The 1,153,433-nt window shown below is 42.1% G+C and overlaps 2 protein-coding genes and 1 pseudogene across 8 annotated transcripts; all 3 read right to left on the reverse strand.

Annotated features, from left to right (window-relative positions):
• Positions 1 to 53,133: 53,133 nt before the first annotated feature.
• Positions 53,134 to 655,496, reverse strand: cpne5b (copine Vb). Of its 4 annotated transcripts, none has more exons than XM_080209680.1 (22): positions 655,369 to 655,475; positions 585,275 to 585,315; positions 571,842 to 571,888; positions 534,392 to 534,495; positions 520,080 to 520,119; positions 519,434 to 519,510; positions 384,406 to 384,469; positions 333,267 to 333,370; positions 328,370 to 328,474; positions 292,505 to 292,546; positions 245,942 to 246,017; positions 217,205 to 217,261; positions 197,209 to 197,262; positions 195,476 to 195,537; positions 155,848 to 155,894; positions 153,765 to 153,946; positions 148,226 to 148,353; positions 147,175 to 147,183; positions 137,150 to 137,252; positions 60,560 to 60,617; positions 57,114 to 57,187; positions 53,134 to 53,356 (listed from the first exon to the last, which is right to left on the reverse strand). In XM_080209680.1, the coding sequence occupies exons 1-22, from the start codon at positions 655,473 to 655,475 to the stop codon at positions 53,168 to 53,170; spliced, it is 1,770 nt and encodes a 589-aa protein (XP_080065806.1). In that variant the 3' UTR covers positions 53,134 to 53,167. The 4 variants fall into 4 exon arrangements, with proteins under 4 accessions (XP_080065806.1, XP_080065807.1, XP_080065805.1 ...); XM_080209681.1 differs by lacking the exons at positions 147,175 to 147,183; positions 217,205 to 217,261 and adding exons at positions 429,312 to 429,334; positions 512,179 to 512,191; XM_080209679.1 differs by lacking the exon at positions 147,175 to 147,183 and having other exon boundaries at positions 655,369 to 655,481.
• Positions 655,497 to 693,913: 38,417 nt separating this feature from the next.
• Positions 693,914 to 853,005, reverse strand: kif21b (kinesin family member 21B). 4 transcript variants are annotated; one of them, XM_080210034.1, is made up of 36 exons: positions 852,727 to 853,005; positions 800,658 to 800,880; positions 794,848 to 795,030; positions 792,331 to 792,480; positions 789,786 to 789,920; positions 785,600 to 785,767; positions 774,293 to 774,408; positions 771,618 to 771,813; positions 770,492 to 770,681; positions 769,082 to 769,145; positions 767,889 to 768,110; positions 765,034 to 765,106; positions 762,502 to 762,610; positions 759,117 to 759,305; positions 755,154 to 755,353; positions 753,389 to 753,496; positions 751,197 to 751,265; positions 750,221 to 750,450; positions 747,857 to 748,007; positions 744,339 to 744,530; positions 741,406 to 741,507; positions 738,057 to 738,219; positions 735,294 to 735,354; positions 733,519 to 733,576; positions 731,735 to 731,916; positions 730,265 to 730,357; positions 727,701 to 727,829; positions 721,447 to 721,485; positions 717,066 to 717,202; positions 714,792 to 714,972; positions 710,291 to 710,455; positions 708,430 to 708,547; positions 707,384 to 707,554; positions 706,503 to 706,702; positions 695,214 to 699,371; positions 695,113 to 695,133 (listed from the first exon to the last, which is right to left on the reverse strand). In XM_080210034.1, the coding sequence occupies exons 1-35, from the start codon at positions 852,795 to 852,797 to the stop codon at positions 699,275 to 699,277; spliced, it is 4,935 nt and encodes a 1,644-aa protein (XP_080066160.1). In that variant the 5' UTR covers positions 852,798 to 853,005; the 3' UTR covers positions 695,113 to 695,133; positions 695,214 to 699,274. The 4 variants fall into 4 exon arrangements, with proteins under 4 accessions (XP_080066159.1, XP_080066160.1, XP_080066157.1 ...); XM_080210031.1 differs by lacking the exon at positions 695,113 to 695,133 and adding an exon at positions 704,739 to 704,889 and having other exon boundaries at positions 699,294 to 699,371; XM_080210033.1 differs by having other exon boundaries at positions 693,914 to 699,371.
• A 203,911-nt stretch (positions 853,006 to 1,056,916) lies between these two features.
• LOC145357165 (U2 spliceosomal RNA) lies at positions 1,056,917 to 1,057,159 on the reverse strand (annotated as a pseudogene).
• Positions 1,057,160 to 1,153,433: the final 96,274 nt, after the last annotated feature.

Consider the following 1,153,433-nt stretch of genomic DNA (forward strand, 5'->3'; position numbering starts at 1 on the left):
TAATCCTTGAAACACTGCATTAGTATCTCTTGGGGGTTAATATTTTCTGTGTTGCTTCCAAGAGTGTCATCCGACATCAATCAAAGATGACATACAGCACTGCTTTTGCAATCTACAGCTCCAGCCAAAGCCTCGTGATTCAGCAGTTGAGTGACAGAACCCTCATCTCCCTAGTCATCTTTGCTGTAATGTCAATATTTAATCCTGTTCGTATCTTTCAGTAAACTTTAAATATAACTAGGAAAAATCAGATTGAAATTCCTGCAGAAATCAACACGGAAAATCTTTAACCATTATTGGCCTCGCTGGTTCCCCACTATACTCACTGCGACAATTATGTCTGCATCAAACTGTAGTATCATTTGTCACTGGTGGATAATTTTGTACATTAGGGGAGACAGTGGCACACTGGTATTCTCACTGGATTAGTAGCTAAAAGATCCAGAGCAAGATCTGGGGACACGGGTTCCCATGATAGCAGATGGTAAAATTTGAATTAAATAAAAATCAGGAATTAAAAGCCGGATGATGACCATGAAACCATTGTTGATTGTCAGAAAAACCTATCTGGTTCACTAATGTCCTTTAGGGAAGAAATCTGGCAACATTATCTGGTCTAGTCTACATGTGACTCCAGACCCACAGCAATGCGGTTGACTCTCAAATGCCCTCTGAAAGGGAGGGAGGATTTGAGAGGAGATGAGGTTTTCTAGCTGCAAGTTGATAATTACACTGAATTTCAGACAAGGCAGGAAGGGAATGAATATGGGGTGGCACTGCTGCCTCAAAGCTGCACGGACTCAGGTTCAATTCCAGCCTTGGGTGGCTGTCTGTGGGGAATTGGTATGTTCTCCCCGTATCTGTGTGGGTTTCCTCTGGGTGCTCTGGTTACCTCCCATAGTCCAAAGGTGTGCAGGTTAGGTGGATTGGCCATGCTAAATTGTCCCTTAGTGTCCCAGGGTGTGTGGATTAGGGGGATTGGAAGGGAAAGTATGTCGGGTTAAGGAGATAGGGCCTGTTGGAGGGTTGGTGCATACTCAATGGGCTGAATGGCCTTCTTCTGACATATAGAGATTCTATGATTCTCTGTCAATGTCTCACTTTTGGTTTATTCCCAAACTGAGTACAAAAACACAGGTTCAAGATCAAAACTCACCTCAATCAGCTAATTTCCAGAAAATCACCAGGGTCTTGCAGCCTGAAAACAGTAGTTATTTTATCTCCAGCAGTTCAAATAAGCAAATATCTTTTATCTCCACAGGTGCCTAGCTCATCATTTAGCTGAAGACTTCTTGGAAAAGGCAGCTTGCTCACGGTCCAAACTGTGCTTATAAACTTGTAAGAAAAGGTCAGTTCCCAAGAAAGAGTGAAACAGTCCAATTTTGTTCCATTGAAAGAAAACATAGGGCTTTGGAAAGGATCCCAAGGAGATTTACAAGGATGATTTTGGGAATGAAAGACTTGACATATGAGGAGCGTTTGAGGACTTTGGGTCTGTACTTGATCGAGCTTAGGACCATGAGGGAAGATCTCATTGAAACATATAGAATACTGAAAGGCCTGGATAGATTGGAGGTGGGGAAGATGTTTCATTTAGTGGGAGAGACTACAGTCCGAGGGCACAGCTTCAGAGTAAAGGGATGACTCTTTAGAATCGAGATGAAGAGCAATATCTTCAGCCGGAGGATGGTGAATCTATGGAATTCATTGCCACAGAAGGCAATGGAAGTCAGTTTATTGAGCGTATTAATTCTTAATTGGTAAGGGGATCAAAGGTTAGAGGGAAAAGGCGGGAGAATGTGGTTGAGAAATATATCAGCCATGATTGAATGGTGGAGCAAACACAATGGGCTGCATGGCCTAATTCTGCTCCTATACCTTATGATCTTAGCAAACATACAAGCTCTGAACATCATGGGATCTTCAGGGTAATTTTATTCTGCCCCTTTCTCACTAGATAGGTCTCAGGTATCAATGCAGAGTGAGTCTGTAGATGCTTTAGTTTGTATTGATTAGCATAGCAAATTTTAATTGTAAATGATCCCATTGCTCATGACCAGACAAAGCCATTCCATCTTCTTAATACTGTAGCACAATTATTAATGCTTAAGTAGAGGAGAATTGGACATCTATTTTGCGACATTAGATAGCATGCTTTATTCACATAGTCCAATTTATACTTTCAGTTTCTTTTATCAGACTCCCAATACACTTAGGAAGCATCAGTTTGCTATAGCATGAATCCAACAATGAAATCTGAGCTCTAAAAATGTCCAATATATAAAATGTTAAGAATTGGGGAAAATTAAGATATAAAAAACAAAGTAAAAGCACAACGTTGCTTAGAAGCAGATGACTGAAGAAATGATGAAATGCAAATTAGCCTTTCACTGGGAAACAAATACTTTACATGTGTGACTCGAGAAAACAATGAGGCTATTGAAGTGGTAACTTCAAAGTGGAGAGAAAAGGAAATTGGCATACGCCTGCCAAAAGCTGAGTCCAAGGGGAAGATAAAGTCAAAGGGAAAGAAATGGTATAACTGTAGAACACTAAGATGAAGAAGAAGAGAGATAACTAACGTCAGAGCTGCAGGGAGTTGCAGCTATCGTTCCTCAAGAGAAGCAACCATTTTCCGCCTTTGCTGAACTGGAAGACTGTTTCTCACATTAACCAGGTTATAGTAATTATTTAACTCAGAGTTAAATCCAGTAATTATACTTAATGTCGGATGTTGCTTGGGAAAAGGGATGTCTCAGATTTCAGATAAGCAAATTATGTTACAGTTATTAAAAAATGTTGGAGGGTATTAGCTTTGAGGAGAGATTGAATAAACTGGGATAGTTCTCCCTGGAAAGATAGAGGATGAAGGGTGACTTGATAGAAGTTTATAAAATTATGAAGGGCATAAATAAGGTGAACAGTTGGAAGCTTTCTCCCCGCTGGAGGGAAACGGTCGGATGGTGGGGATTGGCGCCCCCTGGGCATGGGCACTCTGGCAGTGCCAGCCGGTGCTCCCTGACACTGCACAAGAGGCAAAGTGCCCATGGCCAGGGGGTACCTTGGCACTACCCACCAGGTATTGGACAATGCCAAGGCGGGGGGGCCTATTGTGGGAGGGGCCTGCAGGTGATCGGTGGGGGTCCTGTGGCAACTCTGCAAATAGGATTGGCCGGGGCTGGAGGGAGGCCAGTGATAGGGGTAAGCCGAGGTGGGGGTTGTCTGCCTCCCGGAGAGACGGGTCTGTCTCCTGGGAAGGGGGCAGGGGGGAGGGGTCAGTGGGGGGTGTCTGCCGGAGGGGGTAGTGGGGAGGGATCGTCACTGCTGAGGGTGGAGGGGCTGGAGATTATGGTATTCCTTGCCGCAATTGGACCATGATCGGCCATGGGGTGTCATGGTGGGCAGCCATGCGAGGGTCCCGGGCTGGCCAGAGATCGAGATGGCCAGAAAACTGCAGTCTAACAGTTTGGGGCCACTGCGCATGCGCAGATGTTCAGAACTGTCAGACTTTGCGTGAATAGGCCCCGCTTCCTGAGATTTTAATGACATTCACAATTGTGATCTCTGCAGTGCACAGAGTGTGGGAGATTAGAGTCTAAACTCCCACTGAGAAAACAATTGTGAATTACACCATTATATCTGCCAATTCAGCACTTAGAATATTTTTGGGAGAATCGGGCCCAATGGATCCAGAAATTAATTACTTAAGTACAGAAGAGACCACAGGAAAAATATACTGCACAGGTCCCATGAGGTGGTGATTAAACAAATTGAAAGGGAGTTGAAAAATGACTTATTTTATGACAATGACCATCGTAACTCAGCACATATATTATCTAGAAGAATTTGCATTTACGTCAGGCATTTAAAACAAAAAAAATGGAAATGAGGAACAGATCTAGAATCGTGGAGAGTGAAGTGGGATGATGGCGAAGCGTGTTGACTGAAAGCTTTTCTTAAGTGATCGGCTTCCAGTACATTTCTGGAGGTGGAGGAGAAGAATATTAGTCTGGTTAACCTTTCAGAACAGTATGGAGTATGAATCAAACTTGCTTACTTTTAATCAAAACTCATCTTATTTGGGTCTACAGCAGCTTGCTTCAAAATCAGTCACTGATTGCACCATTTCTAGACATTAATTATAATTGCAAATTCCCAAACTTATATATTTAAATTGATATGAATTGCAGCTGCTATTTACTTACATTAGGATATTAGTTTGGACAGAGTGCCTGCTCTTTTTGTTGTTCCTTGTTGAGTAGACGGTACTAGCAACATTCAGCTTCACTTAATTCCCCTGATTTATTGATCTGTTAAAAAGCAGTACATTAAGTATAGTGAAGGAGCTCTGTATACGTTCACCCACCTATTGTTACAGAAGTTGTCTACAACGAGAGATCTCATTGAAGTGAACATTGGGACACAGCAGCATGAGTAGGCCATTTGGGCCATTGAGCCTGCTCTGCCAGATCATAGCCGGTCATTTACCTCAATGCCACTTTCCCCTGTGAACCCCATATCCCTCCATGTCAGTAGTATCCAGAAATCTATCAACTTCTGTCCTGAACATGCTCAATGATTGAGCTCCCACAGCCCTCTGGGGTAGAGAATTCCAAAGAGTCACCATCCTCTGGGTGAAGAAATTCCTTCACATCTCAATCTTAAATGGCCTGTCCCTTACGCTGAGAGCCCCTTGGTTCTCGACTCACCAGCCAAGGGGATACATCCTATCTACATCTATCTACTCTGTGAAGTCCTGTAAGAATTTTGTAAGTTTCAATGAAATCACCTCTCAGTCTTTGAAACTCTAAAGAATACAGATCCAGTTTCCTTAATCTATCCTCATAAGGCAATCCTGCCATTCTGGGATTAAAGTCAGAGTTTTACAGCATGTAAAAAGGCCCTTCGGCCCATCACGTCTGCCATCAAGCACCTTACTATTCCAATCCCATTTTCCAGCACTTGCCCCATAACCTTGTGTGCTCATTTCACATTTGTGTGAGTATTTCAAGTGCTCATCTGAACAATTCTTAAATACTGTGAGGGTTCCCACCTCTACCACCCTTTTAGATAGTGAGTTCCAGATTCCCACCACCTTCTGGGTGAAAAGGTTTTCCTCATCTCATACAAATTTCCTGCCTTTAACTTAAATCGATGAGAAATCTATCAATAATCTTGATTAATAATCTTGATTATTAACCTCTGGCCAAGCTACCCTCCCATGGCTCCTTAACATCAGCTCCTGGATGTTAATATCTACTTTAGGAGTAGGTAATCATTAAAATGTTCCCTTTTTAGAGAAAAAAGATACTTAAAATCATACCTTTTGTCATTTTTAATGGGAGGACTTGTGCTGGAAAGTTGCTTCTCATATTGGACACACACCCCTCACTCTCTCACACACACTCACCACCCTCTCACACACACACACACACACACTCACCACCCTCACACACACACACACACACACACACACACACACACACACACACACACACACACACACACACACACACACACACACACACACACACACAGTCATCCCCTCGCATGCGCCCTCATCCTTGCCCCCTTGCACATGCACCCCCTCACACCCGCACCCTTGCCCCCTCACCCCCTCACACGCACCCTCACCCCTTCACCCCTCACATGCACCCTCACCCTCTCACCCTCTCCCCCTCACTCTCTGACACACACACACACACACGCACCCCCTCACTCTCTGACACACATCTTCACCTCCTCACTCTCTGACACACACCCTCACCCCCTCACTCTCACACACTCCCCCCGACTCTCTCTCTCTCTCACACACACACGCTTGTATCTGCCGCATAGCTTGTTTTTAACCATTATACGGTGGACGAAGAATGCAAATTGATTTCTTGCTAGTGCAGTAATATTTATTCACACACACAACTGATATTAATCACCCAGACAATCAATACTAAGTTACTTACAGAATACTAAAGTTCAAGTTCAATACTAGAACTTGACTTAACTTTTGCATGACTGACAAGTACCCAGGCAGATATTGGCCTTTATCCATGTGTTTGTCTCCGTAGTTCTGGTGTAGTTAGTCCCTTAGCGTGGTCGGATATTCTGGTTCTGGTCTTCCTTCTGTCATTGGTGGGGTGGCTCACCTCACGCTGGTTGGTGCTGGTGATGGTCAACGTTGTCATTCATTTGTTGGAGAGAAAGAGAGAGAGAGAGAGATCCTTTAGTTGTCCCTTTTATCCCTCATTAGTTTCATGCCTTTTTTGGTTATTCCAATCAATCGATCAGGGCTTGATCACCCTGGTTGATAAAGTCCAATCAGGTGCTGCCACACCGATCTCTGGATGTGTATTCAACGGTCATGCCAGTAGGTGCTGGAGGCACGTAGGTCACATACCTCCCTACCAAATAAGGGGTTAAGGCACCCCTATGTCTGGTCAACAACTCTGTTTGACCAGAAAGCGTCCATTGTCTTTGAGATGGCCAATGTCCTCTGTATTCGGTCATCTAAACTGCAGCCTGCCTCTAATTGTGGCCTATTATCCCAACATGCTTTGTAAATCGCTATCGTAGGTGGCCCATTTGGCCACAACACAGACACATTCGCACACGCATATTCACCTTTTCTCTCCCCCTCTCTCGCGCACTCACCCCTCCCCCTCTCTCGCGCACTCACCCCTCCCCCTCTCTCGCGCACTCACCCCTCCCCCTCTCTCGCGCACTCACCCCTCCCCCTCTCTCGCGCACTCACCCCTCCCCCTCTCTCGCGCACTCATCCCTCCCCCTCTCTCGCGCACTCACCCCTCCCCCTCTCTCGCGCACTCACCCCTCCCCCTCTCTCGCGCACTCACCTCATTTCTCTCACACACTCACCCCTCCCTGGCCAGAACATGCCCCCCCCTCCCACTCCACGCTCTTATACATGCCTCTCCAAGGCCTGAACTGTCCCCTCACTCACACCTTTCTGAGGCTTCTCACCACTCTTCTTTGCCACTGGATCCATTCTCAGGCTCAATCCTTGCTTTTGGCCATGGGCTTTTCTGCCCAGCAACAATGAGCCGGTCGATATCAAATGGGTCAACTGGAGAAAGAGCCCATTGGATCAATAGATGCTGATAGGCTAGTCAACCTATCAGCAGCCACTGGTCCAAGGAGCCTTGCTCTGATTGGTCTATTTCATTGCTGTAATTATCTTTGAACATTGTCTGTTACTCTATTGAGTTGGTGTTTACTGGTTATATGGTGGCCACCCCTTCCGTGGACTGCCTGGAACCCTTTCACAGATCCATAGGGGGTCCACAGACCCAATTCGAGAATCAGTGCTTGAGGGAAATTGATCCCATATACTTATAAAACCCGTGCAGGCTGCAACATGAAGATTGGGAATTGAACATGAGATTTGAGGGCCACCACCTGATTGACTAAACGTTAATGATATTTTCCTTCTGCCTGAAACAAGTAGGTGATCGATTCATTTTTCCATTAGCTTATTGGGCCAGGATTTTCATAGAGTCATGTAGATTCTGTAGCATATTCAAAATGGTGGATGGCCCCCAGAACTGAAAAGCGCTCCCATTTATCGAAAATAAACCATTTTTGCTGAGTGAAGGGCGTAATGGGGAATGGAAGTGACACACGTGAATCAACCTGAAGTCAGCATGGCAATCTGAACTCAGTACTCATCATAGAATCCCTACAGTGCAGAAGGAGACCATTCAACCCATCGAGTCTGCACCAACCACAATCCCACCCAGGCCCCACTCCCGTAACCCCACATATTTACCCTGTTAGTCCCCCTGACACTCAAGTCAATTTATCAATCAACCTGACTTGCACATCTTTGGACTGTGGGGAGAAACCGGAGCACCCAGAGGAAACCCACGCAGACACGGGTAGAACATGCGAACTCCACCCAGGTCCCTGGCACTGTGAGGCAGCACTGCTAACCACTGTTCCACCATGCCACCCAATTCAAATAGGTGGCATTTTTTCCAGAGTAGGGATTTGATTCCACAGTGTGTGAGAGTTATGAATTTTTAGAGTGGGCATAAATGCTCTTGAAGAACGCATACTATTTGCTGAACTGTAAGCTTTCAAGTTATTTAAACCCCCTGCCTTTTATATTTTTAAATAAAGCTGCCTGCCTGTGTCTGAGAATTGAGAAAACTGTTTTTGCAGTTTCAATAGATGTTGTTGATATAACCCGAAGTACCATCATTAATATATTATTGATGCTTTACTGCTTTCCACAATCATTATCACAGGAAGAGTTGTAAATTTAAGTGAGGGCTCAATGTGAAGTCTGTAATAGAGTCATGGGGGGAACTCTCTGATCTCCAGCTACTTACTTCTTGGAGGCAGGAAAAGATGTGCCATGTGCTAGTGGTGGGATTCTCTCACCCTGCCGCTGTCAATGGGATTTGATGTCACCCCACATTGCTGCATAACCCACAGGACGGGTGTGCTGCCAGCAGAACTGGAGAGCTCCGGCACCATGAACAGCCAGAGAATTCCCCCCGTAGAGTTTTACAGCACAAAATAAAGCTCTTTTGCCCATCATGTCTATACTGGCCACGAAGAACCGATCTATCCTAATTCCATTTTCCAGCACTTGGCTCATATGCTATGTCAATTCAAATTATTTCTTTATTGCTGTGTTTTTACTGAATCTCAACCTGGCTCAGAGCCTGTCGTGGATACTGGTGAGTAAGTTGCCGTGGCGGAAGGGAAAATGGTGGTGGGTGAAGGTCACCAATCGACATGAGTTAGTGCTGAGGTGGCATAGCGGCTAAAAGGAACCAGGGGGTGGGTGAGGGCATGAGTGAGCATGCATGGGCATGGGGAGTGGGTGGGGGCTGGGTGAAGAGGTTTGAGGACTAAAGAACCCAATGTTTAAGGAAATAACTGGGATGAATAAGCCTTTTTAAACAGCTCACTTTGATGCTGATAGTAGGAAGATTGAACTCCCATCCCTCAACTGCCCCTTTGCCTTCCCCACCCACCCCCACCCCAACCCCAAAATGAAGCTCCCACCATTCAGGGCTTTTTTTTCTCAAGGCAGATTCAGCAAGCATGAATATTTCCCAACTTTGAGCACCTACCCTGGGTGCTAAATTGCAGGTCTTTTGAGTTTGTTTATTAGCTAAGTATCAGGGGTGGACGCTAATGAAAGAAAATTGGAGGCGAAAATCATTCACAAAAAGAATTGTAGCATTTGCTTTGTAATAAATGCAAGATTCATATATAATGGCGCAAACAAATAAGATGGCATGTCCGATGAACAAACCAGTTATTCATAATTGGTGACACATTTAATCACAGCATATCAAATCTTTTGGACCTTTTGCCTGAGCAAGTTGCGCAATGCTAATGAGGCAGAAAATTGGCTGCACAATTTCAGTGCAACTTAAAATTACAAGGAGCAACGCTATCCTTAAGGTCAGAAAGCAGCATTAGCTGTTCAAAAGGAAAATTGTGGAACAAATCTAAATTTAGCCTAATGCTGACATACAGGAAGCTTGTTTAAATCGTAGATTTATGTCAGTGAAATGATTAAAGTGGGAGCTGTCAACAAAAATCCTTACATGGAAACAAGTGTTCCTCTGGATAGTTTTGGAGTCTTCCCAGGAAAGCAGCAAGTGTGAGAGCAGAAAAGGTTAATTCTTTTACTTTTAACTTGTTTTCTTCACATTTCTAGAAGCACATAGCTTAATTATGTAACTTTTAAGCGGTATCTGGACGGGTACATGAATAGGGAGGGAATAAAGGGATATGGATGGATTAAGGGCAGAAGGTTTTCTTAGTTTAGTTAGAACATAAAAAATAGGAGCAGGAGTAGGCCATCTAGCCCCTCAAGCCTACCCCGTTAGGACATCATGATCAGTATGGGCTTGGAAGGCCAAAGGGCCTGTTCCTGTGCTGTACTTTTCTTCATTGTATTTGTTGTAAAGCACCTTGTGGTGTACATCAATCAATCCTTCGCGCTTGTTCCAACCGTCAGACAGTACATTGTTGTTCTGCATCTTAAATCCATCCATCTTGACTCCAAATTTCTCATTATCTTTAGCTACTTTCAAAATCTATCAACCTTAGATCTAAAATTATTTATTAAGCAAGCATCTACTGGTTTTTGTGTGAGGATTTTACACTTCTACTTCAAGCTGGAACAGAGTGTAAGATAGCAAAATTTGGGGATCATAATAAAATAGCTGGGAAAGCAGGCAGTGGAGAGGAGATACAGATTTTGCAGACGGATATAGATAGGCTAGGAGAACAGGCCAAAATTTGGCAGACAGAGTTTAATGTGATAAGTGTGAGGTTATTCATTTTGGCTGGAAAAATAGAAAGAAATATTATCTAAATGGAAAGTAAATTCATTTGGGCAGAGGGTTCATGATTCGCAGGAAGTTGGTATGCAGGTACAGCATGTAATAAAAAAAGCAAATGGACTGGAGTATCACAGTAAAGAAGTGTTGTTGCAATTGTATGGGGTGTTGGTGAGACCACATCTAGAGTATCGTGTCCAGTTTTGGTCTCCTTATTTGAGGAAGGTGGCATTGGAGGCAGTTCAAAAGAGGATTGGTTCTGGGGATGAAAATGTTGACGTATGAGGAGAGATTAAAAAGTTTAGTTTATACTCACTGGAGTTTAGAAGAATGAGAGCGGATCTAATCAAGGTATATAAACTACTAAAAGGGACTGATACAATAAAAATTAGACCAAATATTTCCCTTTGAGGACAATCTGGAACAAGAAGTCACAGATATAAATTGAGAGATTAATTTAAAATTGAGAAGAGGGGGAACTACTGCTTGTGGTGAATTTGTGGATCTTGCTGCCTCATATTGTTAGATGGTTTCAAGCTGGAAATAGATATATTTCTGAAAAAAAAAGGGTTAAATGGATATGGGGAACAGGTAGGGAGGTGGATTTGAGACCAGGAAGAGCTCAGCCATGATCTTATTGAATGGCGGAGCTGAATTATCTACTTCTGCTCTAAATTCTTATGTTCCTTTGTTCCTATGTACCAGACTCTGTTAAGAAATTATTCTTAACTTCTGTCTTGAATGACTTGGCTTGGATTATTTCTGATTCCTCATCTTTTTTAAATAATGTTTATTATTAGGGATAGAAGATTTGCTAATTACATTTGCATTTTTTCCAACTGAAACCCTGAATCAAGGATTCTTTGAAAGAATATAGTTAAAAAAAGCTACAATTTCCTCATATGCTTCCTTTAAAATCTAGGGGGGCTAATATGACAATCACTTCCCTCAACAAAGTCACTGATATACATCACAAATATTTGTGGCCCCAGCACTAATCCCTGTGACACTCCACTAGTTATAGGTTGCCTTCCTAAAAATGCTCCTCTTATCCCTATACTCTGTCATCTATCAGTTACCCAATCTTCTATCCATATCAATATGCTACCCGCAAAACCATGGGCTTTTATCTTATTTAATATGCTTACTGGACTAGTAATCTACAAACCCAGAATCTGCTCTGGGGACCCAGGTTTGAATTCCACCATGGTAGATTTGGAAGTATGAATTCAATAAAAATCTGGAATTAAAAGTCTAATGGTGACCACAAAACCATTGTTGATTTTTGTAAAAATCCATCTGGTTCATTAATCTCCTTGAGGGGAGGAAGTCTGCTGTAGCCTACGTGTGACTCCAGATCCACAGCAATGTGGTTGACTCTTAAAATGCCACTCAGTTCGTGGGCAATTAGGGATCAGCAAGAAATGCTGGCCTTGCCAGCAATGCCCACACCGCACAAAAGAACAAAAAAAGACTTAATTTCTATCCTAACAGTAAAGCTCTTAACTGAAATAAATTTCAATGGTCACACCTTATTCCTAATGCACAAACAAGCAAGTCTTTTCAGGTAATCATGCGACTTGATTACCTTTTATTTCAAAAAATATATCTATCTCTTTCTTGAAATCATTTCACGATTCAGGTACCACTTGCATTGTCTGTGCTTGTAAAGACTTGCATTCCAACCATTATCTTGCAACTGTGTCTTTGTCTATATATGCCGTGCTTGTAAAATATGCCTATCCACTCACCTGATGAAGGAGCAGCGCTCTGAAAGTTCGTGATTCCAAATAAAATTGTTGGACCTTAACTTGCTGTTATGAGACTTCTTACTGTGCACATCTGGGTGTTGTATGCATGGCTGGTGTGGAAAAAATAAACCTGACAGTTGCAGAATATTTTTGAGACGAGGCCTCTTGTGATGTATAAATGTATTGCTTTCTTCAAAGTGAAACAAACTCTGAATTGCCTGATGTAGTTTAACTAATCATATCACTTAATGTTATTTATGGAACGCACAATAAATACTGGGATTAATTGCTTTTTCCTTGAACGTAGGTGGTTTTACCTTCAGTTGCAAATTATCTTCATGGGACCATTGTTCTGTCAAGTTAGAGTGCACAGATAGTGACATTATTAACCCTCATCAGAAGAGACACACTTGCAGGGGAGCCAAACAGCTTCTTCGAGACAAGGGAGTGATAATGGTTGTGGTAAAGAAATAAACCATGCACTCTGTCCCCCATGTTTTTGTGTCAAGCACCAAACTACTTGTTGTGCTTATATTCAGACAGAGCTGTTTTTTTTTATTTTAAGAAGTCTCACAACACCAGAATAAAGTCCAACAGGTTTATTTGGTAGCACAAGCTTTCAGAGCACTGCTCCTTTATTAGGTGAATGGAGAGTTGGGTTCACAAACAGGGCATATATGGACACAGACTCAATTGCAAGATAATGGTTGGAATGTGAGTCATAACAGGTAATCAGGTCTTATTTTACCATCACCATTTACTCCGAACCAGTGCTTTGTTTCTTTAGCACAACCATTACTGTTCTCTTTGTCTTTTGTTCCACCACATTTTTGTCATTTAGCCTGTCACAGCCTGACCTTTCAATTTGTTCTATCTGACCTTCCCCAAATTTTTCAACAGAATAAAATCCATTAGCGGTTCTACATTTTATTAGTTCTGAGGTCATACTGGACTCAAAACATTAACTCTATTTCTCTCTCTGTGCATCTTGCCAGACTTTGAGCTTTTCCAGCACTTTCTGCTTTCAAACTGTCAGTATCCAAAGTATTTTTGTTAACAATGAATGCCTAGAACAGCAGAAATATAACATCTGAAATGTGTAAATGTCCACGATTCCAGGCAGAGGGGAACAAGTTTCAGACCCTCAGAGAGAGGTGTCCAAAGAATAGCCTAAAAGGAGCAGACCACCAAATAATACGAAGAACAGAAAAGACTTCATTTCAGATCAAACCTCTGCTATTATGAAATTTCCTGTTTAATAACTGGTGGACTGAAAGAACCTGTCAATCAGTATGTAATTCCATGGGAACCATGAGTGAAGAAAGAAAAAGGAAAATTCTTTAGCTAATAAGTTTTCAACAATTGGCTGAGCAATAGAAAGTAAAGAAGAGGGATTATAAACCAGAAAGGGCTGAACAATTCAGGTGGTCTGGCAGCACCTGTGGAGAGCGACACAGAATTAACACTGAGTCAGTACGACTCTTCTTCAGAGGGAGAAATGTGAAGGGGATGGAGCAGGTGGAGAAAAATAGAAGGTCAGGCGTAAGGGAGAGCTGAGAAATGATTTGAGGAGAGCACAGTGGTTAGCAGTACTACCCCACAGCTCCAGGGACCCTGGATCAATTTCAGCCTTGGGTCATTGTCTGTGTGAAGTTTGCACATTCTCACCGTGTCTGCATGGGTTTCCTCTGGGTACTCTGGTTTCCTCTCAGTCAAAAGACATGCAGGACTGCTTAGAGCCAGTAGGAGTCAGTATGTAAAAACACTGCAATCGGCCTGAATATGTCACTCCAGTAACTGACTTCATTAGTGAGCGTGTAGAAGATTGTGTGCCAAAAAAGCAAATCCATGTGTTCCCAACCGGAAATCATGGATGAACAGGGATTTCCACTGCCTGATGAAGCCCAGGTTTGAGGCATTCAAGTCAGGCAACACTGACCTACATAAGAAAGCCAGATATTATCTAAGGAGATCCATCAAAGATGCCAAATGACAATACCAGACCAAGCTAGAGTCCCAGGCTAGCCACATGGACCCCTGCCAACTTTGGCAAGGTCTGCAAGACATAAAAGGCTACAAGATGAAGGTATGTAAAATTCCCAGCACCAATGCACCACTCCTTGATGAAAATGCATTTTATGCCTGTTCTGAGCATGGAGTCATGCCCTCCACCCTGGAAGCTTCAGATGAACCTATATTCAAGATCACTATCGCAGATGTCAGAGCAGCCTTCTCGAAGGTCAACCCACAAGAAGTGACTGGCCTGGATGGGGTACCTGGATGAGTTCTCAATCCTGCGTGGACAGCTGGCGGGGGCATTCTTAGGCATCTTTAACCTCCCTTTACAACAATCTGAAGTCCCTATCTGCTTCAAGAAGACAACCATCATCCCAGTATCAAAAAAAGCCAGACAGTGTGCTTTAATGACTATCATCCAGTGGCCCTGACATCCATCATTATTAACTGCTTCGAAAGGTTAGTCTTGGCACGAATCAATTCCAGCCTCCCAAATTGCCTGGATCCATTACAGGTCGCCTACTGCCACAACAGGTCCAGAGTAGACACCATCTTCTTGGCCCTGCACTCAACCCTGGAAGACCTAGATAACAAAGATACCTATGTTAGACTCCTAGCCCAGGGAGAGGGGCAGGGATACCATTCCATTGTTACCGTTGTACTTTCAATGCCCTGTTAGCCTGGTCTGCAATGTCACTCTATATTGATAGGCATGTTTTTTTAATGTTTTTGCCTCAATTCTTGCATCAAGACAGCTTGTAATACTAATGTCCCTTTTCTAATCCTTTTGTATTTACTGGTTCCAGCTTGCACATGGGTCAAGAGGATAATTAGCTCCTTCAGGTAAAATAAAATAGAATACACTGAATTCTCATGATTATTATTCACATCCAGCATAGCACAGTACTGTGGGAACATTTCCACTTGGTCTAATTCAATATGTTAAGACAGGATTAAGTATTGGCTCCCAATGGTGACCAATCAGCTCGCAGATGCCAACTGAATCTTAATGCTGGCATATTGATTGGTATAAACTGAAAAAGAAATTAATCTTTAGTCCCTTGTACAATTTTGTGTACTTAAGTCGAGCATCATGCTGACACTGGGCAGTCATCCTTTCTGTCTACAAAAGCAGATGCAACTGCATTTGTGAGAATCACGTCACATTTATTTGTGGGACTGTTCATATAGAAAATTAATGTACTCACAATCTAATCTATAACTTTCCGTCCTAAATTATTTAATTCCTTTCCTTTACTTGGCCTCTTGGGGCAGGGGAGTGGGGAGGAATGAAATTGCTCTCAGACTTGGAGGAAAAGCATTAACAGCATGTGAGCCCATTTACCTTGAGTGATATAATGAACACATTAAAATAGCACACAGAGGGACTGAATAGATGGTGCAAGAAAAAAACATTTCTTTTAAAATCAGGAAATGCAGTTTTTCTCCTCGTTTTCACACACACACACACACACACACACACACACACACACACACACACACACACACACACACACACACACACACACACACACACACACACACAATCTATGCATTGGAGACAATCCATCAAAATCTATTGACTGGTTGAGTTCCTGATCACGCATGATGGATTTAACAAATTGTGAATAATGCCTTTCAAACTGAGAGAGAATATTCTTAGTATAATCCATTCTCATTTTGCATGGCAGGAAGGGTTGCATTTACCAACTCACTAACTAGATAGCACTGTTGCCTCACAGCGCCAGGGACCCAAGTTTGATTCTTGGCTTGTTTCCCTGTCTGTGCAGAGTCTGCATATTCTCCGTTTCTGTGTGGGTTTTCTCCAGTTGCTCCAATTTCCTCCCACAGCCCGAAAGACGAGCTGGCTCTTGTAAAGTTCTCCCTCAGTGTACCCGAACTCACGCCAGAGTATGCTAACTAGGGGATTTTCACAGTAACTCCATTGAAGTGTTAATATAAGCCTATTTTAAACTTTAGTCTCTTTTGTTTCTGAAGGGCATTCAAGTGAACTAGGTCTATGTTTAACAAACACGTCTGAATTCTCCTAGTTATAAAGTTTTAAATGGTACTTGGACTGGGGTTCCTCCTAATCACATTGAATAAAGAACAGTACAACACAGGAATAGGCCCTTCAGCCCATCAAGTCTGTACCAACACAGATGCCCTGTAATTTAATATTCTCTAATATCCCTCTATTCTCTGCCTATTCAAGTATCTATCCAGATGCCTCTTGAACACTTTTATAGAATTTGCTTTCACCACCTCCTCCGGCAGCACATTCCGGATATTCACCACCCTCTGTGGGAAAAACTTGCCCCACACTTCTCTTTTGAACTTTTCCCCTTTCACTTTCAACTTATGCTCCTGAGTAATTGACCCTTTGACCCTGGGAAAAAGACTCTGATGATCCACTATATCCAAGCCTGTCATAATCTTGTAAACCTCTATCAGGTGCCCCTTATCCTACGAGGCTCCAATGAAAACAATCCAAGTTTATTCAATCTTTCTTTATATTTACCAAACCAGGCAACATCCTGGTAAATCTCTTCTGCACTCTTTCCAATGCATCAGCATCCTTCCAGTAGTGTGGCAACCAGAATTGTATTCAATACTCCAAATGCAGCCTAACCAAAGTCTTATACAACTGCAACATGATTTTCCAATTCCTATACTCAACACCCCAGCCGATGGAGGCCACTTTGCCACATGCCTTCTTGACCACCTTGTCCACCTGAGTTGCCACCTTCAGTTTACTGTGGCTCTGCATGTCTAGATTCCTCTGTATGCTAATATTTCTAAGGGCTCTATCATTTACTGCATATTTTCCTTTTGCAGTAGGCCTTCCAATCGCATCATCTCAAATTTGTCTGGGTTAAATTCTATCCACCATCTTTCAGCCCAGGTCTCTCGCTGATTTGTCTCTTGCTGTATCCCCTGACAATCCTCCTCACTGTCTGCAACTCCCCCAATGTATCATCTGCAAATGACACATTGCAGATGATACATTGATTCTCTGAAGAATCTGAATGATTCATGGCAAAAACAGGAAATACAAGAAATAAGGAAAAATTTAACAGATACCTAATAGAATACAAAGGAATTAAAATGCTTTTATAAATGATCGCTTTGTATGATGGAGCCATGCGTGAAAAACAATGAAGAAGGTCATCTGGGATTGCAACGGGATCTTGGTCAATTGGACCAGTGGGCTGATGAATGACAGATGGATTTTAATTTAGATAAATCTGAGGTGATGCATTTTGGTAGATCAAACCAGGGCAGGACTTACTCAGTTTATGGTAGGGTGTTGGGGAGAGCTATCAAAGAGATCTAGAGGTCCAGGTTCATCGCTCTTTGAGTCACAGATGGACAGGGTGGTGAAGAAGACATGCTTGGTTTCATTGGTCAGAACATTGAATACAGGAGTTGGGACTTCTTGTTGAAGTTGTACAAGACATTGATAAGGCCACATTTGGTCTTAGATCACTTGCATCAGGCCCCCTTCATGGTCAGGCTCCATTATGCCTCACTCTCTTCATGCACCGCCCCTTCATGCCCGTCCCACTGGGTGCAAACCAGATTATGTCAGAGGGAGTGGGGGGACAGGGAGAATCCCAAATGTGGATCTTGCTAACAGTAAACACATTAGGCCTCGCCCCATAATTCTCTGACCACATATGGCCCCAGACACCTCAGAAGGCAGGACCAGAGAATTGCCTCTCATGACTGATCTGATACAATCCTCAACTCCACTTTCTCGCCTTATCCCCATAACCTTTAATGCCCTTACTGATTAAAAACTTGTCTATCTCAGCCTTGAACATACTTATCAACCCAACTTCTGCAACTCTCTACAATAAAGAATTCCAAAAATTCACTACCTTCTGAGAGAAGGAACTCCTCCTCATCTCTGTCTTAAACGGATGACTTCTTACTCTAAGATTATGCCCTCTGATCCTAGACTCTCCCACATGGGAAACAACTTCTCAGCATCTACCTGCCAAGCCCCCTCAGTCATACAGTCAGAGATTTACAGCATAGAAACAAGCTCTATGGCCCAACTTGTCCATGCTGCCAGTTTTTACCATTAAGTGGACAGGGAGACCTGCCCCCTATCCCCCAACACCCACACACCCCCCAGCCAATTACTCTCTGTGCTGGTCCCCTCCATCCTCCCACCCTAACGTGCTGCTTGCTCTGTGCCGGTCCCTCACCCACTTCTCGCTCATCATCCTCTGCATGCAAAACCCCTTCCCCACACTGATTCCCCGCTGTCTGCAGAGCTCCCTCCCAATCAATCATTCCCAACCTGCAGAGCTCCCTCTGCTTATCACCACCTCTGCAGATCTCTCCCCTTGTCTCCCCCATCTTGCAGACCTACCTCCTCGTCCCCACAGTGAAGCTCCCCCCTTGGCTCCCTCTCCTCCATACCATTTCCCCACCTCACGGGGATGGAGTGGTGACTGGCAGAAAGAGAGTTGAGCTGCTGCCCTCACCTGGGGCTTCATGGGAAGAGTCTCCGGAGATGACAGTCATCTTGTCAGCCATTCTAAGGTGAGTGCCCACTTCCATGTTCACCAGCAAAGGATGGCCAACCATTCATGATTCTGGTTGCTATCTCCTTCCGCCAAACAGCTATTGACCATTGCTGACGATTTGCAGGTCTGGGAGCCATCAGATTTGGCTTGTCACCAAATTCTGATTTCGCTGCAGCATGGCGTGAATGGGCTGTAAGATTGCACCCCATTGGAGTCAGGGCTTCGCAGCTACTTCCAATTCCGGTCGTGGATCGCGCATGCCAAATATGAAATTCTGCTCTTGGTTTCATCATTAATAACTCAATACAACATTGATGCATGGATGAATGTTGAAGGAAGAGAGAATGCAATTATCAGCGGCCAGTGATTCTATCCTTTGGAAAAGAGGAGGCTAAAAGGAGAACTGATGGAGGTCTTTAATCAAATGAAGGTACTATATTAGGCTGAATGCAGAGAAACTGTCTTTACACGTGGATAACAAAATGTCAAAAACTAATATTCTCCAAAACCCTTTGACCAAAGTGCCTCTTTCTTCAACCCTGCTGAGAGAAATCAGTAATCAATTTGTTCCATAAATCCATATTCTCTTATCACGGTTATATTGCATATACAAATTATTTAAAACAACAGTTGCCGTGTGAATGAAATCTGCAAAAAGCAGATGGAACTCGGCAGCAATTCTGACATGGTTCTCCAATGATTATCAACAATAAACAGAACACGATAAACATTTTTGATTACTGTAAACTATCTAGAATATAAAGATCCCTGTATTTTATTATATTTGGATGCTTAAGAAAGGTTTAAATTAATCGAATTCCAAAATGGCAAAAAATGATGATTGCAGTTAGATAATGGATGTCTTTCAGAAGTAGACAGTGTCAACTCACTTTTGATTCAAGGAACTGGCTCACAATGGGAATGATAAAGGCTAACAAGGTAATGAAGAGGCTAGATTGTGTTTATACAGGTAAATTATTTAAACTGAATAGATTGAGGGCTAAGCCATGAATTCATGTATGTGCTGATTTAGTCTGAGTGTTAGGCAGTCCTTTTTCCAGGGTTTAGTGGGCCTATGAGAAAGGTTTCCAGTTCCCGCATTGAACACTCAATGCTTCAATCCTTCAAGAAAGAAATTAATCTGCGTCTAACTGTGGCAGTGATAATCTTGTTCAAATATTAAGCATTCTGCAACTTGGGCTGGATTTAATCCAAACCGTCATGGTGACAAGCAGAATGGTTGTGCCCACTTAATTGTGGGAGTGGCTCCATTTCAGTCTCCCCATGGTGTGCTCTCAATTAGAGCTCATTAATGATTCATTAGATGCCCATTAGCCCCGAGTCCACTGCAACTCAATGGTGGTGGCTCTGGAATTAAATGGGAGCCACACAGCTTTCCCACACCTTGAGACGGCTGCCCAGAAAACCCTATTGGGTGTGCCAGAAGTGTGATCCCTCATTCTCTGTTTTGATCAAGAGATAATGTGGAGATGGCAGTGTTGGAATGGGGTAAACACAGTAATAAGTCACACAACACTAGGTTAAAGTCCCACAGGTTTATTTGGTAGCAAACACCACTAGCTTTTGGAGCACTGCTCCTTCGTCAGCTGACTCACCTGACAAAGGAGCAGTGCTCCGAAAGCTAGTGGCGTTTGCTACCAAATAAACCTGTCAGACTTTAACCCGGTGTTGTGAGACTTCTTACTTGATCAAGAGACCCAGTGTAAGGAAGAGGGAGGCTACTGAATTGGCCTCTGATTGACCAGCAAGTCAAACAAGTGGCAAATAACATTTGCGCCACACAATTGCCAGGTAATGACCATGATCAAAAGAGACAATCTAACCACTGCTTAACATTCATTGGTGTAACCATCACTGTCAACATCCTTGGGGTTACTAGTAACAAGAAACTTAACTGGACTCACTACATTAACACAAGAGTAGGTCAGAATCTAGGAATACTGCGGCAAGTAACACACCTCCTGACTCCCCAAAGCCTATCCACTGTCTACAATGCACAAGTCAGGAGTGAGATGGAATACTCCCCACTTGCCTGGATGGGTGCAGCTCCAATACTCAAAAAGCTTGACAACATCCAGGACAAAGCAACCCCCTTGATTGGCACTGCATCTACAAACATTCAATGCCACCACTACTGACACTCAGTAACAGAGTGAGTACTATCTGTAAAATGCACTGCAGCAATTCACCAAAAATTCTTAGACAACACCTTCCAAACCCATAGCCACTTCCATCTAGAAGGACAAGGGCAGCAGATAAATGGGAACACCACCACCTGCAAGTTTCCCTCCAAGCCACTCACCATCCTGACTTGGAAATATATCAGTCGCTGGGTCAAAATCCTGGAATTCCCTCCTTAATGGCATTGTGGGTCAACCCACAGAACATGGACTGCAGCAATTCAAGAAGGCAGCTCACCACCATTTCCTCAAGGGCAGCTAGGGATGGGCAATAAATGCTGGCCAGCCAGTGGCGTCCATGTCCCATGAATGAATAATAAAAAAAGCAGCTCTCTGAGGGTGGGACTTCCACTGCCCTTGTCCTGAAATCCATGGAAAACTCAATGGGAAACTCAGAATCATTGGGCCTCTATTATAATTCCAGGAATTGGCTGTAAATGAACAGTGCTTTATTGCACAAAATCAAGTAAAGCAAAACCACAAGCCTGTTACCAACTGGGACAAAGGAAAAATGGACTCAATCAGAGGCCTGCTTCATATAGGGCTTGGTATATGAGCTCCAACTGGTCAGTTAATTACCAATCCCCGGGGGTTGGGGGGGTGGGGGGGTGTCTTTCGAATCAAACCAAGTAAACAAACTTAAATTACATTCGGACAAAGAAAAAGCGGGCAGCTCCCCAAAAGGAGGGGGAACGGCCCGAACAGAAACAAAAAGTACAAAGGAAACTTAAGACGAGTCAAATCAAAATGTGATAATCGGGGCCTATAACGCACCTCAGCCCCTGCGGTGCCCAACGGGCATGCAAGGCCTCGACTGTGCCCGCGGACACTGCGTGCTCCCTCTCCAGGGACACCCGGCCACGAACGTAGCCGCGGTAGAGGGGCAGGCAATCGGGACGGACGGCCCCGTCAATCGCCCGCTGCCTGGACCTGTTGATGGCGCATCTCGCCAGGCCCAGGAGCAGGTTCACGAGGAGGTCGGCATCCTGACCCTCCCCTCTCCGCACCAGGTGCCCGTAGATCAGGAGTGTGGGACTGAAGTGCAAACAAAGCATCAATAAAACAAAAGCTTCAAGAAAACAAAAAGGGAGTGCAATCTAAAACACAAAACATAGACATGGTCCACGGACTCCACAAGGCCACAGAGGGGCTAAACTTGGGAGCCCGTGAGCCAGTGAAACCTGCAGTTGTACGGAACTGCTGCAGGTATCACTCTCCACCCCATAAAGGGGCCTCCACTGGGGACCTCCACCACCCGGCGAACAAATCCTACAGGGAGGTCAGTCAGTGATTCCCCATGCAAATCCTGGGAATTATTACAGCCTTCCCCAGGAACTGACAGGGATTCCCAACATTGTGTCTGACTGTTGGGCGAGAACCTGACTGAATCCAACCAAATGACGTGCTGGTTAGGTTGAAAATTGCCCGAGTGTCAGGTGACTAGGAGGATGAATATGTAGGATTATAGGGATAGAACCTGGTTGGAATTGTTGTCGGTACAGGCTTGATGGGCCAAATGGCTTCCTTCTGCACTGAAGAGTCTATGATAATTCGTAAATCGAGGTCAACATCACCTTCTGGACTAGATTTGACCACCTAAAGAAATTGGAGAGGAATTTATTAATTTTTTTTGTTGTGTTTCTCACATGAGCTTTAGGAGCTCTAGGAGCTCATGTAGTTCTGGATAGCGGGAGTGCCCTTATCACATCACAGAGATCCTGCTAGTCATATGCATTTAGCTAGGTAAATGCACAACTTTCTGACTAAGAGGTGAGTGTGCTCTCAGCAAACCAAGGATGACACTTAATGCCACAGTTGATATTACAACTTATGCATCTATGCAAAACATAAACCAGGGTTCATAAATAAAATATATTAGCACGTCTTGCATTGCACATGGTTGTCTGCACCAAATAATGTGAGAAGTATCAGTTTTATCTGAATGTGATAATTATATTAACTTGTGTATGAAACACATTTTAGCTTCAGAATATATGTTAGGTTGAGAATTCAATGCATACAAACTACAGATTGTCACTGTAATTGTAAATTCAATGTTCAAATTACATCAATGCCCTTCATGCACAATCCAGTGTATTTAATATGCAAGTGATGGCACCTCATATTGAAACCAGTTCACTGGCAAATTATTCATGGAATGGCTTGTAGCAACTAAGTCAATCCCTATGCAAGAGGGAAAAAATAGCTCAAGGTTCAGTAGTTCTATACATGTATACTTAGCGTAGACGTTTAGACTGAATAAACCTAGAAAAACAATATGCCGGTGATACAACCTCTCCTGTCCTAATGTAATCCTAATCCAATATTGAGAAAGATTGCAGGAGCTCCCTTCTACATGGTACATCAAATTTAAATTAACTACATAATATTGATCCACTCAGTTGTCAAGTGATGCCAGACTTGTTTGAGAAGAACTGACTATTATGCAGCTGCATGTTAATTGAGATTCATGTAACCTATTGTCAGTGTACAAAATCTCACGTGCAATGCACAACAACTGAATGTATGGTATAAATTGTTCTCATTGTTTAATTGTTATTACAACATGAAGAATTTTATATCTGTCCAATTGCAAGTTCGGTTTAGCTTCCTTTTGTGATTGCATTGCTTTGTTTTCATTAGACTGTCAATTAAATTTGGAAGATTATTTTAAAATCATGTTATATTTATAAAAGCATAAGAACATAAGAACTAGGAGCAGGCATAGGCCATCTGGCCTCTCGAGTCTGCTCCGCCATTCAATAAGATCACGGTTGATCTTTTCATGGACTCAACTCCACTTACCCGCCCATTCACCTTAATTCCTTCTCTGTTCAAAAATATCCTTGCCTTAAAAACATTCAATGTGGTAGCTTCAACTGCTTCACTGGGCCAGGAATTGCACAGATTCACAACCCTTTGGGTGAAGAAGCTCTGCCTCAACTCAATCTGCTCCCCCTTATTTTGAGGCCATGCTTCTAGTTCTGGTTTTACCCGCCAGTGGAAACAACCTCCCTGCTTTTATCTTATCTATTGCCTTCATAATTTTGTATGTTTCTATTCTATTCTTCTGAATTCCAATGAATATAGTCCCAATCTCTATTGTCTAAACATCAGAGCTTGTTTGAAATTATTCCATTTGAAAGATGTTAATATGGTCTTTTGTCCTGTATGATCTCTCACCATGTTTTTCTCTTTAAAAAATTGATCAGTGATTAGAAAGGGTTCACACTGATGTTCAGAGAGACTTGGATGTATTTGTACTGGAACACAAGTTAATATGCAAGTACAACAAATAAATAAAAAGACAAATGGTATGTTGATCTTTATTGCAAAGGGATTAGAATATAAGATTAAAGGAAGTTTTGTTACAATTGTGTAGTTCTTTAGTGAGACCATACCTTGAGTGCTGACCCCAGTATATTTGCCTCTCTAAGGAACAATTCACATGCATTGGAAGTGGTACAGCAAAGCTTTCTTGGTATCGTTCCTGGCATGAGTGGCATCACCCTGAGTAAACTGGGCCTATAGTCTCAGGACTTTAGGCGAATGTGACCTCATTGAAACATGCAAGAACAAAGAACAGTACAGCACAGGAACAGGGCCTTCGGCCCACCAAATATGTGCTGACACAAATATCTCTCTCATCTCATATTTTCTTGCCTTTACATGGTCCATATCCCTCTATTCCTTGACTATTCATGTATCTATCTAATGCCAGTTAAACGTTGTTATAGAACCTGCTTCCACCACCTCCTCCAGCAGCACATTCTAGGCATTAACCACCCTCTGTGTGAAAAACTTGCCCTTTACATCTCTTTTAAACTTACCCCCACACTTTCAACTTATGCTCCCGAGTAATTGACCTTTCGACCCTGGGAAAAAGACTCCAACTATCCATTCTATCCAAACCTGTCATAATCTTGTAAATCTCTATCAGCTTTCCCCCTCATCCTCCAACGCTTCGGTGAAAACTATCCCAGTTTGTTTAACCGTTCTTCATAGTCCATATCCTCCAAACGAGGCAACATCTTCTGTACCCTTTCCAATATATCAACATCCTTCTGGTGGTGTGGTGACCAGAATTGTACACAATACTCCAAATGCAGCCTAACCAAAGTCTTATACAGCTGCAACATGATTTTCCAATTCCCATACTGCTACACCAGGCAGGGAATTTCATAGATTCACAACCCATGATGAAGGACAGCATGTCATATTGTGAAAAAGCATGATTGGTTAGACACAGAGGACATTTCCCCTGTCTGGATAATCTTGAACACAGCCAATCACAGGATAAAGAGTTGATCATTTAGGACTGAGATGCTCCTGAAGAAATGTCTTCACTGAGAGGATTGTGAATCTTTGGAATTCTCCACCTCAGGGTGTTGCGTGTGTTTCATTGTTGATGGTGTTTAAGGCCAAGAAAGATCGATTTTTGACCTCTCTAAGGATCAAGGGATATGTCGACTGGAGGTGAACAGGTCGAAGATCAGCCATGATTGTATTAAATTGCAGATTAAACTAATGGTCTACTCCTATTCCAATTTCTTATGTCCTGATATACCTTCAAACTGTCAAAGAAAAGCTTAATGTTTGCTGCTAAGTACAACATTTTTCATCGGTGTCATAGTAAATGACCCAACCGTTCGAACGTGGTGTTTCATTTTATGTTTCCAGTCAAAGTCAGAACCATGGCGTAAATAATAAGTGGAATTGAATTCACACATTGATATTCTATCTGCAGCGTATGCCGTTTCAGGCCAGATTGCTCCCACCTCTATGATATCCTGAGTAATGGTTCACTTGCAAGCACGTGACACATTTTCTTAGAAGGTGCATGCATGCTGCCTATGCAAGTACATGACCTAACTGGCTTTTTGATTACTCATTTTTGATTTAGTGATGCCCTACATGGGTATGCAGCTCTTATTCATAAAAATATGGTATATCAATGTGAAATTGGTTGCTGCAGCTAGCTTTTCGCAATTGAAAATATCTCCATGGAAGAGTCCCATGCAAGAGAACACAACAACTCTTCCATCAATGAATATGACTCAATGTAGTAGGTTTGAAATAAAATAGGAAAGTAATGACTTCAAATAATGTTACAAATAAGGAAATAGCAACATTGCTATTTTGATAAGAAATTTGTCTTGAGCAAATTGAACAGGACTTGTATGAATATGATGTTCCTAGTGTGCATATCTATACCAAGGACTCTCCTGTGGCAAAGTGGCATTCAAGATATGGAGATGCTGGTGTTGGACTGGGGTAAACACAGTAATAAGTCTCACAACACCAGGTTAAAGTCCAATAGGTTTATTGGGTAACACATTTTGCTACCCAATAAACCTGTTGGACTTTAACCTGGTGTGGTGAGACTTCTTGCAAAGTGGCACATTAGATAATGAAAGTATGGTTATTTACGTCAAAGGTACAGTTACTACATGGGACAGAGATTAAATAATTGTGACAGAGATTGAAAACTGAGCTTTTCCTAACGGCAGAACGTTGATTAACAAATTCCCGTTAAACATATTTGACTACATTTATTTATAGGGCTGAAACCAACAGTCTTTAAAACCACTTTTCAAAGACTGAACAATAGCATTTTGTGGCTTAAAACAGCAGTTTCTAAAATGGCTGAATATTTGCATATCTATACACAACAAATTCCAAAGACATTAAAATGGAGTCCCTGGCTGGGATTTTACAACCTCGTTTGGGTGAGGCTCGTAAAATCACACCCATAGCCAACAGAGAATTCGGTTCTGCGAGCCTCATCCGCCCTGATTTTGGGACAGATGGGCGAGTGATAAAATTCCAGCTAGGCTGTCCAGAAGAAGCCCAAGACAAGCACGAATGACCCATCTCCTGGAGCATCCAGATAACCTGTGTATTCAGCTGGGTGTGAAACAAGACATGAGGCACAATCACTTTGAACAATAGATCCTGGCTGAGAAGGGAATTACCTCCAGCCATAGTTTAATCATGTCTAAATCACGACTCTGAAATCAACGTGCTAAGACCTTATTTTGTGACGGGAATCATTTGATGAGCCACCTAATCCCCTTTTCCGTTTTAAGAAAGTGTTATATCCAAGTCAGGCACAACAGAAAAGGAGATACAGAATATGAAAGGTCTTGAGTCTACCAGGGCAACAAGAGGCATTTTAGCCATGACATCGCCATACCCTGGAGAGTGTCGAGGTCAACCCCTTACCCCCAACCTACCCAAACCCCAGGACCCTTAAGAGACCTTCCTCTGCAGCCTGGTATCAACAGAGGGACAAATGTCCACTAGACTTACGTCCACGAGCCCCCACAGGGCCCTAGGCACAAGGCCAGGTTGTCATGGAGTAGTGTACTGTTGGCACAACCAAGGTGCTTGGAGGGGGCTGTGTGGGTCTACGGGAGGGAAGGGGGCCTGAATGGGGGTTTCTGAGAGGGAACAGGTAATGTATGCTTAAAACAAATTAGTTTCAAATTAAAACAAATTAAATTAGCCTCTGCACCCCCAGCTAAAAAGTAGAGGAGGGGGAACCCCCAACACAATCTTGACAGATTCCCCGCAGTAATTTAATGCTGCCGAATATATTATTTTAAATTGAGGCTTCTGCCCCTTTTTCCTGAAGGAAGCAACCTACCTTGGAGAGTTGCCAGCCAATCGGGTGGAGAGCAAGTAGTGCTGTGTCCCTGGAGCAGTGGCCATGGCTGGGATGACAGGCAGTGTCACCACGCTGGGCAGCTGGTAATTCCAGGATTAGAAGATCTCAGCAAGAGAGTCAGGTACTGAATGCAAGAGTCCTGGGGAAAGGTTAAAGTAGGAATAACCTTGCAGTGGAGGCTGATGAATGTGAAGCTATGTCTCAAAAGGTTAAAGTTTTTTTCAAATTTAAGGTTTTCAAAGTTTATTTATTAGTGTCACAAGTGGGCTTACATTAACAGTACAATGAAGTTACTGTGAAAATCCCTTGGAGCCTGGGGAGCCAAATAGAAGATCCTTATATTTTTTAAACGGCACCAGCTAACATTACGGAGCTTCCTGCATGGCGTGAGCCTTCCCTTGTTACAGGTAAAATACCAGTGGAAACAGGTTGAAGCCCTTAAGGAAATAATTATTGGCCACTTACAGGCTTTAACAGGTCCAAGAGATGGCAGGCAGCCTGTCCCAGTAACACTGCCCCTAAAATTTCAGACAGCTGGGTTGGCACTGGGTCGGTGGTGGAAGGTCACCTGTTGGATTTTACATGTCCCACCCACTGCCTTCAAATCCACCCACCAGTGAGGAACATAAAATTAAGACCATTGTTAGTATTCTGTCAATAACAAACTGCCTAAGACATTTTGGGAGCAAAATTAGATAGTAGCCAAAAATGGAGGGAATATGTACCCATTATTTTCAATGCAGATTGCAGGCAAACTTTGTGCTGCCTACTCATGACTATGATTGCAGTGTCCAGGTGACACTAAGCATGATGCTGGTTTGCTGTGTACTTGAGTACGGGGTGCAAAATTGTGAGGGTCTAACACCGCTTAAAGCCAACCTGCACCCCTGAAAGGAAAGGTGGTCTGAGTTGAACCCCCTAAAAGTCAGAACAAAACAGGCCTTCACCGCGTTCTACATCACTATCTCAGCTTCACCAATTTTACCTAACGTGTAATCTTCTGTAGAAGTCAACCAGCAACTAACCTGAAAGTGATTGATGATCTCTTTACGTGGTGCTGCTGGAGGTCCCTCACTGCTGCTCAATGAACAATGTGGGGGGTAAAAGACGGTGCTAGCTGGAGTGGTGAAATTGAAATTGACATAACTAGAATCAAATCAGTGTGAAATGCTGACTGATGCCTCAGCTAACATGGTGTCCAGCTCCTCCTACTTCAGGAGCACGTGCACATGGTGTGGTCACAATTTTGAGTCTGCCATGACACCAGTGACACAGCCAAAATTTCCAGCACAAGCGACTTGCCATTTGGCCAAGATAATGAAATGTGCCCAGGAATCATAAAGTAATATGAATATTTGCCTTTGGGAGAGGATTGGAGCTAATTGTGGAAGAATTAATATTCTTGGCTCGAAACCACTTTCAAATATGGATATCCTACCAAAATTGGATTTTTCTAGCATAAAAGGACAGCAGTTCAGAAATATGTACTTTGCATCCAAAGAGAGAACTGATTCAGCCTAAGAAGCGCAGCAACTTGATTTTATCCTCTTCTGAAAGATTAGATATGCTCTAAGGACTAAGATCAAAGGCAAAACACTAGAAACAAAGGTTTTTCTCTCAATTCCAAGCAGAAGGGCATTTTTCATCATTAGCTTTTCTATTCTTAAGAAAAATGATCAGTTAACCTCAACGTGGAGGGAAATCGGTATCCTTCTGGTGCTGCTTTAGGCTGATTGTAGATTTCAATTCAGATACTTTCCTTATAAGAAGTGAATCTAGAAAGCATAAAATTCGTAATCACTATGTTAGCATGTTCCTTGGCTCTATTACTGTTGAGGTAGCAAGTCCAACTACAGATGTTGGATCATTTTTCCCATTTGAATAATTGTTAAAAGGTTGTAGTTCTCACCAGTCTAAAGTAGGCAGGCACATCACTCCTGAGGGAGGAGGGTTATTTTCAGACATAAATATTTGCTGTTTTATCTTATATTAAAATTAAATGAACAAACAAAGCTACTGATTTCAAAATGGTTTAATTACCCCACGTAACATTTTTCCACTTCCACGTGACTAATCTCACGCTCTGCTGAAGGACATTGTCTCTTTAATAAGTCTTTGGTTATTCAGTGAAAACTGTTTCGTCCAAGACATCTTAAAAGTTTTATTCTTAATTTGCACAATGACACAACTTGTGTATATACCAGTACTTTGTGAAGTTACTGTTAATGCTGATGGAGACATACATTGGTACAATGGGGTATGTTGCAAATATGTTGTGGGAAGTGAACCTTTTACTCATCTTTCTTGGAAGTCTGTGTTTGAATCTTCCAATTAGAGATCTGTTCCTGTCACAGTACCAAAAAAGATCTTATCTAATTATAAAGAAAAATCTTAGGTGACTGTGACTAAAATAAGCTTTCCTCCTTTGTCCTTCTCAATTGTCTGCAGCCCTTGATACTGTTGACTATGCCATCTTCCTCCAACGTCTCACCACTATCTTCCAGCTGGGTCGGACTGCTCTCACCTGGGTCCATTCTTATCAAATTGTAGTGAGAGAATCTTGCAGTGGCTTATCTTTTTGCTCCTGTACTGTCACTCCAAAGATCTACAAAGAACAAAAACAGCCTGGGAAACAGGCCCTTCGGCCCAACGAGCCCACGCCGCCATCTCAACACCACCAGTCCCCCTCTCTACCCATGACCCTTGTCTAATGTTTTATGTTTACATCTATCCATGGCCCTTCCTATTTCACATCTGCTTGCTGCCCCTCGGTGATGTCAGCTGAAGGTACAGCGTGAGATTCCACATGTAAGCTGATCACATCCAGCTCTTCTTCACCGCCACCTATCTCCTTCATTTTCAGATATCCAAATTATCCGGAATCTAGAACTGGAAGAGCAGAAATTTCTTCCAATTAAGTACTGGGAATTCTGAATCATAGTTTCCCTACATAGTGCAGAAAGAGGACATTGGGTCCATCAAGCCTGCACCACCAACAATCCCACTTATTCCTGTAACCCCATGTATTTACCCTGCTATTCGCTCTGACACTAAAAGGGCAATTTAACATGGCCAATCCATTTAACCTGCACATCTTTGGACTGTGGGAGAAAATTGGTGCACTCAGAGGAAACCCTCACAGATAAGGGGAGGACATGCAGACAGTCACACAAGGCTGAAGTTGAACCTGGTCCCTGGTGCAGTGGTAACTGCTGTGCCACCCTACTGAAGTCATAACTTTCAGTCTCTGTTCTGAATACTGGCCGAAACCTTCTGTTCAAGGTTGGGAGCCTATATTTCTGATCCTGAAAAGACAGAAAAATCACACCTACCTTGCTGCAGTTTTTCAGGGCAGTTGTAATCCTGCAGAACTGGCTCAGTGCAGGAATGCCGCAAAGGCACCATACACCCCCCTTTTCAATACTAACTGCTGTATTTTGTAAGCCAAGAGTGCAAATGTTCCAAAGTTTAGGAAAGAAGGTAAGTGTGTAAGGGGTAGCTTGTATCAGAAAAGTATATATGGGATAGAGTGGGTGAAGTAAGTGGGTAAAGGGATTGTATGGCAGCTAAGTGTGGTGGTAGGGTGACAGGTGGGCAGGGTGGCCTGTGTGCAAGTGGGTGGTTGGGTAAGTGGTAATCAGGTTGGGGTGATCAGGTTGGGTGGAGTTGGAGAGTCGAGGAGTAGGAATCAGGCCGGGGACTAGCCTACTTCAATTTCCTCCTTTAAGGCACACCATAAAACCTCTTTCACAAAAACTATTTGATCCTCTGACCCATATTTCTGTTTGTAGCTTGATAATGCAGCTTATGTCATAAAGACAGTCATCTTGGGACTTTTTTTACATTAAAGGCACTATACAAGTATAAGCTCTTGTTGTTTACAGGTGAGGGTAATTTAATTCCTTGCGACTTGGCTGGTTGAAAGAGAAATCGGGGTCTCCCAGTTGGGCTAGGCCTTGTAAAGGTTTGGGCATTTCCTATTGTGGAGTGAGGATGGTAAGTCATTAGTCAGTTAGTTCCACTGCCCTTGAGGTTAATACCATTTGTAAACATGACCATTTTGTATTATGTTTCTGAATCCCAGTTCCTGCTGCAAATTAGAAATGATGATGATCTCAGCACCGAGCATTGTGCTGCAGAATTAGCCCCAATCATCCTGAAATTCTATGTTGAGATGTTAAATGAATTTCATATTCTGTGAAAATTAGTGCAATTTTCATTCTTCACGTTTCGTACATGTGGTAATCAAGAGTGGATGGCACTTATGAAGATATTAGCACATCCTTCATGTGTATTGTATTCTATCAGCTCCCATAAAGACCGCTGACCCAACCCCGCAAGAGATTATTTTCTGTTCAAACAAGCAGTCACATCTTTGTAAAATGAGCATTTTAATATTTTTAAGGCAATCTTGCACAATACAAACTGCTTCACATCCAACATATCACACAATATTGTAGTACAGTGTTTGGTTTAAAAAGTTGCCATGCAGAGAGAGAGAAAGAGAGAGAAAGTAAAATAAATTAAAATCGCCCATGCTTTTGGATATACATAACCCTCATTATAAATGACGATAAGTTTTGGGAACAAAGTTGTTGGGCACAAGATCACATGACCTGGAAAAAAAAGCTTGCTGTTATTTTGCCACTGGCATGCAAACTGCCCAAAAGGTAATGACAGTACAACAGAATTATACAATAGGTCACAGTAACAGCATTAGTCATTTCTAACCCATTGAGATTTCACAGCCACACTGACTACTGTGGTAAAACTGAAGAAATAATGTCCCAAAGAAACACCAGCTTTATACTTAATCAAATACTATTTAAGGGTCTCTTTAAAGTCTTCAAAATATTTAAATTGGAAATACATTTCAATCAATGTGATCTTTTAGCTTCCTTTTATCATAGTAGGCTAAGCAAATATGAGACACCAAAGGATTCTGATGGCTATAGTCACACGCAATAGGTGCACTGGTCTGGATTCAGAACATTTAGGCAATGTTTGTTGTTTTCATTTTATTTTAGGTGGGTCCATTAACAAAATGCACGGCATAAACTTCATATCAATACTGATACATAGATTTTGGGAAATGTTAACTCTTTGTGTACTTAATTAAAAAAAGAACAAACTTAAACTGAGGACACTTGTTGCATTCACATGGTGCACTCTATAAATAGTGTGTGGTCCAATGCGTTTCTTAGTATTCAGCATTAAGAAATGCATCAGGATGTCATACTAAATGTTACTAAATGGCCTGAATTCGCCAACCTCGCCCGCTTTTGAGATTCTCCAGTCCCGCTGCAGGAAATGGAGTTTTGGCTGACTGCCAAATTCCCCGTTCTTGCTGGCAGCAATGGCGGGGTGTATGAGATTGGAGAATCCCACCTATGATGCGCAACATATATGTTTTACAAACTCCAAAGAAATTTAGTCTTCAAAGTGCATGTTATGCTAGTTCCAATATGTGCAAATTATCACTCAATGTATTTGGATAGGTTAAGGAGCTGGATAACTCTAATCCAGTCCATTTGTGTGTTTTGGCAAAATTAAACAAGGTAGTTAGCTAATTAAACACATGACTGCTTTTCTTTTAAATGGGTTAGCGCTGTTTTGGAAATTATATTGGAAAAAAAGGTGAAAGTACCCAAGCTCTAGTCAATCATTTATATTTTTAAGTTTGTTAATTTAACCATCAACATTTTATTCTTTATTCATTGGACATGAGCGTTGCTGGCTGGCTAGCATTTATTGCCCACCCCTAGTTGCCCTCGGAGGGCAGTTGAGAATCAACCACATTGTTGTGGGTCTGGAGTCATATGTAGGCCAGACTGGGTAAGGATGGCAGATTTCCTTCCCTGAAGGATATCTTTGAACCAGATAGGTTTTTTAATGGTTTCTTCGTTATCAGTGGACTCTTAATGACAGATTTTCTCTTAGTGAATTCAAATTCCACCATCTGCCGTGGCGGGACTCGAACCTGAGTCGCCAGAACTTTAGCTGAGTTTCTGGATTAGTAGCCTAGCAATAATGCTACCAGGCCATCACTTCCCCAACTGCATTTGTTATCAAGTATTACAACACAGAAGGCTTATTCAGCCCATTCGCCTATTCCAAAATCAGAGATATTGCTTTGTTATCATATTCAAACTGTCTTTAGATTCGGTTTTAGAATACTTACTCCCTGCTGAAAAACCATGAAATCACTGCTGAAAATCTATAAAACTAACATTCCTACACATCCTCAATCTGGATTACTGTTGCAGCATTTTATTGCTCAAAACCATCACAAAAAAGACAAGAGGAAAGGTGAATCTTTTGAAGTATGTATGGCACAAAGACTATTGAGGTCAAATGGCAACAGTTCTTATGCAAATCTATTTAGCTCGAGGACAGTAACTTAAAATCACATGAAACAAACTTTGTTTTGCTGCACTTTGCTGATGCGACATTTTGGAGCTTAAAAATGAGCACTTTCTCCCAGGAAGGGCAGATTGGCCTTGGAGGGCTGGAGCACAATTCACCAGAATAATACTGAGTGGAAGTGTTCAATTAAGAGAAAAAGTTGCATAAACTTGGTTTTTGTTACTGTGAGCAAAGGAGCTCCTATCAATTTCAATGGGGTAATCAGTTGAAGTATTGCTAAAGGAAAATGCATAACAGAATGAGGCCATTGGACCCATCATGCCTTTACTGATCACTAAAAGCGCAAGTTGTGCTTCGACTCAATTTTTTATGACCCTGCAAGTGTCTCATTTTTCAGCACCTGTCTAATTCCCTTTCAAGATTATTAATGGAACCAGCTACCCTTTTAGAAAATAAATTCTAGATCATGACAACTCCGAGTGAAAAATAATGTTGCCTTATCTCTCTTCATAACCTTTTTCAAATAATTATAAATCTATGATCTCTGGTCACTGACCCACTCACAAGAGGGAATAGATTTCCTTTATCTACTATATCAAAATCTTCTCTTAGTCACTTTTTAATGTCACATGGGGAAGAATCTACTCTTTTTCCAACCTTTCCTCAGAGCTGAAAGCTCCTATTCCGAGTAAAATCTGGAAAACATTTCCTGCATCCTTAGGATTTTGAATAATTCTTCTGTAAAATATAATTGACAGTAATGGAGGGACTGTGGATGGAACCTTGTGGAGGTGATGGGGGCCTAGGCCATGGTGACAGCCTCGTGTTATCTCTTGGAAAGGCCTACTGCATCTTTTTGCTTCACGTAGCAGTGGCAATTCTTCCCTGAGGACAATTGCCACTGAGGCAGGGGCTGCTAAGGGGTGGCAGCACATGCATGGGGATCAGCTATAAGTGGTTTCCCCTCTTCTTCATGGCTGGGTCTTTTGAATGAAGACTGAATGCTTTTGAATGAGGGATCCAGCTTGTCGCTGGACCCTTAAATGGGGATCCCTTGGACGTTTGAGAGTCTCATTGGCAGGAGGATGGAAAGGCTGCCCATGGGCCTTCCTGAATGGGACTTTATCGGGATGGAGGAGGAAAGTAGTGGGATCCCCACCTGCCTGATTAATCATCCTTCCTTCCAACAAACCTGCCACAGGGGTGCGGACAAGATTCTTTTGTGAGGGAATCATGAACAAGTGGACATAATCTCAAAATAAGAAGTAGGCCATTCAAGAATCAAATCAGGATGCATTTGTCCACATTGTAGAAATTTGGAATTCTTACCCTCAAAGAGGTTTTGGATGTTAGCACAATGGAAACATTTAGATAGATTTTGCTTTCAGGAATATGGAATGAATGTGAGAAAGTAAGAGTTTAGGTGCAAATTGGCCACACTAATTCAGTGGCAAAGCAAGTCTGAATGACAGTCCTATTCCTCAGTTTCCTCTGGCAATTTTAGTGACTTTCATGTACTTAAATGGGGATCAACAAACTTTTCTTCAAAGATTTCAAAGATATGTATTATATCATGAAATATGCTGTAGCCTATTCACATCATACCAGTCAAAAACTAATGATTACTTTTATTCTTATTCATCATTATTCAGTTTATTTTCATTTACAGGATGTGGGCATTGCTGGCTGGCCAACATTTAATACCTACCCCTAGTTGCTCTTGCGAAGGTGGTGAGCTGTCTTCTGGAACTGCTGCAGTCCCAGAGGGGTAATACACCCACAGTGCTGTTAGTTGTAATGTAATACCAGATGTATAATATATTAATAAAATTTCACTGAACATTGAGATGAAAGTGGTAGAACATTTCTGAATGCGACTTTGTATTGCATTTTGAAGTTGGAAAACTCCCAAGACATGAAGATGACACGAAATACAGGAGTTCCCAAAACAAATGGAATTTTGAGCTTAATATTCCGTGCACCCGAGTAATCAAATTTAAAAGAAAATTAACAACAAAAACAGAAAATGCTGGAAAATCTCAGCAAGTTTGACAGCATCGGTGGTGAGAGAACAGAACATTTTGAGCTTAGATGACCCTATGTCAGAGCAGATTCTCTCCACACAGATGCTGTCAGACCTGCCCAGAATTTCCGGTTTTTGTTTCATATTCCAGCATCTGCAGTATTTTGCTTTTCTGTTGAACTTAAAATTAGATACCTAGGAGCAGGTACAAGACAGTATTTGGATTGTTAGCTACATGCAATGATTTAAATGACAAAAGCAATGTATAAGATATGCTTAAAATTATTGCAAAGGTACAATGGAAATATGGATCCTTGGAACATGATAAATATGGTGGCTTGAAAAATAACTCTCTTCCCTATGGCTGTGTTTTCTCCATTGACCTTTGACACTCCTAACTTGAGTGGAGTCACCCTCGGTTGACAGAGAGTTGAAATTTTAAGGCGAGGGCTCCAGACATCTTGTGATTAAACATGCCAAGTATAGCCCACTCTGTTGTGACATTTTGAACTAAATTTCAACTTGATGTAGATCAAAGCTTATCATGAACCCAAGAAACAATCAAAGGGTTGAAGAGAGATCAATATAGATACAATTACTCTGCAGCCAAAGGATGCACCCTCATCGGCATGGTCACTGTCAGTGTATGAGACCATCAAGGCCATAAGTCCTGCTGAAGAAAGGTCATTCCTGGTCAGATCTGATCCAATTGACCTGGTGACAACATAGACTGACTACCCAGGGGTATCTGTATGTTTCCTAAAATTAGAACCATAGTACCCCTACAGTGCAGAAGGAGGCCATTTGGCCCATCAAGACTGCACCGACTATCCAAAAGAGCATCATCCTCTCCACCTCATTCTCCATCACCCCATGCATTTACCATGGATAATCCACCCAACATATAAATTTTTAGAACTAAGGGCAGTTTAGCATGGCCAATCGACTTAAGCTTCACATCTTTGGACTGTGCGAGGAAACCTGAGCACCCAAAAGATACGCACACAGACATGTGGGAAGACTGTGCAAACTCCACACAGACATCCAAGACCAGAATTGAACCTGGGTCCCTGGCACTGAGGCAGCAGTACTAACCACTGTGCCACTGTACCACCTTAATTCATTGATTTGTAACTCTTTAGTTTTAAGCTTTTTCCTAAAAAAAAAGTTGGATTTGCATTGCATTTGTTGTAATTCTCAATCTCTCAAATGTTACAAAGGCATAAGTGAAATAGAACTTTGAACCAAATTCCAATAAAATTATAAGTTTTGAAAACTTCACTTATATTCATTACTTCGTGAAAGGAGATGATTTAATTCAATTCTGTGTTAACTTCATCTACAAGAAATGTCCTGGTGGAAATAATGCTTTGTGCTCCATGTTGGTTGCGTATGGCCGCAGCCATAGAGAAGGATAAACATTTAACAACAGAATCACTGGTAAGTTTATAAATGATAACCGTTAATTATGAGAAAATGTAATGGGTATAAAAACGAGGAGGATGCTGCCCAGAATGGTAACCAACAGACCTGCTGTGCACTCCCAGGATTTTTTAAAATCTCTATTTAAGATTTCCAAAATTTACCGTTTCTCTTTTCATAATATGATTGGTATTATACTAATATCAGGAGAGAATTATAGATCATAATTTGGTTGAGTATCAGAATTCTAACCGTTGCATTTACTATAGTTCTTTAATTGTTAATGTGAACCAAAAGGTCGAAGCAAGAATAAAACAGAAAAAGCTATTTCATACTTGAATTGACTTCTCCATTTTTATTGCTAAGCAAAGGAAAGTTCTCCTCCATTTAATTGAAATCTCTGAAGTAGGACCCGTCATTCAGTGCCAGGCAATCCATTATTGGATAGGGAATTGGCTTCAGCAGATAAAACAGTTTTATTAGTGCAATCCTTCAGCTCCACACTTCTTGTTCATTAACTGTTTGGTAATAGTTAATGAAAAGAATCTGATTGATGTTACTGAAGAGTAATGATGAGTATCATTAACTCTAACTTATATGCTCGTTGCTATTATAATTTATTCTGGAATAGACTTTCTGCCTTATTCATAACTCAATATTGCATTAGGGAGTGGAAATGTGTGCGTGCATATGTGCTCCAACACTTGGGCAGCATGGTGGTTAGTGCTGCTGCCTCTCAGCGCCAGGTACAGGGGTTCAGTTCCGATCTCGGGTGACTGTCTGTGTGGAGTTTACATGTTCTTCCACTGTCAGCGTGAGTTTCCTCCAGGTGCTCCGGTTTCGTCCCACAGTCCAAAGATGTGCAAGATAGGTGGATTGGCCATACAAAATTGTCCCTTAGTATCCCAAGTTATGTACATTAGATAGATTAGTCATGGGAGATGTGTGGAATTATGGGGAGAGGGTGGGGAAGAGCGCTTGGGTAAGATACTCTGTCAGAAAGTTGGTGCAGATTTGATGGGCTGAATGACCTCCTTCTGTACTGAAGAGATTCTTTGATGATTATTCAAACTGAAAGTGAAGTTTGATTCCTTTTTTGGACAGGTTATTCACTAGCTTTGCATTGTATTCTTCCATTGAGCTTATTTTTGTTCTCAAGGGGTGTGACTGTCAAACCAGTCAGTCAGGATCCATTAAGATCTACTGAACAAAAATTTTAGTGTGTTTTTGGAAAGAATTTCAAAATTCGTCCTTTCCCCTTGTTGAATAAAATTGGAGGTGGCAACATTCAGTTCCATTAGGCCCATAGTTGCAGGTGGTGTTTTGAAAAGCAAAGTGTCTTCCGACATGCCATGCTGGATACTATCTTGGTGAGGGAGTTAGGACGGGCATTGTGAATGTTTGCTGCAAGTAGGCCATGCAAACAGAATGTGATGTCAGTCAGCATGTAACACCGATGCCAGCACTTGTCACTTTTAACATCACCATTCCGGCTAGTGACCCTTCTTACACTCATACCACTGAACACGTATACAGCAGCAAAAAAAGCAACCACCACCCCCCTCCCCTCTAACCAATGCTACTTAAAAGGACCATCCAGAATTTACTGATTCATCATTCCTGGTTCTGTATGAGTTTGTGGAAGAGCTGGTAAAAGCTGGTGAAGTTGGGTCAGGCCAATTGGTGCTATTCATGAATGTTATCATTGTAATTCCCCTTGAGCTGCAGCTTAAGAGGGAGGTGGATCAGAGGCAGTGAATAAGAGGACGAGCATCTTGCAGTAGGAGAACAGTGGGTGGAGGGAAGTATGAAGGGTTCTCAGGAGAGGCCTTATCCACCAGTAGCACTTCTCCTACCTTCACCCAAGCAAGGTGCAGTGTGTGTGTCATCTGCATCTTATGAAGGAAGTGCTTACTGAATACAGCCACCTAATGCAATCAGACCTGTAAACCCAGAGCCAGGGGGCAAGAATGGTGCTGCTAGACGCTGTGAGGGAGCCTGTGGCACTGAATTTCTTTGTGTCCAGTTCCTTCCAGGCTAGAATAGGTGACATGTGGAATGTCTCCCAGAGTTCATTGTGTTCTGTCTGACCAGAGAGAGATGCAGGCAGAATGTGCTCTGCTTTGCTGGGACAGTGAGCTACTCCATCCTACAGGATTGCACACACATGACTTTGCAGGCACCACTTGTCAATACTGTGGTATACCACAACCGCAAAGGGCACCATTCGCAGAGTATGCAATCAATGCGTGACTGCTCAGCACATCATGTTGGCGAATCCCTGACTTCAGTCATTCTGCTTTCATTTTGTGGCAGTCTGCTGCTCCTCCAGCCAGCATACCAAATCAGAGGGTGGATGTTTGGAGACAGGCCTGGGTAAAATGACAGCCATTATGCCGTGGCATACATTGTACAGCAGACCATTGAGCAACAGTTTCATTCTGGACGGCTCTTAAGGAGCAATGGCCCAAACTCATGGAGTTCTATTATATATTTCACACCCTGGCCATTATGTGGGTGCAGGCTTTGCTACCAGGAGCTCAGGAGGGGAAATGAGGAGGCAGCCAGCATATTCCTATTTCAGCTGGGTTTGCGCATTTGGCTAGTATTCCCATCGACACAATTCCCATTGTCTAACAGCTCCATAGTTTGTTGCTCCTCTGTTACAGACTGTCACACTGTTCTCTTGACCAAAATGCTCAAATAAAAGCCACCTGAAAATATCCCGACCAACTTCATCCAACAAGTCATTTATAATTTCGTACAGAGTCTATTAATCACCCAGTGCATTCTCTTATTACCTGTCTTCCTTGTGCATTTGCCTGGTCTGTTACTCCTGTGCAGTGCTACCACAGTAGCTGGTAAAAGGCTGTTGACTTTCAATGGCTGTCGATGGTCTTGCAGAATGACTTCCAAAATCTCTGGCCTGACAATGCCCATCTGTTGACTGCAGCGCCTTTGTCAGGGATGGCAGTATTCTGGGCCAGCTGGAGGATAAGCAACAGCAAGGGCTGTGGTGAAGTGGGAGAGTGAATGCTGTCATCCTGAGAGAAGACAGCATGTCCCTGCTCTAGAGGGTCTCCCCCTGCAATTTTAGCAACGCTGGAACACAGATTGCTGAGTGCTTTGACACTTTGGAAACTCTTTCTGAGCACTGGTATTCCAAAGCCATGATGGCAGCAGTCTGTGCTTCCACTGAAGCACACAGATGGTGTGTGCCTTCTACTTGTGTTGCAATGGGAGCTGAGACATTGGCTATCAGATGCTGAATTGTAGTGAAGTTCACAAGATTTTAATGGAGTCAGTCACACTTCCACACTGAAAGGATGGACTCCAAACTCTGTGTAAAACCCTACACCAGATGGAAGCTGGCTTTCTTGACAGTGCTCTATGGCAGAGGTTCCAATGCATCAAGCATTTCTTTGTGCATGTCATAGAACCCCTACAGTGCAGAAGGATGCCAGTCAGCCCATCAATTCTGCACCAACAACAATCCCACCCAGGCCCTATCCCTGTAGCCCATGTATTTACCCTGCTAATCCCTCTGACACTAAGCGGTAATTTAGCATGACCAATCCACCTAACTCACACATCTTTGGACTGTGGGAGGAATCGGGAGCACCCGGAGGAAACCCACACAGACATGGGGAGAATGTGCAAACTCCATACAGACAGTGACCCAAAGTTGGAATTGAACCCTGTGAGCTGTGAAGCAGCAGTATTAACCACTATGCCACCTGTCAGCCTTTTTCTATACACCACTGCAGCTAAGTCCTCATGTGAATCCTCTGCAGCAGGACCTGTGAGCCACCTCACCCTCTGGCACACATTCCCCTGCCCCGACTGCAGTCCACTCACCCAGGGACTCGCCACATTCAGATTCCACCTCTATGCCACTGTCTATAGTTTGCATAGTGCCAGCGTATAAACATACTATTATTCTCCACGCTATGAGCCCCATTGTTGCCCATGTCCTTTGTATGGCCACACCAATGATAGCTAACACCATCTCCTTCATGGGGATGGTAGGCATGCAGCCATGTTTATCCCCAGCTGGTGGTTGTCCTGTAAGAGAGGCAGATATGTCAGTGTGTTACAATCTATTTGGGTGGTGTACCTGTCATGGTTAAATAACTGACAGTGAGGCTTGCAACAGTGCTTACGTGTGTGAAGGTGAGATAAGGCAGTAAATGTTGGGTTTAAATCATGCTTATAAAGATGGAGAATTGCACATCATGAGTGATATTTGTAATAACATTGCATTCTGATATGGAGTCACTGACTTTGGTAATTCATGCGAGGTGACGAAACCTCTTGCAGCACAGAACCCAGGTCCTCAGTGCTGGATGGATGACATTGACTGCGATAGTTATCCGCTTCACTGCCTTTGTGATATGTGTCGAGAAGGCTGCCTGGTCCCGTGAGGGAAAAGGATCTTTCTCCTCCTGTCCATCTCCTTTGCTGCACTGTGCAGCACTGGGGCAAGCTTTTAGCTCGTTGCACCATTCCTACATCTATGCCTGCTCATAAACCTTTTCAGCCTCATTTCCAACACCTGCTTCAGTCTGAATAAAATCTTAACTCAGAGACTGCAGGCTCTCTTTGAACACTGCTTACCTCGCGGGAACTTGGATCCCCTGGGACTTGAAGCATGTTTAGTGCTAGGATGCACACTCATCATTTAAATAGGCAAGCAGCATAAAATGCTGCCTGTATTACTTTGCACAGCATGGGTTAGTTGTGCATCATGATCCTTATACCCAATTTGGAGCCAAGTGAATTTTTAGCTCGAAATGTTCTGGTGGTACACAAATAACTTGCTTTATATGCTCACTTTTAGACAGTCACATGTATATTGATTGGGATGTTGCATTTGATCTAACTGATCAGTTTGATGACTGGATCAATTTTAGTTTAAGCATGCTCTTTTCTCAGAGTCTAACCCGAATGTGATAACTTTTTGACAGATAATTCAATCTTTCATTCACAAGGTTTAAAAAGAATGAAAGCAAAAGATAAGATCGTCATAAAGAGCTCACAATAAATCATCACGAAGTGAGATTCCATGGAAGGGTTAACTGAGTGGCACTGTGAACAATAAGTAAAGTTTTGAGATTACTGTGCAAGTACTTGGTAAGAAACTGCAGTGCCCCCCAGTACACTTTGAACTGTCGATGAGCTGATTTCGAAAAGATCAGACCTGGTCTTCCAGCCATTGTTAAACATTTAGCATTCGGTGTAGGACAGGTTCCAGAATATATTTTAGCCACTGCGATGCAGGTGCAAACCATACACTATATCCTTAATGTAAAAGAACACCTGTTAGACACAGGGAGCACAGAATTCAGTGTTCATCAGAACATAAAGATGCAGCAGTAAGAATAGGTTATCTACTCAATCTAATTCCCACTAGTTTAAGTTTTTAAATTTTAAGTTTATTTATTAAAGTTTATTTATTAATGTCACAAGTAGACTTAGACTGACACCACAATGAAGTTACTGTGAAAATCCCCTAGTCATCACACTCTGGCGCCTGTTCAGAGACACTGAGGGAGAATTTAGCATGGCCAGTGCATCTATCCAGTATTTCTTTAGGACTGTGGGTGGAAAACAGAGTACTCAGAAGAAACCCACACAGACATGGGGAGAACATGCAGACTGATACCACACAGGCAACGGCCCAAGCCGGGAATTGAACCTGGGTCCCTGGCGCTGTAAGGCAGAAGTGCCAACCATGGTGCCACAACTATTTTCATCTCTTTGCGGTGCAACTGCATCTCAATGTTGTACAAAGCTAAAACAATGAATTAACAGTTTTTATAAAGCATTGTAGGCAGAGAAATATTCAGCAGCAGAAAGAAAATGAGTTAAACGCAGATAGAAAACGACTAGAAGCTAGGCAGGGGACAATATGATCTTTTCACATCCAGCATACAAGTAATCTAGTCTGGCTTGCCAAAATAAAGCCTCCCTTTCTCTAAGAGCTGTCTAGATCCTTGCCTGAATTATATACATTTCTAGATTGTGAAATGCTCTAGAAAACTACTTTTTTGCTAGTCTGGGCCAATGTTACAGACTTAGATATGACATGTCATCCAAGCAGGCCATTACTGGCATTTTCACAAATTCTCTCCATTTATTAGAAAAAACAAACATTTTCATTTATATAAAAAGACTTGATAATCATTCAGATCTAAGCATTTTAGTGTAGATCTTCCACTCTCCCACCAAATATTATTGGTGAAACTGACATCAGCAGGAGTAGAAAATGAGATTAGAATAATTTGATCCAATGCTAGAATGCATTCCAGGAATCCCCGCCTTTTCCTGGTTTTAAGTGTTGCTACAGTGCAATGCTATAGGACCTGCTTTTGCAAACATTGCACTGTGAACTCTGTGCTGGATACTGGGGAATACATCAAAAAAAATTTCAATGCTCCAGATTTCATGAACAGTAACAATGCAATGGCACTTGCACTGACCATGAAAAATACTGCCCCCTAAAGATTCAGCAATCTCCGTGACACGGATTTTCCCTGTCCAGATGTCATTTTGATTCCTACACCAGTTTAATGCTGTTATCAAGCAGCCAATCACACTGATGAATTCTCATAGACAGCAAACCAGGAAGTACCACTAATTGTCCTTTATTTTAATCATTTTATGGATAAAAAAAAATTGGAACATAAAAATGTGATTGAGTAGAAGTTGAAATATTAGTTTAAAAAGTATATTTTAAAAGATTATGGATTTTATCTTATTATAATGGAGGGATTGACATACAAAATTAATTTTCCTGGGATTGTGAAGCTGTCAGGAGTAATTATGAGCTCCGTACACTATGAAAAACCTAATTACACCTCAATAAGCTGTAATGTGTTCATGGGTTTTTAATAGAGAGATTAATACTGCAAAAGTGGAAGATCACGTCCATCTAAGTGACTTCAGAAGATTTCCATTTGCGGTGACTTCAACAGGATGGCTGTGAAAGAGCAGGGAATCATGGAGAGCAACTTTGGAATTTCTAGGTGGGATATTCCAGCTGCGCTTGCCCCAAGACTGAAAAATCCCACCCGAGTTCAATGGACCTTTGCATGGTCCTGTCCCGCTGACTATGATTCCTGTGGCGGGTGGGATGGGAAAGTTATGCCCTTTGCATTTCACAGCATATGTGCAGATGTAATAAGTTGCTATCAGTTTTCACAGTTAAAATGATGGTGAATACTGACAGTTTCACCAGCATGGCGACCCCAAAATTTGGATCAATAATCCCTAGGCCGTTAGTTTGGCTGGGCTCGGGATTGCATTTGTTTGCTGAACAGAAGTCACTCTAAATTGAGGAAAGAGGAAGATCTGGGCCTTTATCTGCTATACCTTCTTTACATAATACTGAATGGACATTGATGATGATTTTGGTCTTGGGTGATAACATACATCAGGCAATACAGAATCAGCAGTGACTTTTACACTCAAATAATTGGATGGGGTGTAAAGTGGCTGCCAATCTGTTAACCCTGTTTGGCATTGCTGTGCAAGACCAAATTATTATATACTGCAACTGGTGAAATTGTGATTTATATTATCAATGAGAAATAACGCTTCGGTGGAAGACTTAAGTAATCAATGGCCAGAGTTTAGGTTTGAATTTAGAAATCAGCATCTAATTGCCAGTAACCTTCAGTTATTTTAATTTCTTACTTGATACCCATATAGTAATGTCAATGTTGTCTAAAGAATCACTCCGAGCAAAGACATACAATGAACTAATAGTGAAATATAACAACAGAATTTGTTCATTTCTATACTTCAAATCTAGAAAAATCTGAAAATGTTGCAGTTTAATTAAATGTGAGCATATAAAGCACGTACAACCAGATATCAAATGTGACCTGAGGATAGGGCTGTGCGTTTGGATGATTTTATTTCATCCCCTTTACCAGTTTCCTGGGAAGCTTAAAGCTCATCAGCAACACTGAAATCATTTCCGTGGTAATTCAGGTCTCTCTGCCTCTACGGCAGGAGGGCCGGTAGAAATTCAAGAACAAAACTTCCACTACTGCAAACAAATCCACTGCCGCAGAACAGCATTTGCGGAAACACAATCATATGAAGCTCTTCCGAGTATCATCAACCCATCTCAAACACCAGAGCACAGAAACAGTTCACATTTGACCTTGCCTTTCATACCAGCAGTTGTTAAAACCCAAAAAAGATAATGGAATTTGTTTTGCTTTGGTAATATAGGCCAGAATTATCTGATCTAGTTCACCCCACCACGCAAATTCTCAGTGAGAACAGAGAATTTGATGCTTCATTCACTGTGGGCAGACTGGAGGTTCTCAGCTGTGGTGAGGCCAGAGAATTTTGGCCATAATCTGCATAACATGTGTCAACAAGGACTGAAGTCTCAACACTCTCAACACTGATTCAACTCATAAGAATTATAAGAACTAGGAGCAGGAGTGGACGATTCAGCCCCCTTCAGCTGCTCCGCCATTTAATACAGTCATGACTTATCTCATCTTGGCCTCAAGTCCACTTTCCTGCCTGTTCACCATAGCTCTTCAAGCCTATACTAATTAAAAATCTGTCCACCTCTTTCTTAAATGTACTCAAAGGCCTGGCATCCACTGCGATCTGGAGTAGTGAATTCAACAGACTCTCAACCCTTTGAAAGAAGGAATTTTTGCAAACTGCTCATCTTAGGAAACTACAGATGACACATTACACAGAAGATCAATAACCTCTGTACACAACCATTTGGCCTTGAACGCAAATAACTTTGTCAACTTCTCAATCGAAACATTACTGCAGAAAGACTAGAGCTACTGAGAGATAGTAAGTTAATTAACTAAACATTTATGTTTTAGTGCATCATTACAAATGCCAAAATTATGCTACTCATTCAAAAATGATGTTTAAAGCAAATAACTTAAAAAGCTAATTGTCAATAATACTGCTTTCCTAAATTATACAAAAGAATAAAACATAATGGATTTATTGTATTAATATGCATATATAGTCATTTGGGAGGGCAGATCTTGAGCATTGCTAAAAAGAGACATGCTGTTGAAACTTTTGGTCTTGCACTCATCAGGACAGATTCAAGAACACCAAATTTCAAGGGAGCAACAATTTATACTGCATGAAAAAAAAATGCTGATTCGTTGGCAAATCAAATCTGATCAGTCAAGATGTTATCATGGACAATGCCTGGAGAATTACCGTTGCCCATGTTTTTGTTTAATTAAGAATTATTTAGGAGAAGTTATGTCCAAGCCAATAACATTGCCTAAGAGCTGTAGTCAATTGTTAGAATAAATGCAAGTATAGATTGGGAGAAGAGACATTTCAGTTCGTTGGTAAAGTTAATTTGTGTCAGTGTTTATTCTTGATAATTATATGAGTGACATTTTAAATGATTTGAGATCCTCGCGCGATAATGGACATGTTTTGTGGCCAGCCTCCTCATCCTTTTGAACAGCTTCTGGTCTATTGGAAAAACCATGGTAGCTTCCTTGCTCAGATGTCAATTAACATAAAACTCATGTATAATGCACATTCATGAGGCTCCTGCCTACTTTAGTTTGGTGCCTCTGGCAGATAATTCAGATAATGGAAAAGAGTTACATCCTGAGTGACAAAGTAATTTGCTGTTTTTAATCAGCCCAGTTTCCATCAGAGGGAGGGAAGGTTGAAATAAACCCCCATTACATCTCAAACTGGTTCTGAGCCTTTGATATGTGTTTCAGCATTAGAAGCAAGAAGTAACTGAGAGAATTATGCTGATTCTAGCTCTCTATAGTCACTAGGTAGAGACAAGATTGATTGAATATGTCATTCATGAAGTCTCATCCTGTCAGGAGATTTGATAATGGAAGCTCCTGGGATCTGAATGCAATCTTTAAGGGCACTGATCTACTCAGCACTTTTTTTTAATGAAACAGACTTTAGCCAAGCAGCATTTTACATTTATAATATTTCCTCTTCTGAAGTAGCATTCATCATCAAAGGTTTTGCTGTAACAAAGAACAAAAAAAAGTACAGCACAGGAATAGGCCCTTTGGCCCTTCAAGTCTGTGCTGATCATGATGCCTTAACTAAATTTAAAAAAACCTTCTGCCCTGACTCGGTCCACGTCCGTCTATTCCCTCCCTATTTATGTACCCATCTAGATGCCTCTTAAATGTGTCTGCTTACACCACCATCTCTGGCAGAGCCCACCACTCTCTGCATGAAAAACTTCCCCTGCACATCTCCCTTAAACTTTCCCCCTCTCACCTTGAACCTGTGCCCCCTTGTAATTGACACCTCCACCACTGGAAAAAGCCTCTGACTATCTATTGTGTCTATGCCCCTCATAATTTTGCAGACCTCGATCAGATCTCCCCTCAACCTCCATCTTTCTAGCGAAAACAATCCTAGTTCATTCAACCTCTTGAACATTTTGCAGAACGCAAAAGCTGGCTACCTTGTGCATTAATAAGGATTAGAACTTTCAGTGTTTCTGTAGAGTAAAGGCAGCACCGAGTTAAATTAGGCAGATTTCCCAACATCTAAAGCGATTTCTTCTAGAAATAAAGGGAAAACACTTTTTTGGCACTTCAATTGAATTGCAATTCTGTTGTCCTACAAAGATTGCAAATAGAAAATATTACAGATGAACCTCGTACTTCCAATAAATAAGAATGTCAAACTCTTTTAAAGGTGAAAGCAGCTTTATGCAGCTGCCATCACTGTTGATGCATCTGTGTGAAATGAACAGAAACAATGGGCAAGATTCTCTGGCCCCCCCCCCCTCAGCACTTTTCTCATTTGCGGGAGGTGGCATGCCGTTCACCGGTGGTGGGATCTTCTGGTCTTCCCATTGAAGCCACCCTACACCGCTGGGAAACCGCAGCAGGAGCTGCACTGCCGATGAAGCCAGAGAATCCCACTGGGGTGTATGGCTGGAAAATTCCAGCTGTTAGATGTAACTGGTTAGAAAACAATGTCAAAAATGTAAAGAGTTGATTATGAAATACAAAAAAGGTGGACCACAGAACAGGTCTGTCAACTCAAAGTGACATATATACATCTCAAAACTAACAAGGCAGTATTAAGGATAAAATCTGAAGTCGCATGCGATTATAAACCTTCACTGTTTAAAGATAGTTTTGAAACAAGCTTCACATAAGTGTAATTATGCTGCAGTGGCTCTCATGCAGTAATTGTGCTTCGAACAGGTCCACGTACAAAATGTTTGTTGCAATCTAATTGTTGATTGTCATTGTATTATCGAAGGACATTATTTTAGGTTTTGCAGTATTAGGACTGGACTGGATAGCAGAAATTAATTTATCGAGCTGAATCTTCTTGGTTGAGCGCCAATAATAAAACAAAATGTTTGATTTAGTGCGATCCAAATTTTGAGCATAGAGAGTTTATCAAGCACATTTTCTGGCAGAACTTTCAACTTTGATAGCGGACAGGAATGGGGTAGTGGTGGGGGTGGGGGGTGCGGTGCATTGTTAAAATAGGCAGTAGTGAATCCACAGTCTTTCCCTTTCAAGCTAGTGATGTTGAAACTAATTGAAAATGGATGATAGTAGTTGGGGATGGGGCTGGCTGTTGGTGATTTATGTGAGGGGAGCTTTGGTAAGTTAAAGGGGAAAGACAAGACAATAGAGCAGGCAGTGATGCAGGTAATGACGAGAGTGTGAAGAAAGGGACAGAGCTTACATAATTAAAAGGTCGAATAGGTAGAGTTGAGGCCCCATGTCTTTTTACGGTTCTTCTACCCTCTGTAGAAGAACAGTAAAAAGACAAAACTAATGGTTCTGTAAATGGATGCATATAGCATTTGGAACAAAATGGATGAACTAATAGCGCAAATAGGAGTAAATAGGTACAATCTGATAGCCATTGTAGAGCCATGGTTGCAAGTCTAGGACCTGAATATTCAGAACATTTGACAATAAGGACTGCAAAGAAAGAAAACAATGAATAGAGTAGCTCTGTTATTAAATATGAGTTCAGTAGTGAGTGATGATCTTGGTTCAGAAGAACAAGATCTGGAACCAGTTTGGGTAGAGATAAGATATAGCAAAGAGAAGAAGGCACTCATGTGGGTAGCTTATAGGCCTGCTAACTGTAGGTACACTATAGGATAGTGTATACAGGAAGTCTGTAAGAAAGATATTGCAATAATTATGGGAGATTTTAATCTCTGTATAGATTTGATTAATTATATTGGAATAGTTCATAATGTGTATTTGGGGCAAACACAGAGAAACACCTTCTGTAGCCAACAGGTTTAATCCAGGGAATATGTAATGAGACATAATTAATTAATGACCTCATGGTAAAAGGATACTCAGCAACATGTGGAATTTCACAATATGTTTGGGGGTGAGAAACATGGGCTTAGGATCAGAGCCTTATGTTTAAATAAAAGCGCTTGCAAGGATATGAAGACAGAGTTGGCTAAAGAGGAATGGGAAAACAAGTTAAAGGCAGGGTGGTAGAAAAGTAATAGCATACACTTAAAGAGATTTTTCATAACTCTCAGTGAAGAGATATTCCATTGGGAGCAAAATACTCAATGTGACAGATGCAATATCCTTGGCTAACTAATCAGTACTGGATAGTATCAAAATGAAACAACAGTGTGTAGGTCAGAAGTTTGAACAAATTTTGGAAACCAGCCAAGAAAATGAGGGCGAAATTAGAGTGTGTGTGAAAGCTAGCTAGAAAAATAAACACAGATAAAGAGAGTTTCGACAGGTATATAAAAAGGTCAAATGTAGTTAATCTGAACATTGGTCCCCGGGAGGGCGAGACTAGGAATTTCATTATGAGGAACAAGAAAATAGCAGAAGAATTTAACGGGTATTTTGTGCTAGCCTCCACAGTAGAACATCACAACAATTATCCCAAAATTAGTTGAAAATCAAGGGGGAAAAGGCGGTGAGGAACTTAAAACAAACTTGATCACCAGGAAAAAGATATTGGAAAACTATTGTACTAAAAGCTAAAATATCCCCAGGATTGAACGGCGTACATCCAAGGATCTTAAGAAGTGGCTGCAGAGATAGTGGATGTATAGTTTATAATCTTCCAAAATTCCCTCGATGCTGGAAATGTCCCAGCAGATTGGGAAACCGTAAATGTAACATCTCTGTTCGAGGAAGGAGGAGAACAGAAAGCAGATATCTACAGATCAGTCAGCCTGGCATCTATCATAAGGAAATGCTTGAATCCATTCCTATGGAGTTATGGCTAGACATTTAAAGCACCTTCATATAACTGGGCAGAGTCAACACGGACTTGTAAAAGGGAGATCATGTTTGGCTAATTCATTATAGTTTTTTGAACAAGTCGCAAGCAAGGTGGATAATGGGAAACCAGTAGATAGGGTGCATTTGGATTTCCAAAAGGTATTCGATAAGGTGCCACATAAAAAGCTACTGCACAAGAGCTCATAGGAGTGAGTAATCATTAGCATGGATAGAGGATTGGCTAACTAACAGGAAGCAGAGAGTTGGGATAAATGGGATTGTTTTTGGTTGGCAAACTGTAACTAGTGGAGTGCCACAAGGATCGTTGCTGGAGCCTCAATTATTCATAATCTATATTAATGATTTGGATGAAGGGACACAGTGTGGGGTAACTAAATTGGCTGATCACACAAAGATAAACAGGATAGTAAGTTTGAGGAGGATACAAAGAGACTCTAATGGGAAAAATATATATTAAATGAATGACAAAAATCTGACATATGAAGTATAGTGTGAAAAACTGAGAGCTTGGCCAGTTTGACAGGAAGGTTAGAAAAGCAGAATGTTATTTAAATCATAGAATTCCTACAGTACAAAAGGAGGCCATTCGGCTCATCAAAGTTGCACTGACAACTATCCCACTCAGACCCTATCCCCGTAACCCCACGTAAGGGGTAATTCAGCATTGCCAATTACTCTAACCTGCACATCTTTGGACTGTGCGAGGAAACCGAAGAACCCGGAGGAAACCCACGCAAACATGGGGATAGTGTGCAAACTCTGCGCAGATAGTCACCGCAGCAGTGCCAACTACTGTGCCACCGTGCCATCCATGGACAGAGACTGCAGAAATCTGTGGTACATGGGGATCTGGGTGTCTTCATGCATTAATCACAAAAGGCTGGTAAATCAGAAGGAATGTTGGCCTTTATTGCGAGGGAATAAAGAATAGAATCAAGGAAGTCTTGCTACAGCTTAACAAGATCTTCATGAAACCATATCTGGCGTATTGTGTGTAGTTTTGGTCTCCTTAGAAGGGATATTATTGGTTTGGAAGGAGTTCAGAGAATGATCATTCGGCTGATTCCTCGGATGATGGGGTTGTCTTATGAGGAAAGGTTGAGTAGGTTAGCCCTATAGTCAATGGAATTTAGAACAATGAGAGACAATCTTATTGAAATACATAAGATTCTGACTTGACAGGTTGGATGCTGGGAGAATGTTTCCCCTTGTGCAGGAGTCACCATTTAAAAATGATGGGTCCAGCATTGACAACAGAGATAAAGAAGAATTATTTCTCTCAGAGGGTTGTTAGACTTTGGAATTCTCTTCCCCAGAATGCAATGGAAGCTGGTCCATTGAATAGCGTTAATGTAAGCCTACTTGTGACCCTAATAAATACATAAACAAAACATTCAAGGCTGAGTTAGTCAGGTTTTTTTGATCTAAAAGGGAGCCAATGGGGGCAGACATGAAAGTAAAATTAAGGCCACAATCCGATCAGCTATGATCTTATTGAATGGCACAGCAGGCTTGATGGGCTGAGTGGCCTATTCCTGCTTCTTTTTCTTCTTATCTTACTTGGAAGTTCAACTTTGGAAAAGTCAGGCTGAACAATGCATCATTAAAGGTGGAAGTCATGTTTAAGCCTAGAAATTTGAACCATTTTATTTTAAGAGATCATGAATTATTGTTTCAGATGCCATTTACAGTTTGCCCCATTGCATGTACATTTAAAATTATTTAAGTTGCGGAGGACTTTGTCAACATCATAGGTGGCCAATTCACGACTGCCCATTTTATATCCTTCATGGAAGTTGAAAGTTCTGTCCTTTATATCAAATGGAAAGGATTTCTTTTCACACAAAGATCAAATATATTATTCTTTATAATTATCACCTTCCGTTTCTGATCTACTATATTTGCATGGTTTGTTGGAGCTCAGACCATAGAATCTACATTGGGTAGCACATAAGCCCCCTAAAATTAAACTTATTTGGCCTAAAGGAACTCTCAAACTAATCACAAAACCTACAGAAAACCACTAGTAGATGCAGCAAACAATGAAACATGACAAATTCCTATTGATTTTTCCAAACAATTGCCTAAAAGAAGTTCTGCATTATATAAACCATTTAGATCGTAGAAAGAATCAATTTGTAAACTTCAAGAGACAAAACAGACAATGTTCAAACGGTACTGATGTCATCAAAATATTCAGTAAATAAACCACCTGCAAGTCCTCAATTTGTTCCGCATTTTCTACTCACTATATTCCACATTTGCTATCTGGCTTCACTCCTTGGTTAGACTGAAAGCCATTCCTTCTGAAGCTCCAGCACAAGTCTTCACAACTTTTTCCAGTCTTTATTTGTTATTCTCTCTCCAAAGAATATAGATCTGGTCCTTTTTGATTTGGTCAACCTCAAATCACTCAATGATACTGTATTTGTAGAACAAATCTTACAATTGAGTACATGAAACATCTCAAGATGTTCTGCTTTCTTGGCATCTGACTACAGCAGATGAACAATCAACACATTTAAACATCACAAGCCGCTTCTGGCAGGTCTAGGTATCGGAGAAACGGTGTCTGTCAGATCTGTGTGTGGACACCAAGGCCTGTAGGTGTGTATGGTGGTGGGGCAGGATTGGGCTTGATGCTTCGAGTTTTCATGTAGGAAATAAACTGGTCTGGAATCTCAGCTAGAACGTCCTTAGCCAGTCGAGCCATGCTCAGCACATGATTTCCTGTGCGGTCAATGTAATCACGAAATGGCACAAACTGCAAGAGAATATTTTAATGGCACGTTATTTTGTGGAGAAGGTGTGGCAAACAGTGAATGACCATAATTTTATGTAAATAAAAAATGAAGAATAAACGATACTAAATAACACAAAAAAAGTCTTGCAAATCTTTGGGCAGGATTTTTCAGCCCTTCCCATCGGTGGGATCTTCCAGTTCTACTGACGAGAACACCCCTCCCCCCCACTGCAAAATGTGGAAAATCCCACTGATGGTCAATGGCGAGCTGTAGGAATACATGTAGTTGGGAGGGGGGACTGGAAAGTACCCCCCCCGTTTGAATAATTTCACTGCTATTTTGAAATGAATTAATACTCTCCATGATGGAAAAACCTTCTTTATAACTTTTTTTTGTACTTATTCATGGGATGTGGGCATTTCTGGCTGGGTCAGCACTTTTGTTCACCCTTAATTGCCATTTTGGAGGGCGTTTTAAGAGTCAACCATTTTGCTGTGGGTCTGGTGACACGTGTAGGCCAGGCCTGGTAAGGATGACAGATTGTCCTTCCCTAAAGGTCATCAGTGAACCAGATGGGTTTATATGATAATCAATAATGGTTTTCATTGAATTCAAATTTCACCACCTGCCGTGGTGGGATTTGAATCTGAGTCTCCAGAGCATTAACCTGGGTCTCTGGATTACTAGTCCAGCGACAATACCACTATGCCATTGTCTTCCCCATGCCATCACCTCCCCTTTCTCTCTATGTTTGACTGCAAGCATTGTCACACTCTCTCAAAGTGCCAGAATATTTCTTGATAGTACAAACTATATTATACCCAATTTAGATAATGTCTTTTCAGTTATAGCATCTCAAACACTATGGCAGCACTATTTTCAGCTTTATCATCAGGTGCTAACCTGGCTGAATGAATCAACCAACCATTGTAGAACCCATCTGATTTTCATTCAGATTCCTTGCTTTGGCCAGGTTACTAATCAGGTAATGAAGTTGAAAATGATGTGAATTGTCTGTGCTTTATGTTACCTGGAATCAGTTTCATGCATAAGTAAACATAATTTCAACTTCCTTCTTTACGTCTAACGTTTCATCATTATTTACTAAGTTGCCCATTTTTCTTCACTATTTAGATTTCACTGTAGCCATTTCTTTCAAAACAATTGTATTGTGTTTAAACGCCCTTTAAAATGCTGATGTTTTAAGAGGGAGAGTTTCTCTACTTTGATCAGAATTCCACACATGGATTTGTTGGGCTAGAATTTGGTAACAAAGTAGCCATGTGTTGAAATACCAATTGGAATGCAACTTGTGGTGAGAGCGGGTTCCCCAGTAAACTGTGCCAAATTGCAGGAAAATTTGTGCTGTTCTGCTGTTCACTTCTTGAAAATGACATTTTGCCTTAAGTTTAAGTTCATTTATTAGTGTCACAAGTCGGCTTACATTCACACTGCAATGAAGTTACTGTGAAAATCCCCCAGTTGCCACACTCCGTGCCTGTGAGGGGGAATTTAGCGTGGTCAATGCACCCTAACCAGCACGTCTTTTAGACTGTGGAGGAAAGCAGGGTACCCGGAGGAAACCCACTCAGACATGGGGACAACATGCAGACTCCACACAGACAGTTACCCAAGCTGGTGACTGTGAAGCATCAGTGCTAACCAAGGTGCTGCCCTTTAACTTTCATGCGAGTTTCAAAACTTAATTAATTGCCCTCCAAAACTCACAATGAAAATTAAATTTTATATGTTTTTGATAACTTTTAACAACTGCTAATCAACTTTTCTTGCACAGAAAGTGAACCATTAAATGTCTGGGTGACTGTCTGTGTGGAGTCTGTACATTCTCCTCGTGTCTGAGTGGGTTTCCTCCGGGTGCCCTGGTTTCCTCCACAGTCCAAAAGATGTGCTGGTTAGGGTGCATTGGCCATTCTAAATTCACCCTCAGTGTACCTGAACAAGCATGGAATGTGGCAACTGGGGGATTTTCACAATAACTTCATTGCAGTGTTAATGTAAGCCCACTTGTGACACTAATAAATAAACTTAAACCTGGCTTTTAGTGTCAAATTTTATATTAAAAGGTGTTGTTAGTACTTTTGTCTGTCTTTTTTTTATCTCCTTCTCCTTATGCAATCTTTGTCTCTATCTCTCTTCCAGTGTCTAATTTGACATTTCACTTCGGCCTTCAAGGGTGAAGCCAAGCATCCCCCTACCTATGCTTCTACTTTTCGATCCTTAGATCTAATTGGTTATGGAGACACACTGTTAGTCCTTTGTTCACCAAGGTCACAGATCACAGGTCCTGCAGAACAAAACCTTTTTGAGCTGAAGGGTCTTGAAAAGGTTTAACCAACTGGACAGCCTGGCAGCTTTTATCGTGGGGACAGTGGGGTTATGTGGGGCCTCCTTTGGGGATCCCTATTGCCCATCAGAGGCTCCACCACCAAGGTCATAATTCCATTCATCACTTTCCCTCAGTACCACAAACCCACCCCTCCCCAATCCCCTTTATCCAGCCCTCCTTCATCCTTGGGGTTGCCCAGTCACGCCCTGCCAATACCTTGGACTTCCCTTAAAGTCCACCTTTATCATCATCTTCTTATATATCCAAAAGCAGGTCTAACCCACAGCACCACCATCTTCACCATGGGTAGGGAAAGGAAACATGTCCCAAATCTACCTCAGCCAGAACATGGATCAAACCCCCAGCTGTTGGCACCAATTTGATCCACACAGGCCATCCAACCAACTGACCTCCAAGGAGTTGCTGTGGTAACATGCCCTTTTACATGCACATTGTCGTTCAGAGCTGTGAACAGTGATAGTAGATGCTCTCATGTTCTTTCCATCACAGGGTTGACCAGGAATCTCTTCAGCTCTTATCACCTGCCCTAGGCGTATGTTGTAAGGATTTGCAAATTGATACTCAACCCGAGGGCAGCGTAGAGGTAATGCCACTGGACCAATTATTCAGAGGTCCAGGCTAATGCTGTGGGATCATGGATTCAAATCCCTTCACAGTAGTTGGTGGAGTTAAATTCAATTGACAAAAATATGCAACTGAAAGCTATTCTCAGTAATGATGACCATGAAAATGTCGTAAAAGCCCACTCTGGTCACTGAAGCTCTTTAGGGAAGGACATATGCCATGCCATCCTAATCAGTCTGGCCTATATGTGAATTCAGACCCATAAAAATGTGATTGGCTTTTAACTGTCCCCTGAAATGGCTTAGCAAGGCATTCAGTTCAAGGGAAATTAAGAAGGGCAAAAAATGCTGGCCTTTCCTGTGTCACCCACATCCCATAAATGAACTAAAAAAAAAGACCTGTTTGGCTATGTTATAAATGCACCTCCCCTGGCCATCAAGACCTGGGGCTTGACCCAAAACTTCTGACTTAGAGGCTGGGATGCTACCTGCTGTGCCACAAGATTGCCTTCCAGCACCATAACCTCCTCCTATGCGGAGACCGTTTGTAATACCAGCAGTGGCCACTTGAATGTGGCACTGCTGGTGCTACAGAGCTACAGGTCAATCTGATTGTTCTCAAAGGTGGGTCTTCCTCCACAGATGGGGGCAGAAGTCTCCACCTTGGGCAATTACTGCATGGCAACCAACTTTTTGTTGGGCAGGTTCCTGACCAACTTTTGAAATGAGTCCTTTGATGCTGGCATCTGCAGGCTGTTTTGTAATCTTACTGGTAAGGGACCAAGCATCGGAGTCTACTGTGCAATACTTACAAATGCCAAGCTACTTCTGTGTCCTCGCACATACCTGTACAATATCTCTCTCTGCAAGTTTCCCTCTTGAAGATATTCTGATGTCATCTCCATCTAACTCCACCATTGCTATTAACAACAATTAACAAACAGAGAAACAAATATAAGTTGGAGAAATAATGATTATGTGATTTCTAAGTTAACATCACAATATAGTTCTGTGCACATGTTGGTAGAATACTTAATTTCAGCTGTCGGTAAGCAGGCAAGAAATACTACCAAGATCCATTTAACTTGGATTACATTTTCAGTAATTTTTGTGTTTCTGGTCAGTAAACCACCTCTTAGATCGATTGCTGATATCAGAATAGAATTTTCTCTGCTACATTTGTCATTTAAAATGTAAGAACTTGACAGTATCCAGCAAAATTGGCAAACATATTACTTAGAATCCTTACAGTGCAGAAGGTGGTCATTTGGCCCATCGAGTCTGCACCAGCTCTCTGACAAAGCATCTTACGCAGTCCCACCCCCTGCCCTATCCCCATAACCCCATGCATTTATCCTGCTAATCCCCCAATCCACATATCTTTGCATTCTAAGAATCAATTTAGCATGACCAATCAACTTAACCTGCACATCTTTGAAGTGTGGGAGGAAACCGGGGCACCTGGGGAAAACTCACGCAGACATGGGGAGAATGTGCAAACTTCACACAGACAGTGATCCAACGCTGGAACTGAACCTGGGTCCCTGGAGCAGTGGCTAACCACTGGGCCACCGTGCTGCCCTTTTAACACCTTATTCACTAAAAATGAAATGATTTCATGTAGCTGCGTAATTCAGCATGTTAAAACAACAGGCATTCCGCCACAGTGTCCAAACAGCATGGGTTCCTCCCTCTATTTCTTATTTGGTGTGCTACCTAATTTAACCACAGCCATCAATGATGATGGATTAACAGGGTTAGGGCAGGCAGTGGGCATTGCAGGGAGTGAGTCAATCTATGCAATATCATAAACTTCTGAATAACTAGTCTGGAACCAAGGTGCAGGTAAAAATAGCTCATGGAACTATTTTGAAGAGGAATGGAGCGGTACCCCCAGTATTTCAGCCAATACTTGCTCCATCAATCAACATCACAAAAACAGAATATCCGGCCATTATCTCATTGCTGCTCATGGGGGCTTGCTGTGGAAATTTGGGCTGCTATGTTTCTTACGTTAAAACAGTGACTACACTTCTAAATTAAAACTTCACTGGTTGCAAAGCTGTTTGGATTGTGCGGAGGGCATGAAAGATGCTGGCTGGAATTTTTCAGCCTCTCCCTTGGCTGGGATTCTCCAGTTCCCCTGCTATGAATGGAGACTTGGCCGAATGTCAAATTCTGCATTCTTGCTGGCAGTGGTGGCAGGCGTGAGAGGCTGGAGAATTCTGGCAGCTAAATAAATGCAAGCCTTTCTTGTTTTTTTTGACTGACAAACAGAATAACTCTCTCTCCTTCACACAGGGTTTGGCGCATGCCTCGACTAGATCTGTGGAAGCAGAAGAAAATACACAAGTGAAGCACATTTATTTGTCAAGTTTAATGACATATTCCTTAGGGTTTGTGGTGAATTAAAATTTAATTAGGAGTGAGGGTTTGCTCATTATAGAACACAAGTTTTTTTTAAAAAAGTATGCTCCATTTTAAAAAAAGGTACAGAAATAAATATATTAGAATAGATTTATCAGAGTAGATTACTGGACGGCATGGTGGCACAGCCATTAACATTGCTGCCTCACAGCGCTAGAGACCCAGTTCAATTCCAGCCTCAGGTGACTGTCTGTGTGGAGTCTGCACATTCTCCCCATGTCTGAGTGGGTTTCCTCTGGGTGCTGCAGTTTCTCCCTGATTCCAAAGATATGCGGGTTAGGTTGGTTGGCCATGCTGAATTGCCCCTTAGTGTCTGGAGGATTTAAAGGGTAAATATATGGGGGTACAGTGATGGGGACTGTGTGGGATTGCTGTTGGTGCAGGTTCAACAGGCCGAATGGTCTTCCTCTGCACAGTAGGGATTCTATCATTCTAAGATCTATGCTTTGGGTGTGACAGTATTGATCCATAAGGCATTGGTGTAAGGCATTTGTTGCAGCAGACCAGGCTGTCTCATGTCTCCTCTCCTTAGCAAGCATATTGCCCCTGCAACCCAAATCATTTCATTTTTAGTGAATAAGGTGTTAAAAGGGCAGCACGGTGGTATAGTGGTTAGCATTGTTGCCTCACAGCGCCAGAGATCCAGTACAATTCCGGCCTCTGGTGACTGTCTGGATGGGTTCTCCCCATGTCTGTGTGGCTTTCCTTTAGGCGCTCCAATTTCCTCTCACAGAAAGATGAGCTGGTTAGGTTGCGTGGTCGTGCTAAACTGCCCTTAGTTTCAGGGGGATTAGGAGGGTGAATACATGGGTTTACAGGGATAGGGCCTGGGGGGGATTATTGTCAGTGCACGTTCGATGGGCCCAATGGCCTCATTTTGCACTGTAGGAATTCTATGAATCCAAATATAATTTGGTCTGCAGCACAATTTCTGTGCCACATGGGCAGGCCCCTGGTATTTTGCTGTTGAGACTATTTTTTCTGGTACAAAACTAATCATAATCTATTTTCTGTCAAATATACAATGAAGTGGTTTTGTTTTACTTTTAGGTTCGAGTCTTTGATTGAATGCTGGAACAAAATACTGAAATGTTGTCAGCCTTTCTATTGCCAATTGAAGGCAGTGCAGCTGCATTTCATTGTGAAATGGAAATGGAATCCATGCCACCCCACAAAGAACATTACTTTACATTTTTTCTGGTGGAATATAAATAGATATAAATAAGAGGGAATGGAAAAGCAAAATACCGTGGAGGCTAGAAATCTGAAATAAAAACAGAAATGCTGGAAGTTTTAGGTCATCAGTCAGAAAGGTCACAAGCCTGTTCCTCTCTTGATAAATGCTAGATAGATAGATTGATAGATGCTGTCATATATAATCCCCACGGTGCAGAAGAATGCCATTTGGCCCAGCGAGCCTTGACCAACAATCCCACCCATGTTCACTGAGACACCAAACACATAACATTGTGCTCACCAGTGGCATCATAACACCACAAAGGGCATTAAGGGATATAGAACCAGGGTCAATGGTGTTAGGATACTAATTGGCCATGATCTCATTGAATGGTGGAACAGGTTGGCTGGTCTACGCCTATTATCCGTGAGGAAATTTCTCATCTCAGTCCTAAATAGCCAACTCTTATTAAGAAATTGTGATCCTGTATTCTCTAGCAAGGGTAAACATTTTCTCAGTACAGATATCTACCATCTCTGTAAGAATTTGACATATTTCAATTATATTACCTCTCATTTTTCTAAATGCAGGGAACACAGGCCAATTTAATCAATCTTTCCTCCTGAAAGCAGTCCTTTGTTTTTAGTTTTATGATACATTTCAATAAAAATATATGAATTCTACTTACCATCAAATTCTGCTTGACCAACTCCGACAATGATAATTGACATCGGAAGTTTAGCAGCCTACATGAGAAAAACACTATAAATTTAGGATTTGAAAAGTGGAGACAACCTAACATACAGTGACAAGATTGATGTCATTGCATCCTGATAAAATTTGATCTATGATTTTTTTAACTCACCTTTTTAACTGATGGCCTCATTCAAAGATGACTGGTATTGTTAATTGCATATCAGAAAACTGAGGATAAGTTGGAAACCAATTTTGGAAAAGGACCCAAAAGGACCTCAATTTGTGTGGTCAACACACATAATTCCAGTTGTAGGTGGGAACCCTAGGTGATGACAAGGTGCACTAACCGATATGGCATGCGGTGCATACCCTGCAGAGGCTAAAAGCATGGGAGTGCCACATTACACCCATCCGCACCTGACTTCATCAAAAAATTGTGCACAACGCAATCTGATTTTGAGATCCGCGAATCAAATCTGGGACTCGTGGTTCTGTGCACCATACTTGTAGTGCATTTCCCATCACAAAATGTATTTAACTTTATGGGTGCACAACGAAGAATTCAATAAAAAGTGGTAAAGCTTTCAAGTTAAAGTACAAAGGCCCAGTCAGGTCCACATTACACGAGACAAGTGCTTTAATCACACCAATATGTGCACACAAATTAAATTGTTGATTTTCAATCAAAAAATAAAGTTATAATGTTAGCCAGTGAAATGTCATTTATAACCGCTACACAATTCAAATCAAATTTTTTTTACTGTGTATAGTTTAGACCTTCCAAATAAACTACATTGACTGACATTATAAATGAAATAAAAATAAATTAGATATAGACTAACAAATTCTAATATAATGAACAGTGAATGTGTTCCTTTGAGCATTAGACACAAGTGGTGGGGTTTAATTTTTTGGCCTGCTTCAGTTCAGTTCATTTTAAGTAAGGTAAAATATTGGATAGGAACTTCTCAAACCTTTCTAGCTGTCCTGTGTGTAATATGTAACCATTAAAAATGTAAATCAAAAATTAGATGAAAATTGGAATCCCGACGCTCAAGAATATTTAATAAAAACAATTTACTGAGATGTATCTAATATTCTTCACATAAATGTGCCTGCAGGTGTTTAACTATGATCCATATTTTCTTGTATTTGCATGCCATGAATAAAGGTTTAGTGATGCTGAAAAGGTTAGTGATCATATCAGTTTAAAAATCACATAAGCTGCAAGCTGGGAAAGCTATGAGAAAACAGTCTTGATTCAAAGCCATCCCAGATGAGAGTAAAGGACCATAAAACTTCAAGTTACAAGGGAGGCCTCAGTCACACAGCCTACAAATAATGACCCCACTGAACAGTGCGCAGCTGTAACTAGTCAATGCCTGTTCTAACCCAGAGGTAATAGAAGAGGGTGTTGATATACCACTAGTTCAACATGAAGCCCTCATAACCATGTCTGGAAGTCAGTGGATAAATAGAAAGAAATACGTGCTTGGTGATGTTACAATTAGTAGATGTGTACAAGTTGTAATTGGAAAACTATACCTTTATTTTATACTTATGCAATCTTAACTGCAAGTTGTGAGTATATTTGGATAATTTCTCAGCAAATGTAAACCTTTGATTGGTATATATTAATTACTTGCTACCAAACCTGAAAGCATAAACATCTGTATAATGCTCTATTTGGGGCTTTCTGGTGCACCACTAGCTGGCACATTAGGTCCCTTGCCATAGCTCAAAAAATAAAACTCCAAAATTCTCCATCTGGTCACTTGAAGGGGACAAAGTCCAAAAGCAACTGGACAGCAAATTTTATCCTGCAATAGGCAGCACAATGGCTAGCACTGCTGCCTAATAGCACCAGGGACCTGGGTTCAATTCCGGCCTCTGGTGAATGTTCATGTGAAGTTTGCATGTTCTGCCTGTGTCTGGGTTTTGTCCAGGTGCTCCAGTTTCCTCCCACAGTCCAAAGATGTACAGGTTAGGTTGATTGGCCATGCTAAATTGCCCCTTAGGTTAGCAAATAGTCCTGGGTAATAGTCATTGCAGATTTGATGGGCCAAATGACATCCTTCTACACTGTAGGAATTCAGTGAGATGCAATATTATCTGTAGCAGGAGCTGTCAAAAGAACTTGCATAGCATATTACCACTCAATTTTCTTTTGCTCTGGTTGTGCACTGGTTGATAGTGAGACTAAAGAATTTCCCTGAACATACAAGCATACAAATTTGGAGGCGGCGTAGGGTATTTGGCCCATGAGCCTGCTATGTCATTCAATAAGATCATAATCTGATTGTGGCCTTAACTCCACATTTCACCTACTCCTGATAACCTTTGACTCTCTTGACATTCAAGAATCTATCTGTCTTTTTAAGGTCATATTCAATGATCCTGACTCCACCTCTCTCCAGGAATCTGCGAGTCCCAAGCACTCACGACCCTCTGATTTTATTTTCTCATCTCTGTTCTAAACGGATTATCAGTGGGGTCAAGATGGGGGGACGCAGGTGCTGGAAGCAGGTCAAGGTGCTTAGGTCATGGGGAGGTGGGGGAGGCGACAACTGGGGGCAGGTCTGGTCTGGAAAGAAGGGACCCCTTTGTTAAGGCCCAAACAGGCCTACGTACTGGGCTTTCTTCCCGTTGCCAGCTTCCTGCTACTGGCCAGACAATTGCAGCTGAGCATGATGGTGGCCCTTTAATGCTCATTAATTAGTGAGAAAGATGCCCAAAGAATTTTACAAGTTCCCACCCAACTGTCTGCAAACCTGCCTACAGGGGACTTGCGTCCACTCTGATTTCTCTTGATCCTATAAATAATTGTTCTGAAGATGCATATTCTTTCCCATGAAATTAACTAAATTAAGGCACTGTCAACAGAAGGAATGTTTCAATCTAAACATCACACTTCTGACTCAAGTTTTGTTTGAAATTTCATTTAGTGGTTTGATACAATCATGCAAGCCATAATATAGCTGTGAACTGTGCCTGATCATATATCTGCTGCACTCTTATAAATATTACTTTCTGAATTACCTTAGCTGTGATTTATTGACTGGGACATCTTTATTGTATCATAAGTTGCTGTAATGGAAGTACTTTCTTATTGTGATATTAGGCTCCAAGATAAAAAGGATTAATGTGGGACTGGGCACAGTACCGCCCACTGAGTGATGGAAAGGATCACATAACCCAATTCTAGAGGATAGTTTTGTACTGAACAGAGACCCAGACAGAGGCAAGCATGGAGACAGCTCCTAGCTTAAATTTTATACTGTATATATGTATTTGATTACAAGTAGTTAATGAACATTTACCGTTAAATGATACAAGATTTAGAACCTCCACTGAACTGCACACATAAGGCAGGATTTTCTGCTGCGTGTTTTGCAGCACTGGAGGTGGTCCACCATTGGTTGATGGTGGGATCTTCCTGTCCCTATCACTTTTAACGTGAATTCTCATTGTTTGCACCCTCTATCAGTCAGGAACCTATAGCAGAGAAGTTACCGACAGTGGGGCTGGAAGATCCTGCCGGTGAGAACGGTCAGAAAATCCTGCCTGTCATCTTACAACATCACCTGTTTATCCTCTTAACTTGGAACAGATGCTTTGCACTCAAATAGGATTTAGGATGCTTGGCATCACTGCAAACAAGGGACAACTTAGAAACTAAATACATAAAGAAAGTAAATCATCCACTGGAACACAGCCACTTTCCTATCCTTGTAAGTTTCAAGAAACAATTTCACAAGAGACTGATATTTGTTTTGTAAGCCAAAACTTGCAGAAATGCGGGGAGTAATTTTAAGCTTACCTGCCAATGGACTTTTGGCAAGGCCATTACATTGTCGCAGGATGGGGGGCTATGACTGGGCAGTAAACTTACCACGGCAGTATTGCGGTCTGGTGCCCATGATAGAATCTGCTTGATTGTTCTCCGAATTCAAATCAATATCAAAGGAAAAATCAGACCATTTCCATGACAAGCATCCAACTCATTATTTGTGCCAGACACAAGTTGAAAATCACCCCGATAGTTTCTGTTACGATCAGGCCAGGATTTTGCTGCCTAGTCATAGTCTCCCCACCCCGCAGACAGTGTAGTGGCCTAGCCAAAAGTCCATTGGCAGGACTGGAAAACAAGTATCTTTTGGTGGAGTTGTGTTGCCATTTTCCTGCCAATGTCAACCAGCTTGAGTACAAAAGTGCCTGCAGATACATGGGAACATCATCACCTGCAAGCTCCCCACTTCAAGCCACTCATCATCCTGACTTGGAAATATATCGCCGTTCCTTCACTGGGTCAAAATCCTGGAATTCTGACGGCATTATGGGTCAACCCACAGCACGTGAACTGCAGTGATTCATGAAGGCAGTTCACCACCACCTTCTCAAGGGCAACTAGGGATGGGCAATAAATGCTGGCCTAGCCAGCGACGCCCATGTCTCACATATGAATTGAAAAAATTAATGTGGGAAGCAGATCATTCCGAAACAAAACTCAGTCATGTATGAGTGAAAATACTGCTTGGTGCCCGCCCTCCATTCCTGTACCAATCAACATTCTAAATTCACCCAAAGAATCTTTTGGATTCCATGGGAGTTTATAAATGTATATTTTTGTCTTTAAGAAAAAAAAACTTCTACAACGTTCTTATTTATCCCTAGCACTCAAAAATAACCATACGGAAAATGTACCTCTGCATGCTCCCTGCATAGAGCCCCTCCATCACTCAGCTTGGAGCAAGATCCAGTTGACAATATAATGTGAACCTATCAACTGAGCATTGTTGTATCTGCCTACTGCTTTGGCCCCAGTAGCTGTAAAATAACTGCACACCATGTTGCTTTTCTAAAAATCTTGCACGTCCTATTTTGTCCAAGGTTAGATAATTCAATTGCGTAAACGTCTGAAAGTCAGTATCGTATGCAATTGCAGCATCAGGTCAGAGGACTAATTATCAATTAAGTTATAAAGTTGGGAGAAGAACTGATGAGAAAGCTAAAGAAAGGGACACAGTGAAAAGGGAACAGAAATTTGACAGATCAAGCAGGAATAAGGTGAATGCAAGCCAACAACATACTGGGACATTAAGAACATGAAGATAACCACGAATGTAGGTTAGGTGTTAAAGCAATGTCCAATATTGAATTATCAAGAATTGACTGAACAGCTAATTCAATGAAACTAAGTTAACTTGCTTTTCTGTTTTAATAAACTGTGTGTTTTCTTTGTGTGCCATTTTTTTGACCTTTCCTGCAGAATTCCATTAGTTTGATATTATTTTCAAAGGTACTTTGATTAATTTAATTAAATCATAGAATTGAAATCATTTGTAATGAAATGTAATCAAAAAGTTGGAGATTCTCTATTTTTCCCTTTGAAGGCAATCAAAGGGACATAATTTTATGTTAAATTAATGATTAGAAAACTGACTGCACTTAAAAACAGAAGGGGTAATTTTGATTTTGTAGAGTAATGCTACACGGGCAAACTTCAATAGGATAAAAAGCTGAACTGATGCAAAACTGACTGCTGATTTCTGATCACTTGTTGCACTCAATATTACACCCAGATAGTGTATGAAAAAAACAGGCCATTCCAAATCTCCAAATTCAGCTCACTGTAGGAAATAGAATCCATCCACTGACATGAGTAATTTCACAAAGAAATCATTGCTTAAAACCTTCATCGTAAAGACAGCAGTGGTTCAGGAAGACATCCCGTCACCACCTTCTCAAGAGCAACTTGGAAAGGACAATAAATGCTGGACTTGGGAGTAACACCACATTCTGACACTGAATAGAGTAGGCATATAGTTATAGATACCAGTTTTAATACTTTTATCAATCAAGGCATAGATTACAAAAGCAGGGAAGTCACGTTGGAGTTGTATAGAACTTTGGTGAGGCCACAGTTAGAGTAGTCTGTGCAATTTTTGTCGCCACATTATCGGAAAGATGTGATTGCACTGGAGGGGGTGCAGAAGAGATCCACCAGGATGCTGCCTGAAATGGAACATTTAAGCTATGAAGAGAGGTTGGGTAGGCTAATGTTGTTTTTGTTGGAGCAAAAAAGACTGAGGGGGCGACCTGATTGAGGTGCACAAGATTTTGCAGGGGAGTGGATAGGGAGCAGCTGTTCATCCTAATTGATGGGCTAGTTATGAAGGGACACAAGGTGAGGGGCAGGAGGTATGGGGGATGTGAGGACAAACCTCTTTATCTAGGAGGAGGTAATGGAATGTGCTGCCTGGGAGGGTAGTAAAGGCGGGTTGCCTCATATACTTTAAGAAATACCCAGATGAGCACTTTGTAATATTCAGGGTTATGGGCCAAGTGCTGGTAGATAATATTAGGTGGGAATTTAGGTATTTCTCGCCTACTGGTGTGGATTCAGTGGGTCAAAGAATCTCTTCTGCACTGTACGATTCTATTCTATGATTTTTCCATTTTATTGCTAGGATAAAGAGGCTCTATTTAGTACATAAGAACATAAGAAATAGGAGCAGGAGTAGGCCATCTAGACCTTCGAGCCTGCCCCGCCATTCAATAAGATCATGGCTGATCTGTCGTGGCTCAGTTCCACATTCCCGCCCTCTCCCCATAACCCTTAATCCCCTTGCTTATCAAAAACCCATCAACCCGCGTCTTAAAAATATTTAGCGAGGCAGCCTCCACCACTTCAACGGGCAGGGAATTCCAGAGATTCACCACCCTTTGAGTGAAGAAGTTCCTCCTCAACTCCGTTCTAAACTGCCCCCCCTTTATCTTGAGGCTGTGCCCCCTAGTCCTACTGTCCTTTCTGAGCGGGAAGAGTCTCTCCACCTCTATCCTATCCATCCCATTCATCACCTTATACGTCTCAATGAGATCTCCCCTCATTCTTCTAAACTCTAACGAGTACAAGCCTAGTTTATTCAGCCTCTCCTCATAGCTCAACCCCCTCAGCTCCGGCATCAGCCTAGTAAACCTCCTCTGCACTCCCTCCAAGGCCAAAATATCCTTGCGTAAGTGCGGCGACCAAAACTGCACACAGTACTCCAGCTGCGGCCTCACCAATGCCCTATACAACAAATGGCATGAGTTGGGCAGAGGAATGTTAAGCTGAGAAATGTATTGGTGCTGTTTCAGTTTGACTGTCAAAAGACGTGCATTTTAAGTAATCTGTTAAAAGAAACAGCTAATTGTTCCTTTTCACGATCATCGTCACGTGCATTCAAAGTGTAGCCAACTCTCAGAACAAGGATGGAGGAAAGACAAGGCATGACTACCATGTTAAATCACGCAGAAGTCTTTCTTTAACTTACCACCATGAAAGACATAGGGTGGAATTTTCCCATCCCACCCACCTTAGGAATCGTAGCCAGCGGGACAGGACCACGCAAAGGTTTGCTGACATCAGGCAGATTTGTGTTCTTGAGATGAGCACAACTGAAAAATCCCACCCATCATTCCTATTCTACAAAGTTCACTTCTGAGCACATGTCAGGTTTGCAATTTTGTGATGCAACTGCAAAATCTAACAATTATTATAGCAGGAAATTTTCCGGCTCCATGAAATTGGTGCTTGTTTAAGTATGATTTGATAAGATTAGGAGGGCTAATTGGATAGCACCACAAACAGGAGCAGGGAATGATACCTATGTTGTTATAGATAGGCCTCAAGCCCAATTAAAAGTGTAACTCAAACCTAACTGATATCAGACCAGTGAGCTGAAGACAACTGCGTAAATCTCCAGGCAGCTCACTTATGTAGTAGATCGATTGCAGAGGGGATTAAGGGTTATGGGGAGAGGGCGGGAAAGTGGAACTGAGCCACGACAGATCAGCCATGATCTTATTGAATGGCGGGGCAGGCTCGAAGGGCTAGATGGCCTACTCCTGCTCCTATTTCTTATGTTCTTATTGTTTTGTTGTTCCTGGGACAGGGTAAAATGGTGGTCAGTAGGGAAGTGATTGGGAATGGGCAAGGTGGAGGCCAGCAATTGCTCCACATTTAGTCAAGTGTATTTTTTGCTTTACAAGACCTCCTATTAAGGTATGTCTTCCAGCAGTTTTGGAAGCATTGCCAGCTACATTCAAAGAAATCCAATTTTGGGAAGTAGTCCTATAGCAAGTGTTCGGTTCCTTATTTACATATGCACAGCATCTAGTTTTAATCTGATGTGCAGATTAACAATCTGACACTGGATTATTCTAGGGTGGCTCAATGGTTAGCACTGCTGCCTCAGAGTGCCAGGGACCCTAAGTCAATTCCGGCCTTGGGTGACTTGCATGTTTTCCCTGTGTTTGCGTGGGTTTTCTTTGGGTGTTCTGGTTTCCTCCAAAGATGCACAGGTTATGGGCAGCACAGTGGCACACACTGCTGTCTCACAGCGCCAAGGACTCGGGTTAGATTCCTGGCTTGGATCACTGAATGTGTGGAGTATGCATGTTCTCCACATGTCTGCGTGGGTTTCCTCTGGGTGCTCCGGTTTCCTCCCAAAGTCTGAAAGATGGTTAGGTGCATTGACCCGAACAGGTACCAGAGTGTGACAACTAGGGAAATTTCAGTGTCTTCATTGCAGTGTTGATGTAAGCCTTACTTGTGACTAATAAACTTTAAAAAAAGATCGGGTGGATTGGTTATGCTAAATTGTCCCTTTGTGTTCCAAGATACATAGGCTTGGAGAATTAGTGTGGTAAATATGCGGGGTTAGGGATAGGGCAGGTTAGATGTTCTGTCAGGGAGACAGAATGGGCTGAATGGTCTCATTCTGAACTGTAGGGTTTCTATTCTATATTTCTAATAGGGCCAATGGTGGACTTACAGCACGGAATGCCATAAGCACACCACTCACTATATTAATTACTTAAGACACTCATTTTATCACAGTAAAACTGGCACAGGATCAATAAATTTCTAGGTCAAACATTCCCCAGTGGCCACGTTTGGGTGCCTGTTCGGGTATTCTAAGGAAGAATTTAGCATGGTCAGCACGTCTTTCAGACTGTGGGAGGAAACCAGAGCACCCAGAGGAAACCCACACAGACACAGGGAGAATGTGCAAACCCTACACAGACAAATTCCACAGTGACCCAAGCCAGGAATCGAACCCGGGTCTCTGGCACTATGAGGCAGCAGTGCTAACCACTGTGTCATTGTGCTGCCTATTCTCTCACTTAAATATTTAACAATTGCACAGCCAATTGACAAATAACAATCTGATTCCTGCTTTAGAATAAAAATTTATAGGACTAAATCCAGCTCCCAGCAATATATTGTCAAAAATTATTAGAAACTGCCCTAATTAGTCTCAAAATCTGGTCCTGCAATCACTGTCCAATACTAGTTGCCCTTGAAAAGATAATGATGTGACAACTTTTGAACCACTGAGGTCTAGATGATGATGGCAGGTCTAGATGATGAAATGGCAGAGGTGCTTAATGAGTACTTTGCCTCAGTATTCACGGTGGAAGCTGATCTGGGAGATTTTGCCACGGATTTGCAGCAGATGGAAAAGATTGAGTTTGTGGATATTAAGGTGGAGGATGTGTTAGAACTTTTGAATTCTATCAAGAATGATAAGTCGCCGGGACCAGATGGGATATACCCCAGGATACTGTGGGAGGCGAGGGAAGTGATTGCAGAGCCCCTGGCGATGATCTTTGCGTCGTCAATGGAGACGGGAGAGGTTCCGGAAGATTGGAGGATTGCAGATGTAGTCCCTATTTTCAAGAAAGGGAACAGAGATAGCCCGGGAAATTACCGACCGGTGAGTCTGACCTCAGTGGTTGGTAAGCTGATGGAAAGGCTTCTGAGGGACAAGATTTACGACCATTTGGAGAGGTTTGACATGATCAGGAATAGTCAGCATGGATTTGTCAAGGGCAGGTCGTGCCTTACGAGCCTAGTTGAGTTCTTCGATAATGTGACTGAACACATTGACGAAGGAAGTGCCGTGGACGTGGTGTAAATGGACTTCAGCAAGGCGTTTGATAAGGTCCCCCATGCAAGACTTCTTGAGAAGGTGAGAGGGCATGGGATCCGAGGGCCTTTGGCCTTGTGGATCAAGAACTGGCTTGCCTGCAGAAGGCAGAGAGTGGTTGTGGATGGGTCTTTTTCTGAATGGAGGTCAGTCACCAGTGGAGTGCCCCAGGGATCTGTTCTAGGACCCTTGCTGTTTGTCATTTTCATAAATGATCTGGATGAGGAAGTGGAAGGATGGGTAAGTAAGTTCGCTGATGACACGAAGGTCGGTGGTGTTGTGGATGGTCTGGAAGGATGTCAAAAGTTGCAGCAGGACATAAATAGGATGCAGGACTGGGCGGAGAAGTGGCAGATGGACTTCAACGTGGATAAATGCGTAGTCGTCCATTTTGGCAGAACCAACGGGATGAACGAGTACACTATCAAGGGCAGGAGTCTTGGTAGTGTTGAGGAGCAGAAGGATCTTGGGGTCCGGGTCCACAGGACTCTTAAATCGGCCTCGCAGGTGGAAGAGGTGGTCAAGAAGGCGTATGGTGTACTGGCCTTCATAAATCGAGGGATTGAGTTTAGGAGTCGGGAGGTAACGCTGCAACTTTATAAGACCCTTGTCAGGCCTCATTTGGAGTACTGTGCGCAGTTCTGGTTGCCTCACTATAGGAAAGATGTAGAAGCTATTGAAAGGGTACAGAGGAGATTTACAAGGATGTTGCCTGGACTGGGAGGCATGCCTTATGAAGTTAGGTTGAGGGAACTGGGTCTCTTTTCCCTGGAGAGACGTAGGTTGAGAGGCGACCTGATAGAGGTTTATAAAATGTTGAGAGGAATAGATAGGGTGGATTCTCAGAGGCTATTTCCCCGGGTTGAAATGGTCGCTACGAGAGGACACAGGTTTAAGGTGCGGGGAGGAAAGTACAGAAGTGATGTTAGGGGTAAGTTTTTCACTCAGAGGGTGGTGAGTGAATGGAATCGGCTGCCGTCAGTGGTGGTGGAGGCGAACTCGCTGGGGTCTTTTAAAAGACTTCTGGATGAGTATATGGGGTTTTATGGGATTGGGGGTTATAGATAGGTGTTGATGTGATCGGCGCAACTCGTGGGCCGAAGGGCCTGTTTGTGCTGTAGTGTTCTATGTTCTATGATGTAGGGAATGCTAGGTTTAAGCACAGTCAGTTATCCTACAACCAAGTAGGGAGTGCTATGATTTAGACTCAGCAAAAATGAAGGCATGACCACATTAGGATGGTGAGAACTCCAAAAATTTACATAAAAGCAACTGTTATGGAGAAGAAGTTAGTGCATCTATGGGGAAGCTCCTTGGAAAAGAAAAACATAACTTGTAGATTTTAGTCTACCATTTTTGAGGTATCCAGTTACCAACTGTTTACCAACTGTGTGCTTGATAGGGGGTGTCAAAGAGTGTCAATATCTTACCTCTCACAGTAAGGACAGTAATGGAAGTGTGAAAAAAACTTGAGGGTGGTAAATAAATAATTAAGGTGAGCGATTCCAAAGCAAAAGGTGCCATGCAATATGTATCACCACAGACAAAGATTACTAGCTGTTGCTATAGCCGCAGGTAATAAATAATATGCCTTGGGGAGTGTAAAAGAAATCAAGTGAAGCTGTCATCTCAAAGTTTCATGATATGTAGACAAGAATTCAGACGGAATGAATATTATCCACAAAAACCTGCATGGACAGCTGAGCACTGTGTGTGGCTGCAGAGCACAAAGACGCAAATAATATTGACATTTGTGTTTGGCTTGTGCACAATTATAAGTGGCAAAATGGAAGTACGAGAACACTGACACATTCAGGCATTGTTTAAATATGTACAAAACAAAACTCTTGTAGGTCAAAAGTGGAAACAACGGAGGAGAATGAAGACTGGCCATGTGAATACAAGGAACTCTGACATTCCAGGGAACAGATGCCTGTTTGAGTTCACTGGATCTGTACAACGTTGCCTTCTCAATCTCTGTCGGGATTCCCACAAGAAAAGCTCAGACCTGGAAAAAAAAAACAGCCTCAAGAAAGAAATACAGTTGTCTACAGGGCCCTGGTGAGGCCACACCTGGAATACAGTGTGCAGTTTTGGTTTCCTTATCTGAAAAAAAGATGTTCTTGCTCTAGAGGGAGTGTCCAGAAGGTTGACCAGACTGGCATATGAGGAGGGGCTGAGTTGGTTAGGATTGCATTCACTGAAATTAGAAACATGAGGGGGGATGTGATAGAAACCCATAAAATTCTAACAGGACGAGGTCGGTTAGACGCAAGAAGAATGTTCTAGATGGTAGGGGAGTTCAAAACCAGAGCTCACAGTCTAAGGATACTGGGTAAACCTTACAGGACTAAGATGAGGAGAAATTTCTTCTCCCAGAGATTGGAATTCACTACCACAGAAAGCAGCTGAGGCCAAAACATTGTATGTTTTCAAGATGGAGTTCGATATTGCCTTTGGGGAAAAGGGGGTCAAACGATATGAGTTGAAGCCATGATCGTATTGAATGGTGAGCAGGCTCGAAGGGCTGAATCTGCTGCTGTTATTTTCTATGATTTTATCCAAACACTAGCTGAGCCCAATCTTCTGATTTACAGAGCATTTATCAATACTGGGGACAGAGGTCCAGAAATGTAAGAAAATATGAAGAAGAAAAAGATGGAACGTTGTACTTTAATTATTTGCTGTCCCTCACTAAACCTACACCTTCTCCAGAGTAAAAATATATACTGCAAACTAGTTTAGTGAGTGAATAAGTAGACACATGTTGTCCTTCACACATGAATTGCTAATTTATTCAAAGAGTTACCTAGTAGCCCCAGAGAAGGAGCATATTTTTCCTGTAAGCTGCACTGCAGCATCATTGTCTGAATGACATTTCAACGGTGATAATGCTGGAACTCAGTCGAAGAATCTGTCAATCAACTGCTGGCACCACTATCTATGCCACTGAAAAAACTTGTCCACAACAGGCATGCTTTCCCTCATTCTGATGACCTGTGAAGGCTGTAACTCACCAGTTTGCCTCTTGCCAGTGTATTATAAAATGTGCATCACATCATCACTATCTTCAGCCCCATCTTTGGGGTAGTATCCAGGTGCAAAGAATATCCATTATTAGGAAGGGCCCCACTGTAGAATTTTAGCACTGATAGAGATTACCAGCCAAGGCCAAAGTTGGAGTCATGAGAGTCATCGAACCAAACTGAAAAGCTGAACTCTCACTGGTTGCACACCATTAATGTGGAGGATGCTCAGGTTGACATTCTGTGATGATGCTGTGCCCTTAAGAGGGGTATTTTGATCATGTTTCTCTGAAGGATGTTTCTAGCAGGCTCTGGAATTTTGTTGGCATCATCTCGTCTACGACTGGTGTCCTTTATTGTAGCTGAGGCAATACATTTGATATCACGTTGCTTTTTGTGCTAAATCTGGAGAAGGGTGCATGGTGCTGGGATAGTTTTTAACTTGGAACAACTCAGTTAGCAGTTATACTGTGCCATGTTTAAGTTTTGTAATTAGTAAAAGTTATGCTAATTTTGTGTGTTATATCTTTGATAAACGTTTCCAAGTGCATCACTTGAATCATGTCTGGAAGTGAAACGCCTGATGCTTACAATATGCCAAAATCAAATGTGAAGCTTATGGTCTAGGTTAACTTCGTAAAACACCTTGCAGCTTCTGGTCTGGGTATTACCAATTCCAACTATTTCAATAATGACGGAGATATCTCCTTTCTCTATTTTTATAGGAGATGGGTTGTTGTGACAGAACTCAAGTTGCCATATGGCCAATGAATGAGGTTCTGCATTTTTGGAAACTGAATATCAAAAAAACTTTGTGACTGGGTGTCAACAACAACTGCTTACATTTCTACAGTGCTTTAACATAGCAAAACATCCCAAAATTAATTAAAGAGGAGCAGAAGGGACAAGACTTTGCAGGAGGGTTAGGAAAGATGAATATAGGACTAGTTTTTGAAATGCTTTGGATAGTCTTTCTCAGACAGAATGAAGGCAAAGTCGAGTGTTCACAATGGTGAAAAAGTGGTTATGGTTGACTGTTCAATACCTTTGATTCTTGGGCTAGGTATGGTGGAAGAATCAGCCAAGGATCATGTTATTTGTGACTCTGCATGAATTGGTGTGATTAAAACTGTAACAACTTGAAAGAAGTGTTTTCGTATTTGTTCCATTTATAAATTAAACTTAAGTGGGACTCGTAATCCCAAACGAGGAGTCCAAGCCTGAATCATTGATTCTACAGAAAACTGTTTTACAGTTTAGAATCAGCAGTCAGTAGGGATTGATGACTTGCTCTTTCACTCTAACCTTTTTAATACTAAAGACCTTTTGTATGGCTGTTATTGGAATAAGAGTACCATAGGCAAAACTTTATCATTGTATAATAAGCACGGAGTAGTTTGAAATACTTTTCCCAAAGGTCTGAAAAGATAAATAGGTTTCAAGTTTTCTTGGTTGTTCTCCACAATTCAAAATACAAGGGGAACTCTTAAACAGAAATTTCAGTCTAATTGCATTTTGTTGTACAATTGACAAACTCTGACAGTAGGTGCTTGACTTTAGTCATACTACTTTGTTCTTGCAGAGTACCTCACAGCTCCAAGGACCCGGATTTGATTCCCGACTTGAATTACTGTCTGTGTGGAGTTTGCACATTCTCCCTGTGTCTGCGTGGGTTTCCTCTGGGTGCTTCGGTTTCCTCCCACAGTCCAAAGATGTGCAGGTCAGATTGATAGGACATGCTAAATTAACCCTTGGTGTCCAGGGGTGTGTTAGGTTAGGGGGATTAGCAGGGTAACTAAGCGGGGATAGGGCCTGGGTGGGATTGGTGTCATTGTAGACCTGATGGGCCGAACGGTCTCCTTCTGCACTGTAGGGATTCTATGATTCACACACTCAATGGACCAAATGGCTTCCTTCTTTGTTGTAACTATTCTACAATTCTATGAAATGCAAATGCAAAGGGTGGGATTTTCTGGCCCCAACACCAGTGGGCATCGTCCTGGATTAGACGATAAAATTTGAAGAGGGTTTGAAGGTTAAAGTTTATCGCTGTGTCTGCGATAATGCCCTTCAGTATCAGGACTAGGAACTCCCAGCCAAGGGTCTATCCTTTTCACTGCAAATCCTCATGGGATAAGGGAAGGAAATCCACTGTTTTACCTGGTCTGACCTACATGTGACTCGCAACTTCCCTACAAAGACAACCAGGGGTAGGCAATAAATGCAAGACAGCCAGCGACTCCCATGTCCCATGAATGAATAAAAAAAAGAGATTCTTTTGTGGCCTCAAAGTTTGACTATTCTTAGTCCAAGGCATGCACTACTGTTCCTGGACTGGATTTTACTCGGTGTCAGGATCCCTGCCACCCAACCCCCTCCCTAAGAGAGTGTTGCTAATTATCCCATTAAGGGGGCATAACAATTGCATGCACACTGAAAGCTACCAGACACTGGTTGCGGGATTCTCCTTCTGTTGGTTCAATCCCAGAAGTGCTGGGATGATGCCCTTGTGTGGTGACTAATTCATCACATAAGGGCCTCAACTGACCCATGAGCAGGTGGACCACCTGATACCTCTCCCCCTGCTGGTAAAATTGCACAGGAGATAGAAGTAGGCAGGTAGATGGTGGGCACAGCATCCATATCCACTTTGCCTGCAGATCCACCCACCTGGGAGTGGGGGACATAAAATCTAGCCCTGAACGTTCACAATGCTGTGCTGTTTCATTCAAACGTTCCTGCCATTGTGAGTTCATGCAGTTACTTCTCTATTGTGTTGTGCTTGCACAGATGTCCTTGTCCTGCCACTGATCATATTAATCTCATATCTACACTGCTGAATTCGTTTCCACCCATGCTTATACCATGTATTGTGTTTTACTAATTTATTACATCCAGCGACAGCTTCTGTGTTATTATATTGTCTGTTTCAAGTTATGTTGTGGATGAGTCAGAATTTCCTTGAATTGAACACTGGCAAGATTAAAGACATCATTAACTCCACAGTAAACACACCCTTAACTTGTACTGATTCCACTTCCTTCCTTGCTATTCGCTCACACTGAAACAGACTGTTGTAAAACAGTGACTTCCTAGGTCTACAGAACAATGGAAATTACAACAAAAGATTGGTCCACTATCTTTGTATCATTAAGTTGCAAGAACAATTTAAAACTAAGTTCACTGCCCTGTTCCCTGCTCATAGTCCTTTTTCTTTCAGTGGATACAATATTCATTTGAAAAAAATCTGGACAGCATGGTGGCACAGTGGTTCGCACTGCTGCCTCACAGCGCCAGAGAACTGGGTTCAATTTCAGCCTTGGGTGACAGTCCATGTATGTGTGGGTTTACTCCGGGTGCTCCAGTTTCCTTCCACAGTCCAAAAATGTGCAGGTTATGTGGATTTGCCATGCTAATTTGCCCTGTAGTATCCAAAGATCTGCAGGTTAGGTGGATTGGTCATGCTTAATTGCCCCTTAGTGTCCAAAGATGTGTAGGTTAGGTGGATTAGCCAGGGTAAATGCCCGTGGGGTTAAGGGGCGGGGAGGGGGCGGGGGTGAAGAGAAGAGATGCTCTTTCAGAGAGTCGGTGCAGACCCAATGGGCCAAATGCACTGCAGGGATTCAATGGTACAGTTCTAAATAATCTTTAAAAGATACAATGGTCTCTACCTCAACTGCTTCCTTTAAATTAGGACTTAGTCAGAGCATATGAAAAGATTTGCTGCCAATTAGGAACGTACTAATTAACACAATATCTCAAAATTCAAAAATCAAGGCAAATATACATAGACTGTGAGGTTGTAATATAAAATCCTTCTAATCATAATAGCAATACCAGTATATATTGATTTGACGAGTGGAAGGGAAACAAGATGACTGATGAGATTTAGCCTGACCTTTGGTCTCAGCTGGCCAGCTTATCCTCAATTTAACAAGCAGTAGACATCCACATCTTCATTGCTTAAATAGAATTCTGCCTTCCTGCTTCCGTTCCTTTCTTTTGTACAAACTTGCTGAGGAGGAAAATGAGCTGTCACATAGATCTGTGCATCAGCTGCTCATTCACTGCTAAGCAACATGCTGCTTTATTTGCAGAGGCACTCTGGACTGTAACACACCATGCAGATGCCCACCATCTTTCAGATTTAAAGGTTGAATTTAGTATGCTGGCTGCTGACAACAGGGAGCCAGTATATATATAGAAAGGGTTGCAGCAATTACTGAGTGGGCACCAAGTTTTCTGAAAGGCTTGGCACAGTGTGTGTCAGACGCAGAACAATTTTATTCCCCTCGGGGGAAGAATGCCCTCCAGGCAACAACCTTGTCACTAATGGCAAGTCTTCACAGAGGAGGTCAATGACAGGATCTTGTCTCCTCAGAAATAGGTGCAAGAAGCTTAACAAGCTAACTTGAGCGGTTAAGGTAATAAAAGATGGACTGTTAATCTCTGCTCACACGGCACCTCCAGCCTTGTGACTTGATATTCACAATAACCCCTTTGCTTACTTCTCATCACTCTTCTACAATTAATTATATTTCCTTAGACTGGCACATTCACGTGTTTGTAACCCACATTAATGCACATCTGGCATCTGACACGCATTGCAACAACTATTTTGCTGTGACAGGGACATTGTCTAAACACATTTTAAGAAAATTATATGTCCTTTGTCCACACAAGAAACCCATTAGTTGTGATGGAATCAGGGACACAAGGCCAATGATGGCATGTGAGCTCAATTCTGGGATTGAGATCTTGAACCCCAAAGTTAAGGGTGGCTCTATTACAAAAGAGGCCAGTTAAGGATTCTTGCTGAATGACTCAACATCCTCCTATTTGGTTGGTATCCTTCTGTGGCAGTGGCCACTGGGGCATTTAGATGCAGGTATGAGTGAAACGGTCAGTATAGTGGAAAGATTTTCCATATGCACTGGCTGAGAATACTAATTGAGCGCAATTACAGATGCACAGGGGACACTGCACACTACAATAGTGTTAAGGCAGGTCGTACCTACTTGAGGTATGTGAAACGAACAACTTCCCCCTGACACTGTAAACCTTCCCACAATCAGAGGCACAGTTCCCAATACCAATGGTGAGATGTGACACCCCTTCAAAACTGTTGAGTTCTGAAATTCTATTATATTCCAGATCATGAACTAGATGTTCGCTTCTCTGTACCCTATCCGTTGCAATTTCTTTTTGCCATCTGGAGTACAAGTTGCCTCTGTACAAAAACCACTACAAGCAATTCAAGCAGCATGGTGGCACAGCGGTTAACGCTGCTACCTCACAGCACCAGCGGCCCGGGTTTGATTCCGGCCTCGGGTCACTGTCTGGAGTTTACACGTTCTCCCTGTGTCTGTGTGGGTTTCATCCAGGTGCTCTGATTTCTTCCCACAGTCCAAAGTTGTGCATGGTGTAGGTGGATTGGCCATGGTAAATTGCCCCTAGTATCAAGGAGATTAGTGGAGTAAGTACATGGGGTTACTGGCATAGGGCCTGGGCAGGATTGTTGTCGATGCAGGCTCAATGGACTGAATGGCCTCCTTCTGCACTGTAGGGATTCTATTCTATTATTCAGCATCAAGGAAGTTGATGAAGCTAAGTGATTATTTAGGCGAAATGTCCACTTGATAACATTTTTTTCTCTGCGTTACTCCAGAAGAAATGGGTGACTCCAGATGCATGAATCATGTGTTTGCAATGATGTGTATTGTGGCTATTCAAATTCTTAAATTGATTTTGACTGGGTTTCTGGAGCAACCTTTCCTTTCTTGGGCAAATTGTGAACTGCCCTTTTTTAAAAAAGTTCCACTGGATAAAAAAACATGCTGTGAACCAAGAGGTGAATTCAGCACACAATGGGTTAATTCACTTTCAACACAGAAGATGCTGAGTGGTGACTTACTATTCAATGTATCCGCACAATGTAAGTTGCCAATACGAACGGGGGTGGGGGGGGAGTTAAGTAAACCCTATTTGATGGGAAAGTTTAAACAAGATGACAGTCATATAATCGCATTCTACAGTCACTGCTGAATCTCGGAAGAATGAAGGAGATAGCAGGCAGAGTTCTACCACTGCAGATTTGAGAAAGTCAACAAGGCATACTGCTAATAAAAAGATATAAACACCAAGTATGTTATTTCTGGTTTTCATCTTGCCCTTTTTCGTTACTTGTCATTGCATTGTTCCTTGTCATAAGGAAAGACTGTGTGGAGGTGGAATAAGTAATACTAAGGAAACATCCCAAGCTTTCTGTGGATCACCATTCATCTAGTTATATCCAGATTACTGGCTACAACTCCTAAAAGTGAAGTTGAAATATCTGTAACACAACCCTTTTGAATATTTACTCTTTATCTTTCAGCTATTAATTCATTTGCATACAAGAAAAATATGCTAGAAATCTGAAATAGAAACAGAAAATGCTGAGTAAAATCAGCAGGCCTGGCAGCATCTGTGGAGAGAGAAATAGTGAATATTTCGAGTCACTGTGACTCTTTCTCAGGGCTGAGGAATGTGATGAATTATATGCTATGTAAGGGGTGGGGGGGTGGTGGAGCAAAGCAGGAGGACAGTGATAGGTGGGAGCTAGGAGAGGTTGCAACAAAGATGTGTAGGGTGCAAGGCACAGGAATGTTAATAGCAATGTGAAGGACTATGGAAGGTACAGATAGTGGCATGAAGGTATAATAACCAAATGTATTATTGGAAGAACAAAGATCAATGCTCAGTGAAAGCAATACTGAAGGATAAGTGACAGGGGGGGAGTAGATGTCTGCGTTGGGACGGACAAACAAAAATGTCAAGGTGGAGGAGAAAAGTCACAGTCTAAAGTTACTGATACGAACGTTCAGTCCCGAGGGCTGTAACGTGTAATTTATTTTCATGCTGGAACTGTATGATATATTTTCTTAACATTGTACTATGTTTTAGCTCTCTCCTATCTCATTCCTGGCCTGCAATTATTCCCTCACCTGAGATTTGACCATTTACTATTTTATAGCGCCACTATCATCTTCACCATCCTTCATCTTTAGAGCAAACTGTTCTCCAAGAGATTCACCTTCTACTTCATCAGTTCCAACAACTCCTGATAGTGTAACGGCTTTTACTGCGCCCCTCCAGCAGTCACTAAAGTTCTTTGCATGGGTAACATCTTCTTGCCTCAGAAAATCACTGTCATCACCTCCTCCCTGAAAAAAAACTCAGCCTCAAACCCTCCGATTATTTTAACTCCCTTTACTCTCTAAAAGGGAGATCACCTCAGTAGTAGAGAATTTAGCACACCCAATCTCACCTCTCCCCCCCACCCCCTTGAATTCAAAACCTCTTTGTAATTGAGCTACCGGGAGTTGTTGGGATAGGTGAAGTAGAAAATAGGTCCCTTGGAGAGAACTTGGCAAAGAACTAGAGCGAAGATGGGGGCAGAGCTATGGTAAGGTCAAATCTTGATTAGGGGAAACGGTTGCAGGCCAACTTTCTTGAATTAAACTTCTGATAGACTAAAACCATCCAAATTGGCTTTCACTAAACATTTTGTACATTGTTACTGTTTCCAATTAGTCCCTAGCACCCTTGAAGTTGAACTGCATATACTAGCTGTCATCTTCCTCCTTACCTGATACCCAATGTCATTGAAGCCTTTCTCCATACGGTTGTTGTTAGATGTTTACTGCAGAGCCCTACTTGTTGCAACCCTAATCAAACCCCGAATCTGTAGCTTGTCTCCTACAATGTCCCTCTCACCGATCATCCAATGTTTTGTTCAGCATAGACTTGTTCACTGTGCCTCTTTTCTAGTTTTTCAATTCAGCCTATTACCTTTGGTCACTGAAGTCAGGTTTCCTGTGCATTTCTGCTTTCACTATTCAATTAATCAATTGGCAGAGCCAGAAGGCACCTCAAAGTAGCCTTGCTTGAATTCCCTTTCTTAGGTCCTCATGCTGCGATTCCTCCTTTAAATGCTTCATCAAAGGCCATCACTTCAACCACACTTTTGGTTATCTCTCCTTACTCATCTACTGCTGTTTGGACCCTCTTTCTCCTCTGTGAAGTACCTTGGTACTATACTACTTTAAAGGCCCTCTATGAATGAAAATTGTTGTTCTTCTGCATTTTCTTCAATACTCTGAAGTTTTTAATAGAATAGGATGTTGGATGTTCAAAGATTTTTATTTAATCCAACATCAAATTCAATTAATGTCATGAGAATCTGATTGTGCAATAGTGATAATGGTCAAAAAGTTTAATGCTGCAGTGATTATTTCCAAAATGTACAATCAGCATTACTCTGATCTTAGGGAATGGCTCTCTGTTGATTATCCTGTCTTAATTACTTAAATCTATTTTTTACTGATGTTATTAGCTAATTGATAAAGAACCAGATTGCACAAATACCTAAGACATAGAAAGAATCCCAAAGGTAATCACGGATATTTTCGAGACTATTTTCAAACACCCACCTTGTTCTCAGATATTGTTAAGAGTATCTCTATATTCTAATGATTATAGGATGTAACAGCAGGATAAAAATGATGATTTGTTCCAGAACATTACTGAATATTTTTCACGGTTAAGGTCACAGGAAGGAAGTTGCATTTAATGAATAAAGTGAGTAATCATGAAGACGATGATCAGAGATGCATTTCACAATCTTTCCTCAGGGTGAAGTATCACTCAAAGTAATGCATTCAGTCATAGAAGGAGAAAAAAAACCTTAACGTTTCTGCTGTAAGCAAGCAACAAGATTAGTTTACAAAGATGCATATTTGAAAAAAATTACTTAACTCCCAATGGGAATGCAGTGACACTGGATGGCATTCCCACCTGGGAGTTTAATTGGAGGCTTGGAAGATTTGAACTGCTAGACCTTAGTTAAATGCCACCAGTCAGCTGTATGGTTATTTTTAGCAGGAAGTGACAGCTAGCCAGTGGGGGAGGATGGAAATTGAAAAATCTATGTTAGCAGAGAAATAAATCCAAGAGGGAAGGTTTGTGAGAGTCCTGTGGTTGGGAGGGATGGAGAACTTGGGATAGCGGAGGCTCAGGTTTCTGATGAATAGGAGGGGGATAGGTGCTTGGAAGAGGAAAAGGGTTTTTTAAAGAACAGCACAGTGGTTAGCGCTGCTGCCTCATAGCACCAGGGACCCAGGTTCGATTCCCAGCTTGAGTCACCGTCTGTGTGGATCTGCACGTTCTCCCTGTGTCTGCATGGGTTTCCTCTGGGTGCTCCACTTTCCACCTATAGTCCAAAGATGTGTGGGTTAGGAGCATTGGCTATGCTAAATTCTCCCTCTGTGTACTCAAAAAACATTGGAGCGTGGCAACTGGGGAACTTTCACAGTAACTTAATTGTAGTGTTGATATAAGCCAACTTATAATACTAATAAATAAATTTTAAACTTAAGTGCTGCTCCAGGCTGCAGCAAGGGAAGGATTTTTTAAAGTAAATTCGAGGGTCTTGGCAGTAACCCGACAGCATCAACTTAGAGGCTTATTTATTTACTAATCTTGGTTGGCAGAAGCCTCACTCACCAACAAAGCCAGCAGCATTTAAATTGCAGTTGGGCAGTAGTGGATCAAGTGATAGACGTTATGATTATATTTACTGAAGTATTGTGCAAGAAGAACCATAAAATAGGCCTAGTAATCAAAATACTGGGAACTCTTTATTACAGTGTGCACTGTTCACAGTCAAATCCGAGACTGCTTAACAGGATTCCAGACTGGGAGGAACTAATCCCCCAGGGGTCACCTAGCCCACACTCTTAAAGAGGCAGCACACACCCCAAACCCCCAACATACAGATATTACAACAGGGCCATTTCATTTTAATAGTACCCATGACCATCCCAGTTCTTTTCCCATTAATTGGGAAGGAGTTATAATCGCTCATTAAAATTGAAGCTTAGCACTGTTTTCAGAACTCTTAGTGGTAATTATAGGCCCTAGCATGGAACTGTGCCATACAGATCAGGAACTTCCAGATTTGATCCCTCAGTCTGGGCTGGGCTGATTGAACTCAGTCAATCTGGTGCAATGCTACAACTGGTTTCATGGCCTAATGTTAAGGGCAAGTAACAAAGATTTCCTCTCCTGGATGCTACCCAATAACTCTCATTAGAGAGAGCAGTCAGGTAATCATTGGAGGAGAACAAATATGTAAATTTAGCACCCTGTGGCTGAACAAGGCAGGTGATACTTAATGTCAAGAGACATTTCTGAAAAATAGTCACTTATCTAAGATACTAGAACAAATCCAATGGGTGATGAATCAATTCAACATGAGTTAGAAGAGGTGTAGAGAACATTGAAATGTAATCAACAAAATGTCTTTTATAGAATACAGTGGAGAAAAATTGAACTTGCACTTTTGCATTCCTTTATCATCCAGGTTTGGGGGAAATTTTGTAGAGGTTTCTCTTCTTGGGAACACAACGTGTACTCATTCAACTCACATGAGAGGTGAATTCACCGACGTACATTGCGTTTATGGAACGGATCGATTAATGCCTTATATTTTCAGAAGACTTACTCACAAAAACAGGATCACGTTTGGGAATTCTCCTCCATTTCAGATATTACTTTTTCAAAAAATGTTAGCTTCCCAACGTAAACAAAGTTGGTACCACAAAATGGAATAATTTTCCTTTTCAATTATCTTGTGTCAGCCTCTGATCATAGAATGCCTACAGTGGAGAAGGAGGCCATTCAGCCCATCAAGCCTGCACCAACAACAATCCCACTCAGGTTCTGTCCTCCATAACCTCATGCGTTTGGCCTGCTAAGGGCAAGTCCAGCAAGTTCAACTAAAGGCTAGTTCAGCATGGTCAATCAACCTAACCCACACATCTCTGGACTGTGGGAGGAACTGGAGCACCTGGAGGAAACCCACGCAGACAGGGGGAGAACATGCAGACTCCACGCAGACAGATTGACAGTCATCCAAGGCCAGAATTGAAACCAGGTCCCTGGCGCTCTGAGGCAGCAGTGCTAACCACTGTGCCACCGTGCTCAGAGTAACATTACCTGTAAAATGTTTCAAGAACAGGCCTACGTCCCATGTTCAGAGTAGATCCTACTGCACCAATGTGTCAGTTTCCATTTCTAACGTGAACCATAGCTAATTTTCATCATTACTAATACTTGATTCTCAAAAGGCAGACCAAAATGACAATGATGCACATGGAAACCTTTAATCTATTGTTGTCAATGGCAAACAAATAGGGAACAGAATTGTTCTATATTTTAAAAATGTTCAGTTAATTTGGTTATAGTCAAATTTGTAGTCTGTATTCAGAATTTATAAATGCATATTTTGTAATATTTTTGGTAGTTACCTTCTCTATTATCAATACTGTTTTATTTGTAGTTCAATTGATGTAATGGAAGTATTTAGTGAAGGAGAAATCTAATTAATATCCCCAGTGGTAGTCATTCAAGTTGCGAACGTGTTTATCAGCACAACATAGAAAATCCACTCTGAGCGTTTAGCGAATCCCCTTTACTTTGTCCTCACTATGAATGTAAGGTTTGGTATAACATCAATTTGTACTAATGTGATCCAGAAAATTGGCATTCAGCTTCTGTTGGTCTCAATAAGAATATTTGCACGTGACTAAGCATTTAATGATGAGTCTCATTTGGTCACAATCGATGAGTTCAATAATTAAAGTTGAAAAACAATGTGATGCAAAGCTTTCTGTAATCAAGGCCTTGTTGTATTTCACTCTGTATACAATATACTTGGGCTGGGATTTTATAGACCCCCGTCGTGGCTGGACCTGCCACAGGAGGTTTGGTGGCCCAGGTAAAAGTCCATTGACTTTAGGTGGGACTGGATGATTCAGGCAGCCTTACAGTTCCACAATATATTCTGCTCTATTAGTGAAGAATGAATACAGTATGGAATGATACATATCCTCACATAAACATATATTTCTTCATCTTTTATTTTCCTCAGTTTCCTTTCTAATATTTATTAAGCTAATTTTCCAGCATATATCTTCTATTGTGGGGGCAAAATTCAATAAATCCCCGAAAACGGGTGCAGTGATTGTAAAGCACAATTAACTCCTTCTGATGCAAGCAGCACACAAACTGTGTCAACGCAGGGGACGTAAGTCTGTGGGATGGTAGCACCCGGTAAAGTTGGCTGACACAAAGGAAGTGTGCTCCTGCTGGAGCAAGTGCTGAAAGTAGCCGAGGCTGGGAAGGAGACCCTGACCCACATAAAGACTGACTAATAGCATGACAGGGCAGAGAATGTGTTCCAAGGTTCTCGCACTGGAGACCTTATTGCAGGAACTGGACAAGAAGAAACAGCAGGAACAGATAGCTGACATGGTCAATGGAAGCGACGTAGACCTGAGGGTCTGAATGCAGTGCTATAAGAAGTTTAATGAACTCACCCGAATAGTCAAAATCAAGGAGTGCATCTTCAAATGCCTAATCCTTATTGCTGCATCACTAATCTCAGAAATTGCTCTATTCAGCTCCATCCCCACTGACTTGCTTATCAATAATCTGCGTTAATCATAACTCATTCTCACACAGCTTCACCTATCCATCAAAAATCCAGCTATGCTACAGGCCCTCCTCGCATCAGGTATATGCTTTCCCAATGCAACCACGGAGGGCACATCACTAAACACAATGCACCACGTTCACTGGCATACTGCTCTGAACCTCTCAAGGTGAGACATAACCAGAGGCAGCAACATCTATTTTTTAGAAGTTTATTTATCAGTGTCACAGGTTGGCTTAAATTAACACTGCAATTAAGTTACTGTGAAAATTCCCTAACTGCCACACTCTGGCGCCTGTTTGGGTACATTGAGGGAGAATTTAGCAAGGCTAATGCACCTAACCAACATGTCTTTTGAACTGTGGGTGGAAACCGGAGCATCCGGAGAAAACCCATGCAGACACAGGGAGAATGTGCTGACTCCACACAGGCAGTGGTCCATGTTGGGAGTCGAACCCGGATGCCTGTCGCTGTGAGGCAGCAATGCTAACCACTGTGCTACCATGCCACCCTATTTGGCTGGGAACAGGAAACGATGCACGTCCTTTTCCTCAGTGGAGGACACAGTGCTTGTCATCATTGGAATGGCCATGACTGAGACCATGACCTGCAGCTAAAACCATCAAAATAAAGTATCCTCATACATAATAATAATCCTTCTTCTCAGATCCTAGGTCCCCTTCATCCCATAACCTCTTCTGCTTTATAAGATGTCGATGGTGTAAGCTCACATGTCCTCCTTTCTTCCCCACTCCCCATCTGTAATCATAGTTTTCACCTTGTGATCTGTTAGCTTTGTGTCATTCAGCTTTCTGATACCTCAAACAGCCAGCTGCCAGGCAGCGGGGGAAGAACAAGAGAAGGGCTGGAACACAGTAGAGAAGGAAAAAGGCCATTGCTCACACTCATACCCAGCACAGATACTGACACTGCACAGACTTCAAAGCATAGCTCAGAGTTTAGCTCTGCACTAGTGGCACAAGAGTTCCAGAGATGCCTACTTGCCAGAAAGTGACACTTTGCATAGGTTCTACTGCAGTGGACTCAGATGAGGATTTTGATGGGGTGGTGTAAAGAAAGCTGATGAGGACACACTCTGAGATGCTTGGTGCCTGGGCAGGTGCCTGGGTATTAAAGAGCACAGATGAGAGTATGGCACTAACTGACATAACACTTTCTACAGAAACAGGAGCCCATCCTTTCCATCACGGAAGCGATGGCTAACTCCATTGGAACACCCGCCGACAAATCCAGCAGATAACACCTGAGGGCCTCGCCTCCACTTCCACTGAGGCAGGAGCAGCAGCCAAACATTGTCCAGTGGAAGCTCAGAGTGAGGTCGTGCAAGGTCAACTGGCTGCCACATGGGATCAGACGGATGACATCATGGCTGCAGAGACCAATGCTCAGAGGGCCAGCAGGGTGGAGAACGAACCTGCTATCCTCTCTCAGGATGACAGAATTCATTCTCCCAGCACTGCCACTCCACCAGTGCGCACGTTGATGCCTATCAGACAGTCAGGCCAGATTGTCAACACCCACAGTCAGGAGGGGTCTTCTGGGACTACAGCTGCTCGAGGTCATCCTTCAAGACCATTTGCCCTTTTCCTGACAGCTACATGGAGGGACACCAGAACAGGCAACAGCACATGTAAGACAGGCTTTAGAAGAATACATAATGTGATTAGTTGACTTTTATGAGGATTATTAGATGGTTTGATATATAAATTTGAGTTGGAATATTTATTTTGTTCTGATTTCTATTTCAGCTCTGTGAATAGGAGCACCTTATAATGGTCAGTAACAGAGGAATAGTAATGGGACATTAAGATTACAACCTCTGGTACTGCAGTCAAATGAGTTGTCCACAGACTGCCTGGCCAGAAAGGGTAAACACCAATTACCTACTCCTCTAACTTTAAACTTTTAAAACTTTAAACTCTTCCTCTGCAGCTAAGCTATACACCACAAAAGAGAGCTGCAGAATTAGGCCACTCGAGTCTGCTCCGCCATGGCTGACAATTTTCTCATCCCCATTCTCCTGCCTTTTCCCCATAACACCTGGTTCTCTCATTAATCAAGAACCTATCTATCTCTGTCTTGAAGACACTCAATGACCTGGCCTCCACAGCCTTCTGCGGCAAAGAGTTCCACAGATTCACCACTCTCTGGCTGAAGAAATTCCTCCTCATCTCTGTTTCGAAGGATTGTCCCTCTGGTCGGAGGTTGTGCCCTCTGGTTCTAGTTTTTCCTACTAGTGAAAACATCCTCTCCATGTCCACCGTATCCAGGTCTCTCAATATCCTTCAAGTTTCAATAAGATTCTCCCTTTTTCTTCTGAACTCCAACGAGCACTGACCCAGTGTCCTCAACTGTTCCTCATATGACAAGCTCTTCATTCCAGGGATCATTCTTGTGAACCTCCTCTGGAGATATGCTGTCATGATGGAGAGATTGCAAATCATGTAGCAGACCATAAAGGATCATAGTGTAAGGCTCATTGAGAGTGGTCCGGGCAGCAGAAGCGTTGTTTAAGCAATCTCAATGGTCTTCTTCATCAGATTTTGTGTGGCACCATGGTCTTCATTATAAGCATGCTGCCCAGGTGTGTGTGGGCTGCATAATAGAGACCTGAGCCAAGTGGTCAGCTATTTGTCAGTGAGTGGCCCCCATCTAGTTTTGATGGGGGCTCAAATATCAATGATATAGTGGATTAGTGCAGAATGAAAGTCATGATTCTGCTGTCAGCATACCAGGCATTGACCAACACAACATACAATGCATTGTCACACACCAACTGGACGGTAAGGGAATGGAATCTATTCAGATTGTGTTACATCTCCAAATTGTTATCTGTCACTGCAAAATAATATGTCCAGTTCATGGTCCCCTGCACCATGAGGGAGCCTGTAATCCTCATGAAGCCAAGAGCCTGCTTTGACTATTTCTCTCTGGTACAGTGAATGAAATCTCAATTCATGGGGTGGCACAGGTGGCACAGTGGTTAGCACTGCTGCCTCACAGTGCCAGGGAATCAGGTTCAATTCTGGCCTTGGATGACTGTCTGTGTGGAGTTTGCATGTTCTCGCTATGTCTGCGTATGTTCCCTCCAGATGCTCCAGTTTCCTTCCACAGTCCGGAGATGTGCATGTTAAATTGATTGGCCATGCTAAATTGCCCCTTAGTATGTAGATTAGGACATTAGCAGGGTAAAACACATAGGATTACAGGGATAAGGTGTGGGGTGGGCCTGGTTTAGATGTCGGTGCAGACTTAATGGGCTGAATGGCCTTCTTCTGCCCTGTAGGGATTCTATGATTCTAAATCGGTTTGCATACAGAACTTAGGTAATAGTGGACAGCAAACAGGGAGACGTTGTCAATGTCGTCTGCTTTAGGCTAGAAGGTGCCTGATGCATTAGGTTCCTGGCCAGATATCTTTGTAGCTTCTGGCAACCCTGTCTTTGCCTTGCTGTCAGATTACATTTGTGACTGTGACAGGTGGCAGATTTCAGTGAGGCCTTTCCAGGGATGTTTGGTACACTGTTCCTCAGTCAAGTTGCTGTTGAAGATCTGCTCCTGAACACTCTGGTGGTTAAAGCCACCTGCTGAGAGCCACCCTCCTTCTTCAAGTAGGCAATGCACCTCTGTGACTCTTTTACTCACTTTTCTTGCACTGCAGTTTGGGTCACCAACCAAGCCTGGGAGTAAGTGTTTCACTCAGAACCCTTCAAGGCTTTCGGCAGCTGCCACCCACCCCATTCCCTCTGGTAACTTTAAATAACAATATAAAACTGTCAAACACTTCTACAAATTCAACGATGACTAGTTCATATCAATCAATCTGAAAGGAACTGAACACTTCGTTTAGCACTGATGAGAGGCTCTTCCTGATGCTGAGATCTTGTACTGCTGGGTGACTTTGAGCCAGGGTGTTGTTCCATGTCGGAGTTAAATCATTGTTATATTCTAGCTGAAGTCACAGGGCAGGATTTTCCAGCTGCGCTCGCCTGAAGACTGAAATATCCCGCCCAAAGGTCATTGGACCTTTGCATGGTCCATCTCCCCGCCCACTATGATTCCCATGGCAGGTGGGGTAGGAAAATTCCACCCACAATCTGCCTTTTCTGCATTCTTCTACCAAACATTCCTTGCATCCCTGACCAAAATGGCACCCGGTGTGCTCTGGAACAGAAGCATGTGCACCACACTGATGCCACCCCGGAATAAGATTGACACCCATAGCGCTGATGATGTAGGTAATATGCAACCTAATTTTGGGGGAACTAACTCCCGAAAGGTAAAATTAAATTTGTACTTTATTGAAAATTAAGTTTTATTTTTAACAATACAACTACTACCATCAATGCATCCTGAGTAATTTCCATATGACATGTCACAAATATTTAGTTGAGTTACATTAGGAGAATAATATAGCTTCTTTTCATCCTTATTTCAAAGCAGAGAACAGACACACTGAATTTGAAAAAAGAAACATCATTAAGCCCTAATGATTAATGGATGTAACATCAAATGTCCAGTTGAAGAACTCGGAATGGTTATATAATTGCAATAGTGGATTCAACTGCACATCATCACTTTACAAATCAGATGAAAGGCATGTATACTTTGATATGAAAATCATGGAACAACTATACTGATTCCTTTCAATGTTGCCTGATAATCTAACAGGAAGTTATCTGGAAAATAAACAGGGTTAAGCATTTGAGGTCATGGGCTTGCTGATACGTTTCCACAATCCAACTGTTTACAGCTACTTTTAAGCAGGTTAAAATACTCTAAAAATGCAATTACGATGAAAGTAAGTACCAGCTATTTTACATTCATGCTGTCACTGCCCCACAGAAATCCTTTTAGGTGAAAAATAGGCAAAGCTTATTTTTTTGACAATAAACTTCCAAAAGCTGACTTTATAGTACAGATAGGTTGGAAAGACATTTTTCAAACATGGAAAACACATTTAGCCCAACTAGCTCCCTCTTCTTTAACTCTTCTCCGTGCAATGACTGCCTTGTCATTCTCCAGTTTTCTTGTATTATTAACCTCAGCGTTCTTCCTTTGTGCAACATAGGAAGTGTCAGAATTCTTCACTTGCTGATAATTACCTAAATTTCAAAACCTTTGGTAGCGTGTATAATTTGTTCAAATCAACATAATTAATCTGCTTTACAATTTGGAAAGCCTTTATTAAGTCATCTCAAAATTGCTTCTTGTCTAAACTAGCATATGTAGTTACCCTAGCCTTCCCATATGCAGGCAGCACGGGGCACGGTGGTTAGCCCTGTTGCCTCACAGCACCAGGGATCAGAGTTCAATTCCGTCCTTAGGTGGCTGTGTGTGTGGAGTTTGCATGTTCACTCTGTGTCTGCGTGGGTTTCCTTGGGTGCTCTGGTTTCCTCCCACCGTTTAAAGATGTGCAGGTTAGGTGGATTAGTCATGCGAGATTGCCCCCGAGTGTCAGGGGGATTAGCAGCATAAATACATGAGATAGGGCCTGGGTCAAATTGTTGTCGGTACAGTCTCAATGGGCCAAATGGTCTCCTTCAGCACTGGAGGGTCTCAACAATTCTAATTTAGATCCCTCATTGTTATCCATCATAAGGAGCTAAAGATTGAATAGCAGTGGTAATCCAGGGTCTTGATTCATGATCTGCTTGTGTAACTGTCCAAACGCTTCTTAAAAGACAAAAATGTACCTGCCTCTACTACTACTACCTCTGGCAGCTTGTTTCAGACACTCACTATCCTCTGAGTGAAAAAACTGCCCCTCTGGACCTTTTTATATCTCCTCTCACCTTTAAACTTATGCCCTCTAGTTTTAGACTCCACTACCTTTGAGAAAAGATACTGACTGTCTAGCTGATCTGTGCCCCTCATTATTTTATAGACATCTATAATATCACCCCTAAGCCTTCTACGCTCCAGAGAAAAAAGTCCCAGTCTATCTAGGGTTTCCTTATAACTCAAACAATCAAGTCCCGGTAGTATCCTAGTAAATCTTTTCTGCACTCTTTCTAGTTTAATAAAATCCTTTCTATAATAGGGTGGTCAGAACTGTACACAGTATTCCAAGTGCGGCCTTACCAATGTCTTGTACAACTTTAACAAGACATTCTAACTCCTGTATTTCATGTTCTGACCAATTAAACCAAACACGCCTTCTTTACCACTCTGTCCACCTGTGACTCCACTTTCAGTGAGCTATGAACATGTACCCCTAGATCTCTCTGTCCTTTAACTCTCCCCAACACCCTACCATTAACTGCCCTGGTTCGATTCATTAAGATGCATCAAATCGCATATATCTAAATTAAACTCCATCTGCCTTTTGTCAGCCACTAGCCCAATTGATCAAGATCCCATTGCAATCCAAGATTCACTGCCCACTATACCACCAGTCTTGATGTCATCTGCAGACTTACTAACCCTGCCTCCCAAATTCTCACTCAAATTATTAATTCAAATGACAAATAACAGTGGACCTAACACTGATCCCTGAGGCATACCACAGGTCACAGACCTCCAGTTTGAAAAACGACCCTCTACAACCATCCTCTGTCTTCTGTCATCAAGCCAATTTGTATCCATTTGGCGATCTCACCCTGGATCCCGGGAGATTTAACCTCATGCAGCAACTTACCATGCAGTCGGTACCTTGTCAAAGGCCTTGCTAAAGTCCATGTACACAACAGTAACTGCACTGCCTTCATGTACCTTCTTGGTTACCCACTTCAAAAAACACAATCAAATTTGTGAGACATGATTTTCCACTCACAAAGCCGTGCTGACTGTCCCTAAACAGTCCTTGCCTCTCTAAATGCCTGCACATCCTGTCTTTCAGAATACCTTCCAACAACTTACCCACTACAGGTGTGAGGTTCACTGTCCTGTAGTTCCCAGGCTTTTCCCTGCAGCTTTTTTAAACAAAGGCACAACATTTGCCACCTCCAATCTTCAGGCATCTCAACTGTGGCTGTCGATGATTCAAATATCTCTGCTAGGGGAAATGCAATTTCCTCCCTCGCCTCCCACATCATCCTGGGAGACACTTCATCAAATCTCGGGAACTTATCGACCTCGATGCTCTTTAAGACTTCCAACACCTCCTTCTTTGTTATGTATACACCCTTCAAGCCATCACTACTTACTTCTCCAAGTTCCCTAACATCCATGCCTTTCTCAACAATAAATACTGATGAGAAATATTCATTTAGGATCTCATCCATCTCTTGTGGATCTGAACATTGATGACCATGTTGATCCTTAAGAGACCCTACTCTTTCCCTAGTTACTCTTTAGTCCTTTATGTATTTATAGAATTTTTTGGATTTTTCTTTGTCTTATCTGCTATAGCAATCTCGTGTCCCCTTTTTGCCCTCTTGATTTCCCTTTTCACTCTATTCCTACACCCTCTATGCTCTTCAAGGGATCCACTTGATCCCAGCTGCCTATGCATGTCATGTGCCTTCTTCTTGACCAGGACCCCAATATCCCGAACCATCCAGGGTTCCCGACTTCTACCAGCCTTGCCCTTCACTCTTTGATATGAAAATCACACAACAACTATACTGATTCCTTTCAATGTTGCTGAAAATCTAACAGGAAGTTATCTGGAAAATGAATAGGGTGGAGTGTTTGAGGTCATGTGCTTGCTGACAGGTTTCCACAATCCAACTGTTTACAGCTACTTTTAAGCAGGTTAAAATACTCTAAAAATGCAATGATGATGAAAGTAAGTACCAGCTATTTTATATTCATGCTCCCGCTCCCCCACAGAGCCAGAAATCCTTTTAATGAAGAATAGGCAAAACTTTTTTTTGGCAATCAACTTCCAGAAGCTGACTTTATGGTATAGGTAGGAACAGAAAGATATTTTTTAAACATTTAGCCCAACTAACTTCCCTCTTCTTCAACTCTTCTCCATGCAACTGACTGCCTTGTCACTCTACTGTTTTCTGAACTTCAGTGTTCTTCCTTTGTGTAACATAGTTCTGTCACACAAAAACATAGGAATGCGTTTATCCTGAATCTTGGTTAACACACTTTTGAAAGGCTCCCACTTACCAAACGTCCCTTTGCTGCCAACAGACTCCCTCAATTAACTTTTGAAATTTCCTGTTTGATACCATCAAAATTTTAACTTTTAGGCCAGACCTTTTGTTCTCCATTGCTACCTTAAAACTAACGGAATAACGGTTACTGGTCCCAAAGTGATCCATCATTAACACTTCTGTCACCTGTCCTTCCTTATTTCCTAAGAGGTTTTGCTCCCTTCCCAGTCAGACCATCACATATTAAATGAGAAATTCCTCCTGAATACATTCAACAAATTTCTTTCCATCCAAACCTCTAAAACTATGGCTGTCCCAGTCAAGATTAGAAAAGTTAAAATCTACTATTACCACACTAATTTTCTTGGAACTATCTGTAATCTCCTTACACATTTGCTCCTCAACTTCCCACTGACTAGTTGAGGCCTATAGTACAACCCTATGAAAGTGATTTCCCCCTTCTTATTTCTCAGTTCTACCCAGACAGACTCAGTTGGTAAACCCTCAGATATATCCCCTTTCAGGACTGATGTGATGTTTTCCCTAATCAAAAGTGCAACTTCCCCTCCTCTCTTTCTTACCTCCTGTTCTATCTTTCCTATAGCATCTGTACCCTGGAATGTTGAGCCGCCAGTCCTGTCCCTCCCTTAGCCATGTTTCAGTAATTGCTATAATATCCCAGTCCCATGTACCAATCCATGTCCTCAGTTCATTTGCCTTGCCCGTCAGGCCTCTTGCATTGAAATAAATGCAGTTTAATCTAGACTTCCTTTGCTCTCTGCTCTGTTTTTGCCTGACCTGTCTATTACCGGGATTACTGATACTGTCTTTAATATTTAATGTGCTCTCTTTAACTGCTATACTGTCTTCAACTTTCTCTTTTGTCTCCCTACTGCTTTGGATTTCACCCCCTACCAAGTTAGCTAAACTCTCCCGAGTGGCTCTCACAAATCTCCCCACCAGGATATTAGTCCCCCTCCAGTTCAGGTGTAACCCATCCCTCTTGAACAGGTCACCCCTTTGCAAGAAGAGATCCCAATGATCCACAAATCTAAACCCCTGCCCCCTGCACCAGCTATCAAGCCACACATTCATCTGTCTAATCTGCCTATTCCTACTCTCACTAGCATGTGGCACTGGCAGTGGTCCAGAAATTATTACCTTTAAGATCCTGTACTTTAGCCTTCTGCCTAACTCTCTATATTCATTCTTCAGGACTCCATCTCTTTTCCTATCTATGTCATTGGTGCCAATGTGTACAATAACCTCTGGCTGCTCCCCTTTCCCTTAAGAATGTCACTGCAACTGCTCAGAGACGTTCTTGACCCTGGCACCAGGGAGGCAACATACAATCCTGGAGTTTCAATCGTGAAATGCCACAGAACCAGTTGTGGTGCCACAGGCCTGGCTCCTGCTGGTATCTCCTCCTGACAGGCTATTCCCCTCAACAGATCCAAAATGGTACAGCTGTTTGAAAGGGGAATAGCCACAGGTGACTCCTACAATACCTATCTGCCTCTCCTCGTAGTCACCCATTACCTGACTGAACCTCTAGTGTGACAACCTCCCTGTAACTAGTATCTATCACACTCTCTGCCCCCTGTATGCTCTGCAGTGTGTCCATCTGCTGCTCCAACCAAGGTGGTCTGTGAGGAGCTGCAGCTGGACACACCTTCTGCAGACAAAGTTGTCAGGGAGACTATATTGCTCAAATTTCCTACATCTGGCAGGAGGAGCATACCACCCCCCTAACTGCCATATTGCCCTTAAATAGGTAAAAGGATAAAATAATCTCAACTCATGTTTCCCTTGTTTACTTTATTCCAATCCAATCAAGTCAAATTAAACCCAATTCAGAGTCCCAACAAGTTGGGACATTCCCGATCCAAGCTGACAAGACAGGGCTCTCACCTCCTGTCTTGGGCTTGATCTACATGATCCAAGCTGATTGGAGTAGGCGTAGCTCCTCCTCCAGGGCTTGATCTTATTTGCATCTTAGCCAAAAGGCCGAGATGCCGCTTTAAAAAATTGCTTCAAATGAAGCTGAAATGTAACCCAATGACTTCAACCAAGTGCAGCATGTCGATACCACACTTGATCTTAGCCAAAAGGCCGAGAAGCGCCCAAGCTGATTTTTTTTTTAAACTTTATTCCAATCCAATCAAGTCAAATTAAACCCAATTCAGAGTCCCAACAAGTTGGGACATTCCCGATCCAAGCTGACAAGACAGGGCTCTCACCTCCTGTCTTGGGCTTGATCTACATGATCCAAGCTGACTGGAGTAGGTGTAGCTCCTCCTCCAGGGCTTGATCTTATTTGCATTTTAGCCAAATGGCCGAGATGCCGCTTTAAAAAATTGCTTCAAATGAAGCTGAAAAGTAACCTAATGACTTCAACCAAGTGCAGCATGTCGATACTACACTTGATCTTAGCCAAAGCGCCCAAGCTGATTGGAGTAGGTGGAGATAGGGAGGAAATACTATGGTAGCATTTGGGGTTTAACTGTCCCTTTACAACAGCTCCTTCACAGCTCACCTTCTAGTAGCAGTGACTGCGCCCATGCATATCTTCCCCTCAATAGCCAATCAGCATCGCCGCTCTGCTGCCCTCTGCTGGATGCTTGCCTTCACTCAAACATAGAGAGTGTCTTCTGGTAGCACTTACTAAACCTATACAAATCTTCCCCTGCTTATTTAGTTTATTTATTTATTAGTCACAAGCATTGATTCTGCAATGAAGTTATTGTGAAATTGCCCTACTTCCCTGAGAAGGAAACTGCATTGAATGACAGACATCTGCTGCAATTCTAAGCAAGAAAAGTAGAATACCAGGTCAAAGTGCACAAGTCAGCACTGGAGACCTTATTTGTGATAGTGGACAGGAGAAGAGAGGTCATGCTTCTACAGAGAGAGACAGGGGGCTCACAAGAGAGTGGCCAGGGTAGTCAATTCCCAAGTATCTGGACCCAAAGACCTGGAGGTAATGTCATAAGATTTTTAACCATGCATGGGTGCTCAAATTCAGTGAATGCATCTTCACAAAGCAGCTCCTCCCCACAGCTTATGGCACCACACCCCCATCACTCAGCCATCAGCGACCCCTGGCACTCAAGACTTACCCTTACATTCAGATATTTTATCATGTACCTACGCATGTTGTCGGCCTCACCCACTCCTCAGTGACCCCACAATCACTGTCATTCTTTCCTCTGTCTTGAAAGACATGTAACACACAACAGAGGGTTGCAGAGCAGAACCAGTGGGGACAAGGGTGCCTTGAAGCTGTTGAATCCTATGTAAAAGAAGGTTCATCAAATCATAGGGCTGGCCACAACAGGGTCTGTGGCATCTGTGTCACTGAGAATATTCATGATAACAATGTATTACAGCTTAATCTCCTCTCTCAACTCCCAGTTCACCCTTGCCCTGTTTTCTGGCATGATCAGCATGTTGCAGACAACATGACCACAGTCCTCTTAGTTTGGCTTTCAGACAGCCAAGAATGGCCCCTTGCTCAGAGACTGTAGACAAAGGAGGAAGGCAGAGCTAAACCAAACCACTGTGGAAGGGATCCCACAACTTGGTCTGGCACTCACAGCCACCAGCTCAGATTCTGCTCCTATTACGAAGAGTAAAGTTGGGATCTGAATATCATAGTCACCAGGCATAAGTGACCCTCAGCCAGGCCAAGAGTTTGCTTGCTCACTAGATGGAAGGATCCAGGCCAATCCTGAGATGAGGAACTTGATACGGTGGCATACAAGAGAGTGCTGAATTGTAATGCATACGAAGTTGCTAGGTGTGCTGCCTGCATGCCAGACCTTGAGTGGAATTTTCCGCCCCAATGTGCTAACAACTCAACCTGAACTTTATCCCTGCCTACCTCTCTGAAACCTCTTTAATCCCCATGATCTAGCACTTAGAATCCCTATTGCATAGGAGATGGTCATTCGGCTCATTGAGGATGCACTGACAACAATCCCACCCAGGCCCTATCCCCAGCCCCATGTGTTTACGCTGTTAAGCCCCCTGACACTAAGGGGAATTTAGCATGGCCAATCCATACATCCCGCACATCTTTGTAGTATTCTTGTTTCTCTCAGACATCTTACTTTCAGACTCTAAACCCCATTTCTTTGCTATCACCTTTCAAAACCTAGCACTTACATTTTGTTTTAGTTTATTCTCTGATCTCTTCTCCCATTATTACAGGCATCAAGTTCTTTTTGCCTCGGTGATGCACTTTGAGACATTTTATCATGTTAAGTGTGCTGTGTAAGCTGTTATTATCATACAGATAATTGTTAAGTGCTTAGCTTTCGAAACCTGAATCTTCCATAGTTTTAACAGTATGGGGGCTAAATGGAATATACACGAACAATATAATTTTAGAAATATTATACTTGCATTTACGTAGCATTTTATCACGCCGCAATCATCCAAATGTTGCCAATTGACTGTGATCTGAATATTTTCTGACTCAGTCGAGTGGTTCTATCATTAGTTTAAGTGATAAATAGATTGCTCACAGGGGGAGTGATAAGAATGCTAATATATTGCAAGTCCCCCAGCTCTGGAATATCCATCCTAAACTTTTCTCCCTCGCTTTCCTCCTTTAAGAAGTCTCACAACACCAGGTTCAAGTCCAACAGGTTTATTTGGTATTACAAGCTTTCAGAGCACTGCTCCTTCATCAGGTGAGTGATGACTTACCTGAGGAAGGAGCAGCGCTCTGAAAGCTCGTGATATCAATAGACCTGTTGGACTTGAACCTGGTGTTGTGAAACTTGTTACTGTGCCCACCCCAGTCCAACACCAGCATCTCCACATTATTTCCTCCTTTAAGATGCTGCTTTAAATCTGCTTCATTAAACAAGATTTTGATCATCTATTCTGTTATTTCCTGATGTAGCTTCAGAGGCTGTTGTTTGTTGCGCTATATAAATTGTTTACTTTGGTGTCAGCGTCAGTCGGTCATACAAACACATATATACAAATCAAGAACAGCAGGAGGCCACTCAGTTCCATGAGCCTGTTCCCACCCTTCAATAAGATCATGGCTGATCTTCTTATAACCTCCCACTTCTCTCCCGATATCCTATCACACCTTTATTACCAAGATTCCATTCACCACTGCCTTTAAACTGTTCAAAGACTGCTTCCATTGTTTTTTCAGAAGGAGAGTTCCTGAGACTTATTATCTTTCGAGAAAACATTCTCCTCATCTCTGTCTTAAATAGGTGACCCCTTACTTTTAAAAAGTGACCTCCCAGTTCTAGATCCTTCCACAAGAGGAAAAACCCTCTCCACATCAATCATGTCAAGACTTCTTGAGGTCTTAAAGGTTTCAATCAAGTCGCCTCTTACTCTCCTAAACACCAGTGATTACAAGCCAGCCTGTTTAACCTTTCCTCATAAGACAACCTATTATTCGTCTAGTAAACCTTCTCTGAACTATTTTTAACACATTTATATCCTTCCTTAAATAAGAAGGTCTAATACTATACACAGTGGTCTCACCACTGCCCTGTACAATGGAAGTATAACTTTCATATTCCTTATATTCAATTCCCCTCGCAATAAGCAATAGTTTCTATTAGCTTTTCTAATTACTTGCTGTACTTGCATACTGGCCTTTTGTGATTCATGCACTAGGACACCCAGAACCTTCTAGGTCTACTCAACTGCCCATTTCAGTTGTGCGATTCTAACTGTCATCATCAAATTAGTTGGAGATAATGGGCCTCAATGGGACCTTTGTAATGATAACAAATGTCTTTATGGGCAATTACAAATCTTATCGCATGTTATCGATTCTGCTCATTAACTATCTAATGACTTATGTGCTTTGCATGCCAGCTATGGCTATACTCTAAAACTGTTGGAATTAAATGCTGACGATGCAATTGCTAAATGAAAAATGAGCTTTTAGATTAGTCATTCCTTTTTGGAGTGTAAAGCAACATCCAGTCCAGAGCACATTCTGCATGCAAATACAGTTTAATACAAAATGTTTGGAGTTCATATAGTGCACTCAAAGTAAGTCTAAAGAAACTGCAGCGCAATACAGATCTATGGGTATGTTTCATACGCGTAGCAGGAGTGGAGGACCCAAAGGAAAACAGACCACTGAATCACATTTAACTAGATTTTGCAGGAGGTTAAACAGGGGAATCTGGAAATTTGTGGAATAACTAAGAGAAGTATCATTTTTAAACCTTCTTGAGCACATCCATTTTAAAACAAAACATAAGGTCATAGAATTCCTACAATGCAGAAGGTGTCCATTCGGCCCATTGAGACGACACCAACAACAATCATACCCAGGCCCCATCCCCACAACCCCACGTATTCCCCCAACACTAAGAGGCAATTTAATATGGCTAACTCACTTAACCCGCACACCTTTGGATGGAAACTGGGAAACCCGGAGAAGATTCACACAGACACGAGGAGAATGTGCAAATTCCACACAGACAGTTATCCAAGGCCAGAATTCAATCCGAGCCCTTCATGTTGTGAGGCAGCAGTGCTAACCACTGCACCAATGTGCCACTGTTAAGTGCGGCTGACAGCAGTCTAATATTTTTCAGAACTCAAAAATTAATCACATTCAACTTGCATTTCCAATAATGATTTATTCAAGTGATGATCCTAATAACTTGTTTTATTAATGTTACACCAGATTTCAAAGACAAAGTCAGATGAATAATCCAAGGCTTGCATTTGTATAGCACCTATTTTTATAGACCCTCTCTTGACAATTGTGCTGCTGGGCGTCGATGGAATGGGATTGACATGGACTTAAAGCTGAGATCAATGATTTATCTGGTATTCATATGGAAATGAATAGCCAACTAATCCTCACTGAGGTATAAGCTATGTTTTAGGGAATGGTTTTTTATATTATGTTGAAATACTTGATGCACAAAAAGGAGCTAAGTATTTAAGGGAGGTGAGTGTTTAAATTACAATTATCCAAAAAAATTGAAATTTCAAAACTGAGAGTTTAAGGGGACTATCAAAATAATTCAATTAGCTTAGCATGTGTTGTTGTGCTGTTCGTCCATCATTGCCCATGAGGACCATGACACCATTAGTCATTTTGAGGCTGGATGTGATGTGTCTGAAGATGACTGATCAGGCCAATTTGGGCACGGAATGTCCTGGCACATATTGGACAGACTTGTGCACTGTAGTTGTTGCGCTGGTGGTTCTGGACTTGCACAGCTTAACATAACTTCATAGAGATGATGATACGTCAAAAATATCTGAGAGGTAAATGATTTTACTACAAAAACACCAACTTCTGCAGTAAGAAAGTTGGCCATATTTGGCTGAGTGATGTTGTCATGATCCAGAACTCCAAGGTATTTTACAAAGTCAGCCTGGACCATACGTTTTTACCTTTGATGGTGAGCATAAAATGTTTCACTCCAGGTATGATGTGGAGATGCTGGCGTTGGACTGGGGTGGGCACAGTAAGAAGTCTCACAACACCAGGTTAAAGTCCAATAGGTTTTTTTTAGAATCAGTGATTCCAAATAAACCTGTTGGACTTTAACCTGGTGTTATGAGACTTCTTACTGACTCCAGGTATGGTCCAAGTGACCCACTAGGAAGCTTTTATCAAACAAAGTTTATTTCAGAACACAGTTAAAGTGCAAGAAAAATTATCATAACTTTTACCAATTACAAAAAAGAACCATGATTTAAATCTTAACAGCTCTAACTATAATGTTCCACGTCAAACAACATCTACAAACACATATCCCTTTCGAGCTTGGCACAAAAAGCAAGTATACTCATGTGATGCTAGACTTTGCAGCTTTTTAACATGTGCTGTAAAGTGGTCCTTTGGAATGTTGGATTACAACTGAGACTTCCCGGTACTAGAACTTTCAGCACAGCTCATGAAAGGGAAATAGAGACACTACTTGCCTTCAGCTTCTAGCTCGCAATACACAGACAGTAGGATTTCCAACACCAGGGAGGGAAACAAAAAAACAATGTGTTCTGCCACCAGTCCAAATATCTTCTGAGCCAAAATGAAACTAAAACCTTGGACTTTGCTGCGGGGAAAAAAGAACCATCTCCCAGGCATAATCTAACCTGTCAGTCATTTGTCACCAGCAATTCAACAGGGTCATAGAAACCCCAGGACACTTCATTAGTCCAGAGTAAAAATAAACTTTGCTCCAGTTATCCTACTTCAGCAACAATAACAGACAGCAAGTACAGAGAGCATAGCATCGAAACAAAAACACTCCTGCTTCTTCTGACCCACAAGCAGTGCTGTAAATTTACTTACCTCCGTTTCACTCTGTGCACCCACTTTTACCTGCTGGGTATCCAGCCACCATGGATTAAAATTAAAAACAGAATGTGATGGCACAGAAGGAGGCCATTAGGCCCATCATATCTGTACTGTTTCTCCAAATGAACGTATTGACTTAATGCCATTCCCCTGCCTTTCCCCGCACCCCTGCACATTGTTTCTATTCAATTAATCAGCTAATGCCCTTTTGAATGCCTCAACTGAACCTGCCTCCACCACATTTCCAGACCATGCATTCCAGACCCGAACCACTCGTTGTGTGAAAGTATTTTTTTTCCTCGCACCACATTTGTTTCTTTTGCAAGTCACTTTAAATCTGTGCCCGATCATTCTTGATCCATTTACGAGCAGGAACAGTTTCTCCCTGTCTACTCTGCATGACCCTTCATGATTTTGAACACCGCTATCAGATCTATCCAATCAAACAAAAATCCTGTGAAAATGGAGGCACACTGCCTCCTTAAAAGCTTTTATCGACTGACCCACCTGCTGAGAATGGATTGGTTATCCTACCTGCGTCCATCAAAAGCGAAGGAGGACGGGTTGAATTCAAGGTTCAAGCTTTTTAAAATTACCACCTTGATCTTTGTATTCTCAGGAAATAGTGGATAAGTTGGAGTGCAATATTTATATTTATGTGAGGGGAAGTGCTCCAGCGGCACACAGACAATAGATGCTTGCAGTGATAACTGAATTTCAGCGTTTGATTTATTTTTCGTTAGTACCGCTCTAATCGGTTGAGGCTTTTTCGAGAAGTTCCGGTATTTTACAACCTTGCTCGGACGAGGCTCGTAAAATCCCACCCGAAGCCAATGGAGAATTCCGTTCTGTGAGCCTCGCCCATCCCGATTCAGGGGCGGGCATGCCAACAACATTCCGGCATGATGCAGGAACATTCCCTCTGAGAGAATGAAAGTTGTGACTTGTTAATATCGTACTACGCTAGAATTCCAGCAGGGAAATTAAACACCCCACTTTTCATTGACAAGTGAAAACACAGACTGGTTTTACATTTCAGGTCCAAGAGCCCTGGAAATAAACATGCAATGCAGTTTACACTTCCAGACTCAAGGCTGAAGTTGCAAATTGCATTCAGCTGGATATCTTTGTACTAATTGTTAACATCATGGTTAAAAACCTTCCAGGAGAATCAATAGGACTGAGAAACAATGAATGACTTCACATAATAGATTACAGAAATGCACCTTTCTCAGGTTCAGCATCCACTGTTCCTCATTATAAAGTTTCCCCTGATAAGAATAAAAAGAGAATGCTCATAGAATCATACAGGACAGAAGAAGCCCTTCAGCCCATCGTGTCAGCACCCTGAGAAACATCTGACCTCCCACCTTATCCCATTTACTGGCACTTGGCCCACGGCCTTGAGTGTTATGTTGTGTCAAGGGTTCATCCAGATACTTTTTAGTACCTGGCTCTACCACCCTCTCAGAGACAGTGCAATCCAGACCATCACCACCCTCTGGGGGAGAAAAACTTTTCCTCACATCCCCCCCTAAACCTGCTGCCCCTCACCTTTTTAATCATCATTGAGTAAGTCTGCAGATAGTTCAGACCTACAGGTCTAGGGATTTGGACAGGGAGCAACACCTTGAGTGAAGCTTTGACTGCACTGGGCAGAATATGCCACTGGTTGCTTTCTGCATTGTCCATGTGGCGTTTCAACCAGAGAAGGGCAAAAGCAGCCTTAGGGTAAACACTGTAATCTCATCTTTTCAGGAGAAGGACACAAATAAGTGTGTTCTCTGTATGTAGAGAATCTGGTGAACTGATGCGGCAACGATCATTTTGTTGACATTGGGGGAGAAATTAAAGAAATTGTCATCGACTTCAGGAAACATAAAGGAGAACATGTCCCTGTCTACATCAACGGGGACGAAGTAGAAAAGATTGAGAGCTTCATGTTTTTAGGTGTCCAGATCACCAACAACCTGGCCTGGTCCTCCCATGCCGACACTACAGTTAAGAAAGCCCACCATCGCCTTTACTTTCTCGGAAGACTAAGGAAATTTGGCATGTCAGCTACGGCTATCACCAACTTTTACAGATGCACCGTAGAAAGCATACTTTCTGGTTGTATCACAACTTGGTATGGCTCCTGCTCTGCCCCAGACTGCAAGGTTGTGAATGTAGCCCAAACCATCACGCAAAGCAGCCTCCCATTCATTGACTCTGTCTACACTTCCCGCTGCCTTGGCAAAGCAGCCAGCATAATTGAGGACCCCACGCACCCCAGACATTCTCTCTTCCACCTTCTTCCATCAGAAAAAAGATACAAAAGTTTGAGGTCATGTACCTTCCGACTCAAGGACAGCTTCTTCCCTGCTGCTATCAGACTTTTGAATGGACTTACCTTGCATTAAGTTGATCTTTCTCTACACTCTAGCTATGACTAACAATACATTCTCCACTGTCTCATTTCCTTCTCTATGAAGGGTATGCTTTGTCTGTATAGCATGCAAGAAACAATACTTTTCACTGTATGCTAATATATGTGACAATAATAAATCAAGACAAGTCATGTCCCATAAGGCTTTGAATCGCTGTTATTCAGACGTTACACAGCCAGCCACCTGATATGTCCCCTGGATTCCAAATCTGAACCATCCCCATGTACATATTTCTCACTTTTCAAAGATCTGCCATGAGTTTGCAAGATGGGCCTTGCACCCAAACTGGAACAGAGGTAATTTTTTGACAACCTTTTCTATTGTGAACTGTCTATAAGTGCCCATCTGTTCATTGCACCTTCAAAGTCCTGATCTGTAATATCTCTTTCCCAGGAACTGATAAACAACTATTCTTTAGAAACGTAGAAGATAGGAGCAGTAGGAGGCCATTTGGCCCTTCAAGTATACTCTGCCATTCATCACGATCATGACTGATCGTCTAACTTAACACAAGTGCTGTCAGAGCTGTTGTATTTTCCCTGCATTTTCTGTTTTTGTTTCAGATTCCAGCATCTGCAGTATTTTGCCTTTCTCCTTTATCCCAGACTATACTATAGGTCATTCATGTCCAAATGACTCCCCTCATGTAGATTCCAACGGCATAGTAACTTTCAGGGCCTGTGCAGTACCAGGATCAGAGCAGGTGGTGGTTGCAAGTAAGAGATCAAGTGGCGCGTTACTGTTGTGCATGCTGTTTCTCCAAGGGCTACCACAGCTAAGCGGGCAGCAGTTCTTGGGTGTCTGAAAGTAGGAACCTACAAGGAAAAGACTGGTGCCATTGAAAGGTGTGTAAAGCAAGAGGTTCACAATCACACCACTGACAGCTTGTTAACTGTGATCAGAAAGCAGGATGGGAATGTATTGGGCGTTGAGAAAGGGCAGGATGTAGCATTAATGATCTCAGTGACGCCAGATGCTAGGGACAGCCTCAAACCCAGCTCCATGATGCTATGAACCCATCTCCCCAACTGGGTTTAGGAGTTGCAGGCATTCTCATCCCCACCTGGCTCTGTTCTGCTCATTCTTACTATATGCTATCTTGTCCTGCAAGACTGAAGAAAAAGTGGCAGCGATGGTGTAGTGTTGTGTCATGATAGTTGTACACAGCTGGATGCATATAGAAGTAGCAAGAGAGGCTAGTAGCACAAGTAAATACATGAATGTGAGGTGGACTTTCTGGATGTTTGGCGTGGATCTTGAGAGACAGAGGTGCTATTGGGTGAATGATGGGGATGTAGCACATTGCACAGTGTGAGAGGTTGGGGGCATGGTTGGTCTGGGATGTCAAGTGAAGCATTCATTGACACTGACCATCCAGATGAAGCCAGTGCACTTCGAGAACTGCTATCAGCTCCTTAAATCTAGACTTTGGAAGTTGATATTTCTGGTCAGCTGCTTCCACACTCTCCTGTGGGTAGTTCCTTAATGCCTTCTGGCCCCGAGAAGAAACACAATGTTTCTCCTCCTTCCCAGCTCAACCACAAACACCTCCAGCCCCAAATCCATCAACTTCAAACCCTCTCTCAGCCCTGATGTTCAACTTCCTGATGTTTCAAATTGCAGCAATTTTCTTCAGGGCAGCTTCCCTTTTATAGAGGCAGCCCGTCTCAAGGAAGACCTGCCTGACTGAATCATGCAGTTTATGGACAATGCTGCTTGGCTCCCTTGGTGAGTTCGCAGGAAGTCAGCAACATGGAGATAAGGAACAGCAAAGGACCTGCTTGGAACTATGCTGCAATCACCTAATGTCCATTACACGCATATTTCTATGGGACACATGAATACAGTTCAGATTCTAACGCAACAATACCAAAACCAATGCTGTTGTCTCTACTGATTCCTACTTGCGATCACTAAGCACAGAGTCAGAATCAAACCGGGAAAATAAAGTACTTTTATCCATTAGTTACAAGTAAGGCTTACATTAACACTGCAATTAAGTTACTGTGAAATTCCCCTAGTCGCCACACTCTGGTGCCTGTTCAGGCCAATGGACCTAACCAGTATGTCTTTCAGACTGTGGGAGTAAACCGGAGCACCTGGAGGAAATCCACGCAGACACGGGGAGAATGTGCAAACTCCACACAATCAGCGACCCAAGTCAGGAACCGAACCCAGATCCCTGGCGCTGTGAAGCAGCAGTGCTAACCACTCAGCCACCACAAAAATCTGTACAGCTCAGATACACACTGTGTAAAGTTGCTGAGGCAACAGGGTTGATCAATGCAATTAAATTGTAGAATGCTACTCACAGTGTGATATACAACAGTGGTATTTACAGCGTGATTATCAAATGGCAAAGTGCACTTGCCAGAGTGATTAACAAGGGCAAAAAATCTGTAGTCTTAACATTATTGACTCCTCCATTGGTGGAGAAATGTGGAAAACAAACACTTAGAGAAAGAAATAAAAATTAAATGGATAAAATGAAAATAAATCCCTCTCTTTTTTAACATATCTAAGACAAATGTTAGGCTGGAATACTCAACTGAAATGTCTCACAGGCCTTGAAATAAAGGTATTTGTTTCATAAAAATATGTTTTAATTTTGACACCAATATCGAGCACAATAACCTTGAACCCTAAATGTGGGGGGGTTTATCTCCAAAATCAGTTCAACGAAACCACAAATGGTACAATTTAACTCTGCTGCTGGCAAATAGCATTCTGAGTTAGAAAGTCACCCAGTGCTTGACAGCAATAAGGCCCAGGGGTATTTTAATTCCCAAGCCTCACTTAAATCCAAACAGATAACTTCCCATTGATTCCATTGGGAAAAGGGACAAATATCATGTGATTCTGAGGCCAACTGGTAAGGTGGCAAATTTGGATACTGCTCTACGCTACAGGTATTTTCTGATTGCGGGTTGGGAAGCAAATAACTCCTTCAACCAACCATTCACATAATTGTTAGGGCACAGATGAAGACCATTCAACCCACAGATGTCAGCAATGCAGAACAGATTTAATTTTATACAACAGAGCAGGGCAGTAGTGCAACAATTGCTAAATTAGCAAACACAACACGTGTTCGCTGCCACAGTAACACTATTTGGAGAGCGCCAGCTCTCACGCAAATTTGTCACTCGGAAGCACTGACATGGAGTTTTCACATGCTATTTGACTAAGAAGCTATCAAAACTTAGCCCGAGCTGTTCTCACCTAAGAAATAGGCACGTGCACATCCAGCAATGGTGCACGAGCTTTTGATTGGTTGCTCCCTCGCCCAGTGCATTCAGGCCAATTAATCCGCTGGTTCAGCAGAGACCTGATACTCTGCCTGAAAAACTTCAGCTGTAAATTGCTCAGCTCTTGGTGCCTTTGCCAGTTTAACCATCAAAGGCAAATGATTTCTCTGAAGACACTGATGCCCCTTTAATCACAGGAAAGTATTGGATTGGAGCAGGGAACAAATATTCATTGTGTTTCCTACCATATTTTCCAATCACTCGATTTTACAATAGGGGCAGATTGCAAGGTTTGCAATAAACATTATGTTGTTCATTGTGCCATAAAAAAAATTGACAAAAAAAATTAACTTGTTGAGCAAACTACAAATGCAAATGGACTTAAACACAATACATTAAGTGCAATCTGAAATCCATGAAGCACAGATGTCTGCAATACAGAACAGATTTAATTTTATACAACAGAGCAGGACAGTAGTGCAACAATTGCTAAATTAGCAAACATAACACGTGTTCGCTGCCACAATAACACTATTGAAAATTCAAATGTCATGCTGGAGATTGGCCTTCAAATTACTTCAAGCTGGTTGCATTTTTGGTTAATAATAAGAATAATAAGAAGATCAAAGATTCAAGGTGAGATCCCAATCTAATAAGGTACAATTATATTCTGAGATATTAAAATTAAGCTTGTTCATTTGAGAAAACATTAAACGTACAATGTTTCTGAAACTCACATTTACCTTTACTAACAAATATGTTTCTATGTATTTTGACACCCGAAATATTCCAATGTCACTTTTCTCGCAAAGCAATCAAATCTTGTTGCTATTCTCCCATATTTTATCTTGGCGTTAATTCAGATTCTTGATTAGTAACACAGATGGCACACATAATTCACACTCACGTTTAAACATAACTGATTCTGTTAATGTGAAGTTAACACTTAAACTCAATCATACTTAAAAAATATAATTTTGAATCCATTGAGTTAGAAACTGGCAAACAGCTTGATCAGAGCTGGAAGCAAAAAAAAATGAATCACGTATAGGTTCAAGGCTCGGTGGGCAGCTTGCCAAAGAATCTACACGACCAATCATTTCAAGTATCAAGGAAGCAGCATCTGTTTTTACTGAGATTTATTTATGGGCATCTTTCACAGTGGCTGCATCGCTTTTCTTGAAAAGTCACTTAGCAATCTAAATGTTACGTTTACTTCCCTTCTCAGTCAGTGAAAAAAGATAATTCAACTAAGCAGCAAAAAGCTAATCCCCTGAAGGGGATCAAGAATTTTATAAAAAATTAATTGTGCACCAGCATTAAATAACAAATCATAATTTGCATCAAAGGTTTCAATATAACTTGGGTGCAATTGGACCCGTAGCAATAAAAATCATGCAGCACTTCAAGGGGCAAGCAGCCACACAGTGGCGGGCAAAATCATTTCCAAAACCCCCTTTATGTCCTGTATTAATCCCCTGATGACATGCATCATAGAATTCCTACAGAGTAGAAGGAGGGTTAGGTGGATTGGCCATGTTAAAAATTGCCCCTTAGCGTCAGGGAGATTAGGAGGGTAAATGCATGGGGCTATGGGATAGTGGGAATAGGGCCTGGGTGGGATTGTGGTTGGTGCAGACTTGATGGGCTGAATGGCCTCCTTCTGCATTGTAGGATTCTATGAAGCCATTCGGCTCATTGAGCCTGCACCAACAACAATCCTGCCCAGGCTCTATCCTCGTAATGCCAAATATTTAACCTGTTAATCCCTCTGACGCTAAGTGGCCATTTAGCAGAGCCAATCAATCTAACTTGCACATTTTTGGACAGTGGGAGGAAACTGTAGCACCTGGAGGAAACCCACGCAGATGCAGGGTAAACATGCAAACACCACACAAACAGTCACCCGAGGCCAGAAGTGAACCCAGATCCCTGGTGAGGCAACAGCACTAACAACTGTGCCAATGTTCCATGCAATCACAAAATTGGATTTGGATGTTTAGAATGTTTAGAATGTCCAGTTGATTGACAGGTTGTAAGTTTCTGCCACCAAGTTGAAAGTGGGTATTGGTTGTGTAAGGAAACTGCGGATTTCTTCTTGCCTCCTGGAGCTGTAGTTATAGAGCCATTACTTATTGCCTACCTCAAGTCCCATGGAGAAAACATGCCAAACCTACAAATGGATGGATTTCATGAATCCATGGCACACATGACAGTCAGAATGTACTGCCCCTTTCATTTTTGTTTTATTCATTCATGGGATGCGGCCATCGCTGGCTGGGTCAGTATTTGTTACCTGTGCCTAGTTACCCTTAAAAGGAGTGGGTCGCTAGGCCAATTCAAAAGGCATTTAAGAGTCAACCATATTGCTGCGGGTTCAGGGTCATGTGTAGAGCATACCAGAAAAGGACAGTATATCTCATTCCCTAAAGGAAATTAGCGAATCAGATGGGTTTTTTGGCAGTCTACATTGGTTTCCTGGTTATCATTATACTACTAATTTTAGATTTGAATTTGAATTATGACATCTGCCATGGTGGGATTCAAATCGAGGTTCCAAGGCATTACCCTGGATCTCTGATTTACTAATCCAGTGACAATCCAGTGACCACTGTGCTACACCTCCCATAAATAAAATCACAGAATACTTACAGTGGAAAAGGAGATAATTCAACCTGTTGTGTCTACATTGATGCTCTGTAACAGTTAGTCAGCTAGTGATACTCTCCTGCCTTTATCTCATAGTCCTGCAATTACTTGTCTCTTCAAATAATTATCCAATTCTCTTTTGAAAGCTATAATTAAATCTGCCTCCACCACAGTCCCTAACCACTGAATACATAAAAAATCTTTTGCTCATGTGGCCATTGCTTCTTTTGTCAATCCCCTTAAATTGGTATCTTCTGGTTCTTAACCCTTGTGTCAATGGAAATGATTGCTCTTTGTTCAGACGCCTCAAACACATCTATCAAATCTTTTCTTAATCTTCTCTAAGGACAGCAGTCCCAGATTCTTCAGTCAATCCTCAGTCTCTCATCCCCTAAGTAATCCTTGTAAATCTTGTTTGCACTGTCTCTAATCCTTTCACATCCTTCCTGAAGTGTTGTGCCTTAGAATTGGACAAGTTGCTCCAGGTGAGGCTGAGCCAGTGTTTTATAAAGTTTTACCATGGGCTGTTCCCTTTTGTCGTACTCTTAGCTTCCTTGTTTGATAAAAGCTTCCAAGTGGATCACTTGAATCATACCTGGAGAGAAGCACCTTATGCTTGCCTGTGCCAAATTCAAATACAAGTCTTTGGTCTCGGCTATCTTCATAAAACACCTTGGAACTTCGGGCCTGGTTTGTAACATCAGTCTTATTCCCCCTGTTCCTGCTCTTTTACGGTCTATATTCTAATAGAGAACTTTCGGATTCGCTTTTCTGTTGGCTGTCAAAACATGCTACTCATATTTTGTTTTTCACTTTCCTCAGAATTTTCTACATTCAACTTGAGTCTTGTTTGTTTTATCAACCTGGCATTTGTCATATGCACCCTTTTTCTGCTTCATCTTACTCTCAATCTCTTTTTTTCACCCAGGGAATTTTGGCTTTGTTTCGCCTACCTTTTGACCTTGTGGGAATGTGACTTAACTGCGCTCAAACAAAGGCTGCTCTTTGTTCCACTGGAGCTTTGTCTGATAATCTTTGAATTCAATTTAAACATTCTCACCCAGTTGAAAGTACATTTTCCCCTAAATATTCCTTTTCTGTCTCTGGATTGCTCTTTGTTCTTTCTCATAGTACGCCTTAACATTATGGCTGGAATTCTCCTCCACCCCACAGAGAATGCAAAGTCTGTTCACTTTGATGGAACAGAAGATGACATTGGCAGGAAGGGATGGACAATTCTGGCCTATGATACTATCCATTGGAATTCTTTACTCAGGGTGCCAAGGAGGCCGGCTCCTTGAACATCTTCAAGTTTGAGATCAATAGGTTTTTAATCAGTAAGCCAATTAAGGGTTAGGGAGCGAAGGCAGGAAAGAGGACTCAGTGAGTGTTAGATCAGCCATGATCTTATTAAATGGCAAAGCAGGTTCAAAGGGCTGAATGGTCCACTCCTGTTCCTATTTCTTACCATCTTATTCCGCCTACTGAAACTTGATCCACTTGATCCAAATCATTATCAAGAACCGGATCCTACCTAATGCCTCCTACCTTATATCGGAAACTTACTGATCTAGAAAATTCTCTTGAAAACCGCACTTGAGAAACTGTCACCTCTTTCTGTCACTTACACCATTACTGACCAAGTTTATATTGGGATAACTGATGTCACCCATAGCATTTTTGTAATTTCCTTGCAAACATGCTTCTATATTATCTTCTCAATGAATTAGTGGCCTACAATGCATCAACTAGTGCTGTGGCATTTCAATTATTTCTTAGCTCTTACCAAACCCTTGACCCTTATGGAACATTCTGTAATGTTATCCTTAATCAGCATTTTGGCATAAATGTGAGTATATTTCACTTCAAACATGATGCTACTGACAAACTTGGGAGCTTTTATCAAATAAAACTGTATTTAACAACTCAGTTTAACTATAACAAATGAATTAGCGTTCCTGTTAACAGTTGAACAATACCAAATATGAAAGACAACAATTCTAAGTTCTAACTTATCACTATAATCAGTTCCAATTCAGTAAAAGTTCTCTTAAACTTAAAGCACACTTTAAACACAGTTAGCAAAACACAGGCATACTTGTTTTAATCTTTGTTAATAATTTTAGAACTTTCAGAGAGAGATAATCAGTTTCAGCAACTTGCAGATGACTTCTGACTTCAAGCAGTTCCCAGTCAGAATTCCATTCTAAAGCTGAAACTAAAACCTGCACACATCTTTGCTACAGACTGAGTTCCCCACTTTATCCACATTATCACATGATCCTGTCAATCAATCTCATCAAAAACTCACATGACTCTGCATAGCTAGTCTGAAATTCCATGAGAACTTATATAAACAAATACCAGCCCATTACCGCCACAAAGTAACACACTCCTTGCTAAAATGAGTTATTATCTGACTTTCCCAGCATCAGAGCTGCATGTTTTCCAAGATAACCCAACTGGTTGCAACAAAACATCACATCATAAAGCCCTCTACAAAAACATAAAATATATTCATAAGAAAGTTTCATCACACAAGAAACATCCTAGAATCCCACCATATGGAAGCAAGATGTCTCAATTTATTTGATTATGAGCTGGCTTAACAGAAATTAGCTTAAATAAATAAAGATTCACTAGTTAATCTCCAATCAGCTGCGTTGCTTGCACTGAACTTAGAGCGCTTTTGATCGACTAGCCATCTTATGTCACAGATGAGACTTGAAAAGCTATATCTGTCCTTGGCAATGGGATCCTTTCTACTTGGCTTTGAGTAATTTGCTTAGCAGTTCTCTTGTGGACATGCCAGTTCTTACACGGTCAAACAACAGGAAGCCTACCAATGCTTTGTGCTTCTTGATTATGTTATTTTAGCTGGTTAATAACCTCAAATACATTTGGTGCATGTCTGAACTTGGGCTTTTGTGATCCTTGACTAAGTTCTTTTTTGCTTTAACTTGTGTGCCTCTATATAGAGAGGAAATGTGAATATTCTCCAAGTTTAGCTAAACAAAATCTGCATGCTGGGGACACCTGGCTTTGTGACTCTTAAGCACGGTGATAGTCTTCCATGCATATCAGATACCCGCTGACTGAAACATTTCTAATTCAAGCAATAATTTTTTCTGTCGAAATGTAATTACTAATTTAACGCCAGTATCAGGCAGCCATCAACAGATGAGTGATGGCTTGTGATTCTTTCCACACTTGGTTTCTTTAGCCTTTGTCAAAATAAAAAAAACCCAGAAAAACTGAGTTAAGACATTAAGCCTGCAGCATAAGCAGAATGATGGTGGTAAATGGAAGAGTTGAATAGGATTGTCTGCTGACAGAGTCTGCACTGCATTTACTTAAGAGCTATTTAACATTGGACATTGTGCAAGCTGAATTTTTTTTTTGAGTTCCAGGTTTAATAATGCTACTTCTTTACGAGTATGCTTCTATTATATGAGTTGACAACTGCCATGAGCCATCTTGTGTTTTCTGGTTGAATCATAAGATTCAGCCCTGCAGGATTATGCCAAGATGGGCAAACATTGTGCTTTGACAAGAGATGCTTCCATCAACATTCACAGTAAATATTGTAGCATTACTAAGAATATCAGCACAGGGTCAGTTTATGGGCACGATAACAATAGTAATAATTTTACTTAATTGCCAAGAAATTAAAATGAACAAGAAAGTCTGGTCCTTTTCATGAATGATATTGACCTGAAAACGACATCTCAAGTAATGGAGGACTGAGTGGATTTCATGTGTGCAGCAGCTCCATGTTGATTTGGATTTAAGTTGTGACAGTGTTCATCCATACACAAGCTCATATTCAATCAGAATTCAATGGATGTCAACAAGTCAACAACAGAGTTTTGGAAATACAAAATTAAAGGCAGACAATCTGTATATTGTTATATAATGCTGCAGGGATACTTTTTTCCAGAATACATATTAACCTCAATCTTCCAGTCAATGTCAGAGATTTTAACTGCCCACCCACCATTTTACACTACAGCCTTCTCATCTTCCAGTCCCAACTCCAGTCAGGATGCAGGGACGGACTGGGTCGGGTGGCAAATTGTAGGATGTAATCCTGGCACAGCCATGTCCTGTTTTCACATCATGAATTGAAGACACGTCCATTAAAGGTCTAAATTCATTTCATTAACTTGCATTGATTTTCATAGAGGTGTCGATTGCTGAAACCACAGAGCCTCACTTCAGAAACACTGCAAGCCCACTTAATCTTGTGACAACATTCACACACTTCTACCTCCCCCATCACCCATCCAACAACTCTGTGAAAATGCTCAACTCCCTGCCCTGCACTCTCAACAATGCTGACCCTTCTGGCATTGGACGGACAATAGCTAGGGATTCTGCAAGGCAAGTCCTAAGACAGGGTGTTGGAAGACTGGTTGCCCAAATGGTAAGGAGGGAGATGCAGAACATGGAATGGTGACTGAATTGGTTGCAGTTTCATGATTCTATGTGACACTGTGGTCCCTCTTTCTTGTCCCACGTCCAATGATGCATGATGAACGGGTAATAGGGATCCCTCTGAACGTACTTCCATATGTGACCTGATCCATATAATGACATTGCAGGCTATCTGGGCAATACGTTCTCTGATGAACACTCAGTAAAATATTTGTTAACTGGCCCTCTGAAAACCTTGCGTGCTAACTGAGACTGAAGTAAAGTTTAAAGCACAATCATGCCTCTTTTATCCCATGTATTGTCCAAGCCTCCTGTGACATCTAAGAGATATCGCTGGGGAGGTGGGTTGTGGAGGTTGATTCATTGCTAAGTGGAGGCGAAAATTTTCTGGCAATGGTGCCGGGGTGGGTGGGGGTGTTGAACATTACCGGGACGGGGCGGTTGAACAGTGTTTTGGGTGCTGCGACATAAGCTAATTTACTTTGACTTTTGCTTGTTTTATAGCTGTTATGGAAGTGGTAAGTGTAATGCGAAAAGCCTAAATCTCTGTGCCTCTGGCCATCTGATGCCATGGTCACTGGAATCACTGAGCAATCTGGGCACGATAAAACCACCAATCTCAACTTTAAATTTGTAATTACTGTGCTGGCAGCAGAACCTTCCTATCCTGGCTGCAGTAGTGACCCCTTACTCCAACCACACACACAGAGAATGATTGTGAAAGGAAGTAGCTAAGAGAACAAACCCTATTTTTGGAGGGGCTTGGGCAGTACAAATCTGCCATTGGAAAATTAAACTTCCCAGACAATTATCGTGCATATATGCAGTTCTGGGCTTAATTATGAATGGCCTCAGTGCGCCACAACAGTAAACATACCAACATTTGATATTGTTGGCATCTGAAGATCCAGCCCAACAGATGACACTAAAGCAGGTGAGATAGTAAGTTGCAATAAAGAAATTTACAAATGGATATGGATAGATCAGGTGAGTGGGCCAAAATGTGACAGATGGAGATTAATGTGGATATGTGTGAGGTTATCCATTTTGATCAGAAAAATGGAAACTTATTATGTAAATGGAGAGAAACTTTAGTGTAAGGGATCTGGGTGTCGTCGGGCATGAATCACAGAAAACTGGTAACATAGAAACATAGAAGATAGGAGCAGGAGGAGGCCATTTGGCCCTTCAAGCTTGCTCCACCATTCATTACAATAATGGCTGATTGTCCAACTCAATACCTAATCCTGCTTTTTCCCCTTAACCTTTGATCCCATTCGCCCCAAGTGCTATATCTAGCCACCTCTTGAATACTTTCAATGTTTTGGCATCAACTACTTCCTGTCGTAATGAATTCCACAAGTTCACCACTCATTGGGTGAAGAAATGTCTCCTCACCTCCGCCCTAAATGGTCTGCCCTGAATCCTCAGACTGTGACCCCTGGTTCTGGATTCCCCCACCATTGGGAACATTCGCCCTGCATCTATCCTGTCCAGTCCTATTGGAATTTTATAAGTCTCTCTGAGATCCCCCCTCACTTGTCTGAACTCCAGCGAAAACAATCCTAACGTAGTCAATCTCTCCTCATACATCAGTCCCCTCATCCCCGAAATCAGCTTGGTAAACCTGGTAGGTAGGTACAGCAGGTATTTAGGAAGGCAGATGGAATTTTGGCATTTATTGCTGAAGGAATAGGATATGAAAGTAGTGAAGTGTTGCTGCAACTGCACAAGGCATTAGTGGAGAATTGTGTACAGTTTTGGTCCCCTTACTTGAGGAGGAACGTGGGTGTATTGGAGGCAGTTCTGAGAAGGTTCACCAGATTGCTTGCAGAGATGAAAGGTTTGTCTTATGAAGAGATATTGAGTAGTTTAGGCATATATTCTGTGGAATTTAGAAGAATGAAAAGCGATGTAAATTGAGTACATATGATGATAAATGGGATTGATGAAGTGGACGTGGAAGTGATGTTTCCTCTTGTGGGACAATCTAGATTGAGACATCATAGTTTAGGACAAGGGATAACAGATTTGAAACAGCGATGATGAGAGACAACTTTTCAAAGGCTCATGAATCTGTGGAATTCATTACCCCAGAATGTGGTGAATGCTGGCACATTGAGTAAATTTGAGGAGATAGATAGATTTTTAAGTTCGTGATGGGGTGAAGGGTCATGGAGAACCGGGATGGAAGTGGAATTGAGGGTGAGGTGAGTTCAGCCATGATCGTATTCAATGACGGAGCAGGTTCGGGAGCTGAACTGCCTACTCCTGCATCTAGGTCTTCTGTAGGATGATAACAGAACAGTATTGAAGGATTGGGTGACAGGATCTCACCCATCAATTGGGAATCTGTATGGAGGGGAAGGAGTAAACAATGAATACCTGGCACAAGTGCTGAAACATTTGGTTGTTTTTTTATTAATGAAAAGGATATTGTTGTGACATTTTGCTTAGCTGTGCCAATTAATCACCGTATGGCGAGACAGAAATCTACACTAGGCAGATAATATCTCTCCAAAGTTTCCAAAAGACTTGCAGTATATTTCCCAGAGGATGGTTAGGGAACAGTCAAGGCAATTATGCGCAAATTACATGACAAGAGAAAGCAAAAAAGCCAGACAAACACCTTGAAAATTTGAGGAAGAAAGATACAATGAATGAGAAACTAGAATAGGTTGGATGAAATGGAATGACCGATTGGATGACTCTAGGCTAAGTACAATGCCGGTGCATTTATTCTGAACAGGCCCACAGAATCCAACTGATTCATAGAATCATAGGATCCCTACAGTGCACAAGGAGGCCATTCGGCTCATCAAGCCAGAACTGACAACTATCCCATCCAGGCCTATCTCAGTGACCACACTATTTATGCTGCTAATTCCCCTATTTCCTACTAATGACATTAAGGGGCAATTTAACATGGCTACCCGGCAAATCTTTGGAGCGTGGAAGGAAACTGGAGGACCAGAAGGAAACGCATGCAGACACAGAGAGAATGTGCAAACTTCACACAGACAAACACCCCAGGCTAGCTCGAACCCAGGTCCCTGGAGTTGTGAGGTAGCAGTGCTATCGTGCCACTAAGCTTGAATAATAATTTCTTGCATCACTGGAGTCAAAATCCACTTCGAATCATAGAAATCATCATAGAAATCATAGAATCTCTCCAGTACAGAAAGAAGCCACCCGGCCCATCAAGTCTGCATCGACCACTATCCCACCTAGGCCCTACCCCCATATCTCTACATATTTACCCACTAATCCCTTTAACCTACATCTCAGGACATTAAGGGCAATTTTAGCATGGTCAATCAACCTAACCCGCTCATCTCTGGACTGTGGGAGAAAACTGGAGCACCCGGAGGAAACCCACGGCGACAAGAGGAGAATGTGCAAACTCCACACAGACAGTGACCAAAGCCAGGAATTCGACATCGAAATGCTGTCACTCATTAGGTGTTTCAAACTTCTGCTAATACAGCTGGCTTTCCAAGGTATAGGCTTTCATGCAGCAACATATAGTCCTACGTAAGATAGCAAAGTGTTTGCCAAGACCAGTTGCTGAGTCAACCATGTAAAAATGAGGCTTTGCCACATCTTATCATGTGGCTTGCTGCATAAGAGCCACATCTGGAGAATCTGGCTGCGCCAATGTCGGTCTCATACAGAGTGACATCCTGGTATTAGTACTAAATGCATTTTTAAATCTGTGGCCTCTGCTGCTAGTTTCACATATATTTTTGAGGGAGCAAGTTCCATTCAAGCACTGAAAACTCCAGATACAAAAAAAATTGAATTCTAAGTGAATAGTGGTCTAGTCACAGGGTACTTTAAAATTACACAAAGTTATAATTGCTATGTAATTAGGCAGAAAATTTGCTAAATAAAAGCTATTCATCTCTGCCATTGAGGTTGGTTTCTTCAGTGGAAGATTGTTATAATGATCTGGAATATTGCAGGCAATTCTGACAACAATATTTGTTCTTTAAGACATACATGCTGTTTGCCTAAGGGCAACCATTCCAAACATACTTAGTGAGAGAGTCAAAGCTATTTAATTACTTAAGGAATCTCTTGGTACCTTATTGTTCCATAGCTATTCCTGAAGACAATGATTGTGATTCATTTTCAAACATGGCCTGAAAGGCAGCATGCTGCTTTAATGGTGCCCTAGTAACATTATGCAAAATATTGGTATTGTTCTCCCGCTTAGATTACAGCTCATCAACTGTTTTCAGGGCAAACATTCTGAAATTTAATTTTCCCAGTACAAAAGCCCACCTCCAGTTTAATGCTCTTGCACCAGTTTTACATCCGTTTCGCAACACCATAAATCCACAAGCATATCAGTGCCACAAATAAAATGGTAAATGGTGCACTGTTTCCAGGTTCCATCGATACAAAATTATCCACTGCCTGCCAAGTTTAGGGGGGGTGGACAATCTCCTCAGCTCGTCACGCCGGTCGATCAGTGTGGCGATCCGACAAGTTTGGGCGAGAGGCGAAGAATTGGGCCGGTTTCTCACCTCTCACGATGTTACCAAGGTGGAAGGGAGGGAAAGTAGGGGTGGTTATCAGCAAGGGCTGTGTGTGTATGTGTGGCAAGGGTGGGGGGTGCAGGGGGGTTGGGGCAGATCTCCAGTGCACTATGTGTACTGTGTATCAGGGCACCTGCGCAAGACTGCTTAGCAGCCAGTTTCCGAGTGTGAATAGGCTCCGCCCACTTTATTTGCTGGCGAGAGTCACATTTTGCCTCACTTGTTCCTTCTTAGTGCCATCTGATTGCGTCTCGGAGCTTGCCCCCCCACCCCCCCCAAAAAAAATGGGTGCAATTCTCTCCCGTTTTCATGCTTGTTCGGCACTTAGAATTTTTTTGGTAAGATCACCCCCAGGGTCATTAAGCAACGTGGAATAGTTAGAATCGGTTAGGTTCTAATAGCAGTTTAGATTGGATTACTTTGCAGTATACTTTGGACACACAAGACGCAGTAGTCAATGTGGGCTGCTATGAGAATCAAATGTCAATTGTTTATGAGCTTATTTATTTATTATTAATGTCACAAATAGGCTTACATTAACATTACAATGAAGTTACTGTAAAAATCCCCTAGTTGCCACACTCCGGCACCTGTTCAGGTACACTGAGGGAGAATTTAGCATGGCCAATGCACCTAACCAGCAAGTCGTTTTGGAATGTGGGACAAAACCAGAGCACCTGGAGGGAACACACTTAGACATGGGGAGAACATGCAGACTCAGCATAGACAGTGATCCAAGCTGGGCATCAAACCCAGTGCTGTGAGGCAGCAGTGCTAACCACTGTGTTACCATGCTGCCCATAATGTGTGTTTGGTGAAGAATAGGTAAACATTAATCAAGAATAAGCCGGTCTGTAGTAAGAATCTAGTGAGAAAAGGGAATTATATTCCGAAGGATAACTGTGGTCAATTACGCATATGAAATATCTGGAGAACAATAAACAGATGATTCTACCTGTTATGAGCATGTGAGAATGGAGAAAGTGGCCTACTTGATTATTAACACACATGCATTTTAAGATTCCATGCTCTGTATGCATGAGGAGCATGCTTATGCATCAATCCAATTCTTGCCTTACCATAACAAAGGACAGCACACCAATCAAATTGAGGAACTGCACTATTCCTTCACAAGGTTCCTGTGATTAGTGGGCTCAACTTCATAAATCCCCAATATTGAATAAGTATGCTTGTCAATAAATGGTACTAATCAGATCATCTGTATTAAAAGGAAAGGATAGGGATTGTCCGAATTTTCATCCAAAGTGGATCGTTTAATTTGTGTGGAGTCAATTTCATCATTTTATCTATTCATTCATAGGATTGGACGTCTTTGGCTAGGCCAGCATTTACTGTACATCCCCTTCATTTCTCCTCTTCTTCTACATTTTGAAGAATCAAATTGTGATTTTCCAAGTGTCCTGCTATCTGCCCTCAATTCTAGCGGTTTCTCTATTTCTGATGTGAAGTCAACAGGCTGAAAGGAAGGCGTGTGTGGACGCATAGGGTGAGCTAATTTTCCTAATATTAGGTCAGGATCCTGCCATTATTCTGCTCACTTCCAGATTTCAAATGGCTGTGTTTTAAGACTCCCATCTTTGATAAGACATTTAAATATTCTGATTGGTAATTAAGTAGTTTTAACCAAGGATTCAGGATTGAAGAGTACGCAAATCTGTTTTCCACCCTGTCAGCAATTCATGATGGCTAATCAAACTAGAATATATGCAAAGCTTTTTCAACAAAACTGTCAGACTGGGAAGAGTTTGATCTGTGGAACTGAAGAGCTGCAACCATGGCCAGGTGAGAGGGTACTGCTCAGAGTATTTCTCATGGGCTGCATGCATTCTTTGACAGGTGATTACTAACATCTTGCAAATCACTTTAATTGCCTTGCGCGACATTCATCTTCAACAGAACTGCTTTCCTTCATCATGGCATGGGAGCAACTTGTGCAACTCTACCTTGTAGCTCTGATGAGGAACAGGAGGAGCAGAAACATCAACACCAATGACACAAGCATCAGCATGTGCAACCTCAGCACTAGCTGTCTTCTTTTTAGCCAAATGTCTCTCTATAGGGCAGAGGAATGGACGCAGAGATCCAGCTCCCAGGAGATGACACCTCCAACAGAGGATATACTAGCAGTGGATCAGTTTTCTCAGCCTATGTCTCTTTGCCTTAGCCCTTCAGCAAGTAATTGATGGTATCTCCAGCCTTTTGGAAACAGACTTTCCCAATGTACCAGATGGGCATGTATTGCCAATTACTGCCAAGATACTTGTTACTGGGTGACCAGCTCTACAACCTCTTTCTTCCTATGAAGGTGTGTTCCCTTTTCACACAAGGTGAGAAATCAAGGGAGTATTGAGGTCAGAAATGGCTTGTTTGGAGAAAAGGAGAGGATAACATTCGTAGAGAGTATCTGTGAAGTGTGAGTAAGAAATGACAAGAGGTTGAGGGATATATGTGAGTGTAAATCTTTTGGATAGGAATATGAGATGCTTGGAGAGAATGAGCTGAGCTTCAAAGCGTGTTGTTCGGAGAAGTGATGTGCAGGGAAAATCAGAGTGTGGGACTTGGCACATGAAATTGTTCGCCATTCACCTTTCCCACTCTTTTGAGGTGCTGGGTCATCTTAGTGCTCTGTCTCCAATTTGGGGAGACCACACTCATGTTCATTTTTCCAGCTGCCTCCAGCTCTGCCTGCCTAGTTAGAGAGGTTGTCCTCTCCTTCCTGTGTTTGGGAAATATCAGTTCACTGAAGTTGCTCAGATCTCACAGCAGGATCTCCAGGTAAGAGTGAAGGACCTGAGAAGCAACCTTCTCATGTCTCCTCTCCATTCCTACTGGCTGCTGCAGCTTCAAAAATGCATCTGCAAGTGAGTTTTTCTGACTGATGATGTGGCTCCTTTAATGAGGGATCCTTCCTTAGACACTTCTGAGCTGGAATTCTCCCATCCCGCCCGCCACTGGAATTTTAGTGGGGGGGGACCCATGTAAAGGTCCATTGAAATTGGGCAGGAATCTCCAGTTTCCAGGCAACTATGGCTGGAGAATCCCATCACTGCTGTGTGGCTCCATTTGCCCTCCTGATTAGTCAAGAAGCCAGGATATGGGTGACAATCAATGGTTCAGTTAAGGAAACAGATTGGATATTTCAATGAGTCGTGACCAGCTAATTTTCCTATTGTTCCATAAAGAACTAAGGTTTGAAAATTCCATCCAGAATTTTTTTCTTTTCTCTTTGATTACGCTCTTGAACAGTGGGGGAAAATTTTGCTACCTTCCAGGATAGAGAGGCCATTTTAGGATCCAGCTAATGATCTAAAGTAATGCACCCCCACCTCTGGGATGTTAGCTATTAGATCCGGGAATTTTGTCAGCTTTTAGTCCCAGTAATTGTCCCAGTACTTTTAATTTACTGATTTTTTTCTTTGAAACAAAGCCTGCCTCCCCAGTGTCAGTTTGAGGGGTGCCTCAAAGGTGTGTTAAGGGATGGTCCCTCTTGGACGTTCTCAGGTAATGCTCTATCCAGAAATCGTCCAGAAAGGTTACCTTCCCCTAGACAGTTGCACTGTGATGGGAACCCAAAAAGCCCATTCAAATTGTTAAATCTGGATGATTCTGCCGAAGTTATGCTAATAGTTACTCAGAAAACGTTAGAAGAAATAAAACCTCTTCTAGTTTTGCGTAACTATTTTAAATACCCTAACCAATAGCCCACTGGACTGCCCTCTGAACCCCTAGTGGACTCTCCAATCTTCCTGACTAATTACCTCCCCCAAGTGCATCCCCCCCCCCCCCCCCGCCATAGTATTACCCCACCACTCAACTCCCACCTGTATGGGGCTCCCTACCTCATCCCTACCACCAACATATGGGTTCAACTTTCATAGCAACTACCCACTCACCTCCTGATCCGACTTATCCACTTGGCCTCACCACATGACTCCACCCCCTGAACCCTGCCACCTCCAATTCCCCTCGTCATGGAAGGGGTCACCAACAAATAGTACTAACCAAGAATTCATAGCCCAGAAAGTAAAAAAATTAAGGAGGTTTGCTACTTAAGATTTTCTCACTGATAAGCATGCAGATGCAGTAGATAAAGAAGGCAGGTGGCATGTTGGCCTTCATAATGAGAGGACTTGAGCAGGTATGTCTTGCTGCAGCTATACAGGGCCGTGTGTTCAGTTTTGGTCTCCTTATCAGAGGAAGGACGTTATTGCTATGGAGTTAATGCAGCGAATGTTTACCAGACTGAGTCCTAGGATGGTGGGACTGACATGAGGGGAGATTGAGTTGGTTGGGATTATAATCATTGGAGTATGGAAGAATGAGGGGGGAACTTCATAGAAAGCGATAACAACTTAACAGGATTAGACAGGGTGAAGGCAATAAGAATATTCCCAATGGTGGGGAGTCCAGAACCAGGGGTCAGAGTCTAAGGATACTGGATAAACTTTTTAGGACTGAGATGAGAAGAAATTTCTTCACCCAGAGAATAATAAAACCTGTGGAATTCACTATCACAGAAAGCAGTTGAGGCCAAAACATTGAGTTAGATATAGCTCTTGGGGCAAACGGGATCATAGGATCTGGGGGGATGGCAGGAACAGGCTTTTGAATTGGATGATCAGCCATGACCATGATGATTGGTGGAGTGGGCTCGAAGGACCAAATGGCCTACTCCTGCTCCTATTTTCTATGTTTTGATGAGTGAAAATTGTCAGTTTAATTTCTTTCCCTTACCATGATTTATGGCAGGATGACATTTTTTTCCTGATAGCTGCGCCCACTGTGTACAGCCATACTAGATGTTTTGGCAGGAAAGCCCTAATGAGTGAGAAAGATTAGATATTCATGAACTTTCCACCCCTCAAATTCTCCCCAGCGACCACTGTAGTGTAGAAGATTCAGGAGACATGTCAGTACTGATAATGTAAACTATCAGTGAGATAACAAAATAGCCCCCAAGAATAATTCTCTGGCAACGACTAAGTAATGACAATTTATAATTGAGCAAGGGCTTATGGTTATTTTACCAAAAATTGTCATTTCATTATGCAACAAATGGATCTATCACTATCTATGACCCGTTGAATCGATCTCTGGAGTACTTTCAGTTTCTTTTTATATCAGCAGTAAAATAACCAAAGGGAAACATAAACTGAACGCTAAAACATTATGACTTGCACAGCCATTGAGTCACTATAGCTTTGGGGGTAATAACCAAGTTATTTTATAAGGTCAGATCCTGAGCAGTTTTTCAGGAAGATGACAAACTTGTCAAGATGAACGTCATAATAATTTTATCTTTTATTATTAGTTCATCGGATGTGAGCATCATATAAAAGTCAACATTTATTGCCCATCCCTAATTGCCCTTGAGTAGCGGGGAGGCAGTGGTGTAGTGGTAATGCCATTGGAGGACTAATCCAGAGGCCCAGGTTAATATTCTGGGGGACACGGTTTCAAATCCCACTATGGAAACTGATTGAATCTGACTTCAATTAACAAATCAGCAATTTTAAAAACTTAGTAATGGACCATGGACCATTGTCGACTTTTGTCAAAACTTATTGGCTTCACTAATGAAATTGAGGGGAGGAAATCTGTTGCTCTTATCTGGTCCCGCCAACATATGACATACAGCAAAGTGGTTGACTCTTAAATTCCCTCTGAAATTGCCTAGCAAACCCCTCAGTTGCATCAAACTGCCATGAAGTCTAAAAGGAGTGAAACCAAGTGAACCACTCATGGTATTGACCTAGGCACCGGAAATCGACAGTGGCAAACCCAACCCTATTGACTCCGCAAAGTGCTCCTTACTGATTTGTGCCAAAGTTGGGAGTGCTGTCTCACAGACTAGTCAAGCAATCACTTGACACAGCCACACTCACTGAATCATACCTACAGGCAAACTCCTAGACACCATTGTCACCATCCCCGAGTATGTTCTGTCCCACCAGGAGGACAAACTCACCATTGGTGGTAGTACAGCGGTGTACAGTTAGAAGGGAGTTGCCCCAGGAGTTCAGAACATTGATTCCGGACCTCATGAAGTCTCATGAAGCAGATCAAACTTGGGCAAAGAAACCTGCTACCACACATTGCCTTACCTTAGCTGATGAGTCAGTCTTTCTCCGTGCAGAAAGATTGAGGATGGCAACATAGAACATAACAGCGCAATACAGGCCCTTCGGCCCTCGATGTTGTGTCAACTGGTGAAACCAATCTAAAGTCTATCTAACCTACACTATTCCAATATCATCCATATGTTTATCCAATGACCATTTAAATGCCCTAATGTTGGCAAGGCCACCACTGTTGCAGGCAGGGCATTCCAAGCTCTTACTACTCTCTGACTAAAGAACCTACCTCTGACATCTTCCTACATCTATCACCCCTCAACTGAAAGCTATGTCCCCTCATGCTAGCCATCTCCATCCGAGGAAAAAGGCTCTCACTGTCCACTCTATCTAATCCTCCGATCATCTTATATGCCTCTATTAAGTCACCTCTTAAACTTCTCTCTAACAAAAACAACCTCAAGTCCCTCAGCCTTTCCTCATAAGACCTTGCCACCGTACCAGGCAATATCCTGGTAAATCTCCCCTGCACCCTTTCCAGTGCTTCTACATCCTTCCTGTAATGCAGTGACAAGAACTGTATGCAATACTCCAAGTGCGGCCGCATCAGAGTTTTGTACAGCTGCATCATGACCTCATGGTTCCGAAACTCAATCTCTCTACCAATAAAAGCTAACACAGCGTATGCCTTCTTAAGGGTATTGGTGTAGAATGTACACTGAGTGGGGGAACTTCAATGTTCCTCACCAAGAGTGGCTCAGTAGCACCATTGCTGACGTAGCTGGCCGGATCCTGAAGGACATAGCTGCTCGACCGGGTCTGGGGCAGGTGGTGAGGCAATCAACAAGAGGGGAAAACCTACTTAGAAACATAAAGACTAGAAGCAGGAGTAGGCCATTTGGCCCTTTGAGCCTACTCCACCATGTATGTTAATTGTATGATTAAGGTTAAAGATACACAGGGAATGGGGCTTTGACTGATTGAACACATATGAACAGACACTTTTCAAAAATAGTTGTGAAGAGAGATTTCTGCAACACTGTGTGTTGGTTTGAGAGGCAGCAGGCATAGAAACAAAAACGAGATGCAGGAGTAGGCCATTTGGCCCTTCGAGCCTGCTCCATCATTCATTTTGATCATGGCTGATCCTCGAATTCAATGTCCCGATCCCCACCTCCTCCCAAATTCCTTGATCTCTTTACCCCAAGAGCTATATCCAATTTCTTCTTGAAATCAAAGAACATTTGGCCTCAACTACATTCTGTGGTAGTGAATTCCACAGATTCAACATTCTCTGGGTGAAGAAATTTCTCCTCACCTCATTCTAAAAGGTTTATCTCTTATCCTCAAACTATGACCCCTAGTTCTGGACTCCACCATTGCACTCCCCCCATTGGGAATATTCTTTCTGAATCTATCCTGTCTAACCCTGTTAGAATTTTATAAGTTTCTGTGAGATCTCCTCTCATTCTTCTAAGCTCCATTGAATATAACCCTAACTGACTTAGTCTTTCCTCATATGACAGATCTGCCATCCCAGGAATCAGCCTGGTACTCCTTCTAAGGATACCAAAACTATACGTAACACTCCAAGTGTGGCCTCACCAATGCCCTATACAATTGCAGCAAAACATTCCTATCCCGATACTCAAATCCTCTCACTATGAAGGCCGACATACAATTTGACTTTTTTACTGCCTGCTGTACTGCCTTGACCTTGCTCTCAACGATCTGCCTGTTGCAATTGCATCAATCCATTATGGTGCTAACAGTAATGACCAACACGCAGTCCCATGGAGACGAAGTCCCATCTCCGCATTGAGGATACCCTCCATCATATTGTGTGGTTCTACTACTCTGCTAGATAGGATAGCTTTTGAAGAGATCTAATAGCTCAAAACTGGACATCCATCAGGCATTGTGGCCATCAGCAGCAAAAGAATTGTATTTGAACACACACTGTAACCTCATGATCTAGCATATCCCCCACTTCACCATTATCATCAAGCTAGGGGATCCGCCCTGGTTCAATGAAGGGTGCAAAAGAACATACCAGAAACAACTTCAGACATAGCTAAAAATGAGGTCCCAACTTGATGAAGCAACAACTCAGGCCTACTTGTGTGTCAAACGGCAGAGGCAACATGCAATAGACAGAGCTAAGTGTGCCAACAAACAATGCATCAGAGCTAAGCTTCACCAGTCCTACCACATCCAGTAGTGAAAGGTATTAGACAATTAAACAATTAACAGGATGATGAGCCTCTACAAATATGCCGTTCCTTGAGGAGGGCATATGACGAGGGAGCCAAGCACATCATGGATAAAGTACTCTGCCAGAGTGAGTCGGTGCAGATACGAAGGGTTGAATTGCCTCATCTGCACTGTAGGGAGCTTATTATTCTATGAAAAAGGTGAAACATGCATTGAATCAGAGGAATGCAGAGGTTGCAAAAAATGAGAGAGAGACCATGGAGGATTTTGAACAGGGAATTTTGAATTCAAGGCACGTCTGGATCAGGAACAGAGGTAGGTCAACAATAACAGGATTGATGGTTGATTGGGATCTTGTGCAAGTTATTATGTGGACAGCAGTTTTGGGATGAGCTTGAGGATACAGAGCGTTGAAGATGGAAGGCCAGACAGGGTAACATGGAGATAACGAAAGCATAGATGAGGGTTTCTGCAGCAGATGGGCTGAGACAGGAATAGAAGTGGGCCATATTATAGAGATGGAAGTAGGTGATCTTGGTGATGGAGAGATTATGAGAGGATAAATGCTCAGCTCAGAGCTAAACAGAATGATAATAACACTGAAAGGAATTGTCTCAAACTGTGGCACGGAGTTTTAATAAAACAACGCTCAACGTTCAACCAAAACCAATTTGGCAACATCACTACCTATTGGAAACCTGTGCTCAGAGAGAATCTTTTTAGGATTTGGAAAGAAAAGTACAGAGGTTCCAAACTTCCCAACTGTGATAGAGCAGAACTCTGGCATTGCCCTAAATACCCGCTCCAGGCAGCCCGCATCTGCATCAGATGCATCCATTCCAACAGACTGAACAAGTGGCCCTTGAAAGACAGCAAACTCAAAAGTTATTTCAATCTTTCTCCTTCCTGTGGGAGTCAAAAGTAGAAAGGTACCATGCCTATAATCCAAGCTACCCCAGTTCTCAGGCTTTGGAAAGAAAAACAGACAGCATTTCTCAGAATCTTCCTCAAAACAATCTGTGATGGTTTGGAAGAGCTGCTCATTTATTTTTCTCCCTCAGCTAAAATTTTGGTCATATTTTACAGCGAGTGACTGGCTCTGCTGGCTCCAAAAACCCTGCCTAGACTTTAGCTTTACGTTAGTCCATCAAATTTCATTTTGCTTTCTTTATATCTGACCCTCCTTGAACTGTAAAATCATTTTTGTGGGCACTTGCAATTTTAATGAAAGTTGAGTTTAAGTAGGTTGCCCGCAAGACTACCTTCCTGGGCAAATTAATGCGTATTTTGTCAGCTCGATTCTTCTTCTTGCTACTGTGATGTTCAAATTATAAAGTTGACTGTTTTTTATCATGAGAACTCTTTTGATGCCACGTTGACTGATCTTGTGAAAGGTTGCCATGGGTGAGAAAACCCTCGTGTTTGAAAGTGGCGTTCTATCGAAATGTAGCAGCAATTTGTGGGTGTTTTCCCATTTTAGAAATCAAAATGTCATGCCTTTCACTGTAATGCCAATTAATGATAATCATCGTAAATGTCTCTAGGCATGTTCGGTCAAGACTCTCGGATCTGAAATTTGGCCAATTAGGCCTCACCAGCAATCACACTCATTTCTGCACTTCTCAAATGTTTGATGCCCACTTAAACTATTAAGTGATGTCTAGTCATGCCAATCCTGCTCATAATAGCATGAATTAAGTTCAACAATGAAATTACCCTGCCTAATTAAATGATGTAGAGATGCCGGCATTGGACTGGGGTAAACACAGTAAGAAGTCTCACAACACCAGGTTAGAGTCCAACCAGTTTATTTGATAGTAATCTTGCTATTAAATAAACTGATTGGTCTCTAACCTGGTGTTGTGAGGCTTCTTACTGTAATTATTTGATAAGTGTTTGTTTAATTTTTAAAGGCATGAATACCCCAAATGCTAGGCTCTTAAATATTCTCTCTCATTTTTAGTCAACATCCAAGATTTAAAATCAAAAAGTTTTGATGTTTTGTAATCTGCGTGCTTCATCCATTGTGTGGAATGTATTGAAAACCAAGGAACATTTGCACGTAGATCTCGTGCACGATAACGTATGTAACCATATCGATTGTGACGTGGTCAGGTGTCACGTTGCTAAACATCCAGAGACCCATCAAAGCAGAATTGGCAAGGCTGACCTACAGTTCCTACATGCAGCCCTCGAGATGCTGTTGAAAGCAGTGCCAGAGGTCTTGTTTCCGGAGGATAGCAGGCAAATGCTAATCAACCATCAAAGCAGGCCTGGCTGGAAACGGCAAGATCACCAACCCCAAAGTGTTGTCTGCAGGAACTGAGTGCAGTGCTGCAATAGCTTTAATGATCTTCTCTCTAGCAAGGTGAGTGCAATGGAAAATCCAGGTGACAGACTTCCAATTCTGCAGCTAACAGCACACATACCAGCTGAGCAGTCTGAGTTACATAGTGTCAAATATATGTTAATTGTATGATTAAGGTTAAGGATACACAGGTAATGGGACAATGGCTGATCAACACATAAGAACAGGGACTTTTCAAAAATAGTTACAAAAAGAGAGACTTCTGCAACACTGAGTGTTGGTTCAAAAGGAGGCAGACATAGAAACTAGAAGCAGGAGTAGGCCATCCTGTCCTTCGAGCCTGCTTTGCCAATCATTGATGAACATCAAATTCAATATCCTGATCCCTTCCCCCCCACCCCATATCCCTTGATCTCTTTAGCCTAGAGCTATATCTACTTTCTTCTTGAAATCAGACAATATTTTGGCCTCAACTGTGCTCTATGATAATAAATTCCACACATTCACCATTCTCCGGGTGAAGAAATTTCTTCTCACCTCAGTTTTACAAGATTTACCCCTTATCCTCAAACTATAACCCTTCATTCTGGAATACTATTAGGAACATTCTTTCTGAATCTATCCTGTCTAACGCTGTTAGAATTTTAAAAGTTTCTATGAGATCTCCTCTCGCTATGGAGGCCAACATACTGTTGGCCCTCTTTACTGCCTGCTGTACTTGCATGCCTACATTCAATGACTGGTGCATGAGGACACCAAGGTCTTGCTGAGTATCCATCTCTCTGAATTTACACCCATTCAAATAATAATCTGTCTTCCTATTATTCCTATAAATGAGTGATATTAATTGTTTGATTAATGTTAAGAATGCACAGGTAAGGGCATTAAAATGGACAAGTTGGTTTGATGCAGACTAACAATAATGTTCATGTTACTGATTTTTAGATCTGTGCAATACTTAACCAATTGCAAGTTTCGTCTACAAATTTATCAACTATTCCCACTGTAAAGCATGTTTTTGATGACAAAGATCTATAATAAAAAAAATCATAAATGAGATCCTCAATTTCCAATTTCCAGGATTTGAATTTCCAAAAATCATTAAAAAATCCTCAATTTCCACTGACTGTAATATTTTGAAGGACATTTTTTGACAAAAAGATCCATCATAAAATTAGTTTCAATAAAATATTTAAGAAAAAAATCATACTCAATCAAAATTATGCCCCTAGGATAAAACATCACATTATCTACACAATGAATCAACTATCCATACTTCATTGGAGTTTCTTTCACAAAGTCTGAACAGATTGGCAGGGATTTTGCATCCATGATTGCCGTGAGTGCATACGGCAAGGTGGGTGCAAAATCTTGATGCCTTTCTGGTTGATGGCAAGAGTCACAGTGCAGAATGAATTAACAAAGTGCTACTGAACTCCGGAAAATTAAGTGTGATTAATGCCAGCAAGCCACCGAGCTTAGCTATCAGCGCTGCTACATGCACCCACTGATTTAAATTTATCATCGGCATAGGTGAGAGAGGCCAGCATTGCCTCATCTCTCTCTCTCTTCAGTCCTTACAGGATAAGCAGTTTCAATATTAGTAGGGGAGGCTGCATACAGAAAGAGTGTCACAGTTCACCATCCTCACAGCCATGGAGCAGACTTCAATGGAATTTGTAGGGGGTCGCTGAATGACCAAGTGGGTGATGGAGAAATGGGAATACCTGGAGAAAAGATGAATAGATGGTGAATTTTGTGGATGAAAATACGGCATGCGCTCCAGCTCACACCTGATAGCATGCCAAATAATCAGGTGCATTAGTTAGTCTCAGCTTTTCAGCAGTTCCTGCTGTCAAAGTTAAATTCCCAGAATCTCCTCCTTTTGTCTCCCACAGAGTCAGTCGCGGATGGTTTAAAGTTTATTTATTAGTGTCTCAAGTAGACTTTCATTAACAATGCCATGAAGCGACTGTGAAAATTCCCTAGTTGCCACATTCTGGCGCCTCCCTCATAGCACAGGTCGTGTGCTCTGAGGGAGAATTTAGCATGGCCAATGCACCTAACCAGCACATCTTTCAGACTGCGGGGGGAAACCGGGGCACCCGGAGGAAACCCACGCAGACACAGTAAGAACATGCAGGCTCGGCACAGACAGTGGCCTAAGCTAGGAATCAAATCTGGGTCCCTGGTCTGTGAGGCAGCAATGGTAACCATTGCACCACCATGCCACCCACCGTGAGAGTGAAAGTGCCACAGCAACAATGGGGAACTCTCAAATATCTGAACCAGAGTCAGCACTGTCTCTTACTTGAGCACATTCACCACCAGTGCAGATACACTCACAATGGTGGGCTGTCTGAAACAACTAGAGGGAGTGGCAACAGGTGAAGAGCAGGAGATGATGAATGAGGCAGAGTTAGCTATTGGGAATCCACCTCAGAGGGTAGAAGATGGACACAGCCATTCTCTACTTGGCACTGTTGCAGGGGCTTCGGGAATCACATGTAAGGTGCCTTTGCTTTAACTGGTAGCGTGAGATAAGAGCATAAGATCTAGGAGCAGGAGTAGGCCATCTGGCCCCTCAAGCCCGCTCCATCATTCAATAAGATCATGGCTGATCTTTTCGTGGACTCAGCTCCACTTAGCCACCTGCTCATCGCAGCCCTTAATTCCTTTACTATTCAAAAATTTATCTATCCTTGCCTTAAAAACATTCAATGAAGTAGCTTCAACTGCTTTACCCTGCAGGGAATTCCACAGATTCACAACCCTTTGGGTGAAGAAGTTTCTCCTCAACTCAGTTCTAAATCTGCTCCTCCTTATTTTGAGGCCATGTCCCCTAGTTCTAGTTTCACCCGCCAGTAGAAACAACCCCCCTGCTTCTATCTTATCCATTCCCTTCATAATCTTGTATGTTTCCATAAGATCTCCCCTCATTCTTCTGAATTCCAGTGAGTATAGTCCCAGTCTACTCAGTCTCTCCGCATAAGCCAACCCTCTCAATTCCAGAATCAACCTTGTCAATTTCCTCTGCACCCTTCCAGTGCCAGTATATCCTTTCTCAAGTAAGGACACCAAAACTGTACACAATACTCCAGGTGTGGCCTCACCAGCACCTTATACAGCTGCAACATAACTTCCCTGTTTTAAAACTTCATCCCTCTAGCAATGAACGACAAAATTCCATTTGCCTTCTTAAGTATCTGCGGCACCTGCAAAACCGACCTTTTGTGATTCATGACAAGGACACCCAGGTCCCTCTACACAGCAGCATGCTGCAATTTTTTTAACCACTTAAATAATAGTGCATTTTGCTGTTATTCCTACCAAGATGTCTGCTGTATCTCAGTGTTCCCTGAAAAGTGTGGGATCATGGGATGAGAACGTAGAATTCCATTCAAGCCATGTTTACCACCTTGAGACAGGGATTTGAATGCATGAGCTCCTCCATTAAGTGGCTAATCTCATGGAGAGCCAAGGGTTGCAGCACCTGGGGTGGATGCAGGAAGAGAACTCTAACATGTACAAGATGCAAGTCATTCTTTTTTATATTCATTCATGGAATGTGGGTTTCACTGGCTGGCTAGCATTTATTGCCCATCCCTGTTGCCTGAGGGCAGTTGAGAGTCAACCACATTGCTGTGGCTCTGGAGTCATACGTAGGCCAGACCAGGTAAGGACGTAAATGTGCCTACTGGGCATAAGTGAACTAGATGGGTTTTTATGTCAATCAACAATGCTTTTATGGTCATCAGTAGATTCTTAATTGCAGATTTTTTTTATTGAATTCAATTTTGACATGAACCCAGGTCTCCAAAACATTTGCTGAGTTTCTAGATTAATAGTCTAGCAATAATATCATGAGACCACCACCTCCCTGTAACGTTGGTTACTCAGTGGTACTGATAGCACAACAATGCATGGAGTGAATGCCAGTGGTGCCACATCTGATGCTCCCCTGAACTGAGCCAGTGAGCCATTCAAGGCTTGAGCCAATCATAGAGGAGGATGAGTGCCATCTGTAAAGGGTTAACTCTAATCATGGCTACTGAGCATGTGCGCAAAGAGCTTTATCACAGTGGTGTCACTCACAGAGAAGATGACTGAGAAGCACCTTAGAGAGTAGCTCCAGTGATGTCTCAGTCTTACTTAATCTTTATGTAGGTAGTGCATAAGTAAATGTGTTTGCAACAAAAGACTAATGCCTTCAGACAGACCTCTTCTATAACAAGACTCCTGAGATAAAACCATAATATCAGATCATTAGAATCATAGAATACATACAGTACAGAAGGAGACCATTCAGCCCATCGAGCCTACACTAAAAACAATCCCACCCAACCACACATATTTATCCTGCTCACCTCTCCGACACTAAGTGGCAATTTAGCAACCTAACCCACATATTTTTTGGATTGTGGGAGGAAATCAAAGCATCCGGAGGAAACCAACGCCTACATGGGGAGAATATGCAAACTTCACTAAGTTATCCAAGGCCGGAATTGAACTCTGGCGCTGTGAGGTAGCGTGCCACCCATGGTGACAGCAGCTTGGACATGCGCAAAATTTTCTGATTGTGTGCTTGGTTGGCAGTTTAAGATCAAGACAGATTACAAGCCATACATAACACTGCTGAACACAAAAGAAATCCCAAAGGAGCCACCCAGGATTCAGAAATGCCCACTTCGACTCTGAGATACAACGCTACTACAGAGTGTCTACAGGGTAAATATCAAACTTTAGCCAATGTACTGTCCAGGAGAGTTGCCATATAGCCATTACAAGAATAAAAAACCTTCATAGCTGAGGGTGAAGATCTTACAGCTTTGACTACCAAATATTTGCAGCAGCAGACCAGAAGTTGCTTGAATTTTGTATGATTCAAAGGCAAGATTAAGAATGTATCCAGATCTGCAAGTACTGTCTGGACAGATGACCACAGTATATCCCAAGCGACCCCCTCTTGAGGCAACATTTTGAACAATGTCACCACTTCAGCACAGTAAGTGACGTCCCGGTATACAATGTAAGGGTGGTGGTACTATGAGCTTTCAGCAGGCAGGCTCTCCAAAAGATCTATCAAGGCAATAGTGGGCATAACCAAGTGTTGAGGCAGGGCACAACAATCAGTATGATCAGGGATTCCACTCTCAATTGAAAAGCTGAACTGTGTCACTTGTGCCATTCAGAGGCAGGAGCAGAAAAAGCCAGGGAGCAATGCCAGGAACAGTTCTTGGTCACGCTCCTCTCCCCCAATGGGGCAATACCTAACTGTGCATCCCCGACAGCTCCCCATTGCCTGGGCCCAGTTCGTACTTAAAAAAAAAAGCCGTAAACCTCACCGACATGACGGCAAAGGGGAATTCCCAACATGGTGGGGGGAGAGAGGAATGATACAGTGGGAAGCTCATTAATTATATTTAAATGCATTGAACTGAGGTTCCTGACCTTCTGGGTGGGAATCTCTATGCCACTGGCAGGATGATGGTAGGAGGTGGTGGGGGCAGGGGGAGAATTTGACAGTGAGATCTCATTGGCAAGGTTCTCATTTCCCAGCTCTCGCGGAATTTTGCGCCCATATCGTCATTTGTGTTCGTGGCAAACACGGGCACAAAAAGACCATGGGGGAGATTAAGCAGAAAAAACGAGTATGCTGGACTGACATGTATTGTACACTGGCAATAAGAGTGAACCTATTGTGTTTAGTGGATGTGTTCTCACAGGTAGAACACAAAGAATGTAGTCTTCCTGTATGAGAAGTGCTAAGGTGAAAGAGCCTGGATCAGAAATACCCTGACATTATCATCATCCTGATGAGAATTCTTGCTCTTGAGGCGACCTGGTCACTTCCCTCTTTTTATCTGCTGTTGAAAATCCTACCTCAAGTCTTGTCCGTCTTTACCAAATAACTGGATAGCATTTCTACCGCTTCTCACCTACTTTCTAAAGAATGTTACCAAAAATCACGTCTTTTAAGAACTGTATGTTCGTGTTAACCAATTATCTTACAAGTACAGATTTACAAAGTGGATGTCTAAGAGGCTTCCAAATAAGTACCAGCAACATATAAAACAAGCTACAGCAAAAAACAGGGAATGCTGGAAAATTGCAGCAGGTCTGACAGTATCTGTGGAGAGAGAATAGAGTTGACATTTTGGGCGGAATTTTCCCATCCCACCCACCATGGGGATTGTGCTGGGTCTGTTGACCTCGGGCGAGATTTTCCAGTCTGGGGCGAGTGCAAACAGGAAATCCCACACGTTGAGTCTGGATGACGATTGGTCAGAGATTTTTCAGCATTTTCCAATTTTGTTTCAGATTCCAGCATCCGCAGTATTTTGCTTTTACAAAATGGGCTTTTTCTTTCATCGTCAGTAATCCAAGCACTTGGAGCACGAACAAGATTAAATGCTTCAACCAAACTACAGTAATAGTTTTGCGTTATATGAGAAATGAGGAAAGATGGAAGGTTTTGGATAAACATCATGTTGTCTACACTTCAGAGATAAATACACATTTCAAAATGAATGCCCCACTGTATTAAATATAATCTTCTAACAAGCTTAATCCCAATACATAATAGAAGAAATTATTAGTATGATTTTGTATTTGATTACATTTTTGGATGTAGGTACAATGTGAAATGTTGTCAAGGGTGATTCTCACTAGAATTCAATTCACAGCGAATATGATCTGCTAGATTGACAGGAATAAACCAGGACTTACATTAACAATAGCTTCCTTAGTCTGTGCCATGTCTGAGATAACTCCATCTGTTATAATGAGCAGAACAAAGTACTGTGAGCCATCTTGTACAGCTGTTGCGTATCTGTAGAAACCAGACAAAGTGGATATTAGAAAATGACACCACTAATTAGAACATCAAGCCGGTTAAAGTTCATAAATATCTGACAGCCTTGGACAGACTGCATAATACACATCACTGACCTCACTGTGGGAAAGGCACATAATAAATTATAATCATTTACATCTACACAAAATAATTGTGCACTTCAGACAAATGACTCTTTCTGTTGGTTCTCAAAAGGTGAGATCTTGACTTAATCAATACGTAGTGAATTTCAAGCAGCTTGACATTTTGCACAGTGCTTCTATCGCTGCAAAATAAAAATTAGGTGGGATTGACATTAAATACGAGAGGGAGGAAGGATATTTTAAAACATAATCCCACGTATTTAGGAGATTCGAATGAAAGCCCCTCTCCTGTCCAATTTACTCCTGTGCTCACCACCTATTTAGTAGGCCTATCATCTTAAGATGCTTTATAAGTCTCTGGTCAATCCACAAGTGGAGTATCGTGAGCAATTTTGGGCCCCATATCTAAGAAATGGTGTGCTGGCATTGGAGAGGGTCCAGAGAAGGTTCACATGAATGGTCCCAGGAATGAGCAGCTTGACCGATGAGGAGCATTAGAGGACTCCGGGTCTGTACTCGATGGAGTTTAGAAGGATGAAGGGGGATCTCATTGATAATTACAGAATACTGAAAGGTCTGGGTAGAGTGGATGTGGGGAAGATGTTTCCATTAGTAGGAGAGACTAGGATCTGAGGGCACAGCCTCAGGAAAGGGACGACCCTTCAAAGTGAGATGAGCAGGAATTTCTTTAGCCAGAGGGTAGTGAATCTGTGGAATTCATTGCCATAGAAGGTTGTGGAGGCCAGATCATTGAGTGTATTTGAGACAGGGATAGATAGGTTCTTGATTGGCAAGGGGATCAAAGGTTACAGGGAAAAGATGGGAGAATGGGGTTGAGAAACTTATCAGCCATGATTGAATGGTGGAGCAGACTCAATGGGCCTAATTCTGCTCCTACATCTTACATCCCCTGTTCAGTCTATGATAAAGTGCTATTATTCTTTTAATGCTAATCAAGATGACACAAAGGGTTTTCCTCTGCAAAACTGGTTTATGCTCATCATTGGGAATGGACTACTGTTGTTTCAATTCACAGGACTAGGACAGAATACCTGTATCCTCAAGTTCCACGTTTTGATTTTCAACATGACAGCAGAAGTTGTCACCTGAACACTTGACCAGGTAAGTGGAAGTAAAGAGCAGAAAAATTACAAGAGTGATGGGCAAAAAGACTGCACGATATGCTGGTGTTGCAAAGCACAATAACATTAGGCTGAGGCTGTGCAGGGGACAGGACTGACACATGCAAACAAGACAACGGAGAGGTTGTTAGAGTCAACTTCATAAAGGCGAACAGTGTTTTTCTTGATTGGCTTGAAAATTTTATCTGGTTCCATCCATTTTTTTCCGCGTGAAATTCTGAGGTCTTGCAAAGAGAGAATCATGAAAAGAACACGAATAAAGTGGAAACGATAGGCCACAGATAAGATGGAGGGCTCGAAAAGTGTTTTGAGTGAAGAAAGAAAGCTGCACAGGTCATGAGTCAGCCTTTGATAGATTGTGCAATGCAAGCTACCGATCTCTCCGGGGATACATAATGAAATACAATCAAGTGAGGTTGACCGCAAAGGTCGATGCCTCTGAACTATAACATGGAGAAGCAGTGGGGCCGACACGCATCAATGTCTAATTAGGTGAGCAGGGAAAAAAGGAAGCTGAATTCTTTCGTTCATCATCGAGGTTGTGAGCAGCAAGTGCAGAATGAAAGCACAGGAGTGAGCTACTCTCCATGTGTGGAGAGGAAACAATTTCAAGGAAATCAAACCGTCGTGAGAACTATCGACCTGGGAAAAATCAGAGCCGGGAATTAATAAGAAGGGAAATAGTGGGACTGAATGCTGAGAAAACTGAGAATTATGTGGCTGATCGGACGCTTAACCAGGTTTAAACCACTCCCCACGCCGCTGCTCTCATTCTCCCTCCCAGAATGATGGTGGGGTTCCCCTATCCACATCTTTCACCCCACCAGCCTCCACTTTCAAAGGATCATCCTCTGTCTTTTTCCACCAACACCAGCATCACGCCACCACCAAACACATTTTCCCCTCACCTGTCCTCCCACTGTCAGCATTTCACAGGGACAGCTCCCTCCATGACCCAATCTTCCATCACCCCCAATACCTCATTCCCTTCCCTCGGTGCCATCCCTCGCAATCATGAAAGGTGTAACAACTGCCCCATTATCTCCCCCCTCGTCATGCAAGGCCCCAAACACTCCTTTCAGGTGAAGCCATACTCGCACTTCCTTCAATTCGGTCTATCGTATTCACTGCTCCCAATGCGGTCTCTATACTGGGGAGACAAGACTCAAACTGGGTGTTCGCTCTGTGAAATGCCTGTCCACAAGCATGAGCCCAACCTTTCTGTCGTTTGACATTTTAACTCATCATCTTGCTCTCATGTTCACATATCCATCCTAGACAAACTGCAATGTTCCAGTGAAGCCCAATGCAAACTGGAGGAGCATCTTCCAATAAGGCACTTTAGAAACTCGGGACTCAACACTGAGTTCAACAACTTTACAACAACCATTCTCCTCCACCATGACCCTATTTTAAATCAAATTTGTTTTGTCCCAATACGATTGTTCTTAAGTTTTGTTTTCACTGAGCACCATCCTTTGTTCTCCTGTTAACACATTCTGCTATCTCACCATTATCCCACTATCAGCACCTTCCATAGTCCTTCACAATGTCTTGTATCCTACACATCTTTGTTGCAATCTCTCTTGGCTCCTACCTATCTCTGACCTAATTTGCTTCACCCACACCTCTCTTATAAAGAATATAATCAATCACATTTCTCCCTCCAGCTCTGAAGAAAAGTCATGCTGACTCGAAACATTAACTGTTTCTCTCTTCACAGACTTGCTGAGTTTTTCCAGCATTGTCTGTTTTTATCTAATAAGAGGGAATTGTAATGCTGGAAAGTACTAGGAAGTAAGTAAAAAACGGAGAGAAGGTTGAAGTGTAGAGCGCAGAGATAGAGAGAGAGGGAGCGAGACAAAGCGAGTGAGAGACAAGCTGAGTTGTAACCCTGCATCTGGTGTCCACACCTATCTAATTTCATTGCGAGGTAGTATAAGGCAAAGAGTGGAACGTTGCAGCAAAATGTGTGGCGGAGATGCTAAGAGGCGCAGAAAATGTCAGTGTAGCATGACAACAGCCAAGGAAGATCACTCCTGTAGTGCAGATGTGTGCTGAAAGCAAATTGCAACAACCAAGCAGGTTGCAATGTTAACAGACAGTGGGGACAATCTCCATACAGAACTGACTTAGTATAGACCTGGAATCAAAGATGAGTAACATTGTTTAAGAATGAAGATTAATGTTCTGTACAATAAATTGTTCTAGTGATTCATTCATGCATTTTTAACTTACCATAAAAGCAATTCAGACCTACTTCTTAATCAAGCTATTCCTCTTTAAAATTACCACCATGTCATCCTTGATCAGGAGGTAAGTAAGAATATTAATAAGTGTGTGAAGATGATCTGTTGGACAAGTTTGATATCTGGACGAATACTTCATTCCTGTGCATCCGTCTAAGGCATTTTCTTTGCTTTCGGGGGACTTACTAACTTTGGCAGCTTCCTTTTGACAAGACATATTCAAATGACAAGTTGAAAAATGCCCAATCCTTCTTGGATTATAGATAATAATGGCTTAAAGAAATCTAATTTGAAACATGCCTTTGACAATTATTGAATTGATTTAAATTCCGCTCACATTGGAATTATTATAAGGCCAACTAAAGACCTGGACGCGTTCGCAACAGAAAATTAGTGTGCAGAGAAAACAGGGTAGAATGAAGTATAAGTCGTCTGTCCCAGCCTTTTCAAATGCTCATTTCATAGGCAGCATGGACAGAAAATAACACATCTGGGTGAGACACTAAAGAAGATAAGGATCAGAGTGAAAATCTCCTGGCACTTGGAGGGTTTACCGTCCTCTTCAGCCTCCAGCCATGAGGGAGTTAAAATCATGGCCTTTATCACACTTGCATGTAAGATTTCAATTGTATCTAGGAGTATATTGCTCATTTATATAAGTTGGTATGCAAACTAGGTAGCTGGGCAGCAGTAATTGTTACTCTTCAATGCTTCAAGTGTGTCCGTCCTCAAAGTCCTCTCATATCAGAGCTGAGGTTATATCAGATCAAAAAGCTTCTAATCCAGGTTGTCAGCCTTGACTATCAACTTGGTAAACCAATTTCTTGACGCAGGGCTGAGGGAGGAGTCAAATGCTATGTTCTTGGCTTTCCTCCACATGTTAGGAAAATAATAATAGCAATTGGTTTTAGGAACTGCCTGTCTGATAAGTGAGTGTAGTCAGTTAACAGCCATTGCACAGAATACCATTTTTCATTATGTAGAGTGATATTAGAATGGTTGAATTTCACTAACACTTGTATTTTGTACTTTCATATGCTGCATGCAATATAACCATGATCGTTGGTTTAAAAGCTATCAATATGTCCATCACTGTTAGCATCCTGGGGTTACCACTGGCCAGAAACTGAACTGGACCAGCCATATAGTGTGGCTGCAACAGCAGGCCAGAGGCTGCAATCCCTGAGGCGCGTTACTCACCTCCTGACTGCCCAAAGCCTGCCCACCATCTACTAGATAGGAGTGTGATGGAGTACTCTCCACTTGTCTGGATGAGTGTGGTTTCAACATTCCAGAAACTCAACACTCTCCAGAATAAAGTAATTTGCTTGAGTGGTACCACCCTTCACTTAAACAACCATGCCTCCACCACAGACACACAATGGAAGCAGAATGTACTATATAGAAGATGCATCACAGCAATGCAGCAAGTCTCCTTTGAAAATACCTCCCAAACTTGTAACCTCTATCGCCTAGAAAGGACACCATCACCTTCCAAGTCATTCAATCTTCCTGACTTGGAAATATATCACCATTCCTTTACTGTCACTGGGTCAAAATCTGGGAACTCCCTTCGTACTGGCACTGTAGGTGTAACTGCACCACATGGACTGCAGAAGCGACTCACCATCACCTTCTCAATTAAAGGCATTTAAAGTTGGGCAACAAATACTGGGCCTTGCACATTCCATGGAAGAATGAAAAATAATTTTATCTGTTTTATTATAGTGCTTTTCTGAAGACCTTTTAAAATATTGGAGAATCTACCTGGGAGCATGGAAAAGTTTATTCTATCCAATAGACACAACGTAGTGTCTTACCATTACTGCCCTCAGGTCACATTATCATATGACCAGGTACTGGGCAGCATGGGTATCGTCCTGATTGTACAGGAGCAATAAGATGCTAACTCAAGAGAATATGCGATTCGTGTTCAAAATTTGTAGCAATGTCATTGCCAATTTAAAGCTATTGCACTTTGTCAAGTATTACCAGTTGGAAAATCGCTTTTAACAGAGTGAGCAGTGGGCAAATGGCATGATGCACGAGTCATGCAGACTGGAAAATTTGCTCTAATCAGTCCCTAACTAAGCCGGATTAAGAATTCTAATGCTTTGAGATGGTGAAAAGGTGATGCAGCACGGTGGCACAGTGGTTAGCACTGCTGCCTCACAGCACCAGGGACGCAGGTTCAATTCCCAGCTGTAGACAGTCTGCATATTCTCTCCGTGTCTGTGTGTTTCCTCCGGGTGCTCCGGTTTCCTCCCATAGTCCTAAAGATGTGCTGGTTAGATGCATTGGCCACATTAAATTCTCCCTCAGTGTATCCAAACAGGTGTCGCAGTGTGGCAACTAGGGAGTTTTCACAGTAACTTCATTGCAGTGTTATTGTAAGCTTACTTGTGAGACTAATAAATACATTTTTAAAAAGTTTGCTCAGCTGCAATGCAGAAAAGAATTTGCCTTGACTTTGAAAGCATGGGGCATCACAATGGCACAGTGGTTAGCACTGCTGCCCCATAGTGCCAGAGACTGGGGTTCAATTCTGGCCTCGGGTCACTGTCATGGTCTGGATGGGATTGTTGTCAGTGCAGACTCGATGGGCTGAATGGCCTCCTTCTGCACTGATTCAAACAATAAATAATAACCATTTCAAGCTGTTAGCTATTTTAAGTATTTTTACCTGAAAAAATCTTGCCAGATTACTTATGCATCTTATAAAGTTAGTTAGCCAAAATAAAGATAAAAATATATCTCCAAAAAGAAAAACATTTGAGAGTATGGGAGATGAGAGTGATGATGATTGTAAGGTGCTAGACATGATATTTTAATATCACAGACTAGACATTAATCATCATCAGTTGATCTGGAATAAATGAGAATTGGAAATCTGGCAATTGTATTTGATTGCACCCAACTATTTAATAATACAACATTAGAAGGTATTTCAAGGATAAACTGAATTGCAATTCGAAATGGCTTTTTTTTAAAGATATATTAATGCAATCTGTGAGTGGAGCCAGAGGACATTGGTAGAGCGTTGAATGAATACTTCACATCCATCTACACCCTAGAGAATGAGGATGATGGTACGGAATTTAGGCAGAGTGACTATGAGGTTCTTGAGCAAATTAACATGAAGGTGGACAAGCTATTAGATGCGCTGGTAGCCTTAGAAGTGGATAAATTTCCAGGCCTAGATGAATTGTGCCCTCGGCTGGTGTGAGAGTCAAGGGAGGAGATAGTAGGGGCTGTGATCCAAATTTTCAATTTCTCTCTGACCATGGAGAAGGTGCCAGATGACTGGAGAACAGCTAATGTAATTCTACTATTTAAGAAAATTAGTTGAGTTAAACCAGGAAACTATAGACAATGAGTCTCACATCAGTGGTAGGGAAACTATTAAAGAAACTTCTGAAGGAGAGTATCTATCTCCACTTGGAGAGGCAAAGCTTGATCAGGAATAATCAACATGGCTTTGTTAGAGGGAGGTCATGCCTAACAAATTTGATTTAATTTTTTGAGGACATGACCAGGTGTGTAGATGAGAGTAGTGCAGTCGATGCAATTTATATAGATTTCAGCAAAACCTTTGACAAAGTCACACATGGGAGACTTGTAAAGAAGGTAATTCACATGGGATATAAGGTAATTTGATAAAGTAGATTCAAAATTGGCTCAGTTGTAAGGGACTGAGGATGATAACAGAAGGCTGTGTTAGTGACTGGAAGCCAGTGTCCAGTGGAGTACTATGTTGGGGCTCCCTATTATTCATCATTTGTATAAATGACATTGATGATCATGTGGGGATAGGATTGGTAAGTGTATGGATGACAGAAAGTTTGGACGGGTGGTTAACAGTGAGACGGAGTGTCTTGGGGTACAAGAAGATATAGACGGAATGGTCAAATGGGCAGGTAAGTGGCCTGAAAAGTGTGAGGTGATACATTTTCATGGAGTAATTTGACAAAAAAGTATTCAATGAGTGCTAGAACACTAGGAAGTTCTGTGGAACAAAGGGACTTGGCGTGTTTGTCCACAGTTCTCTGAAAGGGGAAGGTCATGTTAAAAGGGTAGTGAAAAAGGCATATGGGGCACTTGCCTTTACCATTCGAAGCATAGATTACAAAAGCAGTTGGAGTTGCATCGAACTTTGGTGAGGCCACAGTTAGAGTAATATGTGCAGTTCTGGTCATCATATTATAGGAAGGATGTGATTCAACTGGAGGGAGTGCAGAGGAGATTTACCAGGATGCTGCCTGGGATGGAACATTTAAGTTATGAAGAAAGGTTGGATAGGCTTGGGTTATTTTCTTTGGAGCAGAGAAGACTGAGGGGTGACCTGATCGAGGCATACAAGATTATGAGAGACATGGACAGAGTGGATAAGGAATAGCTATTCTCTTAGTTGAAGGGTCAGTCACGAGAGGACATAGGTTCAAGATGAGAGGCAGGAGGTTTAGGAAGGATCTGAGGAAAAACTTTTTTTACTCAGAGCGTGGTGATGGTCTGAAATGTGCTGCATGGGAGGGTAATGGAAGCGGGTTGCCTCACATCCTTTCACAAATATCCGGATGAACACCTGGCACATCATAACATTCGGGCTATGGGCCAAGTGCCGACAGGTGGGATTAGGTGGGAGTTTCAGGTGTTTTAATGTATCGGTGAAGACTTGATGGGCCAAAGGGCCTCTTCTGCGCTGTATGATTTTACGATTCTAGTTTAGTACGAAACATTTTCAGGAGGGAAGCATGTTGCAAAATGTCTTGCTGTTTTTGTACATAATGTAGTTACCTCTGAAGATATTAATTCAATAATGGACCAGTTTGAAGAGGGCATTTAACATGCAAATCACAGACTTTCACCAACCAGCACTTATGGTTCAGCAAGCTTTTAATTGGCACTTTTCAAACCATTTCCCAGATATGGATGATTGAGTGAGATTTGGGATTTGAGAATAATTTGGATTTTTTCTTCAAAGTTCAACATGATAATGCTGAAGAGGAATCCATCAGTATGCACGGGCACTCTCTCTCAGCACACAGACAGATCAAATCAACAAGAGTAACTCAGATTGGTTACAGACCAATAGATGTCATCAGTATAATGGTATCCTGACCCTGTTTACTGCAGAAGAACTCCCAACAGAAATTTCTAACTTGCAATAGAACAATTACTGTCACATAAGGAGGAACCGATTTTGGGTGCATCACAGGTTGCCTCAAAAGTCCACTGTAATTACCTTGACAGGAACTTTTGAATAGGTTATTTGTTAAAATACAGGGCATTTAAAGTTCTTGCCATTAATGGTTTTAAAAGTACTAAGCGTCAGCCCCTGGTGATATTTCTGCATGTTACGTATATGTATTTAGCTGTTAAAAATCTGTTAATATACACGAAAGCTACTAGGGTTGTTTCAGGTTTCACTTTTGACCGGCCACTGGCTCCCGGTAAGTGCATATTTATTGGTCCAATTTACATGTGTTAATCTCCATTAACGAGAACAAGTTTCAGAACAATATAACATTTGTATCATTTTAAGGTGTGTACATGAAAACAAATCATGTTTCCTTCTCCACACACTCTTTCCCCCCAACAAATATATGATTTTGATTGAATGACTGCACAAATACAGTACTGCATTTAGTCTTTATTCATTTTCAATGCATTTTATATAAATTGCCATATTTGCAGTATGACGGCAAAAGTATGCATTCTCAAAGCTTTTTGACTTCTAGAGTTGTCTACACATTTAAAATACTATTTCCAAGAGATTTAACCTGCATTCTTCATTGAAATTGTATTGTCACATCTTTGCAGGTGTTAAGGTGCAGAGATTTTGACTAATAATATTTAAAATATAAATTTACAATGGAGATGTTGGCTTACTGATATTATCACTAGACTATTAATCCAGAAACTCAGCTAATATTCTGGGGACCCGTGTTTGAACACCACCACAGCAGATGGTGGAATTTGAATTCAATAAAAAAATCTGGAATTCAGTATCTACTGCTGACCATGAAACCATTGTCAGAAAAACCCATCTGGTTCACTAATGTCCTTTAGGGAAGTAAATCTGCCATCCTTACCAGGTCTGGCCTACACGTGACTCCAGAGCCACAGCAATGTGGTTGACTCTCAACTGCCCTCAGGCAACTAGGGATGGGCAATAAATGCTGGCCGGCCAGCGACATCCATGTCCCATGAATGAATTTTAAAAATAAATAGGTTAAAATGGTGCTAAAAAGGATTGGGAAATCTTAGTCTACTAATCATTCTCACTGGTCTCCTCTTTTGATAATGAGGATGCTAAATTCTAACTGTTGCCTCAACATCACTGATCTTCTGGGACAAAAAAGTCTTTAACTTCTAAAATTCTTCACTCCAAGGTTTTCTAACTCTCTATTACAATGTTGTATACATGATAAATCTATATTTTTATATAACTGCTTTTAAATAACATGAAGAAACTGTGCTTTATTTTCTGCAATTTAAAACTGTGTTTCGATTTGATTTATTATTATCATGTGTATTGGGATACAGTGAAAAGTATTGTTTCTTGCATGCTATACAGGCAAAACTTACCATTCATAGTGCAAGTTCATTACCACATTACTGTGAAGTTTATTACCACAGGAAGTAGTTGAGGCCAAAACATTGAATGCATTCAAGAGGTGGCTTGATATAGCACTCGGGGCAAATGTGATTAAAGGTGTTGGGGAGAAAGCAGGCTTAAGCTATTGAGTTGGACAATCAGCCATGATTGCAAAGAATGGCGGAGCAGACTCGAAGGGCCAAATGGCTTCCTCCTGCTCCTGTGTTTCTATGTTAATAATCTAATTTCCTACTATAAATGCTTAGTTACAGAGGGTGAAATGTATTGATCCCTGAAGACAGTGGGATTCTCAAGTCAATGGGCTTTTGAGTTGCTCGCTGCATTTCACAGCTCCGCCCCCGCTGCTATAGAGCCATTAAAAGTTTGCCCATTATTTCAAAACTATACATGGCCACATTTTATGATCATAAGTTCTTATAAAGGAATTGTATGCAAGTTTTTTTGAACCATATATGGAGATGTTGTGGGGTCGATGACACTAGGAGATTTACACATATTCAAATGCTGGTCTATCAAATTGCATTAAGCTGTATAATACATTATAGAAACTTGTTACCAGTATTATTTAAACAACACAAAGCATTGCAAAGTTCATCAACACTAGAAATAACCATTTTACACCAGATAGCAATGTATGACAGATAACGTGACTAGTTGGAACAAATCAACTTAATTCTAGTATACTCATTCTTTCAACAGATTTCCAATATCTTTTGAACCTCAAGAGTATCACCTCGTATGAGAATTTCTAACAGGATTGGATCTCCGGAAACTGCATATTCAAATTTACCTGTCCGTCTGTCTGAAAAAATATCAGGACTGCTTAAGTAATGTGCAAAAGAGCTGCTCATTTTACCTGGCTACATGATTAATCACTGGCGCAAAGTTTGTTGGTCCATAAAGCTGAACTGTCTTGAGGCTCCGATGGTACGCTTCAAGAATTCCTTCAATGCCATTACAATACGGGTTGTCAGGATTGCCATTCTGAAAGATTTTCAGAGGAAACAAAAGACAGTTGGAGATTGCTGTGTAACTCAAATTCTTTCTGACAATTGTTTCAGATCCAAGGAAGCGTTTTTACACTAAAGGAAAAATATTAATTGGCATTTATTCACCTATTATTGCCACAGATCTACCTCACAGTTTGGCCCACATTTTTGGCTACTTACAACTATTTCATTACAGTTTAATGGGAATCTTTAATGCAATTAGTGAAAGGCCACTAAACATTCCTAAATAATTTGGCTGGCACTATCACATCACCACGTTTGATCACCTGTTTGAGTGGCATTTTGCTATCAAGTTGATTTTCAAGAATGGAAATATCTGTGTCACATTTAATTTACATCATGGGGTGGCATGGCGGCACAGTGATTAGCACTGCTGCCTCATAGTGACAGGGATCCGGGTTCAATTCTGGCCTTGGGCGACTGTCTGTGTGGAGTTTGTACATTCTTCTGGAATCTGCGTGGGTTTCCTCTGGGTGCTCTGATTTCCTCCCATAGCAAGTGAGGTGGATTGACCATGCTAAATTGCCCCTTAGTGTCCCAAGATGAGTAGGTTAGATGGATTAGTCAGGTAAATGTGTCGGGTTACAGGGATGCTCTATCAGAGAGTCAGTGCTGACTAGTTAGGCCGAATGGCCTCTTTGGCGCTTTAGGAATTATATGATTCTATGAAACAATCCCAGAATATAATTAACTTCAACCAAAGATTTCCTATGCCATTTCATCAAAGCATTCTTAGAGAATATTATTGACTATATGTCCCAAATGTATAAATGTCAATATTAAATCATTTTGTATTCATTGCATCATGCATATTAGAAAAGCAACTTCCAACAATCCAGTGTGGAAGAAAAAAGACCTATATCTCCATGGCTGATTGAACATATTCTGGGCTAATTTCAGAATATTAATCCACTTCCTCCACTATTTCCATTTCCAACCCAAAGGTAATCAGGAAACTTCAAGATCAAAGAAGCAGGTTTAGTAATGATAAAAAAAATTCTAAAATAAAAATCCACCAGGCAGCATATATTTCAGCGAAAAGAAACTTGAAAGTCAATCAAAAGAATATTTTTGAGACATTGCCAACACCTCTGAGGCATTTAAGAAACATAGAAATGTGAATTGAAACTTACATTACGGGGGTGATCCTCCCAGCTGGAGACTCGAGTGGAGGCCATTTCATGGGCTTCCCACTAGGTCATGATGTGGGTATGCCGGCATTGGACTGGCGTAAACACAGTAAAAAGTCTGACAACACCAGGTTTTAGTCCAAATAAATTGGTTGGACTAAAACCTGGTGTTGTCAGACTTTTTACTGTGTCTTCCCACTAGGTGCCATGGCTCTGCAAGTCTCCGAGTGCCAGATTTCCAGCCTGGTCAGAAATCGGCACGGAACTGAATAATTTAAGTTAATATTAATTTAAATACTATTTGAATGCTATTAGTGGGCCTGGGACTGAAATCTCTGGGCTGCCGAGTGCCTCCCCCCTCTGCCAGGAGTGGTTCACTCCACAGAGTTTAGTACAACTCCCTACTTTCGAAGAGCTGATGGCTCGACCCCACTGGAGTGAAGGGGAGCCATTGAGAACCCCCAGAGGACCAAGGCCTGGGATGGTGCCCCTAGGCATTGTCAGCTTGGCAGTGCCAGCCTGGGACCCCTGGCAGTGCCCAAAAGGCAAAGTGCCAATGCCTGGGGGCACCTTGTCAGTGCCTACCAGGCAAGGGAAAGTGCCAAGGGGGCAGGACTACTGGGGATGAGATCAGTGTTGGTGTGGGGGCCGGGGCCGGGAGAGGGGTGCAATAAGCCCCGCTGCCACTCTGCAAGTGGGCTGAGTGACAGAGGGAGGGGGGGCAGCGATCAGGGGCTGGGCATCAGGGAGGGGGGGCTGGAAATCAGTAGAGTGGGGCTGCAGTGGGGGGTGGAATGGGAGGGCTTGGCTTGCCCAGATGTGTTCGGGATCCAGCAACCGGGCTGTAGGGGGGGTGTCAGAGGGGCAGTGATGAGGGCCTACAGGGCTGGCCAGTGATCGGAAAGGTGGCAGTATGGAGCCACTGTGCATATGCCAATCTCAGCGCTGACAGACCGGCGTATCCGCAGTGGCTTGTTCAGCATTATGCTGTCAGCCTCTCCAGTGGGACTAGGCCCTGCCTACTGAATTTCAGTGTGATTCACGCTGAGGCAGTGCAGAGTGTGGGAGATTCATTTTGAAAATCCCGCTGAAAAAGAGAGCAGTATTGACTCCAGTTTTTATGCAAATTTGACACTTAGAATTGTTTTGCGAGAATTTTCCACTGACATCTTTTCATTGTTCGCAGAACATCCCAATAAGTTGCAGAGACAATTAAAAAAATTGTAGACAGCATTGTAATGTGGCAGCCAATGGCATCCAAAATAGCAATGAGTGGCATTCACAGTTAATTTGTTTATGGTCAGGTTCTGCCAAATTGTCAAATTAACTGGCCTATTAATGGACACTTCACACTACTGTTGGCATAGTATTGGCACTCAAACGGATGGTTGAACCTTACTCCTCCTCTCCCCCCCCCACCCGCCTGACCGCATACACAGCATGGGGAGGCTGACATATACATCGAGGCAGCTTCCTGCAGTAGCAGAGTCTGGTAAAAAAAGAGTTAATTCAAGACTGAGTACCAGTACTGTCCACACAATGATGTATAAAAGCACATAACCCAGAGGCAGGGCAAGTCTAGAGATGGGTAAAGCCTGAGGGCATGATTTTCCAGCCACGCTTGCCCCAAGACTGGAAAATCCCGCACAAGGTTAACGGACCTTTGCATGGTCCATGTCCTGCCCGCTACGATTCCTGTGGCGGATGGGACGGGAAAATTTCACGACTGTGCAGAAGGAAGCCATTCGGCCCATCAGGCCTGCACCAACCACAATCCCACCCAGGCCCTATCCCCTTCAGCCTATGTACTTAACTCTACTAATCCCCCAACTCTAAGGGTCAATTTACCGTGGCCAATTCACCTAACCTACACATTGTTGGAGTGTGGGAGGAAACCTGAGTACCTGGAGGAAACCGAGCAAGCATAGGGATAACATGCAAACTTTACACAGACAATCATCCACGCTGAAATTGAACCTGGGTCCCTGGCGCTGTGAGGCAGAGGTGCTAATCATTATGCCACTATGTCACCCTCTAAATACATACGTAGTTATTAGTTGTTAATAAAGATTTGCTCTTAGCATACTCTACTTCATGCTGACTGAAGCAGGGTTCTCCAGCTCCCAGCAGAATTCTGGATGGGGTTGGGGGAGGGAGGCATTCTTTCACAGAGTCTCCATGTTCCACGGAAGGACAATGGTGGCTTCAATGTCATCCTTGGAGGGTTCATCCCTTTGATTGCCAGGCTGCACAGCTGGCCCTGGCATGGTAAAATAGAAGTCTTACTGGCTCTTTGATAGAGTCTTAACATGGATCCCATTCTAGTGGAGATCCTGAGTTGCTAGCTTTCTAATTGGGCCAGCAATCTTGAGGGAGGACGAATAGGATGGTAGTCCCGGTGTAGGTTTCTTAATTGGCCATGGCTGGTAAAATCCTCTCGGCAGTCCCAACATTCGTTACAATGGCACAGAACCCACGTTTGTTCCTGGCAGCGGAGTCCTTGACGTGCCAGCAACATTTCAGCTCAAGACTCGGCAGACCAAGAATTTGGACTTTGTCATAACACCACAGGCTTACTGTTTGAGTCTCATCATGAATGCTGTGGTTATAAAAAATGGACGGGCTTTCAACAAACAATTAGCCTCAGAATTAACTGTCATAAGCAAATGAGAAAACTTCATCAGCAGCTAAAATTAAACTGAATACAATCTCCCAAATGAAATCTTAAGGTTTCAGTGCACTTTGCTTCGTTAATCTCAGCAAACAGTTGAAGAACAGAATCCCGCTATCCTCATTGTCAAATATGACAACATTATCAATGATATTTCCCCTTCAGGAAAACATACGATAATGATTCTAAGTTTGGGAATTGTATCAGAAACTGAAATATGGAAATATTCCCTTTTCCTCACCCCCCCCCATTCTTAACTGAATTTATTTTCTGTTCATATTCTCAGCGGCCAGTCTGTATCACTGATCTGCCCTGAGGCTTCTACCAATGTCTATCATAAACCTGCAGCCAGGACATGAAAGAGTAGTAAATGTTTCTAATTTTCACTTTCACCCTCTGGCAAAGTTTCCCAATACCCAACTCAGTCCTGCAAGTGAGCAACATTCTTTCTCTTAGGCTCAGAGTGAGCAATGACATTCAATAGAGGGTTTCGCAAAATTGACCAAAAGAAAGAACTTACATTTATATAGAGCTCTTCACATGGTTACACAGAATCTACAGCACAGGAACAAACCATCTAATGCAACTTATTTATGTCAACATTTACACCTGTTTATCGAATCCTATCAGCAGATCTTTATATTCCCAGCTTCCTTACCTGATAAAGGAGCAATGCTCTGAAAGCTCGTGATTCCAAATAAACCTGTTGAACTTTAACCTGGTGTTGTGAGACTTCTTACTGTGCCCACCCCAGTCTAACACCGGCATCTCCAACTCGTAGTTTCCTCGTATGCATATTCAGTTTCCTCTTAATGCATCTATGCTATTTGCTTGAACTGTTCTTTGTGGTAGTGCACTCCACAGCTTTACCACTTTTTGGATGAAGATACTTGTGCTGAATTTTGATGATTATTGACTACCTTATATTGAAGGCCCCTAGCTTCACACTCACCCATAAGTGAGAACGTTATCTCAACACCCTGAAGTGCTTTAGAGCCAATGAAGTCCTATTGAAATGTCTTCACTTCTGGAATGCTATAGCTAAATGCTGGAATGCTATCGTTAAATTCAATATCTGTTAATTGTGGACAATCACCCTCCCCGATAGCATATGTGATTAAAACCTCCAGGAAGACATCTAACCAGGCTTGGCAATCCGAGATGTACTTGGTGCATCCCTCTGATGCTGCAGTTGAGATTGCTTAATGATCTGAGGGTAACTTGCACTCTTGCAATGGGAAATCCATGCTCACAAGGATCAAGTATTCTCCATCATGCAAGCATCACTCTCTGAATGGGTCTCATTGTGTGTTCAAAAATGTGTCCTTTTGTTTAGGGGGAAAAGGACAAGAAAAGTGAAGTTAATGCAGAAGACCAGTCACAATCTCACTGAGTTGGGCAGTGCCCTTGAGCACTTGTGAGGCCTACTCCTGCTCATATTTCTTACTTCCTGCCACAGGGTTATAAGGCCTGCAAAGAAAAGTAATGATAAATTGCAATGTCTGATCTGCCCCACCCATGTTTCGCATTTCTTTCTTCCTATTATGTCCTACATTGCAAAAATCGCACAATAAAATATATTACCAAGGCAAACTCATGCGAAACTCTTCCATCAGGCGGCAGTTTAGCTCCAAACCCCAAAGCTGGAAACATCTTATCACTGTCATAGTCCTGAATGATTTCACCCACTGCTTTTAATGCCATTGCGTATGCATTCATCTGGTAAGGATTCATATAGTGCAGTGATGTGGACTGAGATGGATTTCCTGATAAAGCAAACAGAAAAGAAAAACAGTCTATTAAAAATCCTCTCATTTGATGACGCAATGGTTTACTTATTGTGGCCATTGGGTGCATTATTTAACTATATTTATGAAATTATACTGAAGTATATCAACATTAATAAATAGCATGTTTACTCTTTGTTCAGACAGATTTGCTTGTGACTAAAATACAGTGAATCCAAAAGCATCCTATCCAGCCTGATTCACGAGTACAGGTCACTTGTATGGCTTAATGTCTATCAGAACAGAGTTGTAAGCTGAAAACAGAGTAGGTAAGATTGTCGTTAAGCTCTGTACAAAGCCTGCATTGTGATGGAGGTGGGTGTGAGAGGGGTGGGGGTTCTGGGGTTGGCCACCTTGATTCCTGCGTACTATCACATATGGGGGTGGGAGAGGGATAGAGGAGCTTGGCCTTCAGTTTTCTGGGGTTGTGTAGGTGTTCTCCTTGTCTGCAAGGAATCACAATATCCATGGGAGGGTGCTGGAGTGGGGCCTTTACTCTGACTTTGAGATTGGGGCACTCTTTAAAAGGGACATCCTGAGCTCTGTGGATCCGGCCTTGCCAGCTCTAACAAGCCCCACCTGATGGTACAAAGCATGCCCTCCTTTTTTTTTGAGAGGGTGTCAGAAGATCTGGAGTGAAAAGTTGGTGGGTTTCTGAGGAGAAAAATGCCAGATTTCGGTCAGAACCTGTCACTTTGCTCTTTTTTTTAGGAAAATTCTGTCACCAGTGATTATTTGGTAGAATCCTCAAGGAATTTCTTTTTTATTCATTCGTGGGACATGGGCATCGCTGGCCAGTATTTATTGCTCATCCCAACTTGCCCTTGTTCAGGGGACAGTTGAGAGCCAACCACATTGCTGTGGCTCTGGAGTTATGTGTAGGCCAGACCAGGTAAGGACGGCAGATTTCCTTTCTTAAAGGACATTAGTGAACCAGGTGGGTTTTTCCGACAATCAACAATGGTTTCATGGGCATCATAACTCTTAATTCCAGATGTTTTTTATTGAATTCAAATTTCACCATCTGTTGTGATGGGATTTGAACCTGGGTCTCCCTGAACATTAGCTGAGTTTCCTGAATTAATAATTTAGCAATAATACAACTAGGCCATCACTTCCCTAGCACTGAAATTTCTGCCCATAGATGCCTTTAACTGGAGAGGGCATGAACGAAGGGATAAGGACTCATTTCTTCTGGAGAGCCCTCCTGCTGGCCAGTGATCTAAGAAAACTCACTTTTCCTGTACTTTGCATGCATGGAGTAAGTTCTGACCATGTGGAAATTTACAACAGCAGACACTATTCCTATCAAGTCTACCAACAGATAATCTTTACTCAAGGTTCTGGGTAATTACTTCAATTACACTATTCAAATAAAATATCATTGCTGGGAATTTCCTTGTCACTGGGATCATCAACGTAATTTATCAAGCAAAACATGTTGTTGTCAGCAAATAGTTTTAAACAGGGTTCCCTTATCACTGCCAAAATTTACTTTAGTAAGTCACTAGAATTAGAAAAGCAACCATGTTCTGTTTAAACTCTGTTATTCACTCTATCGTGTTCTTTGCATTGACATCGATCCTTTACTCTTTTCTCTTACTGTTTAATTGTACTAAACAGCATCTTTCCAATGAAGCTCAGGAAACTGTACAAACAGTATAAATGAATTACAGAATCAATATGAAAAAACAGCAAATTGTGTTTTCTTTTCAGTTTGAAGGCATTCTAAAGCATGATGTGATTTTTGGTACAACTTAATGTCTAATAAGTCGATGGAAAAACTGTTAATTGTTTTATTGATGCCATAAATCAATAACCTGTAGTCCACCTATGTAAGTAATGCAAATCCCAAAAGTAGTAGAGGCTTAAGCACTTACCATTAGAAGCTGTAAAGTCAATAGCCACGGTAAAATTTATCTGTGTTCTGCAAGGTTAAACAGAGAGATAAAATTTGATCTCAAATATATTTCTTGAACACGATTCTGTTGTCAGTTTTTTGCTTCATTATCGATCAACTGAACACTCATTGGCCGATTCCGATGGTTTATGTCTAGTTTAATGTTATCTTTCAGAAGAACAGGAACCCATCATGATCTTGGTCAACACTCTTGATGAAAGAAACACCACGAAAGAAAAGATTACTGACCATTTATCTCATTGCTACTTGCAGGACGTTAAGTAGATATGCTTTAGGAGAGTCGATGTGAAACACTTCAGCACAATCCAGGGCAGAAATCAAAGTCCAAATATATTGAACTACATTGACCTATATCTTTTGTCAGGGGTAATGATCAAATTTTATAACACAACAGTAACACTGAAACATCAATACTGCATCCAGTTAGAGTCCAAAAAAACACAAGAAATATCCAAATGCTGAAGGCAGTACAGAGAAGAGGCACAAGATTAATTCTCAGTGTCAGCAATAGAGTTATGAGAAAAGACCAGAAAAATATGAGGTTTTTTCAGCCTGAAACAAAATGAGTTTGCAAAGTGATCTTATAGACATATACAAGAGTGTTAGGTGTATCGAAGAAGTTCTGCTAGAAAGATATAGATCAAACTGCAGATGTAAAACCATGAAACATAGATTCAATCTAAAATAAGGCACTATTAAGATAGACATCAGGAAGAAAATATTCATCCAAAGATTAATTGACATGTAGAATCAACTTTCAGGCATACCATTGCATTCAAAATCATTCTAAAAAATCATATATTCGTACAGCACCTTTAATGCATTTAAACTTCCTAAGGTGCTCCACAAGATTATGTCATACAAAATATGGTCCCAAAACACTGAGGAGAATTTTGAAGGAATGAAAAGTAGACAGACAGATAGACGTACAGATTAGGTGAATTAGCCATGCTAAATTGCCTCAGTGTCAAAAGACGGGTAAATTTGATGGATTAGCCATGGTAAGTGCACATGTTATGGGGATAGGGCAGAGAGGAGCATCTGGGTAAAATGTTCTTTTGGAGGGCCAGTGCAGACCTGATAGGCCGAATGGCCTCTTTCACGCTGCAGGGATTCTATAGGTTCAGGGAGGAATTCTAAAGTTTAACAGCTAAAAACATGGTCACCAATGGTGAATCGATTAAAATCAGAGATGCTTAGGAGGCCAGAACTAAAGCCTCCTAGAGGAGAGTTATGGGGCTGCAAGAAGATACAGAGATAGCAAGGTTTGGAATGTTAAAAATCAAGGCATTGCTTAACCAGGAGCCAGCTCAGTCAACGAATACAATATAATGAGTAAATGAATGGCAGCATAGTAAATATGTTACTGGACTAGCATTCTGGAGGCCTAGACTAATAATCTGGTGGCTTCAGTTCAATTCCTACCACAGTAGCTTGGCGAAATTTAAATGCAGTTAATAAATCTGTGTTGAAAAACTGCTATCAGTAATAGTTTAAGAAAAAAACTATCTGGTTCACCAGTGTCCTTTAGGGAGGGAAATCTGTTGTCCTTATCTGGTCTGGCCTATGTGTGACTCCAAGCAGTTAACTCTTCAATGGCCTTGAAAATGACTTGTTAGACCACTTGGTTCTGTCAAACTACTGCCCTTGACTTCAAGATAATCTTTGATTGAGGGTGACACCAAGGAACCATAGGAAAGTTGAATGCAGTGGGAATTGGGGGAAATCTTTCCACTGACTGCAGTCATAATTAGCATAAAGGAAGATGGTGCTAATTGTGGAAGGCCAATCATTTCAGTTCCAGGACATTGCTGCAGATGTTTCTCAACTCAGTGTTCCTTTAAAGAAGCTTCTTCTGTTCATGGTTAGATATACAAGGTTGGAATCAAGTGAAAACAAACTACTGAGCTAGGTGCTGGAAAAGTGTAATGTTGGAGAAGGAAGGTATCACTCACCATAGAAGCTCCAAAAAAGAATGGGGAAAAGGAACCAGCAAAAGAAACCAAGTGCTGGTTTGCAATTTGGATGTATTATTCACTCTTGTGGAAAGAGTTCTAACTCTCTGGAGGGTTGAAATTTACACATCCAACAATGATGGGCACAGATTTAGGAGGAGACAACATGTTCAGGAGTAGAGATATGTGAGGTTGGAAGGGGGGCAAGGTTGGAGGGGGAGGCGAAGGTTGTGGGGGGGGGCAGGCGGCTGGAGGGAGAAGGAGCTGGAGGAGGGAAAGAGCTGGAGGGGGGAGAAGGTTGGAAGGGGGAGAAGTTGGATGTGGAGGTATTATACAATGAGAGTGGTTGAATGTGATTTTTCTTTGGGATGGGAATGGTACTTAAAGAAGATGGAATACAATTGGTTCTGCACATTACTGCCTAGGTGAAGGTAAAAATCTAACAGGGAATGAGAAAAGATGCGATTGGCATAACAACAAATGGTTCTCAAGTCAACGTATATGCAATTTCAGTGCTTCCTGGCCCTATTCTACTCTGGCGCCTAGCTGCTATTTAAATAGGGTATCCAGTTACATGCCAAACCACCCCCACTGGAGGTCCAGCACTTTCTAAAAGAAGTTTGACTCAAAAGTAATTTTTTAAAACAAGGAAATGCGGGCAGTTTTCTGGGCTTGTCTGTTAATGTGTGTTCATTTCCCCATTGCAAGATATGTAATTATTTGAGGTTTTAATCTTGGCTAATCCTTTATCTTGGACACTGGAAATTTCAATCCTAAAATAACAAATAGCTCTGGAAAAAGTGGGAAACGTTTTGCGAGAATTGTGTGAACCTAATGGCCAGATTAAATACCCTACTGACCAGCTTCCACTGGGTTCTCCTCAACATAAATCTGAGTTTTGGAATTTCTAGTAGAAAAGTTGACACAAGAAATATTATAACAAACTGACACAATTGTACAGATGGGAAATGCATTCAGACATTAGATTTTAAGAACTTGTCGAACTCTTCAACTGTTGCCCATGGTAAGTAAATATATTCACTCTGTTACACATGAATGCTGTTTTCATTTCAGTTTCTCTCTGTCTTGACCTATTTTGTCTTTGGTTGACTCTTTACCTCCTTTCTACCTTTCTTCATTTAAATTCTTTGTCTCTCTCTCTCTCTTTGTTGTGCTTTGCTTCTTCTTTCCTTAGATCATCTTTCCTACCAAATATTACTCTGAAAATTGCTATTACTGGCATTTTATGACTGAACATCTTAAACCTAACATGACGGACAATTTGACATTCACAGCAAGCCACTGACTATTTTGCTACCATGTTCAGCTGTATTACTGGATATGACAGCAGAATGATACTGTGTTTTGACCTCAACAGCTGGGAAGACAGTGCATGGGACTCCAATGATGGTGACGTCTGCTTCACTAAGCTGTAGTTGGTTTCAAAGGAGGGCAGATAACAAAGGTCAAAGATGCAAGAGCAAGAAGCCAGCTCAAGAAGGCGCACAAACCCTCATCAACCACAGATCCATCGACCAACCGACTGATCAATGACTGACTGTACTTGTGGAGTGTGGATTTCTTTTCCCCCTCTTAATGCTGTTTCTCTCTTACCCTATTATATACCCTTTTTTACTTCTTTTACCTGGCACTGACTTTATCCTATCTTTTGCAGCTTTTCTCCTTTTCTCTGCCCCTTTTTTTTAACCTTTCTCTCCCCTTTTTTTAAACCTCTCTCGATCTCTCTGCCTACTCGAGGACTTTGGCAAGCTCCTTTGAGGGACTGCCATTAATGGTTTGTTTATTTGACAACATCAGATAACTTGTTGACAAATTCTGAATTCAAATTGGTAAATTTGGGGTTACATTTTTTTTTGGCACACAGCAGCAGTTGGTGTTTATATTGAGATGTGTACTATTGTTTTTTATTTGGTAGAGTATCAATCTTCAGATTCTAGGCTTTGTTTATACAGCCTCTGTCAAAATAAAATCAATACTTCCTTTCTCAACTTGACGTCAACTGTGAACAAAACAAAATGTTGATGCAAAGTTCACTGAAAAAAGTTCATGATGCAACAATCTGAAATAACAATTGGCAGAGGATTCAAAGTGCAATGAATTAAGACTTTAGTCTTTCACTTCTTGGCCAGAGCTTTGAACGCAATTCCCTCTTTTGGTTGTAAGGAACCCAAGTTTGGAATAATTTGTTCCAGCTTCAACCTCGTAGTGATCCTATGCCCTCAACATAAATTTGCTTTTAATTGGATACCAAATTAGCTTTTACTGAAAGAACCGCCACCAAGTTTCTAGTGTGCAAAATGAAACATGTCACTTCTAAGTGCCTGTGAAGGTAAGGCAAAGGCACATTGGGAGGCTAATGCAGTGATAATAGAAGCTTGTATCTAACGTAGCAGGTGGGAATCTGATCCTGAGCATTCAAACAGAATATTTAATATTAAGCTGAGTTCTGTGTATACGAGTGTGGTGGCGGGAGGCTCAGGCAGCACGTTTCCCGTTGGTCAGAATCTGCACTAAGAACCTCATTAATTATGCTCAGATGATTTCCTCTCCGAACCACTGGTGGGTTGACAGCTGATTCATCTGCCTGCCATCAAAACGTTTATTTATTAGTATCACAAGTAGGCTAACATTAACACTGCAATGACATTACTGTGAAAATCCCCTCATCACCACACTCCGGTGCTTGTTCGGGTACACTGAGGGACAATTTAGCACCTAACTAGCATATCTTTCAGACTGTGGGAGGAAACCAGAGCACCCAGAGGAAACCCACGCAAATATGGGGAGAATGTACACCTCCACACAGTGACCCGAGACCGGAATTGAATCTGGGTCCCTGGCGATGCGAGGCAACAGTGTTAACTGGATTTGAAGGTCTTGGTGCTATATTTAACCACTGGTCCAGCACACTTGCATCACTCTTCCCAGCCCACCTATCAGAATCATATGGCAGGATTTTACAACCTCACTCGTCCCAAAATCTTAAAATCCCACTACAGGTCAACCAACCTTCCTATTGTTTGTCCCTTGCCTGCTCAGATTCCCATGGCAGGTGGCAGGGGGTGGGGAGGGAGGGGGATTCTGGCCATAGAGATTTACAGCACAGAAAGATGCCCTTCAACCTGATGTGGCTGCACTGGCCATCAAGCAACTATCTATTCTCATCCTATTTTCCAGGACTTGGTCTGTAGCCTTGTATGCTATGGTGTTTCAAGTTCTCATCTAAATACTTTTATGCCTTCACCAGACTGTGCAGGATGTCAGCAATCCAGAGCTAAGAGGCTGACAGCCCCAAAATAAGTCTGCTCCTTGATGCAATCACCCTCCCACTGAGACCATCACCTGTGAGGTGCCCTTACCCCACTTGGACCTTTACTCACTGCCTCTGGAGTGTACCATCCCCTTCCAGTAAACTGTTGCTGTCTCTTTAATCTGCCATTTGTGAAATTTTCATGCTGCCTTTTTGGGATCCAGCTTCTTTTGGCTTTCCCTATATTCATTATCTTTTTTCTATTTTCTCAGAAAACTAGTTGCGACTCTCTACAGATGCACCATAGAAAGCATTCTTTCTGCTTGTATCACAACATGGTATGGCTCCTGCTCTGCACAAGACTGCAAGAAACTACAAAGAGTTGTGAACAAACCCCAATCCAACACACAAACCAGCTTTTACCCATTGATTCCATCTACACTTCCCATTGTCTTGGAAAAGCAGCCAACATAATTAAGGACCCCATACACTCCGGACATACTCTCTCTCACCTTCTTCTGTCAGGAAAAAGATACAAAAGTCTGAGGACATGTACCAACCAACTCAAAAACAGCTTCGTCCCTGCTGCCATCAGACTTTTGAATGGACATACCTTGCATTAAGTTGATCTTTCTCTACACCCTAACTGTGACTGTAACGGTACATTCTGCACTCTCTTCTTTCCTTCTGTATGTACGATATGCTTTCTCTGTATAGGGTGCAAGAAACAACTGTATACTAACACACGTGCCAATAATAATTCAAATCAAATTCATCTCTGTCCACCTCCTTGCCCTCCTGTCTGACAATGCAAGCCCTCCCCCATCTCCCACACTACTTGCACAGCACTCCTTCAATATTGCCCTCTTCATCTTCATCAGGCCATCCACCCTGGCCTCACCTCACACTCCACCTCAGTCAATCTTCAGACCTTTGTTGTGGTAGTTGCATGCGTCCTGCAGCACAGTGCTTCCAGATAGACACTGGTGTGTGGCACCAAGGGGGGAGGGAAACTCCTGTACTCCCCAACCCAGATACTATACTGATCTGACTTGGTGACACAGGAGGGTTCATGGGTCCAGCAGCGCAGTGTTGTCCATGAAGACCAGCTTGGGATGGAGAAGGAGGCAAGGACCAACCTGCCCTGGCACCAGGAGCAGTGCAGCATAAGGCTTTGTTGCACTCACTTTGAAGTCTCTCATGAGCTGCAGAGCACCCTGGGCACGCTACTCTTCATCAATCAGTTTTAGACTGATGTAATTTCACACCTTTCTGGACGCAAGATTGAAAGGGAGGCTGGCAGGAGCTGTTTTAATGGGGATTCATGAGATGCAAATTGTATTCACGTCACCATCCAACAGGATGACCAACTGCCATTAACCTACCATTGGGAGAATTACTACATGGTTTATGCCGGTGGCTTTTTGACTCCCACTACATTTTTAGCTCCTGTCTGTCACCAAACCCGTTGTGGGTGGGATAATTTCACTTTTTGCTCATCACAACAGGCATGAAAATTCTCTCGAGTTCAAAACAAAATCTTGCAACTGAACTAGCCATGTTGGCTTAATGGCCCAGAATTTCCTGGAAACATTCCAGCATAGCTATTAAGCAACAGTATCATTTACCACTCCCCCACCCCCAAGTGGGAAATCTGTAAGTAACTGAGTATAAATTTCCATAATTCAGTTATTCTGAAAATAGTCCCCGCTATTGCACTAACAAGGTTCCTGCCCAGAAAGTTCAGGAACCTCAGTTAAATACATTAACATGTCATTATGGGGCTTCCCAGCTGTATCACTTCCTACACATTTGGATTTCTCCCAAGATTTACAACAGGTCCGGAGCAGCATAAGCCAGTTGAAGAGATCGTGTCCAGGGTAAGTACCAGCCAAGCCCTGGGGAGTTGACATATGATGTGGATATGCCGGCGTTGGACTGGCGTAAACACAGTAAAAAGTCTGACAACACCAGGTTTTAGTCCAGAACTCTCCATTCACCTGACGAAGAGAGAAACCTCGAAAGCTTGTGAGTCTATTATCAAATAAATCGGTTGGACTAAAACCTGGTGTTGTCAGACTTTTTACTGAGTTGACATATGCCCAGGGGTAGCCTGGCCATGCAGTGCCAGGGTTCCTCTGGGGAGCACCTTTGGTGCATTCCCCATTTCCACACTGGGGGCTTCCCAGTGTGCATGGGGTGATGGGGACTGGGGGTGTGGTTGCCATGAACACATGGGGTTTCTGTTTCTCTGGCGGCGGAGGGACTGACATTTTTTTACCCAGCGATTGGGGTGCCCTTTTCTGGAACACTAACATTGCTAGCTCTCTTAGGCAGCTGCGCACCTAAGGCTTTTCTCACTTGAGCCAGATCTTAGGAGAGAAGGGGAGAAGGCGGGAAAGCGGAACTGATCCACCTCAGATCAGCCATGATCTTATTGAATGGCGGGGCAGGCTCGAAGGGCTAGATGGCCTACTCCTGCTCCTATTTCTTATGTTCTTATGGGAGGAGAAAATTCCGCCCTTGATCCTTTTTGCTCACTCAGATACATATTATGTTTAACCAAAGTGATGTCAATGCACCCAAAATGTTTCAGACCCCACCCACCTCCCATCCTTCAGGAGAACTAACCAGGTGGAATGGTGTGCATAATGGAAGAGGATAAGGAGCAGCAGCAGCTCTGAGAATGAAGTACCAGTTCATGGGGTGATAACATATTCACTATCACTCATTTTGCTAACACTGCATTTCTGCTTGTTTTAGGCTGGTTTTCAAATTGAAGTGCAGGCAAATGAGTTCCATGGCAATTTTGGGAATGTTCTTGCCAGTAAGATTGACACTGACAGTGGCTTAAATTATTTTGATTCATTTGTGGGACATGGGCATCGCTGGCTGACCAGCATTTATTGCCCATCCCTAGCTGCCCTTGAGGTGGTGGTGGTGAGCTGCCTTCTTGAATTGCTGTAGTCCATGTTCTGTAGGTTGACCCACAATAATCATTAGAGTGGGAATTCTAGGACTGTGGCCCAGCAACTGCAAAGGAATGATGATATCTTTCCAAGTCAGGATGGTGAGTGGCTTGGACGGGAACTGATGGCTTTGGTGCAATTCTGCCCAAGTATGATCCAGGAAACTGGGGACCAATATAAATCAAGAACATTTTCTTCCTTTTGTATTGCGCTGCCCTGCTGTGACTACTTATATCAGAAAAATTGCCCCTCTGGCTTTCTAGTCATAATGTCATCAACCCAGGAACTCACAGCAAGTGCATGTTTTTTTGACCATTCCAGACTGGATCACTAAATTTGTTTATTGTCAGCCTTTTGTTCAAAGCAGACCAAATTGAAAATCCCAGTTTCTCACTGTAAAAGGTTAATTCTATTCACAGCACACTGAGCATGTGCAAAAGGAGTTATGTCACAATGATGTCAGTCATTGAGAGAAGACAGAGTAACATCTCAGAGGGTGGCTCCAGCTATATGTTAGTCTTATTAACCTTTGTGAATAGTTGGTACATATATAAGTAACAACGTTATTGCCCCTCACAGGATCCCTTCTCGGCTAAGAAGCTAACGGATCCCAACACAACACCCAGTCAACAGGCTTACTTAGAGAATAATTTGGAGGATTCGGCAGAGTAGTGGTAACATCACTGACTAGTAATTAGAGGCCCAGGCTAATCCTCGAGGAACATGGGTTCAATTCCCATCGTGGTAGTTGGTGGAATTTGAATGCTATTAATAAAGTGTGGAATTAAAAGTTAGCCCCAGCAATGGGATTGTGAAATTATTGATTGTCAAAAAAACCCATCTGATTCATTAATGTCCTTTAGAGAAAGAAATTTGCCATCTTTACCTTATTCTACACATGATCCTAGGCCAACAGCAAGATTGACTTTTAAATGCTCTGTTTAAGAGAAATTAGGGATGGGCAACAAATGCTGACTTGTCAGTGATGACCACATCCCATGAAAATATTAATTAGAATAAAGCCACAAGATTCCACAGTTTTAAACAAATAAAAGAAACTTCATTCTGTACTAGTCTACAAAGCAAACAGTAACTACTGGATAAAAGCAAATTACTGCGGATGCTGAAATCTGAAACCAAAAGAGAAAATGTCAGAAAATCTCAGTAGGTCTGACAGCATCTGCAAAGAGAGAAAAGAGCTGACATTTCGAATCCAGATAACTCTTTGTCAAAGCTGCAGTAAATACTCTCTACCTTATACTGTAATGTCCGGAATTAACATGACGGGAATATGAATTGAAAGACAAACTTGGCTGAAAACACCACAAGTTGTATATTAAATGGCAGACATAAAGAAAACCGATCCCAAGAATTTTTCAGCAACCCAAGGAGACAACAGAGATCAAAGAACATTAGAACTAGGAGCAGAAGTAGGTCATCTGGCCCCTTGAGCCTGCTCCGCCATTCAATAAGATCATGGCTGATCTTTTCATGGACTCAGCTCTTACCTGCCCGCTCACCATAACCCTTAATTCCTTTACTGTTCAAAAAGTTATCTATCCTTACCTTAAAATCACAGCAATTCACAATTTTAAAAACTCTGGTCTCTCTCACTAGGCATTTCAACTCTTCTCTTTAGATGATCCAGCTTCTGAGTTCTCCAAAGCCGCTCCAATTTAGACTGTCTCACAACTGTTCATCTCCCGGTTCCTCAATCGCTTCTCCTGAGACTGTATCCCAGTGGTTTCAAAAGACTACAATCCAGCATCTAAATCAAAGGCATAATTCCAGCTCCTGGGCTGTTCAGGGCATTACACCACTGTCCATGGGCAGTCCTTCGTCTCAATCACAGCAGCACGGTGCCAGTAAACAGCTTCCAAGGCTTCCCTGAGCCCCAGCTCCTCAGTGGTAACAATAGTGATTCAGCTGTGTGGGAGCTAAACACCTTCATCTTTATTTGCTGCTGATTAACTCTTTACTAACTATACTTCACTGATCCTTGAACTGATCTATGCGACGAATTAAAATATCCCTGCAGGGCCCCTGTTCCTACACAGAATTAAATGTCTCAACCATTGGAGCATTCTGTGCCAAGGGCAACACCCTGGCACAGTGGTTAGCACTGCTGCCTCAAAGTGCCAGAGACTTGGGTTCAATTCCGGCCTTGGGTAACTGTGTGGGTTTCCTTTGGGTGCTCCGGTTTCCTCCCACACCCCAAAGATGTGCAGGTTAGGTTGATTGGCCATGCTAAATTGTCCCTTGGTGTCAAGGGGATTAAATATGTGGAGTAATGGGGATAGAGGCAGCGTGGGACTGCAGGCTCGATAGGCTGAATGGCGTCCTTCTGCACGGTAGGAGTGCTATGATTTCTATGATATTACTACCTGCAGTCAACTAATTGCCACCCTCCATCGCTGCAAACATACAAGAACAGAAACAAAACAAAAACACATCACCGTTTAAGTTAAAATGTTCCAATGGACAAGTTGTTAGAAAGACTGCTGACTGTGTTGGAATGGATATTGCAATGTTTTAGCTCTATCATGGGGATCAGATAGCTTTAATGGAACCGCTTGAAGTTTTTTTTCTTAAGATTTACGATGCTTTGTGAATCGTTAGATTATATTACAGCCTTTTTACTTCATTGATTTTATTCAATATATTCAGGTCTCAAAATCCAAGTTGAGGCTTATGTGGGATAAATGCGAGCTCAGAATGTAACTGACACCATCTTTCACAATTCAAATGTGCACAGATATAAAAATAACAACATTTCAAATTAGATTCTCTAATATATGTATAAATTTTGCAAGAATCAGACACTCGGGCCCTGATAAGATAAAGAGTGAGAGGGCGCAAATTTAAAATGAATTGCAAAAGAAACAAATGTGGTGCGAGATAAACTTAATTCACACAATGAGTCACGAATGCAGTGCGCGGAAGTGTAGTGGAGGCATGTTCAATCGAGGCTTTCAAGAGACCACTGGATGATTAGTTAAATAGAAATAATGTGCAGGGGTACAGGGTGAGAGAGGGTGGGAGGGGGTGAGAGAGTGGGAGGAGGGTGAGAGGGTGGGAGAGGGCGAGTGAGTAGGAGGGGGTGTGAGTGGGAGGGGCACGAGAGGGGGGGTTGTGAGGGGGGGGTGAGAGAGTGGGGAGGGTGAATGAGGTGGGAGGGGACGAGTGAGTGGGGGGGGCGAGAGAGTGGGGGGGAGCAAGAGTGTGTGGGGGATGAGTGAGTAGGAGGGGGCGAGCGAGTGGGGGGGGGCGAGCGAATCGGGGGGGGGGCGAGAGAATTGGGGGAAGGCGAGAGAGTTGGTGGGGGGGGGGGGCGAGAGAGTTGGGGGGGGGGGGGCGAGAGAGTGGGAGGAGGTGCGAGAGAGTGGGAAGAGGTGCCAGAGAGGGAGGGAGCAAGAGACTGCGAGGGGGTGAGAGAGTGGGAGGGGGGGGCGAGAGTGTTGCGGGGGGGGGGGGGCGAGAGAATGGGAGGGGTTGCGAGAGAGTGGGGGTGAGGTGAGGGAGTAGGAGGGGCGAGACAGTGGGAGGGGGGCCGAGAGAGTGGGGAGGGGCACGAGAGAGTGCGAGGGGGTGGGGGTGAGAGAGGTGGGGGGGGGAGCGAAAGAGTGGGGGTGTGAGAGAGTGGAGGCAGGGTGAGGGAGTAGGAGGGACCAGAGAGTGGGGGGGGGGCGAGAGAGTGGGAGGGGGCAAGAGAGTCAGACGCAGCGAGAGAGTCAGAGGGGGCGAGAGAGTCAGAGGGGGCGAGAGAGTTAGAGATGGTGAGAGAGTTACAGGGGGCTAGAGAGTGAGGGGGCAAGTGAGTGAGGGATGGTGAAAGAGTGAGAGTCGGTGAGAGATCACAAGAAGTGGTGAGTGCATGAGAGACAGTGAGCGGGTGAGCAGTGGGTGAGAGGGTGAATGGCAGCGAGAAGAGAGAAGGGGCGAGCTGATAAGAGACAGTGAACAAGAGCGTGGGAGCCAGCAGATGAGAAGTCTTGGCTTTCAATAATGAGAAGAATTAGTCAAAACCCTTCATCTCCACTCGAATCAAAAGTGAGCGAGTTTGTTTCCAGTTTCAGATTTGTATGTTTCTAACCTCCCATTCAGTAAAAATTCCAATCCTCTTTCTGATCAAACTGCAAGAATTTTAGTGTTTGGTGAAAATAAGAAAGAATAAAAATGATTTATTTAGTAATTGGGAACCATATCAATAGTGCTGCCTCTTGGTTCTTAATTTTCTGGGGAAGGTCTCTCATAAAATTCTTCAAATACATGCTTTATTGGTTAATAATAAACAGTGGAATGTTTTCCTTATCCTTCGTTCACCAATATAAATTTCTTCATTATCCCTAAGATTAATTTAATCTCCATACTTAGAATTATTTTCTGTACATGTCAACGATCTGATGTAATGAGATGCGGCACATTTATTTTTGGCAGTATCTGTCGAGTCAGTTGTTTATGGATCAGGCACTCTAACGAGGTGATAAACATAGAATTATTTGATGAATCTGATGGCTAATTATTGTTTTCTTGCTCTGACAGCTGTCATCAGTGACTCAACAAGTGAACTCCACTGATGCCTAAATTCATGAGAAAAGATTGATGGCATGAATCAGAAATGGAATCCCTTGAATGGTTTAAACAGCATTCTAGGGAAGCTTACTGAATACTGTTCTGCAGTATTCTTTCGATGGGTTTTTGCAGAGTATTTTTATCTTGTGCATTGTCAGTGGGAAGTGCAACACAGAACAACATGGCCAAGTAGGCAGTATCCACTAGGCCTTGCTACCTGCCACAATATTGAAATGTCTACTTCAAGCTGTGCATGTTAGAAATAGCATAATTTGCACACCGCAATCATAGAATCCTACAGTGCAGAAGGAGGCCATTTGGCCCATCGAGTCTGCACTGACCACAATCCCACCCAGATTCAGTACCCATAACCCTTAGTTATTCCATCAGACACTAAGGGGCAATTTAGCATGGCCAATCTACCCAATCTGCACATCTTTGGACGGGAAGAAACCGGTGCACCCGGAGGAAACACACACAGACACGGGGAGAATGTGAAAACGCCACAGTGTCCCAAGCCAGGAATCGAACCTGGGTCCCTGGCACTGTGAGGCAGCAGTGCTAACCACTGTGCCACCATGCCATCCAGCAGTAGTAGTAGGTATGCTGAAATGAGGAGGGTAACAAAGAAAGTAGAAGTAGGTGCCATTGCTGTTGTGATTGGGAGGAGAGGACTTGAAAGCAGTGGAGGGAAGGCCTGATGTTTTGGGCTACAGATGGTACAGGATATATAGAGTCATATAGTGCAGAAAAGGCCCTGTGATCCATCGAGCCTGTACCAAAAATAACTACCACTAAAGTTGTACTAATCCCATTTTCCGGCACTTGTACCTTAACCTTGAATGGTATGATGTTTCAAGTACTTATCCAAATACTTCTTAAAGGTTGTAAGGTTTCCAGTCTCCACTACCTTCCCAGGCAGGGCACTACACGTTCCCATCAACCTCTGAGTGAAATTTATTTTTCTCAAATCCTCTCTGAATCTCCTGCCCCTTAACCTAAAACTATATCTCCTCATGACTAACACCTCAACCAAGGGAACAGTTGCTTCCTATTCAAACTGTCCATACCCTTCATCTTACACATCTCAATCATGTTCCCCCCTCAGCCTTTCTGCTCTAAAGAAAACAATTGAAGCCTATGCAGTCTCTCCCTGCAACTCAAAAGCTTCATCTCCAGCAATATCCTGTGTATTCCCTCTGCACACCCTCTAGTACAATCACATCCTTCCTCTAGTGAGCTGACTAGAACAGCACACAGTGTAGAGAAGAAAGATGTGGCTAGGAAGCAAATCTAGTGGTGCTAGTCAAATCACTGAATTTTCTTCAGCACTTTAACTTAATGGTAAAAACTGGATGGCATGGACAAGTTGGTGTTTCTATGCTGTAAACCCTTATGACTCCAAGACTCTGCTACAACCTTGGTGCAACGGTAGATTCATTTACCTGCTTGCCAACCTGCCTACAGCAGTCAGGATCTCCTTATTCCTACCAATCTGCTCCACATCTCCTGTCTTCAAGCATTCTTCAAATTCGGACAAAGAAACAGGTGCATTTGGCAAAATGTACTCCAGCTTTTGGAGGTGCAGGCTTGTCTTAAAGGACATCACTCTCGCATGAATTCAGCTTTCTTTAATGTTGCTCACACACAGTCATATGAGGTGAGGCAGAGAACCCACAATAGTTTATGCCTCTCACCCAAACTGCCCAGGTTAAAAGTAATAACCAGGTTTATTTACATAGCAACAATAAGACATAACAAGATATCCAAGAGTACAACTCTCAATATCTACCACTTAAAAAGATAAGACACCATGACCAAGTCACATATCATCCTGACTTGGAAATATTTAGTCATTCCTTCATCATGACTAAGTCTTGAAATTCTTGAACTCACTCCCTAACAGCACTGCAAGAGTTCAAGAAGGCAGCTCACCACCACCTTCTCAAGGGCAAATAAAGATGGGCAATAAATGTTAGCCAAGTCAGGGATGCTCATATTTCATCAATGAATTTTTAAAAAGGAACATTGGACTTGTAACAGGTCATATGATGAGACAGCCATGATTGTTACCTACTATTGTTCTGTAGAGAGATTCCACCAGAAGCCAATGACCACCTGCATTCAAGCAGCCAAGATAATAAACAACAATATCTTGAAATTGGAGAAGTATCCTCCTCAATCTGTTCCAACGTCAAACCCATCTGAGAACAACTTCCTGGAAATTCAACCAGAAGAGACTTCACAGCTTGCTGAGAATTTCCCTCTTTGCAAGACCTTAACTTTCACCAAACCGTCAACTCATCTAAGAAACTACAGGTCTTCCACTAAAGAGACTGAGAAATTAATAAATTGTAATGATATATTTTTTCTTCATCTTTCTCTGGTCTTTGTGTGATGCTAGACTGTGAGTTAAGTGAGGGAGATGTGCATTTTTAAACCTCTGTGGCAAATGTGTGACAACAAATAACCTTCCTTATTTTAAAATGCACAAAAAGCTTGCTGCTGAAAATTGGGGCAATAGCGCTAAGGATAATAGCATAAGCTTCTCACGTACAAAACACAGGCAACAAGAAAACACAAAGATCTTGTCTGTGACAAATAACACCAGAAAAATTTGAGCTGTTCAGCTTTGAAAAGAGGCAACTGAGACATGGATCAGCACAGCACAAAAAGTGAAAAAATGCTCAACTTCAGTTAAAAGTAAAATATGATCGCAAAATCGGGAGGTGAATATTTAAATATACAAAAAATACATTTTGGATGAATATTAGAGATATATTTTTCACACAAAGTTTAATCAATATGTAGAACAGTAGGATGGTGGCAAAAATTATGGAACCATCTAAGAAATTATAGGCTTGTAGGTTTTTTGATTTGATTTATTATTGTCACATGTATTAGTACACAGTGAAAAGTATTGCTTCTTGCGCGCTATACAGGCAAAGCATACCATACATAGAGAAGGAAAGGAGAGAGTGCAGAATGTAATGTTACAGTCATATTTAGTGTGTAGCAAAAGATCAACTTAATATGAGATAGGTCCATTTAAAAGTCTGATGGTAGCAGGGAAGAAACTATTCTTGAGTTGATTGATACGTGTCCTCAGACATTTGTATCTTTTTCCTGATGGAAGATGGTGAAAGAGAGTATGCCCAGGGGGCTTGGGATCCTTGATTATGCTGGCTGCTTTTCCCATGCCGTGGGAAGTGTAGACAGAGTCAGAGCATGAGAGGCTGGTTTGCATGATGGACTGGGTTTTGTTCATAATCCCTTGTAGTTTCTTACAGTCTTGGACAGAGTAGGAGCCACACCAAACTGTAGTATAACCAGAAAAAATGCTTTCTATAGTGCATCTGTAAAGGTTGGTGTGAGTTGTAGTGGACATGCCAAATTTCCTTAGCCTCCTGAGAAAGTAAAGGTGTTGGTGGGCTTTTTAACTACAGCTTTGGCGGAGAGGGACAAGGAGGGGTTGTTGGTGATCTGGACACCTAGAAACTTGAAGCTCTCAACCATTTACACTTTGTCCCTATTGTGATAGACAGGGGCATGTCCTCCACTACACTTCTTGAAGTCGATGTTTTCATTAGTAGGAAAGACTCAGACCCAAGGGCACAATCTCAAAGTAAATGAACAACCATTTAGAACCAAGATGAGGAGGAATTTCTTCAGCCAGAGGGAGGTGAATCTGTGGAATTCATTCCCACAGAAGGCTATGGAAGCTGGTTCATTGAGTGTATTCAGGACAGAGATAGATAGGTTCAAGATTGGTAAAGGGATCAAAGATTACAAGGAAAAGGCAGGAAAATGGTGTTGAGAAACATATCAGTCTTCATCAAATGGCAGAGCAGACTCAATGGGCCGAATGGCCAAATTCTGCACCTATATCTTGTGCTCTTATGGTCTTATCATCTCAAGGTAGCATTTTCTAGTCATGCTCCTACTATTACATGGCTTTTATTTAAATGATATACAATATATACGTATCGATGGCCCTCTAGGATATCGTAGAACTAACGACCTTCGTTTTCCAACCATGGTGCCTGGTACAAATCCCCTTGCAACAGCAAAGCATTTATATGAACAATCCCCTTGAGTAATGGAGAGCTGGGAAGCTAACAGAAGTCAATGTAAGTTACTTTACTCGAGGAAAGGAATTAATATTTGTGGCTCAAACCTGAGTGGCAGAGAAATGGTCATTCTCACTTGAGTTGGCTTTTCATTGAAAAATTGGCTCTGAGCAACCTTTTAGCTAATAAGGCTTTAAATCAGATTAATAGGTTTCTGATCATTTGTTTCATGGTCTTCATTTACTCTTACAGGTAAGAATGAATTGCTCTTAAGTAATATTACTCTAAACAGGCACACCTTGACTTTACGATGTGAAATCCCAACATTCAGAAACTGACATCCAATTTCAACTTTATGACAGCACACCAACATGTTCAAAAGTGTGCACTCATGTTCTGAGCAATCCAACTGTTTTATTGGACACGTCAAACTGTCTTCAATAGGTTGGGAACAAGTGGTAACATGGTTTTCAGGAATAAACTTGTGTCGCAATTCTGAGGACTACCTGTATTCAGTCACCTCATCAGTCAGAGGTAGTGACAGTCCAAGTCTCTGGCACTCAAAAGACCACTGGAGAATCAGTTCTTGCCAAGTCTGAGTCAGAAGATGAGACTCCAGTTGGCAGTGCACTGGAGATTCAAGGGCAGGCAGGGAAGCATCAGACAGAATTGCCCGAGGCACACACCAGACCAAAATGAAGGTTGGCGGAACCAGTCTGCATTCTGTTTGATGCTGTGGCTCCAACATCCAAATCTCTGTGTCACCATGGGAAGGGTGGCAGCCACTTGAGACACCATGGCTTCATTTCTGCTAGATTTGCATGTGGACTTGCATTCCATGACTCCAGGCAGATATGGAATTTGTCAGTGGTTAGGCAAAAAGTGGACCTCCCTCCAGGTGCTCTTCCTCCTCAAGGACTCAGGCAGGAATGTCTGCCGAACATCCCAGGACCATCCAGATAGGAGAGTCCCAGGTGTCCAGCAGTTCCCAAACTCCTCTACCTGTGACCCAGTCAGCCTCAGCTGTTCAGGCTGAGCAGTTGCCCCTGTTTCAGAGTAGGAATTTGAGCATGCAGGGTCCTCCAGACTGCTGGTCTCCTGACCAAACCCACCAAAGTCATCTTAGTCAACAGGGGATAGCAGTCAGTAGCCTGCCTCCACCTCTGCTGTGGCTGTCGGGGCTGCACTCAGTCAAAGAGGTAAAGTACATAAAGTGAAAAAAATTATGATTGGACACCAGTGGCTTGGGGGTCCAGTCATTGTATATATGTTGCACTTTTGTAAATACAATTTGATTTTGTGAATCAACATCTCAAGAATGCCTCTGATAATATGTGCCATCTTAATGCAAGGGTGAACTTGCTTTCACATCTCAATGATCTACCTGAGTGCCCCTCAGATTCATGTTATGTTAGCCAAATCATGTTAGTCGCTTGCACATTGTGTCATTAAAGGAAGCTGTGTCAGCCCAGATTCTGGAATGCGTGTGGATATAGCAATACTCTTTTACGTCTTGCAGCACACAATGAATAATGTGTGCTCCTGTGTCTTAGAGGATGACATCTAATGTGGCATCAGCACTGAACTACCTTGCAAAAGTGAGAGCACACTTGCTGGATCCATTATGTTCACTGCAACCAAGTGAAAATTTAAATGCTGTTGCAAGTGTCATGTGCTGGTGACCACTGCATAATGTTCAGTTGACTCAGGTTGTGCATTATACAGGCACCAAGTTCAGCACTAGATGCAGCCTTTCCCAGTGTGTTTAACTTCATGATTCCTGGGAGTTTCTAGTTCCCAGACTGAAAGATAAGCTTCCTTGAGATATTGGAAAGGACTTGCTGATCATTTCCATATCCTTAGGGACAGGCAGAATGCACACCTATAACTTTACGTCAACCTAACCTCTTCCGAAACCTAATGGTAATTGGTGTGTTTAATGTTTGCTCATTATTGTCACGAGTAGGCTTATATTAACACTGCAATGAAGTTGCTGTGAAAATCCCCTAGTTGCCACACTCTGGCACCTGTTTGGGTACACCGAGGGAGAATTTAGCATGGCCAATGCACCCAACCTGCATGTCATTCGGACTGTGGGAGGAAACTGGAGCACCTGGAGGAAACACACACAGACATGGAGAGAATGTACAGACTCCGCACAGACAGTGACCCAAGCCAGGAGTTGAACCCAGGTCCCCGGCACTGTGAGGCAGCAGTGTTAACTACTGTGCCACTGTGCGTGTATCTTCTTTGTTGTGCCACTGCATGTGAGATATTTCCAGCTTGGCCCTCTTCAGGTTCCAGCCCTCCCATGTCCTCCTGTCTGATGAAATCTCTGCTTCCTTCATGTCTCCATCCAGCAAATGATCTCCCCCACAACTCCCTCTCTGGGTACGATGCAGCCTTACCTGTGGCTACAACAGTCTCTATGGATACAGTACAACCCTGCCTGTACCCTACAACACTGCAACCCTATCACCTCTCCCACCCCTCATTGCTTTGCCAGCAGTCAGGAATGGGAGCAGCAGTGAGAGATGGCAGGAGTGCAATGATAGGTAGGTAAACACTACATTTACACATCTCAAAGGCTCGAGTGAAGTGAAGGCAGGCAGGTGCACAACACCTTCATCTGGTCGTAAATCAAACCTGTCTAATTACCTGTTAAAATGGCATTAAATTAGGAGGAAGAAGGTGATTCCATCAAGTGTACTTTTAATGAGTCTTGATAATTTATTCATGCATGCAGATTTTATTCCTTACATGGATCAGGAAAACAAAGATAGTTTTGAGGGATTTATATTTGTATTGTTAAATATTAGAAATAAGATATAGATTTAACAGGGTTTAATTTTGTGTTTGTGTGTAAGAAAGGGCAAACCTATTGTTAAATTCATGCTAGACAACTATATTTGTGTGTGTGGGGAGTTTGCTTAATTCAAACTGTGTTTCTGTTGTGCTTAGAGAGGATTATGATGCGAAAAGTAAACAAACTGGCAGAAGCTTAATATCATTGCTCAGTAACCAGTCACTTCATTTAAAAGGCAAGAAGGCTTCAGTGATTGTGAACATAAGAACATAAGAAATAGGAGCAGGAGTAGGCCATCCAGCCCTTCGAGCCTGCCCCGCCATTCAGTAAGATCATGGCTGATCTGTCGCTGCTCAGTTCCACTTTCCCGCCCTCTCCCCATAACCCTTAATCCCCTCTCTAATCAAAAACCCATCAACCCGCGTCTTAAAAATATTTAGCGAGGCAGCCTCCACCACTTCAACGACACTAAATTTATCAGTAGTTGGAGATATGACATTTATCAGAGAACGAAACCTCGCAGAGGTGCCTTCCAGGCTACTGCAAGGCTATGCACTCCCACAGCTTACGAGGAACACAGCTTGTCATTCTTATCAGCAAGTCTTGGTGTACAGACACAAACCTCCAGTCCAATATCACATATATGCAACTAGTGGAGCCAAGGAAGCTCTAGAAATGTTTGTCCATGCAATATTATTAATGTTAAATTCAATATAATCTCCAGTTGTTAATTTGAATCCTGTAGGAGCAATTTAAATAATTCTGTTGAAATGAATCTCATTAATCCATGCAATGATTTTCCTCTTAGTCCTTTAGTGGGATAACAAATTGCATCCATTCCAAATGCATCCAGTGTCTAATTATTATTCTGGTAACATTTATAAATTAGCTACAGGCAATCGAACTTACATAGTTGACCATTGGTCAACGAATGTCTAATTCTGAGATCATTGCAACGTGTTTGACTTTGCAGTTATGTAACATTACTCTCTGCAGTGCTATAGCCTGCTCATTAAAGAACTTGTAATTAGCTTTCCCGTGCTTTATTCCCAGAGTTCATTGAAACAGCTTAATACCTTTTTGTTCCCACTTGCCCTGCATTATTGAATCATTCTTTTTCATCTCAGTTCCAACGCTGCGGTTAGTGATTCAGATCAAGCCATGGGAAATTTCTCTCTGTTCTCCTGAGAAACACCCACAGCAAATTACTTCGGCATGAAGATAAAAGGCAATTGGCTGGAAAGCTCAAAAATATTTATATTTGGTGGTTTTACATTGACATTAAAATTAGATGCGAGCCGCATCTGCAGAATGGTTGAGGAGCTCGTTTTTTGTAAAGGAAAACATTGGGAAAACAAAATGCATAAAGGACAATCAAGCCTGGTTGAGCTATGGGTTAGTCCTCCAAAGCAAAATCAGCAGCCAAGTTCAGAGCCAGAGAGTGTAGCTATATCGTTGCTAATTCTGTACTGATTAACAACACCATTCATGATCAGACCTTCTGCACAGGAGGATGGGAGGGGAAATGTTGAATGATTGTAAATCATGATGTTGATGGTTCCACCCTTTAGTTTACAAACAGGAACCATGATTGTTCGGAGAAGAGTCTTTATGCATTGTACAGCATGGTGGCACAGTGGTTAGCACTGTTGCCTCAGTGCCAGGGACCTGAGTTTGATTGTGGCTTGAGTGACTGCCTGTGTGGAGTTCTTTCTGTATCCGCGTGGGTTTCCTCCCACAGTCCAAAGATGTATAGGTTAGGTGCTTTGGCCATCTAAATTGCGCCTCAGTGTAGAAAGATGTGTAGTTCAGCGGGATAAATACATGGGGCTACGTGGATAGGGCCTGGGTAAGATGTTCTGTCAGAGAGTAGGCGCAGACTCAATGGGCTGATTTGATTTGATTTATTAATGTCACGTATTAGTATAAAATTAAAAATATTGTTTCTTGCTTGCTCTACAAAGTATAGTCAGAAGCTTTTTCCCAGGGTGGAAGAGTCAATTGGACAGCCAGAAGCTTTTCTCAAGGGTGGAAGAGTCAGTTACTAGGGGGCATAGGTTTAAGGTGTGAGGGGCAAGGTTTAAAGGTGATGTACGAGGCAAGTTTTTTTACACAGAGAGTAGTGGCTGCCTGGAACTCATTGCCGGGGGAGGTAGCGGAAGCAGATACGGTAGTGACTTTTAAGGGGCGCCTTGACAAGTACATGAATAGGATGGGAATAGAGGGATATGGTCCCGGAAGGGTAGGAGATTTTGGCTAAGTTGGGCAGCGTGGTCGGTGCAGGCTTGGAGGGCTGAAGGATCTGTTCTTGTGCTGTAACGTTCTTTGTTCATACTGTAGAGTAAGAAAGAAAAACGCATACTGTACATAGAGAAGAGGAGAGTGCAGAATGTAGTGTTATTCTTGGCCAGGGTGTAGAGAAAGATCAACTTAATGTGAGGTAGGCAGCAGAGAAGAAGCTATCCTTGAGCTGGTTGTACGTGACCTCAGACGTTTGTATCTTTTTTCTGACGGACGAAGGTGGAAGAAAGAATGTATGGAATGCGTAGTGTCCTTAATTATGCTGGCTGCTTTTCCAAGACAGCAGGAAGTGTAGATGGAGTCAATGGATGGGAGGCTGATTTGAATGATGGACTGTGCTTTGTTTACAGCCCTTTGTAGGTTCTTGTGATCTTGGACAGAACAGGAGACATAACAAGCTTTGGCACAACCAGAAAGAATGATTTCTATAGTACACCTGTAAAGGTTGGTGGGATTCATAACAGACATGCCAAATTATTTGTGATCTAAAAACCTGAAGCTCTCGACCATTTCTATTTCATCCCCATTGATGTAAACAGAAGCATTTTCTCCACTTCGCTTCCTGAAGACAATGACTATCTCCTTCATTTTGTTGACATTGAGGGAGAGATTATTGTCGTTGCACCAGCTCTCTATCACTTCCCTGTGCTCCTTCCCATCACTGTTTAAGATCCAACCCACTATGCTGGTGTCATCAGGAAATTTAAAAATTGAGTTGGAGCTGAATTTGGCCTCTCAATCATAGGCGTATAAGGAGGGGGGACGAGGACACAGTCTTTTGGGCAATGGTGTTGAGGATGATCGTGGAGGAGGTGTTATCCTTACTGATTGCTGTCTGTGGGTTAGGAAGTTCAGGATCCAGTCATAGAGAGGGGAGCCAAGCCCCAGGCCATGGAGTTTGGAAAGAAGTTTCACAGGAATAACGGTGTTGAAGGCAGAGCTGTAGTCAATAAACAGGACTCTGACATAGGTGTCTTTGTTGTCTAGGTGTTCCAGGGTTGAGTGCAGGGCCAGGGAGATGGCTTCTGCTGTGGACCTGTTGCGATGGTAGGCGAACTGCAGTGGATCAAGGCAATATGGGAGCCCATATTTGATTTGTGCCATGAATAGCCTTTTGAAGCACTTCATAATGATGGATAGCCTCTTTCTGCACTGGAGGGATTCTATGATTGTGGCTTGTCATGCGACACTGAATATTCTGTGTATCAAGGTTTGAGAGCAGAAGATATTTCATCCACCACTCATAACATGGTGTCAGGAGTGTGTACCTAAAATTGAATAGACTCTGATAGACAGTAAGAAGTCTCACAATACCAGGTTTAAGTCCAACCAGTTTATTTGATAGTAACCCCATAAGCTTTCGGAAACGGTGTTCCTTCGTCAGGTGTGTGGAAGGTTCTGATCAGAGAAAGGCATATAAAGATACACACAGTTTATAGAATACTGATTAGAATGCAAGTCTTTGCAGCTAATCAGATCCAGATGGAAGACAGCCAGCTGTTGTAAGGAACAGTAGAGAATAACTAAAACTCCAATTTGCAACTTTGTACAGGACATTAACTGCTGGGTGAGTCAGTAGGATTTTGAATATTCCAGCGAGGGTTTCTTATGGAGTTGAAGGCAAATTTGAAACCAAATTGGAAACCCTTCCTGTCTCAATGGCAGAACTATGAAATTGCCACAGAATGAAACAAGAGACCTGAACAAATGAGAGTACCAACTCTGTTATCAGTTTTGTGGAAAGAGTGCTACAAACTCTCACACTATACTTCATTGAGAGGCAGAAACATAAACCTTGTGAGATATTGGAGGTCTTGAATATCTACACTAAGCCCTTTACTCATATTACAATGTTACTTACAAACATGACGTGTTCAACACCTAAACTCATGAAGAGGGGGAGAATATTGATCAGCATGTGGCTGTGCTGTTACTTCCAGCAGAAGCTTGTGAATTTGAATAACTGAAGCATGATCTGATCAGAAATAGGATTGCCTTTGGAACAAGACAGCCTGCCACAAGACCATGTCTGTTCTAAGAAGATAAGCTTACTCTCAAGAATACTATTGACATGTGCAAAAGCTCTGAGGCAGCTAAAGAGCAGCTGAAGAGTATATACAGGAGAACTGACGAGGCTTTGCACTCAATGCAGAAATGCAAGAACTATCTACAGAAGGTCAAGCAGAAAGATCAAGGCCAGATTACTGAATGCAAATACTGCAGAGGATATCACTTAAAAGCAAAGGAGGCACATTCAATGTGGGGAAAGCAGTGCTCTGACTGCAAGAAGCTGGTCACTTTGCACACAGAAATGTTGCTGGAAAGAAGAAAAGGAAGCCTTTAAAGATGGTTGGTGGACAAATGTTGGACAATGATCTGGACTAATTGCTGTCCATCCCAGAATTGGTCCGCCTGGGAGAGGCAGGTGTCTATTTACACCAGTTTCTGCTGAGCAATTGGCCAGTGGATAGTTGGCCCAACCAGTAAAATCGACCAGGCCTCCTCCAGAAACAAATCTGGGGCTGGAGGTCCCATTTCTCCCCCCCACCCCCACCCCCACCCCCCGCGCGCCAATAGGTTAAGATCTGAGCAGTCATTCCCAGTAAATGTAATTGGGATGGCAAAACCTTTTCTGTTTCACACAAAAGCACTGCAGGGAAACACAAAAACATCAGTGGGAGACAGACAGCATTGGGCAGTGATCCATTAAGACATGGCTGGCATTGATGCTGCAATAGACAAATTGTGTCTGAAAGTCTTCGCACATTCCTTGAAATACATTGGAGGAATCAGATATCCAGAAAACAAAAGTGTAACTCATTAACAAATGTTTATGAAATAACTCCTCTGAGGTATCACTTCACTAAATGTAGATTTATTTACATAGTAAACAACACTCAGACAGGTACTTTCTCATTCAGGTGTATAAACCTGGAGTGCCAGCAGCCCTCTCATTCTACACTATGTATATCTGCAGGGCTCTCTGATGGGACAATCCATTACTAACTCAATCTGGGAGCTCATACTCTTAGAGGTCCATATTGTAGGCCTCATTAAAATCATTGCAGTTTGCATTGAGGTTATTAAGTTAAGTTTCTCTCCTGCTGGACGATAACATTTGCCATGGTTATAATACAAGTACCCTTTAAATTTTTAATTTTTAAAAGTTCATTCATGGGACATGGATGTTGCTGGCTGGCCAACATTTATTGCCCATTCCTAGTTGCCCTTGAGAAAGTGATGGTGAGCTGCCTTCTTCAATCGCTGCAGTCCATGTTCTATGGGTTGACCCACAATGCCGTTAGGGAGAATTTCAGGATTACGACCCAGCGACTGTGAGGAAAAGCAATATATTTCCAAGTCAGGATAGTGAGTGGAGGGGACCTGCAAGCGGTGGTGTTCCCATGTATCTTCTGCCCATGTCCTTCTAGTTGGTTTTGGAATGTGCTGCCTAAGGATCTTTGGTGAATTGCTACAGTGCTTATCTTGGGAGATAGTACACTTTGTTACTACTGAGCGTTGGTGGTGGAGGGAGTGGAGGCTTGAGGCTGTGGTGCCAATCAAGCAAGCTGCTTTGTCCTGGATGGTGTCAAGCTTCTCAAGTGTTGTTGGAGCTGGACATCCAGGCAAGCGGGGAGTTTTCCATCACACTCCTGACTTATGCCTTATAGATGGGGGACAGGCTTTTGGGAGTCAGGTGGTGAGTTACTCATTGCTGTATTCCTAGCCTCTGACCTGTTCTTGTAGCCACTGCATTTATGTGGCGGGTCCAGCTGAGGTTGTGGTCAATGATAAGCCCAAGGCATTGAATGTCAAGGCGCTGTGGTTAGAATGTCTCTTATTGGCTTCAGTCGTTGCTTGGCATTTGTGTGGCACGAATGTTACTTTCCCCTTGTCAACCCAAGCCTGGATATTCTGCAGACCTTGTTACATTTGAACATGGACTGCTTCATGAAAAATAGCTGCTCTTCATTTGCATGACCAATAGGTATTTTTGCTCCCTATACTTCTGTCTGAATATCATTTCTCTGTGTACTCTACTGTCGTGCAACACAACTTTCATGAGAATGCTAACAATGTATTAGACAATATTAAAATACTTCCAGGAAAGCTTTATGAGCTGCTTCAGAACATGGTAGTGAGGGTTTAATGACGAAAGTGTTGAAAGGATTTGATAGTTTCTCCATATCAACCCTATCTTATCGGCTGGTGACTGGGGAATGGTTTTCAATGGGTAAAAAGTAAAAAGTACATCATCTTCAAATTAGAGTACGCTTATTCAGGAGGGACGTCAGAAAGTACTTCCCCACAAAGAGCAGCAGAAATCAAGAACTCTGATCCTAAAAAGGCAAAGGAGCCCTCAAGACTGAGGACTTGTACAGCAATAGCAGGCAAATGGAGTTGTGGGTGCAAATCTGCTCTAATCTAATTGAATTGGGGAGCGAGGCTGCTTTTGATTCTATTGTTGCTATGATTTAACCTTCGCTAGTTATTTATTTAAAAGGTGAATTATTTTTCAAATCAAAAATGCAGTCATATTTTGTCATTGTGGGGAAGACTGCCTGCAGCTTTTAGTTTATGCTTTCTGAGCAGAGTGTGTGCGAGGTCAACTCTTCCCATCATTTGTTCTAATGCATCTTTGATAGTTTTCATGCAGTTACAACATATTGAGAAGCATGCAATTACAGAATGGTTACAGCTCAGAAGGTGGCCGTTTAGCATGTAAAGCCTGTGCTGATTCTCTGCTATGACAATTTAGTTTGGCCTCTGCCCAATGCTCTCATCAATGCTTTCTATTTTTTTTAAATCAACAACAGAACCTCTGAAATCTCAGTGCAATGCACAGAATTTGACCTGAATCAGGTTTGGTATTCTTGTTTTGATGACATAAGTGCACACTAAAATATGACTGGATCATCTGTCTGACACTATCATAACTCAGGAAAATTTGTATTTTCTGGGAACTTTGGATATATCAAGCTCTTTTTTCTGCAGACATTTTTTCTCCTCATTCCCATTCCATCACCCATCATCCTGACTTGAAGCTAAATCACCGTCCCTTCACTGTGGCTGAGTCTCAACCTTGGAATTCCCTCCCTAACAGCACTGTGGGTGTACCTACACCTAAGGGACAGCAGCAGTTCAGGAAGGCAGCTCATTACCTCTCTAAGGCAACTAGGGATAGGCAATAAATTCTGGCCCAGTCAGTGGCATCCACATCCCGTAAATGAATAACAAATCAACTCCTGATCTACAGGTTGATGTCACTGCCAAATGTAATCGGGATGTGGAGATGCCAGCCTTGGACTGGGGTGGGCACAGTCAGAAGCCTCACAACACCAGCTTAAAGTCCAGCAGTTTTATTTGGTAGCACAAGCTTTCGGAGCACTGCTCCTTCGTCAGGTAACTCACCTGAAGAAGGAGCAGTGCTCCAAAAGCTCGTGTTACCAAATAAACCTGTTGGATTTCAACCTGGTGTTGGAAGTGTAATCAGAAAGGAAACAATGGTAACTGGAACCCATTTCTGCATTGTGGCACAGTGATGAGCACTGCTGCGTAACAGCACCAGGGACCTGGGTTCAATTCCAAGCTTGGGTCACCGTCTTGCAGAGTTTGCACACTCTCCTCACGTCTGGATGGGTTTCCTCTGGGTGCTCCAGTTTCCTCCTACAGTCCGAAAGATGTGCTGGCTAGGTATATTGGCAATGTTAAATTCTCCCTCAGTGTACCCGAACAGGCACCGGGGTGTGGCGACTAGGGGATTTTCACAGTAATTTCATTGCACTGTTACTGTAAGCCTACTTGTGACACGAATAAATAAACTGTAAAACTGATCTTTGAACTCCTTCATAACCACCAGTCAGAATAAATGCCCTGAGTGCTCCAGCATATTTACACCATAATGTACAACAGCATCATGATACTTGGCTTAGGATCAATATGTTACTTGTTGAAATTGCTATAATGATTTTTTATTTTTGCACAAAGTGCTATTGAGGGCCTTGGCACACCTGGTGTAACCTCTAAAAGGATTTACAAAAGTAGAACACTCAAGGAGATAATTTAAGGAAGGAGAATAAAGCAGGAAGGGAATTTCGGAATTGTCTTCCCAGGACCTGAATTACACAGGCTTAAAAATGACCTGGTAGCAGAGGATAGAGTGAAAGGTCAGTGGAATAAAAGCTTGCTCCAACATGAGCAATAGCACTCTCACAGGCACATCAAGTGACTGGCATCAGTTGGTGCCGTAATTTTTATGATTATAGTGGTAGACGCTGATTTGCTGAAATTTTGGCAACAATTGTTACAAATTCCCACTTTTGGCATCATTGTCTCAGCAGGTAGAAGCCACCAAAAACAAATATTCTTCTGCCATAGTTGAGCACTTCATAAGTCCATTCTCCACAATGTGTGGAAGAGGAGAGAGTTGCTTTCCTTGTACCAAAATCTCAGAGCTGTCATTGCAGTCCCAACAGAGTTACCATCAGGAATGCATCGCGCGGATCACAGTGTGTTAGAAGGTTGGGTTGGGGCGGGGTGTGCAAGAGAGTCAAAAGGAAGAGAAAGCGAACATTAAACTGAGCATGAAATGGAGGACAAAGATGAGTGGCAAACAAGAAAAACCAGTGACCTACAACTGCGCCTTGCCATAAGGAATTAATACTGATCAACATGGCGTTGCTGTAAGTAGCACAAAATGGACTAATGTTTCCCTCTGCATCCCTCCCCCCCGCCCCCAACCCACCCCTCCCCTTATCCTTTAGACAGTGTGTGCATATTTTCTAATGAAAAATGTCTTGATATCCTTTATGGCAGGTGACATGTGCATCAAAATGCTTGGCACCATGCGAATCACCTTTTTCTCCTTTCAATCACCTCCTCCCCATTGTAAGCTCCTGTCTGCTCCTCAAGGGTATACCTGAGACTTGGTGCCAGAGAAGATGTCATTATGGAACGGACAAAATGCCTCTGGAAGATCAAGTAATATCCTCAGTTCACTGGAGTTTTGTTGATGAGAACCAAGGCCTAATTTCTGGTGTGTCTCAGACGTTGATACATACAAAATACATTTCTAACAAATCCATAAGACCATAAGAAATGGTAGTAGGAGTAAACCATTCAGCCCTCAAGCCTGCTCCACAATTCAATAAGATCATGGCTGATCTGACATTTTCATGTCCACTTTCCTGGCCCTTTTCCATAACTCTCGATTCTCTTACTGATCAAAAATCTATCTCAACCTTAAATATGCACAAGGACTCTGCCCCCACAGCTCTCTGTGGCAAAAAGTTCCCAAGACTCAACCCTCAGAGAAGAACTTCTTCCTCATCCCTGTTTTAAATTGGCTTCCTTTTTTCTCCTGAGACTATGCCCTCTGGTCCTAGGCTCGCCCATGAAAGGGAACATCCTCACAGCATTTACCCAGTCAAGCTCTTTAAGAATCCCATAAGTTTCGACAAGATTGCTTCTTCTCCTTCTAAGTTCAATGAATAGGATCTGAACTTGTTTAACCTTTCTTCATAAGACAATCTCTTGATATCAGGGATCATCCTAGTGAGCCTTCCCTGAACTGCTGCCAATTAAATGTTTCCTGAAACAAGGGGACCAAAGTTCCTCACAGTATTCCAGATGTGGTCTCAGAGAAGAACAGACCAATCAGGGTGGCTTAATCCTGCGATTTATCATTCTGCTTGCCCTCCAGTGGTACTACGCCCAAAGCTGCACTCAGGACACCCTGGATTAAAAGCAACTAAAGCCAGGAATTACTGTACTGACCCTGTATGAATAATGACAGAGACAGGGAAGTATCAAGATGTGCACCTTATAATGTGCTAAAGCCACACAAGATGAAGGAATCACAACATCAGCATGAGGTCCCAGATCTCCTGTGGGCATTCACGGCAGCTGACATTTTTCAGCACAATGACAAACAGCAACTTGGTCCACATTAACTCATACTCCCGGTGGTTTGAACTCGGCTCCCTTCTGAACACAGCCAGCAGTTTGGTGATTATAAAGCTGAAGAAGAAAGGCTTTGCCACACATGGCATCCTGCAGACACTCATGACAGACAATGCTCGACACTTTGTCCCTGCGGAGTTTCAAAGTTTTGCAAGCATCTGGGGGTTTGGAGCACAGCACCGAGCAGCCACCCTTCCAGCCACAATCAAACAGACTAGCAGAAAGAGCGGTACACTCAGCCAGACGTCTCTTTGAAAACAGTGCACGGAACCACGCTGATTACAATGCTGCACTACTTCATCTGTACAACCTTCTGTGATGGTGTCTGCTCTTGGGACCACAACATCTTTTCTCTGGGTGCACAAGGACACTTCCAATGTTCTGTTGCAGCCTAAAATTGAATCCAGTGTACAAAGCGCCCTGATACAGCACAAACTGCGCAATGAGGCCCAGCAAAATGGACATGGACCATAGGACAGACTCCCCTCCACGTGTTGGTTCTAGTACATGCTCTGGATGTCTGAGCAAGCCCATTAGACAATATTGGAATTTCAGCACTACACAGATTGATTGGATTGGCGAACGTGTTTTGTTTGATTTTTGTCTTTGCATTGTTCCCTCATACCATATGCTTAAGAAGAGGTGATGTACACACAATGAGCTGTACACCAAGTTGCAAGAGCCCAATCTGTGCTTCATTGTTCATATAAAACATTGTACACGGTTGTATAGCTAATAGCTTTTGTACACTCATTTGTATATAGTTTGCACTATTGTGCATTGTTACACCTTGTACCACCATAGGCATAATGCAAATGGAAAGGATGTGGACCAGATCATCATAGGATCATGTGATGAAATGGTCACGTGACAGGAATGTTCAATAATTATCTGGGGCCTCGGGCAGAACGCAAATATTTCCTACAGCTGCAGAGTTAGTTCAATAAATCCATTGCTTCCACTATCCTTGTTACAGTCGGGGTTTCAGGAAACCACAGAAAACTACACAGACCAATGACTCTGACAGCTGAAGGTTGTCAGTATGTACAATTTTTCAAAGATGTATCAGTTCTATTAAGCCAAGCAAAACTTTCTTGGTTGCCTTTTCAAAGTTCTTCAAAGAAAAGACAGAAGACAAATTTCAACCTTCATTGATTTGGTACCTTGTATTTTTGGACAATTAATCATAGAAGTTAATCATAGAATCATACAGTGCAGGAGGCGGCCATTCGGCCCATCAAGTCTGCATTGAACACAATCCCGATCGCTGATGACCGCACATATTTACCCTAGTTAGTTCCCCTTGACACTAAAGGGCAATTTAGCATGGCCAAACCACCTAACCCGCACATCTTTGGACTGTGGGAGGAAACTGGAGCACCCAAAAAGAAAACACACAGACATGGGGAGAATGTGCAAATTCCACACAGACAGTGAGCTATTGAGGCAGCAGTGCTAACCACTGTGCTACCGTGCTGCCCACTGAAACTGTAAATATAGTTCAGGTGATATAGGCAACTGAGTAAAATGATTTATGTCATTACACTGAAGGAAAAATATAACTTTTTTAGGATGGTATATACCTTCTGCAAAAAATCTTAAGGAAATAGTATATAAATGATCTGAAGTGATTTCAATGTCTAGTATTATGACCACAGAACAGAATAAGATTTAAACTGTCTCCTTTAATTCAAAGTTAAGATTAAGTAATTTAGAGAGGAGTTGAAAACTCCTACAGAATGTGTCTGGAGAGATGCATATGTGAAAGTAAGGTGCATACAGGAATTCACAGACAAATGATAGTTTTTGGCAACATAGAAGTCTCAGTCATAAGAAGATCTGAAGAGTGACACTGGAAATGGTGCAGTCCTGCCAGGCAGGGGAAAGTGGCTGTTTTTGGATTAACAACGAAGCAAAGTGCTCGTGAGGACAGAACTTCAGTTGGAGGAAAAATGATTTTGGAGAGTTAAAAAAAATGTAATCACTGGGGAGGTTCCATCCTGGAAGTTTCACCATGGTGGGGTGAGGCGAACGGCACGCATTAAAGCCAGAGTGGCTTCGGATTTTTAAACAAAACATTTCTACTGATAATATAATGTTTAAACATGTTGTGTGGTTTCAATTGTGTTAGGGACTGAGTAAATAATACCTTTCCTGCAATTTAATGTATTAGTTGCCAACTAAGCAATGTTCAGTACACGTTGGTTTTAATGCATTTGGTATCGTAAAAGTCTTTAAAATGTGATCCTGCCATGCAATTTTTTTTTGAGTCTGTCACTGGGAAATGCACATCTCTTTTGACAAGTTACCCATCTCTACAGGGATTATACCAATCAGCACAGCAAATATGAAGGAAAAATGGGCTTGAAGCATTCAGCTAGTTGCTCCTGATAGAACATTGATAGGAAAACTGTTGTAGGCTAGGGGAAAGAAGGCTATTTGTTTCTGCAGTTTTGAAAGCTAGATCATACTGAATGCTTGGCTGGGTTTCAAAAGGGACTGAACATTTTATCTCAGCTGGGCATGGTGTTCACAATTTAATTGACAGTTTTAAGAGGTCACTGAATGATTATCCGGTTTTGATGCAGTTACTGAATAAATGACTATTTTGTTTTCAGTTAAAACTGGGTGTGGATAGGCAGATTGGTGAGGGAAAGCTAGGTTGATGTTCAAGTGGACACAGTCAAGCCTTCTAAACATAGTGTAAAGTTTATCTCTTTGAACAATAAAATTGAAACATTTAATGAGCCAGGCAGAGTACAAAATAGGAAGCATTAGTTGGAATATTTATTTTAATGCCAAATTATGTAGGCAGCACAATGGCACAGTGGTTAACACTGCTGCCTCACACCACCTTGGACTCAGGTTCGATTCCCATCTTGGGTCACTATATGTGCGGAGTCTGCATGTTCTCCCCGTCCCTGCATGGGTTTCCTCAGGGTGCTCTGGTCTCCTCCCACAATCCGAAAGACATCTTGTTAGGTTCAATGGCCATGCTACATTCTCCCTCAGTGTCCCTGAACAGGCACCAGAGTTTGGCGACTCGGGGATTTTAACAATAACTTCATTGCAGCGTTAGTGTAAGCCTACTTGTGACACACATAAATAAATTTTAAGGTTTAACTTTAAAATGTAGGAAAGAAAGATGGGATTAAGAGAGAAAGGTAAAGGGACTGAAATTTTTTTTAAAAATACTAAAAAGAATTTGCAACAATAATTAAAATCTATAGGAATGGGAATCCAAAATTACAGAAGGTAATTTGCAGTGGCAGAGAGTGATTAAGAGTTAACATACTTCTAAAATTGCATTTATGTTCCAAAGAAGACACAAGAATGATCCCTGGAATGAAGAGCTTGTCGTATGAGGGACAGTTGAGGAATTTGGGTCTGCACTCGGAGTCTAAAAGGATGAGGGAGGATCTTATTGAAATATACAAGGCAATGCAAGGCCTGTGTAGAGTGGACATGGAGAGGATGTTTCCACAGTAGGAAAAAATAGAACCAGAGGGCACAACATCAGGCTTACGGGACAATCCTTTAAAATAGAGATGAGGAGGAACTCCTTCAGCCAGAGAGTGGTGAATTTGTGGAACTCATTGCTGCAGAAGCCAGATCATTGTGTTCCTTTAAGACAGAGATAGATAGGGTCTTGATTAATAAGGGGACCAGGGGTTATAGGGAGAAGGCAGGAGAATGGGGATGAGAAAAATATCAGCCATGATTGAATGACAGAGCAGACTCGATGGGTTGAGTGGCCTAATTCTCCTCCTATGTCTTATGGTCTTATTTTCTCTATTCGGTTTACTGGGTATCTGGATGCCAAGTACCACAGTCTCAAACACTCCCATCTGTTTTAATGGAGAGTCACTGGGTGAGACACTGGTTATAGTAAAGTTTCTGAGGTGGAAGTGAGGAACAGGAGAAATACTCTTCATCATAGAATTCCCTGTCTCTGACTGTCCTTTTAGCACTGAGGCTAGTCCCGTTTCATTTGTTGTCAACGATGACTCCAGGAAGCTGATAGTAGAGGGGACAATGATGATAATCACACGTGATGTCAAGAATGTGCAATTACATTTTCTCTTGTAACAGATGGTTATTGTTTTCTACTTATGTGGTGCAAAAATTACGTATCACTCACCAACCCAAGCCTGAATGTTGTTCAAGTCTCGCAATCTTCAGACTGCTTCAACAACTGCTGAGTTACAAATAAGGTTGGACATTGAACGACCATCAGTGAATGTCTCCAGTTCTGACCTTAAGGTCATTAATGAAGCAGCTAAAGATGGTTTGACACAGGGCACTGTTCCAAGGAACTCAGGCAGAGATACCCTGGAGCTGAGAGAATTGGCCTCCACTAATTTCAACCGTCATTCTTTACAATAGGTGTGACTCCAACGAATAAAGTATTGTCCCCCTGAATCCCATTAACTTCAATTTTATAAGGGCTCCTTCGATGCCACGTTCTGTCAAATGCTATGCTGATGTTAATTCAATTTGAATCCTGCTCTTTTGTCTATGTTTGGATCAATATTGTAGTGAGATCTGGAGCAGAGTTGTCCTGGCGGAACCTAAACTGAGCTTCGGTGAGCGAGTTTATGGTGCTAAGTGCCACTTAACAACAGCCTCAATGACTGATCTCTGATAGTCTTATCACTTCTTTCACCACACAGTCTGGCTATTTTAAAAAGCATCAGCGATGTACGGAAATAGAAAGCTGGATTAATACTAATAACGTTTTTCGGTAACTGGATTTATTTTGTCAAGTGGCACTGATTGTGAGATATTCTCTTTACTATTTAATTTAAACTCTGCTGGAAGCTTTATCATTGTGGAGCAATACCCTGCGGTCATGAAATTACACACAAAGTGTAGGAGAGAAAGCTAGTACCTTGATTGAACATTTGCATTAATGCAACATAGAGATTTAAAAAAAATGGGTCAACTTTAGTAATTTCCGAGCAAAAATCTACTCCATGCAATTCAGGCTGCCCAATTTAAATATAATCTCAGTGGGCCATAATTTGTAGCAGCAGGGAATTGAATGTGCCTACCATTTGTTAGACTTGCCCTTGCCTGCAAGATTTCTGAAATTTTTTGTCTTGTAAATTGCTGAAAGTGCGAGCTGGTAACCATGCAGCGAGTAAAACTGGGCACCTGGGATCTAAATGAACAGCATCAACAATCCTGTATCTCCTTTACCAACCAGACTGAAAGACTGACAAAATTAACAGCACAAGAAATGAGAAGGAAGCACAAGTTAGATTGGGTGAATTCTTTTTTCATTCATTCATGGGACATGGGCATCATTTGCTGGGCCAGCATTTATTGCCCATTCCTACTTGCCCTCGAAGGTGATGATGAACTGCCTACTTGAAACACAATATAACGATTGATACAACTCAGTGACTTGCTAGGCCATTTCAGAGGGTAGTTGAGAGTCAGCCACATTAATGTGGCTCTGGAGTCAAACGTAGGCCAGGCCAGGTAAGGACGGCACATTTTCTTCCTGAAAGGACATTAGTGAACCAGGTTGGGTTTTTCTGACAATCAGTGATTGCATAGTTATCAGTAGATTCTTAATTCCAGATATTTTTTACTGCAGTCAAATTCCACCACCTGCCATGGTGTGATTTCAACCTGGGAACCCAAGGACATTAGCTAAATCTATGGACTTAGCGATTACGCTACTAGGCCATCCACATTTTAATGTATTTAAAGATATAAGGCGAGGGGCAGAAAGATTATGTTGAAAGAGAAAGAGAGGCAGAAAGGAAATGTCATTCTTTTCATTAAAACTTTTATGTTTTAAAATTCCACACAATTCAAACGTGAAGAAATGAGAGTCCACAGTTAAAATGGTTAATTTTCGGTGGCAGAGTGGTTGACTGACAGGAATTAACACTTATCGTGTGATTAAAAGAGTGCTTGGACTAAAATGGACATAACGTAACTTTCTGTAGCTAATTTAGAATCATAGAATCCCTTTAGTGCGGAAAAGGCATTTCAGGCCATCAAATCTGCACCAACTCTCCCTTTCCCCACAACTCCACACATTTATCATAGCTAAGCCATCTAACCTACATATCTTGGGACGTTAACAGTCAACTTGCCATGACCAAGCTACCTAACCTGCACATCTTTGGACCATGGGAGGAAACCGGAGCACCCAGAGAAAACCCATACTGACACCGGGACAACATGAAAATGCCACACAGTCATATAAAGCCAGAATTGAACTCAGGTGTCTGGAAGTCTGAGGCTGCAGTGCTAACCACTGTGCCACCCATAGGCCTTTGTTACTAAATTTGTTTCCTCTAATGCAAAAACATAAAATCTCTATAATATAAAAAGAGGCCAGCTGGCTCATTGAGTCTCACTAACCTCAGAAGGAGCATCCCATCCAGACCCTCCATCTCTGCATATACCACCCCTCCCCACCCTCGCCCACCCCACCCTATCCCTGTAACACCAGCCATTTACCATGACTAATCCAACTAACCTGCACATCCTTGGACTGTGGGAGGAAACTGAAGTACCTGAAGGAAACCCATGTTTGGAGCTAAGTGCCACTCAAGAAGTATGAAGCTGTGTTTATGAGCGTAAGGATACCTGGACAGCAACTTTTGGATTTTCATATTTAAATATGCGTTTTCCCTCACCTGAATAACTGCAAATTATTGTGGATGCTAGAAATCTGAACCAAGAAGAGTCATATGGACTCAAAGTGTTAACTCTTGATTTTGATTTGATTTATTATTGTCACATATATTCGTATACAATGAAAAGTATTGTTTCTTGCATGCTGTACAGACAAAGCATACTATTCATAGAGAAGGAAAGGGGACAGTGAAGAATGTAATGTTACAGTCATAGCTAGGGTGTAGAGAAAGATCAACTTAGTGCAAGGTAAGTCCATTCAAGAGTCTGATGGCAGCAGCAAAGAAGCTGTTCTCGAATTGGTTGGTACGTGATTTCAGACTTTTGTATCTTTTTCCCAACAAAAGAAGATGGAAGAGAGTATGTCTGGGGAGTGAAAGGTCCTTAATTATGCTGGTTACTTTTCTGAGGCAGTGGGAAGTATAGACAGTATAATGGATGGGAGGTTGGTTTGCGTGATGGATTGGGCTACATTCACGACCTTTCGTAGTTTCTTGTGGTTTTGGGCAGAGCAGGAGCCATACCAAGTTGTGATACCACCATGCTTTCTATGGTACAGAGTCATATAAACGCTGGGTTTCTCGCTCCACAGACACTGCCGGGCCTGCTGAGTTTTACCATCAACTATGCCCTCACCTAAAGTTACAGCAGTATTTGCATACAACTAATGCTGAGCATTATTAGTCTCACCATTAGTCTCATAGCAAATTATGGGCCAGACAGCTTGATTCACCATCCGATTCACTTACAGGTGAGGTTTGTACATTTCAGGTGCATTTGGAGTCATATTTTCTCAGACATTAGGACACAAAAAAGGCTGTTGATGTTTCTTTTAAATCTTTCTTTTCAAATATTTGTATAAGATCACTTTAAGAGAAGTTTGAGTATCAAACTTCAATTTCTTCTGGTGATAATATATTCTGATTACACTTGGTGTGAATTTCTTTATTCCGTCCAGATTCTCCCTTCGAGCTTCTGATAATAAGCCACAATTTTGAATATTCCCCTCTGTTACACAGTCACAAATCCTTCTTTAATCTCGAAAACTTTATCAGATCCCTGCTCCAAAAAAAGCACAATATTTCAATCTTTGCTTCACAACTATTTGAAAATAGATAGAATTCATAGGTCTTTCGGATGTTGTACTTTAGAATTGAGACAGCGGACACACATTCACAGTATGAGTATGTTTCAGCTAAAACCTTAAACCATATACATGGCCAGCACTAGCTGACAGCTCTGGTTTCAACAGGTGTTAAGCAGACTTTGTGTCACTCATAAAGTGACACCAGGGTCTTTCAAGTTCTCTTCGCACTAAGAAAGGATAAGCTAACATTTCAAAGTCATTTCCAGAGGAAATTTAAACATTTTCATAATGGTATTGTCTCTCCTTCTCTATTCAAAAGACATTCTTAAATCTTACTTCAGCAAATTAGAAAAACAGACTTTAAAATCTGTTCTATAAAAAGTTTAAAGTCACTTCTATAGAAATAGAAACAATTGGATGTAATCAGGAAAGATTTTAGATTGTTATGACCATTCATCTGGCTCACTGTGTGAATAATAGAACAATTTTAACAACTAAATAATAGAGAATAATAAGGACCATCTAAAGGGAAGAGTTAATCAGAGAGATAGGGGGATAAAAGGATCTGAGTGAAGTGACTGTCGCAAACTCAGATGAGGATGATTGTTGAGGGAGTGCTTCGATCGAGGATATATTTTTGAATCTAGAGTTATAATCCACTTCAGTTGCTCATATCCTATTAGTAATACCCTTTTGCATTATTTGGATCACTGCATCTTATGAGAAGATACATCTTCTCATAAATAATTCACATAGCGTTGATCTAAATTCATGGGCAGGATTTTACCCTCGCTCAATCAGAGACCAGAACATTTCGCCCGAGGTCAGTGGACCTTCCCATTGTCCACCCTTTGCCCGCTCCCATTCCCGTGGCAGGTGGGGTAGTAGAATTCCGCCGCATGTGTTCAAATATTCCTTATTTACAATTACAAAATATTACAGGGAATAGATAATTCCAAAGTTAAACGCCAACTTAAATATATTTACAAATTTATAAACAGAATTACAGCCATTTAATCTTATACACAGTGAGACATAGATGAGGAAGATCTGCTTTATAAATCGTGTTCCCTGGCAGTTGCAGAGAATTTCATGTTACAAGGTTACAGTAATGCAGGCATGTGTAACAAACAATAATGCACAACTGGGTCCCACAAACATCAACTGAGATAAATGGCCAGTTAATCTAATTATTTGATTATTAAAGCATCTCATGTTTCTTCAAATTAGACAACAGCATGGCCACCTGATTATGCAGATAGACCTTATAACATCTCAGCAGGTATCACCACCAATATAGCATATTTGTACTTCACTGTATTATATTAGCCTAGATTATGCAATCAAGTGGGACTTGAATCTACGACCCTTATGGCAGATGTGCTACAAATAGAGTCTAGATGGCATTTCAAGTACTGAAGAATATAATATTCTATGTCTAAACCAAAACCAAAGCTGAAACATATTTATTTATATTAATATATTTTACATAATGTTAGCTAAGTCTTAATCTGTATCAGATCTTAGCTGCCAGCTTGGAATCTGAGCAGCACTAAAATAAAAGCAATTATTTTAAAAGAAATGAATCAAACTTTGAAATTTATATCAATTGATTTAACATCCCGTTCTTACAGGACCTTTTGATTTGAAGAATACTCGAAATAATTGTCATGGAATCCAATTTATGGCTCATGTACATGGCTTGTTAACTAATCAAGGTCGTTTATCAAGGATCAATATAATCTCAGCAGGTTATATATTTGCAAGATAGTTAACGTTACTGAAAGAGCATTGAGCATTGCAGCCCATGCCTCACATCTTCTGGTTCTCCTTCCTCAGGGAACATCAATCAATATTGCAAAAGAAGCAAGACGTAGCCAGGAATATTATTGCATTGCAAATGGGTCCAGCAACTAACTTCAAACCCTACTCACCCTCCTTTAATATAATCCAGGAAGGTATGCTCAGATTCAACCGTGAAAGATAGCAATGTAACCTATAAGAGGAAAGGGAAAATATGGTGAACTGATGGTTCTTCGAGCATCGTATCATGCTGGAGAAACTTAAGCAAAATGACTCAGCACCCAAAAGATAAGTTGAGGTGATATGATGTACAACATTTTTGTCCACCTAAAATATAATTATCACACTTATTTATACCAGATGCAGTAATTTATATTCAGTCCGTACATAGGCCTGAAGGAGACTTTGGTTTGGCTGTGCACCAATATAAAACCCACATTAACAGATATGGCAAAAACTGGGTGGCATGGAGAAGTTGGGCCGAAGGGCCTGTTTCCATGCTGTAAACCTCTATGACTTCACTGTATTTTTAGAGTTTTCTCGACAACTGCTATATCCTTAAGTAATCAAAATAAATAAAATTAGTTACCCATAGTTGAATGGTAATGATTTTATGACTTATGCCGAAAAAGTCACCAAATCCTGCAGCACAAAAGGTAGTCACTTAGCTCATCAACATTGTGTCAATCCTCTTAAAGAGCTATCTTTATTTTACTCCCCTGTTCTTTCTCCATAGTCCAGCAACTTGCCTTTTCCTATTTACGAATATATTCAATTCCATCTTGAAATTACCACCAAAACTATTTTCATCTCTGCCTTGACATTTTGTTAATTATCTGTGCCCTCTGGTTACCCATCCTGCTACCAATGGAAAAGGTTTCTCCCTATCTACACTATCAAAACTCCATTACATCTCTCTTTAATTTGTTCTGCTCGGTTCTCAGTAAATTAGGATCAGAAGCGATTTCTTGTAAACTATTGCTACATGACTTATAGCCATCATTTAATGGGAATTTTAGAAGTTGTCATAGACAACTTACTCAGACTAATTAGAAAATAGAGAATCTTAAATTTTTCACACCAGTTTATTTTTGTAACTCTGAATACCATAAAGTGATGGGATACTTGAAATAGGAACTGTTTTTTTAAAACAAAACATAATTCATTATTTAATGTATTTTCTTATCCTTTGTTAAGGCCATAAGACACAGGAGCAAAATTAGGCCATTCAGCCCATTGAGTCTGTTCCACCATTCAATCATTGGTTTGTTCGTTTCTTCATTCCATAAAGAATAGTGTACAGAAAAAATATAATGACCGGAGTCAGCACGAGATATCCTGGACATGACCTGTATTGCAAAGTTGTACTGATGGTGAAGTTGTCAGTATTTGCCATCATTGCACTGTGAAACTGGCAGCCATCTTTGCACCCACATATGTGTAGTTAAATGTGTAAGTCCAAGAGTGGCTGTCAGTCATTCCTTCCCGCTTCACCAGGTACATCAGTGAAGCACCCATGAGATGGCAACCTTTAGAAATCATTAATAATAGCTTCCCATCTCACTCTGTAGTATCACAGTAAAGAGCCTCTTGGGAAAAATGCCTTGTTAATTAAGGATATTAAGACATAACTATTGCTGAACAACCTTTCTCACCCTGTAAAATTGATTTTATCTTTGTGGATTACCAAACATACGAAATATCTCTATTATGATTTAAAAATTTCATGGTTCTTTAATATAATTTTATTTCAAGTTGCACTGAAATGTTGCAAACCATGGTCTGGGAAATTTACAGGTGAGAGATAAAATCTTACACAACACGTCCAAGAAATTCAACCGCAGTAAACAAGAACATTACTCACAGTTCCTGAATTAACATACTTCTTCTTCTTTATTTTCTTTTTTGGATTTATTACCTACATATAAATAAGAAAAAAAAATTACTTACATAGCTATCAAGATGAGCAATAGAACTGTTAGTTCCATCAAGGATACTTCATACAGATCTATGTCATAGTCCCCCAAGTGGGTAACTAGAATTTGCAAGAAAGGTCATGGGTAGGATGCATTTAGCCTTTTAAAATGAATTATTGTTCATCAACATAATGGCACTGGAACACTTTTGTACTTTGAGCAGGCAGAGTCAAACAGCAAGCAATCTTAGATTAATTACAGCACAGATGTTTACAGAGCAAAACGATAAGATTTAACCTTAAGCAAGTACGGAGGAGATGGTGGCGTAGTGGTAATGTGGCTAGACCAGTAATCCAGAGGCTCAAGCTCATGCACTGGGGCATATGATCGTAATTTAATGAACAAAATTAATATATCTGGAAATGAAAGCTAGTCTCAGTAATGGCGACCATAAAACCATCATCAATTGTTGTAAAAAGAAACCCAAATGGTTCACTTTTGGCAAGGGAATCTGATGTCCTTACCTGCTCGGACTTACATATGATACCATATGATACATATGATACCAGACCCACAGCAATGTGGTTGACTCTTAACTATCTTTTGAACTAGCCTAGCAAACTGCAATTCGGGACAGGCAGCCTTGCCAGTGACACCCACGTCCCATGAAAGAATAAATTGCAAAAAGAAGTAAGAACATGTACTTTATATTTTTGTCACCCATACCAGCTGTCCTTTCACAAATATTTCAATTATTATTGGCAAATTTAGGCAATTTGGTTTTAATTTTTCTAAAAATGACTGGCAATAAAAAAATTGGCCTGGATTCCCCAACAAAAAAAAAATCACTTCAAATTCTTAAGAATGATTGATGAAAGCACTTCCAGTCCGTCAGTGTGGACTGGCTTCAATTTGGATGCAATAAATAAAAAAACAATTTAATAACTCACTGCATCACGCAGAATCCCTTCCTCTCAAATGATACACTTTGAAAGTGAAATTGTAAAACATGCTATAATACTTGAATAAATTATCTAGCTTAAAATGTTGTGTTGATGTACTGGTGGTTGAAAGGAAGAAATGAGACATACCTAGCAACTTCTCATTACGTCAAGAGAAGTGCTTCACAAGCAATGAATTACTGCAGAAATGTGGTCTAATTTGATGTAAGCAGCTGACAGATTCACAGGAAGATCTCACAATAAATACCCAGTTAATATGGTTCTCATGATAGTGACGTTGGTCAGGGTAGCAGACAAACTACCTGTTTCTCTTCTGATAATCCAAAAACTCAACAAATGAGCTGACTGGGGTTATGGTTTCATCTAAATAACAAAACTGTGATCAATGCAACTCAAATGTCTGTCTAGATTCTGTGCTCAGATACTTGAACCCAAGAACTTAAGTTTCGTAAGGTTAATTATTAGGGCCACAAGTAGGCTTACATTAACACTGCAATGAAAACTACTGTGAAAACCCCTTCGTCACCACATTCTGGCACTTGTTCAGTACACTGATGAAGAAATTAGCATGGCCAATGCACCTAACCATCACAGGTTTCAGACTGGAGGAGGAAACCAGAGCACTTGGAGAAAACCCACGCAAACATGGGGAGAAGGTGCAGACTCTGCACAGACAATGACCCAAGCTGGAAATCAAACACAGGTCCCTGGCATTATGAGGCAGCAGTGCTAATCACTGTGCCATCATAGGGTTACCAGCTAAGCTGAGCTAACACTTGCAAAGGATTTAGGCCTATTTTTCATCTCCCAATGGGGGTATGATTCAGATCATAAAGTGCTGAACTTATTACTTTGCTGGAAAAGTAATTTTTCTCTGCCTTCCTAACTCTGCACAATTTTTGTGTGGCCATTTTGCAGATTGCAAAAACAGGCACTTTAATGTTTTTTTCAATTTTTGGCAACAGAGTTGAAAACTTATTATGGCAACTGTAGCCATTACGAACGCTTGACTGGGTTTTAAAAACTTCTTATAGCTTCAGCTCAGCAGGTGATCCATTGATCCAAGAATGCTTGACAATTTTAAGAAGCTGTAATAACAGATTATATTTCATTGATTGGGTTTATTGTTTGTTTCGTAGGCACTTAATGGATGACATTGGGAGTGATCCTACTGGCTCGTCACACTCATCGATCAGCTTGACAAACAGGTAAGATTGTGAGGGGATGAAAAAGAGGCAATTAACCATGGCCAATTTTTACCTAACCTGCACATCTTTGGGCTGTGGGCCAAAATTGGTGTCAACGAGTTGGGCAATTTTGTGTGTTTTAGAACACTGCACATTACAAATGAAGGCTAATCAAAGCTGAACTGTGTGATTATATAGAGGATATGATATGGGAGGTTGTGGGACAAGAAAAACAGTTTCATTAATCAATATTATTTGTTTCATCAGTTTCAGAGGACAGTCATACTGGACTTGAAAGGTAAGACTCTGTTTCTCTCTTCACAGGTATTGTTGGACTTGTTGAGTCTTTCCAGCATTTTTTGTTTTTATCAGTTGACTGGTTTGGGAATTCATAAAGGGCTCACTGACAAATATTGATTGGTCAATTATTCTCCAAGTTTCACAGTTCCCTGTGAAACCTATTATACATTCCAGACTAGATAGAACATGTGGTGATTATTTTTCTCCTACAATTTTCTCCCAGTTACAGTATTCTGACAGAGGATAATGTTGTCACAATTTGACTATAGCATCATATGTGTGGAACTTTGGAAACAAATCCTACAAGTTTTAACAGGTCTGCATGTGTGATTGCAGAGGATAATCTTAAATTAGTAATAGCTAAAACATTTCCTATAATGACTGAGGTGCCATAAATGTAGTTTCAGTATATGGATTTGAAATGTGTCATTTCTTAGACTGCAATTCGATTAGTGGCTTACTTTTGTTTACTTTAAATGCAGAATTTTATCCTGACTGCAGTATTTGAGCAGAAGCTGGAATGATGCAAACTATAAGTGAGACACAAATGTATTCACAACATCACAAGCTGCAGAGATATTTTTGGAGTAAGCATTCCTGTTGGTATTTCACTTTTAATATATACATTTTACATATATATGAACATATGGAGAGTGAGCAAGTATGATCAAACTATGCCATTCAAAATGGAGAAGTGTTGAACGACATAGTTTGAGTTGAAGTGGTATCATGCATGGAAAGAGCAGGTTAGAAACTGGATTGTTGCATCCAACTGTAAAATGGGCAGAAGAAGGTCCAGCTTTGGGAGTCCCATCCCGAGCCTGAGATAAAGGTGCTGCTGTGCTGGGATGAGTAATGACCCTGGTGAAACAGGAATTAAGCCCATCTCATATCTGGCGAGGAGACGGAGCAGATTCTACATATATGCATACAAACATATGAATTAGGAGCAGGAATAGGCCATTCAGCCCCTTGAGCTGCCCTGCCATTCAAGAGGATCATGGCCTATTTGATTGTGGACTTATCCTGCCGACCCCTGCTACTCTTTAATTCCCTTGTTAGTCAAGAATACATTGACCTCAGCTTTAACATTATTCAAAAAGACCCTGCCTCGATCACTCTCGGGGACCAGGGTTCCACAGGTTCACAACCCTCAGTGAAAACATTTCTCTTCAGCTCCATCTTAAATGGGAGACCCTTATTTTTAAACTGTGTCCCTAGTTCTGGTCTCTTCCAGAACATCCTTTGAGCATCCACTTTATAAAACCCCCTCAGAATCTTATATTTTACAATAAGGTCACCTCTGATCCCTCTAAACTCCAATAGATACAGGCTCAACTTATCCAACCTTTCTTCATAAGATAACCCCTCATCCCGTGAACCAGTCGAGTGAATCTCCTCTGAACTGCTTCTAATTCAATTATGCTCCTTCTTAAATAAGGAGACCAAAACTGGACAGAGTACCCCAGATGCAGTTTCACCAATGCCCTCTACACTGTAGCAAATATCCCTACTTTCATGTTTCACTCCTTTTGAAATAAAGGGAATTTCATTTGCTTTTCTGATTACTTCCTGTACCCGCATAATAACTACTTGTGATTCATGAACCAGGACACCCAGGTCTCTCTATACCTCAGAGTTCTGAAATCTCTGGGCCTAGTGCACGCAGGATTCATTAGCAGCTGACAACTACCGCATTCTAGAGGACCACTGTCAGCTTGTAACTGCACTCCTCCCTTTTCAATCACCATTGACCATTTCAACCTCTCCAGTTCTTATCTTAGGGTACTGGTGTAAAGAGCCCAAAGTTAAAATCTTTGCAATGGGGAAGCTTCAATCCTCTGGAAGTATGGAATCCTCTGGAGGTAAGGAGTTATTGCAAATAGGCTCAATTTCTGGCAAGCCTCATCTTAGTTGATGCAGTACTGTTTGAATACTATTAGTTATGGACCCAAAAATGAGCCATTGCCAAGTTTTATCCCTTTCTTTCTAAATGTTATGCCACTTTATGTGCTCATTATTCTAGTATTAGTAAATATAAACATACAGGTGAGCATATGAAATAGAAGAAGGTGGCCATTCAGCCCCTTAAGCTTGCTTTGCTACTTGATAAGATCATCGCTGATTTGTAGGTAATTTAAGTTCTATAATCCCATCCATGCCCAATAACTTTTGTCTAACAATATTCTATCTATCTCCATCTTAAAAATATTCAATAACTCAGCCTTTACTACTTTTGAGGTAGGGTGTTCCAAAATTGTACCACACCTCAAGAGAAAAATATTATCTTCATCACTAACCTAAAGGGACAACTCCTTCTTCTAAAATAGTGCCCCCTACTTCTGGACTTACCCACATGAGAAACCATCCTTTCCACATGCACCTTGTCCAAGTCGATTCAGGTTCTTATATACTTCAATCAAGTCACTCCTCACCCTTCAAAACTCCAGCGGAAACAAGCCCAGACTGTCCAACTTTCCTCATAAGACAACTTGCTCATTCCAGATATCAATCTAGAAAACCACCTCTGGACCATCTCCAAGGCACTTATATCATTCTTTAAATAAGGAGACCAAAGCTGCACCCATTATTTGAGATGTGGTGTCACCAATTCCCTGTATAATTGGAGCATAATGTCTTTATTTTTATGTTAAATTCCTCTCATTGTAAAGTAAAGCATTCCTTTAGATATCTTAATTACTTGCTATACCTGAGTACTAATCTTTTGTGATTCATGCACTAGAATACCTAGATCCATCGGCACCATAGAATTCTGCAGTTGTTTTCTGTTTAATTAATACTCTGTTTTTTACTCTTCCTGTCAAAGTAACACATTGCATTTTCACATATTGTACTCCAACTGCTAGATTCTTCCCAATCACTCAATCTATCTTTATCCATATGCAACCTCTTGTCCTTTTTACAGCATACTATCTTTGTGTCACGTGCAAACTTAGTTGCTATGCTTTCACTCCCATCATCTAAGTCATTGACATAAATTGTACAACACTGAGGCTGCAGACCACTGTGGGACTTCACTTGTCAAGCAGAAAAAGACCCATTTATACATACTCTCTGTTTTCTGCCAGCCAAACAATCTTCTATCCATGCTAAAATGCTACACCCTAGACCACAAGCTTTTACCTTCCACAATAACCTTTAATGTTATCAAATATCTTCTGGAAATCCAAGTACACCATAACCATAGGTTTCCCCTTCATCTATAGTGCATGGAGAGGCAATGGGTTAGTGGTATTGTTGCTGGACGAATAATCCAGATACACTGGGTAATGCTCTGGGGACCAAGGTTCAAATTATAGAATCACACTACCTACTGCACGCAGACAAGTCCTTTGGCCCAAACTGGTCCAGGCCGACTAAAATGCCCATTTGTCTGAATTTGACCCATATTCCTCTAAACCTTTCCTACTCATGTATCTATCCAAATGCCATTTAAACATTGTCAATGTCCCTGTCTCAACCGCTTCTTCAGTTGAGTTGAAATGCTCATTCCACATAAGTACCATCCTCTGTGTAAAAAAGTTGCTCCTCAGATTCCCATTGATTCTTTCCCCTCTTAGTTTAAACCTATGCCCTCTAGTTCTCAATTCTCCAACCCTGGAAAAAAGACTGAGTGCATTCACCCTATCCTTGCCTCTCATGATCTCATACACCTGTATAAAATCACCCCTCAGTCTCCTATGCTCCAAAGAAAAATGCCCTAGCTTGTCCAATCTCTCCTACAATTCAGATCTTTGAGTCCTGGCAATATCCTTGTAAATCTCTTCTGCACTCTCCTTCCTACATCAAGGCAACCAAAACACAATACTCCAGATGCAGCCTCACCAATGTCCTGTACAACTTCAACATAACTCCCCAACTTTTATACTCAATGCCCCGACTGATGAGGACCAGCATGCCAAAAGACTTCTTCATTGCTCTATCTACATGTGACTCCACCTTTCGAGAATCATGCACCTGAATGCCAAGATCCCTCTGTTGTATGCTATTCCCTAATGTCCTACCATTCACTGTGAAAGTCCTACCTTGATGTGACTTTCCAAAATGCAACATCTTACAATTACCTGTATTGAACTCCATTTGCCCTTTCTTGGTCCAGTTCACCAGTTGCTCAAGATCCTGCTGCAATTTTTGATAATCATTCTCACTGTCTACAATACCACCTATTTTAGTGTCATCAAACCCCACCACGAATCTGAATTCAACACAAATTTGGAATTAAAATTGTAATTGTGACGATGACGCCATTGTTGATTGTAAAAATCCACCTGGTTCATTAATGTTCTTTAAGAAAAGAAATTTGTCACTTTTACATGTGACTCCAGACCCACAACAATGGGGTTGTCTCTGAAAATGCCCTCAGGGATGGGCAATAAACACTGGCATAACCAGTGACACCCAAATCCCATGAACAAATAAAAGTTACTTCAAAGAACTCCAACAAATTGGTTAAACATGATTTTCCTTTCACAAGATCATTCCAACTCTTCCAGATTACCCAGTGTTTCCGTAAACTTACAGCTATAGTCTGCTTAATAATCAATTCTAACACTTTCCCCATGACAGACGTCAAGCTAAAAGGCCTATAGTTTCGATCTTTCTGTCTCCCTTCTTGAACAGAGGGGATATATTTGATACTTTCCATTTTGATGGAACTTTTCCAGAATCTAATGAATTTTGGAAAATTAAAAAGAATGCATCTACCACCTCATTAGCCACCTCATTAAGACCTGAGGATGAGATCAGTCAGGACCCAGAGACTTGTCAGCCCACATCTACACCAATTTGTGCAGTACAATTTCCCCAGTGATTGTATTTTTACCAAGTTCCTCTCTCCCTTCCACCTCTTGAATTACAATTATTACTGGAATATCCTCTGTAGTGAGAGCAGAAGCAAATGATTTGTTCATTCCAACCATCATTTCCTTATTATCTACTCTCCAAATGATTGACACATTTAGCTTACTCTTTTCATTCTTAAATACCTGCATAAATTGAACTAAAATTGATACTTGAACACAAGATCTTAAGTTTTTAAAAGTTTGTTTATTGTCGCAAGCTGACCTCCATTAACACTGCAATGAAGTTACTATGCAAATCACCCAGTCCCCACATTCTGGCGTCTGTTCAGGTGCACTGAGGGAGAATTTAGCATGGCCAATGTACCTAACTAGCACATCTTTCCGAGTGTGGAAGGAAACCCACACGGACAAAGGGAAACATGCAGTCTTTGAACAGACAGCGACCCAAGGTGGGAATCAAGCTCAGGTCCGTCGTACTGTGAGGCAGCAGTGCTAATCACTATGCCATTGTGCTGCTAATATGCTTTCCATTTTTACATTTCCAACTTCCTCACATACTCTAATTTCTTTCTCCTGATTGGCCTTTTAGTCATTCTCTGCTGTTCTTTATATTCTGACCGATTATCTGTCTTGCCCCTCACCTTTACATGATGGTATGCTTTTCCCTTAAATCTGATGCTTTTATTGACTTCTTTAGTTAATGATAGATGGTGGATTAATCCCTTAGAATTTTCCATCATAAAGCAATATATTATTCTGAGTGTTCTCAAATATTCCCTTAAATGTCTGTCACTGCTTCACTAAAGATATATCCCATGGACTAGCATCCCATTTGACTATAGCTAGCTCAACTTTTATGCCCACATAGTTGCTCTTATGTAAGTTTAAAATATTAGTTTTAGACTCACTCTCTTCCTTTTCAAACTGGATGTAAAATTCAATCATAGTGATTGCTGCTACCTCAGGGTGCCTTCACTCAGAAGTCATTAATTAATCCTATCACTTTGCATGATACCAAATCCAACAGAACCTGTTTTTTGTTTCAGATTCCAGCACCTGCAGTATTTTGCTTTTAAGCTGCTCTCCAATTGGTTCCAGAATGTGCTGCTCAGAAGAATTTTATGAACCACTCATGCAGACTACTACTGCCAATCTGATTTTCCAAGTTTATGGAGTGAACTTTACCACCCCACTCACCACGGGAATCGGAGCGGATGAGAGGCGAACCATGGAAAAGTCCACTGACCATTGGCAGGATTTTCTGGTTTTGTGGTGAACGAGGCTGGAAAATCCCACTCTACATGTAGGTTAAAACTGCACATGATTATTGCCATCCCTTTATCACAAGCACCCAATATTTCTTCTTGTAGATCTTGTCCTACATTGTGGTAATTGTTAGGGGGCTTGCCCATCACTCATTAGTGACTTATTTTCCACTACTACTCCTCATCTCCTGCCAAGCTGATTACGCATCCAGATCTCCTGAACCAAGCTCATCTCTACCAATTGCACCAATGCCATTCTTGATCAACATTGCTACTCCCCTACCTTTACCTAGCTTCCTTTTTTCCTCAAATGTCACAGACCACTCAATATTCAGGACCCAATCCTTGACAGCCATGTCTCTGGCTATCCTATATTCATTTACATCAATATCAGATCACAGTTATTTACTTCAATCAGTTGCTAGCTTATGCTGCATAGATTTGCAATAGTCACATCACAATTAATAAGTGTGAAAGCCACTATCCATAAATGGCACGGATTATCCTAAACTTTAACATTTCAGGTGCCCATATACAGAGGGAAAATGGAATATGATCAAGAATGTACCCTGCGTTGATTACAAGTGGACACTGACAAGCAATTTCAAGGATATAACAGCACACTATGATATATGTTGTCCCATGAACATAAGCAGTGACATTATTGTCTTGTAATCATGAGTGATTTAGATGAAGGTGGTATCTAGGTGTGAATCAGTTCAGTATTTAGGCTTCAGCTGCAGAAATACTCACTGATTTCTGTCATAAATCCATACCATTACAACCCTAATGCATTTCCTCTGTCCTTGCCATTCTGTATATAAAGTGCATTTAATTTCCTTCTTTCATTTGTGTTTCTTTGCCATTCCTCGGGAGGTGCTGGAACACACATCATCAAATTGAATTCTACGATTTTCCATCCCATATAAATTCTCTCAGACATGTTCATGGCTGGGTGTTGGGTTATATTTAGAATGTGCCCCTCTCCCCTGTGACACAAGCACTGATGTGGAGATGCCAGCGTTGCACTGGGGTAAGCACAGTTTGAAGTCTCACAACGCCAGGTTAAAGTCTAATAGGTTTATTGGGTAGCACAAGCTTTCAAAGTGTCGCTCCTTCTTCAGGTGAACACTCATCTGAAGAAGGAGCGACATTCCGAAAGCTTGTGCTACCAAATAAACGTGTTGGATTTCAACCTGGTGTTGTGAGACTTCTTATTGTGTGCAAGCATTTAGCTAGCTCTGGAGCAATTGCTTTTAAGTTTGGAAGTTAATGGCCTACGGCTTTTGTTCAATAGGCGATGTCATCTCAAAACCAATATTATTATAATTGACTCTTAATTGAATAAAATTTTGTTTCCTTTAAAATCAAATTAGATCACAGTTCTGCATCTATAATGGACAATAAGCCTTTTATCAGTTGCCTTAAGATTGCTTTTTACCAAGCACTTCATACAGTCTGAAGTATGTGAGGTTAAAAGCAAGTAAATTTACCACTAATTAGAATCCCCGCACTGCAGAAGAAGGCCATTCTGCCCACTGCATCTATACTGACTCTCCACAGAATAGCTTACCCAGGTCCAACACCCTGCCCTATCCCCGTAACCTCACACAATTAGCGCACAAAATCCCTTAACCAGGACATCTTGGGATACTCAGGGGCAATTTAGCATGGCCAATCCACCTAAACTGCTCATCTTTGGACAACGGGAGGAAACTGGAACACCTGGAAGAAACCCATGCAAACTCAGGGAAAATGTGCAAATTCCACACAGATAGTGACCCAAGCCGGGAATCGAACCCAGGTGCCTAGTCTGTGGGGCAGCAATGCCACCATACTGATAAACATGAGTTCTTGTGGGAACTTAACAATGATCTACACATAGTAGACACAGATAAAACAAAAAGACACCAAATAATGAATGACAGTAAAACATTAATTTCATAATGCTATAGGTATATGTACCATGAGGTTCCATTTTGCAATATGATACAATTCATGAGCAAAAGAAGTCAAATGTTAAATGCATTAATTCAAGTAAATTGTGCTGTATCTTCCAAGCAGCGGCAATCACTGTCGGATTGCCATTTCACTCCCATTAACTTACCTTGCATTGAAGCACCACATCTCAGGCCTTCTGTGAAAAGTGGATCATACCTGCTCCTGGAGTCCTTCCTTCATAATATAGAAATAGCCAAAGTACGCTCCTTTTGAAGGTACTAGCTGACATCTACTCTGATAAGGCACAGAGAGAAGGTAGGCACGGAAAGAAAGTGGGTGAGGTGGTAGGTGGGTGAATGAGGGGTTAGTGTGGGCAGGGGGATGGGGAAGTAGTCAAGAGGTTAATCGAGTGGTGGGGAGTTGGCCAGGGGTTGAAAGATTGTCAAGGAGTGTGCTGAGGAGGCGGGGGGGGAGGGGGGGGTGCATGGGGGTGATTGGCTAGCCGGGGGTAGCAGGCAGTCAGGTGGTAGTCGGGTGGGGTGAGGTAGGTTGTGTGGTCAGGCGTGTAGTTGAATGAAATGGGGGCAGATAATTAGTGATCAGTAGTGTAGTTAACTCAGGGATTAGAACTCGTTTTAAACCCCATAACTGTTTCTAGGTAACTATCCTGGTAAGTGAATCAGAATCATCTAAAATCTCCTCCTCAAACTTAAAAGGTTCTGGAAAGTTCCAGACACAAGGTGACAGTCTATTGGAAACTGAAACTTTCCGACCAGTTCCCAAGGAGGCCGTGTGCTGCAACTTCAGCATTGTCCCCCAGTGCATCTCTTGGGTTATCTCCGGGGTATGACCATCTGATGATCAGAAGATCAGGCCAATAATTTTTAAAATGCCAAACAATTACACTAGCTCAAAGTTTACTTGGAACCCCACTAATGTTGCTAAATGTATGCATTTATGCTGCATCTTTAGTGAAATTATAGCAGCACAAAATCCAAGGAAATTCTAGCCTGTTGATTTTAACATGGGTGGGAATGCAGAGTGTGAGGGAACAACAACATGCAGCTTTATGGTGACTTCAGCATTGTAAAATATCTCAAGGCAATTCGCAGAGATATTTTAAGGCAAAATGTGACATTCAGCCACATGAGATATTCAATTAAGTGACTGAAAGCTAAGCCATAGAGGATATTTTAAGGATTATATTAATAAGAGACAGAGTTAGAGGGGCAGTGAGCATTATCTAAAAACTTAAGGTATTAGGGCCTCAGACATGATGTTCAATAGAAATCACGGTGGCACAGTGGTTAACACTGCTGCCTCACAGCACCAGAGACCCAGGTTCGATTCCCGGATTGGGTCAATGTGTGGAGTCTGCATGTTCTCCCTGTCCACGTGGGTTTTCCGCCGGGTGCTCTGGTTTCTTCTCACAGTCTGAAAGATGTGCAGGTTAGATGCACAGGCCATGCTAAATTCTTCCTCAGTGTACCTGAACAGGCGCCAGAGTGTGGCAACTAGGGGATTTTCACAGTAACTGCATTGCAGTGTTAATGTAAGCCTATTTGTGACACTAATGAATAAACTTTAAACTTCAAATCAGAGCTAGAGAATAGTCAGAATAAGAGGAACCCGGAGTTCTGGGGAGGTCAGAAGTACGGAGATAAAGGAGGATGAAGTCATTGTGGGATCGGAACACAAGGATGAATTTTTTTTTAGTTTGAGGCTGACCAGGAGCCAATGTGGGTTGACAAGCAAAGAACTGAAGGGTGATGGAGAAACTGGTACAAATTAAAGTCCGGCAGCAAAACTTTAGATGAAGTAAAGTTTATAGAGCGTGGAAACAGGCTATCTTGGAATTGAAAGGATATTAAGTTGGAAGCTCAACTCAGGATCAAACAGGATCCAACAATGGAAGACGCACTCACAATGACACCAACATCTGGTTGAATGCTGCTTGTGGGAAAATGCAAAAGTAAAGGCCATCAAACAAAAATACAAGTCACCAAGAAACCAAACGTGGAATTCATTTTACTGAAGAAAGTGGAATTCACTTCAACAGGGTGTGGTTGAAGCAAATCGTGTGAATGGATTTATTTGGAAGGCAAATAAACAGATAAAGGAGAAGGAAAATGAGAGTTATGCTGATAGATTTAGATGAAAAAGAATGCGAGGAGATTCAAATGGAGGACAAAAAGGAGTGTGCAGTAGTTAGGCAGAATGGCTTGATTCTGTGTTGTATCTTATATCTAATTCTAAATTATGAAACAGTAGCGACCTATCTGCTTATCTGAATAAATTCTGTTACAGTAAACTTCCTCTATGAATTGAGTACAGCAGAATTCTCCTTGGAAGCTGCTGTGAAGTTGTTTCTGTGACGTTCCCACAATTACAAGTGAACTGCGCAAACAAGAAGAAGAAAGAATGTGAACTTTGATAAACCAGGAGGACAGTTGTAATAGCCAAAGTGGATGCTTGGGTGGTGTAACCATGTTAGCATGCTTTCTCAGTAATTAAATATTATAATTAGATGAGCATTTGGAGACTAACTGGTTATCTATATTCACCTGACGTAAATGAAGCAATTAGAACTATTAGCTGTAACTGGATATTAATGACTTCAGAACAAACATATACTTGTGATTGGTATATGCAAACTACTTGTAAGATAAGCAAAGATATAATTACTGCTGCAATGTATTGCTCAGGGAGTCTTATGTTGTTCCGTGAAAACAGACATCCCTCCTACACTTAGAGAAAAGGCCGATTTAAAACTCCACAAGTTTCATCCAGTCTTTTGAGGGGAACGAAGTATGAGTTAGCTGAATAGCGGTAAAGTTCCCTAACATGTAGCATTGGGTGTGACATCTATTAGTTAAAGTTTATTTATTTGTCACAAATAAGACTTACATTAATTCTGCAATGAAGTTACTGTGCAATTCCCCTAGTATCAAACTAATATCACTAGTGCACTGGAGAGATATCTTTGGTTACAATAGTCAGCAATGGAAACCTCACATTGGAAACCTAATACCTCAAAACATAGCAACATTTTTAAAATTCAGAGTTATTAAATGCATTTTTTAAAAATGTTCCTGCATAATACCTTTCAATTTTTATGCCTTAAAACGTCTTTAAGTTTCTCTCTTTCATGTCACTTTACTATCTTCAGTTGAGAATAATAGGAAACATTGACATAAAAAAACTGATATGGTTATCAAAGAAAACAAAGACTTTTCACTGACATAAACACAGAAAATGCTGGTAAATCTCAGCAAGTCTGACAGCATCTGTGGGAAGAAAATAAAGCCAATGTTTTGAATCTAGATGACCTTTTGTCAGAGCAGTCCCATCTCAGAGAGCTGTTGGCCAATCAGAGGCCAGCCGCTCGACAATACAGGCAGCACCACTGCGTATGGCAGCCACTGCTACAATCTTGCAATGAGGCTGAAAGCAGGCATATGGCACTGGATCCAGTTTGGCAGATGAGTCTGGGGTTTTGCTGGGGCCAGACTGGTAGGCCCCAGCGAGGGGGATTGGAGCTGGGATGGAAAGGGCAGAGGGAAGAGAAACCTGGGGCAGGTTACACCTTAGAATTAGTGTCGTCATCCCCACTCCCACCTGTTCATCGCCAATCTGCGCAGGAAAAGCAGACAGGTTAGCCATCTGGTGTTGATTTCTTCAAGTTGGATCCTGCAGCAGAAGGATGAGGTCCTTAACTGGACATTAATTAGACATTTACGGGTCTCAATTTGCGCATGGGTGGATGGGAGGACTACCTGTTCCCTGTTGCTGGTACAATTGCAGAGGGACAAAGGAACATGGAAGGTAGGAGCGGGAGGTCGTCATTTGGCTCTGCGAGCCTGCTCCACCATTCACCACGATCATGGGGCTAGGAGCAGGCAGGTAGGTGACAGACATGGTGCTAGTTAGATTTAATGTGATCTGCCATCAAATCTAACAATGAGGGAATATGAATATTAATGCTGTTCGGACTGGATTTAAGTTATGGGGCAGAGATTAAGAGAGGTGACTGAAGGTAGAACCAAAACACAGATTTTGAGAAGTAGACAGGAGGAGAGATTTGAGAAGAAGTTTCAGTCGGGCCCTATTTTACCATTTTGATTCTAAGTGCTGGACGGACTTGAAACTGGGAGTATTTCAGATCTAACTTTTAGACCTGTTCTGAGGTGCCCCATATGCACCCTGTTTGCAAAAAATATCAGCGATTCTGAATCGCATTGAACAAGCCTGTGGGCGGGGCTTAATGTGCCCAAAACCCTGCAGTTCCAATCACCACCTCCAATTGTGCGTGCGCAGAAAAAAAATGATCCAATGCTGTTTCCCTGCCACATTGTGCCTTCCCCTCGCCCAGGCCCCACAGACATTGTCCCACCCCCCCCAGTATTACTGACTCCTTTATTCCCGATGTGGATGTGCCGGCGTTGGACTGGGGTAAACACAGTAAAAAGTCTGACAACACCGGGTTTTAGTCCAACCGATTTATTTGATAGTAAACGCACAAGCTTTCGAGGTTTCCCTCTTCGTCAGGTGAATGGAGAGTTCTGGCCTCAGACAGAGCATATAAAGCACAGACAGTTTCCAGATTACTGATTCGAATGCGAATCTTTACACCTAACCTGCTGTTCAAGTCTTAAAGTGGCCGACAATGTGAGTGGAAGGAGCACTGATCACAGGTTAAAGAGATGTGTATTGTCTCCAGACAGTACAGTAAGTGAGGTTTTGCAAACCCAGGCAAGTCACGGGGGTTACGGATAGTGTGACATGAACCCAAGATCCCTGTTGAGACCTATCTGTAACTATCTGTATCACACTATCTGTAACCCCCGTGACTTGCCTGGGTTTGCAAAATCTCACTCACTGTGCTGCCTGGAGACAATACACATCTCTTTAACCTGTGATCAGTGCTCCTTCCACTCACATTGTCGGCCACTTTAAGACTTGAACAGCAGGTTAGGTGTAAAGATTCGCATTCTAATCAGTAATCTGTAAACTGTCTGTGCTTTATATGCTCTGTCTGAGGCCAGAACTCTCCATTCACCTGACGAAGAGGGAAACCTCGAAAGCTTGTGCGTTTACTATCAAATAAATCGGTTGGACTAAAACCTGGTGTTGTCAGACTTTTTACCGTCCTTTACTGCCCCCATACCCAGACCGATCGTGGACCCCTCCCCCCTAAGGATCTCAGGCAGTGGCAGAGGACCTTCTTCATCCCCACTGGTCACAAGCAGAGTGATAGCAGACCGCCCCCCCGCCTGATCTAAAGCAGAGAGCCGTCGGACACTAGGCACTTACCTCCTCAGTAACCCTCACTGATAGAGCGCCTGAATCGGACTTACATGGAGCACATCTGTTTCGCGCTACATGGGCGAATGCAGTGGTAAAGAGGAAATGCTGGTAAACTTGGGCATGCAGTTAATTAAGTCAACTTAATGCATGCCCATTATGTCTGACACTGCTGAAGACTATGCCAACATTGACATGAAGATGGGGAAAAATGCAAAGGGGACCAAAATCAAAGGATTTAACGGTGTACAAGAAGATGTAATGCTGAAAAAGTGTGCAGCAGTGAGGAGCAAGGCTATGGAAGAGAGGAATCAAAAGTTAGGGATTTAAAATCAGATGCATTAAGGAAAAGAAATCCAGTGCAGGTCAACAGGATGGGGGAGGTGGTAGACAAATAGGGCTTGATACATAACAGGCTACAAGCAGCTGCATTTGGGGAAAGTAAGACTGATGAAACCTGGAGAATGGAAAGCCAGCAAGGAGAACATTGGAGTAATCCTGTTTGAAAGTAACAAAGATGCTTTGATATTACTGAAGATATTGAAATCTCTCAGTTGAAAAAATCTAGTGTTGAATCTTAGTTCAGAATTGAACTCCAAGGTCAAAGGTGGTTTTGCTCAGTATAACTGAGTGGCCAAAGAACGGGAATGGGATCAGTGGTAGTGGACCACAGTTTTAGGGGAGTGGTCTTAATGTTATCTTCAATCTTTCAGATCTTCAGATGAAAGATACTGTGACTTTATCTAAGGTTCAACATTGGATAGGCAGTGCAGCAGCAGAATGTTTTATAAAGGCAACACATTAACAAGGGACAGAAGGGAGTCAAGGGAATTTAGAGAACTCCAGAATTAATAGCGTGGAGGGAATAAGATACAGCCAAAGCTGGAGGGGCACAGGCGTTGTCCCAAATGAGAGGAGTTAAGCATGCCTAGCTCATTCCATGGATTATGGAGAAGTAAATGGAGGTTAGAATGATCAAATGCCATACACTGTTGAAAAACCATGAGGGACCTTGGCTGGATCTGTCAGATGGATGGAGACATTCAACCACATAATATAGAAGGACTTATCACAGGACTGAAAAGCAACAACTGATTTCCTGGACTAAGTTTTGATTGACTCAGAGGGGATTGGAGAGTAATTTTCAGGTATGCTTCTTCCTCAAATTGTCCTGGGCCCTTATCTTTTTGTTGCCACTCCCAGCAGATCAAATTGCTTTTGAGATGGGTAGTCTGTGTATATACATTGATAGGTAAGCCATTCCAGTTGTGTGGGGCAGGTTGGATGATCCAGAGGGTCTCTATCTGTCTCTCATTGTTCATTTAGTACATAATACAACAAAACATTAGAGGAAAGTATAGGCAGTAAAGGGGTGATAATTTTAAAGAGCAGCATGTTGCTAAGGGCAAAAAATGTGAGTCATTTGAAATATGTATCATATCCCTTACAGCCTCACTTACGATGTCAAAGAAGTTACACTGGAAAAAGCAAGTCAATAAATAAAAGTATCTTCCATCACCACTGGATGTCCCCACTTTACATCCAATTAAGTATTTTTGAAGTGTAGTTGCTGTTGTCACATACAAAATGTGACAGCCACTTTGCACAGAGCCAAACTTCCACAAACAGCAATGTGATAATGACCAAATGATTTGTTTTCACGAGATTGAAGGAAGGATAAATATTTTCCAGGACAACAGGGATAACTCACCATCCCTCCAAAATAGAGCTATGGTGGATTATCATAGACAATACCTTGGATCTCATAGAATTTCTACAGTACAGCAGGCCATTCGGCCCATCGAGTCTGTACCGACTACAATCTCACCTTGGTCCTATTCTCATAACTTCACACATTTACCCTGCTAATCCCCCTAATGCTCGGGTCAATTTAGCATGGCCAATCTAGCTAACCAGCACATCTTTTGGACTGTGGGAAGAAATCGGAGCACCCAGAGGAAACCCACACAGGCATGGGGAGAACGTGCAAACTACGCACAGAGTGTGACTCAAGCTGGGAATTGAACCTGGGTTCCTAGCACTGTGAGGCAGCAGTGCTAATCACTACGCCACCAGATTGGGCCTCAATTTGATGTGGGATCTGAAATACAACACCTCTGAAAGTTCATTAACCCCTGTGCACTGTATGAATTATCAGTCTAGAATTTTAGTTCCCAAGTCCTGGAGAAGGACTTTAAACAACACACCTCTCATTTGAATGATTTGCAACAAGGCTTCAAAGTTTCGTCAGAGATTGTGAAGCAACCTTTTCTTAAAAATAAGTTATTGAAAGTAAAGAGTGTTTTGGTTCCTTATTCACTGCAGAAGGATACTTATTTGTTCCTCTAATATGGTAGTTACATAAACAAATTGGTAGAAATCCACCCCCTACATCATTTAGGGTGCAGACTTTAAGTGTGAGGGTCAGAAAATACAGAACTTAAAAGACCAAACCAGTTGACTCAAGATCTATACAACATGCAGGGTTACTAGAAAAAAACTACGCTTAATCAGAAGCAAAATACTGCCGATGCTAGAAATCTGAAATAAAATGCTGAAAATACTCAGCGTAGGTCCAGTGGCGTCCGTGGATACAGAAATTAAGTTAACATTTCAAGTCAAATATGATTCTTCCTCAGGACTTCAGAGTTGTATTCAACCTGAAATACTAACTCTGTTCCTCTCTTCACAGTTGCTGCCAGACCTGCTAAGTATTCCTGCATTTTCTGATTTTATTTCTGTTTAAACAGGCCTGCTAAGTTCATAACAGACATGTGGAAGCTTGGTCCAAACTTGAATAGTCGCGCAGTGTTTCAGAATTGTGGATACTTTAAGTTCTCTCTGAGGCAAACGTAAATAAATGTTTAACCATTTAAACGACAACCAAAAATATTCAACAAAATAGAATTGGCTTCCTTTTTTTATTGATAACTTTTACTAATTGCTAATCGTTGGACAATCTGACGTGCCAGGCCACTAACATAGAATGATTTCATGAGCCTGGTCCTTCGAAGGGCCTTCCAGCATCCACTTTGTATGGTGGGCAGGGGGTTTAAAGTGAAGGCCATCTCCAGGTTAAAGTTGCAAATCCCAGGATTTTCTAGCCGCTGATGAACTTAAGATCTGATGGTAGAGGACAATAAAGCAATCCAACTTGCAATTAAGCTTGTGGCTGGGTACTTTCAGACCTGCTGGTCTGAGGGAAGGATCCTGTCACAAGCACATCACCATCTTTCTTGTGCTGTTCATGTACTCTTGATCTGCATTGCTAGGAAGCTGTGGTAGGTTAATGAAAACAGCCCATCTTACTTTATTTATATGACCTTCACCTATTTCCTGCAGCAGTATTAAAAGTGAAGTAATTTCGGCCTCCACCTCTTTATTCTGACCTTTACATGCAAGAACTGGGCATTAAAACTGGTAAAATATTACAAAAAATCAACTCCATTTTGATTTAAGGACTTTATAATTTTAGAAATTTTCTAATTTCTATTAGGTGGCACAGTGGTTAGCATTGCTGCCTCACAGCGCCAGAGACCCAGGTTTGATTTCTGGCTTGGGTCACTGTTTGTGAAGAGTTGGCATATTCTCCCCATGTCTGTGTGTGTGTTTCCCCCGGGTGCTCCGGTTTCCACCTATTGTCCAAAGGTGTGCACGTTAGGTGGATTGGTCATGCTAAATTGTCCCTTAGCGTTAGGGGGACGAGCGAGGTTAAATGCATGGGGTTATGGGGTTAGGGCCTGGGTGGGATCGTGGTCGGTGCAGACTCAATGGGCCGAAAGGCCTCCCTTTGCACTGCAGGGATTCTATTCTGTGGTTCTTGATTTTAAAAATGATTTTTGTTAATTAATTGCACCGGCATCCAAACACAGAGAAACCCACAAGCTATACTAGGTCACAATGATGACTGAAATGTTTTGGATGTGACTTTGAATATTCAGGCAAACAGTCATCAAGAGTAGCACTATTTCTAAAGCAGGAATCGATCAGATGGAAAAGGAGTTAGGAGAAGGGCAAGGTTTAAAGGATCATACCATTAAGAATGTAATTGTTCACTCACTGCATTTAAGCTTCAGAGTCTCAGTATCTTTGACACTTTGATTTATGTTGATGGATAAACACGAAATGTATTCCTCAAAGTGTTTAAGGAAATGGAATTCACCTTGAAATGATTGAGTGACCCAGTCTTGCTTTTGAAAAGTCCCATTGGAGTCGCTGCCTGTGTTATTAAAACAACCTCATTAATGTGCAGAAATCAACAGTTTTTTTTTGAATGGTGCATATTCAGTTCTCAGCTTTTACCTGGCTACATTCAACTCTTAAAATAACATTGCAGGATACAGTTCAAAACTTTGTGGGACCTTGTTGGTGCATGATTTTGCTGTGTTGCCAGCCATTTTCTTTTGCTTTTCCCCAGGCAGCAACCCCTGATTTTGGCTGTACTTATTGCAGCACTGCCAAGAAGCTTGCGCTCGGAGGAGAGAACTGAAGCCAGTCGGCGAGTCTTCCAGCCATGGCCCAACAGATTATGTGTAGAGATCCGACCTTACCTATTGGTTAAGAAATGGGAAGGAAAGCTGGAAGACAGAAAGAGTGTCACAGGAAGAAAGCTGAAGAAGAAAAAACACATCAATTACGAGGGGAGGGGAAGGAAAACACTGTGGAAATTTAAACAAATGGAGTGTCACAGATTACAACCAGCTAACGATTAAATAAACACAGCAAAGCAACATGATGCATCAACAACTGATATGATGTTCATATTGAGACATGTCTATCTGCATATTGCAATAAAATTATATAGATTTTCTATCGCATGCACCATGCTCCCCAGCCCCAGCCCTGCTGCACTGTCGCTTCTGATATCTCTTGTATCTGCAAAACAGACACGAGTAAAATTCCCAATTGGACCAGGACCTTGTCTGTATTTTATAAAATGAGCATCATTTACACATTGGATGTGACTTTCCGATCCATATTGGATCTGGTGTGCACTTACAGTGGAAAACTGTGGAAACAGCCGAGGACTGCTTAGAAACAGTAACGACTAACTATTTAGATAAATACGCTGCTGGCAATTAAAAGGCTGTGAATATTGTTAGCTTTTAACCTCTGCAAATGGTGTTTGAGTGCTTTGCAACACTCAATAGCTTGTACAATATGGTGACAAACAATGGTGTTTAAGGCCAAGTAATGAAGCGACTGGAGTAGTCAACTCCTCAAGTGTACATAGAGGTGGAGCTAATGAAGAATGAAATGGTGTTGAGGAGTTTGCCCTGCTTTCTATTCCAAGGCATCATTCCTGTAAGACAATTGTAAATTTGTCTTAATTTTTAAAGAAATTTTTGACCATTTTCTTGCCATAAGAATGTTATCTTTAACATTTTTTTTCTTAAGTAAAGATTCATTCTCACAAGTTTAAAACATTGCTCCCAAACTAATGAAATTAGTTATTCCCAAATACGAGACAATATTTGTTGCCTTATGTGAATAAAGGACAAAAACACGTGCAAGAGTTGAAACTGGCATGGGGCAGTAACATAGAACAAGCGATAATGAACTGGCACTGTTAAATGGAAAAGACAACTGGACAGAGAATAAAACAAGCCATAATAAGGGAAAATGCTGCAGATGCTGGAAATCTGAAATAAGAACAGGACATGCTGGATAAACTCAGCAGGTCTAGTTGTATCCGTGGAGAGAAGCACAGTAAACAGCCAAAGATTTCCATCCTCATTCGCGGCTGGAATTTTCCAGTATCACTGAAAATGAATGGATTTTTGGTAGGAACACCAAATTTTCCATTCTTGGAATTAATGGGTACACTGCCACAGAGGAGAATGGAGAATTTCAACGAACATTTCAGATCTAAATGATTCTTCTACTGAATAGCTCTGTAGAAGGATTACTTAATTCCAAAATGTTATCTGTTTCCCTCCACAGATGCTGCCAAAAATACAAGCTGTTGTTTTCTATCACTTATTTTGTACTAATGTCCAAGAATACTTTATCCAACTGCATTGAAAGATCCTCCAATGTTTATCCATGAACATAGGGTTCCTAGAAAGATAGGTTCAGAAAATGGCATGGGACAGTAGAAAGAACAGATTCTACCTGGGGCTGTTATTTCAAAATGCAAAGGAGTTATCAACAAGATCTTTCCATCTCACTGTTCTGGTGCATTGGGTACAATGAATGAAGCGTCAGAAAATCAGGCAAATTGTAGCTCATGCCCTTAAAATAACCTGCTCCATTTTCTGAAATGAGAGGAATTTTGTGATAGGCAAGGGGCAAAAATCATCCAATGCGCCTGGTGCAAACCCAGCCAAATCTACACAATTCTGTTTAATTTAAATAAGATGACCCACTGATGTGGGGAAGTATAGGTGTTTTCTAATTTATTTTATGTGAAGAAAAGTTGTATGTAATAAAATAAATGTAACTACTGATAATTGTTGCCCTATATCTCGACTTACAGTGCAATAAACATATAATTAAGATATATGTTATACATATATTAAAGATAAAGAATTTTTACAGATACATCATACAAAGCATTCTTTCCGGATGTCTTGCAGCTTGGTGTGGCACCTGCCCTGACCAAGACTGCAAGAAATTACGAAGGGTTGTGAACATAGCCCAGCCCATCATGCAAACCAGCCTCTCATCTATTGACTCTGTATACACTTCCTGCCAGCATAATCAAAGACCCCACACTGGATATACTCTCTTCCACCTTTCTCTATCATAAAAAAATACAAATATCCGAAAACATGTACCAACAGACTCAAGAACAGTTTCTTCCCTGCTGTCATCAGATTTTTGAATGGACCTACCATACCTTAAGTTGATCATTCTCTAAATCCTACCTGTAACTGCAGCACCATATTCTGCACCCTTTTCTTTCCTTCTCCCCTGTGTATTCTATGAACAGTACGCTTTGTTGGTATTGTGTGCAAGAAACAATATTTTTCACTGTATCCCAATACATTTGACAATAATAAATCAAATCAAACGGATATTCAGTTCAGGCCATGGGCAGCTGTTATGCTGACATCCTGGATTATACTATAACATAAGCAGTTAAGTAGTCGTGAGTATGAATCAACTCCCAAAGGAGAACAAAGATGGTCATAAGGCTTAAGGAGTGACCAAAATTACTGAAGGCAGGAAAGTACATCAATAGCAGCACTAAATGCATAAAAATAGTTTTGCAGCCTGTGTGGAAGAGAACCACTTGGAGATACAGCTACCTGGGCTATGATACATGTTAGCTATAGTTATCCTTGCAGGAGATTGCACAGCTCTGCATTTGGCTGTCTATTAACCCTCAAAACCAAATTGGTGCATCAGTTCAAGAAATTATGGGTGGAAACACACTGGCAGATGGACATGTGCAGCCAGAGCTCCTTCCATTAGAATCATAGAATCCCTACAGTGCAGAAGGAGGCCATTCAGCCCATTAAGCTGGCACCAACAACAATCTTACCCCATCCCTGGAACCTCACTATTTACACTGCTAGTCCCCTTGACATTAAGGGGCAATTTAGCAATGGCTAATCTACCTAACCTGCACATCTTTGGACTATGGGAGGAAAGTGGAGAACCTGGGGCAAACCCAAACAGACAGTGACCTGTGGTTGGAATTGAACCCAGGTCCCTGGTACTGAGGCAACAATGCTAATCACTGTGCCACCCCTTCTGCATTTGATGGTCCCCAGTAGAAACTGAATATCATGGGCATATGAAAAAAAAATTAGGCAATGCCAAGAAATAGAGCCTCCGAATCGACTGAGTGGAAACAGGCAATAAAACAAGGAACAAAGTATCAGCTTATCATTGAAATTCACTCTGAATCATACTCTATACTCTTTCATGGCACTTCTGCAAACAACACACCTGGATAGCCCTAAATGGGTGGGTACCTGATTGAATATTGAACACAGGACAATTGCATAAATATCTCAATGACATCTTTGGAGCCTAATTTAAATACAAGTAACTGCAAATTGGCATGACATCCTGGGAGGGGTAATAAAGCTGCCAAAAGATTTGGGTGCTAAATAGGCCAAATTCTGGGCATAACCAACTGAATCATTTACTCTATTGTGCATCTCACACTGCTTGCAGTGGCAATCGGTATTTATATTCTGAATTTCAATCAGTATTGAATAGTCTACACTGTACTTCAGTCAAAACTAATAAAAGCGAACAGACAAAAGGATTGAAGGAATCTTTTTTCTCGTAAGGAACAAGAGGGTGTGTTACAATCTATGCTAAAATTTCAACCTGAATGCAAGTCATTCAATGCAATATCTTTCGATATAAACTAATAATCATGGTTTACTGTAATGGAGAAACCTTGTAAAACTACTCTCTTTACCTTGTCTGCTGCAATTACATATTTGGAAATATCTCCCAAAGAGAGTTGCAGAGGATATTCACAAATCAAAGGTAGCCTATAGGGAGTTATCCAGCTTACACACTGTCAGTGACAGCAAACCCTAGGCAACATTTATGGGGCAAATTATACTCATACTATGATTTGGAATAAATAGTATCAATGGGCCACATTTGTACACATTCTATAATCAATGGCTCTGATTGGTATAACATATTGTGGCTGATAGTCATCAGCATTATTACCATTAGTCAGAATGTATCTTGAAGGATTATCACTTGACATAGTCTACTTCAATTCCTTCCTCTTTCTCTACTGATGACCTAGAACTGACACACAGTATACTTTGAAAAACTGAGCCTCATCTCCCACACAGATGGAGAGAATCTAACATTGAGAAGAAACAAAGAAAATCACCTTACATCACCTCTCAATCAATGTTGATTCTTAAAATATATGTATGCCCATATGGGACATTTTATATGCATCCATATATGCATATGGACATACAAAGTAGGAGCAGGATTAGGAGTAGGCCATTCAGCCCTTCAAGCCTGCCCTGTCAATCAGTAAGATCACAGCTGATCAGATTGGAACCTTATATTCTTCTTACGCTCAATAACTGCTCACCCCTTCATTAATCAAGAATCTACCTAGCTCTGCCCTAAAAATACTCAAAGATTAAAAGGTCGGTGTGGTGGCACAGTGGTTAGGAATGCTGCCTCACAGCACCAAGGATTGGGTTCAATTTCTGGCTTGGGGTCACTGTCTGTGTGGAATCTGCACATTCTCCTCGTGCCTGCATGGGTTTCCTCCAAGTTCTTCGCTTTCTTCCCACATTCCAAAAGACACACTGGTCAGGTGCATTGGCCATGCTAAATTCTCCCTCAGCATACCCAAACGGGCACCGGAGTGTGGCAACTAGAGGATTTTCACAGTAACTTCATTTCAGTGTTAACGTAAGCCAACACTAATAAATAAATTTAAAAAACTTAAAGGCCAGAACTCTATACCTCACTTGCAATGGAATTGGAGCAGGCAAGGGTCCGACAATGGAAATCACCATTGACCTCAGATGGAAATTTCCGGTCTTGCTCCAGCAAGGCTGTAAAATCCCACGCAAAGTTTCTGTTTCTACTGCCTTTTGAGGAAGAGATTTCAGAGAAAATATTTCTTCTTACCTCCATTTTTAAATGGGTAACCTTTTTCTTTTTAAACAGTGACCTCTAGTTTTAGATCCTCAAGAGTAAACATCCACACCACATCCACCCTGCCAATATCCCTCAGGATCTTAAAGGTTTCAAGCAAATTCCTCTTACTCTTCCAATCTATAGTTGATACAAACCTTACCTCGTCAACCTTTCCTCATAAAACAACTTGCCCATTCTTGGTATTAGTCTAATTCTTCAAACTGCTTCCAATGCATTTATATCTTTCCTTAAATAGGGAGACCAATACTGCACACAATACTCCAGATGTGGTCTCACCAATTCCCTATACACCTGAAGAGTAACCTCCCTACTATTGTAATCAATTCCCTTCACAATAAATAATAAGATTCTATTAGCTTTCTGAATAACTTGCTGTATCTGTATCTCAGCTTTTTGTTATTCGTGTATGAGGACACCCAGATCCCTCTGCACTTCGGAGCTCTGCAATCTCTCTCCATTCAGTAATAAGTTTCTTTTTTATTCTTCCTGCCAAGATGGGCAATTTCTTATTTTCCCACATTACACTCCATTTGCTAGATTTTTGCCCAATCATTTAACCAATCCATGTGCCTTTGTAGCCTTATGTCCTCCTCACAATTTAGTTTCCTACATAGCTTTATGTCCTCAGCAAATTTAGCAATGGACAAAGATCATTCTTGGTCAGATGGGGAGGCGATGGCCTAATGATATTATTGCCAGACTATTAATCCAGAAACACAGCTAATGTTCTGTGACTCAGTAGGTTGTAGGTTGAGCTTCCACTCCAGAGATTTGAGCACAGAAATGAAGGTGGCACTCCATTGTAGCACTGGGATAGGTGCTATACATTTGCAGATGCAGTCTTTCAGATAAAACATTTACCCAAAGCCCCATCTGTTCTCCCGGGTAACATCACATGGCATGACACAAAGAAAAGAATGGGTGCCTTCCCTAGCATCCTGGCCAACATCCCTCAGAGAACGCCTAACAGATTGTTTGGTCATTATTACATTGCTGTTGGTGGGGCCTTGCTATACACAATTTGCTCAGCCCATTTCTTGCATTGCATTGCTATAAAGCACCTTATGATACTCAGATTGTAAAAAACTACTGACAAAGGCAAGTCTTCCATTTTCAGTAACAGAAATTTTTGAACCCATTTTATTGATCAACACAGACAGACCATAAAATCATCTCTTAGCCAGATTGCCAGCTAACCTTTGCCCAATTTCATTGTGTGTTCGAGACTGGGGTGGATGTTGGAAACTTCCATCTGAGGCAGGCAGGAGACCCACTAAGGTATTCAGGAGGGAATAAGCAACAGCACTATCCTATAGCCTGCGGACGTGCTAGTTGGCAATACACAGCACATCAGAAAATGGTCCTATTCTTTTTTAAATATGCAGATTGGGTGTTACGGGGGCCCAGTTGCAATTTTAACTGGTACCCTGAACAGAAATACCCTCGTGATTTTAACACCAAGTGAACAATAACTTGTATAGAACCTTTAATGTAATGAGACATCCCACAGTATTTTACAGGTGCATTATAAAGGAGAACTGGCACTAAACCACACAAGGTGGTGTGATTGGTTTTAAGCAACATCTTAAAAGGAGGTAGAGAGGTTTATGGGGGAAATTCTAGCACCTAGGGCTAAACCAACAACTAAAATCAGGAATCCTCAAGGGGCCAGAATTAGATGAACATGCATGAGGTTGAGTGGCTGGAGGAGATTAGAGATAGGGACCAGATTGTATGGGGGATTTGAAATAGCTCACAAATTTTCCCTCTAGTATATGTAAGATGTCTCTTTCCAATGAAAGAAACAAAAGAAGGATTTGTATTTGTACAGTGCCCTTCACACCCTCAACATGTCCCACAGTGCTTTACAGCAAGTAAAGAACTTCAGAGTTGTAGCCACTGATGTAATGAAAGAAACAGGAGATAGAGCTTAGTCCCAGGAACAGCAATACAGCTTGCAGGCTGTAATGGAAGGCAGAGAAATCAATACGTTTCTGGCAGAATATCTGCTGACATGATTTATGGTTGTTAGCATCAGATCAGTAACTTTCAAATGTAAAATAGGATACCTGTGGACAGGTGAGGAGAATATTTGAATATATAACGTTTCTTGTTGTGCTTTGGTTCATAAACATTGGTTTGAAATTCTGTTAGCTGGTCATGTGAACTCTGGATCTGAATTCATATCCTGTGAGCCCTTTTTTGCCAACAATCTATAAAGGGTTAGAGTTAGACAAAGAAGTAGCCAATGAGGCTGAGTTTCCACCTTTGTTGTAACCGTAGGATGTGAATTCACACTGTGCATGTACATTGCAAATATAACCTGTAATGACAAGTGTAGTGAAGCCTCATATCTTGTACTGAAAGAAAGTGATCTGTACTTCACTTATAAGTATCGTCAAATTTAAATAATTATTTGAACATATTTAGGAATAAAATATATTCTTGGTGTATCAAATGCACTCCCAGGGTGACTGGCACAATCCAAGATCCATGAGTACATGCTGTGGGATGCATTAAAGCTTTATGAATTTTATGAATAAAAGAAAGTCTCTCACAATGCCTTAGTCTTTCTGGGATCAGCGCATTAGGACTAAAACACTTTCAGTTCTGTCCAACAAGGAACAAGGAAAAAATGAAGCAGGCTTATTGAACAGCATATCAATTATCCACGAGTAGAATTCTCCCATGCCTCTGCCAAAGGGTCCAATGGTGGGCAGGGAAGGAGAATTTGGCGGGAGGCCCAAGAATCGGATTCACACTGGCATGAGTTTCCCATGGGGTCTTTCACAGAATCCCTATGGTGCAGAAGGAGGCCATTCTGTCCATCGAGCCTGCAGCGATTCTCCAGAAGGGAGTTGGCCAGGACAGATTAGGAAACTTGCTGGTGGCCAGGGTGAAAATCATTTGTATCCGTTGAATGAAGGCCCAACGACAAGGGGACCAGAACTGTAGAATGTATCTAGCTACAACCTTACTAGTTTTTATTTACAGTTCTAGCGTAGCTTCCTGCTCTCATACACCATGGGCACGATTTTACTAGCCTGCTGTGTCAGTTGATCGGTGTGGGAAGAGGCCAAAAGGTCAGCTAGCACTGGGAGAGAGCCAGTTTGGCACTGATCATCTTCCCTGTCCTGTTTTGCCTGCAGGACCAGGTGCCATGACTATGCCCGGGGGCTCAGAGACCATTGAAGTGGTCGGGGGCATGGTTGGGCTTTGGGAACTGCAGTTGGAACTGTACTTCCAGTCCACTGAAGAAACCAAAGGACCAATTGCTTATACAGTGCACCCTTCCTCGACTGGAGAACAGGAAGTGCATCTATGCTTGCAAGCATTGCCACATGTATCGCTGTGGTAGAAAGCTCATTCTGCGCTTTGAGCTCCAAGCACGGACTACATTGTTAGTCATGTCAGGGGCAGGTCATTAACCTCTACATTTCTATAGATGGCCATCTTCATCAGTATAACTTTGAGATTGTGCATCTTGCAGGTTCATGCAATCCAGTAGCTGATGTGCTGAACCATACTACTGCTGTAGTGTCACTGATAGTTAAACAACTCGCAATGCTGAAGCCTCTCTGATCATAGTGATTTCACGCGTGACTGCAGAAGCTGTTATGTGGGAGGCAGAATGGGCACAGACAGTATACTGCAAAAAGCAAGACAGTATCTAAAAGCTGAGTGGCCTCATGAAACAGGGGAAGAACTGGTCTGTAATACACAATGAACTTACATTGCTTGTTGATGACTGTATTGCACACACAACTAAAGCAGTCATCCCAAAATTGCCTCAGCAACTTCTACTAAATACATCAGGTTATTGCTAAAGTGAACCAGGAGTCTGGTGGCTGGCAATAAATCATTGTATAGAAGAGTTCATTAGGAATAGCGTAACTTGTGCACCCAGTGAGAAATCTGTCAAACTGGATACTGCACCTCTACAACTGATCCGATGGCCAACAAAATCATGGGAAGTTGATATTTTTGCAGAAGTGAAAGCAGCCTTAGCAATCAATGTTGGATTGAATCGATAGAATCCCTCAATGCAGAAAAAGGCCATTTGGCCCATCAAACTACTAGCTGTTCATTACCTATTCTGGGAAAGAGGGTGGAATTCTCCAACTATGCTCACCCCAAATCTTTCCCCTGCTGTCTGCTACAATTCCCATGGTGAGTGAGATGGGAGAATTCCGCCCAGAGTGTATGTGTCCTTGCACATGGGGGGAATCTTGTGCGTTCTGAGATATTTGTAAGTGTTTAAATAAACTTGTCGTAGATTTGGAACTGTGCATGGCTGTGAGCCAAGTCAGGCATACAAGATGTGCAGCAAACCAGTGAATACAAACACAACAATGCCCACACACTTGGTCCAAGTGGGATTCTTCATTAATTTGAGGGACTAGATTAATGTCAGTAAGCAACACAAGAAAATTTGAAGTCAAGCAGAGAATACGAATTTATTATTGGGATGCATGTTGAGCACTGCATCTTTGGAGTATATATTATAAACGATCTACCCAGTTTCCATTTTGCTTTCTTATCCAGCAGGTTCTTCTGTCAAATGCATGCCTGGAGCATAATACATCACACTTATCTTTCATGTTCCCATCATGACTAAACAGCCCATTAATATTTGCTCTCTGGGCTCATGGATGAAGAGCTGGGAAAGTTGCTAGAGGGCTGATTGTACTGATAAAACCAGGAACTTTAAAGTGTAGGCGGGAGAAAAAGTGTAGGTGGGAAAAAAAAAGGGAAGTAAATGGACCAAAGGTAGGTGGTGCTTGTAGAGGGCTGTTTTTCAAACTGGAGGTCTGTAACAGTAGAGTGCCTAAGGGGTCAGTTCAGGGTCCACTGCTATATGTCATCTATATTAATTATTCTGACGGGAATTTAGGAGGCATGGTTGGTAAGTTTGCAGATGACACCAAGATTGGTGGCATAGTGGACAGTGAAGGTTATCTAGGATTGGAGCGGGACCTTGATCAATTGGGTCAGTGGGCTGACAAATGGCAGATGGAGTTTAATTTAGATAAATGTGAGGTAATGCATTTTGGTAGATCGAACCAAGTAGGACTTACTCAGTTAATGGTAGGGCATTGGGGAGAGTTACAGAACAAAGAGATCGAGGGTTACAGGTTCACAGCTCCTTGAAAGTGGAGTCATAGGTGGACAGAGTATTGAGGAACGCATTTGGCATGCTTGATTTCATTGGTCAGAACACTGAATACAGGAGTTGTGACATCTTGTTGAAGCTGTACAGCTCACTGGTAAGGCCACATTTGGAATACAGTGTACAGTTCCGGTCACCCTATTATAGAAAGGACATTATTAAACTAGAAAAAATGCAGAAAAGATTTACTAGGATGTTACCAGGACTTGATGGTTTGAGTTATGAGGACAGGTTGCTTGCAGTGGGATTTTTTCCCCGGAGCATAGAAAGCTTAGGGTGATCTTATAGAGGTCTATAAGATAATGAAGGGCAAAGGTCAGCTAGACAGTCAACATCTTTTCCGAAAGGTAGAGAAGTCTAAAACTAGGGGGCATAGAGTTAAGTTGAGAGGGGAGAGATTCAAAAGGGTCAGGCGGGGGAGGTGGGGTTTTATTTTTACATAGAGGGTGATGAGTATCTGGAACAAGTTGCCAGAGGTAGTACTAGAGGCAGGTACAATTTTGGGTTTTAAAAAGCATTTAGACAGTTACATGGATAAGATTGTATAGAGGGATATGGGCCAAATGAAAACAACTGGGACTACCTGAATGGTAAAACTGAGCAGCATAGACAAGTTGGGCTAACGAGCCTGTTTCTATGCTGTAAACCTCTATAACCTCTGTCTAGCTGGGAAGCATAGTGCTTTGCACTGAGATGATTGTGCATCCAAACTCCACTCTAGAGACTTGGACATCTTATGGCAAAGTGGAGGCTGCTTCTGGACCAGAAGCAACATGTTCAAGTCCAGTGCCAGGGCTTGTTGGTCACAGAAGAAGAGTTCATAATATGGTTCAATTGACTGATAATCAGCTCAGGAATCCTTGCACCACTTCCTCCATTATTCTCCAAAGGGTAATGCTGTGTATAACGTGTAAGGTGCAAATGTGCAAAGATACTGCGAGCTGAAGTTATTATTCGGCAGTCAGGTCCCAGAATGAAACCTTGGCTCAACAGACTGTAACTTCTATTTTTATGTTCAGAGACATAGATAAACAGTCACAGGACTGCCAATTAACTTTTAACAAAAGGATGAAATATTTATTGAACATGGAACGATTAACTATAACACAATGCTCCTTCATTCCAACTATATCTTCACAGATGTATAGATGTTTTAAAGGTAAAATGGTACTGCCTGTACTTCTGGACCAGAACAACAGGTTCAAAACATATCTTATATTGCAATGTTCTTGGTAAGTATGCAGTCCATGTAAATCAATGGGCAAAATGTGGTCAGACACACCACACTCTGAAACCAAGTGGCAGATGCCACACAAAATAACTTAGAACATAGAACATAGAACACTACAGCACAAACAGGCCCTTCGGCCCACAAGTTGCACCGTTCACATCAATACCTACCAATCCATAGACTTATCTATAACCCCCAATCCCATTAAATCCCATATACTCATCCAGAAGTCTTTTAAAAGACCCCAGCGAGTTTGCCTCCACCACCACTGACGGCAGCCGATTCCATTCACTCACCACCCTCTGAGTGAAAAACTTACCCCTAACATCACCTCTGTACTTGCTTCCCTGCACCTTAAATCTGTGTCCTCTCGTAGTGACCATTTCAGCCTGGGGAAATAGCCTCTGAGAATCCACCCTATATATTCCTCGCAACATTTTGTAAACCTCTATCAGGTCGCCTCTCAACCTTCGTCTCTCCAGGGAGAAGAGTCCCAGCTCCCTCAACCTATCATCATAAGGCATGCCTCCCAATCCAGGCAACATCCTTGTAAATCTCCTCTGTACCCTTTCAATAGCTTCTACGTCCTTCCTATAGTGAGGTGACCAGAACTGTGCACAGTACTCCAAGTGGGGCCTGACAAGTGACTTATAAAGTTGCAGCATTACCTCCCGACTCCTAAACTCAATCCCTCGATTAATGAAGGCCAGTACACCATACGCCTTCTTGACCACATCCTCCACCTGCGAGGCCGATTTAAGAGTCCTGTGGACCCGGAACCCAAGATCCTTCTGCTCTTCAACACTGCTAAGACTCCTGCCCTTGATAGTGTACTCGTTCATCCCATTGGTCCTGCCAAAATGGACGACTACACACTTATCCGCGTTGAAGTCCATCTGCCACTTCTCCGCCCAGTCTTGCATCCTATTTATGTCCTGCTGCAACTTCTGACATCCTTCCAGACCATCCACAACACCACCGACCTTCGTGTCATCGGCAAACTTACTAACCCATCCCTCCACTTCCTCATCTAGGTCATTTATGAAAATGACAAACAGCAAGGGTCCTAGAACAGATCCCTGGGGCACTCCACTGGTGACTGACCTCCATGCAGAAAAAGACCCATCCACAACCACTCTCTGCCTTCTGCAGGCAAGCCAGTTCTGGATCCACAAGGCCAATGCCCCTTGGATCCCATGCCCTCTCACCTTCTCAGGAAGTCTTGCATGGGGGATCTTATCAAACGCCTTGCTGAAGTCCATGTACACCACGTCCACTGCTCTTCCTTTGTCAATGTGCTCAGTCACATTTTCGAAGAACTCAACTAGGCTCGTAAGGCACGACCTGCCCTTAACAAAACCATGCTGACTATTTCTGATCATGCTAAACCTCTCCAAATGCTCATAAATCTTGTCCCTCAGAAGCCTCTCCATCAGCTTACCAACCACTGAGGTCAGACTCACCGGTCGGTAATTTTCCGGGCTATCCCTGTTCCCTTTCTTGAAAATAGGAACCACATCCGCAATCCTCCAATCCTCCGGAACCTCTCCCGTCTCCATCGACGACGCAAAGATCATCGCCAGGGGCTCTGCAATCACCTCCCTCACCTCCCACAGTAACCTGGGGTACATCTGTGGATTTCTGTGGATTTCCCATCAAATCCCCCAGATACTTGTGCCACCATGATTCAAATAGCATCATTGAAACTTTGGCTTCCATATTTGAGTTTCCAAATTCTACTCTCAAAAAGCACACCTTAGAATCTTTGCCCAAACAACGCTGTCTCTTACATGCATTCACCAAGGATCCATTTCCAGGATTTCATTCTCTCTTTTCTGTATTCCCCTGCTCTGGATCTTGACATGCACTTGTTACTTGGCTTTGAATTTCAACACCTTGCAAGCATTTCAATTTAGTAAGACATATAGTAACAGTAATTAACTCTTTAATTCATTCGACAATTTCTCTCTTTATTTAACACTTCAGGTACCAACTCAAACTTAAACAGTTGCAACTCATTAACTCTTTCACTGAACTTTAACTCTAATAGGATATTAACCTTAATTTTTAACTGAAAATAGATACTATTGAGTTTAGGAAAAACCTTGGTCAAGAATTATCCCCAATGTAGAATCTATCTTCTATGAAGCATCCTTCTGTCTTACAATGGTTAATCTCAATAGAATTGTTGCTGGCAAATGAAAGATTGCAGTAACTTTTATCCACAAATTCTCCACTTGCTTCCAGAAGATTCTCTATCATCCGACCAAATGTGTCACCAAAAATTGATCACATGGCTCAAACATCCAATGAAATTACTTGTGAATGACATCATTAAGCTTACTTCACATGACATGCAACACACAACGGCAAGAAAAGTTGAGGCCACAAAGCCAGAGTAAATGTAAACAACTTTCCTTATTTGACCAACACAGGAAGCTTCAAATCACAGCTCCCAGATCAGGTCCTAATTCACAGCAATTTTATAGCCTGCATCTGGTTTTAATTATAAATTGACCAAAAATTCCAGTGTACTTAACTCTCAGCCAGAATAGTTATTTTAAAGCCATTATTGTCATTATTGTTGTTAGACCATGGTTGCTCCTTCTCCATCCATACACTAAAACTTCTACAAAATCTCTCAAGTACCCAGCCATGCCATACCGACACCACTCCTTTGCAGGCTGTATCAGGGTAATACCAATTTTAGGATTACTTCAGATGTCTGGCTTCTCGCTAGCTGCCTTCACCAAGTCTCGCACCTTTCAGCTCCATCTTTAACTAGGGGCCTCTCTCTGACCCTTTCTTTAACATCAGTGAATAATATATTGTTCAGATTCCAGTTTTAACTCCAGTTTTCTTGGAACTTCTCTTTTCATTATTTGATTTCTAGAACTATCAATTTTTTAACTTCTGGGACTTAACTTTATACCCTTTACACCATTATCCTGCCTGTACTGATGGTTTCTATGAAAGCTGCTTTCTTCTTAGATACTTGGTTCCAACTGAACCTCTTCTGTGTATGCATTTCAGTGTGGGCCCCTGGTTGCTAAGCAACAGCCTAGTCTTTCTTTAAACTCTATTTGTTTACATGTCACAAACCCTTTAATTAGACAGGCAGTGTGAGGTGGAACCAAAACACAGACATGCAGACACCTTTGTTTAACATGAGCTAACTAATGTTTTAACCCTTTCTTTATACAGAAATGTAAAATTAAACCTACTTAAGCATATAGGCTATTTCTAATACCCACAAATACAGCTCATTTAAAACTATATTTGTTTCCTGACAGTACACTAAAAAGACAGAGATTTGAACACTTCCTCAAGGCTAACACATCTGCATTGTGGAAGGTCTGTCTTTGGGAATCCTGTGTGCTCAATGAGAATAGTCATGATGTGGAGATGCCAGTGTTGGACTGGGGTAAACATAATAAGAAGTCTGACAACACCAGGTTTAAGTCCAACCGATTTATTTGATTGTAAACTCACAAGCTTTCGGGGTTTCTCCCTTTGGCGAAGGGAGAAACCCCAAAAGCATGTGAGTTTACTATCAAATAAATCGGTTGGACTTAAACCTGGTGTTGTTAGACTTCTTACTGTGCCCGCTGAGAAGGACAACTTGAAGTAGTAGTGGGGGGAGCTTCTCCTGGTGTCCTGGCCAACACTGATCCCTCAAGCAACACATGAAATGCTTGCACCTGTTAGCGCGAGTGAGCGAAACGACCACTACAGACTCAGGGTGAAGTTCAATAACGGCACAGCTTTATTTTCTTTTACGTCGACAGAGAAGCGCAGTCAGGACATACAATCAGACTGTCCCGAAAGCACTCTGTCCGTCCCTCGCAGCAGGCTATAGTTATACCTGAACTTCGGTGCAGTAAGCGATTCAAATGTTAATACTTTATTTACAGTATTCGACCTTAGCCATCCCATCTGGATGTTTTCAAGTGTTGAGGGAATTGTTTTAGGTGTGTGTTAATTATTTTGTCTGATTGGTTATTTAATAGTCTAGAATCTCCGCGGTTTGAACCATAGGTGTGTCGTTGATCTCAAAAGAGGTTTTGAGGGGCCAGGAATGTTCCCTTAACTATGCTAATCTTAGGTGTCTCCATGGGTTGTTTGACTGTTTTAAAAGTGCTGATTTTGATGGAGTGGAGATTTCGTTCCTGTAGGTGCCATCCTGTCCAGCTTCCCTTATGTGCTAGCCCTCAGTTGCATTCTAAAAGCATGCTCTTGCCTACTGATCGGTGTCTGCTACCCTGTGATCCCCAGTGGAGAGGCCCCGAGTGCAACTTTAGTCTGCTTCCATTTTGTGTGCCCTATTTCATAAAATTTGTTGTCCGATAACACACTTATTTGTGCTGCAACATTAGGAGGAGTTCTTCCACTTGTGCAGAGACAGTCAAAGAAAGTGAGAGATGCTTTCAAGTACAGCTGGCGCCTATATTTGCAACTAAACAATCAGCCCAACATTTTAAGATGCTAAACTGAAGCCTGTTGTTCAGGAATAAATTAAAACAGAATCCTGTTGGGGTTGACTGACCCACCGTATGTTCTGTTCATTTGCCAGACATTATTATTAAAATTCTTATCAGAACTACATGGGGGCTTTCTCAACAGGAATTTTTGCAGATGCTATCAAATAGATTTTGAGAAGCATCCAGAAATATGGATTACTCCATTCTGCATTATTTATTAATTTTTATTATCTTCTGCAACTGAGTGCATTCTTTGGTAATTGGACTCCCCCAGGAAGCCCTTGTTTTCCCTTCTTTTTAATTCTTGTACCTGTGACAATGGCCTCTAATTACTTCACTGGCATGTTAGAAACCACTTCTTTGAAGACTGTGGAAGTAGCAAAGGATTTATTCTTTCATGGAATGTGGGTGTCGCTGACAAGGCCTGTATTTGTTGCCCGCCGCTAATTGCCCTTCAACTGAGTGACCGGCTTGGCCATTTCAGAGGGCATCTTCAGAGTCAACTACTTTGCTGTGAGTCGGGAGTCACACGTAGGCCAGACCAAGTAAGGGCAGGAGATTTCTATCTCTAAAGGAACATCAGTGAACCAGATGGGTTTTTATGACAATTGATATGTTCAGCGTAGACTTATAATGATTTTTAAAATTAACTTCAAATTTCACTTGTGCAGAGTCAGTCACAGAAAGTGAGGGATGCTTTTAAGTCCAGCTTGAACCCAAGTCCCCAGAGTATGACCGTAGGTCTCTGGATGACTAGTCCAGTGACAATACCACTGCACCATTGCCTTCTCTAAGAGTGTCCAGACATTAGACTTCACTAAGATAAAGAACTTAATCCAAAAGGAACTATATTCTGTTCTCAGTGCCAGAATATAAATTTATAGGGCATTGTTATCCAATAACATTTCACTGGAAAGAAATACACCTTTTAAAATCTTCACCATACGGCATCTCACAAACATTGAAAGCTGGACATGTTAATGTGGCATTTAAAAAAAATAAACAAATATGGATGAAGGTAATTTGTTTGTAGTTAATAGACATTTTAAAAACTCTTCCCACCTCCGTTACACATGGTTTCTCGCCTCCATGCAGCTGGTCTGATATCAGACAGCTGCTGATTGAATTCTGGTTGTGTACAGGGAACCAGAGCCCAGAACAATCTAAACTGCCTCATTAAGAGGTATGGGAAGGTTCTGCTGCCCTCTCCCATCAACCCCTCCCCACAACCCTGCCTTTGGGAAAATGGCAAAGGACAAAAATGGCAGCAAATCCGCCACTCGGCAGCCATTTTGTTAGCCATCCCGCCTCGATACTTGTCCAATTGGGGACGAGCAAATTCAGACCCCAGCAATACATAAAATGTGCATGACCTAAAGAGATGGGCAGAAGTAATAAATAAGTTAATCCAATGTTAATGGTTATACAGTAATGTTTCTCTGAAATTTGTTTTATTTTGCTTTGCATTCAAAATGGTTGCAACACTATATTTTGCACCCTATCCTTTCCCCTGTGTACTTAATGAGTGATATGTTTTACTTGTATAGCGCACAAGAAACAATACTTTTCACTGTATCCCAGTACATGACAATGGCCAGAATTTTACCAGCATGCCCACCACTAATCAGGGTGGGTGAGGCTCGCTGAACGGAATTGTCCATTGGTCTCGGGCAGGATTTTACAAGCCTTGCCCGAGCAAGGTTGTAAAATACCGGCCAACAAATTAAGTCATATTAAACCCTAGTCGTGAGTCCTCAATAAATTATCTATTGCCATGGATAAGGGATAACATTTTTTTAGCTGTTAGTACTAATGCTTTTGTGTTATCAACAGGAGAACTGACATCGTGACCAATTATCCACAAATTTCCAATTTGTTCACCATGTAAACATTCAGCTTCACTACTGATTATAGACCACTTCTGATCATTCAAGGCTGTTGTTTGCTCTAAATGTGGAATTAAGCAAAGTAAGTAACACAGCAAAGCAGGCTTTAAACAAAATACACAGCTTGACCATCAGCTAATTTGAATTAAGCAAATTTGATTCAAGAGGACTAGACCAATATTGTTGTTATTTGAGTTATTGGAATTCCAGTGGGGACCCTGGGGGCACTGGTGAGACAGCAAAAGTGAATAGATTGCAGATGCCAACTAACCAAATACAGCAACACAATTAATCAGGGCTACACATAAACTGCGTTGAGTACCATGGCTGAAATTTTCCGTTTGTGTTTACAATGGGCCCTGCTACGGATGAGATTAGAGCATCCCACCTAATGGGCGGGATTTTATGGGCTCGCTTGGGTAAGATCATAAAATCCCGGTAGAGGCCAACAGAGATTTTTGTTCTGGGAAGGGGCAGGTGAGGTGGTAGGGTTTCGGCCAATGATTTTATTAGTTTAGGCCATTGGAATATGTTGAAATAAATAAAAATTCCCAGTTGCAATGAAAATTGAAAAGTACCAGGTGGAAAACACCAACTAACGTAACAAGTACAATCTTGGATGTAGTTATGGACAATAAACTGTGGCTCGAGTCCTGCTATGGGCACGTGACTGGTGCTCAAGCTATCGGCAACCAAAACAGGGTTGAACAGGGGGTGGGCAGCTCCGTCAGTCCTGGCAGTGCCAGGAAGATATCAGTGATGGCACTGCGGATGAAAAAGATGGATCTCTGGAGTAGAGTAATGCAGGGTCTGGACCTGGGAGCATTTGCAAAGCTTAGGGAGAGGTGGGTGCATTGGATTTAAGGGAGGGAACGGATAAGAAAGGTGGTGAGGCTTGACCCCATGATTGGCAAGGGCAACCCCAAAGGGGCAACTCCCTTTTCTGCCCCTTACACACTTCAGTTTAAAAATAGAGATTCCTGCTCCTGACCACATGAAACGTTTTATGCTGTGGGCAGCATATTATCAAAGTCAATTGGCTTGATAACAAGCCGAAGTGACCCTTAATTATTCATTTAAATATGGCGGGCAGACTGTCAATTTGTTGCACCCAGCCTGTATTATTGGGGAGGGGAGCAGAAAGATGGTAGGATTAGCGTCCATTCTATTTGATGTGCCTCCCCATCCCATGGGAAACACACCTACCAGGGGCACATAAAACTCAGTCCATAGTTGCCTGGTTAGAGCTAATAAGGAATGGCTGCCGGAAGCCAGACTGGCAGCACGGTAGCACAGTGGTTAGCACTGCTGCTTCACAGCTCCAGGGACCTGGGTTCGATTCCTGGCTTGGGTCACTGTCTGTGTGGAGTTTGCACATTCTCCCTGTGTCTGTGTGGGTTTCCTCTGGGTGCTCCAGTTTCCTCCCACAGTCCAACGATGTGCAGGCTAGGTTGATTGGTCATGCTGAATTGACCGTAGATGCATAGGTTAGAGAGGATTAGTGGGTAAAATATGTACGGTTTGGGGGTAGGGCCTGGGTGGGATTGTGGTTGGTGCAGACCCAATGGGCCAAAGGGCCTGTTTTTGTACTGTGGGGTTTCTGTGTTTCTATTCCCAGCGTCACTACCTCCCTGGAATACCTTGCTTAGAATTGGCCGTCCTAAATTCCATTATACAATCCAAAGCAGAATCAGCTAAAAGACACCACGGTACCATTGTTCTGCCATCAGCACTGTACCAGCTTTACTGTTTTTGGCATACTTCACTGACTGACAGCTGTTTCTTTATCTTCATGCGTCAGTACTAACTGCATTAAATGCCAATTTAAGCTGATGTTATTTTCATGAAATGTGGGTGCATTGTGTATGCATGTAATTCATTGGAAAAGTCTTCACTGCCTGTGCAACATCGAAATCGACATAGAGCTAATTAGTTGCTGTGGATGTTCCAAGTCCCTAACATGAATTTTTTAGCCTTTTGAAAGTTGTTGAACCACCGCTATTAACATACAAAAGATAACAGCAGTTGCTGCCACTTCCAATATTAACTTGCTAAATCTTGCAGTGCTGACAAACAGACAAGTGGATATAGCTTCAAGTACCATTAGGGTTTCTTGTGCAACAATAGTTAATGTTCATATAGCACTTTTAATATAGAGAAACAGACCAAAGTTGTTCTCTGATGTGTAATCAGACATTCTTCAATTAAAGCCAAAGGGCCTATTAGGAGATGACTGAAAGCTTTCTTCAAAGTGATTGTTTGCAACTGAGTGTTTGAGGCTGGGTGGATAACAGGAAAGTGCAAATAAAGAAAGTTACTTAATGCACCAACATTCTTTCCTTGAACATATTTATGCTGCATGATTAAAGGGTTACCCTTCTCAGTCCACATTCACAACAGGACTTTGCACATGCCACAGAATACATCACATTCATACCAAAATCTCCGCTGAACTTCTCACGCAGCCTTGCATGATCCCATCACTGAAAATAAGGATATTATCCATGGTGTCTGAACCATATTTCATACTGTTCCTTCTATAATTATGTAAGCAAGCTCAGGGGCTAGAACTATGGATGCATAGTCACTGACCAAAATTAATTTTATAATGCACAAATATTCAGGGGTTGGGGGAATGCAGAGTTTCTCAGTGGATTGTAAGGCTGGTGGATATTACAGAGAAACAGAGAGATGATGCCTTGAAGGGAATAAGATGTATGAATAGAATTACTACCAAGTAAGACACTCTGACAATGAAAATGTACTTTTACAACTGTAGAATCTCATTCCTTCAAATTTAATTACTGTTGGAGATTTATAAAATATGATTTTCTTTACTTTCTCTTTTATCTCCCTCTCTTAATTCCATTGTTCCTTTCCTCATTTTATGTTGTTTTCTACACTTGTGATGACACCATGCCTTCAGAAGTATACTTACATCATGTTTGTTGTAAGACGTACGTTTGGAATTCAGATCTGGTTTGTAAGGTACTGATTTGTCCAAGAAATCTTTTAAGTTGGTAGCTGGGAATTCAGGATAAGTACCTGGGGTATTGGTTTTAAACCTTTTCTTCCATGCTGATTATATTGAACTGGGCATTCAATATATTTGCATTTATAAAATTCATTTTCTCTTGAATTGTACAAAATGTTCTGGAATCTGCAGAGATTGATAGAGATTCATTAAAATGTACTGTCTTACATAAAGACGTGCTGTGAGCTGTAAGCAGGTGCTCACATTAATGTGTATTTCACTTTCCTCAGAGGTTGAAAACATGTTGGTGATTTGAAAGTGCCTGGAATTTTTGTAACAACTAATGAAGGCAAAAATATTGTCACAAGTTTTGATCTTGAGCATATACTAGCATGCGACTGTGTATGAAGAATAGCCCAGGAATTTTAAGACCTTGAAATCAGGAGTAATATGGACTGGATTTGCTCATCATTCATTTACAGCTGCTCACACACTTTGTGGGCTTTTGAATGGCAATTTACACTTTGTAGAGATCCGTTTTAGAATGTGCAGAGTATCTGTGGATCACGTGAGGACAGCAAGCAACTGTGTGTCTCTTCAATTAGAATGTCACCAAGACTTACAAAGCCTAAGCCAGAAAAATTAGATTTAATGTAAAGTTGAGTATGTTAGGATACAAGATCAAGGTATATGATGAAGTCAGACTTGACCCCAACAATTTGTTACTTTTTCATTAGTGTGAGGATATGATGTTTAACTTCTGCCACGATTCTACTACACAATGGGAAGCTTTTTATCAAAACAACCTTTATTTGACCACCAAAAGAGAAAGTGCTGGAAAATCTCAGCAGGTCTGGCATCATCTGTAAGGAGAGAAAAAAGTTGATGTTTCAAGTCCCGATGACACTTTGTCAAAGCTATAAGGCATAGAAAGTGGGAGATATGTAATCGTCAGGATTACTGGTACCTCCAGGATATGCAATCGCATGTAACCTCCAGGATTACAGGTACCTCCAGGATATCCATAATAAATATCTCCCACTTTCCATGCCTTTTAGTTTTGATGAAGGATCATCTAGACTTGAAACGTCAGCTCTTTTCCCTCCGTACAGATGCTGCCAGACCTGCTGAGATTATCCAGTATTTTCTCTTTTTGCTTTAGATTCCAGCATCCGCAGTAATTTGCTTTTATCCTTTATTTAACAACACTGTTTAATTGTAACAAATGAATTGGCTTAACAATCCAAAAATTAGGAGCTGAATGCAGCAGGAGAGCAGGGTAGAGGGGCAGCCATCCTCAGGAAATAACTCGGCTACAGGTGAAGTGTGGAAGGCAAAAGTCAGTTTGTGCAAACAATCATTTTCTGCGCTGAACCAAAGACCATTCCCAAGTGCTGGTCATTTGAGCTCTACAGAGTAATAATCACTGGTTAGATTTTGACTAATTGGTTTATTGCTGTTGTTAGAATAAAGCAAACCTGGTTTATTTACTTGCTCAATTCTGGATTGTATTCTGCCAACTATTCAACTAAATTCATTAATTTCCAAAGAGTCATGCTGGCCTCAAAATGTTAACTCTGTTTTTCTCATTACAGATGCTACCAAACCTGCTGAGTTTATCCAGCATTTTCTGCTTTGAAGTGTACTAATTTGTTTCTTTGAACTCAGTTACAAGTCTTACCAAATTTTAAGGGAAGTCAGTTTCCTACAGTTAATTTGATTTCAGGTTACACATGATTACATTTATTTATTACCAGAAATAAGTAGATGAGGGAGCAAATCTGACCCATTTAGTTAAGTGCAAGTGTTTCACAGTCCAGAACCTTACCCTTGAATGATTCCAGAGACTTGGAAGTGCCCAGCAGGAAAGGCCGTTTTGAGCACTTATAACTTATTGAATAAAGTAGTGCTGCTTGACATCAAGTCACAAACTTATCTTTCAGCTGCCTACACCTAGACCACAATCCTTCTTCTTACAGAAAAGATTTGACTTTTTTGTAGTGCGGTTTTCTTAGGTGATTTTGAAATTCTGGACAGAAATGTGTTACTGAGTTATGATCTTCTTGTTCTTTTACAGCTGATCTTCAAACTCTCTGCTCCAAGAAATCTCCATGCACAAAACTGATCCTGTCCTCCGCTCTCAAATGCGAGGATTCTCCAATTGCGCTTAGTCCATGGTTTTCTTCACATTGTGGGCCACAGTGGGAAGTAAGTCATTATTCTACTGTTTAATTTCCATTCTTGGAAGTCTAAATGTTTATTGGCAAAGAGTTTCAAGGGGCCATGGGGTGTAGAGCTGGTCTGGAAGGGCTCTGAAAATTGTGGTCCCAGAGGTTGTGCCTGATGCCTCTGGGGCAGTTCCAGATATTCAATGGGCTGGCGATGGGGAGGGAGTGGGTAAGAGAATCCTACAGCACAGAAGGAGGCCATTCAGCCCATCGAGTCTGCACCTACTACAATCCCACCCAGGCCCTATCCCCATAATCCCATGTATTTATGCTAGTTAATCCACCTGGCATAAAGGAGCAATTTAGCCCGGCCAGTTCACCTAATCTGCACATCTTTGGAATTAACGTCCCCTTAAATTCCTTAAGGAACTTATTAAAGGATCTGTCTGAAATGATGAAATTTTTAAATGTGTTTCTGGTGAGTCTGAGCAATCACGTGCATATAATGTGCAGCCGTTGGGTTCACTGCAGGGCCTGAATAACTTTCTTTGGAGGTTGTTTTTTGAGAGGAATTTGTGGGGCAAACTAGTACCAGCGTGAGTTCTGGACTTCACGTCGTTACACAATGCCACTATCAACCTCATTCAACCTCAATGGCCTTCCCAGGAACTGTCTATTCTAATCAGCAAAGTCAATGGCAGCACTCAAAATGGCTATTGCCTGCCTTTTCTGCTGGCATCAGGCAGGCAGCTGCCAACGTCTGTCTTTAATTGGGTAATTAGCTTGTTTTATTAGCCAATTAATCCATTTGAATTTCAAGAATTTGGTTTGGCACGACGGCGGAGCGGTTAGCACTACTACCTCACAGTGTCAGGGACCCGGGTTTATTTCCGGTCTTGGGTGACTGTCTGTGTGGAGTTTGCACATTCTCTCTGTGTCTGCAAAATCACCTCTTTGTGTCAGGGAGATTAGCAGGATAAATGCACGTGGTTACAGGGGTAGGTGCTGGGTGGGATTGTTATTGGTGCATGTTCAATGGGCTGAATGGCCTTCTTTTGTACTGCATGTACAGCATGGCAAGATCATGCTGCGAGCATGACACAGTTCAGGCAGGGAGTCAGCACCTAGTATTCATCTGGGTGTTGGCTTCCTGGCCCCACATTAAATATCTAATTAATTCTCACTAAGACCTGCTCTGTATTTTCTGTTTGTTCCTATGCATTTTATGGCATAAGTGGAAGTCATTTGGCATTTAAATAGCTTTCCCAGCTGCAGATTTCATTATATGCTGTGCCTGTTGTGCATCAATGATAGATAACGTGCTGCAACTTTAATTTCATATTTAAATAAAATTGTATGATGCAGGTTCAGCAGTTTTTGGACCCAACTCTTTATATGGACTTATAACCATTCCAAACTCTCACTGAATTCCTGAAAATGCTACACCAGCGCTGACATGTTAATAACACTTGTATTTCTAGCATGAGCTCATTTGTATCGTTATTCAAAGATCCAGGCACAAAATGGGGCAAATGTAAAATGTGTGCAACCCGATGGGGTGAATGGAATATCATCGAATGGGTCAAAAACGTCTGGCCTCACTCAGGCTGAAAATACATCACACAAATGCTGGAAACCACAGAAGAACCAACTTCTTTGTGGCACTTTTACTTTGCTCACCTTGCCTGCTTGGCACCCAGCAACTCAGCAGCAACTTAGCAGCAACTTGCGCTGGATTTTATTTTCAGTCTCAGTCACCGAAGTTGGGAATGGAAAGAAGAAGTGGGAGGTGTCAAAATGGGAGATGCTCCCAAATTATTTAAATTCGAATCATAGAATCTACAGTACAGAAGGAGGGCATTTGGCTCATTGTTATACCAACAACAATCCCACGTAGGTTCTCTTCCCATTACCCCACATTCTTACCCTCCTAGCCCCCCTGACGCCAAGGGACAATTTACCATCGCCAATCAACCTAACTCGCACATCTCTGAAACGTAATGGTTTCATGCAGGAGTTTTTTTTTTGCATGATTCTCCTACAACCAGAAATGTGCAATGACAACAATTGAGACAGAGACCTGGGAGAAGAAATTTCTTGTCTTTTCATGCCTCATTTGTTACGACATGGAAACATGCACTAACAGGATGTTCCAGCAGGGTAAATTGGAGCTTATGTTGTTAAAACTAGTTCAATGAATTTACATAATTAGCCAAGAACAAAGATGACCTTAGATTCCAGCTACTCCAGTCAGAACAGTACAGAATTGATGTTTTCCGGGATCAGTTTGCTTCTAATTGTGCCAATCATGTGACGGGGTAACTCATTACTGGCAGAATTATTGCCTGGAGGAAGATCATTAAAAGGTAATGATACTGGCCACTCCAAATTCCAGGCTATTTTTGTAATCAGTGTTTAAATTCAGAGGAGGATCAAGTATTGTGCAGATTTTGTTATCATCATTTTTTTTGAAAGCTCAAGGCCTGTGTGTTTCGCAGCTACAATGGCATCGTCATGTTACTAACCCTTAATGCCACCACTAATTTAGCGAGTGGAAAATTTTTTTTAGAAGGAAATAAAGTCAATGGTTCTATGAGAAATGTGATAATTGTCAAACCATAAGCTTGTTTTTTTCATCCAAAATGGTGGTTTTTAGTAGGCCTTTTGGAGCAAGATCTTCCAAGAGTTGAAAGAATCCCAAAACAGTCTCTGTAACCATTTACAAACCTTGCAAGCAGTTTTGGTAAATCCACTCACAGCTTGATGAACATCTGATGAAACAATTGCTCCAACAGACTTTTTGTGTTGATGTACTAATACCTTTCAAGCTTGCCAACCCATTAGATGTCAAACAGAGTTACTGTGCTTCATCGAAGTGGCGTAGTATGGAGCTACTATTTATATAAAGCAACATGTTGCCAAAACTAAACACACAGACAATAACTTATTTGGCACATCAAGAATATTTTCTCATTTCATAGGTTTTTTATAATCAATAACAAATTCTCACCAATGTAAACCATGCCAGATCCAATTGCCAAAATAAGATGTTGTCTCTGTCCTGTATTTGACTAGCTAGTTGCTTAGTTATAATAGATACCTAAATATTTACTGTATGTACCTTTCACTTACTTTTCTATAACATCTGTTAAGTATAAAATCCTTCAAGAGCTTTGATTCACGTCTCTAAATTGTGGATATTTATATTTTTAAATATTAATACTAGCAGATCTCATGTATTGTGCTGATTACACTGAATAAACCAGTTGATCTCCCATTGCACAGAAACAAGATTAAATGTAATCCTTTGATCAACTCGGGTTGGAGGAAGGGAAGAAGGGTATAGGATTATAGAATCCCTACAGTGCGGAAAGAGGCCACTTGGCCCATCAAGTCCACACCAACAATAATCCCATCCAAACCTATCCCCATAAACCACTTATTCACCCTGGTAACCGTCCTCGCACTAAGGGATAATGGAGCATTACTGATCCACCTTATCAGCACATCTTTCGGACTGTGGGAGGAAACCGGAACACCTGGGAGAAACCCATGCAGACACGGTGAGAACGTGCAAACTCCACACAGACTGTCACCCAAGGCCGGAATTGAGCACGGATCTCTGGCGCCAAGAGGTAACAGTGTTAACCACTGTGCTGCCAGTGGAGAGAAACACTGCAGATCAAATTTCACTACTCAAGAAGTTTAAAATATTAAGCCAGAGCACACATACTACATGACTGGTAGAAATTACAATGACAGGGTGAAAAATACTAACAGTTATCTATTTACTCAAATTTAGTGTATTGGATCACAAGAGCTGCAATCCCTAAAATGCTCTTCAATAATTTAAGAGATTATTATTGGCATTGTTAGTAGACACGTTTTTTTTGTCTGCTATTTTGGATGCCAATATGTTTCTCTTTGACACCATCACTAAAATAATAGAGGAATGACTTTATAATCACATTAAGCATTTACCTACTAATATTGACAGTGGTAGTTTATAGTCTCATTTTCACAAATTAGTAGAATGCAATCATAGAGTCATAGAGATTTACAGCATGGAAACAGGCCCTTCAGCCCAACTTGTCCATACTGCCCTTTTTTAAACCTCTAAGCTAATCCCAATTGCCCGCATTTGGCCCATATCCCCCAAACCCATCTTACCCATGTAACTATCTAAATCCTTTTTAAAAGACAAAATTGTACCCGCCTCTACTAGTTGAAAGAAGCGATGCGGAATCATATGGTAATTTAGCCTGACCACACTTTCAGCATTGTTTCCACTCTTGCCTCAACAAGGTACAAAGAAAACCCTCAAGATCTGATGGCAATACCAGAAGACCAATGAAGCTAATTCACAGCATCAGAGGACTGGGCTACGATGGAAGAGCAGGGAGATTGAGATCTTTCAGCTTTGAAATGAGGACCTTAGAATAGTACGCAGGATAATAAATTCGAGGAAAGGTAATCGGAGTATTATTTCAAGGTGCGCCATGGCAGTAAGACAAGTGAGCAGGATTCCAACTAACAAAAGGAAATTTAGACTTGATGTGAGTAGAATCTCGACAAAGTGTGATGAATACTTTATGATTCAGAGAAGCAAAAGATTCTGAATAATTATATAACCCTCTGTAAAGGTTTTATTTGAGAGAATGGAATGAAAGCTGGAAAAAATGATTAAACGCATGCTCTTTAAATCATATTACTTTGTCTTATGTATCCCTATTCTGTAATTTGGGATATTCACAGCCAGTTCATTTGGAAATTAGTATAAATGGAATGCTTAAAAAAAATACTATTTTGATCTTGTTCTTTCCTGTTGACTTGGGCATCCTGTTCACCTTTTCCATTCTGCAATGGAATTCCCATTTCCCTTCAGTTTCATTGGCAATTCAAATATATTCTCAAAATTCAGATCTTCAAACTGTCGGGCAATCTGTTCCAGTCACTTTTTCCAACGTGGCCTTCTGTTCCAAAATCTGGCTAGCAATGATCCTTTTAACACTTGGCATTCTGCAGCATATTAATTGCACGAGTCATATCAATTCAATCATGTTTATCAATGTTGTATCTTCACTCAATGCAAGTTACCCACTATTACTGTCCGCTAAGCTATAAATTGTGTGCAACCTTGAGCGAGCAATGCACCAAGATATCCTGAAAGATGTCTGTAAACAATTGCTCCAACAATATGGAGGTTCATCCAGATGTTTAATTTTCCATGCCCCACCCCTACCACCTCCTTGACAACTTGTGCTGCGCTGCAATTGCTGCACAGAGAATGTGAATTAATAACGCAATATGAATAAACAACTCCCGCGTGTTTAGGAAGGGTTGATTTCCAGCGTTGGAATCAGTAGGATGCACTTACCTCATAAACATTGAACTGACTTTGTCCTCTGGCAAGTTCGCGATAGCTTGTTGTGAATTCCCCAATGAAGTCATGGCTGAAATCACAAAGAGAAAATTGTCAACTACATCCCATTAGGAACTGTTCCATTCCATCAGCGAACAACATTACGATGGCCCAATGAAAACTTGCTTTCCAAAGGTTCAGCTTGGAAGTTACGAATATTAGCCACCGAGGACAAGAATGATCTTCAAACACAATTTGATGAATCAGAATAGAAGGACATTGGGTGGAATTTTACTGCCCCACTCACCACGCGAATCGGAGCGGGCGAGGAGTGGATAATAGGAAGACCCGTTGACCTCGGGCGGGTTTCGGGATGAGCGAAGCTGTAAGATCCCGCCCAATGTATGACACATTAGCTATTCAATTACAAGCATATTACATCTGGATTGGATAATTTTCATGCAATTCATTTCTTTCAGTTGGTTGTTTTATTTATAACAATGCATTGGTAATTCAATTAAAGGGCATCATGGTAACACGCTCAATGCAATAAACATATACTGGTTGTTGGGCAAAATAAATGACAACGATCAAAATCTCAGAGGAAATTGTGCTGAACCGCACTATCAATTGTGATTAAAAACAGCCTGCAGTGTTTCCATAGGTTTAATTATACAAACTGAACATACTTGTTTTATTCGCTTAGTCGTGTGAGATATCACAGATCGGAATTTATTGTAGTCAGGGAGTGAACAGCAGCTGCCATTAGTTAGACTTGCTGCAGCCCTTTTAACTTTCATGAGATTTTGTTTTTGAGGTTTCTGTAAGTGGGAGGTAGTAATGTCCCCCTCCGCCTTACTCCCACTCCAAGCCTGCCAGCCCCCACAGCATTGACAATCCTTTGAACAGGGAAGCAACTGGGCATCTCCCTATTCAATCATGAAAGATTGGTGAAGCATTGTGACAAAAACAAATCACTGTGGATGCTGGAATCTGAAACCAAACCAGAAATTGCTGGAAAATCTCGACAGGTCTGTGGAGAGAGAATAGGGCCAATGGTTCAAGTCCGGATGCTCCCTTCGACAGAGCTCTAATAAAGGGTCAAAGGGTCATCCAAACTCAAAACGTTAGCTCTATTCGCTTCCCACAGATACTGTCAGGCCTGCTGAGATTTTCCAGCATTTTCTGCAATATTGTAAAATGGACAAGGCAGAGCCTGAGCTATGGAGTGAACGTTAACAAAGTGTAAGTTTAGAATATTGAATTCAAAGTCAAATAGGATGTGGGAAGTAAATAGAGTGAAAGAACAATTGCATTTGGAGAGAGAAAAGAAGAAACAAGGAAAAGTAAAACAAAAGTTAGGGAAAAATTTCACCAGCTGAAGGACTGAGGATCCAGACTTGTAAAAGTTAATTTTTAGCCAATGTTTGTTAATTATTAAGACATTTCACAATACAAAGTGGCTCTTGGACTGAAGATACGTCCTAACTTTGTGGTAATCTGTCTCTAACATGCAAGTACATGCTTTTTAATGCGTTTCAATGATGAGGCAGACAACAAGATGCTGGCATACTGGGAACTGCAGAATAGCGACACACACCGGACATATTTGAACATGCATCTGCCCAACCCTGATGATGATGTGTGATTGCGCATGAATAATGGTCAGCGCCGTTAGTCTCACTGCTATCTAAATGGTATATTCTGCTCCCATGATGATCACTAAGACTCACCAAATGAGTCTGCCATGTGGAAATTGACATGTCTGTTAATCACATTTACTGGCTTATCAATTAAAATTATTCAAAAATATAATTGAAATATATTTTCACCAAACTCCTAATCTGGAGTGTAAGGCAATAAAGTTTGGCATACCCTAAGAACTGCTCTCTTTCTGAGAATCTCATCTTCTCAACATTTAATATATATTTTATCATTAACCCTCCCATGGCTATTTATCCCTCCAGATCTAAACATTACTCTGCATTTTGATACATAAAAAGACCCTGGGTTTCACGCAACACAGATTCCAAAAGCTCACAAAAAATTGTCTTGTAACAAATTCCAATTTGATTTGGTTGCTCAAGTTCAATTCAATAGACACCATAAGATATTGTAAACTAATTACTGATAAATGCCAGTAGCCCATTCCCCACTCACAAATGGTCAGTGCATGGAATTTACTACTGGGCAGGTACCACATTACATGCCTCTGAATGATCAAAACACTTCCAGGAGAGAGAGAGTTGTGAGCAAACCTTCTGTATTTAGCATTAAAAAAAAACACTAATATTGATTAAACCAGATTTAAAGCTTGAAATATTATGGGCCAGATCTTCCAATCTCCAGATAGTCGGAGTCTGGACACATTTCCCAAGATATTTTATGAAACCCCTTAGATCCAACATAATGACTCTGTGGGAGTTGCCGGGCCAGTTACACTGTCTGTTTTCCAATGTCATTGTTCCACGGGATCCTTGAAAAAGATCTGAGTTAGAGACAGAGGATTTGGACAGTTCCAATTTATTTATCTGTGTAATCACCTATGAAGTGTTTGACAGATTAAAACATAGCCTAACACTTGGGTGTTTATATTACTGACCACATCCCTCCATTACTCCCAATACTGATCACGCCAACTTCCCTTTTGAGTTGACCTGATCTGACCTGAATGGCTCCCACCACCAAATTGCTCTCTAACCTTCAGTCTTCTCCCCGTTCTTCCATACAGCCCACAATACAATCTCACCACCCACCTTGCTCCCCCAACGTGTCCACACCAGCTGATCTGCTCTCTCCGCCATCCGACACCCAGACTTCCTCCAACCTGCCCTCACCCATCCTACCTTTCTTCCCCTTAACTCCTCACTTTCCCTACTCCCTCACACACCCAGCTTCTTTCTTTAGCTTTCCAAAACTTACCAGAATATGTCAGCTAGTGCTGTAAATAAAAGATATGGCTTCTGGATGAATTCTATCAACTGGTCCCTGCACTGAATGAGTTCTGAAGATCTTTTGGGAGGTATTCTGAAGGTATTTGGGCAGCATAGTGGCAAGCACTGCTGCCTCACAGCACCAGGGACCCAGGTTTGATTCCCAGCGTGGGTCATTGTCTATGTGGAGTTTGCACATTCTCCCCGTGTCTGTGTGGGTTTCCTCCAGGCGCTCCGGTTTCCTCCCCCAGTCTGAAAGACGTGCTGGTTAGGTGGATTGACCCGAACAGGCGCTGGAGTGTGGCGACTAAGGGAATTTCACAGTAACTTCAATGCGGTTTTAATGTAAGCCTTATTGGAGACTAATAAGTAAACCTTCAGGTCTGCTGTCAGAGGATTATCCAGAAAAATCAGCGGAAATTAAATGTGTATAATTTTGTCAGACCAGGGTCGGTGAGGTGAGAGTGAATACCACTGATATCAAGGCATCAAGGAGTCCTAGCAAAACTGGAGTCAATGAGAATCCGGGAAAACTCTCTATTGGTAGGGGTCATACCCAGCACAGAGGAAGACAGTTGAGGTTATTTGAGGTCAGTCATCTCAGTTCCAAGTCATCGCTTCAGGAGTTCCTCAGGGTAGTGCCTGCCATCTTCAGCTGTTTTGTCAATAACCTTCTTTCTGTCATTAGTGGGATTGTTTGCTGATGATTGCATAATGTTCAGCACCGTTATGATTCTGCAGATACTGAAGCAGTCCAAGTCCCAAGTTCAGCAAGATCTGAACAATATCCAGGTTTGGGCTGACAAGTGGTAAATAACATTGGTGCCATGCAAGTGCCAGGCATTGACCATCTCCAACAAGGAAGAATCCAAGCATTGCCCCTTGACGTTCATTACCATCGTTGAATCCCCCACTATGAACATCCTGGTGATTACCATTGAGCAGAAACTGAACTAGACTAGCCAGATAAATACTGTGACTACAAGAAAAAGTCAGTGGCTAGGAATCCTGCCATGACGTAACTCACCTCTCGACTCCCCAAAGCTTGTCCACCATCTATTTGGTACAGGTCAAGAGTGTGATAAAATACTCTTCATTTGCTTGAATGAGTGCAGCTCCAAAAATGCTCAAGAAGCTTGACACCATCCAGGACAAAGTAGCCCATTTGATTGGCACCTCACTCACAAATATTCACTCCCTTCATCAGTGATGCACAGTGGCAGCAGTGTAAATCATCGATAAGATGCATTGCAGGAATTCACCAACATTTCTCAGGCAGCATCTTCCAAACCCACATTCACTACCATCTAGAAGGATAAGGGCAGTAGGCACATGGGAACACCATCACCAGTTCCCCTCAGGACACTCACCGCTCTGACTTGGAACTATATCACTGTTCCTTCATGCTGGTGGATCAAAGTGCTAGAGCTCCATCCCTAATAGCACTGTGGATGTACCTACACCACATGGATAGCAGGTTCACCATCACCTTCTCAAGGACAATTAGGGATGGGCAATAAATGCTGGCTAGCCAATGACAGCTACATTCCAAGAACTAATAAAATAAGACAGGTATTCAGACCCTAAATGAAAATTTGTGTGAATAATCAAAGCATGGAGCTTCCAAGGTTGGATGGCTTATGATGTTCAAACATGAATTTGACAACTGCAAGCCAATTCTGTTGCAGCATGCCAAATAAAACAGGGCTGGAGGAATTACCTGAACCATGGAGCAGTGACTTTTCCATGCATATACGTTCCAATATTGAACAGTAATATTGGGGTCAGATTGTGTGATCAGTGGCATTAAGCATTTAGAGTTTGCATGGGCTTTGGCTGTGGAATGGTAGTTATGAAAAATACAATTTGGTGCAGGATCCCCGAGGATGAACTTGGCACCAGTTTGCACTCTGTCTTTCCGAAGCAATTAGATTGGAGCATCATCAACAAACAGCAGCGAGTCAAAACCAAGATATTAATGAAAATAATAAAAACAATGATGTGACGTAAGCAAAATAACAGAATAAAGAGAAAAGGGATTGCGAGAGAAAAATGAAAAAAGCAAAAATATGTCCTTCATGAAAAAGAAATTAAATCTCTAACAATATTAATAATCTGACTGAATGACAGTTTGCATGCAAAGGTTAATGCTCCATGCCAGAAGTTCTTTGGCAGTAATTAAGATCTACCACAATATTCAAAATCCACTTGCAGAAAGGACAAACCTTGTTTTTCCTGGAAGGTTTAATGGGCAAGTACTATTTCGATGAATGAGTCTTTTCACGAGACATGAGTCTAGTGAAGCATCTAGACAGGCAGGGCAACTCAAGAGATCAACTTCCCAATTACCACATTCATGGATTTGCTGAAAGTTTCTGTTCAATTTACTTCTCAGCGCTCACCATTACTTTTAGCCCAAAACTTAGGCAACTCGTAACAGCTTTTTTTACTTTGAAGTGCCTCGTATTTTAAGTTGCATTTAATTTTGTTACACACATATTTAATTTTCAAGTATTTAGCATCCATATTAAGCAGATTTCAAAACCTAGCAGGTCCATTTTGCTTTAAGAAACTGATTAAGAATTAATAGCAATCGTAATTTTGTCAGTTTTCCACTGGATAAATCATTCTACGGGATTTCTTTAGAAAACTGCCCATTAACAACTCGCCTGGAATAATGTTCATTTCGTTCTCCTTAAGTGATCTATCAAGCATTTGATTAGTAATGGACAAGGATGTCAATTCAACTCGGGAACTTGCGAGAGTTTAGGAAAATAAACAGGAGTACTGAAACAATACGGTTCAGTTCACAAAATAAACCGAGTTTAGAAATCAACCTCTGAATTTTAAGTTCAAAGAGAGTAAAAATAAGTTTCAGGCCTTGCAAAGTACATTAGCAACTTATGCAGTCTGTGATAAGTTGTTGACATGAAATATTTGGTTAGTTATGGCTGTTCCTGCATATATATACATATATATAAATATATCCTTATATATTTGTATATACAGATTTCAGATTACTCAGTTTCCATTGTGAGAAACAGGCAGTTGAGCAGTGCATTGCAAGTTTCAACAGTTTACTGCTTAGGTGCTGATCTGACATCCAGCTTTGAATAAGCCAATATATCACCTCCGCTGCAGTCCATCTGCTGCTGAAACCTTCATCCATATTATTTCTAGACTTGACTATTCCGATGCTCTCCATTGTCTGTAAACTTGAACTTGTTGAAATTCTGCTGCCTTGTACTCAAATGCACACCAAGCGCCATTCACCCCTGTGCCTACCGGTTTACAATGGTTCTTACAACCTTAGAATCATAGAATGCCCACAGTGCAGGAGGTCGTCTGGAAGAATCTGCACCGACTTTCCGACAGAACATCCCACAGAGGCCCTTTCCTGTAACCCCTCATTTTACCCTGCTAATCCCCCTAACCTAGTGGCTAGCATTGTTGCCTCACAATGCCAAGGGCCCGGGTTTAATTCTGGCCATGAGTGACTGTGTGAAGTTTGCATATTCTCCCTGCGTCCCCATGGGTTTCCTCTGGGTGCTCTGGCTTCTCCCCACATCCAAAGATGTGCAGGTTAGGTTGATTTGCCAAGCAAGATTACCCCTTAGGACATGTTCTTATTGGCTATTCATACCACACCCATGCTGCAGCAAGGTTAGAGAGTTTGGCTTCCAGCCAAACCTCCATTCACTGCAGCAGAATGGAAACATCCTGCTGGCATGAATGGCATTCTGGCCTTGGTGGCCAAAGATCACAGAAACCCTACAGTGCAGTAAGAGGCCAATTGGCCCATCCAGTCTGTACTGAGCACAATCCCGCCCAAGCCCTATCCCCACATATTTACCCGTTAATCCCGCTAACCTACGCATCTCAGGACACTAAAGGGGCAATTTTAGCATGGCCAATCATCCTAACCCGCACATCTGCATAAAAGCTGCAGTCTAATGCTTCAGTTGTACAGAACGTTGGTTAGACCGCATTTGGAGTACTGCATCCAGTTCTGGTCACCTTACTACCGGAAGGATTTGGAGTCTCTGGAAAGGGTGCAGAGGAGGTTTACCAGGATGTTGCCTGGCATGGAGGGACTGGGTTACGAGGAAAGGTTGGAGAAACTGGGACTTTTCTCCCTGGGAAGACGGAGATTGAGGGGGGACATGATAGAGGTATATAAGATACTGAAGGGAATAGATAGAGTCAACAGTGAGAGACTGCTGCCTAGACTGGGTACAAATACGAGAGGTCATGATTTAAGGGTGAGGGGGGAGAGGTATAATTTGGATGTGAGAGGAAGGTTCTTTACGCAGAGGGTCGTGGGGGTATGGAACGCGCTACCGAGTAGGGTGGTGGAGGCGGGAACGTTGGACTCGTTTAAGGTTCAATTAGACAGACACATGAGCGAAATGAGGATGGACGGTTATAGTAGGGGCTATTAAATAAGGTCAGAACCTCGGGAGACACCGGAAATGCAGACTTGTAAGTTAACGTTTTTTGTCTTTTTATTCCGCAGGTGGAGGTCCACCTCATTGTCAAGCGAGGGGCATGCACACGGTGGGTCGTGCATGGGCTGCTCTTGGAGGTTCCGGGAGTGGCCTAGTACTTCGTGTCGGTGTGTGTGCTTGATCCTGGACCGGTAGACGGGCGCCGCAACAGCTCGGTGACTAGCACTGCTAGCTGTGCAGATACATGGATTTGGGCCTGTGTCTGTGGGAGTTTGTGCATTCTCCCTGTGGTTGCGTGGGTTTCCTCCGGGCGCTCCGGTTTCCTCCCACACCCCAAAAATGTGCTCTTAGGCTGATTGGTTTACCAAATTGACACTATTCTCCCCTGAATCTGGCTAAGTTAGGGGTTCCATTCGTAGACACGCAGGGTAGCATAGGTGTAGGGTGATGCGGCGGCAAAGGCTCGTTGGGCCGAAGGGCCTGTTTCCCGTGCTGGGTTGTTCTTTGTTCTATCTTTGGGAGGAAACCGGAGCACCCAGAGGAAACCCATGCAGACATAAGGAGAATGTGCAAACTCCACACAGATAGTGACCCAAGCCGGAAATCAAACCCAGGTCCCTGGGGCTGTGAAGCAACAGTGCTAACCACTGTGCTACCGTGCTGGTAGGTTAGAGGGATTCATGGGAGAAATATGTGGGGTCACGGGGATAGGGCCTGGGGGAGAGGACCTGTTCGAGAGGTGGTATAGACTCGACGGGCTAAATAGCTCCTTCTGCATTGTAGGGATTCTCTCTTGGGACACTAAGGGGTAATTTAGCATAGCCAATCCACCGTTTGGTCTGGCAATTCCTCACATTTAAAATTTGTATCCTGCGATCTTTACACATCCCTGTAACCTGCAGCCAACAACTTTTCTGAGAACTCTGCAGTCCGCTAATTCTGGCTTCTTGGAAGTTCCCATTTTGTTTGCTCCATTGCACAGTGTCTTCAGCCACCTGGAACTTGTTCATTGGAATTTTCTCCCTAAATCTTGCCACCTCACATTCCTCCTTCATGGCACCCCTTGAACCCTACCTCTCTGATCTTTCCCACGATTTCCTTTTGTGGCTTGGTTTCACATTTTGTCTGCTAACATTCTTGTGAAGCGCCTTGGGACATTTTAGTACAACAAACAGTACTAAAACAGTAAATTGCTGTTCATGTTGTTAAGCAGGGCTTATACCAGTGCTGCTTACTGGTCGAAATGACAGTCACTGCAATTCATAGAAATCCATTATATACATGATGTTCTTTTGTTAGAGATATGAGAACATTCTTTATAAATGCCAGTCTATTTCTTAACGTGGCAATTTTTGTAAGCAATTCATGATAATGTGATAATCATGAATGGTGTATATTTGCTTTGTCCACACATTTGATAAAGACATCTCTTGTCAGAACGCGTTCTTGAAACAACTCTGTCAATACTATCTGCTCTCAGATGGGTTATAATCAAACTTGTATTAACATGCAGCCACATAAAATAAATCAAGAGATAAGCAACTGTTATATTCATGTTCAAGAGAGATATCATGTCATTACAATCATAAGTAATATGTCCTTTTTGTTTTTGCAGGTTGTAATGACTTCAATCAGACCACTGAGATTGGCCTATTGGAGTATGAACTCCCCGATTAAGGATCCAATTAATGGGCTAATCAGGGAGTCTTTGCCTCGTACTTAACTGGGAGTGTCAGTTCCTCTGACACCTCTGGGGATGGACTGCTAATTGCTAGCACGCTGTGTACTGCTGTTAGAGTTTGAAAATAAAGGGATTTTGGTGAAGGTTTCTTCTGCCTTCAGAAACGTATTACACAGAAAATATTTTAGTTAATGCTCATGTCTCCATCTTCTGGGAAATATCTTATTAGAGTACACCTTTTCACCACTTTTAAGAAAAGATTCAACATGAGTGAAACTTTATCAAGAAACAGCGATTAGTAACCGGCCAGGATTTCCTTCCCGCAACAGGGGACCCCTCCACGAGTTGAAGAACCAATTGAGCTATCCCTGCTTCACTTTTGTGGGGATTTAAATGCCCTGAGGTACTTAGCTGGCCACGTTGGGCCTCTTACATGATCAGGATTCCAGAACGATGGAAATCCTACCTTGTCTGCTGAACAGAGGTTGGCAGCACTTCATTCCTGGCAACGTTACCAAGAGTGATGGCCGTAGTGTCCCTGAGGCCCAGGCAGATGATCGTCACTTGATTCCTAGACATACGAGTGAGTGAGGTGGAAGTTACCACACAGAGGTGCAGGGATGGGGGAGGGAGCAGGGGGTTCTAATACAATGGAGTGCTTGTGGCTTTCAGCCTCATGTTGGGTGTCCCAAGTAGGTACTGAGTGCCAGTCAGCAAAGCACATGCCCACCTTCAGGTAAACACAACACGGTTTACTAGGTGGCCTTCTGGAGTAATGGAAGCTCAGTGCAAGTCCCTTTAGGCACCTCATCTAGCATTAATTTCCCGAGGGCTGCGGGATCATTGGTGACGAGTGGTTCATTGACGAGTCTTAAATAAAAGCATAGTACTGCAGGTGCCGAATTAAAAACAGTTCTGAAGAAATCATATTTGACTCAAAACACTAGCTCAGTTTCACTCTCCAAAGATTTTAATTTGATTTATCATTGTCATGTGTATTGGGATGCAGTGAAAAATATTGTTTCTTGTGCAATATACAGACAAAATGTACTGTTCTTAGAGTACATGGGGGAGAAGGAAAAGAGAGGGTGCAGAATATAATGTAACAATCATTGCTAGGGTGTAGTGAAGGGTCAACTTAATTTCTGGAAGGTCCATTCAAAAGTCTGATGGCAACAGGGGAGAAAGTGCTCTTGAGTCGGCAGGAATGTAATCGCAGACTTTTGTATCCTTTTCCAATGGAAAAGTATATTTGTAAAGAATATGTCCATGGTGCATGGGGTCCTTAATTATACTGGTTGCTTTTCCAAGGCAGCAGAAAATGTAGACTGAGTCAATGGATTGGAGGTTGGTTTGTGCAATGGATTGGGCTATCGTCATAACTCTTTGTAGTTTTTTATGTTCTTGGTCAGAGCAGGAGCCATACCAAGCTGTGATACATCCGGAAAGGATGCATTCTATGGTGCATCTGTAAAAAATGGTGAGTCGTAGTTGAATTTCCTTAGGCTTCTGAGAAAGTAGAGGCTTTGGTGGGCTTTATTAACAGTAGAGTCAGTGTGGAGGGACCAGGACAGATTGTTGATGAAGCTCTTGACCATTAAGATGCTACCAGATCTGCTGACTATTTCCAGAAGTTTTGTTTCACTTTAAATTTCCCTTGCATTTTGCTTTGTTCATTAATGAGCCCAATTGGCATTCTGCCACCAGTGGGAAGGATTTCTATCTTTGTTGCCTCCAACTTAATTGGAGACAGTTTTCCCAAAATTGGGAATTTCACATGGGTATTCCTGTCCAATTCTCCCAGCTCCCCACCACCATGTCTACTGTGACAGGCTAAATTAAATTCCACACTATACGTCAGTTAATGGCAGACTGATTAAAAAAAAACAGATGAATAATCAAATCTTGTTAACACTTGCATCCATCTTTGTCAACAACTCATCTTTCCTTACCTTCTTAAACATCATCCTAACAAAATTACAACCGAAAAGACAAGTAGCAGCTGGTTGGCACATGCATGAATTGCATGACAAAAGTACAATTTGTGGCAAATGACCTTTGTACACTGACTGTCCAGCACCCAACTGTAGTACATGACAAGTGCAGCATAATTAACTGACATTACCCCCAATCACAAAACTTGAAACGGCCAATTGTAAACTTATTGGAAACAGAAAATCCAAAAGAAAGACAAGGAATTCTTTTTTTAAGGTGCACAGAAACAGTTGGACAAATATTTTCTTGAAATCACCTCAAATGTTGAGCTTACAGATTAATATCCCTGTTACATTTTTGTATTTTTTTAAAGAGTAGTGTGAATGATTAGCATGTTGATCAGTGGTCCAGCAGACAGTGACAAGGACATTCCTTCCAAGTTCATAACTATCCTTACACCACTCCTATACAGAAGAAGGAATCCCTCAATGCCATCTGGACTCAAGAATCCTACCAGTTGTCAACCAAGCATAAAGAGGTGGAGTCTTCACCCAACCAGAATATCTGGAGTGGGGGTAAAATACTGTGTTTCCTAACTCAGATGTGGGCATGCTTGCATTAAGCCAAAGGTTTGTCCAATAAGTTGCCATTATGAACATTGCAGGCATGATGTGGAGATGCCAGCGTTGGACTGGGGTAGGCACAGTAAGAAGTCTCACAACACCAGGTTAAAGCCCAACAGGTTTATCTCATGAGCTTTCGGAGCGCTGCACCTTCATCAGGTGAGTGGAGAATTGGGTTCTCAAACAGAGCATTTTGACACAAACTCAATTACAAGATAATAATTGGAATACAAGTCTTATCAGGTGCAGACAATGTGAGTGGAGAGAGGGTTAAGCACAGGTTAACAGGTGTGAATTGTCTCCAGCCAGGACAGTTAGTGAGATTTTGCAAGCTTAGGCAAGTTGTGGGGGTTACAGATGGTGTGACATGAACCCAAGATCCTGGTTGAGGCCACCCTTATGTGTGCGGAACTGGGCCATCAGTTTCTGCTCAGCGATTCTGCGTTGTCATGTGTCGTGAAGGCCATTGTCATTGCCTGCACCTGTGTGGTACTGATTACCTGTTAAGGCTCGCATTCCAACCATTATCTTGTAATTGAGTTTGTATCTATATATGCCCTGTTTGTGAACCCAGTTCCCCACTCACCTGATGAAGGGACAGCGCTCTGAAAGCTTCTGCTACTAAATAAACCTGTTGGACTTTAACCTGGTGTTGGGAGACTTCTGGGGGGAGACTGCAGGGGAAGACAGATGAAGCCATTCATCACATCAGCTGATACATGGATTTGAAGGCAGGGCACTCTCTGAGAAAAGGGTGCAGGTAAACTGTTGTGAAAATTAGCTGCATTGCCAACTTACAACAAACTTGTGAGGAATTAAATAGAAACGTGAGATTTTTAAAAAAAAATCATTTATGGGGTGTGGGTGTCGCTGACTGGCCAGCATTTATTGCCCATGCCTAATTGCCCTTGAGAAGGTAGTGGTAAGCTGCCTAATTGCCCTTGAGAAGGTAGTGGTAAGCTGCCTAATTGCCCTTGAGAAGGTAGTGGTGAGCTGTCTTCTTGACCTGCTGTAGCCTATGTGGTGGTGAGCTGCCTTATTGAATGACTGCAGAGGCAATTTCAGGATCTTTACCCTGCTATAGTGAAGAAATGTCAATATATTTCCAAGTCAGTATGGTGAATCACTTGGAGTGAACTTCCAAGTGGTGTTCCCATGTATATGAAGACCAGGGTCGGAATTTTACTGTCTAGCCCACCACGAGGGGAGTGGGGTGGGTCCGTGGAAAGGTCCATTGACCTTGGGCAAGATTTTACTATTTCGGGGTGAGCGAGGCTATCAAATCCTGTCCCATGTCCTTCTAGATGGTAGAGGTCGTGGCCTTGGAAGGAGCCTTGGTGAGTTCCTGTAGTACATCTTGTAGATGGTGCAAACTGCTGCTAATGAGCTTTGGTGGTGAGGTAGTGAATGTTTGCGAAAGGGGTGCCAATCGAGTGGGCTGCTTTGTCCTGGATGGTGCAGTTTCTTGAATGTTGTTGGAGCTGCACCCATCTAAGCAAGTGGAGAGTATTCCATCATTTTCCTCACTTTTGCCTTGTTGATGGTGGATAGATTTGGGGAGCCAGGAAGTGAGCTACTCTCTACAGGATTCCTAGCGTCTGACCTGATCTTGTAAGCAAAGTATTTGGCTCATCCATTTCAGTTTCTGGTCAATGATGTCCCCAGAATGTTGACAGTGGGAGATTCAGCGATGGCGATGCCATTAAATATCACAGGGCGGTAGTTAAGTTCTCTCTTGTTGGAGATGGTCATTGTCTAGCACTTGTGTGCTGCCAATGTTACTTACCACCTGTCAGCCCAAGCATGGATATTTTCCAGGTCTTGCTGCATTTAGACATGGACTGCTTTGGTATCTGAGGACTCAAGAATCAGCAAATATTCCCTCTGCTGACCTTATGATGGAAGGAAGATCATTGATGAAGCAGTTGAAGATGGTTGGGCCTAGGGCCTAACCTTGAAGAACTCCTGTAGTGGTATCTTGGAGATGGCTGATCACCAACAACCACAACCTACTTCCTTTCTGCTAAGTATGATTCCAACCAGCAGGGAGTTTTCTCTCCGATTCCCATTGATCCAAATTTGAGGGCGCCTTGCTGTCACATTCGGTCAAATGCTGTTTTGATATCAAGAGCATTCACTCTCACCTCACCTTTGGATTCAGCTCTTTTGTCCATGTTTGAACCAAGGCAACAATGAGATCAGAAGCTGAGTGACGCTGGCGGAATCCAAACTACGTGTCAGTGAGTGGGTAATTTCTGAACAAGTGCCACTTTTTAGAACTGCTGATGACCACTCCCATCATTTTACTGAGGGAGTTTGAGACAACGACATAGAGTGCATGAAAAAGCTGCTGGAGACCTGGAAGCAATATACTGAAATATCTGACAAAGGATCTCTAGCTGAAATGTTGCCTTGTCTTACTGATAGTTTTTCAGGAGTTGATGAGCCTGCTGTACACTTTCAACCTTTACCTTAGCTGGAAAATTTAATAAATTAAAAAGACTTTTTTGAGAATGCAGAAGATTGGTGCAATGTGCGGCTGATTATTAAGAAGGAAGACCATTAATCAGGGGGCAGTAAAAAGTTATGCCTTGAAACTGGACTCATCAAATGTTGAATTTGTTTCACAATGTATTTTAACATTTGTCTTGACAGTCAGACCATAGAGCTGTCTCAAGTTATACCATAAGAAGTCTTTTACCCCAGTCCAATGCTGGTATCTTACATCAAGTTATACTGCCACTTGCACAATGTTGCATCATTTTTCACAGAAAGTCTTTATTAAGCAAACCGTGGCGAATATTGAGAGTGCTTTTATAATAGTGATGTTTAAATAAATGGAAAGCCTTGTTCTTTTGCCCATAAATGCCGCTGAAATGAATTAATCATCAAGAATGTCAATTTTTATTTAATTTAATCAGGCTAACTAAAGAACTTCAATTGAAAGAAATGGCCTCTCACGGCATGGCCTCTTTAATGCCACTACAATTTATGATCTAGGCTGTGATTACGAACATAAAACAATAGGAAGCGTTATGAGGGAGCTTGTGTTCACCAAGTATTATCTGCTTGCAAATGCAAGAATTAAACTAGTGAGATATTCCTGAGCCAAAAACCTTTCCGTTCAAGCAGTTTATACAAATAGCATCTTCAAGGAAATGAACTGGGTTTAGAATAAAATGATTTAAGAACTGGCATTCCAGGTGGTTTACCAGGTTAAGCATTTATGCAATTGAATGGGATACATTGAAACCAATTCTTAAAGACCTGAATTAGAAGCAATTAACGTAATTGTATCATTTGTTCTTCAAATGAATATGTAGAAAACCCCAAAAATGTACATAGCTGCTTGCCTATACCGCGGATATCAAGTTATCATCAAATTTCCTGCAAATCTCAGTAGAATATCTCTGGGTATAAAATGGGCATAAATCAACGTAAATAACAAGGGTCCATAGAAAACTTCAAACTCCCGCTATATGCTTCTCTTCTTTAAGCATGAAAATTTATACTTCTACTTATCAATGCATCCTCAAGCACAGTCTTAAGATCTTGCAATTATGGGGGTGGGGAGGGGAGCATTTCAATTTTTAAGTTGACTTCAATTCATTCAGTGAGGAAAATGGCATGCCCGCTCTCATCAACGTTTACTGATGCACCATGGAAAGCATAATTTCTGGAGGTATCACAGCTTGGTATGCCTCCTGCTCTGACCATAGCCGCAAGAAATTATGAAGGGTTCTGAATTTCACCCAGTCCATCACGCAAACCAGCCTACCATCCAATGACTCCATCTACACTTCCCGCAGCCTCAGAAAAGTAGCCAGCATAAGCAAGGATCCAATGCACCCTGGAAATACTCTCTTCCACCTTCTTCCATTGGGAAAAAGTTTGAGATCACGTACCAGCCAGCTCAAGAACAGCTTCTTCCCTGCTGCCATCAGACTTGTGAATGGACCCACCAGATATTAAGCTAATCTTTCTCTACATCCTAGCTATGATTGTAGCATTATATTTTGCATCCTCCCCTTTCCCTTTCCTCTATGTTCACTATGAACAGTATGTTTTGTCTATATACTGCTCAAGAAACAATACTTTTCACTGCATCCCAATACATGTGATAATAAATGGAGTCAAAATCAAATCAAATCAGTGCATTAACATTGAAAAGGCAGTGCAGGTTTCAAAGAGATCATATTTTAATAACCACTCAAACAAATTGCAATGAAACTCAGAAAATGCTGCTCCTTCTGCTTACAATTTGAAAGATGTCTCTGAGCAAGTATGTTTGAGGGTCTGTAATTTGGGGGATGACCATTCTTACAGTCAGAGCAGTTTTTGTGTGAAGGAATGAACAGACAATCAAAATATCGATCGAAGCTGTCAAAAGCCTACTCAATATGTTTGCTAGAATATAAAGGTTTTGAACTGCTTTGAAATCGCTGGAAGCTGCTTGACCTCCTGTCATCAATATGAAGTTTTATAACATTTCTTGTTCAACTTGCCATTTTTATTGAGTTTGTTGGACAAAAGGTATAGCTATTTCACTAACATAACTGACAAACGAGCTTCACGAGAACATGCTAAGTTAATATTACACAGCAAACCATCATTCAACTAACCCCTTTCAAACTAGGAAATATCTTGATTATGGTGCTTAATCCTTTGATTTCTGATGAACGAAAAAAAAACCTGTTGTAATGGTGCCCACAGGGGGATTGTCAACAAATGTCCCCATAGGCCTTGTAGGATACAAGCTCCCCCATTCAGTGAGCGGAGACTCACCCAAAAGGAAAGGGCTAGTAGGAGCTTATAATCAGCTGTCTATACTTGAGTTGGCATGACCAGTGCACTGCAGCAGCTGAAGTGATGCTTTGTTCTCTGTGTAAATATAAGGTGTTGGTGACGGAAGACTGGCCTCCGTGAGAGCAAAAATCCAATATTGCACCTTCCTCATTAATACTGGGAAATTGTTGGGTGCGCAACTTGAACCAGCAATGTAAATAATGTAGCTACAAGGACAGGTCAGGGACTGGGAATTCTATGACGTGTAATACAACTCCTTATTCCACAAAACCTGGCTGCCAACTACAAGACACAAGTCAAGAGTCTGATAAAGACTTGCATTTCTATAGCATTTTACACAATCCCCAGATGCCTCAAAGCACTTCACAACATGATTTTAGAAGTGCCATCACTATTGTGATGTAGAGAATATGACAGCTAATTTGTACATAGCAAGCTTCTGCCCAAAAGCAATTTGATAGTGACTAGATAGTCTCTTTTTGTGACATTGATTGAGGGATAAATATTGGCCAGACACAGGGAATAATTCCCTTACCCATGGAGTCTTTGGCATTCAGCTGATAAGGCAGATGGGGCCTTGGTTTAGTGTATCATCTGGAGAGTGTATTTTATTGTAGCACACCCTCAACAGTGCAGTGAGTTTCTGCTCAAGTTGTGGAGTGGGGCTTGAACCTGGGAGCTTGTGACTCAGACACAAGAGTGGTACCAGCTGAGCCACAGATGACACTCATAACTAGTGGAATACTCTCCACATCCCTAAAGTGCAGTTCAATTAACCCTCCAGAAGCTCAAAATCATCCAGGACAAAGCAGCCTGCTTGACTGTTTTGGAATGGCAGATGGATGTCACAATGGCAGCTGTCTGTATAATATCAATATGCACTGCAGAAACTTGCCATGGTTCCTGCAGTGCTACCTTTGAAACTCAGGGCCTTTAATATCTCGATGGAGTAAGTAATAGAGCGGAAACATGGGAACACCACTATCTGCAAATTTCTTCCAAGTCACATATCTTTCTGACTTTGAACTATATCACCAAACCTATATGGTTACTGGGTTAGAACCCAAACAGCACTGTGGGTGTACCTACACCACATGAACACTGCAGTGGCTCAATACAGTTCACACCATCCCCTTCTCAAGGGCAATTAATGCTTGGTTTTCCAGTGATGCTCACATCCCATGAACAAATAAAAACTATTTCACTTCAGCATATCAGCCTCATACTTAAACCTACTGTTTGAGTTATTCATTGCAGAATTCTGCTTGTTAACTGCTGCTCTACAATGACTGGACATCGTCAGCATTCAGTTAATCAAAGTTACCAGACTGGTTTCAGCTTCTGCCCGAGCTAATGCCATTTATTAACTATGACTTTCATTGTAAGTTTCATTTGCTATTTTTCTATCCTTTGGTAAATGTTGTTTTAGTTCTTTTGTACTTGGCTGCTTCAGATATGGTAATAACTCCGCTTTGGTATTGACATGTCCCTAATACAGGAAATAGATCATAAACCACGCAAATCAAATTCTTCACTTTGCTTACCTAAAAGTAGACTTTTGCTGAAGCAAAAAAAAACGGCCACCACAAGTCACTTGATGTCTGAAATTGTAAGGTGACCATTAAGATATATGGACTGCTTTGGAGACAGGCACTGACATGTTGATCATGAAATCTCATGCCTGGGACTGTCAAGGTCCATTTCAAAATGTCTGTTGTTTGCATCTTTATAGATTTACCCCTCCAACATAATCTGAGGGGCTACCAAGATAGCTACTTGGATCAGGATCATCAATGTGGACATTGATTCTTTCAGAGACACAGAGGTCCCAATTTTTTCATTGCACTATTTTCAGAGGCAAAAACTTGGTAAAGTCGGACATGAGGGATTAGCTCGATCCGCACCTGCACAGATAGCTACTTTACCAAGGCCCGAAAATGGCCGCAATCCGAATTGCGCCTGAAACGGGCGCAACAGCAATTTAATGCATTTAAATTGAATTAATGGACTGCCTGCCCAACTTTTGTTCAGCATTTTCCCCTTTCCCATTGCGTTCACCCATCCAGATTCAGCATGAAGCAGACGTACTCGGCAAAGGTGTGTTTCGGGCGCTCCAGCCTCTAAAGTGGTAAGTTCAGAGTTTCCAATGGCCCACTAACTCAGATCCATGGTGGGGGGATGAAGGGACTGCTGAGGGAGGGGCGGGATAGCGGGGAGAGAAGGGAGGTCAGATCATTTTCTGGCAGGAGATGGCAGGGAGGGAGAAGGTAGGTGGGTCAGATGCATCTCTGGTGGAGGCAGAGAGGGAGGCCAGATTGTTCTCTGGTGGGGGAACAGAGGGAGGAGGTGGATCAGGTATATCTCTGGTGGGGGTCGAGGAGGGAGAGGTGGGAGGGTGGAGGCCAGATCACTCTCTGGTGAGGGGGTTTGGGGGGAGGGAGGGAGGGACGATCATCCTTTAGTGGGCTGGAGGGAGGAGGGAAGCGGGTCCGCTGTACCTTGGGCGGGGTGAGGGGGGAGGTCCGATCGCTCTCTGGTAGGGGAGGGGAGGGAGGCCAGATGGATCTCCAGTGGGGGTGGCGAGGTGGCGACCGTTGCCATTCTGCGGGCGATCGGTGGGGGGAAGGGAACAGAAGTTTGCGATTGGTGTGGGTAGTGGGGTGAGTGGATAAGGGGGACAGTTATGGGGATGGGGAGATGTCTGTGGGGACCATCACTCCCAGGCCGCTTGATCCACATTTTGCTCCCAGGAGCAATGTGATAGGGGCCCGTTTTCTCAATTCTTTTTTCACTGCACATCTCTTATCAGAGCTGCAGCATTTTGGGCGCGATAAGCCCCAACCACAACAGAATTCATTTCTGTGATTTTTTTTCAGGCTAAGTGTGTATGGGAGTGCCTGAGAACAGGTTTCCAAGTCAGATCTGAAATGCACCCAGGTTCAGCACTTCGAATCAAAATGGTAAAATTGGGCCAATAGAGTGGCATTTTCCCATCTGGAACCAAGCCCCGTGGCAGGGGTGTGAATGTGGAGGATTTTCTACATTGACCAACAGGAAAACGCTACAAATCATCCAGCCCCAATCTCATTCATTGCCCAACTGGGTGTTATGCACCATATTTGATAGTGAGGCAGGCCTGATGGTGCATAGTCTGCTATCATATACAGACACCATATTGAAAAGGTGCCCAACATCACTGACCCATTAATGAAGAAAGAAGGTGAACCTCCCTGGGAAAGATGTGGAATGTTCTGTGGCTGGAAGATTGACCCCCTGGATGACACTGAACCTGGAAGGCCCATTTGTAGATTGCTCCCTCGCTACCCACTGCTGCATTGTTCTGGGGTCCAGATGCCCTCCATCCCGAACTCCAGAAGCAGCTCCAGGCATTGTTCAAGTGAGTCCCAATATCTGCACGTTGTTCCAGATGTGTCTTGCGCCGCCATGTTTTCCTGCCAGTGCCCCAGAAAATTGGCATGGGTGATCAGGCCTTCATCTGCAGCCCATTGGCAAGATGCAAATCACTTTCATGACCAGCAGCAGCTTTCCTGATCCGCCATGGTGGGCATCAACAGAAGATCCTACAGGACAAAACTGATTTTTGGGCCTTCTACCAAATTCTGCCTCCCTCCCACCATCGAACCTGCTGACAGGATCATGGCAGAATTTCACCCAAAAGAGCCTAATGACTGGGACAGCATAAGCCAAACAAGAGCCATCTCCAGACACCAGATACATATTACACCCTTATTGAAAAAGGGAGGGAAGCAAAAGGTAAGAAAGTGTTGGCCAATTAGTTTAACATCTATTTTTGGGAAATTGTTAGAATCTATTATAAAGGATGTAACAACTGGACATTTAGGAAGTCAAAATGCAACCCATCAGAGTCAGCATGGTTTTATGAAGGATAAATCATGAAATTATGGCTGAGATTCTCCGACCTCATCTGGAGCTGGGATTCTCCAGTCCCGCTACTGAGCCCAAAAACTCCCCATTCTCACTGACAGCGGTGTACGAGATAGGAGAAGTCTGGCACATATTCCTGAAGGAGTAAGCATTTGAACTCTTTATAAAGGTATTAAAACTGTATCTGTACGATTCAGATCAGCACAAGACCAACAATCCGTAATATCCATGCATGTGATTTAGAATCATAGAAACCCTACAGTGCAGAAGGAGGCCATTCAGCCCATTGAGTCTGCACCGACAACAGCCACACCTAAGCCCTATCCCCATAACCCTACATATTATCCCACTAATCCCTCTAACCTACACATCCCAGGACACTAACAGCCAATTGACCAATGCACCTAACCCGCACACCTTTGGACTGTAGGAGGAAACCAGTGCACCTGGAGGAAACCCACGTAGACATGGGGAGAATGTGCAAGTTCCATACAGACAGTGACACAAGCTGGGAATCGAACCCATGTCTCGGGAGCTATGAGGCAGCAATGCTAACCACCGTGCCACCGTGCCACCCAATTTCAATCAGTATCCTGTCAGTAAAGATTATATACCATTTACTGGAAATAAATAAGAATATGTTAGTTAATAATGCGAGACAGCTATAAATGCTGGACCAATATCAATGGACATGCTTACACTAGTTAAAGTCTTGTGCTGGGGAAGGACCTGTTGTCTTGACCTAAATGTTTTGACTCCTACACTGTTTCTGCCCTGTCGAGTCTCATGTATTAAATCTGGATGTGATATATTCGGAGGATGTCTCATGCATACATTTGGATACACTGAAAAATACTCCAACACTGCACAAAGCATCTAGGCTGTCTGCCACTTCAGGGAAAGCCCAGTCTGTTAGGCATCAGTCCCTATTCCTCCTTCCATTTAGTGCTCCGATAAGAAAAGAATGTAAATCGGCATAGTTTTGAGCCTGATGTTCAACGAGCATGCCTTGGGAAGCTGGAATCACCACTGAGGGAAGAAATGCTTGCTCTTTGAAATTAAACCTGCCGAGAACCAAAGCTAAGTACACATTAACAAGAAGTAACAGAATTAGAATAGGTGAAGTAAGACTTTGATATTTAGACTTGAGGAGTAGACATCAGGGATTGTACAACTTTAGATGAGATGGAGCCAAGTGTTGTGACAAATTCTACAACCATCTTTATCTGAAAAGTTGACAACAATGGACTTCACATAATGAAAAATGACTTCAAAAAAGCTAAAGAAAGATGGACAGCTTCTGGACAAGTTCAAACCCAATGGTTTAAACAAAGAGATTAAACAAAGAATCCCAGCTTTGGATGAGGTCAAAGAATCTCAGCCACAGTTCAATGAATAACTAAACGTTTTGATTAATCAAAAGAAATAACAGTCATACAAAACGATGTACTGTTGTGTTTCTTTTGAAAATTTTAACCTTTTTAACATCAATTTATATTTATACAGTACTTTAAAATATATAGAGATATTCAAAAGCTTTTCACGGAAAGACAAAGAGGACGGAATTTTATCACACCGCCCACCATGGGAATTGGAGCATTGACACTGGGGGAGATTTTGCGGTTTTGGGATGAGTGAAGCTGTAAAATCCCGCCCAGGGTTTCCAAGCAGGAAGGAAGAAATTAGGAAGTCTAATGTTCAATGAAGAGTGCAGGAGGGCAGCCAAGATCCACACTCAGCCAAAAAATGAGGTGTCAACTGGTGAAGTTACAACACAAGATTACTTGTGCGCCAAGTAGCATTAGCAGCAATTAATAGAGTTAAGCCATCATAAAATCAATGGATTAGATCTAAGGTGACACAGTAGTTAGCACTGCTGCTTCACAATGCCAGGGACCCGGTTTCGATTCCCGGCTTGGGTCACTGTCCGTGTGGAGTTTGCACGTTCTCTTTGCGTCTGTGTAGGTTTCCTCCAGATGCTCGGGTTTCCTCCCAATTTTGAAAGACGTGCTAAGTAGGTGCATTGACCCGAACAATGTTGGACTGTGGCGACTAGGGGACTTCCACAATAACTTCATTGCAGTATTAACGTAAGCCTTACTTTGACTAATAAATTAACTTTAACTTTAAGCTCTGCCATGAATGGTGGTGGACAATTAATCCATTTACTAGAGGAGGGAGTTCCACAAGCAGCCCCAATCATATGATTGCCATTCTTTCACTCCATAATTCATAGCAGGGCCTTCAGGTCAATTGATTCTGCCCTCTAGAATTCCTTCCTTGTATCTCTTCACTTATGTCTCCCCACCTTTCAAAATTTTCTCAATGTCCACTGCGTTAACCCAGGCTTTAGTCACATTTTCTTCTGATTTGGCATCCCTGTATCTTTCTCTGAAAAGGATTGGGAGATTTCTCAGTGTGAAAGTGCTATATATGAATAAACATTTGCATATTTAAGGTGTCATAGGATAGTATGGCCCTGTCAGTATAAGAGCCCAGGTCCATCCACTGAAAGGGGGATAAAAGTTGAACACATTGGAGGCCATTACTACTGTCAAGAGGTGGGATTCCTGCCCAACATCGGAGGGAGAACCTGCAATCAACGACAGCTGGCTACTTTGGTTGATTCTATGATTAAGTTTACGAGAAAAGTATTTAATTATTCTGCTGCAGATACTGCTGAAATATTTATTTGTTGGAAGTACAGAACAAGGCATTTTATTATATTTTTTCTTCTTTCTCAGCCTGTTAAATTTATAATGATCTTCTGTAATTATTTTAAATTCGTAAACAGTAAACCATAATCCCATTAAATATCGTGAGTCACCAATTTGTCATATTGTAATTCATGGATCAAAATGAATCCTGTATATGTGTTTAAAACTAACACTACTCAGGAATCTACCTTCCCTTGAATTGAAATATTTATTTACGCATAAGGTGAGGCAACAATGCATATTTTCTTGATTTTTGTATTTGTGGGACATGGGCCAGCATTTATTGCCCATCTCTAATTGCCCTTAGAGGGCAGTTGAGAGTCAACCACATTGCTGTGGCTCTAGAGTCACATGGAGGCCTGACCAGGTAAGGATGGCAGATTTCCTTCCTTAAAGGACATTAGTGAACCAGATGGGCTTTTCTGACAATGGTTTCATGGTCATCAGTAGATTCTCAATTCCAGATTTTTTTTATTGAATTTGAATTTCACCATATGCTGTGACAGGATTCGAATCCGGGTCCCCAGAACATTCACTGAGTTTCTGGATTAATAGTCTAACAATGTTACCACTAGGTCGCCTTCTTCTGGCCAGTTTAACCTACTTAAATCTAATATGACCTGGGAATTTCAAAGAAAAAATATTTTTTTCTCAGGTGAGACATGAAGCAGAGTTTCCCTGAATGGATGAATGTGAAGGATGCTACGGCCAATTTTGAAGAGCTGGGGGAGTGGGGGGTAGTGAGTTTGTCCCCAAAGTCCTGGTCAATATTTATCCCTCAACGATAATCATAAAAAAACTATCTGGCTATCACATTCCTAATTGTAGGAGTCTGAGCATGAATTAGCTGCTTTGCTTCCTACATTGCAATAGTATCCTTCAAAAAACATACGTTATTGGCTATCAAGTGCTTTGAGATATCTTGTAGTTATGAAAAGTGCTATACAGATGAGTTTTTTAAAATTTTAAGAGCATCTACTGAAATAAAATCCCAGGGGGTAAAAAGATTGTAAGGTAACAAGTTCAAACATTTTCAGAATTTTCCCCCATCAAATTTATCTTCTGCAAAACACCTGTCAGGGAAAGTTACATTTTATGCAGTAAACCTAATCCTCCAAATGTGACATTTAAGGTGGACGAAAATGCTGATGATAGTGAAAATTTAGCTACAAAGCAATCAGCAAGTGTCTGCACTAGCCTAGCCCAACAGCACTCAGTCTCCTTTTGTCTAGATGCTTCTGGAGGTTCACGGAGCAGAAACTGAACATCGTTGAACTGGATTTTTCAGTGTTATATCACAATTAGGCAGAAGAATCCCATATTGCAATCTCGCAAGTCAATGCTAAACATCATCATACAAAGCAATTATCTAAGTGCCCTGACTAACATTTATACCTCAACAAACACCAATAGATCATTTCATCATTTACTCTGTGCAAATCATTGCTGTGTGAAAATTGGCCAGCACATTTTCCTTCCTGCAAAGCATTTTGAAACAGCCCGAGGACATGACAGGCAGCATATCAATGCAAGTTCATTCCTAATTAATGCTTATTTTTGTAGTCCTTGCTGACCTCTTTTTATTATCTCTTTTAGTCGTTTTTATCTATTTCCAGCTCCCCGGGGCATGTTCTATTTTGCTTATGATTCTCCATCGTATTGTTATTTCATATTTTTAATCACATTCCATTCATTTAAAATGTACATATGGATAGCCAAGATAAAGAAATCAGAACTTCTAATGTTGCTCAATGATCCTGAATCGGCTGAAGTCAATTCTGAAATAACAATTAGTACAAGTAAATAAAATCCCAATACAGGGACTGTAGAATGGGAGATAATGGGCTATGGCATGGTGGTATTATCATTGGACTAATACTCCAGAGACCCAAGGCAATGCTCTAGGGCCACTGGTTCAAATTCCAACAGGGTGAATGAAAAGTCTAATGACGTCCATGTCACGATTATCGATTACTGGAAAAACCCATCTGGTTCATTAATGTCCTTTTGGGGAAGGAAATCTGCCATCTTTACCTGATCTGGCCTACATGTGTCTCCAGATATAAGCAATTGGTTAATAGCTCCTGAAATGGTCTAGAAAGCCACTTAATGGCAATAAATGTTGACCTAGTTAGCGGTGCCCACATCCCTTGAATGGATTTTTAAACATGATATAATGGGGGAATTCTCTAGCCTCTGAGCCATGTGTTTCTTGATGGTGGGAGGCAATGCGTTGTTTGCTAGCAGTGGGATTCTTTGATCCTGCCACTGTTGGTGGGATTTCCAATTGATGTCACCCCAGTCTGCCGTGAGCCCTGTGAGAGAGAGAACGCTCTCTCTCTAGAGAGGGCGCTGCCAGTGGAACAAGAAAATCCCGCCGTGTGAATGTCAGGAGAATATCCCCCAATATCTGGTAGTAACAGAGGAGAAAGGAGCAGAGTTTTTGGGTGAGACAATTTCATTCTCCCCAGCCCCCCTGCCAGTGAGAATAGCAAATACAGCACTCAGCCAAAACTCCATTCACTGCAGTGGCACTGGAGAATCCCAGCCTCGGGCAAGATCTGAGGTCTCGACAACTGTTTCAGAGAAGTCATGTTTGACTCAAAACATAAGTCAGAATTTTCTGGCCTTTTCCACTGACAGGATCTTTCAATCCCGCTGACAGCGGGCTTCCCAGTGATGGGAGGGTGCATTCATTGGAAATGTGCATTGGCAGTGGCTGGATAAGAAAAGCCCACTGCTGGTCAATGGCAGGCCACCTCAATTGCTGTGGAACATGCCGGGGGAAGGGAGGAGGGGTGCGAAAAACCCTGCCCACCATTCTATTTCTCTCTCCATAGCTGCTGTCAGACCTGCTGCATATTTCTAGCAGTTCCTGTTTGAGTTTTAGATTTCTAGCCCCCACAACATTTTGTTTTTAACAATATCATATCTGCCTGGCCCAACTTTACAATACCAACGGATGTTAAGATGTTTCCCATCTGTGAAGGTAAAGAGAATATACTGGCGGCATGGTGGCACAGTGGTTAGCCCTGCTGCCTCATAGCGCCAGGGAGCCAGGTTCAATTCCCAGCTTGGGTCACTGTCTATGTGGAGTCTGTACGTTTTTCCCGTGTCTGCATGGGTTTCCTCCGGGTGCTCCAGTTTCCTCCCAAGTCCAAAGATGTGCAGGTTAGGTGGATTGGCTATACTAAATTGCCTCTTAGGATTAGCTAGGATAAATACATGGGATGGGATAGAGCCTTGGGGTGGGGGGGGGGTTGGTGGTTGTGGTCAGTGCAGGCTCGAGGGACCAAATAGCCTCCTTCTGCACTGCAGGATTCCATGATTCTAATTCCCAAACCTCAGAGGGAATCTCCATGTTAATAGAAAACAAAAATGACTTAACTTATATAACTGCCATCTGTTTCAGCAAAAGGAATACGACTGCAGTTAAAATTCCCCAATAAACACTGTCAAAAACTTTCATTGCAGTTTTTCAACGGACCAAAAACTGATGCAGTCGAAGGTGGAAAGTGTCAGTGAGCTAAATTCAGAAATGCCAAGCAATGTACTTTGCATAAAGAGCACAGTTATTCTCGTGCTGACATTCGCTACACGTTTGCTCTATGTCATGGTTGCCTGGGTAGCTATTAGCTGGAGCTCATTTCAGATGTGTTAATTGATTTCCTCAGTCTGGTTAATGAGATTGCTTTAGGATACATTTCCAATTTAACCAACATTACCACTGAGAAAGAGTCATCCTGTGCCACCTCTCATTCACTCTAAACCATCAGGAGACGCGCAGCATTGATCAGTGAAGCTTTAATTGTAGCTCTTTTCTCTCTTCAGACTGCTTCTTAAAGTTCAACGCAGAATGTCCTTTTGCAGTGCACAATACGTTTCTATCCATTCGTTCACATTTGTTTCAAAATGTGTTTATTGATGTGAAAAGACATGGGGATTATTTCAATTTTGGGTTGACAGCAAGCAGTCAGGGTGTTTTCCTTCTGGCTTCATCTCGCGTGGCCTCCAGTGGTTTCTCTCTCTAAGTGATTAGTTCACTCAATGCCAGCTCAAACAAAAGGACAGTTGGATATTTGTCCCTGAAGTTTGCAGTTGGAGTCCTGCACATCACATGTGGGTTCCTGCCTGAAGCAGATAGGCAGCCCAGCTACCCTTGTATCAGGGATGGCAGCTGGCGTGCCAGTGTAAATGGGGCAGTGAGCAACCCACCTTCATTTTCAGGCCACCACATATTCACTGAGCAAAGGCACTTGATACAGCCTTTGCTCATAGAATCCCTACAGTGCAGAAGGAGACCATTCAGCCCATCAAGCCTGCACCGACAACAATCCTACCCAGGCCCTATCCTCATAACCCTGTATTTACCTGCTAATTTACCCTGACACTAAGGGGCAATTTTGCACGGCCAATCCTCCTAAACTGCACATCTTTGGAGTGTGGAAGAAAACCAGAGCATCCAGAGGTAACCCACACACAGTCAGGGGGAGAATGTGCAAACTCCACACAGACAGTCACCCAGAGCCGGAATTGAACCCAGGAACCTGCCACTGAGACAACAGTGCTAAGTATGGTATCGCCCATTTATTAAAGTGATAGGAATAAAGGAACACAATTTCAGCCTTGATTTTGATAACAGTGCTGTAATATAAATGAAGTATCAATAGAGCTTCTTCTCGCATGCAGGATTACCTCAGCAGCTGCTGATTCTGAGCAGTTAACAAGCTGATTGCCTTAAAAGAGGGAAAAGGTCCAGCTCCATATTTTTCCGCTGTGCCAAGCTGAATGCTCATGCTTACCTGTGCAGCATTGCAGGTAGTTAGTTTGAACTGCGCTTCCCCAGCTAGCAGGAAAAGTCAGCTAGCAGGATAAAAGTAAAGCCAAGCAGGTATTGGAATGTTATTTTGATTCATTCTTGGCACGCAGACGTCGCTGGCTAGGTCAACATATACTTCCAATCCCTAATTGCTCTTGGGAAAGTGCGAGTGAGCCGACTCCTTGAACTGCTGCAGTCTGTGTGATGTAGATAAACACGCAGTGCTGTCGGGGAGGGGGTTTAGGACCCAGCAACAGTGAAGGAACAGAGGGTGATATAACTCCAAATCTGGATAGCGTGTGGCTTGGAGGGGAACTTACAGGTAGTGATATAACCGTGCATTTGTTGCCCTTGTCCTTCTGAATGAGGTGATCAAGATGATAGTGGATTGGAAGGTGCTGAATAAGGAGCCTTGGTGAGTTGCTGCAGTACATCATGTAGAAGGTACAGAGCGCTGCAACTGTACATTGGCAGTGAAAGAAGTGAATGTTTGTGGATGGGGTGCTCATCAGGTAGGCTTCTTTGTTGTGGATAGCATCAAGCTTTTCAAGTGTTGGTGGAACTGCACTCTTCCAGGCAATGGGAGAGCATTCCATTACACCACTGACTTGTGTCTTGTATTTGGTAGATAAACTTTGAGAGGTGAAATAAAAATAGGAATCCCTGAAATACTTGGCAGATTTGGCGACATCTGTGGAGAGAGAAACTGAGCTAATGTTTCATGTAAATAAGCTCACCACTCATGCTGCCCGATCTGTTGAGTATTCTCACACTTTTCCAATTTTTATGTCTACTTTTACAACTTTGCCTTTAAATAGTGCTTTACGAGTCAACAGAGTGACCCAACGTGCTTTACAGTCAATAAAGGTTTTAAGAAGAATAGTCACTATTCCAGTGCAGGGGACGTAGCAGCTAAAGTGGCATGGCGACAAAGTGGTTAGTACTGCTGCTTCACAGCGACACAGACCCAGGTTTGATTCCCCGCTTGGGGTGGCTACTTGCACATTCTTCCTGCGTCTGCGTAGGTTTCCTCCAGATTCCTTCGACAGTCCAAAGGTGTGCAAGTTAGGTGGGCTAGTCATGCTAAATTGCCCTCCGTGTCAGGGGGATTAGCAGAGTAAACACATGGAGTTACAGTGCCTAGGTGGGATTGTTGTCAGTGCAGCTCAATGGGATGAGTGACCTCCTTCTACAATTCTAATTTGTGCAAAGCAGAATCCCACAAACAGCAACAAAATAAATTAGTGACAGGCAGTATGGTTTTGTATGGGGAAGGTCATGTAAGTCTCGCCAACTTGATTGTGTTTTTCAAAGAGGTGACACAGAAAATTGATCAGGGAAGAACATAGAACATAGAACATTACAGCGCAGGACAGGCCCTTTGGCCCACGATGTTGTGCCGACCAATTAAAAAGCAATGACCCTCTAACCTAAACCAATCCCTTTCCATCCATAAACCCATCCACGGATCTCTTAAATGCCCCCAAACTAGGCGCATTTACAACTGCAGCAGGCAGGGCATTCCAATCCCTCACCACCCTCTGGGTAAAGAACCTACCTCTGACATCCGTCCTATAACTACCCCCCCTTAGTTTAAAGCCATGCCCCCTCGTGCTAGCTTTCTCCATCTGAGGAAAAAGGCTATCACTGTCCACCCTATCTAAACCTCTAATCATCTTATATGTTTCAATAAGGAAGGGCTGTGGATGCAGTTTATATGGACTTTAATCAGGCATTTGACAAGGTCCCACACGGCAGACTGGTATGAAAACTAAAATCACATGAGCTGGCTAAATGGATACAGAAGTGGCTTGGTTATAAAGGCAGAGAGTAGTTGTGGAAGGGTGTTTTTATAAATGGAGATCTGTAGCTGGTTGTGTTCCACAGGGATCAGTGCTGGGACCTCTGTTGTTTGTAGTGTATATAAATTATCTGAAGGAAAATGTGGGTGGATTGACTAGTAAGTGTGTGGATGACACAAAGATTAGTGGAGTTGCTGATAGTGCTGAGGATTGTCAGAAGATACAATAGGATATAGACAGATTGGAGACTTGAGCACAGAAATGGCAAATGGAGTTTAATCCAGACAAATGCAAGTAAGTGCATTGTAGGGGATCAAATTTAGGTGCAAATTACATTGTAAATGGCAGACCCCTTGGGAACATTAACATACAGAGGGATCTGGGCACGCAGGTCCACGGTTCCTTAAAAGTTGGCACACATGTAACCAAGGTGATTAAGAAAGCACATGGCATGATTGCCATCATCAGCTGGGGCATTGAGTACAAGTGTTGGGAAATCATGTTGCAGCATTATAAAACCTTGGTTAGGCTGCATTTGAAATATTGTGTGCAGTTCTGGTCACCACATTATCAGAAGGACGTGGAAACTTTGGAGAGAGTGCAAAGAAGGTCCACCAGGATGTTGCTTGATCTTGAGAGTGTTGGCTATGAGGACAGGTTGAATAAGCTAGGATTGTTTTCACTGCAAAGATAGAGGCTGAGGGGAGACTTGATGTAGGTCTACAAAATTATAAGAAGCGTAGACAGAGCAGAGAGCAGCTTTTTCCAAAGGTGGAAGTGTCAATTACAAGGGGGCACAGGTTAAAGGTGAGGGGGGAAGTTTAAGGGTGATGGACGGGGGAAGGTTTTCACGCAGAGAGGATGGCTAGATTGTTGCCTGGGAGGCGCTGCCAGATGATGTGGTGGAAGCAGACACATTAGCAACATTGAACAGACATCTGGATGGGTTTATGAATAGGGAGGAAATAGATGGGTATGGACCAGGTAAGGGGAGAAGGTTTATTTTTAGTTAGGACATCATGATTAGCATAGGTTGGAGGGCTGAAGGGCCTGTGCCTGTGCTGTACTTTTCTTTGTTCTAAATGATAAGGAGCTGGCTGAGGGATAAAAGCTGACCAAAGCTCCAGGAGCATTCTATATGTCTTTAGTGAATAGTGTCATGAGCCTGTACATAGAGCTTAACATCTGAATGGAAAGGCAGTGAACTGAACTTTCTGAGGAACCAGCAGGTAGTGGGATCCTAGGGTGACATCTAGCTGACGGAGGCCAATTGAGAGCCCACCGCAGGGCCACTGTCCAATCGAAGATGTTGGCCCACCAATCAAGACTTGCCAGTGCTATCTAAGGGGAACAGCTCAACAGTGGCACAAGTAGCAGTGGCCATTGTTGATGCAGCAGTGCTAGGGAGGAGGCATCTCGACTGCAGACATGCTTGAGGAGAGGCCAATTTCATCAGTGGAAACTGGGACCAAGCAGAAAAGACCCAGTAGCTAGTTTGGCATCATTGTACAATGGTGACTGCCGCAGGGGTGGCCGTTGTTACCAGGGGACCCATCCATGGACCATTCAAGAGAAGTATCTGGGTCCCTTCATGAAAAACAAAGTTACATTCTACAAAATGAATTTACAGAATGGAAAAAAAGAATTACGATAATGAAGAGGAAAGAGTCCAGAAATGTCCAGGGGTGTGGAGAAGGTGAGTAGGGAGCTCCTGTTCCCTTCAGTTGAGGAGTCAGTTACGAGGGGGCATTGCTTTATAGCGAGGATCAGGAGATTCAGGGGGGATTTGGGAAAAAAACTTTCACCCAGAGGGTGGTGGAAATCTGGAACTTACTGCCTACAAAGATGGCGGAGATCGGAAACCTTACAACCTTTAAAAAATATTTAGATAAGCACTTGAAATATTATAATATTCAAGGGTATGGGACAAATGGGATTAGCGTGCCTTTAGTGGTAGTTATTGTCCGTGCAGACTCAATGGATTGAAGAACCTTTTCTTCACTGTACGACTCAATAACTGTAAGTCTTATCCACACAGGGTGGATCACAGATTCTGGGTGATTCTAAAGTGGACAATCTAATAGGGTGAAGGTTGATACTGGTGCTACTATATCTTTAATTTCTGAGACTATATACCAACAAAAGGTAAAGCATCTTTCTTTAATACCAGCTGTTGTGATTTTAAGGACAGAAAAGGTTGCGCCATTAAAAGGTTTCATCATAGATGTTGTAGAGTTGAGTAGACAACCAGTAGAGTTGCTTTTCGATGTGGTCTCTGGTAATTTTGCAGCTCTATTTGGGAGAAACATGGTTGGAAAAGATAAAGCCTAATTGGAGTGATGTCAACAAATTAGTTGATGCCAAAACAGATCTACACAGCACCTTCTGTGTAAAATGCAAGACTGTATTCAAAGGATGGGTCCCCTGGTAACAATGGCCACCCCTGCGGCAGTCACCATTGTACAATGATGCCAAACTAGTTACTGGGTCTTTTCTGCTTGGTCCCAGTTTCCCCTGACTAAATTGGCCTCTCCTCAAGCATGTCTGCTCAATGGAGGGAGTTCAAGTGAAACTCAAGAGAAAGCCCAATAGCCAACCAAAAATCGTAAAGCAAGAGGAGTGCCATACGCAATTTGTCCCAAGGTTGAGGAAGAATTAGTGCAATTTATTAACATTGGTGTGTTAGAACAATTACAATGAGTGACTGGGTATTGCCTTCATATTGGTCATGAAACCAGATGGTCCAGTTCATGGTTTTGTGGTGATTTTGAAACAACCATGAAACCAGTGCTGTGTGCTGATCAAAAACTGCTTCCTTTAATTGAAGATTTGTTTGGCGGGTTATCAGGTGGGCAGAAATTCAATAGGATTGACTTTTCACAACTCTCCCACACACCCATTCATTTACTCATTCACTCGCTCACACAGTCACTAACATTCACACTTGGCCATTCAAACGAGGCTTCTAAACTTACCACACAGCATCTAATGGCATAAAAAGGTGTGTCCTGTTCTCCTCCGAATCTATTGTGGTCAACATTGTGTTCTGCATGGGTGGCGTGGTGGCACAGTGATCGGTACTGCTGCCTCCCAGCACCAGGGACGTGGTTCTGGCCTCGGGTCACTGTCTGTGTGGAGTTTGCACGTTCTTCCCGTGTCTGCATGAGTTTCCCCTGAGTACTCTAGTCTTCTGCCACACCCCAGAGATGTGCAGGTTAGATTGACTGGCCAGGCTAAGTTGTCTCTTAGTGTCAGGGGGATTAGCAGGGTAAATACATGGGGTTATGGGGATAGGGACTAAGTGGGATTGTTGTTGGTGCTGGCTCGATGGGCCAAACGGCCTCCTTCTGTATTGTAGGATTCTATGATTGTTGGTAAAACCAGGCTCAGATGACCTAGCAAGAAGCGTGGAGTAGCTTCGAGATGGGGCAAAGTTCATGCTGAGTAGCAATCTGACAATAGTTGCCACTTCTCGAAGATCCATGCCGTGATATTTCACTTCTCGAAGATCCAGACCAAGATATTTCAGTATCATGCAAAATTTAAAGCTTATATTTAGGTGATGGCTGGAGTTCATTTCTCTGGGTAATAGTCTCATTTGACATTGCTCAATTTCTTGGTGAAAAACACTTGAAAAAGCACTTGTCAAACCCATCTACATTGATATGTTGTTCCTGATTTGAGTTTTTTAGACTGCGTTCAGTGGCTGAAACAGTTGATGGAGTCAGACACAGTGATTGGGAAAAAAATAGCTTTTGTAGCACTCATTACCAGTGTAATGAGCGGGCTACAGCATGGGATGCTTGCTTATTTTTGATAACTCCTCTGGAGTACCTGATTTCATCGGATCTTCATAAAAGAAGAATGCTCCATAAAACAGCATTCAGAATATAAAATATTTTCCACAATTAGAGTGATTGAGATTATGAAAAAGTGGATTACAGGTTAGTCCACTGAGTTCATTTACCAACAATGGGATGTAATGATGGGAGGAGGATGGCTAGGTTGACATTGCAGAACAGTGAGGTCAAATGAACCAAAATACTTTAATTATTGGATTGTTCTCTTATGGTGAGCAAGGAATGAAAGCATGCTTAGTTTTATTAGTGTTATTTGAATATACTAAAAATCCTGATTGTTTTTAGTGGAAGATGCATGGTGCCATCAGATTTGATATGAAAATATTCTTCAGCAGATCATTTTTAAACCCCTCTAGCTTCTCTTTCTTATAATAAATTTCAAAAAATGTGAATGCACGTGAAGATTATTGTTTTAGTTGATCAATTCAGTAGACTATTGAAGCTAAAACCAGATCCTAAAAGCAGGAAATGCTGTTAAGACTCGATAGGTCTTTAAACATCTGTGGAGAGGTAAGCCATATGGACTCAAAATGTTAACTCTGTTTTTCTCTCTCCACAGAGGCTTCCAGACATGCTGAATTTATCCTGTTTGAATCCTCCCAGGGAAGATGGTGGGATTTGAATTCAATAAAAAAAACCTGGAATTAAGAATCTACTGATGACCACGAAATTGTTGCTAATAGTTGGAAAAACTCATCTGTTTCACCAATGCCCTTTAGAGAAGGAAATCTGCCGCTCTTACCTGGTCTGGCCGGCTGGGATTTTCCGGTCTTGCTGCAAAGTTTTGGCTGAGCGCCAAATTCTCCGTTTCCAACGGTGCAGGGGCAAACGTGATCAGAGAATTACACCATTGAATAATGTAATGGTTTTTAAACAGCTCGTCTGAGCAAAGTAGTTTGTGAAAAATTAAACTTGAGTTTTTAGATTTGACTTCAACATCAAAGTAGATGGTGATCCTAGGGTCAAAAGCACCAGTTATGTGACCAACATAATGTGTTGATACAAAAGCATATTTTCTGTTTGAGCCAGAGCCACAGCAAAGTGGTTGACTTTCAACAGCCCCCCAAGGGGAACTAGATAAGGGCAATAAATGCTGGCCAACCAGTGATGCCCATGAGCAATAAATGAATTTAAAAAAAATCCAGCATTTTCTATTCTTATTTCAGGTTTCCAGCTTCGATAGTATTTTGCTTTTATTCAAATATCTTAAACTCTGCCAGTGACATTTAATCTGTCAGTGCAGACTCAATGGGCCTCTTCTGCACTGTATGATTCTGTGACAGTAACAAATAATGATTTGAATATTTCTCTAAAGAGAGACATGTTGCCAAAGGATTTTGTCTTCCAAAAAAATTTCGTGCAAAGCGATTCTGAAGAAACTTAATGATCACATTTGTCACTGTAATATCCCAAGATTGTTAATAATGTGTGAAAATGGTGAAAGTAGCAGAAAATATGCGTTCATGTAGACACATTATGTGAGTCATATAAGTGATGCTTCTGAGCCTAGCGTCACCACCCACTTTGATGTTGAAATCAAATCCAAAAACTCAACATTAATCTTTCACAAACTAGTTTGCTCAGGTGAACTATTTAAAAACTTTACATTATTCACGATGGGGTATTCCCAATGGCCGGAATTCTCCAATCTCGTTCTCCCCTCCACTGCTACCATTGGAAACAGAGAATTTGGCTGTCAGCCAAGATTCCATTCACTACAGCAGGACTGGTGAATCCCAGCCGTGGGCAAGGCTGGAGAATCCCAACCAATGTCATGGGGGTAAACTTTGCCAGGCACTTGGTGGCAAGTTTGGAGGCCAGGGCTGAGCAGTAGATTAACATTTTTAAACACTGTCATTGGACAGGAACCTGATTCATTCCACTTTTCTTGGCACCGTCAGGAAACCAATTGAGGTTATATATGAAGCAACTCACGGGCATTTTCCAAGGGGAGTGTAATCTGACTGGCAGTGCAAGGGGTTCCTGCACAGCTGAAAATTGTCAATTCACAGGAGGCTTGTGCACAGTGGGAGATCGGAGCAGCGAGAGATCAAAATGCAATCAACACATTAAAAAAAGGGCAAGGTGTTAAATCGGAGGTCATTCGCAATCTGAGGCTTGCAATTGTATGATTATCTCCAGGTCACTGATGTCACAGATAGTGCCGGAGGTGAAAAAGTGGCTGCAGTTCCCTCCAGTTGTTCTGGCCTTCTCTCTCTTCCTCATCCCCATCACTTCAGCAGCACTCTCACTGCAGACATGATGACTGCCCACAGTCACTCCTGTTCCTGCCTCCACAACCTGCCCACTGTCTCCCATCAGACGGGATGGAGGCACCCTCTTAATTGGGTATCTCCCGGATGATTGGATGGGCAGTCCCACTGTTGCAGCAATTGGGTTTGTAACCCAAAAATGGTCCTGCAATCCAGAAGAAATTCTAATGTGGGAACATGTGGCTGCACCTGCAATACATGGGGAAGGCCGTCGCCCAGTGCTATTATTGCTGGGGACCCAGGTTCAAATCCCGCCACGGCAGGTGATGGAATTTGAATTCAATAAAATTAAAATCGGGAATTAAAAATCTACTGATGACCATGAATCCATTATCAATTGTTGGAAAAAGCCACCTGGTTCACTGAGATCCTTTAGGGAAGGAAATCTGCTGTCTTTACCTGGTCTGGCCAATATGTAACTCCTGAGCCACAATGCGGTTGACTCTCAATTGCCCTCGGGCAAGAAATGATGTCCAGTCAGCGACGCCCATGTCCCATGGGTGAATTAAAAAAAATTATCAAAGCAAAATACAGTGGCGATACTGGATTCTGAAATGAAAACAGAAAATGCTGGAAAAAACGCAGCAGGGTCTGGCAGCAGAAAGAAAATGGAGATAAAAACTTGAGTGTGTGTGACTCAGCTTCAGAGCAATATCTTGCAATGTTGTACTGTCTATTCTGCTGGAAAGGTGAAATGATGTTTTCCAAAAATGGCTCCCCTGCTGTAAATCCACCCACTGAGTTTTTCTCAGGTCATCGCAACACACAACGGAAATATGGCCACAAGGGTAAGAGGAATTCCGGGAGGGGAATATTTCAGTCGAGAAATTAAGGCTGGAAGAATATTGTGACACAATTCTTGCATCTCCTAAAGTTGATTTTGAGGAAGTAATGACCATTTGAAAGATTGCTCCAGGTACACATGTTGTGTTCACATACAGCTTCCTCAGTCACCATGGTGCATCATTGAGGAAAAAAAGCACTTAAGGCATATTTGGGACAATGGGGGATTTCAACACTAACAAAGACGATTGGTGTAATAATGAACAAAGTTTCAGAGCTGGCTAAAATATATTAAGTGGGAGATCAGGAAAAAGTAATTTTTTTTTACCATTATAGACCTGGCTACTTTTGATGTAGTTTTTAAATCAATGTTGCTGCGATACCCCAATACCATGGACTGTATTGAATTTAACAAAATTCTGGATTCATATCATGCCACAAACTAAAAATAAGCTTGCACTAAGAGTTGCATTCTGTGAAAAGAAGCAGTTGCCAAGTGAGACTGTTGCACGTTACATTCTCAAATTAAAGAAACTCTCCCAGCACTCTGATATGGTGCAAACTTTAGAAATCAACTTGAGATATGCTTTTGTAGGAGGCCTAAAGTACATTAAAACCCAGATCAAGCTTCAGAGTAAAGGGGCGGCACGGTGGCACGTAGTTAGCACTGCTGCAACACAAAGTCAGAGACCTGGGTTCGATTCTCGGCTTGGGTCACTGTCTCTGTGGAGTTTGCACATCCTCCCCATGTCTGTGTGCATTTCGTCTGGGTGCTCCAGTTTCCTCCTACAGTCCAAAGCTGTGCAGGTTAAGTGTATTGGCCATGCAAAATTGGCTCATTAGTGACAGAGGGAGTAGCTAAGGTAAACGCATGGGGTTATGGGGATAAGGCCTGTTTGGGCTTGTGGTCAGTGCGGACCCATGGGGCTGAATGGCCTCCTTCTGCACTGTAGCATTTTACGATTCAATAAACTCACATGGAAGGAGGGATTGTACAGAGGCCACATGGGAAAGACAGCAAAAGATAGCTCCAGATTACAAGGAAGCTCTTTTTCTCACCCAGAAGAGTTTCCACTACATCTCTGAAAGTTGGAGACCATGACAGGTAAGTCTACAGTCTCAAAGCCAGAAATGTAGATGCTATCACTGATTTAAATGTTTCCATTCCTCGTCAACGTGCTACGTGGAAAAGTTAGTCATATCCAGATGGCACACAGGTACATAGAGAAAACAGTAATGCTCCAAGCCATGGTAAAGTTGTAGGCCAGCCATCCACCAATTTGAGTTCAGGATAGATCTAAAGCTAGCTCAGATGTCTGGAAATCCTCAAATGTACATACATTAAAGGTGGAAACAGAAGCTGACGTTATTGAGCAGGAAGATCAAGAGAGGATCTCTGCCAGAGAGCAAGGAAAACAACATAGAGAATGTCGGAGCAACAGAGCTGAAGGTAAAATTCCAGTGCACACAGTAAAATGAAAGTCAGAGCTTCACAACTTACTTTTAGTGTTGGCACATTGCAGCCATTTCTGTTATCTCAGAAATTGAGCACAAGAAATCCCAAAGTCACGTTCACTTATACACAAAACTGGCGTTGAACTAACAGTTATTCCAGTAAAGATATTCCAATATTAGCTTAAGTTAGTAGGAGGGTAGAAATACAATGATACATCCTATTGCTAGTCATTGTTAGTCATAGGAGGGTCCAACATCTCTTTGCTGGGAAGGAATTGGCTTAAGAAAATATGGTTAAGAGGACAGAGTTATTTACAGTATGGACCACGAGAAGAATGTCATTGAGGAAGTGCTAAGTGAGCATTAAGTGATTTTTGAACAAGGAGGACTGAATGATAAAATTTGGCTACATCACATCAAATTCAAGATAAAGGACAATGTAAGGACATTTTGCAAGGCCTTATGCACAGTTAGAGAAGCACTATAAGCAGACAGCTGAATAGACGAGAAAAATTGTGAAGGGTAGCAGATGGGCCATACCCATTGTGATAATTCAAAAATATAAATAGGTCCATTCAGATCTGTGGAAATTATAAACAAATGTTAAATAAGGTATCAGGAATAATACTTGCCAGTGAATTTTTGATTTCAAATTTAGCCAATACGTGTTCATAAGCTAGGCTTGCCAAATACATATTCATAATTAAAATTAACAGGCAAGAGCATGGAACTGTTCCACATTGACACGCACAAAAGTTGTATCATTAAAAAAGGCTACCATTTAATGTGTTTACTGATACTGGAATGTTCCAGGAAGTGATAGATCAGGTACTAAGGGAGATGAAAGGAATGTGCTGTTTCCTGGATGGCGTTCTAAGTAGCAGTAAGGCTGAAACTAACTACTAGATTGACTTCACAAATATGGGATCAAAGTTAAAAGGTACAAGTGTTGCTTCATGGTGTCAAATATGAAATAGCTGGGTATTCATCCAACGCAGGAGAAAGTTGAGGGTGTTTGAAAGAAGAGCGCAGAGAACAAAGAAAAACCTACAACATTCATTGTGGTTGTTGTGTAATTATTCGAAAGTTGTTTAATCATGGCTGCCTGCTGTGAATCCACATGTTGAATGCTCTGTGAAACAGACAACACAACCAGCTGGGCTTGCTGATTGCCAAACCGGGGTGAAGTGTTCCCAACGGATATTGTTAAAAATTCAGATCTACTGGTGATACCTTCTTTCCTTAAAGTTTACGTGTATTTGTTAGTGTCACAAGTAGGCTTACATTAACATTGCAATGAAGTTACCATGAAAATCCCCTAGTGGCCACACTCCGGACCCTTTTCGGGTACACTGAGGGAGAATTTAACAGGGCTAATGCATCAACCAACACTTCTTTCGGACTGTGGGAGGAAATTGGGTCACCCAGAGGAAACCTAAGCAGATATGGGGAGAACATGCAGACTCCGCATAGATGGTGACCCAAACTGGGAGTCGAACCCAGGTCCCTGGCGCTGTGAGACAGCAGCGCTAATCATTGTGCTACTGTACTGCCCACATCCTTTCCTGCATTACGAGACGGATTACATTTTAATATTACTTAATTGTTTGTAAAATACTTTGGAATATCCCATAATTCTAATAGGCTCTATAGCAAGGCAAGATCTCTTTAAATGAAAACAACCACTTAAATAGTCTAAATACCTTACTATTAAGAGAACTGACTGACTGGCATGATGGCAAAAAGGCTAGGATTGTACAGCCTCACCAGGAGATTAGACTGGGAGGTTAGATGGGTAGGATTTAACCAAACACAGGGTGGGTGACCTGCTCACCCTTGGGCCAATTGAGACTGTAAAATGGTTAATTAATGACCTCTATCTGCCACTGCTTGATGGGTACCTTACCACTCTCCTCTGTAAATAGCAATTGATGTTAAATGAATTGTAGATTTTAAATCAGAGCGTGATCATTTTTTGTTCACCAAAAATATCCAGGGATATTGGGTAAAGGTGTGAGAGATCACACATGATCTCACTGTATAGTCATATAGGGCTTAAGAGCTGTCTCCAATTCCTACCCTTTAATAAACCACGGATGTAACTATATCTCATCATTTCACCTTTCATTTTCATTTTCAAACCCGTTGTAAGCGTTAGCGAGTCTTTCGTTCACTAAACATTTCTAAGGGAGATCAATAGAGGCTCAAGGACAACGCTTCACCCTTTGATTCAGCACCTTGCAACTTTTCACTTAACAATCAGTTCAATAAATCAGATCATTACCACTGCCTCACAACAGCCACTGATAATCATTCTGCTGCTGCTATTTACACCTCCTCTGTACCCATCTTTTGTTTCTAGACTTGTTCCTTCAACTCCTTTTGCCTTGCACCTTCATCCCCTTTGTCACTTAATCTCTCTCACCTTCCGTCCTGTCAAAAAGCTTCTCTTTCTTTCTTTCCTCTCCTCCCCACTTTCCAGCCTATGTTTAATGCCTGTTACATCGTCAACATTTTCAGATTCTGATGAAAATTCGTTGACCTGAAATGTTAATTTTGCTTTTCCATCCACACATCACCTAAGCTGCAGAGTGTTTGCAGAATGTTCTGCTGTTATAATAATAATGCAACGTGATCTCAGCTGGATATCTGTTTTTCGTATGTGTACCTCTTCAGTCTTTCCATAATCAGACTTTAACATCAGGTGAGGCCAAGTTTAATTTAACTTTAACATGCCACATATCACAGTGTAATGAAAAACACGGGGCAGCAGGTATCGAATTGCTTTGTGAAAACCATTTCAACAAACTAGAAAACACATGATGTTGCCTCTGCTTCAGTTAGGGTCATCTTATCTTAAACTGCGTGATCCTCCAACAATTCAGTTCTGATTGAAAGGTCACCACCCTCATACATTGGTCCAGATTTTACAGTTTCAGAACCATTTGAGACCAAATATACCCCACAAAATTCCAGCGTGTTAATAACATGGGAATTGCCCAGAAAGTTTGAACATCTGATGGGCAATCTCCCTGCTTCTCAGATCCCTAAAAAGGTATAAATCTAAAGCGGCAGCTTCGGGCATTTCCGACTCACGTGACTGGTTATCCAGGAAACATCAAGACTGAAGAATCCTGGTCTAACTCCTGGGTAACTATACAGCTAACACCCCCGACTCCCTCCTCGACCCTCCGACTTCCCCTGACCTGACCTGAATAGCCCTCTCCACCTGATTAGCCCGGATTCACCTACTCACTCACCCACCTCAACCACCCTACCCCCTAACTAGATGCCACCCTACCCACTTACCTCATCTACCCTACCTATTTACACACCCATTTACTCAAACACTCGATCAGTTACAAACCGAGAGGCTGGTTAAATGTCCTATTTCTTTTCAGTGCATTAGTGAATATTTACCAGAATATGGCAGCTAATGCTGTAAAACAGGTGATAATGGCTTCTCTCTCCCCAGTGATCCAGTGTTACGGGGAAACAGATAATGGACACCACTCTGCATTCCTGAAGAAGTATGGATCATAAAACCTAGCCAGAAATGTGGAGTGCAGAAATGGTGCAGAAAAGTCAAAGCAGCGTGGCAATCCAATGGCAATCACCACTCCTTGGAAGATATGGGCCATTAACTGTTTCTGTCTCCACAAGCACTGCCTTGCCTGCTGAGTATTTCCAGCAGCATCTGTTTTATTTTATTTTCAGATTTTCAACATCTGCAGTATTTTACTTCAGATTGCTCCACATCCTGTCCCAGAACTTGGGGCCAAATCTTTCTCCTCGTCTTTTCTCCCTTCCTTGTGGTACCCTTCTCCCTGACCATGGTCGTGTCTCATTATTGGACTTGCCAAAGTTCTTTACTGCACTCTTACTAACAGAAGGCTGGAGTCCATTAGTCTAAATATGTAGGAGGAATGATACTAGTTACCTTAGTATTAAGACCCCATTATATGCTCCAGTCTGGCAGGGGAAATGGTAAGTGAATTGAACATCAAAAACACAAGCAGCGTCCTTCTGTTGACCAATTTGCCTTCAATTCCTTAACGGTACAAATCTAAGTACATTGCTGCTTGTCAAAATGTTGAAAAGTCTCACTATTCTGGTGATGAAAATTGAAAGTGAACACTGTGCTATTCTCAGCCTGAGGTGAAACATGGCCATTTCACCTTAAGCTGGAAAGTGTCATTCGGTATGTGGTGGCTATCAGATGAAGGTAACCTCAATCAACTGCAAGACAAGCCTGTCAAAGCTATGTACAGGTGTACTGATCTTTTTTTGTACGTTCTCTCACCTTGCAAAGTTCATCATTGCAGTTGCTGAAGCTTTGACATCATGTTACAACAAGTTTAGTACATCGATCATCCTAACCAAAGTCTTAATACTTCTAATTAAATGGGGTGATGCTATTGTTCAAACAGTGAACTAAGTAATTTTCTATGAATGTATTAAGCACACATGCCAATTTTTGATTAACGTTATTTATGGTCAAAGAATATAGGATGCCTATCATTGATTTTACGGCCAATGAAGCATGGAAATCCCCATAGAATGGTATTGATAAGGCAGAGTTTATCAAATGCATCAGTACAGTGCAACCTCTACCTTTCATTATTTACCAGTCTGCACACATGCAGTCAACAATAATTCACATTACATTCATTTTGGATGTTTTTTGGTAATTACCATATAGTCCAGGTTTTTTTTCACTTGAAAAACCATCTGCTTTAAGAAGGCTAAAGATGCAAGCCTAAATCTCTCAGTAAAGTTGTTAGCAATTAGAAACATGCTTACATTAAACACAGTCAGTTCTAAATATGTGCAGGAATAGGCTAAGGCTGCATGTTCTATTCTCTTGGGAAGTGCCTAAAGTGTTGTTTCTCCAGAAAAAAAGTGAGATGGGCATCATCAGGTAATGGTAGCCATAGTGAGGGAAAGGGGTCATGGTCAGGAGAGCTCTCTGCAACTGGGGGACAGCAACTGGCGAGATATTCAAAACAAATAACACATAGGGCTGAGCTAGAGCTTCCACTTAATCTTATCTAGTTGAGATGCTAAAACAAAGGGAGAAAATCTCAGCAGATCTGGCAACATCTGAGGAGAGGGAAAGAGTTAACACTTCAAATATTTATCTTCTCCAGAACTTCTTCAGTTCTCAGAGTTCCTCAAGCTAGATCAGGTCTTTGTGGAGTTACCAACCCTTTAACAAACCTGTGTTGTTGTTTGTATTCTACCCAACATGCTACAACTTCTCGTTCATTTGCCCTGAGAGTGCATTCCTTCAAAAACATTTTCTTCTTTGTTCAACATGCAGTCAATCTTAAAAACCTCCCCTAACCTTAGCTCACAGTTCATAATAATGGGTGGGATACACTGTCCCCTTCTCTGCTGATTTAATTCTTCAATTCGGATATTTAAATCAAATTGAGAAACAGACCAATCAACAGGAAAGTAAATTATTCAAATCATCATTTTACTCTTGGGATCACAAATGTGTTGAATAGATTGATTTTTGAAGGTGGTAACTTTACCCCACTCAACAAATTTCCATTTTGCAAAACACCTATTGGGGTTTATTTTCCTCTCAGCATTATTTTTGGTGCTCTGATTAATTTGCGCATATTAAAACTAGTAATTTTAAACTGGTTAGTGAATGCTTAAAAATTGCACAGATGAGCAAATGTGTTAATTGGGGGACTAGAAATAATACACAGGGGCAATTAACATCTAGTGTGTCTGCACTTTGCCCAAAATATGCGCATGAACATTCAGATTAATAGAAACCTTTGGAGATTCTGATCACTACGTAAATTCATAAGTGCTGCACTGATATTCTTTTCAGGTGGTACTTTCTATTCAGGAATCCCTACACACACACATATTATGAAGCTAGATCAGGTTTCATGCCAAAAATTAAACAACTTAGTCCCAGTTAATTGACTTGAAATAGCTCGTCATGGATGTTTCTGTTAAGGATTGGAAAGAAACTCTTATTGTTTCCTTTGTGAGAATGGGGAAATAATGATTTTGATGCAACTGTCCTCAAGACTAATGGTGAAATCCTTCAGTCCCACTCCCCAATGGTATTTACCAGTGCTGCCGAAATCACTGGACTATTGGCAGACTCATCACCACATTTTCCAGTCCTGTCCATGGTGGATACCTCTGTAAGAAGTCTCACAACACCAGGTTAAAGTCCAACAGGTTTATTTGGTAGCAAAAGCCACTAGATAACGGACTGCTGCTCTGAAAGCTGGTGGCTTTTGCTATCAAATAAACCTGTTGGACTTTAGCCTGGTGTTCAGAGACTTCTTTACCCCATTCCAACACCAGCACCTCCACATCATGGGTACCTCTGCGGCAGGGTCAGAAAATCCCAGCCTGTGAAATCAGTGTTTTTGAAAGCAAAATTTGTTAACAAGAGCTCATTTCATGGTTAAAAAAAAATTGAAACACAGCCCATGAGTTTTGATTTGTTGCTTTCAGGATGGATTCTGAAGACACTCTCCTGCATTTCAACTGCAACGGAATTAAAGTCAGCTCATCGCCAAAAATGCCATTGTGAATAGGCATCAAAATAAGCTCTTTAACTGCTTGTGTTCAGCAAATCTAGATAAGATATAGGTTGAATTAAAATATGGTGCAATATTGGGAAAAAAAAACACCAATCGTTGATCCATCTGATGCAATGCTGCAGGAAGAACAGCTACCAGAAAGAAAATGAAGTATAAAGATTTGATTTGATTTATTGTCACATACATTGGGATTCATGAAATGTATTGTTTCTTGTGCAGTATACAGACAAAAGCATACTGTTCACAGGGGAGAAGAAAAGGAGAGGGTTCAGAATGTAGTGTTACAGTCGTTGCTAGAGAAAGATCAACTTAATATGAGGTAGAGCGATTCAAAAGTCTGATGGCAGCAGGGAAGAAGCTGTTCTTGGATCAGTTGGTACGTGACCTCAGACTTTGTATCTTCTTCCTAACGGAGAAAGGTAGAAGAGAATATGTCTAAGGTGTGTGGGGTCCTTAATTATGCTGGTTGCTTTTCCGAGGCAGTGGAAGTGTAGGCAGAGTCAATGGATAGGAGGCTTGTTTGTATGATGGATTGGGCTAGATTCATGAACCTTCTTTATGTAGCATTACAAATATGTCAATCAACGACTGGTGCTTTTCCTCAATATTACACCACATTTTACAGCTGCAGAGTATTACGTATGTTTACCATTTGATGATAAACATGTGTAATACTCTGCAATAATAAAATCAAATCTAGAGATGAATATTGAACTTCAGGCTTACAGAAATTAATGATCTCAATCATGGGGAAGATTTAGAAGCATCAGTCAGTCCAGCAATGAAAAAATGACTGGGCCAAGCAGAGTGACTTCTCCCAAGCTCCCACTGATGAGATCGATGGTGGGTGACCCAGGAATTGGTCTCATGCCAGCACGATCTTTTCACCAGACCTTCCACTTTCAAAATGGCGCTCTGATAGAATGGCAGACTACACGCCATCAGTCCTGTCCCGCCTCACCATATGGCGCAAAACACCTGGTTGCATAATTAATTAGGTGTTTTCTTGCCAGCCCCCACTGTGGGAAACACTTCACATTCTCATCCCGCCACGGGTCTTAGTCCCGGAATGGGAGAGTTCTGCCCAAGGATTCCCCAGTACATACGCAAAAAGTCACAAATAAGAGTGTGTCACTCAACAAAATGTGAGCCGAATCAAAGGAAGGGGTGTTAGGAGGGGTGACCAAAAGTTTGGCCAAAGGGTTAGAGTTTAAGGTTAGGTCCGAAAGAAAGAAAGGGAGATTGAAAGATAGAAATGTTGAGGGTTAAAGATCCAGTGAATGGCCCTTGGTGGTTGACAATGGTGGGAAGGTGATGCTTCCATGGTTCTAGCTACAGAAGAACGATTTTGTTCTGAATAATATGTGATCCTTGCAATAAACCACTATAACCTGTATTGCCATTCCTGCTCAGGTACTGATCCAGTTTATATTAAAAGTCCATTGATGGAGCGATTTTATCTCGTGTTTCTTTCAACATTTGATACTAATTGTAACATGATTGTGGAAAAATACAATTTGACACAAAACAATAAGGCTATGGGTGAAGAGTACAAAAATATTAGATTGCCAATAGATAGATATTGTACAGCAGAATTTGACAGGAACTCCCTTACCAGAAATATTCCATATCTACTATGAAACATACGAGGATTCTGTGAGTTACACTAAGCCGTGCAGTTAATCTGAAAGCTGCAGTGAGCCAAACGTTAAGAAGTTGCACACGGCAAAAGCTCGTGATAATTGCATTGATACCTGCCACCCTGACAGAGAAACTGCTGCAGACCAGATGGTATCTGATCTTTCCAGGACTCTCAGGATACCAATTATGATGTAGAAAGTCACAGAATCCGGCTTTTTGGCTGAACAGCTGATCAGATAAAATATAAAAGCGTTCCAGTGGATTATTCTCCTTATTTCACGAGTCATTAAAATGCATTATTCTGAGTCTTACCTGCCATCTCTGTCCCAGTCGTACACCTCCACTTTGATTGTTCTGGGAAGAGAAAAACAATTTATAAGTACCCTACATCAAACCAGATTGAGTTAATTATGTAAGATGATTGATTACCTGTTACAGTTAATAATCTTTATAGAGTTCGAAAGAAAGAGGCGGTGGTTAAAATCTCTCCGTGCTGCGTAAATCAGGCTTTGAGAAAGTTTTGGGACTTGATTATGAAGGAAGCATGTTCCAGCAACAACTGTTAACCTATTTGAGAACTGCTGACAAATGACCGATTGCTTGTCTAAAGGCCATTAGATCCTGGGGATAACTTGATCGTCTGAGATGGGATGAGTTTCAACACACAAAGGGCAGAATTATGAGGTTAATCTTCAGAATAGGTAGCATGATGGTGTAGTGGTTAGCACTGCTGCCTCACAGTGCCAGGGGCCCCGATTCGATTCATGGCTTGGGTCACTGTCTGTGCAGAGTTTGCACTTCTGCGTGGGTTTCCTCCGGGTGCTCCGGTTTCCTCCCAAGGTCTGAAAGACGGGCTGGTTGGGTGCATTAACCCAAACAGGTGCTGGAGTGTGGCGACTAGAGGATTTTCACAATAACTTCATTGCAGTGTTAATGTAAACCTATTTGTGACTAGTAAATAGCCTTTAATGAATATGGCTATTCCACTGATTGGAAAATTTGTCTTCAATACAGATGTTCAAGCAATTAAACAAAAGCATCTTCCATCCTGCAATGGTTAAAAAGGGTACGAGAAGAGAGATCTGGGGGTGCTTCCACACAATATTTGAAGATTGGAGAACCTACTACATAACAAGCTGTTCAAAAAAAGTGTATAGGATCCTGGATTTTATAAGTAGAGGCAAAGAGAGTAATAAATTGGAATCTAAACTGAAATAAAACACTAATTTCACCCAAACTGGAGCAGTGTGCCTAATTCTGCAGAATTTAGAGGGGGTTCAGAAAAAAACCTCAAATTGCAAGGATATTGGGAAAAGAAGGGGGTGAGTGGACTAACTGAATTGCTAAAGTCTGCACTAGTTCTTTTGATGCGCAGAATGGACTTCTTTTGTGCTGTACTGTGATTAAGAACTTTTTTTAAAAAATAAATTGTTTGCAAGCAAAAAGAAATAGACACAATAAGAAGTCTCACAACATTGGATTAAAGTCCAACAGGTTTATTTGGTATCATAAACTTTCGGAGCACTGCTCCATCATCAGGCGAGTGGTTTCATGAGCTTTCAGAGTGCTGCTCCATCATCAGGTGAGGTATAATCAGGTGATGAAGAAGCAGTGCTCTGAAAGCTCGTGATAAAAGATAAACCTGTTGGGCTTTAACCTGGTGTTGTGAGACTTCTTACTGTGTCCACCCTAGTCCTATGCCAGCATCTCCATATCAAAAAAAGGTGAAGACTAAAAGTTAATCAAAATTCTTAAACTCTAAACGTTTGGAAGAGAAAGTTTGGAAAAGGTGCTAGGAACCTTGCCAAGGTTTTCCTGTTGACCACTGCAACTTCAGTGGAAGGAAGGTTAAAATCCTGATTTACACCATATAGAATCTCTACATCAGAGGGCCATTTGACACATCAAGCCTACACCAACAACAATCCCACCCAGGCCCTAACAACATAACCCCATGTATTTATCCTTCTAATCTCTCTGACACCAAGGGACAATTTAGCACAGCCAATTAACCTAACCCGCATATCACTGGGCTGTAGAAGGAAACCAAACATCTGAAGGAGCTTACATAGACACAGGGAGAACGTGCAAACTCCACATCGACAGTGGGCCAAGGCCGGAATTGAACCGGTATCTGGTGCTGTGAGGCAGCAGTGCTAAGCACTATGCCAACATGTCCAAGGATTTCTGCTAATCTTCTGTTAGATTTATGCGAGTTGATCAGGACAACCTCTGAGAAATAGTCTGGAAAGACCACAGGGAGGAATTTGTCACTATGTAGAGTTAGGCTGATTCCCTTGAAGTAAAGTGTTGGCCCTTCCTACACATTCTTCACTGATATCATTGAAGGACATCACGTACAGTGCATAGGCATGGGCACACACTTCTGTCTGCCCCCGAGAAATAAAAGAAAGTCAATTCTATGCAAACAAATTTCTCCCACATACATTAATTTGAAGAGAAAGATTAAAATTAAAATCAAAACATGCTGAGATAACAAGTAGTAAGAGGATAGGAAAAATTGCTGAAAGCACTGCTGAACTGTGTGTACTCTCTTTGCTATATGCAAATGGTGTTCATGTGCTTATATTTAGTAGCTTATAGTAATAAAACCATTCCTGATGATTCATAAATGAAATTATGCAGTGAAATACTAATTTACAAATGCTCATTGTGCCGTTGAAAATTTTACACTGTTATTTTTGCAGAGATTGAACATACAAAATAAAAATAAATAATAGGAGAGAATAGAAGGGAGGTTTCAGCTTTGGGGTATACAACGGAAGCAGTAAAACATTGAGTGCACATTATCTTATTTTCCACCAAGGAAGACTGGATATAAATCAGAATCCCTACAATGCAGAAGGGAGCTCTTTGGCCCATTGACCCTGCACCAGCAACAATCCACCTAGCAACCCACCTACCTATCCCTGTAACTACACGTATTTACCCTGCTAATCCTCCTAACCTACACATCTTGGAACACTAAGGGGCAATTGAGCATGGCAAATTCACCTAAGCTGCATATCTTTGGACTGTAGGAGGAAATTGGAATACCCAGAGGAAACCCATTCCGAAAAGGGGATAACGTGCAAACAGATACTCACCCAAGGCCGCAACTGAACCAGGGTCCCTGCCTGCTGTGAGGCAATTGTGCTAACCATTGTGCCACCGTGCCACTCACACAAGTGCCCAACAAACAGTTGATTTGCTGCCACCCATTCTTTGCTCTTGTCCAAGGAGGAATTCACTCCCAGGAATTTTATATGATTGTGCATTTAGCACCAGTACACTTATATCTCTCTGCGTAGCAACATGGTTCCAGTATCTTTTCAGCATCATGGTTATGAGCCAAAAAGAGATTGCGCTGCTCAGCTCATTATTTTGACCAGCATGGTTATATCCAAAATACATCAACCTCACAAACTAACACAATCATTATACAGTTAGGCTAATAGGAGATTGAACTCAGGATGGGACAAATAGTGGGAGTGCAGCAACTCTGCTCTTTATAGGAATGCCAAGTGGAAAAAAATAATTTAATAAAATACCTCTCCTCCCCACCCCCTCTTTCCAGGAATATGCTCAAGTTTCTGGTAGTCAAGTACTGTCAAACATAAAACCTTCCACAGACCAGTGCAATGGGTAGCATGTTAGAATAGTTTATTTTTAAGTTTATTAAAAATTATTCCTTGGTATGTTTAAGAGTGGTAACCTGCCTATGTTTTATTAACTCAGAGGAAAATGATTGAGCTAAAAAAAAATCACTTTTAGTCAGACTGTTGGTCCACCATCAAAGAGTAATCTGATCTTAAATAATGAAAATTAATTAAGGTAGGTAGAGATGTAGTGGCATTGTCACAGATCAGTAATTCACAGATCCAGGGTAATGTCCTGGGGATTGGGTTCGAATCCTACAGCAAATTAGGATTCAATTTTAAAAAAATCTATAATTAAAAGTCTAAAGATGATGATGAAATCATTGTCGATAGTCATAACAGCCCATCTGCTTCACTAATGTCCTCTGAGAAGGAAAGATTTATTGACTACAGCTCAACACCATTATTCCCATGAAACTCATCTCCAGGCTCTGTGGCCTGGGCCTCAGCACCTCCCTCTGTGACTGGATCCTGAACCTCCTAACTCACAGACCACAATCCGTAAGGATAAACAACAACACTTCCTCCATGATTATCCTCAACACCGATGCCTCACAAGGCTGTGTTCTCAACCCCTACTACACTATACACCGATAACTGCGTGGCCAAATTCCCCTCCAATTCGATTTTCAGGTTTGATGATGACACCATAGTAGTGGGTCGGATCTCAAGCAATGACGAGACAGAGTGCAGGAATGAAATAGAGAATCTGGTGAACTGGTATGGCAACAATAATCTCTCCCTCAATGTCAACGAAACGAAGGAGATTGTCATCCGTTATAGGAAGCGTAAAGGAGAACATGCCCCCGTCTACATCAACGGGGATGAAGTAGAAAGGGTCAAAAGCTTCAATTTTTAGATGTCCAGATCACCAATAACCTGTCCTGGTCACTCCATGCCAACATTATAGTTACGAAAGCCCATCAAAGCTTCTATTTTCTCAGAAGACCAAGGAAATTTGGCATGTCAGCTACAACTCTCACCAACTTTTACAGATGCACCATATAAAGCATTCTTTCTGGCTGTATCACAACTTGGTATGGCTCCTGCTCTGCCCAAGATTGCAAGGAATTACAAAAGGTTGTGAATGTAGTTCAACCCATCACACAAACCAGCCTCCCATCCATTTACTCCGTCTACACTTCCCGCTGCCTCGGCAAAGCAGCCAGCATAATTAAGGATCCCACACACCCTGGTCATTTTCTCTTCCACTGGGAAAAAAAATACAAAAGTCTGTGGTCACTTACTAACTGACTCAAGAATAGCTTCTTCCCTGCTGCTGTCAGGCTTTTCAATGCACTTACTTTGCATTAAGTTGATCTTTCTCTACACCCTAGCTATGACTGTAACACTACATTCTGTATGCTCTCTTTTCCTTCTCTATGAATGGTATGCTTTGTCTGTATAGCACACAAGAAACAATATTTTTCACTGTACGTTAATATAAGTGACAATACTAAATCAAATCAAATCTGCTATCCACACCTGGGCTGGCTATGTGAGACTCCAGATCCATAGCAATGTGGTTGACTCTTAAATGGCTACTCAGTTCAAGGACAATCAGGGATGGGCAATAATGAAACTAAGCAATGAAACCAAGCTTGGTTTCATCAGTCAGAACATTGAATACAGGAGTTGGGAAGTCTTGTTGAAGTTGAGCTAAATATTGTTGATTCCCAACCACCCTTAACAACATGCCTCAATTAAATCCTAACCCATGATTTTTAATTTTATTATTCTCATAAATACAACATTGGTAAGGCCACACTTGGAATACAGTTCTGATATTATTAAACTAGAAAAAATGCAGAAAAAATTTACTAGGATGCTGCCAGGACTCGATGGTTTGAGTAATAGGGAAAGGCTGGATTTACTGGGACTTTTTTCTCTGGAGCGTAGGAGGCTTAGTGGTGATCTTATAGAGGTCTATAAAATAATGAGGGGCACAGATCAGCTAGATAGTCAATATCTTTTCCCAAAGGTAGGAGGGGTCTAAAACTAGAAGGCATAAGTTTAAGGTGAGAAAGGAAAGATACAAAAGTGTCCAGAGGAGTAATTTTTTCACAGAGGGTGATGAGTGTCTGGAACAAGCTGCCAGAGGTAGTTGTAGAGGCAGGTACAATTTTGTCTTTTAAAAAGCATTTAGATAGTTACATGGGTAGGATGGATATGGGCCAAATGCAGGCAATTGGGATAGTTTAGGGGTTTTAGGAAAAAAAGGGTGGCATGGACAAGTTGGGCCAAAGGGCCTGTTTCCATGCTGTAAACCTGTATGACTCTCAATGCTGGCCTTCACGCGAATGAATGTAAAAGAAAATTACAAAACTATCATCAGAGTGCACCAATCAATTGAAGCTTTCAAATTGCATCTGTTAGCATCCCTGTGCCTAAAATTTTAAGAGCCTCTTCCAAGACCTGCAAACAGGTGCTGTAACTAGGAACTCACCCTGGTATCTAACGCAATCTGGGTGCATGCCCAGTTTTGTGGGTTGGGCTGGATTTCAATGAGTTTTCAAACCACTGCCAAAGGTTTCAGAATCTCTGCTTCCATCCAAGGTAGTTTTGTCTAAAATTTGCCAATCTTTTGTTCTGATTTGGTTGTTTTGGGATGAATTGAGCTGACGAGAACCACTGCAATCTTAACAAAAACGCCAGGCTTATATTTGAATTAAATTGCTTTTTGATGGGTAGATATGGCTGGCAGTCGAGCCGATGCAATGTGAGCAAATTGGAAAAGAAGAGGAAAGATGTACACATGGTAATAGGTTGGAGAGCGAGGCATTTATTTCCATTCAATTATCTCGGCGCTTCCTGGATGTCAATCATCTCTTGAGGAAACACTGTACAGGAATAACGCCAATTTATTCTTTTAACAGAACTGGCAATAATTTCACTATTCAGAGATGTGTTGGTGTACAAGGAACAGCATGCAAAACTGGATTAATATCAGTACTTATGGACAGCGTTTCTCAGCCCGCCATGATATGCTTCATCACAGCAGATGTGGCGAGTCAGCCAAAAATCCATGCCTGCAATTTGGCACCCACTTTCTCCTAAAGTGCAAATAGCAATGTGGATGCGAGCATTGCGAGAGCCAGAAAACTCATCAGTGAAATTTTGTTTTTTGATTTTCCCTGCCCTCTGCCTGTGACGTAACGAGATTCCCGTCCAGAAATGTGGGGAACCTAATTTAAATAAATTAACATCTTATTCAAGGGCTTCCCCAACGTATTATCCTGTCCCGTTAAGAATCCCCTCTCTCTTTACAACAGGTTTTACAAAATATGTAAGAGATAAAGGGAACCTGCTGGGGGGTGCATTGGTCAGCATAGCCCCTGGGGGAAGAGGAACATATCTGAGCAGTACCCTGGCACTGTCCCCTGGCATTGCCCAGCAGTGGGGAGCACCATTGAATGGATAGGAGATCCTCTTATCCAAGAGGATGGCGGAGGGGGGTGGGGTGGAAAGAGAGTTATTTGTTTCTTGTCGGAGGTTGGGGCACTCTTTTCTCAGGATGCCCAGTGTTATCGGCCTTTACCAACATACCTCGCCAGTCTGATGGTGTGAGCCACACCTGCAGATCTATCCCTCCATGACTCTGCCATTATAACCCACCGCACCCCACCCCCCTCCATCCCCGTCATGGACCCTGTTCAAGGCCCACCCCTTGTCACTACCCTGGTACATGAGCAGTGCCAGTGGGCACCTCCCGGCCATGCACTCGACCACGTGGAGGGCTTCAATGGCCTCCATGCCCTTGGTGTGGCCAAGGTCTACACTGGCGGAGTCCAGCAGTAGTTCTCACTATCCTCATGCCACGCCTGAAGGCCGGCGAATCTGTTGCTCTGGGAGTCGAGAGGCCTATGCATATTTAAATGCTACTTTAAATGTGCTAATTGACCTTGTGCCTTTTCTGAGCACAATCCGGTCGCACCATTAGAAAGAGGTAGGGAGGATCACAAATTGTTTGGCACTGGGCTCAAAACCAATTTTTAGGCCTGCACGTTACTCTCTGGGATTGGCGCAATCTATACCAGGGGCAGTGAGGTCGGAGTATCGCCCCCAGCATTTCAGCACTCTGTTAGACAATGCATTCTGAAATCTCCAGGAAGAACCAGATATCTGCAGTCTCTCTGAGTGAGTCAACCACATTCCACATGCTGTGCTGCAGCTCCTTGAGCAGCCCTGTGTAGGAGCACTAGGGCAAAGGTACCTCCAGACAGGCACTAAGCTGAATAATTCATTTCTGTTTGTATAATTGAACATGCTTTCAGATAAAAATATGACTGTCAGGTCATTCTTTGTGGTTTTATTGCCTGGGGGCTGCTGTGATTGGGTATAGCTGGTGAACAGTAAGGTGGGTGGTGAGTAGTGGAGACATGGGGCGGGATTTTACAGCCTCGCTCGACCTGAGACCAGAAAACACCACCCGAGACCTTCCCATTGTCCACCCCTCACCCAGTCCGATACCTGTGGCAGGCAGGATGGTAGAATTCCAGCCATGGTGGTAAAGGGAAGTTCTCCTATGGAATGAAACATTGAGAAGCTGCACAGAGGTTCTGGATCTAATTTCTTCACATTGGCTTCTTCCTCCTAAATGGATCCCAGGTGCCTGACAGCAATGATCGTGACTTCATGAGAATCATGTTGTTGAGGACATACAGGCCACACAAAATTGGAGACACACTCTGGCATGGACATTTATTCTTTCATGGGATATGGGTGTCGCTGGTTGGACCAGCATTTATTGCCCATTCCTAATTGCCCTTGAATGGTTTGCTAAACAATTTCAGAGGGCAGTTAAGAGTCAACCACATTGCTGTGGAACTGGAGTCACATGTAGGCCAGACCAGGTAAGGACTGCAGTTTCTTTCCCTAAAAGACATGAGTGAACCAGATGGATTTTTAAAGACAAGTGACAACGATGTAATTTTACTGTTAGAGACCAGACTTTTAAAAAAATCTACGTATTTTTAAAATCAAATTTAAATTCCAGCAGCTGCCATGATGGGATTTGAACCCATGTTGCTAGAGCATATGACTGGGCCTTTGGGTAGCCAGTTTACTAGTCCTGTCCCAGCTGGCATTTTCCATCTTTGGGGGCATCGGTGGTGCAATGGTGCCCAATTTCATGCCGTACCAGCTCACATATTAAAGCACTGCCAAGTTATCAAACTTAAATCAGCAGAAGTCATTTGCAAACTAAAGCAATACTCACAGCCATCTCAATTTTGCCAGTGTTAGACGGTAACCCTCATACATTTAAAACAGAAAAATTGAAGTACATCATCCAAAGTCTGATACTCATCAGCAATGAAAATGTTCAGGCTTTTTGAAAACTGGTTAGCCATCACTAATTGCTAAAAACTGAAAATTGTGCTGCGGATCTTTCACCAAACAATGACTGAGTAAATCTGACAGTTTTCCCATTAATATCACAGCAAAAATGCCCAATTAAACATTATTCAACTCATGCTTTGTCATGATCCATCATGGGTTTTTTTTCCCAGCTGCAACAAATAATAGCTTTTGTTTTGTGGGGATTGAAAAACTAATGAGCCTAAAACCCATACAACACAAGAATGGATCATCTGGACATTCAAAGCCAATAGTTATTCTGCACTTACCCAAGTAGTAATACTGGAGATATCAAACTTCTGTACTTACGTCAGAAGTCTATTATCAAGTAACTGTAAGGCTTTCTATTTGAAACAAAATGCATTTCAAATTGGCTTTAATAATATCACAATGCAGTTCGTGGTTTCATAACATAATCGGGTTCAATTTTAACCTTAAATTGAAAGCAAAATACTGCGGATGCTTGAATCTGGATCAAAAACAGAAAATGGTGGAGAAACTCAGCAGGTTTGTCAGCATCTGTGAAGGGAGAATAGAGCCAACATTTAGAGTCTGGATGGCCCTTTGTCAGAGCTGAAAGAATAGAGCCAACATTTTGAGTCGAGATAACCCTTCATCACAAACAGTCATTCAAACTCAAAACATTGGCTCTATTCTCTCTCCACAGATGCTGTCAGACCTGCTGAGTTTCTCCAACATTATCAATTTTAACCTTGTTCACCTGATGGGAATGACATGAGTATGTGGTTGAAATGACAGCTGTGTGTTGCCAGTACACTCCTAATGCACTCTTGCCCCTCACACAGATCTCTGGAAGATTCCCATCAGAATCAGGCAAGGGTCATTAATATGTAAAACCCAGAGTCCTTTGACACAGTTGGGATCCCAATCTGACATTAACTCCCATCAGCTATGAAATAAGGAAACAAATCGGAGTAAAGGCCAGATGAGGTCCAGGAAGGTTTTCTTTGCCTCCAGCATTGAAAGTACATTTTACTCAAAGGCTTACGTGCATTTTGTTTCCGAATTGATGAAATGATGGGATGGGGAGGTGACGAGGTTAAATGCGGGGTTTTATGCAAGGGAACAGTGAATTTCATTAGTATCTTGCCAAGCGAGAACAGCAGACAGTCATACTGGAGCTACAGGTATAGTGTCAGGTGAAATGAGTCACTGTTCATAAAGTCACACACACATTTAATATATGTTACAAAACAAAACGGGAGGCATGAGGCAGGATATCAAAGGCTGTTACAATTCACATCGAGAACTCAGTGAGGTGCTGAGTGAGTGATGGTGCGCAAATGAAGACGGGAATCTTTTGGATTGTCGAGGTAGACAATTGATAAAATGGAAAGAAACAAGACAGCATGCCAAATAATTTACAGATGGAGATTCATGCCAACAGAATGAAAACAATCCCAGTGCGATAATATCCAATGATAAATGTAATCATATTGCAAAATTCTGTGATTTACTGTCTTGAGGTATATACCAGAAACATCACTTCATTTCTAAATGGAACATGACTAAGAGTGAAGAGTGTTATTTGCAATCTGACCCACAGGGAATGATAGCTAAGTGATCTAAAATGTATACTTCCATGTTTTATTCAATGTGGAGAAAAGTCACAAGCTTAATCCTTGAGTAAATATCTTGCTTCAGCTGTACAAACCTTGGTTAGAGCGTGGCTGGAATATTCTGTCTAGTTTTGGTCCTTTTACCTAAGGGGGGATATATTTGTCATAGAATGCGGCAGAGATTCACCAGGCTAACACCAAGACTGCCCTTTGAGGAAAGATTGAGGAGACTGGGTCTGTAATCTCCAGAATTAACAGAGAGGTGATTTCATTGAAACACAGAAGCTCAACAGGGTAGATGCAGAAAAGGTGTTTCCCCTGGCTAGGATGGTGCAGGGTATAGTCTGGAAGCAGTGAACACAGGCACAGAATAAGAGGTAGCCCATTTGGGACTGAGATGAGGAGGAATTTATTCACCCAGGAGTAGTCAATCTTTTGAATTCTTGCCCCAGAGGGCTATAGAAACTCATTGTTTCTATAGTTTGAATATGCTTAAGGCAGAGTTTGACAGACTTCTAGATAATAAAGATATCAATGGATGTGGGGATGGAGTGGGAAAATGGCACTGAGGTAGCCATGATTTAGTGATTGTTAGACAGGCTACATGGGCTAAATGGCCTACTTTGCTCCTTTGTTCCATGTGAAAGGTGATTGAGTTGCAAATAAAGGTTATGAAGTTTAGCTGTGAGAGGAGGTGGATGAGAAGGAAGCTTGCAGATAGACGGAATAAAAAAGGCTCATTCTATATGATTTCAAATTAAACCATGATAGTAGGACTACAGGACATAAGTGCAAAGTGATAAAATGCAAGTTCAGGATTCATGTCAAGAAATGTGCCTTCACACAAAGAGTAAATAATACCTGGACTGATCATGAGGGTAATGGAGCAAAATTAAAACCTATGGAGTTATTCAAAAGGTGATCAAATGCTGTAATGTCAAGGATCATCTTGGGATGGCACGGTGGCAGAGTGGTTTACACGGCTGTCTCAGTGCCTGGGATTCGGGTTTGATTCCTGGCTTGGGTCACCACCTATGTGGAGTCTTTATGTTCTCCCTGCGTCTGCGTGGATTTCCTCCGGATGCTCAGTTTCCTCCCACAGTCCAAAAGATGTGCTGGTTAGCCATGTTAAATTCTCCTTCAGTGTACCCGAACAGGCACTGGTTGTGGCGACTAGAGGATTTTCACAGTAACTACATTGCAGTGTTAATGTAAGCTTACTTGTGACACTAATACAAAAAAAAATAAGCTGAATGCTCCTCCCCCACCCAACCCCCACATCTGCACTTAATAATTGTGATCTTTTTGCTGCCTTTCTCATCATTTCTCATCTTCCCCCTTCTCATTCTCTCTTTTGGATCTAGAAATTTTGTTTTGTTTTCTTGCTGGATAGTGAGAGAAAGCAAGGTAGATGAACAAACTAAGGAAACACCAAGATTTGGAACTGAAGTGTATATGCATATTGTTAAGCCTAGTTGGGAGTTAGCACATTGAAGCAATTGCATCCCAAATCTTTTCTTGTTTTACTTTGTCAATTTTTAAAGGAATATTCTGGATGCCTGCAAACTGATTGGTACGGTAGCACAGTGGTTAGCATTGCTACCTCACAGTGCCAAGGACCTGGCTTCAGTTCTTGGCTTGGGTCATTGTCTGTACATTTTCTCCGTGTTTGTGAGGGTTTCCTCGGGGAATTCTGGTTTCCTTACACAAGTCTGAAAAACACACTAGATAGGTTCATTGGCCATGCTAAATTCTGCCTCAATGTTCCCAAACTGGCGCTGGAATGTGGCAACTAGGGGATTTTCACAGTAATTTCATTGCAGTAAGCCTACTTGTGACACTGATAAATAAGCTTAGACTTAACAGTGGCTTATTACTGTCATATCAACTTGGGTTTTTATTTGGACATAACATTGAACCGACCAAGGTTGAAATAAAACTAAATTCAGGAAATTCACAGACCTGCATTTACACAAATAGGTGCCTTTTGGTTCTTTTGTTAACTTCTTTGCTGGAAGTCCATAATTGTAATCATATACAAATAACCATCTGATTTGCCTGAAAGACTAATCAAACCACATAGTACCTGTTTTTCCCTGATGTTTCCTGCAGGGAGTAATTGTTCTTTGTCACATAGACATATCTAGTGAAGCTAATTATTAGTCCTATCTTCCACAATACTCGTACTCTAATTGAAGGTATAAGCATCCATCATCTGAATAATTAATTTTAACTAGAGTCTGAGCACTGGAACAGAGTCGCTGTTATTGCACTTTCTTGCTCTTCAGCATCAATACATGTGAGACATTGTAATTCTGTGATGGAAGGATTGCAGACACCAGTCTCCCATGTAAGGTTAGCAGGGAATGTAGGGCTTGTGGCTGACCCTGGATGAGGTTGCTTTCACGGTACATGCTAATTGCGATGTACCTGGAAAAGTACATCCTGCTGAGGATTTCAATCTGCCCTGAAATAAACTCTCCCTATTAGACAAAAGGCTATTGTAAGAACAAATGAAAAAGCAGCCTTTTCAGAAACCGAACCTCCCCGAAAATATAGCCTTAAAAGCCAAAACCAGACCTTGGAGAAACCTGCTGTAATGAAGCTCAAATTTCTACTTATTCTTCTCCTTCTCTCACCACCATCACTATTCTCCTTCAATATGTGGTAGGGGCTTTTCCTCAACTGCTGTGTAGCCAGCACAAGTGAGAATGCAGTGTGGACAAGGACTATCATGAGATTTTAAAAAATTATTTGTTCATGGGACATGGGCACCACTGACTAGGTCAGCATTTATTCCCCATTCCTAATTCCCCTTGAGAAAGTAGTGGTGAGCTGCCTTCTTGAACTCCTGCAGTTTAAGTGCTGTAGGTACACTCACAAAGCTGTTAGGGAGTGAGTTCCAGGAACATTAAAATCATCTTTTCTGATGGAGTGGCTATCAACTGTGTAGAGAATCTAACAAAATATATTGAACCACGCACTTTGAGTTTGAGGAAAGCTGCATTTCCTCCCAACTCCAACTGCTGCCCAACTGCTTCAGATACACCTAAATAAATACTAGAGCCACTGTCTCCGGTGTTTATTTTCAATCTACGGAATCACAGCATGGAAAAAAAAATCAGTTGACTGTTTCAGCCTTTAATAGATTGTGTGGGAATTGTTAGGCGGCTGTTTGGTTGAGAGACTACTGAAACTGATTGAAACACAGACACAAAAGCAGGTTTCATAACATAAGGTGTGATTAATTTATACTGAAAGTGTTGAACGTTTCTCTGAGTGGAATTGGACATGCTCAGGTGATTTCAAGGCAGCTTGAGTTTGATCAGTTCAAACCGTTAATTGGTAGGCAGATTATAACCCATTGTCTTGGATAAAATATTATATTTGTACCCGGCAAACAATTTTTTACTGCTTGAATTCCAGCTTTTTTTAAAATAATTTTAACAAAACATAGAGGCCGTGATTCTCCCTGCCCCCCCCCCCCACACCCCCCACACCCCCCTCCCCCTCCCAAAAAAAACTAAGTGTCCAACAGGTGGAAAAACAGGAGATTTTCCCACCCATTTTTTGGGCATACTCACCTAATGAATCTCTGGCACTCTGTGCATCACAGAGTGCCTCAGAGACAGTGGGGAGGTGGGGGGACTCATCCTGCTGGAGATACAGGCAGCATACTGCTGAGTGGGCCACTGGGCATGCGCTGATCTGTCAGTGGGGAGATTGGCACCTTGCACACCCCCACCCCTCAACACACACACACACAACAGCCTCCCAATCGCCGGCCTCTCGATGTTATCCCCAACCCCCCCACACCTTGATCGCCGCTCTTCTGATCACCCCCCTCCCCACCTCCCCTACAGAGGATATTAAAGCTTCATTATTGCTGAATACATGTGTGCTAATCACAGAGGAAAGCTGTAGCATCTTCAACCAGTACTTATGTACTGGACTGATTAGAAACAGCTTTACAGTACCAAGAATTTCAGAACTCTAATCTGCTGAATGCTCCTTAGCTATCCCCTGAGGCATTGTGACATATTGTATGGCGTGGCTGAGAAATACTCTACACGACATCTGAACCAAGTGCAGGTCATTTTTTTTGTTATTAAGCAGTCTGTTATTATTGGAAACGCAAGATAGTGAGGGGATGCCCTTGGATCTTCTGCTTTGTTTCAGATATTTGTTACTTTGAGGGAGTATATGCAAACATTCAAATCAGGAGCAAAAGTAGACCACTCAGCACCTTGTGCCTGCTCCACCATTGAATAAGATCATAGTTGATCAAACTGTAACGTCAATGCTACATTCCCAACTACCCTCAATAACCTTTCAATCCCCCAGCCCCCCCTTTGCTTATCAAGAATCTATCCACCTCCTCTCTAAAAATATCAAAGACTCTGCTTCCAACACCTCTGAGGAGGTGAGTTCAAAAGACTCACAATGCTCAGAGAGAAAAAAATATATTTTGAAGGGAGTAAGTGTTCTGGCTGGCAGCCTGTTGGGATTCATGGGGGCTGGTTTAGCTCAGCTGGCTAAGCAACTAGTTTGTAATGCAGAATGATACCAGGGTTCGATTCCTGGCTGAGCTCATTCGTGAAGGCCCCACCTTCTCACCTTACCTGGTGATCCTCGGACTAAATCACCACCAGTCAGATAAGCCCCTCATCTAGGACTAGGGTGACTTTTAAAAAAGTTTGGATTCTGGTAGCTCAGGCCCTTCTAGGCTATGGTGACACTGCATGGAAAATTGACGATCGGTTTGATGTTGCCTCATTAAATTATCCTTTGAACTTTCAGTCAGAGTCCTTGAAGGGCTTTCAGCTCCTACCATGTCAGGCTACTTAATTTTGCAGTGTATCCAGTTTTTTCATCTTCCTGATGTTATTCCTTATACTTACACACTTCTCACATAGGAATTAGGAGCAGGACTTGGCAATTCAGCCCTTTGAGCTCACTCCACTATTTAAAATGATCATGACTGATCTTACCCTGGCCTCAACTTTCCTGCCTGCTCCTCATAACGCTTCATCCTGCTTTTTCTCAGAAACATACCTCTTGAATCTGTTGATTGATTCTGCCTCCACCGCACTCTGGAGCAGCGAGTTCCACAGAGTCACAACCTTCTGAGAGAAACAGTTTCTCTTCATCTCCATTTTGAACCTACCTCCTCTTACTCTATCTCGACCACAAGCGTGAATGGTAGTTCACAACTCAGTCTTTACACTTCAGCTGAGAAACCAGCCAGAACTTTGCGGCTGCCCATGCCCCGTCGCCGCTTACGGCGAGGATGGAGAATTCGACACTGATCCAAATCTCCGTTTACCGCAGTGCGATCAGAGAACCCCGCAGTCGTGAATGACCAGAAAATTCTGGTGTCCGTGTTTGTAGACCATAGGGTGTAAAAGAGTAAAGGTGTGTGCAAATCAGCAAAAGCAAACTGTCACAGAAACATACACAGGAAAGCGTAGAGTTATATTAATGAGGCACGGTGAGAAAATGTAACCTTGATAAGGAGGTGTCATCCTATAGATGGCTGCATAAAATAACAAAAAGGAAAAAGGCATAATTTTTTTTTCTCCATTTAAGGTCTGTTTTTCATGTCAGATTGACTTGTGAGTCAATCATCCGCAAACCTACAACAGTCCTACGGACCTAAAACTGGGCCTTCGATGACAGTCCCTCCATCCCATTGGTGGGACAACCATTAAGCAGACATTTCGACTGAATGGATCAATGGAAATTTATAACAAAACTAACAATTTGAAGGAGCGCAAGAGTGCTTATAGGCAAAAATCATCTCGTCAAGCTGCCACAGAAGAGGCAGCTGGGGCTGTGAATTTTCTGTGGGCCCATCACATTAGGAAACATAAGGACAGCTGCCTCACACAACAACAAGTAGCAATTTAAACCACAGTAGAGCACCATTTACTGCCACTGGCATTCAGTTAATGAACATTGCAGTTAGAAATGACAGCTACACAGTGACAGAATAGGAAAAAGAAGCGCTAACTCAGATGGAAGCTATTAAATTTCATGAATAAGTAATAAGGAATGGGTACATGCAAGACAAGCCATCGGTTCTCTCAAAAAGGCTGTTATTTAAGCTTGGCCTATTGAAAACATGAGGATGGTACTGTATTATCTATCTACCCATAAACCCAACAGGATGGCATTGTGGCAAAATGGTTAGCACTGCTGTCTCACAGCACCAGGGATAAAGGTTCAATTCCAGCCTTGGGTCATTGTTTGCTTGGAGCTTGCATGTTCTCCCTGTGTCTCTGTGGGTTTCCTCTGGGTGCTCCAGTTTCCTCTCACAGTCCAAAGATTTGCGGGTTAGGTTGATTGGCCATGCTAAATTGCACTTTAGGTTTCAGGACGGATTAGCAAGGTAAATACATGGGCTTACAGGGGTAAGGGCTGGCTGGGGTTGGAGTTAGTGCAGGCTCAATGGGCCAAATGGTCTCCTTCTGCACTATAGGGATTCTATGATTCTACAAAATATGTGGAACAGCAAAAAACATAGTGCCAGATGTTGCTGCTACATATCATTCGCCATTAGTTACATTTAATTCCCTACTTTTTCTGCCCACTAAATTGCTCAAAGTGCAAGCATCCCACACTCACTGACTGACCTGCCGTGTGGAGTCTGAACCAGCAAGTGTAAGTTAGAATATTGAATTCACTGTCATATCAGGTACATAAAAAGAAATAAAGAAGGGAAAGATTCTAGCTGGGATCTTCCAGCCTTTCAATGGTGGGTTTTCCAGTGGCAGAGGTGGGTCAATATTGGCTGGCAGTGAGATCTTCCAACTCTGCCAAAGTCAGAGTTTGCCACTGGCAATGTTCACCAGTCATGTTGCCGGGGAACTCACCAGCCAATGGCAACTCACCTCCGCCATACCCTCTGTGGGACTGGGTAGAAAGGAGAAGAAAAAAATTAACATTTTAAGTTTTACAGTTTAAAAAAGTCTTAAAATAATGATTAAATCTAAAGGAATGAGGCTTCACACTTGTAAAAGTTAAAGTTAAAAGTGAAAGTTAATTTCCAGTTCCCGTGAGATTGAATGACAATAATGGACATTAATGAACAACATGATCCCCCCCATGCTGAAACTATAGTAAAGAAAGACCATCACCATCTCTACTAAGGAAATTTGGTATGTTCGCTATAACTCTCACCAACATTTACAGATGCACTATAGAAAACATTCTTTCTGGGTTCTCTCACAACCAGGTATGGCCCCTGCTCTGTCCAAGACCACAAGAAACTACAAAGGATCATGAAGGAAGCCCAGTCCATCTTGCAAACCAGTCTCCTGTCCATTGACTCGGTCTATATTTCACGCTGCTTCAGAAAAGCAGCCATCATAATTAAGGACGCCACGTACCTTCGACATACTCTCTTCCACTTTCTTCCGTCAGGAAAAAGATACAAAAGTCTGAGGTCACATACCAACTGACTCAAGAACAGCTTCTTCCCTGCTGCCATCAGATTTCAAATGGACCTACATTGCATTCAGTTGATCGTTCTCTACACTCTAGCTATGACTGTGACACAACATTCTGCACTCTGTCCTTTCTTCGTCTATGAACAGTATGCTTTGCCTGTAAAGCACGCCAGAAATAATACTTTTCACTGTATACTAATAGATGTGACAATAACAAATCAAATCAAACAATTATCAAAGATTTGCTAAGATATTTAGGATGAAGTAGATAAACCCTTTCTCTGGTGAGTTTAGTTCAGATCTACACAAAGTTCAGGCTGCTCAATGCATTTGAGCAAACAGCCGGAATGACGTTCTTTGAAAGCAATATCCATGTTTCTGCCTTCATCTTAAGTTGCCATGGCACGTGTATTTAAATAATGACAAACTCTATTAGCCACCTCATTATCTTGATAGCAATCTTTGAGTGCTTTAATACTTCCATTTTTCAAAGCGTCAACTTCTGTATTCTTTTTATGTGTGTGAAGACTTCCATTATCAATGTACACTATGTCAGCATTATTGTTCCACAGCCTGTCTGCACTAAACTACACAAGAATGATACAGATCTCTCATCATTGACTTGTTTTTTCTTTGAAGCACTTTGCTGGGTAAATCATATTTGGATCATGTAAGATATTTAGCAAATGGGAGCACATGCAATATTAGCATATTATAAAGAGTATGCCTTTTCATTTATATATATATTCAGACTAGCTATAAAGACTAATAAAACTGTTAAACAATTATCTTAGTCAACTCAAAAAGCATATGCCTGTCTTCATCATCTATTATCATATTAATAAACCATTTATTTGAACTAAAGTGATATAGATGTTTGCTTATTACTGCAGTCAGCCTTTTCCATTCTTTATTGAACCTATTTGATTTGGTTAACACTGCTGCCTCACAGCCCCAGGGACCAGTTTCGATTCCCGGCTTAGGTCATTGTCTGTGTGGAGTCCTCATGCTCTCCCCGTGTCCATGTCGGTTTCCTCCAGGTGCTCTAGATTCCTCCCACAGTCCAAAAGATGTGCTGCTTAGATGCATTGGCAATGTTAAATTCTCCCTCAGTGTGTCTCCTAGTCTGGTGATAAGGGGATTTTGATTTGATTTAAAGTATTATTGTCACATATATTAGTATACAATGAAAAGTATTGTTTCTTGCATGCTATACAGACAAAGCATACCGTTCATTGAGAATGAAACGAGAGAGTGCAGTGTTACAGTCATAGCTAGGGTGTAGGGAATGATCAACTTAATGTGAGGTAGGTCTATTTAAAAGTCTGGTGGCAACAGGGAAGAAGTTGTTCTGGAGTCAGTTGGCAATGTGACCTCAGACTTCTGTATCTTTTTCTCGATGGATTTTCACAGTAACCTCACTGCAGTGTCAATGTAAACCTACTTGTGACACTAATAAATAAACATTAAAAAAAGAACTTTTAAACTGGGTTACTTTTTGATTGCACAAAAAAACACACCAATGCTGCCAAATCACATGCCACAGGAACCTGGTGTGAATCCTGGAGGTCTCACATATATGAAAGCTTTAGATTAGGAGTGCATAACTTTATAACACAGGGTGGAAATTGATTTAGGCAAGATTTGCAATGAAGGAAAATGACACTTGTCTTGTCTGAAGCTCACCAATTTGGAACAGAAACCCAGCAAAAGCATGACAAATTTTATAAGTTATTTCAAAAATGTACTGAATTATCAATGATTCACATTTATATCGTGTCATGAGGCTATGCCCTTTAATTATGAACTAAAATATATTCTTCAACTTTCAACTGACTGGAAATTTTGCAATTTGAAATGAGACAGAACAAACTACTTAAAAATGCAAGCTTACCTTCCAAAGGTGAAGGTAGGAAATGAACAAATCACCCTTGGAGGAATGCAAAGGGAAGGACATTTCCTATAATTCAAAGATCCATCAAAACTTGTGACAATCCAAGGAAGAGAAGTTAAGATGCAAAGAGCTGAACATTGAAGCAACAGCTGTTTCAGGAAAACAAATCTAAAATCTCTTGGAAATACAAACTGGGTGAAGCATAAGAAGCCACATCGCAGCTACTGCAGATGGATTGCAAAAAAGAAAAAGACTTCAGCAGAAGAGGTAAATGGAACCTCTCTCACTCTCCCCCTCTCTCATTTGGAACAAATGCATGTGAAGAACAACTTTACTAGAATTCTACCAACAAACTGAGACCTCGTGAGAATTGCAAGTTTTACATTTGACTGCATCCACAAAACCAGTGAATCCAAGCAGTCTGCAACATTTAACAATCCATGCCTCAACTACAGGCAAAGGACACTCAACCATATATTCTTTTAACTTTTTAAATTGGATTCTAAATGTCTCTTATTTCCGATACTTGTGTATGTGACATGACATTTTTATTCCTGGGTTTGGTGGTAAATAAATTTGGTCTTTCTTTGTGTCAAAATGGGGTAGGTATAACAAGATGGACAGTTAGGAAGAGAATATGCAGAAACGTATCACTGAAGGATCTGTCACTAATGCTCTAATGGAAAATAGCCCATTAAAACAGCATCAGAAAAGCGCAGGAAGATATTGCAAAACAGGCCAAGCAAGACACCCAGACCACCAAACACCCAGGCAACTATTGAAGAAGCAGGTCAGAAAATAATAAGGTTTTGTATCATTTTAGTGTTAATAATTGTGTATCATTTTTGGAATATATTTGGATAGAAATCCATGTTAGGAATGTTATTATTGTCACTAGATTATAAGAGCCTCTGGATTATAGGAGGTAGTAAGTTTAATTGCCTGAAATTTAATTAGTGGGCATCAAAAATGAAAATCTTGGAATTATGCTTCATTAGTGCTGATGTTTTGTGTTTGATTAAGGTTTCTCACCCCTGGGATTTTTCCTCACACGTTTATATAATTAGTTTCTAAAATCATGATTGACCTTGCTTTAGTAACCACTTGTAGCAGCACATTCCATATTTTAATAATGGTTTGCATAGAACAAAGCTATTCTGACCTTCCCTTTATGGTCCTTGTGATAAGCTTAAATATATATGCTTTTCCACTGATTCAGAAACTAATGGAAGGAATTTTTCACTATCTTCACTCTGAAACTCTCTCAAAATTTTCAATAATTCTATGAGCAGGGTTTTCAGAAGGGGGAGCACTCAATGCTTGTCATTCGTAGAGTCAGTGCATAACCCTTTCTCACCAACTCTTAGAAGCCCAGTGCCATTGCACATTCAACTGAAATCTGAGTTGCAGTGTGTGGGACTTCCACCCATCCTTGGAAGAAAGCCCCTCTTGCAAGGGGGGTGATCACAGTATTGCTGGGAAACCCAAGAGGAAGGTGGTGGGAATGGGTTGGTGCTCTGGGAGGAGGGAGAAGGGACCAAAGTGTTTGTCCTGCTTCCCACCCATGATACCGAATTGTTTCTTTTTCAGTTTTCCATTGTGCTCTGACCCACACCCACCAGTAAATACGGAGCCTATTTTAAGGGCCTTAATAGTGGAAAAAGCATGGCTTTGACTGTTCATGTGTGAAGTTGTGTCAGGGTCACCCTTATGCCTTAGAACTCAGAACCCACCTGGGAGGAGCATGATATTTTGCCTTGTTAGAGCTTCCTCTAGCTTTAGTTTTCCAACTCTCTCCATATAACTATGTCACTTTATCTCTTGTAGCATCCTAATGAATCTATATCTTTCCCATGGTTCCAATATTCTTTCTATAGTGCTCCAACCTGCACAGTGTTCCAAATATCCTAGCACAGATTCATCAGCATCTTGCTTTCACATTCAGTGTTGCTGTCTACAAGGCTCAAAATTCCAGATACCGTGTTTTTGCCTGTAATCTCTGCTGCTTATTTACATTGAACTGTGTTGGTACATATCTGCCACTCCCCGAACAAGTCTGTCCCTTTCTGGGCTTTGTCACATTCTTCAGTTTGACATACTCTCTTTATTTTTGATATCATTGACAAATGTAACCATTGCTCCCTCAATATTCACTTTCAAATTATTTAGGTATACATAAGAGTATCAGACATTTCCATACAATTCTTCAGCTGAAGCTTGACAATATGGGGCAAATCCATTTACACCAATTCCCACTTCCTGCTTTCAGCCATCCCTCTGTCCATGTCACCACTTTACATTTAATTCCATATCTTAGTCTCTTCCAAGTCTGTTAGTCACATATTGAAAATCCAAATGTACCACATCCTCCTTTGTCTATACAATCAGCAATTGGAGAATTCAATTAAACTAGTCAAGTGTGACCTGCCCTTTGCAAATGTGCACTGAGTGTTTCTGATTAGCCGGCAGCGGTTTAAATGTTGATTAATGCTATTCCTTATTGTGGTATCTCATAGCTTTCCTGCTATTGCTGTAGGGTTAATTACATACAATATGTAGTACTGAAACAGGTCCCCACATTATAGGAAGGATGTGGAGGCTTTGGAGAGGGTGCAGAGGAGGTTTACCAGGATGTTGCCTGGTATGGAGGGGAGGTCCTATGAGGAGAGACTGAGGGATTTGAGGTTGTTTTTGTTGGAAAGAAGGCGGCTAAGAGGGGACCTTATTGAAACAGTACAACTATTTTGTCCTAGTGTTCGTTCTCCACATGAGTCTCCTCCCATTGCATTTAGAACATAGAACATTACAGTGCAGAACAGGCCCTTCGGCCCACGATGTTGCGCCGACCAGTTAAAAAGCAATGACCCTCTAACCTAAACCAATCCCTTTCCATCCATAAACCTATCCACGGATCCCTTAAACGCCCCCAAACTAGGCGCATTTACAACTGCAGCAGGCAGGGCATTCCAATCCCTCACCACCCTCTGGGTAAAGAACCTACCCCTGACATCCGTCCTATAGCTACCACCCCTTAATTTAAAGCTATGGCCCCCTCGTGCTAGCTTTCTCCATCCGAGGAAAAAGGCTATCACTGTCCACCCTATCTAAACCTCTAATCATCTTACATGTTTCAATAAGGTCCCCTCTTAGCCGCCTTCTTTCCAACGAAAACAACCTCAAATCCCCCAGTCTCTCCTCATAGGACCTCCCCTCCATACCAGGCAACATCCTGGTAAACCTCCTCTGCACCCTCTCCAAAGCCTCCACATCCTTCCTATAATGTGGGGACCAGAACTGCACACAATACTCCAAGTGCGGCCGCACCAGAGTCTCACCTCAGCTTTTCAGTGCATCTTTTTATTCCTATTTCTCTCATGTACAGGATTAGTTTCATTTTGAAACATCCAATAGATTTCCTTCAATCAATTCATGGGGCAATGAGTTCCACATTCCATATATTCTCTGAGTAAAGATGTTTTGCCTCCCAAGTGGGTTCTGAATTCAGAGGGATGGGGGAGAGGTTTGGGGGTAGCACCCAGATAATGCTAGATTTATTTGCAACTATCTTGTACTTTTAGCTCCTAGTTTTGGATTGTCCCAAAGTTCTCTTCTCGTCTACCCTATCTAAAGTAGAATCTTAAAAGCCTTCTCTCAGGTCACCTCCAGTCCTCCCACCTTCCAGAAATGCTGTCCTTTCCTTTTATCCACACAAGTCAGTTCTAACACTCACAAAAGTCTCTGTTTTCTTCTCACTGCAGAAGAGAGCACAAAACCTTGAAGAGAATCAACGATATGGGATAGCCCTCCTGAGGGAGACATCTGTGATGGAAATGACAACACATGCCCAACAAGGGAGAAGCCTTGTTCAAGGAGGCTGCATGTCACCAAGAGCCCACAGAGAACTGATTCTCCGCCTGTGGACCTTGTGTTGGAGGTTCTCAACTCCCTGGCTACAGGTCTTCAATTTCATTGATCAAAGGCTTCCCAGCCTCTTAGTTTCATTGAAGTAGCTCCCCCATCTGTGCACTTGCCTCAGAGACCCTGGAAAACAGCTGACAGCTCAGGAAACAGGTTGACTGCCTCTTAAATTGAGAATCCTTAGTCAAAACAGCTGATCATTGCTGATAACATTTAAATGCTTTACCTGGAAGTTGCATGCTATTTTCCTGCTTGCCTTCAAAAACTGCCGAGGTGAAAATTTGAAGAGGATGGGATGACACCAAGATCCTGACTAGATGTCATGTTTAAAATATTTAACTCGGGAATGCACCCAAACCTCCCCATCTCCCTTTCCCTGGGGGGAGAAAAAATGCTCACGTAGTGTCCCGTAAGGATTTGTGCTGGGATCGCAATTACTTAGTTTGGGGGCGTTTAAGAGATCCGTGGATAGGTTTATGGACGAAAAGGGATTGGTTTAGGTTAGTGGGTCATTGTTTTGTAACTGGTCGGCGCAACATCGTGGGCCGAAGGGCCTGTTCTGCGCTGTAATGTTCTATGTTCTATGTTCTATGTACTTATCACATTTACTATAAAAAAGCAAACTATCTAAATCTGTCAATAACAAAGATAGGTAGCATTATAAACAATGGAGCTGCAAGTGTAAAATTATGAACAGATATTGATGGATTAATTTGTGGTAAGAGAGCCGACTGTAGCAATGATTTCCACAGCAACATTGGCTTTAAGGATCAATTGTGACTCAGAGTTAAGAATGCTGGGATTTTTAGTCAAGCTATAATCAAACACAGATGTAAGCTGTAAAGTTGCTGTGAACTGTAATCTGAAATGTGAGCTTGGACCAGACACTTGCTGCGTTGACAAAATATGGAAAGTTATTTAACTTGAATTAGACTTGATGGCGCTGATAAGAGCTATGGTTATGTACAGTCATGGATGAGTGTTACGGAGTCATTTGTAAGTAACTCCACTGGCTGATTGGACAGTTGGCTGAGTATGAGGGAACTTTCTGGAAGATTAGGATAATTTCAGAATCAAGACACATATTTCAGCCCTTTGTTTTCGGTGATAACTTAGAGATTAACTGTTGCAAGAGTGCCCCTGAAGATCTTTGGAGAAGAACCATGACGATGGAATCTACATCAGGAACGAGTCTGGCCATTTCATTCTAAACCGGGTAATATCTGTTTTCAGCGAAAAAATTAGAGCCAAGTTCAGTTAAAGAGTTAATGTTCAGTTAAGATTTAAATTCAGTTAAGAGTTAAAGTTCAGTAAGAGAGTTAAGGTGTTGCAACTGTTGTAAGTTTGAGTTTGGTACAGGGTGGAATGGTGGCACAGTAGTTACCACTGCTGCCTCATAGTGCCAGGGACCTGGGTTCAATTCTGGCCCTGGTTGATTGCCTGTGTGGAGTTTGCATGTCCTCCCAGTGTTTGCATGAGTTTCCTCCAGGTGCTCTGGTTTCCTCCCACAGATGTGCGAGTTAGGTGGATTGGCTGTGCTAAATTGCCTGTTAGTGTCAGTGGGACTAGCAGGGTAAATACTTGGGTTATGGGGATAGTGCCTAGATGGGATTGTTGTTGGTACAGGCTCAGTGAGTCAAATGGCCTCTTTCTGCACTGTAGGGATTCTACAATTCCTAAACTGCTAAATAAATGTAAGTTTGTTTAAGAGAATCTGAGTCAACTCCTGCCTTTTGATTTGCCTTTTGATTAAACTGAGTGCTTGGAAAGAGCTTAAGCTAGTAGCTGACTAACAAATTGAGTAAGGAAAACAGTGGCAAATGGATATCACTGCAAGCAAATAGGAAGTCATCCACTTTGGACCCAAAAGGTATGGAGAACACATTCTAAATGATGAAAAGCTATGAGGAGTGAATGCTCAAAATGAGCTGGGGTCCTCTTTATACAGGTCATTAAAATATCACAAAAAGATAAGAAATAATCCAAAAGATGAATGAATTGGTGGCCTTTATATCACTAAGATTAGATACAGGAGTGTTTCAGCTATACCTGTGAGCAGGACGCCTTAGGAAGGAAGAATTAACCTGGATTGTGTATCCAGTGTGGGTTTACCAAAGTAATTTCTGGACTCCTAGGGATTAAATGACAAATAAAGGTTATTCAAGTTAAGGTTGCTGGAATTCATTCAGTTCAGGGATGATTTGATCAAAGATTTCAAGATAATAAAGGGGACAGATTGGCTAGATAGAGAGAAATTATTTATGCTGGTTGGGAATACTCAGTCTTTAGGGCAGCAAAGTCCAAGTCTAAGTCTATAGGGCAGCATGGTGGCACGGTGGTTAGCGCCGCTGCCTCACAGTGCCAGGGACCTGGGCTCGATTTCTCGGCTTGGGTCACTGTCTGTGTTGAGCCTGCATGTGTCTACGTGTGTTTCCTCCGGATGCTCCAGTTTCCTCCCACAGTCTGAAAGACATGCTGGTTAGGTGCATTGACCAAGCTAAGTTCTCCCTCAGTGTACCCGAATAGGCGCCGGAGTGTGGTGACGAGAGGATTCTGACAATGACTTAATTACAATGGTAATGTAAGCCGACTGTGACACTAATAAATAAACCTTAAACTTTAAGAAGAGTCAGCGTTTAAAAACCAGAGTCACATCATTCAGAAATAAAATTAGGAAAAACTTCTGCAGTCAAAAGCTCATAGAAGTTTGAAATTCTCTTCTGCAAATGGCAATTGATGTTAGATAAACTGTAAATTTTAAATCTGAGATTGATAGATTTTTGTTATCCAAGGGCAACGATAGGGGCCTTTGCTCCAAATGCAGTTAGGTCATAAATTAGCAATTATCTTATTGTATGGCAGACAGATGCAGTGATCTACATGTGTTCCTGTGCTTTCCAAAAAGCTGTTAAGTTTCCCTGTTTAACTATATACATCAAAGTATTAGATTAAAATTAAGACAAGAGCTGGAATCTTATAACCATTCACACCGACGAGCTTTTCCCATCACGCCGCAGTGAATAGAGATTTGGCTGAGTGCCAAATTCCCCGACCTTGTTGCATCAGGAATGTGGCATGGCCAGCTGGAAGATCACACCCAAGATGTCAAAATAGGGATAGAATAATGCCCTAAGTTAAATTCCTGGGCTAGTTACCTTCACCCTTTGATTTTTTTCTTTTACAGAAAAAGTGCAATGTCATATCAGAGATTTACTGATGGTCATAAAAAGCTATTCTTGCTCAAGCAAACTAATAATTAATGATTATTGTAACATTAACCAGACATGCTTCTTTCTTTTGTGGATATAATTCTTCTATCCGTTCTTATGCACTATTTGAATAACTTAGTTATTCTTCACAATTCTGTGTGCAGCATGATAGAAGTTGAAACGATTCTTGCAGGCAAGAGACTGTCACCTTTTGCTTCTATGAGAAACAATATCACACCATGAATCTGCTCTTCTGTGCAGGCTCTGGGACACATGGTTAGGCATCAAATGCTTTTTTTTTATTTCTTCACCCAATTCTGGCTGTGGACTGAAGTTGATAAAAGCTGGAAATTTAGGAACTCAATCATCAACTAGGAGCTCTGCCCAGTTGTGTAGGTTTGTACAATGCACACATGGTTGCTGTGTTAAAATTCTAAAGAGACCACTTCTGTTCAAGAGTGATTGCCTCACAAGTATCAGGGAACTCCAACTGTTAATATACCCTGATAAAATAATGCCAAATTATCTTCCGTTGTATCTTCAGTGCTGTTGGTTTCCCAAGTTATCATTCTTGCAAACCCCATTGGGATCTCTATTCCTCATTGAAAACTGTTTTATGTGCCTCTCTGGCTTATCAAATGTATGTTTTATTCCATGCAAAGTATCCAGAGACATTGAACAGACATTTAAAGTTTATTTTTTAGTGTCACAAGTAGGCTTACATTAACACTGAAAGGAAGTTACTGTGAAAATCCCCTAGTCGCCACACTCCGACTCCTGTTTGGGTACACTGAGGGAGAATTTAGCATGGCCAATTCACCTAACTTGCACATCTTTAGACTGTGTGTGTGTGCGTGTGGGGGGTGGAGAGAGAGAGAGGGGGGAACCAGAGCACCTGGAGGAAACCCATGGGGAGAATGTGCAAACTCCATACAAACAGTGACCTAAGCTGGGAATTAAACCCGGGTCCATGGCTCTGTGAGGCAGCAGGCTCACCACTGTGCCACTGGGGCACCCCAAATGTTGAACACTGTCCTCAAAACTTCCACAAATTCCATTCAATTTTGGATACTCGTATTGTGAATTCGGTAATTCTGAACAGTGTCAGCACCTCCATGTTTCCCAGGATGCATTAATTCCAGAATATCCCTTTCACGTTGTTTCTGTAAGATTTCAAAATGGGGATAGAATAATGCCCTAAATTAAATTCCTGGTCCAGTTACCCCCCACCCTTTAATTGTATTCTTTTACAAGAAAAGTGCCTGACCTTTCACACTTCAAATCAGTGTGCATGAAACATTATGTTAGAAAAGTATTTGATGACAACAGTGTATACATATTCCCAGAATTTCTAATCCTATTCTCAGCCAGCAATTTATTCAACTTCTTTTTAAAGAATGCTGATCTAATTAACATGCTGTGAAGTAGTTTTGCTATGTGTTCCACATGTAATTTTTACTTTCCACAGGCGAAAAAAAACTTAATTCTCTCCTTGCACATTGACAATCAAATATCTATACCATTTATACCTGTCAACACTTTAAAAACTTGGATCCTTAATCATGCTCTGTGTGACAGGGTTGTAATGTACAGCATTACAGAAGGATGGATTGATAGGGAAACTTAAATGCCACACTGACAAATTAGGGTGATCTTTTCTGTGTGAAGAAGAAGCACTTGATTGTAAGTGTACAAACAACTAAAACATTCTCTGGCCCAGAAATAACACCTATGATTATTTAAAAAGTGGATACATTAGTAAATGGGAATAATGAAGTCTTTTCTGAGATTTGTTTTTATTCATTCGTGGGACATGCTGTCTGGCCAGCATTTATTGCCCATCCCTACTTGCCCTTGAGAAGATGATGGTGAGCTGCCTTCTTGAATCGCTGCAGTTCGTGTGCTGTGGGCTGACCCACAGTGCTGTAAAGGAGGGAATTCCATAATTTTTACCCAGCAACTGCGAAGCAACGGCAATATATAGTCAGTGGCTTGGAGGGGAACCTGTAAGTGGTGGTGTTCCCATGTATCTGCTCCCTCCTACTTCTAGATGGAGGTGGTTGTAGGTTTGGAAGGTGCTATTTAAGGACCTTTGATGAACTTCTACAATGCATCTGGTAGATAGTACACACTGCTACTACTGGTGGCGGAGGGAGTGAATGCTTGTGGGTGTAGTGCCAATCAAGCATGCTACTTTGTCCTAGATGGTGTCAAGCTTCACAAGTGTTGCTGGAGCTGCACCCAACCAGGCAAGTGGGGAGTATTCCATCACACTTCTGACTTATGCCTTGCAGATGGTGGACAAGCTTTAGGGAGTCAAGACGTGAGTTACTCGCCACAGTTTTTATAGCCTCTGATCTGCTCTTGTAGCCACTGTGTTTATGTGGTGAGTCCAGTTGAGTTTCTGGTCAGTGGTAATGCCAAGGATGTTGAAAGTGTGGGATTCAGTGATGGTGACACTATTGTATGTCAAGCAATAGTGGTTAGATTGTCTCTTATTGGTGATGGTTATTACCTTGCATTTGTGTGGCATGAATGTTACATGCCACTTGTCAGCTTAAGCCTGGATATTGTCCAGATCTTCCTACATTTGAACATAGACTGCTTCAGTATCTGAGGAGTCATGAATAGTGCTAAACATTGTGCAAACATCAGCGAACACACCCACTTCTGGACTTATGATGGAAGGAAGTACTGAAGCAGCTGAAGATGTTTGAGCCTAGGACATTACCGTGAGGGACGCCTGCAGAGATGTCCTGGAGCTGAGATGACTGACCCTCCACAACCACAACCATCTTCCTATGTGCCAGGCATACTGCAACCAGCAGAGAGAGTTTGTCCCTTGACATTCATTGATTCCAGTTTTGCTAGGGCTCCTTGATGCCACACTCGGTTGAATGTAGCTTTGATGTCAAGGGCTGTCACTCTCATCTCAGCTCTGGAATTCAGCTCTTTTGTCCATGTTTGAACCAAGGCTGTTATGAGGTAAGAAGCTTAGTGATCCTGGCGAAACCCAAACTGGGCATTACTGAACAGGTTATTGCTTAGCAGATGCTACTTGATAGCTCTAATGGTGACCCCTTCCTTCACTTTGCTACTAATAGAGAATGGATTGATGGGGCCGTAATTGGCTGGGTTAGATCTGTCCTGCTTTTTGTGTACATGTCATATCTGGATAATTTTCCACATTGTCAGGTAGATGCCACTATTGTAGCTGCACTGGAAGAGTTTGCCTAGGGGAGCAGGAAGTTCAGAAGCATTCTATTCAACACCACTGAAGGTCTGAATTTCTGCCTGTAATTTGGTTCATGAGTGTGCACTTGGTATCCAGAGAAATTGAATCACTGGCAATGCAATTGAAGGGCTGCAAGGTGGGCTGTTGTTGATGCTATCTGAGTTTGGTAATTGAAGAAAGCTCAGGATTAGCCCTGATGATCTGATGAGTAAGCCAAAGGTTGATGGCTCCAGACTGTGGGCCACTGGGGGACGAAGGTACATCTTTGAGGTGGTAGTGTTCTGTCTCGTGGAGCTGCAGAGCTGAAGTTGTGCTTGAAAGTTGATAGTTGAGTATAGACTCAGGAGTGCAAGAAAACAGAATCTCAGATAGTGAGAGTGAAACCCTGCGAGATGGGTCATTGCTGATGCCATCCCAGTTGGAGCGACATTCAGAGAGAATTCCAAGGCGAGATCTTGAAGATTAAAATCCTACCTGAGAGACATGGGGTGGAATGCGCACGCCCCAAAACTGGAAAATCCCACCTGAAGTCAACAGACCTTTGCTACGATTCCCATGACAGATGGGACAGAAAAACTTCCCCCACAAAGTTTCAGTGAGATTGGTTTACTCAGAGTGTTACAGACATCTCAGGGGTTGTTGAGAAATCTATGGATTCTATCTTGGTCGCATCTGCCATTTATTGTGTGGCGTGGTGTGTTTGGCCACAGTTCACTTGTTTATTCACTGTGCCTCACATTAACTCTGAATAATACTGCAATAATACTGCAAATTGTTTCATCTGTCTGACTTTGTATGGTCAAATTTGTTTTTGTTTATTCAAAATCTTGTGGCTTCCTTCACTGAAAAAGTTCTCGAATCTCAAACTTTGTCTACTTTAAACAAAATATTACTGGTCCTGAACTAGATTCTAACAGCAACTTTGGAGGCTAGACAAGGAACATAACATGCTTGATGAATATAAAGAAGGGCAACAAAATGGCATTGCAAATCCAAGTTACACTCTTGACTTCTAATACTATCTCAGATATTTTATTTACAATGTACCTCTTATTTCACATTATTAGCTTTGAAATTCTCTCAACTTGCTGTAATATAAAAATGTCCAGCCTTTTCTTTACTCAGTCACCTGTTGACCAAAAATTTAGTGCAATTTTCTGTCTTAAAAATACCAATATAATTATTTTCCAGTCATACTTCTGAGAGTCCGGTAATGAATAACTGCAGATGACCATTTTAGAAATTCCGCTTGTCGATTGCATAACACTGACCAGTGGATCACAACAACTGTTGGCTGCAAAGTTCAAGGAAGTTGAAAGAATTGTGGGGAGTGGGGGAGAAAATAGTATTTGATTCCAAGAAAACGGGACAAAATAAGAATTGCTTTAATACAAAGTCTGACTCCACATTGAACCCAGCCTTCTGATATTACACCACCTGAACACGTATAGATATATTCTGAATTCTCAGCTTTCATGCAGGAGTGTTTGTACTAGGAGTTTCAGTAGACAATTCAATCTTTTGAACCTGCTCCATCCAGTCAATATGATCATGACTGATCTCATCTCGATCTCATTCCCACCTTCCTGCTCACTCTCCATAACTCTCCATCCTGCTACTAATTAAAAACCTATCTATCCCCTCCTTGGCAAATATATTGATCATGTTATTTAAAATTCTGATAATTTTTTTTATTCGTGACTCATGAGCATCGATGGCTGGCCAGCATTTATTGCCCATCCCTAGTTGCCCTTGGAGGACAGTCAATCCTCTGGAGTCACCTGTAATCCAAACCAGGTAAGGGTGGCATACTTCCTTCCCTAAAGGACATCAGTGAACCAGATGGATTTTTTCCGGCAATCAGCAATGATTTCATGGTCATCAGTAGATTCTTAATCCCAGATTTTTTTTATTGAATTCAAATTCCACCAGCTGCCGTGGCGAATTCAAACTCAGCTCCCCAGAACATTAGCTCAGTTTCTGTATTAATAGCCTAGTGATAATAACAATAGGGCCATTACCTCCCCTTCATGAAATCTGCATGTTTGTGCAAAATTCAAATACGACTATGCTTAACAAATCAATTGCTTTATAATGAAACCTATTTTATTAAAATATTACCATTTCACTTACTTGTCATTTGGTTTACATATATGTGTATTGAATAGGATGGGAATGGAAGGACACAGAGTCCATAAGTGCATACGATTCTAGTTTAGGCAGGCATCATGATCAGCACAGTCTTGGGAGCTGAAGGGCCTATTCCTATGCTGTTCTTTATAGGTCAGTGAAGTTGTCAGTTCTCATGAATATTTGTTTAAACATAAAATTTTTAGCTCTGTTAGCTTAAAAATAATCTCATTCCGTTGGTTAAAATAATGAACACAGAAATGGTTGGTAATGATTTAGTCTAAGTGAGCAATTTCAAGGAGCAAAATGCAATTTCATCACCAGAATACTCTCCCTCAACAGCAATATACAGTAAAATATCAAAAATGGAAAAGATTGAAAAGTGTAAAGCAATTCATAAGGCTCCTGGAATCTTAATCTGTTGCTGTAGAAAGATGAGATCAATGCATGATAGTAAAGGATGAAAAATATTGTTTAGCATAAAAATAATAAAATATTAAAGGCATGTTTTCAATTAAGTGGAATTTTCATCTAGTGATTCTCTGTTTTTTCTCCCCCCCACAAAATCACAAGCACAAAATTCAATTCCAGTAGCTGTCGTTATCACAGTGAACCACAGAGTGGCTATGGCATAGTAACAGGCCATTCAGTTGGTCCTGTCCGTCCCTGCTGTCTGCAAGAGCAACTTGGCTAGTTCCACCCTCCCACCTTTTCCCTGCTACTTACTTCACTGTAACTGGACAGCATTGTCTACCTCGATAAAGACATAATCAAGTTCCTTAGTAAGTATCGCAGCCATGCCATTTGCCTTCTTACATTGATCCCTCTTTCATCCCTAACTGATCACATTCTTTTTAGTAGTCTTTTATTACTCAGTTGCCACACTGAAAGCTTTGAAATTCCCTTTATGTTGGCTGTCAGTCTCTTCCCTCTTTGTGATTCTTATTTGCTTCATCACTTCCTTTCTGAACTTCCAATAGTCAACCTGGTTCTAACATGTGGCACTTATCTTTCTGCTTCATCTTCCTTTCTGCCTCTTTAATTAACCAGGGAGCTCTGGCTTTGGTTGGTCTACCTTTTCCCCCTGTCGAAAAATATCGCTAATGTATCTGACACATCTCTTCTTAAAAGAAAACTCAGTGTTCTGTTATAGTTTTGCCAGGCAATCTTTGACATTAATTTAACATGGAAAAAATTGTTCTGAAATTGGCACTGCTAAAATTATGTATTTTTTCCCCAGTTTACTCCTTTGTCCCTTTCATGACTGACCTTCTGATACTATGATTACTGTTCCCTAAATGGTTCCTATTGACATTTGATTTGTGAGGTGCCCTTATTTTCTTCCCCTCATTGTGATTGTCGTCCTTTTACTAATTACAGCAGCAAGCTTTTTTGTAGTTTAAAAGTAAAGGAGGTTATTTATTACCATTACTTGTCCCAGATGATTAAAATGCAATGTTTCACTCATACATATCCGTCACTCATACAGAGGTTAGATACGACGAAGAATGAAACAATATGATTATAATCTGTAATAGTCTCAGTTACTCTTTCATGGCAGGTCTATAGTTTCATGGATGAGTTGGTGCTTTTTGTGAAGTGAAGCAGAAAGATGATTGGGACATAGTTTGGTTGTTGACAGTCCATCCTTTAACAAAGGGATGTGAGAATTGCTTGGCTGGCTGTGAATGCCCATACTCAAATTTGTTATTTCTCTGAGACGCATAATTCCAGCTCTTTAAAGGTCACACAATTTACGGTGGCCACTCTAACAGGACAGTTTGTACCCAAGATTTTAACAGTACTGTCTGAAAATTCAGAACATACTGCAGCATGACAGCTGGAAAAATACTGATTAATAAAAGTCTGCTGAAAATACTTCAGAAGCCCTTCACCTTTTAAACTACTTCTATTGCAGTCTATAATGGAATAAGTAAAACACCCATCACTGCTACTGTATAGTATTTTCATTTCTCTAATTTCCCTAAAACATTGTTCCTCTAGTTTTTTCTAACTAGTTGATGGCCTACTGGATATACCGAGTAATATAATTATTTGTCTATTGTTTCTGAACTTCGACCAAATACATCCTGTCCTGACCAACCCAAGATTTTGTCTCTCTCTTCCAGCGCTGTAATATTATCCTTAATCATTTCTTTAAAGGTATTTTATGGGATGTTGGCACTGCTGGCAAGGTCAATGTTTGTTGCCTATTATGAGCCCCATTGGAAAAGAACATAGTTCATTTACAAAATGCAAGTAAAAGCATTACCGGAGTGTACACATACTCACCTCTGCCAGGGTGACAGTTTGAAGTCTCACAACAGCAGGTTAAAGTTCAACCAGTTTATTTCAACTTCACCAGGACTTGAACCTGGTGTTGTGAGACTTCTTACTGTGTTTACCCCAGTCGAACGCCGGCATGTCCATATCTACATAGCTACAGTTTAGCAGGTCCAGTCCTGGGCCTGCCTTATAAAAAGCACAAGTGAATTCCAACTGGGCAGGCCCCTGCCTGATATCAGGGGAATGCATACTCAATGAGCCCCACAGGGAGATCAATCAATTATTCCCAATAGACTTCTGGGTGCTTTCACAATCTATAATTGCTCTCGAACTACATGTCTTACTAAGTCATTTCAGAGGACAAGTAAGAATCAACCACAGCCATGGATCTGGGGTCACATGTAGGCCAGTCCAGGTGAAGATGGCACATTTTGTTCCCTAAAGGACATCAGTGAACCAGATGGGTTTTTACAACAATCAATGACAGCTTCAGGGCACTATTACTGAGACCAGCTTTTCAATTCCAGGTTTAATTAATTGAATTTAAACGCCATCAACTGCCGTGGTGGGATTGGAACACACTTTCCTCAAAGCATTAGTCTGGGTCTCTGGATTACCAGTCCAATAACATTTCCAGTACCCCATCATCTCCCCAGTTTTGTCACCCCCACCTCCTTTCTTTCCTTTCCCATCTTTCCTGAACACCTTGTGTCAAGGAATATTTAGTTCCCAGTCCTACCTATTTCTGGAGCCAGGTGTCTGTTATGGTCACAGCATCATATTCTGGTTTAGGTATTTACACTTTCAGCTCACCATCCTTAATTACTTGAATCTGTCTTGAGCCCCACAACTGCACATAGAGAAATTCAAAATTGTCAAGGGAAAATGGCAGATCATAACTCCATTTTCTCTTAATATATCAATAACTGCATAAAGTCATAGAGGTTTACAGCTTGGAAACAGGCCCTTTAGCCCAACTTATCCAAGCTGCCCTTTTTTTTAACCTCTAATGTTTCAAGTAGTCGCACCAAGCATTGCTGTGACAAATAAATCTAAGTGAGGTGGCGATGATTGTTACGTATAGCTGACTATGTGATAATGTCTAGATTGGAACTATTCATTTAAATTTTAATAATATCAAAGACAGCATCAACTTCACTAATTTTCTTCATTTTCAATTACACTTCAAAGGTACCCTTAATTTGGACTGAACATGCCAGTTAACCATTTTCTCTCATGCACTGATTCCATGTACCATGGTTGGAATTCTCCGGCTGTTCACGCCAGTATGATTCTCTGGTCCCCAATCACGGATTTCCCAGTGGCATGGGGTGGCTCCAATGGGAAATCCCACTGGCAGCGTTAGGACCAGAGGATCCCGCCATAAGCGTGTCACCGAGAACACACGGCTGGTAGGCTGGAGAATCATTTCAAAGGGCAAAATTCCATGAACTTACCTATCATAGTCACCATTGCAGAGGGCACGCACTGGAATACAGAACTGCAGCCAAACAGGATTCAGCGTATTCTTCACCACTTCTGTTTTATGGCAAATTGTAAAGCTGAAAGTAGAAAGAAATAAACTATGAAACATATATGTGCGGTATACATATTATTACTCAGAATACTATAGAGTGACAACAGCAATTATGACGGTTCACAGAATCCTTACAGTGCAGGAGGCAGCCATTCGGCCCATCGACAACCACAATCCTACCCAGGCCCTATCCCCCTAACCCCATATATTTACCCTGCTGATTCCCTTGACACGAGGGTCAATTTAGCATGGCCAATCAACACAACACACCAGCACATCTTTCAGAATGTGGGAGGAAACCAGAGAAAATCTATGCCCACACAGGGAAAACATGCAAACTCCGCACGGACAGTGACCCAAGCCGGGATTCGAACCCAGGTCCCTGGCAGTGGGAGGCAGTAGTATTAACCACCATGCCACCCATTCCTTGTGGAGAGCTTTGCAAGGTTGCTAAAAATTGTGGTTACAGTTTTCTTTCTCATGTTAAAGGAACTTTGGGATATATTTTGGAAATAATAGTATATGTTCTGAACTTTTAAAACATAGTTCAATTTAATCACCTCTTTTGATCCTGATGAAAGATAAGGCCTCAAGCTTGCACTCAGGTTGTACCAGAATTACATAAAGTTAGTTTGACTCCAAGTACATCCTACATCACTAATACAGACTTATTCAAAAGACAATGGTTAGAAATGACCAAGGTTCTGATTTAGCCACAGTTGAGGTTGAAAGCATTTGTCTCTTTTAGATACTATTTTCCAATGACAGATTTAAACTTTTCCTAGCTCAGGCAGCTTGGGGAGGGACAGGTGGGTGGAAATGGAAGCTGAATGATCTCTCTCTTTAAATTGAACAGTTTGAAGAAATACTCTGGACAGAATATATTTTCCTTGAGCTCTCTTGCTCTGCTATTGGGAAAAATAATCAGACCATTATTCAAAAGAAACGTTGATATCAAGAATTCTAGGTCACTGCTCAATGAATGGCATTGCCATATTTCAAAATACTTTTTAATCAACTGAAGCTCTGACTTAACTTAGATATCCTAATAATTAATGTCCTCAGACTTCAGAGGCAACTTTTCTCCAATGCTGTACCAAGGGTAGATACTGGATTGTCAGAGGTAGCCATCTGATAATGGTAGATGTTCCATTTGCCAGTATATATGGTTGAGAAGGGCAATAAAAAACACACAGGACACATCAAAAGAGAGAGAGTCCTTGCATGGTTTTTGCCCAACTATTTACGTCCGGGTCAATTTTCATCTGAAAGGGAGATTGAATCATGCATGCATGGCAGTTGACCTATGATTGTTGCACATTCCAGGCTATATGGATTTCTTATTTACATACTGCAACTTTAGGAACAAACATTTTCTGAACCTATGTCAGGTGGTTTTTCAAAGGTAATCTATTTTCACATTGATGTCGTGATAATACTATCTAAAGGTTGACACTCTCATGTTAACTTTAACATACAGTGAGTTGTGATCTGGAGCACATTGCCCTAAAAGGCAGTGAAAGCAGATTCAATGGTAACTTATAGGTAACACTGTCAGGGCTTCAGGGAAAAAGCTGAGTGGTACTAATCGAATAGCTCATTATTGGACAGAATGGCTATCTTCTGTACTGAATGACTTTGGTAAGATGTCTTCTGGACTGTAAAGATCAGAGATTAGCAACATATTAAACACTCAATGTCACATTTTTGTATGCGAGCCTCAAATGGTTCCAGGAAACCACAAGTATTTCAACAGTAGAAGACATCTGTGACTTATGCCCCACTAGAGTTTTCCCATTCTGATCTACCAGCAGAAGTATGCTTAATGTTATTTTCAACCACTCTGATCTGACACTAATGGTAATTTTGGTAGATGTTGGTCCAGATTTTTGTCCCTGGGTCAAGAGTATATAGTTGAATGATTTCCCGGCTTGACAGAACCAACCTTTAAAATACACCCCTCTCCCACACCTTTCCCCGCAGATGAGATTTTTATTTGGTGGGATGGTCAGCAGGACAGGAATGTGGAGGATTGGATGACCCCAGAACAAATTCCCAGGCTGTAAGGCACAGAGGCAGGCTGGATATGAGGCCTGTCTTTATGACCTGGCACTGTATTTAAATAAATAGAAAATACAACATAAAACCTCACTCCACCCCTCACACACTGCCTATGCCAAATCCATATGCTAAATCCGTACGCTAATCTATGCCTCCCACCCACCTCCCATGGCCCCCACATTTCTATGCCAAATTTATGCCTTATTACCAAACACGATGGCCCTTCACACCCCAATGCCAACTTAATGCCCCTCTACGCATCCCAATACCCTGATGCTACCTATGCTAATTTAGCACAAAAATCATGCCAATCAATGCCCCAATCACATTTTCACCTTACACCCTCCATGCCAAATCACCTAGTTTCACTGGCCAGTTGCTTGACAGCTTTGACACTTCCTCAGTAGCTTTGACAGATGTGACAAGTGGGACAGCTCCTTAACTCCTTAGTATTTTGTGGACAGCTGGACAGTTCCACAACAATGAGATGTCCCCGTGACAGTGCAACATCTCCGCGACAGTTGTCCACATTGTTTATTAACGATTTGAAAGAGGGAACCAAATGTATTAAATATAAACCAATTTGGGGCATAGCCTCAAAATAAGGGGAAGCAGATTTAGGATTGAATCGAGGAAGAATTTCTTCACACAAAGGGTTGTGAATCTATAGAATTCTCTGCCCAGTGAAGCAGTTGAGGCTACCTCATTGAATGTTTTTAGGGCAAGAATAGATAAATTTTTGAACAGTAAAGGAATTAAGGGTTATGGTAAGTGGGCGGGTAAGTGGAGTTGAGTCTATAAAAAAAACAGCCTTGATCTTATTGAATGGTGGAGCAGGCTTGAGGGGCCAGATGCCCTATTCCTGCTCCTAGTTCTTATGTTATTGTAATGACTTAAATCAAGCCATTGGGTTTGGCCTATTGGAGTATGAACTCCCTGATTAAGGATCCAATTGATAGGCCAATCAGGGAGTCTTTACCTTGTATTTAACTGGGAGTGTCAGTTTCTCTGACACCCCCAGAGAAAGGCTGCTAACAGTTTGTGTACTGTTGTTAGAATTGTAAATAAAGGGATTTTGGTGAAGAAACTGTGTCCGAAGCCTTATTATGATTATGAAAGATGCAATTATTTCTTTATTTCCTAATTTATACAGTGGTGCCTTAAATACAGAATTCTTCCCACATAAAGTGAGAAAATAATATTACTAGAAGTTATAGTCTAAGTCACTATTTTCTTAATAATGACAGTTGCTATCAAAACTTCTCAATCATATATGTCAAGATAAATGAGGACAGTTGCTTGAGTCTAATTTGCATCAGCAAATTTATAGATTAAGAAATTAAAGCCAATATCTTTCCCTGCTCAATAATTTCAGCTTTCTGCCTCTCCTTAGTATGTTCCATGTTCTATTTCTAGATTCTTCCCCAGTGGCTACAGTAAGTGAAGTGACTGGTTCCAAGCAGAAGTCCCTTGGTATCTCGATGATCTCCTGCCTACTTGTGCTTGGTCATGAGATTGTTACAACTGAATTCATCATTTTGCTTCACTGCTCTGACGCGTATGTGGTCCTGCTTGCTTTCTGCCCATTTGTTATTCCGGTAGGCGGAATGCTAGAGGGCCCACATGTGGAATCACAGAGAGGCAGCAGTTTTCATCTCCAAACATGGCCACACTGGTGGTATTCACTTAACATGCTACTGCTGTGACTGGGATCAGGTAGCTTACTGAGCTGAGAGCAGTGAGACTGCCTTTACTGGCTTTCTGTATCCAATCACCCAGCATGTTGAAACTAGCCAAGGGAGACTGCTGAAGATTGCAACATGAATCTTCGAGGCAGCACTCTGATCTTTGAGATATTCCAGCTGGGTTAAAATTTCTGGCATTAACTCCACTGCAGAATGCGAGGATGTCATCATTCATTCAATATATCGCTGTTTCTTAGCAGGTGCTGGGTCAACCCACAGCACATTGACTGCAGCATTTCAAGAAGGCAGCTTACCACCACCTTCTCAAGGGCAACTAGGGATGCTCATGCCCCACGAATAAATTAAAAAAAATCACAGCCGTGCAGATAGCTTTCTGCACAAGATCACGCATATGGAGATGAATGCCTCTGTACTTTCCATGAAACGTTTATATTTTCATGATTACTCCACAACATACTTAGGAACTCTGATATTACCTTTCTTTGAAACACTGACCATGGGGTCTGAACCCCAGGATACTATAGCTGGGAAATCTCCTGTCTGCTACTCCTGTGCCTGTTCACATGTGCTCTGTATCACACAGTACACCCACCAGAGCTGACTATGTATGGCCCCTTAACTGTATTGGAGCATGTGCTTGTGACAACCCCTCTGACAGTGCAGTATTCCCTCAATACTGCACCGATGTGTCCACCTTGATTATGTACACCAAAAGCTGACTACGTATGGTCCCCTAATTGTATTGGTGCTTGTACTTGTGACAGCACTTCCGACAGTGCAGCACTCCCTCAGTACTGCACCAATGCGACCACTTTGATAATGTACTTCAATTATGGGTCGGATCTTGGACCCACATCCTTCTGACTCAAACAGAACTGAAAGCCAAGGCTAACACAATTTTCTCAGAATTTAGCACTTAAAAATCAATTGCCAGAAGTGGGCGGCACAATGAGAAAAAGTTGTTCATTAATTTTAAAATTCTGGTTTCTAGAGAGAAATATTGATTCAAAAAATGATTACATTCTTCATCAAATCAAAAAATATGCTTACGTTCCATCTTCATTGCTTCTGTAGAAGACCATGAAAGGATCTGACTTTCCAAAGAAATCTTTCTTGTCAAGTTTATTGGCACAGAACTGCATCGTTGCAACATCCTGTAGTAGAAATAAACAATATTGGGCTTTAACAGAGCAAAATGCTTTCAGCTACCATCACTGATTGCTTTATCTCTCCATTAGTTGCACAGTTACAAATAAAATGCCTCCTGGATAACATTAGCCTATATTTCTGTTTGCACCTCCATTGCTTCATCGTTTTCCTGTGAACGTTTCATCCCAAAGTGCTATTTTGTGAGTTAAGTCCATGTTAGATAATTATAAAATATATGAACTAACTCGTGAGAAGTAGGAAACAGTGCCATAACCAAATCCTTCTGAAGAACTCAACTGATTTTCGTTTGAATAGTTTGTTCAACGGAGGTCATGTTTCGAAATCTGAGAAGCAATTTCAATCATTAAAATCAATTGTTGAACCCACGTTTGGTTGACATTGCTCAGCAGTACAACTTGTGCTTGCTTAATTCAGATTCAAGTTGAGAATTCCTCAGCAGTACAGAACTCTTTGTCCCAAAATAACAAAGCTGTGCTTTTGTCTAAGTGAACCATAGAAACATTTAGTGACTGAAACATCTGGTGCAAAGCCAGTGTTATCGCAGAGTGACGGAACTGTACAGTGGAGAAGGTGGCCATTCAACTCGACAGCTGGAATTATACCACTTTGCCTGCCACAGAATCGGAATGTCCGACAATGGAAATCTCTGTTGACCGTGGGCAGGAATTTCCAGTCTCACCCGCCCAACATGTCTGCACTATTTCTCCAAATGCACAATTCACTTTGTGCCATTCTCCCACCTTCTCCCCACAACCATGCATTGTTCCTTTTCAAGTAACAGTCTAATCCCCCTTTAATTGCCTCAATTGAACCAGCATCCATTCTCTAGTGTATTTGAGGTGTGATTCACTCATTACATGAAAACATTGTCTTTTGTTTCTGTTGCCAATTACTTTAAATCTGTGCTCTCATTCACGATCCTTTCACGAATGGGAACAGTCTCTCTTCATAGTCTGTCCCTCATGACTTTGAGTACATCACTTAAATCTCCTCTTAGCCTTTTCTCCTCCAAGAAAAGCAGTCCTAATTTCTCTACTCTCTCTTCATAACTGAAATTCCTCATCCTGGAATCATTCTAGTGGAATCATTCGCGCCAATGACTTCACATCCTTTTGGCATCCACAACTGAACACATTACTCCAGCTAAGGTTGAAGTAGTGTACAATACACATTCAGAATAATCTTGATAATAATAATCCTTGCTCTTATATTCTATGGTCCTATTAATACAGTTTAGGATGCGTTATTAACCATGCTATCAACCTGTGCTGCCATCTTAAATCACGTATGTACCCATGTCCTACAGTCCTGCACCCTTTTTAGAATTGTACCTTTTTATATTGCCTCTCCGTCCTCTTCTCCATGTTATCAAGAAAATTATAATTAACACGCTCTTTACATGATAGAAACACAGAAAACATAGAAAATAGGAGCAGAAGGAGGCTATTCTGCCCTCAGGACCTGCTCCACCATTCATTATGATCATGGCTGATCATCCAACTCAATAGCCTGATCCCACCTTTCCGCCCCCCCCATATCATTTGATCCCCTCTGTCTAAAGTTGGAAAGCACAGTGGCACAGTAATTAGCACTGCTGCCTCACAGTGTCAGGCACCCAGGTTTGATTCCAGGCTTGGGTCACTGTCTGTGCGGAGTCTGCACATTCTCCCCGTGTTTGCATGGATTTTCTCCGGATGTTTCAGTTTTCTCCCAAAGTGCAAAATACCTGCTAATCAGGTGCATTGGCCATGCTAAATTCTCTCTCAGTGTACCCGAACAGGCTCTGGAGTGTGGTGACTAGGAGACTTTCATTGTAATCTCATTGCAGTGTCAATGTAAGCCGACTTGTGATACTAATAAACAAACTTTTAACTTTAGCTATATCTAACTTCTTCATGAAAACATACAATGTTTTGTCCTCAACTACTTTCTGTGGTATCGAATTCCATAGGTTCTCTGGGTGAAGAAATTTCTCATCTCTTCCTAAATGATCTACCCTGTATCCTCAGGCTGTGACCCCTGGTTCTGGCTATCGCTATCATAAAGAAAATCCTTCCTGTATCTACCATGTCTAGTTCTAGAATTTTACCGATAAGTTGCCAGTACAAAGTAAACACTGCTGCAGTATTTGAAGTGGTTCATTTACAAAATTGAAAGCTTCAGGGTTCAGGTAACAACCCCTTTCCATACATTTAATAAAGTTATTTGGATAGGGATTCAAATGTTCAGTTGGTGTTCTGTTCAGGAGGTCTTTATTGGGCAAGCGTCTGTTTCTGAAAATTCACACGTCGGAGAAATATCTAGTTATGAAATAATTTTGGTTCAGGATACTTGTAAGCTATGAGGAGAGTAAATTACCCAGGAAGAAGCAAATCATTGCACACAATTAGAGAATTAAGCTTATTTTATTGTTCTGCCCAGTGAGTCATTTTGAACGAAATGGCACTAACAAGCTGCAAAGTAGTACAATGGAGTTTGCTTTTCTTTTATTCACTAGTTTCCACCATTGATTTTCCCCAAGAACCTTCTATCCCGTTGACAATATCCTACAGCTCCATGGCTGTTCCTGGCTTCTCTGATGATCACGGATGTGGAGAGGATGTTTCCTCTTGAGGGAAAATCTAGAACTAAGGGTCCCTGCTTAAAAACAAGGAGACACCCATTTAACACGGAGATGAGGCAAAATCTTTTAACTCAGGAGGGTCAGGACCCTCAGAACTCTCTTCCAGAAAAGGCTGCGGAAGGAGTTCTTGCATATTTTTAAGGCAGAGATGAATAGATTTTTGGCAAACAAGGGAGGGTGATAGGTTGAGAGTAGGTAGGATGCACATTTGAGCTTATTATTGGATTAGCTGTGATCTCACTGAATGGTGGAGCAGGCTTAAAAGGGCTGAATGGCCTACTCCTGCTCCTTGTTCATACAACTCACCCAAGTATTCATATAGGCAACTCAACAGTCAGTGTCAGTAGTTTACTAAAGTATAGTTAAAGTTTATTTATTAGTCACAAGTAAAGCTTACATTAATACTGCAATGAAGTTACTGTGAAATTCCCCTAGTCGCTACACTTTGGTGCTTGTTCGGGTCAATGCACTGAACCAACATGTCTTTCAGACTGTGGGAGGAAACCGGAGCACGCCCACGCAGACACAGGGATAACATGCAAACTCCACACAGACAGTGACCCAAGCCGGGAATTGAACCAGGGTCCCTGGCGCTGTGAGGCAGCAGAGCTAACCATAATGTCACCGTGCAGCTGAACAATAGGCTATTAAACACATGGGCCATAATGTTGAGCCAACTTTGTCTTCTGCTGAACCCAACCGATGCACCCTTTAAGCTCTGGTTGCCAGAAACCGATTAGGGGCACGACCCCAGAGCAATGTTCCTCATCCTAATTCCCACATTGTTAATTAATGATCAAATAGGATTTAAAGAAAGTCTGTGTGAACCCTCTAAACACAGCTGAAATCAGGGAATAACCTCAGACTTTATGGCTCAGATACACGTTGGGAACATTGATCCACCCTCCTGGGCAGACTTGATGCATTTTTTTTAATAAAACACAATTAAATCAGCCCAGTGCTTTTTACAGTGACTTGTTTAATGCAAATGCCTGCAATATTTTCCTTCGGCAGAAAGACGGTAACATTTATCTTTGACTAGCTTGACAAGAAAATGATGACAAAGTATGGGTACATGCAGTAAAATTTTATGCAAAAATAACACTGCACAAAATTGGCAATAAGGACAAAGAGAAATAAAAATCAAATAAAATAATGAATGAAGTCTCTGTTGGAAGGAATTGGAAATTGTTAAAACAAGCTGGCCTCCTGTTAATGTTCGATACATAATAATGTCTAGGAAATATTATCTCATTCGTAACTATTCACAGAAAATCATTTGAATGAGGGATGGATAAAAATTCTAATTTAACCTCCATTTTAAGGCTATTGTAAACACTGGATTTACTCTGAATATTTAATACAATGAGCAGAATTTTATGAGATTTTTTTCTGTGTCCAGCTGGCTTGAAAATAGGAGAGTTGCAGATCTGTTTTGCAGGTGAGTTTTCACTCCCAATTTTATGCACTTAGTCTTTGAAAATACGGGCTAGACTATTTCTAGCTGCTGGAGGCAGTGGGCGGGGCCTAATTCACCAGACAGCCTGCATCTCAGATCAGAAGTACAAACTGTGCAGGCACAGGAAAAGCAAATATATATACAGCTTTGCAGGCAAACCTCCTCCTCCTCCCCCCCACCCACATCCCCCCCCCCCCCCCACCCCCCCAACCCCAGGCCAGATACAGCTTCTCCCTCCCCCTCCTTGAACACAAAGGTCTTACAGCTAAATTCCAAGGTTCACGTCTGTTTAAAGCAGGACACAAATGGAGGAAGTGCAAGCATTTCTTTTTATTCATTCATGGGACATGGGCACTGCTGGCTGGCCAGCATTTATTACCCATCCCTAGTTGCCCTTGAGAAGGTGGCAGTGAGCTGCCTTCTTGAATGGCTGCAGTCCATGTTCTGTGGGTTGACCCACAAGAGGGACTGAATGTTTGTAGATGTGGTGCCAATCAAGCGGGCTACTTTGTTCTGGATGGTGTCAAGCTTGTTGTTGGAGTTGCACCCATCCAAGCAAGTGGGGAGTATTCCATCGCATTCCTGACTTGTGCCTAGTAGATGGTGGATAGGCTTTGGGGAGTCAGGAGGGGAGTTACTTGCTGCAGTATTCCTATAGCCTGTTCTTGTAGCCACTGTGTTTATGTGGTTAGTCCAGTTGAGTTTCTGGTCAATGGTAACCCCAAGGATGTTGCCAGTGGGGGATTCAGTGATGGCTACACCATTGAATGTCTGATTGGAGTGCCTCTTATCGGTGATGGTCAATGCCTGGCACTTGTGCGGTGCGAATGTTACTTGCCACTTGTCAGTCCAAGCCTGGATATTGTCCAGATCTTGTTGCACTTGAACATGGACTGCTTCAGTATCTGAAGAGTTGCAAATGGCGCTGAACATTGTACAATTATCAGCAAACATCCCCACTTATGACCTTATGACGGAGGGAAGGTCGTTGCTGAAGGTTGGCCTAGGACACCATCCTGAGGGACTCCTGCATGTTACATAGTGATTACTAAAAACTGCAAATCAGAAAATACGGGCGGGTTTTTATGGTCTTGCTCATCCCGGAACTATAAAATCCCGCTCAAGATCAACGGACTTTTCCATGGTCCGACCCTCGCCCGCTCTGCATCCTGTGGCGGGTGGAATGGTAAAATTCCAGCCTATATCCCTGAAAATAATGGATCTCAGTAAAAAGTCTGACAACACCAGGTTTAAGTCCAACTGATTTATTAATAGTAAACTCACTAGCTTTTGAGGTTACCCCCTTCATCAAGTGAATGGAGAGTTCTGGCCTCAGACAGAGCATATAAAGCACAGACAGTTTACAGATTACTGATTAGAATGCGAATCTTTACACCTCAAGTCTTAAAGTGGCTAACAATGTGAGTGGAAGGAGCATTGATCACAGGTTAAAGAGATGTGTATTGTCTCCAGACAGTACAGTAAGTGAGGTTTTGCAAACCCAGGCAAGTCACGGGGGTTACAGATAGTGCGACTTGAACCCAAGATCCCTGTTGAGACCGTCCACATGTGTGCGGAACTTGGCTATCAGTCTCTGCTCAGCGACTCTGCACTGTGTGTCGTGAAGGCCACCTTGGAGAATGCTTACCCGAAGATCAGAGGCTGAATGCCCATGACCACTGAAGTGTTCGCCATGTTACCAACCGAAATTAACATTATAATTCATCTTAGCCAGTTCAACCAACAGTACACTGTTAAATGTGTAAGGGAGCAGCCTACCCAATGACTTATTCTTTGGACTTACTTTCACACAATTGCACCCAAAAACATACAACCTGGTCACGTCTGTGCAATTGCTATGCATGAAGTATCTATTGAACACAATGGAAGCAGAAAGCATCAAGAATGGTTAAACGTGGAACAAATTTTAAGGTGTATAATCTTTCAGAAGCAAAATGATGTTAAGAACCATCTGTTGCCATTATTGTTTTGGAAAAAGTACTCATGCTTCCCTTTTAAACATCTGCACTGAAAGGAATAAAAAATTGATGGATATGCCAATACAGGCATGAAAAAATACCTCTCCCCATTTAGTTTCCCTTTCTCTGTACAGAACAGATTTTCTACTGTAAAAACATTTGAACAACAGGATCTTGTTACGTGTAGATTAAAGAGACTATTGCTTAGCAGTGTGTAGTGTCTACTTTGATAATAGTGGTCCAATTAGCATCCCCAAGATTCCAAGCTGAAAATGTATTGCCAATTGCTGGAAAATGGGCCATGTGATAGCACTGAAGACACTGAGATGTGTTTTGCTGGCATTTTCACCTTAGGTGCTTTCAATTTAAAATTCTGAAACGGTAAAACCTGACAGCCGCTGCAACAAAATGGCTGCCAAGCTTCTTCCCCAAGTATCTGAATATTGTCATTCATTATAGGTATACACTGACGTAGCCAGTTCTGGCCCCATCACCCACTTTTGGTCCAAGATTCCAGACATTTTCAAGTATCTCACAAGGATGAGAGGATTGAGCTGGAGCAAGAGGAATTTTGAAGTACTAATGCTTTTTATGCATTTAAGAGAGATGTGTCTCTCTGTGAAGTATTGAAGGTGTATATTTAAAGTATGTGTTAGTTAATGCACTTGGATAAGTCTGATGTAAACTAATTAAGGTCTTTCTGGCATAGGAGTCAGTGTGTGGGATATAATTCACCCAGCGAGTGATGCATAGCCTCCATTTATGGATGGGAGAGTACTTAGAAGTCTGATAGCCTTTCCTAAAAACTGTCACAAATAGTTATAGCAGTTAATACAAGAGGGGGGAAATTACCACTTGGTCTACACACCTCATAACTCATACCACAATTGAACGTCACCCCTGACCAGGTAGATCAAACCCGGCAGAACCCAATCCAATTAAGTGTTTAATACTGAAGCATGGTTCTTCTATACTAATATTCAACAACTTCAATAGGTTTCTAGAATGCATCTTTGCTTGATATAATGCATAACCAAATGTACGATTGCTTTAATACCCATTAGTTATATGCTCGGACATGCATGACACAGTAATACTCATCGGTTTTGAAGAAATTTGTTGCAGCAATGATTAAGTTGGGCTGCTAAATTTTTCTGTTAGAACACTCAATATCTAGCATTAAACAATATCTTACTTTTGATTTGATTTATTATTGTCACATGTATTAACGTACAGTGAAAAGTATTGTTTCTTGCATGCTATACAAAGCAAACTGTTCATAGAGACGGAAATGAGAGAGTGCAGAATGTAGTGTTACAGTTATAGTTAGGGTGAAGAGAAAGATCAACTTAATGTAAGGTAGGTCCACTCAAAAGTCAGACAGCAACGGGAAGAAGCTGTTCTTGTATCAGTCGGTACGTAACCTTAGACTTTTGTGTCTTTTTCCTGATGGAAGAAGGTGGAAAAGAGAATGTCCAGGGTGTGTGGGGTCCTTAATTATATTGGCTGCTTTGCCAAGGCAGCAGGAAGTGTAGACAGATTCAATGGATGGGAGACTGGTTTGCATGATGGACTGGGCTACATTCATGACCTTTTGTAGATTCTTGCGGATTTAGTCAGAGCAGGAGCCATACCAAGCTGTGATACAACCAGAAAAAATGCTTTCTATGGTGCATCTGTAAAACTTGGTGAGAGTTGTAGCTGACATGCCAAATTTCCTTAGTCTTCTGAGAAAGTAGAGGCATTGGTAGGTTTCTTAACTATAGTGTCAGCGTGGAGGGCTCAGGACAGGTTGTTGGTGACCTGGACACCTAAAAATTGAAGCTCTTGATCCTTTCTACTTCGTCCTTTCAAAGAGTAGATACATTTCTTTTGGTATTTTAGAAGAATATTCTTTCATTTCTTCTTATCAAATAATAAGTTAGGTTAAATATTTTCCAGCATTTGCACTTTAGCAGGCAGGGTAGTAGGAGTACCATTGTGTCCCCAACATCACCTGACTGGAGGGTAGAGGCTGTTTTCAAAGGAAGTTGATTATAGGATGACCAATTCAAACTCCCTGTTCTGAATTGTTGAATTGTAAAAAAATTATCCTCCGTATTAAAATAAAATCATAGAATTCCTACTGTGCAAGAGGAAACCATTCAGTTCATCAAGTCTGCACCAACTCTTCAATGGAACATCATACCTAGGCCCCTTCTCCGTAACCCCACATATCTACTTTGCTAAGCCTCCCAGCCTACATATCTTGGGACAATAAGGTGCAATTTAGCAAGGCCAATCCATCTAACCTGCGCGTCTTTGGACTATGGGAGGAAACCGAAGCACCCAGAGGAAACCTACACAAACATGGGGAGGACATGCAAACTCCACACAGGCAAAACTGGAATTGAAAATGGGTCCATAGCGCTGTGAGGCAGCAGTGCTAAGCTCTATACCACCGTGCCGTCCCGATCAATTGCATCAGCAGCTACCGTCTGCACTTGTTGTATACGGCCTTTAGGGCCTGCTGTAACGGTTCACAAGCACAGGCCAATTAATAGCAAAAACTTATTCAGGTTCAGCATGACATTCTTCTGGACATGCACAAGTTCAGTATTATGTTAAACTGAAGATGTAGGCCAGAATGTGCAGAAAATAACTTTTCACATTTCATATATGTGTAAATTTGTTAACAATAGCAAAGAGGGAAAACTATATCTCACATTAATCATAACTCGATCTGTTCAGATTATAAATGGAGCACGGAATGTTATAGTGGCTTGCAGCTTGCGATTGTGATGATGTTGAAACTCAACAGTCTTCACAGTTATTTTAACTGTGAAACTGAGGGAAATTTCTGCCACCCATATGTGGGCAGTTAAATGTGGAAGTTGCTGTCAGTGATTCCCTGCCCCAGGGTGCACTAGTAAAATGCCTGCAGATGGAAATCTCAGAAATCTATTGATTTGATGAGATCATGTGCATTTATATTATCAAGCTTAACGTAAAAACTCTTGAAAAGGTTGTTCCTTATTGAATGAAGTTGAGTGGATATTTTAAAGGTGTAAGAAGTCATAACTACTTATGAAAAACCTCTCTCGCCTTAAAAAAACTAATTTTACATTTGTGCAATGTCAATTTCTCTGACATAAAATTCCAAGATTCAAAACAATTAAGTTTACTTTTGACATTTCAACTTCTACCTAAATCTCATATGTATGCTCCAATTTCCATTTCATCCACTGAGAAATGATGTTAAAAAGAGTATGATAATCAGTTTTTTTTTACTTCCTGGTTTGCTGTCCACGGGAATGCTGCAATGTGCTTGGCTATTTGGATGTATGACAACCTGTTACTGGATGCCAGATATTCCCTGTAGCTGATGGCAGAATGAAGGTAACATTGCGATGCTCTGTCGGAGAGTTATGCAGACTCAAAGGACCAAATGACTTTCTTCTGCAAAGTAGGGATTCTACGAATGTTCTATGAAATGGTGAAATCCACCCGACAGGATTGTTTAGCTTTTGGGGAAAATAACACCAGGTTAAAGTCCAACCAATTTATTTGATAGCAAACTCACAAGCTTTCGGGGTTTGCCCCTTCATCAGGTGAATGGAGAGTTTCCATTCACCTGACGAAGGGGCAAACCCCAAAAGCTTGTGAGTTTACTATCAAATAAATTGATTGGACTTTAACGTGGAGTTGAGAGACTTCTTACTGTGTTTACCCTAGTCCAATGCCGGCATCTCCACATCATGACCTCTGTATTTCCTCAGGTCTGATTATTCATATTACATTCCCTTGCCTTGTCAGTCTTCCCAAAATGCACTACCTCACACTTTAAGGTTAAATTCAATTTTCCAGTGTTCTGCCTATCTGACCAGCCCATCTATATCGCCCTGTAATCTTAGGCTTTGCTCTTCATTATTTATCACCCCATCAATTTTTGTGTCTCTGTGAACCTACTTATCATACATATCTCCTACACTCACATCCAGATCATTAATTAAAGTTTAAAGTCTATTTATTAGTCACAAGTAAGGCTTACATTAACACTGCAATGAAGTTACTGTGAAATTCCCCTCCGTCACATTCCGGCGTCTGTTCGAATCAATGCACCTAACCAGCACGTCTTTCAAACTATGGGAGGAAAGCAGAGCACCCGGAGGAAACCTATGGAGACATGGGGAGGACGTGCAAACTCCATACAGACAGTGACCCAAGACAGGAATCAAACCTGAGTCCCTGATGCTGTGAGGCAGCAATGCTAGTCACTCTGCCACCCCTAAATGAAGGATCAGTAATTGTCTTGGAACCAGACTTATCAGTTAGAATACTTCACAATGTCAAATAGCCATTTGGTAGTTCTGAACATGAATGTAAGTGGTAAAAAGGTACTATTTTGTCAATGCTTTTCATCTTGCATTCACCAGGACAATTCACAAGAATACCAATGTATGGGAAAACAACTAATTTATACTATAGAAGAGAGTGCTGATTGGTTAGCATGTGGATTCTGACTGGTAGAGGCATTGCCATGAGAATGCACCAGTTGATGGTGACTGACAGTTAATTGCCAAGCATTGTTTGAAATGTAAGCCAGGCAGTTTGACTCAAATTGGTCAAGGCATTGGCCTGTGGAATAACTAGAAAACTATTGTCACTGATTCTGTTTCGCTGAAACAGGCACAATGTGTGTACATGCTCTTTCTGTCTACAAAGAACTGTAAATTAATAAACGACATTTTCTTCATTACCACTTAGCGTAAGGAACAATGTATAATGTTGAGTTTAAGAGTTGAGAAAGGTGGGACGTGATCATTGTTTTATTTAAAGATTATGTGTGCTTGGTGCCAGGAAGTCTAGAGGCCCTATTTATATATTATTGAAGTTTGACAACCCTTGAAGTAAAGAGATGGGTTACAAAAGGGTTAGCAATTTACTGGATTTAGAGGAAATAAGATAGAAAATAAATGATGTTGTTATCTGGCGAAAGGGGTCCATGAATTCTCAGAGACATTGGAAAAGGTAGAAAGGCAGTCCAATAATATATAAATGCCAGAAAGTGGAGGCAATGTCCTAAGCTCCCCAGTAAGAAATCCAAAAGATTTCCAGGGAAATGAGTTTAAAGAACTCACGTTTGCTCTGAAGTTGAATTAATAGTGATTTTGGACTGCAATTTTTGGGTGCCTCAGGGTTGGGGAGCATTTAGCGAGAGCTCAGAAATCTATCACGAGAAAAGTGTTTCTAACACAGCCAGCTCAAGCAAGAAATCTTGGTGTTGAAATTATGGTAAATCTCCACTGGGTCCTGTGCCTGTAAGGACATTGTTAGGATAAAAAGAACAGTGTGAAATTGAATCATTTTCTGGTGTTTGTGCTGAAATCTTAATCTTTTCATTTGATGTCATGTAGCTCTTTTTTTCTTGTTTAACAAGCATTTTATTCTTCATGTTAAAAGTGCACTGGCAGACTCTTGAATGTGTTTGATAACTGACCTCCACATTTTCCTAATAAACAAAAAAGGTTTGGAGCTATCGAGTCAGGTTTCAATGTGGGATCTGACTTGTCCAATATTGACAACAGCTGGGAACGTAACACTTAGTCCAAGGATATTGACACAGAATATGGTGACAGCAAATGCCTTCCTTCATCCTGCATCTCTGCTATTGAAACAATTCAATTTCAAATCCTGAAGGGCACTGCAGAAAGACAGATAGAAACCCTGACTCTTCCCAATGTGGAACAAAAGTTGGTATTGGAGATGCCTTATTTCATAATCCCCTATTTTAGCAACTGTTTGAAATACCTTCTGCACTGTTGACATTTTCTGTGATGTCGCATGCCGTGAATTGGCTTCTTGCCTACTACCAAAAGGTTTTCTCCGTGTGCTAATTCAAAGAACAAATACATTTCTAATTAAGGAAAATTGCAAAATTACAATCTACTCAAGAAGCTGGAGGGAAAAGAAGAAAGGGTTTTGGCGGACAATTTTAACCAAATTCACTAAGGGGGGAACATTGTTTTCTTACAGCCGACCAAGATTTGGTCTCCATTGAAGTCAATAATATTGCACAGGGTTCAAAACTAGTGTTCCAAACAACCCCATCAGTTTCTCACCAGGTAGATTATGTTAACATGACAATAACTGTGTTTTGCTGTTAACCGAGTTTGACATCTGATGTGAATCAATACAGAGCAGTACTTAAACAGCAGGAAATGCTCCACAATCAGCACTAGAATAAAGTGCAGGTGGGGCTGCTTGGCGGAATCGCTGAACTCCCAATTTCCCAGTCTCCACATACTCCAGAGCTACCAGGAGGAGCCAGTATGCCAAGTGGAAAATCATCACCATTGGGTCTTGGAAACAGTTTTGTATTTCAGTAAATAAACCAACTGGGATAGATTGTAAAATTTCATCCTGTTGATGCAGGACTTCACTTTGAGTTTAATGGATGAAAAGTTTTTTTTCTGAATCGTTTTACAGTATGTGTGCATCACTGGCCAGGCCAGCATTTATTACCCATCCCTACTTGCCCTTCAGAATGTGGTGGTGAGCTGCCTTCTTGAACCGCTGCAGTCCCTCAGCTGCAGGTACATCCACAGCATAACAAGAAGGGAATTCCAGTGTTTTGACCCAGCCTCGGGAAAGCAGCCAGCACAATAAGTTTATTTATTAGTGTCACAAGTGGGCTTACATTAACTTTGCAATGAAGTTACTGTGAAAATCCCCTAATCACTACTCTCCGGCACTTATTTGGGTACACAGAGGGAGAATTTAGCATAGCCAATGCATCTAGCCAGCATGTATTTCAGACGGATGGGAGGAAACCACAGCACCCGAAGGAAACTCATGCAGACACGGGGAGAACATGAAAACTCAGCTTACACTCAGTACTGCCAGTGACCTAAGCCGGGAATCGAACCCAGGTCTCTGGCACTGTGAAGCAGCAGTGCTAACCGCTGTGCTGCTCCCAAGGATGCCACACACCTCAGGCATACTCTCTTCCACCTTCTTCCATCAGGAAAAGGCTACAAAAGTCTGAGATCAAGTACCAACTGACTCAAGAACAGATTCTTCCTTGCTGCTATCAAACTTTTGAATAGGTCCCATTACGTATTATGATGATCTTTCTCTTCATCCTACCTTAACTGCAACAGTGTATTCTGCACCTTATTCTTTTCTTCTCGCTTATGTACTCGATGAATGGTATGTTTAGTCTGGATAGCGCGCAAGAAACAATACTTTTCACTGTATACGATACATGTGACAATAATAAATCAATTCAATTCAATGAACATAAACTTCTGTGTCCGAATTCCCGAATATATGATGCTGAATATGCAAAGCTCTGTGCTGGGAGCATAACTGAATAAAAGCTTTCTTTTGCTTTTAAAGAGTGATGTAAATTGCGGTCAGGTTAAAAAAAGTGTTTTTTAAGAAATTATAATGGATAGATTGCCGCATGGAACGCTTAAAGATGTGATAATAAACCCTGTGCTTTTACTTTCCCCTATCCAAGCGGATATTGACATAATTCAAGAGTGTAGGATTTCAAGTCAGTTATAGTTTATGGTACTTTAAGCGTGAATGGTGATAATGAAGTGCTTAAGGGGTACACAAACTGACTTAATTTAAACTTATCCTTCTCCTGCAGGGGAATATTATGTCACCTTTGTCTGAACCCTCCATGATGGGCTGCCTCATTATGGAGGGAGTCATAGGCACAAGCATGAATCCCACAATTTAATGCATAGAATTAAGTACAAAAATGTATTGCACAAAGAGCCCCTGCAGCAATCATTACCACCATCGTTCACAACAGAATTTTTGCTTTGGCTGTTCCAGGAACTTCACCAGAAAAGCTCTCCAGCATCTACACCCGATAACATTCCTGTAACAGATGACAGTGCCAGTACCTATGCGTAACGCTGATGTTTCCCAGCTTGGCTGAGCCACATTTGAATTTTGAATTTTAAGTGACACTGATGCTCACACTTGCGCGAGTCTCTGCTGGGGAGGTAAGACTAGCCACAAGCACTCTCATCATCCTGCTCAAACAAACAGCTTGACAGATCAACCGGAGAGTGGCATTGTCTGTGGGAAAATCTGACAGCTGGGCTGTCTCAGATACAGCTGCAAGAAACAATGTGCCGATACCAGACAACAAAAATCACAATCGAAATGCAGCTAATTTTTTTTTAATCAAACAGTAAATTTCCTTCCACTGCAGGTGCTCGCGAGCAGCAATGATAGAAGCTGACTGAACATCAGGTACATTTAGTACAATAATAACTTTTGTTCAGTTTCAGTATTCCCTAAGTAAACCCATTCCATTCGTGTACAAAAATCTGTTAAACTGCAGGCTAAAAGGGCACCTTTCACGTTTTATGATATCAAAAATATGTTACAATCATTTAAAATTGATTTGCAGGTAACCACAACATTGGGAACAGCGGTACATCAGTTTACAGAAAATCATAGAATCCCTATTGTGCAGAAAGAGGTCATCCAGCCCCTCTAGCCTGCACCGACATCAATCCCACCCAGGCCCTGCAACTCTAGGTATTTAGAACATAGAACATAGAACATTACAGCACAGAACAGGCCCTTCGGCCCACGATGTTGCGCTGACCAATTACCCTGCTAATCTCTCTGACACTAAAGGACAATTTAGCATGGCCAATCCACCTTACCTGTCCATCTTTGCACTGTGGGAGGAAACTAGAGGACCAGAAGGAAACCTGCATAACCCAGTTATTTTGCTGCCCTAAAAATCCAGTGCTATGAGCTTAAATCCAACCACGGTTAACAACTGGCAGTTAACAAATAAAGCTAAAATCAAAAGTTAGCGTCAGTAATGATGATCATGTGGTTTATCATTTTGTGGTGAAACAGGCAGGGAAGAAAATCTGGCCTTGACCAGGCAGACAAATGCCTTAATGGCACCTCTCAGAGAAGCCACCTTTGTCACCTCAGCACTCCCACAGTTCTGCACCTAAAGACTCATGTAGAATAGTGTGCTGCTTACTTAGAGTGCGGCCTTCTTCCTCAGAGGCATGAGTATATCACTGATCAAAAGATGACATTCAAACAAAAAAGGATAGCAGCAGCAAAATACATCGTCTTGTACTGAAACGACCTTCTAAACTTTAAGTGCATAACATCTTTTCTTTGACCACTGAGCACTTTTTATGCCAGCTTTGGGTTTGCTTATGCTGACTATATATACATATATATAATGGCTTCCCACCCAGGCTCTTTGTACTGACTTCAAACACTGACATTAAATGTTGGCATCTGCAGCATAGAGAATACCAGGAGTCATTTTCAAATAATCCGACATGCATCATTAAAAATTTATTTCAACCCTTTAATCTTGCCACTTTGTAAAATCTTTATCCCATCTTGCTTTTCCGACACTGCAAAACAGAGTGTGACAGAGGCAGGCATCAAAAGACTTGCATGAACAACCAAATATCTCTGGAGGACAATAATGCCAGTCAGACACCGGCCAGCACTGATGAAGGCAGTGTGGTTGATGGTCTGTATCTGGATTTTCAAAAGGCATCTGCTATAGTACAACATCATGGATTTATTGAACTCAGGGGGCTAGAGAGTCAGTGATTATCTGGATACACAGACAGCTAACAGATAGAAAGCAGAGAGTAGTGGTGAGTCATTCTTTTTCAGTGGTGCCCACCCACCCCTTCTCCTGAACCCCCCCTCCTTCCTCCCATGACCCCAGAGGTCACTGTTGGTATTGGTCTCTTTTTGAAACATATTAAATGATCAAGACTTGGGTTCACTGCTGATTCCTTCCTACGTTTTAAAGTTCATAGTTTACTTTATTAGTGTCACATTAACACTGCAGTGAAGTTACTGAGAACATCCCCTAGTTACCACACTCTAGTGACTGTTCAGGTACACTGAGGGAGAATTGTACCTAATGGAAAATGAACCGAACCAGCACCAGAAACCCGGTGCACCCAGAGGAAACCCACGCAGGCACATGGAGAACGTGCAGAGTCAACACAAACAGTAACCCAAGCCGGGAATTGAACCCAGGTCAATGGCACTGTGAGGGAGCAATGCTAACCATTGTGCCAACGCGCCACCCATTGGGTTAACATATCTATCAAGCTGTCAGGAGAGCAGCACCAACACTGGCTGTGTGAATACGAGCATATGTATTAGCCTAACTTACAAAACGGAACAAGTAGTGTTGATGACAAAGAGGGTATTTGGGAGGAGAGACAATTACTTTGAATACAGAGGGGGAAACAAATCTCACTTCTGACAATAACTAAATTTCAGTGACTCATTAATTTCCTTAATAATTAAAGCAGCTCTTGCCTGACTCTAGTCTGTGATTCATAAGTTAACAAGCCAAAATCTTGGATCCAACACACCGAACAGCCATGTGGACCAAATTTGCACCTCAATATGCCAATATCTTCATGCATAGGTTCGAACAAGACCTCTTCATCACACAGGACCTTCAAATGATGCTATACACTAGATACATCAATGACATCTTCTTCCTTTGGACACATGGTGAACAATCACTGAAACAACTATATGATGACATCAACAAGTTCCATCCCACCATCAGACTCACCACAGACTACTCTCCAGAATCGGTTGCATTCTTGGACACACGCATCTCCATCAAGGACGGTCACGTCAGCACTTCACTGTACCATAAGCCCACGGATAACCCCACGATGCTCCACGTCTCCAGCTTCTGCCTTAAACACATTAAAGAAGCCATCCCCTATGGGCAAGCCCTCCACATACACAGGATCTGCTCAGATGAGAAGGTTCACAATGGACACCTCCAGATGCTGAAAGATGCCCTTATAAGAACAAGATATGGCGCTCGACTCATCGATCGACAGTTCCGACGTGCCACAGCGAACAACCACACCAACCTCCTCAGAAGGCAAACATGGGACATGGTGGACTGAGTACCCTTTGTCATCCAGTACTTCCCTGCAGTGGAGAAGCTGTGACATCTTCTCTGGAGCCTGCGACATGTCATTGATGAAGATAAACACCTCACCAAGGCCATCCCCATACCCCCACTTCTTGCCTTCAAACAAGTACACAACATGAAACAGACCATTGTCCACAGCCAGCCTTCAGGAGAACAGCGACCATGACACCACACAACCTTATCACAGCAACTCCTGCAAGACGTGCTGGATCATCAACACAGATGCCATCATCTCATCTGAGAATGCTATCCACCAAGTACACAGTACATACACTTGCGACTCGACCAACATCGTCTATCTGATATGCTGTAGGATAGGATGTACCGAGGCATGGTACATTGGGGAGACCATGCAGACGCTATGATAACGGATAAATGAACATTGCTTGACAATCACCAAGCAGGAATGTTCTCTACCTGTCGAGGAACACTTCAGAAATCCCACACCACCAGATTAAAGTCCAAAGGTTTGGACTTTAAACTGGTGTTGTGGGATTTCTTTGAGGAACACTTCAGCAGTCACGGGCATTTAGCCTCTGATCTTTGGGTAAGCAATCCCCAAGGCAGCCTTCACAACACACAACGCAGAATTGCTGAGCAGAAACTGATAGCCAAGTTCCGCACACGAGGACGGCCTCAATCAGGATCTTGGGTTCATGTCACACTATCTGTGGCCCCCACGACTTCCCTGGGCTTGCAAAATCTCACTAACTGTCCTGGCTGGAGACAATACACAACTCTTTAATCTGTGCTTAACCCTCTCCCACTCATGTTGTCTGTACCTTTAAGACTTGATTACCTGTAAAGACTCGCATTCCAACCATTATCTTATAAATTGAGTTTGTGTCTATATATGCCCGGTTTGTGAACATAACTCCCACTTACCTAAAGAAGGAGCGACACTCCAAAAGCTTGCGCTACCAAATAAACCTGTTGGGCTTTAACCTGGTGTTGTGACTGTCCAGTGACCAATCCCGATTTTAACAATGTTCAGCTTTATACTGTGCTGTTTAAATGCTATTGTGTATTTTCTTCAACCAATGACAATGTACTCAATTGATCATGTTGGCTTTACGTATTTAGCCATGCAGTTAGGATGGTTTGCTGAGTCAGATTTATTGTCGGTACACTTCAGTTACCAACTACCAACAGTTATAGTCTGTAACACACTGTGCCAACCTCGCTCAACATCCATATCTAATAATCTGATTTATTGTCGCATGGTTGATTTTCTCTCAGAATTTCACCAACTGTAACAAGTACTCAAGCAGAATTGGTTTCCTAAGCTGGGAGCAGTATTCCTGTCAGCAGTACCATGAGTTTGAATGCACCCAGTAGTGATCAAAGCAAGGCAGCAGCAAACCCTTCCCCTTGACCTCCAAGCTAATGAGCAAACAGCCTCGCCAAAATGGCATCTGGCACAGACTGCTCCAGGGATGTGCGCGCACACACTGCTTCGGAATCCAAACGGCATACAGCACAGAAACCATGATCACCATGCAAGCAAATTTTATGGCCCAAATATTTGGACTGCGGCACATTTCTCTGATACTTCTCACACTTACATATCGAATGTTGTTCCTGTGGAAGGGAAGGCTGCCCTCCAGTTTTGATATGAGTGGACCTATTCAAGATGCTTGAGACTCGTGCATTTTTTATTATAATGTCTAAAACAGAACACCACTAAATGTAATTGTTCTTTATTTCCACAAAAGCCCGTTACCAAAGTGTGGGAAGTGCTGGGGTCTATCATCTCCTCTGCATTGGACAGTTTAGGGGGATGGGATGGATACAGCTTTCAGTCATATCACTGAACCCAAAATCCAATCTCCCACAGATCAGTAGATGTGATGCTTGGTAATGTCAACTTAAGTGCACAGGGCAGCAGAGTGGTTAGCACTGCTGCTTCACAATGCCAAGTAGTCAGGTTCAATCCTGGCCTTGGTTCACTGCCTGTTTGGAGTTTGCACAGACCCTCATGTCTGAGTGGGTTTCCTCTGCATGCCCTGGTTTCCTCCCACAGTCCAAAGATGTGCAGGTCAGGTCGATTGGCCATTTTCAATTGATTCTAGTGTCAGGGGATTAGCAGGCTAAATATTTGGGGTTATGGGAATCGAGTCTGGGACGGGATTGTGGTCAGTGTAGACTCAATGGGCTGAATGGTCTCCTTCTGCACTGTAGGGATTCTATGATTCCATGGCATGATCTTTAATAATGACAACCTTTTACGTTCCCTCATGCTCCGGGGACCAAAACTTGGTCTGATGGCAACATTTTTTAAAAGTTCATTTACAGGGTATGGGAAGTCACTGGCTAGACCAGAATTTATTACCCATCCTTTGTTGCCCTTCAGAAAGTGGTGGTGAGCTGTCTTCTTCAACCTCTGCAGTTTCTGAGGTGTAGGTACACACACAGTGCTGCTAGGGAGGGAATACCAGAATTTTGACCCAGCGATAGTGAAGGATCAGTGATACATTTCAAAGTCAGGACTGGGAGTGACTTGGAGAGGAACCTCTGGGTAGTGGTGTGCCCAGGTAGCTGAAGCTATTGGCGATGGTAGTGGTTGTGGGTTTGGAAAGTGATGCTGAAGGAACCTTGGTTATTTCCTGCAGTGCATCTGTAGGTTATATAGACTGCTACTATTGTTCGTCAGTGGTGGAGGGAGTGAATGTTTGTGGAAGAGGAAGCAATCAAGTGAGTTGCTTTATCCTGGAAGCTGTCAAGCTTCTCGAGAGTTGTTGGAGCTGCACTGTTCTGGGCAAGCGGAGAGTATTCTATCGCACTCCTTTCATTGACTCACTTCAGCTACGCCAAACTACCCTAGCATGTTTTGGGCTATTACAGTCTGATGCCTGGCCCTCTCAGATCTAAACTCTACAAGTTGCCATCCTTAAGGTGGGTTTCCTCATCCTGATTACAAAGCAGGAGAATAATCAAAGCTCAAAGGAGTTCAAGATCAAGTCCACATGCATAAAATTTAAAAATACAAAACTAATTTTAAAAAGCTTTCTGGTCCTTGCAAATTGAAAAATTAAAACCTTAAAAGGAAGCTTCAAAAAAGAACAAAATATAATTAAAATCTACTCTTCAGATAATACCAAAGAAAAAAACATGCTTACCCACGGCCCCATATACCCTTCAGAGTCTCTAAAGCTCCTTAATGTCGCATTCTATGACAAAGTTCCTCCAGCTGGCACATTCAGGAAAGAAAAATCATAGAATAGAATCCCTACAGTACAGGAGACTGCCATTCGGCCCATCGAGTCTGTACCGACCACAATCCCATCCAAACCCTGTTCCCGCGACCCCATGCATTTACCCTGCTAATCCCCCTGACACTATGGTCAATTTAGCATGGCCAATCAACCTAACCTGTACATCTTTGGACTGTGGGAGAAAACCAGAGCACCTGGAGGAAACCCACACAGGCATGGGGAGAATGTGCAAACTCCACACACTGACCCGAGACCGGAATTGAACCTGGGACCCTGGCACTGTGAGGCAGCAGTGCTAACCACTGTGCCACCATGCCACATTAAATGTAGCCTTGTATCTAATTCCACACACCAAGGCTTCTTTAATCTGTGGCCAGACAGAGGCTTGTCTGCCTCCACTGGGAGCAGAAGGGAATCTTCCATTAAATATGTATCAGTGTATTGACGATGGTCCTCAGACTATAGATATGAGGCCCAAACATAAATACACTTCAGTTCCATGCTTGAACAAAGTGTGCCTCACACAAAGTTCCATCTAAATGATGCAGGGGTTGTGGCTTCAAACATTTACACAATTGGGCCTATCCATTATTCCTTTTGGTTAGTGATCCTGCAAGCCACAAAGACAATAATGGGTTTATCCTACAGTGACTTAGTGTCTTCCTCAGTTCATGGGGCATCAGAACCTGCATCGTTTTTTCGCTATACATTCCCACGGGAATGTGCAGAAATATTTATTGACTCTGGCTTTTTTAACAATTATGCTCGACTCAGTGAGGCTCATATTGATGGATGATTTCAGAAAAGAGCCATTGCTTCAGTTGACAGGAGACTTTTATTTATGATATGGCGAATGTGATTCACTCCAAGCCTAATCCAAAAGCACTCGATAACACAGTTAGCCCTTCATTGGCCTTTGTTTTGAAATAAATTAACTCTCACAATCAGAAAGAAAAAAGAGTTGAAGGCTTAGGGATCAGCTTTTGAGGTTGGACGAGACAGCTTTTTTTCCTGAATCCACAGAGGCTTTGTTTGAAGTAAGTCTTATCACTGTGTTAATGATTAATGAAAAATATTGAGTGCATTATCTGTACAAAGATCCCTCTCCAGCACTCAATGCCATTCACCACATCACCTAGCAATTTACACACACACACACACACACACACACACACACACACACACACACACACACACACACACACACACACACACACACACACACTCCTTTTTGTGTTCTCAAACTGTTTCTAGGTTGGTTGTGACCATTAACACATGGACATTTTGCTGTCTACATTTGTAGCGTTAGGTTATGTTTGTGTGGGATATGGTTGCCTGTCAATAACAAAGCAATGGTGGATGCTGAGCATCTGGAAGCTGACTGAACAAGTCATGCAAATTTATACCTCCCTAACCAAACACACTAAAGGATTAGGAATAAACTAGGGAACAGTGGAGAAGGCTCTCAAAATTAGAATGGGTGAATTTAATGTTAATTTAGATGCAGAAAGATAAATGGGGGAAGGAAAGATTGCATTGAGATTAGAAGAGATGTGAAAGAAAAGTAAGGAAAACATTTTATTAAGTTTAAAATTTGGCAATTTAAAAAGAGCGCCAACAATTAATACTTGAAGGAAATGAGATTTCACACTTTCATTATTTCATTTTCAGTGCCAGGGACATTGACTTGCAGTAATTAACAATTGTGTATTTAACAGCGTGCTTATGCTTGCAATGAGAGGACTTAACTTTGAGCGAATTTAGTTACTATCCACAGAAATACAGCAACTTGACAGCATTTGTAACATTGCAGCAGTGAAGCAGGAAGCACAATGTTGTTTTTGCAAAGTTAACAAAGAGGTGGTACAATTTGAACAACAATCTTTGCTTATTGATATTCAGACATGCATCTATCCCCTGGCTGATGTTGGTGTATCATTTAAGCATAAATAACAGTGAACATCATTCACTTCTATCATTATTTTGACTGCTAGGTATTGGGCTTTGCCCCCAGATCTCCATGTGGATGAGTTTCCACTATTGGCCCAAAGACTTGTACAGGCCCTGAAATAGCCATTGGTATAAATCCCATTCAAAGCGAGTTAAGTAATTCAGGTGACGGTTGAAGTTGAGAATGCATGTCTCAGCAGCAAGTTCCAGATAATCAGTTTTTTGTAAGTCTTTCCTGGGACATGGGTGTCACTGACTGGCCAGCATTTATTGCTCAGCCATGGTTGCCCTTGAAAGTCTGCCATTTCGGAGGGCAGCTCAGAGTCAACCACGTTGCTGTGGCTCTGGAATCACACGTCAGCCAGACCAGGTAAGGATGGTAGATTTCCTTCCCTAAAGGATATTAGCAAACCAGATGGGTTTTTCTGATAATTGACAATGGTTTCATGGTCATCATTAGATTCTTAATTACAGGTTTTTTTTATTGAGTTCAAATTCCACCATCTATCAATGATTGAAACCAAATCCGGGTTCCCAGAACGTTAGCTGAGGTTCTGGATTAATAGCTTAACATTGATAACATTAGGCCATCACCTCCCGTGTTAAGGAAAGGACAGTGCTTGGTGCTCTTACACTTTTGTCTCAGGCAATTCTCTTATATTCGTATATTACATTTTTAAAGCCTATTTATTAGTATCACAAGTAGGCTTACATTAACAATGCAATGAAGTTACTGTGAAAATCCCCTAGTCGTCACACTTCAACACCTGTTGGGGTACACTGAGGGAGAATTTAGCATTGCCAATGCACCCAACTAGCATGACTTTCAGCCTGTGGCAGGAAACCGGAGCACTGGAGAAAACCCACACAGGCACAGGGAGAAAGTGCAGGCTCTGCACAAACAGTCCCCATGCTGGGAATTGAACCCGGGTCCCAGGCGCTGTGAGGCAGCAGTGTTAATTTCTAGGATAACAATGATATCAGTGCTGAGTAAGCAATAGAGCATGGCATCAAAGTCATGGAAGAAGGCGGAACTTCACTGATTCAGCTCTCCAAGCCCTACTACAGGAAACTGAAGGTAAGAGTAACAGGCAGATGGGTGACAAGAGCTTGATGTGGAGGTGCCAGCGTTGGACTGGGGTAAACACAGTAAGAAATCTCACAACACCAGGTTAAAGTCCAACAGGTTTATTTGGTAGTAAACGCCACTTTTTACTACCAAATAAACCTGTTGGACTTTAACCTGGTGTTGTGAGACTTCTTACTGACAAGAGCTTGCCAGACTTTACAGTTCACCTGATCACTGGATACACTTACTGAATAATGGAAAGAAATCATTCTTACATTTACTGCTTACCCATACCATTGTATAAAAAAAATTGCCAATCTGAATCTTAACAATACAGTTAAGTTAGTTGAAATCAAGTGGTGTGAAACATAATGCAGTGTTGGAAGAATATTCATTCATGTTGTTTATTCCTTCAAGTGATGAGGTTATAGCTTTAAAATCATGAATATGATTAATTTAAATGATTCTGACAAAGAAGAAGGAAGTCTCTTTTAATGTTCATCTCAAATTGTGTTAGAAACAAGTTCTTTGAAATGGGGTCAGGAACAGTGCAAGAATTAATTTGTACACCACGGGCTAAATGTTCCTCTGGGTGCAGAGACACATTTTGGGTGCACAATCATATAAGCCATCATCTTGCAAAATAGCGTCGCAGGTTCAAAGGGTTGAGTCATCTACTCTTAATTCATAGGCATTTTTGTATGAATGGCTAAAATTGAAAATATTTTTGGAGGAAATCTGATTTCCCTCTACATCGTTCTCTCACCTTCATGCAGGTCAGGAATGCCTAGTGTGAAAAATGTATCTCCCCCCCGTCCCCCCGCCCCCCAATATGGAATTTCACTGCTATTCAGCAAAATCCGTACTATGTATCCCCAGCAGACAAGACAAAGCTTTGAGTTTTAAATTGTTCTTTGTTCAAGCTGGAGGAAAGAAGTCTGCCTTCCACAAGGTGGCATACAGACTTGCTGAGTGATAGATGGCACAAGCAATTATACCTTTACAAGTAGTTCATATATACCAATCATAAGTGTGCATTTGTTCTGAAATTGTTGATATCCAATTACAACAAATAGTGCTGATTATTTATGTCAAGTGAATATAGAGAACCAGTTACAGCCCCCATGTGCTTGACTAATTATGATGATTATTATTAATAAGGTATGCCTACATGGCTACACAATCCAAACATCCATACTTGGTTGTTATGGCTACCACTGTGTGGTTATCAGAGTTCTCACCCTCTTGAACCTTGGTCAGCTTGCCCACCTGAAAGTGTGGGAACTGCACTGAAACATCTTCACAGTAACTTGCCAGGGAACTGTGCTTATTTGATTCATAGGGGCGCACCTCTGCATTCAATGATTTTAATCTCTCCAAACTCTCCCCTCCACTGAAGTCAGAGTTTGTATTTTAAATCAGATTTCCTCCCACTCACTATTTTCAATTGACAATGTGGGTTTTGGAAGTTTAATAAAAGCACCCCTGGTTTGAGAATTCATGAAGGAAATGAAACTGAGGAGTCTGGAACATTCTGAAAAGTCAGTGTAAAGTGTTTCACATCTTCAAATATATTTATTATGTGTTGTACTGTAACATAGATGGGGTTTAATGCATTGATTCATCATAGGGATCTGTCCTTTAAAAGGCAATTTTACCCTTACATTGAACGGCCTGCTGTATGTTTTGCACATGCATTATAGTGCTTTTCCAATGGAGAAATCACCAAAAAGCAGTGAAAATGCCACAAAATCATGTCAGTCTGTACTGTCATTTTTTCTACTGTGGTTTAAAGGACTCTAGTTTTTAAAGAAACTTATTTTGATACTTATAAAAATCTAACTGCCTTATATTAATTGACAGACACTCTGGGCTGGATTTTATGGTTTTGTAGATGGTCAATGGACATTTCCGTTGTCTGCCCCTCACCCTCTCTGATTCCATGATGGGCGAGGCAGTAGAATTCCAGCATCTGTTTTTAGAATGATATGAGCAGCTGCTGTCATTTATTGCTTAGACAGCTGAGGCTATTACCAATGCTTGGCTGAGTTTCAAGTGCTTATGAGTTGCAACACATCAACTGCTCCGTTCATGTGAAAATGAATAACTATTTCAAGAATCTATAAATAAGGGTGCCTTTTTGATGTGGTTTCTTGTTTATTGAGATTCAAGGGATTGTACTTGGAATCACAAGTATTGCACAGTTTCTTTCCACGTAGTAAATACATTTTTCTCAGATGAATGATATGGAGTCTTATATGAGATGTTGATCATCTTATATTTTTCCCAAGGAATGTAAAAGAGTTCCACTGATAGTGCAAGGAACCTGAGGACTGTACATAATGCATTCTGGGTGAGTGGCTAAGGAAGATAAATGGGAAGCATAACGGTGGCATGGATGACCTGAGTGGCCATGGAAGGTGCATGGTTGATTTGAGGGGGCAAGAGCCAACATGGGGGTGAGAAGAAGTGAGGTCTGGTAGGTCTCTTAACTGGCCTGCTTTAGCACTCCACTCCCCATGCACTTGCAAAATACACCATGAGTCTGGTGTCAGTGTGAAAGAACAGAAATGACATGTGAACACAAAGGTCAGCTGTGCAGTTTGGGAACTGTGCAGGTCAGGCTTTTCCTGAGCTCACAGGAAAGTTCAGTTCCTATCTACACAAAATAGGATAGTTTTATGAAAACTATTCCTCTGGGTGCTCCAGTTTCTTCCCACGGTCCAAAAATGTGTGCGTTGGGTGCATTAGCTATGCTAAGTTGTCTGATTAGTGTACCGGGATGCATAGATTAGAGGGATTAGCAGGGTAAATATGTGGGGTTACAGGAATAGGACCTGAGTGGGATAGTTTCTGATGGCCGCCTTCTGCACTGTAGTGGTTCTATGATTTCTACGAAATATCAACTTAATAAAGTATAGCTGCACATGTTATAATTCCAAATATGAAGTTTCACTGCTCTAATGGTAGGAACTATTAAATCAGTAATTCTAACAGTTTTACAAACATGCAAGAATGACGCAACTTGAACAGGTACTCATGTTGTGGTAACAAAGAGTTTAAAATACATTTTACAACTACACTTTCCTAACTTGGAGCTTTGAGACTGGCAGCATATATTGGAAATTTTTCCATGGAAGTCAATGATTTTATACAAGTTTCTGTCCTGTAATTAATTTGAAATAAATGGTTGATCCTCTATGATCTTGACTCTTGATCTACTCAACACGATAGCATCCGCATTGGAAGCACAGTTTTGTGGAGCTGCTTCTTCACCCCCTCCCCCTTTTTTTAAACCTATGTTCACAGACTCTGGGCGTGATTTTCTGCCTGTGCTCACCTCAGACCAAAAGTTCCTGTCCGAATTCAATGGACCTTTGCAATGGTCCTGTCCCACCCATTTGGATTCCTATGATGAATGGGACAGGAAAATTCCACCCACTTTTTCCTTTGTAGAATAGAGGGGAGTTAGTAATAGGATTCCCAGTCTGGTCAAGTTTATTGAACACCTCATGAATGCTCCTTCCGTGGCCAACAAGTCTTGACCAGACTTTCTGACCCAGAGGTAGGAAGGGACTCTACTGTTTCGTAACATCTCCCATCAGTTTTTTGATGCCATGCAGCTAATTTAATAATTTTGAGCCAGTTGTAGTTTAACTGAAAGAGGTTAATGGCTGCAATCAATCACTGGGATGGTAGTAGCTGAACTAGGTGGATTTTGGTCTTTCTTTGGGTTATCTATCCCTTTGTTCCAAGGTTGGATTTATTTAGCCTAAATGGAATTTTGTATTTAGACCATTTCTGGAAAGCAACACACACAAAAGAAAATACAGCAAGAATAATTATTATTTCAGTCTCCCAAATGCTAAACCGAAATACAAAATGTAGGAAATGAAAAGCATGAGCATTATGTTCTTGTAGGCGATCCGTTTTTGCTCATTAAAGTGATTCAAAACAGCAAAACAGCAATAAAGTGAAATTAATGACCAAATTTAGCTGTTCCTTTGACTGAATCGAGGTGACCACTTGACGACTAGAGATCTATTGCAAGGCAACTGCGTGGTTGACGGTGGCACATTAAGAATGTGTGGGTGTTGTGCAATTAAGGTTTGCACTTATAGTAAAACAGTTTGAAAATTGTGTGGAGAGATGACATTTTTGAGCATGCTAATGACTGAACCTAAAGAAAATACACACACATGCACACCAAATGCAACAGCAAGAACGCTACCCAAATTAGACTTCCAATGATTAAGCTCCAAATGAATTTAAAAGTTCAAATTCAGGTCAACATTTAAGACTATGCCTATAAATTGTGGGGCGTCATTCCAGCTCTATCCCCTACCCGACAATTAAAGTTCATTTACGTTAAGTAAATGTCTTTATAATTAAAACCACTTTCAGTTATCCACGTATTCACTTAACGTAGGACATCAAAGTATGATGCTATATCTTGTAACTCTGCTAACTATAACTATTGAGTAGATTTGACTAAATCTATTCAAGAAGGATGGCACAGTGGTTAGCATTGCTGTATTATAGCACTAGGGGCCCAGGTTCGATTCTGGCCTTGGGTAACTGCGTGGGAGTTTGTGCGTTCTCCCTGTGTATGTGTGAATTTCCTCCAGGTGTTCCAGTTTCCTCCTGCAGTGCAAGGATATGCAGGTTAGATGGATTGGCCATGCTAAAATTGCCCCTTTGTCTCCCAAGATGTGTGAAGATTAAGTGGATTGTGGATTAACCATGGTAAATGCACGAGGTTGCAGGTTTAGGAGGAAGGTGGGCCTGGGTAAGATACTCTGTCAGAGAGTCACAGAATCCCTACAGTGCAGAAAGAGGCCATTCAGCCCATTAAGTCTGCACCAACAACAATCCCATCCAGGCTCCATCGCCGTAACCCCACCTATTTACCCTGCTAGTCCCCCTGTCACTAAGGGGCAATTTACCATGGCCATTCAATCTAACTTTCACACCTTTGGATGCTAAGGGACAATTAAGCATGGCCAATCTGCCTAATCCGCACAACTTTGACAGTGCGCGAGGAAACCGGAGCACCCGGAAGAAACCTGCACAGACACCGGGGGAACGTGCAAAATTCACAGGGGCAGTCATCCGGAATTGAACTTGGGTCCCTGGTGCTGTGAGGCAGCAGTGCTAACCACTGCGCCACCGTGCCGCCCTATGGCAATAGGCTGAGTAGCCTCCTTCTGCAGTTTAAGAGTTCTAAAATATTGCTGAAAGTGCTTAAAATATGTGGAAGGTATAACCTGCATAATCTTCCAGTTTCTTTACCACCATTTCTTTTGAAATGAAAGATTCTGGAAAAGCTAAAGCTATGTTACTGAGAAAGACATTGTGCCTTGAACTCATTGCCCAGGGAGGTAGTAGAAGCGGAAACAGTGGTGACGTTTAAGGAGTGTCTTGACAAATACATGAATAGGATGGGAATAGAGGGATATGGTCCTCGGAAGGGTAGGGGTTTTAGTTAACTTGGGTAGCATGGTTGGTGCAAGCTTGGAGGGCTGAAGGGCCTGTTCCTGTGCTGTAATTTGCTTTGTTCTTTCAGTATTGGGGGGGCTATGAGCTCAGGGGAAATGTGCACTGAGGAGACAGCCGTCTTGGTAAAGACATGCATGACAAATCTTTTTCTCCCCATTTGTAAACTTACACAAAGTGATGATACAAATCACATTGAGACACATCACAGTCTTTCGGCATCATGGCAAAAAACGATATGCAAAAGTGGAATTTTGTGGGGCACAATAAATAGGTCATTGCTTCTGTCAAGTTTATAGCAGAGCCAAACTGGTTAATGAAATTAGCTGTTTCCTTTTGGATTGAGATTGAATTCAAGTAACTAGCTGACAGCTGCACTTTTAAATAGTGGCAAAAGAATTCCATCCAAATGCATTTATTATCAATAGCATGCAGGCAACATCAACCTAACAGCCTTCTACTATTATCATTTCCTCCTAAAAATTGTAACGATTTGGTTTCATGAAAACAACAAGAATCCTTACAGGGCAGAAGGAGGCATTCACCTCATCGGGCCTGCACCAACAACAATCCCACCCAGGTCCTATCCCCATAACCCCATGTATTTGACTAGATAGACCCCATGTATTTGAGCTAGATAGCGTAGAGGTAGAGAGATTTTTTCCAATTAGAAAGGAAACCAGAACTCGAGGGCACAGCCTCAAAATAAGGGGGAGGGCAGTTTAGAACAGAGTTGAGGAGGAACTTCTTCTCTCAGAGAGTAGTGAATCTCTGGAATTCTCTGCCCATTGCAGTGGTGGAGGCTACCTTGTTGAATATGTTTAAGTCGCAGGTAGATAGATTTCTGATCGATAAGGGAATTAAGGGTTATGGGGAGCAGGTGGGTAAATGGAACTGATCCACTTCAGATCAGCCATGATCTTATTGAATGGCAGGGAAGACTCGAGGGGCTAGATGGCCTACTCCTACTCCTGCTCCTATTTCTTATGTTCTTATGTATTTGCGCTGCTAATCCCCCTGACACTAAGGGGCAATTTAGCATGGCCAACCAACCTAGCCCACACATCTTTGGACTGGGGGGGAAAACCACGGCAGCCAGAGGAAACTCTCACAGACACAGGGAGAATATGCAAACTCCACATAGACAGTCACCCGAGGCTGGAATTGAACCTGGGTCCCTGGCGCTGTGAGGCAGCAGTGCGAAATACATCACCCTTAAAAGGAATTTAAAAAATAGGTTTTGATGGTGACAACTGAGAGGCGTGTTTATACACAAGTAGATTTGAGAATACAAAGCTGGAAAGCAAATATAGTGAGTCCATTATCCAGTTCAATTTATTAAACTATTACAAACTAGTTTTCATCTGTTTCTTACAATAAGATCAAACCCCTACCCTTTATTCCTTGTTAAATCAAGAATCTATGATTTAAATATTTCATCTAAGTATTCAGTGCCCTTAGTCACAATTTGTTCCTTTAATCAGCACCTCAATTGTTTGGACTGATGTCAGATTCAGGAACATTATTTCTTTAAAACTATTCATTGTTATATATTAATTGAAATGTAAGTATTAAAATGAATTAACTTTCCATAATAGCCCAGAACTATGAAAGATAATTTTATATATGTCTGTAAAATAATTCTTCATCTGTCCTGTTTGTTCAAGATGTTACACAAGTTCTGGTTGGTCTACTTGGAAATGTAACAAGACATAATGATCTAATGATTTTTCACAAGAACAAATATAGACTCCCTTGAGTTGAAGAGGCTATTTGGCCCATCAAGTCAGCACTGACCCTACCTTACTCAGGTCCTCTCCTCACCCTTTCCCGGTAACCCCACATATTTAACTCCACTAATCCAGTAATCTATACATCTTGGGACACTAAGGGGGAATTTAGCATGACCAATCCTCCTAACCCGCACTTCTTTGGATTGTGGGAGGAAACCGGAGCACCCGGAGGAAACCAAGGCACACATGGGGAGAATGTGCAAACTCCATACAGACAGTAACCCAAGCCAGGAATCGAACCTAGGTCCCTGGCGCTGTGAGGCAGCAGTGCTAACACTGTACCTCCGTGCTACCAAAGAACACCTCGACAACAAAATGGGCAGCAGGGTGGACAAAAATAAAATGCTCAGACCTTACAATACACCACACTAATTCCAACTTTGTATATCTCCAGTAAATTCCCAATCACCTATCAGCCGAGTACACACTGGTGAATCCCAACATAAAATATGACATTTGGATAAAACCACCTGCTAGCAGAAAGCAACAGACTTACCCACACATCTGCACTATACAATTTGAAGACTAACATGAATAATGTGCAGGCAGATCGAAAGCATGTTCCAAGACTTCATTAAGTTAATTCATTTCATCATCCAATGACCTAATGCAGTTTATTAATGTCACAAGTAGGCTTACATTAACACCGCAATGCAATTACTGTGAAAATCCCCTAGTCACCACACTCTGGCGGCTATTCTGATATGCTGGGGGAGAATTTAGCATGGCCAAATGTGCATAACCAGCCCATCTTTTGAACTTATGGGAGGAAACCGGAGCAGCCAGAGGAAACCCTTGCAGACATGGGGAGAACATGCAGACTCCACACTGACAGAGACCCAAGCCGGGAATCGAACCAGGGTCCCTGGCGCTGTGAGTCAGCAGTGCTAACCACTGTGCCACCGTAAAATGACAGATGACTGGAAGCGAGGGATCATGGTCATAGAGTGAATAAAAGTTAACTAATCCCGTTTGGTGTCTCAGTGTGAAGGAGACTATTATACTGAAAGAATTAGAGGTAAATCACTATTTCATCTAGAAGGGATGTTTGAGGTCCTGGACAGTAGGAAGAGAGGAGGTAAAATGGCACATGTTGGAATTCTTACATTTGGGTGGTTGGGTGGTGTGGAGGGCAGGGGGGAAGAGATAGAGAAAGAGATAGAGAGAGAGAGAGAGAAGATTGTTGGATGATTGACGAGTGGACTAGTGTTGATGAGGAAACTGGAAACTGTCTCTTTTGGGGAGAAAAGGATGCATTGAGTTGTGGCATCCTGCCAGAGGTAATGGAAATGGCATTGCATGATCTGTTGGTGGTGAAGCCTGGCAGAGAGACTAAGGACAAGGGGAAACCTTCTGGGAGAAAGAGGGGAAATTAAACAATAGAAAGGGGGGAAATTAAACAGACATGGTCAAAAGCCCCATACAACATGGTAGAAAGGAATCCTTGATTGAGGGAAAAGAGAAACATATCATAAGTAGTGAAGATGAAAGATGGCATCATCATTACAGGTGCAATGAGTAACTTGGAGAGTGGAACAGAATCCTTACAAGACGTGGAGTAGGAAAAGGGCAATCAAGATACCTGTGAGAGACAGCGGTCTTATCATGAACATCGATTAATAGTCCATCCCCAGAAATGTAGACAGAGAAATTGAGGAAAGGAAGAGCAGAGATAGAGATGGATCATGTGAAGAAAAGGAAAGGATAAACTAAGGAGGTAAAATTGATGGAATATTGGCAGAACAGGCTGAAAGAGCTAAACTGCCAACTCCTGTTCCTGTTGCCTATTGCACTGTATTCAATTTACAATCTTCATCTGATATCATTGATTTAGTACGATAAGCATTCTGTCAGACTATGGTTTAGACAATGAGTCATAGAACCACAGAAATCTAGAACACAGAAGCAATCCATTCAGATCATCATACCTGTACTAGATTCTTGAAAGAACTGTTGTGCTTAGTCCCGCTTAGCATTACTAAGAGCTGTGAACCATAACTTGGTATACATGACGTGGGGAAATTAAGTAGAAAGGTTTGAGTAATATATAGAAGGGACCAATTCCCCATTTTGATTTTAACATTCAACTGCTTTAACAATATATTAGAACAACGTAAATCAAAGTTATCAATTTTATATCTACTAGTAAGAAGTAAGTAATGAAAGACAAATTATTCATTGCACTAGTTTTGTTTCTATTTTTGTTAGTAATCTGCCCAAGGACAGGCCTCCTGCACATTGCTCTACATTTGTGATTTTGCACTTTCCTTTGCATTTAAGGGGCTTTTAGATAAGCACATGAATATGCAAGGAATAGAGGGATATGGACCAAGGGCAGGCAGAAAGTATTATATTAATATGGCATCATGTTCGGTACAATATGTGGGCTAAAGGCCTGTTCCTGTGATGTACTGTTCCATATTCCTCTTCAGTCGCTTGTAAGGGCCTCCCATTTTCACTTTCAATGAACTCTATAACTAGGAAAGAGAATACATGAGATTTTTCCCATTCTTCCTTGTGTCTGCTTAAAGGAATCACAAGTCCTTTTCCCAAAGGATCCTCTGCCTGTGAAAAGCAACTGGCCCTCAGGATTCTAGCTCTTCTGTCATCACCTCTGAAAATCTGTTGATTCTGCCACTGGCCATGACTGGTAATGCTGCACGTGGGACTCCTGTCTGCCCTGGGATGACTTGCAAAAAGGTAGGGTGAGCACTCCTGAGGCCTCAAATGACCCTGTTACTCATTTTTATTCCATTATCACACTGGAATTTGTGTTTAAGAAGCTACTGTGGAGGAGTATTCACTATTAATCAGTACATGCAAAGCATTGACACACAATATAAACAGTCCAGATCAACTAATTTGTGCATCTTCAATTCTTCTTATTTATCAAAGAATAAATATTATATTAAATCCCTGTATTGTTCGCTAAATCATTAGTGATCACAAGTTGATGGCTTGTCTTTTTTTAAACTACTAGGTGCTATTGGTAACTAATGAAATATTGCACTGCAGATAATTCCCAAAATTATTACAGATACTTATCAGTAATTAAATGCTCCCCTCAGTGCACAATTTAATTAACTTACTATTTAATTAAAGGTGGAAGAACACAAATCCCTACGGAACTCTTGGCCATTACACATCGCCGAATCCCTTTCATTGCAGTTAATCTCAATTATTTAAAGAAATTCAGTTGGTATAAAAAATATTTGAGACACATTTCAACCTCTTCAATTTTCTCCTTTCACTCTCCTCACTTAAAGGGAGCAAATTCTTCTTGGGTATAGCAGAATCATAGGATACCTACATTGCTGAAGGAAACCACTGATTCCGCACCGATGACCACCGCCCCCCCTTGCCGATAGAGCATTCTATTCCCGTAACCCCTCATGTTTACCTACTAATGCCCATAAACCCACATATTGTTGACATTCAGTGGAGTTACCATCACTGCCAACATCCTTGAGGTTTACCATCAACTCGAAACTCAACGAGACTCACCACATAAACACAGTGGCTACAAGAATAGGTCAGAGGCTAGGAATACTGCAGTGAGTAACTCATCCCCTGGCTCACCAAAGCCTCTCTACAAGGCATAAGTCAGGAGTGTGATGGAATACTCCCCACTTGCCTGGATGGGTGCAGCTCCAACAACACTCAAGCTTGACACCATCCAGGACAAAGCAGTCCCCCTTGATTGGCATCACATCTACAAACATTCAATCCCTCCACCACTGACGCTCAGTAGCAGCAATGTGCACTGTCTACAAGGTGCACTGCAGCAATTCACCAAAGATCCTTACACATCATGTTCTGAGCCCATGACCACTTCCAGAAGGATAAGGGCAGCAGATAAATGGGAACACCACCACCTACAAGTTCCCCTCCTAGCCCCTCACCATCCTGACTTGGAAATATATCACCGTTCCTTCACAGTTGCTGGGTCAAAATCCTGGAATTCCCTCCTTAACGGCATTGTGGGTCAACCCACAGAACATGGACTGCAGCGATCCAAGAAGGCAGCTCACCACCACCTTCTCAAAGGCAACTAGGGATGGGCAATAAATGCTGGCCAGCCAGTGACACTCATGTCCCACAAATGAATAAAAAGAAAAATCCTAAAGGCAATTTAGCAGGGCCAAACCACCTGTGCACGTCTTTGGAATATGGGAGGAAATTAAGCCATCTGGAGGGAACCCATGCTGACATGAGGAGAATGTGCAGACTCCACACAGTCACCCAAGACAGAGTCCCTCAACCATTCGAGCATTCATTAACTATGGGCACCAGCGTAGGTATAAATGTCACTCACTGACTCCAGAAACCCAATCCTGTTGGGTACAAGCACGGCACGGTCTAGTTTGGCCGAATGGTCTATTTTCTGTGCTTCACATTCAACACAATTCATTCATTGACAACCAAGAACATCTGGAACAGCAAGCACTGATTAAATGATCAAGAGAGGTTACCCCATGTGATTTTCACATTGTAGCCTTCGCCACTGAGGTTCGAAAACACAGCATGACATAGACCTCAGATCTGAACGGTTTGCATCTGCATAGCCTGGAATTATTGCAGTGTATTTGCCCTCTGAATTAGTTGGATGAGCAACAATTTTTAAGGGCTGAACATTTTTAATATTTATTAACAATATTTTTTATTGGGGGTGGCACAGTGGCTAGCACTGCTGCCTCACAGCACTAGGAACCTGAGTTCAATTCCAGTCTTGGGCGACTGTGTGGAGTTTGCACATTCTCCCCAGGTCTGTGTGGGTTTCCTCTGGGTGCTCCAGTTTCCTCCCACAGTCTGAACAATGTGCTGGTCAGGTGCATCGGCCATGCTAAATTCTCCTTCAATGTACCCGAACAGGCGCCGGAGTGTGACGACTAAGGGCTTTTCACAGTCCACATAAGCCTACTTGTGACTCTAATAAATAAACTTTAAACCATTTGAAACTGAAGCAAAAAACAATAGGAAGACTGGAAATGACAAAAGATATCCATTCATCCTTTTCCCATTCTCACTGTTACAACAATCTCTATTATATTTCTGAACTAATCGATCCTTGCCTCTTGCTATCAGTAAGACACATTTTTCTGTAGTAACAGAGTAAAGCCAAGTCCTACTCAAAATTAGCAGACGCTTCAAGGGTTAATGTCAATTTTATTAGATCACTGGGGTAAATTAGCTTTTATTCAATTCTGAAAGGGCCACGCACACACACAAACAAACGCACACACAAACAAATACACACTCTCTCTCTCAGGCTTAAAGAATCCAAATTCCTGTTTTTGCCACTGCCTCCATTCAAACAGCACAGCTGCCATCTCATAAACATCTCATGACTCATAGTTCAATATTCTGGAGGAGAGTAATATTTCAGTAATGCAGAAACTCACATTCTCCCTAATTCATTGTTCAACAACGACGATACATCAGCCCTTGCCATGTTTGAAAATCAGAAGTAATCTTTGCAGAATCCATGAATATGAAACATTTTGGCATAAACCATTATTGCGCCCAGCATCTCTACAAACTGATTGATACATAATCTGAATATTTGGTACTTATATCTAGACTGAAAAACAAAATCATAATAAAGGCAGAAAATGTAACTTCATGGTCACTCCAGAGAGTCTTACAGAGCAGCAATTTCTTATTTCAATGAAGTGAAATCATTCCACGAGTATCAGTGACGAGAATCCCGATAGAGCACATCTGTTTTCTAGTACTGGTGCGTGTGTTTGGTCTATTTCCAGACCTTTGGGAGCCACTTCCTTATTTGCATTTTGCTTTTAAATCCCACTCCTTGTTGAGTTTTTGCTAAACGCAGGAGAGCACAGCTGCATATTCCTTGCACGAGTTCATGTCCACCTTGGCAGGCAAGCCAGTGTAAAATAACTGAACCCTTCTGTTGCTCTGATTCTTTCCCAATAATGATGAAAAATGATAGAAGACTTCTTATTTTTCCACAATCGCACATTGCATATCGATAACGGGTGATCTCTGGGTAAAATTCGACATTAACTTATATAGTTCTAAATTGGAACATAAGAAACATAAGAAACAGGAGCAGGAGTAGGCCATCTAGCCCTTCGAGCCTGCCCCGCCACTCAATAAGATCATGGCTGATCTGTCGTGGCTCAGTTCCACTTTCCCGCCCTCTCCCCATAACCCTTAATCCCCTTGCCTATCAAAAACCCATCAACCCGCGTCTTAAATATATTTAGCGAGGCAGCCTCCACCACTTCAATGGGCAGAGAATTCCAGAGATTCACCACCCTTTGAGTGAAGGAGTTCCTCCTCAACTCCGTTCTAAACTGACCCCCCTTTATCTAGAGGCTGTGCTCTCTAGTCCTACTGTCCTTTCTGAGCAGGAAGAGCCTCTCCACCTCTATCCTATGCATCCCATTCATCATCTTATATGTCTCAGTGAGATCTCCCCTCATTCTTCTAAACTCTAACGAGTACAAGCCTAGTTTATTCAGCCTCTCCTCACAGTTCAACCCCCTCAACTCCGGTATCAGCCTAGTAAACCTCAGCCTAGTAAAATGATGGAACGGAATTATTTTAATAAAATAATTTCCTACCAATGCGCACGGCCAGAGTTTTCCGACCACTCACCTTAGCGAATGTGGCTCGTCACCAAATTCTCCATCCTCGCTGCAGCGGGAGCGTGGCGTGAACAGACGGTAAGATAGTGCCCCCCTCCATCCTCCAAATAAATTAATATGAGAGTATAGACCTTTCATTTGGAATTCCACCACACTATGGATTTACATGATTAAATTTCCAGTGACACCCAAATAGGTTGAAGTATTTTCTATTGTTCTGTTTGATGCTGCAACTCATTTTGGAATAAGCAACAAGCATTTCAAGGATATACCTGCCACAGCGGGAGTGCAGTGAGGGTTCATTAGTCTGATTCCTGGTAATGGCAGGATTGTCCTACGAGGAGAGATTGGGTCGACCGGGCCTGTATTCACTGGAACTTAGTGGGAATCCCATTGAAGTGTAAAAAAGTCTTGACAGAGCTGGACATTCAAGAAGCAGGGGTGACGTTACCTCTGGCTGGGTCAGGTGTAGAACAAAGCATCACCTTCTCAGGATATGGGGTAGGCTACTTAGGACTGAGAGGAGCAGAAACTTCACTCAAGAGGATGGAGAACCTGTGGGATTCTCTACTACAGAAGGCTGTGGAGGCCGAATCACTGGATATATTTGAGGAGGAATAGATATGACTTCTTAATTCTCAAGGCATCAAAGGATATGGGGAGAGTGTAGGAATATGGCGTTGAGATTGGGGATCAGCTATGACTATACCGAATGATGGAACAGACTCAAAGGACCAAGTGACTGACTCCAGCTCATATTTATCTGTCTACTTATTATTCAAAGGGAAGATTTTTCACTCCCATTTTTAGGGAGGCAGGAACAGTGAAACCCATGGGACTCGCAGGCGGAATTTCCCCAATTGATTGTCCCTGCCCCTGCCAATGATGTAAAGGGCCATCGGGATCTCCATTTGAATATATTTAAATGCCATATCAGGTCTTTACATCCCCACCCCACCATGTTAGACTGTTCATTCACATGTGAATTACACGTTCCCCACAGTATGCAATGATCAGAACCCCAACAGTGCCGCACAGGTGAATACCGCCCTTTGGAGGATTTGGGGGTTAAAGAGGGCAATACCAAATCAGTACCCTTGCACTGCTCTCGCACTTCCCACGACAACACTGCCTGGGTACTGGGCAGTGCCAGGGAGCTGAGGGGAGGGGACAGGGGGGCGGTGGGAGGCATGAGGGAAGGGGTGAGTTGAGGAAATGGTCAGGGAACAGAACAGAAGAGTAAAAAACTGGACGGTCTGGAGGGGAATCCCCAAGGAGATGTCATAAAAACATGCTGCTGATGGTTTATTCTCGGTACCACAGATTCTCTATGTAATAAAACACCTCGGTCGTAGTGAATGAACATCAGTCTGGCTGCCATTTAAATACGGTGCCAGGACCTTCGACTCCATGAGGCGAACGGCAGGGATAGATACATCCCAGCCACCCTGCCACAAGGTTCGCTCAGCTCTTTACTGATCCACAATTAATGAGCTGAAAAGCAGAAGACCGCACGTGCGGCTGGCCCACTATCCAGTGGGAATCACATCGACTTTCTCACCCACCCCAGCACTTTGCCTCCAGAGTGGAAAATTCCACCTATCGTTTCCTTGGCACAGCCTCAGGATAATGATCTGAATGTTTTGGACTGGGATGAAAAGAAACTCCTTTACTCAACAGGGTTATGAATCTTTGAAATTGCTAATTTTTGCTATTGCAGGGAATGAGGAGGTTATGGGAAGCAGACAGCGAAGTGGAGTTAGAACAAAGAAAAGTACAGCACAGGAACAGGCCCTTCAGTCCTCCAAGCCTTCGCTGATCATGTTGTCTGATGTAGACCAACCTCCTGTATCACTCTACTCCCCACCTGTTTATCTGTCTATTCAGAAAAGTCTTAAATGTTTCTAACCTGTCTGCCTCAACCACCTTGCTTGGCAGTGCATTCCAGGCCCCCAACATCCTCTGTGTAAAGAAAACTTCCCCCACACATCTCTACTGAATCTTTTCACCCCTTACCTTGAACTTGTGCCCCCTTGTAATTGTCATTTCTGCCTTGGGAAAAAGTTTCCAACAGTTCACTTTATTTATGCACCTCATAATTTTGAAAACTTCAATCAGATCGCCCCTTAACCTCCGTCTTTCCAGAGAAAATAATCCCAGTTTATTCAATCTCTCTTCATCGGCAGCACTGTGGTGAGCACTGCTGCCTCACAGCTCCAGGGACCTGGGTTCAATTCCCAGCTTGGGTCACTGTCTGAGTGGAGTTTCCACGTTCTCTTTGTGTCTGCATGGGTTTCCTCCGAGTGTTCCAGTTTCCTGCCACAGTTCAAAGGTGTGCAGGATAGATGGATTGGTCACCTAAATTGCTCTTGTGTGTGCCGGGACGCATAGGTTAAAGGGATTAGCGGGGTAAATATGTGGCATTATGGAGATAGACCCTAAGTGGGATTGTTGTCATTACAGACTTGACGGGCTGAATGGCCTCCTTCTGCACTGTAGAGATTCTATGATTCTAATATTCTCCATACCAGGCAACATCCTGGTAAACCTTTTCTGTACTCCCTCCAAAGCCTCCTTCTGGCAATATGATGACCAGAATTGGACGCAATATTCCAAATGTGGCCTAACAACGTTTTATGTAATGTAACATCATTTTCCCACTTGCTGACGGATTTCAGGGAGAAAATTAGCCATGCTTGTGTTGAATGGCAGGGAAGATCTAAGGAGACCATTGGTCCATTCCTCCTCTTATTTCTTACATTCTTAGTTGAGCATACTGAAAAATGGCAGTCAGGTTTTTACACTGCCACTGCAGCCATCTTCTTTAAATTATTTCTTTATGAGCGGTTATTAGAAGCCATTGGAAAATAAATTTATTCTTAAGTTGTGGCCCCCAGGGACTTGGGCATTCCAGAAAAAGATCACGGGCCTGTAAATTGTGATGATGCTCTCACCGTGCTGCGAGACTGCCAGCTCCAGTTTGACTCCCGTCATTGGAATGTTTTCCCCTAATCTCCATTAGCTCCTTGATGACATGCTCAGTTGAATTCTGCCCTCTGCTGCAGGTAGTGACAGTCAGCAAGCCCCTGTAATTTCGCTCCCATGTCTTGTTAAGATCCTGGATGTAAATGCGGTGTGGAAAAGTGTGGCCCTAGCAGAACCCAAACCGAGCATTGGGGAACATGTTGTTCACAATTTCAAACAGGTTACTGGTCGTTTCTTCCATTACTTTTCTAATGGCTGGCAGCAGGCTGATAGGGTAGTAATTAATCAGTTGGACTTGTAGAAAGGACGCACATGCCATTTTTTCACATTGTCAGATGTCAGTGTTGTAGCAGTACTCACAGAATTGTTAAGGAGCAGGAGGTGGCTGTTTGGCTCATCATGTCTGCACCAGCTCTCCAAACAAGCAACATGAGTTATTGCCCTTCCCCTGCCTTTTCAGCATAACCTTACACATTGTAATCATTTAATGCCTTCTTGAATGAAGATTGAACCTGCCTCCACCGCCCTTCCAGACAGTGCATTCCAGACTCAAATCACTCACAGTGCAAATAAGTCTTTGCTCGTGTCACATCTGATTCTTTTGCAAATCATTTTAAATGTGTGCCCTCTCGTTCTTGATCCTTTTGCAAACGGGGACAGTTTCTCCCTATCTACTCCATCGAGCTCCCTCGTGATTTTGAGCATCTCTATCAGATCTCCTCTTAGCCTTTTTCTCTCCAAGCAGAACAGTCCCAATCTCGCCAATCTACTAGAACAACAGAGTTGATAAAATGAAATTTCACCAGTTTTCCCTGCGGCCAAAGATACCACAATATAGACAAAATAATCAATTCAGGTATTAAATGTTAATAGGACTTGTACAACAGCAGCATATTTTGAAGTGGGCATCACATCCCAAAATTCCAAAGCAATTTAGAGAAAAAAATGATCCATTATTCATCGATATACTACACTTGATATTGGTATAGAAGTTAATTTCTCCTTATAGTCTGGTGAAAAACTAAAGTCTTGAAAAAAAATGCTCTCAGTAGAAGAACAAAACAAAAGGAATCGTCTCAAACAGTAACGATCAAAGAATGTCTGCAGTACAGAAGGAGGCCATTTGGCCCCTCGAGTCTGTATCAACCATAATCCCACCCAGGCCTTATTCCAGTAACCCCATGCTTGCTAATCTCCCTGACACTAGGATCAATTTAACATAGCCAATCAACCTAATCCCACATATTTGGATTGTGGGAGAAAACTCACGCGGACAGAGGGAGAACGTGCAAACTCCACACAGATAGTGATCCAAGACCGGAATTGAACCTGGGACCCTAGCACTGTGAGGCAACAGGGCTAACTATGCTGCTCTTTTAGATTAACCATGCTGATGGGTCCAAATAATTCACAACTGAGTGGAAATCTACCAAGTACCAGTTCCACTACCCAGACAAGTAGGAAATATGTTAACTTGCAACAAATAAGCACCAAATTAATCATCTTTCTAAACAGAGAACTGTAGAATCCAAATGACAATCAAATGAATTAAATTTCTCAAGTATTTTGTTCACTTTGCTTTTGTCTGCCATTTATATTCTATACTGATTCATAAAATTGTAGTAATTTAGCATTAGAGAAGACTGCACAAGTCCCTTGTTTCTCCCATAAGAAATAGAGACAAGATGGCCCTGTTTTGACATTCAAAGCAATCATGACTGATCTTGGACTGACCCCACTCAACTGAGACAAGGACCCAAATCTAACCACCCATTCGCGCTGGTGGGATTTCCCATCCCGCTGCAGTAAACAGAGATTTGGCTGGGTGCCAAATTCTCCGATCTTGCTGCAGCAGGAGCGTGGTGTGAACGACCGGCAAGATGGCACCTAAGGGTTCTGAATTTGAAGAGTTGGGAATTTTACCTTCACCTTTGGTGGGAAGGGAGGGAGGCAATGTGAGATAAGAGTTTTCATTCTGCTTTTATGAAAAATACCGTCATAAAATTAAGTTACAGCAGGAAACAAAATCACAAGTGACAAAATTTCATTGCCCCCAAGCTCCTGCTAAAAATATCTTTGGGTTCACTGACCCACTGAATTTAAAGATATTATTGAGAACTTGAATTAACCGTAGCAAAAAATTCTAACATTTGAGTGATTAGAAGCCACCTATTCCACTCTGCGGTTTGAATGCTGTTAAATTAAACATCTGATTGGCAGCCAAAGGTGTTAATTTGGTTGATTTTGTTGTGAAATATTTGAAGCATGATCACAGGCTTGATTGAGATCATTATCATGCTAATTCTGAACTCCTTCAAAGGCAATAAATATTTCAATAAGTGGTTCAGTTCGCAAGTCTCAGAAATGCAGACCGGACCACCTTCAATGGCCTTTAACTATGGTCACTAAAGGTCACAAACAGTGGATTAAGACATTCAAAACCAATTACCCTCAAGAACCCAGTAACTACACACCAGTGAGCGCACATGCTCCTGAAGGTGGCCCACCTTTGCCTTAACAAGAGCAACGAAGGAGTGTGAATAATAATTGCCAGCGATGTCATATTTTGAGAATATATAACAAAAGCCTCAAGGTAAGAAAAGTAATGGATAAATATTATTGATGCCTCTGTCGTTGTCCCAGTGCTTTCAGAATAAAGTGATAGAGTGGTACTGTCAAGAAAGGACATGATCCTTGGTGTATTGAATAAAAAATGATTTCGCTGCTTCAGAACTTGGTTATTAATACTGCTGATTTTGCACTTTTAGTAATAAAAGCAATTTTTGATACTGAGACACGATTGTCCCTCCTCCACTTTGCAATATTTTGTTGAGAATTTTGAGGCCGTTTTAGATATTCTCTCACGTTTAATGGTGGCCACTTTATAAATGATCTCAATATCTTATGTTCAAAAATTGATCCACTATTTAATCACGGTGTACCCCAGGAGTCTCCCAACAGGGCCTCTTGAATCTATAATGATAGATGTGAGAACAGAACACTTGGAAAATGATAATATGATTTGGCAGAGTCAACATAGATTCAAGAACAGGAAGTCACACTTAAGTTGGAGTTTTGGGGAATGTACTGAGTTGAATAGATAAGAGGGAAACCGGTGTTTGTGGCATAATTAGATTTTCAGAAAGCTTTTGATAAGGTACCACACAAGAGGTTAGTAAACAAAGTTAAAGTACATAGGATTTGGGGTAATATACTGGCATGGTTTGAGAACTGGCTAATGGACAGAAAGCAGAGAGTAAGGATGGGATTTTCTAGTCCACCTCATCAGCAGGATCTTCCAGTCCTTTCCATGACCCCTTCATGGGGTGGGTGAGCCATGCAGAACACTGGAGACTCCAATGGCAACAGAAAATCCTGCTGTTGGCCAATGACGGGAGAAGGGGTGGGCTGGGAGGGCCATAAAATCCCAGCTTAAGAATAAGTAGGACATTTTCAATTTTATTAAATTTATTAGTGTCGCAAGTAGGCTTACATTAACACTGCAATGAAGTTGCTGTGAAAATCCCCTAGTTGCCACAGTCCGTTGCCTGCTTGTGTACACGGAGGGAGAATTTAGCATGGCCAATGCACCTAAACAGTATGTCTTTTGGACTGAGGGAAGAAACCAGAACATCCAAGGCAACTCACTGAGACAGAGGGATAATATGCAAACTCTGTATGATAACTCAAGTCGGGAATCGAATCCGAGTCCCTGACGCTGTCGAACAGCAGTGCTAACCACTGTGCCACTCTGCTTCTCAGGTTGACAGGCTGTAATCCCGTCCTTGTGAAGGGTATCACAAGGATTGGTGCATGGGCCCCAGCAATTCACATTCTATAGCCCAAAATCTTCCATCCTTGCTCACGACTGAGATTTTTCAGTGCCATTAGAGGACAATGGAGTTTTGGCTGGAACACCAAATTTTTCATTCTTGTTTGCAACAGGTCCTGTCATGGATGGGACCAGAGAATCCCACCCGATATCAATGATGTGGACGTGGGGATTCAAATGTAACATCTCTAACTTTGTGAAGATGAAACGAGGTGGAAGTGTGAGTTGTGGGGAGAATACAAAGGGACTTCAGAGGGATTTGGAGAGGCTAAGCAAGTGGGCAAAGATTTAGCAGATGGAATACAAAGCAGAGAAATGTGAAGTTATCCTCTTGGGCAGGTTATTTCCTAAATGGAGAGAGGCTGGGAAGTGTTGAACTTCAAAGAAGCTTGGATGTTCTTGTTCAAGAGTCAGAAAGCTGATGTGCAGGTACAGCAAGCAATTCAGAAAACAAATGGCAAGTTGGCCCTTATAACAAAAGGATTTGAATATAGGAGTAAAGTTGCCTTCCTGAAGTTATGTAGAGCTTTGTGAGAATGCAGCTGTTGTATGCAGCTTTGGTCTGTACCTAACAAAAGATATATTTGCCACAGAGGGAGTGCAGTGAAGAATCATCAAACAAACTCCTGGGACACAGGGATCGTCTTATGAGGAAAGATGAAATAGACTGGGCCTTTATCCTCTAGAGTTTAGAAGTACGAGAGATGATTTCATTCAAAGGTACAGGATCTCTGCAGGGCTCGATAGGATAGATGCAGGAAAGATGTTTCCCCTGGCTGGGGATTTCTGGTGCCGGGGACGCAGTCATACATTAAGGAGCAGGCCATTTAGGATTGAAATGAGAAGAATTTCTCCACTCAGAGGGTGGTGAATCTTTGGAATTGTCTGTCTCAGAGGCTCAGTCACTGAGTATTTTCAAAATTGAGATCGATAGATTTCTACATATCAAAAATATAAAGGAATGTGGAGATAATGGAGAAAAACACTGCTGAAGATGATGATCAGCCCAGGTGATTGGCACGGTGGCACAGTGGTTAGCATTGCTGCCTCACAGTGCCAGGAACCCAGGCTCAATTCCAGCCTTGGGAGACTGCCTGTGTAAAGTTTGCATGTTCTCCCCGTGTCTGCGTTGCTTTTCCTCCCACAGACCAAAAATGCGCAGGTTAGCTGGACTAGCCATTGCTAAATTGCCCCTTTGTGTCCAAAGATGTGCAGGTTAGCTGGATTGGTAGTAAATGCACGGGATTGTGGGGATAGGGTGAAGGATGGTGGGCCTGGGTAAGATGCTCTTTCCGAAAGTCTGTGCAGACTTGATGCACCAAATGGTCTCCTTCCGCACTGTAGGGATTCTATGATCTCATTGAATGACAGAGTGAGCCTGAAGGGCCAAATTGCTTATTTCTTAGGTTATGATCTTTCATGCACCTGCTTCTCCAATCTTTCAGTAGGCAGACCTTAACCATTGAGCAACATACGGCTAGCTATGAACTATTAAACTTCTTTGCTTTACAGATGGCAAGTGAATGCACGGAGTGATTGTTTAATCAAAACACAGTACTTCACTTAATTTCAAACTTTATCTCGAGAATATGTTATTCCCACTAGCAACTTCTCTGTAGTTCTGACCATCACTGTTCTGTACTGTTCTCCTAACTTACTTTCAGTTCAGAGTCAAGCCTTTTGGCTCTACAAGCCTGTGCCAATCATGATGCCCTAAATAAACTAAAAAAAAAATCCATCTATCCTTACTCAGTCTATCCGTCTATTTCCTCCCTATTCATGTACCCATTAAATGCCTCTTAATATGCATGTTTCCACCATCCCCTCTGGCAGCAAAGTTTGCCCTCACTTGATCACAATCTCTCACTAAACCTAACTAGACTTGACTTTTGTTGAAATGTTACTTACTTTCCTTTGTCATCTGTGCCCACAAGAGTTCAGGTCATTCCATTTATGATCCCATGGCAGTCCAAGGGAGAGAACTGGTCAGTTAATTCTGCAAGACAGTCCTGAAGAGTAGGCCTTTGCCACGTTACCCACAATGAGTTCACAGGCAAAACAGCGATTTCAATCTATTATTTGTTAATGCATACTGGATCCATCTGATAAAGATAATGGTGTTGTTGAGTCACCGATTCTTCATATGAACATCGAAAGAGGCCCTTGACACACTACTGTTCATCCTCTGTTTTGACAAGAGTGGAGGCACTTTGTGCACATAGGAAATGTGAACTTTTTATACTTTGTACGCGCATCTGAGAGTGTTTTGAATTTCTTTTTATGTTCATTTTGTATCTGTTCCTGATCAATGAAGGGCTAATTGCAGATGTGAGAGTACTGCCTGCATGGCTCAAGTTGATTAGACCCATATGTCTGAGCCGATTCTTTGTGTTAAGGATATACTTTTTGAGCCACAGCTACGAGTCGTGATTATGGCTCTTCATCACAACTGAAAATCAATGCAAGCACTGAAAGACAGATAACGATATCAGGATATGACAATACGGACTGAGCTCCTTGGGCCCAACTTTACCATTTTTGTTCTAAGTGCTGAGTCTCAGCGTAATGCAGAACCGACTTAGAAATCTGCTTTCAGGCACCCCCATACACACATAACCTGAAAAAAAAATCGCGGGTCCCATTTGCATTGTGGGTGGGGCTTAACGCGGCCAAAACAATTGGAGTTCTGAGCTGTGTATGCACAGTTAGAGAAAAAAATTGAAAAAGCGCGCCCAAGTTAGATCGCTCCCGGGCTGCAGAAAGCAGAGAAACCGAGAGCGAAAAGCGGGAGCGATGATCCCCACACACATCTCTGTCCCCTTTATCCACCCACTCCCCCCGCTAGTCACATACATCATTGTCCCCCTTATTCACCCTCCCCGCTACCCAGACCGATCGCCACTCCTGGCCCCCTCCCTGCCTCACTGATCACCTGCAGAGTGGCAGCGGACCCCCCTGCCCCCCCCACCAGAGATCCAATTGCCCTCCCCCACCACCAGAGATCCATTTGCCCCACCCCCAACCAGTGGGCGATCGGGCCTCCCCCCCAGAGATACATCTTACCCGCCTCTCTCCTCCTCCACCCCACCCCCCCCCCAACAACAGAGATACATCTTACCCACCTCCCCACAACCTCCCTCCCCAGACAACGATCTGGCCTCATTTCCCACCCCCCTCCCCCAGAGAATGGCCTGGCCTCACTCACCCCCCTCCGCAGACAATGATCTGGCCTCACTCGCCCCTCCCCCTCCAGGGAACGGTCTGGCCTCACTCATCACCACCCCCCCCAAGAGGAACTTCTGACCCGCTTCCTCCCCCCCTCCCCTCCTGACAATGATCGGTTACTCCCTCCCCCCACCAGAGATACATCTAACCCGCCTCCTCCTCCTCCTCCGCCACCTCCTGCGCCCCCACAACCAGACAACGATCTGGCCTCACTCCCCTCTCCCTCTCCCCCTCCCCAGCCAGTGAATGATCTGACCCGCCTCCCTCCTCCCCCCCCCCCCACCACCACCACTGATCTGAGTCAGAGAGCCATTGGAAGCTCTGAATGTGCTCTTCAGTAGCTGGAGTGCCCGATTCAGACTTCTATTCAACAAGCCCATTACAGCGCGGTTCCGGATTGGCAAACGCAGTGGTAAAGGGGGAAATGCTGATAAAGTTGGGTGGGCAGTTCACTAACTCAAATTAAATGCATGCAAATACATTTAAATCACCACTGCACCCGTTTTGGGCGCAAAAAGGATCGTCACCATTCCTGGGTTTCACTAAAGTGGCCATTTGCACGGATCGTATTAATGGCCTCACATCCGATTTTACCATGTTTTCGTGCCCAAAAACGGGCGTGACAGAATGGTAACATCGAACCCTTTGTCGCAGAGAAGGATAGGAATTAATTTGGAGAAGATTTTTTTTCCAATTTGATGATAGGGAGAGAAAGAAGAAGTCATCTGTCGCTACTAGACCAGTGCGGAACAAGAACTACCTGGACTAGGATATCAATGGCCTTCCTTTGTTAAGTATAACTTTTGTTGCTCAGTAAATGGTGTCAATGCACCAAATATCTCATCCAAAATTTGTTGTGTGGTCTTGAAACCTGTCTTGTATTTAATTTCATTTTAATATCACCCCCAACTTAAACCAAAAATCCTAAGTTATAAGGAACTGCAATTCCAAAACTTGACAGCCCTTTAGCAGTTGCTGAATAATTACACCTCATCTGATGCTGAGGGATTAAAAGCTCTCATGGAGCAAAACTCATAATTTCACCTGCTGAGCAACTGTTCCACCCCACTGTGAATAAAAAGAGAATCCTCAAAGTCAAACTAATACCCCCTCCTATTCCTGCTGCATTTTTCATCACATTCCTGTTTTCCCATCCATTGCTCGTCATCACAGTTTCATCCTTCCCCAAAATTCAGTCTAACCTGCACGCAGACATTCACAGCAATGATAACTTCAGACAAGTCATATTACAGAAATGAGAATTATAGCATTTGGTTAACTGTTGTAATACTCTCCAGAACTTATCAGCAACTAAGATTTAAAATTCATTGTTCTACATACACTACATTTGTTCACATTCGTCTAAACTTCCCACTGCCTCAGGAAAGCAGCCAGTATAACAAAGAATTCCACACATTCCAGACACTCTTCTACCTTCTTCCATCGGGAAAAAGAATGCAAACGTCTGAGAACATGTACCAACAGACTCAAGAACAGCTTCTTCCCTGCTGTCATCAGACTTTTGAATGGTCCTATCATATATTAAGCTGATCTTTCTCTTCACCCTACCTGCAACTGAAAAACTATATTCTGCACCCTCTCCTTTCCTTCTCCCTTATGTACTCTATGAATGATATGTTTTGTCTGTATAGTTTGCAAGAAATAATACTTTTCACTGTATCTCAATATATGTGACAATAATAAATCAAATCAGAACATACACTAAAACACCTTTACAACAAAAAAGACCAATTTGATCTCTGCCAAATTTCTCTTTTACATACCTCAAAAAGGCAACTGCTAGCCATATAAATACTTAGACCTCTCTTTTCTACACCCAATAGTGCATCCTGACACGCACAGTTGGTGAATATATATGGTCTAAGAAGCAGTTCAGACACTGACAGACTAGTTCATAAAGAGACCACTGTTAGTGCATTCTACCCCAAACCCCCAGGTTTACTTAAGAAAATTGGTCAAGTATAACCAATAGGATCCAATGAGTTCTCTGAATAAAGTTATCTTGGCAAATAAACATTGCAACTAGCGGTTTTTTTTTTAAAATAAGGAATTTGCAAGGTGAACCATCAACAAAGTCCTAAAAAATAAGATTGGATAATTAGTTCCTGCTTAAAAGTAGTGCTTGACTGTTTCACAGTGTCAGGGGAACAAGGAGAAGTGATCTTTGTACTACACTATTCTTGTTGTGTGCATTTTTTCATTCACTGGTTATATGTTATCAAGGAACTACCTATCATTTATCATGCTGTGATGGTTTCTCGTGCTGCTACAGAATACCTGGGAGCATTCTGAGCAGCACAGTGGGTTTCTGTACCTGCGAGTGTGCTATAGAATCCTCAGATTTACTTTCATCAAAGGACCACTCACCTCCATTTAACACAATAAATGGACGTAGCTTGAATTCAACAAATGATGCACTGGAAAATGAATGCCATTGCTTCAAACATATGACAGGGTAATATTAATCAAAAAACTCTTCATCTAAAAATATACAGGGTGCAATAGTTGATTTCTGTCTGAAGTAGCACCAAGTTGATTGAGTCGAGAAATATTGCCCACTTGGGATGACCAAAGTTTGGGTTTTCAAGTGAGTACCAAGCTGTGGCAAGATGTGGTGCCAGATTGGCACTCCTCTAACTTGCTGGTAGTGGCAAGGCAGGAACTCAGTTGCCTCCCACATGAAACCAGTAGGTCAGGACTGAGTTGGAAGCAAGGGGTGGCCATTAGACCAGAATATTTGTGTGGGGGTCAGGAGACCACATAAAATATTTTCTCCCCCCAAGGTATCTGAACTTTTCCTGAATCAATACATTAAGCCATTCACTGTCAGCTGTATGTGGCTTTCCATCTGCATCTGAAAGTTGGCAATGAGGCTCTTCAGCAAGTATAGGACAGTGAGTTCCACGCTTAATCAACCTCTGCTGATCCAATCAGAGAGGAGGGGGCAGCTCTTTCCTGACATGATCATTGGTTGTAACTACATTACTCATGGGGCTTGTAGCACTGTGCAACCACACAGTGAGTAAGGGCAATGTGGAGCCAGGAGGAGACCTGACCCGCAGTGCCTGATGGGGGTTGCAGTTCTGCCGTGGCACCCAGTACTTGGGAGCTCGAATCTGAGAAAGGGAGAGGCCAAGCGACTTTTATGTGGCCGAGGCTGGAATTGGAGTTGTGTACCCGTAAATCCCAATCCCGAGCGACGGTGACCAGGATTACAACTATTTAATGCCTTTTACTCCCATCCCACCCTCCCTCATCCCCCTCGCACACACCCATTCCCTCAGCACTCCTCCTCACATCCATTCCTCTCCGCTCACACCCAATCCCTCTCTTTCGCTCCACTATCCACCCTGAAACCACCAACCCCCTCGCCCGCATCCCCTTGTGGTGAAGGTGAAGGGTGGGGGAGGGGGTGGTTTCAGGGTGGTGGGAGCAAAAATAAAGCAACGCACAGAGCCCCACTAACCGTAAATCCACCTTTGCTCCAAGCTGAAATAGACCAGAGCACATCTCTCTCATTTACAACATGATTTAAAATTTACGGGATGGCCTTGATCATCAATAGCATGCCTCCCCCTCCAATATTTATTGCAAACCGCTGCCCCTCCCACCATGATTGTGTGATGAAAATAGGATGGCAAATAATTAAAAATAAGGCCTGTCATTTGAGAAATGTAAAAATACAGAGTGACACCATGTACTAAAATACTAGCTATATCCAGGAGGCATTTTGCAACCCTATTTTCTTTTGCGATAACGAAAGATTTTACTTACCCGACAATTGCCGAGTTCTTCAGCCGACAGAATGATTGCCCCACATTTCTTCCCTGGAATTCCGCTGGGAACAAATAACAAAAGATACATAAAAATCTCACGTATTTTAAAAGATTGATTGCTTTTAAATCCTTAGCAAATGGAAACAACAATTTGTGGCGAATACTCAGTATTAAGTGCAGCTTAAACTTATCTTAGAAGGATCAGAATGTCTTTTGGGGTTTATTTTCTCCCAGATGCAATTAGTAAAAAATGTAACTGAGAGAGTTTTTTCCTGCGACTTGATTTTGTCTATTTTTGCTAAGATTTGCAAATGAAAGAGAATAGTACAGTATAAAGGGGTGAGGCGGCGGGGAAACGTTGAGCAAATCTCTTTGCCAAAGTGTCTTGCGTGAGGATCTGCTGATGTATAAGCCTAAGCAATAGGCACTGAACATGTACAATTACAACATCAATGTTTGATAACAAATCAGGACAGCACGGTGGCACAGTGGTTAGCACTGCTGTCTCAATGCCAGGGACCCGGGTTCAATTCCAGCTTTGGGTGATTGACTGTGTGGTATTTGCACATTCTCCATCTAAGTGTGGGTTTCCACTGTGCACACCGGTTCCCTCCCACTGTCCAAGGATGCGCAGGTTAAATGGATTGTGGATGTTAAATTGCCCCTTTGTGTCCTGAGAGATGAGGGCAATTAGCCATGATAAATGTGCAGGTTACTTTTTTCTAAGCTTATTTATTATGTCAGAAGTAGGCTTGCATTGTAATGAAATTACTGTAACAATCCCTTTGTCATCACACTCTGGCACCTGTTCAGGTATACTGAAGGAGAATTTAGCATGGCGAATGTACCTAACCGGCATGTCTTTAGGATTGTGGGAGGAAACCGAAGCAAAATCACGCAGACAAGGGGAGAATGTGCATATTTTGCGATCCAAGCCAGGAATTGAAACCAGGTCCCTAGCGCTGGGAAGCAACAGTGCTAACCACTGTGCCACCCCACGGGGATATGCCAAAACGGTGCATACCTGATGGGCAAATGGCCTCCTTCTGCACTGTAGGGATTCTATGGTTCTAATTTCTTTTGGAAAACTTTATTATCTAGAGGGAAGTTCTATTTTAAAAGGATTATTCAGTTTATTTAATTTTTCCTTTTGTTATGATCGCTAGTCTGCTGGAGTATTGAGGTAGCTCCAGCATTTAGCAACTTCCTTCATGTTTGTCAGGAAGATGGATGGTGCTAATGGAAAACAACAGCAATTTTCTTCTCGTTTTCAGAGACAATAGTAATCATTGATGTGCCAAGTTTAGCACGGTTTGGCTGCAATGCAGACATTTTGCAGTTCCTAACAAGCGTATTTCAAAACGCCTTTGGGCTGGGGCAGATTGTTATTTCTTGTCACTATGGTGCCTGCTTTCATGGCTCCAGTAAATTAGACAGTACCACATAGTGTTCAGTCGTATCTTGGACAGCAGAACATTTTGTGTAGTGACTTCATGTTCATCGTCAAGTGAGGTAAATTTAATCAGGACATATTTCACTTGTTGCCCTTATGAATGGAAAGCCATTTCCAAGTATTATCTATGCTGAAATCATAAAGGAATATAGAGATATAGAAAATAGAAGCATGGGTAGGCCCTTTGAGCCTGCTCTGCTATTCATTACGAACATGGCTGATCATCAAATTCAATATCCTTATCCCATCTTCCCCGCATATCCCTTGATCCCTTTAGCCCCAGGCACTATATCCAATTTCATTTCTTGAAATCACACAAAAGGTTTGGCCTCAGCTACTTTCTGTGGTAGTGAATTCCACAGATTCACTGCCCTCTGGGTGAAGAAATTTCTCCTCATCTCAGTCCTAAAAGGTTTACCCCTTATCCTCAAACTATGACCCCTAGTTCTGGACTCCCCCACCATCGGGAACATTCTTTCTGAATCTATCCTGTCTAACCCCGTTAGAATAGAAACTAGAAGCTAGACATAGAAACTAGAATATAAAACACATTTATGATTTTGGTACAAGTGATAAAACATGGTGCTCACTACTGCAGACTCCAAATGTTCATTAGACAGCTATACTGTGGTTGTAATAACTTGATTACACAGTTAATACTGAAATAGCCCAACAGATAACCAGTTTTCTTTTTATTTGATGTATCGGCAGAGTTATATACACAGGCATTGCGATGTCACTTACTATTCATCTATCCATATGTTGCAAGTTTGAGACCTGAATATCACTGACTACAATAACTGCGGCAGTATCTCTATCTTCCATCTCTTACTGGCAAATGGGTTGATAAATAATATAACAGAAAAATGCTGCAACTTGTGTCTCACATAGCAGTGAATTATTAAGTTGTAGCAGCCTGGCTTTTTATTTTCCTTTTGTGTCAAATTTAATAAAAACTTTTCCTGCTCGCAAACCTCACCAATACGATGTACGCAATATGTACGTATGTGGGATGACAGCAAGACAATTCAACCAACCCCGGTTAATTTCCATGCATTCAGAAAAGCGACATGGCTTAAATTATATCTAGATTATACTAGTGTTACAGTACTCGGGTTAAATTTGGCACTCAAGGGTCAACATTCTGGAGACAGCATAACGTTCATCTTACCTGATGAGCTGGTGCTGACTGATTTTATGAGAGCAACTAATTTATTATTCGACTGTATAATTGACCCATGAGGGATGGGCTGTTTGCTTGGCAAACTTGCAGCAGCTAAAAGAGCTGCTGCTTACGCTCAAAAAATAATTTTATTGAAAAGGAGAAAATTAGAAACTGGGCTTCAGAAATGGAGGACAAAGGATAGAGATCACAGTGGCCCATTTGAACAGGGTGTTCTTGAGATGCTGCAGTGGAATTGTCAGGAAAGTAGCCTTCCTTGAGGATAAGGGCAGCATGGTAGCACAGTGGTTAGCACTGCTGCATCACTGCGCCAGGGACCCAGGTTCAATTCTGGCCTCGGGTCACTGTGTGGAGTTTGCACTTTGTCCCCGTGTCTGCGTGGGTTTCCTTGGGGACCTTCGGTTTCCTCCCACAGTCCAAAGCTGCATGGGTTAGGTTGATTGGCCATGCTAAATTGACCCTTGTGTCAGGAGGATTAGCAGGGTAAGTGCATGGGATTGTAGGAGTAGGGCCTGGGTGGGATTGTTGTCAGTGCAGACTTGCTGGGCCAGATGGCCTCTTTCTGTACTATAGGGATTCTATGATTCCTATCAAAGACAATGGCTGTGTTTTAATGATCCCATTGTTTGCAGGTATAATCCCGTATTAGCCCCTAAATCTCACAAATGGCCTAAGGTTTGATTTGCGCCAACAAGATCTCAGTTTGAGACCTTCCACACCCCTCCCCTGCCCATGAAATGATCAGATTCACATTCAAACAGGGCATGATCCAGATTTCACTAAATAATACACTAACATATATTTAGTGGGCTTGATGCCATAACTTTTGCCCACGCCTTACCTTCCTACCCACATGGGGTGATATCACGCCATTGAAAATCACTATTCAAAATCGGAAACCGTATGTCCGGGATATGGCCGGACAGTGCCTTGGTATTGACCCCTTGCACCCGATCCAGTGGGCGGGGTGCCATGATCTTAATGCTGTGATTGGGGTGACGGCATTGTCCCGAACTTAGTGTCGTGGTGGGTGAGGGTGTGGACTTGTGCTGCGACGCTTGGTGTGGTGGCCCCAGCATCTGTGGGGGAGGGGGTGGGAGGGGAGGCATTTCAATTTAACTCTGAGATTGGGGTGCTCTTTAAAAATGGCATCCTGATCTCAGAATCCCAGCTCTGCCAGAGTATTTAGCAACCATCCCCCCCGCCCCCAACCCCCTCCTCCCTCTCCGCCACAACCCCTTAGCTGGCTGTGTGATCCTTGCCAGCACTTTGCAATTACACAGATTGCTGCTTGATCTGGCAAGAAAAGGCATCTGTGAAGCCGGTGAGTTTCACACAGCTTTTCTTACTTGAGCTAGCACTTTGGGAATGTTGCACCCATTATCAGGAATACCTGTGAAAAGGTGGAGGGAATTAGTAACTGCTGTCATCACAGAGCAAATGAGGAAGAACTCTCAGAGAATATAAAGCTTGTCCATTCAAACTAAGTGATCCCACAGGGCAAAAAGCAGATGGAAATGAATTGACAGCTGTTTATACACCTCACCCAGTGACCAGTTCCATTGACTCTGTGCCATTTCACCTTGTTGCTTACCACAGGGAAAGTGCAGAGAGAAACCTGCTGGCAAGTAATACATTTATGTGGTAGATATCACCCATGGTCACTTGGAACGCTCCACTGCAGTAGAAATTCAAGACTGGCATCACCTCTGCAGCTACTATAACAGTCTTTGTTTATGGTTTCCTTGAAGCTTGGCTCCAGTTAACACAAAGATGATCCAAACCTGATGGCCAGACAAATAAATTCAGCTCTGAAATCTAGCCTCACTTGCACACTTCACAAACATTCTAGAAAAGTAATATCATCCCTGGGTACTTCCTTTTAAACAAAGGCTGAATCCTTGATTAGTTGGTGTTGTCAACTATGCCAGCTCTACATATTGTAATTGGGGAGGTAACAGCCACAGAACATAGGTCATCCCTCTTAACTCCATTCGTTACACCTCTCTACCACTGAGAATTAGATGCTCCCCATCCTGAAATGTGATGGACTGTGAGATGTAAAAAAGTTATAGTTGAAGTTTATTTATTAGTTACAAGTAAGGCTTACGTTAACACTGCAATGAACTTACTGTGAAATTCCCCAGTTGCCACATACCGGTGTCTGTTTCGGTCAATGCACCTAACCAGCACATCTTTCAGACCATGGGAGGAAACCCACACAGACACGGGGAGAATGTGCAAACTCCACATAGATAGTGACCCAAGTCAGGAATTGTAAGATGTAGTGCTTTTGGGGTTGAAATCAGTCTGATCGATAGCCGAACACTAATTCTTGTCCTCCTCGCAGGTGAAAATGCAATGTCCTGCTCTCCCTAATTTTGGGAGCAATGTATTTTGGTTTGATTTGATTTACTTTAGTCACGTATTGAGATACAGTGAAAAGTATTGTTTCTTGCAAGCTATACAGGCAAAACATAGAGTACATAGGGGAGAAGGAAAGGAGAGGGTGCAGAGTTACAATTTTAAAAGCACAGAACGAGAGTAAAAGATAGAATCAGAGGGTATGCTGAGGACAACTCGCAAGAAGCCGCCTCACTCCGGCCCTATCTTTATTAGACCCTCAATACACAGTGCAGTAATGGAGAGAATCTGACCAACTCTGGAGTTAGAATCCCACTTCTGAAATTGTCGAATATTTGCTCTTCCATACGATGCTTGAGTGCAAACTCTCACTTAATTGAACAGATTTGTAAAATCTTATCATTCTTTAGCATGTTTCCCCGCTGTAAACTGATAGATGGACATGTGTTTAGTGTTTCCTCAATTCTTGCTCAGAAGTTTATTTATAGGCGCACGCCAGTCAACATTACTCTTCATAAATACATGTCATCGCAATTTCTGTCAGGAAAGGATCAGAGGTGTACTCAATCTGGGAGTTTGTAGGATATAGGTTTCTTCAGTACATTACAGCATGTCACACAATACGGATGTTACAATTTATTAATGGGAAATAAGCAACTGGCATCTTATGAATCGATATCCAGCAAATTCCTATTCCCCAGCCTCAATGAAAAAGTAATAGGTTGGCTCAGTTTCAAGTCACCTAGTGATGTGGTGATAGATCATGATTTAGGAAAGGCAGGAGAATTGTTTTTTGCTATCATGATAAATTGTAGCCAATAAAATATACACTGTTAAGATGTTCATAATAACTCTTTATCTGGTCGAAGCAGGTGATCCTTTGTATAAGACAAATCACTCACTTTGGTCCCAATTTAACCTGAACACAGCAGGTTTCAGGAGAAAATCTTCGAGATTTGCAAACAACTGAAAGCCTTCAAACCATGGGATTGAATATATTATCAGTCTAAAAATAGCATAGACAATCAACACTCCAGTCATACAAACAGGAGATTTTCGCTTGCAAGAGATCAGTGCCAGACAAAGATTGGCTGATAGGATACTTTCCCCTGCACCGACCCCCCTCCCTCACCACACCGCCCCCCGCCCCAAAAGAAAATGATTCACAAGGCAAAGAATGTTAATGCTAGGAAATGGGACATTTAGCAACACCACAGGCTGCATACGGTGCATTCATCCACTCTGACCTAACAGTCTGACTCAAGGTTAACCTCCCAGAGCATTCACTAATGCGTTTTCATTCAACTCAGCAGTTTTCACTGTGACCTCTGTGGATAGAATAACCATGTCAGCTTGCATTTTCATAGCACTTGAACAAAGCTTCATAAAGTGTGATCCAACAAAATTTGACATTAGGAGAGTTGACTAAAAGTTTGATCAAAGAGGTATCTTTCAAACAGCTTCTTAAACAATGAGAGAGGGATAGAGGAGCAGGAAGGTTTAGGGAGGGAAATTCAGAGCTTAGGGCCCAGGCATTCTGAAGGCATCATCATCAACAGTGGAGCAATTAGGGATGTTCAAGGGACCAGAAGAATTGGAGAAGTGCAGATATCTTGTGGATTTAGGGGTGACATTTGCAGGGTTGGAGATTAGTGTGAAAGAGAAGGATAAGTCCACACAGAGGGATCTGAAAATATGGGTAACAATTTTAAGATTGAATCGTTTGATGGACTGGAAACCAATTAGATCACTGACCACAGAGATGATGGGTGGACTGCACTTGATGCGAGTTAGCATACAGCAGCAAGATTTTCAACAAGAATTAGTTAATAGAGGGTGGAAAATGGAGGGTGGAATGGGAGATAGCTATTGTTTCAGAGATGGAAGCAAACAATCTTGGTGATGGAGTCGATATGTAAGTGGAAGCTCATTTAGGGGTCAACTAGGTCACTACAAGCCCATCTGGTTCACCCTCAGACAAAGGGTTGGGATCAGTGGCTTTGGAACTGAGTTTGTGGCAGGAAACATAGAAAACAGATGCAGAAATAGATCATTTGGCCTTTCGAGCCTGCTCTGCTATTCATTTTGATCATGGCTGATCAATAAATTTAATATCCTGACCCTACCTCCTCCCCTATTCCTTGATCCCTTTAGCCTCAAGAGCTATATCTAATTTCTTTTTGAAATTACAATGTAAACAAAAACCATATGACATACCCTCAATAGGCAGTATGGTGGCACAGTGGTTAGCACTGCTGCCTCATAGCACCAGCGACCCGGTTCAATTCCAGCTTGGGTCATGCCTGTGTAGAGTTTGCACATTCTCCCTAGATCTAGGTGGGTTTCCACCAGGTGCTCCGGTTTCCTCCTACAGTCCAAAGATGTGCGGGTTAGGTTTGACTGATCATACTAAATTGGGTAAGAAGTCTCACAACACCAGGTTAAAGTCCAACAGGTTTATTTGGTAGCAAAAGCCATTAGCTTTCAGAGTGGTGCCCCTTTGTCAGGTGAGTAGGAGTTCTATTCACAAGCAGGGCATATAAAGACTCAAACTCAATTTACAAAATATTACCAAGCTGCCAAATAAACCTGTTGGACTTTAACCTGGTGTTGTGAGACTTCTTACTGTGTCTACCAATGCCGGCATCTCCACGTCATACTAAATTGACCCTAATATCAAGGGGACTACCAGGTTAAACATGTGGGGTTATGGGAATTGGTGGGATTATGGTCTCTGCAGATTCAGTGGGCCAAATGGCTTCCTTCTGCACTGTGGGGATTCTATATTTAACTGGGAGAAATTGCTACTCGTTCAGAACATTCAATTTAAAAAAAATCAAATTAGACAGCCATAAAGAGATTTTTTTTCCTGCTGTCAGCAGTGGCTATAGTAACAGTGAAATGACAGCATGCTTACCATCGTGCTGCCCGATCTCCTGCAGAACAAAACAAAATAGTGGCAGCTATTACAATAGGGAACATAAATAAGCCAAAGAACAGTAAGGTTGATTTCTTAATGAGATATTGTACCTGCACTAGCAATCATTATAGCATCACAATCTGGCATTATGCTGAGTATTTTGTATAATAGAATACATTTGTAGCAAAGAAGTTTATTGTGCAGCAACAGGGGACAGAAGGATTGCCTACATTACTGGATCAAACCACTAATCATGTTCTTCAATTAGTCCCTTCTCCTCAGTTCCTAGAGTACAGGGGCTGAATCCATTATTGCATCATTTTCTTTCAACGTTTCCATAGAATCCCTACAGTGCAGGAGGAGGCCATTTGGCCCACCTAGTCTGCACCGACCTCAATTCCACCCAGGCCCTATTCCCATAACCGCAATGCATCCCTTCAAAGATTGCGAAAGGCTCCAGCGTGAGCAGGCTCCATGCTGCATAAGGACATTTTGAAAGGTTGATCATTTGACACCATCTCAGCAGGGTTTGCTCAATCTTCAATTCAGTTGCGAGTACAGCACTGAGCAAATCAGAATGTTACTGACAAATTAACCATGTATCAATTAGATCAATAAAATATTGACCGTGACTAAAACCAGAGAATTTGAGCGAGAGAAAATTGTGGTTGACAAAGCAGCACCTTCAGCAACGTGCCCCATTGTAGGAGCTGAGAAAAAAGGTAAATACTTCAGAATTACCACAGTGCTGACAATAAGGCTGAGGCTATATGTCAGGAATCTGAATTACGAGGAAATGGTGTAGAAACGGCTCAGATGACTTGTTTCTAGGCTGAAAAACTAATGGAAGATCCATCTTGGTCTTCTCCAAGTGATGCTAGTGTTACAGAGACCAGTCTTCAAACAACATTCCTCCTGTAGTATTGAAGACTTGTTCTCCAATACCAGCAGTGTTCTTAGCTATATTATTCCATAGCAACTACTGTTGCAACACAGCTACAATGTTGGCATCTACCCAACAAAGTGAAATATTTTCAAGGTATGTCCAGTCCACGAAAAGCAGAACAAATCCAGCCAATTATTGTCCCAACTGCCCACTTTTAATCATCAAAGTTACAGAACTATCAGTGATAATGCTATCAAACAATGCTTACTCATCAATAACCTGCTCACCAATTCTCAGTTGGACCATTCAACTTCAGACCTCAGGACAATCTCCACCAAAAGTGACCAAAAGAGCTAAATTCTGATGGTGAGGTAGAAGCCACCATCCTTGATATCAAGATAGCATTTAATTGACCAAGTGTGGCATCAAATGGTCATAGTAAAAATTGAAGTCAATTCTCTCTCTACTAGAATCTCGTAGTTTGAATCATGCTTCATCCAAAGTTACTCATGTTTTCATAGTGAAAAAATTACAACAACTTACTATAATTCCAAACAGTAATAAGATTGTTGCATTGGCAATTCAGATGCAACTATAGAAATCACACTCTAATGAGGTGTGAACACCTGACTTGCCTGAAATCAACAGAGTTTTAAAATCATTAAATACAGGGGATTACTACATCATCATTTGTCTCCCCCCACCACCCCACCCACACACACACACAGCAGTAAAATATGTTATTGAACTGCATGAAACAATTGTCATGATTGATGCACTGCGAGTGGCACCCTGGAGTTGACTTCTGTGTTACTGGAAAGCAGTTAGTGCAATGTTTAGGGCAGCATGGTGGCACGGTGGTTAGCACTGCTGCCTCACAGCATCAGGGACCCAGGTTCAATTCCAGCCTCGGGTCATTGCCCTGTGTGGAGTTTGCACATTCTCTCTGTGTCGGTGCAGGTTTCCTCTGGGTGCTCGGGTTTCTCCCCACAGTTCAAATATTTGTGGGTTAGGTGGAGTGGCCATGCTAAATTGCCCCTTAGTGTCAGGAGGATTAGCAGGGTAAATACATGGGGTTACGAGGATAAGGCCTGGGTGGAATTATGGACGGACTCAATGGGCCAAATGGCTTCCTTCTACACAGTAGGGATTCTATGGTTCAATATGGGCAGCTTCCCAGGATACGTGAGAATAGTGCAAGTGGTTGCAAGTGTTAGAATAGAGGTGCCAGATGTAGAATCAAACCTAGCATGAGGACCACAATATTTAATACAGATTCACATTCACACAAGTTAAAAATCAAATCACAACCTTGTTCTTTGCATGAAATGAATTCCATCATTTGACAAACATAACTTTGTGATAAAAGTAACTCTTGGTCATTCAAAGTCTCATTAACATTAAAATAATTTTCTTGATATGAATGCCACAAGCCTATATACCGTGTCACACTTCCATTGGTGTGATTTTTTTTGATTTTGCTACTAGGCAAGTGAAAGTAAAAGGTTAAATAAGAAAGCAATGTTACACAAAGGACTTTATCAAAGTGTTCAAAAGCCATTTGGCCAATCAAATCCAATCTATTTTGGACAAAAGGCTGTAAGATGCATCATTGAGATTTTCTTTAAAATGATTTTATTTATACTAAGTTTATAGAGGTTGTGTGCTACTGTCAAAGATCTTTGGGTACCAGCAACCTTACGCACATTTAATCGACTCTGAATGCAAACAGCGCTGGACACCATGCATCCAGTGCAAGAACATAAATTACTTGTACACAAGGAGAACCCCTTCACTCCATTGAAATGGTTGGGGTGGTTCTGACGTCACAGAAACAACTCATTAGTTATATCAATTACAACAAATCCCAGAACAAACATTTTGTTCACATCTTTCATTGATATACATATTTGCCAATTAAATCCTGACTTTTCAACCTTTCCCATTTGATGAAAAAGTGACTTCTGCTAATCCTTCACTTGCAATAGCATATCCCCATATCTCACCTTTGGTATTTGTTATGGAAAATCTAGTCTTGCTCATCCTCCAGTGAATATTATGAAGCTAATGCAAGTGAAAGACTATCCTGAAAGCAGACTGACTTGTCTGCTTGAAGGTCCACAACTGATAACATTCTCACAAACAAGGCATGATTTTTTTAAAAATCCGAGCACTTTAACTTCCACACTACTGATTGTCAAATGATTTGAATGCTTTTGCATTTAGTTGGTCTTTTAAACCAAACATTATAGTCATGTAACAGTTTACTTTTTGACAAATGCACACAAAAAGAGTAGGGGTAAGGGTTAAGGGCCTTTTGTCTTTTTCCTTCACAAGATATACTGTACCCAGGGAGTAGGGGGGAGGGGGGAAGGAGGAGGGGACCTGCTTACAGACCTATGTAACCACAATTGAGAATTGTGCAAGAGTGACTATGATGACTCACTCAATGTTTTTCAATCTTTCCCAGTAAAACAATCTATAGTGGCAGGGGATGTGGTTTGACAAATGGATGGTGAAGACTTGGTGCTAGTGGATCATGTCACACAGTGGCATGTCCAACAGGAATCCCAACATGCTGTACTTCCAAGTCACTCGCCAGAGCAAAATATTCCTAAATACAACCAGACAAGAAAATCACATATGCCTTGCAGTTTTATAAAATGAGTCAAATTGTTAACAAGTGGTTTCATTTTTAGTCACCAATTTGTTCAATAAACAGTTGCATTTTCATACGGGTTACAAGACCACTATGCCTTTAATCTATATGGGTACCCATGCCTTTATTACATTCAACTAAATAAAAATACACCATCTTTCTAACATTTTGTATTCTAAATTTTAATGACAAATATATATCCATTGTTAAACACTGAGGATAGCATAGCTGTCACATGATATAACTGTGTATATGTGATCATGTGTAAATGAGACCTACAACTATTTAGTGACAGGTAGATTAAAATGCAGTTGTTCAATATCACTTAAGTTGTGCTTGACATCTCTTCAGTCTGAGCTATTATTGTGCAACCGTTGGTAGCTTGTCATAGTCTATTACTGGCAAAGACCTCCTATCTGCATGAATATTTGCATCTGTACGAGTGACAATTAAATAACGATATGTTTGTAAGTGTAAGGAGTCAAGTGCAGGTGACTTAAATCATTTCAAATTCAAAATCTATATTGCAATATTGACTTGAACTCTGGGCAAAGTGGGGGCATTGACACCAGGAAATAAGAGGGCCACAACTTGGGATGGAACTTTGATCCACTGGGTTTCCAGAATGCAGAATAATGCAGCCCATATTTGGTTCAGGGATGGAAGAGACAAGTCTCCCTCCAGTGCCCAGACATCTCAAACTATTTTGGGGACATGTCTATGAAGTTTCCAGATGACCCCAGGAATTCTATCCATTGGGCTCTCATCTGAGTCATCAAGCTGTCATCAATTCTGTTGCAATCTTAAGGAAGGGCCCCCCAGGTATTCCCAAGAACAAAATAATTAATCCCGAGAGGATCAAACACTTTCAAAAACATGTCCATTTGATTGTGTAGGAGCAGAAGAAAAATGCCCTGCGTTATTTCTTCCACTCTTCCCAGGCTCCAAGTTCCTCTCATCAAAAGGCCACACTCTACGTGACTGAAATAATAGGATAGATTTAGCCTGGCTCAGCCCAGTTATGAAGTGAACACCGTACTTGAGATTTGAGTTGGACCCAAGTGTTGGAAACCTTACACCTGTCACGTTTCCTTTACTATAATACCATCAATGGCATTGGGATGTACAATGGCAAGTGTAGAAATTTTCATTATAAATGTGAACTTTGGAATTAATAATGTAAATATGGACAGATGATGTAATTTCAAAGCGGGCACTGAATTACACCTGAACACCCTTGTCCAATTTATTTCCCCATTCATGAACCTCATTTCATTTGACAGCAACTGTCACCACCACCAGGGTAATCCTTTTCCCCCCAAAAATAGTTTGCTTATTCAAGTAGATAAATGAGGATTGAACTATTTTTCCCCAATAGCAGTGGGTTGCAATGGTCCAAAACTTGCACTCACATCCCCGTATTCATCTCCAACTCATTTCAGACAGGATTCTTGGCGCGATTCTAGCCATCAATAGAAACACTGGTGTTGCTGAGAAAGAGATAAAATGCTGCAGATGCTGGAATCTGAAACAAAAACAGAAAATGCTGGAAAACCTTAGCAGGTCTGGCAGCATCTGTGGAGAGAGAATAGAACCAAAGTTTGGAGTCTGAATGAACCCTTTGTCAGAACTGGTGTTGCTGAGGTGGGTCTGACTGGATGGGAAAGGGGGCTTCAGCACTAAGTAGTGAGGCCCTAAGCGAGAACCCCTGGGTACAAGATACTATTTGCAAATGATGGACAGAGAAGCAGCAACCAGTAGCAGTCCTGATCAGGCAAAGAAAACCCCGTACGTGGCAGTGAGATTGCAGTAGGACTTGACTTCTGGAGCTTTTGTTTAAAACATATTTTCTTGCAATCCCACCAATTGTGAAAGATAATTCCATCCCCTGCTTCCATTTCAGTTTTAAGCTTCCCAGGTAAAAACATAATATGATTAGATGCTAAATAAAGCTGACTAACCACAGAAAATCATCTCTAAATTACTGTCAAATTCGGACCAATTTCATGATAAGGGCCCACCATTCTTTAGAAAGTATGGAAGGTTCAGAATATTCAAATCTGTCTCAGGTGGGGGCCCTTGAATCTATTTGACCTCGATTAAGAAGCAAAAGGGCAGGGCGGAACGGTACCACCTCACCCGCCACAGAATCAGCTCGGGTGAAGGTCCGACAATGGGAATCTCTGTTGACTTCAGGTGGGAATTTCTGGTCTCACCCTGTGTGCTTATTTGCAGTTGCACTGGCTGCTCACATTCCATTACCAAATTAAACTCTTCATTCATTAAATCTTTCTTCTGCTGGAAGAACCCAAAATAAGAGAGTTCAATCTTAAACTCAAAGTCAGGATATTCAGGAAGTGTTTTTTTTTCACATAAAAGGTAGGAAAAATCTCTTCTAAAGGCAGGGGTTGCTGGGCTAATCTGAATTTTCAAGATTCTAGATTCAAGATTACCTTCCTTCGGCAAATCCAACAAAAGGTATGGATGGAAGGCAGGTAAATGGAGTGAAGATACATTTTTGTCATCATCTATTTTACTGGTGAAACAGACTTGAATGGCCTACACCTGGTCCTCTGAGCATAATATTCCACTCCAGGTCCATTGGTAGGAGCAGGAAGCTGGATTGCTATCAGCTGCCATGCAGGATGGAGCCTGGCGAACCATGTCCTGTTCACCTGATCAATTATGCAGCCGGGAGGTGATGGGCAGGATGTCACATACCCTGTCATCATGTCCGGGTGCCATGTTTAAAAGGCACCCAGACAGCCAGAGATTCAGCACTTCAGGGCAACAAGAAAGCATGGTTCAGCCATGCCTCCCTGGAGACTCTCACTTGGGTTATGGAGCACAGGAGATCGACATCCTTTTTCCACTGTATGGGAACAGAAGGCCCACCCAGCTCACCACACCAGCCTGGGCGAAGGTCAGCGTGGTGGTAAAGTGAATAGGGCTGCAACATCCTACAGTGTAAGGAATGCGTGAATGATTTAGTTGACAGCCCCAGGATAGGTTTCTTATACTCACCTCATAATTGTCTGAATCTGACAGGGGACTTGGACATCAATGGCAAGACAAGCATCTTTGTTGCCTATCCCTGAAAGCCCTTCAGAAGGTGCTGGACTCATTGACCCACTGCAATACATGTGGTCGGAGTGTAGGAAGGCAACTGCAGGTTGCTGACCCATTTACAATGAAGGCACAGCTATTGTGCATGCATACTGGTGAGGGGGTAGTGGGCATCTTGCAGATGCCATGTCTCTGCTGCCCTTGTCCTTCTAACTGCTAGAGCTTGTGGATTTGGAGGAGGCTGCCAAAGTAACCTTGGAGACAAGCAGCAGCGCATTGTTCACAGCACACATAGCTGCCAGTGAATTGAATGTTGAGGTGTTACATGGAATGTCAGTCAAGGGGCCTGCGTAGTCCTGGATAATCTCTAGCTTCCTGAAGCTATTGGAGTGACACCTATGCAGACAAGAGGAAAATATTCCCTCAAACTCCTCACAAGTTCCTTGTACACGTGGACAGACACTGGGGAGTCACAATATCAATAGCAGCATTGCAAGGTGCTTCTCTTCTGTACCTGCTCCTAAATAAGAAGTGCGCACAATCCATCTGTCTATCTTTACGCAGGAGAAGACCACATCTACAGTAATTGTGTAAGGGAGAAGATGGGAGGGAGCATGCCTGACATCTGACCCTCACAATATGAGGAGCAGACTACTGAGCTGGGAGGGGGAGGATCTTGACTGTGCCTTTGCGGACAATGAGGTAGGCTGCCCCCAAGCATCCGATGGTGGGGGAGTCCAGTACGGGGGTCACAGTCTGAGGATTCAGGGTAGACCCTTTAGGACAGAGGTGAGGAGACATTTCTTCACCCAAAGCGTGGTGAGTCTGTGGAAGTAGTTGATGCCAAAATATTGAATGTATTTAAGAGGCAGCTGGAAAAAGAGTGAATGGGATCAAAGTTTATGGGGAAAAAGCAGGATTAGGCTATTGAATTGAATGATCAGCCATGATCTAATGAATGGTGGAGCAGGTTCAAAGGGCCAAATGGCCTCCTCTTGCTCCTATTTTTTATGTTTCGATGAAGAAGCATGCTTAACTTCTGCAAATTAGAAGCTGAAGGTGAGGTCCTGAGCAATGTTGGAGGAGATCACTCAATATTTATTTTCATTCAGTTGTCAGTAAGTGGAAGAGACCCAACTCCCCCATGTAAACTCAGCCCGAGCCCACAGGAGACCTCGGAAGAAGATAACTTCTTACATGTATCATGGCTAGGATGGGAATAGAGGGATATGGTTCCCGGAAGGGTAACGGTTTTAGTTCAGTCGGGCAGCAAGATCGGTGCAGACTTGGAGGGTGGAAGGGCCTGTTCCTGTGCTGTAATTTTTTTTTGTTCTTTGTACTCTGGTGATTACCTCACAGACATGTGTTCACAGCAGGAGGAGGCAGCCAAGGCCCCAGCACTCAGGAGTTTCCTGGGGAAGAGGCCCCTGCTGGGTTTGAGTTAAATGATGAGTGTCTGGGAGCAAGCATGGAGAAAGTGCTGGAGTATCTTCAAGATGCAGTTAACAACAGGCAGAGGCATCCAAGACCCTCAACAGAGTGGCAGATGAGGCAGAGGAATGATAATAACGGCTCTGACATGTGAATGCATCGAAATCTCCATGGGGAGGATGCCATGGGAAAACTAGTCTGACCGAACTAATCGTTGCTGCCAGAGAGATGCTCAGATGTGCTTTCCATCACTGCAGCGATGGATGAGCTTTTGGGGTATCTACATGAGAGGGCAATGGGACATCTTGACCTCCCTCCAGTTGCCCCTTCTCCTCCTATCGCAAATCTCGAGGAACATGAAAAGGATGAGCCAGCCTTTACTGTTTCAAGTGGGTAAGTTACTAATAATCAGATATACATTCTAGAACTAAAAGGAGCAAAGAACAGCACAAAAACCAGATCACAGGATGGAAGAATGGGAGTGGCCCCATAAGACAGAAGGGAAAAAGGAGGGGGACTGGGGAAGGTGCCATTCGGAGGAAACATCGAGAGGGGGAGACCACTGGCAAGAGCCATCAAGGAGAGAAACCATCTACAAGGTGCACTGCAACAACTGACCAAGACTTCTCTGACCTTCCAAACCTGCAATCTCTACCACATAGGAATACACGGAAAGCAGATACATGATAACAACACCACCAGTAAGTTCCATCCCAAGCCACACACCATGCTGACTTGGAAATAAATCACCATTCCTTTACTGTTGTTGGACCAGCATACTGGAACTCTCTTCCTAATATCACTGTGGGTGTGCCTACATTGCATGGACTTCAGCAGTTCAAGAAGCCATCTTCTCACGGACAATAAGGGATAGGCAATAAATGCTGTCCTGGCCAGTGACAACTACACTGCATGAGCAGATAAAGAAAATTATTTCAAATAAAAAGTTTCCAGAGACTATCACCTGTAGTTTAGAATGTGCAATTATTGTTGGATTGGGAAACTCTCTGTACTTTTCTGATGATATGTGTGAAAGTTACATTGGATTTTTTGCCAAACCAACACTACATTTATGTTTTAGGCCTTCAAGAAACATTTTTGAAAGACCGACATGAACTTGATATATTTGCTACACTGCAAGGAAAAAGTCTTTATTTTCTCCCAGTCTTTTCTTTCTCCTACAATCTTAGAAGTTTTCAAAATTGGAGTGAAGCATCATTAAATTTTCACTTCTGAGCTTCTGAGTAGCTGTCTCCTGAAACTTATTCCAAGTTTCCTGCCTCCAGCAATCCCAGAGCAGTCAGCTGAAGTGTACCTGCTGTCTTTTTTTCCTTCTCCTGACAGTGGTCATTAAAACTTCCTTCTGTAGTTACTGCACTTTCCATTTAACTCCAACCGACTGGCAGCCGTTGCTAGTCAGCTGGATTAACGCTTTATTGCATTTTTGGGGACACAGTTTAAAGTTTGGAATGTGTTTAATTTGTTTTTTTTTCTTTTTGTGCAAAAATCAATAGATTGTAAACAAACCAACTGGTGTTGGATTTTCTGCTCAATTCCTTCTCCCTCGTTGGTTGACAACTGTCTGACTCGATGTATGCATGACTTCTGCTCGATAAGCCCAGGAGGCAACATCTAAATAACAGCAAACTGACTCCCTTTAACAGAATGAAGTTACCATCCGTAATGAGTATCACACTTCAGCGCAATAAGTCCACGCTTACACGCATGCAGTGAATGATGGAGCAAAAGCTTTTCAAAGGCATTAATAATGTATTTAAATTGGTAGCTTGCAGGCAATGGCAGCTTTGAAGTCATCTGAAAGCAGCAGCGAAAGCAAGACAGCAGCTTTGAGAGCGGCTGCACGCAGCTTCATAAATGACAGCTTCAGCTCACAACTGTGGCAACACCACGTGTAACGCTGGGACAGACATGAAGCAGCAAGCTCGCAGAGGCAGTCATGTTGCTTTTGACCATTGTGTGCACCTCCTTTCAGGCAATGATGTGGCTTTGCTATTGATGTCTTGTAGATGGGACTTCCTGGGCTATTGTGGAAGGTAGAACAGGTAGAAAGCGTTACTTTAATGCAGATCTGCCACTGCAAAGAAGTACCCTGTAGCATCAATGGCACAACAAGTGTAGCAGCCCGAATTGCATGTGGTCCACAATGTACATGCAGCTGAAAGGAACATGGTCACTACCATGCATCAAAAAAAACTACACTTTTGTAACAACCAATTTGAAATAAAGTTTAAGCCTAAGGTAGTCATCTATGTTTACTATAACTACGCCATGCTGGTGTGAGAGGAAGCACAGCATCTTGAACATGGCTGCCAGTTTTACTATTTAACAGAGTTCATACCCAGGGCAATTCTGCACTGTAGAGTTCTATGATCTAATTCAATCTAAAATGCCATTTTCCACTTGGGAGTAAGTAGACAGAAGAATGTAACTCAGCATCTTGTTCTCACGCCCACATGTCCATCCTTGGTCTGCTGCAATGCTCCAGTGAAGCCCAGCACAGGTTGGAGGAGCAGCATCTCATCTTCCAGTTGGGCAGTTTGTCAACTTTAGATCTACTCCAACTTAACCTCCCTTCCCACCCCCCACCTCTTTTTAAATATCCCAATCATATACTGCCTCAATGCAAACCCTCCACTCTCCCTCTCCCACACCAGGCATCTGTCTTTTCTTCTCAAACTTGCTACTTTTTGTTGCAATTTCTCACAGCTACACTTGGATATCTAACACATTCTCCCTCCCTCAGTTTCAAAGGACCCAAAACGTTACTGTTTCTCTCCGAGTAGATAACGCCAGACCTGCTGAGTTTTTTTCCAGCATCCTTTGTTCTTGTGCGAAAATTTATACACCCGACAATGCTTAATCTTTTGTAGCTAGTAAATTATTTAACGTGCTGTTAATTAAAAAGATAATGGCATATTATACCTGATAATTATTGGTTGAAACCAGCAATTTTTGCTAATAACTGAAGACAAAAGAATTTGAACACTTAGCCATATGATGTAGATAAATCCCCTTGGTTTTTTGCCCTTATATGTTCTTGATGCCGATTTGCACTCATTTACAATCCAATAAGTGTGCGCTGCCTTCAAATACATTAGTTAGATAACCATTTAGGGATAGGGCCTGGGTGAGACGCTCTATCAGAGAGTCAGTGCAGCCTCGATGGGCCAAATGGCCTTCTTCTGCACTGTAGGATTCTATGATTTTTGATGTGCGAGGACATGTATTGAAGGTTGCATGGCGTGACACCTGACCAGTGCCACAGTTGAGTCACGCCTTCACCAGGTTGCAATAGACCTTTCAGTGCAATGCACACAAAATCCACTAAACCAGTGCAAAATATCATGGGATTTCAGGCCCAAGTTACACACAGCCCAAACTGAGTTTCTATAATCTTTTCCACTAGTTTTTAAAAGACTACACTGGGCCGGCACATGTATGAAACTGCCCAGGCCCCAGATTGAATGGCTCATCACGATGAGTTTCTGTTAAATGCATCTTCCGGAGACCTTCAATTGGAGATGCTTTTTGTTAGTCACAAGGTAACTAATAATTAAAACTAAAATGTATGCATGCCTTTGTCTGTTCTCCCTATGGCTGTGGAAACTGTGGGCGCTCCTGTTTCCTCCCACAGTCCAAAGATGTGCAGGTTAGGTGGATTGGCCATGATAAATTGCCCCTTAGTGCCAGAGGATTAGCAGAGGTTACGAGGATAGGGCCTGGAAAGGACTGTTGTTGGTGTAGGCTTGATGGGCTGAATGGTCTCCTTCTGCACTATAGGGATTCTATGATTCAATTAAAATATTCATCATTACTAAATAATAAAATTACAAAGTAAATGACTACTGTACACCAAGGCAACTTAATAAATGGCTCTACATACTTTCTCTTTCAATTTTTTTTCATGGGAGCCAATTCAAAGATGGGGTCAGGAAGCACTTCTTTACATAATGGGTAGTTGCAACGCTCTCCCCCAAATGACACAGGCTTGGCCACGAGAACATTAATACATTTTGATGAGGTACGGTTAAGTGTGAATCAAGGTGGTTTAAATGGAGTTGAGGTACAGATCGTTCTTGACCTAATTAAGGATTGCCAACCCTCCATGATTAGTCAAAAGTCTCCTGGAACTATGGGGAGAACTCTGACAGCATGGTGGCACAGTGGTTAGCACTGCTGCTTCACAGTGCCAGGGACCCGGGTTAGATTCCCAGCTTGGGTCACTGTCTGTGCGGAGTCTGCATGTTCTTCCTGTTTCTGCGTGGATTTCCTCCAGGTGCTCTGGTTTCCACCCACTAACTGTACTGGTTAGGTTCATCAGCCATGCTCAATTCTCTCAGTGTACCTCAGCAGGTGCCGGAATGTGGCGACTAGGGGATTTTCACAGTAACTGCATTGCAGTGTTAACGTAAGCCTACTTGTCTCGCTAATAAATAAAAACTGCAATCCCGGAAGTCCCAAAACAGGGGAATGGAGGGGGGTGGGTGTCTATCACTATGGAAGTCAGCAGGAGAAAAAAACTACAACTACTGACTCCAATCTCATTAAATTTTGTGACCAGGTGTTTTACGCCACATTCTATGGTGGAATAGGTCTGATGGCACATAATCTGTGATTATATCCAGGCACCATATTGAAAAGACATCCAACATCATTGACCCACTATTGAAGAAAGAAAATAAAGATGGATCTCTGAGAGCAATCACAGGATGGAAGATGAACATCTTCGATGACACTGAATCTAGAAGATCCATCTGCAGAGGCTCCCCCCACCCCGATCCACTGCTTTGGGGTGCTAAGTCCAGAATTGCAGACAGCCTTCATTCCAAATTCAGGAGGTGGCCCCAGGCATTGTGTCAGTGTATTTTCCCCACTGGCATTGTAAAGAATCGGGGTGGGCGGAAGATTCCGATCAGGCCTTCAGATGCTTCCAATTAGTTGGATATAAATCCGTTTCCATGGCAGGAACCAATGGGAGATTCATTCCGGCATGATACAACGGGACATTCATGACGGCACGGCCAAATTTCCTTCTGCCCACTATTGAAGCTGTTGGTGAGGGCATGGGAGAATCCCGTCCTAGATTTATGTCCAGGACTGTATTATACGCAATCCTGGAGAAAAATCATCAGGACATTAAAAAAGATGGCCATTTTGTTTGAACATTTCACTTTACCGGATACAAAAATGTTGAAAATTGAGGAGGAGGGTTTGCTTGGCTGACAGTCAAGTATCACCCAACTGGTGTTAAGTCTTCAATTTGCATTGGAAGGTTGTGCTAGCCAACTAATGGCTGTAGCATTGGGGCAAATCGCGATGAAACCTCCAGGAATACATTTAATCGCAATTGGCAGCCCTGAACCTAACTTCAGAATGATGGAACAATTTTGAGGTGGTGAATGGCTTCCAGCTATTCCTAACACCTTGATACACTGTTTTAGTTAATCAACTAAAAAGTCTGCAATGCCAAACATGATCAATCAACCAACTTTGAGAGTTTGATGCAAGTTTTCATGAGGCAAGAATGAATCCTCATTAATCCAAGGCTGTTTGCACCTCATTTATTGTAAATGATTTTCATAGTGTTCACTTTAAAAATGCAAACTAGTCTGGTAAACATAATTTTAAAATGGCCACATCTTGCTTTTCATTAGGTGCTTAACATGTCTTCACAGAATCCTACAGTGTAGAAGAGGCCCTTCGGCCCATCAAGTCCACACCGATACAATGAAAGGCCCTGACCTGCCCACCTCATCCCACTTGCCAGCACTTTGGCCCATAGCCTTGAATGTTATGATGCGCCAAGTACTCATCCGGGTACTTTTTAAAGGATGTGAAGCATTCTGCCTCCACCACCCTCCCAGACTGTACATTCCAGATCATCATCACCCTCTGAGTAAAAAAGACTTTTCTCAAATCCCCCCTTAACCTCCCACCCCTCACTTTTAGCTTGTGTCCCCTTGTAATTGACCTTCAAGAAAGGGGACAGCTGCTCCCTATTCACCCTGTCCATGTCCCTCATAATCTTGAGCACCTCAATCAAGTCACCCCTCATTCTTCTTTATTCCATAGAAAACACCCAAGCTCTCTTTATAACTTAAATGTTCCATTCCAGGCAACATCCTGGTGAATCTCCTCTGCACCCCCTCCAGTGCATTCATGTCCTTCCTATAAAATGGGTGACCAGAACTGCACACACTACTCCAGCTGTGGCCTCACCAAAGTTCTATATAACTCCATCATGACCTCTCTGCTTCTGTAATCTATACCCTGACTGTTAAAGGCAAGTAGGCCATATGCCTTTTTCACCATCCTATTAACCTGCCTTTCCGCCATCAGAGATCTATGGACAAACACTCCAAGGTCTCTTTGTTCTTTGGAACTTCCCAGTGTCAGACCTTTCATATACAGTTCCTTTTCAAATTATTTCTTCCGAAGTACATCATCTCACACTTATCAGGGTTAAATTCCATCGACCACTTATCTGCCCATTTAACTATCTCGTCTACACCTTCTTGTAACCCAAGACACTCAACCTCACTGTTAACCACCCAGCCAATCTTTATGTCATCTGCCAACTTACTGATCCTAACCCCCACATAGTCATCTACGTCATTTATCTAAATGACAATAGGGGGCCCAGCACAGATCCCTGTGGTATGCCACTTGTCACTGGCCTCCAGTCACTAAAACAGCGGTCTGTCACCACTCTCTGTCTTCTACCGCTAAGCCAATTTTGAATCCATCTTGTCAGGTCACCCTGTATCTCATGTGAATTAGCCTTCTCAATAAGTCTCCCATGTAGGACTTTATCAAAGGCTTTGCTGAAACTCATGTAAGCTACATCAGACGCACTGCCCTCTTCCACACACTTGGTTACATGCTCAAAAATTTTAATCAAATTTGTTAGGAATGACCTTCCTCTGACAAAACCATGCTGGTTATACCTAATCAAACTTTGTGTCTCTCCAAATGGAGATAGATTCTCTCCTTCAGAATCATCTCCAGTAGTTTCCTAACCACAGACATGAGATTCATTGGTCTGTAGTTCCCTGGCTTGTTTCTCCAACCTTTCTTAACTGGTGAGAGCACATTAGCTGTTCTCCAGTCCTCTGACACCTCCCTGGTGACCAGTGAGGAATTACAGATTTGGGTCAGAGCTCCTGCAATTTCCTTCATCGCCTCCCATAACAGCCTGGGTCTTACTCAATACATTTCCCTAATGTTGACAGTGCCAGACTTCCTCCAGGGGTAAAGATAAATACAATGACAAAACTCAACTCCAGATGCCATGGCCTAGGCCTCAGCACCTCCCTCTCTGACTGGATCCTGAACTTCCCAACCCACAGACCACAATCAGTAAGGATAGGCAACAACACCTCCTCCATGATCATCCTCAACACCAGTGCTCCACAAGGCTGTGTTCTCAGCCCCCTACTATACTCCTTATACACCTATGACTGTGCGGCTAAATTCCTCTCCAATTCGATTTTCAAGTTTGCTGACAACATCACCGTAGTGGGTCGGATCTCAAACAATGAAGAGACAAAGAACAGAAATGAGATAGTGAATCTGGTGAACTGGTGCTGCAGCAATAACCTTTCCCTCGAAGTCAACAAAATGAAGGAGATTGTCATCGACTTCAGAAAGCGTAATGGAGAACATGCTCCTGTCTACATCATCGGGGATGAAGTAAAAAGCATCAAGAGCTTCAAGTTTTTAGTGTCCAGATCATCAACAACCTATCTTGGTCCCCCCATGCCAACACTTTGGTTAAGAAAGCCCACCAATGCCTCTACTTTCACAGAAGAATAAGGAAATGTGGCATGTCAGCTACGACTCTCACAAACTTTTACAGATGCACCATAGAAAGCATTCTTTCTGGTTATATCACAGGTTGGTATGGCTCCTGTTCTGCCCAAGACCACAAGGAACTGTAAAAGTTTGTGAATGTAGACCAATCCATCATGCAAACCCAGCTTCCCATCCATTCACTCTGTCTGCACTTCCCGCTGCCTTGGCAAAGCAGCCAGCATAATTAAAGACCACAGGCATCCTGGACATTCTCTCTTCCACCTTCTTCCTTGGGGAAAGAAATACAAAAGTCTGAGGTCACATACCAACCAACTCAAGAACAGCTTCTTCACTGCTGCTGTCAGTCTTTTGACTAGACTTGCCTTGCATTAAGTTGATCCTTCTCTACACCCTAGCTACGACTGTAACACTACATTCTGTACTCTCTCATTTCCTTCTCTATGAATGGTATATTTTGCCTGTTTAGCGTGCAAGAAACAATACATGTGACAATAATAAATCAAATCAAATAAAGGATAATTTGGAACACCAAAATAAAATGCAGGAGTGTAACAGCAATTGTTAATTATGCAACTGTTTCAATGTACTATTGATAATCTGTCATTCAAGCAAAGTAATGTAGACCCCAGTAGTTGAGGGAGGATTTTGACTCCACATAACTCCTCCTTCATGATGCATCACAGTCTCAAGCAGAAGACACAAGATAATTCCACAGACAACTAGATATTCAGCACAGCATAAACATCATCAAATTCACTGCTATGTCCCAAGTGATTTATTTTTGAAGTTGTGACCTATTTTGGCTATTGAACAAGTTTTATTCAGTTAAGAAGTTGATCTCTACCTTTCTTTTATGGAAGCAAACCAGCAGAGACAAGCATATAAAGCAGTCATTACAGATGTGTCTTGTGGATAAGGTGGGAGGTCCATTCCATAATGAACAGTTTATACCTTGTCAGGGCAACACAATAGCACAGTGGTGAGCACGGCTGCTTCACAGTGTCAGGTATTTGGGTTCAATTCCTGGCTTGGCTCACTGTCAGTGTCGAGTCAGCATGTACTCCTCATGTCTGTGTGGGTTTCCTCTGGGTGGTCCGGTTTTCTCCAACATTCTGAAAGACGTGCTGGTTTGATGCATTGACCCGAACTGGCACCAGAGTGTGGCGACTAGGGGAATTTCACAGTAATTTCATTGCAGTGTTAATGTTAGCCTCACTTGTGACTAATAAATAAGCTTAATAAACTTAAAACTTCATATTAAGTCTGGTTTTTGTCAAACACACAGCCAGATTCTGGTGTCAAAAAAACTAACACGGTCCACAGATTAAATACACACAATGCTCACCATAGAAATAGGGAGCTATGTGTTCTTATGAGCTGGAGAACCTAGAAGAACATGTTAAATTTCCAAGTATGAATTTAGCACGAGTGCCTCACAGCGCCGGGATCTGGGTTTGATTCCAGCCTAGGCTGACTGCCTGTGGAGAGTTTGCACGTTCTCTCCGTGTCCACATGGGTTTCCTTTAGTTCCTCCCAAAGCAAAGGTTAGGGGGATAGGCCATGCTAAATCGCCCCCTAGTGTTCCATGAAGTGCAAATTAAGAGGGATTAGCAGGGTAAATATGTGGGGTTACCGGGATAGAGCCTGAGTGTGATGATCTGTAAGAGAGTCAGTGCAGACATGATGGGTCGAATGGCCTCCTTCTGCACCGCAGGGGTTCTATCATTCTAGGAAAGTGGTGTCACCAGCCAATTCAGTATGAAAGGAATATCATTAAATTTGATGCTGATTTTCCTACCAAAATCTTTTGACTAGTGATTTGATTGTTATTCCTCCTTCCCCAGAACAGATACAGCTTTTGGTGCTCTGGGTGTGGCGAACTTTATTAAGGCCATTGTGAAGCATTATCCTTTAAATTGGGTACACATTGAAACACACCAATCTGTGCAGTCCATCAGGGCAGAATTAATAGGATCTGAAGTCAGCCAGTTGGCCCTTCAAGCCTACTCCAGCATTCAACAAAATCATGGTTATCTAATTCCACCTCAACTCCACCTTCCTCTGCCTTTAATTCCCTTAGTACCCAAAATCTTCCAAACCCTGTATTAACTATACAAAATATCACACCTCTCTGGGATAGAGAATTCCAAAGATTCCCTTTCAGTGAATAATTTCTCATCTTAGTCCAAAATGAGTTACTCCTTATTCTGAGGCTCCAAGTGGGATGTTCCAGTCCTTCTCAGCGATGGGATCTTCCAATCCAGCCAAAGTCAATGCCTATCATGCACTTCCAGGCAATGGAATGGGCAAACCATGCAAAATGCCATATACTTCAGCGGGACTGGAAGATCCCATCAGTAGCCAATGGCAAGCCACTTCCACTGTAGAAAACCCTTTGCAGGAGTGTTGGAAAATTCAAGCTTCCGACCTCAGGTTCTAGAATGCTGTATTCAGAAGCAACACTGTGTTGGCACCTACCCTGTCAAGCCCCTTTAGAAATTATATCTTTCGATTCAATCACTTCTCATTCTTTCAAACTCCAGAGAATAAAGGCTTGGTCTACTCAATTTCCCCTCATCCCAGGAACCAAAGTCAATCTCCACTGCACTTCCTGAAGGGCAAGTAGGACCTTTCTTAGGTAAGAATCATAGAATCCCTGCGGTGTAGGTGGAGGCCATTTGGCCCATCGAATGTGCAGTGACTCTATGATAGGTCCTCCCTCTCTATCCCCATAACGGCACATATTTATACCACTAATCTCCGAACCTACAAGTCTTGGGACACTAAGCAATTTTCATTAGGATGGCCACTGCACCAAACCTGCACATCTCTGGGCTGTGGGAGGAGGCTGGAACACTTGGAGGAAATCCATACAGGGAGTCACCCAAGGCCAGAATTGAACCCAGGTCCCCCACGCTGTGAGGCAGCAGTGCTAACCATTATGCCATCCTAAGGAGACAAAACTGCATTGAATACTCAATGAATGGCCTCACCAATGCCCTGTATAATTCTGGCAAGACAACTTTATTCTTTTGCTTCAACCTTTTTGTAACAAAGGCTAAAGTGCTGTGTACTTTCCCGACTGCCTGCTTCAGCTACATATTAGCTTTCCGTGATTCATGTACAAGTGAGGACAGCATGAAATCCACTGGCAGATGGAGACTTATCTGGTGGTGGTCTGACAGCACAGCAGGAAATGCATGTCACACAGCAACTAACTGCGCATCCTCTAGTCTGCTGTATGTCAACCAGAAATGCACCAAAATACAGATTCCCATCACAACCTGACAGTTTGCTGCTTCTTGCCCACGAGTAACAAAAATCAGGACTAATTTTTCTCATGTGCTGCTGGTGGGTGCTCAGCCAGGCAGAGTGAGATGAGGCTGTGAGGGATAAAAATGTCACCTCCAGTCAACAGTTACTGATGTATTCAACTGAGATCCTTAATGCTGCTGCCCAGGAGAGCTTACAGAGGGGAAATCGCATTTGAGAAAATGAGGAAATGACTCATGAGCGCGTAAATTCATTCTAAATTCAGCCCACTAGGAGTCAAAAAGATAAATTTTCAATATAGAATCCCTACAGTGCAGAAGGAGACCATTCAGTCCATTGAGTCTGGATTGACCATAATCCCACCCAGGTCTATCCCCATAACCCCATGCATTTACACTAACTAGTCCCCCGACACTATGGGCCCAATTTTACCATTGCGTCACGCCTAAAACGTGGTAAAGTCAGGTGTGAGGCCACTAATGTGATCCGTGCCCACATCCACACAGGTGGCCACTTTACCGAGACTCGGGAATGGTCGCATTCCGATTTGTGCCTGAGACGGGCGCAACAATGATTTAAATGCATTCGCATGCTTTTAAATTGAATTAATGAACCGCCCGCCCAACTTTACCAGCATTTCTTCCTTCACCACAACGTTCCCCAATCCGGAATCGGGTCGAAATGGACACGCTGAATAAAAGTGGGATTCGGGTGCTCCAGCTGCTGAAGAGGAGAGTTCAGAGCTTCCAACGGCTCTCTGACTCAGATGGTGGGGAGGGAGGCAGGTTGAACTACTCTCTGGTGAAGTGGGGAGGGGAGAGAGAGGTGGAGGAGGGAGGAAGGAGGCCCGATTGTTGTCTGGTTGGGAGGGGGCGATCGTTGACTGGTTGGGGGAGGGAGGGGCGAAGGAATGGGGCGGGTCAGATGTACGTCACGGGGAGGGGGTGGGAGTGAGGCCAGATCATTCTCTTGGGGGAGGGGGCGTGAGACCAGATCATTCTCTGGACAGGGTGGGGGGGGGGGGGGGGAAGGGATGTGGGTGAGAGGTATCTCTGGTGAGGGAGGGGGTTGGGGGAGGGGTGGAGGTCAGATGGATTTCTGGTGGGGGGAGCGGGGGAGGGTCTGCTGCCACTCTGTGGGCGATCTGTAGAGGAGGGGAAGGGGGGCAGGGGGCCATGACTGGTCTGGTTAGCAGAGAGGATTGGTTAGATAAGGGGGGCAGTGATGTCTGAGGGGGATATTGCTCCTGCTTTTTGCTCCCAGGCCACTTTATCCACTTTCTGCGGCTCAGGAGCGATCTGACACGGGCGCACTTTCAAATTTTTTTCCAACTGCGCATGCTCAGTTCAGAGCTCCGATTATTTGGGGTGTGCTAAGCCCCGCCCACAGCGCAATTTAGGCCCGCGGTTATTTTTTCAGACTGAGTGCTAATGGGGACGCCTGAAAGCAGGTTTCCGCATCGGATCTGAATTGTGCCTAAATTCAGCACTTAGAATGAAAATGGTAAAATCAGACCCTATGAGGCAATTTAGCATGGCTAATCCATCTAACCCACATATCTCTGGAATGTAGGAAGAAACCGGAGCACCCAGAGGAGATCCATGCAGACACAGGAGAATGTGCAAACTACACACAGACAGTCACCCAAGCTTAGAATCGAACCCAGGTCCTTGGTGCTGAGAGGCAGCAGTGCTAACCACTATGCTACCGTGCCGCCCAACATGAATTGAAGGCTCTCAGCATACTGTGTACGATTAAAATTAATAGGATTCAGACAAAGCCAAAACATTTGTGAGTTGCTTCTTTTCACCAACTTTTCTCTATTAATTTTCTCTCCCCCACCTCTGAAATCATCCCTGCATTTCTTCCTCTCTTCCTCAACACATTCTTGCTCAGAATGGTGGAAAGGCAAGGCTACAAATATCTCCATTAACACCATCGCTGGGTCTAGTATCAGATTACACATGCTGTAATCCGGTCAGGGGCATTGCAACTGGATTTCTTTCTCTCGTCCTTACAAGGTAAACTTAGATCGGGAATTGGAATTTGGTCAGTCTCAAAAGACACACATCCATCTGCTTTGTAATTGACTCCCAAGGTTGTGTAGCGGCTGCTTGGAAGTTAATTCTGCTGCATCAAATGACATCGCCATGCCTTTGAGTTATGTGAAGAAAAAGAGCCCAAAAGACATTTGGAAAAATATGCCAGAAATTGAACTTCTGATTAACTACGACACGCTTGTGTAAACTTCAATGAATATTTTATGCCAAAAAAAACCAATAAAGCTCTCAGAAAAACAATCTCTTGCTTTGCTATACTTGAGGTGAAGAAGAAAATGATTTGCACTTTAGCAGCGATAAATCTAACAAATTTGCGCAGTACCTTAGATTTCAACATTAACACATCACTGTTTATCGGCTTAAAGCCAACATAGTTTGTTACCAGAGTGCCAGAGATTGAATTGTTTTATGTTTACAGATCTTGCCTCAAATAGAACATGTCACCTGACTGTCAGAAAAACTCAAAACCTTCCTCTACTTTCCAAAAAAAGCAATACCTTTTATCTGTAATGTCTGACAACTGAATCAAAATTGAATCCAAAGATGTGTGGGTTAGGTGGATTGGCCATGGTAAATTGCCCCTTCCTGTCAGGGGGAACTAGCTTTGGTAAATGCATGGGGTTATGGGGATAGTGGGATAGTAGTTGGTGTGGACTTGATGGGCCAAATGGCCTCCTTCTGCACCGTAAGGATTCTATGATTACTTTCATGTGTGTTGGAAAAATATCACAGCATGGTGTTGGGATTCAGTTGTACTCTGGTCACACCAAATGCATGCTTCTCCTTCCAGAAGCATGACCTTGCCCACTAAATAATCTGTAGTAAAGGGCTGCAGGGTGAACAATCGAGCTTTTTTTGATGGACTCACGCTTTGGAAATAATGTGAAAGCTTAGTAAGGAGTTGAAGGACATGTTACTTGATAAAAATAGGAAATGGTATAATAGTACAGGATGTAACTGTGACACTTTTACAGAGATATAATCTGTGTACACGGTTTTCAATGTTATAGATAGATAAATCCAGAATAATAGTTTAGCCTGCAAAAAACGTGAGATTTTCTTTTTCTTCCCCAAAGTGACAGAAGGAATAGTCAGCATCATATGTCCGGAAAAAAATTCACTGTGATGTAGGTTAACTGTTAATCTCAGTGCTGCAGCAAGTGTTTATAATGGACATAGTCTGCTCTTTAGAAACTGGTTTCAGGTCAGTCATCCCAAAGGAAAGGTGTTAGAAAATGTCCAAACAGATGAGTCACCAGAGTTTGAAAGCTTACAGCCACAGAACGTGCATCCAAGGCATTGCTCTCCAAGATGTAACAGACAACCATTATTGAAGACTTGTTTACTCTTAAACTGAAGTCTTCGGGAACTGGTGGGGAAGGGTTCTTACGTGTGCCCTGGCCAATATTTGTCCCTCGGTTAATATTGCTAACACAGATGCTCTGCTCATTATCACACCGCTGTCCTCGGGACCTTGTTATGTGAAAATGACTGCCAGGTATCCTCCAGTTACTTCATTTTAAAAGTCATTTACTGGCTATGAAGTATTTTGGGCCCTCCCAAGCCACTTGGGGGAGGGAGGAGGGGTAGAATTAATTATTATTGTTGAATAATAAGGCAAAAAGGAAACTAAGGTGTGCCTAGAGTGCTGTGTTCAATTGTTTGTGTCATTGAGTGTCGGCTATCATTCAGTAGGCACAAAGTCTTTATTGTTTTAATAAGGTTAACTGTACGTGTTTGTCAACTACAAGATGCTTGCTTGTGCACACTGCCATGTCTAACACTAAACTGACCCCGGGTGTGGACCATGTGTTCTCTTACATCACTGTGTCCGTGGTACTGTATTCAGTCCCATGTTTACCTTATATGTTGTGGAGATGCCAGCGTTGGAGAGAAGCTATGACATATTCTTACGAGCCTTCAACATGTCATTGTTGAAGACGAATATCTCACCAAGGCCATCGTCACACCCCCACTTCTTGCCTTCAAACAACCACACAACCTCAAACAGACCATTGTCTGCAGCAAACTATCCAGCCTTCAGGAGAACAGTGACCACAACACCATGCAACCCTGCCACAGCAGCCTCTGCAAGACATGCCAGATCATCAACAGGATGCCTCCATCTCACTGAGAACACCATCCACCAGGCACACAGTGCATACACTTGCAACTCAGCCAACATTGTCTACCTGATATGCTGCAAGAAAGGATGTTCGGAGGCACGGTACACTGGGGAGACCTTGCAGACGCTACGACAATGGATGAATGAACACCACTTGACAATCACCAGGCAAGAATTTCTCTTCCTGTTGGGGAACACTTTAGCAGTCATGGACATTCAGCCTCTGATCATCGGGTAAGCATTCTCCAAGGCGGCCTTTATGACACACGACAACGCAGAGTTGCTGAGTAGAGACTGATAGCCAAGTTCCGCACATGAGGACGGCCTCAACTGGGATCACGTCACACTATCTGTAACCCCCACAACTTGCCTGGGCTTGCAAAATCTCACTAACTGTCCTGACTGGAGACAATACACACCTCTTTAACCTGTGCTCAACTCTCTCTCCACTCACATTGTCTGTACCTTTAAGACTTGATTACCTGCAAAGACTCACATTCCAATCATTATTTTGTAAATTGAGTTTGTGTCTTTATATGCCCTGTTTGTAAAGAGAACTCCCACTGATGAAGGGGCTGCGCTCTGAAAGCTAGTGGCTTGTGCCACCAAATAAACCTGTTGGACTTTAACCTAGTGTTGTGAGACTTCTTACTGTGTTTACCCTACATGTGCCATACCCTTATACTACACATCCCCTAGTCGTTATCCAATGTATTTCAAGCTATTTTAGCTTATCCCATGTATTTACACTGTTATTACTACCCCATCTGCCTCCTTCAAATTTTTGAGTTCATAGGTTCAGACTTGGAAACATTTTACCCTTGCAAATATTGATTGCACCACTGTCAGAGTAGTGGTAGGCTCTGTTGCTGCGAATAGACTGTTGATTTGGAGGTTGTTCTGCCATCTGGGTACCTCAGTATCCTCTTTCACCACTCCTTAGTATTGAATCTTCTTTGTCAAATCACTGGGGATAGGTGGTTATTGTTCCAGTCAGTTCCTTGCAGGGTGAATGAACGCCATGCTCATCTCCATATAGTTTTTTTTCTCTCTTTCGTCACATCAGTCATCCGTGACAGAAAATGGCCTTTCCTTTTATGAGGATGCGTGATTTTAGTAAGCTCACTTCATTTGGCTATGAGTTATCGACATTGTCGATAACGTATGCTGAATACGTTTCCAGCATTTTCTGCGCCACTGTGCCAGGCTGCCCGGGAGTTCTAGCATTTCCCATGTGGTCGCAGTGCTGACCTCATCAACAGTTGCCGGAGTCTGAGGTTGAGCCTTTTCAGGTTGTTGGTTGCTCTTTTATCTTTTCTCTACCAGAGTTTTTGTGGCACCCATCTGAGTGGTTCGCTGCTCTGAGCAATGAGGGATTTCTGGCACGTGGAATGAAATTGAATAAACCTGCTCTGCAAAGAGAGAAGACAGTTCAGAGCTGAAGTCCCAGTCACGACACTCTTTCACGTTTCAGCTCTCAGGAACTTGTAGTTCTGTATTGTTGTCCTGACATCTGGTCTGCTCCAAAGCCCTGGCATGCTTACTGTCCTGGTCAAGTTGACCATGAGATATAGGAGCAGAATTAGGCCATTCAGCCCATCTAGCCTGATCAGCCATTCAATCATGACTGATATGATTGGTAGGTTGAGTTGATAGGTTGGGTATTGGTTCCCTTGGCTTGGAGTATCCCTGTTTCTGTCCTGTTTAACTAACTGGATTGTGGGCTTTCCTTTGTAATGTGGCTTATTTTCTCCTCTTAAGATGGACGTGTGCTTCATATGGAGTTTGGACTGCCTAACAATCTGAATTTTGTTGCTTCTTCTTAAGATAAAGATCGAGTGATTTTAGCATTTCTTCAAATTTAATGGATGATTAATGATTCTGTGTTTTGTAATAATGTTGTTCGGTATGGTTCCTACTGAGTAAAACAGTTCGAATTCTAGTCTCTCCCACCAACACGTGTGTTAACTTGAACCATTATCTTTTTATCCAAACCTGAAGCAATCATGCATCTCAGGGATTGTTATCTCCAAAGCCGACAATTACAGAGTTGATCTGGACCTTGGGTAAGTCCGAATTGATCCGAGAAAGTGGATTTCTGATCCACGGTTGAAAAAGTTTAAAGTGTAGGTTGGTTGAGAAATTGCTGAAATTTAAGGTGGAACTATTTACCGTTTGTTGGGAGACAATGTTTACTTATGCTTGCTAGTTTTGGCCATCACCAGCTGCAATGATATGTGCACTCAACCTCAAAACATTACTTTCAACATTGCTAATTGCAGCAATGAGCTGCAGGCTTCTCCACTTCAAAACTACACTTTACAAAGGCATCAAATCCTGGCTTGCAATTCTTCCAAATTAATTACTTTTAAATTTTGGTTCTTTTCGGAATGAGTTCAAACACCACATGTTCAGGAGTTGATTAGGAATCTGGATGGCTGTTGTGCTTTCAAAAACTGGCTGCGCTGGTTTTCAAAAGGTCAAAAACATTTTTAAATTAATTCTGACCAAGAACTTCCATTTTTTTTAAGCACACTTCTGCCAAGTCCTTTAACTCTGAATTCTGTGGGTGTTCAAACTGGACCTCAATGCAATCTCTGGAGCCCGCAAGCTGCACAATGGAGGTTTCTTCCTCTGCCACCCTCAGCTTCCAATTCTGCTATGCGATATAATTCAGGCAATCTCCCACTGTGTTTTCACTTCAGATGCTGTCAGTAAGTTCAGAATGCTGCTTCTTTAGTCATCCAGCTTTTCACAGAATCCCTACAGTACGGAAGATGGCCATTTGGCCCATTGGGTCTGTACCAACTCTACGACAGAAGATCCCATGCAGGCCCTTTCCTGTACCCCCACGTATTTACCCTGCCAATCCTGCCAACTTCTCTTACCTACAGATCTCGAGACACTAAGGGACAATTTCACATGGCCAATCAACCTAACCCACATATCTTTGGAGTGTGGGAGGAAACCAGAGCACCTTGACAAAACCCATGCAGACACAGGGAGAACGTGCAAACTCCACACAGACAGTGACCCGAGGCCAGAATTGAACCCGGGCCCCTGGCACTGTGAGGCAGCAGTGCTAACCACTGGGTGCCACCATGTTGCCCTCGATTTTGAATTTCTGCTCCAGATTCTCAGAGTCTAGGTTTTTCCAAGAGCTCCAAAATGCTATAGGGTTTTGCATACCATTTGATAGGTTTTAACAAAGTCAGGCGTCAGTGTTGGGACCACAACTTTTCACTATATACATTAACGATCTGGAAGATGGAATGACAGCATGGTTGCTAAATTTGCAGATGATACAAAGATTGTAGAAGAATAGGTAGTGTTGAGGAAGTGGGGAGACTGCAGAATGGCTTAGACAGGTTAAGATATTGGACAAAGAAATGGCAGATGGAATACAACATGGAGAAGTATGAGGGAATACACTTTGGTAAAAAGAATAGAGGTGTAGGCTACTTTCTAAATGGGGAAAGACTTTGGAAATCTGAAATGCAAAGGAACTCATGAGTTCTGGTTCAGGATTCCCTTAATGTTAAAATGCAGATTCAGTTGGCAGTTTGGAAGGCAAACTCAATGTTAGCATTCATTTCGAGAGGACTAGGATACAAGAGCAGGGATGTACTTCTGAGGCTGTATAAGGCTTTGATCAGAGCCCATTTGGAATGTTGTGAGCCGTCTTAGGCCTCCTATCTAAGGAGGGATGTGCTGTCCTTGGAGGGGGTCCAGAGGAGGGCCACAAAAATGATCCCTGGAATGAAGGGTTTATCAAATGAGGAGCAGTTGAAGAGTCTGCCTCTCTACTTGATGGCGTTCAGAAGGATGAAGGGGGGATCTAATTGAAACTTATAGAATACTGAGAAGCCTAGATAGAGTGGACATAGAGAGGATATCACCACTAGTGGGAGACACTAGAACCCAAGGGCAAAACCTCAGGCTAAAGGGACGGTCCTTTAAAACAGAGATGAAGAGGAATATCTTCAGCCAGAGGGTGGTGAATCTATGGAACTCATTCCCACAGAGGGCTCTGGAGGCCAGTTCATTGAGTGTCATTAAGACAGAGAGAGGTATGTTCCTGATCAATGAAGGGATCAAGAGTTATAGGGAGAAGGCAGGAGAATGGGGATGAGAAAAATATCAGCCATGATCAAATGGCGGAGCAGACTCATTGGGCCGAATGGCCTAATTCTGCTCCTGTATCTTATGATCTTATGGCCTAAGTCTTCATAGTCTTAATTAGGTTAACTAAATATATTTATTAAGTACAAGGCTCTTCCACACAGCCCTAGTCCAACACTAGACTGACCCCTACTTGCACGGCACGTGTTCTCTTACATCACTCTGTGTGCGGTACTGTACTCAGACCCATGTTAACCCTATATGTACCAGACTCTTATGTACCTCCAAACTTGGGGATGCTTTCCATCGAAATCTACTGAAGAGTGAAACGGTGAATGCGGTACATTAAATTGAAAAAAACAAGTAAATGGCTGTTTCATTTGGAGAGAGCGTATTGGGTTTTGGATGGTGTGGAGGGAAGAGGCAAAAACAGATATGTTGCATTGTTTGCAGAAGAATTTGCAATGGCAAGGGTAAGGGTCTTGTGGTGAGTGAGGATTTGGCCACCGTGTTGCGGAGGTGATGGTCCCTTTGGAAAGCTGAAAGGGGAACTGGGTATTTGGTGGTGGCATCACGGTGGGAGGCTACAGAGGAGAATCTCTTGATTACAGAGGCTGGTGAGGCTTGCAATGTATTCATCTCTTGTGAACATGTCCAGTGCATGATGGTATTATTAAATATGCGATCTGACCATCTTGGTGTCGTGCCTCACTTTCCAAACTATTCCCAAAATAGAATAGGGTGAAAGGTGACAACTAGGGAAACCATGGTTTTGGAAGTGAGGAAAGATGTGAACATAAATGTGGGAAATGGAATGGACAGAGTCAAGGACCCTATCAACCACTGTAAGATGGGCTAGGGAGTTGGGGGTAAATTCTCAGTAGTTAAGGAAAAGGGACAACATATCAAAAACACTGCATGAAGGGTTGCATCATCAGACTAGATGTGTCAGAGTTGGAGAAATTGAGAGAATAGGATAGAGTCCTTGCAGGAAGCAGAGTATCAGGAAACGTTGATGCAGCTGTGAGGGTTAGTGAGCTTATAATGAACAGTAATGGTTAACCTGTCCCCAGAAATGGGGACAGTGGAGTTGAGGAAGGGAAGGGAAGAGTCAGAGATGAATCATTTGAAACTGAGAGAAGGTTGGAAATTAGAGCCAAAGTTATTCCAAAAGTGGCAACCCTGAATCCTCTACCCTGAGTAGAAAACAAAGGAGAGGAGACCATGTAGTAGAATAACATGAACTAATATGTGACGTGTGTTGTATCTGGCCCTTTAAGTGAAGGTTCGCTGATTGGTTTTCACGTGACCCTATCAGGAGACTAGGGTGCGGATTCACCCAAGTGAGTGCAGATCGATACATGAAGCTGACAGACAGCCACAAAACTGCAAGACTTTGCAAGACAGCAAGTTATAAATAAACCTTAGTTGTTTCCATACCTAGCTGGTGAGCCAAAGTTATCATAGCGTGAGTAAATGAGATTGTGTGGATCGTTCCAGCCTTTACTGGCTGTGTTAAAGTGCGAGACATATTCACCTGCCCTTACAACGGAACACAGAATACGGTCTCAGTCTGCTGATTTTAATGGGATCGTGGAACTATACCCTGCAAATAATTCTTGGAGAACACTACACAGTGAAAACAGCATATCAGAGAAGAGAGAGAGAGTGCTGTTACCACTGTACACCAGGATTAGCACTTCGATAATAACAGAATTCTACAGTGCAGGAGACCCATTGAGACTGCACCTACCCAGGCCCTATCCCCATAACCCCATGCATTTACCCTGACACCAAGAGGCAATTTACTTGGCCAATCCACCTCACCCGCACATTTTTGGTAAGCTGATGGTCCTACTGCATCGGGAACATTTTGGGTGGGATTTTCCAGCCCCGTTTGCCCCAAATCTGAAAAATCCCTCCCGAGGTCAACGGATCTTTGCATGGTCCAAGTCCCACCTGCTACAATTCCCGTGATGAGCAGGATGGGAAAATTCTGCCCCTTGTTTCATTCCAATCTGGTCTGCAAGGATAGAAGCGCAGGTTTTATTCCATCAAAATTCACACACTCAGCTAACTATTAACGTAGGAGATAAGCTAAAGCAGCAATTGAAACAATACGTTGCTAAATTTGAGTGTGTTACAGTGTCTTTGATAGAACATTTAGCCAAATTAACAAAATATTAAATCCCTCTTATAAACATGATGACATTTTGAATCAGGAGAATTATAAAATCCAGAAAGAGATCCCGAAGTTAGGGATGATTCTGCCTGTCGGGACTTGGAGAATGAATATCATGATTGAAACCCTGGATAATAATCACTTCCCTCATCCTAGTGACAATCAACTTGTTATTGTCGTAATCTTACTGACCAATCCATCTCGCAAACCAGCCTCCCATCCATTGACTCTGTCTACACTTCCCTCTGCCTCAGCAAAGCAGCCAGCATAATTAAGGACCCCACACACCCCGGACATTTTCTCTTCCACCTTCTTCCGTCAGGAAAAAGATACAAAAATCTGAGGTCACGTACCAACCGACTCAAGAACAGGTTCTTCCCTTTTGCCATCAGACTAATGCATGGAATTGCCTTGCATTAAGTTGATCTTTCTCTACACCCTAGCTATGACTGTAACACTACATTCTGCACACTCTTGTTTCCTTCTCTATGAATGGTATGCTTTGCCTGTATAGCATGCAAGAAACACTACTTTTCAATCTATGTTAATACATGTGACAAAATCAAAAGAGAATGCAAAATTGACCATTTTAAAATAAGTGGGAGAGGACTAACTGAGAATGAATTTTTGTGAATTTCTTTTAAAAACTTTACAAGCACTTGAGGAGGTAACTATAATACAGTAATGGCTCTACTAGCCATTAATCTCTTGCTGAGGTTTGGCCAGATTAATTGCCATATCCTGCAATGAACTGTGGACAATGCTGACAGCATCATTTCTTCTTTCTTTTGGTTTCTTAAGAACAAATTTGATGAGCCGTGACAAAAGAGCAAGAGAAACCAGACAGCATTATCAGAAAGAAACAAAGACCCTATAGTTGAGGAAGATGCGTGTCTGATGCTGACGGACTGGACCTTGAGAAGGCTTGAAGAAATGAAATGATATGGAACCTAACTGTCCGCGATCCTTATACGTAAACATCCTGGAGTTTGGCCAGCTGGACTCAAATGAGATTTACAATCAATCCCAGAAGCCTCAACAGTTCAATAGCCTCTCACATGCTGGAGGATAAAGAAGCAAACCCAACTGATGCAAACTGATTGAAGGAAGTTTTAAGAAGATTGACTGCTGGGGCAGGCTTTTTCAAACAAAGAGCTCTGCATCTGTGATAGGGTATTTTGGCCCAAATCAAATACTAATTGGATGATAAGTTTAGTTATTATTTATTAGCGTCACAAGTAGACTGCAACAAAGTTCCTGTGAAAATCCCCTAGTCTCCATACTCCAGCGCCTGTTTGGGTACATTGAGGGAGAGTTTAGCATGGCCAATGCACCTAAGCAGCATCGCTTTCGGATTGTTGGAGGAAACTGGAGCACCTGGAGGAAACCCGTGGGGAGAACATGAAAACTCCACACAGAAATAGTTCTTCACCCACTCAAGAAAAATGAACAAGGGTAGACCATATAGCCCATAGCGCTTGCTCTGCCATTCCAAATGATCATGGATAATCTTGGGCTTCAACTCCACTTTCCTATCCATTCACCTTGATTCCTGGAGAGATGAACAATCCCAGCCTCAAATTTATTCAACAATGGAGCATCCACAACATTCTGTGGTAGAAAATTCCAAAGATTCAGAACCCTTTGATTTGATTTATTATATCACATGTATAGTGAAAAGTATTGTTTCTTGTGCACTATACAGACAAGACATACCATTCATAGAGAAGGAAAGGAGAGAGAGGAGAATGTAAAGTTACAGTCATAGCTAGGGTATAGAGAAAGATCAACTTAGGTACATTCAAAAGCCTCATGGCAGCAGGATAAAAAGCTGTTCTTCAATGACATAATTCTCTTCTCAGTCCTAAATGCTCAACCCAGTATACTGAGACAATGCCCAACCCCACCACCACCCCCTCCCCCCAATGTTTTAGATTCTCCAACTAGCCAAAATAATCTCTCAGCATCCACTCTATCAAGTCCTTTCAGGATTTTGTAGGTTTCAGTGAGATCACCTCTCATTCATCTAAACTCCAGAGAATACAAGACCAATTTGCTCAGCCTCTCAACACCCCGTTTATCACAGACACCAGTTTAGTGAATCTACAATGCAATCCTCAAAGGCAAGACTATCTTTTCTTACATGTGGAAACCAAAACTGCTCAGTGGGTGGGGACTTACCAATTTTTGTCAGGCGCTGACTGAAACCAGAATGTTGCTTCTCCGGAAACACAGAACATAGAATCAAAGAAACCATAGAATCATAGAAATCAGTGCAGAAAGAGGCCATTTGGCCTATCGAATCTGCACCAACCAAATCCAATCCAGGCCCTACCCCACTATCCCTATATATTTTACCCGCTAATCCCTCAAATCTATGCATCTCAAGACACTAAAGGGCAATTTTAGCATGGCCAAACAACCCAACTCACACATTTTAGGACTATGGGAGGAAACCAGAGCGCCTGGAGAAAACCCACGCAGACACAAGGAAAATGTGCAAACTCCACACAGACAGTGACCCAAGCCGGGAATCGAACCCAGGCCCCTGGAGCTGTGAAGCAGCAGTGCTCAGCACTATGCTACTGTGCTGCTGACTTCTTTCCACCTGAGCCTCTTAAGAGTGTATAAAAGAGTGGGTGGGGTTTACACCATCACTCTGGCAAGGTGAGGCGAGGCCTGATTGTGGAGCCAGATTTGGCTGACCTGAGATCTTTTTATGAAAATTCATTAAAATGAGGGTCAAAGGTAAGAATCCTTCACCAGCCGGAGGGAAGGGAAAATGATGCAGCGACAAACACAAGCTGAAAATTTCTCCCCTCCGCCAGATTTGGTCTCACAATAACCCTGTAGAACCCTTGCAAGACTTTAATATTCCTGAACTCTAATCCACTTGCAATAAAGGCCAACATGCTATTTACCTTCATAATTGAGTGCTGTACCTGTAAGCTAACTTTTTGTATTCCTTCTACGATTATACCCAATTCTCTTACAAGTTTCTTGATCTCTTCAAAATATTCAGAGGTTGGTAAGGCAGGAGAGTGGCAACACAGCCATTTTCCCACCTCAATCCCAGTTAAGTCGGTGGCAGCAAGGCTCGTTGGCAGCACAGTGGTTAGCACTGCCACCTCACAGCACCAGGGACCTGGGTTCAATTTCTGGCTTGGGTTACTGTCTGTGCAGAGTCTGCACATTCTCCCTGTGTCTGAGTGGGTTTCCTCCTACAGTCCAAAAGACGTGTTGGTTAGGTGCATGGGCTAAATTCTCCCTCAGTGTACCCGAATAGATGCCAGAGTGTGGCAACTGGGGGAATTTTCACAGTAACTTCATTGCAGTATTAGTGTAAGCTTACTTGTCACATCAATAAATAAGCTTTAAAGGTCTACTGTCAGTGAAATTGCCTGCTCCTGGGCGATCATTAATAATTATTTATTTCATATTTCAAACAAGTTATGATTATAGTTTATATAATTTAAACTTTTCACAGCCAATGACAAAAAAATGTTCTTCAGTTAGAACAAGTAGTGAAAAAGAAAATCAGAGTATTTCTGGCATAGATTGCTAGCCATTAACTTGTTTGGAATTAAATGTGACCTCCTTCTTTTCCTCCAACCTGAGTGTAATATTCAGAGTTAAATATACAAAATGGCCAATGAGACCAAGATAACATAGGCCACTAGGTTATGTCAATGTCCTTGAGAAAGAGGAAGTAACAACTGAAAACTCCTGTTAAAATGGTTGAGAAAGGAAAAAAGCAAAAACCTCCAGTTGTCTGCGTTCTCCTACTCAGCTTTATATCATTAGAAGTTTGAAACCTTGCAAAGATGCTCAGTATTTAAGGGGTAACAGTCTGCACATCAATCAAAGCAAAAGGAACTTCAGTCAACTTAAACTACTGAGTGGCAAGATTGGTAATTAGAGGGGAGTTTAGCTGGCAATCTGCATTTGACATACATCTGTAAACTAAAGACCCAGAAGTTTCTGGGAAAATAACAGTGAATTTGATGAACAAACAATTATCAATGTGCAAATCATCTAGTAATTTGTGGGGAGGGAGTGATAGCCCATGAGTTGTGAATCGTTACAATTTGCTAGACCACTTGTATCTTTTCATAATTGGCATAGCCAAAGTGGCAGTTCACCATCATCCTCCCTATGATTTTCAAGTAATTGCTGCATTTGGATAGTAAATATGAATTAAGTTCGCCACAGAAATTTAGGGATGCCACTCAACTGTATGAGGACTCTCAAGAGATTTATATTCCTGTAATGCCAATCAAACTCTATGGGTTGAAAAGGGAATAACTGGTACCATAGCGCTTCATTCTTTTAGGTAACAAATTGGATGTTCCGAAAATTTTCATTTTCTCTTACTTTTCCTTTCTGTTTCCCTTCTCTCTCTTAGTTCAGTCTTCCTTTTCATCTATTTATCTTGCTGTACTTCATTTAACTCCTGTTCATCCATTTACATTCACTGCCATTCTTGTTCTTCTTCTCAACCCTCATTGACTGGTTCCATCATCGGCCAAAGCCCCAAATCCCTGGTTATCCAAACCATGCCATTATCAACATGCATTTACAGCATATTCGAAGTACAAACAATTTAAGCTGATGAGTAAAGAAAAAGATCTAAATAAGACATCCTGCCAGGATAGATTTGCAAAAAATGACAAACTTGGTTTTCTTGCGTCTGGCCTGATGAGTGCAAAATGAAAAACTTTGATAGCATGCCTTTTATTTCAGAAATACTCAAATTTCGTATGACCTAATTTTATAATGTATACTCACACTCTCTAATATTATAATATGAATGCTTCACGTGTTAACATTAAATTCCTCTGCTGCGATGCCGCACCATTCAAGGTAAAATAAATGGGTTAATGTTGCTGTTCAAATAGCAGTTTTAAGAGCTTGCTACAATCATGTTAAGCTCTTGGCTAATAATATTACACAGGGTAACTTGCAAGATAAAGTGTAATATTAGATAAATTGCTGGGGTTCTGGGTGTACAAAGCATTGTTAATACAGGAACTGATTGCCAATCTTCTCTATTGAACCATCTATGGGCGCACTGAGGGGTGACATCCAACTTTGTGGATGGGTCATCCATTCACCAGCCCGATATTCCTCTCATTTATCAAAGAAAGGAAAATTGACAGAGCTAGCTAAGAGATGGGCAATCTGCTTCTGGTCATTGTACACCCTGGCCAATTTGAATTTCAGCTCCGACCCTGCCCATTCCCCATGTGAAAAAAAAAAGTTTTGTTTTGGGGAAAACAAAACATCTGGACCATAGACAGACATAATCCGAAGTATAAGTTCAAGAAGACAATAGAAAACACTCGTGATGTATGATTGAAGGTCTTTCATGTACTGGCATATCTGCCTGCTGACTGATAGGTTCTGTCAGTTGCTGACATACCACAGGCATTCTGGAACTGTCTGAGGTGACCTCCCACAGCTTGGTAGTTACTTAAACCTCTACAGCTTGACAGCGTTTGCATCCCTTGTCCACTTGTTCCCTTAAGCGAATTCAATCACACACCGCAGGGAGTACTACTCCCTTGTTGACTTAAAATCAACCCTGTTACACACACAGATCTGTGCAACGGGCAAAGATGATCAGACCCAAACACTTGCTCATATAGTGGGCCATAGGATGTCATAGAGGTCTTCAGCCTGTGGGTCTAGAAGCTACCACATTAAATGAAGAGAGGGAGGCCAACTATCGCTAACTTCATAACCCCAATTAAATCCAATAAAGAATGCAGGGGAAAATGTCCAGCGTTGGAAAAAACGGTGAGAATATGGACCTCACCACCACATGGAATGATTGAAGCAGACAGCATAGATGTGTTTAAGGGCAAGCTAAATAAGTACGTGAGAAATTAAAGGTTATTTTGTGTTAGATTGGGTGGGATGAAGTAAAGTGGGAGAATACTCATGTGGAGCATGAACACAGACATGGATCTGTAGGACCACATGTTAGCTGGGTTTCTCCTGAAATCATGTAAATTTTAAAAATCTGACTTGCCTACATGGATGCAGTGTAGCACAGTGCCACACAGCACCAGGTGCCCAGGTTCAATTCCAGCCTCAGTCAATATCTCTGTGGAATCATAAAAATCATAGAAACCACACAGTACACCAAGAGGCCATTCGGCCCATCAAGTCTGCACTGACCACAATCCCACCCAGGCCCTACCCCCAAATCCCCACATATTTTATCCACTAATCCCTCTAACCTACGCATCTTAGGACACGAAGGGGCAATTTTAGCATGGCCAATCAACTTAACCTGCACATCTTTGGATTGTGGGAGGAAACCGGAGCCCCTGGAGGAAACCCAAGCAGACACGAGGAGAATGTGTAAACTCCACACAGACAGCCACCCAAACCAGGAATCGAACCCAGGTCCCTGGAGCTGTGAAGCAGCTGTACCAACCGCTGTGCTACCGTGCCGCCCACAGTTGAGTTTGCACATGCCTGCGTGGGTTTCCTCTGGGTTCTCCAGTTTCCTCCCACTGTTCAAAGATGTGTGGGCTAGGTTGATTAGCCATGCTAAATTGACCCTAGCGTTAATGGGATTAGCAGGATAAATGTGTGGGGTTATGGGAATAGATGGGATTGTGGTTGGTATAGACTTGATGGGCCGAATGGTCTCCTTCTGGACTGCAGGGATTCAATGATTCCATGCAACCTGTGTAGATGGTTTAGACAGATCTGTACATTTTTGTTAATATATTAAAGCAGCAATGGGCGAGGATGTACTGCAATGGTTGATGTGCTAACCCAAGAAGTCTGGCTGGGAAATCTCACCATCCGCCATCATATTCTGTAAGTGAGAGCTCGAAGTCTCAAAAAAATAGTCAGCCACTCCCAACAGCAGAGTTGGTTTCCAAAGCAAAGTAACAGTGTCCAGTAGGAACTGCAACTTGGAACCAAAATTGAAAAGATCCAAGGGCAAGATAGTCCAGTGTACGGCCAGAGGGCAAAATGCTTCTTAGGAATCAAAGGGCGTAGAGGTGACTGAATGCCTTTGTGAGCCAGAGGGGGTTACAAGCTAACATTTATCATGATGAATTAGGGGACTGAAGTCAAGAGCATTCTTGTGAGAGTGCTGCTTTAATATCTCTTGGATGGGATATGAAGTTGATGTTTGCTACTTGCCTACACAGGCACACTTAAAAGTTCCCATGATAAGTATAAGCTCTGACCAACATTTATCCCTCAAGTGGAATCTCAAAATCAATACAACTCCAATTTCATTCCTGATGTTGGGGGAATTTTGCTGTTCAAATATTGGACGGGATTTTCCACTCCACCCGTGGCAAGTTTTGCCACTACAAAGGCAGTCTGATACTAGCCTATGGCAGGCTCTTGTGGTGCCACCATTGTCCAAGAGTTTTCCTGTTGTATGTAATGCTGGTTCTCTGTCAGTGTGACTGGAAGATCTCACTGGAGGGAGCAGCCGGACAATTCTGGCTATTGACTGTCACATACGGTCACAAACAGTGATCATACTTCAAATGTAACTCATTGGCTATGAAACATTTTGGTCTATCCAAGTTTATGACTATCACGTTATGAACCTAATGTCATCATTTTCCTATAAGATCTTACTAATTATATCCAGTAAAAAGAGGATGACCCCTTACCTGCATACCAATAACAATTCATCTTACTTTCTACCGTTATCGTTTTGTCCGATTATTCATCTAAAGCCAACTCACACAGCAAGAACATGCTCCAGTTGAATATTGACAAGATCTGATCTATTGTATTTGATGCCCTTCTTCTCCAACTGGTGTAAGCCATGGTTCAGTTGGTAATACTCTGGTCTCTGAATCAAAAGGTTGTGGATTAAAGTTTTACTCCATAACTTGATAGACTGGGACTTTTTTCTCTGGAGCATAGGAGACTTAGATGTATAGAGGTCTATAAAGTAATGAGGGGCATAGATCAGTTAGATAGTCAACATCTTTTTCCAAAGGTAGTGGAATCTGAAACAGAGGGCATAGGTTTAATGTCAGAGGGGAGAGATACAAAAGGATCTAGAAGGGCAATTTTTTCCACACAGGCTGATGAGTATCTGGAACAAACTGCCAGAGGCAGTAGTAGAAGCAGGTACAATCTTGTCTTTTAAAAACCATTTTTAAAGTTAGATGGGTAAAATGGGCGCAGAGGGATATGGGCCTAACACAAGCATTGGGACTAGTTAAGTAATCAAAATAAAGGGTGGCATGAACAAGTTGGGCCGAAGGGCCTGTTTCCATGCTGTAAACCTCTATAACTCTATAACAATCTCAGCTCATCACCCTGAAGGAGAGCTGCACTGTTGGAGGTGCTGCTTTTTTGGACAAGATGTTAAATCGAGGCCCGACTTGCCTTCATAGATGGATGTGGAAGGCCAATGTCATTTTTTTTTGATGAGAACAAGAGCAGGAGAGTTGGCGAGTTATCTGTCACGCTCTGACCAATACTTATCCCTCAATCAACAGAACAGACAGATTATCTGGTCATGATCTCACTACTGTTTGTGAAGGTTTGCGGTGTGCAACTTGACTGCTCTGTTTCCAACATCACAATAGCAATAACACTGCAAAATACTTCATTTGGTTGTAAAGGACTTTGGAATATACAGTGGCCATGAACGGCACTACATCAGTGCATGTCTTTTTTTTCCCATTTTAAGCTCCATCTCCCTCTGTGACCGCTTGCTCAGGTGAAACCAAAAGCCTCAGTGCCTATGCCTCCCAAATTATGCTCCAAATACCATTTCTCATCCATGAAGAACATTGCTTACTTTTACCTTTATGAAATCACACTTGTGTGCCTAACCTCACCCGGTTACTGCTGAAATTGTCACCCCCATTTTAATTAGCTCCAATCTTCACTATTATGATGTCTGAGAACATCTGTGGGGAGAATATAGAGCCAGCATTTCGCGTCTGAATGACCCTTCACAGCTCTGACAACGGGTCTTCCAGACTCGAAACACTGGCTCTCCACAGATGCTGTCAGACCTGCTGAAATTTTCTGGCACTTTGTGTTTGTTTCAGATTCCAGCATCCACAGCATTTTGCTTTTATTTCACTATTCTGATGCCTATTTCACTGGCATTTTGATCTCTGTCCTATACAAAATCTTACTTGCTCAACATTGATGTTGTTACTTGCCTCCCAGTCCGTTTATCCATTCAATGTCAAATCCTCCCTATTTACAAGTTCCATCATGTCGTCCCCTTCAATCAACTTCTGTGACTGTGTCTGGTGACACCATCCAGGCTTTGGTCCTTCAACTTTGACCCTTCTGTGGCTCTCTCCTTCATTTGAAAAACGTGCAGCCATTTTAATTCTCTGAGACTCTTTGAATGCCTCAGTCTTACTTTAAAAGGTCCTCAAAATTTACCTTGTGCAACTTATACTCAGGACCAGCATAAGTTTTTCCTCTTTAAAGTATCTTGGGAGAGCTGGAGAGGGCAGAAACCTATATCTCACTCTTGCATCTCACAGGAAATTCAGAGGCATGGTTACTAATCATGGCCTGGAAAGTATTTGAACAATGATTGAGTAGGAGTAAGAGCTGATCAACTCTCTTTCTGGCAGACTGAAGATACCTTCATTATTTCATTTTTGTATTGCTTTTCCCTGGCAACATCCCTTCACACTATTAGCTTTTGGCAGGACCATAGGGAGGAAAGAGGTCAGTAACGTGGGCTTCTCCACACACACAAACACACACACACAGCCAGTGCCTTTCCATTTTGATTAGTATTCAACAGCTGGCAAATCTCATGAGCCAGAATGCTTCCCTTTTGTTTCTTTTTTAATCTTCCTGCCTTTCTTTCTCAAGGGAACTCACTTTGCTGGCTGACGAAAGGTTGTCCAGACTCGAAACATTGGAGAGAGAATGGAACCATAGATACTATCAGATTTTCCAGCATTTTCTGTTTTTGTTTTTATATTCATTCGTGGGGCATGTGTGTAGCTGCCTGGCCAGCATTTACTGTCCATCTCTAGTTCCCTGAGGGCAGCTGAGAGTTAACCACATTGCTGTGGCGTTGGGGTCATATGTAGAGCAGGCCAGGTAAGGACAGCAGATTTCCTTCTCTAAAGGACATTAGTGAACCAGATGGGGTTTTTTCCAACATCTGATTTGATTTCATTGATTATTGTCATATGTATTAGCATACAGTGAAAAGTATTGTTTCTTGTGTGCTATACAGACTAAAGCATACCGTTCATAGAAAAGGAAACAAGAGGCTGCACAATGTAGTGTGACAGCCATAGCTAGGGTGTAGAGAAAGATCAACTTAATGCAAGTAAGTCCATTCAAAAGTCTGACAGCAGCAGGGAAGAAGCTGTTCTTGATCGGTTGGTACGTGGCTTCAGACTTTTGTATCTTTTTCCGATGGAAGAGAGAATGTCCGGGGTGTGTGGGGTCCTTAATTATGCTGAATGCTTTGCCGAGGCAGTGGGAAGTGTAGGCAGAGTCAATGGATGGGAAGCTGGTTTGTTTGATGGTTTGGGCTACATTCATGACCTTTTGTAGTTCCTTGCGATCTTGGACAGACCAGGAGCCATACCAAGCTGTGATACAACTAGAAAGAATACTTTCTACGGTGCAACTGTAAACATTGGTGATAGTCATAGCTGACATGTCATATTTCCTTAGTCTTCTGAGAAAGTAGAGGCGTTGGTGGGCTTTCTTAACTATAGTGACGGCATGGGAGGAAACCATGACAGGTTGTTGGTGATCTGACACCTTAAAAACTTGAAGCTCTCAACCCACTCTACTTCATCTCCATTGATGTAGACAGGGGCATGTTCTCCCTTACGCTTCCTGTAGTTGATGACGATCTCTTTCGTTTTGTTGACATCGAGGGAAACACTATTGTTGCTGCACCAGATTCTCTACCTCATTCCTGTACTCTGCTTTGTCATTGTTTGAGATCTGACCCACAACAGTGGGTCAGCAAACTTGAAAATCGAATTGGAGGGGAATGTAGCCGCACAATCATAGGTGTGTAAGGAGTATAGTAGGGGCTGAGAACACAGTCTTGTGGGACACCGGTGTTGAGAATGATCATGGAAGTGGTGTTGTTGCCTATGCTCACTGATTGCGGTCTGTGAGTTAGGAAGTTTAGGATCTAGTCACAGAGGGAGATTATGGTTTTATGGTCATCAGTAGATTCTTAATTCCAGATATTTTTTATTTGACTTGAAATTCCATCATCTGCCGTGGCAGAATTTGAAACCGGGTCCTCAGAACATTAGCTGAGTTTTTGGATTAATAGACTAGTGATAATACCACTAGGCCATCGCCTCCCATTTTGCTTCACTTGGAAATGAAGGCTGGGATTGAACCCAGGTCTCTGGTGCTGAGTGGTAGCAGTGTTAACCACCGCGCCACCCTAACTTTTCATGATTGTTTTCATTTATTATCTTCAACCCCTAAGGTGGAGTGGGTGGCAATATAATAATTGCCTGAGATTTGTTGGCACTTACCTTCCTCACAAACACACAAAGCCTGCAGAGTAGCAGCAGGATGATTGGTACCAGAGTTCAAGCTATTTACTGGAGCCATGAAGGTACAGCGTGATCATAAAATGACATGATGGCTCAAGTTACCAAATATAATAGTTCAAATACCTCGAGTACTAAAATGCTGCTCAATTCCAAGCGAACTGCGCAATGCCTTCCGGAAATTATACATACCTCTGTGACCTAATAAATCTTGCGCGAAATTCAGAAGAATCTCATACATACATCAACCTGCATTCTAAAACTGCTTCACTTAGAGAGAAAAAAATGACCAAAGCGTTGTATTCACGGAGGCCCAAAGAATGAAATCCTGCCTCACACCTCAGACATCATTGTTCAAAGTGGCACACATTGTGACGGGAGCAATCTTTGAATGAAGGGCAATTAAAACAGATATTTTGTAACGAGATGAAAACAGAAAATGCTGGCAATTCAGAAGTCAGTGAGCATCTGTTAAGGCAGAAAAAGATAGGAAGTGACGTTTCAAATGTTCTCATTGACATGTAGCAAAATGTCACCATTTTCTGATTTTTACCTTGCATTTCCATCGTTCAATTTTTTGTTTTCGGATGCGTACTTCTCTTACCTGAGGCGCAGTGTTACAGGTTACAATTTAACTCATACAACTCACAAATAGCAATGAGACTCTGGGTTTGCCTACAGGGACCATTTCCCCTCAGGGTTGCCAAAGCTGAATCTCATTCTCAAAGTTTGAAATAGTGGCCTTTATCCATCTTTTCAAAGCCACTTCCTATCTTTTGTACTCATACAAGGTCATCCAACATTCAGTCACATTTTCCAGTCAGCAAAGCCCACATTTCGACAATTTTTCATTCATTTCTGATGCCAGACATGGTTCTTCTCTGAAATCCCTTCCATAGCATTTGAATGATGAGCAATGCATATTAGGGCGGCATGGTGGCCAGGTGGTTAGCACTGCTACTTCACAGAGCCAGGGACTCGGGTTCGATTCCCAGCTTGAGTCACTTTGTAGAGTCTGCATGTTCTCCCCACGCCGGTTTGGATTTCCTCCGGGTGCTCTGGTTTCCTCCCTCAGTCCAAAAGACATGCTGGTTAGGTCCACTGGCCATGCTGAATTCTCCCTCAATGTATCCGAACAGGCGCTGGAGTGTGGCGACTAGTGGATTTTCACAGTAACTTCATTGCAGTGTGAATATAAGCCTACTTGCAACACTAATAAACAAATTAACTATTAGCCAAGATAGGGTTTCAGCAATGCACTAGACCTGAACATCCCTGAGCTTGTGCTCCAATATTTAAGTGATACAGTTCCATATTTGATATGCTTTGTTAATTGTTGTTCCGCGTTGATCAGACAGGTTTGAGTATTGTGTCTGTTAAATCTTCCAGATCTTTTTCGCCTTCACCTTTAGTCATTTGATGAACCCATGCTGGAAGGAAAATCAAAAGAATCATTTGCATTATTTCTGTTTATAGGACTAGTAATGCACAGTTTTTAAGCTGTGGTTTGCCTATTTAACACCAGTGATCGTAATTCAAACTTAATTCCTTAAACTTCAGGCCAAGTGGACACGATGGATGGAATCTTCCAGCCACACTTGCCCTAAAACCGGACTTCAATGGATTTTTACACATTCCACCTCCCCTCGGCTACGATTCCCCTGGTGGGAGGGACGGGAAAATTCTCCCCAATGTGTCTGATGGTGGGTACAAAGGGAGAATGCCGCAGGATGGCCAGAAATTGAATTCAGGCAAGTGTCAATTTATGGTGGGATCTTCCAAGGGTGCCTGCCATGTCATCCCAGAAAACCCACCAGCATGAACCGCATACACATCCCTTTCCTGGGATGCAGACAAAGGCCAATCACCCACGTCAGAGTTTCTGGAAAAACACACTGACACAAAACACAACATGGTGTGCGTAGTGTCTGAACAAGGCCTGGGGCTACCTCTGGAGATTTGACATGGAAGTTGGTTACAACACTGGAACATCACAGCAGTGGGTTGGGAGAGCATCTGCAGATGGACCTCCCAGGTTAGGTGTCCAGGAGAGGATCCATCTTCCAGCATCAGAATGTTCCTGCAGATCCATCATCTTTCTCAGGAGGCCCGTCTTCCAGTCTCAGAGTGGTTCCAGAGCTCTCCCTTCACTTCAGGCAATCTGCCTTCTTTCTTCAATAGTGGATCAGTGATGTAGGGTGCCTTTCCAATATGGCACCCAGCCACAATGGCGGATGACACACCATCCAGGACTGCCTGCCACTCAATATGGTGTAAAAGATTCAAGTGCACAATTAATGAGGACGGAGCTGGAAGATTTGGCGTGTTTTCCCGCCAGCTACTGCAGCAGGAAACGCCCCACATTCCCACCCCCACCACGGCACTTAGTCACAAAATGGGAGAATTTCGCCTAATAAAGTGCTATAAGCTTTTTCTTTATTCATTTTTTCTTCATACGTACTGCACTTTACATTTGCCTACACTGAATCTAGTTTTAGCTTATTTTGTCCTTTTATATGTTTTGTTTCACTCGTTTCTTAGCTCCTATTAAGCCATGAGATTCTCATTCCCCTATTCAATCCATCCATGACTTTAAAACTCCACCATTTCCAATAACATGCTCCAAGAACTTGGCGTTCTTCCATCTCTGACTCTTGGGCATTCCCCATTCCCATCATCTCACTGCTCAATGGAAGGTGTAAAACTAGAAATATCATGGCAGAATGAAGGCAACATTCTGGGTACTAAGCTGGGTCTTGACAGATTGCCTTTAGAGGTCGGGGTGCAATTTTTCACAGAGCTTTTGTGAATCGGCTACTGGCTGCTGTTATTTTTGCCACTCCTAGAAACAGGGTAAGAATGGTAGGAAAAGGAGGATATCCCCTTTAAGATAATAAATGACCCATTCCCATTTGCAACATGATGGATTGTGAGATCCATTCGACGATCACCTCACACTGTGTTGGATTTCCAAATAGTCCAAGTCAATTCAGCCTCGTGTGTGCCCAACTCGAGGTATCCAACAGGCTTTTAATCAATATTGTTTTTTTAAATCTTGTTTCTCCATCTCAAGGCGTATTTTAATTCCAGGACATTTTCAACACACCAATATCAATCAGGTTAGAAAAGTTCCAAATAGCCTCGTTTATACTTAATCACTGATGTGAAAAAAATAACTTCCATCGCCAAATAGAACTGGCATAATGAGTATCCCAAGGCATCAAAAAGCACCAGGCATTGGTATGAAATCATTGAAAAGAAATTGGGGTGAGCTCAGTCCTCAGTGAATCCCTGCAGCTTCCATATTGCCTGAAGTCTATGCATTTCACTACGTTTGATTGTGATTCATTACCGCATTTCACCAGCAAAACGGTGAGGGCAGAATGCAACATAAATTGCTCGTGACTTAGCCAACCTGCCTAACTGCATTTTATTATATGTTGCATTTACGGAACATGCCCAGGGAAGGCACGTCTTATCCCTAAATTTAAACTTGGATGGTAAAACATTTTCTGGACCTGTCCTTTATTTGAAGGTGGACACCAATGAGATTGTTAAGAATGGCTTACAAAGGTCAAGTGGCTTTTGCTACTTATGCATAGAGAAAGGATTAACTCATGTCTGAAAATACCTCTGGAAAGTTCTCAAATGCAAATAGCTTTCTCAGTTGCAAAGGAACAATCTTCATCAGCTCAGTGGAAGAGATCCAACAAAGAATGGCTGCCAGATTGTCTGAGCAATATAAAGTATTGCAATACCAAGTAAAATAAGGTCTTCCAGCAAAGTTACTGTAGCTGGTACATTGATATGTTATCATTCCTCCGTTGTGAATGAACCAGCCTGGCTCCAAACCACTGTGTCAATAATAAAAGACAATGAAACGTGCCATCATGGGCCTGAACCTGGCTATGGATAAAAACAAAATCTAAAATTCCAAGGGCCAGAGAGATACATGCACTCTGCACCAGAACACACATGAATAAATAATCCTCTTTATTTAATTCCATGAAAGCTTGCTGCTGTTATTTAAATTGACCACACAAAAGTCTTGGGTGGGGGGAACGGCTAGTGGTGGTGTAGGAAACACACACATTCCTTTAAAAAACACAGATTACAGCGAATGAGGAAAATATTACATTGGGTGAGACCTTATGAACTTGCTCGTCCCAAAATCGTAAAATGAAAAAAATATAAAACCTTACAAGATAAAGGCATACAAAATCGTCGGTTCCAATGTACCCCTCCCTGGTGAACTCAATACATTCAATGCCCGTTTTGAGCAAGAGATCAGCAAGAGCATGCCCTCCACCCTGGATGAACCTGTATCTGAGGTCATCATTGCAGATGTCAGAGCAGTTTCTCGAAGATCACCCCACGGAAAGCAACTGGTCTGGATGGGTGCCAAGAGCACTCAGACAATGCGCAGATCAGCTGGCAGAGGTATTCACAGACATCTTCAACCTCTCTTTACAACAATCTGAGGTCCCGATCTGCTTAAAGAAGATGACATCATCCCAGTACCTAAGAAAAACCAAGCAGCATGCCTTAATGACTATCGGCCGGAGGCTCTGACATCCATCATTATGGATTGCTTTGAAAGATTAGTCATGACACGAATCAATTCCAATCTCCCAGACTACCTGGATCCACTACAGTTTGCCTACTGCTGCAATAGGTCTACAGCAGACACCCTCTCCCTGGCCCTGCACTCAACCCTGGAATACCTAGATAACATCTATGTCAGACTCCTAATTATTGACTACAACTCAGCCTTCAATACTATTTTTCCCAAAAAACTCATCTGCAAACTCTGGGGCTTGGGCCTTGGATCCTCCCTCTGTGACTGGATCCTGAACTTCCTAATTCCTAGACCACAATCAGTGACAACAGGCAACATCTCCTCCATGCTCATCCTCAACACTGTTGCCCCACAAGGCTGTGTTCTCAGCCCCCTATTATGCTCCTTATACACCTATGACTGTGCGGCCAAATTCCCCTCCAATTCAATTTTCAAGTTTGCTGACAACACCACCATAGTGGACAGATCTCAAACAATGGTGAGACAGGAATGAGATAGAGAATCTGGTGAACTGGTGCTGCAACAATAATCTCTCCCCCAATGTCAACAAAACGAAGGAGACTGTCATCGACTTTGGGTAACATAGTGGAAAATGTGCCCTTCTATGGCAACAGGGGTGAAATAGAATGGGTCAAGAACTTCAAGTTTTTAGGTGTCCAGATCACCAACAACTTGTCCTGGTCCCCCCACGCCGACACTATAGTTAAGAAAGCCCACCAACACCTCTACTTCCTCAGAAGAATAAGGAAATTTGGCATGTCAGCTACAACTTTCGCCAATTTTTACAGATGCACCATAGAAAATATTCATTTTAGTTGTTTCACAGTGTGGTATGGCTCCTGCTCTGCCCAAGACCACAAGAAACTACAAAAGGTTATGAATGTAGCCCAATCCATCACTTAAACCAGCTCCTATCCATTTATTCTATCTACACTTCCTGCTGCCTTGGCAAAGCAACCAGCATAATTAAGGATCCCACACATTCTCTCTTCCACCATCTTCCATCAGGAAAAAGATACAGAAGTCTAAGATCACATACCAATCAACCCAAGAACAGCTTCTTCTCTGCTGCCCTCAGACTTTTGAATGGACCTACCTTGCATTAAGTTCTTGCATCTTTCTCTACACCCTAGCTATGACTGCAACACTACATTCTCTCGTTTCCTTGTCTATGAACAGTATACTTTGTCTGTATAGTGTGCAAGAAATAATACTTTTCATTGTATACTAATGTGACAATAATAAGTCAAATCAAATTCCGCCAGAGGTCAACATATCTTTTCATGGCCCCTTGCCTGCTCCTATTCCAATGGCAGGCAGGGCGATAAAATTCCAGCCAAGGGGTTTTAGTTCTCACCAAACCCTCTGCAGCAACAGAAACAGGCATTTCCGCTCAATAGGTTTGTGACAGTGTTTGAGTGAACAGTACGAGGAAAATTTCCATTGCTTTTCTGTTCTGCAGTTATAATTATTATTGTAAAATAGTGCACAAAAAATCAGCTGAAATCTAAATAACCACTTATTAGAGTGGTTACATTTAGGATCTAAGGTGATGATTGAGACGTGCATGTCAAGGGCTGAACAGAACATATGGTACAGAAGGACTATTGGACTGTTTCTACTCAAGATGACATTTAAGTTACACTCTTGTACAGTGCCTTGGACATTTCACAATATTAAGATGCTTTGTAAAAACAAATTGACTTTACTCTTGTAGTAAGCGGTTTTATCAAATAAAAGATGAGGAGCCCCAGCCAGATCTGACAGTGGACGACCAGAGGAGGTAAATCTGCAATTTGTTTTAATTTAGTAGATGCTGGACGTTAAGATAATCTGTGTAGAGTTTGCACATTCTCCCCACGTCTGCGTGGATTTCCTCCGGGTGCTCCGGTTTCCTTCCACAGTCCAAAGATGTGCTGGTTAGGTTGACTTATCATGCTATCACTAGTGACAGAGGGATTAGCAGAGTAAATGTGTGGGATTTTGGAAATAAGCCCTGGGTGGGATTATGGTCATTACAGACTCGATGGACCAAATGGCCTCCTTCCGTACTGTAGGAATTCTATGATTCTATGATAACCAAGGTGACTATTATACCAGCGTTTGTGCTGGGAGAGGGAGATTATTTGAGATCTGATGAAGGGAGGGCAAGGCAAGAGGTGGGGAGGGGGGGGGGGGTGCGGGGTGAGAAATGTTGATGTAATTAAATATGGGGATGCATCAGTATATGAGAATATGTTCCAGCAAGGAGAGGAGGATATTTTCTAGGGTGGTAGTATAAAGCTCCCTAAAATTCTGGGTCACTGGGCTGGTTCAGTGATAGTCAAGATGGCCAATTGCTATTTGAAGGGCAAGATGTTTTGTGATTACTCGAGTCAGTATTTGCACATAAGCTAAGCCAACCAAAGAAAACAGAACCATTACCTATTTTATCGATGCTTTACAAAGTATTGACACTGAAGAGACAAAACATTCAGCTCAACAGAGGATGACCAGTGAGACTGGAAGATCCCACTGACATGAACAATCAGAAAAAGGTCCAGCTGTTGTCTTCTATGGTATTATGGTCACTTTAAAAAAATACCAATTTGTTCACTTTATAAAATGGCTATCACAATAAAAAGGAAACAGTACATTTAAGGGCCCAATGCACCATACAAACCACAGCACCCCAGAGAAAATTAACAGGTTTGATGCCGTAAAAAGACCATAGAGCCAAGGATCCTTTATGTATTTTTCTTGATATAAAGTTAGGTTGCATATAAACAATGTTACAAACAATTAAGATTGTTAAAAAATATCAAATTCCTCTTTCTGATGCCATACACTTCTGGTTAAAACAACAATGAAGGGATAAAACTGGCTTGGAGGAATGACTGCATTAGGCTGTGATGGAGCCGGATTAATCAGTGCACAGCATCATAAAATAGCCTGAATTTATACCAGTACATGATGTTAATAAGCTTGAATTAACATTAGTAGATAGTGGCATTAATTTAGGTTTCTTCAATGACCAATAATGCATGTTCAGGATATGTACATTATCTTTGCTTCCAGCTTGTGAAACCGTTTATTTCAAACAAGCAATGTTGAACATTAAGTAGGATTTTTAAAATGCATTGGGCCGATTAAAGACTGATTATTGATAGTGTTAAGTCACTTTAGAAAAGGCCCAGATGACAACAGTGTCTCTCGAATTCCTGGGAAGGATGCAGACCAACAAAATTGAGCTGCTCAATGATGCTGTGTGGCGCCAGTCAACAGCAAAATGAATGAGGTTGGTGGTCCAGGGAAGTTGTAGAGTTTTTTTTTTAATCCATTTGTGATGAGAGAATTGCTGGCTGGGTCAGCATTTATTGCCTGTCTTTAACTGCCCTCCACTTCAGAGGGTATTTGAGCATCAAGCACATTGCCGTGGCTCTGGAGTCACATGTAGGCCAGGCCAGGCCAGGTAAGCTCGGCAGATTTCCTGCCCTAAAGGATATTAGTGAACCAGATGGGTTTTTATTACAATGGTTTTGTGGTCATCATTAGATGTTTAATTCCAGATTTTTTTTTTAATTGAATTCGAATTCCACTATTTGCCACGGTGGGATTTGAACTGTGTCCCCAGACCTTGCCCTGGATCTCTGGATTACTAGTTCAGTGACAATAACACTCCACCTCTGCCTCTCCATACTACACCGCACCATGACCTTCTTCATAGACCTGTGAATAATAAACTGGTTGACACTGCATTATTACCAGTGTTAGCCTTGAAGGATCGTGAAACATTGAAATGGGGAAGAAGTTGTATTGTCCCTGGACTAGTAATCCAGAGACCCAGGCAAGATTTGAGAACCAGGGTTTGAATTGTACCAAGGCAGATGGTGAAATCTGAATGCAATAAAGGAAATCTGGAATTAAAAATCTAATGATGACTATGAAAGCATGGTTATAAAAACCCATCTGGTTTATTAATCTGCTCAGATGAGCAAATTTGCAGTCTTTACCTGGTCTGGCCCATATGTGACTGCAGCCAACCAGCGATGCTCACTTTCCATTAATGAATTTTTTTTAAAAAAACATTGAGATTGAGGAATTTTCAGAGGAAATGCCAGGGAAAGGATGCTTGCTCACAATTGGAAGCCTTCATTAAAGATGTAACACTGCCATTGCGTAATGGTTAAATGGACATACGTTTCTTGTTCTTGCTGGCCACCCTCAGCCAATTACACTGCAACTGAAACAATAAATTCAGCCCCATTGCAGTCAAGGCATTCATCTGGCAGTATATCAAAGCAATCTACAGACTCTGCTCCTACATGGGCTCAAAGCAAAGGTTGAGAAAAGAAGTACAGAGAAGGTGCATGAGATAGTATATTGTTAGAATTAATGAGTCTAAAAAACTCACATGTTATTAATGAGGCTGAAAACTATACAAAGTATGATATTGCCAGCAAGTTACTTCCTTACAACATTTGTACAATAACATGTGTTTAAATGTGTGCTGTTCTGCAATTCCAGAATTACAAATACCTTTCCCACACATAGTTCATTTTAACGGCAACACTAATTTCTATGCATGATGATATTGGACCTTTAACAAATGTATATGCGCCATGATTCTTGTACAGGATTTTTTTTAAAGTCAATTAATTCTATTTATCTGGTGCCACTTTGTTTCTAACCAACAGCCCAATGTTGATGCTGAAGCAACATAATTGATCACAATTGCCAGAGTGTTTGTATTAATCTGGGTTAATGCAGTTTGGTTATTTTAGTATTTTCCCTTGATATTTTTTCAGAATGGGATGTGACTAAGTTGATTGACAGGAAAAATTCTGTGACTGGGCAGGGCTAGACTCAGAGACAGAACCAACCTCAGCTGCTGCTTGGGATCTTTAAAGAAAAGTAGCTCTCTTTCTCTCTCTGGAAATTGGGACCTGCCAGAAAATAGGCCTCTTATTCTGAAGTTCTGCTGGTTGCAGATAGATTTATCTCAGAAGGCTGCTGTATGGGAGTCTGAAGACAGGTATCTTTCTATATCTCCGTCTAGACATGTTCAAAGGTTGGCAGCTTTGCACCCACATATGCCTAAATGTTTTGCACTAATTGATTCTGAAGAGGGAATTTATGTCTGTGGGGATATTGCTTAAATTGGAACTATAGACATAGCTAACAGTTAAGAATCATATCTTGCCATGTTACATAAGAACATAAGAAATAGGAGCAGGAGTAGGCCATCTAGCCCTTCGAGCCTGCCCCGCCATTCAATAAGATCATGGCTGATCTGTCGTGGCTCAGTTCCACATCCCCGCCCCCTCCCCATAACCCTTAATCCCCTCTCTTATCAAAAACCCATCAACCCACGTCTTAAAAATATTTAGCGAGGTAGCCTCCACCACTTCAACGGGCAGAGAATTCCAGAGATTCACCACCCTTTCAGTGAAGAAGTTCCTCCTCAACTCCGTTCTAAACCGCCCCCCCTTTTAAGTATTTAATTTGTAAAAGTTATGTTAATTACTTTTGTTATATTTTAAATATATTGTTAATGTTTGTTTTAATAAAAGCATTCTAGTGGCTCAGTAAAATTATACCTGGAGCGAAATCCCTTATGCTCGCACTAATGCCAAAATCAGAAAAGGCTGGGTTCCAGGTTAACTTCACAATATGCCTTGGAGTTTCTTATCTGGTCTCTAACATACGCCATGCAGCAATAAAAAAAAATCTGAAGTATGGTCCTCATTTTACAGTTTAGCCATTAGATTAGTGCAGCATTGCAAACCTCCTTTAATTAGCATAGTTGAGAAAATACTGAACTTTCCAATAAGTCACAAGCATTTACAGAATTGTGTTGTAAATTGTGTTCTCACAGAAAGGGCAAGGCAGGCACAAGATGCTGCTGCATGACCAACAAGCAGAAATCTTATTAGAATCAGCATTCATCGGCTCGAGCACACAGGTGAAACTATAGCACAACGCAGATAATTTCATTCAGCAACAAACATATCGTTGCATTCAAAAGTTGACTGCAAAATCCCTCTGCAATTTATTTGCCATGCTTTCTGTATGAAGAATGAATTAATGATTCAGAAAATGCTGCCTTTAAACAATTATTTCAATTAACCAGCAAATCATTCCATGAAGCTATAATCCTGCCCTGATCATTACTGTCAAGAAATATGAAATCATACTTATTACGCACAACTTCGACAGTGAATAACACCACATTATGTTATTTATTCTGCTTCTCGATGACACGGATCATCAACCCAAAACTGGCGACAAAATTAGGCCAGTATTCCGGTTTTGGGTAATGGATAATATGAAACGTTGAAAAATCCTGCGTTGAGTACTTTAATTCACCTGAGTGGGAAAGAGGAATGGAAAGGGGAAGGGTGGTCAAAGAGGACAGCAACTAGAGGGATACGAAAGAGAAAAAGGTGACAAAGAGGAAAGGAGAAAAAGAGAAGCAGAGACGAAGAAACGGGGAGGAGAGAAAAGGAGGGCATGTGAAGGAGAGGAGGAGTCAGTCTCTGGAGCTGAGGGATGTCTGAGCGCAGGTTTGTCCCATCAGGAACAGCCTCAGAATTCATTCTGCTCAGTCACCAATTTGTCTGTCAGGAAAGGCTTGTGTTCCACTTAAATAGGAATGGAGTTCGAGCAACATTATGTTTCAGCAGAAATTGCAAGCTGCAAATTTCTCTGCATTAGATGGGTGAGATTTTGACTGGGGAAGGAAAGCTCAGCCTGCTCGGATATCTTCCTGCATGATTCACATTGCCAAAGAACAAATCTGTGAACTTTACTTAGTTTCTCATGCATTTTATTTTCCATTGGTAAAGACCTTTTTTTTTCTCAATTCCTCAGGATGCTTTTAATTAATTTTTCTAAACTTAAATCTTGTCAGATGATTCCCTGTTCAAATGCCCTAATTTCTGCTTGGGCTCACTTCATTTTAGCTATAGGTTTTCTACTTTGGTTTCACCAGGTGCTACCAAAGACAAGCTTCAAATGTTTCCTTTCTGTGGGCCTCTCAAAGGCTGGGATTTATTGTCAGTGGCTAAGTGATGGCACGCACCACTGACCGCAAAGAAAGCTGCCCACAAAGACCCACCATTCTCTTAGGCCTGGGTTTCCCTTTCTCTTGACATCTCTTTGAATCTGGCACCAAGTCAAGGCTGTCCAACAACAGTGGTCTCCATTGGCAGGGGGAAAGGCCAATCACACTGAAGCATTCTCACAGAGGGCACAGCAACAAATAAAATGCAATGAATTTTTCATATTTAATTGACATTTACAAAGTGAATTAAATGACAGGGGCATGCACATGGAATTAAAGTTGAAAGAGCAAAAACTTAAAAATAAATTCAAAATGCAGATCATTTTATTATCATAATGAAGAAATTTGACATTCCACAACTTTAAAAATTATAAACCTTTAACTTTAAAAACCCAGTTACATCTGATTTACTCCAAGGTTTGCAGTGAAGACTAAGAATGTAAAATGACAGCGATCATGTGTTTGGAAGATGCTGTCGAAGTAGGCTTGATAAGTTCCTGCAGTGCATCTTGTAGATGGTAAACACTGCTGCAAAACATCATTGGTGGTGAAGAGATTGAATGCTTGTGGAAGGGGTACTAATTAAGTGGACTGCTTTGTCAAGCTTCTTGAGTGTTGTTGGAGGTGCGCTCATCCAGACACGGAGGGAGTATTCAATCACGGTCCTCATGTCTTATAGATGCTGCACGGCCCTTGGAGACTCAGGTGGGGCGTTACTCAGCACAGGATTCCTAGCATCTGATCTGCTCTTGTAGCCGTGGTATTCATACAGCTAGTCCAATTCATTTTCTTGTCAAAGGTAACCCCCAGGATGTTGATAGTGGAGCATTCAGTGATTTTAATACCACTGAACTTCAAGGGGCGGTGGATAGGTCCACTCAAGGAGATAGTCTTTGCCTGACACTTGTGTGGTACAAATCTTACTTGTCACTTGTCAGCCTAAGTCTGGATATTGTTCAAATCTTGTTGCATTTGGACATGGATTCCTTCAGTATCTGGAGAGTCCTGAATGGCGCTGAACATTGAGCAATCATCAGTGAACATCTCCATGTCTGACCTTACGACGGATAGGAGGTCATCGATGGGGCAGCCAAAGACAGTTGGGGCCTTGGACTCTACTCTGAGGGACAACTGCAGTGATGTCCTGAGCTGAGATAATTGACCAACAGCCTTAACCATCTTCCTTTGGTGCCAGGTATGACTCTAAGATGAAGGCACATAAAATTGCCGGCTCCAACGCACTCCTCACTCATGAGCTTGATGCATTCCACGCTTGTTTTGAGCAAGAGGTCAGCAACAGCATGCCCACCACCCTGGAAGCCTTGGATGAACCTGTAACTGAGGTCACCATTGCAGATGTTAGAGCAGCTTTCTCAAAAGGTCAACCCACGGAAAGCAAATGGCCTTGATGGGGTAGCTGGACGAGCACTCAGATCCTGCATGGACCAGCTGGCAGGGGTATTCACAAACCTCCCTTTACAACAATCTGAGGTCCCTATCTGCTTCAAGAAGATGACCATCATCCCACTATCAAAGAAAAGCCACGCAGTGTGCCTTAATGACTATCGTCCAGTGGCTCTGACATCCATCATTATGAAGCGCTTCGAAAAGCTAGTCATTGCACAAATCAATTCCAGCCTCCTAGGCTGCCTGGAACCACTTCAATTCACCTACTGCCATAACAGGTCCACAGCAGACACCATCTCCCTGGCCCTGCACTCAATTCTGGAATACCTAGATAACAAAGATACCTATGTCAGACTCCTATTTATTGACTACAGTTCAGCCTTCAACACTATTATTCCTACAAAACTCATCTCCAAACTCTGTGGCCTGGGCCTCCGCTCCTCCCTCTGTGACTGGATCCTGAACTTCTGAACTCACAGGCCACACTCAGGAAGGATAGGCAACAACACCTCCTCCGAGATCAACCTCAACACCGGTGCCCCACAAGGCTGTGTTTTCTTTATACACCCAGGATTCCCCTCCAACTCTATTTTCAAGTTTGTTGACGACACCATCATAATGGGTCGGATCTCAAACAATGACGAGACAGAGTACAGGAATGAGATAGAGAACCAAGGCTGTAATGAGGTCTGTTGCTGACGGATCCTGGCAGAACCCAAACGGAGTGTGAGTGAGCACATTATCGCTGAATAAGGGCTGTCTGATAGTGCTAATGACTCCCTCCATTGCATTACTGATGACTGAGGGTAGCCTGAAGGGCAGTAATTGGCCAGGTTGGATTTGTTCTGCTTCTTGTGTATGAGGCATACCGAGGCAATTTTCTACACTGCAGGATAGATGGCAGTGCTGTAGCTGTACTGGAACAGCTTGGCCTGGGGCACACGAATTCTGGAGAACAAATCTTCAATATGCCCATAGCCTATCCAGAGCCTTCAGCTATTTCCTGATATCATGTGGAGTGAAGCAAATTGGCTGAACAATCTGTGATGCTTGGGACTTCCAGAGGAGGCTGAAATGGATCATCCACTCTGCATTTCTGGTTGAAGATTTTCGCAAAAGCCTTACCTTTTTCACTAATTTGCTGGGCTCCTCCATCATTGAGAATGGGATGATTTATGGAGATTCCTCCTTCAGTGAGTTGTTTAATTGTCCATCCCATTCATGACTGGATGTGACAGGAGTGCAGAGCTTACTTCTGATCTGCTGGTTGTGGAAGCACTTAGCTTTTTCTATTACTTGCTGTTTATGCTGTTTGCTGTAGTCCTGTGTTGTAGCTTCACCAAGTTGATATCTCATTTTCAGGTATGCCTGGTGTTGTTTCTGGCATGCCCTCCTGCAATCTTCTCAGGGTTGCTCTCGAGTTGGTGGTAATGGGGGAAGGGGGGCAATTATAGTATAAAAGCCCTTCATTTTATATTTACTATAATAAGTAGACTGGTTTAAGGTAAAGATTACAAGTGCCTTATACATAGAATAAGGATTCATCGTGTGCCTAATACAATATTCAAAGGTATTGTCTGTATAACCACAATTTAACCAAGTATTATGAAATTAAACTGTATCTTTAATATGTTTTATAAACCTGGGCCAATGGACGATCTAACTTCTCAGCATGATGGGAAATAGAACAGATCAAATTCTTTTGAGATAATGAAGTACAGAGAGAGCAGATCTCCCAATCAGCCTGAGTCAGGCAGCTACAAGTTATTCAGGGCTTTGGAATGTAAATGTGTGCATTAGCTTATGGTTAACAAAGCTGGTATGGTTTCTCATGTTGATCATGGGACTGGACATAGGCAAGAGAATTGACTCCCCTTACTAATTAAACGTTGCAGGTGATAGATTCAGGAATATTGCTATCAGATTTGCATTGTTAGGTTTCCTAATAACAAGGGAAGAACTTTCAGGTGCAAGGGACTAATGAGTTCTTAATTCTGCTGAAAGGTGGAATGTTATTGGCTAAGGTAATAATGTGTAATATTGTAATTGCACCCTTCAGTTTGGGTGACAAGCTGAATGAGAAATCAAAGTGTTCAGAAGAGTACATCAATCTCATACTTGTACTGTTACGGCAGAAAGGGTAGCCGCTGCTTGCTGACTATCTTTTCTCCTGATATTTGCATTAGCAATGAACTTATTTTCACTCTTTAACTACAAGATATCTTTTGTGGTTGAGTTCAGCTGAGTGCAAGACTCTCTCCCCCCAACAGAATTCCCCTTATGGGGCATATGCTGAGCCATGAGGTCACCAGTTGTGGTTGAGTACAATTCTGCTGCTGGTGGCCCACAGCGCCTCATGAAGACTTGATCTTGAATTGCAGGATCTGTTCGAAGTCTATTCCACTTAGCCCGGTGGTAGTGCTACACAACACAAAGGAGGGTATCCTTAGTAAGAAGACTTTGTCTCCACAAGGACTTCCACTGATACTCTTATGGACAGATGCATCTGTGGCAGGCAAGTTGGTGAGGATGCAGTTAAGTATGTTGTTTCTCTCTTGTCGGTTCCTTCACCACCTACCTCAGTTTAGTAGCTGTGTCCTTTTGGACCCAGCTTGATCTGTGGCAGTACTGCTGAGTTACTCTTGGTGAGGACATTGATGTCCCCCACCCAGAGTACATTCCGCATCCTGCGGGGTGGGGGAAGGTACATGGCAATCAGCAGGAACTTTCTTCCCCATGCTTGCACTGGTGCCATGAGACTTCATGGGGTCCAGAGTCGATGCTGAGGATTCCCAGGGCAATTCACTCCATACCACTGTATACAACTGTGCAGCCACCTCTGCTGGGCCTGTCAGTGGGACAGGACATAGCTAGGGATGGTGATGGTAGTGTAGAGGACATTACCTGTAAGGCATGATTCTGTGAATATGATTACGTCAGGCTGTTGCTCGCTCAGTCTGTGAGACAGCTCTCCCCAGTTTTGACACAAGCCCCCAAACATTTGCAGGGTTAAAAGGGCTGAGTTTGAAGTTATCTTTTGAACATTGGCACTACTCAATCACTGCAGGCTATCCTAAATAGTTGTATTGCTTTATTTTGTTCATCATTACACTAAAATTTGCAGACTCCCAGAAGTTATAACAGTATTCTTTGGAGTTGCATTACTCACATGAGCTGTGCATTTCTCTCACAAAATGTTCAGGTCTGGACGGGGATAAGTTCCTAGTTTTTTACTTTGAAATCCACCCCCAGACATTGCAAGTGCAATATCATACTTCACCTCCTCCTAATCTCTTCAGTAAAGGCAGCCAGATAATGCAATCGATATTTCTTCTCCACGCCCACTCACAATAACTATTTCGCATTCCACTTTTATTTTCTAGGGAGTCTGATGTTGCCTAGCCACTTCCTCTCATTTTCAAATTCAAAAGAAATATAACCATTATAATTTGATTACATTATATCAAGGTCAACTTTTCTGCCCTTTGTCAAAAAGCTAATGAAACAGCTGAGCCTTGGTGTGAGAAAGCATTAAGGCAGGTTTCTTAGCTGAAATGATGGAGGCAGATTCAATTGCAGCTTTTAAATGGGGATTAGGTAAGTTTGTGAAGGGGAAAAAATATATTGCAAGCCTAAGGAGACAAGGCAGGGGAGCAGGACCAGCTGGGTTGCTCATGCAACAGGCAGCATGGGGTCAATTGACCGAAAGGCCTCCTGCATTGTAACCATTTTATTTTCTTCAAGAAGATGCATAATCCAGTAAATACATTTGTAAAACTGTGGTAGTCGGATGGAAAATATTAATGTGTTTCAAATTTAAATAATAGTGCACTGACATGTACTCATAAGTACACATTAACATGCTCAAAGCAGCTTTGAGAATGGGAATGAGATTAATTCGGGCTATTTTAATTCAGTCACTGTCGTGTATCTTGGGCATTCAATCATTTTTTTTTAAAGTCGTAAGTGAACATTACCTTATAAGGCACTTTTTTTCACTTACATAACTAAAAGGAACGAAAGTTACTGATCACTGTCTTTAAGACTCCATATCTTCTACATGTACATAAATGCTCAGAAGTTGGAAATGCAACTTTAAGGCGCTATGGTCCCTGTAAAAGGACCATAGCACTTTAAAAAAGTCATTTTTTTTTAGAAAAGGAGGAATCAGCACAACACCAATGGAAAGAAAACAACTGGACAACATTTCACTTCTTAAAAATCTTGTGCTGTAACAAAATTAAAATCAATTTAATTCAGACATTGTTTAAAATATTCTTCACCTTTTAATTAAAGGGGCAGGTTTTACCTTAAAAAGACAATACAAAGACACACCTCCAAATTGTTACAAGCTTTCATATTACGTCCTACACAAATAGGGCACGTGGCCTAATCTCACATTCTTTCCAACTCTGTTCCTATCTTGTAGGGTCTCTCACTTGCCTTCCGCCCTCGAGTCACATTCATCAGCAGCCATTGTCCACCTCCAGACCCCGGACACAATTTCCAGACAAGGCGCACATTTACCAACTCCTCTCTCACTTACTGGGTCACAACAGTCCTCAGGGCATGAATCCCTTTTCCAACACCTTTAACAGTGTGATGAACTCTGGCAGCACTGAAATAGCAGCAATGGGTCTTGTCCAAAGCCATAATCATTTGCTTTTCTTGTTTTCAGCTCTCTGTCCTTTTCAACTTGTTAACACAGATAATAACACAGTCTCTACTCTATTTTCAGAGACCTGCTTCACCACCTGAACTACTGCAGGACAGAAAACTGTTCTATCCAGACAGAACCTAGAATGTTTGCTCTCACAATAAATTGTAGTGTGTCCCCAGTTGCTAAACAAAAACAAAGGCTGAGAGTCAAAACCTTTCTACCCTGGGCTTCTTAGCTGCTTACCCCCATGGTGACTTCAGGTCACGCGACACCACCTGGATGGATCTCTTCCTTGACAAAGATAACAGCCAGGACAGAAGTATTCCATGTGGTTTAAACAACCATCATGTTGTGGACTGAAGGTGTGCCATATTGTACAGACTACAGGTTTTGATATACCAGCCATGGATAAAATAGTAATGGAAGAAGAGTCCATTCGACACACTAAGGAGGAGGGCACTCTGAAACTATGACTTGCAGACCCCGTTGCCACCATCCTAATTCACTGGTCCATGACAAAGTAGCTCCAGGCTTCAAGATTGGGGTCAATCAGGGCAAACTGTACTCCGTTTTAAAGTTATACAATGCAGGTAGCAGGGAAAAATGAGTCAACCCAAACTGCAAGTCAGCAAGAAAGCCCAGAAGGGATGGGGAAAAGGTGAAAACAGCAGGTATCTAATGAGATTGGCAACCACAATTCCAATCTTGAATGTAGGCGGCTCAAGATGTTGCTCATTTTGATGATGAGCTAGAGATTACATCATCTCCCAATAATATCCTGAGCAACCAAGCAGCCAATTTGAAGGACAGTGCTGCTTGTTCCTGGATTGGAGAGGGGCCCAGTAAAGGTGGCCTGAACAAATACGCATCTCACCACCACCTGGCTGACTTGCCTCGGTCAAGGGGCATCTCTCTTAATCCAGCCAAACTGTGACAGAGAAGTAAACATGAACTCCTCACCTCACTTCAAACGGTGGAAAAAGAAAAATCCTGAAATTAGTCTGCTCGATTGTGAGAATAATGTTAGACTCTAGTGATAACACTCATCCCCAACACTGCTCAGCCCTGGTAGCCCACCAGCTAGCCAGACTGACATAGCAACACTCAGAGCAAAGCAGTTTGACAAAACAGAATACGGTTCAGTATTAGCATCAAGGTGAAGACTCGCGCCACTAAACTTTCAAACCTGCGAATTGGCCATTCTGAATGCATCATATCCCTGCACCTCACCCTTCAAGACCAGCAGCCTACAACTCTCATCAGTCTTTATACCCCAACTCTGAAGCCTAACCTAGATGAGAGGCATAAGTCCTACACGGATCTCTGTGACTCATCCAAAATACCCCTCCAAAAGGGCAATATTGTCACCCTGGGTGATATCTATGCCAGAGTTGGCCTTGACAGTCAGGCATGGATCAGAGTGCTTGGAAACCATGGAGTTGGATACCACAATGAAAACAAATGTCTGCTCATGGAACTCTATGCAAAGATGTGATTGTCCACAACCAGCTGTTACTCACAAGTGGCTATAATGGAAGAATCAATCCAGATTGGTCTTTTAGTTTCAAATGGGTTTATTGTAAGAGACTTCCTCAGTTGTACTAACCTACAAGCAGCTCTCCACCCAAAGTATTCCAGTTGTCTCTATTTATGGGACAATCAATATCACATGTTTAACTGAGTGGAATATCGTCAAGCAATTTACTGAATCATTTTGTTTGAAGCCATTAGAAACAAGAGAGTGTACATTAGGTTGTACATTAGGCTTTCAAAAGTAAAACAACTTAATCAGCAGACTCCATAAATGAGTGTAGAGTAACCATTGCCTCAGAGCATACACCAGTGTACAAAGCGTAGTCCTTACTCTCTTCTGAACGGCACAGAATCATGGGTCCTGTATCACTGCCATGTGCATCTTCTAGGATACTTCCACCGACACTCCTTCCACAGCATCTTTAACATCCACTGTAAGGGCTACATCATAAACATTGCAGTCCCCATCAAGAATGCCAACATTGAGGTCATCCTCACACAAAGCCAACTGCACTGGGTAGCCCACAATGCCCAGATGGATGACAGTCACCTGTCCAACATCACGTTGTACAAATAGTTAAACACTCAAACAAATCAGAGGGGGCCCCACGTAGATGTTTCAGGATACCATGAAGAAGTCCCTCCGTCCGTGTCAAAGTGAAGTGCAGGTCCTAGATCACGATAGCTGGAAATACCACATCAGGAGTGCTCAAGGCAACTTTGCAACTAAAAGAGCCATCATGATAGAGAAGCATTAATCCAGTTTCCCCAGCACCAACTACACCTTGATCTGCAACCACTGTGGAACAGTCCACTTGTCATGGAAAGACCTGACTACCCCCCGGTGGGCCTGCAACCAAAGAGTACAAAGTTTCAAAAAGTCCTCACCTGTGAAAAAATGCCAAGTGGAAGGGGAACAACGTCACAATCAGGATACCAATTAACCTTCTTTCAGAATACTCCCAGTGCCCCTTCTTCTTAAAAGGGACATCATACAAACACAGACATTCCTCAAAGAACATGCGCCATCACTAGGAAGTCCACTAGTGTTAATAGGGGCAATCAATGGTGAAAACATACAGCTGACTTCTACACATGGGTTGCAAAATCAGATCCAGAATAGCAAACTCTGTGCAAATGCTACGAGCAAAAGCCAATTATCTTTCATAGTTTCTAACACCTAACACATAGGGGCAAACCCTCCCCAAAAAACAGCTTTGGGTGACTCTGACCAAAGTCAATGTTGAATTATTTATAGGTTTGCTTTAAAGGATGCAGTTGCTGTTAAAGCAAAGCCAGTTAACAAAGTGTGTTGAAAGATACTTAAAATTCATTAATTAAAACATGCAGTAATTTGAATGTGTTAAATACTAAAATGTCAACCTCGTTAACCTTATTAACCTCATATTTGAAGATTCCGCTATTGATCAATCATCTTGTTTATTGCCTTTATACTCAGTGATTTTCAGAGATTCCTTATCTTGATCTTGACCACCCCCACCCCCACCCCCACCCCAGCATCATTCGTTTTATCTTGCATGGACATTTTCTATCTTGTGTTGTACCAATCTGTGTTGTGGTTGCTACTCTCCTGTGGTGTATTATCATGATTTTTTTTATCCTATTTAATTTCTTGGAACTAAATTAAACAATGCTTCTTTCATCATAATAGAGATGTATAAACTTGGGAAGTCACGTCATTGTAAAAAAGTAGTTCCTGTTTTGACCATATATTATTTAATTCAAACCTATCTTTTAGTTTGTTTATTTATTAGTTCACAAATAGGCTTATATTAACACTGCATTGAAGTTACTGTGAAAATCTCCCAGTCACCACACTCCTGCGCCTATTTGGTTACACACAGGGAGAATTTAGCATGGCCAATGCACCTAACTAGCATACTTTTCAGGCTGTGGGAGGAAACTGGAGCACCTGAAGGAAACCTACACAGACATAAGAAGAATGTGCAGACTCTACACAGACTGTGACCCAAACCAGGAATCAAACCCTGGTCTCTGGCGTTGTGAGACAGCAGTGCTAGCCGCTGTGCCACTCACACTGGATAGTTAAAGCGAACCTAATGTTATTAGGCATTTACAATTCTCTTTGAACTACATCTCAGCATTTTTAATATCATCACAAGTTTTTATTAGTCTGTAAAATGCACTGAATGTGGTGCCATTTCATTTTCATTGCTGAAATCCATTAATCTTGGCACATTCTTTAAACATTCTCACATTCTTATGCAAATTATATCTTTTATTAATGCACTTCCCTTTCTGTTCTTTCCCTTTGTTTGCCTCATGAAAGTGTTATAACTAAAAACATTCAGTTCTAAGCCTTGGCCAAATCAAAGCCATTTCTCCATTATAGTCCCTGTATCGTATCATTCAAAAACGATTCATTCTCCTAACTCTCCACAGAATATGGACAGGGAGTACATGCGGACATTTTTAAAATATAATTAAGTTACTGCCCTCAATTTTTTAAACATTATTTTTCAACACTTTGATTCCTTTTCTCTATCAATTCCACAAGCCTTAACTTGTACATCTTGAACTGGCTGGGGTTTTTATTTTTATTACTCAAATGGCAATTTTTTTAAACCGTTATTGCAGATATAGTTTGCTACAGTTGCAACTGTCTTCAAAAAGTTAAACAAAGGAAAGCAAAGTTAGTATTTCTGAGCTCAATAGCTTGGCTTCTTCCCAAGGCCAGGAGCTGCAGACTTGCAAGCAGCTGTCACCCGACAGAAGTTTTGTTCACCAATTACCCTCTAATTAAATTCAGCATGAGCTTATTTATAATCACTTCACTACAAGGCGTACAGAAGGAGTGGCCTTCAGGGGCAGGACATTTTTTAAGGAAGCTTCACTTTAGCATTTTAACAGTGCATTGGTACTGGAAAACAAGACAACCCATGCAAAAGGTCTTGGCGAAAGAGCCAGTATGATTTTAACAAAATAATTGGCATGATTACCGCACCAATTTTATCCATTTTTTTAATCATTAAGTCAAATATTATGCTCTTGGATATTTAGCTGTTGGAATCTGAGTTGACTTTGTGTCATTATCCTAATCTGTGAATCACTGGATCGGAATAGGATTACAATACTGATGTGAAACAAAAATTACTATAGTTACCATCTTACAGTATTGTGACAATAACATTTTATGACCATTCCTTGAATTAGCTTCAGCTCAAGAGAAACATGGAAAATTTGCTCGGATTAAAAATACTATAAGCTTCAAACAGGGCTTAGGCAGTTCTCCATTTTATAACGGTTGAGTTATGACGAATGACACTCATGATGTTTAAAAACTGACACCATTTCAAAAATACAACATGTGTGGTTTTATGATGTGGTGCTTTGCCCATCTTCCATATTTTTATAAAAATGATGTATGAATTTGAAATGCTTTGAACGAGGCTGGGGTAGTTGTGAAACCTCCCACTGAAACACCAGGCCCCTTGCACTCTTCATTCACCAAGCCTCATGTCCGGGGTGGGGAAGGACTCAGTTCTGACTTACTTTTCCAGGAACCAACTGTATTGCAAGTCTGAGGACTACACATTTCGTGATTAATATATATACGTATACAGTGGCACAGTAGTTAACACTGCTGCCTCTCAGCACCAGGGATCTGGGTTCGATTCCTGGCTTGGGTCACTGTGTGGAGTCTGCACATTCTCCCCATATCTGCATGGGTTCCCTCTGGGTGCTCTGGTTTCCTCCCAGAGTCTGAAAGATGTGCTAGTTGGGTGGATTGGCCATGTTAAATTCTACCTCAGTATACCCAAACAGGGGCCGGAATGTGGCAACTAGTGGATTCTCTCAATAACTTCATTGCAGTGTTAATGTAAGCCTACTTGTGACTAATAAACAAACTAATAATACATACACACACACGGATACAAACACAAAAATCTGTGTTTGTATGTGTACATACAATGTACACACATATTAAGCTACTTTAGCTGGTGCTTATCTCACATTTGATATATTTGCATTTATTTCAAAAATGTGGAATAATATCAAACCACCAAATTCCTAATCTTTTCATTAAGTACTTATGAGTGTCATGATTCAGCATCCACCACTCAAGAGTTTCTTTGGGGAAAATTAAACTTAATGAATCATAAGTTTTTTTTAAACTAAGCATCTGTTTACAGTAAAATGATACAAAATAATTGGATCAGTTTTGTTAATACTGCAGCCAACACAATGAAGGACCCAAATATTTGAAAAACAAGCAAAACTATATATGTACCATCAAGAAAATATTCACTTTTTCATGGAACAAAATATTCAGAAGCAGGGATAGTAATTTCCATATAATTCAAGTTTGGCCTAAAGTTGACTATAACTTTCTCTAGTGTTTGGCCTTCATAGCCCACATTCCTTTGCACAATCCAATATGTCGACAAGACCACTTTATTTATTTTCCTGACCAGATCAGTCAGATAAAAGAATTGCTTCTTTAACCTCAAGCTAGAACACTTTTGTCAACAGATGTTGGAGGGAATGGACGAACTGAGTCTTATGAGGCCATTTAGAACTTCAACAAAATTCAACATGCATTAGGGAGAGCAGGACTCGGAGCTGTAATTCCAAGAGAATGATGGAGCCTCTCTCCTCCTTCCCCAATCCCCCTCCCAACAGAGAACAATCTGGCTCACCTCCTCCCCCTCCCCAAAACAGGGATCCATTTGGCCCTCCTCCTCCTCCTCCTCCTCCCCTCCACCAGGGAATGATCGGGCCTCCCTCCTCTCCCCCACCAGATATATATCCGGCCCTCCTCCTCCTCCTCCCCACCAGAGAATGATCGAGCCTCCTTCCTCCTCCCTCCCACCCACCAGAGATCCATTTGGCCCATCTCCTCCTTACCCGCCTACCAGAGAAAGATCGGGCCTCCCTCCTCCTCCTCTCCCCCCCTACCCCACCACCAGAGAACGATTGGGCTGCCCTCCTCCCCACCACCTGAGAATGATTGGGCTGCCCTCCTCCCTCCCCACCTCCTCCGACCCACCAAAACATCCATCTGGCCTTCATCCCTCCTCCCCCACCCCCAGGGAATGATCTGAACTGCCTCCTGACCCCCACTAGACATACATCTGGCTCTCCTCCTCCCCCCTTCCCCGTTCCACCACCACCAGAGAATCTGACCATCTCCCTTCCCCCCACACCCATCAGAGAAACATCTGGCCTGCCTCCCCCCACTCCTCCTCCTCCTCCTCCCCGCCACCAGAGAAATATCTGGCCTGCCACCCCCTCTCTCCCCCACCACCGATCTGAGTCAGAGAGTTGTTGGAAACACTGAACTTACCTCTTCAGAAGCTGGGGCGCCCGAAACAGACTTCTGCTGAGCATGTCTGTTTCGCGCTGAATCTGGGCAGGCGAACGCGGTGGTAAAGGGAGAAATGCAGGTAAGTTTGGGCATCCAGCCCATTAAGTCAATTTAAATGCATGCAAACATTCACCCGTTTTGGGCACGGTTCCAATCACGGACATTTTCGGGCCTTGGTAGAGGGGGAAATCGGTGCGTGCACGCGCATCACGCTAATCACCTCACGTCTGACTTTACCAAGTTCTCGTGCCCAAAAACAGGCACAACGCAATGGTAAAATCGGGGCCCTACCTGTTTACAATATCAAAGCTTTGTATTTGTCAAACTGATTTCAATGGTGTGTTAATTATCCCCATCTCCCTGATACTTGATTAGTTTTCCAGAGGCACAATGGCTCCTCTAGGCATTGTGGAGCCTTGATAAGATATCGATTCTCTTATTGTTGCTGTAAACTGGGAAAGATCTCACCTAGTGTGTGACTGTGTTAGTGTTGTCTGGGATATGGTAATTTGTCATGTCTGCCCACAGTGAGTGTGAATACTATAGTCAGGCTGTCTGTTTAACCCTTTCCGTTCATTCCCCTCCTGCTGCGGCCCATACTCCCTGGGTTTGCCCGACTACAACAGACAATCAAATTACTCACACATCAGTCGAAAGGATGTCCATCCCATTGAGTCCAGCAGGACATACAGTTGATGCAAATATGTTAAAATCTTGATACAATTATTGTTCACTTAAATCCCAACAGATGGAAAAACAATGATGCCAATTATCCAGTGTGATTTTAATGTGAGAGTTTCATAAAAATCATTAGGTGCAACTTGGATTGTGGCCAACTATCATGTAAACCATCAGAGTGTGGCCTATATGGCATCAATGCAGAATTGAATCACTGTGTGATTTTTACATTAAACATTGTTGAAAGGAGATTTCATAAAGAAGGTTTAAAAAAAGTACAACGCGCATTGAAAGATACCATTGTATTCATGCAGGAAGCTTAGAAAATATTTCTTCATGTATTCATAACAACTTACTTTTACATAGGGCCATTAATGAAGTAAAACTCTGCAACACACCTTACAGGAGTGGTATTAAACAAAGTTTGACTGCATAAGGAGACATTAGGACAGGTCTGAGTCAAAGAGATAAGTTTCAATGAACATCTTAAAGGGGTAGGGAGAGATTTAAGGAGTGAATTCCAGAATTTTGGATCTGGACAACTAGTTGCATGACCATCGGTAGTAAAAGAATTAAAATTGTGCATGTGCAAGAAATCAGAATTTGAAGAGCCAACAGTCTTGGTCATCTTGAAGGTGTTTTTTTGAGTTGTTCAAGGATGTAAAGATAAAGAAGAAGGTTAAAGGCAAAATTTTGCAGTTGCTGGAATCTGAAACAAAGATCTTGATGTTGCTGGACTGGGAGCCAATGTGGTTAAATGAACCTAGAGGTGAAGGGTGTACACAACTTGCTATGAAACAGGGTATAAACTCAAGCGTGAAGCAATACAAATTGGTTGAAAGAAAAAAAGAGGCACAATGTAAAGGAAAATACAAAGTTAAAGTTTATTAGTGTCACAAGTAGGCTTACATTAACACTGCAATGAAGTTACTGTCAAAATCCCCTAGTCGCCACACTCCGGCACTTCTTTGGGCATACTGAGGGAGAGGTTAGCAAGACCAATCCAGCTGACCAGAACATTTTTCAGACTGTGGGAAGAAACCAGGGCACCCAGAGGTAATGCATGCAGACATGAAGAGAACATGCAAACTCCACACTGCCAGTGACCCAAGCTGGGAGTGGAACCCAGGTCCCTGGCACTGAGAGGCAGCAGTGCTAACCACTGTGACGCAATTCTAAAGGTGACACAGGAACAGAGACACCTTGGGATATGCACATTAAGCTTCAAACCAATGGCAACATGAGGAAGAACTTTGATGCAGAGATGTTGCAATCTGAAATGCAACATTTGAGGGTAATGAAGAGGAAAAAAACATTTGCAGGGATACATGCAGCAGTTGATGAGGGAGGCTCAGTGAGCTGCTCTTGCAGAGATTTGGGAGGAAGAGAACAGACCAAATGGCTTCCTTCTGTTCTGTAACAATTCTATGATTTAAAGTTTATGGTGGGTGTAGTATGGTAACAAAGGCACAAATTAGACTAGCAGGAAAGCTGAGGCAGAGGTGGAAAAATACAATGGTATGGAGTTGAAAGAATGCAATCTTCAAATGGACATGAAGTTGGAACATCCATAGGGGGTCAAATAGGGCAGCAAGTTTCTGAAGTCTAGTTCAGTGTGATAAAGGAGGTGACTCAAATGTGTCTTAAAGTAACAAGGGATTTATTTCAAACAATAAATAAGTTATTTACAACAAACAGCCAGATGGAATCAATTTTGCAGCTATACAACTCTCCAATCTGGCTCCAGCTGTAGGTCCTTCCTGGCCCAGAATACACACACTTTCTCCCAATTGGCTCAGCTTCCTGTTTTGACTGTCCATCAGGTCCGGCTCAAGTACATGGCCCTCAGGGAACACCCCCCCTTAAAAGGGGCCATGCTACCACATTCAGCTGCAGGGAAAGGGATTGAGTCAGTGGCTAAGAAATGGAGCTTGTGGCCACTGATATCACAACCAAGATTTTCTTCCAGACGCTACTGCTTGCTATTGCACTCCACTTCAGGATATTGCCTCAAGTCCACTTTTAAATTATTGAGAAAATTTGGTCAAGAACCATAAATGTTGGGGCTTCACCAAGAGTGGAAAGGAGACGGTATATTATGACCTAGAGATTTGATTTCACTGTACTTGGATTTTAAAAGGTTCAAGAAGGAACAAGAACCTAAAGAGACACAGATTCCCAGTTTGGATGTTGCCAAAAAGAATGTTAAGATCAGGAAGTATTATGAAATCTTTATTTCAACAGAAAAAAGGTGCAAGGGGGAGGAAGGGAGCTTTTTTTCAGTTTTGGGTGAAAAGAGTAGAAGTTCAAGTGAATATGTTGATATAAAAAGATAAAGAGATGAGAATGTCTGTTGGGGAGATTTGGAAATGAGAGACAGATTGCTATCAGATAAGGAATTATACATTGTCCAAAGGTACAAGAGAAGTATAAGAAAAGTCAAAGATTGCACTAAAGGAAGCAAGGACATTACAGATTTATGGCTCTCATTTGTGTGTTTGAAAGCTCCTTGACAATCGAAAAATCACTGACCACCAGAAATATGTTAGCCAACACAAGCAAGAGAGAAGGAACAAGAGAGTGGAACAAAAAGGATAATAGTGAGAAAATATGATTCTGCATATCATATAAACAATACTTCACTGGCCCGAAGCTGAATTTAAATCTTAGATGACCAGTGTCTATATTTTTGGTAGATGTCTTAAAATTAAATATTTAAGGATGCATAAATTTCAGGCTTAATTTGTTCGCGAGCAAAGAGTAAAATTTCACCAGGCAAAAGATGGTGATTGGCAGAAAAATGGCAGCATCTACATAGATTGTGTACTCAGCTGAAGCATGCTATAAATGCTAGAGAAATGTTGTTGGAAGAAGTCAGTTGAATGCTACACCGTTAAGCTTCATAAATCAAACCAGGTATTGAGAAAGACTGATTTGAGATTTCATGGTTATATTATTCCAATATGAATATATTGATGATATTTGAATCATCAATAGTCACAGGTGAACTGCCTGAAGATTGGAGAGTTGCAATTGTTGTGCCTTTGTTTAAAAAGGGCTTCAGGGATAAGCTTGGGAACTACAGGACAGTGAGCCTCACATCTGTGGTAGGTAAATTGTTGGAAGGTATTTTGAGAGATAGGACCTACAGGCATTTGGAGATGCAAGGACTGATTAGGGACAGTCAGCATGGCTTTGTGAATGGAAAATCATGTCTCATAAATTTAATTGAGTTTTTTGAAGGGGTAGCCAAGAAGGTAGATGAGGGCAGTGAAGTTGATGTCATCTGCATGGACTTTAGCAAGGCCTTTGAGAAGGTACCGCATGTTACGTTGTTGCATAAAGATAAATCTCAAGGGATCCAGGGGGAGGTAACTAAATGGATACAAAATTGACTTCTTGACAGAAGCCAGAGGATGGTTGTAGAGAGTTGTTTTTTAAACTGGACACCTGTGACCAGTGGTGTGCCTCAGGGATCAGTGCTGGGTACACTGTTATTTGTCATTTATATTAATGACTTGGATGAGAATACAAGGGACATGATTAGTAAGTTTGCAGATGACACCAAGATTGGTGACATAGTGGACAGTGAAGAACGTTACCTCCAATAGCAGCGGGATTTTGATCAATTGGGCCAGCGGGCTGACGAATGGCAGATGGAGTTCAATTTAGACAAATGCAAGGTGATGCATTTTGGTAGATTAAACCAGGACAGGACTTACTCAGTTAATGGTAGGGCGTTCGGAAGAGTTACAGAACAAAGAGATCTAGGGGTACATGTTCATAGCTCCTTGAAAGTGGAGTCACAGTTGGTGGAGAAGGCATTCAGCATGCTTGGTTTCATCAGTCAGAACACTGAATACAGAAGTTGTACAAGATATTGGTAAGACCACACTTAGAATACTGTGTGCAATTCTGGTCATCCTATTACAGAAAGAAAATTATTAAACTAGAAAGAGTGCAGAAAAGATTTACTAGGATGCTACCGGGATTTGATGAATTGAGTTATAAGGACAGGCTGCATAGACTGGGACTTTTTTCTCTGGAGCGTACGAGGCTGAGGGGTAACCTTTTAGAGGTCTATAAAATAACGAGGGGCATAGACAAGTTAGATAGTCAATATCTTTTCCCAAAGATAGAGGAGTCTAAAACTAGAGGGCATAGGTTTAAGGTGAGAGGGGAGAGATACAAGTGTCCAGCAGGGCACTTTTTTCATACAGAGAGTGGTGAGTGTCTGGAACAAGCTGCCAGAGATAATAGTAGAGGTGGGTACAATTTTATCTTTTTAAAAGCATTTAGATAGTTACATGGGTACAATGGGTATAGCGGGATATGGGTCAAATGCGGGCAATTGGGATTAGCTTAGGGGTTTCAAAAAAAAAGGGTGGGACAGACTGGTTGGGCTGAAGGGCCTGTTTCCATGCTGTAAACCTCTATGATTTAGGAACTATATTGCAACGTGTATGTAGGTATATATATGCGTATCCAGAGTGTCACATCACTCATTACTGCACTGTCAGTTAACCAATGCAACTTGTGGCACATGGTCGCATAGTGGCACAGTGGTTAGCACTGCTGCCTCACAGCGCTAGGGACCTGGGTTCGATTACTGACTTGGGTCACTGTCTGTGTGGAGCTTGCACATTCTCCCTGTGCAAGTTTCCTCTGGGTACCCCGGTTTCCTCCTATAGCCCAAAGATGTGTGGGCTAGGTGGATCGCCATGCTAAATTGCCCCTTAGTGTCAGGGAAATTAGCTAGGGTAAATGCGTGAGGTTACAGGGATAGGTCCTGAGTGGAATTGTAGTTGGTGAAGACTTGATGGGCCGAATGGCCTCCTTCTGTACTGTAGAGATTCTATGACACAATGTCCACCAGTTACCTGGAGAGCTCTAAGAAATGTATTCAATGAAAAGCTCCAGTATTTGTGCCTAAAAGTGTGATTACTCTGAATTTCTGTGAAGCGCGAGTCATAATAGCTTCCAATTTAAAAGTATGACAAAGTTTAGCGATTTACTTGAGAATATTGAATACGATGGCACTGCCAGAATCGATAGCCCTCTGCTTTCCTTAGAAACTCCAAGTTTTACATTTTCATTCATGCAGACACTGGATCATCTGCAGAGTACATGTGCCTCTACATGGAATGAACCTGTGCCAGAGAAAGAATGGACTCTTCAGCATGGGTCCATTTTTCCTGGCAGGACAAACACTCAAGCTGTCAATGTGGTAAACAGACAGTGAGGTTTCAAAGCACAGGATATGATTTGGCTGCTAAATCCCATTAAATTAAATCCTAGGACATTCACGCCAAATTTACTTCAGCTCAGTTGTAAAATTAATTGTCTGAAAGCATGAGGTATTAAATGTTTTGTGTCAGAGGTTGCAGCAGTAACAACAAATGTACTCTCATAAGACACCAGAATTAGATACTAGGATCATATAACAGCTGGTCAATACTTTTCCCCAGTGGTAATCAAACTCAGCACTCCATAAACAAAACTTTAGATGATAGGATGAGAGAGGAATTGGCGAATGTAGATTGGGGGCGCAGACTGGTTGGTAGGACGGCTGAGGAACAGTGGAGGATCTTTAAGGAGATCTTTTTCGGTGCTCAGCAGAAATATATTCCGAAGGTAAAGAAGGAATGTAGGAGAAGGGATAATCAGCCGTGGTTATCGAAGGAAATGGAGAGTATTAAATTAAAAGCTGATGCATTCAGAGTGGCTAAAAGTAGTGGGCAATTAGAAGATTGGGAAAGGTTTAAAAATCAACAAAGAATGACTAAGAAGTTGATAAAGAAAGGAAGGATAGACTATGAAGCTAAACTAGCGCTAAATATAAAAAAGGATAGTAAGAGTTTTTACAAATATATAAAGAGGAGGAGGCTGGCTAGAGTGAATGTTGGACCCTTAGAGGATGACAGGGGGGATTTAGTGGTGGGAGACGAGGAAATGGCTGAGGCCTTAAATAAGTTTTTTGCCTCGGTCTTCACGGAGGAGGACGCGAATAGTTTGCCGGATATTAAAGATAGAAGGATGGTAAGAGTCGAGGGCCTGAATGCGATCACTGTCACTAGAGAGGTAGTGCTTGATAGACTAATGGGACTGATGGTGGACAAGTCCCCAGGACCGGATGGAATGCATCCCAGGGTTCTGAGGGAAATGGCAGAGGTGATAGTGGATGCCTTAGTGATTATTTACCAAAATTCACTGGATTCCGGGGAAGTGCCGGAAGACTGGAAAACGGCTAATGTTACGCCGCTGTTTAAAAGCAGACAAAAGGCAGGGAATTATAGGCCGGTTAGTTTAATGTCTGTAGTTGGAAAAATGCTTGAATCTGTAATCAAAGAAGAAATAGCGAGGCACCTAGAAAGGAACAGTTTGATAGAGCAGACGCAGCACGGATTCGTTAAGGGGAAGTCGTGTTTGACGAATTTATTGGATTTCTAGGAGGATGTGACTAGTGCAGTAGACAGAGGGGAACCGGTGGATGTGGCATTTCGAGATTTTCAAAAGGCCTTTGATAAGGTGCCTCACAAAAGGTTGCTACAAAAGGTTAGGGTGCACGGAGTTGGGGGGTAAGGTGTTAGCGTGGATAGAGGATTGGTTGTCTAATAGGAGGCAGAGAGTTGGTATCAATGGGTGCTATTCTGATTGGCGGTTGGTGACTAGTGGAGTGCCGCAGGGATCGGTGCTGGGGCCTCAGCTATTTACCATTTATATAGATGATCTGGAGGAGGGGGCTGAGTGCAGGGTGACGAAATTTGCTGATGACACAAAGATGAGTGGAATAGCAAATTGCGCGGAGGGTGTGGAAAGTCTGCAGAGGGATCTGGATAGGCTGAGAGAGTGGGCGAGGACCTGGCAGATGGAGTATAATGTTAGCAAGTGTGAGGTTATCCACTTTGGCAGAAATAATAGGAAGAGGGATTACTATTTAAAGGGCAAAAAGCTGCAGCATGCTACGGTGCAGAGGGACGTGGAGGTCCTTGTGCATGAATCACAAAAACTCAGTCTGCAGGTGATCAAGAAGGCGAATGGGATGCTGGCCTTTATAGCGAGGGGGATAGAATATAAAAGCAGGGAGGTCTTGCTGCAACTGTACAGGGTACTGGTGAGGCTGCAGCTGGAATACTGTGTGCAGTTTTGGTCGCTGCACTTGCGCAAGGATATTTTGGCCTTGGAGGGAGTGCAGAGGTGGTTCAATAGACTGATACCTGAGATGAGGGGGTTGGACTATGAAGAGAGACTAAATAGACTGGGTCTGTACTCGCTGGAGTTTAGAAGGATGAGGGGGGATCTTATAGAGATGTATAAGATAATGAAAGGGATGGATAGGGTAGAGGGAGAGAGATTCTTCCCCTTAGAAAGGATAACAGGACTAGAGGGCACAGCCTCAAGGTAAGGTGGGGTGGGGGGGGGGGCAGTTTAAATCGGAGTTGAGGAGGGACTTCTTCACTCAAAGGGTGGTGAATCTCTGGAATTCTCTGCCCGTTGAAGTGGTGGAGGCTACCTCGCTGAATATATTTAAGTCACGGGTAGATAGGTTTCTGATAGACAGGAGAATTAAGGGTTATGGGGAGAGGGCGGGAAAGTGGAACTGATCCACTTCAGATCAGCCATGATCTTATTGAATGGCGGGGCAGGCTCGAAGGTCTAGATGGCCTACTCCTGCTCCCATTTCTTATGTTCTTATGTTCCCCAATAATGGGAACGATTTGTGTTTAAATGCTGATATAGAAACCATATTATGACTGTATCATGTAGAAGTAATGCAAGACATCAGTGGTTTGAGTCTTTCAGAGGCAATTATGAGAATTTTTAGAATTCTCAACATGTACCAGAATAAACCTGTTCAACTCAGACCATAATGTTTTTGTTCAATGTACAGTCGAATGGTCAATATGCCAATGTTCAATATTCTAGCAATCGTGGAAGCAACTATTGCGTAAAGAGAGAATTATCTCAAATCATACTAAGTAATCTGTTTGGTCTGCTTGCTCAGTCACATTTTGGCATGTAACAGCCCTTTAATGCACTAGAATGTAATACTATCTCAAACTCATTCATACACTTAATGGGCAACTGTAAAAGGACATGGGAAAGAAAGAAATAGAAGGACATAGTGACAGGATTAAAGTGGGAGGAGACTGGTGTGAAGCATCTCTTGGGACAAACGGCCCGATCCTGTGGTGCAAATGTTTTATATAAACATTTCCCACTGCTCAAGACTAATACTTGGTATTCAGAGATTGAATCTTTATGAAAAGAGGAACATGTTGCTTAAGCTTTTTGCCCTGTATTCATCAGGACAAAAACAAGAATGCCAAATTTCAAACATCGCAACAATTTATAATGCAGGAGAATATGTTTGTTTCTTTTAGAACCAAAAGGTTGGTTTCTAATTCGTCTCTGATTACCCAAGGTGTTGCCCTTAGAAAAAAAAGACAGGGACTTCCTGAATTTCCAGGTAATTCAATGAAGGCCCAGGGCTTGAACAGGTTCCTTTTGTTTGTAGAGAACTGGTTCATATATATGAATGAATGTTCCTTCTATCAAGTGTAAATAATCCACATTACAAGCTGGACTGATTAACTTGCTGTAGGTTTAGCTATTAGTGCACTCAAGATTTGCACTCAACAGTATGTAATGGAACTGATAACGGAGCAAACTATCCTAGATCTGGTCCTGTGTAATGAAACGGAAATAATTAATGATCTTGCAGTTAGGAATCCTCTTGGAAGAAGCGATCACAGTATGGTTGAATTTAAAATACTGATGGAGCGTGAGAAGGTAAAATCCAATACTAGTGTCTTGTGCTTAAACAAAGGAGACTATAATGGGATGAGGGAGGAGTTGGCTAACATAAACTGGGAGTGAAAACTTTATGGTGGGACAATTGAGGAACAGTGGAGGAGTTTCAACGCGACCTTTCACAGTGCTCAGCAAAAATATATACCAGTGATAAGGAAGGACTTTAGAAAATGAGATAATCAGCCATGGATATCTAAAGAAATAAAGGAGGGTATCAAATTTAAAGAAAACGCATACAAAGTGGCAAAGGTTAGTGGGAACCTAGAGGATTGCAAAATCTTTAAAAGTCAGCAGAAAGCCACGAAAAAGGCTATAAAGAAAATAAAGATGGATTATGAGAGTAAACTAGCTCGGAATGTAAAAACAGATAGCAAAAGTTTCTACAAATATATAAAACGAAGAAGTGTGGCTAAAGTAAACATTGGTCCTTTAGAGGATGAGAAAGGGGGGATGTAATAACTGGAAATAAGAAAACGGCTGAGGCATTGAACAGGTATTTTGTGGCATCTTCACAGTGGAAGACACAAATAACGTGCCAAAAATTGATGACAGGAAGGCTATGGCAGGTGAGAATCTCGAAACTATTATCATGAAAGAGGTAGCATTGGGCAAGTTAATGGGGTTAAAGGTAGACAAGGCTCCTAGTCCTGATGGAATGTATCCCAGGGTACTAAAAGAGATGGCAGGAGAAATAGCAAATGCACTAGCGATAATTTACCAAAATTTGCATGACTTTGGGGTCGTTCCCCAGATTAGAAAACAGCAAATGTGACACCACTGTTTAAAGAGGAGGCAGAGAAAAGGCAGGTAACTATAGGCCGGTTAGCTTAACTTCTGTAGTAGAGAAGATGCTCGAATCTATCAAGGAAGAAATAGCGAGACACCTGGATATAAATTGTCCCATTGGTAAGACGCAGCATTGGTTCATGAAAGGAAGCTCGTGTTTGACTAATTTGGTGGAATTCTTCAAGAACATTACATGTGCAGTGGACAACGGGGAACCTGTGGATGTGAGGTATCTGGATTTCCAGACAGCACTTGATGAGGTGCCGCACCAAAAACTGTTACATAAGATAAAGGTGCATGGTGTTACGGATAATGCATTAGTATGGTTAGAGGATTGGTTAACTAACAGAAAGAAAACAGTCGGGGTAAACGGGTGTTTTTCTGGTGGGTGATCAGTAACTAGTGGAAGGGATCAGTGTTGGGACCGCAATTGTTTACGACTTTGGAGTTGGGGACCAAATGTAGTGTATCAAAATTCACAGATGACACTAAGATGGGTGGCAGAGCAAAGCGTGCAGAGGACGCTGAAAGTCTGCAAAGGGATATAAATAGTCTAAGTGAGTGGGCGAGGATCTGGAAGGTGGAGTACAATGTTGGCAGATGAGAGGTCATCCACTTTGGTAGGAATAACAGTAAAATGGACTATTATTTAAATGGTAAAACGTTACAGCATGCTGCTGTGCAGAAGGATCTGGATGTCCTTGTGCAGGAATTGCAAGGGGTTGGTTTGCAGGTGCAGCAGGTAATTAAGAAGGCAAATGGAATTTTGTCCTTTATTGCTAGAAAGATGGAGTTTGAAAACAGAGCGGTTATGTTGCAGCTGTATAAGGTGCTAGTGAGGCCACACCTAGAGTACTGTGCACAGTTTTGGTCTTCTTACTTGAGAAAGGATATACTGGCACTGGAGGGGGTGCAGAGAAGATTCACTAGATTGATCCTGGAGTTGAGAGGGTTGGCTTGCGAGAAGAGACTGAGTAGACTGGGGCTATACTCTTTGGAATTTAGAAGAATGAGGGGAGATCATATTGAAACATTTATGATTATGAAGGGAATAGAAGCAGGGAAGTTGTTTCCACTCGGGGGTGAAACTAGAACTGGGGGCATAGCCTCAAAATAAGGGGAAGCAGATTTAGGACTGAGTTGAGGAGGAACTTCTTCACACAAAGGATTGTGAATCTGTGGAATTCCCTGCCCAAGGAAGCAGTTGAGGCTACCTCATTGAATGTTTTTAAGGCAAGAATAGATAAGTTTCTGAACAGTAAAGGAATTAAGGGTTACGGTGAGCAGGCAGGTAACTGAAGCTGAGTCCATGGAAAGATCAGCCATGATCTTATCGAATAGTGGAACACGCTCGAAAGGCCAGATCGCCTACTCCTGCTCTTAGTTCTTATTCGCATTTGGCTTTGCTTCAGAGAGACTCATTGGCATGTTGGCAGCATATTAATTGATTGGGACTGGTTTGGTTGGAGTGTGGGCTGTGCCATAATGAATTGGAGTGGGGCCTGTGCCATTTTCATGGCAGGTCTGGTTTACATTAGCTGTCAGTACATTTTGATTCTGATTGTCAGCATACTGAGATGGGGTAGGAAACCCTGTGGAACCACATTTTGAAGAGCCAGCAGGAACATCTCAAAGTGGGAGGGCGATAGCATTGAGAGCAAAAGGAAAGAACAAAATTTCAGAAACAAGCTAAAATGTTTTGGGCGCCAGTGTTAAGAATATTAGAAGAGACACCTTAAAGTCTCAAAAATAGAGTAAGTGTCATGAGGAGGATGGGAAGTCTGCACATGTAAATGTACAAGATAATTCAGGACTATACCTAAACCAATGCACTATTCAAGTTTTTATTTATTGTCACAGGTAAGCTTACATTAACACTGCAATGAAGCTACTGTGAAAATCTGCCAGTCGCCAAACTCCAGCACCTGTTCAGGTACACTGAGGTTGAATTTAGCATGGTCAATCCACCTAATCCGCATATCTTTGGACTGTGGAAGAAACCAGGGCACCTGCAGACATGGGAAGAATGTGAACACTTCGCACAGGCACTCACCCGAGGACAGAATTGAACCCAGGTCCCTGGCATTGCGAGACAGCAGTGCTAATCGCTGCGCCACCGTGCTGCCCTAATGCTAACTGGTTCAGTACTGAAATGGAGTCATATTGGAAAATAAATTGGGAAGCATATTTTGTCAGCAGTTGTCTTTTCTCTGCCCTTATCTCACCATAAAAGGGGGGGTTGGGGCAGTGGTGGGGTGAGGGGAGGTGGAATAGAGAAAGTTTTCTGAGTTATGTGCCGCTGCAGTCTTCTATGTTTAGTTCCGTCTCTTATTTTGGATGGCATATTTTCATTAGATTTTAATGATTCTTAGATTGTGAAACTCCAGATTTCTCAACACTTACACAATGCTGATCCAAGTAACGTCCCCCACAAATCTCTACTGAGCCTTTCCCCCCTTCCCTTAAACTTGTGCCCCCTTGAAATGACCATTTCTACCCTGGGAAAAAGCTTCCAACTGTTCACCTTACCTATGGCCCTCATAATTTAATAAACTTCTATCAAGTCACCCCTCAGCCTTCATTTTTCCAGGGAGAATAATCCTAGTTTATTCAATCCCTCTCATAGCTAATATCAAGCAACACCCTGGTAATCCTCTTCTGTATTCTCTCCAAAGCATCCACGTCCCTCTGGTGGCATGGTGACCAGAATTGGACACAATGCTCCAAATGTGGCCTAACCAATGCTTTCTATAACTATAACATAATTTGCCAACTTTTAGGCTTGATGTCCCATCCGATGAAGGCAAGCATGCCATGTGCTTCGATTCCCAGCTTGAGTCACTGTCTATATGGAGTCTGCACGTTCTCTCCACATCTGCGTGGGTTTCTTCTGGGTGCTCTGGTTTCCTCCCACAATTCGAAAGGCGTGCCGGTTAGGTGCATTGGCCATGCTAAATTCTCCATCAGTGTATCCAAACAGGCACCTAAGGGATTTTCTCAGTAACTTAATTGCTGTGTTAAGGTAAGCTTACTTGTGACACTAATAAATAAAAAGGAAAAAAAAATAGGTTTCTGTCATTCAATCCAAGATTGATTGGTTTGGATGATGTATCAACTAAAAATGTTTGTGGGGGTTACCTAAACCACAAGTCTAATCTGTTATTTGAACTCATTTTCCAGTCATCCAGTTTGTTTTGCATTGCCTTCGAGGAGCTACACAGACAAAAAGGTTGGTTTAGCACAATGAAAGAACCAAGACATTTTTTATAATGTGAGATTGAGCAGAACATGACAAAAGCAGTGTTTTTCACAATGGCTTCCAGTTTGTGAATACCATTTATATGTCATAACACAGTCATCTGTCTACACTTGAGAATAATTGCAGAACATTCCAAAATAATTTTAAAACTCAATTATTCAGATTTTCAACTGGTTGTGTGGATATAACATGCATATAAAGCATGCTGGAACTGCAGTTTCTGTAATAGATGGCTAATCCACAGTGCTAGTTTTATGTAAGTTGAAATCTAATCAATTACTTCCTCTGTAAGATGATATTCACCAAGTTCCAAGGGAGCATGTTCTCTGACCTCACTCACAGGCAGGATTCTCCCATCCCGCCACAGCGAACAGAGATTTGGTTGAGCGCCAAATTCTCCATCCTTGCTGGCAATGGCAGCAGGAAGTGAACTGCCAAGGTGTCATGTCATTACAGGCCTTTATTAACGGAGAAAAGAATTGTGCACACAGCACTAAGTGTTAAGTTTTTAAAAATGTATTTATTAGTCACCTGTAGACTGATATTCAAAGTACAATGAAGTTACTGTGAAAATCCCCAAGTTGCTACACTCCAGGCACCTGTTAGGGTACAGAGAGAGAATTTATCATGGCCAATTCACCTAACCTGCACATCCTTGGACTGTGGGAGGAAACCGGAGCACCCAGAAGAAGAAATCCATGAAAACATGGTAAGAACGCACAAACTCCACACAGATACTGGCCCAAGCCAGGAATCGAACCCAGATCCCTGGTTCCATGAGGCAGCAGTGCTAACCACTGTGCCACTCCTGTGAAGTGACTGCTGATATCATCTTGTGCATACGGACTGTGTATTAATTTTATATATATGGATGACACACATTTTTACCTGGGTATAACACAAATGTAGTCTTTGTATGTGGATAATCCACATTTTTTATATGTGGATTATACAAAAAATATACATATGGATTATTCATATATCCATAAAAACACACATTTAAAATGATATGTTGGTATAATGCAAATAAGTGGTCACACAAACTGCTTATCTCAATGTCAATACAATTTAATAATCTTTTCCACCCAAATAAACTACTCACAAATTAAAAACAAATTATAAACATAAACAGACTTAGGGACATTTTAGGACAAAGTACAAAATTGTTGTAAAAGAACTAATAATTACTCTTTCAAAGTTAAAAATTTTCAGTGCCGCTGATCAGGAAATATACAAATCACAAATATCATCTGGCCAACCCAACAATAACCAAACCCCAGACTGAGAAAGTAAAATAACAGAAGTCATGCAAGGCATAAATTGCAATGATAAGAATCCAATGTTGGAAAAGAAAATCAACTCTGCACTTGGATACATTTGGAGGTATCAGTTATCAGGGCACCCAATTTTGAGACATATGTTCTTAAGGAGAAATTAATTTTTTGTAAAAATTATGTAGAAATTCTTACTTTGGTGAGAGCTCAAAACAAAATCCAAGAGTTCTGAAGTATTGTGAAGGTTCATTTTGCCACACAAAGGTTATTTTTTGACTTCATCTACATCCTTAATGTATTTTTCAATAAGTGCAACATTGTACTGAGTGTACTGAGTACTGAGTATTCTCAGTGTACTGAGAATACAGACCTTCAAGCATAAGGATTCTCTCCGCATTAATGCTAATCACCAACACATAGTCACGAGTTTTGAAAACGCACTCGATAGAGTGACACAGGGCAGCAGTTAATGCAGTCAAGTGTCAATATGAAAAGACAAATTATTTAATAATTAAAGCAAAAACAGTTTAAATAAAGATGTGTTGGAAAACATTTTCCAAACTCCTCTAACTGCCCATTGGTTCTGCATATCTGCTTATGTTCTTCCCATACCTAATGCCCTGAAACCAAGCAAGAAATCACAAGACTGCCCCGGAGCCATTTTATTACGATCAAGAACTTACGTGAATAATGTTACATTTAGAGGCAATCAGCACGAGGCCATAAAAAGAAATGTAACATATTACGGTTCTCTTCAGAAGTACCAGCCGTGGGGAGATGACAATAGTCAAGTGCTCTGACTTGTAACCTTATGGCCATTATTAGTGATGTTTGCAATTAGAAAGCGCGATGAGTCCGGCAGAAAGTGAAAATCTTGCTGTGAAATTGTCAAGGATGCTCCAAGCTGCTCACTTATTCAGACAAGCTGTCAGGAATACAGATTGCTTTTAAGGGAAGTGGTTTGGTTATATAGGAGCCTCTTAACACTATCATGCTCAAATTCTTCTTTGTAAAAACTTAATTACCTGCAACGAAGGCTTGTAGTTATATAGCACATTTAATGTAATAAATCATAGAAATCTACAGTACAGAAGGAGGCCATTCCACCCATCAAGTCAGCACTGACCACAATCTCACCGAGGCTCTATCCCCATAACTCCATGCATTTGTCCTAGAAGGTCCCCTGACACAAAGGGGCAATTTAGCATGGCCAATCCACACATCTTTGGAATCTGGGAGGAAACCAGTGCACCCAGAGGAAACGCATGCAGAAACAGGGAGAACGTGCAGACTCCACACAGACAGTGACTCAAGTCAGGAATTGAACCCAGGTCCCTGGCACTATAAGGCAGTCGTGCTAACCACTGTGCCACCATGGTTATCACTGCTACATCCAAAGTCATTTCACAAGAACATTATTGGTCAAAATTTGACATCGAATCTCACAAGAGGATATGAGGGCAGATGACCAAATCCTTAGGCAAAAAAGATTTGAAGAAGTATCTTAAAAGCAGAAAGTGAGAAAGAGAGGCTGGAAGGTTTGAGAGAGGAAATTTGAGAACTTAGGGGCTGAGGCATCTGAAGGTATGGGATGTTCAAGAGGCCAGCAGTGGAGGTGCGTGGATATTTCAGAGGATTGGGAAACTGGAGGAGTTTAGGAGCGATAAGACCAATCGGTGGGATTGGGAAGCAAGGATGAGAATTTTTAGAACTTTGAACAGTTTCTTGACAAGGTGTCCATGTAGATATGTGAGCATAGGGCAGCACAGTAGCACTGTGGTTAGCACTGCTGTTTCACAACGCCAGGAACCTGGGTTCGAATCCCGGCTTGGGTCACTGTCTGTGTGGAGTTTGTACCTTCTCCCTGCGTCTGCGTGGTTTTCCTCTGGATGCTCCAGTTTCCTCCCACGTTCTGAAAGACGTGCTGGTTAGGTGCATTGACCCAAACAGGCACCTGACTCTGACGACTAGGGGTATTTCATAGTAACTTCATTGCAGTGTTAGTGTAAGCCTTACTTGTGACTAATAAATAAGTTTTAAACTTTAGGGATGATAGGTGAACAAGACTTGGTGTGAGTAAGGACACATGTAGCAGAGTTTTGGACAAGCCCAAGTTTATAGAGGGTGGAATGTGGGAGGCTGCCCAGCAGTGGAATAGTCAAATCTTGAGAATAGAATGGTTTGGATGGGGGTTTCAGCAGATGAGCTGACGCAAGTTAGAGACGAGTAATATTAACAGAGATGGAAATAGGCAGTCTTTGTAATGGTGAGAATGTGGTTGGAAGCTTATCTTGGGTCAAACATAACATTAGGATTACAAAGAATTTGGTTCAACCTGAGACAGTTGCCAAGGATAGGGTGGACTCTGTACTTAGGGGATGGCATTTTTTGGCAGGGACTTAAGACAAGGGGATACATTTCTTCATTGGTTTCAGGAGCCTGCGCTGGGCCAAAAAGGTGGGCCTCAGCCCGCACTTGCTTGCAACGGGGCCAACTGATCAAACTTCCCAGAGCCAGGTACCTGTCTCCTGCCCAATTAAGAATGATGGGCACACTCCAGATACTGACAGCCCAACAAGAAGGCTAGTGGCTCTTTGACAATCCAATTTGTAGAGGTGGATGCTACTGAGGTAGAGAGGTGAATGTAGAATCACCTCAACATGGAGGTATTCTCAAATAGGCAACTGAAGAATAAAAATTCAGAGAGGCCAGGCTGGCAGATCCAACTGAGTGGAGGATAAAGCTCACCAGGTAGCTCATTGGGGCCATGAGGACAATCCTTCCTGGCCAAGTCTTCCTGTTTCTACTTCTAGACTGCTCTAGGGAGGGATTCTCCAGGTCCGCAAGCAACTGAGAGCTCTTCCCCTGCCAAAGTGTCAGCGCACAGGGAAGATCATTCCAAATTGGGACATTAATAGGATCGATGGGAAACTGATCCACCTGCCGGCCTGCTCCTGGGAAACTTTTCAGGGTGATAGGAATGCATGAGAGAATCCTGCCAAGGTAGTTCCCTGCTACATTCCTGCTCCATCCAGCTTTTTCGCAGAGACCTCATTGAAATTTCAATTTGTTTCTTCCGTGAATGAGTTAAAAATAGTGATGAAAACAGACTGATCAGAGTAATAAAATTAAAAGTCAAAGATCAAGCAGAAAAGCCAGTGGAAAGTCCAGTGGGTTGTATGGTATTAGGGCGCATTTAAAATTCATGCTTTTTGAGAGAACATTCATTAAACATTACATGTGGGTCTGTTCAGGGATCACCAAATATCTGTGAGCGAACGGCTGCCATGCAAACGAATGTATGACCAAAGGTCTCCATGTGCAGGTACTATAAAATGTGATAGAGAAATTGTCAGCCAGAAAGCTACATCATTAATATAGATAGGTCACAGTGAGTGGGCTGCTAAATCTGTCTGAGCTGTGAGGGCAATGAGATCTGGCTTCTCTAACACAGCTTGCTGTGCGTGCCAACATTGGCTCATTTACTATGATAGGTAATAACTGGCACTTGCAACATAAATGATACCGAGACAAACCACGGAATCAACTGCAGTTTACAGCTGTCTACCTCGGTACATTTTTGAAGAAAATAATGTCCTTTTTTGTAAAAACATGCATTTTTTTAGATGAAAATATACACACCTCATGGCCGGTATTTTTCATCTGTTCCAACTAGTAAGGTCTTCGGGTCCCATCAATGATGACCCCCTACAGCAGTGACGGAGAATGCAACTAACAGGAAACCCCATTGACAGCGACGGGACTGGAAAATCCCAGTGGTGGCCAGTGGTGGGCTGCCTCTGCTGCTGCAAACACACCATACATGGGTGGAGCGGGATGTGGAAAGTCCCGCTCATGATATATGTGGCGGCACAGCGGAACAGTACTTAGCACTGCAGCCTCACAGCATCAGGGTTCAATTCCAGCCTTGGGTGATTTTCTGTGTGGAGTTTGCATATTCTCTCGCTCTCTGTCTGCGAGGGTTTCCTCCAGGTGCTCCGGTTTCCTCCCACAGTCCAAAGATGTGAGGGGTTATTAGCAAGGTAAAATACGTGGGGATATGGGGATAGGGCCTAGGTGGGATTGTCATCAGTAGTGGCTTGATGGACTGAATGAACTCCTCGTGTAATGTAGGTATTCTATGATTCTATGTACATACTGTATATCATTCAACATCCACAAAGTAATAAAGATTTGCAATTGGCCCAGCAAGACAAAGTGGCCACTGTCACTTCCATTTCATTCCTCATCCCTCCTCCATCCCACTAATGTGAGATATCAACCTACCAGCCTGGTTGATGAATCGCTACACAATTAGCACTGGAATTTTAAAATGTTAGGCAGTCCTTGCTCGGATGTGAACCTCTGCCTCTGGGCTGAAAGATTGTCACTCTCACAGGCAGCTTTCTATATCACTAAACCATTTGTTAATTTCACATATTACTTAATCTCCAGAGTGAACATTCTATATGATATTTTCACTGCAGGCTAGAGAAGATGTTATTATACTCCTTAAAATATCTCACATAACAACATTCTGTGACAGAACACTGAAAACTTCGCCCTAATTGAATTCGCTACAAGAGCTATGGCCTTCTGCTGTTTTGCAAAAGAAAGTCGAGAAGACTAAACACGTAACCCTTTCCATACTGTGGGATTTTTATTATTATTAGTGAATGATTCACTAATACAGCTATTCAATAACTTTACATAAAGCAACACTGACAAAGTCATTGATGTCTGCTATTCTTACAATGCAGCCTTCCACCCAGTGACACTTCCTGCTGCCTCAGAAAAGCAGCCAGCATAATTAAGGACCCCACTCACCCCAGACATAGTCTCCTCCACCTTCTTCTGTCGGGAAAAAGATACAAACGTCTGGGGTCAAGTACCAACCGACTCAAGAGCAGCTTCTTCCTTGCTGCCATCAAACTTTTGAATGGACCTACCTCGTATTAAGTTGATCTTTCTCTACACCCTGGCTATGACTGTAATACTACATTCTGCACTTTCTCGTTTCTTTTTCTATGAACAGTATGCTTTGTCTGCATAAAGCACAAGAAACAATACTTTTCACAGTAGACTAATATATGTGACAATAATAAATGAAATAACATTCCAGAGAGATGTTTTTGTTTTAGGAGATAGAGCTACATTATTTTTAAAACATTTAGTAAACCCCCCTGCAAGGTTGTAAACCTTTATCAGATCAAATAAACATTTGTAAATGAGGCATAATCAACTGAAAGGTTGATTATGAACAGGCCACTCCAGGCTATGGAGATGGCTGGAGCTTGGGCTAGGTCCCTGGTTTCAACTTGGGTTTAAGTTTGCTGAGAGAGTTCTTAGTTACAGCTTGGAACTGGTGCATGCGGTTTGTAGTTCACTTAGAGAAGATAGAGAAGATAGCCAAAGTAACTGACAGTTAGATAGGCCAGCACTGTATGCAGAGTGAAAAAAAATAACTTGATCATTGGAATGTGAATCAGGCTTAATCTCAAGCTTGGATTTGATGGAGGAACAGAAGATTGAAAATTGCCTATTTTGAAGCCAGTGGAACAACCTATCATATCTCCCAAGGAGATTTATGGCAGCAGGGTGGCACAGTGTTTAGCACTGTTGCCTCGCAGCACCAAGGACCCGGATTCAATTCCCAGCTTGGGTCAATATCTGTGTGGAGTTTGCACATTCTCCCCGTGTCCGTGTGGAGTTTCCTCCGGGTGCTCTGGTTTCCTCCAAAGATGAGCGGGTTAGGTGGGCTGGCTATGCTAAATTGCCCCTTAGTGCCAGGGGTGCTAACTAGGGTAAGTGCAGGGGTTATGGTGATAGGGACAGGGTGGGATTGTGCTCGGCGCAGACTCGATGGGCTGAATGGCCTCCTTCTTCACTGTACAGATCTATGAAAAGGACACTGTTGAAAAAAATATTTTTTATCTGATCACTGATTATATATCTAATGTAATCTTCAAAATGATGCTACTTCTGATACCTGCAAGTAATAATTTATCAGGATGATTTGACAACATATCTCCCAGAGACATCACTGCTGTAATGTTGCCTAATGTTTCAGTAATTCACAATGTAGATGACGGTCAGACCTGGACAGGGCTCTTTTTGCTGCCACCTGCTTGGCAGTAAGATGGTAGGCAGCCATAAGCAGTTTGCCTGCAGTCCCATTTCTCTTTAGGAGTCAGACAGTGAATGACAGGATTCAGACTCAATTGGCAATATTACAAGTTCTAACAACATTCAACATGTGATATACCTCTCACCACTTCTCCACAGTGTTGGACAATGGATGTATTTTCCCGAAGTCTGGAAGCTCGGGGTATTTAAAAGGAATCAAGGTTGCTTTTGACCTTTGAGACACTGCATCTCTGATGACCGGAATTCTTCTTGGGAAATGTAAAGAGGCTTTGTGAAGTTCCAGGAAGGAGCATTCCTGCTTTTTGTTTAAAAAGTGACACGAGTCTCAAATCATTTGTCTTGTTACTTGTCTGGTTAGAAATCTAATTATAGCCAGCCAGGATAAAGCCTTGCTAGTTCTTAAAAACAAAAAAAAATAATATTAGTGTAGCCAGGTCTGGCAGGGATATATATTGTATAACCAAACAGAAAATGCCAGGAAATCTCAGCGGGTCTGGCAGCATCTGTAAGGAGAGAAAACAGCTGACATTTTGAATCTCGATGATATATGGTCATCTGGACTCGAAACTTCAGGTTTTTTTCTCTCCTCGCAGATGCTGCCAGACCTGCTGAGATTTTCCAACATTTTCTCTTTTGGTTTTAGACTCCAGCATCCAGAGTCATTGGCTTTTACTATATATTAGTTATATATTTAATCTTGTCTCACCTGAGACAATTTGTTACAGTTCTTAGAAAGTCAAAAATGTACAAAATAATTTTTGTGGATTAATTATCAATTCAGCCAACACCATTGGTACGTATGGTTCTAAGATTGAATTATGCTTGGTACATAATGCAAAACACAGAAGTTCCACTCAACCTACTGCTCAAGAAGATGGCAGTAAGCTAGGTCCATACACCAATCCTACATAATTTCATTTTGACTTCTGAAACAAATGATATTCAGATATGAAAGGGTTCTAATTAATTATTTGGCCAGGTCAAGTTCAGTATGAATAATCCATATGCCCCTGCTCTTTGTTTCAATTTGTAACAGCTAGGGAAAAAAAAATGTACACTGAGGTTCCTTCCAAAAGAGGTTCTAAATTTATGTTGTTCCCTTTAGGTAAAATTATGCATTGCTCCTATCTATTTTTGACTTCATTAGTTTGGCATTTCAAACCCTCTGCTGCTGTCCCTCGGAGCTGAAATTATTTGCAATACATTAACGCCCCAAGAAAAGCCATAAATCCTATCTGAAATTGTCTGTAATGTAACAAGACCACATTTAACTTTGCTTGATACAATGTCAAAGCTTGATGGAATCATATGCTGCAGAACACACGTAGTTCCATTCAGTGTAAAGGTTTGTAGCTAATAATGAATCAGTTAGTACGTTAAAAAAAATGAATACAAACTAAGCTGTACTTAATCATTCAGAGGCCCTGATCTGGGATTTAGAAACCATCTCAATCTATGTACTTAATGATCCTCAAAGCAGTGAAATTTTAATTGTTAAATGTATGTTAATATTTGTTTGAAGATTTGGTGAATTAGGAGCAGGTGCAGGCCATTCAGCCCCTTCACCATTTGGTAAGATCATGACAGACCTGATTGTGGCCTCTACATTCCTGTCTAGCCCCATATACCCTTTACTTCCTTTATCGATCAAGGATCTTGTTAATTCAGCCTTAAAGTTATTCAATGATCCACATCTCTTTGGGGAAGAGAATTCCACAGACTGACAATCTTCTTATAGAAAAAATTCTCCTCACCTTCATCAACTGTTGCCACTAATTCTAGTCTCACACAAGAAACCACTTCAGTTTAAATTTTATTTATTAGTGTCACATTAACACTGCAATGAAGTTACTGTGAAAATCCCCTAGTCACCACACTCCGGCACCTGGTACACTGTGGGAGAATTTAGCATGGCCAACGCATCTAACCAGCACATCTTTCGGACTGTGGAAGAAGACCCGGAGCACTCGGAGGAAACCTAGGCAGACAGGCTGACTCCACACAAGCAGTGACCCAAGCCGGGAATCAAACCCAGGTCCCACTGTGCTACCATGCCACCCTATCTGAATTCGAAATGTTGCAATATGATCCCCTCTCAATCTTCAAACCTCCAACGGCTTCAAATCTAAACAGTCCAACCTTTTCTCATAAGGTAACCCTGTCATTCAAATCAGTCAAACAAACCTGGTCTTCACTGCTTATCACACAGTTAAATCATTTCTTATATAAGGAGAGCAAAATACATCTCTGTGAAGGTTCCAAAAGCAGAATGAATTATCTTTGTGCTCTGTCCAGCATTTTTCCCTCAGTTAATACCATGAAGAAATTGATTCAGTAGTTGTTGAATTCCTTACAAGAAGAATGTTCCCAATGTTGGGGGTGTCCAGAACCAGAGTGTTACAGCCTGAGGATGCAAGGTAGACCATTTAGGACAGAGATGAGGAGAAATTTCTTCACTCAGATAGTGGTCAGCCTATGGAATTCACTACCATAAAAAATAGTTGAGACCAAAACATTGAATGTTTTCAAGAGGCAGTTAGCTACAGCACTTGAGGTGAAGGGCGTCAAAGAATATGGGGTGTAGGTAAGATCAGGCTATTTGGTTGAAAGATCAGCCACGATCAAAACGAATGGCAGAGTAGACTCAAAGGGACGAATGGCCTCATCCTCCTCCTATTTTCTATCTTTTATGTTTCCAGATTGTTTGAGAGATGGTGGGGCTGGAGAATGGCAACTATCTTTGTAAAAATAACGATAGTTACAGTGGTTGCAAAATAACTGATTGCACTCTGTGATGGTTTGGGGGTGGGAGGGTTCTGGCAGCTGAAACTAGCCTTTTTGCTAAATAAGCTGGGCAAGGGGTCAACTTTGGATCAGTGACAGGACTCTATTGGAAACAGGAGATAATGGGTTCAAGTCCAACTCCAGAAATTTGAGTTTAAGCTCTGGGCTGACACTCCAGCCCAGTATAGATGGAATGCCGCACTGTTTGACATCCGGTAAATCCAAAATGATCTTATGGCACAATTTTGAGGAAGAGCAGATTTGCCATCCCGGCAAAAAATTGTCCCTCAGCTGAAATAGGTTATCTGGTTATTATAGGTTTGCGATTGTGGGTGTTTGTGATGCGTGAATTACTTTTCTTACATTACAATAGAGGCTACACTTCAAAAGAATTTGTTGTGAAATACTTTGGGGTGCATGTTTTAAGGTCATTAAAGATGGTTCGGAAGTACAAGGCTGGAACATTAGCACCCTTCACACCAGCGGGATTTACCCATTCCGCTGCAGTGAACAGAGATTTATCTGGCTGCCGAATCCTCTGAGCTCGCTGCAACGGGAGTGTGGGGTAGGTAAAATTGCGCGCTTCAAGTCTTTCTTCTCCCTTTAAGGTGATCCGTTTGATAACAGAACACTCTTGTTAAAAACAATGTACTTTTCACTGATGACAAAGTGCTTCTTATTTACATCTAGGAGTCTTGGGATTTCATTTATTTAGCACTCCAGGGGCCTAATTTTCCATTTTTAATATATGTGCTGTTAATAAAAAAAACGCCATTTGTCAGGCCATGCTGTCCTGCTGAGCCATTAATTACAGCATATTGCTACTACTAGCAGAATTATTATTAGGCTCAGCCAAAGGGGAGCTTCCTTGCTTTCTACGTTCTTTCACACTTTTAAAGGGTTGCGAAAGCCAAGCAGAAAGTAGTGGAAGTAGCAGCTGGCACACGCTGAGCCGGGGCCTGTCAACTATGGCTACTATGAATGAAAGCACAGCGAAGTGTGATCCATGAATCATGGGACTGAACATCATAGACAGGTGCTCTTGACTCCATTGCCACTAAAGATCAGGAGAATCTGGGTGTTGGCGTTTGACCTCAAGGGTGAACATTACATCAAGGACCCTGGGCAACATTTTCCTTTCCTGCCCTCCACAGGAGTCATAGCAGGTAGGACAAGACCATGAAAAGGTCTGTCGATCTCGAGCAGGATTTTCTGGTCTCGGGGAGAGTGTGGCTAGAAAACCCCATCCTCTATTTACACAAAGTGATTGTCAGAATGTTCTGGGGTCCCGGGCTCCAATCCTGCCATGGCAATGGTGGAATGTGAGTTCAATAAAAAATATCTTGAATTAAGAACCTATTGATGACCATGAAACCATTGTCGGAAAAGCCCACCTGGTTCATTAATGTCCTTTAGAGAAGAAAATCTGCTGTCCTCACCTGTCTGGCCTACACGTGACTCCAGAGCCACAGCAGTGTGGTTGATTCTCAACTGCCCTCGGGCAACTAGGGATGGGCAATAAATGCTGGCCAGTCTGCGACACCCACATCCCACAACTGAATTTAAAAAAAGAATAAATTTGAAGATTTTCAAGATGACTGGCACATTTGCGTTATTCTCAGCATAAGGTGGCATTCTGACAGCCAATATGATATCTTTTCATCCTCTTCCTAACCTCAAAGCAGGATTCTCAAAATAAGCGGGCGCTTTGACAGTTAACATAATATTTTCTCATCCTGTTAGAATCAGAGAGGTTTACAGTAAGGAAACAGGCCCTTCAGCCCAACTTGTCCATGCCGCCCAGTTTTTAACCAGTCAGCTAGTCCCAATCGCTTGCATTTAGCCCGTATCCCTCGATGCCCGTGTAACTGTCTGAAGGATTTTTAAAAGGCACAATTGTACCCACCATTACTACTACCACCTCAAAACACAAAACAAGAACAGAAATACTGCTTCCATCACAGAAAACCAGCCTTAGAATGGGATTTTTTTTTTTAAATGGAAAATAAATGCTAAAATAAAATTGCGACTGACACCCAGATGGCAGGTTATATTTTCCATATGAATGGCCTCCTTTGAATTAACAAGCTGCATGGGAAGGTTTTTCTGAATGTTATATACTTCAGTGGGCATATCACTCGAGGCTGCAAATTGATTACTGCAGCTACCAACCAGTGTTTGAATAGGCAATTGCATCTGTATTATTGCCTTGTGACGCCAGCATAGTTTAGAAAATAATCTGCATCATGAAGAGAACATGGTGACATACGTAACAGCTTTAAATTTGTGAGTTAACAGCAGAAATAGCTATAAAAGCCAGCAACTGGTCAGAAATATACAACCAGTTTCTTACTGCCCTTCAGGAAATGAAACTTGCCGGTTCTTGCTCCTCCAATCTATTTCCAATCCCAGTCCCATTCTCTTGCAGGTTTATTCAAGACCCTACGTTTACTAGGGATGAGCAAAGCTTGCGTGCTAGTTCCAACCACATTCAAAGAACTATATAATAAATTAGTTTCTACAGGAATGCATTCCAATCTTAATTGACAATTACTTTGCTTTATTAGCATTCAGGCAATTAAATCTTGCCAGCAATTGAAACCATCAAATGCCTTTTATTTTACAAGTGCCTTTAAAGACCGAACAAGGTGTCTGTGGCATGTGTGTGTACACATCTCTGATGCAACTTGTAATGGATGCTGTTTTGGAGCTCTAAGTTGCAGCTAAAACCTTTCAGTGACACACAGCTGAACCTACCATCTACAGCAGACAAGACCTCTTCCTGCCACAGCCCTCACCTATAGTGCTAGTTAAAGGGATCATCAGTGACTTAAAGGTTAGTTACTGGCTTCCACTGCTAGTTTTGATGATTAAGTGTTTGCGGATTTTTAAAAATTCTTTGCTAAAGTCAACAGGAAGTGGTAATGACATGTGCAGGAGGGCTTGATCCTGACTCCAAGGCACAAACCAATTGCTCTTGGATAAATGGTGCAGTACAGGAGTGGACAATCGTCTTGGAACACAACTAAATTTGGAAAAAGAACAGAGAACACAAAGTGCAGGACAGACTGTTAGAAATGAGAGGAAGGGAAAGAATGAAGTCATGTCCACCCAGAAGGGTATTCAGAAAGTAATTCTGAGAAATAAATGGACAAGATGTCCGTGATGTCACTGAAGTTTGTTGATTAATACAGCCACAACTGTAATTTTACAAAAGGCTGAGGACCCCATTGCCATGGACCATGAGTTTATGTATAGCTTCCTCCCAGGTTAAAACTGCAGACATTTACAGCATTTCAGATTGTTGTCCGCTGTTGGACAAGAGAGATCACTGACATTCATGAGCTTCACTAGATTTGCGAGCTTCATGATGTAGGGCACACACATTCTTTTGCAAACACAATACAAGTCAATATCCCTGTATCCTGCCAGTAGCAATGATATCATTCTGCTGTGCTATTTACATCTGAAACGCCATGACAAACTAAAGTGTGGCTCACTGATGACAAAGCTCAGGCATGGGGTTAGTACCCGCACAATAAAAGCTCCACGTAAACCTGAAATGTGACAGGGCAGATGTGCTGAAACAATGCTTCTGATCCCTAGATCGCTTTGGAAGAGCTTTGTATTAGTCAAAAGAGCAAGTGTCATAGAATCCTTAGGGCAGAAGGAGGCCATTCAGCCCATCAAGCCTGCATTGACAACAATCCTATCCAGGTCCGACCTCTGCAACCTGACATTTTTACCCTTCTAATCCGCCTGATAATAAGGGGCAATTTAGCATAGCCAATCCACCAAACCGACACACATCTTTGGACTGTGGGAGGAAAAGGACGTGAATAATTTGCCGGGTGTTAGCGATGGAAAGGTGGTAGGACTGGAGGGTCTTAATGACATTACTGTTACTAGAGAGGTGGTGCGCGACAGACTGGAGGGGCTGATTGTGGACAAGTCCCCAGGACCGGATGGAATGCATCCGAGGGTTCTGAAAGAAATGGCGGAGGTGATAGTGGATGCCTTGGTGGTTATTTTCCAGACGTCGCTGGATTCCGGGGAAGTGCCGGAGGATTGGAAAACGGCTAATGTTACGCCGTTGTTTAAGAAGGGTGCCAGGCAAAAGGCGGGGAATTACAGGCCGGTTAGTTTAACGTCTGTGGTAGGTAAAATGTTAGAATCCGTCATTAAGGAGGAAATTGCGAGGCATCTTGAAGGGAATTGCTTGATAGGGCAGACGCAACACGGTTTCATTAAAGGGAAGTCGTGTCTGACAAATTTACTGGAGTTCTATGAGGATGTGTCTAGGGCGGTGGATAGAGGAGAGCCGGTGGATGTGGTCTTTCTGGATTTTCAGAAGGCGTTTGATAAGGTACCTCACAAGAGGTTACTGCAGAAGGTCAGAGGACATGGAGTTGGGGGTAGGGTGTTAGCGTGGATAGAGGATTGGTTGTCAAATAGGAGGCAGAGAGTGGGGGTCAATGGGTGCTATTTGGATTGGCGGTTGGTGACTAGTGGGGTGCCCCAGGGGTCGGTGCTGGGGCCTCAGCTATTTACCATTTATATAGATGATCTGGAGGAGGGAACTGAGTGTAGGGTGTCGAAATTTGCTGATGACACCAAGATTGGGGGAAAGGCAAATTGTGCGGAGGGTGTGGAGAGTCTGCAGAAGGATCTAGATAGGCTGGGCGAATGGGCCAGGAAATGGCAAATGGAATTTAATGTTGGCAAGTGTGAGGTGGTCCACTTTGGTAGGAAGAATGGTAGGAAGGACTATTACTTACGTGGCGAAAAACTGCAGCAGGCGACGGTGCAGAGGGACCTCGGGGTCCTTGTGCATGAGTCGCAAAAACCCAGCCTGCAGGTGCAGCAGGTGGTCAGGAAGGCGAATGGGATGCTGGCCTTCATAGCGAGGGGGATTGAATATAAAAGTAGGGAGGTCTTGCTGCAGCTGTATAGGGCATTGGTGAGGCCGCAGCTGGAGTACTGTGTGCAGTTTTGGGCGCCGCACCTGCGCAAGGATATTTTGGCCTTGGAGGGAGTGCAGAGGAGGTTTACTAGGCTGATACCGGAGTTGAGGGGGTTGAGCTATGAGGAGAGGCTGAATAAACTAGGCTTGTACTCGTTAGAGTTTAGAAGAATGAGGGGAGATCTCATTGAGACGTATAAGATGATGAATGGGATGGATAGGATAGAGGTGGAAAGACTCTTCCCGCTCAAAAAAGACAGTAGGACTAGGGGGCACAGCCTCAAGATAAAGGGGGGGAGGTTCAGAACGGAGTTGAGGAGGAACTTCTTCACTCAAAGGGTGGTGAATCTCTGGAATTCTCTGCCCGTTGAAGTGGTGGAGGCTGCCTCGCTAAATATTTTTAAGAAGCGGGTTGATGGGTTTTTGATAAGAGAGGGGATTAAGGGTTATGGGGAGAGGGCGGGAAAGTGGAACTGAGCCACGACAGATCAGCCATGATCTTATTGAATGGCGGGGCAGGCTCGAAGGGCCAGATGGCCTACTCCTGCTCCTATTTCTTATGTTCTTATGTTCTTAAACTGACGCACCCGGAAGAAACCCACACAAACATGGGGAGAATGTGCAAACTCCACACAGACAGTGACCCAAGCCAGGAATGAAACCTGGGTCCCTGGTTCAGTGAAGCAGCAATGCTTGCCACTGTGCTGCTGCTTCCCCCCCCCACCAACACCAAGATACAAGGCTGTCTTTTGCATAAAGAAGAGCCTTATATTGAGTGCACAGTCCAGCTATAAAGTGAGCAACTGAGAAGCAGGAGTGGATGAAGAAGGGAGGGTGCAGACTTTACAGGCCCAACAGATCTTCCATATACAATTCCAAAGGGTGGTGAATCTCTGGAATTCTCTACCCATTGAAGGCTACCTCGTTGAATATATTTAAGTCAGGGGTAGATAGATTTCTGATAGTCAAGGGAATTAAGGGCTATGGGGAGAAAGTGGAACTGATCCACTACAGATCAGCCATGATACTATTGAATGGCAGGGCAGGCTCGAAGGGCTAGATGGCCTACTACATTTCTTATGTTCTTAAACATACTTGTTCATGGGATGTGAGCGTTGATGGCTGCAAGATGGGATCCCCACCAGCCACAGTGAACTGGCCAGGGTATACTGAAGCAGGCGATGTTTAGGGCACCTTTTCTAGCCCCTTCCTCGTTCCTGAAGAGGACTGCTCAGTCGCCCAAGTAAACACCGAGTTTCACCGCTGCTTCAGTCAGCGGAAAACAACCATTAGACCTGAGTCGCTTGTGTGCAGGTCCGTGACTACAGCTCCCAGTGTATCCACACCTGCTGCTTTGTCACTCGCCCATCGCCACAGGACTTCAAAGGTTGAACAAGCCGATGATGATGATGGTATCGAAACTAGATCTTGATTTGGATTAAAGTCACATTTATTGTCTATTCTTCAGTGCCCTTGAGAACATGGTGGTGAATTGCAATGGTCCATGTGGTGTAGGAACACCCATAATGCTATTAGGTATTGGAGCTCCAGGTTTTCAACCCAGAATCAGTGAAGAAATGGCACTATAATTCCAGGTCAGGATGGTGTGGTTTGCAGGTGGTGGTGTTCCCATGCGCCTGTTACTCTTCTTGTTTATGTGGTAGAGGCTGCAGATTTGGAAGGAGTTTTGGTGATTTGCTGCAGTGCATTTTGTGGATGGTACACACTGCTGCCACTGTACATCAGTGGGAGAGAGACTGAATGTTACAGGTGGCAAATAGGGTGCTGGTCAAGTAGGGTGCTGGTCAAGTAGGGTGCTGGTCAAGTAGGGTGCTAGTTTCTAGCAGGTTTTTGAAGTTGCACTCATTCAGGCAAGTGGAGAGTATTCCATCACATACCTGACTTATGCTTTGTAGTTGGTGGACAGGTTTTGGGGAATGGGTTGGATTCCTAGCCTCGGACCTGTTCTTATAGCCACAGTATTTATATTTTTCTGTCAATGATAAATCTCAGGATGTTGATAGTAGCAAATTCAGCAATTGTAATGCCATTGAATGTCAACAGACAAGATTATCTTTTGTAAGAGATGGTCATTGCCTGGCACTTGTGTGGCATAATTGTTACTTGCCATTTTTGCAAGGCCTCCTTGATGCCACATTTAGACAAATATTGCTTGAACACTCACTCCAACCTCACCTCTGGAATTCAGCTCTTTTGTCCATGTTGAAACCAAAGCCGTCAAGAGGTCAGGAGCCAAGTGGTATCCAAACTGAATGTCAGTGAGCAGGTTATTGTTAAGAAAGTGCTGCTTGATAGCGCTGTCAACGACATTTTCCATCATCTTGCTGATGATTGAGAATAGATTGAAGGGGCCAGGTTAGGTTTGTCATGTGTTTTGTGGACAGGCCATATATCTGTGCAATTTTCCACATTACCAGGTAGATTCCAGCTGTCCTGGAACAGTGCTAAGAACATGTGGGTGCAGTGAAGTTATGAACGTGAGGTATGAGTTGTGATTGGTAAAAACTGTTGGTAGGTGAGTGATGAGTGTGTGGTGCATTGAGAACTGTGCAAGGCTGACGGCATAGGTAGTGGGATGTGGCATTTGCAGATGCATTCCTTGATTTTTGACCACTAGTGAGAGGACATTGAACTTCTTATAACACTGCATACTACTCTTTGAGATTTAATTCTTTCCCACTCTCTTCTGAGCATTTGTCTGAAGGGCTTCATTGTCACCTGTGGATCCAACACTTCCTCTTCCCTCAAGCTCTCCAGTTGAGCATTAGAGAACCTTAGAACAAGCTCTTTTTTTATTTGTGCCATTGTTCATTTGTTTTTTTTTTCCATTTGAGTGATTTGTACAAAGACTGCCAGAACACTAGGTACAATTTACCTCTGTTCTAAGACGCACAAGCTGGCTTGAAGGCAAGCAGATTAGCTTTACCTCATGCTAGCCTCTCACAATTTGGGCCCCTTTATAGTCATGAGGGTGCAGCATCACGTTGAGTGCTGACTGCATGCTCAAATTGAGAGAAGTAGGCAGCATGAAGTTGGCACAGCTTCATCACTCTGAGAAGGCATAGGGTAAATTGCACAATTTTAGCCCTGTGTTTCAGGGGCTTTTAACTAGGCCAATTGGTAAAAGCTGCAAGTATCAGGAAACCATGAATGTAATCATAAGATAGAACTAAGCTTTTGCATTCATTGCCATCTACTTGTCAAAACAACTCTCTGCCTCTAGCAGAGAACTGGACAGCTGCCACCATGTTTGAAGTTCAGTCAAAGGAAAATAAGTTTTATTTTTTATCTGTTTGATTCAAAATTGCAGAAAATATACAACCATTTCTGCCCCCCCCCCCAACTCAATTCAACACAATATGATCACATCATCTAAATATTTAATGACTTTCCTTTCATTAAATAGCCTCATGGTTTAGATGAAACATAAATTGCCATATGGGTACCACAGCCTTTGCAGCCTTAGGATATCCATGTGATAAGAGCCCTCCTGCCTAGTTGTCTACTGCTGCTCATTGGCAACTTGGATGTACAAGGGCTCGCTCATGTCTTTTAAATGCTGTACAGAGCAGCAGCCAAGGGATTAATACTCAAACAGCGTTGCTGCTTGAAGCACCAGCAATAGAGTTGTGTTAACTGAGTAACAGTCCCTAGATTCTGCTTGTACAAGATAGCACAGCTCACTGATCTTAACTGTGTAGTCAAAATTTCCACATGTCTGATCTTCTGAGAGTTTCAGATAAACTTCTCACAGATTACACTTCCCGCACGATCCAAGTTACCAGTAGATAATCTGTGCAAGTTTCTACTCCTTTTAGTCTTACGCCCTACATCACCTGTTGTGATACAACTCAATCTGGCCAAAACCACAGCCACAAATTATTGTCTTACGAGATGAAAGGCTGCCATTGGGTTTTGAGCAGGTGAAAAGATCGAGGTTGGGGAAAAAGAATAATTTCAAACGATAAATGGCCTCCATTTTGTTTCTGTAATGTTGCACTTTCATTAACGAACAAAGGATTTATTTACAAGGATCTACAAGAGCAGCAGCATGTCTGCAGCTAGTTCTGTGTTGTGTTTTACCGAAAAGAACGCCTTCACCTGGGATGATTCCCCCACTGATTGGTCACCCAGGCCAAGTGACCCTTACTCTGCTCACCACATCTTCCTTTGCTTTGCATGCTTTTGGACTTGCTCTTGTTTTTCTCTTTTTATTTCTGGATGGCAGCTGATCATCATTCTGACATTCATATTGGCTCTGGGCACATATTTTGTAGAAGGGTCATATGGACTTGAAGCATTAACTGTGGTTCGCTCTCCACATAACGTAGTCAAACCTGCTGAGTTGAGCCAGCACTTTGTTTTATTTCAGATTTCCAGTATTTGCCGTAATTTGCTTTTATTCCTTTTTTTTTGCCTTGCTGCTTCATCATTCCCGCGATCCTGAAAAACCTCTCGTCATTTAATCTATTCTGTTTTTCAGCCTCCGGCAGATCTCCTTATCTCAAGATTATCCCCAGTGCCATGTGCTAGTGAGAACAGAAATAGGAGGGCATATCAGATGAACGTGTGGCTGAGGAGATGTTACAAGAGAGAGGGTCACAGATTCCAGGGAAGGTGGGACCGGTACAAACCAGATGGGTAGCACCTGGGCAGGACCGGGACTGGTGTCCTAGAGGGAGAATTTGCTCAAGTGGTTGGAGACAGTTTAAATAAAATGGCAGAGGGTTGGGAACCTATGCGAGGAGTCAGAGGAGGTGGAAACAAGGACATGAACAAAACAGACAAAGGGAAATAAGAAGGAAGTGATAGGCAGAGCAATAGCTGACCAGAATCAAACAGATCATAGTGAAACGTAATGGGAATGGGACAAGAAATGTCACAAAGACAGGTTTTAGGGCTTTGTGCCTTAACGCATGGAGCATTCGCAATAAAATGGATGAATTAATCATGCAAATAGAGCTAAACAAGTATGATATAGTCTGGATTATGGAGACATGGCTGCAGTGTGAGCAGGGATAAGAATTGAACATAGAGGTATTCAGTACTTAGGAAGGACAGACAAAAAGGAAAAGGTGTTGGGGTTGCATTGCTGGTTAAAGAGGAAATTAATGCAATGGCAAGGAAGGACATTAGCTCTGACGATGTGGAATCTGTATGGTAGAGCTGAAAAACACTAAGGAGCAAAAAAAGTTAGGAGTTGTATACAGACCCCCAGACTGTAGTGATGTATGGATGGCATTAAACAGGAAATTTGGGACACGTGCAGTAAAGAAACATTTACAATTATGGGAGACTTTAATCTGCACATAGATTGGGCAAATCAAATTCATAAGAATACCATTAAGGGGGAATTCCTGGAGCGAGTACAGGATGATTTTCTGGACCAATATGTTGAGAAACCTATGAAACAACAGGCCTTCCTAGACTGGATATATTGGGTAGCTCTTTTCACACCAACCAAATAAACTAATTCAAATTAACTTAGGGTTGTACAGTGAGAAAGGAATAAATGGCAATCTATTTGTATAAAGCGATCTTCCTGAGCCTTTTTTTTGATGTGATTAGCCTCATGCGAGGGAATGGCATCTTTCACAGTCAAAAATGTTTTTCAAAATTAGGTGGTTTTCTGAATTGCATTCAGATGCCAGACTAAATTCAGTTGCACATTTTATCAAACTATGCAGCATAAATTGAGCATGTTAAGGACATTTAGCATCAAGTGGCTTCCATTTGTTTTTCAATAATATTGTATCTGCGTGCGACTAATTCTAATCCTACTAAGCGAGCATGAAAGGCCATGGATATCACCTGGTGATTAAATTTTTATTAATCTCAACTGCCTTGTTTACAGGTAACTAATTACTTCAAGCATCTACATTCTAAACAAAATATAAACCTTTAGGGCCTTAGTTCCAGTGACTTTCCCTGCAGTCTCTGAAAGAATAGATGTGTGGCAGAGAGCTGAACATTTGAGTGGGACATGGCGTAGGTGAGCACCAGCTTTCTCAACTAGTGTCTGGTCTGAAGAATGTACCTCTATCCATCTAAAATAGAAACATCAGGTTAAGGGTGGGGGCAACCAGGGCCTGAAACGTTGATCACTTAATACTAGATTTAATTCCAGCTCTACCTCATGCTATACAGGATGTAGACTTATCAAGATGCAGTTTCTACTGGTTTTGTACAATTTGCTTCCTGCCTATAACACATGTTTTCTTGTCTGCAGCATCATCTAAGGACTTTTGAGCATTTTGATTTGATTTATTATTGTCATAAGTATTGATATTAGTGAAAAGTATTGTTTCTTGTGTGTATACAAAGTATATTGTTCATAGATTTCATTGGGGTCAAGGAAAGGATAGGGTGCAGGAACTAGTGTTGCAGTTACAGGTAGGGTGAAGAAAAAAGTCAACTTAATTTATGATAAGGCCATTCAAAAGTCTGATGACAGCAGGTAAAAAGCTGATACTGTGTCTGTTGGTATGTGTTTTCAGACCCTTGTCTCTTTTTCCTGAAGGAAGAAGGAGGAAGTAATATATCCAAGATGGGACAGGTCCTTGATTATGCTGGCTGCTTTCCCAAAGCAGCAGGATGTGTAGACAGAGTCAATGGGTAGGAGGCTGGTTTGATGGTGGACTGGGCTACATTCATAGCCCTTTGTAGTTTCTTGCAGTCCGGTCACAGCAGGAGACATACCAAGCTGTGATACATCTGGATAGGATGCTTTCTATAGTGCATCTGTAAAAATTGAGTTGTAGTGGACATGCCAAACCTCCTGGCTTTCTGAGAAAGTAGAGGTGCTGGTGGCCTTTCTTAACTATTGCATCGGAATCGAGAGACTAATACAGATTGTCAGTGATCTGAACACCTAGAAACTTGAATTTCACGACCATCTCCACTTCATTGCTGTTGACGTATAAAGAACATTACAGAACAGGAACAGGCCCTTCAGTCCTCCAAACCTACACCGACCATGCTACCTGACTTAACTAAAACCCCCTACCCTTCCGGGGACCACATCTCTCTATTCCCATCCTATTCATGTACTTGTCAAGACACCCCTTTAAAGTCACTACCATATCCACTTCCATTACCTCCCCCGGCAACGAGTTCCAGGCACCCACCACTGTGTAAAAAAAAAATCTGCCTCGTACTTCTCCTTCAAACCTTGCTCCTTGCACCTTAAATCTCTGCCTCCTAGTAATTGACAGGGGCATATCCTCCATTAAGTTTCCTGAAGTTGATGACCTTTGTTTTACTGACATTGAGGGGGAGATTATAGTCATTGCACCATTTCACCAGATTCCCTATCTCTTTCCTGTACTCCGTCTTGTCATCGTTTGAGATCCAACCTAATAGTTTCATCAGCAAACTTGAAAATGGAGTCGGAGTGGAATGTGGCTACTCAGGGCCCTATTTTACCATTTTAATTCTAAATCGTGAGCAGACTCAACTGGGAGTGTTTAAATCCTTTCTCAGGTGCCTCCATGCACACTCTGCCTGCAAAAATATCAGCGAGTCCGAATTGCACTGCTCAAGCCTGTGGGCGGGATTTAACGCCCCAAAACTCTGCAACATCGATTGGTGCCTCAAACTGCGCATGTGCAGAAAAAAAATGATGGCATGCCGCTCCCTGCCAGACAATGCCTCCCCCTGGCACCCAGGGACATCGGACACCCTAACATTACTGACCCCATTATCCCTCCACTCCTCCCTGTCACCTGGACCAATCGCAGGCCCTTCCCCTGATCTCAGGCAGAGTGGCAGTGGAATTCCCCTCCCCCTCCACTGATCTCAGACAGATGGGCAGCGTACCTCCACCAGCCCCCGCCCCCCCATCTCAAGCAGAGAGCCATCAGTTGCTGGCACTTACCTCCTCACTAACTGGAGCACTTGAATTGGACTTGGATGAAGCATGTCTGTTTCTTGCTGATTCTGGATGGGCGAACGCAGTGGGAAAGGGGGAAGTACTGGTAAAGGGGGAAGTGCTGGTAAAGTTAGGCGTGCAGCCCATTAGGCGAATTTGAGTGCATGCAATCACGATCGCGACCATTTTTGGGTCTTGGTAAAGGGGAAACCGGTGCCCAACTTTACCAAGTTTTCATGCCCGAAAATGGGCAAAACGTGATGGTAAAATCGGGTCCTCAGTCAAGAGTGTATAAGGAGTACAGTAAGGGGCTGAGGGCACAACCTTGCAGGGCACCTGTATTGAGGATAACTGGGGAAGAATTGTCATACTTATCCTTACAGATTATGGTTCCGTGGGTTAGGAAAACTAGGATCCAGTTGCAGAGGACCTGTTGCAGTGATAGGCGAACTGTAGTGGATTTGGGCAAACTGGGAGACTGGAGTTGATATGCGCCATGACTAACCTTTCGAAGCACTTGATAATGATAGATGTCAGAACCACAGGGCAGTAGTCATTAAGGCACACCACCTGGCTCTTCTTTGGTACAGGGATGATGGTCATTGTCTTGAAACATTTGAAAATATGTTCAAGAAATACTGAATTAACACCACTGGCCGGTTTAACCTTATGCATCCACTGGAAACTGGGCAGGTAGGTGGTTAAAATGACACAATGAACTTGCCTGCCATAGAATAGTTAGGAACTAATCAACTGCCATTTCTATTTGCTCACCTGAGCCGGTGCAATGACACCCACCCAAAACTGATGGAGAGCTTTGAAAACTGGTGCGAGAATTTAAAAGTTGAGGTGTTACTCAATTCAGCTACTTTCCTTTATCTGTGCAATTAAGTCAAAAGGCACTGGGTAAAGTGCTCAATTTTTAAAAATTCTCCAGCTGTTCTTGCAACCTAAAATCCATTGAGAATTGATATATGCACTTATCAGGCTACAAAAAGCTTCTATATGTTTATGTTACTGAACTAGCAATTCAGAATTCTGGATTAATAATCAAGAAATAGGAGGAGTTCAAATCATGAGGGAAGTTTCAGAAGTTGAAACTAAGTTAAGTAAAAGTTTATTTATTGGTGTCACATGCAGGCTTACATTAACACAGCAATGAAGTTACTGTGAAAATCCCCTGGTCGTCACACTCCGGCGCCTGTTTGGATACACTGAGGGAGAAATCAGCATGGCCAATGCGCTTAACCAGCATGTCATTCGGACTGTTGGAGGAAACCAGAGCACCCAGCAGAAACCAACTCAGACACGGGAAAAACGTGCAAACTCCACATACAGTCACCCGAGGTCGGAACTGAACCCGGTGCCCAGCACTGAGAGGTGGCAGTGCTTACCACTGAATAAATAAGATTGGAAAACAAACCAATGTGAGCAAATACGACCATGAAGCTTTTTTTTTTTAGCCGGTCCAACATTTTTATTATTTTAAACCAAATTATTGGATTCACTAATATTTACATAGGCTTCTGAGGAGACCCACGTGGGATGTTGGCACCTGGCCTGAAATGTGGAGGTGAAATTCGGTCCTTCCTCGCCTCTCGTGAATGATTTCTTACCACTTTGCTGTGGATAGCATAGCTGACACAGTAATGCAATTTCATGTATAGCTTGGGCAACACATAAGCATCAAAGACACTTGCCTCTGAAATATCTTGAACTGCAACAGCCTCCACAATGCTTTTCAACTGTAAATAAACTCAACTGGTTCACTAATAACCTTTATGGAAGGAATTCCACTGTGCTTGTCCATTCTGGCTGATTGTCACTCCAGGCATCAACAAATATAATTGACTCTTGCCTTCCTTCAGAAGATATTGTCAAGTTTTTCAGTTGTGTAGGAGTCTGCACAAAATGCAGGCCTTGCAATTGTCACCCCTGATCTGGAGACTGAATTTTAAAATTATTAGTTTCTTTCCTGTCCCAAACACAGGATGTTTGGTGAACAAACTATTTATTGCATAAGCAACCCCACCGCAATTAGGATGAATTTATTTAGCTTTTTGCGGAGTTGGTGGTTGAAAATAACTCCAGTAGGAAATGAGGTAGCAGAATTTCTTTCTTTTTAAAGGGAAAGCCAGGCAGTAGACACTTCAGTCACAAAGTGTCAGGAGCTTTCCCTCCCGAAACGGAAGAAAATGTCAGGATTGAGCAACTGTGAACACAGCACCAGAAGAAACAAAAAAGCTGCAAACAACTAGATTCACAAGCCTTCAGTCAGGCCGTTTTCTCGCCAAGCTGAGTAGCATTCACAAACGCAGTACTAATTACAGATAAATGAGGGACTGAATCACATAATTTTAGGAAATTAACACTACAATCTATTGCTACATTTTCAATAACACACCTAACATAATTAATGTCACCTGCATGATCCCAGGAGGTAAACTGCAAATTGTTTTCAGGCAAAAGATGTAATTGTACATGCAAAATACAGCTCATTAATTACAATCAAATTCCTAAGTTATTTCCAGACTAAATACAAAGCAAATAAAAACCTTCCTCAGGAGATAATTGTTAATTGATATTCTCGTTAAGCAATTAAAAATTATGAACATATCCAATTCCAGGACTTTAGTTACTTAACAGCACACTTTAAATACTAATTGTTCATTGTTTCCAAGATACTGCAAAATATAATGCTCCATCAGCGTTTTTACCTTAGCATTATATGCAACATGAGGCAAATAAAATGCGTGTCTGAACGTATTAAGGTTCATCACAATTGAATGAAATGAATAATGACGATTTCAATTAATTTAGCTACTCTGATGAAAGAATCTTCTGTATCCGTGTTGTATTTTCCGACATGCAGTTTTTAAGCAACTTTAGTTAGAAGATTGTATGCAACAGGCCAACCGCCCTCTGACAGATTCAGTGTTCTGGCCAGAGCAATCTGCCTGAAACTGGTTGTCTAAATTATAATTTGCAAAACACAGATCTAAAGAACAGGTGCGCAAACACAGCTACAAGAGCAGTGTCAAAGCGCCAGTGGGTAGAAAGGAATACTGAGAAACAGCAGGCGAGCAGGCTTAACCATTGCTTTAGAATATGTCTTCCATTATGTGAAAAAGGCTTGTATCTCCAATCCATGAACTGATTAACTGGCTATGATTGTATGGATGTATCACATAACCGTAAGTATCTTCTATAAAAAAACTGTTTTAAAAACAAAAGGATTTTGTTTTTTTCAAACTACCTTTCAGATAGCAATGTTTCAAAGTACTGGAAGGAGGTCGAGGGGAAGAATCTTTATAAAAAGTCAAACCCTTTTCACTGGGAATTGGTCAGAAACATTTGGGAAATGATAAAAGCCTATTATTCACTCTATCCAGCGGATGTGATCTTAAAAAAAAACACCTTTCTCACAACAATTTTCAATAGAAAATGTCTTCCATTCCTGTAGTGTTGTTCTGGGGTAGAATTCTAAACTGACTGGAAGGTGTAATGACCTGTGGTGCACAGCATTTCATAGAGTCTTAGAGTGGCACGGAAAAAGGCCCTTCAGTCCAAAGAGTCTCATGATGCCATCCCAGCTAGTCGCAATTGCCGCATTTAGCCCATATACCACTAATCCTTTCCCAACCATGTATTTATCCAAATGTTCCTTAAATGTTGCTATTCTACCTGCCTCAACCACTTTCTCTGGCAGCTCATTCCATTTATGCACTACCCTCCATATGAAGAAGTTGCCCCTCGAGTCCCTTCTAAATCTTTCCCCTCTCACCGTAAAGCTATGCCCTCTAGTTTTCAATTCCCCTTCCCTGGGAAAAAGCACCATGTGCGTTCATCCTATCTATGCCCCTCATGACTTTATACACCTCAATAAAGTCACCCCGCATTCTCCTATGTCTCAAGCCTTGTTCTAGCCTGGCCAACCTCTCCCTATAACTCAGGCCCATTAGTTCTGGCAACATCTTTGTAAATGCTCTTATGAGCTATTTTTCCTTCATAAAATTTCCTGGAATACCAATCAGTTACAATCAGTGATTGATCTGCTCCTGAATCTCTAAAAATATTAATTGGTTTACTTATTTAGTTAGGTAAGGAAAGTTTCTCCCTTTGAAACAAAACATTCAGAACCTCCAATAGCCTAATTTCCTTCCCCCATGCTCAAATAATTCTGGAGGGAAAACTATTTTGAGATCTATCCCCCTTTTGTCATTTGATTTTGGAAGAACATGTTTCACCTGCGCCAGTGCCGGTATTTTCTTTTTTGTCGTCGCTTCCTGGTCTCCCATTTAATTTCCAACAATCTGCCCTAATATATCCCTCTTTGTTTCAATAGAATCATTTAGGACTTTGAATGTCACTTCCACCCTCAGCATCTAACCATTTGACCGGAGGTGAAATTTCCTGACTCTCCCCAACTGTTCCATCTCTTTCTTCACCATTTGTTTTCTTTTTGCCTTCCCACTTTCTACCTTTTTTTTTTAGGAGAATTAGGGGCTAGCAATCCTAAGGACATTTAAGAGTCAACCACATTGTTGTGCATCTGGAGTCACAAAAGCCAGGCCAGGTAAGGACAGCAAATTTCCTTCCCTAAAAGACATTGGAGAACCAGATGGTCTTCTAAAAAAATCTACAATGGTTTCATGGCCATCATTAGGCTTTTACTGAATTCAAATTCCACCATCTGCCATGGTGGGATTTGAACTTGGGTCCCCAGAGCATTACCTTGAGTCTCTAGCTCACTAGCCCAGTGACAATATCACTACTCCACCGCCTCTCCCTATACTGGTCTTCAGGCCCGTTTATAATCACCAGCCTGTTCTGCTTTCTGTCCAGCAATTTTACCTTTTTGTTCCTCTACATGTAAGCTAATAGTCAGAGGGTGTGAAATCTTTAAATTCTTCTAAAAGAATCCTCACTCTAAAGGTTTCAGATGATTTCTTTATCCGTAACACCCTGATCCAATGGTCAAAATTATTTTGCTTTTATACTCGAATCCAAAATGGGTTTGTGCCGGCTATTTTCTTGCATTCTCAACTTTCCATTGATATGTCTCAGGCACTAACTCATATATACACTAAGGAAAGCTTTCTTTACCACATCATTATCTATGACAATGATATATACACTTTGCCAGCTCCAACTTCCAATCAGCTTTGTAAGAGTAATGTCCACATTGCTTCAGTCATTTCATCCATTTGGCTATTTTCTCAAAAACACAAAATAATTTCTCCGCATCTCGTTCATCAAATTGGAATGAGCCCGTACATATTGGTGCAACTCCTTTTTTCTACATTTTTCTCTCTCATTTAGGCTTAGCTAGTTCAATTTCTTCACTTCAAAATATTTGGTCTATGAGGCAGCCCTTGCAATTTTAAAGGTTTTGCTAGACTGTCAATAATGTCAGTTTTCCTGATCTCTGCAGGTAATCCTAATTCAAATGTATTGGCTAATTCCATTAGCTGACATTTGGTTACTTGTAAAAATACAACACACCGTCAGCACAACAATTTCAGAGTTCAGCCACACAGTTGTTGAATCAATGTCACATGAAAATACAATTTTATTAATGCAGAATGCTAGCACAAGTCAGCATGAGGCATTGTGTTTATCCTGCACCTGTATAGAACAGGCCATGGCTGCTGGCAAAAAAAAAATCAATCCAGTGTATGTTAAGGAAAACATCCAAATACCAGTATTGACAAAAGAACAACTGCAGGTAAGTTGCAGTCTCAACTTCTATTTTCTGGCCACAGCTCTTCCCTGGGGTCAGACAAAGATCCATGCAAGTCAACAAAGTAAATATCACAACTAGTCAACATGTGCAGGTCAACTATTCAAAGAAAATGGCAAATGGTAACATCCCGCAGAACTAATATCAGCTAATTACTATTGCTACTTGCTTCACTGAGGCGAAAAACAACCCCCTGCATGTTATACCTGCGGTCAAAATTAAGGCTGAAATGTAAATATAGCATGCATATGTGCAAAGAGTGTTCAACAATCGTGTTCTGTTATTTTTCTCGCTCTGTTAATTATGGGGGTCCACAGAGGAAACTTTTACCCAATTCACTGTAATGCAGTCACGACTGCCCACTTTCCAGAATCATCCTGGAACCTCTAAATCTTGAAGGCTAATCTCCAGGACACTAGAACAAAGAGCAAAGAACAGTACAGTACAAGAATTGATCCTTTGGCCCACCAAGTCTGCGCCAACACAGATGCCATTCTAGTCTAATATTTTCTTGCCTCTACATGGCCCATAGCCCTCTAATCCCTGCCTATTCATGTATCTATCTAAATGTTTCTTTACGTTGTTTTCGAATCTGCTTACACCACCTCCTCCAACAGTGCCTTCCAGGCATTTACCACCCTCTACGTGAAAACCTTGTCCCTTACATTTCTTTTAAACTTGCCCCCTCTCACTTTCAACCTATGCCCTCGAGTAATTGACTCTTTGAACCTGGGAAAAAGACTCTGACTATCTATTTTATCCAAGCCTGTCATAATCATAGAATCCCTACAGTGCAGGAGATTATCATTTAAGAACATAACAACATAAGAAATAGGAGCAGGAGTAGGCCATCCAGCCCTTCGAGTCTGCCCTGCCATTCAACAAGATCATGGATGATCTGAAGTGGCTCAGTTCCACTTTCCCGCTTTCTCCCCATAACCCTTAATTCCCTTGCCCACCAAAAACCTATCTACCCGTGTCTTAAATATATTTAGTGAGGCAGCCTCCACCACTTCAACGGTCAGAGAATTCCAGAGATTCACCACCCTTTGAGTGAAGAAGTTCCTCCTCAACTCTGTTCTAAACTGCACCCCCCCCCCCTTATCTTGAGGCTGTGCCCTCTAGTCCTGTTTTCCTTTCTCAGCAGGAATAATCGCTCTACCTCTACCCTATCCATCCCCTTCATTATCTTATACGTCTCTATAAGATCCCCCCTCATCCTTCTAAACTCCAACGAGTACAGACCCAGTCTATTTAGTGTCTCTTCATAGTCCAACCCCTCATCTCCGGTATCAGCCTAGTAAAGCTTCTCTGCACTCCCTCCAAGGCCAAAATATCCTTGCGCAAGTGCAGCGACCAAAACTGCACACAGTACTCCAACTGCGGCCTCACCAGTGCCCTGTACAGTTGCAGCAAGACCTCCCTGCTTTTATATTCTATCCCCCTCGCTATAAAGGCCAGCATCCCATTCGCCTTCTTGATCACCTGCAGACTGGGTTTTTGCAACTCATGCACAAGGACCCCCAGGTCCCTCTGCACCATAGCATGCTGCAGCTTTTTGTCCTTTAAATAGTAATCCCTCCTATTATTCCTGCCAAAGTGGATAACCTCACACTTGCTAACATTGTACTCCATCTGCCAGGTCCTCGTCCACTCGCTCAGCCTATCTAGATCCCTCTGTAGACTTTCCACACCCTCCTCACAATTTGCTTTTCCACTCATCCACTCTTTTATATCCACTCATTTGGCCCATCATGTCTGCACTGACCACAATCCCACCCAGGCCCTATTCCTGTAACCTCACGTATTTGTACTGCTAATCCCCCGATACTAGTGACAATTTAGTATGGCCGATCAACCTAACTTGTACATTTTTGGACATCTTGTGAACCTCTATCAGGTATTCCCTGATCTTCTGACGCTCCATTGAAAACAATCCAATACTGAGATAGGCAAGGGAGGAAATTGTTGGGGCCTTCAGAGAAATCTTTGTATCCTCACTGGCTGCAGAGGAAGTCCCAGAGGATTGGAGAATAGCCAATCTTGCTCCTTTGCTTAAGCCAGTGGGCCTTACATCAGTGGTAGGGAAATTACTGGAGAGGATTCTTCGAGACAGGATTTACTCCCACTTGGAAATAGTGTGAGGCAATACGGTTTTGTGAAGGAGAGGTCTCGTCTCATCAACTTGATTGAGTTTTTCGAGGCAGTGACGAAGATGATGGATGAGGGTTGGGCAGTGGATGTTGTCTATATGGACTTCAGTACGTAGAACATTACAGCGCAGTACAGGCCCTTCGGCCCTCGATGGTTCCACTGGTCAGTGCAACAATCTAATGACCCTCTAACCTAAACTATTCCAATGTTATCCATATAAGTATCATATCACTAAGACCTTTGACAAGGTCCCTCATGGCAGATTGATACAGAAGATGAAGTCACATGGGTTCAGAGGTGAGCTGGCAAGATGGATACAGAACTGGCTTGGTCAGAGAAGACAGAGGGTAAGCAGTGGATGAGTACGTTTCCGATCAGGGGCTGTGACAAGTGGCGTTCCACAGGGATCAGTGCTGGGACCTTTGCTGTATACATAAGGAGGTTTTCAGACAACACGAAGGTTGGTGGATTTGCAGACAGTGATGAGGACCGTCAGCAGGATAAAGAGAGGTGGCAGATGGAGTTTAATCTGGACAAATATGAGGTAATGCATTTTGGAAGGTTTAATGATGATGGGAAATATACAGTAAATAGCAGAACCCTTAAGCGTATTGATAGGCAGAGGGATCTGGGTGTGCAGGTACACAGGTCACTGTGGAAGTGGAAGAGTCAATTACTAGGGGCATATGTTTAAGGTGCGAGGGGCAAGGTTTAAAGGAGATGTACAAGGCAAGTTATTTTATACACAGGGTAGTAGGTGCCTGGAACTTGTAGTAGTGGAAACAGATACGATTGTGAGTTTTAAGAAGCGTCTGGACAAATACAAGACTAGGATGGGAGTAGAGGGATATGGTCCCTGGAACGGTAGGGGGTTTAGTTCAGATGGGCAGTATGGTCGATGCAGGCTTGGAAGACCTGTTCCTGTTCTATAATTTTCTTTGTTCTTTGATTCAACCATTCTTGCCTGTATCCTCCAGAAGAAAAATCACAGGAAACACTAAAGACAGGGAGTTTGTTTCCGTTTTCTTTGGCCACTTCTGTTTATTAGTTATAAAAACATTGGAGTAGGGAAGAGAATCACTGGGCAAGCAAGAATCATGGAATAGAGTCATAAGTTGGACATCTGGTGTAGCTCGGGGGAGAAAACTTCCATTTTTTTTCACTTTCAATAGACTCCATTAACATTTCACACCCAAATCTTGTATGAATGCATGGTTGAGTTTCAAAAAGCTTTTGAACCACTTATCTCAGCAGGGGGTTGCATTCACATTTTGTTTGACACTTTTAAGTTGTTATTACAGGATTTTATGTCTTTGATGTGAGAACTAAAAAAGTGTTTTTAAATAAAGACCACTGAGAAGATTTAAATAGTTGAATAAGTTTTCTTTCTCAGTATGAAGTATATTTTGGTGAAAACGCTACTGGATTTCTTGAGGTTTTGCTTTTTTCATCTTCATTTCAAAGTTATGGCTCTTGATGTCTGTTGACATCAGGTACTGGGACATTGGCTATGCAGGAAACATGGATAGGAAGTATATGGGTAAAATGAATGGGCATGGGGAATATAGGTGAAAAAGGAATACAAGGAGCCATGACAGACACAGGAAATAGGAGGCGGCGTGCGGGTTGGTGGCGTGTGGGAATGGTGGGGGATTTGAGAGCCTATTAAAACTGCACAGGCATTCCTGTAAACACAGGTGGGCATTCCAGCCAGCCATCCTTGCCACAGGTCCATCTCCATTGCCACCACTGTCTCTGGACACAGTGGACTCAACTCCATCCTCCCCAACTGCAAATATGGTGGGGGTGCCTTTTTAAAGGAAACAGCTCTCTCGTGTCAAGAAATTTCCCAACTTGACCTTCCCACCTCCTCCACAAAAGTCTGGCCTGAAATATTATGTCCAAGAATATATTCAATCAGGATGGACAATTTCAAAAGAAGTGCCTGTGCAAAGGTAACTAGGAGAAAGTGATTCTCGTGCAGTGCATCTTCCACATTTAACCATTTAAGTTTGGAGATTTCTCAAGTCAGTTGAACATAGTCACCCGGGACTAATCTATCATTTTAGTTGATAAAACGGTGATGGCTGCCAATCAGCCAACTCTTTTGGGAGCCAAACTGTAGCCTAGAATGGAGTGGATTAAAACTGGAGTTAATGTAAATTCAGCTGATTTGTCCAAAAGATTTTCCTCAGTTGTAACAAAATTGTAGGAAATGTAGCAACTGCCTGCAAAGAAATTAGCCTCACAACGGGAGATTCCACAGAAATCCCAAAACAGATACTGATGGATGTGAAGTTTCAAAATGTTCATGCAGAACACTATGAACTTACATTTTTGTATTAATTTGTTTTGGCACAAGGTTTAGAGAATTCAATTTAAATTAAAGTGTGTAGAACAAAGCTTCTTTCATATAACAAGAGTGTAATTTTGGCAGTTGCATTTAAGAGTGTACGTTACCCAGGGAATACAAAAGCCATGTGGAAAAGTTAGTCCATTAGTAAGCCTCCTAAATGGCATTCCCTAAGGCCAACTTTGAGTCTCATAAACAACATCAGCTCTTTCAATACCACACTCAATGCCTTATTTCACAGTAGCACTCATGTTACCGTGCTCCCTTATAATATCCATATTGTAACACAATGGATCCCAACCCTTTATTCAAAAGTGACAACAGTCCAACAACATAAAAGACAAAGACCTTTTTACTTCAAATTAAACAACTGACAACTCTGCAGCATTGATAATGACCTCTGCACAAAACCTGGAGTAGTTGAGATAGAACTTAGTAATTTTTGTTGGATTTAAAATGAGCACAAATAATACCACCTCAGCGGCGCCATGGTCTGTACCCAATCTGTACATATGTTGTTCCCACTGCTAAATTAGGGACAGAAATTAACACAGGGGTTATGTTCTGTGAACTTGAAATTTAGGAACCCGTTGAAGCATTCCTCAAGAAATAATGTCGCCTGAAGAGCAATACTGGCTTAAGATTCTTCAACAGCCATTATGACAGCCAACTAAAGGCAAGTTTTTGAATTTTTTTTATCTAAATCATCTTCTCATGTAGACAGAAGGACTAGGATTGTTCACCATTATTCCACAGCAGATACAATCACTCAAACCCTTCCTCAACCAATTCTAATCTCAACCTATCCTTTGCCTCCCAGCTTAGTCAAGGCTTATCTGAGGGCCAATGCTGGCACTCACAACATAGAAATGGATGCTTGGACTTTAACAATATCAATGTTCAGGCCTCTTGTTTTTGCACACACGGCCTCTGCATCATCAAGTCTGAACCTGGATTATAATTGAATCATAGAATCCCTATGGTGCAGAAGGGGACCATTTGGCCCATTGAATCTGCACTGGCTCTCCAACAGAGCATCTTACCCAGACTCACATCCGTCTTCTCACACCTTTACCCTGGCAATTTCCCTAATCGACACCAAGGGACAATTTAGTACCTGCACATCTTTGGAAGAAACCAGATAACCCAAGCAGATACAGGAAAAATGCACAAACTCCACACAGACAGGCACCCGAGGCTGGAACTGAATCCAGGTCACTGGTGCTATGAGGCAGCAGTGCTAATGACTGTCACCATGCTGCCCCAGTTGATCTCACTATGTGCATCTCTTTTGCACTGTTGATGCATGCATGTGCAACTTCTATTCAAAATGAAACACTGGTATCATATGGAGAATGACATTTTTAGGAAAAGCTTTAAATATTTAATACGCTTTCATTCCTAACAAATATCTCAAAATATACCAAATAGAACACATAGCACACCTTCTGAAGTTTATTCTGGCCATGAATTTATTCAAGAAAATTTTCTAAATTCACAGCGTGGACTGTCTGATGTTGATTTTGCTCATGTACACAAAACATGGATCCTTTTCACAGGAAGAGATGAACAATAGACCATTCCGCCTCTTGAATCTGTTCTAACACTGAATTATATCATAGTTAAATTGCCCATTCAAGCTCCATAGCCTGTGACACTTTGATCTAGCAATCTCCACCTGAAAAGCTCCAGTTTCCACAACATTAGTCTTTTTTGTGGGAGGGAACTCAAGATTACTACTTCCTTGTGTGTGAAAAAGTACTTTAAGCTCTGATTCAATACCAATGCATTCCATTAAATGGAATGAGTTTAGATAATCTTTGATTTTAATGCCATCCCCCCCCCCCCCCCCCCCCACCCACACACACACACACACACACACACACACACAGCCCATCTCTTATGAAAGTAGAGATGTATGTCTGGATACAGTTCTGGCACTGCTAGTATTTCACCAATGAGTATTCTTCATGCTTGCCAGAGATATCAAATGCCAAAGGACTATCTGATTGTGTTGACAGCACAGTTGAGCCCAATCATGTGCTTATCATACATTTTCATGCCCATGTTTCAACAAGAGTGGCAGCCAAGAAGAACATGAACATGTTTTGCCTCCTTAATCCATGGCCCAGAGGCCAATTCTAGTGTCTGGCAAAACTAGAGACTGAAAGTAATAAACAAACAAGCAAGCAACAGCAACAACTTCCCCCTCTATTTTTTGCTCTAGCTACTGAGCCACTGACATTTCACTGCGCACTTGTGGAGATACACAGGGAGTGCCTGGGGGTGGAGTCGAGCAGAAATCTTCCTTATATGCTGAGGATCTACTACTTTACATCTCTGATCTGGCCTTCCCTCCCCCACATCATTTCTCCATCCTTGAGCTATTTGGTCACATTTAAGAACATAAGAACATAAGAAATAGGAGCAGGAGTAGGCCATCCAGCCCTTCGAGCCTGCCCTGCCATTCAATAAGATCATGGCTGATCTGTTGTGGCTCAGTTCCACTTTTTCAGGTTTGAAAATCAATTTGCAAAAGTGTGATTTTTTTTTCCCCCCCGATTGACTCTATTGCCAAGGGTTAACTTCTTCCTCTCCTCCCCTTCAACGTCTCAGAAAACAGTGTTACGTACTTTGAAACTTTAATTACTCAATCCCTTGGAAATCTTTTCAAGCTCAACTTTGACCCTACGGTGGAGTGTATGAAGTATCTTCACAGAATTCATAAGATCAATCTTCCCCACCCTCTTTTACTTATTGGATTTGAGGTCTTATGCAGAACCTCAAACTTGAGAAAATAAAGTACAATATAAAAAGGTTCCACTGATGGATTTTATGTAACTTGACAACGTTTCCTAAGTCTTGAGGAACTGAAGATCTATATTTGCATATATCTGACCCTAATTAGGTTGTCGATATTATATCATGTGAAACTATATCTGTATGATTGTTGTCAATGTTATTTGTTTTTTTGGGGACCCAAAAAGACTTCATTGCTCATCTCCCCCCCCCACCCTCCCCCCAATCCCTATTCTTTTCTCTTCCAAACGCAAGTTTATGTAATTATTGCTGTAAGCTATCTTCTGTACTGTTCTTGATTACCAATGTTGTGAAAACTTAACAGAAATAAAATCAACATATTTATATTGCTCCTTTAAATTAATGAAATATGACAAGGCACTTAAGGGAGCATTATAAAATGAAGTATGACACCAAGCCACAAAGTTTAAAGTTCATTTCTTAGTGTCACAAATAGGCTTACATTTACTCTGTAATGAAGTTACTGTGAAGATCCCCCAGTTGCCACACTCCAGTGCCTGTTCGAGCACACTGAGGGAGAATTTAGCACGGCCAATGCACCTAACCAGCACATCATTGGATGGTGGGAGAATACTGGAGCACCCAGAGGAAACCCACACAGACACAGGGAGAACATGCAGACTCCCCACAGACAGTGACCCAAGCCGGAAATTGAATCTGGGTCACCGATGCAGCACTGTTAACCACTGTGCCACCTTGTCACCAGGTGACATAAAGGAGATGCAAAGCCAAAACATGATCAGTGTGATTGGTTTTATAATGCATCTTAAAGGAGGAAAATGAGGCGGAGAGGCAGGGACATGTAGCGAGGGTATTCCAGGATTACTGCCTAAGCAACTGAAGTGTGGAAAAATAAGAAAAGGTCTTGATCTAGATAAGTCAATTCAATAGACAGTGCATTTATATGCTGGCTGTCAAGGGAGATTGCATCATCATAGCTTTTAGCAAGATTAAACTTTCTTCCCCCAAATGTTTTCTTGCTTGGATGAACAAAAATACCAAACAAGCTGCTTGTACTAGTTTAAGAGAGATTGGATTGCAGACAAATCTAAGAATTTTGGAAGCGAGATTGCAGAGCAGAAGGCTTTCCGTCCTGAAGGAATTCTCCTGTTGCTACTTAGCCTGAAATTTTCTTCATGGCGATCCAAATTGCTTTAGGAATGCAGATCTGAAGCTTTCCTGCCTGGAGTTTGTCACTGTGATGCAGAGAGACTCAACAAAGCAAAACTCCTCATTGGAAAGGATCTTGGACTGGGGAAAAGAAAGATGTCTACATGATAGATTGAAGAAAGAAAATACTGCTTCACTGAATTGGTGCAAAATGTTTTGAGCTCACCACCCTTTAAATTTCACAAAATGCAATTCAGAAATCACACGGCGAAGGGGCAAAAATGATCGAATCCGTAACTCTTCTGTCATTTTTCTTTTAGGGAGAGGGCAGTTTGGAAGTAATAACACAGCAACTTGTTTTATGGGTTGCTTTTTGGCAGACAAATTAATCTTCAGTGGCGTAGGCAGCTTTGTGGACAGGTACTTAAAATAAGCATAGGTAAATGAGTGCCATAATGCTCGTTTTAGGATCCCCTTGTCACGATGAATCACCCGTCAGTAGTGCAGGGACTATGTCTGCGTCACGTAGAATTCTTCTGTGGCTCTTTGTGACTATTCCCTATACCCCTCCCATTCCAAAAGCATGCTATCATCTTTTAGATACATGATTGCCGTCGGCAAAGAGTGCTTGTCCAATGCCCTCATGGTAGGACCTCCACTTTTTTGTCACTCCACTCTCTACAAACTTCCTTTCGTTCACTGATAGCAAGCCAATGGTTTCAAAGGGTTGTGAATGTAGCGCAGTTCATCATGCAAACCAAGCTCCCATCCTTTGACTCTGTCTACATTTCCTGCTGCCTTGGCAAAGCAGCCAGCATAATCAAGGACCCCGTGCACCCCAGACATTATTCTATTTCGCCTTCTTCAGTCGGGAAAAAGATACAAAAGTCTGAGTCACATACCAACTGACTCAAGAACAGCTTCTTCCCAGCTACCATCAGACTTCTGAATGGACCCACCTTATATTAAGTTGATCTTTCCCTACACCCTAGCTATGACTAACACTACATTCTGCACCTTCTCTTTACCTTCTCTCCAATGTACTCTATGAATGGTGTGCTTTGTCTGTATAGTGCAAGAAACAATACTTTTCACTGTAGACCAATTTGTGTGACAATAATAAATCAAATTTCCTCAAATAGTGAGATACCCATAGTTATGTGGCAGGTGAGGTTCAAGGCCCAATTTCAGGCCTTTCTGTTGTAGTACACAAAATGTCAATGGTATGGACCCAAAAATGAAATGCATTCAATTTGCATACCTTAATGTTTAATTGCAGAAATTCAGCAGTCTCATAATATGTTGCCAGTTTCTTCAGAAATATACAATCCAAGTATGATGTTGCATAACTCACAGTGCATATTTCAAATCTACATTCTCACAGGCTCGAGTTCAAATTCCTCTCAGCAATTTTCCTAAAATTGGTCCAAGTTCCAAATGGGATTTTGTGTTTTGTACAGTAGACAACAACACTTTCAGTAAAATGGACAGGAGGCATTTCACAGAAACAAGCAGGTAATTTCATCTGAAAAGATATTAGATTCGCTTGTAAATTTCAATTAATCCTTCTAAACTTCCAAAACCCAAAAACATCCTTCAATCATCAGTTATTTGTCTGCAATTTGAGCTAATTAGGATTCCTCAAAACGAAACCGCAAATAGACCTGACTTCATTTACTTAGAAAATTATCGTGGTCTTCATGCCTTTCACCTTCCTTTATAGTAATTTTCTTTGTACGTATACTGTGATGGAACAGGGGAAAGAAATTGCTGCAAAATATACTTGGAGAAAAACACAGCAATGTACGAGTGTGAAGTATGATTGTGAGTCGCACTCATTTTTGTCCTCAATAACCTACAAACTAATTAAGCCAATTGAGGGCTGTTTCGTTCTGCGTTCTCCATTAAATCTCAACAGATTAGTCACATAGCTCAATTACATTAGCACCTTGCAGTCTATTAAGCACAACACTGTCAAGTTTGATTCAGTGAAAACATTCTTCCAAGTTGAAAGATAATCGGTTCAAGCTACACTCCTGAAAGTTAGGCGGATGTTTCAAAGTTGCACCGTTCTTTTGGATGAGGCTGCAAACTTAGGTCTTATCTGCCTTTCGGCTAAACATAAAAGATCTCATGCTGTGATCAACATTTATCCTGCAATCGTTCTTACCAAGACCAAATCCCTGCTCATTACTTCATTGCTGTTTTTGTGGAGACTTGCTTTGTACATACCAGCTCATTCATTTCCCCAGATTAACAACCGTGACTGCACTTCAAAAGTACTTAATTGACTTTGTCAAGTGCCTTGGGGTAGCCTGGGAATGTGAAAAGGAAGTATATTAACAGAAGTCATTTCTTTCTTCAACATCAATTTTGAAAGTAATTAGTGAATCCATTCATATAAAAATGTTGGCGTGTTAAAGTATTAATACAGTTTTTTTTTATTTTTTTGTCATCCATTTTCCATAATTCTGTACCTGGTTTCTTCATCTACTTCCCATATGTTGTAGGTTCCTCAAATCCTGTGTCTAAATTTACCCATTCTTTTTATTTCCACATACCTGCCCATCATACCACTTCGGCATTCCAATCTCCCTTCTCGAATCTTTTTAATATTTTGAATTTGCTTTGCTTTTTTTTTTAAAAAGACAATCTTTTCTGCGTATGTGCTTCCATGTAAATCACCACTGATTTACCATCCGATTTTACTCTCAACATTCAATTTCTGAACATTGGACTCAAGGCTGCGCTCACAGGGTAGCGAGATATGGATTGAACTGGAATGAGATTAATCTGGAGTCACTGTGTAATCATGTGGCGCGCATAATAAATCATTCCACTTGTGATCAGAGTCGTAGCAGATTCTGGGAAAGAGAAAAATGCTGCAAAGCGGAAGAAAAGCAAGAGGGATGGATGACATTATAAATGTAAAAACTCAAGTAAACCAAAGAGGAAAAAAAATCTAATAACATCGCTTCACCTAATTAACTTGCTGCATCATAGAATCCCTACAGTGCAGAAGGAGCCCATTTGGCCCATTGAGCCTGCACCAACAACAATCCCATCTATGCCCTATTCCTGTAACCCCACGTATTTACCCTATTAGTCCCACTGACACTAAAGGGCAATTTACTATGGCCAATGCATCTAATTCGTACACCTTTTGACTGTGGGAGAAAACCGGAGCATCTGGGGAAACAGGGGGGATTGCAAATTCCACACCTTCAGTGCACAATGTGGGCAAGTACTAAGCTGAAATATCCAAGACCATCCAATAGTTTGATATTTAAATTATAGTCAAAATATAATAAATTAAAAGGGTACTTCCTCTACCTCTTTGTTCCCTCTTGACATTCCTTTTGCAGCAAGTTTGGAGCATCTCAGCCACTCCGAGAAAACCAAGCCAACTACACCATTAAAACTACCAGCTCTAAGTGCCACAAAAGATGCACTTAAAGCCCTACACTGCATTATGATGAATAGCCATTCATTCAAATATGTGGCCAAATTTTAGATGACCATGTGGAAACATCAATAAGCCATTCTAATCTTCGAAAAGGAAGCCAACGTTCTTACCATGACAGCAGGAAAATGCTCAGAAATCCTTCTGAGGCCATGGGGTAAATTTGCCCATGCAAGATGTCACAATTATGAGACTTAAAAGAGGATTGTGTCTTTAAATTTATGGTAAAATGGAGGTGGTCATGGACTTGTTCTGAAGTCTGCCAGTCAGGTAGACTGAGTGATTTGATTGTTAAGAAGGATCCTGGATGGTTTTAATAGGAAGAAGGCCCAAGGTACTTGTGTTTGAACACAATGGCAACAGCCTGTGTGCTAACAATGCATTGAGTGAAAATCTCCAATGCCCCAGAAAAGTGTTGACAATGTCAGGTTGCAAATAGGTTAGAACAATATAAAGCACAAGATGAAAGATAACTGGTTTCTCCAGAGTATGGCATCAGCATTGCTCCTCGATACAAGGCCCATGTGACACAAATGGTATTTGAGATGGGAAGATTTTTAAGATATTGTTGAATTCTCATAGACACAGTTAGTCTGCCAGGGTCTAGGAGAGGGCAGCTAGAGGCTCAAAGGCTTTAATGCTTTTATGTACAAGAATGTGAATGGTAGCTAACACTCAGATTGGAAAGACTAAATTTATAGGAATTTCAAAACAGGGTAGAAGAAGGTTTTCACAGCTTTAACCTGGGGAAGAATTCTCTGGGAAAATACGTGCCATAAAAGGCAATTCTGTAATGAAACATTTCCAGGCTAGGGAAGGAAAGCTTAGAAGTAAATACTCAGAAGATTGGACAGATTTTGGGAGAATCAAATGTTGACTTAAAGGACAGTGTAACATACACTGATGAAGTGAATTTTTCTCTGTTGTGCTCAACTAAGGAGGGTATTCTAATATGTGGTCAATATGTATAAGTTTGCTATGAAGATAAAATTTAGTCTAAAGCTTTTAGTCTTTTGTTACAATAAATGTCTTAAAATGTAAAATCTCGTCATGTCGTTCTTTCAACTATTAGCTGGAAGTTTGTGATTCCTAATAAAATTTATTGGCGCCATGAGGATTTTAACAAATGGGAAATGGGTTTGGGTGCGCACAGAGTTAAAGCCTCTAAAAGTGATGTTGGCTGCCATTATCCCACCCTATTCCAGCTTTCACCCTGGTAGGTTTAAATGCCAATGGGGAATGACAATGCACCAGCCAAGTAAGGCGTTTAAACATTACATATAAACAATCATCTGCTGTATTAACCGAGGATTCTGTAGCAAATGTGACAATACTGTGCAATCATGTTTCTTTGCAGGATCTATCTTGCAGGTCGTGGAAGTTGTCGGCACTGTTTTATCTGTAATCAGTGTCCTCTAATTGTTGCAGAAGCAATATAGAAACATAGAAGGTAGGAGCTTTGGCCCTTTGAACCTGCTCCACCATTTATTACAATCATGGCCGATTGTCCAACTCAATGGTGACAAAGATTATGCTTTCTCACTATAACCTTGGATCCCATTCACCTCCAGTGCTATATCAAACATTCAATGTTTTGGCATCAACTACTTCCTGTGGTAATAATTTCCACAGGCTCACCACTCTGAGTGAAGATATGTCTCCTCACCTCCATCCTAAATGGTCTACCTCAAATCTTCAGACTGTGGCCCCTGGTTCTGTACTCCCCCATCATTGGGAACATCTTCCCTGCATCTACCCTGTCTAGTCCTGTTAGAATTTTATAAATCTCTATGAGATCCCCCCCTCATTTGTCTGAATTCCAATGAAAACAATCCTAACCTAGCCACTCTCTCCTCATACGTCAGTACCGCCATCCCCAAAATCAGCCTGGTAAACCTTCAAGTGTGGCCTAACTAAGGTTCTATAAAGTTGCACATTTTTAAACTCAATGCTCTGGCCGATGAAGGCACGCATCCACAGGACACAGACACGGGGAGAGTATGAAAACTCCACACAGTCACCTATGGCTGGAATTGAACCTGGGTCCCTGGCACTGTGAGGCAGCAGTGCTAATCATTGTGCCACCATGTCGCCCCATAATGTCAAAGGAGGAGGAAAGCTGGCATTCTGGTGGCTAATTAGCAAAATAACTGATTTCTTTAAAGACAGCAGCTTCCTAAAACTGGCAAATCAATGATTGTTCTGTACTTCTCTGGGCAAGCCAGCTGGTATTGTTTCCCAACAACTGTCAGATGCCACAAAGTCCTCTCTGCCCAGATGTCAGGCTTGACTCTGGGAATTCCACTGGGGTCGTGCGTGTAATCAGCCAGTGATCAGGAAGCTCTGCTTCATTTCTGCATTCCCGCGACAGAACAGCATCCTTCCTCAAAAGCAGACCAAAACTGCACACAATATTCTAGATGTGGCCTCACCAAGGCCTGTATAATTGCAAAAGCAATATAATGTGCATCATGTTTATTTTTAACCTGGACTAATGTGGTGCCTTGGGGTTTTATGGTCCTTTGGGATTGCTGAGTGGAGCCTGCTTTGGGATGATTGACAGATCAGGTGATGCCTGGGGCCAGTTCTTTTCCCCACAGAAAGTTCTAAGTTTTTGTTTAGCTGCTGTTCGAAGCTGGTGGAAGAAGGTAGTAATGTTTCCGTTTCTCTCTCTCCAGAGGCCTTTTGGAAAGTTCCAGGACTGGGAAGCCTCAGAGATTTAATTTGACGTTCAACGGACTAATTCACAGCAGCTGTTAAAAATCTGACAATCTAGCATCACGTGAGTATACTTGCTTGTTGTGCCAAGTCTAGAAAGGAGTGTATACCTATTGGATGGTGGATGACTTAGAACACCATAGATAGCTAGCTGTTAAGGTTTATACTGTGTCATGTTTGAATCTTGTAATTGGTAAAAGTTGTGCTAATTCTTTTTATTATATTTTCACTGTGTTTTTAAATAAACTTTGATAAAAGCTTCCTCATGGATCACTTGAATCATACCTGGAGTGAAACAACTTATGCTCACCTGTGCCAAATTCAAATGTAAAAACCAAGGATCTGGGCTATCTTCACATGACACCTTGGAGTTTCTGCCTTGGGTCTCAACACTGACTGATTTCCTGAGCTGTGTCACAGTCACTCACTGGAAATCTCCGACCATCTCCGTGGCTGAGATTCTCGGATGCCACAAATTCCCCGGGGTCTCCTGTGATTGCTGCAGGTTTCCCAGAGAGCCATTTCAGCCAGGTCGCGATCCCTTCAATTAGAAATCCTTCCTTTGATGGATAAGGTATTTTATCATGCCCACCCTCACCGATTAGGTCCAGTAGCCCAGAAGTAAGATGCTAATGCCGCACGCAGCTCAGTTAAAGAGCCTGAGCAAAGCACGATGGAAAGTACAAGGGATTCCCAACATATTACAGTGAGAACATGCTGCCTGTGCCCTGGGTCAGTGCCTTGGCATCACTTAGCATTCAGCTGAGCTGAATATTAAAGTGGTGTTCTCCACACAATTTGGAGTTAGATCCAGAGATGCCAGACAGGTAAAACAGGAGTTGTGACCTCAGGTACATTTTTAAAAGTGAAATACTGCACTTTATACCAGCAAGCTTTAGTTAGTAACACATACCACGCTCCTTGCTTTTTCAAAAGTCAGCTTTCTATCTTACTTATAAAACAAAAATTAGGGTTGCTCCCGAGCACTTACATTCCGATATAATTATCATGTGAAGTAATGGATATGTTACATAACTCCAAATACATTTAGCTGAAATTAAAAGGGAGAGGGGTGTGGAAAGAGTGGGTAGGCATGTGTCAGTAAAGACTCAGGAATTGCCATATGTCTCTCAAGCTTCTTTTCCCCCTCCCAAGTGTTTTCTCACTGCTAAACAAATGTGCAAGAGACACCCACTCAAGTGGATTTCTAACCTCAGCTATGGTTCTAAAGGGAAATGCTGGATGGATGCCAGCTATCTGTCCATGGTGAAGGCATTGGAAAGAGCAAAGTGTGAAAATTTGGATAAGGAAATAAAGGCCTGGCAATAAGTCAGCAGCTTTTGCTCGTCTAGAGAATATGCCTGCTCCTGAGGATTTAGAAAACGTTTGCGCTCATGAATCTGTTGTACGACTGACATGTCAAACTCTGTTTTCTTTTCACGACTATTAGAATTCATTACCAGCACTCGTTCACATTGATATGAAGCCACTGCATTAACTGTCACAGAATAGGCTGTCAGTATTGCTTTTGAAAGGAGTTAAAATACAGACACTGTACACAGGCACTTACAAATGACACAAATTTAACTTCCGTTGACCTCAGCTTGACTGCTAAGCTTCACATCTATCTATCTGGCCAAGTTGACAACACTGCAACGTTCGCAGATACATTTTATCCAGTTTCAGCTGTTTTGCTGACAAGAAAGAGAGAACATCGAGGAAAAACCTGCGGCTGCACAACAGTATTCACTAATACAGATTGCAAAAAGAAAGGAACAAATTTGAAGCCTTCGAAAACAGACAAAGTGATCATGATATACAATTAACCCACATGCATTCAATTAACACAGGCTGCTTGCAATGCCATCTCACTAAATCTCAGATGCCACAATCAATTTGTGTCTAAAAAATGTAGACATGGAAGGGATGGAGAGATATAAAGAAAGAAAGGAAATTGGGACTGAGTAAAAAGATAAAGATGCCGTGGATGACAAAATAGTGGAACAAGTTTATTGCCTTTGTTCTAATGAATAAAAAAGAAACTATTACTTTAAATTTGAACATACGTTCTTTGAATCTAATCAACTCTTTTACCTAAAAGGAAAGTGAGGAAGCCAAGGAGACCCCTGTATATGACCAGTCCCATAGCCAATAACTTTCAAATGCTGATACAATTAATATTTTGTCCAATTTTCCCTTAAATAGTCAACACTGGTTCCTTGGGCTATCTATTCAGTACATTTACCAACTTTACATAAAGGATGTGATTTTCCTAGCCCACTGCGCTAGTCACGTAGCGTGGCAAGGCGACAAGTTTCAGCAGGAGGCAAAAGAATCAGAATTGCGACAGGCCAGCCTTTTTTTTTTAAGTAATGAGACTCGCACCATTATTTATTACAATATTTCAATATCATTAGTGAACCCAGGATGCAATTGCCAGCAAGGATCACAGATGGTCCCCACCAATGGGGACCCGGCATGATGACCTCATCAGTGGGCCCAGAAGCCATTGAGGTTTTTAGGGACATCAGCAGGAAGTGCCCCTTGGGCAGCATCAAGGGTGTGGGGCCTTATAGGGAGGGGCCAAACAGAGGGGGTTCAACAGATTTCCCATGTCATGATATCTCGTACACAGTATATGGGAGATTGGAGCGCACGCCCAGCAGTCTGCAGCCAGCTTCCCCAATGAGTTCCATCCCTCTCCCACCAAGATGAAACTCCCCATTACCAAAATAAATGGCAGAGTGTGGGAAAATTGCATGGTATAGCTCACTGAAAGAACTGGAGTGAAACTCTCCGGTTTTCAGACTTTTGTGATACTCTGGAAAACTCCACCCAAAATTCTGAAAGCTAAACCTAGATTTAGTCTGTACTTTCCCTCGCGCTTTAAATTTATTTACTTGTTCCCTTAAGGATCTTGAATACCATTTCCCCTGAGCTCTCTCTTCTCGAGAGTAAACAATCTATGGGGTTTTAAATTTTCCTAGCCTGAAGCTGGCTATCTATTGCTTTGGTCTAATTCAGAAGGAGTACAGCATTGCTGGAGGTGCCATCTTCCAAATGCAACACTAAACCAAGGTCCAAACTGCTCTCACAGGTGAGTACAAGAATATTCAATGGCACTGTTCTGAGGACGGGCAGTGGAGTTTGCTGCGCATGTTCTGGTCAATAGTTATCTCTCAATCAGCATCCAGTCACTCTTCATTGTTTGTGATCATTAGCTGAGCAAAAATTCACTTCCTACATTAAAACAATAATGACACTTAAAGTATTTCTCAGCTGTAAAACACTATGGGACGTCCAGTGATCAAAAAGAAAGACTTGCTTTGCCGCATACTTTCTGACATTGCTGCCAACAACTAGATGCATATCAATCAGGTAATGGGATACTTCATAAATCTGTATAATCTTTCCCTTCACAAAGCACATCTTGCAGCTTCTGAATGAGATTCTTAACTAAATCCCAATGTATGCCATATTTAGTGGCCTGGGAGCCTGCATTTTATTAGGAACAGGAACTGTTCAAACCCATTTCATGCAGTATTCTCATAGCCAGTAGAGCAAAAGACAGTAAAAGTTTAAAGTTTATTTATCAGTGTCACAAGTAGGCTTACATTAACACTGCAATGAAGTTACTGTGAAAATCCCCTAGTCGCCACACTCCGGCGCCTGTTCGGGTACACCGAGGAAGAATTTAGCATGACCAATGCATGTAACCAGCACTCTTTCAGACTTTGGGAGGAAACTGGAGAACCCAAAGGAAACCCACACAAGCATAGGGAAAAATTACAAACCCCAAACCGACAGTGACCCAAGCCAGGAATAGAACTCAGGTCCCAGGTACTTTGAGGCAGCAGTGCTAACCACTGTCGGCTTTGACGTCACCCAGTTCTACACTATTACTCCCATAACATAGGACAGCAACAATGACAGTAGTTAGTGCTGCTGCCTCACAGCACCAGGAACCCACGCTTGATTCCGGCCTTGGGTGACAATCTGCGTGGAGTTTACATGCTCCTTCTGTGTCTCCATAGGTTTCCTCCCAGTCCAATGTTCTGTAGGTTAGGTGGATCGGCCATGCTAAATTTCCCCTTACAGCCCCAAGATGTGCCAGTTAGGTGGACTGGCCATGCTAAATGCATGGGGTAGGTTTGGGTAAGATGCTGTTTGGCAGACTCAATGGGCTAAATGACCTCCTTCTGCATTGTAGGGATACTATGGTTTTATTACTGATAATTCAATCATCTGTGAACTTTTTATTTCATTCAATGTTTGCTCCTTTCCTACTGCATCAAAATTCTTCCAAACTTGGCACAGTTCCTCACAACTGTGCATCAGCAAAATGTTGCTTTATACCAACATTTTTGAACATTAGATTAAATTAAGATTCAGTTACGTTCGACTTACGTTAGTGGTTTTTCCAATCTGCTTCCTGATGAGCCCACAATCTCCCCAAGGGTGCAGAACATCTGTCCCAGAAAGTCCTATGAAGTAACGAAACATATTATGAAGTTATATATCTCCCAGAATATCAACAAAAAGAGCTGAAGTAATTTCAGTGAGATCCCCTCTCAATCTTCTAAAGTCCAATGAGTACAGGCCTAGTCAATTCAATCTCTTCTCATCTGACAATCCTGTCATCCCAGGAATAAATCTGGTGACCTTTAATACGCTCCCTCTATAGCAAGCATGTCCCTTTTTAGATAGGTAGATCAACACTGTACACAATTCTCCAGATGTGGCCTCACCAAGGCAATGTATAGGTACATTTACACATCCCTGTTCTTGTACTCAAGCCCTCCTGCAACAAAGGCTAATATACCATTTTCATTCCCAACTGCTTGCTGTGTCTGCAAGTTTGCTCTTAGGTGACCCTTCAATCTTCCACATTCAAATAAATACTATCTATATTTACATAACCTATCATAATTTAAGTGTCCATACATGACATGGACTATATGATTATTCTCTAAAGTTGTGGCAAAGTGAGGATAAGAGAAAATAGAAATCATATAATAGATCATGCAAACCTGGACAACAAAATAGTACTTACATGTTTTGATAAATCTGGGCTTTTTGAATCAACATCATACCTAGAGAAAAACAAAGTAACAAAAACCATTATCTTTGCAGAAAATATTACCAAATTAGGTCATGAATGAAAATAATAAATAGGATATTCCCCTTCCCCCATTGAGTTTTAAAAGATTTCTTATGACTCTGTATTATGGAAACATATATCCAAACTAAAATATTTAATAATTAAAAGATTGCTACAATGAGGGAAATTGACAAAATGCATTGGCTGAGGAATTATTGAAGTGTACTTCTTCGGCTTTCTTTTCCCCATTTTTAATCATGTTTTTCCATTATTATTGAGATTTTAGCTACAAACCAAATCTCTCAGAACATCAACAAAAATAGCTGAAGTAATTTCACAGCCCCGTATCTTGCGAGCAATGACAAATTGCCATTACGCTCCAAAATTCCCCCGTCTTAACGCTGCTACGCATTTCTTCTGGGGTATCCTGATCCCAACTTTCACAGAAACATGCAGTGTAATACACCTCTGGGAAATCTTTCAGAGCAAAGTTGGGGAAGACAGGATGTGGCCCTATTTTATGGCACTAGCAGATGTGTGATAAGTTTAAACGTCCAGTTTTAATGTTAGGAAAGGGATGGGTGAGGATAGATGACAGATAGTGGGGTCAGCCCAGTATTTGGGTTGTCAGTTGGATGAGAATGTTTAGGGAGGGGAGTGTGGTCAGGTCTGATTGAGGTGATCAGAGGCCAGTTAGGTCAGGTCAGCGATCAGTTGTGTAATTACCCAGGTATTGGATTAGGTTTTAATATGTTGGACATTTCCTGAGTAACACTATTTGCAGTGGGTCACAAAGATCAGGCAATCGTCTTCCCAGGCAATTCTCACTTTGTGTTATGCGTCAGGATTTCCACAGGGTCGCAACACACATCCAAAGGTACATCCGGTCTCCAATGACCTGAAGACTGGACAATTTGGCCCCATGGCATTTCACTCTTAAGCATTTATGTGTTAGTGACATTACTACCAACTTTGACTAGTAAAACCAGTGTTTAGTTAATATTTCAGCCCTTTGTTTATAAGTAACGGATGCTATCAGGTTTCTTACAAAAAGATGTAAAAACAAAACTTCCATCTTTCAGTATATATGACAGGGGATGCACTATAATTTTCCTCCTGAAATGTGTGCCCAAAATGTAATACTGATACAGTAATGATAACCCAAAAACAAAAAGGATCATTTCCAACAGATGATTCACATTAACATTTCTTCTTCATATTTCTGGGTGTTGGAAAGGTAGATTGATTTGCAAATGAAAATAAAAACACAAATGACCCCTGAAAAGAGGTGGAGGGTTCACAGTGCATGATTCACCCAACCCTGTTTGATGTGAGAGAGGAAGAGAGCGTGGTATCTTCATGCCATCTACTTATTTGCATGATCTTTCGTGCAGCGTGATAGCAGTGCTGTTGATTAACTACATGCAACAGCATGAAGCCCGAAAAGCAAATACTTAAAGCTCGCCTGTAAGCTTCAATGGGAAGATACATTGTGTCTGCAGCAGGGCTGGGAGTCCCATCCGAGTGAAATCTCATCCAGGAAAGACAGAAGGATGGTTGACCATGGGAGAACGTAGTCATCCAGATTTCCTGATGCTGCACTGGGGTCTGAGTGGAGGAGATAGAAACAAGCAGCACCATCCTGCATCTGTAGAAGGCTAGGAGGGACCTCCAGACACACTCAGAAGTCAGTGGAAGCAGGTAGCTATAGAGATCAGTGCCGGGAATCCAAGCCCTGAGCACCTCAATGTAATGTCTCAATTCCTTCAGCCTCATCCAAGTGGTCAAAGCCAATGAATGCATCTTGAATTGCAATATTCTACAAATGGATCAATTACCAGCCACTGTTGAAATTACCACACCCCCATCACTATCTGCCAACCAAAACGCATATCAAACATTCATGTTTCACTCCACCCTCACACACTTGGCACTATTTTGCGAGCCTCACACCCACATCTCATACCATGCACAAACAGCCAGCTTTTCAATCATGACAGTCAGATCATTCAAACACATTTCACAAAACTCACTGACACACTTCCCTTTCCCTAATGGGAGATGGCTGTGCACATCAAAAGGCATCAGGAACTAACCAGCAGGGGAGCAATGCACCTGCCTTTAACCTCCACGGTGGAGGTAGTGCTGGGCATCGTCTGGTGCCATTGCTGAGGCTGTGGCCAACGGTAGGTCTGAGATTGATAATTAATCCTCCTCATCCCATAATCTTTTCTGGTCTACAAACTGTTAATGATGCAGGCAAGCACCTCTCAATTCTCTCCTCTGCTCACCAAAATCTTACTCTTCTGCCTTTGTCATTCAGAGACCAAACAACTAAATCTGGCCAGATAGTGGGGAAAGACCAGAGAGAGTGAGATGAAGGCACACTGTTGCTTGATTTCATAGTTGTAGCCATCACTTTAGTAGACGCTGATACCTTGAGGTCAGATCTACACATGAGAACCCAGACACAAGTAGGCTGCAGATGCACAGGTACCAACTCAAGAGAGTGAGGTTGCATATGAGTTCTGCTGCAGGAGACTGAGTGGAGGACCTGAGTGGTGCAAGTGCAAGGTGGTCCACTTTGGTAGGAATAATGGTAGGAAGGACTATTATTTACGTGGCAAAAAACTGCAGCAGGCGATGGTGCAGAGGGACCTCGGGGTCCTTGTGCATGAGTCGCAAAAACCCAGCCTGCAGGTGCAGCAGGTGGTCAGGAAGGCTAATGGGATGCTGGCCTTCATAGCGAGAGGGATTGAATATAAAAGTAGGGAGGTCTTGCTGAGGCTATATAGGACATTGGTGAGGCCGCAGCCAGAGTACTGTGTGCAGTTTTGGTCGCCGCACTTACGCAAGGATATTTTGGCCTTGGAGGGAGTGCAGAGGAGGTTTACTAGGCTGATACCGGAGTTGAGGGGGTTGTGCTATGAGGAGAGGCTGAATAAACTAGGCTTGTACTCGTTAGAGTTTAGAAGAACGAGGGGAGATCTCATTGAGACGTATAAGATGATGAATGGGATGGATAGGATAGAGGTGGAGAGACTCTTCCCGCTCAGAAAGGACAGTAGGACTAGGGGCCACAGCCTCAAGATAAAGGGGGGGGTGGTTTAGAACGGCGTTGAGGAGGAACTTCTTCACTCAAAGGGTGGTGAATCTCTGGAATTCTCTGCCCGTTGAAGTGGTGGAGGCTGCCTCGCTAAATATTTTTAAGACGCGGGTTGATGGGTTTTTGATAAGCGAGGGGATTAAGGGTTATGGGGAGAGGGCGGGAATGTGGAACTGAGACACAACAGATCAGCCATGATCTTATTGAATGGCGGGGCAGGCTCGAAGGGCTAGATGGCCTACTCCTGCTCCTATTTCTTATGTTCTTATGACCTCATGTGGTGGCTTAGTGGAGAAGGCTGATGGATATACACTATAAAATGCTTGATACATATGGAAAGACTACCAGAAAGCTGATGATCAAAGAGTTTGGCACTAACCTAAACATAGGGCTTTAGGCAAAGCTTGTCCAGCATATTATTGCTGACCAATTCCATCAACATGAGGCACTGTCTGGTGACTGATGTCACAACTACCTTTGCAGCACAAACAGTTTCCACCAAATGTTTGAATGTTTCCATTGAGGTTCAGAGTGAAGTCATGCAAGGTCAGTTTAATGAGTTGTAGGCTTCGACAGCTGCCACCATGACTATGGATACCAGTGTTCACATGGACTGGCATGTCACAACAGTTCAACAATCTGTCCTCCAATACATTAGTACAATCGCTGAGGCACCATCCTGGAAACTAAAGAGTTGGTGATCCCTTTAAATAATACTTGTAGGGCTGCAACTTGATGGATGTCAAGCTATGCAAGCTTGAGAGAGGATGTTAGCTGAATCACTGAGCTGCAATATGGCTGGGCTGGCATCAAAATGGTGTTGCACATCAAACTACAGCATGGCCTACTTGTTCTGCCCTCTGTCAGGTATTGACTCCACGCTAACAAAACGGAGTCTGGGCTTATCCTCACTAAAGTTTAGAAGGCTGAGAGGGGATGTGATTGAGACATAAAAAAAGTACTGAGAGGGATTGCCAAAGTAAATATAGACCCAATGTTTCCCCTTCTGGGACAATCTAGAACAAGAGGTCACAGGTATATGTTGAGAGACAGTAGATTCAAAACTTGTGACGAGGATGAAATACTGGCAGAGGGTGGTGAATTTGAGGAACTCGCTGCCCCGTAGAATGGTGGAGTCAGAATCAGTTAATGGTTTCAAGGTGGAGATGGATGTATTTCCAATTTTAAAAAAATGGGTCAAAGGGTCAAAGGATTTGAGACCAAGAAGAGATCAGCAATAATCTGATTGAATGGCAGAGCAGACATGCCTACTTCTGCTCCTATGTTCCTTTGTTCCAACTTCTTGCCCATACTCTCAGGAGTAGATCGAGTGAGGGCTCAGATTCAGGAGTTCGGTGTCAACGAGGGCACAAGCCCATCAACTTGTGCCGCAGACTCAAGGTGTGCAATGCATTCCTCTAAGACACCGCCTTGTTAACGGAACTGCAGTTTTGCGCCAACAGTCTCAACTATATCCCTTTGAGGATGTGATCACTCATCAGTTCAAAATGCACATCATTTAAAAATAAGTTCTTAAAACCACTCCTTGGGAGTCTGAATGTGAGCTCAGAGTGTGTAGAGTTGACTGTATTTCGCAAAAAAAATACCGGTGCCACTCGTGGAATGTGATCAAGAAGAAAATTTTAATTGAGAAGAAAGGTTTGCAGTGCTGCGGTGGAGAGAAATTAAATTAGAAAAATCATGCGTAGACTTAAAAGGAGAAGCCACTTAACTAATGAGGGAGAGGGAGAAAAAATGTATACAAATTTGCATTTGTAACGTGACTTTGCCATCCTTAGAACATCTGAAAGCGTTTCACAGCCAGTGAAATACTTATTGAATTGTTGTCACTTGTTGTTTTTCACTTTTTCTTTGGCAAATGCAAATCCCGATGTGCGAAGAGCAAGGTATCAGGAAAAGCAATGAGCTAAGCGTTTGGTTAATCTGTTTTGGTGGCGTTAATTGAGGGAGAACTTCCTGCTGTGTTCTCTTTTGAAAGAGCGCTATTGGATCCCACCAGGCAGATAAGGTCTTATCCAGAAACTTATTCCTCAGACAATACAACACTTCCTTAGCACTTCAGTTAATTGCCAGCCTACATTATGTGCTCAAGTCTTAGGCTGAAATTGAAAGTCAAGTCTACGAGAAATTTAATTGCAAGGATCACATTAAAGGGAAATGTCTCAAATAAGAACGCTGTTCAAATAATTGATTTCAAGCTTATTATAAAATATTCTAATAATATCCTTTTTAAAAATAGTTAATTCCTGTCTCCAACAGGCCCTTTCCCTTTTCATTTCAAAGAAACCCATGTCCTTTCAGAGCTCCATTTATTTTAATTAGAATTACAAGCTCAAACTATCTGGCATATCTGGACCTAAATATCATGCTATCTGACTGGGTATATTGAAGGGGAGGCAATGGTCTAGTGGTGTTACTGCTGGACTACGAATCCAGAAACTCAGCTCATGTTCTGAGAACCCGGATTCAAATCTCAGCATGGCAGATGGTGGGATTTAAATTCAATAGAATAAAACTTCTGCAATTAGGGAGCTACTGATGACCACGAAACTATTGCTAATTGTCGGAAAAACCTATCTCGTTCACTAACGTCCTTTAGGGAAGGAAATCTGCTGTCCTTACCTGGTCTGGTCTACATGAGACTCCAGAGCCACAGCAATGTTTGACTCTTAACTGCCCTTGGGGAACTAGGGATGGGCAATAAGTGCTGTGGAGATGCCGGCGTTGGACTGGGGTAAACACAGTAGGAAGTCTCACAACACCAGGTTAAAGTTTTATTTGGTAGTAAACACCACTAGCTTTCAGAACGCTGTTCCTTTGTCAGGTAAGTGGGGAGTTCTGATCACAAACAGGGCAAATAAAGGTGCACACAGTTTACAGAATACTGATTAGAATGTGAGACTTTATAGCTGATCAAGTTTTAAAGGTGCAGACAATGTGAGTGGAGATAGCATTAAGCATGGGTTAAAGAGATGTGTATTTACTGTCCTGTCTGGAGACAATACACATCTCTTTAACCCATGCTTAATGCTATCTCCACTCATATTGTCTGCACCTTTAAGACTTGATCAGCTGTAAAGACTCACATTCTAATCAGTATTCTGTAAACTGAGTGTGCGTCTTTATATGCTCTGTTTGAGATCAGAACTCCCCACTCACCTGACGAAGGAACAGCTTTCCAAAAGTTAGTGCCGTTTACTACCAAATAAACCTGTTGGACTTTAACCTGGTGTTGTGAGACTCCTTATAATAAATGGTGGCCAGCCAGTGACACCAATGTCCCATATATATGAATGAAAAAAAAAGGCAGAACAAATCTGGACACAGCTTGTATTATTTATATTTTAAGTATAGTTAAATGCAAGAATAAAAAACAGGCAGTGAAAGCAAGACTGTCAGAAAATTTGATCGTTCTGATGGTGTTCATAATCTGCACAACATTGTTGGCATCATCAGACCCTCTCAGTCTTTTAACAGTTTTAAATTCATTGGCAAGCTTCCGTTCGCCTCCACATCAATATTTTCCATATTCCGCACTTATTAAAATAACTCAAATAAATACATTTGCATCTTTTCCTGAGGTGTTTTATGAATTGATTCCATTTATATAAGCAAACAGTTAATTAAAACGCATAACTAAAAACAGCCCATAGCAAATAAATAAGTGTAATCTGAAATCTGTATTGATTATGCATGTTGGGGTACATCTTGGGAGCTGGTGCCGGGGTTAAAAATGCAAAGATTGATGGCACTTTGGTCCAACACGCCAATGTCTCCATTTGACTGTTGCGTGTTTAGCTGTTTGTGAGCATACTCCTCGGGCGAGGCGGGATGCCAATTTCAGTATGCTATTAACAATATTAACCTGGGTTGAGGGATTTGACTGAGTACATCGAGTCCCAGACTTCCCTGGAACTCGCTTGGAACTATGAAAGAAACAGAAGCTCACTGAGGCAATTAAGGGGGTTGAAGAAACAGTACGCAAATATTCCAATAAGTACTGAAACCTCATTTGCTTGATTTTTCTTCCCCTGGTGCTCAGCGAGGTTCCATCAATTGCTTTGGAGTTTGGTATATCCAATTTCTGGAGCTGCGATCTATCACATCAACATACAGCCTACACTGGTTTACTTTGATCCTCAGATGAATTAGAAGCAGAAATTATGCTGGAAGACTATCAGCAGCAACAACACAACCAGCAGAGCTGACAACAACCTGCTTCTCACAGAGCTGTCAAGGTGGTCAAGACACCGAGGCAGCTGCCATGATGTTGTCATCTTGTGCCAGTTAAGTCTCACTAGTTGAAATAAGCTTAATGACTAGTTGCTTGTGACAAAAGTTACCCACTTAAAAACCTGGCTGATAATACTCATACAAGCTGAAACATCCTCTCCACATCCACTCAGTCAAGACCCCTCAAGATTTTGTATGTTTCAATTAAGTCACTTCTTAATCTTTTAAACTCTATTGGTTACAAGCCTGTCCGAACTTTCTTCTTAAAACCAAGCACTCGTTCCAAGTGCTGGCCTGGTAAACCTTCTCCAATAGTGAAGGAGATAGAGGCTGTACTGATGTGCAGCGCCATCTCCCCTTCAGCTGTCAGTTACAATATTGCTGGAGGACTATTTCTTGTTTCCTGCCTGTTACTGGTGTTTTTTCCTTTTTATGAGGAGAATAAAAAGAGACCTATGAGTGAAACGAATGGAGTGTGTTAAATGGATGGGTTCACAGCATTTTTTGAGGGTAGCAACGCAGGAGAAGAATGATATTGCATTATCACGTGAGGTGTAAGGGCCTTAAAAGAAGATATGTCTCCCTCTAGTGATGGGAGGAGGAAACCTGCCAGTGAGAAGGTGTGACTGGAGATGTTGAAGATGTGATGCATCAACAGATGGGGATGTGAGGGTGTGGGCAGGCAGAAAGGAATGGCATACTTGTAAACCTGTAAACTAACTTGCAGTGGGGAGTGATGTGCTGGAGTAGGCTTGAGAAGGCACAGTGAGGAGTTGGAGTAATGCACACATCAGGATGTAGTTGAATGTGCCACCACACTCATTTTTCCTGGTTATGCCATGAAGCAGTATTTGGTAATGAATTCAGTAGTATGGCAATGACATCCCTGCTGCTGACCTTCTCCAACATCTCCAGTCACACCTTCTCACTGGCAGGTTTCCTCCTCCCATCACTAGAGGGAGACATATCTTCATTTAAGGTGCTTACGGATCTCAGTAACACATCTGGGAAGGCATCACTAAAAGGCAAATTCATCCCGACTCCCATCCACAGAATTCATCGATTGCCATCTTTGCAAAGCCTTTCCAAATACTGAATTTGAAATCAACTCATGCAGGTCACCATTACACCTGCTCCACATAATAGATTAGGAAACCAGAACCTTGATACAAATGCAATGGCTGGAATTAAAGCCACTGGTAAATGTGGTACACTTATTCCAGATTTCTCTCACACTGTTGGAACCCCCACACCCAGTTTTAGATAGACAAACAGTTTGCCCAAGTACAGCCTCACTTTAAAACAGCACCAGCTAGACCTCAAACACCAATGGGAGGGTCGGAACCCCATGGATTCCAATTTGTCGGGTGTGAAACAAAAATTGTGACAGGAACAGATGATGTAAGTAATTGGAAAATTATAAATGGACCCTAAAGTTGGAAAAAAACTGGAATTTTTGGATTTCACAATACCCAATGCCATGTAATAAATCATTTTAAAGAATATATTTTCTGGTGAAATAACTCCTCACAGGTCAGTACCCCAAACTTAAATTTATTTATATGATAAGGCAGATACCTCCTCATACAAAGCATAAGCCCAGAGTGCCAGTAACCCTGACACTACACAGGCAGCGCTCTCTGATAGGCTAGTTAATTGCAGCCTTAATCAGGGAGCTCATATTCTAAAAGGTTCACTTCATGGGCCTTGTTAAAATCTGGATATGAGCACAGTTGGAAAACATACCCTGCATTTCCCTGCTCATAATGCATGTTGTTGTGTGTGTGGCTTGATCTCTTGAGGGACAATCTGCGAGTAAGAGTCACAAGACCTGGGGAACCAGTTGGAGAGCAGGGTGGGGCAATCACACTGTTAACCATGGATAGTCATCTCGGGATCTGATGAAGCCATGAGGCCGAAATCCTCTGCATCATTTAATCCTTAAATAAACGAGTTGTGCTTTCCCTAAACTGGTGAATGAGCATCGTTGCAGCAACTTTACCAGGTTGGCACTATATTTTGGTCTGCAAGTAGATGGAGTGGTTTCAGAAATATGAGACAACAGAATGGGAAGAGGGGTGGCAAAGAATGAAATTAATTGTACGTGTTAAAGCCCAGTATCTATGAATCCAGCCATCTTTTCAAAAATAAACTGGTGAGGTTTTGATTAGTGAGTGGGAACCTGGTGCTAATTCTTAAATTGACACCACACCCACTTCCCCCATGGTCACAATCGAAACAGAGATGGGGCTGATCGAATTACATCATTAGGCGAGATGGTGGCAGAGTGGTAATGCCATTGGGAAAGCAAGTCCAGAATGGTCTGGGATCAAATCCTGCCATGGCAGCAACTGGTGGGATTTGAATTTAATTTTAAAAACCTGGAAAACAAAATAATGGCTATCCATTTTTGTAAAGACCCATCTGGTTCATGCCTGGGCAGCACAGTCATTAACACTGCGGCCTCACAGTGTCAGGGTCTCAGGTTTAATTCCCGGCTTGGATTACTGTCTGTGAAGTTTGCACATTCCCTCTGTGCCTGTGTAGGTTTCCTCCCCAGACTAAAGATGTGTGGATGTGTTGATTGGCCATGCTAAATTGTCACTTAGTTTCAGGGGGACATGGGGCTGCAGGAATAGGCACTGGGTGAGATTGTAGTCAATGAAGACTTGATGGGCCAAATGGCCTCCTTCTGCACTATAGGGATTCTATGAACTTGAAACAAATTCAACTTATCCTTCAGAGAAGGAAATCTGGCAAGAAGACCTTTAACGGGCAAACCATTCAGTTCAAGGGAATTAGAGATAGGCCACAAATGCTGGCCTTGCTAGTGATACTCACGTCCCTTGAAAGCTATGGAGAAAGAAAACTTTGCTGTTCGACTTCCATTTACCCGATCAGCAAGTATGCCTGCATGATATCAGCACGTCATTTACCAGAAAATATTCTGCCTGATATTATAGACTACAGAATGGAAATTGGTTTATTGCTGTTAGAAAAACTGCAAACAATACTGTGTTAATTAAGTATAATGAAACCTGACACCTTCAGCCAGAACACCTGTCCCACCATATTTCCCCACAGTGCAATAGCCTGTCAGGAATCTTGAGGTTAAAAGGTTCTGTGTTCCTTAAAGGAACTATGCTATTAATGCCATCAATCTACCCTATACAAGAGATTACCCACTCCAGAAAACGTGGCCTTTCCATGCACTTTATCAACCTATTTGTGATAAACAATATGTTGTGCTAAGTGAACTGAGTTAGTATCAAAGATCCTTTCAGGCTTAATGTATTTTTACACGTTAACAATCGACCCTTTCACTCCCCTGACAGCCAAGTACCCAAGGTAGTGGTGCTAAGCTTCACACAATCAGGAAACTTGATTAAACAAGCCACCCTTGCTCCTCATAGTGAATATTAATTCACTGATTGTTGAAGTTGGCGGCTTTGCTCAATAACCTCACTGACGTTCATTTTGTATACTGAATAGTCTTTACTCTTTACCATGGCTGAGACAGAAAAGTGGGGAATGAAGGAACAATATCCAGCAATCTAGTAAATGGATTCAAATGCATGCAATACTTTATCAATTCAAATTATTTCCTCCATTTGCCAACATTAACAGCCAGACTGCGTGTAAAGCAGGGGTAACCACATTTTGCACATGCCGGTCGTAGGATTAATTTTAACAAATGGAAGGGAATTAACCCAAATAAAAACCTCAGTGATGTCATCAAATGGATGCATTGGGCACACAAAAAGATCACAGCAAGAAAACGAGGTTGATATGGACAAAGTAGGATGGGCAATAAACGCTGGTCTAGCCAGCAACACTCATGTCCCATAAAATGAATTTTTTTAAAAAAAGTCAACTGAGCAGTAGGTACAATCGTTTAGCATAAAAAATATAAACAGGGGCAAGAATAAGTTGTTGAACCATCATCCTGCCATTCAATAAGATCACAATTGATCTGATGCAACTGTGCCACCACGCTGCTGAAGTCATGTCAAGACCTTCTCAGAATCTGAAATGTTTCAGTAATGTCACTGTTCATTCTTCTAAAATCTGGTGAATATAGGCCCAATCTACTCAAATCGTCCTCATTAGATAATCTCTTCATCCCAAGAATCAGTCAAGTGAACCTCCTCTGAACTACTTCCGATGTAAGAATATTTCTCCTTAAGTAAGAAAACCAAAACTGTGCACAATACTGAGGTGTGGCCTCACCGATGCACTGCGGTAGCAAAACTTATGTCAACTCTTAAACTTCATCCCCTTGCAATCAAGGCCCTTTGCCATCCTATTTGTTTGCTGTACCTGCATAATAACTTTGTGATTCATGTACAAGAACACTGCCCTGCAGCATTTAAATAAATAACATTCTGCTTTTCAATTCTTCTAAATCAAAGTTAACGACCTCACTTTTTCCTTAGAAACTCATCTGGTTCCCAGAAGAGTAAGGGGTTTTAGTTCAGTCGGACAGCATGGTCAGTGCAGGCTTGCGGGGCCAAAGGACCTATTGCTGTACTGTAATTTTCTTTGATCTACCAATTCTTTGCCTGCGTCCATTTGAAGATTCTGTGTAGCCCCCTCACAACTTATTTTCACATCAATTTTTGCATCATCAGCAAATTTGGGTACAATGCAGTCAACTCCTTCATCCAACTCATTAATTTAGATTGTAAGTAGTTGAGGATCCAGCACTGAGTCCTGTGATACTCCACTTATTGTAATTTGCTCCATTAAAAATGACTAATTTGTCTAGACTCTCAGTTTCCTATTCATTAACCAATCCTCCAGCACAATGGCCTCCAACAGCATGACATTTTGCCTTGTGCATAACCTTTTATGCCGTACCTCTAAGTACACCACATCAACTGGTTACTCTTCATCCATTCTGCTCATTATATCCTCAAATACATTTGTCAAACTCAATTTCCCTTTCATGAAACCATGTTAACTCTGCCTGATTATATTATGATAATTTCCTGCTACTATTTCCTTATTGGTTTCAAGCCTTTTCCCTTTGATGGGTGGCTAACTGGCCATTAGTTTATCGCTTTCTCTCTCCCCCTTTTACAAAGATTTGTAGTTGTCCAATCTCTCGGGACCTTTCCAAAATCTAGGGAATTTTGGAAGGTTACAGTCAATGCATGCACTCTCTCTCTGCAGCCTCTTCTGTTAAGACCCAAAGAACGCCAGCCCTCAGGTTAGATCAGCCTTCAGTCCCATTCATTTTCCTAATGCTTTGTGATTGTTTCAAGTCCCTCATTCCCTTTTTGCCTCTTGATTTTCTACTACTTGGGATACTTCTTGTTTCTACTCTGTGAAAACAGATACAAAACATTATTTAGTGTATTTGCCATTTATAGGGAACACTTGAGGATCTCCTCAACCGAGACAAGTGCCCTCAACACCGTCCCACAACACTCTCCCTGCCAACATCTCAGCACAACCCCAGCTCACCTTGAGTTTGAAAAAGCCATCCGACAGCTGAGAAACAGCAAGGCCCTTGGCACAGATGGAATCCCTGCTCAAAATATTAAAATACAGTGGGGAGGCACTCTTGACAAGAATCCACAACCTCATCATGCTTGTCGGGAAGGAAGAGAGCATGTCAGGAGATCTCAGATGCCTTAACTGTGATGTCTTCAAGGAGACAGGTCCGACTGCAGAAATTAGAGGGATTTTCCTACTTTCCACCACAGGAAAGATCATCACGAGAATCCTCCTCAATTGCCTCCTCCCAGTGGTGGAAGAGCTCTTCCCAGAATCTCAGTGTGGCTTCCACCCATCAAAAGGCACAGTGGATAAGATACTCAATATGCACCAAATTCAGGAAAAGTACAAAGAGCAGCATCAACCTGTGTACATTGTCTTCCTTGATCTTGCAAAAGGTCTTCAAATGTGTCAACCGTGAGGGATGGATTGTATAACTTCCTCCTCAAATTCAGCTGCCCGCAGAAATTTGGCACCATTCTCTGCCTGCTCCATGATGACATGCAAGCTTTGATACTCAACAATAGAACGACCACAGACCCAATACTGAGGTCAAAAAGGGCTGCGTCATCACACCAACACACTTCTCAATCTTTCTCGCAGCAATACTCCACTCCATCACCCTGAAACTCCCCACTGGAGGAGTGGAGCTATCTACAGGACAAGCAGGAAACTGTTCAACCTTCGAAGCCTCTAGGCCAAAACCAAGGCCACCCTGACTTCTGTCATCGAGCTGCAGTACACAGATGATGTGTGTGTACGCCCAGAGTACAAGTGACAAACCATCGTCGATGCATTCACCAAAGCATATGAGAGAATGGCCCTCAGACTAAATCTTACTTGACTTTCTCTTGATACATCATTTTGGTTCTTTTAATTTCTTCTTGCCTAATTAGACATTCATAACCTGCCAATCTTTAGTTCTCCCCCACTCTACGACTGGTGAAAAATAAGCCATACTAAATATTCTTTGAAACTTGCTCAATGCGTTTGATTTTAATGGTGTCGCATATCAAATAGAATTTGAATCCATTCCACTTTGGAAAGAAGTATGAAAGCTGCAGTTAAATATTTATGGTTTCCTTTGAAGGCAACACAATTAGTAGATTTTGAATGAAAATGATCCAATGTTTGAAAATAACACAAATCTGTATTGTGCTATATTCCAGAAATGCCAACTACATTATTTTTTGAGAATTAATTGAATTTACTGAGTGCAAATTGTTCATGCAGGTTAAAACAGAAATATTTGACTGATAATTTCAGGATGGGCAATAAATGCAGACCAGACAGTAATGCCCATGTCCTATGAATGACTAGAAAGGTTTTGATTACTTCACCCATTCTCCTTCTTATAGCGCGAGAAAAACATCCATGCAACAGCAGTGAAGGACAAACTTACAAATCAAATCGGAGATTTTGCCGCTCTTCAAAGAAGTAATCAAGAATGAATTTCCGTACAAAGTCAGGGTTTAAGGAGTTGTCGATTACTTCTGTTCTTCCAAACTGCAAATAAAAATTGAGATGGTTAGCTTCCAGATCTGCAAGAGACAGATTGTAAAAGCTTTAAAGAAATGAACATGCAAACTGGTTGGTTCAATGCGTTCAACACTGCTTTTCTATCCTGATACCAGAGTTAAAAATCAACAAGATGATTGGATTTTGATCCAGTTCTTCACTGGATAGCCCAAATCTCCGTTAACACAGACTACCCAGCAGCAATCTCAAACAGGGAAACCATGAGATTGCTGCTATTGGGAAATGACAAAATGTCACATTGGTGCAATGGTACTTAGCTCTACAGCTTGGCAACAGAAGTATATTATTTAGGGCAGAGCATAAAGGGAGCTTTACTCTGCGTCCTGCAATTTCACGCAATGACATGTAAATTTGTGAAGCATTCCATATTTTTGGCAGCACGGTAGCACAGTGGTTAGCACTGCTGCTTCACAGCGTCAGGGATTCCAGGTTCGATTCCTGGATTGGATCACTGTCTGTGTGGAGTTTGCACGTTCTCTGTGTCTGCGTTTGTTTCCTCCAGGTGCTCGGGTTTCCTCCCGCATTCTGAAAGATGTGCTGGTTAGAGGCGTTGATCCAAACATGCGCCGGACTGTGGCAACTAGGGGAATTTCACAGTAACTTCACTGCAGTGTTAATGTAAGCCTTACTTGTGACTAATAAATAAACTTTAAAAATACTATTCTTCAACTTTGAATTTTCTAGATAAGTAGGGTGGGGGTGGGTGGTGTTGGGTGATGGGTTCTCAGGGGAAGATGGGATGCAGATTTAAGGCAGCCATCAGGTCAGCCATGATTTTATTAAGTGGTGGAGCAAACTCAAGGAGCTGAATGGCCTACTCTTGCCCATTGTTTCCATGCTCACATGTATGAGCTGCCAGTCCAATTCCAATTCTCTTTTCGCACCTAGTGTTGCACTAAGGCAGACTGTTTCCACTTCCATCCCAGGACAGGCCACAAGTCTGTCACCGGGGGCTTACAGCTTGAGGGGTGCTATTCTACATCAAGTATAGCTGACCAGGAGTCTCTCCCCCTCTTGACACCATACATTACCGTGTTTGGAAGGAGTTGTCCATTGACACACTTAACCTGTTTGAATGTGTTATGAACACACCTTCCTTGGCCATCAAATCCTGGGGTGAGACTTGAACCTGGAGCTTCTGGTAAAGAAGCAGAGACACTTCCCATTGCACCACAAGACATCTACATGAACTGAGTGTGCTTGGTCAACAGGAGCATGACATGTAAAAGTTTTCTTTCCTAATATCCCACAATTTAATTTGAGTAAAAAGAAATTAAAACAACTAAACCAATGCATTAGTATGTTCCAGTATCTTAATTACCTGAAAAAGCTGTACCTATAAAACTGTATTAAGAAAATGTAAGAATGGACAAACATAATTCACGGGCAACAAAAGTATTAAAGAATGAACCATCATCGTTTCCACATTTTACTAAAGAACAAATTTATTCCCCAACATCAATGTCATTGTAGCCCATCTTCTATATATATTTGAAATGAAGCAGCAAATTTGGAACAAAATGGTCTAGGCTTCACGATGACTTTAAAATGAATTTGCATAGTGGCACAGTAGTTAGTACTGCTGCCTCACAGTGCTACGGTCTTGGTCCAAATCCCAGCTTGGTTGACTGTGCGGAGTTGCACATTCCCCCCATGTCAGCGAGGGTTTCCTTCGGGTACTCCGGATTCCTCCCACAGTCCGAAAGATGAGCTGGTTAGGCGCATTGGCCATGCTAAATTCTCCTGCAGTGTATCCAAACAGGCGCCAGAGTGTGGCGACTAGGGGATTCTCACAGTAACTTCATTGCTGTGTTAATGTAAGCCTACTCGTGACGCTAATAAATAAACTTTAAAAATTTGAAATATAAACACAAGGATGCTGAATAAGAACAGGCTATTTTAGCCATCAGGATTGTGATGCCTGACAGGCCTCATAAAATGTTTAATCTCACAGCCTTCCAATTATATTGTCCTTGTGGAGGCAAGCATCTTGAAAAGGTATCCAAGATGAGGGATAAGGAGGAATCCAGAATTTTGGTTTAACATTATAATGCATATTTTATCACTAACCAGTTGTATTTTACAGACGGCATTCCCCTGCCTTAAGATATTGAAGCCAAGATGTCCATGGGATATCTGCTCATTTATCTTGTTACTTGTAGCCTTAAATTCACTTCTATTTATCTTGCTTTTTGAAATGAATTAATTAGCTGATAGACAACATCTATCAAACATCATGGATGTTTGTTCTGCAATTTTATTATGAGGGCGGGGAGGTGGGTTATGACACCTTCTGACGTACAGTTTTTCCTCAAACTTCTTACTTTCCTGCTTCTTCACTCAGCTGACAATTCTTCCAAATTCTTAAGCAAAATACTGCGGGTGCTGGAAATCAGAAACAAAATGCTGGAAACACTCAGATAAAAAGGCAGCATATGTAGAGAGAAAAGGGAGAGAAACAAAGCTTTCTATCATTGTTCACATGACTTTTGCATTATCCATATGTTTCAATATGTTATAGAGCTTAACTTAGCTCATCCTGGTTTCATTTTCTTCAATGCGAGCAGCTAGATACAACCAGCGATATGTTTGAGCATCAGTATATGGTAGCAATCTTCATTATCTTGTGAGCAGCCATGAAACATCCAACAACTTTGGGAAAGTGGGTGTAAGCTCAACGGGCTGAATGGCCTCTGTCTGTACTGTAGGAATTCTATGATTCTAAAGGTGGGTCATCAAATATTGTTGACTTGTCATATCTACGCTTGAGGAAACAGAGTGCAACCTGAGAAGGTTGGAAGGATAACCCTTCATTTCATTTGGTACTCACAAATATTGCAATACGAGAGCTATTCATTGGAAAACTATTAATCAATTACAATAGTAATGATTTATGACTTACTGCATTGCTCATAACTATAGGAATCTTTTCAGGAATTGCAGCAAAATGTCAATTTGCACTGCATATAGATCATGAGGGCGATTCTCCAACCTTGCTGCTCCTGATCACAAGGGTCCAGGAAAATAACGTGCAGGCCTAAAATTGGTTTCACGCCCGGTGCCAAACAGTTTGCAATCAGCCTGATCCCTTTCTTGTGGTACAAACCAGATTGTATACACAAAGGTAGCAAAGCCAATTAGCATTTACATACACAAAGCCCATTCGACTCCCTGCTCCCAGGATCTTCTGAATCACTACTGGTCTCCATTAGCAGAGACTCGGCACAATGGCCGTGCTGGGGAGCTCGGAGGCTCCCAGGTGGGCTGGGACATGGCTGAGCAGTACCCACTGGGCACCCCAGCAGTGCCAGTTGGCCACTGCATGTGTCAGGGTCAGTCCCAAGGGGTGGAGCCTATGCCAGGGGTCTCATGCAGGGGGACCCCTCAGGAGGCCTCTATGTCCCAACGCCAGTCACCCTTGTTGGTGAGGGATGGAGAAATATGCTGCAGCTAGGTGCCTGAGCGCTCACTGGAGTAGAATACAAACTGCTTTAAAATGTTATTTGCACTATTCATGAAGCCATCCAAAACTTTCAATTGCATAGCCATTGAAGGTTAAAAAAAACATTCACCAGAATTCTACTGCCTTTCCTGCCAAAGAATTGAATCACCTTGCCCGCCACAGTGGGCAAGGAGCAGACAACAGAAATGTCCATTGATCTCAGGTGGAAATTTCTGGTCTTGCTCAAGTGAGGCTGTAAAATCCCACCCATTATGTAATTGGTCCCTTTATCACGTTCCTTCAAATGTATAAACTTGTATTATTGCAGGGTTCCACCTAATTTTTCTAACATTGTGTGTGAAGCAAATAATCAGATGTGTCAAGGGGCTAATAGGATAAATAAATAGGGTCAAGGGGATAGGGCCTGGGTGGGATTGTGGTCAATGCAGATTCATTGGGCCAAATGGCCTCCTTCTGCGCTGCAGGGATTCCATGAAATGTCTTGTAAAAAAAAGTTACAAAAATTCACTCTTAGCTCCTAGGTCATCCTTACAACTATGCCTGATGCACATTATTTTGATGAACCAGCTACATTCTGGGCAAATCAATTTTGCACAAGAGAGTATCAAATGGGTGTTGTTTACGTACTCCAAAAAGGTTCCAGATTGTAATGAGTACATGTCTACTGCCTGCCTTAATCAGAGCTTAGCACCCAAGAAACATGTAGGGCAGCCTTGAACTTTTTGCTTCCCAACTTTGTTGAAAACAATTTGCCAACTCAGTTGACCACATTACTCAACAAAATGAATTTATTTCAGGCAGGAAAAAAAACTGACTATGCTTTGTAGGGATAAGGGGAGGGGAGAGAGGGCCTGGGTGGGATTGTGTTCAGTGCAGACTCAATGGGCTGAATAGCCTCTTTCTGTACTGTAGGGTTTCTATGATTCCTAAATTATAATCCTCAAGTTGAACAGCACTGGAAATGAAAAAAGGCGGAGTTGTCTGAAGGGCCTTAAAATCGATTAAATGATTGCTAAAATAGGGCGCGATACCAGTGTGTAGCATTTCCAAAATAACTTCTGCAGTTGTTCTTTTTTGATTGGTAGGTTGATAGTGGATTTAAAAGCAAGGTGTTACCTAGTTTGCATTTTATTTTACGGTCATACCTTTGCCCACGATTCAACAAATCTTCCAGTTAACAACATACTGTATCAGAAGTTTTTTCTAATTCAGCCAAGTCTTGGTAATTTGATTTCTGCAGCAGTGCAATGAAGAACTCCAATCAGAGGTTTGATCGTTTTCCGTTTCAGTCCCCAGTATCATTTCAAATAATTACCCAACTACAAAGCAGCAGAAATAGCAGTCATGCCTGAATGCTGGAAATCAGCCTTATTCCATAGAATCCAACTTGCTGGCAGAAAACATTCAGGAGTCACGTTGAAAATCGCTATTAGAAAATAGCAGCAAAAAAAAAAGGCAGCCATTCTCTCAGAGTTATGGAAATGTAGGGAGCAATACATAAAAAGTAAAAAAGATGCCAAACAGAAAAGAGAAGCCGGTGGTGGTGGAGGCAGATTCGATAGGGTCTTAAGAGACTTCTGGATGAGTACATGGGACTTAGTAGGATCGAGGGTCATAGATAAGCCTAGTAGGTAGAGATATGATCGGCGCAACTTGTGGGCTGAAGGGCCTGTTTGTGTTGTAGTTTTTCTATGTTCTAGAAAGGTTCAATGAAGCTTTCATTTTAAAATGTGCTCATGACCTTTCAGTATTTAAAAACTTAAGTACGTATGTATAATTAGACTTCAATCTCAGCACAGCTTCCATTAACTTAAACGCACATATCATGAGCTGGTCATTTATTTCACATTGAACAAAAGATTGAAGGCTTCAAATAGATTTGATTTTCTCTAATGTTTATATGTTCAAATCCTGGAGGCAGATGTTCTCTAACAGACCTAAAATTGAGGAAGTGAGCTGGAGGTAAAATGAATGAAAACAATGTTATTGTTCATTAATGTTAATTTCTCATTTACCAAGAGCCAAGCCTTTATGTTGTGTTAGTTTCACGGAGCTAAGAAAAGGCATTATAAATGCATGTCACATTTCTATATATTCTTAAGATATGACTAGCGGCATGACAATTGGAGCAGCACAGAAGCACAATGGTTATTGTGATCATTGTATGGTGGAGTTTCTGGTGCAGATGGAGGAGGAGAAAGTGGGTTCCCGGACACGCGTCCTTTGTTTGAATAGAGGGGAATACGGTAGGATGAGAGAAGAATTGGCGAATGTGGACTGGGAGAGCGCATTGGAGGGAGGGTCTGTTGAGGAGCAGTGGAGGATCTTTAAGGAGATCTTTCTTGGTGCTCAACGGAAATTTATTCCAATGGTCAAAAAGGATAGTAGGAGGAGAGGTAATAAGCCGTGGATAACGAAGGAGGTGAAGGAAAGTGTTAAACTAAAAGCGGAGGAATTTAGAGTAGCTAAGAGTAGTGGGCGAGAAGAGGATTGGGAGAGGTTTAAATGTCAAAGATTGACAAAGAAGTTGATAAGGAAGGGTAGGAGAAACTATGAAGCTGGGCTAGCGCTTAATATAAAAAAGGATAGCAAGAGTTTTTATAAATATATAAAAAGGAAGAGGCTGGCTAGGGTGAACGTTGGTCCTTTAGAGGATGAGAAAGGGGACCTAGTGGTAGGGGATGGGGATATGGCTAAGGTATTGAATAACTTTTTTGTTTCTGTCTTCACGGAGGAGGACGTGAATAATTTGCCGGGTGTTAGCGATGGAAAGGTGGTAGGACTGGAGGGTCTTAATGACATTACTGTTACTAGAAAGGCGGTGCTCGACAGACTGGAGGGGCTGATTGTGGACAAGTCCCCAGGACCGGATGGAATGCATCCGAGGGTTCTGAAAGAAATGGCGGAGGTGATAGTGGATGCCTTGGTGGTTATTTTCCAAACGTCGCTGGATTCCGGGGAAGTGCCGGATGATTGGAAAACGGCTAATGTTACGCCGTTGTTTAAGAAGGGTGCCAGGCAAAAGGCAGGGAATTATAGGCCGGTTAGTTTAACGTCTGTGGTAGGTAAAATGTTAGAATCTGTCATTAAGGAGGAAATTGCAAGGCATCTTGAAGGGAATTGCTTGATAGAGCAGACGCAGCACGGTTTCATTAAAGGGAAGTCGTGTCTGACAAATTTACTGGAGTTCTATGAGGATGTGTCTAGGGCGGTGGATAGAGGAGAGCCGGTGGATGTGGTCTTTCTAGATTTTCAGAAGGCGTTTGACAAAGTGCCTCACAAGAGGTTATTGCAGAAGGTCGAGGGACATGGAGTTGGGGGTAGGGTGTTAGCGTGGATAGAGGATTGGTTGTCAAATAGGAGGCAGAGAGTGGGGGTCAACGGGTGCTATTCGGATTGGCGGATGGTGACTAGTGGAGTGCCCCAGGGGTCGGTGCTGGGGCCTCAGCTTTTTACCATTTATATAGATGATCTGGAGGAGGGAACCGAGTGTAGAGTGTCGAAATTTGCTGATGACACCAAGATTGGGGGAACGGCAAATTGTGCGGAGGGTGTGGAGAGTCTGCAGAAGGATCTAGATAGGCTGGGCGAATGGGCCAGGAAATGGCAAATGGAATTTAATGTTGGCAAGTGTGAGGTGGTCCACTTTGGTAGGAAGGACTATTACTTACGGGGCGAAAAACTGCAGCAAGCGACGGTGCAGGGGGACCTCGGGGTCCTTGTGCATGAGTCGCAAAAACCCAGCTTGCAGGTGCAGCAGGTGGTCAGGAAGGCGAATGGGATGCTGGCCTTCATAGCGAAGGGGATTGAATATAAAAGTAGGGAGGTCTTGCTGCAGCTGTATAGGGCATTGGTGAGGCCGCAACTGGAGTACTGTGTGCATTTTTGGACGCCGCACCTGCGCAAAGATATTTTGGCCTTGGAGGGAGTGCAGAGGAGGTTTACTAGGCTGATACCGGAGTTGAGGGCATTGAGCTATGAGGAGAGGCTGAATAAACTGGGCTTGTACTCGTTAGAGTTTAGAAGAATGAGAGGAGATCTCATTGAGACGTATAAGATGATGAATGGGATGGATAGGATAGAGGTGGAAAGACTCTTCCCGCTCAAAAAAGACAATAGGACTAGGGGGCACAGCCTCAAGATAAAAGGGGGGCGGTTTAGAACGGAGTTGAGGAGGAACTTCTTCACTCAAAGGGTGGTGAATCTCTGGAATTCTCTGCCCGTTGAAGTGGTGGAGGCTGCCTCGCTAAATATTTTTAAGACGCGGGTTGATGGGTTTTTGATAAGAGAGGGGATTAAGGGTTATGGGGAGAGGGCGGGAAAGTGGAACTGAGCCACGACAGATCAGCCATGATCTTATTGAATGGCGGGGCAGGCTCGAAGGGCTGGATGGCCTACTCCTGCTCCTATTTCTTATGTTCTTATGTTCTTACCACAGCTGCCGCACAGTGCCAGGAACCCAGGTTCGATTCCCACTTGGCTCAGTCTGTATAGAGTTTGGACATTCTCCCCGTATCTGCGTGGGTTTCCTCCCGCAGACCAAAGATGTGCAGGTTGGGTTAATTGGCCATGCTAAATTGTCTCTTAATGTCAGAGAGAATAGCTAGGGTAAATGTATGGGGTTATGCTATAGGGCCTGGGTGGGATTGTGGTTGGTGCAGACTCGATGGGCCGAATGGTTTTCTTCTGCATTGTAGGGATTCTATTCTATTGTTTCACATGCAATGTGGAATAGGAATCATTAATTTTCTGCCTTGGACTTTTCACATGATGGCATAGCAGCTAGCATTGCTGCTTCAGAGTGCCAGGGACCTGGGTTCAATTCCCAGCTTGGATCTGTGTGGAGTGTGCAGTTCTCCCTGTGTCTGCATGGGTTTCCTCTGGGTGCTCCAGTTTCCTCCCACAGTCCAAAAGACGTGCTGGTTAGGTGCATTGACTCAAACAGGCGCCAGAGTGTGGTGACTAGGAGATTTTCACAGTAACTTCATTGTAATGTTAGTGTAAGCCTACTTGTGACTAAAACTTTAATTTATTCATTAAAAAGGAAATAAACAGCTGAAACCACAAAGACACTGAGCTGAACCTTACATGCTGCTGACGGGTTCGCCTGCAGTGATGGGGATACTAGTCAAATAGGCTTAGCTGATCACCTTCCCAAGTTTACCTTCATAGTACAATCAAAATTGGAAGCGTAGCCATTATTTTTAAATGGATAATTAAAGGTCAATTACGTTTGTCAAGCCTATTGACCTTGATAATGCAATGCCTATGCCAGAATATGTTTTTGGTTTTACACCAATTGTTTAAAGAGCAGGAAGGAAGGGGAGATTCATTCTTCAGGGGCTGCCTTTGCTGATCGCAAGGTGCCTCTGCCTTAGACTGAATTCCCTTAAAGCAATCTCAATAAACCTACTCCAACCTCATTAGTCTACCCTGCAGTACAATATGAGGGGGTGGCATCGAGCATGTTGACTCTATTGTTCCACCTGTGGCTATAGGAGTTACCCAGCTTGCAAATTGGCCACGTCTCTAGCAGCATCTGGAAGTAGATTACCAGGGACCCTTATCTAGCCCATTCCCTGATGGACTTCACAGTTGCCATTGTCTGAACTCTGCAAACCATTAGGCCAATGGGCCACCAGATTTCATGATTCCAGAAACAAAGAAGAATTAAGGACACCCATTATGTAAGGCAGGTGCTCAGTGATCTCCCTCCTCACTCCCTCTCTCAATGGTATTTTGGTAGCTTTGTTAATGGGAGATCAAAGCTCCTTCATTCATAAGCATTGCCCTCCAGTGTGTGCCAATAGCCAGCTATCACCTGACTGGAACATCAGTTGTAAGAAACTAGGATTGTAAACTTGTGGGTTTGTTACAACAAGGAGTCTGCAGAAAATAACATCCAGAAGACGGCTGCAGAATTCTCTCTCTGCTACTTTCAAGTTTGGTCCCATCTCCGCTACATCTCAGAGATAGAGAATTTCACACAAAGGGAATTCAAGTATCAGAAAACCCACCTTGAAAAAATAAATTGCCTCCAGAGAAACCACCAGCTTACATAGGCTGCAACACTCCTGGAATTGTTAAGGTGACCAAAGGAAGATCGGAACATATAGTTCTTATATTTTTCTTCCAGACTTTAATTCTCACCAATTCCATCTCCTCTGCCACCCTGCAATATGTTCTGCATGGCATCTTATCATGTACACGTATATTGTGGGATTGGAGATTTCTTTTTACCTTTTGAAAAGTCTTATACTCCCCTCAAGTGAGTTTTTAAACCATAAAATTAACGAACTCAAGATCTGACTGGCTTATTGCTTCATAAAACATCACAGATGGTCGAAGTACATATTGAATTTAAAAATAGTTTTCTCAAAATGTTATGACCACGTGAGGAGGAGTGAATTGACATGGATAGAAGATTGGTTAGCTAACAGGGAACAGAATAGACATAAGTAGATCATTTTTCTGGTTGTAAAATGTAGAGTGTTGTACCACAGGGATTGATCAGTGCTGGGGAATAAACTTTTGACAATGTGTGTCAATGATTTGGATAAAGGGATTAAAATATTTTGCTTATGATACAAAGATAAGTGGGAACTCAAGTTGTGAACAAGATATAATGAGGCTAAAAAGGAATATAGATGGGTTATGTGAATGGGAAAGGATCTGGCACATGCAGTATAATGTGGGAAAAAATGAAATGGTCCATTTTGGCAAAAGAATAAAACAGCACATTATCAAAATGGTGAGAGATTGCAAAGGGTTCTGGGTGTCTTAATGCATGAATTACAAAAGGCTTATAATATAGGTACAAGTATTAGGAAAGCCAATAGAATGCTATCGTTTATTGCAAGGGGAATTAAATACAAAAGTACATAAAAATACGGAAATGCTTCCGTTACAAAGGGCATTGTTGAGAAAACATTTGGAGTAGTGTGGTCTCATTATTTAGTGCAGCATGTAACTTCTGTTGGAAGTTGGTCAGAGAAGGTTTACTAGACTAATACATGGAATGGGCGGTTGATGAGGAAAGGTTGGACAGGCTAGGCTTATGTTTACTGGAGTTTAGAAGAGTTGAGGTGACTTGATTGAAACATACAGGATCCTGAGGGATTTCAGCAGCTTGGATGTGGCAAAGATCTTTTGGGAGAAACTAGAAATATAGAGGTCACCCTTTTAAGACTGAGGTAAGGAGAATTTCTTTGGGAGTAGTGAGGCTTTCACTACTGTGGTATTGATGCCCAGATGATCCGAAACGGTGTTAGTTACATAGTGGTTGGTTACAAACAAAATCTATCCTCATTTGAAAAGATTAGGCTGATGCCAGAATACTGAAGTTGCAGAATAGATAATTTTGTTAGTAACCCTGTGTCTCTTCCTTGTTATAATTGAGGTTAAGTTTTGTCTAAGAGGTTTGGTTGGTTTAGCCAGCTGTTAGCTCCCAGACTGTTGTTAACAGCCAAGCTGCTTGATTACCTGCAGGGGTATTCTGTGCTTCTCACAGGCCCAGTCTTTAGTCTGTGTAAAAGAGGCTTTTAATACGCTAATTTTTCAGATTGTTTGTCTGATCTGCTTGGACCTTTTCTAACCCTTCGCTATCCACCTGTGAACTTTTTTTAAAGCTCCAATCCAGGCACAATCCGACTTACAGGTGGGCTACAATAAGATTCTTTCCCTCCTGTAGGAGTTGTGGTTTTGTGTCCACTTCTTGTGAATTGGAAAACTTTTTCCATTTCATCTTGCTGATTAGTGGCCAACTCTGCACAAGTTCCACTGCTTTTCTTCTTGTGACCTCCACACATACCATACCCCAAGCAGGTGATTTTCCTCTTTTCCTCTGTTCTTTCGGGAATAGACGTTCCCTCTAACCTGATCCATGTCCCCAGAACATTACTGTTCCCAAGTGAATGCTCAGCTGCTGTTGTCTCCCTTCAACTGGGTGGGACATCTCCCTCACTCTTCCATGGTCTTTTTGGAAACTTGCCTGCCTGGTCACTATTTAAATCTGACATGAAAGTGCTTACTAAACAGATCATTACCACTCTTCCTTCATCCTTTTTAGTGATTACAAGCCCTTCATGGACCTCCTTTACTGCTGCTAGTCTAACTTCAGCCCTATTTAACTCAAATGGCCCTCCTTTGCTATCCCAACTCCCACAGATTCTACCCTGACCTGTTTTACCTCTACTGGCTGAGCCTCAGGTCTTTTCCCTAACTACTGCAACTCTCACAGGTTCTATCACCACTGTAGGATATCCAAACTTCTCAGTTTTCTGTAGATTCTTGTCGACTTTCTTTAGCCATTTCAGCCTCGCCAGACCATCCCTTACCCGACTGGAGTACTATTCTCCAGCCTGCTTTGTTAGCCTCCATCCCCCAACAGAGAGTTCAAATAGACTTGTCACCCTTTCTTTCCATTTTCTTTGGAACTCTCTCCTTTCCTGCATCCTTCTTTTTCCCTTGCAATCTCGCTGCAGCATGTTCTGTTCTACTTCACCCATTGTGTATTTTCAAGGATTTTTGGGTGGGTCTGTGGCAGCCATTGTTTCACTATCTTGCACTTTGCATTCTAATCTCCCTTCCTTGGACAGAATTTCAATGGATTTTTGAATTACAAGAAATGTCTCTCTCTTCACATTCTCAAAAGCACTTTGTTTGCTTTCTTCCCTCTTCACTTTGGAAGGCGTCCTTGCATTTTTACGTAGCTTATCGTTGATCAGTTCAAATAGCAACATCTCCTGTCAGTTGGAAAATCTTTTTTTTCCAAAATTAAAAAAGGCTTGGCCTTGTGACATCAACCGTAGGGATCAAGAGAGGAATTTATTCACCCCTTCAGATTTGGTCAGAACACTTGCATTTATTACCCAATCCTAACTGCCCAAGATGGTGGTGGCCCTTTTTCTTGAATTGTCGGGATTCATAGCCAAACTGCTAAAATTACTAGACTGCTTTAAAAGAACAACCAAGATTCACCCACATCATTGAGAGACTAGATCGTAAATCAATCTCACCAGATTATGTCAATTCAAAATGCTGCTTTCAACTGATATTTGTAATTAGCAAATTACTGAACTCGCGCTCTACCCTGCAGAAGGAGGCCATTCAGCCCATTGAGACTGCACCAACCACAATCTCACCCAGGCCCTATTCCCATAACCCCTTATTATTTGCTCTGCTAATCCCCCTGACACTAGGGTCAATTTAGCACGGCCAACCAACCAATCTAACCCACACATCTTTGGAACGTGGGAGGAAACCGGAGCACCCAGAGGAAACTTATGCAGACACAGGGAGAATGTGCAAACTCCACACAGACAGTGACTCAAGCTGGAAATTGAACTTGGGTCTCTGGCGCTGCTAACCACCGTGCCACCCAAAATCAAAATGGAGTATTGCCTTTGTAATTGGTGTTGTGCCAATTAACTCGATACAAGTTATTTTCAAATGCAATGTTTAAGTGTTGCAATAGTTCTAATGCTAATGAACAATTGTTGGTTTATAACTAGCAACAACGTAAACTTTATCATAGTCTGAACCTGCTGATACAGGATAGTTCAAGCAAACCAAATCCAGGCATAAACTGGATGGTAAACTCCAACCAGTTCCTTGAGTTCAGGTGTTGGGTTTATGGATTTATCTGGTGTCTTTGAACAGTCTGGAAAGAGTATCAATTCCAGTGCTCCAACAATGGAAAAGGGAGAAATCTATTTGGCTATCACCATTTCTACTACCATTATAAATATGATGTTTACAAGATTATGCTTTGGAACTGCCTTCAACTTGGCATAAAATGAAAGAATCCATGTGACCTGCCCTGAATTCTGCTTAACAGTAGATGACCTAGCTGTTTAAAAATTAAAGGAAGAGTTGTGTTGTTTCACTGGAAATAAATTACAAGGCATCCACAGAAAGATTAGGGCAGTAGATTCACATTTATCATAGTTATTCTGCGCGTCTTCAAGAGTTCCAAGAACATGTTGAGAACATCAGGCGAACAGTAAAGCATTAAACTGTCCATTTACTTCCAAGCTACAGTTGATATCTAAAGAGTAGGTAATCAGCATTCTACCTGCATACAAGGCCCATGTGATTCAAATTGCTAAGAAGATAGGCTTTGAGAAAGGTGGAGTCGTTAGGAAGCCATTCAAAGATCAGGTTTTGGGCTTCCCCAGAACATCACTGAATTTCCTAAACAAGTCAGTCCTTGGGGATTCAGATGAGAGCAGCTAGAAGCAAAAAAAAATCTCAATGGTTCAATGTACAGGAATGCAGGTGAAAGCTCAGCTGCAGGTTGGAAACACTAAATGTGTGGGATTTGAAACGAGACTGGAAGATTTGCTTAGCTTGAGCTAGAGGGAGAAACTCCAGGGGAAACCCTCACCATGAAAGATAGCCATGAGGTTAAACGTTACCAGGGAAAGGAAAAGACTTGAAGTAAACCCTTGAGCGCTCAGAATCATTTTGGGCTGGTTCCAGGAGAATTAAACACCTGCCGAGGTATTGGTGTAAAATATTATTATAAAGTGGGATTGTCGGTAATGTTAAATTTTTATCCGGTAGTTTGATTCATTGCCACATGTAAAAAAAATTGCTTTTTGCATGTAATACAGACAGACAAAGCTTACCATTCATACAACACACAGGAGAGGAGGAAAGGAGAGTGTAGAATGTACCGTGACAGTCTTAACTAGGGTGTAGCGAAAGATCAACTTAATACAAGGAGGTCTATTCAAAAGTCTGATGGCAGCAGTGAAGAAGCTGTTCTTGCATCAGTTGATGCATGATCTCAGAACTTTGTACACTTTTTCCAACAGAAGAAGGTGAAAGGGCATATGTCCAGGGTGATTATGCTGGCTGCTTTTCCAAGGCAGCAGGATTAAAGTACAAATTGCCTTCACAAATAATGTTTAGTCAACACCACAAAATCTTTAAAGGGATGACACTTCAACTATCAACTGGGAGTTCAAATTTAATTTTTAATGTTCTTGGCTCTTCAGAGATCATAATATTTCATATACTTCTGTTGATTCACAAGGGACAGAGTGCAGTGGACCACAAACTGCATGGGCCATGCTGTGTTTTGCATGATATTGAGAAAACCGTGCAGTCAAGCAAGTAGCAGCCCTTGGCACTGCCTACCAAGGGAAATTGACTCAAGTATTGTGCAGAGTTGTATGCAAATTTCTACACCTCAGGTGTTTACAGTGTGCATTGTTCAAACCTCCCCTCCTGTTTAATCCTGATTACTATGCCACAAAATGATAGACAAACCTCCAAATGATCCGTGAAGGGAGCAAGATATAAGAAAAGATCAAAGCAGCTCAAACACCACAGACTAAAAAAAAGTAGGTTAAAAAGGAGGGTTGGGGCTCCTTACTGAGATTTATTAAACGCAAAAAAACATAGGAACATAACATGTTTTATCAACGTTATAAAAAATAAAGAGATACACTGAATGCACCAGATGAATGGTTCCATGGTGCTGTATTATCAGTGCTCTCTTTTTCCAGTGAGAAATTCGCGCAGTGTGACAACAACTTTTTGGAAGATGAAATCTGCCTCTGGATACAAATACAGTGAACCACAAACACCATTTTAAATTAAAACTAGGAAAGTAAGCCTCAAAGCATTTCTAATTGGTATGAAATTAAAATAACGAGAAGAATTTCCTGGCCCTTTCTGCCAGCGGCAGCTTGCAGTCCCAACAAGAGAGACCCCTTCCACAGCAGGTTCCCCACCAGTGGGATAGGCAAGCCATGCAAAACTCAGGAAAGAACTGCAGGACCAGAAGATCCCACCAGCAACCAGTCAGAAGCCACCTCTGCAATTGGAAAACATGCAGTAGGGTTTGGGGAAGGGACAGAAAATTCCACTCAGCTTCATTACTCAAAAGTTAATGTTAGAATTAATTGGCCAGGGTAGAGTAGAGAAATCAAAGATAATAGGAACATTCAAATCATAGTTTGATGTTCTACTTGGATATTAGAGAGACAACTCTTAAAACTGGGTCTCAGTTTCCTCCCGTAGTCTAAATGATATGCTGGTTAGGTGCATTGGTCACGCTAAATTCTCCCTCAGTGTACCTGAGCAGGCGCTAGACTGTGGCGACTACAGGATTTTCACAGTAACTTCTTCGCAGTGTTAATGTAAGCCTACTTGTGACACTAATAAATAAATCTAACCTACATGTCTTGGGACACTGAAAAATAATTTAGCATGGCCGATCCACCTAACCTGAACATCTTTGGACTATGGGAGGAAACCTGAGCACCTGGAGGAATCTCTTGCAGACAGGGGGAGACAAGGACAGCACGGTAGCACAGTTTTCTCAATAATATCATGCAAAACACAGTGGTTAGCACTGCTGCCTCACAGCACCGGGGAGCTGGGATCGATTCCCGGCTTCACTGCTTGTGCAGAGTCTGCACGGTCTCCCCATGTGTCCGCATGAGTTTCCTCTAGGTGCTCGGGATTCCTCCCATAGTCTGAAAGGTGCATCAGCCATGCTAAATTCCCTCTCAGTGTAACCGGACAGGCGCTGGAGTGCAGCGGCTTGGGGATTTTCACAGTTACTTCATTGCAGTGTTAATGTAAACTTACTTGTGACTAATAAACTTTAAAATACCAAACAACCAGCAGGTCTTTGACTTTTTTTGATGAATATGCAGACAGCTGAATTTTAACACAGGGAATCCTTGTGGTTGATCATTTTTCACGATCCCAAGCTTTGAAATGGAGGTTTAATGACTTTGGCTATATCATTTCAATACAATGCAATTTTTTAAAAAATGTAATTTTTTTATTGGAAAATTTAGTGCTGACAATGCGAAGAAATCAATCTTCTAACAACGTTAAATGTCCCATTTGCAATTTATTTTTTATTCCTAAGTCATATCCAATGGCTTTTCTTCAATTGATTTTGAGCAGAATGCAACATCAACAGCTAAAAGGATTAGAGTCTATGTGACAGGCACTGGAACAGGCGCATTTATAATTACACGAGATTAAGTGCATAGTCCCATCAATTATACAGTTACTAATTATACGTCATCAGTTACCTCTGCTGTTTGATTTAATAGCTGGACTTGAAGCTGTTCATATCTCACCAATTAGTGTCACAGAAATTCTAAGTATATCACATGGACTCTAACATTTTACATCCAATCATATTTAATGATCGGTATTTTGAGAAAGAATAGTATTTATTAATTCAGTCATATGTTACGACTTTTAAGAATTAATCAGTTGAGAACAGTGTGGGATGGTGTCAGAGATTGGATCAAAATTGCTGTGAACTCATTAGGTGTGGGTGGACCAAAAAAGATCTCCCTTTCTGGAATGAGTAACTCTAGTTTTAGAACCATAGAATTCTGACTCTCTGAAAAAACATGCCACCCAGGCCCTCCCCTCTGACCTATCCCAAAACTCCATGCATTTACAATGGCTAATCTATCTAATCTTGAACTGTGGGAGGAAACCGGAGCACCCAGAGGAAATCCACGCAGACATGTAGGGAACATGCAAACTCCAAGCAGACACCCAATGTCAGAATTGAACCCAGGTTCCTGGCAATGCGAAGCAACAGTGCTAACCACTTTGCCACCATGTCTTTATTTCCTTCAGTGATGAGAAATAGGGGAGAACTTTACATTACGAAGCGCTGAGAAGCTGGGATCCAGAAGCCTGGATTTCCTCACGTAGTGGTTGATGGGCTTGACTTCCAGTCAATAGGGAACACACTTGAGGTCAAGTCTGAACTGTGACTCTGTCGGAAGTTCTTACAAAGTTGGTGTGGGGTGGGTTGTTATAAACACACACACACACACACACACACACACACACACACACACACACACACACACACACACACACACACACACACACACCATATTTATTAACAAGGAAAAGCTGTACTGAGGCCAGAGGAAGAATCCTGCCCGCCCTGGAACACCCCACCAGCTGCTCCAGTCCCTACATGTCTTCAGACTTTCTTCTGCCAAAGAAAGAAAGAGTTCCACTCACTGGAATGGTTACCCACTCTCCTTTCCAACTTGTTCCTCAAATCAGATGGCCCTCTTCTGCTGGGCTGTCCTTAAAGAGACAGTCACCACATTGGTTGAGGCTCGGGAGGGTGGTCAGATCTGTATTCCCTCTGGCTGGTGGTGGGAGGGAAAGTGAGGGGGGTTGAGGGGAGAGATTATCTGATAGAGGGCACACTCTTCCCAATCGCAGAGCTGAAGGAATACTTCCTGAAGCTATCTTCACCTGGCTCCGGTTGAAGGTTTGCTGAGGTCCAGAAGAAATATCCTACCATTGTTAAAGCTGCAATGCGGATTAAGTCTGAATCTTTCAGCCTCACTAATATATTTAAAATGCACATCTGCCTCTTTAGTGGACTGGCTGCACACTTCTTGTCTCATTGATAGGTTAAAGCAGACCTTTAGTCCATTTAACCGCAAACGTAGTTCCACATGCTCACCCTTATTAGATTTCCCACAATGTTACACATCATCTAAAGCACCTATGGTTTCCATTCTATGACTGACTCCCAATCACAGCACCTTTTATTGAACACAGGCTTCACAAGAAGAACACATTTGCACAGTTCTCAAAAAAAAAACCATTAGCTGTTGACCACTGCAATTTTGGATTGATTCAGAAATTGAAATGATTTTCTTTAAAAGAAGTGAAGCTGCAAAATGCAGTTTTATAAAATGAGCCAGATAATAGTTGGAGAGTAAATGAAATGCCAGTAAAAGTATTATTTCTCACATAGAACCATTCATCCCTTAAATTGGACCATATTTGCAGTTCATTTTAGACTTTATGTGCCGATTTGTTCAAAGATGCCCCTGATTTACATCTGGCCTGTACAGCTATCAATTTTTCTTTGATCATCAAGGCAATATGTTGTTTGTGTTCTTTCACATGTGAATATAAAGCTCTGAAGAAATCATACAGACTCAAAATGTTAACTATTTCTCTCTCCACAGATGCTGCCATACCTGCTGAGTTTTTCCAGCGTTTTGTGTTTTTGTATCCAAGTCAGGTATTATCTGTCCAAACCAATTTATTTCATCAAAGTTAATTTTGAAATAATCACTTTAATTAGTTGACAGGCAGTTGAAGTAAGTCGGCACCCACATTCCCAACCCAACTGAAGTACCTTGTGTCCGAAACCCACAAAAGTAAGAGTTTTAAAAATAAGTGTTTTTGTACCATCCTGTGGTAATCTATACCAAATCCAGTCCACAATAAATCAATGGTACTTTGTGATGTACACTTAGTGCGTTGGGCCTTCCAAATGATATTAGGTTCCTATTAATAACAAAGCACCCTAATTTGCATCATCTAATGAGACTTCTTCTTAGTTTCTGGTGAGCACTTGGTTCTGCCCATTTCGAGATCTCCAACAAAATGATCATAGAATCCCCACAGTGCAGAAGGAGGCTATTTGGCCCCTTGAATCTGCACTAACAACAATTCCACCCAGGCCCTATTCCTGTACCCCCATGTATTCACCCTGTTAATCTCCCTATCACTAAGGGGAAAATTTACCATGGCCAATCTACTTAAAGCTGCACAACTTTGGAGTGTGGGAGGAAACCAGTGCACCCAGAAGAAATGCATGCAGATATGGGGAGAACGTGCAAATTCCACACAGTCATCAGAGGCTGGAATTGAACCCGGGTCCCTGGCACTGCGAGGCAGCGGGGCTGATCACTGTGAGACAGCGGGACTAATTTGCTATGCCACCCCAAATGATGGGGAAATATATTGGAAGCAATGGGATGATAAAGAGGTTCACTACCAGTTTCTTCACATCACCACTCCATTTCTGTTTGACCAGGTCAGGGGTGTTGGGGATGGAAGGTATGTCTCAGTCTCTATCTCATTACAGTAACCCAGTGTAATAGTTCTATTTCCCAGATTGCCCATTACTGAAGGGAGCTCCATTCCACAAAGAACCCTTACAGCAATCAGCAGAAATACATTCTCATGATCAAATCTCTACTGGATATACAGAGTCCAGAGACAAAAATATATGTGTATAGACCCTCTGTGTCATCTAATTTCTCTTAAAAATATCTGCTACAGGTTTGTATTTTCTCAACCGCACAAAGGCTTTGAGACTAAAGCTTTACTGCTGCCTTCACTTCAATGGGAAACACTTCCAAGTGAACATTACTTTTAAAACTTCAATATAATTCATAGATCACACTTAAAGCAGTAAAAGAAACACCAAAGCCTCTCTTGAGGATGCCAGCCTAAGGCACTTAATTTTTCTTCAGTCTAAAGCTGATCTTGCAGCTTAAGAACAGTACAGCACAGGAACAGGCCCTTTGGCCCTCCAAGCCTGCGCCCATCATGTTTACCTATCTAGATCAACCACTTATATCCCTCGAATCTGTGCCCATTCAGCTCATTAAACCTCCTGGGCACAACAGGAATTTAGCATCATATCTTCTAATGCCAGAAGTAAAATTTGTAGCCCACTCCCAACAATAACAACACTGATGAAAAGCTTGTCAGCACACATGCACAAAGTTCTCCTCTGGCAAACAGAATGTTAAGGGGAAACTACAATATATCTCAGTACTTTCTCAGAACCAAAACTGCAATTATGCTGTATCTTATATATTTTCAAGCCCACAATATTTGATCCAACAAGCTCGACTGTTAAAAGTTCAACATTTGCAAAATGCATCGTCAAGTAAGCTGTCTGATCAAATACCAATTGCTGAAAAACTCAGCTGGTCTGGCGGCATCTGTGGAGAGATACAGAGTTAATGTTTTGAGTCCAGTGTGAGTTCCTTGAGAGGTACAAATGTCATGGGCTTTATGCTATCAAGAGGGGGCAGGGTTGATGGAGGTGGAACAAAAGGGAAGTTCAGAGTGTGTGGCGAGTTTAAATACCAAAGATTACATGGAACAAACAGCAAAAGGAATGATAATAATGAAACAAAGCCTTGGTCCAGAGTGGGTAGTTTTGAATGCAAAAACTTGGAAACAGATTACAAACTAACAGTTAAAAAGGGGAGTGGGAAAGAGAATTTAAAATGGAGGCCAGGGTTCATAGCACAATCAAGTCAACATACAGTCCAGAAGGCTATAAAAAGTGGCAAACAGAAAGCAGAGGTGCTGTTCCCCCAGTTCATGTTGGGCTTCAATAAAAGATTGCAGCAGGATAAGGGTAGAGAGGTGAACGTGAAAGCAAGTTAGTGAATCTTTTTTCTTGTGCCAAAACAGTGTAAAACAATCCATGAGTATAAAATTTGAAACTACATGTCTGAAGAATTTAATCCCTAACGCAGTGGTTGTGGCAAGATGTGGCTGTAGCAACTCTCCTGCATGGAGTGAGAATGACGGGAGATTAATGATATCCATCCTTATGATAAAGCTTAAGGTAGGATAATGTGAATTTAATTAGGAACTCGCTACATTATCTGATAACTTCTGAATAACCTATACTCATCTGAACTCATTTCCATGATCTTGGCTTTATTAAACTCGTTACTGAAATAAACTTAATTGCTGAAGTAATTAGAAGCAAGCAAGCAGCATATTTAATATTCTGTAATCAATATAAAAACGTAAACATTTTTAAAACTGTTTTTACACTGGCTTCACATGTACAGGATTTGGCTGCTTTTTGCTGCATCAGACATCAGGTGAATCTTCTGATATCTAAATAAAAATGATGTTTATGTGGAAGCCAATTGTTTTGATGGATCTTTCTCTGTTACTCAGGCCATCAAATTGGCAGTTGAGCTGTTCGTCCTTCTGCTCAAGGGCTATATTAGTCTTTCCTTGATTTAGGAACTCATGTTCATAGATTCCCTAGTGCCAAAGGAGGCCATTCAGCCCATTGAGTCTGCACCGACTCTGTTACAGCATCTCACCCAGGTCCTATCCCTCCCATAACCTCATATTTACCTTGCTAATCCCCCTAACTGACGCATCTTTGGACATGAAGGGGAAATTCAGCATGGCCAATGCACCCAACCTGCACACCTTTGGCATGTGGGAGGAAACCAGAGCACCCAGACGAAACCCATGCAGATACAGGGAGAAAGTGCAAACGCCAGACAGACTGAAGCAAGGTTGGAATTGAACCTGGCTCCCTGGCACTAATTTTTAAACAAAAGAGGAAAATCCATAAAAAACTTATTTCAAGGGGGCGCAGCACTTCATCTTCCGAGTAAGCACGTCACAGCCCTCGGGACTCTCAGAGTACGACAACTTTAGATTGTAACCTTTTTCGTCCACTTTGACCTTTTTTAAATATCCAAAACAATTTTTTGTCCCATTACAAACCCTGTGTCCCCACCTCCTCCCAGTCCATCTGTCACTTGATTTTAGTTTTGCTTTCACTGACAATTGATTTTTATTCTCCCATTAACATATTCTGATATCTCACCTTTATGCAACTATTAGCACCTTCTCTTGCCATTAACACTTCCTGTGTCTCATAGCTTACACATTTTTACTGCAATCTCTCCTAGCTCCCACCAATCACTGATCTTCGAATCTGCTCCAGCTGCTACACACTTGAGACAGTATTATAATTCAACACATTTCTCCCTCTCTTTCACCGCGAAGAGTCATATGGATTCAAAATATCTCTCCACAAACGCAGCCAGACTTTCCAGTGTCATCTGTTTTTGTGTTTTGAAGGATGCAATCAATCGGAAATGGTCAGTGTAATTTGCAGACAAGTCCTGAAATCAGAGGTCCCATCCCCAGGCACAGTTCTTCTGACTTTTAAGATGGGAAGTAACATGGGAGGAGGAATGTTCTGGCAGGCATTCAGGTAGCTGGCTATTTAAAATCATCAGCTACTTGTACTGAAGTGGGGTATTGGTAGGCCAGGAGTGTTAAACTAGGTAAAAGCATGGCCTGAACTTGTGGCTATATTTGGATACTCAGGATGCCGCTTTAGATCTTTCAGGGAAAAGAGCCAGAATTCTCCCCAAAGAAATTAAGTGTTGAGTTTGTGGGAAAACTGGAGTAATTTGTACTGTTTTTTTCCAGTGGGAGTTTAGACTAGAATCTCCTACATTCCGAGTGGTGCAGAGTCCACCTGCATGAATATCATTAGATTTCAGGCGGTGAGGCCTATTCCTGCCCGGGAAGCTGAAAGCAGCATGCCTCAGGTCAGCAAATGAAAAGCTGGCCCCAAACGGTCAGCCTCCCCATTTGCTGACTAGCTCAAATGGAAATCCAGCACTGGGAGATGCGGACGCAGCAGGAACACATGCATGGATCCCACACATGCCTGGCCGCGAGATTCTCCCATCCCGCTGGGAGATTTGCCCCCAAGATTTCTGGAAGAGGCAAGATGCCCTTTACCAAAGTTAAAAGTATGCATAAATGTGCAGAAAAACTGCATCAAGCCGTGAAAACTCATTGCCACCATCAGCAGGCTTATCAAAATCAATTGTCAAAATACCCGTCTAAAGCTCCTCCCAGAACTAAGAGGATTGGTCAAAAGCAACTAAGGAAGACATAAGGCTAACCACCATTTAAAAGACTGATCCTTTGAATTAAAAGGTGTGGAGTATTAAAAAAGTTCTTTCTTCTGGGTAAGGGTGTAGGTTGGCATGGTGGATATGGGTTGGCATGGAGGTCCATTAACGTTGTAACTGTAAATGTATTTTGGTGGTGGTTGGGAGGGGGTGAAGTGGGATCATCAAGGGTTCCCACAGTCTAGCAGTCAGTCAGCCAGCACATTCATTCTTGCGATATCTGGGTATCAAATGAATCCACAAAAGTTCAGATCTGCTGTTACCTGGTCTAATTGTTTCACACTCCTGGCCTACCAAAATTCCACCACGGTGGAGGCAGCTCATGACCAGCTGCCTGAGTATCTGCCCAAACATTCCTCATGTAAAAATCAGAAGAGCTATGTTCGGCAGTGGAAGTAAGCCAAACTCCCATTGCACACTGCCTGCTCGGATGAAAATCCCCAACTTCTGAGCGTCTTGTTCCCAGGACAGGTTTGCTAAGTCTGGAATTGTTCAGATTCTGAGATCCCAATGCAGGAGCCAAAATCCAGTCCACCAGATTCATCTATAGACAACAACCCTGAGAGTTTTCCCTTCAGTACTGCACCAAGGAATTTTCCAGGCTGGATCAGGTGAAACTCAAATCTTCCTTCCATTAGAAGCCAGAAGAAAATAATGACAGCTGTTCTTTTATGTTTTTCACCTTGTGTGGATGATAATATTACATTCTATGGTCAAGAAAGTGGGTGAGAAAACAAAGGTCTCAAATATTGCACATCTGTCTGAAGCTTTTGTCATATCCCTTCCAAGGGCTCACCTGCTACTTTCCTTGGTTAAAAAGAAATATTCCACAGGAACGTGGATGGGATGGGACAGTGGGAAGCAGAGGTGATTTTCTCCCAGAAATGTAAAATTCGTGGAATGAAATTATAATAAAAGCAATACTGGGATAGACTTTCAGCTGTTACCTGGCAGTCTCAGTTGTCTGTTAATTATAAAACATGTCCAATTTTCACTCTATTATTTCAGTGATTGGAAAGGCAGCAATCAATTACAAAGAATCTCGAAGAAAGTGAGAAGACACTTTGAAGATACTTTCTTTTTAGAGGGCTGATTGGGACAAGAACCAGATGATGAAGGGACTAATAGGTTTAAGATGAGAGGAGAGAGATACAAAAGGGTCCAGAGGGGCAATTCTTTCACTCAGAGGGTGGTGAGTGTCTGAAACGAGCTGCCAGAAGCAGTAATAGGAGGTGGGTATAGTTTTGTCTTTTAAAAAGCATTTAGACATTTACGTGGGCAAGATGGGTATAGAGTGATATGGGCCAAATGCAGGTAATTGGGGTTAGCTTAGTGGTTTAAAAAAAAAGGGCGGCATGGACAAGTTGGGCTGAAGGGCCTGTTTCCATGCTGTAAGCCTCTATGACTCTATGAAACTCTTCAACCCAAAGCCCAGAAGAGAGAAACTTGGCCAAGGTTGACAACTGATGAAACATCAAACTTGTCAACTCATCCAGGCCAGAGCGGAGGCAACAGAGAGAGATCAGGTCCAACGTGGTCAGACCCAGGTAGAATTCCTCACCTAAAGAGTTGAGCAATACAGGGAGTTACTTCATTTTCAGCATACAGATTGGAACCCATCACCTGATGAAGGAGCAGTGCTCCGAAAGCTCGTGATTCCAAATAAATCTGTTTGGCTTTAACCTACTGTACTGAGGCTTCTTACTGTGCCCACCCCAATCCAATGCTGGCATCTCCACATCAAATCCTTAAATGGAGCTAACCGTCCTTATACTCAATGGACAGAACCTGTTTCAAAACACGTCCCTTTCACCAGCGAAACCTATCATGTGCATCACCCGCACAGTATCCATGGAAATTTTGCAAGAGTGACCTCTTCCAAAAGAAAATGCCACATTGCGTTTCAAGGGAAAGTGACAGATTACGCAGATATCTAATCACATCTGTCTGCAAACCACTGCTCCTTTGTTAGTGTTTTAGGCTGAGAAGCAATTAAGTTCTTGAGTCACTGTTAGAACAGCTGCAGACTCCATTTCTTTCCAGATGCAACATCAAACTTGTGGTGTTTTTATGTCACACCAAGGCTACATGACAACAAATGGGAAAGATGGTCAAACCTCCTATGGTGAGCGCAGCTGCGAGGCAAATCAAAAGCATCTTCATCGCCATTCCGAACAGGCAAATGATCTGTGCTGAGCTTAAGTAGGAACATTGATTTTATTTACTTCACAGCGTGGATCTTTCTGTAGACTGCCATTTGCCAACATTCGTCACAAGCTTTCTGCTGTATGGGTGTGATTAAGGATGCTTGCTGCCCTCAGGTCCTTCAATTTTTTTTCCCCAAGTCAATGCATTGCCAAAAAGCCTTTTACTTTTTTTTGCAAAATAATATTTGCTTTTTGCGTCACACCTGAAATTGCAAATTGTCTCTTTAAAACGATGAAAATAAATGTTGCTGTTTGGGAGAGTGGTGTATTTTCCATTTATGTCCACTCATAGCATGGTGCTTTAATCTAAAGAAAAGCAGACAAGTTCTCTCTTTCAATCAGAACCAGTGCAAATTGTATGGGCCTCCAACATACAAAATAACTGAAGCAGGAACAGACTATGTAGCTCAAGCCAGTTTTGTTATTCAAATGATCAGAGATGATCTTCTGCGTTAACTCTACTTTCTGCCCAATATCCCTCGGTTCCAAGCAACCAAAAAAAATCCTCCCTCTCAGCCTTGAATACATTCAATGATGGAGCATTTAAAAACTTCAAGGGTACAGAATTTGAATGACTCAACTTTCAGAGTGAAGAAATCTCGATGTTGGTGCTAAATAAGTGATTTCTTATACAGAAACTGTGTCCCTTGATTTTAGATTCTCTACCCAGGGGAGAAAACCCCTCAGGGGCTTTTAAACCGCATGGGAACTTTTCATTCTGTTAAACTTCAGAGAATAGAATCCAATTTATTTAGTATATCATAAGGCATTTCTCATTCTAGGATCCTGGATCTTTGCTAGATTGCTTCCAATTCAAGTACATCTTCCCTTAGATTGTTGGAGGCCACAGTCTCACACACAGCCTCAGAGTCCTGCCCAACTAACAAGACTTCCTTATTCTAATGTTCCAAGCCTAAATACTGACAATGAAATTCATTCTCACCCCAATGTACCTGCTCAGTCTGGCAGAGGAAAGGTGAACTAAGAAAGGCATGATTTGCCTGCTAGGATGAAATGGTGGGTTGTTGCACTCTCCCCAGTGCCTCGACTTCATCTATACACTCTCCTGATGGGGTCTCTTGAAATGTGCAGTGCCTTCCTTAATGAACCTTCTCCATTTTTAGTCAGTCACAAGCCAGGAAACTCCCATGAGTCAGGGATATTTGATCTCCTCCTGCATTGAGAGCATCCCTGAAATATTTCTGCTCTTCTCTTGTGAGTCTCCAGCTACAAATTGAGTTCTGAGTAGAGTAGTTGCCTCAGGAGTCTGGTGTCAGCCATGCAAGGAAAATGTGCTGCCTTGATGCTGAATGAGTTGATTGGTGGGAGTTTACTTCCTTGTCACTGGATTAGGGGGATCTTACAAAGGCAGTGCTGATGGCACGTCACCAATGCTTTGAGACACATGCTGTAAACTGTCCAAGACTCTCAAGCATATAGGAACATGGGATCAAGATTGTCCAAGGTTCAGTCTCAGGTTCTGAAATACTCTCTTCAGTAGGCTGAAGAATAAGTATACACATTTGGAGACAATGGCAAATTTCATTGCTGCCTTCAGAGAGAAGTAGTTCTCAAGACACAGAAATATATTATCCCCAATTCCACGAGCCTAACCTTGTGCATTGACCTTTTGTTGGGGCACCATGACTAGTTCCCCTTTATCTACCATATTAGTTCCACCTTCAAAACAAATCACAGAATGGTTACTGCACAGGAGGAAGCCATTCAGCCCACAATGTTTGTATCAGCTCCTACAACAGCAATTCAGCTAATTCCATTTTGCACTTTTTCCCCACAACCCTGCAAATTCTTCAGAAAAATTATCCAACGCCATTTCAAAAGGTAGTTGGAACTCCCGGTCAGATCTGAGCTATTCTAGGAAAAGAATTCCCATGTCATAAGAACATAAGAAATAGGAGCAGGAGTAGGCCATCTAGCCCTTCGAGCCTGCCCCACCATTCAATAAGATCACGGCTGATCTGTCGTGGCTCAGTTCCACATTCCCGCCCTCTCCCCATAACCCTTAATCCCCTCACTTATCAAAAACCCATCAACCCGCGTCTTAAAAATACTTAGCGAGGCAGCCTCCACCACTTCAACGGGCAGAGAATTCCAGAGATTCACCACCCTTTGAGTGAAGAAGTTCCTCCTCAACTCCGTTCTAAACTGCCCCCCCTTTATCTTGAGGCTGTGCCCCCTAGTCCTACTATCCTTTCTGAGCGGGAAGAGTCTCTCCACCTCTATCCTATCCATCCCATTCATCATCTTATACGTCTCAATGAGATCTCCCCTCATTCTTCTAAACTCTAACGAGTACAAGCCTAATTTATTCAGCCTCTCCTCATAGCTCAACCCCCTCAACTCCGACATCAGCCTCGTAAACCTCCTCTGCACTCCCTCCAAGGCCAAAAAGGGCCAGGTGAGTTTGTGTGGAAATTTTCAATACTACTACAGTGAATAATGGAGGGGCATGTGATGTGTTGTTTCTGTATGATGTGGGAACTGGTGGACCCCAGGGTCCTCCCCAGTGACCATGTCTGCAGTAAGTGCAGGTTGCTGGAGAAGCTCCAGCTCAAGGTAGATGAGCTGGCCTCTGAGCTACAGACACTGAGGCTCATCAGGGGGAGAGAGGGTGCCATTGTCAATGGGGTGCAAGTGACACCCACCCCGCCTAGACTGGCTAACTCTAAGGGTCAGGAACAAGAGTGGAGGCCTCAGCCTCTCAATCTGCATAACAGGTTTGAGGTTCTTGCTTCCAGTCTGGACGAGGACGAGGGAGGCGAGGTCGGTGAGCAAACTGCACACAGTACAGTGATGCAGCAGGACATAGGCAAAGAGAAGGTGAAAAGGAATGTAGTAGTGATTGGGGATAGTGGGGTGAAGGGTATTGACACTGTCTTTTGTCACAATGACAAAGTGCACAGAAGGGTGTGTTGTTCTGTTGCTTTCCACTTTAAAAATCAGTGTCCATTAGTTCTTCACCCTTGGTTCAATAGAAATAGTTTCTCTGGCTCTACTTTGTCCAGACCCCTCAGAACTTAGAGCACCTCTTTCAAATCTCCTCTAAATCTGTCTCTTGGCTCAGGAGAACAGTCCCAACTTTTCTAAGCTATTCTCACAACTGAAGTTTCCCATCCCAGGAAACATTTTTGCAAATCTTCTCTGTACATTCTCTAATGCCTGCACATCCTTCTTTAAGTTTGGTATCCAGAATTGAACATAATTAGCATATTAAATATTCTCTCTGTAGCCCATTCGAGACCAACATAGCATTTTATTAAAAAAAACACAACATAATCTCTTGCTTTTGTATTCTAGGTATACAGTTACAAAGCCCAAGATCCCATATTCCCTAATCACCCTTTCACAACATGTCTAGCCTCTCAACAAATTGTGAACTCATATCTTCAAGTCTTTCAGTTCCTGCACCCTCTTTAAAATTGAGTACTTCATTATTGTCTCTCCTTGTTCTGCCTCCCAAAACCTATCACATCTGTTAGGACAATACAGGTAATTTTAAAAGATTTATATTTATATTAGTAAACATTAGAAAGGTATAGTTTTAGGTGGATTTTATTTGATGCCTGGAAGGGTAAATGTTATAGTTAGATTCATGTTGGACAAAGGGGCTTGTACGTGTGGAAGTTTGTTTCAATTCCAACTGTGATTCAATTGTATTTAAAGCGTTACAGGGCGAAGAGTAAAGAAGTGGTTGCTTAGCAACAGAATGCCATTTTCCAGTAGGAAAGGCTTTTCTTTGTTCTTGGCATTAACTGGCACCCAGGGCAGTTGGAGAAAAGATCCTAGAAAGTGAACAGTTCTCAACTCTGCCAGAAGAAGCCAGACAGGACAAGAGAGTTGCAAAGATGCAAGTTTCCTAAGGAACAAGGTACAATCCAGATAACCAGGGAATTGGGAAGGAAAGAATGTTGAAGACAACTTGAGTTAAGAAAGCAGAGACCAAGGTATTGTTCCGAAGAATTCAAGAAAAAGTGAACAGGGTTTGGAGTTAGAGAGACAATTGCAGTAACCAGATTTAAAGCAAGAGAGCAGACTTCAGGAGGTAAATCAAAGTGATGCCATTTTATTACAGACTCTGAACTGAGTGTTAGAACAAATGTGAACAGTTTGTCCAGCAAACAAGATAAAGAAATCCTCAACAGGGTGGTGTAAATCCTGGACACACTGTTAAAAGTGGAGTGGAAATTCTGTTTTAAAAAGATTCCTCTGTAAAACCTGGGCTGGATTTTGGAATGCAAAGCATTACTGTGAGAGAAAGAAAGTTTAAAGCATCATTTTTGGAGTGGAATTTGGAAACTCTCAAGTGCAATCATCTGGGAGGAGTCTGAATAAATCACTGATCTCAACCCAAGTTAGTGTCACAGCCTGTGTATTTAATCATCGCCAAAATAGGGGCAGCACAGTGGCACAATGGTTAGCACAACAGAGCCGGGGACCTTGGTCCGATTCCTGGCTTGGGTTACTGTCTTAATGGAGTTTGCATGTTGTCCCTGTGTCTGTGTGGGTTTCCTCCAGTTTTCTCCCACAGTCCAAAGACGTACTGGTTAGGTGTATAGGCCATGCTAAATTCTCCCTCACTGTACCTGAACAGGCGCCACAGAGCGTGGCGACTGGGGGATTTTCACAGTAACCTCATTGTAGTGTGAATGTAAGCCCACCTGTGACTAATAAATAAACTTACTTAGTTAAACTGTGTGTTAACAGGACCATTACAGTTTAAGATGTACTTTGCCATCCACGTTAATTTTAAAACCTGCATGTATTTGTTAAACTAAGGGAAAGGGACAGAGGAGAGAGAGAGAGAGAGAGAGAGAGAGAGAGAGAGAGAGAGAGAGAGAGAGAGAGAGAGAGAGAGAGAGAGTGTACAGACAGGGAGTAGAAGAGGTGTTGTATAATAATTCTTAATAATTTTCTTTGTCAAAACTAATTAGTGAGACTCTGTTCCCCCACATTGAAATTAAAAACGTAAAAGTTAGTCTTTTATGTCAGGGTTCCAGTCTGCGATCTTTCCTCCAGCTCTACTAATTGGAATCATAACACTTCACACTTCTTGATTAATTTTCAGATGCCACACATCTGCCTATTTCACTTGGTTTTATGTATCCTCTTAAAATCGCTACCCTCTTCACAGTTTACAATACACTAATGAATTTGTCAAACACAATTTGCCTTTCATAAAAACCATGTTGACACAGCCCGATCATAACAATGCATTTAGAAAATCATTGCGAGACTTCCTTAATAATAGATGCCAGCATATTGCCAATGAATGATGTCAGGCCAACCCTGTTTTCTCTCTCTACCTTTTCTTGATCAGTGGGGTCACATTTGATAACTTCCACTTCATTCTGGAATCCAAGGAATTTATTAAAATCATATTTACATTAGTGCAAATTAATTGATTGAGTTTTCTGTCTGTTAACAAAGAAAATTGCTAAGTGCATCAGCATCAAACTCTATCCCTTAATGACTCAAATGCTTTAGGTGATGGGCATTTTATATATTTGTACATTCATTAATGCCCATTTGTGAAGGGAATCTGCTGTCTTTACCTGGCCTGGCCTACATGTGACTCCAGACCCACAGCAACGTAGTTGACTCTTAACTGCCCTCTGAATGGTCTAGTCAGCCATTTGGTTTGAGGGCAACTAGGGATGGGGAACAAATACTCTCTAGCCAGTAGCACCCACATTCCATGGAAGAAATTTATAAACCTGATTTACAGTTGCAAATTTAGTATAAAATATTCTCCCTGTAGCTCAAATCAATGCACTTTGATTCTTATTCATTCGTGGGACATTCATGCATTGCTGACAAGTCAGCATTTACTGCCCATTCCTGATTTCCCCTTGTTCAGAGGAAGTTGAGAGTCAACCACATTGCTGTGGCTCTGAAGTCAAATGTAGGCCAGACCAGGCAAGGACAGTAGATTTCCTTATCTAAAAGGCATAAAAACCAGATGGGTTTTTTCTGATAATGGTTTCATGGTCAACAGTAGATTTTTAATTCCAGATACTTATTATTGAATTCAAATTCCATCGTCTACCATGGCAAGATTCGAACCCGGGTCTCCAGAACATTAACATCAATTTGGATTAATTGTTTAGCAATAACTCCACTAAGCCATTGCCTCCCCCTGATATGGCATATTTGACTAGTAGAATATCTCATAGCACTTTACGGCTGAACAGACACTATTGAAGAACTTCAAAAGCTAATCATTTCTGGATTATTACCTGAGCCACAAGTAAATTGGCATGAGACAAATAATATTAAAAAATTGGTTCCAGGTCATGTTGCACCGGCCCACTAGGGAATGTGGAATCTGCATTTTTGGGACAGTCTATATATCTGAACCGTGCTGGGGCTGGTGTTCCTAATGAGCTGCATAACTAGGAAAGTAGAGAAAAAGAGCTTTAAACCGAATTGTGAGGGCAAGAGATTAAATCTGCTAAGATGTGGTATACCAACAGTAGAATCAAAGCAAGAGAGAAAAGTATTTCAATGATCACCGAACAGGAAGTCCCAGAATGGAACCCTGGCCCCAAAACTTCTACTTTTCTTTTGAGAAAACATGAATGAACAGAAAGGCAATTAGTTTTTAATAATAGAAGAAAACATTCATTAAACATGATAAGTTTGACTATAATACAATTCACTTATCTTCATAAATGTCGGCTGGTTTAACACAGTTACAAAATATATGCTATCAAGCTTTCAGTAAATGGACAATCCCTTTAACCTAATCTGACAACTGTGCTCACATCCCACTCTGAAATGCCAGATGTTGCCCAAATAGAGTTTTGGAGGATTTCTCTTCAAATTATTACACCGTGATCTCACTCTGTCTCACTGGACTCCGGCTTTCATGTTGGTGTTTCCCAAAGTCCACCATCAAAATGGATCTCCATTCAAACTATGCTTTCTCTCAGCTGTTTTCAACAAGATCAACTTCCATGATTTTCAACTCACCTTTGAGTATTCCTCTGCCTCGAATTGCCACATGCATTCAAGCCTCCACACAATCTCCTCGAGCACTCAGCTGGACCAATAGGACATAACAGCTTCACACAAATGTACAAAGCTCACCAATCTTAGGATTGCTCCAGATTCTCATGGGCCGACCTCACCAGGTCTGCACTTATCAGCTGTGGTCTTTAACTTAAAGGTCGCCCCTGGTTGCTAAGCAACAGCTCAACCCATCTCCAAGCTCATTTACTTTTCATATTGTAAACTCTGAAATCACAATGCAGTTTGAGTTTGAAATGAAAACAAAACCCCCATACATATAAACACTTTCATTTAACATGAATCTAAATAGAGATTTACTTCTTTCAGGCAAACACAATTAAATTCACTTAAATGTCTTATTTCTACGATCAACAATAGGTTAAGTAATCTATTGTTACTTCCTGACAGTACTAAAATGGGAAAGGATAAATAGACTGTGACAGGAAGGGACAAATAAGAGTAAATTAGCAGATAAGGCTAAATGCTACAAAAATAGTAAAAAGAACCAAACTAAAAGGCTTTGTTTCTTAATGCATGTAGTATTCAAAACAAAAAAAAACAAACAGATGAATTGATAGCACAAATAGAAATTTCTAAGTGCCATCTGAAAGCCATTACAGAGACAAGGCTACAGGATGACATAGATTGGAACCTTCATATTGACGGGTATGTGGCACATAGTAAAAGATAGAAAATTAAGAGGTGAAGGGGTGGCACTGTTAATTAATTATTGTATCAGCACAATAGGAGAGGGATGACCCAAGTTCAGGCAACCAAGATATAGATGCAGTTTGGGTTGAGGTGAGAAACGATAAAGGCAAAATTGCTTATGGAAGTGGGGGAGGACGGAGTATGAAAGAGATAATCAGAGCTTGTTAGATACAGTAATCATAGGGGAGTTTACAGTTTGGAAAAAAAAATCAGATGGACAAAGACAAAGACAATGTAGGTGAGGAACTCATTAGAACATTTGAGAGATAGTTTGGTTCTGAAGCCAGAGGGCAAGCTATTGTAGACCTGGTATTGTGTAATAAGATAAGATTAATTGAAAACCTCACAGCAAAAAAAAAACACCCTAAGGTGGCAGTGATCATAAAACGATTAAGTTTTACATTCAATATGGAGGAAGAGAAGGCGGTGTTCAGGACTTGTGTTTTAAACCTGTTAGCTTGCCGATCACCAATCCAAGCCAAAATGTTAATGCCCCCCTCCTGAAGCCCTCACCCGCACCCCAAAAGCTTCCATTTTTCACAAAACCCTTTGATGCAGCACCTTATCAAATGCATTTTACAAATTTCTCCACCTTTATCCACAGCACGTGGCTATTTCAAAGAATTCCAATAGAGTCATTGGGCCAGGTGACCTCATTCTGCACTGTGGGAGTTCTAATGATTTCTGGATCTTTTTCAGCTTCTTTGTAAGAAATTTGTTGATGAAAATAACCATCTGCTACAGATGACATCAATTTCCCTTTGACACTTTTGATCACTAATGCGAGTGAGCAAGGGAACGCCAATGCTAGAATAGTAGAGCATGAAAAGGTGGTTACAGAAACGTCATGGAAAAACTAGGATTTTCACTGCTGCTTGTGTTTGTGCTGTTATATTGGATGGAAAATCTGCCCTGTCCTACTAGTCATCTAGTAGAAATCAGATGTATTTATTCAGTAAATTAACAGTTCTTGAGCCCATCTCTGATTTTCACCCAGATAAAATCCTTCACAAACTGATAAAACAACATTATTTCATGACAATGAAAAGTAATTATGCTGATCTACCTATCCACCAACAGCAATTTTAACTTTATGACTTGGTGTTTATTTTGTACTTCCGCATCTAGAGGTGGACAAATGTGGTTAGCCCTGCTGCCTCACAGTGCCAGGGACCTAGGTTCAATTCTGGCCTAGGGTCACTGTGTGGAGTTTGCACATTCTCCCCTTGTCTGTATGAGTTTCCTCTGCGTGCTCCAGTTCTGTCCCACAATCCAAAGATGCATGGGCTAGGTTTGTTGGCCATGCAAAATTGCCCCTTGTCAGGGGAAATAGCAAGGTGAATACATGGGGTTATGGGCATAGGGTGAAGGTGGGATTGTCAGCGCAAGATAGATAGGCCAAATGGCCTCCTTTTGCACTATAGGTATACGATCCAATTTTAATCAGATGTGAAATATTAGGTATGACTTACATATGTCACCGAGCACACAGTGGTACAATGGTTAGCACTGTTGCCTCATAACACCAAGGACTTGGGTTCAACTCCTGCCTTGGGCCACTGTCTGCGTAGAGCTTGCACATTCTCCCCATGTCCTCGTGGTTTTCCTCCACGTGCTCTGGTTTTCTTCCACACTCCAAAGATGTGCGGGTCAAGTTGATTGGCGAAGCTACATTGTCCCTTAGTGTCAAGGGAATTAGCAGGGTAATTTGTGGGGTAAAGGGGCAAGGCCTGTGAGGGATTGTTGTCGGTGTAGGCTCGATGGGCCGAACAGCTTCCTTCTGTACTGTAGGATTTCAATAATTCTATACAACATGCCCAATATGCCCAAATCCACTTGATATTTCAGACTGAACATCAAACCCTCCCTTCTAAGCAAACACAACTGAAGTATGCCCATGACTCTCAGATAAGTATGCTTCAATTGTGCGCTCAGCTGGGGTTGGGTATTAGAAAAGTAGATTTTCAGACAAAGCAAAAGAACAAAACCATTTTTCTGTCATTTTATTTGCAAATTTGAGCATTTAAAAACATTATCCTGAAATTCGTTTTGCTTCTTTGAATGCATTTTTGTGACATAAGAAAAGGCCACAAGAAAAACTTGCCTAATTGCGGCTCTTAAACCTGCCAGTTCCAAGAAGAGTCGTATTAGACTCGAAGCATCATCTCACTTTTCTCTCTCCACAGATGCTGCCAGATGTGGAGTTTTTCCAACACTATGATTTTATTCCCAATCTCCACCACTCACAGTATTTTGCTTTTATGTGAAATGTTGGGGGTGGTGGGGAGAGAGAAATGTATCAGGTGTGCAAAAATGATGGTTAAAATGAGTTAAAATGTGATGCCAACAGAAAAAATATACTCCAACAGGTTTATTTGGAATCACGTGTTTTCGGAGCTTTGTTCCTTCATCAGGTGAGTGATCCCGATTCACTGAAGGAGCAGCGCTTCAAAACGCTCGTGATTACATGGGGTCAGGGTCTGGGTCGGATTTTTCCTGAGTGCAGGCTAGATGGGCTGAATGGCTTCCATTTGCACTGTCGGGATTCTATGATTCAATTATATCAGGCAGAAAATCTTGGGTATGAGTTACATACAAGTCCACTCATCTGATGAGCGAGCAGTGCTCCAAAAGCTCGTGATTCCAAATAAACCTGATGGACTTTAACCTGGTGATGTGAGACTTCTTTCTGTGCCTACCCCAGCATCTCCACTCAAGAAATATATGGTATAGGTTTGGCGATTCCTTGGGCCCTCATTGTTTACACTGGGTTTATGCCAATGCTGCAGGCAATTGGGAGGATACTTGTGTATGAGACATCTTCAGAAAAATGGAAACAGCATTGGGTATATTTTCACACCTAACGTCAGTTGTACCCAAAGAAGAAAACGCTTGGTTCACGTTTCTTGAGATTTTATGGGGATATGCAACTTCGTATGCTTCAATAAAAGATCCAAACACATGATTTTTGGTGTTTCAGGGTTGGGCAATGAACAATACAGCAATTAAAACAAATGTCATGGCCTGTGAAAATCTTAGCAGATAACCAGAAGGGTGGCCAACTGGAATTGAGATTTTAATGATTAAAAAAAAAAGGCTGAATTCCAACCCCAGTTTGACATCCATATCCCAATATGTACAAGAATTGCTTTGGTCAGAGTACAGGACAATGATAATTATGATAACATTTAATAAGGACAACTCTTTAGTTATTCACAGTACCTATCAAAAATTTTTATTCCTGTATTTTCTTCATCATCTCCCTTGTTCTATTGGTTTATTGAATACAAAATATTGAGAGTCAATGATTTGACTGTTCATTATTTATGCTTCAACAAAAAAAACTTATTCACATCTGTTATCTTTCATTATTTTTTCCATTTGATGTCTATCTTTTATATTTGTTTTAATTTATAAGTCATTTTTCTAAGTACTTTCTGTGGTGTACAAAACTATTGCATTCAAAATTCTGGCCACCTCTTTAATTCTGAATCTTCAATCTACTTTATGATTGGAATTACTACAACTTATTTTCTTCCCCTAGCCCACAAGGGGCTTAAACCCAACCTGTGTGGATCCTATGAAACGTCTGCCCAGCACTTGCATCATTCATTTAATCAAAAGCAGTCAATGTTAATAAAGTGATAAATACTAAGTTTTAAAAAACTGCTGCTGACTATCTTAAAAATTGATACCAGTGAAATTTTAGACTATTGTTCAAAGCCTGGTGGAGTTGGGATACCTTATAGCAAGCTGGCTATCCACTTGGAACCCAAGATAGATGGACGTCATTCTCAAATGCATTGCAAGTTAATGCTCCACAAGTGAATGAAGCTTTGTTCGTACATTTTTAAAATCAACTCCTAATTCAGAACCAAAGCTGCTTTATATACTTTCATAAACTAGAGAAAAAGCAGCAACAATATGGGCATTTTAAAAGCAAAGTAGCAACTTTGACTCCAGGTCAGTGACCAGTTTACATGAACCTGGCCCAATGGAGAAAATTATAAGGATTATTTATCGAAGTTAGGTAGCCCAATCTTACAGAAGTCATGCCACATAATAAAGACAACATTCAAATCCTTACTGGTTCAGAACTTCATTTGCGGATAAATGAAAATTTCAACTAGAATAGCATTACATTTCTATTCATGCTTAATAAAGGTTTAACTTACAAGTAGTAACCATTGTTCATTTAGCAAAAGAAGATATTCATCTAGATGTTCCATATAGACAACTGCAGGAACTGAAGCGCAATAGACATAGGCAAAGTAATCAAGGCAGAAAGGAAATTGGGGTCTAATCCAGTTAGATCCAAACAGTTTTACCCACCATACATTTTAACAAGGGTAGTCTCTTTCTCACCTCTCTCCACTGTATAGTCTCAATTCCTTGTACATATAGAACACACACTGTAAAAGAAAAGACAAGCATTTAATCACAAAAGACAGGATAACATCGGAACCTTCTTTAAAAATCCTCAAAAACTCAGCAACTGAGATTTTACTTTGAATATCTTTCAGGAGATCTATGATGCAGGTTTAGCCGATGTGCTGATCACAACAAAAGGGTATTCTCCATCGATCTCATTGAAAAATACCAACCATTTTCAAAACAGAGACACAAAGTCAGGCCATAAAATTGCTTTTTTTTTTCAAAAAAAAACAGCATAGACCAAGTTCTCAATCTCTCTTAAAGCTTCAGTGCAGAATTATTCTTTAGCTCACTGAGGGCAGTATCTTACACCAAGATACTTCTTATAGTTTTGAAACTCTGGGTCCTTGTGGCCAGGTCCTCACTTTGGTGACCTTTCTCATTTGAAATTTGAAAGCCACATTCATGCTGTTTCTCAGAGTCAATACCTCAAATGGGGAGCTATCACAAAACCAAGGAGGGCCTGGTATGGAAGGACTGGGTTACGAGGAAAGATTGGGTAAACTGGGGCTCTTTTCATTAGAAAGACGGAGATTAAGGGGGGGATCTGATAGAGGTGTGTAAAATAATGAAGGGTATAGATAGAGTAAATAGTGGCAGGCTTTTTCCTAGATTGGAAACAAATATCATGAGGGGCCACGGGCTTAAGGTGAGGGGGGAGAGGTATAATTTGGATGCTAGAGGGAGGTTTTTCCACACAGAGGGTTGTGGGGGTATGGAATGCACTGCCAAGTAAGGTGGTGGAGGCAGGCACACTGGACTTGTTTAAGGTTTACTTAGATAGACACATGAGCGAAACAGGGATGGAGGGTTATAGGCGACTATGTTAAATAAGGATCAGAGCCTCGGGACGTTCCTGGAAATCAACTATTGCACATGATGTTTTTTCTCTTTTACTCCGCAGGTACGTCGGTCCACCTTGTTGTCTAACGAGGGGCATGCATACGGTGGGTCATGCGTGGGCTGCTATTGGATGTTTCGAGAGTAGCCTAGTACTTCGCGTCGTTTGTGTATGCTTAAAACTGGACCAGCAGATGGGCACCACAACAGCTCAGTGACTATCACTGTTAGCTGTGCAGATACATGGATTTGGGCCAGTGTCTGTGGGAGTTTGCGCATTGTCCCTGTGGTTGTGTGGGTTTCCTCCGGTTTCCTCCCACACCCCTTAGACTGATTGGTGTAACAAATTATCCCCAAATTATTCTCCCCTTAATCTGGCTTCCAATGGGGGTACCATTCACAGGTTTTAAGTCGGTCCGCCTCATGTCCAACGAGGGGCATACACACGATGGGTCGTACTGGGGCTGCTCTTGGTTGTTCGAGATTGGCCTAGTGCTTCATGTCGTTAGTGTGTGCCTAAACTGGACCAGATACTGGGCAAGACGACAGCTCAGTGACTAATCGCTGATTGCTGTGCAGACACATGGATTTGGGCCGGTGTCTGGGGGAGTTTGCGCATTCTCCCCGTGCTTGTGTGGGTTTTCTCCGGGTGCTCCGGTTTCCTCCCACACCCCAAAGATGTGCTGTTAGGCTGATTGGCAGGAATAAATTGTCCCTAAATCAGATTCCCTCAATCTGGATGGCCATAAAACATTAGACAGGGGTCGTGGGTGGAGAGGGGGACTGGTGGTGTTGAGATGGCGGCGCGGGCTCGTTGGGCCGAAGGGCCTGTTTCCCGGGCTGATTTTGTTCTTTGTACCATAAGCATAGACATGGGTCAAGGGTGGAGGAGGAAAAACACATTGTTAAGAAGGGGGCGCAGGCTCGTTGGGCCAAAGGGCCTGTTTCCCATGCTGTGTTGTTCTTTGACAGTGGCAGATTGGTTAGCATTGCTGCCTCACTGCACCTGGGATCTGGGTTTCATTCTCAGCTTGGGACACTGTCTGTGTGGAGTTTGCACATTCTTCCAGTGACTGCATGGGTTCCCTCAGGGTTTGTTGGTTTCCTCCTAGATGTGCGGATTAGGTGGATTGGCTGTGCTAAATTACCCCTTAGAGGCAGCGGGACTAGCTAGGGTAAATACATGGGGTTATGGGAATAGGGCATGGGTGGGATTGTGGTCAGTGAAGACTCGATGGGTCAAATGGCCCCATTCTGCACTATAAAGGATTCTGTGTTAAAATTAGGGTCCAACCATTAGGAGGCTTCCAGAACATTAGCGTGTTTAATCATTTTTGCATAACATCATGCAAGGTGTAAACTCTCATGCAAGGTGTAAATGTGGCATATGTGCTGTCATTGTCCAGACCAATTCAAATAAATTTCACACCATCAATAAAAAATTCTCAGTATAACCCAAGTTGGTTAATAATGAATGATAAAGTATGCAGTAACCATGGATTTAAGCCCATAAAAGGATTGGAAGAAGTCAAATACAAACACCTCTGAACTATTACAACATTTGGGAAGCAGGCAATATTACTCTAAAATCTGCAATCATTAGGATAACAAAATTGACAGAATTTGTCACCATTATGCTCAAAACTGACAGCAACTTCTGGAATAAAATTTTACAGACCCCTGCTGAAGGATAGCCTTCCTGTTCTGTCTATCTGCAAAAGGTTCTCTTCCCCCAAGATCCAATCCCACACCACACCCCACCCCTGTCTGTCTGTCTGTCTGTAGTCCCAGTCCTGGCCTTTGTTACCAATGGCAGATCTGAGGTAGAACGTCTATATGAGTGAGGAATAAAATCCCATCTCCAGCCATGTTAAAGAGCTATGGAGCTGCTGTGATCAGCGGGGACTCATTCTCCACCGACACTTCAAGTAGTTGACAGGAAAAACCCCACCCTCTGAAAAATCTTACCCCTGGAGTCTGCTCATTAAGATTTCCAAGTTTAAATGTTCAACTTGCCATCACTAATACCCTGGCCCTACATAGGGCACCCTGTTGAAATCCTTGCAGACTGATTTTAAGTCAAAATCACAACATTGATGTGAACGTCCACTTTCTCTGCTCTATTCTCTATAAATATTCTTGAAGTTAAGCTTTGTTAAATGAGATACAACTGAACTTTTCAACAGCATACTTGAGCCATAATTATGACGGATCTTTTCTTCTTTAAAAATCAAATTTTATATTTGTAAAGTATAATTTTTCTTCATTCCAAAGGTAAGAATTCCATTTTATTTCAGTTGTTTAAGTACATTTTTTTTGTTGCACATTGATGATCCAACCCTATCACACTTGAAAAGACAGGGGTGAGCTGCCTTCCGAAGACAGTCCATCTTTTGCAAGTACACCTACAGTGCTACAAGGGCAGGAACTGCAGGATGTTGACTCAGTGCCAGTAAAGGAACAGTGATATAGTTTCAATTCAGGATGACAAGGTTTGAAGGAAAGCTTGCAGGTGGTGATAGTGTTCCCATGCATCTGCTGCCTTGCTATTTGAGGTGGGCAGAGGGATTGGAAAGTGTTGTTGAAAGAGGTTTGGTGAGTTCATGGCGCACACTGCTGTCAGAATGCATCAATGGTGAAGGGAGTGAATGTTCAAGATGGTGTTAGGTTACTAATCATGTTTGTTGTTTATATTTAAAGTTTCTGTCTTTACATTATAAAACAGGAATGATAAAATGTGTTTGCTATTTCCTGGTTTTCTGTCCATGAGAATTCTTCAACATGACTGGCTTGCTTATTGATATTACTGTTGGATGCCAGAGATGCCCTTATAAATGGCATCACCAATGTCTGAAAAGACAAAAATTGATGCCACAGTGCTCACTAAACAATTATGGGCATAATAAATTAACCATGACTCGATGCAGGTCAAAGAATAAAAGAGCTTATTGCCAACTATTTATAAACAAGGGTCTGACAGAACTATGTGACTATTCTCCACTTCCTCTTGGCTCCAACTGAGGAGCTTCCCCAACCTGGGATATGTGTCACTGTACCCAATTGGCACTGCTTCTCACATCGACACTCCACAGGATCTTCCAGGCCCTGGTAGAACGTCTCAATTCCATGCTATGCTCTTCTGCAAATGAAGAATCCAGTCAGATAGACAGTCAGAAAAGACTAACTCATCAGTCCACGGTCAACATCCTCCTCTGCATTTACAGAAACTGTTGGCTGTTCCGATTCCATATTTACAAGCAGAATCCCTGTAACCAATCCTGGTGAATTCAAACCTTCTGCAGGGATCACCTGGTTTGGTGGCGCATTTTGATCCAGCCAATGCTGATGGCTGCAAAGCTTGCTTTACTTTAATGAATATTTTTGTTATTCTTCCCACCTCCAAATCTGATGTCTCTTTAACAGTTGCTGAAGTAAGGCTAAAGGTGCTAGATGCATTTTGTAAAAATCTACCATAATAATTCACCATTCTGATGCATGACCTCAACTCTGATACACCCAAAGTAGAACCTCCTTAATGGTTTTAACTTTATCTTCCAAAGGATGTCAATATTTAGTGTCTCCCCTCAAGTGCAAATATGTAACCTCATCTCTCTGGAATTTCTCCCATTTCAACCTGACACCCACTTCTTTATATCTTCTCAAACCTTTTGGCCAAGTTAGATTTGTGTTCCTCAGGCAGGACTCCTGCAGTTAAGCATAATTGAGGTAAACCACTTTGATAAGGATGCCTTGCAATAAACTTTCCATCGTAGACTGAAAAATGACACAGACTGATGAGACTCCAAAAGGTAAATGTGGACACTGGGAAAACCCCCTTGTGGGTGTTGATGGTTACTAACCTCTGTAAAACTTCTGCCAACTCCAGCTGCCATTAGGCATGACTGTGGTCTAATGTATTTTAAACCCATGGCTAGTTTGGCGTAAAGGTCCTCGATTCTAGGAATGAGTATCTGTCTATCTGAGCTCCTTGATTGACTGTTAGTTTATAATCCCCAGAGTACAATCTGGTTTGAGGATTGGATCCCATTCAGAGAATTGTATGAGCTTTATACTACTCAAGTCTCCCAGTCTTCTGCCTTCATTGCTATATTCCCTTTTACAGGCTCTGCTGTGCCAATCCTTGGGCTGTTCTTCACAACAGCCATTTCTCATCATAAATGGCTCAACTCATTGGGCTTGCCTTGTAATTTTCTTATGCCCTTATTCAGCACATTTCACTTAGCTGGACCACCTCCACTGTTCTTTCCTAAAAAGAGATTTTTGGTCTCAGCCAGTAACTTTTTCTGTACAATGAGGCTTTTTACAGCATGGATCAAACTGTCTCTTAATAATTCTCCTAAAGCTGGTCCGAATTTGCAGAGCTCGACTATCCCTCTCAATCTGGCCACAAAGCCCATCTCCCCTGGCACCCAACCTGTTGAATGAAATTTGTACTTCAACATAATGATTGATGATAAAGGGTTGAAGTAGCTTTTTAACCAATTCAAGACTTCGGCCTGAATTTTATAACCGTTCACTACATCCCATCCCACTGCAGTGAACAGATTTGGCTGGCTGCCAAATTCTCTGAGCTTGTTGCAAGTGTAAGATTGGTGTCTGGAGCAATGTTAGACTTCTCTCTTAGCTGCAAGTCTGTGGGCATTAGACTGAACAGAAAACCTTCCACTTTTCCTTTAACTATTATTTCATTTGTTACAAAGAAATAACGCACCCTTTCACTATAGGGCCACACAGTGGCACAGTGGTTAGAATTTTGATTTGTCACATGTATTAGCATTCAGTGAAAAGTATTGTTTGTATAGCAAGAAACAAGACATACCGTTCGTAGAGAAGGAAACGAGAGATGCAGTTAGGGCGTTGTCATAGCTAGAGTGTAGAGAAAGATCAACTTAATGCAAGATAAGTCCATTCAAAAGTCTGACAGCAGCAGTGAAGAAGCTGTTCTTGTGTCAGTTGGTCCATGACCTCAGACTTTTATATCTTTTTCCCGATGGAAGGCGGAGGAAAAGAGAATGTCCGGGGTGCGCATGGACCTTAATTATGCTGGTTGCTTTGCTGAGGCATTGGGAAACGTAGACAGAGTCAATGGAGGCTGGTTTGCGTGATGGATTGGGATACATTCACAACCTTTTGTAGTTCCGAGGTCTTGGACAGATCAGGGGTCACATCAAGCTGTGATACAACCAGAAAGAATGCTTTCTATGGTGTATCTGTAAAGTTGGAAATAGTCATAACTGACATGCCAAATTTCCTTAGTCTTCTGAGAAAGTGGAGGCGTTGGTAGGCTTTCTTAACTATAGTGTCAGTGTGGGGTATGAGGGGGGTGGGACGGCAGCAGGACAGGTTACTGGTGATCTGGACATCTGAAGGCTTGAAGCTCTCGACCATTTCTACTTCTTCCCTGTTGATGTGACAGGAGTATAGTCTCTATTACACTTCCTGAAGTTGATGACAATCTGTTTTGTTTTGTTGACTTGGAGGGAGAGATTATTGTCCCTGCGCCAATTCATCAGATTCTCTATCTCATTCCTGTATTCTGTCTTGTTATTGTTTGAGCTCCGACCCACTATGGTGGTGACGTCAGCAAACTTGAAACTCAAAGTTGGAGGGGGATCTGCCCACACAGTCATAAGGAGTAACAGCACCAGGGACCCAGGGTCAATTCCAAGGATATTAGGAAATGAATTTGAAATGTAGCAAGGACAGCTTGTATTCATGTATTCTTTGTTAGCAAAGTTAAAATTCCAAAAGGTGCTTTAAAATAACTGATCAAACCACATAAGTAGATATGATAGATGGCCAAAAGATTAGTCAAAGAGCTAGGTTTCAATGAGCATTTTAAAAGAGGAAAGAGGGCAAGGAAAAGTTCAAGAAGACATCCCAGAGCTTAAGGCCTTGGCAGCCGGAGGGACAGCCACCAATGCTTAAATGATCGAAAGTGGGGAAGCTCAAAAGGTCACAGGTAAAAGAAAATAAAAGTTCTGAGGATGGTCAAGCTGGAAAAGGTTACAGAAATAGGAAGAGCAAAGCTCTGGAGGGGTTTGACAATTTGTTGATAGTATTTAGGTATTGCAGGATTCAAAGTCAACACAGATCAGCAAACACAGGGTGATGGGTGACAGAGACTGGGTGCAAGTTTAAAACATGAGCAGTCGAGGTTTGGATGAATTCAAGTTTACAGGAAGTGGCAGATGAGAGGCTGGTCAAGGCAGGGCAGTGCTGGAACAATCAAGGCATGGAAATACATGAGCCAAGGCAGAAGTGGAGGCAAGCGATATTACTGAAGGCGGAAGTGGTCTTGGGTAACAGAGCAGGTTTGTGGTCTGAATCTTATCTCAGCATCAAATGCAACACCAAGATTGGGAACAGTCTTGATCAGCCAAGAAAAGGGGTGGAGTTTGCTAGCGAGGGAATGGAGTTTATGGTGAGAACAATACGTAGCGGCTCTCATCAATTAATTTTGAGCTGCCATAACCAGCAAAACAGTTTAAAATAGCTTATTCATGTATAAAACCACTACATGGTCTTGTCAAAAGAAAGGGTGACAAAGATGAGTTAACAAAGCACGCAATGCTGGTTATGAGGATGATATTGCTCACGCTCTTGTCCTGCAGATCCTTGCCCAAGTGAAAGAAATGAGATGAAAAGATGTTGTTGTGAATACCTATGGGTTTCGAGCAATTATAAACTTGTGCCAGTTTTGGCACCAACCTCCAAATCTTTCTGCAACGGGATTTAACGAATTCAAACCACAAATGATCAGCCTCTAACTGCTCAACTGAAATGGTACAATTCAAATGCTACAAGCTAAATGAAACAACTGAATAAATATTCCAAGACTACATTAGACCAAATTTTATGATTTTATAATCATATTCGGTTTGTTTCTTTCTCCTTATTCATAATTTTGCAGCATCCAAGTGTGTGAAATTACGATGCCTGAATGCTTCAACAACTTTCTGCAGCAAGATTCAAATTTACTGCTCAATCCAGTGCTATAATTAACATCTTTCCACTTCTCATCTGCATCTCAATGTGAAATTACTCATCTTTGCTTACCTGGCTCATCAGGTCTGGTTGTTAACTGGGTTTTACGGCAAAAAATGAGCAGAGCGCAGTGACAATAAATTTGAATCCTGGCTGCCAAGCACAAATACAACTTTGTACTCATTAACAGCTGGCAAATGAAAGATCCCAGGACAGGGTTTTTGAGTCTCTCTACTAGGAGTAGAAAAAAAATATTTCTCAATTGGCACAAATGCCAAGTCAAAATGACATGCAGGCACCCAGTGTTGTGCCAATTTGGTCTTATAAACAGGTAGATGCATCTGTTCAAAAAAAAAAGCTCAATTCTGTTACCAAACTCAGTTTCTCTGTCTCATAATCTCGCTATTGTAAGTAAAAGCTCAGATGACAAAAAAGGCATTGGGTCGATTGATTTAATTTCTTTACTGTTTGAAAGATTCAACTCTTCTTGAGCATTAAGCTGGCATTGCAGGTCAAATACATCAAAATGGAATGGAAAAATGAGGCACCTTTAACATCGATATGCTTCAGTGCCAAGTTGAAAAATCACTGCCTTAATTGTCTTTGATTCTACTTTCTTATCCCGTAGATCATTCCAAATGTTTACGGTGATTTCTACTCCAAGATGATGGAAATTTCCATTTCACCGATCTATCTTTTCCTTCTGCGTGACTGACCTAAACATTCTGGGTTCACCTGTCAATGCCATCTAATATTTTATATACCTCAGTAAAATCCCTGTTTAATTGTCTGTCTGTACTGTATAGGTTCAGCTTCCTTAATGCTCCCTCAAAGCTCATCCAATTTGAAAATGTCATTCTGTCTGCACGCCTTCCAATACCGGCAAATCATTTTTGAAGGCTGGTGACTTGATTGATTACTGCATTGTGAAGTTTAACATAACTTCTATAAACAAACTTGGAACAGTATCAGGTTGGCTCAGCTCTCATCGGAGTCAGAAGGTTCAATCTCATTTGAGGACTTGAGCACATAATCTAGGCTGACACATCAGTGCTCTGTTGAAATAATGCTGCATTAAGATAATTTCTTAGAGGCTGTTTATTCATGGCACTATTCAATGAAGAATGGTGGGGGGGTGGGGCAGGGTGGGAGCTGCCCAGGTGTCTTAACCAACATTTCACCCCCATTAACATCATAACAGATTGTCAAATTTACCTCAAATGCTACCTGTGGGACTTTGCTATAAACATAAAAAAGTCTGTGGCCTACAAAACCGCTACACATAAGTAATTCATTGGTCGCAAATCATTTTTGATTGTCCAGAGGATATGAATGGCACTATTTTCACTGCATTTTCTTTCTTATTCACCCTAATACTGCTTTTGTATTTTATATTGTATTGCCACATTGACTCATTCAAAGTGACACTTGCACTGCTACCCTTAGCATACTTCAAACTCTCCATGCGCTACTGTTATTCATCATTATTTAGTTTCTATTGATCATTCTTTCTTGCAATACTTTGCATTTGTGATATTGCTATGCAATATTATTCATAAACAGTGAGGAACTAACTGTATTGAGAACTAACTGTACTTGTCCGAACAAATTTTTTTTCAAAAATTCTCCATTACTGCCTAGCTAACTGGGTCTGCATTCCCTTTGTTCACTTCTCAATTACTGAATCATAGTCAGCTGCCTAATCACCCTGCAATGGTTTCTCTTTCCACTTCCAAAGAATTATTTTTGGTGTCCCCCCAGTTTCACATTTACATGCTTATCCTTCACCTCAAATCATAAATTCAGTTTCCTCTTTATGTTGATAACACCAACTATCACCACCTCCCTCAACTTCTCCACTGTCTCTGGATTGCCAGACCGCTAGGCTGGCATCCAATATTGGATGGACAGAACTTTCCTCTGCATGAATTTTGAGGTGCCAAAGCCATTGTTTTTGGTCCCTGCCACTAACCCCTTCCATCACTTGCCAATTGTCTGAGGCTGAATGAAAATATTTGTAGCTTTGGTATCATACTTGACCCACAGAGGAGTTTTCATCTACCTTCCCACAAGAGTGACTATTCCACTATTAGAATACACTCTGCCTCAGCTGTTGAAAACCTCCATGCCTTTATTATCTCCAGACTTGATTCTTCCAGGCATTCCCAATTGACCTCCTGCGTTCCATCTTCCATTAACAGGAGGTTACATAAAGCTCTACTACCTGCGTCCTAACTTACAGCTAATGCTGTTCACCCATCATGCTGCAATCACTGACCTATACCAGTTCTGGGTCAAGCAACATGTCAAATTTTAAACTTCTTATCTTGATTTCCAAATCTCTTCCATGACATCAACCCTCCCCCATCTCCAGCCTTCCAATCCTCCAAAATAGCTGTACTCTTAATTCTAGCCTCAACTATCCCTCATTTAATGCCTCCGTCTTTGGTTACCACACCTTTAGATGCCTCAGCTGCAAGCTCTGTAATCCCCACCCCATCCCCCTCCTCTTCACCCAACTTTCCACCTTCAAGGCACTCCTTCAAAACTTAACTCTTTGAGCCAGCTTTTGGTAATTTGATAAGAATGGAACCAGGGGATGTTTAAATAGGTTGACCAGGAGCTTGGTAGTAAGGATAGGGTTTTGAAAGTTTGCAAAAATATAGCAAGGCAGGAAGAGAATTTAAGGAAGGAGTTTGAGAGAAGAGTCTTGGCCCTTAAAAGTTCTACCACCATGGTGCACTGAGTGAGGAATATCCAGATGGCCAAATAGCAAGTTGCAACAGATCTGAACATCTGTTCTTATTTCTTTCAAAAGGTCACTTTTGTGTGAAAGGTGCTCATAAATCTGCAACGTAAAGCTAACATCAGTAATAGTAACCATGAAACTATGGATTGTTGTAAAATCCCATATGGCTCACTGAAGACATTTAGGGAAGGGAATTTTCCCACCTTACCTGGTCTGACCTACATGCAACTGCAAACTCATGGCAATGTGGTTGTTTTTTAAACTCTCTTCTGAAATAGTCTTGCAAACCACTAAGAGCAATTGCCCTTTGGGGATGGGCAACAAATGCCCCCTTGCCCATGATGTCTATGTCCCATGAAAGAATAAAAATTAATTCATTTTTTGTGTTTTTCTTTCAGACTGGCTCCAATCTTACTACTGATACTCGAGACGACGGGCCCAATTCTCCCATTGCATGTTTTTTTGGCGTGTCAGATTGGGATGTGCGTGTGTCAGCCATTTTGCGGGATTCACGCATGCATGTCTCCTATAGCCGGAGAACACATGCAGTCGAGATCACGCTGGGAATTGGCAGGAAGACCAGGTAAGTGATTTTAATCTATTTTTCATGCAACTTAAACGTCATTAAGTCGGGCCCAGGACTGAAATCGCCAGGCCCGACGGTATCTCCCACCTTGCCAGGAGTATTTCACTCTGGTGGGATTGAGAGTAGCTCCCCATGTTCAGGGGACTAACGGGAGATCCTGCTGGAGTAAAGGGGGGGGGGGGGGGGCAAATCAGTGCCCCCCTAGGCATGGACATGCTGGCAATGCCAGCCTGTGCCCCCAGCACTGCCCAGGGGGCAAAGTGTCTATGCCATGGCGTACCTTGGCACTGCCCACCAGGCATCATGCAGTGCCAAGGCCCACCGCCACTCTGCTTTGGGATCGACTGGAGCTGGGAGGCCAGCGATTGGGGCGGGCCTCCCTCTTGGTGGAGGGAGGGCACATGCACAGAGTTCCGGAACTGTTCGATTTTGCCACGAATAGGCCCACCTACCAAGATTTTAATGATATTCACAATTGCGACCTCTGCATTGCACAGCATGTGGGAGATTCAAGTCTAAACTCCCACTGAAAAAAACAAGGGTGACTTGCACCATTTTTCCCCACAAATTCAGCACTTAGAACTTTTTGGGGGGGGGGACAAAATCGAGCCCAATGTGTGAAAAGGGACATAAAACACCTAGAAACTATTGATATAATGATCATTCTAAGCAGTTCAAGACCACTTTAGTGTTTTGCCCCAGTACATGTTAATCAGTTTGTTACTGCCAGTTGCATAGTATAGCATCAGGCCAATTTTTACATGTGTAAAATGCTAACAACAAGTAATCAATTGCACTATTCCCAATATTTTTAGTTGCAGAAGGCTCTTGAAATTATTGAGTGCAAAACATTAGACAAGAACGTTGCATCAATTATAATCATCCAGCTAATTTCTGGTTTTCTTTCTCTTACCCCCACCCCTTCCCACAACAGGCTCCAGAAACTAACTGAAAATGCTATTTCAGCCAAAGGAATGGATATGAGATCTGCAGCTTATTGTTCACTATATAGCTTTCACTTTCAAACAAGGAATTCAATTATCTGAAAAGGAAGAATCTGTAGGGTTACAGGAAAAGTGGGGGCAATGCCACGAGCATTGTTTGGATTGCCAGCACAAACCGGATGGGCTGAATGGCCTCCCTCTATGCCATAACAATTCTGGAAGTCACAAAACTGCTTTAGCACTTGCGGTTACAAGAAGTTGCATCCACAGTACTTGGAGGAGACTTCTAAAATGAGGCAAATAATTTAATTATTTCTCCAAACACAGGATTGTCTTTTGCATAGAATTCAGAGGCACACTTGCTTTCATTATTTTAGGCCAAGGAAAAGCTGCCTATTTGAGTTCAGTGCCTATTTCATGACTGGCTTCGTGACAACTAAATTCTTGACTGACAGAATAAGTCCTTGCTTGTTACAGATTTGTCCTTTGTTGTGTACGTGTTTCATTGTTAGATCAAATCTTTCCATTTTACCTTGCAATTTATTGCTTTACTTTTAAGAAAGTAAATTAAAAGAAAAAATACATGGTATATTGATTTGCTTCTTTGGCAGCACCTTCCAAATCCTCAACTTCTAATACCTAGAAGGTCAGAAGGCAGAAAATACATGGGAACACCACCACCTGCAATTTTCCCTCCAAGCCATGCACCATGCTAAATATATCACCATTCCTTTACTGTTGTCGGGTCAAAATCTTGGAACGCCCTAATAGTAATGTGGGCATACTTACACCACATGGACTGCAGTAAATCTGGAAGGAGATTCACCAGCATCTTCAAGGGCTATTAGGGATGAACAATAAATGCTGGTCTATTCAGTGACTCCCACACCCTGGGAATATTTTGTTTTTAAAATGTTACATTTGGGAAAAGCTTCATTGAATTCCTGTGGAACTTTCTACACAAACTACTGTTCAGCCCATCGAGTTCCTATAGATATTATAAAGTTCTTCAGTTTCAAGTAGAGATTGAAGTTGATGTTCTTGATCATATTGTTCTCACCCCCAATCCTTTCCTATTCCAATTTGGTAATGTGTTCAGCAATGCACACGTTAGAATGGGGGGAATCTGTCCAAAGTTATTTATTTATTTTTGGCTAAAGCAAAGTACATGAGCATTGTCACTTTGATTCCAAAACAGACTTAAAGAATGATGATGCATAAAATGCTCAGTACTCACATGGGTCAGATTTTGAGAATGTATCTTTATCCAAAAGATTCCTATAGAGAAAAAAAAACAGAGTTAAGTTTTGCAAGTTCTACTGCAAACTACACTAAAACTCTTCTGGTACCAAACATTGCTTGCAATTTTAGAATATATTAATTACTATTCATCAATCTAATTTTTCCTGTTTCATTATTTGAGGTTCCTCCTTCCCAAATGTCATGGCACTTTCCTTTAAGCAAGTGGGAGATCAACTTCACGTAGCAATCTGTTTATAAATTTAAAAGATGCAAAGAACGTGACCCAGGTTAGTTCTTCAATAGAATTTCCTTCTATCTTTGGAGGTTGCCAAATGATAGCCTGGTTTGTGAAAAAAAAAATTCTTCAATTATCAAAAGTTCTGAAGAAAACCCTCAATAGTGGTTGATATGTACTTTCATATCCATTAATAATTGACAACACCACATCTTTAATTTGCTCATATTTATGAATGACTTGCTTTTTGGAAAATAAAACAAAATTGTTGCTTTTGACTATGTACCCCAATTTTCTAGAACGGTAAATATTAATTTACCACTGCATTTTTAAACTTAGGGTATTATTAACCAATTATATACTGTCAGTTCACAATAACTGATTTTATAACTAAAGGTATAGGGAGCTACATTTCTTTAATTTTGTCGCACCACCCAATTTACCACATATCAGAACGCAATTACAGTACAATTGCACCACAGGTGACATGACAGTGAAATTTATGAATTAAGCAATAGGGCTTTAAATATATCAATGCCCAAAAGGAAGCATGAAGCAATATTTGAGCGAATAAAAATATACTTCACGTTCTACTGCACTTTGAACCTGTTTGGAAGTAACTCACCTCATTTCAGTTTTGTTGCAATATTTAAGACAGCTGAATACAGATTAAAATTAGGGCACTTTCAATGTAATTTAACATTCCATTTTAAATAATGTGAGCAGCAAAATGACCTTTTGTGCAAGAGGAAAGTGCATTAAGGTATTTTACTAGACTGCAAAGAGTGCAAGATATAGAAATGAGAAAAAAAATGAAACCTGCTGAATGGAGACTACTGAAATGAGGGGAAAAAAATGAACCCATTCAACTTTCTTCACTTGAAATCAAAATACAAACTGGTAAAATGACATGAACATGATTATGTTAATACCACCTTTCAGCACGCTCTCCAGTATGAATAAAAATGTAAAATAGGCTACGTCACGATTACCAAAGATGATTTTCCTGATGGGTATGAAATTGACACGTTACACTTTGTTACCATCAATTGAGGACAATGCCATAAGCCTTGGATCCTAACTTCCTCCAGGAGTGGAAGCTTACCGAACAGATTCTCAAATTGGTGTGCAACTGCCAAAGGGTCAACAGATACAACACTTCAAAAATATCAATGTTACAGCCAGCACCACAGTTACTTTAAATCCCTGCACTGGCTTGGATCATTGATCTGTTTATGAATCTTACTTATACATTGACGGACATGGGGACTTAGCTGATGATTGCAGTGTTCAGTTCCATCCGTAATTTCTCAGGTAATGAGGCAGTTTGTGTCTCCATGCAGCAAGACCTGGACAGCATCGAGGTTTGAGCTGAAAACTAACAATAACACGAGCGTCTATTGCCAGGCAGTGACCATCCCCAACAAGAGATGTTCTAATCACTTCCTTTGGCATTATCAGCCAATTCCCTCACCACTGACCAGAACTGGTCAAAGCACTGAATTACTGTAGCTCCGAGAGCAGGCCAGAGACTGGGAACTTTAACAATGAATGACTCACTTCCTGACATCCCAAATGCTTTCCATTACCTAAAAGACACATGTTAGGAATAGAATTAATCTCTACCTGTCTGGAAGAGCAAGGCTTTGGCACTCAAGAAGTTCAACATCATTCTGTACCAGTAGGCCACTTGATCGGCATCCAATTGATTACACTTCCATCCATCACTGGTGCCACTTGGCTTTAGTGTACCTTGGATAATATTCTGGGGACCTGGGTTTGAACCCTACCGTGGCAGATGGTGGAATTTGAATTCAACAAAAAAAAACCTGGAATTAAGAATTTATGGATGGCCATGAGACCATTGTCAAATGTTAGAAAAATCAATCTGGCTCACTAACGCCCTTTAAGGAAATCTGCTGATCTTACCTTGTCTGACCTATAAGTGACTCCAGAGCCACAACAATGTGGTTGACCCTTAAAGGCTCTCGCAAATAGCCTAGCAAGCCAGTTAGGTACAGATCTTTCAGAGTTGTTTGTCTTCAACAGGGAAGTGGATTAAAATCTGGAAGCTGGTCCTCTCATGGTATAGTTCTCTCCAATCAGAAGTAGCAGTAATCAAAGATCCACTCCTCTGGAATCCACGCATCCATTAATACGGTTTCAGCTGGCTGATGAAAGAGGGGGGTCCAGGCCACTGGGGTGACCAGAGTTGAAGACGTGCTGCATGGATATAGCCCAAGGTTGCACCTTAAAAACCATTATTTTAAAGGGACTGTTCCCCAATATTTTGTTGTACTTCAGCCCATGAGTCTTAATTTTTGGACACCCAATGAGGATGGGGGCAGTGAGAAGAGGAAGATTTCCTCGCAATCTTTCCCCTGGGTCTTGCCAAGATGGCTATCAAGTCCAAGCAATGGGCAATTGTGGGGATGTCTGCCCCTGTGTAACAGCTACATTCACAGCTGGGTGGCCTTGGAGAGAGCATTGTGTCTGCTGGTGTACTTCAAGCCTTCCTGAACCAGTGGGTGCTGTGATGTATCAGAATGACATTTTGGTTGCTTTGATGTTTTTTGAGTATAAAGTCTAAATGAGTTCGCTCCAAGCTTGCCTCAGCATACATCTCTGTCCAGTCTAAGACTGTCTTCTAGATTCGGGTCATATGTCCCTTTACATCACACTGTGGATTGCCAATACTATACGTAGTCCCGCATTAATCTTTTATATACCAGGTCCTTGTAATCACTGCAAACAAATGGTCAAATGCATACAAATCGATGTGAATTAGTTCAGTATTTGTTGAGCCATCACACAAGTTTGTTTTGGCATGTGCATTCATAGAATGTGGGCATCATTGGCGAAGTCAGTATTTGGTGTGGCACAGAAGTCAGTCAGTGATTCTGCCTCACAGCACCAGGAACTGGGTTTAATCCCTGTTAATACAGGTCTCAAAAATCTCCAACAGGTCAGTCAAGCATGATTTCCAATTCATAAATTCCTCCTTACTATGTCCACCAGACTTTAACTATCCAGGCCCATTTATCATATCCTTTAGAATAGAAGGTAGTGGAATGGTGGTATCATCACTGGACTAGTAATCCCACTGTAATAATATTCTGGGAACCAAAGTTCAAATCCCACCAGAGCAGATGAAGAAGTTTGAATTCAATAAAAATCTGAGATTAAAAAGTCCATTAACAACCATGTTGTAAAAACCCATCTGGTTCACTAATCTGTCATCCTTACCTGATCTGCCTATGAATGACTCCAGATCCACAGAATTGATTATTAAATGCCCACTAAACAAGGGCAATTAGTGATGGGCAATAAATGCTTGCCTAGCCAGCTACATTCTCATCCCATGGACGAATAACATTCTAGGATTTTCCTCATTTTTGATGCATGGCTAACAGGGCTGTTTTCTCTCTCTCCCTCCTTTTTAAATAGTTGGGTGACATTTATTAACTTCCAATCTGCAGGAACCATTCCAGAATGGATATAATATTGGAAGATGATCACTAATACATCCACGACCTCCACAGCCACCTCCTTCAACACTGAGGTGTAAAATATCTATGCATCAAGAAGGGATCTAAAGTGATTTTTCCCTCTCTATTCTGGAACTACTTTTTAATCTTCTTACCAATACAAAATTTCCTTTAATTCATTATTTTCCCCAGTCTCTCGATTCTCTGGGAGATTTCTTTCATCTTCCTGAGTGAAAACAGAAAAGTATTCATTTTAGATTTCTATGATTTCTCTATTTTCGTTACAATTTCTCCAGACTGTCAGTAACAGAACACCAATTATCTTAGCCAAATACTTCCTTTCTGCACATGTACAGAAGCTTTTACAGTCCTTTATATTTTTTCTAGTTAACATTCATATTCTACTCTCACCGTCTTTATCAGTTTTGTAGTTTTCTTTGCAGTATTCCAAAATTCTCCCAATACTCAGGTTTACTACTATTTCTGGTAACTTTATTGGCCTTTCCTTTAAACTGATACAATCCTTAACTTCCTTTGTTAGCCATGGTTGACTGACTTTTCCTTTCAAGTTTTTGTGCCTTGACAGAATTGAATTGCAGTTCAATTTTCAGCATGTGTGAATTAAGCTGGTCTCAGCCACAACAGCAGCAGGGATGATTCAATTAGCCTTGCAGCTCCAGAATAGGAGAAGGAAAATAAACCACTTTAGATCCCTCCTCTTGATGCATAGACAACAGAATAGACTACAGCTGATTATAATGCTCCCTGGTGTTCAATGGCTTCCTGACACTCACCAAGTTCACAGACAGCAATGGATACTTGTACTTGTCATCCCTGATGCCCGAACCACGCGGAACCATACTGCACCCAAGAGTTAGAAACTTCAGGAGAGGTGGCTAAGAAGAGATGGTCAGAGAAAGCTGCCCTACTTTGCATACATAGTCCATGGCGCTAAAGTCTATGGCTTCCCTGGCCAAGAATGCCAATGTGTGTTAAAAATCAGTCTTTCACACTATGGCCAAATATTACAAGCAACAGGTTTTAAACTGCTTACATTCCAACTAGCCTTTAATCAGCAAAAAAGTTTCACCTCCAGTATGTTGCAACATACCTATTCGAGAATGACTATTCCTGATATTCTTACTGATACGTTTTTACCTGTTTAACAAATAGCTCCTTATTCTGTTGTCCGTTTATCTCAGTAAGATGATTTACCTCATCTATTTCATTTGGGTAAGAAATTGTCTCAGTGTCACTTGCAGCAGTGCTATAGAGGCCTCCGGCCACTCCAACTACTTTTGGCTGCACAAAAATTCACAAGGTGTGGGCATCATTGGTTAGATCAATATTTAATTTCCCTAAATTGCCCTCAAGGAGGTGGTGACAAGCTACCTTCTTGAATTGCTGCAGTCCAATGTATTACAGGTATACCCACAGTGCTGTTAGGAAGGGAGTTCTAGGATTTTGATTCAGCAACAGTAAAGGTGGCAATATATTTCCAAGTCAAAATGGTATGCAACTTAGAGGGAAACTTGTAGATAGATGTTTCTACGTATCTGCTGCCCTTTAAGATGCTAGATGTTGCACTTTGGAAGGTACTGTTGAGGGAGGATTGGCGAGTTGTTACAAAGCATCTTGTAGGTGGTACACGCTACAGCCATTGTGTCAGTAGTTGCGGAGTGGGGGGGGCGGGGAGAGAAGTGCTTAAAAGTACATTTATGAGATCTGAACTCTTTCAGGACTTCTCCCTTTCCAGCACCAACCAATTAATCTACCACACTGTATACGATTGAGAAGTTATTCTGGGGAACGTCTCTTGTTGGTGCAGCAAGACATAAATTTAACTGTCTCCACAAAGATTTCTCCACCCTTGCTTCTGGTCTGCTAGCTAGAACAGGCTTACAAGCTACTGGCTGAAACCTTGTCCCTTAAGCTGCTCAATGGAGTTTGCCTCCCTGCTTCCATCAAAAGCTTGTGAATTATATTATTTCCCTTTTTTTTTCTGTGTATTGGTTGTCTGTCCCCCCCTCCCACTCAGCCTCAAGTTCTAAAAGATTAACATATGCATGGCTTCCCTGGATCGTGCAATCCTCCACCTAAAGTGCGTCCTATTAGCAGGACATTGTATTCTTCTGGTCTGTCTGCAGCTTCTAATCTCGTTATTAGGATTCACATCTTGTGAAATAATTTTTGAAACGCTGGTGGCTTTTAATCTGCTGGCACAGTTGTAACAGGAGCCATTCTAGTAAGTGGTGGACAAAAAGAGTAGATTTTGATGCAACACTCGTGGGTAATTTGAGGATCTTCAAGGAGGACCAATTAAAGCACCAAAAAGGAAAAAAAAAATGTGCGCGCCAGCTGACAGCCCAACCTGGATTGATACTCTTTACATGTTATAATCTTATGTCTTTGTCGTGTGTTCTATTCCATCTTAACCCCATTTAAAAACATTCACCATATTGGTTAACTTCCACATTTTAGTAACTGTTGATAAATTGTGCTGAAGTTAAAATATGAACAAATTGGTGAACTTGGAAACTATCATGCCATCGAAGACTTTTTTTGCCCAGCTACAAATCAGTAGCCAAGGGGCAAGAACAATTAATACATGGAACAGTTATTAGGCTGCACTGTACTGACAATCTTAGACCGTTAAGGAATAATTGGAGGAAAACATCATTCTTGGTTCAGGAGTTAGAGTCTGACACAATATGCTTAGATATCTCAAAAAGACAATGCATTTCTTTTTAAATGTAGGATCCTTCCATAATCATTTGCTGTTCAGAAACATTAAACTTTTGCCAAACTGCTGACAAAGTGAGGAGAGGCTACAATTCAGTGTTATTATACCAGGAGTCAAATCAAAAGTAAACAAAAACACCATCTTCTTCAAAAGAGAAGTCCAAAAAAAAAAGGTGCAGCTTTGATCCTTTGTGCACTCATATACTGAATTATCTGCCAAAACATTTATGGACTCGAGACCAAGAGTGTTGGGACTGTCAGAATTCAACTTTTAAAACAAATGCTTCAAATAAGTGAGATTTTTTAGATTTTTAAGGGCTAATATTGAAAGAAGAAATATAAAAAAAAGGTCCATCAAGTGCAGCTCACTGTTGGTGTCATGAACATCACAAAATCTACCTGTATATTGACACCATTAACACAGACTCATAATGGAAGTATGTTTGATGGGGAGGGGTTGTGAAATCAATCTAGGACAACAACCCAGTTTAGCTGTTAACCTGAAATTTTACTACATTGTCATCTTTGTGCTACTGTCAAGCCTAACTGCATTCCAAATGTCCTGAGAGTTACCAATCTATCAATTCATAAAGATTTACAAAATCATGTAGCCACCTAGCCCCAATTGCAAGAGGGTTGTCCAAATTTAAATCATCTTTAAAACAGAACTCTCCACCTCTTTTCCTATTCTAAAAAGAGAGCAACTAAGGAATTAAATTCCATGTGAATACATGCCTAGGCTCCTACCACCATGACATTCTTGTAAATTACTTGCCATTTTGATCCCACCAGTTTTTATTTGTTCTTATATGGATGATGTCACTTGTAAAATCTGCATTTATTGTATACATAATTGCCCACAGATGATGGTGAAAAGTTGCCTTCATGCAGTCCAGGTGTTGCAGGTGCACCATAGCATTGCTTGGGCGGATTGTCCGGGAGGTCTTCCAGGATTTTGACCCAGAGAAGGAATGGCAACATAGTCACAAAGATGGTGTGGGACTTGGAAAGAAATTCATGTTCCTCCAGTGCAACTACTGCCCTAGATAATGCACCAGGTGGTAATGGTTGAGGGGTTTGGAAGGAGCTCAGACAGGAGCCTGAAGAGCTGCAACAGTGCATCTTGTAGATAATTCACAAGGTAGCCATGCTGTACCAGTGTGAATGAGTGAAGGCTGCTTTGATCTGGATGGTGTTGATCATCTTGTCTTGTTGTGACTCCTCATCCAGGCAAGTGGGGAAGCATTTCATCACCATCTTGTCTTGTACTTTGTAGATTTGGGATTCAGAAATGTCCAGCCTCCAATTAGCTTTGTTCTTATTGCCACAGTACTTAGGGAGAGATAACTATTAATCCAGAAGCTCAGCTAATGTTCTGGGGACTCATTAAAATCCCACCGTAGTAGAATTTAAAATTCAATAAAAATATCTGGAATTAAGAATCTACTGATGATGAAACAATTGTTGATTGTCAGAAAAACATATCTGGTTCACTAATGTCCTTTAGGAAAGGAAATCTTCCATCCTTACCCTGTCTGGCCTACATGTGACTCCAGAGCCACAGTAATGTGGTTGACTCTCAACTACCTTCTGAAATGGTCTAGCAAGCCACTCAGTTCAAGAGCAACAAGGGATGGGCAATAAAGTGCTGGCCATCCGGTGATACCGATGTCTCACAAAATTAATTTAAAAAAACAAAAATCAATACAACTGGTCCAGAAAAGTTTCTGGTCACTTGTAAACCCACGTGGATGTGGGGTGGGGGGTGAGAGAAAAAGAGAGTTCACTGATAATAATGCCATTGAACATCAAAAAAAAGGGCAGATGGCTAGGTTCTCTCTTGTTGAAAGCTGGTCATTATATTGCCTCCCGAGGCTTCTAGTATCATAGTTGCCAGTCTTCAGCCAATTTGATTCATTCTAAATGATACCAAGAAATGGCTGAGTGTGCGAAGATACATCAAATGTTATTGGCCTCAACCAACATCCTGGCTATAGTGCTGAAAACTAGCATTATATATAAAAAACAAGCCACGGCCCTAGCCATGATGTTCCAGTATAGTTACAACATTGACATTTACCTGACAATATGGAAAATGCCCAGATATGCCCCGTCAATAAAGTAGACAAATCCAATTACCATCCATCAGTCTACTCTTGGTTATTAAAAAGGGATGGAAGTTATCATTGACAGTGCAACCAAGCTGTATTTGCACCACTAATGTTCAGCTGGGTTCCAAGAGGATGACACTGCTCCAGACCTCATTATAGTCTTGCTCCACGACTGCCCTTAACAAAATTGAAGTTACTGGAAATTGGGGAAAAGTTCTCCACTGGCAAAAATCATATGTAGCAGAAAGGAAAGGTGTTATGGTAAATCGGTGACCTATAATTTCAGCCCCAGAATTTCATTACAGGAGTTTTGCAGGAATGTATCTGAGCCCAACCATCATCAGCTGCTTCAATGATCTTCCCTCCATCATAAAGTCAGAAGGGGAGATGTTTGTGATAATTGGACAGTGTTCTGTACCATTCAACACTTGTCATGTACCTAAATAATATTATCTAGTCAGCAAGAGCTGGACAAAATTCAGGTCTGAGTTGATAAGGGACAAGTAATAGTTGTGGCATCCCCATAGATGGATTGATGTGGCAGGTAAAAGCTTTGATGCATTATTTACAGGATCACTTGCCTATCTCTTGGCATGATGCTCACAGCACTCCAAGCTCCCAGTTCAAAAAGCTGTCAGTTTGAATTCCAGAGAGTTGAACATGCAATCTGCACCAATTTCACCGCAGTATCTAGACAACAGGTTATTGTTGGACATTTCACCTTTGACGAGATGTTAAGCCAAACCCCCAGATATCCCAATCAGGCATGCAAGAAAGATCTCCCAATGTTCGGGCCAACATTTATCCCTCAGTCAACACAGTTGAATTGCTGTATTCAAAAGTAATGCATTTGCTGTACAGCATGTTGGGGCATACTGAGGACATAGCCATGTTACGTAGTGCCTTCTTTCATATGTAGTAAATAAACAAATGGATCATGAAACACGTTCCCACTTTTTAAATACACATTTCAGCAAACATTAGTGTCTGGTGCAGCATGACCCTGATTAGAAAACAATAGGTTTTGAAACTGAATTTCAGCAAGTCAAAATCCTTCCATCTCTTAAAAATTATTCCATCTGTCCTTCAGTATTACCAGGATTTTTACTTCATACATCCACCACATAAAAGGCTCAACATCACAAATATTCCACACCTGACCTCCCTGCCTCCATAAGCTTCAGCTCATTGAGAACACTGCAACCCATGTCCTCTACTCCACATGCCCAACATGCAGTCAAGTTGACATCCATTAACTTAGAAAAATAGAAAACAGAAGAATTCTGCAGCATGCCTCCATTCACACTATAGAAGATTTCAGTCTTCGTGATCAGCATGTAAAAAGAAAAATGTTCACGCTTTGGGACTATGACAAAATTTCACAAGAAAGATAGTTGTCTACGAGTTGGTGGTTTTGTTTATCAGACTGAAAAAGAAGCAAAGCATTGATTGCGGCAGTGGCCAAATAAATTGAAGAATATTTTATTCCAAAATTGCAACACAATTAAATGCAAAGGATATCAGCCAGCAAGATGGAAATTCTAAGACAGTGCAGAAATTGAAGATAGACAGATTACATTTAATACAGTGTCTTTCCTGAACTTTGTTTTACAGCCAGGAAACACTGTTATAAGTAGCATAGAAGCCAATTTGCACTCAACAAGTTCCCCACAAGCAGCTCTGTGATAATGATGTGTTTTTGTGCCATTGATTGAGGGATATAATATTGGCACAAATATCAGTCTACAAATGTCCCCGGTCTGGTCACACAGTAGGAAGCATCCCTGCCTCAAAACATGAAGCTTCAGGGTCAGAGACCCACTCCAGGACTTAGTGGCCATGAAAGGTGCATTCCTAACACAGCCAAACAAATTACCAACCTATAAATTCTTCCAATATGCTTATGGCAGGCAGTAAGACAAGGAGAGAGTCTCCTGGTCAGTTGTGCTCGACATGGAGTGGCACCCTTCCAAGATATAGCCTTTGGGATAGACTAGTGACCTCCTCCAAGCAAAACTAGCTATAGGAATAGATATATGTGAGTGATCGCTTCCAAGAGAATCCAGCTAGTGGAACAGATGTGTGCATATGTTTTGTCTGCTTCCCACATCCCTGGGTGCAAAAAGAGAATCAAGAATTTTTGCAGTTACAGCCATCAGATGTTATATTACAAAGACCAGGAGGAAGAGTGGACTTCAATATTCTGAGAATATTAAAAAGGTTAAGAGGGAAAATAAAGAAGCAAATACAAGGAGAGGGAATATGAAAAGGACGCTGGCAGCTAACATAAGGGAAACCCACAGTTCTCAGTAGACATATAGATAGTGTACAGATGAAGGTATGATGATACTGTGCTCTTTAAGTAGTATTTGGGCTATGTTCTTTTGCAGGATCTGTTTCTGCAGTTTCCCAAAAGAAGGGGATTTACACATGGAAGCAGAGGACATTGCTGAGACAATAAATGAATACTTTGCATTGGTCTTTACCGAGAAAGATGCTACCCAGGCCATATTAAAAGATGAGGTAATTCAGATATGAGAAGGATTTTCAAAGGAAGGGGAGGTATTGGAAGTGTTACCTGTACTTAAAGATAAGACACTGGGATCAGATGAGATGCACCCAAGGATATTGCAAGTAGTGAGTTTGGAAATTGTGGTATCACTGACTTTAACTTTTCAGTCTTCCTTAGGCTCAGGGGTAATGCCAGAGAATTGCAAATGTTACAGCTTTGTTCAAAAAAAAAATATGGCACAAGGATAAATCCAGCAACTACAGGCCAGTTTAACTTTGGTGGTGGAGAAACTTCTAGCAAGAATAATCTGAGACAAAGTTAACAGTCACATGGACAAATACGAGTCAGTAAAGTCAGCATGGATTTAAGGGGGAAAAAAAAATCAATAATCTTTCCCTCATTGACAGTAAGATGAAGGGTAGTGGAAGACACATCCCTGTCTATATTAATGGCAAAGAAGGGGAAATGGTCGAGAGCTTCAAATTTTCTAGGTGTCCAGATCCCTCCATGCTAGTTAAGAAAGTCAACCCCCTCCTCTATTTTCTTAGGTGGCTAAGGAAATTTGGCATGTCTACTGCGACTCACCCATTTTCTTTTAAAACAGATGCACCATAAAAAGCATCCTTTCCAGATGTATCACAGTTTGGTATGGGTCCTGCCCTGACCAAGACTTAAGAAACTACAAAGGATTACAAACGTAGCCCAGTCCATCACACAAATCAGCTTCCTATTCATCGATTTTATTCACACTTTCAGCTACTTCAAAGCAGCCTGCAAAATCAAGGACCCCATGCATTCTGGACATACTCTCTTCCACCTTCTTCAGTTGGGAGAAAAGATACAAAAGTCTGAGGTCATGTGCCAACCTGACTAAAGAACAGTTTCTTCCCTGCCGCCAGACTTTTGAATCGAGTTACCATATATTAAGCAGATCCTACTCTACATCCTAGGAATGACTCTGACTCTATATTCTGCACCTCCTACTCCCTTATGTACTTTATGAACAGTATGTTTTGTTTGTATAGCACACAAGAAACAATACTTTTCATTGAATCCCAATACATGTGACAATAATACATAAAATCAAAATCAAATTGATAAAGCAAAATACTGTGGACACTGGAATCAACTTGAACTAACTTGAGTTTTTTGAAGACGTAACAGAGGGTTGATAAGGACAATGCTGTTGACGTAGTGTACATAGACTTCAAAAAGACATTTAATAAAATGCAAGTTTGTAGATAATACAAAGCTGAGAATTATTTTGAATTGGGAGGAGAACAAAGAACAGGCAAGTTGGTGGAATGGACAGAGAAGAAGTGACAGATGAAGTTCAATGCAGAGAAATGTGAAGTAATTCATTTGGTAGACAGAACATTGAAAATAAAAAATAGCAAGTAGAATTCTTAAGGGGATGCAAGAGCAGAGAGACCTAGATGTAGGTACGTGTGCGCAAGTCATTATAAAAGTTGAGAGAGCAGTTAAAGCATAAAGCATAACTAGGGGCATAAAAGAGTATTGAGTGTTGACCTTATACAAGTTACTAGTTTAGCCTCAGCTGGAGTAATGAGTCCAATACTGTCTGCCACACTTCAGGAATATGTGAGGATATTGGAGAGAGTGCAGAAAATATTCACATGAATGGTTCTTGGGATGAAGAACTTAAAGGAAGACAGACTTGAGAAGTCAGGACCAATTAGAGAAAAGACAGCTCAAAGAAGTTGTGGTAGGAGGTATTCAAAATCATGGGGCATCTGGACAAAGTAGCTAGGGAGAAACTGTTCTCACCCTTAAAAGAAAAGAAAATAAGACAGATTTTAATTAATAAAAAGAAACAATAGTGCTATGAAGAAACTTATTCATATAGCACGTTGTTAGGGTCTGGAATGCACTGCCTGAGAGGTTATGATGGAGACTGGTTCAAACCAAAACATCCAAAAAGAGAATTATGCTATTATTTGAAAAGAAAGAATGTGCAAGGTTACAGGGAGAAGGGAATAGGCAAATTGCTCATTCAGACAGCTGGTGCTGACATGGGCCAAATAGCCTTCTTCAACTCTAATAATTCTGTGAATCTAAAAGTAGGTTACAGTGAACATTACATGCAAGGAGAGAATAGTTTTGAATGTGCGACTGGAGCACATGTTAATGATCTGCTATGCAGGGGAACAGGGAAAAGTTATCTGGTAGGAAGGGCAGAATTAATTAGCAAGAACATATTTGGTGATATTGAGTGCCAGCCTGTAAAGATAGCACTTAAGTACATCAGTATAACTTAAATAATTGGTGGATAGGTTGAGAGGGCCATACAAACTAAAAGATAATTTGTACAGAACAGTGTTTAAATATTTCACACCTTGGTGGGTATAACTAGCATGATTAAATAAGAGGGAAACCACATTTGTATTCCATGGATAAAAATCTGGAATCAAATAATCAAGCACTAATTTCTAACTAGCTATATTCATTGGCAAATCTGTGATCAAATTGGACACAGTATTCAGTCCAAATAATTCTGTTGTATCAGAACAAGACAACAAGTATTGTTCCTGAATTGAGAGCATCCAACAGCCGGATAACAACAAACAACAGTTTCCAATGTGACTGGTTAAAAATCATTAACTGTAGACATTTCTAGGACAGGAGGGAGTAATTCATTCCATCATGTCAGCAGCAGCTCTTTTTTGGAGCAATCTGAAATAATACCTCTGTCGAACTCTCTCAAAAGTGCCTTGTATCTATTTCTGCATCAAATATTTATTCAATTTTCCCTGAAACATGCAATAGATGCTGCCTTGAATATTTCTTGTGGCAAAACAGTCCATGCTCAAATGAAACTTCTGTGCAAAGACATTCCTTGTAACTTTTCTCAGTGACAAGTAGCAATTTTCAATTGATGGTCTGTTGTTGTGGATTCTCCAACCAGAGAAAATAGCCTTTCCCTACTTACCCTATGAAAGCTCAAAGCCCACAATTACATTTCTTCGTTATTGTCACTATTTCTTCTGGAACAGACAATATCTCAAGTCTCTTCATAACTACAGAATTCCATCCATCAGTTATTATTACGATTGGCACTCAAATTGCATACAATACTTAGTTATTGGTTATAAACAGCATTATAGTCTTTACTGTTCCAAATTGAAAATTGTTTCCATCAAGAATTTGCCTTCAGAAAGCAAATCAAATTCTAATTAGGTTTGGAGTCAAACTGTTAAGAAACAGGATGGCACAGTAATCAACACTGCTGCCTCATCGTGCCAGGGGCCCGGGTTTGATTCCCAGCTTGGGTCACTGTCTGTGCAGAGTCTGCACATTCTTCCCATGTCTGTGATGGTTTCCAACGGGTGTTCTGGTTTCCTCCCACACTCCAAAAGGTGTGCAGGTTAGGTAGACTGGCCATGCTAAATTCTCCCTCAATGCACCCCAACAAGTATCTGAGTGTGGCGGCTAGGAGATTTTCACAGCAACTTCATTGCAATCTTGATGTAAGCCTACCTATGATACTAATAAATAAACTGAAACAACAGAACGAGTTAAACTATCAGAGCCAGATACTATTGAATATAGGCAGTTTTTTTCCAAAAAGACTGTGGGCATGGGATGTGGGCATCACAGGTAGGCCAGCATTTGCTGCCCATCCCTAATTTCTGTGAAAGTGGTGGTTGAACTGCTGCAGTCCATGTGTTGTAGGTACATGCACAGTGCTATTTGGGAAGGGGAAGTATGATTCTGATCCAGTGACAGTGGATGAAAGGTGATAAAGTTCCAAGTCAGGATGGCAAGAGCTGGAAGGAAACTTGCAGGTGTAGATGTGTTGAAGGATCCATTGTCCTTCCAGGTGGGAGAGGTCACAAATTTGGAAGATGCTGTCAAAAGGAGGCACTTTAATCAGCATATATGAAGACATCAATATGCATCATAAATATACCAATGAAACACAGCAGGATCTGCTTCATTTAGAGACAGCCCAACTGAGTAGTACCATAACCACTCCCAGATTGCAAAAAGTGGATACAGCAGCCCTGGAGCAAAAAGCAGGAGCAATGGCCACCACGGACATCACTCTACCCCACAATATAACTGACCCCCTCATCTACCCATACCTTCCCCTGCCATACAGACCAATCGTGACCCCCTGACCCCCCCCCCCCGCCGACAATCACCCGCAGAATGGCAGTGGGCCCCCCGTCCCTCTACACCCCAACCCGGGATCCATCTAGCCTCCCTCTCCCCCCACAAAGAAAACAATCAGGCCTCCCTTCTCCTGCCACCAACCCCCCCCTTCACCAGAGAATGATCTGACCCCCCTCCCCCTCCCCCATCTGACAACAATCTGGCCTCCTTCTGCCCTCACCACACCACCCCCCTCCTCCCCCCGCCAAGAGAACGATCCGTCCTCCATCCTCCCTCATCCACCAGAGATACATCTGACCCACCTCTTCCTCTTTCCCACACCCCTCCCCCCAACAACTAAAATAAAGATCTGCTGTCCCCCAACCACTGATCTGAGTCAGAGAACCGTTGAAAGCTCTGAACTTACCTCTTCTGAAGCTGGAGCGCCCAAAACAGACCTTTGTCGCGTAATGTCTGTTTTGCACCAAATCTGGACGTGCAAATGTGATGGTAAAAGGAGGAAATGCTAATAAAGTTGGGTGGGCATTCATTAATTCAATTTAAATGTATGCATTTGCATTTAAATTGACGTATCGCCTGTTTCAGGCACGAATCAGATCGCAGCCATTCCCGGGCCTCGGTAAAGTGGGCATCTGCGCAGACACAGCCATCTATTGCATTAATAGCCTCATGCCTGGCTTTACCATGTTTTCACGCCCAAAAACAGGCACGACACAATGGCAAAATCAGGCCCTTAGTCTGTGTTTTTCTGCATGTGGGTGGTACAATGGTCACAGCACCAGAGAGCCAGGTTTGATTCTGGTCTTGTGTGACTGTCCGTGTGGAGCTCACACATTCTCCCTGTGTCTGCATGGGTTTCTTCCAATTTCCTCCCACACTCCAAAGGCGTGTAGGTTAGGTGGATGAGCCATGCTAAATGCAGAGTTGTGGAGCTAGGCCCTAAGTGGGACATTCTTTCGGAGAGTCGGTGCAGATTCTGTGGGTTCTTTCTGCACAACAGGGATTTTATGATTCAAAAAGATTGTTTCAGTTATGTGAGGAGTCATGAATGGTGGAGTTGTGAATGGTACCGAATACTACTCAGTGAACATCCCATTTCTGATCTCTCATGAAGACATGATAAAAAATAGATTTTTAATTCATTGGTTGGAAACATGAATTGGATTTCAAAAAAAAAGATACATTTTGAAACAGGCCAAAAAGGTGACGTCAACCTATAATCACAATCTTCGACTCTATTTTACATTCCTCAACCAAGGAGGGGAAATGGCAAAACTCACCCAGGACAATAACGGTTTGCGAACAAGCTGCAATTATACCAGTAATTAAAGGCAGGACTGCAGCTTTACAAATCCAGTGCAGTGCTGTCTGAGGGGGAGTGATTGAACAATTGGGAGACAAGTTTGGCCACTGTGAGGTATGGCGCAGACTGAGCCAGGCCAGGGTGCTTTCAGAAACAGGCTGCACTGACTTTTAAGACTGAAAACCCTTTTCTTAAAGGACAACTTGTTTTTGCCACGAATGTAATTTTTTACCTCACCCCTACTCGAGTCCTTTGGTCCTGTACTCTGTGGATATTCAAACTGGAGCTACATGATCTTGAGTCCATAGCTGCACAGTGGAGTTTACCCCACCTTGTCTTTTGCTTCCAATTCTGCTATGGAGCTTCTCTCGAGTGATATCCATTTATGTCTTTGTTTCAGATGCTTCAAAAAAGGTCTCTCACAAAGAAATCCTGAGGCTTACAAGTTGAACATTAACTGTTTATTGATAACATGTAACTATGTACATATATACAGGGTGTGATGCAAGCTAGGACCTAACTCCATGTTTGCTTCTACACTGGTCTCTGTACAGTTCACAACTTTCTCTAGTCTCAGGTTATGTGTCTCTTTACATCACTGTGGATAGTGCTATTCCCAGTACTATTTCACCCTTGCTTTGCCCAATATTTTTTGCAAGGATAAGGAAGTTATACTAAACCTGTACTGAACCTTGGTTTGACCACACTTAGCAAGTAGTGTATACAGTTCTGTTGGCCATTTTATAAAAAGAGAGAGAGAGAGAGAGAGAGAGAGTGCTGAGAAAAATTACAAAGATGACACCAGAAATGTGTAGAGCTCATCAATATAAGTGGTTATTCATTCTATTCTGTCATCCAAAACTTCTGAGCTTCAGGGAACAACTTTTACAAGTGACAAAAGTATTTGGATTATAGAACCTGAAGAGTAGAAAGCAGAAGAAGTTATACCTGTGAGGTGTGTTGTCAATGTAGATTTATCATTAAGTAGAAGGACTGCACAATACCCATACCATACAAGAGCTCACACATTTGGAAACAAAAAAGGAGTATGAAACAGTCTATTAACAGGAAGAGATCACTATGCCCCTTCCTCAAGTGCCAGTCCTCTGAAAAGCTATTAGTCCCATTTCCTGTTCCTTCCACTTAATATTTCTCCCCTTCCAATACTAATCCATTTCCATCCTGGGGTGGGAGTGAAGAGAGAGATAAAAGGGGGTTGTTGGTGTGAATTGATTAAAAACCATTAAATCCTGAAAGGTTTTGTTAGAATGGACAGATACAGAGGGAGTGTTCCCGCTTGTGGAAAGAGCATAATTAGAGGCCATCAATACAAGGTTAAATCAAGAAACTCAGAAGAAACCCTCCAATCTCGGGAGTCTACCTGCCATTGGATGTGCAGGTTAGGCAATCATTTAATTGGTTGTCTTTTTCAAAGTAACACTCTTAGATCGCACCTTTAGTATTTGTGGTATTCACCCCAATGACAGGAATAAAAATCCTGCCTTATGTAAATGAGCAATTCTTAAGACACAAGAACATTTATGAAATATACTCAAGTGACAACTAGCAACTCCTTTAACATTGCACATTTCTACAATATATTGAAATGATCATCCAGTTATGACAATTTTAAAATTTAACTTTATGGCTAGCATCACTTGAGACTGAATAAGAATGAATAACCATTTAGATGAGAGGGTAGCTAAACCCAACCATTCTCAAGCAGATGTTCAGTTACTAAATATCTGTTGTTTGATACCAGCAGACGGTCAATAACAGGGGCTGAGAGGGCCCCAAGGGGAACAAAATAACAACTGAACCATCAGGGAACAACTTCTGTAGGTGGCAAAAGTATTGGATTTTAGAACTTGCAGATTAGAATAGCAAAAGTTGCATCCATGAGATGTGTGTTGCCAATGTAGGACTATTATTAAATACGAGGACTGCACAATACTTGCTCACTATCCACGCCATACAAGTGTTCATATATTTGGAAATAAGAAAGGAGTATTAAACAGTTTATTAACCAAATTCTCATGAGCACTTACTTTTACACTATTGCTACTTCGTAGAATCTCACAGCACAGGAGGTAGCCATTTGGCCCCTTCGTCAAGTACTAGCCCTCTGAAAAACCTTCCAATTAGTCCCATTTCCCTGCCCCTTCCACTTAACTTCGCAAATTTCTCCCCTTCCAAGACTAATCAGTTGTTTTCAGGGGTGACACGGTGGCACAGTGGTTAGCATTGCTGCCTCACAGCACCAGGGGCCCAGGTTCAATTCCCAGCTTGGATCACTGTCTGTGCAGAGACTGCACGTTCCCCCAGTGTCTGCATGGGTTTCCTCCAGGTTCTTTGGCTTCCTCCCACGTTCTGAAAGATGTGTTCATTATGTAGATTGGGCCATGTTAAGTTCTCCCTCAGTGTACCTGAACAGGTGCTGAGTGTGTAGCAACTAGTGGGATTTTCACAGCAAGTTCATTGCAGCATTAATGTAAGCCTACTTGTGTCTAATAAAAACATTTTTGAAAGTTACTAATGAATTTTATTCTACCACCCTAGTCAGATAGAGTATTCCAGAATATAACAACTTCCTCTGTTAAAAAGCTATTTTGCCAATTACTTCAAGTTCACATTGAATTTCATGATGCAAAGTGCTTGAATGCTTTCATTAAGTTTCCTCTTGACATTCTATATTCAAAGGAGAACACTCCCAGTTTCTTTTATCTCTCCACATACTCAAAATGTCCCTCATCCCTGATAGCATTCTCAAATCTTTTTTTCTCTCCTTCCAAACACATTATTTGATCCTCATGGGGTAAATGGCTTTCAAGTTCTAGTAACATAAATGGACAAAATTTGGATTTCAAAAACACTAACACACTGTACAAAAATGCTGCCTCCTGTCTATACTGGCTTATTTTCAATTTAACTTTTGTCAGGTTACACAATAGTTTGCAAACGTGACTGTTGAACTTTCATCCATTCCCATCCCCAACTTTCTTTCCAAAAACAAAAAAAGGTCATATCCTTGTATTCAGATTTTCTTTTACAAAAATATCACCAATATGTAAATTTATCTTAAAAAAAACTCTACAATATATCAGAGGCTTACAATATTATGTGTGTGACAAGGAAGAAACATTTCAGGAATTTTAAAAGAAAGCAAATGGATAACATAGGATATCTAAAAATTTGTAAAAAAAAATTACCAAGTGATAAAACTGAACAACTTGCTTTCTAATGAGATCCATACACAAAATATCAAACAGATCAGACGTAGCCAAATGAGTGACTTGGAAACAATACAGCCATTGTGTATCTGGAAACCTGTTCAAATCTGTGATAATAGAATCTAAAATAAACAGTAATTGGTTCAACTAATAGATAGTATCTCACATTAGCTACAAGAAACGCTTCCAAACTAGCATGTGACAGCAAAAAGACCAAGGCTGGAATTTTCCAACCTCACCTGCAGCTGGGATTTTTCGGTCCCGCTGCAGCGAACAGGGATTTACCTGAGCCCCAAATTCTCCATTCTCACTGGCAGTGGTAGCAGGGTGTGAGAGACTGGAGAATCCCAGCCCATATCACATTTTTGGCAGATGTCAATATTTTCAGATAATTTACTGCACATGCAGTGTGCTTACATTGCTGAATGGTTTTAAAAACTGGAGCAAAGCGTACAATACTACTAAATCGTTAAAAAAACTACTGTCAACATGTCATAATATGATAATTAGTGGTATTTGTATTTCAGCATAACCTGACATTTGGTAGGCCACATACATTATAAATGAGAATTTTCTGTGAAGCTTCCAGTGGAAAAAGATATCTGCAGATCACTTAATCACCAGTTTTATTGCTTACTTGGCAGAATTCAGAAGCAGCCCTGGCAACTGACCCATAATTGTTATTACTGCAGCAAGCATCATTTAACACTGTAATAGTGCAGCATGGCACTGGAGTATGTGCACTCCTACGTGTGCCACAAGATAGTAGAAAATTGATTCAGGTCATTAGTTCCTGGGTTTCTAATCTTTGTCAGGTCAAGAGAAAAATGTCAACTAGTATTGACAATTGTTCATGTGAAGTTGGAAGTGGCAGGAACAGAAGAGAATTCACCTTACTATTAGGTAGCTCCTTGTGGCACATTCTGCATCAGAAAAAAGTGAGATACTTCACACATAGAATCCCTACAATGCAGAAGAGGCTATTCAGCCCATTAAGTCTCCAACAGAGAAACCTATCCTGGCCCTCTCCCCCACCCCATTCCCATGGCTAATCCACCTGGATGGTGGGAGGAAACTCACGCAAACACCGAGTGCCCGATTTTACCATTTTGATTCCAAGTGCTGGGCGGACTTGAAACTGGGAGTGTTTCAGATCCAACTTTTAGATCTGTTCTCAGGCACCCCCATACACACTCGGCTTGCAAAAATATCTGAATTGCTCTGCACGAACCTGTGGGCAAGGCTTAATGTGCCAAAAACCCTGCAGCTTCGATCGGCGCCTCCAACCGTACACGCGCAAGAAGATAAAATGCTGCGCCACTGCTGTATCCCTCCAGGCTGGAGGATGCCTCCCCCACGCCACTACTGACCCCCTTATTCCCCCACCCTCTCAGCCATCCATACTGATCACAAGCCACACCCCCCCCAGACCGAACGCAGGCCCTTTCTTCCCTGCCACCGACCTCAGGCAGAGTGGCAGCAGCTCCTCCACCCCCCTTTCTCTCCCATTGAACTTAGCTCCTCACTAACTGGAGTGCCTGAATCAGACTTCTATGGAACATGTCTGTTTAATGCCAATTCTGAAGGAGCAAACCAAGTGCCGGTAAAGTTTTGCACGCAGCGCATCAAGTCAATTTAAATGCATGCAATTGTATTTCAATGGTCATCTCACCCATTTCAGGTGCAATCCCGACTGCGGGCATTTTTGGGCCTTGGTATGGGGAAACTGGCACCGAGGCAGACCTGGATCACACCTGGCTTTACCAAGATTTTGTGCCTGATGGGCAGATCATGATGTTAAAACCGGGCCCTGAGAACACACACAATCACCCGAGACTAGAATTGAGCCCAGGTTCCTGGCACTGTGAAGAAGCAATGCTAAACACTGTGCCACCATGCCATCCTAACCATCACCTTTAAACAAATGGAACCTTGTTAATTTCATGTATGACACGCAACAGATCAAAATAAATAATTGTCACTTTTCAAATGAGATTCACTACATCTGCTTAGTGGCCATTATAAAAGCTACATTGACATAAGCATACAATATTCCCTCATCCGTTCTATCATTCAAAGATTAGTATGTGATGTAAAGGATGAATATATATCAGAAATGAGTGGAGCAAGATATTTTCGCAAGTATGTTTTTCACAAAGGTTATGTCTTTAATATCAGTTATCATTTTTTTTAAATTTGCAACTTAGATACACTATGTTTATTATCCCTCAAAAATGCTCTAACAGGGTCAGAAATCCACTTAATATCCAACTGAAAATGTAAAACATTTGAAAATATGATTTTTAGTCTCTTTACCTTCTGTCTTAAATTTTGATCAACAAGCTCCCAGTGTGACATCTCAGCCCAGATCTTCTAGTCTCCAGATAGTTGTACCCCAGAGATCCCAATGCAAGGACACCGCAGAAAATTTGAGATGTTTCAATTTCCAGTAGGTAATTCTCCTGTATCCAAAATCTTCTCTTCTGAAAAATCACCTCCAATTCTTGAGTTGACTTCGGAGGTATTTGACTTACTTACCTTGATAATTACCCACAAAATGTTAGACAGTAAAAATCCATTTCTACCACCTAGGTAACTATATAATTGACACCACCAACAGCCCCCAGCCCTCCATCTCCCCACTGACACCCACCAAACTCTTGCACCACCCACTTCTTCACCGCCCCCACCAAACACAATCCTGTCACCTTATGGAGCTGTCACCCTGGTGGCACAGTGGTTAGCACTAGTGCCTCACAGCACCAAGGACCTGAATTCAATTCTCAGCTTGGCTCACTGTCTGTGCAGAGTGTGCACGCTCTCTCCACATCTGCGCGTTTCCCCTCCGGGTGCTTCGGTTTCCTCCTAAATCTAAAAGGCGTGCTCGTTAGGTTCCTTAGCCACACTAAATTCTTTCTCAGTGTACCCATACAGGCACCAATATGCGGCAGTTAGGGGATTTTCACAGTAATTTCATTGCAATATAATGTAAGCCTAATTGTGAAACTAATGAAACTCAAAAAAACTTATAACCACCACCCTACATCAACAGCACCCCATCACCTTACCCATTTACCTCACTCACAGTCATTCTTTCTCAGTGAAAAGAGATGTAAATGTCCCAAAGTCAGTGAAAGACTTAGTATTTGTATTAGTATTAGTAAGACTTAGAGAGCTGGTTCTCTCCTGATGATCTTTCACTATGAAAAGCAACCCCATGAACAAGCCCAGCTCAGAAGACTGGGCGAGAAATGCAGTATTATTGTGCTGCATAGTGCCAATCTGACAATGATTGTCACTCCTCTGGAAGATTCAGCCCTCATCAATAGCCTTTAGACTATATTTGCATGTCCTTTAGAGTATCAATATCTTCCATTATCTTTAAGAAATTAGTCAAACATAACTTGTCCTTCAAAAAGCAGTGCTGACTGCTTCTAATTAATCTTTATCTTTTTAAACAATTGTTAATTTTATCCTATTTTGCCCTCTTGAAGGAGGAGGCTGGCCAGTTTATCACTGTCTGGTTTATCACTTTCTTTCTCTCGAACAGAAGCATTGCATTGGCTGACAACCACCTGATATAGTTTCTACAATCAACGATATTTTAAAGATTATACCCAAAGAAGGTTTCATTTCCCTCACTCACTCATCTAACTCCCCCTAGGTGGAATTGTGGTTGGTGTAGACTTGATGGGCCAAATGGCCTCCTTCTGCACTAAGGGTTTTATGATTTTTTCAATTATTCAACTTAATCATATTTATCCCAGCACTCATTATATGGAAAGAACAAACAGAAAGTGGTAATAATATTGCTGAAAAGATAAGGCCTTGCAGAATATTTTCATCTTACACTTAGCAGGACAAATGAAAGAATGCCAAATTTTAAAATGATCACAATTTATCGCATCCTACAGTGGTGTAGGATGCTGATTGGTCGGCCAAAACTCCTGGCTATTTCTACAAAAACACATGGCTTGAATACATTGTTTGCATAGAATGGGTCCCTACATATATATATATATATATATAAATTGATTGTTATTGTAACCATTAGCATACTCAGGATTATTTGGCAAGTGCTGCCTAATCACAATCACATTTAGCACTGAACAATTTGTTTTGGGTTTTGCAAGTGCTAGGGTGATTGCTAAAAAAAATTCTCATGTATTGTACTCAATGTATTCCACCCCTTTCAATTTGCTGAGATATGGACTTTGAGAATTTGGTGTCAGCAAGGTTGAACCAAAATCTTATGTGGCTACAAAAGCACCAACGTGAGTAAAATTGTAAACTGCATTCGAATCCCAGATTACCCTCGAGCAAAGCCACAGGAGCTTTCAGGGGAAAAAAAAAGTGTTGAAGCATTTTCCCCCAGAAGATTTAAAGTTGCTAAGAAGCTAATTAAATTTATGTTTAGAATCTTTAAATCACAGAACCAGATTCTAAGAATTGAACTGCATGCATATTTAAGTTTCCGCATGAAATCAAAAAAGTGTTACAATCTTGTTAGAGACCTTAAATTAGAAATCCAAACAAACAACTAATAATTAAGTGGCAGAACAACATTACTTTTGGTTTAAAGAAATATGAAAGTTGTAAAGAAAACAAGACAAACAACACTCACTTAAGACAATAATTTACAAAGATTGATGCTTAAACAATGGTACTTTTTACTTGCCAAGATTTTCCTCATTTGTTGTTAGTATCTTGAGGCTTTATTGACTTATTCTGGGACCAACACAAAAGTATGCGCTCCATAAATTATTTTAACGCCCCTCAGAATGCCAGTTTTCTCTCAAGGTACAAAATTTATTGTAAGGTTTCTGTTGCTTTTGGTTGAATGAACCTCCAACTTTTCCTCAAGGTCCTCAGATTGCATATTTTAGCTCCTTGTTCTCGTCAATAGATACCCAATTGCCTTTTCACAGCCTTCCAAGCTAACATGGCTGACTGCTTTCTGCCACAAGGATCTGCAGGGACCACTGAAGCATTTCTTTTCCTTTTATTTTCAAATCTTCCAGGTTTTTTCCTCTTGTGAACTCAGCCCCTATTGACATTCCATGCAGTGAATAATAAAATTAATATTTTCCCTTTTATTCCTTCTGGCTTTCCCAACTCAACTTGTACAAAAATCAAATCTGTAACTGCCTTCTGTGGAAAAAATCCAACTAAAAGTAAAGAAACTTGAGACCTCCACGGCCAATCTTTATGACAGTGTGGAATGCTTTGGGATGTTCTCCAACCGAAATGCAAGCTAATGATTATACCTTCAACACAACTCTGATTTGGAACACTATGGCCAGAATTTTCTGGCCACTCACACGCCATCACCACTGCGAGTGAGGAAGGAGAATTTGGCACTCAGCCAAATCACCGTTCACTGCAGCAGGACCAGAGAATCCTGTGTATTGTGCAAATCTCAAGTTCTGAAGCACACTTCCACCATTTATTTGTCTGTAGCCATCATTGCCTTCTCTTCTATCTAAATATAATTATTTGATTAAATCCCACCCTGTTTGGGGCTGTTCCATGCGCCTTTCCAATGGAGCAATCTGTAAACTCAAGTCAATAGTGGATTATGAATAATGGAATTTGTGTTCCTATCAACTATTTTCCTATCAAGGAACTCCCGTATTGACAAACTTGTCTCTGGCGTTTTTTAATCTGGAAACTAGATACGCAATTTCTATCTATTATTAAGTGGAAGTTTCTACTTCTGCCATAAGTCTAAAGATTATCTTGAGTAAACATTGGATACCTTTAAGTTTTTATAAATCTAGAAGCCGATTTAGAGTTTTGTTTACCAATTTCTCAACCAGATGCACATGTATAGGTTTAAAACTTTAATTCCTAAAACAACCCATTTGTGCTTATTAATACCAATCACCATATATAGATATATCCACTGCTTTTAAAAAAAAACTAGCCCTGCTTTTAAAATCTGGCAGAGGAACGAGTGTACATGTTTGTCTCTGCATCCATATAATTTGCTTTGATTCTGAACTGAAAAGGAAAATTTCCACTGCATATTTTTTCCAGAAGCCAAAAAGACAGATACTTTGTTCCCAAAACCAAAAATTTTAAACTACAGCAAGAATGGATGAATAAACCTTAACTGAAAAGTCAGCAGTACAACATAATGCTAAAGCCCAAATCTACCTACAAATGGTTTGACAAGCATGCAGCGTTCTGACAAACAAAAAAAGCACTGTCACTTTTAAGTCATGCCCATGAACATACATGTGATTGGGCAAGATGGTAAAGAGATGTGTTAGTTGATACAGGATGGTGCTGACAGTTGTGAAAAGAATCAGATATGAAATTGTTTACTATTAGACATGACAGAAATTGAACTCAATAATTGTAAATCCCTACCTGAGCATCATAAAATTTGAATAAATTTGGCTTTTGAAAGTGAACATATAAAGCACAATTCTGTGCTCCAAATCAATTGTAGCTTGTACAACTTCAGCATTCTGTTACTCAGGACTATTGATTACTTTGACCTGAAATCAGCTTAAAATTGATTACAAGCATGGATAAAACTGAGGTGAAGATAAAGAAAGGAAATCCATTGGCCTCAGGCTCAGTCTAAAGATGTTGCCTTGTTGCTGGCAGAGTTGAAGGGAAAAAAAAACTAATTTCCAGAGAGGAAATTGCTAAGTGGCAGCTTGAACATTCTCTCTACTCTGCAAAATAAATTCTTGGGTCTGGGTTGTGGGGAGGGCAAAAGCCACAATCGTAATCCCATGTCACTACTTGCTTGAATTTTCAAAATTGCTCCATTGGAAAGGCACATGGAACAGCCCCCAAAACAGGATAGGATTTGACCAAATAATTATGTTCAGATGATAAGGGATAGCAATGATAGCTACAGACAGATGTATTTCAGAGCTTCGAGACTCGTAGCTGGTTTTCTCCCAATACGCTGCAGTGAACAGAAATTTGGCTGAGTGCCAAATTCTCCATCCTTGGTGGCAGCAGTGACATGGTATAAAAGCCAGAGAATTCTGGCCATGCAAACAGCAGGGGTCTTACTTAACAGGCATGCGTTTTGCCCTCCTGTTCGTACAATACTGAGATAAGGTAATAAAACTTACTGCAATTTTGCAAGCAAAGAGTTTGAGTAAATTAATATTTAAATTAAAGTTTCTGAAGCGCGGGCTAAAAAGCAAAGGAAGCCATTACAAGAACGATTGATTATAGTTTGACTAGTTTTCACAGGCAACCTCCATAAAGGATGAACATAAAAATTCATAACAGGAAAGATATGGCAGTTTTATTTTATGACTGGGGAAGTATTTGTTTTGATGTCACGGTTCACAATCCATTCGATAGCTGCCCTCATGCAGTGTGAATGGCTGTGATGCCACCAGGAATGTATCCCTCAGGGTAGGCATTCAGCCAAACTTGAGATGGCCACAATTTGAGTGGTTCCTCATGTTCCACTTGCAGAATTCAAGTGGCCACATTCTCCCTGGTCTGTCCCCAGAGTGATTGTCAGACTCTCAATGGAAAGGCTGAAACCTGAGTTTTTAACCACTCTGGGCAGTTAACAGGTTTTGCTTGGTGATGCTTACAGTTAACTAGGAGGTGCACCATCAAGAGCTGGGGCTATGGAGTGTGTTCCAGTGGAGACAAATGGGACTCCAGATGAATTGGTGCCTTCTTTTAAAAAAAAGTGGTGGAGAGGGGATTTTACAGATGTAGGGTAATCAAAATCATGATAGGTGTGCAGAGTACAGAGGGAGAAACTGTTCTCGTTGACAGAAGGGAAGGGTCGAGAGCCCAAGTTCACGGATTTAAGATGGCAGAGTTGTCCAGGCTTGAAAGATTAGCTCTGTTCTCTCTCCACAGATGCTGTCAGGTCTGCTGAGATTTTCCAGCATATTCTGTTTCAGATTCCAGCATCCACAGTCATTTGCTTTCATCTTTACCATCTTGGGTAGATCCTCAGCATCTACAGGGAGGATATAATGACCAACTCAAGATCCCTGAGCATGTTCATTCCATCAGCATACAATGTCCACATTCATTCGATGAATGATAGCTACGACCTTCCATATAGTGATTGAGCCACTGGGTCATGACCTGTTGGGCATCTTATCTCTCTGCTACAAGGACACTAGATATGAAGAGAGCAGACATTGACACAGGCAACTAGGAGATGTTAACCGATGACTGACATCTGGAGGCTGACTGGCAGACTGTAGAGGCAATGGGGAAAAACAGGAAGCTCATGTGGGTCGGAGGAGAGCACCCAGAAACCCTACATCTTCTCAGTTCACCATCTTCCTCAGTAGAAAATGTTGCAGAGACTGCCATGCCAGAATGGAGCACCTGAGCCACACCCAATGACACTCAAAGTTGACTATCATGGCACAAACTAATCAATTTATGAGACACAAGGCTGCGAGAGACCAGCACGTAGACATTCTGATGACCTCCAGACATAGAATTCAAATCAACTTTTCAATACAGCTCCTTAGTCAACCTTCATGTATAAGAGGCTCAAGTTACTGTTGCTTGTTTCGTTGATTTTTTTCCCCCTCAAAGTTTAAGAGCATAATAAGAACATAAGAAACAGGAGCAGGAGTAGGCCATCTAGCCCTTCAAGCCTGCCCCACCATTCAATAAGATCATGGCTGATCTGTCGCTGCTCAGTTCCACTTTCCCGCCCTCTCCCCATAACCCTTAATCCCCTCGCTTATCAAAAACCCATCAACCCGCGTCTTAAAAATATTTAGCAAGGCAGCCTCCACCACTTCAACGGGCAGAGAATTCCAGAGATTCACCACCCTTTGAGTGAAGAAGTTCCTCCTCAACTCCGTTCTAAACCGCCCCCCTTTTATCTTGAGGCTGTGCCCCCTAGTCCTACTGTCTTTTTTGAGCGGGAAGAGTCTCTCCACCTCTATCCTATCCATCCCATTCATCATCTTATACGTCTCAATGAGATCTCCCCTCATTCTTCTAAACTCTAACGAGTACAAGCCCAGTTTATTCAGCCTCTCCTCATAGCTCAACCCCCTCAACTCCGGTATCAGCCTAGTAAACCTCCTCTGCACTCCCTCCAAGGCCAAAATATCTTTGCGCAGGTGCGGCGCCCAAAACTGCACACAGTACTCCAGCTGCGGCCTCACCAATGCCCTATACAGCTGCAGCAAGACCTCGCTACCTTTATATTCAATCCCCCTCACTATGAAGGCCAGCATCCCATTCGCCTTCCTGACCACCTGCTGCACCTGCAAGCTGGGTTTTTGCGACTCATGCACAAGGACCCCGAGGTCCCTCTGCACCGTCGCCTGCTGCAGTTTTTCGCCCCGTAAGTGATAGTCCTTCCTACCATTCCTCCTACCAAAGTGGACCACCTCACACTTGCCAACATTAAATTCCATTTGCCATTTCCTGGCCCATTCGCCCAGCCTATCTAGATCCTTCTGCAGACTCTCCACACCCTCCGCACAATTTGCCGTTCCACCAATCTTGGTGTCATCAGCAAATTTCGACACCCTACACTCGGTTCCCTCCTCCAGATCATCTATATAAATGGTAAAAAGCTGAGGCCCCAGCACCGACCCCTGGGGCACTCCACTAGTCACCATCCGCCAATCCGAATAGCACCCGTTGACCCCCACTCTCTGCCTCCTATTTGACAACCAATCCTCTATCCACGCTAACACCCTACCCCCAACTCCATGTCCCTCGACCTTCTGCAATAACCTCTTGTGAGGTACTTTGTCAAACGCCTTCTGAAAATCTAGAAAGACCACATCCACCGGCTCTCCTCTATCCACCGCCCTCGACACATCCTCATAGAACTCCAGTAAATTTGTCAGACACGACTTCCCTTTAATGAAACCGTGCTGCGTCTGCTCTATCAAGCAATTCCCTTCAAGATGCCTCGCAATTTCCTCCTTAATGACAGATTCTAACATTTTACCTACCACAGACGTTAAACTAACCGGCCTATAATTCCCCGCCTTTTGCCTGGCACCCTTCTTAAACAACGGCGTAACATTAGCCGTTTTCCAATCATCCGGCACTTTCCCGGAATCCAACAAAACATAAAATTTGTGGTTAAATTACTCAGTGTTTGGATTGCTCCTTTTAATAGTCTCTAAACAGGATTGTAACACAGCTCTGATTTCATAAAGAAAGAAACTATTAAATATGCATGCTGTTCAATTAGTAAAATCAGGTTCTGTGACAGATTCTTAACGTAGATTTAATTAACTTCTCATCAACTTCAATCTTTTCTTTTGGGGAAAACGCTTTAAACCATTCACAGTTATTTCCAAACGGTCCTGTGGCATTGCCCATAAGTAATCTAGGATTCAAGAAAAGCGTTTTCAATATTTACTCTGTGGTGCCACTGGAGCCACACATCGTTCAATCGCCACTGTAATACAGAACAATTCTCCAAAATAACAATACATTGCTGACACCAGATTCAAAAAGGGATATATCTCAGCAAACTGAAAGATGTAGACTTCATTGCTAAAAATATGGCCTGATGCCTGTACTCAACTAGCCTGCACTTACAAAAACCCAAAGCAAATTGTTCAGTGTTAAATGTGATTCAGCAGCACTGGCTGAATAATCTTGCGTGCATAAATGGTTACAATATTTGCTTTGTGCTAAGCGCAGAGTTCCACTATTTTACAGCCGTACAGTTGTTTATCAGGTTGGAGAAAAGGCTGAGTTTCAGAGAGATTTAGCCTGAAATACCACTTGCTATCTTCAGAGCATTAAAATGTCTGCATGAATTTTACCTTTTTGGTAATTAATAGTAAACTGACCAAGATATCAGTGCACATGCATAACCTGCTGAAGCAATCCAGTAATTTCTATTGTTAAGTGACTGTGAAGAAATTAGTAGCAATTATTGCTAATGTGAAGCAAGTGTCAAGATACAGAAAACAGCATTACACTACCCAGGGCATTTCGTGAAGGATTCTCAACAGCTATGGAAGCTATTCAATTTGAACCATATACCACAGGTAAATACATTAAAAAGAGTCAACTGAATCAGTTGTTCACTTTGAACCACATCATCTCCTACAAAGACAACTTCGAGCATGCTTCTTTCAGTTCTTTTTGATGTGGATCTTAGCATTTTCCTTCCTATCCGTTTGATCCTAGTATGCTATCTCAGTCACAAAGTGTATTTTTTTTTTGCTTTCTTTCCCCTCAGCAAGCATCTCCATTCTAGCCAACATCCACAACAGTCAAGAGGCTTGACAGCATCCAGGACACAGCAGCCCACCTGACGACCACCACCACCACCAACGGGACACCACTATCTGCAAGTTTCCCTCCAAGCCACTTACCATCTTAAGTTGAAAATATATTACCTTACTTCACAGTCGCTGGGTCAAAATCCTGGATATCACTACCTGACAGCATTATGGGTCAACCAATAGCACGTGGACTGCAGCAATTCAAGAAGGCAGCTCGCCACCACTTTCTCAAGGACAACCAGGAGACAGGCAATAAATGCTGGGTCAACCAGAGATGTCTATGTCCCAGTAATAAAATAAGAAATATTTGCCTTCTTTCCTCAAGTTACCACCATCCTGGTTCACATGTTCTCATTTAATTGCTTGTTCCTCAAACTTTTGTAATAGGAAAAATTCCCTAAACACAAACTCTAAAGATTCATAGTCCTAACCAACCACTGCCAAGCAAAGCAACACACCACACCATTGAAAGGCTCACAGGAGCATAGATTTTGAGGACGGCTTTTATTTAACAAATTCTAAATCATGCAAGATGTACAAAAAAAAACAGAAAAAGGACTGGGTATGGATAAACGGAGGTTATGTTTGCAACTTGTGCCATTTCATGGTTTATTTTGTATTTAAATTCCTTTTATTATTATATAAATATTAATTTCACTTGACAACTTTGATAGAACACAATTGATTTAGAAGCGATTACCCAGCTTTAGATATTACCGCACGGTCAAGACTACTAGAAATCTAAACAGCAGGAAGCACAAAGAACATTTGCAGGAATATTAGGCATGCAAATTAAATTTTTAAATAGGTTACTATTTTCAATTTTAGCTTGCGATGTCAACAGGAATGTATAGAGAATAACTATCCACTAACAGTAATTTACTAAAGGATTGAGAAAGCCATTTGCTTCCTATATAATGATGCTTCATCAAGATAATTTCAACTTTTTAGCCATGACTATAAAAAGGTTACTTTACAAAATATGAAGTATGTAAGAGAACGAGAGAAAGAAAGGTCACCATACAAAAAACTTCAGAGAATAGAAAAACACCATTATACCCAAAAATGCCATTTTATTTTCTCACAAATGGCACACTATTTGCTTCAACCTATTACATCTCTAGAAATCCCCCCAATTTTCTCCAGAATCCTTTGATGTCCATTTGAATAATTTTCCTGCTTACTTATTGAGTAACACCATTACCAAGTTTTTTTTTAAAAAAATGCTGCCCCATTCATTTAACTTGTGTTTCCTAGTAATTGAATCTTCAATATAATGAATAATGATGACAAAAATGTGTCTTGGGTTCTCTGGCAAAACAAATGATCACCTGATTTTACACACCATTTATTTTCTTTACCAACAGAAAATGGGGCAGTGTTTAAAATGGGTGGCCTCTTCGCTATTGAGATTTTTGCTACTACCAAAGACATATGACCAAGGTGCCCTGCAAGTATCATCTTGGCTTAACATTCCACCAAATTCCCAAACAATTTTAGGAGGTCCAGATGCACGTTTATTAAAATGTAATGAAATGTACAGAAAATAATTTAAAAGAATCATCGATTATTGACTTTTATACCAAGAATAGAATACAAGAAGGTAGAAGTCATGCTTCAGCTATGCAAAGCTCTGGTGAGACCACACCTGGAGTACTGAACAATCCTGGACACATCTCAGCAGCATAGGCGAGCCCTAAAGTGCAGCATGGTTTTAAAGCAATGAATTTGGACTCTCAAGGAGACCTTACACGAACTAAGTTTTTTTTAATTCATGTATGGGACAGGGGTGACAGGCCAGGATTTATTACTAAACCCTTGCTTCCCTCGATAAGGTGGTGCTGAGCTGCCATCTTGAACCGCTGCAGTCCATGTGGTGTAGATACGTCTATGGGATGTGGTATTTAGAAGGTTATGGGGCAATTTGATTTAAATTTGCAAGATATTGGACTGATAGGAAAAAAAAAATAGATAAACAGTTTCCACTGTTGGAGAGCTTCGAATGAGGATGCATTGTCTAAAAAAAAGTTGGATCTTTCAGGCATGTAAGTGATACATGTTTAGAAGTCTGCTATAAACAGTAATTGATACCAACTCCGTTGTTAATTTTTAATGGAAACTTGACACTTTTTTGCGAGCAATTGGCATTTAAGGGTAATTGGGCAACAGTTAACATCTTAGATAGATTGCAGATCACCACAATCTAAACGACTGAAAAGGCTCAGAGACTAAATGGCCTTCCCCACTCCTAAATGTTTGTTCTCAATGTCTGGATAACTTGGTCAATTTCTTTTGGAATGTTATATTTTAAATGACCCAGCAAAATGTCATTCTTTCATTAAAAGCACTCTCTTGGAAAGACATGTAATTGAATTTTGTAGCCTAATAAAATTAAAGCTGAAGTTTTAATATAGGTAAGCAAGTGAATCTGGATACTGAAAATCAAATATTCTATTAAAAATGTACCCTTGGGACTTGTTCTCTTTCAAAAAAAATCTTTATCTTTGAGATTGCATTGCACGTTGATGTTTACAATCTGTACTGAAGGATGAATTACTTGAATGTTTAATTATTTCGTTTTGGAGAACATTTTGTTCAAAAGATGACGACAAGGTGGTTGGCTTTTTCCACCATTGAACCAAGTGAAATGATAACATTTTCATGCAAAACCAGGTAGAAAACTGACAATTTCTCCCCAGAAAGCTGCTGGGCCAATTGAACTTTGCAAAAATGGGGATCTTGGCTTGAATCTTCCCACCAATCATGTCGGTGGGATTTTCCCGTCCCGCTGCAATGAATAATTTGGCTGGCTGCCTAGTTCTCCGATCTCATTGCAGCAGGAATATGGCATGAAGGGCAGATAAGACTGCACCTCTATAGTTTATCAGAGGAGAAGGATTAAAGAAGCAAGGTGGGGTAATAACAGTCACAAATAGGTTCAAGGAGCATAAGATCTACTACCCAGTAAGTCAGCATTATGTAGCACAGAAATAGGCCATTTGGTCCAACAGGTCTATGCCAGTAGTTGTACTCCACATAAGCACTCCTCCCCATCCCTTTTTCATCCAACCTCATCAATATAGCCTTCCATACTATTCTCTTTCATGTTTTTATCTAACTTGCCCTCAAATGCATCTGGGCCATCGACCTCAACTACTCCTTTAAGAGTTCCACATTCCAAACCATTCTCTGGATGATGTTTCTCCTAAATTCCCCATTTGATTTATTAACTATTTTGGGCCCCCAAGTCTGGTCTCAATGGTCAGTGGAAACATCTCTATGATCTTCTTTAACCAAACTTTTTAATAATTTTAAAGATTGTGATCAGGCCTTCAATCTTTTTTCCCCTCAGAAAAACATCCTCAGCCTATCCAACCTTTTTTGAAAAACAAGTCCTCGGTTCTGATGTCTCGTACTTTCTTTCATTTTTTTTTTTACAAACATGGACATGAGTTGTTCACTGTACTCCAACTAGGACCCAACAACGTTCTGTACGTTTGACATAGATCCACTGCTGATCAACTTATCCTTGTTGTAAATGAGCCCCAGTAAATACTGACCAGCTTTAAATACCGACCAGCTTTAAATACTGGTCAGTATTTAAAAACTCTGCGACCAACTGAACAAGTACACCACTACAGTAACTGACTTCATTAGTAAGTGTGTAGAAGACTGTGTGCCAAAGAAGCAACTCTGTGTTCCCCAACCAGAAACCATGGATGAACAGGGAAAACTACTGCTCGCTGAAGTCCAGGTCTGAGGCATTCAAGTCAGGTGATACTGACCTATACAAGAAAACCAGGTGTGATCTAAAGGAGATCTATGAAAGATGCCAAAAGACAGTACCAGACCACACTAGAGTCCCAGGCTAGCCACACTGACCCCTGCTGACCATGGCAAGGTCTGCAATTCACAACAAACTACAAGATGAAGGCTTGTAAAATCACAGGCTCCAATGCACCCCTCTCTGATGAGCTCAATGCATTCTATGCCCATTATGAGCAAGAGGTCAGTGAGAACATGCCCTCCACCCTGGAAGTCTTGGATGAACCTGCATCAGGGGTCAGCAACGCAGATGTGAGAACAGCCTTCTCAAGGGTCAACACAAGGAAAGCAATTGGCCCGGATGGAGTACCCAGACATGCACTCAAATCCTGCACGGATCAACCGGCGGGAGTATTCACAGATATCTTCAACCTCTCTTTACAACAATCTGATCTCCTGATCTGTTTCAGGAAGACGACCATCATTCTAGGATCCAAGAAAAACCAAGCAGTGTGCCTTAATGACTATCGGGCAGGGGCTCTGACATCCATTATTATGAAGTGCTTCAAAAGGCTAGTCATGACAAATTAATTCCAGCCTCACGGACTGCCTGGATCCAGTACAGAAGATCTCGCCAGCAGGAATAATTGGAAAATTCTGGCCTAGGTGTTTGGCTGTTACACCTTTAAGTATGGATTCCATTATCTGATAGTTGGGTTACAGTTCCCTGGACTTGTTCCATCTTCTTTAAAAAAGAGTAGAAATCACTTAAGTACTATCCAGCCTTTTGATGAAATCCATCCAGACCATGCATCAAATCCACTCCAAACTTAATCATCTTCCTCTTTCCTTAAGGATGATTTTTTTTTATCTAATGTTATGTCCACCATGTTGAACTTGGCATTTACAAAGAAGACTAAGTGATTAATTAATATTTCCATCATTGTGCTATCATCTGAGTCTCCATAGAATTGTAGAACCCTACATTGGGCTGAATGGCCTCCTGCACCAAGTCTGCACTGACCAAAATCCCACACAGCCCCTTTCCCTGCAAACCACACACATTTGCCCTACTAATCCCCCTGACGCTAAAGGGACATTTTGACATAGCCAATCAACTTAACCCGCACATCTTTGAAGCATGGGAGAAAACCAGAGCACCAAGGAAACCCACAGAGACTCAGGGAAAATGTGCATACTCCAGAGTCACCTGAGGCCAGAATTGAACCCATGTCCCTGGCGCTGAGGCGCAGCAGTGCTAAACACTGTGCCCCCTGTGTATGTAGCTCTTCATGGCCTTGTCCATATCCTGCTTTTTGTTGTTATTTGATTAATAACTTCCTTTTTTTTCTGCCATCTTGATTTTTGGCTATCTTACCGAACTTTTACATATACCCTTTTATCATCCTTTCCATTGTCAGTGTATTTGGTTTATGCCTTTTTCTTTAGTTTAAGTGTCACCTTTATTTCTTTATTAATCCATGGCGTTATTAAAATACCAAAAACAAATTGACCAGTAGTGAAACTTTTTTCCACCTAATCTCCATTGATCGCCACTTTAAATCGTCATCTCCGCTCTATTTCTTTTAATACATCTGAAATTCATTGGTTGCATCACAAAAAAGTTGTCACAAAATGGGTCATTCTACAAATGGTCTCGTTCTTACCATGCTTTGAATTGTTACCAAACAAAAATCGGTCTAACAGTTCTAGCTTCACCTGATTGGCAAACTCAAACACAGGATAACGATCCACTCACATGAATTCAAGTTGTCAAATCAATTCTATCCAGAAACATAAATGCACTGGAATTGTCTGCATTGCAAACTGGTCATGATTGTCAAGACCTTGATGAAGCCCAATGTGGCAATGAGAGAGTTATTACTGTGAATAAAAAAAAAGAGAATCTAGTTATACTTTTGCCTAATGAAGTATCATTATTATCAGCCACGAGTATAATATCCATAGTTCAAACTCTCCTGATCCAACCATTGCAGGTCTCGTGTAGAAATAAATTCTTTCCGTGTGGATAAGAATTTAAACTTAAAAACAAAACAAATGCACAAATTGTTAATGGTACTTGAACATTTTTGCAAATTGCTAACCTAAAATCAGTAAGAAAGTGAGATCCATTGTCACAATTCAGATCAACACTGTTACATTAAAAAAAAAGGGACTGATGACATGGAATGAAACCAGAGGTGCTCTTATCAGATACTTCTCTGCATGCATAAAACACTGCTTTTCTAGTACCATGTATGCACTTTGCTGTTTAGATAGCTGAAAGCGATCAATGGACAGATATGTGATATTTGATTTGACAGAATGAGCACCCTTGGTAATTTTATCAGGTGCATCTGCATCAATTCAATCTCTCAGTAGTAAACAGTGCAGAAATTCCACTTTAAATGCCTGCAGCCTATCCATTGGCAGATGCACTGTTAAGGGTACCAGTGAATGCCTGACCACATCCTGCAAGATTCCAAAAGAAAACAGACTGAAAATCATCCTGTTTGAAGTAAACATTAACTGAAAACAAGAAACAAAAGCAGGAGCAGGCCTCCAGGCTCTTTAAGTCTGTCTCACCGCTCGATACAATTACGGCTGATATATACTGGTCTTGGATGACTGTGCATCAAGTTTGCACATTCCCCTTGTCTGTGGGTTTCCTATGCTTTCCTCCCACATTCTAAAGATGTGAGATATAGGAATTAGGAACAAAAATAGGAAATCCAGTCTTTTGAATGGCAGAGCAGGCTCAATTTAATCATGCTGATCTGTCCCTGATCTCAAATCCACTCCCTCACTTGTTCCCCATCTCTTTCTTTTTTTTAAAAAAAGGATTAGAAACATATCTCCTTCTTGGAACCAAAGTTTCAGACTGCACTGCATTATGGGCAGCAAGTTCCACAAATTCACCACCCTCTGCAAGTAGTTCCTCATCATCTCAGTTTTAAATCTACCACCTTGCAACCTGTACCTGTGACCCCTTGTTCTAAATTGCCCCACAAAGTGAAACATTTGATCGACGTTTACTTTATCAATCCCAATAAAAATGTATGTACTCTTGATTAGATCCCCCTCTCATCCTTCTAAACTCCAGCGAGTACAAGCCCCAAACGTTTAATCTCTCCTCATACGTCAACCCTTTCATCCCTGGAATCAAATCAGGTGAACCTCAGCTGAACTGCCTCCAATGCCACCACATCTTTCCTCAAAATAGAAGGAGACCAAAATTGGACAATACTCCAGATGTGATCTCACCAACATCCTATACAATTGTAACAACAACACTTCTCTACTTTCATACTCCACTCCTTTAGTATGAAATGCCAACATCCCATTTGCAAGTTAGGTGGCTGTGCCATGGTAAACGTTTGGGGTTACAGAGATGGGACCTGGGTAAGATACTCTGCCAGAGTTGGCCGAAGCCCTGCACCGGAATTCTGGGATCAACTCCTTTTCTGTGCCATTACCCGATAAAATATTTATCCACCTCCACTTTAAACACTTCTCATGATCCAGTCTCCACCACCCTTTTTGAGGCAGAGAATTCCAGAGATTCATCACTTTCTGCAAGAAGAGATTTCTACACACCTCCTATCTTGTAGCCAAGTCCCCTTGTTCAAGCCTGGTGCCAACTTCCATAAACCAGTGTCTAGACTGATACCCACTGCCTGCAACTTGGCAAGTTAGTCTGCGTAACATGTGCCCTCGGTCACAAGGGCCTCGTCAAACATGCAGTTTTATTTATTTAGTCTTTGGTGAAGATTTGAATCCCAAGTACAAATTTGACTATACCCCTTTACTATTGCCTCTGCAGCTCACCATTGTTTAGCTGTGATCAACACAAAAAAAGACTATTCCTTCACATTCCTCATTCTGTGGAACTGAAAAAAAAAGAAAATCAGCTAACAAGCAGCGCTGCTGGTATCATCTGCATCACCTTTAATCCAATGAGGCTGAAAAGGGCTGCTTGCAGTTTCCACGATCATTTGTCATTTCAGCATGATGCTCTTTTGATCAAATTTAATTAAAACCAGTTGGGTTGACAAAAATATCCCTCCTATAACAGTGCAAAATATGACTGATGAAAAAGCCAAAAAGCAATCCCAGAATACTAGCAAGTTTAACAGGTTTGACACATTGTCATTAATAAGGGCAACAGAATACCTTGTTTCTTTCCCAAAAGCACTGTCATTTCACATTCCCTAAAGCTGTCACCTAGTGTGAATGCTCTCTCCTTTGAGAGCATGTTTACTTGTAGACATGAAGCAAATGGAAGAAGTTCTTATTCCTTGGATGGGTGTGCTACAATGAAAACATTATTGAAGAAAAATTAGCGTTATTCTTTCATGGGACATAGGTGTCAGCAGCAAGGTCAGCATTTGTTGCCCAACCTTAATTGCCCTCGGACTGAGTGGCAGTCAAAAGTCAACCATGTTGCTGTGAGTCTGGAGTCACGTGGAGGTCAGACCAGGTAAGGGTGGCCTTTCCCAAAGGAAATTTGTGAAGCAGAAAGGTATTCCCCAACAATTAACAATGGCTTCTTGGGCGTCAATTCTAGACTTTGACTGCATTCAAAAATTACATCATCTGCCTGATACAATTCAGCATTGGATCTCTGCATTACTAGCCCAATATGACACCATCTTAATGTACAAAAACCAAAGAGACCATTTTTAACACAGACTCAATAACAAAAATAAACTGCAAAATATTTGATTGAATTTTCTGTTCTGGAGATGGTGCCAGGTGGGAAAAATCAGCACAATTCCCGCTGGGTGGGTTTTATGTGAGATTTTCCACTTCTCAGCCCATTCTGCATCAGCTGGAGCTTGTCATATCTCAAGTCAGGGCAGGCAATGATTTGTCTACCCTACCATTCCCTCATGGAGTGGGAGGTCCGGGCACCAGACTTAACTAGCACCTGTTAATCAAAGAATTCCTACAGTACAGAAAGTGGCCATTCAGCCCATCGAGTCCACACCAATTCTATCCAGGCCCCCTCTCCATAACCCCACTATTTACCCTGCCGATCTCCCTGACAGTTTAGCATGGCCAATCCCCCTAACCCACATATCTGCGGAGTGTGGGAGGAAACACATGCAGACATGGGGAGAACATGCAAACTGCACAGTCACCCAAGGCTGGAATTGATCCCTGGCACTGAGGGGCAACAGTGCCAACTACTGTGGCACCTGGATGAATGTTCACTCACTGCAGCTCAGGTGTTAGTGTTACAGTCAAGTAAAGACCAACCTCCCTAGCTCCACGGTTCAGCGAGGTTTCCCTGGGGATTTTTCTGTCAGGCCATCCAGAAAAGGGAGGATATCTTCATTCTAAGGGATGGGATCAGGAGAGCCACTCACCTGATCTCAGCAGCCTCAGAGAAGATCATCAGGTAGGTCAGAGCCTGCCACCCACGGAATAAAGGATCACCCTGCAGCGCAGAAAGCAAATGAATCACCTCATCCAATCTGCCAGGGTAACTAAACATTCTCCTCCCCCAAACCATCAGGCAGTCAAAGGGTTATAGCCCACAAGGTTGTCATGCACTATCACCGGACATAATTACACACTGGTGACTTTAACATTAGCGTCTCATCAAGATCCTGCACAAAACGGCATCTTCAATCCTTACTGAGGCAGATTCAGCATACATGACAGACATGCATGCTTTAGAACTGCTCTGTCATGTTCAGTCTTTACGCAGAACCAGATTTCCCCACAACAAAAAGGGAAAAGGGAAGGCCGATGACCAAAGGGAGGATACTGGAGTTGAGGGCACTCTCCCAAAAAAGTGCAAGATATAGTAGCATAACATAGACCATTTGACCCATCGAACCATTCAGTGAGATCATGACTGATCCAACGTGATAATCCTCAATTCCACTTTTCTACCTTAGACAGATTTTAATTGATTTAAGGGCTATTTCAATCTTCAACATACTCAACATCTCCACAGCTTCTGTGGTAAAGAATTGCTGATTCACTGCCCTCAGAAGAGATCGCTCACCTTTGCCTTAAATGGGTGACCTGTTATTATGCCCCTTGGCCCTACACTCTCTCAAGGGGAAACAACCTCTCAGCGTCAAGCCCTCTGAGAATCCTACATGTCTCAATAAGATCATCGCTCTCGCTTCTAAACTCCAATAAGTACAGGCCCAATCTACTCAATCCCTCCATACCTGGGATCAACATAGTGAACCTTCTCTGGATGGCCTCCAATGCCAGCATACCTTTTCTTAGGTAAGGGGACCAAAGCTGTTCACAGTATTCCAGGTGCGGTCTAACTCACATTACATAGTTTTAGCAGGACAACTTTATTTTTGTACACTATTACCTTTGAAATAAAGGCCCCTATTACCTGTACTTGTGTGCTAGCTTTTTGCATTTTATGCATGAGGTCTGCCAAATCTGTGTTGCATCTTTTTGTAGTCCTTCTCCATTATTCTTCTGGTTTTCTTGCATTATATTCTATCTACCAAGTTTTTGTCTACTCACAATCCGTCTAAACTCCTCTACAGATTCTGTATCATCCTCACCACTTGCCTTTCCATCTATTTTTGCGTCATCCACAAAGTTGGTAATAGTACACTTACTTCCCTTATCCCAGTGGTCTTAGCACTGATCGCTGTGGCACTCCACTAGTTACAGGTTGCCATCTTGAAAACGTCCTTCTGATCCCAACTCACGTTCCATAAGTTTGCCATTTATTTCGAATAGTCATCATCTGGGCAAGAGACATCATGAGCGGGTCGCGGCACCATCAACCATCCAATGCCTTGCACCAGGTACGGTAAATTAATTTGTCTCACCTCCTAGCCGATCGCCTGGGCTTGAGGTCTCGGTAGGTTTTCTGTACATTGATAGGTGTGAATGCAAGCTCAGCCGAGTGCATATCACAAAGTCAAAGTTTCTTACGACCCCCGAAGGGACTACCTTGTCCTTTGAGGAATAACTTGTAGAGTTTGCAGGTAAGGACAGGAGATCTTCCCTGTGTGGAAAAGACATCAGCCTCTCTCAAACAACGAGGGTCCATCCAGGATACACTGGCCACATGCAGACAATGACTGACTGATCTATACTATAGGAACCTGCCTAGTCAGTCCATCACTAATGATCTAAATTTCCCTATTCCAGCCACTACCAAGAAAAGGAGGAAGAGGGAGAGGGGGAGCAAGCACTCAGTATCCCCAGGCCACCTCAGGTAAAGATTCTGTCGAAGTATCCCAGGAAGACCCATCATGGTGTTCACCTGCGTGCTCCACCAGCATGGTTGAGCAGACGCAGCACGGTTTCGTTAAGGGGAAGTCGTGTCTGACTAATTTATTGGAGTTCTATGAGGATGTGTCAAGGGCGGTGGATAGAGGAGAGCCGGTGGATGTGGTGTTTCTTGATTTTCAGAAGGCGTTTGATAAGGTGCCTCACAAGAGGTTATTACAGAAGGTCAGGGGGCATGGAGTTGGGGGTAGGGTGTTAGCGTGGATAGAGGATTGGCTGTCAAATAGGAGGCAGAGAGTGGGGGTCAATGGGTGCTTTTCGGATTGGCGGTTGGTGACTAGTGGAATGCCCCAGGGGTTGGTTCTGGGGCCTCAGCTATTTACCATTTATATAGATGATCTGGAGGAGGGAACCAAGTGTATGGTGGCGAAATTTGCTGATGACAGCAAGATTGGTGGAACGGCAAATTGTGCGGAGGGTGTGGAGAGTCTGCAGAAGGATCTAGATAGGCTGGGCGAATGGGCCAGGAACTGGCAAATGGAATTTAATGTTGGCAAATGTGAGGTTGTCCACTTTGGTAGGAATAACAGTAGGAAGGACTATTACTTACGGGGCGAAAAACTGCAGCATGCGACGGTGCAGAGGGACCTCGGGGTCCTTGTGCATGAGTCGCAAAAACCCAGCTTGCAGGTGCAGCAGGTGGTCAGGAAGGCGAATGGGATGCTGGCCTTCATAGCGAGGGGGATTGAATATAAAAGTAGGGAGGTCTTGCTGCAGCTGTATAGGGCATTGGTGAGGCCGCAGCTGGAGTACTGTGTGCAGTTTTGGTCGCCGCACTTACGCAAGGATATTTTGGCCTTGGAGGGAGCGCAGAGGAGGTTTACTAGGCTGATACCAGAGTTGAGGGGGTTGAACTATGAGGAGAGGCTGAATAAACTAGGCTTGTACTCGTTAGAGTTTAGAAGAATGAGGGGAGATCTCATTGAGACATATAAGATGATGAATGGGATGGATAGGATAGAGGTGGAGAGGCTCTTCCCGCTCAGAAAGGACAGTAGGACTAGGGGGCACAGCCTCAAGATAAGGGGGGCGCGGTTTAGAACGGAGTTGAGGAGGAACTTCTTCACTCAAAGGGTGGTGAATCTCTGGAATTCTCTGCCCGTTGAAGTGGTGGAGGCTGCCTCGCTAAATATATTTAAGACACGGGTTGATAGGCAAGGGGATTAAGGGTTATGGGGAGAGGGCAGGAATGTGGAACTGAAACACGACAAATCAGCCATGATCATACTGAATGGCGGGGCAGGCTCAAGGGGCTAGATGGCCTACTCCTGCTCCTATTTCTTATGTTCTTATGGTTACACACACCTCTGTGGATCCTCATTCCAGGGGTAAATTCTGGTTTACGTTCTGGCGATCATGGCAGACACAGAGGCAATGAAAGCCAAAGCCTGTGACATGGAAGACTGCTGGAGACCAGTCAGACTTGAATGCAGAAAGGGGTCTAATGTAGAGCCACTGGAATCAGGCCCAAGAAAGGCAGGTAGGGAAACATCAGGTAGAGTTGTCACGGGCCATCAACTGAAGTGAACAATAGAGGGGTCCATCCGTATTGTTGCTGATGCCTTGGATCAGGTATGCAAGTGCACTGAGGTCTCCACTGAAGATGCAGGTCCAACGGATTGTACAGATTCTGCCAGATTTGCACTCAGATCTGCCCAAAATTGCTCTGATGAGGGGGGTCAGGGTACCTGGACCTCATTCCAGGTGTCCCATCCACGGAAGGAATCAGGAAGGGGTCCTCAAACATCCAGAGGGGAGCATTAGATGGGCACCCTGGGGTCATTTGCCCAGGGCACTCCAAATCTTCTGTCTGTGACACTACCAATAGTCAGGCTAGGTAGGGCACACCTGTCCCTGAGCAAGATGTTTGGACCTTCAGCAGGCCAGGGCCCATCAGGCCTCCTATTACTACCCTGTAACAATCTTGAACCGCCTGTTCATTTAACATTGCCACCCCCTAGTCCTGCCTCAGATTTCTCTTTCCCAATCCTGCAGTTCCTCTGCCTGGTCACGCATTCATGCATGTATAGATCCTCTCATATCCTGTTACCAAACCGACCCCCCCCCCCCCCCCCCCCACTACCCCCATGTCTCTCCGTTCCTCTTCACCCTTTCTGCCATTTATACCCCTGCCTTCCCCCTTCCTTGTGGACTTGCCCAATAGTCAGTAACTTTGGTGAGGTGTGCCAAGATGGCAGCACTGCTGTCAAAAGCAGCATCTACGTACTTGAAGCAAAGGTCGCCAGGCGCACCACTTTTATAAAGGCTGTGGAAAGACTGTACTAATTACCTGCTGGTGAGACACAAATTTAGGGGAAAGAACGCGATCATTTGAGTGATAATTTTAATGAGCGTTCAGGTGATGCAAATACTGCTCCCGGCACTGATCCGCAGTGAAGTCCGGCCCAGCGTGAAGGTCAGGAGAATTAAATTCCAGACCAAATACTTGCCGACAGGGAACAGGCTTATGTCAGATTGTGCTCATGCCTGCCATGATTCCTGCCACTGGTGGAAAATCCTGCCCATTAAAGTGGGGTCAAAATTTAAATACCACCAAATGCAAAATTAACACTTCCCACTGAACATCCTGCCAGTTAATATTACATGGTAGAAGGCTTCATTATTCTGAGAAGTACCATGAGCTTCACCTGCACAAGCTGGAATTTTTGTATTAAATAACCACTCTCCAAAATACTAAAGTTGGTGACATTTGTGGATTACTTAGAGTGCACATTTTGCAGCTACATTAAATATATTTCCTAAATTTAAACAAATATCCAGTGAAGAAATTAAGATTCAGCACCTTAAATTCAGAAAAAACATAGCCCAAAAAAGGTGAAAGTTTGCTTCACTTGGACCAAAGAATTTGATTTAAATATCATTTTCCCTCCTGGCTTTACATCAAATGACTTAGCATTTTGTTTTAAAAAAATCCTTCTGGCAGTTCAGACATGCAAATTCTTCAATTGATTTGTTAGTAACGATGGAGGAGAATTTAATTCTTTTGCCCCAAAGGTAATTCACCAGCACTTTCTTCAATGAAGAAAGCATTCGATTAACCTTTTTTTTTATATATTCATATTAGTATGCTGTGAAACCCAAACACATCCCATTGTATCAAGAACAAAAACAGGCTCAGTATATCAAGGAGGAGAGAACAGATAACATTGTAATATCATTCCCTTCTCTAAAATAAAATGACAAATATTGCCTTTTTTTAGACTGTGTTACTATCTATTAAAATGGGCAAACAAATACATCAGTGGAATGATTTAATAGATCATTTAAATCTAAATAGAAGTTTAAATAAAAAGGTCAGTGATGCATATAGAAATGAAAGGCGTTATGACCAGGTGAGAAAAGATGAACTGGCAGCCCTCTTTTCAACCCGAGTTGGTCATGAAAAAGGCTTAAGTTTCTTGTTTTATGAGTAAATGTCTTTGCCAAATCAGTGCACTTTACTGTTTATGCTGCCAGCAATAAAGGAGTCAAAACAAGGTTTTTCCTGAGTCAAAGAAAGATGCAAATTCACTCATCCCCAAATCACAGAAAAATAAAAGCGTGACATCAGGCATTCAGCCCTCAAGCAGCCATTTGGGACCCAAAAACGAATAAACAAAATACATGATCAATTATTCTTCGATTGTCCGAAAGATGTAGACTTGGATTAGTTGGCTGCTTGGATGAGGGCTCTCTCCTTCCCTCACTTGCATCTACAGAAACTATAGTTCTGTGACACCGCTAAATATCAGGTGATATCACCACCTCTGACTTATCACAACAAATCTTTTGTGATCCTCCCAGCAACATGTATTATCTTGTCATAATAGCTGATGTAGCAGCACACTGATGACAGCCAAATTTGGAAGTTTTTACCCAATTTAGTGCCCATACCCATGAACCTCTAGAATTTAATCATGTTTCAAAGAGTTGGAAACTCTTGTTTGTCTTCTGCGAATGACATCAAATGCATTCAAAATACGTCCAAGGAATTTGATAGTCATCTTGAGAATCCACATTGTTGCTGAGCATTAGTCCCGCTTCTTGTGTTGTACCACGACTCATAATCCAGTGTCCTGATCTGAGTAGCATGATATGGTGCAATAACTGGCAAATCAGCCAATTCAGCCACACTTTCATAGTTGAGACATGCAATCTGCTCAAACTTTTCTGGTAATGGCAAAGACTTATCCATGCTTGCTTTTTTTTTACACAAACTATTCTGTGATAGCAGTGAGATCAAAAATATTATATGGTGATAGAGCACAAGGATAACATTACCCTTACTGGAATATCTCTCACTGTAAATTTTTCCATACGGTCTACAAGAGAGCGCAAAATCATGATTACATCATTTTGGGGTTTCTCTTTAGCATACGAGTGCGGCATAGTTTTATAAGAATGATACCTGAACTTCGGAGGGTTAATTACGAGGAAAGATTATTGAAATTAGGCTTGTTTGCTATAGAATTTAGAAGATTAAGAGTTGATCTGATCCGGGTGTTAGCGATGGAAAGATGGTAGGAGTGGAGGGCCTGAATGACATTATTGTTACTACAGAGGCAGTGCTCAACAGACTGGAGGGACTGATTGTGGACAAGTCCCCAGGACCGGATGGAATGCATCCAAGGGTTCTGAAAGAAATGACGGAGGTGACAGTGGATGCCTTGGTGATTATTTTCCAAACGTCACTGGATTCTGGGGAAGTGCCGGAAGATTAGAAAACAGCTAATGTTACACCGTTGTTTAAGAAGGGTGGCAGGCAAAAGGCAGGGAATTACAGGCCGGTTAGTTTAACGTATGTTGTAGGTAAAATGTTAGAATCCGTGATCAAGGAGAAAATAGCGAGGCATCTGGAGGAGAATTGTTTGATAGAGCAGACGCAGCACGGTTTCGTTAAGGGGAAGAAGTTGTGTCTGACGAATTTATTGGAGTTCTATGAGGATGTGTCTAGGGCGGTGGATAGAGGAGAGCCGGTGGATGTGGTGTTTCTTGATTTTCAGAAGGCGTTTGATAAGGTGCCTCACAAGAGGTTATTACAGAAGGTCAGGGGGCATGGAGTTGGGGGTAGGGTGTTAGCGTGGATAGAGGATTGGCTGTCAAATAGGAGGCAGAGAGTGGGGGTCAATGGGTGCTATTCGGATTGGCGGTTGGTGACTAGTGGAGTACCCCAAGGGTTGGTGCTGGGGCCTCAGCTATTTACCATTTATATAGATGATCTGGAGGAGGGAACCAAGTGTATGGTGGCGAAATTTGCTGATGACACCAAGATTGGTGGAACGGCAAATTGTGAGGAGGGTGTGGAGAGTCTGCAGAAGGATCTAGATAGGCTGGGCAAATGGGCCAAGAACTGGCAAATGGAATTTAATGTTGGCAAGTGTGAAGTTGTCCACTTTGGCAGGAATAATGGTAGGAAGGACTATTACTTACATGGCGAAAAACTGCAGCATGCGACGGTGCAGAGGGACCTCTGGGTCCTTGTGCGTGAGTCGCAAAATCCCAGCCTGCAGGTGGTCAGGAAGGCGAATGGGATGCTGGCCTTCATAGCGAGGGGGATTGAATATAAAAGTAGGGAGGTCTTGCTGCAACTGTACAGGGCACTGGTGAGGCCGCAGCTGGAGTACTGTGTGCAGTTTTGGTCGCCGCACTTACGCAAGGATATTTTGGCCTTGGAGGGAGCGCAGAGGAGGTTTACTAGGCTGATACCGGAGTTGAGGGGGTTGAGCTGTGATGACAGGCTGAATAAACTAGGCTTGTACTCGTTAGAGTTTAGAAGAATGAGGGGAGATCTCATTGAGACATATAAGATGATGAATGGGATGGATAGGATAGAGGTGGAGAGGCTCTTCCCGCTCAGAAAGGACAGCAGGACTAGAGGGCACAGCCTCAAGATAAAGGGGGGGCGGTTTAGAACGGAGTTGAGGAGGAACTTCTTCACTCAAAGGGTGGTGAATCTCTGGAATTCTCTGCCCATTGAAGTGGTGGAGGCTGCCTCGCTAAATATATTTAAGACGCGGGTTGATAGGTTTTTGATAGGCAAGGGGATTAAGGGTTATGGGGAGAGGGCGGGAATGTGGAACTGAGACACGACAGGTCAGCCATGATCTTATTGAATGGCGGGGCAGGCTCGAGGGGCTAGATGGCCTACTCCTGCTCCTATTTCTTATGTTCTTAAAGTCTTCAAGATATTAAACAGGAAAAGTCAGAGTAGAAGAAGATAAACTATTTCCAGAGATTAGGGAACTAGGAGCATAGTCTAAAAATTAGGGCCAGATCATTCATGAGAGATGTTAGGAAGCACTTCTACACACAAGGGTGGTAGAGGCTTGAAGTTCTCTTCCACAAATGGCAGTTCATGCTAGATCACTTGCTAATTTTGAAATCTGAGATTGATGAATTTTCTTTTAAGGAAAAGCTATGAAGGGATATGGGCCAAAGGCAGATATATGGAATTAGGCCACAGATCAGTCACAACCTCATTAAATGGCACAACAGGCTGACTGGCCAACTCTTGTTCCAATATCAGTTAGAATTAACCACCTACACTCCAGGTGACAGTAATGCTGGATGAAGTACCGAGCTGGTGGGAGGATCAATAGCAATTCTCAGCTGCACTAAGAAGAGGCCACTTCACAAAATCTGGCATGCATCTATTCCGATTACAATGTTTTCCTAGAGAAATGAGAGGAAACATACTCCAGGTACTTACAAGAACAGTTGTAACAGATGGCGAAGGGGGCAGTTATTAATTAGCTACTAAGGTTTTAGACAAAATACATAAGGCACTGACAGTACTATCAGTAAAGAATTAAATGGTTCTTGAAATGAAATTAATAAGCTAGAGACAAATGGTTTATACATGTATAAATGCAGTAAGAGAATCAAACAAGCAATTATGATTTTGGCCAGGGTCAACATGAGAAGTTTCACTTCAGGTATGATTTAACTGACCCACGAGGAGCTTTTATCAAAAACAAAGTTTAATTAAGAATAATGTTGACATGTCTAGTAAGACAATTCACAAGAACTTTTAACAAACATGAAACAACAACTATGATAAACTCTTAAGGAATACCTCTATATGTGTTCCAACCAAAGCTCATATTCCAATACACAAAACCCTCCAAATAAGCACAATACAGAATAGGTTATTGCCCACATGTTACAGGAATCTAGCCTCCTGAGTTGAATGCCAAAAATTCTATATGAAGAAACTCAGAACAGGTAGTAGTCAAAGCTGTTTCCAAAACACAACTTCTCTAAAAGGTAGGATGGCAACAAGCCTCTCCTTCAGCTAACTGATAATAGTTGCAGAACCAAAATCAGAGAGAGGGAGACACTATTGGAAGCAGTTTAGCAGCAAGAAGCACAGTCCACAAAAAAAAACAAAGCCCAAAAGGAAAAATCCCCCATCACCTGACTGCTACAGCTGAGCTCCACCCCCAGTGACATCACTGAAGCTGCATGATTATTTTAAAAAACCTTTCTTAAAGGTACACTTACGCAACACTGATATTTAAAAATGTATTTTAAGTATTGTATGAATCATTGTTCACTTTAGCAGGTTACCATAAGGCATGATAGTAAATGTGAAGGGTTCCCAGCCAAAGGGCTGGGAACCTTAGCAGTATTCATATCAGAAAGTTCCTGGTGAGGGAACATATTTTGCAACTTTATGAATAGGAACATTCATTACCCAGACAGAGAATAGGTACATACCTGGATGGAGGATCACATGTCTATTCAACTTGGCAGTGAGCCAGTAGGAATGTTCACTTTGACAACTATAACGAGCATCTATAGTTACTTAGCAATAGGGAAACAAGTTCAGCCAAGATGGGAGTTAGTGTCCGGATTAAATGAACAAATGAAATTATGCAAAATGGTAAAATGCAATTGGCAGAGGAATGTGTCAGGGATCATCATTATTGTATGTGTACTGAATGTAATTGATTCTGATCTAATATGAGGTAGGAATGATCGATAAGAAAATCTATAATTGATCTGTTTTTGAGTGTAAATGTTAGATTCAGAGGGCTTCTGTTGCTCTATTCCAGAGCAACCTAACCTTCTTGGTGATCTCTCAACAGCTGCTAGTTGTGTTTTTGTTTTAAATAAATGTTACATCTTTATGCAGAGATACTTGCCTCATGGCTTTGTATTGTCTGTAGTTGAAAACAATGCTGGCCACTTTGAAACACCCCACAACAGATGGATAATGAATAAAGAGTCAGAGAAAAGTCCTAGCAACAGGAAAAAAAAACACAGATGCTGAAAATCTGAAGTAAGCACAAAATCCCAGAACTGCTCAATAAATAAGATCTGAGAAGAGGGAAATGATGCAAGTATTTCAGGTGGACGTATTCTGACAAAAGTTCAATTACCCGAAATATTAACTTTTTCTCTCCACACAAACACTGCTTGATCCAAATATTTTCAATTTCTTTTTTTGATTTCACTACAGATCCAGCAACGGAGAGAGATCAGCGTGTTTTGGGGTATTCTGGTTTAATAAAGAGCAACAGACAACTACCAATGTAATGCCAAAAGTCTGATGATACTGTGCATTTAAGAAACATTTTAGGACGTTTTGTCAGCACCGTGTTGTTTGTAGTTGGTGTCCTTTATTATTACTGAGGCAGTATAATTGATATCATGTTTATTTTAATTTGAACTAATGCAGCATTCTGCGCTTTTAACGGTCCCTTTTTACCGAGGAGCGCTCGATTTGAGGATAATTGACAGGTATGGTGATATACCTGGGCTCAGCTATATTTTACAGAGCATTTCAGGTTTTAGTTTCATTTTCAGAAGCAGTTTGAAGCTGAGAGAAGTAACAGTGGGTTTCCTCTCTCTCTGGAGTTGGAGTTGTTATAAATACTGCTATGTTAGAAGCTGTCAGAGGCTGGATTTACCTCTATGAACTTTGACTATTTTGAGGATATATCCTTCTCTGCAAACAGCTGGCTTTGATTTCTGTCCAATAGGTGTTAAAAAGCTGAAAATGCAGCTTGCACGAGTCAGATTACGCTTTTCCTACAATTAGCCATTTTTTGAAAGTGAAGCAAGTTTTGCACCAGTTCAGGAAGGCGCTGAGCCTAAACAAGCCAGCTAGCCTGGCTTCACAGAGATGGGATGCTCTGATCTCAGTGAAATTGATGGGCTACCTACCCTCCCCCAACCCCAAAGTCATCTGCATTATGGCACTGGGGTCCTTCCATTGGGTTCCCCTTCATGAACCACCTCCCTCCAGATCCCCTCTGGTGCTGTCCATCCATATCCCCGAACACCCAAGAACTTCAACAGTCTCTGACACCCCGGCGTGGCCATCAAATCTGGTCTTAGTTTGAGGACACCAGCTGGCCAGAGGGTTGGGGAATCCAGCCTCTAATGGACAAAGCATGTTTTAATGCTATAGAGTCGCTGAGCAAAGACCAATAGCCAAGTTCCGCACACGAGGTTCACGTCACACTATTTGTAAACCCCACGACTTGCCTGGACTTGCAAAATCTCACTAACTGTCCTGTCTGGAGACAATACACATCTCTTTAACCTGTGTTTAATGCTCTCTACACCTCACAATGTCTGTGCCTTTAAGACTTGATTATCTGTAAAGACTCACATTCCAATCATTTTGTAAATTGAGTTTGTGTCTTTATATGCCCACTCAACTGACAAAGGGGTAGCAAGCACTCCAAAAACTAGTGCTTTTGCTACCAAATAAATATTTTCACCCATCTAATCCTGCCTCCAGAAATGAGCTGGGATGGGGTTACAGTGAATCATTCTCTCTGCTCGCCCCTAGGGCCTAAACATTCTGCCCTTAGTAGCTTTGTGCCATTTCTATTTTGTGTTAGCTTGCCTGCCAGTTTCGAATGTGGACCCACAACCAGAACACCTACTATCTATGAAGGAGGAATTGAATTAACAAGTGTTACGACCATAGCAGATGTTTTTGCTGAGCACAAAACACATGGGCATGTTCACCTACACAAGCAAAACGCTTCCACTCTGATGAGCAATCCTAAAAAAGGAGACTCAGAAACCACTGAAAACAAAAATTCTTCCAGTTTAAAACTGGGTGCTGCCTCCAATTCAAAACTTTCACAGTAATTCAGACACAACGTAATTGGTCTTTGGGGCTTTCCCACCCACAACCACCACTATTCCTTTAGTTTCCTTTTCCCCTTTCACCTCAACCATTCAATATAAAAATTATTCATGTTTTTCTGTTTTGTCTCAATAAAATTTAATATACCTTGTTTACCCAAAGAACCTTTACATCTTAAAGATTTCTTACCATCCCTTTTGAAACTCCACAGTAGGAAAACCACGTTTGCCACTTATCTGACTTTTCATTACAAATGCATCAACCTAACACCTTTAACCTTTCACCTCTTAGCCCTCAGACAACTTGTCTTTAATAACCCTTCCCCCATTTAATCAATCCTAGAGAGAAAGAGAGACACATTCAAACTTAAAAAAAACCTGCACTGAATGCCAACATAGATTAAAAACACAACTAAATCTTATCATGTATGCTTCCAGCATATTTTGTTGAATCATCTAAAATACTTTGCTTTTTATTTCTATTCTATCTAGAATCAGCTAATCAAGCTTTAACAATTAGAAGCAAATAAAAACCCATTACACTTAATGCTGTTGCATTCTCATTGATTAACGAAGAACATTTAAGCACTGCTTCAAATTACCCCAACTTGAAATGAACAGCATATTTGGCAAAAGCAATACACCGAGAATAAATACATTGCCTGTGTTTGACCAAAATGAACAATTTTTACTAAAAGTGTAATGGCCACACACACACACACTCCAACTGATAAAAGTTTAATATGGTTAATTCAGCCATGGAGTACAAATTATTTTTAATGAGTAATTGAAGACTAATGCAAAAAATATTTACCAGAATGATAAGCTAAATTGAGACACTTCGATAAAAGATGCAGAAAATAATGAAGAGAATAGTTCTGGTGACAGGGTAGATTGTTGAAGCAGAAGTTGTTTAATCGTCGGAGAACGTCGAGAGGGAATTTGATAGAGATGTTCAAAATAATAAGGTGTCCAGACATATTAGTTAAAGATAGGAATAGCCTATTGGTGGAATGGTTGAGAACCAGAGGACAGTGGTTTCAGGAACATTAAAAAAGAAATCCATATTTCACTTTTCAACAGGCAGTGATCATGATGAAAAGTTCACTGCCTAAAAGGGTGACGTAAGCAATTATAATCAAGGCTTTCAAAAGGGAATTGTTTATGCACCTGAAGGAAATAAAATTCCACGGCTAATGGGATAAAGCAGGAATGGGACTAGCCAAGTCATTCTTGCAAACAACTGGCACAGGTACAAATCAAAGAGCTTCCTTCTCTGCTGCAACAATTCTTGGACTCCAGGGCATATCTATCAAAAAGGGACATTTTTCAAAGAAAGAATGAGGATGACATGAATATTGTTTCAGATTATGAAATATGCCTGATAAAGCAGATATGGAGTTGATGGCCCTGATTTTACTGGCACGGTCACCCCGAAATCAGGATGGGCGCGGCTCACTGAACAGCAAGCTACCTGTTGGCCTCGGGAGCAATCTTACCAGCCTCAGGTGGCCATGCCAGTCAAATCAGGGCTGACGTCTCCCACCTACTGGGGAGACAGAAACTAGGGGTTGTGAATAAAGATAGGCATTAATAAATTAAATACAGGATTCAGGAGAAACTGAATGGTGAAAATGTCTAACTTGCTACTAGGAGTAGTAGCTGAGGTGACCAGAGATATGCTTAAGTGGAAACGAAATAAATACGCAAGGATGAAAGGAATAAGCTATATTGATAGCTTCTTGCTAAAACTTTCATGGAATGGTGAAATACCTCCCATTTATAAATGCCCTCAACAATGAGTTGCTTTCTTAAAGCACTAAATTCCCTGTAGTGCAGGTACATCCAACGTGCTGTTAGGGAAGGAGTTACAGAACTTGGACCCAGCGACTGAGAAGGAGCTGCAATATAGTTTCCAGTCAGAATAGTCTCCAGATTGGAGGGAAAGTTGCAAGAGGTGGTGATCTCATGTGTCAGTCATCTCTGATGTGAAGTAATGGTACAGGTCACTGTACGCATACGTGGTGTTGAAGGAGCCTTGGCATATTTCTGAAAAGTATCTTGTGGATCATACACATGCAGCCATGGTACACCTGTGATGGAAAGAATGAATGAATGTTTAGGGTGATAAATGGGGTTGCTTTATCCTGGATGGTGTCAAACTTGTTAGTGTTGTTGAAGCTGTACTCATCCAGGAAAGGGGAGAGTATTCCATCACACTGTTGGCTTGTGGGTAATGGGCTGGCTTTGGAGCATCAGGAAATGAGTTAGTTGCCACAAAATTCCATGCCTCAGACTGGATCTACATAGTTATATGACAGGTCCATTTCACTTTCTAGTTAATGTAAATCCAACGTGAGGTCAATAGTGTGACGATAGCAATGAAGGTAAAAGGGAGATCATTATGTCAGTGATGTTGTGTGCCTGACATTTGTGTGGCAAGATTGAAGGTAGACTGATGCGGGTTGGGGGTGGGGGAGTGGTGTGTGTGTGGATGGATTGGATTGAATTTGTCCTGCTTTTTATGGATCAGCCATACCTGGACAGCATTCCCCATGTCAGACAAATGCAATGTTGCTATTCCAGTGGAACAGCTTGGCTAGGGGCACAATCCCTACAAGACTTCAGTAATACAGCTGGGGCGAGGTCAGGACTCTCAGCCTTTGCAGTATCCACAACATTCTGCCCTTTCTTGCTATCATATTGTACAAATCAAATTGGCTGAAGACTGGTATCTGAGATGCAGAGAACAATCCACACAACACTCCATGGTTCCAAATGCTTTAGTCTTCTCTTCTTGTAAGGATGGACAAGCGTGGGGCTTGAAAATTGTCCACCACCATTCATAATTGGAGCTTTGATCAGATCCATTGGTTCTGAGATTGCTTAGCAATGTCTATTATATACTATTCCCTGTATGACAGCTGCCCCAGGTTGGCATCATATTTTTAAAAATAAATACTTTTCAGAAAATGATATTTGCTTTTCCTAGGAAAAAAAAACACTTTTTAAAACAGGAACGTTTGCTAATGATTTCAGGCCTGTGACAGTTATTCACTGAAAATGTAAATTAGGGAGGAGGGTTGGGAAATAATACTTTGCCCTGAAAGCCCACAGGAGGGCAGTCTGTCACATGGCAACATCATAAATTATTCCTCTTAGATAACCCTCTGTTTGGTTTGTTTTTACTTCTGGCCCACTTTATATTCAGCTGGGAACTGAAGAGATTCCAGCAGTAACTGCTGTGCCCAAATAACCAAGTGAATGGCTAAGGTTACAGTAGTACAAGATTAACTAATCAAACCTTCTTCACACAAGTCACGCTCAATACTTTTGCATGTGTGGGGAATTAAAATCCGATACCAAGAAAGACGTTCCAATTTTCCTGTATTTTTACCTCTCTTCCAGGTCTCATTCACAGGATACATTTGTACAAAGTGTTATTTAAAAGGGCAGAAATGTTTATTTCGATAATCCTTCAAATCGAATTGGGGACACAAATATTACTCATCCGTTCTGCTAAATGAGCTTTGCAGGGAATGTTTTTTACCTCCCATTCCACGAAAGGCTAGATAAAAGCTTAATGCTGAGCATTTCCACTTTTGGTCGAAAGTTATTTTGAAAGGAAAAATAATTCTATCCACGGGAGGAGTATTTTCAATTTAAAAAAAAAAAGAGTCCTCCCCAGAAGTACCAATTGGCCCAAAAAAAAAAGGACACAAAGAGGACCTTTTCTACTAAGATTCATCCAGAAGGAAGTCACCCACATAGATTCCAATAGACATGCTTGGATTACACAGCTGAGAAAAGGTACAGCAATGGCTTACAGCAGCAATCAGGCTTTTCACCAAAATCCCCAAAACTATTAAATATTCTGAATTTAATATAAATCTTACATATGAAGTGCCTAATCATTTTGAAATTACAACACACATTTAAAAGGCCGCTTCCCTGAAGTGATGTTTTGACTTCAATTCTGAAGTGCACTAGGGGACCAACTGAGCTGTAGAACCACAAAACTGATCAGGGAAACAGATAATAGGAGATATCTCTAGCTTTCAACTGCAAGGTACCATCCTCCACAGGTAGGCCAAAATTAGTATGAAATAAATGTATGAACTTTATTCATTTTGCTACTAAGGTATTCCTCTCACTGGAGTCTTTGTTGAAGATTCATGTCTTTAAGCTACCCGTTTAAAAGGCAAGGGATGCACCTATAGTTTGAAATGAGAAAAGCACATGAACAATGTCACAAGAGGTTTACCATTTTATCACCTTGCAAATTTACTCAGCCATCTGTTCCTACAAATTGTCAGCATTGTGACTTTTTGTAGGTTGTCTCACTAATATTTGTACCTTACACATGCAGAAAATTGTAAAATAGGGTGTGTGCACGCATATACACATATATAATGTGTGTGAGAGGAATGAAAGAGAAACAAAGTTTAAAATTCACGAGGTGTACAGAAAGACAGATGAAGAGCAGAAAGAAATACAAACAGAAGTTTCAGATATTTAGAGAGACAGGTTGAGAAAAATACAGGCAAAGAGAGACAAAGCAAATTCAAAAGTCAAATGACAGAGAGAAATAGAGATAAGAGAATGACACATGAACAATGCCACAAGGAGGACATGGATAGAAATTTAGATTTTGGCAAGAGTGCATGTTTGGCATGAATAGCCAAGGATAACACCACAAGGGCATTCCTTTCAAAGTATGTGAGAGATTTTGTAATTGTTAAAAAAAATGACTGCCTCTTTGCAGAAGTGATCACCTTTATTAACTAGATGTCTAAAGTAAAATAACTACATATTTGTTACTGGAGCTTTATTTGGACTCATGAATCCAGCCCCGACATCACTACATTATATTACCACACTGCATCCATTGAGAATACATGAGGTGAATTATAAAGAGATCTTTTCAGTTAATTCCTGAAAGAGAAAAACAACTCTGACTTAAATGCTTCCTAGGCCCAGAAATCTATTTCAATTTTTTTTTTATAAAAACTGCCTTTTGCATGTGTGGGAATACAAATCAGGTCTAAATTATGGTATCTAATTAGGAAAAAAAAAATTGTGTTCACAGTCACTGGAGATCAAAAAAAATCAAAACTAATGTTACTCTCAATGCATATTAGCATGATGTGATCTTCATTATTCAATTCTAGACTGTATACGAACTCTTGATTCCAGAGATCAGCTCCAATGTGGACTTTTTTTAGAAAACAATGATCAATATACAAGGTTTGTAATGTAAAGCACAGATCAATTTGTAACATTAATTAATCAGATGGAGCGGGATGGGCAGTGACATATTATTCCAGTGAGCTAAAAAACTCAACATGACTATTAATGTTACAATCCAGCAACACAAAAATAACAAATTGTTAGAGCTGTGTGAGTCACTGAAAGCTAATATGTAGATGCAACAAGCAATTAGAAAGGCAAATGGATGTTAGCTTTTATTGCAAGGGAATTGGAGTACAGAAATAAGGAAGGGGTGCTGCAGTTGTATAGAGTTTAGGTGAGATTAAAACTGGACTATTGTGTGCAGTTATGGTCTGCTTACCAAAGGAAGAATATACGGACCGTAGAGGCAGCGCAACTAAGGTTCACCAAACTAATACTGGAGATGAAAGGATCGTCTTATGAGGAGATTGACAAGATTGGGATTGCATTTTCTAGAATTTAGAAGAATGAGAGGATTCTTCATTGAGGTGTACAAAATTCTTACAGGTTACTCAATGCAAGAAAAATATTTCCCATGGCTGGGGCACCTAGAAACAGGGAACACAGTCTCAGAGGTAGGCCATTTAGGACCAGGATGAAAAAGGAATTTCTTCAACCACAGCACAGTAAACCTTTGGAATTCTCTAGGGGCTGTAGAGTCTCAATTATGAATTACATTGAAAGTTAAGGTTGATAGATTTCAAAATGCCTATGACATCAAGGGATCCAGGGACAGTGGAAGAAGATTGTGTGGAAGAACAACCGCGGTTAATCAAACAAATAGCTGAGTAGGTTCAGTGGGCTACTATAGATATCGTAAGATATCCTGTCATCCCCAGTATTAGTTGGTGAATCTTAGTTGCACTGCCGCTATGGTCAGTATATTCTCTTTCTTGAGTAAGCAGGCCACAACCGCACACAATCATAGAATCCCCCCAGAGGAAGAGACTATCCGGTCCAATGAGTCTGCAATAACTACAATCCCACCTAGGATCTATCCACATAACTCCACATTTTTACCCTGCTAATCTCCCTGACACTAAAGGGACAATTTATCATGGCCAATCCACCTAACTTGCACATCTCTGGACAGTGGGAGGAAACTGAAGCACCAGGAGGAAACCCACACAGACACGGGGAGAACGTGGACTCCACGCAGACAGTGGCCCAAGCCAGGAATCGAACCATGGTGCTATGAGGCCACCAACATTCTGGCTTTAATCTCATCTGAAAGTAGGTGTTGTGGGACATCAGGCACATAGTAATAGTGGAAAAAGATAGCAACAATGGAAGTGGAAAAACAACCATGATTATACAAACAATAATGCAGCTTCAGCACATTTAATGACCTACCGGAGGTATCATGGGTTTTGTTTATGTTTCAGCTTATTGCCTTACTGCGACCAGAGCTACACTGCCAGGTGTGCAGCAATGACTCTCAGTGGAAGTTGAATAAAGCTGCTTTCAAATGAGTATTTGCAAAACTGCTCCTTGGGTCATTAATTTCAGTGCATCAACTTTGTTTTAACAGTAGTTAAATATGATGCAAAATGTTAGTGGGAAATGTATTTATACGAAGAGGAAAGTTGCTCAGAAATAACAGGCATGCTGAACAACAGGAGAACTTCAATTATCTTCATATAGAGTGGGATAATAATAATAATAATAATAATGCCAAAAGGGAAAGAGTTTCTGAAATGTGTTAAAAATTGTTATGATACAGCCCAACAATGAAGGTATAGCCAGATCTGGAGAACCAGTGAGTCAAGTGAATAACTGTCAGGAGTGGAACATTTAGAGAACAAAATTGTTATGTAGAGGACGATTCTTCCAGCCTGCTGTGCTGCTTTTATAGCGCAGCGGGTGGGAGATTTTAGCGGAGGCCGTTTTGCGGGCTCCCCGCTGAGCGCCACAGCCTCTGCGCGTCTTCGGCAGCCAAATTTCCGATGCTGTCAGCTCCATGCCAGAAATCAGCACGGAGCTGCATAATTTATTTAAATGTGAATTTACACACAATTTAATATCATTAGTGGGCCGGGGAAGGAAGTCTCTGGGCCTGCTAGCCTCACTTCCCCTCCACCTCTCACTTTCTGAAGTCTGGAGACTTGGAGTTAGAGACTAAGCTTACTTGTCTTAAGTTTTTTTTGTTTTGAGGATATATCCTTCTCTGGAAATGCTGCCTTGATCTCTGTCCAGAAGTGTTCAAAACTGAAAATCCAGCATCACAAGAGCATGCTTGTTCTGTGCTAACAAAATCTGAAGAAGGGTATTGCTTTAAATTGGAACAACAGAGATAGCTAGCTGTTCATGTCTAAGTATTTTAATTGGTAAAAGTTATTTTTTTTTTATTCTAACCATGTTCTTAAATAAAGTTTGAACAAAGCTTTCAAGTGCATAACTTGAAGCATATCTGGAATGAAACACAGATGCTCACGCAAATGCCAAAATCAAAAAGTTAAGAGTCTAGACCTCATAAAATAACTTGCAGTTTCTGGTCCGGTCCTAAACAATACTCACTCAATTTATTCAACGTATCTAGTGAACCTTCACTATACTTCTTCCAATGCAAGTATACTGGTGGCACTAGCTCTTTCTTTCAGAAACCTAGGACGCATGCCATCAGGCCCTGGCAATTTGTATCCCTCCAGTCCCTTTCCTCTGCTAAAAATTACATTGACATTACCAAGAAACCTTGCATTTGCCCATTTCAGAGACATGAATCTGAAAACTACAGAACTCTTAAAGGCAGTGCCAGGCAATATTAACATAATGGTTCCAATTGCTCAAAGAGAATTTGAAAAAGATCTTCAGCGACAGGCACAAGAGAGAGTTTCTCTGTGCAATAACCAGGTAAGTGGGATTCAGTTCAGGAATATAAAACTAGCTGATCTCCCAGTGGCAGGTAGGCTGCAACACAGTTTGTGTTTACTTGCTAACATAATCCCCATCCTCCCCCAAATGTGTTTATTCAGCAGCTTTAATTCCCCTCTCCAATATAATTAATGCATTTGTATTTCCAGGTTTATAATTTTTCTAGTGGGTTGCTATTCAGGAAATTAATCTGAGATTACAAGGAAATCCTGGAAGGTTTTCAAACCAATTCTGAGATCAATCAGGACACTAATTGTTAATGGGTTGGAAGCTACTTGGCATTTTCTTTGAAACGAAGCCAGAGAAATGCAAAGTCAGTGAAAGGAAACAGGAAACTGCTGTTGGCTGTGTGTTTTATTAATTTTTCAAATGTGATTTGCTGACTTTGAAGTTGGAAGGCTGACAGGCACAAGTTTCTAACAACAGGGTGCTTCAACTTTTTCATATCAGACAAACACGGTTGAGTGGGAAAGTAGAGATGGTCCTAAGCTTCTAGGGCGTTCAGATCAGTCTGTTCTGGAACCTCCATGCTGACACTACAGTTAAAGCTTACCAAAGGTAAAGGAAATTCAGCATGTCCACTACAACTCTGACCAATTCTTACAGATACATCCAGAAAAGATGCTTTCTGTGCTGTATCACAACTTGGTCTGGCTCCTGCTCGAATGCAAAACATGTAGTTAATGTTGATCAGGCCACACACACAAACCAGCTTCCCGTCCATCGACTCCATCTACATTTCACACGGCCTTGGGAAAGCAGCCAGCGTAATTGGGGATCCCCACACACCCTGGGCATACTTTCTTCCGTCAGGGAAAAAAAATTCTGAAAACACATACCAACAGATTCAAGAGCAGCTTCTTCCCTGCTGCCAGACATTTGAACAGTCCAATCACATTTTAAGCTGATCTTTCTCCAAACCCAATCTGAAGCTGGAACATTTTGCTCTGCAGCCTTTTCTCCCATTTACTTCATGAGCAGTATGTTTTGACTGTACAGTGTGCAAGAAACAATACTTTTTACTGTATCCCAGTACGTGACAATCAAATCAATTAGAAAGATGGTCCTGTGGAAAACAACCTACAACATTATAGTACATTTAACATTGTCCTAGGTCAAACCACAAGTAAATTTGACACCTAGCTACGTTAGAGCCATGATGCGGAGATGCCGGCATTGGACTGGGGTAAACACAGTAAGAAGTCTCATAACACCAGGTTAAAGGCCAACAGGTTTATTTGGTAGCAAAAGCCACTAAACCAGTATCACCAACATCTTCAACAGATTAACAAAAACTTGGCCAACACATCAGCTCTACTAGAGACCATTATTCTACTATGGAATCCTCCTGGGAAGTTGTATGTATGAAGTAGTGGCATGATGGGAAAATTGGTACAAAATGAGGAAAACTGACTCCACATAACCCAAGACATGAATAAGACCGGAGAAAGTCAAGACCTGATAAGGCTAACTCCGCATAACGTAGGGCTGTATGAGCAAGACAAGATAAGGTCAGGGATGAAGGAGTCACCGACCTTCTTCTGTTCTATCAAAAGGACAAGATAAAGGTATGAATGATGAGACAAAGAGTTTTAGGAGGTCAGCAGGTTGTACCATTATTTTTGATGCCACTATTTGATCAACTTCCTGAATAAGCTCGGGTTATGCAAACTGGTAATGATTATGTATAAATACTGAATCGATTCTTTATGCAAGAGTGACTGGAGGAAGAATTAGCAAGTTGTAACGACGGGTCTCTGAACTCAAGTTTTTGTCAATACTGCATGCAGTCTTTTGGAAATAAAGACAAGTTATTTTGCTTGAATGAACTTTGTTGAGCCTTTCTACCACAGTCAAGAAGCAGGAAAATTTCCACTTCAACACTCCCCAACATTATTTGTTGATTTCAAAGTTGCTTGCGTCCCTCAGTTTTCACTGCTGAAAACTATTATAAATAGTTCTATAACTCAACAGATTTCAATTCCGTCCCTTTATAAATGTCTGCTTTACTCTAAAATTATTGCTCTCCTCAGAGAGCCTGTATTATACATTTGACTTGTGTGAAAAGGTTAACAAAGAACAACCCAGCACGGGAAACAGGCCCTTCGGCCCAACGAGCCCGCGCTGCCACATCTTCCTACACCTACCCTGCCCTGTGTGTATGTGAGTGGAACCCCTAATGTAGCCAGATTCAGGGGAGAATAATGTCAATTTGGTACACCAATCAGCCTAAGAGCACATCTTTGGGGTGTGGGAGGAAATCGGAGCGCCTGGAGGAAACCCACGCAACCACAGGGAGAATGCGCAAACTCCCACAGACACAGGCCCAAATCCATGTATCTGCACAGCTAGCAGTGATAGTCACTGAGCTGTTGCGGTGCCCATCTGCTGGTCCAGGATTAAGCACACACAACGACACGAAGTACTAGGCCACTCCCGGAACCTCCAAGAGCAGCCCACGCACCACCCACCGTGTGCATGCCCCTCGTTTGACAACAAGGTGGGCAGACACCTGTGGAATTAAAAGACAAAACATTAACATATAAAACTACATTTCCGGTGTCATCCCGAGGCTCTGACCCTATTTAATACCCTCTACTATAACCCTCCACCCTTGTTTCGCTCATGTGCCTAAGTAAACCTTAAACAAGTCCAACGTGCCTGCCTCCACCACCCTACTCGGTAGCGCGTTCCATACCCCCCCCCCACGACCCTCTGCGTGAAAAGACTTCCTCTCGTATCCAAATTATACTTCTCCCCCCTCACCCTTAGATCGTGACCTCCTAATTGTCCCCAATCTAGGGAAAAGCCTACCACTGTTGACGCTATCTATTCCCTTCATTATTTTATACACCTCTATCAGATCCCCCCTTAATCTCCATCTTTCTAAGAAGAAGAGCCCCAGTTTCTCCAACCTTTCCTCGTAACTCAGTCCTTCCATGCCAGGCAACATCCTGGTAAACCTCCTCTGCACCCTCTCCAGGATCTCCACGTCCTTCCGGTAGTAAGGTGACCAGAACTGGACGCAGTACTCCAAATGCGGTCTAACCAATGTTCTGTACAACTGAAGCATTAGACGGCAGCTCTTATACTCTATACCCCTTCCTATAAAGGCTAGCATTCCATAAGCTTTCTTCACAACCTTCTCTACTTGTGTCGACACCTTCAGAGAGTTGTGAACCTGCACTCCCAGGTCCCTCTGTATTTCTATACTCTTAATCGGTCTACCTTTTATCACGTAACTCCTCCCTGCATTATTCCTTCCAAAATGCATCACCTCGCATTTGTCAGGATTAAATTCCAACTGCCATCTATCAGCCCAATATACCAACCTATCTATATCCTGCTGTGTCACCTGACAGTCCTCCTCAGTATCTGCCAATCCTGCCATCTTGGTGTCATCCGCAAATTTGCTGATCACACCACGTACACCCTCTTCCAAGTCGTTTATATATACTACAAAGAGGAGAGGTCCCAGTACTGAGCCCTGCGGCACACCACTGGTGACTGACCTCCAGCCAGAAAAGGACCCTTCCACTAATACTCTCTGTCTCCTATTGCCCAGCCAGTTTTCAATCCACCTAGCTGCCTGTCCCTGTATCCCATGTGCCTTAACCTTTTCTACCAGCCTACCGTGAGGGACTTTGTTAAACGCCTTACTGAAATCCATATAGATGACATCAATGGCTGGCCGTTAAGTGGCAGAGTGGTTTGCATTGCAGCTGCACAGCACTACGGACCCGAGTTCAATTCCCAGCTTGGGTCACTGTCTGTGTGGACTCTGCACAGGTTTCCCCCCTCCAAAGTCCAAAGATATGCAAGTTAGGTGGATTGGCCATGCTAAATTGACCCTAGCATCAGGGGGATTAGCAGGGTAAACGTGTGAAGTTATGGGAATAGGGTCTGGGTGGGATTGTGCTCAGTGCAGACTCAGTGGGCCAAATGACCTCCTTCTGCACTGTAGGATTCAAGGTCTGCATGCTTGCACAATGATCACTCACTATTTAGTTCCATGAGCATGGATAATAAGTACTGTAATACAGGCTCTTTCAAACCATTGAGGCCCACTTTAACATGTGGATATTCGCATGACATGTTTGTCAATATGCTTGGTATGCTAATGAATTGACAGGCCTTGTGGCATTACACCAGCAAGTCTTGGTTTAGTAAATGGAAAATTAGACATCCTGTAACATTTTGACTGCACTGCTGACACCTTATATAAAATAAGTTAGCTCTGTGGATTGAAATCAACTGTGGCCAGTATGTTCTTTTGTACAAGACCTCTTTACGTACATCAAAAAAAAAAGGTGCAGGCTGGGCAGCACGGTGGCTAGCATTGCTGCCTCACAGCGTCAGGGACCCGGATTGGGTCACTATCTGTGCGGAGTCTGCACATTCTGTAACATCCCAGGGTGTTCCCGTTTCCTCCCACAGTACCAAAAACGTGCTGGTTTGGTGCATTGACCATGCTAAATTCTCCCTCAGCGTACCTGAACAGACACTGGAGTGTGACGACTCAGGGATTTTCACAGTACCTTTATTGCAGTGTGAATGTAAGCCTACTTGTGACTAATAAACAAGCTTTACTTTTACTTTGTTGTTGGTATCAATATTCAATGTAAAAATCTGAATGCAGCACAGCTTCATAATTTGTTACTCTCAAAGTTGGCTTGCAAAGCAGTTTAAATAATACAACACGGTGGCACAGTGGTTAGCACTGCTGCCTCACAGCATCAGGGACCCAGGTTCAATTCTGGCCTTGGGTGACTGTGCATCTCCCCATGTCTGCATGGTTTTCCTCCAGGTCCCTTCCCCACTCTAGATGTGCAGGTTGATTGAGTATGCTGAATTGTCCCTTAGTGTCAGTGGGATTAGCAAAGAAAGTACGTGGGGTTACAGGGGTTGGGCCTGGGTGGGATTGTCATCAGGGCAAGTTCATTGTAGAAGCAGCCATTTGGCCCAATAAGGATTTTAATGATACCTTTATAAATCTCTTTATCTATTGCTCATATCTCATGTTATTCCAGCCAAAACTTTCAATTTGCTAAGCACTTTGTGAAGCGGTCATCTACGTGTTTAATTCTAAACTGCAAATTGACAATATGCAAGTTTGAAACCATATCATCTTGGAGTCACGTTTCTGAAAAAAAAATCCAATAGAAAGTTAAGGTTACCATTTCATTTTCCATTCAAGCATAACTGAAAAATAATGAATTTAGTCCATACTTCTGGAATTGCTATGTGAAGTTCTAGGGCTTTTATTACATGAAGAATTTGCTGACTTGCTCTGATATGGCAGTACCAATAATCCCTCAACAAGGAAGATCCTGCATAAGGGCAAAAAAGTGACAGCACATCTCATGCTAAGCATTGGTTTCATCTGTGAAATCTCTCTGCTTACTGTACAAAATGAAAAGGAGCATCATTGATGGAGCATATGACTGTATATAAGCTGCACTGAAGGCATTTACAAAATCAATGCAACATGCATTAATAATACAGATTCAATCTAGATGAAGTACATGGATGAAACTTCTATTAGTCAAATTTGCCTTATGGACACTGCTCTTATCAAATGCTTTGCTACTTGTCTGCTAACACTTCTGTGTTTGATGATTAGATCAGAAAGAACTAAGCTTTCAAAGCTCCAGGAATCAAGAGTATGAATATCATAGCTATAATATTCTACTTTTACAAATTATCCGTATACTTTGATTGCAATATCATTTAGTTGGTGGTTCTTTCATCTCATAGTTACCACAAAAAAAAATCGCATTTTTTTGTTCCGTGTTTGAAATGAAATAGATGACAAAACAGCACAAGGTAGAAATATCTGGGTGCCTGAAATCTTAGAATTCTACTGCCTAGAGGTTGCTAAACCTTGCCCAAGTAAAATTTTAACTTACTCTATATACACTAATGGTTTGGGTTGTGGTAATTAAGTACCAATGAATGATAAAGCACCAATCTGGGCAATTCATTTGGGTAACACTGCAAGTATCTAGAACAATATAGGTCCATTGGGCTAGATTTTACCATCACTCAAATTGCTGGTCATGTACTTAACAAAACATTAAAAAGGAACAAAGATACAGTGATGCCTTGTGTGAAACTAATGGGTTTTTCAGCACTGTTGCCCAATATATGTATCACATCATGATTCATTGTTCTGAAACATTTCAAGCACCATAAACATCTGCAAAAGATAATTCACTAAACCTGAACACACAAATCAAGCCATCTGGTTACTGAGCGAGTCAATGAAGCTAGGACCCAATGGATAAAAGATCATATAAAAGACATCATATTCTAGAAACCATAAGAGCTAAGCCAAGATGGAGTGAGTTTAAAAATGTATTGAAATGGGAATAGAAAACCAGCGTGGAAGAAATAAAACAAATTGCGGTAAGTATTTCTGTTTTTAGATCTCAAGATGGTTCCAGAGCATGGTGACTTCTGAGCTCTCTGCAGTATACTCTCTAATTCTATGCTTTTAAAACTCTACTTGATCTCTTATAAATTCTCTAACAATGGCCTACTTTATATTAAGTTCATCTTTCTCTATACCATTGCTATGATGGTAACACCACATTCTGCATTCTCACCTTTCCTTCTCCTCTATGAACAGTCCACTTTGTTTGTATAAGTGCACGAGAAACAATACTTTTCACTGTATACCAATAAGTGATAAAAATAAATCAAAAAAAATGTAGTGAAACAAGAGGACATTACAATAAGATTAAATAGCTTTCCATTACTAAGTGTTCAAAGATAAATGAAAATGTATCTGTATATAGTTACAAGTTCTGCTAAAATAAGAACAAAGTTGAAGTCGCATTAGAACTGCCAGTTTAAAGCTATTCATGAAATACGAAGTACAGCTGACAGATTGGTTATGTTGCTGACCAAACACAACTTTCCCCCATTATCACTGAAAGCAGAAAAAAAAAGCTAATTGTTAAAAGTCAAGTGTTAGAATATTCCCTTTCTCCAATAAAGGACTTAAGGTCTGTTGTACAGTTTGATAAAAATGGTTCAGTACCAGGTTGGAGATATACTGCACCTGTACTGTGATTACTATTCAAAGGTTATTTTTACAGCCACATGATTTTGGCACATGCAAAGATTTAAAATCAGGATCCAACTTTTACTTAATGGGTCATTCTAGCACTTTCCCTTCAACGGGAAAATAGCAGTACAACTGCTTGTGATTGTGTCGGTGAAACGAAACCAAAGTTCCTGAAGAGAATCTGATACCCAATAATGATCCCACTGGGGGAAAAAAAAATCAAAATGAAATGTCAACTGATTTGCAACACACCTGAAACATTTGAAAATTTGCTTAAGTTTCAAAATGTCATGAAGTTCCTTTGAGTGCTCTTCACATCTTCTGTAAGTACCAAGCCAATGCTATGTTTGGAATTTATCAAACGTATTCCCCAATTTCAATAATTTTAATGTAATTTACTTTGATCTCCAAAGCGGTTATCGATATATTGTCATTCCTGCAAATTAATGACCGAGAGTTGGTACAAACCCTGCATGCCTCAAATGCGTACCAAAAATTGTGTATTCCAAGGTGATCAATCTCTTGGCAACAGTTGTGTGATGACACAACATTAGAAAACTAATATACAAATCTGCATATTTCCAGTGGCAACTGTGAACTATTCAGCAACAACTCCAATCTAAGCATGCCTGTACATTTGCAAAATTCAAGACACAGATTTCCCACTAAAATCATAACTATGAATGAACCATTGTGCACTGAACCTTGAAAAATATTAGCAGGTACTTATTTGCAGTGAAAGTAGAACATGCTTCTCAAAATAGTTTTGAGCAAAACTGGGGTTGGGGGGGGGAAAAAAAAAGGGGAGGAATGCTAAAAAAGCTTTTATTAACTGGCACAGAGCAGGACTATTAGATCAGGTAAGAGATTGAATTTTCTTAAGTCATAACCTCTTGACTCAACAAAGCCAATCTACTAGCCATGAGATATGTTTGACGTGTGATGAAATACTCTCTGCTTGTCTGGGGTGACTGCAGCTCCAACATTTGAGAGGCTGAATACCATCCGGAACAGAATACCCGCAGCTCATTTGATCAACATTCCACCAATATACTCTGGCTGCCATGTGCCACCCCCCAGACACTGCAGCAACTCAAAGCTTCAATGGCAGCATCGCTCTCACATCCACCACTTCCAAAAAGTAAAACGCCAGAAATGCAGAGGGCCACCAACAATTGCAACTGAGACACCATCCTGAGTCCTGTACTGTGGTTGTGATACCGTGGGAGTCCATTCAGTCGCACAGAAAGCGGGGATTCAAGAAGATCCACCTTCTCAACAGGGAACGGCAACAATAGTTGGCCTTGCCAGTAACACCTCCCAAGAATCATTTTTTAAAAAAATCTGTATATGACACCTACACTGCGGATTGGCGGTAGATAGAATTTAATCACTGCTTTCTACATAATGCCTCAGCTATTCCACATGTGTGCTGAATAGCAGAATGTAAATGATAATCCTTTTAAAAATTGGAAACATGTTAGAATTATCCAGGGTTAATCTGACCAGGCATATAGGAAAAAGTGTGTTTGGGACACATGCTTACATTTTCACAAAATGCCCCTCCAACAGTACGGGATTGTTCCAATGAATAATCGAGCAAGATTTACCAAATAGCACATATTTTAAAACGGGGCGCGAACTCCCAAAACTTAGCAGCAGGTAAGATCAAAAGTAATAGTGAGTGGTGTAACATTTTTCATCACTTGTCTTTTAATTTCTCTTCTGCCGGTGCTCAGTGAAACATCGATCTGAACGCACAGATATCCACATGCTGGCAATTCCTGAGCTCTAGCCCTGATTGACTCTTCTGGCGACCAATGAAGGAGGGAGCGCGAAAGTGCCTGGGGATTGGGTCAAGGAAACCCAGTCATCGAACTCTTCACATCCCTTTCGGCATGACAGGCAGCGATTAGGATAACGGTGGTGACAGCGAGAGGAGATATTGAATGCCAAAAGAATGGGGTGACAAGAACCCCAATTTATTACATACAACATTCCTTTAATACACACCGAAAGCGAAATCAAAGGTAATAAATCAATCAGGTTAGATTATTTCAGGCAAGAAGTATAAAAAATCAATTGGTGACCAATTAATCATTAGGTTAAATTAGTTGAGGCAAGAAATAAAGGTAATAAATAAATCAATTGGTGACCAACTAGTCATCCGGTTAGATTAGTAGGGACCATTTAAAACGTGTTTTTTTTTTAAATGGATTTGGACAGAAATAGTCCCTCCCCGATCATTTCAAATTGGTGTTACAACTAACCCTAAAACAACCCCGATGACTGGGCAGATGAATCTTGGCTGTGTCTACAGGTTGTGTTCAAATATACAATCTTCACCGTTTGGATAAAACGGAACTCAAGTTGAAAGGTGGTGTTTCTGTATCAGAATTTTTTTAAAAAAATAATATCCTGAAGTTACTCACATACCCGGGTGCTTGCTTCACTTGGTGTTAGTGTAAATGTGTTCACACCTCACTTATCGCCTCCACAAATTTGTCTCAAGGTTCGCGATCTTAACGTTGACAAAGTCAATGAATTCCTTCTGCAGCAAACTTAATGACCTGCCAGATATCAAATAAAAAGATCTGCCCTGCAATGATTGTGTGCCACCCCAGCACAAGGCGGTGGTACCGAACTGTATTTTCACAATTGCACTATCTCCATTCATTCATTTATAATAAAACTTGAGACACCCGCAACTACCAGGAGTAGCTCCTGTCAGCATCTCACAGCTTGTACACCTACCTGCAGGACACGGTAATCTCTACTTTTGTGGCCGGGATGCTTCCTTGGATTGGATCGAACTCGCTCACAGAAGCCATATCATCGAATTTGTCCATCGCGTCTTCCATCGGCATCTAGTAATCCCAGGCTGGATCTCCCAGCGCCAACGTCACACCACAACAAAGCCCAAGGAATGGCAATTAAAGGCTGCCTGCCCTCCTGGAAAAATTCAGCAATCAGGAGTTAGGGCAGCCGGCACCAGACTTTTGCCTCTTGACACTGGAACGCTGCTGCACTCATATCATTCAGCCGCAGCCCCCGGTCGAAATCGCACACAGCTCACTCACCCCGCGTTCCCTTAATTACAGTTTACCGACTGAAATCATACGCTCCGCCCTCCGGTTCTAAAGATAACTTGCACTGCTTCTCACTGTCAGCTTTCATGGAAAGTCCTAGAAACCGTCTACTGAGGCATCATTAATACAGCGGCACCAATATTACTCTCTCCCAGGTGTCGAGAGGCACACGTTACATCCATCAACTGTGTGCGTTGGAGCTCCTTAATAATGAGCAGTTAATGTGCAAACAAAGTGAATTCATTCGTCCACAATAAGGCGACAATAACACCTTACTGGCCAATGTGATCCTGAACTACCGTTTTGATGGCACAACTTGGATTTTTTTCCCTCCTTCTTGTCACTAACCATAAAGGCACGAGTGTCACAATCGTGGTCGAAAATGTCCCACTTTGATTGATACATTGAGGTTGGCGGAGTGACCGAATTATTTTGCAGTTTTTAACCAGTGCTCGTTGCACAAACTTTGCGACTTACTCTTAACTTTATCACGGCACGTTATTTGTGAAAGATGCATTTTCACGCAGAAGCGGTTGTTCCTTCCTTACACCACTTACCCTATAGCTACAAATCAATTCATTGTGCATTAACTTTTTAAAATTCCAAAATAGTTGCAGCACCAATTTGACAAGAAACTCTTCCGCGCCCCCTAAAGGGCAAACTTCGAGAAGCGAGTATTGAGAGATTTCACACACACACTCAAATCTATTAAACTTTTGAAGGCATCTTCCATCCCACTCTTCATTCAGAATGGATTACAGTCAACTCTGGTAAAAGGACGCGTGGTGTAATGCATCGAAGCCCAGCCCCTACTGCAATCTATGTGATCCTGCTGCAAACCTCACCGCCAGCAGTGTGAAGCAACATGCTCAACTTGTTTGTCTCACAGATGCTTTGCCGGGTTCGAGGGCTTTATAAGCAAAGTAATCGCCAATAATTAGCATCAACGTCTGAAGCTAGTAAACAAACTTCTATTTCCAAATGCTTCGGTATCACAGTCCAAGTTAGCAATAGAAATGGCATTTCCACGTTAACATCTTGCTGCTCTGGAGTTGAAATATTAATGAAATAATGTATGAATTATTTAATTAAACTTTTTCTCCTGCAGCATCCCATGTGCATCATTCTTAAAAAGATCAGCCATGATCTTATTGAATAGCTGGAGAGACCAAATGGTCTAAGTCCTGCTCCTACTTCTTATGTTAACCGAAACAGGAAATGCTGGAAAATCTCAACAGGTCTGACGACATCTGTGGACAGAGAAAAGAGCCAACGTTTTGAGTCAGGATCCTGACTCAATATATTAGATGGTATTTTTCAGCCGTGCTCACCCCAAAACCGGAAAATGCTGCCCGAGATCAATGGACGCCTGCATGGTCCGCCCCATGTCCCCACCCACTACCATTCCTGTGGCGGGTGGGATTGGAAAATTCTCCCTGTTAGCTCTATTCTCTCTCCACAGATGTTGTCAGAGATTTTCCAGCCTTTTCTGTTTTTGTTTCAGATTTCAGCATCCCGCAGTATTTTGCTTTCATTATGCATCATTCTTAATGCACATTGGCTACCACGTTTCTTGGGAAATGGTACTTTGTGAGTTTTCCCCGACCAGGAGATCTTTATGGGAGGAGCAAATGAAATGGTATCAAATAGTGGAGGCCTCAAGTTCCAGACATTTCAGTGCAGCGCTGAGGGAGTGCTACACTGTCGGAAGAATAGGGATGTTGGATAGAGCCCCCATGTGAAATCTCGGGTGAAAGCAAAAGATCCCATGACACTATATTGAAGAAGAACAGTGAAGTTGTCTTAGAGCACTGGCCAATGTTTATCCCTCAATCAACATCACTCAAACTGATTTTCTGAAAAGACTTGCATTTCGGTAGCATTTCTCATCGGAAGCCTCAAAGCATTTTGCCATCAATGAGGCGTTTTTAAGTCTGGTTGGCAGCTGTAAACCGGACAACTAATTTGCAAACAGCAAAATTCCCCCCAAAGAACAACAATGTGTTCATGGCCATGGATAAGCTGAGTCAGCATGGGCCTGGGTAAGCTGGGTCAGTGCAGACTCAATGGGCCAAATGGCCTCCTTCTGCGCTGTAGGGACTCTATGGTTCTCCCAAATGCGGCCTTGGGATCTTTTACACCCATCTGAGCCTTCATCTCGAAAAGAGGGCAGCACAGTCAATGGTGTAGCATGATCTTAGTACTACACTGCAGCCTTGATTTTTCTGCACAAATCCTGGAGTAAGAATTCAACCAGGAACCCACTGACTCAGAGGAGAGAGTGCCACCGATATCTGGATGGTGGTTGTGAGATGGGCAGTACGGTGGCACAGTGGTCAGCACTGCTGCCTCACAGCACCAGAGACCTGAGTTCAATTTCCAGCTTGGGCCACTGTCCGTGTGAAGTTTGCTCGTTCTCCCTTTGTCTGCATGGGTTTCCTCCCAAAATTGCCCCTTAGTGTCAGGGGGACTACCTAGGGTAAATTTATGGGATTATGGGAATAGGGTCTGGATGTGATCGTAGTCGATGCAGTTTTGATGTACCGCTGTCTGTGTGAAGTTTACTCGTTCTCCTTTTGTCTGCGTGGGTTTCCTCCGGGTGCTCTGGTTTCCTCCCAAAGTCCAATGGTGTGTGGGTTAATGCATTGGCTATGCAAAATTGCCTCCTTCTGCTCTGTAGGATACTATGATTGTATCTTAATGTGTCTAAACTTGGCTGCTGGGTTACGGTGATGGGGTTGCGCTGGTTAAGGTGCTCTTTTGGAGAGTTGATGCAGTCTTGATGGGCCAAATTGTCTCCTTCTGCAATGTACAGGGAATTCTATTGTTGTATATCATATCATGAACTACACTTCATAAAATAATTCATTCACTGTGAAGCACACCAGGAGGTCCTGAATGTCACCATAAAAATACAAGTTATTTCTTAGTACATGGGAACCAGTGTCTGTCCTGTCTCCCAAGGAATATGACTGTTCATTCAAAATTTTGGAGTGGCCCACATGTGGCTCTAAAATGCTATCAAGTGTCCTACTTAATCCTCTATGTTATCCATTACTATTGCCGACAACCTGATTGTTAATGGTATGCTATGTTTTTGAGTTTAGTGTTGTAATGGAAGAGATTCACAGGGAATGAAATTGGTATTAAGTTTGTGGTGGTCTGTGTATAGTGGCTAAAAAAAACACTATGATATTCTGACACTTAAATAGTTTTGACAATGGCCTTCATTAGCCATGGCATTGAGTATACAAGTTGAGAAATTATGCCACAGTTGTATAAATCATTGGTGAGGCTGCACTTGGATTACTGTGTGCAGTTTTGATCACCCTGTTTTCGGAAAGTCATTGGGAAGAGTGCAAAGAAGATTTACAAGGATGGTGCCAGGATTAGTGGGCCTGAGTTATAAGGAGAGGTCTGCCCAGCTAGAACTTTACCCCTTGATACATAGGCGAATGAGGGGTGACCTTACTGAGGTGTATAAAATCATGCAGGGCATAGATAGGATGAGCTTTTTCCCAGGGAAGGGACATTGAAACCTAGGGGACATAGATTTGAGGTGAGAAGGGAAAGATTTAAATGGACCTGAAGGGCAACTTCTTCCTGCAGAGGGTTATGCGTATATGGAATGAGCTGCCAGAGAAAGTGGCTGAGACAGGTACAATGGCAACATTTATAAAGCATTTAGATAAGGACACAGAGGGAAATGGTTTAGAGTGATATGGACCAAACATGGGCAATTGGGAAAGAAGCAACTTACCTAATAAAACATAAATAAACCAAACTCTTAAAGCAATAAGGCAGTAATGACAGACATAGAACATAGAAAAACTACAGCACAAACATCATTGATGCTAAACACACAAAAAAGAATCTAAATTGAACGCAGTTGTGAGTTTGCAAGTAATTTATTCATTAACTGGATATATCATCATCAGGTGTTTTCACATGCTGGTTTATATATGCTTGCAAAATGATCAAAACACCGGAGTCATTCAGTATATCCTATTATAAGAGACTGTGAAGTGGACTTAGCGCATGAATATGGCCTTAAAGTGGAGTGTCTATTTGCATATCCGAGTAACATCTATTTAAAAAGACGCTGAACAAAATATAATGGACACGTTGAGGAAGATGAAATTATATTTTGCAAATAAGTAATAGATATGAAGAAAATCTTCATCTTGACCAGTTATTAAGTTCTGACGGCAAACTGGTGGCAATGGCACAGACTGGCTGCCGTCATGGTGAAAACAAACCCAATTTGGGTTCTAGTCTTTAATCATGGTGCGAATGGTAAATAGGATAAGATAGAAATGGTTTTAATGATCTGTTTTTATTTAAAGCAAACATCCAATAATTGCCACCATTTAGGCCATTAGCCAGAAATAATCAAAGGTCAGTGTCAAAAGTTGTGATTGCAATAGAAGACAAGTTTCCTCTCAGAATGGTCGCAGGAATAGGAAGCCAATCAAATGATGAGGACAGTCATAAATAGCACTTATCTGAGAATCTTGTATATAACCCTGAACTGCAGTATGAGCAACTTGTGGATCTAATATTATACCTGGAAAATGCAGAATTCAATCATTTTATGTAGCATTTTTATAAAGAGCTGGTTGGTTAGTTTACAATTTATGTAGCAGCGCATGGCTGGTATTGACTTCTGCCAAACCTTGCTGAGAAACATGTGATTCAACAAACCTGGGAATTCTCAGGGCCGTTGTGTCTTTCACAGCAATACCACAGCCAGCGTGTGTTTGTTTTTCAGAAGTGTGATTTATGATTTTTTGGAACAGTCTTTTTTTTAAAGAATTTGAGTAATCAATCTTCAGCAGTTCCAAAATCTGTGATGTTGACAGTGCTCAGGTACAGATCTGCAGAGCCCTCTATTGGTCAAATTTGTCTTCAGCAACAAGTACCTCAGTAACACAGTGGGGATGGATTCTTCGACCTAGGCGCGCCAGGAGGAGCAGATCACGTTAATCCGGGAAAATAGTGCGCAGGCCAAAAATCATCGCACTCGGCACCAAACGGTTTGCGATTCACCAGCCCCTTTCTAATGGCGTGAACCGGATTGTGAGGCCGATTTGAATCACAGAATCATAGGATCCCTGTAGTGCAGAAGGAGGCCTTTTGGCCTATTGAGTCTACACCAACCACAATCCCACCCATTCCCGTAACCCCTCATATTTACCTTGCTAATTCCCCTGACACTAGGGTCAATTTAGCATGGCCAATCAACCCAACCCTCACTTCTTTGGATGCTGGGAGGAAACTGAATCACCTGGAGGTGACATAGGCAGACCTGGGGAGAATGTGCAAAATCCGCACAGACAATGACCCAAGTCGGAATTCATCCCGGGTTACTGGCGCTGTGAGGCAGCAGTGTTAACCACTGTGCCACCATGCCACCCATGAGATTTGCAGGAGATTGACTGGATTTCAATTTCATTAACAAATTCAGCACCTGATCCCACCCCTCTCACTGAATGCTCCCACCTCTCCAGTGGCAGGTCACACTAGCATAAATCATTACTAGTGGAGATCTGCCGTAATGGTCATGCCAGGGTGGGGTTCGAGAGCCATTGGAGCCCCTGGGTGGTTGGGAGTGATGCCCGCTGGGCAGAGTCCACCTGGCAGTGCCCAACTGGCTCACCGGCAGTGCCTGGCAGCGGCCACAGGGCACCACGGCAGTGGCCATTTGACACCATGGCAGTGCCAGTTGGACACTGACAAGGTACCGGTGGGCACTGCCAGTTTGCCAGGGGCCGTACTGGGTGGGTGGAGCCTGAATAGGGACCATGACAGGGGTGCTATGCAGGGACTGGTGGGTGGTGTAGGGGCCTGACAGGGGGTTTGTTCAGGGGTGGATCAAGAAGGCAGCCACAATGTGGGGACATATCAGGAGTCTTGATGAGGGGGGCATGTCGGGTGTTGTGATGTCGTGCCAGGCGTCAAGAAGGGGAACCCATCAAGAGAGCCCTGATGCCCCATTTGCGGAGATGGGGTCTCCCAGTGCACTTGAGATTGGGCTTGCTTGCAAAACAGTGCCTGAGTGCTCTGAAGCCAGGCTCATTTATGTATTTAGGCCCCACCATCCTCCTCCCCTCCACCACCCGTCACTTCCATCCCATCCCTCCTCCTCCTCCTCCTCCTCCTCCTCCTCCCCCCCCCACCCCCCACCGAACACCACCTCCAGTATAGGCGTGCAACTCGACATTAACCTAAAAAATGACTGACTGTGAGAGGATTTGCATAGCGTGTCCAAGTGTCCAACATGGATTGCTCTGTTATGATACTTAGAAATGTTTTGGGAGAATTCCACCCAATATTTAACTTGAACAAGATTTATACCTTGCTGCTAAGAAAAGTAATCCAACATTAGGGAAGGAATGGGGCCAGAGTACAAATTACATTCACTTCTGTTACTGAATTTAAAATAAAATTCAACATTTAAATATTCCAATCTATATCCAGGTGCGACAAGAAATTTGCTCCAAATTGCAGTTAAGTTTCCTTCCCAACGCTACAGATTTCTCCATACTTCCATCCCAAATAAGATGACTACTTTTAACATAAGATGCACTTCATATACCTGGAATGTACCAAACCGTGTCTTAACTATAATATCGCAACAACAAAATGAAGCTTTTTATAGCTTGTTATAGGACTCAGTCCCTTAATCTTGCTGTGTGGTGATAGTACTCAAAATGGGTTTCGATTGCCCAAACAAGATGACTTTATCTGGATTAGCAATGAACGTCCCGAAGTTGGCATCAATTTCTTTGGACTTTGGAGGGTGGTGAAAATAAGTTTGTGTGTTTCCCCTGTCCAGATGTATAGCATTAGTTGGCTAATCAAACATTTCTCTGAAAATCAATGGGCATGCAGTTGCGAGTTTGAGGAAAATGTTTATTTGATTTAGTAGTGGAGAACCAACAACAATTTAAAGTTTACTTATTTCTCACAAGTAGGCTTACATGAAAACACTAATGAAATTACTGTGAAAATCCCAGTCACCACACTCCGGCGCCTGTTTGTGTACACTGAGGGAGAATTTAGCATGGCCAATGCCCCTTGTCTTTGGTCTTGGGAGGAAACCGGAGCACCCGGAGGAAACCCACGCAGACACGGGGAGAATGTGCAAACTCCAGACAGACACTGCCCAAGCCAGGAATCGAACCCGAGTCTGTGGTGCTGTGAGGCAGCAGTGCTAACCACTGTGCCGCCATACAATTGTTACACCTGTTTATATTCCAGCTTTTATTGTAATTGCAGTTTCTATCACGTTGTTAAGCATTTTCTGTTAGAGCAAAATTACCTGATTAAATTTTCTCTTCTCATTTCAATTGCCCAATGTGACATTTTGTTTTCATCATTACAACATCATGGGGCTGGAATTATAAAATGTCACCAGACGTTACAACAAACCTTAAATATTAGTGGATAGTATCAACTTAATTGGATACAATTAGGAACATAGAAGCAGGAATAGGCCATCTGGTCCCTCAAGCCTGCTCTGCCATTTAACCAGGTAATGGCTGACCTTTGACCTTAGTGCCATCTTCCAGCACTAACCCCGTATCCCTTGATGTCATTGGTATCTAGAAATCTATTGACCTCTGTTTTGAACATATTCAGTAATTCAGTCTACACAGCTCTCTGAGGTAGGGAATTTCAAAGTATTATCACCCTCTGACTGAAGAAATTCCTCCTCATCTCAGTCCCAAATGGTCTACGTCTTATTCTGAGATGGTGCCTCCTGGTTCTAGACCGTCAGGAAGTATCCTCCCTATATTTACTTTTGAGAGCCCTGTAAGGATTTTGTACACTTCAATGAAATCACCTCCCATTCATCTACAGGGCCAGTCTCCTCATCCTTTCCTTGCCAGACAATATTAGGTTGACTCATTACCTGGTAAATGCTTGTAAACTTTCCTTGGTAACTTATGCCCCGTGCCACCAGATTGGCAACAGTGAAAATTTGCAACAGGTTGTACACTCACTCAGGACATTCACCAACATTTAGATGATATTTTGAAATATAATGCTAAAGAAACCTTGTTCCACAAAAGGAAATTTCTTTCACTTACTGGTTATTCATTTTGGTTTTATCATATTCAATTTAATCATAGCAGCAGGAACCAATGGTCAGACAATGAGCGGGATTTTATGGCCTTGCTTATTCCAAAACCGTAGGATCCTGCTGAACTCAATAGACCTTTCTATGGTCCACCCCTCACCCACTCCAATTCCCATGGTGGGCAGAATGGTAAAATTCCAGCCAATATTATTACTTTCTCCTCTAGCTTCTGAGATTGTTCGCCAAGAGAATTTGCCAAAACAAATTCCAAAATCAAAATTTTTTAACAATTTTTTTTACAGAAATGTTTTCTGAATATTTGAGCTTCTAATTATTATATCTATTCTATAGTAAATACATTGAATTTACTGAAAGATGAACCTACAAGTATGGATATAATTAATCTCTATGGTAATACTGACAAATAAAACTCTAACTAACTCACAGATCAATTTGATTTTAAGATGTCACCTACATAAAAGGACTGTTACTGCAAATACCTGAATGTGTAGGTTAACAGCTATTACTATCAGAAGGTCAGGGGGATGTTAAAGAGAGGGATCAAGAAAAAAAATGATTTATAGTACAGAGACCACAGAAAAAAGGAATATTGTTTCAGGTGAGTTCCAGAATCCAGAATCAAAGTCCAATAAGGTATCCCTTCATGGAGCATGGTGGGTTGGAAATCGATGCTGTAAAATTCATTTTTTCTCTTGGCATTGACTTCACATAATGAGATGGGCAGACAGATTTGTTTTTACTCCATTTTTAAAGTTATGAAGCCAACACTTAGAGTGGACTGCGCAGACCAAAATCCATCTCTTTGCTTGCTCCGAAAACCAAATTCAAATTCCAATTGAATTCAATTCATGGTCCCCATAAGAGTCCCCACGGCTTGCCTGGACTTGCAAAATCTCTCTAATTGTCCTGTGTGAAGACAATACACATCTCTTTAACCTGTGCTTAATACTCTCGCCACTCACATTGTCTGTACGTTTAAGACTTGATTAGCTGTAAAGATTCGCATTCCAATCAGTATTCTGTAAATTGAGTTTATATTTTATATGCCCTGTTTGTGAACAGAACCCTCACTTTCTTGACAAAGGAGCAGCGCTCCAAAAGCTATGGCATTTGCTACCAAATAAACCTGTTGGATTTGAACCTGGTGTTGTGAGACTTCTTACTGTGTTTACCCCATAAGAGAGACAAACAAGATCCAAGCTGACAAGATAAAGCATTCCACCCCATCTTGGGCTTGATCCAACGCTTGATCTTAGCCAAAATTCTAATAGGCAGACAGAGATGAATCAGCCTTGTATGTGATGGTTCAGCAGAAGTAGCATAGATGAGGCCAGGTGTTCAACCATGGCAGAGCTCCTTTTATGCGAGACTGACAACGAGATGGTAAACAGCAGACTGAGCTTTAAGATTATTTGTTCCGCAAGCCACCTTGTCACATGACTCCCACCTCTCCACACTGTGTTTGACAAAGGATGCGTATCCTCTGTCTTAGTCCCTGAAATTATTAAATGTTTCAACCATTAAGAAATAAAAGGAAGGTTGCAAGACCCTTTGTTGTAGTGGGGAAGCAGGCCTGCCTGGCTTAGGAATTGCAGATGGCCCTTGTAAAACCCTCTTTGCATTTGGCCCGTGCAGCCCACCAAAGGTGATTTAGTGGCAGTCCAGAGATAACAAAGTGTGAGTTTCCTGAATGTCACAAATGGACATAAGGCACAATTTTCAGGGCCTACTTGCCACGGACACAAGTCTAGATATGATCGTTAACTCACAGGAGAGGACCATAACAGGATTTGCAGTGGCAAGAGTTCAGTTTGATTTTTTCACTGCACCATCCCTCACCACCACACCACCCCCACCCCCTCCCCCAACCTGCCCAAAGATTTCCATGAATTTTACTGCATATTAGTATAATTAAATGGCTTAACGCTATTGCTTCTGGGCGGGGTGGGGGGAGGGGGGAGACAGGGAGGGGAGGAGTGTTCAATGTTCCCCCAGCCAGTGTGATGTCATGCAGCGGGAATCAATACTGGGTTCCCAAAATGAAAACCAGCCATGTTGACTATTCTGGAGGTGCAGAGGTACGTACAACACCTGGGTTGTGAGGGACATGGCAAGGCAGTGCCTCCAGCACTAACCATTGGCATCCTGGCAGTGCCAGGTTGGTGGAGCCAGAAGCAGGCCCTGTGTTGGCCCATTTTGGGAGGGGGTGTGGTTCTCTTATCTGTTGGGGGGGGGCGCAATGGATGATCAGAGAAGGGGATAGACTTGTGCCCGTGTTGTTAGTGGAGGGGCAGGAGACTGAATGTGGGTTACCCTAATGTTGGGGTGCGCAGTGGGGAGATTGGGTCATCCTAATGTTTGCCTTGTGTTGGGGGGAAAGTATACTGATCCTTCAGTGGTGGAGGAGGGGGGAACTGCCCCTCTGCATACGAGGGTTGGATTGTTCCCCACACCCATGGGGGATGGGGCGGTCCTGATGTTCGTGGGATTGGGAGAGAGGTCTTAATGTCCTTGGGAGGGTCCCAATATCCTTGCAGGGAGGGAGCATGTGTGTGAGGGAGGCCTTTCAGTTTGACTTTGAGATCAAGGGACTCTTTAAAAATGGCACCACGATCTCTGAATTGCAGCTTTGCCAGTGAATTTACATCACCTTACCACCCAACCAGCTCCCCACCCCCCCCCCCAACCCCCCCACACCCCGGCTCCCCCTCTCAGCTGGCTGTGTGATTCTTGCCAGTACTTTGAAATAACCATGATGGTATTTATAAATACATTATGAAAATATGTAGTGTGAAGTCTTAGGGCAGACTTCTCCCATTCTGCCATTGGCTAGTTTGGTGGCGGATGAGAGTGCAGAATACCAGAAAGTCGAAACCTACAAATGGAAAAACATGTTGCAATTCTCCCAATGATGGTCAACAGTGAGCCGGCCTTCCTGCTGGCCGGTGGTATTGTCACCACCCAAGCTGACGTCACTACTGGACAGTTAGAGTCCAGATTGCAACTCTGCCTCAATAGACTGTTGCTTTTATTCTTTGTTCAGAGAAGTGGATGAACAGGGTCACAGGTTGGCCAATTAACATTTAACAAAATATTAGACCACTTATCAAAAATGAAAACATTGACTGTAATAAACTACTCCTTCACTTCATCTACACCTTTATAGATGTACACTGATATTTAAGGTTAATACAAAATATAGAACATATTATATCATAATGTTCTCAGTAAGTAAGGAAGGCACAATGGTTAGCACTGCTGCCTCACAGATTCAGGGACCTGGTTTGATTCTGGCCTTGGTGACTGTGTGGAGTTTGCACATTCTCGCTAACTAAAGTTTCAACTCTTTCTTACACAGGAACACAAAGTTAAACCTACTTAAGTCTATTCCTCGTTTTGAATACACATAAGAACAAATATAGATTACTCAAACCTACCTCCGTTTCTTGACAGCAGGAATGTCATTTGCGTTCATTTGCATCTCATGAATGCTCATTAAATCAGATGCATCCCATCAGGTATTGCAATCTTGCATCATGCCAAAGTGAAATTAGGTCAGTCTAAAACCCAATTAATAAAGAGTGGCATGCACACAAGATGGTCCTTAGTTCACAAGAGACTTTGAAGTGAGTGCAACAACCTTTCTGCCATTGTGCTGCATTGCTCCAGTACACTATACAGCATTGTAACCACATTGCCAGGGCACACCGATTCCTGTCTTCCATCTCCATGCTGAGCTGGTCTTAGTGGACAGCATCATGCTGCTGGACCCAGGGACTTTCCTTTGTGACCGAGTCAGACCAGTATAGCTCCTGCGATTGCAGGATACAGGGGTCTCCTTTCCCCTGGTGCCAAACACCAGTGTCCACTGCAGGACTCATGTAGCCACCACAACAAAGGTCTGAAGTTTGACATGGGTGGACTGCAAGGTGAGACTGGGTGAGTGGGTCTGGGATCATGGTGTAGCCTGAAAAAGACAAGGTGGGGTGGGCAATATGGAAGGAAAAGGGGGGGAGGCACATGGAGGATGAGGGGGTCACGATAGTAAGCAGTAGAGCAAGGGGGTGAATGAAGAAAACCAACAATAGAAGGCAGAGCAAAGATCAAAGGGAGGGAAGCTGGACTTCAACAAGACTGGGTGAAAAGCTTATTCATAAGAGGTCAAATAGATAGCACATCATTTAATGGAGGGGGATGCACAAAGACTCCAGATGCAGTGAGTAGATTTCCAAGTGGGATATGGGCATCTTACAGGCAATGGGTTCAGGGGGAGGGTTGAGGATTAGACTTCTTCTTGAGGCTGCTAACCCTTCCCCTCTGATTTGCTGACATCCTGCACAGTCTGGTGGGGACAGATGGGCTGGCGAGAATGATGTTAGTGTGCTGGACTGGTGTTTGCATGTGGTGCCAGGACCTTCAAACCCATCGGCTGATGATGGTCAGCCGCTGGTCCACCAGGAGAGTCAGAGGGGAAGTCACCTGTGTATAATTAATGCAGAATCTGGCATGGGACCCCGACATTCTGGCCAGTGGGCAAGATGTTGTCAGAACCACCTTTAGTTGCAAAAAAAGAAGAATTCTGTCTTTAATTCCTCACATTCTATCAAATTCTCTTCTGCATAGCAGAATCATAAGCCAGAGTTGTACTACCCCGAAACCAGGGGAATTGGAGCTGGTGAGGGGTGGACCGTGGAAAGATCTGTTGATCGCGGATGGAATTTTACTGTTTTAGGAGGGGCGAAGCTATAAAATCCCACCCATAGAATCCCTACAGTGCAGGAGGAGGCCATTTGGCCCATTGAGCCAAAAACAATCCCACCCAGATCATATCCTAGTAACCTCACATATTTATCCCACTAACTCCCCTCACAATAAGGGTCAATTTAGCATGGCCAATCCACCTAATCCGCACATCTTTGGAGCGTGGGAGGAAACTGGAGCAGCCGGAGAAAACCAATGCAGACACGGGGTGAACGTGCAAACTCCACCCACAGTTAGCTGAGGCCAGAATTGAACCTAGGTTCCTGGCACAGTGAGGCAGCAGTGCTAATCACCATATGGTATTGTTATTGACATACTAAAGGGATCATCAAATGAGCTTAGAACACCAATGACATAGAACAATAAAACAAAGTATATCTGCAAAATATATCGATATATATAATGATTTTGAATCAGTACATCAGAGTACATTAAAAAGGAATAAATTAGTGGATAACAAATAGAACTATTTAGTCAAAAGTTATATTTGTGAATGATATTGTAGAACTAGAAATTAAAGGGTAAAGCAGAAAGGGGTGTGATAAAAATAGAAACAAGCTAAAAGTGGGTTGCAGAATGAAAAGAAGATAATGGCCAATGCAACAGCCCAAGAAGCAAATGGAAACGGACAAGCTTAAATTAAAAAGAAAAAATGGTACAAAGGTGAAAGAAAAAAGGGGAATTCCAGGAGAAAAAGTGACAGAAGCAGCCAAAATGATTTTTCTTCAAATAAAGAAGAAAATGACTAAATACCGAAAAATAAACTGAATACGTAGAGAAGAGCCTAAAGATCTAACATTCATGCCATTGGTAAAGTACTGTTTGCAACCCCACAAAGTCCAAGATCAATAAAACACAAGACACAGTCAGGTTAATATTAACCTGTCAGGATCAAAGGGCACAAGGTTGGTTACCAGGAAATCTTAGTGTTGCCGAAAGAGGAACACAATATTTTGCAAAGAAATAAGTGAGCGATGATGCATGACCAGACTCTGTTCGCGATGGTCGCTTTGATTTACTTTTATAAGGTTGTCACCAGCTGCAAGAAGGATGAATTAATCCTGGATAACCGTGCTTCTGTGAATGTGGCCTGTCTGTTTCTGATTGCCCAGCCTCTTTGCCTGCTACTGGGAGGATATACTGGAATTGTGGCTTACTTCACTTTGGCCATTTTCTCCTACAATCTTCTGCCAAGGAATACCAGAGTCACCGATGAAGAGGATAAGGCCACTCTAGCACATAAGCCACTAAAAAAGAAGAAAGCTGATTGATCTTTTTTCTTGTACAAACCTTGTTGTCTGAAGCCGAAATTAAATCAGAAGGTAGTCTGTGGACCCCCTGTTTGTGACAGATCTCCAATGGATCAATTTCACGGCCAGCTCTCCAAAGATAACATGATGTAACAGTCTCCATCAAATTTGAAAATCAAACATCACCTTTTGAATTTGAAGGGGGTTAATGAACCTTTTCTTACATTGTCTTATATGTATAAATCTAGATAATTATATAATAAGGGACTGTTAATGTAAATGCAATGCACTATCTTGCAGGTATATTGTATAATCGCTAATGACAGTTGTAGCATAACAATCTGATTAAAATATTAACAAAATGTGAGAACTGGTTACCCTGGTGCAACCTATCAATGAACAATCTGCTGTGAGATTTTGAATTGACTGGTCTGCGTTTATCTTTGTACCTTTACCCTGGAAGAAACCTGATCTAATCTTTATTTTTCTGGGCAATTAAATTGGACCATGCTCTGGCAACCTGAACATAAAAATCCAAATCTGAAAGAGCAAATCTGAAAACCTGTCTCAATTCTCGCTTTGGGTCATTGTCTGTGAGGAATCTGCACATTCTCCCCATGTCGGTATGGGTTTCCTCAGGTGCTCTGGTTTCCTCCCACAGTTCAAAAGACATGCTGGTTAAGTGCATTGGCTATGCTAAATTCTCCCTCAGTACTCAAACAGGTGCCGGAGTGTGGCTATTTTCACAGTAACTTCATTGCAGTGTTAATATAAACCAGCTTGTGACACCAGTAAAAATAAACCAATAAATCTGAAGATCAATCCAACTTGGATTGATCTTGGAGGTATGAATTGACTTTGATAATAATAATAGATTTTAGGGTCTGTAACATCTCTGGTTTGTACTTCTTAACCACTTTTTAAAAGTAGTTTCATTTGCATTCTTGCTTTGTTTCCCAGCCAGGAAGGCTGTTGTTCGTGAGAAACAGAATGGTTTTATTGTGTTATGACTTAAGTTGCACTGGGGAAGCTGTGTTTGAAAGAATGGCTAAATGTAGCTTGAATTTAGGATGATACCTTAACTGGAATGTTCCCATCTTGCCTGCCATGAGAATTGTAGCGGGTGGGAGTGTCAGACCATGCAAAGATCTATTGACCTCAGGCAGGATTTTCCAGTTTTGGGGCGAACGTGATGAGAAAATCCCACCCATAATCGTTAAACAAATCATGTATTCCTTTAATTGATTAGTACCAGAAGGAAGCCTTTATTTTCTGATATTATGGTAGGAAGTGTTATTGAAAAGAGAATATGGCTTCATTTATGACTGTTCTCTATTTAAAGAAAATGTATCATTTGGTTATAATGGAATGTAAATTCTGAGGGGGTCCAGGGAAGTAAGATGTAGAACTGTGACTCATTTTTACCCTTCATAAAACAGTGTTTACAGAGGTGAGGTGACACAAAATGACTTGCACCTTGTAGCCAATGGAAGAGGTGAATCTGGACTATTTCCAAATAAGAGAGGCGGAATAATGTCACTGAGGGATACAAGTTGGAAAATAGTAGTCTTTGTTGGCACTGCGATACTATGGCTTCTGGGGTATGACTATTCTGCACGCAATTCCATATCACTTCCAAGACCTGAAGAGAAAGTTATCACCTATGCTGGCAACGTAAAAACTCCTAGAATCTTGACAGATGAGAATCCAGCATGTTGTCTTCACCACTTGTGTTAAGTATATGTAAATTCTTTCTTAATAAATTCTAATGGATTCAGGGATATTTGTAATATCTGGGTCAAGCAAAACAGAGGCCCCTAGTGTTAGAAAGTAAGAATTTGGTCCTTAGAAATTTTAATTAGACGGATTTTATACTTCAAAACTCTAAGCCTTACATAGTCATACTGAATGGATCCTTCACGTGTCCCCCAAACCCACAGATAAAACCTAGAAAAATATCTAATCCAAATAAATCAGTGGTTCTGATTATTGATGATTAATCTTAGATCATTTTAAATTAATTTGCCTCAAGTGTTTACGTTCACACTGGAGATCCTGATCTAGGCAGAATTCTATGAGCTGCAGATTAAAAATACCTGTCAAATATTAATACCATAAATGTTAATTCAACGTAAACAAAAGCAGAAGCAATGAATAAAAATGATATGCTCAAGTGATTAAACAGCAATCATTGCATCTTGGTGGACTGTGGCTGTAGTTTATTTAGTTAGTATATGTCATGCCATATATACTTTTGTAAAACTAACCCAAAGTACGGCACATCACGTTGAATAATGGGTGGAATTCTCCAAGAAGATTTGTTAGTGTTTTCCTCAATGGGAAAACTGCTGCGATTCCAGTGATTCAGTTCTCAATTCACCCCCATTTAGAATTTTTTATGGAGTGGGGACCTAAAGACACTGACATGGCAGGCTTCTCGGAGATCAGGGTGCCATTTTTAAATAGGGTCCCGATCTCCAGAAAATCCTACACATTTCTCAACCTAGTCACCAGCTTAGAACTCCCCCACCCCCCACTCATTGACATCAGCCCCCCCTACTTGCTGGTACTGACATGTGGACCAACTGTTGGTGGTCCAACAACAAGGGGCAGGGATCCCATCTATAGTTTGGAAATGCTCCAAATGGTACCAGAAGAGATACCAAGAGAGGGAGGCAGGAAGTTAATAGCTCCTCCATTTACAGAGGGAACTGGGACCTGACATTGGTGACTGACCAACATGCGGGAAGAGGGGATGCTGTTGGTGATTTGTTGAGATCATACTCACTGGAGAGGAACCTAAGGCCAGTTTCAGTTCCCAGGAAACAACCCCCACTGGATCATTATCCCTCTGACAGGCTGATCATGTCTATGTAAAATGGACATCAGGGTAGGGAGCGAACTATGGGCTGTATTATACTGTTAATATACTGTGGGTTCTTCACCAAGTATTTATATTATGTAAAAAGAGAAAAATGTATAATTGTATGTAAAATAGTTTTAGTATTTTGTTGCTGTTATGGGAGCATTGTTGTTTAGAGGGAAGGAGTGTTACGTATATTGGGGCATAGTCTCTTTAAGGGTCATGTGACCTGGCCGGGAACCTTCGCATTCCTCAATATTTGAAACGTGGAGCGAGTAGACTGAATAAAGATTTGTATTCCCTGGGGCCTGACTGTGGAATAGCTCCTGAAGAGGCACTTCAGTACTAAGAGATTTAACAATTGGGTTAAACAGCTGAAAAGTTGCATTTTATCTCCACGGGCCACAGGAATAGGCAAGTTAATGGTTTGGCCTCCTGGAGCATCAACCTAACACAACCATCTTCCATTTTCATTTTTATTGCTTGGCCTGGCAGAATATTCCAAATATTGATTCTCCTATAAAGTTTCTCCTGCATATAAGACAAAAGCATTCTTGGTATGAAGGAATTAGGAGCATGACAGGTATATTTTTCCCATTATTCATTGCCCTAAGCTGATCATGGGTCTTCAACTTGAACAGATGCTGTCCAAGAAAATAATACCCCCCCTCCCTCCCATGCACTTAGATAGAAAGTTCAAGGACTTTGACACAGCGTCTGTGAAAGCAGTAACATTAACCAAGTTGGAAAGATATATAACTTCGAGTGGGTGGTGTTCCAACACACCTTCTGTTATTGCCCTCGTTGGCAGGGGAAGTAAATTATTTTTGGTTTCTTTGTTCTCAAAATACTTTAACTGGAAACTTCTAGCTTCTTGACTTGTTTGCAAGCAATATTCTGAATTTACTTTACCTATTGCTCCTTTGGATACTTCATATACTTTCATGAGGATAATTTTCCTCTCTAGGCAACAGAATTTGATTTTTTTTATTTTTCCCCTCACAGTCCATATCTTTAACACTCTGTTATATTCTTGCCAATATTTGTACATCTTTTCTAGTGATATGCAAAACTGGTCGGTGTGTTGTAAAGTTTGTTACACTGTACAGAATTGGGGCATGCACTAATCTCCTTAGTCCCTTTATCCCTTTCTAGACCTTCGTACCACTTCAGTTTGATTTATTATAGAGTTATGAAGCAATCTTTGGCCTTAACACTCAGGGTTAGTTAGCTAGATGACTTGAGTAGGGTGCAGAATGGATTCATTCCCTGGATCAGTTGGGGTAATCCATAGATAGAGGATGCCTCCTTGTTTTGTTCAAGGCTTGATACAGATTGTTGCCTTTCAAGCTTTAGAACCACTTGTCTCACTCTATATTAGAGAGCAAGAGATGCCTATGGTTCCACATAGACTATGGCTAATTAACTTCATAATTCCTTGATATAAAATTAAAATGTGACTTCCCCTCCAAGTCTTCAGTTATGTTGTTAGATTTGTTATTATCCCCATTTTAGTATCAAGTGTACTGTTTTAATATCCAAGACAAAATACTGTCAACCAGCAAAAAACATCAGCCTGACGCCACTCTTCAGCAACCACTTTCATTTATATACATCTTTAATCAAATAAAAGATAATTTTAATGATTACTTAACATGGAAACATAGAAAGTAGAAGCACGAGTAGGCCAATCGGCCCTTCAAGCTTGCTCTGCCATTCATTTTGATCATGGCTGCAGTTGCTGCAGACTTGATGGGCCAAATGGCCTCCTTCTGCACTCTGGGATTCTACGATTCTATGGTTGGCAAATTGATTAGCCTGATTCCGACTTCCTCCCCCATGTCCCTTGATTCCTTTAGCCCCAGTGCTATATCTAATTCCTTTTTGAAATCACACAATGTTTTGGTCTCAACGACTTTATGGTTCTGCATTCCACACATTCAATGCCCTCTGGGTGAAGAAATTTCTCCTCACCTCAGTCCTAAAAAGATTACTCCTTATCCTCAAACCCATGACCCCTAGTTCTGGACTCCCCCACCATTGAGAACATTCTTTCTGAATCCAACCTGTCTAATCTTGTCAAAATTTTAACAAGGGAGGTTATTTTTGATTTGGATTAAGAATTTTATATATTGGGACATTTATACTATTGTTTTGGCATCAGCAAAAAAGCAGTGTTGTACTTAGGAGTCATGTCTGCAATCTGATCAAAACACATTAAAGCCATGAAACATGAGACTACCATCAGGAACCAGTCTCACATGGAACCAGTCTCACACCATGTCTGCTGTAGTCTAAGTGCACCGCCGTGTAAAATTATTGATTGGCCTATCAATCGATTTCTTAATCAGGGACATCTTTTTGTACACAAGTAAGCTTACATTCACACTGCAATGAAGTTACTGTGAAAATCCCCTAGCCGCCACAGTTGGGTATACTGAGGAAGAATTTATCATGACCAATTCACCTGCACATCTTTGGACTATGGGCGGGAAGCTGGAGCACCCAGAGAAAATCCACCCAGACATGGGGAGAATGTGCAAACTCCATACAGACAGTGACCCAAGCCAGCAATCGAACTTGGGTCACTGGCGCTGTGAGGCAGCAGTACTAACAACTGTGCCACCATGCCCACAAGTTCTCCTTAATCAGGGAGTTCATTTTCTAATAGGCCAACCTCAATGGCCTGACTGAAGCCATTACAATTTCTAATTTTATTTAGTATTTAACCAGCAGGCAAGTGAAATTGTGCACATATGCTTACATGGTAAAAGAGAACTCATCGCTGATGTACAATGTGGAACAAATAGTATAATGTGAGCATCAGACTTCTCGCCATACTCTGCAAGAAATGATACCCATAAATAAATCTACTTTAATAGAATTGAACAGAAATTGACTTTGTGCCTAGTGTCACATAGTTGAATAACAAACAGCACAAGCAAGTCCTCAACAATTGGTTTGGGGAGTGAGATTGATGGCTAAGTAAGGCTTTCTAGGTTCAACCATTTATTTTGTGTTGCAATTAGGAGCTGGGAATACACAGTTCTCCTATCAAGACACCAAGAATAGTGCATCTCTACCCTGACTTAGATAGCTTCCTCAGCATGCAGTGTAATTTAACTTGAACAAAATGAGTCTCATTAAAAATTAAATTAAGTTTGGTATTTGGTCCTCTCTCCATTTGCAATTTACCTGGAATTCCTTGTGGTCATTTTTATAATTTCATGTGTGCACACAATGTAATGTAGAGTGAGAAACATCAATGTTTGAACATGATTATATAGCTGATGATTCATAAAGAACTGGATCGCAGTCGAAAGCTTTATCTAATAACTGAGAGTTCCAGGTGATTTTGGACCCTCTCTCTGTCTTAATTTATAAGATGTACTATTCATATTGCATAATATGCCCATCAGTGAAACATGTGACATCAATCTTATTCTTTGATTAAAAAGGAGTCCAAAAATTATACTGCACAGATATTTGAATCTTGGTTCTATCAACACAAGTCAAGATAAGTGAAACTGTCATTGAGCTATGAAATCATATTTATTTTAATGTGAGTGGAAGATCATGCTGTACAATTGCCTTGCTGGTTAGTTGATCTTGGTTGGATGACTGATTTGTGATGAAGAGTGATGGCAACAACACAGGTTCAATTATTTATTAGTGCGACAAGTAGGCTTACATTAACACTGCAACCAAGTTACTGTGAAAATCCCCTTGTCGCCCCACTCTGGCACCTGCTTGGATACACTGAGTGAGAATTTAACATAACCAATAGGTCTTTTGGACTGTGGGAGGAAATCAGAGCACTTGGAGGAATCCCACACAGACATGGTGGCACAATGGCTCCAGGGACCTGGGTGTGATTTCCAGCCTGGGCTACTGTCAGTGTGGGTTTCCTCCAGGTGGTCCAGCTTCCTGCCACAGTCCAAAGACGTGCGGGTTAGATTGATTGGCCATGCTAAATTGCCCCTTAGTGTCCTGGGATGCATGCATTAGAGGAATTAACAGGGTAGATATGTGGGGTTCTGGGGATAGGACCTGGGAGAAATTGTTGTTGGTGTATGCTTGATGGGCTGAATGGCCTCCTTTTGCACTGTAGGGATTCTATGATTCTATGGGGAGAAAGTGCAGACTCTGCACAGGCAGTGACCCAAGCCAGGAATCGAACCTGGGTCCCTGATGTTGTGAGGCAGCAGTGCTAACCACTGTGCCACCACAATTTCTGTACCAGCTGAGGTTATTCTTAAAGGCCCTGCCTTCTCAACCTTGCCCCTTGCCTGAGGTGTGTTGATCCTCAGGTTAAATCATCACCAGTTAGCTCTCCCCCTCAAAGGGGAGTGCTACTTATGGTCATCTGGAATCATGGCTACTTTGCCTTTTCTTTTACATTCATGCAAGTTTAAGAATAAGAGCACACACATTATAAATCAGTATCAAGGAAGATTAAATTAACCCCACATTTCTCATCTAACAATAAGTACTGCATCATGTAGCGGTTTTAGATTGGCTATGGGTTAATGGTTTTTAATAATAGGATCCTTCATGAATTACAATCTGAGCACAGGAGCAAATGCATGATTTTCATGGGATACAATATTTATCTGAATTAATTCATACAGTACAAAATACAAACTATTTTAGCAGCAAGGTGCAGTAACAGCAATCAGGAACAACATCAGTTTTTCGACACTTTAAATAATGGGAAGGTACATGTGATAATTGTCCTACTGGGGAATTACAGACGTTTTTCCTCCCTAAAGTGCACACAATGATATGTTAGAATTACCAGTCCCATCTTTAAGAGTCTTTCCTGGATGTGAAAAGACCATATTTGAGTAACAAGGCGGCAGACTTTTAATTATTCATTAGCCGTGGTAGCGGCATGAGTCCGGTGCTTGCCACTGTGCTCTTCATCAGTTTGTGAATGCTCTGTCCTTGATACCGTAGTATTTAGTGCACTTGCAGGATGCAGAACTTAGTAATAATTGTAATTACTGCATATTATGGTACGGTTACGGTTTCGTGGGTCCTTTCACAAAGAGGAAGTTGAGAAAGCAACATTATTAGCTTCTTGACAACTCCTAATTGTGGAGAAGCTGCACAATTGAAAGAATGGCAACTTTAACCCTTTGTTTACATACAGCCATAAATGCTGTGGAACTTTTCAGATAGTAGGGCTAATCATATTCATGCCAGTTAATGAAATCATGCAGTCGAGTTGGGATAAAACATAAAAGCAGTAAGTACCTTTATAGCGCTAGATTATGCGTACATTTGGAAACTGTGGGTGAGATTTTATGGCCTTGCTTGTCTTGAAACAGTAATATCACGCCCCATGTCAACAGATCTTTCTATGGTCCGTCCCTCACCCACTCCGATTCCCCTGGCGGGCAGGGTTGTAAAATTCTGACCTGAGAGTTTTTAAGTTTTCCAAATTAATTTGTCGATTGCTATTTTATTGCTTTGTTCTTGGCATCAGGGGGTTGCTGTTAAGGCTAATGTTTTTTGCTCATCCCCAACTGTCCTTGAGAAAATGGTGAAAGCTATATTTCTGAACTGCTGCAGTCAATATTTGTAGGTGTACCTACAGAGCTGGTAGAATGTCTTCCAACTGATCCCAGGTGAAGTTCCTCAAATTTTTTATCCCAGGTAAGGAGGGATGAACTGGCTTCCTTTCTTTATTGAACACCCTTTCGTTGGTCGCAGCAAGATTAAATTCAAAAGGATCTGTTCCCACCTGGGATACCTTTTCCAAACCCAATATATTTACATTTTAAAAGGAGCTAATTTAATCAGGCTTTCTTGAGTTAAGGACAGAGTGAGCTTATTAGCTAGTAAATGTGAAAGAGAATGATAAAGCACATGCATTTACATTCACACAAGCTAGAAATGGGAATTGAGTTCAAATGACACAGTGGTTAGCACTGCTGCCTCATAGCGCCAGGGACCCTGGTTCAATTCCAGCCTCTAGTCACTGTCTCTGTGGAGTTTGCACATTCTCCCTGTCTCTGCGTATGTTTCCTCCGAGTGCTCTGGTTTCCCCGCATGTTCCAAAGATGTGTGGGTTAGGTGGATTGGCCATGCTGAATTGCCCTTTAGTGTCAGAGGAACCAGCTAGGGTAAATGCATGGTGTTGTGGGGATAGGGCCTGGGTGGGATTGTTGTTGGTGCAAACTTAATGGGCCAAATGGCCTCCTTCTGCACTGCAACACAACATTCTGCACTCTCTCATTTCCTTCCCTTTGAATGGTATGCTTTGTCTGTAGTGTGCAAGAAACATTAATTTTCACTGTATTGTAATATGTGTGACAATAATAAATTGAATCAAAATCAAATTAAAATCAAAGCTTGGTCAGTGTTAACTAGGACTGGGTATGTCGGCATGTGACACAGGAGGAAAGGTAGTAACAGGCTCCCGCAACAGTTATAAAGGTAACTCTCTCACTCTGATTGCTGAGGCAAGCCAATCATCGGAACACAGCTGTAAAGGAAGCAAGGCAGCATCTCAATAAAAGCGCAGAACACTGGAATCGCGACACTGACTATTCACCACTAAAGTCAGTGCTACTGGAATCCCAAATTTCAATGGCTGCAATGTTCCACCATCCAGCACGGTGGCTGCCCTCATTGTCTTTGCAGCTGGCTATAACGCAGGCTTGTATATTGCTGGAAGGCAAAAATTCACAAACAGATCTGGGACATTGCTCACAGGATATCATTCTTGCTGAGATGATAATCAGTTCCTATTATCTCCACAGGAGACATCAATTACTTTATGTATGGCTTTCGTACTTTTGATGTGTCCTTGTCTGTAAACAGGGTGTGATTCCATTCTTTCCCTCTTAATGTCACCCACCAGCAACTCAGCAAGTGATTGAGTTCACTTCCTCAGCCTTGGCTTGTACATCCATTCTTAAAAGTGCAGGTCTTACTTAAAAGCTCAATATATCTGTATGTAATCAGGGGTTTTCCTCCATCAGAATGACAAGAGTGAGTTTCAGGATGTGGATCTAGTGACAGTAAAGGAATGACAATATTGTTTGAGTCAGGGTGGTGTTTGACTTGGAGGGGAACTTGAAGATGGTAGTGTTCCGGTGCATCTACGGTTGTTGTCTGTCTAGGAAGTACAGGTCACGGGTCATGTGGAATATGGACATTTTGGTCTGCATCTTACAGACTTGAAACTGGACTTTGAGCTGATTTATGTCATTTGCAACTAGTATTTTTTTCTTAAACAGAGATGCCTGTATAGCCCTGAATCTCCTCAAAATGACAGAAGATGTCAAGACAACCACTGTGATAAATTATACAGCACTACAAGTTCCTGAGAGCTCAAAGACGAGTATTCTGACTGGGACTTCAGCTCTGAACTGTCTTCTCTCTTTACAGGTTTGTGCATTTTCATTACAGAGACCGGAAAGTCCTCATTGATTAGACCAGCCAACCATTCAGCTGGTGACCATGATGACTTCAAAGGTTAGAAAAGAGAGCAACCAGCTACAGCAACAACTACAAGGGCCTCAACCGCCAGCTCTGCTGACTGTTGATGAAATCAACACTGACACCACAAAGGAAATGGTACAACTCCCAGCCAGCATGACACGGTGTGAGTGATGATGCTGAAACCATCCATTGCCAACAGCACACCACACAGCCAAATACAAAGGTAACCTTGCAGACGATATCACAATGACCCACACAATGACAGAAGAGGAATCAACTGACATGGAGATCAGCACATTGTCCATCAACTCCACAAGAATCAGAATGGAACAGTAACCACCTGTCATCACAATTGACAAAGAGAGGTTCAATACACTGGAGACAAAGATACCAAGATGGCAGAACAACCTCCAAATCAATGAGTTTATCTGCAACACTAGTTGCTGGATTGATGGGCTGAATGGCCTTCTTCTGCTCTGTAGCGATTCTATGATTCTGTCGAACAGAGCTGACCATTTCTCCAACAGCAATGCAAATTAGATAAGGAAAGGTTGTAAGGCCTCCAGATTGCCTCAACCTATGCAGACTTGAAGAAGGGAGATGGAGTAGTAATCGTAATATAAATACATGGACTAAACTCAAATATGTTGGATAAAAACTTGGGAGGGGGTGGTAGTTGCAGCACAAGGATCTGGCACGTATCTCATTAATGTGGGACTGAGTACAGAACCACCCACACAGTAATGGAAGATAATATTTAGCCCGTACATAGGGGAGTCCAGTGTTAGACTAAGCTGTGTGCAAAAGCAACCATGGAGAAAGCTAACTTGAATCCTTTGTTGTGTACCTGTACATGGTTCATGTACATCATAAATACATACAGTAAACCGATTTAAGACTACAAAGATTTCATCAAGATCAGGATCCAATATCCAACAACTGTATTCAAAATCATAAGATGTCAGGACAAAATGGACAGGGAAAAACTGTTTCCACTCGAGGACAAGGGGGTACAGGTTTAAAGTAATTAGCAAGATAAACTGCCTATGGCCGAATTAGTCTGAAAATATCCAAACTTGTCCGATTTTCAAAAGCTAAGGGACTCAGGCCTGGTCATTATTTGGATGAAAGACTGCCTCTGCTTTCTGGCGAAGTGAGTTCTATTGGCTTTTGGGTGACAAAGTGGTTAGCACCACTGCCTCACAGCACCAGGCACCAGGGTTTGATTCCTGGTTTGGGCCTCTGTCTGTGTGGAGTTTGCCCATTCTCCCCGTGTCTGTGTCAGTTTCCTCCAGTTTCTTCCCACTGTCCAAAGATGTGCGGGTTAGGTGGATTGGCCATGTTAAATTGCCGCTTAGTGCTAGGGGGACTAGATAAGGTAAATGCATGGGGTTATAGGGATAGGCTCTGGGTGGGATTCATAGAATCTCTACAGTGCAGAAGGAGGCCATTCAGCCCGAGTCAGCACTGAGCACAATCCCATCCAGGCCCTATTCTGTAACCATGCATATTTACCCTACTAATCCCCCAACACTAGGGTCAATTTAGCATGGCCAATCAATCCAATCTGCACATCTTTGGACTGCGGGAGGAAACTGGAGCACCTGGAGGAAACTCACGCAGACATGGGAGAATGTGCAAACTCCACACTGACAATGACCCGAGGCCGGAATTGAACGTGGGTCCCTGGTACTGTGAGGCATCAGTGCTAACCACTGTCCACTGGGATTTGCAGACTGGATGGGCCAAATGGCCTCCTTCTGCACTGTAGGATCTTATGAATCAAAAGCGACATAGGGAGAACCTTTCACACAGCGGATGGTTAGGGTCTGGAATGCATTGTCCACATGTACACTGCGGATAGGTTCAATCGAAGTATTCAAAAGGGAGTTAAACTACTATTTTTAAAAATAGAATGTGCAGGGTCACGGGGTTGAAGGTGGGGGAATGGCAATCGGTGGCTTGCTCGTTCAAAGATCAGGTGAAGGCACATTGGGTTGAATGGCCACATTCTGTGTTGGAGCAATTCTTTGATTGTCTAGTTCTGTTTCTCCTTGTTGTAGGAGCCTTAATGTGTTGCTGCAGCGCATCTTGTAGATGGTACACACTGCTGCTACTGTTAGTCCGTGATGAAGGAAAATTATGTTTAAAGTGGTTGATTGGATACCAATTAAGCAGACCGCTTTGTCCTGGATGGTGTCAGGTTTTTTGAGTATTATTGAAGCTACATTCATCCAGGCAAGTAAAGAGTATTCTATCAGAATTCTGGTTTATAGATGGTGGACAGACTTTGAGCAGTGTGGTGTTAGTGTACCTTTAAGAGTTTTTTTGTTAATTCATGCTCACAACCTTGGGTGATGTCATTGCTAGAAGGAGAAAAAAAATCTGTGGGCAAGTCAGGTGACAGAGGTTTTTCAGTTTTCAGTTTCATTTTGTTTGCAGTGTTAGAGGCAAGCCAGAAAAGAAGTCTCTTTCTCTCTCTGTTTTGCTTTGAAAATTTTGCCAATTAGATGAAAGAAAGGCTTGTTGCCATGTTGCAACAAAGAATTTGTGTTTTGGCATTTTGGGGAGCTGAAAGGATTAGAAACTGCTCTGAGTTTTCAAGATCATTTGAGATCAGCATTCAACCCAGGGAACTGGATTCCAGTAACATGGGAGCTTTAGCCTATGCAGTGATAAACCTGTTTAAAGATTTTATTTATTGGATATTGGTTTTGATTGAAACATTTGATATCATAGAATCATAGAAACCTTACTGCGCAGAAAGAGGCCATTTGGCCCATCGAGTCTGCACTGACCACAAGCCCACCCAGGCCCTACCCTCATATCCCTACATATTTACCCGCTAATCCCTCTAACCTACACATCTCAGGACACTAAGGTCAATTTAGCATGGCCAATCAACCTAACCTGCACATCTTTGGACTGTGGGAGAAAACCACGCAGACACGAGGAGAATGTGCAAACTCCACACAGACAGTGACCCAAGCCAGGAATCGAACCCAGGTCCCTGGAGCTGTGAAGCAGCAGTGCTAACCACTGTGCTACCGTGCTGCCCTATGGTATGTATCGGTTAAGGGTTATGTACTATAGTGGTTGTTTTGTTTTCCATTGTAATTGATAAAAGTTATTACTAATTTTCATTCCATATATGTTAACTATATTCTTAAATAAATTTTGTTTGATGAAAGCTCCCTAGTGGGTCTTTTGGATCACACCTGAATGAAACATATCATGCTTACCTGAGCCAAATTCAAGATGCAAAACTTATGATTCGGGTGGGCTCCATAAAATACTTTGCAGTTTCACATGAACCATAACAGTAGCCAGAAGGTGAGAGTTACACATTGCAGCATTCTTCTGTTTGAACAATAACTGCGGGGGAGAGGGAAAAACAAAACAAGAGGCTGGGATATCATTGCATAACATCCTTCAAAATACATGTCTTCACAGTATGGTAGTCATAACTGTGTCATTACTGGCACACTGACAGCATCACTTCACTAATCACAGCTGACTCTGCAAACATTGATCTTGTTCAGTTCTATCCTTCTCTCAATGACTCTTTGTTTTCCTCTCCCACTTATTCTCTATATTTAAACTCAGAAAGTTTATCAGATACATGGGGTGAGAAAAAAATATTTGATTCAAGAGTTCCAATTTTTGACCTAATCGGGCTCAAGCACACAGTTAATTCTATAAATTCATTTCTCACACCATTTCCAGCGGAAAAATTGTTCATGAAAGTTGTGTACTGGACGCTTCAGTAACTTTGTAAACAAATTCCTGCTGCTTTTCACAATGATATCTAGTGGATCATCAGTGCCACCAGTAGGAGATTTGTGGTATTACATCAGCTTATTGGAGATGGTCATCGTGGGTGTGGGTGTGGAGGAGAGGTTGAACATGAACTACGATTACACTAAAATACAGTTAGAGCCATTATGAAACTATAGGAAACATCATTAGGTATGGTGGCACAGTGGTTACCACTGCTGCCAGGAGTTTGTGTTGAGTCCGCCTTGGGTGATTGCATGGAGTTTTCATATTCTCCATGTGTCTGCATGGGTTTCCTCCAAGTGCTCAGGTTTCTTCCCACAGTCCAAAGATGTGCAGCTGAGATGGATTAGTGGGATAAATATGTAGGGTTATGGGGATAGGGCCTAGGTAAACTGCTCTGTTTGTGGCCAGTGCAGAGTCAAGCTTGCACTGTAGGGATTCTACGAAGAATTAATGAGTCAAATCTATGAGTAAGATAAATAACACTTGAGATGATGTGTGCCTGCATGCATTATAATGCAAAGGCGCTTAGCGGAGCAAGGGTTAACATAGTACAGGAGCATGGCACCACCCACGGTGAAATGTGTATAGTTACATAGTCAGAAAAGGCAAAAAGAGTAATCTGTAATCTGCGTGATGGGAGCAACTTCGTGAAAGAACATACTTGGAAATGTAAATAAAAGTGTTTATGTTTAAACCCATAAGCCTAAAGCCTAATCAATGAGTCACCAGCACTGCAATATAGAGTCCATTCCATGGGAACTGGGGAGAGTACCATGGTGACCAATGGAGGGCACCAAATTTCCCCAAAGAAATGAATAACTATTGAAAATAAAGAGGGAACAGCAAAAAATAATTAAATCTCTAGAGAAGACATTAAATCAACAAGATGAAATGGCTGACAGCAAAGTTGAAGAGAAAAGAAGTTCCAAAAATTACAAAATGAAATTAAGGAAAATAAATTAACTAAGAGAATTGAGATTATACTTAACTCCATGAAAAATCAACTAGAAAATAAGAGCAAGTCCAATGAAGAACTGAATCAGGAGAATAAGAGCTTGAAGAAGAACTTTATAGAATATAATTCTAAGCAGTGCAGTGTGTACAAAACTGTCAAGTTTCAACGAGGAATCTGAGGAAACTATTCACAGCCTTCAGAAGAGATGAAACTTGACAATGTAAAATTAACTGAACAGGTAAAAACATTGACATTCACCACAGAATCAGCAAATCAGAAACAGAAAGGAACTGAGAATATGTGCCAGAACAAGATTGCTGAAATGCTCACAATGATGGAAAAAACACAAACACCAATATGATAAAACGGTCGAGGAAAAAGACACTAAATTAATAGGATGTAAAGAGAAATAATCCAAAAGCACTTTATGTAAAAAGCCTTAGGAAATTGAGCTATTGTCTATTGAGGATGAGATTCATTTATAAAATGAGAACTTAGGTCACTGAGGAAAAGTAAGTTTTGCTAGGCAAACTAAAGCAATTAAGGATATAGAAAGATGAGTTAAAGAAGAGAAAGCTCTATTCAGAGTACAATATCTTGCTAGCGGAAAAGACACTTTATCACACAACCTAAACACCAGAAACACCAAGTATCACGACCATTTCTTCACACATGACTGAATGAGGAAAGAAAGATCAAGACATAAGACCATGTTGTATTGTGATTGAAAGTCAACATTTTGTTATATTTTCTGTTAAAAGGAGGAAAGTTATTGAAAAAGAAAGGGGTATGTGATGTGTGACTGCACGCAACTTAATGTAAAGATGCTCTGTAGAGCGAGGTTAACATGGAACTGGATGTGATGTGATGTATGTAGTCAGATGGTCAGAGAATAGTCTAGAAGAACATTCTGTTAGCAGCTGGCCTGCATGATGGGAGCAATACCATGCATGACCCATACTTGGAACTGTAAATAGTTAAAGCCTACCAATACAGATGTTTATGTTTAAACACATATGCCTCAAGATCTCATCAATGAGTCACCTCCACAGCCAAATAAAGAGCTCATATTATGACAACATGCATAGTTAATATGACAAAATTATTGAAGCATTCTGGTTTAATGAGTAGATTCGCCAATGTTAATTCTGCTTTCACATTGGGGGTTCAGTATAACTTCCAAACTACTCCCCCAAATTATGCCATAAACAGTGTAAAACAAATAGAATAAAAATAACAGTATTTAAAACTAATCAGTTATTTTTAGCAGTTTGATATTTTCAGAATGACATTTCCTTACGCACATTAAATTGGACGTGACTCAGACTCAGGCTTGTATTTGAGAGTGGTTATGTTGTATGCTTAACATGAACTTTACTGTTTAATCTTTTTTGTAACAGCTACAAGACAATTAAATTTCACACACTACGCCTGTTTTGGTATTTAAATATAAGCCCTGGCATTACCTCCTATTTGTATTACTTCGAAAGATTTTTAATTTCATTCAAAAAAGATTTATTTTGCGTGCGTGTCATATGTAACAAAATCACAAACCATTTAAAAGATCCAAGTTTTCCATTTTGTTTCATATCCCACAGAGAAACAATGCCCCCTGTGGTACTTATACACCAGTGCTATGTCTGCTCAAGAGTTGTGTCTTTACTTTCTGCATTATAGAAGGATGTGCTGCAATTTTTCAGATATAATGGCAGATATCAGTGCTAATCTTTACACAGTGCAAATCCAAAATTAAAAACCTGAATCCAAACTAATTTGTGCAACTCAATGCAATTCAATGACAATTCTGGAACTGTCAACCTTTCAAACAAGGTGACCAAGTTAAGTGTAAATCTATAAGAAACGCAAACCGGTAAAGGAATAACACAGAGAAAATAAATGTATGAAAGACAACAAAGTAGAACCAGGACAAAAAAATCAGGTATGCAGGTTAGGTTGATTGGCCAGGCCAAATTGTCCCTTAATGTTAGGGGGATTAGCAGGGTAAATACATGGGGCTACAGAGATTGGGCCTGGGTGGGATTGTTGTCGGTGCAGGTTCAACAGTTGAATGGTCTCCTTCTGCACTGTAGGGATTCTACGCTTCTATGACAACTTGGTGATCAGCAACAACAATTTAAATTAATCTGGTACTCTTATTACAACAAATGGCCCAAAGATGGAGAGAAGTAAGAGGGAAGTAAAAGAAAACAAACTTTGAGCCAGTAAAGAGGGATGCCCAAAATCTTCCTTGAAGAGATAGATTTTGAGAAAGTTTTTACAAAGGACTGTAGAGTGTAGAGGTAGCATGAACAGAGACAGTTAGCAACTCCATACCACTGACAAGAGACCTTAGGATAATTGACTTTGAATTATAGCAGCCAGAATTCTCTTACCTTGCCTGCAGCTGAGATTCTCCAGTCCTGCTGCTGCGAATGAAGATTCGGCTGAGTGTCAAATTCTCCGTTTTCACTGGCAGCGGTAGCGGGGCATATGGGACTGGAGAACTCTGGCGAGTGTATAATGGATAGGATTGATTCAGCTGCATATCATAAACCTCTTCAAGCTTTTGCTGAATCAACAGTGTTCATTTTACATTAAGGTCAAAATTACCATCTCGTTGCTTAGATCTATCTCCACATTTTCGTTAATTTATTTACTAACAAGATAGGAATTAGTGGGATCTCTCACACCCAGATTGAATTGAAGGGATTGAACTGTCATCCAAGAATAACTCATGTTCATACTGCAACATAAGGCAATCATTATTGCAACTTACAAATGTGTTCAATTTGGAAGAGCTGTCGTAGCTGTGGTGCTCACGTTGATTCACATAGGGAGGAGGGGATAAAAATCTCTGCAATTTAAATGACAGTGGGAGTGTGTGAAGGAGGTGTCATTAGAAATACACTGAAATGATTAAAGACATGTTGTTAATTCAAGTTAGGGTATATTAGTTCAATTTCCAAAGGTTCAGTTCAGATGCATCACAAACTGTATTTGGCTCGTCTACCCCTCCCTGCTGCTCGTTACTTTTTCTTCCAGCCAAAACTTTATAGCAGTCACTTCAAAAACTAGTTGGTACAGAGTTGACAAAATGAGCAGATGGCAAGATGAACAGTTGCCATCTTGTCTCCTTTCCCCTCGAATGAAATCTCCCATTATCATTGCAACCCGCTATTTTTAAGTCTGCTTGAGAAATAACAAGATCATGTGAACTAGGCAGTGAAGTTCTAATGTATGGCAGTGCTAAGAACGAGACGCTCATTGGTGGAACCCCAAAAGGGAACAGTAACTCTAAATGAGTTTGTGGGTGATTGAAAACATGGTGCAATCTGTTCATGTCCAACTGTCTTATGCATTAGTCAGATCAGTGAAAAGAAAACACAAATGTTTTTTCTTCAGACTTCACAATCTGAATTCTAATTTTATAATTCATGTGTTAATAGTTAACACAACTCATAGTTCAACATACCCAACTTTGCAGATTAAATTTTCAGAAGTTATAAAGATGAGTTTAAGAATGGAAACAACCCCTGTATTTAAGCCTGTTTCAAAATGCGCATTTGGAAAGTTTAGTTAAGGTGTTTCAACTTTAGTGTTTCACTTAAGGAACAATAATCCTGAAGTAAGCAGCAGGAGCATCTCTGATTAGTTATGATCTTCATTTTTAAATTACTCTGAATATTTTTAGTTCTTTACAATCTCAAATATATTGCCATCTCTAACACAGATTTTGGCAAGGTGTAAAAGTAACGGGGCTGTTGTAGTGGGAGATTATAACTTCCCCTATATTGACCGGGACTCCCTTTGTGCTAGGGGCGTAATGGGTCAGAGTTTGTAAGGACCATTCAGGAGGGTTTCTTGAAACAGTATGTAGATAGTCCAACTAAGGAAGGGGCCGTGCTGGACCTGGTACTGGGAAATGAGCCTGGCCACGTTCTCAATGTTTCAGTAGGGGAGCAGTTTGTCTTCAAGTTAAGGTGCTAAATTGGGGGAAGGCTAATTACAACAATATTAGGCAGGAACTAAGAATGCAAATTGGGGGCAGGTGTTTGAGAGCAAATTGCCATCTGGCATGTGGGAAACTTTCAAGTGTAAGTTGAAAGGGATTCAGGACTGGCACATTCCTCTAAGGATGAAGGATATGTATGGCAAGTTTTGGGAACCTTGGATAATGAGAGATATTGTGAGTCTAGTCAAAGAGAAAAAGGAAGCATTTGTCAAAGCTAGAAGGCTGGGAACACATGAAGCAAGTGTCAAATACAAGGGAAGTAGAAAGAAACTTAAGCAAGGAGTAAGAAGGGTTAAAAGAGGTCACAAAAAAGCACTAGCCAGGATTAAGGAAAATCCCAATATATACATATATAAAGAGCAAGAAGGTAGCCAAGGAGAGGATTGGTCCACTCAAGGACAAGAGAAGGAATCTATGCTTGGAGCCAGAGGAAATGGGCGAGATATTAAATGAGTACTTTGTGTCAGTATTCACCAAAGAGAAGGACTTGGTGGATGATAAGTATGGGAAAGGGTGTGTAGATAGTTTGAGTCATGTTGAGATCAAAAAGGAGATGGTATTGGGGTCCTTGAGAAACATTAAGGTAGACGTCCCCAGGACCTGATGGGATATATTCCAGAATACTGAGAGAGGCAAGGGAGGAAATTGCTGGGGCCTTGAGAGAAATCTTTGTATCCTCACTGGCTACAGGTGAAGTCCCAGAGGACTGGAGATTAGCCAATGTTGTTCCTTTGGTTAAGAAGGGTAGCAAGAATAATCCAGGTAATTACAGACTGGCGAGCCTTACATCAGTGGTTGGGAAATTATTGGAGAGGATTCTTCGAGACAGGATTTATTCCCTTTTGCAAATAAATGGACATATTAGTGAGAGGCAACATGGTCGTGTCTCACTAAATTGATCCAATTTTTTGAGGAAGTGACAAAGATGATTGATGAGGGTAGGGCAGTGGATGTTGTTTACATGGACTTCAGGAAGACCTTTGACAAGGTACTTCATGGCAGTCTGGTGCAGAAGGTTAAGTTGCATGGGATCAGAAGTGAACTGGCAAGGTGGATAAAAAACTAGCTCGGTCAAAGGAGAGAGGGTGGCAGTGAAAGGGTCCGTTTCTGAATGGAGAGCTGTAACAAGTGGCATTCCTCAAGGATTAGTGCTGGGACCTTTGCTGTTTGTAATATATAAATGATTTAGAGGAAAATGTGACTGGTTTGATTGGTAAGTTCGCAGACGACACGAAGGTTGGTGGATTTGCGGATAGCGGTGAGGATCATCAGAGGATACAGCAGGATATAGATTGCTGGAGAATGGGCGGAGAGATGGTAGATGGAATTTAATCTGGATAAATGTAAGGCAATACATTTTGGAAGGTCAAAAACATATAAATATACAATAAATGGCAGAACCCTTAAGAGTATTGATAGGCAGAGGGATCTGGGTGTACAGGTACACAGGTCACTGAAAGTGGCAACGCAGGTGGAGGAAGTAGTCAAGGAGACATACAGCATGCTTGCCTTCATCGACCAGGGCACTGAGTTTAAAAATTGGCACGTCATGCTGCAGCTTTATAGAACCTTAATTAGGTCGCACTTGGAATATAGTGTTCAATTCTGGTCACCACACTACCAGAAGGATGTGGAGACTTTGAAGAGGATACAGAAAAGATTTACCAGAATGCTGCCTGCTATGGAGGGCATTAGCTATGAGGAGAGGTTGGGGAAACTTGGTTTGCTCTCATTTGAGCAACAGAGGGTTGAGGGGCAACCTGATAGAAGTCCACAAGATTGTGACGGGCATGGACAGAGTGGATAGTCAGAAGCTTTTTCCCCAGGGTGGAAGAGTCAGTTACTAGAGGGCACAGGTTTAAGGTGCAAGGAGCATTTAAAGATGTATGAGTCAGATTTTTCTTTTAACAGAGAGTGGTGAGTGCCTAGAACTCGCTGCCAGGGGAAGTAGTGGAAGCAGGTGCGATAGAGAGTTTTAAGGGGCATCTGGACAAATACATGAATAGAATGGGAAGAGAGGGATATGGTCCTTGGAATGGTAGGGGGTTTTAGTTCAGTCGGGCAGCATGGTCAATGCAGGCTTGGAGAGCCAAAGGGCCTGTTCCTGTGCTGTAATTTTATTTGTTCTTTATTAGCAATGTGCTAACCTCTGGCAAGATGGCAATGGTGATTTAAAAGGAAGTAAATGTCTTCCTACAAAACCGCACCTCAGGATATCTGAGATATCTCTTCAAAACAGTTTAATGGAGGGTTGCCTGATCCAATACACAACCTGGTGTGAAACAGGAAATCACTATTTAAGTATTTATTTCCCCTCAACACATTAACACAATAAATACAAGTGCTCCTGAGATGAAATGGCTTTAATGACCAACTAACCTTCAATTTAACAAAATTAAAGTAACTGCAAAAGAATTTCAGAGAAATTTATTCAGTATAAAAAAAACAATGAATTTTCCAGTTAATCTGTTCTTGATTTTCGTCAGGTTATTAAAAAATATATTCAGCTATTTAAACAGGAAAACTACCAAGTAAATCATGGGTGGCACAGTAACACAGAGGTTAGTGCTGTTGCCTCTCAGTGCCAGGGACCCCGGTTCAATTCCAGTCCCAGGTCACTGTCTGTGTGGAGATTACACATTCTCCCCCTGTCTATATGGATTTCCTTTGGGTGCTTTGGCTTTTTACCACAGTCCAAAAATGTATGGGTTAAGTTGATTGGCAATGCCAAATCAGCCTTTCGTGTCAGGGGGATTAGCAGAATAAATGTGTCAGGTTGTAAGGATAGGGCCTGGGTGGAATTATTATTGATGTAGGCTCTATGGGCCGAATGGCCTCCTTCTGCACCGTAGGGATTCTATTTTACTATGTTTTTGCGACACCCTCGACACAGCAGAAGTAAATAATTTTCTCCCAAGTTTAAACCTGATAGCTGAATGTTTTGCAGGAAATAAAAAAAAATGGAAAGGAAACATAGGCTATGATATTCCACTCCCATACATTTCTCATCAACGTAAAAGCAGGAAGCGATCATATTCCACCACCCCCTCTCGCCAACACCACCCCCCCCAACTCCACCCCCATCCCTCAGTGGTAGACTGCGTTTCACACTATTCAACTACACTGAGAATCTCATTGGAATATATATTAGCATATCATTGTCAAAGCACATGTGCTGGAATCATATCCCCACGTTGAAAGATGTCAAAATGGAGCGATGCGTGACTAGTCTCAGAAGGAGGCCATCTGATGAGCAGTGCCCCAAGAGAAGCTCAGAGGTGAGCATATCTCAAGAGGGAGGGAGGGGGGGAGGCGCCAGGGCAGGGTGAGTGGGAGAAAGAGAGTTCTGCCAGGGTGATGCCAGGGAGTTCACCTTGGTGAAGAATGTTTCCTGGTGTGCTTGCTGTGCACTGGAGTAGCCTTTAAATATGGCTCCCAGATCAATGTCGCACTTAGCTGATGGCAGCGCGGGCAAAATAGAAGCCACCCACCAGCAATATGTCATGGAATTCCTGCCTGTTGTCTTTTCACATTAAGTGACTCTCTACATGACATTAAAAGAGATCATTTGTGTTGAAGGCCTCAATGCCGCTTTTCCTGCTTGGGACAGGCATTGTCCCAAGCTTCATTACAAGGCCTGTACTTGACCTAGTCTAGAGGGGGCACTTGTCAATACACACTTCAGCACACAGCCAAGGTTTAGGAGTGGTCTACTTATGCAGTGTGCTATTGCTAACTACCTAGGGGAAGGTTTTGGTTTTCCCAGTTGGCCAATCCTGCTGGTGTACCATGGCAGACTGTGATTATGGAAACCAGTGTGCCAATCATTAAGCATTGAGCAGCAATAAGTGGCACATACACACACGTGGTGCTTGAGTGGGCATAATTAGTGAGTGGTTTGACTCCAAGCATGTTAATTAGGTTACAGCTAAATGGTCTAAGATGCACTGGGGTTTGCTCACTGACATGTCTTTCCATTCGCCTTGCCCTTGTCAACATTCTACTTCTAGAAACCTCCACCACCACGCCCAAATTTCAGCCCATGCTGACTACTCACCCACCCACCACACTACCCCAGACATTCCTTCCCTGTGTGAAATCCTTTCAAGAAGCTGTGGTCCTGCAGCACAAGAGCTCAGGAACAGTGCTTTCCACACTTGATAGATCCCCCCAATCTCTCCAGTCTTTCTCCTGGTTCCCTAGAGTCTTTCTCATGGTACACTGCAGTCAACTGCCCCCCTCCCTCCAACTGGGCCCACTTACCTTTACACTGCTACTGTGGTTTCCTCCAGTACTCTCTAACTAGGACCCCAGTATCATTTCTGTGTTACCCTGATCTCCCCCCAGTGTTACACTGATCTTCCAGTACCTTTCCAGTGTTTCACTGGTCTCCCCCATTGTTACCCCAGTCTACCCCAAAACCCTTCCAGTGTTACCCCAGTCTCCCTCAAGTCAAAGTCTGGCCTTTCCCACCTCAGCCACTTATCTGCTCACCCACTTCCCCATTCACTCAGTTCCCATCCACTCGTGTTCAGTCACAAACATTCAAACTGGACCTCTCAACTTACCATACGCCAGCTCGTCCTGACTTCCCTCGACTCTCCTCCACTCCAGAGTTTCCTGAGGAATGCTGCGCTCTGCATTTCTGTGGAAGCTGGGAAGTTCCTGTAAAATTGTGCAGCAGCTTGGGGGGGATTTCCCATCGATGTTATTGGTTGGAATATCTAGGTCAGTATGTTTTAGATATGTTATCTTGAATGTTTGCACTCTTGCTGAACAAGGCAGTTGAAACAAGTATTTGTTTAGCTAACTGACAAACATTCATTTCAACTCGGAATTTGAAAGTTATCACAGAATGCAGAATCTAACTTAAAACCAATGCAGTTTACTTTCTAAATTAATTGCTGTTAATTGCTTAAATTAAATAAAAACACCTCTTATGTGAAGTTAAATTATAGCCTTAAAAGAATTGTGCTGTATTTGTGATGGGTGCTGACTTAGAAATTTGTCGCTGCATATTGATGAGGACATTCAACACATTTTATTTCAGTTGAACAACATTATTTACATTCAACAACCACGTAACATCATAAATAAATCTTTTTACATTTGTAACAGTTTATACATCTTTCTTTCTAAAAGGTCTTTAACATAATACAGAAACCTTGTGTTTTTTTTACAGATTGTACAGGCAAAGCAGGAGAATGATAAAGGCACTTAATATCTTCACAGTAGTATTAAGATTAACACTGTATACAGAATGTGTTCAATATTACTGACTATTTTGAAAATGAAATAAACTCCTCTTGCCTGCAACATGTCAAAATTGACAGGCCTTTTGCCTCTTATTCAGTTCCATGGGAATATTAAAAACTTCCTTTAAAAAAAGTGTACATTTCCACCAGGGTTACGTGGAAATTTCATAAAACAATTTAGCAAAACACAAGGGAAATGCTGACTATCTGTGGCAGACGCAAGTTAAAAAATGTTAGCTCCATTACCCATAAGAATTACAGTCTCACAAGCTGTAAAGCATGTGGAGAAAGTGATGACCGTACCAATACGTTTTATAGCATGTGCCGAGTCATATTTTCTGGACAATCAAAACGATTAATTTTTCTCACACTTTGGGCACAAGGAATGATCAATACTAAAAAATTCTACTGAATTCACTTGGAATCCATCAAAGAAAAAATTCAGGATTTATCCGTGGAATACTAAAAGATTCCCAATTCCCACTGAGCAAAATGTAATTTTGCGAAACTTTGTACCAAGTTTTATTGTTTTGTTAATAAAAACTAAAGGCATTTTGAGCCTGCAAAATAAATTGTCAAGGAAAGCACATAAATATGTCCAAATAACAACAGCTACATTTACAACATTGGTTAGCCAAATATTGGCAGATCATAATATGTTTGACTAACCTTATCCTCCTTTCAAAATATTACAGACTTGTCACAGGTTTGATGTCAATTCAAGTAGTGTAATGCAACACCATATTAAAGAGATACTGGTTTAAAGAGCACCAGAAGAACTCAGAGGAAATGAATTAATACCAAAACATGTGCCAAGGCAGCGAGAGACATTTTATGGGCACTTTTTACATCAACTGTTGGCCCCAGTTCTAATATTTATTTGCTAAATTTAAACATTGCAGTAAAGTATTACATGTTTTCTATTTCCAAAAACAATTGTGCCATCGAAGAGTATTATACTACATTTTTATTTACAGGCAATCCAAAACCTACGGAATCCAAAACCTACGGAATCCAAAACCTACGGAATCCAAAACCTACGGAATCCAAAACCTACGGAATCCAAAACCTACGGAATCCAAAACCTACGGAATCCAAAACCTACGGAATCCAAAACCTACGGAATCCAAAACCTACTGCATTCAAAGATTTAAGCAAATGACAGACAACAAATATTCAAGTCAGATATATTAAGTGGCCAATTCTTTTCAAATGGCTCAGTATTGCAGTCTAAGTATTATTACAGTAGTTTGAAGAGAATCAATAATACTTAAAATTGTAAACATCAAATCATTTACAAACCAAAATTACTGTCACCAGAGATTTCCATTGCCCCCCCCCAAACCAACACATTTAGGGCCACAAAGAGGAAGTTTTTTTGCCTTGTTGCTTTAGAGTTGTGGCCAGAAAAAGTTATTTATATGTACAGACACATATATAAAACAAAAAGACCAAGCAAAAACATTTTCTCTTAAAATAAAATGTTTGTTCTGATTTTACATGTTTAAGATTAATTTACTATACCAAAAAACCCGCAGAAGGATTTTTGATGAACTTTGTCTATTGCAGGGTGCAATGTAAACAAAAAATTTTTGAAGTTTACAAGGCAAAAATTAGATATTGTTTCTAAAACAAACTGATTTTGCTATATATGCACAAACCACATGGATCCATAGGATACAGAGAAAAAAAAACGATGATTTTGTTTATCCACAACTTATTGAATGAAACCCTAGTTTTTACTCACAAAGCATACGTAATTCCAAATGATGCCTTTCTTCTGCATCTAGCACAATATTCTGCTCAAAGAAACTGTTTAGATAAATTACTGATCAGATAGAGCATTTCCCACAAGCAGTAAAGAGTCAAGAAGCCAAGTTGTTTTCCTAGAACTATTCGAGGCAGAAAAAGTGAGAAATTCTTGCAACTTTAAAAAATCTTTGACTTGCAAAAACCAATGATAAAATTAAACCTTTTTAAGTGGACAACTAAGCATTAAGGATATGCCAGTGCTGATCGTATCACAGAATTAATTGCTTTTGGAGGGAGTCTGGAGGAGGGAGGGGGGAGTGAATCTCCCTGCTATGCTAATTTATTAGATTTCTCGTGCACTAGCTCCATGCTGAGTATAGGCACGAAACTGTATTAGGTATGCAGCGGTGGATTTTAATGTGTTATTTAAATTTCAGTCCAGCGGGTTTTAGAGTAGCTCCCTACTTTTGGGGAGCTAGCGGCCCGACTCCGCTGGAGTGAAGGGACGGCAATTAGGGCTCCCTAGAGGGTCACCACTGCGGGAGGGGACTGGCGATCACGGTGGGCAAGGAGGGAGGTAGATGGGGGTTTGGAGCTGGGCCTGAGGATGGTCAAGAAGCCAGCAATTGGGCCGTGGGGAAGTGGGGAGGGTGGGGAGCGGAGAACAGGCAATGCGGGGTCACGGAGCTGGCCAGCAATCAAGCTAGCCAGCGACTGGGAGGCTGGCAGAGTAGGGCCACTGCGCACCTCAGCGCTGTCAGATTGGTGCATGCGCAGTAGCCTGCTCAGTGTGCTGATGTCAGCCTCTCCAGTGGGAATAGCCCCCCCTCCCGAAATTTAATGATATTTAAGGTGGTGCCTCTGCAGTGCACAGAGCGTGGGAGATTCTTCTCTGAACTCCAACTGAAAAAAAAACGTGAATTGCTCCAGTTTTCATGCAAATTCAACACTAAGAATTTTTTCTGGGCGAATTCCAGCCTGGACCTTTTAGATTCAGGGAGTCAAAGACCAGGAACTCAGTTTTAACTGTGTGTTTGTGAATGGGTTTTACATGAGTTAAAATCAAGTACCAAAGTTCTCAAGAAGATATGCATAATGAGCTGCTGTTTGCAAGCTTAGCTCCATTTGGTCAGTGCAATCAGATGTATCTGTAGGGGATGAAATACTTAACAATAGATACTGAAGATGTGTGATGTAGATGGTTTTAATAAATGATACTCATTACATTTGGGTGGAGTTGGTGAGGTCACTGGATTAGTAATCTAGAGGTCCAGGCTAATGCCCTGATGACATGGGTTAAAATCCCACCATGGCAGCTGGTAGAATTTAAGTTCAATTAATTAAATCTGGAAGTGAAAGCTAGTCTCAGTAATAGTGACCGTGAAGCTGCCACTGATTGCTGTAAAAACCCATCTGGTTCAGGAACGTCCTTTCAGGAAGATCTGCCATCCTTATCTAGTCTGGCCTATATGTGACTCCAGACATATAACACTATGGTTGATTCTTAACTGCCTCTGAAATGACTCAGCAATCCACTTAGTTCAAGGACAATTAAGCATGGGCAACAAATGCTGGCTTTGCATCCACATCCCATGAAAAAGAAACCTTCAATCATTGTTGGGATTAATAAACTTATATTACTCCGATCAGCGAGGTCCCTACAAATCTCAAGATTTTAAGGCTGGAGATTTGTCTTAGTGCTATGTCAATATATCTGGAAAGCATTATCAAGCTTATGACATGCAGATATTAACTCTCCACTGACACTCTCTCAAAGTAAACCTTTACACAAAGGTACTTGAACACTTAGGAATCTCAGTGCTCTTATTGATGATAAAAGGAAAATGTTATTTAGTGCACTGCTATACTAAAGTTCGAAGCTGGAAACTCAATTGCACCATCATTGCTCAACTTTCCCAGGCATTGGTGATTGAAGGCATTCAAAGTGTTCCGACACGTTGACCGGAATTTTACCGCACACCCACCCCTAGCATTTTCCATTAGCCTCGGGCGGGATCATACAAACTTCGGGCAGACGTGCCAGTAAAATTCCACCCATAGTGTTCGCATGTATCTAACAGAAATATCAACCACACAGCACTGGTGAGATCCAGGCCAAAATTCTCCTGTCTCACCTGCTGCGAGAAGCGTAGCGGGCGAGACGGAAAATTTGGCAGACCATTCAAGTATTGAACTCGGGTGGGAATTTCCAGTCTTGGGGTGCAATCCACCGGAGAATCCTTGCCCTAGATTACTCTTATGACATTGAATACGACATCTGAGGTTACTTTCCTGAACCATCCCACTCAGTTGATGTGACGCTAGTCAATGATATTTCATTCTTTATGACAGGATATGTAGATGGTGTTTCCACCACAGATTAAGAACTCAAACGTTGTACTTTTCTGGTTTCAGAGAATGTTATTTACCGACTAAAGCAAAGTTCTGTGGAAAGCTTTTGGAGCCATAGGGCTGAATTTTCCCAACCCACCTGCCACAGGAATTGTAGTGGGCAAGACACTGACCATGCAAAGATCTGTTGACCTCAGGTGGAATTTTCCAACTTGGGGCAAGTGTGGCCAGAAAATCCTGCCCATAGTGTCCTGTTTGTTTATCCATAATTTGGGTAAGAAAGGCCATTCTGAAGCCTGTTCTTCCAGGATACGTAACACATCTGAGTGAACCGGTTTGACAAATATTTAGAACCAATACTTATGACTGCAAGGAATCACAGTGATGAGCTGCAATGTCTAATTAACACCAGCAGAAGGTGGCAGCATGATCATGCAACCTTTGAATGGTTGTTTTACTTCTCGTAAGTTCACGAAATCATCGGTGGTCGAAACTGGTGAAGTCGAGGGTAAATTTTTTCACGTTCTTCAGGTATGGTAGGCTTTTCCATCCATAATCAGCCCATTTATTACCCTTTGATCAAAATCATTTTCATCCTTTATATCGTTGTGGCAAATTGGAGATAAATGGAATTGGAGGGCAAGTTTAAGGATGAAAACAAGGGGAATTGTAACAATCTGCAGTGTAATAATACCAGGATAATGCTTCAAGGAATAATATCTGAATTAAAAATGACTCCACTCTTCAACCTACATATGCTATTGTCTGACTCACAAAGCTCGAGAGCAGTTCAATATTTTTTGTTGTTACAAGGACATCACAGTCTGTGCTGTTGAGAATTACATTTGGAATAGAATACTTGCAGGATTATTGCTTGCAGTCCTATCTTGCTGCACATCGGTTCACAATGGGGGTGGGGGGAATGGTGTGTCTTCTTCAGCTTAGAAAACCTTGATAGCATGGCTGTCAATTCATTGCAAACCATCATTATTCTTCTTTAAATATAGTTTGTTGAATTAAATACAGTTAGATGCTGTCAGACAATTCCTGACTAATGTCTCTAATGTCCAACGTGTGCCCATTTGTTAATCCTTTTGAGTTCCAAGTTTTTACTGTGCAGTCACTGAAAGAAATAAGTTAGAAACACATTTAGAAAACATATTTTGATCAGGAATCATAGTTTTGGTTTCGTAATGAGGCATTGTTACATCATGCAAATATAGTGTTAGAAAATAATTGAAACCATTTTGCTTTTCTACTTGTTGGCAGTATAAATTCCTTAAAACACAAACAACCATGGAACGGTTACAGCACAGGAGGCCATTCTTCCCTCCACGTCTGTGCCAGTTCACTGCAAGAGCAACTCTACCACTCCTACTCCCTCGCTCTTTTCACAGATCCCTGCAATTCTTCTCTCCTCAGGTGCTTATCCAATTTCCTTTTGAAAGCCACCCACAAGGTGACCTCTACCACTCCCTCAGGCACCGCATTCCAGATACTGCATTTAAAAAAAAAATTCCTCTTCTCACATTTGGAGATTGCCAAACTCCTTAAATTTGGTGTCCTAACATTCTGCCAATGAGAACAGACTCTCTGCCTCTCCCCTCTGCTGAGGGTCCTCACAGCTCAGCGTAAATATCAGAGGCAAGCCCACCTCTAGCTGACTGACTTGCTCTGCTTTAGTTGTTATGAGGCAAGACCTCTTGCCCTCTCCAGGATGAAGTCCCACCTCATTGAGATACCGGTCAATCAGAAGCTAGCATATTGTAGTACCTGCAATGCCAGGCAACGGTGACCATTGCCGATATTGCACCAAATATATCAACGAATTACATAAAAACTAGGAGCCGGAGGCAGATACTTGCCTGAAGTCCGAACCACCATTCAATAAGATCATGGTTGTTCAGCATGGACCTGCAGCTAAGTCCTGGATCTCGCCAGGCCCAGGCTGCTAAGTCCCTTGAAGTGGGATGGCGAACATGTTGGATAGAATGGGGAGGAGGATAGAAACAGGGAGGGAAAACCGTGGGAGAGGAGCCTCTAATTGGCACTATTGGCTTGGGAAGCAGGATCCCACCACCCGCTTTGACTGGTCACAAACCTGCTGGGCTAGATGTTGGGAGCAAGCTTCTCCTGCCACTCGTTAAATCAAAGTGGGTTCAAAATGAGGCACTTACACAGGTATTGATTGTTACTTAAGTGCTTCAGTTGTCATCATAAAATCATGGCTGGGACAGGCAGAAACGTGATGGGAACACTGTTGGCAGCACAGTGCCCTATTTGTGGGTAACCCTCCAGTTTTCCTGCCACTGGTCTCTTTATTCCTGAATCTCTTTTAAGTTTGCACCCATTATTTTATGTTGTCTGTTTTTGTTCTTCCCAGACACATTTCCTTGTATCTAACTTTATCTACCAGGTTTCTGCCCATTTCACCAGCCTTTGCACATCCTCTTGAAATTTATCATTATCCTCCTGATGGTACACAATACTTCCAAGTTTTGTTTCATCTGCAAAATTTAAAATTGTGCCTTGTATACACAAGGCATTAGCACGTATTAAGAAAACTAGTAGTCCTGGTCTGGACTGCTGTGAAATCCTACTGCATACGTTCTTTCAGTCTGCAAAAGAAAACATTCAGCACTTGCACTCTGTTTCTTATCACTCAGTTAACATTATTATCCATGCTGTCAACGGGCTTCAACTTCACTGGCAAGCCTGTTATGTGGCACTTTATCAAATACATTTTGGAAGTCTATGTACAACACATCGGCTGCCTTCCCTTCATTTACTTTGATTTATCTCATCAAACAACTGAATCAAGTCAGTGAAATGCAGCTTTTCTTTTACAAATTCCTGCTGGCTTTCCTTAATTATTTCGTATTTATCCAAGTAATAGTTCATATTGTTCTGATTTTTCCCACCATCACTGACTGGCTCGTAATTGCTGGGTTTATCTTAAGACCTTTTTTGACAAAGGGCGTAACATTTGAAATTATCCAGTCCTCTGGCGTCCTCCACACCCACAACCTTCCATACCCCCACCTCCATAGTTAAGGAGGGTTCCCATTCTTACTTCCCTCAGCATCCCAGGAATCATCCCAAATAGTCCTGGTGAATTATCAACTTTAAGTAACGGCTTTCTTTGGCATCCTCTATCAATTTTTATCCCATCCAGTATCTCAATTGCCTCCTCTCTCACTAAGACTTTTGCAGCATCTTGAACCTTAGCAAAGCCAGATGCAAAATCCTAATTTAGTATCTCATCCGTTCCCTCTACCTCCATGCAGAGATCCCCTTTTTGGTCCCTAATAGGTCCTACTGCTCCCCCTAATTGCTTTTTCCTATTGCTATTTCTATAGAAGACTTTTTGATTTCCTTTTATGCTGGCTGCTAGTCCCTTCTCATATCTTCTCTTTGCCTCTCATTTCCTTTATAATTTCTCCTTTGAATTTTCTACATTCAACCGGAATTATCAACTTGACATCTGTCATAAACACCTCCTTCCCTGCTTGTTCTTACCCTCTTTCCCCTAGCCCTCATAACCCTACCCCTCTTGGGAATGCGCTTTGACTGTGCTTGAACCACCTCCTCTTTATATGCAGACCAACATTCATTTACAGTTCTGACTGCCAATCTTGGATTCCAGTTTACTTGGGACAGATTCTTCCTTATCACACTGAAATTGGCCCCCCTCCAATTAATTATTCTTAGACTGATTGCTCCTTGTCCTTTTCCATTGCTAAGACATTTTCTAATTCCCCTTCAGAGATTTGCCAATTACAAGGCATTTTCAGGTGAAATGGTAGAGATTTCAAGACAATGCACATTTCAATGCCTCTCTTGGTCCATCATCCAACAAGAGTTTATAGTCTGGAACGTGGATCGTCAAGTCATCTCGTTCACTTAATATACAATACTCTACTCCAATGAGGCACTCAAAACATTCAGCCTGGTTCAAAATGGCCACAAACAATTCATATCCACGTCATTTTTAGTTTAGAAGAATGAGAGTGATCTTATTAAGATATAGAGGGGCACAATTCTGCAGCCGTTCATGCCGATGGGATTTTCTGGTCAAGCCGCATTGTACGGAGATTTGGCCGAGCGCCAAACTGTATGTTGTCACTTGCAACGGCAGAGTGTGAACAGCTGAAGCATTCCCCCAATAATACTGAGGGAACTTGATCAGAGTGGATGCTGAGAGGATGTTTCCTCTATAACGAGGGCTGTAGTTTCAAAATAAGGAGCCTCCTTTTTAAGACATAGGCAAAGAGGAATTCCTTCTCTTGGAGGGCTATTAGTGTTTGGAATTCTCATCCACCCGTGAGCAGTGAAGTATGGGCCATTGGATATATCTCAGGCTGAGTTAGACAGGGCAGCATGGTGGCATAGTGGTTAGCACCGCTGCCTCACAGCGCCAGGGACCCGGGTTCGATTCCCACCTTGGGTGACTGTGTAGAGATGCGTGTTCGCCCATGTCTGTGTGGGTTTCTTCCGGGTGCTCTGGTTTCCTCCCACAGTTCGAAAGTCGCGCTGGTTAGGTGCACTGGCCATGCTAAATTCTCCCTCAGTGTACCAGAACAGGTGCCGGAGTGTGGCAACTAGGGGATTTTCACAGTAATTTCATTGCAGTGTTAATGTAAGCCTACTTGTGACGCTAATAAATAAACTTTAAACATTTGTTTTAATTGACAAAGAAGTCAAAGGTTACAGGGATGAGTTGGAAAGGTGGAGTTAAGGCCACAATCAGATCAGCTATGATCTTACTGAAGGTCTTACGGAAGCTCTCCAGCGTCTGGAGAGAGAATACAGCCAATGTTTTGAGTTTGGATGACCCTTCATCACAGCTCTGATGAAGGGTTATCCAGACTCGAGATGTTGGCTCTATCTTCTTTCCACAGATGCTGTCAGACCTGCTGAGATTTTCCAGCATTTTTCCGTTTTTGTTTCAGATTCCAGCATCGGCAGTATTTTGCTTTTGTGATCTTATTGAATGTGGAGGGAGACTCGAGGAGTTGAGGAGCCCACATCTGCTCGTATGTTCTTTTACTTATCCCTTTCTAGTTAGGAATGCATCTTTATTCTCCCTTTTTATGTCCACCACGAAAACCTGCAATTAGCTTTACTTAACTGAATTTAATTACACGTTCAGAGCAAATTCTCATTTGTCATAAAGATTTTGATTGAAATGTTGCTCCCCTTTCTATGACTGTGAAGCAATTTTAACAATCTAAACATTAGAAAACTAGCATAGTGCAAGCAATGGATAACCATCAGTGCCAATCTGGGTTTGTTCAACAGGAAGCACAAATGAGACACATCTCTCCTCTCCTCTACTCAGTTCTCATCAGCAATTTTTAAAATTAAATGCAGCTAAAAAGCATCAAGTCATCCAAAGGTCACAGGCAGAATCAACGAAAAGGGTGTAAATGCTGAAATTATTTCAAAAAGAAAAAAAACTGTTTATATGGTGTCGACAAAAGAATTATTTTGCTTAGGCAACTATCATACTCAAATATTTCTATTCTTGGTAAATCAAAATAGAAATTTATTTGAATCCCAATAAACTGCCATATTTTACCCCCAGCAATCACAAAAGCTTAGACCTCTTGCCACCTTCTAATAACATAATTACACCCTTCTCACAATTAGATATCTGCTGTCAACAGTTTACAAAGAGACTAATTGTTCATTGTGGTTACAGGCAACATAAACCTTCACGTTTCCATTTAGCCATTCAAAGCTCGAGAATTCTGTAGAATCACAGATGAAACAACACGAAAGATGCATGGATGAAAAGAAATAAGGAATATAAAATAAAAAGGGAATGGAAGAAAATACATTTAAAGTAAGTGCGCAGATTTTTCTTGGTGTTAATATTATTCCCACACTTCAGTGATTATAGTGAAACATGGAAGGGATATGATACGATAAGGATAACTGAGTTGTGTTTAAAACTGTAATGTTTTCCTAGCTGAAGGTGACATGAACAGATGTATGACTCAAAATGAATTCCAAGTTTTGACTATAATTTCACACTTTTCTATACAAAGTAGGTTTGAAAATTGGACACCTTTTCCAGTGTGGGCAACAGAAGTTGAAGAGAAGGTTTTGGCTTTGGCCTATTACTGGGAGTTTCAAGAGGGCTAGTTAAATTCAGCCCCAGGTTTCAGTTTACTGAGTGGAAGTTCAGTATTGCAAAGGCAGAACTGGACTAACATGACATAACTTATTCCTTAACATGATGATTAGCACTTGTTGTCATAAAAGACTAAAAACACTTAGAAAAGAGAGTTAACACTTGAATCTAACAAAAGAACAATACCCAATTTTAGGGCAATGTGAAGAGTTTATTAGAAGAAACTAAAATTTGTTGACATTATATTGCATATCAGCTTTAAAAAAAAACCCTCTGGCCTTAAATTTTCAAGTAGTGAAATTTATGGCTTTCACTCTTACTCAGAAAGGCTTAGAAGACAAATCACCATACCAATGAGCAGCAAAGAAGAATCAAGTACGGAGCAGAGCAGAAATCAGGAGATTAAGGTATACTACTGGCACGGCTCTTAATGGCAAGGACACGTCGAGGCAAACAAGGAGTAAGGCCTGCAACATAATTCCATAGCTTCACCCGGCAATCGCTGTAGCAGAAAGGGAAAGAGAAAAAGAGAGATAAAGGGACATAACACAAGTTTGGAAGATGTGAGAGAGAAAAAAAGACCCAAGGATTTGTTGCTGCCCAACATAGGAACTGCAGATGAAGGTTTCTCCTTTTTATCATCCAGTTATCAAATGTTCATTAAGAAGAGTATAGCCATGTCATGAAATTAGACTCTCCTCTCCCATGCTCTAAGTGGAGCATGTTCCAGGGTTAGATTAAGGCACAATCATAGAAATACGATGCTTTTTTTCAGTAATTAAAAACAACCCATTTAGCAGTGTGTAACTATGAAACTAAATGGCTGTGCTCACAATGTAGACTTTTGATCTTCTTGCCTTTAATGTATTTACAAAACTGTAACAGCAGCTATTCCTGAAGAGTCCAACTATATTGAAGTCACAACACACTAATTTTTGATGATACATAAACCAGTGGGAGATATTCAGATTTCCTTCTGTTTAGGAGAATTACACAGCAAATACCAGAAAAGGGCCAAGAGGAAAACCTAATGAGAAGAAAAATCAAGTTTTCTTTAGTGAAAAAGGGTGATGACATTCTTGTTCACAAATGGGGGGAGGAAAAAAATGCATCGTTACTGTTACATCATTACATGGAAACAACATATATGAATGTGATTTATGTCATTGGATCAGGTATTTATAAATGGAGGGAAAAACATAATGGCACTAGTTATATTTTAAATTACCTCTGGGGTTTTAAAGCAAATATAGCTTAAATTCCCTTACTAGTAAAACAATTTGATTGCAATATTTGTAAAATTTTAATGAAAACGTCCATCTTCGGGGAAGTATATCAACACATTATATAATGTCTATTTCTGAAATAGCTATGAATAATCTCCCATGCCCCTTCAGTTGATGAAGTCATGTTAGAAATTTGGTCTTATACTGTTAGCTTCCAAACTGCTCTCCAATCACATTATTTAAACTTTCTTCCCTCTAATTTCACAGTTTATGTTTTTTAATAAAGTCACAGTATGCAATCCCTTTCTATTTATTTAAAGATTTAGCAAATGTAAATTTACCAATGATGTTTTTATCCAGCAGATTCAAATGATCCATACTGTTTTCAGTTTTCAGCCTTGGTTTAACTTACCTTCACTTCTATGCCAAGTATTAAAAGTTAAAACTTCAGTTTTATACTGCAGAACAGTGCATTGAATTTAGCTTTTGGGACACATTTTTAAAACATACATTGTTGCATCATTTTCTTCCCAATGAATGGAGTTTTGTATAGTATAATATCTTAACTTTTAATTGAAATTTGAAAGGATTCAGAAATTCTTGACTCAAACTTAAAGATTCAGGCATCCTAAACTAGTCAATTAACACAGAAGTAAATGAAACTGAACTGTGCCATGTATAAATATTCCTGTGGCACTCAAAAGTACACTACAAAGAAGAGCAGAAGAACATTTTAACCAGTGTATCAGCAGCCAGAACTAATGTTCTGTCCACTCCCTGAAACTTCACAGCAATATCTTCTCCCTCATTAAACAACCATGTCCTTTCTTGGCAGAGTCACTGCGTTAATTGATTCCATTGTAAACCTGCGTGTGTGTTCATGGCATACCTTGAAGCAGTGAAAATCCTGCTGGAGTTTGTGCAGATGGCATTAATGGGACTGTCATGGCCTCTGATCTCTCCCAGTGGCGTAAAGTTGTCTATGTTCCAAACTTTAAGCATGCCTCCTCGGCAACCACTCAGCAATAGATCGCGACCAGGTACAAATGCCAGAGCACACACCCAATCCTTGTGAGCATTAGGAATTTGCTAAATGAAATTAAAATGCATGTATTAAATACACATAAAAATGTAACAAAACATGATTTACCTAAATGAATGTATTTCTCAAACGCTTGAGAAAATTAAGCACAAAGTATCTTTAAATAGATGTTTGTTGTGTCATTTCAGAATTTGTAAAGATTAAATTATAACAGAAAATGTATTCTTTAAAACAGGAAGATGGACATTTCTATTTGATACCCAAGTCCCATTTAAATTCCAGTGATAACTTTGATGATGGAAGAATGCTTTGCACCAAACATCCAGGTAGATGTCCCACCAGTAACCTTCAAATGTCTGCCCATATATAAATATGCATACCAAAAATATAGTTGTGCCACAATATGTATGCAGTACTCAAATTTATTAAAGGGACGCTATATCCCAGAATTGACTGAAATTCTAAAACTGGATCACCATGAGTTATCATTTTATGAAAGTGCAGATATAACTAATGAGAGCAGCCAAGATGAGTGTGTCCAAAAACTGTCATGAATAAAGTAAGGAAAATCATATGACATTTTATGAATGTTTCTCTCTGATATGATGGTAAACAGATAAATGTTTTCTATTTATTACATAGGAATATATGAAGCAACAAGGAGAAAATGAATTATAAAGCTGCAGTTTTTTGCTCAAAATGCAAAAACTAGACGTTTGTTTTGATACCTGTATTTGCTCCTGACGTTCCAGGTCCCATTTTTTAATTCCATTGTCTCTGGATCCACTAAATAGAATATCTGCATGGATTGCCAGAGATTCAATACCATCATAGTGTGGAGGCTCAAAATTATGAGTAGGACCAATACTTCCAAGAGTATTTGCAGCAATTTCAAACTTCTATAAATCAAATACATAGCTGTTAATATTTAATGAATTAATCCAAATTCAAGCATTTTCAGAATGCAACTCACAGCAATTCAGATTAAACTCTGAAAGAACGTGGGGCTAGATTTTCATGGAGTTGCAAAGACTCTGAATGGGATGAAAATGGAAGCTGTTTCTGGGATTCCTAATTCCATTCCCAGGGTTCCCAATTTCCAGGATTGCCCTTGATGGGTACGGGCTGGTTTGGGTTGCAAGACCACACGCAACACTCCCTGAGCTGGCTGACTCCACTGTGCGAATAGGCATGTCCTAATCTTCTGCAATTTTAATGGAGTCAGTCCAGCTTTTCAAAGAGTTGAGGTGTATGTCAAGTCAAAGATGTTATGAACCGTAGCATGAAGAAGACTTTTGAAAGATATATTTGAAAGCTTCTCCTCATGCTCTTGTGTCAAGGTATGCCACTACCCACCCCTCAGTCGCCCCTCATGTCTCCATGCCAAGTTACGTCCCCAAACCATCTCTATGGCCTCTTATGCTCCTGTACCAAATATGGCACATGACTTTCTACTTATTATAAGGTTAAACTCAATATCAATTAAAAAAGATAGTCCAAGTTTCTTTCTGAGTTGTTTTTGTATAATCCAGAACATCATTGCATTTTATTAACCTAACAACCCATAGTATACTGACTGTATAACATGGTGCTAAAATATACTTGAAATACCAATTCATTACACCAGTAACTTAATGTTACAATTTAGACACCTAAAGGGTAGATTGCTACTTTGTCCATTTTAGATTTTAGTCTAAGCATAATGAAGGGTTGCTACTGGGTGTGTGTGAGGTGGTGATTTATAATGTTGTGCTTGAACCGCAAAGAACATTACCTTCACATAGTGATCTTTGGATCCAGTGATGACCAGGTCATGTTTTGTTGCCATTTTCTCCACTGTAAGGCACATCACTGGACCGATGTGGCCTGTGAGCTTCCCTATAGCTTGAATTCTACAGGAAGACGAAGAAAATAAAATAATACTTTAGAAGATCAAAGGAGGTCAAGTATGTGAGACAACTAAGATTCCTGTACCAAGAAACCAGCATTACCACTGCAAAGCAAACATTCTAAGAAAAAGTAACATCACTTTATTTTCCCCTCCAAGTTTTACCATCCACTGAAATGACTGACTTTTAAGAATTAATTCTTAGGTTGTGAATTCACTGTCAAGGCTGGCATGTATTGACCAACACTAGTTATCCATGAGGGAACTGCCTTCTTGAACTGCTGCAGTCCCTGTGGCGAAAATGCTCCCATAATGCCGATGAACCAGCCACGACGAAGGGATAGTCTCCAATTCTGGATGGCGTGTACTTGGGCAAGATCTTGAAGGCAAGATCTTGCCCCGCTATGTACCGTCCTGAATTAGAGACAACTGCAGCTAATGCAAATTGTTACCATGCATTCTGTAGATAGTACACACTGATTGCTAGTCGTCACAGGGTTTGGTAGTTAGGTTGATTAAGTAGACTTCTCTGTTCTGGAAGTTGTTAAAATTGTTGAGCGTGGTTGTAGTCATCTTTATCAGGCAAGTAAGAAACATTCAGACTTTTGCTTTGTTCATGTTTGAGAAGTTTGGGAATCAGCAAGTGATTGTTTTTTTTTGAAGGATATAGCCAGTTTCATAAGTAATCATCTTTAATACAGATTTTAAATATGTCAGAAAAACTATTGATAGCATGAAATTATCAGGGAAATCCGATAAATTGGAATGTTTTCTGCTAAATGTATAGTTTTTAAAAAACTATGGAAAATATAGGCTGTATAAAGGCAGGGTCAGTTTGGTTGTGTTCACGGAATGATATGTTGATGAACCTCCCAACACTGCGAACGTATGTTTACCCAAGGCAAGCTGATAACAATTAGATGCAGAAGGGTTTGAATGAGGTGTTAAGGGTTCAAAGGAGGAGACAAGTTGTGAACTTTTCATTTACGTTGAAATGAAGGTCATTAAGTTTGACTTCTGAAGAGATTAGTTCAGATAAACAAAGATCAAAAGGGAAAAACTGTACATCAGAAACATTCAACTTATGTAAGCATTGCTGTTGCAGAGCTCAGTCAACAGCAGAAAAGGCTGTTTTAAGTCCCAGCAAGCCATGTCTGTGAAGAAAGGCTACTTGGAAAAACAGTTCTTTTGTTCTACCTCAGAAGAATCCTCAAAGAGATATAATTGCCTGGTGTGGTAACTGTTGCTGAATTTTGTTTATAGTTTTTAAGAACTTATTAGATGCCATGGAGATTTGGAGAGAATTAGTTCTGAAGGTAGTGAAATAAATGTGTTTGGAACTGGTAAAGTTCGTGATACTGTGTATAGCCATTGTTTTAGTTCAGTACTTCAATTGACTGTATTATTGTTTATTTTACTGTTTAATAAATATTTATTTTTATGTAAAATCATCAAAAAAGGTCCTGGACATCATTCTCTGGTTTTTAAACTTTTCCTCACTTTATATCAAATTGTAAAATACAGTTGTGAACAGTTGCTTCAAGTTTCTCTTCTGGGTTTTGGAATGACCCAGCATTTACCATCAGCCAACTTCTTAATAAATGAAAAGAATAGTCAATAGTGAGGAATCAAAAATATCAGTTACATAATTAAGAACTTCCAATCTTGTCATGTAGATAGAAGTTAAAATTACTTCTAAATGACATAAATATAAAGCAATGAAACATGATCAGTAAAAGTGCCTTACTTCTTAAGATCCCAAATCCGAACAGAGTTGCCAGTAGCAGCATAGAGGAGTGTGCCAGCAGGATTCAGTGCAATCTGATTGATCTGGTGCTCACCTTGTGCAATACTCACAGTGCGACTAGCTGTGCTGGCACAAGCATCACCTGAAATCACTTGACCAGAGGAACTGATCATAGAAAAAAAAAGAGATATAGTTATTTGTCTTTAAACTGTTGCACATTAACACCCTGGAATCTATTAATTCAAATTAATTCATCTTCAATTACTTCATGAAGTGCCTTGCTACTTGTTACTGGATCACTTTAAGAGTTATCTCTTTAAGAAGCTCAACACATAGATAAGCCAGGTACCTGGATATCATCATGCGACCTGTAGTTGAGACCAAAACGTTGTCGGATTTCAAGAAGAAATTAGATATAGCTCTTAGGGTTAAAGGGATCAAGGGATATGGGGTGGGGAGGAGGAGGAGGAATAATCATGATATTGAATTCGATGATTAGCCATGATCAAAATGAATGGTGGAGCAGGCTCGAAGGGCTGAATGGCCTACTCATGCTCCTAGGTTCTATGACCAGGAACCACAGTCTCTCTCTGATTGGGATTTTCCAGCTGCGCTCGCCCCAAGACCAGAAAATTCTGCCCAAGGTCAACAGATCTTTGCATGGTCTCGTCCCACCTGCTTCAATTCCTGCGGCGGGCAGGACTGGAAAATTCCAGACACACTCTGCACTGTAATAACCTCGGTCAACGATCTGTCTAGAGATTGCTCTACTGATTGTACTGATGTGATGATAAAGAAACTCCTCCTGAGATCCTGGAATAAACGGAATCCATGTACTTCATTTACATATTTAACCTATTTTCATGTTACATGAGGATAAAACAAGAATATCATTCCAGCTCCCTGCAAGCTAATCATCCAATCTCATTCCAGAAGATGCACGTGAGCTGCTGTTACATTAGGAAAACTTGATAATAAATTGATATTGGACCTGCTATCAATCAGATGTGCTCTTGCTTTCCCCATTCCCAAACAGCAATCAAGTTAAATTAACTTAATTTTCGCTCAAATGATCCAGTAAAATTATATGAAGCCCTGCAAAGCTACTGACTTAATCTTGCTTTTCTTTCCTGAATTTCCTTGTCCCTCAAACAAACTCTTAATTTAAAAGTGGAAAGCTAATGGCAAAGCAAGAAAAACAATCATCAAACTGATCACAATCAATTTTAAATATTATTTAAAATCATGAAAGGTACTCTTTGCTTGGTTGTGTACATTGTCTCCAGTGAATCTGGCACTTGGGGCAGGATGTTCCCAATCCACCTGCCATGGGAATAGTAGCAGGCAGGACAAGACCATGCAAAGGTCCGTTGGCAAGCGAGGCTGGAAAATCCTGTCCTTGAATCGCCTTTTGAGCACTGAGTTGTTATGGAGCTGAAACTGAAATTCGAATTCTTGATGAATTAATTCCATCAACCTTCCTTGTGACCTGAAAATAATCCATTTATATTTCTCTCTGACACTTTCTATTGCTAGTATACTTCCTAATACAATGAACAAAATAAAACCCTATATTCCAAATCTTGTCTGATCAAGATTTCAAAAAAGCTTTTACATAACCTGGTTAGATTTGTAAAGGAATCCAGCTATAAAAAGGAGTTAGAAAGTTAAAAAGGAGTGATCTTTCAATCAACTAGTGATAAAAAATATAAAAGCAGGATTCATCTGCTTGACAAAGGTGAACATGCCTGGGCACACTTGTGTGCTTGAGGACACTAACATCTTGCAGCATCGGACATTGTATATTGTTCTCATTCTCTACCACAAGACAATTTCTGATGGACAAAACTGTTTCCTGAAAGTCATGGATATATCACCAGAGAATTGATAAATTGTAAGTTATCACAGTATAACAATGGATAACCTTATTTTCTATGGGTGCCCCTCAAATCACTTGTCAACTGAATCTGGGAACTTAATTCTAATCCTAAGAGACAACTGTGTAGTTTTGAAGTTATCACCATTTGCAGACCTCAGTCTGTTACTTCAGAAGATGTTGTCCAGTGCATGTGCTGCAGCTTCCTGCTGGGGCAGTTAAATAATTTGGATTTTAACTGGAAATCGATAGTTACCCCTACCTTATTTGGGAATTAGAGGGAGGTGAATCTACCTGGAGAGAGGTGACACACCCATATGTAAAAAAGATAAGTTTATGAAGCTTAGAGACAGTACACATACTAGAACCATAGTGTGGATTTTTAGATTCATTGAATTCATTCCATCATTTCTCACAGTAAAGGTACAGCTACTATAATCATAGAATCATTGAATCCTATAGTGCAGAAGGAAGCCATTTGGGCCCATTGTGTCTGCACCAACCTCAATCCCATCCAGGCCCTATCCCCATAACCCCATGCATGCACCCTAGCTTGTCTCTCTGATACTATAGTGCAATTGAACATGGCCAATCCACCTAACACGCACATCTTTGGACTGTGGGAGGAAACCGGAGCAGTTGAAGGAAATCCACGCAGGGAGAATGTGCAAACTTCACATAGACAGTGGCCCAAGCCAGGAATCGAATCTGGGTCCCTGGCGCTGTGAGACAGCAGTGCTAACCATTGTGTCAATGTAGTGAAGAACTGGGATAGAGGTATCTCACTAAACTCTGACATTCTACTGAGGGATTTAAATGCCACTTTAAATGCTGGTGGATATCTTAAACATCTTACTGTAACATTAACTGAACATTTACAGATGTGCAATAAATGCTGGCAATGTTTACATGTAAAAAGAGTGATTTTTAAAAATTAGATTTAAGACCTGGATTTGCTATCATAAACAAGATTATATTTTCTCTTCTTAGAACTATTAATGCTGTGATTGATTTTCCATCAAATATAAACTTCATTTTGGTTCTTTTAATAAATTTTATTATCGTTCAGGAAATATGTTGGTTGGAATTCTCCAACTTTGCATGCAGCTAGGGTTTTCCAGTCCCACTGCAGTTAATGGAGATTTGGCGGAGTGCCAAATTCTCCACTCTCCTGGCAGTAGCAGTGGGTCATGCGACACTGGATAATTCTGATCATTGTCTCATATAGTCTTCCATATTAAAACTTGAGAATCCATCTCAGTACCGTCTTCAGTCAGGAGGTACATGGTTGAGAAGAGATGTCTGGACTCTTATAATATTGGGTTGTTATAATCTAAAACCTGTTAACAAGATTATCTGGAGAACAATAATATTCTCTCCTGATTCATGTTCTTCAGGGAGAGTTAGATTAGTTGTTCAGACCCATTCAAGTGCCAATGAGGTCTTTCTTTCTCAACTATAAGTGACAGTGGTTAAGATCGTATGCCTGGTCAACAATAGTCCTAAAGAGGAGCCAGGATTATAATTCACTTCAAGATGTCCGAGCCTCTCTAACGATATAAATATACTATTCACAATGTTAATTACTTTATTGTCTGAACAATAAAAGTTAAATGTATAATATCTACCTTTCCCTTAGCAGCTGACTGTTTTACAACTTAAGCTATTTTGAGTCAAGGCCAACCTTTCACTGACGTTTTTGATTACTTGTTTTAACCGTACACTTCAGTGATGTTTTTACCAGGTACTAATCCTGTTCCAAATAACTTTGCTCCTTGCAATTTCTGGTCTATCACTATAAAAAAAAATCCCATTTTGTCTTTCTAAGATCCAAACTAAATGAGCTCAAACTTCCCCAGACTGAATTCTGTTTGTCATAGTTTGGGCCACTTAATTAACCTACAGGGCAAATTTTCCTGTCCTGCCTGCCACAGGAATCATAGCAGGTGTGGGGCAGACCATGTTTGAGAAAATATATCTTGTCTTCTAATAACTTCACCATAATTTTTAGACTTCTAACTAGCTATATTTATGCTGAAAATTCAGGCCTACGCTTTTCATTTTCTTCAACAGAACAATATTTCAACAATGATTCCTTGTTGATGTTGAAGTTACTCTCTTTTCTGTTTGAAGCTTGTATTTCTACATTCATTTTCTTTTCTTGCCCCTTACAGAATTCGGATAACTTTACATGCATTTAAAAATCCATCAGATATATGAGTTAATTCACAAAGTAACAAGTGGGTAACTACACAAATAAACCCTTTTCAGCAAACTACTCCTAACAAAGATCCTATGCGGTAGGAATGCCCGTCAGCCGCAGGTATCGAGGAAATATAATTTGCAAAGAGAGATTAGCCATTTTTAAATGAAGGAGTAAAGCTAGGTAGATATTCTATTGTTTAATTTAATGATCTTCAGTTCACTGAGGAGAATACAAAATAGCAGCTGATGTTCAAGAGATTGCACATGTTCTGTAAAAGGACCAGATCAGCAATAAACTTCTCCTGTTCAACACTTCTTATTTTTGTTATTAATAAACATAAAGTTCAATTAGAATCAGTGAAAGGGTTTAATATTTGTGGCGAATGGTGTTCCCATTAGACAACAGAGCCAGTTTCTTACGTTAATGTCCTGATGCATTTGGGGCTCTCGCGGATGTCCCAAACTTTGATGTATGACGTGGAGACAGTAAACACGAGGCTGGAGTAACTGCAGTACTTGACAGAGACCACATTGTTTGGATGTCCTTTTAGTGTACTGATTTCCTGTCCAGTGGCCAAATTCCATACTTTACAAGTGCGATCTAAATGAATTACAGATTGAAACATTGAAAAAGAAACAGAAAACTCACAAATCCAAAATAAAGGGTGAGATTTTCCAGCTGTTTGTCCCAAAACTATAAAATCCCACCTGCGGTCAACAGACTTTTCTATGGCTCGCCTCTTTGCTCGTTCCGATTCCCGATAAAAAAACCATAATTTGATTTTAAGTTAGAATTGCATTAATAAACATGGTCTCCCAATCATCAAGGAGAAACACATATACCTAATTATCACACAAAAGTCCTCCTGATTAATGAAGGCAACTATTTGCACATTTACACAAACAGCAAAATGCGTCTGACAAAGAGTCATCCAGATTCAAAACACTGGCTCTATTCTCTCTCCACAGATCCTGTTAGATCTGCTGAATTTCTCCAGCATTTTCTGTTTTACTTTCAGATTTCATCTTCCACAGTATTTTGCCTTTACATTTGCATCTCTACCTTGCTCTCACTGCTGCCTTTTATGCTTTCTGTGGGAGCAAACTCACGCAGACACGGGGAAAACATGCAGACTCCACACAGACAGTGACCCAAGTCTGGAATTGAAACCAGATCCCTGGTACTGCATCACAAGTTTTACACAAAATTTCTGTCCTGGGTTGACTCAAGCCAATATATTTTTTAAAAGCATTTAGTTTTCCCATTTACATTAAATGTTGTTTTCTACATTTATTGGTTAACACAGGAGCTTCCGCTTACTCCATTTCTCCTTTTCCCCCCCAGACCTCAGAATTGCCTCTCTTTAAAGAGCTGGGAATTCCTGTTTATTAGTTTTACACTGTGTTGGCACGACTTGTTGTCCAACAGCGTGACAACAAACAGACTAACATTCGCAATTCCTCACACACGGGGTCCCAACCTCAGCCAAATAGTCCACAAGGTGGTGAAATGAAATGGAAAAGGAAATTAATCTACATTACTCCCCACCTTTTCAACCAGCTGGTTACATTGTGACTTCTGGCACCGCTCTGTGTACATGGCATTTGGTATGAGTGCGTAGCAAGTGACAAAGCTGGAGAAGAAATGGTTTTAAACCTTGTTGCAAATATGGTATCTGAATCAACTGGAACAATTCAATAGCTCTTCCTGAATTAAATATGCTGGAATTGGAGGTCATTTCTGCAATTAAATTCTGCAACACCACTTGCAATTATAAATCATCATAAATATATTCTTCATAATAATGCTGACGATTTCATCATAAATAGCAGATCTGAAATGGTTTGTGTTATCCAGTGAAAGATGCTTCCTTTCAATGTCAGTATTTCAAGAATCAATTTTCAGGCACTGACTGATTTGCAATCAGAAGACACTTGAAATAGTCAACTTATTTTGAGTGGAAACAAAACAATTCTTGTCACATGAATCTTGCAAGGTAATCTTCTGCTGGTTCAATGTAATATGCAATCAAGCTCAGGAAAAAAAAAATGATCATATGCATCAAATCTGGAAACTGAAAGCAACTTGACAATGTAATGTAAAGGCAAAATTAGTTTGTGTTAAGCAGATTGAATCTGCTTAAGGAATCATGGAAAACAAGTCAGGGGTGGAATTTTCCCATCCCACCTGCCCTGGGAATCGGAGCAGGACGGCCACGGACCATGCAAAGGTTTGTTGACTTCAGGCAGCATTTTCCGGTCTTGGGGTGAGTGCGGATGGAAAATCCTGCCCTGCGAGTCAGATTTTCCTCTTTACTGCCTCACAGATTATGATAGGCTTGCTTACTGACATTGGACCAAAATAACCAACTTTAAAATATTTATCTAAACATTTTATGAGCGACAGACCTCTTTGGTGGTGGCGGGTGGGGGGGGGGGGGGGGGGGGGTGGTGCAGGGAGATTGAGACCTCTCATTTTCACTGTTTATTTCAATAAAAGGACAAAGCTCACGGGGATTATGTCAGCCTGTTGAGACTAGCTTGACGGATCTTTCACTAAATGCGTCCAGCTAGAAACCAAAGTTCACCAAAAGGGTTAGAAAGAACAAACATACCAGAGGTGAAAAATCAGTTTCAACACCGCTGCACCACCCAGCTTCCACATCCCTCCCCCGCCCCTCACTAAGTTCTTACCTTTTGAGCCCGTGAATAGCAGGTCATTGGTTGCATCCAGACACAGCACCGGCTTAGAGTGCCCTTCAGCAACAGAAATGCATTGCAGTGGGGCAGTCCTGCTGCCCTTGGCACCACCAACTGGATTAATCACACCCCTGATAAAAGAACAGATGATCGGTTAACACAAACCCCCTTGAATTTAAGTGTTGTTCTCAAGGTAGTAATGGGTTTATTTGGAATGGTAGCTACTTACTAAAAGAACAAAAACACATGGGGTGATTTTGATGAAAATCCTATATTACGTTCACTTTCCAAAGTCAAGAAAAAAAAATGCCATGTTGATTACTCATTCAAACACCAACATTCCAAATCTAGCACACTTGCAACATTATTAGTTTATTAAATCTTATTCGAATATGAGGTTTTGGCCTTTTACAATATTTAGAAGCACAAAGTATAAACTATTTATGGAAAGTAAATTACCTATGCTCTTAGTTTTGGTCAATTTGCATTAATTTTGTGACACCTGAATAAGCACTTACATTAAGTCAAAGTTGGCAATAAAAATGCTGCACTTTGTAAAAAAAAAACAAACATATTTGCTACTGAATGGAGTACCATGAGTTCAGAGGGAGATAGAGTTTGTGGGGAGAGCAATGAATTTGAGTTAGCTAATGTCATGCTCGCACTTTGTGGTGTCATCCCAAATGTTATCCCTTAAATCATCCCTGGTCAGGACTTCAATTATTTAAATAATTGAGCAATCAATTTAATGTTCCTGGCTTGCTGGCCAAATTGACCCCCCGACCCCCTAACCCCACCACAGGGAAGCTACCAGCTTCATGGAGCCTCTTTGCTGAGAGCTTGGGCTCCATCAGAGGAGGGAGTTCTGCCTCAGAAGAGAGGGATGCACCCATAGCCAAAACTTTGCTACTGGAGGGGTTTCCTGCTCAGACCTTATGAATTTATAGTTTTCAACTTATGTTTCTGAGGTTCTCCCATTTAAGTTGCCCTTGAGATCCTTTACAGGACTGTGAGCATAGAGGCAAACAATTAGAAAGTTGTCTCTGTGGAAAAGAGATCCCGTCCATCTGACTTCTGGCAAGTATGGACTGAGGAACCGCATTTGATTCAATGTCGGGATCTTGAAGCTGGCAGGAAAATCCTACCCACTGTAGCTGAAATATGTACTACCCAGGTTGCTGTACAACTGTGACGATACTGTGCCTTTAAGAAATCTATTTTAATCACGTTTCTTTGCAGGCTTTTTCAACCAGCTCCCAGCGTTTTATTTTGGCACCGTTTTGCCTGCAGCCAATATTCTCTAATTATTACTGAATCAGCATAATGAACCTCATGTTTATTTTTAATCTGGGCTAATGCAGTGTCCTCGGATTTTATGATCCTTCTGGAATTGCAGCGTGGAGTATGATTGTCAGGCCAGGTGATGCCTAGGGACAGTTTTTTTACCCCACAGAAAAGTCCAAGGTTTTAGTTTCACTTTTCTCAAATGCTGTTTAAACTTGAGAGAGAAGGCAGTGTCTCACGTTTTCCCTCTCGCTGAATTGGAAATTCTGCTGTCTATGAGTTGCTGTTAGAAGTTGGTGGAGGCAGGATGTGTTTCTGTCTCTCTCTCCAGAGGCTTTTTGGAAAGTTTCATGACTTGGAGGCCTCAGTTTTAATCCAACATTCAAAGGAACAATTCACATGGCAGGTGTTAAAAAGTTGCAAAGTATAGCATCGCATTAGTATACTTGTGTTTTGTGTCAAGTCTAGGAAGGGATGCACGTTTGTGCAGTGTTGTTTGACTTGGAACATCATGGATAGCTAGCTTTTAGGATTTACACTATGTCATGTTTGATTCTTGTAATTGGTGAAAGTTACACAAAATCTTTTGAATACATTTTAACTGTGTTCTTAAATAAACTTTGTTTGATAAATGTTTCCTAGTGGGTTACTTTGATCATACCTGGAGTGCAACACCTTATGTTCACCCATGCCAAATTCAAATATCAAAACTTAGGGTCTAGGCTATCTTCATAAAAAAATCCTGGAGTTTCTGGCCTGGGTTTTAACAACAACAATTTACTGAAGCTCCTTCAAATTCAATGGTACTTCCCAAATGTACAATCTCAATCTCTTTGAAGGCCAGGAGGAGCAGATGCATCAAAATACCATGTTTCGGTTCTGCTCCAATACTCACACCATCCAGACTTGGATTTTTATCACTGGACAGCTTTTGCCCCTCTCTCAATTTTTACACTGAGAATAGTTCGTGTGACATCGACTGTATCAATATTTCTGCTCCCCTCTCACAAACTCTAACCTTTCTCCCTTTGAACTCATGGTATTTCAGTCTCTCCATTTCCAACTTTGACGCAAGGTTGCCAACAATGGTAATGCAGTTGCTGTTTGGCAAGCCGACCTCCACAAAGCAGAGGAGACAACACCAACTCTCTTGGCACCTCCTCCACCTCGCTCTCCCTGGACGATGAAACCCCTGAGCGTCCAGGCGTTGTTTCCAAGGCTGTCTCTGACTTCTTTTCTCCACAACTCCAACCTCAGTCCCCCAACACTGCACAAGAACTTGTACCTCCTTTCCAACATCTAGAAACAGCCCCTCCCCAGTAGGGTCATCACTTCAGTCTATTTGTACCTCACAGAACTGATTTTTTGCCCATCTTGTTTTTTCACCTTTTGCTTCAGTCTCTTCTTACCTACACATACCTGACTGTTTCAACACCTACTGTCATTTTAATAGTGTCCTGGCCCCAAATCTCTCCTTTTCATTATGGGTGTCCAAATCTTCTACTCCTCCACTAGCATAAGCAGTTTATAAACAGTGTAGGTAGAGATTTAAATTTACAAAGAGGATATTGATAGATTAATTAAATGGGTAAAACTGGGATAAATGGATTTCAATATAGGCTAATTGAAAGTTATTAACATAAAGAATAGAACAGGGTATTTCTAAATAGTGAACAGCTAAAAGAGTCAAAGTCCAAAGACACTGTGGTCCATGTAAACAGATTATTAAATTTTCATGAACAGGTACAGAAAATAACCAGAACGTCTAATAGAATACTACTCTTTATATTTAGATGTATGGAATGCAGGGATACAGAAATTGTGCTTCAGCAATGCAAAACCCTAGTTAGCTCAAATCTGGAGTTGCGTGCGCAGTTCTGGGCACCATACCTTAAGAAGGATACACGTGTTTTAGAGGGAATGCAGAATAAATTTACCAGGATGATACTGGAATTCCCAGAAGTTAAAATTACAAGGAGAGATTACACTGCCTAGAGTTGTATTTTTTGGAATTTATAAAGTTGGGGTAATTTAGAAACACAGCAAGTAGGAGCAGGAGTCAATCATTCGCATCTGCTCCGTCATTCATTATGATCATCCAACTGAGTAACCTGTTCCCACCTCTTCTTCCATCCCATCCCCCACATCCTTTCATCCCTTTAGCCCAAAGCACTCTCTCCAACTCCTTCCTGAAATCACGTTTAAAGGGTGCCCTGATCATAGCAAAATAAAGACACCATCAACCCCCCCCCCCCCACCACACATACACATGCACGTCATCCTCATCTCCTCATCCCCACCCTTCCCTGGTCACTCTTTGTATGAAGGAGGATTTTCTGCTTTCTGTCTAATGCTAACTTTTAATGGTCTGAACCTTATTGACTCCCAAGATATAATTTAAAAGTAGAATTTTTAAAATGGTTTGTTTTACTTATGTTTGTGTGTGAATTAATGTGAGGTCTAATATAAGGTTGAGTTGTATGATATGTTTATACAGAAGCTGCATTTGTAATGCTCAATATCACTAAACAGACAAGAAGAGTCATCTGGGAAATATAGAGCACTGGTTTTGAGATCCTTATGTTCGTTCTGAATTTGAAATCATTGACACTAACACTGTGAGTGAATCCATACAGCCAAAACTTTACTTAATAACACATTCATTTAAACTCTTTGCCCCAGGTCCAATCATTCCATTCATTCAAGTTGGTCATTCCAATGAAAAGTTACCAACACCTGGTGATCCAACGTAACAAACACATTGACAGATAACTTCTAGTTTGACTGTCTCAAAATCAAATTAAAGGTGCATGCAAATCAGCCCAACCAAAAAAGGTACATAAATCAAAAACCAGACTGAGAAAATAAGTCATCCTTACATTAGAATGCTCCATCAAAAATATGCAATAAAGTAGTCAACAACCAACCAACTAATGTGCAGAATAGTGTTGCTTTTTTGGTACAAGATGCAGTGCTGACCAGATGTAACACAAATAGTAACATGCAAACAGCAAAGCAATCAGCTGTGTGGCCTAGTCAGACCAGAAGCAAGAGGCCTGCACAATGCAAGGGGTGACAAAAGAAATTGTACCTGGGAACCTCCGAGAGAGAGGAGTCACTGTCATCAGACCTATGAACAAAACAGCAGCAGGATTATGGGGAAGAAAGATGGAAGAGCTCCAGTGTGTTGGACTGCTGAGTAGAGTAATTGAAGGGAACAGGGCAGAGCAACAGCAGGTGTGCCAAGTTAAGCAATAATATCAATGCCACAAAATATATAGAAACTTATGACAGGAACAAGTTTAAGAATATTTCTGGTTTTGCCAGGAATTATTTTCTCAAAGCTGTCCATTACATAGTCTCCTGAACAAGCTACTTCTAAGAGATGATTAGAGCCTGAATACTGTGGGCTGAAATTGCGTTGTGCTATTTTAATATTCATGAGGTAAAAGAAACACTGAGAAGCATTGATTTAAGGGTGAATGCATGTGGAATGGTGGCAATGCCTTTATTTATTTATGTCACAAGTAGGCTTACATTAACACTGCAATGAAGTTACTGCGAAAATCCCCTGGTTGCCACACTCCAGCGCCTGTTTGGGTACACTGAGGGAGAATTTAGCGTGGCCAAAGCACACAACCAGCACATCTTTTGGACTGTGGGAGGAAACCCATGGAGAAATGGAGAGGACGTGCAGACTCTGCAATATAATGACCCAAGCTGGGAATCGAACCCAGGTTCCTGGCACTGCGAGGCAGCAGTGCTAAACACTGAGAAGCGCTGGTTTAAGGGTGAATGTATGTGGACTGGTGGCAATGCCCTGTCTATGTTGGGGCTGTCTTCCCACTCAACATGTTTGAGTTGAGTATTTGAGCCAGCATCTCATCACTCCAGTAAATTCAGCCACTATTCTAGCCATTCACCTATTTTCCCATTCACTGCATTCTCATTAAAAATGAAATCAATATTGCATTCATTATTGAGATCTTAGTTAAATTACTTTGGGCATTTACATTTCATATCATTTACATTTTAGCATGCATTTGCTACCAAACTAGACTAACCCACTCGTCTGCGATTGCCTGGGCTTCTCACGTTGTCATCCATAGTCACTCATGCAACCTTCTCTTTCACTTTGATCACCCAAAGCAAGCATTTCTTTCTTCTTCCTAACTGCATCCAATTGTTCCCTAATTTACTCTCTATTAGTCATGTCTAACACTAACGTCCAGTGTGGTTCTCATCATGACAGGCGAATGAAGTAAAAAGTCTGACAACACCAGGTTTTAGTCCAACCTATTTATTTGATAATATACTCACAAGCTTTCGGGGTTTGGACTAAAACCTGGTGTTGTCAGACTTTTTACTGTGTTTACGCCAGTCCAACGCCGGCATACCCACAACATGGCGAATGAAGGACAGAGACTTGAACAGTTATGGGAATAAGACCGGTCAGAATAAAAGATAACATTTGGCATGCATGCATGCATGTATGGGGTGGAGTGATGAGTAAGGAAGAGCATAACAGAAGTATCATGGGAATCCTTCAACTCAATACCGCAAAGTTAAAATGTGTTCCAGTTGAACACTTTCATTCAATTGCCTCAATTCCCAATTGTCTTTATTTCCACCTAGTGACTCAGTGTGGCACGGCAGTGGTGATTAGAACTACTGTACCAGGGATTTCGGTTCGATTCCTAGCTTGGGTGACTGCCTGTGTGGAGTTTGCATGTTCTCTCCGTGTTTCCTCCAGGTGCTCCGGTTTCCTTTCACAGTCCGGAAGATGTGCAGGTTAAGTGCATTGGCCGTACTAAATTCTCCCTCAGTGTATCCGAATAGGCGTCGGAGTGTGGCAACTCCGGGATTTTCACAGTAACTTAACTGCAGTTAATGTAAGCCTAGTTGTGACACTAATAAATAAACTTAAACTTAACTCCCAAGTGTCAATTAACAGTAAAGTTCAAATTCCTGAACGTCTGAACAGGGGAGCCAAGATTCCCTTAATCAGGTTGGTTTATATAATTGAGATTCTGTGATCTCATTCACCCTGCCACCGCTGCCAGCGAGAATGGAGAATTTGGCGCTCAGCCAAATTTTCTTTCACTGCAGTGGGGCCGGAAAATCCCAGTCACAGGTGAAAAGTCAGAGAATTCTGGCCAATATCTTTAGCAATTACTGCTAGTGGAATGCAAGCTTTAAAAATTGAGCATACTAACACAGTAAACTCACCAAACATTCTCACTTAAGTTTACTGGCTATGCTAAGTTACTCCTCAGGTATCTCAAGATGTATAGGTTAGGGAGATTAGTGGCATAAGTACATGAGGTTACAGGGATAGGATCTAGGTATAATGCTCTATTGGAGGTCGCTGCGGACTCAATGGGCTAAATTGCCTCCAGCTGCACTGTAGGGATTCTACAAAAATGTCTTGCTTGCCACATGGAGATTTTGAAGGAGCTCCAGCTGTATTCCTTTACATGTGCAGATACATATGTTGAACCTTCTCTTCCAAACCAACCTTGACTGCTCTACCTTCAATTCTCAGGGGATTTTTTTTATTTTCAGGGAGAAAATGAGTGTATGAACTGCGAATAAGAATGCAATTACAACTGTAGTGTCAAGAAATCTGTTATGTTCTTAAATTATATCATGAAATGTTAACCCTGGAATTTTTTTCCAAAAATCACCAAATAGAATTGCAAGTAAACCAGGATCAGTGTGCTTTTGCAACAAGCCAACCTTCTCAAAATTGATTCCAAAACAAAACTGGTACTTTCAGAAGCCATTCTGAATGTGCGATTAGCTTGCAGTATACTGGACATATTTTGAATATACAGCAGTAGTAGCACTGCCTTAGTAGAGTTGCTCCAGGAATGTGTTTGGAACTGTGTTGTAATCTATGTCTACAGATAAAATGCTGACCTTGATTGTTACATCAATTTGGGTCAAATTGGTAGATTTAACTTAAAATATCAGAAACAAAACTTTAAGGAAAATCTTCTGCAATTTTACTTTATTCATCATAATAGAATAACGAAGTATTTTAAGTTCCTTACCAGCTTTGATTTTCTTTCTCTAAATATTCTTACTTAAATCTTCTGGTATAATAATTAAAAGCATGTTCAGGAGGCATGTAATCCACACTGGACTGTAAGCGAGTTACAGTCATGCAATAAAGTACCAAATGCAAGGCAATGATAATAGAACCTTGAAATAAAATATTACTTGGCATACCTACACATAGCACAGTGACTCAGACATGTATACACGCAGCAAACATTGTGAAAAAGACAAACTTTGATGACACAGACCAACACAGTTAATGTTATTGGAACAGGGAAACATAGAACAAATGTGAAGAAGAAACATAAGAGGAACTTGTCGATTCCATTTACCAACTGCAATGTTTTTAGAAAGTTCATGAGTTCTGAGTGACAGGTAAACACACAGCATTGACAGCCCTCCTTCAAATATGCTTCCTGGAGGGCCTTCAAAATCAGCACAAAGCACATTATGTATTAAAAGTTGTATTTTAAGTAATGCAAATTAATAAGTTGCAGTTGTGCAAAATTCATATGAATCTCATTTTGATCAAACTCTAGAAAAATAAATGTTTAAATAAAACCTATGGGGTGGAATTTTACATCCCCGCTGCAGCGGGGTTGGGGCCTGGAAAATGTAGGCAAGCCATTCTAAAGTCCATTAACCTTGACGGGGATGGAAAATTCCACCAGTGGGAAGGGCAATAAAATTCTGCCCAGGGTAAACAAGGCGTAAGTGTGAGGAGAATGGAAAAATCCAGCATTCCGAATTGGATATGGAGCATCTGATTAGACAGCAATATATTAAAAAAAATTAAACAAAGCTGACAGGAGTTTGACAGCAAGTGGACTGCAGGAAATCATCAAATGGGGCAGCAGGGACCTGTATTTATAAGGTTCATGTTCATTATAGTCCTACTACAGTGAAAATCTATGTTTAAAAACAGGCAGTTACTTACCACCTATTGACCAAAAACTGATGACAATAGTGAAAGTAGACAATGGTTAAGTTCAAAGCCTCCAGTTATAGCAGTTTCTGTGCTCAGTTTATTTAGGGTAACAACAGTTGTGTTTATTCACATTATTATCTTATTAGAATGTAATCAAAGAGCCTCCACAATCTCTAATGAAGTACATTCTTTTTAAAAGATTTTTATTTTCATCCAACTGAAATTATGGCTGTCAAAACTTAAATTATGTTGGTCTTAACATTACATAAAGCTCATGATATTAGAAATGACTGTGCAGGCTACAAACCAGTGCTGCTAATCTTGTTAAGACTGCATACAACTATCTCATTTATTAAGGCTGATCAATTAGCTATTCTTGCAAAAGGTTTTCTACAGGAAATCTTTTAAACACTTCAATAATTAATCATGCAGAATAAGTCTTGTGCAAGCTGGTTGCGTTCAATTTTGCCACTAATTGTTTTGGGTAAATGCTAAATTAGCTAAAGGATGGGCTGTAATACAAATGTTGCCACTGCTGTAAGCTATCCTTGGGCTGGATTTTTCAGCCCTTCCCATCATCGGGGTCTTCTGGTGACACCGATAGTGGATCCCTGGCGGCGGAGCACGTGAACAACGGGAAATCCCATTGACAGCAGCGGGACTGGAAAATCCCACCACCGGATTTGGAGGGCCATCTCAGCCACCATATGTGGCAGGGAGTTCCGTCCAACATTTTGTTTGCAAGAAAAATTACGATTAAAAATTTCTCTAAAATGGCATTCATCTTCTTAATCCTGAATAAATAATTTATTACTTGTGCCTGAAAATAACTACAGGTCTCTAATTTTACACGTCTTATTTTATGTCCACCTATGAAAATGGTAAAAGTTTTAAAGACTTTTTCACAAATATTTAGGCTCATAATGATGTTAACCTCAATACTTTCTGTGCAATGAATTTTAGTTTTATCATCACTGCAGTGTTGTGCTTTGTGGGCAAATTACTTTCTAATGGGCCTGCTTTAAGCAATGAGGGCTGAAGCCAAAAAACCCAAGTTAGCACAACAGGTATTTCATGAGCATTTTTTCAGGCAGAATGCCATTTCTAACGATCAGAAAATACAAATAGAAAACCCTGATGATAATTTCTAGTTTAGAGCTACAAACAGATTAATCCCCAATCATTGAATTGTTGTACCTAATGGGCATTAGTCCACACAGATTAGTTGCCTGAATCAATGTTGACTTCTTGAATGCATTGAACATTTGCCTAATTTAGATTGAAACAGTATTGGGACAGTGATTCCAAGAGAAAAAAATAACATGTGTTTGTATTTCTACCAAACAAAGAAAATATTCCATTCTCCCACTCTTAACCAGTTTCAAAGACTTAAAGCTCTTATTATGGGGAACACAACTAATTTCTCTCTTTATCTCTTCAAAGAAACTTTTATTAGGTTAAGTGGCATAAACAATAAGCATAATAATAAATAGACTGCACAGTAGCGTATAGGAAAAGCAGGTGCTGAAACGTTAAACAGATTGTTATGGGTTAATATCATGCAGTAGAGATAGCTTTTGACTACCTTATCATTAGAACAGAATGGAGATTGTTAACCAAAACTGGGGCTGGTGTGAAGCCAGTGTCATAATGTAAACATTACGGAGTTCTGGATTCTCTTTAAAAAACATTAAAAACACCATCACATTACATATAGGGAAGAAATTGTGGACATTTTCCCACTGCAACTTAACTGAATCAAACAATTCCTAGTGAAAATAATGGAAACTCTGAAAGGAAATTACTCAGAAATGAAAGTGTTGCATTTCAGAAAGTAGTTACTTCACTTTTACAGTCTACAATGAAAAAGTGTTGTCAAGTCAGTTTAGAAGACATTATTTTCAATCCTAATATCAATGGAACATAAACATATAAATTGCATATTACTGAAGCTGCTTTTTCACTCTGAAGAGAAACTGTCTACTGTTCAATACATAATTTATCAAGTTAATCACTATTTCTACTATCTTCTTTGTATGATTGAATCAATCCCAGCCTCACCTAAATGAAATGACAGTTGAGGAAATTGGCAATAGTGAACTTCTGGATAGACTTGTTAAATTTAAAAGGATTGCATTTTGCAAAAATGTATAATCATCCTGAAAATAAACTGTCTTAGTGATGATTTCATATTTCATGCAAGACAATTTCATGAGACGTTAGAATCAGGTCATAAAAAGGATCCTTAAAGTTTCAGAAATTACAGTGAGTCAACACATTTGAGCAATTTTTCATAATTTTATGAGCGTATCTCAAAAAGAGGATTGCATAAATTCATGCTGTTATGCACTTACTTGTCATGCGCAGGGAAAGTCTGAAGTTGGGTACTGGTGAGTCTGGAGAACACATTCCTGTCATTACGAGCACGGGTAGGAGGAGAGGAAGGAGGAGTTATATTAATTTCAGAGGACCTCCAATCGGTCCTGCAAAGAACAACCAATATAGTCAAAGCTGAGTAGTCATTCAGCATGCAGTTAATACAATCTATTAAATATTAAACCTACTCATTTCCTCTTTCATTGTATTCAGGGTGGCATGATAGTTAGCACTGCCAAATACAGCACCACGGACCCAGATTCCATTCCGGCCTCAGGTGACCACCTGCGTAGAGTTTGCACATTCTCCCTCTCTCTATATGGGTTTCCTCTCAGTCTGTAAATATGCAGGTTGGTGGACTGGCCATGCTAGATTGTCCCTTAGTGTTCAAAGATGTGTAGGTCAGGGGGATTAACAGGGTAAATACGTGGGGTTGCGGGGATTGGGTGGTGGTGGGCCTAGCTGGGATGTTCTGTCAGAGAATCAGAGCAGACTCAATGGGCTGAATAGCCTCCTTCTGCACTGTCGGGATTCCACGATTCAACTTTTAGCCTTTTTTCCCCCCCAAAAATGAAGAAGTGAACATACTTTGCACAACCTGAAAGGCAAATACAAAAAGCTATGAAGGAGTGATTAATCTAGCTTAGTTCTATTCTGCACGAATTAGAAATTTGGCCTGAATTACATGAGTCTGGGTTTCCAATCATAACACAGATGGTAACATTCAAAATGAAAGGGTTACAGTTGACACTACAATCTGAAAACCAAGGTCATGATATCGAGAAAGTCACAAGTAAAACTATGAAACTAATGAAATGAAAATGAAAATGGATCCAAAATGGCAGCTGAGGACTATGTTCTGTTATCAGTTTTCTTTGTATTTTCTGTTGAAACTGGATGAGAGATAAGGCACAACACCTAATGTCTCAAAAGAGAACTACTGAAAACTGATAACAACTGGCAGATTTGAATGCAACTCTATTCAACAGCCGTTTCAGGAAAATATTTTATAATGGTCGGAATTTTATGGTTGTTCACGCCAACAGGATCTTCTGGTCCCGTCAATAGCAAATCCCCAACGGCATGGGGTGTTATCAATGGATCAGAAGATTCATCTGCTGGCAAATGGTTTTGGGACAAGTGAGGCCGAAAAATCCTGCCCACTAGGTTGCAAGATCTACTGACACTAATTGCAATATAGGTGATAGGTTATGGGATAAGCACATTGACTTGGATGTGATGTGATTTTCGATGATGACTGGGTCTTTAGGAGTCATAATGCACAGTGTAATTTGATTCCCTAATCATCCAAACTGTTGCTGTTTAAGGATGTTATCCAAAACCTTGAAAAATGATGGAATTTTCTCACACAAGGTGGAATCTAGTCCAAAGTAGAGCATTCAACTTTCGAACTTGCAAAATAACTAATGAGAGTAACTGAATGTTGTGCTGCAAATGATTTAAAGCATTTCATGAATTCTTGGGATGTCAACCTGTGTCTGGTCCAAATTTCAATTCTAAGGCCCAAGGTACAGGAAGAAGTTAATTTCTTAGTGTCACAAGTAGGCTCACATTGACACAGCAACGAAGTTACTGTGAAAATCCCCTAGTCGCCACACTCTGGCATCTCAGGTACACTGAGGAAGAATTTAGCATGGCCAACACACCTAACCAGCACGTCTTTCAGACTTGAGGAGAAAACCGGGCACCGGAGGAAACCCACGCGGACACCACGTAGACTCCACACAGACAGTGACCCAAGTCAGGAATCAAACCCGGGTTCCTGGGTGCTGTGAGGCAGCAGTGCTACCCACTTTGCCACCATGCCGTCCTTGGAATTCTTGGGATGTCAACCGTTGACTGGTCAAGGCTTCCAAGTGTCAATTCCAAGGCCCACGGTACAAGAATAAATTTATTTCTTAGTGTTGCAAGTAGGCTTACATTAACACTGCAATTAAGTTACTGTGAAAATCCCCTAGTCACCATACTCCACTGTCTGTTTGAGTACACTGAGGGAGAATTTAGCATGGCCAATGCACCTAACCAGCATATCTTTCGGACTGTGGGAGGAAACTGGAGCAGCCGGAGGAAACCCACGCAGACATGGGGAAAACGTGCAGGCTCCGCACAAACTGTGACCTAAACCAGGAATCAAACCCGAGTCCCTGAGTGCTGTGAGGCAGCAGTGCTAACCACTGTGCCACCGTGCCTCCTTAATGAAGTGGAATGATCATGATTAGCTTCAAAGTACAGAAATATCTGTGTACTTACTTTACTGGTGCGATATTTCACAACTGCATCTTCCTACTCCTTTACACTGTGAGCAAATTTCACTCCGATATATTAGCATGCACTCACATCATTGCATGCCTGACATTGTATTTGTGTTTTGATACAGAAGTATCAGAAATTAAAGTGGCCATATTTTAATAACACCTGCATTAATTTTTCATGTAATATCTTAATGGAAGTAAATATTTATTTCAAATAGTAGTCCTCTATCATGCGTACACACGGGTATGCTATTTTGTCCTATATTAACCTGGATTTGTCGTTTGAGATCTGAACTTTCTCGTAGGACTTTCTCCTCGAGAGTGGTGAAGTATCTTGCAGCTTCTTAGCAGATTGCCTGGGACTTTGGAGAAGAGAAAGGTCATTAGTAAGTTGTTAATTCATCTTTTGCACAAATTTATTGCACGTTTATTTCAATATTTCCATCCTCATGAGAAGTGAAGAAGTATAGTTTTCGGGTGAAGTAGGGAATAATTTGACTGGGGCACGGAAATGCATTTCAGCTCCTATTGTCAAAGTTTTATCGCTAGGAAGCTTAGGTTAAACATCAGATTTTTTTTAAATACAGCACAATGAAAGTTCTGGCATCTAGAAGATGTACTGCATCAACTCGCCAAAGCATCTCTGACAGCACTCTCCAGACAGAAAACTTCTAGAACAAGAAAGAGAAGTCTTCATGTGGGAAACACCACCACCACCTGCAAGTTCCTCTCCAAGTCGCTCACCATCTTGACTCAGGACCTTTGAGGTTTCTGGGTTAAAATCATTCTGCTCAAGGACACTTTGTTCACCACCTGAACAAATTAGTGGCAGCTGTTCAAATCAGAATGTGGCCGAGAACAGGTCAGGATTCTAGCTCCAAATTTTAATCAATGTGCAAGAACTCGTTGCACAACTCTGCTGTGCCATTCTGAAGCCAACAGACAGCTCAAGGAGCACAGGGCAATTGAAGTTTATTGGCACTTAAGAAAAGATGGACAAGTTATAAATGGATTTACGCAGTGATTTTGATGGACTTGACACTGAAGCAAGTCAGAAAACTGCAAATGTTGGATTGTGCCAGACTCAGATCACATATACAATGTCAATTATATTGTTGCTATAGTGGTTGGCAACAAAAGTCTATGACTGAAGAAGCAAGACTTGGAGTCAATGCCTTTAAAAAGAAATCATGAGTGCATTGGGATTCTGGTACCCTACATTTGGAAAAGGGTGGGATCCTACAGCAATTTTGAAGTAGGTGGCAAAAATATTTTAGCATCACAGTTACATATTTCTTTGAAAAAGGTTTGTGCTTGGCTTAGATTACTTAAATTTTGAGGTCTGTATATTATCAACTGAGCCTACTGACTTATTTCCATTTTCCATAACAAACAGTTGGCTGGTTGAAGTTTTCCCAAACTCACTCGTTTACAGGATGTATCTGTTACATTACAACTGTCCACTGCAAGAATAAAGGTAAAGACATCATAGTCTCAGTTAACCATAGGCTGCTCTTCACTTTGAGGGAGAGAGTTGACAGGTGGTGATTTAACTTGAGGATCATCACATCTCAGGCGAGGGGCAAGCTTGACAAGACGGGGCCTTCATGAATAGCCTCAGCTGGTGTGGGAACTGAACCTATGCTATTGACATTGCTCTGTATCACTAACTAGCCATCCAGCCAACTGAGTTAAACTGACCCTTAACTGCAGGAAAAGTAAGTAATTCGTTGACTTACAAGGTATTTCCAGATCTGGGTTGGAAACCAATGGGGTCTTTGTCCTTTGGAATTCGTAAAAGGACGTCAGTTGGCTTGATGCCATTCTCTTTCATATCAGCTGGTCTTATTAAACTTGGAGAGGACAAGTCCAGAGCTGAGCTATAACCTTCCCAGTACTGAAGCTCAGTCTTTTGCTCAGTCTATAAATTAAAAAATAAAATGATAATTTTGAAAGATCAAGAATCAAAAACAAATGTGTTAGTTTAATAATAAAAAAATGTTGTGGTAACAATACCGTTCTAATACTAGTACCAGGTCCTGTGCCAATCTCAATTAGTTTTAGTTTATTTCTTAGTGTCACAGTAGGCTTACATTACCAGTGTAATGAAGTTACTGTGAAAATCTCCTTGTCACAACACTTCAGCGCCTGTTCAGGTACACTGAGTGAGAATTTAGCATGGCCAATGCACCTAACCAGGCTGTGGGAGAAAACCAGAGCACCCAGAAGAAACCAAGGCAGACATGGGGAGAACGTGCAGACTCTACACAGACAATGACCCAAGCCAGGCACTGAACCCAGGCCCTTAGTGCTGTGAGGCAGCAGTGCTAACCAATTAGGTAGAAAACATTAGTGCAACATTTGAGAAAGACTTTGCAATCATTTCCACCTCGGGGCAATTCTTTTTTTCAAACTTGCAGACAGTTTAGAAAAAATGTAAAAAGTGAGTTAACTACCCTTCTTGTGATTAATCAGCAGCAATTTTATGTAAAATTCACATTTAGTTGGACCGGTTATCAAGTAGGAGCAGATATGACATGCATACATTCTTTAAAAACATAAACCATCATCACAATCAGAGTTCTCTAAATAGCAAGAACATGTTGAAGGTTTCTTCATTTTATGTCTATAATCACCAATTAAAATGAACTACTAAAATGTTAAAATTAAAATAGTGACACAGTGACAATCAACTACAAAAAGGCACATGAAATAATAATGTTGGCACAGTCCTTTTCAATGATAATCAAAGTTGGGATATACTAAACACAGGGAAAAGGGAATTCTCTGCTGCAGAATGGAGTGTCACAGTGATTTAAAATCCTGCCAGGTGACTGGGGGTTAAAGTGACCTGGCCACTTCAGAATTTTCACAATTGACAGACAGGAATGCAGATGTTGATCACAGGACTGCCTGAAATCACCATGCCAGGGATGATCTTCAGGTCTGCAAGGGCAATCCAGCCATGAGTCCCACATCCTAGGAGACAGCAGAGTGGTCAACCCTTGCCTGAGCCCACCCAACCCCCAGACCCTTCCTCTGCAGCCTGGCAGCAGCAGAGAGGCAAACGACCACTAGATCCACCTCCTTAACCCCCCTAGTGCCCAAGGCACCAAGCCAGGGTATCAGTGCTAGATGCCAGGGAGTAGTGCACCATTGGTACTGCCAAGGTGCATGGCCTGAATGGGGGCCAGATGGGAAAAGGGGTTGAGTGCGAAGGGTCTGAGGAGGAAGGGGTGGTGTGGTTTGAGGAGGCTCAGTAGATGTTCAGTGGTGGTGGGGGGGGCGGGGTTTGAGGAGGCTCAGTGGAGGTCTGAGGGGGGAGGGGGTCTGAGTGCAGAGTTCAACCACCCTCATGCATGTGTGGTGTGGGTGAATCCCATCTCACAGACACTTCAAATGCAAGTGGGAAGCGCTCCCACATGGGCACTTAGCATGAGAAAGGGAGAATTCCACCCAATATCTGCTGGCATTAAAAAGTGTATAAATGTAACACATCGCGATGATAAAATAATAGTCATACCTTTATTCTAAAATCTCCCTGGCTTAGGGAACGTTTTGAGTAAGAACCGGATGCTAAACTGGAAACAGAAAACATAGATGTTATTGCAATAAATGTTTAAACATACAGATTCAACCTCTCAGGTATGCGCAGGTACACAATGAACAAACTTTAAAACACAATCTATTATTTTCAACTTGAAAATCATACTTCAATAATTAACACAAGCATTTTATACTTTACTAATGTATGTAGTTGAAAAATAGATGGATGATTCACAGTGAATTGTCACATGGCCAGCTTTCGGCTTTATCTAGCATAAACTTAAAAAATATCTGGCCAGAATTGTGCCAATGATTTCTGTCAGCTGATATCAGCTCAAACGGCAAGTGCTTTTTATTTGTAATGCACGTGCACTGAAAATATGAAACAGGCTTCCATTGTGTAGGTGACAGATTAATGCCATTAATCTGGTAGAGATAAGATCAATTTCCAACTAGGTTCATTGCACAACAGCAGCATTAGCAATCAAGGAGAAACATCAGAGATGGCCTAGGCCTCAGTAAACTTATTATTGGCACTCAGCAGAGGAATAACATATGAGGTTCTTAGGAATACTTTATAGCCCACAGTAAAAACCATAGTATGCTTGATATTAAAAGGTCTTCTCATTTACCAGCAACATTAAAATATACTCAAATACTTGAAAACAATGTAAACTATTTTGCAATCAAAACACTTCTTGGGATGTTAGCAATATAAGCAATAAGCTTAACTGAGGCAATCATGTTCATTCAAATCCTTCATTATTTTACTCAAATCAACTTTTACTTTCTTTTTTTCCTGTAGGAAACTCATGTTAGAAGCCAGCACATCAACATTTCAGAATAATTTAGACATTAAATAAAATATTGCTGAATTTCTGAATGGAAACATTTTAAGTGTTTTTCCTTTCCCTCCCATCCATGTTGGAAATATGGTTCTCAGGGCATGAGGTCGCTTGTTCCACATTCAAATGACCATTCTTCATTTGTAAGGTTAAGTGGAGAGCATCAGCAAACACTTTTGACTACAGTATCCAAACTTGGCCCCAAGTGTGGGGAGGCACAGTCGCACAGTGGCTAGCGCTGCTACCTCACAGTGCCAGGTTCGATTCCTGGCTTGAGTCACTATCTGTGTGGAGTTTGCACATTCTCTCCATGTCTGCGTGGATTTCCTCTGGGTACTCCCGTTTCCTCCCACAGTCCAAAAACGTGCAGGTTCGGTGCATTGGCTGTGCTAAATTCTCCCTCGGTGTACCTGGACAGGTGCTGGAGTGTGGCGATTAGGGGATTTTCACAGTAACTTCATTGCAGTATTAATGTAAGCCTACTTGTGACTAACAAATAACCTACTATCACCATCGCAATTCACACCTAGCCATGCACACAACCATCAAATTAGCTGGTTAGCAATAAGAGCAGGGACCTTGGATCATTTCTGCACATCTTCCATCCCACAAGTGCCAAAGAAAATTGCGATACCCATGCTATTGCTATGGCTGAATTCTAACCTGGGATCTTCCTGACTTGTAGCTACTTGCTGTTTTAACCAATTCACTGGAAGGGCTGCACGTACATTCTCAAGTTTGCTATTTGTACTGATCTATTACTAACACTCCCAAAACAACATTATCCACCTGATTCTTGTTTGGTGCAGTTGATTAGCTGTAGCTATATAATATTAGGAGGGGACTTCAGTTAAAAAAGTTAGCTATGAATAATGAAGTTTATTATAAGCACTTATCAAAAGCTTACCTGCTATCTAGCCCAGAGCTGCACTCGGATGTTTCATCATCACTGCTGAGCTCTCCATTTTCTGAAAGTCACAAAGGTTAGATCATGAAGAACAGCTGATTGTTCAATTTGACATTCTCATTCAGACTCTGTCCCATAATTCACCCATGTAAACAATGCCCTTGTATCATTAGTCCTGTGGGTTTTGTTACTTGGTGTGTATGAACCAAAGCAGAACCTCAGGCCTTTTTCCTATTTGTAAAATGGGAATGCACTCAGAACTGAAGTCAAGAAAGTTGTGCATTCGAAAAGTGGAGAGAAGTCTTTCCTTTTTTAAATCTTTGAAGAACCATGACAGCCCTTAGATTTAAGTTCCATTTATTTGTATATACATGTCAGATTTTATTGGAATTTGCTGAGCACTTGTACATACAGTACCGCTTACTTGATTCATACCCTGCCAAATGATCAATTCCCTGATCTACCAATTTCAAATCAATGCCCCACAAAACAAAATCTTTTGTTTACTATGCTAACAGCGTATTGTTCACTTGTTACTGTCACTGCCATGCTTTGTTTAATTCAATCATGGATGTGAAGCCAGCAATCGTTGCCCATCCCTGACCTTTCTCGAGTAGGTGGTGGGGAGCCACCTTCCTGAACTGCTGTCGTCCGTGGGCATGACTTTCTGGTTCTGCCTGTCCCAAGACTGGAAATGCCCTCCCAAGGGCAATGGATCTTTCAATGTTCTGTCAAGTTTTCTGCCCCACCTGTGATGGTTTCTGCGACAGGCAGAACCAGAAGATGTACCTTACTGTTTTGTAGGTATACTGAAGTGTTGTTAGGGAGGGGAGGTGCTAGGACTTTGACCAAATGATAGTGAAGGAAATTATATTCCCAAGTCAGGATGGTGTGAGATTTGGAGAGGAATTTACACCCTATGCACCTGCTGAGTTATAGAGGTGTGCTTGGAAGGTGCGGTCAAATTAGCCTTGGCAAGTTGCTACAGTGCTTCTTGTAAGAATTGCAGCCACTGCGTGCTGATGGTGGAAGGAATGAATGTTCAATATGATAAATGAAGTGCTGACAAAAGGGCTACTTTGCCTTGGATGACGTTGAGCTCCGAGTGTTGTTGGAGCTGAACTTTTCCTGGCAAGAGCATTCCATCACACTGAGATAAAAGCAAAATACTGCAGATACTGGAATCTGAAACAAAGGGTCATCTAGGCTCGAAACGTTGGCTCCATTCCCTCACCGCAGATGCTGTCAGATCTTCTGAGATTTTCCAGCATTTTCTGTTTTTGTACTCCATCACAGTCCTGACTTGGGGTCATTGGAGTTTTGGGGAGTCGGAGGCAAGTCACTTGTGACAGAATTCCCAGCCTCTGATCTGTCCTCTTGTGATTAATATGGACTGGTTCAGTTAAAATTCTGGTCAATGGTAATCCCCAGGATGTTGACAGTGGGGAAATCAGCATAGGCTGCCCATCAAATGTCAAATGAGTGAAGGCTAAATTCTCTTCTGTTGGAGATGGTCATTGCTTGACACCTGTCTGACACAAATGTTACTTGCCACCTATTAACCCAAGCCTGAATTTTGTCTGGGTTTTGCTACATACGGACATGGGCAACTTTGTTATCTCAGCAGTTTTGAATGGAATTGAACATGCTGTGTAATCATCAGCAAACCTCTGACCTTATGAAGGGGAAGCCTTTGATGAAGCAGCTAAATATGGTTGAGCAATAGCACTACCCTGTGGATCTGCTGCAGTAACGTACTGGGAGATGATCGGTCCCCAACAACGCAACCATCTTCCATTGTGCTAGGTATGACTCCAACCAGCAGAGAGTTTATCACTGGTTCTTGACCTCAGTTTTGCTAGGGCTCCTTGATGCTAAACTTGGTCAAATGCTACATTAATGTCAAAGGCAGTCATTCTCACCACAGCTCTGGAATTCAGTCATTTTGTCCGCGTTTGGACCAAGGCTGTAATAAGGTCAGCAGCTGAGCAGCCCTGGCAGAATCCAACCTGAGCACTGGTGCACAGATTACTGAGTAAGTGTCACTTGAAACACTGTTCATGACACCTTCCACCATTTTGTTGATGACAACAGTAGACTGACGGGACAGGAGTAATGGGCCAGATTTGTTATGTCCTGCATTTTGTGGGCAGGATATACTAAGGCAATTTTCCACACACTTGGACAAGTGAAGTGTGTTATCTGTATTGGGACAGCTTGGGGCAGCTAATTCTGGAGCACTTTGTCTAGTAGTACAGGCCAGATGCTTTTGGGGTCTATGGCCTTTACTGTATCCACTGCCTTCAGACATTATGGCCAGAATTCTCCTGTACCACACAGCACAGGAAATGTAGGGGCTGGGGGGGCAGCGGGTGGAGTGTTGTATGAAGAGATGGGGGCAGCAGATATGCTATTGACCGCAGGTAGGATTCTCCGGTTTTGAGGTGAGCATGGCCAGAGAATCCTGCACTTGATATCAAGCGAAGTGAACCAAACTAACTGAAGACTAGCATCTACAATGCTGGGGAGCTCAAAAAGGAAGCCACGATGGATCATGAGCTCGGCACTTCCAGCTGAAGATGGTTGCAAAGTTCTTCAGCCTCTCCCAGTTCAAACAGCTGCGATGAAAAATTAAAGTAACCAAGTGTGGAATCATGGGATAAGAGATGCAAACTATAAATCTTATCGCCATTTATAAATACTTAATTCTAAAACACGTAAACCCCAAGAGACGTTGTGCTCAGTCAAGCAAGCGCACATTACCTTGCGAGACACTTTGAAGTAATGTCTGGAGTTCAGGAATGGATTCTGCTTTTTCCCTTAACATGTTAATCAGCTGAGTTGGAACAGAATCCATCACATCTATTTGCTTTAATCGACCTTCCAACAGCTTGATCTGGGCCTCTTTTTGAGCCACCTGCATGCCCTGCAATTGAAAACAACGGAAGAGTGCAAGACAATATAAAAAAAATGCTTCAGCTTCTGAATTTATCCCAGATCATTTATGTGAGGCTTCAAGGGACTCATTAGGATGATACTCTGCTCTGCCACTCCATATCTGAAACTAATGCACAGAACGGTTTCCTTCATTACAGCTGCTAAACTGCTACACCAACATCAATAAAATTTCCAATTTGAATTTTAATCACATCTCAGGAACTACAGAGCCTCAGATTGTCATTTTACAGTGGTTTCTTACTTGTCCATGTAATTAATTAAATAATCCAAATATATTTAAAGACTGATTAGCATGCAATGTCACATAGCAATCCATGATATCCTTTATCTCTAGCCATAAGACATATGAGCAGAATTAGGCCACTCGGCCCATCAAGTCTGCTCCGCCATTTAATCATGGCTGCTTTTTTTTTAATCATCCCCATTCTCCTGCCTTTTCTCCATAACCCCCGATCCCCTTATCAATTGAGAATCCTATCTATCTGTGTCTTAAAGTACTCAATGACTTGGCCTCCACAGCTTTCTGCGGCAAAGAGTTAAACATATTCACCACTCTCTGGCTGAAGAAATTCCTCCTCATCTCAGTTTTAAAGGATTGTCCTTTCAGCTTGAGGTTGTGCCCTCTGGTTCCAGATTTTCCTACCAGTGGAAACATCCTCTCCACGTCCATTCTATCCAGGCCTCGCAGTATCCTGTAAGTTTCAGTAAGATTCCCCCCTCATCCTTCTAAACTCCCACAGACCCAGAGTGCTCAATCGTTCCTCATATGACAAGCTCTTCATTCCAGAGATCATTCTTATGAACCTCCTCTGGACCCCTTTCCAAGACCAACACATCCTTCCTTAGATATGGGGTCCAAAACTGCTCACAATACTCCAAAGCAACCCATGATGTCCTTCATCTAGCTGACTGCCCAATAAGATGTTCCTGGCATCCAAGCAATGATCATCCTTGGCAAATCAAGGGAATGGTGCTCTTAATTTTCTACTTCTAACCAGAGAGAGAGATCAGGCATTGTAGGTCCAAAAATTCCTAACCAGTCCTCCCAGCATTGCTGCATATTGGGAGTGCCTAATCAGGTTATTAGCCAATAGGGGAATTGCTCGCAATATAGTCTTTCTTCCTGATTTCAAATTGTATACATGTTATTAATAATTCACTAAATATTAAGAGGAAATATGACTTTGTAATGCTGACATTCTACCTTGGGGAATGAATATTTCAAACAGAGCCTATAAAAATCAGCAGCCAAGGCTACATTTTATTTATTTTTCATAAACATGTTGTTCTCTTTTTCCCCTCCATTTATCAATTCTTTATCTTCACCTCTTACAAACATCAATTTGAGAACAGTCGCACAAATACCAAATGACTTTCAATGTCACAGTCATCTATCTATTAAATGCTCCATTTAACAAAATCAGTGTGAATCATAGAACCATCGAAAAGTTACAACACGGAACCCATCTTTTCCATGCCAGCCAAAGGACATTCAGATGCCCTTTTTAATCCCACCTTTCAACATCCAGCCCATACCCCTGTTGCTTACAGTATTTCAGGTGCCGATCCAGATACTTGTTAAAAGAATTCAGAGTCTCTACATCCACCACCAATTCAGGCAGCAAATTTCAGACACCCATCACCCGTTTTTCCCTCACGCGCACCGCCGCTCCACCACCTCCACCCCCCACCCCCCCCAACTCAACACCTACTGCCATTGATCTTATATCAATATACACTAGTTCTAGAATTCTCCACCAAGGGAAACAATTTTATCTTGTCTACTCTATCTCTTCCCCTCATGCTTTAAAGGCAAGTTTAAACTTAAACTTTGGGGTCATAAGGAACTTGTCTAGGCCCCACAATGAACATCTGCATCTCTGTTATACTGGTTTCTGTCCTCTCCCCACCAGTGAGACCCCATCAAACCTCTGCATGTCATGACTTAGCCCACTTCCAATGGGCAGTCTCAGTTTTTTCCTGCCTGTGATCAACTAGCCGCCTGTGTTGAGTGGGCAGTTGGCTGGCAGGATGTATGTGAGACCTTGTCATTAATATGGGCCAGATCTTCTACATGCTCCAGGGCAGGTGGACCATGCGCCCCAGTTGCTTCCCCTTTGAGTGTTAAAATTTCCCTTCACAAGTCAGCAGGATACTCCAGCCTCTGGACATCATGTATAAGTCCAGTTCTGCCTTATCCTAATATATACTCATCCAGCTAGGGTTTAGTAGAAGTTGATCAGAAGTATAAGTTAGGGTCAATGTGACACTACAGGCAATTTTAGTACTATGGCCATCATTTAGATCAGGTAAGTCACCTTAACCTGGGACCTTCTTGGTCTACACTGCTCAGGCTACTGGGCTAATGGAGGAACCACCTTGTGAGGACATTTATTAATATATTAGTGTCACAAATAGGCTTACACTAACACTGCAATGAAGTTACTGTGAAAATCCCCTAGTCGCCACACTCCAGCACCTGTTCAGGTACACTGAGGGAGAATTTAGCATGGTTAATGTACCTAACCTGCATGCCTTTCAGATTGCGGGAGGAAACCAGAGCATCCGGAGGAAACCCACGCAGGCACTAGGAGAGCGTGCAGACTTTGCATAGGCAGTGACTCAAAGTGGGAATTGAACCCGGGTCCCTGGCGCTGTGTAGCAGCAGTGCTAACTACTGTGTTACCGATATATTAATTTATAAAAGATTGCTCTGCACCCAACATAAAGTCATGTCAGTTCTTTATGGGATCTCAAACATACTGTACAAATGAGTAAATGCTGAAAAGCACAGGTTCATCCCAAATGTACCTTGGAATAAATAATGCACTTGGTGTGGCTTCATCATAAAACAAAACAAATATGTACTTTGCAGTTCATCACATGTCACTATATGGAAAATAAAGATACCAGAGCTGCTTCAGACCGCTATCATTGGCATGAACCAGCTGAAATAACCATCTGTTCAGGGATAACATTGGCTCGTATCACAGAAATGCATCAGATCAAGGAGTGATGGAGTGACAGGAAAGACTGAAACTAGGTGGCTACAATACAAATTATTTTTTTTCTGACCGGTTTACAGCCCTTGGAGACAGTTAATCAGTGGTACTATTCTACAGATAGAAAAATAAGTTGTAGATGAACCTCTCACCTTATCGATAGACATTTTAAGAAAGTGATCCAGCAGATGGCGTGCTTCAGCCAAGGAACACGAACTAATGACAACGGATGTGTCTGTTGAATTAATTTCATCCTGCAAAACAAAGTGAGAGAATTTAATACAAAACACTGGTGAGGACACCGAGGAGCCAATGTATACAATGATTTTTAGTTCTCCATTAGATGATATAATTGCTGGTCACCAGATTGGCCTGCAGAATGCCCACAATAAATCAGGACGATGAGATCTGAGACCTTTGTACATACATCGATTTTGTTTCAGCCTCCCATCCGTTTACTCAGCCAGCATAATTAAGGATCCCACGAACCCCGGTCATTCTCTCTTCCACCTTTTTCCGTCGGGAAAGGAATAGAAAAATCTGAGGTCACGTACCACCCAACTCAAGAACAGCTTCTTCCCTGCTGTTGTCAGACTTTTGAATGGGCCTACCTTGCATTAAGTTGATCTTTCTGTACACCCCAGCTACGACTGTAACACTACATTCTGCAGCCTCTCCTTTCCTTCTCTATGAATAGTATGCTTCGTCTGTATAGCGCGGAAGAGCCAATGCTTTTCACTATGTACATGTAATAATAAATCAAGTCAAGTCACTCAAATGATATTGTTCTGCAGTTTTGGATCATTGCCCTTCAAGTTCCCAACAAGCAACCGACCTATCTTTGGGCATTTGCAAATTTCACAAGTTAACTTAAGTGAAATTTTTGGGCAACCTCACCAACCCAAAGTCTGAAGTTCCCTACAGTACAACAGTGACAAAATTTCAATGTTACATTGTTGGCTGTGAAACACTCTGGGGCACCCACAGATTGCAGAAGTTGCCCTACGCTAGTAAGTACAAGTCTTGCTTCTTTTCTTTCAGTTATCACCACTTTCCTTAAAATAGATTGCATTAAAAGTCAGTGAATTCTACACTGTTGATTGGGTTATTTGTTACAATTTCCAGCACCCAGTTTAAAAGTGAAGGAATTCTCAGAGATGCAACAACAAACACTAGCATCAGGAACTCAGGTGCCCTTCCTTTTTAGTCACTCACGGCTAATCCTGGATTAGGTTCTTTAAGGGTAACGTTCCTTCAAATTTTTGGTGTTATTCAGAGCGTAATCATTGCTCTTTAATACCTTGCTCTGCTAAGCAAACAGGCCTCATGGAAAATCAATAGGCCATTAGGAACTTGCAATAAGTACTTGGTTCATTTCCCCCCCCTCCTCCACACACAACCCACCCTTTCCTGCTTAACCATATAATACTGAAAAGGTGAAGTTGAAAGTGCAAGATTTTATAGATAATTTGATTTAATAACCACAGCAATAGTGGATTGAGCCAAGCTAAGTTTCACATGGTTTACAAAACAAAGGCATGATGTTTTAATTCAGTGCAGGCTATTCAAATGATGACACTTTCCCACATTTAATCAGGCTTGAATCCTTTCAGCTTCCTTTTAAAAACAGCCGCTAAGAGTAGCAAAACACATTAAAAATCAGTAGCATTAGCACTTGCCATCTTTACTTTGTGTTTTTTGAAAGGTAACAAATGTGTTCAAGTACTATCAGGCTTCTAGCAATTAATCTGCGCTCTTGGCGTAAACCTGCTTTTTCTTGTCAGCTTGCTAGACCCTCCTTTTTCACTTAGCCAACTTCTCATGTTTCCATTTCAGTCCTGCCATTCCCCCATCACCTCACTTAATCACATTTTCCCAGAGAAGTAGCCCAACAATCACTTGCAATGTCTTCTCTGCCTATTCACACACTATTACTCTGATGTCCACCCAAGGATCTATCCATGCCCCCTCTCTGATTTCCGATCTTTATGATGCCGCTTGGTGACATCATCCGAAGGCACAATGTTTATTTTCACATGTACATTGATGACACCTGGCTATCCCTCACCACCACCCCGCTGACTCCTTCATTGTTACTAAATTATTGGATTGCTTACTTGATAAGCAAAAATTTGCTCCAATTAAATATTGGGAAGACTGAAGCCACTGTTTTCAGTTGCCATTCCAAACTCCATTCCCTAGCTCTTGGCTCCATCCCCTTCCTTAGTAACAGTCTGAAACTAAGCAAATCTGTTCACACCCTTGATCCCCAGATGAGCTTTTGACCTAACATTCAGAATATTAGCAAGACTGCCCACTTCCACTTCTGTAACATCACTCAATTCTGTCTCCGTCTCTGCTCCCATCTGCGTCTGAAATCCATGCCTCTTTTCCTCTCGCCTTGAATATTAGAAAGCATTCCGGGCTGGTCTCTCACATGCTACCTCTGTAAATGTGAAGACATCCAAACATCTGCTGCCCAGGTCTTAACCCATGGACAAGTCCCCAGCTCCCATCACCTCTAAGCTTACTGGCTGACATTAGCTCCCAGCCCAGCTGCTTGTTTTTAAAATTCTGATCTATTTTTCAAATCCCTCCATTGTTTCCCCCTCTATACCTGTCTAATCTCCTCCAACCCACAACCCTCCAAGATATCTTTGTTGCGCTAATTTTGGTTTCTTCTGCAATCCAAATTTATAATTGCTCCACCATTGGCAATGGACCCCAAATCTGAAACTCCTTTCCCACACCTCTCCACTTCTCCAACTGACTTTCTTGCTTCAAGTTATTTCTTAAAACACATCCCTTTGACCAAGCTTTTGGTATCTCCTTACTTGGCTCAGTTTCACAATGCAACTGCAAAGCAAGTCAGAACCTGACGAGGTTTGCTTCTGAAACATCAACATGCTTGTTCTCTGCATAGATGCTAATTGACTGCTGCGTGTTTCAGAACTCTCTTTGCTGCTTTACATTTTCAGTTATTCTCCTTTTTATTTGTACACGTCTTCAATGCAGGTGCCTGTTTCAGATGCTAAACCGAGTGTTATATGCCCTACCCCACTCCAGAACATCTTAGTCAGAATACCTTGGTCTCCTCGATCTGCATTATGGTAGCTTGGCATTCAAAAATACTGTCATTAATGTAGTCAATATTCGCCTTCAAGGCTTCAAGTTCCTCATTTATTTCCTGGATGGACTTATCTTCTGGATTTTCCTTTAGAATCCGTTCCCTTTTCCCAAGTAGCACTTCCTGCAGGCCAATTAATTCCTCTCGTTTCTACAAAAGAATTTCGGACTTTAATATTTTGATTTGAATTCTATGGCACTTGATAAAGGTGAAGCAAAAGAACTTCCCCATTATTTTCTGCCATTACAAAATTCATTTCTATTGACTAATATAGGCATTCATCTTCATGAATGAAATCTGGAACACATTTTGAACATCAGTATAATATATTGTAATGCTACACTTCAAAACAGTCAAATGTCAATTTCTGGGTACTCAAATTCAACAGATCTTCTCATAAAGAATATTAGTGTAATTAGCTTTAACCAATGGTTCAGCAGTTTCCACATTAATAATGCATGTAGATCAGAGGCTTTTACGTCTAATGGTTTTAATGTATTAATTTGGTTTTTTACTCCAGTGGGTGGGAAAGGAAAAAAAAATTCCTTCAAAACTTACCATCGCTTTGGTGAGAGAACACCTCTTAACATGTGGAAACTGAGGCTTCCTGTCTCCCATAAGTACGCCATTAGCAGTCTCAGTTTGCCATTAAAGTTCTAGTTTGGAGTGGATAACTGTTCTCTGAAACCTAATTTATCTACTGGGCTAAGTCAAACTAGCATGAGATTGCCATGTCAGTCAGTTACCTTGTTCATATGTCGCAATTCCTTCCCTTTCTTGTGTAAAATAAAGTCAAAGTTGCTGACATGTCTGTGGTTCAGTTTGTCATGTTTCTGGTTTCATCAAGATCTTAACTTTCTCCATGTGGTCCCCACTGTTTGCATTGCCACACAGGCAACACACTGGGGATTTTGGACAGTTGAAGTTGATTTTGTTCAAGCTAATTTGAGTTCGTACTCACCATTTACTTTTGGTAGACAGTAACAATCCATAAACCACATTCCCCAATAATACAGCTGAAAATGAGGCAGCAACTCCATTAGCTGATTCTCGTTAATCTCAAATTGCTGCGTTTTAAGCAACTCGACCTTTGAAAGCTACTCACTTCAAACATTAACATGTGTTTTTATTTTACCAGTGTGCCTAACTGCACAAAAGTTGACACTTTTGGGGCAACACAATTAGTTAGACCTCCCCTTGCCTGTTTAACTGCAATGACATTTTACAGCCCAAGTTGCTGATAGTGCGTGAACAGGTAATCTTGCAGTAACTGGGTACTTGGGACACGAGTAAACAGGGCAAGCCACTGTGCAATTCCTTAACCAATCAGACTGAAGGACTGTAAAAATGTCTTTAGATTTTATGTGAATAAAGGACATTTTTGCAAATAAAAAATAGGCCTTTATCAGATCAGGGCCTATGTCAGGTGCAAAACCTTTTCTTGTCAGCTTGGATCTCGTATGTCTCTCATGTGAGGACCATGAAATGAATTCTATTTAAATTTGGTTTTTGGAGCAAGCAAAGAGATGCACTCGGGTCTGCCCTGTTCATTCTGAGCACTGGCTTTGTAATTTTAAGAATTGAGCAATTTTTTTTAAATTGGCCTTTCGGTTAAAAACAAGCATCAGATGAAACCCAAAGATAGGGTGCAATGCCTTTCCATGTCAGATCTTTCTATGTCTCTCTTATGGGAATTATGAATTGGATTTTGAATTCGTTTTTGGAGCAAGCAAAGAGATGAATTAAGGGCTTGACTGTCCACTCTGCACATTGGCTTTGTAGCTTTAATATGGAGTAAAAGTTCAAAAAAATGTACAATGCCAAAAGCAACTTCAGGTTATTGTATATCAATGGTGAGCTAGAAAGCGAGATGCCATATTCACAAAGTTACAACTCAAAGAGAAACTTGTGGATTTCTGAGCGGTCAAGAACACAAGAACTTTTTTATTTTGATAATATCACTGTCATATTTCTTATATACTGGAAGACAGACTGTTGGAGTGGGTTGTCGGTCTGATTATTGGAGTGAGATAAGCTGAATGTAAGAGACTAAAACCAACAGCAAGAAGTTGGTTTTGATGCGTCAATGAACCAACAGGAACTTCAACCACAATTTTACATAAAGCAGTAACTGAAATAGTTTTCAATTAAATTGTTTTAGTTCAAAGGGGGATATTTACAGGTTATGAAAGGTGTAAGTAAATAAGTTAAAGATAGAGTAAGCTTATTTTTCTTAAAAGCTTAAGCGCTCAAATTAATAAATAAACTTAATTCTAGGGAGAATGCATTTCTAAAGAGATTGGTTAAGACAATATAGAGATCAAAGAAAAAAGTATGTGTTGAAGGAAATACTGAAATGTGTGTGTGTATAAGGGGGTGGCGGTTGGGGAACTAGCTGCTTAGATCTCCCATATGATAGCAAGATGGCAATTCAGAATCCCAAAAATAGTGTGAACAAGGCCAAACCTGGGGAATGAGCTGCTGTCAGTCTTAGACATCAACCGAAGAGAAACGAGGCACTTCGTGGTAAAACTTATTGGAATTCAACACAATTTAGTTGGTAAACAGAAAAGGAAAAAGTTGCCATGATTCTCCCATCCAGCTGTGCTAGTTTTAGTGGAACAGGCCGGGAGATTCTCGCATCAGCCAATTTGCAGTTTGTGCATGTGGTCTGGCCGCAATAGCATCTCTCAGCGCCTGCACGGAGTACAAACTGAAACTAAAAACAGAAGGTTCTGAAATCCCGCTGGCATCTCCACCAAATCACATGATTAGCTCTTAAAGCAGCCATACAATCATTTAAATATACAGCAGTGTGACTGTGCATGTGCCCAAGCATAAATTTGTTTTAGCGTCTGTGGACAAGTTACAACAGACACATTATTGTGAGCAATTTTGGGCCCCATATCTAGGAAAGGATGTGCTTGCCTTGGACAGGTCCAGAGGAGGTTCACAAGAATAATCCCAGGATGGAAAAGCTTGATGTGCGAGGAGTGTTTGAGGACTCTGGGTCTGTACTTGATGAAGTTTAGAAAGGTGAGAGGGAAACTTACAGAACACTGAAAGGTCTGGACAGAGTGGACATGCGGAAGATGTTTCCATTAGTAGGAGAGATTCAGATCCAAGGACACAGCCTCAGAACAGAATGATGACTCTTTAGAACTGAGATGAGGAGGAATTCCTTCAGCCAGAGAGTGGTGAACCTATGGAATTCATTGCCACAGTAGGCTGTGGAAATCAAGTCATTGAGAATATTTAAGACAGAGATAGATAGATTCTTGGCTGGTAAGGGGATCAAAGGTTATGGGGGAAAAGGCGGGAGAATGGGGTTGGCAAACCTTGATTGAATGGCAGAGCAGACTCGATGGGCCAAATGGCCTAATTCTGCTCTTATATCTTACGATCTTATGGAAATCAATGCTGCAACAGCCTTGAGAATTACTCAACATTTTTATGTAATATCTTAATGTGAATACCCCAAGCAGGCGATTCATATCTGCTTCCATGTTGGAAATAGTCATCCTCTGCATCACAATGTCGGTTATTCTAGACTCCAGAGCCTGCCATTTTAGTCGGGCTGTCTTTGAGAAGCCCTCTCCAACTCCTTTCTTCTGGTACTTGATCTTTCTGCAGAATAAAAACAAATGGTCAACAAATTCAGTAAAGAAAACTCTCAGTGCAAAGAATGAAAAGACTTATTGTGGCGTAGGTGTCTGGGATAGGGGGAACAGTCAAAAGTGTGACTTATTTTAGTGGAATGCATGTTATCATATTGCAAATCACAACTGACTCAACCAGAGCACCATCAATGTACATATAACTTCATGCAATGTGATCGATTAGCAATCAAATTAACGTAGTCGCGATAAATCCTTGTCCCTCCAAGGGCATTTTCCCCTATTTCACATACATTCCCTTGATCCAGTCTGTGCCAGATGGTATATATCGCAAATGCTTAAGCCAATAAAAAGTTGTGTGTCAGCCATGCACTTAATTCCATGTATTAAATGTTCTGAAGCAAAACTAGGGAAGGAATTAAATGGTCCAAAAAGAAAAGCAAAAATAATCCCAGTGCCCAATGAAGTTTATCTCAGAACTACTGAAAAGAGAAAATTGAAATTGAAAGGGAGATCACATGAGGGGACATCCAATTTATACCATTTGACACAAGTAAATTGTTTAGCATGAACAGATTAAGCCAATTCACAGAGCATTCTACTGAGTTATTTAAACAATTACAAGTGCATAGTTTTTTCAACAGTCTCTACCAAATCAAGTTACCTATCTATCATGAAAAGTGACTGTTCATTATTATAAAACTTCTCCAAATAGAATTCAATATATGGAATTCAAGCCATACTGCACTCAACTGTAAAGTTGATGTGAATATTTAGCCTGTGATGCTATGTGAAGCCAGTAAAACAATGTTTTTTTAATTCATTTATGGGACGTGGGTGTCTTTGGCTAGGTCAGCATTTATTGTCTATCCCTAACTGCCCTTGAAAAGGCCAGTGATGAGCTGCCTTCTTGAACCACTGCTGCACTGGTGATAGGGAGGGAGTCCTAGGATTTTAACCCAGTGACAGCCAAGGAATGGCAATATATTTTCAAGTCAGGGTGGTGAGTGACTTGGAGAGCAACTTCTAGGTGCTGATGTTCCCATGTGTCTGCTGCCCTTGTCCTTCTAGACGGTTGCAGTCATGGGTTTAGAAGGTGCTGCCTAAGGAGTCTTTGTGAGTGACTGCAGTGCATCTTCTAGATGGTACACACAGCTGCCACTGTGCGTTGACGGTGGGGGGAGTGAACATTTATGGAAGGGGTGCCATTCAAGTGGGTTGCTTTGTCCTGGATGGTATCAAGCTTCTCGAGTGCTGTTGGAGCTGTACTCATTCAGGCAAGTGGACAATATTACATTACGCTCCTGATTGTGCCTTGAAGACAGTGGGCAGGCTTTGGGGAAATCACAAGGTGAATTACTCACCACAAGATTCCTAGTCTCTTACTTGTCAAGAGGCAATGATTAGATTCTCTCTTGCATCAGATGGTTATTGCCTGGCAGTTGTGTAGCACAAATGTTACCTGCCATTTGTCAGCCAAGCCTGGATGTTGTCCAGGTCTTGCTGCATTTGGACATGGACTGCTTCAGTAAATAAGTCATCAGCAAATGGTGCAGAACATTGTGCTACCATCCACAAACATCCCCACTTTTGGCCTCATGATGCAGGGAAGATTATTGATGAAGCAGCCGAAGGTAGTTACGCCAAGGACACTATCTGGAGGAACTTCAGCAGTGATGTCCCAGGACTGAGTTGATTGACCTGCAACAACCACAACTATCTTCCTTTGTACTAGGTACGACTGAACCAGTGGACAGTTTACTCATGATTCTCACTGACTCCAGTTTTGCCAGGGCCCCTTGAAGCCACACTTGGTCAAATGATGCCTTGATGTTAAGGGCAGCCACACACACCTCTAGCATTCAGCTCTGTTGCCCGTTTGAGCCAAGATTCGAATGAGGTAGGAACTGATTGACCCTGACATATTCAAACTATTCAATTTTACCAATGGACAAAATTTTTTAAAAAGACATGTTTTACATTTCAAATGTTGTTCATCTGCCAATGCTGTCCTTTACCAGCAAACTTTTAAATAAGTCATATGCGCAGAAGTAGTGAGAAGTAAAGAATAATCCCAAATCACTATTATCAGATGCTTTTCGTGTCCTCTTGTTGTGGGATGCTGCTTTTGGTGCATCTCATAATATTTCTTACATTAACTAATTCCTATCATTGTTGATTTACTTTTCACCTTTTAAGTTTTGTTATTGACTACATAATTACCTCGCTGCCCTTGTTCCATTCACTGCAGAAACTGTCTCATTCCAGGCTGCATTTAACTTTCGATTCCACTGTCTCACAATATTAGATACAGATTTCGAGGCAGATTCTGGTTCTGAAGATGTGGTACTGGCAGAAAGCTCTGTTCCAGAGTCCAGAACATTCTGTTTGCGGCTTACACGACCAGCAACTCGGTTGGACATTGGTTTGGCTAGTCTTCGGAGAGCACTAACCTAAGCAGGAAAACAGAATAATGACAAATATTAAATAAGATGTGATGATTTTTTAGAAGAGGAATCTCTTTCTTTATTGAGGTTTCCTAACTGAAGTACTTCACTTTGAAAGGCACGCTTTTTCAATATCAAAACCCATCAGTCTGGATGCTTCGCAATTTAAATTGTGCCTGATCATCTGCTCCCTTCCATAGTTAAGTTAGGTAAAAGTCCAACAGTATTTTTTTTAAATCACAAGCTTTCAGAGCACTGCTCATTTAACAAGTGAAGCACTTTGAAAGCTTGTGATTCCAAATAAACCTGTTGGACTTTAACCTGGTGTTGTGAGACTTCTTACTCTGTCCACCTTAGTCCAACACCGGCACACCCACATCACAGTTAAGCTAGGTAGTCTGTCTGACATAATCATACTAATACTTGGTATATTTGTGTCAAATACCTTTGCCCAATATTATACATGAGTTATTAACCTATTGAATTATAAATTGATTATAAATAACTATTTTTATTAGGTATTTAAAACCTAGGAGGATCCAACACCACAGAAATGCTTCTAACTTTCCACAATGCTATATAAATGAAAAAAAAACTATGAAGCTAACAAGGTTAACAGTTTAAGAAGTGGAACAGCATACATAGGCTTCTGCTTCATAGTGTTATAAAGCAACCAAAACATCTGTTCTAAGGTGCACTACACTCGCATTGACTCAGCTGGTTATTTGCTATCTGAAATCGTGAATTCATACCTCTTGCGTTTTTCTGCGTAGGACGATTTCTTGTTGCCGTTTTTGAGACTCCAAAGACCTAATTTGGAACTGAAATTAAAAAAGACAGAACCACTCAGATTCAGAAACTTTTAGAACTAACTGAGTAAAGAGCCAACTTTGTTGGAAATTGTCTGAAAGGTAAATTGAGGTACAATAGAAGATAATTGTATCCACTCACCTTCCACTCCAACTTTAATCTGAATCCAGACAATTGGAATGAGACTAAAGTGAGCCACAGTTCTCATTTCAAAGAGCACCAATTGTAATATATTAATAAAACTATAATCTTAACAGTTTTCTATTTATCTGAAAATTCCTGTCAGGTCAAACGTTTTTCAATGAGGAAATTGCTACCAAAATTTCTATCAATGGGTTTACATGACTTCAGTTACATGTCACTCAATCCAAAGAGCTGCTTTTCCACTGTTCCTTAAGAAATATTTGGTAGCCACTTAGGTAGGAAGAATCAGTGTTGAGGATGGGTAATACTTCCATTAACATTGGACTCTTCTGCGTTATGTACCATCTCTGAGTAACAGGGTATTGTTGTCTTATCTTCTACAAAGGTTTTGCTAAAACTAGCTATGAGAGCATGTGGGAAAGTTATCTACAGGAGCTAAACTCTACTGGTGATTTTCTTTTCCTCTGTGGTGAAATATTTGGTTTTCAATCAACATTTTGCCCAATTTTCTTTTCCACCAACCTATGGCGGCAGCATTCCCAACCAGCAGTTTTCAACCAGAAGATTAAAAATTAAAGCTACCCCGCATGTTATAAGACAGGATTCTCTGGCCTCGTCCATACCCACCCGCTGCTAACGAGAAAGGGGAATTTGGTGCTCAGCCAAAACTTAGTTCACTGCAAAATCCCAGCCGCGGATAAAGCCGGAGGTTTCTGGTGATAAGCGTTCCACTGTTGATACATTCAGCATGAACACTCTGGATACCCACTATCAGCATTAAGAGTTCCTGAAGCAGATTAACCCCAATCTCATATTAGCAACACTTACTGAACCAACTGGGTCAAAATTCTACAACTCCCTCCCTAACAGCACTATGGGTGTACTTACACAGTACATGGACAGTTGCGGTTCAAGAAGGCAGCTCACCACCATCTTCTCAAATGTAATAGGAATGGGAAATAAATGCTAGACTAGTTAGCAATGCCCATGTTCCATGAAAGACATACAAATTTACATATTAGCCATCCTTATCTTCTGCATCAGACAATTTTGCGGGAGGTGTGTGTGTGTGTGTGTGTGTGTGCGCGCGCACATGCTAGGGCGATTCTCCCAGCTCGCTACACTATTTTAGCACTGCAACAGACTGGGAGACATTACTGGATGCCGTTTAGCGGGCTCCCTATTGGGTGCCACAAGCTTTTACGTATCTCTGACTCCAAGACTTTGAGTAATCAGCTCTGCGCTGGAAATTGGTGCGGACCTGATTTAGATTCCAATTTACATTTAATTAGCGGGCCCAGGACTGAAGACACCCCCTGCCCCCTCAACCAATGTTTATATCGATGACTGTGTAGCATCAACAATTTTCATTTGTTTAGTGTCTTAACTTGAATCATAGAATCCCTACAGTACAGGAGGCGGCCATTCAGCCCATCAAGCCTGCACTGCCAACAATCCCACCCAAGCCGTAGCTCCATACATTTACCCTGCTAATCCCTCTGATGCTAAGGGCAATTGGGTATGATCAATCAGCCTAACCCACACATCTTTGGGCTGTGGGAGGAAACTGGGCCACCCAGAAGAAACCCATGCAGACACAGAGAACGTGCAAACTCCATACAGTCACCCGAGGCCAGAATCGAACCCGAATCCCTGGCACTGTGAGGGAGCAGTGCTAACCACTGTGCTATCCTAGAAAAATTACCTCAAGTGTTTCATCAAACAGAATTTGACACACCAGCCACAAACAGCAATATTAGGATGACTGAGCAAACATTTCGTTAGAGAGGTTGATTTGAAGGAGCATCTCATGGGAGTATAGGGAGGTAAAGATGTTTAAAGGGGAGGTATTTCAGAGTTTGGGGCTTGGGCAATTTGTAACACAGGACATCCATTATCTAATTAATGTTATTCATTTGTGAACTTCTTTCCAGTGTATTTTTCAATGCAGATCTTGTTGCCAATTCTTATCCCTTTCATCAGTACTTACTTCTTGTCGCCTCTGTTCCTTCTTCAATTGTGCAATCTCGCGGTTTCTCTTGCTTTCAATCATCCTCATTCGTTGCTGATCCTCCCTCATCTGTTTCATGAGAGTTACCTGACAAAAAAAGTTTCCAGGAAAAGTATTACCATTATTTCACTGAAACGACTGAGCTTCTAAATAATTACATAGGTAATTAAGAAGGCAAATGGAATTTTGTCCTTCATTGCTACAGGGATGGAGTTTACAACCAGCAAGGTTATGTTGCAGCTGTATAAGATGCTGGCGAGGCCACACCTGGAATATTGTATACAGTTTTGGTCTCCTCACTAGAGAAAGGATATACTGGCACTGGAGGAGATTCACTAGGTTAATTCCAGAGTTGAGAGAGTTGGCTTATGAGAGACTGAATCCACTACACTCATTGAAATTCAGAAGAATGAGTGGAGATCTTCTAGAAACATATAAGATTATGAAGGGAATAGATAAGATAGAAACAGGGAAGGTGTTTCCGCTGGCAGGTGAAACTAGAACTAAGGGGCATAGCCTCAAAATAAGGGGAAGCAGATTTAGGACTGAGTTGAGGAGAAACTTCTTCACCCAAAGGGGTATAAATCTGTGGAATTCCCTGTCCAGTGAAGCAGTTGAGGCTACCTCATTGAATGTTTTTAAGGCAAAGGTAAATAAATTTTCGAAAAGTAATGAAGCTATGGTGAGTGGGCGGGTAGGTGGAGCTGAGTCCACAAAGATCAGCCATGATCTTATTGAATGGTAGAGCAGGCTTGAGGGGTCAGATGGCCTACTCCTGCTCCTAGTTCTCATGTTCATAGCAAATCAAGCAAGTGTTTTGTATCAAGACCATGGGAATCAATTTTCATGAGTAGCTAATTTTGCTGGTATGCTTCCTGATCAGCAGAAAATGAGGGGTGACCAGCTCTTCCAGACATCTTGTTTACTACCCAATGCTAATGCTTTTTAAAATTAAACCAAAATGGCGGAAGCTTTAGCTGCATGCTTGGGGTTGTAATATCTGTGTGACCAGCAAAAGTATTGCAGTTACAACAATTAAAAAATCAAAACAAATGGATAATTAGGAGTGGTTATTACTAAATTATCACAATAAAGCAAAATACATCTGAAACTAGAGTGAGTTATGAAGTTGCGACACAATAAAGGGTTCATTAACCCCAAGATACTTTAGAACCGATAATGAAAATAATAAAAATATTAATAATGATAATAGAGGTGGGTTTTGAGCAGGGGAGGAGTACTAATCGCCTCAAAACCTGGACGATCACTGGACATGTGGGAACATCCAAATTCATCAGCTAAGTGTCGTCCTCATTTTGTGTCCAGATTTCCTGTCTCCAACGTGCATGTGTAAGTGTGATGTGTACCCACATAATGAGATTCTGCCCAAACTATTTAAAGGGCCAAGGTAAGCACACTTTGGAAGAGTTGGAATGATTTCATTGATGGGGATATAGTAACCAACATAACCTGCTCTTAATAGTCATCAGTACACACCCTTCTGCCACTTCTAACAGTCACCAACATGTCACCTACCCCTCTCCCACCAGCTACCATAGTCGAAATGATGTTTACTGTTTCCATACAAATTGGTCACTGTATGCGTGCGTGTGTGTGATCACTCACGGTCACATATTCAGACTTAGTTTATACTAATTAGGCACAAGTTGGAAAGCATATTCCAGGCAGCTGTCCATGCAGCAGCAACAGAAGAAAATTAACAAAACGAAATGTGTAAGGTCACCTTGGTTTTCCTCATTTCAGCCACTTCACTCTGCAGCTTCCTCAATTCTCGTTCATACCGAGTCTGATTCTTCAGTAGGCGCGCATGCTCCTTCTGTGCTAACTGCAGCTTCTGGAGCTCTCGATTCATTTCCTTCAGTTTCTTCTCATAATCTGCTTTAATCTTGCTGGCTTTCTCTTCTGTGTTGCACTCCATAGATCCTGAGCAAAGAATCACAAAAACAGTTCAACGATTCGCCAATTTAAGGTTAAATTTACAGCTGGAAAGCATGGTGCACCTTGAAACTGTGCTAGTGGCCAAGGAATTGAGGGTACAATCATGACAATTTCAGACAGATGGGGTGGAATCTTGTGTAGTAGTGGGTTTGGTGGTGGGACAACATTTAATCAGGTGGGAGAATGGCAGATGGGGATCCTGCCTCTTTCCAATTTCCAACCTGATTAAGTCCATGGTTGGCCTCCTCCACTTTTGCCAATCAAGGCCTTTAAGTGGGCAATTAATACCCAGTTAAGGTCCTCACCTGTCACCATTAGTTGCTTGTGGGCTCCAGAGGGGGTGGTGAAGGTCCCTTGGTCGTGTACTCAGTACATGATCAAGGAACCTAGCATTGGGAAAGGCAAAGGGCCACCCCCTCCCCCCTCTCCTGGCTCTTGTTGCCATCTCTCAGGCTCCCACCCCACCCAATGACCCATCAACTTTCCTTCCCGCCATTCACACCTAGCTTGCATCCAGCAACAGTGCTAGGCTACGGATGGATATCAGACTGGCTGAAGCCACTACCTCCCTGAAGACACTGCCATTCAATAGAGCTGCCTGCCTCTGTGTGACTGGCAGATTCTGGCAGACAAGATTTTGGGCTCCAAGGTTCTTAATCCCAGGAAAAGGTCTGCCATTGGACCAAGTGCCTGATAGAACAAGATGCGGCTGGCCTTTGTTAAAAGGGCCTTCACTGGGTTGTCACCAGCTCTCCAGCTCATAGTCAAGATCCCCACCACCTATATAAGTTTCTGCCCAAGATTTCAATTTGATCATTGTGCCAAGGTACTTCAATATTGAGGAAATGGTGGAGAAGAAAAATGACAAGAGATGTGAAATGAAAGAGCGCAATCAGTCAACTGTCACACCTCAGCAGGCGTACTTATACTTGTGAACTCAGCAAAGATGCACCAAACTCAGTCATTGCACTGAACCACATTGTTACAAAGGCAAAACGGTGTTTTCATCTTTTCAACTGCCATAGCAGTGTGACTTTTAATCACTTCCCCAGCTTAATGGAGGGCTGTCTTAAGGAGGCACAAATAGTGTCTGTAATCTGGAAAGAAAACATCCATCCTCAAAGAATACCATGATTCCAGGTTACTGAAGGTGGTGGACTTGGCAGTGCTTTTGCACTCCATTTGACCTCTCTCACTCCCACATTTTAAACAAAAAGGACAATTGGCTCACAACCAAGGACAGGTAAGTATAATGTCAATCCCTGAGAGATTTGCAGCAATTCATCAGTTAGCCATCTCAGAAAAACCTGTCACTTAAGAATAACTGGGAGCCCAAGATTGAACACGCATGCAGAAGTAGGTACCCAGGGAATTACAATGGTCTTGGATAGCAAGAACACATTTGCTTTGTTGCCAAAGAAGTGCGCTTATTTACTGGTGAGATGTATGCATGATTTTGGGAAAGGCAAGGAAATGTCAACATAAAAGGGAACAGAATGAAAGGGAAACAGCCTTGGAACTTATGCAGGAGAGCTACATGTCAGCATGCAACTGATTTAAGTTTGATGCCAAAAGTGGTCTCTACTGGCAGGAATTATTTGGCAGCTGAATGGCTCCCTTTTGTGTTATACCGACATCTCTACAGCAGATGGCACAACTCGGTTTCTGCTTTGTGAAAGATACATAGCCCTTTTGAATAGTGCTCTCGATTACAGTAATCCATTTAACATCTGGTGGCTAGGAGGAGGGAGGGGTGTTAATTACACCAGATTGACACCAACGATTAACTACAGTGACTACCGTGACATCTTTTGTAGTAGTATTCCTGATTACCCCCGAGAGCCGAAGAACAAAGGGAGGGGGAAACAACTATTGACTTGAAATGCAAAAAGCCTTTCATAGCAATTCAAAATAACTAACATTCTTAATCATGCAACTTGAAGAAACCTATGAAAAAAACTTTAATTATTAGAGTGAACTTAGTTCTTTAAAAAAACTCAAATAACTGAAATTAAAACGCTAAAAATCCACTGAAATTTCACAGTTTTGTTGGAGGTCTAAAATGCTTCTGGTCCTTGATACCTCTTCCCCAAAGTCTTCTCTCATGCAAGTAGCCACAGGATAATAAAGTGGGGAAATGTAGCTGGACACAAAGACCCAAGGCTGACTGTGATTTATATGTGGGGGGCAAACGTGCAGCAGTTGAAGATATCTACTTCTAAAAAGGAATATTGGGGACGATTCCCACCCTGCACCCCCCCCCCCCCCAATATTCTGAGCATCTGATTTGTGGAAAAACTGGAGTAATTCACGTTGGTTTGTTCAGCGGGAGTTCACACTAGAGTCTCCCAGACTCTGTGCAATGCAGAGGCCACCGGTGTGAATATCATTAGATTTCAGGAAGCTGTGCCTATTCACGCTGGAGAGGCTGAAATCAGCAGGCCTCTGCCGAGTGTCGTCCTCTCTTTTGTTGGCCAGCTTGATCACAGGCCGGCCCGGGACACCCACAGTGCTGCCCCTCATGGCACGATCCCTGGACTCCAACCATTCCCAGGCAAGCCCCGAATCTCCCCCTCCTCACCCTCCCCGGCCCGATATCCACACCACCACCCCTCTCCCAAAGAATGACGATCTCCCCCTGCCCGCCCCCAGCTGACCACCTCCACCTTCCTCCCCCCACCCACCCGATCACTGGCCTTCCTCCAGCACCACCTCACCCTGATTGCTATGCAGAGCGGCAGCGGGACCCCCACCTCTATCCCCACTATTTCTGTGCAGAGTGGCAGCTCGTTGTGCAGATCGCTCCCTAGGCCCTGCCCCAATATGCCCCATCCATGGGCACTTCTCATGCACCTGGGCATTGGCACTTTGCCTCTTGGGAACTGCCATGGAGCATGGGCTGGCATTGCCAGGTGCCAATGCCCAGGGGGCACAACACCACCCCCAGCTGACCTTCTGGGGGACCCTGATTGCCACCCCACCCCCTTCACTCCACCAGGGTAGGGCTGCTAGCTCCCTGAAAGTTGGGAGCTACTGTATCAGGCCAGCTAACACAATTTAAATAGTATGCAAAATACTACTTAAACGACAGCCCACCTCCCAGCTGATTTCCAGCACCGCACAGATACAGTTGGAATTCCAGGCCTGGGAGGCACAAGCGCAGTGCGAATGCTCGTGGGAATCCCGCAAATCGACTGATGAACGATTCTCCTGGCCTGCTACGCTAAAAGATTAATGCAGCAGGCTGGGATAATCGCGGCCATTATGTCTGGTTAATCATAATTAATTGTGGATCTCTCCTTCCCCTACATTTCATAGAATCCCTACAATGCAGAAGGAGACCATTTGGCCCGTCAAGGCTGCACCAATTCTCTGACAGAGCATCTTACCCAAGGCCCTATTCCCATATTATTAGCCATATTACTACTTAAATGCATTACAATGCCTGAATGCCAACAGATAATTAATAAAAATACATTCTCTACTGCTCCAGCCAAAATGAACTGCAACAGGGAGCAAGATTGGTTTGACAAGGAGAGGAGGTGACAGGGTGGTGGTATGGCGGCATCTCAGGAGAGTGGTTTGCTTACTATTCACTGGATTGGCCCGTTAATGGTAAGTAATGCCTGTGAATCTGGAAATGTTAGGGCCCATTAATAAATAGAAAGAAAATGCTGAGAGAGTTCTTCCTTCAACATTGAAAAGTGAACATGATTACATGTAAAAGGTGAGAAAAAGTAAGCCATACCAAGGTTCTTGAGAACACGGTCCCTCTCCAGCTGTGTATCCCGGATCTTATTCTGCAGCAGGATAAGTTTTTCTTCATACTGCTGCTTCAATATCTGCAGGCGCCGCTGGCTATTCTCCAGTTCATCAATGAGCTTCTGTTTGATTTCAATCTCACAAGTTATGTCAGCAAGGTCAGCCTGATAATTAACTGGGAATGAAGTAAAGAAACAGGGAACCATCTATTAAACTACACCATTAACACAAGTTAACAATCAATAATTCATATTTCAAGACTACACTACAGGTTTAACTACAATCAACCATTTGAAAATATTTAAGACAATGAAATGTTGGAAGCTCACTAACAAATAAAGCAGCATGTGTAAAGTGGCAGCTCTGACTGAACTTTAAACATATGTATGCGATTCCTCTGCGCAACCAGGAAGTGCAAATAAAGCTAAATACCACAATGAAAAGCATACATCTCAGCCAGCCTGTGCAGCTCAGTTACACCCAGAGTTTCAACGTGTAGAATATACATTAAAATGATAATGAAAGAGATTTGGACAATATTGGCCCAGAACTTCTGATCTCCTGGGTTTGTGAGGGATGTCGTACCCCAAAAGGCATGGTGGAGAAGCCTCCTGGAAAACTCCATGCAAGGACTGTATGGGAAGTGCCCGGGATGTTTAAACTTTCAATGGGCAATTACCCTGCACCAGGAACAATCCAATACTCTGACTTAAATCGTAAACTTTGGATGGTTCTGACTCTCTCAGCAGATCTGGGCAAGTCAGAAGGAATAAAGCCCCTTCTAATTCCTGGGTAGCTATAGCACTGAACCAAACCATTCCCACCCGCCAAAGGGACTGGAACTCAAGTTCTGATCCAATATCTTTCAATGCAGTGAACTAACCAAGTTTGTAATACAGAAACTGCAACACTATTCAGTGCAATATTCAACAGGCAGAGAAAATGTGCTGTTAAGAAATTGACAGGATGTGGGATATAAAGTTCAGCTCAGGGCCAAACCCATGCAGAAGTCAGAATACCTGATCAAGCCTCAGCAGGCAGCCAGGATACACCCCTATGAAAGGAAATCTGTTTTTTTTTGATTCAGAAAGAAACACAAGTGGATAAACCTTAGATATTATTTCAACCCTGACAAAGACGGTAATCCTATGGACTAGCTAAACATTGTGCTAAATCACCTAAACACACACTTACTCCAGAACACTCAAACTGTTTCAAAATTAGCTACTCATTCAGTTCCTCTTGCAGGTGTCAATCAGCTTAACTAAGAGTTCACACCACATATCTATTAACTTTTGAGGAAATGGTTTCCTTAAGTCTCATCTTGCCCGAGGCTTGTCAACATTGCACCAATGTTTTCCTCCTATTTTGCAATCCAATAGTAAACTAAAGGATATGCATCTACATTATTTGTAGAATTTAAGTTTGCTAGACTCAGATTCCTCTTCAAACTGCACTCAATACTGGAGGACCAGATTATTTCAAGTATTCTTTTATCATGTAAAAGGATCCTCCAAAAGGGCCTAAAAATTGGAAGTTGCTTAAATTGGGATACAGTCCAGGTACAGTACACCTGCCCAATGAGGCTGGTGGTAGGAATATTGGTCTTTGGTCTCCTTAGCACAGCAATGTGGATGCCAGTTTGTGGCTTGTGCTACCAAATAAGCCGGTTGGACTTTAACCTGGTGTTGTGAGACTTCTTACGATGCCAGTTATGGCCACAGAAGCAGCTTGCCAGTCACAAGGCAGAGCAACAGTGACTGACCAAGATGTCAGCCAACAGCATCAAGCAAATTTGTGGGTGAGACGGAGGGGATGAGGGGAGGTATGGAAGGTGGTAAGTAGAAGCTGGCAGCAACTTGCAGTAATGAGGCACCAGAAAGTGCAGTCCTGTTCCTCCCAGCTCGACATTAAGAGATATTGACTTCAATTTTCATAGAAAATAGGACGGCGGCATAGTAGCACAGGAGGGCGGCACGGCAGCACAGTGGTTAGCACTGCTGCTTCACAGCTCCAGGGGCCTGGGTTCGATTCCCAGCTTGGGTCACTGTCTGTGTGGAGCTTGCACATTCACCTCGTGTCTGCGTGGCTTTCCTCCGGGTGGTCCGGTTTCCTCCCACAGTCCAAAGATATGCAGGTTAGATCGATTGGCCATGCTAAAATTGCCCCTTAATGTCCTGAGATGTGTAGGTTAGAGGGATTAGTGGGGAAAATATGCAGGGATATGGGAGTAGGGCGTGGGTGGGATTGTGGTTGGTGCAGACTCGATGGGCCAAATGGCCTCTTTCTGCGCTGTAAGCTTTCTATGATTCCTGTGATTCTATGAAATGGGCCTAATTCTACTTTCAGGCAGGTGTTCTGGACAACTAAAAGGTGGGTTAACCTATATAGGCCATGCACTTCCAGCATAGACCGAACAAATATACACCAAATGATATGTTGGACTTTGTAGTATCTGGTTTTTCCTGGAAAATATTTCACTTTTTATAACTAGAGGCCTAACAATGAAGAGTATTTCCAATAAATAAAAGCAAATTACTGCGGATGCTGAAATCTGAAATCAAGAGAGATAATGCTGGGAAATCTCAGCAAGTCTGGCAGCATCTGTAAGGAGGGAAAAGAGCTAATGTTTTGGATCCAGATGACCCTTTGTCAAAGCTTTAATAAGGGGTCATCTGGACTCAGACCTGCTCAGAGTATTTCCAACTTGTCCAAATGGTAAAGATTCTTTGACAGTATCTAATTTACATAAATTTGGTCTCTCTTGCCAAATTAATAAATACACCTATTTTTGTTTCATTCCTTCTGAGCAAATGTTTTCATTAATCTTACTTTCTAATCATCTTTGCTTTCTGATTCTTTCTTATTTGTTCACACAATGCGGGCATCGCTGGTTAGGCTGGTATTTTCTGCCCATCCATAACTGCCCTTAAGAAGATGGTGGTGAGCCACCTTCTTTAACCGCTGTCGTCCATGTGGTGCAGATACAACCACGGTGCTGTTTGGGAGGGAGTTCCAGGGACTTTGACCCAGTGACAGTGAAGGAACAACAACATAATTCGAATTCAGAATGGCGTGTGGCAAAAATTTGCTGAATAATTCTCTTCGGCTTTTAAATTATTTTAAGCTCTTTGTTCAGTCACTGTGGTAACGCCATTTTTAAATCATTTTGTTTTTAAATTGACTTGCATTTATATAAGGCTTTTCACAAACTCAAAGCATTCCACAGTGCTTTCTTTTTGCCACTGACCAGAGCGGCCTAACTCCATCCAAAATTTAATCTTTAAAGTTTAAATTTTCTTCTGTTTTCAGTCCAACTTGAAGTCATTTTAATGAGTTGAGCAAGTTCCATTGCAGCTTATGATTATCACCTTTTTCCTCTGATTCTGTATCCGTTTCATCTAGGCTTCCATCACTGTCAAATTCTTCATCATCTCCACCTTCCTCTTCTTCACAGCAACTTTCTTCTTGGTCCTCCTCCTGAAATCATATCAGGATATAATATATATGGCAGGAAGGGTAAATAGTTAAGAGGTTTATGTGCATTAAAACTTGAAAACATATATAGGCATGTATTTTTATAGTACTTCAGCTGCACAGAATCTGCTCTGTGCAATATAAAAATGCATTCTCAGACCTAAATGGCCTCATTCCAAGACTGCAATTCAATGTTTAATGATGTCCCAGCCCGAGGAAACATCTTTTCAGCAACACTCGATGAATTTTATACAAAATGCGGGCGGCATGGTGGCGGTGGTTAGCACTGCTGCCTCATAGCGCTAGGGACCCAGGTTCAATTCCAGCCTCGGATCACTGTCTGTGCACCTCGCATGTTCTCCCCATGTCTGTGTGGGTTTCCTCCAACAGTCCAAAGATGTTCAGGTTAGGTTGATTGACCGTGCTAAATTGATCCTAGTGTCAGGATGATTAGGAGGGTAAACGAGGGTTACAGAAATAGGGCCTAGGTAGGATTGTGGGTGGTACAGACGTGATGGGCCGAATAGCCTCCTTCTGTTGTGATTCTATGGGTTCTATATCATTTTTCATTCATTCCAGGGAAAGTTAGCCTACATTATTCAATATCTCCTCAAAGGATACCCTCATCCCAGGAACCAATCTAATGAATATTTGATATAATGGGTGGAATTTTTCTGTCTGCTCACCACAGAAATTGTAGCGGGTGGGACATGGACCATGCAAAGGCCCGTTGACCTTGGGTGGGATTTTCCAGACTTGGAAATCCCACCCAATCTCTCTATAGTAAACATGTCCTTTCTTTGGTAAGGAGACCAAATCTGAAAACAGTCTTTGTAACTTACTGTGATTTATTTGCTTTTGAAGGGCCATTAAAATTACTCAGGTTTTCGATTCCTATTTGTCCCAACTGATCTGTTACTTGGGGAAAAATTCTCCCATCCTACCCGCAGCGTGCTTAATGGTGGGTGGAAGCAAAAAATCTAGCAGGAACCAGAAGGTCAGAAACCCGCCAATGTAAAATCACACTGTAATGGTGGGTTAATGATGGATCAGTCTCCCCACTGGTTGGTGGTATGAACACCATTTGCATTCATTTACATCTCATGAGTCCTTATTAAAACGGGATGTTCTGTTAGGCCTTCCAGTGTTGAAATTACATCGAACTAAAACCTGATCGATAAAGAGTGGTATGCACAAAGCAGTCCTCAATTTGCTAGCAACTTCAAGGCGAGTGCAACAAGCTGCGCTGCCCCTGATGTGTTGCACAGGACTCTGCTGGAGCTGACCGATTCCTACCCTCCATCACCATGCCGAGCTGGTCTTCATGGATAGCACTGTGCTGCTAGATCCATGGACCCTCCTGTGTCACTGACTCAAATCACTACTGCGTCTGAGGTTGGGGAGTACTGGGGTTTCCTTCCTGCTGGTATCACACTCAAGAGTCTGTCTGGATAACACAGTGCCACGTGTGGACTCATGCAAGTCCAAAATACGACTGGGTGGTTTGCAAGGTGAGGCAGTGGATGGGGGTGGGAGGGTTGACCTGACAAAGATAAAGGGGCAATGTGGATGGAGGAGGGGTCGAGGGAAGACTGAAGGGAGGGAAGCTTGACTCCAACAATACTGCATGAAAAACCCGGAAACGATGGGGTCAAAGTGATAGCACATTGTTTACTGGAGGTAGCTGGATGAAGACGCCTGATAAAGTGGGTAGAGTGGGTACAAATGGGGCATGGGCACCTTGCAGGTGATAGGTCGGGGGAAGGTGATTGAATAGAGGAGTAGATCTCTTCTTGAGGCTGCTATCCTTTTCCTTCTGGATTGCCTACATCGTGCACAGTCTAGTGAAGACAGCGGGGCCGGAGAGAGTGCTGGACTAGTACTTAAATATGGTGCCAGGACCTTTGAAGCCACCAGCTGATGGTGGGCAGATGAATTAGCTGCCCGGTGGTTTGAAGAGGATCTCGCTAGTGCATAATTAATAAGGTTCCAAGTGCAGAATCTGGGAAAGGATCCTGTCATTCTGCCCAGTAAGAAAGGTGCTGTCGGAACCATCTGTCACTGCATTTCATCCCAAAGTGGGAGAACTCCACTCTTAGTTCCTTTAGGTAACAGGAGCCTCCAGTTGTAATAACTTCCTAGAAAAGCAAGGTATCTGCACTTCTGTCTTTGGTGTAGGTATGAGGGTGCAAGAGTCTCTAACGCAGTTTGATCCATCTAGCATTCCATGATTGGCCCTCTTATAATTCTTGACAAAGGTCAAAAAGGAAAGTTTCCATTGAGTTAGCCATTTGTGGCAGCAATAGTGAGGGTATAGCTAATAAAAAAAAACAAAGACTGACTCAGAGGTAGACAAAAACTCAGACTACTGTGCTTCAATCTCAGCTTGAAAAATAAATATTTTAGAATTATTTGTCTTTCCTTACCCCTTCCACTTCATTGTCATCCGTCTCTTCCCAATTCTCTTGCTGTAGAGCTCTTCGTTTCTCTTTCACTGGGCTTTAAAAGAAAGTGAATACACATCACAAGCAAATGGTGAAATGTTCTCCAACTCACAACCTATAAAAGTTTCTTCCGTTCAGCGATCTTGTGTTTTGAATGTGAAGCTTTGACTTTTTCTAAAGCACAATTAATATTGCATCTTTTATTTGAAAGGACACATAAGCAGAGATGACATGCTGGCTATCCCTTTATTGGTGGAGGTCAAAAGATAAAATAACGATAATATATTGTAGTTTGCTTGGCTACCTTTTTGTTTTACATTTACTGTCATCATATCAGCAAATAGGTTCTAGGCAAAAGAGCAGAAGTGGTTTAAGAACATAAGAAATAGGAGCAGGAGTAGGCCATCTAGCCCTTCGAGCCTGCCCCGCCATTCAATAAGATCATGGCTGATCTGTCATGGCTCAGTTCCACATTCCCGCCCTCTCCCCATAACCCTTAATCCCCTCTCTTATCAAAAACCCATCAACCCGCGTCTTAAAAATATTTAGTGAGGTAGCCTCCGCCACTTCAACGGGCAGAGAATTCCAGAGATTCACCACCCTTTGAGTGAAGAAGTTCCTCCTCAACTCCGTTCTAAACCGCACCCCCCTTTATCTTGAGGCTGTGCCCCCTAGTCCTACTATCCTTTCTGAGCGGGAAGAGTCTCTCCACCTCTATCCTATCCATCCCATTCATCATCTTATACGTCTCAATGAGATCTCCCCTCATTCTTCTAAACTCTAACGGGTACAAGCCTAGCTTATTCAGCCTCTCCTCATAGCTCAACCCCCTCAACTCCGGCATCAGCCTAGTAAACCTCCTCTGCACTCCCTCCAAGGACAAAATATCCTTGTGTAAGTACGGCGCCCAAAACTGCACACAGTACTCCAGCTGCAGCCTCACCAATGCCCTATACAGCTGCAGCAAGACCTCCCTACTTTTATATTCAATCCCCCTCGCTATGAAGGCCAGCATCCCATTCGCCTTCCTGACCACCTGCTGCACCTGCAAGCTGGGTTTTTGCGACTCACACACAAGGACCCCGAGGTCCCTCTGCACCGTCGCCTGCTGCAGTTTTTCTCCACGTAAGTAATAATCCTTCCTACCATTATTCCTACCAAAGTGGACCACCTCACACTTGCCAACATTAAATTCCATTTGCCATTTCCTGGCCCATTCGCCCAGCCTATCTAGATCCTTCTGTAGACTCTCCACACCCTCCGCACAATTTGCCGTTCCACCAATCTTGGTGTCATCAGCAAATTTCGACACCCTACACTCAGTTCCCTCCTCCAGATCATCTATATAAATGGTAAATAGCTGAGGCCCCAGCACCGACCCCTGGGGCACTCCACTAGTCACCATCCGCCAATCCGAACAGCACCCATTGACCCCCACTCTCTGCCTCCTATTTGACAACCAATCCTCTATCCACACTAACACCCTACCCCCAACTCCATGCCCCCTGACCTTCTGCAATAACCTCTTGTGAGGTACCTTGTCAAACGCCTTCTGAAAATCAAGAAAGACCACATCCACCGGCTCTCCTCTATCCACCGCCCTAGACACATCCTCATAGAACTCCAGTAAATTTGTCAGACACGACTTCCCTTTAACAAAACCGTGCTGCGTCTGCTCTATCAAGCAATTCCTCTCAAGATGCCTCGCTATTTCTTCCTTGATGATGGATTCTAACATTTTACCTACAACAGACGTTAAACTAACCGGCCTATAATTCCCTGCCTTTTGCCTGGCACCCTTCTTAAACAATGGCATAACATTAGCCGCATTCCAATCTTCCGGTACTTCCCCGGAATCCAGCGACGTCTGGAAAATAACCACCAAGGCATCCACTATCACCTTCAAAATGCTGATTCCTCCAAAACACGTAGCAGTAGAAATAATGACGCTAGTAAGACAAATATAATTTATGCAATGCCTTGTCTGAGTATAGGACGTTCCAAAGAACTTCACCGGTAAATTAAGCACTTTTCAAGTATAATCTGAGCAGTGGTGTAGGGAAATGCAACAGCCGCTTGTGTGTGGCAAGCTGCTAAAAACCACAATGAGACAGTGGATGGGTTTTTGAGCCCGCACTGTCTGCGCACAGGATTGCTGGAGGGGGCTCAAAATTCGAAAATCACAAATCTCGTTGGCAATCTATAGGATCCCTCCAGGGGCACAAAGGTGAGTATAGCCCCTGGGGAAGAGGGACATGGACAAGCAGTGCCCTGATGCTGTCCCCGACAGAGACTGGCACTGCAGTGCCAGCCTGGCAGCACCAGGGGTGGACCCTGGAAACAGCCTCATTTTGGGGTGGGCACTGAGGGGAAATATGAATGCCGATGATGATGTAGGTGGGGGTTGTTATTGATGCTAGTGATTATGATGTGAGACAGGGTGGGGTAGAAGGGCTGCTAGTGATGATCATGGGGGGAAAAGAGTCCTCACCTTGCTCCCTTTGCGTACACTAATGCTCTCTCTGATGCTGGCTGTGGTTCGCACCAGAACTATGCGCGTGTATACAGTCGATGCGACTTTGAAGGTAAAACAGTGAAAAAAAACTGAACACAGTGGAGCCAAGTTCCACAGTCCAGAAATCTCATGCATTCCGAGCTGAAACCTGATGGCTTCTATTATGTTAGTAATCCCCTCCAGTGTCCAGAGAACCCCAATCTGCAAACCACTAAAGCACAGCATAGTATGTCACCTCTGTGCATCCTTTTAGCTCATTCTACTGTGAAATTCATTGTTTTATTAGATGCATGCACTATCTACGAATGGCGCACACAATTACCTATTTCTTTTTCGTATCCTTTCCCTTTTCTTAAGCAGCTCCAAGTCTTTTTTTGCCATTTCAACAATCTCAGAAGTGTCAGATTCCAGAGAAACGCCAAGACTGGACATCGAAGAGCAAGGCATGGGAGACAGCCCCGCTGCATATGGAGACCTGGATGTCAGCCGAGAGACACTGCGCCGGAGAGACTCATTCATTGCTTCGCTCTCCAACAGCTTAGTCCTGTAACAAAATAGTCTTTACTTATCAGAGGGCTTTGAGAAAATATTTCACTCTAAAAAGTAAATTCTAAATGAACAGCATAGTCTATATGGCAATGGAAATCATCACTATCGTTCAGATGAAAATAGAATGAAATACTTTCAATCCTTCAAAGGCTAATACAGAAAATTTGTGCATCTGAACAAAATAAACATTAAAATAAACTTCTGTTTTTTCAAGATGAAATGGGGTCCATGGATATAAGTTGTTCTTTGATACAAAACTGATCCAAAAGGAACATTTTGTTATGTGCATCCTCTCTGTTCAGGAGGTGCAAATAAAGTTAGTTCAATAATACATGCAATCGAGTATATGTTTGTAGTACTCTGCAATAATCAACAAAGTGCGCATATGGTGAAAATGTTTATTAATGTAAAAAATGACAGTATCCCTTTCAGTATTCTTACAGTTAACGTCTCAAAACATGCAAGATTTTCATTTTATGGCCTTTTTTTGCAAGTTTAAGATCTGGAAGATGAATAGTACTTTGTTAAGATTAGTTCAACTCCATTTGGAGTGAGTTTACCCAGCAGATAATGATGATCTGCTCAATCATTAAGGACTGAATTCAGAATGGCCTGAATGATAATTTCACTTAGGCATCTAAACTAATGCAAAGACCCTCATTTGATCAGTCTGGGCATGGTTTTAACAGAGGTGCCAGAAGTAAAAGGCTAGTGTACTGACTTACTGCACCAGTTAGTTTCACTCACCGCATCTTGATTTTGAAAAAGCTCTGAAGCTAGGCAAAACTCAAAACCACCAGTTACAATTTTGTTGGATCTCAAAGAGTAAAAATGACAAACTGTGAGAGCAGCAGTGTAGGATGCCTTTTTGCTAGATAAACCTTTTCTATCAAACTTTGAGAATACAGGGATGGAAAATCAGCACCAACATACTGAAAGTATATTGTTTAAAGTTCATGGACCAACCTGAGATCCTGTATTTCTCGGATATAGTTTTGAATTAATGAACCTATTTCTTCGTTGTTATCTCCTAGAGAGAAAATGGAAAAGACAAAAAGTGAACCATTTTGACAGACAACATGAAAAAAAATCTAAGTGCAACCATTGGCAAAGATCCATGTACGTGTATTTTATGTTTTAAGTGCAGCATCACGGCCAGGTCATTTACGCTACAGGACTATCTCTGACGGTGCAGTTGGCATGAAATACAATTTGAATCTCTTAAATTGGCATACTACGATACAATACTTTTAAGTACTTAGGGCAAATACACCCCTTTGCTTTAAGACCAAGCAATAGGCACAACCAAGAGCTCTTATTCCAGTGTCAATAATCTGATTAACCAGATAATGAATACACAGAAACATAGAAACAAGAAAATAGGTGCAAGAGTAGGCCACTCAGCCTTCCAGCCTGCACCATCATTCAACATGATCATGGCTGATCATGCACTTTCAGTGTCCTATTCCCACTTTCCTTCCACACCCCTTGATCCCTTTAGCCGCAAGGGCCACGTCCAGCTCCCTCTGAGAAATACAGGTAACAGTCAATCATATCATGAGTAAAGAGCTCCATTTCACAAGGCTACTCAAAGACCACATAAAATTGGCGGAACAGAAGAAGGTCAAACAAATAAAGCCATGATTTAATCATCACAATCAAGTGGTATAAATTGATGACTAATGATTTAATTCATCAGATATAAAGCACACTTCATTCAGCAAATGACTGTCATTAAACATGTTATGGAAACCATTTTATTTGAATTGGTTATGGACCATGGGTCTCGTGGCTTATTTTAAACAAACACATTCTAAAGAATCCCATCATCGCTATTGACCTTAGCTAGTAGAACTTATGATGATGTGTTGAAAGCTGAAAGATATTAGATGCATTGACCAGAACAAGTGCCAGAGTATGGTGACTAGGAGAATTTCACAGTAACTTCATTGCAATGTTAATGTAAGCCTTACTTGTGACTAATAAATAAACTTTAAACTTGATTTTAAAGTTGCTCACTCAATAGCCTTTTGCTCCTGAACTATGCTGTAAGAAACAAATCAGCAGAACTTCCCACATCTGGTGACAGGATTAGAACCTAAAAAGCTTTACCTAGAATGATTTGTGAAGCTAGGGTTCCAGTTGTGATAGAAGACATCAGCTTAAATCCCACTGCCATGAAATTGATAAACTCATGATCATTTTGTACCATAAGGGGAACCTTAAAAGCAGGAATTAAGTGAATGCTAAATACAAAAGGTATCAGAACACTCCAATAGCACCATAACCGATTGGCTGGAGAGTGGCGAGAATTGCTGATTAAAAGAAAAATATTAACAGAACAGCATCTATGACAACTAATGAGGTAAATGATACCTGCGCTGGCTATTATCTGAGTGGCTTCATTACTCAAGAGCTGTGTCACCCTGTTATTTAGTGCATCAATTGTTTCTTGCATGGCTTTTACTCTCATTCGCAGTGTGTCATTTTCTTTCTGTAGCATTGCATTTTCTTGGCATAAATCATTGTAACCTTCGGAACCATCTTCACCAATGACTCGTTTCCCCTTCAAAAGGCAAGCAGATAGGAATTAACAATAGCATCTTTGTTTACTCTTTTAAACAGTGAAGGTGATCAGAATATTTAGGTCACAGATTTCCAGAGTGCATGATAGTTTAAAATCTAGTCACATTCTGACAAATCACAAAATAAAGTTGCCAATGAAGCTGTCCTTTCAGAAAATGTAATGATTTTAGACATGGCACATAAATGGCTATACGGTTAATATGCATAACTTTTGTGTTTATGATACTATTTTGCAAGCAAAGATATGATGAGCCAAAGATCACTTTGCAAAGAGTTGAATCCATCTATTGATGTGAACAATCGTGGAATTCCTACAGTGCAGAAGGTGGCCATTCAGCCCATCAAGTCTGCACCAGCTCTCTGACAGAATATCTTACCCTAAGCCCCTATCCCTGTAACCCCACATATTTACCATGGCCAAACCATCTTAAATACACATCTTGGAATACTAAGGGACAATTTACCATGGTCAATCCACCTAACCCGCACATCCTTGGACTGCAGGAGGAAACTGGAGCTGGAGGAAACCCACGCAGACACAGGGAGAATGTGCAAACCCCTGAGTCACCCGGGGCCAGAACTGATCCAAGGTCCCTGATGCTGTGAGGCAGCAGTGCTAACCACTGTGCCACCACCGCCAACCAATAAACAGATTCTACTACTTGACTCTATTGAAAAGATGAAACCAATGCTTATCCAACATGGTGGCAATTAATGCCTAGACTGCTATTACAAATGCATGAAAATCCAAAGCGAAACATACATTTTTAGAATTGTGTGCACCAATCAACCTCTGGTTTAGCCTGAATCCATTATCTAAAGGATTATATCATTTGCAGAATTCTGATTTTGTTTTTAAGTGATGAAAGCCCCCAGGCCCACTGCTTCCTAGAGATCAATTGCCTACATTTCTTACCGTCTTGTATTCCATCAGCTCCATCTGAAGTCGGACAATCTCGGCTCGCAAGGCATTGATCTGCTGGCTGGTCTTGTCTTGATTAACCACAACTTTGTTCTTGATGTTACGGGCTCTGTTTGCATATTTGAGCGTGTTCAGAGTTTCCATGAAGTCCCGATCTGATGGGCTTATGCAAGCAATCATGACGGTTCGACTATGAGGAATACAGTAATTTTCAACCCTTTAATGCACCCATTTAGTAGTGAAGGACAATTTTCTTACAATTATCATTCTTCACACACTTGGAAAAAACAATTTTATGAGTTTAATAAAGTTCACATGATTAATTTAAGGAATTGAGTAGGAGCTCAATGGATGCATAGCTACCCAATTAGGCTGGAGGCTTTTCATGAAGAAGGAATAAAGATATAGTTGATGAATAACATTTTAACAAATTATGCTGTATTCAATATTTACTGTCATAGAAAATATCGGCGCACTTGCACTGATAAAAGAGAACACTTGTTATTTCCATTACAGACCATATTCCTATTATCCTTCCTCCAGCAGTTTCCTAGACTTCACCCTGCTTCCTCTGTTTTTAATCTTTGGTCTGTTTCTTCACTTGTCTGATCAAACCCTACTTTTCCCACGGGTTCTGCAGACCGCTGGTTGTCAGAAGTTCAAAATTATTACACTTTTAGGCTCAAAAGTGCTGATGCTTCTTCAAACATATTTTATACAGCTCTCCCAAGTGGCTGGTGGACTGATACATTTTTGCTCAGCACTTGACTGCAGTGCAGCAGAAAATAAGCACCCCCAATATGTACATTCCTTAACAGCTAGTTTCTAGCATCGGGGGTCAGTTAGCTGGCTTGTGATGCAAAGTAATGCCAACAGCAAGGGTCAATTCCCTTACCAGCTGAGGTTATTCATGAAGGTCCTGTATTCTCAACCTTGCCCTCGCATGAGGTGTGGTTATCCTCAGGTTAATTCATCACCAATCAGCTTTCCCTTCCAATAGAGTAGCCTATGGTCATCCGGGATTAGGGCGACTTTACATTTTATCTTTAGTTTCTAGCTCTTTCGGAACAATGTGACAATGTAACAGGCTTTAGACCAAACTTTGCTTCCATGTTTACTCATCGACTATGACTCCTTCAGGAGCTTCTTATCCATAATCTTGTCCTCTAATAGCTTATGGGTCAATTTCTATGTCTTGAACAGTTGTCCTGAACAGTTGCTGGATCAAAATCCACTCCAAACATCTACATTTTATTTCTCTGCAGTTTAATATCATGAGGTTTCACATCAAGGGGCCTCAGACTCTTAATGGTACTGGCTAATACTTCCTCTTAATAAGTCCTTACGCGAAAGGTCTTTCTTAAAATGCTCTGATAATCATTATGAACTGCTTGATATATTCCAGCATCCTCTGTGCCCATTTGGTTCACACCAGGACTGGGGTCTTCCACCCTTTTTTTCATCCATATCTTGGCTCTGTGCTGTTTTGTACATTTCTTTATATCATTCATTATATCACAGCAGAATGATGTGCTCCAGCACATCTCCTACCCCAGGACTAAGTCTGCTTAATCCTTCTCCTCTTTCAGCATTGATTTCCCACACAACTTTCTCTTTGGCTGACATCTCAGGTTCATGTATCTCACCCTGTAATTCTCTTAGCATCTTTGTCCTATCACCTATCATGATACATACTCATTATTGGTTCATTCACACCAATGGTCCTATTCTAATCAATATTTCAACCATCTCACTTTGTGGAGATTAAATTCCTCTAACTTATTTCCCTTGTTCTTCTGTCCCACCTTTTCTAAATCTGTCAAGTAATTAAAACTTTCCTACCCGAAATCACCACATAATTTGCGCCTTCACAATTAAGACTTTGGCCGTTGACAAAGGCAGTGCGGTTGAATTTTAGCCCTGATATGGCTTGATTTATGGGCTAAAAATCTTTCCACTTCAGTGAATTGTCCTGACTTAGCTGCACATTCTAGCACTTGTGTGTTCAAACTGCCTAGGTGAGGCCGAAGGGCCTTTTCTGCACTGTATACTTCTTTGAATCTAGGTGATGATGTAACTTTTTTGACACATTCTCCTCCTTCAGGCATCTCTAGCTCTATCTGTTCCGCCTTTCACTTGAAGACCTTCTCTCTTAGCCTTACTAATTTAAACAGAAATACACATTTCCCAAAGCTGCTCTCTGCTCAATATCTCCATTTTTGAGGTATCAATCACCAATAAGACTATCTTTCACCTCTTTGCCACCTTCCACAAAAATTACACCTCCTATTTGTCTTTGGTTACTCTTACCTTCTACTTCTGGAAACATTTCTTTCCATTGCTTCCTCATCATTGTCTTCAACAACATCATTCTGAACAAGTTAATTCCTCACAATCTCCAGTCGCAAATGTTTCTATTAAATGTTTCTATTTCTCATTAAAGTTCATGGTTTGTAGTGTAAGATATTTAGATAATAGAAGATGTGCAAACCGCAACCCCCCCCCGCTAATTTATAGGTTGCTTGGAAGGTTATTTTTAAGACACTTCACGGTGTTGTGAAATGACTTTCAAGTTACCACTGCAAAGTAGGTATTTGTTTTTTTCCCCCCTGTTAGATGATGGAAATAAGACAGATCCTCTACTATATAGGTCTCTTGCTCTCTTGTACCTGTTTCCTCCCAGAGAATCTTGAAGAAGCCTGGTCAGTTTGGAGTCTCTGTATGGCACATGATGACTCTTCTTGCTTTGGTCTCCCAACGCGCTAATGACATTTCCCAGTGACAGCTTGCGTCAAGGGGAGAAAAATAAGAGACGCATTAATTACAAAAATTTAGGGTTAATTTAAACTTATGATTTCATCAGTTTTGCACATCACCAAGATGGTTTCTTCAACTAGGGTTAAAAACTATAGATTTTTTTTAGATCCATGTTCTAATGATGGATTAATAAATAATTCTAATGATGTTCTAGGAAGAGGTAAACAATGTGCATTTCTTTTATCCTTTTTCACTTGTGTTCAAAGGTACATTACTTTAAATTCCGTACTTACGCAAAGTAACAATCAGAAAAGGACTGTGTTAACATTAAGTACCACTGGGTGGTACTGTACACAGCTGCCGAACATTACACAGCTTAATGACAACATTTGGCAAATTGCAATACTCGATTTCATGCATAACAGCACAAGTGAAAGACAAAGTTAAAATAGAAGTTTGAGGAGGAGGTGATGTTTATGATTTATAACCCATGAGAATATTACACTGATGATAGAGAATATATTAAATACTGAAGTAAACCTGTGTAGTACCCACCCATTAATATCTGTGTCATATAAAGAACAGGAAGATGACACTGTGTGCCTTCCTTGTACAAGGAATTTGTTAATTTGACAGAGCATCATCCTCGCTTTATTTCCTCATTATTCTTGGCCTCTACCCATCACCTTTCAATAAGTACAATCACTGGGCTTTTACACAAGTCATTAACATTTTAGTCAGGGGCATAGTTCACAGTGCAGGGTCATATTTAATATCATTTAATCTCTCCCCTTTTAAATGATCAAGCAGTCTGTGCCAAGAAAGCAGTCCATTTAATTGTCAAGTCTGAGTACCATTAAAGCACATGGTGACATAGGAGTGTTAACCAGAGTGCAGTTAGTTCTGTGACATCAGAATTACTGGCTTTCACCATCACTGAATTTGCATCATCGATAAAATAACCTGCATTTCTACATTTCAGTTTTTATGTTCTCGGGAAACCCCAAAACATTTCAGTTGCTGAATTATTTTTGATGTGGTACTTTATTGGCAAGTACAACAGCCAGTACAGAATATACTTTGAAACATTTAGATATATTATGTGTGAAAGAAAAACAATAACATTAGATGGAAGTTATTGAAATGTGTTCACTGGAACCCTCCAATTATCTCCATAACTTTTCATTGATTATCTATAAAGGACTGTTGCTTTAAGGAATTTTATTTTTGTGAGTTTAACAAAGAATCTCCTTGGGGGAATGTAAGACTAGTTTTAACTGTGTAAATGTCATCATGTGTGTTTAAGTTTCATTTTCTTTATGTTAATAAATGTTTTAATTTAAAATTTCCAAAAGCACGGCTGGAATTTGTGGCTCCTGACTCCAGTGCACATATTCCCATTTCAGGTGAGGTGATGGTCTAAATGGTATTATCGCTAGATTATTACTCCAGAAACTCAGGTAATGCTCTGGGGACCCGGGTTTGAATCCTGTCATGACAGATGGTGGAATTTGAATTCAATTTAAAAAATCTGAAATCAAAAATCAGAGCAAAATGATGATTTCACTATTTTTGAATTGCTCTTTGCAACTTTCTGCATCATCATCACATCATCTGAATAAATCAGTAGATTGGTACAAAACCAGTCTATAAGTATACATTTTAAAAAAAAATGTCTAATAACCACTAGCTAGAGTAATAATGTTAAAATCTGGTACCTAACAATAGCTGTTCCCCCGCTCCCAAATCAATTAGCATAATTGAACATTTGCCACTTGCACTCTTGACAGTTCTACCACTAAAGAGAGTTGGCTGGGGTGAGGGTGATGTGCACAGACCACGGAAATATGTATTTCTCCAGGCTTGACAACCTGCAGGCTAAGTACTGCCGACCTGCAGCAAGCAAATGCATCACAGCAACTGCAAAGGGCAATATTTACATTTTAAAACTTTTAAAGTATAGCCAATCACAGATAGAAATGTTAAAACATGGAAATCCACAAGTGCATTCTCTCACAAATCCATTTCTGAATGATTGTATATGAAGATATACCAGCAAAACTCAACGTTTGGGAGCTTTTCTGATCTACACTCGATTATAAATTCTTAAATTCTGTATCCTGTTGCTGATGACTAAGACTGGGATATTCTGACCTCACTGCTGCAGGAAAGCTATTATCCACCGGCAGGATCGTCTGGTCCCACCAGAGTCTATGACTATTTCTATGGTTCGCCCACCGCGCCATCAGGGAACCCACCACAAGGGGCCAACTTCATTGGGACCAGAGGGTCCTGCCGGTGGGAAGGGCAGGAAGCGTTGGGCCCGTTTTTCTGGTGGGTCGGGTTGGGAGATGCGCGTATCGGCCATTTTGCAGGTTTCCCGCAAGTATTTACGACCTGCGCGCGTCTCCCAACTGGAATAAAACGGCACTGCTGGGAATGCACAGAAGTCCAGCAGGAAGTGAGGTAAGTAATTTGAATATGTTTTAAATGAAATTTCAACGTCATTTTAATATGATTATCCGTTCCATGCTGGCCCCGATAGAATCTCCCACCCTGCCAGGTGTACTTCATTCTGACAGGGTTTAGAATAGCTCCCCACGTTCAGGGAACTAGCAGGAGACCACATCAGAGTGAAGGGGGGCCCCCATTACTTCACATAATGGCATAGGCAATGAACCAATACTGGAAACTCCAGCACTGAACATTAAGTACGGTTATGTGCAAAGTTTTTAAAATTGTGAAACACACCGACTTAAATCTTGTAGAAAAATGTTAGAGCATAACCTAAATTAATCGCGATGATGATGTCTTGCTCAAAAATGTCAGCTACATTTGAATTCATACTTGGCTATCCTGGATAGAAGTCTAACTTTATCTGTTGATATTTATTTATGTTGTTACCTTCCTTGAGGATTTGTGTCACAGTCCTGTGACTCCACTATGGAACTAGCTGGAAACAAAAGCTTTCCTATGCTCAGCCAATGAAAGATATTTCAGAGAATCCCTCCACTGCAGGAGGCGGCCATCTGGCCCACCGAGTCTGCACAAACCACAATCCCACCCAGGACCTATTACCCTGTGAATCCCTCTAACGTATGCATTCTGGGACACTAAGGGGCAATTTAGCATGGCTAAACGGTACATCTTTGTACCGTGGGAGGGAAATGGAGCAACCAGAGGAAACCTACGCAGACACAGGGAGAACATGCAAACTCCACACAGAGAGTGGCCCAAGCCGGGAATTGAACCCAAGTCCCTAGAGCTGTGAGGCGGCAGTGCTAATCACTGTACTACCATGCCGCCCCAAATTAAAAGTCCTTTCATAGACATTATTACAATTCGCATCTACTTCGGGAATTCATTTATCTGCTTTCATTATTTTCAATTCCTGCAATCAAAATCACCTTTCATTAATAAAACAAAAGGAACACAATGCTGCAATACAGAGGCAAGGTCATTATTCTATATGACAGAACAGCTACAACACATGGACTGCAGCGGTTCAAGAAGGCAGCATACCTTCGCAAGACGGGCAATAAATGCTGGCATAGCCAGCGATGTCCAAATCTTGTGCATGATGAATAAAAACACTAGTTAACAAGGATAATCTGTTTTATAGATTTCTATAAGTTTTCTTAGAATCATAGAAATCTACAGTGCAGAAAGAGGCCATTTGGCCCATCGAGTCTGCACTGAACACAATCCCACAATCAACCTAACCCACACATCTTTGGACTGTGGGGGGAAACTGGAGCACCCGGAGGAATCCCACACAGAGATGAGTAGAATATGCAAACTCCACACAGACAGCAACCCAAGCCAGGAATCGAACCCAGGTCTCTGGCGCTGTGAAGCAACAGCGCTAACCACTGTGCTACTGTGCCGTTCATTTTAGTTTGACTTAATCACAGAAAATTTATGTCTGGATCCGTTAGGAGTCTGATTTATAATGATATATTATAACAGGTAAGGTATTTCATGTTTGGAATGTAAATTAATGCAAAGCATACAGAAACAAAAGCATCCTTCCTTTAGCTCAACCGTGCTCAATGTTAACCTTCCTCTAACAATTGGCAGAAGTGGATTGGTCGTGGATTTAGTACGTGAAATGCATATAAATGAAACATCAGCTTTTATTTTCTTTATTCTTTCATAGTGTCTCAACCCAACCCTAATTGCCCTTGAACTGGGTGACTTGCCAAGTCATTTCAGAGGGCAGTTAAGAGACAGACACACTGCTAGGCATCTGGAATCATGTGACCAGACTCAAGAGGGTATTAGTGAATCAGAATGATCTTTACAACAATCGACAATGGTCTCTAAGATTGAGATTGGCATCTAATTCAAAATGTATTAGTATGTCATGATGGGATTTAAACCTTTGTCCCTCAGAGCCCAGGCCTTCTGTTTGCTAATCTCGTGACATTATCACTACACCATCACCTCTTGTTGCAGCAGTGGTTCTTCTTATAGGAACTGACTGTGGAAAGATAAGAATTTTCCTTTTGAAGTAATGTTTGGTGTTAATTCACCGCAAATCTGAGGTTCACTTTGTTTTGATTTGATTTATTATTGTCACATGTATTAACAGAGAGAAGTATCGTTTCTTGCTTGCTATACAGACAAAACATACTGTTCATAGAGAAGGAAAGGAGAGAATGGAGAACGTAGTGGTACAGTCATATCTAGGGTGTAGAGAAACATCAACTTAATGCAAGATAAGTCCATTCAAAAGTCTGACAGCAGCAGGAAAGAAGCTGTTCTTGAGTCAGTTCGTACGTGACCTCAGACTTCTATATGATTATCCTGAAGAAGCTGGAAGAGAGAATGTCTGGGGCACGTGGGGTCCTTAATTATGCTCACTATGGTTTAATTATGCAAATTCAGCAGTATACTGACGGGTTACTTCAATGGCATTGGAAATGGCAAAGGTTTACGGCATACCAATGTTTTTTCCCCATGATATGGAGAAACATGTAAATTTTGGACACCTAAAGAATTTTTATCTGGTGCCTTTAACTGTATTTTGTCAAAATCGTGACTGCTTGCTCAGAAGGTAATGACCTAAGTATCTGAAGGACTGGGTGCATCTCCCAGAGCGTTCCTTCTTTCTTCACTCTTGCATGGGATTGTGCCTAATTCTGGGGCTTTGCCAGTGGAATGCAGTTCCAGTTCATTCGCTGTTGGTTGGATTTCCCAATTTATTGCCATCATGGAGTTCTTTTCTCATGAAGAAAGGGAGCTCTTGTTCCTGGGATTTGCTATGCTGGCATGTTGAAATGGCTGCTGTAGGGCTGGAAGATCCTAACAAAATCGAGAACGGGGTTAGTGCCCTTTGAACTTGTGATTAGAAACCAATCACTATGTGCTACAGCTGCTGATGTTTGAAGTGTTGGAGAAAGGAGCTTGTTAAAGGGCTTTTTCTAAGTGAGGATGGAAGTAGTTACTCAATGTCTGTGTCTGTGCTTAACTGTTTATTTGGCACAGTGGTTAGCACTGCCGTCTCACAGCGCCAGATATCCAGGTTTGATTCCCAGCTTGTTAGGAGCTGTATGGAGCTGCGCGTTCTCCCTGTGTTTGCGTGGGTTTCCTCCAGGTACTGTGGTTTCCTCCCACAGTCAAAAGACATGTTGGTTACATCCATTGGCCATGCTAAATTCTAGGTGGACCCGAATTCTAGGTGGGCCAGTTACAGACAGTAGGGGGAAGTTGTGTGTGGAACCGGAAGAGATTGGAGAGGCATTGAACCATTATTTCTCTTCGGTGTTCACGCAGGACGATATGAATGTAGCTGAGGAGGTCACTGGGGTGAAGGGGTGTAAAATAGAAAGTATTGTAGTTGATACAGAGGATGTGTTGGATATTCTAGATGGGTTGAAAATAGATAAGTCCCCTGGTCCAGACGGGATTTACCCTAGGATTCTATGGGAGGCAAGAGAGGTGATTGCAGAGCCACTGGCTCTGATCTTCAGGTCGTCGTTGGTCTCTGGTATAGTACCGGAAGATTGGAGGACAGCGAATGTTGTCCCATTGTTTAAGAAGGGGAGCAGAGACTTCCCTGGGAATTATAGACCGGTGAGTCTTACTTCTGTAGTGGGCAAGGTTTTAGAAAGAATTATGAGGGATAGGATTTATAGTTATTTGGAGAGTAATGAATTGATTAGAGATAGTCAGCATGGTTTTGTAGCGGGAAGGTCGTGCCTTACTAACCTTATTGAGTTCTTTGAGAAGGTGACCAAAGAGGTGGATAGGGGTAAGGCAGTAGATGTGGTATATATGGATTTTAGTAAGGCGTTTGATAAGGTTCACCATGGTATGCTTCTGCAGAAAATGCAGATGTATGGGATTGGCGGTAATTTAGGTACTTGGATCAGGAATTGGTTAGCAGATAGGAGACAGAGCGTGGTGGTTGATGGTAATTATTCATCATGGAGTTCGGTTACGAGTGGTGTGCCTCAGGGATCTGTTTTGGGGCCACTGCTGTTCGTAATCTTTATTAATGATCTGGATGAGGGTATAGTTGGGTGGATTAGTAAGTTTGCTGATGACACCAAAGTCGGAGGTGTGGTAGATTGTGAGGAAGGGTGTCGAAGTTTGCAGGGTGACTTGGACAGGTTGCAGAGCTGGGCCGCGAGGTGGCGGATGGAGTTTAATGCGGAGAAGTGTGAGGTAATCCATTTCGGTAGGAATAACAGATGTGTTGAGTATAGGGCTAACGGGAGGACTTTGAATAGAGTGGAGGAGCAGAGGGATCTAGGTGTATGTGTACATAGATCCCTGAAAGTTGGGAATCAAGTAGATAAGGTTGTTAAGAAGGCGTACGGTGTCTTGGCGTTTATTGGTAGGGGGATTGAATTTAGGAGTCGCAGCGTCATGTTGCAACTGTACACAACTCTGGTGCGGCCGCACTTGGAGTACTGTGTGCAGTTCTGGTCCCCACATTACAGGAAGGATGTGGAGGCTTTGGAGAGGGTGCAGAGGAGGTTTACCAGGATGTTGCCTGGTATGCAGGGGAGGTCCTATGAGGAGAGACTGAGGGATTTGGGGTTGTTTTCACTGGAAAGAAGGCGGCTAAGAGGGGATCTTATAGAAACATATAAGATGATTAGAGGTTTAGATAGGGTGGATGGTGATAGCCTGTTTCCTCGGATGGAGAAATCTAGCACGAGGGGACATGGCTTTAAATTAAGGGGGGGTAGTTATAGGACGGATGTCAGGGGCAGGTTCTTTACCCAGAGGGTGGTGAGGGACTGGAATGCCCTGCCTGCTGCAGTTGTAGATGCGCCTAGTTTGGGGGCATTTAAGAGATTGGTGGATAGGTTTATGGACGAAAAGGGATTGGTTTAGATTAGTGGGTCAATGTTTTTTTTTAAAAATAAGACTGGTCGGCGCAACATTGTGGGCCGAAGGGCCTGTTCCGCGCTGTAATGTTCTATGTTCTATGTTCTATGAAGAGGCATTGGAGTGTGGTGACGAGGGGATTTTCACAATAACCTCATTGCTGTGCAAGCATACTTGTGACACAATTGAATAAACTTTAAAAGTAGCCTGGCAGCCTTTTTTGAGTTAAAGACAAAAATTGGTCATTTTTTATTGAGTTAAAAACCCACTTAGATTATTAAGTTATTTTAAAAGACAAACCTATGGTTGGTTTTCACACGTGCAGAATTGCAAGTTATACAGTAGGTAGTTACTTTCTTAACAAAGTTAAAGTTAAATAGAGAGTTAACTATGACTGTGGCAGATATTTCCCCAGTGTGGTCTTGAGATTCCAATAGCTCAAACCCAAGCAGAAGTTAAACTGATGAAGATCATTTCTTTTTTAAAGCATAATCTGTCTTTTCCAATAGTCAATGATTTATGCAGCCAAGCTTCATTGCAATGGGAATTTGATGTTGCCGTGATGGCTATTTACAGGGACAGGAGATAGAATATTTTCATTGCTGCATAGAGTGCAGGCTGATGTGAGAAAACCAAAGTGCAGCTCACCAGCTATGCAGGACCTAGTGCAAAAACAATGAAGGTGTGGCCCACGTCATCATGCTGGTGGGGTGGGGCTGGGAAAAAAAACTGGCAACAGCAGGAATCCTGATATCAGGGCATCTTTTCACAAACTTCAATGAAAAAAACAAGGATCCCCCTCAACACATCCGAGACCCTCTCTCACATGCACCAGGGGCAACCCCCAACCTTCCTTCTCCCTCCCCTGCTCACCCTCATCCCCCCCTGGATATGAGGAACCTCCCAATGGAGTTCCCCAAAGGGGCTCCTCTTGCCATTGCTCCCTAGGGGGCGTTGGTCGAAGCGATGGTCAGGGAAATAGTCAAGTATTCAAGGGGAGAATTGGGGTGTTAGCATGGAATGATTGGAGGGTCAGTTTTGTAGTTACCTATGATGTTAGACTAGGTTTTCATTTATCTAGCATCTTCTGGGTAACTATTCAGGTACACAACATGGAACTGTCTGAAGTCTTCGACTAAAGCTCAAAGTTGGAGACATTCACAGGGCATCCCGGGGAGCAGAGGAATTGCCCATCAGACATTAAAACTGCTTGGACAATTCCCACAGAGATCTGTGCATCAGGACCTCCACAGGTTCCTGATGCAGCATTAATCATACATCCAGTCTCCGACAATCCAGAGACTGGAAGATCTGGGCTAGTGCTTCCATTTGTGGAAAAGAGAAAAAAACTTGAGGGCATCAATGTCAGATAGTCACCAAGAAAGTAAATAGGGAATCAGAAGAAACTTCTTTAATGAATGACTGATGAGAATGTGGAATCCATTAGTACAGGGAGTGATTGAAGGGAATAGCATTGATGTATTTAAGGGGAAGCTGCGTGAACATACAAGAGAGAAAGTGATTTTGCTGCATTAGATGAGGAAAGATGGAAAGAGGATCTAGTGGTGCCTAAACAGCTACATGGACCAGGTTGAATGACCTATTGCTAAGTTACATATTCTGTGTGATTCCATTTGGACCATTATTTGCTGATGTGATGATCTGACTCCCCAGCTGGATTTTTAGATGGCCCACTCACTTAAAATTTTCCCAATGTTCTTCAGACCTACCAACAATATCTGGGTGTCTGAGGTACCTTTGGCATGTTACAGGTCACTTGACAATTAGGGGAGTAAAAATGCGATGCATTGAAACATTGATCATGTGCAAAACTTAAGAAGTAATGCTGGAACACTACCCATTTTATGTTGTTCTATGAATCTGTTGTCAGGGTAATTGAGTGAACTTTAGCAGTGTGGACACCAGAGGCTGGGTCTTGGACATCAGTCCACCAGATTATGAATGACTACCATGATATTATAAAAGCAGTTGAAAAATTGCACTGTAGTTACATGTGGAATGAGACCAATGAAATCCTCTTATTTATATTAAAGGCTTTCAGTATCCTTTTGATCAGCACAATCTTAGCCTTTTCAGAAAGCTGATGATCATGGTCGTGTTGCAGTAATACTGTGCAAATGGTACAAAATACAATTGTGTCTTGCTTCTAATTACATAGCTCTTGATATACTGTCATTTCTAACAAATGGCCCACTCACCACAGGTGAACGGATCTTCAATAGGCAGTGCAATTAAGTCCTTAGCAAGATAAAAGCGCTTATTCAAATACAAACAGTTCATGCCATCACTTGGTTTATATAAATAAAACAAGGAAAATATTTGAAAATTAGTATTTAGAAATAGCAAAGCAACACCAGAAAGAAAATGTTTTGAAGTGAAATCGCAATGAGGCAAACATGGATGACATGAAATTTCCATCAGGGTAGCAAACTCCATAGAGCAATTTTTTTTTATTCATTTGAGGAACATGGGTGTCATTGGCTGACCAGCATTTTTTATTACCCATCCCTAGTTGCCCGAGGGCCTTTGAGAGTGAACCATGTAGGTCAGACCAGGTAAGGATGGCAGATTTCCTTCCCTGAAGGACATTAAAGGACCAGATCACTTTTTTTGACAATGATTTCATGGTCATTCTTAATTCCAGATATATCTTTTATTGAATTCAAATTTCACCATCTGCCGTTGCAGGATTTGAAATCAGATCCGCTGGAGCTGACTCCTGACTTTTTACAATGCAAATTTCTGGTCTTTTACAAGGGCAGACCATTGTAAGATTTGAACAAATTTAACAAACACTTTTTCACACATTTGCTCCATACCTGTGTTTTCATTTGGCATTTGAATCTGTTGTTTTCGACACTGACTGCATTTGTAGGCATTACAGAGCGATGCATGCATGTGCGAATGAGGTCTGCATGGCTATCACAAAGCTCTGCTTAACACAAATGTGTAGACCAATCCCCTCAGATTTGACTCACTGGGATTTTATTGTATTTGTATCTTTTGTGCCCATAGGAAGTCCCAAACTGCTTAACAGCCAGTGACATAATGTATATTCACTGATGCAATGTAGGAAACATAGTAGTTCATTTGAACATAGCAAATTGCACAAACAGCAATGTGATAATGACCAGATAATCGGTTTCTGTGATATTGACATCCATGAAACTGCATCAAGAATCTGTTGGGTTTTTCCGCATTTGGATACCTTTTGATTTACTTTTCCTACATCTGTTTATTAAGAGTAGCCACTTTTATAGTTTTCTAAATCGTGTTCCAGAATGCCAGCTCCTAACTGCATACGTCTTGTTGACTCGGCAGAGGTAGTGAACTTGCAAGAGTGCAGTCTGGGAAAACCTATATGATTTATACAGAAAATTGACACATGTTATATTGTCAATGCGCAGCAACAAAACAAACCTGCACCCTGTGGCAGTCCTTGTGCTATGTACATGGAAAATCAAATATTTATCAGGCAGTCCAGCACTGTCACTCTACAGGTTGTGTTTCTAGGCTGCGGAACAAGGAATGGTCAACTCCACAGAACAAATATGGCAAAAGGCATATTGGATATTAGGTTACATATAAATGAATGAATGAATGTTGCATGGCACCAATGCTCCTGTTGTGGGCTGTCAAAAATTATTAGATTTCCATTAGTATGAACCACAAAATGACCCAATGGGGCCATCATTATGAGAGGTCTATTTCACCAGAGTGAATTCTTCATGCTAATGATTTCAAACATAACCTAAATGTTCACTGAAATATCAAAAATATTGCATATATTAGGATAGCATTCTCAATGGTAAATTTCAACGAGAGAGTGAAATAGTTTTTTTTTCCTCTCTTACCAGACCACAGTTGATAGAAATGCCCTCTTTGGCCCGCTCTCCTGTTGCTCCGGTGCGCTTCAGCCTCTCTGAGCCAGCAAGGTCAACAAAATGGAATTTGGCCATGAGTGTTTCATACTCATTCACTGGTTGCGATTCGTGTGGTACTCCATTCACGTCACCGTTTATCTGAAGAGTAGATGGTTACAATGATACAAACAGTGAATATAGATAGAATCTTTCTAAAATTAACTTTCATTTTGTGATTATAGTCACGTAACATATATATGAGGGGAATGTTTAAAAATTCAGCTTTATGTTACAAACAGTCAGCACGTCTGGAGGGAATACAGCTCAGATTTTGGGAGAGCAGAATAATTACTCATTTTAGCCTTGCAAACATTTATGTTAAGTAGAATTAGTGGACTTTTATATGCAATCCTGGGTCGGTAGCAGAGAATATCTGCTTTTGTAGAAAGCAGAATAGTTTACAGTTGAAGCCTGGTAGAAGATTTTGCAGCTTCTGGAACTCTATTTGTCTTTGAAAGCTTCAAGACTGTCTACACTCATTATAGCAAGTATAGTTACAGTTGTTAACTGCATTTAAAGTGCTATTTTAAGACTGTAAGAGGAATATTGCTTGTTTGGAACTGAAGCAGTGTTAAATTAGAAATTAAATTTGTTTGCTTTTCATTTTTAAATATAGTTCAACTGTTAATAGTTGCTTCAGTTGTTTGAATTATATTGAAGTTGTTATTAAATAAAGTTTATAAAAGGTCCTATTTGTCAGTGGAATCATTTCCTCACATTTTTTGCCAAAGTAGAACAGTTGTTGGATCTGGTCTGGTGTCCTAAGGTAACTTAGGGTTCTGGTCCAGGCCCTTAACACAACTTACGTATCAGCTTTATCTATTTACACATCCCAAAGCTCTTCATGATTAAAAAAAAGAACTGTAGTCTTTGGAGTTTCTGTCGGCAAATATAGAGGTCCACTTTCAAATAAGGGCCCAAAACACCAGCTGAGATTACAGTCAGTTAAGTCAGTTAAGCTATTTCATTAATGTTTTTCAAGATGAATGTTAGCCAGGACATGATGAGAACATGCCTATTCTTTTTTGAAAATTGTCTTGAAATCCCTTGGACTAACCCAAAAGGATAAATTGATTTAAAATCTTATCTGTAAGAAAACACCGTTGATAATAGTTCTTAATTCAAGTGTCTCCAAGAATTATGTGCGCATGTCTTGAAATGATACTTGAACCCAGGAACTTGACTCAGATGAATGCTACAACTGAGCTGAGGTGAAGGTTTAAGGATTGGAACTCAAGTACACATTTGTTCTGTCACTACCGCCTACAACCTTTAACCATCCTGTGAACTGTTGAATCTCAGATTGGCAGCAACAGGCAGCAGAGCTGGTACTAAACCCAGATTCAAACATATTACCATCCCCAGTAACTTTCTCCTTGCTCCAGCAAGTTGAGCCAGCACAACCTTCCCCATCAAAACGAACCATCTCTTTCACATTTAACAAAAATGTCATCTCCTGTAATAAATTGAGCCTATCATTAGCTCAACTCACACCCAATCTGAATAGGTTATATTCCAAGGGCATGTTTGTTTCTTAATACCAGTGGCAAGACTAGGTTCTCAGTAAGATCAAACAAAGTGCAAAAATGATCAGCAAGAATAGTAATATGGCGAGGGATTTAGCCAAAAATCAGAAATGGATGCGATTCAGGAGTATTCTTTTTCTTAATCCTGTTAAATCAAACTGCCAAGAAGCTAAATCTGGAGGACTCATGAGAAAATAAATCTTATTAGAGACAACAAAATAGATCAAATTCATCCTTAATTATTTGGACCCTCTTTAACCCCTATATAAGATATCATAACAAAATAACAGAGGACCATTTCTATTCAAGTTTAAACATATCAGTTACAAAAATAAGCTAGTCAGATAAAAGTACAGGCCAGGTGGTGCAGTTGTACTGTCATTGGACTAGTACTTCAGAGACCCAGGGAAGGGCTCTGGGACCCAGGTTCGAATCCCACCATGGCAGATGGTGAAATTTGAATTAAATTTAAAAAATCTTGAGTTAAAAGTCTAATAATGATCACGGCACCATGGTTGTAAAAACCCATTTCGTTCATTAATGTCCTTCAGGGAAGGAATTCTGCCTGTTATACCTGGTCTGGCCTACATGTGACTCCAGATTCACAACAATGTGGTTGACTCTTCAATGCCTTTAGGGATGGGCAATAAATGCTGGACCTGCCAACTACACCCACATCCCATGAATGAATAAAAAAAAGGAATGAAAGGTATAATGACTCCAATTTACACTCAAATGATTGGCAGAAGTTGACAATAATTTAATCGTAGCCCACTTCGTGCAGTTTCACTTTCATAAGAAAATGAAATTAAAATAGAAGTTAAAAGTGAATATATTAGGTAGAAGAAGAATCAGTCAGGACCTGAGCATCATGTATTTATGTTCAATTACTGTGATAGTTACCACTTTATAGAGTGGCAGTAATAGATCGTCTTCTTGAAGTGCTGCAATCTTGTTGTGTTTTGTAGCAGTTTTATACAACTGAGTAGTTTGCTGGACACTTCAGAGAGCAGCTAAGCGTCGACCATATTATTGTGGAGCTGGAGCCGCACAAAGACCAAACCAGACTAGAAACACTAGGCTTTCTTCCCCGTAGGACATTAACGAACCAGTTGGGTTCTTATGACAATCATGATCATTTTTACCAATAATAAGCCTTTCGTATCTCAAGTCTTAAACACTAGCCTTAAATTGCTTAACGTGCAGGAGACCTGAGCAGCAAACATTGCTTTTTGGGTGATTATAGTGAATAAATTCAAAACCAACTCAGAGTGCATAAATGAGCACGGATGACGGATAAAGAGTAAATGCACTCTTCTGGTTCAGTGCCAAGTACACAGAACCAAAATATTCGACATTGCAATCCAAAATCTGCAATGAATTAGTTGTTCACAGTGAGAGAAGCAGTGGAGTTGTTACAACTGCAGCAACCTCAAGCTATACTGTGGTGGAGGGATGATGCAAGAGAAAACAACCAGGGCCTCTGCTTCTGATCCATGGATGAGATCTGACTGTACTGCTCACACTGTCACACACTTTTCAATATGGACACTCACGGCTTACACATGAAAAATAGTCACCCGAGTGAAGTACCAAAATTTTGCCAGTCGCCAAGCAAAAATCCACCATCTTCTAAAGAGCAAAGTTCTATAAAGTGAGGCAGCAATTAAAAGCAAGTTTTATTTAATTTCAGTTGTGTGTGATGTCAGGCCTAAGTTAATTTTGTAAACATGGCTTCGTATCAGTTACAATACTTAATAGTTTCCAACTTTCTAAAGAGTCCAAATTAAAAATGGGTCCTAGTCAGGTTCCTTTGGTAGTTGACATAAAAGTCACAATACTCTTCAATGCTCACTCTCATTATACAGATATTCTCCTAACGGGATAAAGTCCTCTTTTACTAGGGCTGTTTGGAATAGTTACTGTGCCTATTAATAGTCTTTAATCTCTTTTTCTCACAGAATCCTTCTGCAATTCTGTCACGTTCACATGATCTCACAGTGGTTTTGAAAAACAAGCTAAACGATGAAGCTTAATGCTATCCTTGTACAAGTTGCTCAAACCGAAATACTGGGTTGTGGTGACTTCAGTACATGGGAAGGAAAAAGGAACGGTTAAAACAGAAAAAGGCAAACCCCATCAATAAAAAGCAGAGATACTAAAGGGAGTCAGTGAAACAAAGGCTTTGGAAATTACAACATTTATTGTTACTTTGATGTGTTCGTTTCCCATTGCCCCTATTTGGAAAGCGAGAGGTCTGCGTGTTATTCCATTTTACATCCTATTTGCCCTCCAGTCCCAGTGGGTGTTTCTATATAATTGACAGATCAAATTGCTTAAAATAATGCAACTGTAATAATTTGCTCCATGTGTTCGTTTTCATCTGATGGCAGTCATAATTTTTTTTGAAGTTTATAATACAGTCACAAAACTTCAGAGATTTTATACACAGCAATTCAGCCAGTGGAAGGATACCTGTATGGCTTTCACTGGCTGCATTTTTATATTGTAAGTTTCACTGAACTGTAAAGTCCCCCTTCTACTTTACGCCGGAATTAGTATTCGACATTAACTGTGTCTGGGGCACATACCATATCTTGCCTGGAGCAGACCCTCATTTGGCAGACGTGGATTGTAAAAATAGCATGGGAACGGGAACTCTCCGCATTCATCTGTGTGCTTGCAGTGGTGCGAGCAAGAGCACCAAGCTTCAAACATTGTATCATCTGTAAAACAAAAAGGTATGAGGAATAATCCTTTCATCAGCTTTCTGCTGACTTGAATTAAGGCCACAAAGCAAATCACTACATAACTGGGTATTCCCAATTGGGGCTGTCAAAAGAACATGGGGGAGGGTACTGATAATTGCTTGCTGCAGTTTGGAAGCGGTGCCATATCTACGACAATGGAGGACCTCCCGACTGTAAGGGTAACGGAGCACTTAACTCTCTTACAATTATTACTTCTGTCAACCCCAAGGTTATTGGTAAATATCTGTATTCATGGTCTGTTAGAAACTAGTGTTTGCCAATATACGGTTGTGCTTTGGAGCTTGGGACCAATAAATGAGAAAAATGGTATTCATGGTCTCCATACTTTAGGTGCTCCTTAAATGTATATAAATTCACAGGAGTTAACTTTCTCAAATTAGTATTAGAACTTCAGAATAAGTATCTGTGCTGAAATTTCTATGAATTAAAGGCAGACTCAAAATAAGCTCACTGGTGAGGCAATTTGTTCTACTGAAGTGCAAAGTGCCAGTGAAATGGAATCCGAAAGGAACAATTAACCCCCAGTGAAATTTCAGATTGAATACAAGCGAACAGAAAATAAATACAGAAGTCTATAGCTAACTTTATAAGAAAATAATTATTATACTGTATATTACGTTGTATTCATACTATATACATTATTTCTTTTTTTTTAATTAAGATGCATTATGGTTAGCTTTGAGGAGCTTCCAATAAAAGTCAGTCAAATACTATTCTGGAAGGTACTCGGATAACCAACTGGGTTGAAGCATTGTCAAATGCACAGGAGGGTTCTCAGTCTGTACCAATTCAACAGATCCCAAGTGGATTTCTACAAGTAGATTTAATAGTTCTTTTAAACTGAGGTGTGTGTGTGTGTGTGTGTGTGTGTGTGTGTGTGTGTGTGTGTGTGTGTGTGTGTGTGTGGGGGGGGGGGGGGGGGGGGGCGTGGTAGACTCAAATCAGCAATACCGCTTCCCCCCACCCCCAGCATGACATCATGGAACCTGCCACTTCCATTTAGTGGTTAGCATCATAGCGCCAGGGGCCCTGGTTCGATTCCTGGTTTGGGTTACTGTGCGTGCGCAGCTTGCACCTTCTCCCCGTGGCTGTATGGGTTTCCTCTGGGTGCACTGGTTTCCTCCCACTGCCAGAAAAAGACATGCTGGGTAGGGTACATTGGCCATGCTAAATTCTCCCTCAGTGTACCTGAATATGTGCTGGAGCATGGCCACTAGGGGATTTCACAGTAACTTCACTGCAATGTTAATATAAGCCTACCTGTGACACTAATAAATAAACTTTAACTTCAAAACTTCTTGAGGGCTGTCCTCCACTTATCCCAACCAAGACAACAGTTTGAAAAAGAAATTGGAAAACTGCCCAATATTTTTTAAGTCTGGAGGGGAAGAAAAGTTATATGAATTTTCAGTTCCACATTTCTGTAAAGCATCTGAACCTGCCTGAAAGCTTGCAATCGTGCCATTAGGAGAACACAAGCGAAAACTCAACAGTTACATTTTGCTTTGTTGAACAACGTACCTATACTCACTGAAGAATGGAGGTTTAGTTAAGCTACCTGAAGGCTGCTGGCTCCACTGGAACAAAATCCCAGCAAAGTCCAATGCCTTTTGGCAAGGAGGGAAAATGTGCCATCAATTTAACACATATTAAAAATTATTATAATGACGCACACCTACTTTTCCCCATGTTAAAATCAGAAGAAAGTTATTAAGCATAATAGTTGAGCACTGAATTATTTTTGTCAGCTGGACATGCAAATTTGTATTCTAAAAAAAGTAATCAAATTATATTCTATAAATTAAGTTTTAATCCATCTATGGATGCTCTGTCTCAATAGGCATCATTTGAAAAATTTAATATAGTACCTCCCCATCCAAGCCATACACAAACACAGTCAAATTGCGGTTTTAGAACAGAGCTGTCGAGTTCCATGTTTCCACAACTCATCATGCTGAACTGAAAGTAGAAAAGGTCAAACAAGAAAAAAAAAATCTAGGTCATGAGGGAGACTGAGTGAATGCGAAGGGCTCTGGTTCCTGCTCTTTCAGGACAAGTCAACTTTCATTAATCTCATGGTTGATCACAATTCAGTCACTGCTGCCGACCTCCTGTGAAGAAAGTCCATTATCTGTTCTCTCTCACAGCATGACTGCCATTATCCTTCCCCCTCCCCAATACATGCACATTTATTATCAACATTTCAAACAGCAGCTAACAAAATTGCGCACAAGAACTGAAACCAGAACTGGACAGGCAATTTTGGTCTAAACTATTAATAACCACGACTGATCTAAAAATCTTTTAAATGATCCACCACAAATGTGACATGAATTACAAGACGCCCAGTTGGTTTTGCACTGACCTCTTGTTCGGAATTAACAATACGCGAGACAACCCCACTCGTGTAAATTGTTCCATTGGCACCTTCATGAATTTTAATGTTAGATTTCCTCTGCCGTGAATCCAGGTCACGTGTGCTGTCAAATAGATCCAGTATTTCTTCATTGTAAAGCTGCAAGGACATACATGATACATCTTTAAACACAGGCCTGAAAGCAAGAGGACTGATCTGCACCCCATTCACCACCCCCTTAAACATTTAATCTCTTCACCACCATGGCAGCACTGTCTGCTCCGAACATTTGCACTGCAATAACTCATCAAGGCTCCTTCGACAGCACCTTCTAAACCCCATTCCAACACCTTAAAGGACATGCAGATGTATAAGAATTCCACTGTTCATAAGTTCTCTTCCAGCTTGTAAGTCTATCTTCGCTCTTTTACTATCATGGGATCAAAATTCTGGAATTCCCTTCCCAGCTGCTTGATGCTTGTACCTGCACAAGATGGACAGCAGCAGCTAAGAAAGTAGCTGTCCATCAGCTTCTCAAAGGTAACCAGAGATGTGCAACAAATGCTGTCCTCGCCAATGACACCCATATCCCATGAAAGAATAAAATGAACGAGCATTTTTTTAAAATATCTCAATTAGAGTGCTCATGTTTATTTATAACATTTTTAAATGTTCAGAATAATGAGACGTACATGTCATCAATCCCATTCTGCTGCCGTAATGATGGCAGAGGAGGAATCACACTCAGTTACTCATTAGGATGCCTGACCCTACTGGGGCTTCTCAGTCTAGCAATCAGTATAATACAGGCAAATGGCCCTGTCTGTACAACAGCACAACTTGAGTGATCAAGTGGAGCACAGCTACATAGGAACATAAGAATTAGGAGCAAAAATGGGCAAATTCAGTCCTTCGAGCCTGCTTCACCAATCAGATCATGGCTGATCTCTCCCTCAACTTATATCCACTTCCCCAGCTGTTCCCTATATCCCCTTATCTCTTCTTTTAAAAATTAGAAATATATCTATTTCCTTCTTGAAATCATTCAACGATTCAGACGCCACTGCGCTATAGGGCAGCAAGTTCTACAAATTCAGCTACCCTCTGCTTGGTGAAGTAAGAGCGGAAACAGCAAAATGCTGCATTACTGATCAACTACTGTTGGAAGGTGATAGTACATCCAGCTACAATATCTGCATAAAATGGAACTCAGTCTTCTTTACAAAAGGGCCAACTATTCTGGGCTATATGTTCCTCTAGAAACCATACTTCCAGTCCGGAACACTTTTGTAGACTCCATTTACATTGCGAAACAGGGTGGGAATGAGATCATCCAGCTGGTCCTTTTTTTTTGCCTTTCAAAGGACAACAACTCATCCATACGCCCTCAATTATCTTCAGAGTAAAGATCCAGTGTGTAAAGTGCTAACTATGTTTGTGGGTTTTAAATTAAGAGAAAAAGAATTGGTTTGCACATGTAGGCTCAAAGTAACACACAATAGCTTTATTGAAAGAGATGTTCTCTGCACAGAATAGAGAATTAAACTAACAGAGAAGACTGTGAAACATCTAATGACATCATGACCGAGTGACCTGCTCTTAAAGCGATCAGGCAACCATTTAAATATATAACAGTGTTACCGTGTCCTGCCCCATTGCCCATCCACATATGTTCTTGCTCGCCTAGGTTACTTCACAGATATATTGCAAGATGCAGAGAAAATTCAGCATCAAAGGATTAATGCTATTTTATTCAGCTTTGAGAACTGAATTACTGGACTAGGTTCATTTTGCACTTTTGGCATTATTCAATTTGCATTCTTCTGCAGTTTTATTCTGTTTCTGTAAACATACAGAACAGCCCTTAATAGCTTTTTTCTATAATGAGAAGCATAGCATGTACAATGTGAAATAATATGGATCATGAATGACCACAGGCATATGAATGAGACAAAGATCCACTGCCCAGGAATTGAATTATACCTGCATTCATCCAAGAATACTTTTTAACAGCTGAAGTTGTGTGGGCGAGATGGGGGCACTGTTACCATTGCTGCCTCACAGCGCCAGGGATGTAGGCTCAATTGGGTGACTGTCTCGGTGGCATTTGCACATGTTTGTATAGGTTTCCTCTGGGTGCTCCGGTTTTCTCCCGCATTCCAAAGATATTAGGTTAATTGGCCATGCTAAATTGCCCCTTAGTGTATCAAGATGTGTAGGTTATGGGTATTAGCAGGGTAAATACTTGGGACTACGAGGATAGGGTCGGGTAAGATGCGGTTTTGGAGAGTCAGTGCAGACTCGATGGGCCAAATGGCCTGCTTCTGCCCTGTATGGATTCAATAATTCTATGCATTCTGTTCCCAATATTTATAAATAGCATGAACCTAAACCAAAATGTTGGCTTTTAGTACAAGTCACTATTTTCATTAAACTTGTATTTCATTGAATCAGAAGACGTTGATATTTGCCAATGCATTGAGGCCTCCGAATTTTTTGTAAATTGCAATGAATCTGCTGACAAACCTCCAGAAATTGAGCTGTCACTTTAAACTCTGGCGGCTGTTTTCCTTGCTCCTGAGCTTCTCGCTTTCGCTCGGCAATTCCTTCAAAAAGGTGCCTGACCGCACGTGGTATTATTCCTTGCTCTTCCAACGTTAGATTCACATCAAACCCGGTGCCCATGCTGTATGTCTTCCCAGATCCAGTCTAGAAAGAGAAGAAAGAGTAACCAAGATGGAAAGCTCATGAAACATTTTGACACAGAATACTCATACTTAGCCAGTGGTGGCACAACCCTTCAATTGGTTTCCAATCCAAGATTTATATTGCGATGGGGGCAAACTCCATCTGTTTAAACTGTTCAGGAAAACTCCACTCCAGGATAAATCACATAGCCTTTGACTAAATGAAGCAAATTGGTATATATACAAAACCACATCACTTAGTACCAAGGTGGTTTATTCTCCGTTACGTGTGATTGATGGCAAGTAGGAAAGCAAATTGAACGTTCTCATTTATCGCAAATGAAATGGAATATAAAAGTATGAATATTTTGCCACAGTTGTACAGAGTGTTGGTGAACCCACATCTAGAGCACTATGTACATTTCTCCTTATTTAAGAAAAAATGTAAATGCATTAACAGTTCTAGGTATTTGTGATGGGTGGGGTATCTTATGAGGAAATGTTGGACAGGCTGGTGGGCCTGTATCTATTGGAGTTTCGAAGATTAAGAAGCAATCTTATTGAAACACAAAAAGATCCTAATGGTGCTTCACAGAGTGGACACTTAAAGGAAGTTTCTCCTTGAGGAAGTGACTAGAATGGAGAGGGCACAGTTGAAAAATAAGGGGTCTCCCATTTAAGATGGAGATGAGAAGAATTTTTTCACTCAGAGGATCACGAATCTTGGGAACACTTCCCCAGAGTTTGTGGAGGCAGGTCAGGCAAAGGTAGGTAAATTCTTGACTAATAAGGGATCAAAAGTCATCAGGGGTAGGCAGAAATTGGAGTTGGGGCCACAATCTGATTGACCTTATCAAATGGCGGAGCAGGCTTGCTCCAAATTATGCTCACACGTAAGTTAATATTTCAATTTAAGCCACATAACTGCAAATTCTGAGGGCAGAAGTTTCCAAAAAACAAGTCATTTCTGGCGAGAAAATCGGTATGATTTACAGCGAGAAAATTAGCACGATTTCCATTGGCTCTGCCGGCGTGTTCCAGACTGCAATCTTTAAGCATTTTGAAAATCTTTTTCCCTCTTTGTGAAAAATGCCGCACCGGAGGTGCGAAGCATCAGATTCACAAGTCCCGGGGATGATCTAAGCACTTCAATGAAGGGGGAGCTGGATTTGAATGGCTCCAAAAGAATTGATCTGATTCAAGCCAGGAGGATGGTAGTGAGGAAACCATCTCCTCGATTCATGGAGGGGGACCTCACCTGAAATGTTGGACACCACGGGGGAAAGCTGAACAATAATAAACTGTTCAGGAAGCCCTCCAGCATGGTAACAAATCTTGCCTGGTGGCAGCACTGGTTAATGTCAGCAGCCTAACCAACAGTACAGGAGTGCAATGTAGGAAGAAGATAAATGACCAATTATGGTCAGCAAGGATAACTGTGTATTCTTGGAACTCCATCCTCATGTCACCCCTGGAATGACACCTGGAACCCATAGTCCACCACATTGCATTTGCCAGCACCCAACCTCCCAGTATCACCCCCAAACCCCGGCACTCCTCATTAGAGCACCTTCCTGCTTAGGCACAGTACCCACACATGCCAATTGACCTTGACCTCTGACCCACCAGGTGTCCAGCTTACATCATCCTCTTTTGTGTCCCTGCAGGAGAAGGTAGCGCACAACTGGAATGTGAGAGAAAACAGAATGGAATGCCCGAACTGAAGATCCTGAACATTTGAAGAGAGAGCATAAAGCTGAAGCAACAGTGGGCCTGCACTTAGAACAAAGTTGGCTTGTCAGGGAAAAGTGAGGAGATACTGCACCTTCATCCAGATGATCATTGTTAAGTGAGTGATTTGTAGTCCAAACCCTTGACCAGGCCTTGTGCTAAAATCTTGCCGTGCGGGCACATCCACTGAAGAGCCTGGCCCATCAAACAGCAGTGCCCCACTACCCACCCTCAACAATACCTCAGATGATGAGATCTCAAATGAAATGTCACAACTATCACCCGCACCATCCAAAGAACACACCTCATTGGGCCAACATAGCTGACAGGCTTCTGTGTCACTATTTGGTGAGCACCACACAGCTTCTAGCGCACATCAGATGAAGGCTGAAACGTCCCAGGACACTGCTATGTCCCAGTCAGGTGCCATGCCTCTGGACACATTTGTCCCACATCTGCTAGAGATGCAAAAGCAGAGCCAGAGGAAATATAGGGGGGTACTGTCAGCAACATTCCCGTTATTACATGGCCGAATGGAAAAGTTGCAAAACCTTCAGTCGCAGGAGATGATGCTAGTGACGCGTGGTACTCAGGCCAACACTGCAAGGGTGGTGGCTGCAGTGGAAAGCCGAGGCAAGACATCAAATCCATGACTGCTGAACTCCAAGGCATTGTTCAGTCCCTGAGAACCATAGTTGAAGGGTTCAATACTATGGTCCAAACAATGACAGGCTCCAAGACTGGCAGTACCAGATGATGTTGAGGCTTCTGGAGCTCACTCCAGCTATCCCTCTGTCCCTGGGTGTAATCCAGGGGCCCACAAATACCCAGAGGGAGCAGGATCTGCGGAAGTGCATCCTGCGGCCTTCTGAATCTCCCCTTCCTGATACTGGTACACCTTGTGAGAAGCAAGCTGAACAGGGTGACGTGGCAACACCAGTGCCACCTGACCCTCCAGAGGCCACCTCTGCACCTGCTGTGCATCCTGGGAACACACCAAGAGATAGAGCAAGGGTTCACAAGGCTAAGGAAATGTAAGGCCACAGAATGGACATTGGTGAAGTTAGGCAGATAGCTGAGGATCTTTATCAAATTTCACAATACTAAAAACTCCTGTCCTTCACAACCTTAAGGTCTCACTCATGTTAACCTCCTCCCACTGGGAGTGCACTCCACCCTATCTGAACACAGCTCTTCTCACAGACCCTCAAAGTCAGGCAAACACTAAGGTCCACTCAAAGTGAAAATAACTTATTCCCTGAAAGGACTTGGGCATCAGTCATAGACCCTCACCCCTAATCCCCCTTTATGTGACAAAGGGATCTCGGACTGAACCTCACTCACATCAGCCGGGTGGCCAGTGTGCTGGCAACAGACAGACAGGAGTCAGATGTAAGCAAAGCTGAGGTGCATCACAGATCATTCCTCACTACGAGTCGTCATTATCCTCCTGCATTTTCTGATCAGCAGATACAAGGACTCCTCAGCCCCAGCACCCTGATGACCAAGATTTAATGTGACCCTCCTGTGGTTGTGAAGGGGTTAACATGGTCTCTTGGGAGAGAGGCTTCTTGACCTTGTCCAACAACATGGTGGTCCTACAGCGTGAAGTGGGAAGCAATGAGGACAGTCATGGTTCTTCTGCCCGTGCAAACCCTCGTCCCTGCACGTCCTCCATCCTCTGGCTCATCTCCCCACCTCTTTCTCCATTCATTCCTGGACTTAGTCCTCATCGTAGGAGACATTGCGCTCCTCCAGGTCTTTATCAGTAAGACTGTCGCCCCACTGCTGTGCCAAGTTATGTCAGGCACAGCAGACAACGATGATGCTGAAGACACTCTGCAAACTGTATTGTAGGGTCTGATCAGATCTGTCGAGGCTAGAGGTGCACATTGTGAGCCTCGTTGCAATGGGCCTCTGGCCTCTACACTGGTGTCGTTAGCCAAGACATCGGCAAGTATCCTTTATCCTCAACCAGCCACCCTGCAGCCTGGGGTGACTCTTGAATATCACAGGGAGTAGCTACCATGCACGGTCCCTGGAAAACACCTAGGAATGAACCTCTTTTGGTGGTCACGCACCAACTGGACATTAAGGGAGCGGAACCCCTTCCTGCTGATGAACGGAACTCCCTGATGTCAGAGAGTGCATAGAATGACATGAATACAGTCGATCGCCCGCTGCACCTGTGACAGACCAACTGTGGCATCAAATCCCACAGCCCTCTCGTTGTGCTGGGCCTGGTTCAGGGCAAAATGAATGAAATCTATTTCCTTACACAGAGTGCATCCATGAGCTCACAGATGCACTTGGGGACTGATGACAGAGAGATGTCACACAGGTCCTCAGATATTTTCTGAGATTGGTTTTACGACCCCTCATTGTTAGGAGGAAAACTGGGTGGCAAGAGAAGTGACAGGAGCTCTTTCAGTTTCTGTGCTGCAGGCTTGGTTTTTAGAAGGGCCAGCAAGCTGAAAAGAATTGTTTCTCCCTCTCCCTGTTTTATTTGGAAATCCTGGTGGTTATTGGAAAACAAGGTCTTGCATCCCTGGAGTAGAAATTGTGCTGTTGGTAGTTTGATCAGACTCTATCTGGGATTCTGAGAAGCTGTTCTGACTTCAAACTGTTCTGAATGTGTCAAGAAGACTACCACAACTTAAAAGACAGACTTTTCAATTCAAAGAACTCAATTCCAGTGATGCGTAAGCTTTAGTCTTTGCTGCGTTGAACTTGTTTGAAGGCTTTTGCCCATGGCATGGGTTTTGTTTGATTGGAACATTTTAGGTATGTTTAATAAGTTATACATTATCTTGGTTGTTTAGTTTTTGTTTGTAACTGATAAAAGTTATTGCTAATTTTCTTTCCATACATATTAACTACATTCTTAATTAAACTTTGTTTGAAAGTTCTTCTTAGTGGGTCAGTTGAATCACATCTGAAGTGAAACATATCATGCTTATCCTAGCCAAAATTCAAGACACAAAACTTATGATCCAGGCAAGCTTTGTGAAACACTTGGAGTTTCTGACCTGAACCATAACACCCCTATTCTTTGAGACCGTGGACAACTGACATTTTTCAGAGCAAACTCGTGAGGGCCAACTATTTTGATGAGCGTGAATCTCAGGAACGTTAGAGGACACAATTACTCTCAGAATGAAGGATAGGCAAGGGCTAATAGGCACAATTTTTACTCAGGCTGCATCATCCCAAGATCTTATTACTGTCAGGCCTTAGCAATTAAAACTTCCGGACAGTCAATCCATTATTGTTTAGCAATTCTTTAACCTATTTTTGTAATGCTCTGAAATTGATGCAAATCAGTTTTATAGGTTCGCTGGGCGTGAATTTGATCGTGTCATTGGAGAGGGTGCGGGGAAATCGCAATTGGAAAACACACCAGCGTAAATCCCATCTATGGCTTCTTGTGATATTTTGCAGCCATGACAGGATTTGTGCCCACAGCTAACACGCCCACTAAATTCTGCTTTGGACTGTTTGAAAAATGTCAGTGTCCAATGTATATTCTTTTCTTGACAAAGCATCATGATCTCATCAAAAATGTTACTCCTAAGCATCTTATTTTCACTGCATAATTATACACACACAATGGAAATTTTTAAGGCAGCTAACTACTATTTTTATTTCTTGTGTTTTTTGCAGTCAGCCTTAGCGGGCATAATTTGGAGCTTAATCATGAGAATATCTACACTGATGGGTTTACGATTGTGATGACTTGACACTGTTCCTCCCCATACACTAACAAATGTCCCAATCAAGTATTTGACATTACAGGCCTTGTAATACATTGCCTGGTCTTGATTAATAAATCTTGCAAAATGTAATAAACATAATTTATCACCCTGTCTTTTCCTAACATGCTCTCCTCTTTCTGGCATGAGAGTATTTAACTCTTACCTGCCCATAAGCAAATACTGTTGCATTATAACCTTCAAAGCATCCTTCCACAAGTTTGTGCACACACGAGTTATAGATTTCATCTTGTCTGGAATCGATATCAAACATAAAGTCAAACGTGAAAGCCTTGTCTTTTCCCAGGATAACTTGTGGCTCCCCAGGTGTGACCAACGTACAGATATGGCATCCCTCTATCTTCTCTTTGGCTGACTGTGGACGGATTCTGTGGGAGGAAAATACAACGTGATACTGGCAACTTTCCAAATGCAATTGGTTACCAACTAGATACTTTTATTTGGGGTGGAATATATCAAAGAGTAAAACAAAAAAATAAAAAGATGAAATCTTTTAAGGCAACACCATTGGACATGGACACATTGAATGCTCACATATAAAGAAGTTTTTCTCTTCAATCCTGATATAAGACTGTTCAATATATTGTAACTTGCACTGGATGTGCATTGTTTCAGCCTCATTCTGAAATTGCATCTGCAAAACCCTCTGGGCAAATTGCCCAGTTTTAACTGCACATTTTAGAATCTCAAAAGAAGCATTACAGAAAGGGCTCTAATGGATGACGCCTTTCAACGAAGGAAAATATTTTACAATGAGTGCCTCATAGGAAATCAACCACTTCCTGTACCTGGAAACATCTGAATCGTGGAATCTGATAACACAGGGCTCATTTTAAAATAAAACCTTCTGTACCTTAGTTAGTGGTCAAACTGACACACAGAAGCCAACGCATTTCAGCAAGATGTTATAATGAAGCCGCAGCAAGTTGAACTGCACTGCTTTTTTTTCCAATGCAATGTTAGCAATTATAGTTAATCTTTTTCCCAAACCTAGGGAGGCTGTGTTCAGTAAAATATATTCTCTTTCTCTGTGGCAAAAGTAAACAGCCACAAACATTCTGGTTAGCTGCTGAAATAATTTGTCTGGGTCTCTCTCAGGTCACTAACAATTGCACCTCTATCAGAGTAGGAATCTCTCTTCCCCACTCTAAAGGTGCACCTGTTCCAAACAACTTTGAATGAAAACAGAAGTCTCTCAGTTAAACTGACAGCTTCTTCTTCTTTGCCTATTGTTTTTGCTTTCCTTGTTCCTCCAACTTCTACTTGGTATTATGATACTGCCCTCTTACCAGATCTCTGAGTGGCAAACTGCAAGGATGCCTTGGTCTTTTGTCCACCAATGATCACCTAAATCATAGCCCAGCAACACAAACACTTTCCACAGTGACGGAATCTTCACATAAACGTATGGATCATCAACACGCGAAACGTAGCTGCCGATACACACAGTTTACTCAAAAACTTCCCACTTTTCTGCAGACCCTGCAACCCCATCCTCCTCACCTTTATTAATACTAACGGTTAATTTTCTCTTCATATATTTTCTCTTAACATATATTAATATGTTAATATATTTTCTCTTACAGTTACAGGTTGAACAAATTTGGATATTTAATGTTCTTCCTATCTGTTTTCAGCGTCACAATTCCAGATAAGATTACAGGCAGGATTCTCTGATTTCGCTCACCCTGCCCTCCATGCCAGCGAGAATGAAAAATTTGGCGCTCAGTCAAAACTCCATTCACTGCAGCAGCACTAGAGAACCTAAGCCACTGGCAAGGTTGGAGATTTCCACTGCACATCTTGGTTATAGTTAGAAAATGCCAAAGGGCACAGTGAAACCAGAATAATCGATCAATGTTGAGGAGACTTCTATTATCTTGTGCAAATACTTCATTCCAGGAAAGATGAGAATCATGTCCAAGATGTGGCTACTATTGTTTCCCTAAACACAATATTTAATTTTGCTGGTGGAGGAAATGAAATTATTTGTTGTCCCCAAAAATACATGAATAATCCAATTCTTTATTAAAGTTTAAAGTTTATTTATTAGTGTCACAACTAGGTTTACATTAACACTGCAAATGAAGTTACTGTGAAAATCCCCTAGTCACCACACTCTGATGCCTGTTCGGATACACCGACGAAAAATTTAGCATGGGCAATGCACCGAACCAGCACGTCTTTTGACCTGTGGGAGGAAACTGGAGCACCTGGGAAAAAACACACGCAGACACTGGGAGAATGTGCAGATTCCGCACCGACAGTGACTCAAGCCAGGAATCGCACTCAGGTCCCTGCTGCTGTGGGGCAGCAGTGCTAACCACTCTGCCGCCATGTGAAGCAACAAACACAAAGTTAATGGCAATGTAAAACCAGATAGAGCAAAGTTAATGGCAACGTGCGCATCAGGCAGTTTTAAATAACTCCCCCACGTAGATTCCTGATGTGTGTCTGGGCAATAAATTGCTAAACGAGTAGTTTCTTCCCAAATCTGTGCACAAGGTGAAAAATCAGATCCAGGGATGATGTGTGTAAATTGAATGCATTACACTAAGCACAAACACATGTACTGTGTGTTGCGCTAAGGTTACTGATGTGATGTGCACGCACCTCAGAACCCAAATTTCAGCAGTGAGAGAAAGAAAGCCTGTTCAAATTCACTTTTTATTTTAAGGTGACTTGGAACTCCTTTTTGCAGCGTTAGGAAGAATCCATTTAGAACGTTACAAAAACTTCAGTTTTTTTTTCAAATTCCTAATTGGACACTGAAGGTGAAGAACAGTGCAACAACACTAATAACCAACACCACTAATAGCCCTGTGAAGTCTGAGGTCAATCAAAAAGTAGAGCGAAGATACAAAGGGGTTGAAATTGGCCTTGGGCTGTAGCATGAAGCAGGACTTAATAAATCAGCAGCCTGTTTTACTTCTCCATTGATAAGTGTTAATCAGGAAGGATGTAAAATGGGATGTCAATCCATTATTTTTCCTTTCGCACAAATGTTCAAGGCCAACTGCTTTTAGTCTTCTATAATTTTTAATGTCCTGCTGTCAAAGAGACAGCAAATCAGTGGGAGGCATAACATATGCAGACCCTGCAATATTACTTCAGGTTTTAAAAAATAACTATCCATGACGGCAAACTCCTTTAAATTGAGTAAACATCGTGAATTGTCATTTCACTCGACTAAGTTTAAGCCCTTTGCCTGTTTTCTTCAGTGATGTTCAAAGTCAAAATTTTTTTTTCTATAGGCGTACCCAGGTTTTGTAGGTTTCCCATTATTTTGGCCCTTTTGTTTACTTATTATTGTCACAATTAGGCTTACATTAACACTTCAATGAAGTTACTGCGAAAATCCCTTAGTCTCCATTCTCCGCCACCCGTTCGGGTACACTGAAGAAGAACGTAGCATGGCCAATGCGCCTAACCAGCACGTCTTTCAGACTGTGGAAGGAAACTCACGCATACACGAGGAGAACTTGCAGACTCCACACAGGCAGTGACCCAAGCCAGGAATTGAACCCAAGTGCTTGGCACTGTGAGACAGCAGTGCTAGGCACTGTGTCACCCCTGTTTCTTACCCCAATAATAAAAACAAAAATATTTTTAAAAAAACTAATTTTGGATTTTAACTTTGCAAAAAAAAACTGACATACATAAATCTAACAAGTTGTCTAACCATTCGGAAGGCTTCAGCCAATGTCCTTCCCCCCCCTCCCCACACTGTGAACGAGGCATTCTCTTCACTCATGAATTTGGCCATCGCTTCAGCTGTACCAGAAACCAATATCCTTTAATTATCCTATCATCTAACAATAATACTGATGCTGAAAAGGAAATCTGTTTGTTGTAATAGAAAATGATCGAAAATTTACACAACCCACTCAAGTAAAACATTTTCTGAACGGCCTGTCCATCAGTTCAGCTAACCATCGCAAATGATTAGATCAATTTCTCCTGAGCAGTGGATACTGTCAGATCCATCAATATATCACAGTTAGACGCTGTATCCTGCAGCTGAATGCTACTGCAACTACCACTAAAATATTCCACACAGCACTCACTCCCCTCAATCACTACAGCAGTGATGCTGTCACATATTGCATTATCCAGTGTACCTAGTCATCTCAAAATCATGGAAAAGCTTCTTTACAAATATATTTGTGGCTTTTGATATACACTGGTTACGTCAACTTCACTAGCGATCAGCCCCCAACACAACACAACTTTCCACGCAGAGGAGTTATAGGGACTCGTAACACTAACAATAGTTGGTGGGGAAACCGCTGCTGAGGCCACCCACAGTAAAAGTGGCTTTCTCTGTCATACCATTAAAACATTGGCGTCAAAAACATAAAGGGGCAGGTCCCACACATAATGTTGGTGGAGTGAGCTCTGGCACAGACAGCCCCACGTGCAACTCAGTTCCTCAAAGGTCAGGCATCATTTTTAAAGGCTATCTCAGTCCAAACAGTTCACTTGAAACATTCCTACCAGTTCCCTGACAGTACCAGAAGTGCATGGGCATGGACTCCCCCACCCCCTCCCTGCCTGAGCAATGCACACACCTGAGCTTCTTTGGCAGGTCTGTTTGCCAAGTGCTTGCCTTAGGTGGCCAGTTGGGTTTCACACTGGTCTATTCTCACACCGACATGAAAGGACTTTCTGAAGATGGGGGCGGGTGGTTTGAGCACAGTGATCTGATAATATAGTCAAATTATGTTCCCGATGTTGAACTTTGGGAAACAAATCCAGTTATTGACAGGGAAGGGACAATCACCTCACGTGTCTGCATGGCGTGAAATGTGATTCGGGACTTCTGATGACATGTTCCTCTCCCGTTGGTGAACTCGCCCAGTGAAAACTGGAGGAGAAAATCCCAGCTTCTGTTTCTCCACAGATGCTGCCAGATCCATTTCATTTATCCAGCTTTTTCTGTTTTTACTTCAGATTTCTAGCATCAGCCTTATTGTGCTTATATTACAGTACAATTCTTGCCTGGTCTGCACAAATACGCACGTGCATTCACATAGTGTGTTTCATGATCGCCGGATGACCTAAAGTGTTTTGCAGTGCTTTTGAAGGGTTGTCAATGGAGAATTGTGGGTAATGCCCTACAAACACCAATGTGATATTAACCAGACAATCTGTTCTGTAACACAGATTGAGCAAAAAATATTGGCCAGGACAACGGGGATTGCTCATCTGCTGTTTTTCAAAATAATTCCATGCAATTTTTTACCTGAGAAGGCTGGCAGCGTTTTAGTTTAATATCTCATCTGAAAGACAGCACCTCCAACAGTACAGCACTCCCTCGGTACTGCAGTGAGAGGCAGCCTTGACTTTTGTGCTTTATGATAAACGAGCATCTAATATTTACTTAACACTTATGATGCAATAAAACCGTCCCAAGGTGCTTCACTGGAACATTATAAAACAAAATATGGCACTAAGCCTCACAAGGAGGCATAAGAAATAAAAATAGAAAGTGCTGGATAAACCCAGCAGGTCTGGTTAGCATCTTTTTTTATTCATTTGTAGGACATGGGCGTCGCTGGCTGGCCAGCTAGTTGCCCTTGTTCAGAGGGCAGTTGAGAGTCAACCGCGTGGCTGTGGCTCTGGATTCACATGTAGGTCAGACCAAGTAAAGACAGCAGATTCCTTTCCCTAAAAGACATTTGTCAATCAGATGTGGTTTTCCAACAATCGACAATGGCCTCATGGTCTTAGTAGGCCCTTATTTCCAGATTTTTTTTTTAATTGAATACAAATTCCACCTTCTGCCTTAGCAGGATTTGAACCCAGGTCTCCAGAACATTAGCTGAGTTTCTGGATTAATAGCCTAGTGATAATGCCACTAGGCCATCACCTCCCCCATTTCTCTCTCTGTGGAGAAAAAAATTGAGTTAATGGCTCGAATTGAGTATGACTCTTTTGCAGAACTCCAGTTACGAAGAAGTCATATTCAACTCGAAACATTGGGTGGAATTTTCCCAAAGATAGGCAGAATGTCGCAGTGGACAGGAATTTAGCAAGGAAGCTGCCCGCCCCGAAGGCGGCTTTCCCAGCCATATCGTTCAGCCCACAGGTGAAAAATAAAGAAGAAGGGGAGGGTCCCAAGAAATCTGGCGGCCCACCTTGCCAGCAACTTGGGTTTTAAAAGAAAGGTGCCCCAATATAAGAAATTAAAAATAGAACACCATCCCTGCCAAACACCCTTTCCCCCATCTCCAGAGAACACCCACCCACGCAACAGCCCCTTAGAGGATCACAGGAACATACCCCTCTGGTGCTATACCTTGGCACAATTAAATGCTTAAATGTAATGCACGGTTTCAATCAAACTCAGGGTCATATTGGTGGATGAGATACCATGCAGTCAAAAACCAAATATGCTGACATCTTTTGTAACATAAATCCTTTAAACTGAACAAAAATGCACAGTATCAAAAAAGTGAATGTCAGATGCATTCCATTACAATGGCATCTATTTTGTCACTGAGACCTCACGCATCCAAGTGCGAGTTTAACATAAATGCTCATTCATGATTGTCCAAAATGCCATGAAGGCATTAGTTTAATATTAGCTCAGTCCATTAAGCCTTTGATTCTGGAGATAAGGAAACCAGTTGAGTCTCAGTTCAGCTCAATATTGTTGAGCGATTGGGCCAAAATGCATGAACTGCATAACAAGCACAAAGGCAAATCTAATAAAGTTATGATGTTCTTAACTCCTGCTCCCACAAATTTCAAGTCTTCTTCTGGGAAAACATATTCCACTCACTAAGGTGTTAGCACGTAATAGCATTATCAGCACCCATAAAGTAATCCACAAAGCAGCTCAATGGGCTTAAGGATACGTGGAAGGGAAGCTGGGGGTGTAGGGAGGATGTATGTATTGAAGGAAATGAAAAGGAATTAAATAAAACTTTTAAATGGCATAATAGATGAAACACAAGACAGATAAGTAGTAACTTGGCTCATTGTGTCTGTACTTCCTCTTTGAAAGCGCTATCCTATTTGTTCCACACCCTGCAGATGTTTCCTCATTGGAAAATTTTGATTAAACCATCCTGCAGTATACAGTGGGACAGGTAAGTCCCACAGCTCAGGACCTACAATCAATTTCTTTATTTTTTTGAAATTTTTTTCCAGAGAATATCATGCACAACAGGGGAAAAAAAACAGAATGTCTGCTGATCTTTGGCCTACTAACTCACTAAACCAAGCCACCCTGCAATATTTTAAACTAGGAACTTCAGAGAAGAGGTTTGAAGTGAGGAACATAAAGACAGACTGTGTAAAAGTGGCTACAAATAAAACTGCAGTATCATATATATTATGCATGTAGGGGCATTATTCCTTTAAAACAGGTCAGGTGACCTGGGATGGGGGTGAGCTATTGGGATCCACCCTGAGTGGGCAGTCAATGTTTGGAGTGTGGAGTGGGTAGACTGAAGAAAAGACCTGTGTTCCCTGACACCTGGTTGTGGAGTAGCTATTGAGGCGATTCTTCAGGACTCAGAAATTTAACAATATATATGCTTAGCATTCCATAATATAACAAAATACATTAATGAGCCTGCTGGAATGCTTTGTAGTATTCTTTCTTTGGTTAGCACTGTTAATGCTATCAACACCATTCAAACTGAATCCATCAGGGAAATACCCTCTTGCCTTCTGAATTTCAGCACTGGTGCTCTGTTTACACCAGTATTAAATCAGTACTCGGGGGGACCCCCTTGGAAAGGCGGAATTTTAAAAAGTTATCTGGCACTTTAAACAATTTGGTCCCAGAGAATAAACTATATTAGGACAAAGGAGGTCTTTTTGACTTTGAGCGACAGTGTTGAACAAAAGCAAAGTACAGCAGATGCTGGAAATCTGAAATAAAATAGAAGATGCTGAAAATACTCAGCAAGCCAGGCAGCGTCTGCAGCGAGATTCAGGTCGTTAATGCCCCTTCATCAGAACTGAGGAAAGATTGAACGGTAGATGTCACATTTGTTACACACTTCTCCCGGATGGAAACAGAAATCAGGTGATATGGGCACCTAATTCAATATCACTCATCTTATACCATCACCAAAAAGTTAAAATTACTCTCAGTGCGTCCAACTCAGCAGTACAGCCCGAGTTTATCGCATTTTCCTATTCGTATCAGTGTGGGTCCTGCAGCATGTTACTCAAGACACAAACATAAAGATAGCTGGAAAGTGAAAATAATCTAAGTACTTTTAATGGAACATACTGTACCTGGGGAAGCATATGGCCTCAACTGCAATATAAGTCATGGCTTTTATTACTTAAAAGCTTCCTCACATTCCTAATGAAAAATCTTTTGCTGCACTGACGTACAGTGCTTATCCTTCAAGCTCTAAGGAGGAGAAGCATTAAGCCAATTGCATTCTTCAAAGATACTTATATATTTATGAAACATTGATAATCAATAAAATATCTTTTATGCAATATTGTGTTGGTTTTTAAAAGCATGCCATCAGCTACATTATGCATTAATGCAACACTAATGAGTTGGCAAGGTTAATTTCCTGGTCAACTGCCTTTACATTTCACATCATTACCATGGCACAACATCTAATGAGCAAGGATAACTTGCATGCTGATGCACTGCTGACTAGGCAAAGCGCAGTGCAGCTCAATGCTTCATTATCCCCCAGAGATGGAGGTCATTCACTTGCCAGGAAGTTTCTAATATCATTGCAAGCTTCAGCTACAGTACTGCAATAAAACCCAATAAAAGGAACTGGGTCACACATTGTGTTTACAATTCTTTTAACTCATTAACACAGCTATTCTTAAAAAAAAGGACAATTCTTTGGTTTGGAAAGAATGGATAAGACAGCAACACATGTACACACATTCAAGAATGCAAATGCCTAACTATTGGATAAATATCCTTGTGGTCATGGAGAAATTAGTTACAAAATTTGTTTATTTTTCACTTTACAATGTAATTTTTGAGCAAATACTCTTGCCCACTCCAAATGCTGAGGGGGGAGATGTAGAGGAAAACAGTATTGTTACAAAATAATTTGCTTCTTGGGATGTTTTATTATTTTAAGCTATAGAAATACAAGTATTTATTTTTGTGAAACTCTGGGCTTCAACTCACTTCAGTCAGTGCTAATCCATGGATAAGTTTTCCCCCCATGTTCACACTATTGTGGTTATTTCACTCAGAATGTGCTTGGGAAAAATGTAAAACTGAAGAACAGCAAAGAGGCAATCTGCAAATTAAAATAAATATAGTAAGCTACTGCTTTAGAAACCTTACCCAGTTTTACTTTACTGCATTTGCAAACAAGTTTCAAAAGCAAAAATTCCTTCACGCAAGTTTTCTGTTAATTGTTTAATAATGGGACGCCCTATTTGCATGAAAATGATTTTCTTAGCTCCCTGTTTTTTTTAAAAGCAACTCTGTATCCGCTTAGACTGAAAAGTTTTAAATGAACGCTAATCTTAATTTGCTCAATACTATATTGTTTTATCAGCACATGACAACTTCATAACTCAAGAGCTTTATTCTATACCAACAATTAAGACATGAGTTTAGTAAAACAATATTTCAAGGATTTGCGTAAACTGATTTTAAAATTTCCTAATCAGAGATTTTATTAAAGTGTGCATGTCATTGCTTATTTCACCCCAAACATACAAAGGTAATTATTCTTCCTTTGGGGGAGACTCTAACGTCATTCATGCCAGTGGGATTTCTCTGGTCCTGATGCAGTGAATTGAGATTTGGCTGAGCGCCAAATTCTCTGTCCTCACTGGAGAGTGATGTGGAGATGTCAGTGTTGGACTGGGATAAAAACAGTATGAAGTCTCACAACATCAGGTTAAAGTCTTGCTGGGCAATTCCAGCTTTTGAAAAAAATAGCCTTAATTTCTCCCCCATTTGCAGATACCACACAGGCTCCCCCCACCCAACCCCTCCACAACTATCTCCATATGGGTAGGAAAGAGTTCAGTGAGGATTACAATATTTAAATTTAAGACCCTGACAACACATTCTCAATCACCTTATTAATGGTGACAATTCACGTCATCATGTAATAAGCAGACCCCTGCTGAAGACAGTCAGCAGTCTACTTAACATGCAAAAGTCACAGTCTGTAAATGTAATCAGCACCGGAACATTGTATCCATGGAAAGCCAGGTGGAACTTGCGGTACCGCCTGCTGCTCACCAGCAGAGGCACAATGGGAGGAATCAATGGGCAAGAAGAGGCCAAGCTAAATTCAAGAGATGTGCTTTTTGTTTCAACACTCTCCATTCAGTCACAGCCTATTAAGATCCTCTTGCATTTCTGATACATGGAAACACAATACCTCCTGTGGTTAAGCCTATTAATTTCACTTGAGGAGATTTTACTGAAATTCTTGCTGACTGCATTTCATTCTTGGCACATTTTACATTCTCTACTGCTGAAACAGAACACTTAAAGTTTCAAGATCAAACATCATGTCGCAGTTGCAGAAGGTGTTATAGTGACTCTGGTGCATCTTATTTCTTCAAAATATCTGAAAAGGTGCAGCTAACCTGTAATTCACTGCATATAACATAATCATAGAATCCCTACAGTGCAGGAGACCATTCAGCCCATCAAGCCTGCACCGACCATAATCGCATCCAGGCCCTTTCTCCATTATCCCACATATTTACCCTGCTAAATCCCCTGACACTAAGGAACAATTTGGCATGGCCAATCCATCTAACCCGCACATCTTTGGTCTTTGGGAGGAAGCCAGAGCACCCAGAGAAAATCCACGCAGACACGGGGGGAATGTGCAAACTCCACACAGACAGTGACCCAAGGCCTGAATTGAACTCAGGTCCCTGAAGCTGTGAGGCAGCAGTGCCACCCAATTGATTTACATCCCACATCAAACTGGTCCTTCACCATACCACCCCACCCCACCTTAAATATATATTTTGACAAATATTGGAAATGATTGGCGCAGAATCCACAATGAAATACAGGCCAGGAGACAACAGCTTGTAGCAAAGTTTGCAAGTCTCCCAGGTGCTTTTTTTTTAGCGTAATCAGCTTTGTGCCAGAAATCCTAGCCATAATGTTGATTTTTGCACAGTGAAGCATCCTCAATTCCTGTTTGATCACAGTCCAACATCACCAGCCATTGACAGAAGAAAGAATAATCGTAAAAATAAAAGTGATATTTCTGAAATTTTGGCCTGTTTCACTTTAGTGACAGGGGGTGAATGGCTGTTTTCATTGGTGAAATAATCACGGCCTAGAGCAACTAAAACAAGCACTGTTAACAAGAAGTTAGCTTAAGAAAATGTAAATAGCTGAGCAGGCATATTTATACGATTATCTTCAAATTTTGTGTTGATTTATACAATGTTTCAAGGGTTCTGTTATGCAACACTTCGCAAAGTTTTTAAAAAAATTAAAGCGCGCAGTTCTTAAGCAGTTTAAGCAAGCAAGCTCAGAAACAAGTGTAATTGCCATGCAATAATTGTGCCAAGAGGTTTCACTGCATTTTAAATTGAAATGAAATTCCGTGGATATAATGTTCCGGTGCTGATTACATTTTTAGACTGTGACTTTTGCATGTTAAGTAGACTGTCGCTTGTCCTCAGCAGGAATCTGGTTTTTGGACGATGACGTGAATCACCACCGTTAATATTACGGTGATTGAGAATGTGTCGATTTGAGGCAAGGTCATAAATTTAAAAAAGTTTTACTGAATACACCTTAAGCACGGACTATCCTTCAACTTATTTTCTAGTCATCAAACCAGATATCATATTTCACATGCAGTTGTTTCTAAGGATATGTGCTATCATTGGGAAGCGAACAAAGCAAACACTCCTTGTGCTGTGTCAGTATTTAAACCACTGAATCCACTTCTTTGTCGAAAGTTTTCACAGCAGAGAACTTGGCTGCAGCCATCCTTCCACTTCAGTTCCCCATTCACCAATTAATTTAATCATCATTTCACAGAAGTCCAATAATTTTACTGCACAGAGGGGGATCATTGAAGAGGTTTGTTGGCTTTATGCAAGGAGCACACTATAAAAAAATGTTAGGAGTATACTAATAGGTGACAGGGTAACAGTGATTCACTAATTTTTTTTATTCATTAGGCATCACTGGCTGGCCAACATTTATTGCCCATCCCACACTGCCTGAGGGCAGTTAAGAGTCAATCACATTGCTGTGGATCTGGACTCGCACGTAGGTCAGACCAGGAAAGGACAGCAGATTTCCTCCCCTAAAGGGCATTATTGAACCAGATGTGTTCTTCTGACAATCGACAATGGTTTCATGGCCATCAGTAGATTCTTAATTCCAGATAACTTTTTATTGAATTCAAATTCCACCACCTGCTGTGGCGGGATTCGAACCTGGGTGCCCAGAACATTAGCTGAGTTTCAAGCGATAATACCACAAGGCCATGGCCATGGTGAAGTCTGATAATAGACATAATTTCACTGACAGGAAGCAGGGACATTAATAAACAACTGAAGTTTTTTTCATTTTCTCAGCAGCAAGCATTTATTCTCGCACTGCAGATAACAAACAAACACTATATGCAAATTATAGAACAGGATGTGTATAGCTTATGTTACTAAAATCATTAATCCATTACCTGCACTGAGTTATGATCATATGGATAGGCAAATTGCCTTACGCATATGCAAAAATGACCAAAACAAACAAATGGTTCACTGGATTCTATAACTGGTTCCTTTTATGACCAAAGCAATTTGAATGCAGTTTCATGTTGGAGAGGGGTCCCACTGACACAAGTGTTATATACTCTGGTAATAAATGACACAGAGCAGAGGTAGTGGGCTGCAATAAGGGTATTGACCTCTTTTAAGTTTTAATTCCAGATTCTTATTGAACTTAAACTTGACCTATCTGCCATAAATGAGATTTGAAGCCAGGCCCCCTGATCTTGTGTCTGGATTATGCAGTCTAGTGACAATACCACTAGGCCACTGCATCCTCCAAGGTAGAGCAAGGAGACTTGAAAAAGTACAAGTAGATTCCCTTTAACAAATGATTGCACTTATACTCAGAACAGACTGCAATCCAGTGATGGGGGAATCCTTTTGCAGGTTTCCTGAAGCTGGGGGTAGATGGTAAGTGAGAACCACGTGCAGTTCGGACTTGGATTCCAATGGAAGAGATCAGCAAACACGAGCTTGAGCTGGGTACAAGCCCAAGTGCGTGGAACCACTTGCCCTTCTTCATGCTAGACAGGTGACAGCACGAACAATGGACCAGTACTCATAAACCAAGCCATCTGCACTGAAAGGATTAGGATTTTGCTAAGGCTACGGGGAAAGCATTGAAGTGGCACCATTTGTGCCAGTGTGCATACTTGCTGTTGCTTTACAGGGAGGGGGCAATCTTACCAGCCCCATTCTGCCTCAGGCTGATTTAAATATTCAGGATGTTCCTCCAATAGTGTACAGAACACAGATCAGGGTTTGTTATATGCAAGAGCAAAAGGCAGACAGATAGATACAAAGATTTCTCAGTTGTCAGAAGCCCAATGCCTTTAAAAACAGTCAAGGCTGTATTTCCTGTGCAACTCAACAACAGAAGCACTTGTTTGTTAAATACATTAAAATCAACAAGATTCATTTCCTTTGAATCTTCGCAATAAACACTAAAATTTAGGTTGAGTGGATCATCTAACTTGCGCTTAATTCATTACAGTATGTACCAACCTCACGACTGGATGTGCAATGGCCTAGATGTGAGAGTGAGCAAAAGGAGTGGCTGAGCTATTTTGAAGTGCTCTAGTATGCTATCAGCACACGTACATTTCCCATGCTGTTTGAAATATTTTGTATAAGTTCTTTGCTCATGAATAAAAAAAATCAGTCAACACTAAGATCTTAAGCTTGTTGTTTCCATTCTAATTCCCCAGAGAAAACAATGGATTTAATAGCGTCTACTTGAAGCAGCCAACTACTTCTCCAGAGAAATTGCTGAACAAATTGTATCAATGGTAATTGTCTAAAGTATTAGATAAGTATCCAAATCAATTAAAACAGCAAAAGGTCCTGTGTTAACAAACATCCCCAGTGGAGAGGTCTGAATTTTAAACATCTGCCTTCTTTGATTGTGCTCACACATTTGCAGCAGGGTTTATTTGGTTAACAAAAAGAAGCACATTTGCAGCAGACAGACACACTGGACATTTAATCGGAGTGCTTCCATCCGAAGTTATAATCGCTTAAATCTGCTTTGGACATTAGCCAGCGGCATGGTGGCACAGGGATAAGCACTGCTGTCTCACAGCGCCAGGGACCCGGGTTCAATTCTGGAATTTGCATGTTCTCCCTGGGTGTGTGTGGGTTTCCTCCGGGTGCTCTGGTTTCAATGCAGTCAAAAGATGTACCGTTAGGTTGATTTGCCACGCTAAATTGCCCCTTAGTCCTAAGGGGATTAGCAGGGTAGATACGTGGGGTTATGGAGATAGGGCCTGGGTGGGATTGCTGTCAGTGCTGCCTTGATAAGCCAATTCAGGGTCTGAACAAGTTGAGACATTCCCGATCAAAGTTGACAAGACAGGGCTCTCACCTCCTGTCTTGGGCTTGATCTACGTGATCCAAGCTGATTGGAGTAGGCATAGCTCCTGCTCCAAGGCTTGATTCATTTGCATCTTAGCCAAAAGGCCGAGATGCCGCTTTTAAAAATTGCTTCAAATGAAGCTAAAATGTAACCTAATGACTTTAACCAGATTGTCGGGTCATGCCCAGCTCCATTTGGTGGTGTGGTTTACCATGTACTGAGTACCAGTACTCCCAGTGCTCAAAGACAGATCAAAAGGTGAGGCACAGATCGCCAACGGTTTTGCTGCAGCTTTGTGTGAATCAGGCAGCCACATTATATGAAGTTACAGGTTAAAAAATGTAACTGTGTCCCTTGGTGTTGCAGGCATATAAGAAGACAGGATTGTCATAGGGATGTCAAGAAAAGAGCAGTTCATTTTACTGGCAGTTGATCAACTTTACCCGATTTCAAAATGCAGTTTCCATCTGATCTTTGTCACCATTTAGCTTTGATCAAGGGATTACGAACCATAGGTCAGTAATCAGTGTAAGTCATAACAGCTACAAATCAGTAAGCATGGTAATATCATCAGATGTGATACATTCATGTATTTATGAATCAGCTCCTTCACTGTTCCATTCATAAGGCAACTGCATAGGTACTGCAAGGTCAAGTGTGGTATATTTTGAAATTCAATTTCACATACAAGAATAATTACATAGCATTGTCCCAAACAATTCTCACACTAACCATGTAGACTGAAGGAACATTTTGCTTTTCATTCTGTGAATCCATTAATTATTCCTTAAATCTTCAAACTTTCTGTGTGGTCTTTTCTGGCTTGCTAAATAATACACTCAATCTAGTGAGCTTCTCCAGGATGTTACCAGAGCATTGTACGTTGAGCCAATAACCAAAATCTGTCACAAGGGCAGTATTGAGTTTCAGTTTTCATGAATGAAACACAAGATTGGCTCACTGCTGCAAAATATATCAGCAATTCCATCATTCACTTAGCTGAACAGTTGGAGTACTTTCAAGATTTAAGGAAATATCCCCAAAGTCGAAGTTAATACTTCCCAGTAAAATAAACAGCATGAACTGGAGAGACGGGTGGTAGAGAGGCTATGTCACTGGTTTGGTAATCCAAAGGCCCAGGCTAATAGTCTGGGGACAGGGGTTCAGATTTCACTGTGGCAGCTGGTGGAATTTAAACTCAATAAATCTGGAATTAAAAGCTAGTCTCAGTAATGGTGACCGTTAAACCATTGTCGATTGTCATGAAATCCGATCTGGCTCCCAAATGCCCATTCAGGAGGAAACCTGCTGTCTTTATCTTCTTGTTTAAAAGATTCCCTCATCCATGCCCCTCTTGCCAACATTTGCCCCTCCATCCATCCACCATGGTCTTTCATACTCTTCAAAGCAACCTCTGCCCCTCTACTCACTCCCTCATAGCCTCAATAACCAACTTAGGCCATCCAAGCACCCCATGTCACGTCATAAACTCTATACCAACCTATACCTTTCCACCCTTTCCAATGACTTCAGCTACCTTCCCTGAAATGCTATTGCACTTCCATGCACTATCACACAATATACAAGCTGTTCAGAACCAATGAATCCTATATTAACAATAGCATGTGTGGGAATTAATAGAAGAGATCAGAGGGAAAGACTTGTTAATCAAACAACATTTTCCCTTAAGCACAGTTGCTTCAATAGACTAATGGAGGTCTGGGCTCTCAGGTAAGCCTCATTATGTATTCTTGACTTAAAGCCAAAGCATCCATTGGCCTGTTGAAATGGATGCACCCAAAGAATAACATTGTGTGATTGACAGCTCTTGCTCTCTGATCAATTTTGTCAACACCAGATGAGGTCAAAGTGAAAGCATTTTTTTAAAGAAATTAATCCTTCAAAGCTTTTCTACACATACTATTGTTGCTGGATGACTCATTGGTTTTGTGCTGGGTGAATGGGCATCAAGGTGCCGCAGGTTGGGATGGTGGGTGGAAAGAAGCAAAGGGGATTTCTTTTTTGTGGGGGTAGGGTTGGGGGTCGTGAGGCATTGAGGCTAAGAGGGCTGTCTGTTCCAGTACTGTTATTATTAAACTAGGATAAGGTCTCAGTATACTTGAACAGACTTTTTAAAAAAAGTTAGTTTATTTATTAGTCATAAGTAAGGCTTACATTAACGTTACTATGAAATTCCCCTAGTCGCCACATTCCAATGCCTGTTCACGTCAAGGTATCTAACAAGCACATCTTTCAGAATGTGGGAGGAAATTGGAACACCCCGACGAAACTGCAGACACGGGGAGAACGTGCAAACTCCACACACACACTTACCCAAGCCGGAATTGAACCCGGGTCCGTGGTGCTGTGAAGCAGCAGTGCTAAGAATAACTGTGCCCCCCTACCTTGGAACCCAGCACCTCCTGTCCATGGATCCTTATGAACTGGCCTGTCTACAGTTATCACCACCATTGCTGCTGTCTCCACCCACCACCGAGCCCCCACTTTTGGTCACCTGATGTAATGTCTTCTTATACTGTTCAGGAACAAATATTGATTGACAATACTCCTGTGAAGCACCTTGGGGCATTTTGCTGTGTTGACTGTCAGGCAGCACCATGGCACAATGGCTAGCACTGCTGCTTCATAAGTGCCAAGGACATGGGTTCAATTCCGGCCTCAGGTAACTGTCCATGTGGAGTTTGAACGTTCCCCCTGTGGCTGCATGGGTTTCCTCGAAATGTTCCAGTTTCCTTCCGCATCCCAAAAATGTACAAGTTAAGTGGATTGGCCATGCTAAATTGCCCCTTAGTGTCAGGGGGATTATTAAGGTAAAATACCAGGCGATCAATGATAGGGCCTGGGTGGGATTACTGTCGGTACAGCCTTGATCAGCCAAATGGCCTCCTTCTGCACTGTAGGGATTCTATGACTCTATATAAGTACAAGATTTATATTACTACTATTGTTGTTCGCGTCTGCTTTCTCAAATCAGGTGCTGAAAATAGTACGTTCAATAGGAGAAAGTCTAGAAAATAAGCTTCAGCCATAACAGAATGGTTGAAAATGTGGCTACCTTACTATTGAATTGGAAAGCCACTCTTGACATTTACCTTAAGCAAAACAATTATTCAGTGTAAAGTTGCTAATTAACCAATGATGTTCACTCATTTCACTTTATATGTCCCTTTGTAACTTTCTCTTCCTATCCACGAAATTTATTGCACTTCCTGATATCAGATCAACTTGAAACTTTGATAAACAACTATCTATTCCTTTACATAATCATTTATATATATGGTGAAAAGATAAAATCCCAGTGCAGATTCCTGGGGAATAGCAATCCGGTAACAAACCAGGCATATCATCTATCTCTTACCTCCTAAATAACTGCAAGCCCATGCCACAAGGTTTTTGTTTTATTCATCATGAACATGGATAATGCTAGCACTTGTTGTCCATACCTCTCATTACCCTGAGTCACTTTTGTGAATATAACTGGGTGGTTTGCTGGGTGATTTTTCAGGATGCTTGTGATTCAACCACATCTGCAGTCATATATAGACAAGAAGGTAAAGATTTGCTTCCCTATTACTGAATCAGATGGGATTTTTTTTTTAAAAACAACAATCCACTAGTTTCACGGTAATAGATTTTTATTTCAGGTCATTCAATTAATTCAATCCCTGAGCTGGATTTTTGCGATTGAGGTGGGTACCCTGGGTTAGAAACACCCTCAACTCAGAAGGAAGTGCCCCAGGGGAACTAATTTTTGCCCCAGGGAATAGAGTAGTCAGCCCACCCACACCCCTCCCCCTAGATGCAGATTCCAAGTAGCCAGAGGTGTGGTCGAATGCGGCAGACTGGTTAAAAGGCCCATCTCAGTTCTCAGGCATTTCCTCCTGGTTGATAGTTTATATTATAGGACTTCTAGTTCTCACTCCTCACACCCCCAAACTCCCACTTCCCTATGTCACTTGGATCCCAATTCACGACATCTCCATTGGCCCTTCATACACTCCATGCCAACTAAAAACAGTTCCATGTCCATTCAACCAGAAAACATATTGCACGAACTAATGAACACTATAACAGCAATGAACACTATAATAACAAAGGCATGTGCGTAATTACTTGAACCCTACCCCCCATTTATAATTTTATTTTTTAAAAAGTGCTGTTGCTATAACCTTACAAAAATTTCTATCAACTAGATCTTTGAAATATGAATAACAGAAACCACAAGCACTTGATAATTCTTCACTCTGGCTCTGGTTTATTCACACATTGATAAGAGATGAGAAAAGTAGCTTATTATTACATTATAAAGCAGTCAATCCCCTCTGCACCCTGTGTCAACAAATTCATTCTCACTATGACGAGAGTCTGGGCTCTCAGCTTAGCTATCTGAGGTCTGTATGTAGTAGATAATTAGTGAGTGACTATGGAAGAAATATGGTGGGGAAGTGGATAGGGTTGAGTAGATGAGGGACAAGAGCTAGGGAGGCATTATAACAATATAGAAACATAGGCCAATGTGCCATTGAACTAGGGCAGGCCTTCTAATCAAGCAGCCCATTTTCATTGCTGCCAAGGAACTGTCAATGGAGGCAGCACAACCAAACTTGGCCGACCAATGTCTCACGAGAAAAATATATACTAGGCATGAGAGGATGTGATGAGTGCAGGTTTACAAAGTCAAGAATTATGTTTTCATAAACCCCAAGGGAAGATCGAGCCCTATTTTCAACTCCGTATACCCACTGAAAACCATTGCCCCTTTTTGTTGCATTGGAAACCAGAGCGCAATTTGTTGTCATGATTCTTAACAATCCCTTGAAACCATATTAATGGATGGGTAATTTCCAAATTTGCATTCCTGTTAGGGAGCTTAACCACCAAACACCATAGGACCATAGAATCCTAGAATCCCTACCATGCAGCAAAAGGCCAGTTCATTGAGTCTGCACTGACCCCAGAAACAGCATCCCACCCAGGCCCTTCCATCCATCCTATTCCCGTAACCCCGTGCATCTACAATGGCTAATCCACCTAACCTACATATCTTTGGACTGTGGGAGGAAACAGAGCATCCAGTGGAAAGCCCCGCAGATACGGGGAGAATGTGCAAACTCCACTCAGTCAGTCACCCTAGGCTGGAATTGAGCCATTGTGCTTTCCCAAGATCAAAAATGTGGGTACATAAATGCATAGGATCTCCCAATTTTTTACATCACTAGCTCAAATATTATACACTCAAAATTCTGACAAAGGCTCCCAAAGGATGTATATGCATTAGCTTGGAAATAAATGATCCCTTACATTCTCATTCATACTTATATATCCTGCTGGCAACCCTGAAAAGGAGATAAAATACAAGTCCCCATCACACATATCACACATCTGCAAAGTTCATAAAAGAGATGCATTCAAGTTATTTGCTAAAAAAAATCTGGCTTAAAAGCCAAAGGTTCTTAACACACATCATTTCCATGAATGGTCGCCTTTGAATATATATTCTGTGCTCAGCAAGATTTGTCTCCGTTTCAATCACTATTGAAGCTACACTGGCATGATTAGTTTTATCTATTATGTGAGTTCTCTGGATAAATGAATTCTGGCAGCACTTTAACCTCCACAGAACCTGGCAGGACCAAAACCAGAGATTTGTCATACTCAAAATAGATTAAATCCCATTCATTCATAATTCTGTCAGTTATTCGCTCAATTAAATGTGTGGAGGGCAATAAAGATTACTGCAGATGTGATTTACGAGCAACCCTGCTACTTATCATCTTCCTCCTTTTCTACCAAACATCATCGCTCCTCAAGGCGATAAATTCCTGCTGGTATACAGCAGAAGTTTACAGAAAAAGGAAGGGGATGAGACCATAAAGGGATTTAAATATGATGATGAGAGCCTTAAAAACACATTGGAAATGTGGAGCCAACATAGGGCTGTAAAAGCAGAGAGGAGGATGGAACTGATGGCAAGGATATAGTTTGTACTGAGGGCCTAAGATAATTACTTCTTAAAGATTAGTCAGAGCAAAAATGCCAACCTATCAGCAACTAGACACTGAACGGGCAGTCTGAAAGCACAAAGGCAGTGGAGGATCAAGAGGTCCAGTTCAGGGTTGTCAACACAAATATCTGCTGATCACGTTTGTGACAAAAATGCAAAGAATATCATGGAGTTATAAAACAGAAGTATCATAGAATCATACAATGCAGAAGGAGGCTATTCAGCCCATTGAGTCCACACTGACCACAATCTCACCCAGGCCCTATCCCCATAAGCCCAGGCATTTACCCTAGCTTGTCCCCCGACAATAAGGGGCAATTCAGAATGACCAATCCCGTACATCTTTGGACTGTGGGAGGAAACCCACGCGGACACAGGAAGAAAATGCAAAATCCACGTAGACAGCGACCCAAACTGGGAATCAAACCCAGATCCCTGCTGCTGTGAGGCAGCAGAACTAACCACTGTGCCACCATGCTGCCCTAGTTGAGGAGGACATGAAAGCCAGAAACAGATTCTGATTTGGATGCTAAAGATGAAGGAAGGGATGGATGAAGCCAATGATTACATTTACCTGTCTGATCATAGTTAGTACAGTGGCAGATAATTTAAATTTGAACCAAGCTAGGGTAAACACATCAAGCTCAACAACAGCAAAAGATTACTGGCAGATGGTAGGTTCAGCCATGCACAAGACTGCAAAAATGTCAAGGAACCACAACTGATTTAACGAGCCATTAGCAGTTTCTCTGTACCAGCCATGTTACTTTGACATGCATGACTTAGTCTTTGAGACAAGCATATGCGACTGGCGGGATCAACCAGGTAGCTGAACCTCAAACAACCACTGGGACAGGAAGCCCATGACAGGGTGGGAAAATACACCATGGTCACAGAAAGTGTTATTGACTAGACTCACTTTGGTGCCGGGAAAAGGTGAAAATCTGGTTGGAGGAATTCCATTAGGCAGCAGTAGGAGGGCCATGGATTTGGGAATCAACAACACCTTATATTAAGGGACAACAAAATGGATTGTACTGACATTGCACTAATGCCTCAAATTTAAACTAACACAACGTCACTGAATTAATCTCCATCAGTTACAGCACTAAATTCAGTGCTTCAGACAAGCTGACAGCATTTCATTAACGATTTGGCAGCTTAACATCATCAAATTTGATGCGTCATGATGATGGCAGCAAGCTACAGCATCCCAACAAAAAAAAACATGGGCCGGAATTTTACTGTCCCGCCATGGGAATCGGAGTGGGTGAGAGGCGGACCATGGAAAGGTCTGTTGACGTCGGGTGAGAATTTATAGTTTTGGCCTGGAAAATCCTGCCCACATTTCCTTGGTTTTAATGCTGCTGGCCAATGGGTTAGTTCTTTCTTTGCCATATAAACTTATAATTTGCTGGAATACTGGAACCAATACCAACTCCCATTATCAAATTCATCCCCAGTGATGGTGATTGCTGCAAAACTGTCTTAAAGGTTTCTACTTCCCCACCCACCCCACAATCCACCTCTTAATTAACCACCATCATTGATCCCATTGTTCTCAGTCTGGACGCTGTCTTGTGGCTGAAATTTTCACCCTCTTGTTATAAGTTCAGGAGGGGAGGCAGGAACCCGAAGTGTTGCCCAGCGATGAGTAGGGCGGGCTGTGATGCGCAATCGCATGCTCCCTGCCCAATTAGTTACTAGTTCATGATACAGGGAGGGAGGCAAATCGCACACCCAGCTGTCAAGTCCAGGTGACATATTTAAAAGGCTCGCAGACAGTGATTCAGTGTGCCAGGGCACTGAGATGACTAAAAGAAAGCACCAAGCACAGGCCCCACACTTTAGTGACACCCTCCCTGAAGACGTTCCTTCAGGCTGAGAGCTCCTCTGGCGCTGCAGGCCACGCCTTGTCAGGTAAGTGATCTGGGACTGCGAGTTCCCACTGTCAATTCTCATTGTAGAGACATCTATACTTTTTTCTTAAACCCAGCATATTCTCCACCTCTGCCTGCCATTGTCGGGAGGGAAAGATTCCGCCCACAGCTCATGCATAAAAATACTTCATTTTCCTAATTAAACAATCTGTCCTCCAGTACATGCCTCAGAAATAACACAGGAAGTCAATCCAAACTAACCCCACACTTATCTCAAAGTATTCATTGCAGCTTGTTATAACCTAGTCACACCCAGCTGATTGGTCACACCGCCTAGGCCAAGGTCAAGAAAAATATTTTCTCAAGCGTGGAGAAGCCTGTGAAAACAGGATTTTCTGACAGCCTCACTTTTTTTTTGAGCAATAGATCTTCCAAAGAAATCAGCAAAGAAATAGTCAATCTTTCTTCATATTCTTGTAATGAAATAACTGACACTACCTCACGTTTCTTCAGTTTTGCTACTCGGCTTCTTCACAAGCAATGCTGTACCAAGATACTATAATAAAGCATTCTGCCAGACAAGCCTCAATCTAGAGAATGTGACAACTTGATAAAATCTCATGTCAACATTCACTCATACAGAGATATCTTGTGCTGTTGGCAGAAATTCCAGACATTTATTTTTCTATATTTCCTTGCAGGAAGTAGGCCAATCCAAAACTGCCCCACTATTGCAACAATGCCCCAAATAGCTGGTTATTAAAGGCAAATTAGCTATACATCTGGATTTTTCTTGTAAATACTGCACCACAGTTCAACTAACATTTAGGAGAAGGTCAACAAATGACAACCTTAATATCTGTGAAAAGTGCCATATGACCCACACTATCGACTCCTGTTGGAGCCACATGGATCACAGAACAGTCTAATATAATTGCAGCGCACGAGTTTAAATATTCAATCTATGTGCCACAGGACTGTTTAAGCGCAGTCAAATTTACTGCAAGTTATAATGCACATTAGGTCACAAAGCATTAGGTAACAATACGGCTGCCCAGGCTTTATTGTCTCTTTCTGTAACTTTATACTGTGAAAATGACTCTGGTGTTAATATTAAGAATCTATTGATGACCATAAAACTGTTGTTGATTGTCAGAAAAGCCGATCTGGTACACTAATATCCTTTAGGGAAGGAAATCTGCCATCCTTACCTGGTCTGGCCCACGTGATTCCAGAGCCACAGCAATGTGTTTGACTCCCAACTTTCCTCGGGCAACTAGGAACAGGCAATAAATGTTGGCAGTCAGCAATGTCCATGTCCCATGAATGAATTAAAAAATATTATGCCAAAATTATATAAACTTTCCAAACTTTGATCAGATCTGTCCACCTGCGATGAATTGGCCAAGTCATCCATTTGAAAATCATATATGTTGTCATAACTCAGACACATTGTATTTGAGGTGGGGCAGTATAAAATAAAAGCTAAACCTAGTGGCGAGAAAAATGTAGCTTAATGCACTGGGGGTTGGTGGTAATGTCATGCACATCCACACTTTGCAATGACAGTGCATTCAAGGCTGTTCAAAGGGAGAAGGACTTTGGTGTTCCAATACATAAATCACTCTAACAGATGCTGCAAGGCTAAAGCAAACAGAGCACTAAGATGTATTGCCAGGAAGATTAAATACAAAACAGAAACTACTACTTCGATTCTGCACAAGGCATTTTCTGAAATGGCATTTTTAGTGTTAGTCCCCTGACACAGTGGTTGAATTTGAAGCCCTGGAAAAGGTTCTGAAACATTCTTACCTCATTTAATGGCTTTCAGCACCTAAAACAGGTTTTAGCGTAAAGAGTAAATTTGGAATTTGAGACTGGATTGAGCACTGTAAAGTAAATTAGACTTAAGTCAATGTCACTCAGCTACTCGAGCTCGATGCGTTCCATGGTCCTCCTGGCCCTAAGTGTAAATTAAGAGAGAGCTAGGTTAAATCAGAGGTATTTCTTCCTGCAGAGCTGCTGACCTCCAGAATATATTGCCGGCAAATGCAACGATTGCACTGAAAGAGCTAAACAAGTTTCAGAGTGTGACCAACATAATCACATCTTTTTAAAAAATGGACTTGTGCAGGGGAAAGCATTTCCCAGTTACTGTGTTCACTTGGAACCTTTCCAACCTTTGGGAGGGTCAGAGGTGAATTTCTCAGAATTTGTTTGCCAAACTCTTTTTTTTTTAAATGCCTGATGAATAAGAGATTTGTGGGACATGGCTATCACTGGCTGGCCAGCATTTATTGTCCATCCCTAGCTGCCCTTGAGAAAGTGGTGGTGAGCTGCCTTCGTAAAACGCTGCAGTCCACGTGCTATGGATTGACCCACAATGGCATTAAGAAGAAACTTGTGGATTGCATGTAAAAGTAGCTCAATTTTTCTATGGGCATATGCCAATTGAATAGATAACACCCGTGTACATGGTGCCAGGTTACTGTGGTCAATATATTCCTTTTTCCACTTGTTGCAAGTATTGTCTATGTTTTCCTCTTCAATCCTGAACCAGTTTTGCATCCAATGTGCAATCTTGGCCAGTCGATCCGGCAGAATATTGCTGGCATCCTGTTAGCTGACACATCCAAACTGACAGGCTTGCAAAGATGAGACTATGAGAAATCTCAGCTAACAATCGTATACAGTAAATCAGATTTCACTAACAGCAGGAACTAAGATATCTAAGACTGTTACATCGAATAAAGTCTGTTACATTGGGCAGCATGGTGGCGCAGTGGTTAGCATTGCTGCCTCACAGCGCCAGGGACCTGGGTTTGAATTCCAGCTTGGCTCACTGTCTGAGCAGAGTTTGCACATTCTCCCCGTGTCTGCGTAGGTTTCCTCCAGGCGCTCTGGTTTCCTCCCACAGTCCAAAGGGCATGCTATTTAGGTACATTGAGGGACAATTCAGCATAGCCAATGTACCTGAACAGGTGCCGGAGGGTGGTGACCAGGGGATTTTCACAGTAATTTCATTGCAGCGTTAATGTAAGCCTACTTCTGACACTAAGAAATAAACTTTAAACTCAGTTATCAAAACAGACTTCAAAAACAGCTAACTACACTTTAGAGAAGTGTAAACAGGGGTGATTTGATCAAGAATTATGAGATGATAAAGGAACAGACTGCGCTCCTGTAAATAATTTGCTTCAACTAAATTTGTGGGCAGCAAGAGGGCACAGTAGTTAGAACTGCTGCCTCACAGTGCCAGGGTTCAATTCCAGCCTCAGGTCGCTGTGTGCATGGAGTTTGCACATTCTCCTCATGTCTGGGTGGGTTTCCGCTGATTGTTTTGGTTTTCTCCCACAGTGCAAAGATGTGCGAGTTAGGTTACTTGGCCATGCTAAGTTCCCCTTAGTGTCAGGACAATTTGGAGGGTAAGTTTACGGTGTTACAGGGATAGGACCTGGGTGGGATTGTGCTCAGTGCAGCCTCAATGGGCCAAATGGCCTACTTTTGTATTGTAGGAATTCTATGATTTTTTTCTATAAATAGATTAGGAAAGACCAGGATCACAATGTCCATGCTATGTAAGGCCAGAACTAGGCAAGACATGAGAGAGTAATTTTTCATGGAGCTTGAACCTGGTTTTCACTCCGAATAAAAATGGAACACAGTGCTTGAAGGCTTTTTTTCAAGCAACAATGTTCCTACTCAAACGAGCTGAATATATTCCAGACCTCTGTTGTTCAAAACGAATGACTTATTCATAAGATGTCAGAAATATAATTTTATCATGGTTGCAAGAAATTGCAGCAACATGACTGGGAATTCAAATACATCAGATCACTGATCATCAATACTCACTTCAGTGACCTGGATTTTCATCCTCAGGTCGAGTACTGGGAAATCGGGAAAATTCCAGCCTTGGCCTTGGGAGAGAGTGCCTGAAAAAGCAGGGTCTCCATAGCCAGGCAGTGGGGATGGTCATCTGACTTGAGAAGATCTTTGACAGCAGCCACAAAGGTGCTGAGTGTGGAGGCAGGTGGTTTAGAAGGCCAATCCCGGTGCTAAGGGGTTTTGTCCAAGTTAAGATAAAATCTCAAAAACCCACTAGCCTTTACCCTTCACACCCCCTCACCCTCCAAACACTTCTGATAACCCTGTCACTTCATGTACTCCACCCACCTCCGTGCCCCTATGCAAGCTCTGCTCTCACACCCATCCCGAACCTAAGACCCATCATGCCTTCTATGCCAAGTTCTGCTCTTCCACCACTTCCCCATGACCTCTCATGGGCAGATGGGTGGAAGACAAGCTCTGCCATTCTTACCAATCACAATAACACCTTATGCCATCTCATACCAAACTATTGCACTTCCATGCCCATGAAACACTGTCCAGAACCAATGTACTGTGTAGAATGTATAAAGAGAGCTTGAAAAAAAAAATAAATTTACACCTTTTTTTCTATTTAAAAAAATCGTAGGTTCACTGCAAGGTAATAAAAGTGCCGATCATCCAGACCTTTTAAAATATCAATAGCATACATCACAAACCCTTGAAACCACTTAATGTTGTGCAACCAAGCATTGTGAAATTGACAGGTAAGATCAGAGAGCCTCAGCTGTCAATCAGTATTTGCTCTGGGGCAGAGGTGTTTCAGTAACCTTAATGGGTGTCTGGGCCCTTAGGCAGGATGGTTGAAAGGGCAGAACATAGCATAGGAAGCATGAGAAAGATCTTTCCAAGTTACCCTCATGCAGACTAGGTTCATGACTTTTCTAAGGGGTTGTGAACCCTGACTTTTTAAAACGACTCTGTGAAAAGTGGAGCAGAATGGGCCATGCCAATTTAAGGCAGCCAGGTCAGGAGGGCCAGATGCAACTTTTGACAGAATTCATTCCGCACCCTTTAAAGGCTCTCCCAAAAATCAGACAGGTTGAGGATAAGGTCAGGAATCGCAGAACCAGGTTCTCATATCAACCAGACCACAATCACAAGAAATATAAATCACCAGTTCCCAATTTAGCATGAACATAATTCATTGATCAATGTACTGAACATTAAATAATTATTTATTGAAATCAGACACTTCTAGAGACTAAATCAGCTTCAAAATTCATAAATGTACCAACAGTGCAATTTTCTAGGATACATTTTAGATAGAATCCCTACAGTACAGAAGGATGCCATTAAGCCCATCGAGGCTGCACTGAACACAATCCCACCCAGACCCTATTCCCATAACCCCACATATTTGCCCTGCTAATCCCCCTGACACTAAGGTCAATTTAGCACGGCCAATCAACCTAACCCGCACATCTTTGGACTGTGGGAGGAAACTGAAGCACCTAGAGGAAACCTACGCAGGCACAGGGAGAATATACAAACACGACACAGACAATGACCCAAGGCCAGAATTGAATCCCGATCCCTGGTGCTGTGAGGCAGCAGTGCTAACAAATGTGCCACCCCAATGAAAAACTTAAGTTGATTCAGTATACGTGCTACGATTAAAGATATATTTGAAGAATTATGTGCCCAAAACATATTGTATTCTAACCAGGCATCAAGCACATGCTGACACTAAGTAGTTTCTCATTAGCTATGAGCCTTTAAGAGCTCGGTATAAAGTGGTATCCGGGGACACATTGGCAGCTTCATTTTGCAAACACTAATAACTTCTTATCCCAGCACATATTGGGAAAGGTTTCTCAGGGTAGTTCAATTTCCTTAATAAATATTTACACATATTCTCTGTCATTCATTCCTTTGCACAGTCTTTTATGGAAGTCCACACCCAACACCACCCCAACCCCTGCGTAACTAGAAGAATTAGCAGTCCTGAGAAATGTTTGCTCCAAGTCCAAAGATGTGTCGTTCAGCTGAATTGGCCATGGTAAAGATGCAAGGTTACAGTGATAGGGCGGAGGGGTGGGCCTGGGTTGGATGTTCTTTTGGAGAGTCTGTGCAGACTTAATGGGCCAAATGGCCTCCTTCTGCACTTTGAGATTCTAAAACTATTCACATTCCATTGGTTCCATAGGTTCTTTTTAAAGTTATCCCTCTGCAATAATGCTATACAGACAGGACCTCAGGTTTAGATATTAGAGCAAGATGACTGGCATACATTGATAAATGGATGCATCAATTTTATTCTACAAATACCTAAATGCCCATGGCATCAGGGAACAGTGCAGGGCTTTCTGGTGCTTTTTAACAGTAATCAGAGAACATAGAAGTATATATTTTCTTCTTTGCTCCATTTTTCTTTTGCTCTCCTGAAGGCATTGTATCACCAAGTAAATTATGATTCCATAGCAAGTGGCCATTCCTCATGGCTGAGCCCAGATAATGCAGTCAAGCTATTCCACCTTTACTGTAATATTTCAACCAGCAAAGTGCTATTTTGGACTCAAATCACAAAGGATATTTTCACACTATTTCTCCACAAGTCAATGAATGCTGGGTCCATTGAAATAGTCAATTCTAAGTGTGATCGATTGGTACATGAAGGTATCGTAAAATGAGAGGAAAAGGCAACTAACTAGAATTGACACACTGATCAACTATGAGTAGTCTTCCCTCCAACATGTACAGCCCATTTGCTGTGTTGTGTAATCTTTTGAGATTGCCATGCAGTTCCATATCCTTGTATCTTAAAAGGACTGTAGTTTGTCCCGTGTGGCAAACTACGAGCTGCTGTGCAGCCGAACACTTGCGCAGCTTTGAGGGAACACTGGTTATGACCTTACGGAATAGTGGAATGGGTTCAAAGTGCAGAATGTCTTGTTATGACCTCATATAAATCTGAAAGTTTCAATATTCAGGGTAGAAGTATTACTTTAAACAAGCATACAAATTTAATACAAGCATACCCTGTTAACTTAACAGCATGTTCTTTAGACGCATGTGACTATTACATTCTGAGTCGACTAAAAAGATATGCTAGAAATATAAAAGCCTTTCCTTTCTCTAAGTATTATGCAACTATGTTGGTCAAAAACCAAGTAATTTGTGTATCAGAACAGTCATTAAACTGCAGCTGTATACAGTTATTTGTTGTTCAGTGGTTGAATTCTTGTGTTGTTTAACTCTCCCCATTAATTTGAGATGTGCAAGCTGACCATAACTGAAACCCTGACCAAACCATGCAGCACTAGTAATATCTTGCCCCTGACAAAGTCCTGGAATTACTTGCTTGCCAGTTGGACACTGGACTGGTCAGGGACTCGTCATTAAAACTGTGGTGACAGCTTCTGCACCTAGAGCCATATGAAAGAAAGATAACATAGAAACATAGAAGATAGGAGCAGGGAGAGGCCATTTGGCTCTTCAAGCCCGCTCCGCCATTCATCATGATCATAGCTGATCGTCCAACTCAATAGCCTAATCCTATTTTCTCCCCATAACCTTGATCCCATTCATCCTAAGTGCTATCCTAGCCCCCTCTTGAATACATTCAATGTTTTGGCATCAACTACTTCCCATGGTGATGAATTCCACAGGCTCATCATGAGACCATGAGAAAAGTGTTACAGTTAGAACTACGTGTTCATTTCAAGTGATATGGATATTTTGATAGAAGGGCTATTCAGAGTGCACTGTTGTTAATGTCATTTCTTTTAAAATGTAACCACTCCCAATCCAAACTCCAGCCCAACACCATTCCATGTTCAAGGGGAGGAAGTGATGCTCTTAGAGTTGTGTCAGAGGGTCTTGAGCATCCCCCAGAACAAGCAGAAAGACTTCCATCTAACAGTTCATCCAATGGATTGCAGTTTTTTTTTAATTCACTCACGCGACATGGGCACTGCTCGCTGGCAATTATTACCATTTATTATCAATCCCCAGTTGCCCTCAAGAAGGTGGTAGTGAGCTGCCTTCTTGAAATGCAGCAGTCCACGTGCTATAGGTTGACCCACAGTGCCATTAGAGAATTCCAGGATTTTGACCCAGCTACTGCAAAGGAATGGCGATATATTTCCAAGTCAGGATGGGAACTTGCTGTTTCCATGTAACTGCTGCCCTTGTCCTTTTAGATGGAAATGGCCATGGATTTAGAAGGTGCTGTCACCTTGTAGATTGTACACACTGATGCTACTGAGTGTCGGTGGTGGAGGGAGCGGATGTTTGCGAAATGTGGTACCAATCAAACGGGCTGCTTTGGCCTGAATGGCATCAAGCTTCTTGAGTGTTATTGAAGCTGCATCCATCCAGACAAATGGGAAGTATTCCATTACACTCCTGACTTGTGCCTAATAGATGATGGGTAGGCTTCAAATAGTACAACAGAATCACATTTGATTATCAGCCTAGTTCATGTGGTCAAATGCTGATTATGCAAATAAAAACAAACACTGCAACATTAAGTTAGCACCATTTGAACAATAGTTAGTGTATCCACCCTGATTCTCGGATCAACTCAAAAAGAACTGCTTTTCACGGGTGTATCTGCCATCTTGATTTCCAACACTTCAATAATGATGGTCGCTATTATTTGTCAAGGTTGCCAAGGCAACTGGCACATCTACAGTACCAGAACTTGCGGCATTTAAATGCAAATTTAGGGGTGAATTAACCTGCACCTTCATAGAATACCTTCGATTGAGTCACAAGCATAAATAGCCCAGTTTGCTTCTAAGACAAAGAAAAGTTGTACGTGGATGCAACATCCTTAAATGTGGCAATACACAGTGGAGACAGTAATAACTTTAAACTGATAGAACAACAACAAACCAGTTGGTCATGTCTCTAGGCTGGTACAGTGTCCAGGATCGAAGAAAGGCCCATGGGTTGACAGTCCTCTATAAAATTCTGAATGAACTACTGAAGGTTTCTAGGCAGTGCATTTAGCAGTCAGGTGGCACAGCGATTAAGAACATAAGAACATAAGAAATAGGAGCAGGAGTAGGCCATCTAGCCCTTCGAGCCTGCCCCGCCATTCCATAAGATCATGGCTGATCTGAAGTGGATCAGTTCCACTTTCCCGCTCTCTGCCCATAACCCTTAATTCCCATGTCTGTCAAAAACCTATCTGCCCGTGACTTAAATTAGATTAGCACTGCTGTCTCACAGTGCCAAGGACCCGGGTTCGACAGCTTGAGTCACCACCTGCGTACAGTTTGCACATTCTCTCCGTATCTGTATGGGTTTCCTCCGGGTGCTCCGGTTCCCTCCCACATTCCAAAGATGTGCAGGTTTGGTGCGTTGTCTGTGCTAAACTGCCCCTTAGTGTCAGGGGGCTAGCTAGGATAAATCATGGTGTTATAGGGTTAGGGCCTGGGTGGGATTGTGGTTGGTGAAAACTCGATGGGCTGAATGGCCTCCTCCTGCATAGATATTCTATGATTTCTAAAAGCAAAAATGACCCAGTTTGAAGAATTCATAGCCATCAACCCCAGCCGTATATAGTCCAATGTGCTTCCTATGCTAACTCCTGCATCCCCTCCCCCACTCCTCCCCAAAGATTAAGGACTGGAACAATCTTCCAGAAACCTTAATCTACATGCCCTCTTAAGGATTAAGTTAAGGAAAACTAAGTCTGTTGAATATTTTAAATTAACGCGACCATCGACTGCACTCATTGTGATTGCACCTGTGAAAATTCTCTGGTGGAACGCGAAGGCGATGAAATCTTACCATGTAACTGAAGATTTAGAATGTATCCTTGACACATAAAGCAAATTTTCAGAAGGAATGTAAGCATGTTTGCGCCTTTTCAACCTCACAACATCTGAACGTGTATCCAATACATTCACTGAATATTCATCGACTCAAAACTTCACATGCCATGGCATGTTTTTCATTTTCATATGTTTTTTTGTGTTATTGGTTCAAAGAGGACAAACTGAATTGCGAAAAGAAATGGGAACGGGTGGAAAATACCTTTGTTATAAAATGCTTGCGCAGGTTGTGGGAAAAGAATATCAAATCTATTTAACAGGAATTTATGATTTCCTTCTTTCACCAGTAACCTGCCACAACCCTGCAAGGTCAGATCTGAGAGACAGAAATAGTGCAGTCAATCATCCAAGGTCCAAAAATCATCGATTAGCAACGGCTGTCACAATGTTATAAAGACGACAAACTATTTAAGATTATCCATTTTGAGAAAGAAAAATGTATTTTCCCACTTCACACATCTGTATGGTCTGAAGCCCACTGGACTCAAGTCATCCTTAACAATTCACAGCAACTCAGGCAATTTTTAGATTGAAGAGTCATCCGACCATGTTTTGACCGAGGTCTCTCAATTTGACCTACACAAACCATCTGCAGCTGGTATCTATCAATTTAGTTGCGACAGTGCACAAGCAACTCTGCTTTCGTACAAGATTAAATATTATGTGAGAACACAGTGGCTGAATTGATGAGATGCAGACGATGGGTGATTTTGAAAGGTGCCACAAGAAGTCCTATTACCATCTTATTGGAGAAACTGGGGCAGCACGTGGCAGAGTGGTGAGTACTGCTGCCTCATAGCGCCAGGGGCCTGGGTTCAATACTTGCCTTGGGTGATTGTGCAAACTTCACACAGATATTCCCCTTGTGTCTGTATGGGTTTCCTCCAGATACTCCGTTTCCTCCCACAGTCCAAAGACGTGTAAATTTGGTTGACTGGCCATGCTAAATTGCCCCTTAGTGTCCCAAGATACGTAAGATAGGGAGATTAATGGGGCAAACACATGAGGTTGTGGGGATAGGGCCTGGGTAAGATGCACTGTTAGAGATTCAGTCCAGACTTGATGGGCCGAATGCCCTCCTTTGGCACTGTAAATCTATGATTCTATGGAACCACGCAAACACATGAAAGGCAACATCACATAGACAAATCTGATGCATGCAGAATACATTTTATCCTCACAAATAATCAAGTCACCTAGAAGAAACTTGTCCGAAATTTAAATGAAAATGATCATAACATTCAATCTGTCCAATCTGTGATTTGTAAAAGAACTCAGTTTGCTGAGTTGTATGGAGGGAGCTATAATCCCACAGAACTCAAGCTTTTGCGTGTTTTTCTTTAGGAAACTGCATTTTTTGTTAAACAATGGGGGGCTGTTGCCAGCCAGCAAGGTTGTAAGTAGCACTCCTCCAGCTCTACTCTCGATCATGCATTCTCTTGGGAAGCAGTACACCAGCAACAGCTGGCAACTGACTGATCCAGAGCTGGGATTGTTTTAAACCTTAGTTCGCCAAGGTTAAATTCAAGCCCTTGGGATGGACACCAGATTCCAAAGACACACAATAATGTGTTGTACAACATTCAACAAATCAAGGATTGTTAAACCTACAGTCCCCCGAGGGAAAAAAACAATCCATAGTCTTGTTTACAGTGGCAATTTTCAGGAACCAGCACTTAGTTAATATAACCCAACATATGTCAAATCTGAAGAAAGGAAATCTTAATTTGAAAAAAGGCCAGATAACGACAAATACAAATCATTATCAGAGAATGCAGAGACACTGCGCATCAGCATAATCTCCCAGCTTTTAGTGTTTCAGAATTTTTTGATTATTGTCCCAAGTCAGGGAATGAACATCTCCCTCGTTAAAAACCACATGTTTGATCAATTTCAATTCAGTTTCCACTAGCATTGAAAAAAACCACAGTTCATTAGTTTCAATATTTTGTCTTTAATTCACTGCTAAGAAATATTTAATTGCTCATTCAAAATTTTATATATGACTATCAACACAGGGGCTTTTCTTTGGTTTTGTACACTGTGCCAGCCTAGCGACGTGACCAACTGGGTTGCTGTTGTTCTGTTAAAATTTATTAGTGAGGATATAAGCTGGCGTCATGTAACTCCATTCTGTACCCAATTGCGTTATACCTTATTCATGAGGCTCATAATTGATACTGGATTCTAAAATTAATTAATTTCCAGTGCGAAGATTCTTCATCCAGATCAGCAGAAGAAAGTCTGAATTAAAAGATCGCACGTCGACTTTACTGCAACACAACATGAAAATTCACTACAGCCTACAGAAGAGACCAATGATGCCTCATTCAGTCCAGGGGAATTTGTGGGTCAGAAATCCAACTTATGTGAGAAACTGTTACACATCTGTGGTTCTCCGCTAATCGGTGAACGTGGTCAGAGCGTCAGCCTGCCATCCAATTAACAACAGCGAGCAAGCTCTTGAAACTGGAGAGCCAATAGGAGACATGCCAGCCAAAAGCCGCAGCATTCTGTCATGACGGGTAAGTGAAGGAAAGGGCATCTGAAAAATTGATGTGCCAACTTTCCAACTTCTTCAAATTTGAAGTGGCTTTTGCAACCACACCATGTCTATAAAGAGAAAAGGGGGCAGTGGGGCAATTTCCAGGAGGAATAGCAGGCCTCTCAGCCTACTGGAAATCCTATTGCTTCCCTTCCTCCCCCCAAAACCCCCACTCCCCTCTCCCACTTCCCCCAAATCTCCCCACACCCACCCAAACCTGTCTGCTATCTCTCGACAGCTAAACTGTCAATTGCCATCTGAGGGGACCTGGAGGTCAACAGGAAGTCCCAGTGTACTTGTGCTTCAAGTGGCCATTGTTGATTAGCTCCCTCCATGCCAGCTACAAGCAGGTAGCCCTGCCACGAGCCACCAATCCCCAGCCCTTTGGAAAAAGGGGCTGAGAGATGAGCACTAATTTTAGGATTGTATCCCATCACTTTGGATTCTCCACCAGCTGTAAAGTGCCTGTACCTACCTCATTGAATCTTACTGTAATTTTAAGCTTCTCAGTTAGAACACCTTAGTCTTCTAAACTCAAGGGAACATAAACCATATTTACACAGGTTATCCAGAAAACTTGTGTCTTCGTTCATTAAATCATACTTAATGAAATTTTATTTTGACCCTTAATATGATGCAGACAATTAAAAGCTGCACACTGTATTGACATTGAATTAACAGAGAAATTATTAAAGCAGTCTGTACTAAACAAGAGGAATGGACGTACTTCACTCATGAACTGCAATATGTGAACGCTGATCCTTCAAAGTATTATCAAGTACGCTTCAGAATTCATTTCAGTGACTCATCATCAATTTTGATTATAGACTTAATGAAGACTGATGACTATCTTTCCCTTGACAAATCTATTGACTCTTTAATTTTTTTGAACTTCACCAAGGCCTCTGAACATAATAGTATCCCTCCATTGCCTTCAGGGTGTGTGTCTCTGAATGTATACTTGTCCTATGTTGCCTCTTTAACCTCTCAGACTAATCAGTCACTGGTCTGCCCTTCATTTTGTCGAATACACTCTATAATTTCCAAGCTCCTTCCTCTGACTTCACAGTACCCGCCAGCTTATACCATCAGCAAGTTTGACCAATTAACATGTAGTTTTTTTGAGCCTTTACCATGTATAAGGAATAGTGGTTGATTCAACACTGAATCAATCCCCAATACACTGCTGTCATTCCCCACCAGCCCACTCTAAAGAATAATCATTGTTTTCTATCCTTCAACTTTTTCTTTTCCATTTTTGAATCCATTGTGTGAATCATCACTCATCATCTTTCATGCAGAACTCGTCAAATTGATTTTGAAAGTCTAGGAACATTATGTTGTAACGCTTTCTGCCAGTCAGTCTCGGATGTGACTTCTTCAAAAGAAGCCAAGAAGGTTGCTGGAGCAAGATTTTTCCTAATTGAATTAGGGTGGCACAGTGGCAAGCACTGCTGCCTCACAGTACCAAGGACCTGGGTTCAATTCCCAGCTTGGGTCACTGTCTGTGTGGAATTTGCACATCCACCCCATGACTGCCTGGATTTCTTCCGGGTGCTCCAGTTTCCGCCCATAATACGCAGGCCAGGTGGATTGCCCCTTAGTGTCGGGACCTGGCTAGGGTAAATGCATGGGGTTGTGGGGATAGGGCCTGATGGGATTGAGGTTGGTGCAGACTTGATGGGCCAAATGGCCTCCTTCTGCACTGTAGGATTCTACAATTCTATGGTTCCTAGTCCTAACATGGATTCATAAAAAATAGTTGTGGAAGTGTGCGTAATTAACTCAGTGATGTATTGCCTAATGATGTATTGGCCAGTGCTAAAATTGCAAAACTAGCATCACGACAAGATCCAGAACTGCTCTGCCAACAGATTTCCTTTCAATTTATCTCAACACTAAGGAAAAGTGACGGGGTGGCATGGTAGCACAGTGGTTAGCACCGCTGCTTCACAGCACCAGGGATCTGGGTTTGATTCCCAGCTTGGGTCACTGTCCGTGTGGAGATTGCACATTCTCCCCGTATCTGTGTGGGTTTCCTCCCACAGTGTGAAAGATGTGCTGGTTCGGTGCATTGACCAGAACAGGCGCGGACTGTGGCGAGCGGGTGAATTTCACAGTAACTTCATTGCAGTGTTAATGTAAGCCTTACTTGTGACCAATAAATAAACTTAACTTAAATAGGAGGCAAGATTTCTTTTTACGGCCAACTGTGGATGGATCTGATTATCCAATCAGGAAAAAATACAAGATCTATTTGGCAATATCTGAGTAAATGAAAAGTGGAAACCAGGAGCTAATAAGAATAATAACTTGTTTAAAATAAGGAAAAATTTGACGTTTCATTTTTCTGCTGGGACGTGGCTAGCTGTTGTAAAAGAGTTTAAGTTCTGTCCCTCTATTGCCAGATAACACAAATCTAATTTGGATGGAACTAACTGAAAATTTTTTTTTGCAATGCAAACATGTGTTTTGCTGCTGTGAATGTTGCACTGTGCATAAATTAGCATCAACCCATGAGTCATAATCTCAATTAAATTAGCAGCAACCAACTTCATTGTTACTTAGTCTACATCTAAAAGCAGATTTCTGTACATGGGTTAACAGAGAAACAAGCTTTATCTTGCTTTGCATCAGCACACAAGTCACCAGAACTCTACAATTTATTTTCTGGCTTCCATTCACTCATTTTCTCATCATAATGGCTCAGTTCAGCTTGTTCTTTGAAAAAGGACTGGTTGTCAAGTCAACTGATACATTTGTAAAAGATTTTCAAAATATATGTGCTGGCAAAATGCTACATTTTCAAACGACAGCAATTTACCAAAGTAATATTATTAACTGTAAAACACATCATTGGAAACCAGTGGTGGGCAACCTGCGAGCCGGGGACAACATGCGGCCACATCTGGATTCTGAGTGCAGCCCACAAAACATTTTATTGACTGCTGCCCATGCGCAGGGTTGCCAGTGCCCACGTGTTTTTTTTTCCCCTGTTGCATGAACCATAGTATCCGTAGAGTACAGAATGGGCCTGCATTGATAACAATCCTACCCAGGCTCTATCCCCATAACCCCACATATTTACCCTCAGGGTGGGATTTTCTGGCCGTACTCGCCCGAAGGCTGGAAATCCCACCCGAGATCAACAGACTTTGGTATGGTCCATGTCCCTCCTGCTATTACTCCCATGGTGGACAGGGCAGGAAAATTCCACCCTCAGGGTCAATTTAGCATGGCCATAGCGGTGCGTCAATGTGCGTCAAGGTTTTTCAAGTTACAAATCAATTTCCACGGGAAGAAATTCTCCCTGAAATGTATGAATTAATTTTGATGTGACAGTTCTCGTGAAACAATAACAAAACATGACCTGAACATTCTCAGAGATGCAAACAGACTGAAAGCTCAATAGCTGTCGAATGTATTGTCTACATCAATAATGACTGGAGGAACTGGTTTCTAAAATAGAATACTATTCAGTCACTATTGTGTTTGCCATTAAAGGTTATATATGAGGATCTGCTGGTGTTGGAACTTCTCATACTCAAATCAGCAAAAAGAAATTTATTCATTCTGCTGAAAATTAGAAATAATTTGAATTTCTGTCTAAGACGCAAGGGGTGTTATACTAGCATATTTGTCTAACCTGTTTTCCATGATATACCCAGATTCAAATAGTTTTCCCAAAAGACAAGTATTGTTTGTGGATGCTGGAAAATAGCACAAAAAGGTTGGAAATACTCAAAAGGTCAGGCAGCATTTGTGAAGAGAGAAACAAAAATTGACAGGCTGAATTTTCAATAATCACTGTTGATGACTTTGGAAGAAAGAAAGTGGGGACCAAAAATGGAAGAGAGCAGTTGCGAAGATTTTCCTTCAAAGTGTTTTAAGAAGAGCAGCAGCCAGGGCTGAGGAGGCCAGTTAGGCAGGTAGCCTGACCAGCACAGCAAGGTCGTCAAGAATTGACCCCCAGGCTACAGCGGAGGAGGAATGGTCAACTGAGGGTGAAGCAGGAGGCCAGACAGCCAGCCAGAGCAAGTCTGTCAAGCTCAAGTTGATGTGCAAAGGCCAATGAAGTGTCAGCAGTCATTGAGGGGAACTGTGGAGTGACACAACGCCCAGGCCTGGGATGAGGAGGGCTGGGCAACTGAGGGCGAGCTGCGAAGTAAGATAGCAAGGCAGTCAGTCTCAGCCAGTGGCAAGGTGAGCCAAGGTCGTCACAAAGATTTGACCTCAGGTGAGGCCTGATGCGGGCTGGGTGTTTGAGAGTTGAGCCATACCATAGCCAGGCAACCTGAGCCATCAGCGAGGCTGTGAAGAGAAAGTGTTGAGGAAAAGCTGTATAAATCGCCATGCCAACTGGGAATTAATCAAGAATATCTTTAAAATCTGTTCCTCTTCCACATTCAATTGTTTAAATTCTGTTTTTCCAAGAGAGACCATTTGCTGGTCTGATATAATGGCTGCTGGTCACATGTAGATAATTCCAGCCACCATCCACCATCGCTCTCAAGATTGGCCTTCAGAAAGTCTCTTCTAGGACAAAAAATAGAATCCTACCAGGCACAGGCACTGATATTGGACTTGGACTCACTGGACACTCCACTTTACAGCAGTAACTTATTTGACTTTGAGAGAGGACATATGGAAGTTAATTAAAACTGGGACTCTGAAATATACAGAACGGCAGTGTACGCATCTTGTTGACAGCAGTATTTGCTCCTTCACTGGACTGGCTCATTCTGCCCTGCACCAGCCTGTGCTGCAGTCACATCATCAGCTGACTTTTCCATCTCGTCGCTGATCAGCAAGTTCCAGGTTTGCTTGCCTCAAGAAACACAGATCCCAATACTGACTGACCAACTTTACTGTCATTCCGACATGCAATATACTTGGATTTCAGTTCAGCAATTACATGCGTGTTTTTACAAGTTAAAAAGCACTAAAGCAGTTAAGCTTTAAGCAGTGTATTTTTGTGGTCCGCGCCTTTGCATTCTGAAAGTGGGGTCAGAAGGGCTACGATGTCATTGGAGGTGGGGTGTTATGTCATGGGAAGTAGGGAGACACCACAGAATTGGGGGATGGGGCAGAAATGAAGGTGAGCAGGGTATGTCACAAAGTTTAAGTCTACCACTGCAATCATATCTTACATTTTAGCAGCAACTATTTTGAGTTTTAAACAAGATTTTTAAAGCATTTGTGCTTCATAAATGTGCTAGTGATGTGCTACTTTGAACATTATTTTTAACAGACAGCACTTAGGAACACAAATAACCATTCACAAGTATAATGAGTGCATTGTACTCCTAAAATAACTTGACTACATGTTTTGATCAAAACTTAGTTGCACGTCAGATAGTCCGAAGAAAGTGCTACAGTTCATTAATAAGAGGGAAAGAAACTTCTGGAGTGTATTTTTTTGGTTATAGAATGGACATTGCCTGATGCAATTAAGAACTGATATTGATCAGGAACACTTTAGCACTAAATATAATATGCTGGCGTGACTAGTACTATTGACTGTCAGCTTGCTTAATGTGGGGGCAAAAACATTTGACAATTTAAAAGCAGCTTGCACTTCTTAAATAGGCTGCAGGCAATAGTCACTTAAAGTTCCCCAGCATGGTAAAGGAAAGAGAAGTTTCTCAGACACTGTTTTCGAGTTATTCATGGGGAAAGTTCTGGTGAAGGGTCATCGACCTGAAACATTAACTCTGAATTTTTCCAAAGCAAAGATGTTGCCTGACTCTGAGTATCTCCAGCGTTTTCTGTTGTTAATGGCAGAAAAAGGAATCTCGTGTTCAGGCAAGCCAGTTGGAAGACATCCAGACAAATTCCCCAACAAAGAGGGTGCAGGTGGCACACTGGATATTTGGCAAAATTGGCATAGTTTCTGGTTCCACAAACCTGACCTGGTAGGGAGTGTTCCATAAAGTCGGATTCTCATCCTGATGTGGTGAAGTTCCCTGGGAGTCAGGCCAGGCAACTGTGGAAGGAGTGTTGAGTATGCTGCGTGCAGAGGAGGGCTAGCTGGAAGGTCTGCCTCGCTGCACCGTCACTGGATTAATTTTTTTTATATATAAAGAACAGAAAAACATAAAAACCCTTCAGCCCTTACTCCCCACACCCTCTCACCCCCCCACACACTCCCCATGGTCCGTCATGCCCTCTATACCAACCTATGCCTCTCTGCTTATCCCCCCAAAACTCCTCGTACCCTCCATGCCAACAGATGTCCCCTGCCCTTTATAGCCCTTATGACAACTTAGCACCAACTCAAGGCCCCCACCCAACACCTTTTACCCTTACATATAGCATGTCAATTCACCCAATGTCCACCATGGTCACATTTCAGGACCCATGCGAAGATAAACTAAGGTTCCAAGTGTCTATTGCAGACTTTGTTTTTTTAAAGAAATGTTCATAAAAACACACTTACTTATGTTTGCATCCCTTATGGCAACAAAACATTTACTGAATTCCATAATCGCTTATAAAACCAAACATTAGAATTAACAGTAGCTTGAAGGCTTATATCAACAGAGTGAAATAGCAACTAATCTTTTTGTTAAACTGCAGACAGTTCTTTTCAAAGAGTTAAAGGCCAGGAATTTTAAATACCTTGACAGTTCATCTTAACACTTTTGACAGTTACAGTGAGTTTATCCACTATTTACGTACATTTATAACTACTTATAGGAACCTCAAAGAGCACCTGACCTCTCCCAACGGGGTCTTGGGATCAGATCTAAAGGGGCATGGTATCTCTCCAAAAGGGTACCCTGGCTATGTAATCAGATTCACAAAGTTCAGACCAGTACCTACCAGGTCTAATTTGCACTGCCATGTTTCAGACACCTCTCACACCAAAATCACGCATCCCAGCGGAGGCAGCTCTGATTTCTTCGGGCAGTGGCTTCCTCAAACTGTGCAGGCATGATCCCAACTCAAGCCCATTTTGGTCCCCACAAAAAAAAAGAAAGATGTTGTGTTTGGGGCGGGATGCCAGGCCTCTTCCATCATTTTCACAAAGATAGAGAGGCTCTTTGTAGTTGTGAAAATTCAGGCCCAAATAATAATCTTTCCCTCTTTTCTCAGATGGAGCGAATGGTTCCAGATTCCTCAGCCAGGGGAAATAATTCCCTCCAAAAGGAAATGGTAAAAAGGGAATGCAGTTTTCTTGTTTTTCTAAACCCAAATAAAACTGACAAAATCTACTCACACTGGCACACTCCGTTTATAGATCACTCGGTCATAGAGGAAAAGTTAAGTTGATGAGTACATGGGATTTAATGGGATTGAGAGTTACAGATAGGCCTGGTAGGTATGGATATGATCAGTGCAACTTGTGAGCCGAAGGGCCTGTTTGTGCTGTAGTGTTTAAAAAAAAATTTTTTTAAATGCCTATAAAAATGAATGTAGCAGCTCAACAATCAGGAGATGAAAAATGAGTATTATTAATTAACCCACACAGTCACAAAGAATTATTCTAAGATACTTTGATTACTTTCAAAGACTACACTTGGACTGAGGGTGGCAAGGTAGCACAGCAGGGACCTAGGTTTGATTCCCAGCTTGGGTCACTGTCTGTGCAGAGTCTGCACATTCTCCCTGTGTCTGTGTGGGTTTCTTCCGGGTGTACGGGTTTCCTATGACAGTCCGAAAGAGGTGCTGGTTAGGTGCATTGGCCGTTCTACAATTCTCCCTCTGTGTACCCAAACAGGCGCCAGAATGTGGCGACTAGGGGATTTTCACAGTAACTTTATTGCAGCATTAATGTAAACCTTTTTTTATGAGACTAATAAATAAACTTAAACCTCATTTTGTGGAGTAGGATCTCATCACAACCCGATGGGAAGGTTAACTTGTTATTTCACTTGAAGATTTTAGCTGATGCCCTGACATCACTGCAGAAACATAACCAGGTATTTTGCTAGAGACTTCAATATGTTTTAACATATTAATTGCACACTGGTGATTTCATCAGCTCTACATGCCTGCAATCAGACACCATCTGGCACTTTCCTAGGACTGGGCACTGCAAGAGGAGTGGCGCCAAATGGTGCCACTGCTGATGAATTAGAGGATCATGTGTGGGACAAAAGGTTGTTAATGATACAAAAGAAGTCCGTGACCCAATTCACCTTCTAGAACTCAAGCTTAAAAAAAAGCTGCACTGCAGTACCTGCTGTGCACTTTTAAATTCAGGCTGCTTTTGTTTCATGCTTTATGTCCTTCTGACACAGCATCACAACTCAATCCCTCTCTGAACTATTATAGATAGGCACACAAATTTTGAAAAACGGCCTTGTCGTACACAGTCACTGGGTTACAAGTTAAGAAAATTTTTTTTCCTCTCAAATAATTTTATTATCTTACATTCAAATTAATTTTCTGAATTAAAACTGTGTGTCTAAGTTACATTTCTGAAAATAAGGATTTTCACAGTGACTTTATTGCAGCATTAATGTAAACCTTTTTTATGAGATTAATAAATAAACTTAAACCTCATTTTGTGGAATAGGATCTCATCACAACCTGATGGAAAGGTTAACTTGTTATTTCATTTGAAGATTTTAGCTGATGCCCTGACATCACTGCAGAAACATAACCAGGTATTTTGCGAGAGACTTCAATATGTTTCACATATTAATTGCACACTGGTGATTTCATCAGCTCGACATGAATTTTAGTTAAAAACTCTTAAAGGAGGATATTTTCTGGGAGCAGATGTCTCCGTTGACTTAAATTATGTGGTGGCAAAAATGAAACACAGCACTTCCAACTATGTATAAATTCTCACTGACTTCAAGGAAATAGCAAGGAGAATATTGTTTTACTGTTTCAAAAAAATCAAATAGCACTGGCAGGATCAATTGGCTCCTAAACATTTATTTTATTGATCACTCTTTCATACAGGAGACGTTAAGTTTCAATGCCTATTATTCACGCCAGTTATCTACATTTATTAAAATTTTTAAAAACTTGTATCTACATAAGAATGGCAGCATGTTGGCACTTTGGTTAGCACTGCTGCCTCACAGTGCCAGGGACCCAGGTTCAATCCCCACCTTGGGCCACTGTATTGTGGAGTCTGCATGTTCTCCCTGTGTCTGTGTGGGTTTCCTCCAGGCACTCCGATTTCCTCCAACAGTCTGAAAGATGTGCTGGTTAGCATTGGCCATGCTAAATTCTCCCTCAGTGTACCCAAATGGGCCGGAGTGTGACGACTAGGGGATTTTCACAGCAACTTCATTGTAGTGTTAATATAAGCCTAGTTGTGACACTAATAAATAAACTTAAACCTGCCACCCACCCACATCCCCACGCCCACCTGCTACCTCGCCCAACTACCATCCCACATTCCTGCCACAATCCCACACGCCCACATGTGACACTAATAAATATACTTTAAAACACTTTAAAAAAAGAAATAGGAACAGGCAAAGACCATCTGGCCAGTGAGCCTGCTCCACCATTTGGTGCAATCATGGCTGATCTTGGGTCTCAACTCCACTTTCCCACCTATTCCCCACACCCCGCGATTCCTTGAGACATCCATAACCTGCCTAACTGAGCCTTAAAAGTGAGGGAGGTAAGAGCGGGGTTGCACTTTTCTGGGAAAGGGTGAACAATATTAAGGGCTGGAGTAGCGAAATCCATTCACATCTCTCAGTGGAGAAATTTCTCCCCATATTAGTCCTAAATGATTGTACACTTATCCAGAAACTGTGTCCCCCCCCCGTTCTAGATTCCCAGCCCACCAAAGGTGCCCAGATCTTTTGGTTAGTGGCAGAGCAAGTGCGTCCAACACTCAGGTGATTAAAGTACCCATTTCTCATTTTACGCTGGATCTTTGCACCACCTGGTCTTAGCTCCAGGTTGAAGAAGGGATGAACATTGTCAAAAGGCCAAGTTGGATCGTAAGTCCAATTGAGCCATGCCTCTTTTTGTCATGAACTGAAGACATGTCCCTTAAAGTCTTTCTTCAGTTCACTGAATTGCACTGCTCCTTAAATGGACCCGTCAGCCTCAGAAACCACACAGCCACATCCCTCTGAGAAGGTTCAGCCCTCTCCCCCCCCACTGACAGTGCTAATACCCTTAATGCACTCAACAAGGTTCGACCCTTTTCACCCTCGACAGTGTTCATCCCACTTCCTCACCCCCAGCAGTTTACACCCCCATTCCATCTCATTCTCCCACCCCATCCTGAAAAATGCTCACTCCCTCTCCCCAGCACACCCACACAATACTGATTCTTCTGACATTGGTCGATAGACAAATCTTTGCCAGGACACTGGTGGAATTTGCATTCTCCTCTTGAAGTGGCACCACATCAACAGGCAAATAGGACAAGTGTCTCAAAATCTCACTGAAAAGAAAGCATCTCTGACAATGCAACACAACGCACTATTTGCACTGAAGTGCACCTCTAAATTGTACCTAAATTCTGGAGTGGGTATTGCACCTTCAACTCAACGGCATGCTGGCACAGTGGTTAGCACTGCTGCCTCACAGCACCAGAGACCCAGTTCTATTCCTGGCTTGGGTCACTTTCTGTGCGGAGTCTACAAATTCTCCCCGTCTCTGCGTGGGTTTCCTCCAGGTGCAACGGTTTCCTCCCACAGTCCGAAAGATGTGTTGGTTAGGTGCATTGGCCATGCTACAATTTTCCTTTAGTGTACCCAAACAGGCGCCAGAGCGTGGCGACCAGGAGATTTTCACAGTAGCCTCGTTGCACTGTTAATGTAAGATGACTTGTGACACTAATAAATAAACTAAATGTTAATCTAATTCAGGAGCTAGTGCTGTAGGTGAAGACAAATTAAAAATTAATCTGAAATATTTGTCAAAGTATACTTAAATTAAACTATCATTTTATGCCATGAGATCATACTCCAGATTCATCTCCAATAAGAATTTACATTAAAGTCAGTATATCAACCAAATGCAAAGTTGCTGGGGGAAGGAATTCAAATTGTGGGGACAAAGTCAGCAGAGCTGCCGTGCCAACTTGCAGCCAGAGCCAAATTCAGCTTCTGACTTTATTTAAATGCTGCCGACAAGCTGTCGGTGTCTAAGGTGCACTCGGTTGGGGTGGATGGGATATTAGCTGGATTTCAAGTGGTGGTAGTATAGTAAAGAGCGATTCATCAAGGTCCTGTTGGTCAGGGTGTAGCAGTAAAACCACACTTCCACAACTGTGTTCCATTCTCATCACCATGCCACCAAACGATATGTGTTCTTTGATGAGAATGCAGGAAACATTTAGGAGGTTAAATTCACATAAAGGATGAGCTCGTAGGAATGACCCATCAAAAATCGAGTCTAGAAAGAGGGGTAGGGGATTGGCAACTCAGTGCCGAGAAGGTAAAGTAGAATAACAGTGTAAATATAATAATAGGGTCTGGAGACATAAAATTAGAGCTGCACAGAATAAATTTTACACAAATTTTAGAAAGATATGTTCTATTCACCTTTCTTCCCAATGCTGTGTCTTCAAGTCCCAATCCTGGGTATTAGCCCATTCTCTGGATTAACCTTTCAGTACTGAGAGTATTGCATTGTCAAAGATGCCATCTTTTCAGATGTAATGTTGAATTTACACCTCTTTTGTCCAGGTTGCCGCAAGATCCCAGGGCATTTTGCAAAGAAAGTAATGGACAATATTACCCTTCGCCTGACAGCGTCAAAACAGATCAATTGGTCATTTATCTCTGCTGTTTGTGGAACCCTGCTGTACACAAATCTGCTCCCATGTTGACTAACATGACAACTAGGGCTACACTTGAATACATTGGCTGTGATGCTGGTGGAATGCCATGAGCAACTTGATAAATGCAGTCTCTTTTTCACTCAGAGTGATTTTTTTAAATTAAGAAATAATTAAGACAAAACAGCAGAAGCAAAAGCACAATAACAATTTTGGATTAGAAATGTCAATTCAGTTACTGCTTTCATAGATGCCACCAGACCTGCTGAACTTTTCCAACATTTTCTGTTTATATTGCTGAAACCTTTGGCTGGTTCATGGTGCTGATACTTGTTACAATGTGACGGCTGAGATGTTTTGTGGGCATCCTAGTGAAGGGCCAAATAGCTGGCGTGTACTCTTTTCATGTTCTTACATTCAGTAACTGCACATTTGTAACAGCAATAAATAATGAATATGATGTTTTGGAAACAAATACATCACCATGCTCAGCCCAATGATGACTTCCCCTTAGTTAAAGGGTCAATGACGAGGAGACACAGGTTCAAGCTGAGGGGCAGGAGATTTATGGGGCACGTGAGGAATATCTTACTTAACCGGAAGGTGATGATGGTCTGGAACGTGCAACCTCAGAGGGTGGTAGAGGTGAGTTGTCTTATGCCTTTTAAAGAGTCCCCTGGGTGAGAATTTGGCACGTCATAACATTCAAGGCTATGGACCAAGTGCTGGTAAATGGGATTGGGTGTAGTCATGCTGTTTGTCTGAAAGGCCCCTTGTGCATTGTATGATTCTATGATTCTTTCACCCATCCTTGTTCCCATGCCTTATGCTTTAAATCATTGATCTGACACATTTCAACAGCAGTTCTTTCTGTATACAGTCTTTCCTCACAGCAACACCCTGAATGGTGACCAAACGGTCTGTGGGGAGAACTTCCCATCTGTAATGTCACTGGAGAATTTAAGTTTGTTTTAGTAAATACTGCATTCATTAAATGTGAAGCTTCAGCACAAGCTAATTTTGGCCCGTGACTTAATACTTGATTGGTCAGTCTAACTTTAGGATCCTTATAATAAGAAATCCTCTGGTTCATCAGGTTAGGTGGAATTAAAAGGCAAATGGTGACATGACAGTGTTGTAACCAATATTTGATTCAATCCTCCAGTACAGCAGAACTTTATTACATCACTGATCAGAAATATTAAACCCATAAATTCTGGCAATAAACAGAAACCAAGAAAGAGTTCACAAGTTTTTCTTTGTACCAACTGAGATTACATAGCCAAATTGATGCAATTTCTCCAATAAATTATGCCATGCATTTTGGTGAAGAAGAAAGATGTGCATTTTTAAACAGTGCTTCTCACAATTTCAGGACATCCCAAAGTGTTAGTCGTTGGAGTACTTTGAGCTGTAGTCACTAATTTGTGCAAAGCAAGATTCCACAAACAACAATGAGATAATCTATTTTTAAATGCTGATTCTATTAGAATCCCTATGGTGTGGAAGCAGGCTATTCAGCCCATCAATTTCTATCCCCACATATTTACCTGCTAATCCCCCTGACACTAAGGGGCTATTTAGCATGACCATATCACTTCACATGGAAGTCTTTGGATTGTGGGAGGAAACCGGAGCACCCGGAGGAAAATTACACAGATCATGGGGAAAAGGTGCAAACTCCACATAAACAGTCACACAAGGCAGTAACTGAACCTGGGTCCCTGGCACTGTGAGGCAGGAATGCTAACCACTGTGCCACCTTGCTGCCCCCGATGGTTGAATGATAAATATCATACAGGGCATCAGAACACTCTTCTCCAAACAGTACTTGAATTGGGATTTGAACCCACAATCTGACAATGCAAGAATTGGAAATAATATCGTGTGAGAGGCATGGTGCCTCAGCGATTAGCACTGCTGCTTTGCAGTGTCAGGAACAGAGGTTTGATTCCTGGCTTGGGTGATTGTGTGTGTGGAGTTTGCACATTCTCTCCGTGCCTGTGTGGGTTTTCTCTGGGTGCTCCGGTTTCCTCTCACAGTCCAAAGGTGTGCGAGATAGGTGAATTAGCCATGCTAAATTGCCCCTTAATGTCAGGGGGACTAGCTAGGGTAAATGAATGGGGTTGTGGGGATAGTGCCTAGGTGGGATCGGTGCAGACTCGATGGGCCAAGTGGCCTCCTTCTGCACTGTAGAATTCTATGATTCTAAACCTACCGAGTCACAGCTGAGACCTAAAGGAGTTAAACCAGTTCAGAACATTGCTGACTTACCCAAGTAAAGACATTCACATTACAACATTCAGCTCATGAAATTTATTTTTATGTGCTACAAACTACATAACTTCTGCCATTCTAAAGAACATGTATTGATCACGATTGCATTGACTAGAAACTGTGAATTTAAAAAGTCCCAATCACTTCATTTTCTCACAAGTCCACCTGGATCACACACCACAGGACTCTGCCAACGATGCTGTTATCTAACAGGCGGAAGGTGCACCACAATGACATCAAGATTGCTCCTGAGAATAAGCCCACCTGCTTTCACATCATGATGTAGCAGAATTAAAAGCAATACTTCAGTTGCAGGTAATTTTTTACGATAGTCTGCTCTGCACTGCCCATTCCATCTTCATCATTAAGACACTAATATGCCTTTTCCCTCCACCCAGGTTTACTTTCAGTTTATCACAAGAATATAAACATACCTAATAAGTTGAGAACTACATTTTTAGTAATTGGTTGTCATTGATGTACTACTGTAATATAAATACAGTAATGATAAAAGCAAATCTGCCCTTGTGTAAACTGATTACATATTTGTTTTGTAAACATTCGGGGATTTTTTTTGTAATCACTCCTCTCCCAGATACAGATAAACTTATCACACACCGTGACAGTACAAAAATTTGGTTTAAAGTCAACAAAAGGCCTACATCCTTCCTGAAACTGAATGTTACTGACACTTCCTGATTCTTCGCTTAGCAGTTTTGAACAGCGATGGTAGGAAGTGGTGCCTTTTTCATTGAATTTATTAATGCTAAAGTATGAAAAAAGGGGCATTCAACCAATTACATCTAAGAAATTAATTTAATTGTAAAAATCAATCGATTTGATCCAAGCCAGTTGATTGAGATTGAGTTTTGTTTTGAAGTAAAATAACTCAGTTAACGTTTATAAGAGAATCTCTTAGTCTTGATTCGCTCACAACTCCCTTAACCTATACAGCCACCTTGAACTTTAGCTCTTTTCATTGGCTATCTTCCTTTGCTACTAAACACCTACAAATCCAAGGTGACATTCTTCACACTGTTTTATCATTACTTTCAGGTGTATACTATTGTTTCAGATCAATTTGCTTCAAGAAGTCATTTCCTTTTGACGTACCTCTTCTATACTTTGCCACCTACTAAGATTTTTGTCAGTAATTACAATTTCACATTTTCTGTGTGTAATGTACTACTGTTACCAAGGAAGTAATGTATGAACAGATTTTTTTTTTATTAGAGACAGATATAAAGTAAGAAATCCCTAACTATGTTTCATCCCATATCCACAAATCCCAAGAGGAAAAACTACATGAATTGGAAAGCCTTTGTTTCAAATTAAAATTCCATCTTCAGCAACTGCAACAATTTATTCAGAAATGAAGAATCTTATACTATTCTCTTGCTATATTGGTGCAATCATTCAATAATAAATGTGAATGTGATTACCCTGCTGATGGTTTAAATGCTGACACCTTTTTTTGTACTTTTCAGTACTTTATTTCTAATCAAAAAAGCAAATTCAAATTAATTCCAATTATGGTCCCCACGAGTGACATATCAGACCCAAGCTGACAAGACAAAACTTCACGTCCCATTATGACCTCAATCAAACAAGATCCAAGCTGACAGGATGGGGCATTGCACCCGCTCCCGGGCTTGATCTAATATTTTAGGTGGAATTTTCCCATCCCACCTGCCACAGGAATCATGGTGGGTGGGGGACACAGACCATGCAAAGGTCCATTGACCTTGGATGGGATTTTCCAGCCTTGGGGCGAGTGTGGCTGGAAAATCTTGCCCTTTATATGAGTCAAAATGCCAAGATGGCTTTAAAAAATTGCATCAGGTAAAGCCCAGGTTTTACTCATTGGCTTACCCTGCTCCTTTATTCTACCCTAGCATAGGAAAACCACGATGGCTAGCATCAGCAGACCCCAAGTGCTAGCTTTGTTCCCTGGCTGATTATGGTTTAACCCCTGCCAAGTAAGTATCTTCTAACATCAAGAAGGGCATTCATTTTTTTCCCCAATCAATAACTGGAACAAAATTAGAACAAGCTTCAGTAGGGTCAACGGTTGTGTTCAGGATTTCCAATCCAATTTATTTCAGTGACACCAAACAAATAACAATTATTTACAAACATGTAAATCAACTGAATATTTTTGATCCCTGGGATTGATTCCTTTAGAAGAGTCCTATTGTTTTGTGAGACCTGTGCTTGAAGTCAAACCAGGAGTAAATTGTTAACAAAAGCAGCTTGTGGCAGTTAAGCTGAAGCTGATTTATTATTATGTGACATGAACTGTATTTTCCACTTATCTGTGGTGACAGATGATTTGTAAATCGCCCATTCGGTGCGCAAGATTAAATTTAAAATCATTTTCTGAAATGTATGAATGACCTTCACAATTGGGAGAAAACCAAAAAAGTCACAGAACAAAATGACATTCTCTGGATTCCACTGACTGTCATCGTACCTTATTGTCTCTCTCCCCCTCATCACCACACCAACACCTCCCCTCCCCCCCTTTCTTTTTTTTGGTCTTGTGTCTCTTAATATTGCCTGTACATAACAGAACTTTAATTGACACTTTCCCGATCAAAATGTCCCAGCCTCTTACACACACTCTTTGTTCTCATTCTCCATCGCTCTCATAGACGATTTCATGGTGTCTTTCAAATTATTGCTGTAAGTCAGAATCTATTAAAAGGAGCAGCATAATGATCATTATGAAACACCAATAACATATTTCATTTCAAGCACATCTATTTCCAAATGATCTATTGCTGGTAAATCAGCACTGTAAAACTGTCATTCTCACCATTTTGGAGGAAGGGAGGGGGGAGGTGGAAGTAGAAAGGTATCAAAAAAGCATTGTGTTATCCTATTGATGTTACATTGTCCTAATATGGTTAGCAAACACCCTTTACAGCTCACTTGAGTCAGTTATTATGTTATAGCTATGAAAACTAAACAGCAAAATATTTCCCCCCCCACAACCATATTGTTTCCAATGCCCATGTAATAATACCAATCATTCACCATTTTAACTCCTCCAACGACAGAAACTCACTTTGATGAATAAAGACTGAATAGTGAAACTGAAATTTTAAAAAAATGATCTGTGAAGAAGTGTCAAATATGCCACAATATCATGGGTGGTGTCATTTATTGCAGTTCCCAAATAGGATGGGGGGGGAAAAAAAAGATTATTTATAGTTCCCCCTCCACCAGTCAATTATTGTGATAAGGGTCCATTGTCCCCCAAATATTAAATGCAGAACATGAAGCCAACCAAATGGAGAAATAAACTACCCAAGCAAGAACTGAATGCCAGTCAACATAAAAGCAAGTCAGAATGATACAATCCATTCACAATTTATTTTAAAATGCAGAATCAATTAAGTTCCCATCAAGCAAGGCAACAAGAGCACCCACACAATGGCTTCCCTGATTGCCCTTACTCCTGGCACCGACTCAAGCACTGTAATAAATAAGGAGCTGTCTTACCTTAAAGCGACTTTGACACTACAGCCGTCTTGATGGGTCGCCATTATCTCGGTGCGCTCTCCAACCCTCATCCAGCGAAGGGAAAATCGCGCCGACCTACTTGAACGCCGGTGGGGTGGATGGGGTGGGTTTTAAGGGGACGGATAAACGCCAGTGTCTTCACCACCCAAACTGAAGCGTGCCATCCCGCGGCTAGCGGGCTCGGGGCGGTAGCGACATGCTCGCCTTTGCAACATCCTGCGCTACATTGTAGTCGCGGGCAATCCGCAATGCAACATCTAAAAGTCAGCCTCTCAGCAAGAGTGCTGATTGCCGGGCAACCCAACCTGCTGGCTGGGCGGGGTCCACACAAGAGCGACGTCTCCTCCCACCAATCACACACCCCAGACTTACCAATGGGCGGCTCATTGGCCAACCAGAATTAGAAAAGAAAGGCATCAAACTAGTCTGCACCCCCCCCCGCCCCCCCCAAAGGGGAAGGCTGTCAGCTCAGTGTTGCTCAATTTTCAAGTCCACTCTCTGATCAGTATACTGGGCAGCTTGGTGGCATGGTGGTTAGTACTGTTGCCTTACAGCGCCAGGGACCTGAGTTCAATTCCTGGCTTGGGTCACTGTCTGTGTGGAGTCTGCACGTTCTCCCCATCGCTGTGTGGGTTTCCTCTGCTTTCCTCCTACTCTGAAAGATGGGCTGGTTGGGTGCATTGGCCATACTAATTTCTCACTCAGTGGATCTGAACAGGCATCAGAGTGGGGCAACTGGGGGAATTTTCACAGTAACTTCATTGCACTGTTAATGTGAACCTACTTGTGACACTAATAAGTAAGCTTAAACTTAGATATTTTCTGTTGTCTAGACCCTAGCTATGACTTTAACACTACATTCTGCACCCTCTTCTTTATGGTATGCTTTGTATAACGTGAAAGAAATAATTTTTTTTCACTGCATATGCTTTATACTATATACTTTTTATTGTATACTAATACATATGACAATAATATATCAAATCAAATTATCTTTCTTAAAACAACATATGCATTTAAACCAACAGCTTACTTTATAAAGGCTACCCATGCCAAAAAGCATGATGTAGACAGGGTAATTGTCCAAGGGATCAGTGCCAAGAAATCACTCATTCATTCTTTTGTAACTGGGGACCAAGAATGTCTTCCAGGCACGTATACATTTGAAACCCTCAATGCTGGAAAGTGAACAGCAATTTCACTCTCGCCAAGAAGTACCCATTGGAGTCAATTAAAAATGAGGAAACAGTGCTAATGGACCTACCTCTTAAAGTGCATGTAGTTTTGTAGAGCCCTTAACCTAGACCTTCAGAATGAGAGAAAGGTGAAAAGTGCACAGTTACAAAACATCGTCAAAAAGTCCAGTGACCCTTTACTTCAGCATGTCAGCTACGACTCTCACCAATTTTTTCAGATGTGCCATAGAAAGCATCCTTTCCAGATGTATCACAGCTTGGTATGGCTCCTAATCTGACCAAGACCACAAGGAACTACAAAGGGTTATGAACATAGCCCAGTCCATCACACAAACCAGCCTCCCACCCCTTGACTCCGTCAACACTTCCCGCTGTCTTGGAAAAGCAGCCAGCATTATCACCATGTACTCCAGACATATTCTCTTTCACCTTCTTCTGTCGGGAAAAAGGTACAAAAGTCTGAGATCACGTACCAACTGACTCAAGAACTGCTTCTTCCCTACTGCCATCAGACTTCTGAATGGACATACCTTATATTAAGTTGATCTTTCTCTACACCCTTGCTACAACTATGTAACACTACATTCTGCACTCTCTCCTTTCCTTTTCCCCTATGTATTCTACGAATGGTATGCTTTCTGTATAGCACACAAAAACAATACATTATACTGCATATTAATACAGGTGCAGCAGGTGGTCAGGAAGGCGAATGGGATTCTGGCCTTCATAGCGAGGGGGATTGAATATAAGAGTAGGGAGGTATTGCTGCAACTGTACAGGGCACTGGTGAGGCTGCAGCTGGAGTACTGTGTGCAGTTTTGGTCGCCGCACTTGCACAAGGATATTTTGGCCTTGGAGGGAGTGCAGAGGAGGTTTACTAGGCTGATACCGGAGTTGAGGGGGTTGAACTATGAGGAGAGGCTGAATAAGCTAGGCTTGTACTCATTAGAGTTTAGAAGAATGAGGGGAGATCTCATTGAGACATATAAGATGATGAATGGGATGGATAGGATAGAGGTGGAGAGGCTCTTCCCGCTCAGAAAAGACAGTAGGACTAGAGGGCACAGCCTCAAGATAAAGGGGGGGGGACAGTTTAGAACGGAGTTGAGGAGGAACTTCTTCACTCAAAGGGTGGTGAATCTCTGGAATTCTCTGCCCGTTGAAGTGGTGGAGGCTGCCTCAATAAATATATTTAAGACGCGGGTTGATAGGTTTTTGATAGGCAAGGGGATTAAGGGTTATGGGGAGAGGGCGGGCATGTGGAACTGAGACACAACAGATCAGCCATGATCTTATTGAATGGCGGGGCAGGCTCGAAGGGCTAGATGGCCTACTCCTGCTCCTACTTCTTATGTTCTTATGTGATAATAAATCAAATCAAATTAAACCTCAAGTTAACTCTTGGGAGACAAAAGTGCTTCAGTTATGGTGAGTCTTGGTCAGAGCTAAGCTTGAGTCTTTTTACAGTTTCTTCTATTTTAATTGATGCTGCCATGATGCTGGTTGATTCCCCTTATCCATCTCCTATTCTTCTTCTAATCTCCACTGGATGGTAACCATGCCCATTGCTCATAGAATCCCAGCATTGTTTGCAGGATCCACCCTAGCTTGCATGCCATTTCTATTTATATGAACCATCATCTTGATTTGGCAGATGGTTTTACAACCAGATGTCCTCTCTGTTGGTAACCCTCCCCATTTATCTGGGTTTCAGACTGGCACAATGTGCTCACTAGTTTGCCTGTGCCAGTGGTTGTGTTAGAGATCACCTCAAGTCCTACATTCAATTATGGGCACTGAACATCAAAAAAGATATAACAACAGATTGTTTTTTATTCATTTGTGGGACATGGGCGTTGCTGGCTGGTCAGCATTTATTGTCCATCCCCAGGTGCCCTTGTAAGACAGTTGAGAATCAACCACATTATTGTGGGTCTGGAGTCACATGTTGGCCAGACCAGGTCACAGTGGTAGATTTCCTTCCCTAAAGGGCATAGTGAATCAGATGGGTTTTTCTGACAATTGACAATGGTTTTGCAGTCATCGGTAGATTCTTAATTTGAGATTCTTAAATCAATGCAAATTCCACTACCTGTGTGGTGGGATTCGAACCCGGATCCCCAGAACATTAGCAAAGTTTCTGGATTAATAGTGTAGCACTAATACCATTAGGCCAGCGCCTCCCTCTGAACTGTGTTGTTTTGATGAAAGATCATCAATCAGACACATTAGGTAGAATTTAATTGATTTGGCAAAATTTTGGGGGGGACGGGTTTGCTTGGAGAATCAGGTGCGGGTACCATATCTCATCAGTAGAACTGTTGTCAATTAACTTGCGGTCAAGAGGGACCTGAATTAGGAATGCTGTCCACTGGTGGCTAGAAATCAATTGTGCTCATGAAGGAACCCTTCAATACTAAATATCCCTGAGTCCATAGGAATTTAGTGGTGATTCAGTTATTAAATGCAACACATACAGCTCTCCCATATCTTCCAAAGTCTGCCCAGAAAATCCTATCAGGTTTCATGGGGAAGACATCCCTCACTGACAGGCATTGAGTGTGAGATTGAGGAACCTGATATTAGGAATTTGGGATGAAGGTGAGTGTGGGGGGAGTGCTGATAACCACCCTCTGCCCTTGCCTCTGATTCTCCAGCTTCTTTCTCACTGGTGACCCGGTGACCCTCTCTCTCTGACCCCATTCCACACACACTCACCTGTGTGCAGGGATCCATCAATGATCCCCACACACCACAGTTGTCAATCAAGCAATATTTTCTCTGGGGCTGAGGAGTTTTAGCATTCTAATGGGTGCCTGGTCTCTCACCCAACCTTCATTATGCATTTTTGGCTGAGATCCAGATGTTCATTAGAATGATAGATGGTTGAAGCATCCTAGTAAAAAGGAGGTTTTTTATAGAAAGTAGAAAGTAATCAGTGAATGACTGTTGAAAAACCTTTAATTACACATCCTATTGTCTTTATTGGGTTCATTAGTTCTATACAGTGTATTGTGGATGAATGGGCACTCAAGTGTTATAGATTTGCAGGGGAGGCATGATAGGCAGGAGTGGCAAGGGGAGCACATCTTGGTATGGGCAGCATGAGAGGCCATTAGAGTAGTTCAGTACAGGTTGGTATGAGTGACATGATTTGATTTTGATTTGACTTATTATTGTCACACATATTAGTATATCGTGAAAAGTGTTATTTCTGGCACGCTATACAGAAAAGAAAAGAAGAAAACGAAACAGTGCAAAATGTAATGTTACAGTCATAGCTAGAATGTAGAGAAAGATCAACTTAATATAAGGTAGGTCCATTTAAAAATCTGATGGCAGCAGGGAAGAAGCTGTTCTTGAGTCACTGGTACGTGAACTCAGACTTTTGTATCTTTTTTCCAACGGGAGAAGGCGTAAGAGAGAATGTCCGGCATGCATGGGGTCCTTAATTATGTTAGCTACTTCGCTGGTGCAGTGGGAAATGCAGACAGAGTCAACGTATGGGAGGAGGACTTTTTGAACGCACCTGCTAAAGGTTCCCTCATGTAGACTTACAAATTCGCTGAGGTGTCGTGGACCATTGTTCTTAAGCTGTTCCAACTCCAGGAAAAGTGCTGAGTACTAGGGCATGTCTATCCTCACAATGGGGCTAGCCAGGTTGGGAGTGCATGGGGTGGGCTCATGACCCAAACAATCCTGGACTCTTAAATGGAACTCCCAATAATCAGAAACCCCAGGATTGGGATTAGGGAGCCTGGAATCAGAATCCAATTTTAAAGGACTCCCAAGTCATCCCAACTTGCTAAAAATGCAGTCCATTGTATGAGACTGGGTCACATTGAGTTCAGGCTGGGTATGGGTGGCAGGTTTGCATCCTTAGAGAAGACTTAAGAGCCAATGTTTGGTTCACAAGGTGATACGAAATAGCAGCAGGAGTAGGCCATTAAATTATAAATACTGTGGCTACCAGAGCAGGTCAAAAGCACGGAATCCTGCTGTGAATAACTCCTGATTCCCCAAAGCCTGACTGCCATTGACAAGGCATAACTCAGGAGTGTGATGGAATACTATCCACTTGCCTGGATCAGTGCTGTGCCAACAATACTCAAGAAGCTTGATACCATTCAGGACAAAACAGCTTACTTAATTGCTATCTCTTTCACAAACATTCAATCCTTCCATCACCAACGAACGATGATAGCAATGTATATAACCTGCAGATGCACTATAGGAAATGACCAAGATTCCTTCGGCAGCAGCTTCCAAATCCATGACCACTATCATCTGGAAGGACAAGAGCAGCAGAAACATGGAAATACCACCACCTGGAGGTTCCTCTCTCACCCACTCATCATCCTGACTTGGAAATATGTCATTGTTCCTTCACTGTCACTGGGTCAAAATCTTGGAATTCCCTCCCTAACAGCACTATGGGTGCACCTACACCTCAGTAGTGCAGCAGTCCAAGAAGGCAACTGGCCTAGCTCGTGACGCCCCCTTCCTGTAAATGAATTTTAAAATGCTCTTCAAGCTGCTCCGCCACCACTCAATGAGATCATGGGTGATCTTCTATTTTGACACAATTCTCTTGCACTATCTTAGTACCCACTGATGTTTTTAATATGTAGAAATCTATCGATGTCAGTCTTAAACGTACTCAGTGATTGAGCCTCGGCAGCCATCTGGGCAAAGAATTTCAAAGATAGTAAACTTAAGCTCCAGCCATATATTGTAAAATTGGTTTTTCTAAGAGCTTGGGCTCCATATCATTTTGATGGAAACTGCTATGCTACATCCTCAATGACTTAGTAGGGCACTTAAAGCATAATGATGAGTTTCTACACGTGTCAAATGACAGGTAGTTAAAAATTACAAAAATTTGTAGCAAATTTGTATTTTTGTTTAAAGTGGGCAGAAAGAGCTGTGCACAATATCAATATAGACAAGTAACAGATCTCTCTGAATGTAATCAACACCACCATTTAAGTGGGTAAACATTTAATTATGAAGATGATGCTCATTTAACTTAGCCATTTGTTTATTTGTTCAATGGGATTATATGCATCAAAGATGAAGAGAAATATACACAAGAAAACTTACTTTAATAATAGGAATCAAGTCCATATCAGCAGGCTACACATCCCATTCCAGTGAATGATAAAGAATTGATGAAATTACCTAACCTTCATGATTCAAAGAACTCACACAGTTAGCAAAACATGTGAATGCGTATTTGCAGATAACTTGCACATGAGCTAGCCTGCATCTTTATATAATCAATATAGAAAAGCATCTTTGTAATATCTGTTTTGATTTACGTTCATTTCCATGTGTGTATTTGGGTTTACTAAGTTAAGAAGCAAGGCTTGTTTAATCCATATGATTTAATATGCTAAATACTTTGGTTGACTTTATTTTGTATAGGCGAAGAGGCGACGAAGAGTTATGGTGGCACTGCTGCCTCACAGTACCAGGGAACCTGGGTTGATCCTGGCTTGGGTCACTGTCAGTATGGAGTTTGCATGTTGTCCCCGTGTCAGCATGGGTTTTCTCCAGGTGCTCTGGTTTCCTCCCACAGTCCATTAAACGTGCTGGTTAGGGGCATAGACCATGTAAATTCTCCCTCAGTGTACCCAAACAGGTGCTGGAGTGTGGCATTGCAGTGCTAACGCAAGCCTACTTGTGACAATAATTGATAAATAAATAAATAAATTGCTGTCTCACAGTGTCAGGGACCTGGGTTCAATTCCAGCTTCAGGTGAACCTCTGTGTGGAGTTTGCATATTCTCCTATGTTGGCATGGGTTTCCTCCGGGTGCCCTGGTTTCCTCCCACTGTAAAGATTCTATGATAAGAGCTGGAATTTTTCAGAAAGCTTACTCAGAATTCTGAATATTTCCTTTTGCCCTGTGCTCCTTGAAAGCCATGATGTGGAGATGCTGGCATTGGACTGGGGTAAGCATGGTAAGAAGTCTCACATTACCAGGTTAAATGGATTTATTTGGTAGCACAGTCACAAGGTTTCAGAGTGCTGCTCTTTCACCAGGTGAGTGGGAGAGTGAGTTTGTGTCTTTATATGCCCTGTCTGTGAACTGAACTCCCACTCACCTGATGAAGGAGCTCTGAAAGCTTGTGGCTTGTGCTACCAAATAAACCTGTTGGACTTTAACCTGATGTCATGAGACTTCTTACTACACTCGTTGAAAGCTACAGTAATGGTGAATTGTAATAAGTTTTAGCAATATTCCATATCATAAGCATTAATATACATCTTCATAAATTTTCTAAAGAATTAGAATCAGACAATTGATTCTGCCTGAAAAGTACTGATATCTTCTGTTTTGTACCTTCCCCTATTGACTGAGCTTCAGCTAATTAGTTTAGCTCCATTCAGGAAATATTAATTTGAGACAGGCTTTTTTGTTATGAAAGCTGCATCACAACTTCAGCATTACTGTCAATCTGTTCTCTTACCTTCTCTAGGTCAGCCCCTTACACACCTGTTAAGTGTGTTTCCCCTTAAACGCAAATTTCTAAAATTTCCAGCCCCACTCCCCCCCACATCAACATTCCTTTGAAATCAATACAAGATGCATTAAAATAAGAGTAATTCTCTGATGCATATTCCTTTTCTGTCCATAGTCCTAATTATCATCACTGCAATGCTAATCTGTTCATTGTTCATCGAATTACTGGAATCTGGTTGGCGCAAATGTATACAAAGCTCTTTAAGCTTTAGTAAACTCTTCTATCAGTGTTCTACAATGGGATTTGTTTCACAGTTGATAAAATTATTTGTATGCTTTCCTAAAACTGCAGTTGAACATCTCTATCAATCAATATGATCCAAGAAGCATTGTCCTTCAAATCAAATTTGTTTTAAAGTGCTTTTGACTTTTTCCTACAGGAATCAATACAAATCACAAATAATTTGGTTATAGATGTTGTTGATGTTTGGTCATGGGGATATTAACCTTCAAATAATGATGAACAAAGGATTAAAGCTGTTAATCACGTTTGCTTGTTTGCATGTTCTCCTCACGTTGATTTCCTCCGGCTGGTCCAATTTCTTCCCACAGTCCAAAGATGTGAAGGTTCAGAGAATCATGGAATCCTACAGTTCAGAAGGAGGCCACTTGGCCCATTGAGTCTGCACCGACCACAATCCCACTCAGACTCTATCCCCATAACCCCATTCTAGCTAGTCCCCTGACACAAAGGGGCAATTTAATCTAGGCAATCCACCTAACCCACATATCTTTGGACTGTGGAAGGAAACCGGAGCACTCAGAGCAAACCCATGTAGACACGGGAAGAATGTGCAAACTCCACACAAACAGTGAACCAAGTCAGGAATTGAACGCAGGTCCTTGGCGCTGTGAGGCAAGTGTTAACCACTGCGCCAACCAGGTTCAGTTGATTGGCCATGCTAAATTGCCCCTTAATGTCAGCAGGACTAGCAGGGTAAATACATGGGATTCTGGGAATAGGTTGGATGGGCTGAATGGCTCCCTTCTGCACTATGGTTAATCAATACCAACACATATTATGGAAAAAATTTGGACATCTTGAAATGCAATTGAGTTGAGAAAGGCCTGTTGTTTGAAAACAGACTTCTGTTGATGTTATTTACACATGGAAAACATTTAATTATAGAGTTATGAAGTTTTCGACCAGTACCCCTCAGCTATCAAGATAAACTAAACCAGTGCCTCCTATGGAGAGGCCTCTAGTCATGGACTCTCTCACTTTGAGCGTCTGTTTCTGTTTTGTAATGCTAAACAATTGCACATGGTACTTTCACTTCCTTGTTGTAATTCCAGTACCGTCCTGTCATCCATTAAAATATCTATTTCGCAAACTGAGAACAGCACTACAGACATAAGCATGTTAATTCAGCCGTTATATCCACATATTACTCAGCTATTGTGACAGCAGATCTGCAGCTGCAACTGCTCACCTCCGTGATTTAGCGTATTCTAATACGCTAAAAAAATGAACTGAAGCACACCAAGAAAAGCCTGATAATCACTAACTGATACAAATCAGTAGCATAGCACCGACACTTTTAGCCACACAAAGAAAGAGGTAAACGGGAACAAGTTTTTTTAAAAATTCAGTCTTGGGCTATGGGTGTCTCGAACAAATCCAATATTTATTGCTCAACCCTAGCTGCCCTTGAGAAGGTGATGATAAGCCCTTTCCTTAAAACGCTACCATCTTAACACACATGGACTGCTTTCACCACGTTTAAGAGTCTGCAAGCCAAGCAACTGAAAAATCCATGCAGTTTTCCCCTGTGTAGGGCCTTCTGTAAATCAGATTATAGTGCAGCCAGTAAAAGGGCCTTGCAAGTGTGCGAGGGGATAGTGATGGAGCTTAACCAGTTAAAGACACACACACACTTTAACAGAACAGGACACTTTCAAGCTTACTCCTTGGGGTCTTGGATAACTTAGTTATCTGGAGACAAGCAAGAAAAATTCCACTCCCCAGTGAGGGGTCGACCCTTCCTAGTTTTGTTATGAGCTAGACTGTCTGATCAACTGAGCACTGTAATAGAGTACCTCAAACCTGCCTTCATCGTGTACCAGAGTAGCAGCCTAAGCACTTTTGACAAATGGAATTAGTAATATTATTTTATCTTTTATCAACAAGATGTGAAATATTTTCAACTCAAGATCTCCAGCATCAAAAATCAGCCAATTCGATTCACTCTGCATAATATCAAGAAAAGGTTGAAAGCACTGGACAAGACTTCGAGCCAACTCTCGCTGTCCCCGGGTTTGCCAGTGGACACTACAGATCCGGTGAAATTGGGAATTGCGAATCTTACTGGGAAGATAGTGATATCCAATTTTCGCTGCCCCTTGCCGATGACACACAGCAGGCGTGAGCCTGATTTCAATACATTTCAATAAGTTAACATATTAACCAACCCTTCTCCATATATTGAGATGTACTTTCAAACCATCAAGTCAGCGTGGTTTAAAACAGGTTCACCCAGATATGAACCTGTCTTGGGAATCCTCCCTGGGACGTAAAGCTGAGTACAACCCCTGGGGTAAGAAGACATTGCTGGGCAGTGCCCTGACAATGCCCCATGGCAAAGGTTGGCACTGTCAGGTTGGCCTGATTCACCTGGCAGGAGGGGGCAAATATCAGCAGCCCAGGGGAACGTCCTGATGCACTGAACATTTCTAGGAAATTGATCTTCTTCTGAACTCTGAGTTGGATGATCACATCTTGCTAGCTAGAGCTATGGGTTCATCCTCTCTGTCCTGTGGAGCAGTAGGTAATAAGGAAAAGGTTGCCCCAGTGCCTACTGCTTTTGCTGTTGTTTCTCCTATTGTTCCTCAAAAATTCCCGCTCAAAAAAGACAGTAGGACTAGGGGGCACAGCCTCAAGATAAAAGGGGGGCAGTTTAGAACGGAGTTGAGGAGGAACTTCTTCACTCAAAGGGTGGTGAATCTCTGGAATTCTCTGCCCGTTGAAGTGGTGGAGGCTGCCTCACTAAATATTTTTAAGACGCGGGTTGATGGGTTTTTGATAGGAGAGGGGATTAAGGGTTATGGGGAGAGGGCGGGAAAGTGGAACTGAGCAGCGACAGATCAGCCATGATCTTATTGAATGGCGGGGCAGGCTCGAAGGGCTGGATGGCCTACTCCTGCTCCTATTTCTTATGTTCTTATTATTATGTTCTCACTTTAGGTTCCAGGTAAAGTGGTACAAGAGCCACACATGCTGATCTGATGTTTGAGAAATGGAAAATGGAGATCTGATAATCTCCAAAGTACTACACATTTCAAAAGTAGTGAAAGCAAATGCTCAGAATGTATCTTGTGGGCAAATTCCTTTCATTTATGTAAGGAAGCAAGCATGAGATATAGCACTTGCAGAATTTTCTGTCTGTGAATCGTTCAGTCCCGACAAGTTCCACTGTTCTCTCACTTTGATTTCACTGGCAAGTTTCACAAAGTTATGATGTACCAAGTTTCACAAAGCCTGGGAAACCTGGGGACAATTAAAGTCGACAGAAAAATGAGAACTCTACATATTACAGTTGGTAACCCAATTCTCTGATAGGTATTTCCCACAGACGGCTGAACATCCTGAAGTTAAAGCTAGAAGGCAGCTGGACATGTAGGGGTTAAATCGAATTGTGTAATATGCTTATCAGATGCAGTATACACTATCACAGGAAGTGTGTCAATGCCTCATTATTTTGTTCTCTATTCTTGAAACTCACAGGGCAAGATGAAGCCACATAAGAGATGTTCCAATAAAGTTAACTTTTCTTTACCTCAGCAGACTATGTGTTAACACAATGAGACCAAGAATACTGCATGTTAGCAGCAAGTGAAAGAACAAATGTGGAAAATTCCCTGCCATTATCAGAGAGCTTGGAGCAGATCGCCAGAATCAACCAAGCAAAAGCATGGCAAAATTAACATCGCAGATTTGCCTGACATCGCACTGGATCAGGCATTGCTGTGAAGGACAGCAGTGAGCAGTTCAATACATTATTATGCAGGCGGGGTGGATGTGCAGACAATGGCCAGAATTCTCCCAAAAAATTCTAAGTGTCAAGTTCGCATGAAAACTGGAGTAATTCATGCTGTCTTTTTTTCCAGAGAAAAATCTCCTACACTCTGCATTGCAGAGGTCACTATCATGTATCATTAAAAACCAGAGGGTGGGACCTATTCCCACTGGAGAGGCTGGCAACATTGTGCTGAGCGGACCACTGGGCATGCGGCGATCTGTCAGTGCTGAGATTGGCGCATGCACAATAGTCCCGCACTGCCGGCCTCCCAACTGCTGACCAGCTCAATTGCTGTCCAGCCCCGCCATCCCCGCAACATCGGCCCTCTCACCCACCCCACCCCCCCATGGCCTGATCGCTGGCACCCCCCTGCCCCGACCATTCCCAGGCCAGCCCCGAAACCTCCCCTCCTGGCCTGCTCCAATCTCCAGCCTGCCCTCCTGATTCCCGCCTGAAAATTATCCCTCCCCCGCCGCAGTGCCAAACCCCCCCTCCACCTTGCTGACCTCCCCCACCAGCAGACTGATCACAATCCCCCCCCAGCCCATTCCGATCGTTGGCCTCCCTCCTTCCCCCATCGATCCTGTGTGCAGAGTAGCAGGGGGAGCCCCCACCCTCACCAATCACACCCATCAGGCCCCACCCCCTAGGTCCCACCTCCCATATGCTTTACCCCCTTGGCACAGCTCCATGCCTGATGGGCAGTGCACTTTACCCCTTGGGCAATGCTGGGCGAACAGGCTGGCACTGCCAGGGTGCCAATGCCCTGGGGGCACCCATCCACCCCGTTGCCCAACCCATTTGGGGGCCCCGATTTCCTCTGTTCACTCCAGTGGGGTCAGGTGCAAAGGTAAACCATACTGGTCGCAGGGTGGGGTGGGGTGGGGAGGTGGAGGGTGGCGTGTGGGCAGGGGGAGATGCTATGGGCCCAGAGACTTCAGTCCTGAGCCCACTAATTACAATTAAATTATCTTGAAATAATTATTTAAATCGTTTTGACATCTCCTCATTGATTTCTGGCACAGATGTGATGCTGCTGGAAATCCACGGGGCAGGAACGCATGCACAAATCCTACACATTGGCTGCTGCGAGGTTCCCCCAGGGAGAATCGCCCTCAATATCCAAATCAGGCAAGGGACCAAAAAAGAAAAAGTTATGTATGAGGAAGTAGTAAAAGCACTTGATGTGGCACGGTAGCACAATAGTTAGCACTGTTTCCTTCATAGAAATAGGGACCCAGGTTCAAATCCAGCCTTGGGTCACTGCCTGTGTGGAGTTTGCATGTTCTCCCCATGTCTGTGTGGATTTGCTTTGGGTGCTCCAGTTTCCTCCCACAGTCTCAAGATGTGGGGGTTAGATTGATAGCCATGCTAAATTACCCCCTAATGTCCCAAGTTTTGTAGGTTAGAGGAATTAGTTGGGTAAATACATGAGGGGGATGGAAAATAGATAGGGTTGTGGGGATGAGGTCAGAGAGAGGGTCTGAGTAGGATATTCTGTCAGTGAATAGTATAGATTCAGTTCAGACTCGATGGGTCAAAAGGCCTTTTCTGCACTTTAGGGGTTTTATGGTTCTATAGATGCCGACTTCAATCTGGGAAGGAATAGATTGTCAGGTGGGCTAAATTTAACAAGCACACATAAAGGCAAGGGAAAGTATTGATACAATTAACATGGTGGGTGTATACTTGCCAAGAATTATGAACATGGCACTTTTAAACATGAACTGATCAGGGACAGACTTGTTGTCAAAGTGGCTGGTTGAAGTTTTGTCCAACCACTTGCAGTCAAGAGATGATTTAGCCTCAACAGAGGCATTCCAATTGAGCAGATAAGCTGAGGTCAGGAAGAGAAATCAATCAGTGATTTGGAGTAACGGACAGAACCATACCCCAGAAATGACTGACTTAAATATGAAAGGAAAGAGGTGGCCAGACAAAAGTGGGGAATGGGGGGTGGGGGGGGGGGGGGGAAGGCGGAGGTGGGGTAGTGCAAGAAGAGTGTCTATCAACGACTCCAGCAAACTGTAATTGGTGTGGTGGGAAAAATCACTGGCACGAATATTGTCCCGCCAAAGAGGCCGAATGCAGAAAGGAAGGTCCCTTTCAGGCTGTGTGCTGCAGCAAGAAGCCTGTACAGAGTTAGCAAAACAAGAATCTTTGGAATATGGCAAGATCCATGAATTAGCAGATATCAGTGATACCGAGATACCTTCCCTTAGGAAGATCCAGGGACAAAGTGGAAGCTGCTGAAGTGCTAATATCCTAGTTGAGGGAAATAAATACCCTTTAGTTTAGATACAGGCAAAACAGTTTTACTTCTTTTGATGTTGAACCGTGATTGCAGAAAAGTTCTCTTCAACAACCATCAGACAAAAAAAACTACATTGGTCAGGAGGAATAGTAGCAATTTCAAAGGGCAATTGAATGCAATTCGGAAAGAGAAAAATCACTGAAATTTAATATATGATCCTAAACCCAAGTTGTTTAGTCCTAAGCAGGAAAGCCTATACATTTTACATCTAATTTTCAGTGAAGAGGAACCTACCTAAAGAGAGAGGTCAACCTAAAAACTTCTGAGCTGAATTTCCACAGCGATTCACAGGATAAGGAAAGCTGATGACGGTGTACCACATCACTCTACATCCCAAAATAGAGCCAGCATGCCTGTTTATACCCAGAAAGGCTCCTCATCTACTCCTGCCAAAGGTAAAGAAGGAAATTAACTCGATGCTGAAGCAAAGGTTTATTACCCCTGTGACAGAATCATTAAACTTGCGTTCGGGGATGGTTCCAGTTCAAAATCCAACAGATCAATCAAACCCTAGCTGAACAAAGCAGTTGAATTTGGAATTCATTTTATGTGGTCTCTGGAGGACAGCTTAGCAAATTGATTGAAGAATTCAACCTTCACAAACCTGGGTGTAAATAGTAGTTTTTGGAAACTACACCTTGATGAAGATCTTAAGCCTATCACAACTTTCATTACATAATTTTGAAGGTTCTGTTTCAGCAGATGACCCTTTGGCATCACATCAGTGCCAGAAATCTTCCAGAGGACAATGTGAAATATCCTAGAAGGACTGGATGGAGTCATATGTCATATGAATTATGTCCTGATTCATGGATCCACTCAGGCAGAACATGACACTGGATTACGAGCTTTGATACAACACTTACAAGAAGCAAGACTAACACTCAACAACAATACGGATTCTCACAGCCAATTGTTAAGATCCTTGGCCATAGTCTGGATGTATCTCTTGGCAGATATATCACAGAAGAGGAGAGCAATCAAAGAGCTTCCAATGTGCCTGGAATGTGACAGGGCTGAGTTTGAGATTTACGGGTATGGTGATCAAATTGGAAAGCTCTTATCCAACCTAACTGTTGTCAATGAACCTATTCCATCAGCTGTTATGACAAAACAATTCATGACGCTGGGAGGAAACACAGCAGAGATATTTTGAGGAAATCAAAGGGATGGTGATATCACCTTAGCTCGTAATATCGCAGAACAACCCACTATCATTGCTGCAAATGCAATTTCTACAGGACTAGGGGCTGTATGCTTTCAGATACAACCGGAAGATAAGAGTAGACCAGTTCACCACATCCCATTCACTGGCAGAGATTAAACAGAGATATGCAGTGATAGCGAAAGACGAATTAGCTGCTTTCCTCACTATTTTTCAAAACAAAACACCACGGCAAACCAATGTTTCAGGTTGGAATACTCTCGCACATAATATCAGCAGGGTTTCGTAATGCTATAAAGAAAAAATGGAAGTCGGGAAGTTGGGGGAGATGTAATATAATGGGTATATAAAGAGTATAAAGAGGCTTGGGGGAGTTGTAGTATAAGGGGCTCATTCTAACAGGGTAGCATGTCAATATACATGATCGCAGGAAGTGAGACAATATGTCATGGCTTTGCTGTCTCTTGTTGAACCTTATGGTGAGATGAACCCGCAAAATGAGATCTTCCATTAAGGTTAATGTTTACCTCATCTCAGCAGAATCTGTGTTAGCACAGGGAGACCACAAATGTTATAGTAATTGTCAGCTTTCCGACATGCTGTAAATTCCCTTTAACCAGCTACTTGTTCCAAAACCCATTCACTTTATCAAGTTAAAGTTCCTTCCAAACGAGTATAAACGGAGTAATGGTTACACATATATAAATCACAAAAAGCAATGGTATAATTTAATCAAGGCATTGCAAAAACAAACAAGGCACAAAGGTTCATTTTTTGGAGGGATCAAGTGGAAAACCAAAGAAGTTATGTTAAATCTGTGTAGAACAAAACTTGGTTCAAGCACATTTATAGGGCAACACTTTTTAACCTTTTGAAAATCCATTCACTTACACAGAGTTAATATCAGACACTCGAGTGCAGAGCTAGTTTTCACATATTATAAGAATTGGAGCTACTGGAAAAGGTGCAGATTTTATTCCCAACTATGATATGAGAACTAAGAAATAACATTTATTGGCAGATTGAACAAATTGGTGTTCTTTTTTCGAGGAAAGAGAGCACTGAAAGGTGATCCAAATTTTTGTTTTAAGATTATGATAAGATTTGATAGAGAAAAACGAGAAGATCACTTGTAGGGGTATCTAAAACTAATAACCATCAATATATGACAGTCACTGAACAGGGGATTTAAAAAATATTTACCCAGAGAGTGGTGGAGCTCACTACTATAAGGGGTCAAGTAAAAGTAAAGTAAATTTATTAGTCACAAGTAGGCTTACATTAATACTGCAATGAAGTTACTTGAAAATCCTCTAGTTGCCACATTCTGGTACCTGTTCAGGCACAATCGAGGAAGAATTTAGCATGGCCAATGCACCTAACCAGCATGTCATTCAGACTGCAGGACGAAACTGGAGCACCCAGAGGAAACCCACACCAACACAGGGAGAACATGCAAACTCCACACAGGCAGTGACCCAAGCCAGGAATCGAACCCAGGTCCCTGGTGCTGTAAGGCAGCAGTGCTAACCACTATGCCACCACGCTGAGTAATTGAGGTGAATAGCTTAGCTGTATTTAAGGGGATGCTAGATAAACATGCAAGGGGGAAAAGAATACAAGGTTGTGCTGATAGAACTGGATGAAGAAAATGAGACGAGGCACACGTGGATCATAAACACCATCATGGACAAGTTGGACCAAACCTTCTGTTTCCATGCTGTGCATTCTGTATAATTCTACATAATTTTTCTGGCCTGAGTGGGGTTGTGATCTACTGGTGTTAGTCAGGGAGTTCATCAGTTCAACAAAGAGAATGAAGTGATATCTAAAAATAAAACCCTCACTCCAAACTCTCTTCCAAAGGATTTCAACTTGCCCTCTCTCTACCTCCAAAATTCTTCTCCAAACCTAACTTTCAAACCATGATTTTATTCATTTCTACTGATTTGCAATTACTTGGTGTCTACAGAAATATCTGGAATGTCTCATTACAGGAAATGTGTCAAACTTTTGTATCTTTTACCCTGTTCTTTCCTTTCTATAGTGCAATTTATATCTATAATTGTTACTTTATTTTAGAATATTCTACACACCAATTATTGTCTCTCTCTGTCTTGTAAAAACCTCACTCATGGTTTGTGGCAATATTTTAGAATTTTAGTTCTGGGAAGAGTAACGTTTAACTGTAAAAATGGGATAAATGCAACAAAGCAGTCTGAAGACTCTTTTGTTTAAAAGTTTGGGGTCATGTTGATTTAAAGGATTAAAGAGCAGAGTCTCAACATGCAGGCAAAACCCAACTGTACTGAGATCAGGTCGCCATGTTTGAAGGGTGCCCTGCTCAGACTAAATAATGACGTTCCCACAGTTCGCTGCGGAGGTCTTGGAGGTACCTCCACCACCCTCCCCACCAACTAATTGGAGTCAGCATTTACCACTCCACCGATCAAATTTGGAAACCCCCATGCACCCCCCGATCAGAGCACTCACCCCACCCCCCCATCCTCCAATTGGAGCTGCATTTCTTCCCTACCCCCACCCAGAAGTCAGTGCCGCCACCCACCCCTTCCCCCCCCAAACTTTGGACCCCTTCCCACCAAGACCCCTACCCACACAGTCAATGGCAGCACTTAGCCACCCCCCTACCCACCTCCCCCCAACTCCAACAACTATCACCAGCAACCCCAGTAGCTACGTCTGCTCTCCCACACCACTACAAATAAATGAAGCTCCCTTCCTTCACATTCTCGGATGACTGTCTGTGTGGAGTTTGCATTTTCTCCCTGTATCTGTGTGGGTTTCCTCCGGACGTTCTAGTTTCCTCCCACAGCCCAAACGTGTGCAGGTTAGGTGGATTGACCATTGCCCTTTAGTGCCAGGGGGATTGACAGGGTAAATACGTGAGGTTACGGGGATAGGGCCCGGGTGGGATTATTGTTGGTGCAGGCTTGATGGGCCGCATGGCTTGCTTCTGCACCATAGGGATTCTATGATTCCCCATAAGACTCCCACAGGGTTCACTCCTGACACTGTCCTTGGTACAAGTAGGTACTGCCAAGGTGGAGTGCCGGGGTCATTACTCGGGCATTTCCTGGCTATGCCCTTTCCCCCAGGGGCTCTACTCACCTTTATACCCCTGGGAGGATCCTCATGACAGATTCACCTCTGGGTGGTGTCACCTTGGTGTAGTTTGAATATGTGGCAAGGGGGAGAGGGATTTAATGACATGTAAATACATCAAAATGTATTTAAAAGGGATTCATGCCCGTTACGGGTGTGAACCCGATGATGTCACTGGTGAGGGGCAGTGAAAATCAGAAGTTGTGATCTTGCCGACGAGATCCACAACTCCTGGAATTTTGCCAAACCTTGAGCTCCTGCCGCCATTCCCACGGATGGCGAGGGTGGGCTCAAGATCATCCCAGTCATCTAGTTCAAACAAAATGTTGTTGGTCTCTAACCAGATTTTCCCAAGAACTTGGAGGTCTGGTCCAGAATCATAACAATCTGCCCCTCTCAGGAGTACATTAATTGGCTGCTTTTACTTTTAATCCTTTTAATTTTCTCTTAGCCTTAAAACAACTCATCTCACTCTCACATGAAAGACTGAATCACTTTGTGCTTTTCTCAGCTCGCCACCGTGTAATTTAGTTGATGATAAATGTGCTAGCTGATGAGACAGATGAGCTATTTTGATTTAGTCTGAGATGGGTGGCCCACTAAGAGTCCCAGCTGCAGCCTGCCAAAGCTCATTACGTGTCCGGCTGGTCAGTTTATGTAACCACCGCAGCTAAACCTGAATTAATCCTCACAGTATGAAGTGAGTACCCTAGCAACGGCCTGCTTAATTTGTGGAATATTATAATTCATCACTGCTCGGGCTACGAGAGGTCATTCCATACAATTTATTGATGAAGAAACAATGCGAAAATTCCCTATGAATTGAAAAAAGCAGTGAAATTTTAATTGCTAGCGAAGTGACAGAGTTGAAAAAGGAAGCATGCAGGCTTGGGTTTGAACTGCGACACTTTAGTTTGCAATCTAATGATTGTCATTGACTAAGGGACAGGACAGGGCATCCTTCTTTGTATTATCAGTGAAAGGGAATGTTGGCTGTTTGTGACCCCTGTTTAAAATTAGTGTCAAGTCCTGGCATTGGACTTGAACACAGTGAGAAGTCTCACAACATCAGGTTAAAGTCCAACCTTTAACCTGGTGTTGTGAGACTTCTTGCTGTGTTTACCCCAATCCAACGCCAACATCTCCACATTGGACTTGAGTCCAGAACATCTTGTCTACTGGAGGGACGATACCACTGAGCCCCAAGACCTCATTTCATTTTTAGTAATACGGTATAAAATTGCATAATGCTTGAATAGTTTGTAAGATACTATGGAGACGAATTTACCATTTCTTTTCCTAAGTGCTGGGCGGACTTGAAACTGGGAGAGTTTCAGATCCATCTTTTGGATGTGTTTTCTGGCACCACCACCACCACCACGGCTGCAAAAGTTTAAGCAAGTCTGTTGCTTGCTGCAGAAGCCTGTGGGTGGGGTTTAACATGCAAAAAAGCCTACAGAGGGAGATAGTGCGCATGTGCAGGACTCTGATGCTGCACATTCACATTGGCAGTAGCAGGGGTTTGACAGAAAAGAGAGAGCTATGAGGCCCTTGCTCCTGCAGGCTGAAGCAGCTCCCCCCACCCCCGCAACCGGGGTCCTGAGATACAGCCCTTGCTGCCCCTCCCCCACCGCCCAGATCAATTGTGGGCCCCCCTTCCTGCACCGATTGCAGACAATCCCCCCGTTGATCTCTGCAAAATGACAGCGGGGCCCCTCTCCCTCCCTCCCCACACCAATCTCTGCAGAGTGGCCGCGGGCCTCATTCCCCCCATTAGCCCCGCCCATTGACCCTGCCGCCATTAGGCTCTCCCCATCAGCCCCATCTCCTGGCACTGCCCGGTGGCATTGCCAAGGTGCCCAGTGGACATTGCCCAGGTGCAAGGGTGGCAATGCCCAATGTGCACTCCACCTTGCTTTCAGCCTCCCCGGGGGCAGCCACAATAGCCTCTGGTTCCACCAGTGAGACCAAGTGGGCTGCTGCCCATTCACGGGGAGCATGTCTTTTCCTCGCTGGTGAGAATGTTCCCGGCAAGGTCACAAAGGGGCTGAGCCTGGAGGATTGAGCGCCGGGCTCGCGAAGCAGATATAAAACAGAATTAAAATAAATTTCCATAAATTAACCTGCCACTTGCCCATTTCCAGTGAGAGGCTGATCACGCCGGAAATCCGGCGCTTGTAAAATGGCGCCGATTGTGATCACCAGTGCCAATCGCGCTGAGCATTTTATGCCCCATTTTATCAGGTGCAACGCTGTGGTAAAATCACCCCCTATGTTACAAAAATACAATTCTAATTATATATAGTAACAAAATGTACATGATTGTAAGCAGAATTTTAATTAAGTACAGTTTGTAAGGATCATGACATGGCAATAAATTAGGGATTTGTTGCAGCTGTTTTCTGAATAGATTTTGTACCTTTCTCTTCTCTTTGCTTTATCCTAGACTGGCCATTTATTCAGTCAGACACGTAGAGAGTTTAACTAATTCACCTTTGTAAATTTTTCAATGCTGCTGGCCTCAGCTGCTCTGCATTGCATGTGACTTTTAGAAATCCCTGAACAAATTAGTATAATGTGCATCGGTGTCCATTATTTTGACATCTACAGTAATCTGATAGCTTTCCTCGGCAAATACTGTAATTTGCTTGAATGGGACATGACAGCTGTAGCCGGAGGGACTAAGCAATGATTTATATTTAGTTAATTAACATGGGATTATAAACAAACCTTTGTCGCCTTCGAACTGCAGCTAAGTGAGTACATCGGATTTGTCCATAGACAAAGATCGCTTCGAGAGCAGGAGACCCTAAATTTGTCAGTGCTGCATGCTAACTCTTTTGTTTCAATATGTTCGTCATATCATCTCTCCAGTGAAGGAAGCAGTAGAACCATCAGCTGTCCCTGACAACTGCTAAATCAAATGTCAATCTCAGACTGGTTAATAATCTCCAGTAAGGTTAATATAGAAAATCAATTTGTCAGATTTAGAGCATGTTAAATTCTAATACATTTGAGTGCAGAAACACCAGTCAGTGCTGTATTGGTGAGATGATGAGCCAATTAAATTGACTTTAAAATGAATAAGTATTTTGTGGTTGTGGAAATCTGGTGAATATAGGTGAAGTCTTGAACCTCCTGGGACATGAACATCAAACATTGTTTTTCAATTCACGTTTTAGTGAGATTTGATTGCTAAGGTTTAACTGGTTTGTACCAGGAAGGATTGTATGAATGAGGTTAGAATCATAGAATCCCTACAGTGCAGAAGGTGGCCATTCGGCCCATCAAGTCTGCACCGACCACAATCCCACTCAGGCCCTAATCCTGCAACCCCACATATTTACCCTGATAATTCCCTGACACTAGGGTCAATTTAGCATGGCCCATCAACTTAGCTTGCACATCTTTTCATTCATGTCCATATATTTTGATCCCTTTCATCCGCAGAGCTATATCTAACTCCTTGTGGAAAACATAATCTTATAACAAAAGTTCAAAAGGTGGCAGGTGACCTTATCGAATTAGGGTGAAAATGGGAGAGAGTCATGTCACTATTTGAGTGAGCTCCCAGCTGCAAACATACGGCACTTAGAAAGAAAGGGCCTAGATGTGATACTCACCAGTCGGGTGGAGCCCGTTCTCACCAGGAAGCCTGCTGCTGAGTTATAGGGCCACCATTGCATGAGCATCCCAATTGCCCAGTGCACTGTGTATACAGTATACTGGGAGATCTAGCACTCCCCCAGACATCGACCCCCTCTGCATTGCTGCCGCAGACATCACCCTCTCCCCACTGATCAGGCCTTGGGCTTCCCTCTTGATTACCACTCTGCAATTGCTGAGTCCCATGTCCCCAAATGCTGCCCCCGCCAATCCCCACCCCTTGATGTAGAATACCCCCATTCCCTCCCCCCTACAGACCTTCCCCAGCCTCTCCCCATAATGGCTCCATCCTATCATGAGCCTTCCCCTTTTAGGCCCTGCCCTGTCAGGTCCCACCACCTTGACAAGGTGGGCAGTGCCAGGGTGCCAGGCTGGCACTGCCCAAGGGGTACTGACCAGCCATGCCCCGACCATCCTGGGGGCCTCAATGGCGAGGCCATCATATCTGATTCCCATTGGTGGAGACCATTCATGATTCATACCTATGAGGACCTCAAGCAATGAGCAGGAAAGAACAAGAGAGCCTGGCTGATAGCATTCAGGACTCACTAATTATATTTAAATTAATTAATTAATATTTTGCTGGCAATTCAGTGCCAATAACATTTTGAGAGACAAAAAATTGGGTGTGAACCTGATTTTCCACTGCTCACACGATCTTACCAGCTGCCATTTTGTTTGACCAGTCGAACAAGCTGATAAAATTGTCCCCGAAGTGCCGAACGAGTGAGAATATGGAAGAGAATGGCACCTTTTTTTGGGTGAGTTGGAAGTCGTAATCTCGTGGCACTTAGTGCAAATAGATGCCCTATTCTCAACAATGGGCGGGGCAAGGTGCAGATGCCCACATCTCCCAGAGACCTCCTGCACTTCCCTCCATCTGCCTCATGGACAAAGGGATTTCCCTCCCCCACACTGCCAATCACCTCCTGCCTGTCTGCACCCTCCCACCTTCTCCATGGACATCGCCACGCCACCCCCCCCCCCCACCCTCCCCAAACCCGGTTGCCTCCATCTGCAGAGTTCCCTCCCTTCCACCTCCATCACCACCTTGCAGATCTTTCCTTCTTTTCTCCCTCCGTCATAGCTTCTGACAGTCAAAGGATAGTCACTTTTGTAAGGGGGATTTCCCATCTGCACAGCTGTTCACTCAGGCCCATTGTTTTAACACTGCATATATTTCAAGTCTTTGAGCCTTCAGAGAAAGTTCAGAGTCTTTGAAATACCTTCAACACCTTTGAAAGCCTTTGTTTCACTTCAATTTCAATCCAGCCCCTTTATCTCCCCTAAGATTGATAGCTTAATGCCTTTTACTCAGCACACAGTCAGCTGTGCTTATTTACTTCACCCTTCCTGCTTGTGTGCATCTGAAGCATTCCACCCCACAATTGTTCTTAATCATAATGATTATAAACATTCTAAGCCTGATTGACAGCCATGGTTTTTTCAAATGAGTTAAGTAGTTCAACTTCACTTTTGCAGAATGCTTATTCCCTTGGAAGAAGGGAAAGTAAACAGCTGTGGAGATGGGAATATCCTCCCCACCCCCTGCCAGTGAATGTGATTGTCTTCTGACAGTCAGAGGACATCAAAAGGGCCTGCTCAAACCTGCAGCTTCTGAGAGAGAGAAAATCCCTCTTGCAGAATGAAGTGCTGCTGTGATTAACAAACCGGCCAGATGACCAGGGAGCTCGGCGATTAAAGTGACCAGGCCACTTCAAAGTTTTCACAGATGACAGGCAGAAATGAAGATATTGAGCAAGAGAGTTGCCTGAAATCACCAGGCCAAAGGAAGTCTTCAGATCTCCCAGAGCTAGGGGGCAGTCTAACTACAGGACTCCCATCCCAGGGGACAGTGGCAAGATCACTCTGTTGACCCCCACCCCCCCAGCCCAAGACCACCCAACCCCCGAACATTTAGGGGATCCTTACTCTGCAGGGGCAGAGGCCACATGTGCACTGGACTTACCTCCCTGACTCTCCACTCAAGGTCCAACATGCCAGGCCCACGATTGTCAGGACCTGAACCAAAGCTGGCCCAGTGCACATGGGAGGTGGGTGAATAACAGGAGGGAACTGAATAAGCTTCAAGCCCACTCATGATATTTAGATGAGACAATTTGTATAATTACTGGGTTCCTGCCCACTCTGGCTGGGAACCCGATTGGGGCCATTGGGTGGGCCGGGAGTATCGCAATGGGCTTCGTACTTGGCGCAAAACCTGTTTTTCACCCGACGCCCAAAATTCTTCGGTCCAATACAATTCCTGCCAGAAGCTAGGGGGCCTAGATTATTCCCCCCTTCCATTGAGGTTTGCATATTGCATAAATCTTTCGTAAGTGTCATTCTTATTTCCTTTAATGTTTCTTGTCACACTTTTTACTGAGCATCTATTATAAAATTCAATTTATTGATCCACTGCAAGCATTATCATGGGACATGTGACAATTAAATATTAAACATTCAAGCCCTGATGTTACTGACAATAAATGTATAAATAAATTAAAGAAAAGTTTTGGCAAATAAAATATGTACTAATACCAGTGAAATCAGTGACTCTATTCAATAAGTGTGTTTGATGCCAACTGTATTACTTTGTTGAAGAATGACACCCAAAAAACCTCCTTTATGTCATTGACGGAGAATTCCATAAAAACCATCCGGAGATGCATTGGTGGTCTGGAATTCTGTAATAATAAGTGGATGATGATGTAAAGAGTATGATAACAGGCATGTCTCGATTCGTCAAAAATAAATGAAAATAAAAGCGTAATGTGGTTTTACTACACCAGTGATTATTTTAACATGAGACACACTGGAGACAGAACAGTGGCTGTAAAAACTTTAGTATGCGCGCATAAAGTAGATCATCATTGTAATTAGATCCAGCACTTCATTTCCAAGTACACATCCTCATTGCTACTTTAAAATAATACTTTCCATTTGTCCTGTCATTCCCTATGAAACCAAAGAGCTGTTAAACAATCTCCAAAACAATCTGGACCACCACTCAAATCAGCAGAGACAGATGAAGCACCCAGTTAAAATCTCAGCAGTTGTAGGTAATCTTACCAGGAGGATTGCAATGCTCTATTAGTCACAACATTGAGTGCAGATGACATTGAGCAACAGTAAAACACATCTAATTGATGTGTTACGGGTAATGTAAATATTCATGGAAATACTCAAAAAGAATTGACATTTCAGGATTATCTGCACTTAACATCAAACAAATAAAAAATATTGATGCATCTAAACTTCTTATAACTTAACGTTATTTTTCAAAATCTCCTTGTCATCACAGGCCATGATGTACCAGTTTTATCTAACTTTAAAGAGTTTGAAAAGAATCACTACTTGTCAACAGCAACACTCATGATGCCTCTGACAAATGCCAGCAGACCAGAAGAATGTGTGAACAAAAACACTACTTCTGATCTGTCAAGGTTCCAGTGAATAATTCAGCCCACATTGGTAGATTTCAAAGCACTTACAGCCTTTTATTAATAATTGACAGATTAAGACAACCAAACACTTCAGCTCATAAACTTGCCTGGAGGCAAGTGGAGAGTTTACTAATCCTTTATGTTTGGATGTAACATTGCTCTTATTGATTCGAAGATTGCATTTTTACTCAAATTTATACTCTTGTCCAGCACATGTACTGCACTAAACAAAATGCAGAAACAGGTCCACATTTAAAAGGAGGGTGTGTGATAGGCAACAGTTATATTCAAAATCAATTGATCTCCCAAGCTTTTACAATGCAAAATCAAGACAAAATGTTGCCTTCTGGTAAAATGGTGTTTGAGTATATGCACTGACTTAATTATCTCCTTCACCTTTGATGCACAGTCCCTATTAGAACTAGTACTGTTTCACTGTCATATCCTCCAATATGGCTCTCATCTCTGCTCCCTGAAATCCAAATGGTGCCAACTTCAATGGATACCGGAAAACCCATTCATCGCAGGTGGACCGTACGAGTCACTATCAGATCCTGCTTTCATCCCAAACTGCTCACTATTTCAAGATCACCCAAGCGTTCATGCATTTCTTTGTTAATAAGGCTGAGATGATACAATCAGTTTCCTCTGTCTCTTCCCTACTTTCCAGTAGCACCCCCCCCCAGACCAAACATCCTCAAATTCCCCCTGTGTCCTATTCTGATCTCTCACCTTTCTCAATTCCTCTCCCATCTCTCCTTATATCAGTTCTGAGCTCATCTTGTCCTTGAGACCCATTGTTTGTTCCCTTGACATCATTCACATCAAAATGCTGACCACTGGACTTCCCTTCAGGCTGCTAAGTTAGACCATGTTATTAATCACCTTCTTTCCTCAGGTACTGTCTATTTCTCCCTTATATCTGCTGTCATTTGTCATAAAACACATCCTTGACTCTTCCATTATTTCAAACAAACACCACTCTATCTACAAATTTCCGTTCTTTTCTTAAGTCTTTGAATGTGTTGTGGTTTTTGCGGAACTCTGTATTGAACCTTTCCAATCAGATTTCCATCTCACAACAATGCCCAAGTGTTTCTTATCAAAGGCACAAGTAGCGTCTGATGTGACTTTGATAAAATTAAACTCTATCGCCTCATTCTCCACAACATGTCTGATGCCTTTAACATGGCTGAACATCCCACCATAACATCATCCAGCTGGATGGAACCAAACATACCTGGTTCCAGTTTTACCTATCCCGACACTGCTCGAAATAACTTCTCTTACAGTTCCTGTACTATTATTTCCAATGTTGTCCAAGGCTCTATCCCTGGTCCCTCCTCTTTCTCATCTACATGTTGCCCCTCGGCAACATCAGGCAAAAATACAAAGGCAATTTCTACATGTATTCTATAAATTTCATCACAATCTCCCTAAATCTCTCCACAGTCTCTAAGTTGTTAAGACTGCTTCTCCTATGGGTTGACCAGAAATTTTGTACCATTAAATCTCCATTCCCTAGACAACAACTCTATCTGCCTCCCTGTCCTCAAACTAGAGTTACATTCAACTCTGAAGTGAATTTCTGACCATAAACCCATACCATCAGTAAGATTGCCTATTTTAACCTCCATAACAATTTATGATTCTGAATCCTGCCATGGCAGATGGTGAAATTTGATCTTTTTTACAAAATCATCGAATCATAGAATCTCTACAGTGCAGAAGAAGGTCATTTGGCCCATCGAGTCTGCTCTGATTCTTGGACAGAGTATCTTATTTGAAATTAGAAGTCTAATGATGACCATGAAACTATTGTTGATTGTTGTAAAAACCCACCTTGCTCACTAATGTCCTGTAAGGAAGAAAATCTGGCCTACACTTGACTCCAGAGCAACAGCAATGTGGCTGACTCTTCACTGCCCATTGAAATGCCACTCATTTCAGGGTGGTCAGGGATGGGAATAAATGCTGACCTAGCTAGTGAATCCCACATCCTATGAATGAATAGACAAAAAAAATCTACACTCCTGTCAAGGAGAGTTGATAATGTAGGCTCAGGTTCTGGGAACTTGGGTTCAAATCCCACCGTGGCATCTTTGTAGAGTTAAAATTAATTTAATTCAATTTAATTCAACGGTTGAACATTAAAGCTGTGCAATTTCCTCTGTTGCCGTATCTCTCTTTGCTGCTTTAAAATGCTCCAAAATACCTACCAATAGTATCTCCTTATGTGGCTTATGTGATGGATTTTGTTTGATAACATGCCTGTCAAATATTTGTGGTTATTTCCTTATTCTATTATGGGTTGTAGATGTTGCTGGCTAGACCTGCATTTATTGCTCAGTCCCAATTTCCCATGAGAAGATGCCTCCTTGAACGGTTGCAATCCATGTGGTATATATACATCCACAGTAAGAAGTCTCACAACACCAGGTTAAATTCCAACAGGTTTATTTGGTAGCAAAAGCCAGTCGCTTTTGGAGCACTGGCTGCCTCTTCATCAGGTGTTTACCCCAGTCCAACGCCGGCATCTCCACATCATGACTTCCATCGTGTAGATACATCCACAGTGCCTTTAGGAGAGTTCCAGGATTTTGACCTGGTGACAGTGACTCGTTGAAAGATTCCAACAAATATGAGATGTTCTTGATGTAGGGTGTGATTCAATGTTCTTTTTAGTGAACATTTCTTCTGGCTGCCTTATCATCAATTGTTGCCAACAACCTAGATAAATTGAACAACAGTCCAACATGATTATGCTCACAGTGCAGTGGGAGTGGCTCAATATTGAAGTCCTCAATATTGACTCCAGATGCATGAAGTCTTAAACCTTCTGCTAAAACCAGGTCTTAATATCCCCTCTGACTCTGTATCCACCCATATCTGCCATGCCCAATTATAATCTCCTTAAAGATAGGTTTTAAGTTGATTCTTGTCTCCATTCTGGGAATGAGGAAATTGTTCTTAAAGCACTAATAACATTCTAAATACTATGAGGGCTAAAAGCATTCAACAACAAATTGCTGGTTCTCAGATTAGAGACAGTCAACCAATTCCCTGGAGTGGGTTATAGATCCAAAGAAGTGCCGGTTAGATTGGCCATGGTAAATGTATAGGGTTACGGGGATAGGGCGGAGGGGAGGGCCTGAGTGGGATGCTCTTTCAAAGAGTCTGTGCAGACTCGATGGGACGAATGGCCTCTTTCTGCATTTATGAATTCTATGGCTCTGTTAGTGAAACAGTAGCCAAGTGTTCTCTGGGCAAAAGGCAGGCAGCCAGTAAAAAGGCCAAATGGCACAAATTTCAATAGCAGAGGTTGCAATTTTAACTCAGAGTAAAAGGCTGAAGTGAGCATGCTGAGAAAGAACAAGAACAGATGGGGAAAAGAGGCTGCAAAATAATGGTGCACCAGACACAGTCTAAACATTCAACCCAAGAGATTGGGTGCAAGAGGGCTGAGAGAACATAAGAGAGGAAAGCAACACAAGTAAACGTGTGAAACACGAGTTCAATTGAAAACCTACCCTACCTGAAGGAAAAGGAACTTGGCCGACCATCTCTGAACTTATATATCTGAACAATGTTGTCAAAGATCAGAGCATGCACTTACAGAGGATAATACAAAGTTGTAGAGCCACCAAGTGACTAGACACAGTTATTACAATGTGTACAAGGAGAATTCTTGTTTTAAATATAGGCATTTAAAATGGGAAACATTAACCCACGTGTGAAAGTGTGACTATGAGACAGGCACACTCAAAGTGAAATATCATCGATGGGTTGTATAAGATTTAATTTCACATATTTACATATACTGTCAGCTTAGGGGCAAATGTGCCACTGCTATTGGCTCTGAACTCCTCTGGCTGCTTCAGTCATTATAACCCACTTTGTGACAATTCTAAATTAACATTGTCTATTCAATGTTTTCTTTCATCTTCCTCAACTTCTTGTCCCATGTGCTGGTCCTTATGTGTACAGGGCCATGAGAGGAATTCTAGGTGTTTCCACTCTTGAAACGAGGAGCATAGACAAGGTAGATAGTCAATAACTTTTCCCAAAGGCAGGGGAGTCTAAAACTAGAGGGCATAGGTTTAAGGTGAGAGGGGAAAGATACAAAAGTGTCCAGGGGGCAATTTTTTTTCATACAGAGAGTGGTAAGTGTCTGGAACAAACTGCCAGAGGTAGTAGTAGAGGTGGGTATAATTTTATCTTTTAAAAAGATAATTACATGGATATGTTGGACATAGAGCAGGGATCTCCAAATTGTGGCCAGCGTGCCACATCCGGCCCACGGCGGGCCGCATCGGGATCGGAGATTGGAGACTGCTGGTCTCGAGGGATGTGGGCCAAATGCAGGCAATTGAGATTAGTTTAGTGGCTTTAAAAAAGGGGCAGCATGGACAAGATGGGCTGTAGGGTCTGTTTTCATGCTGTAAATCTCTATGACTCTGAGCGCTAACCATAGAATTCCTCCAGTGCAGAAAGAGGCCATTAAGCCCATCAAGTCTGCGCCGACTCTCTGGAAGAGCATCTTCCCTAACCCCCTTCCCATTCTATCTCTGAAACCCTAACACTTACCATGGCTAATCCATCTAATCAACACATTTTTGGACACTAAACAGCAATTTAGCATTCCTAATCCACCCAACCTATACACCTTTGGACACAAAGGGGCAATTTAGCATGGCTAGCCAACCTGTTTGGACTATGGGAGGAAACCGGAGTACCCAAAAGAAACCCATCACAATTGCCTTTCTTGTATCTTTGCTATAAGTGTTGCTTCTTTTCCAAGGCATATTCTTCTGAGGTGAGGCTATATTGGACTTGGTGCTGGGAAATGAGCCAGACCAGGTGCTAGACTTGGAAGTTGGTGTGCTTTTTGGTGATAGTGACCACAATTCGGTTACGTTCACCTTAGTGATGGAAAGGGATAGGCATGAACCTCGGGTCAGTAGTTTTAGCTGGGGGAAGGGTAATTATGAGGCCATTAGGAGAGAATTAGGAAGCATTGGCTGGACTAGGAGATTACAGGGACTAGGAACGTCTGAAATGTGGAGTTTTTTCAAGGAGCAGCTACTGTGGGTCTGTGATAGGTATGTCCCTGTCAGGCAAGGAGGAATTGGTAGGGCTAGGGAACCGTGGTGCACAAAAAAAGTTGATTTGTTGGTTAGGAAGAAGAAGGAGGCTTATGTTCGGATGAGGCTTGAGGGCTCGGGTAGTGCAGTAGAAAGCTTTAGATTGGCTAGGAGGGAGTTGAAGAGGGAGTTAAGAAGGGCTAGAAGAGGGCATGAGATGACTTTGGCTGATAGGATTAAGGAGAATCCTAAGGCGTTCTATAGGTATGTCAAGAACAGAAGGTTGGTTAGGGCAAGATTAGGGCCAGTTACAGACAGTAGGGGGAAGTTGTGTGTGGAACCGGAAGAGATTGGAGAGGCATTGAACCATTATTTCTCTTCGGTGTTCACGCAGGACGATATGAATGTAGCTGAGGAGGTCACTGGGGTGAAGGGGTGTAAAATAGAAAGTATTGTAGTTGATACAGAGGATGTGTTGGATATTCTAGATGGGTTGAAAATAGATAAGTCCCCTGGTCCAGACGGGATTTACCCTAGGATTCTATGGGAGGCAAGAGAGGTGATTGCAGAGCCACTGGCTCTGATCTTCAGGTCGTCGTTGGTCTCTGGTATAGTACCGGAAGATTGGAGGACAGCGAATGTTGTCCCATTGTTTAAGAAGGGGAGCAGAGACTTCCCTGGGAATTATAGACCAGTGAGTCTTACTTCTGTAGTGGGCAAGGTTTTAGAAAGAATTATTAGGGATAGGATTTATAGTTATTTGGAGAGTAATGAATTGATTAGAGATAGTCAGCATGGTTTTGTAGCGGGAAGGTCGTGCCTTACTAACCTTATTGAGTTCTTTGAGAAGGTGACCAAAGAGGTGGATAGGGGTAAGGCAGTAGATGTGGTATATATGGATTTTAGTAAGGCGTTTGATAAGGTTCACCATGGTATGCTTCTGCAGAAAATGCAGATGTATGGGATTGGTGGTAATTTAGGTACCTGGATCAGGAATTGGTTAGCAGATAGGAGACAGAGGGTGGTGGTTGATGGTAATTATTCATCATGGAGTTCGGTTACGAGTGGTGTGCCTCAGGGATCTGTTTTGGGGCCACTGCTGTTTGTAATCTTTATTAATGATCTGGATGAGGGTATAGTTGGGTGGATTAGTAAGTTTGCTGATGACACCAAAGTCGGAGGTGTGGTAGATTGTGAGGAAGGGTGTCGAAGTTTGCAGGGTGACTTGGATAGGTTGCAGAGCTGGGCCGCGAGGTGGCGGATGGAGTTTAATGCGGAGAAGTGTGAGGTAATCCATTTCGGTAGGAATAACAGATGTGTTGAGTATAGGGCTAACGGGAGGACTTTGAATAGAGTGGAGGAGCAGAGGGATCTAGGTGTATGTGTACATAGATCCCTGAAAGTTGGGAATCAAGTAGATAAGGTTGTTAAGAAGGCGTACGGTGTCTTGGCGTTTATTGGTAGGGGGATTGAATTTAGGAGTCACAGCGTCATGTTGCAACTGTACACAACTCTGGTGCGGCCGCACTTGGAGTACTGTGTGCAGTTCTGGTCCCCACATTACAGGAAGGATGTGGAGGCTTTGGAGAGGGTGCAGAGGAGGTTTACCAGGATGTTGCCTGGTATGCAGGGGAGGTCCTATGAGGAGAGACTGAGGGATTTGGGGTTGTTTTCACTGGAAAGAAGGCGGCTAAGAGGGGATCTTATAGAAACATATAAGATGATTAGAGGTTTAGATAGGGTGGATGGTGATAGCCTGTTTCCTCGGATGGAGAAATCTAGCACGAGGGGGCATGGCTTTAAATTAAGGGGGGGTAGTTATAGGACGGATGTCAGGGGCAGGTTCTTTACCCAGAGGGTGGTGAGGGACTGGAATGCCCTGCCTGCTGCAGTTGTAAATGCGCCTAGTTTGGGGGCGTTTAAGAGATTGGTGGATAGGTTTATGGACGAAAAGGGATTGGTTTAGATTAGTGGGTCAATGTTTTTTTTTAAAAATAAGACTGGTCGGCGCAACATTGTGGGCCGAAGGGCCTGTTCCGTGCTGTAATGTTCTATGTTCTATGTTCTATGTTCTAGATTTTTGCTTTCATCCTGGAAGCTCCCAGTTTTCCCCTCTGTCAGTATCCTTTACTTATTGACTGTTCTCATGTTCCCAGTGAAAATCCTCATGCTCTGTAACACTAACATTTGTGCTTTCATGTTTGCTTATGAGGAAAGAGATTACATTTCTTCACCAAGGAAAAAAGGTGTCAAATATTTGTTTAATAAATCTATGAAGGATTGGTTGATGCATGTTACAGATTTATGTAATATTGCAGACATTTGTTAGCCTGGAATAATCCCAGAACAAATTATTAAGGACATTTATGTCCTTGTCAAGTGATAGCCTGTGGGAGAGTCAGTAGACTCACTGCTACTCGGATGGAGCAGTTTCTGTACAATTTGTGCTTACTCAAATAGGGTCAAAGAGCACGTTCTGAGAATCATAGAATCCTTACAGTGCAGAAGGAGGCCATTTGGCCCATTGAGTCTGCACTGTCTCTGTCTGACAGAGTATCTTACCTTAGGCCCTCTGCCCTCTCTATCCCCATAACCCCACACAGTCCCCATGGTTAATCCACATTTATTTGGGCACTAAGGGACAATTTAGCATGGCCAATCCATCTAAATTGCACATCTTTGGACTGTGGGAGGAAACTGGATCACCCAGAGGAAACCCACACACATACACATGGGGAGAATCGCACAAAAAGCCACGCAAAGCCGGAATCGAACCTGGGTCTCTGGAGCTGTGAGGCAGCAATGCTAATCACTGTGCCGCCGTGTCACCCCTATGGGTCCAGTTAAGGTCTTGTGATTGTGGGTGAGAAATTGTAGGCCTAAATAATTACACCAAAGTCTACAGAGTATCTCAGTAATAAGGCACAGGCACAAAAGGAAACAAGATGAAAGGTACTAAATACCCTTCATCAGCTCACACCAATCTTCGTGCGGGTTCCTTCAAATCTGCCTTTGCAATCTTGGGCCTCCATTTTCTAAAACACAGCGCAATGCCAGTGAAAATAGTGATATGCACATTACTTTGTGTAACACCCATTTGGATGCATCCAGCATGAACTGGCAGAGGCTTTCAGCACCCTTGAAAATTGATAAATCCTCATAGTTCCCAGGACATGTGTTTGATTCTGAGCTTGGGTCACTGACTGTGTGGATCACTGTAGAATACAAGAGCAGGGATGTATTTCTGAGGCTGTATAAGGCTCTGGTCAGACCCCATTTGGAGCAGTTTTGGACTCCGTATCTAAGGAAGTATGTGCTGGCCTTGGAAAGGGCCCAAAGGAGGTTGACAAGAATGATCCCTGGAATGAAGAATTTGTTGCATGAGGAACGGTTGAGGACTCTAGGTCTGTACTCACTGGAGTTTAGAGCGATGGGGGGGGGGGGAACTTATTGAAATTTACAGGATACTTCGAGGCCTGGATAGAATGGATGTGGAGAGGAGTTTCCACTAGTAGAAAAGAAATAGAACCAGAGGGCACAACCTCAGGCTAAAGGGAAAATCCTTTAAAACAAAGATGAAGAGGAATTTCTTCAGCCAGAGAGTGGTGAATTTTTTGAACTCTTTGCCGCAGAAGGCTGTGGCAGCCCGGTCATTAAGTGTTTTTAAGAAATAGATATGTTCTTGATTAATAAGCGGATTTGGGTTATGGGGAAAAGGCAGAATAATGGGAATGAGAAAAATATCAGCCATGATTGTATGGCGGAGTAGGCTCGATGGGCCGAATGGCTTAATTCTGCTCCTCTCTATTATGGTCCTATGATCTTACGGTGTGGCATTTCCACATTCTCCCCATGTCTGCGTGGGTTTCCTCTGGGTGCTCCAGTTTCCTCCCACACTCCAGTGATATGCAGGTTAGGTGGATTGGCCTTGCTGAATTGCCCCTCAGCATCCCAAGATGAGTAGGTTAGAATAATTAGCCAAGGCAAATATGTGAGTTTACGGGGACAGAGCAAAGGAGTGGGCCTGGGTAAGAGAACCTGTCCGAGTCAGTGCAGAATGGATGGGCTGGATGGCCTCCTTCACATGTTCCCGGTAATGGCAGGACTGAGGAACCAAGGCATAAGAAGCTAGGAGTGAGGGTGGTGTGGAATGGGGAGAGCTGTCATTCAAACTACATCAAGTAAAAAATTTGCAAAAAAGAAATGCTTACTTGTTACTGAACTGGACACAGACTCAAGGGACTGTGTCTTCAGCTGATGCTGTTAAAAAGGGATGTGGCTTAACTGGCAGTGTGCCATGCCACTCGACTTCTCCCCTCATTTGACCACACACTGCTTTTTGCAGTCAGGACAACAGGTCCCTGCTGCAGCTTATGGAAATAGTAGGGTCATACTTTTTCATACGGTCAGCCACAAATGTATCCACTTTACCGCTGACTGCAAGTTCCAGGCCATTGTTTCTTCCCGAATTTTAACCAGCAGGTTTGAATCCCGATTTAACCTACCTAACAGAGACAGGACCAGAGCTTAGGAGTGACAGGTTTCCAATCGTCCACAGGAGGCGGGTTGACAAATTAATTATTATAATGAAGCTGCGTGCCTCATACTTATCCAGCATTTCAAATTTAACTCTGGCCTGAACTGACTTAAATTCAACTATAGACGGTTCCTGTTTTGTACATCTAATTTTTGTGCTGGCCAATACATTATCCAACTAAACCAGCAGGGTTTGAACCAAACACATGATGAACTCAGTATGATGTGGAGCACTCTGATTAGGCATTGTTGCTGATGCTATAGCTAAGAGTGGCCAGGAACCAGCAGGCCTGTGTTTAAATTGCTTTAGCAGCTATCCACTCAAATCTTATGCCATCTTCAAGTAACATGAATGCATGTAGGAGCAGGAGCAATAATTGTTGTTGTATACAATGCAACCCTTAAAATTCTGGACTATCATATTCTAGTTAATTTTCTCCAGATTTCCTCCGAAAAATGGGCTGGTTAGATGCTTTAGCCATGCTAAATTCTCCCTCAGTATACCCAAACAGACACCAGAGTATAGCAACATAATAAATAGGACATTCAGTCCTTTTTTCAATTTTGACATTCAAATAGATCATGACTGATATATCTCAACCCTTTTAACCTGCTTTTGATCCATAGCCCTTGATACGTTTGCCCAACAAAAGCCTATCAATCTCAGTCTATCTAACAAGAGCAGAAATCCCAAAGTATGTTGTAAATCCCAAATAGACCCCAACAGTTTTTCTATTTTGGCATTAGTGTGAGGCAGAACTGTGGATAACACTTTGCCTCACAGCACCTGGGACATGGATTTGATTCCCGCCTTAGGTCACTGTCTGTCTGGAGTCTGCATGTTCTCCCTGTGTCTGCATGGAAAGACAAGCTAGTTAGTTGTATTGCCATGCTAAATTCTCCCTCATATACCCAAAAAGGTGCCAGAGTGTGGCGACTAGGGAATTTTCACTGTAACTTTATTGCAATATTAATGTAAGCCTACTTGTGACACCGATAAATAAACTTAACTTAAAACATAAACTTCCCTTCAATCTTTGTGATTTATCGCGTCAACTTCGAACTTGATTGATGTGTAATGCTAAAGTTTATTTATTAGTGTCATAAGTAGGCTTTCATCAACACTGCAATGGAATTACTTTAAAAATCCCCTAGTTGCCACACTCTGGCACCTGTTCAGGTACACTGAGGGACAATTTAGTATGGCCATGCACCTAACCAGCATGTCTTTCGGACTGTGGGAGGAAACTGGAGCACCCGGAGGAAAACCATGCAAACACTGGGAGAATGTGCAGACTCCGAACAGATAGTGATCCAAGCCAGGAATTGAACTCGGGTCCCTGGCCCTGCGAAGTAGCAGTGCTAACCGCTGTGCCGCCATGCTGCTCTTTGTGCTTTCTGAGCTTGATTATTTCATACTTGTCATCTAATCTGTGAATTAAACTTTATTATTTTAACGATTTTGCTAGGCTTTTTCTAAATGAACTTTCATCTGGTTGGATTCAGCTGAAGCTTTAACTTGCATGATCATTGTGAGTGTATAGAACATTTTACAGGCTATTTACTGGTACGAATACTTTAATAAGCATGCACTATGATCTCTGGTAGACAAGGTTTATATGTAAGCAAGTTCTGTCATTATATCTGGAGAAACTTTTCCGCAAATATTATATTTTATTGGAGCAATCTGCTTCTAAATGAGCATGAGTCACGCATTTTGAGTAATTATGCATGCTTATCTGTGGTGAGAACACACAAACCTCGCTAGTCAATTGATGGAAGAGTTGTATGAAACATAGAACTGGTTTTTCCATTTGAGTAAGAATCCACAGTGAAGAAATAAAGCAAGTATGGAAGAAATTAATGAGGGAGGCAGTGAATGTTGATTCATGTCCCGGCACACTCCATTCTGTTCTAACACAAGGCCACCCAAATTCTAAAATAAGCCCAGATGTGCCAAAACAATGTAAAGTAGTGTGTTTGTGTGCATTATATATTTGAGCGATGTGATGTGAGATAGGAGCACGGTGTACCTTATTTACTCAGTTTGTCAACTTAGCCACAGAGGAAGCCTATGTCCTTCGTGAAAGGAGCAAATGGACATGGTTCAAAGTCAGTAATTAAAGGAGCATCTTGCTGGTGATGTTTTGCTTCTCAGCACTGATGTCAATGCATCCACTCAGTTTACAAAATGATTGGCAGCGCATGACTTCAAGGTTTTTAAACAGCACAGTGGGAAAACTACAGCAGAAATTCAGTTTGCAAAGACAACAAGCTGACCAGGCTTGAAAACAAACTGAACTGATCAGCTGGAAAAATACATTCTCACTTCATCTAAGATGTTGACGTTCTCCAAGGGAATCCCTTTGGCCAGTGTTGCTGGAATGTGTCTGTTTTTTTATCATATGCATTACATAGAGAACCCAAAGAGCTCTTAGAAGCCGCTCTGTTGTTCAAGCAGCTGCAGCTTTGCTGAGATAAGTCACATTCATTCATTCATTTGCACCAGTGATTAACTTGAAAATATTAAATCCTACAATTAATTCTCTATTTGGTTTGATTGTAACCACGTCTTTTTTTTTATATTTAAGTGGTTACCTGAGAGAAGTGTTCCCAACTGCTTTTTGAGTTTCATTTTCCGCATTGTTCCAGGCAAACTCTTCAGTTACTCGCCTTACTTTCCACTAGGTGGCAATGCCAAACTATCAGAAGGGAGAAATAAGATGAGTGATTGGAAAAAAGTTTGGCAGCGGCCCAGATTGTCAGGCATTGACAGAAGGAGAGGGTGACGCAGCGAGTGACAGTGATAGGGAGGGAAACAAGACAAGACGTTAAAGAGCGAAAGTAAAGCCAAAAGAACAAAAAGGTTCTGAAAGGCACTGCAAACTAAACAGGAACAATGTTTTCCATCCATTCAAGTTACATAGCAGATTTTGAGAGTGGCTTTGGGCACAAAGGGTGCAAGGTATTTTTGCACAACTCCAATTCAAGAAACACAATAATATTTTGTGTTTATAAAAGATGGGGAGGTATTGTTACCCTAACTCAATGCAAATCAGCATCAGAAAATTACAGAAGCACAAAGGGGCAAAAAGCCTAACTAATATACAGTAAATTCTTTGAAGACAGTAAAGGTGGAAGTGTAGAATGTATGTAATTCTGTAAGTCTGATAAAGAGATGAAGCTTCAACAACGACCATAAACTTCCTATCTTCTACTGCTTCACTCCTTACTTATTCAATGCTTGGTAATTATATAATGGGTGGAATCTTGAGCCTGCTCTCCCTGTACATGGGATTGGCAGTGTGGGATCAAAATGTGGAGAGTTCAATAAAAGTGTGAATCTCACTGGCAAGATTGCGTTTTCTGATTTTGAGCTAGGCACTCTGGCAGCGCGATGTGGAAGGCACTCTGGCAGCGCGATGTGGAAGGTGCTGGGGAAGGGTGGGGATCTAATTTGAATGCATCAGCATATCATTAGCGAGCACTCACTCTGGATATTGAGGCTACACGAAATGTCATGCCAGCGTTATTTAGAACAGCTCTACCTGACTGTCAATTTGACAACTTCACCTTCGAGGGGTTTAGCGGAGGTGAGCGCCCAGACAGCCATTATTTCTCAGGCAGTCTAAAACTCAAGGGGAACAAGAGAGTGCTGGGGACACAGAAGTGCAGCTCAGGGTTGGGCATGAGAGTCACTGTCACCATCCAGTGGGGGTTGTTGGTGGGGGACTGTGTGTGGGTCACTCAGAGGCCTTACCTTTCCTTCATGTTGGGTCACCTGTTGCCTATTTACTGGCTAATCCCACTGAGGTATGAGGATCTGTGCCGGAGCTGGCTGTTGGTGAAAGCTGTGATGCTTTTCCCATGATTGGTTCTGAAAAGTCCCCTCTGAGCTGCTCAAATCCAGTTGGTCCAGGGGTGCGAGGATGGCCCAGCTAATTTGGCTGTTTTGCCTGCAAGAGTAAGGAGATGGCATTAGTGCATTACAGGGGATAAAGGGAAAGACATTGATTACTCACTTGGGGCGAAGGAATGACAGCACGTTTTGAGGATTCTAACATTTGTCTGCTGCCCTCACTTCACTCTCAGTGCAGGCATGCTCTTCCTTTACCCCAGCCAGAATGAGCATGGCATGAATGGCATGAATGTTCTGAACTCCAGCATTACCCCGCCTGGGTGTGCTTGCTCACACTTGATGCAGTTGAGTTTGTCCTGCAATGACACAGTTGGGAGTGTGTAGAGTCATAGAGGTTTACAGCATGGAAACAGGCCTTTTGGCCCAACTTGTCCATGCCACCTTTTTTTTTAAACCCCTAAGCTAGTCCCAATTGCCCACATTTGGCCCATATCCCTTTACACCCATCTTGCCCATGTAACTATCTAAATACTTTTTAAAAGACAAAATTGTACCCGCCTCTACTATTACCTCTGGCAGCTTGTTCCAGACACTCACCACCCTCGGTGTGAAAATATTGCCCCTCTGGACACACTTGTATCTCTCCCCTCTTACCTTAAACCTATGCCCTCTAGCTTTAAACTCCCCTACCTTTGGGAAAAGTTATTGACTAACTGATCTATGCCCCTCATTATTTTATAGACCTCTAAGGGTCATTCCTCAGCCTTCTACACTCCAGAGAAAAAAGTCCCAGTCTATCCAGTCTCTCCCTAAAACTCAAGCCATCAGGTGCTGATAGCATCCTAATAAATCTTTTCTGCACTCTTTCTAGTTCAATAATATCCTTTCTATAATAGAGTGACCTGAATTGTACACAGTATTCCAAGTGTGGCTGTATCAATGTCTTATACAACTTCAACAAGACGTCCCAACTCCTGTATTCAATGTTCTGACCAATGAAACCAAGCATGCCGAATGCCTTCCTCATCAGTCTGTCCAGTGGTAGGTGGGAGTGTTGACATTTAAGATGGTGATTGTAATGACTTTAACGAGGTGGACCTGTTGGAGTATGAGCTTCCTGATTGACGCAGTTAATGCTGTCCAATCCCGGGAGCCTTGCAGAGAGGTACATAATGTGGAGCGTCTGGGTTACTGGCACTCAGGTTGTATACTCTGTACTGGGAAATACCTGTCTGAGTATTAATAACACTTGTAAATAAAGTTGGATTTGGTGGAGGGACACCAGCCTTGTGGGAGTTATTTCAGTGATGAGGTGTGATAGGCATGAATCTGGAGTGTGAGGAGATTGCCAGCGAGTAGAGGGGGAATGTAGTGATTGGGGGGAGGGGAGGAAGGTCTCCTGACAGATATTGGCAAAGGCTGAAGTGGCTGGGTGAGAGATGAAGCTTAGAGGTGTGAGGGGTCCAGAAAAAGACAGCCTGAGGCTCATTTAATCTGGCAGGGTTCATTTTCTTATGACACTGCTGCTTCATCCCCTGTTGTGGTGAATTGGCACTCACAAGGACGGCCATTGCATTCCAGGCGGTGGTGGTGACCTTGGTGGGAGACCCCTTCCCCAGGAGCGGGGTAGAGTGCATTCTGCCACTGCTATACATCATCCAGCACCCTGTTGAGGGCTCCTTCCGAGAATCAAGGTGCAGGCTTCCTAGCTGCAATTCCCTGCAATAGTTCTGGGGAGCCATCTATATGCAGCTTCCCAGCAATTGGAATGATTAAATTGAGCCTGGCCGGGCAAATTAGAGGGAGGCTGCTGCGAACATGGTGTGATTCTCGTGGCCATAAAATCTTTGGTGAACCAGGCTCAAGATTCAGTCAGAAATTATTCTGGAGCCATCGGCTGGATTCACTTGATTTTTCCTGCTGGAACCGACACATTGTCAAATTCTGAAAAGATTGTTCTCTCTCTCTCTCTCTCTCTCTCTTTCCCCCCCTCCCCCCACCACCCAAGAACTATAACAAATCTGTGTAGGAAGACCTACAGCATATGATCATGGGGTGAAATGATGCTATAAATAAATTACACTGTGTTCTCGTAATGAACACATTGAGAGTGAGAGAAGATAGGAAAGTAACATCTCATGCTGTGTTTGTTGCATCTGATGCTACCAGTGTTCCAACAGCATAAAAACTAGCTGGCAAAATTAGATATTTAACAAAACTGAATCAATTGCAAATGTTTTGCTCTTTTAAAAAAAAAGTAAGAATAAACCCATCAATAGCTTTCTATCTGTTTAGCTCCTTTGCTCTCCTGTTTCTCTCCTGTGTTCTATTACTTACAGCTGTCAGCTTTGAACAACCACATTTTATTTGTGTGACCATAAGCATTTGCAAAAAAAGAAAGAGAAGATTGTATTATTAGACTGTGATACTGGAAAATAAAACACGCAGGCCCAACTTTAAGTTGGACTGAGCAGTGTACATGGAGCACTAGTGGACTGAAAATTGCAATGGATAGCTTATTGCTGCCATAACCTGACACGTTGACCACAGTTATCTTTGGAAGAGTGGCTTGTGCACAGTGCTAGTCTCAGTGATGGATCTTTTAACATGTAAACAGGTATCCTGTACCATATGTAGGACCCTCATTTCAATTTGGAAGAAAATAATTTGAGCAGAGTGCTTTTTCCCCCACAACTTATCCTTCATTCATATAATTTGTATGAGTGCGTAGAAATATAGAAAATAGAAGCACGAGGAGGCCATTCGGCCCTTCAAACCAGCTTCACCATTTATTATGATCAACTCACCTATGCCCCAACTCCTTTGATCCCCTTTGCCTTGAGTGCTATATCTAATACCTCTTGAAAACATTCAAAGTTTTGGACTCAACTACTTCCTGTGGTAGCGAATTTCATAGGCTGACCACTCTCTGGGTGCCAAAATTTCTCCCCATTTCTGTCCTATACGGTCTACCCTGTGTCCTCAGCCTCTGACCCCTGGTTCTGGACACACCCACCATCAGGAACGTCCTTCCTGCATCTACCCTGTTTAGTCCTGCTAGAATGTTATAGGTTTCAAAACATCTCCCCTCATTCTTCTGCACTCCAGTGAAAACAATCCCAACTGATTCAATTTCTCATTTGCCAATCCTGCCATTTCAGGAATCAGTCTGGTAAACTTTCTTACACTCCTTCAAAAGCAAGAGCATCTTTCCACGGATGAGGAGACCAAAACTGCACACATTATTCCAGCTGTGACCTCACCAAGGCCCTATATAATTGTAGCAAGACATCTTTGCTCCTGCACTCGAATCACATCACATCAAGGTTGACATTATATAAGGTGCAAACCAAAGCAGTTTCTTCCCAAGTTTCAATGTTACTCACTACATTTATAATTACAGTTAACATCATACTCATGATATGAGCAGATTTTGGATGATACTGCGCATTAGATCCATTCCTTTATATTTGAATAGAGTGGAGGAGCAGAGGGATCTAGGTGTATGTGTACATAGATCCCTGAAAGTTGGGAATCAAGTAGATAAGGTTGTTAAGAAGGCGTACGGTGTCTTGGCGTTTATTGGTAGGGGGATTGAATTTAGGAGTCGCAGCGTCATGTTGCAACTGTACACAACTCTGGTGCGGCCGCACTTGGAGTACTGTGTGCAGTTCTGGTCCCCACATTACAGGAAGGATGTGGAGGCTTTGGAGAGGGTGCAGAGGAGGTTTACCAGGATGTTGCCTGGTATGCAGGGGAGGTCCTATGAGGAGAGACTGAGGGATTTGGGGTTGTTTTCACTGGAAAGAAGGCGGCTAAGAGGGGATCTTATAGAAACATATAAGATGATTAGGGGTTTAGATAGGGTGGATGGTGATAGCCTGTTTCCTCGGATGGAGAAATCTAGCACGAGGGGGCATGGCTTTAAATTAAGGGGGGGTAGTTATAGGACGGATGTCAGGGGCAGGTTCTTTACCCAGAGGGTGGTGAGGGACTGGAATGCCCTGCCTGTTGCAGTTGTAAATGCGCCTAGTTTGGGGGCGTTTAAGAGATTGGTGGATAGGTTTATGGACGAAAAGGGATTGGTTTAGATTAGTGGGTCAATGTTTTTTTTTTAAAATAAGACTGGTCGGCGCAACATTGTGGGCCGAAGGGCCTGTTCCGCGCTGTAATGTTCTATGTTCTATTTGCAGTTCTACACTTTCTCTTTGCATTGAATGGTCACTGTACTCACCATCTTCAAATAGCTTGAAGTTCTCTCTCCCCGTCTCCCTATTCAAACATTCAGCCTGCAGATTCTTTTTCAAAGCAACACTTTTGCCATAGCTCAGTAAGTTTATTATCTGATTGCGAGTGATTCAAGCTTCTCTCAAATTGATTTCACTTTACCTCTCTGCAGATCATATAATTTTTCCAATTTGTACAAAGCCAGGACCACTTGTGTATAAAAGTCAGGATTCATTTTCACTGAATGTTGGTTAAGAATGTAAGGTCTAGCACCTCCTAAACAGCCCAAATTGGACTCTTCTTCCCCTCTGACCTCACCATTTTTGCTGGTGGCTGTGCTATTAGTGCCCCTGAAATAACTCCTCAGAGGCCGGTGTCCCTTCACCAGATTTCCTTTATTTACAAACTGTATTCCACTTTTAAAGGTGCTTCTGGAACAATGTCAGAACCTGGAGTGCCAGTAGCTCTGACACTCCTCAATATATAAACAAGTGACACTCCGTGATTGATTTTGTTTTGATTTGGTTTATTATTGTCACATGTATTAACATACAGTGAAAAATACTGCTTCTTGTGAGCTATACAGACTAAACATACCATTCATAGAGAAAGAAATGAAGGAGTGCAGAAGGTAGTGTTACAGTCATAGCTAGGGTGTGGATTAAGATCAACTTAACGCAATCCATTCAAAAGTCAGATGGCAGCTGGGAAGAAGCTGTTCTTGAGAAGGTTGGTATGTGACTTCAGACTTTTGTATCACTACCTCAATCAGGGAGCTCATACTCTAAAAGGCCCATCTCATTGAGCTCGTTGAAGTCATTACACACCCATGAACAAATGAAGAAGAAATTGGGAGTGCAGGTCCTCAAAGGATTTTCATTTTGTTGCCTGGCATATCATTGCCTCCCAGGGCTACTATGCAGAGGATGGTGTGAGGCCCAGGGCAATACTGCAGGGTAGACGCACAGACATTGGAGAGATTGGGTGAGATTTTCTGGCCTCCCTGTCGTGTGTTTGTCATGGTGGGAGGCAGAACGCCATTCGCTAATGGTGGGATCTTCTGATCCCGCTGCTGCCAATGGGATTTCCCCCTGAACCCATCCCATAGTGCTGGAAAATCTGTTGGCAGGCCCAGAAATTCCAACGACATGAATAGCCAGACAGCTCCAGCCAATACATTAAAATGGTTGGAGAATTGGTTAAGGGACAAAATAATAGGGAATATGAATAGAAACATAGAAACTAGAAGCAGGAGTAAGCCATTCAGCCCTTCAAGCCTGATCCACCATTCATTCTGATTGTGGCTGAATATCAAATTCAATATCCTGATCCCCCTTTGCCCCATATCCCTTGATCCTTTTAGCGCCTAGGCATATATCTACTTTCATCTCAAAACCAGACAACGTTTTTGCCTCAATGAGTGGATCATTTTCAGGTAGGCAGGCTGTTATAATTGGTGTGCCATAGGGATGAGTGCAGGGCTGCAGTCATTTGCATTGTATATTTAACACCCAAAGGGATTTTAATACTTGAACTGGATGGCTTCCTTTTGTTGATCGGAGTTGGCCTAATGATATCATGCCAGCGTGAATAACTATTGGTTTTCAAAAGGAAAAAAGCAGCCATGGTGACCACTCTGGGGCACCAGAGCACCTGGAGGCCTTGGCAGTTGAGGGAAAAAGCTGGGCACCCTGCAGGTTCCCCTAGGGACACTGCTGGGTGGGTAGTGTCAAATGGGCACATGAAGGACAGTGTCAAGGAAGCATAGCAGGGGGGTAACCTTCGCCATTGAGTGGGGATTCCACTCTTGTGTGATGGGAGGGAAGAGGGGAAAGCCCTCATGACAACACTGAGGGGGCGGGGGAGGAGTGGTGGGAAGAGAGGAGAGGCCCCCTGTAACAGCTCAGGCAGGCGCAGTCCTGATGTTAGCATTGTGGAGGGGGTCCCCAATGCTTGCGAGGGGACAGTCCCAATCCCATTTTGGAGATCTGGGATGGGGGCATCCTTTAAAAATGGTGCACAGATCTCAGAATTCTGGTTTTGCTGGTGTGGTTAGCAACCCCCCTCCCCACCCAGCCCCCCGGCCCCCCCTCCACACACACACACACACACACACACACACACACGTTGGCTGTTTGATCCTCACCAGCAATTTGAAATTGCACAGTGTGCTGTTTAATCAGATGAGCTTAACACAGCTTTATACTCCTGATCCAGCATTCTGTGTAATTTGGGGAAAATGCCATGCATTTTTCCTCTTGGAGGTTAAGGAGAATTGCTCCATGTACATACTGATTGGATGTGGTGTCCTGCTGAGAAACCTCACCTCTTTGCATCTCCTCCCATTTCTAGCAGTGTATCCTGCTCTATGTGGCCTTTGTTCATCTATCCATTGTCCAAGTCATGCTGTATTTCAAGTGGAATGCCTATTTCTGCACACATGCCTGGCTTACACAGAACACTTGAAATCAGGACCAAGTCCTTCAGCACCTAGCACCCTGTTCCCTGGACACTCTCACAGCTATAAAAACCTCGTGAAAGAACCAAACACTCATACAATTACAGCAACACCCAATGGAAATCAATCAGCAACTTAGCTGGAAATAGTTGGTGATTCCTGTAAATGACTCTGCTGGTGTAGGAGGAGGCGTGGTGTCAGAGATGGGGGGAAAGGGTCCTTCCCATTGCTAACATGTGTTCCGTTGGTTTTACCTGTAGCATTAGGCCCCAAAATAGTAGTTTTAACACCAAATCAATGTTATGGAAGGATACACGTGCAACACAGACACCATTTTGGATCTCTCAGGCCACTTTGAGCACCCAAAAAATGAAAGCTGCAGATGTGAAACTTGGGCCAAATATATCTGTATCTACGTGTAACAACTTTTGAATCTTGGAGTTGTGAGATTTTCTTTCTATCTCCAAAATGCTAGCATCAATGCAATTTACACTGTATTAACACCATCACACTCTTTGTCACATTTTTCTCTATTTTTCAATCAATGTTATGTAGTTTTGAATGAATCTTTTAACACATGGGAATAATTTTGTGCCCTAGTATAAAATGAGTGGTAACAAATCAACAGCTTGCATTACATCTCTCCCAATTTTTACTTCTAGTGACTTTTGAACAAATGCGGCAGTTCATTTTGCTCCTGGCATAAATGATACACAGTTCTGTTAATGAATGTATTTCACGAACTGCAATTTGTCCTTCAGAAACAGAATAATGCATAACTTTCATCAGAGTCTTATGAGTGATTCTTACAATAATCAACCAACAAGGTCTTTCCATTGCAGTTTATAGACATTACACTTTTCGCTTTTGCCGCTCTTTGTCCTCCCTACCACTGTTTAATTTTAACCAAATATGTTCATTACTTTAGGTTTGTAAGAACTCTTTCCTTCCTCTTAACATCAGCTTGCTCAAGTTTGCACTCTGCAAAGGGAAATGCTGTAAAAGATGCAACTGCTGGATTATTGAAAAGAAGGTCCATTCATAAAGCTGATGTTGGATCACGGAGGAATAAAAGATTTTATAAAAATCCCATATTGTAACAGCATAGAAGGACCATCAGATCCCAAAAATAATGCATCTCATTCTAGTGCTATGACAGGTGGCATATTGCATATTTACCATCAAAACATCCCTTGGGAGACAATTTTATTGCATTACAAAGTAAATACTGCTTCCCTAGCAGATGGCATCAATTGATTAGGCATTCTCTTGAGCTTTGTGTGTTCTGTTGTTTGAGTGTATGCTAAAATTTTTCGATTACGCTGCAGGGACCTGTGTTAACCAAGCCTACTGGTGCCCATGTTAATGAAGATCTATTCTAATTAATCACATCTGCCAAGAAAAACTCTGACATTTGTCTTAACCTTTCTTCAAACCAAGTCAATTTTAATGTTAAAAAAAGGTTTTCTTTCACAAAAAGCACACAAAAATTGGTTAGCTCATTGTGAAAAAAAAATTAAGCACAAAATGTAATTTACAAATTTTCTGCCATATAAATGTTCGTCTATCTCAGTGCACTGTTAAAGGGAAAACGTTAAAAGAAAGGCGCAGTAATACAACAGGAAACACAAGCAGCCAATTTACACTTTATTTACCAGTAGCTTGTTGGAAATGAGTTAAGAATTGTTATTTTTCCCTATCACCCTTCAAAAGACAAAGGTTTCCCAAGTTCACCATGTTTCTTTCTTGCTCTCATTATGTTTTACAGCCCATTTTTCTCTCTTCCTTTTATTTTCTGTCTAAGAATTTGCCAATAATGATGTCTATCCTCCAGCATCTTAGCTTCCAATGTCTCCCTTTGTATCTTTGTTCATTCACTGACCACAATTTCTGTTTTCCTCCTCTATTCAGACGTTTGACTGTTCAGTTTTATGGGAATGATTTATAAATATGTTAGCGTTTACTCAGTGATTATCTACCTCTCCTGCGATGATGATAAGAGAATGGTTATTCACATATTCAGTGGTCCGCAACCTCCAAGGCATGACATTAAATGCTTAGGCCTACAAATGGAGTTCCAGGTGAGCCTGTGTGAGTTGGTTAGATATAATGTGCCAGAGAGAAAGCAGGAAGCATTTGTGATTCAAAGATTATATGTTCCTTTCAGATTGTTCTGACTTCACTGACAAATAGGAGCCCTGACTGCTTTCATCTGGCGTGGATGTGCCACAGAGGAAGTTAATTGGTTGATTTATATCGGGATTCATGGGAATCCGAACCAGGGGTTCAAAGAAGCAGCTGAATGGTATTAATTCAATGGCTTCTCTGTCTTTGTAATCGTCGTCCAGCGAAATGAACATTGGAACATAGCCAGGGTTTGTAGTAGAGGTAGCCAATTTTCATGTCGCCTGTTTAGCATCTGTCTACTCATCAAGAGATAGCAATAGAAATTACCCTGTTTAAGATCATATTGATGCCTCAAGATCTATATGGATTGATGGTTCTGATCTTTGATGCATTCACAATTCTTTTCCCAGCTAAAGGAACTTGGCTTGTAAAGATTCCCTCAAATACTGAATTTGCGGAGAGCTCAATTAGATGGCTGTTGGGATGAAATTCATCTTGGGTGGGAGCTTGAAAGAGGGACGATAAATAGGCAGCTTGGTTTTTACATTTTCCATTGAAGTCTCATTATTGACTCGTTAAGTCTGAATTAAGTTAATTTCAATTCACGGGGTACTGGTATTAGCACTGGGGAAAGTGAGAGTTGTACTATCGGGGCAGTCTTCACCTGAACTGTGCGGGGACTAATGTTGTGGTGAGTTGTATAACTAGGATGGTAAAGATAGCTTTAAACTAAACAGTGGGGGAGGAGTGATAAAGCAAGGTAAGAATGTCAAATTAAAGAGAGGACAAGGCAAGAGATCAAGGTAGCAATAAGAAAAATTATAATTATTTTCACACAGGAAGGGACAGAATGCACAAACTGAAGACTACACAAATGATAAGGCTAGAGGTTGCAAAAATAATAAAATGATAACATTAAAAGAGCTCTATTTGAATGCACACAACATTTGCGACAAAGTAGCTGAATTGATGGCACAATTAAAGTAAATGATCTGATCGCAATTATGGAGACCTGACCGCAGGTTGACTAAGGAATTGAATGTGCAAGGGTGTTCAACATTAGGGTGGCAATGGTGACACAGTGATTATCACGGCTGCCTCATAGCATGAAGATCCTGGGTTCAGTTTTGGGCATGGGCCTGTGTGGAGTCTGCACATTCTCCCTGTGTCTGTGTGGGTTTCTTCCGGGTCATCCAGTTTCTTCCCAGTCCAAAAATGTGCAGATTAGGTGGAGTGGCCACGCTAAATTGCCCTTTATTGTTGGATTAGATGGATTTGCCATGGTAAGTGTATGGATAAACACAGTAAGAAGTCTCACAACACCAGGTTTAAGTCCAACCAGTTTATCGGATAGTAATCCCACAAACTTTTGGAAAAGGTGTTCCTTCATCAGGTGTGTGGAAGGTTCTGTCACACCTGACGAAGGAACACCATTTCCAAAAGCTTGTGGGATTACTATCAAATAAACAGGTTGGGCTTAAACCTGGTATTGTGAGACTTCTTACTGTGTTTACCCCAGTCCAATGCTGGCATCTCTACAAAATGTATGGGATCACAGGGATAGGGTGGGGGAGAGGGCCTAGGTGAGATAGTCTGTCAGAGAGTCAGTGTAGACTCAATGGGCCAAATGGCCTCCCTCTGACTGTAGGGATTCTATGATCATTAAGGAAGAATAGACAAAGAGGAAAAGGAGGTTGTGTTAATAAAGTACTGGATCAGAACATTAGTGAGAAAGGATCTTAGATTAGAACATCAAGATGTAAAATTAGTTTATGTGGAAGAAAGAAATGTAAAATTAGTTTATGTGGAGGCATGGTGGCACAGTGGTTAGCACAACTCTAGGGACCCAGGTTTGATTCCCAGCTTGGGTCACTGTCTGTGTGGAGACTGCAAGTTTTCCTCATATCAGAGTGGGTTTCCTCTGAGTGCTCCAGTTTCCTCCCACAGTCCAAAGATGTGTAGGTTAGGCAGATTGGCCATGCTAAATTGCCCATAATTTCAGGTGGACTAACTAGGGTAAATGTATGGATTATGGGGATAGAGCTTGGATGTGATTGTGGTCAGTGCAGACTCAATGGATTGAATAGCTTCCTCTGCACTGAATGGGACTTCCCAATCTCTACCTGACGTGCATCAGAAACTGTGTGGTGCTCACTAAAGAATGACTCAGAAGCCTGTCTGCTAAGATTGCTCACAGAGGTGTGTGTCTCTGCAATGGTGAAGGGTGTGGGTGAGACCTGGGACACTCCTACACTGTCCTCCATGGAGATCTTCTCTGAGGTGCTGTTGAGGATGGCTGGTGGGGCTCTGTTCATTGATGGCTGAGGCTCATTGATTGATGTTCCTGCAAGGCAAGGGACAATGCCTGGTCAAGGGTTTAAACTATAAATAACTCCCTTGGGAATGGTCATCTAGATGAAGGTACAATGAATCCTCCCTGTCAACACAGGCTGACCTCACAGTCGGTGCAGGCTGACCTCACAGACGGTGCAGGCATGCTCCTTGTCCTCCCCTGCAAACTCTGCAGCCCTTTCCTCAAAAGGAGCCAGAATCCTCAACTCAGACATTTCACCGGCTCTTTTCTCTCTCTCATACCAGCTACGAGTTATCTTCTCTTTCAGGGACACACAAGGTGATATTGTGACTTTGATGCCTGATAGCTCGGAGGCTAAGGACGTTGGCCTAGACAGGGAGGGGTTATGATGAGGATTACTGGGAGGGTTTGAGGATGATGCAGGGGGGTCAGGTGCTAGGAATCTGCGAGGTGGTAGCACGTGAGTTCAAGGTGACAATCTAGGGGTGGCGAAAGGGTCAAATGCCAAGAGGCAACAGGGGCACTTACGCTTGCAGATTGTAGGATAACATTCATCTTTTCTGACATTGAACCCCTGTCCTCTTTATCAAGCCGCTTGCACTGATCACCTCTGCCACAGTCTCCCGGGTGGGTTTTGTCACCTTGCTGGAGGTGGGGTGATCCAAGGGTAGATCGTTGCCCACCTCCCCTCCAACGCATTCAGTAGTCGAGTAATTGCCCCCTTTAAGGATCTGTGCTGGTTTTCTGGCTGCAATTCTCCTGTATAGAATGAGAGTGAGTGCTGTGGAACTGGTTGAATGCAACACCCCCTTGATTGAAATGCTCAGATGACCCCCCCGGGGCAGATGAATCAGATGCTTCATGCCTCAGGTTTGGCATTTGTCACGTGGAGGAAATTTGTTTTTCCAAAGTGCCTAAAGTTGTTATTCTGATCCCACCATGGCACCAGCGGGAATCACACCGATCTTCAAGCCAGAAATGACACTTTGTCATTTTTTCCAGAAAATCCCACCCGATGTTGTTTACCCCAATACCCTTCCTTATCCACAACATCCATCATTGTTTAAAACTCAAATGCCAAAGAGGAGAACTTGCTGTAATGTTTCTTCTAATAGGAAAATATTTGAAGGCACAAGGAGGAGCTTATTGAAAGACAAGTTCTATAAAATATTCTACCCCATAGCAGCTTTTTTCCATTGAACCCTCATTGCAGGAGGGGAGGGGTAGCATGGCGACACAGTGGTTAGCACTGCTGCCTCACAGCTCCGGGGACCTGGGTTCAATTCCAGCTTCAGGTCACTGTCTGTGTGGAGGTTGCGTATTCTCCCCGTGTCTGCGTGGGCTTCCTCTGGGTGCTCTGGTTTCTTCCCACAGTCCAAAGATATACGGGTTAGGTGGATTGGCCATGCTAAATTGCTCCTTAGTGCCAGGGGGACTAGCTAGGGTAATGGGGTTATGGGGATAGGATCTGGGTGGAATTGTGGTCGGTGTGGACTTGATGGGCCAAATGCCCTCTCTCTACACTATTCAATGGCACACAAGGAAACAGGTTAAACAAATTGCCACTAATGCACAAAGGTGACAGAACATATTTTAAATGGCTGACAGCTATCTCCTTACATTTCCATAGCTTTGAAGTGTATAAAAGGAGCAGACAGATTCAGAAGTACAATCTGGGTACACCTTTCACATTTTCTTGATCAATTCCCAGTCTTAAAGCAGTGTATTCAGTCTTTGTGTCTTTCAGCTCGACTTGCTGCATATTAATGAGGCAGAATCAAAGAAGCAGCCAAGGCGCTTCAATAAGCAACAGTTTTTAAGCTGGCAATGTGCTGAAACTGTTTACAGACTAGCGTAACAGGCACCACTGAAATAATGATGGTAATAATTATTGCCCAGTTTTTTTTCTTTTTATTGGAACAGAATGTTTCTTAAGTATTTCCCTTGGGAATCTCACTTCTCTGTGAGTTTTAGCCATGAGAGTTAGATGCTGTCATTGTGGTTTCCCATTTATGGCCACATTTTGGCAGGCACATTGCACAGCTACAAAAGCTGATCTCTACTCGTATATAATAAGATTCTGTCCTCACTATGCTGGCCCAACAAATCATATGAGTCCCATTCCCATTTGTAAAATTAGAATTGGAATGTCGAATTTGATGGTTTGAGAAAGAAGAGTTGTCAGGTGCACCCGAACCTCGAACTAACGTTACTGAGAAATGCATGTAGCATCTTCAAACTACGGATGAAGATTTCCTCTGCATTAAGTAGGGGTGGCATGGTGGCACTGTGGTTAGCACTGTTGCCTCACAGCTGCAGGGACCCGAGTTCAATTCTGAATTTGGGTGACTGTCTATGTGGAATTTGTACTTTCGCCTCATGTCTGCTTTGGTTTCCCCCGGGTGCTCCAGTTTCCTCCCACAGTCCAAAAGACATGCTGGTTGTATGCATTGGCCATGCTAAATTCTCCCTAAATTTACCCGAACAGGCGCTGGAGGGTGGTGACTACAGGATTTTCACAGTAACTTTGTTGTAGTGTTAATGTAAGCCTACTTGTGACACTAATTAAAACAAAACAGCTGCCAGCAAGAACAGAGAAATGGGTGCTCAGCCAAAACACCAATGCAGTGGGATTGGAGAATCCCAGCCGCGAGCAAGTTTGAAGAACCCCAGCCACAAGCAATGTCACAACCTGCTGAAAATCCATCTTTTTGGCTTCTGCAATAATCCTAAAATAATCAATAATCCTGACTCCAGTTATTGAATCCACCTTGGCATGATAACACTTTCTTCATCAGTGCTGCAATGCATATCTTTTCCTTAGTTGAACCAGACACATGAAATATGGAGTGCTCCTCTGTTTATGATCTGTGTAAGTGCACTATTTTCTTTAACTGTAATTTTTTCTTGACTGTATGCGTGTGTATGCGTGAATGATGTAGTATTAGTCTTTTGGGGTGTGAATGTGTGAATAAATAATCCTCTTTATTTGAACACACAAAAGCTTGCCGCTGGTTATCCAAATTGAATAGTTTGGGAAAAGCCTGGGGACGACAGGCCAGTGAGCCTCATATCTGTGATGGATAAATTGTTGGAAGGTATTTTGAGAGACAGGATCTACAGGCATTTAGAGGCACAAGGACTGATTAGGGACAGTCAGCATAGCTTTGTGAGTGGAAAATCATGTCTCACAAATTTGATTGAGTGAGTTTTTTGAAGGGGTAACCAAGAAGGTAGATGAGGGCAGGGCAGTTAATGTTGTCTACATGGACTTTAGCAAGGCCTTTGACAAGGTACCACAAGGTAGGTTGTTGCATAAGGTTAAATCTCACGGGATCCAGGGTGAGGTATCTAAATGGATACAAAATTGGCTACTTGACAGGAGCCAGGGGGAGGTTGTAGAGAGTTGTTTTTCAAATTGGAGGCCGGTGACCAGCAGTGTGCCTCAGGGATCAGTGCTGAGCCCACTGTTATTTGTCATTTATATTAATGATTTGGATGAGAATATAGAAGGCATGATTAGTAAGTTTGCAGATGACTGTAAGATTGGTGGCATAGTGGATAGTGAAGAAAGTTGTCTCCAATTGCAGCAGGATCTTGATCAATTGGGCCAGTGGGCTGACGAATGGCAGATGAAGTTTAATTGGGACAAATGCGAGGTGATGCATTCTGGTCGATTGAACCAGAGCAGGACTTATTCAGTTAATGATAGGGTGTTGGGGAGAGTTACAGAACAAAGAGATCGAGGGGTACGTGTTCATAACTCCTTGAAATGGAGTCACAGGTGGACAGAGTGGTGAAGGAGGCATTCGGCATGCTTGGTTTCATTTGTCAGAACATTGAATACAGGAGTTGGGACGTCTTGTTGAAGTTGTACGAAAAGTGACAGATGGAGTTTAACCCTGATAAGTGCGAGATGATTCGTTCTGGTAGGGCAAACTTGAATGCAGATTACAGGGTTAAGGGCACGGTTCTGAGGAAAATGGAGGAACAGAAAGATCTTGGGGCTCATATCCACAGATCTCTGAATGTTGCCATTCAAGTGGATAGAGCTGTAAAGAAGGCTTATAGTGTGTTAGCATTTATTAACAGGGGGTTTGAGTTTAAGAGCTGTGGGGTTATGCTGCAACTGTACAGGACCTTGGTGAGACCACATTTGGAATATTGTGTGCAGTTCTGGTCACCTCACTATAAGAAGGATGTGGAAGCATTGGAGAGAGTGCAGGGGAGATTTACTAGGGTGCTGCCTGGTTTGGAGGATAGGTCTTATGAGGAAAGGTTGGGGGAGCTGGGACTTTTCTCTTTAGAGTGGAGGAGGATGAGAGGTAACTTAATAGAGGTTTATAAAATGATGAGGGGGATAGATAGACTGGACGTACAGAGACTATTTCCTTGGGTGGATGTAACTGTTACTAGGGGGCATAACTATAAAGGTCATGGTGGGAGATATAGAAGGGATGTCTGAGGTAGATTCTTCACTCAGAGAGTGGTTGGGGTTTGGAATACATTGCCTGCAGTGATAGTGGAGTTGGACACTTTTGGAACTTTCAAGCGGTTATTGGATGGGCACACGGAGCACACCAGAATGATAGGGAGTGGGATAACTTGATCTTGGGTTCGGACATAACTCGGCACAACATTGAGGGCCGAAGGGCCTGTACTGCGCTGTTCTGTTCTATGTTTCTATGTACAAGACATTGGTAAAGCCACACTTGGAATAGTGTGTGCAATTCTGGTCACCCTATTACAGAAAGGATATTATTAAACTACAAAGAGTGCAGAAAAGATTTACTAGGATAATACTGGGACTTGATGGATTGAGTTATAAGGAGAAGTTGGATAGACTGGGATTTTTTTGTCTGGAGTGTAGGAGTCTGAGGAGTGATCTTATAGAGGTCTACAAAATAACGAGTGGCACAGATTAGCTAGATAGTCAATATCTTTTCCCAAATGTAGGGGAGTCTAAAACTAGAGTGCATAGGTTTAAAGTGAGAGGGGAGAGGTACAAAAGTGTCCAGAGGGACAATTTGTTCCACACAGAGGGTGGTGAGTGTCCAAAACAAGCTGCCAGAGGTAGTAGTAAAGGCAGGTACAATTTTGTCTTTTAAAAAGCATTTGGATAGTTACATGGATATGATGGGTATAGAGGGATATGGGCCAAATGCAGGCAATTGGGATTAGTTTAGGGGTTTAAAAAAAAGGCAGCATGGACAAGTTGGGCTGAAGGATCTATTTCCATGTTGTAAACCTCTATGATTCTATGACTCTAATACACACTAAAGGATTAAGAAACATATGTATTTTCCTTTTCAAAAACCATACTAATTATGGACAGTAATGGAAGGGAATTAGGGATTCAATTCTCTTTCGTGCCTATCCATAACAGAATACAAACTATATTCCTGTCATTAATGAAACTTGAATATGAATTGAATGCCAGAAATCCTTATGGTGTAGGAGAGACATATTTTTCTACATCTTATGATCTTCCATTAATCATCAGTTAAAACCGGAAGTATGAAACTGGATTCCGTTATTTTCAGCAATTGGCTTCGCAGGCATTCTCTGGAATTTTCTTGTCCTGTCCGCTATGGGAATCGTTGCAGGCGGGACATGGACCATGCAAAGGTCCATTGACCTTGGGCAGGATTTTCCAATTTTGAGGAAAATGCAGCTGGAAAATTCTGTCTCTTAAATCTGGATTTTAATTGCTGGTTTGAGTTGAACTAGCATGGCCTGAGGAAGTTGATAGAGTATCTAGCCCTCTGCATTGGGTGTCCAATGACTTTAACTCCCTTGCTACATCTAATTGGGCCCTGTCAGTCTTCGAATTGAACCTAATGAAGGTTCTAGTTGATCAGTGGGCAGCGGTGGGATAGTGGGTGGTAAAAGGTTGCTGTCTGGGACGCGATGAAATGGCTCCCACAAGTCAGATAAGTGGTTTGGAGGGTGATCAAGGAAGGCACTGGAGTTGGGCTACTGGATGGCCACCTGGAGAAAAGAAGCCAAAAGTGTCCTTCCAAAGCCCAGGTTAAAATTGCAGTTGGGTCCTGATCTGAATATTGACTTCCTGCCACAAAGTGTCCTCCTTGCTTGCTCAAAGATGGAATTTTAAAATTACATGACAAGATAGTAGGATCAGGAGAGCCACATGTTTGCGGCTACCTGGTCTCTGACCTGATCTGATGAGGAAGAAAACTAACTAGGGGAAAGTGGCAGATGGAGATTGCAGGCATCAATTTTTTTCATCTGCTCTCTTTCCTGAATGATGAAGGTCAAGCCACTTTAGGATTTTAAAGTTCAAATTATATTGTGAAGTGCCCTTGGCTATTCAGTGTTCTGCCAAATGTGGTTAACTGAATCCTGACATCCTGACTGTGGCCAACTAGTGTCAAGGATTTGAGTCATTAGGAAAGATCGGAAAAATTGAACTTTTCAGCTTGGAAAGGAAGCAGCTGAGTGGGGTAATCTTATCATAGAGATATATGATAGCAAATAGCATAGAAAATGTTAATCTGGAACACTACTCTGAATTTGATAAGGGGGCATAATTTAAAACTACTAAATTATTCTTCATGGAGATAGCAGTCAATACTTAGAAGGTATTTCCAAATGAAGCGTTACAGATCGAATTGTAAGATGTAGCAATGGGCTGGACAGTGATATTTTTATGGGTGGATGAATTAAGACAAGTGATATGAAGAACCTTTCCAAAGTTTTATTAGTGTCACAAGTAGACTTACATTAACACTGCAATGAAATTACTGTGGAAATCCATGTGCCGCCACACTCCAGCTGCTGTTTGGGATAGTTTAGCACGGCCAACGCACCTAACCATGTCTTTTGGACGGAGAGAGGAAACAGGAGCACCCGGTGGAAACCCAGGCAGACACAGGGAGAACGTGATTGTGACCCATGGCGGAAATCAAACCCGGGTCCCTGGCGCTGTGAGGCAGCAATGCTCAACCATTCAGGGCAGTGAGATTTTCTGGTCGTGCTGCAGAGAATGGAGATCTGGCTGGACACCTAGTTCTCCATAAGAACATAAGAACATAAGAAATAGGAGCAGGAGTAGGCCATCTAGCCCTTCGAGCCTGCCCCGCCATTCAATAAGATCATGGCTGATCTGTCGTGGCTCAGTTCCACTTTCCCGCCCTCTCCCCATAACCCTTAATCCCTTCTCTTATCAAAAACCCATCAATCCGCTTCTTAAAAATATTTAGCGAGGCAGCCTCCACCACTTCAACGGGCAGAGAATTCCAGAGATTCACCACCCTTTGAGTGAAGAAGTTCCTCCTCAACTCTGTTCTAAACCGCCTCCCCTTTATCTTGAGGCTGTGCCCCCTAGTCCTACTGTCCTTTTTGAGCGGGAAGAGTCTCTCCACCTCTATCCTATCCATCCCATTCATCATCTTATACGTCTCAATGAGATCTCCCCTCATTCTTCTAAACTCTAACGAGTACAAGCCTAGTTTATTCAGCCTCTCCTCATAGCTCAATCCCCTCAACTCCGGTATCAGCCTAGTAAACCTCCTCTGCACTCCCTCCAGGGCCAAAATATCCTTGCGCAGGTGCGGCGCCCAAAACTGCACACAGTACTCCAGCTGCGGCCTCACCAATGCCCTATACAGCTGCAGCAAGACCTCCCTACTTTTATATTCAATCCCCCTCGCTATGAAGGCCAGCATCCCATTCGCCTTCCTGACCACCTGCTGCACCTGCAAGCTGGGTTTTTGCGATTCATGCACAAGGACCCCGAGGTCCCTCTGCACCGTCGCCTGCTGCAGTTTTTCGCCACGGAAGTAATAGTCCTTCCTACCATTCTTCCTACCAAAGTGGACCACCTCACACTTGCCAACATTAAATTCCATTTGCCATTTCCTGGCCCATTCGCCCAGCCTATCTAGATCCTTCTGCAGACTCTCCACACCCTCCGCACAATTTGCCGTTCCCCCAATCTTGGTGTCATCAGCAAATTTCGACACCCTGCACTCGGTTCCCTCCTCCAGATCATCTATATAAATGGTAAATAGCTGAGGCCCCAGCACCGACCCCTGGGGCACCCCACTAGTCACCATCCGCCAATCCGAATAGCACCCATTGACCCCCACTCTCTGCCTCCTATTTGACAACCAATCCTCTATCCACGCTAACACCCTACCCCCAACTCCATGTCCCCTGACCTTCTGCAATAACCTCTTGTGAGGTACCTTGTCAAACGCCTTCTGAAAATCCAGAAAGACCACATCCACCGGCTCTCCTCTATCCACTGCCCTAGACACATCCTCATAGAACTCCAGTAAATTTGTCAGACACGACTTCCCTTTAATGAAACCGTGTTGCGTCCGCCCTATCAAGCAATTCCCTTCAAGATGCCTCGCAATTTCCTGCTTAATGATGGATTCTAACATTTTACCTACCACAGACGTTAAACTAACCGGCCTATAATTCCCCGCTTTTTGCCTGGCACCCTTCTTAAACAACGGCGTAACATTGGATTCTAACATTTTACCTACCACAGACGTTAAACTAACCGGCCTATAATTCCCCGCTTTTTGCCTGGCACCCTACATCCTCACTTGCAGCAACAGAGGGCTGTGAACGTGGTAAGATCACGCACATGGTCTTTCACATCCATTAGATCTGGTGATCCTGTGATCTTAATTATATTAGTTAACATCAAAATGTTGTTTTGAGTAGAATTTCAGCTGGCAAATTTGTAAATGAGCCTGGCAATTGACAGATAATGAAATTGCCAATGAAAATTTGTGGTGTCAAAGCATGCTAGAATACATTGGAAAGTGAATTTTAGCCCATCAATCTCAAGTGGCTCAGGGATGATACATTTGTGGCAGATATGTGTACAATAAGTCTGATTAAATATTTGTGTAAATGTGTGGGATGTATTGTGTCCACTTTGGACATCTATAAATTCTGAAAATAATTAATTTTAATTGAGTCGGTTACATAATGAGCTCAAGTGGCATTTAATCATTGTGCCCTACAGTCTTGGGCAATGCAAAACTGAGGGTATTGCTATTGGCCTTATGTTGGGGATTTTCACAGTAACTTTATTGCGGTGTTAATGTAAGCCTATTTGGTGACACTAATATATAAACTTAAACATTGCTGCCAATTGTATTATGTGATGAGCATGCAGTAAAATTACTTATCAATGGCCTGATTTCAGCATTTGAGATCAATAACAGTAAATAAATATATTTTTTAAACTTCTGTAATTTAGTTTAACAGCGGACCATTATAGGTACTAAGCTGGTAAATGTAGTAGTTATGTCACCACTCATCCATGACGTAACTGGATTGTTCAAACTCAAGAAATAATTGAATGGCAATTTTATTAAAAATTTGTTTTTCACATGTATGTAGCAAATGATATGTTCATTTTTCTCATATATGGACGCAAATAAACAGGATAAGTTTTGCAATGTCGTGAATACAATAAAAGGAAATGATCAGCAACTGATTGAAAAAGGTAGGGGTTAAATATAGAAGTGTTGGATAAAGTGGCAGGAGTAACTTGAATGTTTTGAACCTGAGGTGGTACTTTTGGATTGATGGTGAGTTTCTTCACAGTAATACAATGGCTCTCTGGGTTTTGAAATACATTTTAAGATATGTACACAAGATGGCACTAGTGGTCTATTATACTGAAATGCATCCATATTTGTGGTGTAATAAGTTTGCTGCTTTACTGATCTTGGAATTCTTTCTCTTTGCTTAAATCTATGAGCCATTACTTATGAAGACTTGTGGAAGATGAAACTTTAGTGGAAGCAGAAAAATGTGCAAAGAGTGAATTGATTGACATTATATACACTTTCTACTGAAGGTGGGTGCGTCTCTAATGAGCGTCCAATTTACTGTTGTACATTTGATCCAATTCCTTTAAAGTGAGTGTTCAGGTTTGATAGACACTGCTGTAAAGGCAGGGATGAGCTAAAATGTCCATCACAAACATTTTGAAGGTTTGAAGGATCCTGACTCCTCAACCTACTTTGGAGATGTTTTGAAATGTCTTTCTTCCGTAGTCAACTATTTTATCATCTGCCTTTGTGCCATTTGATATTGGACTGCCATTCTGACATGGAGCAATGGTTTACTCATTTTGAAAGTACTCTGCACTGTCCTCTGGTCTAACCTGCATACAACCATGTCAATTGTAGCCACTGCACTGCAATTGATTGTCCAAGTCACAAGTGCATTAAACATCTATGCTATAAGGCTATTACAACAAGACCCCGGGCTAAAATAAGCTTCCAGTGAAAATCTGTGTGATTAAATGGATCAAGTGGAAATTTTGATTTAATTTAGTGGATTGTCAAGTTCACAGTGAACAGAGGCATCAAACAGGTCATTGATATATTGCTTGGTTAAATTAACAAATTAATTTACTTCCCTTTTGGATAGTTGGGGGTTGCAAGTCAAATATTTCAATTTCACAGAATGACAGGATTCCTAAAATAACAAAGAGTGATAGATTGCATCCATACGGCTAAAGGTGTTACCTTGATATATTTCTAAACTGGATCCAGAGTAAAGGATTCCAATCTCTTAATGTGCAAGTCCTGGCTCAGATCACTCAAAAACAACTACTTGCACTTGTATAACACTTATCACAGCACTAAATGATGCAAGAACAATTCACAAAGGTGCAATTGGATAACAGAATGATGGTGAGGGACTGGGAGAAGAGTTGTTAATAAATTGAACTAGAGGGTGGGAGAGAATTGGAGTAAAAGAACGGTAACAAAGGCATGATGAAGGTTTCAGCACCGGGTGGACTGATTGGAGTCATGGCTAAAACAAAGGAAGTTAGCTTTGCTTTAGCAAACAACCTAAGTCCTAGGCGATCACTCTTGGAAATCCTAGGCCCAACCATCCTTAGCTGTTTCATCAATGGCCAGAAGTTGGGATATTCACTGTGGATTGCACAATATTCTCCAGTATGTGCAACTCTTCAAATATCGAAATAGATTGTGCCCATCTGCAGCAGCCCATGGACGACATTCAGACTGGGCTGATAAGTAGCAAGCCAAATTCAAGTTATAGAAATGTCAGGCAATGACCATCTCCAACAGGAAATAATCTAACCACCTCCTCTAGATGTTCAATGAAATTACCATTTCTGAATCCCCTACTGTCAACATCCTGGAGACTACTATAGATCAGGAACTGAACCAGACCAGCTCTATAAATACTGTGGCTAAAAGAATAGGTCAGAAACTGGGAATTCTGATGCAGATAGCATCTCGTCTCCCCAAAACCTGTCAACAAGCCAGGAGGATGAATGCAGTTTCAACGACACCCAGTAAGTTTAATCTCATGGAGGACCAAGCAGCCCATTTGATAGACACCTTACCCACTAGTCTACACTGTCACACATTTCACTGATGCAGAGGCAGCAATATGTATTATATACAAGCTCAATGCCGCAAATCACCAAGGCTTATTCAATAGCACTTTCCAAACCCATGACCTTTATGAACCAGAAGGGCAAGGGTTGCAGATGCATGAAAACATTGCCAAGTTCCCCTCTAAGCCTAATTTGGAAGTATATTGCTTTCAGATCACTGTCATTGGATCAAAATCTGGGACCTTGCTTCCTAACAGCACCATGGGTAGGCATGCCAGATAGACTGCAGAGGTTCAAGAAATCAACTCACCACCACCTTTTAAGGGCAATTAGGGATGGGTACTAAATGTTGACTTTGACACTCATATCCTGCCAGAAAAAAATCTCAAGAACTAAAATAAAATTGTTATCACTTCCTATGCAATTATTGTATTTGTTCCTTTAGAATAACCTTTGCTTGCTTTATTGGGAGTCTTTTCAAACCTCTATTTTGATAAGATGCACCAACTGTAAAATTGATATTTTAGGGTCTGGCTTTTGCTAAGTTTATGAACACTGAAGAATGCATTGTGAAAAGAATACTTTTTAATTATAGTGATTTTAATATAGAGTTCAGAGAAATACATGAGAATTTAATAGCCTTCTGTAGTTGTTTTAAGAACATCTCACATGCTGTGATACTGGCAACTTCTCAACAATTTGTTAGAACAAATATCCATAGCTATCATAAAAAAGAAATACTTGGAGCTACACTTTTAATTATGCCAATTTTAGCAAGAATGTAAATAGTGCTATTAGTGGAAAACATTAAATGATCAATTCATATTCAGTACTGTTTTAGTGTTCCTTATCCTTCAGAATTGGTTGTCAAAAATTAGCAACAACCATCGAACAAAGCCGCTTTGAGATTGTTAAGAGTTCATTAAGGTCACTAATAATGTGTACAGCATTCTGCACCTGCATAGCCATCCACAAGTGAGTCATTTAATCATTTTCAGACCCAGAGTTGGAGGAAGCTGAAGATTTGAGAATATCAGCACAAAGTAACAAAGTTAAATAACATACTTTTCCTTGTTAGTTAGTGAGAGCCGTGGGGGTAATGTGCTGACTGCTTCACAATGCCAGTGGCTGTGAAGTTAGACTGCACTTACTTTGATGCCAGAGAGCCACGCAGAGCATCTACAAGAATATAGATACCATACAGTGCAAAAGGAGGCCATTCGCCCATCAGGTCTGCACCGACCACAATCCCACTCAGGCCCTATCCCCACAACCCCATGCATTCGCCCGAGGTAGTCCTCCTGACACTAAGGGGCAATTTAGCATGAACAATCCATGTAACCTGCACATCTTTGGACTGTGGGAGGAAACTGGAGCACCCTGGAAGAAACCCATGCAGACACGGGGAGAATGTGCAAACTCCACACAGACAGTCACTCAAACTGGGAATTGACCCCGGGTCACTGGCACTGTGAGGCAGCAGTGCTGTTTTCCACTAATTGGATTTTCACTGTGCCACCATGTTGCCCATTATATATCTCAATCAGTGCTCTGTTGGCAGGTGGCAGAATCTTCCGGTCCTACTTTTATCAATCGGGTTTTACATTGATAGTACCTCATACTGCCGGAAAATATGCAGAGGAAGTGCACAATCAGCAGGACAAGGAAATCTCGCCAGCATGAAGAGCCAGAAGATCACACCCATATTGTCTAACTCTACTGCAAATCAAATTTATATCTCCCAAGAAGCAGTTTAGAAAAGGGACTGTGCCCAGGCTTGAATGCGTACACTGTTACTATTAGAACTTCAGAATTTCTATACCAATGCTTAGAAGAGTAATTGATCTCTGCATACCAATCTCATTGCGGAAGCCCCCTCTGCGGGAAAGGTGAATTATCCAGTTTCAGGCTTCAGCCTGTTAACTTCTGTGAAGGAATACACCATTTGGTCTTTGATTCTGGGCTCCAGCCTCATGTAAAACAATAATTTGTTAGTCTGTGGTCTTTGTCCTGCAAATCTCTCTCTCTATCCCTCTCTTTTATTCCATGAGTGAAAAGGAGGCTTCATTGCTACACTCCTCTTGCATTTGGATGTCTGCAAATAAAGTAAGTCTGAGTTTATTGTATCCTGAGTTTGCTTTGGGTTTATTGCTAGAAATTGGACCACACTAAAACTGAGGGGTTGGAAATATCCCACAGCTTATAAAGGGGAAAACCAACCTCAAAACATCTTTCTGTTTATAGACGGGTGGTGACAGAAGAAATTAGAGCTGTTTAAATTAAATCCACTCCTGTCTGTGACAATTTCCATATGTCAGTTGTTGTGATATCCTCTTAATAGAATTTCCTTTAGGGAAAGTGTGCTACTGGATTAATGAGTGCCTAACCAGCTAGGAGCTGCTGGATGGTGGCATGGTAGCAGAGTGGTTAGCACAACTGCCTGACAGTGCCAGGGACCCCGGCTTGATTCCAGGCTTGGGTCACTGTGTGCGGAATCTGCATGTTCTCCCTGTGTCTGTGTGGGTTTCCTCTGGATTCTCTGGTTTCCTCCCACAGTCCAAAAGACATGCTGGTTAGATGCTAAATTCTCCCTCAATGTACCTGAACAGGTACCAGAGTGTGGCAACTAGGGGATTTTCACAGTAACTTCACTGCAGCATTAATGACTTGTGGCACTAATAAATAAATAACAAAAAAAACCCGATCTCCTTCTTTAAGAAGTATTTTGTTGGGTGTTTAAAGATTAGTGTTCACTGCCAGTTGTGGTGGTAGCTAACTGATTTGAAATGAGTTCCCAATGGCTGTTCCTGCTTCACTCCGTACATGCTGTGCCTGCAGGACAGCTCCTCGTATTGCTCACTGATGCGTCTGAATAGTGGTCATGTACACGGTTTTGGAGTCCCTCCCTCATAGTTGTCTGTAATTAATTCTTCATGTGAACCAAAGGTGGCCGTAACTACATCAATGGAATTTGGACCACAAGAATCTCAGAAGCAGTAGCATCTTAATTAATGAAGTAAAGAAAGAACTTGTCTTTTATAGTGCTTTATTCCATTTTTGGATTGGCTCAAAGCCATTCACTTTTGAAGTGCGGTTGCTGTTGTTAGGCAACGGGGCAGCACATTTCCCACAGCAAAGTCCCACAAACAGCAGTGAAATAATGGACAGAATCGTCTGGACATAGTGCCTGCCAGAACAGCAGGACCGGTTTCAGTTTGGGAACTCGATTTCTGACTGCACAGGCTTTGCCAAGACGCTTCCTCGGAAGAAGGGGATTAACATTTCATCTCTGGGCTCCCCAGCCAACCAGGGCGGATACGAGAGATGATGCATCTATTCCTGTTAAAGAAAAGTGTCTCTTTCAAGAGATCACAACATGCCCTTCACCATACACTTGAATTTCAAAGCTGCAGCGAATGGAAGGGAGATCTGGGCAGGCTGCCCCCTTCCCCCACTCCTGAACCACCCCCTCTTCCTGCCAGCACACAGTCCCCCCCAACCCCCCCCACCCACCCCCCCCAACCCAACCCCCCCCAACCCACCCACCCCCAACCCCCCCACCCACCCCCACCCCCCACCACCCCCCCCACCAACCACCCCCACCCCCCCCCCACACCACCCACACCCACCCCCCCCACCCCCACCACACCACCCACACCCACCCCCCCCACCCCCACCCCCCCCACACACCACCCAGACCGACCCCCCCCCCACCCCCCCACCCCCCCCCACACCACCCACACCCACCCCCCCACCCCCCACACCACCCACACCCACCCCCATCCCACCCCCCCCACCCCCATCCCACCCCCCCAACCCTCATCCCACCCCACCCCCCAACCATCCCCACCCCCCATCCACACAGCCCACCACCCCCCCCAACCCCCATCCCCACCCTACCCCCCCATCCCACCCCACCCCCCCAACCCCCAGCAACCCCATCCCACCCCCCCCCCCAAGCCCCATCAACCCCCATCCCACCCCACCCCCCCACCCCCCCAACCCCCATCAACCCCCCATCCCACCCCACCCCCCATCCCACCCCATCCCACCCCCCCCACCCCCCCACCCCCCATCCCACCCCATCCCACCCCCCCCCACCCCCCCATCCCACCCCCCCCCACCCCATCACACCCCACCCCCCCCACCCCCCCCCCACCCCCCCCTCCACACCCCATCCCACCCCACCCCCTCCACACCCCATCCCACCCCACCCCTCCACACCCCCCAACCCCCACCCCCCAGCCCACCCCCCCCCCCCCCCCACCCCCCACCCCCCCATCCCACCAATCCCCACCCCCCCACCCCACCCCCCCCAACCCACCCCCCCCATCCCCCCCCTCCACCCCCCCCAATCCCCACCCCCCCCCACCCCCACCCAGCCCCCCCCACCCCCCCCCACGCCCCACCCCCCATCCCACCAATCCCCACCCCCCCCATCCCACCCCCCCACCCCCCATCCCACCAATCCCACCCCCCCATCCCACCCCCCCACCCACCCACCCCACCCCCCCCACCCCCCACCCCACCCCCCCCACCCCCCACCCCCCATCCCACCCCCCCAACCCCCCCACCCCACCCCCCCAATCCCCCACCCCCCATCCCCCATCCCACCCCACCCCTACCCCCCCAACCCATCCCACCCACCCCCCAGCCCCCCAACCCCCCCCACCCCCCCAATCCCACCCACCCCCCCCATCCCCCATCCCACCCCCCCATCCCCCATCCCACCCACCCCCCACCCCCCATCCCACCCCACCCCCCCACCCCCCCCACCCCCCCCAACTCCCCCCATCCCCACCCACCCACCCCCCACCCCCCATCCCACCCCCCACCCCCCATCCCACCCCCCATCCCCCATCCCACCCCCCACCCCCCCCCACCCCCCCATCCCCCATCCCACCCACCCCCCCCCACCCCCCATCCCATCCCCCATCCCACCCACCCCCATCCCATCCCCCATCCCACCCACCCCCCCACCCCCCCACCCCCATCCCATCCCCCATCCCACCCACCCCCCCCACCCCCCCATCCCACCCCACCCCCCCCATCCCACCCCACCCCCCCAACCCCCATCCCACCCCACCCCCCCATCCCATCCCACACCCCCATCCCACCCCCCCCCCCTCCACACCCCATCCCACCCCACCCCCTCCACAGCCCATCCCACCCCACCCCCTCCACACCCCATCCCACCCCACCCCCTCCACACCCATCCCACCCCACCCCCTCCACACCCCATCCCACCCCACCCCCTCCACACCCCATCCCACCCCCTCCACACCCCCCACCAACCCCCACCCCCCCCCTCCACACCCCCCAACCCCCACCCCCCATCCCACCCCCTCCACACCCCCCCAACCCCCACCCCCCATCCCACCCCCCCACCCCACCAATCCCCACCCCCCCCATCCCCCATCCCCCCACCCCCCATCCCCCACCCCACCCAATCCCCACCCCCCCCAATCCCCACCCCCCCCACCCCCCCCACCCCCCATCCCACCCACCCCCCACCCCCCAACCCACCCCCCCCATCCCCCATCCCACCCACCCCCCATACCCCCCACCCCCCATCCACCCACCCCCCATACCCCCCACCCCCCATCCCACCCCCCCCCACCCCCCCCCACCCCCATCCCCCCCACCCCCCATCCCACCCCCCCATCCCCCCCATCCCACCCATCCCCCATCCCACCCACCCCCCCACCCCCCCATCCCACCCCCCCATCCCCCACCCCCCCCATCCCCCATCCCCCCCACCCCCCATCCCACCCACCCCCCCCACCCCCCCATCCCACCCACCCCCCCATCCCACCCACCCCCCCACCCCACCCACCCCCCCACCCCCCATCCCACCCCCCCACCCCCCCACCCCCATCCCACCCACCCCCCCACCCCCCATCCCACCCCCCCCACCCCCCCACCCCCATCCCATCCCACCCCACCCCCCCACCCCCATCCCACCCCCCCACCCCCACCCCATCCCACATCCCATCCCACCCCACCAACCCACATCCCACCCCACCCCACCCCCCAACCCCCATCCCACCCCACCCCCCCAACCCCCATCTCACCCCACCCCAGCCCCCCAACCCCCATCCCACCCCACCCCCCCAACCCCCATCCCACCCATCCCACCCCCCATCCCACCCCACCCCCCCAACCCCCATCCCACCCCACCCCCCCAACCCCCTTCCCACCCATCCCACCCCCCATCCCACCCAACCCACCACCACAGATCTCGTTTAATTCTTACCTGGAGATCCTGCTGCAGGGGGTGAGAGATTGCAATGATAGGAACCTCTCTGAATAATGGAGGAAAGCAGGATGTGAATGACAAAGAAAGCCATTTCAAAGAATGTCCAAACATCTGCATGTTATGTGTATTAGCTATGCTAAATTGCACATTAGTGTCCCAGGTTTTGTAGGTAAGGTGGATTAGGGAATCAGGCAAGAGAGGGGGTGGTGGGGAGTAAGTGTAATAAGTCTTCAGAAGCAGAAGTCCCAAAATCCTTTGATTTACAAGTCTAACAGCAGTACACAAAGTGCGAGCAGTTAGCAGTCTGCAGAGTGTGAGAAGAACTGGCACTCCCAGTTAAATACAAGGCAAAGACTCCTTGATTGGCCCATCAGTTGGAGCCTTAATTAGGAAGTTCATACTCCAATAGGCCAAACCCAGTGGCCTGATTGATGTCATACATTGAGATTCTGAGTTGCTGCATACTATGAAAGCCAACAGCAGGGGAATTAGGTATTGTCCCTCCAACTTGGAGACAGTGCATCAAGAGGATGCAGGAGCTCGGGAGGGCAGGAAAGATGAGTGGCATAGCACTTACAGTTTCCAAGTCCCACACTCTGATTTGCCCAGCATTCTCGGTATTCACGCAGGAGAGGGGCCTGATATCTGGTGCTGTGCTTGAGGAGTTTGAGGATCCGTTGAGGGAAATAGTCATCACGAGGGAAGAGGTGTTGGGACTTTTAGACAGTATAAAGACGGATAAATCTCCGGGGCCTGATGGCATCTATCCCAGGCTGCTAAGGGAGGTGAGGGATGAAATTGCTGGGCCTCTGACGCAAATCTTTGTCTCTTCTTTGGACACAGGTGAGGTCCCAAAGGATTGGCGGATTGCGAATGTAGTACCGTTGTTTAAAAAGGGTCAGAGGGATAACCCAGGGAATTATAGGCCGGTGAGCTTGACTTCAGTTATAGGCAAGCTAATGGAGAGGATCCTCAAGGATAGGATGTATGAACATCTGGAGCGCTGCAATCTGATCAGGGATACTCAGCATGGCTTCGTTACAGGGAGGTCGTGCCTTACGAATCTAGTGGAATTTTTTGAAGAGGTGACAAAAACGGTTGACGAAGGACAAGCCGTTGATGTCGTCTATATAGATTTCAGTAAGGCGTTTGACAAGGTCCCTCATGGTAGGCTGATAGAAAAGGTGAAGGCTCATGGGATACAAGGCCAGGTATGTAGATGGGTGGAGAACTGGCTTGGAAGGAGGAGACAGCGGGTAGTAGTGGAAGGCTCCTTTTCCAATTGGAGGCCTGTCACCAGTGGTGTGCCGCAGGGCTCGGTACTAGGACCTCTTCTGTTTGTGGTATATATTAATGACTTGGAAGAGGGGGTAGGTGGTGTGATCAGCAAATTTGCTGATGACACTAAGATGGTTGGATTGGCAGGTACTGAGGAGCAGTGCCTGGCAATGCAACAAGACATAGACAGGCTGGTAGATTGGGCAGATAGATGGCAAATGGAATTTAATCCGGAGAAATGCGAGGTGATGCACTTTGGCCGGAATAATGTGGAGGGGAGTTATACGATAAAAGGTAGAACTATCCGGAGTATAGATACGCAGAGAGACCTGGGGGTGCAAGTGCACAAGTCCCTGAAGGTGTCGGTGCAGGTGCAGAATGTGATGAGGAAAGCGTATGGTATGTTAGCCTTCATAGGAAGAGGTATAGAATATAAGAGTAGGAGTCTGATGTTGCAGCTGTATAGAACTTTGGTTAGGCCTCACTTGGAGTACTGCGTCCAGTTCTGGTCACCGTACTACCGGAAGGATGTAGAGATCCTGGAGAGAGTGCAGAGGAGATTTACCAGGATGCTGCCTGGTATGGAAGGGCTGTCTTACGAGGAAAGATTGAACGAACTTGGGCTGTTTTCCCTTGAGAGACGTCGGCTGAGGGGGGATCTAATAGAGGTTTATAAGATTATGAAGGGGATAGATAGAGTAAATGGTGGTAAGCTTTTTCCGCTATTAGAAATGGATAGAACGAGGGGTCACGGGCTTAGGGTGAGGGGGGCTAGGTATAAGACAAATATTAGAGGGCAGTTTTTCACGCAAAGGGTAGTGGGAGTGTGGAATGCACTGCCGAGTAAGGTGGTGGAAGCAGGCACGCTAGGGTTGTTTAAGAGTCACTTAGACAGCCACATGAGCGGGCTACATATAGGGGGATATAGCAGGCCTTACTAAACATTGTAGGCTTGGGATTACGTTTAATAATGAATTTTTTTGTCTCCACAGGCATTTAAGTCCAGCAAGGGGCATGCATGTGGCAGGTTGTAGTGGGCTGCTCTTGGACGTTGCTTCGGGAGTTGCCTATTGCTTCATGTCGTTAGTGTGCTTAAACTGGACCATCTCGAGGGCAACATGACAGCTCAGAGACTATCTCTGTTGCTGTGCGGACACATGGATTTGGGCCTGTGTCTGTGGGAGTTTGCACGTTCTCCCCGTGGTTGCGTGGGTTTCCTCCGGGTGCTCCGGTTTCCTCCCACATCCCAAAGATGTGCTTTTAGGCTGATTGATTGGGTACTAAATTGACCCTAAATTGGACCTCCCTGATCCTCGCACATTAGGCGTAGACTAAAATCATGAATAGGTCACTGACACAGTGGGACGGCGGCGCGGGCTCGTTGGGCCGAAGGGCCTGTTTCCCGTGCTGTGTTGTTCTTTGTTCTTTGTTCTCCTGCACAACACGTCTCAGGCCAACACGCCACTGCAGGCACCTCATATCCCCAGCACCCTCAGCCTATTGCTCTCTTGCACCCATGCTTCGCAGTCATCCTTTGTGAAAGGTGACCCTCCTTCCTCTTCACTCAAGCAGTTATGAACACTGACACCACTTTGTGTTTTCTTCTAAGGAGAGAAGAGTGCACCCAATTTGGAAAGAGACAGAGACAGAAAGGGAGGTGTGGAGTGTGGAGTGGCTGGGGAGATGCTCTCCAGTGACAGGTACCTTGTCAGAAACTGACAGTGCAATGGTGTGGTCTTGCCCCGCCTCAGAAAGGGAAGCTGGATAAGCTGATTCCATGCCGTGTTGAAGGCTGGAAGCAAGGAAGTACAGCTGATGGTGTCTGATATGCAAGGCCAGTGAAGAGTCAGCCATCACCTGCCTCATTGTTCCGTGGGAGCATTGAAGAGAGGCTGCGATTTGAGAGTGGAGAGCTGTGGGTGAGTAAAAGCGACTTTTTCTTTTAGAAACTAACTTCATTTTTTAGTGGGTTTTTTTTTTGATTGTTTTTTTTTAAGTTTGACCCCGGTTTGACCCCGGAAGTAGTTGCGAGGGCACTCGGGTCGCGTTTTTTTTTTCACCTTTAAAAGTTTACTCACCTCGGGGGTCCAGCCTCATTGTTCCGTGGGAGCATTGAAGAGAGGCTGCGATTTGAGAGTGGAGAGCTGTGGGTGAGTAAAAGCGACTTTTTCTTTTAGAAACTAACTTTATTTTTTAGTGGGTTTTTTTTTTGATTGTTTTTTTTTAAGTTTGACCCCGGTTTGACCCCGGAAGTAGTTGCGAGGGCACTCGGGTCGCGTTTTTTTTTTACCTGACTATAAATTAGACCGGAGGGGTTTCCCGATACTCTACACGGGTAGAGTATCCCAGCCCTCCCCCCTCCCCTAACCTAAAAAAAAGAGAGAGAGAGAGAGGGGCTCTGTCTGAGAGCTGGTAAGACTGCTTTTGTATTTGTGTGTGCTGTAAGTGCTTTGGCTCACAGGGCCAAAGAGATAAGGTAAGTTGTAAGTTTTTATTTCCTTTTTTCCTTTGGGTTGCTATAAGGGGTAAATATGAGTGTGAGACCTGTATGTTGTTGCCAATGCAACATGTGGGAGGTCTTGGAGGCTCCTGGCCTGCCAGACATCCACACCTGTGCTCGGTGTGTGGAGTTGCAGGCCCTACGAAACCAGGTTAAGGAGCTGCAAATGCAGCTCGAGGACCTTCGGCTAGTTAGGGAGAGTGAGGACGTTATAGAAAGGAGCTACCAGCAGGTAGTCACACCAGGGCAACGGGATGAGGGCACTTGGGTTACCATTAGGAAGGGGAAAACACGGGTGATGGGGAGCACTCCGGTGGATGTCCCCCTTCAAAATAAGTACTCCGGCCTGAGTACTACTGGGGGGGACAGCTCATCTGAGGGAGGAAGCGATGGCCAGCTCTCTGGAGCTGAGCCAGTGAGCCAAAAAATCAAAAAGGGAAGCAGAAAGGTAGTATTAATAGGGGACTCCACAGTGAGGGGCGCAGACAGGCGTTTTTGTGGACGTAGAAGGGAGTCGCGGATGGTGGTTTGTCTCCCTGGGGCTGGGATCCAGGATGTCTCTGGGCGGGTCCCAGACATCCTGAAAGGGGAGGGTGAGGAACCGGAGGTAGTAGTACATATAGGTACTACTGATGTAGGTAAGAAGAGGGAGGCACTTGTGAAAAAGGACTATAGGGAACTGGGTAGGCAGCTGAGGAAGAGAAAAGCGAAGGTAGTAATCTCAGGATTGCTGCCTGTGCCAAGGGAGAATGAGGGAAGAAATGAAATGAGGTGGAGGGTGAATGCGTGGCTGAGGGACTGGTGTAGAGGGCAGGGATTTCGGTTCCTAGATCACTGGGACCTCTTTAGGGGTAGGTGGGACCTCTATAGTAGGGACGGGTGGCACTTAAATACCAGGGGGACTAGTATCTTGGCGGGAAGACTGGCTAAGGCTACCGGGGGGACTTTAAACTAGAAAGGATGGGGGGAGGGAACTGTGTTGGGGAAACTGGGACGGAGGAGGTTCGCTCCCAGGTAGGGGAGGACCGCAGGCAGTATGCGAGGGAGGTTAGACAGGTGGTGGAGATGGGAAATGCCCAGACTGAGGGGCTGAAGTGTATATATTTTAATGCAAGGAGTATAGTGAATAAGGTAGATGAGCTTAGGGCGTGGATAGCTGTTTGGGATTGTGATGTGGTGGCCATTACGGAGACTTGGATGTCTCAGGGACAGGACTGGGTACTTCAGGTGCCAGGCTTCAGGTGCTTCAGGAAGGACAGGGAGGGTGGCAGAAGGGGTGGTGGCGTGGCACTGTTGATCAGGGATAGTGTCATGGCTACAGAGAAAGAGGATGTCGTGGAGGGATTGTCTACAGAATCTCTGTGGGTGGAAGTTAGGAACAGCAAAGGGTCAAAAACTTTGCTGGGTGTAATCTATAGGCCGCCCAATAGTGACAGGGAAGTTGAAGTGCAAATAGGGAAACAGATTCTGGAGAGATGTTTTAATAACAGAGTTGTCGTGATGGGAGACTTCAATTTCCCAAACATCGACTGGAATATCCCTAGGGTAAGGGGTATAGATGGGGAGGAGTTTGTTAGGTGTGTTCAGGAGGGTTTCCTGACGCAGTATGTGGACAAGCCTACGAGGGGAGAGGCTGTACTTGACCTGGTACTGGCGAATGAACCAGGGCAGGTGATGGATCTTTCGGTAGGAGAGCATCTTGGATATGGTGACCATAATTCTATCTCCTTCACAATTGCGTTGGAACGAGATAGGATCAGGCAGGCTAGGAAGGTGTTTGTCTGGGGTAAGGGGAGATACGAAGAAGTCAGGAAGTTACTTGGACAAATAAACTGGAAGGAGGCGTTCTTAGGGAAAAGTACCGAAGGAAGGTGGCAGATATTCAAGGAATGTGTGTCTGGAGCTCTGAATGACAACGTTCCGATGAGACGAGGGGGTTTTGGTGGGTCGAGGGAACCGTGGTGCACAAAGGATGTGTTGAACCTAGTCAGGAAGAAAAGGAAGGTGTACAAGAGGTTCAGGGAATTAGGAGATGTTAAAGATCTTGAGGAGTATAAGGACTGTAGGAGGGAACTTAAAAGGGAAATTAGGAGAGCCAGAAGGGGTCATGAGAAGACCTTGGCGAGTAAGATTAAGGAGAATCCCAAGGCCTTCTATAAATATGTGAAAGGTAAAAGGATAAGAAGAGAAGGGATAGGACCGATAAAAGGTGAGAGGGGAAAGGTTTGTGTGGAACCAGAAGAAATGGCGGAGGTGCTTAACGAGTACTTCGCCTCAGTATTCACGGTGGAAGCCGATCTGGGAGATTTTGTTATGGATTTGCAGCAGATGGAAAGGATTGAGTACGTGAATATTAAGGAGGAGGATGTGTTGGAACTTTTGAATTCTATCAAGGTAGATAAGTCGCCGGGACCAGATGGGATGTACCCCAGGATACTGTGGGAGGCGAGGGAAGAGATTGCAGAGCCCCTGGCGATGATCTTTGCGTCGTCAATGGAGACGGGAGAGGTTCCAGAGGATTGGAGGATTGCGGATGTAGTTCCTATTTTTAAGAAAGGGAACAGAGATAGCCCGGGAAATTACCGACCGGTGAGTCTGACCTCAGTGGTTGGTAAGCTGATGGAGAGGCTTCTGAGGGACAAGATTTACGAACATTTGGAGAGGTTTGACATGATCAGGAATAGTCAGCATGGATTTGTCAAGGGCAGGTCGTGCCTTACAAGCCTAGTTGAGTTCTTCGATAATGTGACTGAACACATTGACGAAGGAAGTGCCGTGGACGTAGTGTACATGGACTTCAGCAAGGCGTTTGATAAGGTCCCCCATGCAAGACTTCTTGAGAAGGTGAGAGGGCATGGGATCCAAGGGCCTTTGGCCTTGTGGATCCAGAACTGGCTTGCCTGCAGAAGGCAGAGAGTGGTTGTGGATGGGGCTTTTTCTGAATGGAGGTCAGTCACCAGCGGAGTGCCTCAAGGATCTGTTCTGGGACCCTTGTTGTTTGTCATTTTCATAAATGACCTGGATGAGGAAGTGGAGGGATGGGTAAGTAAGTTCGCTGATGACACGAAGGTCGGTGGTGTTGTGGATGATCTGGAAGGATGGCAAAAGTTGCAGCAGGACATAGATAGGATGCAGGACTGGGCGGAGAAGTGGCAGATGGACTTCAACGCGGATAAATGTGTTGTCGTCCATTTTGGCAGAACCAACGGGATGAACGAGTACACTATTAAGGGCAGAAGTCTGAGTAGTGTTGAGGAGCAGAAGGATCTTGGGGTCCGGGTCCACAGGACTCTTAAATCGGCCTCGCAGGTGGAGGAGGTGGTCAAGAAGGCGTATGGTGTACTGGCCTTCATTAATCGAGGGATTGAGTTTAGGAGTCGGGAGGTAATGCTGGAACTTTATAAGACCCTTGTCAGGCCTCATTTGGAGTATTGTGCGCAGTTCTGGTCGCCTCACTATAGGAAAGATGTAGAAGCTATTGAAAGGGTGCAGAGGAGATTTACAAGGATGTTGCCTGGACTGGGAGGCATGCCTTATGAAGTTAGGTTGAGGGAGCTGGGACTCTTTTCCCTGGAGAGACGAAGGTTGAGAGGCGACCTGATAGAAGTTTACAAAATGTTGAGAGGAATAGATAGGGTGGACTCTCAGAGGCTATTTCCCCGGTTTGAAATGGTCGCTACGAGAGGACACAGATTTAAGGTGCGGGGAGGGAGGTTCAGAAGTGATGTTAGGGGTAAGTTTTTCACTCAGAGGGTGGTGAGTGAATGGAATCGGCTGCCGTCAGTGGTGGTGGAGGCGAACTTGCTGGGGTCTTTTAAAAGACTTCTGGATGAGTATATGGGGTTTAATGAGATTGAGGGTTATAGATAGGTCTGTAGGTTGGTAGGTGATGTGGTCGGCGCAACTTGTGGGCCGAAGGGCCTGTTTGTGCTGTAGTGTTCTATGTTCTATGTTCTATGTTCTAAATAATAATAATACTTCCTGAGAGGAGTGTCTTGAATAGTAGTCTCTCACCTGGTCATGACTGGGATCTTTTAGAGCAAACTGATCAAAGATTTCTGAGTTTGTCAGTTGCACTGAAGAAGCTTCTCTAACTGTGCATTCACCTCTGACTGTGACGAGGTGCAGCCACAACATGAAACCCGTGTATGGTTGAGGACAAAAGAATCCAAAGTTGAAAGGTGGCAATTGCCTTTTTATTTGACCCTTTGCATTCCCACCAGGCCCAGAAAACACCAGAAGAAGTTCAGATGATGGGATAGACAGAAGAGCACGCCTATGGATATGAAAAAAAATGGGCCTTGCAGGCTTTAGGTGGTCTTCCTAACCAATTGCTCAGTGAGCCCAAGTGGTTAAGCGACAGCGGTTCCTCGACAATCTGGTTGATTTTAACGGTAGTTTTTAAAAATTTCTCCCTGTGTATTGATTGCTTTTGCTCCTTGTGCCTTTTGCTTTATGGTTCTGGAACTTAGCAGTTGTTCGCTTTTCTATCTCAGGGTGGAACTTTGTGATCTATGAATTTAACAGCAATTAGAGACCCAGAAGAGGGTCAAATATAAATCGATCACTGTTTTTCACCAAAAGGGAAAACGCTGGAAAATCTCAGCAGGTCTGGCAGCATCTATAAGGAGAGAAAAGAGCTGACGTTGCGAATCTAGGCGATCCTTTGCTAAAGCTAAAAGGCAGAGAAAGTGGGAGATATTTATACTGCAGGGTGAGGGAAAGAAAGATGAATCATAGCCATAGAAACCAGGGGAAAAGACTGCTAATAACTGTCCACAGAGAGAATAAAGGGTGTGAGTGGCCAAACGGCAGAGAAAGTGGAAGCTGTGACAGATGAAGATGTGGGGGGAGGGGGACTAGAAAAGATGGGACGGAGGTAGAATGTAGAAAAGGGGAACCCGGGGGAGAAAAGGTAAGGGAAGGGGGATGAACTAGTGCAAAGAGTGGATGGGGCAAGAAAATTGAAGAAAGACAATAACGACATATAAGGTAGAGAAAAGTTAAATATAGAAGAAAATAAAATGAAAACAAAGGGGGCCGAGGTGGGATAATCTCTCAGTTCCTTTGTCTCTGTTGCAGTTTTTCTGATGATGCCACTTTCCAAAGTGGGGTTTCTAATATGTGCTCCTTTTTCCTCAACTGTGGATTCCAATCTACAGTTATTGATAGGGCCCTCAACAGTGTGCAGTCCATCTCCTGCGCCATGACCTTCACCCCCTCCCCTCCCTCACAGAACAAGGATAGAGTCTCCCTTGTTCTCACATTTCACTTCGCTAGCCTCCACATGCAAAGCATAATCCTCTGCCATTTTCACCAATTCCAGCGAATGCCACCACCAAGCACATCTTCCCTTCACTCCCTCTGTCAGCATCCCACAAAGACCCTTCCCCCTGGGATAACCTATTCTACTGCTCCACTATACCCAACACCTTTCCCATCACTCATGGCACCTTCCCATGCAATTGCAGAAGAGGTAATACCTATGCTTTTACTTCTTCTATGCTCATCATCCAAGGTCCAAATTATTCATTCCAGGTTAAGCAGCGTTTCACTTGCGCTTCTATCAGTTTGGTGTATTGCATTCACTGCTCCCAATGTGGTCTCTATATCGGAGAGAACAAGCATAGACTGGGTCATCACTTTGCTGAGCACCTTCTGTCTGTGCACAATCAGGACTCTGATCTTCCAGTTGCTTGCCATTTTAACACATGATCCTGTTCCCTTGCCCACATGTCTGTCCTTGGCTTGCTGCAATGTTCCAGTGAAGCTCAACACAAGCTGGAGGAACAGCATCTCATCTTCTGGTCAGGCACTTCCGGTCTCAAAATCGAATTCAACAACTTCAGATGATTTGTTCTACCCCACCTCAGCTCTCTTTGTTTTCACTCTGTTTTATTTAATTTTTTTTGCTATTCTCTACCTTTTATTTCTTTATTGTCTTTCTTTATTTTTCTTCCCCCACTCTTTCCCCCTACTTCATCCCCCTTCCCTTCCCTTTTCTCCCCCCGCTTCCCCTTTTCTACATTCTACTGCTGTCCCATTTCCACCCCCACCTCCCCCCACATCTTCATTTCTCACAGCTTACAGTTTCTCTGCCATTTGGCCATTCACACCCTTTATTCTCTCTGTGGACAGCTAGGGTACAGACGGAACTGGGCCAAATGCAGGCAATAGCTTAGTGGCAACTGCTGGGCAGCATGGACATGTTGGGCCGAAGGTCCTGTTTCCATGCTGTAAACCTCTATAACTCTTAAGTATTTATCTTGAATATTAATGCTATGAATTCTAATTGTGCATGTGCTAAAGTTAACCACCTCCATATTTAGGTGAGTTTTCTCATATGTTGTGAATAACTCTGAAATCGCATGATATTCATGACCTCCAGAAGGTAAGAGTGGAAGCTTACCAGAATCCTTCAGCGCGTCAGGCTCAAATGATAAAACTGGCATGAAGCTCTCCAGTGTCACAGGTCAATTCTCACTCCAGAGTTTGAGCCTCTTAAACCTAAAAACAATTAGTGGGCATGATTTACTCTGGCAGAGCAGGAACGCTTAGAGCTGGCAAGACTAGCTACACAGATCCCTTTTTAAAGAGTGCTCTGGTTAGAACAAATAATAAACCTTCTCCCCAGTACCACAGTTCTCCCCCCACACTCCCATGATCACTAGCATTCCCACCTCCCCCAACAATGATTAACATTGGCAACCCCCACCCCGCAAAAGCTCATAGGTGGCATCAAAACACCACCCCCAACCCTTTCACCTGATCATCACTGGCATTCAACACCACCACCCCCCCCCCAAATCATTGCAGGCAACCCCCTTACCTGACCATTGCAGGCATCTACCCTCCCCAATCCCACCACAATCATCCCTAGCATCCCTCCGCCCCCCTCAGTGCTCGCTTCCTCTCTCCCCCCTCGCCATAAATAAATGACCACGCATAGTGACCCCAATAGGACATGCCCCTGGCTCTGCTGTGTGGCTCTGGCCGGCAAAGGTTGGCATTCTCAGGCTGACAGTGCCAGCCTGTACCAGGGAACAGTGCCAGGGAACTGCCTGGCCATGTACCTGTCCCCTGGGGGCTATACTTAACTTTTCACACCCCCCCCAAAGGGATCTCCTCAACAGGTTAAAATGTTTAAAAACCTGTCAAGAATCTTGCTGATATGATGTCATGTCAGTGAGGTATGGCTTTACCGTGAAAGGGGATAATGTGGTGAGGGGGCTACTTAATCATATTCAAATTTATTAAAATGTAATTAAGATCAGGTTCGTGCCCATTATGGGAGAAAGCCTGATTACATTATTGGTGAGGGCCAGTGAAAATCAGAAAATACGCCCACGCCATCAGGAAAAAGATACAAAAGTCTGAGGTCATGTACCAACCAACTCAAGAGTAGTTTCTTCCCTGTTGCCACCAGACCTTGAATGGACCTACCTTGCATTAAGTTAATCTTTCTCTACATACTGGCTATGACTGTAACACTCCATTCTCTCCTTTTTTCCTCTATGTCTATGTAGCGTACAAGAACCACTACTTTTCACCGTGTACTAATACATGTAACAACAATAAATCAAATCAAATCAAATGCCAGAATGAATTACGCTTTTCCAATCTCTCAGGAATTTGACTCCACTCCTCTGATCCCACACGTGGGGAGTGCAGGATGAAAATCCCACCCACAGTTTTCGTCATAGTTTGCAAGCAGTTTTTGAAATAAATTGACACTAATATTTTAGATGTGTCTAAATCTTTGATACTTCAGTGATGAATCCTGAGTGACAAGACTGTTTGCCTTGACAGAATTTTCCTTGGAAACACCTCAAAGAAATAAGTTGACATTTTTTATGTGGTTTGTGGTAGAAATAGCCAAATATGAGAGGACGCCCATCAAATTTACATGTATGCATTAAAGTAGGAGTCAATAACCATCATTTTATATTTAAGTGAGTAACTGGCTGGTGCACAAGAGAATTGAGGATAGACGGGTTAGTCAGTTGGATTAAGCCATATTCCAATCCTAAAATCAGCTTGGTCTCTTCACTTCATTAGTAGCCATGAGGTGGAGATGCCAGCATTGGACTGGGATGAGCACAGTAGGAAGTCTGACAATACCAGGTAAGTCATCTGAGGAAGGAGCAGCACTCCAAAATCTCATGATTCCAAATAAACCTGTTTGACTTTAACCTGGTGTTGTGAGACTTCTTACTGTGTCTGCTTCTTTGGTGTAGTAAAGACAATGCGATGAGTTTTTTGTTCTGGGACTAAGTCTTGTGGTGGAGCTGGAGATGGGAAGTGTTTCCTGCTGCAGAGTTTGTGTTGTATCATTTGGCCTCAACCTCATTAGATATGCATTGGGGTGGTTTTCTGATGTTTTGTGTGGGCAGAATGGGCTGGATGGTGATTTTTAAAAGACATTCGGACCCACAGCTGAAGAAGAAAGGTAAGCCTCCTGAAGAAAGAAGATGGGTGGGCGGCATGTAAAATGGAGGGGTGGGCGGAAGGCATGTAAAATGGGATGTGGATGCTCCCTCTCTGCCCATGTGCAGCAAGACCTGGACAAGATTCAGGCCTGGGCTGGCAAGTAGCAAATAACATTCATACAGCAAATGTGACAGGCAATGACAATCTCCAGCAAGAGAGAATCCAACCATCTTCCCTTATCATTCAATGGCATTGCCATCATTGAATGGCCATCCTAGAGGATGCCACTGACCAGAAACGGAACTGGACTAGCCATTTATATACTATGGCTACAAGAGCAGGTAAGAGGCTGGGAATCCTGCAGAGAAAAGCTCACTAACTTAAGACTCGCCAAAGCCTGTCCACCATCCACAAGGCACAAGTCAAGTCTGTGATTAAATACTGTCCATGTCTTGGATGAATGCAGCTCCAATGACACGCTTGAAGCTTGGCACCATTCAGGACAAAGCAGCCCACTTCATTGGCACCCCAACCACCACATTCAGCCTTCACTCCCTTCACTACAGTAACAAGATGCATCACAGCATCTCACCAAGGTCCTTTGATAGCACCTTCCAAATCTGTGACCGCAACCACTTAGAAGAGGGCTGCAGATGCAAGGGAACACCACCACCTGCAAGTTCCCCTCCAAGCTACAAACCAGTTTTACTTAGTGTTATATTGCTGTTCCTTCACTGTCATTGAATCAAAATACTGGGACTCCCTCATTCACAGTACTGAGGGTATACCTACATCACATGGACTGCAGGAGTTCTAGAAGTTGGCTCACCAAAACATTCTCAAGGGCAATTAGGAATGGGCAACAAATCCTAGCCCAGCCATTGACACCCATATCTGATGAAAGAGAAAAAAAAACTCATCAAGCCTTTTTTAACAGCACCTTCCAAATCCACAATGTAGTGAAGCAGATGCATGGACCACAACCACCAGCAAGTTTCCCTCCAAGTCACACACTGAGAACTATATCACCGCTCTTTGATTGTCAATGGGTCCAAATTCTGGAACTCTCTTCCTAACAATGTGTGTCTACTTATACCAGGTGAAGTGTAGCAGTTCAAGAAGGCCACTTGCCACTGCCTTTGCACACGGCACAGTGGTTAGCACTGCTGCCTCACAGCACCAGGGACCCGGGTTCAATTCCTGTCTTGGATGACTGTCAGTGTGGAGTCTGCATGTTCTAGCTAGGTGCATTGGTCATGCTAAATTCCCCCTCAATGTACCCAAACAGGTACCAGAGTGTTGCGACGAGGGGATTTTCACAATAACTTCATTGCAGTGTTAATATAAGCCTACTAATAATTAAATTTTAAAGGCAATACGGGATGAGCAACAAAATGCTAACCTTTATGACACACTCACATACCATGAAAGCGTAAATTAAAAACATTTTTGTGTGAGCTTCAGGATGTTATTTGGATCGTGTGATAGCCTAGCCTAGAGTATTTATGAACCTAATAGAACATGTCACGTAAAACATCAACTTTCCATCAACAGAGGAAATGAAGAAGCTATTCAATTTTGACTCTTGGAAGATATCTAAGGAGTGAAATTGATTTATGCCAACAGTGCAAAGTGGATTCCTATTGAATCAGTTGCTGATTCCTCCTGTGCTCAATCTTCTTCCCACTGAAACTCACAGAACAATAGTCCAAAGTCGAATGGGGATTTGTTTCCTTGTCTCACTATTGCTTTTACTTGGTTTGAATTTAAAATTCTTGGCAAAATTTTCCCTGTCAAAATATAAACAGTGATATGGTGAATAATCCAGTTTTCCGATTTTGTCCATTGATATTTGGCACAAAGGCACGGTGGCACATTTGTTAGCACTGCTGCTTTACAGCGCCAGGTACCCGGGTTCGGTTTCTGACTTGGGTCACTGTCTGTCTGGAATCTACACGTTTTCACTGTGTCTGCATGGGTTTCCTCTGGATGCTTCGGTTGCCTCCCAGTGTCTCAAAGACATGCTGGTTAGGTGCATTGGCCATGCTAACTTCTCCTTCAGTGTACCCAAATAGGCACTGTGGTGTGACTATTAGGGGTTTTCATAGTAACTTCGTTGCAGTGTTAATGTAAGCTATTTGTGTTAATAATAAAAACGTAAAACTTAATATTTAACATCTGACAATTTCACTTGTTAGAAAAATATCAACAGACCCTCCAAAAATCACAGAAACTTTCATTGTTAGTACAAGCTTTATGCCACTGCTATTTGTGTCACATAGAGAGAGGCCCACCATCTGATTCTGCCATATCTTCAGTCTCCTGACAGTGGCACAGTGGTTAGTATTGCTGTTTCACAGTGCCAAGGACCCGAATTTGATTCCAACCTCGGGTGACTATCTGTGTGGAGTTTGTATGTTCTCCCAGTTCTGTCTGGGTTTCTTCCGGGTGCTGGGGTTTGCTCCCATAGTCCAAACATGTATGGTTTAGGTGAATTGGCCATACCAAATTGCCCCTTAGTGTCCCGGGATGTGTAGTTAGATGAATTAGCCAAGGTAAATGTGTTAGGTTACAGGCATAGGGTCAGTGGAGGGCCTGGGTAAGATACTCAGTGAGAGAGTTGGTGCAGACTCGATGGGCTGAATGGCCTTCCTCTGCACTGTCGGGATTCTATGATCTATGAAAATTGGATGGATTCTGCAAAGGGCAGGAAATCTGCACTGCCAGATGATCACCCAGGTGGTCAAAGAGAAGGGAATCCAATGTTTCATTGAGCTAAAATCTTGAGGCACAGCAGAAATGGAATGGGAAGTGAACACTTGCAAATAAACAGTAGTTACTCGAGTTGCAGGTATGATGTAGAGCACTAAAACAGCACCTTGTAATTAGAAATTCTGACAGTACAGTCTGTGAACGGGTTAAATAATAATCACGGTGACAGAAAAACACTGAAAATAGTCCTTCTATTTGTATTTTTAAGTATCAAATCCTAATCCTACCAGAGCGACATAAATAACTTCACTAACTGTTACCATATTATGTTCCTTCACCTTATGAATAATAAAAGAGCAATCCTTCAAGCACTCTATTAATTTGTCAGTAATGGCCACATGGTGTAGTATTCTGTTACAACAAAGAATAGCTCGTCTCTCAAATGAAATGTGCCCCATGTAAATGAGTCTTTAGGGAAAATAGAGTGGGGAATAAGGGCAGTACAATTCATTTTATTTTATTAAAATGCTGATCTGCGCAATTTAATCCATCCCGTTGAATTTTTTTATATGGTTGTTAAGAGTAATGTTAAAACTCACTAAAGACTTGGAGGCCAATGTAAAAATGCTTCAAAATAATCACGGGTAGAAAGTTGACAAACGCCCATTCTGAAACATAATTTGAACTGAAAACAAAAACGCTGATTACTGGGTTTTAATAATACATTGCGCATAAGTTGCATGAAAGGAAACTGGAGCAGAACTAAAGGAGCAGAAAACTTGAGTTACAAGACCGTAAGAAAGTAGGATAAAGAATAGGTCCTTCTGCCAGACTTTCTCCAGTTGTTTGGAGCAACTTTCAACTTTCTCGTGCCTCATTGCCTGGTCTATACGGAGTTGCTTTCCACTGTACCATGAGCCTGCTTTTTCAATGTCTATAAATTAATCATGATGTCAAAACATTTATTCCACTTGTAAAGACTTTATTTCTCAGTTTGTGTGGTTCCTTATCGCATTCCCTGGATCTGATCAAATTGCTTCTTATTCAGCTCACTGATTGCCTTCACAATTTATAAAATCTGATTTGTGTTCTCTTCTCATCATTTTATCTCCAGTGAGACAGCTTCGTTACTCTCCTTTTTGAGGTTCACTGGTCAAGGATCTGTGTAGGTGAATCTGTAATGAAAACCAAAAGTGCTGGAAAAACACAGGAAGCCCTGCAGCATCCATGAAGAGATGAACAGAGCTAACGTTTCGAGTCCAACTTGGCTCTTCTTTTGAGCTGTAATACAAAAGGCAGTGCTATTCATTTGATTTCCTTCAAACGCTGAGCTGTGCAATTTAATCCATCCCAAAGAATTATTTTATGAGACACATGCTCTAAATGGGGACACTTCCTTGCAGAGAATTCTGTGTGGTAGACCCAGAGGCATAGGACAGGACAACAGATCATTTAGTCCCTTGACATTGCTCCACTGTTCATCTTGATGAGGACTGTTCTTATAAATGTTCGCTGATTTCCCTCAATAACCCCATATCTTTTGTTATTTTTATTAGTTTCAAATCTCTTGACCTACTAGTTGAATATGCTCGAAGAGAGACTCTTCATTGCCCTACAAACAAAGAACAAAGAACAACACAGCATGGGAAACAGGCCCTTCGGCCCAACGAGCCTGTGCCGCCATTTTAACATTATGAGTGTCCTCCTCTACCCATGACCTTTGTCTACACCTATTGGGGGAGATTAAGGGAAGACTAATTTAGGGACAATTTGTTACACCAAACAGCGTAAGAGCACGTTTTTTGGGATGTGGGAGGAATATATAATATTCCTATATAATGGAAACTTCCAGACACTCACCATCCTCTCTGAGTGTTGAAATTTCTACATATCTCGGTTTTGGGTGGCCTATCTTTCACTCAGAGACTGTGTGCCTTGTTCTGGACATCACAGCCATGAGAAACATCCTTCCTGCATCTAGCCTGCACAGCGCCTTAAAAAGACGTTTTGCTTCACAGAGAAATGTCTCAGTCCTCTGCTCTGTTGAGAATACGAGGCCTTTACTATACACTCTCATCTGATCTGACCATAGTTTCACTTTAATCCCATTTTTCAGCACCTGGTCTGTAGCCTTGCAGGTCCCAGTACTTCATGTACTTTTTAAATGAGTTGAATGCTTCAGCCTCAATAGGCAGCAAATTCCAGATGCCCACCACCCTCTGGGTGAAAAGACTTTTCCTCATGTCCCCTCTCATCCTTCTACCAATCACCTTGAATGCATATACCGGTAACCAGCACATCTTTAGGAGTGTGGGAGGAATACGGAGCACCCGGAGAAATCCATGCAGGCACAGGGAGAACATGCAGATTCCGCACAGACAATGACCCAAGCTGGAAATAAAACCTGGGCCCCTGGTACTGTGAGGAACAGTGTGAACCATAGCGCCACCACTGTGTGATGCAGTCACCGGATTGTGATCCCTGATGCCTAATCTAGATGTGCACCCATTGAAATGAATGTCTCTGCACTGGTGCAAGGCGCAAAGAGAGTGCCTTGGCAATGCTGTCTCTGAGTGCTTAACCACCAACCTCAGAGTTAGTGGTGGAGGTGGGAGTGGAGCTTGGGAGAGGCATGATGGCACAGTGGTTAGTGTTGCTGCCTCACAGCGCAAGTGAACTGGGTTCGATTCTAGCCTTTGATAACTGTGTGGAGTTTGCGTATTCTCTTCATATCTGCGTGTGTTTCCTCCAAGTGCTCCAGTTTGCACACACAGACCAAAAATGTGCAGGTTAGATGGGTTGGCCATGTCCCTTAGTGTCCAAAGATGTGAGGTAAGGGGAATTAGCGGGGTAACTACATGGGGTTACAGGGATAGGGCCTGACTAAAATGCTCTGTTGGACAGTTGATGCAGACTCGATTGGTCGATTGACCTCCTTCTGCACAGTAGGGATTCTATGATTCTCTGGCTCTTGGTATTCGAAGCTACAGTAGAGGACACAAATAATTAACTCACGGTTAAACACAATCCCTTTACTTATCTAAGCTTTGTGCATTAATCCTGCATGTGCATTGGTCAGCACAAGACTGGCGGCACCTTCATGGGACTATTGTGGAGAAGCTGGCACCTTCTTCGGTGCACTGTTGGCCATAGACCTCTTCCATCAGGCCTCCAATCTTCTCCACAGCTGAAGTGAAGAACCTATGGATGAGAACTCCTTCTCCAGTCTTTTCTTCCTCAAACCGATTGTGAGCTCTAACTTCCTGCAGGCAACAGAAGGTTTGGGAGTTACCACAAAGGGTTTATAACTAGTAAGTAAGCAAGCATACCTATGATAATGTCTTCCTATAGCCACCCTAGTAAGTATTCCATACCATGCACACAAACTGTCCTGCAGCTTATATTCTTGCAAGGTATGAAATGGTCCCTACATATTTGATCCACTTTTCCAGTCTGATGCTGGGCCCAGCAGCCCTAACTCCTCTCAGGCATCCGTTTGCACTCACACATTTAAATTGTTTGGTGTGCTTATGAGTGCTAGCTTTCAGCCAATACTAAGTGCCACTTGTCTTTGTGGTGGGCAGCAAATCGTTCATTCTTTTGCGGCACTGTGCCCAGTTTCTTCTGTGGGTCCCACTGGCAGTAGCACACACCCCCATCTCTACCCAAGCTAGCTTGGTCACAAGGGAAGGCTTCCATCTGCATTCTTGAAAACCAGGACCTCCCATTATTTTTGGACGGCCTGGAGGAGGGGCTGCAGTGAAGCTTCACTGAACCATAGAACCGTTCCTCTGCTCTGCGACAGCAATAGGTTTCTCCCTGTGGACTGATGCACCTGGCTCACGGGCAATGAATGATGGAGATCCTCCAAATATGGTGACCAGGCCTTTGCCCTTGTGAGGTAATGCCAGGAATATCAACATGCTACCCACACTCAAGTTTCACCATGTTCTGGTACAGTGCATATCTAATTAGCTGACCATTGCTTAATCACACAAGTTAAACCATCCAGGAGATGGGCGGGAATGTCATTTACTTCCACCCTTGAACTTCTACTCCAAAATAAAGGATTCCACCCTAGCTGATCCTCCTCTCAACCCCCATTCCTTCCAGGAATATTACTAACTCAATTTAAATTCCTTACCTCCTATGATACAAATTTAAACTTATATCACTGGATCACTAGCCCAGGCCTTCTAAGCTACCAGTTCAGTTGCATAACCATTATGCTACCATACCAATTTCAATTCCAACAGTACATTCTTCATAATTCAATGGAATGAAGTATTTGGCTGTGTTATGAAGGATTGATCAAAAGCAGATGATATTGAGTTAAAAACAAATTCTGTTTTCCGGAGCTTAATGCCAATTATTCACTATCTTCTTTAACAGATGCTCATGTAACAAAGAACTAGATAGCAATGACTACCTTGCTGATTAGAATCAGTGAATTGTTTTTCAACTAATTATAAAATGAAGAGATGCCTTGAAAAGTGTTTTTCATATCTATGGTCCTGATGTGGATGGTTCACAGAAGAGGAATGCACGCTCAGATTGAAGAGACCAAGTTTGTGAGGATTTAAACCTGGTTGGAAGATTTGCCTTGCTTTGGTTAAAAGAACAGGTCTCCAGGGTAACTCATACCATAAGTGTCAACTCGGGGATTAGAAGTTCACCACCTGGAAAAGAAAATAGGAAATAAGCCATTGAGAGATAAAATTAGCTTTGAACTGGTTCCTGAAGATTGAAGTGACCCCTTAAGGGACAAAATAAAGCAGGACTGTGGTGGAAATTGTTTTAAAAGTTAAATGAGGGAAAACTTTCTGTAGTCTAGAGTTTAAGGAACCTATAAAAATAGAACTTAATTGGATATACCTGTATATTAGTAGACAATAACTTGCCTTGACAAAGGGTTATCTGGACTCAAAATGGCAGCTCTTTTCTCTCCTTACAGATGCTGCTTAGATTTTCCAGTGTTTTCCCTTTTGTCTAGAATTTAATCAATGTTGTTTTTGAGTTTGTTACAGTAAATGTCTTAAAACTTGAATTTTTGTCATGTAATCCTTCTAGTCAATTATTGGAAATTCAACTATCTTTTTAAAGGTATCAGTTTCTGTGGGTATTGTAACAAAAGTTTGTTGATTTTCATATATTCTCATATGAGGGATATATATGTACGAAACGCTTAAAAATAAAATATTGTTATGGGGTTCTGATGATGTGAATCATCCCTACCCATTTCAAATGAACCGTCAAGTTATTGCCTGATATTTAGAATTCATGAGGACACACTGCCACAGATACATAATGTTAGCAGAACTCTGAGGTGAAAACGAGACACCAGCTTTCTGCAGCAAATATTAAGTATGATTATTCTGAACAAGTTAACAAAGTCAGCATATAAAATTGCAACTGCGAATAGAGCATCAATCATTGTTTGAAGTGGCAGTGTGAAGATGCTTATAAAAGTGACGGGGAACATCATGACTGCTAAGTAGCTCAAAGACTTGACATAATTCACAGGAGTGCAATAAGACATCTTTATCAATGAGTTATGGAGTTATGTGCAGTCAATATATTTATTAATTATGCATTTACCAAGAGAACAACTCCAAATTTTTCAATGTGCCTGTATCAGCAAACTGCGCTTTGACATTCAAGTTCAATTATTTTACTTCAAGGTTAAACTCACTATCACCACAAATTCAATACTTTTAAAATGTGCAAGAAATAATCATGGCCTCTGATAACAGGATATATTGTGGGGTAAATATTGTGAGTTAAATTTATATATTTAACGCTAAGTGGTGCAAACAAATGATTGAACTTTTGGAAAGTGAGAAAGGTTAGAATCATTAGCTGGTTGAACATTTGTGGAGTGGGGAGGGGGGGCAGAGGGGAGGGGTGCACAATATACTAACCAAAAACCTGCTTCCAGCATAGATCTGCTTAAATGAACACTGATATATTTTGTGAGAAGTAAAATGCAGAAGATACTGTGTTATAAATTCAGTTTTTTTGTGTATTATTTTGCACAAACAGTTCTGAGCATTAGAAGGTCAGGCAAAGCCAATGGATAGAACTGGTAACTTCAAAGATTGTTAAGAACAGGATTGGGAGACATGTGAAATCGTTGCACCCTTTCCTATACTGTTTGTATTCAATGTGCTTTTCGGAAAAGGAGGTGTCTATGTTTCTTAATCCTGAGAGTTTTAAGTAATCCATAGCCAGCAATTGTGGGTTTCACCTCACAAGCCTAAACACAATGTCATTCATTGAGAAACACACACACCCACACACACTTGAGAAAGACACAGTTCAAGAAGGTAGCGCACTTTTACAAGTCGTAAACAAAAGCACCTTTCATAGTTAATGTAATTGGCTCATCGTTGGTAAAGCAGTCACATGGGACTGTTGAAGAAGGCATTTTCACTCCTGAAGGATAGTGTAGGTAGTTTTAATAACTGGAATGGTGCATCAGGATCATTTCAGGGTTTTCTTGAAGAGAGGGATATTCAGCAGTAGTCACTTATATTTTTCTTACCAGGAGGTCAAGTGTGTGTTTGAAAAGTAACAGCTGGAACACTCCAAACTGGAGCCATCTCTAGGTTTTAAAAGCTATAGATTTCTTGCCTTGTCTGCAGCTGCTGCTTCTTGCTGTATTATTCTGCAGACTGACCAGTTTCTCTCTGATTCCTGGGTTAATAGATTTGCCAACTGAAGACAGACAACTCCAATTAGGTGAAGACCTGATCAAATACTTCTGCTAAAACTTGAATCCATTCCTATGCCATGGAGTATGGATGGGGGTCCGTTCACACCTACCAATGATAAACTGGCTGCTGTGGCTTTCGTTTATTTAGTATTAATCTCAGACCCAGGGAGTCATGGGGTCTATAGGTTTTGTATTTTAGGTGAGACCACAGATGGCTGCAAGTTATAAGTCTCAAAGATAGGTTTTGGCATGGTATATCCATTCAAGGGGAAGCTCCCACCCATGGTTATTCAATCAGGAACTTTCAATCAGAGACTTGAGACCTCAGTAGCCATCTAAAACAGTCTTGTTAGTGTCCATTTCAAAATTAAAGACTGCTCCAGAAAATTATAGACTGAATACAATCCATGATTAATGTCGAGCCCATGCATATCAAGATGTTCCTTAATTTTTTGCCATTTATAACATTTTCTCTTCCCCATCCCCAGCCTAAGTATGTAAAGTTGAATTTAGTTCTATTGCAGAAGATACAAAGGCATGGGATTGAGGGCGAGTTAGCGGTTTGGCTCAGAAATTGACTAGCTGTAAGAAGACAGAGGGTGGTGGTTGACAGGAAATGTTCATCCTAGCGTTCAGTTACTGGTGGTGTACGGCAAGGATCTGTTTTGGGGCCACTGCTGTTTGTCATTTTTATAAATGACCCGGATGAGGGTGTAGAAGGATGGGTTAGTAAATTTGTGGTTGACACTAAAGTCGGTGGAGTTGTGGACAGTGCGGAAGGATGTTGCAGGTTACAGAGGCTCATAGATAAGCTGCAAAGCTGGGCTGAGAGGTGGCAAATGGAGTTTAATGTGGGAAAGTGTGAAATGGTTCATTTTGGAAAGACTAACAGGAATACAGAGTACTGGGCTAATATAAGATACTTGGTAGTGCGGATGAGCAGAGAGATCTCGGTGTCCATGTGCACAGATCCCTGAAAGTTGGCACCAGGTTGATAGGGTTGTTAAGAAGATGTACAGCGTGTTAGCTTTTATTGGTAGAGGGATTAAGTCTCAAAGTCATGAGGTCATGTTGCAGCTGTACAAAACTCTGGTGCAGCTGCACTTGGAATATTGCGTACAGTTCTGGTCACCGCATCATAGGAAGGATGTGGAAGCATTGGAAAGGGTGCAGAGGACATTTACCAGGATGTTGCCTGGTATGGTAGGAAAGTCTCATGAGAAAAGACTGAGGGACTTGAGGCTGTTTTCGTTAGAGAGAAGAAGGTTAAGAGGTGACTCAATAGAGGCATATAAGATGATCAGAGGATTAGATAGGGTGACAATGAGAGCCTTTTTCCTTGGATGGAGATGGCTAGCATGAGGGGGCATAGCTCTAAATTGAAGGGTGATAGATATAGGACAGATGTCAGAGGTAGGTTCTTTGCTCAGAGATTAGTAAGGGTGTGGAATGCCCTGCCTGCAGCAGTAGTGGACTGACCAACATTGAGGTCATGTAAATGGTCAGTGGATAAACATATGGATGATATTGGAATAGTGTTGGTTAGATGGGCTTTAGATTGGTTTCACAGGCTGGCACAACATTGAGGGCCGAAGGGCCTGTGCTGTCTTGTAATGTTCTATGTTCTAACTCATGTTCCTTCTTTCAAATACTAGAGAACTCCTAAGGGTTTCACAGCATTATCTACTTATTATAACATTACCAACCACCTATCCAGTTTCCATTTTCTGATTGATCTTATTTCAGGTTATAAATTTGGAATAATAGATGATTGGCAGTGCATTGTAAGGGGGGAATACAGCTAAGGAGATCAGATAATACTTCAAACAGATGAGCACAGCACAATCCAATTTCCCATGTGACTTATTTGGAGTTGGGATAACATTGAAAGAATCATTAGCTTTGCATGAACAGGGTAATCTCATGCAATAATCAGCTTTGCAAACATGCCACAATGAAGCACAGCTGGAGCTTCCCTCATCTCACAGATTTTTCTCTTGTCCGTGTTCATATAACTCACAATGTAAAAACCACCTTGGATGAATGGAGTCTTGCAGGGGACTGTGGTTGGGCCTCAACCTTTCACAATTTACATCAATGACTTAGCTGACTGGAACAAAGGCATGGTAGTTAAATTTGCAGACGACACAAAAATAGGTGGGAAAGTATGTTGTGAAGAAAACATAAGGATTTTGAAGATGGATATTGATAGGTTGAGTGCGTGGGCAAAAATCTGACAGGAGGAGTATAATGTGGGGAAAATGTAAAGTTGTTCACTTTGACAGGAAGATTAAAAAGGCATAGTATTACTGAAGCAGAGAATGACTGCAAAATTCTGATGTGCGGAAGGATCTAGATGTTCTAGTGCACGTGTCATAAAAAAAGCATGCAGGCGCACAAATAATCAGGAAGATTAATGGAATGTTGTCTTTTATTATGAGGTGAATTGAACATAAATGTGAGGATGTTATGCTTCAATGAGATTGGTGAGACCACATCCTGAATATCATGAGCTGTTTTTGTCTCCTTATTTAAGGAAGGATGTAAATGCATTAAAGATGGTTAAGAGGAGGTTTACTATTGATACCTGGAATGATTGGATTGTCTTATGAGGATAAGGTGGACAGGCTGAGCTTGGTTGCACTGGAGTTTGGAAGAGTGAAGGGTGTCTTGATTGAAGTATAAAAGTCCCTGAATGGTCTTGACAAGGTGGACGTGGAAAGGATGTTTCCTCTTGTGGGTGAGTGCAGAACTTGAGGGTGTTATTTTAAAATTAAGGATTGCCCTTTCAAGACTGAGATGGGGAGATTTTTTTTCTTTCAAAGAATTGTGCAACACTGAAACTCTCTGCCTCAAAAGGCAGTGGAAGCAGAGTCATTGAATAATTTTAAAACAGAGGTAGATAAGTTCTTGTGAGGCAAGGGAATCAAAGAGTAGCAGGGTAGATGGAGAATGTCAAACCCAACACTTACAGATTAGTCATGATCTTATTGAATGGCAGAACAAGCTCTAGGGGCCGAATGGCCGACTTTTGCTCTTATTTCATACATTCATATGTCAAACTAGTGTCTATAATATGACATGTAATCTAACAGCACACAAGATTTTACTTACTCATCCATGACTTATATTGAATTATATACCACTGTAGCTTAATTTTACCAATGTGTTTAATCAGCAAACTGGTGACAGGATTGAGAACCAATGGTCATAGATTTAAAATAACTGGCAAAGGAAGAAATGGCGTCATGAGGAAAAACATTTCCGTAGAGCGAGTGTTATGGAACTGGATTACACTGCCTTAGAGTATGGTTGAGGCAGGAGCAACTGAGTCCTTCAAAAGTGAATTGGATCATTATCTGCAAAGGAAACATTTGCAGAGCTATGGAGAAAAATCAGGAAGTGGCACCAGGGAAAATGCTCCTGCACAGGGCCAGCACTGACACATTGGGCCAAATGGCCTCCTTCAGTGCTGTAATCATTCTATGACTCCACAGTAAGGGGCATCCAGGACTAATATTATAAAATAAGTTGTAACTAAATATAAAAGGGAATCAAAAAAATGATTCAAACAGTTAAGGGGCGGTATGAAGAAAAATTGGCAAAAAGAGTAAAGGATGTTACAGACATCATCATCCAGATTTGAAACATTGTCTCTGTTCTCTCTCCACAGACGCTGTCAGAGATGCTGAGATTTTCCAGCATTTTCTGTTTTTGCTTCAGATTCCAGCATCCGCAGTATTTTGCATTTAATTTTGTATCCATGCTGCTTCTTTTAAAAACCTTCTATTGCACGAGCTATAACTTTTCTCATAAGTCTGTTGCGTGGCATTCTATTGAATGCCTTTTGTAAGTCCATGTATGCCACATCCAGAGCATTATCCTTATCAATCCTCTATTGCCTCTTCAAAAAACTCCAACAAGTTAGTTAAACATGATTTTCCCTTAAGAAATAGATTCTGGCTCTTCCTATTCAACCCATATGTTTCCAAGTGACTATTAATTCTATTGCAAATAATTGTCGCTTGAAGTTTCCCCACCATTGATGTTAAAATCCATTTGCATTAGAATATGCCTAAAAAAGCACAGATAGGTTTGGTTAGGGTATTGAGTCGTGGTGGTCACTAGGGTTGGGTAGTGGAAGTGACTGATGGGTGGGCACAACAATCTGCATTCTTTTTACTATGATGCTTTAGCTGACTCCATAGTCAGGATTAGTGCTTTCCTGACAGTTAGCACCTCAATGGCCTATGCAAGTTCAGCCCATGGTGAGTGAAAATCAGAAATGAACCCTCTTAACTTTCACAGGATTCTAATCTGAATAAAGGTTTTCATACTTAAAATGCTCCTGGTTTGCACCTTTGTCAAGAATGCATTTATCTTATCCAGTAATGATGCTGATGGTGAGCCCAAAGAAGGCTTCAACCCTGAACACCATCCTCGCCAACATTCTTCGGAAAGATAAGATCATTCTCCTTGGGGGCTTCAACACTAGGGTCAGAAAGGGCTCCCAATTCTGGAAAGGAGGCATTGGAAAAGAAAGAATTGGGAACTGTAACTCCAGCGGGGTTCCCCTGCGCACTAAATGTGCGGAACACCAGCTTATCATCATTAACACACTGTTCCAGCTGAAAAAAAAAACAAGTTCAAGACTTCCTGGAGACATCCTCAATCAAAGCACTGGTACATGATTGACCTCATCATCGTCCTATCCTGAGACCAAAAGGAAACCCTCATCACCAAAGCGATGACCAGTGCAAGTGACTGCTGGACAGACCACCAGTTCATCAGCTCCGCCATGTCCATCAAAATCCAGAGGCAGCAGAAGATGAAGAAACAGCTCAGAAAAAAAGTTCACCAGTGAACAGGTCCAAGAGCCAAGAATGCAAGTGACCTTCCAACAATGTCTTCACCAGAATCCCCAAAGCAATCATTCTAAAGTAGTGGAGGAAAACTGGAAAGAGCTGAAGACTGTTATCATCTCAAACTCTAAAGAAACCATCTGTTACAAGAACAGGAAACACCAAGACTGGCTTGATGAGAATGGTCACATCATCCTCGATCTGATTGACAAGACAATGAGAGATCTCTGTGCCTGGCCAAATGACATCACCAGCAAGGCAAAGAGGAGAACTCCTCTTTCTCCTCTCTGGAGGTACAAAGATGAACTAGGGAAATAAAGAACCAATGTGGACTGAAAAAGCTAAAGAATTACAACTCCTTGCTGACAAGCATGGCGCCTGGGACTTCTTCAATGCCACTAATGCACCGAACACCCTCGGCCTCAAACCAGTGCAGAGTAAGGACAGAACCCTTTTGGGAGACAGACAAAACATTAGCTCCCAATGAAGAGAACATTTCAAGGAACTACTAAACTATGATACAATAATAGTGTTTAGAACTGCTGCCTCAAAGCACCAGAGACCTGGGTTCAATTCCTGGCTTGGGTCACTGTCTGTGTGGAGTTTGCACGTTCTCCCTGTGTCTCCGTGGGTTTCCACCAGATGTTCTGGTTTCCTCCCACACTTCGAAAGACATGCTGGTTGGGTACGTTGACCTGAACTGGCGCTGAAGTGTTGTGACTTAGGGAATTTCACAGTAACTTAATTGCAGTGTTAATGTAAGACTTGCTTGTGACTAATAAATAGATAAAATAAATAAATAGAGGATGACATGTTTGAGGAAATCCCCCAACTCCCCATCAAAGATGACCTTGAGCTCCCACCAAGTGTGAATGAAGTCGAAACAACCATTAAACATCAAGAATGGAAAAGTTTCAGGAATGGACAAGATTCCAATGGAGATTTTCAAACTTAGAGGAGAGGAAATCACCCGTTGTCTCCATTAGCTGTTCCTGAAACTCCTGTACAGAAAATAAATCCCTGCTGACCTCAGGGGTATCATCATCACCACCATCTTCAAGAAAGGAGCCAAAGTGGATTGTGAGAACCACCAAGGGGTCACCCTACTCTTCATCCCCAGGAAGATCATCGCCCGAATCCTTCACCACCTCTCAATCTCTGAAGAACTCTTTCTGGAAAGCCAGTGTGGTTTCCGACAAAATTGTGGAACAATGGACATGATTTTCACTGCTCAACAACTTCAAGAGAAACACCAGGAGCAACATCAACCGCTCTACATAGCTTCATCGATCTGATTGATGCTTTTGGCTGTCAGTTGGGAAATAATATGAAAGATTCTGCCAAAGGCCAGCTATCCACAGAAATTCACCAACAACCTCCTACTCCTCCTCAACAATATGTCAACAACAGTCCATACTGATGGAAATACGACAGAAATCTTCGAGATCGAGACTGGATTCAAGCAGGGGTGCATCATTGCTCCCACCTTTTTCATCATCACCACCTTTCACTTTGACAAGAAAAGGCTTCCCTGTGGAGTAGACATCATCTACAGAACAGGAACATCAACCAGCTGGAATCCAAGAAGAAATGACTCTGATGTTGCTGGTGGTTTTTCAGTATGTGGATGACAACACCATCTCTGCTCCCTCAGAAGATCTTCTCCAAGCCACACTTGATGCCTTTGTGAGAGTATACCAAAGAATTGGTCTCAGCCTCAACCTCACCTTTGGGATATGAACAAATGGGGAATAGAGAGAAATAGGTGATTGATTTAGATAGGTAAACATGACTGGTGCAGTCTTGGAGGGCCGAGGGGCCTGTTTCTGTGCTGTACTGGTTTTTATTCTTTGTTCATGTAGACTCAAGTCCTTAACCAACCCACCCTAGTGCAAGGACTAGTTTCTCTCTTCATCAAGATCAATGGAGAAACCTTCTCACATGTGGAACATTTGCCCTACATAGGGAGCCATTTTTCATTGAAGACTGACATCAACATGGACACCCAACATATCCAATCTGTGAGCACTGCCTTCAGAAGCCTACGGATAAGAATTTTCAAAGACTGTGACATCTTGCTGATACAAAGGTCCTCGTGTCCAGGGCTGTTGTCCTTCCAGCTCTTCTACATGGCTCAGAAACATGGGCTGCACACAGACACCACCTCAAGTCCCTGGAAAGTAACATTAATGCTATTTGAGATGAATTCTCCATACCAGTTGGGAGGACAGGTGTACGAACATCAGCATCCTTGAAGGAGCCAAGAGCACCAGCATCGAGGCCGTGATTATCCAAAACCAGCTCCGCTGGGCCCGCCATGTGTTTAGGATGCTAGAGTCCTGACTGCCAAAGCAAATCATCTTTGCCCAGCTCAAGGAAGGCAACCCAACAAGAGGAGGACAGAGGAAGAGCTTCAAAGTCACTCTGAAGGCTTACTTCAAGAAATGCAACATAGAAGTCAATGCCTGGGAGATCGTGCTCAGAAGAAATCTACTTGGAGGAACCTCTTGACTGACAGTTCTTCGAGAACACCCAACGGCAAGAGGAGGCCCAGCAAAGGAGCCTGAGAAAGGAATATCAGTGATTTTGAGTCCAAGGACTGAACTCACCTCCCAGAAATGCCCGCCAAGTGGACGGCCAGAGATGGGGCCCTAGGATTGGACTCATCAGCCACTCAATGACCCACAGAGCCCATGGCCAGTGACACAGAGATGGTTAGGTGGACAATCATTCTCGTTAGTGAGTGATCGCCAAAGAAGGAGCTCTTTTCGCTAGAACTGTGGGTGGTTTCCAGCTTGCCTTGTTGGAGTTTAGAAGAGTCTTTTATCATCTGAGAATGAGATGGCATGAAACTCAATTTCGAGGCTAGCATGTTTAAAAACTTTCCCATTGATAAAAAGTTTCAATTTTAAATGCTTATGGTTATGCTATTAAATGCATCTCTTTCAGAAAAAGAACTTTGTACTTCACAAAATGTAACAATGTCGTTCACCTTTCCCGTTTCCTTATTTGATATTAATATGCCAAGATCATAGTTTTCCCCTCCCATATGTTAAAACTCTTTGATGGCTTCAGAAGATTGTTTTATGTTAACAGCTGGAGTTACCCCTAAAACACAACTGACTGGAAAACACTTCAATCTCTTGTGCGTGTGTTTTCATTTCTACATAATACAATGGAAACTTTTTTTCTTGAGAGGACAAAGAATCACTTGTAAGGACACTGAAAGGCTATTATCAGGATAAATGTGGAAAAAAATATTTTTTTTCCACAAAAATAACTTTTTTAACTGCCATCCATTAGGAAAAACATTAGCTGTTTCTAGTGTTATTGTCCAGAAAGCATCTTGCAATAGCACATTTAATGAGGAACAAACCACACAGCTCATTTCACTGATTATGGCCCTGCTGATGTTCACTGTATAGAGCAGAAAAATAATTATTCATTACTAATGGCGAGTTATTTCAGGTAAATCACTTAGGGGATTGCGTGTGTTCTTTGTGGTCCATCGAGGCACTTGCAAATTTGTAGGTGTTTTCCAAGCAATACAAATCAGATCCAGATGCTTGGTGTCAAGAATTATTTTCATCAGTCAAGATTAACAAACACTCGAGGCAAGGGTGTGGGGAACCCATGCTATGTGCATTGTATTTGCTTCCATTAAAACTCAGCTGAACATTGAGTTTTGGGCAGGAGCTCAATATTGGGTGGTGCAACTGCCAGATCACACTTGGAATTGTGACTTAATCCTGGGTGGTAAGAGTTACTTCACCAGTCCCTAGTAATAAATAAAGCAATTAAACTGTGGACTGATCCTGCATCCTTCGTGGGGAGGCAGTGGCTAGCTAGTGCTAGTAATCCAGGGACCAGGGCAATGCTCTCATGACCCGGGTTTGAATCCCACCATGGCAGATGGCAAAATTTGAATTCAGTAAAAAAAATCTTGAATTAAGAACATAAGAACATAAGAAATAGGAGCAGGAGTAGGCCATCTAGCCCTTCGAGCCTGCCCCGCCATTCAATAAGATCATGGCTGATCTGTCGTGGCTCAGTTCCACATTCCCGCCCTCTCCCCATAACCCTTAATCCCCTCTCTTATCAAAAACCCATCAACCCGCGTCTTAAAAATATTTAGCGAGGCAGCCTCCACCACTTCAACGGGCAGAGAATTCCAGAGATTCACCACCCTTTGAGTGAAGAAGTTCCTCCTCAACTCCGTTCTAAACCGCCCCCCCTTTATCTTGAGGCTGTGCCCCCTAGTCCTACTATCCTTTCTGAGCGGGAAGAGTCTCTCCACCTCTATCCTATCCATCCCATTCATCATCTTATACGCCTCAATGAGATCTCCCCTCATTCTTCTAAACTCTAACGAGTACAAGCCTAGTTTATTCAGCCTCTCCTCATAGCTCAACCCCCTCAACTCCGGCATCAGCCTAGTAAACCTCCTCTGCACTCCCTCCAAGGCCAAAATATCCTTGCGTAAGTACGGCGCCCAAAACTGCACACAGTACTCCAGCTGCGGCCTCACCAGTGCCCTATACAGCTGCAGCAAGACCTCCCTATTTTTATATTCAATCCCCCTCGCGATGAAGGCCAGCATCCCATTCGCCTTCCTGACCACCTGCTGCACCTGCAGGCTGGGTTTTTGCGACTCATGCACAAGGACCCCGAGGTCCCTCTGCACCGTCGCCTGCTGCAGTCATGAAACCATGATGACCATGAAACCATTGTCATAAAAGTCCATCTGGTTTGTTAATGTCTTTTATGGAAGGAAATCTGCCATCCTTACCTGATCTAGTCTACATGTGACTCCAGATCCACAACAAAATGGTTGTAAATGTCCTCGAAGATGGGCAATTAATTCTGGCCTAGCCAGCAATGCCCACATCCTGTGAATGAATTTTTAAAAAAATGCCCAGAAACATTTTCCTAATTTTTGACTCCCAATTGTGAACCACATTTTATTTAAGATTCACTGTGTCTGCTTTATAAGAGAAACAATTAAAAGCAAATCTTTAATACTTTTCCTGAAAGACTGAGTTAATAATTGCTTGGTAGCTTAGAACATGTGTCATGCTGACGAAGGTCAAAGGTTTTCTTCCTGAACTCATCAGGATAGATGCGAGAATGCCAAATTTCAAAGAGAGTGACAATTTATAGTTCATAAGAAAAATGTGCTGATTGGTCAAGACATTGCCATGGAAAATGTATCAGGAGACTATTTTTCTCTACATTATTTAATTCAATGTCTGTACATGTTCCTTTTGCTGGTAAAGGACAGGTGTCTGTGCGTGAATACATGAATCCTTTAGTAAGTATGACTGAGCCACATTGTGAATCTAGTAATTTTAAATTTATTGTTCTTGTAATTCATAGCGCACTCAGGATTCTTCAACAAGTGCTGTCCAATTATCAAATCACACCTAATGTTGGCCATTATTTTCTGAATTTTGCAAACATACACTGGTTGCGCATTGTCAGTACTCTGCCTATTGTGAACAGCTGAATGGAAGTGGTGCTTGATATAACCTGCCAGTCATTGGGATGTGCAACCTATCTACCTGGCATTAATTGTAATAGAATACATATGCCACATTTCTCACTTGTGTGGTAGGCAGAATACCTTGTTGGCTTGACAGCAGGATCCTGTATGTGGAAAATATCCCTTGTGTTGCTACTGCATAGTAAGAGCGTGAAACGGCTTGTTTCACCTGTTGCTCAGATTTTTGAGATATATTGCCCTTAGTAAGTGTTGAGTCTGCGGTCTTGCTACCCTCAGTGCTTCTTCTGAGTGTTGATTGAAGTAAAGGAGTACTGGTTGATCAGCTAAAGTGGGGCAGTGGGTGGTAATCAGCAGAATGTTTCCTTTCTCATGCTTGACTGAGACTATGAGATTCATTGTGCCTAGAGTCACAGTTAGTCCTGCTGCCTTGGGTGCATCAGCCCCATTAACATGACGGGGCATTCCTAGGGATGGTGTTAGAGGAGTCTAGGACTTCAGTATGATTAAATTAGCATCAATATATGAGGCTGTTGTTTGACTAGCCTGTGGGGTACCTCTCCAATATTGATGCAAGTCCCCAGATATTCATTAGAAACACATTGCGGGGTTGACCAGGCAGGGTGTGTGTTTATTGTGTTCGAAGCCGATTCATCAATCCAGTTTTATTGGTATATTCTTATATATCTACTGTTGCCTTGTCCAAAATTTCCCCCCACCTTTTTAGTAAAATCTTCACATCGTCTGCTTCCTTTAATGTGGTATTTTTAAAACTGTGACTGTGATATTGTGGCTCCTTTAAGGGGGTGATCATCTGCAGGTAATGTGGCCTGTCTGGGGCCTATTGTATGGAAATATGTGAATCTCAGCCAATGGGGAGAGAGTGTACTGGGCCCAGGGAGTGAGGAACCTGGAGTGTGAGCCCTGGAGTGAAGAGCTCATCGTTGTTGTGTCTGTATATAATTTAACTTTGTGTTTGTTAAATAAATCATCTTTGTGATTCAAGCGGCCTCTTCTTTGATAGCTTGAGCTATTAGTTACCATGCCCTCTGCCTTCACAAGAAGTTTTCTCTTTGGGGTCCGAAGGAGGCCTGACATTTTTCCCAACTGTTTACACTTATAGGTTTATAGAATGTTTTAGGGTTCATTTTAATGTTGTTTCCTATTCTTTCCTTGTAACCTCTCCTTTGCCTCCCGTATTAACTCTTGGAGTTAATAACTCTTAGAGGTGGAGTAGTGGAGTAAATGTGTGGGTTTACATGGATGGGGGCTTGGGGGGGGGGCACAGTTTTACCTGGGAAAGATGCTTTGTTGGAGAGTTGGTGCAGAGTGAAAGGCTTCCTCCTGCACTGTACAGATTCTATGAAAAAAAGGTGAACACACAAATGGACATTAATTTAGTCAATTTCCAAATCTTAATGGTCTTATTTGGTTTTTGATTGGTAAGGGGGTCAAAAAGGTGGGAAAAAGGCAGGCGTATGGTGTTGAAAAACTTATCAGCCATGATTGAATGGCAGTGCAGGCGTGACGGGCTGAATGGCTTAATTCTACTCCTATATCTCATGGTCTTTTGGTTTAACTGTTAAATAATGCATTGATATTAAACTCCTCCATAAGGATATATTCCAAGAGAACTTCCACTTAGCCTCAGCAACACTGAGAAACATACCCACGACCTGCGTATGGTGGCACACAATTGCTAAGTCGACTGAGAAGTGTCAAACCAGAGAGGCAACTTAGCAACCAACATTTAAAGAGGTATTGTTTGCACTGAAGCCAGCTGAAAACATTCTGGATAAAAGTAATTTTCTATGCATTGAAATTTTCCAGATATTCCACTTTCTGGAAGGGCGTGATAAGTTAAGCAGTTGGCTGAAAGGGGAAATGGTACATTGACGAACAATGCATGACCTCTGGACCTGAAAAGTTCAATTCTTTTTTACATCTGGAATCAAGTATATTGCTATGGAAAATCCTTAGTAAGATATACTACCTACTTATACTGTATAATGATTGGACTGTTCTTTCCCCCCCATAATCTTTGGATACCGGATGAATGATAATGGTTTGCTCCTAGTATGAAGATTCTGGTTTGATGTGACATTTGTTAGGCTGACATTTTAATATCCTGCTGACTATAACGATTTTTTAATGGCGCATTTCTCAAAATTCTATGTGTTACTGCTAAAGGAAAACATATTCTAATAGTTGAAAAGCTCAAATAGCTCATTTGCAGAGGTTTTTGAGCTGATCTTTTTGATTTCCGGTTACAGCACCCAGGATAGTTTAATTTACTAATGTGAGTAATACCAAACAGGCTGAAGTGTTAAATCATGTGTTGTCACTTAGGCAGTAAATGAGTAGTAATATTGTGATTTATCACACCAATACCCTCAACAACTGTATGATAAATAATCCTGTCAAGTAGCCTTTGCAACTTTACAATGAACTGGACTTTAGTTAATTAAAGATTTTAATTGTGTAATTGCACATGTGCAATTAGGCCAGAAAATAAATGGCAGGCTAAAATTCATTAAGAGGAACGACTTGTCGGTCATTCGCCAACAGATGCCTCCTTTGGTGACAGAGAGCTGTGGGCTTCCTGAGGAACATGGTGCACGTTGTTTTTTAATTGAGCATTTGGACATAGATTTGAAATTATTTGAGCTGTGTAGTACACATTTTTCTTCTTGTTGCGAGGGAAAGCTTTGCATGGGACATGTTAACATTCCATTAGGCATAAAGATCACCTGATGTAGTTATTTTGTTCATAGATTGTGAGAGATTTTATTATTCAGATTCAAGCACTTACCCTGATAAAGCTCCAGTATGACTAGCAGAGAGACAATGTCCATTAACAGATAAAAGTGCACTGCCCACTGTTTTGGTGCAAGCAAAGAAACGGGCATTCAAGTAAGTGGATTAATGCTTCTTGTGGATAGTCCTCAACAATCAGGGGAGATCGAGGCTCAGTGGATAGTTCTGGCAATGTTGAGGAAGGGAGAGAAAGTCTGTGATTTCATGGTGCAGGGCAAGGAGTTCCCGGATGATCATGGGATCGGCCAGAGAAGATCAGATGTTGGTAGGGGAGAGAGAAGTGTTGGCTGCTTGTGAGTATGAATCCTCCCCTTGGCTCATAGCAGGAAGTCTATCTCCCAGCTTTATATTGCTCTCAAATTTCCAATTTCCTTGAGCCCGGGAAATGCTGGCCTGCAATTATTAAATTTAAGTCAGATACCCAAGTGCATTGTGCAAACCTCTCATTGAATCCCTGCAATGCAGAAGAAGGCCATTTAGCCCACCCAGTCTGCAGAGTCTAACCCAGTATCCCCCTCCCATCGCCGTAGCACCACTCATTTTTCATAGTTAATCCATGTAACCTAGACATCTTGGGAAACTAAGGTAATTTTTTTTACCGTGACCAATCTAATCTGCACATTTTCGGACTGTGAGAGAAAACTGGAGCACCTGGAGAAAACACATACAGACACGGAGAGAAAATGCAAACTCCACACAAACATTGACCCAAGGCCGAATTGAGACAGCAGTGCTAATCATTGTGTCACTGTGCCACCCATCTAATGCAAGTATGTTATTGCAGTATCCTAGCCTCTCCAAGATGGTGCATCCATGCAATTCTGCACTGTAAATATGAAGGCAGGAATGTAGGTAATCCTCTGTTTAAAATCTTTAACATCTAGCCTGGTTCTCTTCCCATGTGTGAGCATTGATTTAGTGTTGACTCTGATATGTCTAAAATGAATGGATGATATAGTCATAGGTGTCCTTTCCTGACGAACAGTGGTGGTGATGAAAAGTGGACTCCAGCATCTTAATAAAAGGAATTTTTACAAAGAAAGCGTTGTTGTGTGAGAATGAGAACTCTATAGCCAGAGGAGTAGGTTTTTTCATTGTTCGTCTTTCCATAATTTCTGCCTTATTCTTCTGCATCTGATGGCTTAGAATGAGATGGGGTGCAATTGGTGCCAGCAATATCCCCGAACACCTTGGTGACACGAGCAAATGTGTCTGCAGGCAATCGCAAACAAAGCTGATCTTGATTTCTGTTGACATGCTTTCACTGAGCAGGAAAAGTTAGTAGGAACAAGAATCTTGCTGTGCTGAGGATCACAACACCTGTTAATACACTCTTGTTACTGTCTCCACCAAAATAAAAGTAGAGCAGAGATTGAGTTGACAACTTTCTTGGATCACTTAGTCCGGTGCTGCAGGATCTGATGGATTATTTGCCTGCTTAATTGGTTGATCAAGATCTGCTACCATTATAACATTATGTTTACATCAGGGCTGAGCAATCAGGTCCGTTCTGATGTGGTAAAACTGAGCAAGCCCAACAGTGAATCCGAAGATGATATCTATGTTTGTTCTTCAGGTTATCAAACCTGATCCATCCAAGACTGAGTAGGAAATCGATATCTCCATTATTTGATCAGTATAAGATTAGAAATGAGTTATAAATTCACAGAGATTGCTGCTATTCCACCACTGTGCTTGAGTATCCCAGCTCTTCAACTGTGACTATCTTCTTGAATCTAATTTTCTTGCCACTTCCCAACAGCTTTAGATATTTCCCTTTTCTAAATTCAATTCTAATTACCGTTAAGACTGTGCTGTACTTTTCTCCCTTCAATAATCAGTTGTACTAAAGCATTCCTAACCCTCTCTATATAAATATCACTTTTAACTTCTATCTTTGTTCTTCCAGAAAGAATGCTTAGACTATGGCATGATCTTACCGCCCATTCACGCCACATTCCAGCTGCAGTAAAGACAAGGAACTTAGTGCCCATTCTGACCCATGCCTCCTTGATGCTGGTCTGGAAATATTGAATGGGATTTAGTTTGGGCAACAGGGGCCTGACCCATGAGTTGGAGATGTAGTGGGAGCCTGTGTCGCCTTTCTCTGGGAAGTCCATTGTGACTTGATTCTATTTAGGCACTTGTGCAGTGTTGGACCTCCTGTCAGATTAAGTTTCCAGTAGCAGCCCCAATCTGATCACAGGGCTCCAACTCTCCGAATGCACCCAGAGGGAGGGATTGTCAAATTCCCTCTACCCTCGCACCAATTTTCCTTTTGAAGCATTCATAATATTGAAAATCTATGCCATGATAGTACTCTCACCCTTTTCTGCTCTTGTGCAAAAAAAAATCCACACCTTTTAGCCTTTTTTCCCAACCAGTAACTCATGTCATGCATGTCTTTACAGCACACTTTCATTATATATAATTATCACTTTTTTAACTTCATTGTATAATGGGTTCCTGGAACTGCAAATAATTTCTGACACGATAGAGAGTAACTTGGGTAACTCACACCTACATGATAGTGAATGCACATTTGTTTTTTGTTCAGTATGAAAAGGGAAATGTTTATGATTGAACAGAGAACAAAGAACATCACAGCACGAGGAACAGGCCTTTCGGCCCAACGAGCCTGTGCTGCCATTTCAACACTGTGAGTTCCCTCTCTGCACCATATTGGAAACCAGATTGAGGGGACACTAATTTAGGGACAATTTGTTACACCAATCAGCCTAAGAGCACATCTTTGAGATATGGGAGGAAACCGGAGCACCCGGAGAAAACCCACACAAGCACGGGGAGAATGCGCACACTCCCACAGACACCGGCCCAAATCAATGTATCTGCACAGCAAACAGTGATAGTCACTGAGCTGTCGTGTTGCACCAGAAGCACAGTACATTTTTGAACTCATAACAATGAAAAAGTAAAAGAATCTCTATTTAATAATAACTTTCAATAATTGATTCAAAGTTGTTTTTGTTTTTCAGGAACAAATAGATTGAGTGAGAAAGAAGCTCAGTATTATTTGGCTGCTCAAAAATCAAGGAAAATTCGGAAAATTATTGATTTTGTGACTGAATCTATCTTTAGCTTTATGGAGTCAGCAATCTGCACAAAAATCATGGACCATAATTTCCGACCTCTCCAGTATCGGCTTGGGGGTATAACCCAAAGATATGCTTGATACCCTGCCCCTGGAATGTCACAGGTAAGGATTTGCACAGCAATTGCTCAGAAGTGCAAACTTGCTGGTAACCATCTGAAAGTGTAATTTAATTTGCAAACTTTGGATGTTTCTGACAGTGTTACATCAATATCTGTTCAGAAAAAATTAGAACTAAAACCTCTCCAAACCTAGATCAAGGCCCCCTTCTCCCATTCTTCTGCACTCTGGGATCCCCAACACCAGAGGATTCCCCCTGCCATGTGAGCACCATGGTCCTCCCCACATTCCCAGCCCACCATGGGAATTCCACCTCCACCTCTGCACCACCAACCCAACCCAATGCCCTTCTGTGAGCCTGACTAGCAACCCCCAAACCAATCTCCCCCCTGCCATAGGTTTGACACCCCAATACTTGACCAGATCTAACACCAGCTCCCCCACTGAAGCCCAAGCAGATCCTCCTCCCATCCAATTCAGTCCTCTGCCACTGCAAGCCCAACATCACCCTACCTGACTTGACTCGAACCCCCCATCACCCTGAAGTGCGACCACCCCCCCCACTCCCCACACACCTGCCCACCCCACCAACTTCCAGATGCCTGGACTCCCAATCACCCCTGGCAAAATTTACCAAGGTAATTGGGCACAGAGTGGAATTTGATGTCGCTCGCCACTCTGAGGATGTTAAGGCCTATTATGTCAGTTCAAATGAATTTGAGAAAAACTGACGCTGCCAAATAAAACTTTCAAAGCGGCTGTCAAAAAAGAAAAAGAGAAAAGCGTAATTGTTGTGAGATATGGCAAATTTTACTTTGTCTAAATTCTTCTTTTGAACGTTGGGCTTTTCATAACTGAGGAGAAAATAGCAGATTAAATAAAAAGGCATTTTGAGTGATTCAGTTGATGCTTCAATAAAGTGTGACAGTGTGCTGAACAATACACTCCTTTATCAGGAGAATTCGCTGTTCTGTGAACTATAACATGGAGTGTGATGACATTTTGTGCTTTTTCCGATGTCATCAGTTTGCAGTAATAAAAAAGTCAGAGTCCCACCGGCATTATTCAAATGGAAAATGCAATTACGATTGCTAATGAGCAAACTCGATTATAGAATCTCTGCTGTTCAGAAGGAGGCCATTTGGCCCATTGAGTCTACACCAACCCACCATCTTACCCAGGTCCATAACCCACACCTATTTATCCTGCTAATTCCCCAACATATTTTGGGACACTAAGGAGCATTTTAGCATGGCTGACCCACCTAACCTGAATATCTTTGGAGTGTGGGAGGAAATCAGAGCACCCGGAGGAAGCCCAAGCAGATATGGGAGAATGTGCAAATTCCACATGGACAGTGACCCAAGTTAGGAATCGAACCCAGGTCCGTGGCACATGTGAGGCACATGTGCTAGCCATTGTGCTGCCCCAAGAGAATTGGGATTCCTGGTCTACAAGGCCAATGTTTTAATCACTGAGCCATGAAGGCAGCTCACAGTAACAATATACCCTGAAGGATAATACACCTTCAGGGTGAGAATCAGTACAGGCAGGGAATCTGTTTTAATTAACAATTAGATGGGTATTAAAAATGTAGTGAGACCTCAAGTCCTAGCTTTGCAGTTAACACTTCATTGACTGCAGCTACTGATGGTGCAAATGCAGAGGAACCTTGTGGATATTGTTTCTTCAGCAGGACTCTCTTTTGATTCAGAGGGTTCTTTGGATTGATTTATTTTCCTGACCATTATCCAGGGGCATAAAGTCTCTGAGACTTGGGGGGGGTGGGGGTTGCTGTTGGGGAGATGCTGTCCAGGGGAGTGGGGAGTGACAATCTCCCAAGGCATGTGTACACACAGTGCATTGAGAGATCAGGTACAAGCACAATGCTCCCCTCTAACACTCAGCAATAGGCTTGCCAGCATGAATAGACTCCATCCAGTCCCCCTGCAGGCATGAATCACATCTTGCCTCATTATTTTCTCAAAGTGACGTAAAATAACGACTCAGAACTCGCCCAAAAAATGGATTTGATTCTCTCCCGTTTTCACGTTTGTTAGGCATCCAGAATTATTTTGGTAAGATTGCCCCGTTGTCCCTATGATTGCACCTCAAAGTGTGCTTGCCGCAACCTCCTGCTCCTCAAAATAGTTTATTCCCACAAAAAGAGGAAAAGTCATTTACGGCCAGAATGTGGTCATTCTGGTCATTGGATCATTCTGGTATATTGTAGGCAAAATCAATAGTGAAGAAAATTGTACTTAGGAGATTGGAACCTGTCATTCATGAGAGTTTTGCATTTAATATGAGCTGATCAGCATAATTTATTAACTATAAATGTTTTATACGCTAATCTCAACATGCCAAATGATGCAATTGGGTTGATTAATAAATATAATTTCTGTCCCATTTGAGGCCGACACAGATTTCCATCGTTTTGTTTTTACTGGCAGATTATTTATTTACCTGATGCAAATGATGGAAATTTAATTCTCTGGGAGTTACACATGTATTTGGGTTCAGTCACATGTGGTATTACATTGCTTTTGATTAAGTCATGTAAACCCCCATGAGGTGGAGAACTTGTTGACCTTTGAGTGTGGCTTGGCCGGGAGACAAACACACACTGTGAGCTGGCTGCTGACTCGTGCACTCTCTGAGTTTGCGAGACAGGTTCGAACCGAAACAAATTCATAGAAGCAGATTCTCTGTGTTTCTATCTGAAATGTTTGTCGAATGTTGCTGGAACTCCATCTTGCACTATTGTGACTATCTGAGAAGGGTAATCAACTGTCGAAAAGTATAGATGACCAGGCCTAAATAAATGTTCTTTAAGGAAAGCAACGTCAAAAATGTTTTAACAGAGTGAAGGGACATGATTCTGCTTATATGTGTTGCAGTTCAACCTCCAAGTGATGTTCTGCAATGTTCTCCTTGCTTTTAAATGCATCAGTCATTCTATAGCAAACTTTGAAGCCCCACTTTCTATTTCATTTTATTTTGTAATGCTTAAAGGTCGATGTAATGATGCACTTTCATGGACTTCATTAGAAACTCAAAAAGAATTCTTAACAAGAAGAACTATACAGCAGACGCACAGCTGCATCCAGACCCCTACAGGTCTCCTGCCTCAGAGAGGGCTCCACTCCTTGGGGTAATTACTCACTCTGCATCCGAATTAGTCCATCAAACCAGGTGACCCTTACTCTGCTGTTTTGCCCTTAAAGGCACAGTCACCACAATCTATGGAAAAAAGTCTTGGAAAAAAGAATTACAATTTAGGGTTGAGATGAGGGGACATTTCTTCATTTGGAGAGCTGTGAATCTTTGGAATTGTCTATCCCAGAAGACAGTGGACATTTGATTGTTTGGTGTATTCAAGACAAAGAACTATAAATCTTCAAAGACCAAGGGAATCAAAAGGAACTGGGATTGGGATTGGAAAATAGAACTGAAGCAGGGGATTATCTACGATTTTATTGGATGGTGAAATAGGAGTGGAGATACTCCTACTTCTTATGTTCTTATTCTCCACATATGCAATTCAATTGTCATCAGTTACAATGTCTCCTTAAGAGCAAATTTGTTCAATCAATCTCCAATGCAGGGCGATCTGGAGGAACATTTTTGATGTCATAGTTGAACCCCTCATTCTGTATTTTAGGTGATATCCGGAACAAATGGACAACTGCATGGCATTCATTCCAACCTGAGACGGGATGTCATTACAGCACAGCTAACCAACATTCTAAAATCCAGGTTAGTGTTAGGCATCATCATTATATATAAGGTTTGACTTTACAGCATGGTACAACATGGGGTGGCACAGTGGTTAGCATTGCTGCCTCACAGCACCAGGGACCTCGGTTCAATTCTTGCCTTGGGTCATTGTCTGTGTGAAGTTTGCATGTTCTCCCCCTGTCTGCATGGGTTTCCTCTGGGTTCTTCAGATTCCGCCCACATTGCGGGTTAGGTGGATTTCCCATGCTAAACTGCCCCTTTGTGTCAGGGGGACTAACTAGGGTAAATTGCAGGAAATTCTGGAGGAACACCTTTGATGTCGTAGTTGGAGTTATGGGGATAGGGCCTGGGTGGGATTGTGGTCAGTGCAGACACGATGGCCCAACTGGCCTTCTTCTGCACCGTAGGGATTCTAGGTTTCTATGAACAGTGAAACATCCCACACTGGCACCTCTTAGTCCACAACGGAATTAACTCACCTTCATCAACAGAACTAAGGACAAGCTTATGCTGGTATGAAATGTGTGGTCATTAAAGTTAGTTATTAGGCAGATCTGCTTAAAGCACTGAAAGCCAGGTAACAGAAGGAAGTCTGTTTTGTTGCAAACAGACAAAAAAAAACGCAAATTTGCCATTATGTTTATGAAGATGTTGCTCATTACTCTCCCCTAATTCATATTAATGCACAGGGTTTAAACGCGTCCTGGAGTTTTTGCGTGAGGATAGTATCCTTGTGAAAAACAGACTTTAAAGAAGTGAGCTTACGCCTCAGTTGAGACTGCCAGCTTCTCAATTTCAGACAGTAGCCGAGGAAATCAGCTAGTCTCCAAGGTCTTGCATCCCTCCAACCCTCCTACCCAACCCAATATGACCGACATTTAAATGTAGCCATGTGTCATGCAGGGTCCCCTGCTGAGTGTGAGAGTAGCATTGGTAAGGATAGGTTCCAACTGTAACGTTCACTGCTCCACTTGTCTTCAATTTCCACTGCTTTACAGCCTAGTTTGCATCATTAGATTGAAGGAAAATGCAGTCCCCAAAGCTTCAGTGATTTTTTCCAATGACTCTTTCTAAAAGTATGCTAAGAATAAATGATTGAGGAATAAAATCTCAATCAGAGCCCATATAATGCATTTATTTGCTATTCAATAAGCACTTAAATGTATTTGGTTGAAAAACATCCTCACTTAAGCCAGAATGAGTGCAGAAGCAGTGGGGTGTGAGAGAGAAGATGGATGAAAGGACATGGATCAATAGATGCAATGCAATTAACTATTGTCAAAGTGATCCTTGATCTTTGCCCTTTGAAGCAAGCTAAATTCAAAATATATGTGCATATATGCATCTGACCACCATTAATCTCTTTGTCTTTATATGTCCATGATTACAGGAATATATAAACCTATCAAATCACCATGTTAACATATTGTAATGGATTGAAAATGTTTAGTTCCCGACAACTAAGAGAGACACAAGAATTTCTAATAAAGAAAGGAAACATTCAATGATAAATACTGAAGACAGTTTCTTAGGAAGGGTGGATGCATGATCCATCACATCCTATTTTTAGCCTCTCCATTTCAACGGAACAATTTATCTTCCAATTTTAAAGAAGGCTTTCTGGAAATAGACACTGCAAAGACTTCTGTGTAAATGAAAGCTGGTAAAGGTTAAAAGGCAAACTCCATTATCTTCAGTGCTGCTTTTCTTTAATTAAGTTCAGCCTAACTCTGAAAAGTAGATCAAATGAAAGAGCAAATGCACTATTGTCCATAGTTGCTGTTATTTTCAATGGATTTGAAATAGAGATGGATATTGAAGTGATTCAGCATCTTATGAAACACAGATTTGTAAAAAGGTACATCGTTGAGTGTTATTGTGAATTATATAATAGGCTGGATAATATAGCATCCTCTCCCCGCAACCCTGAGCTAAAAATCGAGGAAGAAACATGGTGGCACAATGGTTAGCACTGCTGCCTCACAGCGCCAGGGACCTGGGTTCAATTCCAGCCTTGGGCAACTGTCTGTGTGGAGTCTGCACATTCTCCAAGTGTCTGTGTGGGTTTCCTCTGGGGTGTTTCAGTTTTCTCCCACAGTTCAAAGATGTGCAGTTAGGTGGATTAGCCAGGCCAATTAGTGTCTCAAGACGTGTAGGTTTAGATACATCAGCCATGGTACATGTGTCGGGTTACTGGGATAGGGCCTGAGTAAGATACTCTGTCAGAGTTGGCGCAGACTCGATGGGCCAAATGGCCTCCTTCTGCACTGTAGGGATTCTACGATCCCAACAGCTGCCCTGCAGCAATGTTGGTTGCTTTAAGGTGAGCCCGCTGCCCTCTCTCAGTACCAATCCCTCCCTTAGAGATCTGTCCACCAATCGGAATAGCTGACAGCCCTGTAATCCCAGCACTACCACCAGGAGCATTGGCTACTGCTGGGATTACATCAGCCCAAACATGCCAGGAAGCCTAGGTAAGTCTGGCATCTAAGTCTAGGCCTGCTAACTTTTCACAGCAAGCAGGAGAGGTGGGGGGAAGGTGCGGGGTGCTCAACTGAGGAGGTCAGATAGAAGGTTGGATTGGGGGGGGGGGTGACCATGGGAATGCTCCTGACTAACATGGTGGTCTGCATTGGGGCATTTTCCCCTTGCCCTATACCCACTTATAAATTGCCGGCATTTCCGCAAGGCATGAGCCACCCCTGCTGAGAGTAAAATACCAGCAGTAGGATGAGTACCTCACGTGGCCATTAATTGGTGACCTTGGGGCCTTCAAATGCCCATGGGCTGGCAGGCCACCTGACACCATCAATCAAATTTCAGACAGGCTGGGAGCGGATGGGTGGGAGACAGGAAGCTCACTGGCTGGAATTTACAAGTGTACCTGGAAGATATGATAGACTGATTTTACCAAGAACCAGCTCTGTAAACTACATCTTCCAATTAACTGTTTTCACAATGTTGGCTTTCTGGAAAGAAAGTCATTGATACAAAGTGCAAACATAATATCAAAATTGCAGCCACATAATGACAAGTTTATATCCAGCTTTAATCTATTTAGAGTCAAACTAGGATGCATCCTCAAATTAATATGCTAATAAAATGCCCCACATGTGAAGAATACTGTACAGAAGGCAGCAATCTTTCTAAATCCCACATTTGTAGTAAACCCGTGTTTCCCCCTCACATCATTCTCTCATTTCTTTGCTCTTACTCCTCAAAGCTCTCATCCGTGAGACCCCTAACCTCCTGGTCCTTTGGCCCTAACTCACTTAATTGTTAAAATCTCAACTGCCCTTCCTACTTCCCGAGTTAGTCAATATTGTTCATGATTTTCTCTCCTCAGAAAATGTCCGTCTCTATTTCAATTCTGCCCACTATGACACCATTCCTCACAAAACTAATCCTTCACACATCCATCCTTTCAACTCTTTATCTGTCCAAAGTAATGGACAGATAGGTCGAGAGTAAGAGGGGGGAAGTTTAAAAGTGATGTAAAGGGCATATAGTGGGTGGTGAATGTCAGAGGAGATGGTGAAAGCAGGTTCTATAACAATGTTCAAGAGGCATCTGGATAGATACATGAATAGGCAGGGAATAGAAGGATATGGACCACATAGAGGCAAGAAAATATTAGATTAGAGAGGCATTCATGTTGGCACAGACTTGGTGGACCGAAGGGCCTGTTCCTGTGCTGTACTATTCTGCTCTTTGTAATCTTGAACAGTCTCACCTCCCAGGTCAACAGTTACCTTACCTTGAACTCCATTTTGGCACCCCTGTACTAAACCTACCTCAATAACAAAATGGCTCTTAGACATTCACAAAATGATATCCTAAGTGACAATGGTAAACTACTTGTCCTTATCCTGTCTATTTATTTAAAAAGTTGACTAAACCATCCTTTTCCAATGCCTCTCTACCATCATGCAGCTGGGCAGAACCACTCTCACCTGCTTCCATTCTTATTGCTATCCATAATATTTTGCTTTTATATTATTCTTTAATTTGCTGCCACTTCTCTTCCGGCTCATCTTGCAGGAGTTCTGCCTTTCGCTCTGGAGGGATTTCAATGTGTCTCTTTTACCTTCATTGCTTTCCATTCCCCTTCTTTTGTTTCATAGAATCATAGAATCCTTACAATAAAGAAGGAGGCTATTCGGCCCATTGAGTCTGTACTGACCGTATCCCACCCAGGCCCTAATCCCATAACTCCACACATCTACCATGCTAATCCCCCTAACACTAGGGTCAATTTAGCATGGCCAATCGACCTAACCTGCACATCTTTGGACTGTGGGAGGAAACCAGAGCACCCGGAGGAAACTCATGGTGACACTGGGAGAACGCGCAAACTCCATGCAGGCACTGACCCAGGGCTGGAATTGAACCTGGGTCCCTGGCGCTGTGAGGCAGCAGTGCTAACACTGTGCCATTCTGCCGCCAATCAGGTATTTAACAAAACTTGTTTCCACAGCCTCATCTCTTATCTCAGTTTTTCCATGTGGATTCTAAATAAAATTTGCAGCTTCATGTTTCAGGTCAACACATTATTACAGATTTTTAAAGAAATCATTCCTGGGATGAAATGCTCACTTGGCCAGCATTTGCTGCCCATCACTAATTGCCCTTGAGAAGGTGGTGGTGAGCTGTGTATTTGAACTACTGTAGTCCATGTGGTGTAGATATAGTCACAGTGCAGTTAGTGATGGATTTCCAGGATATTGATCCAGCAGCAGTGAAGGAGCTGCAATATATTTCTAAATCAGAATGGTGATTGTCTTGGAGGAGAATTTTGAATGGTTGGATTTCCCACGTGCCTTCTGCCCTTGCCCTTCTAGATAGTAGTGGCTGTGGATTTGAAAAGTGCTACCTAAGGAGTTTGGAAGGTGCTATCTAAAGAATATCTTCAAGATATTCCGTCTTTCTCAGACCACTGCTCTTGACACATTCTGAGAGCCATATTCTGAGGGCGCTGTCTGGTGTTATGTGGGGGTAGAGCTTGCTACGGGTGTTGGATATTGGGGAGTGGCATGGAGGAGGGGGCTGAGGATGGGGTGTCAGTAGGGGATGGGAGGGATTGTCCCATGTGGGGCTCAAACTGCGTGCTTATAATAAAAGTTAGAGGTTTTTTTTCTTCTAACACTGTCAGAACTGTGAGTGTGAAACTTGCAGAATTGTGTTCAAGTGCAACAAAACGGCACTCTCTCCAAACAGGATAAAAATTAAGACAAGTACTTACCTGCCCAATTTCCTAAATCATGCTTAACTGATTTGTGGAGGGTTACAACCACAAAGCACTACTGTACAATACATACCTTAATATATTTACTCTCAATCTAAAGACCACTTTTCTGCTCAGATTCTAGCCACAGACAGCGGCTGGAATTCTCTGGCTGTTCACGCCCTGCCATCGCTGCCAGCGAGGATGGAGAATTTGATGCTCAGCGAAATTCTTGTCAGGATTCTCTGGTCACTCACTGCAGTGGCCAAAGAATCCTGCTGGCGTGAGTAGCCAGCGAATCCTACCCAGCATTTGATTATTACAGGCCATATTCTCTGATCTTGCCCACAGCTGGGATTCTCCAGTCCCGCTGCTGTGAAGGGGGATTTTGCTAAGGATCAAATTCTTTGTTCTCGCTGGCAGTGGCATTGAACATGTGAGAGTAAAGAACTCCGACCTATAAGTTGACACTGTCAGTCGAAATTTCCTATAAGATATGATAGAATAACCAGTAAGATATGATGGAATTTCCTATAAGATTAGATGGAATAACTAACTACCCTGATAATTACCCAGCAACTTCCTGGGTTCAAACTTATTGCAGTCATAAAATGGCAGCAGGACTTTTCAGCCTGATTTGATTTGATTTGATTTATTATTGTCACATGTATTAACATACAGTAAAAAGTATTGTTTCTTGCGCGCTACACAAACAAAACATACCATTCATAGAGAAGGAAACGAGAGAGTGCAGAATGTAGTGTTACAGTCATAGCTAGGGGTAGAGAAAGGTCAAATTAATGCAAGGTAGGTCTATTCAAAAGTCTGACAGCATTAGGGAAGAAGCGGTTCTTGAGTCGGTTGGTACGTGACTTCAGACTTTGTATCTTTTACCCGATGGAAGAAGGTGGAAGACAGAATGTCCGGGATGTGTGGGGCCCTTAATTATGCTGGATGCTTTGCCAAGGCAGCGGGAACTGTTGACAGAGTCAATGAATGGGAGGCAGGTTTGCGTGATGGATTGGGCTACATTCACGACCTTTTGTCATTCCTTGCGATCTTGGACAGAGCAGGAGTCATACCAAGCTGTGATACAGCCGAAAGAATGCTTTCTATGGTGCATCTGTAAAAGTTGGTGAGAGTCGTAGCTGACATGCCAAATTTCCTTACTCTTCTGAGAAAATAGAGGTGTTAGTGGGCCTTTTTAACTGTAGTGTCAGCATGGGGGAACCAGGACAGGTTGTTGATGATCTGGACACCTAAAAACTTGAAGCTCTCAACCCTTTCTACTTCATCCCTGTTGATGTAGACAGGGGCATGTTCTCCTTTACACTTCATGATGCACACAGGCTATTCAACAAGGTTACGCCAAAAGCCAAAATCTCCAGCAAGGCTTGTTGGTTCTTCTCCCCAAAAAATGTAGTTTCCCAGTGTGAAAGAATGAGCAACACGAATAGGATTCCAGACAGGATAAGTACAATTAATAAAAAAAAATTGAATAATGGATTTACTGTAGGTTCTTTTGACCCTACATACATAACTTTTTAAAACATCATTTCGACTGTACTAACAGCATTGCAAGTGCTGCCCTAAAAATTACAAATGGGTCATGTGAATGTCAGTGCTAGTTTATTTTTTTTTAAGGCCATTTGAAGCAAATTAGGGTAATTTACTTATCAAAACTTAGAAAGTATCGGTGGTGTACTGCAATGTATCAAAGGCAAAGTGATATTCAGGCCTCAGAGTACTCAAAGGAACATTCTGTGTGCTGAAGTGCTTCAAATGTACTGCAATTTGCAAACAAACCCAACTTTCTTCAATTTGGAATACTTGCAGTCACTTTTTGGAATTCTGCTAGTCCTGGTATTTATACATTAATTTTTCTGTGTACATTCATCACGTTTCTCGCTATCCACCTCAACAGTACAGTGGCACAGGGATTAGCACTGCTGCCTCACAGCGTCAGGGACCCAGGTTCGATTCCTGGCTTGGGTCACTGTCTGCGCGGGGTCTGCATGTTCTCCCATTACATGGGTTTCTTCTGGGTGTTCTGGTTTCCTTCCACAATTTAAAGATGTGCAGGTTAGGTGGATTGGCTATGCTAAATTGCCCCTTAGTGTCAGAGGGATTAGAACAGTAAATACATGGGGTTGTGGGGATACAGCCCTCGTGGGATTGTTGTCGGTGCAGACTCAATGGGCCGAAAAGTCTCCTTCAGCACTGTAACGATTCTATGAAACTCTATATACAATGGGGGAGCCATAATAATTGAGCCTCTTCACAAATATTCTGTTTATAGCATTTGAATAAGGTTAATGCCTGACTACACATGGATAATTTAAAAAGGAACCTAAAGGAATTCTGTCGGCATGTTAACAGGTTAAAAAAAAAGAGGATGTCAGAGGAGGATGTTTATGGACAAAATACGGATCTACTGCTATTGGCACGGTTACGGCTCAGGGAGTTTGCACTGGTGTTTACCAAGGAGGAAGTTTTTGCCAAAGCTTCAATAAACAAGGAAGTTGCGGGGTTGAATTAAAAATAAATACCAGAAAGATGGGCAATACCTCAAGTGGATATTACCCAATGCAATAGGATGCATTTTAAGTTGTTGAGGGAAGTGAGGGTAGAAATTTAAGATTGTTTGCTTCAAACTTACAGTCCACTTACAGTATGCCAGAGGGCTGGAAGATTCCAAGTATTACATCCTTGTGAAAAAGGTATTCCCTTTCTGAGTATATAGAAAGACCTGTCCCTTGTCAGGATAGATTATCAGGATTCTCCTTCAGTTGTCCTGTTAATCTGACCTTCATCTATACCCACCCATTCTCCGAACTAGCATTTCCTCAGCTGGTGTGGACTCAGTGCTCTGGTTTCACGTGACGATGTTGCCTATGACTACTGGAATGGCATCCAATGCCTGCTAGCCTTCTGCTGTAAGTCACCCCCTCCCCACCATCACCATTGACCCACCCCGTGTTACCTTCACCCTCTCATCTGTCATCCTTGAAGTGCGCCACTTCCCCCAAAACCCTTCTACCCTTCACATGCCTTCCATCCTGAGCCCACGCCAGTCATAATCTCCATGTTCATCCTCATCCGATCACACATTATTGTTCAGTCCTGTTCATTTCGCTTGCCCCAGACAGACTCTCACCTTCCCACCCTACGACATCACATTAGCCTCTCCAACAGCCACAGTGTCTTCCTACCAGCAGCACTCACAGTTCGTCCTCCAAAATTCCACCATTGATACCACGCACCCCTCCCTTAGAATCTTCCCCCTTCCATTCACTGTCCCCTGGCTCCCTCCACTCATTGTCCCCTGGTTTGCTCCCCCCCCCCTCAGTATCTTCTTCATTTCTCCACTCTTGCACTGCTCGCCAGTTTCTCTGCCTCCTCGACATTTGCCCTCCCACCCACCCTCATGCCCCCCCACCCCCGTTTCCCAGTACCCCTAGATACTGCACACTTTACCTCTCTGTAGATCAGGTCACGGGTTACTGGTAAGTCCTCTTTTGCCATCTCAGTGCTATGTTGATCCAGCCATGATCCGATAGCTGTAAACTCCCATTGTAGGGCGGGGTGGGGGGGGGGGGGGGGGGGGGGTCGCAGGGGCGGAACTTTCCAGTAGGCTGTTCGTTTTAATTCCATTAGCCATCCGGTAATTGGCTTCCCGATGGGCTTACGGGAATGGCGAATGGCCATTATCCTACCACGACAGTCAGACAGCACGTTCACATTGACATTTCTCACCATCAGGAACCTGATTTATTTTCTCTAGTCTTCTCTGCCCTATCCACCATGAACCCTGATTGTCTGGGAGGAAAGTTCCGGACAAAGAGTTGTGGTGAATGAATGTTTTTTAGGCAGGAGAGAAGGTTACAATGGGAGCCCTAAAGGTCCATTATGCGGACCACTGTTGTTCGTGCTATTTGTTAGGCTTTTGGCCTACAGTTTGAAATTTGCAGATGACAGCCCAAAATTTCACGTCTCGCCCACCGCAGGAATCATAGAGAGAGTGGGGCAGAAAATTCGGCAGACCATTTGAAGGTTTGTTGAGCTTGGGCAGGAATTTCCGGCCTTGGGTGAGCACAGCTGGAAAATCCCACCTGACGCACATTAAGAGCTGGTTAGGGACCAGGAACTTGTTACTTAAAAGTAGACAAAGCTTGAAATTTGGGCACCCATTAAGAAAATAAAGCTACAATATCCCATGGTTTCAAACAAACAAAATATGCTTTACTTTACGAAGTCAGAAAAGTACAATTTTTTATCATTAATCTTATACGCTAACATTCAGAGTTAACATGAGGTCATTATAAATTAACATGAGGTAAATATAAAAACCACTAGCTTCCGAGGAATTATTTCAAGGGTTTATAAATGGAAGCAGGAAGTAAAGCTAAAACCAGGAAGTAATGCTAAATTTCTGTAAAACACTCATTTGGCCCCAGTGGAAGCATTATGTCTAATTCTGGGCAAACCTGATGAAGGATGTCTTAACTTTGAAGAGGGTATAAAAGAGATTTAACAGAATAGTTCAATGATTTGATTTGATTTATTATTGTCACGTGTATTAACGTGCAATGAAAAGTATTGTTTCTTGCATGCTATATAGACAAAGCATACTGTTCATAGAGAAGGAAATGAGTGAGTGCAGAATGTAGTGTTACAGTCATAGCTAGGGTGTAAAGAAAGATCAACTTAATGCAAGGCAAGTCCATTCAAAAGTCTAACAGCAGCAGGGGAGAAGCTGTCCCAGAGTCAGTAGGTATGTGACCTCAGATTTTTGTATCTTTCTCCCGAAGGAAGAAGGTGGAAGAGAGAATGTCCGGGATGCGTGGGGTCCTTAATTCTGCTGGCTGCTTCGCCAAGGCAGCAGGAAGTGTGGACAGAATCAATGGATGGGAGGCTGGTTTGCATGATAGGCTGGGCTACATTCACGACCTTTTGTAGTTTCTTGAGTGCGGAATTATAGATGAATCAATAGACTGGAGAAGTTTAGGTTGGCATTCTTATAGCAGAAAAGGCTAATATGAGATTTGATTTTGTTGTATAAAGGCACAAATGATATATGTTGAGAAAACCAAGAAAACTGTTTGCAATTGCTCAAAGGTGAAAACCAGAAGGCAAATTTAAAATGATTGGCAAAGAACCAGAAGCAATTGAGGATATCATTGAAACTTACACAATTCTAACAGAATTACCCAGGTAGACTCAAAGGATGTTCCTGATGGTGGGGAGTCCAGAACTAGGGGTCATAGTTTAAGGATGAGGGGTAAACCTTTTCAGAACTGAGACAAGGAGAAATTCCATCACCCAGAGAATGGCGAATCTGTGGAATTCACTACCACAGAAAGTAGTTTAGGTCAAAACATTGTGTGATTTCAAGAAAAAGATTAGATATAGCTCTGGGGCTATGTTTAACACAAGAAAAGATGTATTCACGCACCAACTGGTTAAGGATTTGGAATGAATTGGCGGATGGAAGACGAATCCAGTAGTCACCTTCGAAGGCGAATTGGATAAAATACTTGAAGGGGGGAGAAAAACTTCAGATAGAGGGAGTGAACGGAACTAACTGAATCGTTCTTTGAAAGAGTTTGTGCCAATTTGATAGGGCCTCCTGTACTATTCTATGATTCTCTGAAGGAAGAACACATTCCCAGACTTCTTCTTTCATTCCTATCAAGACGCTGTCTGCTGCAGAAGACGGCCCAGATAGCAAGACAACCATTTGAGTGGTGACAAAGGCTGGATTTGAATTCCAGGAAGCAAAGAGGAACTCGAACAGTCGCCATTAGAGCTACAAGGCCACCAGTCACTATTTCTTTTTATCTTCCCATCTAAACTCATCAAGTAGCCTTCCCTCAAACGGATGGAAAATTGATTCCAAATGTGATTCAGTGCAGGAAAAAGTCCAGCTACTTCTTCCATATATAAAAAAAATGCAATTTCCGTCCTTCTCTCAAAAGAAGCGAACAGTTAAGTTCGGTTCAGTTTGTACTCTGCCTTTGAAGCGAACAAAGTCTAAATCAACATGTCAATTCAAATGCAGATCATGCTGGCGTTCTTCAACTGTAATGGAATGGCTGCACTGAGTTAAGTGCTACACACTGTGCATTTAATAAGACCCCCTTCCTCTCGTGGATGTTAGCCAGTTCTTATGAAACCCTTAGTACATGGGATAGGGAATATTCGGGGTTTTTTTAGAGAAAGGAAGAATGCTCTTTCTTGTAGCATCAACAATGACATCATTCACTGGTCACAGGATGCAAAGCAATGTGAAAGATTTGTGGGAAATCTTTGAAAATGATCTCGTTCAATCCTGACAATTGAACAATAACAAATTGTCACTAAAGGATGCACTTGCTCAAAAGCTGTTTTTGCCCTGCAGCCAGTATGAGCCAAAACAGGAAACAGCCCATCATTCAGATGTTTCGCTACAATAGTTGGTAAACTGACAGATGTGGGTCACTTAGCAGACTGGCTAAAACCCACAGCTTCCTGACGCTGGTGCAAGATCCAAACTAAGAGTGGCACAAAGGTTAGTGAGACAATGAAAATGCAAGATAATAATAATGCCATAAAAAATCTTTTAGAAGTGGGTTATTCGGGTCTTTAGAGCTTAATTCAATGAGCATGCAATCCTTGTTGCATTTAATTTACGCTCAAAGCCTAAATGGAGTTTACAAGCAATTCAAATGGTGACGATATATATAAATAGCCATGTTAAAACTGGAACAGCTCAACTACAATCCAAACTAATGCAAACTGAGCATCCTTTTGCATGGGGGCGACACAGTGGCATAGTGGTTAGCACTGCTGCCTCACAGCACCAGAGACTTGGGTTCAATTTCTGGCTTAGGTCATTGTCTGGAGTCTGCATGTTCCCCCTGTGTCTGCGTGGGTTTCCTTCAGGTGCTCCCATTTCTTCTCACAGTCTGAAAGACGTGCTGGTTAGGTGCATTGACCCAAACAGGTGCCAGATTGTGGTGACTAGGGGATTTCACAGTAACTTCATTGCAGTGTGAATGTAAGCCTTACTTGTAATTAATAAATAAACTTATAAACTGAATTTGTCTTGCTGCAAGAAGACCAATTCAGTTTTGTTCAAACTCTGATAACAGCAATTGCAATTTTATTTTTATTTTTGCAATTTGCATTGTACTCCAAAGCCCAAGCATTTATTAAACTTTCATTAACCAGACATCCATTTATGTTCTGGGGATTATTTTGTTACTTTGTCCACATGCCTTGCCCTCCGAAAACACATTTTGGAAATTATTGGCACGCGCACTGCGGATTTTTTTTGTCATGTGCTTTTTGTGGCCAAGAATCCTAACAGGAATTTTAAGTAAGAAAATGACCTTCTGATAGCATGAAAAATCGATTAAATGCTTAACAAAAACAAAAATTCAATTTTACAGAGGCTACTTTAAAATTATGAGTTTTTTTATTCATTCGTGGGACATAGGCATGGCTGACTGGCCAGTATTTATTGCCCATCTCCACTTACCCTTGGAGGGCAGTTGGGAGTCAACCACCTTGCTGTGGCTCTGGAGTTACATGTAGGCCAGACCAGGTAAGGATGGCAGATTTCCTTCCCTAAAGGATATTAGTAAACCTGATGGGCTTTTTACAACAATTGACAATGGTTTATGACTCTCTGTGTGGAGTTTGCACATTCTCCCCTGTGTCTGTGTGAGTTTCCTGCAGGTGCACTGGTTTCCGCCCACACTCCAAAGACGTGCGGGTTATGTTGATTGATCACACTCAATTGTCCCTTTGTGTCAGGGGGATGCGCATTGGAAAATACATGGAATTATGGAGCTAGGGTCTGGGCGGGATTGTTGTCAGTGCAGGCTTGATGGGCCAAATGACCTCCCCTTAAACTGTAGGGAATCTATGATTCCATGAGTGAGAACATTTCTTGATTGATTCTCTGGCAGCATAACTGCAACGTATGTCAAAAGGGATTTTTTTTGGATTTAGCTGTAGATTAGTCATTTTCTCTCAATAAAAAAAATCACAAATTTTATTTGAAATTATTTAGAACACAGTCAAAAATAAAATTCTTAAAGATTGTCAAAAATAAAAATGTTCCAAAACAGCTAATCCAACATGAGCAATCTTTTGCACAGGCTAGTCACAGGAAAAGATACACAGTTACCTGCCAGAATCTGGAAAGGTCAGGCTTCAAATGTTGGCTACTACCTGAAGCCTCCATTATAGAAAACCAGTCAGATCTTGGTGCATGTGAAACTAAACCATACCCCCTTTTTCCAGCACTATGTGCGGTATTTTGGAGAGTAAGATTTTAAATGTCCATAAGCTTGTGTTAAATGTGCTTTTTCTAGCTCTGTTTAGCAGTAGAACATTTGATTTTCAGTATCAACAATTATTAAATATACCATGGTCAGAATTTCTAAGTCAACGGCATCTCAGCCTTTTGGCTAAGATGCAAATTAGATCAAGCCTTGGAGGAGGAGCTATACCTACTCCAATCAGCTTGGATCATGTAGATCAAGCCCAAGACAGGAGGTGAGAGCCCTGTCTTGTCAGCTTGGATCAGGAATGTCCCAACTTGTTGGGACTCTGAATTGGCTTTAATTTGACTTGATTGGATTGGAATAACGTAAACAAAAAAAAAAGTCGACTTACTTGCAATTCTTTGAATGAACTCACTGAGACTGAGAGGAAAAACTTGTGGGTTTAAGGTTTTCTGTAGCTGTCAACCTCCAAAACAACTTAGCCTAACTTCACTGACTGTCCAAACCCCCCCTTCCTCACCCCTACCAATGTCCACATCCCATCTTCACCCCATCCACAGTGCAAATCCCCCCTCACCTTCAGCAATGTCCACCCCCTCCTTTGCCTTCAACAATATTCACTCCTTCGCTCACCTCTGACAACGTCCACTCCCCTCACTCCTGGCAATATCCAGCTCCTCCCTCACTCACGGTGGAACAGTGGTTAGCCCTGCTGCCTCACACTGCTCGGGACCCAGGTTTGATTCCCGCTTGGGTCACTGTCTGTGCAGATTCTGCACATTCTCCCCGTGTCTGTGTGTGTTTCCTCTAGATTCTCCGGTTTCCTCCCACAGTCTGAAAGACATACTAGTTAAGTGCATTGGCCATGCGAAATTCTCCGTCAGTGTACCCAAACAGGTACTGGAGTGTGGTGACTAGGGGATGTTCACAGTAATTTCATTGCAGTGTTAATGTAAGCCTACCTGTGACACAAATGAATTTGAAAAAAAGCCCATGACAGTGTTCAGCCTCCTCACACCCCGTAAGAAGACTCAACCCCATCCATCCCTCATTCCCTGACAGAAGCCAGTAATTGCAGAAGATGAGTAGGGAGAGGGAGCACAGGAGAGTGTAAACACTCTTTGCGGAGTGGTGATGAGCACTGCCTAGGTTATGTGGGGAGAGTTGAATGCTGCTGTGACTTCTGGGGTGTGTTGATCCTCCAGCTGCTTTGCTCCCCATAACTTCCAGGGTCCCCATCGTCTTAATTGGGGGTGGTACCCCAAAGATGTGTAGGGGAATCCAGGTAAGTATTTGCATAACAACTGCCCAGGAATTCTAACTTCCCCTACCCAATCTAACAAAGAAATTTATATTGGATATTATATTGGATGATTCCTTCGGAGTTGCGATAATAGTTACTTAGAACATAGAACATAAGAACATAAGAAATAGGAGCAGGAGTAGGCCATCTAGCCCTTCGAGCCTGCCCCGCCATTCAATAAGATCATGGCTGATCTGTTGTGGCTCAGTTCCACTTTCCCGCCCTCTCCCCATAACCCTTAATCCCCTCTCTTATCAAGAACCCATCAACCTGCTTCTTAAAAATATTTAGCGAGGCAGCCTCCACCACTTCAACGGGCAGAGAATTCCAGAGATTCACCACCCTTTGAGTGAAGAAGTTCCTCCTCAACTCCGTTCTAAACCGCCTCCCCTTTATCTTGAGGCTGTGCCCCCTAGTCCTACTGTCTTTTTTGAGCGGGAAGAGTCTCTCCACCTCTATCCTATCCATCCCATTCATCATCTTATACGTCTCAATGAGATCTCCCCTCATTCTTCTAAACTCTAACGAGTACAAGCCTAGTTTATTCAGCCTCTCCTCATAGCTCAATCCCCTCAACTCCGGTATCAGCCTAGTAAACCTCCTCTGCACTCCCTCCAGGGCCAAAATATCCTTGCGCAGGTGCGGCGCCCAAAACTGCACACAGTACTCCAGCTGCGGCCTCACCAATGCCCTATACAGCTGCAGCAAGACCTCCCTACTTTTATATTCAATCCCCCTCGCTATGAAGGCTAGCATCCCATTCGCCTTCCTGACCACCTGCTGCACCTGCAAGCTGGGTTTTTGCGACTCATGCACAAGGACCCCGAGGTCCCTCTGCACCGTCGCCTGCTGCAGTTTTTCGCCACGTAAGTAATAGTCCTTCCTACCATTTTTCCTACCAAAGTGGACCACCTCACACTTGCCAACATTAAATTCCATTTGCCATTTCCTGGCCCATTCGCCCAGCCTATCTAGATCCTTCTGCAGACTCTCCACACCCTCCGCACAATTTGCCTTTCCCCCAATCTTGGTGTCATCAGCAAATTTCGACACCCTGCACTCGGTTCCCTCCTCCAGATCATCTATATAAATGGTAAATAGCTGAGGCCCCAGCACCGACCCCTGGGGCACCCCACTAGTCACCAACCGCCAATCCGAATAGCACCCATTGACCCCCACTCTCTGCCTCCTATTTGACAACCAATCCTCTATCCACGCTAACACCCTACCCCCAACTCCATGTCCCCTGACCTTCTGCAATAACCTCTTGTGAGGTACCTTGTCAAACGCCTTCTGAAAATCCAGAAAGACCACATCCACCGGCTCTCCTCTATCCACTGCCCTAGACACATCCTCATAGAACTCCAGTAAATTTGTCAGACACGACTTCCCTTTAATGAAACCGTGTTGCGTCCGCCCTATCAAGCAATTCCCTTCAAGATGCCTCGCAATTTCCTCCTTAATGACGGATTCTAACATTTTACCTACCACAGACGTTAAACTAACCGGCCTATAATTCCCCGCCTTTTGCCTGGCACCCTTCTTAAACAACGGCGTAACATTAGCCGTTTTCCAATCTTCCGGCACTTCCCTGGAATCCAGCGACGTCTGGAAAATAACCACCAAGGCATCCACTATAACCTCCGCCATTTCTTTCAGAACCCTCGGATGCATTCCATCCGGTCCTGGGGACCTTCTTCTAACTTCTGCATATTATAAATATCCTGACTGATCCCCACACAAGAATCCCCCCTCCCACAGCCCTGAACCTTGAGGGAAAAACTCCATTCCCGTGATGACAATCGGTATTCATTTGATGCCAGTAGTTCTATGTATTTTGGATCTCAATATTCCAGTTAATGGGGGAGGCAATGGGGGAAGCAATAGGGGAGGCAATATCCTTATGGTATTATCATTGCATATTAACCAAAAGCTCAGCTAACATTTGGCTGGCACGATGGCACAGTGGTCAGAACTGTTGCCTCACGTCAGGGGCACGGATTCAATTCTGGCCTCGTGTCCCTGCCTGTGCGGAGTTTACACATTCTCACCATGTCTGCGTGAGTTTCCTCTGGGTGTTCCAGTTTCCTCCCACAGTCCAAAAATGTGCAGTTTAGGTTGATTGGCCATGCTAAATTGAGCCTTGTGTCAGGGAACTAGCAGGGTAAATATGTGAGGTTTGTGGTGGGATTGTGGATGGTGCAAACTCAATGGGCTGAAAGGCCTCTTTCTACACTGTAAGGAATCTATGATTCTATCCTTGAACAACTGAGTATGCAATCAGCAGGAAGGAGCCCCCTCATTTACATTATTTAAAGGAATCATCAACTACTGATGGGTTAATTATTCCTTGAACTCCCCTGGCTGCTGGTTCAATTCTATAAGTGTTTGGTGCTTTCAATATTTATTTCAAGTTTACAGGGAGTGACGCGGCAGATGTTGGAGGCATTTTCGGTTGACTTCAAGGCTTCTACACAAACTGCTTGCTCTCAGAAGTGGGTGAAATCACAGCCTTTCCCCTTATAATACAGCATGAACAGAGGGTCTGCAGAGCAAGACAGGCTGCTGGAAGAGGGAGGAACAGAAGGGGGTAGCGGGGAAAAGGAAGGAACTGAAGGCACTGTTGCAAAGTTTTCAGATGATACAATGATATGTAGAGGGACAGATAGTATTGAGGAAGCAGGAAGGGCTGCAGAAGAACTTGGACAGGTTAGGAGAGTGGGCAAAGAAGTGGCAGATGGAATACACTGTGGAAAAGTGTGAGTTATGCACTTTGGAAGGAGGAATAGAGGCATAGACTATTCATTTATGTCAAGAGGGCTAGAATACAAGAGCAGGGATGCAATTTTGAGGCTGTATAAGGCTTTGGTCAAACCCCATTTGGAGTGTTGTGAGCAGTTTTGGGCCCCATATCTAAGGAAGGACGTGCTGGCCTTGGAAAGTGTCCAGGAGATGTTCACAAGAATGATCCCTGTAATGAAGAGCTTGTTGTATGAGGAGCGATTAAAGACTCTGGGTCTGAATTCGTTGGAGTTTAGAAGGATGAGGGGGGATCTTATTGAAATTTACAGGTTACTGCAAGACCTGGATAGAGTGGATCTGGAGAGGATGTTTCCACTAGTAAGAAAAACTAGAACCAGAGGGCACACTCTCAGGCTAAATGAATAATCCTTTAAAACAGAGATGAGGAGGAATTTCTTCAGCCAGAGATGAATCTGTGTAACTTTTTGCCCCAGATGGTTGTGGAGGCGAGGTCATTGAGGGTCTTTAAGACAGATAGATAGGTTCTTGATTAATAAGGAGATCAGGGGTTATTGGAAAAAGGCAGGAGAATGGGGATGAGCAAAATATCAGCCATGATTGAATGACAGAGCAGACTCGATGGGCCAAATGGTCTAATTCTGCTCCTGTGTCTGATGGTCTCAGAAACACTCTCACTGGAGGGCATAGATGTCCAGAGTGTACACAGAACAATTCTCCTACCTGAATCTCAGCAAGGAATAACATGCAAGATGCTTATGGTTCAGTAAGAACATCCTCACGGAAATTTGTCACCTGCTCGCCCAGATGAGCACAGCTCCAGCAACACTCATGAGTATTGACACTATCTGTGATAAAACAATTACTTTGATTGGCAGCCATGCATTCCTGAACAGTTCTGTGCCTGGTTCTTTCCAGACTGGGGCTGGAGGTACTTGCAACATCTCAGTTTCCCACCCATTGTTAGATAAGGGGCTCTGTGTTAAATGAGATCAAATTAAATTTCTCTCCTGACAGGCAGAAGTAGGTGAGCAAGTGTCCTGCTTCACTGGAACTACAGGTTTCTACATGATGACATTGGCTGCAAACACAATACTTTTTGGTTGTCATATGTGTCAATGCTGTCCTAGAATGGAATTAAAATGAAAGCACTTAGCATTGCTGCCTCACAGCGCCAGGGATTCAGGTTCAATTACCAACTTGGGTCACTGTCTGTATGGACTCTGCATGTTCTCCCTATGTCTGCATGGGTTTCCTCCAGCTGTTCTGGCTTCCTCCCACAGACCGAAAGACTTGCTGCTTAGGTGCATTGGCCATGCTAAATTCTTCCTCATACCCAAACAGGTGCCACAGTGTGGCGACTAGAGGATTTTCACAGTAACTTCATTGCAGTATTAATGTAAGCCCACTTGTGACAATAATAAATAAACTTCACCTTCTCAACATGCAGCTGCTCTGTGACTGACATGTAATATCCTGCTGGTAGTTATGAAAAGTTTATTCTATGACAATCTGGCATTGCCCAATGGGGGTTTCAATGACAGTAGTCTTTGAAGCTAATTAATCATATTACAAATACTAATAATACTTGAGATGAAAGCCTGAACTTGGTGATGATGTTAGGTTTTAATAAGATCAGTTTGGCATGAATAATTCAAATTTCACAATCTGCCATGGTGGGATTTGAACCCAGGTCCCCAGAGCATTACCCTGGGGCTGTGGATTACTAGTCCAGTAATAACACCACTGCACCACTACCTCCGCACTCACTCAGGCAAAAGGGTTTTTACCAAACAATAAACTTTACTATGCAAGGTCAAAAGGATTTTTAAAAATTACAGTATTTATCTTACACTTACAAGGTTAATAGGAGGTACATGTGAACTAATAGGCAAACACATCACACTATACAGATGTGACCAAGACGGAGACCATGGATTTCTCAGCAACCTATCTAGATGACAGTATATTATTGCTGAAATTCTACCATCCCACCCGCCACGGAATTGTAGTGGGCGAGGGGCAGACAACAGAAATATCCACTTATCTGGGGCAGGAATTCCAGTCTCACTTAAGCAAGACCGTAAAATACCAACTTATGAGTCAACCAATCTGGCTGAAACTCTATCTCTCTCATGATGGATTCTAGTCTTCCTTCTCACCATGAAGGAAACCAGGTGGTCAAGAAAAAGGGTGTAAAAAAAGAGCCCAGGATGTGATTCTCACCAGTGGGGAGGTGGGATTGGGTTGGGGACGGGGGCAGAGCCTAATCTCAAGAGTGAAACTGGCTGCTGAGCTCATGAGCCAGGGTGTCTAGTGGGCAGTGCCAGGCTGGCACTACCCAAGGGATACTGTCTGTCCCTGCTCCCGCCCACATGAGGGCTGTAATGGCCTCTAGTCCCACCGACAAGATCGTCACACCTGGTGATGGCCTCGGACGGTGAATAGGTAGGTGCAAGTGAGCCCTGGGATAGTGTCTGGATTCACAAATGACATTTTAAATTATGTCATAACATTGAAATCAGCTTTGCGCCCATTCTGGACGTGAAGCTGACTTCATCAACAAAACTGCCATTACAACTGAGAAATCAGGCACAAATCCAAGTTTTCGCCTCTTGGCCTATCTGACTGGCTCGCCACATAGATCGACTGGCATGGCAAGTCGGTACGATCACGCCTAAAGTCTGTGAGCACTTGAAATGAGGCTGGAAGATTCACATAGCTTGCATGAGAGGGGGAATTATGGCTTTATTGTTCCTATGATTCTAAAAAAAAACTTAATGTGAAGGACAGTTGCAGGGGTAAATATTAGCAGGCGGGGAAAGGAAAAGAATGGAAATAAAGCCTTGGGAACTAAGAATCATTTTGGATAGATTGTGAGAGAATTAAATGTCTATGTAAGACAGTCGCTGGAACTCTACCATCCTGCCTGCCATGGGAATCGGAGAGGGCGAGGGGCAAACAATGGGAGGGTCCGTTGACCTCGGGGGGGATTTTATCATTTCGGGATGAGCGAAGTCATAAAGTCCCGCCCAGTGTAAATCCTATCAGTGAAGTGAGTTTTTCAGTTGTGTTAAAATGAAGTGTGCCCACCTCGAAGCTGATTGGGTTTATCAGATCAACAAAGCTTCAAAATTCAAAATCAGATTTAACAGGGTGACTATTTCTGTAGGCGGCACAGCAGCTATTTTGCAACAACTTAGTAATAGTTATAACAAAATTTCCAAATAGACTTTCGAATCGCCACTCGGGTTTTGAAACAGTAATTTTTCCCTAAAATAAACTGGACAACTAATCATGAATTGGAGTTTCGAAAACAGCTTACAAAACGTTTCCACAAAACAGAGAGGCAATGCTAGTTATGAGTCTTTAGGTCAGATGTATTGCTACCATGTGTAACTTAGTCTGTATGAATTACAAACCTGAATGAAGTTCTGAAAGATTCTTGAACTAAAAAGACAAAAAGATAAAAATGATCGTTCTCATCTGGCATCATTCCTTTACCCCTTGAATTCAATCTTCATATGCTGGAAGGTCATAACTTTATCCATTAAATAAAGAACAAGCAAGCTTTATCAGCTGTTAAATTGAATTTGATCTTATAGCTGGAGTGAAATTACAATGTGGAGCTGGCCAGATTGACAGCTTGGAGCAACTAAAGTAATGTAATAATTAACTTATTTAGTTGAACCCTCTAAATACTTGACAGTTCAGCTCAGTTGGATATCACAGGAGTGCAATATTGTCACAGAGTTTCTGTTAGAAATTTTGATGATATATGGCACTGTGAGTAATGAGGAAATGTATCGTTTGTACCATTTATACTGTTACTCGACCATTCACAAGCTCTATTGTCAGCACTTGCCTTCTTTCACGTGGATTTTAGTGTATGAGTGGGAAAAGAAAATTCAATATGTTGATTGTTTGAAAAGGGAGATGTTGTCAAAACTTTTCAACTTGCAGTTGTCAAGACAAACACAAGAATGTCAAGTTTCAAACAGTCACTAGAAATTTGTACTCTAAGAAAATAGGGTAAAAGCATGCTGATTGGTTGACAAGTGGACTTGGATTAGCTAAGGTATTGCAAAAAGGGAAGCATAGCATCCCCAGGCTTCTAATTAATTTTTTAAAAAGGCACACAATTTGAAGATATTCTCTTGCAGAGAAAAAGTTCCTGTGTATGCATGTTTGAATATATTCTAGTAAGTATAAATGAGCCACTTTATAAGCTTGGCTGATTACCTTGAATTGGTTGTTCAGATAGATATCAATATACTCCGCATTGACCAGTGCACTCTGTATTGTTCAGTAAGTGCTGCCAAATTTCAACAAGACAGGAAAGAAGCTAAGTGGGGATTGGATAAGGTGGGTTGGTGAGGTGATGATTCAGGAAATAACGGGGTAGTTGGGATGGTGTAGTTAGTAGGTGGTGGAGGGGTAGTCGGGGAAGGCGGAGTGTTAGTTGAGGGGGTGGGTGGGTAGTCTGGTGATTGGGGGGTAGGTAGGTAGTTGGGGGGTCAGATGTGTAGACGGGAGTGTGGTAGTTGAGGGGTTAGTCAGAATTGGGGGTAATTGGGAGGTGGGGGCAGTCAGGGGTGATGTGGCAGTCCATTATGGGGTCAGGTTTGTATCTATCTGTACGTCACTGTACGTATCTCCAGGGTATGGCCATCCAAACAAAGACCATTGGGTAGAAAATGGAAAACATTTGTAGCCAACACAATGGAATAATAATTTACAAGAAGTCATTCTGATATACCACACATTAAGACATTTCTTTTACCAACGTATTTTACAAGTGAATTTGTCTTGCTGAAATGACACTTTGCAACAACAGCAACCCTCACATAAATAACTGATTCTCAATTACTGAAACTCTGCAGAGAACCTCTTATTCATCCCTCTGTGTGCCTGCTGATGTGCCTCTACAAACACAACTACATACATCACTCACTCCCCATCCACCACCAACGTAACTTTGATAAAAGACCAATGAAACCTTGCAAAATTTCAGCACATTTAAAGTTGGTCACCAGTATAAATATCTTTGTAGTCTTGCTGTACCAGTTGACCTCCATTCAGTTTGTTTTTCATTACTTCATTTCAATTAATTCCACATGGATTAATTTACTTAGGAAATTGCTCCAAATTAAATCTGCGCCAACAAGGTGTTGATTCAATTCTTTTGATTTGCACTCTGGAGTTGTTAACCAGCATAAATGAGAAAAAAGTCAGTCTGGCACAAGGCCAGAAGTTGCAGTGAAAATAGCCTGAAGCAGCCGCCACATGCTGTGGTCTGGAAGAGCTTTCCATTCCAGATGCACACTTCCATCTGAATCTCCCTTTGTTAAATGTTTAAGTTGACAATTGAAGCCAACACGCTATCTCACAATTGTCCCACCCTTGTTCAAAACAAAGGTCTATGGATAAACCCAGCAACTATACTTCAGTCAGTTTAACTCTGGCGGTGGGAGAGCTTGAGCAAACAGTAAGGTGTCTGCCAGCCTTCTTTCCCAATCCCGGCAGGAGCTAAAATTCCTGCACCACTCTCTCTCCCAAATCTTACCCCTGCAAACTCCGTCCCAAATTCTTGTGGTTCGTCCAGCTCCAACAGCCTCAATCCCCAGCTGTGATCTGTGTGTGATCTCCAACACACATCTCCAATCCCACATTCCTTCACTCCCTGAATCTCAGAGCATTGATCCTTTTTCACTAAGCCCCGTCTTCACTTGCAGTCCTTTACCTGAAGGTTTCTCGGATGTTTCCCTTTCCCTTTCATAGTTGGCAGGCTATATATATTGCATGCTGGCTCTGTTATAGATGAGACTGGATGCTCATCATCTGGGGAAAATCACACTTCACTATCCTGATTTAGCAAAGGTTGGCTGTTTCTACAAAATATTGATTATTTCATCAGAAATATGAGAGGAAATCTTCACAAGTACAATTATATGATCACAGTAATGAGGGGGGATCTTCTGGGTTGATCACAGTAATGAGGTGTATTCTTACTTTCTGCGTCAACAAAATAAAGCAGAATGTATTCACACAATTACTGCTGAAAATTTCCAAATTCTCTGAATTGCCTGTCATTCAGTGGAAGATTAAGATGTTCTGAGGCAACTTAAAATAAATTGATTATTTTTGAAGTTCAGGCACCAGTAAGCCAATGATCACAGCAGGCCAATTTGTATACGACAAAGTTCCACAAACGACAAATGAACAAATGGCTGAATTTATTTTTGGTGATGTTGATTGAGGGTGGAATGTTGGCCAGGTCAACTCCATAGCCTTCTTTAAATAGTGTCCTATTCTAGAATTTTATTGCCTTCCATGGCTTTTGCCCACCAGCGAGCTCGGATCAATTTCCTGATTATAGTTTCATAATAGACAGCCAGTATTTTAATTCAATCAATATTGACTTAGATCCTATGTATTTGGTTAACTGGAATGCACCTCTGGCATGGTCAGACTTCCACATGCTATAGAAAAGTGTCTTTGGCTTGGCCATTTTTTTCCTGTCTTGGGGCTATTTGAAGATTGTATGTGGACTTTCTGCCCTGAGTCCTGATGATGTGAGGCAGAGTTTTGCAGGTTCCAATCTTGCTGTAAAATAAGTACATTTTCTTTTGCTCTAATAAAACATATTGTCCCAACAGGTTTTGCAACATACTGCTTAATAACTAATGGTGTTTGCTTGGGAAGCATGAAAAATCTTCTTCAACTCCATAGCGATATGGGATATGAAGGATTAATAACCATTCTTCATCCCAATATTGCAAACACACAAGTGATACGTATTATGTTTGGATCTTGTTATAAGCCATAATAAGCCCATAAGATAGACCTGTAGAACTTAAACAAGGAACAGTTTATTATAGGTCTCTACAGCTTCACAGTTAGTCCTAAATTGACTCCCTAAGCTCCACCCTGGATGGAACTAGCCCCCAGGATCACCTGACCTGCACTCTTAAAGGGGCAGTGCATACTCCAACCTACATATATAACAGTATGTAGTTCATCTAAGGACATATTTCCTTGATACACTTTCTTTTAATACTGCATTCCAGATGGGAAGAAGGCATATTCTACCAGTGTTAATTGTGCTGCAATACAGTACATGCTTTAAGTTCATAACTAACAGCAGCTGTCCCTGGTTGGCGAAGTATTCAGGCTTTGTTAGAAGACTAAAAAAAAGTGTTCACACAGAGTTTTTTTGTAGGGGGTGTTCTTGGAAGAGTCTGTATTTACTTTACAGTCTTGGACATAAACCTGTCTGAAGGTACAGGCTGGCTTGAGTAGTGGATTTAAAAACCAGGACCTACAACGGAAAGGGTCTCAGCTAGGTGGGAGATGACAGAGTGCGTCCTGAGCATCATTCCAACTCCACTGACCCAGATCCATTGAAGAATTGGTGATAGTTATGTAGGAAACCCTGGATTGCATCAACTGGGATGCCAAGGCTGCTGGAATTGACACAAACTAGCAATACTCCATATTGGCAATATCCCCCATTATTCAGTCCAAAAGATGGAAACTTGTCAAAAAAAGGACAAATAAATTCTATCATTTCCAAAGATCACAAACTGGTGTCTTTACATCATATCTGGTAATTGAGTGGAATAAAGTTCTATTCTTAAATCTTTCTCCAAACATGCAGAATAAATTGGTTCTTGGAATTATTCTACAGCTGCAAAGTAATAGAAATGTATTTGTGATGAAGGGTACTCAAACATTTTTCTTGTTAAAACTACTTCTCTTTTGAGGAGCACTTACATAAATTTGAGATGAAATGAAACCATATGTGAATTATGTAAGAATACAGCTGTGCTTAGTCCCAGAATGGAATTACACATGACAACAATAATGTTGAATCACATGAATTGCGTGTTTTCCGCTATGAAAATATATTATGTTGAAAATTTGCTTGCAACTCAAACATGCCATAAGTTATCTGTTGCTCGGAGAGAACTTTTCTATCCTGTTTTCAGAGTTTAAATGGAAATAGTCATTCTCTTGGAGGTGAAGGAAAAGAAGTTTGGTCACCAACTCTTTTCCAATTTCTAAAACCTAGCTGATTACTGTTTTCTTTTTCTCTTCAATTGTCCCATCTAGTGGTCAATCTAATAACAGGCAAAGCTTATTTTACGCATTTTACTGTTTATATCAGTGTTACGTTGACATCCAATAGAGCCTCAAGTAAGCATTGCTACACACAATTGGTCCCAAAGCGCACCGAAGGTCAAAGACAAAAAGATCTTAAGACAAAATATCAAAGTGTTTAAACATCCTTGTGTTAGTCCACATTAGCGCTTTGTTTGAACCGAGCTATGTATTTTCCACATTTACTAGTGTAACGACTTTAATCAGGCAATTGAGATTGGCCTGTTAGAATAAGAACTCCCTGATTAAGGGCCAAATTGATCAGCCAATCAGGGAGCCTCTTGCTTTGTACTTAACAAGGAGTGTCAGTTCCTCTGGGACTCCTAGTGTAGACTGCTGACTGAAAGAAAACACTCTGTTTGCTGCTGTCAGACTTATAAATAAAGGGGTTTTGGTGAAGGGACTTCTGCCTCTGAGGACTTGTTATAACTAGGTTTAGCAAAAAACACATGCGTCAGCACTGATCTCCCCTTTACACTGTTCTGGTAGCTTAGGTGAATGTTAAAGTTTCCATAATATTCAATGGAGACCAGGCCAACATTCTTTCCAGAGTTAATAACACAAAATATAGACTTTTTTTCCCATTGCAGTTTATGGGACCTTTATGATTGTAAATACTTTATTTGCCACTGATGCAAGAAAATTTGCGCTTCCAAGTAAATAATTTATGTAACACACACTGAGGCGTCTCTCAAAAATGTGTTCTGTGCTACTTAAGTAGAAATTATTTATTCCTGCTCATGTTTACTTTCTGGCTAACATTTATGAATATGTCTGATAGAAAATATGTCTGACAGAATTTAATCAGCAGCCAGGCATCTTCAGAATTGTTTTATTTGCTATTTGGAATTTATTATTACAGATTAGCAGCCAAGAATCTAACTTTGGGTAAAGAGCCTTCAACTGGTGTCAATGATTGATGTCAACCAAGCAACTGATAGAAGTCTATTGCCTTGCGATGATACAATGCTGCTAAATGATAATGCGCTTTTAAAATAATAAATATTGACAAATATTTATTTGGGCAGCACAGTGACATAGTTGTTAGCACTGTTGCCTCAAAACACCAGAAACTCGGGTTCAATTCCCGCCTTGGGTAATATCTGTGCAGAGTCTCCACGTTCTCCCTGTGTCTGCGTGAGTTTCCTCTGGGTGCTCCAGTCTCCTCTCACAGTCCGAAAGGCATATTGGTTGGGTGCATTGACTATGCTGAAGTGTCCTTCAGTGTACCAGAGCACGCTGGAGTGTGGCGTCTAGGGGATTTTCTCAGTAGCTTCATTGCAGTGTTAATGCCCCATTTGTGACACTAATAAATGAACTTCAAATATTAATTAACATTTTCAAACAACATTTGATAACCCTTTGGCTTTTGAGTTAGGTTTCAAATAATGTCCTCAGGTGCTTTCAGATGTACTCATTATGAAATCCTGAATAGCTTTCTGATGGTCCAGCCTCAGGGCACTTTTCATTGAGGTTGGATTAGTGGGTTGAGGGCTACCTGCCTATCAGTGGCAGGGAGCAAAATAGACAATTAAAGTGAACTATAAGGGCACTTATTGGAAGCCAAATGGAATTTTACAGATGGGACGCAAGCCTTACTCTGAGGCCAGTTGATCTGAGGTGGTCTCCCAGTGACAGACTGGAGGGCCACTCATGTCTTATTGAATATAACATTCTGTGTCGGCAGTTTGCATGTACCATGGCTGAAGAAAAGAAAGTACAAGTTTCCAAGAAGGGTGCCAAGCAAGTCTAGAAAAAGCCACGAACGAAAAGCAGCAAGAAGAGGAGGAAGTCCAGATAGGAGAATTGCTCAACCTACATCTACAAAGTGATGAAGCAGGTTTACCCCGACACTGGCATCCTGAACTTGTTCGTCAATGACATCTTTGATCACATGCGGGTGAGTCTTCCAGCTTGGCTCATTACAACAAGCAGCAGACCATCAAATCTGGGAAGATCTAGACTGCAGTTTGCCTACGGCTGCCTGGGGAACTGGCCAAGCACGCTGTGTCGGAGGGGACAAAGGTGGTGACCAAGTACCAGTCCTAGTAAAATTGCACAATGCACTGAAAAACATGCCCACCTTTGATAGTGGTGTGTCTGATCTTCCAGTGATGAGGAACCTTTTATTGGACCTTCAGCCTCTCAAGCCTGCCCTGCATCCTTGATTGGATGTGGGTCTGAGGCTGTCTCGTCAAAAATCATCCTCAATGTCCAGCGCCTGAATTTGTAGGTTCTGGATCTGCATTTCCTCCTAGTGACAGGACAAAGACCCAGGAATACAAATTCAGTGGTTTAACACATTGATCAGTAACATCAATGGTAATTTCCAAGCTCACGCCTGCGTATCTATACAAAACAGAGAAATTACAACACAAAAAAAGGGTTGTTCATTCAACAAATCTATGTCACTGTTTATCCTCCATGCAGGCAGCCGTGCTAATCCTGTGCCCCTGTCTTATTCATTCCTACAGGAAACCATGGAAAAATGCCATGCCTGACATAGAATCATAGATTCCCTACAGTGCAGAAGGCGGCCATTGGCCCATCGAGCCTGCACTGACACCAATCTCACCCAGGCCTATCCCCTTAACCCCTGCTTTGCACCACTAATTGCCATGACACTAAGGGGCAAGTTAGCATGGCCAATCAATCTAACCTGCACATCTTTGGATATACAAACAAAATTACTATAGGCAAGTCAGAGAATATCTCTATCAACAATTCCTTCAATCACCTGACTAACATTCAGAAATATTGATGTGCTCTTTGTTTCAATCACTAAATCTAGTGGTACATTACAAAGTCTTAACCCCCTTAGTAAGGGCCACTATTTTCCCCTCTCTGAAGGACATTAGTGAAGGAAGACTTACCCAATTTGGCATGTATTTGATTGCAGTTTTGCATCATTGTTATTGACTCTTAACTGTCCTTATGAGTAACCTTCCAAGCCATTCAAACAAAAAATCTGTCAAACATTACATAGAATTCCACTTTCTCAGAACAATAAGAAATCATAGAATCCCTACAGTACAGAAGAAGGTCATTCAGCCCATCAAGTCTGTACTGACCACAATCCCACCCAGGCCCTATTTCTGTATCTGCATATATTTACCCTGCTAATCTCCCTGACATTAAGGGCAATTTAGCACGGCCAATCCAATTAACCTACATATCTTTGGACTGTAGGAGGAAACCGGAGCACCCAGAGGAAACCCATGCAGACACAGGGAGAAAGTGCAAACTCCACGCGGTCACCCAAAGATGGAATCGAACCTGGGATCCCAGCGCTATGAGGCAGCCATGCTAACGTCTGTGCCACTGTACTGACCCAATGGGTAGCACATACTGACTTTGTCACTGATAACTATATCCTATGGATGGAATGCATTCCTATTCACGTGAATATGTTTCTCCTGACATAATTTAAATCTCATAATCTCAGAATTCATTTCTCCTGCAGCTTTACTGGTTTAAGCTTCCTCATAATCTCAAAGCTCATCTTGAATTAATCCCCTGGGTTTATTTTCTCAACACAATTTTGTATCTGATATACTTTTTTAAGTCCTTCTCTAACATTTTATTCTGAGACAAAGGAACTCCTCTTTATCTAGAATCAAAACAAAAAATGCTGGAAAAACTCAACAGATCTCTGGAGAGAGAAACAGGGGTAACATTTTGAACCCATGTGATGGTTTAGGGCTGAAGAGAGGTAGAAATTTGAAATCAGCCTTCTTTTTCAGGCAGATGTGCTTTATATAGAGTTTTACATTGTGAATTAGCCATGTGGCTCTAATCCAGGGATAGTACAAAGTCTTGAACATATTACTTGCAACATGGTCAAAACTGAGCTGAAGTCCATCACACACACCAGCCTCCCATCCATTGACTCCATCTACACTTCCCACTGTATTGGAAAGCCAGCATAATCAAGGACCCCACGTACCCCAGACATTCTCTCTTTCACCTTCTTCTGTCAGGAAAAAGATACAAAATTCTGAGGTCACTTATCAACTGACTCAAGAATAGCTTTTTCCCTGCCTGAATGGACCTATCTTGGATTAAGTTGCTTTTTCTCTACACTCTACCTATGACTGTTATACTACATTCTGCATCCTATCTCTCTTTTCTCATCTATGTACTCTGAACTGTATGCTTTGTCTGTATAGCACGCAGGAAACAATACTTTTCACTGCATCCAAATACATCTAGCAATAATAAATCAAATCAAATTAAATCAGAAGTCAGATCAGACCATCATATAGTTTCAATCTTGATAATAATCATGTACAATGGGATCACAATTTATTTTTATTTTTGTTCTACTTCTCATCATTTCTATTAAGGTCTACAGCCTCCTGCATAAATCTTTAAAGGATTTCATTTCAAATGCAACTCTTTAAGCAGACACCACACATTTCCAGTAAATTTTAACACAGTTTAGTTAGGATAACATCTCAAAGCAAGTTGATCAGCTTTGACAAAATACCATAGTTACTTTCACTGAGAAGAAGACTGTGTGGAAAGCTCACTTATTCGTGGCTTCTTTAATACTTTTTAAACAGCATAATGAATTGTAATATGTGATGCTATATTAATGTACTAAATATTTTAGGCCAAATCGATCCATTTCAATTGAAAATTAAGTCAAAAGCGTATTATTGTCATTATAAAGTCTCACAGCTTCTAATCTTATTGCCGATATTTTCCATTCTCTGAAGATTTGTACCTCTTCAGAAGTCTCTACAGGTGTTACTAACCTATTGGTTTGCAGGAGTATATTGCATTCTTATTCTGTCGTGGCAGTATGATGTGAAAAGAAATCAAACTGTGAGTGTCAAAACTGTTTTCTTGTTGCTATTTTTAAATGGATTTTTGCTGATCCACATGATGGCTGCTCCAGTTCACATGACTTGCAAGATTGACTATCTGTTCTGGACGCTTCCAGCAGAGATTACAAGAACAAAAGAGTTCCACTCTCATCCTTGTGAAATCTCACAACCTATTGTAAGGCCACATTATACTCACAAAACTAGACAACCAACAGATTCCTCCCAGCTGAGACAATAACAAAGACAGAGCCATCAAAACTCGTACCTGAAGATGTGTTAACAGCCACCGTTTTTCTCCCTGTGGAAACAATGGATTTTGGCCAGAAGCCCAGAAACTGCTTGCAAGACTGGCCACAATTAAGTCATTAGCAATACAGGAACAGGAGTATGTCATTCAGCCCTTCAAGCCTGCTCTGCCATTCAATAAGGTCATGGCTGAACTGTGGCCGAACTCCATGTCCCTGCCCTAGGCTCATATTCCTTAATACCCCCGCTTAGTCTGCATTTGTCTGTCTCAGACTTAAACCTAACAATTGAACCAGCATCCACCATCATTTGAGGATGAGAGTTCCAAGCCTCCACCGCTCTCTGTGTGTCGCAATGTTTTCTAACAACTCTCCTGAACAGCTAGGCTCTAATTTTTAGACTATTGCTCCCCCGGTTCTAGAACCTTCAACTAATGGAAACTGTTTGTTCTTATCCATCCTGGACTTCCCTGTAACTATTTTGTGTGTGTGTGTGTGTGTGTGTGTGTGTGTGTGTGTGTGTGTGTGTGTGTGTGTGTGTGTGTGTAATAGGTTTCAATGTGAAATAAACTCATCTAGATAATCAGAAAGAGAGTTTGCTGTGTGGTACTGATAAAATTAGACCACACAAATTGAGGGTTTGGGGAAACAAGTCACAGTGTACTTCAGAAATAATTCAATTCAAAGTAATTTCAGAGCCTGAGAGTTTGAAAAGGTCTCCATTCCCCTGTCGGTGGATGATTTCAATACAAAATGTCAAGACCAGTCAATTTTAGCAACTTGAGATAGGTGCAAATTAATTGGGAACTTGGCTTTAAATTTTATATACCACTCTGAGACTCCATAGAATGCACCTAGATGTTCACAGTCAAACAACGAATGATTGGCAATATGCATGCCATAATAATTATAGGAGAAAGATATACCCTGAAAAAGTATTGCGCTTCTCTCTGACAGGATTTCATAGAATCATAGAATTCTTACAATGCAGAAGGAGGCCATCCGGCCCATCAGGTCTGCACCGACTGTATGATAGACCATCTTATCCAAGCCCATCTTTTTGCCCTATTCCTATAATCATATGCATTTACCCCACTACTCCCCTAATTTCCACATTTTGAGGCACTAAGGGGCAACTTAGCATGGTCAATCCACCTAACCAGCACGTCTTTGGATTATAGGAGGAAACCGGAACACCTGGAGGAAATCCAGAGACACGGAGAGAATGGTAGAATATTCAAACTTCAGACAGTCATCCAAGACTGGAATTTAATCATGTCCTTGGCAGTGTGAGGCAGCAGTGCTAAACATTGTGCCATCGTAACTTCATTTGTCTCTTTCACCCTGTCCACAAATCTCATCCTATTTCCAATTGTCTTCAGCTGTGATGAAGGGTCTTCCAGACTTGAAACTTTGCTTTTATTTAGCTGTACAGATCTGTTAGACCTGCTGAGATTTTTCAACATGTTTTGTTTTTGACTCATCCTGATTAGCTCAGTTACTTAAGGCTCTGCAGTCGCTAAGCAATAAATCTGATTCTTCATTTATATTGATTTCAGGCACACTAAGATAGGGAATTAAAATCGGATTGTGTTTAAATCTCATAGTTGATTCAACATTTTATCCAAATAGAAAGTCATTTGTAATTGCTCCCAAATGCAAGATTGGTAATTATCTCCTCTCTATCACCCCCATCTCTGCCAGTGGGGCGGTACAGTGGCACAGTGGTTAGCATTGCTGCCTCACAGTGCCAAGGACCCAGGTTTTATTCCCGGCTTGGATCGCTGTCTGTGCAGAGTTTGTACATTCTCCCCATGTTTGCATGGGTTTCCTTTGGGTGCTCCGGTTTCCTCCCATAGGCTGAAAGATGTGCTGGTTAGGTGCATTGGCCATGCTAAATACCCCCTCAGTGTACTCAAACAGGTGCCAGAGTTTGATGCAGAGGGGATTTTCACAGTAACTTCATTGCAGTGTAATGTATGCTTACTTGTGACTAACAATTCAACTTCTAACCACTGTACTGGAAAACATGATGGATAGCATTTGAAATTAGGTATAATTCTGAACTATATTTTGTCTCGTGTGCATGTACCTATTGATCATAATTAATATGGAAAATATATCTGATCAATAAAACAAAAAAGAATATTTTTAACTGCAGAGTATGGAAAGTTATGGTGCAATCCCTGAAATTACAGAGAAGGGCTATGTGTCGTGTAATAGTCTGGCACATATAGGGTTAATATGGACCTGAGTGCAGTACTGCCCAAACAGTAATGTAAGAGAACACATTACCCACAACTCGTTTTCGATTAAGCTGCCCGCACAAGCAAGCACTAGGATAGCTCTAAGTTCGAACCCTTTACTATATGTATGTCCATAGCTTGTGTCATTAACAAATACGTATAACCAACCTACGTAAGACTATGAAGAGGTCATTAAGATCTACCTAACAGCATCGAACACTCTATTTAACATTTAGCAATTTGCAATGTTAAAATCAAATACAAATACTGGATGAGAGTTAAAATATAAGAATTCTGACAATCTAATCCAGAATGCTTTTTGAATCAAACATCCAATTTAGTTTTGTAACATGGAAATGCCTGTACTGTCAATAGGAGGGAAAAGATCAATGCAAATCTCTGTGGGGCAAAGCCAATGTAATACATTGGGTAACAAAATCTGTTCACTGAAATTTTAATGCTAACATTACAAAATAAGACGTGTATTTTCTTTTATTAGAATAATGTAAATAAGCAAATATTTTATGGATTCTTTTTTCATTGAACTTAAAAATTTATAGATGCAGCAATGAATTTTGCAGATGTTCCATAATGAAGCATATATACATTGCCCTCTCATTTTGTATTTGAAGAGTCACGAGCACACAAACTAAGGGTACTTTGTTAGAAGCAGTTCTGAGAAGGCTTATGAGATTAATACCTGGAATTTGTGGGGCATTTTATGAGGAAAAGTTGGACAGTTGAGACTTGTATTCACTGAAATTCGGAAGAGTATGAGATGGCTTGATCAAAACCCTTAAGATCCTGAGAAGCCTTGGCAGGCGGGATGTAGAGAGAATGTTGCCTTTTGTCAGAGAATCTGGAACCAGGGGGTCACTGGTTAAAAATAAGGGGTTGCTAATTTAAGATAGCGATGAGGAGAATTTTTTTCTCTCAGAATCTTTGGAACTCTCTTCCTCCAAAGGCAGTGGAAGCAGAGTTGTTGAATATTTTTAAGGCAGAGCTGGATAGATTCTTCATTAACAAGGGATTGGAGGCAGGCGGGGGGTGAACTGTTATTGTGGGCAGGCAGGAATGTGGAATTAAGGTTACAATCAGATTGGCCATGAGTTTATTGAATGGCTGAGCAGGGTTGAGGGGCCGAGTGGCCTACTCAAAGAACAATACAGCACAGGAACAGGCCCTTTGGCCCTCCATGCCGGCTCCGATCATGCATTTCTAACCACACCATCCATTTGTATCCTTCTATTCCTAGTCTGTTCATGTGGCTATCTAGATAAGTCTTGAATGATCCTAGCGCGTCTGCCTCAACCATCTTGCTTGGTAATGCATTCCAGGCCCCCACCACCCTCCTATTCCTAATTCGCTTGTTTCTATGACATTTATGGAGAGAGCAACCATTTCCCATTTTACACTATTTTATAAATCCTACACTTTTGTCATCTTTAATCTGGGATCCAATCAGTTTATGTGTATATTAAAATATTCACACAAAGCAAATTTAACATGCTACTTCTTTTTAAATCCACTGCTTTAAATCATCAGCAAACAAAGATCTAGAAAGGGAGTGAGACTGCATAACAATTGATGGCATTTTATTGAATTCCTTCCTCACTCTAATGGCACTTCTCCTAAAAAGATCTTTCCTCTTTATTTTCTTATTGATAATATGCCCTTCACAAGGTTGCCTACATAGAGGATGAATTGTTTTTACTTGCAGTGATCAACTTCCTACTTTAATGATTGTGATGCAAAGACTGTTGAAATGGTAAGCATGGCTTAACCTGATTACAGTCAGAATCTTAAAGTTTTGAAATTTATTTATCAGTGTCACAAATTAGAAGGGGCAGCATGGTGGCACAGTGGTTATCATTGCTACCTCACAGCAACGAGGACTGATGTTCGATTCTTAGTTTGGGTTCCTGTTTGTGTAGAGTCTGCATATTCTCCCTGCGTCTGCATGGATTTCCTCTGGGTGCCCCAGTTTCCTCCCACAGTCCGAAAGATATGCTGGTTAGATGCATTTGCCTCACTAAATTCTCCCTCAGTGTACTCTAATGGGCGCTGGAGTGTGGCGACTAGGGGATTTTCACAATAACTTCATTGCAGTGTTAATGTAAGCCCACTTGTGACACTAATAAATAAATAAACAACAGAGAATATTGCATTACAATTAAATGGCAATATGAATGCAAGAAGAATTCAAGCATTCATGCAAAATAAACTTTACTTCATACCAGATCTAACACTGGAGCTCAGAAATGTCTTCAAAACAAGGCAATTTTTAACATGTCTCCACATTAAAACCATTCACCCCAATTTTGACAAATCATCAGGTTTCCTTTTCATGGCAAGAGCTTATAAGCAGACACGATTGTTTCCCAAGCAAAAGGCCAAAACTCAGTAGCAACACTCTCACCCTGAGCAAGTAAATCAAACTAAAGATACACAGGAGGACAAAGGACCCTGCATTATCAGAGGCATGATGGCTGGAATAAAAACAAAGAAAATAAAGAAAATAAGATTACATTTATTACATTTCAGTCCCAAAATTACATTTAAATTCCTTACGGAAAGAAGCATCAACGGGAAGCATCCCAACGGAAATCAAAGATCACCAGGGACATCCACTGTTTGTTGAAGTCCAGGTCAGAGGTGTTCAAGCCAGGCGATCCTGATGTATAAAAGAAAACCAGATACGATCTAAGGAGATCCATCAAAGATGCCAAAAGACAGTATCAGACCAAGAGTCCCAGGATAGCCAGTTGGACCGACCTCACCCCAACCCCCCAACCCCCGTCGACTATGACGAGGTTGCAAGACATAACAGGCTACAAGATGAAGGCATGTAAAATTGCTGGCACCAATGCCCACCTCCCTGATGAGCTCAATGCATTCTATGTCCATTTTGTGCAAGGGGTGAAGCTCACCCTCCACCCCAGATGCCTTGAACGAACCTGAATCTAAGGTCAGGTCACCACTGCAGTTGTCAGAGCAGCCTTCTCGAAGGTCAACCCATGGAAGGTGACTATCACAGATGGGGTACCTGGACAAGCACATGGATCCTGTGTGGACAAGGCAGTCGGGGGTAATCGCATATGTCTTCAACCTTTCTTTACAACAATCTGAGTTCCCGTCTGCTTCAAGAGGATAACCATCATCCGTTAGCAAAGAAAAGCAGGGAGCATGCCTTAATGACCATCATCTGGTGGCTCTGACATCCATCATTATGAAGTGGCACGTATCAATTCCAGTCTCCCAGGTTACTGGATCTACTACAGTTTGCCCACTGCCTCAACAGGTCCACAGCAGGTGCCATCTCTCTGGCTCTGCACTCAACCCTGGAACACCTAGATAACAAAGTGACCTATGTCAGACTTCTATCTATCGACTACAGTTCAGCTTTCAACACCATTATTCCTATCAAACTCATCTCCAAACTCCATGCTTGGGGTTCGAATCCTCCCTCTGTGACTGGATCCTGAACTTCTTAACCTACAGACTGCAATCAGTAGGGATAAGCAACAAGCTTCCTCCACGATCAACCTCAACACTGGTGCCCCACAAGGCTGTGTCTCAGCCCCCTACTATACTTCTTCTACGCCAATGACTATGTGGCCAAATTCCCCTCCAACTCTATTTTCAAGTTTGCCGATAACATCACCGTAGTTGGTCGGATCACAAACAATGATGAAACGGAATACGGGAATGAGATAGAGAATCTAGTGAACTGGTGTGTCAACAATTATCTACCCCTCAATGTCAACAAAATGAAGGAAATAGTCATTGGCTCAGGAAGCATAATGGAGGACATGCCTCTGGCTACATCAGTGGGGACGAAGTAGAAATGATTGAGGACAGTTGGAGGATATGTACCAAATGACTCAAGAACAGCTTCTTCCCTGCTGCCATCAGACTTTTGAATGGACCTACCTCACATTAAGTTGATCTTTCTCTACACCCTACCAAAGACTGTAACACTACATTATACATTCTCTCTTTTCCTTCTCTATGTATGGTCTGCTTTGTCTGTAGAGCATGCCAGAAACAATACTTTTCATGTATACTCATACTTGTGACAATAATAAATCAAATCATGGATTATCCATTTACTAACTCCTTGAAAAGTATAATCAAGATGAAGTCCACAGAAGCTACATGCAGATTCCAAAAGTAGGAAGCATCTTGATCTCAACTATGAGTTAAACTTGTCATTTAACTGTTATAGTCCACTTTAGTAATCATCAACAGTACAAAACTCAATATTTCCTGAAAGGAATCTAAAAGCAAGAAGGGTGAAACTTCCTTCCCCTATGTTATGAATAAAGGAAAAGTCCACCAAATTTGTAAAAGATTTGTAAACAACAGTGACAGGAAATTACTATTTCCTCTTAAGATAAACTGTAAGGTTTCCAGGGAATTTTGTGGTTTTGATTTGAGATGAATGTTGAATAAATAACATTGTTATCATCAGTTTTGTTTTGAAAGACTGTACATCTTTTTTCCATAATATTGTTTTGGCATTGGTAAATACCTTACAAATATTGGAGGTTACACAAAAAAAGCTTGGCTTTCATTGAATGTTATGATCTGTCTACCAGTAAAAGAGCACCATTGTTAGAAATCACGATTGTGACTTATTTTTATATTTTACCAGTAGTCAAGAGTCCCTAAACATCTTCACTATAAAAAGGACAACAGACTCTGAAATTGTCATCTATGGTTAGCATAGAAATATAGAAACAGGAGTAGGCCATTCAGCCCTTCGAGCCTGCTCTGCCGTTCATTTTGATCATGGCTGATCATCAAATTCAATATCCTGATCTTGTCTCCCTCCATATCCCTTTTAGCTCCAAGAGCTATATCTAATTTCTTCTTGAAATCACACAATGTTTTAGTTCAACTACTTTCTTTTAGAATTTTATCAGTTTCTACGAATCCCCTCTCACTCTTCTAAACTCCAGTGAATATAGTTCTAAGCGACTTATTCTCTCCTCATATGACAGACTTGTCATCCCATGAATCATCCTGGCAAAACTCTGGTGCACATCCTTCATTGGATAAGGACACCGAAACTGCACTCAATAAAACTGCACACAATATTCGCCAACGCTTTATACAATTGCAGCAAAACATCCCTATCTCTATACTCATACCCCCTCGCTATGAAGGCCAGCATGCCATTTTCCTTCTTCACTGCCTGCTGTATCTGCATGCTTACATTTAGCAACTGATGCAAGAGGACACCAAGATCACTCTGAGCATTCACCTCTCTCAAATTACATCCATTCAAATAGTAATGTTCCTTCCTATTTTTGCTAATGAAATGGGTAACCTCACATTTATCCACATCATACTGCATCAACCATGCATGTGCCCACAGACTCAGTCTGTCCAAATCATACCGAAGCATGTTTGCATCCTCCTCACAGCTCACCCTCCCACCTAACTTTGCATCATCTGCAAATTTGGAGATAATACATTTCATTCCCTGTTTCAAATCATCAATATGTAATGTGAACACTTGGGGTCCTCACACAGACCTCTGCTCTACACCACTGGTCATTGCCTGCCAATTGGAAAAATACCCATTTATGCCAACTCTTTGCTTCCTATCTGCTAACCAGCTTTTGAATCGTCTGAAGACACTTCATGCAATCCCACGCACTTTAGCTTTACTTTCTGGTCTGCCAAGTGAAATCTTGTCGAAAGCCTTATGAAAATCTAAATAATCCACATCTGTTGGTTCTCTTTTGTTAAACTTTATGGTCATAACCTCAAAGAATTTCAATAGATTCATCAATCATGATATCTTCTCTATAAATCCGTGTTGACTTTGTCTCATTGAACCGCTGCTTTCCAAATAGTGAGGGATGAAACCCTTGATAACAGACTCTAGCTACTTCCCTGGGATTGACGTTAGGCTCACTGGTCAATAATTCCCTGATATCTTTCTATCTCCTTTTTTGAATTATGGGCTTATATTAGCAACCCTCCAATCTGTAGAAACCAATCCAGAGTCTAAAGACCTTTGGAAAATGACCATGAATGGATCTACTATTTCCAGGATCACTGCTTAAAGCACTTGAGGATGAATATTATCAGGCCCTGAAGATTTAAAAGTTTATTTTATTAGTCACAAGTAGGCTTACATTAACAGTGCAATTAAGTTACTGGGAATCTCCCCTAGTTGCTGCACTCCAGAGTCTGTTTGGGTACACTGAGGGAGAATTTAGCATGGCTAACACACCTAACCAGCATGTCTTTTGGACTGTGGAAGGAAACTGGAGCACCCAAAGGAAACCCATGCAGACCTGGGGAGAATGTGCAGACTCCCCACAGACAGTGACCCAAGCTGGGAATTGAACCCAGGTCCCTGGTATTGCGAGGCAGCAATTCTAACCACTTTGCCACCGTGCCACATCTTCGCTGCCTTCATTTCCATCTATTTTCCCAAAACTATTTCTCTACAAATACTGATATCCTTCAACTCACCACGAAAACTTGTTTTCCTCAGAATGTCTGATACATTATTCACATCTTCCTTTGTGAAGACAGAAGCAAAGAACGAATTTAGATCCTCAGCCGTTTCTTTGTTCCCCATTATGAATTCTCCTATTTCTGAATGTAAGGTGCTACATTAGTTTTTGTCAATCTTTTTCTCTTTGCATACCTGTGGAAACTTTTACAGTTTGTTTTTATGTTTCCCTCGAGGTTACTTTCATAGTCAATTTTCCCTTTTTTTAATCAATCCCTTGGTCCTCCTTTGCTGGATTTTAAACTGTTCCCAATCCTCGGGTCTATTGCATTTTCTTGCCAATTTTATGCTTCTTCTTTGAATCTAATACTATCTCCAATTTCCCTTGTAACCCATGGTTTGGCCATAGTTCCCTTACCTCTCTTGAGCCACTCAAGAATAAACAACATCTGGTGTTCACCTATTCATTCCTTAAATGCCTGTCATTACCGATCTACTGTCCTTCCTTCCAGTAAAGTTTTGCAGTCCATCAAAGACAATTCATGTCGCATGCCAATATAGTTAACTTTATTGAGATTCAGGTTGCTAGTCTCAGAATCAACTATGACTCTATCCACCTTGACAAAGTATTCTATCATATTATGGTCACTCATCCCCAAGTGTTCTCTCACAACTACATTGCCAACTAGTTCTTTCTCAGTCAGATAAAACAAAATAAGAACAGAAAGTGCTGGAAAACTCAACAAGTTTGGCAGCATCTTTGGAGAGAGAAAAACAGAGTTCACGTTGGCAGGATTTTCTGGTTCTGCTGCAGTGAATGGAGATTTGGCTGAGAGCCTGCAGCGAGCATGAATGGCTGGAAAATTCTGGCCAGTATTCCAAGTCCAATATGACTCTCATCTTAGGCCAGAATCTTCCATTCAGGCATCTAAGTTTGATGGTGCTGGAGGCATGGTGGGTGAGGGGTGTGGAGAGGGAGGTTGGTTGCTGACCATACACAACCTTGCACTGTTCAGCTCATCAAATATGTATCCGAGAAGAGCTCATTTGTTTTCGTAACTGGAGCAAGCAAAAGGTTGCTATCCCCACCATTATCTCATGGGATTGCAGGTCTAGGTGCCATATTTAAAGTGCACCCAGACAGACTGCCCTATCCCTCCCACCTTCTTCCAGCCACTGCTCCACCCTTCCCTGCTAAATCTTCCTCCCTTCCTTGATCATCTCCTGCTCAACTTGCACTGTCACCAACAGTCAAACATTGTTCACATTTACTGACGTTACTCTAAGAGGACAAAATAGTAGGGACTGCCTGCTAGTCATGGAAGAAGTCTACCTTGCCAGGTGCACGCCATTCATGTGCCATCGTGAATACAAACATTAGAACCTCTCGCTGGTGGGAGAACTTGATTCTGGCTAGTTTGTCTTTTAATGAGCATGCATGATATGCTAACACCTTGTTCGTCGGGACAATCTACTGATTTGTAAAAGGCCCTTAAGAACTCAAGAACAAAATCGCTAAAGTTCATCTTATTGTGGGCAAACTAAATTTTGGCCTCACACCAAAATCAAGTTGAACCTGTGGAATTCTCTACCGCATGGTTTTTAAGTTTAAGTATTAGTGTCACAATTAGGCTTACATTAACACTACAATGAAATTACTGTGAAAATCCCCTAGTCACCACACTCCAGATCCTGTTCAAGTACAATGAGGGAGAATTTAGCATGGCCAATACACCTAACCTGTGCGTCTTTCAAACTGTGGAGGAAACCAGAGCACCAGGAGGAAATGCACACAGACATGGGGAGAGTGTGCAGAGTCTGCATAGGCAGTAAACCAATCTGGGTATCAAACCCAGGCCCCTGGCGCCAAGAGGCAGCACTGCTAACCACTGTACCACCGTGCTGCCCATAATATGACCATTCAGACACATCCTGCATAAAGATACACGCAGCTATTGCATGTTGATTGGATTCTTACCCTCAAATGCAGTCAATTCAGAATCTTGTCCTAATTTTGACCTTTGCAATCTACCTCAGCCTAGTGTCAATATTCAAATGTTTTATTTCAATGACTCTACCAATACATCTTCTGCAGCCTTTGTTTCACTCCTGGTGAGGTTGCTCACAGTTATTTGAGTCCTACTCTTTGAAACTCTTTTCCTAATCTATCTAATCTGTCTCTCCATCTCTTCTTTCATTTGCAGAAACTGGCTCAAAATCTATCTATTGACCTGGCTACAGCCATCCAAGTAAATCCCTTTTCTTTGGCTTACGGCCGTTTTTTTAAAAATTGTTTTCTGGGATGTGGGTGCCATAGGCTAGGCCAGCATTTCTTTCCCATCCCTAATCGCCCTTGAGGCACAGTGGCACTGCTGCCTCACAGTTCCAGGGACCTGGGTTCTATTCCTGGCTTGGGTCACTGTATGTGCAGAGTTTGCACATTCTCCAATTGAGTACAATCCTGTTGCTGCTGGTGATCTACAGAACCTCATAGATGTCCACTCTTGAATTGCTAGATCTGTTCAATGTGTGGTAGTGCCACACCACAGGATGAGGGTATCCTCAATGTGAAGATGGCATTTGGACCCCACAAGGATTGTGTAGTGATCACTCCTACCAATTCTGTCATGGACAATGAATCTATGGCAGGCAGGTTGGTAAGGATGAGGTCAAGTATGTTTTTCCCTCTTGTTGGTTCCCTCACCACTTTATGCAGACCTAGTCTAGCAGCTATGTCTTTTAGGACTTGGGCAACTGAGCTACTCTTGATGATGGGCATTGAAGTATCCACCCTTGCTACCCACAGTGCTTTTTCCAAGTGATGTTCAACATGGAGGTATACTGATTCATCAGATGAGGGGTTACAGTACGTGATAATCAACAGGAGGTTTCTTTGCCCATGTTTGACCTGATGCCATGAGACTATGTGGGATCCAGAGTCGATGCTGAGGACTCCCACAGCAACTCTCACCTGACTGTACACCACTATGCCACCACCTCTGCTGGATCTGTCCTGCCAGTGGGACAGGACATATCTAGGGAAGGTGATATTGGTATCTAGGACATTATATCTGAGATGTGATTAAGAGCGGATGACTATGTCAGATTGTTTCTTGGCATGTTTGTGAGGAAGCTCTCCCAATTGTAGAACTAGCCCCCAGATGTTAGTAAGAAGGATTTTGTAGGATCGACAGATTGGTGCTGCCATTGTCATTTCCGGTGCCTAGGGTGATGCTGGATGGTCTGATTGGTTTCATTCCTTTTTATGCTGCATTATAATTAAAAGAAGTTACAGAATTGGACCACATTTCTAGCTCAGTGAATCATTGAGGCATACTGCTTGTTGTGGCCTTGTGGTAAGTGCTTTCACTGAGCTAATGATGATGGAGATAAGACAGAAAGCATATTACTGGAATGATGTCTGTGATGATAAAATACATTCAAGGAGCCTCAGGATAAGAAACATAACACAACTCCAGAACAAACAGTTTGGAATATCTGTGTGAGGGAGCCACTAAGAGATTGAAAGGAAAATAAGTCCAGCCAAGTCCCAAAAATAAATTTTGCAAATCAGATGCCGCAGGTATATTCTGTCTTAACTCACAATCAATGTATCAGTGAAGAACATATCACAGATAACCTGATGATATTCAAATAGGCTAAAAATGAATTTTCATTATCTGTTCACACATTGCAACATAGTAAAGATAATTTTGTGAAATATTCATTTTAAATGCAAATATTGGAATGTATGGATTGCAGATGTTCAGCTTATGGATTTTGGAGCTCCATCAAAGTGGCCTGTGTCCTTCCAATTTGCCATCACGGATTTGCTAATCTGAAGCTCAGTTGCTTATTCTGAATAGAATTCAATGCCAGAGTCAGTGATTGTGGAAAATAAATCTCCAACTTTTCCTCATTCCGTCACTCAGGACAGTTTGCATAAAAGGATCAGTTGAGCAAATGAAGTAACAAGCATAATTTTAAAGTGTTGGATATTGTCAAATCTTGGATTATTGTTGTTTTAATTTTTCATGAAATCACTCGTCTGGGGTTTCTCCTGGATAGAGAACTTCATTTACTGGTGTGTGATGATACTGTGCTATTTTGATGTATTTTATGTTTCTGTTGACTGTTTTAAGAGGCAGTCTTTTGTGACAAGAGTTGATTTGTCTGGAAAATCATGCAGCTCAAATTAAGGAAATGCAGAAATCCAGAGCACCACAGCGTGGCACAATGGTTAGCACTACTGCCTCACAGTGCCAGGGACCCAGGTTCATTGCCAGCCTTGGAAGACTTGGTAAATATGTAGGGTTACGGGGTTGGGCCTAGGTGGAAGGGACGTCGGTGCACGTTGGTGGGCTGAATGGCCCTCTTCCGACAATCGACAACGGTGTTATGGTCATTGGAAGATTCTTAATTCCAAGTATTTTTTATTGAATTCAAATTCCACCCTCTGCTGCAGCAGGATTCGAACTCAGGTCCCCAGAACATTAGCTGAGTTTTTGGCTTAATAGCCTGGCGATAATATCACTAGGCCATCACCCGGAAATGTACAAGGAAATTGAATTTAGTACAATCAAATTCCATATTTGGATCAGTACTTTGTTCAGCAAGTTGATAAATAATGAAACCAAAAGAGAAAATGCTGGAAAATCTCAGCAGGTCTGGCAGCATCCGTAAGGAAAGAGAAGAGCTGACATTTTGAGTCCAGATGACCCTTTGTCAAAGCCAGACCTGCTGAATTTTCCGTCATTTTCTCTTTTGGTTTCAGATTCCAGCATCTGCAGTAATTTGCTTTTGTCCAGTGATAAATAATGAAAGTTTGAATCAATCAGTTCTGAAAAATGCTATTTCATAATTGTACTACTATCATGCCCTGAAATAGAGAATGACTGGTGTGACGTTGAAAGATTTGGTGCAGTGATTATTATGGGATGGTGGTGGCTGCACTATAACTTTGTATCTGTTGATGGCATCATTGAGCTTCTTTGCAGGCTGGAGGAGTTCATAATATTTTGCCTGTACACATGGCACTATTGTATGTATACCACTCTCTGGGGATTACAGCTCATTTTAATTTTGACTTGAATAATTCAAAGAGGTTTCACCTGCCGTGTTTTTTTAGAAAATGCTTCCGGAATATTACACTCGTTCCTTTATAGACTTTCTCCTGATTTGTGCTGCCCACTAAGCACAAAATCTCTCTCAAAATATTACCCTATGATTGGTTACCAGGGGATACATGGGGTAAAACGCTGCTTCAGCCATTTTCCAAGCTTTTTGCACAAAGTTAGAGTGGACAAGTGGAAGAAATTCAACCCCCTATTATTTGCAAAGTCAGACAAATTCTCCGGCTGTGCTGGTCTAAAAGCCAGAAATTCCTGCCCACGTTTCACATTCTCTGCAACCTCACCCACTAAAATTCCAGTGGCGGGCGGGATGGGAGAATTCCGGCCAATGTTTTGCAATGGGGACAATAGGTTAAGAATATCAGTGAGAGGTTAACCTGACATTGGCCGCAGTTGAGTGCTAGGAGCAGCAATTTTAGGAGCGCAGTGCAGTGTTTATTTATCACTTACTTGCTCACACTAACAAAGCTGTTAGGGGATAAAAAATGGACTGTAAAGTAAGTGAGCTTAAATCATCCAGTATGTCACGTTGTGGGTCAGGCGTGACATTTGTGTGCGTTGGTGCAAAGTATTAAAATCCATGACAAATTAGCAAATGTTGCCCAACAGAGAGGTTGACAATTTCTGAACGAAACTGAAATACAAAAACATATACATTTTCTCTCTTAATTAGCAGGTAGACGTGGCATTCCTTTACTGACTATAGGAATATAGGATCATAGGGATTAAAAACAGAAGTGGGTAAATTCAGCCCTTCGAGCCTGCTCCACCATTCAGTTGGATCATGGTTGATCTCTCCCTGATCTTAAATTCACCTCCCCGCCTGTTCCCCATATCCATTCATCACATTTTTTTTATTAGTAATAGATCTTCCTCTTTCTTGAAACCACCCAACGGTCCGCTGCGCTTTGGGGCAGCGAGATCCACAAATTTACTGCCTGTAAAAAAGACTTGGGGCGGGATTTTATGGCCTTCCTTGAGCGAGACCAGAAATTCCTGCCTGGGATCAACGGACATTTCTGATGGAGCACACCAGAATGATAGGGAGTGGGATAGCTTGATCTTGGGTTTGGACATAGCTTGGCACAACACTGAGGGCCGAAGGGCCTGTACTGTGCTGTATTGTTCTATGTTCTATGTTCTCCGATTCCATGGTGGGTGGGACGGTTGAATTTTGGTGATGGAGTGAAATTCCGCTGTTGGTGGTCTCACAATACAGGTATTGTGGATCAGCCACCAGCTTCCCCATGTCCTTTTCCACTGAAGCCTCGCATGTACCATTTCTTCATCCTGCATTCAATTTCCGCCCAATTCTTCCCTTTACATTCATTCACCTGACATTACTGCCTTCTCCCCAAAGCCAACCACTTTGAGTCTGGTGATCAGAGGTGGATTGGCAGCTCACTGGGGCCCTGCACTCACTTTCATTTCTGGTCCTTCCCCCTCCCACGACCTCATGCTCCTCACAATCCCACCCACCGATGTGGAAACATCTGCCATAGGGAAGATGGAAAATCCCGCCTTTGTCTTCCTCAGATAGAGTTCCAGTTCCTTTGGCTATGCAGGACGTAGCTTCCAATCTTTAGCTAACAGCAATGGCCAATCAACCCAGATTCCATATCCACAGGTTGCACCCATATATAGAAACTCCTAAGCTCTGCTCAACATGGCCTTGATGGTGTGGATTCACCATGATTTCTTAAAAATTCTTTCATGGGATGTGGGCATTGCTGGCTGGGCCAGCATTTATTGCCAACCCTAAGCACATTAAAGAGTTAACCACATTGCTGTGGCTCTGGAGTCACATGTAGGTCAGACCAGGTGAGGACAACAGATTTCCTTCCCTAAAGTGAACCAGATGGATTTTTACGACAATCAACAACTGTTTCCTCGTCATCAGTGAACTTTTAATTCCAGATTTCTATTGAATTCAAATTATACCATTTGCCATGGTGAGGTTGGAACCCTGGCCCCCAGAATATTACACTGAGTCTCTGGATTATTTGTCCAGTGGCAATACCACCATGATATTGCCCCCCACTTCTCAGAAGCTGCAAGGATAACATACATACTATATGACCAATGTAATAAATTACCCAGAAACAGCTATAAAGCCTTTGTATTTGACCATTGCCAAATTCTGAATCTAGCCTTCATTTTTCAAATTATTTTTTAAAAAAATCCCTCAAACCCCTTCTCCTGGCCATAGCTGGTCACCTGAGCCCTTTGTCACATAACCCTCTTGGTCAGGTGACTTTTTGGTTAGCATGGACAATTAGGGATTGTGGAACTTTCTATTGCTTCTTATTAATAGTCCATTAGGGTTGTGTTTGGGCAGTGCAGTTTAGGGATGTTTCACATGTGCTGCTAGCTGTGTTGTCTGCCAGGTGTTGCAGATTTGGTGCTGTCATTTGACAGCAGTTGGTCAGCTCTGGTCTGCATCCATCAGGGAAACTAAACAAACTCACACCAAACCAAATCAACTTAGACTCGGCTGTACTCTTCTCTACAAAAGTGTTATCTTTCAAATGTACACTTCCCCACCAACCCACCCCCCTCCACTCATCTCCCCCTCCACCCCACATCTGGGCATTATTTAATCTACCTTCCTGTCTATTCGAAACACCTCTTGGTAATCCACCAATAACAAAGATGGCTGCTTTCCCTTTGGTTGCCAGGTGAGGCTCCATTACATAACAAATTAAATAAACACCTTGGAAGTTTGCTTTCCGAAAGAGAAAACAATTAGAATAGTACTACCTTCTGCCAGTCCACTTTGAACCTTATTGCAAGTTACAGAATACTGAAAGGCCTGGATAGAGTGGACATGAAGAAGACATTTCCAATAGTAGGAGATACTTGGATCTGAGGGCACAGACTTAGAACAAAGGGACAATCCTTTAGAACCGAGATAAGGAGGAATCTTTTCAGCCAGAGGGTGGTAAATCTAAGGAATTCATTGCCACAGAAGGCTGTGGAGGCCAAATCACTGAGTATATTTAAGACAGAGATAGATGGGCTCTGATGAACGGTCATCTAGACTTGAAATGTTGGCTCTATTGTCTCCCCACAGATGCTGTCAGACCTGCTGAGATTTTCCAACATTTTCTACTTTTTTCAGATTCCATCATCCGCATTTTTTGCTTTTATATTTATATGGATAGGTTCTTGATTGGTAGGGGACCAAAGGTTATGGGAAAAAGACAGGAGAATGGAGTTGAGAAACTTATCAGCCATGATTGAATGGCAGAGCAGAGTCGATGGGCCGAATGGCCTAATTCTGCTTCTATAACTTATGATCTTATAAACTGGTCCATGCATAGTTGTTTGTTCCCATGTGATCAAGTCAGGAAAGTACTGAAAGTTGAATTCTCAGAGGATTGGTGAGAGGCTCTGTGACTTACTTGTTAAAAGTTGTGATTGGGTGAGGGAATTTCCTCACTCCAATTCCTCAGCCAGGATGTCGCTGAATTTCTTTACTGACCAGCTGGTGAACTGTGATATTGTAAATGTGGATGCCAAAAGAACTGAATTATACGTATATGCATATAATATGTCATACAACAATATATATAATCTTAGCTATATAAAATAAAATTTTAGAAGCAGAATTAGAACATAGAACATCACAGCACAGTACAGGCCCTTCGGCCCTCAATGTTATGCCGAGCTATGTCCAAACCCAAGATCAAGCTATCCCCTCCCTATCATTCTGGTGTGCTCCATGTGCCTATCCAATAACCGCTTGGAAGTTCCTAAAGCGTATCCTAAAGTTTACATATCTTTTTATACGTTGAGAGAGAGACATGGGTTCCTATCATGCAAAAAGCATGATGGAGATATGTGGTCCAACCGAAATCATGGATAGCTGGAAAATGTTCAATGCCACATAACTAATTTTCATACAGAAACAACTTGTGTGATATACAGGGGTCCATGGATTTTTTATCACACAGAAACAGGGGAAAGCATCAAAAAGCAATCAGGTAGAGAACCCCTGATTTAGTTGGAACAGAGATTGTGTTGTGAAGGTGGTGCTGCATGTGTGTCAACCTGAGTGTTTTGTTGGGAGTATGAGAGGATGATTAAGAAGTGGCAGTGACAATCAGCATTGCTGATGATCTAATCTATGTAAGGAGCATCGATTAAAAAACTCAATACTGTAACTTCGGTACTTTGGCATTCAAAGCTAGGCTCGGCAATAGAATTTGATTTAAATGACTCAAATTTCACACTTCCTGGTTTCAAAGCCCCATCTCGAATGAAAGTTTAATCAGAGTGCTCACCCAAACTAGAGGCTAACTAAAGCAATTCTGACTTTGTTGGCTTGGGTCTGCTCTGTTGCTGCAAACCTGTTTAACTCCTTGTTTTCGGGTTGTTGCCCGCCTGTTGCTGGCCTGGGGAGGGGAGGGATTGTTGCAGGGGTGGGGTCAATCTCAGCAGCTTTAATTGTTCATTGTGTGGCTGGCTGCTGTGCCTCCCATGATCTCCTGAGCCCACCTGCAACAACACTGACTTTTCCCGCTCTTTCAGTGCGACTTTTCGGCAGTGCTCGCCCCAATACTGGAAAATCCCGCTCGAGGTCAATGGACCATTGTATGGTCCGTGTTCCTGCCACTACTGCTCCTTGGCAGGTGGGATGGGAAAAATCTGCCCTTTGAGACTCATCCAATCAGAGTCTGATTTCACTCTGTATGTGCTGCTGATAGGCTCAAACAAAAACATATGAGCCTATCAGCAAATGCAGAATTCTCAGCCTCCGATTGGATGCCCAGTGCACCAGCCCAGCATGGAGCTCCCCTATTGGCCAGGGCCCGTACCTCTGCATTATGTGTCTCATTGTAAGTCCACCTCTTCTGGAGATGGATAGAAACTCGGACTGTCAATGTGAATCTCCAACATTTTTTGCACGTCAATTAGTCTTACCCAAATCAGAAAGATGTGGCACAGTGAAGGATGGTATCATTCTTTAGAGGCGAGTGAATACAGAAAAAAAAAATTCGAGTCCTTTAGAGGGGTGGCGCAGTGGCACAATGGTTAGCACTGCTGCTTCACAGCGCCAGAAACCTGGGTTTGATTCTTGGCTTGAGTCACTGTCCGTGTGGAGTTTGCACATTCTCCCCATGTCTACGTGGGTGTGCTCTGGATTTCTCCCACAGTCTGAAAGACATACTGGTGTATTGGCCGTGCTAAATTCTCCCTCAGTGTACCTGAACAGTTGCCGGAGTGTGGCGACTAGGGGATTTTCACAGTAACTTCATTGCGGTGTTCATGTAAGTCAGCTTGTGACTGATAAATAAAACTTTATCTTTAATCATTTTGCCCCCTACATTGATCAGATTTAGTATTTTTACATCACACTGGCCACAGAAGCAGACTTTGCAAGCATGGCAAGTCGAGGAAAAGGCTTTCTGTGATATCAGATAGAAGGCACGATGTACTGTCAAAAGTTTACAAAGGAAGTCTTGGCAAAGTTGCGCCACTCTTTCTTGCCATAACATGCAACATCACAACTAGCACAGCAGATGGCCCATGTAAAAATGGTTCTCAACCTTCGTGCATTCTGGAATCCTGCCAGGGGAGAACTGGGAGCATCTGCACTGTCAGCAGTTTACCATTTACAGAGGTAATCATCAAGGAATCACAGGGAAACAAAAGATGAACAATAAATGCAGCCTTACCAGCCTTCTCTTAAGAATTTTTTCAAAAGGTAATTATGGCACCAAAAGCTACAACAGAAAGAAAGATCTGCCTTTATAGAATCATAGAATTGTAAAATCCCTACAGTGCAGAAGGAGGCCATTTGGCCCTCAAATCTGCACCAATTCTCTGACAGAGTATCCTACCCATGCCCTCTCCCTATCCCCGTAACCCAACACATTTATAATGGCTCATCCATCGAACCTACATATCCTGGGACACTAAGGGGCAATTTAGCATGGCCAATCTACCTAATAACATATTTGGACTGTGGGAGGAAACTGTAGCATCCAGAGGAAACCCACACAGACATGGGGAGAATGTACAAACTCCACACAGTCACCTGAGGCTGGAATTGAACCCGTCCCCTGCTGTGGGACAGCAGTGTTAATCACTGTGCCACCATGCCGCCTATCACATCCTCAAAACATTCCAAAGTATTTTGTATCCAATGATTGATTTTGAAATGTCATCTCTGTTTCTTGTCTAAAATGAGAGCTGTTGGCTATAATTTTACCATCCTACTCGCCACGGGAATCAGATGAGGGGAGAACAATGGGAAGGTCTGTTGACTTTGGGCGGGATTTTACAGTTTTGGGCTGAGCGAGGCTGTGAAATCCCAGCAAGGTCCCATGAAGAACAATGAAAAGAAAACTATTCATTTGAGGGATAGATTTCAGAACAGGAGAATTCTACTGCTCATTTTACATCCACGCAAACAAGCGGACAGCCTCAATTTTGGAATAAAAACAAAAAAAACTGGAGAAGTCAATGGGCCTGCGGGAGAGAGGTACAGAGTTAAAGTGACACTCACTACATTAAATGTTCCTCTCTTCCCTGATGTTGCCAAATCTGCTGTTTCCATTATTTTCTGTTTCTATTTCAGAGTTCCTACATTGCAGATTTAACCTCAGTCTTGTTCAAAATACAGCATCCCTGGCAAATGCAGCACGCTCCTCAATTTAAGACGAGACTATCTCTCAAGTACTGAAATAGCTTCTAACTCAGAGGTAGTTATCCTAGGTCATGCTAACGCTTGACAGATAAAAAGCAAAGCAACCTCCCTCTCTCTCTGAAGCATCATTCTAGAAAATGTAGCAGCATAAGGGAATGTAACAGCACATTGCTGATCAATTGACAATATGTGGTTCAGGTAATAGCAGGATCTCTGTCATCCATCAGCAAGGCCCTATTTGAACTCCCTTTTTTAGTACAAAATACAAACATACTTTTCTAAAGATAACCTTCAGGAAGGTAGGGAAGCAGTGCTGTAAAAGTAGACGTGTTTACGTTAATAACATTTTGCTTACCCCTGAAATATCAGCTCTTATTGTATAAATACACAACTGTGCTAACAATAGCACAGTATCTAATGTTATGGTAATCGCAATCACAATCAATGTTAGTACGTCATTGCTTTTGTGGTCTATGTACCATTTCATAGAAACCTACAGGACAGAAGGAGGCCATTCGACCCATCGAATCTGCACCAACCACAATCCCACGCTGGCCTCTATCCCCATAACACCATGCATTAACCATAGCTAATTCCCCAAACACTAAGGGGCAATTTAGCATGGCCAATCCACTTAACCTGCATCTCTTTGGACAGTGGGAGGAAACTGCAACACCCGGAGGAAATCCACACAGGCACAGGGAGAATGTGCAAACTCTACACAGGCAGTGACCCAAGCCGGGAATCGAACCCAGGTTCCTGGCACTGTGAGGCAGCAGTGCTAACCACTGTGCCACCATGCTGCCCCATGCATCTAGTACAAAATATTTTGTGACAATGATACACGATTTGCAAAATTATTCATGAAAATAGTTGTTTAATTGAAGCAAGGTGCCTCTTTTAAATATTGGCGATACATTTCTATTGCGCGGCTAAGCAATCTTAGTTTTACCATCCACCTGATTGAAGATGCTGGCCTTTTACTAAATCACCATTCATCATCCGCAAACTAAGACAGCAATCCAAATGGTCAGCCACTGGGAGCATTACAGATCAGAGCCAGCAGGAATCACTGGACAGCTATGATGTAATTGCAGAGACCGAGTGCTGCACCCACTGTTCCAACTGAGAGTGGCTCTCCCAACCCAGTTTGGGATCTTTCTATGTAGCTCAATTCCACACTTGGACACTGGATTTCCTAACTTCCTCACTTATTCTAGAATTACTTAAAATGAACAGTTTATTGCAGTGAGAGTTATCTACCTGAGAGAGTTACACTACCTTTAGGCACAGGGCATTACTGACTTGAGGTCCACAGCAATGACAACCAGTTACAGTCATCCATATATTGTCTGGCTGTGATTGGAACTGAATGGTCTAAAACAATATTTGGTACATGCAGACATGTATAGGGGAGGCAATGGCCTCGTGGTATTATCTCTGGACTATTAATTCAGAAACTCAGCTAATGTTCTGGGGATCCGTGTTCAAATCCTGCCACGATGTGGTAATAATGATGGGCAATAAATGCTGGCTTAGCCAGTGATGCTCATCTCCCCCAAATGAATGAAAAAACATAATTATGTTTGAGTTCCAATTGCTGAACCTTAAATCAATTGACACAGTGGGTGGAAGACATTGGACTGCTAACATATTTTAATAAAGGTCAGGTAAGTTCAAAAATAGCAGGTTTGTGACATTAAATCCAGGTAACATGTTAATATCCTCTAAGGTGCCTCTCTGGCTACTCCAAATGTCAAGTTGGAACTAAGTTCTGGATTGATCGCACAACATGACCATTCCTGTGAAATAAAGACTACAATGTTTAAGGTAGTGATTCAAAAACTGCTCCAAAATTGCAAATTCTATTCTCATAATTCACAAAGGACTGCAGCAACATGCAGGCCTCATTGAGACACTCTTCAGTGGCCCATTACAAGCAGCAACTCCTACTGCCTTAGCCAACTGTCTTGATGGATTTCCTGACCGTTGTGCCGGGGGCTGATCTTGCCAACCTCCTTAACCCTGTCCACTCATCCCCCTTCTCTAATGCTAACCATGTGTACTCAGCCAGCAGATCAGTTCTGACCACCTCTCTTCACATTTCCCTCTAGCCTATACTCACCTGGTTCCCTTCTTATCTAGCTAATAATAGCCAGAGTAAAATGTGCAACAAGACAGAAAATTCGGGAAGTGCTGAGCAGCTCAGACATCATCAGGCAGCTGACCCAGGCCAGCTGACTACATGGGACCAACTGCTGGCGCTGCAGTCCCAGAGCTGGTGATTTCCCTATACCAGCTCCTAGTGTACAGGAAAATGCCTGAGAAGCCAGGACCTTTACTCTGCAGGCTTCCAGAGACCCGGAAAACCCCGCCAAAGTCGAGGCTTTCACTCTGCTGGTCTCCAATAATCAGAGACCTGCATCCCTGGGGCTGGAGTCCTCTCCCTCCCAACCTATCAACCCCTCTGAACCAGAGAGTTGTGAACCACACCCCTACTCCCCCCTTCTACATTTGCCCCGCACTCCTAAATACCAACTCCCTTGGCCTAAAAATCACTATTATTGCTCTTTTAAATTTACTTGCAGATCTAGTGATCCCCGACCTCTGACGGAAGACCCTGAACTGGCAGTGACACTGAGGATCCCAACTCATGGACACGGCCATCAGTTCATCCGCGACTGCGACTCCAAAGAGGTGATCGACTTACTGCCCTTCGACCCATCCATGCCGGAGCATGATCTGGACATCCACTGACCCCCAGAGCCAAACTACAGCCCCACAGCAACCCAACCACGCAGACCTAACTACCAAAGCAGGAATCGCAAACAAGGCAACAAATCCTCCATTCAAACATTAACCAGAGAGAAGAACCTCATTGGACACACCTATATCCTTAATACAGCATACTACTCTCACCGGTTCCCAGGTCGGAAAAGAAGCAGACACTCCAGGAAGCGTGGAAAACATATAGGCCTGCAGGTGAGAGTGAAACAATGCGTTCCCAAAGCCCCCCTCCCCAGCTTACTCCTGGTAAATCACCAACCTCTGGAAAACAAGCTAAACAAGCTTAAAGCCAGACTCACTTTTCAAAAAGAGAACTGAGGGACTGCTGTGCACTCTCTCACAGAGACCTGGCTCACTCCTGCTTCACTGGGTTTGGCCTACAACCAGCAGGCTTCTCAATCCATCAAATGGACTGTACGGTGGCCTCAGGAAAGGCTAGGGGAGGTGGTGCCTGGATGTAGCAACACTGGTGAGTTTCTGCTCCGCGGACCTCGAATATCTGATGCTGAAATGCCACCCCACTACCTTCCATGGGAGTTCACCTCTGGTACCCTGACAGCAGTTTACATCCCAACCCACATGGACGAGAATTTATATCCCTGCTCCCCACAGTATGTTTCCAGAGTGTAGGCAGCTCGCCATTGGCTGCTGATAGGAACTTCCAGTCTCACCAGTGACGACTGTGTTTTCCATGCCTTACCTATTGCACTACCAGGGAACCTACTGCTGGGGTCACCTTTGTCAGGATCAGAAGATTCCACCAGTAGGAAGGACCAGAATTTATGAGTGGGATTTTCTACTCTCCTCCCCTCCCCACCTTGATGGCATGTTTGACAGTGGTGGAGGTGATCCAGCATTGGATTGTAGCTGGATCTTCCGGTCCGGCTGCCGTCAATGGGATTTTGCATTTTTCACACCCTCCACCATGGGGGAATCCGTAGCAAGAGGTCACCATCAGTGGGGCCAGAAGATCCCACCAGTGGGAGCAGCTGAAAAATCACACTCCATGTATCTGGACTACCTCGGGCTCCTGCTCAGTGGGAACAAATCCTGCTGTATGTATCTGCATGGGTCAGGACTTCCTCAGGCTCCCAAGACACAACAACCGCAAACATCTCAACATTCCTTGCCATTGCTATCGGAAGATCTAGCCTAATATCTCTGTGAAGCATTTTGAGATGTTAAGTTAAAAGCACTATGTAAATACAAGTTCATTGAATCACTACAGTACAGAAGGAGGTCATTCAAGTCTGCACCAACCACAATCCCACCCCCAGACCCTATTCCCCTAACCCTCATTTACCCACTAGGGTCAATTTAGCGTGGCCAAACAATCTAACCTGCACATCTTTGGACTGCACATCTTTGAGGAAACCGGGGCACCTGGAGGAAACCCATGCAGACACAGGGAGAACGTACAAACTCCATACAGACAATGACCTGAGGCTGGCATTGAACCCAGGTCCCTAGTGCTGTGAGGCAGCAGTGCTCACCACCGTGCTGCCTCCAAGGCACAACAGTTGCTGGTGTTATTAAAGGAGCGATATAAATACCAGTTGTTATTGACACCAATGGCACCAATATACTGCAACACAATATTAGGTGTAACTAGTGGATGAAGGGATGTTATAGTTAGCTCAGAAATGACGAAATTGACGGACAGGTTAAAAAAACAGCTGATCCACCATATTTACTCCATGCTCATGCTGCCTGGAGCACTATAACTAGACACTTCCTAACCCTCTGCAGCCAGGAAGCCTCCTGGGAGAAGTGTAAAAAGCCAGAAATAAATCTCATACCTCAAAGGGAAATATTACATAGAAAATTCCTCCCAACATTTTAGCCAAATCAGTCCAAGAGACCACATTCATGATCAGTGAACATTTAATGTAATCCAGGTGTTGATAACATGGCACTAGCATCATTTCCCGTCTTGTATTATCCAACAGCATCAATGCTTAACACGCACAAGTTACAGGTTACAACATATCAGGCACTTAACACCTGATGTCGCACTCATAAAAAGAAACATGAATAATGCAGCTTCCTCATAAATCTGCATAATACATTGGCACCAGATATTTAGTTTCAACCGAGATTTGTTTTAAACTGATAAGATTAATTTCATTTGCACTGTGAAGCAGTTCCTTACACATCTTGACTAAAATCCAGTTCAGCCTGGCTGCAGCTGATTACCCGTCACAGCAAGTGGCACACCCTGTTGGGTGCGCCTGTTATCATTTTTAATCCCAGTTAACTGAGTTTCAGTTGAGATGATCAATTAGCTGATGTTGCCAGCTTTGCCAGATGTGGCCCTAATAAGCAAAATCTCCCTGGACCGCCCATGCTAAACTTTCAGCATGAGATGAGCATTTTCAAAAGCTGCCTGCCTTTGGAAGCTGCAGTTGGCCAACAGCATATATTGAGTTGTTCGATTACCAAATTTAAAAAAAAGCGTGCTTTTTGATTTTGTATTTGTTTTGATCCTAAAACTCCAGTGTTACTGGTGGATTAAAAAGAAATCAATTTTATCGCTGGTTTTCTGAGGGAAATGTGAATGATTCTATTCTATTTCAGTCCTTTATGTTTCAGTATTTCTAATGTTGAGCTGGCCCTTTGGGCTTGAATGTCACTCTTGCTGAACTGCACGTCTTCATTCAAATTAGTATTTTCATCGTAAAGGCACCATTTTCTCCTCATGGATTTTTAAAGCTAAGAATCGCTGTTGTGCTTGATGTCACTTTTATTTTGTTAACTTACATTTCTTTGAGTGATAAAGTTTATCACAATTGCAACACAATGAATTTCACTCACGTGTCTGAATCAGGAGCCATGGGTATGCCAGTGACTTATTTTGATTGATTCAGAATTGCTCGGAGTCACACGCGATTTTATCTGTTGATCATGGTAATAGGTCAGGGCAGGTCAGAGGCTAGGAACACAGCGGCGAATATCTCACCCTCCCTACTCTCCAAAGCCCGTTCACCATCTGCAAAGCACAAGTCAGGAGTGTGATGGAATACTCCTCACTCGTCTGGGTGGGTGCAGCTCCAACAACACTCAATGACACCATTCAGGACAAAGCAGCCCACTTGATTGGCACCACATCCACAAACATCCACTCCCCCCACCAATACTCAGTAGCAGCAGTGTATATGATCTACATGATGCACTGCAGCAATTTACCAAAGATTCTTAGACAACATCTTACAAACCCATGACCATTTCCATCTCAAAGGACAAGGACAGCAGATACATGGGAACACTACCCACCTCCAAGTTCCACGCCAAGCCACTCACCATCCTGACTTGGAAACATATCATTCATTGTTCCTTCATAGTCGTAGTCTCCTTCCAGGGTCAAAATCCTGGAATTCCCACCCTAACGGCATTGTGGGTCAACTCACAGCATATGTACTGCAGCATTTCAATAAGGCAGCTCACCATCATCTTCTGAAGGGCAATTAGGGATGGGCCATAAATGCTGGCCAGCCAGCGATGCCCATGTCCCATGAATGAATGATGAGAAAAACCTGATTGCAAGCCATTGGTCAAAGTTGGTTACAAAGCAGGAGTAAAGCCAGAGAGGCCCACTGAAACAATTGGGTTTAGAGTTTTTTAGATTTCCTTGTGGGACAGCAGGAACAAAAATGCATCTAATGTCCAGGGTCCAGAAGGAAACCTTGAGCCTCTTTTTCTTAATCTTCCATTCCTTACAGAAACCACTACTGTTCCCACAATCTCCCTCACCAACATCAGATTTGAGCACTGATTCTCACTTACTCCCCCTGGCTGATGATTCATTCTCACTGGATCTGGGTGGGTCTCCCTGCAGCTGCAGGATAATGAGGCCCAGCTGATAAATCAATCAAGCCACACTTTGATTTCCACTTCTAGATACTCTGCCTGTCTTTTACCATCAACCGCTTACCATCAACCTCACTTACCATGCACCAATGCTCCTTCAGGTTAGAATTGCCTCAAGATTTCAGAAGATAGGGCAAGGTAACAGTAATTTAATTAACTATTCATCATTATTGAGTGTGACCCAATGTGGTTTGCAATAAGGTACTTCTGAGATCGATGATGCCTCAGTTCTAGTTCCTGATCTCATCCATACTGTCTGGATAAGGCTCAAGCAGGAAGTATGATATGCAGGTCAGATCAGTAACAAACTGTCCCTTATTTTATGGGATTGCCCCTAATTGAGCCACTGTCCCATGTCCTGGATTGTATGCATTTGGGATGCAGTTCTTCCTGAAATTTGGATATTTAAGTTTCATGCATGCAGAGTACTTGCTCTGCTCCCGTTTACACCCTATCACAGTTCTGGCAGTAACACCACCTTCTGCCATCCCTCGACTCTCATATCTTGTGCAGTACTGCATTTCCACAATGGACCCTATGTCAGGGTGTCCCTTAGCTTTCCTTTGACTGTTGATCACCCTGGGCTCCAGAAAAGAATATTTGAACAGGCACCACACCAAGCCTCCTAATCAAAGCATCCGGCGGCAATCAGGGCCTTCCTAATCCTCCTGGCATACTGCCCTCTTGCTGCCGCCTCTCCTCCATCCACAAATTCGCCTCTGGCTTTTCCTCCATTCCCTCCTGGCCTACCTCTTCCCCAGAGGAGCATGCGTGGTCCTCCTCCTCCATAATGTCACCCTGCTGCTGCGCAAAGCACAGCAGAGCACCGCGATGTGAGAGATCCTCTGAGGGCTGTACTGAAGATAACCTGGCATTGTGAAACTTCTTACTGAAGATTTCAGGTTTCCAACATCCACAGTTCTTTGCTTTCATCAGGAATGAAGTGCTGTAGTGAAGGACAAAGCATTGGCCCAGAGTAACTATTAACGGCAGAATAAAAGACAACTATATGAAAACAAAGCATCTTTCCAATTTCCAAATTGGAAAGCCTTCTGGACACAACGTTGACAGCTTTAGACCATGAACTCTGATTTCCAGTTTGATTTTTATTTGCAAAGTGTCAGTCTGCATCTTATTTTTATGTTTTCCTTTCGTACGGAGCTGTTATTTGATCTGCCATTGATCCTTATTTGATTGGAATGGAAACGTTGGGTGGGATTTTATGGCCTCGCTCGGGTGAGACTGGAAATTCCCGTCCGAGGTCAATGGGGATCTGCATTGTTGGACCCACGAGGTGGTGGTATTCTGACCATTAGTGCTGTTTCCCATTCCATGGATGTCGTCAAAACGGCTGAGCTTTCGTCACACTCTCTGTTTGGGTGGCACAGTAGTTAGCACTGCTACTTCACAGCTCCAGGGATCCGGGTTCGATTCCTGGCTTGGGTCACCCTCGGTGTAGTGTTGGCACATTCTCCCCGTGTCTGCGTGGGTTTCCTCTGGGTTCTCCAGTTTCCTCCCATGGTGCAAAGATGTGTGGGTTAGGTGCACTGGCCATGCCAAATTGTCCCTTAGTGTCCTGGGATGCGTAGGTTAGAGGGATTTGTGGGGTAAATGTGTGGGTTTACAGGGATGGGGCCTAAGCGGGATGGCTGTTGGTGCAGACTTGATGGGCTGAATGGTCTCCTCCTGCACTGTAGGGATTCTATTTCAGATTTTTGGTATCCACTGTATTTTGCTTTTATTATATTTACTGTGGCTGTCTGTATGGACAACCTATAATTCACCAGTTTTAAAATAAATCATAGGAATAACCTTGGCCCCTGACACCTGTGATTTAATGTACCGCACTGTGTTACAATTATAATCTGTCTTAATAAAAGGATAGTTCAAGATTGTCCTCCACAGGGAAAGTGGAAAGGTTCAGAGGTGCCGTCACCCTAGGCAACCATCGTGTATCACCCATTGATTGGTTACTGAGTCAAATCAGGAATGGTTGGAGTACAGGATAAAGAGAACGGACAGAACATCTGAAAAAATTCACAAAAAAGCAAAGAAATTGACTGATTTAGGCTGTTGTTACTTCAGCTATTTAGAAATATCACGATACTCACAATGGACGTAGAACTATGTATTTGTTATAATTGCCTCAGTGTAGATATTTCAACTGCAAACAGGCATGGAGTTGACAGTTACTGCGGAATGGGAAAATGGAGAGAATATAAAATCCTTATATGTAATATTCTTAAAATGTTACTTACTGCTGATGGAATGTCAGTCAATGCATCAGGTACCCACCTTAGGGAGCTAAAACTGCAGTTCTTTAGAGATCAGGAGTTGCTGCATAAATTATGGCAAGTGGCAGCAATAAAGGAGAATTGAATGACTTGGAACTTTGCAAATAATTCATTGGATTCATTATCATTGGGATAAAGGGAATGTGAGATGAGGAATTTGGTGACTGGATATTCTGCAATGTTGGTGCAGTGATAACTCTACATGTCCTGTGTCAGCCTAACATCTAGGCCAGATTCAGCTTTGGGCAGCACTTAAGTGTCACTGGTGAGCTGTGGGCATTAAGCCCACTCCCTACTGCAGCTCAGTGGTAAGAGTGGGCAGGGAATCCTACTTCGGTTTGGCTGGCAGGTTGGTCTGAAGAGTGGGAGGGTATGAAGGGAGCACTCCTGGGTTTCCTGGAACCACAAAAGCAAGCTGAAATCTGTAAGACATAAGACAAAAGCTTTGACAAAGGGTCATCTGGACTCGAAATGTCAGATTTTTTCTCTCCTTACAGATGTTGCCAGACCTACTGAGATTTCCCAGCATTTTCTCTTTTGGTATCTGTAAGGCTTGCTTTTCTTTGGACAACGTCCAGCAGCCTGCTTACGGTTTAGACCATTTATGGACCAGTACAATGGGACAAAACATATTCTGCTCAGGTTTTGATTATTTGTTCCTAAATTTCCCATTAGTATGATTGTTATTGGATTCTGATTTGTATATTTTAGGACACCTATTTCAGATGAGCACACTGACTAACAATGACCCAAATCATTATAGCACCTTGGTGCCAATTGGCATCAATTCAAGTGTGGTAATTGTGTCACCACATTCAGAAGCCTAACAGCAATTGTGGAAAGACTGATAGCCATACCTTAGGTTTTCTTCTCCACCCACTCACCCTTCCATTTTTTATACTTTAAATGTTTTAAGACCATAAAATATGGGAGCAGAATTAGGCCATTCAGCCCATCAGGTCTGTTCCACCATTTGATCATGGTGGATGTGTTTCTCAACCTTATTCTTCCATCTTTCCCTTATAAACTTTGCCCCCTTACCAATCAAGAACCTATCCATCTCTGTACAAGAGACCAAGCATTGATCTAGTAATGGAAGAGCATGGTGTCTGGGACAAAGGTAGGACTTCAGTCATTAATCACTAAATCCTGCAATTAATATTTAGTTTTAACTTTCCATTATTCATAAACATCCCCTGTGAACCATTTTGACGGTCTATGTTGTCCTGGAAGGAGGGTAATTATTTCCTGGAATAAATAACTGTACTTTTAAGCAAGTCAACCAAGAATAATATCCTGTCAGATATCTATTGTCTAGATTACATTGCCTCCTCAATCAAAGCATGAATATCAGGAAAGGGCCTCTTGGAGCGGGAAGCAGTCTATGTTTACACAAGTAAATTTTGTAGAATTATTGCATTGTACTTTGTTTTTATTTAGGAAACATGTATCAGGAGAGTGGGTTTATGGCCTCTATATTAATGAAGGAGCCATAAACATTGTGTTATAGTAAGAAGCTGGATGCAATGAATAATGAATTTAGCAAAAGCATAATTTCTAAAGGACATTACAACTGTATGACTCTGAGATACCTATTACTGGCCAGAGTGAAGCAATGGATGGGAATGAGACCCACTGGGCCAGTAATAACCATTATGCTACAACAAAAATGATGTTATTGCTATTATAATCACTCTCAGTGCTATACAGGTAATTTTCTTTCCTCTGTCAGTGATTTGCACTGCTGGACAGGTATTTGCTTGGACTACTGGCAGTGTGATCATACCCTTCTTAATACTACCATTTTTCCCTATTTTTTACATAATAGGGTCCTGGGGCTTCAGCATCTTCATGACTCCAGACTGTTTGACAATTCACTGGTTAGTTAGGGAGCTGTGGATAAAGAAACTGTCTCTCCTAAAAACTTAACCAATGCAAAGGTTAGTTCATTTACAGGATATTTACCACTGATTTTTAACAAAATTAAGTTGTGCTTTTATTTTAACAATACAATCCTTGGACTTACAACAAATTGGTTCCTGCAAATTACATTTTAAGTTGAAACATTGCAAGTTGGAACCTGATTTTCCCAAAGGAACAATGTTATAAATGGGGGATTGGTCCAGGAACCAAGAGACAATACTCAATTTACTAATTATCCATTTCTCCTTTCTGACTCTGTCTCAGGAGTTCATGTTTGATATTTTGGTTAATAATTTCACACCCGTTTTGGGGGTTTTTACGGTGTGATTGTGGGCCATTTTGGGCTTAGTCTCTGAACGAAGGGTACTGGGGATCAGGTGCTCACCATGGGGTTTCAGAACTTTTCCAGGATCCAACGTTGCCATGCCTGACCTGAATCGGACATGCAATCCCGGAGCAAAAGGCATCAGACTGTAGGCACAGAATTCTTTTGTCTCAGCGGGACCACATTCTTACCGGCAAATTGTGACCTCATTTCCTGCAGGTTTTAGACATTCATCCCGATGCGTTCAGACTTCTGTCAGAAGTTGACTTGCTTTGGGTCAAGCCCGGCTAAGCACACTCTGCTGCAGTGAAGCATTTGGACATGAAACGCCTAAACTATTTGCCATTTCAAGGTTTCTGGGCTCCACTTCTGTTGGGCAGTTGTCCAGTGATGAAAGGACCCTGGGGCAAAATGTTTAGTGGAAGGTTTCTTCACCCACACAGGCTCATTTGGGACCCAATATACAAAGAAAATATAAAAGATAGGTGGCACAGAACATTGCTGTACATGTATGATTGGTTGAACTTGTTCACTAGCGTGGCGTCATAAAATAATGAATCATAGAAGCCTACAGTGCAGAAAGAGGCCCTTCGGCCCATCAAATCTGCACCAAACACAATCCCACCCAGGCCCTACCCCCATATATTATACCCCACTAATCCCTCTAACCTACACATCCCTGGACACTAAGGGGCAACTTCTTAGCGTGGCCAATCAACCTAACCCGCACATCTTTGGACTGTGGGAGGAAACCAGAGTACCTGGAGGAAACCCATGTAGACACGAGGAGAATGTGCAAACTCCGCACAGGCAGTGACCTGAATTGAACCCAGGACCCTGGAGCTGCGAAGCAGCAGTGCTAACCACTGTGCTACCGTGCTGCCCAAATGGCAGCAACATTGGCAAAGCTACAGCAGAAACTACGTTTGCAGAGCTATCCATGATTTCCACCGATCTCCTGTTGGTCTGTTGGGAGAATTTCAGAGGAAATTCCCAGCGTATGTGACATGGATTTGAAACTGGTTCTAATCCCACTGCTATAATTTGAAAAGGGCAATAATTTCAAGAAGGTGTTTGAAATGCAAGCATTGGTCTGGTATAAGCAGTGCCTGATGTAACACAAGTCATTCCGATGCGAAGATTCCAGTTCTGAGGCATCCGTAGAGGTATCAGACTCTGCACATATTCTCCAAAATTTTAAATGGTAAAGAATCAGTCATCCTTGCTGTTCAGACATTGAATAGGCCCCGTATGAATATGCCCATGTGTGGAAAATACCCAAGAGCAGGACTAGGTTCAGCTATGATTCCCCTATGGCCCAATATTTTGCTGTCAGTGCATAGGCTCACACTTGAAGAATGGCTGATGGATCAAAGGACTATCAGTGTTGGGGTGACGATTCCCAGTGAAAAGCAGTATCTTCAGAACAGAAGGGAGAAAAATGAATACAGCAATCCCACTTTTTTAATAAACACAATTCATGCTATTTATTGGTTATCGCAAGAACATCAGCAGCAACAGCAATTATGATGCACTTAACATCGGAAAAACATCCCACGGCATTTCACAGGAGCATTATAAAACTATGGGCGGGATTTTCTGCCATTTGCTCTGTTTTCACTGCCAAGACACATGGGACGAAGGGAGGCTGAGTGGGGAGGATCTGAGAGGGGGAGGGGGGCTGAGTGGGGAGGATCTGAGAGGGGGAGGGGGGCTGGGTGGGGGGTCGGTGATGCACTTAACATCAGAAAAACATCCCACCGCGCTTCACAGGACCATTATAAAACTATGGGCGGGATTTTCTGCCATTTGCTCTGTTTTCACTGCCAAGGCGCATGGTGCAGAGGGAGGCTGAGTGGGGAGGATCTGAGAGGGGGAGGGAGACTGAGTGGGGGGGGGTCGGGCAAGATAAATTTTATGCCTGTAAGGTAAGGTGACAGGGAGAATGTCTCTCATTGATGAGCGGTTGGTGGATCTTCCTTAGCTCTCAGGGTCCAACACGCCAGGTCCTTTCACATGAGGATCTGTACGAAAGCCCGCCCAGTGCAGACTCCACATTTGAATGAGAGCTATTTGAATTGGGCTTCAAGCCCGCTCATTATATTTGAATGTGAATTGGGCAGGAACCCAACTGGGGCCAGCAGCGTGGCCTGGGAGAGTTTGGTTAACGGCGTGGTACCCATTTTTTTGCTGACTCCCATTTCTCCGGACCATCACAATACTCACCGGGAACTAGCATACCTGGAGAATCCCCTCCTATTGTATAACAAAAAGTGTCAAGACACAAAATTCAAAGTGAATGTTGGTGGGTCGAGTGAAGAAACAAGAAATATGTCCAAGATAAAATATGAATAGCTGGATAACAGCCGCCTGACTGCAAAGTGAAGGAATAAAGAAACAAGAAACAATAAAACAGTAAAAAAAAATGAAACAAAATGAAGGCAGAGGTTATAATCTCAAATTGTTGAACGCAATGTTGAATCCAGAAGGCCAGAGAGGGTCATAGAATCATAGTATCCTATAGCGCGGAAGAAGGCCATTGAATCTGCACCGATCACAATCCCACCCAGGCTCTATCCCCATATTTAGCCGAGCTAGTCCTCCTGACACTAAGGGTCAATTTAGCATGGCCAATCCACCTAACTGGCATATTTTTGGACCGCAGGAGGAAATTGGAGCACCTGCAGGAAACCCAGGCAGACACAGGGAGAATGTGCAAACTCCACAAAGACAATGACCCAAGCCAGGAATCGAACCCGGGTCCCTGGCTTGGTGAGTCAGCATGCTAACCACTGTGCCACCCACTGTGCCACTGTGCCATGTCAAAAGATGATGTGCTCTTCCTCCAGCTGTGTTGAATGCCATTGGAATGCTGACCAAGGTCAGAAAGGTCAGAGAGGGAGAAACGTGGAGAACTGAAAACTCAAGGTCATGCTTGTTGAATGAATGGAGATGTTCGACAAAGTGGCAACTTAGTCTGTGTTTATAATTATCTGAGATTGTTAAAATTGGAGCATTGCCAGATTGGAAGTCAGTGTTGGTCAGTGAACATAGGGTGATGAGTGAACAATAATTAGGGTGAGTTAGGATGTAGGCAGCAGTGTTTATGTAGTATGGAAGATAAGAAGTTACCTAAGAAAGTATTAGAACAGTCAAGTCTGGAGTTAAGAAAGGCATGGAAGAAGATGAGTGAGTTGGAGATGGAGTCAGGTAGAAAGAGGTAGAATTTCTGTGTTGAAAAGTCTCGAAGTCACCGTTAAATATCCTGCTAAAATATAAATAGTGCATAATGTCTTAGATATCTTAAAGAGACAGTAACTACATACTTCGGTACACTCCATTGTTCGACTTTCAAAGGTGTTGGGTGGAATAATTGCTGCTGAAACATTAGAACTACTTTAGTCGCTGCAGGAGAAATGTAAAATTGATATTATACTTACTTATAACTTGACAATTTTCATGGTTAATTAATCACAGGGATCATTTATTGCTCAAATAGTATTCCATTCATTTGACAAATTATTAAGGGGTGGCTGTGAAAAAAAAAGCTAAATAATGATTTTATTGCTCAAATACAACAATTTCACTTTCATGTTTTCTGTTGAAATAGGGCTAACAAATTCCTGAGATACACAAAAGCATATTCTCTTCTCACGAAAATCAGTGAAAAAAATGAGTTTAAGAATAAAGCCACAGGAATCTTGGTCTGGTAAAAACTGCCTTGTGACACCAGAGGGAAGGAAAACATTCTTTTTAGATAACATACTGATAAAGAACCAATTATTTGGCTTTAAGAGAACAGCAGTGTCTTGAGTTATTTCACCTTCGTGACCATACACCATCATTTGCAAGAACATACTGAGCATTCCTCTGTCGAAATGCAAATGCTTTATCTGGATGTAGTTGGAAATATCACTGCCTTTGTGAACTGAAATGCAACTGGTTCTTTTACAGCTCTGATGTGGAGGTGCTGGCATTGGACTGGGATAAACACATTAAGAAGTCTCAAACACCAGGTTAAAGTCCAACAGGTTTCTCTTGTAGCAAACACCATTAGCTTTCAGAGCGCTGCTCCTTCATCAGTTGAGTGGGAGATCTGTTCACAAACAGGACATATAAAGACACAACTCAATTTACAGAATAACAATTGGAATGCCGATCCATATAGTCGCTACGACAATGGATGAATGAACACCGCTTGACAATTACCAAGCAAGAGTGTTCTCTTCCTGTTGGGGAACACTTCAGTGGTCACGGACATTCTGCCTCTGATCTTCGGGTGGCACACGACAGCGCAGAGCCACTGAGCAGAGACTGAAAGCCAAGTTCCACACACATGAGGACGGCCTCAACCGGGATCTTGGGTTCATGTCACACTATCTGTAACCCCCACGACGTGCCTGGACTTGCAAACTCTCACTAACTGTCCTGTCTGGAGACATTACACATCTCTTTAACTTGTGCTTAATGCTCTCTCCACTCACATTGTCTATACCTTTGCGACGTGCTTAACTGTAAAGACCAACATTCCAATCATTATTCTGTGAGTTGAGTTTGTATCTTTGTATGCCCTGTTTGTGAACAGATCTCCTGCTCACCTGACGAAGGAGCAGCGCTCCAAAAGCTAGCGGCATTTGCTACCAAATAAACCTGTTGGACTTTAACCTGGTGTTGTGAGACTTCTTACTGTCTTTTACAGCTCCACAGACTGTTTGGGTCAAATCTACAGTGGAGTGGCAATCACTGTCAGATTTTCATTCTGCTCCATTTCACATAACCTGGACTGAAGTTGCACATTACTTCCCCAGTGTGTAGTGTACCAACTACTGCAATCCAGTGAAGTGCAGGATGGCTGGGGAAAGTTAAGCTATCCCCTTTCCTTTCTTTGGCACTAGCCGCCATAAGACAATAAATTTAAAGTTCCCAGCTACTTGTACAGGAGAAGATAAGTGGGATGTCTTGGATGATCAACAGGGAGAGAGGGGGGAGGGGGTGAGAAGTCAGGAAGTCAGAGTGGTCCAGTGGAGGTTGGGGGGTGTTGGGCTTGAGTCAGTACCATAGTTACTCAGGTGTTAGAAGTGGTTTTAATCCTCCGAAAAAATGGGTACCACGCCGGTAACCAAACCCTCCCAGGCCACGCTGCCGGCCCCAGTTGGGTTCCTGCCCAATTCACATTCAAATTTCCTGGATAACTCTTCTGCTAAGAGAGCCGAACCACTCAAAGTCTCCAATTCCAATCAGCATTTCAGGTGATGCCAGGCACAGGAGAAATGCCTAGTGGAAGTTGAAACTTTCCAGGCAATTCCCATGCAGTCCTTGCGTGGGAAATTCCAGAGGATCCTCCAGTTTAATGTTATTTATCAATGTCACAAGTAGGCTTCCATCAATGCAATGGAGCTACTATGAAAATTCACTAGTTGCCATACTCCTCTGCCTGTTCAAGTACACTGAGGGAGAATTCAACATGGCCAACGCACCTAACCAGCACGTCTTTCGATTTAGGGAAGAAACCAGTGCACCCGGAGGAAACCCACGTAGACATGGGGAGAATGTGCAGACTCCGCATAGACACTGATCCAGGCTGGGAATTGAATCCGGCTCCGTGAGGCAGCAGTGCTAACACTATGCCACCATGCCACCAAATACATCCTCTGGGGTAACCTCCAGGTATGAAACCCTCCCCCATGCTCCCGGTGAATGGAAGATCTGTGCCATTATCTCAGAGTTACCTATTGCATTTAATGCAATAATACTGAGGTCTATTTAATAGGTACATTTTCCTAAAGCAGAGTTTAATATTTCAGCCAGATTTCAAGGGCACTTTGCACTCTTTGTTGCATATATTAAGAAGTGGCTGTTAACATATTAACTCAAAAGCTGGATTGGTGCATGATCCCAATGCAACATTTGTCGCATGTACCTAATGAGGCCAATCACATGACAAAGTCAAATTGATTTATTTGCTTATCATTGATGAGCTGCCAGTGCCAGTTTTTTAAGGAGAAAAAAAAAATTCTTGACATTTGGATGTCACCAGCGAGGCTGGTATTATTGTCCACCCTTCATTGCCCTTGAGAAAGTGGTGCTGAGCCATCTTAAATTGCTCAGACTGTCCAGTGAAGGTACTGATATCGTTATATAGTGATTTCCAGAATTTTGAATGAGCACGGTGTATGCAGGTCAGGATGACCTGTGACTTGGAGATGATGGGACTTCCTGCTGCCCTAGTACCTCTAGGTCAGAGAGGTCAGGAATTTGGGAGAAGGCTCCAGAGGTGGGCTGCCAGTCTTTGAGAGTTAAATCATAAGATTATAGGAAATAGGAGCATGATTATGTCACTTGGCCCATCAAGCTTTCGCTGCTCTTCAGTAAGATCACGCCCGATCTGACTATGGCCTGAACTCCACCTTCCTTCTTGCCCCACCTCCACCATAACCCTTGACCCCTTTGTAAAAGACGCGGGGAGCACTTTACTGCCAGTGAAGTATTGTCACGACATTAATGTAGGAAGCACTGCAGCTAATTGCAGCACAACAAACTCCCACAAGCAAAATAGAAAATGCTGGAAAATCTCAGCCGGTCTCACAGCAACTGTGGGAGAGAGAATAGAGCCAACGTTTTGAAGCTGGATGATCCAACGTTAGTGCTGATGAAGCTCTGACAGAGCTGTAATGAAGGATCATCTGGACTCAAAACTTTGGCCAGAATTCTCCGCCGGTCACACCTTTCAGCCGTTGCCAGCAAGGATGGAGAATTTGGTGCTCAGCCAACTCTCCATTCACTGCAGTGACAGGAATGGCTGGAGAGTTCTGCCCTTTAGCTCTATTCTCTCACCACAGATACTACAGGACTTGCTGAGATTTTTCAGCCTGTTCTGCTTTTGTTTCAGGTTCCAGCATCTGCAATAATTTGCTTTCATCTTAGTGTTTTTGTGATGTTGATTGAGGGATAAATATTGACCGAGGCAATGAGGATAATTTCCTGTCTCTCCTTCAAAATAGTGCCGTGAAATCTTTAATATTCATCTAAACAGACAGATAGGGCTTTAGTTTAACATTGCATTTGAAAGGCAGCATTCCTTAATTCAGCACTGAAGTGTCAGCCTTGAGTTTTGTGCTTTAAGTCTGGAGAGGGACTTGAACCCGGATCCTCATGACTCAGAGGCAAAGAGTGCTACTCACTGAGCCATAGCTGGCACAAAGGTAATGAGATGCTTGGTAATCCTGTCGCTTCCAGCTACACAATAACATCAGTAAAGCAAGTTCATAGAATCATAGGAGCCATGCAGTGCAGAAGGAGGGCATTCAGCCCATCGAGCCTGCACCCACTCAACAATCCCATCCAGGCCCAATCCCCATAACCCCACCTATTTCCCTTGCTAGTTCCCCATGACACAAAAGGGCGATTTTGCATGGCCAGTCAACCTAACCCACACATCTTGGAGTGTGGGAGGAACTCAGAGCACCCGGAGGGAAACCACGCAGAGAACGCGCAGACTCCACACTGACAGTGATCCGAGGCTGGAATTGAACCTGGGTCCCTGGCACTGTGATGCAGTAGAGCTAACCAGTGTGTCACCGTGTCGCGTGAAAGTTCAATAATGCCAGTCCAGTGGCAACATGACTTTTGGCTTGGTTGTTAAATCCTTGAAGAAACTGATCACAAAATGCAGAGTGTGCACTGTCAGTCACTTTGCAAAGTCCACGCCAAAAAGTTGTTAGGTATTTATTTTACATGTGCCAAGGATTTGATGCCTATTTCAGGTGTGGCACCCAGCATGGGTAACCATGGAGGAGCCTTCACAAGTGTAACAGGAAATGCAGCTCTGGTGTGGGGCAATGCTTAGTCTGTTACCCTTTGTATTGGACTATTACTCTTTTGTTTTAAGCCTATAAAAATAGGCCTCACATGATCCAAATTCTAGGTCATTGTTTTTGCATGCATGAATTGAATTGCATTCCATGACTATCGAAATGTTTCCTCGAGCTCACAATCTTGTTATACCTGTCTGTACCTGAACTAATTGATTGTGCTCAACATGAGAGATGACTGGCCGCTTGGATGGATTTTGGGAGATCATTATAATGACATTAAGTCGTGATTGATAGCTTGCCTACATTATCTGCAAATCTTGCAGAGCACAGATAGAATATAAGAAGTAGATGCATCAGTCTCCCCAGTGAGAGGCTGAATTGAAACAGTTGGATAATACAATTCAGCTGACTGATGTCCTATCCTCTGAAACACTTAGATCTCACATGATAGCATAATGGTTTGATTGATAAATGATGTTTGGCTTTGTTTTGACACCAGCTTTGTCACAACATTAAGTACAGAATCATATTTTGTCTTAAGTTTTTCAAAGCCTGCCCACATTGCGGTTTGAACATAGTCATGACTGATCTGGATATCATCCTGAATGGCAGCTAATTTGAATATTAACATAGACAACAGGGTAGTTTCCCACGTTGGGTTTGCCAACATACACATCAGACTGCACGGCATCATCCTACCTGCCAAATAAGCTAAAATATGAGACTGTTTGCTGCCACCCCCAATGTGCCACACGTCAACACGTCCAGTTCCTCATGGAGGTCAACAGTACCAAGTGGAATAAAGTTCTGTTAAATCACAATTGTAGGGCGGCATGGTGGCACAGTGGTTAGTAGTGCTGCCTCACAGCACCAGGGACCTGGGTTCGATTGCCAGCTTGGAAGAAAGTTGGGGAGAGCAGTGGTTGGAAGATTGTTGCATGGTAAATGCACCAAGACAGCTGGCTGGGGCAAGTGGGTACTGAACTGTACCCACAGTGGTCACTTCCAGTTATACTTTGATGTCTGTGAAGACTTTGTGATACATGGAGGCAGTGGCGTTTTGGAGCCTGCAGAGGGATGTGGGTGTTATCAATGACGTGTGGAACTTGGGAAGAGCCTATGATCACTGCAAACTCCAGATCCTGATCTTGTTGTTTACGATATGCAACAACTTTAATCAGGCAATTGAGGTTGACCTCTGAGAATATGAACACCCTGATTAAGAACAAAGAAAAGCAAAGACAATTACAGCACAGGAACAGGCCCTTCAGCCTTCCAAGGCTTCATTGATCATGCTGCCTGTCTGAACTAAAACCCCCTACCCTTCCAGGGACCATATCCCTCCATTCCCATCCTATTCATGCATTTGTCCAGACGTTCCATAAAACTCACTATCATATCTGCTTCCACTATCTCCCTCGGCAGCGAGTTCCAGGCACCCACCATCCTCTGTGTAAAAAACTTGCCTCATACATCTCCTTTAAACTTTGCCCCTCACACCTTAAACTGGTGCCACCTAGTAATTGACTCTTCCATCCTGGGAAAAATCCTCTGATTATCCCCTCTGTCCATGTCCCTCATAATTTTGTAGACTTCTACCAGGCCGCCCCTCAACCTCTGTCATTCCAATGAGAACAAACCAAGTTTCTCCAACCTCTCCTCATAGCTAATGCCCTCCATGCCAGGCAACATCCTGGTAAATAGAGAGCAAAGAAAATTACTGATGGCCTGTCAATTAAGGGCCAAATTGATGGGCCAAAAAAGAAAGTCTCTTGCTTTGGAGTGTCAGTTCCTCTGGGACTTTGAGTGTAGGCTGTTAAATGAAAGCACTCTGCATGCAGTTGTCAGACATGTAAATAAAGGGATTTTGGTGAAGTGACTTCTGCTTTCAAGGACTTATTACAGATAATTCGTGGGCAAAGTGCTCAAAGAACATGGCATCAACGACCTGTCAATGCACAGTGTAGAGTGATTGATTTTACACTGAGGCCGTCCGGAAGGAGCCATAAGCAAAGCAATTGAGGGTTACAACAACCTTGACTGCAATAGGCAATGCTTTTACTACCATGGCAGTGGTTTGTATATCTTACTGCAAGGGTGACACAACTCTGAGGCAGCCTCCTAGAAAAGTCCAAGCCCTTTAGGGACTAGGCCGCAGAGAGCTACAGCTGAGCCAACACATTCTGTAAGTAGAATCAGGGTTTCTGAAAGCCTAACTCTTTTCATCTTATTTCCATTTTCTCTTTTTTTTTCTCTTTTACTCTCCTCTCCCAAGAGCCAAATAATTAGTGGGACCCCATGAAAAAACACACAATCTGCAGAAACTCTTTAAGAGCTCAGATGGTTCTACAACCATTACAATAATAGAACACTACAGCACAAACAGGCCCTTCGGCCCACAAGTTGCACTGATCATATCCATACCTACCAGGCCTATCTATAACTCTCAATCCCATTAAATCCCATGCACTCATCCAGAAGTCTCTTAAAAGACCCTAGCGAGTACGCCTCCACCACCACCGACGGCAGCCGATTCTACTCACTCACCACCCTCTGAGTGAAAAACTTACCCCTGACATCTCCTCTGTACCTACTCCCCAGCACCTTAAACCTGTGTCCTCTTGTAGCGACCATTTCAGCCCTGGGAAATAGCCTCCGAGAATCCACCCTATCTATACCTCTCAACATTGTATAAACCTCTATCAGGTCGCCTCTCAATCTTTGTCTCTCCAGGGAGAAGAGACCTAGCTCCCTCAACCTATCCTCATAAGGCATGCCTCCCAATCCAGGCAACATCCTAAATCTCCTCTGCACCCTCTCAAAAGCTTCCACATCCTTCTTGTAGTGAGATGACCAGAACTGCGCACAGTACCCCAAGTGGGGCTTGACAAGGGTCTTACAAAGTTGCAGCATTACCTCCCGACTCCTAAACTCAATCCCTCAATTAATGAAGGCTAGCAGACCATACGCCTTCTTGACCTGCGAAGCCAATTTAAGAGTGCTATGGACCCAGACCCCAAGGTCCTTCTGCTCCTCAACACTGCTAAGAGTGTTGACAAGCATTTCAAAATGGTTTTAGTAGTCAAATGTCATTGTACAGAAATAAAACAGCCAAACCTATGGAGTGTTTCAGTTAACAACAGGTGAACATTCCTTCCAACTCTGTTAGAAGAAGGCTCCCTGCAGTTTCTCGCAGCCCATGATTTGTGAATGGTTTGAGAAACTTACAGGAGCAGCGCGGGGAAGAGAAGAAAGCGATTTCATGGTCATAACTGTGTCATTTGAATGACATTTATGTCCATGACTGTTTCCAACTGGCGTGCTTGTTCCCTAACTTCAGGTCTGTTTGAAAACTGAATATGGCTGGCATCCAGGAGTAAGTTGGCAGAACTTTATTTTAAAACATTTTGTCCCATTACTGCCTCATTTACAAGTGTAAGCAGTAGCAAGATGAAAATTGAACTTGACATGCCTCTTTAAATCATATTTCTGTATCCTGAATAAAACCTCTCCTGAAAGCGAAGGTAAGTAGATTTCTGGCAATATATGGCCTATGTCTACAGCTTTCAGTCACAAAGATGCATTTGTGCGTGCTCCCTCCATGACACACTGTCAGCTAATAGGGGAGGCCATGGTGGCATTATCACTAGACTGTTAATCCAACAACTCAGCTATTGTCCTAGGGACCCAGATTCAAATTCTATCATGGCAGATGGTGGAATATGAATTCAATAAAAAATATCTGGAATTAGGAATCTACTGATGATCATGAAACCATTGACGATTGTCGAAAAACCCATCTGGTTCTTTTAGGCAAGGAAATCTGTCACCCTTACTGGGTCTGGCATACATGTGACTCCAGAGCCACAGCATTGTGCTTGACTCTCAAGTGCCCTCCAAGAACAATCGGCAATAAATGCTGGCCAGCCAATGATGCCCATGTTCCACAAAATAATCAAAACAGAAAACAAGGAGATGCTTTAAAGCAGATTCTAGTAGTCCCTTTAAATAGCTGCTTGGTTGGTTGCCAATGTTTTGTACACATGGACACTGCATGGATAATACAGCTCCTGGAAATACCATTATAAGAACTTCAGGAAGAATTGAGATACAGCTCTTAGGGCTAAAGGGATCAAGGGGTATGGAGAGAAGATGGAATCAGGATATTAATTTTGATGATCAGCCATAAATGGCAGCTCAGGCTGGACGGGCCAAATGGCCTGCTCCTGCTTCAGTTTTCAACATTTCTAAGTTTCTTACCTGGTAATAAAGGTATACAGTCACTGCACAAGGATCCAACTAGAATGAGAGCAAGGTACATAACTGAAAACAGTTTTGCAAACCGCACTGTGGGGGTACTTTTACCCCTTAGGCTGCAGAAGTTCAAGAATGTACTGACCAACAAATTCCCAAGGACAGCTCAGAGTGGGCAATAAATGTTGGCCTTGCCAGTGATACTTATATCCTGTGACTGAACTAAAAAGTATGTATAACGCACATCAGAAAAGGGGCTCATTTTAGTTTCCTTGCCATGAATCTACCTATATTATTTGGTTTATTACCCTGAATGCTAATAATTTTTAAAATGTCATTGCTAAGCTGGGGATACAAGAGATAACATCATTTTCTCTTATTCTGTTGGGGCTCTCCACCAGGATGACAATGTAATGCATCAAGCCAATCTCAGCCTATGACCAGGAGTGGTTTGCACATTTTAACTACCTTCCATCAGATACAGGCCTGCCTGAGATTGGCATTAGGCAATTCTTGAGGAAGTTGAGGTGTCCCCTGACTTTGATCTCATGTTCAGCCTGTTTCTGGTGAGATCTGGGCAGATGGTAGTTGAAAATTGCCTCCATATCAATGATTTTGGAAATGAAATGTGTAGTATTGCAGAATGAATCTCTTCCTGCCCACACTGTGGAACATGGATATTGATGTATTACATTGTCATCCTGGTGGGCAGCCCATTAGAATAAGAGAAAATGATGTTACCTCTTGTATCCTCAGTTTAACAATGACATTTTAAAAAATTATTAGCGTTTGCTTCAGGGTAATAAGCCAAATAACATAGGTAGATTCATGGTAAGGAAACTAAAATGAGCTCCTTTTCTGATGCATGTTACACATACTTCTTAATTCAGTCACAGGATATACGTAGCACTGGCAAGACCAACATTTATTGCCCACTCTGAGCTGTCCTTGGGAATTTGCTGGTCAGTACATTCTTGAATCTCTGCGGTCTAAGTAGGAAGATACTCCCATACTGCAGTTTGCAAAACTGTTTTTGATTATGTACCTTGCTCTCATTCTAGTTGGATCCTTGTGCAGTGACTGTATTCCTTTATTGCCAGGTAAGAAACTTAGAAACGTCAAAAACTGAAGCAGGAGTAGGCCGTTTGGCCCTTCCAGCCTACACTGCCATTCATTTTGATCATGGCTGATCATCAAAATCAATACCCTGATCCCATCTTCTCTCCATAACTCTTGATCCCGTTAGCCCCAAGAGCTATATCTCATTTCTTCTTGAAGTTCCTATAATGGTTTTCGTCCCTTACCATTCCAGAGAAAATAATTGAATTCCCTCCCTAATGGCATTGTGGGTCAACCCACAGAACGTGGACTGCAGCGATTTAAGAAGGCAGCTCACCACCACTTCTCAAGGGCAACTAGGGGTGGGCAATAAATGCTGGTCTAGCCAGCGACGCCCATGTCCCACGAATTATTTTTTAAAATTGAAGCATTGGTACAATCTCTTAAAAGAGCACAGTCAAATTTGGGGGAATGGTTTTTAAGTTGTGAAGTATTTCTATCATACATTCCTGTTGTGTGCCGCATGCATGCATGTGCAACAGCCTCATTTAGGGCTAAATTTAACCATTGTCAACAGCTCCAGTGTGTTAGACATCGACCAAAAACTGCTGAGGATTTTGGTGACTAATGAAGTGAGGGACTTTGTTTACCAGTGTGTAACTTCAATGTTTGCTAAAGTCTGTCAGGCTGTCCTAAGCTATTTTGGATATGACGTTCCCTGTTAAAAGAATCATTTCAGTAAACAGGATTTGAGAGAAACAAATATTTGCTTGCAGTAGAAATCTTGCAAATTAAAAATTAAGTTTGATACTTTCTTCACAAAGCGAACTGTCAAGCAAGCTTTCCTGTCATCTATTGCCACATCGCGGAGAAATGCAGCTGGAAATAATTATGTACCGTCCACAAGAGAGGCATTTTTCATATATTAATATTCTTGGATGTCTAGAGCCATGCTGGGTTTCTAATGCCCTTTAGCACTGTTAGAGGGGAAATTTGGAACAGAAAAGCTAAGAGTATCAGAACATTGTAGGAAGGATAGTGAAAAAGTTCATTGTCAGCTGTTATGGCAAAATCATATAAAGATTATAGGAAAATACTTTTGAAAAAGCAAAAAAAATTCAAATTGAGTCAATTTTAAGTATTTATCGATAAACCAGGGATGATCCTGTTAGGTACGAAAGTTGTCCGATCACTTCTTCAGCGAAAGACGCAGGAATTAAGAGGTTGCCGCACAGTGGATTACTTAACTAGTTAGAAGAGCTTTATTAGATAGGTGTTGCTTGCTTACAGTCCAAGATGGAAGAGAAGGAAATGCCTCTAAGATGTCACCATGTTATTTGGTTTATTACTCTGAAGCAAAGGCTAATTGGTTTATAATACATGACAGATCCAACCTGGATTCTTGCAGTACCATTCAGCTAGGATGTCAACATGGCTGTACCTAGACATAATAACTAGGACTAATTTATTGTAAGATGTGCGGGTTAGGTTGATCGGCCATGATAAATTGCCCCTTAGTGGCAGGGGGATTAGCAGGGTAAATATGTGGGGTTACGGGAATAGGGCCTGAGTGGGATTGCTGTCGGTGCAGGCTCAATGGGCCAATTGGCCTCCATTTGCACTGTAGGGATTCTATGAATTTACCTAATTCACTTCATGAATGACGAGTCTTTAACCCACCAGTTTTTGAAGGGCTTTAACCATTTTACTAAACTGACACACAACTTGAGTGTAGTTATTGAAAAAAATCTGTAATTCAGTATGTTCAACAATGTGTTACTCCTCCTTCGGATCTCTTGCTTTTCTTTCAATAGGTTCAATTAAAGAATTTAAAGCTTTATTATCATGTTCTCCCATCTGCGGATGACAATGTGGTTGTGAAGTGAGCAATTAACAGTAAGAAAACAAAGAAAACTTCTTAAAATGATGTTTTTCCTGCAAAAATGACATTTATCATTGTTAGTCTGAATAATTTGCTTTCTGAAATATATTCTAACTATAGGAAGTAAATATATAGAATTAGAATGTTGAGAGTGGACAGATACTACAGACATCTTTCATACACAAGAAATATTGTTTCACTGTACCAGATGCATAGTCCCAATAGATATCAGCTAAAAATAGTGCCCTTCTGTCCCCTTGGGGTGACTCTAATTAATAAGCAAAGACACAGAAAGGGTAAAAGTCAGTAAGAAGTGTCAAGCCCTAGAATTGCCACTTCATCCAATGACCAAAAATGTTGGATTACATAACGTGGTTTAAAATGATTTCCAGGCAACTTTGTACTGACTTACTAAAACTTCAATATGATAATAATATTTGATTTATGTTTAAAAGAAATGTATTTCTTTGTCATTCAAATATTGTAGCTTGCTATAGATATCTCTCTAGGGCGGGCCATTTAACAGCTGCCTGTCACGATATGTGTTGTGTAGCTCTTGCAAAATCATTGCCAAAGATCAGGTAATTTGTGCTTGGGTGATTTCAATGAATTGGAATTAAATGATCATCAAAAATCTTGTAAGATTGTCATTTTACAGCATGTTCAATTGGATGAAAAGCAGTTTTAGGTAGATACAAATTGACATAAGAAGGGAATCAGAAGTTAGGTTGGAGATCTAATGCCTATTGTGCACAAAATCAAAACTTATGAGACCACCTCAAACAAGCAGCTCATGTATTTTTAATCAATATGAATCCAGCGTAACAAAATTTCTGGTTACAAAATCAGTGCAGGGTCAGACTTAAATTAGTTTTAAAAGTTCATGCACTTCACTTAACCTTTCAGATGCTTACGACAATTATTGTACATTCTTTCTAAAATACTGAGAGAAGTGCCACACCTGTTGGCTGTTTCATCACATTGAAAATGACCTACCCTGGTAACAGATCTCTTCATGTGTGTCCAAGCATGCACCATGTGGCCTGTAAACACTGGATCTGTCCAAAGCAAGATTTCACATTAGAGAGAGCAATCTACTGCCTGTTTTTTGGAGTTTTACAGCAATCAATAACCCTTAGAGACTTGGAGGAAAATTCTATCAGAGCGTTCGGGCGGGATGGGGTTGGTCTGAATCGTGCTGGGACCAGAGTGCTGGCGAATCGAGTAAAGAGGACTGTAGACAGGGCTTTAAACTAATTGGGGGGGGGGAGGGTGCGAGGGTAGGTGATGTTAGGAGGTCTACAGTTAAGGATAGGGTACAGGTAAGGGAAGAGGCTGAGGATGTCCCAAGTGGTGGCGTTACGGCAAATAGGGTCCAGAAGAAGGCTGGGATGAAAGCGCTTTATCTGAATGCACGAAGCATTCGGAATAAAGTGGATGAGCTGGTGGCGCAGATCGACACAAATGGATACGATCTGGTGGCCATTACAGAGACGTGGCTGCAAGGTGACAGGGACTGGGAGATGAATGTACAGGGCTATCAAGTGTTTAGGAAGGATAGGCAGGAGGAAAGAGGGGGTGGCGTAGCTCTGCTGATTAAGGACAGCATCAAGGTGGTAGCAAGGGATGATATCGGAGCCAAAGAGCAGAAAGTGGAATCGTTGTGGGTGGAGATTAGGAACAGCAAAGGGAGGAAGACGCTGGTGGGTGTCGTCTATAGGCCCCCGAATAATGATCTGGAGGTGGGGCGGGCTGTTAACGCGCAAATAAGTGCGGCGTGCAGGAATGGGACGGCAGTAGTTATGGGGGATTTCAATCTGCATATTGATTGGTCGACCCATGTTGGACGAGGTGGGCTCGAGGAGGAGTTCTTGGAATGCTGCCGGGATAGTTTCCTGGAACAGTGTGTGTTGGAGCCGACGAGGGAGCGAGCTATCTTGGATCTGGTGCTATGTAATGAGGCGGGTAGAATTAGGGACCTTGAGGTGAAGGATCCTCTTGGAGAGAGTGATCATTGTATGGTGGAGTTTCTGTTGCAGATGGAGGAGGAGAAAGTGGGTTCCCGGACACGTGTCCTTTGTTTGAATAGAGGGGAGTATGGTAGGATGAGAGAAGAATTGGCGAATGTGGACTGGGGGAGCGCGTTGGAAGGTAGGTCTGCTGAGGAGCAGTGGAGGATCTTTAAGGAGATCTTTCTTGGTGCTCAGCAGAAATTTATTCCGATGGTTAAAAAGGACAGTAGGAAGAGAGGTAATAAGCCGTGGATAACGAAGGAGGTGAAGGAAAGTGTTAAATTAAAAGCGGAGGAATTTAGAGTAGCTAAGAGCAGTGGGCGAGAAGAGGATTGGGAAAGGTTTAAATGTCAACAAAGATTGACAAAAAAGTTGATAAAGGAGGGTAGAAGAAGCTATGAAGCTGGGCTAGCGCTTAATATAAAAAAGGATAGCAAGAGTTTTTATAAATATATAAAAAGGAAGAGGCTGGCTAGGGTGAACGTTGGTCCCTTAGCGGATGAGAAAGGGGACCTAGTGGTAGGGGATGGGGATATGGCTAAGGTCTTGAATAACTTTTTTGTTTCTGTCTTCACGGAGGAGGACGTGAATAATTTGCCGGGTGTTAGCGATGGAAAGGTGGTAGGACTGGAGGGTCTTAATGACATTACTGTTACTAGAGAGGTGGTGCGCGACAGACTGGAGGGGCTGATTGTGGACAAGTCCCCAGGACCGGATGGAATGCATCCGAGGGTTCTGAAAGAAATGGCGGAGGTGATAGTGGATGCCTTGGTGGTTATTTTCCAGACGTCGCTGGATTCCGGGGAAGTGCCGGAGGATTGGAAAACGGCTAATGTTACGCCGTTGTTTAAGAAGGGTGCCAGGCAAAAGGCGGGGAATTACAGGCCGGTTAGTTTAACGTCTGTGGTAGGTAAAATGTTAGAATCCGTCATTAAGGAGGAAATTGCGAGGCATCTTGAAGGGAATTGCTTGATAGGGCAGACGCAACACGGTTTCATTAAAGGGAAGTCGTGTCTGACAAATTTACTGGAGTTCTATGAGGATGTGTCTAGGGCGGTGGATAGAGGAGAGCCGGTGGATGTGGTCTTTCTAGATTTTCAGAAGGCGTTTGACAAAGTACCTCACAAGAGGTTACTGCAGAAGGTCAGAGGACATGGAGTTGGGGGTAGGGTGTTAGCGTGGATAGAGGATTGGTTGTCAAATAGGAGGCAGAGAGTGGGGGTCAATGGGTGCTATTCGGATTGGCGGTTGGTGACTAGTGGGGTGCCCCAGGGGTCGGTGCTGGGGCCTCAGCTATTTACCATTTATATAGATGATCTGGAGGAGGGAACCGAGTGTAGGGTGTCGAAATTTGCTGATGACACCAAGATTGGGGGAAAGGCAAATTGTGCGGAGGGTGTGGAGAGTCTGCAGAAGGATCTAGATAGGCTGGGCGAATGGGCCAGGAAATGGCAAATGGAATTTAATGTTGGCAAGTGTGAGGTGGTCCACTTTGGTAGGAAGAATGGTAGGAAGGACTATTACTTACGTGGCGAAAAACTGCAGCAGGCGACGGTGCAGAGGGACCTCGGGGTCCTTGTGCATGAGTCGCAAAAACCCAGCCTGCAGGTGCAGCAGGTGGTCAGGAAGGCGAATGGGATGCTGGCCTTCATAGCGAGGGGGATTGAATATAAAAGTAGGGAGGTCTTGCTGCAGCTGTATAGGGCATTGGTGAGGCCGCAGCTGGAGTACTGTGTGCAGTTTTGGGCGCCGCACCTGCGCAAGGATATTTTGGCCTTGGAGGGAGTGCAGAGGAGGTTTACTAGGCTGATACCGGAGTTGAGGGGGTTGAGCTATGAGGAGAGGCTGAATAAACTAGGCTTGTACTCGTTAGAGTTTAGAAGAATGAGGGGAGATCTCATTGAGACGTATAAGATGATGAATGGGATGGATAGGATAGAGGTGGAAAGACTCTTCCCGCTCAAAAAAGACAGTAGGACTAGGGGGCACAGCCTCAAGATAAAGGGGGGGCGGTTCAGAACGGAGTTGAGGAGGAACTTCTTCACTCAAAGGGTGGTGAATCTCTGGAATTCTCTGCCCGTTGAAGTGGTGGAGGCTGCCTCGCTAAATATTTTTAAGAAGCGGGTTGATGGGTTTTTGATAAGAGAGGGGATTAAGGGTTATGGGGAGAGGGCGGGAAAGTGGAACTGAGCCACGACAGATCAGCCATGATCTTATTGAATGGCGGGGCAGGCTCGAAGGGCCAGATGGCCTACTCCTGCTCCTATTTCTTATGTTCTTATGTTCTTATGTTACCAGACTGAAAAAAATTGAATCAGTTTTACTCACTGCATTAGAAGGGAAGAAGCAAGTATACATTTGCTCCTGCACAATACTCACCTGTTCCTTCAGGGGACATGTATTGTTCCGCAAATCATTTTGAATTGAGTTGATTTATTATTGTCACATGTATTGGGATGCAGTGAAAAGTGTTGATCCTTGTGAGTAAAACAGACAAAACACACCAATCTTAGAATACATGGGGAGAAGGAAAACATAGGGTGCAGAATACTGTGTTGCATAAAGTGAAGAGAGAGATCAGCTCAATATGTGATAGGACCATTCAAATGTCTGATGGCAGAAGGGAAGAAGCTGTACTTGAGTTGGTTGGCACAGACTTTTGTACCTTTGTCCCAAATGAAGAAGGTGGAAGAGAGTATGTCCTAGAGGTGTGGTGTCCTTGATTATGCTGGCTGCTTCTCTGAGGCAGTGGGATGTGTAAATGGAATCAATAAATGGGAGGAGGTTTGTGTGATGGTTTGAGCTATGTTCAAAACACTTTGTAGCTTCTTAGTCTTGGTCAAAGCAGAAGCTGTGATGTATCCAGAAATAATGCATCATTTGATGGAGGTACAGAGGACAATTGGAAAGAGAAAAATCTAGGGCAAAGAATGTGGATGGGTATAGATTAATGGGCTACATAAAAGGAAACCCGAAAAGTGCTCAATAAACATATAAAGAGGGAAAGAGAGAAAATGAAAGGGTCAACTGATCAGGAATTAAAAATTAGATTTGAAAGAGGAGGCAGAGAGTTTGGCTAAGATATAAAATTAATTCTTCACATCTGTCTTCACTAAAGAAAAGGATGCTGCCAATGTCATAGTAAAGGAAGAAGTCATAGAAAATTGGACAGGGTGAAAGTAGATTAAGCAGAGGTTTGTGAATAGCTGGCAATGCTCAAATTGGAAAAGTCATCTTGTCATATTTTCAGCTACTAACTGGAAATTTAAATTTCTTAGTAAAAGTTATTTGTCTCCACAGGGATCGTAACAGTATTGGCAACAATAGGAGGTTATAACCCGAATAACAAAATGTGATGACAACGGAATAAATTAAACTGAACAGAAGGTTGTACCTATTAAATTGAAAACAATTGTCTTTTGTAAGCTTATCAAAGAAATTATACCACTTCAAATTTCACATTGCTTTATAGCTGCCATCTGAATCTCTTCAATCATTTTTAAAAGATTTATTCAGACACATGATGTGGGTGTCACTGGCTGTAGTAGTATTTGTTTCCTGCTAAATTCTTTAGTACCGAGCGACCCCCTCAAGAACTACTCCACAGCTAGCTGTCAGGGAACACAGATCTTTATTCAGTTTACTCGCCACACACTCCAAATGACAACTGTCCTCTCAGGGCGGTTCCTGGCCAGCTCACCCCACACGCCGGGTGTTATGACCCGTTCCCTTCAAGGGGCCATGCCCCAACGTATATAACATTCCCATCCCAAATTGTCCTTGAGAATATGGTTGTCCTTGAGAATATGGTCACCTTGAACCGCTGCAGTCCATGTGGTGGACATATATCTACAGTGCTGTTTGGAGAGGAGTTGCAAGATGGTGACCCAGCAACAATGAAGGAACAGCGATATTGTTCCAAGTCAGAGTGGTGTCATCCACTGTAATCTATTATAGTTTTACCAAATCCACTCCTCTAAATATAATTAGTACACACTGTAATGAAGCATGCAATCAAATTTTGTCAGGAACGCAAAAGATCTTTATTAACAAGGAAACACTGTGCAGAGGCTAGCAGTCCCTGGCTTCCCTAATGCAACCCAGTGGCTGCCCCAGTCACTATATGTCTATTACATGCCTTCTAGACGCCGTGTGCCTCAGAGAGGACTCGATTCTCTGGGACAATAACTCACTCTCAGTTGCAATTGGTTTCTTAAGCCAGGTGACTCACTTCTGCTGTGTTGCCCTTAAAGGAACGTCTACCTCAACGCATAAACGATAAGAATTAGGTATCAATCTAAAATGGGACGATAACCTTCTCATTTTTCTCTATAATCTCTGATGTTTCGGTTACCCTTATCAATTGACCTATTCCCCTTTAAATTGATTATCACTGAGTACATGAAGAACTCTGATACACTGCATGGAGAGGAAGGGTGAAATGTGTTATGAATAGTTATGTACTAAGTAAGGAATAGATGTGAGTAAACTCATTTGAACCTGTCCAAAAACACTCAGCTAACCCTGAAAACCAATCATAGAAATAAAGTCCTGGGTTTCTATTAATATCACTGTCTCAGCCAATGAGTTGGAGCTGAGGTTGGACTAAGTCTGTCATACAACAAACATCACATTTACTCAACCACCAACAAGCAGCACCTCTCTAAAAATCATTTTTGAACAAAACTCATACCAAAACTGCAGCAAAATTTCCCGATAAGAGCAGGAGGGATTTCTCCAGCAAAGTCCATTGAGCGAGGAATAGTTATATGAGGAAAATCGTGTGAGCAAAATGAATCAAAGTCACTTACAGCCATCTTATTGTAGGGAAGGTTGAATTATCCAATCATCTCCAATTTGGCTGGGGACAGCAGCCAATAAAATTTGGACAAATATCTTACAGAGAAGAGCTGATAAACTTTGATAAGATGAATGAACCTGATCACAGGTCATTTACTTAAAATATTGATACATATATTGATACAGAAATGCAACACTGATATAAGGTGGCACATTCATTCCTCACAGCGCTTTGTATTGCTGCCTCACAGCGCCAGGGATCTAGGTTCAATTCCAGCCTTCCAGGCTGCACATTCACCCCATGTCTCTGTGGGTTTCCTCAGGGTGTTCCAGTTTCCTCCCACAGTCCAAAGGATTGCAGGTTAGGTGGATTGGCCATGCTAGGTTTCCCCTTAGTGTCAGGGAGATTAGCAAGGTAAATATGTTACTGGGATAGAGCCTGGGTTGAATTGTTGTTGGAACAGACTCAGTGGGTCAAATGGCCTCCTTCGATGACATCACTGTTTTATTTTGATGAAATGTTCAAGTTTTATCTAAATTTTTAGAATTTACTGTAGTTGATATATTATGAAAATAAATAATCATAAAATATCATACAGCTCTCAATGAGAGGAACATTTCCATTTTTAGGACACTAAGATTGGAAATTTGTTTCATACAGCACATGTTGTAATATAGTGTTGCTGCTTAGACCATGTATTATCGGTTCATCTGTGGCGTTTCAATTATGATGAGCTTGAGTCTTGTATGTTTAAACATTACTCATTACAATTTACAAGTCAGAGATATTGTCAAGCATGGTACTATCTCCATGCAGGTTGCTTCCAGAGTATTCCCTTTGAGTTGATTGCCATGTGACTCTATACATCATACTGTGGCTGGCGCTATTCTCCAGTCCCACATTAACTCTTGCTCTGTTGGCTGAAGGTGCCATTGTAATATTACCTTTACATTACAATGGCACACAGGCACATAATACAACAGCACAAAAACCATGTTGGTGCAGACTCAATTGGCCGAATGGCCGCCTTCTGCACTGTAGGGAGTCTACAGAAATATGAGACCAGTCTCTGAGGCGATCATGTTCACATGAAGTCACGTGTTTGCATACCTTGATGTCTCACAGTGACATCCCTGCGAGCACTGTGTCCTGTCGAAGGTGAGAAATTAGCCCTTGCTTGTCATTTACTGCCAGGATCACAAGTTCCATGAAGCATTTGGAAAAGAAATGTCAGGCAACAAAAAAACCCAATGGACTGTCTACTTGGGTTCAAAATACTCAGTGAGTAAATACAATCCTTTGTCAGGGAAATTGTAACTCCTTAAAGCAATTTAACTGAATCACAAATACACTTTAACTATTGGATTATTGTCTGGAAAAATGTCTAAAATTGGGCACAAACCAATTTTAATGAACACATGAATAATGAAATGTATAATGAATAAATCAATGAAAATCCTCTGGTGCGGAAGCAGCAGGAAGATTAATATTTTCATCCCTAATGACACCTCTGCAGACCTTTGATAGTATCCTATTAATATTCAGAAATGCAGGCAAAAAAAGAACTCAACCTCACTAATCCTTGAAAGAACAATCGAGAGCAGTTGTGTGGGGGGTGTGGCAGTGAAGATAAGAAGGATACCAGGAACAAAATATGTCTGCTTAGTCTGCTGTGTTCGTGTCGCTTGTTTGTGTGCTATAGCAATGTTTGTGTGAGGAAGGAACAGTGAGAAAAGACATAAGCAAAGGTGCAAAAAAAGAAGAAAAGACAGCTTAGGGATTCCAGTTTATGTCACAACTGTATATTTCAAGGTGTTCAAGCGCGTTACTGTAAGCTAATTGTCTATATTGTGAGATCTTGCTCTTAAATGGCCACGGAGTTCTGTAACAGATAAAAGAAGTGTTCCCAGGGGAGGCATGAAGAATTAAAGAGACAGTTAGGAAGACTTGAGTAATTTCTTGCTGTCAAGTGTTCAGCTGCATTAGTAAGTATTCATGGATGATGTAAAGGAGTTAGAAAAAGTAAATGGAGGATGGCAGCAAGGAAGCCAGCTCCTAGGTTCACAGAGGAAGCCCCTGTTTAAGTTTATTTATTGGTGTCACAAGTAGGCTTACATTAACACTGCAATGAAGTTACTGTGAAAATCCCCTAGTCACCAGACTCCATCACCTTTTCAGGTACACTGAGGGAGAATTTAACATGGCCAATGCACCTAACCAGCATATCTTTCAGACTGTGGGAGGAAACTGGAGTACCCAGAGGAAACCCATGCAAATGCGGGGAAAATGTGCAGACAGACAGTGAGCCAAGCCGGGAATCGAACCCAGGTCGCTAGCGTTGTGAGGCAGCAGTGCTAACCACTGTGCTGCCCTAACTACTGTGCAAATCATAACGGAATTTGGCTTTCATAAACTGGGGACTAGATGACACGGCCGAGATTTTATGCTAAAACTATACAAAACATTAATGAAGCATCAGACTGTCACTTGCCTGGATATAGGTTAACAGCAAGCGAGCACCACCTAAAACAATGGGTTGTCAACTTTCATGAGATAAGATCTCGGGATGTGAACTACTCAAATCCATCATCATCTTTGGTTAGGATGCAGTTTAAATATTGTGACAGCTGTGAGCACATAGCAAGGACAAGGAATGACATACAGAATTAAAGCAATACCTGAATAGTTTTAGTTTGAAAGAAATGAGTAAAGCCAGGACTCCTTTTAGAAGTGGTTAACATGATAAATGATTGAGTATTCAAAATTATGAGAGATTCTGAAAAGGTAAATAGAATAAAAAATGGGGGGAAATTACCCACTTGTTGATGAGTTGCTAACTTTGAGGCTTCATAGAGTCACAGCATCATAAATGTTTACAGCACAGAAAGAAGCCCTTTGACCCATCGATGTCTGTATCAGCCATTAAGCACTGATCTATTCAAGTCCCATTTTCCAGCATTTGCTATGGTGCTTATCTAAATGCTTCTTAAATGTTGTGCGGGTTCTTGCTTATCCCGTCCTTTCAGGCAGTGAATTCTAGATTCTCAAAATGAAAAACTTTTCCTCAAATCCCCTCTAAATCTTCCGTCACTGATGACATACCTACAACCTCTGGTTATTGATCCCTCTCTATTAGGGGAAATAGTTCCTTCCTACCTACCCTATTGATGTCCCTCATAATTTTGTACACCTTAATCAAGCCCCCTCCTCCGCTCAGCCTTACTTGCTCTAAGGAAAATAACTTCAACCTAACGAGCCTTTCTTCAATTTAAGGGGGACAATTTTCCATCTCACTGAATCATAGAACCATAGAACCCTACAGTGCAGAAAGAGGCCATTTGGCCCATCGAGTCTGCACTGACCATAATCCCACCAAGGCCCTACCCCCTTATCCAGGTATATTTACCTGCTAGTCCCTCTAATCTACGCACCTCAGGACACTAAGGGACATTTATAGCATGGCCAATCAACCTAACCTGCACATCTTTGGACTGTAGGAGGAAACCGGAGCACCCAGAGGAAACCCACACAGACACAAGGAGAATGTGCAGACTCCACACAGACAGTGACCCGAGCCGGGAATCAAACCCAGGTCCCTGGAGCTGTGAAGCAGCCGTGCTAACCGCTGTGCTACCAGGCCACCCAAAAGTTTATTTTTTTATTAGTGTTTCAAGTAGGCTTACTTTAACCGCAATGAAGCTACTGTGAAAAATCCCCTAGTTGCCACACTCTAGCACCTGTTCGGATACACTGAGGGAGAATTTAGCATGGCCATGCACCCAACCAGCACATCTTTCAGGCTGTGGGGGGGAAAGCAGAGCACCTGAAGAAAACCCATGCAGACACAGGGAGAATGTGCAGACTCTGCACAGACAGTGACTCAAGCCGGGAATTGACATCATATACGGTGGACAAATAACTATGAGTAGACGTCTTATTAGTACAATCAATATTCATTTGAACCCACACAATCAATAATCACCCACCCCACCAACAATAAATTATCTTACAGAAAATACTAGAATTCAAGTCCAATACAAGACCTTGACTTAACTTTGTGTGACAGGCAAGTACCCTAACAGATATTGGCCTTTATCTGTGTGTGGTCTCGGTAGTCGTCTGCGTAGACTGGTCCTTTGGTCTAGTCTGGCATCTGGCTCTGGTCTTCCTTCCTTTCTTCTCGGGTGTGGTGGCTCTCCTCATGCTGGTTGTCGCTGGCAATGTTCACCATTGTTGTAGCTCGTTCGTGGGATCAGAGAGAGCGAGGACTAATATTTTAGCACAGTGGGCTGGGAGATTCCAGCAATGCCTGATGCACGGAATCTGCAATGGGCATCCAGCGCCGAATTTCCAGCGATGTCACATCCGCACCTGAAATTTGTGGGGTTGTGCATAAATTATGGTAATTAATATTACCTTATTTTAAAATGTGAATAGTGGGTTCTGGACTGAAGTCTCTAGGCTTACTAGGATCCCTGCCTCCCACCCCACCACCAGAGTGGTTGACTCCAGCAGGGTTTACAGTAGCACCCCACTTTCGGGAAGCTAGCAGCCTGACCCTACTGGAGTGAATGGGGATTAATTGGGCCTCCGAAATGTAGGGCTTTGGCACCTTGGCAATGCCGGTCTGTGCCCCCTGCCCAAGGTTGAAGTACCAATGCACAGCGTGCATCTTGGTACTGACCATCGGGCATGCCTAAGGGGTGCGGGGCCTATGGGCTGTGGGGTGTAGAGGGTGGGGCCTAGTGGGGCAATAGGTGGAGATGGGGGTTCCTGCTTGGGATTGGTGGGGGAGAGAGAGGCCAGTGATTGGGGCTGGCCATTGGTTTAGGGGGGCGGGGGTGGGGGTGGTTAGGGATGCCGGTGGGGGGTTGTTGGGACTGCTGGAATTGGGGGGTTGATTGGGGCTGTGGGGGAGAAGGGATGAAGGCTGACCAGACATGGTCGGGGCCAGGGACTGGGGGTAGGGGGGGGTTGAAGGGGCAGTGATGTGGTATTGCCAGGCTGGCCAGAAATCGGGAGGCCGGCAGTGCGGAACCACCCACTGCATATCTGCCGATCTCGGCACTGACAGATCAGCGCGTGCGCAGTGGCCCATTCAGCACTATGCTGCTGGTCTGTCCAGTGGGAATAAGCCCTGCCCACTGATTTTCAGCATGATTCATGCTCGGGCACTCTGCAGTGCACAGAGCGTGGGAGATTCATTTTGAAATTTCCACTAAAAAAAGTGTGATTTACTCCAGTTTTCATGTGAACTGGAGACTTAGAATTCTTTTGGGAGAATTTTGGCCAAGATTTGGAGTGATTAGGAAAATTTGATTTCATGCAGAAGGTTATCAGGATTCTGAATAACCATTAGAAACTAGGTTGGGAACAGAGTACAGAATGGCTTTCAAATAAATAGTTGAACAAGAAATATTTTAAGAGTATGCAGAGAGGGCAAAAGAATAAGTTTAGATGTAAAGCTCTTAGAGAGCTGACACAATGAGCTATTGTCATTCTTTTGTACTGTAATCTTCTGGTATTTGACAATGGAGGTAAGTATGAATAATTTAAGGAATTTGCTGTTGAAATTTGCTGGTTTACAGTTGTAATTTTATCTGTTTTATCCTACCGGGAAAATTAAAGGCCATTGCCATCATTTTCAACTGATGTGAATATTTAATTCTAATGTATCTAAAAAGCCTAAAATTAATGAAAATGCAATGAGAAAACAATTTGATTTTATTTTTGATGTATTTGATGTATTTAATTTGATGTATTTTTAAAATATTTTCCTGTAATTATAACAAAACATGGAAAGTATTTTTACCACAAGACTCAAATATACAAATCACAATATCAAAATACGACACTGAAACTTGTATGAGGAGAGGCTGAATAAACTAGGCTTGTACTCGTTAGAGTTTAGAAGAATGAGGGGAGATCTCATTGAGACATATAAAATGATGAATGGGATGGATAGGATAGAGGTGGAGAGACTCTTCCCGCTCAGAAAGGACAGTAGGACTAGGGGGCACAGCCTCAAGATAAAGGGGGGGCGGTTTAGAACAGAGTTGAGGAGGAACTTCTTCGCTCAAAGGGTGGTGAATCTCTGGAATTCTCTGCCCGTTGAGGTGGTGGAGGCTACCTCGTTAAATATTTTTAAGACGAGGGTTGATGGGTTTTTGATAAGCCAGGGGATTAAGGGTTATGGGGAGAGGGTGGGAATGTGGAACTGAGCCACGACAGATCAGCCATGATCTTATTGAATGGCAGGGCAGGCTCGAAGGGCTAGATGGCCTACTCCTGCTCCTATTTCTTATGTTCTTATGTTCTTAATTAAAATCAACTGGGATGAAGGACAGAGAGCATTGTTGGCTTTCTCAGAACAAATTTTAACCTGATCATACTGTATAATGACTGACTGTTCATTCTTCAGCAATGCCCTTAACTTGAACCCCAGAATAAAACCATTTCAAGCTTTAGCAAAAATCAGAGCAAGTCCAATGTTTCTAGTCGCAGCCTATCCTAACTGGAAAGGCTCGTTCAGGGCTTCTGTTTACATTTTGCGAGTACTCACGTGGTACCTGGGAGGTATTTTGTTGATAATGGTTTGTTTTGGAAAAATCTTTGTTTTGCAGCATTGTTTACAGGGAAACATTGTTGCTTGAAGACTTCTCCTTTAATGTGGTCAGCCTCTTAACACAATTATGAGTAACCCATTGTATGTTGATAATGTCTTGGGTGTAGGCTTTTTACTCTAAAATTTTTGACATTCCTAACTTGCTCTCTGGGCCTCAGCTGAATATTATCAGAAAACTACCCGGCCCATCCATCCTATTTCAGCACACTGAAAGGGCTGCCAAGCAGATCCCCCTCCCCCATTCTTTCTCCAAAGTCCTGCAGATTTGTCCCCTTCATAGAAACCCTATAGTGCAGAAGGAAGCCATTTGGCCCATCAAGTCTACAGCGACTCTCTGAAGAGCATCTTATGAGCAACTTCAGAGGAAATCCACACAGACGTGGGGGAACATGCAAACTCCACTAGACAGTCACCCAAGGCTGGAATTGAACCCAGATCCTTGGTGGCATAAGACAGCAGTGCGCACCACTGTGCCACTGTGCTGTCCAATCAAATATTTATCCAATTCCCTTTTGAAAGTTATTGTTCAACCTGCTTCCATCCCCTCTTCATGTGATACATTTCAGATCGTATCAATTTGCTGAATAAAAACATTTCATATGTTTTCATCTTGCCATCCATCTCTTTTAGTCACTACCCGTCCCATCACTTGAAAAAGTTCATTTCCGTCCACTCTTTGATAGCCTGTAAAGCATCTGGCGGCACGGTAGCACTGTGGTTAGCACTGCTGCTTCACTGCTCCAGGCACCTGGGTTCGAACCCCAGCTTGGGTCACGGTCTGTGTGGAGTTTGCACATTCTCCTCGTGCCTGTGTGGATTTGCTCCGGTTTCCTCCCACAGTCCAAAGGTCTGTGGGTTAGGTTGATTGGCCATGCTAAAAATTGGCCTTAGTGTCCTGAGATGTGTAAATTAGAGGGATTAGTGGGTAAATATGTAAGGATATGGGGTAGGGCATGGGTGGGATTGTGGTTGGTGCAGACTTGATGGGCCAAATGGCCTCTTTCTGTGTTGTAGGATTTCTATGATCTCTATCAGTTAACTACTATGTGCTCCTGCATTTGTAGTAGAGGTTTAACTGTATTTTTATCATCTTTAAACACAGGTTTTTGTTTATTTTTCATTTATTTTTCCAACATCCCTTTCACATTCTTCATTTCCTGCTCCCTTAGTATATTGTCAAACACTTTTTTTTAACCTAGAGTTTAAAGGTTGATTCACAGCAACCTCTGAAGGTCAACACAGCTGAGCTAAGCTGCCCACCCCTGTTTATCAATGCAGTCTGAGAAAGGGCAGGCAATTTACAGACAAAATTCTCTCCAACCCAACCAAAGAAAAGTAAAATCGGGGAGTTGATTAGAGGTAGACAGCTGGAGAAATGATGAAATGTGAATGAGCCTCTAAATGGAAACCATTATTTTACATATATGACTGGAGCAAACAATGGGGTATAGGAATGGTAACTTCAAGATGGAAAGATAAAGAAACGGACCTATACCTGCCAAAAGCTGACTCTGCAGGAGGATAAAATCAGGGGGAAAGAAACTGTGCACCTGTAGAACACTGAAAAGGGAGACAGACAGCCAGCATCAGAACTGCAGCAAGTTACAGCTAGAATCTCACAAAAGAAGCAGCCATTTTCAGCTTTCGCTAAACTGGAAAGCTATTTCATATATTAATCAGATTGTGATCATTATTTAGCTCATATAGTTACTTAATATTGGATGTTGTTTGGGAAAATGGGTGTCTCAGAGTCATAGAGTTACTCCAGTGAAGAAGGAGGCCATTCAGCCCATCGTGTCTGTACTGACCATAATCCCATCCAGGATCTACTCCCATAACCCCACATATTTGTGCTAATCCCCTGACACTTGGGTCAATTTAGCATGGCCAATCAGCCTAACCTGCACATTTTTGGACTGTGGGAGGAAATCGGAGCACCCAGAGGAAACCCACACAGTCATGGGGAGAATGTGCAATCTCCACACAGACAGTGACCCAAGTGAACCGGATCTCTGGAGCTGTGAGGCAGCAGTGCTAACCACTGTGCCACCGTACCACCCAAAATTCAGATAAAGTTTGAGGACCAAGAGATAGTTTTATGTAAAATTATATGTGTATGACCATCAGTACCCTTGAATGTCATTCTGTATTATAATCCTTCTTGTTGTGTGTTTTTATTTACCTGTTAAATTAATAAATATTTTTTATTAATTGTTCACACAACGACTGGACTGTTTCCTCATTCGGTTATACATCGTTGCTCACATAATGCCAAAAAAACATGTACATCACCATGATCCAGTGTTCCAAGTTACTCTCCTGGGTTTTGGGATAGCCCCTCATTTAACATCATTGTGGTTCGTAACAGAACTCAATATACCATTAAAAACCCAGTTACACTTCTTTCAGCAAGTTCTAATTTGGGCGAGAGTATGAATAAGGCTAGGATTTTGTAACCTCACCCCCCACTCACCATGGTGTTTTCCCATGGTGCTTGATGCGAGCCACTGGCCACCAATGGGATCTTCAGGGCCCACCGTAATGTATGGGCTTTTGCGCAACATGCCCACCACTCCACTGGGGAACGCCCTCCGAAGGATCTACCTCAGCAGGACTGGTAGATTCTACCAGTGGGAGGGACTGGACAATTCCGTCCTAGGTGTATAAAAGTGAAAGCTCTATTCATAGATTTCCCATCAACTACAGACTGGGGGACCTCAACAATGCACCTTCTATAGAAGTGTGGGAATCACTGACAAAAACCTTTGGATTTCTGCATTTCATTGCGCAGATGCACACTCCAGAAGTTGCTGCCAGTTCAGATGAGTACTGGCAGCAAAGGTTGATTGTTACACACCATTGTTACCACAAAACCCAAGTTATTCTCCTAAAATTCTGAACAGATCATTGACTTCTTCGAGAAACCTAAAAAAGAAGATTTAACCTTTCGTCATCAATTGCAATTGACCCACAATTCATTTCCATCACTTTGTTTCATTTTAGATTTAAACATTCATTGGTTCCCTTTGATCTCCGACAGTTAGCTTGATGTCCTTTCAGTGTTACACAGTGGGATGTCTAAACAATCGACTTTACTAAACAATAGCCTTTTGTCATTCAATGAAATTAACATCGCTTTTGTTGGTGTCAACCATAGAATGCAAGTCCTTAAGGTGAAAGTATCTATCTCCTCAGCTGTGTAATAAGTGTCAGGACAAAGCAATAGATATATGCAACATACCTTTTGTATTTTTGATGTTGACACAGTTATTATGTCTTACTTCAGCACGTTTCCAGCACTTACATTTTCTTCCTTTTTATCTGCGGAAGTTACTACTGCTGTTTGTTTTACTGGGCAAGCTTTTTTTAAATTATATCCAATCAAATCCAGTTCGAAGTGTCGACCAGTGAGACGTTATAGATCCAAGCTGACAAGACAGGCTGCCCCTCTTCCTGTCTTGGGCTTGATCTACATGATTCAAGCTGATAGGAGCAAGATATTGCATCCCCTCCAATGCTTGTTCTCATCTGCATCTTAGTCAGAAGGCCTAGATGCCGTTTTTAAAAATTGCTTCAAACGAAGCCTCAGCGTAACCCCAGTGACTTCAATCAAATGCAGGATCAAATACTTAAGTGATCTTAGCCAAAAGGTTGGACAAACTTTTTTTTAAAACTTTATTCCAATCCAATAAAGTCAAATTAAACCCAATTCAGAGTCCCAACAAGTTGGGACATTCCCGATCCAAGCTGACAAGACAGGGCTCTCACCTCCTGTCTTGGACTTGATCTACATGATCCAAGCTGACTGGAGTAGGTGTAGCTCCTCCTCCAGGGCTTGATCTTATTTCCATCTTAGCCAAATGGCCGAGATGCCGCTTTAAAAAATTGCTTCAAATGAAGCTGAAATGTAACCTAATGACTTCAACCAAGTGCAGCATGTCGATACGACACTTGATCTTAGCCAAAAGGCCGAGAAGCGACTGATAAGAACAGATACTACACTTGATCTTAGCCAAAAGGCCGAGAAGCGTTGGACAAACTGTTCCACTGAAGTTTATCTACAGGAGTCAACGAAGGATGCCTGAGAGGATTTTGAGGTGGTGAACCAATGCTACCTCTCCTTAGTGGCGCTCACAAAAGTTCAGTACTTCTTAAAAATAAGAAGCATCTTTAACACAGCTTTTAGCTTAAGAATTAAATAATGAATAAAGAAATGAATTTAAAAAAAGATCTTGCATTGATTTAATTCCATTCACAACCATCAGATGTCTCAAATGTGTTGAATTACAAATGAATTACTTTTGAAGCGTCATCGCTATTCTCATGTAGGAAACACAGGAACCAATTTGTGCACAGCAGCCTCACAAGCAGCAATATGAGAATGATCAGAGATAATTGGCATTTTTGTGTTGTTGATTGAGGACAAATATTCGGCAAGACAATTCCCTCCTCTTCTTTGAATATTGCCATGCAGTACCATTCAATTTAGGCTTTGGGATAGGCAGATATAGTTTATCATCTGTAAAAGACGCGCCTTTGACATACAGCATTCATTCACTTAGATCATGTGCTCAAATTCTGAAATGGGGCTTGAGTCCAGATTTTTCGACCTCAACCAAGAAGCTTGTAACCAACTGGACTCAATGTCAGTAAAATGAAGGAGGTAGCCAGCGACTTCAGGAAGCGTAGTGGAGGACATGCTCCTGTCTACATCAAAGGCGATGAAGTGGTAATCGTTGAGAGCTTCAGGTTTCTAGGTATCCAGATCACCAACAACCCTGTGCACTGATGCTGTAGTTAAGAAAGTCACAATGCCTCTGCTTTCTTAGGAGGCTAAAGAAATTCAACACGTCTACTAGGACTTTCACCAATTTTCACAGTTGCACCATGGAAAGAATCCTTTCCAGATGTATCACAGCTGGTATGGCTCCTCCTCTGTCCAAGGCCGCAAGCTACAATTGTGAACATAGCCCAGTCCCTCACGCAAATCAATTTCCTATCCATTCACTCGTCTATACCTCCCGCTGCCTTGGAAAAGCAGCCAGTATAATCAAGGACCCCATGCACCCGGACATATTCTCTTGCACCTTCTTCCATCAGGAAAAAGATACAAAAGTCTGAGGTCATGTACCAACCAACTCAAGAACAGCTTCTTCCCCGCCGCCATGAGAATTTTGAATGGACTATCTTATATAAGGTAACCTTTCTCTACATCCTAACTATGACTGTAACAGTACATTCTGCGCCCTCTCCTTTCCTTCTCCTCTATGTACTCTATGAAGGGTATGCTTTATCTGTACAGTGCACAAGAAACAATACTTTTCACTGTGTACCAATACATGTGACAATAATAAATCAAACCAAATCAAATCAATTCAAAAATTCCTTTCTGACTGCACATGGTCAAAGTTCATTTTGGCTTTCAGAATGTTTGCTAATCATGGATTAGTAGAAATTAATACGTTAAGAAACAAGTACTTGTTCTAAATTGTTTAAGCTTTGATTTTCATGAAAGGTGAACATGAAATTCCAATGATTCCTTATTGTTTGGGGTTTGAATGGTACTTGTACAATAATCAATGCTGCCATCATTTCTCATTTAATATTGCCATTCCATCACATATAATATCGCTTTGTTACTTGGCAATTTAAATGTTCAAATCTTTCCAGTTCAAAAGACAGGGCACAATGGTTTTCAAACTAGTTTTCTAGTTTGGATGACAACAGTGAGTCGAACCTTTTAAAGTAACTATAGACTCGTACAGCGCAGAAACAAGGTTATTCAGCCCATCATGTTATTATCAGCATGCTGAAGGTGCAAGCCAGCTAGTTCCATTCCTGTTCTTTCCCCATAGCTTTGCAAATTTCTCCAGTTCAAGTAGATATTCAATTCCCTCTTGAAGGTACCATTGAATTTGAACGAATTACCTTTCCAGACAGTGAACAATAACTTTCTCAGTAAAAAAGAACCCAGTGGGAGATTCTCCCATTGCGATCCACAAATTTTCTGTCAGTTTGGGTCGGAAGATGCACGTGCCAGCCATTTTGTGGGATTCGCGCATGCGTTCTTGATGCATGTGTGTCTCCCAGGGCTGGAGAGCAGTCAGGACTGCACTGAACACCAGCGGGAAGAGATATAAGTGATTTGAATCTTTTTAAAATGTATTTTTCAATCTATTTAAATGTGATTATTAGGCCTGGCACAGAACTTGCCAGGCTCAATGTCATCTCCCACCCTGCCAGGAGTACTTAACTCCAGCGGCGTTCAGAGTAGCATTCAGGAGACCCCATTTGAGTGAAAGGTAGGCAACTGGGGACACCCAGGGGGTTGGGCATCAGGGAGAGTGGTGCCCCTGGGCATGGGCACCCTGGCAGTGCCAGCCTGTGCCCCTGGCACTGCCCAAGGGGCAAAGTGCCCATGCCCAGGGGACACCTAGGCACTGCCCACTGGGCATGGGGCACACTGCCAACAGGGCAGGGCCTATTGTGGGTGGAACCTAGGGAGTGATCGGTGGGGGTGGAGGGTCCCGCTGTCACTCTGCATGGGGATCGGTCTAGGCTGGAGAGAGGCCAGCGATCGGGGAGGGCTGGGGTGGGGTGGTGGTCTGCCGAGAAGGGACCTGCCTCCTGGGGTGGGGAGGGGGGGTTTCTGCCTCCCATCAGGAGGTCAGTAGGATGGGGGGGTCTGCAGGGATGATGGGGAATAGGGGGATTGCCACTGCTGAGTGCCCGGAGGATGCTCGATATCAGGGCACTCTTGGATGGGGAGGGAATCAGGGCTCGCCCATGAATGGTCATGAGGGCTGCGATTGGGCCATGGAGGTGGGTCTGGAGGGACAGCACTGCAGGTTGGCCAGCAAATGGGACATCTGACAGGTCGGGGCCATTGCGCACATGCAGAGTTCTGGAACTGTCAGACTTTGTCACGAGTAGGCCCCTTCCCTCTGGATTTTTAATGACATTCACAATTGGGACCTCTGCGTTGCACAAAATGGGGAGATTCAGGTCTGAAATTGCACTGAAATTATATTGAGACCAGTTTTCTCATCATGTCAGCACTTTTGGGAGAATCGCCCCTCTCTAATTTCTCCCCCCACCCCAGATTATTTTTCAAGTTATCAAAACCCTTCATAATTTTGAGCACCTCTATTCGCTGCTCTAAGAAAAAAACAATCTCAGCTTCACCTCACTGAAATCACACATCCTTGATAACATTCCGATAAATTTTCTCTGCGCCCTCTCAAGCCTTGACACCCTTGACAGGAAGATACAATTAACAGACTAAAAACAACATCTTGAGGGATTTCACAGCGTTGATGCCTCTCCTGTTAGATCTATAGAGATCTAATTGGTGCCTTAACGTTGGGTAATCATTTCACATCACTGCATGTCTGATGGTGATAGTTAGCTTCGTTAAACAGCTTCCAGTCTAAGCAGGACACAATTTTCCTACCTAAAGGATCAGTAATTAATAGTTTCTGTGCTACCCTTAAGTTGCTGGCTGGTTCCAAGATCAAAGCCCGGAGTATTTAATAAATCTTAGTCAGTTAAGTAGGAGTTAATGAAGTGAAACTAGCCACTTTCAGAAACAAGCTGTGATCCTTTGTTACGTTGTGCCTGATATGGTATTGTTTATAGGTTTCAGGCTTTGTTATGAATAAAAGGTACCTATTGATAAGAGAAACCGAGGTACGGGAGGTTTCTGCAGCACAAAGGCTGCCGTGGATTAGAACCCAATTCTACATGCTTGCATGTCGAACTGGGAGGTAGTGGCATAATGCTATTATCACAGGATTAGCAATTCAGAAACACAAGGGAATGTTCTGGGGACTCAGGTTCCAATCCCATCATGGCAAATGGTGAAACTTGAATCCAATAAAAATATCTGAAGTTAATGGCGGAATTCTCTGGCCGTGCAATTTAAAAGCTAGAAATTCCAGCCCGACCGTCAATGGTGTTTCACATTCTCCGCAACCTGCCTGCTAAAATTCCAGTGGCAGGTGGGTTGGGAGCATTCTGGCCTAAAAGTCTTATGATGACCATGAAACCATTGTCAATTGTCGCAAAACCCCATATGTCTTTTCGGGAATGAAATTGGCTATCCTTGCTCTGGTCGACACGTGACTCCAGACCCACAGCAATGTGGTTGACTCTCAAATGACCTCTGAAATGAAGGGCAGTTAGGGATGGACAATAAATGCAGAGCCCAGAGATGCCCACATCCTGTAAAAATGGATTTTTAAAAAGCAATATGGTTCCCGGAGTAAAATGCCTGAGAGAGGCCTCTCTCTCTCTCTCTCTCTCTGGTGTGATCACTCATTCTGAGTTCCCATTGGTCCCTCAAGTCACTTCTGTTGTACAGTCCTAAAGAGACAAACATCACATACACAACATTCTTCAAGAGTTCTTTAACTTGAGTACTGCTGAACAAAGAGAAATGTTGAAATTATTTTTGGCAAAACTCAAGTTCTGTACAACCAAATGACTATTAGTTCTTTAACTGCTTCACTGATTAGTCAACTATAACTTGTACTAACATAATGCCTTGAAGTATCAGAGGTCCCAATACACTTTTCAAGGGTGTTATCAAACAAACTATGACTGCCAGTCAAATAAGGAGATGTTAGGTAGATGACCAAAAGCTTGGTCAAAGATGTTGATTTTAAGGTGCGTCTTAAAGGAGGAAAGAGCTGGAGAGCTGTTCAGGATTTTGGAGGGAGTTCCAGAGTTGAAGACCTTTGCAGCCGAAAACATGGGCATCAACGTTGGAGTAATTAAAATCTGGGACACACAAGAGGCCAAAACTGGAGGAGAACAAATAACTCAGAGCGCTGTGAGGCTGGAGAGATTGCAGAGATAGAGAGGGGCAAGGCCACACTGGGATTTGAAAAGAAATATTTACATTTTAAAATCAAGATGTTGCTTGACTGAGGAACCAATGTAGGTCAACAAGCACAAGAGATGAATGAGACTTGGTGTGAATTGAGGTCTTGGTGTGAATTTAGAGTTTTGGATGATCTCAAGTTTACAGAGCCTGCAATGTGGGAGGACGGTCAGGAATGTGTTGCAATAGTCAAGTCTAAAGTTAAAAAAGCGTAGGTGGAGATTTAAGCAGCACAAGAGTCGAGGTTCTTGGATGGACTTGGAGAGTGTGGTGGACCTAAAAGATCTCAGCAGTGGGGCAGAATATGGTTAGAAATTCACCTCCAGTACAAATTTGTTACTAAAGCTGCAAAGAGTTTGGTCTGCCTTTGACAGGAAGAGGAGTAGTGATGAATGAATGGAATTGTGGCAGGGATGAAAAACAATGAATTCAATATTTTGTTGGAGGAAATTTCTGCTCATCCAGTCAGGAATTTCAGAGAAGAAATCTGACAATTTAAAGAGAGCAAACGGTTTGAGAGAGCTGGTGATGAAGAAGAGCTTGGTGTGGTCAGCATACATGTGGAAACTAATGCTATAGTTTCAAATGATGTCGCCAAGAAGTAGGATGTAGATGACATATAGGAGGGGGCCAAGGGTGGAACCATGAAAGACACCAGAGGTTAACGTGTGGATCTGGAAAAAGAAGTTTATGCTGGCAAACCTCTGACTAAGACAGGATTGATGAAAATGGAATAGCCATGTACAGTCCCATCTAGCTGGGTAACAGCGGGGAGGTACTGGAGAAGGATGGTGTGGTCAACCATGTCAAAGGCAGACAGGCTGAGAAGTATGAGGCAGGATAGCTTCCCTTTGACACAATCACATAGTGTATAATTAGCAAGTTTGATAAGGGATGTTTTGATGGCAGTGGTGGAAACCTGATTGGAGGGATTCAAACATGAAGTTCCAAAAAAGATCTGCAAGGAAACGACACATTCACAAGAGCATCGGAGGAAAGGGGGATTGGAGATGAAATGGTAATTTGCAAGGATGATGTGTTTAGATGTGTATATTGAGGGAGTCTGGATGAAGGAGCAGCGCTCCAAAAGCTCGTAATACCAAATAAACCTGTTGGACTTTAACCCGGTGTTGTGAGACTTCTTGAAGATTTTTGATGATGAGGTGAGAGGATTTGTAGGAGAAGAGACAATGAGAGATCCCTGTTCAAAACATAATTTTATAAACTTATCACATTGATAATCATGTCTAAATTTCTGAATTTCAATCCTAGCTTTTTGGTGCAGGACAGAATTTACTCCACCTTGATTGTCAGAAGCTAATGGCAGGTTTCCAATCATTGAAATATGATGTAACTAGGGGAGGCATTTATTGTTGTATGTGACTCATTTCAGTGTAAGTAATGACAAACCAGTATGAGTACAAAAAGGAAAGTTTAATCTGCTGCTCATGTTGTTTTGTTTTTGTTTTAGTTGGCAACAGGAGGATTGCAAAATATGTTTATACAGGAGAGGAGTTTACCCTATACAGTGTGTCATGGAGCTAAGTCCTCACTTTATATATTTATTATATATATGTGTGTGTATATATCAGCATGGCTAATTTAAAAAAAAACTATTTAAAACTGGACAAAAGTTCTACATTGACTGAAGCCATTGTTGACTATGATTCACATCAGAAAGTCCCTGCCATCCAGAATAGCTTCAATTTTGTTACCCTCCAAGAAGACCGAATCATCTTGTGTTTGCAGAGACCAAATTCCAAAGAAAATGCACAAGGTCATTTACAGTTCTAAGGTCAAATTCAACCAATGAGACATGCCTGTCTGATAGCACCCTGAAATCTCCTATGAAACATTAACCATCTCAAAAAATCTTGATGACCGATATACATCCTTTGTCCAAACCAACGTATAGAAGGTGCAGACATATCACATTACCTTCCCTCTGGCTGTAATCCTGTCTTGCAGAGCTGCAAAGGCAATCTGTCATCTTCCTTCAGCCAAGCAGCTGCAGAACCAGAGCTCTGTCCAGGTTAAAGTTGCTTGGTCCACCACCTAAACTGTTTCGACTGGAAATTTTGAACTTCTGCCCCAGTACGTACAGGACTTATTATCATCATGTGCCCATTCCTTGATGGATGTCACCTCTGCTGATGAAGTAAATTATCCAGCATCTGATTCAACTTACCAATATCTTTGTGGGCTCTGGCTCAAGGAAACAATCATTTTCTTTCCTCTGTACCTCTTTTTGTTCTCTATCTCACCCTTATTGTATGAATGAAAAGGAGGCCATGTTGTAACCCTTCACAACACGTTTGAATATGTGCAAATATATTAACCCTTTTAGTTCATCCTATTGTGAGTTTCCTGTGGATTATTAACAGAGAATTGGACCACACCGAAACTGGATGGTTGGGAAAATACAGCACCATATATAAAGTGGGAATTCAAAAAGCAAAAGCACTTTTCTAATTATGGAACGATTGTGAGAGTAGAAATCAGTGATGTTTGAATTAAACTCCCTCCTGCCCGTAACAAGTGGCAGATGCAGCTCAGTGGCAGCATATTTGTCTCTGAGAAGATTGGGATCTTGAGAAATGATTTAACTTAGGCTGCAGAGACTTGAGCTTAGAATCTGCACTGACATTTTGTTACAGTATCGAGGGAGTCCTATATTGTCAGAAGTGCTGTCCTCCAGATCAAATGGGCTCCCTCACAGGTGAACAGAGAAAGATTCCATGGAGTTCCACAGAGACCTGTCCAATTTGCATCCCTCGAGCAACACCTGAAACTTAGAATGAGAAGCAGGAGTAGACCATCTGATCCTTCAAGCCTGCTCTGCCATTCATTTTGATCATGGTTGATCATTGAATTCAATATCCCGACCCCTCTCCCCTACCCCCCATATCCCTTGATCCAATTAGCCCCTAGAGGGGTATCTAAATTCTTCTTGAAATCAGATGTTTTGGCTTCAACTATCTTCTATGGTGGTGAATTCCACACATTCACTACCCTCTGGGTGAAGAAATTTCTCCTTACCTCAGTTCTAAAAGGTTTACCCCTTATCCTCAAACTATGACTCCTAGTTCTGAACTTCCCCACCACTGGGAACATTCTTTCTGAATCTATCCTTTCTGACCCTGTTAGAATTTTATAACTTTCTATGAGACCCCCTCTCATCTTCTAAACTCCAGTGAATATAATCCTAACTGACTTAATCTCTCCTCATATGACAGACTTGCCAGCCCAGGTCTCAGCCTGGTAAACCTTTGCTGTAGTATCTCTATAACAAGGACATCCTTTCTCAGATAGGGGCACAAAACTACACACAATACTCCAAGTGTGGCCTCATCAATGCTCCATACAGTTAAAGCAAAACATCCTTATCCCTGTACTCAAATCCTCTCACTATGAAGGCCAACGTACAATTTGTTTTCTTTACTGTCAGCTGTACCTGCACACTTTTTTGACTGATCCTATGAGGCAGACTACAATAAAAGAATACTTATTGAGAAGGATGTGTTTTCTAACTTTATATAATAAGAACTTCAAACTGAATAGAGAATAGGAAAAGGCTATTACATTTTCCCTTCTACGGATCATATGCACGCTAACTACTATGCACACAATTATTCATTACATACAAATATGGAAGAAACAGATTTGACAACACAAACTCAAAGATTTGATAAGATGCACTTTCTGAGTTCTTCTTGTGGTCTGCATACAAAGAGCTGGCAGGCAGATGCAAGCATTACAGATTGTCATCAAATACCTTTGAGCTTGAACAACAGGTTCACGAATGCGTATGGTAGTTTTGTGGCAATGGCAATTAACTAAGAACTTACCAGCAGTGGTAGTTCATTTAATAAAACTGGACTAGCTAATGGACTGTTGTAATGTCATAATTAGTTCACTAATTATCTTCAAAAAGGGAAACTGACCATACCCTCCTGACTGACCTGAAGGAAATACCAATCTGATACCATCTTAACACTTCTCTGATGACACCCTGCTTCAAGGGACAGAAAAATATATTCGATTACACCATTTATTGCACTTCACGAGTGTCATGATAGCATAGTGATTAGCACTGCTGTCTCATTGTGCCAAGGACCTGGGTTCGAATCCCAGCTTGTGTCACTACCTGTGCAGAGCCTGCATGTTCCCCCATATGTGTGTGTGGGTTTCCCTCGGGTGCTCTCGCTTCCTCCCACAGTCCAAAAGATGTGCTAGTTAGGGTGCATTGCTCATGCTAAATTCTCCCTCAGTGTATCCGAACAGATGTTGCAGTGTGGCTACAAGGGGTTTTCATAGTAACTTCATTGCAGTGCTCATGTAAACTTTAAACTTGACACTGCAAATACTTCCATATACGGGTCTCATGTTATATTTTATTGTTAATTGGATGAGCGAGCAAAATGAAAGGTTAAAGTTTTCAGTGAATAAACTCCAGAGTTTCTTTTACATCTCAATGTGGAATTTAATGGTGAGGCTTATTCTTATGTATAAAGAAGGAATTTTATCCTATGGTCATCACATGGGGCTTTTTGATCTCAGATGACTGTTAGATCAGATGTTTTATCGCTGGTGAGATTAAAATAATTTTTGTATTGGTGTGATTTTACACTCAATTCAATCAAATGTAGTAAAGCATTTGTTTTTCACTGTTTTTATACAAGAATACTATGATAATTAAATGGCTTTTGTAATATTTCTTCACAGCTCAAAGCCACCATTATCCAAAATCTTAAGGATCTATAGTTTAAGTGCCATCAGTCTGTTGCTATTGATCATTAATGTACATGTGCAAAATGAGATTAGCATCCACATGCATGACTAGTCAACGATCAAAGTACATTAAATCTGTCACAGTTCCTTTTTAAAAAAATCTGCTGAAGGTGTTTTTCTCTACAATTTTACTCATGAATAGCTTTTATGGCACTTGCAACTTTTTTGAGAAGAACAACAAAGGTTATTCAAGTAAGAATACTTTCATCACAATTATACCACAGAGGCAGAATCATAAAATGAGGTTAAAAAGCAAATTCTGAAATTCTGCTATCATCATTGTTGTTCTTATATAGGTTTGCTCACGATCTAGACTTATGGACACTGTTGAAGGCAAGGCTATTGGCAAACTTTACCTTGTATTGAAAATTCTACTAAGTATGTATAATATAGACTCAGCACTGAGCTCTGTGTAGTGCTATTTCTCTCCATGTTCTGTGAGATGTGGGCTGGAACTTCCCACCTTCACTACGAGTGAGGACGGAAATTTGGTGCTCAGCCAAATCTCCATTCACTGCAGTGCGACCAAAGAATCCCGCTGGCGTGAACTGCTGGAGAATTCGGACATGATCTTACATCACCAATGATATACACTATGCATGTGCACATTTAACACGAATCTGTGCCACAGCAATCTGGGACCACCAGCGTTTAAGAGTCAATCATACACTTAAGTCATTTAAATAAATGTTGGGCAGGGGTATAAAGAAAAAAGAACAGTACAACACAGGAAAAGGCCCTTCAGCCCTCCAAGCCTGCACTGATCATGATATCTGCCTAAACTAAAACCATATGCACTCATGGAGTCCATATCCTTCCATTCCCATCCTATTCATAGATTCATCTAATTGTCCCCTAAATATCACTATAGTACCTGCTCGCACTACCTTTCCAGGCAGCAAGTATGTGCTTCCCCCTGAGTGGGAACCATTGTGAACAAGATAAATAAGCATTGTGCAAGATAAGTAAGATAAATAAGATTAAGTAAGCATTGTGAACAAGATGTCAATACGAACTTATCTTCCATAGGATGCGATCTCTATTCCAGTCAAGAACTGGTTAAAGGCATACAGAGAGTCAGCACCCACTACACCGGCAGGCTTCCTATTCCAGGTACTGATTACCTGCTAGGAAAACAAGAACCAACTCACATGCAGCTTATTCCTACTTGTCTCCAGTTGAAACACATGCCCTCATTCCTACCCAGTCTGTTAAACTGAAATAATCTATCAACCCTCCGGCTCTTTAATTATTTTACGGATTTCTGACAGGTCAACTCTGAGAATATGCTGTTCTGAAGTCAATATACCAAGGTCCCTGAACATATCTCACATTCTTTAAGCTAGGAATCATTCTTGAAGATTTTTATAATGCCACAGGCCAAGTTAGGGAATCAAGGCTGGATGCATAACTCCAGGTATGGCCTGACCAGTGAGCTCCGTACTGTCACAATGCCGTTCTTTGATTTTTACTGAATGGTTCCAGTGAATAAAACCCATCAGATTCCTACCCCTCTCCAGTTCCGAAGAAGAGTCATATTGGACTCCAAACACCAACTGACACCAAAAAAGCTGACAGATCTGGTGAGCTTTTCTAGCATTTTCTGTTTTTATTTCAGATTTCCAGCATCTGCAATATTTTGCTTTTATTTTAGTGTCTAACTTGGATTTAGCTTCATTGCTGCGGTGGGCCCACTCCATATTACTGGAGTTTACAAGAGTGAGAGGGGACCCCATAGAAACTTATAAAACTCTAACAGAATTAGACAAGGTAGATTCAGAAAGATTGTTATCGATGGGGGTGGTGCAGATCTAGAGGTCATAGCTTGAGGCTGAGGGGTTAACCTTTTATGACTGAGGTGAGGAGAAATTTCTTCACCCAGAGAATGATGTATCTGTGGAATTCACTACCACAGGAATTAATTGAGGCCAAACATTGTGTGATTTCAAGAAGAAATTGGACATAGCTCTTGGGCCTAAGGTATTCAAGGGATATGGGGGAAGGGGGGATCAGGATATTAAATTTGGTGATCAGCCATGATCGAAATGAATGGTGGAACAGGCTCGAAGGGCCGAATGGTCTCCTGTTTCCATTTTCTACGTTCCTAGGTGATAGATTATAGTTTCCAATAGGTCTAAATGAGGAAAGCAGGAAGAGGGTTGACCTAAATATAGCGGGGTGACGAACGTTACAAGTTGTTGCTGATGATCTAGAGTGAATGTGCGAGGATCATGCAAGGCAAATGAGTGTGACATACCATAGCCATTGATTTGGTGGGAGAAACTACAAGCGGAATATCCACTCTGTGGACTCACACCCTAGTAGAAAACATCAAAGTTAAAAATAACAAGGAAGCAGGAGTAAACTATTCAGCCCCTCGAGCCTGTTTCATAATCAGAGAATAGCGAATCGGTGCCTCATCTCCATTTATCGACTTTAGCTCCATATCCTTCACTATTTTTACCTAACAGAAATCTAACGTCAGCCTTGAAAGATCCAATTGTCCCATTCTAGAATTCTACCGCTCTGTGCTAAATGCTTCCTGATTTTTCTCCCTGCATAGTGTAATTCTAGTTTTAAGATGGGGTTCTCTCATTCTTTATCCTCGCCCCATCACAGGAAATAGTTTCTCTTCATCTAAAATGCATCTAACATTTCAAGAATTTTAATTAGATCACTCTACTCAGGGACATACAAAACATGTTTATGAAACAGAATCATCCTCAACAGAAATGTTGAGGTTGGCTCGGGCGTGACTGGGCAGAGTTGTGTAATGTGGCAAAGGCAAAGGCATTTAGGATAAAGTACAGCTTGGCAGTGACAGGCATGAAAACTATGTGAAATTTTATTTGGTATTTGGGCAGTAGGAATTTGAAAGAGTTCACTGAGGTTGGAACTTGGGAGGCAGGTGAGAAAAGCTTCATAGGTGATGTGCTCAGGGTGGCAAAGTCACAGGTTGGAGCTTTGGTGGCAAGTTTAGGTGAGATAAGGGCAGGGACAAGTGATATTGCAAATGTGGGAAATCACTGCAGTAGAGAAGGCATTGGTCTCATGGTATTATCGCCAGATTATTAATCCAGAAACTCAACTAATGTTATGGGGACCCTGTGTTCGAATCCCACCACGGCAGGTGATGGAATTTGAATTCGATTAAAAAAACCCAGAATTAAGGAACGATTGATGATCATGAAACCATTGTCGGAAAAACCCATCTGCTTCATTAATGACCTTCAGGGAAGGAAATCTGCCACCTTTTAGCCTGGTCTGACCAACATGTGACTCCAGAGCCACAGTGATGTGGTTAACTCTCAACTGCCCTCCAAGGGCAACTAAGGACAGGCAGTAAATGTCGGGCAGCCAGCGATGCCCATGCCCTGTGGATGAATTAAAAAAAAGATTGAATATGTAGATTTAAACTGTACTGGGAGTTAAATGGGATATTTGGTATTTGCCCTACCAACAACAAACTGACTAAGCAACAAGGAATGGAAACAAATTTTGGTGAAGGGTGAGATTCTGGGGAGAGCCAAACTCATTATTTGCTCAAAGTTAAATTTGGGACCTTTTGTTTTTGCCTTGTCAATACTAAACTGGAGAAAATGCAAACCTGTCTGTAGCTTGAGTTCAGACAAGCAATTAGACAATAGTGCATCCTATGGAATCAAAGATAGTGGCTAAAAGACAGAGCTTAGTAGGTATGTTACCAGATTTGACACTGAGGCACAAAAGAAAAGTTTGATCCAAACTTTAGTCAAAGGGGTGTTTTTGTTATATATATTTGTATTGTATGTAAATATCTATAAAGAACGAGGAACTCTAGGGGCAGCTTGCTAGCACAGTGATTAGCACTGCTGCCTCACAGCAGCAGGGACCCAGGTTTGATTCTGGCCTCCGGTGGCTGTCTGTGTGGAGTTTGTACATTCTCCCTGTGTCTGTGTTGGTTTCCTCCGGGTGCTCCAGTTTCCTCCCACAGTCCAAAGATGTGCAAGTTAGATTGATTGCTCATGCTAAACTGCCCCTTAGTGTCAGGGGGTTAGCAGAGTAAATAAGTGCAGATGTGGGTATAGGGTCTGGGTGGGATTGCCATCAGTGACTTCGGGTGACAGTCTGTGTGGAGTTTGCACGTTCTCCCCGTGTCTGTGTCAGTTTCCTCCAGGTGCTCTGGTTTCCTCCCACAGTCTAAAGATGTGCATATTAGGTTGATTGGCCATGCTAAATTGCCCCTAGTATCGGGGGATTAGGGTATATACGCGGAGTTACGGGAATAGTAACCCCAATGACTTGCCCGGACTTACAACATCTCACTTACTATCCTGTCTGGTGACAATACACATCTCTTTAACCTATGCCTAATGCTGTCTTCACTTACATTGTCTGCACCTTTAAGACTTGATTAGCTGTAAAGCTCACATTCTAATCAGTATTCTGTAAACTGAGTGTGTGTCTTTATATGCCCTGTTTGTGATCAGAACTCCCCACTCGCCTGATGAAGGAGCAGTGCTCCGAAAGCTAGTGGCATTTGCTACCAAATAAACCTGTTGGACTTTAATCTGGTGGTGTGAGACTTCTTATTGTGTTTACACCAGTCCAATGCTGGCATCTCCACATCTAGAGACTAGCCAGCATAGGGGTGATTGGTGAACTGGGCTTGCTGCCAATTAGGGAATAGGCAGCAGAGATTTGGCTGGCCTTGCATTTATAGAAGATAGAATGGTCAGGAAGATATTTAAATAGGCTCAGAGGGGATAGAGGGATGGATGAGGAACCTGTAGATGAGGTGAAGCAGAGATGAAGTTGGGCAATATCACAGAAGTTGAAATGCTCAGTTTCAGCGATGACGGTCAGAAACTCATCTCAGAGCCAGATATGACAACATGATTGCAAAAAGACTGGTTCAACTTCTGAAAGTTGTCAAGGAGAAGGAAGGAATTGGTGGCTAGGGAATGAGATTTGTCACAGGGACCAATGGCAACTATTTTGGTCTTTCCAAGCTTTATCCAAAGTTGTATTTATTGATCCCAATATTGATACCAACACTGTTGATGCCTTTTAACTGTGTTCCTGGGAGAAGGAGGAGCTATAAGACAAAATGTCGGAGCACCAACATTTTATAAGGATCTGAACTTAGCTGAGTGAAGTACCTTCAACCGGCACGCTATTTGACATACTGACTGACTCATATGGTGAAATGTAAACTATGACATGAAAACTCTAGCTTATAAATATTGTATTATAGTCTCTTAGTTTAGCTTTTATAAAAAGTCTATTTATGTGCAATATGTCCCCATAATCTAATTTACACTAAAACACGGAAAACCAGTAAGTAAAATTTGCATCTGTCTTCACAGATAATAACCAAGTTATTCATTTTATTACATTTATGTATATATTTGTTAGTACCAGCCAGTTTTTAGAAAGCTTGGCAGTGTTGCAAGGTTATTGCAATTACTCTATTGTGGCGTATGGATTTTTCCTTGGAATTGGTAACGGTATAACTATGAAGGAAACTTGCTTCAGGTTAAGGTCAAAGAAAATGATGCTTGGTAAGTCTCAGAAATGTTTCTTGAATGTCAGCCAAGTCAGATAGGTAAGCAATGAATAATCCTGAAAGAATGAAAGGCACTTTGAAAGTATTTAACAGCAACCTGTATTTATATAGTGGGTAAATGATGTCGCTGGTGCCTCACAAAAGCATAATCAAGGGGCAGCAAGGTGGCACAGTGGTTAGCACTGCTGTCTGAAGCACTAGGGACCCAGGTTCAGTTCCGGCCTTGGGTGACTGTCAGTTTGCACGTTCTCCCCGTGTCTGTATGGGTTTCCTTCAGATGGTCTGGTTTCCTCCCACAGTCCAAAGATGTGTGGATTAGGTTGATTAGCCATGATAAATCGATCCTGGTGTCAGGGGGATTAGCAAGGTAAATATGTGGGGTAATGTGGGGATGGGATTGTGGTCAGTGCAGATTCCATCAGCCAAATGACCTCTTTTGCACTGTAGGGATTCTATGGATTCCATGAAAACCTTATTAAATAAAAGCAGAAAAAGGCTTTAAAAACTCAGCAGGTCTGGCAGCATCGAGAAACAGAGTTACCATTTTGAAAACTTTGACTCTCTCCACAGATGCTGCCAGTCCTGTTGGGTTTTTCCTGCATTTTTCTGTCTTTATTTCAGATTTTGCAGCATCCATAGTTTTTTGCTTTTGTTTTTATTTCAGATTTCTAGCATCTGCAGTACTTTGCAAAATACAGGAGAATGTGCAGACGCCACAGAAACAGGGATCCAAGCTGGGAATCAAACCCAGGTCCCTGGTGCTGTGAGGCAGCAATGCTAACTTGTAAGGTATGAAGTTATGTCCCTCAGCCTGAGAGTGGCTGCAGATCATTTCTCATTGCAGGGGTAATGATCTGACACAGAAACTTCTTCAGTCGTGGGTTATTTCATTCCCTATGTCATCATATTTTAGGCAACTAGTTCAGATATGTTGCTGTATTTAGTTTCAAGTGTCAATACGTTCCAGCCTTACAATCAGATAAGTGAGTAATATAAACAGCTATTGTTGATCTTCCATTCCAACTTGCAAAAACTCACTTGGCTGCAATGAGTTGCTTTTAACATTCTAGAGGGCAATAAAATGGAAATATGGGCAGAAGTTCAGATGACCTGGAAGAAAACTTCATAAGATCAATCATGGAAGTTGAGAGGTCCTCTGGTGCAGTGGGTAGCGCCCCTGCCTCTAAGCCAGAAGTTCTGGGATCGAGTCCCATCCCAGGACTTGATGGCCAAGGAAGGTGCCTTCATTATGTGGTCAAACAGTGTATCTACCTGAGAATCCTTCCAACATGCCAATGCTGGTAGGAGAGGAAGTGACTCCTGGTCATCCTCACTTGATGTGGGGTGGCACCACTCAAACTGTAAGCTCCTGGTGACAGACTAGTGACCTGTTCTAGGAACTGTGAGCAATGAAAACAGACAAATGTCTGCCTTAGTGAACCATTAGGGAGTTGGAATTGGAATGGAGTGGCGGAAGTTGTAGGTCGAACTAGAGAAATCATTATTCTGAGGAAATCAAAAAGAAAGTGTTGCACTGTACCTGAGCCAAGTTTCATTGAAACATTCTCCTCTGTAGCCTTAAAAATACAAGATTTTTTTAAAATGGCAAACTTTTGCTTTTCCGTTGACCTAGAGAAACAATAGTGCCTTAGCGAATTGGCTTTCGTTTCAATTGTTGGAGCTGTTTTAGGCTAAAACAAGTGACTGTTGAGGCAACACCAAATGGGCAGCAAAGGTCAAGAGAATGAAAGTCACGGTTACAAAGCTCATCTGTGAACTGGAGATAAACTTCACAGGAATGTGTTTTACACCATGATGTTGCAATTTCTAAAAATAACCAGTGCACATTCTGGTAAATATTTTTTTATAGTATTGTGTTTCCAGTTACAGGTCATTGGCAGTACTAAGAAGAATGGTTTTGCAACAAGTACATCACAAAGTTTATATTTAAATTTTTTTAACTTGATGACCTCTCATTGTTGCTAGAACAAATATTGTAGAAATATGTATTCATTGTGGAACATTCCATAAATAGAAAATAAGTATAGATTATTAGAGAAATACATCTTACAAAGGTATGTATTTGTCTGATCTGAGGGCGAATGGTAAGGTTTATATGTTACTAAATAGATTTTTGCTGCAGTACAGTTTTGTAAATGACTTCCTCTCTATTACCCTTTCAGATGTTTAGAATTAATGTTATCGTAAAAAGTAAAGCCATGTGTTTTTCCGGTTCATTGCCCTGACCCCATTGTTAACATTATTCTTTGGTGCACAACCAAGCACGGTAGCACAGTGGTCAGCACTGCTGCCTCACATCGCCAGGGACCTGGGTTAAATTCCCAGCTTAGGTCACTGTCTGTATGGAGTTTACACGTTCTCCCTGTGTCTGCATGGGTTTCCTCCAGGTGCTTCAGTTTCCTTTCACAGTCTGAAAGACATGCTGGTTAGGTGCACTGGCCATGCTAAATTCTCCCTCAGTGTACCCAAACAGGTGCCAGAGTGTCGTGACTAGGGGATTGTCACAGTAACTTCATTACAGTGTGACTTTAAGCCTACTTGTGACTAATAAATAAATAAACTTTTAAAAGGTGAGCATAAAACATTTTGAAGAGTGGGACATTTCCTTCCTGACTCCACTGTACAAAGCTTTCTCTATTTTTCATCTGATAAAATCTCCAGCTGAAACTGGTGAAATGTATCTCTAGTGGGTGTGTCACAGTGGCGCAGTGGTTAGCACTGCTGCCTCACAGCACCAGGGACCCGGATTCAATTCTGGCCTTAGGTGACTGTCTGTGTGGAGTTTGCACATTCTCCCTGTGTCTGTATGGGTTTCCACTTGGTTCCCTCCAAGTCCAAAGATGTGTGGGTTAGGTGGATCGGCCATGTTAAATTGCCCCTCAAAGTCAGGGGGATCAACAGGGTAAATATGTGGGGGTACAGGGATACGGCTTGGCTGGGATTGTTGTTGGTGCAGGCTTGATTGACCGAATGGTCTCCTAATGCACTGTAGAAATTTTATGATTCGATAATCGTTCGGGGGTTGGGGTATTTGTTCCCATTTCACCCCACTTAAGTAGAATGCGGATTTATATATTATAGCTGGCTGGCAGCCCTCCATTGTCTGAATAGAATTGTAGTTATTTGTTTTTTTTTATCAAATAGGAAGTGTACTTTAAAGTAAAAGCAGATCTGCCTAACATTGGTCAATGCTTTGATTATGGGCCATTGTTACATGAGGAAGAAACTTATATCCATAAACACATTGTGGTCAACTGTAAGTATGAGATCGACAGCTATTATTTGAAGAGCATTTGGCTTAAGATATAAATGATTCATGCAGGCGTTCCAGCGAATAAGGAAGATATGCAAGCTCATTTTTCCCTGGTATTGTAATCGTTTCTGGTACAAATCTGTTATGGGTGATAGCACTAACCAGACATGGCAAATCAACAGCTTGTTTTATACTTAATTTGGTTAGTTGTTCCATTGAAATCCATGGAACACAACATTGAGCAGATGGGCTGCCAATTTGTCTGACTTGTGTTACTGCTGAAGCTGTGTTTCACCCACTTAGTGATAAGTAAGTGTGGAACCACTCCATTAATCTAATGCTAGCCCAGAAATGACAGGACTTTACTAAGTTTAACTTCGCTATTTAAGAACAGGACATTCAAACGTGACAACTGAGTTGCTACTCAAGTACCGTAACTACTGCACCATAGTGTCTTAGTACATCTCTATTAACCCAGCCACCCCCAGTTGTGACCTACATGGCCGATATTGGCAATTTAATAACAATTGTGAGCACATTTCTGCTATTGATTCATGGTTATTTCAAATACAGCTGAATCAGGTTCAATGCCTTTTCATTTCTAAGCATTACTATTGAGATAGACCTTGAGAAGATTTTTATTTAGGCGATGTTAGGTGTCTTCAAAATCTGAGCTCAGAAATGACCCCCCGATTTCAATGCACTGATGCATTTCCATTGAATTTTTAATTGGTATGACTCAATATGTCCATTTTGTATCAACAGAATGAGAGAAGATCGCAGATGACTCACCTTCTATGCAATACATTACTCCAATGGTCAGAGCACTTACTTCTACATGAATGTTGGTGGAATATGGATATTAATGGGTGATGCATTTGCGACACAAAAAATATAGAAGCAGAAGCCTTGTTTGTTGTAATAGTCTGGAAATTAGCTCACAGAGTGCCGCTTGTCGAAGAGTTACAAAGACCTTGCACTATTTTGCAAACAATATCCCTCAGGTTGCCGGCCATTTACTGTTTGGCCAACATGGCATTTGGTACAACAAAGGCACAAGCAAGTGCACCCACTGTGTGTGCCAGATGCCATTGATTCAACACCATCCTGTCATCGCAGTCAAACTGATTGCTGCGATGCCAGGATCCTAAATTTGGCCCATGTCAGGAAATACAGTGACAACATGAAAATAGCAGGAAAAAACAAAAAAATTGGAATAATTTCTGCTGATTGTATGTTTTAAAAACTATAGAAAAATGTAATTTGCTTAAACCTGGGTCGGTTTAGTTGTCCCAATGAAACTCGTGCTTTTGATGTTTAAGAGCCTAGCAACACTGCAAACAGATGTTTATCTAAGGCAAACTGGTAACAATGGGGAAGAGAATATAAAGAGTTTTAAATAAGGTGTTAAAGGTTCAAAGGAGGAGACAAAGGCTGAAATACTCCAATCTTGTTCGAGGCTGGGATTTGTCAGTGCTGCTGAGGCCAAATAGAGTTTTGGCTGGAATGTTAAATTCTCCATTCCCGTTCGCTGTAGGTCCCACCACGGATGAGATCAGAGAATCTTGCCCAAGATGTGAACTTTGCACTTCTACTCGAAAAGTTAGACTCACAAAACGAAAATAATTGTTTCTGATTTCTGAAAATGTTCTCTTATATGAAGATCAAAAGGGAAAAGAACTGTATATCAGGGGATGATTAAACCTGTGCAGCTAACAATTCACTACAATTCAGATCCCAGTCACAGCAGAAAAAGCTGTTTAACTCCTAACAGGCTGAGTTTGTGAAGAAAGTCTGTCTTGAGAAACCAACTTAAAAGCAAAATACTGTGGATGCTGCAATCTGAAGCAAAAACGGAAAATGCCGGAAAATCTCAGCTGGTAAAGGGGGGAATGCCAGTAATGTAGCCCATTAAGTCAATTTAAATGCCGTCACACCCGTTTTGGCCGCTGTCCCAATCGAGGCCATTTCGGGCTTTGGTAAAGGGGGAATCGGCGCAGAGGCGGGCACGGATCGCACTCTTTGCCTCACGTCCGACTTCATCAACTTCTCACGCCTGAGAACGAGCGCAACTTGATGGTAAAATCAGGCCCAGAACTTTAGCTCTATCCTTTCCTCACAGGTGCTGTCAGACCTGCTGAGGCTTTCCAGCATTTTCCGTTTGTGTTGCAAAACCAACTGTTTGTTTTACCTCAGAAACAAATCTCAAAGATAAAAAAAGTGCCTGATCTGATAATTGTTAGTGGATTTTAAAAAATATTTCTAAAAATCAATCAGGTGTTACGGATGTTCGGGGAGAATTAGCTCTGAAGATAGTGAAACAAATGTTGCTTGCAAATGGACAAAGTTAGAGATACTAGCTGGAATTCCCTGGTCATTCATGCCCTGCTAACTTTACCAGTGAGAACAGAGAATTTGATGCTCAGTCAAATCTTCATTTACTACAGTGGGACCAGAGAATCCCAGCTGTCAGAGAGTTTGGAGAATTTGGCTAATTGTGTATAGCCGTCGCCTTAGTTAAGGGTATTTCTCGTTTATTTTATTGTTGTTTATTTTATTGCATGATAAATATATATTTTATATAAAATCCTCACAAAACGTCTAGAGAATCGTTCTCCGGATTTCAAACCTTTCCTCGTATTGCAAAATACAGCTAAGGTCAGTTGTTTCAAGTTTCCCTTCTGGGACTGGGAATAAGCTGACACTTACCATCAGCCGTGTTCTCAACAGCAACAAATATCCAGGTAGCATTCACGTGGTTTACTCAAGATAAAACAAATCTGCAGTTATAAGGCGGACCCTGAACTAACATTATTTAAAGGGGCAGACACTCTGCTTGCAGATGAGGTAATTCATTGGAATTGCACTTGTAGAGTCTCTGGATGCACTTTGGAGTGTTTTTAGTGGTTTGGTAAGCTCCTAAATTTGTCAAAAAGATCTCTCATATCATATCAGAGATGGGGTCTGCGGTTGGGTTGTTTTGGTGGCATGGATAAGGGAGAAGAGAGGTAGGGAAGAGTTGTAGAGGAGTGAGTGATCAATGCACATGAAGGAATCAGGCAGGCGACACCATTGCTTTGGGTCTGCGGCATGACGTGGGTCAGAATGTCAAGTGTACTCGCCAGTGGCTTTGCAGGTGACGGGCCTGTGACCATTCTGCTGGGGTCCCTCCTGCTCGCTAGCCATTTGCCCCTGCACTTGTGATTTCACAGGGGACAGGAGATGTCGAGGGTAGCCTGCCTACACTTGGTCAAACTGAGGCCCCTAATTCATCAAATAGTGGTTATTGAAGCACTGCTTCACATTGGACATAATTTCCAGGCAGGTGAGAGGGGGCTCAGGGATGAGAGGGAGTACCAGCAGGTGGTTAGCTTACTTTGGGTCTCAAGTGGGAAGGGAGGGTGTGGGGTGGTTTGCAGGAGTGTGGGGTGGGGGGTGGGGGAAGGGGGTGGGGAGAAAGGGCAGTACTGATGAGGTTGCCTCACTCAGTGGTCTCCTTTCCCAAACAGGACTTCCAAGGTCTATCCCATCCAGATGTCTCATCCTCCCCTGGTCTTTGGAAGCTAGTTCCCACTGTCCTCCCATTGCCACCATGTAGGATGTAGCTCAAGCATGTGATGCTGGGGCAAGAGAAGGGCTTTCCAATCAGATTGGCAAAGAGCGCTCTCAGGTGATACTTCCTCCTGAGTATGGGGGTGGAGGCCTCTTGTGAATTAACGCTCCATGGAGTATTCACAGCATATGGGACTGCCTTCAAGAACCAGGGTGTGATCACTGCTGACTTTTCAGAGGGTGGGGTAAATAGCCCCACCAAACGAAATATCCAGCCCCCATGGAGATGGAGAGGGCAAGCTCTGTGCCATATCCTCTGCCAAGTTCTGCCCGCTCACTGTTGTAAGAGGCTGCCTGGCAAAGCATAAAACACAACCTGTGTGCATGTCAATTCGGTATGCTATATACCTAATCAAGATAATCTGAGTCTTATGCAGAAATAATCATTTGCATTAAACATCAGTTGGTGAGCTGGCAAATGAAACCTCCATTACCATGGTCTGGCTCCAGATCACTTGATCTGGATGATTCACCTTATGCTGATCCCATCTCTGTACTCGTCCCCAAAGCAGGTACAATATCTGCCTGAACAGGTGGCTACAAGTATCAGAGCAAGTGACAGGGTCTCTCCATTCATTCTATTTTCTCTTGCTGGGGACCCTGTGGCAGGGCAGGCAACTGTTCTAAAGGAAGGACATTGATCTGAAATGTTCCTCTCTCTGCAGATGTTCTGTGTCCTGTTGAGAATTTCCAGCATTTTCCATTTTATTTCAGGTTCCCAACATTCGCAGTATTTTGCTTTAGTGACAGTCCCTGGGTATCTGAAAGCAGGGATTCAAAAGGAGAATGTTCATATGAAGGATGGGAAGCAACAGATCCATGGTCACATCATTGGCAGATTGTTCATCCTCCAGAAAATCTTGCTGTGGCTTCTAGGACTCCACCTGCTCATCTTCTAACCTTTTCTCCGATCCTCTGGCCCACTGCTCCTTGTCTGCTGTGGAATCACTGGCCAGAGTGGTCCCCAAAGCAGGAAAATAATGTTACCCTCTACGTTCTTCATGTCGGATACTCTGTTGCAGTTGGCACCATGATACAACAGAACAAACTCCTCTTAGGTTCAGAAGATGCAGCCACCCTTATCCGCTGCTATTCCTGCTCTGCTCCCATCCATTGTGTGCCACCTTATCCTGTGAGATAGGAGACAACATTTAAGTTTTAAGCTCATTTATTAAGCTTATTTATTTATTAGTCACAAGTAAGCTTATATTAACACTGCAATGAAATTATTGTGAAAATCCCTTATTCGCCACACTCTGGTGCCTGTTTGGGTACACTGAGGGAGAATTTAGCATGGCCAATGCACCTAACCAGCACATTTTTGGACATGCAGAGCTTGTGCTGCACTGCGTTTGGTGAATGTGCCCGCTTTACTGAATGGTTGAGGTGAAAGTGGAAGCAGTGTGAGAAAATCGGAACACCCAGAAGAAACCCATGCAGGGTTTCTCCTCTGCGCAGGAGAACATACAACCCCTACACAGTCACTCAAGGCTGCAATTGAACCCAAGTCACTGGCGCTGTGAGGCAGCGGCGCTAATCTCTTTGTCACTTTATTCAACACACCAGCAAAACCAGGCTGCACAGAGATCGGGGTGCCATCTTTAAAGCATGCACCAATCAGAATCTGAATAAATCTAACCCCCTGAGCTCAGCAGGGGGTGTCTCAGGGTTTCCCCTCCACACTCCTGCTTCTCTAGGCACCCACTCCACCCCTTCTCCCCACCCCCCAATCATTGGTCCCTTCTTCCTATCCCCACCCAATCAATGGCCCCCTTCCCCAAGAACCCCCCCACTGATCATTTACCCCATCATGCTTCATCACTCACCATTAAACTTGCCACGAGGGGGACTGGAAGACTCTGCCCGAGAATCATTCTCGTGAATATTTTCTGCACTCTCTCAAATGCCTTCACGTCCTTTCCAAAGTGTGGTGCCCCAGGAACAAGTGCGGAGGCTGCCGGGTGCAGAGGTGGAGTGGCTGGAAGACTTGCCTCTGTGCTATGGCACATTTCTGGGAAAATGATAATAAAACAATAACACCTCTCATCACACCTCTCAATCCCCATGTGCCATCAATACCAACTAATGCCTCCCACCAATTTACCCCCATGAGCCCCTCATACCTTTTATGCCAACCTATGCCCCTGCACTCACCCTCATGGAGGGTAGCTCCGTACCAGAATAGCCCCTATACCCTTCACCCATGGCTCCTCACACCCTCTAATCCACCTTCTGCCCCTTTACCCACTTCCCAGCTTTGCCATCTGGGTGAAAATTCAGGTGTACTTATTTTTGTTCCCGAAAAGCCAATACAGCAGATAAATCCAAGGTGCCCCCTGGGTATTGCCACTTTACCCCCTGGGCAGTGCCCAAGGGCCCAGCTTGGCACTGCCAAGGTGCTACTGCCCAGACGGCATGGCTCCCCCCCAGCACCTGATCCTCTGAGGGACGCGACTGCCCCCCACCAGCGCCCCCCCCACCCACTTCACACCAGTGGGGTCAGGCCACCAGCTCTCCTGGCAGATGGAGTACAATGTTAGCAAGTGTGAGGTAATCCACTTTGGCAGGAATAATAGTAGGAGGGATTACTATTTAAAGGGCGAAAAGCTGCAGCACGCTACGGTGCAGAGGGACCTGGGGGTCCTTGTGCATGAGTCGCAAAAACCCAGTCTGCAGGTGCAGCAGGTGATCAAGAAGGCGAATGGGATGCTGGCCTTTAGAGCGAGGGGGATAGAATATAAAAGCGGGGAGGTCTTGCTGCAACTGTACAGGGCACTGGTGAGGCCGCAGCTGGAATACTGTGTGCAGTTTTGGTTGCCGCACTTGCGCAAGGATATTTTGGCCTTGAGGGAGTGCAGAGGAGGTTCACTAGGCTGATACTGGAGATGAGGGGGGTTGGACTATGAAGAGAGACTAAATAGACTGGGTCTGTACTCGTTGGAGTTTAGAAGGATGAGGGGGGATCTTATAGAGACTTATAAGATAATGAAGGGGATGGATAGGGTAGAGGTAGAGAGATTCTTCCCGCTCAGAAAGGACAGCAGGACTAGAGGGCACAGCCTCAAGATAAGGGGGGGGGGGTTGCAGTTTAGAACGGAGTTTAGGAGGAACTTCTTCACTCAAAGGGTGGTGAATCTCTAGAATTCTCTGCCCGTTGAAGTGGTGGAGGCTGCCTCGCTAAATATATTTAAGACGCGGGTAGATAAGCTTTTGGTAGGCAAGGGAATTAAGGGTTATGGGGAGAAAGCGGGAAAGTGGAACTGAGCCACTTCAGATCAGCCATGATCTTATTGAATGGTGGGGCAGGCTCGAAGGGCTAGATGGCCTACTCCTGCTCCTACTTCTTATGTTCTCCAAAAGTGGGGAGCCACTGTAAACCCTGCTGGAGTGAAATATTCCAGGCAAGGGGGGAGAGGCTAGCACACTCAGAAACTTCAGTCCTGAGTCCGCTAATTATATTTCAATCAGGTTTACACGCTCGTTTGCATGTATAATGCGACTCTCTGCCTTTTTTAGTGCAGAGCTGATTCTGCCTGAAATCCAATGCTGGGGGACGCTATTGGGGTGGGACACCCAGTGCAGAACCTGCAGTTCAGGCATGTCCTAAATATCCAGGCCCGCTGTGCTAAAAAATCAGCGCAGTGGGATGGGAGAACCTTTTTTTTATTCGCTCAGGGGTTGTGGGCAGTGCTGGCTGGGCCAGCATTTGCTGCCCATCCCTAATTGCCCTTGAGTGGTTTGCTGGGCCATTTCAGAGGGCATGTAAGAATCAACCATCTTGCTGTGGATCTGGAGCCACATGTGGGCCAGACCAGGCAAAGATGGCAGATTTCCTTCCTTCCCCAGTAAACCAGCAGGGCTTTAATAACAATCGACACTGTTTAAACATTTAATTCTTCAAGATTATAGGTAGAATCGTACATTTTATATGATTGGATTTAAAATTAAAGATTTTTTTTTATTAAGCGAGCACAAATGATTGATAAATGTTTTGCCAGTCTTGTAAGATCGATGACTGCACAACTTGTAACAATCGGATCAATGTCCTTGACATTCAGTTCTGATACCAAACTAAAAATGATCAGAATGTAAAACTAGTAAATGTAAAATGGTTATTTCTCAGGGGGCTCACACGTCTGCAAAGCACGTCAAGCTGAATGGAAAAACAAAACAGATAAACGATATGGAAAGTTCCGTAGTATTCCAGTATCACAACACCCTGATGTATTAATGTTGAATACCACAAAGCTGAACGGATGTGGGTTTCTATCTGTAGTTCCTATTATGATAAATTCCTGCTATCATCCACATTGTATCAGCAAAACTGTGGAGGCATTGAAGGACTTCTCACAGCAGAACCATGTTTTGCTTTTGAGAGGAAAAGAGTCGGAAAGCAACAGACAAAGTAGAGATGGAGGTTTTGAAACACACTTTCCAACTTGCCCTAACTTAAGGTGTGGCACTAATACTTTCAATCACAATACTTTCAGTCACATCACTGACTATCTGCCACCTACACGCTTCTGAATCACAGTTCGTAGGCAGCAGTAAGTATGTGGGTGATCCATAAAAATGCAGTTGAGTTGCAAAAGCTGGAGCATAAATAAAATCTAGTGTGCTATGTTTAAAAATGGCCTACAATAGATATTTTCCCAATGGACATCCAATTATTATTCCTCATTAGCATCATTACTGTTGTCAGGATGGCCAAGTGATTGAAGATGCCAGTCTCAAGGAGTGTGATTCCATGTCTATGCCTGGTGAACTTGGTCTTTTTCTGCAGAGTGGGTTTAAATCCCATTCCTGACATGGCCCTTTGGGTGGCATGGTGGAACAGTGGTTAACACAGCTGCCTCACAGCACCAGGGACCTAGGTTTCGTTCCGGCTTGGGTCACTGTTGAGTTTGCACTTTCTCCTGTGTCTGTGTGGGTTTCCTCTGGGTGCTCCAGTTTTCTCCCACAGTCCAAAGATGTGCATGTTAGGTTGATTGGCCATGCTAAATTGCTCCTTGAGTCAGGAGGGTTAGCAGGATAAATGTGTGTGGGTACGGGAATAGGGCCTGGGTGGGATTGTGGTCAGTACAGGTTTGATGGGCCGAATGGCCTCCTTCTATACATAGGGATTCTATGGTTACTCTCAAATAATCTGATTAAACATCATAATCTTGGATAAAATTGGTTCTTTTTGTTTTGTCATTATCTACTTTTCCTGTGCACAAGCATCTGATGTTAAAATTAAAAATACTTATCCAGGAATCATTCTTTCAAAGTGTGCAATTAAAAATTCCAAAAATGAAAAGCACAGATAAATGGATAGGCTGGAATAGCAGAAATAATTTGGGGGCAATTCTCCCACCCCACCACGCTAATTCTCCAGTGCAGTGGGGTGGTAGAAACTCGCGGCCGGGCATGTGCAGGATTCGTGCATGTGTTCCTGCCGTGAGCACATCTCCTCACACCAGAGATCAGAGCACTCTGGGATGGGGGTGGGTGGGTGCTTGGAATGGTCAGAGTGGCCATGATTGGGCCGTGGGGGGATTGGGGTGGCAGCATGGCGGAGTCTCGGGCTGGCCAGCGATTGAACTAGCCAGCAAAGAGGGAGGCTGACAGTACGGGGCCACCGCGCATGCGCAGAGGCCCACAGCTTTCAGCCTCCTGGGCGGGAATAGTCCCCAGCCACTGAAATCTAATGATATTCACACAGGTGGCCTCTACATTGCACAGAGTGTGGGAGGTTCTAGTGTGGACTCCCACTAAAAAAAACATGAATTACTCCAGTTTTGCTGCAACATTTATAATTTCTTTGGGAGAATTCTGCCCTTTGTGTTTAGATTGCCACAAAGATTTGATTGGGTAAATACAGGGAAATTGTTTCCTCTGGTGAAGGAGTCAAGAACTTAGTCTAAGCACTGCATTAGCGGCTGACATTTCTGAGTGAAATCAGGAACTACTTTCACACAGAAAGGGTAGTGGAAATTTTTTACCTCATTTGCCCGAAACGCTGTGAATCCTGTTCAATTTCAAGTCTGAGGCAGGTGAGGGTTTTGTTAAGGAAGGTATAGAGGGATATGGAGCAAAGGTCAAAGAATTGATGTTCTGTGACCTGACTCCATATTCCCATTGTTGTCCCATATCACTCACCTTTGTTTGTCCCATATCCCTTACCTTTGGATGTGGGAACACACATTATGATTTCTGAAACTACACTGCACAACTACTGCAAGCTCCCTGTTTACAATCCTTACAGTGGTTGATAAAAATCCATCTGATATCTTTAAAAGAGCAAAGCTTTCCCTAAAGCTGATTTCACACATTCTACCAATGGGTTGCTCTCCAACTGTAGAACCCATCCCATATAACTTTTTATTTGGCACCACAAAGTGATTTCTCAATATGTCATTTTCAGTCCACAAGCTGTTTAGTTTAAGATGTGCTCAAAGGAAAATCTGTGAAATCATATTGATGTAAAGTGAAACTTTAAATAGATTGAAACTTCCCTGTAGCTGGAATGAGGAAGAATTGTTCTCAATTACTGGAAAAGCCTCCCTCTCTGCTTAATTTACATATACGAAAGGAGTTTGAAAAAGTGAAGTGAGAAATGTTGTCCTGCCGAGGTTACAGAAAAGAAAACAGTAACTGGGGTTGTTTCTGTAAGTTCATTGAGAAAATTTTAATATTTCACTCCATAATCCATCTGAGAACTTAAAAATAAATTTGCATGCCAAGGCAAAGTTATTCAAAGACTGCAATGCAAATTAGAGATCAAATTCAGTATGAAGTTCTGTCTTGGGGGAAATTGCTAAATATGTGTTCATAATACTGGACATTAAAATAATTATGGTGAAATTCAACTCAGGAATACGAAACAGGTGGTAGCAAATCGGATGCCCCATCTGCAGTAGATATAAATATATATATATTATTTATTTATATAGATATATACTTACCACAATTGTGGTGAGGCCTCATCTGAAGTATTGTGTCCAGTTTTGGTGTTCTTATCTGAGGAAGGATGCCCTTGCTATAGAGGGAGTTCAGCAAAGCTTTACCAGGCTGTTTCCTGGGATGGCAGGTCTGTCATATGAGGAGAGACTAGGTCGGTTAGGATTGTATTCATTGGAGTTTAGAAGAGTGAGAGGAGATCTCATGGAAGCTTCTAGAATTCTAACAGTATTAGATAGGGTAGATCCAGAAAATATGTTCCCAATGGTAGGGGAGTCCAGAACCAGGGCCGACATGGTGGCACAATTGTTAGCACTGCTGTGTCATGGTGCCAGGGACCCAGATTCAATTCCGGACTCATGTCACTGACTGTATGGAGTTTGTGCATTTTCCCTGTGTTTGCATGGGCTTCCTCCAGGCGCTCCAGTTTCCTCCCACACGCCAAAGATGTGCGGGTTCGGTTGATTGGCCATGTTAAATTGACCCTAGTGTCAAGGGATTATCAGGGTAAATATGTGGGGTTACGGGAATAGGGTCTGGGTGGGATTGTGATCAGTGCAAACTCAATGGGCTGAATGGCCTCTTTCCGTACTGTAATGATTCTGTGATTCATAGTTTTAGGACTGAGTTGAAGAGAAATTTCTTCACTTTGAGAGTGGGGAATCTATGGAGTTCATTACCACAGAAAGTACTTGAGGCCAAAACTGTGTGATTTCAAGAAGAAATTAGATGTAGCTTTTGGGGCTAAAGGGATCAAGAGATAATGGGAAAAGGCGGGATCAGGATAATGAATTTGATTATCAACCATGATCAAAATGAATGGCAGACAGGTTCAAAGGGCCAAATGGCCTATTCCTGCTGCTATTTTATATGCACCCTGCCTGATCACGTGGCAAGTTCACCACTGCCCCCAGTGTATCCATCGCTTAACCGTCGAGTGCTGTTTTTCTTCAATCTTGTAATACTTAAACTGGGATTTATCATAACGGGGCAAGTGTACCTCACTCATTTTGTGAACCATTGAATCATTACACTGTGATAAGATCACTAACAGTCTGTCAAGTAACACTAAGCAAAATGTGTCCCATTTTACACTAACTTCAAGTGTTGGCAGCATTCTGAGTTTGAGTAACTAGACTACAGTTCACTTCTTTCCCCCCATCCTCCTGACTAAGTCATTATTAGCAATTTATAAAAATGCATCTCTTTGCTTGTTATTTTAAGAAAGTGGATTAAAGATGCAACATAAAAGTATTCTGCGCTTTGCATTAGGTTGAAATGCAACTCTATCTTTGTGCTAATGCCTTCTGTCCTCTGTCAAGAGCAGCTTGATGTAAAGCAAGGTAGAGATTTTACCAACTCAAATTAGGCAAGGCACTCAGAAGATATCCATCCCAATGTCCTGGGCTGAAGTTTAACTCAGGATCCAGAGGGGAAGGGATAATGTCCTACTTACTATACATGACCACCCAGTCTTTGCAATGCTAGAATTAAGTTCTGTACCCAAGTCATTTTGAAAAACAAAGACAATGCGACATTTGTTGCAAATGTTCACGCAATACCCACAAATCTGAGCTGTTGATGTACTGCTAGCACCAGGTATACTTCAAACAATAAGGCCACTGCTCTTTAAAGGACTGTGCATGCAGCATGAAATGAAGCTGTTAAAAGCTTTGCTTTGTGCAGTGTAATGTTACATAAGCTACACGTGTCCCAGGAGATGATTCCATTGTGCAGAGCAAGTAGCAAAGTGCTCATGAAATATTTAAGTAATATTGTCAGAAGAATAAGGGGGGAAACAATCTCACGCAGATGAAAGAAAGGTTTTTGACAGATTCAATTATTTGACTAATTTTCCACATGTGCCTTTGTTAAGCACTGTGTGATTACATGCCACCGATACTTAATCACAGGCTCAAACCATTTGCATGATGAAAGCAACTTCGGCTCCGAGGGGGAAAACCCCAAAACACAGAAGTGACTATTATAACAATTATTCAAATAACAAATGATTATGGTTCAAGGTCATTTGGTCAAGAAAGCTGCCACCAAGGCCAATGTTGTGGTTATGCCTATAACCTGCAGGTGGCGTGTGAGTACTTCAAATGGAAGGCACTTTAATTTTGTGCTGTCCCGGCATCTATCTGCATTAACCAAGTGCAGAGCAAGTGGGTGATGGTATCTGAGCAGTTAACGATGTCTGACTTGCGGCAGCGCTGTCAATAAGCTCAGCAGGCCTGAAGGGGCAGTATCACTCCTTTTGTTTTGCTGTGTGAGTCTGGCTTTCAACAGTATTCCTTCAGTATCGCCTGAACTGATTCACCAGGGGTGAATGTGTCTGCTTTCCTCAGAAAATGATGTGGAAATGCCAGCGTTGGACTGAGGTAAACACAGTACAAAGTCTCAGTTGTGTTGTGAGACTTCTTACTGGGTTTTCCTCAGAAAATCCCACTAGATCAAGAAATGACATTGTAGGTTAATGCACAATGACCTGCTGCAATGCTCAGATCCGATGAACTGTTAACCAAAGTCCTACCATTCCATGTTAATATTTGGGTGCACCCACATACTTTATGACACTAACATCTTTCATATTTTTGCTGATCATTTACAAACATATAGTTTGCTTAATTCTACTAAAGTCTACCCTTTCTACATTGTTTTGAGCACTGTCCTGTACATGGGGTTATTTTATAATCACTTACAGTTCCTCAAATCAGTTTAACTACAGATATTAGAGCTGCCTTTAATAGTCATGGAGGTGCAAAGTAACTTTGCTTTCTGATAAAATTGGAGTGTTAAGTTCAGAGTCAAGGTCTAACTAGACCTGAATCTGCTTGGAGGATAGAGATATCAATTTTAGTTATGCCTCTTTTAGGACACGGGAGATAAATATACAGTATCTTCTTGTCTAAGTATCAGGCACTGACTCCTGATTTACCCTACTATTTTCTGCTGTTGGTGCAAAGTGAGCTAATATTGTAACAGAGGGTGCAGTAAACACAGTCTGAAATAAACTCGTCCTTGGACATTTCAAAGATCAATAATGTTTCAATCTATTTTTTGCAATGCATATCACAAAGTTAAGATGGTTTTCCTGTTAGTTCATGTCAAAATGGTGACATCTTTGTGGCTACAATCAGAGATGGGAATGATAAGTAAAAGAAGGTGGGTAGGAGTGTATGAAGATGGTGACTCATTCTGTTTTGGCATTTTGGACCACAAGGTGTTTACTTGCTGTTTATTTGCTGGGTGGACCAGCATTTATTGCTCACTCCTTATTGGCCTTGAACTGAATGGCTTTCTAGGACATTTCAGGGAGCATTTAAGAGTCAACCACATTTCTGTGGATCTGGAGTCACATGGAGACCAGCCCAGGCAAGGATGGCAGATTTCTTGCCGTTTGTGGGTCAGATCAGTTCTTACATTAATTGACAATTGTTAGACTTTTAATTCCAGGTTTTTTTTTATATTGAATTCAAATTCCACCCAGTGCTGTGGTGAGATTCAAACCCAGTTCTCCAGTTCGTTACCCTGGGTCTCTGGATTACTAGTCCAGTGATAATACCACTATACCACCATCTCCACATTAATTTTCTTCATGCTCATGGCATTCACTATTTTAAATGTCAGGAACATGTTAAGCAGCAACGAGCATGACCAATAACCAACCTTGTTGCCAATAAACCAACACTGCGTTCATAAGGCACAGCCTTAAGTTTAGCTGATGGATCAATCCATCTGCACGTAACCTGCTCAAAGTAGTAGAAACTAACCATTTACCACCAGACTGGACTATCATTCAATTTCAAAATCATTTTCAGTTTAACTGAAGGGGTGGGAGGACAGGGTTCAAACTAATGCAGGGCTTCTCCCACTCATCTGCTGTGACTTTTGCAGTTCACTCTGTTTTTTCCCTGTAGCTCTTAATTCCACCCAAGTTACTGTGGCTAGGCAGGGGGAAATCCCCTCCCACCGTGGTTGTTTTGCCCAAGTAAATTTCAGCTAAGTTCCAGATTCAGTCACTGAAGTGACTAAAATGGAAACAAATGAACCATTTTCTAGCTACACCCATCCCAGCGAACTGAATAATTTCAGTTGATCGTGCCTGATAAAGGAAGTCATATTTTGATTGCACCTCAGTTATATTATCCTTTGATAAGTTCTGTTCATGCAAATAAATAGTAATTTTCATAACAATTAATATCTGCAAAAATATAGGTAACCTTGCTATTAGAATATAAATTCCCAGCAAGTCCAAAGATAAGTTTAAGTATTAATGTCACAAGTAAGCATACAGTAACAACTGCCATGAGGTCACTGAGAAAATCCCCTAGTTGCCACACTCCAGCACCTGTTCGGGTACACTGAGGGAGAATATAGCATAGCCAGTGCACCTAACCAGTACGCCTTTCAGACTGTTGGAGGAAACTGGAGCACCCGGAAGAAACCCATGCAGACACAGGGAGAATGTGTAGACTCCACAGACAGTGACCCAAGCTGGGAATTAAATTCAGGTCCCGGGCGCTGTGAGGCAGCAATGCTAACCATCGTGCCACTATGTTAGGTTGATTGGCCATGCTAATTGCACCTTATTATCAAGGGATTAGTGTGGTAAATACATGGAGTTATGAGGAGAGTGCCTGGGTGGAATTGTTGTCAGTGCAGGTTCGATGGGCTGAATGGTCCTTCTGCACTGTCGGGATTCTATGATATGATGACTCTAAGTACATTTTCAGGAAATAGCAGTGCATTCTATAGATCACAGATGTGTTGAATAAAGAATTGTCACCGTGTAGCAGTTACTGAAAGCCATAGAGGAGCATTTCCCATTTCATTCTGGTGGATTTTATTCTAAACTGCCGCAACCTGGAGATTTCACTACATGATACCACAAACAAATGTGCAATTCTTTTCCTCACGTTACATTTAAAAAGAAATGTTATGGACAAACAAAGTACAACTTGAATCAGCGAGACTGGCAAACGTCCCTCCAGGGCTATAGTGTTTTAATTGGCATTAATCCATGCCTCCCTCTAGTCGTCTCATCAACTGCAAAGTACCCTGAGATTTTTCATGACACACATTTCATCAACAGTGATTTACAGTTTTACACAAATGCAAGTTGTTGACATTCAAAGATTCGGACATTTGAGCATGCTAAATTCAGGATATTTGTGAGTAGATGTTGGAAAACATATGTAGCCTACAAATAGGCATCGAACTACATGGAACATACACTGAAAATTGAATAGATTGGTGTTACTGGCTGTTAGACTGCAAATAGCTTTGTTGCAATAAGGATCCATAATAAACCTTGAGTCTTTCATGTTGAAGTGCAATGAACACCAATGATTGTATTGATTGCCTAACCAGTGAATGAGTCTTCATGGGATTTCCTTTGTACATTAGGGGTCAAATGTGGACAGCCCCAACTAGAAATAGCAGCGGTAGGGCGACACAGTGGACAGTCGTTAGCACTGCTACCTCACAGTGCTAGGGACCCGGGTTCAATTCTCGGCCTTGGGTCACTGTCTGTGAGGAGTTTGTGCATTCTCCCCATGTCTGCATGTTGGGTTTCCTCTGGGTGCTCTGGTTTCCTTCCATAGTTCAAAGATGTGCGGGTTAGGTGAATTGGGATACTAAATTAACCCTAGTATTGGGGGCACAGCTAAAGTAAATGCATGGGATTGTGGAGGTAAGATCTGGGTGGGATTGGTGTCGGTGCAGACTTGATGGGCCAAATGGCCTGCTTCTGCATTGCAGGGATTCTATGTGATACCAAAATTATCTTGTTCATTAGCATTGATTACGGCTGTGTTTTGGTTTTCGTTATCGGCTTTGGACTGGATTTTGCTCTGGGCGACTGATAATAGACAGTTAAACCCATTTCAGCCTCTCTTTACAGTTTTCGATTACACATGGTAAGTGCGGTGTTATATCATTTAAATGTTCAGCCTCCTGCTGCTCCTAGCAGTGCACAAGCCATTTCATATGACTGTGACTAGTGACAAGACAGAATAAAGTCTGGATGATCAGTAAGCGGATTATCTTCTGAGAGCTCAATGGTGTGGCCAAAATAATTGAATGAATCCTAAGCACAACTCCATTATGACCATCAACAGTCCAGTATAAAGAATGGAATATTAATAGAGGTGACTGCTTTACCAGTCTCCCTGAATTGGTGATACTGAAGTTGGAGTGAAAACTCTTATCCAGGTGATTGTTAGGCTGTGTTGCTGTTGGGCTCCATCAATGAAAGTAATGCAAGGGGGAAAAAAAATGAAAATGCACAGATCAGCTAGCATTTAAAGACAGAAAACAGAGGGAGCAATCTTTCCAAAAAAATTCTAAGCGCTGAACAAATGTGAAAACGGGACAGAATCGGACTTATTTTCTGAGTGAACTCCCAGACTCTATCTTATGAATGGGGTGGGTATCATTGCAAGAGGTGGGAAACCGGGCATGGCCCTGACTTTTTTTTGTCCCTGGCTGGATCCTACTGACTCACCACACCAATCAGCTGGCACAGTGAGCCGATGATAAGATCGCCCTCAGAATATAACTTTGGAGGTAGGTTCTGGCAGTGGTTTCTGTCCTGATTTCAGGTTTGCATCATTTTTATGGTTCGATTGTGAATGGGTGATTGACAACCAGAGAGCATGATCTGTCTTAAACAAAGCTCATTAATATAGGCCGCTGCGATTGCCCAAAAGGAAATGATCACAATTATATTGTTTCAGCTAGACAGAAGTGAATAAATCCCCAGCTTTCCACCCTGTAAATGAGCTTCTGTCTTCAACTCTAATTGCTGCTTTTGTGTTGCGCCAGCTACTCCAACTCTGCAGAGAGAACACCAGGGAGCAGCGAGCAGGAATCCTACCTGGATGGTGCGTGGTTAGTTTCAAATATATAGCTAATGAGCATCCTTGACCATGGGTAGTTCGAGTTCTGCCTTACCTAATGCTAACTGCAGAGTATGAGTATAGCTTTGGTTGACTTAGGGATTCAAAATGCTGGCACCTCATTGTCGTGGCTGGTAGTAGCACTCCATAAAAGAAAAATAGGGACCCTGTGGGCAAGATTTCCGGTCTCCCAGCCATGTGTTTCCCACCGGCAGGAGGTGGCGCGGCGTTAGCTGGCGGCGGGATTCTCTGGTGGCACCATTATCAATGGGAATTCCCTTTGACATCACTCCACGCTGGTGGGAAACCCACGGGAGGGGGTGCGCTGCTGGCAGGACTAGAGAATCCCGCCGATGTGGACGGCCAGGGAATTCTGGCCTATCTGACTCTTCTTTAATTGTAATGCAGTTCTCTTGAAGCCAATAGCAGAATTTTGTCTTGTATCCACTTATACGAGAGAACACTGTGAGTGGCACACAGTGGCACAGAGATTAACACTGCTGCCTCATAGCGTCAGGGATCCAGGTTCAATCCCAGACTTGGGTAACTGTGAGGAATCTGTCACTCTCCATGTCTGCGTAGGTTTTCTCCGGGTGCACCAGTTTCCTCCCATAGTCTAAAGATGTACAGGTTATGTTGATTGGCCATGATAAATTGCCTGTTAGTGTCGCAAGAAATACAGGTTAACGGAATTAGCAGGGTAAATATGTGGCATTACAGGGATAGGGCCTGTTGGAGAGTCAGTGCAAATTTGATGTGCTGAATGGCCTCCTTCTGCACTGTAGGGATTCTATCATATGTTTGAGCCCTTGCACTGCACTCTGCAGATACATGTCTGAGACAAGAAACAGTGCGACAGTAAGAAAGCAGATAGTGTCTACCTAAGAGTCAGACTCACCATGTCTGGCATTATGGTGCATTATGCATTTTATTGGCATAACTGTTAGAATCAATGTGGCTTTGTTAATAGAGAAGGTAAGCCAGAGGGCACAATGCCTTTGTGCTGCTGGTACTATTACGAGGTTGGAGCCAAAGCTGATTCATTTTCTGGACTTTCGATATGTGAAAACTAAATATAAAATAGAGCCTGGTGAGTAATTACTTTCTGCTTGCTCAACAGCATATTATTTAAAAAACGGCGAACTGACTGTCCAATGACCTTACTACCTCATGTGACTGTCTAAAGTGACTTGCTAAATCTATCAGTTACATAAGAAGGGCCTGTTTTCACGACAATTACTTCTCCTAAATGGAAAAAGCACAATATAAACATGACATGATAGTGTAGAATTTCTTTGATGTTTTTATTGACCCAAAGTGCTAAAAGCCACTCAAACTCGGTGCCAGTTAGCAACTCCTCCTGCTCAGTTGAAATAGGAGCATTCACAAGGCGAGGATTCTATTTTCATTAAATTTTTAAAAAGCTAGCGCGTAGAGCAAACAAAAAGCATAGTTTAAACCAATGCAAGAACTTGCATTTAGACGGGGTGTACTTGAATCATGTTCTGAGGTGCTTTACAAGGCAGAGAGGGAACAGCAAGCAGCAGTCAGAGTAGATTAACAAGCGAGACTGCAAAGAATGGTGGACAACCGCTGTACATCACGCTGACAAACTATTGCGGCATCAAATGATTTAACTGCTTTTTTTCTGTTTCTCTGACAATAAAGAAACAAAGTGCAATTTTCTTTCCTGTGTCACAATTCCCCAACTAACTCTGAGCTGTACAGCTCTATTAAACCATACCTGCTGGTGTAGTTGCTATTGCTCAGTAGAAATAGGCATACAAAATATATCTAGTATAAATAAGAGAGAAAGAAATAATTTGTCATATCTTTGCTACAGCAGAAGTGGAAAGAATCTTTTTTTTCCATTATCTATGTAATATTAGTTACCAAAATACAAATGCAGATCAAAAAGGCAACAACATTCAAGAAGCCTGACACCATCCAGGACAAAGCAGCCCGCTTGATTGGCATCACATCTACAAACATCCAATCCCTCCACCACTGATGCTCAGTAGCAGCAGTGCGCACTATCTACAAGATGCACTGCAGCAATTCATCAAAGATCCTTAGACAGTACCTTCCAAACCCATGCCCACTTCCGTCTAGAAGGACAAGGGCAGCAGATACATGGGGACACCACCGCTTGCAAGTTCCCCTCCAAGTCACCATCCTGACTTGGAAATATATCGCCCACTCTTCGCAGTCGCTGGTACAAAATCCTGGAATTCCCTCCCTAACGGCATTTTGGGTCAATCCACAGCACATGGACTGCAGCGATTCAAAAAGGCAGCTCACCACCGCCTTCTCAAGGGCAAGTAGAGATGGACAATAAATGCTGGCCAGCCAGCGATACCCACGTCCCACGAATGAATAGGAAAAAAAAACGTCATCCAGACCAGGTAAGGACAGCAGATTTCCTTCCCTAAAGGATATTAATGAATCAAATGGGTTTATAAAGCAATCAACAATGGTTTCACAGTCATTAGTAGACTTTTCATTCCAGATTTTTACTGAGTTCCAATTTCAGCTGCTGTGGTTGGATTTGAACCTGGATCCCCAGATCCTGTCTTTGGGGATCCAGTGATAATACCACAATGTCACAGCCTCCCCAATGTTCAGTGCCTTTGGTATCCCTTGAGAAAAGTATCATGCTATAAACCTCCATGACTCTACGACTAGAGAACAGCATGCAGGAATCCTACCCGGATGGTGTGTGGTTATCTTTAAATATATAGCTTAAGAACACCCCTGACCATAGATAGTTTGAATTCTGCTTTATTTAATGCTGAATTTCAGAACATAATTATGGCTTCGGATAACTGAGGGATTTGAAATGCTGGCAGTCCATTATCACAACTGATAGTAGCACCTCATAAAATAAAAATGGGGATATTATCTGTCTCTTCTTCAATTTCAGTGCAGAAAAAAGTTATTTTTAAGCCAACACCAGAAATTTGCTTTGTATCCATTTATATGAGAGAATATTGTGAGTGGGATCATGTCTGAGCCTTTGCACTGCACTCTGCTGATATATGTCTGAGAGAAGCAACAATGAGACAGTAAGAAAGCAGATAAGCTCTATCTGAGAGTCAGATTCACCATCACTGTTGCCAAGCACGATGGTGTGTTTGGCATTAGATTGGGTCTTTACCCATTTTCTGGCATAACTGCAGAATCAATGCTGCCTTGTTAGTAGAGGAGGTGAGCCAGAGGCTGTATTGTCTCTGTGCTGCTGCTGCAGTTATGGAGCTGAGTACTTTCTGTTTTTATAGCAGAAAGCTCTCATTATGGTTGCAGGCCAGTTGAACTTTAAGTGAGCGAAAGCCCTTCCTGTTGCTGGCTTCTTTGTACCTTGATGATCACGTGGCAGGAGTGGATGATGCCACGTAACTGGGGGAATTCAACATTAGCTAAAAAAAAACCCATGACCCCTGCCCAAAAAGAGCCGTGTTAGTCATTAGATGAGACTAGTGTCCACATTTGGTAGGAAGGGCATCTGTTACCTGTGAGATGGAGTGGTATGCAGCAATTTTTTAAGATCCCATTAAGGTTGCAGTTGATCTTTGGAAGCTAGAAGTGAAGAAGATCAAGGCCCCAGTAACTTTGACAATCACTGACTGGGCATGGTGACCAGCATGGAAAGGTCTGAGGTTTTTGGCATTAAGTGCTCAGACATCTGCATCCACCTTCTTGGAGAGTTGCAGACGCCTGCAGCACCGGTCCTGGGGCATCTTCAGGTAGCTCCACCTTCAGTTGTCGATCTTGTGTTGAAGGTATGGCCTCTATTGATTTCCGATCCTGCTTTCCTCTCCTCACCCAGCCACCCGAAGCTTGGGTTTATGCCCTTCCTACAAAGGGTCTCAGTCTTCCTCACCACTGGGCCCAGAATATGACAGGCAAGCCCCATTGCCAGCAATTCCTTCGAGGAAGATGACTGCCTAAACGTCCTTGGCAGACCTTTCAACTTGTGGCTGTTGAGAGCCCATTCAATAGAGGCCACACCTTCAACACTTGTGAAGTGCCAGGCTGCTCTTCCCTAGTGCCCAGAACTCTCTGTGCCTCTCTGACCCTCTTAGCGGGCCAGATATATGCCCTGGGGCAGCCATGACCGGTTCCACTCTCTGCACTCCCCTTCAGTGGTTCTGAACCTGACAGCTTCTGTAACCCATCTGCCTGTTTATATATCTCATCTCAACAGGACTTTAACAAGTGCACTTAGCTTCAACGGAGAGGAGAGTGTGATTCTTGTCCCATGTCGACCCATGCAAAAATGCAGTGTATGTTGTTGTTGTTCTTACCTCTTATTTCACGTCATGCCCAGCAAAGTTGGGCCATTGGAGACATCACCTCTACTTTCAAAACTTGCGCTCACTTCAATGAAAAGGTTGTGTAGCTTAGGGGATATGCATTTGACTTTTGCCCTGCAAAGCGATGAAGTCAATACAAACCTGGCACTGGAGCAATATTGACCTTACCATTTTCTATGTTAAAAAGCCAAGTGCATAACTTTAGGCAATACAGGCTTTTCATTGAAGAACATTGGTGGGCAATATGCCCTCATTCACCCTGCAGTAAAACAGTGAATTTGATTAAGATTTAAACAGCCTGTTTGAAGAACCATTCAGCCAGAACCTTCCTCACAATTTCTCTGTTCTCCCAATGTGAGATGCTGGCATTAGACTGGGTTGGACACTCACTCAAAGAGCAGCAATCCGAAATTTTGTGATTCCAAATAAACCTGTTGGACTTTAACCTGGTGTTGTGAGACTTCTTACTGTTTTTTTTAAGCATTGGTTGCCCTTAAGAAAGCCTTTCATGAAACCCATGACCAAATGGTGAGGGTTACATTACGGGGTTTCAGGATTCTGAATGGTTAGAAGATCTATGTAATAAAATGCTTATTGGTAAGTCAAATTTTTCCTGTTCCATGTGATGTGCTTTAAAGCTGTTGAATGGAAGTAGCCTCATGTTAGATCCTTAATTGTGTTCTCTGCCAAGTTCAGTGGCAGCACACTGGCACAGTGATTAGCACTGCTGCCTCACAGCATCAGGGACCTGGGTTCGATTCCTGGATTGGGTCACTGTCTGTGCAGAGTCAGCATGTTCTCTCCATGTCTATGTGGGCTTCCTCTGGGTGCCCTGGTTTCCTCCCACAGTCCAAAAGACGCATTGGTTGGGTGCAGTGATCATGCCAAATTCTCCCTTGGTGTCCCCAAATAGGCGCCAGTGTGTGGCAGCTAGAAGGTTTTCACTGTGACTTCATTTCACTGTTAAGGTAAGCCTACTTGTGACACTTGTAAACAAACATTTAACTCTTTCCCAAAACATCACATTTGCTTTTACATGTTTTAATTTTTAGATTTGTTTAACTCATACAAAATACATGTAATATTGCTGAACCCACACACACCCACCCACCCACCCGCACACATACACACTCAACACACACACACCCACCCACCCACACACATACACACTCACACACACACACACTCACACACACAAGCGCATTGCATACATTATTGCTATGTTTGCTTATCGATCGTTATTTGCCACAGCAGTGACTGCAAGGGGCAATGCTTAAAGCTGCGCTTTCTAATTGAAATATTGCACTTTGTTGAATTATTCACCAGCGCTGCGCTGAAGCCAGTGTTCCCATTGCTCTGCTCAATTACTCCAGCCTCTGGTACATTTTGCTTGTAGTCAGACATTACAATTTATAATGGGAACATTCACAGGCAGTCTGGAAGTTTCTTCGAACAACTGTACAGCACGTAAATGTTCTTTTATACATTTATTTGTTCCTCTGCCAAAAGGAACATAAACAAAGTGGAGGATGAAGATAATTGAAAGCAGTGTAGCAAGGTTTCAGGAGTGGATTAATCGACTAGCCTCTGGGGCCAAGCATGGGGATCCCATGTAAAAACTAACAGAATGCAGATAAAACTGGATCAGTTTCTTTTGTGTATTGTGATGTGATTTGTTAATGGTGCGTGGAAACACTTTATGGACACACTTTTTCATGTTTTCCATAATGTAGGAAACAGACAGACATTTCTCTCATTATAAACATGAACCCAGGATGGTATGTTGCCTCCTTGATGCCAAGGTAACTGAATGGCTGCAGGGCATCTTAAATGGGGAGGTGAACTGCCAACAGTCACGGTCCACATTGGCCACATTGATACCAATAATGAAACTAGAATGAAGGATTACTCCTGTTACTACACACAAGTGAATTCAGAGATAGGAAGATAAAGGACATAGTCACAGACGATTCGATGGCACAGTGCTTACCACTGCTGCCAGACAGTGCCAGGGACCCTGGTTCAATTTCGGTCTCGGGTCACTGTCTTTGTGGAGTTTGCACATTCTCCCCGTGTCTGTGTGGGTTTCCTCCAGGTCCGATTTCCTCCTACAGTCCAAAGGTGCGTGGGTTAGATGGACCGGCCATGTTAAATTGACCCTAATGTCGGGGAATTGGCAGGGTAAATATGTGGGGTTACATAAATAGGGTCTGGGTGGGACTCTGGTCGGTGCAGACTTGATGGGCCAAATGACCTCCTTCTGCACTGTAGGGATTCTATGATAAAGCAAACTATTGTGTAGCTGAAAGGATGGTGTAGGAAGGTGGGCTTTAGATTCCTGTGACATTGTGACTAGTTCTATGTGAGATGGGATCAAACTATACAGGCAGGACAGGTTTCACTGAAACATTCCTTGCAGGGCGATTTGCTCATGCTGCAGGAATACCAGGGTGCACAGTATACTGGGGGACAAGAATAGGACTAGAGTAAGAAATTACCTGTTGTGTTCAGAGTAAGCGAGAAAATGATAAAGTCTAAATTAGTTTCCCGTGCACGGATGTGAATGAGGAGATTGTGGCAAATAAGACTAGTGTGCTGCAGACTCAGATTGGCACCTGGAAACATGGATTCAGATCTTCCGATCTGCAGATGTTCTGTCCCAGAAGATGTGCTACAGGGTCCTTTGGGAGAGACAATGCAAGACAACACAAGAATTACTTTAGAAGTTTGGATTTCTCCAGCTCTGAGTTGGGTCAGGAACTTTGGATAGCTCTGATTTATTTATGTGGAGATTTATCCAGGAAATGTTAGGCAGAAATAAAACATGTCTAACTCCTGGCTAAGCATACAACTGATCCCTTCCCCCCCCATGCCCTCCCACTGACATCTCCACTCTCCCGCAACCAGACTTGACTAGCACTTCCCCCTGGCACCGTTCCCTGGCACGCCCCTCTGGAACAGGTCACAGGCACTGCCCTGGCATTCCCCCCAGCACTGACACTGCTTGGCGTCACGCCAACATGAATCGATAATTTAATGGTGGTGGTCAAGGGGGTGGGAGGGGTGGTGGGGAGAGGGAATGGAATGATCAGGCATAGAGGCCTGATAATTAGACGCAAATAATAGAGTCCCTGACGTAGAATGTTGGGATTCCCATTACATCACTGAGGAAGGTGTGGACAAACATAGAAACATGGAAACTAGAAGCAGGAGTAGGCCATTCGGCCCTTTGAGCTTGTTCCACCATTCATTTTAAACATGGTTGACCATGGGATTCAATATCCTGATCCCCCTGCCTCCCATATCGCTTGATCTCTTTAGCCCCAGGAGCCATATCTATTTTCTTCTTGAATTCAGACAATGTTTTGGCCTTAATTAGATTCTGTGGTTGTGAATTCCATACATTCACCATCCTCTGGATGAAGAAAGTTCTCCTCATCTCAGTTCTAAATCCTCAGTCCTTATCCTCGAGCTACGATGCTTAGTTCCGGAATCCCTCACATTTAGGAACATTCTTTCTGAACCTATCCTGTCTAACATGTTAGAATTTTATACATTTCTATCCCCTTTCACTCTTTTAAACTCCAGTGAATATAATCTTAACCGACTTAGTCTCTCCTCATATGACAGACCTGCCATCCCAGGAACCAGCTTGGTAAACCTTTGCTGCATTCCCTCTATAGCAAGGACATCCTTCCTTAGATAAGAACACCAAAACTGCACATACTACTCCCAGTGTAGCCTTACCATGCCTTATACAATTGCAGCAAAACATCCCTAACCCCATATTCAAATCTTCTCGCTATGAAGGCCAACATACCATTTGCCTTTGTTACTGCCTGCTGTACCTGCATGCTTACTGTCAGGGACTGATGCATGAGATCGCCAAGATCTCATTGAGTATCCACCTCTCTCAATTTACACCCATTTAAGTAATAATCTACTTTCCTATTATTGCTACCAAAGTGGATAACCTCGCATTTATCAACATTATACTGCATCTGCCATGCAGGTGCCCACAGACTCAGCCTGTCCAAGTCATGCTGAGGGACAGCACAGTTTGGCCTCTCAGGAGATTTTCTGCTCCTATCACCACTGATACCCAAACAGAACAGGAGAGGAAAGAACAGGCCTAGGTTTTTCTCAGAGTTAATTCTGGTAAAGCAGCAGTCTTTCTGTAAATGATTGTGTGACAAAGTTGCCTTGGAGTTGAACAATCAAGGAACAAAAGGTCAACAAGAATGCAGCACGGTAGCACTGTGGTTAGCACTGCTGCCTCACAGTGTCAGGGACCCAGGTTCAATTCTGGCCTGGGGTGACTGTCTGTGTAGAGTTTGAACATTCTCCCTATGTCTGCATGAACTTCTTTCAGGTGCTCCAGTTTCCTCCCACACTCCAAAGATGTGCAGGTTAGCTGGTTTGGCCATGCTAAATTGCCCCTTAATGTCTCAAGATGTGTAGGCTGGGGGGATTGACCATGATAAATGCCTGGGGATATGGGGATAGGGTGGAGGGTAGGACCTGAGTGGCATGCTCCTTCAGAGACCTGCTGCAGAGTCAGTGGGCCAAATGGTCTCTTTCTGCACTGTAGGGGTTTCAGTAAGGGTAAGTAGTTTTCACATATGCTTCTGCTTAAAACAGGTTTTATCAATCTAGTGGAATTAATTTTCTGGGAATTCTGTGATGAGTAGCTCACCTCCTGACTCACCAAACCTGTTCAACATCTGCGAGGCACAAGTCAGGGGGGTGATGAAATAATCTCTATTTTCTTAAACAATTCAGTTCCAGCACTCAAGAAGCTCAAAATCATCCATGCTTAATCTGTAGCCCACCCACAACATTTACACCTTCCACCACATCCTAACTTAGACTAAGGGTCAACATGGTGTTGGTCAGAGACATTTTAAAATCTAGGACGGCGGTAGTTCCATACCTATACCCTTTACTGTACATTGATATATATAGGAGGCCATTCAGCCCATCAAGTCTGTACCAACTCTCCGAAGGAACATCTTACCTAGCACGCCCCCATCCCACCTAGATCCTATCCCCATGACCTCAGGCATTTACCATAGCCAATCCCTCTAACCTACACATATTTGAACTGTGGGTGGAAACCGGAGCACTCGAAGGAAACTCACACAGTCACGTGCAAGCTCCACACAGTCTGTTGTGAGTCGTTAATAAAGGCTTGTTGTTAACACACAGAAGACTATGAATGATTCTTTAACAGGCACCTTCTGTAACCAGCACTACCCCAACAGCGTTGAAGATTAAGGAGTGATATAATTGAGGTATTTAAGATGATTAAAATATTTGATAGGGTAATGAGAAACTATTGCCTTTGGTAAGGGTGTGCAGAACAAAGACGTATAACTGAGAGTTAGGTCATCTTGGGGTGAAATTTAAAGGCACTTCTTTACATAAAGGGTGGTGGAATCCTGGAACTCTCTCCTGGAAAAGACTGTTGAGGCTTGGACAATTGAAAAGTAAAGAAAAAATGAGAATGATAGATTTTTGTTGAACAGGATACTAAAGCATATGGAACTGAGATGGGTAAGTGGACTTCAGATACAGATCCACTGATATCTAATTGAATGGCTGTACAGATTCGAGGGGATGAATGGCTTGCTCCATCTTCTGTGTTCTTACCACAATGCCAGAAAATTAGATAGGTGAAGCTGAGCTTAGGACATGCTACAAATCTGAAATATACCTTGTTTCTTTTCCTTTAAACCTGGCTTTTCTGTAGATTTTACAGATGACTGAATCAACATATCATTTACAGGTGAAATGGATTTGACTTTGAGAACAATAAACCTCATTTGAAGTCAAATAATTTTTGAAAGAGCTATTCATTGTCACATTTTCTGCTTCCTGGCTAAAATGCCATTTTAAATCATATTCCAATATTTAGAAGTGCAGATACAAGTGTACGTACTCGGGAAACATGGAACCTATTGCTCAGTAATTTTGACTCCCTTGCACCAAAAGCTTAAAATAGTATCATTTTTATTTTCTCCTGCAATAAGTAGCTACTGTTACCAGGGCAACGCACTTGCATGCCTTTCCATTTTTACCACACTAGCACAGGTTGAGAGGTACTGGCCTAAAGCCAAAAAGTATGCTGCTGACTCCCTGTGGGTATAATGTTGAACAATTTCAATTGATATAGAAGAAAGAGGAATTCTGCTGTACAGCCATGTGCAGGCCAGATATCTCGTATGGCTTTCTCGTGAAAGCATTCTCATTAAAAGTATAACTGAAACTGAGTTATTCTTCCGAGAACATTAAAAAGAACCGATGGCCAGGTTTATTATTCTTTGCAGCACAGTTTACCACTAGATTATTTAACCTTTTGTACACGAGATTCCAAGCTTTCAAAGGGGAATTTTTCTGCAAAAGTTGCAAGAAGGCTCGTTATCAAGTTTATTATTTTCTAAAACTACCTGCAGCATTATAAAGGGATATGGCTGGAACCCACAGCACAGTTTCATATGTCAATAAACATTAAAGATAAAGTCGCCATAGTCACAGAATCCCTACAGTGCAGAAGGAGGCCATTTGGCCCATCAAGCCTGCACCAACAACAATCCCATGCAGGCCCCATCTCTGCAATCCCACACACTTCCTTGTTAATCTCCCTGATGCCAAGAGGCAATTTATCATGGCTAACCCACCTTACCCACATGTCTTTGGATTGTGGGAGGAAACTGGAGTACCCGGAGGAAAGCCACGCAGTCACAGGGAGAATGTTCAAACTCCACACAAACAGTGACCCAAGGCCGGAATTGAACCCAGGTTCTTGGTGCTGTGAGGCAACAGTGCCAACCACAGTGCCACCGTGCCACTCTTATACAGATCACAGATTATCAAAAGCTGCTCTCCCCTTTGAGGAGAGAGAGCTGACTGATGGTGATTTAACCTGAAGATCACCACACCTCAAGCAAAAAGTTTGAGAAGGTGGGACCTTCATGAATAACCTTGGCTCGTATGGGAACTGAACCTGCGCTTTTGCCATTTGCTCCGCAATCACAAACCAACCATCCAGTCAACTGAGCTAACTGGCTTTCATCAATAAATATATGCTATGTACACAGGTGTCTTGAAAATCTACCCATTGTCTCTTTTCCATATATTGATTATTCTCTCATCTCCTGCTCTCACACCGCCACATTAAAGCTGCTTTCCATGCTCAACACTTCAACCAGATAACTCATTTGGAATAAAAACTCACTCTGTGAAGAAGTTCTGAATCCTCACTCCCTCCAAAACACATGTAATAACTTCACTGCACTGCATGGCAGCTTACAATGGAACATCCCTTAATTCACACTATTCCTATAATACATTGAAAAGATCTTAATTATAAATTAATGTTGCTTTTTTTTAACTCTGATATAATCTTTAAAAAAATGGTTTCATTGTTTATTGCTATAGCAAAGCTGTTTACTAAACAGATTACCTGCTCCAAATACTTTCTAACATCCCTTTGGGATGAGGTTCTCCAATTTTGAAACAGCCCTAAATTGTGCCTGTGTTTCCAAAATTAACTTTGGAACAGGAATCAGAGGAATGGATGCTGAAGTGAGCGTGAAATCGTCCTAACTTTGCCAGTGTGAGGGCCTGGGAGATTTTAACTCCTGAGCTAAATTTGCATCTCCCTTGTCAAGTTTCAGTCCACAAGAGTCAATGGATAGTTTTAAGTTCATTTATTAGCATCATTTATTAGTATGCGTACATTAACACTGCAATGAAATTACTGTAAAAATCCCTTAGTCAGATGGGAGTATAATCCCAGGATCTCTACAGCAGGAGGCCATTCAGCCAACCAAGCCTACACAACAACAATCCCACCCTGGCCCTATCCCCAGGTCATTACTCTGCTAACCCCTTTGACTCTAAGGTCCCAGTCCATCTAATTTTTGGACTGTGGGAGGAAAGCGGAACATCTGGAGGGAACACACACAGACGTGGGGGGTCATGCAAACTTCACATTGACAGTCACCCAAGGCTGGAATTGAACCCAGGTCCCTGGCACTGTAGGCAACAGTGCTAGTCACCGTGCCACCATGCCATCCTTAATATCAGGTTGTGATTTGGGAAGGTTTCATGATTCATATGAGAGGGGGGGAGTGTTGGGGGGGGAGGCAATGTCTAAATTTTCTTACAGGGTTCCAGTGAAACACTCTCGGCCTGATCTTAACCCTATGTAAGTGAAAAGGTTTTGAATGAGTTATGCTCTCATTCTCCTAAATCTCCTGGGCTCAAAAGGAAAATTAAACAGAGCAACATTTAGTTCTTTCAGGTTTTTATCCACTCTTGGCTTCTCTTCTGTACTAATAAGTTGACCCAGCGCTAAAGCCGCAGCCAATTCCCCTCTCAGGCCCATGGTTAAATAAAGTCCCAGTGATGCCATTAGAGCATCACTGTCATCAAAATTTACATAGAATCCCTACAATGCAGAAGGAGGCCATTCAGCCCATTAAATCTGCACTGCCAACAATTGCAACTAGGCCCTACCCCCATAACCCCACTAATCCCTCTAATCTATGCATCCGAGGACACTAAGGGACAATTTAGCAAGGTCAATGCACCTAACCTACACATCTTTGGGCTGCGGGAGGAAACCGAAGCACCAGGAGGAAACCCACGCAGACACAGGGAGAACATGCAACCTCCACATAGACATTGACCCAAACCGGGAATCACACCCAGGTCCCTGGTGCTGTGGGGCAGCAGTGCTAAGCACTGTGCCACCGTGCCACCCATAGTTTCCAGTGGATGGCCTTCTAATCGAAACTTGTGGGAGGAGAATGAGATGGCAGCAGTTAAGTTTCCTGAATGATTGTAATTCGTCACCAACTGGATTTCGGCAGGGTAAAATTGCCCCTTTAATCTATGAGTTAGACAAGATGAGGCTAAAATTTTCTAAAGTAATGTTAAGCACCAAGGAAAGTAGTAGCACTGAAATGTACATTGTACAATTTGTAAGGACTGTTCCAGGTTTTTCAGTGCTAGCACAATTGCAATATGCAATGACAACTCTGATCAGCTTAGTCAATTTTGAAGTACTTAGCATCTTTTAAAGAAGCAACATTTAACAGGGAGAATGGTTGAACTATTTAACTACTGGAGCAAAAGTTTGCAAACATTTAACAGGGAGAATGGTTGAACTATTTAACTACTGGAGCAAAAGTTTGCAAACCTATTCTCTGGATGTCCATGGGCTAATCATGCAAAAAAAAAATCACTATAGCTTACTCACAAACCCATTAGGTCTTAAATTATGAATCTGTAATAAATCATGACATTTAAGGAACCCAGAAGGCTCATCAATTGTATATTGAGAAACCTACAGCATATTGAGAAGTACATCTTAGCGAGGAATAGCTCCCTGGTTTAAAAAAAAGTGTTACTATCGAGCAGGTAAGAAATGTAATTGTATCATTCATCTGAAACATATATCTCAAGTGTCTATTAAGCATGGTAAGTCTGGATCTTATTTGTATGCAATAATGGCTAAAATGTATTTAGTAATCCTACTTGTTTATCCATATTTTAAAAGAAATGTGGGTGGCACGGTGGCACAGTGGTTAGCACTGCTGCCTCACAGCGCCATGGACCCAGATTCAATTCTGACCTTGGATCACTGTCTGTGTGAAGTTTGTATGTTCTTCGCGTGTCTGCGTAGGTTTCCTCCGAGTGCTCCTGTTTCCTCCCACAGTCCAAAGATGTACGGGTTAGGTTGATTGGCCACGCTAAATTGCTCCTTAGTATCATGCGGACTTGGAGGGGAAATACATGGGGTTACTGCGATAGGGTCTGGGTGGGATTGTTGTCAAAACAGAGTCAATGGGCTGAATGGCCTCCTACTGTACTATAGAGTTTAGGGGGTGATAATACCTAAAAAATTCAAAGTGCCAAATGACTGTGGTAGTAGAAGAGAATCACGTTGATTTCTTGGGCAAGTTCTCAGTCGAAATCGTGTAGCACATAGTCGAAAGAAAGGAGCCAGGATGTGATTCTCGACAACAGGGGGAAGGATGAAACCTAATCGTGCCAGTGAAGCTGACTGCTGAGCTCTAGGGCACCATTGCGCTGGTGTTCCGATCTCCCAGTGCACTGTGTTCATGTACACAGTACGCTGGGAGATCTCATGTCATTCCCTTTACCCCCACTCATGGGCATCAAGACCCATTGCTGATCACTCCTTGTGCTGTTTTTTTCCAGCCCACCCCACCCCTCCTTGCCAAACATCACCCTACCCACCCTGGCAATCGCCAGCCCAGACATTGCGCCCCCTCCCCTCTTCCCTCACCTCTCCCTGATCGCTTCCCCTCCAATTGCCGCCTGGGCTGATCAACTCCCATACCCTGTAGAGTTTTTCCCTTTCCTCCCCTCACTATGGAGCTCCCTGCCATCCTCTCTGCAATGGTCCCACCTCCTTAACGCCTTGCTCCCCTTGGCATTGTCTGGTGAGCAATAGTAGGGTGCCAGACTAGCACTGCCTTAGGGGCACTGCCCAGCCCTGCTCCCAGCCACTCTGTGGGCTTCAATGGCCATCTTTCCCACCAGTGAGGCCATCCCGTCTGATCCCTGTTGACGATCCTCGAAAATGAGTACCTTGACCAGTGAGCAGATAAGGGCATGTGAGCTCACATGATTACATCCGAGACTCATTAATTACATTTAAATTAAGTAATGAATATTCTGCATGGGTGAAAAGCTGATTTTAACTGGTAAACAGGGTCAGTAACATCGCAAGAGGCAAAAATCCAGGAGCAAACCCAATTTTTCTCCTCTCACCCAATCTTACCGGCTCACCCCACCCATTGACCAGTGGGACAAGCCAGTAAGTTTGCCCCCTTAGTCTATAATTTTGAGATACTGTGGTTTGCTATCAAAGTGAAACAATACATAAATACTCCTATTGCATCACTAAAATCTTACTCTGTCCAGGGTTTGAGAAAAAGCCTCTTCTTGCTAAGGGACCATTTTTGCGAAGTGGGCTATTAAAGGTCTACCCTTACTTTAGTGTATGAGTGTTCCTAATAAAAGAATAGTTAAGAATTAAGCCATTCAGTTGATTCGTTGTCTGGCACTTGTGATGTTGGATTCTAGCTCCCACCAGTAGATTATAAAACCAAACTGAAAACAAGGAGAAATAATTTCAAGAGATGATGGTCCCTTCAGCAGCAAAACTGGGGCTAGATATACAAAAGAAATTAGGTTAGAATGCAAGGCAAATTTACCAGAAAGCATTGTCTTGTGGTGCCTTGGTTTCCCGTAGAATGAATTCTGCAACATCATTAATTATTTCTTTCAGTGTAGGCAGTTTGCTGCATACTTTATACAACTTACAGCGTGTTTAGGTTTGTCAGGGGAGAAGTAAATTGGAGCACTCAATTCAATCAATCTTGACATTCTTTTCCAGAGACGCAGTAGTTATAAAAGTGGAAATGGAGATCCAAGTGTCAGAAACCAATGGGTACAAGAGAATATCTGTTTCTACATAAGAATTGTACTGCTCGCACTTTTCAGCATAAACTTCATTAAAAATTTCAGCACTGCCAACATATCACAATATTGATCATTTAAAGAGGGAAAAGTTGTATAAAGTATGCAGCAAACTGCCTACACTGAAAGAAATAATTAATGATGTTGCAGAATTCATTCTATGGGAAACTGAGGCACCACAAGACAATGCTTTCTGGTAAACCTGGAATAGGTTAGTGAGCGGGTGAATGAATGAATGCGTAGATGGATCATCGGGTCAATGAGAATGGATGGTTAGATAGGTGAATGGAAAGGTTGGGACCGGATAAGTTGGGTAGTGAACAATGTGCAGAGGTGGATGAGTGGATGGGAAGATTTGGTGGGTAGCTGGGTAAGTGGGTAGTCATGTCAGATTAGGAGGAGAGTTGGGTCTCCTTGAGGGTAGTTGGATGATCAGAGTTGTTGGGCCGGTGGCTAGTCAGGTCAGGTCAGGGAGTTAGTTGCAAGGTTGGGGGATGATTGGGTTGGGTTGAGGGGGCTAGTCTTGTTAGGGGGATAATTGGGTCAGGAGGTAGTTGGGTGGTCAGAGGGGTGTTTGTATAGGGTTGAAGGGTGGTTAGGTCTATTCGGTTGTGGAATTACACAGTTGTTCAACTAGGTTTACACCTATCTAACATTTCTTGGGTAATGATCCAGGTAAGTCCCAGGATCTCTCCAAAGGGACTAGCTCAGAGTCCTGAGAAGCAGAGGAAATTTACATTGAACGTTTAAACTTTCAGGAAATTCCCACATGGGTGTGCAAGTCATGACTTCCACAGATTCCTAACATTCATCTTTAGTCATACCTCCAGGGCACATCTTACCACCCCGTCTCACCCATCGATTAGCGTGGCAAGTCCAGGAAATAGCATGTGATGCTAAAAGTCAGACTCACGCCCAATGTCAAGCAGCTTGTCATCTTGCCAGCCACTTTTTCTTGGCATGGATTGCTGCTGTATACTACCCTAATCTTAATTAGGGAGGCGTAGGAGGGTGGTCTCATTAGGGTAACTTCCTGCAATGACAGACACATGCCAGACACATGCTTCAGTGCAAGGGAAGGACAAGTGAGCAGATCACAACTTACTTGAGATAGGTCATGTGAATGAATGGTTGGTGGATCCTTACTTCCATGGTGAACCCCGATCTAGCTGTTCACCACAGCTCTAACCTCAAACTCCCCAAAATCTCCAGTACATGCTCCTGGAATGGGCTGCGGAGACGCAGCTCAGCAATCTCATTTCTAGTCTTCTCCCATTCCCGATGTTTATGGGCCATCTTCTCATTTGGAGACAGAAGGGGGCATTGGAACCTGATGGCTGGAAGGGCACAGGGTGTCAAGGGTGGGGGCAATCAGATGGCATAGGTTGGCACCGTGCCTCAGCAGGCAGGGTTTGATAAGGGGGTGGTACAAGTGGAATTGGAGGCAGGTGCTGGGCGGTTGGGTGTAGAAGACTTGAAGGTGTCAGGGGGTGAACCAATGTAGACATTCTAGCCCACATTGGGACCGATGCCAGGATGGAATGGACATTCACCCTTGGTGCCCAAAAGAGCTTGTTCAGTTTCTTCTGGCACTGGATGCAGGTCCTTTGTGTCAGTGCACAGTCACTCACTGCCGTTGCCATTGCCTCCCAGGCTGCACTGCCAGCCCTGCCCATGGGTTGGCCATCCCCGGGGAGAAAAGTGGCTCTCCTTTCCTCAATGGCACCCAGCAGGTGGCTCAGCTCTCCCCTCGTGAGGCTGTTCTTCATGATGCCATTTTCCTGGTGTAACTGACATTGAGGCCATCGTTTGTGCTTAAATGAAGCTCGCCCTTGTTACTGCCACACAGCTGCAGTCACTTTGGGTGAGTCATGCGCCTGGAAGGTCCATGCCAGTGTGAATTGCATCAAAGCTCTTTCATTGCACTAAGTGTCGAAGAATTACTGTGAGGGCCAGTGCGAATAACTCCAGTTTAATCAAATCAAAAAGATAGCGTTGCCAACAGTTCAGCTGGCCCTCAGCACTGGGCTGGAATATCAGCTTTAACTTTTGGGCTCAAGTTTTGGAGTGGAACTCGAACCCCCAGACTCCTGCCCAGAGGTGAGAGTGTCACAGCGGGCACATTCCTGCCTTGAGCCCCAGGGTTTTCCACTTGGGATCACTGAATAATTATCAGGTGCCAGAATCACAGTATTTTAAAATCTCCAATATGTAACTGTGGCGTTCTCACAGTTGATCCATTGCTCCCAATTAGCGATCAAGCTTGCGAATCTCCCAAAAATATATGAGAACAACATTAACTGAAACATAGGGTAAGCCATATATCAGTGTTTGGTGTGATCATAAAATCTCTGGAGTGCAGAAGAGGCCATTCAACCCATCGACTCTGCACCGCCTCAGAGTATCTTACCCATGCCCTATCCCTATAGCCTCATGCATTTACTTTTGCCAATCTACCTAACCTACACATCTTGGGACACTAAGGGGCAATTTAGCATGGCCAATTTACCTAACCTGCAAATCTTTGGAGTGTGAGAGGAAGTTGGAGAAAACCCACACAGACACGGGGAGAATGTGCAAACTTCACACAGACAGTCACTCAAGGCCAGAATTGAACCCGGGTCCCTGGTACTGTGAGGCAGCACTGTGCTGTGGTGCCACCCCTGATCATTGGACAAAATTGCACTATCCCCAGCACCACGGCACGCACACCAACATGTGGCCTGTAGCATCTCTGTAATAAGAACAGTTGTATATAGTGCACATGTGTAGCTCATGCAGCTTCAAGTAATTGCACACACATTTTTAACTTTCAAGGTTTCCAGTGATTTTCAACCCTATTAAATCCTTAGGTGTTGCCCAGAACTTGAAAGACTGGAGATGGCCACGACATTTCTCCATTGCATTCCGGAATGTAGTGATTCAATGCATTGAACTTTTTTTTCTACAAATAATTACTCATAGGACTGAAGACATCTTAAAGTGCTTATATGGAAATGTTTAATAAAACGTTTGACAACTGCTAAACCGTCAGGTATTTAAGTGTCTGAGAGTGTTTTTATGAGTCAAAGCTAAAGTCTTCCCAAACTTACTTTTTGCTGCAATATGTAATGCCAGTAGTAATAATAATTTATGATATTCCTGTTCTCTTTCTGTTAGCACATCAAGCTGTCTTTTATATCAGACAAAGTACCGCTTTGGTCTGCAAACAGTCTGGAGCAGAGGGAGGAGGGAATTGCCCCTGATCAGTAAATTAGGCAGCAGATCGTTTTTATAATTGTTTTTTTTTAGGCAGCTCGAATGGATGAAATTAAGTAATTGTACTGTCAGACAGTGACATCATGCCCCAAAGACATCATTTGCAGACCTCCTCGAACAACTGCATTTTATTTAATAGCTTTAAGAGTCATGCTTTGTTTCAAGCACCAGCCCTCATGATTGACTGGTCGTTCTGTAGGGGGCTCTAAAGCACTTCATAAAACGTGAATGCTCAACACCTAGTCACAGACCTCATTAGAGAAGTCTGTGGCATTGACCTGGTCATCAAGGTATCAATCCCACGGCAGGTCTTTGCAGCAAAATTAACACTTAACGTTGCAATAGACTATCAAGTCCACTGATGGGATCCAGAGTACATAAAAGTTGTCAGTGACAGGAAATCACACCATCGTTCCACTGACTATGTTTTTGTGGAAACATCTCGATGGTTGGATTTTCAGGGATCGGATAGCTGTTGACAAATTTCCTGCTGCTTTTGGTTCCTGTCTGGTCAGTGTTTAGGTTGGCCTCACAAGACCATTTCCTTCCAATGCTGACAAGGTCAAAGGGTAAGTGACTGCTTATGGTTGCTCCGATCACTTCTCCTCGTGTCAGAGAGAGGACCAAAGATTTGAGTAGAACACATTATGTTTTTATTATTTCTGAACTTACAATGATACAATTACTTGAAAGTACAACACATGCACTTGGAGATTTCATTTTTTTCAATATTTATATTAACTAATGCTTTTTGATCTCAAATGATTGTGATGTAAGTTTTTATTTAATCCAAATCCATTTTATTTTAAAAAATGATAGAATATCCTTTGTACCTTTCAAAAGTGTGATGGATGAGACTTCCCCACTCACACTATTTTTCTTAACGTCACAGCAATTTTCATTTTATACTGACAGTAAACCCACTAGATTATTCAAGCTAATTCATTTCCAATTATACCAAATCATGCAGCAGAGAATGACCAAGTAAGGAACATAAAATAATTCTGTAGTAAGTGTGTCCCTGACTAAATACGAATATCAGAAACAAGTGGTACCATTCTAAGCTTATTAAACTGTTCATACTAAGATCACCATCTGATTGAACAGGCGCCGGACCGTGGCAACTAGAGGAATTTCACAGTAATTTCATTGCAGTGTTAATGTAAGGCTTACTTGTGACCAATAAATAAATAAACAACTAAACAAATAAATAAACACGGTGGCACAACCGTTAGCCCTGCTGCCTCACAGTGCCAAGGACCACCGTTTGATTCCCAGCTCGGGTCACTATCTATGTGGAGTTTGCATGTTCTCCCCGTGTCTGCATGGGTTTCCTTCGGGCACTCCGGTTTCCTCCCACAGTCCGAAAGGTGTGTTGGTTAGCTGCATTGGCCATGCTAAATTCTCCCTCAGTGTACCTGAACAGGCACTGGAGTGTGGCGACTAGGGGATATTCATAGTAACTTCATTGCAGTGCGAATGTCAGCCTACTTGTAATACTAATAAATAAACTTTAGAAGTCTCCCTTACCAAACAATCACCTTCTTGGTTGCCAGTCAGCATTTGTCTGGATGTTGCTATTTGAAGGACTAACATTGCCACACCACATAACACCTTCTTGCAGTGAACTACCTTTTGGCAAATGCCATACATATTCAGAAGAAATGTTAATTAAAATAAATATACATATTGCCAATTTAACAATGAGTGCCTTGTTAACAGAATGGCCCATAATTCTGTCAACACTTCTAACAAATGATTCATTAAGAATTATATGTGTTTAACTAGACTGCATCTTGATGGACATTTGCAGACCATACATAATAATAATTGTCATATGTTTATGAATATGCATGGATGCGCACTTTAAATATGTAATCTGAGGAAACTGTTACATTTTGAAGTAAAACAGTAGTGAGCACAAGTGCAAAAAAATAAAGAATATATCAGAAAATGCTATGATTTAAGCATATTCAGACTGGCCTTCAAAGAACTATATAGAAATATTACAGAATCCCTGCAGTGCAGTAGAAGGCTATTCAGCCCATCGAGCCTGCACTAACAACAATCACAACAACCTATCCCTGTAAACCCTGACATTTACCCTACTCATCTCCCTGACGCTAAGGGACAATTTAGCATGGCCAATCCACCTAGCCTGCACATCTTTGTGGAGGAAACCAGAGCATCCAGAGGAAATCCATGCAGGCACGGGGAGGAGGTGCAAGCTCCACATGGAGAGTCACCCAAGGCCGGAATCAAACCCGGTCCCTGGTGCTGTGAGGCAGCGGTGCTAACCACTGTGCCCTGTGCCACCATGCCACCTCTTCTGACTGACTAAATCATGTTTCTCCAAATGCTTACAAAGATTAAAAAGGCACGAAATGGTCTACAAATGTATAGTTTATCCCTGTTTCCTTTTTGGAAGAGGGAAAGGGGATTTGACATCTTTCCATCTCTTATACAGTTTCATTTTCCATAGTGTTTTGGCAAATTGCCAGAGGGTTTACAGTTAATTTCCAAACCCGTCTCAGGATCTTCAGGTGTAGGCTTCTGTGATTTTTACTCTAACTTGAGCAATTTCTTGAATACCTTTTATCTTTGAATTATAACCTTGCCTAAAATTTCAACATCAAGTTTTGGTGGACCTATCTCATCATCACCTCCTGTGTGAAAACTGAGGCAAAAAAAATGATTTTATTATCTCTGTACTCCCTTTACCTCCACTTAAAAGCTCCCCTCTACATCTCTTTGCAGCCACAGTGATGTTTTACACTGGTGTCCTTTTTAAGCATTCCCTCAGCGTCAAGGATGAGTTCATTGTTTCCACTCCAGTTCAATGGGTTCTGAGATGGCTGATTAGGCCAACGCACAATCTGAAGACTCTGTCACAAGAGGGCAAGGTGGTGCTTGAAGATTTAGTCAGATGACAGGTTTGGGTGTCTTTTGTACCCTCCACTTCAACCTTGGTAGCCTTCAGAAATTTCCTACCATCGGCTTCCCACTCCACAATAATGGGCAAGCTGTGACCCTCATAAATGGAACCATCATGGACACTACCTCAGCGAAGACAAACAAGGTTGTACCATCACACCAACCCATCTCTCCATTTTCCTCGCTGCAATACCGCACCTGACCTCTAGTAAACTATCCACAGGCATAAACATAGTTTACAGTACAGATGGGAAACTGTTCAACCTACCCCTACATGATCTTCAATCCAAAACCAAGATCACCTCAACCACAATCGCTGAGCTACAGTTTGCAAGTGACATTTGTGTGTGTGCTCTTGTTGAAATAGAACTCCAAGGATGGGATTTTCTGGTCCTGCCTGCCACAGGAATTATAGCAGGTGGGACACGAACAATGCAAAGACCTATTGCCCTCGGACGGGATTTTACAACCTTGGGGCGAGCACGGCCAAAAAATCCCACCCCAAGACATTGCCAACTTCTTCTCTGAAGCACGTGAAAAAATGGGCCTTTCAATAAACATTAGGAATATGAAGGTTCTCTTCCAACCAGTTCCCACAGCACAACACCCATACCTACCACATTGATTAAGATCAACGGCGAGATTCTAAAAGATCTCGGGGTGGCACAGGGGTTAGCACTGCTGCCTCACAGCATCAGGGGCCCAGGTTGGATTCCTGGCTTGGGTCACCGTATGTGCACATTCTCCCTGTGTCTGCATGGGTTTTCTCTGGGTGCTCCGGTTTCCTCCCACAGTCCAAAGATGTGAGGGTTAGGTGGATTGGCCATGCTAAATTGCCCCTTAATATCAAGGGGACTAGCGAGGGTAAATGCATTGGATTATGGGGATAGGGCAAGGAGGGATGGTGATTGGTAGAGACTTGATGGGCCATATGGCCTCCTTCTGCACTGTTGGATTCTATGATTCTAAAATGTGGAAACTAGTGTTACCAATAATATGTCATTAGAAATCCTTTATCGTTGCCTTCTTTATGACTTATTTTGTAATTTTCTTTTCTCGCAATCCTTCAAGCTTTCTACAGTTCATGTTATGTGCCTTGGATTAGTTAATAAATCCAACTCGTAGGGTCAATTGTAATTAAGCCAGGAACAAGACAATACACCTGTTCTGTGTGATAGCTGTGATAGTTTATTCTGACTGTTGTGGTCAACCAGGCTGGTTGTTAGTCATTTTGTTTTGATCAACGGTAAAGATAATTTGTGAGTGAAAATATGATTTGAATTTGTCATGGGCTAACGCTGCCATTAAAAGATAAAATTTCAATGGGTTAAAATCTAAGAATTTAGTAGTCATAGAATCCCTACAGTACAGAAGGAGGCCATTTGGCCCATTGAGTCTGCACTGATCAGAATCCCACCCAGGCCCTCCTGCCGTAACCCCATGAAATTACCCTGCCAATCCCCCGACATTAGTGTCAATTTAGCATGGCCAGTCAACCTAACTTGCACGTCTTTGGCCTGTGGGAGGAAACCAGAGCACCTGGAGGAAACCCACGCAGACACAGAGAGAACAGGCAACCTCAGTGACCCAAGCCGGGAATCAAACTCAGGTCCCTGGTGCTGTGAGGCAGCAGTGCTAACCACTGTACCACCCATGAAAAGAACTCCTGTTGAACTGCAGTTGAATGAGGGTGAAATTCTATATTATTACCATTTTAATGCTTTCAATGTTGTAGCAATGTCCTTGCAACAAAACAATAACCAAATGTCAACCAAGAGTCATCCTGAATTCAAACGTTGGTCCTATTCTCTTACCACAGATGCTGTCAGACCTGCAGAGATTTTCCAGCATTTTCTGTAATTTTATCAACCAATGTTGTTAACCAATAAAGTCACTAATATAAGATTCTGAAATTTATCTTGCTTTATGTCAATTGTTTGACATCTACAGCAGCTTAGACATATCTACAAGAAACGTCATGTCTATTTTGAAAGTTGCAGAAATTTTGCTAGCTTTTTATCACATATCCCACCCATTTAACTTCATCCTGGGCTCCTTGCTGAGTGTTGGTGTGGGGCCCACTGCAGTCCCAGCAGTGGTCAGCACTCCTAAGTGATGCTGTTGAAACTGAAGAGCAGCCAGTCCTCTGTGTAGTGGGAAGCTCTTGGAGATGGGACACACGGCCTCGGAGCGGCAGAAATCACAACTCAAGAAATTAATTATCTGAGCAGTATGGGCAGATATGACAGTAATTTTCAAGAAATGGATGTAGCAATAATTGAATAATTTGGAAGGATTTCCAACAACTGTAATGAGGGAGGACAGTTAAAAGGCTGAAAGCACTGGTATTGTGTTTCACGATACATTGACTTGGATTCTCAGTCATTTTCAAATATGTGCAGTTTAGGTGGATTGATCATGTTAAATTGTCCCTTCGTGTTTTTCCAAAGAAATATAGGTTAGGAGAAATTAGCTAGGTAAATGCGTGGGGTTACAGGGATAGGGCCTGGGCAAGATGCCATGTCAGACAGGCAGTGCAGACTCAATGGGCCGAATGGCCTCTTTCTGCACTGTAGGAATTCTAGGATTCTATGAATGTGAATTTCAGCCATGGCATCCAGGGCCTGTGGAGGTGGGATTGCTCCCAATGTTCCAACTGTTGGCAGGGCCACCACCCCACCATGAAATCCCAGCATATGTGTTCATGATTTGTCAGTTATTAAAAGCCATGCCAGCAAATATATTGGCTAGTTGGTCAACACAAATCGAGTCATACTATAGACACGTCTGTCTGTAAATAATATCCATGGACTAAAAAGAGCACCATATTTTAAATCTAAATTTATTTTAAAACAGTTTAATAGAAAATAAACATTTCTGTTAGACCTACTTAAATGCTACATAGTGCAATGCAGGAATGATTTTTTATCACAGGATGGAAAAGGATTGCACTAATCATTCAAAGGCAACAGATTTTACACAATTTTATTAAAATAACCTTACCTTCAACTAATTGAAAGATCGGTATTATTATGCATTTACTGGCAATGTAGCAGCTTGTAAGAATTCAAGCAGTTCCACAGACGCACTTTGCAAATGATAGGTTCGGAATCCTTTCCTTTTATCTCCTCCACCCTATTTTGTCAAATGTAGAAGTTACTCTGGTCTGATGTGCTGCAATTGATGGATTATACTCTAACCTGTCCATTGAAGGGGAAGCCTGCTTTATCATTCTGCAGTTAGTGCACATGGTGAGGTTTGCCGTTCTGCTAATTTTGCCAGCTGGTCTCTGGAGCAGTGGAGCTCCCGGAATTGTAAATGAGACTGCAGTTAAGTAACAGTTTGGGATCAAGTGAGCATTGCTAAGGTGTTGTGAGGAGAAGTGATGCAAATCATCAGTTAAGTAAAAGCCAAGAAGAAATGATTATAACTGCACGGTTTATTAGATTAGTTCCCTGGCCTCTAAAGGGAAATTACAGGCTGGTATGAGGGTTAAAACATGTGGTTAATGTGTATTTCCTGTGTTTCAACTTAAAACCAGATGCACCGTGCATGTTGAAATGTTGAGTCAAAATCTGAATTTTAAAATGATTTCTTTCTGGATAGCACCTTTCTCAGTCCAGCAACTGAATGGGATCAATTCAATAGAACAATAAACATATATAAAGCAAAGTTTGCTAAATGTTCTCTCACTACATTTTCCATCATTACTCTACAAGTTTTAAACGTAGCGAGGGGCAGCAGTTAAAATCCTTCAAGTGACTTGCCTCCCCTGTAGTTAGTCATGGCCCCCCGAATGAATTTAAATGTAACAGAGACTTCTGGTGAGCATTAAAAAAAACACTGATGTTTCTCTCTGAGAGGTCTTTTTGTGGCCGGCTTGAGGTATTGGCCTTTAAAAACATTTCCTGCTTTAAATCCGCTGCAAAATGAGTGATAATTCGAAGGAGAATCCAAACCAATGTAACGTGAAACACAATACCAATGCTTTCAGCCTTTTAACTGTCCTCCCTCATAGCAGTTGTTGGATATCCGTCCTAATTATTTAATCATTGCTACATCCATTTCTTGAAAATTACTGTCATCTCTGCCTACTTTGTTCCGCTGCTGCGCAATGTGAGTAGCACCTAGCTAATGGAAGCAACATCCTTCTCTGGGATGCTACTGTTTCATGTCTGGGTAGGACTTGAACTTTTTACCTGACTTTAGCTGTTATTCTTTAGGGATCTACAAAATGATCGTACTAAATTCATCAACTGCCACATGTCTTTATCACAGTGCAGGAACCCTCTGCTAATAATATTTTTAATTCTATTTTTTGCTTGTATTTAAGATTCTTTTCCAAAACCACGATACACAAATAGTTCATCAATCCCTGAATATGTACTGATCAGACATATGCATGAGTTATGCATCCATCTCTTAGCATTTTACTTTTTGGAGTATGTTTTCTTGTTTAAAACATAGTGTCATTGGGATTAAAGGAACTTTTAACTAGCATTCCGAATTGGAGTTTTTTTTAATTAATTGTGCTTGTGGAATTTGGCAATGATCTTACTCTTTTATGTTTTGATACAATCGTCTTTCTTATGAATAAAATAGACTTTCAGCAACAGTTTTAGTTTAAAACTTCTAATCGCTACATGCAATGTACATTGCTTTCCTCTGATTTGCCCCAAAGGGCCCCGTCACGGTGCATCGTCATGTAGTTGTTTGCTAACAGTGCGACTTAGAAGGTCACATTTGAATGCAGGCGGTGGATACAGTTTGAGGTGAAGTGCACATACTTTACCTATCCTCTGATAATCAGATCATGACCTAGTTTCTTCCCACTTCCTTGCAAATAGTTATATTTACAATGATTGCTTCTGACTGGTATTATTTGCAGTAAGTGGGTCTGCGAGACTTGAATGGTGGTGGACAACCTTGGGGCCATGGGAAGCTTGACAGGATATAAATCCTTTGGGGTCTAGGGAGTGTTTGATCTCTCCACGGCAAGCTGCTGACTTCACTTGGAAGGAATGTCTGGACTCCAGGGTTCCGCCCACCCACCAAATCATTAGGGATGGGGCGTAGGGTTCCACACAAAGCACTGCGAGTTTTTTTAAAAATCAGGTCAGAAGCCTAGGAAATGTAATGGGAAGTTTGCCCCAAGTTTAAAGTATGTGCACTGAACAACCGCATGTCTGGAGACCCACCCCCAGCAGAAAGTAACAGTTGTAATAAATAAGCACTTTTGTTTATATTTTCTATATCGCTTTAAAGCCTATAAATCATTAAAGACACTTAGTGAAATACATTTGATAGTTTAATAAGATATTATGACATTAATAAAGAATTAGCTTGCTGGAAATCCTTTTGATAATTTAAGAAAATATATTATTATTAAACACACAGCTTATTGAACATACTTTTGATAATTTAGTGAGATTATTGTACAATTAAGCACATTTAGCTTACTGAAAATATGATTGGTAATTTTATTTAAGAGATAGTACAAAGTTTTGTTCCATCTGAGAAGCTCAAAAGGAAATAGTCACAGATGAGTTCAATGTATCAGTAGTTTAAGTAACAAACATAATACATAATTGTTCTTTATTTATGTACCTGACATCTTAATGCATAGCCCCTTTTAATAAGGCCATCAATTTATATATAGACTGGCTATAGATAGTAATTCTTAATTGTAAATGTACACACTTTTAGCTTTAGACATGTTGATACATACTTGTACAGATTCTTCATAAGGCTGCTTCAGCAACACAATGAATGCATTTGTTGATCATCAGTCTTGTGGTGTGTTTTCACTTTTTTAAAATAGCTTCTGATATTTGAGTTATTTTTCACATAAATGCATTTTTGTAAAGAGGTGACAGCTCATGACTCAACTTTTAATGCATTAGCTTGAGTAAAAGATGTTCCCGTATCACACCAGGTCATTCTTCTCATGCCTGAGGGAGGGAGGATCTGCAGCCGGGGAGGGCTTTGTAGCAATGAACTGGCAAATTTACTGCCCTGTTAACCATGCTACCACCAGTACAGTCAGCAATTGAAAGTTCTCCAGTGGAGAATGAGGGTCTCTCAAGCAGGTGAACTGCGCAATTTAAAAATGTTAGTCATTTGGCAGTTACATAACGTTAGAAAACACAGCATATTACAACAGCGGGTTTAAATAAAGTCTTCTGTATCAGATGCCTCACCTCAGCTCTAATTATAACAGAACAAAAATCTGGTTTCCAACTAGTACAGGGATTCAAAACTAATTTTCCAAGCGAGCATCTCAGTCACTATGATTGAATACTTAGCTCTTCAACTCTATTTCGAACACTGCAATGTTATTTTAAGGCTGTTTTTATTAAATTATAAGATGCCATCAAAAATGAGATGCCATTTAAGCAAACCATCACATTAATCAAAACTTTTCCACTAGAACAGTCACCTGGGAACAACTGACACAACTAATGCACCATCACTCAGGTATTTAAAATGTTTAGCGTTTAATGGCACAGAATCATATCTGCTCAGTATAAAATGTGATTTTAAAAACATCTAAATACCTTTTCGTATTTAGTGTGCAACTATATTGCAGTTAACGTACCGATTAAAAGAGCTATTAAAATATGTTTGATCATTGGAACCAATGACTTACTTACAGATGAATTTATGGTATTATACACCAATACTCTATTTTAAAGTTGAACAATTTAATGGAGTTGAATGGTGACTATTGCATGTAAATACATCTATATGGACATAAAAACAATACACACAAATTAATTGGCCATGTAATGCAGCATTATTATGGAGAATTGACAAAATATATAAAATAGGTGACCCTGTAACTTAAATGTACAAGTTACATAAGCTGTTTTCTCACAGTTCAATGAGAATTCCCAAGGTCCTTTCTGTGATGCACTGTGAAGCAAATCCTGTTTCATGGCCACTGGCTCTCAAAAGACAATGCAGACAGCATTCTGTCTGGGGCTGCCACTCCGTGTGTGAATGGCAGTCATCTTTACAAGTTTCCAAGCAGCATCTGTTTAAAGGATCTTTCACCGCCTCAACCCAGCGCTTGCAAACTCTGAAGACAAAAGGTTTCTGAAAAGAAGGTCAAGAATTCCTTGAAGTCTGTCTATACTACTCTCTTTGTTTTGTCTGGAGAAGGCTGAATGGATTTGTGAAGGGGAGGGACACCGTGAGGATCAGTTAGAGATTCCTATTTGTCACCCCTTATTCTAATATATGTCTTTGAAAGAAAGAGCTGGAAATACTCAGGGGACTTCAAAGGAATTTAATTAACATTTAAATATAGAAATTGTTTTTTTTAAGTGTTGTAGTTTATCAGTCTTTGAAGCTTTGTTCCGTCCATTTTGGCATTTATATTTCAAGAGCCTTCTTTTTCTTATTCTTGTAAATATATTTTTTATATTTACATATACAGATGTTTAGTGCATTTTGCTTTCATCTAAATGGTGCATTGGTAAAGGGAAAATGTAATACTATTTTTCCACTTTTAAATCACAGTGTCAGCATGAAGTAGGTCTGGGTTAGTCATAACAGACTGGTTAAAGAATAAAACCTCTCAACAAGCTACCTCAAGTTCAGCATCCCGAGACCATTTCTGCAGCATCATATACCTCCTTCTACTGCCAATACTTGACCATCCTTATTGCCTCAGAGACCCAGTTTAACACTGATTTGGGCTCAGTCATGTGCATGTTGGCCCACATTTTCCAACATAGGAGTCTTATCAACTGCAGACTTTAGGCGATTAGTCAGGTCTGAGTCACTGACAGGGGAGTGTGCTACTTCATTGTAGCACCAACTCCACTGCTCATTCTCGTTATAAAAAAATGCAGCACAAAATTCAGATTGGTACCGCCTGTAAAATTTGCATTTATTTACATATTGCCAAGTGACCTCTGCACCGGTAGTGATATGTGATGTGGGGCGGAGCAAGAGTAGCTCGGAAGTCTGTCCCATGTGGCACAGCATGTGAGAGCAGCTGAGTGTAGAATCATAGAATTATAGAAACCGTGCACTGCAGAAGAAAGCCATTCGGCCCATCGAGCCTGCATCGACAACAATCCCATCCAGGTCCTAACCCCATAACTCACGGATTTACCCTGTTAATCACCCTGACACTAAGGGACAATTTATCATTGCTAATCCACCTAACTCGCACATCTTTGGACACATCTTTGGAGCACCCAGAGGAAATCCATGAAGACACGGGGAGAGCGTGCAAATTCCATACAGACAGTGACCTGAGGCTGGAATTGAACCCTAACCATGTGCCACCATGCCGCCCTTCTGTATTTCTGTAATAAACCATTGGAGCTATCACTTGTGTCCTCATTGCAACACAACTACACATTACACCATCAATTAGATGTGGAGCAGGTAGATCATGATGCCAGTCAGCATGCAGAGTTAATTCAATGCTAGCAGTGTCATTTCAGAGCTCAACACTCTAGTTAATACCTTCTCTAAACCTTGCATAACTGAGAAACTGTTCAGCAGCAGCAGGAAGGAATCCTTTCCAGCATTATTTAAAGGGATCATCAACCACTAGCAGATTAGTTGTTGGTTGATATTTTCAATATGCTTTAATTATATAGCAACGTAGAAGTTCAGAGTTTCCATAGGCAAAACAGATGCTCAAGTCCGCTTCCACATTCAATAAAACCATGGCTGACTCCAACTCCACTTTCTTGGCTAATTCCATTCCCTGGATTTCCTATTTTTGACCTGGGCCTTGATTACATTCAATGATTGAACATCCACAACCATTGAGTGAAAAATGTTCTCCTCAATTCAGACCTGTATGACTGAGCCCTAATGGTGAGACAATGCTGCCTATTTCTTCATTGACTCTGCATCCAACAGAAACAAGCCCTCAGCGTCAATTGTCATGATGATGGAGAAAAAACACAAATTATGAATGGAAGTATTGAGCTTTTAAATAGGATGTACAGGCTGCGATTGTCCCCAAAATAAATCTAAGTTCCCAACATGCGAGAAAACGGGAGTATTTCCCGTGGGTTTTCTTAGCGTACTTACCAGAGTGAATCGCCAACACTCTGAGCATTGCAGAGTGCCTTTACAGGCTTCACTCTGGTAAGTAGGGGACGGGGTCTATTCGTGTCTGAGAGGCCAGGAGCATAGTGCTGAGCGGGCCACTGCGCATTCGCTGACTTGTCAGAGAGGTGATTGGCGCATGTGCAGTGCCCCCCGTTTCCCCCCCCCCGCCCACCCCTCCAGTGGCTACCTCCCGATCACTGGCCTTCCTGATTCCTGGCTAGCCCCGCAACTCCCGATCCCCTGGTTGCTGGCCTTCTATCCACACACCCCCATGCCCTCCACTCAGCCTGATCACTGGCCTCCTGGACCTTCCCAAACCAGCCCTATGTCACCAACCCTCCCTCCCTCTCCCCAGCCAGACCCAATCTCCCCACCCCCCCCATCCCAACGACCAGCTCTGACCAACCTCCCCGGCAATCCCACCCCTCCCCATCCTGATGGCCAGCCCTGATAGCACTCACACCTTTCCTCTTCCACCGATCCTCATGAAGGGTGGCAGCGGGCCCCCCACCCCTTATCAATTGCCCCAGTAACTGCCCAGAAGGCCCTGCCCCCTTTCTGGACATGCTGCCAGGCTGACATTGCCCAATGGGCACACACCCCCACTTATCCCTGACCACCTGGGGGGGCCTCAATGCTCTCTGTGGGGTTGGGTGCCTGCTCCCCATTAGTGGGAGGCAGTCATAAATGCCGCTGGAGGGAACCACTCCTGGTGAAATGGGGCAGGAAATGCTAGCGGATCCACAGAATAACATCCCGGGCCTGCTAATCAGATTGAAATGCTTGTTTCAATATGATAATCAGCTCTGCCCTGAATTCCAGCTCAGAGCTGATTACACTTAAAGAGTGCGCCTGGGAGACGCTCAGCGGCCTGGGCATCCAACATGAACCCCACAATATCCCTGCCACTAATATCTCCTGGTCCGCTGAATACTCGAGCAGTGCAATGGGCTGGGAGAATCCCAACTATTTTTTTAAAAATGGGCCCACGTGGTTGAAGATGTAATTTCTGTCACTGAGAAAGCGGCGTTTGAATATCACACCTTACCAACAGACATTTTAAAGGGAGATTCCATGGAAACATGAACTGCTATCTCCCATGGAGATAATAGGAGCTGATTACATCTCATCAGGAATTATATCCTGTAAATTATTTCCTCAATAGGTTTGTGAATTTTTGCTTTCCAGGAATATACAAGAGTGTAGGATAAAAACCCGGTCAATGTGGACTTATGCTGGGTGTTAAGAGTATGTGACACAGAAATAAAAGGACAGGAGAGTCCCCCCTGCTCTTGCAGGTAAAAACATAAGTCTCTCTCTCTGATTGCTGAAGCCACAGTTGAAAAGGAAAAAGGGCAACTTGTCAACTAAATCACAGGATCTTGGAATCTCAAAACCAACTACTCAACTGCTGAAATCAGCACTACAGATATCATGAACCTCAAATGGTCGCAACATTTCACCACCTTCTCCTCAAGGACAAGTCGAAGCCTGATTCTTATATCTTTTTTAAAATCTCATTACTGGACTCAATTATCATTCCAAATCTGTGTGAATGTGTGTGCATATCTTTTAATATATTCCTCACATTTAGTAGCTAATTAACTAACTCTTTCTTTAAATCAAAATAGCCTGGTTAAATTTGACTCCTTTTAAAACATAATTATATTGGGAAAAGGCGCCCGCAAGGGAAGGGATTCTTTTTTGAAGTAATCTAGTTGCAACCAACCAGGAGACAAAGGGAAAAAGAACCATTTCATCCCTCCTCACCCAGGGGCATATGATTTTTTGGTATCCCGTTTGGAATTTAACCAATTGCGTCTCTTTGGAGAACAAATTTGGTGACCTCTCCTAGGGAAGTTCTAGTTTTTCAGGCAGCCCCCCTCCTGAACCACAGAAGGTCTGTTCTATGCAATAGCCTAATGGGAGTAGGATCTCAGGTAGTAAAGGAGATTGTTTTTTATTCATTCGTGGGACATGGATATCCATTATTGCCTATCCCTAGTTGTCTTTGAAGCTGAATGGTTTGCTGGGCCATTTCAGAGGGCAGTTGAGAGTTGCATGTAGGCCAGACCCGATAAAGAAGGCAGATTTCCTTCCCTAAAGGACATTAGTGAATGAGATGGGTTTTTCCAATGATCAACAATGCTTTCATGATTATCAGTAAATCCTTAATTCCAGGTTTTTAAAAATTTATTGAATTAAAATTTGAACGGATTCGAATCCAGGCATCCAGAACCTTAGCTGAGATTCTGAATTAATAGCTTAGTGATAATATCACTAGACGATTGCCTCCCCTTGACTTCAAAGCTACTGCACAACCCAAACATACTTGCAGGCTATTCCCCTTTGAATACAGCATGATCTGGGCAAAGAACGGAGGCCCTGCAGAACAGAACAATTTGCTGTAAGTAATAGGATGCGAAGGAAAAGGCAAAGAGCACTCAGCTTACAGTCATATTCATGCAGTATGTTCTGGGGACAATTATCCGACCTGCATTTCAATGAAGAACAAGTTTTGTGGTTTTTGCACTTCATTAAGGATCTTCTCACTGCAACCTGCTGCAGTGAAAGTTGTAACCCAACAGCAACAGTTTGAGCTGGCAGAGCAGCAAATTAACCTGGTGTGACTTTATTCTGAGTTTCCACCAGTGCACTCAGACTTCTGGTGGAAGCTCCTTGTCTGCGACTGGAAGCTGAGACAGCGGCCAAGAGGCACTACTTCAGGGTTGGCCCTGTAAGTGAGTCGATGGAGTTGTCCATCACTTACCTTTGAGGTGGATTGGCTCCCAAGCTCTTTGCAGAGCCAACGCCAAGTTGATGCTGGACGCTTCCATTTCCTCTATATTAACCACAGACTTCCTGGCAGGTTTCCCATTGCATAAGCATTTCATTGTGCACATCCATCAGCATTCTGTTCCATGTTCCCCAGGAAAATCTTTCATCACAGTCCTCTGTAGCAACTGGGCTCTCTGGTTCCCTTTGACACCTGCCTTGCAGGTCACTCGTACATAATATTTCAGTATGTGTACATCCCACTTCCAAACTATCCTATATTAGGAAAAACAAAAAAGTAACCTTGCTTAATGACAAATGAAGAACCTTGAGTAGACCAGGCCTACAGTCTGCTCCTCTCATTGTAACTCAATTTAGGGATAGGATCATAGAATCATAGAATGTTGCAGTGCAGACAGTGGTGGATTAACTACCACCTGGACCCCTAGGCTGAGCTCTTGATTGTGAATTTGATGATACATTGGTAGCACTGGAGGCAGTGGTGACAGTCATCGTGCTGTGGTGTGGGACTAATACTGTGTAAGGGTGAATGTTGAAGAAAGTAGTATATGTAACTAAGTATGCACTAAAATAAGTACGTATACATGTATGACAATAAACTCTTCATTGCATTTATTTTGTATTTACTTGCATGTAGGACAAGTCTGGGGTGAAGATCCTCTATTTATAGATATTTATTATATTAATTCACCCACAGGGTATAGTTATGAAAATTTATTTACCCTTAAAAAGGTTAAACCAATTTTTTTTTTGCTCTCGGGCCTCCATCCATTCCGGGCCCCTAGGCTTAAGCCTACTCAGCCTAATGGTTAATCCGCCATTGAGTGCAGAAGGAGGTCATTTGGCCCAGTGAGTCTGCACCGACCACAATCTCACCCAGGCCCTATCCCCATAACCCAGTGCATCTATCCTAGCTAGTCCTTCTGACACTAAGGCTTAATTTAGCATGGCCAATCTACCTAACCTGCACATCTTTGGACTGTGGGAGGAAACCGGATCACCTGGAGGAAACCCACACAGACACGGGCAGAACGTACAAACTCCACACAGACAATGACCCAAACCGGGAATTGAACCCAGGTCCCTGGCGGATTCTCCTAAAAGAAGCACTTACACACTTGAGGAAACTTCTAACTATTATCTTTGACACAATTAGGTGTGCATGAACAATTGGTTGATCTAATAAAGGGTTTGTCATATTTCAGGCATTCTTAGGATGGCAGGATGCTGGACTCAGAAATTAGCTCTCATCATGCTAACTTTATGCCTGGAAAACAGGCTCACTGAGGTCAAATTTCTCTCCCAAAATTTCTGTAATAAAAACTGAATGATTGTAGTGGATGTTTATGTTTTCCATTGAATTTGGCGGGCAGCATTGGTGACGATATCGAACAAAGAAAATTACAGATCAGGAACAGGCCCATCTGCCCTCCAAACCTGCACCGGCCATGCTGAACTAGAACCGCTGCGCCTTCCAGGGACCATATCCCAAAGAACAAAGACTCAAATTCAGATGATTTTGAACTTGCTTTCAATTTAATTCCAAATATAATAACCAAAGTCAAGAATTAGTTAAAAGCTTCAGTCCATAAATGATATTGGGTTAGGTTCTCACCTTGGCTCAGCAAGAATGTTTTTGTGACTAATGTCAAGGATGAATATGAAAATGAACTCAATGCACATAAAATGTTGCCAAAGCAAATCATTCTGAAATAACATCAAGCAAGGGTGGCATAGGTGTCGACATTGAACTTCAGAAATGATTATTGCTGATAATAACATGAAAATTTACCATGTCTCTGTAACATTTCTAGGCTTGCTGTTTTAGCAGAAACATTGACCAAATAAAATGAGACAATGAACTAAAATAGCAGGCAACAGAATATCGTAGAATCCCTACGCTGAAGAAGGAGGCCATTCAGCCCATCAAGCCTGCATCGACAACAATCCTACCCTATCCCCGTTACCCCACGTATTTATCTGCTAATTCCCCCGACACAGGGCAATTTACCATGGCCAATCCACCTAACCTGCACATCTTTTGAGTGTGTGTGGAAACCAGAGCACCCGGAGGAAACCCATGCAGACATGGGAAGAACGTGCAAACTCTACTCAGACAGACACCCGAGGCCAGAATTGAACCCTAGTCCCTGGCGCCATGAGGCAGCAGTGCTCACCCCAACTAATATCATCCAAACATGTTAAAAGTGTTTGACTGGCAGTTACTTCTGGAGAAATTAATCAATTTCTAAATGATTTTGGATCCTCCAACACTGTAATTTTAACATTCAAAGAGAATTCACATTTCCTGATGAAGATTTTTAAAACTACATGTGGAATTTCCAAAATTATATTTGCAGACGCAGTGTTATCTCCAGGCACATCTTGGAAGTGATAAACTTCACAATTTCACGCTAAACAGCACAGATCGGTTTGATTGGATGAACTCTAACCCAAATTCAGATGATCTTGAACTTGCTTTCAATTTAATTCCAAATAGAGAACCAAAGTCAAGAATTAGTTGAAAGTTTCAGTCTGTGAACAATAATGGGTTAGGTTCTCACCTTTACAACCTGTCCTGTGTCACAAAACACTCAAAGGAACATTGGCTGGATCTAATGCTGGCAAGCAATGCATCAGACTCCCATTTCTGTGCTTCACTGTGACAAGGCTACATAGCCAGAGGTTATGGATGGAAATATACCCTGAAGTGCTGTTCTATAACAAGTGAAGACAGTATGGCCTAATGGTTTCAAGTACGCACGAGTGGCAAGTGAGCCTTCCGCCAGTGCAAAGGAAGACAGATGCAATTTTTCAATTTGAAACAAACAAGGCTGTGCTAAACAAAATCAAGCCTTTCAGGGAAAAAAAAATGCATATCCACCTTTCCGTCACAGAAGCTGCTGATTCTTTTTGAATTGTAAACTGAAAGTTTTCCACGTTGGACCAGGCTGGGTTAATTGACCTAATTTCCTCACCACTCTTGATTTTCTTTTGCGTGTTCCTTTTTGAACAATGGCGGTCCAATAACAAAAATAATATTTCAGTTCATGTGAGCCAACTTGTAAATTTTCCAAGTTACTCTGGGAATCAACAGTGTAGGTGACAGCTACGCTCCATGACAAGCTGCCTGCTGTTGTAATCTGTTCTCTGGAAGTCTAGTGAGAAGGTGATTTGTGACCTTTTGGCTTTGAATCTATTTTATTTCTACTGCTTTCATTTGGCTGGAGAGGTATACAGCCTTTTGTTGGATAGGCCTCTTCCACTCTAAGCAGCTTAGGGAGCCACTGATGTTTGGTTGCCTTCCATAACATGACTTTAACAGTTATACTTGGGCTTGACCTGAATTTAGAACCTGTTAGAGCCAAACATGGCACATTGAATTTAAAATAGAAAGAAAATTTGTATTTATATCACAGATTTCAATACCCCAGGTCATCTTAGAACATTTTACAGCCATAATCACTGTCGTAATGTAGAAAATGTGGCTTTCAATTTGTACACCAAAACTCTATTGTTGTAATATGTTTTTAAGGGATAACAGCGTAACATCACAAGAAGGGAAGTGTGTCATGTAATAAAGTCTTAGTTTCACTATTGCTTTGAGCAGAGCACACACACAGCTCTGCCTTCAAATTTAATACCTATTAGAACTGTACTCAACTGTCCAACCTTAATAAGTGAACCCACAACATATTTACCCAATCTCTTATGAGCGATTGGTGCCTTGTGTTTTTACAGTAAATAAGCCCATAGTATTATATCACGACAACAACGTGACACCTACAATACCAATCTCTTTATCATCAGATAAGCTGTTTATATGCTGTTGATTTAAGAGCAAATATTAGCCAGGACAACAGGGGTAACACTACTACTCTTGTTTGGAAATATTACTATTGGATCTTTTATGTCCTAATGATAGGACAGATAGGGCTCATTTAATATTTTATCTGAAAGTCAGTACTTTCAACATTGTATCACTGCCTCAATAATACATTGGAGTGCTTACCTAGATATTTGTGCTCAAGTCCCAGACTTGGGCTTGATCCCACAAACTTGAGACAAGAATGTCACCGACTGAGACACAGCTGATGTTAAGTGCTGTTAAATGCTGATTACCCAAATATTTAGAAACATCTGACCAATATCTCAGTGAATAGTAAAAAATGGAACAAAAATGAAAGAAAACAAGTTTCATTTAACATAAGCCTAAGGTTCCACACTTACATGCCACCTTTGAGTCTGTTTTATTCTTTGGTATACTCTGGTCCCTTTAAACATAGGGTGGCATGCTGGCACAATGGTTAACACTGGTGCCCCACAGCGCTAGGACATGGATTTGATTCCTGGCTTGGGTCACTGTCTGTGTGGAGTTTGCACATTCTCCCCACGTCTGCGTGAGTTTCCTTTGGGTGTTCCGATTTCCTCCCATACTCCAAAGATGTATGGGTTAGATTGATTGGCCATGCTAAATTACCCCTTCGTGTCAGGGGAGCCAGCAGAGCAAATGCATTGGGTTACAGGGATAGGGCATGGGTAGGATTGTTGTCGATGCAAGCTTGATGGCCTCCTTTTGCACTGTAGGCATTCAATGAACATTTCAGTGGATTCCCAATGGTATTATCATTTGAGCTTGGCTGGCTGCCAGATGAGTTGGGGAGAAAGGGGGAAAGACTAATGGGAATGGCTCCTATTATTAATGTTTGACACCAGTAGTACCTTAAAAAACAAGACAGTCTTCAAATTAATTTTAAAAAATTGTAACTTTTAATTTGGACTTTACAAGACAAGGAACTTTGCCATGTCCACTATGGCTCTCACCAACATTTACAAATGTACCAAAGAAGCATTGTTTCCGGATGTATCACAGCTTGGTATGGCTCCTGCTCTGACCAAGAATGCAAGAGACTACAAAGATTTGTTGACATGGCCCAGTCCATCACACAAATCCCCCATCAATTGACTCCATGTACATTTCCCATTGCCTTGGAAAAGCCAGCATAATCAAGGGCCATATGCACCCCAGACTCTTTCACTTTATCCTGTGGGGAAAAAGATGCAAAAGTCTAAAAACACAAACCAACTGACTCAAGAACAGCTTCTTATTGGGTCCTCTCATACATTAAGCTGATCTTTCTCTGCACCCTAGCTGTGACTGGAATACAACATTCTGTACCCTCTCCTTTCTTTTTCCCCTATGTACTCTATGAACAGTATGTTTTGCCTGTACAGTGCACAAAAAACAATACTTTTCACTGTATGCTAATACATATGACAATAATAAATCAAATCAAAACAGGTGGGGTTGGTAGTTGATCCTCCTTTAATGTGTCTAAGTTCCTGTCCTATCCATTTAAAAATTTCACCACATTTTGTGCATTCTAGCAATGCCTGTTGAATCAAAGGTTCCCTATATGCTGTAGTGTCGAAGTAATGATGAAACAAAATGCTGCAATGTATCACACTGTCATTTTAAGTGAATTTAAATACAACTGCTGATACTCAATTGCTTCTGTCACCCATTTAAAGTGATACTGGTGGAGTACAATTTCCACACATACCCAGTGGAACATGTTGACAATTGTTTGCCCTCTCGCTATTCCAGTATTACCAAAAAAAGGGTTCAAATTGTGTGGAGGTTCCTTCCTCTGATTGCAAAATGAAATAAAAAGGAATTTATAAATTGATCAGAAAGCTCCCTCTTATCTGTCAATTGATTATTCTCCCAATGAATATCATACAGCAAATTTTCCAAAGGTGTTCAACCAATGAGGAACATGGGCGGATTCTCCGGCCATGCGTGCCCCAAGATCAGAAATTCCCACCTGAGCTCAACGGATCTTCAAATGGCCTCCTGGATTTTCTGCCTCGCCCGCTACGATTCCCACAGCGGACAAAACAGGAAAATTCCAGCCACAAGCTCAGCAAATTACCCATCACCCAAGTGTTATGGTACACTAGGAAATCAACAAAAACTTGGCATGAAGATTTCCTGTTTCCAATGTATTGCTTCCCATAAGAAGATTTGTAATGGAAATCTCATAATAAGCATGTTTGGTTGGTGGAGTTGTTGGAATTAGTGTATAATTAATGTTAACATACGACAATAATAAATTTCTGACTCCTGAGACTTGAGACATTTTGGTTTAATATTTTAAATTGCATTTGTGGCTTGTTTATGTTTCGGGCTGTTTTCCTTTGAGGAGCTGCCTTTTTTGCTTTATCCCTCAGTTTATTTAATGTAGTTTAATTGTTTTACACAAGAGAGTGGGATTTGACATATGCTATTATGGACTACCCCCATTCACCTACATGAGACACTTGTTTCCATTGCCAAGGATAACTAATAATTCAGTCCAAAGACAAAATGCAAATTGTATCCAACAGCTTCTTTAACAATGGTCAGAGGAACAAGAAATCTGCAGGATGCCACCAGGAAATTATGTCATTGCTATTCCGATTCAGTGACTTGATACTGCAATGATGAGTGGTTCACGTTTATGTATCAGTGACCACATTCCAGGGAAAAGCTTTATGCAACAATTACAATGTCCGGCAGTTCAAGTGGAGAATAGTTCCGTTTTTAATGAATGCATTTCCTTAGTTGGTGCTTCTTCTTAAAAGACTTTTGAGTGGTGGTTACCACAAAAGCTTTGATGCTTTAAATATTGACTTAGAATTTTTCACTGAGCAACTGTTGTTCTGGATGATAAGATGCATCAAATTGTAAATAGACTTGATAAAACTATAAGATACAGGAGCAGAATTAGTCCATTTGGCCCACTGTGGCTGCTTTGCCATTCAATCATGTCTAATAAGTTTCTCAACTCCTTTTTCCCACCTTTTCTCCATAACCTTTGATCCCTTTACCAATCAAGAATCTTTCTATCTGTGTCTTAACTACACTCAATGACCTAGCCTCCACAGCCTTGTGTGGCAATGAATTCATAGATTCATCACCCCCTGTGACCGAAGAAATTCCTCCTCATCTTGGTTCTAAAGGGCCATCCCTTTACTCTGAGGGCTGTACCCTCAGATCCTAGCCTCTCCTACTAATGGAAATATTTCCTCCATGTCCACTCCATCCGGGCCTTTCAGTATTCTGTAAGTTTCAATGCTAGACTACTTTTTCAACACATCTATTTGTAAGAAAGTAAGGTTTATGTAACAAACCAAAGTGGTATCAGTAAGGAAAGTTTAATGGGAAAAACTCTAGTGGTTTGAACCCACAAAAAGTTCTCTGTATTTTTTTTGCACAGTAGATTCTATACTGGAAAAGGGACATAATTCAAATACACAATCAGCTCAAGGTCCTTGACTCCAGGTTAGTAGTTAGATTATGCATTTTATCCATTGTGATTAGCAAACCAGTGGGTAATAATCATCAGAAGGATCACTAAGAACATTAATCGAAGAATGCCACGTGGAAGTGATAGTATGAGTGATCTGTCGAGTAACAGCTTCAGCCCAGTCTTTTTGAGAACATGGGACCTAAAACAATAGCTGAGTGATATAATCAGCTTAACTTTTAATCAGCACCCTATTCTGATCCCAGCATCAACAGTTGGATGGAGACTGCTATCCATTTATAATATTACCTAAGCAGATGCTTAATTGGGCTTGTTGGTAGGGAAGAAAACATTTACATATCTGATTAAAGCTCCTCAGAGTATGTCATTCGGCAGCTTGTAGGATTTTGTGTTTTCTGTAGAAGTTTCTCATGACTTTTTTTTTAGATTTCTTTTGACTATTTTTTCAAAGGAAGAATTTAGAAAAGAGTTGCATTTAAATGGTTTTATTGAAGCAATGTGTTTTCACAAAAAGATTTAAACAAAAATAACATAGAAGTTAAAAGAGGAAAACTAATGGGCTGAAAATTGAAATAATTTCCCCAAAGAACAAAAACAATAAACTAAAATAGGCTATTAACCTGAATTGGTCGTGAAAAAAAAACTCAAGATCCTTGTTTTGGGAAGTCACTTGGTAAGTGTTATTTGTTCCAATCCTCTGGTTGTGAAAACAAGGAGATAGAAACACAAACAGAAACACATGTTGACAATCACATCTTTGGAGAGAAACAGTTAGGACTGAATTGCATTCAGATTCTGAACATTAGGATGCTGAAGACTATTTAGAATATCTTCTGTTTTGATCAAGCAAAGCAGCAGTAAAGAGGGGAAGATTATATTCACTATTTTGTATTACTTCACAAAGACAAGTTGTGCTGATTGTTTGGGTCCAATATACCTATTATTTTACATGTTCAAAGAAACAAAATAGCCTAAAATTTCATTCTGGCCTTATCTCAATAACAGGTGGACAGCAAGTCTATTGAAAGATTGATTCAATTTGATTTCTTATTGCCACATGCACTGGGATACAATGAAAAGTATTTCTTGAGTGCTACGCAGTCAAAACATACTGCCATGGAGTATATAGGGGAGAAGGAAAGAATAGAGTGCAGAATATAGCATCGCAGTTACAGGTAGTGAAGAGAAAAATTAGCTTAATATATGATAGGACCATTCAAAAATCTGATGACAACAGGGAAGAAGCTGTCCTTGAGTCTATTGGCACTTGCAGAAGGTGCAACTTCAGTTTGTATGTCAAGGGGGATACAATGTTATATCCCTTGTGTTATGCTATGGTTTAACCAGATATTGGGCAGTGTGAGTTAACTCTGGGGTGACTGATGCCATTGCTCTCAAGAAGTTGCATATGGCAAACCTGAATTTCAAACAAGCAGCTAATTAGCTCTCATAAAATGTGCCATGTAATGAATCACTTACAGATGTTGGAGAACAAATATGGGCAAAATAAGTGACAGCCTCATACCAAAGTCAATAAAAACCAGCACCGTATAGCCTTGACTGTGTGCTCCATTATACAGTGAGACTGCTCAGTTCCTGGGTGGAACAGAAAGAGAAATAGGACCGGGATCCATACTATCAGGCCTCGGCCCTCTTTCCATTCTCTGAGAAATTCTGGAGCATTTCTCATAGGTGGGGAAGAGTGTTTGCAATACAACAAATACAGACAAAAAGCAGTCATGTAAATGAGACAGAACAAGGCATTTCCAGCCTTCCTAGCTCACATTCCTGTAGGTTCATCAAAAGGATACCCAGATGCTGGGATTTTCAAAGCAGCTGTTGCAGAGCCTTCCATTTCACTCAGATTGAAGAGTCTGGAAAGGACAGGCAATGAGGAAAAGGCCTAAAACTGTTTTTGAATAGCAGCTGGAAATGACTGACATGTACTATAGGCTTTCTACTCCTGATTCTGTGTGCAGGCTCCTTCCATTGGATAAAGATGTACCCAAGTAACATCAGTAATAATGCTAACATTTCAAGCTCTGGCAAATTCAAGTAAAGGTACGTGCTGTATACTTGGGTTTATTGAGCCTGATTAGAACCCAAATGCAGCTGGAGAGGAATATGTATTGGAGATGTAAATGCATTGCAGTAACTCAGAAAGGCTCCTTCGACAACAACACCTAAACCTGCATTCTATACTGCCTAGAAAATCAAGGGCTGCAGATACTACCTGCTGCCATTTGCCCTTCTAAGCAATAGAGGTCATGGATTTCGAATGCATTGTCAAAGAAGCCTTGCAAGTTCTGGCAGAGCATCTTGTAGAAGGTGCACATCTACATCTCCAATAGCCCTTCTGAATTTAGAATCAAACACCTTTACACTGGCATTAAATCTACTATGTTAAACATTAACCCTAGATGCTTAGCCGTTGTCCCTGATTGGATATGAATGAATGTTGGTGGGTTTTGGAGAGGCTTAAATTGGTGTGGTGCTTGGCCCAAGTTTTGGTTATCTTACTGGTGTAGAACTTATTGCAGATTTTGATTAATGTCTTCTTGCAGTTATATTGGGAAAGGAAAATTGTGTGCAAATAAAATTTAAATGGAACAGGACAATAGTGGGGAGATGATGGCCTAGTGGTCCAAAGATATGTGGGTTAGGTTGATTGGCCATGCTAAAAATTGCCCTTAGTGTCCTGAGATGCGTAGGTTAGAGGGATTAGTGGGTAAATATGTGGGGATATGGGAGTAGGGCCTGGGTGGGATTGTGGTCAGACTCAATGGGTCGAATGGGCTCTTTCTGTACTGTAGGGTTTCTATGATTTCTATTTCTGTCATATTATCACTGGACTATAAATCCAGAAACTTGACTAATGTTCTAGGGACCTGGCTTCAAATCCCACCACGGCAGATGGTGGAATTTGAACTCAAAACTATCTGGGGTTAAGAATCCACTGATGACCATGAAACTATTGTCAATTGTCAGAAAAATCCACCTGGTTCACTAATGTCCTTTAGGGAAGGAAACCCGCCATTCTTACCTGGTCTGGCCTACATATGACTCCAGAGCCACAGCAATGTGATTGATTCTCAACTGCCCTCCAAGGGCAACTAGGGATGGGCAATAAATGCCGGCTAGCCAGTGATGCCCATGTCTCACAAATGAATAAAAAGAACAAAAGATGGAGTGTCAGATTAGGGGAATATTTTCTCAAATTTATTTGGAATACTTCAGCAGGCATTTCAATTATTGGCAGGTTTGATAAGGATCAGTAACTAATAATTTTAATACATTGAGCATTTCTGTGGAACTCAGTGTAATAATTTCTCCATTTAAAACATGTATAAATGTATGATTTTAATATCAGCAGATTTTTGATGCTTTGGAGTAAGAGACTGAAAGTTGGCATATTGTTGCCTTATTGGTTGCCTCAGGTAAATAATATTCGAGTAAATTTTTATATATTTGAGTCAAATTAAAATAAAAGATGTAAAGTCAAGAGAAGAGCCTGTAAATCACCTGGCAGCAAACCAATTGAATTTTAGGAAGTAATGGGTCCTTTATAATAAAATTATAATGTTCAATAATGTCTAGAAACCTATTACAGTTTATGCTCCTACTCTCTATTTAACTCACAATATCTTCTTATAGAATACTTGAGAAGAAGGGGAGGAATCTTACTTGAGTAATTAAATTTACAGGGTAGGTGCAGGCTACTGAACTTCCCGGCACTTGGTTTCAAACAGGGACTTTCTAACGGAGAAAATTGATGTAATGTGCACTTGTTTCAACCCCTGATTTTAGGCTGAAATGTCTATCCAATCACAGATTAATATAGCACAGAAGGAGATCATCCAGCCCAAACTGTCTATGCCAGTCCTTTCATAGAATTATCCAATTAATCCCATGCTGCTGCCCTTTCCCTTTAACCCTGATTTTCTTTTTCTCTTCAAGTTTTTTTATGGAATTTGGATGGTACTATTGAATCTGCTTCCACCATCATTTCAAGCAATGCATTCCAGGTCATAGCACATCCCTGTATAAAAAGACTGTGACCTCTGGTTCTTCTGCCAATCATCTTGGAGCAGTCAGGAAGACTCCATGGTGGGGTGAAAATGGCAGCCAGTCCCTGATTCCAAGATCCCCAGTCCTATTCGGTTCCAATAGTAAGGATATTCCCGGGCGCGAGACTGAGTTCACCGGCGGAATGGGGCCAGAAAAAATGCGAGAGGCGAGAAATTGGGTGTGAACCTGATTTTTCACCTCTGGCCCTATCTTACTGGCTTGCCACGTCGGTTGATTGGCACAATGAGCTGGTAAGTTCCCTTCTCATAGACCAGGTTCTTGATTGATAAGGGGATCAGGAATTATGGAAAAAAGGCAGGAGAATGGGAATGAGAGAAAAAAAAAGCCATGATTGAATGACGGAGCAGACTCAATGGGCCAAGTGGCCGAATTCTGCTCCTATGTCTTACCATCTTATTAATTCTGAAACACATATATCAGCAGAAACAATAGCATTTTTCCTTAAGACCAGCAAACATGATCTTAAGAATCTATGCAGAATAAATTGGCATGCTTCTTGTGTGGCTCCCCGCACCAGCACATTGTTGATATTTCCACAATGTTTTCACTCCTTCTAACCCTTCTAACAGCTGCTTCACTTTTCAGTGGAACAACTCAAGAGTTGAATTAATATCAAAAGGTAAGAAAAAAATACCTGTAGCTCCCAATTGGTGTGCTAAGATACAGAGAAAGGAACTGCTTGACAAGACAGCAACCTAAACTCATATCCAAGATAGAATAGCATTTAGCATTAGCTAGCTTACATGTGATCCCTTTTACTGCGGACAACTGATAATTCTCTCTTTGCTCTGCCTGGTTTAGATCTCTGAAATCTAAACAGACTCGCTGATTGCCATCTGATTTTTCTACAATTACAACTGGATTAATTCACTTTGTTGATTCTTCAATTTTCTTGATGGTGTGAAGTTTCTCTGTTCTGTCCAATTCCGCTTTCAGTCAGTCTCTCAGTATGACTAGTACTTTCTTGGGCAGGTGGATTTTGGGTGTCACAGTGTTGCCAGTCTCAATAGTTTGTTCTTTCTTAAGGCAACAGGTCTCCTTGAGTATATCTTTGCAACTCACTCAGAATGTCATCAGAGGTTGCAGTCATTATTCTCTTAATTAGCTTTAGACTTTCACAAGTTGGAAGAAAGGAAGAGTACGAGCAGTATGGAATCATAGAACCCCTACAGTGCAGGAGACCATTCGGCCCATCAAGCCTGCACCGACATCAATGCTAGCCAGGCCCTATCCCCTTAACTCTACATATTTAGCCTACTAATCCCCCTGTCACTAAGGGGCAATTCAGCACGGCCAATCCACCTAACCTGCACATCTTTGGAGAGTGGGAGGAAACCGGAGCACCTGGAAGAAACCCACGCAGACATGGGAAGAATGTGCAAACTCCACACTACCCTGTGGAGTTTTGTGCTGGTTTTTCCCAATTTCAGGATCTTGAATATATTAAGTTATCTCAGAGATTTTGCCACCTTTATATCCCTTGTAATAAGAAGAGTATGCCTAAACCTGGATGCTTCATACCAGATGAGTTTCACCATGTGAACCACATGGTAGGGTAACATTTCCTGTTCATTGCACTTGGGGCATTTTAATTTCCCAAATATGGCTAAGAACAAAATGTTGTGGCCACCTGTAATGTCATATCTCTACCTTCACTAGGCAGGCCGGGAGTTTTCTGTGGAATTTGAATTAAGAATAACTGAATAGCAACATTAGCTGCAGGCACCGGGTTAGTACTAAAATTAGGTAAGAAGAAATGTTCCCTACCTCACTTGCCTCTGGATCTGCCTGTCTGCAACTTAAGCACAAACATCTGTCATCTGCTTTGGAAAAAGTAAAAATTATAGACCCTCTGTTCTCTCGAAAAACCTGTTGAAACTTAATGCTGTTATGACTTTCATGGGAACAATTACGGGTGTCCTTAAGTTGGCCTGTATTCTAGCCTACAGCAGGTTTGCTTATTACCTTCACATTGAAGTTGAGATGATGAAGACAGCTCTTTGAGATACCAACATAAAAATGTGATCTGTATAGATCGATACGTATGAGAAATTCAGATAGTCATCTTAGTTTAAAGTTCAGAGGTCGGGAGCTCTGGTTCCTGATAATCCCCAGGCCTCTTGTACGTGCACAGCTGAAAAATGGCCACACATGTGCATTTTGGTTGTTTTGCATTCTTTAGGCTAGGGACTGGCCCTAGATGCTGGCACAGAAGATAAGAAGCAGAATGACCTCAAAAATGCAAGTTAGGTGACTTGGGATGGAGTGCCACTATCTTGTAGGTGTCCCATGGGGACGAACACTGGAGAGGGCTAGGGAGAAGTCCCATAAAGAACTTCCAGACAAACCCTTTGAACAAAAAATAGTTTTCTTCACTGAAGTTAAAGAACAAAGTAATTTGTTCTGAATTTGTGAAAGAAGTGCTGGGAGCAGACTTTAAATGAAATGGGAGGCATCCAGAAAATCTGAAAAGATGCCGGAGATTGGTGACTCTGCACTGTGGGCTGTTGGGGTAAAGTTTGTAGCAGTGCTGATCGACTTGGCATGCTGAAGATCTGAGACTATGCATGGAAGGTGAAGTTTGAATGTATGCGGGTATGCAGGGGAAAAGAACCTTGGAAGGTGAGATTGAATCCCTGCAATGGTGATCATCGTTGAAGACATGCTAGTGGAGTGACCTTTGAAGAGAATACCAAAGCAAGATCTTCAATTGGGAGATTAGAAACTCTTGTGGGAAAGGCAGATTTTCAGTGAGATTTGGGGGGCTCACAATGTGACAAACATCTGAGTAGCTTGTTGAGAAATCCATGGAATCAAACTTGGTCACATCTGTCATTTTTTCTGCAGTGTGGTATGTTCAATGACAGTTCACCTATTTAATTCATGTGTATCTCATACTCACTCTGAATATTGAAGTGGAAGATAGATATTGAAAATTGTTTTACCTTTCTGAACTTGTACAGTAAATTTTTTTTTTGTTCAAACCACAAGCAATTTTGTAATTTAATCACTTGATAAGCAACTTGACTCTCAGATTTAATTTACTTTAAACAAAACATCCCTAACCAGGACCAGGATCACCATCAGGATCATTAAATTCAGTCCAGTGTGGGCCTTTGACCCGCACTTGAGGCTGATGGCAAAGCTTAGAAGCGCACATGCAACAACCTACCCTTCAGAGGTTCCCATATCCACTAAGAAAATCCTTCAATCTAGTTCCTTAGACCGAGATTTAAAAAAAACTGACCAAGATTACACAACATGAGTAAACATGAAGAGTACTATTTCTCTCCAACAAATAATAACTATTTCTCTGGAATACATAAATCGATTTTGATTCAGTCTGACCAGCTGATAGTTCTGCTAATCAATTGGAGCCACACATTTGTTATCTGCATTGGAATTGTTTGAAATTTTAAGTCATCAAAATGTGGATGCAATGTGTTCGCTTTTCTCATACCACCAATATTATTTCAAAATAGTCATAATCATGTACTGGGATTGTACCGACGCTGACCTAATTCACACAGGATAATGATTCATAGAATCATTGAATTCCCTACAGTGCAGAAGAGGCCATTTGGCCTATCGAGCCTGCGCTGACTCTCTGACGGAATTTCTGTATATCGGATAACCGCACATATTTTCCATGGCTAATTCTCCTAACCTACACACGGAGGGACACTAAGGGACAAACCACCTAATCTGCACAGCTTTGGACTGAGAGAGGTAACTGGAGCACCCGAAGGAAATCCATGGGGAGAATGTGCAAACTCCACACAAACAGTCACCTGAGGCCGGTCCCTGGAAGTAGCAATATTAACCATTCTGCCACTCATAGTAGATACCAGGGAGACTTAAAAATAAGTGGAACTTGACAAAATATATATGATTTAACCAGGAGTCCCTATTATTTCAATGTCAGAAATGTGGATACAGAGCTTCAAATGAAAGTTTGGGAACATCCATTTCAATGTAGAGCCATTCCGAATGTACAAATGAATGGAACATTGGGGGTTATTTCAAAACAACCTTTTGTTTACTGAGACTTATTTTTAAAAAGTAGTGTCTGATTGCCATTAAGAGGGGAAATGCCAAATGAGTTGTTGTCCTCATATCAGAGAAAATTTCCACTTATGCAAAACTAGTTTTCTGGTCAGCGAAAACAGAAAGCTTAGCGTGGCAGGGGAAACCATCCCTAGTGAACACCCGCCCATTGCTGTCTTCATGGTATGCTACGAGTGTCATTTCCTAGAAGCCAGGGACCAGAAGCAGCTGGCCAAACATGTTGTCACAAAGGATGCGTTACATTTTCTGTCATTGTCATCATATCCGGTTACAGGGATTGTCAACCCTTCAGGCCCTGCCCTGGAATCTCTGGGAATGTAAATATTAATCTCCTTGAACAGTGCTAGGAGTGTTCATGGGAGCATTAACAAAAAGCTTTTTCAAACATTTTCCTTGTGCTCATTACACATTATTGAAGACAGTACAAAAAATTGTTTGACTGAGCAGGGGGTGGTTAGAGATCGGGTGATGGGATTTCCAGGAATACCTGTCGCTGGAATTGGCAAAACTAGCTGATAGATCTTAGCTCTAAAGCTGGCCTCAATATTACCTACTTACAATGCTGTTGCTTCAAGTCCAAGACAAACTTGTACAGAACAGTTACTTTAATATGGCCATTCATCATTGGCAGTGCCAGCAAGTGATGATCTCTTCCATGCCAATTGTTATCTAAAACATTTTACATAAACCATGGAAAAGCATATGTCTATATGACTGCTTTTACAATACAACAGGCAGCAAAGTGTCACGCTGGTTAGCACTGCTGCCTCACAGCACCAGGGACCCAGGTTCAATTCCCAGCTTGGGTGACAGTCTATGTGAAGTCTGCACATTCTCGCCATGTCTGCGTGGGTTTCCTTCAGATGCTCCAGTTTCCTCCCACAGTCAGAAAGACATGCTAGCTAGGTGCATTGGCCATGCTAAAATTCACCCTCAGTGTACTCAAACAGATGCCGGAATGTGACAACTAGGGGATTTTCACAGTAATTTCATTGCAGTGTTAATGCAAGTCTATTTGTGACACTAATAAATAAATTGTAAGCTGAAACATAAAGTATACTGTAATCCAAACTCAGGCCTTGACCTCAGTCTGGAGTGAGTTAAAGTGAAACTCCCTTAATGAGGGATTAAAGTAAAATAAACTGTAATTCAGTTCTACTTCAGAAGGAAAGTTTGGGGAGTTCTAATTTATGCAGAGACTTTTTCTTCTTAAATGTGGCAAGAGTGCACATTTTTTACAGGTTGTCTTACCTCACTACAGCAGTCAAACAAAGAATGAAATGAGTTTAATCATTTGCATCAATACTTGTGCTGAGATGGACCAGAGTGTGGCTATTTAGATCCGTTCACTTTGGCTTGTACATTTGTTAGTTCCCATGAGCTTATCTTTAGACATTCAAAGAATTCTTCAGTTATTCTCAGCTGCATTTTTTTCTATATGGGAAAAAGTTGCAGATCCTATGTCTCCCACAAAACCAAGGAAGTGAAAAATAATGTCAATTGATGTCGGGAAAAGCCAGGAGAAATTAAACCATAACAGGCAGTTTTCATTCATTGGCACAGCTGTATTGTACTAAGTGACCCCCTTGTGTGCCATAATTTGTGTCATTCTATAAATCAGAGCAAAAGACAAGACAATTAAATATCTCAAAACTTCTAAACACTGCCAATATCTGCCTTGAACCTTCCCGCAGATGAAAGAAAGGAGTTAAGTTAATTACCCAGTTCTTTCTCTTATAATGATGGGTGACCAGGAAAGTTGGAGTTCCAAGCAAAAGAACATAATTCAAACTTAATTAAACGTGTTCCGTCTGGGTGATTTTTGTGTAAATCCCTATGTGTATATAACCTGAATTTTTTTCACTGATTTCAGCTGCTTGTATTGCTACCATGTTATCGAATGGTTATGCACACTGGGAGCAATTTTAACCTTTCCTACCCATCAGGAAACTTATGTGATTGGATGCAGCAAAAGTTTTTACACACTACCCAATTTTGCTCTTTGCGTTAAGTCAGTTGATCACCAGGTCTCAATGGTTTCAGTCAGATAGGTTAAAATTCCCTATTATCATCACCAACATTGAAACTAACTTTTCTCCTTTAAACCAATTTCCCGTTTCATCAAAAAGTACCAACAGCAACACCTTTTTGGTTCCTTTGTATATTTTGACCCATTCAAACATCAGCTTAGCTCTTTCTTTTTATTGAATGAGGAAAGGTTTTTTCCTTCATCTAGAAGGTGGTTGGAGTCTGGAACAAACTTCCAGAAAGGGTGGTGGATGTAGAGTCGGCCAAGGTACTCAAAAAGGGAATTGGCTTGCTATCCGTAACCAGTGTGCAGGGTTATAGGGACAAGGCTGGAGAGTGAGACCAGGTAGACTGTTCTTTCAGAGACCCAATGCAGATTCGATGGGTCGAATGGCCTCCTTCTACACTGTAAAGATTCTGTGATTCTATGATTCAATGAACAAACTGGGTGCCAATTCATTGAGCCTCAGCATGGTTAACCCTGGACAAATATCTATCTGATCCCAACATTATTTTTTGGGGCGGCACAGTGGCACAGTGGTTGGCACTGCTGCCTCACAGTGCCAGGGACCCGGGTTTGATTCCTGGCTTGGTTCATTGTCTGGGGTTTGCACGTTCTCTCTGTGTCTGCGTGGGTTTCCTTTGCATGCTCTGGTTTCCTCTCACAGTCTGTAAGACCTACTGGTTAGGTGCATTGGCCATGCTAAATTCTCCCTTCAGTGTGCCTGAACAGGTGCTGGAGTGTGGTGACAAGGGCATTTTCATAGTAACTTCAATAAGTTTTAATATAAGCCTACTTGTGACATTAATACTTAAACTTAAACATTGCTGTGCGCTGGAGTCATATGTAGGCCAGACCACTTGTGTCCAATAAATAAACTTGAACTTTATTTTAACCCAAGTATTCAGATTTTAATGCACAAAAGTCACTCGCCATTCAATCCTGTTATGCAAATCTCCTGAGCCAAGTACAAATTGTTGCTTGGTTATCTGCTTTTAAAAAACAGAATGAATATCATAAATATATAACCAAAAGGTGAAGGGTCATCCAGACTCGAAATGTTGGCCCTATTCTCTGTCCACAGATGCTGTCATAACTGCTGGGTTTCTCTTGCATTTTCTGTTTATGTATCACAAATATAATCAATCTGCAACCAAATATCACAAAAGGTTACAAAAAACTAATTATCATTTGCAAAACAAAATTATTTTTGTTGAATGTTTTTGTAATTGTTGAGATTAATAAATAATTCTCTGAACAATGTAAAAGCTTATAGCGCAAGAATGACCAGACTCACTCTTATTATCTTAAGGCACATAAATCCTTATCAAAATATAATTTTATTTTCAGTATGCTATTTCTTGATGGACAATACACATTGCAACATTCAGTTACAACAGTGATTTTAGAAGTTTTGAAGTGTTATGTCAGTTGAAGTTATATCTTTAATGCAGAGTTACATTTGTACCAGGTACTTAGCAAACATCCTCATTGTCTAGTTGCCACCCTTTTGTTGTTGTGGCTTAAATAAAGCTGGCATAGTGGTCATCACAGAAGGAGGGCACTATGATTTCTGCTAGGGTATCAGACACTGGGTTGCTGAGGAAGTTGAGTCCCTTTCCATTCAGGTACAGGGCAAAGTTGATGTGCAGTTCCAGCAAAGCGAGGTACATGCAGACTCTGGCACACTGAGGAAGCCCAGTGAAGCCATTTGTTTACTCTGCCCGCCGTTTCCTGAAAAGAGAGAATGAAACTTAGTCAACTCTCTTTTAATAGAAAACATTGGCGATTTCCTTTGTTCAACGTGTAAATACATCCAACTCCAGCTGTGGAGGAGGGAACACACAAATTTTCATGACCACGGCTGTCTTCCCAGTCACTGGCGAAGCCATCTTAGCCCTGCACTGAGGTTGGAGCGGTAGTTGCAACAGGCGGCATATTTTGGCGTGGATGTCCTAGCTTAAGCATAGACATCGCACATATTGTTCCTCGCTGAGGCTCAGGTAGGTGGCATGGTGGTGCAATGGTTTCCAATGCTGCCTCACAATGTCAGAGATCCAGGTTCAATTTCAGCCTTGCGTCACTGAGTGTGTGAAGTTTGCACTTTCTCCCAGTGTCTGCGTGGGTTTCCTCTGGGTGCTTCGGTTTCCTCCCATAGTCCAAAGGTATGCAGATTATGTGGATTGGCCATGTTAAATTGACCCTAGTGTCAGGGGGATTAGCAGGGTAAATGACATTATAGGAATAGGCCCTGGGTGGGATTGTGGTTGGGACAGACTCGATGGGCCAAATGGCCTCCTTCTGTGCTGTAAGGATTCTAGGTTTCTAAGGATAATTGTTCCCTGAACATCTGATTGGTTATGGTTTCCCATTGAGAGCCTTCTTCCCCTTCCAGCGATTTGTCCTGTTCTGTGTGGCCTCTGATTGTTTCCCAAGTGATGTTGTAAGGGGAATGATTGCCGGTTTACTCATGCCTGGGAGCAATTGGCAGAAGCCTTAAAACTCAAGCAAAAATTTCTTTAAAACCTACCACTTCAATCCCTGGCAGATTGTTACAAATTTAAATACCAGATATGTGTGCAATCGAAGTAACTGCCAGAGGGAAAAAGATCACCCAGCAACTAAACTATAAATAGATGATAATCCCATAACATAGTGCTGGAGAATCCCTCATGCTTTTGGAAGTACATTCAGTGATGTGAGGTCAAACAAAACATTATCTGGAGCTTTCAGTAGCATCAGTAGCATCAGATCAGAGATGCATGATTATTGATGCCATGCCCTGCATACATTTAACGACTGTTCAATAAGTGTGCTCGTAAACATTTCCTAATGCCCTTACTGTTATGATGTCTAAGGTCACCATAAAACAAGCTCGGACAATCCCAAGTTTGAAATGTGGGATTCTGATAAGATTTGAGACTTTTTTCCGCTGTTCTCTTTAGAAGAGGAACAATTTGTCATCTCATACTTATCTAAGTAGAAAATCACATTCCAGAATTGCAAGAAAAGACTTCATCTTTCTTGGCAGCCAATCCAGATACTATGGCATTGATGGAATTAAAAGTGATGACAACTGAGTGATTGACTGATAGCCAATGCTCTATTCTGATGTGTATGTCGGTGTTTTCCAAGCTGAAGGCTCCTGTGCAGTGAAACTCTCATTTCCCCCATATGCTTTCAGTTGTAGCCTTTCTACATGTTTAAAGCCAACTCCAATCTTTTTTTGGTGTTACTTTTATTATCAATTTGATTCTTCAGCTCAATTGGTGGCTGTCACCACAAATGAGGTTAATTTCTCCAAGAGATATTTAGCCTGCAAGGTTATTTGTTAGGAATTCCTTCATCTGCCACTGTCACGATGTTGTGCCTTCTGTTTCAGGATTCTGTTCTGCTGTGGACAGCTTCTTAGCCTCAGTGTCATCATTTGTTTCCATTAATGGTATGAAGACCTTTACAAGGAGTTGATTCACAATATCTGCTTGTAGAATTGGGAGACTCGGAATGCAGCAGTACAGTCCTCCTGCAACCTAAACTAGGTACTTGAGTCTTTTCCATGCATATGTCTTCAGTCTCTCTGAAGGACCATAAAAACTGAATGTGATGAGTCTCAATTTGTACCATTACACAGTGAAGTGAACATGCAAAACAATAGGTATGATCCGATTTGCCCACATCAGTTGATACGATATATCCCTGACACAAAATAATGAAGGAATTATACACTTTGTCACTAGAGTGCAGAAGGGATTCACCGGGGTGTTGCCTGGGCTGGAGCATTTCAGCTATGAAGAGATGTCGAGTATATTAGAGCGTCTTCCGTAAAGCTGAGAGAGGACATAATCGAGGTGTACAAAATTATGAGGCTTATAGATATGGTAGACAGGAAGGAACTTGTCCCCTGAGTAGAGGGTTCAATAACCGGGGGCATACATCTAACGTAAGGAAGATTTAGAGGGGATTTGAGGAAACGTTTTTCACCTAGAGGGTCGTAGCATTCTGGAACTCACTGCTTGAAAGGATGGTCGAGTTGGGAACCCTCGCAACATTTAAGAAGCATTTAGATTAACACTTGAAACATCCTAACAATGGACAAAATACTGGAAAATGGGATGAGAATAGATAGGTGATTGATGGATGGTGCAAACTCAATGGGCCAAAGAGTCCCTTTCTGTGCTGTGAAACTCTATGCAGCTTGACTTGAACAAATTTAATCCTCTATTTTCTCATCCACATCTCACTGCTGAACTTTCTCTGCCCGAAATTCCATGACTTTTGCTATGGTTTGAGAATCCTCTCTGTAAGTTTATCTGAATTATGGTGCATTTTGTTTCTTTACCTTGTGTCAGTGTAATGAGGAAAAGACAATCGTGGAGAATTTCCTTGGGGTCTTCTCTCCTGACCTATTGCCATAGCTTTGGCAAAGGGATAGGGAAACCCAGGGAAACAACGTAAACAACTATTTATAGCCTCTTCATCCATTCCTTTGAGATTTCAGCTGGAATTATAGAACCCTACAGTGCAGAAAGAGGCCCTTCGGCCCATCAAGTCTGCACTGACCACAATCCCACCCAGGCCCTACCTCCACATCCCTACCTATTTTACCCATTAATCTCTCTAACCTAAGCATCTTAGGACACTAAGGTGCAATTTTAGCATGGCCAATCAACCTAACCCGCACACCTTTGGACTGTGGGAGGAAACCGGATGCAGACACGAGGAGAATATGCAAACTCCACACAGACAGTGACCCAAGACGGGAATCGAACCCTGGTCCCTGGAGCTGTGAAGCAGCAGTGCTAACCACTGTGCTACCGATGCAGAGAATTCCCATAGAAATTCCAAGAAACACTATAGGAGAGGAGCAGATTGTCAGCAGATGGGCAAGGCAGTGGGAGTGGAGAATCAACAGAGAATCCCCAAGCAGATTTCACGGTGGCAAGATTTCCCTGCTTGATTGTCTCCAACACCCATCAGTGACATAATGAGTTTCCTGCGTTGCGGTGATGGGAGCCTTATTATAATACATTGTTCAATGTGACTCTCCATTTTATCATTGCCCTACGTAGGGAATTCCCTCTGGCAAGACATCACGTTGGTGAGAGGGGGGTTTTTAACGATGGGGAAATGGGGGACTGGTGGACAGTAGCTGCCGGGGGCACACAACCCCTTGGGAGGGGGCAGTAGCATGCCTGGGCACCCCGATACCACAGGAGCCGAGGTGGGGTGGGCTCATTCATAGTGTAGTGAGTGGGTCAAGCAACTTCATTTATTTTCCAAAGGGCAGAGTTTTCCGCGCAACCTGCCACGTTTTTTTTGCAGCGGCAGAGGTAGCCCACCATTGGATGGTGGTGGGATCTTCTGATCCTGTCGATGTCAACAGGGTTTTCTGTTGAATGCAGTTCTCGCTGCTTGGTAACCCGCAGGGGAAGATCTGTCAGTGTGAATAGCTGGAAATTTCTGGCCAAAGTGATTAAAATTTTGGTGGGAAAATTTGGCAAAACAGCTGGCGGGCAGTCCTCTGCTTTTCCTGTCAGAGGCAACATTTTACAAAATATATACCCCCTAAACTATTTATAAATGTAGTGTGAACAACACCATAAGATGAACAGGACAAGCATTCACTTTTCTTATTCATTCAATGTGTGTTTGTTTCTCATGCCTAATTGTCCTTGAATTATAGAATCACTACATTGCAGAAAGAGGCCATTCAGCCCATCAAGCCTGCACTGACAATAATCCCACCCAGGTTCTTTCCCTGTAACCCCATATATTTACCCTGCTAACCTCTTGACACTAAGGGCAATTTAACATGGCCAGTGCACCTAACCTGCACGTCTTTGGATTGCGGGATGCAACTGGGGGCACCCAGAGGAAACCCATGCAGACACAGAAAAATGTTGAAATCCCACATAGATAGTGACCCGAGGCTGGAATCGAACCCAGGTCCCTGGCGCTGTGAGGCAGTAGTGCTAACCACTGTGTCACCTTGCCAATCTGAATTTAAAGGCTTGTTCAGGGTGTTGACCACATTGCTGTGAACATGGAGTCACATGGAAGGCAGAGTAAGGATGGCAGATTTCCTTCCCTGAAAGGGATCAATGAACAAGCTGGACTTTTAAAATGGTCATCATTAAACTTTAATTCCAGATTTCTGCTTGAATTCTGTGGTGGGATTTGAGCATTACCCTAGGTTCCTGGAACTATTAGCCCAGTGACAATTCTGCTTGGCCATTGCCTCCCACACTGATAAGCTACATAGAATAGAAAGGAATTCAGTATACTAGAAGGTGACGGAAATTTGTTTTCTATGTTATATGATATTAAGAGAATATTGATTTATTTGATGTTTACTGAAGTGGAGTCTTCACAGGAATTATCTGTTTTTAAATGTATAGATCAAGGAAACAGATGATTCCTGACCTCTACTGCAATGTAATAGCAAAGACGCAACCCTCATTTGTAGGCTTGTAGTCTCAGGGGTCTTGTTTATAGCAATTTACGATGGGATACAACCTCCCTTTGGTCCAGGAGCATAGTTGATCGAATGCCAGGAGTGCAGCATTTCCCATACATGTCTTCTTTAGATAGCTGTGTTCGAGCTGAAGAGTTCTGCCCTTTTATGTGTTGACTCAAGAATCTGTCCACGCTGGGATTGATAAGAGCCTTCAGCTACTATAGATCAAGACATTATTTATTGCACTCCAGTGCATTAACATACAGCAACGTTACAGAAAAGATTGAAAGTCTAACTCATTCCCTCCCTGTGACCTTTAAGCCTAATCGACTGATCTAACTGACTCTAAGGACAAAAACTGAAAATGGAAACAAATTAAGCAATAATTGAAACATGTGTATAGTTTTACCCAATTAAGGATTGACTGGTCAACTGAAAGGCAAAAAAAACAAATTTCAATTCTAAGAATTAGTTACTTTTCTTTGACTTGGCTAGATTATATGCCTGAACTACATTATTATTGTTCAATCATGTCCATTTTAAAAATACTAGTTGGCTGTGCTGAGTTAGAGAATGGAGGATACTTAGTTATAATAACAGAAGTGTTATATCATGAAAAGCACAGACAGCCTTATTGCCTGATACTAGATAATCCCCAGTGGCATTGAATATGGCAAGTCAATGAATAGTTTCTCTTACATGAGGTGGAGATGCTGGTGTTGGACTGGGGTGGGTATAGTCAGAAGTTTCACAACACCAGGCTAAAGTCCAGCAGGTTTATTTGGAACCACAAGCTTTCGGAGCACCAATCCTTCATTAGGTGAATGGAGGTTAGATCACAAACACAGCATATATAGGCAAAGACATAACTGCAAGATAATTACAGATTGGAATGTGAAGCGAGTCATTACAGGTAATCAAATCTTGACAGGTACAAACAGTATGAGTGGAGAGAGGGATAATCACAGGTTAAAGGGGTGTGAATTGTCTCAAGCCAGGAGAGTTCATAGGATTTTGTGAACCCAGGCAGTATGGTGGGGATTACAAGTAGTGTGACAAGAGGTCAAGATCTTGGTTGAGACCATCCTCATATGTGTGGAACTTGGCCATCAGTTTCTGCTCAGCAATTCTGTGTTGTCATGTGTCTTGAAGGCTGCCTTGGAGAACATTTACCCGAAGATCAGAGGCTGAATGCTATTGAGTGCTTCTTGCTGTAGCAGGACATAGTCACTCTCCTGGCTGTTTCTGCTAATCTGTGGGTTACTCTCTCTCTTACAAATTCTGCATTCTGTTTCACTTGTCACTTTGGCTGTTCCTTAAATATCTTTTCTTCTTTCCTTTCAGGTAAGTGCTAAAGGATGCAATGAGGCTATGCGGTGGAGAAAGGAGTCATCAATGGCTGTTGGCTGCATTTGACAGAGAGTTGCAAGGACACTTTGGCTCTTAGCAGACTCTCTTCCCAGCTAGTCCAAGGTCACTTGTTTTTTATCTCCATCCTTTACACCTATTCCACCTCCTACCCTTTCATATTCCCATTGTCTTCTCCCTCAATTGTCAAATCCCTTCCCTTTGAACTACAACTCAACCTTTGAATCCGCCTTTCCCCATCAAGTCTCCATCTGCTCCCCCTTCCACTCTCACTTGACTCCCTCGAAGTTAGGTGATGAGAGGTGAAAGGTCCCAGTATATCATTTTCTGCTACACTCCACCCTTGCTATCCAATTCCCTAAAGAATGTTTTGCTTTCAAAATATGTTTAAAATAGGTTAGGATGAAATCCACCATGACTTTCCATTGTTTAAATTGATAGGAGCAATTTTCCATAGTCCTCATTCGCTTGGAGGGAATCTGATGCAAACAATTGAAAGTAAATTGGTGATTTGAATGTGCCTGCTTCCTGTTAGGCAGGTTGGTTTAAAATTTCCCTTCTCTCTTACAACTGTAAGCAATTAAAAATTACCCACCCTAATTTAACAAAATGCAGGGGAGATATTTAATCAGTTTCAACTAATATTTCTTTTGAATTGAAGTATTCAAAACAAGTCATTTTCCCTCCCATCTTTTCAATGAACTTTCTGAAGCTTAATGAATGCAAATAAAAATAATGTGTAATCAGTATGTTGTTATTTCTTTCTAAACTCTTTTTTTACTCCCATTATATTCACTGCAAAAATACACTCCACTTTCAAGGCAGTAAAATTCATGAACGTACAAAATGACCAGCAGGAACAGAGCAAGTCAGACACCAAGCCTCCACCCCACCCCACTTCCATGTTCAAAGCACTGTGACTAAACACTTCCAATGGTTTAAGTTTTTGTGACAATCTTAAGGAACAGGCAAAAAAAGAATTTGCAGTGAAAAACAGAAGACGCCACTATTCGGAAAAGGAGACATGGGCTTTGAATATCCTCTAGGCTCTGATCTGCTGATTTGCCTTTGGTGATTCAAGGATCAATGGAGCTGAGGTTTGATCTCCAGCTAAATATAGT

This window comes from Carcharhinus amblyrhynchos, chromosome 22 (assembly GCF_965287045.1).
Source record: "Carcharhinus amblyrhynchos chromosome 22, sCarAmb.v2.hapA, whole genome shotgun sequence".
NCBI classification, from domain to species: domain Eukaryota; kingdom Metazoa; phylum Chordata; class Chondrichthyes; order Carcharhiniformes; family Carcharhinidae; genus Carcharhinus; species Carcharhinus amblyrhynchos.

Coding starts and splice junctions, on each gene's coding strand:
- cpne5b (XM_080209680.1), bottom strand. CDS start 655,475: ATGGAAGACGCGATGGACAAATTCGATGATATGGCTTCTGTGAGCGAG. Junction 571,889..585,274: donor ATTCTCAAAATCTGACCCAT/GTGAGTACTGAG, acceptor TTTCTTTTACAG/TGTGTGTTCTATATGTACAA. Junction 60,618..137,149: donor CTAAGGAAGCTATTGTTAAT/GTAAGTCCTGGT, acceptor TTTCTCATGTAG/GCTGCTAAACTTCCGATGTC.
- kif21b (XM_080210031.1), bottom strand. CDS start 852,797: ATGAGGGTTGGAGAGCGCACCGAGATAATGGCGACCCATCAAGACGGC. Junction 762,611..765,033: donor ATGACAATGAAGTGGAAGGG/GTAAGGAAAGAC, acceptor ATATGATTTCAG/GAGGAGGACCAAGAAGAAAG. Junction 751,266..753,388: donor AGGAACAGAGGCGACAAGAA/GTAAGTACTGAT, acceptor TTTTAATTTCAG/TTCCAAATTAGGTCTTTGGA.